A 1,147,960-nucleotide genomic window follows, 5' to 3' on the forward strand; every position below is an offset into this window, starting at 1 on the left:
ATGCAGGAACGCATAAGTATGTTTTCTAATTATCGTAATGCACATATAACATATGTAAATCGATTAAAATTGTGTTGATTTTTTTTCTCATAATTAAAAGTTTATGTGTATTAAGCAAACATTTTACTTAAATTAATGATTAAAAATTTAAATGACAATAAAAATACAGCCTAGGTGATTTATTTTTGTCGTGTCTGTAGAAAGTTTATACTTTATTTAGGTTATTAGATGAATGCTACAAATCCACGAATTTTCAGAGATATATCGATCTAGGCTTTGGGAATTCAAACAAAATAGAGAATTTCCAGGGAATGAACCATAGGTTGTATACAAAGAGTAATGTGTATTATTAAGTATTATGAATTAGTGTCGTGTGTTTCAAAGGTTAGCAAAACTTAGGTTCCGTTCTCTTTATTGATGCCTCTTAAGATGGAAATTAATTTCATCCGAAAATAAGAAGTTGATTACTGTTATAAAGCTATTTACGGAGATTTAGTTTTAGAATCCTGGTGTTTGAACTCATTATATGCGATATGACAGTATCGAAGAAGAACTTTAGCACACACAAATACTAAACGTATATTTTTTTATTCACTGAAATATAAGAAAACATTTTTGAATAAATAATTACCACACACGCAACTTACAGGCATACTTAATATTCTTTGAGTAAATATAAAGAAGTTAACGAAATAGAAAATGAAAAGAACTAAATAATAACAAAACGTTAAATTATAATAGGAACTTATATATACTCGTATAAAGCAAAGGAAAAATTAATATTTAAATGATGACATATATTAGGGGGAAAATGATGTTGTTTCTGTTGACATATTTTACAGAAAAACCGATTGATTTTTGCCGCTCCGGTATTGAAAATTTATATACTAGATGGCAAAAGGTTGTTTATAACGAAGGTGAATATTGTTGATTAGAAATAAAAACTTGTTAAAAATGTAGTCGTGTGAATTTAACTTAAGAAAGCGACACTACTTTCCAGTCCCTCTAATAAAATTTTCCAAAGAAAGAAATCAAGTCTGAATAGAGGGCGATTGGTCATATGTGTAAAAACTTTAAAAAGGTGAATGTAAGCTATACAACAACCATTTTAATGTTTTTATATCTCTTATTAGGCAGCCACTATGTCAATAGTTGGATAAAATGTTCATTATTAAATATTTTAAAAGTAGTAAGTAGCTTAAAGTAACATACATATGTATTTATATATATAAACATAGTTATTTTTAGAATCAAGTGGACACTAAATTCTATGAAGCGATACGAACATTCTCTGAACATTAACTGTCACATGTTACAATAGACATCGATTGTGGGCTCAAAATCCATTATTGTTTAAATCTCACCCAACACAATTAAACTTTTGTTATTTGGATGCGACAAAATCTTTTGTTCCTTAATGGCGCCTACATAAAATAATGAGATAGTTTTAAATAATGTTCACTTAGATTTATTTCAAATCATTTAATTTGATTATAGTGTGCGCAGCAAGTGCTAGTCACGAGACGCATCGATATTAGAGAACAATTATGTATTTCGGGAACTAGCTAGTAAATTTGTAATCAGTTTAGTACATGTGCACTAAAAAATGCCGGGTCTGTAGTACACATGTACTAAACTGATTACCATTTGGGAACTTTCTGCCTGTGGTTTAATACAATGCTTTGTGTTGCTCTAACGTAAAGTATTTAATATAGTTAAACGGTTTTAAAAACCCGAAATAAGAATTAATATAGGGTTACATGTGACATGTAAATATTGCATTAATATCTAAATAGCGTAACTTTTTATTTACTTAAGAAAATAAAAAAATTCTTACAGATAAAAACATTTATAATGAGATTTATTGTTCTATATTGATTTATTGTTATATATTGTATTATAATTTCTTGATTACCACATGTACATCTTTCTCATAGTATTAACATAACATAGTGGATATAGTTTGTTTTTTTTTTATTTTCATCCAAAGTTTTTCATGAATATTGCACAGAGTTATTAAATAGTAAAGTCAAAATTTAAAAAAAGAAAGTAAAAAGTTATGTCAATAGTTATATATTCTTATTAAAGGTCTTAGGTGGATCGACGACATAATTAAGGTCGTGGATCTGGACGCGAGCAGCTCAAGACCGCTCAGGGTCGCGATTTTCGGAAATCCATGATATTGTAAAAAAAATAATAGGCTTTTTTGAGAGACATTAAAATTTTTAAATGAAGTTTGTCTTAAAGTTAAAAAAGAAAACAAAACTACAGACACACTTGAGTCAAACTTGCGGCGAAAAATATACACAAATTTTACGGAAGAAAATTTAAGCGATGTCCAAAAAATCAAACAAATATTGGAAAGGTCCGAGGAACATAATTTTAGTACAGTGGTATTTCGATTATTAATTTTAAATTTATTTACCATTAATTATTTGCATTCCAGTTATTTTCTTAGTAGGAAGAATTCCATATATATTTTCTTAGCTCGAATTTAGTATATTATCATATTTCAAAGCAACTGTATAAAAAAAGAAAATAAATCCCCTTTATTCCTGTCCATTTGTAAACAACAATCACCCAGTTATCATCTACACAAAGTCTACTATGGAAGGTGAACATAATCGAAAAACTTTTCTAATAAACGATCGAACAAACGCACTACTTAGTCGGCTTTTAAAATAACTAAAAATGACGACATAAAAATTGTCAAAAATGACGGAGCGGGTTGCGTGCCTAGACAGACTTAGCATAATGAGCTTGTGATTGTCTTTGGCTGTTTTTCCAGCGAGGGCGGGCTCGTTTGAGATTTATTTGAAAAAAAAAAATGACAGCAATCATTCAAGCAAGGAAAAGTTGGGACGAGGTAATGAAAAATGGGTCGGTGGAAACGTTCGTGTCGGAGACAGGGGCTAACGAGGCGTGTCCTCCGTCACCGGCTCGGCTTCTAAATGAGGCGAAAACGCAACGGCCATTGCGCCTAACGATAGATGCAAGCTGTTCAATAGTAGTCAATATATATAATTTCAATTTTACTTTACATTCATTTAAAAATAAAATAATTCCGCCAACTTACTTACTAATATATATTAAATGATTTTGCGTTTAACTTAAAAATATAAAGTCCTTAAAAATGTTTGTTATGATATTCCACGATGATGTCAAAGTTGGAAAATTGGATCTAAAACTATCCATCCAAAACTAGATATTATCGCGTGTATAGGCTTCACATTATAATCATGTATGAATAGCCAATATTTTTAATTTTCATATTGCTACAACTTTGCAGGAAATAGAATATTAATTGTTATCAGCATTGTTCGAATTAGGTGTTCAAGAGAAGAGACAGCTGCAAATGCCGTCACATGACTTCACATAAATATATCCGGTACAAGATATTTTAAGCGTCGATGTACATTCCTACTTCACATTAACACTGCTAGGAACTGTTTATGGACAATTTTTTACCGATAAAATGCAACAAGGCGGGCTTATTAAAAACGTATGGTGTTCTAAAATTTAAAAAAGATATTATTCTCTGAAATCAAAAATATTTAATAGTTATAGCAATCAATATCCAAACATATTTTTTTGCTTTTGAAATCATGGGACTTAAACTGCAATTTAATAAATTTCCTTTACAATATTAATTTAATTTGTTAATATAGATAACATAAATCGCTTAAAGATGGTCCTATTGGAAGTCTCTGGGGAAGGTCTTTATCCAGCAGTGATGTCACTGCTGAAATGATAACCATTACGATGACGATTGTGGTAATGAATATCGAAAACATTAAGGATAACAAGGTAGAGCTATGTTATCAGCTTTGTCTCATAAGACACACATAGCAACTACCATTTTAAAATAGTTGAAACATAATATCATTTTTATTTGTCATTAAAATCAATATTTATTACGCTTCTTTAAATTAAAGTTATCATTATACTAGTTTATTCAGGAAGAACGCCAAAATAATGTATAGTATTTTATGTAATAATATTTTTTTATTATTTCAATTAAAGAATTACAACAATACTTACTGTTTAACAAACACTACATTAGGCACAGCCTGTTTTGTTGCGTGAATACCTATTTAAGCTTTTAAAGACAAATTTTGGCTAGATGTGCAAAGTTAAACAGTACTGAAAGATTTAAAAAAAATTGATATGGTATTTATTTTTAAATTTTCTTGTTCTTACTTGTTAAGCAAAAGAAAATTAAAACCCGAAGAATATTTAAAACTATTCTTTTAAATCGATGAACCAATACAATTAAATAAACTTCGAATATGTATATCGTAACAGGAATCGATTGTGTTTGCGACATTTGTCACAAGCAGTCGTCTAATCAAAGGGGGAGCTAGAGCATTACTGAACCGGGAAATAATGTTAAACTTTACTCTCGAATTATCAACTGGTTTAGTATTTACATAAAACTCAGAACGGAGTAGCTCTATTTAACTAATTGTTCCAGTATATTAAACATACTTTCTCTTTATTATTATTGTTTACTAAAGTTTCGGTTAATTTTTGGACATTTCTGATATCGAATGTAGTTCTTTATATAAACTTAACTTGTAAATTGAAGAGGCATTGACCAGGCCACATAGCACGTAGAACTAATGGCCGCTGAGGCCTTAAGGTTCTGGAGTAGAGACCACGGACGAACAGGCGCAACGAAGGATGTCCACTTAAGTTGGACAGACGACCTTGAAACAGGTAGTCGAAAGACTTACAGAAGACATTTCCAACTGGTCCTATTGGAAACCTCAGAGGGAGGCAATGTCCAACAATGGATATTTTACAGCTGAAATGATGCTGATGATACATATCACCGGTACGGATGATCATGCACGTTCATGGAAGAGTATTGGAGAGTGGTGGTAATTGTTGAAAGTGCTTCTGAAATAGCGAATAATAAATAGCGGTTATATTCTTGTGTATAAAATTTGAGTGTGTGAGATGATAATGTGCAAATTTGCTCAGCTAAAAAAAATTATGTCAAAAAAGCTGCCTCCAAAATTTCTTAGCTAATTACAAACATTGATCCGAGTATCAAGCACATCATATTTCTTTGCTAATTTATCGTATATTAACCATATTAAATAATCGTTATCATTTTATGTGGATAATGGCACGAATGAATAATTAAGTAAATAAAAAATTGTAACAATCTTGAAAGTTAAAAATACCAAAGGATTATAGTATTTACTCGATTAACGACTCAAATGTATACAATGAACTTCAAATAACACAAAAAAGTCACCAAAGCGTCTATTTGTAGGTGCTGTTATTTATCACATTCTCGTTAAAAATGTCACAGATAAAAAACTTTTTTTTTAAATGTCAAAATTGGTAGCTCAGTATAGAAAAATAAAAATAATTTTGAATTAATTTTTTAACTCGAATTGAAACCTCCTGTATAACAAGAATATTTAGAACACTTTAAACAACACCTGCTTAAATACCACGAGTAATAATTACGCTCGGCTATGTGCGATATCTTGTTTGCGCTTGCTGAACGCACTTCGGTATTGTCATTGGAACACCACCTCTATTACACGGCTATCGGTATTAAATTGATTTGGAATTTATGTTACAGTTTATTACCGGAAGCTGTTGACAAGGCGACATCGACCATAATATTTAATTATACCTTACGTACATATTTCATTAAACTGAGGAATTGTTAAACATAAAAAAATTGTAAACACCATTGTCAAAATATCCGTGTAAGCGTGTATATTAAATATTCTATTCATTTATTTCGTGATCGCTTTAATAACAGTTTTTCTCTATTATTCATTAATAATTCAGTAATCATTTTATATTCTACTTTTTTATTAACAATTATTTGTTTTATTTCATAGATAATAAAATCATTATTATGGTTCATATAATTTAATGTAATATTCTATATTTGAATAATCGTATTAAATTCTATTCTTTCTGTTATTCTTTTTAACCTTTTTTTATTAACTGTATAGATTTTATCTATTTTAGATAGATAAAATACACACACATTTCTGTACAAAACAACTATATACACTGATAATACCATGTTGCTCTATGATGTTTATGTTTTTTTTTACGTAGTAAGTTCTGTTAAAGAAATCATATAGACTCATATATTTATTGGACAGAGGAAATTCTAAGAAACGAATATATTCTGTTAATAATAAAAATTAAGGATGTGATTATACGCGGAGGTGAAATGTCAGTCTCCATCTTTCGTTCGCACGGTACAGGTCTTTCTCTTACTATACTACGTGGTATTTTCTTGGGCTGATATTTATTTAAGCTTATATTAAACCTTAAGAAAGTGGTTGTACTAAAAATTAATGCCATGGACAATAACATGGTAACCGTGTATGAAAATTAATTATTATGAGAAATTTATAAATGTAAATAAGATACTAACAAATTTTCGGATTGAAAATTTTAAATATTACGTGAGCAGTTTTTAAAAGATAGCCACGTGTAAACACATCTTTAACCCATTAGCACTGCAGCGCACATGTACAGGAAAATAGAACGTATTATTCCCTTAACGAGTTTGAATTCCTTTACAATTGTTGACGTCCACTAATCTAGAAATTCAATCAGCAGTCTTTTTTAAGTGCTTACAAATATGCAATTGAAAATCGCTACATTGATTTTAAATATATATTTATATATATATATATATATATACATATTTATATATGAATATCTATGTTATATGTATAAACTTAAATAAAAGCGTAAATATATTATAGTTAAAAAAGTAATTCTCGTAAATCATTTACTGTGATTTTTTCCTATAATGTTTCTGTAACGGAAGTGTTATTTCTTATCGATTACTAATTTAACATACAATAGATTGTTTGTGTCTTGTGTTATTATTTTTAAAGAGCCGTTTAATATTATATTGTTTAATTCAGTTATTACCGTTTAGATATAAGCTATATACATAATTTTGGTCAGGACTGTGTACGACTAATAAGCAAACATAATTATTTAATTATATACTTTGTTATATAAACCAATTGTACCTTATATTATGTATAGTCTTTGGCGTTCCTATTTCAAATAAATAAATTAACTACATTGTGAAAAGTTCCTCGATTTATCTTAGACCTTCCGTTACTTAGTTGTTAATTTAAAATTTAAAAGTATCTTACTAAATAAATCTTGGTATAGCATTTAAGAGTTTTTAGTTGACCAAAATATATGGAACTTGGTTTGTTGACTTATTTATAAGATTAGTATATTATGGTACATACAAAAAAATGATAAATTTAATTTAAGAGAGCATCTGTTGAGTTTTTTGCTCTTCTCAATAGATTAGCGTTCTACTACTTATAGCGGGTAAAATAATCGACGATTCAAAAGCATGTTAATGCATACTTGAATAAAGATATTTTGAACTGTTAATTTGAATTTTTATTTTGCATTTGTTTTCAGACAACTTTGGCATATGTTGTATTGTAAAATTAGGAAAATAAAACAAAATAAAAAGATTAGGCAAGATCACACCAGCGGGAATCTAGGGGAAGGGGATTCGTGACATATGGTCGGGTGAACAAACTGAATCGACTGATTACAAGACGGGACAGGGAATGCAGTGGCCACGTACTGCCCTGTGTTAACAGTTTTAAAGAATAGGGTACAACATTCATAATTTAAAATCGTATTACTTGTATTCTGCATTAACTATTTGGGTACTACCATGTTAAATATTGATCGTTAATTTTAAGGAAATTAACAGAAAAATAAAATAATTATATCCCGTATGCAAATCAAGGTTCGTTACCAGCTGCGAACATATTTGTTCCTTTTTGGTGGTGAGGGAAATGAGAGCCAGAGTGTGTTTGAGGTGGTTTATTTTTTACATATTTACAGTTTCATCTCCAACATAGAAGTAGCGACTAACGACGAATTTAAATTCAAAGAATGATTTAACACTAAAACATATACGTCACACGTAAAAGCGACATCATCCTCCCACTAATTGCTAAAACAGCCCCTAAAAAGGAGGGTCGTCGACCTCATCGGGGTCATTAATATACGTCTCACGTGAACGCTCTGCACTCTTTAGTCACTCCTCAGTTTTTTTTGTAACGAAAAGTCACAGGTTATTTTCCTAAGTAGCATTTGTTTCCACAGTTGTTTCGTTTTATCTATCACTCAATATATGTTAAGTAATCCAATTCGAAGTGCCAGAGAGAGCAGAATATCGGCTTGATCATAGCAATATATGGTCGTGCTTACCACGCTCTAAGAATCATAATCAAACGACATTATATCTATGGGGACCCTTATACTCCATCTCTTTTCCTAAATAAAAAAAATCTTATTTAAAACCTTAAAGGAAGACCATGTAATTAAAATTAGAATATTTACTCCGAGATTGTAATCAACTAGATTGTTCGTTATAAAAATTGATGAAATCTGTAAAATTTTCTGTCCTTACTATATACCTTACAAGTCAACGACAGATGTCCAAATCACCAGTGTTTTAAAATGCATATTAAAAAAAAATTGTTACAACGTAGGATGGGTGATGTTTTTTATCTGTTATAGGCAAAACGACGAAACGACTTCTATGTCGTCTGATGTTAAGCGATGACTATCCACTCTTAACTTAAAGACTCCCAAGCTATAACTAGCTGGGAACAATGACAATCTACGGGAAAATATAAGTCTACCAACTGTTCGTATAGTAAATGCCTTAGACCTAATAAGAACAGGCGAAAGAAACTTAGCAGGACTTTGTATTTTTCTAAAAGAATAACAAGAATTAATTAACATTAAAAAAGTATTTTCGAATATATCCCTAAGGAGCTATCTTCTACGACACAAATGTTTCTAGACATTTTAAATAATAATTTAATCATTTTATTTATGGGATTTACCGCACATTTTCTGGAGATTTATTGTGAAAGCGTATACTTTGCCCATAATAATATTTATATCTCTATGAAGTCGAGTCTTACCTATACAAAATATCCTGCTATATTCCTTTTAATTAATCGCTTATCAGTTTTATAGGCGATTTCCTATTAGATTAAGAACCGACTTAACTGATCAACGAGTGTCGGCTGTAATAAAATGTGTTTGGAACAACAAAAACACATTTCGCTTCTCGATATCAATCTTAGCAGCTCATTGACCGTCCGAATTCCACACGAACCCCAACTGATAATGTCTGGCATAAATGTACGTTCGTTACGAAAAGTTTTGCCATCAAATTGAGTAGAAACGCAACTATTGACTGACAAATATATTATTTCTTATATACAAATCTCTAATACAATGCAATAAGGTCGTAAATTCTGGTTGCCACGTGCAAAAAGAATAATAGGTTGATCACATTGGGTGAAGCGACATACACTGATAAAAGCTCGCCTTAGATAGAGGCATCGTAATAAAGCATGTCAATAATTGGAAGGGACGCGTTGTTTTGACGTTAAAGTTAGGTGTAGTCAGTACTTGATTTCTTTAACAATTAACAATGAAACTTTCTTTACCCGAAAATATCTTGATTGATTATTGAGTCTAGACATATAACTATTAGTAAAAAAAATAACGTAATAACATATGAGCAGCAATAGTGGAGTGGTAAAGTTCTGAGACGATCATGGGTCGCTGGTTCGATTTCCGAGATACAATCATATATAATTCACACTTTGTGTATTAATTATGTAGGATTGTCACTCCTCCGATACAAGTTTTCAGAGGATGGGCAGCAACGCCCTCTGCGTACCGTAATACCAGACTCGCCCGCCAAGCATTGTGGTTATGGTACAACCTTTCAAAGATATCTTAGGAGGAAGTATAGGCCCTGCAGTGAGCCTCTATGGGTTGAAACGTCGATTTTGTAAGATCAAATGTGAATTGACCAATAATTCACTGAATTACACAATTATCATAAATTAAAGTTACATTCATACAATACTTAAAATTTATACTAATTAAAATATTTTTACATCCACAAAGTTAGTTTTTATTATAACTAAATAAATGAAAAACAATCATTTCAATAATAATATATGTTTTAATTTCCACAATATCATAATTATAGTAAAATTTACAGCTTAACAAAACATTGTTCAAGGCACAGAGTCTCGTATAGTGTGTTACACACTTTGCATTAATGTGATGTGTTAGACAATGTATTTTTTTTTTTTTTTTTTTTTTTTTTTTTTTATGACCCCCGCTATTGGGGGCCTCTCGTACCCCTATCTGATTTTTGGGACAGGGACCTTTTCAGCAATATTTTTCACATACGTTTTTATTTTCTTACTCGTCTTTCTTTCTTTACATTATCATTTCTTTCAGTCTGTTTTCTATCTTTCATTCAACAATTCATCTTTCTTTCTCATTTGCTCTATTCAACTTTCATTCTTTCCTCTTTTCTTATTACTAATTCCATTTTATGTTTTTATGTTACCTTTTTTATTTTACAATAATAACAATTTATTAATATTTTACAATAAATTTCTTACTCTATAATTATTTTTCATTTATCACAGGTTTATGTTTCATTTTGTCACTTTATTTTCTATTTTCTATTTGTTTATTATGTTTGCGTTTTGTTAATGCTTGTGGCTTTTTTGACTATTTCTTTACAGAGGGTTAAGAATGAACTTTTGAATTCCCCGCCTATCAGGGAGGCAATCGAGTCCTCCCTGATTTGCACGCCAGACCGGCACTCGAAGTCGTACCGGAGTCCCCCGAATGCGGGACACCGGGCCACAAGGTGGATCACGGTCTGGCCCACGCCCGGTTCACAGAAGCACGAGGGGTCCTCCTTGAGCTTAAACCTATAAAGGTACTCAGAGAACCCCCCGTGCCCCGTGAAGAGCTGGGCCGAGACCGCGTCCACCTCGATGCTGCGGAGCACGCGGTAAGCTGAGGCGGCGTCCGGGAAAAACATCCTCGTTACCGAAGCCGTCGTTCCTTCTACATACCTCCTGTTCCATTCGTCGAGCGACTCCTGTCTCAGTTGCCGCTTGACGAATGAAACAGGGCATCTCTCATATTCTGGTCGTCTTTTACTCTTCAGGGCCGCTTCCTTGGCAAGCTGGTCCGCCCTCTCGTTCCCCTCCATCCCCGCGTGCGCTTTCACCCAATACAACCTTACATCCTTCCCTTTTTCTCTCACTTTCCTCACATTCTCCTTCACTCTTAACGCTAAGGGATGGAGGGTGTCCGATCTTGCGACAGTTTCGAGAGCGGACCGCGAGTCGCTCAGTACGGCGCAGACTTGCGCCGACTCGCCGGCCGCGTACCCTGTTGCCTCAGCTAGAGCCAGCAGCTCTGCCTGGTATACGGTGCAGAAGTTGCCCAACTTGAGTTTCTTTGTGTATGACTCTACGGCGCCCCGCTTGACGCAGAATGCCGCACCCACCTTATCCTCTATGCGGCTGCCGTCGGTATAAATTACCAGATCGGCAGCCGCGGTGGCAAGTCGGACTTCCTCCGCACTTTCCCCCAGACAGGAGAACTCCACACCAACTTGACCAGACGGGTGTGGTAGTCTCAGGTAGCTGACCGGTACCTCCAGGTCTCGGTCCTTTACCACTAGACAATGTATTAGAAGTTTGGGTAAAGATAAAGATCCAAGTACAGACGATTTAAACTAATGTAAAATGGCTATTATATAATAGTTCCTTAAGTCTAAAAAAAATTCGGTGGATAGGTTCTCGAGTATAGACCACAGAAGGCCAAGCACATCGTACAGCGTTCATCAAGGTGGCCGCTAAGGAAAAAAGCACGCCGCTTCCTACCAGTGAATTAGCAATCTCTAGGAAAGGAACAATAATGGTGAAGAAGTACCAATTAATCAGTTCTTTTGTCATGGTTTATTTTACATCTTATATTTAAAGCAAAATATAGTTAGATTTCTCCTAGAGTTCTTCGTTTTTTTTTCTCTCTTAACTTTGCATACAAATACATATATTTTTATAAAAATCGAACATCAATTTTAAAGGACACGAAAACATTTATAGTAATTTATTATATCGTAATACGAGCGCATTTACAAAGTAAAAGGGGACAACAAGGGACGCGTCTTCACACTATAATTTATGACGTATACCAATTTGTTGGAATCGTATTAAAAGGCGGACGTAAACTGTTGAATGGCCCGAAAACTGGGGTGACATCCTTGAATAAAGATGCGCTTTTCATCTACATTTAAGTCAGTCCTATTTATTTTAAAAAAAAAAACATTAAATTGTTTTATGGAGAAACACACTTATTACAATATTTATTAACATATTTACTTACTAACAGATTTAATTAGGGTAGATATTAATACATTACGAAATTATTGTATTCGTTAGCAATTAAGGAGGTGATTATTTCCACTTATTCTTAAGGCAAGCCCTAGAAAAGAGTACATAAAAACTTCACTTTTAATTCCCATCTTCAGTCATCAAAAAAAATCTATTTAAGTATGTACATACGTATATCTTTAAAGAAAGGAACATTGTTACACGATCGCTTGGTCGATGATTTGTTGCATATTCTTAATTTGATATCAGTAAAATAAGAATAGAAGGTCACTACCTTACAAGCTATTACTTATAAATAAGTGTTAATGCTTTAACAGGGTGACTATTTTAATGAACATTTACAAGCAATTAATATATGGTATATTCTACCCAAAAATCAATGGTTTCAGAAACAAATATTACGTATTAATAATATAGTAAGAAAAAGAATTTTCAAAATTCGAATTAGTACATATTAAAATTAATTATTGTTTAGAAATTATTGGTCTGTCACAATCCTATAAATATATATATATATTTCAAAGTAATCACCATTATATAGGTTGATTGAGAAAAGGTGTTCCGACAAATAATAGTATATATTCACGACTTCAAAGCTTCTACATCTATAACTAATCATCCTGAATATTAATGTAACACACAATACATCAGAAATACCTTATAACATTTTAACTGTTTCTGTTTGTGTTAATAAAAATTCAAATAATGTCATCCGAGTCAAGATTATACCAGATTAAACTAAATTAACGGGTTCTTAAATTTCTTTAGGGTATTAGGCGACTATAATGATATCAACCGTAACGGGTCAAGCCGTTTTAGCGCTTGATTGAATTTCGGTTGACAAAAATGTTCGGTCATTTTCCAAGAGGAAATCTGATACGTCGAAACCTTTCGATGTGACATAATATTACGCTTTTGTTTCTACCTACACGTACATACCGTTTTACATCGCATCTCTATTGATGATTTGGCATAACTTCAAAGTATTTTGTCATTATAAAAAAAAAGGTTATTTAAGATCTACGATTTTTATCTGTCAAAATAATGCCAACGCCTTTATTTGATGTAAAATGACACTTATATAACAACAACAATATTTGTTTATTAATATTTTTATAATAATCGAATGGTATCAATATTTTGCACCACTCTTTCTAATTGCGTTGCCTAAACAGAGTAGTGTCAGGTTATAAAGTAAATTATCACGCGCCATAACTTCCCTGACAATTCGCTCGTGAAATGGCGCCGCATTTTGGCGGGAGTCGGGTGCAATGGCGGCAAAAGCGTTAATGGTGAGTGAACAATAAAACACATTTGTACATTCTATCATATTTTATATTGGTACACAAATTACTTGCCTTAGATCACTATGTTAATTGCATATCATTTGAAAATCGAAAACTTTTCGGATTTAAAAAAAGAAATTTACTTGGATCTGAGCATAGGTACTTATACTTTAAGTGAAATACTTACCAGTACTTGATTTATGTTTTTAAATAATTTAAGTTTCTAGTTTTCGTCTGGGTGGGGTTAAAAAATAATAGTATAAATGCTATCTTGGATAATACTTATGTTTCAGCGATAGGAATGTTAAAACATTACATAACATGTTTAAACTTTTATTAAACAAATAGGCAACCCTATTTGTTTAATAAAAGACAAGACGAAATGTCAAAACGAAAGTAGACTGTCTCTTGTACCATTTACATTAAACGATCATGTAATTGTAAATGTTACACCCCTTTGATATTGGTGCAATCCCGCTTTAGATTTTGAAATGTAATATCAGTGGTAACATTTCATGTCTTTTCCCTTTGAGAGAAGACTTGGAGGAACCTTATGACTAATAACTTGCTTCGGCACTACATTATGAGTGCTTGTCTGATTAGAGTTATCAGAGTTGGGGTCAGACGCAGACATAAAGATGTTGAGAAAAACTGATCCAGACCATCCATGCTGGTAATAAGTTAATACCTACCTCTTAACAGAGTTCTCTTGCAAAGAGATCAACCATTAACCGTGCATGTATAACTTTATTCTCAGACCTATAACTCCTTTGGATTAAATTTACAAGACTGGTATATATACGGTGCCTGTTGTTAAGCGTTTGAAAAAAATTATTACATATACAGATACAATATCGCTTCATATAATGTAATACTGGCAGTCATAGAAACTACGTTGCTCTACGAAACTTACTGTCAAAGTCTAAATTGATTTCTATAGCATTAATAACTTTTTGTCAAGTATTGTAATGTTTTAGCATATTTATGCGAAGATTTGCAACTGTTAACATAGTCGCTAAATTTTAAGTGTCAGTAGAATGTGCTGGTTAGCGTGGGCAGTAGCCCTTACAATGTTTTCTTATTATTTTGCGAAACCTTAAATGAAATCGAAGAAATTCCAACCTCATCGTCGAGTTTAGTACAACAGATCTCGCAATAACTCGAGTAAGTGCATTTATTATTTTGTATGTAACATAAAATATGGTCTATACAGAGGAATTGGATATATTTGTCAAAGCTGTAAAAATGTGAACGTATAGTTGTAAGGTATACCATATCCAAAAGTAATTTTTTTTTTCAGAAATATTAAACAAACATAATGATAATAATGTAAAAAAGGCGTTCATTAAATTCAAATTACTACTTATTTAAATTAATTATAGATGCATACTGCAAGGCATAGACCTCGCATAAAGATTGCCACGTTGACCAGTCTCGCGTTACCAGCATCCAACGGCTGTAACTTAACTATGCTATTGGTCAACCAAGAGGGTAGGCCGGCCTACTCACGCCGTGTCCCGCGGTTACACGAGCGATGTGCACAGCCACTGCCACTCCAGGCGAGCAACTCTTCGAGCTACGTTGGTAACCTTGGTTATTCTGCGGATCTCTTCATTTAGATAGCCTTCGTCAATGCTCCCTTGGTGACCTTGAGCCTTCTGATAAGGCCCATCGTAAGCGATCACATCTCGAATTCGTATTTCATCACTGGCAACACACATTGGCCAAAGACTTTCACGTTCAGACATTGCAGTATTTTGAAATTATGTTTCACTATCTATCGTTGCAGACATTGTACTGCTATAAGTATTGCGTATATTAGCCTGTCGCATACTTATAAAAAAAATCAATGTTACATATTTTAGAGTCATCACTATATAAAGAGCTATTGGTAATAAATGTAGAAGCTTTAAAACTTTTTGCTGATAGGTGAGCCGTTTAAAACCCCTTTAAAATTTTAACACCTATGAGCCTGTATTTAAAAGTAGGATAAATCGCTCACTAGGTATTCCGTTGTGTGTAGAATCAAACTTTTCTCTACGAATATTTTTTGTTGTTGATATCGAGAGTACTCAAATAATTATATGATCAATAAAAATTTTCTACAGGACGCATATGAAACCCATCACTTATTATCATATTTTCAATTGCAGATTTCTGACACTACATTTCGAATACGGAACCTTAATAAGGAAAAAGTGCGAATCAGACAATCGTAGACTAAAAAAAAATAAGTTATTAAGCATTACCACTATAGAGCATGAAGAAGCAACGCTATCAGTCATAACATTAATGAGATCTTTTTTATAGTTTCTTTTATAAATATACTATAATTTTTAAAAAAGGGTTTGGACTCAAAACTTCATAATGCTACATTATTCAATTCAGATAATTCGAATATTGCGAAAAAATAATATTGCGTAGCTTCTTCACGCTCTACAACAATAATGCTCAAAAACTAAGTCTAAAAAAACCTATGTAAAATTTTAGGTTTTTTTATGTTTTAATCTATACATACAAGTAATATAGAAACAAAGTACAATTTTATAAAAATATAATAATAAATATTGCAATCCACAATGATCACGATAAGATCTATTTAAAATGAATACTATAATTTTTAGAAGGAGACACGACAACCATGACGTCGACAACGGCACTGAGATATTACATTGATTTACAAGGTCAATTAAAATATAGAAGAATGACGTCGACGCTAAAATACTACTCGTGCGGGTCAAATAACAAGAATCGTTTAAACGTTATGATTTAAAATATAGGTGGTTAATTAAATCAAAAGTTTAAAGTATTGTGTGTGTTAAATTAATATCATTTACATGACTATTTTTTTATTTTTATAATAAAATCTGTCTATATTTCAGTATTCAAAGAGGAATTGTTAATATTAGACCATAGGTTTTTTACCTAAACATTTCTACTTTAACAATTTTATATGCCGAGTAAATAAAGTTATTAACAAGTAGGTTTCTTTTAAATTATACTTCCTTCGCATAAAAACCTCTCAAGTATTAGTGTAGTTTTTGTTGATTGAAATTTTACATTTTTATAAAAACACACGAGCTAATTTTGCGAAAAAATATTTTGTACCTTCAAACCATTTGTAAGTAATATATAAAACAAATAATATTCACAACGAAAAGTGGACAACATATGCTAATTTGTAAAGTACGATTTTAACCACTAGCCTGCATCACTACACTACATTTTAGTTTACTATCACACTACCAGTTGAAGCCTTTTTACTATATGACAAACACGTATGCTTTTCTTGAATACAGTTGCAATTATTAAAATAAATGATTTTTATTATATTGTAACAGCTTCCAAATTGCTTATTTAGTAATGAATGGCGAAATATCAACCATTTGACTTAGATGTTATCTTTTTTATATTTATAGCCATTTAATGTACTTTTTACTCTTTCGCAACCTTTTGAGGCAAGCGCTTATTGATTCAAGACTTTATAACCAATTTTTTTCTTATTTTCATACGTATGAATATCATAAAAGAATTTATAACGTAACGAATATATTTAGGTTTTGTTGTAATACCATTATTTTTTTTTACTCATTTTATTCACTGCCTAAATCTTAAGATATTATAAAGTTGAAAGATAAATCTTCTCTGAAAGCTGAATCGTCTTATTCTACTATAAATATTAATGTAACTTTTCTTATATTTTTCATGCATTTAGTTTTTATCCATACATATATTCTTTTTGAATTCATGTCTACAATAAACTTTGGTTACTTATTACTTTCGTTGTTTCTGAACTTAACATGTCAGTGTCATGTACATACAAACATTAAAGTTCTGTCAAACATGTCAAAACAATGTTTGACAGGACTTTAATGTTTATGTGAATAATTTCAGAAAAGTTTATGTAGTTTTATAACAGTAGCATAGTTTATGTTTAAAAATAATAGAAATCGTGTGGCGTGTTAAGTGTATATATACAAAAAATGAACTGATACTAATAATTATTGAGTTATAATTTAACAAACGTTATTTCCATTTTTTAACAAGTTGTATCGAAAATAGTAGTAACTTATTTAGAATGTCTTACATAGAGATATCTGACGACGACGATAGCTTTGTCCTCGATGGAGTAAACGATAATTCCAAACCTGTTGATTCATTTTCTATCAGCAGCGATGATTCTGAGGAAGTTATTGAAATGGGTGCCAAAATTAAAACTATACTAATTTCTGATGAAGAAGAGGACATAAAAGTAGAGATACGTAAGAAGAAGCAAACGTTAATTAAGGATCTATTTCGAACTGCTAAACATAGTACTAAAACTAATTCTAACATAAGAAAACCAGTTATATCACAAATATTAAAACCTAAAGGATTTGAAAAGATGATAGGAGGGGTAAAGGTTCAAATACCAGTTGAGCCTTATGGTAGTCAGACAGCTTTAATGTTTAAGGTGAATATGTTTATGAAGTAAAAAAATATCTCCATATAAATTACACGTAAAAACACTACCCTATCTTAATATGTAATTTTTCTTTGATCTGGTTGGAATTTTTTTTGGCTATTTTGGTACTTAAACATATGTTATATAAATTTATTTACATATATTTAATATATCTAGAAGTAATTCTCTATTTTTCTTTGTCCAAAAAGCTTAATTAGTTTATTTAAAAGGCAAAAAGAAAAAGAACCATATATGTATAAATACCTTTTTATACTAAATCAAATTAAAAATGTAATGAAAAATAATACCTTTTTATAACAAGTTTTCAGAGTCTAAGTCAGTGTTTTCTAACATTTTTTGTATCATGCGCTAGCTTAAAATTTTGTTATTTTCATAATATAGTAAAAAGGTTAAACTCATATTGCCTTCATTTTCGAATTGCTCCTCTTAATACTAAAATTGCCCCCCTAAGAGGCATGGGCCCCACATTGTGAAACAGGCCAGTGTGAGTAGTTAATGTATAAATTAATGCCATATTAAAAAAAAAACTAATTTTAGGTTATAACAGCTATTAATAAAAGTCAAAACTGCCTGCTGGAGAGTCCGACAGGTTCTGGAAAAACCCTTGCTTTACTTTGCAGTGCATTAGCTTGGGTTCGACAAGAGAAAAGTGAGTATCATTATTTTTATTTATTTTTGGTATTGTAATAACCAGAAATTAAACATTATAATACAATTTTCGACTTAAAATTTTATATAAAAAAAATCATTGAAGGTGTTGATTCGAAGCTGTGTTTTTCAAGATTTTGTAATGAAAGACTTTAATTTGCAACAATTTAAGATAATTTTTTAACATATTTCAGTTATCAATACATATATTTTTTGCTACATACAATACAAAAGTAGCTGGTTGTGGGTAGTACTAGACTGACTTTAATTTGTAAACCAGTTATATTTGGAAAATATCACAGAATATATTAAGCAAGCAGTATGGATTGCTATACTTGCTTCTATATAGGAAGATACTTCAAAAATGATGATAATTTACATATGGCTTTATAGGCTAATTAGTTGACTAAACTTCCATATTTTTTAGCTGATAAATAACTAGGTAAATATATTGATATCTTAAAAGAAATTTTAAATAAAGAACTTAAGTAAAGATTTAAAAATATTTTATATTTTACCTTACATAAAATATTTTATTTACTGCATAGCTTTTCTTAGGCCACAATTAAGACCACAACAGAAATCTTTGATTGAACATTATTTTGGTTGAAATGTTTTATACATGACATTGTATAATCACTTATATAAACTCACCAATCGATATCACAGTTTAGTTATTAAGAAAAACTGGAATTGAAAAACATCTGTATGGTACGTTTTGGTAAATTTCTTATACTTTTCTTGATTTATAAATATGTATATGTAAGAGATTTCCAACTATGTGCATCATCACAACATCTCTGGAACCATAAGATTTAGATACAACTAATTTGGTAGGTATTTTAATTTCATTGAGTAGAAGCCAGCTATTTATGAAATGCTACACGCAAGAGGGTAGAGGTGACCCTCATTATTAAAATGCATATTTTCAAATTATATTGTATTACCTACATGGGTAGGCACAAAACTTGGCCACACTATTTTTCTGGTATGTTAAAAATTACCAAAAATAGATTTTATGAAATCACCCCTCAAAAGGCTTCTTTATCTCGGTCATTTATTTTCACTGGTCTCGCCTTTCCTAGAAAATCTTGGTCAAGGATTCGACCAGTTTTCTCCACAGAACAGCTAGCACTGCATAAATAATATTAACCGTAACAGATGTAACAAACGGCATCTTATAGGTTCATTTTTAATTCACGAAGATGCAAATTATTTAATTTACTTTATAACGTTACTAATATGCAGACCAGTTTGTTAATATGATGATAATTAGTGGAATATCTGGCCACAGACACTGTTATGATTAAAAATAAGCAAAACAATACTTTTGAATTAGTAATATATATTTTTTATGTGATTATTCACTGTGTTTTAATTTCTTATTTAATTTTCGCGCTGATATACTGTAAAATATTTTGTGACTCGATTGATTAAAATGAAGTCAGGTGACAAAGAGAACCGCATCTCTGTGATTGCATGACTTAAAGTAGACATGGTACCAAATTTTAGAATCCTCCATATGCTTGGTATATGTCAAATGTTTGTATACCGGGCTATAGGTACAATGAAGCCTCCTCTGTTTGTGACAGAAGAAGATCTGTATGTCCACGTAGTGTTCTTATGAAAAAAAGCGATCAAAGCAGTAAGGCAAATAATTCGAAGAAAACTTGTCCGAAAGCAAAAGATTTTATCTCGGGAGATAAAAATAGTACCAAACCATGTCGCGTATTTTAAAAGTTGACTTAGGATTTTCAACCTATAAAAGAAGCACTGGTCATATCTTAGCTGATAATTTAAAAAGCAGTACGTGGTAAAATATAATAACAATTACTTAAGGCAAAAGCGGGTCACGGGAATGTTTTGCTTACGGTTGGGAACATTTTTAAAATTGAACAAAATTTTAACAACCAAAATGACCGTATTTATGCTGAAGCTCTAAAAAAGATTTCCAATCAGTTAACAGAGTACAACATGACAATTAACCTACTTCAAAAATGGTTTAGTGGGGTGTTAGCTATGAAGGAGTGACTGAGCCACATTTTTGTGAAAAAGGTTTTAGAACACCAGCACTAATGGTACTTCCAGCAACGCTAGCCATCGTGTCATAAAGTTCGATCTACCCAATCTTGGTTAGAAACAAACGTTCCGGATTTGATCAGAGCTGAAAACTAGCCGTTATCTAGTCCGGACCTTAATACAGTGAATTATAATTTATGGTCAATTTTAAAGAGAAAAGCTTGCTGTTATGTCCATGATAATTTGGAGTCCCTAAAACAATCCAAAGAATTGGCAGTAAAAAATTAAAAAAAAAGAAAGAGTGCGTGCTTCTATTGATAACTGGCCTTAACGTTTATAAGACTATTGCAGCCAATGGGGCCATTTGAAACATACGTTTTTAATATTTTTGTACAAATGTATTAAACTAACACACTAATAGTAATAAATATTACGTACAATAAAAAATGTTGTTTTTCTTTGTACAATATTTATGACAAGACTAAGAATGTATAACAACCGACGCTCGTTAGGGCAAAAGTGTCTTCGAGTGACGACCACGTCGGTAGACACAGAGAGGGGTGTGTGGTGGGATGTCGCTGAATAATGACAACGCATGACCAGTCATCGTTGGGAGGAGGCCTATGCCTTGCAGTATGTGTCTATAGGCTGACATGATGGTGTTATTTGATATGGATAATATAGTCTCGAGAATTTATTAATTTATTCTAGATAGAAGGATATTGAAACAACTAAGTTCAAAAATGATATCTGTCAAAAGCCAAGTTTGATCACTAAGTTTAACCCCCTTTGAACTACAGAACAATAACGTTGAATCACTACGGCTTGGTTGAAAATAGATCTAAAGTATTCTGCAAGGTAGAGCCGGGATACAAATAGTTGTGATTTAACATAAAAGTGTCCTTGCGTTCTACCCTTATTACCATAAAGGTGAACCTGACAAAAGATAAAGCGTCGCCGGCGCTACGTCGCGAGCGACAATTGATCACAAGTGTTCGCGTGACCCGCAGGCCAACAAACCAACAACCAACTTATAAATCATACAAAAACTGTCGCACGACAATCGGCAACAGCCTAACACGAAAATTGCGCCCAACCGATGCTGAATGCATTTACCGCATGCAATGTCGTCCGCGTCGGATAACGGCGCTGCTGAAATTTTCATGTTTTTTATTGTTATCCGTCTGCCTCCGCGTTGTCGATACCAATTTGGTCGGTTGCGATTTTTATGATAATTGCGTAAATCGAATTTCGTATAGTCTCGTACTTTTTATTCATGAGTCTTTAATAAATTATGCCGGTTCAGTGTAGTTTAACCGCATTCGTACACAGGCAATATCAGGACATTTTTGTCTACAAAACATAGCTTATTCGATATTAAAAGATATTTCGCAAGGAAATATGCTAAGACCTAAGCTTATATTTAATGAAGTAATTATCTTTTTCTAACGCTATGTTGGTAAGGACATTTACGGCATTAGGTTTGTCACATCAGCGAAAGCTTTCATAGTAACTATTACTCTATTAAATAATATGGAAAATATATAAATAATGAAGTAGAGTATTTTAAAAGCTTTACGATGAACATAAGTTTTGTTATTGTTTTCATCTTATTATATTGTCGACATATTTAAACTAGTCCACGGCAGTTGGGGCCCAAAGGTTCTCGAGTGGCAACCACGAGTCGAAAAAGGCTTCGTGCGCAAGTCTCACACTAGGTAGACCGATGACATAGAGATCGCTGGTAGTCGCTGAAAGTCACTGGAAGTCGCTGGAAGTCGCTGGATACGGCAGCGTAAGACCAGTCATCGTGGCAATCTTAGGGGTAGTATAAACCTTGCAGTGGACGTCTACCTGCTAAAAAGAAGAAGAAAAAAAAAATCTTTCTAATACTTTACCGTAGATGCGATATACTCACTGGTCCATATGATACTGTAACTCTTGCTGCCAGTACATTGAGCCGCAACACGTGGTTAAATTCTGAACACAAGTCAGAGAAGATTGCAGCGGTACTGAGGAAGCTAATATGAACTTTAAAAAAAGCCTTCTGTGAAGTCGGGTAATTTTCTAATCGCAAACTTAGTTAACGTCCCTTACACTAGTGGCTCCAAGATTTATAGGTGGACGCTTCATGAAGTGACTACGCTAAAGGGTCCCTACCAGGGGACCTCCGCTTGGGCTGTCACGGCGGATATAAACATTTGATGGCTCTATGCAAGTCTACCTTCACCATCGTGTCACCCACATATCTAATATAAATGGCTCTTGTGTGCACAATAAACCTAAACGACCAAAATAGAAACATATTGCTTAAGACAAACAAACGAAAAACTTTAGTAAATTATGAGTCTTCCACGTTTCAATATTTCGACAGAAAATTTCGCGACGGGTGCAAAGTTCGCTAACTCGCTGAATTAAGTTTCGTCATTTAACCTCGGAAGTCGAAAAGCCGAAGCTTGAGACACCGAAAAATTGATCTTAGGAGTCTTTTACATTGGTTGCTACATTTTTTTAATGAACATAATGTAAATAATTATTTATATTTATATCGACCATTGTAATCGATTGATAGCTTTAATTATGTACAATTTACCAATAAATCTTTAGATCATAACTACATAACTGTATATATACAAATAAGCATTATAAAGAAAATGTCTTATTTTAAAATAGATTATTATTTTAGTATTTATCAGTTTTATATGTATAATTAGATTTATTAAGCTAACCGTCGAATTTCGAGTTCAAGTTCAAGTTTTCAAGTTCGAATTAGATTCTTGGTCTGTGTAAAATCTCCGTTACACTTAATTAAGAAGCCATTAAATATACTGCGCAACTTAAAAACCATGGAGCGTATTTGGATTTGTTACAAGAACCTTTCGTGTAATGTTTTAAAGTTTACCAAATCAAACAAAATGTATTAAAAACATCTACCGATAAGCAATAACGAAGCAATTTCGTAATGTATTCTCTTGCGTATGTGGAAAGATTTTATTTTTAATATTAAATCTCGGCGTAAAAACTTAAAGCAGACCGTTTCATATATTTATTTAAAATAGTTTAACAAATAACAATCTAGGTACTTAGTGTAATGGACACATTTCACTAGTAAACAAATAATCATTTACTTGCTCGGCCGCTTCACGGCTACGTCATGACTCCGCTGTACTGTCTACCCGCTGGTTACCTAATTCGGGACGACAGACGAAAATACGTTTATTTATACACTACATTTGACATAAACAAACAAAAAACAGTACAATAGATGATACCAAAGATTACGCTATTATTTTATTACTCCTTCTTTACATTATGTTACAACTTGACTATACTCCTACCGAAACAGCTTTACAATGCCTTGGGTATGCGCGCACGGGTGGTATATCGATTGCTCCTGTCTATCAGTCCGCAGTCAACTGTATATTGTTTTCCTCGACCACCCACCTCGCCCCGCTTTCCCTTGGCGCGGTACAGGAGTTTCGGTAGCCAGCTTACTACTGATCAATCTTACTTATTATTTTACTATAACAATACAATACAATCTGTATACATTATATAAACGAGAAGAATACTAGAAGAGTCCATTTTGATACAAATTAAAATCGAATTGAACTCCCAGTGTAATAGCATTCTTAAACTTGTAACGCGTGGTTTCCTCGATACTTTTCATATCCTTATTCTTCCTTATTATCTTTCCTGAGGTGTGTTGTAGCAGGTAGATTCGGTAGTTCGCTTACTACTGATCATATTATTTTACTTTAACAATACAATTCGTGAAAAAAAAATGTTATATATTAAGTAGGAGAATGCTAGAGTCTAATTTGTTATAAAATGGATTCGAATTGATCTCCCTTGTAATGCCTTCCTAAAACTAAAACACGTGGTTACTACCATCCTTGTGAAAAATATATTATTATCCTCTTGTAATAACAATGTAACTTTGTCCATTTTTTTCCTGCCTTTATGGCATGAGTCTTCAGAATAACCATCTGCTTTTACTATTTTTGTAAAATGATAAATTTTATCTCATGTTAATTTTCTTACTATCTTATTACATTGCGAATCATTAACCTGAGTATTATATAACTTAAGATAAAAACTATTTCATAGTTTTAATACTAAAAATATCATTACAATCAAATCGTGCTAAATTATTTAAGTGAAAATATAAGTTTGTAAAGAAAATTGCTAAGATTCAAAGATACGTAACGTCGTAGAAGTTAACAAAGTCAAAACTGCCATAAATAATATTGAATTTTACGAAACTTTTCTGTATTGTCTTAAATTATACGCAGCTAAAAAGAAACTTATATCCAATTTACAATTCATAAACAAACTTTTTTTGTAAAGGGGTAGGAAGAGAAAAAAGACGTAATTATAGTCTGTGCCGATTCGGGTGACATTTTTAAAAGTTTTGACGTCTGGTGAGAAACGGCGGCCGCGAGGCATTTGTTTTTGTCATGTGGCAACCCCGACACGACAATTTTTCTTCAAACCTAATTTTGGCGCCTAATTTTCTTTTATGTCTGCAATGTTGACGGCTCAATCGCGGGAAACGGTAAATTAGTTTTGACAAAAAAGAAATGTAACAGTTCCATTTCGCATGCGATTTGAAGGATCAAGTTAAATATTCGTTTTGAAAATAGCGAGTCATTGCATTTTTTATACACGACCAAACATAAACATTCCCTTTCTTTAAAAAGGTTTTTGTGGGGAACATTAGTCAATAACAACTTTGCGACTTTTACTTATAAAACGATTTCAGGGTTCTCAGATTCGTAATCCTCGGGTTAAAAGACTAAACTGTAGTGGATTGATTTACTCTTGCAATGAACTTATTTTGGACGTAATTATGCGACTGGTATTCAACCCACACTTACAAAGATTTGAGAGAAAAAGGAGACTTGCAAAATTAATATATTAGCAAACTTATTTAAATAATAGGCGACTATTTTTAAAAGACATCTATTTTAAATGCAATATTGCAATATTGTGGTTTCTACTAAATGATCTAAATAATCAGCCAAACGGTAGAACCAAGTGACATGGTTATTTCAATTTTTTTAACGTATCGTCGAGTAATCATTTTCTGGGTCAATAGATAATATTTCGGCCGTGAGGCATCCAGTGCTCAACATATACCGTCCTTCTAGATATCCAATAGAACCAGTTGGAAGCGGCCTGCATCTAGAATATTCTTACTACCTTAACAAGGTCCCACCTTGTGGGTGGATATCCTCCGTTGCACTTGTCAGACCGTGGTTTCATATAGAACCTTAAGGCTCCAGCGGCCATCTGTTCTGTGACCTGATCACTGCCAATCCGTTTGATCATATCGCTTTTGAGCACGTTTTACGTCCTTTGTGTGCATAATTCATTTTGTTAAATGTTGTGGGTTGAATCTTGTGTGCATAACCATGTCTATTTTACTTCCAATAATCTGAATCACGGATTATTGAGTGACGACTGAAGACCCGTGAGTGACATAGAACAAATCCTCTACGTATCGATCACAACAAAAAACTCATTCCCTCCGACAAGTAAAAATCTGTTCTGACCCGGAACGCATCAATTACATCGCGCACCGAAAACCGCACGCAAGTTGACACATCGCCGCCCCCAGACATGTCGGTGAACTCCCTCGCCCTTCCCCAGCCTCGCTTTTTTCCCATTCCGCGTAACTGGCAACCCTTTGGCTAAATTGAATTAGGATTTGGATTTCGCGTTGGTGACTCTTAGACGTCTTAGAAATGGGTGTAATGAATTCATTGTAAAATTAAATCTCTTAATTGTAGTATACATAAAAGTTATATTTCGTCAAGAAACTAATTTATATCTACAGGATTATTGATTATAGATGATATATTTATAACTTTACAAGAGTGATTGTATCGCTCATTTGCCTTCTATTAACATATTTATCAATCTAATTTATCAATCCAAACCTTATCTAAATATACTTATCTTTATTTCAGAAATAATGCATGACGCTTGTAAACTTTTTTTTTAGATATAAATTACTACTTATTAAAATAAATCATTGTTTTCTGTCTGTATTATACTTGTAGATTAAGCAAGCCTGTCACATTCCAATTGTAATAATTAATTAAAGTAACTCAGACTAATCACTTTATACATGGTAATTAGAAAAAGTTCTAGAAGTTTTAAAGCTTTTTGCTAGATAACGAGCATATATATAGATATAGACCATATATACATTCACTCCTTTAAAGTTCTTAACTCGTTATAAATTTTAGTTATTTCGAAATTATAGTAATAGTTTGTGATTGAAGTATGATCATGTTTGTTCCCTTTAGCTTAAAAATGCAGCATACGTATGTTCGGTTTGGAATATGATTTGCTGACAGTACTGGCATGATAAAAACGATGTCTGTTTTATTAGACAAAGTTTCTAAATGTGCTGGTGAGCAGCACGAACATCAGCGTCGTGTCGCAATCAATCCCTGGTATCTCTGGTAATTTGCAACAACCCTTCTCCTCCTTGCGTTTTAAACCCCAATGCTCGTTACCTCAATCACGTAGATAACTTGTTTTTTAGTATATTACTCCATCTGTATCGGTTCTCCCTGACATGTCTAGTAAATATTATATGTTTATAGTCATGCGGATTTGGCCAGACTCGCGCGTAGGACTACGCCCCCTTGGCCTCTAGCTGTCGACTTTGTTTGTGATAATAAGTTTTAGAGACCTTCGGCAGGTTTACAGAACACTTGTTTCTTAAGTTCACGGACTCTTCCGCTTCGTGAACTCAGGACCGATGAAGCTGTAAAAGCCCCCGGGCTTAAAGCATCATCTTTAACCGAAACCAAGCAAGAACAGTTGTTTTCACTATTCTTCAGGCTATTTTAATGTTTTTTTGTTTTTTTACTATTAAAACCAGTTGCACGACGGGCTAATTAATATACCAGTAATATTCGCTGTTCCTAATATATATTAGCATCCCCTTACTAGTCTTCGAGCGTTTCGGGCGTGTCACCCGAATCTCCCCGGCCTAGACGCGGAAGCCGTACGCTCACCGCTACCGCCACCTATAAATTTGTATGCAAATGAGTCGGCGAGGAGCTAAGTCGCAGCAATAATCGGGCGGTTGGGTTATAAATAAAGTTTACGACGCGACGACATCGGCAACCCTTGCCTGTGGCGACGCGGGAGGTACCGATGTCCGTGATAAACCCGCAGGTACCCACTGCGCCGCTTCTAGATGCAAATTTATTATCTCACCGAGATGTAAATAGAGGGCGTATCAGGACAAGCCGGCAACCGTACGATATCTTTTCATTATTGGTCCCTATCGAACCGGTATTCCCAGTCCTAACATATTAAACATGATACAGTTATGCCAGTGCAATAATAATGTAAAGTACAACGGTGCTATTTCGTACGCTTATAGAAAGAACGGACTGACAACCCAAATTGATAGCTAAGTAAATCACAGTTGATTCAAAAAATAAATTATTACGATTTTTTAGATAGAAGAGTAATGGGTTTGTAATTAGAAGATTATTCGATCAACAAAAAAAATTAACAGTGATCCTAATCTTCCCATATTTCATACTGGTTACCCCGGCAGACTGCGCACACTTAAAAGGTGTTGGCCCATCGCATTTCAATAAAAAAAAATCGAAGCGTATTTTTGAATGTTTACGTTATTCACTGATTTAATGTCTTAATAATCAATAATGACAACTTCAAATAAATCTTCTATTTGCTACACTTTACTAGTAAACAGTGTAAAGCGCTTAAATCATCTTATCATGGCATTTTCACTTTGGATTGACGTCAAATTTTTGTCAGCTGAGACAGGTTATTAAATTTACACAGTGATTTATTTGGAAAAGAAAAGTCTTTTTCAAACAAAAAAAATAGTACGCAAGATGTATTCACATTGTCGAACTATTTATTTTATTGTAAGTACATCAGTATTGTAAATCAAAGAAAAACATGAAAAAAAAATTGGTTTGATTGATCCAGACATTCTAAAGTTTTAAATTTATTTAATAAACATTTATGTGAGTATATATACTAGGTTTTAAATGAAATGGATCCGTATTGATAAATGCTATTAGTCTCTTGCGAGTAGTTGTCTTTGCTACCTCGTAATGTTTATTTCTGCTTATAATAAAGATGTATATGCTATTAATACTCTATACCATACTGTAGTGTCGTGCTACTATCTACAAATAATCTTTTGAAAAAATTGTGTTCTATTTTCAAAATCAATTGATTTTCTGCTCATTGCTTTTCCAGTAAGATCCTTTAATATAAGTCTGACTAACTAGATCAATGTCTCCTAAACTTCTTTGTGCCAACCCCCCCCCCCCTAAGCATTTTTAAAATTCTTGCGTCCCTCTATGCAATAAACATAATTTTTATATTATAATGAAAGAATTGAACTCTTGTCAAGTCCATTTTGGAATTTCTCCGCTTAACAATCAAATTTCCCGCCTATGAGAAGTTGGGAAACACTGAATTAGATCATAATAGATAATAAGTAAATTATGAATGGAAGTAACTAACTTAGCCCGCCGGATTAAGAAGGAGCAGACCACATAGTGCACAGAATTGATGTCACTGGGACCTTTAATTTCGAGAGTGCAGGGCACGGATCGGCAAGCGCAACGGTGGACGTCCACCGTTGCGCTTGCCGATCCGTGGACACCCATAAGGTAGACAGATAAGTCAGTTATATAAATATGTATTCGGAAAGCGCTAGATGAAGGCCGCTTCCAACCGTCTTGTTGGAAATCTATGACCAGCAGTGGAAATTCTACAACTGAAATGATGGTAGTGATGAATGATATACTATGATGATAATGATATGATGATACTTTCCGAAAGGGAACTTTATTTGGTCGTATTCAATACGGCTCTTTAATTCACTGTATACGTCGCTATAAAATTCGTACACAGCAGAACTTATTACACACAAACGAACTTTCTCTGATTTAGACACTGTTTTTTTTAAAAAAAAAAAACAAAATAGTAATACGGAAGTTGCATCTCAACTTCTGAACATATGTAAATGAAATACCGTATCATATATATATATATATATATATATATATATATATATATATATATTGGCTACTATATTAAACGCTTCTTTTTAGGAAGGTTGGAACTATTTTATAATCTTTAATTTTTGGGTTGGATTTTTTTCATGTTTGCTCCATTGTGACCATCATAAATATTCGAAAATACAAGCATTTAAAAATCATTAAGGAGGCAAGACGACAATCTGCAAAATCCTTTAGCCGCTTCCCACTTAGATTATAATAAAGACATTGCGCTTAAATATAATTCTCTCTTACTTCGATTCTTGGTACATTCCATCAAAACATCACAAAATTTTGAACTAATAACGCTTTAGATTTTTATTCTGAAAACTGAATAAACTTCGCTATGTACAAAAATTTATCTACGAAACATAAAAAACTTTGACAAGAAAATTTAGCGATCGTTTTATTTTTAATATTTTAGACATCTATCTGTACTTACTAAGTCGCGATATGGTTCTAGGTTCTATCTTCATCTCCCGAGGTAAAACATTTTACTTACAGACAGGATTTCTTCGAATTCCTTTCTTCTCTCTAATACTACGAGGACGACTGGATCTTTTTCTGTCACAAACAGAGCAGGTTTCATTGTAGCTATCAATAGCTTGGTACACAAACATTTTACTAATATTAACAATATGGAGGCATTTAAAAATTGTATTTGATGCTATATCCACTTAACAGTGCAAGGACAGCGTTTCGGTTCTCTTTGTCTTCCTAATCCATTTGAATATAACATAATATTTTACAATTTATTGGCGCGAAAAGAATAAGAAATCACATTGAACTATCATATAAATCTAAATGTCAGATTCGTAATTCAAGAGTAATATTTTATTTTAATTATAACGGTATTTATGGTCAAAAGAATTCCGCCCATGTATTGACTCATAATGTCTCTGAAACCATAACATAAATATTCGAAATTCGAGTGGAGTAATTGAGGAGGCGTTTATTATAAAAATACATATTTTTAAATTAAAGCTGGCACAGGTGTAAAATTTGGCCAGATTTTTTTTGGCAAATTATAAAGAATGTTTTTTTTTTTAAATTAAACCTACGAATTATATCATATATTGACGTCAAAAAATTCTTAAGTTTTTTTTTAAAATGTGACGTCAGCTTTGCAGAAATCGCTAAAATATTTTGAATATAACTATCTTCCGATACTATAGTTTTGGAGGATCTTGTTAGATTCGATGAATAACGTAACAACCTCTTGAGATGCGAACTCTCCGGTGATACAAGCGACAACTCTGTTTGTGCGAAGCTTACACATATTTGTCTACTCTTTCACATGTTTATTGAAAATTTCTGTATAAAAGGTAAATTTTTGTTTTCCTATTATGTACTTTCTATTACAATGGCTACAAATCGATAATTTAATAGTTTTTTCACGTTCATGTTGCCTAGAATACTGTAAACAACAACTAAAGCATACTGCAATTTGTCTGATTTGAAAAAAATATATCAATTTTTATCATAGCAAATGTTTTCAAAATTATTGGTACTCCAATTTTGTGACGTTGGCCATTGATTTACAGGACACCTGTATAAAAAATTATTGAAAATACACTTATATCGATAATGATTACAAAACAAAACAAATGGAATAATAAATATCGATGTAAAAATAATGTGGTCTTGTTTTACGATCATTGCATGTACAACGGACGAGCAGGGCTTTGCGAACATCCCATTTGCTTGAGTACAGTGTCGGACCACATGCTAATAGCGACAGTTCTCCGTTTCCCTATTGGAAATGTTTAGTACATTGTATAATGGTATGACCTATTTGAATATTGTTTATACAATGACTTAGTGTTTGCAATTTAAACATATGGCTAGCTACAGTAGCATAGCTAGCTCTAGGCTAGGTAGACCATGGTGCACCTGGTGGCCAAATGTCCCGCATTTGGAGGACTTCAATGCGAATCCGAACTCCTTACAGGAAAGAAGATAACTGATAAACATAAACGAAGACAGGCATGCGTTCCTCAAATATTGCAAAACGGTTATTGAGGACATAATTAATAGGAATAAGAGTGACAAAAGTACAGGTCGAGTAAGAAACAGAAGGAAAAATAAAACACTAATGTCAATTAAATACAACAGAAAGTTTAAAATATGAATCTGTATATGTATATTAATTTAGGATATTAAATATAATAAACAGTATTGTAATGCCATCCCATAAATACGATAGGGGAGAGCGTAAGGCCCCATATAGCGGTGGCCATAAAAGAGAAAAAAACATATGCTAGAACGTAGTTAAAGACTAATGTATAATATTGTTTTCTTGCTTTATAACCAGGAACTGTATAAATAGTGCATGTTACAGATGATAATTTATTATCATGTCCTTGTGCGTAAGGACACAATTTATTCCGGAAGCCACCGCATAAGATAACTGTTGATACCGAGCAATAATATTGGTTTTTATTACACCGCCATCGTAATAAATGACTGTTTAAATATTCAAAATTTTGATACCCCTTTATTGTCACGACACGGAACAGCGATAAAATTCGGTGCATAGAATATTTAAAACGTCGGAGTAGTTGTCAAAGAGCATTAGTGATAACAGAGTAAACACTTTATTGGTTTCTTTTCTGCTGAAAACTGTCTAGGTATTTCATAAGAACGACTACATTGTCTAAGCATGACTATGTTGTTTTAGTATGTCTGTTATGTACGAGTATAAATATAACTATGTCGTGTAATCAAACCTGTTTAATCTAAACATGAGTGTTTTGCTTAAAGTTTTAAAGGCAACTGTTGTTTCCTAAGCTGTATTTTTGTTGTTTCCTTAACTGTATTTTCTTAAACATGATTGTGTTGTCTAAGCACAACTGTTTTGCTTAAATATAACTGTGCTGTATGAGCGCCATTTGTTTTACCTAAGCACGGCTGTGTTGCCTAAGTATGACTGTTTTTTAAACACGTCTATCGTCTAAGCACGACTGTTTTACCAAGTATGATAGTGTTGCTTCTATATAACTGTTTTTTTTTTTAAATTTGACTATATCGTCTAAACACGACTACTTTACCTAAGTATGATTGTTTTGCCTAAGCACAATTATTTTACTTAAATTTAGCTATGTCGTCTAAGCACTACTGTTTTACCTAAGTATGACTGTTTTGCTTGACCGAAATTTCTTAATCATGAATATAACGTCTAAACACGATCTCGACGATATCCATGAGTAATTCAGTGAAATCGCCTTTATAGTTTCGAAAATAACTTTAGACAAATATATGTCCTATCTTTGTTAAAACGAATGTAAAGCAACGTAATGTTAAACAAGATTTGTAGAAGTCTTACATCTCACCATTGTTATGGTTACAGCATATGGCTGTCAGAGGAACGCTCTGTTTATATCATAAATAATTAAAGTTATAGATATAATTAGAAATAAGGGCATTTGTAAAAAATAATCTTGATTCAGTTTTGAACGAAGGTTGGTGCTATTAGTATAGATTCCTTAGTAAGTTAAGGGGAAATTCCGCGCGAAATTGGAAAATACGATATTTATTTTAATGTTTACTAGCCAAAATCGCATTCAGTTAACAGTAAACAGTATTTTAACTGTTTTGTTGGGCAGTTTACATGTGTATATATTTGGAGCTCTAAAATTTACTATCAAAAATATATGCATATATAAATGTGCTTAAATTCACGAGGGAAATCTAAGTAAGAAAGATAGGAATTTAAAATTGCTAGTTTATAGTTTTGACAATGTTTTATTATCACTTTTTGTCATATATATTAATACGCATTTAAATTCGAACGGAAACTAATAAAAAATTCAACACTAAGTGACTTTAAATTTTCATTTATCCCCGCCATTATAAATTTAAATATGAAATAAATTCCGAGTGACACAATCTGACAAGGCGGTGGTCGCGTGCCACGGTTACCTGTAAAATAGATCCAAATGCTGATTCGATAAAGTGAAACTGAGCAGTTAGATTTGTTTTAACTGCTCCGCTCCGGCGTCGTAAATAAACCGAGGCGATGTCTCGCGTGCGGCAGCCCAAACTTTTCATCAGCTATGGAATTGAAGCTCTATGTCTTTTTTGTTCCTTTGCCAGACAACATTAACTCAATACAAAGAATATAGTAACAATTGATTTGTGCTCTTGTTTTATATCAACAACATTCATTAGTTTAGACGAAGCATATCTTCTCCTGATAATAAGCCCACCCCCATAGATTTCCAAAAGAACCGGTAGTGGTTCGCATCCATGGTCTTCCGACGACCATAACGAATTCGTCATCGCACAGTGCTTGCTTTTGTGCGGTCTCCCTCCAGAACCTTAGAGTCCCAGCGACCAAGTGTACTGTCAATCTGCTGGGATATTCAATCAATTTCTCCCTTCATTCCTAATTCGATCTCACAGATCTCCATAACTATTAGCGATCGTCAGCTTAAGAATAGCGAATACAAATTAGCAAAATTAATTGAATCGAGCTATTTTCATGGCTCGTTTAGCGACGGTGATCTATCCGAAGAGTCTGAATTTAGTGATCTAGGTCCAATGCCGAAACTCATCACTGGTAACACTCATTGGTCGTATTATATAATACAATAGTTTTATAAACACATTAATTTTACATTATTTATCAAATACATTCTGAGGCAAAAGAAGTAGTTCTGGAAATTAGTTAGTGAAGCGAAGACCAAGTTAAGCGACGCTACCGCTCTCCCCCCTCAAACTGGTGATCCCAATCCAGAAATATGTTGCGGTTGGATTCGAGAATCCCAAGGGAGCCCACAAACTTTGCTAAATGTTTAAGAGATAAACGGTATGTGCCAATTGCGCCCTGCCCCCTCGGACCCACGGAAAACGTGATCTACCATATGAGCAGCAGTGTTTGACAAATAAATAAAAAACTGAAACTATAAATACAGATTAACAAAAATCATTTATTAACGACAAAAAATAAATCCATTGTTATTTCCGCATTAAGCTACTTTTGATCCAGTCTTTTTATCGCATTTTTCGATATTAATAGATTATCACGTAATTAGATAAGATACGTTCTGTTAATAATCAATGGTTGCTAGGTGATTTGAAATATGTAATATTGAGCTAGGTGTCCCAAAAATATGATGCGACTAAATCTGGAGACCATAAACGACGTCCAATCACAAGGACAGACATTGTTGAGGCCATCGAAGGAATAGATGCATTCAGCAACCAATTGATGCTTTTAGGAATCTACCTCTGAAACCCACGTCCAACTGTAGGCGTGTTTTGGCTAAAACGATGTAGATGATAAAATCGGTAGTTTATTAACTACAGCGTGTTTTCAACCGAAACCATCTATGCACCGTTAAAAAGATAACTGTCATAAATACCAGTATGTCTATCAATAGTAAAAATAGTGATATTTTAAGAACCACAATACAAGTCATTTATAACTTATGCTTTATTATCTTGCCCTTCAAGTTTGTTACCCAATGTTGCAGTGTACAAAGTTTCTTAATTACTACACTATTTCTCTGTCTAATTGTTCATGTAGTAATGACCCAACTATGTGAGACCGATTCGAGCTGCCATTTGGTTCGCTTGAATGATACTAAGGATGTACCTCTTATAGTGTCGGTAATATCGACACAGCAGTTTTTATGCCTTGATTTTTAAAATTATTACACACAATAAATAGTGGAAAAAATCAATAATCACCAAATAACTTAAAATTTTTATTTACATCTGCTGTTATAAATTTAATTATGAAATAAATGCTTAATGACACAATCTGATCAAATTATAAAGCGGGTTCTTAATTGAAATACAAATTACTCAATATAACTTTGAATTGATTTATAAAGCTTTATTTAAATAGTCTTTAACAGAAAACAACTCGTAGAAAATAAGACATATTTTAATCTATATATTACATTGAAGTTTTGATTTTTGACAGTTGTAAGTCTTTATTAATATTCTAAATTATTTTAAAATTAGACGCATTATAAATTATTACATTTAATTTGCTAAATATTGTATACAGGGTGATTAGTTGTAGGTGTAAAAACTTTAACGAGGTGAATGTATCGCTTATTTGATGTCAAATAATGCACAGTATACCGTATCCAAAAATCAAAGATTCCAGATGTAATAAATAACCTAATATTAACTTACTAAGAAAAATCGTTTTGAAAATTCGGATTGCTATCAATTAAAATTTAATATTGTTTACTATCCGTTTCTGCAAACTATACTGCCAGAATTATTATATATATATATATATATATTATAAAATTTATATAAAAAATCTATGTAACTTTTTTACAGTTATCACTTTATAAAAAGTGATTAGAAAAAGTTTTAAAGGCTTTTGCTGACAAATGAGCTATGCTTTACTTTACACCCATAACCAAAAGGATGTATATGATATGACGTACCATATTTTACCGTACATATTTCTAAATAGATACATCCTGCTGAACATCATAACTTCACTAGCTTTATAGACTTTCGCACTTAAACTACACGTTACTTGTATTTCACGGTTATTAGTTATATCGGCTATGGCTTCATCAGTATTATTTTAAATATATGTACCACTTGGAAAATGGAAGATTACTACAATTAAAGCAAAATAATTGACATTACAAAATCTTTTACTAACGGCAGGTACTGTGGCACTATCTCTCACTTTACACCAATTAGAATAACACAACTTTTTTTAATAAAAGTAATTCTTATGAGAGTTTTGATTTATGTTATTATCCTGCAATAGTTAGGCGTTTTGACCTACCGGAAGGGCTGCAACGCGCGTTAAGAAAACGTACATGCCTTATCCGCGGTAGAGCGGTTCCGGGACTATAAAATAATCAAAAATCATTCACAACGAAACATCAAAAATAACATTCATAATTAAAAAAAAATAGTAATTGTAGAAACTACAGCTCTCAGAATACAATGACGCTTATGTGCTCAAGTTTGGTTTAAGAAATTCACGCCAAACAGCCAGTTCATCATTATATAAGATGATAGACACCCACTGCAAGACATAAGCGTCCATCAAAGATTGTCGCGATTACTTGCACTGTCCGCATACAGCAACCTATCGTGACCACGTTCCAATGCCGAGAGTCATCACTATCATTACGTTGGTCGTATAAAATAACATTATACATTTTTTTAACATATTCATTTTAGATTACTAATCAAATCAATTTAGTGCGATGTTATAAATTTTCGGGCTTCTGAGTTATTTACGGGAGTTTTGCAATTTAGTTAATAAAAGGCGATCTAAGCTAAGCGAGGCTACCGCTCGACCTCTTCAAACTGGTGATCCCAATCCAGTAATATGCTACTTGTAAAAGAGGTAAAGGCTAAATGCCATCTGCGCTCTGGCCCCTCGAACCTGTAGAAACTGTATCTGTCATATGAGCAGCATTGTTAGTCAGATAAATAAAAAAATGAAGCTGTAAATATTTATAAGTAAACAGCATTTATAAATGACAATTCATTTTTTATTCCCCATTAATCTTCAATGTATCTTATCTTTTTATCGTGTTTCCATATCTTGCAATTAAATATGATGCTTTCGCTGAATAATCAATGCTGCGTTACAAGGTGCTATGTCGGTACACCTAGCGAATGGTCTACTCACACACACTTCATTGCACGACTACTGCTACATAGCGGAAGTAGCTCTTTATTAGTTCTTTTCTTACTTAGAAATTGTTTGCACTATAGTTATGGTTAGGTTTGCGAAAGCTAAAATAGCTTATTGCTTAGAAGGTGGCTCGTGAAGGTTCTTCACTTGGGCATAAACGGTCAAGTAAAGACAATATTAATAAATTTAACTTCAACCGATTGTTTTATGGTTTAATGTAAATTATAGAATACAAATAGTGTACATAAATCACGAGGAGAGGTAGCGCAGCAGTTGAGAATAGAGATTTGCGATCGTAAGTCACGGGTTCGATTCGATAAATGATTCACAGTTTTTGCATTAATTATATATGATTGCTACTGCTCACATATAAGTCCACGACGTCCTCTGCGATAATACCACACTGCGATCGGCAATCCGCCTGCAAAGCGAGTCGATTATTGTATGTACAATAGATCTTTGTTGGAAGCGTATGCCTATGCCTTACGTGGGCCTCTATAGGTTGAAACGACGCGATGTTCAACTATTTAAACTTTTGATTCAAAAATATTTGTTTTAATTTTTTTTAGTTAATGCTTTCAAAACCATGGCCTTTCTAATTCCCTCAAATATAAACTGATGTAAATAATTAGTTAGCTTTTGAAAAGATATTAGACAGGCTATAGTCTGAATAAGCTTTTATGAAGGGTTTTCCGCCTAACCCGCCTTCGATAGGGTTACTGGCGTGAGAGCTTACGTGTATTGCCTGTGGCGTCGTTACTCATTATTCAGCGTGCCCTGGTACACATTGTTTTTTCCACAATAGCCGTTTACAAGTCATTAAAATTATGCTCGTAGCTGTGCGGTTCGTGCAGACGCTTGCCTCTAATCGTCCATTACAACGAAGCCATTTTTCTTCTTTTTTTCCCCCCCGCCGAAGCCTTTTTTCTGTATTCGTATTCCAAATGGTAATTTTACAGTTTTGAGCACGTCAATCTATTAATGGTGGGCGTTCAACGTCGTCAGTTTCGTGACTCGATTAGGATGGTTTTGTTTATGAATTAGTGTCGTATATTTATTTCTTTTATTTCGGCCTTATTATTCTACGGAACGTGCGCGCGGGATGGCTGATGTAAAAACGGCGTGTAATACATCGATTGACGATTTATGGTTTCGGTTTATCTAAGTTTATGCGTTTCGGGGTATGTTCGCACGCTACCGGCAAATTCCAGGGTCGGACTTGCTTATTTTTATTGCAGTATTAAATGTTTTGTTTTTAAATACCGGATAAAATGACTTAACTTGTTCATATGCTTATAATTACCCACGTGTTGTACGATATGTGTATGCGTAGAATATTTTTTTTTTATTTCGAATTAAATTACTGTGGCCAGTAATTAGTTCGCTGATGTCCGAATTTAAAGGCAAATGTTTAAATTTGTTTATACGAAAATTGAATTATAGGTATAAAGCATTAAATCACAAAAATAAATAAGTGACGCCATCTATAAATCATCATTGAAAACATTATTGACATAAAATATATTTTTTTAAATTAATTACTTGCATGAAGAGTGATTTTTTGTAATTTACTAAAAACAAAAGTTTTTCTTTCAATTGTTATAAATTGATTATATAATATTTGTCTTAAAATTGTTAAAAATTGATATAAATCTTGTGAATCTACCACTTTTTTTAATAACATTATTTTGTGTCTAAGCAATTCATTTACTGTTAATATATTTACTGCCATCTATATCGTTATAATAGAACTAACATGACACTAGTCTTCATCTGCTATTGTTTTGATAAAAGCGCCATCTATCTTTCGCCTGAGGTTAATTTACTCTAAGGGTAAATTGTTTTTTCATTTTATGCTTATTTGTGACAATAATTATCATAAACCTCAAATGTACAATAGTAGCAGTTTTTGTAATGAACAAATTATTCATAGTATCAAATACATTTTTCACTAATTGCAGTCTAGTATTGCTTTTGAAAACATTCAATTATTTGAATTATATGATAGTCGCATAAATTATTGGTAATATTACCTATATTATATTAGTCGTCATTATTCTTCCAGTCGATAGACGCCCACTGCACGGCATAGGCCTCCCCAAAAAGATATCTATGGGGATATAAAACTATAATCACCACGGCGCAGGCGGGTTAGCGTTCGCAATACGGTGATATGATACGCAGAAGACGCTGTTGCCCATCATCTGGAATCTTGTTTTTATGCAATGGCAATACTATATAATTATTGCTCAAAATATAAATTATATCGATTGTATCCCGGGAATCGAACCCGCGGATTACGATCGCAAATCTCAGTCCTTTACCGCAGAGCTATCATTGCTTGATATTTGTGTTACTTTGTTATTATTATCAAACATAGTGTCACTTTTATACGCATTATGCGCGGCAGCTGCTCACTTACTAATAAAACATTTAACGCATATCGAAACATCTTTAGAACCACAATCAAGAATATATTGACATCCGCATTACGCTTACCCACAAGCTATCCCAATATTGGATATAGGCATCTTCAAAATAACATAATTATTATTCATATTTAGGCACTTCTTCGGAATTACTGCAGCTGGAATAATCGCTATTTCCGAACATGGAAGCCTCTTATGAAGGAAATCCTTTACCATTTTGGTGATAAAACGATTGTACCATTAATCTGTATCTTGGGCAGACTCAATGTTTGCCGTCAATATTCTGTATAAGCGTAAATGTTGTAATGAATAGCTCATTTACTGTCAATTCATGTGTGGTAACCTTCATCTTATCCAAATTTTAAGGAGGAAATAATAAATAACGTAATGATAATATAATTACAGAAAACTTCTTTAAAATTTGGATTAATTTTAATATGTAGTAACATATTAAAATTAATTATTTTTACAGACTTTGTACTGCTCAAAGTTGTTGGTCGGTCGCGTTAAAAAATTAATGTGATATTTTTAAGTGATAACTTTATACGGGGTTATTAGAACTAGGTGTAAACGTTTTAGTTTTTCTAATAAATGAACTACACAACGGGGTGAACCCATTAAAGCTTTTACACCCATAATCAATCAGCATGTATCTAGAGTGCAGGAAATATTATTGTTTAAATTTATATAACCATTTTTCTAGACATTTTTGAATAATGCCTTTGAATTTTACTTTTCTTTTATATCTCAAAAAGTGTTATCGGAAACACGCAATTACAGAAACGAAAATTAATAGAAAATTTTATCGCTTACAATGGAGTTAGTAGACCCCAAAAAAGAGGCTTTGTCCCACAGCCGACAATTTGGCATATCAATGACGCTATCCCGTGTATTAATTACAAAGTACGCCGGCAGCCCTGCGCTTAAAACCGCTCTTAACGATGCACACCCCTAATAAATCGACACTGCCACCGATCAAACATCAGTCCTATTCTCTACGTGAAAAGCTCCAAATTTAAATGACAGCTGTTTCAGAATTAACATTTGAAACCAGCTTTGCTTGAAAACAGTTTAAACGATACTAATCTTTAAGCCGTAAAGTTAAACTTTAAATTTGAATAGCAAGATATAAACGCTAAGGGTGTGAATTAAGATATAACAAAAGGAACACAAGAGGGGAATGTGACACGAGCACCGCTTAGTGTCAACCTCATATGCCTTTGAAGTCGTATGTAAAATGTTTACGAGTGGTTATTTATTTAGAGAAGAGACTGCTGCTTTTTATTATTAATTTGGTAGGAAGGGCATGTGGCGCGTCACGTTTGACATCGAGCTGCATAAATAAGCCTTTTGTGTTGGATAAGGGTGTTTGTGTACTGGGTATGTACACCTCGGGCGATGGGACAAAATCTTTACATAGACGTACATGCCACGTTTCAACATTCGGTAGACCGTTACAAGATTTTTGTTGAGTGTTTGCCAGTTTTTCAAATTTCATTACGGCGTTCATTTATAAAATACGAACTTGAATATTAACAATTTAATTTGTTATAGACTGTTTTTTTTTTCTTATATTTACAAATTTACGACTTATTATTATTTTTTTTATAATAACATTTAGCTTCTGAAAGGTTTAATAATCATAAAACCTTTTAGAAGTTATAACCAGCATATAAGCATTAATTAAAAATAATTACAACTTAAAGAGACGGAGTCTTCGTTCACAGTGTGTTCAAGAAATATTAGCTAAACATTTCAGTATTATTTTATAGAATCGAATATCTTTTGTCTCCATCAACAGTAGAGCTATCTAATATTAAATAAGTACAATACGAGTACATTGAGAGTACTCAACCCAGGACCAATATAAAATCTCAGTAAAGGAATAAATTAAAAATAAAATCTAATATATTTTTGTTAAAAATCTTAAATTTTTAATGTGTTTTTATGATGAAGATATCTCTAAAATGTACATTATTACTATCAAGATTTTAATAAGTTTCATCCGTTAGTCGATGATCAATTGCGACTTATAATCAAAAGGTGTTCCGTCGTTTCAGCACCGAAATTTACTCAACATTTTTGTCTAGAACACTGCTGGTTCTGGATCTCTCCCTAGATTTCCAATGCGACAGGTTGGGAGCGGTATGGAATCAGTGTCTTACGACCACCTAAACAAGGTCGTCTGTCCGCCTCGTATGTGGAAGTCCTGCGCTGCACTTTCCAGTCTGTGGACTCCAATTCAGAAGGTTTATACCCCAGTAACCAAATATAAACTAATAGTAAATTAACAATCATTGGCCTTTTGGAAACTCGCTAAGTATATACGCGTACATCAACCTTACAACACGTTGATTAAAAACGCTTCAGATACTCGATTTCCAGTTGATCGTCCGTTAATTGCAAATCATGCGTTCAGGCCTTTCAGCAGCCCAAATCATGTTAAGAAATGATTAAAAAAGATCAATAGTAAATTAAAAATGGCTGTTCTTTCGGAAATTTGGCCAGTATATATGGTGTGTGTACACTTGTCGACCTTAATACATTTGTGGTTAAAAAATGAAAAAAAAAAACGGAAAAAGAATGTAAAGTACCCAGGAAAATGTCATTATTTTGTAGTGCCTATTCTCGACGTACAAAGAGTACATCGTTCAATTTAATTAACGTATATTGTCGCATTCTCCCTGCTTGTCTGTCTGTAGAGTGTATGTTTGTAGTGTAGGTGCTTATGTCACGTCATATTTATGCATGTTTTTTTAAAAAAAAAAAGTACATACGACGAAAATGTAAATAAAATTTTCTTACAGATAAATTATCTACCATGTACAATGACCCCGTTAATCAACGACAAATCGATATAGAATTAATATTAAAATACTACTGTAACCGTTGATATAGTTTCAGAAAAAGTGCATTTTCTTTACCAACTTTTACAGTATGAAAGAAAGATTGAAGTGGTAGTGGTTTATCCATATAACTCGTTGAAGATGGGCCTTCTCTATAGATTTACAATAAGACCAGTAGGCAGCGGCCTTCATCCAGCAACTTAACGGATCATCAGTTTGTGTACCATGTGGGTAAGATTCTGTACTATACTACGCGGCGCTCACCGTTCCGTGGTCCCCACTACAGAAACTCAAGTCCCAGCGGCCATTTTTTGCAATGAAAATTTAACATTATTACTAAATTATTGTAATATACGAGACCAAAACACTTTAGTAATAATTGTTCACTATTAAGATAAATTTATCAATAAATTAATAACTCAAAAATAAGTTGTTTATTTTAGAGTTATTAATTTATTCAATTAAAATCATTCTATTAAAATGCGAAAAGCTAATAACTACAACGCAACGTATATTAGAGCAACTAGTTGAAAATAATAACGGATTATGTAGTTACACGCGTATACATTATATAAGGTACAATTGCCCTTCGTCCCTTATCTCAGTTGAAGTGGCCTGCTCCCTTTTAGTGCAAGTGACGGGCTCCCGAGGGCTGAGGAATCAATTTCCGTCCGTTGGCGTCCTTGTCGAGCGTCAGTTAACCCGCCTTTGAATATAGTATACTCAATACGCTACGGTGCTCACCTTGTTACTTAAAGAAGAAAGGCTTTTTTATCAAGTACAAAAGTATATGTTTAAATTAGACAGCATAAATTATTTCATTGCCACTATCACATTAAAAATTTAATACATAGCGGAAACCTTTCCTAATCAGAGAGATACCTGATTCCCAAATTATATTATTATTTAAAAAAATAATTGTGATTTAACTTAAACCTATATTAAGTTAGTATTAACTAATAATGTTGTTTTTAACGCAAACTTTGTTCACCTATAAGTTGATCTGTCACTCTTAGATGAAGAATGTATTCAAAATTCGGTATGATATAATACAATGAAAACTCACTGTAGTAAATAAAATAAAAACTCTTTAATTTTTTTATAGTCATATATACACACAAGCAAATTTTTATTTTTTCGGCAATCGTGGCCGTTAAGCCTAAATTTAAAATAAAGCATAAAAATTATATATCCAATAAAAATACATATTTACAGGAAATCCAATGTTTATGTAGAACTAAGAAATTTATTAATAGTTGGAATATTAAAAATCGCAGGTATGTAGGTCTAATATCTGTCCATGTAATACGTAGTAAATTCAATTTAATGAAATTTAGTAGCTCTACTTCAATACTCTCTATATAACAAAACGGTTATAAATTTGGATGTAAAAAAGGTATGTTACAGATTATCCAGTGCCATCAAAAAAGGCTTTCTAAAGATTTTCAAGAGAAATCAAAAAAAATTACTTCAATTTATCGTTTTTATTATATTTTGTTAAGCAAAACTATCTCAAGTTGTATAATAAATTAAAATCACATGAGAGTTGATGAATGGTTGTTGTCTAACATATTTCAAAAAACATAATAAAAATAAAACAATAACGTTACTTTGAAAACAAAGTATTTATTTTAATGTTTACATCTTACATGTAAAGGACAGTAACCACACTTCACGCACAAAAAAAAATCGTAAATTTCGCGTTGAAAGTGTAAATATCGAGTTTCTAGCCAGGCTGTTCTCGGCGGAATCAACTTTTCGAATCTGACAGTAGTGTGTGTATAAAGACATATTTCGATATACAGTAATACCCCGCTTTACGCGACCCCGCTATACGCGGTTTCCCTATAACGCGAATTGCAAATTTCGCGCTCAAATGCCTCGAATTACGCGAGAGTGTATAAATATAATGAGTCATCAACTTCTCTATGGTGTCTTGATCATCTGTCAAACAATTAAAAACAGTGTTGGGTGTTATGAACGTATTTTACAAGAACGTAAACAAAACGTTACCTGAAAGACAATAAATGTATCTTTCCGTAAAAAACAAAGAGTGCATAAAGTGTTCCTAGATTTAAAGTGATTGATTAAAATGATTTGTATTTTTTTGTAATAATTTTTGACTATGTTTAATCATAAACCTCGTTATACGCGAATTTTAGTTAACGCGATTTTTTTTGGAACGTATCCCTCGCGTAGAGCGGGGTATTACTGTACGTTATATCAATATTTTGGTTTTTTGAAGGCCTATTCTCATGAATAAATATTTGTTTCATTGTTACATATTTATTAATATGATGAAATTGTTAATTTACTTTAGTTCGCATCTACTAATCCATTGTAAAATATATTTACAAAGTGATACGTTGTATAACTGGATATTATATAAATAATATGAATTCTTTAAACTGAAAGCCCGCTCAAGGGTTGACTATTACCACTTTATGATTCAACGATCTCTGAATAGAAACGAACCGTAATAGGGAACAAACAATTTTTTTGATGACACTAAACGTAATACGAAAATCCTTTTAAGCAATTGTGCGTCGCTTCTCGATTACACGTGGGTAGAGATCGTTTCTTGCCAGTTACGAAGCTTTGTCAAACAACATAAAGAGGCTAGAAATTAAGTTTTATTTATAATAGATGGCTGGACCGATAGGCGTTGTCTGTCTTAGGTATGAATAATCAATTCTTTCGTTGATAAATTAAAATGAGTTATTTCAAAGACGTAATGTTTATTGTAATGCTTTTTGTGCACAACATTGTTAGTTTATTTTTTAATACGTTAATAATATTTATGATTTTCCAATCCATGTAATAAAGATCGATTTTCAAGATTGATGCCACAAGCACTCAACATTTCAAGTGCTTGCGGCACTAGAAATTGTATTTGCTCTCCATGAGAATCTTCTCCAAAGTATTAGTCGTTCTTAAGGCGTGACAATGGAAAATGGAGGATTTCTTTACGTGAATTGATATTTGCAGACCGTATTCTGCGAGAACTGGTTCATCAAATTAATAGACTTTACTTCGATTTGTATATACAAAAATAATAACGGGAGATAGCTAATATTTTACCTACCTACAACCTATACACTATCCATTCAAATAAATGTTAACCCTTAAAAACATAATGATGAAAATCTGCAACATACCACTTAAACGGTATAAGCAGCAGTAAATGCAGTGTTGTATATCTGCAAAATAACGTTTTTAAAAAAAATAACTATAGGAATATTATACATATATAAATATGTTTTGCTCTGCATTGTAGTGTATCTATCTGCAAAAAATATATTTTTTAAAGTATAAATAAAAGTCATGTATTTAAGGGTTAACAGCCAGATATGTATGCAAGCGCTAGAATCAGGAAGGGGTCCATTAATTCGGCATTTACTTTATTTTTCAAAATTTCTTTATGGCATAAAAAAATTGCAAGAAAAATAAGTAGTACAGGACGTCAGTTTTCTCAAACCTGTCACTAGTAACACGAAGCTGTCAATCATTTGTCTTTAATCGAATATAAAAAAGGATGTAGGATGTAATCTGACCAAAAACATCGTGTATCATTGTGTTACCATGAAAATTAACAATCTCATTATTACAAATGTTAGTATATGAAATAGAATACAATTAATAATAAAATAATAAATATTTTATAAGCAATCGTTGTTTATTATCAAGACATTAAATCACACTGAAATAATAGTGATTTATTTATTTTGACTGCGGCTAACTAACTTTAAACAGTACGAAGTCTGCCAGGACAGTTAGTAATATGTAAAGAGAAGATTTATTGAACACTAATTTTATAAAATACTTGCTATACATGTCTTTTTAATAGTAGTGAAATATCTTATGTTCAGATGAGTGACTAATATCAGCCTAAATTAAAATAATTTTTTTTTAAAGTGTATGCATTTCCCCTGCCTTATTCAGAATAAACCGAAATTAATGTTACAAGAAACACGTAAATACGTACTCGTCATTTTTTCGTTTGAAAAATGCAGACTACGCAAGTATCATCCAGTCTCCCGATTGTTCTGCTATAAGGACGCGATACAACTTGTATCATGTTTTAAAAAAACGTAAATAGCATTGGTACAAGTTCTAGTGTTACTTTGGATAAGTCCCATTGTGTCATTGATAGTTGCTTTACGGATACAGCTGCGCGTTCGCATGTCATTGCGTACTTAAACACGTGGAGCTAAAGTTTATTATCGAGTAGCAAGTGCCGTTTGTACTTTGTTTAATAGTTTAGATCGTCATCACAGATTGTATTTTGACATTTTCATCCCATTTTGCTGAATTGGCCCGGGGCTAATCGTTCGGAACCCGACAATCGTCTATTCATGCGACGGCTTTTCGCTTCATTGTGCGTGAGTAGGCGAATGCCGCAAATAACGATTGCAATTGATTTTATCTTTTGATGCCCTGTTAAACGACAACAGGGATTCCTGCATTGTGAGTCGAATGTTGATTTAGGCGCGTCATCTTGTCGGATTACACGTTTTTTATAATGTATAAGGAAGCTGTAACACGAAAAGAAATCGCAATCCTTTTCAATCACATTTCTTTAATCTAATATACGCACACATTATTGTTGATGTAACTAGTGATCCTGACGGAATTCATACAGTGAAAAGCTATCGGCATGTTATAAAATTAAAACATTATTTGTCTGATTAATCTTTTTTTCATTAAGACATTTTATTAAACAAAAATTACTTCCTGAACAAGATTTGCTATCTCGAACACTTCAGTAATGTCATTACATTTTTTATTATATTGCTTTATGGTACATGATTATTTATATCCCATCACACATTTTTTAACGCTTACTTGTCTGTGTTTGATCCCCAACCCGCCTGATGGAAAACGACGATGTGGTCATAGATGAAGGACTCGGAGTTAGTACGCACCTACTCACACTGAAGAGGCGTGGGTAATAATTATTGGGAAATATGGAAGCCAGCAGATCGTTCTATACCCGCGTTGTGCGGTTCAGAAACGTATAATTTGGTACGCCTCCAAGGAAACTCCTCAGTGCAAGGTTGATAGTGAGCCGACTTCCATCTCTTTCTTTAAGAAAATAGAGATGGAAAGATTAGGTCATGAAGTTCCGCAGTATATCCCCCAAAATGAATGCTTTAAAAAATTGAGAGACTCGTTACTCGCCAGCGATGTTCAAGGCTGAGTTATTGGAAACCTACGGTTGAGATCTATGTAAAGTAGTTGTCGACGTCCTTTAGGCTTGATGATGTTTGTTACAGCCATAGAACAGTGTTTTAATTAACTCGGTATTACGAGAAAACAACAATTATTTTTTTTTGCTATTTTTTAATTTTTTATCCATATAAGAACTATTTCTTTGAAGATTTCTATCTCTTTTTAGAAATTGCTGTTGTGTGGTTGATCTAGTGTTTCGCTTATCTACACATTTTGATCATTCACGTTTGTTTACCTTGATGAAACTTATTATATACTAAAATGTATAACTTTTGTAACCAATGTCGTAAAGCCTTCTACTCAAGTATCGGTCAATCGCATTGTGATACATAGAAGTATGTTAATACATCCACACATTACTTACTGTATCGTTAAATGTACACAATAATGGATCGAAGTCGAGTCGTAATCTATTTCTCGAGAAATCTAGTCACTCCTAAAGCCTATTCCAGTACTTGTCTATAGTTATAGACAAGTACTGGAAATAGTTATTTGTGTTAGGAAACTTTGCATGCATTGGCTAACGCTGCCGTTCACAATCAACTGTATCTAGTTTATCTAATGGACTCTGTATTACGAAATCCTTGTGTATAGTAACCATGTATTGCGTTAATAAATAAAAAAAACGCAATTTGTTAACTTTTTACAAAACTAAAAGTAACCATGGATTCTATATTTGTATGTTAATTAGACAAAAGGAGACTTAGGTTGTGCTAACCTGGACGACAATTCCGACTTACGCTGTTTTTCACTCCTCTAGTTCCCAAGGTGTGATTCGGCTTTGCTTAGTGTTGCAAATCTATTAATACATATTTCAATCTGTATTAAGAACTTTTTTAAGAATAGTTTGAGGACTGCACTGGAGATCTAGTCGACCAGAGGTAGTAATTACTTAGACATGCGATTAAATTTTTTATAATTCACACTGTGTGAGCAGCAGTGTCCTCTGCTTACCATTATATGTCATTGCTATCGCCAACTCGACTGCCAAGCGTGACGATAATGGTATATTCTCCCATAGGTGTATTTGGAGAAGGCCTTTTACTTGCAGTGGGCGTCTATGGGTTGAAACGAGTGGAGATGTAGCTCTATAAAATATATAGGTGCATCCCAAGTTAAATGCCAAAAATAACCCTAACAATTTACACAAAGGGAATAATAGAACTCCAAATATCCGTCTCCTTAAAGTAAGATTTAATAACGTTTTGTTAAAGCGAATGCTCTTTTTACAACACTCAACGTCGGTCATTCTTAAAATCACCAGCATTTTTCGAACCGCGTTGCGAGAATCAGTTCAAAGTTTTGTAGAGTGAAGACGAATTGGCGAAGGATCAATTAAAATTGGTTGATAGAACACTCGAGTGCTCCTTCCGTTTAATAAGTTGTGTTTTGTTATGAAAATCTTTGAACACAATTGTGCTCGAGACGGGTGCTGCGTAACCATATTGTGAATTATTATTACTTAAGAAAGGCAAACGTGAATTTTAAGGAGCAAAATAACTCAGCAATTCACAAAGCGTAAAAGGATGAGCCGGTTGCCTAAATGGGTGTTCAAGCGAAACGCAGGAGCGGAGTGGCTTATCTTTCCATGTTTTATAAGTATTACGAAAAGTGTGTTAGTGTGTGTGAATTTTTCAAATGTCATTCTTACTTCCCCTATCTAACTTTGGGTATTTGACCGCTTCTCGAGGATCTATTCTAATTTTTATCCTTTCGTAGAAAGCGAATTAGTTTTACATTAAAAGATCGTAAAATAAATAACCGGATGTGCTGGTTTGCGAGTGTTTTTGGCCATTTGTAATGATATGAGTCAAGGTAAACTAACAGTTAAAAGGGTAAGCGTAATATATCTTATGATTTTAGCCCTTGTCTATATGTCATTGGATTCCGTATTGAAAAACAACGTTAGAGTATCGGTTAGATTGTCCTGCAGTATTAAGCTGGGTTTCTTTCTCGTTGGTACTTTTTCTTTATATCGTATTTCTATCATGTTTTTTTTTTAATTTTATTCGTACAGGTTGTTTGTTTCTAAATATAAACGCTTTAAATGTAATATTTTAGGGGGACCGGAAAGTAATGTCGCTTTCGTAAGTTAAATTCACGCGACTACATTTTTTAACAAATTTTTATTTGTAAACAACAATATATTCACCTTTGTTATCAACAACATTTTGCCGTCTAGTTTACAAATTTTCAATGCCGGAACGGTATAAATCAATCGATTTTTCTCTAAAATATGTCGACAGAAACGACGTTACTTTCTGGTCCTCCTAATATACGCTTGCTGGTAAATATTAAACATACAAAACATAATTCAATATTTAACTCACTCAGCGTTTGACAGTATTACGCTATGAGCATATATAACATGTTATAACAATGTTCATAGTTTTCCGTATTCCCTGTAGCCGAAAATATCAGATTACTCTGTATCTAACATAAAGTTTCAATAACTGCTATTAATAAAGATCCCTCCCACTAGGAGGGTTGCGGTCATGTCGGGCAAAATCGCCCACGGCGCCAATATTGTCCCCGAAACCAAACTACATCGTATTGGATCGATTTATGTATATATACACGAGCATCTGTGTTCTGGTGTTGTAAGTTACTATCTAGGATTCACTAGAACCCTTCCTACATCATTTACTGTGGAATGTCCAGCTTTTGCATTTTAATAATATTTATTTGTGGTATTGATCTAAATAAAATATTATTACAAATAATATTTCATACTATTTTATTTCAAACATAAGTGATACCGTGTCTCCATAGCTACACCTTCATCCTTACAGAAACACAACTGTATTACGACGTAATTATTGTTTACTATAGTTTAATAGCAAAAATAGCCGTAATTATATTTATCTAAGTCTGTTACAGAAGACAATCTGATACTAGCAGTTACATTATATATTTATCGTATCTTATAGCGGCTAAAACGTTTATATAAATATAAATTACCCTAAAGACTGTTGTCATTGAGGAGAGAATAAAAAGTTTCTTACTTTACGAGTGCTATTTAACAACAAAAGTTGCGACAAAACTTAACATCAGGTCAATGGAGAAGAAGGCTATTTTAATAACACATTTTTATTAATATAAGATTACCATTTTTTTGAAATCTTTTGTACATTTACCATCGAAATATGTTAAAAAATAACGATATACAGACGTAGCGAAGTAAAAAAAAATTAAAAGATTGTGTTCTAACTTTTGCTGCACTTACCGATTAAAAAAAAATACCGACGAAAAGCCATACTTTTTGTATTTTTATTTGCCATGTATATGCAATAAGCTACTAGTTTTCGAAGGCAGTCAAAAACATTTTATTTTATTATACTTTACGTTACGGTACGGCAAGTCTTACAAAATAAGTGAAATAATAATTTTATATGCCGATGCAAAGCTTTCACTTGTAATATTTACTTACTTTACGTACATAATACTACACTTTACTTAATAAATCGACGAATCTGTCCTGCAAAAAAATACTATGGAAGAAAGAGAAACATAAGTGTGATATATGTTTAGATTTTGTAGTCTTAAAATAGAATAACTTAATCGCCGAAGATAATATAATCTTGTAACGTTTTAGTTCATTTTTCGTTTAATATACATCGCCTGTTTAAAATAAAAGTGAAAGCAGTTCAAAGGCAACGGAATAACTTTCGAAAACATGAACCTATTGCGAAAAACAAAAGCTTTTAACGCATATTTCAAAAGCATCCTACTTAGTAAATTACGTCGCGTCGCTTTCCGTAAAAACCGAAATAAAATACACGGAGCTCGCAGCGTACAGCGTCCAAATTAGGCGCGAAATCGCTCACGAGAGCCGCTCGCGAAACCTCGTTAGCCGACGCCATGTTTGTTCGGCGACAGCGAGGGGCGCGCCCTCTATGTACACAATGACCGGGCCGGCTGCATGCAAAAATACACATTTTATTCCGTCGTACGTCGTAACCCGACGGAATAAGATATGTTATTATGCGACGCGGGCTTTCGTGGTTATTTAGTTATGTTTGCCAAAGGGTATGTAGCTGACACAGGGGTGTGGGTAACACACCCTCCGGTGTCGCGATTGTGTGACGCAATAGCTCCTATGTGAAATGGATATGCAACGCGATACGGAGGCAAGTGGTATGAATAAGTGAATATCGGGCTCGTGCATTATTATTACGCTGCTCGAAGAAAACATATCAGAAAAATCCTATAATTTCCACGGATTTAATTAAATAAAGTTTTAAAAATATATTTTCTATTATACTAGTCGTATGGTAATTCTTATAACTTATTTTAGTGTCGAAGAAAGCTTCGTTTTCATGAGGTATTAGTCACTAAACTATCAAAATTCAAATTTCAAATACTTTTATCTAGGTAGGGATTCAGACGCACGTTTTAATCGTCAATTATTTTAACATTATATGTAGTATACTACTAATGGCTCGGAATGCTGATCTGCTTAGAAGAGCTGCCTAAAAATTCAACATTTGCTCTATAAACTATTATTCCTCTCCTTATTTTGTGGTAAGTGTTCAGAGAGAAGAAGACAGAAGAAATTAAAAAATATCGTCGAATTCTCATACATACGATACAGAATTAAAATTTTTAAAATGATATAATATATAACTAACAAATAATTTTAAAAAAAATATGGAATTTAATCTTGATCTATATAAAGCAACATAGGTATTATGAGCAAAGCAATAAAATAACAAAGACTGCGTTAATGCAAGCGCTAAATACTTTTTTAATTAAGTCCAGGTCTTGTGGCGAGTAATCTCTTAGGAGTGGTCTGAATGGAAAAAAAAGCAATAAGCTTGAAATGCTTTACAGTTGAAGACATTAAATCTATTCCATTGGGGAGTGGATATTAGTCACTATTAATAAGTGGGCTCAAGTCGTTGTCGCAATTTTTTTTAATTATTCATCAATTGCCATTACACATCAAAATTTCTTCTCTATGGAATTTAGAATTCAATCTCAATGTCAAATTAATTATATTTTTAATTTTTTTTTTTTGAAAAATTGCTCTATTAAACTATTACTACAGTGAAAAATATATTTTTTAAAATACTTTAATGTATATATTAAATATCCGCTGGGATATACGAATCATTGCTATAAAGTATAATTGATTTATGCTATTATGTAATAATGTATTATTGATTTAAAAATTACGAGTTTATTGTAGTGCAGTGGTTTTATGTATATATTAAATTTTTTGTTCCACGTGTTGAGACAATTCTTCAAAAGCAAATGTCAATTTAAAACGAAAAAACTACATTCGGACGTACGTCCGCGACTCTCAGGGGCAGACGGCAAACAATGTTCCAGTTTCATAAAGACAATGGAAAGGAATCGCTTTATTTGTCTTCTTCTGTCTAATTGGAGTGCGTGTTGCACTGTCTCTCTTTGTCCTCTGAGTCTCTGGAATTACAGAGTCTTTGTTTCTGATCTTGTACTACATCCGAAGTGTTTGTGTAGGTTAAATGTCTTGATTTTTGCAACTGTGTCTTCTCTAAAATACTTTTAAAAATCGGAATGAAATTAATTATTCCCGGACAACAACGAGTTGTATAGACAGCTTGAGTATCGCCGGAAGACACTGGATGCAGCCCACTTATTACCAATCCTATTAGAAATATATAGACAAGGCCTATTTTCCTCTTTTAAAGCCCCTTGGCCTTATCTCGCACTTTTTTTCTCTTTTTTGACTTAGTTCAGTAGTGGACGGGCTTCTGCTAAATCAAGGATTGTCGAAACATTCGCAGAAGAGCCAAAAAGATAATATAATTCAATCGAAATCCCACGGACTGTCTATTAAAATAATGAGATATATTATTCGAGAATTAAACTTTCTAAGAATTATACCCTTCAAAACTAGAACATATTTTTGAGGCAATAATCTAATAAGGATCAAAAGAGCATTGTCAGATATTATTTTAATACGTCTGCGACCATTGTTGAAGTCTGTTATTGAGAATATAATTTGCTGCGTTCACAAAACATAGTCCTTAACGATAAAACTACTGGCTGCTTTACCTCCACTGTTTATAATTAATGCAAATAAATATATAATACTATTTTTATGAATATTTGCTTTTCTGTAATTGATATACCTTATGTATAATTTACTATCTCACCCGGCAGGCGTGTTATGTGTTAGGATATTATTGTTATGCTTTTAGAAACGCAATATTGTTAGTTCATTTCTGGTACGTAAATAAATAATGTTGATAATGTTTCATTCAAACGACGTTCAATTGGCCATGTAGAAAACGTAGATTTTCGACATCGATGACACAAACACTCAACAACTGCCCTTGCGGTTTAATTGTCAGACTTTCAAAATACAAGCCATTATGTAAATTGTAATTTATTCCGTAAGAACTTCTTATGAAATGTTAGGAAAAATTAAAAAAATCTGTTTGTAATCGGAAAAGCGTTTTCAAGTTATGGTGTGGCCAAAAGGAATAGTTATTTATTTTTATATACAGGATGATTTGTTATTACAAATATTTCAAATTATCCTAGATAAAATGATGTCTGTAATATGTTACATTATTTTTTTTTGTATTTGAATGCGACATGCCAATAACTCTTTATTACTACATTATCATTATTAATTACTTTCATAGTAGTTTTTGGATTGGGTGCGCCATATACTGACGGCAAATGAACTAGTCTTTATATTTTATAACTTTATATCATCGTAGAGCAGTAGTATTTCAGCAGTAGACGACTGATACTGGCAGTCGTAGGTCTCGGGTTCGTTTCCCAGGGTAAAATCTTATACACAATTCACACTTTCTGCATTAATTATATATGGTTGCCACTGCTCACAAACAAGTTCGCAGCAGAGTTCTCTGCGTACCAAAATACTATACCGCCATCGGCAACACAACTGCCAAGAATGCCGATTATGGTATATCTCCAATAGATATCATTGGTAAAGTCGTATGACCGAAACAGCAATAACATCATTTACTTTTAAATTCCTTTGATCTTTTCTACCTTTCATTTAAATATTCTCTTACATTTAGAGCATACAATAAAAATTTATAGCTTCTGAGTTATGTTTTTGTTTCAGGAAAGCGTTTAATTATGTATATGTCCAGATACAGAATTAATCAAATGTATTAAAATTACATATTTTGTATTAAAATTTAATTAAACGAATATGTTTTAATTTGTAGGACATTGTGAGATTGTAATCCATAAATATTACTAAAATTATCTCCAAAACTGGATATTGACATGCAGTCCAAAATAAATGACGTTTTCGAATTTCATATGAAAATGTAATTTCGCTTCGCTATAAACGGAAATATGAAACACGGCGAGAATAAATTGATAACACTTAATATTTTAATCCGTGTTTTTACAAGGGTTTACATTGAAAGTGTTTCAATTTGGCTGCGCTTGTACGCATTCATTTAATTTCTATTATGAAGTTATTTTTTCAACTTTATTCCTATATTAATAAGGTGTTTTTTTTTCCGTCGATACGTTACCTAGATGTTTTTTGTACCTCCAAAAATATTATCTATCTCTAATCATAAAAAGGTATAGATTTGTATAACAAATTCTTACGTCTATGGATGCATCAGAAAGATGCAAGCACCAATGTCATATCTGTTTAAAGTTTTATTTTTTCGGAGTATATCACCAGTCGGGATTCCCTGGCCTGGGATTCCCATACTAGTTCGAAGTCCGGTAAGGAATACAGATATCCGTAGACAAGTAACTGACATAACCCAGCGGATTGGCAAGAAGCGGCAGTAGACAGGCCACATAACAGAACAGATTAGGGCCTTTAGTTTCTGAAGTGCAAACCACGAACCGGCAAGACAGACAGACAAAGAAGTTAATGTTCTCGGAAGACGCTGGTTGCAGGGCGCTTCTTATCTGTTTTTTTGGATATTTAAGGGAAAGGCTCATGTCCAACAGTAGATGTTATGTGGCTAAAATGTTGATGATCATGTGTCAGTCTGTCATTTGAATTTCGAACTGATTATAGCCCTAAAACCTTATTTCTATATTTCGTTACAAATGTATTCGTTTTGTCTCTTTTTTAACCTGGAGGGTTAGTACGAAAACGTATTTTTTAAGTAACTGGAAATAAACGTTTTTTTTTTACTAAAAATAAGAATTTTAATAATGTTAATGATATTATTTATAGAAATAAGTTTTCAATTTCGTTGCCAAATTTTAAACGTGTATTATATTTTCATTGTAATGCTTATTAGTATGCTATTATAGTTTGATAATATCGTAACGCGTCTTTTATGAAATTTATTTCTAATATTTTGGTCCAATCTTTAACAGCTTAGACAGCTGGATAGGTGCTTTTATTTACTTCGTGGATAGTATGAGAAAATGATAGTTTTATCGCGGTTTTCCTATATTTATAGAAAAAGTTTTACATACCTTAACAAAAATTATAAAAAAGAACGTAGAAAATTAGACGATCTGTTCTCGAGTTTTGCGCTCACTAACACAGTAAGTAGATAAAAAAAGCCCAGCGATAGAAGACTAAGACTTAAATATTTACAATTAATGATTACCTCATCAAGGTTTGTGCACCCTGTGACTGGATTTCCTACGTAGTCCGATAGTGTGCTACGCAGTAACTACAAGTGCGCTCGCCCATATATATTGGGCTACGTATATTTAATTCAAATTTATTAACGTGGTTTTTAACGTAAATTCTAGGTAAAATTTCAATATCGAGAATAGGCAGCGGCGTCCTCTGCATACCATAATACCACACTGCCATAGCCAACCTGTACATTGGACGTTTATGGGCTGAAAGGATAAATGAATATAAACGTAGATTAACTTTAGTTTACGAAAAGTTATTAGAGTAATTCTGATTTCGTCTGTAACAAATTGTCCTGCCTACCTTTATTACATAGACATTTAATCTCATCCCTTTGCACGGTCGCCTTTAAGCGTCGAGGGGATAAATTAATTCCTGCAATTAATGGAGGGTTCGGAAGCCGAGGCTACACCCCGAGGAATTCAATTATTGATGCCACCCGCTGATGCTCTCTCGCCAATCTGTCTATCAGTCGCGAGCGTAAGGCAATTGGACGATCCTGATACACATAATGCGTTTTCATATCGCGAAATACTTTATGTACAATTCAGAATAATTCTATGTTTTAGATGTAAAATAAAGCGTATTAAATTAATGCTTTAAAAGTATATAACGTTGTGTCACACTAAACTAATTCTAAACATTTATGCATACTTTTTAAAAGTACTTTTAAAAAGGGTGAAATAATATAAGCATTTTTTGTACTGGCCATCTACATCGTTATTAAATTTCCATAAAGAACTATTGGCGCAAAACCAATTGCCTAAAAAAGCTTATTTTATATATAATCATTATTTATTAACCTATCTTATTTTGTTAGTGCTTTCTTTTTTATTCTCTTCTTATAAATACCCTTTTAATAAGTTTTTCTAATATACAAACTAATACAAGTAAAGTTCTTAAAAATTACAAAAAGAAAAACAATTTTTGATATATAAATCACTAGGGTAGTTTAATAAATTGCTTATTTTTTGTGGTATATATATTGAAAATCCACATTTTTAACATGGCCAGTATCCTATTCCGGTGTTGAAAAAACATCAACGTTATTTATATATAGATTAAAAAGAAAATTATTCAATTTTGTGTATCAAAAAGTGTTACAGTTGTACTGTTTCGAATTTATTATTCATAGATAAAATAGGTCTACGTCTGTCGGGTCAGAGAATATTGTGAGAGAAAAATATTTCAAATCATTTATTACAACTGTTATTTGGTACTCAAAAGTGGAGGCTTTCTGACCTTGTTTAAGCCTAAATACAAAGTTTTATAGGTGAAAACATAAATCACAATTGCTCGGTTTCAAGCGAAAGGTTAACACTTTTTGCTTTCTTTTTTAATTACCTAATACTCTGATCCATCCTCTCTCTACCTGATAATCATTTTCAATTTTAAAAGTCAAATCTTCTCAATTTTTCGTAGTATATAAAACGTATACATTGGCTGTAAATATTTTAATACTGACTTCCATACAGTCAATATTGAAAAATCCATTGTCGCATAACGAAAAATTGCTACAACTGCGTTCACTCCAGCTTTTTAAATTTATTGAGTTAATTTATTTTTATCCATGTTTCAGCATATACGTTTTCTACTGGCATACAATGCATAATCACTTTCTTCATAATCTAAAAGTCCAGCAACATCTTCGAAATATATCACCATAGAGAAGCTTTGCAAATGCGTATTCATATTGATGTTATAACTCATATAAAACAAAGTGAACTATATAGTAACTTCACCCTCAGGAAAACTCTTCTGTGAACAACTCAAGTAGTTTTCTGCAAAAAAAACTTCTAATTCTTAGTGCAATTATTACGCTTTTTAAAATATAACCTTATCACTTAAGGCAACGAATAAAACTATAAAGACGCGCGAAATTTAGAATTTCAAGCACTATAAGAGCATTAATAAAAAATATGCTTTCAGGGAAACATGTATCACACGTTGTTTAAAAGTATAAAGCACACAATATAACATTTGAAAAGATGTTAAAAACAATAATGGTATTTATAACGCCGTGATATAACTTATTATATTATATAAATATATCATATACCGCAGTTTACGTTGAAAGCTTCAAGACACTCGAGCCCGAAAAAGCATTCGATCGGTTCGCATGTAGGATTAACCATTGTTAGCATTGTACGGAATGATCCTTGAACGGTATGTCTAGTGTCAGGTCGACTGAATAGCAAGGGAGCTAAGGTAGCGCAGACGGGCGCGGCCGGGCGGTGACAGACGCAAGTGGCCGCTAATTGCCACTCGAGCGCCAATTACGACGGTACGACTCGCTGTGCGAAGCGTGTAAGGGCGCTGACTTAGTGCGTCGTGTCGCGGACTTAATAATCTTTTTTAAAGGGCGACTAATTTCGTCAGCAAAATGCTTTAAAACTTTTACACTTATCTCCATACACATCATTAACATTAAGTGATCACTCTGAATCTTATTGAGTATACGATAGACCTATAACTTCCAGTAGGACAATATCTTTGGGGTAAGACAGGAAAAAAATATTAATATTAATAAGAAGTATACAAAATTTTAAAAACAATTTTCGTTACATTATTTATTATTGCTGAAGTCATTGCTTTTGGTAATGGTGTACCATAATTAAATTAACGACAAAGGCAAAATGACCTAATGGTTAATATCTACTGTGATTTGCGATTAGTTCGCGGGTTAATTTAAGACGGTTTGTTTAAAACATAACTTCACGATTTCGCACTAACTGGGAACGTCAACTGTATATTCTAAACCGAACGTACACCAGAGAATGATTGTAATCTGTTGGAATACTAATTTATTTTTCTAGGTATACCAACAGTTCACATAAGTCAAGAATAAAATAAAAGAGACACAACATTTGAAATTTACTATTTATAAAATTATACAAAAATACGTAAAAAGGAACATCTGGTTTACGACTTTACATAGTCGAAAAGCTTTTAATGTAAAAAAATTTCTTCCGGCGCGAAATCTACTCCAAGAATAATGTTTAATAATGGCCTATAAAAATCTGTTATGGATACAGTGAATTATAGAGATTTTCTGAAAACTTTATAAGAGTCGCGAAAGCTATCGATGATATGCAATGCATATCTTAGTTAACATCAATTTAACCTACCTACGGAGTTTTAACGAAGAATAATGTTGGAATCAGTATCTGAATAATTCCTCTCTAAATTATATTAGTTGCCGGATTTTGCACGTTATTATTTTATTTTATTATGGAACCAAATGCATTAACATTTGATAGCTTATAAAACATTCTTTTATTTAGGCTAATAAATGGTTTTTATGTACATATCTCGTAAATATGCGCAGGCGAAAGAATAAAAAATAATTTATAAGGAAACAAATGATACTACAATAAATTTAGTAAACCAGTAAGTAAAAATCAAAGAGTACTCCATATACTAACAAGGTAATAAAATAACGTATTTACTCGTATTTCAGCTCATTTACAGAGAAAATAAATTAACTTATTTAAATCGTAAGACGAAAACAAAAATAGTCCAAATTTAAGGATACATTAAAGTGATGACTATATTCACATCCTTCAACTATAAATTAAAAGGTCCCACAAGAAACTCACACGAGTTTTTTTTAACAGTTATTGTTAGATTAACTTTGATCAAGTTATAAACATGATTGGTTAAATGACATGGTTAAGTTAATGACAACGATGTGTCAATAACTTTATTAACTCCAATTCACTATATGAACTATAACCTTGCTTACTGAACGAAAATATTCGATATTTTTTTTAGTATTCGATATTGAAATGACTGGGGAATTAGGGTAAATCGCATGAAAGCCGCCTCCGCTCGCCACAGAGCTCGGCCGCTAAGTTTGAAGTGTGACGCGGGTTCTCCGGCGACGAACGTCGAGCGAGCGAATGTGAAACACTCGAAACACTTGAGCCGAGCGAGGATTACGAATCGCTCCCGTACCCGCCCCGCGCACACAGACGCAAACAACAAAAGACGTGTACGCACACAAAAGAAGCCCACATGTGCACGCCTCTTGGAGAATTTTTCAGTGCCTAGGCTAACTAACGCTGCGCCTACTTTTTGCGAAACTTCTACTTGTTTATTTCACGTATTTTGCGTATTTTCGCTTGTTGAACCATTACTTTGATTGTACGAGTTGTTTTAATATAATTTTACGTGGATTATATGACAAAGGAAACCAGGTGAAACTGCCTATTTAATGTTCTATTTTTGAATTCTTCGGAACTTGCTTTAAACTTGCACGCGTTGTAAGAAAGTTTTACTTTTGTGTTTATTTATTAATTTAATGGCTAACCTACATTACTTTACACATTTGAGATTATATGAAGACAATAGGCGATATACATTAATATAAGCGCAACAATATCCTGGTTTCTAAATCACATTTACGATGCAATATACTAATGGCATGTTAATAGTATACAATTTACCAGGGATGTTCCTGTTAATAAACGCAACATGACATTAGTCTTTTTTCGAACTCCGTTAATTCTGTGAGGTGTTTAACTCTTACTGTTTTTGGTCGTCATCGTATTTTCAGCCCATACGCCTTCTGAAAGGCCTCAGAAGTCTCTCCCTTAGATATCAATGGGTCGATATGTGTAGTACCATAATCGCCACGCTTGGCGATCGCAGTGTGGTTTTATGGTACGCAGGGTACGCTACTGTACATCCTCTGGAAACTAGTTTGTAAACAGTTGCAATTCTATATAATTTATACATAAAGTGTGAAAAATATTAAAGTTGTATCCTTTTTGTTGTCCTATAAGGAAACGGAGATAGTGGTCTCGTGGGGTCCTGCAGAGCATGTCAAAATGAATGCTGTAGAAAATAGACAGACTCGCTACATTCCGGCGATGTTCAAGTTTATTCTAGATTGATATTGGTACTGTGAGCCCGGGGGTTTTTACGGCTTCATTAGAACTGAGTTCACGGAGCAGAAGGATTCGTGAGTTTATAAGATGTTCAAGGCTGAAATTATGTTTTCAAACTAACTGTTTATCACCTATAAATCGAACAGCACGTCATTTTATCGAGTTACAATGGTAATTATCCGAAAATCATTTTACTGAATAATGAGTTATACCCTCTAAAACTTTAACCGATAAAGTTAGTTTATCGTCTCTAATCTATCGCTCTGTACATGTAAATATAAATATTGTTTGCTGATTCTATAGTCAAAAGAAAGAAAGAAAACATATATGCGTTTTCTGATACGTGCTTAGAGCAGGAAACAAAATTGTGAAGAATTCAAACATCAACGTATAAACAATTACTTGTAATGGTCCCTTCCATGAAAGAGTTTTTATGCGTGCCAAAAAAACATGTGCTACCATCGACTTTATATAAAATCTAAAAGTTACACGTTACGTGGCTGACAAAACCCTATTATTTATTAAAGAAAAGTTTGGTATTACTATGTCAAAATTTTGCTTATAGAGTTGGTATAAACTATTGAATATTTAGCGTATGAATGAAATGACAAAATCAAATATAGATTGAAAGTATTCAACTGTGCGTATTTCCGTGCCGTACGTGCTTCCGTTTCAGATACATCCTAAAGAATGGGTAATGCGCTTTCACTTTTGGATTCACATTCATAACCCCTCATTTATGTTCGCTTTTGTTTTGATTTAATGCGTAACCAATACAAGACTTACTACGTCTTAACCCGACATTTAAAGGTTATGTCAGAGCGTTCTTATGCCTGGTATACCATATGGTATCTCTGTTTATCTACAGTATAAAATACAGGAATTATTATTTTTTTCTTTAGATATCTTGTTTTTTTTTAAGTCAATATAATAATTAGGTATAATCATCATGTCGGCCGATAGACGTACACTGCAAGACACGCCTACCAAAGATCACTAATAATAAATATTACAACTGAAGTAAGTAACAAGTTTGCTGATAACATGCTTTTTTATCGTCCATAGGCAAAGCATTTGCCTTCTGTCTCGCCTGATCTTCAGTGATGACGAGGTCTGTATTGCTACATGCTTACGTAGAAAAAACCTATTGACTCTTAACTTAACGACTTCCAAGTTATAGTTAGCTGGAAACAACGACGTCGGTAGGTTGTTCCATATTTTGGCTGTTCGCATTATTTAAGATTTCTGTAAACAGTTATGCGTCATAAACAGTTTAAAAATCGAATGCACCTGCTTTTTTAAGATGTGTTTACAATATTCATTACATTATTAAATTATCATCGATATTATTTCAGCAATAGGGCGTCTACTGCCGAATATGTCAGATCTCCATACATTTTCAATAAGACCGGTTGGAAGCAGCCTGTCTTTTGAGATTCTTAACAAGGTCGTCTGTCCTCCACCTTGTGGTGGACATCCTGTGTTGCGCTTGCCGGTTTTTAATTTCCACTTAAAGAAGTTAAGGCCCCAGCAGCCATTTGTTCTATGCGTTATGTGGACTTTCTACTGCCACTTCAACTTGCCAATCCCCTGGGCTATATAAGTTACTTTCATTTATCTACGGATCTAATTATTCCTTATTTAATCTCGTAAAGAAATCCCCGCTTTTTGTTAGTGAAAATAGATATTTTTGTTAATAATTTAAGCTTCATAATTACAACAAATATTTAAACGTTTGTCACAATATAGTGACGTAATTGTCAACACAAAAATCTCCCTAAGGATTGCTTGAAGTAGCAGCGTTCAATTGACGCGCATTATACAAATTTTGCTGAATAGATCCGTCCATGAATTATAGATGTGGCGAAACTATGCCCGCCACCGCGTCCGAGGGCGTTTGTAGGTATCATCACTAGCCCCTTGTACGTAATTAATCGCGAGGGCTGTCCGTACTGACGAGGCCCGGCTTTATTAAATTTTAGCGCTTTCCAACCCGACCGCTCCACTCCCGCACCGCCCCCGCCCCCCGGAATGAATAGAGCCGTCACTTTTACTATTCACGGCGCCCCGGTGGATTAGCGAGATGAATTTCCTGATCCGCCGGGGGTTCAAATTGTGCGCACTACGCAGGGGCGCTATCGGTGCGGATTTTGCGCGATTGTGCCGCGATTATACGACTGTATTGAAAATTTTATTAACCTTTTGGTCTATTTCTCTTAGAGACGAGTTTTTTTTTTTGTTATATTTACCTTCGCGTCAGGGACTCAAAAAGTTTCCATAATACCAATAATTAACACTAACAGTCAGAAACTTTATTTGAACAGATGCCCTGACAAGGTTATTGAAGATCATCATAAACAAAATAATATTTGTTAACTATGAAATCTTGAATTTTTTTGCCGAGTACAAAATGCTAATTTATTTATTTATTTAATTAATAACTTTTTTGGAGATAAACAATTACAAAAGGCAGTAAGAAAGTACAAACTTAGTAACTTAGAAATATAAAATTAGTTACAATTGTTACGTTATAACTATCTCACTAAAAACATTTAATGTCAAACAATGACAAACAAATAAAAAGATTACTAGACAGGGATCAAAGATCCAGCGCATTCTGCATATCACACCGCAATAATTACGAGTCACAGCAAGCCGTCACGTTCCAATGAGGTTTAAACTTTATTGTATATACTCAATAGTTCTGATCAATTTTATCTTTTAACGTAACATCGAAGGTGAATTTCATATCTAATATAATGGAATCTGTTTTTCTTTATCTCGCCAGGTTGAAAAATTTACATTTGGGGAATTTGCAAATGATTAAAGGTAATTAATTATTGCAATTATTCGTTACTCAGTTTCGGCTTCAATATTTTTATATCATATAAATATTTTTGTTCAAGACTTTTTATTTTTACGTTCTTTCATGTTCAAGCCTATCTTTGTAGATGGCATCGATTACAATACGATTTACCAGTTTAAAAGTACTATGAAATAACTACGACATATGGACGTCCAAGATCTGAGTTCTATGTACCAATAAATGCTAAAACAAAGTTTTATTGCATCCAAAAGTCACATTTGTTAACATTTTTTCACAAATATGTTCTGTTTTTGTATTAATTGAAATTGCTACAAACTTTCCAAATAAGATCACAATCTGTACTAGTGAGCGAAACGATGCAGGGAATACAAAGATTAATTATATTCTTTACTTTATGAATTAAAAAAATATTTCAAATTAATAAAGGCAATGGAGATTGTCCCCCTCGGCTCTTTACCTACGCATATATTAAAGGAAATGCATGCAAATCCCATGCAAAAGCGGTGCATGCAATTCAAATCGCGATCGGTCCTCGCAGCGCATCCCGCTTGCGAATTAGGCGGTCGGCTCTCACGTACACGCCCGGGGGTGTAATATTTTTCACCCTAGCGAAAACACCGAGAGAGGCTTTCATTCCCTTTTGTCCCGACACAATGTACGTTCGTTATGTTTTTTTTTTAATAAACCGGGCCCGGTAGAGCGTGGAATCGATGGCCGCCGGCGACCGGCTCCCGAATCACACGGTTAATTATTGACACATCCGTTTTTTATCCGGACCCTACGGATAAAAACGCCATTGTGGCTGCCTAATATTATTCCTTTTATGTTCACACTGAAATGGCGATTTCCTTGCCTTTGTGCCGGTTTCATTGGGATATGGCTTTTGTACGAAAGAAACGTGCCAGACCTTATTGTTTTAAAATTATCGGTTATCAATTTCATAGGCAATTGTAGAAATCTGGTCCAATTTTTATCAGCATAACAATATAATTTCAGACCATAAATCCACGTAACACGTAGAAACCTTTAGAAGGTGAATGATTAGTTATAGTTGTAAAAGCTTTAAAGGAGTAAATGAATTTAGGTATTTCTTTTGCCGTCAATTATCTTATAATACACCTCTGATTAAACAATTTAAATTTTAAAATTTTTTATCATAACTCTGAATTTTTTAGTAATGACTTGTGGCAGATAAATTTACTTACGAAGAGGAAATGGCAAAGAAAGTAGTTAAACATTTCTTTACCATTCAAACAACAAGAGAATTAAAAACACCTATCTCATCGAACACCTCGAAGCGTTACATTTAAAAATTAATTACATTATAATTAAACTTTTACAGGCGAAACAGAATTATTAAACAATTTTTTAAAGTAATAATTATTTATCGTGTGTTAAACCATTAAAGTGATCACTTTGAAATAAATTTTATATGTTTCATATTGGACTGCGTCGCGCCAATGACTCTGGCAGTACAGAACATATTAGTGGAGATAGTTACAAACAAAAATGCAAATAAATATAAACAATTAAAGATGGTAGATACTTTAATTGTTCTTCTTTACTTGTTTAATATTCATTTGCGTGTAACCTATTGTATATTGTAACTCCGAAATATCTTGCCCAATAATTTCCAGTTCCTTAAAGGGAAGGCCTAAAATCAATGTATGTTACCAGTGATGACTTGCGGAACAGAAACGTGGTCTCCCACTCCGGGCCTCATTGCTACAAGCTGACAGTAGCTCAACAAGCCGTGGAGCTCGTGGATGCTCGGGATTTCTCCATGAGATCGCGTTACTAATAAGCTGATAGACGATCAAAGATAACCAAACGACAGTTAAGCATTGGCAAGTTAAAGTAACAGCTTGCAGGCCAGGTAGCACGTAGAACAGATGGCCGCCAGAGCTTTAAAGTTCTGGAGAGAAAACCAAACCCACAATATGAACAGCTGATCGTATTAAGTTATTCAGAAAACGCTAAATGCAAGCCGCTTGTAACCGATCTTATTGGAAATCTCAGGAGAAAGCCAATGTCCACCATCCTAAGGCTGGATAATTAATATGAATTATGTACTAAGTTAAAACTATCCTATGAAAGGCGTCGTCCAAGTATTGCTATATTTTAAATTTGTAGTCATGACCAAGGTATTGTTCTCGTTTTAGCACCGTGGCGCCACTGGTTGGCGTGTGGTAGGTTGGTAGGTTTCCGCGACGCTGCTAACACAATCTACGACCACAAAGTGAATGCGTTCGACCGCAGTCTACCTTTGTCGCCGTAATTGAATAATTCCCCACGCTAATGAAATGCGAAGTGCGGCACAAGCACCGCGACGTCACAAACTGCCCCGATCTAGATAAAGGGTTGTTCGGTATCGCGCTCGACGCGGTACGTACCGATCGTTTGCCGATAACGATTATCGGGCACGAAAATTTAAGAATCTTTGGAAAAACATCGCTACCATGCAACGTACTGAATACTAAGATATGCAAATGTGAGGAGAAGTTCATTTATTATCGAACTTTTAAATATCTCGATAGGTCGTTCGCGTTAAAAATACAGTCTATTATCAAATTAAATGAATTAAAGATTATTATTATCATATCTTTTCTACGAGTTTTTAGAATACTAAGTGATAATGACCAGTTGAAGACATATTTTCATTTAGATACTTTTGAATAGTTTTCATTCTTAACGCGAAGGAGCTATAAAATTCACTGATAAACTATAGCGTATTCGCGTTAAAAAAATAGAAACATTTCGTTTCCCAAAATTAGCCTCGCCCCTTTGATTTATACTCGTAGGTAAGATATTAAATATAATTGACTAACGACACTTCTGTATTTTCTGAAAGGTCTTTATCTAGTCCACCTGAACTCGGCTTCCTACATTATTATGATCTAAATGGTCGATCAGCAGATGAAAAACAATAGTAAGCCGTTATAAACTTCAAGCGAATTCTCTATTATTAAAGATTATCTAAGCTCCGTTGCGGTGTATATAATTCACACACACCGCGGATATGTATATATATATACACATACATGTATATATATTTCTCTCGGTTTTCATAGAACAGAGCTACCTATGCAAAGTGATGGAGGTCAGAGGCCACCCTCGTTTTCACTGAGAGTGAATCATCCGGAATACTTGCAAATGAGGCGCTCGAACATACCCGATATATGTTATCTGTGATCACTCAGAAATATGGACCATTAATTTCATTTGTTCTTTAAAATACCACTGACTAATAACTTCCCTCAGTACAAAGTCTCAGTCAAAGAAAACAAGCAAGAAATCAGTCAGTGAAAAATAGAAAAAAAAATAATCAACTACTAGTGGCACACGGTGACCGAAATCGCAGGCAAATTGTCTATAAAGCTCTTTCATACCAAAATTTCCTTTCCTTTGTACCAAATTACCCATTCGAATGTCCGAACCGATCATCCGAGACGTGTTTTTTATCCTTGATTGGTCGCGATGCGCGGTTTAAGACAAGGCTTTGCTGCGTACCGAATTCTATGGGCATCGCATTACACCAGCGCTTTGATTCGCACTCCCTTTTATACGCGCGATACCGCATACGCTTTGAGACGCCGCAACCGATGCGGGTACTCCGTACCGAAATTTATAAAAGATGCCTACGTAATGAAAATAATAAAACTGTAGTACAAGAATGTAATGAATAAAAAACTAGGTATTATTTTTAGTCTTTAATTGCGTAAGATGCAAGTGAGTCACTCGCTCATTCGCAAAATGATTTTCATAAATGCTTTCCATACTAAACCTACTAACTTTTAACAAAAATATGCATACAAATAATAAAGTCTTAATCCCGTGGTTCACAAGGTCGTCTGCCCACAAGGTGGACTTTCATCGCTGGATGCAAGTCGCTTTCAACCAGTCCTATTGGAATTCTATAGGGGAGGTCCATATCTAGCAGTAATCATCCTGCAACAGGTATGATGATGGTGAATGCTCTGGTTGATGTTGAAGACATAATTTCGTGGGCAGCTTTATAACAAAAATTTATACAAAAGCTCTTCTATAATGACATTCAACTTAAAGATACGGTTCCAAAGGCGCCCTAATCTGAAAAGAGCCTACAATAAACTTAAACGGGTTTTTTTCGTGAGCTTTATTGAAATATCCTTACTCTGGCAATCAGTATTCAAACCGATAAAAAAGCCATAAGCGTTTACGGTGCATTGAAGGACCGGAGCTGAGATACTGCCTAGAAACTGCTCCCCGTCTCACCTTTCGCATACCTAAGACGCGGTACAGTGATTACGGTAGATACAAGAGATTTGATGTTTTTTTTAAATGACCTTCTGTAATAGGCCAATTCTAAAGCTTTAAGTAAATTTACATCATCATACGTGTATATCATTCGTTGAAGTCGTATTAAGACGCTAGAAGCAAGCCGTTTTAATTAGATATAAAAATTTAAAAAAAAAACTTATACCATCATGCTAAATTTCATCTAATCAGGATAATAGATGGCACGCATGTATAATTATAACATTAAAATTGAGACCCACAAAACAATTAAATTACCTCGAGTTAAGTAATTTTATATAGTAAATAGGAAATTAAAAAACAAAAAATAAGGTAGTACAAGGTCTGCAGTTTTAGTGTGGAGGTACTTATGTTGAATATAAATAAAAAATAGGCCGCTTTCAACCAGTCTTATTGAAAATCTCTGGGGGAAGCCAAGTTTAACTGGAGACGGTTGAAATGACGATGATAATAATGAAAATAAACGTCAGAGTATCTCTCTGTATCAAAATCGAAGCGATACATATTTGGCTTAAAATTAATTTTATAGGACCACAGTAATATGTTCATTTAGAGATTCTTCAGTCGTTATTATTATATTATTCGTTAATTTTTAATAAAACAAACAATAAAACGTAACTGTAACGTAATAGTGTCTGTTTTTAAAATACAACAAAACGTGGAAATTGAATATGACCAGTCGATGTATTGGTTTGAACCGATTATTACTTACGAAATTGTTTATTCAATGGCTGTTTAGTCGGAACGAAGTTCGCAAAGTCAGATATTTTATTATAGAAATACTAATATTAACATTTTATCGTGTTATTGCTAGTATTTCTTACTAGGTCTCGCTAGTTCCATCCAATACTATTGGGTTTATATTTATTATATGTTTAAAAGTAAACTTATTCCCGTTATTTGTATATTATATAAATATGTATGTAACAAGTCCGGTTAAGATATATAATGTTGATTTTAAATAATACTTACTCTTAAATAATTATAAGGATTGAAGTATGCGGATCGTGCGACAGTAATTAAAATATATCTACAATAAATTATAAATTTAAATCTTAAACTTTTAGGTATTTTACTAATAATATTTGTGTTGTATGATTTCGATTTAAAATTTGAGAAATTAGGGGTATTTAAAATGTGTCCGTGCCTTTTAGCAATGTCTCCAAATATTTTTCTTTTTGTTGTATTAATTTTATGTCTTTTGTGCAAAATTTACGAAAGCTATGACAAAAATTTTGCTTAATTAACTAAATAGTGACAGAAAGTTAGCAACACAAAATAAAATCTTTATGATATAAAAAAATACGATATGAAATTTATGGAAGTATGACCAGTAGTGATATTACGAGTATGACAGTAGGCCGAAAGCTGATTCCATATTAAAATAGCTTACGTACAAACTTTACTTATGAAAAGCAGTACCTAGATAAATTAGTAAGGTCATATAAACAAAGGAGTTACTGCGATGCAGTATATTAGCGGCAAGCAACGCCGAGACGAGCGTCCCGCGGCCGCAATTAAGTAAATAAAGTGCGCGCGACGCGGCGGTAACACCGATATGGCACTCTTCCAAATTGGAAAGGCACAACTAAGAGTCGGCATTCGACAACTTTTCATAGCCCGCCGAGCCCTGTTCTAATGAAAATGACAAGACTAATGTAACAACTGAAAACATTCCACCGGACGGATGTAACAAAGCATTCATTTTCTGATGGCGGTAATCTCGCCGAAGGGCGGCATTGTTCGTCATTTTCTCTACGCTTTTTTTTCCACGTTTTCTTCTCGAAAAGAATAAAAATACTGAACAGTATTGTCGACGCCGACGCTCGCGCCGTGATCGCGCAGAAAGGAACCCCGGATGACAACGAAATGACGGGAGCGGCCGCGGGCGGCCTCCCTCTCGCCCACTTGTGAAAATGTCACCCGGCGAGGGGCGGCGTGCCTGCGACAAGACGGCATTTTTACACGACCGGCGAACAGAAAAATCCTATACACCGAACCGATACCGACCCGATTTGCACTCTGATACCACGGATTAAAATTGACAATAGAACGCGGCCGCGCGACTAGGCGGTTTAAAAGTGCGGCTCTGTGTTTGCGATAGATCGATAAGTATATATGTAGAAGCCGAGAGCCGAGGGTACAAATTGCACGGATTTTACAGTTCTTTGTGTTAACAAGGCTGGGGAAGGGCGCTTAGCGATTTCCGTCGGCTGTTTTAGGAAATATAAAATTTTGGTTTTCATTCAAAGCTCGATGTTTCAGCTCGAAGCAATTAAACGACAAGTTTCAGGGAACTCGAGGGGAATTCATTTGATTTTTTTTTTATAACTTCTCTTATTGGGCAATCCAAGCTGATAGTTTTATTGCGATGACACTTCAAAATGTTCGCCTTGAACATGGATTTTAAAAACCAAAAAATGCATAAGTACATATTGAGTTTTGATTATTTTTTCAGTAACGCTGCCAATTTACTTGAATTTTATAATTTATTTATTTAATATTCTTTATTGTACATGATAAGATACATAATATACAGAAAAGTACAATGTGCGGTCTTATCACTCAAGGCAATCTCTTACAGACAACCATAGTAAGGAAAAGATAATAGTACTTATAAAGGGTAGTTTACGTGTACAAAAAAAAATACATATTCACAAACAAATGAACATAAATATACATAAACATACATAGACATACATATTTAAACATACATACATACGTATGTAACATATATACTTATAATAAAAAAGGTTTAATACATATTATAAATATAATACAATAATAAATAAAAAACATGAAACTTATTTGGATCGCACTTGCCTCGGATAAAATAAAGAATCAGAGGAAGAAAAAGTAATGAATGAAGGTATAAATAATCATAGATCTAGTAAATAATTTTTAACCATTTTCTTAAAAATAGGTAGTGACTTGGCACGTGTTATTGTCAGCGGTAAATCATTCCACAATCGAACGGCCTGCGTGGTGAAAGATTTGGCCATAAACGAGGAAGAATGCGCCGGTATTTTTAATTCCAGATTATCTGATGATCTCAAAGACCTCTCATGTGTATCATGAAGAAATTGAAACCTTTATTTGAAATAAGAGGGAGTGAGTGGATTGAAAAGAATATTATAGAGTAGATAAAGTATGTGAGCATTCCGGCGAAGCCTTATGGGTAACCAATTGAGCTTAGCGCGAAATTCCGAAACATGATCATATTTTCGGAGGCCAAATATGAAGCGAATTAAAAAATTATTATACAAACATATATATAGAATACAAAAGTAATTTATGCCTCATAATTATGTTTTCATACATGAAAAATTAAATTCAAGGCCTAGACAGTAACTAGTTGTGATGTATCCCATACCGCAACTTCGAACAACTGCAAGACTAAAACCTACTGCACAACTCGCACAGTATGTCTCTAATAACTTGCTACAAATATTCTTTGCAAAAGCTTATCAACATGTTATTTTTTACTTTTCGCGAGTTTGAACTTTTATATGCAACAGCGCCTTTCCATATTATTCTGACTTTAAATACTTTCAATGTTGATAACAATGGATAACAATAAATATACAAATACCACGATTTTGATTGAATCTAAATGTGTCAAAAAAATTATTAAGTCAAATAAATAAAATCGTAAAAAAAATTTCTAAGTACACCTTTCGAAGATTTAGGTAATTTCAGAAGTGTACCCGTTTGCTGCGCTTATTTAATCTAATTATTCCTTAGTATTATTTACTAGTCGGTATTTAGAATCAGTAAATCTTTTTCATACTAAAAATAATATTACAAATATCGACAGAATATTTACTATTAGACTTACTGTGATATTTTTAGTAACCTCACAGAAAAATCTTCAAAAGACTCAAACCAGATATCAATTAATATTACCTTGCTTGGCAAAGAAGTTTTTAGTTTAAAGCTGTTTCAAAAAAATATAAACTCCATATTAAGACCTCCTTTTTAGCTTTCCATCAAAAAGGATAACGGCTTAGCCCTTGATATTGCTTAATTAGTGTAAAGATGTTTAAACTAAGCGCTTTCAGCGCTTTCACAGCTCAAACAGCTCGTGTTTGTTGATTATTAAAAAACAGTATTTTTAAAATAAAGTATAAGCAGTAAATACCAAAGCGATTGCTGTTCGCTCTCATATAAATATATATCATCATCATCACTTCACTCGTAAAACACCCATGGCTGGACATAAGACACAGATTTACAATAAAACCGGTTGGAAACGACCTGAATTCAGTGTCTATAAGTAGGCTGAACCGGGTTGTCTATCCGTGTAGATGAATTTCCTACACTACCATTGCCGGTTCGAGGTCTTCACTGTAAAACCTTAAGTCTCTAGCGGCCATCTGTTCTGTGCACTGTGTCATGGTTATTACCACTTCAAATTGACAATAAGCTAAGCTGTATTGGTTAGTTTTGTTCGTCGGAAATACTTATTACCAGATTTATCTCGCAAAGAAAACCCAAGATCCTCTCCACGACTAGTTGAATACTGTGATCTGTCTTTATATGTACATCATTATAGTATAATAATAAACAAAAATTAAATTATTATTTATTTTTCATTACAAATTAAAATATTATTTATTTATACATCATGAGAATAAAGAACCCAATTCGATACTACGTTATAATGACATCCCTGAACTTAAAGATACGAGAGTCCCAAACGCGTTTTCATCTATAAAGACTCCCTGGTTTTAATAATAACTCTTGTTACAGATCGTATCAGCCAGTTAGCAGCTAAAGATTTCCTAAACCAACACCCCGTGCTGAAAGATCTAAATGAGACAGTCGAGTACGTGTCCTCGCAAACACGCCACATCAACTTGTCGCCGGAGAAATTCTTCAACAAACCCGTGTTCGGTAAGTTAATTTACTTTAGATTAAATAGTACCTGTAGCATTCATAGCTTCACAAAGTTTGAGGTGAGCGCTACATAGCCTGCTCTTCTAGTTCTATGCTAGTAGTCTTTCTCAGGGACTTTGACTTTACCTGATAGTTTTCATACCATTGACTATTACAGTTTTTCCAGCAAGAGCTACTACAAGATGATCGGTTACAGGTACAAAGGTTTTAAAGAGGTAGAGGTTAATGTCTTGCTTATTTGCTGTCAATTAAAATACGATGCACCCTCCAAAATATCAATGATTATAATTTTATGAAATTAATAAATACTTTATTGAATTACCACATATAAATATTAATTATTGTTTACTATGTGTCCCTGCAGACTTTGTACAGCCAGGAGTTATTGACCTGTCGCATTCCAATAGAAAAAATAATTCAACATAACATATTACAGTGATCATTTCATACAGGGTGATTGGAAATACGTATTTAAAATTTTAAATGGTAGAAATTATTACAACATAGAAATGTTAATTATTGTTTACTATCAGTCGCTGCACACTTTGTACAGCCAGGAGCTATTGACCTGTCGCATTCCAGTAAAAAAAATAAATCAACGTAACATATTTTAGAGTGATCATTTTATACAGGATAATTGGAAATACGTGTTTAAAATCTTAAAGCTTTTTGCTAACATGTATTACTTTTAATCTGTTACACCTATCATCATATCTATTACAATATGAAAATTTTGTATTTGTTGAAAATAATTTACAACTCAATTATAGTAAAAGTAATATGGGTTTTAAAAGAACTGCTTACAGTAACGCTTTATCACTAAACAATCTAAATATTTGTACAATTATTTAGGATTTTAATGTTATGTGGGTAAATATAATGCCAGGCCTCTCTGTTTAAGTTGGAAGCCAAAATTATTATTAAAAAATTGCTAATAAGAAATGTACACCAATGTACAGACCATCTTGTTTATTTTAACCTATGTGTATAAAATAAAGACAATGAACAACCTCCTTTAAATTAATAAAGTTAAAAAATATTCAAATAAATTAATTAAAGGGGCCGTAAAATCAGTTTAATAATTATGTAAACGATCCGATATATTACTCAGTACCAAATGAATATTACGGTCAAAAAAATATTTATTTTTATTACAAAATTCTCGAGAGAGTGTAGTATGTGTAAATCACGTTTGATGCCAAATATAAAATCGAAATGCATTCAAAAGTAAATGAATAGGAATCATATCGCAGGAGCATAGATCTTCATCCGCCCGAATGCCTTTCCACATTCAAATTATCAGACACGTCCATCACGGCGCCTACAGTTCCCGCCACCTTTTTTGAAATTACATGTACCGGCAGCGAGTACAAGCGTACGCTTTTGTTCGCTGCGTTTGCGCATCTGCCGCCTTGATTGTATGGAATCGGAATTAGATTTCAAAAATAGATGTTCATTTTTTTTTGTAATGATGCAACAAGCATTCTAACGGTTCACTACTTTGTTGGGATTCATTTTGATTGTATGATTTTTAATTCGAGAAATTATAATTGTATGCTATTGGTAACTTACACATTTTGAAAATATATCCGCCAAATACATTTAAGTGCAACCGATGGCTGAGTCCTAAAGGTTCTCTAGTGGAGACCACAAGTCGGTAGACGCGGCGTGAGTAGCCCACTAGGGGAACTGACAAAATAGTTAACATCATGGGAAGTCGCTGGACTCGGGCGGCGCAAGATCGGTAATCGTGGCGATCATTGAGGCAGACCTATGGCCCCTGCAGTGGGCGTCCATCGCTTTAGAAGAAGAACATATAGAATAGTTATATATAAAAGTATCTATACATAGACACAGTTCGAAATATTAATGCAATCGAAAAGAACCCGATCTCGTAAGTTACTCTTTAAACGCCAATTTTACAATTTTCCAAGTTATAAATCGCTTATTTCAATCTTGACTTAATGTAAGCTTTGAATATTTTCGCGGATTAATATAAATTTATGAAGTATTAGGTGTACCCGTTCACGCGTTACTTTGTTTATACATCTAATTAAAATCTGAAAAATAAGACTGTTTTGATACCTCAAACATGAAGTGATAAAAATCAATTCCCGGGGGTATAGCTAATAATTTTTTTACAGCAAAAATTATTATATTTGAATCTATCGAGTACAGACAAACACACACTTATTTTTTTTGTTTATATATATTTACTACCAATATTCCATAGTGTTTACCTACACTTTATTGTAAATAAATAAATGAATAATACATTTAAAAAAGGTCTATATGTAATACTCTCTTTTGATTATATACACAAAAATGTTATTACTCTTTATTGTATAACCACAAATGAAAAGTTTTTAAATTACTTAGGCGTGATAAATTGGTAGTGTTTTCCAATTTCAAACCGATTTTCCTCACAAAAAAATTAAATGGTAAGCTTTAGATAATAAAACAAAAAATAAAACTTTTCTTTTAGAAAATTAATATGTTAACTGCAGCAAGCTTAAAACACATTTTAATATTAAATTTTCCCTTTGATTTTTTGCTATGATTTAATTCATAGTTAAATCCAAATCGGTACACAGTTAATAAAGTTGTTTTTTTAACAATGCACAAAGTAAATAACGATCATGGCCATTCGGTACAATTGTCCGCTCACAAAATTATAATAATAGAGTTCAATTACCTCTACAATATTTTTATTTACAATAACAGTCACTCATAGTACTAAGTAAATAATAGTTAACATAAATAATTACTGTGTTTGTTGAAAAAAAACTTTAATTTTTACGTAAGATAATTTTTTAAAACCGTTATCACTGATTATTGTATTAAAATAATTGAATCTAAATGCACATGCAAATTGCTTATATTCATAAGCGGTTTATTTTTAAAATTATCTCCTGTTTTAATTGAATTACATCCATGCGTTCTAACATAATAATAGTTGCTGCTTTCTTGATGTATCACAGAGTAATCGCAATTTTTATTTCTATTAATTTACCAGAAATATCTACAGCAAAATAACTTTAAAAATTCTTTCTCCAGTTTATCTTTCCTATTTACAATATTATCTTACATGATTATGTTCACAATCGAGTTCTTTAAAAGTAATTTTCAACAATGAGATTTCTTTCTAATATATGAATGATTCTTGTTCAAGTTGGTATCTTTTGTAAGTTTCAAACAAGCACTTAATTAGTAGGCAAAGATCGTTTATGTAGACCCCAGGGAAACCGACTCCCGATATCGACTACTTTACCCTGTAATGGAAGTTACATAATTAAGTACTCGCGATTCTGTAATTACAATCATCAGTATTTATGAATAAAGAGACAAATTTGTAACAAATTACTATTACGTTTAGCAAACAATATTATTACATATATCAGTCAAAATTTGATTGATGCATAAAATTTAACAAAAAAAAATTAAGCCTAAATTGGAGTATAAAAATCCGTTTTCTTGGTTGTATTCCTCACTACTTACACGATCGTAACCCTTTTTGAAAAGAAAAGTGTCAAAAAAATAACATTACGTACAATATTTATAGTGATTGTATGAAAAACTTCGCGGTTAAAAATCATAAACATCAAAACAAAGTTAATAGTCAAAAACGGAGTTACAGATAACATTAAAACTTCAAAGCTGTAGTACTTTTAGTCTCTATCGTTTTGTTTTTATATAATCTGTTTTATAACGTTGCCTATAAGGGCATTCGTATTTCGAGATAAACCAGTCGGAGCACTTAAAAAAGTTGCAAGTATCGCACCAAGTGCTTCAGTCGAGTACAGTCATTTGCATTAATCGAGGACCGTCTCCAGACGCCTCGGAGACCGCGCCGGTTTAGCCGAGCGACGCTCCTGCCGTCCAATCATCACCTCTCGTGTGAAACGCGGGCGGGGCCTCACACCGTCGCGCGTCAACGATCGATTCGCGCCGCTGCGACGGACATGTTGCTTTTTATTTTTATTTTTCTATTTACATAGCCGATTGTCAACGGATTACTACTCGTCTGCGGTATTTTTCGACTGACTGTACTTTAATGTGTACACGATTTTAATATTGACTGTACGCAGGCAAATGTTCGTAACTCTTTAAAATTACTTTTATTTTAAAAGTCTATTATGACAATACAGTATATTTACATTAAAAATATTAAATTTAAATAGAGTATATATGAAATGTATAAATGAAAATGGAAGCAAAATAACAAAGAAATCCATTTTTGAAGAACACGGTTCGTAACTATTATATGTTATATATAATTATTTTTATGCTATTATTTATATCTTTTCCTCGTTCCTAATGAAGTACTAACGATGTCATTTAATTTATCTCGCGGCTTGTCTGGGGAGCAATTGTCTTTTGTTATAAATAAATACTTTTTAATATTTGCATTTACACTTCAAACAAAAGCTTTAATCACATTTAAAATATTAATTTAAGCGTTTTCTGTACAGCCAGCTATTGTATCAAGACAATAATGTATTTGATATCGAAAGTCTTAAATTATAAGAAAATTAAATTTCATATATAACTAGCTGATCCCGCAAACGTTGTTTTGCAAAAAAAAATAAAGTTTTTAATTAACAAATAAAAAATAAGGGTTTGATCGTAGAGGGGTGAAAATTTAGAGTTGTATGTATATTTGTATGCTGTATCATAAAAAAATAACAACAAAAATTTTGTATAAAAAATAGGATGAAAAATTTAGGGGTGGACCACCCTTATCACTTAGGGGTATGAAAAATAGATAGTAGCCGATTCTCAGACCTACTGAATACGCATATAAAATTTGGTAAAAATCGGTCAAGCCGTTTCGGAGGAGTTCAAGTTCGAACACCGTGACACGAGAATTTTATATATTAGATATAATGAAAAAAATTTATGTAGGTACCAAATGAAAATTTTATACAATATGTATCTAAATTACATGTAGTTTGCATCGAAGACTTAAAATTTCGTTTCGTAACCAATAAGAACTTAAATTTAAATATTTTATTAATATACATTCACTCATTTTTACAAACTTCCTGCAATAATTATGTAAAATTGACGCTACTCACAAAGAAGTTTCCAGAGGATTACCAGCAGCGTGCTCTGCGTACTATAATACCACACTGCGATTGTCAATGCACCTGACAGGCGTGGCGATTAATGCATTAAAGTGTGCGCCTATGGGCTGAAGCAAAGACAACGAACATTATTTACCATTGCCTTATGTGGCGATAGTAAAAAATTATGTCTCTACTTCACGATAAACAGCGTTGTAGCACAACGACGAAATTCACGCCGCGTTAAAATAACAGACTAAAAATTTAACAAATATGCAATAACAACAATTCCACTTTCTTGAGGCGTGTATCATTCCATCGCTTGTTATCAACTGATTATCTATATAAATGCATCGTAAATATCAAAGCAAAATGACATTTGTCGCCATTTGTAAAAATTAAGACACGTTCAACTTATGATATTACTTTTACGCCCCCTATTATAAATAAACTAGAAAGTTAGATATACCATTAGTTTATTTATTACTCTAGTAATGATTATTTTAACACAAATATTATTTACACTTTAAATGTTATGAGGCGTTGAAATATCACTTCATCCTAAAAATCAATATATTTTGGAACATCGTCATAAAAAAGAACTTATTTAAAAGAGTACTTACTATAGTTAAGGGATAGGTATACGCTAATGATATAACTAAGTCATTACATATTAATATTAAATATACTCGCCGAGAGATTTCGACATCGCAATATTTATTTCTGGTTCCAGTCCAGTTAAAATTTCCTTTTGTGTCGTGAACCTACTTACATTTGACTATATTAACACGATGTAACATTTTATCTCTTGTTCACAATAATAAATATATTTAAATTAACTACCTCTTTCAGGGAAATTCGCAACCGCGAAATATATACTATAATTCTATGCATCGCAAAAGTAACTTATGTATAGTGCCACTTATAATAAAATAAAGAGATAATAACTCATTTTCAAATTCTTATTAAACTAAAGTTTTCTTTTTGTAATTATATTTTATCTGATTCACACTTGGTTATAAATGGAAGCCGTAGCATTCTGAAACGTCTGTTAGGTGCCTATTAATTTAGGTTACATTATTTTTTCTCTCGAAGATTCAACAAAAGTGGTAGGTGCCATATTAAAATCGGATAGAACGGCAACCTCATGTTGAATGCCCTAAGCAGTACACATAACAAAAGAAAAAACGCTTTGTTAGAATTTTTTACAGCTATTTTAAGTGTAAATCGTCTATACTGATAATTGGAAATTTAAAATATACTACAGTACATAAATCAAACAAAGGTCGTACCAGCCCGGGCAGGCTCTATGCGCAATTACAGGCTTGACGTGAAACAAATCATAAACAACAATAAATCTATGTAAATAAAAATTAATTGCCAAACGTGTTGCTACAGCGAAACTCGTATACTGCTTTTCTAATACGACATATCTTTCTCACATTTTCGTAGAAACAGACTAGACACTTCGTCATCATCATTTCAGTCACAGCACGCCCACTGCTGGACATAGGCCTCGTCTAAAGATTTCCAATACAACCGGTTAAAACAGGGCTGCGCCCAGTGTCTTTCGAAAAAATTTTATGGTAAAAAAATGCAATAAAACACCTTTCCTTTCCCTATGCAAATCTCAGTGTGAATAATACTTCCCCCCCTAGCTTTTGACGTGTCCTTTAAATATTATAATTAATTAACTTTCGTATAACATTTAGACACCTGACTGATTTTTATTTGTCCACCACATTGAGTTGACTGGTAGAGAATGCCTATGAGACATTGAGTCCGCCATCAAACGAATTGTAAAATGGTCAAGTAAATAAATCACAAAAATGTGATTAAACAAAAAAAATATAAAGCGTTGCAATGAAAATAAGTATGATATCATTGTTATTAAAGTCTTGGTTTGCGAAATAGAAAATTTATATTTGGATGCAACCGTTATTTATTATTAACAATAGATAAAGTAATCACTCTGCAAAAAGCTAATAATTTATAATGATATATAATTCTTACATCAATGATATTTATTTCGAAAATCTTTTTTTATAACATACAGATTTCAAGTCATAATAAGTAGGTTGTTTACCATCGCTGAAAATTAAAATTAGTTTTGAATTATTGTTTCCGCTGTTATTATTCTCTTTACTATGTCTCTGAAGTCCACCATGAGGATATTTGTTGATTTCAATTTTCCAAATTTTCGGTCCTAGATAAGGCCGGTCTACACTATGTCATCTTTCACCGTTAGTTAAAAGTAAAGTATATTAACGTAAGTATGTTATGTAACTCTCATTTGAGTATGTCCTACTAGGATTCGGACACGTCACCTACGATCGCTACGGACTTCACTAGGCTATGATTCATCATCACCTCCATCACCTTGGCCAATAGATGCCAATTACAAGGTATAGGTCTCGACAACGATCGTCATGAAGGCGACCTGCGATTTTGATTATATCGTCGGTCCATCTATTGGGTCTAACCACGTCGTCTACCGGCCCATGTGTACTATTCTCGGACGGCTACCATTATTCATCTATAATTCAGAGCAAAACGTTTCGTACGTGATTTTTAGTTTGTCTTTTAATATGCTGGCTCCTGATACCTTGTCTCTTATATGTGTCTGTGTCTATCAAGGATAAATGTCTTGATCATCTATGAAATAAATAAATAGTCATATCATTTACCGTGATCAGTGATGGCTTAAATATTAATGATATTGAATATCATTCTAATCGTAATTATCATTTTAACCGAAGAACATACACTTGTGGACATGGGTCTCCTCCGTAGACTTCCAATAAAACTAGTTGGAAGCGGCCTGCATCCAGTTTTCCGACGAGCTTAGTAAAGTCGTCTATCCATCTTACTAGTGGACGTTTCAGTAGCTATTTACTCTGCGCACTAGCCTACGTTCAAAAAATAATAATAAAAAGTAATAATAACAAGCTTTTTATTATTTATATCTAGATATGTTAGTATAAATGTGTCATTTATTTATATTTCATTTATTTTCGTGTGTTTATTTATTTCTAAACTTACTGCATTTTGTTGTCTGTTGCTAAAACTGCAACTATTTTAATATTTTATAGCTTTGAATATGTCTGTCTAATTTCTAATTCTTAATTTATTAGCAATCATTAACAAGTAAAATAATAGTGAAATAAAATTTATTGATTTAGTCGTATAACAATAACAACGGTCACAATGTACATATTAATTTTTAACCGATACAGTATTAGAAAATTTCTCGAAAAGAAAATATACACGACTATCTCACTAAGAATACTCGTATAAAGAAAAATAGTAATTTATATAATATTAGAGATAAAGGCTTCATAAAATTAATAACTATCGTATGGACAACTTTATACATTATTACAATATATCGTATAATATATCTATACTATCTTTTAATAAATTTTAGAAGTTCAATAAACAAAAATTTGTAAAATAAATCTTATTAAAATGTAAACTATTTTTGTGTATAATTGTTTATATGATATTAAAGCTTGAAAATGAATTGCTCTGTTACTGTGTTAAGGGTGTCGTAAAAGTGACCACAAATATCTCCATCTGAGCTTGTTGTGAGCGCTTCTCAAAACAGAACGTGGAACCCACAATGCTTTAAGATAAATAATGATTATAAAGGCGGTTGAATCTGATTCTAGTTTCTGTCAAACTGGACTCTTCCGGCATTTTTTCCGTAATGTACACAATTGGTCATTAAAAGTTATCAAATGTTGATAATATATTACAACGAATTTATTTAAAAAATAAAAATATTTCTTCCGTTTCATTAACAGATATGTTTAATTTAAAGTCCTCGTAAAAATTTGAATGTAGGAATTTAAATGTACTCTATTCGGTATAAACACACTATTGTTACGAAACAATTCGTCTGAACAGTACAGATAAGTACGTAACCATACGCAGTATTATGGCGCGTAGAGTGCTTTCGATCGTGCGGTACGCTGGCTCTCTTTAAAAGTGAAATCATGACATTTCCCTCTACATTTAGGCACCTAAACCGTTTGCAAACAACATTGAGAGCCGGTGCGCGAGTAAATGAACGGGGGGAAGGAGGGGTCCTAAACAAAAGGTGCGAGCCCTCCCCACACCATTGCCACATCGACCCGGCCCGGAGGGTAACGTGTACAGTGACTACGCTGATATTTTTCAAGGATTATTCCCGACAATTTGTAATACTATACATTATTTTAATGTTTACTATAGTGTTTAATAAATTTTCTTTTAATAAAGTCAATTTTGGGGAAACAGATATTTTAAAAAAATTCTGAAAATTCCCAACAGAATTGTTTTAGAGTTACCGCCTATCTGTCAAACCTCTTTCTTTCGAAATGACTCAAGAAAATCTTAGCCACATCTATCACCCCTCCAGCAATTCACAGTTTTATCATAATCAAGAACAAAACGTGTTAAAATTGATCAGACAATTTAATTAAATGCTATTGATTTAAAATTTAGGATGCTCGCTTGGTGCTTTTTCGCCCTTGGCTTAAAAGAAAAAAGTAAAAAGATTTATTCGCTGTCAGGAATATATTGAAGATACATTAGACACATACATTAAACAGCGTTCCCGATGCTATAATTGAATGAAATTGGTGCTGTCATTAATATTTTTAGGTGTGCTTAAAATACGTTTTCAGTTTGTATTTCAGAAATCAATAAGCCTTTCTGGTATATCAAATTAGAATAGCAATCGGTGAAGTCCAGTTTATGATCTGAATATGATTGCTAAACTGACTCTAGAAGGCTGTTCACCTTGTAACTCCAAAAAGCGTTCACTCGGGCGATACCCAAAGCGTACTAGCCTAGGCTCTCCAAGGATTTAGCGATTTTAATTGTTGAAAACTTGATTTTGAATAATCGATCGCAGCGTTCTGCTATCTTTAATACGCGTAAATTATAAAGTCAATAGGACAAACAGTCACCTGCATCAAAAATATTCTTACAGCGCTAGTAGCGTGGTCACCGCACATGGGGGGTGGTTGTGCTTTTTCGCAGCGCGTGTCACTTGCGCGGCGGGGCGCGGGCGCGGCGGTCGACACGGCGGGCGTCGGGATCTGGCGTCCGGGCGCCGCGTTGCCATAGCAACGACACCGCGACACCACCACCCCACCCCGACCGCCTCGCCGTAAGCAATCCAAAACCACCCTTATAAACAAGTGCGCACAGTCCACGATTGCTCACTTATATACTCGGCCGACACATAAGGGACCCCTGCCTACATAAGACGGTACGGTCAGGCGATGTAAATAACGCGAGATAACTTCGAGAGGGTCTAATGGAATAGGGAATCGTGTTTTGGAAAGTGCCCCGGAGAGAATGTTCTGGGTTGTTAGCCCACGATAAGGGGCCCCCTGCCATGTTAAGTGAAAGTCGATACAGGGATTAGGTTCGAGAAATTTGATTATTCAGACGTAAGTTTGGTACAGTGTAATGGAGTAAGGTGACCGCATTCAGCTACCCTCCGCAACGCTGCGACCCACGCCCGACTCGTTACCCGCTTAGCTAACCCTGATCATGTATTTCGTGAATATTCCAAGTTTAAATTGTTGCCTTGCGTTATTCAATTTATGAACTAACTTCATTTGCAATAAAATGTTTAGATGCTTATACGTTTGCACTCTATTTACAGGAAGTATGGATTTCGTTTACTTTTAATAACCTATCGCAGAAATCAGGTCATTAGATAAGTTTTGTATTAAAAATACTTAAAAATAAAAACGTTGTAACATAGCTGAAATGAACCGCAGGCTGTTACTAAAATTTTATTTTTATAGCGAATAAAAATACTCAATAACTTTGACTAGACACGAAGTGAAAATATCTGTCCGATTATTGTTCCTAGATAGCTATTAGTAAGACGTGATGTTAAACAATTCAAAAAAACTTGCATTCAAGGGGAATCTAATTTGCGGGCTTCGATTCTAAATCGAACTTCATGTGGCCACCAGGCCAGCCCACAGCTTATAAAAATATTAAAAAAATGAACTTCAAAATATTTTTATTTAAGTAGGCATTTACACGAACTTTTTAAAATCCAATTATTTTTAAGATTATGAAAAGGTGTATTCAGTCTATAAGTAAGCTATAACGTGCCGGCAAGAAACTTGGCGGTTACTCTTTTTAAATGAAATTTTACAAAGTTTGGTTTAAACATGAATCCTGAAGTCAACTAACCAAGTTGTACTATATAAATATTTACTACTATAACCACTATATAATTATTTATACTATACTATTATATATAAATATATAAAATTTTGAATTTAAAACTAAGAAAAGAAAAGTGTAAATTATCTTGTAAAACATTATTATATATCCGTACACCGGGTTCGTTAAAATCATACAGTGCGTTACAATTTTAATAACTTGTTATTGAGAAGAGTAATTGTCTAAGCGTTTGTTTGGTTAATTTACAACGTTTTGAGAGTATTTTGTATAGTATTACTAATTTAAACTAAGAACTATGATTTTTCCATTTTTCTTCGTCATCGAACTGCTTCGAAATAGCGTTTGACAACTTTGTTTAGCCCTTCCGCGGTTGTCGTCTGCAAAAAGATATTTTTAATTTTTTAATTGTTCTTCACTAAAATTATTTGGAAAATTATCTAATTTTATTTACTTTAAATTGGCACGCCAACAAAAAACACAAGTTTACATTAGTATTGTATAATATAGTACAAAATTGAATGTTTGCCTGGCCATAGACAGCACGGGCTATAAAAAATGATAACGAGTGAATAAAAAAATAACAATTTTTTTTGTTTTGTGTTAGATGTTGATAGCTTGCTGACTTTTATAACTTCATATAGCACTATGAAACATAAATTCGAAAACACTTTCCCACAAGATGGACTATTGACTAGTAGTGTCTACCACGGACGACTTGCGATAGTAGGTCGCGCGCCTCAGTCCTGTGACCTGGACTAGGGTCGCGAGTTCGATTACCAGGATGTAATCTTGTATAATTCCACTTGCCACTGTCCACAAACAGGTTTGAGAGGATGGGTACCATAAAATACCTCTGCATACCATAAAACCACACTACGATCGACAACCAGCCTGCAAAGCCTGCCGATTATAGTATATGACCCCACAGATTTCTTTGGTAGGGGCCTATACCTTGCAGTGGGCATCTATGGGCTGAAACGACGACGAAAATGGATTATATCTTATTAAAATCAATATGAGTCTACTACTAGTTCAGATGGTAAATTCCTCATGCCTGAGAAGAAAATATGAAAGAAATTCAGCGGGACGAAATTTTTTTTTTAAAGGACGATAGGTTATTTATTTAATAAACATTAAAATAGCCTGAAAGTGAACGGTTCATTCCTAGGATGTGCTACTTTCTATGAAAATATTTACAGATAAACAAACCAACTTACAAACTAAAATTATATTTAATTCACTTACCGCCACCATTTTGTCTTCGAAGAATTCGCGAATATGTTTCGAGGTTCTTCCGTTTTCTTCCCTCTGTATATGTATCATTTTGTTGCCCACTATTGTTATAAGACTCTTGACCTAGAATAATATTATGGAAAAATAATTTTCAAACTATGAAAGGGACTATTATAAAGCTTGGCTAGGCTATATCCTCGGGAGGATGCCTCGTGGAGTGGTGAAACACGCGTAGAGTGAATTAACAGTAATAGTTGTTTTTCGCATTGTTTGCCGCACGCGCATTTATCAGCGGGCTGGCGGGCGGTGCACTTCAATGCACGACTACTGCTGCATAGCAGAAGTAGCTATATATTAGTCCCTTTCTTAGTTAGGATGGACTTCCGCAAGGTAACGCCTGAATTTATTAGAATAATTTTCAAACAATAAAAATTTAAAAGTGTGTTTGGTTTCTGGAAAACATGAACTGATAAACTTGCAATACTTTGTTCAAGCGGCTATTACAATGGAGACTTTGGAACTCAAAGCCCAAAAAAGTAGGAGTAGATATAAAGTATAAAATAAGCCTTACTTAACTCTTCATTAAAGAGAAGGGGAAGTTTCTGGTTGCCGTGGAACAATGTGGTTGCTAAGAGAATTGTATCCTTCTAATGAAACGTGCCTTAAAACCGTATTGTCTTACAATGTTATGAATTGGAATCCCACATAACTCTGTCCTTCTTGATCTTTTACACGTGTTACTCTAACCCAAATAAAATAAGTTAATTTAAGTCTCAAAAAGATTGCGCAAGATTTTCCAAATTATTCCAAATATTTAAAAATTCAAAATCCTAGATTATTTTTAATGGTGTATTTTTGATTGTGATATCAGGTGAACGCATTGTTAAAGTTAACACTGTATTGTATCATGTTACTGGAAATCAATACCCATCGGAAGAATTTATAAAAATTGTTTCTATAAAATTTTAAAAGCATTTAATAATTTTAAATTCTGTTACCTTGATGCCGTCAGGTTTAATCTCATCAAACTCTAATCCTGATACAAATGTCACCGACGAACTGACCAGCTTCGAATGGAAACTGAAGGTATAGGTTCCGTTCTCGTTGAGAGTCAGACAATGGGTGGGACGTAGAGCCAGTGCAGCTTTCCTAGCTATGTACCCCACACCTGGAATTGTAAAGTTTTAATTAAAAATGCGCGTTAAAAATTTTGTTATAAATAATATGCATTTTCTACACCCACACTAATCGATTTAGTGTGTTATATGATATAAAGTGTGTGACAGCTAATCAGTTTTAAAATTATTTACTAACAAAACAACTAAATCTAACGGAAAGACAAGTATTGAGATCTTAAAGAAAAAAAAAGTTGATCATATTTAAAACTCACTTCTAACTTTCAATTGAAAATGAAATGTCCTTATTTCATGTATGGCAGTTTATTATCCATAAATACAAAAATAAATATATTTTTTCAAAATTACTTTATCACCATCATGTAATTATTCAATATTAACAATTATTATAAATTTTACATAAATTCCACTGAAACGTTATAATATTGCAATCTATAACGCCCTTAGACCGCCACTGCAAGTTTTAAGCCTAACCCAAAGATATCTATGGGGGAATATGCTATAGTGGCAGACAGGTTGGCGATGATGATACCCATCCTTCGGAAACTTGTTTGTCGGCAGTGGTAATCCTATATATTTAATTCACAAATCGTGAATTATAATGTATCCCAGTAATCGACCGGCGAATTATGATCGAATGAAGTCTTTGTCCTTACTGACGGGCTACCAGTGCCCACATTCTATAACTTACGAGTACATAAGTACATGATCACAAAAATTTAAACTACCGTTATATTTTTATTAGCGATGCCTAAAACATTGAAATTGTCAATTTATTTTTTATATTACTACGTTGGTGTAAAGCAAACAGTGTCCAGGTTTAGTTTGAAATTTATAGAAAAAAACATGCTTTTATATTTCGTAATATTATAATCATCATCAGTTCAATCGTAAGATATCCACTGCTGGTCATAGGCATCTTTCATAGATTTCCGAGAAAAACTTAGAAGCAGCTAATTATAACATTGAATATTAAATTTAACAAAAATAAACTTACCAATAAATATTAAATAATCCTCAAAATTTTCATAGCCGACCATCACATATTTCACTCCTAGGAACTCGTCCATTTCACATGACGATTGAGCTGAAGATCATTGCCTAATGACCATACTTTGGTTACTATCTCGTCTACGTTGCGAGATAAATGATAAATTCGCTATCGTCTGATAACGAACGCCTCCTTAATCTGTTTACTCTTGTTATCGCTCCTGACTTCTTATCAAGAAGTGCCAGATAATTAATGCCAAATCTAAGTTATTAATCCACATACTATTTTTGCACCATAAACAACAAAAAGCATCAAAGACTTGTCTAAAACGGTTTAAATAATTTTGTTAAAGCTTCATCGCTATCGAGAGGTCCGATCTTTAGCATACTTTACCAAATAATTTAATATTTGGTCAAAATAATTGAAGAGAACATTATGAGAAATTGAAAATAAAAAATACTTTATTCAATATAGAATGTATTACATATTTTATAGTCGAGATTAGTCTACCGTCTGTTCATTAAGAAATGGCGGATAGTTAAAAATGTTATTGTTTAATTGATACTAGATGTTGGTAGTTTGCTGACTTTGACAGCTATGAATATAAAATTTCATCATATTCAATAATCATTAAAATAGACTAGAGGCGAAAACATCATTTTTTAGGTGTGCTATCTTTTATGAAGTCACACGTACTGACATAGTTACTATGTTGTAACCCTTAACACACAAAGGTACTTTGACTTTTTTTTTAAACTTTGCAATAAAAGCTGTCGTAACATTACCTGGGATTTGATAATAAAAGTATGGCACAAATTTATTAACGTAAATATTAGTGTAACACAAAATAATTAGAGTTAATGAATGTAGCACAAAATAATTAACGTAAATATAAGTGTAACACAAAATAATTAACATAGATATTAGTGTAGCACAAAATAATTGACGTAAATATGAACATAACACAAAATAATTAACGTAAATATGAGTGTAGCACAAAAATTGACGTAAATATGAATGTAACACAAAATAATTAACGTAAATATGAATGTAGCACAAAATAATTAACGTAAATATGATTGTAGCACAAAATAATTGACATAAATATGAGTGTAAAGTAAAATAATTCGATTACATGGTTAATTTAAATCGTACTATGTAATATTTTTAACTTCTCTTTTGTACCATTTAAAAATTAAATAACATATAATAGTATAAGTTTTCCTAAGGTTCTTTTGTTAAATATAGAAAGTAGATCGATGTTCAATAGACACACACTTTTTAATTATTAAGCATTGATCACAAATTTTAAATAAAAACATTATTTGCAAATTATCGTACCGTACCAGAAATTGCAGAGACTTGCAGTATGTACGTAATGTTAAACTTTATTTATATATATTAAGGTAAAACATAAGTCCTAGGTAGTATTTGTCCTTATCAAGGAAGTTTTTTTTTCAGGTCAAAAAAGCATCTACGACGAACCACCATCAGACGCAGTTACGGGCAACAGCAAACGCCAGGAATGTCTTGACGATTTAGAAAGTGAGTTTATGTTTGTTTTTCAATATCTTCGTATAACTCACCTATTTAAGAACGCGCATAAACTAACAAAAGTAAAACAAAATGAACACTAAGATCTTTGTGAAATCAATTTTTTTTTTTTTTAACCATCGGAAAGTTTCGTCCCAAAACAGTATTGCACTATAGCAATGATGTGCTTCTAATATTTCTATTTGAATAATTATATGTTAAGTTTTTATTTTTCGAGTTACTGGGTGAAATGAACATTACTATTCATCATCATTATGTTAGTCGATAGACGCCTAATGCTGGGCTCTCGCCCAAAGATAGTCACAATGACCATTATCAATAATTTATATAAATTAAAAAAATTCTTTATCAGCTCTGTTTCAAAGGATTGCTTTTACTTAAGCGTTTTGTTATAAAACTGTGTCTCCTGCAATGGTAAGTAGGACGTGCAATGACTTTCCAGTTTATCTTCAACTTGCGTCTGGTCTCTCCGATGCTTTACTTCTGCCAATATGAAGCGTAGCCAGGTTCGCTAGTGATAGAAATGTTTACTTATGTCTTGGGATATTAAATTCAAGGCTTCCAATTCAAAGACGTCAATACTAACAATTTCATAAAGTCTGAAGAACACTCAAATAATTCAGAGACACCGTTTAGCGAAGGACTTAAGTAAGCTTGATCGATGCTTGCGTAATATAAAATAAATTACTCGCGGTTTTTTTTGTACATCATACTTATTTGTTAGGTTTGTTAGGTCGCTCTAGCTCAATACCACATACGTTGCTATCACCTCACCCTTGAATCTGCGACCAACAAGTAGTGAAGAAGCATACTGTTCATGCATATTTATTCTCTACTTATCTCAAACTCGCGTCTTAAAATTACTATTTATGAGTAAAACTTTGTATAACATCGTTTCATTATAAGCTGACTTTATATCACTTACAATCGAATGAAAAGCCTGTTGTCAAATTAATATATTGTTTATTAAAAAAGCAGAGCTGATAATTAAAAAAATAATATTTAATACACTGGACAGACAATAAGAATAAGATTCGCTGACAATAACATTCCCGCGAGAAAATCTGTTCGATGATATTTACCAATTTCTATGTAAAGTAAAACGAAAAAAGAATAAATATTAATTGTAATATTTTTGAGAAGAAATATAAACGCGAAGAATTGTGAGAATAATTTCCAAGCAACCTTCGTTTGTAAGCTCTGAATTTCTAAATATAAAATGTCTCGTATGACCTATATCTATAAAGATACGTTACAAAAAAGTGAAAAGGTATATAAGAGAGTGGAAATTACGAGATTCCCCGCATTGAGCGCGAGGTTCGTTCCCAGGTGCTGTAAGGGAGTCGCACTCAATACTTTCATTAGGGTGAGCGATGGGACGGGACGTCAACGTAATCCCGGTAATGGCCCTATTGTTGCGTCACCGCCGCCATTTTGAATCGGCGCTTAAGGCGCCCGGGTTGCGTAAAGAAATCGAGAATACGCACGCAGCAGCCGCCACTACTCGCAGCTCGCTTTATGCTCTGAAAGCCCTCGCTTCAAACCTAAATTATGCGTTCATCATTGAAAACATTCTATCCTTATTATATTATTGATAAAGTTTGAACCCTTCCTTGCAATAATGTCTTCTTCTATCTATGTCGTTTACTATCGGAGCGTGAGTTGCAAGTGATGATTTACGGCTCAGAAACGTAATCTCTCACTTAGGACCTCATTGGCAAGCTCACAGTGCTGCAACCAGATATAGACAAGAAATTTCTTTGAAATTTAATCTGGAATACGAAGATCCGAAGACGAACGAAAAGCCTAGGACGCCCAGTCACAAGGTGGACAGATGATCTACCCAAGATCGTTGGAAGACGATTGAAAACTTATGGGGGATGCCTACGCGCAGCAGTGGACATAATTCGGATAAAATTATTTCAATAATAACCATCGTAGCATCACCTTTCTGATGTCGACTTCTGCTATCGATGTATTTAGATACTACGCCACATATCAGTCAGGTTTTCTCGTATTAACGATGAAAGTTTTAATAAGTGAAAACCTGGCTACGTAGCAGAACACATCGGGCGATGATTCTCCCTTCCCAAGAACCGTTTAATAGAAAGGTGGAAGTCTGCCCTCTTGTCCCTGTGTCCAGGACAGCTGTCAGAAGTACATTTAAACTAAACTTCTGTAGTATGATCTCCTTTCGAGGTCCATACTTCCAATTGCTCAATGAAGTCTAAACGATCGATTGACTTAGGGCTTCCCTATTCGATTTGCGGTTCAGGTTAAGCTTTTTCAGCGCTGTTCTACCTGCTAAAATTGTAAATGCAAACGAGCAAACAACATATGTCACATCCAAAAGATCCATAACTTTTGTTTCATTACTTTAAAATGTTCAATTTAATCCTAACTTTTTGCTCGCCCAGATATTTTCTGAGAACGATTACATCTCATGTTATGTTACATTTCTCACCCCTAATATCGTTAAAATTATATTATTATCATATGAAATTTAAATATTATTACTAAGTATCGAAACAAGAAATGACACTTAAAAAAATTGTTAGTTCGTCATCACTATGTCTATAAACTTATCCAGATCCTTCACCACATGCTAGTCGATGAAATATTTAAAAAATAATTCATAGTGTATGCGGTGGACATAGAAGGGAGAAGTATCACAACGTAACGAGAGGTTTGATTAGTCTTCTGAAAGATTTAGGCCTGTGAAGAACGAAAATTATTTTATTATTTCTGTAACCGGCTTATAAAACAGTTAGTTATATAGTTTTAGGATTATTTGAAATTTGGTTAGGTAGGCAGAAATGTCTGAGCGTGAACGCGAATGTATTGCGTCCTTAAATCAATTACTATATACCCGGTAAGCACTATGATCCATGGATTGCCAAGACCTCACTTCTCTAAAGTATATTATGTAAACTAAAGAAGGTGATATCATGATGATGACGAAGAGTTGTAAGCAGTTTTGCAGGAAAGCAGTCTGTCTTCCACCAGCTCTTATCATTGACGCTGCTCTAAAAGTGGTATGAATTAAGAAAAAATAGATGTCTATCATTATTGCATTATTAACAATAAATCTATATGTTAATGCTATCTGTTTTGTTAATGATATGATAAAATCTCACCAGCCAACGATTTTTTTTGAGAAAATATAGTATATATAACTGATATTTTTTATTTTAAACCCTCTCTTGGTTTCTCGTGGAAATAATCTTTTGTCGATCAACGGAATATCGATCGTCTTACCGAATCAAGTGTATTTAAAACCAAAAACTTTGTTTAATTAATCACTTACGTTGACCTATGACAATTTCTTATTCTAGATTCAGGCGATTGTAACGACGGCCTCGTCAAAATCCACAAGAAGCGTCGCCTTAACGACAGCGAGCTGGGCGAAAGCTCCAGCAGTAACTGCAGTCAAGAACTATCGGCCACGCCGGAGAAGAAATCGAAACCATCTGAACCACTGACTCCACCAAATATACGGTAAATTTGTATAATGTGTGCGTTTTGATTAATAATTAACGTACAAAATCTAACCAAACTAAAAAACTTCAACGATTTCACTATCATCATTCAAGCAGCAGACTGGTCGGATGTGTCCATATCCAATGATTTCCGACCAGACCTTCGGGATGGATGTCTTTCGCTCAGTGGCGTACCTAGGGGGGGGGGGGGGTGCGGTCCGCACCGGGCTTTGAAGAAGCTTCTCAAAATTGAATATGATTAAAAATTACAATGTCGTTCTACAATGAGTCAATTAAGACTACAAAATCTTGTCAATAGAACAAGAAATTACAAATAATATAAATTTTGAGAGCATTATACACGATTTTTCTAGTATTAAAGCTAGATGAGTAGGTATTATATAAATATGTTTACGAGTGCATACAAATATGTCTAAAAAAATTTACTCTGTGTATTAATTAATATTGATTAAATAACTTAATAATTTATTTATGTAATGTGTATTAATTTATAAAAACCACTATTTGATTGACTTATAATAGAAAGGAAGGCAAACTGGAGATCGCCCCGGGCGGCAAAAGTTCTTGGTACGCCACTGCTTTCGCTACGCTTGCCTGACCTGTTCTGTCTGTGTGGGTGATCTGTTCTGCGCGCTATGTGGCTTTAAGTCCAATCACTCTTTATATAAAAATAATTTATTTAGGCACAGATTTTCAGGTAAGGTTTTGTTATAAAAAGTTCTTTTTATAATAAAAATGTTAATTTTCCTTTGAAGTTAGAACACATTGAAGCATTTTTCAAATGTCAAAAATTGCCTCCGTTAAAAACATAGCATTGTCAAGCAGGTAACCATTTCTATTGTCTTTTGTATAACCTTTATTGAATACCGGCTTGATAATTTGTATGTAGCTATATACGCTTTTATTAGAGAAACAGAGTAGTGTGATGTTTGGTACTAATATAATCACTTAGGTTTAAAATTCCTTGCTGTTCATACAGACTGCTTGATACTTTATTTAATGTATGGTACTTTATCGCCCGTATTTTAGTTCAGTAGCCCTTATTTGAAAATGCATGTGTAAATCATATTTTGATCTTAATTTATTCATAATACTAACACAGGTTTATTTTTGTCATGTCATATGACGTAATTAGTTGGTGAATTGATTTAAAGTATATATGCATGAAATTGTTTTGTATGTAGAAATTTATATTTTTTAAAATAACTTCAAGCATTACGATACTAGATTCCCACGCATCTTCTCAAAAATTTATCTTCTATCTACATAAGAATTGGCCAATTCGGCTATTTTTTCATATTTAGGTTAAGGCACGAAACGTTTTTATTCATAGAAAAATGGGAGGAAAATGGTAGAATCAATATCGTTTTTCTCGTAGAAAGAAAAAGAAAATTAAAATACCTTTGCTTGATTGCTGAACAAGCATTTGACGTCAATTAAAAACAATTTAAAATAGCGTAAAACAATATTATAATATTGAGAATCATAAAGCAATTGAATGAAAATTTAAATAATTTATTATTAGTGTTAAAAATAGAAAACTAATTTGGATTGTTAATTAAAATTAAATCCAAAGAGAGTGAGTAATTACTCTGACATATGTTTTGATATCTAATCATGAATATAAGTATTTTTTTTAAATCTGTTGATATCGACAAAAAATTTATATACCTTCCCGTAGTTTTCTATAGTACAATCCGGTAATAATTCATGAGATGCAACGGTCCTAGCCAAGCATCCCAAGGGAACCCCTTATCTAAGTTACGTAAATGAGATTTAGATGTAGCACCTTATTGTAAAAGCCAATAAAACAAGTGTGCAAAATAATACTAATTTTTTTTAATTATTTTGAAGTATCGTAATGCTTGAAATTTTCATAAGCAATTCATAAGCATGCATGGGACCTTCTGTGACGGATGAAACTATAATTTTCAGAAACCTGTACAGTTTAGTGAACAACCTCCGCCTCAGGACCTCGATGCTTGTTAATTCCAGTGTACCCAAGATATATTACGGCGCGAGGACCCACAAGCAACTGCAGCAGGTGGTGAGGGAGTTCGCAAGGACCGACTACTGCGGGGACCTGCTCATGACCGTTCTATCAAGCAGAGACTACAGTTGCATAAGAGAGTTCGACCGACAGACGTGGAGTAGTAAGAACGACATGTGTAGAGCTTGCATAAAGGTTATTTTGAAATAAATTATTATACTTAACATAATCAACAAACCGAAAATAATAACTTATTTAACATATATTATATAGCACAAATCATAGTTATGTATTGTCGCCGTTTTAATCCATAACCACCCACTACTAGACGTAAGCCTCCCCCAAAAATGTCTATGGGGGATATAGCATAATCGCCACGCTTGACAGACGAGTTTACGATTCCAGGTATTAGGGTACGCAAAGAATGCTGACGTCTATACACTGGAAACTTGTTCTAGCAGTGGCAATCCTGTATAAAAAATGCACAGTGTAAATTATATTAGGTCGTAAACCTGCGATCTACGATCGCAAGTCTCACTCCTGTACCGTTGAGTCACACCTCACGATGTTTACGGAAATAACGCAGTTAATATTTATATATAATACGACCTCATTATATATATGTTTATACATACAAGACATTTCCACGAATTTTGATCGAATCATTATAATATGTCTGAACCCGTAAGTCTAAGATTAGATTAGAGAGTTGAAACTGAAGCTAAGAACGGATCGTAAGAAATCCACGTGAAAGAGAGATTTTCATGAAATTCGTTAACTAATGCATATTTTCAAACTACAGCTCTTACTAGTATTTACATCTTTGTTAGAATATTGCCTTTTGGCATGGTATTAATTGTAAAAAAAATATTTATAGTGTATTTCTAACTATAATTGCCCGTATCAATATACACAATATATTTTATGTTCAATTTTGTTTTTAAACTTTTATGTATAAGACTAGCTCGTGATTTTTCCAGCCATCTAATACGGAATGTAGAGAGGATTCAAACTGCAAGTTCTTTGACAATAGAATGGCACTTAACCACAAGTGCCTTCCGCCTGCTTTTGAATTGGAAGACTTGGTGGCAGTCGGAGAGGAGAAGAAGGCGTGTCCGTACTTCGCGGCGCGGGCCATGGCCACCTACTCACACATCGTCTTTTGCCCTTACAACTATCTTATCGAACCTAGCATCAGAAGTAGCGTAAGCGAATCCTTATTTCATATTAAGCAAATTAACCCATATATTGATTATTTCCTCTGCTGCCACATAAAGTTTTTAGAAAACCAAAAGTTTAATTAAGTGTCAGCTTATAAATTATTTCATCGTCATCATATTAACCCACTGCAAGGCACAGGCCTATCCCAAACATGGCCGCGATGCCAAACACGTCGCATCCAGCGATTTCCTGCGGCCTTGACTATTTTATAAGTCCACCTTTGTTTTTGTTCAAAATAGCCAAAAAATAAATCAAATAATGTCTCCTTGTCAATCTATAAAAGGTTGCATCGTGTAAAACTATGTTTGTGAAAAGCAGTGAATCGCTTCGTTCGGTGTCTTTTGTACGAAGTTTCCGAACGCAGCCATTGTCTCTTCAGCCTCTTTAAAACGGTATTCCTCGAGTTTTTTTTTTTGGTCATAAAGATCTCATGGGGCAAGGGACTGTAACCCAAACCCAATAAGTAAGGATATCCCAACAATTCCACACCTACCTTAGTTAAATACTCGAAAGCTGGTTTGATCGAGTACGCTGATACGTTCTTGTAACGGAGGACTTAGTCGCCTAGGCGTTGTTCTCGAAATTTCTCTAAAACAACAAGCAAAATTCTTGTGTACCACTTCGCTGTCACTCTTTTTGTGAAAATACCAATTTTTAGGTGCCGTTAATTTATGCGAAACTAAGAAGACTTCTGTTTTCAGATTATTAAATATTTTTTTTAATTACACAATATTTTTAAACAAGCCAGTACAAAAATTATAAAGAATAATGGTAAGTAGTTTTTATGCATTCTTAATGCAAAAGGGCAGTGATATTTAAGTTCATGTACCCTTCCGCTCTGTGAACTCAGCTCAGATGAAGCTGTAAAAGCCTTCGGGCTAACAGCACTTACATAAACAGAGAATAAGTAAGCAGTGATCATAGACATATTATAGATTGTCTTTTTAAAGATTAACCCAGATTTTGATTTAATTAATTTAAAATTATCGAGCCTTTAAACAACAGTGTTTTGGTTTTAAACGCGAGGTAGCCGTTTTGCTTTTGTGTCCCATAGCTTCGCACTATGACCTACTAGATCAGTAATTTAGTAAGCTGTGTTCACACTGACCATTATGTTAATATTGAACAAAAGAGCGATGATGAGCGTGAATGTTTATCGCAGCATACTTTATTTAAGATTTTTTGTAGCATCAAGCTTGTTACTGGGAATGAAAAAACTTAACTACATCTCCCATCACGTGGTTCCAGATGCAAATTGATCTGGAGGGCAACATTGTGATCATAGACGAGGCACATAACATCGAGGACATCTGCCGAGATGCAGCCACCTTCACTTTCAGCAGGGACAGCTTCCAGGCAGCCATTAAAGTACTTATTTCATTAATATTTTAATGTAAAACTCAACAACTAAACACTTGGACGTATCGCTTTTCAGCCACAAAAACCATATTTTAAAACTGAAAAAATCTCGGAAATTACTTCATCATGTACTTCATACGTAATTGAAAAATGATATTTACTATGTGACCTTTTGTCTATTATAAAACTATGTATTTTACATTCAAAGTGCAAAATCTCTTGGCTATAACACGCAGATTATACTTAAAAGACACAAACATGATACAGGCCCGATGGATGGAATGACATTATTGTTTGATAAAAGGCAATATAATAGACAATCATATGTTTTATATGATACTTTAAACAAGCATATAAAAATTAGAATATCTTTGGTTACTTAGTTAAATAATTTCAGAAATATCTTTTAACTTCCTTTAAGACACAAACTTGCACATTATTATCACATATATTTTTTCATGTATCTTTTTGAGGAAGGACAGTGTCTTAATACAAGTCATTCAATATTTAATGTAAGACTAAATACGGATTCAATACGTGTTATTAGATGAAGAAAACATTTTTATAATTTTAGTTATTTTTAATCAGTCTCTCATGTACGGGGATCCTGGTACTCGTTGTCCAATGGCTGCGTTTTTTATGAGATATCATTAATTGTCATGGTCCTCTACTGTTCTATTGGCCTTGGAAAATGACATTTTTAACATGATTTAAAAAATTGTTATTTTACCTATTCGTTGTTTTGAACAAAAAATAATTTAGTAATAAATAAGTAGAAATTTTTGTAGTTTAATTTTGATATAAATTATTTAATTTTTGATGAATAACGTTTCCAATAAAAAGAACAAACGAGTAAAATAACTCGAGGTTCTTTTAAAAAGGATAAAAAAATTAATAGCAACAAATTGTAATATAACAATATTTGAAAAGGTCTATTAATATGTTCTCTTAAAATGTACTGAGTGTTGACTCATTAGTAATTTTATATTAACACATCTTACTCGTAATGACAAGATGAATATTTCATCTCTCACGTTATTTTCTAGAATAAAATAATAAAGAAATGTTTGTTCCAGGAATTAGAGGTTGTCACCAGCCACCGGTTCGCGAACCAAGACGCAATGAATTATGTGGAGTACCTGTTGCAAGCTCTTAAGAATTGGGACGAATGGTACGCAGTTTCACATTACTATATTTAAATGTTTGGTTTTATTTATTCATTTATTAACACTTTTTTTGTACACCATATACAAATACTAGAAAAAAAGAGACAATTCATATATAAGTACAAGAGGCGGTCTTAAGGCTCGAGGCGATCTCTAACAGACAACTTTCGGGTGGAGATGAGATACATTTTAAGGCCCCTGCTTAGTCGCAGTCTAGGGTGTACATACATACAAATACATACATTACTATACACACATATATACTTATATCATACATATACAATTATACATTTATTTATGTACATATATTTATATACATATGTCAATGTATATATACACATAAACATGCATGTATTACTATACATACATACATATATACCAAAACACTTATTAGGTTTTGTGTTACTTTAGACATTTTTGTTGCTATTTTTGAAACACCGGCTTAACTTTAGAGGATACCTCACAGTATATAATAAAACTTGTTGTGAGCAATGGCAATCCTATACGATAAATGCACAAAGTGTGAATTATATGTGCTTGTATTCCGGGAACCAAACCTGCGACCTGTAATCGCTTGTCTCCGTCCTCAACTCCTTTAACATAGGTACCTATATTAGAAAACTCAACTCTTAACTAATAACTAAGACATGAAAACAATAAAAAACGTTAAAAATGTATATGACCTATAGATAGTTAATATAAAAGTTTCTGAGTTTTTAAATTAATTAATTAATTGTTGTATCAATCTCTTTTCAAATTATTAAACCAAAAATTTGAATTTTTGATCGTCATCATCTTAGCCAGAGAAAGTCCACTGTTGCACGTAATCCTCTAGCATAGATTTTTAATATGACCAGCTAGAAGCAGCTTGCATCAAACGTCTGATGACTAGGTTGTTAGCTTGCTAAACTAGCCTAATTAAGGTCACTTTGTGAGGAGACTTCCTCCGTTGCAGATAACTGTCCGTGATCCTCACTTCAGAAACTTAAGACCCCAGCATCCATCTGTTCTGTGCGCCGGTTGGACTGCCCGCTTACTTTGGTTTATTATGGATTTCCTAAGTTCGAATTTTTTTGATGAAGAGGCGTTGCCAAACTTAGTAACTATGTTCTTAACACGATACAATGTCTCTTAAGAATGCTGATACAAAGTAATAAAGTTGGTTGTGCTACGGTGCACAGGTTTCAGAACCAGACGCCGCTGATCAACAAACAGGCGATGAACGGGCAAGCGGCTAGCGAGCAGATAGAAGGCGGGCAGGCGGTGTTCAAGTGGCAGGTTGAACACTTCGTGGAAACACTTGACAATCACAACATTGGCCGTCAGCATTGCAACGGTATGTACTTTCTCCATAAACTGTCTGAAGATAATCTTTGATCAGAGTGTGCTTCCAGAGATGACTTATGAATCCAGGACGTGGTCGCTTTCAATAGGCCTTATAAAATGGCTCAAGGGCACCCGGAAAACAATAGAGGACTGTGCTTATTTTTCTAAGATGAAGAACTCCAGAGATCCCAAAGAGTGCAAGGTAAACCATGTAAGACCAGATCGATACTCTAATGATATACGGCATTGCGGTTACAGCACTTGCCTCCGTGTCATATCACAATAAACCAAGAATAGGTATTTATTGGGTGATCACTTGAGTTCCTTTATTTTTATTGCAATTATCAAAATATGTAGAATATATAAAGTTATATTATAAGCTAAATTAAGGCCTTCACTAAAAATCGCCACAATGACCGGTCTTACGCTGCCAGCGTCCAGCGGTTTCATGCGACCTTAACTAAATCATCAGTTCACCTTTTGGGGACCACCTGGAATTCTTCCAAATAAATGATTGTTTGATAGTTGTTCAAAATAACCTTTTAAAAATAAATAAAATCATGGTTGCATCGTGTAAAACTGAAAGTATATGAGAAGCAGTGAATTGCTTCTTTCGGTGTTATTTTTACGAAGTTCATCGACTGTACGAACAATGTGCTCTACCCACTACCACTTTGTACTAGCAATTGTTCGAGTTAAGTCGATGAGTTTGCTTCTTCTGCAATGCTCTTTACTTCTGGTTCGATTTCGCAGCGAAACTCCGTGCATAGCCCTCTCCATTGCTCTCTAGGTGACCTCGATTCACAACTTCGACAACGGAGCCTAACTACACAGCCATTATTATTTATATTACCATACAATCATATAACCATTACAATCGTTCCTATTTACGGTTCCCTACATTCTTAACATGAATGAATTAAAAAAATACTAACGTTCTTTAAAGTGTGTAATCAATACCTGACCATTTCTAGAGTTCCGGCAAAACGCGGAAAATTTCTGCAAACGTCTGCGTGAAGACCCGCGCACTCTATATGGAGTGACACAAGCGACCGGCACTTTGATTGAATCCATCGATACAGTGCTAGGTAAAATACTATTTTACATCTATTACCTGAAAACCACAAGCCAGACAGTGTCCAAGATAGTGGGGAAGTTTCAGTTACACGATTTATTTAGATTTTCAGCTGCAGGACGTTCGCTTCTGAACATATGACTCGCTTATTTCTAACAAAACTGGTTGGAAGCAGCCTGCATTCAGTGTCTTTTATAACAAGTGCGAGTTAAAGGATAAACTAGTTAATTTCATTGAAATTTAATATACCAGTAAGGCTTATTCCATTATCTCTGAAATGAAAATTGATCCACAATTTACATTGCTCAAAAGTCTAAAGATACAACATAATTAAATAAAAATCAAGTATGCTCTTCATGTATAATGAATTTCGAGCAGCAAACGTATATGCATTTCAAAGTTTTTTGTTAGAAAGAGAATATTAAAAAGGGAACAATAACTTTTAGTAGTTTCAATAGGAATGGTTGGAAGCGGTCTGATTCCAGGATCTTCCGGCGGCCTTAATAAGGTCGTATGTCAACAGTGTGGATAGACATCCTTGTAAACATTTTATTTAAGTTTATTTTTTTAAATTATTGTATTGTAAGATTCTTTCAGTACATTAGGTAAGTTATTGTTCATCTCTGTTGATTCAAACAAAATGATTTTCTTTGTTCTAATTAGTTCTAAAGTTGTTTGTGTAATTGTGTTTGTTAATATCTTAAATTATAGTCAATTTAGATTGTTCTAAAGTGTATTCACTCTGCACACTACGGCGGGTGCCTAAAGCCGCCCAAAAGACGAGGCATGGGCATCCTCGTTTCTCCAGACCTCTTCGAGCCCGCTTCGAAACCTCTTACTCCTCCCCCACTTCTGGTACATCAGCTTGGTCGAAGCCTGAGAGGAAAAACGAAATTTTGGCCCTTAAACTTAATTCTATCGAGACCCAAGCCTGGTCTCCATCCGCCGCCGAAGATCTTAAAACGCTCGCCCAACACTAGTCTAAAATATACCTCGCCGAGAAATCTATTTTGGGCGCCAAACTCCGCTCAGCCCCCGGTCCAACGATCTGGTGATCGTAGCATTCGGCTCTTCTCGTCGCACTTAAGCTTTTAAAAGAATTTAAATAGAATTTCCCCTGCACATCCCTGCTGCGATACACAACCAACATCTGCACCCCTCCCCCCTCTCCCCTCCGGGCGTGTTGCACCATCAAATTCAAAACTCACATACAAGTGAGGGCAGTCAGGTTCGCTTCGCATACTACATTACAGACATCATTACAGTCCGCCTTCTTTCGAACAACATAAAGAGAGAGAGAAGAGATACAATAAAGTGTATTGAATTCAATTCAATAGATCTTAATTTTTTAATTTTTTTTTGACAAATTGTCCAAATTAAATAAGGATTATACATACAGGTTATCTTTTCGGGTGCTCGGGCAAGTACATGGACGACTTCAAGCCGGCGCTTATCCGCAACGGCTATGGCAACGAGACATTCTCAGGAGCAAAGTCATGGCGGCAATCACAGTTTAACAGGGTAACTGCTTTTATCAGACCATAGCCCATTACAATATGGAGCTACCATCATATGGGTGAACGTTCTACAGTGTGGCCGAACACGTGCGTCGTTACACTAATAGTCAAGTGGACCCATACAGGCAACAAAATGATCAGCAGGAAGGAGGTCTTCACCGAAAGAAAACTTATTAATATTTCAATTGTAAAATAAGTATATGGATATTGGAATTGTTATTATATATATTAATATTACATATCTACGTCTTTCTTTAAAGTTGAATATTTTTTAATTGTATTTCATTTTATAAACGGGAAAAATAAATTGTCATATCTCTACCTAACAATGTACCCGTGTTAGATATTCGTATAAAGATATATCGTATACATACGCCCTTCTTTATGGTACCTTCGCATCTCTCTCTCCCAGAGACAAAAAGTACATGTTATTTAATTATTTATTATTTTACAATTTTAATATGAATTCTTATTGTGTATTATATAAGTAAACAAACTCAACAGCTCTGTTTCCGTAATTTAACTCCAGGCAATAGAGAAGGAGACGCTGTCGTTACGCCTGATGTGCATGAACCCGGCCGTGATCTTTGAGGGGCTGAAGCAGGCGCGCTGCATAATCCTCGCGTCCGGGACTCTCACGCCGCTCATCAGCCTGCACTCCGAGCTGGGCACTACCTTCCCACTGCAAGTCAGCCCCAACCACGTCATCCCACCCGACCGGGTGAGATATCTTGTTTTTATTAATTTATTCGTCCTTTTTACAATCTTTGTTATGACGGACGCAATCACTTTATTTATTCTCTCCCAGCTAACCTGAGGTGCTCCAGAGATAATTTAGAGGATTTTGGATTGAAGAAATATGTCAAAATAGATAAATCTTCAAATGAAACTCCTGATGGAACTGGCTTAATTAATGTAATGAGTATATTATTATATTATGTTTCTTCTGCTTCACATACCTCAGGAGCTTCACTTGCTGGTAGATAATCCACAAAAAATATCTTGTCTAAATAAATCTAGCTGTGTTCATGAATCAAACGTTTCTAGGTTTGGGTCGGAACTCTGTCGACTTGCCCTGACGGCTCGAAGCTGGACTGCAGCAGCCGTAGCACCGACCTGGTGAGCACGCAAGATGCCCTCGGGAAGACTATCCTGTACGTCAGCAGAGTGACCCCCAACGGAGTCCTCTGTTTTCTGCCCTCCTACCATGTTATGAACAAACTGGTGGAACGGTACGTACAGTTATTGCGACATGCTCTTATCTTTTTATATATTATTTAATAGTTGCCTTAAAGACATCGTGATGTCAAACTGGACAAAAATAACCTAGCATATTCCAATATAAAAAAAGTCTAAGAAATTTACATAATTTACAAAAAAATATATTTTCTAATTCACTTTAGTAATATCGTAATATTTACAATGCAATTTTGTGTGCTTTTGTGCTATTGATATTTTTTTTATTTTATTACTTTCTAATGTTTTTTTGGCTTCGGCACTATATTTTAGCCAAGGACAATTAAAAATAAAACCGCTTTTAATTTGATTTTTAATAAGAATTTGAGTTTCAATTATTTGTTGTTAAAGCAATATGCCAAAGCTAAGTGCTTACATGGTATACATAGACGTTCATTACGACCGGTCTTATACTGCCCGGCAACGACTTTCTGCAACCTTTTATATATACATAAATGTTTTGGGTAATGAAATTTATATGTATATGTATACTTAAACACCAGTATATATGTAATTCCGTTCCAGATGGAGAAACACCGGCATCTGGGCAGAAGTTAACGAGCTTAAGCATGTATTCATGGAGAGTAGGACAGTCCGCGATCACAACGATATTATGGAAGTAAGTGATTTTATTTTTTAACTTAGAGGAAGATGCTAACTGGCATCGTTGATAGATCTTCTTTTTTATAGATCCCTAGGTTTTCTTCATTATTCAAGCATGTGTCCGGAATCGATGGAGAGCTTTTCCGTGCCATCCTTTCATCAGATTCTTAAATTCCTCAGAAGAGTGGGTAGGTGAACGTCCTCGTGGTCTTTTACCGTCTACTTTCTCTTCAATCAATACTTGGTCGAAGTTATTTGGTTATCTGTGAGCAATGTCGCTAAAGTGGCTTAAGTCTCGTTGGTAACATATTGTGGAGAGCCTGGTCTTAATCTTTAGCTGGTTGAGGGTAGACTTGTCGGTGCGTCTTTCTGCCTAAAAAGCCTAACTTTTTTATCGGTCTGTAGGGTGAATTCACCTTGATTCAAAGCTGTATAGTACTATCAAAAATAGCGGTCTCACAAGTCTCACTAATTGCGATGGAAATATTACCTATTTTACTTTTTTAATTTTCGTACACTTGCGAATTACCTTTTTGCTGCTTCCTTAAAAGCGTGGTCTCTCACTCTGGGCCTTGTTGTCAAGCTCACAATTGCTCAACGAACCATGGAGAGTTATGCTCCTGATTTCTCTTTCGGAACAGACGACCTTAACATAGTCGTCAGTTAGGGTACAGTGCGGGTGGAATGTATAAAATAAAATCTTAACTTACCTCTACTCGGCGAAAGAAATATTACCTACTACCATGCTTCTAGAGATATCGCGATGATTTGGTACATTGGTGGAAATTAGAATTTAGAAAGAGTATTTTGTACACATGTAATAGTGAATATGATCCTCTATTATGCTATTCCAAACTTTAATTTTAATGCTCACAATTTGTATCAGCTTTAAGTGTATGTGGTTTATTTTTATCACTTTGTGCGAGTTTTAGTTTAATTATATAAGCAAATTATCATTAACCTATTTTCCAGGACTTTTACAAATACGTGTCGACGGACAAAGGCGCTCTGCTGTTGGCGGTGTACCGCGGGAAGGTGTCGGAAGGGATGGATTTCAAAGACCACCAGGCCAGGGCGGTGATAACCGTATGTCTATATCTTTGCTAGCCTTATAAAAACTCTAGAACCTTAAAGCCCCAGCGACCATATATTATACGCGCTATCAATTACAAACGTGAAATCTAAACATCTCTGGACCCACCAGAGTGGAAATGACCACGATTTAGTCGGTGTTCACTGGTAACACTTTAGGTACAGAAGGATATTGGATAAAATGTATAGTAATCAACGATTAAAAAGATATTATTCGTAAATTACAATTTACTGTAAGCTTTTCGGAAATTTATATGTTAAGTAACATTGATAAGTCGTGTCCAGAATAGTTGCTTATTCTGATATAACAGGTTGTCAAATATCTCTCCCTTCCGCTTTTTTGCTCTTTATTCAATGCTTTATAAAAAGTGTTACAGTGATCGGATTTAGTTCAAATATGCGCCGTTTTGTTCGATAATCTGTTTCCATCTAGACGGCAACTTCATAATACCTCCCTCGTAGAAGCCCCCCTCCTTATTTGCGAAGAACTCGGACAGCCACTTTTCACAAACCTCTTTTGAGTTCAACTTTACACCACCAAGGGCGTTCGCCATGGACAGGAACAGGTGGTAATCACTTGGCGCTATGTCCGGGCTAAATGGTAGATGTGATAAAATCCGAGCTCCCGTAGCTTCTGACGAGTCATCAACGAAGTGTGTGGTCTGGCGTTGTCCTGGTGGAACACTACACCCTTCCTGTTGGCCAATTCTGGACGCTTCTGGTCGATCGCCTGCTTCAAGCGGTCCAGTTGTTCGCAGTAGATGGTAGAATTAAGTGTCTGGCCATATGGGAGCAGCTCATAGTGGATGATTCCCTTCCAATTCCACCAAACACACAGCAAAACCTTCCTGGCCGTCAATCCCGGATTGGCCACTGTTTGGGACGATTTACCAGCCTTCGACCACGACCGTTTTCGCTTGATATTGTCGTATGTGATCCATTTTTCGTCGCCAGTCACCATCCGCTTCAAGAATGGGTTGAGTACGTTCCGTTTCAGCAGCATATCGCAGGCGTTGATTCGGTCCAGAAGGTTTTTTTGCGTCAAATCATGCGGCACCCAAACATCAAGCTTTTTTTTGTATCCAGCCTTCTGCAGATGGTTTAAAATGGTTTGGTGACTAACTCCCATCTCCTGGGCGATGTCACGAGATGCCACATGCCGGTCTAACTCGATGTAGTCCATGATTTGATCGGCATTTGTCGTCACAGGTCTTTCGCCGGCTGGCTTATCCATGGTGTCGTTTTCGCCGGCTCTGAATCGTCGAAACCATTCCTCCGCAGTTCGAAGTGATAGAGTACCATCCCCCAAAACACCATTAATCTCACGGAACGTTTCTCTAGCGGATTTGCCTTTAACGAAGGAAAACTTTAAAATAGCGCGAATTTCGGCGTTAGTGAACTCCATGTTTACACGTCTATAACTGTTGAACGCAATATCCAAACTAATCATGCATAGCGTCGTTTTGTAGGTTATGTCAAGACCTTTCAAATTATGTATAGTATTGCCAGATACGAGCTCTGTAGCGCTTTGTACATAGCCGCGAAATTCAAAAGACAAAAAGGCGGAAGGGAGATATTTGACAACCTTATATAAACTTCTCAGGTGGGCGTGCCTTACCCGAACACCTACGACATGAACGTGAAAGAGAAGATGAAATACAACGACCGATACGCGACCGAACGCGGGTTGCTACCAGGAAAAGACTGGCTCCTCGTACAGGCCTACAGGTAATAATCACATAACAACGCAAAACAAAGTTTTCATTATTAACAAATATCCGTTAGGTGCTACCGAAGATGTTGTACCGCGCCGACGAGGGTGCCACAAGCTCTTAAGTGAAATAAAAATTAGATCATAACTACTAAAATTAATAAAGGGTCGGGTAAGACCAAGGGGATGTAAAAATATTTAAGAATATATAAAAAAGTACTAAAGATGAATATTAAAAAATTTGTTGTAGAATATAATAAAATGTAAGATACAAAAGTCAAAACACAAAACTAGTAAACAATATACTGTGATATTTTCGGAATGGAGAAGAAAGGTAAAAGAAATAAAAAGCATGAAAGATACTGTGAAGGAAGAAAGAAGACAAATGTTAATAAAAAATATATCTGAAAATTCTAATACACGTAATTGTAACGTTCTCTGTCTCGCACCAAACAGGGGGAACTTTAAAAAAGGGCGCCACTGCTGCAGGTATTGACGACGAACTGTTAAAACAGAGCCGCCGATACTCCTATAAAATACTCTTCCTTTGTAACAAAAATTTATTTTCTTTTACGCTTTATTATTAACACTAGATAAAATACATGCAAATATAGTAGATAATAAGTTAGAGTTTGGGTTCGTTTGGACAGGGCTTTAAACCAAGCGGTGGGGCGCTGCGTGCGGCACCGCGGCGACTGGGGCGGCGTGCTGCTGGTGGACTCGCGCTTCTCCAACCCACACTACACCAAGCACCTCTCCAAGTGGGTCCGCAACTACGTGAGTATTCTTTAATATACAGGTCGGGTCTCTACACACGAACGCCTACTTGTATCAGATATTTGAAATTGCTGGTGTCTTTGCGCGAAGCGGTTTGCGACATAATCCAACGACCTAAACATGGTAATCTGTCCAGCTTTCGAATTTCGGTTGGGCGTAAAAATAAATGAGGGAAACATCGCCTCTATGTTAGAAGATGCCAAAAGTAGGGAATCGTTTCTCAGTTTTTGTAAAGTTAAACATTTTACAAAAATAAACAAGTAAAACAGTGTAATAGAATAATCATAAGACTGTTAATTAAAATGTGAAAAAATGTAAACAAACTTGCAAAATATAAAAATAAGAAGGCGGTGTATAAATGAGAATTAAAACGAAAGAGAAAGATAGAATAAATTGTAGAAAGGAAGAATGGAACGACAGATTATGTAAAGAATGATAGTAGAGAATGAAAGTGAAAAGGACAGTGGAAAAAAATTAACAAGACAAAAAACGACTCTGCCCTTCCCAAAGATAAGAGGACGAGAGGCCCCCAATAGTGGGGGCCATTAAAAATAATCTGTCCAGTTTGTGGGTCGACACTGTACGCGACCTTCCGACTATCACTTCAACTGGCCAATCCGCTGAACTATATTTATTACTTTCGGTAGTAATTTTACTTCGGTAGTAATATCTCTTCATTCTCTTTGCTTGAGAATGAAGAGATATGTCGGCTTTTTCAATACTTCATTGAGCCAACGTGAACTTACCAATAAAGTGCAAGACTCCGTTTCTACGCAGTAATATTTAATGAAAGGTACTATGAAATTCTGATAATGCCTATCATATGTATTTATAGAAGAGCGATGTTTTATTATGTACTAAAAACCACCCAGCACACTTGTATGACGTTATTCGACCATAACACTTATTAGCTTCGGATTAAAGCGATCTTCAATTCATCTTCAGCCATAGAATGTTCACTGCTGGATATAGAAATATGGGATTGAAAATTTTCAATAGGAGCCGTAGGATGTGGCTTGCGCCAAGCGTGTACGTGTGTATACGTGCTACCCTGGGCTTGCTGGTCCGTGGTATTACCTCCAGATCTACCATTACTTGTTATTAAGTATTTTCTAGACTATCAACAGATTTGTTCATTTAACCCGCTTAAGACGCTTCTATGCAAGGAATGCCTCGACATTCACCATCTGTCACCAAGTTATGTATTTGTAAATCATATAGTTTCAGGTATTTAGTATTATTGATAGTTTTTAATGCGGTAGCTTAGTTCGTTTGAATAAATTTCCAGTCTATATTAATTTATTTCCAACCACTTTTAAAATCTCTTTAAAACTTCTTATGTTCAGCACTTCGTGTTGGTAATAAACCATGGCGAATTTGAAATGGTCCTCAGGATATCATATCAGCCTTTGAATAATGTTAATGTTGTAGTCGCTAGCACTTCCCCACAGTTGTGCGCCGTACATACATATTGGTTCCAGAATTGATCTATCTATCAGCAGTTTGTTGTCGATTGACAGTTTGAAGTTGTGTGCCATCATCAACTACGCAAAAAGCGAGATCGCTTTGATTTGATATGATTCTTCCTTATCAACCTTTTGTCCATGGGTATACCAAGGTATCGAACAGTCCGTCTGTGGCAGAATATTGTCACCCATTTTTACAGGAGTACAACATCCTCTCCTCAAAGTAAATGTGAAAAGTACGCATTTAGTTGCTTTGAATTTACTTTTTAATTGTGTAAAAAGTTAAATCCGTCGCTTATGTAAATTTTAATGTTCCAGTTAGGAAACAACCATCACACGTTCCAGAGTCTAGTCCACAGTCCGAACGGCTTGGAGTCCTTCATGCAGAACATGACCATCCAGGATCGTGAGGACAGCTAAATAATGTTTCTGGTATTCTTTGTCTATTATTTGATATTGTGATAATTGTTTGTACTTTGAGATTTTCAAGTTAATATGATTGATGTAATAAAGGAATTTTAATTTTTATCCCATTTTTTAATATATCATTTCGTTTTCTTTGTTACACATCGCACAAAAGTAATTGTTAGAAATTATTCTAAAAAAATTTCACCTTCAACCTCGTGAATCTAAATGCAAAATTATATGATACCTAAAAACATATATTTTAGGTTGCCCACTCATTCATGATTTCATGAGAAAAATAATAAAACAATGAAATCTAAAAACTAATTCTAGAAACACAAATATACATTCTGATTTACGTTTTAATTTTTAATAGAAGATTATTCTTATGTTTGTTATAAAAACAAGTTTTTTATAATATTGTTGTAAACGGTTAACGCCCTACATACAGTGAGATAATTAAATAGAATCCTAGATGAACGCTGAGATGGCGATGGAGAGTCTTAATAAAACATCAAAAGCTGTTATAACATGTTATTATTGTAGGAGAATAAAAAATACAGAGTAATATCACATACAATATACTAGCGTTAGGAAAGCTATGGAATAAAAGTAATAGAAGTGTTCACTGCTTTTTAGCCCTGAAACAAAAAATATATATGAACTTAAATATATAACTTAACTATATTACATAACTCAGGGGTCAAAAAGACGAAATATTGCAAATCGGTGTTAAGAAATTTATTGAACAAACCTCCTACTCTATGAACAATTTTTTTAAGTGAAAAGCTTATGTAGTTCTTCTCAGATCTCAAGTTGGATGCTACCATAATAGTGAATCTCAATCTGATTCTAGTTTGTATTAAGTTGAACTCTCTCTATTCTTATATGTATATGTAAGAAACCGTATACGGTCGGTAAATGATCCTAAGGGTATAATTATATGAATAAAATATATATTGTATGTGATCCTTTGGGCCTATAGTAACAGAAATTTGTAGCACCGCGCTAACAAAGCGCTAGAGGCCGCTAAGACGCAATGCGTTCAGCTGCATTATCTACGGGAGAAAAGAGGGAGATCACCCTCTTGCTCTCTTTGCCTAAACAGGGCTGCGTGCGGGTAGGCTCTGATGTCGGAGACTAATTACTTTTTATTGCTGTGGGTCACAATGTCACTCAGAGAGCAATCGAAGCAAAATCGAATAAGAAGATCCGCAGTAGAACCAAAGTCACCGACGTAAGTCGAAGAATTGCTTGTCGACAGCCGCGGGGGCCGAAATGTTTTCCCATGGCAAGCCCCCCCCCCCCCCCCACACACACACACTATATAGGCAGACGATAGTATCAAGGTCGCTGGAAGTGACTGGATGCGGGCAGCTCAAGCTATTCATTACAACTGCTGATATGAATGATTTGCTCAAAATTTCAAATTTACAAAATCGATGTAAATGTTTTACATCGTACCCTTACCTCAAAGATCTTAAATTAAATAAACAAAGTAATTTTCAATATAAAGCAAAAAAAAAATTCCAACACGTTACCAGTTGGCACAGTCGACGGTCCGTGAGTGACGTTTAAGGTGCGACACGTGGGGGAACGAAGACTCACATATCTCGCATACGTACGGACGCTCGCCGGTGTGGTACCTGCCATTTTATATACAATATGATTGGTTATAGGTATAAAAGCTTTAAAGAGTTGTGTATACCTCCTTTTCTGTCAATAAATGTATGGTAAACCCTATTTAAAATCAATGGTTTCAGAAAAGATAAGGTAAAAATGTAGTAAGAAAAAGCAATTTTAAAATTCTGATTATTACATATCAATATTTGTCAAAGTTAACTATCCATCCCAGCAGACTGCACTTCGCACTTATTATGACATAACATAAAATAAATAAATGTAACATATCAGAGCGATCACTTGATATAGGAATGAAATAGATGAAAACCTTTTTACTAACAAATAAGACAATCACTTGCTACGTACGGCTATAAGCCTGATGGAGAGACTGTAAACGAACTAAAGTAGCCGATGACTCGGCAGATTGGCATGATGGAACGGTAGTAAGAATGGCACATGGCAGAAGAAATGATGTATGCCCCATACTTGCTTAAGGTTCTAGAGTGGAGTCCTTGGACTGGTAAACATAGCGAAAGACATTCACTCATAGTGAGCAGACTACCTCATCTGGAGACACTAGATGCAGGCCAGATCCATTAGAAATCTATGAGGGGAGGCCTTTATCAGTGGACATCCCACAGTTGAAATGAAAATCTTAGGCATGGTCTACTATAGACACGCCCGCCTTAATTAAACATTATTACTAGCACGAGCGCCTAGATCCGAATTTGGTCTTAAACACCTTATCGCACGTGTAGCTGTAAGGTTGGCGCACGGAGTTGTGTAAGTCATGAGTACGACAAAGTCGGTGAGTATTTGAGTATCGATTTCAAAATACTAAAAGTGTAATTATTATACAATTGTGGAGTCGTCTAATTTGTGGAGACGAGCTTCAAAGCTCTATGGTTTTATTAAATTCTACTATTTCATCGTTTTTATATTTTTTATTCATTATTTTACATCTGGACTGGTATTATACTGGTATTACACAGATCGACTAATGTTTATACTTTATACTAGTGTACATTCTGATACAGTGTTTTGCCTTTTCTTCCGTAAGTGTAGGCGGGGGAGGCAGCGCTAGGTTCATTATTCATGCGAGTTTTTTAAGCACGATGTCGCACTGGACAAAAAGACGCGTGTTTACAATCAAAGCATATTTAAAAGCCAATAATTCGGATGCGTTGACAGTTTTAATCTAAATTCAATATTTGACGGTTACGTAATGCTCCAATTCGAAAGACACAGTCAATGATAATGACTAAAGAGAAGTGTTTATCAAAATAATGAAAGTGATGGTAGAAAAGTTTCTGTATTCAAAATCTAAGTGTCTGCTCTTTTATGACAATTCAATATTCCATTTAATATTTAAAATCAACGATTACTGTTATCGATACTCCCATCCCGTAATTAGTTAAATCGTTTCTAGATCATTCAACTTCACTTTTATATATAAAATGTTCTAGCTAAGCCGACGGACAATAAGGGTTCATTGTATTCTATTCTAGACTGTACCTTAAATAGAAAAATCATTGAAATTTATATTAACTGTCTCCCTAGTCAGGCATAGAGTGGTGACCGATATTTTGATAGAAAAAATCCTTTTACCAACAGAATTTCTTAGTAATTTCTATGGCCTTCTTCGAAACGTTACATGATTTGGAATCAGTTATACCGAAGGTAGAGGTGTGGAAATAGATTCATCTTGACGACATAAATAAAAATGTTATATTTCACACATAGTTTTAACAAAAGCATTGAAAAATAGAAATGCGAATTTGATTTTTTAAAAAGTATATCATACAAATGTCTTCTGTTGTATAAATAGGCAACTGCTGGAGCAGAACCCATTCCAACAAAAATATAAATATTAGTCGATCTGTGTTACGATATCCAGATATAAAATACTACAAAACCTTAGTTTAGCTTGACGATTTGTTGTTACTGTAATTATCATATGGATATAATTTATATCGTATTTCTTCACAAACCTTTTATGTACGACGAGATCTGTCTTTTTGTAGAATTTTCGGCCGCAATGTTTTTTGTCGCATACGTATGGAGTCAGACGTTCATGATCACGCTCGATGTGATTTTTCAGCTGTAAAAATAAATAAATAAACATATGGGATGACTGATTATAAAAATGTTTAAATGGGCGAGTATAAAGCTACTTCTTTTTATCTATTCTATTTGTCTTTTTATATCTATTCTATTTATCTTTTTGCCATGTGAACATCAGCGTGATACTTATCCTAGGCACGTTTACCACCTACATATTCTTAAATACAATTTTGGCTTTATTAATCAATCTTCCCTTAACATAAGCTTTAAATTTTTCGTGAACAAATTTATAATTGCATCAGAAATCTTATTATAGAAGCGTATATTATGTAAGCGAAAACCTAGTGTTACAAATTTATTTTTTTATTAGAAGAATAGAGGTCGTTTTTGTTGAAGAAGTAATAGAGACACAGTTCATACAATGAGAGGTGGTATACCATCCATACTGCGCTGTATGTATGTCCACAGATTGTGCAGGGGTGAGCAGGCAGCACGAGGGGCCGGTGGGACCGAGCCACGTGCTTGTTGAGCGTGGAGCGATACCCGAAACGTGCCCCGCAAACTCCGCAGGCATGCCGCCGCAACGACGGCTCGTGGGTGGCTAAAATATAACAAAATTGTCTTTAAACTAACCATATCTCTAATTATTGTGTAACTTTCGATTGTAATTTATATACAGGTAAATTGGTAATAGCATATTCATAAAAATCCTTGAACTGGTTTTTCAAGCTGTTTTCTTCTTCCTAACTGTTCCTAACATGCTGTGGGTATCAGTAAAAACTTTAAATACTTTTGAATTCCGGTTTACTTTATTGAAAAAGGAACAATGTCACATTGAACACTCTTAGATGATGGTATGTAATATATGTAATATATACAAATGAATGGTTCTAGCTCATTTACTATCAATTAATCATCAACATTTCAGCAGTAAAACATTCACAGCTGGAATGGGCCTCCACCATAGTTTTCTAAAAAGACTCGTGATAGGTATCCATCCAGTATCTTTTGAAATAGGCTGTTTGTCCACTTCATGGGTGGATGTACTATGCTGGGCTTGCTAATGTGTGGCTAAGATTCAGCAGCCATCAGTACAGCACACTATGTAGCCAAACCACTGCTACTTCGACTTATGAGTTCAGTGGGCCATTTTAGTTAATATTGTTTGTCTATTGATCTCCTCAATCCTGATTCCATTGCATAGATCAATCTCGAGAGTATCCTCTCCAAATTTTGCCAAAAAAGCCTAAATGCCACTATTATTTAGTAGCACTTATTGCGGCCACTTTTACAAGAGAACTACCATCAGAGCTAAAAAATAACAACAATCAAAAGATCTAAAATTAAGTTATCTTCTCACCGATATGTGACTTGTAATTATCTTTCTTCTTGAAGACTTTATGACATGTCTTGCAAATGAATATCAATCTCTTCTTGCTTTTCTTAACCTTCTGTTCTATTTCCTTATCATTAATAACATTTTCATTCTTTTCACTCAATTTTGCAGTTGGTTTTAAATCACTTATTTCAACAATTACATCAACAACATTTACTACCTTATTAGCATTATCAACAACTGGATTTGCAATACTAGGTACTTCCACTGATTTACTTTTATCTTCAGTTAACTCCACTTCAATGTTCAACATATCTGTCAACTGTTCTGCATCTATTTCGCTATTTAAACTTATAATAAATGTGTCATCATCCTCTGTTGATATGTACTGCACTGTGTTTTCTCCAATCAACTGATTTAAATTTGCAGCTAAATTTGTACTTGCTTCTAAATCAACATCACTTTCAAATATAGTAGCACAGTCGTTGACTAAAGCGGGTGTAGTTAGTTCATTTGGTTTTTCATTAAAAGCTATTTCAGGAACATTCAAAAACTCATCAGGCAAATTATCTGTTTTAACCTGATAGAATGCATTCATAATATCCTGGTCCATGCTCCTTCCACCATCGGTAAAATCAAAAAGTATTTCTCCATTTTTATCATTTGCATTGTAGTCATAGTTTGCATTAGAGTTGAACACTTGACTGTTTTGAAAATTGTCCAAATCTATATCATTGTAAAGTAATTCATCATCCAATGTATGCAGCTGATTCATTTCTTTTAGAAACTCCACTTGCATTTGCATCAAATAATCATCATTGGCATTTGGATCTAAGTTGTATTGGTTATTGAATGTATGCATGTTCTGTTGATTTGGTACGGTTATATAGTCATCCTCTGCTGAGAGAATATCATCCACAATATTATCAACAGTTCTATTTGTGTCTACAGCAACAGGATTAGCTTTCTCTTCTTTACTAGTTTCTTTACTTGAGTTTGTATGCTGCCTGAAATTAAAAATCAAAATATTTAACCACATTTAGATGACATGACATTAAAACATAACCTTATCATGATTAATATATATTCCCACCTGACACAATGCTCCAATAGAGCACTCTTAAACTGAAATGTCATACCACAAACTCTACAATGGTTTTGTCTAACTGATTTATCCACAACCTCATTTTGATTTTTATTGCTCATTGTACAGTTTTGTTTATGCCTCTTCATAGACGCCAACTAAAATAGAAAAATGTGTTTAATTTATCACACTAAGGACTCAAATTTCTTGTTCAAACAGTATTAAAAACAACTGAAACAACAATGCATATAACAAAAATTTTTCACCTGCTTAAATCTATTGCCACAACCAGAGCAACAGAAAGGTTTTTCATTGGAATGTGTTAATAAATGACGCTTAAGGTTTGATTTATCCTTGAACTGCATATCACAGGTGGGACAGGGAAACTTATTTACACCTAAAAATACACTAAATAATTACTTAGTATTACAAATGATATAACTTTCTCATAAATCGTTTTGAATATCAAGTAATTTAAATTAAATATTGGTTCATAAAACTTGTATTTGTTGTGTAGCAATACATCTAGGATAACTATAAAAAAGTATTGCTTTGTAGTTTGTCTAAAGAGACAAACTACAAAGCAACACTTTTGCATACATTGACCAAAAATCGCTTGACAAATCTTTTCTCTCTGATATAGTCAAACCAACCTTTAAAACAAATCCACTAGTGTTGTATCTGATTAATGAAGAAGTCACTAAGCAGTGATAATAATTTTATAATTAAATGTAATAATTCGTTCACAAAACAGGCTTAACTAGCAAAAACAATTATTACATAAATTTGGTTCTTACCACTGTGCAAATATTTATGTTTCTTAAGATCTGATGGTTTGAAAAATGCTTTATCACATTGATCACATTTATGGGGTCTGAAAATAACAAGATAAAGAGTTACTTAATTCACATTAGCCATTATTTACATTAAATTGAAAATGCTCTTTGGTATTAAAACTTACCTATAGTCCAAATGTTTTGCAAATAAATGTTGTTGCAAACGCCACAAGGCTTCAAAGGCCATGGTACACTGCGGACATTTCCAAACCCAAGCCAATGGCTTATGTGTTAATGAATGTTTCATAAGTTGCTGTTTAGTTGAAAACTTTTGATTGGGACATTTATCTAGAAGTATATTATTATTAATTATGTATGATTTATTATAATTATTTGATAATTATGTAACTTGCTAAATGTGTAGTGTTGTATATACCTTATGAATAGAAACCTGGAAGGGAAACTATTTATTTAGTTATTAATAAGCAAGGCCAGCCAGTAGCAGAGGTGGTAGCAATGTATGAAAAGATTTTTTATAATTAGGCACTGATATGTGAGACATGTAAAGTGTACCATAGGCGTATTTAAATATTTAGTATTCTCACCACAAATCCAAAGATTTTCTTTGGAATGAACTCTTAAATGTCCGTAGTATTTTTTTGCATTGTCAAACTTTTTATTGCAAATCTCGCAATGTAATGTTGCTGGACCGTTTAAATCGGGTTCTTCCAAAGGCCCATCAGCCGATAGAAATTGAGCCAGCACGTCATCCGTTCCCAGGAGCCCCCCGTGAGATGGTAACGTTTGAAGAACATCGTAACAGTCTTGGGGTTTACTTTTATTGAACTCTAAATCAGTAGTTTCAACATCTACAAACTGAAATATTCACAAATAAAGACGAGTTTATTTCATTTCATATTCTTAAACAATATAAATAACATTCTAAAAATGTCTCACTGGAAACTTGAAGAATGAAAGATTGGCATCCATCTTCTTAAAGTGATTCTACTAACCACTAAATTATACAGTAAGAGAGTAATTGCAAAAATTCAAATTTCAAACAGATTCATTTTTACAAAAACAATTACTCTTCATGGACATTTTAAAGATCAATTAACAACGACATGATACCATTAATAGTTGACATTGACACATAGTCAACCAACAAACACAACAATAAAGGTTATACAGAATAAACATAACTAATGATATGGAATAGAAAAATTAATATTTCCTGTGTTCGCAACAATTACTCAAATAAGTATAGTTAATAAGATAAATCTGAGTTGTAATAAACAAAGTTCTTGATGTATGAGTATAAGTTGAACTCATAAATTACATTTTATTACTTATACTTTTTTAAGTTCTTATCCAATATTTTTAAAAATTGTAATTAATAATTAAATGAATTATCATACATTTTAAAGACAATGGGAATAAGTAACGAACTAAATATCTTATATTAAAGAACATTTGAATTTTGAACAAACATTACATTGCAACATCTAACCAGAATAAAATATTTTTCTTTAATCAAACGGTCATTAATTTATTACGGCTTCAAAAACGTATATTTATAAGAAAAACTGTCGTTGCATTAGTGATATTATTGTCTAACTCTTACCTAATTAAAATTATTATTGTTCCTGACCTTCGTCACACAAAAATACCCATTGTACAAAATACTATGTTACATATATATTATAGAGAAACAGAATTGAACGTATTTAATTCTGTAACGATATCTAATTTTGAATTTTAGAAAACGCAAAAAAAATTCCCAATGAGAATAATTAATTAGCCTTGTGAAAAGTACTAAATTATTAAAAGAAATACAAGAATTTACTATGCGGGCTGAAACAAGTAATTTTATCTTTAGTATAAAAAAGTAGGTTTATTACACAGTCTTTTCATTAATTCGCAACATAATATTTTTTATAATGGTAAAAGTTATGTAAAAATCTTAATTGTTTGCAGCTATGTACACATCTCTTTAAAATAATCGATTAAGGATATTAAAAATTAGATTAAGTTTATGAAATATTAAAAATTCAATTGTTATAAATGATTGAATATTTAATATCAACCGATATTTATTTAAAGTAATCTATGATCATCATTATTTCAACTTCCCTATAAATTTCCGATTTTCCCAAATAGTACCGATTGGAGGTCTGCATCTAGCACATTTCAATGTTAAATTGTAATTATTAAAAAAAATGTATCTCAGTCTGTATATTAGGACTAAGACAAGTACTAAGCCATACATACAGGTACAGTTTATAGTAATAAGAAAAAGAACGCATTTTAATCGTTGATAAAAGCTATTTACCCGTTGACATGTACATTATAATTGTCAATCATTTTAAAACGGTGTAGGTACTGCTTGCAATACCCAAGCTCACTTAGCAGTTGCGTAAAATGAAAAGATGTTATGAGAAGTTTGTGCAGTTTGTTTATGTCGACGAGTTTCGCATGTACAGCAGTGGCTGCTTTACCAAGGCTCCTAAGATATTTCTAGCTTAGGACTTTTAACAGTAAATAAACTTCTGTGCTTCAAGAGGCAGCTTGGCTCAGAAAATTGCATCAAACATGCCATCCCAACACCCCAATCGATTAATAGCCAGGGTAGTATAGACGCACTCCCCCTGAAGTGATTGGACGAAAGGTTGCCAGGAATTCACCTTTGTATATCTTAGCAGACAATACATCTTTTGCATTAGGATTCGAGAATGTTCGAAAAGATCAAACTTCGTCTATAATTTTATTATCAAAATTATAATAAAATCCCCGGTATAATAGAGTTTATCATGTAATAACTATTTCAAAAGTTAAAAGAGATTATCTGTCTTCACTGAAATGAAAAATGTATACACCTGTGGGAGTAATACCATTAAATGGTACCCAAAGTAGCGCAGCGTACGCGTGGTTCGATGAGGCAACGGCTGTCAACGTGGTATCCTGTTGCACTTTGGGCTTTACTTTACTTCCATCGTCTATAAAGAGACGATTGTTCTCTCTTCGCTTAACGTGTGTCGTCGTTTGAAAGTCGCGGTTGAACATTGTATGAGCTACAAGTGTCGCTGCTACAAACTCTTGTTAGAATTATTCTAAGTATATACTTTAGAAATTAAATGTAAAGGTAAGCCTTCGTTACATTTATAACAAAACCGCTCGCTGTGTGTTATCAGCAGGCATATTGCACTTTGTAACTATTGGTGGCCCGCTGTTATACATAAATTAACCGTTAGAACTTTTTAAGTAAAAATAAAATTACCATGAACTAAAAAACAAAACAACGCAATGATAATATTGTAAGAAAAGGCGTTTTTAAAATTCGAATTATTATATTTTAATATTAATTATTGCTATAACTTTATACTGCCAGAAGTTACTGGCCATCGTTGTATACAGGTTGATTGAACTACTTTAAAAGTGTAAAAGCTTTTAAACTTTTTCCAGATAAATGACCCCTTCAATTCTATTTTGTAATTAAAATATAATAATTACATTCGTAGGTCCACTAAATGGACCGACTACATACGAGGGTGAATCAAAAAGTTCTTAGAAGTGCATATATATGAAACCTTTTTGGATCAAGTTCGATATTCAAATTAAAGAGTGTCTATCACACTATATTTATGCAGACTGTCACTTGTTTTTGTCAGTTCGTTCGCATGTAATAAATTTTAATGTGCAACGAGTTGCTAAAAAGTCAAAATTATGGATAAAAGTGAGTTACGTGCGGTGATAAAATATCTCAGTTTGAAAAAAATGTCTACGAAGGAAATTTTTTTGGACATTCAGCAGACATTAGGGGGTGATGCTGTACCCTATTCTACGGTTGCGTACTGGGTGGCTGAACTTAAAAGAGGTAGATCAAGCTGTAAAGATGACCCGCGTTCTGGGCGGTCTTCAACCTCCGTTACAGAAGAAAATGTCAAAAAGGTTGAGAATCTGGTTTTGGAAGACAGAAGAATGACTATAAAACATATAGCTGAGACCCTAAAGATATCTTTTGGTAGCGTTCAATCCATTTTAATTGATTCACTGGGGTTCAAAAAAGTGTCTGCAAGATGGGTGCCACGAATGTTAACCGACGAAAACAAAAAGCGACGTTTGGAAATTTCCAAACGTAATCTCGAAATGTTCCAGCGTGATTCGGATAATTTTTGCCGTCGTCTTGTCACCATGGATGAAACGTGGGTCCACCATTTTGATCCTGAAACTAAAAGACAAAGCATGTCTTGGAAACGACCATCCTCTCCATCCATTAAGAAATTTCGAGTTGCTCCTACCGCTGACAAAGTTATGGCCTCTGTGTTCTGGGATAGTGAAGGAATCCTTTTTATTGATTACATGCCAAAAGGCCAGACGATTACTGGACCCTATTATGCAAATTTAATCCCGAAAGTGCGTGAAGCGATTAAAGAAAAACGTCGTGGAAAACTGTCGTTGGGCGTGTTGTTCCTTCAAGATAACGCTCCTGCTCATCGATCGGAAGTTGCGCTCAACGCAATTCGCTGTGCTGGCTTCAATCTCCTTGACCACCCACCATATTCTCCGGACTTAGCCCCAAGTGATTTTCACTTATTTCCAAAATTAAAAGAGGAAATTCGTGGAACAAAATTTCACGATAATGACGCGGTTATAGCTGCCGTAGAGGACTTTTTCGAGAGTCAAGAAAATAATTTTTTTTCACAAGGAATAAGGAAGTTAGAAACGCGTTATTCTAAATGTATTGCATTGGAGGGAGATTATGTAGAAAAATAAAATATTATTATTTAAATCTTTGCATTTTTTAATATTGATTCCAAGAATTTTTTGATTCACCCTCGTATTTAAGATCACAGGAAGTTGCTGGATGCGGGTAGACTTGCAAAGGACGTCTATCGATTGTAATAAGAAGAAATTACCTTCAAAGTTGTGGCTTAATACGTCTATAAACATATACTTTGATAAACACGTAATTAAATATAACAGTAAAAATTAAAGCTTTGCAACCGTTAATGTTATCAATAACTGCTGAGGTCAAATATGGCATAAAAAGTTAATAAAAAAATCACGGCCGAGACAAATGGCAGATTCCGCTTAGTTTTCTTTTTATGTACTTGAATAATTTGTAAAGGTTAATGCCATACGATAAATAAATGTATCTGTCTACAAGTATTTAAATATGCATAGGATTAACGTATGGTAAAATTTAGTCGAGAATTCCAAAAAGATGTGCAAATGCGACGGCGATGAAGTATAATTGATAAACGCACTAACTATTATGCATACTATTACCTCGCAGAGCCAAGTTACAGAACCTAGTTCAGCTGTTATGTCTATTGCTTGCAAAACTTTCTAAAGTATTTATAGCATATATGTTAAGATCTAGTCTTTTATACGCTTGTTTACATTTGTCTTAGTAATTTAATCAATAACAATTCTGTTTCTAAATCTTTTCTTTCTCTAATATTCATGATAAGATGTTATTTATACTTCTACTGTTTCTATACTCTGGTTGTCTGTAATGTGATTGTACTTTTTTGTTTATTATTATAAAACTATTTATATGTTTGTGTCTAACGATTACAATAAAGAATATTAAATTAAATTATTTATTTAGACCCACAACAGTTGTAAACTTTATAATATTCCCAGTCTTAAACCTTTTCTCTGAAGGTACAGGTTGTAATTAGTTTCATAATGTTACGATGGTGTATAATATTTCTCAAAGAGTTTTTCTTCACTGTTTATGAACGGCAAGTTGTGGCAGAGGATATATAATTAACCCAATTAGCCTGTCTCCCAAATCTACAACCATAAGTATTAATCCAAAGTCCCTAACCACTATAAATTAGACAAGCAACGCCATTGGTGTCATAATCTTCATTTTCAATAATACCGGTAGGAAGTGAGATGCATCCAGCGCTTTTCGACGACCTTGATGAGGTCATCTGTCCACCTTGTAGGTGGAGGTTCTACGTTGCGCTTGCCGATAAGTATACAAATTTGTAATTAAATCACTTTTTTCTACTTGTTTTTATTTGCTTTTTGTATTGGTATCAACAAAAAAACAAAAAGGCCATATGGCGTCTACCAAGCAAAAAATACGAAAAGTATAAAAAGGACTTTTTTTTACCTTTATTATGGCTACATTGTTTATAATTTACATAGTCAAAACATGCAAAGTTTTTCTTCACACAGCGACTACCGCGGTGCACTTCATCTCTTATCATATTCAGGTGTGCCCATTCTAACGGCGATAAATAAATATTAAATAATAATTTTGGCGTTTTGTGCAGCAGGTCAATAAATAAATAACAAAAAGATAAAATCCGAATATATAAATAATAAAAAAATAAAAAATATTTGCATGGCCATTTAACTTAAAATGTATGTGATTTTAATATTAAAAATAAATTAACCTAGAAACACAAATGCTTATATATTTCTTTATAAGTGAAATAACTCGTTAAATACATCAGTCATTATTATCATATCACCAACGATCGCCACAATGACCGGTTTTACACTACCTACATCCACGGACTTCCCTCGACCTTGAGTATTTACAGTCCACCTAGGGGGGGGGTACCTCCACGGGCCTATTGACGCAGTGTTGACCTACCAATATCGCATCTACCAGCTCATGGACAGGCAATGTCAGAATAATCTCGGTGAAGATACATAAATATCTGTGTATATGTATTAGTAAAATCAGATTTAAAACTTATTAAAAAGTTTTGCTATAAATGTCAAATAAAATAACGAATTTATTTTTGGAATTTTTTTACAGGAAAGTTTTGTGCCCAACTGATTTATATAGGTAAATTGGTGTAAATTAAGGCCACCTTAAAATTAATTATAAGGTGTAAATTATTTACATTTTAATGATATAAATTTTCAAATATGATATTTTCCCTACGCAAAATGAGCGCAGTGCCGCTTGGTTGCGGAAACCAGCCCGCAGAGAAAAGACAAGACAAGATAGCTATATTTAAAAATGTAAAAGTGCTAATTCCCTTAACGGTTTCTATTAAAGCTGCACAAATGGTTAATCTGATTTAAAATTTATACAACACGACTAAGGAATTAAAACGAAAGGCATTAAAACATAGGCTTAACACGTTTTGCCCATTCAAATAAACTTTCTTCAAATCGAACGTTTTCATGCATTATGTATTATTAGAAAAGTGTGGTCTCTTGGAATAGTGGGAAAGGTTAATTTAAAACTGACAATGGTAACCTAATGATGCTTATATTACGAAATTCATGAGATTTATCTAAACACTCAACCGCGTTTTTTTTTTTTTGACTTGTTAGGTTTTTGCACATTTAGATTCAATTATTAAATTCAAACTATGTTAATGGATCAACGTACAAGTTGATATTAGAATCCGATAACTATTTTATTATTTAACCTAATAGCAAATGTAATTAAGGTTAATGTTTGTAATTGTTTTATTATTTTATATAAAATATCTATTCCGCTCCGCCGACACATACACCATACCTCAAACCAAGGATTAAACGTATTATATAAAATGAAACTTCCATCATTAGGTTTCATTTAGACGAAACCTTTGTCGGTGTTTGTTAGAAGATGGGCATCCGTTTATTTATATCTCTCATAATTAGCATTCTTATTTATCCGTATTGTCACATGTTTAGTGATAAAGAACTTTCGGAATTGTTACGCAAAATACCTAACGTTAAGGATATTGAAAAGGAAATAGATCCAGCTGATATGACTAAATTAAGATTCACCTTAACATTTCCAGGTCAGTACAAAGTAAAAGTATTTTTATAGTATAAAGTAACATGACATCATGTTATAATATCGTAATAGATACGCGTTCGAAACATTAAATTATGTGTGGCAGCGCTTTGCTATAAGCAACGTTAAATTGTTGCGCCTGTGTAAAATTGCTTGGTCGAAAAATTGTTGTTGCGAATACCTTACTAGGCAGAAATTTCGACTTTTTAGGGTTTTGTATTGACATTCATGCCTGCACAAGGTACCCTACCCTTCTAAGGGAGGATAGGCCGATATGTCGTTCCAAGAACCGTCCTTGGTGATTATCCTTTATGTTCTGGACACTCCATTCGAAATGGACTAACAGAAGGTGATGTTTAAAATAGATCTCCATGCTATAGATGGTTCATGTTCACGTTGATACATCGTCTACCTACGGTTATGGCTTTTCATGCTGGTGACCAGCCTAGCATTGCTAACACAGCTCTAGGAAAAAAAAAGGAACGAGATCGAATCCGTCGCTATGGCAGTCAAGCCAGGCATCATCATCAGATGCAGGACTTACTCTACTGCTGAACATAGGTTAAGCAGTGGAAGGCCTAGGCTATGCCAATCGATTAGCATTATGACCAGTTGAACGCACCCTACGACCAGCGTCTTCCGTCGGGCCTTATGTGTATTCTATCAACTGCCACTTCAATTTGCTAATCCGCTGCACTTTATTGGATACTTTAATTTGTCTACGGATCTCCTAATTCCTAATTCGATCTATATCAGGACGTCTTTATGTTAATTTATTTATATAAAAAAAAAACTTTTTTTTTCCACCAAACATCAAACAATATGCTTTCAAGATATATTTATATATTTTTTATATTATGAAGTATCTAGAATACTAAACAGCGCAACTATGTATATGTAATGCAGGAACTAAAAATTTCCGCAAAATTTGTTAAACGCAGTACTTTGTACGCTATCTCTTTGCTTTCCCTCGCATTGCTCTATTGTATTCGCTGTTAGTTGGAGAAGCCTGGGAACATTTTCTCTTGTCTGTATAAACTTATATCATAATTCGAATCTAGAAACATTTTATATTCTTAATTCTTATTATAGTAAATAATGAAATATATTTTTCAATTTTACAAGAATTAAGTTTTAATAAAAGATCGGTGATTTGAATATTTACTGTTTATGCTATACTATAAATAATAACATATATACATCTTCGTTTTTTTAACTTTGTCATGGAAAAATATACATATGTTTAGCATATTAATAATTAGACTTTCTGGATTTCGACTTGCTGGATTTTGCCTTCTTAAATCCACCAAAATATTCCTATAGTTAAGACGATTATTTAAGTTTATATAAGAAACTAATTTGTTTATCTTGGCCCGTCCAAGAAAGATTTTTGATTATTCCGTCTTGTTACTAATTATTGTTAATAACTGGAAAACTGCTAAGGTTCGTGTCTAAAAATTTAAAAAACATCACGTGTCAAACAACATTAAGGGTCAGGGGTACTAAAGTCGTTATCAAGGGACAATGCAGCCTATACGAATATACATTGATTTTAATGCCCCAAATAGAAAGTCACATAATCTCAATGTTTTTCAGTTCATATGTTCACATAGTCGTAGCAAAAATATAGACCGTCTGTATTTTCTATTTCATAATCATTCTATTCATTGTTTTTAAATGTTGCCTGCTAAATTTTTTTACTTACATAATTTTTTTAGCATTTTATAAATGTTCAAGTGTATTGTGCATTCTATAACTGGCGTGTATGATATATATTTATTTTTTAATTTTATATAGTTGTTTTTCCATTTCTTTAAGTGGTATATTACGTTATGCGCAGACTTGATAAACGGTGTTGAAATTTCAAATATCAAATAAAGATAATTAAACCTATTATTATCTAAATAGATAATTAATTGAATAATGCTAATGAATAATTAAATAGGTTTTTTATCTACCATACAATATAACCAATTTTAATTTGTTCCTAAAACTAAAAAAACTCTTAACAGGTTTATAAGACACCAATAGGCAAGTGGTAAATAAAATGCCAACCCGCAAGATAATAATATAAGGCGCTCTGTCCCAATCTGGTAAAATAAAAGTATGTAGCGGCTCGAACCGAGGCTCCCTCGGGCTTCGCTACTTTAAAAGAGATCTTAGGCTAGATGCCCTCTTGGTGCCGACTATGTTACTTAACTGTGATAAATATACTTAAAAGAGAATTCATAAACAAAAATCTGTGATAAGCTGGAATAAAAAAGATCAAACTGCAGTGATGAGGATGGACGAATGGAATAGTATAGAAGAGAAACATAGGTAGAATTGTAGAGTGAAAGAACAGAAAGATAGATAATGTGATGCATGGAAGAAGAATATGGTAAAAAAAAATGAAATGTAAAAAAAAATAATAAAAAATAGAGTCCCAGTTCCCACACAAATAGAGGTGGAAAGAGAAGTTCCCGATAGCGGGACCACAGAAGAAAACAAAAGATGCCCTCTTGCCTCTGTCACTTCAAACTCGCAAAATCACCAAATGCCAATTGGGCAGCAGTAAAAGTCCATTCCAAAAAATAGTAAATATCCTACAAAAGGAATTACAATGGGTCTTGCATACTTTTTATGGGTGGCAGAAATGTTTTCTGACACACTCGTATACAGAGTAAATTTACTGTATCAAGTTCACTAAATTTAAAAAAAACGATAACAATGCGTTCTCTCATTAAAATTATTGCTAAATATCATTTCCAAAAGGATCGGCTGCGGCTTCCGACATCCTTAACAAGGTCGTCAGTAGTCGCCACTTCAGAAGTTCATGGCCAAAGTGGCTATCTCTTCTACTTGCTACGTAGACTGCCTACTACCACTTCAACTTGCCAATCCTCTAGGCTTTTGTTCATCTACAGTACTTGATTCGTTCCTAAAGGGAAATCCCCAGCACAACTCTCAACAAGTTTCAGTGACGTATGTGGTCGTTGAATGTACACCTCCGTAGACCTCCATCCTTGTGAAATAGCCGAGTTGAATTTGTCGATTTATCTCTTTCCTTCTCTTTTCTTCTTCCCGTTTTCTGTCAATCGACAAAACAATCACGCAAAAAACCACTAACTATTTTTTTCTGATTAGAATTAAGAAAACTATATTTACTACTATTATGTCAAGGTACAAAGTGGTGTGGCCCGGGAAACGTAGCGGATGACTATGACGATCTTGGATCGAAAAATGGGACTGACTTTTGCTGCAGACAACATGACTCCTGCCCAGACGTCATCTTAGCTGGAGAGTCAAGATATAACTTGACAAACGAGTCATTCTTCACTCGGTAAGATCTAAGTTTGAGTTATTTGAAAAATACACAGTTTTGGACATCTTCTCGGATGAGGCCGTATGTACGACCTCTATAGCCTCATTTACCCGATGCCATTATTATCATCATCATCATGATAACCGATAGATGCCCACTGGCAAAGTCTTCCCGCAAAGATTGCTACGATTACCGGTCTTACGCATCCTTGGCGACCTTGGCTATATCGACGGTCCGACAATGAAGAGGTCAATTTATTTCTAGTTTCTATCAAAATAAGCTCTTCTAGCATTCTTCTCATGACGTACCAAGGTAATCACTAAGATACAAATTATCCAAAGCGCGTTATAAAACAAATTGATAAATATACTAAGTTCATTATATTCCCCTTTTTTGGTAGCTTAGTGATCATAGGTCGCGGGTTCAATTCACGATCATTTCAGTAAATTGCCGAAGATTTATTTTGTGGCCACGTTCACAATATCAACTTTAGTATTATTTAAAAACACATATTGTGATAGAACATATACAGGTTTTGGTCTAATAAACTTCTTACAATTATTACATAACAATTAAGATACATTACACAGGAGTGTATTGTAATACTGTACATAAATCTTACTAATTTACTAACCTTACGTATTTCGCTATTTTAATCTATATGTATTTCTATTACGACTATGTACTATTGCTATGTGAAAATAATAGTTAATTTTCAGGTTACACTGTTCATGCGATGAGACATTTCGCGAATGCCTACGTGAAGTTAATACCGGAACGTCACTTAAAATCGGTATCACTTATTTTAACGCTTTGGTTACAAAATGTTACAAGAAAGAGTACCCTATCACAGGATGTAAACAACGGGGAGGGTAAGTTATCAGATAACAAAAAAAGGTTTTACAACGTGGACTTTGTTTTTAAATTGAAATCGACGAAACAACTCTTACTAATTTTAAATATTACAAGTGATATATTTAAAGAAAATTAACCTGTTACTTGAGTAGTGGTAGCCCAGTGTTAGAGGACTGGCTAGCGATCGATGGTTACGGGTTTAATTCCCTAGATATAGTCTTACATATATTTGACATTTTGTACTTTCATTATACAGAACTATGACTTCACATATAGCAAGTTTCCGGAGGATCGGCAACTGCGTCCTCCACATACCATAATACTACACTGCTATCACCAACCCGCCTGCAAAGCGTGGCAAATATAGTATATCTCCCATAGATATCTTTGGGGGACGCCTAAGCCTTGCACAGGGCGTCTGTAGACCGAAAGGAGGACTCGGCGCAACCTTCTTATATTCTTAATATGACTTGTATATTTAATCTTTTCTCTAGTCTGGTTAAGGAACGCGGAAGCCGTTGAATAGCGTCCAATTCTGCATCAAAGCAATCATGTCATACAATTATTACTACATTATTTGAATACAACAAAATACTAAATAACTGACCCGTTTAAATGATATATATAGATATATAGATTGTAATAAGCATATTAAACCTAAGGAGACATGTCGTCAGTCTCAAGGTAAACTTATAAAACCAAGCTGTACCCCGCACTCTTCGTCATTTCAGCAGCCCATTTTTCTAACTTCCATTCATCATTCATACATCCCATCATACAGACGTCCATAGCGAGGCATGGGGAGACTTATGACAAATACATCTATGGGAGGAAACACCATAATCGCTACGCTTGGTAGGCGGGTTGGCGATCGCAGTGTAGTATTATGTAACGCAGAGTACGCTACTCGCTGCTCATTCTCTCTAAACTTGTTTGTGGGCAGTGGCAATCATAGATAAGATTGTATCCCGGGGTTCAAACCCGCGACCTACAATCGCAAGTCTCAGTCCTCTGCCGCTCGACTGTTGCCCGCTTTATATTGCGTAATATATAGATGGAATAATAGTTATATCTATATTATCTTGCTACCTAATAATTTGTCACGAATATATACTGGCCAAGTTATAGAGATGTTTTTTGGAAATATATATATTTTTATGAACGCCTTCTTAATTCCATTGCAAATGGTATTTAAAATTCGTACGTAAAAATTTTTAGTTTATCTCTTTTCGGCAAACGAGTATTCTTACCAAATTTTTAATCTCAAAACAATAAGTCATTACATGGGTGAAATTTTCTTATACATATACAGATAACTTTTACATAAAAAGGTAACGAAATAATGTATTGTTTTTTTTTAACAGGTGGCTGGGAAGTAAATGCGTCGAGTACACTTACGACACAAACGGCGACATGCGATACCAATGGTTCGACGTACCTAATTACTAAACTAGGAAATTTAAATTCATATTAAATTATTTTAAGTATTATTAATGTTAAAATCTACGTATAGTACGAAATCCGTGTGTAAATAATGTCACCGGAAATGAAAATAGCAGTATTTCGATTAGAAGGAAAAGGCTAGTGTAAAAACGTAGACATTTACATATAATTTATAACGAATCATTTTAAATAAGATAACATATTAATTATTACTCCTCTATACTCTAGTTTAACCTCAATACTAAATTAAAGCTTAAAAAACAAAGTAAAAGACTGAATATATTACCATGCAGTATTGATTATACTTTTTTTGTTTACTTCCAAACACGCGTTATATTTAAAATATGTCATATAAAATAGACACCGAATAAATTTTAATATTTAATTGGATGTAGTTCTACTTACAAATAGATAAGTGATTATATTACATATATCTTTTTTTGTTCCATTTATGTGGCGAAACCCAGGAAAGTATGCCAAATTACCTATGCGCGTGTCAACTGTCAATGTGACATTGACAGGAAAAATTATATCTCCGGCTTCTCATTGCTAACGTTACGTCTTGTTTACTATAAAAGAAATCATTTATCTTAACTTAACACTTGAAGTTAAATCTACCGCCTAGCTTATTAGTAATTTAAAAAAAAAAACCTGCAAAAGGTAATTCGTTGAGATACGATTAATTCGTACATTTCCTTAATTTTTATCTAGTACGTTTATTTATAAAACATATAGTTTTAAGTTACTACGATAAATTAATTTTGATTTTTGAATCTTATATTTATTATAATGAAGCATAAGAGAATAATGTGGTACTTTACTTTAATATATATAAATAATTATAAGAATGAATCTATAAAAATAGAAATATAAGTTATTATTTATGAACAATGTCGAATTGGAGGTCATAACGACCGATTCTTTTTTATATATATATTCTTTCTTCATACAAATTTACGTGATGTATGTTACATACACTGCCCAATAGAATAGGAGGCTTTCCAAATATACGAGTATAAATACTTCATTTTGTGCAGTTCTATATTAATACACTAGAAAAGATGATTTACATCATTGGTCCAAAACTATAGCCTTTTGTAATAAATTCTTCCGAAAAATAGCACAAAACAAATAAACATAGTTTTACATGTGGCGACAACAATATGTATCAACATTGTCTGCACTTAGGTTAAAAGGGACGCATTATTCTAAACGAGGCCTATCGATTAAGAGACTTGAATCATAACATCATCTGGTACAGTATCATAGAATACGTCTTCTCTCGAAATTTAAACGAAGATATATTTTACAATAAATCGCCGGCCAGGACAGGGCGCTGAGTGCGTTTAACCTAAACCTCTTTTAAGGAAGCTAGAGGGCATTCTGCGAAGGCTCGACCTGGGCCGCTAAGTGCTACAATTTTATAGGATTGGAAAAAGATTTTTTAACTGTGCGGTAAACACAATAGATTCAGCGAGTGACGAAAAACTACGCAATCATGATGAACGAGCTGCCAGTAAAATCTTTCAAATAAAAAAAAATTACAAAACAGGACAAAAAATGCAAGAAATAAAGAAGCGGCATTTGTATCATTTATTTACCCCAGCATACTCCATTGGTACATTTTCAAAGGTTTTATTAATTAAAGATAGTGTTCGTATTCATTAAGTAGAAGTAATATACATCTTCTCACATTATGCACACATAAATGCTGGATTAATATACAGTATTATTATATTAATATTATTTCGTATAAATAACCATACACGGTACATGTGATAAAAGATATGGATACAGTTTTATAACAATGTATAAACAAGTAAACAACTTTAAACGGTGTTTAAGATAACACTAGAATTATATAATTTATTAATGTTAGAAAAAACTTGGATCGATGTTGATACGCGGATATGTGGCGAAGAGCGTCGCTTCTGAAACAGCCGGCTCACACAATATACACGGCCCATGCTTCGATATACGCGCTTACATGTATAATGGGCTAAACTGCAGGCTAAATATATTAACTTTATGAGCGTACTCATATAACTAGTAATCGCAAGCTAACTTTGAAATTTATATGTGAAAAATTTGAAATTTCCAACGTCGATGTCCCGTTGAATTGAAGCGATATAGGACTTATATTATCCCTTGTAGGAAGTGAGCATCTTAATATAGCTTACAGTCCAAGCGACCTTACAGACCAATATTTACAAAAACAATCGGACTCGGAAACTTATTATTAACAACCAATTTTTTACACAAAAAAAAATAAAAGAAAATTTGTCTAGATACATATCCAGATCTTAAAACTTTAACATTATACTTTTCCGATTCAGTATTTGTTACAATTTAAAAAAGGATATTACTAATCAATTACGATAAATGCGTCTGAAATTTTAGGAATTTCCTGATTTTGCAGTTGCAAATGTTTGTAAAGAAGCTATTTAATTTCATTTTACGCCCATAAAGTTCATCAAAAAAAATTATTAATTAAAACTTTATTTTTCTTTATCGGAATCACTTATTTCATGTCTCATTAATTTGACTTTTTATTAACGTCTTCAGAAGTTTCGCAAATCAATATGTTATATTTTCAAACACGACATTTTATTCAAAGGCTGAATTAACAAAAGTATTTATTAACAACAATCTCAATTGCTATTATGTATAATACAATTATTATCAGTGACAAGAATAAAGTGATTCATTCCCTTAGTTTGTAATAATATCGATAAACATTCGATTTTTATCACATTTTTGATATAGAGAGAATATAAATACAAAGAGTGAAAGACAAGTTTTTTGAAGAAGCTGGCCAACAACGTAGAACAGAATTCTAAATTTAAAAGAGAAAAAAGAAAAATATTTAAAATTCGTAATATTTAAGAAACTTATTACATTCTAAAATATTTATAAAAAACCACCCGTTGAATTTACTTAGTGGATAAGTTGTTATATAGACATAACTTAAGGGCAAGTAAATTTCATGCAAGCAGTCTTTTTGAGGCTCACTTCGGCCCTTAGCGTAAATGCTTTCACTTTGTTAATATTACAGTGTATGTATACATATTTTTTAAATACATTATGTCTGAATAATTAATAGTTATTTTGAAAAATGTAAAAGAAACAAGTGACTTTGAATATAATAATAAATTTTTCATCGCGATTGATAATGGTAATGAAGTGTATGCTTTGTCTAGAGCAAAATGTACACGAGTATGCATTTCCCGGTCGAGCGTCGACTGCCTTCCCGCAGTGATGCTTTATTTTCCTGAGCGTAGTACAATTGTGCGGTATTGAGGTCGGGGAGCTCTCGGCCATAAAATTCACGCTTTCAAACCGTTCGCCCGCATTTAGCTCAACAACAACAGTACCATTATGACTAAGGTTTATGAAAACTATTCAATTAACTCTATTATAACCGTTTAAATACTCAAAAACTTCAGATTTCAAACCGCTTACTATACTTCTGCTTTTCAATTCGCATTTTCTTAATGTCGAAAAGCTTTACCTTTTAATATTGAATGTAATATTCTAACCTATATTGTGTATATGAACTTAACGCGCTGTTGTACACTCAGCTTAATTAAAAGTTATTATTTATTTGTAATTAAGAGATAAACTTTCTTTATTTTATTATAAAATATTAAGAGCTTTAATGCATTCGTCAATTTTAAAAGTGCAGCTGTTGTAATTGTATATATCCCCCATACCTTTTAGTTTGACAATTATTATTTTAATGCAAAAAAGCCCTTAAATATGAAATGAATTCAACAAAAACATTTTACTAATGACGTTAATAAGAGATCAGATTCCACTACTTGGCCTCCCTATGAAGAATATTGCTATTGAACAAATTATAAATAGTTCGGAACTCGAACGTCTATTTGATGCAATGACTCTGCTATATTTATACGAATGACAAAGATGTTATCACGTCTACTATCACAGAATATTATTATTTCGAGTTATCTTTGGGAGCATACAATTTTAGTGTGCTTATAGTTTAAAGCAAATGATAATTTCAATGGATTGGTCACAATTACGAGACTACGAGTCTTTAAATTGAGCCTTTAATGTGCTTATTTTTATTGCAGTTTAATAAACAGTGATTGGATGTTTATTAAAAATCGGATACCGCGGCAGTACATCCTAAACATATACAGTACATCTTTAGTTAATACTAAAGTTTTTCTTGTCTCATATTAACCTCAACAGAGGAAAAAATGAGAGATCGATTAATATATAGAACATTACAAACTTTCAATAATACATCATATACGCTTTTAACATTTGAAAATGTTTGCACTTACTCGGTTCTTAAGAAGGAACATCTAGCAACCAACAACACATAAACTATTTCATATAACAACATGGTGACCTTAACGCAAACCACTCTCCTACACGTAAATAAACAGTACAAGATTATGCAAACATTTTACATGTCAATCATTATTATCTAATCTAACAGATGAGAACAGGCCCAAGACAGAAAATTTAAATTAAATCTATACTCGGGTGTTGACACTCCAACGGTGCGGACTACCGGGACTGCACGTACATTTGAATATTCACTAAACTGTGCGTGTATTGATTTTTTTATTTACATCTCTTATACATACGCTCGTAACGGTATAACTTGTAGAAAACCCGAATCGCCTCAGCAGCAACAGAACCATTCGGAAACGAAAGGGAAATGTCGGAGGAGTCGCACTTAGTTCGCGAGGTCATCGCGATTGGGGCCCCCGGAGGCGCCGACATTATTTGCCTCCGAGGCCGAACTTCATGAAGATAAGTTCCTTGCCTTTACTGAGGATGTCGCCGCCGGGTGCGGTCATCTCGGTGAACTTCTGCATGAGGTTCGGCTGCGAGGTGGGGGGCTGTGTTGTGGGGGGTTGCGGTGGTGGAACGACGGCGGGGCCGGGTCGGCGCGCGGGGGAGGGCTGTGGCGCTGCGACGGGCGCGGCGGGCGTGCCCGGGGACTGCGCCGTGGGAGTGCTCGCGTTACCAGCGCTCGTGCGCGCGATCGAGCTCGCCTGCGCGCTCGCCGCGCCTCTCGCCCTCGCCTGCTGCTGCAAACCTTCCTGCGCCCCCAATTCTGTTACACTTACTCCATCCATTCAAACTCGATCTCTATACGTGCACTTACACATCAAAATAATCGACGTGACTTAAAGATGTCTCACATATTTAGTTACACTTTTATAACGTATAGAAATCGAAATATTGTAATTGATGGAGTTCATAAAATGCAGGAGATCACTAAAATCACTCGTTGCTACATCTAACGATATGAAGGTCAATAGATAGTTTAATGATTTAATCTAGAAAATTCAACGCAAAATCACACCTTGTCCCAACATGGTCATTAATTTTTTTTTGGTCAAAATATTTAAAAATTAAATTTACCCGGGTAGTTAAAAGTGCTAAATTGTAATTAAAACATATCATTTGAAGTAATATTAAAAATCTAATCTTATTCTAGTTATAAGTATTATAAAAGTTTTATTAAATTGTGCATAAATTTGTTCACACAATACTGTGCATAGCATTTGAATCACAATTGCATGCATGCGTACGAGAATCATGCACTCCCATGCGTCGCCAAACAAAGCAAGACAGAGAAGGTAGTATATGGATAGCATATAAATAGTAACGTTTTAAACACAATTCGAGTTACAAAAGATAATCACACTCACATACCTTCTAACAAAGTAACGTAAAAAGTGACGATAAGAAGAAAACGTAAGCACAAGTTCTGACTGTACCCGCTTGTACTTGACCATATTTAAAGGTCGGCAGCGGCATGTAATGGTGAATGGACTATGGTATTAAATGTTAGTGAAGCATACGCCAGTGTCGATATGTACCCGTATGTATCTCTTAGTTTCCTATAGGCATAACAGCTAATGATATGTGTAACAAAAATGATTCAAATAATTAGTCTGTCCCATTATTTATTTTGACTGCACCGACGCCGTAGTGACATTGCAACGGGCATAGTTACAACAAAAACAAAATAAGAAAAAAATGAAGAAAATCCAAGAGTGAAAAATAATAAAAGAATCTATATGAAGTGAATGACAGTCGAACGAAATAGATACTAATATCGTTGCATAGAATATTTGAAACAGTATTGTCGTGGGTCAATTATAAAAGGTAATCATTTTTTACCTGAGAATTCGCCTGTTCTGGATTACTGGCGCATGTGTTGTGGTCTAACTGAGAAGGGGGAAGAGGGCAGGCATCTAGCAAACAGACAATACACACAACATATATAGTGACCAAAAACTGCTTGAATCTTGGATCACACGTCACGAGCACCGTGCTACGTGCTTTCCTATGTTGCGTGTATTTCATCAGATCAGCCTACCCCGTACTAACGTGAGAATTACCAGCGTGATAAAGAAGATAATATAGAACACTAACAGAAACCAAAAACAAAAATAAACAGGAAAGATAATTAACACAGACAAATAAAACAAAATCGGCTCTGAAATTTTACAGCATTATCGTATTTCTTGACGTCTTATTGCTTGACCTCAGTGGAATCCTTTGTAACATGTCTGCGAGATTCATTTTAAACTTGGGGCGATGTCGGTGACAGTGTAATCCAAGATAGTGTTATCAGCAAAGTGTACACCAAGAGTCTTTGTGCTCCGTAGATTGCAACCGGACTCGCTTTCATTTCAAACAATAAGCTTTTAACTTCAAATTTAAAGCAATTCACCAAATTATTGTAACCCGTAATTTATATTCTGATTTTAATTACTGAAATAGAAATAATGTGAACATGTAATTACATAGAAGATTAGACAAAAGGAGTAAAATATTAATAGATAAAAAAAGTTTTTGTTTTTTATTCGATTGAATTGAAGTTAAAAGTTACTTGAACCAAAGAGCGCCAATCCAATGTGATTTTTTGTATAATGTCCAGTAGATAAATGTTCTTCGCATCTCGCGCGAGTCCCGTCACAACCACAACACCGTGTACAAGAAAGATGACAGAGTATACCAGAGCGAAAATGCGAGCGTTTCTCAGTAGTCACATAGCAAGTCCAAGGTGCAAACATGAAACACTCAAAGCTCTCAGTGATCCGTGCCGAATCTGACTCGGCCGGACGATAGACGCGTTTCCAATTATCGTATCTTCGACAACTAACAATTATTTTTACTATGACAGCGAATATCGAAAAGCCTCTACAAGGATGTTAGACGGAACTAAATATTTGTTCTTAAATGTACATTTAAAAGACACTTCAACAAGAATAATTATTTTACAATAATAGATATTATTATCCAACTAATTTACCAACATATTATTTTTAACTTTTTTAAAGTTTTAGTTATATAACTACAAAGATAATAATGTAAATAATTTATTGTAAGTATTTTTTAAAAACCTTCTTACATTAATAAATTTAACCAATATAAAATTGTATAAGCTTCTTGCAACCTGTGATCTCATCTAGCATCCCTGTAGCATTATCGGCGCTACACATTACAGTACATCGAGAGCAAATAGGCGAACCTGTCTTGCGGTGGTGATTGCGAGGCGCGGGGGCGACGTTGTCGCGAGGCGGGGGCGGAGGGCCTCGTGCCCCCGGCCCGGGTCCACCCCCACGCCCTCGCCCTCCGCCCGGCACCTGCGGAGCAGGACCAGGCCCGACTCCTCTCCCACTGGCCATACCAGCCACACCTGGAGCTACACCTAAACAAACACGATTATTTTATATTATTTTCTTACTTTCAGGAAGAAAGGTTATACAAAAGCCCCCGTACATTTCAATAAATATACGAAAGTAATATATTATTAATATAGTGTCGCTAAGAAGGGAAGCAAACCTTGACTGGTGTGTCCCGGTGGCCCGTATTGCTCGTTGGCTTCAGTGAGAAAGTTGCTCGGCACTAGCCCCCGCATACCGTCGATCTCTGCCATATAGAACCCATCGTCGTCCATCTCGCCGTACACATGGATGATTTGACCCGTTTGGAAGCTAAGCTCCGCCTGAAAATAATCGTATAACCTCAATATGACAATAAAATTTTTATTGCGTGATATAAATTACATATGATATTCCTACTTCTTTCTGTATACCCACAAAATTTTTGACAATATAATAAATATTATAAATATTATAATAATATAAATATAAATAATATAATAAATATATCTTTAAAAACCAAAAACTCTTCAAATTATTTGAGAAAATAAACGTATTTGCTTTGTTCTGTAACTACAGTCAGTTCACGATAAATATGATGTTTCGTAAATAATTAAATCGTTTTTAACTAGTCTTTGCATTCGAAAGCATGCCATGTCATCTGATCACTGTGAAATTTGCTTTTTTAACGCGATTCAACTATAGTTGATACACTTGAACCTTATCACGTTATCGTCCAATTGCTACGACAACATAATTCAAGGGAAAAGAAAGTAATCTTCTTGTTGACAGACGACAGACTTCGAGTAATTTTGAGTAAAGTGCAACTAAGCGCAGGTTGACAAACCACGCCGTGTATAAATAAATATGTAACTTTTACCAAAATAAACATTCCGTAGAAGCACTCTGTATGAAAGTTCTATGCGGCTTCTTTTGCATATTAGTCTTTCATATCAAACAGGATAGAGAACCTTTCTCTACTCCTAAGGACAAGGAGTAGAGACTATGAATATTTCAATAACTACATTACTTTAGTGTCTAAAATTTACTTAGTCTTGCCATAAATTTTGTTGCAAACAAAAAAAAAACAATTTATCTATTGTACGTAATTACTATTAATAATGTATAAAACTTATTCCAAGTGTTGTCCTTTGGCTGCAATACCGTCTTTTTAACGTTGAGGGCAGTTATCAACAGTAGCACGCACTTTCTTTTTATGGGAAAATTATTTACTGCCAATCGTATGGATTGTTTTACACTCTCTAATTTATTATGGCATTTAGAGCAAACCTTACTCTCCAAAACTGTCCATAAATCATATAAATAACCCGGCACCGCGTGTTGCTAAAAGGCCCATTCTAGTCTATTGAACATGATGTTGATAAGAGGCTTAACTATCTTCTCAAGAATGGTATATTGATACACTTGTGCCGATTGTTTGATACCCCTTTTAGAAAAATATGGCTCAGTCCCTCCTTCATACCTAACAACCCGCCAAACCATCACTGAAGTCGGATTGTACCCATGTTGTACTCTATTGACTAATTGATGAACTTCTTCAGAGCTCTCGGCATAGATATTGTCATATTGTTTGTTACAATATTGTTCTATAGTAAAAATTTTCTCGTTCGAAAACAGATTTTTCTGTGACCCCTTTTGCATACCGCTTAAGTAGTTGTTTTGAATGTACCACCATATTCTCTTTTAAATTAGCAACTAAAAAAACCTGCGCGTTTCTTATAGACTGCGAGCCCTAAGTCATCCATTTAAAATCGTGGCACTGTTCTAGGTGTTGTCTGTATCTCCCGAGATAAAATCTTTTTCTTTCGGACAGGATTTCTCAGATTTGTTCCTTTGCTGATTTGATCACCTTTTTCGCACAAACACTAAGTGAATGGAATGGAATGAATCTTTTTCTTTCACTAAAAAAGGTTTCATTGTACCCATTAATAACCCAGTACACAAACATTTGACATATACCAAGTATAGGAGGATTCTAAAAATTGTATTTGGTACCATAAACAATGTATTACAGTCACAGCGATTCAATTCTCCTTTATTATTTCATTTAATTATTACAAAAGTTTTTACAATGGATTGGCGCGAAAATAAGAAAACACGATATAGACTGATATAAAAATGACAGATTCCAATTAAAAAGTAATATTTGGTATATTTTTAATTATGACAAAACTTATGGCAACGGTAAGTATTACAATTATGTAATATTATGATCTAAGTTTAGTTAAGTTTTTAAAAAAATAGTAATTAAAAATTTTATGAAGGTGAGGGACTTACATCAGCATCGACGTTCGGACTGAGTTCCTGGGGATCATAGTCGTACAAAGCTACCATGCGGCGCACGGGCTGGTTTGCGTAGGCGTCGGTCCAACGGTCGCGAGGTTTCGCTATCTGGCCTGTGGCCTCCTGCTCCGAAACCTCAACGACCATATTGTGAGGGACATATCCACGCCTTCCTCTGCACTCGCCCCAGTAAAAACCATCCGCGTCCTTATCGCCCCAAACCTATGAAATAAATTATATCACGTTGACCAATTTCATAACATTTTAAGGCACTACGCACTACATTTGCTTCAACAATACATCGATGTTGATTATGATTAGAAATGAGATAGCACTATTCATTGTCATAATAAATTCTTTTTAATAATAAAATTTGTACACACTATTATCATATGGTTTAGAAATAGTGACTACAAAATTATTAACATCAAGTAATAGACGTACTAGATGTAATACTTAGTATCATCGGTTGATAGTTGTGCGTATATCAAAAGACATTTTTTCATCGTCATCATCATCATTTCTGCCATAGGACCGGTAGGGGGCGGTCTGCATTCAGTCTCTTCCAATGACCTTAATAAACAAAACTATGTCAAGCGCCAATGTCATGCCCGCCCCAATATTAGTTACGAGCTCTATTTTTGAAGTTGTTTACTCGTACCTTGTACGAAGAATTAAATTAAATAAGACCAACATCGAAAGAGCTCAATCGCCCAATCCAACTCGTTTTGGCAACGAGCAAGAAGCTACAAAATATCTTCTAGTTCAGTGCACAGTCGTCCAACGAGCCATAGAGAGGGCTATGCTCAGGATTTCTCACCAAAATCGAATTAAGAATATGGAGATCCGCAAAAGAACTAAAGTAACTGACATTTCCCAGCTGATGGCCGCTACTTGTGTACGGAGCGTGTACCGGTATGGAGTAGACCAAACTAGCCGTTATTTTTTTATGATATTAATATAATTTGTACCAAAAAATTATAGGAAAATTCTAACCTTAATAGTGTCTCCTTCGCTGAATGGTAATTCCTCATCACAGCTTTCAGGATTAGGGCTCATAGTGGCCGGATCATAATCAAATAAAGCGATGAAGTAGCGACTCCTCTTGGATTGAGGATGGCCTTGTGCGGCCTGTCGGGGGCCCGGCGGAGGCCCCCGTGGGCCTGGAGGCGGCCCTCCACGTGGTCCGTACGGAACACCGCCCTGCTGACCCACCTATTGTAAACAATCATTTTAACCGGATACCGCCCCAAAACTTTCATAATTGAACGGAGTTATGCAATAAAGACTCAACCCACATCCCTGCCGCGTAATGACAGGGGTTTATAGATTAACTAAAAGAACCCCTATTACTTATTAATAACTAATATGAAAAGAACCTAGTTTTGGATAAGCAAGCTTCTTAAAAATACGAGTGACTATTTTATACGGTCTAACTGCAATGTTGCTAATTATTGTTTACGCTGATTCTTATGAAATGGAGTTTAATTTTCTAAACGCCTATCATGGAATGGTATATCAATAATTGTAGTTAAATTTAGAGCGCGAGTCAATTTTATCAAATTTTACAAGAAATTTTACATTGAAATTATACAAGATTCTGCTATGGGCTCTTTCTTTGTTCATGATACATTTTAACAAACTTTGTTGGTATGTTCTTGTTTGCATAACTACGCCTAATCATAAAATAAAATAGATGCAAAATTTATATGTTACAGAAAAATGTGTTGCAAGGTCTTTACAAAGCATAAAATTATCTAAAGTAGATATGATATAGATTTAACATAAATTTAAAACAAGGTATGTAATGTATTCAGTTATGTAAAACTGGAGTCAAACGTACAAATCACGCACTTATTAAGGGCAATATGAACCTGATGGGGGTTAGGAGGGCGGCCCCTTTCGTGGTGGTTTCTCGGGGGTGGGTTCTGGTACTGCTGCGGTTGGCCGGGGTATTGGGTCGGCTGGTTACTTGGGAATTGGCCGGCCTGTTGATAGGGGGGTTGCTGCGTGCCATGGTAGGCTGGTGTACTCGGGTACGGCGGTCCCGAAGGCTGCTGCGACGCTTGGGTTGGTTGGGACGGTTGCTGCTGACGTCCGTACGAACCAACACATTAATAAGGTTAGATTTTTCTATTACAAAGCCAACAGCAATTTAACCAAGCTTGTAGCCAATATTGTCGTCATAGTTATTATGCAATCGTAAGCAATAAACATTACCTTCTTCTCGAACATTCAATTTAGACATTCTTGTTACTCTATTTTGAACCCCATGCACAACGAAAGCTAGCGTGCAGCATTTAGACTTGAAACCACATTTGTTTATGAATGTATAACAGCCATTGTCCGAGACGGGCCCATAGTTTTTTCAAATGTAGATATAAACGATAAAACAATTTAAAACAAATTTATTACCAGACGTAGCTCCATTTTAAAGATCCTTATAAAAGAGAGAGGACGAGTGTGTGAGAGTTGTCATTTTGAGTAAAGGAGTTGAAGCCAAGACAACATGCAGGAACACGGACACACTCTGCGCATGCTCAGGTGAAATGAGTCTGTGTCGAGTAAACTGTGAGAATGTTCCGAGTCATTCTATAACCTATATATCGACGCAAATGGCAACTGCATCGTACCTAAGTTATAGGACCTGCCTGGTGTGGGGGGCGTGTATTGGTGTGGTGTAGATCAAACATCAGAAAGGCGAGTGAAGATGAGAACACAAACAACGGAATAGTGGTAAACTCGTGTTTTGAAAACTCCGTACAAATCGAAAGAGACAGAGCGTAGTGAAAAGTGCCAGCACATGGAGAGCACATCGATGACAGTTAGGAGAGAACCCAGACCTGCGGGCGGCGTCGCGTCGCCTCTTCCTGCTCGCAACCCAACTGCTCCGTGGCGCCCTCTTTAGTGATTTCGATGGCCGGTATCCCCGATTGCTGATAGTACCACATAGTCATTCAAAATTTTAACACAAAACATCATACTAACTAGACACAACAAAATGAAATTGAAGATGGGAATGTTGAAGAGATGGTCTGTGACGAAACAAATGGTGATTGAAGTGAATTATTATTCAGACATTACACGGTTGAAGCGTGAACAGGTACATACGAAGCGTTGAAGTTTATATTGAAGTGTCTATGAGGCACATACATTGCAGAAGTCGCAACAGTTGTACATAAAGAAGAGGCTAAGAAGAGAGACGGAAGCCGTTGTGTACAGGAAAGGTAAAGAAAATACAGATTTTAAATGCAGAATTACTTTTGTATATACGGAATCCGGTTATCGATTGATGTAATAATATAATGGTGTGTTGACAATATCATGTTTGTTCAATGATTCATGATGTAAAAGTAACAGTGACAAACCATTGTCTTCTCTATGAAGTTGTATTACCTTAAAGATTGTAAATGAAATAAATCCACACAAAAGGTTCTCCTAAACACTAGCGCTACTTTCTTCGTAATATTTGAGCTAAGTAATATATTTTCAATAAATTTTAAAACTAAGAGTCGTTACCTTATATGACGACTTTTAAAAAAGTATTAAAATATCAACTAACACCTACTTTGTCTCTAAGCTTATCATTTTTCTCTACATTTATATAAACAAAAAGCTTAACCAAAATTAAATGTTTTTATTATGGTATATATTTTCACTACAATAATTTCAATGAGTGTATCATTACTATAAGAAAACGGGCACTCTGTGTAAATAGATTGTAAAACAAGATATGGAAGGAAACAACTAATGACAAACTAAAACACTCTCAAAAAATAAAAAAAACAATAGTGTGTTCACAAAATTTTAAAAAAAATTCAAAACAAAAAAAAATATTAAAAACGTGTTAAAATTCCTTACCGAAGGGGTTATTTTGTCGAATATACTCTTTAGAAGACCTGTGCCGAATCCACTCGTTTGCTATGGAAAGGTGTATAACAGTTATGTGAGAGAACGAGGTAAGGTTAGAATTTGGAATGAATATAAGATGATCTGGAGGAGGATTTTGTCTGTGTCACAAAGTACAAGCTCTTTATATGTTCTAGTATACGAAGGTAAAGTAAGGTGTAGATTGTTCAGATAACGGCCAATAGCACTAGAGACTACGGGTCTACTCGCAAGCGGAATGCATTTAATTTGAATCGCCAGACCTCAGTGCAGCTAGTCAGTGGCGAGTGATCGTCGCGTGAACCGGTTCGCAAATATCTACTGGACAGTACGAGACGCCAGCGACGGAACGACAGGAGAAAGTATAAAGAGTGCAGTTTGCAACACCGAATGAAGCGTCGCACGCGATTCGTCTCCACTATCGGCCAAGTTTAATGACAAATATTAATCCAATTGAAATTGTTAATTTTATTAAGCAATATATACACAACAAATCGCATACGACACCAGAGAGCATATGACACAATTGTAATGATAGCAAAAACAGACGAATCAACATAGTATTAATCAAAAATTAAATAAGCTCATACTTGATCGTATGTAAAATCCAATGATACAAGAAAATGAAGAAGTTCACACAAATTTTACAACATTGATTTGCAAACTAAAAGTACACAAAGTGCTGTGCCAAAACGACGTTACAGAATGGGTTAAAATAAAAATTTATTTTTACGACACGGGAAAACGGTGGGAAAAAATCTCAAGTAAGCGAAATTTAAAAATTGCCGTTTTATATAAAATTATGATAACAGATAGAGGTCTTAACAATTTATTAGATTGAATTTTCTTTTTTTACTATATTTTGACTTCTACAAATTAGGACAGCATAAAATCTGCCCTGGGTGTAAGTAAGGATACGCTAGAATTGGAACGTCAAAAATATTTAAGAAATGAATGATCACCTGAGCTGCATGTTGATCATGCCGATTTGCAGTTGGGAATATTTCCTTATCGGAAAGGTTTTCGTCGTGCTCTATAACCTGCTGTTGCTGTTGGTACGCTTGTGGCCTCTGCTGCCCACGGTACCCGGGTGTGGGTTGATTGAGCATCGGTGCTCCACGGGGCATCCTCGAAGCCACTCCCCTGAGAACAGCTGGTGGAATCGGTGTAGGTGCACTGTCACTGGATTGGCTGTCACGAGATTTTGTACGCACCTGAAAGTAAAATAAAAATAAATTGCATATTCTCATAAGATGGTACAGATTTGAGAATCTAGATCTTGTGCAAATACAGCGATGCATTAGTTCCTCAGACACGTTACTAAGCGCAATATATTGAAAGGTAGCGCTCGAAAAGCCTACTGAAGCTCCGTACGATACTCACAGTGACACACTTTGGATTGAGGCCAATGAGTTTGCCAATGTCGATGAGAGCGTGGTCACCGGTCGGTGAATCAACGTCGGTGACTTTCTTCCCGTCGGCGTACACTGCGTATCCGGTGACGGGTCCGGACGCAGGAGGTCGGAGTACGGGCTGCCATGTCACAAGGAGTGTCCCGTCCTGGGGCCCCGCTTCCACCTGCGACACCGCACCAATCACCACCAACAATCCAGCCAAATTACTAAGGCCAATTGGTTTAAACTGTGACCACTTTCAAGCATATTAATAGATCACAATAGGGATGAATTACATCACAAAGGTGGGAAAGGCTAACTTAATAAGGTGAGTATCACTATGAGTCATTATCAATTTGTCCTGCGCTGGATTTATGGTTGCGATTGACGCGACTAGATCGAGATTGTCGTCCGTGCCGCGTGCTCGGGGTTGTGATATTACTTCGAAGGGGACGGGGTTGCATGTCCAGTGATAAAATAAATATGTATGTATAATCATAATCATCACACACTTCGTGAGCGTTAGAAAGCTATTTTAAGTGCGTGTGCAATGAATTTAACTATCGATTAGACTCGGGAAGCGGATTTTAACCATAAAAATTAAAATTATATACATAAGGAAGTTAACAATGTCAGTTATCGAATGTAATGGATAGGTACATATAATTTTTAAGTTTCATATTTCAGCGAGCCGGGGGTGTGATTGTAAAGTGTAAAGATATAGTTCAAAAGCATGCTTTATCACCTCATGCGAGTTAAGTTAAAGTTAGAATCAAGTACCATAATCTCGTTAGGCGGGTCCGGTAGACCTTTCGGCAGAGTTCGAAAATCGGTGTATGCCCCAGGGGCTTCTTCAATCGGTATCCCTGGTGGACCAGCTCTTAAATGCTTGGCTCTCACTGTCACCCGATATTGCGTACTTGGTGAGAGGCCTGTGATGGTATGACGGTATATACCTGGTTTCACCGTTCTAACCTACAAATTTTAAATATTGTGATAAAGTTTACAAATAACAAAATAAATCGAAAAATATTAGTTTCTTACTTCAACGTTATTAACACAGACAACGTGTTGGTGGTTAGAGTTCGCCGGCAACCAGGAGATCACGGCTTGAGAGCAGGTGACACCGCTGGCCCTGACGCAGGTCGGGCCCATATTGCCGGTGTCGCGGCCGATCACCATCGTGCAAGCTGCGTCGCGCGACGTGCGACGAGTTGCGGTCACCGAGCGCACGCTTATTCGATGTGGCTTAAAATGATTTCGACCGCTTTTTATGACCTCCAGGTGTGCAAATATACATAATTACCAAAATTATACTTCATCTAAAAGTCAAAACTAAGTAAAATAAGAGCTAAGAGGAAAACAATACCAAACTAATAACTTTGGTAATCTAAATAACACTTACTCGATTGGCATCTACTCCTTCAACCAAAGCGCGGGTTCGTTCTGAGGCTTTCACGGTTGTTTTCAGGACCCCGTCGACGTACACGTGATAGCTTTCGATGTTGGCCTGTTGTACCCCCTCCGGCGCCGTCCACCCGATCAGCACCGACTTGTTGAGCTGCCTCTCGAGTGTGAGCTGCCTCGGAGCAGGTACTAGCGACGAGAAAAACAGCTCGGCTGTTGAGGTTCGAGGGCAGATCGCGAAAGGGAGTGCAGCCAGGCAGGCGAAGTGCGTGTGATTACGAAGAAGCGTGCGGCGAAGTCCATTTGTTACGGGAAAGGACGGATGGGACGGGATAAAGGTTCAGCTATAGATCTATATTTCTACGTAAAATTGGCGCGTCACTGGTTTAAACTTGTTAGCGAATGTGTTATTTAAATTATAAGAGCGCAATTAGGATATAAACATGCAAATTTAAATGAATATTTCACTAAAATAAATTGACAAATATAATTTAGATATATCTAAGACGAAAAGGTAAAAGTAGCTGTGTATCATGAACTAATTATTAATTGATTAAGTGGATTTCTAGGTATATGTTAATTAAATTATATAAACGAAATTATATTTACCGTTATCGTCATCTTCCGGTCCTTCGCTAATGTCAGCCATTTCACTGAGACGAGCGACGTCCCTGCTTAAAGACAAGTCACTAATAGCGGTGGTGGCAGTCTCGTCCGTGTCGCGCAACGTCGCGAGCACTGCCTGAAAAGGCGCCTAATTATTGAAATAGAGCAATCTGATTTCAAAGTCGATATGATTAAAAATATTATGTTAATTGTAGATATAAATAAAATCCGTATAAGGCATGAGACTTTATAGGATTCCCAAAATACCTTAGTGCATAGATTAAATATACCTGATGAAATTCTAATAAATCATCTCCGACCAGCCTTTGGACAAAATTAGCCGGTACAAAGCCACGACGTCCATCAAGCATTTCAGCTTCAAGCACGGAAGCATTGGGATCTGGCGGACCCCACACCAGCAAGTAATCACCAGCGTTAAGCGACAATTCACCGTCTGCACTTTCAATACTAGAACAATAACTGTTCAATTAACATTTTCAGTTTTAAAGACAGCTGAGGGATATTCAGTTAGATATAAGGTATCTTTTTACTTACTCCGGAGGGTCATACGAAAAACGCGCAATGTACACACAGCAGCGACCTTTCCCTGGAATATCTAACATATCTACTTGAGTCTCAGTTTGTCCTCCACCATTCATAAAATGAGTGTTGCGAACTGCAATACGAAAAAGTGTATAAACATATGTTAGCAACAGAATCATAAAAGTAATTTATTTTGAACAACATATTAACCATCAATATCCAATCCAGAATTAGGCATCATTCTCTGTAATCCTCTTTGATTTCGATCGTGACTAAATCCTGGTTCTAGTCCACCAAGTCTATCAGTTCCAAATTGGCTATCTAGTCCTAAATTCCACGTTGGTTGATGTGGAGTTACTGGAGTTGCTACTCTAACTATATTTGTAGGGTTAGTTCCATATCTACCTAAGCCAAGATCGATCTCGTCCAATGGTTTCAATTTGATATTCATTGAGTTTCCCGGTAGCCCACCGGTGAGCAAAGGATTTGTATAAGTACCGGCCCCTGTGCCATACGGACCAGTTGCCGTTAGGCTTGTATTAAGTGCGCCAAGCTGGGCGCCGGTGGCTAAATTTGTAATATTTCCAATTCCTCCGGTGAGAGAAGATTGCATTCCCATAGTATGAGAAATCGCTCCAGGCAAAGTCGTCGGCACGGTATTTAAACAGCTCGTTAGACCCGATCCAGCCATTGTTCCTGTCAAAGTTGGCCCAGTAAGTGTGCCGCCCAAAGTCATAGCCGAAACATTACCAGTAATATTCTGAAGGTTGCTTTGCAAACCAGCCAGAGTACTAGAGATCTGGCTTATACTATTGACGAGAGGGGCGGTGACCGGGTTAGTGAACGTGACTTGATGAGTGTTGGACAAACCGTACGTATTAGTGGAGTAGGAGGGTAGAGGGTTAGAGTAAGAAGCAGGATTATGTGCACTCATGGAGTATGCGACAGAATTAGAGCTCGGTGCGGTAAACTGTCCAGTAGCATGTAGCGACGACAACGTGGGCATTGTGTTGCTCTGGCATATCGCTACGTGGCCAGTCGTACTCGTGTACGAATGTGGCAAGGGCGAAGGTGTCGGCGAATGAAACTCTCCCAGTGCTTGGTTGGATCCGCTCGATTGCATACCTGTCAATATACATTTTACGATTACAATGATACAGAAGGTTACTTGAAACATTTTAATAAATGTAAAAAAAGATAAATTAATTAACCGTACACTTTTTTTAAAATGGCTCACGCTGCTCCCCAAGTGGCATTTGCAGATTCTGCGGATTCCACATGGCAGTGCACAATGGAGCTTAAAACCTATTTAAAGCTAGCGAAGCGCGATGGCTCACTGTGGAACCTCGGCTCAGGCCGCTACGTGTTACAATTTCACCGGATTAGAATTTAATCTATCTAAATAAAATGTTTGGTCAAATACTGCTTAGCACAAAACTGGAGAACCATTCGACCAATTCAGTATTATTTTTTAATTTTTATTAAAGTTTATGATGGGTCCATAAGATGAGAAAGAAAGGAAGAAAATTGTAAATACAACGCTTTTCTTAACAGTAGCTCCTAGCTGTTGAACATTGGACAAATTGTCGTTAACGCTTTTTTAGCATTTAATTACAAAAACCAAAAAAAGACGTTAAGACGTAATTAAAAAAAAACACTGTACCATAAACGCACAAAATACAATGAATACAATATATATAAAATATAGTAGCATTATTACTAGTCTGGTAAATTATAGTTGTTTGCTTAGTTTGACATAAAGTAATAAGTAGAGCGATTATTAAATATTTTTTGTTAATAGGAAATATGTCAGCAAAGCAATTCTTGCATATATAAATGTTAAAAAAGTATCATTTCTCTTCCAATCTCGTAATTTACCATGCGTTGTGGATCTGGTATGCTCCAGTTCTGCCAGGATTCTGTTATCTTGCTCGATTTTAGCCATGATGCGCTCTATCTCGGAGGCAGGCTGTCCCGCTTGCGTGGACCACGTGGCCGATGTAGACGCGCCTCGTGCACGCAGTGCAGAGGACAATTCCAGTTGCAATTCCTCACAACGCACTGTCTCTAACGCGGCCTATGAACATCAATATCACAATCAGTTTTCTTATAATTACATAATATTAATCAATGCTATTTATAGTATCATTTGAAATTCAAATTTAATAGATTAACGTATTCCAAAGTCATACTTGTTTTTTATGCACACACAAAAAAAAAATTACAATAGAGCAAACGAAATCAAAGTATGAGTCCTGCCGTTTTACAAGTATAATTCATTTCAATTTGAATAGTTTTATATTACAATTTCCTTTTGATAATTTTATCATCATCAATTAGAGAGAATTGTTATCATATTGGTATTCCTGTTTTTTAACCTACACCACAAGTGGAATAGATGTGAAGCAGTGTTTTTTTAGTTCCATGCGCAAATAATAAACACAAAATATATTAGGCAGTGGTAGCCCGATGATACACACCGTCACATATAACTTACACTTTATCTATTAATTATTGCTATTTATATGCCATTAATACTTGGAAGCAGACAAATTAGTTTCCAGGGGATGGGCAGGAGCGTCCTTTGCTTTCAATAACACTACACTGCGAGCGCCAAACCGCCGGCCAAATGTGGCGATTATGGTTTATCCCCCATAAATATATTTAGAAGAGGTATATGCCTTACAATAGGCTTACAATGCATCTAAGGTCCAAAACAATGAAAACAACGACGCAAATATTAATACTTTTTATAATAGATTAAGCGTACCCTTGCATAAATATGATTAAAGGTAAAGTCAGAAGCCAACTACCAAATGAAAATTGAGTACCGTATTAGAAATTTATAAAAAGACATAAGCCATATTTATTCAAACTTGTTGTGCCATAGTGTTTATTTTATGCCATAATGTTTATTTTGAAAAGTGTTGTGAAAAAACACCTCTTATGTGTGAATAAATATATTATTTAATGTTGACGCAAAAAATCGTCGAAATTTTGTAAAATGGAAATTTTGAATTTTCCGAATCAAAAGGTTGCCGCACCTACACCAAAGATGTTTGAACATTACCTTGCAAGTATGTTCCTACAAAATGCATAAATGGATAAATGAAAGTACTTTTTTCTCGAGCTCCCGAACGCGGGACTGCAGTTGCTCGACGTTGTGCGCGTCAAGCGGCGAGTGTTGGGCTGCTCGTAGCTGCGACAGCGCGTCGGCGTGTGCTCGTTCTGCGTCGGCACGAGCTCTCTCCGCATCTCGCAGCCTCCTCGACAGCGCGTCCGAGTCCCCCACGCCGCCCGGCAGGCTGCCGTAACCGCTCATCGTCTGTCCAACAAAGTAAACACTTAATTCACAGTGGTCACTTTCTACAACTTCATTAAAAATAGATGTCAAATTCAAATCCAAAAATTATTCACTCAACATACGATCGACTATACATCTCCTGTTGACATCAAGTTGAGTATACCATTTGTTCCGAAAAAATGCTTCAAACCAAAGAAAAACAGGCAAAAGTAACTCAGGACTTTTGCCTGTTTTTCATTCTGTGTTTGGCATTCTTTAAAATATTTTTAATATTATTTAATTTAATAAATGTTGAAATAGCCTGAAAGCGAACACTTCCCCAGGTATGTTATCGTCTATGGAGTCATTTACGGTATGCTTACCCTTGAAAAACAAACGTTTTTTAACATTTTTTTTAGTACCGATAGAAGCTGTCTGTACAATTTCTAGGATCATATTGTATAAGCGTATATAGATTGTCCAAAGAAAGATATGATAACTTGATGAAATCATGTCTATGCAACAAAAAAAAGGATTTGCTTCTGATGTAAAAGCCTTAAAGTTTTTTTTCCCACAAATGCTGGCAAAAACTAATATAGTAGTAATACTGACTTATTTGATAACCTAGACATTGCACATGACTGCATGACATCTTTTTTCATCGTGTTACCTTAATAAGCTATAATCCTGGCCCTGTATTCATCATCATATCAGCCGATAGACGCCCACTGCAAAGCATAGGCCACCCCCAAAGATCGGCATGATGACTGGTCTAGCGCAGCCCGTATCCAGCGACTACCCGCGACCATGTCTATATCATCTACCTTCTCGTGATCGCCACTCGAGAATCTTTCGGTCCCAACGACCGAAGTTATATTACATTACTAATACCTACTAATATTAAGTAGTATTTATTAATAGTCATAGTTAAGCATAAAGATAAAATAATTCTAAATAACAAGTATTTTGTATAACCTTTAAAATAATATTTTAATTGTGAATACACAAGCACTTGGCTGTAGTGAAGTAAGAAAATATAATTATGTACAAGTTAAGTATTTCGCGTGACAACAAAATTGAAAAAAAAAATTATGAACAAAACCCATTAAAATTCGTTTGAAAATAATTGCCGCAATCGTAGCACTATTATAATCATGAGGGTCTGTTCAAAAAGTATCGACAATTTTACGGTTTCGGGCATTTCCATGACTCGCTGAGCAACTGTGAGCTTGGCAAAGGGGCCTGGAGACAGTGTTTCACTGCAGTAAGTCATCTAACCCATCGACTTAAAAAAGTAATTTTTTTTTAATTTGGATTGTAAAATTAAGTTAGTACGGCGATCGAGAACTTACAGTTAGTAAAAATTTTACAGTTTATGATACACCCATAGTTAACGACTGGCTATTGTATTTTGTAAATAAACATGTTAAAATATAAAATAATTAATAGTAACATACATCGGTGGCGTGCACCATCGTCTTGAGTCACGAAGGGTTATTGGACAAGAAGGTGTTTCGAAATTTCACGAACGCTGTCCAGCCGAATCAAAATATAGTAAAAAATAGTAGATAAATAAATTAATAGTTAAATGCATCATAAATATATAAAATAGTGCACGCTGATAAATCAAGCTTCAATGTTGAAATAAAATAAGCTTCAAGTTATTGGATGTAACTAATCCGTAACCGTCCTAAGTAGGAAAAGCTTACCAAAGTGGAAATTTCGAGAACTTGACGTCTTCATAAGATACATTAAAAGTTATATGATGGGATATAAAAGTACATTAAATATAATGCCACTTGTACATATAAATAGAATGAGAAATGCGCCATTAACACTTTTGAAACGTTCTTAGTGAATTTTGAAACTTTTGTAGATGAATTATGATTGTAGATAAATTCTTATAAACCTAATTTTTTAAATGTTATTAACATATCAACGTAAAAACAATGAAACATCTTTTATGAATAATAACATGTTTACATTTACTTACCACCTATTATCATAGTATTGTATTCATATAATAAATACGAAAGTGTAATCTACGCATGAATAATTTATCGATTTTACGTCGAAACGGAGTCGATCACAGCACGTCCTTCATGATATCGATTGATGTTCATAGATAAAAGGTCACAGATACGCCGTTCGTTTTTGGTATTCAACGGTTTACTATAAAACACTACTAAAAACATGCAAGTTGATTGGTTATAGGTGTAAAATATTTAAATGTGTACTATACGTTATTATACAAGTTTTTCGCTGAAAAGCGACCTATTTCCAAGACCCTGTATCAAATGATCGCTCTGAAATGTGTTAACATTAACTAATTTTTAAAATAAGACCGGTGATCTTTGATCTTTGATAATGATAATTTTTTTTTACCTATTGGAATGCGACTAGCTAATAACTTTTGGCAGTACAAAATCTTCAGAGACAGATAGTAAAAATATTATTTTAATTTTGAAAACAAAAGCGTTTTACTATATTTCATCTTATTTTATACATGTATGTCCCCTTTAATTGACAGCAAATTTTCCTTCTTTACAACTATAACCGCTTCCGTTCAGATTCGTTCATTTTAGAGAATCACAAATGACATCTGAGAGATATCGCTGATGCAGTAGTAATACTGACACATTCGCTGATTCTGTATATCCTTTCCTTACAATGCTCTAATAAATCTTATTAACTGATTTCTTTCCCCAGATTCTTAATGACCGTGACATCCTTTTGTCACACATTTATTGTCTATATTTAACCTAATTTTTAATTTCAATTTCCACTGTTTTCTGTTTGTATTTATTTATAATTGCTTGTATAATTTGTATTAAAAGATTGTGTAAGCTTTATACTATTTAAATTATAGTAAATTGCAAGAACTGAGGTCGTTGTTTCAGCCCATAGATGTCTACTATAAGGCATAATCCTCCCTCAATGTTATGCAGTGCGGACATACCGTAATCACTACGTTTGGCAGGTGGATTAGCGATAAGAGTGTGGTATAATTGTACGCATAGAACGTGGCTGCGATTGCTATTTTTTCACTCGTATGCATTATAATTTATTAAGGATAATTTTGACAGAAACGCATCTACATACAATACTTCACCACAACACCCGTTCTTAGGGGGCTGCCTCACGCTCCCTAATCGCGAACAGCGTGGGCGAACTGACATTGGATCCGGATTTATCCTTGGCTCGCCTGTAGTCGACGCTGCCGTCCCAAGCCGCATACACAACATCAAGACTACACAGCTCTATTCTGGTAGAGCGGTTTACTACGTGCGAACGTTATCGTACAACTGAAATACGTCTGTCCAGCTTCTGTATTATTTTTAAGCTCACGGAACCTTCCATGAACTCAGTTCCGATGAAGCTGTAAAAGCCCCCGGGCTAACAGCTTCAACTTCAACCGAAACCAAGTCTAATACAATACTTAAAGGTTCCTCAACTTTACATATTTAAAATTAATACAAAATGTCCTCCATAAAGATTTCGTTTACTATTGTAGAATGTCTATAAATAAACAGAAACGTGTACGGCATTCATAGGACTAAACTGAACACAAAACTAGAACATGCAATATTGCCGGGTGTAGTGAACATAAAAATACATTGTGCTATCCCTTGTTTCAAAACTGTACCGACGTCCCAAGTTTTTTTTTTAATTACAGCGCATATACTAAGTTAACATTTATATTTACTAGTCGGTAGCCTCTTCTGTAAAAGACCGTCTCAGTGGGCGCCTATTTTAAATGCAAATGTTTTATAAATTTTATTCGTAGGATAGGATTACAATAGCATTCTTTTAAACAGTCTTTTGTAAGCAAATGAAAGAGGCAAATGCTGATTGGGCGTAAAATTTTAAATAAATTTAAAGATTTACATATACTCCTTTTTTTTAAATTGTTAATTGTGCAAATATTTATTTAATTTAATATTCTTATCATCTTTTCGGTTGATGAAAAAAAAACCGATTCAATATCTTTGCGCATACTGCCATTAACATCTATGATTTCGTAAAGTGTATTTATTTATATTAGGTCACAGATAAAAGAAAAGTTCGATAAATCACAAGTTAAAAATAAAACGGCCTCTAAACGGTAGAGTAAATGGTAGAGTACTTGTAAATAACTGAAACAATATCCCAAGCAGCATTCAAAATTTGACTAGGTTCGCAGAGGAATCTGGCCGGTAAAGGTACACGACTATACATTGTAAGAAAGCTTCTCTGGCACATGGCACGCGTGTCATCAGCCCCGTGCACAATAACTTGCCCCTCTCCCTAAAACGCGCAAGACTCGGCACTAGCACGGCGAATTTATTGAATCCTGAGAAGTGACGTCTTGTGACAATAATCATAAAAGCAAAAGAATACCCCCACACTGTTAAATCATCTTATACATGTAAATATGTCCTTAGCTCTTTGCCACTAACCAACAAGATCAGTTAGTAAGAGAGACTCAGTCCCACTAGTATATTGGTACACTAAGTTTTGTTTAATGATAGAGGAGAAAAATTTACAAAAATGTCTCAAAAAGAATTTACTTGAGTAAGTTACAAACCAACTTATAACGAATAGCTATGTATAGGTTTAGAGAAATTTATTTTCAAAGTGAAGAAGCGATCACAGGACCGGTGTCAGATAAACCACTCGGTGGCGCGGCCGTCTTGTTTAATTCATAAGTATTTCTTCTGAAGTGGTTATCTTAGAGCCGATCACCGCTGAACAAGAAAGGTTCTCGAGTGGCAAACTCATTCAGGAAAATGCAAGCTGCTCGAGATCAAGCGACGACTTTACGCTGTCGATAACAAGCGTTTATTAATTTATATTTTACAAACATTACTACATTGTATTATTAATTATTCTTTTAGTCTTTTTATATTTATTCATATCTAAATTTCAATTAAGAAACAGTAATAAGCGTCTTCTTTTTAATTTACAAGACACACTCATTATAAGGAAACCAAATCCTTCTCTCAAACTAGGAATAGAACATGTTCGATTTAATAGTAGTAGAGTCAATAAAAAAAATTGGTAATGTTTATTTAAAAAAACTATTATAACCGTTCAAAATCGAATCTTAAGCTTTCAATTACAAAATCAGGAAAAAATCAGTATAGAATATAGATCACTTTCTTAAACTTTCATTTTATATTAATAACTAACACAACACAGTATAAAAACAACGTATCGATTGAATTACAAATTAAAGTCGATTCTTATATAGATTGAAGTTATAGTAGTACACAAGTTTATTAAAATATTTTACAAAAATAACTTAGCGGAACATTAGTAAAAAATTTATCATTTAAGTGGGACGTCCAACGCTTTACATAGGGCTCTCTCAAAGATTTCCAATGGGTCAGCTGAATACAGCCTGCATTCTGCGTGCACTCTTACTCTCTACTCGCACTCTACTAAAAACTTCCACTCTTGACATAGGCCTCACTCATAGTTTTCTAATAAGACCTATTAGAAGCGCCCTGAACTCTGCATATGCCCATAACCTTAATAAGGCCTGCTATCCACCATGTTAGTGGTATGTCCTGCATTGTGTCTGTCGGTCCGTGGTCTCCTCGCCAGATCCGTAAGGCCCCGGCATCAATAAGAATATTACAGTAATCCCGTTTTAATTTAATTAGTTTTTATTTCTCTGGACGGTTTAAAACGTTCTAAAACGTTAACTAATATAATAAATATGTCTCGACATTAAGTTCGCCTGTTTACTTAATGTAAGAGATATAAATAATTAAAATTTTATCTATATTAAGATATCTAAAAGAAGCAACGGATAACTTGCGCTTACATATAATATGTATGTGATTACTACGTGTGCTTCAGTCGTCTAGCCGAGTCTTTAAAACACGCCTTCGTCGCCTCACAGTCTGGTGTATATTAACAGGCCATTGAGTCTACATTTGAATATCGTAAACTAAAATATTAACATATTGTTTATTAGTATCATATAAAAGAGTTTATAGAAGACTGGTACAGTGGTAAAAATATATAAGAAATAGATGTACAAAGATTTTTAATGTACACAAACACATTTTATGAATGGCATACGTGCTTACTGCAGTGTGCATTATTTTTTATTACATTCTGATTTGTACGGATACCATATATAACTACGTATAGAATAACCAGAAATAATACTAAGTGCCTGATAATGCTTTATTTATATTAAGATATCTATCTACCTTAAAAGAATATCTTGTTAGTTTCATTTATCTATTAAACAAGAAAAATATGTTATGATCTTCAATCAATATCTTAACAGTATTTTCTAAAATAATAATAATCTTATTATATTTTTTATTTACGATATGAGATCGAATTCTCCTTAGCCTCCGAAGGAGTTATACCGTGCCTGAAAAAACTCATCCTGAGGCGACGAAGAAAAGAGAGCACAAACACTACCGATACCCCTGCTGAACTTGCCGCGCGCATACTTTAAGCGCGGTACAGCAGTTTTGGTATCATTAAGCCACCGATAAAAATTAAAGATAAAATTCGTATATTAAACATTGAAACTTTTAACAGAACTCAAATATATCGTCAACTTATTATCTGTTTATTTTTTAATCTACTGTAGTTTCTACTTTGCTTCGCAAGGTGTTATAGTTGTGGAAGAGAAGCAGAAAGAAACTCCACAACAACAAATTTTGAAATAAAGTTTAACATAAGTATATACACTTTAACTTATGAAATTAGAGATGTTAATTTGTAATGGGAAGAACTTTTGTATTGAAAAAATTGTAGGATGCGGAAAAACGCGAGAGGCAACAAACTACATTACTTGTACGCGCGTAGAAACTCCTAAATCTTACACATTCTTTGTTTTGGTTCAGAAACACTCACAAAGAAATGCACAAGAAATGAAAAAAATTAAGTCTAATTTTTTTCATTTCTTTGCTATGTGTTTTATAACATGTTACTCACTAAGTAAAAACACAAACTAAATCTTAAAAGTGTATTAAATAGGCTAATAAATATTCTCTTCCCTTTGCTTATTGTTATTGTTAAATCCACTTATTAATCGTATAAATATTATGGTACATTTTTTCCTCTTGCCGGTAAATAAAACTGAGAATAATTAATTTTTCCCGATTGTAAATATGCTGCAACTGAAATGAAACCGGCTAAATTTACCTATTTAAAGCCTGGACAACATTGTTGATGTTGGGGATAATACATCCTTGTGGTGTAAAGAATAAACAAATAACAAGACATTCAGCCTAATTGGCATTATTAATAATTTAAAAAATTAAAATTAATTGGATAAGACTTCGTGTCCAGACTTCAGATAAGTTTGACACAGCGCACTTTTTCTCTGACCCAATCTTAGAAAAAAATATACGACCCGCTCTGTTCTTGGTTAGCCACGTCCAACCCTCATCAAAATGTGCATATATTATAATAACAAAAAGTATGTTGTCAAATGTGCCAACGGACAGAGACGTGTTTAAACGGGGACAAAAAAAAACTCTATCCATAGTTTTGCTCTCGTAGCACTTTCTGAAAACAAAAAGGGTGAAAAAAACTCGAGCATTTCCCGCTGTTGTGTATGAATGTCACGCTCTTTTACTTTTAACTGTGCTGCTGCAAATGGCCCGCACAACGCCATCGCTTTTCGCGTCCACCATTCTCAAGGCTTTATGCTCCGAACGCCGACGCTTCGTCTCGCGCCGCCATAAGACGGAAAAGTGCGCTGACCTGATTCAGGGGACCACTCCTCCCCTCCCTCCGTTCCTTTACGAAATCTGCTAGACACCGTGGCGTCGGCGGACGGTCTGAGAGTTTTGGCAAGCCAGCCAGACAACATACGCAATACGGCGTTTTCTTAACAAAGACTAGAATGTCTAACATGTAAACTGCTTATTGATTTTCCACATCGAATAATCCACTAGTACGCAATATTTACATATGACAAAGTAAATTGACTTACTTTTTATAAAAAAAAAATTTACTGCAAAATACTTCATATTATAGTTTATTTAATATTATAGTTCATACATTATTATCAAAAAAAGCTTAAATTGTTTTTACATTTATTATGAAATTTTTCATCAGATTACTTTGTAATATCGTAGATAATTTTATTGCTTTAAAATAAAAGTTGAATTAAAAATACGATATCACACGTTCATAAAAGTACTAAAGAGGAATTCTAAAGTTTTTCTAATATTAAAGTTTATATGCCAATGCGTCACTTGGCACCGATATTAGCCCGAAACTTTGCACGTACTGCATTTTTAAACACCAATACTATAACTTTTAATATTTTCTTATTATATTTGTTTATATCTTCATATTATTGTATGTTTATAACCGCCTATGTGTTTTAGTTATTTTCTTACATATATTAGACGTAAATACGGAAGTTATAAGTAAGAATAGTTATAACAACATATACTATGTGCATAATTCATAAATACGAAATTATTGCATTTTATATATTGTACATAACAGATTACTAGTATGTACTAACTCACCGCGATATCTACGGAACCATAAAGCGAAGAAGACTTAAAATTTATTAGGAATATTTTTTTGCCGAGTTAAGCTCAGCTAAGGACCTGTTTTACAAAATTCCTCCCGCAAGTGTGTTGAGAAGGCGTTCATTATAAATATGCATAATTTCTGGCTATAATTTACAGCTACAAAACTGGGTCGGAATATTTTTTGTCATGTTAAATATACAAAAAATATATTCTATGAAATCTCAAATACAAATGACAAGCGGCCAAGGGTAAGCTAGTATTATATTCTAAGTAAAATTAAAAAAATATACGTAATATATTTAAAAAAAAACTTGTCTCCTCGGAAATAAATTAGAAGACTTTATGGGTAAGTTTGGACAAAGTACACGTGTTAACAAAGGATAAAATCTTGATCGATCTTCCCTCTCCAAGGAAGCCTTTGGCACGTTACCGCCAATTTCCACTTGAAGTTTGACTTGGCGCCGTATAGCTTGTGCATGAATTAATCTTTCACACAGTACATTAACCTACAAAACTAATTTTCATTCGCGAAACAAATGCCTCCTAGCACTAAATATTCAGACGAAATTTTAACAAAAATGTGTTGTAGTAACTTGGAAACAATATTACACATTGACGAGGCTTGTCCGAAATAATAACGTTTTTGTTAAAAGATTGTACTTAAACTGAAACATCAGGAAAATATACATATATGAAATAAAAATAAGAAATAGACGTCCATCGGCAATTTTAAACAAATATTTTCATCAAAAGAAGCTTTTTTTAAACTGCCAATCAGGTAACCACCATTGCTAGGTTTATCCCGTAAATTTTCAATAACACCACTAGAAAGCGGCATGCACCTAGCGTAGTCCAATGACCTTAACAAGGTCGCCTGTCCACCTTATGGGTTGACATCATACGCTATCAGGTCACTCTGATATTACTTGTAAGCCACATTTTAAAATAACAATCGAAAATTGTATGGTTATTATTAAATCTAAATAATAACAGCGATACCTTAGTCTCTAACAGATAGGGAATGTATTTATGAATATATTGCTAGAAAGAGCGAACAGTAAAATCGCGTAATTCAATAAGCAACTGTCGGGTAGTTACCTCGCCTCCGTTCCACTTAACGGCAACTACCTCGGCGTCCGGTCATCGAAATGATACGATTTTTACAATGAAATTTATTTTTGCTTAACCGTTGATTATTTGCTATATTGTTTACATAGATTTAACTTTTTGAGCTGCGTTCACAACGCAGACCTAAGTTTTTTTTACAAGCTCCTCGATAACCTTATCAACAGCCTTGATATGCTCAACAAGATTAATATCAAAATCCTCTGACTGACGTAAGAAAACATTTTTTTCTTATTTCACTTTTTAACAGAACAATCTTAAGAAATACCATGTCTATATTTACCATTCTATGGCTGCGTCAATTTGTATACGGTAACCTAACTGGATATAAATTTATACAACGATGTGCTGTAGTCGTGACACTGCAAAATGTGTGTGTAAAACAACATTTATTAGTGTATTCTACGCTATATTTAAAAAAAAATAAAGATTATTTTTATTCTGTTAAATACAAAGTAAAAAAAGGATTTATTCATCATCATCATTTCAGCCCTAAGACGCCCACAGCTGGACATTGGATTCACAATAAATTTACAAAAGTATCAGTTGGAAGCGGCCTGCATCTACTCTAAAACCTGAAGGCCCCTGCTACCTTCTGTTCTACACGATATAGTAGACCACCGCCACTTCAACTTACCAACTTCCTGGGCTATTTCAGCTACATTTGTTCAGCTACGAATCTCTTCTTCGATTCATCTCATTGGCCAGTTCAGCAAATCTGAGCTTGCCAATGAGACCTGAAGTGAGAGACCACGACGATCAAGAATCTCTTTAATACATTCGATGTTTTTCAAAAAATAATAATGTACTGAGTAGTCTTAAATATAAGGCTAAACATAAAGCACAAACAAGAACTTTATCGGTTACATCACGATAAATACAAGCGGTACAACAAAATTAAACAAAAGATGTAAAAAAGACATTCTGGATATTTTATGGTTGGCTTAAGTACCTAGCTCGATAAAGTATGAGCACATCGACTTGATAAACATGAAACGGATTCACGTGCCAAGAAACGATGGAGCGCGATATGTTAGCTCTGCGGGACAAGATTAAATATAAAGAGGAATATCAATTTAATTATATCAATCTAAAAAATTTCGATATTATCTAACCGTAATGAAATCGCGAAAATCAAAGTAATCATAGAATAGCAATCCCTTTTCAGGACGGAAAGTCACTGTCTACCTAAATGGCACGCCGTGATTACTGGCGAATAAATTAGTCACTCACCTTTTCATTTCGTTATTGTCATAGCTGTAGCACCATCTAACGAACACATTTGAACCAAAAAACTGCACTCGCTAATCCACATTCCACCCCTTCATGAGTAAAATCTAAGAGGGAGGCCTAGGGCATCGGTACATTTTCTGAGTGGAAGTACTTCGGTGCGTTAGCAGTCCAGGAACAAAATGTATTCTAGAGAAATTGTGAACAACAGAAGGTATTTACAGCGGTCTTCTTCAAACTAACGATCAAAGACGTCACATGATCTATTGATTGCTAACCTACTTTTTTATAGAACTCCTTGTATAATACAATGCTTTTTTGAAGTAACGATATATTTTAACCATTTGATTACTTTGAGACTTTTGCTTTCTGGCACATAATGCTTAAATATTATACTTTGTCCGTATTTTTGTTATTATTAAGTAAAAAAAAGTTAATACTAGAATAGATTACAAAATTACTAAATCCAAAAATAGCTCAGTCTGTGCTTCGCCCGTGTTCATAGATGCAAGAGTAGTATTATTAAAAAGTATAACCTCGAGAAAAATAAAATGTCACCGCCTACGATACTGAAATTTGCGTAACAACTGCGCCACGGGTAAAAGGAAAATACTCTTGGTTGAAACTAGGCTAAAGAGTGCTTACTTCATACACCGAAAAGAGACATGGAAGTCTGACCTTTAAACTATTTCACTGTCATTAGGTTGTACCGTTTCAAACGAGACATGCCACATGTCATACGCCTTGACATCATTTAGCCTTTGTGGACGCCGTTCCTGAACCCCAGCAATAACTATCAAAGATTATACGTGTTTATAAAAAAGGAAATGTGATTTTTTTTCGCTAAGCCGCTGTCACATTATACCATATATATATATATATATGTATACAATACAGTACAAGCGTCTCTTTGTGTTTTCGTTTCATCGGACTCCTAATGGACTTCAAGCGACTTTGTTTAGCTACTTGGTTTCCTACATAAATGAATGACCCGGTGGAATACTAAGGTAAGATAATCCGTGTACTACAGTAAACATACTGTGAAATAATCCATAATGGTTAAGAATTGCATGTGAAGTGTCTTAATAAACTGGACACTTATCCGCCTTTAGTTGCAGACGACTTCCGCTTTAAAACCCTTCAAAGCTGGAAGCCGATAATAGTAGATGTGGTTTGTAGGGCTTTACCCTCTTTTTATATACATGCTTAAAGGTAAAATGTAAGTATTAAAACATAGAAGGTTAACAATTTGTGATACCATTCTTGAAATTTTCAGATTAATGGCATCGTCTTTAATTTCGACCGACTGTTAAGAGTATTTTCGCAGAAATATTTTGCGTAAATTTACTTTCAATTCTTTAGAGCGTCTAGACGGGATGTCTTTATATCAATGATGGAGGTTTGAATTCGACAGAAACGATAAGAGCAGACCCGAAGATTGCTTCTCTATATTTACATTCTTATGAAATCAATCAATCATTAGTTGACATCAAAAGGTATGATGAAAGCGTTCATCAACAAAATACCTTCAGATTTTACTAATGTATTTCAATTTAATAAGAAATATATCATTTTTAGTTATAACATCAGATATTGTTGTCATTATAGCAGCATTTTCTTCGACTTTTTGTTATGACTACATCTCATGTCACGACCACATGACTTTAGATTAGAAAAATATTGTAGATGGATATTTGAAGAGAATAACGAAATGACCGCAGAATAATCTGACAATAAATGTCGTAACAGAATGTTGTGTAATAATTTTTCAATATATTTTCAACATGAGAAATTGGAGGCCTAATTAAATACTTGCAATATTCGTTTTCACTAATGTATTTTCCTTCCAAGTCACGAAGATTAATATTAAAACGCAATTAATGTTCATAAGTTAATGTTCATAACTTACAAAATCTAGCAATAGTTTTTTTTAGAAAATGTATATATTTTTTAAAACGGAATAGCTTTCCCTGGCTTGAAGTAAGTAATCAGAAATTGTAAAAGTAAAGTTTCTAATCTAAAGTGACCACAAAAACACCGGTTTGAGTTTTTGTTCTCGTTGTTTGTTCTGGATGTTGAAAGAAAAACGAACACTGTAAATGGTTCTTTGTGAATAATCACAATGATCATAATAATATGAAAAAATGAATAAAAGTTATTATATATTATTAATAATATTGTGGCTTTATTTTTAAAATTCTTATTCGCTCGTGGTAACCAGCATTAAATAATATGTGTATCAAATAAATTTGTCAATTATTTTAATCTTTTAATATGAAAGTTATAACCATAGTAATTGTAACTTGCATATTAAGATTATATAATATTCGATTCATGACTTCGTATTTCATTAAAAAGTTGTTACATTTAACAACTTTTCAATCAATCTAATTTAAAGCGTGCTAATATTTTTTTATAATAAAATATATACAATTACAATATATACAGTAACATTATTTATTCACAATACATTATCATGTAATGGGTCGGCGAAAACATATTACAAGCGTAAAGTAACATCAGATATCAATAAATTTTTTGGTCCTAATTTCTTCGTTAACCATTGTTATATAAATAATTATCTAACCTGGAACACATGTGATAATTGTATTCATAAATTTATAACAAACCAAATGTTTAACTACTATTTATAAATAACAAAATTGTGTATTGTAACCCGGTGTAGTAATTGCAGGTGATTTAACTTTTTAAATAAGTTACGAACAAAATGACATCTATATGTAAATAAAAATGTATCGCCTTATGTGTTAAGTATATATCTATGTAAGCACAAAACTTAAAAGAGACTCGATCATTTAGGATATTTTTTTAATATTTTTGTTAAAATACGTAGGAGGTACTTATAGGATATGATAGTAAAAAAAGGAAAAAAAAGTTCCCATACAACACATATAGTGAATTAAAACCAGGACCAAAAAAAGCGTGTTGGGATTATTTTTGATTATGATACTAAAGCTATGACGACTAATTATCAAGGCTAAGTGTTGCAATGTACAAAATAGATAACTTAATATTATTATTGAGAATTTAAAGACGTTAAAATTGTTATAGCAACACTTGAACATTAATGACATTAAAATTCAATATGTGCTAGCTATGCGATAAGATGATGAAACATCTCTAAGATAAATGACGTTAAAATTCAATATGACACTCACAGAGCAGCTCAAACGACTGAGAGAATAGAAAATCTCTTAGATTAATAATTTCTTGTGTCGAATATAGAAAATATAATATTTAATATATCATACAATAATAAGTTTTCAAACTTCAATAATAAATATCAAAATTTCTAATAAAAGATGAAATATTTTCATTAATTATGATTGTTTCATATATGAGTCGTAACATTTCAACATTCGATTGATTCAGGATGCTCAGAGGGATCAGATATGGTTTTTGGGGACTGTATGACCGGTATAGCAGGTTTAAGGAGACCTCCTTGCAATGGATGAATGGACGGCGTCCACCTTTACTAACCAAACTCCGCGCCTTACATAACAAAATTTGAAATGATTCTATTAATACTGTTTTTGAAGCCCCATCCATTAATGACCTGATGTTTGCTCTTGACAGGCCTAAAGCCTTCATCAGGTTATACAGAGATTTCACTGTTATACGAGTACATCTCGCTCCTACCTCTACCACATTAATAGAAAATTTAAAATGAATTTATTCGTAGTTGTTTCATTTATAACTTTACTTAAAAAAGTAGGTGAACCTTGGCTGTATAGGCTCGAGTTTTATTTATTTCTCAGGGAACAGTAACTTTTGTTAATGCTACAAATTTTAATGTTCTATAAAATAACAAAAAGTGTACCGTCTGGAAGACGTTGCCGCAATATCAAGCATATACGACTTGAATAGTTAAAAAATATAATATTGTAACTTTTTATATCTCTCTATTACTTAGGTCTCACAAGATGGCTTGAATAATGAAATAATGAAATTTGACTTAGCAAGACTTATCATCTTCATCAAGATTTCATTTGCTCGGACGTTGCTGTACATAGGCCGCCACCTTAACAATACTGTTGCAAATTTCGTACAGATATAACTTAGAAAAAAATACTTCGTAGTAAAAATATTGTTTAATATTCCTATTTAAATTTTATACACAATATAGAATTGGTAAAACACTAAAGTTAACGCAGTTTATGACCGGAACAAGATTTTATTTAAAAAGCTCGGTGGCACGCGGGAATTTTGGCAACGGATCGCGTGTTCGCCCGGGTACCTACTGAATATTACAATAACTTGATATCCAAGCCAAGTACAATGACCGAATTTATTTGGAAAAGCTCTTTATGTTGTAATTTGACCCGCCATTGTTCAATAAATAAATTTTCTGCGGATTTATTTAATTCAAAAACATTTTAGAACATTATCAATATTATTATAACTCTGCATAGTGTGTACACTTCATTAAATTCAGCAAACGCCTACGCTGAATTTAATGACGTCTGAAAAATACCATCTGAAAAATTTTAGCCTATGATACACATATTTTTATTTAGTCTTTCTTACTAAAACATAGATAAAGCTGATTTCGGAAAGTAATTAGTAATATTAAGTTAACAAATTCTAATTATAATGTCATATATCATTTTTATCCATACAACCATTCATTTAACCATTATTCATTATTAAAAATTTTAATTTTTACTGGAAAAATGTTTTTTTTTAAATAACATTAATGTGATCAATTATCTTACACAATGGAGTAATTTTAAATAAACGGAACTCAGCAATGTTAAATATAGATCTCAATCTACCACCAGAGTAATGCCTGCCAGGTTCTAATAGCCATTTGTTAGAAAGGTTGTAGCAACGCTCACAGTTTTCTACATTGATTGCTGAATTTTTGTTACAATCTAGATAGCAATAACCATACAGTATCTTTATTAACTATTTGCATATTTCTCATTGGGTTTGAATAAAGTCAAACAACCATTATAAAATCAATATCCACTTGATGATATAAAATGATAAAATTATGCGTGTGATATCACTAAATGCTCGCATTTATTCGAAATATATTTAATAGGTGACAAGAGATAAAGTTAATTCATGAAATAAAACTATCTGCCTGAGACTTTCTAGGAATGTTATACAGTGACAGGCGCGAAAAGGGGCATGTGTCGCCATGTTTTCATTAAAGAGCACCATTATTCTATAGTTCACCCGCAAACCGAGCCACAGAAACCCTTTAATAAATTCGAGTCACGTCGATCGATAACTGGCAGCGTGAGCCGTCAACGCGGTCCGATACTGATGCATTGTTTTGTCTAGGGCATTAATTAGTTTTACGCAGCGTCAGCGAGTGTGTACTCACGCTAGTGGCGGTCCGTCGGGCGCGTCACATCGGCTTCACGGCTGGCTGCACCGGCCCGGGCCTGCAGGGTTTGGAGAAGCACCTTCCTGCCACTCCGTCTTCGACTTGCGTAACATTTATATAACGCACATGCTGTACGAGCGGTCGGTTCGGTCATGGGCGCCGAGGGCGCTTCGTCCTGCCATTTTAGAATTGCCGGGGCGGCGTCACGGGCGACGCGCGTGTTCACAGCGCCAGTTTCCGTTTAAACGAGCGTTAGCCTCGGCTGCGGGATGACGGTGGTCGACTCGCTCGAAAGGAAAATAAAAAAGTGTATATGGCGAAGTGGTCGGGCGGCTGCTACAGGCACATGCCGCTCGATAGTCGGGCGCATGCGCGAGGCGACACGCGCGTGACGTCACGCCCTGCGCCGGCTCCCTGCGAGTACGACCTCTCAATGGACCGTCGACACTTGACGCACACATCATCATACCACTGACAGCGCTACTTGGAATCTTTCTAATTAATGACCCTTTCGAGCAGGTCTTGATAAACGAGAGCAGCATATATCAGTGGCTGTTATTGCTTTCACAAAAAATGTTCGCTAAAAATTTTTAAGCCATAAAAATAGTATTATTGTTTCGATTATAGGTTTTGTTAATGAATGTCGCGAACTACACAAAATGGCCAATATTTAACTTAGACATGATCAGTCAGTAAATTTCGCTTGTTGTCACCGCAACACGTGAATTACAGAGCAACAACGCTCATGTAATAACATATTAATTTTACAATAAATTCTTCACAAGTTCTTACATTATCAAAAATAACGGTATTTACAAACTTTTAAATATAACCCTAGTTACTTGCAAAGGTGTCCTAATTTTTCATACAATGTTCGCAAGTCTGCTGATTGAAATCTAATCCTATATTACAATACTAGTTATTTACAAAAAAATAGCTTCTATTTTATTTGTTCTTGCGGCTACTAGGGCCTTTCTTGGGTTAGAAAAACTTTGATTGATGGTTCCTAAGCCTGAAAATACATATAGCCGATATATATCTATGCGTATTACGTAAAAAAAGGTTTAAAGTTCCCAATATGTTTTGTCCCCATTTTAAGGAAATCATTTTTAGTATAAGTTCACCGTTTTCCAGCACATTTACAATTTCCATCTGTATTACTCTACATTATTATTACTACTACATTAGATATTTCTTTGGATTGAGAACCCAGCGAGCTTGATTTCTTGATTTCTTGGGCATCGTCCGCCTATATATGTGGGAACAGGCACAAAGTTCCCCAGAGTGGACGTCGAAGGTCGTTCGGATAACTAGTTCCGAACTTCTATTTAATCATTTACTATATCCTAGCTCCTTACTTCTTAAAATGATTCAGGTGGACCACCGAGAGTCCACGGAGACGTGTCCCGACGGGTGTCTACGCTGGCGTGATAAAAAAATGCAAGTTCAAAATGCGTAAAGGGGAATTCACGAAATTTAGATAAAATCACTGTTTTGGCCAACTTTACCTTTTTGACATCCACTAACAGCGCAATGAATTGATTAATAAAGATATTAAGGAACTCAGCCACTACGCAAATTTCTGATTAAATCTACATATTTTCTGGCGTATCGAGGGAATATTGAAAAAACCTAGCCGCAGCGGGTCTACCGGAACCAATTCAATATTGAAAGTGGTCTATGAGAAAAAATGTCAGACAAACTAGACCAAAGGTTTCAAATCTCCGGTCTAATTGCCTGAACCTCTCCTTACATTACTTTTAAAAGATTACTTAAATGTATTTAAAAATAGTACTCTACGATGTCTTTGTCCATATGTACAAACGTGTCTAAAGATGTCTGGCCAAAATTAGGAATCTTATACAGTTTAGGTTGACTGCCAAAATCTTGTACGTTCTTAAGTAGAATACGACGTTGGCATACAAAAGAGATTGTACGAGATATTTACTTTTTATTTATTTCTTATGATATTTAAAATCAATCTGTAAATTTACTGTTTTAAGTTATGCTTTTCATTAAATCGAATGAGATAAATATTCAGTAACCAAGAAATTGGCGTTCAGGGAAATTGTTATTTTATTATTCTTGACAATTAAAACTTATCCTTTCTATCAAGGTCACCATAGTCAACATTTCTGCCACGAGACACGTGCACTGCGTACGCCGCGTATACCTCTCCCATACATTTCCAATAAGACCGGTAGGAAGCTGCCTACATTCAGCTCCACAGTGTCGGCGAAGAACTTTGACCAGACATAGGTTTCACTCGCCGATTTGTGGTCTCCTCTCCTTAAGGCCTCTATGGCCATCTGTTTTACGCGCTATGTGACCTGTCTACTGTCACTTCAAATTGCCAGTCTGTTGGGTTACGTCGGTTACTTTCTTTCCTCTACAGATCTTGTCACTTCTGATTCAATGTCGCAGAGAAATCCCGAGAACATTCTTCTTCATGGCCCGTTGAGTGAGTATGAGAATATATATCAAGGTGGATTGTGTTAACGGTTGATCGTCTTTAACCGTATCAAACCAACCACAAATAACTTGTAAGTCGATTTTAAAAAAATAACAATACATTTTTATAAAGCTATTTTTAAATTATATCACTTACCAGATGTACATTAGAAACTAATTCTTTGTCTTTCTTCATTTCATTATCATCTGCCAGTTTCTTAAAAACGTTGGCAAGTCTTATTTCATCTAAATCTAATCCATCTGTTTGAACATAGACAGATATGTTTTTTACATGACTGTTTATAACTGTCTCCGCTTTCCAATTGCAAGGCACAGTCTTTTTTTCTGAAATATCTTTAAATATTTTTTCTGAAACGAACGTTGGAACTGTGACTTTGATACACTTTATACAATTTTCGAAAGGAATACAATTAAACCATTTCATTTTTAGTGATTTTTAACAATACTTTCGTATTGGCAAGACGTCCACGCAATACTATTTTATAATCAATGCAAATTCTATGATTGATTCGTTATCTAATCCATACAAAAGCCGTCTATCTAATTAATTTACTTTTAGTCATGGTGTTATTCTCTCTTATTGAGCAATTTTTCATAAAGTTATACAATAATACCTTTACACAAAGCATGAACATTTTTTTTATAAATTAGATGCTTAAATAATTATAAAAAAAATAATACAATCATTAGTTGCATTCGTTTACCTTCCGTTATTTGTTCAATTATTTCTAGGTTTATTTCATTAAGCATATTTTTATATTTAACTGGCAACTGTAAACTCTTCCTTGTAAGATACTATTCAAGATCTAAACGACACATTAAATTACCTGAGTCTGTGGGTGGAACATCACTTTGAAATGCCCGTGTCCAATAATTTTGTTAATTAAATGATAAACGTCAATATCAAGTAGATGGTTGAAACAGAAAGCGTCAACTGTAATCCTTTAATATACGAAAATATTCATTGAGGTCTAAAGGAATGTTTATCGAAGAATAGTATAACTGGCTCTCATATATCATAATTTAATCGGATTAACGAAACTTTAAATTTAGACTTTTAACTATAGAAACAAAAACAACCACATCAGAGATACGTTGGAAGATGTTAAAAGGCATAAATGCAAAGAAAACGCCTAAGTTTTTACAGTCATTCACTGCCGAAATAGAACGCTTATATCATTAGGAAGGAACTGTAAATTGGTCAATCAAAAACATGTCCGAAACCCCCGCTGATTACATAGATAGACCTCATTTAGAAAATATGAAGAGTAGGGAACGTCACCTTCAAAATGGTGCAACTAGGCCAAAAGTGTTTTCGCAAATGGTAAGTATAGTATTCGTGAGAATATACCTAACACTTAGAATTCGTTTACCTAGTGAGTACATAGTAAGTATACTCACTAAGAATACGAACCCTAAAAAATATTATGGTACGGTAGAAGAACAATATCGGAATTAATTCACGTAGCGTTCATAGACAGAAGTATTAAAATGATATACAAAACCTATAGGTATTGTCATTTCAATTGTGCAGTAGCCCAAAACAGTAAATTATAAATACATAAAATTCTATTCTTCGTAATATCGGTAAAGATGAAGATTCTTATGAGAGAAAGACAAACAGTAAAAATCACTTGCTTTTCCCTTGTACACAAGTCACAGAATAATTTAAAACAAAATATATCGAGAGCCATAATGGATTGCCATCAAAACAATCTTTTTTGTTCGTTGCAGTGTACGTTGAAAGTATTTTTTCTAATCATTATAAGACAACGACATGCCAAAATTGTTTAACAGTACAAATTATTCCAGAGCAGTTTAATGTTGTATAAATATCTATTTCATACTATTGTGTTTATTATATAAGAAATCGAAAGTGGCTACAAAAGTTTGTGCAGTTTCACAAAATCTAATACACCAAGTTTAATTTTCTAAAAACGTTTTATTTTTTTTATTTTATCTCCGACACGATATTTGCAAGGCGTTTTGTTGAGGTAAGAACAGAAATGATACATTGGAAGCCATAAAATTTATTTACAAAAATACATTGAAACATAACAAAGTAACTTAGTAAAATGAGTCATTTTTGAGTATATAAAAACATAATTTATATAAAGAGTACATTTTTAAATTCAATTTTTGTTTAAAGTTTGCTCTTCTGTTATAACATTCTTTTATTTGAATAAAATTAACCAGCACCAAAAGTTAATAAACGACTATATTTTACAATTGGAACTAAACAAGTCAATTTCACATAAATTTAAAGAAATTAGCTTTCAGTTCATTTTTACGTAGCGAATGTTCAATCACGTTAACATATTGTATCTACCCAGCCTATTATACGTAGTGGTATCTTTATATAAAGGTTCTATTTATAAAACATTTCCTATTTTATAATCAGTCGATTACATTAAAAAAAGTTATGTATAGAATATGTACAACGATTCGGTACGAGTTACGCTGTTCATTATTCTGCAATTCTCTTTAAAATTATACAATGCCGCAATCCCAGTCCATTTTTACTATTCTGCGATGTAATTATCAAGTTTAATTTGACCATTTTTAGTTAAAATAGTTAAAGACTATCTCGTCAAATGTGGGGAATCTGTGATGTAAATCTATTTATCTTCTGTAGTCATATAGTGTGAGAGAGATATTCCCAAATGTAAAAAAAATACAAAAGTCAGAAAAACTAAACAGAAAAATGATAAAATCTTTTTCTTTTATTCAATTACTAAACGAAAGTAGTATGTATTGGTGTCAAATATAATCCATTATTATGTACTATATTTTATTAATATACAAAGCTAAAATTTTAAGAGAAAATTTCCAATGTTTCATATGGTAACTTAAAATAACAGTAATAAACAGTTATATCGTAGTTCATCATTTGCATCCCACTGCAAGGCATATAGGCCTTCTCCAAAGATATCTATGGGGGACAAACCATATCGCCACACTTGGCAGGCGGGTTGACAATCGCAGTGTGTTATAACAGTATGCAGAGGACGCTGCTGCCCAGCTTCTGGAAACTTGTTTGTGAGCAGTGGCAATGTACTATAATGAAAGCACAAACTTTGAATGATATGGGTATAACATTGTTTTCCAGGAATCGACCTCGATATGTTTTCTTAAAGACAAGGAAATATTTATTATGTATAAGACGTTATAAATATTTTCAAGAAACTATAAAATATATATATATATATAGGTGAAATCGAAAGTTATTCAATATAATACATGATTTACAAATATTACACGTGTATAAAATACACTATCTACACAATAGTAAAATTTAATTTACCAATAAATATTTTCAATAATTAATGTACATTTTTAAATTGAAAACTATTTTTTTCTATCATTACGGTGTAGTTATAAGGAAGATTTACCTATGCTTTGTCTATCAATATCACTATTTAATTATGAAACATTTTATTTTATTGATCAAAATTCAAGCACGAGTAACTAAATTATTTTTTATATTTAAATGAAAACATTTTTTATCTAAAATTTATGAAGCAGTAAATAGAACCAAATTAATTTTATAATTGAACGACATAAGTAGTGATATACACTAGCCTCGTTACGACACTATTGCAACTAAAATATTATAACGCCCTTTTATTACATTAAGTTGAGAAAAACATTTCTTTTCACTCAGTGTTTCAGATTTGGTTTTAGCATCGAGTTAAAATATCTTACCTAATATTTTTATTAATGTAGTATAAAATGATAGACTGTAACGTAATTGAATCAAGCATTCCAAATCAGAATAGATCACAAATCTTTTCCGCTTAATTTTATACAGTAGAATTGACTCGACAACGAAAATTAAAAAGCCTCTATTTTATTACAATAAAAATATAACCTGACTTAAAAATGTAATGTTTAATAAACAGAAATTTGAATATGTGCATCGAATTCTAAAAAAAGTTACAAAAGTATATGTTAATATGAACATGCCTCAAGGATTTAAAAACAAAATTCCGGTAAGTCAAAGTCAATGTTTCCATAGCCCTCACATGAAGGAAATAAATTATCTCTACATGTCTCTTAAGTTATTAATGATATGTTTTAGTAAACATCGGAATAAAAAGCGTTTATAAGACTTTTTAAGTCATTGCCAAAAATCGCTCTAACTATTCCGATCACTGTTTTATAATTATATAACAAGATAATTTACAAAAGTCTATAAAACAATGTAGAATAGTATCTATATTCGTATAACGACATATCCCTTATAAAATTAAATAACTATAAGTCGATGGACCATTTTATTGCACAAGAGACATTAGACATTTTACATTTATTTTTTTAATATTTAGAGGCAACCTCGCCTTTACTAACTATAATATAATACATGCACTATGTACAAAGATATAGAATAAATATACTTGTGCGTCGAGCAGAAAGCTGAAATGTTCAGATTTGCACTTAGAAAATTCAATACACATTGTGCATTTTAAAACCACGAACTATTTATCAGTCAATGTCGAGACTTTTAAAACTGCTAGTAAAGCTCGCAAACATTCCCTTGCTGGGTTTTTTAATTCTCTTTTTCTCGTCTACTTTAAATATCTCCGACTCTATCAACCATTCCCTGTAGTTTTCCTCCATGTTTTTTCTTTGTTCTTCATGTAATTGTTTTATGGGTGGGGCTGGGCCGCCATAGTCTTCTGGCAAAAGATCTTTATCCACCACCGAGTCTGGTCCCTCGGAAGAGAAGTTGAGAAGATTTAATAGATTGGAATGGATTAGGGGCTTAACAAGACACATAACTTGGTTGATAAAGGACACCGTATGCACTACGTGGATCTTCTTCAAACGGCAAGGATGTGCGTTCTGAAATTGGAAATTTTCAAAAAATTATATATTATTTTTGAAAAAGAATATTATTAAATTATATTACACAGATGAATGGATTACTAATTAAACATACTTGAATGTAATGCATAAAAGCCCTCAATGCGGGCAATGTGACTCTTGTAAGGTGTCCGAGGTTGCAGCCCTTCATATCAAAGATCACGACGTAACCTTCCGACAGTCGATCTTCAGAGAGCTTAATGTCGTTGAACATGCAGAAGACACGAACCGCATCCGCAAAGTTCAGCTTACTGTAGTCTAAATCAGATAGCCGGTACAGAAGGACGTGGTAACCTTCTTCGGTCTGCTTTGGAAAAGCCACCATGTGCCTGAAGCGAAAAAAGGTATTTATTATTTTCTGAACTTCTACTACGATAAACAACAATTGGATTGATCTATCCCTGTAAACTTTTTAAAGTTTTACTTTGCTGATAGAGTAAGTAAAGTATTATGAAAATTCCCGTTATTTGTAATATATCAGTTATTTCGTCTCCAGCCGCCAGTTGAAGTGGAGATATGTAAGTCGCAGAACCTATGCCGTTAGAGCCTTAAGGTCCTGTAGGGGAGACCACAGATTGGCAGTAGCGCAAAACAAACTTCCATTAGGTAAACAGACGACCTTGGTCGTGAAAAGACGTTGGATGCAGGCCTCTAGCAACCAGTCCTATCGGAAATCTAAGGGAAGGCCTTGAGTAATGTATGTTCAGCAATGCAAGTCCAACTGCTGAAATAATGATGAAACCTACATAATATTATTATGAATAGACAATTTAAGTCTCTATTTTAGCTTTTTTGCTATTCCTTTAGCTCAAATTTAAACATTCGTCATAATTTTCAAAGTTGTTCAAAATTGTAAGAAACGGTAATCACTAAAACCGTATAGCGTTTAGCCTTTACGATGTATTATTAGAAGCCATAGTAACTCGTGTATAAAACAAAAACAATATTAAAGAGAAGGTTGCGGGTGATTAAGATGGATGCCTTAATTGATAAATTAAGCAAACTATAGTAAAGAATTCTATTATGTAGTTGTCGTGGTTTATTTCACCTCTAACTGCTTCTACCACCTCCGCTTGACCCATACTGCCTTTTGTGGATGTATATTCATAAAATCTATTCATCCTATCCTACAAGAACTTTAATTTAAAAAAAATGTTTTTTTTTTACTAAAACCACTTTTTAAACTTCCTACTTCGATTGCCTCTACTCACCGCAAGGAATATTCCTACAAAATTTAAATTATCTAAGCTTTATTTTTCCATAAATATCGTGATAGATCCGTACAGAAGCGTAAATATGTATATAATAGTTTATGTAATTGATTCATATGTCAATACGTAACAATATAAAATATTTACTTCCATTGACCGGATTTGCAGAAGCTTTGGCAAAGTTCCAAAAGGCGGATATACGACTCACATTACATTAAAAATAGTATACCGATAGGTCATTCATGGTTGCATTATTCCGGATAGTAAATTAAATCTATATAAATCTTTAAACACTAGTTCACATTGTTTTTAAGGGCTGTGAACAAAATAATATAATAATTTACGTAGATATTATGACTGCAAAATATTACTAAACAATTCTTATAGTATGTGCGACTGGACGCACTCTGAACAAATAATGGAAACTGTCAAAAAATTATTATCAAACGCAGACGAATCTGTGATCGTACTGATCATTTAAATACAATGGGATTGGTTATGGGTGTAAAAGTTTTAAAGCGGTGATAGCATAGGTCTTTTATCAACAAAAGTTCTTAAGATTTTACGCCGATTTTCAATCCCCCTGTATAAAGGGATGTCTTTGTAATATGGTACTTTAATTTATTTTTGGCCAATAGCTTCTGCAGGAACAGTTAGTAAACAATAACTCATTTTAATATGTAGTATTCCGAATTTTGAAAAGTCTTTTCTTAATATGTTATCATTAGGCTACTTATCATTTCTGAAACCATTTTTTTTATAGATCTTCTGCATTAATTAACAGCAAATGAATGGAATTAACAGCACTACGCATAATAAAATTACGCAGAATTGCGTTGAAAAGATACTACAACTTTAGAATACAAAAAAAAAACTTACGTGATATCCAAAACAGTCTTGTTCCGAGGCAACAGTGGATCACGATTAGTAAAGAGGTCTGGTGAATTGTTGCGAAGCGTGAAGTAGCACTCAATTGTATCTTTCGTCTCTTTCACTTTGTAATAATTTGAATGAAGAAACAATATCACGTAATCATCGGAGATGTACGGCAAATGGGGTTGGCTCTTCATCCTGCGGAAACGAATATACTTATTAAATAAAAAGATTAATAACAACTTGTGTTTTGTTTCACCGTCACCATTTCAGCCATAAGAAGTACACCGACCTCTCCCAAAGGTTTTCAATAGGGCTAGTTGTTTTCGTCCGTTTATCCACCTTGTGGGTGGACCTTCCATGCTTGCCAGCCCGTGGTCTAAACTTGAAGCTGGTATCCAAAATGACTTCTTTAATTTTTAATCACGACATTTTACTTCAAAAACACCATTCGACCACAGCACAACGTTTAAATCTGTATCAGCAAATTCTTTAAAAGTTCTAATGAAATATAGCATAAGCTTTCTTTTCCGAATATTGCTTTTTCGCAGCCAAAGAGTTTAAGTCGAATCTAGATGAAATCCATTGTTATCCTACTTAATTAAATATATTTAATGGATGATAACCCAATATCCCATGAAATACGCGGTGCCGTTATAATTATATTTCATAAAGTATAAACGATTTCATTATACTTAAGTGCTTATACGATTGGAGGCCACCGGTATAGTTGAACAATAGAATTAATATCGATGCCTAGGTCAAGTCGTAATTTTGCCTAAATTTATTAGCATTTTATTAACATAATTATCACGAATTTCTTATCGTGCGAGTTATAAATTGTGTAAACCTTATAACAGCAATAGCATTAGAGAACGGAGACTTGCGACTATAAGTCGCGGGTTCAATTCCCAAGATATAACCTTATATAATTCATATTTCGTGCATTAGTTATATGGGATTGCACACAAACAAGTTTCCAATGCGCAGAAGCACCTTTTGCGTAAAATAATGCCACACTGCAATTGCTAACCTGCCTGCCAAACGTGGCCATCTACAGTATAAATTTTAGTCTTCATACAATTCTTAGATGGAGCTGTAAAATCTATATGTAATAATTATTCTAACAAGTTTTAATTATAGATCTTAAATGCGTAAGTTCCTTGGACTTAATTCTAAGTTATTATCCAATATATTAGTACATGTCACATGTATTAACATAGCTTACTAGATCTATTGTTCGACATATGTCCACGTCACATTATAGGGACATACAACTATATATAACTAAGATTTATCGTTTTTTATATTTATCTATTGTCAGTGTTTAATATATTATTTATTTAATTGTTATTGTACATAAATACATATACAAAAACTGCAAAAATATCGTTTATCAATTATGATTGATTGATATGATTTAATTTTTTATTAGTTTATGTTTTGTGCAGGCTTTAAACTTTAGTTTTTTTTTTTTTGTTATTGTTTTATATTTTGTTTTTAAACACACAAGTAGAAACTCGTGTATAATTGTGTGTGAAATAAATGTTTATTTTGTCACATAAATAGCAATTATTAAAAAAAACATAACGGCAATAAATAACAGACAGCCCTGTTCCTAAAATCGTCATTTTGCTGACGGTGTATTATTACGTAATATCCAAGACCGCAACCCGAACGTGCTCAATAATGGAGAAAGTGAACCAGCGACGAAATGCCGATGGAAAAACTATACGCATGGTTCTGTCTCCATGCAACATTCTTTTGTTCATGGCATAGTTAACAATCTATTACCAAAATTACAAATAATTTATGTATTTAGATACCATAATATACCATCAGATGCCATATTGAAAGAAGAATATTTTTGTCTCATTAATCAATAACGCAGGTTTTATCACTTAAAACGAAAAAACTTTTTTTTCATTCCGGTTTTTATCTGATAATTACTTGTCGTATTAATATTTCGTTGTTTTTCTTAATAGCGCTCAACACTAGCGCATCAAAATTTATCAACAATTTTCAATTATATAGTACTTTTTTAAATTATAAACCAAATTATGATATAGTCTACATTTTTTTATATTTACAGAAGCGCATCACATGTGCGACCAATCCATGTTATGAGATCTCAAGGCCAGCACATATTTTTATTCAATAACTTTTTTTACTTTGCAAAGAAATATGCAGTCATATTAATAATCCTATTTCGATTCATCGATGTAATATAATAATGTCTCTGAGCGATAAAAATAGGTCAAAACATTTTCGCGAATATGTTTTTCAGAATAAATATGTAATTTAGCAAGTATAGTTATTAGATGTAAAATAAAATATTAATTATTATCTTCGGAATAAGCATGTTTTGTGACGAAGATATCTTTGGATTTTGCAGCGTATTCAAATACGCGATGTTAACTTGAATTAGAATAAGATTGTTGACTATAAAACCGTGTAATTGTGACGTAAATTATATAATTATGTACGCAGGTACATAATTTAATTGTTGTTACGTGTTTGTGAACACGGTGATAAATTATTCATAAATTTAAATGTAATGACCTATGTAACATGTTAACATGTTTTAGTTAAAATTTTTAATTATTTAAATAAAACAATGAAGAAACCTGTATTAAAATATATTGCTACCGCATTATAAACTAAATTGTGCTTATAAGAAACTTACGACATGATATATATATATACGACTTCGATTCGATACGAGTCCTATATATATATATATATATATAACTTAGTATATATATATCAATATATATATATATATACTAAGTTATATAGTTATATATATTATATAGGCACTAGTGGCATAATACAGCACCTTGTGCCTTCAGGTTTTGAAGTGATGACCAAGATCGACAAGCGCAGCGTGGGAATTGCAGCTAAAAAGTAGACGGATGACTTTGTTTGTTGTCGGAAAACGCTGTCATATCCAGTTTTCCCCGCTCTTATGCGGTTTTATTGGAAACCTATGGGGGAGGAAAGTAGTGTACGTCCCACGGCGTAAATAATGGTGATAATTTGTCCGTTGCACCTAATTTTAGAGCGCAAGAAACAAAAGTTTTAAACCTTTTTACCGTCTGTTTACCGTCATCAAAAGCCTCGACTCTCGCTGTTATATAAATGATTTCTCTGTGTTAGGAGGCCATTGAGTCCTTAATTCGCTTAGGTTTACGGTACATGGAGTCAGAGGGCAAAAGGACACTCAAGAAAGGACTATGCTTGGACTTGAACTCGAAGAGTGTTACTACCAGATAATCGGCAGAACTTCTACAGCGAATCTCTCTACTACTTCGAAAAACGTTACAACTGGGAGAAGTTAAAACCTCAGAAAGGATTTTATAAATGTGTATTATTATCGCAGCGCATTATTCATACTTACCACTCTCTAACTTGTTGTATTTCTTCTTCATACCCATCCAATGCAGGTTTTAGGCCGTTAAGGAAAGGATGCGAGTATTTTGTCGCCGCCATTTTCGCGCCCCAGCGCTTCAAAATATCTGTAACAATATAAAGTTAATATTAAATTTATAATACAGACAATTTTTCATTTATAACACAAAATTAGGATACACACAATACCTAAGATTTTGAATTATAAATTTTTCCCTGCTTACGCTCAACCCTATAAGACATAGGCTATGTATATATCATCACGCATATCTCAGCATTTGGGAAACTAACAAAACTTTACCCTTTCAATATCTTTCTGTAACTAAAGACGAAGGTCTACAATCAAACTCATAGCTCAGAAACATGGTATCTTACATCGGGTCTCATTGGCAAACTTAGTCATTCAACAGACCATGGAGACGGATTTACAAGATTGCATCAGGAAAGATAAGATCCGTAGATGAATTAATATCCGCTTCCTACTGGTTCTATCAGAAATCTATAACGGGGGCTTATGTCCACCAGTGGACGACGGAAAAATATCACTTTAACACATTGAGACTTCTTTAGATTACAACTATTTTAATATCAAAACACAATAACACAGCCGCCTTTATTGCACCCATGACAAAACCCCACAAAAGAAACATTTTATATAAATCAGGGAAAAAAGATACAATTAACCCTTTATTCAATATTATATAGTATCAAACAATCAACTTTACGAATAATTAACGATTTTAGCATACGCAACTTACAATAATCATGAAGTCTAATGTATTCATGTAGCGACCTTTAAGTTTATGCATAACTATTAATAAAAAGAGAAATGCCGACAAAAATTTGTCAAATGATTGTTTTATTTCATTTTTTAAAGAACTTTTGTAAATATAATTAAAAAAATCGTCTGTTAATTATTATGTTCGTTTCAGCTCATAGAAGCCCACAGCAAAACATACGCTTTCCTCAAAGATATCTATGGATAAATATATTTACCTCTACTGCCAATCCTCGGTAAAATTGTTTATGGACATTGACAATCCTATATAGCTAATGCACAATGTGTATAAGTGTATATATAGTATAAGATTATAAGATAAGATTGTATAATCAGACTCATAACGCTGCGCTACCACTGCAAATAAATTGTTAATAAAATGAAATTAACATAATAAAACTTATATAAACAACTGATCAATTTTATGATAATCAATTATATACTTCAGAAATTGGTACGTGTAAATATTTTTTAATAAAGTACATAGCGATCTTTTATACAAAATGTCGAAACTGAAATTTATTAATACAATTTTGTACCACTCATACTGACACTACGTTATGTAGATAATGTAAAAAGTTTTTCACGAGATCTGAGACTTGCGATCGTAAGTAGCACGTTCAATTCTCGGAATAAAATCTTAAATAATTCACACTTCGCACATTAATTATTAGGACTGTCACAGCTCACAGACTGCTTTCCAGGGGTTGGGCAGCTGTGTAATCTGCGTACCACACTGGTATCGCTAACCCGCCTGGCATGCGAGGCGATTATCTAATGTCCCCCATAGATGTCCTTGGGGGGAAGCCTATGCTTTGTAGAGGGCGTCTATGGGCTGAGACGACGATTATTCAAAATGTTTTAATGTGTGAAAAGAAATATAGATAATAATTCTTCATTTTTTAAGCAATAAATTCTAACACTTCATTTAGAGATAATTTAAAGGCAGCGACTTGTTAATATTTTTTTAATTTTCTTTTTAGTTAGAAATATTTTTATACGAGAGCATCTCCTCATACCGATCATTTAAAGTTTCCGAAACCAAATTCTAAGATCGAAAATTAATTATCTGTGGTAATAAACGAGCTGGTTTACAGTTCGTGCTACAGAAATAAATAATAAATAATAGCGTGCCAGCAAAAAACTCATATTGCACGTAAGTCCAACTACAGGCACAATGTAACTCGATACCCAGCGGAGCGCGACGCATGTTTGCTTTGTTAACGTAACTCACGGAACACTTTCCTTCGATAATCACTTGCTAATTAACCAAAATAACGATACGCTGCTACAGCCTATTAATATTTATAGCAACGGGTCGTGCAAATCATCAGCTTCAACTGATGATTATGTAAAACCATGTCCAACAACGACATGTTTAAATATATCGTTCAAACACAGTCTAGTCTTTTGTATCAAAGACACTTGTAATAACCATTGAATATTCTATTGCTTATTTATTTAACGTCTCCATTCAATCTATACGCTTATTTATTTATTCATATCATTATCCATACAGTGCTTTTGAACGGCGCCGATGCAATATTTTTTTACATAATTATTTTTAACCTTTCTATATTTTTTTTAATTTCCAGTAAACTTATATATTCTTGTGTTAAAAGTCTCCTAATATCTTGTCGGGGGCTCTCTAAGCCCTCTAAAAACATCTAGAACCAGCTCTGAACGACCACTTCTGTACAGCATCAAAAAATGCCAGTACAACTCAATTTGGTAGAAACTAAAATCAGATTGCGATCCCCTTTGGTTTCCTTCAACTTCGAGCTACGAGGGTTTCACACGTGCCTTGATCTGAGAAGAGATGACAACGAACTCAGAACCACACACAGAGCCATGATTTTTTTTTCAAACGACAAAACACTTCAAGCTTTTTCGTATAATATTTGCTTTCGCCGCCTTCGCACTTAGACGTTGACGTGTCAGTAACTCCATGATTTTGACGGATAGGACACTATATTTCGAACACAGTTTATTGGCAAAAATAACACCGCAGTGGCTCATTAAATCGCCTTAAAGTAAAAGTAATTTAGTAACATTTTTGAATAGTTGTGTATAGCAGGATGTAAGAACATTCCTGAATCTAATTTATCTGGATAGTAAAGAATAGATTATTGAAATTCACATTCGAAAATTATATTTACAAAAAAGATAGATAACATCACTTTTTGACGTCAAGAGGAGTCTACCATCTATTTGTATAATAAATGCCTCAGTTCTAAGAATAATAGGCGAAAGAAACTTAGCGGAACTATATACTTTTTTAAAAGTAGATAACATTACGTTTGTAATTAACATTAAAATAGCTTGAAGGCGAACACATTGCTATAGAGCTATTTACAGTGTAGTAACCTATGGCTACAGATATGATTTGACTTTTATTCAAATCTAAATTAAATATTATAAAACTTAATAAATCCAATGAAATCGTGTCTTAGGAATAATAAAATTTCATTTTGCTTCAAATTGTGAATGTCAAATTTCTTGGGAAAATAGGTAACGTTAACATATAAACATACAATACATACTTATTCACCTATCGACAAAAGACAGTAAATTTAATTCTTTTAAATTTTCTCTTAAAGATACGATGACTCTAGTTATAAATACAACGAATATATTTTTTTCCCGACGAAAATTATGCTCTTTGCAGTGAACCCAGAAGAACCCCGAGCAGTGTGTAATATATGTAGCATATGTATATGTAGTGTTCTTATCACACCCCGTGATAGCACGGGGTTAATAATAGCCCTAATACTTTTTAGAATTAAGTTATATTTGCGCGTTCGAATTTTAACTCGACTGACTGATGGACGGTACCTGCTAGATAGTAACTGTCTTTGTGTTTGGTTCAAAATCGTAAGTAATACACGATTGTAAACAGTCTCTATATGTGTAATATACACGTCTATCACATCAGGCTTGCATTTTCCTAGCTATGAAGAAAGAACGAACACGTGCACGGGTGATCTCTAACCCTCACCTGTGTAACACATAACACAACACATTTAATTGTAACACAATACCTTTGCCCTATTGTTTTGAGTCAAAATTTACTTTGCCTACGTTAATACATAATCTCAATCGCAACACAAGCGCTCTTAAAGTAAGAGAGGTCAAGAAACTTGTAAAATAACGGTGGAACGGACAAAAAATTTCGGTACTTGATTTTAATTAAATTACTTCACAGAATTACTGCAGCCAAAAAATCACTGGCAGTTTTTCAGTTAGGTTCAATCATACTAGTCCTTTGCAGCTCATGATCTTTTTTTCTAAATAATTGTAATAAATTTTGAAATTACGTTCTGCGCGCTATATAGCAATGTTAAGGTCACATTACTTAAAAATCTAGTGTAGACTGGCGACTATTTTGGTTTAGTTTAAGGTGGTCAAAAGCTACTGGATGTTGGCCGCTTCCGACTGATTATATGGGAATCAATGTAGAAAAAAAAATCTATGTAGAAGGCAGCAATGGCGACTTATGCCTGAAACGGTGATGATGATGAAACAGTGTTCTACGTTGTAAAATAAATGCCTAAGATTACTTATCACAATAAAAATCTTAATTGCATATTGCATGTATTTCGCAAAGCAAAACATTAAAAAGTAAATCATGTCAAATTTCCCCTTTATAACCGAGGCCGACAGTACGGCCAACGCTTTCTATAGACGAGAAAGTAAGACTTCGTCGACTGGAAGAGCACAGCTATCCGGATGTATCCTCTAAGATAATAGCAAAATAATTCATCGTGTAAATGCAGAATACTATTTGAATAACTATTTGCTGGCCTGCAATATACTATAACTAACCTCTAGAAATATATTCATTCGCATTAATTACATGTTTGTTTATTTCATTGCAAATAAACCGATAAAAAATACCAACTTATTACCATTAGCGTTTCCCAATACTCAACCTGTATGTACTATTAAAATATTTAAAAATTATGCATAAAATTTATTCGATTGCAGTTTTTCTTTCGTCAATTACCCTAATATTTTACTTTCATGAAAGTACGATGATTATAAATTAGAAAATTGATTTTAATTAATTAAACATTAATATTACATCATATAAATTACAAGTATCTAAAATGTAAAAATATCAATATTGTTTTACGAGAAAATGAAAATGTAACAAGATTATTTATAATGTAACGATCAGGTTATATTTTGGATCAAATCGTTTCCTCCTTTACGTCATTCTGGAGCATATTTTAATATTGCTGGATTCTCTATAGCAGCCACAGCGCAGAAACCTTACTGTATGTTCTTTTAAGGATGCCGTAAGTAACAATATTCTTAAATTAATCCAAAAAAATATTTGTGACAACATTAGTTTTTAAGTTTCTAATGATAATAACAGTAATCGTTCAGTTTTCATTTTATTGTCATTACATTTTTTTACGATGTCTTTGTATGTTTTAATCATAGTCCGAAAACATAAAAAGTTATAGAGTAAAATGACATGAGATAGAGCGCGTAACATCTTTGTCGTGATAATAAGTAGGGCTGCCTTTCTAACGGTCTGCTGTCTTTCTCTCTCTTAGGCACTTCGCACGCAATCAGTGATGATTGCCTCACCTCATCCATTAATTGCATAGCTGGTCGACCACTGGATTGTGAGCCAATCACTGTACCTTGGACAACAAATCTCTTAAACAACAACTGTCATCTTTCTTCCGCATAACATGGCGCAGTTTCGCACAGTATTCTAAAACTTGAGAGTGAACGATTGCCGAGAAACTTTGGTAAGCTTTAAGAGAATGGAAACTTTAGAACGACGCCAAATAAAGAATAAAATAAATTTAGACCCCTTTTATTATTCTTTCATTTACATATTAACTTTTAATTAATGCCATAATTATGACTATGTCTACATAAGCCTAAATTAGGAACACATTTATATTTGTCTATTGTTATGTAAAACATGTAAAAATGTTATCTTTGGTTGTTGGTAACTCTTCTGTATTCCATCGCCACATGACCAAGGCATTAAAGCGCGTTCTTACTTTGCTGTCCACCTTTCTTCGCTGTAGAGTAACACTGGAAATATGAACCCGAATCATTTTCCCTCGAACTATAATATTGTTGTGTTCTCTCCGCATTATAGATAATTTTTCTAGTTAGTTATGCAATTAGCAATAACTTAATTTGTGTACTTTTTCTACAACTTTATCCAGGAAACGTAGTGTAGAGAAATACCTAGATTTATAAAAAGCACCACCTTAAATAATAAAATGATCAGTGCAAAAGTGGTGTTTTGTAACGAACGATGAACGCTTTATCCTGCTCGTCTTATATTTTTTTCGATTATTTAAAAACATGAAATGAAACAATCCTACTAATTACTAGACGAAGCTGGGGAACAATGCAACCTTACAGGTCAGTGATTGATAAAACAGTACAATCACGGCCGGGAAATATCCACGGACTATTAAAAAACCACAATCTCATTACTAAATATCGTAATGAACATGATATTGTTAATTCTTAAAAGTTTATGATGAAATAAAACATTAGCTGATTCGATTTCATTATTTTATTTTTTCATGAAATGAACAGAAACATAAAATTTAAAAAATATGCACGGTACTTGACAATATTTTTGCCTATCGTTCTACAATAACCAATTATAATAGTCACCCCAACGATAAACGAGCTTATTGCGTGCACGAATTGCTTTGAAAAATATGGAAAAGTTTTATTTCCGTCGAAAATGTATATTTTAAACCCGGATGTAACAAAAACACCTAAACACTTTCTTAAAGAAAGAAAAATATTTAAATGCGTCGATTTCCACCCCTATTTATCATGATATATTCTAAATTCTTTAGTGGTAGAACTTCTTTGTTCTAAATAAAATACTGTTATGTGAAGTAAATTACGTGGCAGTTCCATACAGAATGCTTGTATTGATGTCTTGGTGTAAGTGCTGTTAGTTGTTTAGTATTTGCACAGCTTCATCGAAACGACGCCGCGACATAGCGGTCGCTTCTTTAATTGAGAAAATTGCATAGCTATTAATACACCAACAGGTATAATATCGTAGTTCCAATAGTCGAGCGGCGTATGAATAGCACTTTGTGGCGACGTTTATCTACGCGATGTCTTGTTGCGGCGACGTTACTCAAGACAAGGTCTGTTGTGGCTGCGTTCTTGAAGACGAGTCGCATGTCAAATAAGACAGTTGTTCTGTCTTCCTTTAAAGCGGACCACCTGAGTTGACTGTTGTAAAATTGTACGCAGTTTACACTATATCTCCGAGTGTATACGACTATTACAAAAAAAATAAACTTGGCACAGTTTATTTAATACAGTATGTGTCAAAACATAAGACGGAAGAAACTAAAGATATAGTTCAAATTACGTTGACACCATTGTGCCTTATGTTGTACAATTAAATGTAGTTCAATAAGAACAGAAGACACTAACATAACAATCCAACAAACATCATAAGATTATCGCTTTTTTTAAACATAAACGCTTTGGTGTACAAATAGATTGTTTCGCGCTACTTCGGTGTATTACTTGACCAAGACGAGAAAACCTTTCGGTATAGCCAATGTCGCTTTATTAAATAATGTATCTTAAGTAATGTCATCTTTGTTTTGTCTGGCGCCATTAATGTCTGTGTCAAACATGATACCACACGATACATTGTTACAGTGTAGTTCGTTAAGAAGAGAGGACAACAAATTTACTGCCCTTTTCAATTGAACAAGCCTCATAAGATGAACGCTTTGTTTCAGATTACAGCTGTCGTCTATCTATATGCATTAAGAATCTATGTAACATATAGGATAAATTAATTCGTTATAATAGTACAGTATATAAGAAATTGTGTATAATGCAGCTAAGCGGCGTGTTTTTATATAAAAAGCTTAACCTACATTGGACTGCTAAAGATCGATGTGATAGAAACCAATATTCTATTCTTTTCTTTGTCATTAATATCAGTAACTGTTTAAAAGTCTGTCATATCAATAAAACACTTTTTTTTTATTGATAATACATTTTTAAAATTTTTGATAACCTTAAAAGTTTGAGGTTAAAAGCAATGATCGATATTGATCATTACCACGTCTATGAAGTAAAGATTGTTTACTTTAAAAAGATGTATCCTTTTTTGATAAGATATCATAATTTAGTAACTTCGAAGCCAAATTTTTCGCCACTAATATTTGTCTATTTAACCTCAGAAAAAGCAAATGTACGTTAACAAATTTATTAGATACATACACATAGATATAGCCCTTTAAAAGAAAAACATGGAAATCTATAGCAAAACGAAACTTAGCAGTAAACATTCCTATAAAATTATGTAATTATAAGAGTTGTTCATACGTAAGCAGTATCTAATGTCAATTACTAACATGAAGTCAGTGGGTTAAGGTTAATTGGTGTTAATATTGAACAAATGCACTGGATAAATAAGCTACCTACACTTTGTAATGATGACCTGATATTTGAAGTTTAATGCAGAACTTGCTCGAAGAGATTATAAAAGAAGGCCTGCGTAAATATCCTGGAATATTAGTTTTTAACAACTGCTTTATATAATATTAGGCATAGTTGCGTGACATTAAAAGATCATTTCATTGTTGTTTAATTAATATTTATTAAATCCATTCTAAGTTATTTTTAAAAATCTAAAAAATAATCTGAAAATGTTTTATATTAATAGTTCATTTATTTATAGTAGATTTTACATTAATATTTTATTGACTCTGTCGTCGTCGTTACAGCCAATAGACGCCCAATGAGACCAAAGATATCTATGGGGGGATATACCATAATCGCCATGCTTGACAGGTGGATTGACGATCGTAATATTATGGTTGTGTCGTGTTATAGTACGCAGAGGACGCTGCTGCCCATCCTCTGGAAACTTGTTTGTTAGCAGTGACAATGCTATATAATTAATGTACAAAGTGTGATTAGAGATATACGAGTAAAACTCTATAAACACATGTAGATTTGATTTTTTTGTATTTTACATAAATATATATATATTTTTAACTTTAATTAAGTCACTTTTATATATATATTTTTTAAAAGTAGAAATCTCTCAAATGAAAGTGACTTAATTAAAGTTAAAAATCACGTATTCATATAATCGTTTGTCAACTTTCTTCTCAAAGGTATACATAACAGTCTAAGAATGATTCGCCATCAGTCGGCTTCTACAGTTCTGAAGGAGTATACATAATTAATTATTTCGGTCATTGGCGATTGCAATGTTGCACACTTGTCAATGTATACGGATGATCTCAATCCCGTTTCACACGTCAGCGGTATTGCATAAAACATCGAGTGACTCATACTCGTACAAACTAACACATAACGTAAGGCATCACGAGAAAAATCTCATTTAATATACACATACTTTTTTATTCTATGAAGTCGGTTAAATTTTAATTTTTTTTTAATTTATAAGTGTTAAAACAAAAAGTATTGGTGAATGTAATAATATATTAATAATATAATATAATTAATATCTACATACACAGTACATATACTCAGAGTAAAAGCTTCATAGAGGTGAATGTATAGCTCATTTGTCAGTAAGAGGATTTACAGCTTTCACACCTGTTTCCAAACGAATCGGAGATAGTAAAATTAACACCGTGAAATTAATTAATTTTTTTCAATTGTAATGCGACAGACTAATGACTTAAGGCAGTATGATGTCTGCAGGGACACGTACTGAGTCGTAATTTATTTTAATATGTAGTTATTCGAATTTTGAAAACTCTTTTATTTTTCTATATATATATATATATATATATATATTTATATATAGTCTCTATACATATATTTACATATATATAGTCTCTCGCTCTCTCTCTCTCTGTATATATACCAATATATATATATATATATTGGTCAAGATTATTAGTGTGTGTTTATATTTATCAAATGCGCGAATAATTTTATGAACAGATATTGTATCAAGTCATTTGTAAAAAGTTCTCTCATAGCTTGCAATAGAAAAGAAAGTTATTTACTTAACGTGGTTTTGGGGAAAAAAAATTATATACGAATCGCTTGCTACTTATTTATTTAAGTAATTCATTGTTTCATGATATTCCACACTGCTTTTGCACAAAGAAGATTATTTTTAACTGGATACGCCATACCGGTAAAACTTTTAAAAGAGTCGATATTACCTTGTTAAATAATGTCAATTATTTTAGGTCTAAAGTCATCAATGTACACAAATTGCGTCAATTTTGAAATAAAATACTGGAAACGATTAATTTTATTGCAATAGAGTAAGCGTGGTAAATACTTTAGTGTACAATTAAAAACTTTGAGAATCCTGCTCGATAATAATCCTTGAATATAACGGATAAGAAAAGCGATAATGTGGCAACCCTGCCGGAATCACCAGGTATAATAAATTATAGCCTGGATTTCACATTTTATTCCTCATGTTTTCTAAAATCATAAACTATATCAAAGGGACATCATTTTCATCGCACGAAGATGAGCTAATGGTCCAGGGTGGGTCGTGATGGATTATTTCCTAAACCAATAGGTGGCTCATTATAAATGTACCCAAGTTCCATTTTTTTAATATTATTGATCCATAAATATTACAAAATATCTTTTAAACTATTGTAATTTTTAAATTCAATTTACATGTTTTGTACTTTTATTTATGTTTTCATTAAATATAATTTCTGGAACACTTTTACATACTTTTAAATTAGGTATTTTGCGGCTGGAAAAACAATGAAAATTTTGATCGATAGCTCGCTCTATCGAGGTATTTAACTACCCCTGACATAATCCGTGAAGGCTATTGGGAAAATATCTCTTTCCAACTGTAAAATGTGAGAAGGCTATTTTATATTCACGATGGTGGACAGTTCTTTGCAAAAACTATGAGCTGCAAAAAATTTTTTATTTTATTGTCGAAACTTTTAATTCTTACTTTAAATTTAGTGAGTGATTTTTGATTGTTTAAGGTAATTAAATAGGTATTTAAACTTTCTTATAAATTGTTGGTTTATAAGAGACACTGTTCGCGGCTCAAGCGGCGTGACCGCGGCTCGTCACGTAAGACGACACGTAACGGCCGCTAACCACACCGTTATGGCTGTGCTCGCTCGGGCAATTTCTTCTTGGGTATTTCATTATATAACATTGACATTGGCAATTTCGAAATAAAAAGTCATACACGATTTCGGTACTACTGCTTTAGAAAATTTTAAATTTTAAATTTAAAATGTTTATTTACTTGTTCATTGCGGAGGGTATTAAATCTTTATTGTTTTCTTTTTATTTAAGGAAAAATATATAACAAATAAACAGTTTAATGAGATTCTCTTAAAGGTCTTTGTTCCAGCCCATAGACACACGCCCAGCGGAAGGCATAGGTATATCCCCCCAAAGATATCTATGAAGAGTATACCATAAACCCCCCGCTTGGCAAGCGGGCTGACGATTGCACTGCGATATTACTATATACGCAGAGGACGCTGCTAACCATTCTCTGGAAACTGAATGTTGGTATCCCGGGAATCGAACCAGCGACTTATGATCGCAAGTCTCAGTCCTCTACCACCGGGTTACCACTGCTCGACGGAAAGGAATCTAACAATACATTTAAAATCTATAACTTCTTCACCATTATAACCATACAACGTATATACATAGGATGTATTTGAATTATATCAGAACAGGTAAAACAAATTTAATATACATAGGTAAATATGAGTGTTTGTTCAAAATATGTTCGGTAAGAAATCATCGAATACGAAAATAATAGTACATAATGTAAAATACAATATGTTATACATAAACATCGTGAAAAAAATTAACATACAAAAGTCAGACTTCAATTGTTTTCAGGTCGAATCAGTCAGGCCTTGACTTATTTTATTTACAATTAAAATTTGTACGAATTTTTTTTTGGGTACTTTCGAGAACAATTATAATTTGTTATGTTTCATTACTTTATATAACGCGTTAAATATAATAACTTTCATATAGAAATTGAATAAGGAAATAGATTGCCTAATCGTAATATTCTCTGAACAAGGAAATGTTTGATGCAAAAAAATATAATTCGTCATTTATACTCCACACGCATCGAGCTTTGGTTAAGTAAACAATTAGTTCAAACACAAGCGCATCGGCTAATATTATTATGTAACAAATAGAAACAAGTTTATTCCGGTTTTTGTTTAAAAACTCATGCGATAATCAAATATGCGAAATACATAAAATTGATTGTTGTACGGCGACATGCGAAAGACAAGCTTTCCTTTATTCCTATTTGGAGTCTTATGTTCACTACTGGACAAAAGACTCTTCCTATACATGTCTACGCTTACTATATGTCGTACATACTCTCCTATCCCAAATATACTATATATCTAGGGGTGTAATAATGTAAATGATAATGCTTTCTTCATAGTATCGGCGAAGGTACAACAGAGCCATTTGTAGAGCAGTGGTTAAAAATGTCGATGATTGTAAACTACACTAACGTCAAAAAATTCAAAAGATTATTTATATATTTATACATTTCTTAACTTCAGGGGTCCTATTACTTTTCATTAGAAATAAAACTTGTGTCTCAATTACACATACATACATCTATTTGTAATGTTCTCATTGTAACAATCAGAACAAATGCTTATTGTCTAGTTGACATATATTCGAATTTTATGCTTATGTCGTAATTTAACCAAATAATTATTTCGGCATTTCAATTCGATTTTCAGGAATAAAAACTTTGTTTTATACATCGTTTTTAACTATTGTTTAACTATTGTTATCAATATCGAAAAGCGAGAACCACAGATCTATGTTTTAGGGCCAGTATTAACAGTTTTAAATCTTTATTAAAAGAAAGAAATTTTTGAAAAAAATCATTTAAATAAAATTAAAATGTTTACTTTTTCGAAAGATATTTTTATATTTGTGTTAACATTATTATTTTTGTTTTATTTAGGCTCAACTTAATAAGGTTTCAAAGTTAACTGTTGTACGATATATTCAATAGTTAACTTTGAAAACTCAATTCAAACTTAACTGTTGCTGATCTGATTTATTGTTGAAATTATGAACCGAAACTATTTTCGTAACAACCTGTAGAATAGAAATAATAGATCTTAAGATAGCTTATATCAATATCAAATATATAGTTATACTATTTAATTTGGAAGATTTTTTGTTATTAGAGATATGTTAGTTTCCATTTATTTATAATATATAGACTATGAAGTTATTTAGATAAATAATAGGATTGATTTTGCATAAGCCTAACGTGATTTATGTCTTTCGCACATGACATAACCTAACGGTGATTTTCTTATATTTTTCCGGTAAAGTAATAAATGCATTGAAAATTTTAATTATGCGTTTATTAATTATAACATTTGTATGCGGTATTAAATATGGACTCACGTGAACGAAAATCCCCTTAACCCCTTTCGCGGACTAAATAGCACACAATAGTAACGTGAAAAGTGGCCTTCCACGCGCGATGAGCGAGCTTAGCACGTCCACACTCACTGACACACAGAGCCCGACTGAATGAATCGCAACCTTGTACAACTTTAAGCCGGAATTAAAAAAACTACACTTTCTAAATACGAATTCATCGGATCCAAGAAGTGGACCGGACTGTTGGTCACAACTGCGGAACCAATACTAATCAAGCATCTACCTGTTAAGCGCATAGAAAAGTGAAGTGATGTAAGTGTGATAAAATTAATTGCAGTCTTCGATATTAATGCCTCTTTCATTCGCCCATAATCTTTTATCTTATTAGCCATTAGCCTTGACTCATCGCGTACTAAAATAAATACTTAAGTATCCCCTTAACTTAATACTTAATACAAATGACATCGATTTGTGTATCTGTTAACTAATTTATTTTTTTCCGAGTGAATTCGAAAATGACAATTTATAACGCCCATCACCATTGCTTGGTTAGTTCAGTTCGTCACACAAGGCTTTTTCAACTAAAGGTAATGTAACGTGTAACAGAAAAGTTTTCACTTAGTATAGCTAACCCTGTCACTTTCTAAATATTGAGTGTAGTCTATGATAATGCAAAGGCGCTCATCTTCGATCTCTTTGCAGCGATAAGTCTAGAGGAATCCTTCGGGAGCCTTGGCTCGGGCCAAAGTATTATAAATTAATAGATAATAGTACAACGTATTCAGTAGAAATATAATCTTATCGTTATTTCAACTACATATTTTTCTAATTTAATTATTTTTTCTAATTCATAATCATCGTCATTTCAGCATTCGTCTATAGATCTCCTCAGTACTGATACGATAAATTCAGAATTAAAAAAAAAAAACAAATCCCTAGCATAGATCTCTCCATGGCTCGTTGAGTGGCTGTGAGCTTCATAATGACCTCTAAAGTCAAACACCACGTTTCATTGCCGTAAGTCAGCACTAGTATCACACATTGGTCGTAGACCGTCGTTTTTAGGCACTGAGAGATATTAAATGAGGAAAACGTAACGTAGTTATCCAAACACATCCCAGCCGAGTAGAATTCCACGATTGGTATCTTTAATTAAGCAAAGATTACATTACTTCCTTACACAATTGCAAAGAATCATATTTTTCTCCTCTCTTTTTAAAATCCAGAAATACAACTGCTGACAAAATGAAAAATATACACACCTTTTATGTCTATAAATTATTTAGATCATCATTATTTGTAACATGGATATTATTGTCACAAATATATATATTTTTAATTATACAGTTTAACATTAAAAAAAACGTTTGCTATAGAGGTTACTGTGTCATCCTTACAGAGTGTATCATAAACATAAATGATCAATAATTTAAATTTAATTACCATTGTTATCGTAATTTATTAAAATATATATAATGGGCGAAGTAAAAGGTCGGGCATCCTGTGATAAGTGACATGCTTTAGCCATAACAATGTAATAAATAATAAATTTTAAGGATTTTGAAACGAACTGGAAATTCTTGTTTAATGTTCCTTCCTCTATTTACAGAACAAAAAAAAACAAATAAAAATTAATACTTGTGTATCAGACTAGTAAAAAAGTTAAAAATAATTCAAATTTAAATTCATATATTCTTTTTTCAACATACGATGGATTATAATAATTAAATGTTCTAAGAAGTACAGGTTAAAGAAACTAAGTGTGAAAATAATATATAATTACATGTCTCTTTACATTAAAATGAATTGGAGGCGAAAACATCATTCCCAGTGTGCTATTTTCTATCAAGTCATTTACAATGTAGTAACCCTTAGCACTCCAATGTTCTTAGACTCTTTTTAATTAAGCAGTGGAAACTTTCTGAATATTATCTGGGATCCCATTGTAAGCTGTAAAGGGGACGTTAGTAAATTATTTTCTAGTTTTAAAAATGACAAAAGGCTTGCTACTAACACAGCGTTCGATATACAAATAACACACTTTAACTGCAACTCCTTAAATCAAACAATTTTTAAAGTAACCAAAAAAAAAAAACATTTTAAACAATAAAGTACAGATACCACATAGTTACACAGTTATAAGGTAACAAAAAATATAAATACAATAGCTTCATATCCTGGAAGCAGCTCCTTTTTGAATACTTGTGATGAACACGTAAGAGAAACAGTATAAAAAACCCTAAGGATAACGGCGGCGACGATTTCTAGAGACCTTTTTTTAAAAACCACGAATCTCGAAGTACTAATAGAACTATTCAGTACGTAACAAATATGCCAAAGGCCACGATACAGCAGTTTCGATAGCAATATCACAAAAAAACATTCAGCACAATTAAATAATTCAAACATTGAAACGTCAGTACTTGCAAGCTTTCAAATTTTTAGAGAAGACGTCAAGTTTTGTACAAAAATAACAGTATAATAGTAATCTTTCTATATGGTCACTTGCGGTTTTAAAAGAAAACACAATGTAACCCGAGATTTATGCTCGAAGTTTCGCTGCGACATTGAAACAGAAACGAAGAGATCCGCAGAAGAATCAAAGGTCAAAGATCACCGACGTAACTTGATGAATTAAAATGACATTTCATAGTGAAATAAAAATTAATAAAAACTGCAGTACCCTAAATGGGTTCATAAATCAGAAATGAGAAAATCCGTAGAAAGTTAAATTCGCGGACGTACCTCGAAGAATTGCTAGTCTAAGGTGGCACTCTAAAGGGCACGTCGCTCGTGCAACAGTGAGCTGTTGAGGCCGAAAAGTTCTCCAGTGGTTACCGTAAACATGGACCGACGACATATTTAAAGTCACGGGAAGTCGCTAGATGCGGACAGCGCAAAACCGATCTTCGTGGCAGTCTTTTGGAAAGGCTTTTGCCTTGCAAAGGGCATCTAAACCAAGAAAAAAAAATTTATCAACACTTATACATACTATAAAAGAAATGTCCACTTATGACTTATCACCGATATCTCTTTAACCATAAGTCTATGAGACTTGAATTTTTTACATATATTCCTTTCGTTAAAAAAAGGGCAGCTAAGCTAAGAAAAGATTTACAAAATTCTAACCACAAGGAGGTTAAGGAAGGATCCCGAAAAAAAAAGCATCTTTTCAAACAATAGCTCTAATAGATATTAAATCACACCCGTAGAAGACACACATGCCACGCGAAACAAGCGGGGAGAGCTAGTATTAAAGTATACGGTATTTATTCTTAACCGTAGTCTAACTATGGAAACCAAAAATAATGTCACTATTACAACACAAGATTTCCAACTCAAAGCAATAAAAAATCGAATGGTGATTAAATCGGAATAGTTTACGATTATAGTTATTGGTTACGGTTAGCTTAGATTGTTATAAAACGAAATTATTCTGTGGCAATGCACTTTTTTTGGTTAATTTCTTTTTTATTATTTGAATATATTTTTGAAGTGAAATGTGCAATACAGAATTTGAGCGTTCATAGACGTAAGTTAATAATTTAACTAACAAAACTTTTTCATCACCTTTGTCATCATTTCAGCCGTAGGACGCGGACGCTAGGCCTCGCCTTTAGATTTCCAATTGGACCGATTGAAAGCGCGTCCACTTTGTGGTTGGTCATTCTGCGCTGCGCCTGCCGGTTCGTGGCCTCCATTTCATCACCTTACGGCCCCAAAGGCCATCTGTTCTGCGCTCTATATGCCCTGTCCACTGCCTCTTCGTGTATTTATATACTACGAATTACAAATAATTAAAACAAATATAAACTAGTCGTTATAGAAAGTATTGGAGCGTAAATGTTTCAGAACAATGTTTGTTTGTTTTGTGTTCAATGTTCTTTTCTAATTCGTCTTGTTTCTAAGGATTATTAATAATTATTGTCTTTAATCATTTTGCTTGTTGTAACATAGTTTCTCTCATTTAGTCGGCTAACTATATATTTATTTACATAATGCTTGCTGTCTTCTTAGATTTAAGATACAAATTAGTTTATACAAAACATTTTATTTTAACCTGCAAATATTTCTTTTGCAATGTTTTTTGGAAAAGTTGTTATAAAATAAATACAGGGTGGCCCATAAGTCCTTTGATATGAAAAAAAATTATTAAAATAAAACTAATTACATTATGAATTAAATTTTTATTTACAAAAAAAGCTTAAAAAACGGGAATTAGTTTTTGAAAATAACGTCTTCTAAATGTAATCCGTTGCGATCACGGCACTCTTGCAAACGACGTCTAAAATTGTCGATGACTGCGCGGCACGTCACTGCTGAAATGCTTGTCATTTCTCTGCGGATGTTTTCTTTTAGGGCCTCAATTGACCGCGGGTTTGTGTCGTATACTTTAGCCTTAAGGTAGCCCCACAAAAAAAATCCATCGGGGTCAGATCTGGACTACGTGGAGGCCAGGAAATGTCTCCTCTCTTAGAGATCACTTTGCCAGGAAAAAGTTGACGGATAACGGGCATAGCAGTGTTAGAGGTGTGAGAAGTGGCCCCATCCTGTTGAAACCACGTCCTGGCATTAAAGCCTGAAAAGTTTTGCAATTCTGGTATGAAAAACTCTTCGATCATAGCCACATATCGCTCCGACGTAACAGTAACTGCGCGCCCTCTGCCATCCTCAAAGAAGTAAGGCCCTAGGATACCATTGGCTGACATAGCGGCCCAAACAGTCACTTTCGGACTATGTAAGGGCTTCTGATGCTTAAGTTTTGGATTGATGGGGCTCCAATAGCGGCAATTTTGTTTACTAACATGCCCGTTAAGATGGAAATGAGCCTCGTCAGAGAACATTATGTTATTGAAGGAAGTAAACCGATTCAACATTTCATTCGCATAATTTTGTCTTTGAATACCGTCAGTTTCCTTTAATTCTTGAACCAACTGAATTTTGTAAGGGTGCATATGTAAATCTTTCTTCAAAATCCGTTGTAACGATGTCCTGGATACGTTTAATGATCTGGCGCGCTTACGAGTTGACTGTGTCGGATTTTCGCGAATAGACTGTGTCACTGTGTCTATGTTTTGTTCCGTACGTGACGTCCTTGGGCGACCCAACCGCGGCTTATCTAACGTCGAACCGGTCTCCTCGAACTTAGCAACCCAGTTCTTAATCGTTTGAAGAGTTGGAGTGTCGTCAAAGTTGTGTAAACCTTTGTGTTCTCGAAATTTACGCCGCGCAACGGTTGCCGAATTGTCGTTTTTATAAAACTCGCGCACACAAAACGCACGGTTCGCTCCGGTAAAACGCTTCAGAAATTCAGTTTCCCAGAAACCGAAGTTACTCCCCCCCTTCCCCTGCACCGCTCACGCGCGCCCTGTTCGTTTTATTCAAATTTTACTTTTCAAAGGACTTATGGGCCACCCTGTAGTAGTTTCCTTTAACATTTTATTCTTTACCATGTATTATAAATCTGCGAACTTAAAAAAAGTCATTGTCATCGTCAAGTCAAGTGATAGACCTCTACTGCAAGGTGTAGGCCTCCACAAAGATTGCGGCTATGACCGATCTTGCGTTACCCACATCCAGTGACTTCCCGTGACCTTGGCCATTTCATGGGTCCACTTAGTGGAGCGCCGACCCATGCCGCGTCTATCAGGTCGTGGTCACCCCTCAAGAACTTTTTGGGCCCCAGCGCCATAGGTTGCATAAGTGATGTAGTAATAAAAAATGTATTTAACATATTTGATTTTGTTAGACACATAAAAGCTCCAATCCTAAAAAGGTTATAATACATTATATTCCACCGAAAATTTACTCTTGTCTAAACTTACTTATGATTCCTGGCTGATAATATTATCGCCACTAAGTTAAATACCCTCTAGATAAATAAACCAGCTGTCAATAAAAAAACAACGAAATATTTTGTGCTCTTAAATTGTACATACGTATATTTTCTACTACTTTTAATTATATTGCTGACGCAGAAAATGACGTATTTAATTTTTTGCTTGCACTCCTGTTAAATATAAAATGGATTAATGTTTTCTTAAAAACAAAAATCAATCACTAAAATATAGTACGCGTGTTTAAAAGGAACCGCAAAATATTTTTTAAAAAATGTTTGCGCATGTAAATATCGACGTTTAACCATGTCTTGAGTCTGCAGTCGATGACCGATAAAAATTTAGTTTTATAAGAAAAATATCTCTTGAATCATCTTAAATCGTAATGCGAAAAAATGAGATATTTATCACATCTGAAATAAGTAGCTTTCGCCGAGAATCATTTGCTTAATGTTCTTAGCATATAAATCATAGATCCCCTACTGGATATAGACTTCCCTTTATAGATTTCCAATAGGACCGATTGCAAATATACATCAGCGTTCTCCGTCGACTTTAATATTAAACACATACACAACATTAATGCTATGAATTATTTTACACACGTTGACTGACTAATATTAAAACATCAAATGTTTTAGCCGATAAGAAGCTAATACAAAAAAAACGTCAAGACACTATAAACATATGCAAAATTTTTAACGAGGAAACAGCGCGAAATGAAAAAAATAATATTGAACAATCGTATGTCAATTTAAACTATGACAAACCGATCGTAAAGGATCGTGTGCGAACTAAAAGGGAAGTAGAAGGTTATAACTCTAACCTAAAAGTCGATGAAATGCATCGAGTTGAGAGTATCGTTGACAAACTATACGACGATATGCTAGACAAAGGACAAAAAATTACATACAGACAACGACGATATGAAGGCACAACTGCCAAGGTAAAACGCTAAAATATATCTATAATTAATTGTTATTATTTGATAACAAATTTAAGGAGCAAAATTTATCTAACGCACAATTAATGGTTCCATGGAAAAATATTAAAATAATTACTCGCACTATTTTATAAAATTCATCCTCATTAAAAACAAAGCCAAATTGATGGCTATTACAAATAAGTTTTTGCGACGTTTATAACGTTATAAACTTTCGTTTCATGATTAATTATTAATATATTAATGGTGAAATTACGCATTTAAAGCCCTATAGGTATTCTTTCTATCTTCTGCACAGGTTAACAAATAAACAGAAGTGTAAATGTGAAAGAAATCCAAAAAAAAAAAACAAATAAAACATTAAATATAAATACATTGTATAATGATAACAATAGATAAAAAATTACACAAAAATTATACACGATTAAATATAATAGTGAAGTGACATATGTTATTCTTAATTAGGCCGAAGCAGTATCATTTCATCCGTAAAAACGTCCACTGTTTGTTATGGGTCTCTTTCAGAAATTTCCAAAAGGAAAAGGTTTAAGCGGCCTACATCCAACGTCTTCCTTCACAAGGTCGTCTATCTACCTTGTGGGTGGACGTGCAACCCTGCGCTTGCCTATCCGTGGTCCCACTTCAAACTTAAAGATTCCCGTCCTTTGCTCACCTGCCACTTCAACTTGTCAAAATTTAAAGCATTTTAATACAGTGAAATCCAAATTAATATTTATTCGTAGTCTGTGATCGATGCAACGGCCAGAAGATTTTACTTCGCGCCCGCCGAGCTTTCCGGGCCATCCTCGACAGACTTAAAACACATACCTGAGGAAACACATAAGATGTTATGGCACAAAAATTGGAAGCACGGCATTGTGCCATACTTTATCGACCCTAATACCTACGGTATGTTTTTTTTGCATTTTTATAATAGCGAAATATTCCATATTCGAAGATCGTTATGAAAATTTTATTTATTTTTCCAACTATTTATCATTATAAGTAATAATTATAATTTTGGGAAGATAGCATAATAAAAAACCCTGTTGGTTTTATTTCTGCTAACAAAGTTGACATTCTTTAAAAAATATAATAATTTAAAGTAAAGCACAACTATACCAATGAGTGACACTAGATGCATGAGTATAAACATTTAGTACAATGTAATACTTAAGTTTGAGTCAAATGTTATTTTAGTTCGTTAACAAATCGTGGTAACAGATAAGTATAGGCCCGCTACCGTGCTTTTAAACGCCCATACACCACGCACGGGGTGTGCAATTTATTTTTTAAGCTGGTTATTAAAGAGCAAAGTATATTCGTCAAAAATATGTTTTACCTAATATACAAATAATTTATAGTAACCTAGATAAAAATAAGATGAACCTCCCTTTATTACAGATTCATTACTATCAGATTCGATTATCAAAGCTTTCGATTACTTCGAAAAAGCGACTTGCATTAGACTTCAGCGGTTAAGGGAAAAACCGACGGACAAAATGTCATTACAAAACGTTGAATGGTTATATATAAGCAACCCTTACGGGATAAAACAGTGTGTGCATAGTAACGAACGTAAAGCTAACAGCGGTGTACAGGTAAGATTATTAAAATTATAATAATTGTTATGAATATTAATTTATTATCATTATCATTTTCATATATTTCATGACACGAGCCAGTAGTCGCGGCATGGTTGGGTCCCCTACTTAGTGGACCGACAACACAGTTAAGGTTGCCGAAAGTCAGTGGATGTGGTCAGCACAAGGGCGATCTTATCTTGTCTTGTCTTGTCTCAGTGGGCTGGTTTCGGCAACCAGGCAGCAATGCGCTCATTTTGCTTCGAAGTTGATCTTAATCAAGCCAACCCAACTCCTCGAGAAATCCCAGCAGGCACTTGATGTTGCCGACAATCTATGAGAGGCATCTCGGCGATCCATGATGGATAGCCTTGTAGGGTGCTACACCTGTACACCGAAGTAGTGCGTGTGCAGTAATCTCGGGCTCCTTCAAGCATGCTCTCCACAAAAGACTGTCCGTAACGCCTAATGTAAATAGATGTTTGTTAAAAAGACCATGAACGTTTATGGTCCCTACCACTAAATGCAGTAAGTGTCGCGACAGCCGGAGCAGGGCATTAGAGAGCTGGCAACAAGCGCACACAAGCAAAAGAAGCAAAAGAGGCACTCTTTTGCCTCTTTTGCTTGTGTGCACTCTTCATGGCTTGTCCATTGCTCACTGTGTTGACTCCTAGTACGAGCTCTGGCCTTACCCGTTGGTAGTGGGATGAGGGGCTTCGAGCTGTAAACGAGCCCCTCCGGGCCAGCTCATCTGCAGCATCGTTGCCTCTGGAGCCGCTATGACCTTTTATCCGCTGTATTGGATATATATTCATTAAATACAAATTAATCAAATAGTGCAAGAGTAAAGAATAACAATTCATACATAACAAAGTTTGATGTAGTGTATACCAGTTATAAATTAGTATAAATATGACAATCAATCTTTTTTTAATTATTATGAGTTATTAATTCACTGGTTTAACATTTCCTTAAGAATATTATAAAAAAATGCTTTTTTAAAAAGTAATTATTATGATTTATATTAAGCTTCTTAATCAAAACAGGGTATATGATTGTTTATAATAGTTATGACAAAAAATACGCTATTATATAACAGAATAGTGAGGATAATATTTTTTCTTAAAGGAAAATCCTCATAGTGTAAATATATCGCAAAGGTCAGTTTTCTTTCTACTTATGGTATCGCCGTTTCTCTTTCCTCGTACAAAATAACTGTTGTTAAGAAATGCAACTAATATTTGAATTATTTTTAGATGGTAGTGTTCGGTTACGATTGTATGTCGCTCGGGGAAATTGTACATGAAGTGATGCATATTTTAGGTTACTCTCATGAACACACAAGACCAGATAGAGATCAGTACATAACAGTTATGTGGGATAACATTAAGCCTGGTATGTCTAAAATTATTAAAAAGGAGGCTGGTCCAACTTTTTTAAAATATTGTAAAACTTCTTTTTGTTACAGGTTACAAGAAGTACTTTACAATACGACAAAATGACCCGTTATTAAGTCTTTCATACGACTACGCAAGTGTTCTTCATTATCCTGCGCGAGCTTTTTCAAAAAATGGTCAAGCAACTATAGTTATTAATGTAAAAAATTTAGTTATAAATACACTTAACAGTATTAACTTACTTTAGGTCCTTCATAAAAACAACTCAATCATTATTATTAAAGCTAGAAGCTATTACATAACGTTGGTACATGTTTTATGCTCCAGACGAACATGAAAGTTGGGCAACGTGAAGGACTCAGTGAAACTGATATCGAAAAAATTGGTATGGTCTATGGTCATGAGTGCGTTGAACGAAACCGACAATACCTTTTAAAAACATGTCCTAGCGTAGTTAAAGTCGAAAGTGAATCAAAACCAGCATCAAAAGAAGAAATAAACGAATACTTCAAGGATAGACTCTGGCCTTATGGAATAATAAATTATAAAATGAGAGACAGACTTGAATTTTGTAAGTATAAATGCTTTATGGAACTAAAAGATAAAATGTTATCAATAATTTAATTGTAATAACAAATTTTCAGCTGCTGAAGAAAGAGAAAACATCAAAGCTGTTATTCGTCACATAGAAACAGAAACTTGCCTTAAATTCCGAGAGCTTACATCTGATCACCATGAGCCGATTCAGGCTAACGCTAATGAAAATAATGATATCGGGGATTCAGATAACTTGAAGGATGATAATAATACTGCAGTTAAGAATTTAACACCCACTCCGGCGATAAGTGAAAATGAAATTAAAGACAATGATATTCCCAACGACAATGATTCTAAGACGAAATTCGAAACAAATCAGAAAAATTCCATGGAAAAGCAAAGTTTGTATCTGGCTAGATTTAATTTATGATTTAACTTTATAAAATAATTAATGAAAACAAATATTGTGTTGCAGTACCTGTTGATAGCGGTGTATTAAACAAAACATCGCCATCGTCTTTGCGGCGTCATGCAGCAAATATATTAATATTGTCTCGATCAGCCAAACCTGGCTGTCAATGCCCTCCTTCAGGAAGACCCAATGGAAACAAAGTATAAACATTTCTAACAGAACTTATAAATCACCTGCCTGTCAGATATCCCGCCTGCGATAATTCTTATTTCACAACTTTAATCTAAAGATGTTACAAATATGTGTGTGACTAGTGTGACAAACAACTTTACATTCACTTCTTTGAAGCTTGCTACCTATTTTCAATCATACACATGTAAGGTTAACTCTGAAAACGGTTACATATTTTTTCCAATAGAATCCTACAGGCCAATATCTTCTGACAATAAAAAATCTGCAGGGATAGGTAGTAAACATTTATTAATTTTTATATAAAGTAATCCGATTATTTTAAATTGCTTTTTCTTACTGTATTATCATAACTTTTTTATTATTCCTAATTGATTTTTGGATAGAATATCCTCGTCGTATTCGACTTTTGAACTAATAGCCCACTACAAAGCTCAAGCCTCTTGCAGTGATATATATGGGGGATACACTATAATCGCCACGCTTCGCAGACAGAATGGTGATCACGATGTAGTATTATGGTACTCAGATACTCCACGCTAATGCCCATACTCTAAAAACTTGTTTTGTGGACAGTGGCAGTCCTATATAATTAATGCAGAATTGTGAATTACATAACATTGTATCCTGGGAATCGAATTCGAAACCTGCTATCGTAAGTCATAGTCTTCTACTGGTGGGCTACCACGGCCCGTGTACCCCACATTAATGCATTGTACACCCTGTCCAATAATCAACGGTTTCAAAAATAATTAATAACGGAATAATAATAATAACTTTTACACCTATTTCTAATCACTCATATATTTTATTACGTAAAACTGTTTACATTTTCATGAATTCTCTAAGACACTTCTTGTTACATTTAAAATGCTAATTATTTTTATATTTTACTTAAAATATAACGAAGTTATTAAATAAGTAAATTAATTCAGTTCAGGAAATATTAATGATGTAGAGAACGTTTTAATTATTATCGAGAACTATTTCAGGTATTAGAAATCAATACGGATTGTTTCAATTCAGTCAACGAGCTCTTACATCTTTTCGTTCATGTACTCGGTCTGGACCATCAGCACAATATGCACGACCGTGATTCTTTTCTTCACATCATTTGGAGTAATTTAACTAAAGGTTAGATATTTTCTGTTAAAATAACCTTCTTTATACTTTATTTGAAAATAACAAACAGTAAAGGCACACAACAAAGCCGGTATATGTGTTTCAATCATCGTCTTATTGTTGGTACAGTTTCACTGCACCAACATGTCTCCTTTTATAATAAGAGGCTAGATTCGTATTCAACTATATAATTATGCTGGCATTTACCTGATATACTGGGAGCTTAGCCGCGAGGCCGAAGCAGAAATCCACAAAGGAACTAAGGTCACTGACCAAGCTCGAATAATTACTCGTCTTAAGTGGCAGGAGGCCGGGCACGTCGCTCGTTGGTCGTTAGGGTCGATAGGTTCTCTAGAGGCAACTACGTGCCGGTAAATGCGATATAGGTTGGTCCACCACTAAAGGGACCGACGTTAAAGTCAAGAACTCATATGATAATGATGTCTTCTGTCAACAAATTCAAAGCGTAATAGCTGACTGTAATTTCTTTATTATAAGATGGCTTATTGACTTCTACAAAATTACTTTAGCTGCCAAGTTTTAATAGCAATACCAATTTTTCGGTTCAAATCTGAAAATCGGTCAAAATCTGTTTTCACTTTTGCTTATATAAATTAAAAATGCTTTCGTTACTGTAATGTAATTTAAATGTTTGATGTTTTTAGAAATAGAAGAAGAAATGAGACAGAAGCTCCCGACGGCCGCCGCGGCTGGTTTTCCATACGACTACTTAAGCGTTATGCATTATCCTTGGTTGCAAATTAAAAATGGCGTAACTAGTATTATGTATCCGATTTGGGTAAGTACGTTTGCTATTTGATTCGTGCAATTCATAGTTGTGTAATACAGTATTGGGTTGGAACTCAACGTCAGATATCTTACACAGGGTGGTTGGTTATAGATGTAAAATTGGACGCTTAGAAGAGCTGAATGTATAGCTAATTTGTCAATAAAAAACTTTAACATCTCTACCCTTATTTCCAAACACTCTGTTTAAAGTGATTACTGTCAAATATGTTATATTAGTTTATGGTTTCTATTGACGACACGTCATTAACTTCTGTCAGTACAGTCTGTAAAACCAATAATTCATTTTTAATGTAATAATTAAATTATTTTTTTTATTAATTAATTTTTTTAAAAAATATACACTAATGAACTCCTCAACCTTCACACATACAACGCTGAATAGAGAAGAATTAATAAAAAATGTGAACGAATATGGATCATTCATTTATTCATTCATTCATGTCAACCGATCGACGACTACGGCAAGGCATTGGCCTCCCTCAAAGATCGCGACGGTGACTAGGTCCTAAGCTGTCGGCATTCAGTGACTTCCCGCGACATTGATTATATCGTCGGTCCACTTAGTGCGAGACTAAGTCAGTGACTTTGGTTCTTCTGCGGATCTCCTTGTATATATGGACTATCCGTTGCTGTAAAAAGTCAATCATATACACAGACATTAACGTTATTATCATTGCAGTACAACAATTTATTGGTGAGAAGTTTAGGAAATAAGTATAGATAAATGTAATTAAAAATCTGCGACTTACAAATTACGATAATGTTGACTTTCAGAACGATGGCTGGGCAATGGGCCATTGGCAAGGACTGAGTTCTACAGATGTTCAAAAGCTCAACCTTATTTATTCCGCAGAATGCGCTCAAAGAAAGGAGCTCGAAAATAATAATGAAAACGAATAGTAAATAAATGTATCAACATTATTATCATATTTATTTTATTGTATTTGGACACAAATCGGCGTTGTAAATGTTTAATTGCTGCAAGCTGTTGTAAGCTGCTACATTGAACCTTCTAGATATATAGCCGATTTGCTAACCCATAAGTCCCGATCGATGCTAGAATAGTGATTTTGATAGAATACGGACTTCAAGAAATAGATAAAGTGCAACTGTAACTCATACGCCGCGCAACTGCATGATGTTATTCCCGCAGTTATCAACACATACCTTGACAGTACAACATTAAGTAGCTGATTATAGTCCGAGTGGAATAGTTATACTGTTTACTACACAGAAGTCTTTTATTTCATATTGGACAAAGAAACCTAATGTTAAGGTTTTTTAACCTAAAAAAATGTTTAAATTTTATTACAGTTTCTATCAATCATTCATATATAATATAACTGTGTGCAAAAATAAAACTTTCACACTTCATGAAACATTTAGGCGAACATGTATGAATAAATTCACAATATTAACAAACAGTGCAAATGTTACGAAAGCAAGTTGCAAAAGTCTAATCATTAGTAGCGATGTTCGCTTCCATTAAGCAACAATACAAAACTCGTTGTTTATATGCATGCATATATAATACAATAGCCATGCAATGATAACAATGGTTTGTACAATTATTTACTAATGAAACCATTGACACTTCAAGTGAATTACGAATAATTTCTAATGTTTGATTATGTAATATAGCGATCATAAAGACTTAAGATTTTTTAACTGCCTTATTGTCAAAGTAAAATAAAATCACCAACATCGTCGTGTCAACCGACAGACCGCCACTACAAAGCACAGTCCTCCTGCAAAGATCGTAACGTATCATGCTGCCGCACTTAACTGTGTCGTCGGTCCATCTAATGGGCGTCCTATCCACGCAGCTCTAGAACCTTTCGGCCTCAACATCCGTTTCACGAGCGATATGTCCGGTCTACTGCCACTTAAAACGAGCAATTTTTTGAGCTACTTCGGAGATCTTGGTTCTTCTCTAGGTCTCATCATTAATGATTCGATTTCGCAGCGAGGCGAATAAAAGAAAATAAAATAAAAGATTAAAAATAAATTTAAAGAATTTTATTCGTCGGATTCTGAGGGCGCTTGGATACCACGAATCTTCTCTTTTTTATTTTCATCATCTTCATCTGTATTTGCACCAACGTCATCTTCGTACACTTCATCATTATTTTCTACAACCAACTTTTTATTTTTTGTATCATCATCTTCATTATTTTGAATATCGTTGTTAGTTCCATTGACTGCATTTGTGTCATTGCTATTTATATCGTCGTGTTTCGTTACCTTTTTACTTTTCGAACTTTCAAGTGAATCTTGCGCCTTTTTTTTGTCGACATCCCGATGTATGGCCATCTTGCATGTATCCATTAAATTGTCTACGTCACGTTTATTACACTCGTGTCCAAAAAGTAATCTTAGTTTCATCTTATCCAATTGAGATAAACTATCCGACGGCTTTATTATAAGCCCAGTTATCTGTGAATGTGTGCAATGGTAAATGTAAATAATAAAAGTGGCTTCGACAGATATCACCTGTCTCTGCAATGGTAAAATTACAAGACATGTCCCTGACTGATAACAGTACATTTATAATTTGAAAATAAATATGTAAAACAATCAACACAGAAGAAAAAAAATAACAAAAACAAAGTCGATCAAGATAAATATAAAAGAATTCGAATAAAATCCAATTTGTAAATTCTTGTTAATCGGGAGAATATCTAAAAGAAGCCAACATGTTTTAGCTTTTAAAATAAAACATTACATTTTGTGTTAATCGTAAGTAATGTGAAATAAAATTGATATTTTAAATTCCCACCAAAGGCGTGATGGTTGCGTGGCCATTTATACTAAAAGCTCTGTCGTGAAAGTGCATTACGCTCATTGGATCGTATTCGACTGCGGTCTTTGTCATATCTGCTGGTTGTATGCGAAACAGATGATGGTGGGCTGAAACATCAAATTATTACGAACTCATGTATGCAAGTACTGAATAATTACAAAAAAAAACTATAAACAGCGTTTTTTTTTTCATATCACCCACATAACATGATTTATATTTGATCATTTTGTACGTAATGAGAAGAATGCCTGTAGAACCTAATTTAATTGAAACCAGAAACAAATTGAACTCTCCTATAATTACAACTTGCAATACATGGCTAGGAGATTCCAATCTACGCTCTGATCTGCAACGAACGCATAATAAACTCGGTAGGTTAACTTTTATGTTCAATGTGATCACTTTTACAAACTAGTGTTAGCTGTAGTATATTTAAAAATAAGCTGTATTAAGAATTTTTTACTAATTTGTTTGATAAGCTTTGTAAATTTTATGGTCATCTTCGTCATTTCAGCCAAAAGACGTCTACTATTCTCTCCGTAATATGGTTCCAGTCGTGCAGTTTTCGGACGACCTGAACACAGGCATCTGTTCACCTTGGGGGTGGACGTCCTAAATTTATTGCATGATTATACAAAAGCTACATAAGATAGTTCATTTTAAAAGTTTAAACGTTCGTTAGTCTTGAATTTACCAGGCTGTATGTTGTTCCATAAAATCCTTATGTATTGGTCGCGCTGAGGATGTGTCACTTCATCTCTGAACCCTATACCGTGCATTAGCGTGTGTAGAATTTGTTGTTCCGAAAGACAATCGAAACCTAGAACTAAGGTCTGCGAAAAATATATCAAATTGATGATATCATTTAATAAACGTTTTAAAAAAGAAGATTAATACTATTCTGAATTTAAAAAAAGTCGATTATTTCGACCAAAATACATACTCTAAGCCTCGACAAAAGAGTAAAATTTTAATAAAAAAATATTCTTAAAAACCTGAATTTAATTGCAATAAACGAAAAGTTGTTACCATCTCTCCAGTGCCATTATAAAGCGGCTCATGCGTGCAATCACGTTGCATTAACGGGTTAGTTATGTGTAGCCATGTTGCATTCGTATTCGGAGAACCGATAATCGGTTTAAATTTTATGCACGAAACGCTCTCCAAAACGTTCATTGCTATGCGAAGTCTATTAGCTATGACGTGATCTATTAATAACAGATTTAAAAGTTATTCATTGTTTCTGGTACTAAATATACATATATACAGCATGATAGGTTATAAATGTAAAAGCTGCAAAAAGGTGATTGTAAAGCTTATTAGTTCGCAATTATTGTATGATCCCAATCAAGAAGTCAATGGTGTCCGAAATAATAAATAACGTCACAATAATATAATAATAAAAATTGTTTTCGACTTTCGTATTGCTACATATTAAAATCATATATTGTTTATTATCTGTACCTACAGACTTCATACTGACAGTAATTATTGGCCTGTCACATTCGAATAGTATAATAGTTTTTGTAACATATTTAATGTTAAAGCTTTTTGCTTTCAAATAAGATACACCTTAAACCACCTCATCATCATCACACCTATAAATAATCATCCTGTACTATACCGTCTAGATATATAGAGCCGTATACCGTATAATATAAAGAGAATACAAGGAGAAAAAACTGCTTTATACAACAACAATATAAAAACTTTAAGAGACGTGCTATCTTTTAAGATTAAAGTGGCGTGTGGCCGGATATATCTAAAGATACATATATGGTCGTCGGACAACAAGTTATAAAGCCTTTTTAACTAAAAAATAGGTTAAGTTTTTTTTTAAGTATCGTAATTACTAACTACTATAATCGTTTAATAATGAAAATAAAAAAAAAGTTAAATTGACGTATATAATTGAACGCAGTATCATCTAACGAATTTTTTGCTTATCTCGTCAATAACAGTTAAAAAAATTGGAAACAATAAATACAAACTATAATTAAGCGAAATGATAAAAATTTTTCATTTTTATTATTTTACGCAATAGTATGTTTTTATTACGTAAACTATTATTTATAAATAAAGATGGCATAAAAAGATTTTAAATGAAAAAATGCTGGTAATTAAACGCTTAAAAAGATTTCATCCAGGTTTAAGGATATTTATTGAATTTAGTCAAACTACATATCTTAAATATAAGAAGCAAGCGCTATATCCTAGTTTGATTTAAAAAATAAATAAATAAAAACATGGATTGATGAGTAAGCCTAATATGTAATAAAATAATCCTTACCGTAGCTTTTAGTATTAAAAATGTAAGGTATAATTCCATTGTGCCATTTGACTCCCACTTGTTTCTGAGCATAATATGTTATTAATTTGTTTTGAGCTATAAAATCGCCGTTAAAAAACAATCGTTATAAAATTCAATAATCAATTACTATAATCCAATATTCGCAAACAATAGTAATTCTCGTAGGAAAAAATAAGTAACATCCTAGAGGTACACTTTCAAAATCAATAAAATAACTGAGAATAAACGTTATAGCTTTTTTTAATGCTTGACCTTTCCCATTAGGTAACCTGATATCTAAATTATTCTCATTGTATTATTACCTTTCCAGTCTTTTAACTTGTTTGCGCGTACACAGTTCGAAAACAAACTAAAACTGTTTATGGAAAAATAGAGAATTATTCTCCAAGCATTCATTTTTAAACAAAAGAATATAATCTTTTATAAACATATATGGCGATCGTGTAAGGGATTTGGAATAAAACAATGTTACATTCAGGTTTTATTTAAATTTTATTGCCGCAATAACGGTTGTAAAAACAATGCAGTTTTAGATACGCGTCGAATTTCTTACGTAAAAACAGCGGAATCCGTTGAAATTACTATGGTAACACTAGATCTTGAAAAACTCCAGTCTTCATCTTCAGCGCCCTGCTACCTCAAACCACAAAGGCGCGAATAAATTAATTCAAACAGCGCAAAAAATTTCTGCTTCACTTTTTAGATATGGAGGACCTCTGTGGTAGAGAGAGATTCCCTATCTAAAATGAAATGAAAAACGGTTTATTAAGTTATCTTCACGACTTTTCAGTACGGAATGTTGTGAAAGTTGCATGGCTATGTAAACACCTGCAGGAATAATAACTATAGAAGATTCCCACAGTCGCGCGATGCATAATTTATGGTCCCGTTGCAATTAAGCCGTCGTTTGAAATCCACCACCTTTCAACGAGACGATTTTGGCGCCGCTCGGGATCCGCGAGTTAACAAGCGGCCGATAACTTTATATGTTGAAGTGGCAGCTACTCCCTCAAGCGAACAGGTAGATTAATGCGTCTGCGGGAAGGTGAATTGAAGTTATTGCGGTTGAGACATTGTAGCGTGAAAATAGTTGTAGGTTACTGCTTTGTCAGTTAGTCATCACGTTCGTTACTACTTGCAGATTAGAATAGGTTAATACTTCATCACAACCTGATGGCTTCAAATGGCGATAACATCGGGTGATGATCATGTCGGGAACACGTCGGGGTTACCACTATCTATAGAGAACCTTAGGCGTAGATAGATGTTCCCTATTCTAATTAAAATAAAAGACTACTGCATGAAAAAGAACGCATGACTTGCTTACGGAACGCAATTATAGAATAACCGTTGCTCGAAGCTCGTCGTCTGTCAACGAGACGATTATTTTAGCGACGGCCGAACTCGCGGGTTAACAAGCGGCCGATATTTCTATGTAATAATTTTAACAAATATTTCTTATAGTCTTTTTACATTTCGTGCTTCATTTTATTTCAACAAAGAAACCTCCTTTTTTCGAATAAATCCCCTATGTGGTAAGAGCATTTTTTATAAAATTGAGAGGTGCACAGTTACGGTAAGTTTTTTCACTAAGTGATAAAACAACGCCAGTAGTATTCCTTTAAGAATAGGTAATTCATCCTTACGTCATGTAATGATAGACATTGAACATATAATAAGATTTATTTTGTTTTTTCTCTTTCGTAACGCTATTATTGCGAGGACATATAACTTTGTCAATATGTTATGCCTTAACAGCCTCATTATTATATGACACAAATGGACCATATTGTTTTTCTAATCACATTGTACTAAAATCTTCATAGTCCAGGACCGCTATACATTTAAAAATAATGTGTTATATTTTTAAATCAGAAATAGAAGTGCTTAATAACAAAATGCGTTATTTCATATCAATAAAATTATTTTGAACAAAATAAACTAAAAGAATTATTTTCATTTTTTTGTAACCGAAAACAAAATATTACATATTTAATCATTTCTACCAATCAATTTACACCACGGTGATGTTCAACAGCCAATAATATTGCCCGGATGTGTACGATTTGTTTTACGCATTAGCTTTTTTAATGTAATAATTATAAATCTGTTATATTTATTTAAATAGTAATTTTAATTATTATTTATACAACACCATAACTAGAAATACAAAATTTAATACTTTATTTTAAGGAGTTGTACAATAAAAATAGTTCTTATAGGATAATGTACACAGTTCTTGCAAAGAAACGAAATGGTTATTTCAATTTATAGTTTTTCCCACTGAAAACATGAAACCGGCCCCCCCGTACCCCGGGTGTCAATAAAACAGCGTCTAGTAAAAGTTATCTGGTAATTTTAAATCTTGTTTCGCTAAGTTTACACGCTTGTGGTTATATTATTTCTTGTTACATTCTAGAACATTTTCTTACTAAAAATGAAAGAGATTTTATTTTTATGGGCAATTTATTCAGTATTTCTATTTACCGAAGCTACTGCCGCCAGCGGTTCTGTCGAACTAGACGAATATTCTTTTGATAAAGTTATTAGTAAGTTTAAAGCTGTTTTAGTTAAATTCGATGTTGCATTTCCGTATGGAGACAAACACGATGCCTTCGTAGCACTGGCAAAGGATTCTAAAGATGTGGAAGATTTATTAGTAGCAGAAGTCGGAGTAAAAGATTACGGTGAAAAGGACAACGAAGCCCTTGCTAAGAAATATGGGGCCACAAAAGATAATTTCCCAATAGTAAAGTTATTCATAAAAGGTAAAAGCGAGCCTTTACCTTTTGATGAGTCGAAAGGTTTTACTGTTGACGAACTGCGAAGATTCGTCCGTGAAAAAACTGGTCTCTATCTAAGTCTGCCGGGCTGCATAAAAGAGCTCGATAAACTTGCTGCTAAATTTATAAAAGCTGATACAGAGCAAAGGAAAGAAATCTTGAAAGAAACCATAAACAGCATAGCTAAAGTAGCTGAAAAGGTCAGTTTATTAATACATTTCCTATACAGGTAATGGTACTTATAGAGAATAATTTTTTAAAAATTTTTATTTTTTCAGGATTCTGTTTCTAGTAAAATCTATAAGTTAATAATGGAGAAAACTCTAGAAAAAGGTGATGATTTTACAAAATTAGAGAACGAAAGAGTTAAGAAACTTCTTACGGGTAAAATTTCAGATGAAAAGAAGAAGGAATTGGGTATTCGACTTAATATTTTACAATCATTCCAACCTCTTGATGGACCAAATAAAGTTGGTAGAGAAGATCTGTAAATTAAGGAACACAAATAAGGATTGTGTGCTATTGTTTAAAATATATCCAGCATAATTTCAGCCAGAAAACATTAGCATTTAAATAATTTTACTTGTAATAATCTGTGAGTTACACCTGTTATACATAGGGGCCAAAATTAACATTTAAAATAGTCAGACATTTATTGTCACAAGATTTCATTCAGTGTAGTGTTACTAAGAAATTTTTTATCAAAATTTGAATTAATCAATAGCACACTAATCCCAAATGAGGAATATTCAATAACCTGAGTGTATTTGATGTACTTTGTTTGTGCAAACTGTATTCCATCCACTTTAAGGTTTTACACTAATTATAGTTTTAAATACCAAAGGAAGCAAAGGATTTATTTTGAATATTAGATTATTTACAATTATTTAATGTTGATAAATCTTCACCATAAAGATAGAAACTTGTGGAGCAATGACTAGATTTTAGTAAACTTTTCTATAGTAAATAAAATGTTAAACAAATATTGTTTTCATTTATTTTATTAAAAAATGACAAAGGGCACTATAAACATTTTATTAAACCAAATTAAATTTGGGTGCAATGGTGATTTTATTGAATATCAAATTAATATTTCTTCCATGTAAAAGTAATAAAAGAACATTAAAACTCCTAACATAGGAGTAAGACATGCATCTAGGATTTATTACTAAAAAGAAAAGTATAACATTTTTATGTAGATGTCTATTCTACAGTAAAAAATATAGATTATGATAGACAGATTCATAATAATAATTTACCCATATATATGAAATGTTGTTCTGGACCTGTTGAAAGATTGCATTGTCCAACTGATTTGTCAATAAGGAATGATAAACTTGAATGCAGTAAACACAGTGGCGTAGCTAGGGGGTGGCGAGCGGGGCGGCCCCGCACCAGGCACCACAAGCAGGGGGGGGGCACCAAATTTTTTTTAATTTTTTTTGCATGATATATAATGAAATGTTTAAAGAAAAATGAGAACCGTAATTTAAAGTAAATAACATAAAAAGAATATCGAATTTTACTATTTTTGTGCTAAAAAAGTTGTTAAATAATATGAACATTAAAAAAAAGTAACAGTTACAAAAATATAATATACACAGTGATTAAGCCTTTCATTTGCAAAACACAAAGTGTTTTTTAAAAGGGCCCTAAATGACAAAATAATAAATTATTACATAGATTATTACATTTATTTATTATTACGTTATTATCATTATTACATAGATTAATATTTAATGATAAATAGACTAAATAATCTTGCAATAATGTCAATAGAACATGAACTAGTCGACACTATTGATTTTGAAAATGTGATTAATGATTTTGCAGGCCAAAAAGCGAGGAATGTTCGTTTTTAAATTTTCCCAATATATTTTATTAAGATTTAATGTTATTTTATATATGTTTATTATTATTTTGAACCAAAAAAATATATGTTAACTACATGATGTTCTGAATTTTTAAATTATTTAGACTTTGGGGGGGGGGGGGGGCACCAAGCCCCAATCTGCCCCAGGCCCCAAATACCATAGCTACGCCACTGAGTAAACATTATTATTAAATACTAATTACTATTAGTATTATCTGAAAATGGCCTAGTTAAAAATAACTTAAAATAAACTTCAATTACACATCACATTGTCAAAAATAACTTGGACAGAAGTTGTTTATTATTTTAGTTGGCACTTAATGATTTGCTACAAATATTCTAATCAGATTTCCATTGAATTAAATTCTAAACACTTTCAGAGACTTCCATATTCAGTATGATTTTGTTTTTTCCTTGTTAATGAAATAATAAGTGCTGTTTAATTATCTAAAAACTTCATAAATTTGAAAAGAAGTTCCATAAATCATAATAAATGCATAAAACCCTCAATATTTCTTAATTCTATTTTATCAAATCCCAATTATCAGTAATATTACTACCCATTATTAAAAATTCAAACATACATTGTAAAATGGCAGCTAATAAAAAATATATTTCAACATGTAAAAAGTTTTATAACAAATACACTCATTCTTAATTTGCAATTTTAAGTAAGCCAATATTTATTATATCAACATTACAAAATAAGATTGAAATATGTATCCGAATTTTAAGTTATTCTGTTTTATCACCATCCACTTTAAGTTCTTTTAATTTGAGGACAACACCATCTTCTTTTGAATCTGTAGTTTCCTTTTTACTATCATCTTCCGACGGCCTATCCACACTCTTGGGCTCTGGAGTTTCTGTATCTTCACTTCTGGTGATACTGCTTTCATCATCCGATGATTGGTCTTGGGTATACAGGCTGCATTTTGTTCTGACTATTTCTTGAGCCTCAGCAAATTTAGCCTTCCAAAGTTCAGCATCTAAAATAGGTGTACAAAATTTTATTAAACCATTAGGTAAAAGGTTGGTATAACCAATGATTTGCATCTATTTGGATAAACCAACAGGTCTTTAACTACTTTTTAAGGTAAGAGACATATCATTGATGGCCAACTGTAAGCACAAATGCATTTATAGTTGATCTGTACTGCGCCTGCTGCGAGATTTCCAAAATACTATTTTTTTATTACCATATTTATTTATACAATATTAAAGTAACTATAAACAATATAGTCATATTATTTTAAGTGATAATTTTTATTTTAATTATCTTTCTACCCAAAAAAAACAAGTCTGTTTTTTTTTCTTTGTGCACTTTCTTTGAAAAAGATTGACGACCTAAGATGTACATTATACCACTAGTGGTAATGTGTGCACATTATGTAAGATGTAGAACATAATGCTGCCCAATAAACTTATATTGTATGTACACAATATTACTTGCATATTTTTCACAAAACAATTAAGTCACGAAAACTAGTGGAAAACAATTGTAATCCATGTGCTTATCTTACATGTAATAATTTTTTATAACTTATTACTTACTTTGTGGATTTCCAAATTTGATTGCCAACAATTCCTGTTTACATGTTTCATCCGCATAGTCAGCAAACACAGACCAGTTGAAAGCCTTGTCTGACCCACAATGGACATTCATCCTAATGTCAGGTGTTATAAAGTGGTTCGCACACACTTTGAGAGTTTTGTCTCTCCTCATTACAACTCTTACTGTGTTATTAGTTCTGTGTCGCAATAATTTGATATCTCCAGTGCCTCGTTCCTGCAACCATTTTTAATAAAACATTTATTACTTTAATTAATTACTACTATGCAAGTGAAAAGTTGATAAATACAGTTCTTTTAAAAAGTTTTCAGTTGAACCAAATATAATAACAGATTTTTAGACATAAAAAAACCAAATGTATTTCTGTCTTCACTGGATCTGAACTAAGTTTCTCCTATGTGTTAAAGCATTCTTTGCTTATTATTAAAAAAATAAGTTGTCATGTAATAGTATTAACTCTGCCCGACGAATATAGTTCAAAATTATAGTTTATGTTATAATTTTTAGTAATTGAAAACGTTTTCATTTGACTTGTTATTAAAAAAATTTAGATACTTTTGAACACATTACGGCAATATGGAAATTTTATTACGTTATACGAGATAACAAACAAATCTCTGTTTACTATTATAAATAACGTAATTGAATTGTGTTCACAAAGTTAAATAAAATCACCTTCCATTCATGATCACCGGTGTTATATCTGTACAGTCGAGCACGTATCTTGACCAGTTCTTCTTCATCTTCTTCATTGGTGTGAATATCTACAAGCGGCAAAGATACAATAGGATCGAAGTGCGGATCGTGCTCCGGCGTCTCTACTTCCCCGCACTCACTTTCGCCGTTGCAACGCACGCTTTCTTCGGTCTGTACAAAACATTGAAAAAACACGAAACGTTAAATTTTAAATTTAATTACATAAAGTAAATTTAATTATGTACTTCGCTCAAACAAAGAAATTACCGGTGAAGACATCATCGAACCACAAAGGAAGTGTTTACTTTCTTTTTCTATTGCTATTCAAAAATATAAATGTACAAAAGAAACAAACTTGGGTTAAGTTAACGGAGCACAGACTACTAAAACACAAGAATTTTAATTGGTTCTTAAAACAGAACGAAGTATCATGCCTTTAAGGGAAAATTTAAGATTTTCAGTAGGTAAATCATAATAAAGAATTACAATTCAAGGCATCTAAAACAGACTCATTTAAATTAAATTATTTCGGAAAAACTTTAAACCAATGATATTACGATTATTTTAAGCACGTAATTAAATGAAAAAATGTGTATTATAATTCATTGTGTTATAAAATAGTTACAATATAATTAATAATATAAAATTAGGCTAAAATAATATTGTTTTAAAATCAATTAAATTCCTAAGATAATAAATCAAAGAGGTGCATTATTTCAAAATGTTAAAATCCATTACTATTACTTTAGAAAATTTAAATGATGTTTAAATCCCTTGGGTTCTAAGATGTATTGGATTATAGTTAACAGCATCTATTTACCTATTAAATAATTAAAAACCGAACTTTTTAAAAGTCAGTGCGACACTATAAGAAAATTTTTCGTTTGACATTTGTCATTGCCAGTTAACTTCGGCTTGTTATTATAATTAAACGAATTTTCTGTTTTCATAGATTTAAATGTAGGTGTAATGAGAAAAAAGAATTACATTTAACAAACACATCATTTAAATTAACATTACTACTCACCCTGGAAGTATAAAGTAAGAGATTAGGTTATAGTTTTAATGTTTATATCTAAAATCAAAGCTGTATTTATCCTAACATTTTCCGGTAAAAGTCAACGACCAATAGAATAAATACATCGCGACCTATTTATGTGCTGTTTTTAAAATTGCATTCTATTTTCATGATGCTTTGGATATTTACCGTGTTTTTTGCTCATCTTTTTTAACCAATGTTTTTTTAACATACATATGACAAGTTTTATTACATAGAATTCAAACTTTTTTGTAAGTACCATTTAGATTCTTGCAAAGTTTTTTAAGGGATTTGGACATAGAAACATTTCTTTTAAAAAGAATAACATTTTATTTAAAAATGCAGTAATACCTATGCCAAACAGGTAATTTTATTAACAAATATTTCATTTAATTTTCAAAAGAAAATCATAATGCAGAATATAGCGAAAATGATAACTGAACAGCTGCGTAATCCTAATGAACTGGACATTAGCCTTAGAATGGAATTTGGGCCATTCGAAACTGTACATAAATGGAAGCGCATGTCAGAATGCTATGAATTTGTTGGTGCCAGGTAATTATGTTTTATGTGCATATGTTTTAACTCAATTAAATTGGTTTGTAATTTATTGTCATTTGTGCATAAAGAATATCTGCTTATTTTATCTTAAATACATACAGAAACAAGAAGTACCTAAAAACTTTTTTTAAATAATTTTGTAATATGTTAATTTTATATAAAACATTTTAATAAAAATGCTCTGTATTTTCACTACATATTGTTATTTACTATAGTGAATATGTTAGCATGTTGGACACCTTTTTCATTTATCTTTTCTTATGGTACATTTTCACTCTTAATCAATACAATAAATGACACCTTTGTTTTCAGACGAAGCAAGCACACTGCTGTTGCATATAAAGATGCAATTTATGTCTTTGGTGGTGACAATGGGAAATCTATGCTCAATGATTTGATCAGATTTGATATCAGGGAAAAGTCTTGGACCAAAACAGGGTGCATGGGTACACCTCCTGCACCAAGATATCATCATTCTGCCGTTGTAAGTAAATCAATGCACTTATCATTTATTATCAGATTCAATATATATTTTCCTAAACTTATAGTATGCTATGAAATAATGTAGATGCTATGAAATAATGGAGATTTTGTTAATAGAGAAATGAAAAAAAGTTAATATTTTCCGAGTAATTTGTACCCAAGCAGGTTCAGTTAACCATCTTACTCATGCAGGTAGATTTAGTAATAGATAAGTATACTTTTCACTTATTGGATTTTTCTCTGTACAAAAGTGCTTTCTATAATAAGCAAACATTTCAATTTCAGGTAAATATGTCTCTGAAATTGATCTCTATTTTTGCACATTAATGTCATTTATTGACTATTGATCTATTTAATAAACTCTTCTAAACTTTACATGAAACTAATAAGCTGTGTTTTTATTTTTCAAGGTATTCATTATTTTGTTCCTCAACTAAATTCTATTAGATCTTATTGTAGTAACCATCTAAGTGTAATGGTTTACAAAAATAGAATTGTCACATGGTTATAGAATGTAAATTAATATTATTTCTGTTACAGGTGCATAGGTCCTCCATGTTTGTGTTTGGTGGCTACACGGGCGATATTCTTGCAAACTCTAATCTTACTAATAAAAATGACCTCTTTGAATACAAGTTTCAAAGTGCTCAATGGGTCCAATGGAAATTTACTGGACAGTGAGTATATTTTAAACCTTCGACATATTATTAATATAACAATTTTCTCGTATTTTTTTAATATTTATAGTTTTAAAGTGATTTTATATTACATTTGAGTTGTTTATTATTAAGACTTACTTGTGACTTACAATCTTTGAATTATTAATGTACAAACTATAATTAATTGATAATGTTACAATAATATATAAACATATAGATTATAGATAATAGATTAATTAATTGCAATCACTGGATAAAACATAATTGGCATCCAAAAAAAAAACTGGAGACTTCCAAAAATAAAAGTTTAATCACTTTCTGTCTAAGACCTATTAACCTAAATGTAAATACATTTTGGCTGCCATTCAAAACCCAAACTGTATTCTCTAAAAACTATTATAACAAACAAGTATGCTCTAAACAGATTGTAAATTAGTAATAAAAGTGGTTAATTCCATGTGTGAAGTGTTTTATGGTGATATCCATTTTAGAGAGCCAGTGCCAAGATCAGCACATGGTGCAGCTGTTTACGACGATAAGCTCTGGATATTCGCTGGTTATGACGGTAATGCGCGCTTGAATGACATGTGGACGGTTAATTTAGTTGTGAGTAACATAAATATGATTTTTATTTTTATTTACTTTTATAGTTATATAAGCTTTATAATTGGAATAATGGTGTTTTTGAAGAATAAGTATTCTTTTGCTGGTACTACGAGAACACCTAATGACATCAAAGCTTTTGGCCACTAGTGTAAAACTCTATGCCTACGCATGCGATTTTTTGCCTACACTAGCTAAAGTAGGCAAAAAAAGCTTATTATACTTTATATTATAATATACTAGAAACTCTTTATCATGTAACTGAATTTAATCATTATCATATAAAATTTGAATTAATATTGAGATGGATTACTTTTTTTAGCTAATTTAAATATTATCACTGATTATTTCACATGACATATTTTTCTACAACCTATCTTAAAAACTTACTAGAATTCATGTAAAATAATGTTTGAAAATTTTATGTCACTTTTAATACTACAACCCATTTAAAAATGTAATTATGTGAAGGAATAGTAAAATTTTTACATTTTAATTATGCATACAAAAGATTTTTTTTTCAGCAATTTACCTGATTATTTATGACTCTCATCAATAAATATTAGTAATGGGTCAAATTTATTGACTTTTAAATCCTTCATGATTTTATTTTACATTTGTATATTTCAAAAGAATCTTAATTTGTTTAATTATATTTATTTCGTGTCTAGGGTGATAATCGGCAATGGGAGAGAGTTGAACAAAAAGGAGAGTGTCCGCCAACTTGTTGCAACTTCCCAGTGGCAGTAGCAAGGGGGAAAATGTTTGTGTTCAGTGGCCAGAGTGGTGCAAAGATTACCAATGCCTTGTTCCAGTTTGACTTTGAGTCTCACACGTGAGATAACTTTTTATTTAATTAACTTTATTTATTTGCTTTTAATTTCAGTGAACTCTATTATTATATATTTCCCTTTCCTTAGTTCCCATCTTATTCTTATTTGTGTGCTATTTAGTGAGAGCAATTATGATCATATGGGTCATCTCAGACTTTACAACCTTTCTCTCTCTTTCACTGAGACACTAAGTAATCATGGAAAAAGAGGTGATTCCGTGGTGGCCCTAATTTGATCCATCACAGAACTTTTAGTGCTGTAATCAAATTGCCTTTTGAAGTTACTGATTGTTTATTGTTTTGTAAATAACCTGCCTATCAAAGCTGAGCTATGAAGGGTTGTGTTTTCTTTACTCTGCGGGTTGGTCAACCAAACGGCCCTGGGCTCATATAGCGAAGGGGCTATAGAGGGTTAAGAAATACAAAATCCCACACACTTTATTAGTTCCAGATAAGACTAAAGAAATATCATTAACCTTTGTCTTTTTCTATATCTTACCTGATGATACATATAATGACATAACATTACCCATTGCACACTTCAAAGTAATAGTAATAATTTTTATTTCCATAACATTAGAGATACTCTACTCTCGGTACTGACCGAGTTGTAATTCAAATAACACTTTGTACTGCTATGCAGTGTTAGATAGTACTGAAAGAAGACAATTGATGTTTTTTGTAATTTTCAGTGTGAAAGTAGAATTTGTGAGTTCTGTTGTGATGATATTTTATGATATACTAGCACAACATTGCTAGGCTTTAGAATTAGTCAATGCATTGGTACTAAGGTACTGCATATAATGAGGTTTACATGGTGGTATGTTATAATTGTGAAAGCTTTAAATGGATGAATGTGTAGCTCATTTGTATGTAAAGCTAATTATTTATTTTACGTTAATCAACACCGACACACACAAAAACACTGCAGCATACAGATGTATTAATCGTAAAGAATAATAATAAACATGTATTATTCATTGCTGCAAAAAGACAATTATATATTAGGGGGACTGGAAAGTAATGTCGTTTCTGTCGACATATTTTACAAAAAATAAAACAAATTAATTACTGCTCTGGAATTAAAAAATTGTATACTAGATCCCAAAATGTTTTTTTAACGAAGGTGTATATATTATTGATTAGAAATAAAAACTTGTTAAAAATGTAGTTGTGTAAAATTTAACTTAAGAAATCGACATTACTTTCCGGTCTCTCTAATACAAAGTCAACGGTAGCTTATACCGTCTTTCAACATGGCACTAACTTTGGTAAATGACCACAGATGGAGCAGAGTTTGCACAGAACACTTGCTCCGATGTGCCGGGCCTGCGCCGGCGCGACGGTACGGGCACACGATGCTGGCGCACGCAAGACATCTCTACGTGTTCGGTGGTGCGGCGGATAGCACGCTGCCCTCCGACCTGCACTGCTTCGACCTGGACACGCAGATGTGGCATGTACCCGTAACGTCATTCAGACAAACAACGAAACAAATATACTTTCGAATAGGCATTTCTAAGCATTATCAAAAAGTTCATAACATTGATATAATATAAATTTATAAATGTATTTTTATATACATTACTGCCAGCTTCAGAGTATTGATTCCATGGAGAAGAATCTGGCTAAACAATACAGTAACTCTTTTAACACCAGTTTTATAATTTTTTCCTGTTATTAATTGTCTATCTGATAAATTATAGCTTCCCGTAATGATTACCTCCTAACTATCTTGCCTTAATATAAGCTTTGAATTTTTCGTTGAAAAACTTAAAATTAGTTCTATTTATTCCCCTAACCCCCCCCCCCTTGATACAACCGTCTAAACTTAGAGGCCAAGGGGGCCAAGGAAGTGAATACACTCATGTTGAAGCCCTTCGCAACCCCTTGGAATAAAGAGGGCCTTAAACTTGATCAAAAAAGTTCCTCACAAGTACAAGCCTATCTCAGTCAGTGGCCTCTGGCCTTTGGCTCTACCGCAAACCTTCATTAAATTAATCCATTAAGGATGATTATACTCCAAAGATAAACCCTGGCCATATATGCTGTATAAACCCACTTAGTCGTGCAAGGTAGCGATAGGAAAGTAACATCTCAACCAGCGTTCGGATGAATAACTGGTGGTTTGTCCACCTTATCTGAAGCCACAGAAAAAACGTTAGGTTTGTAGTCTCAGTTGATGTGATTACAATTGAATTATCTTTAATTTTATTTTGAGGCTCTTTGTTCTTATGACATACACAAATGATCCAGTGGAAAAAGAATTACGATCGTCAGATGGACATAGTCCTCCGTAGATATCCAACAAGACCGTTTAGAAGCAGCCTGCATCCAGCTACTTTCGCGGTTTTTGTTAATTAGATATTAATATCCTAAAGTAATCATTTCTTAACTTACTTTAGTTACTTGTTATTTAATGTTTAAGGTCCGTGGTGCAACCTTCTGTAGACTCGCAGATTCCTTCCGGACGTCTGTTCCACGCGGGCGCGCTTGTAGGAGATGCAATGTACATATTCGGTGGAACTGTCGACAATAATGTTCGCAGTGGTGACTTGTATCGGTTTCAGGTATGGTACATACTTTTTAACATTCAACTAATGATTTTTAATGTTAGTTTCTTTATTAATACATATAGATGTATTCCATTAAGAATTTACCTCGAATTATTTTTTCTCGGTAATTTTATTTGTTAAAATCATGTTCATATAATGATTATAAATTTAGCTAACAGCTTAAACGGGTTTTTCCCATATAACCGGTCGGAAGAGGCCCACATCCAGCATCATTCGTTAACCTTATCGCCTCCATGGCCTTTTGTTCTGTGAACTGTGTGGCCTGCCACCTGTCACTTTGGCAAAAGACGCGGAAGACTTTGTGTGAAAGCCGATTCCAACAGTTCTTGTTGGAAATCAGTAGAGGAGACCTTTGTTCAGTTGAAAATGGAATGATGTTGGTGTTCAAAGAATTTTCTTATGTTAGATCAATTACAGTGATCTTTTGTGTTAATTATGAGAAGAATTTAAGACAACATAATCAACAAATACATGTTTATGGTATTTTCTACCGCGCTTTGAACTGAGGAGAGCTTATAACAAACTTAAGTGTTTATTTTTTGTACCTTTGTATCGGCAATACATATGATTTTATTTAGGTTTTTTGACAAATAACACGGGAAGTCTAATTCATGCAATGAACGTCTTACGGTTGAAATGATGATGATTATATTCTCAATCTCTTGATCCTACCGTCATATCAATAGGACTGTGTAATAACAATAGCATTGATTTTTATATTAAATTTCCAGCTGTCAAACTACCCTCGCTGCACGCTGCACGAAGATCTTGGACGCGTGCTCCGATCGGAGCAGTTCTGCGACGTGACGCTGCTGGTGGGCAGCGAGCCGACCGCTGTGCTAGCACACCAGGCCATGCTCGCCGCGCGTTCCGCTTGCCTGCGCGCCAAGATCAAGTGGGTCTATGTAAGGCATATGCCTCCACCGAAGTTCGTTACGATGACTGGTCTAACGATGCTCGAATACCGCGTTACTTAATTTTCTTCGACCTTGACTATTTCATAAATTTACTTAATGGGGGGCCTACCCATGCTTACCCACTCCGCCCGGTACCCCCCTCTCCCTTACTGTGTTGCCGGCCATACCTAAGGCTTGATACAACCGCTTCAATGTAGTTTCGGTACCTTTTGACTTTTTTTTCCTGAAATTTAGACTTGCTATAATTTTGGCTATAATTTAATTACGAAAAATTATAGCCAAAATTGAGCATATTGTTGAAGTATATCAATTAGAAAGATTCAGAATTTATTACACTATTAAAGGTACTACTGCTTCATAAATGATTAATAATCTTGAAACTATAGACTATTATTATTGTGTTTGACTTCAATAATAATTATTTTCGTCATTTTTTTTGTCCCCACATTAAAGCTATTTCGATGATAAATAAAATTTTAATAAAAATGCAACCATGTAGAAGATAATACTCATTACGTCTCGCTTTCTGTTATTATTAGAGAAGCACGTGAAGAATTAGCGGAGAGAATAGCGGCGGGCGAAGTGAAGCCAACAGAAGCGTATAATTACAAAGCGCAGCCGGAACTGGTCATCAAGCTACCCGAAGCGACCCCCGAAGCCTTTCGTATGGTCCTCACCTACATATATACGGATAGAATTGATCCCACTGAAAAAGGTATGAAAATAGTCTTTTACGGTTAAATAAATAATACACAAGCTTAGTTACAGTTAATAGGTCTAAGCTCTGGCTGGCAATTTACTTAACACATTGTTGATCGGACAGAAGTTAACTCGTGATGTTTTTTTTTACATCACCGTTGTTATCTCTGCTGGCGACCATGCAGTGCAATTGTTCGTTAGTATAATACAAGCTGTTTCCCCCACTTGTAGGAGCCTGATCATCAAAATATACAATATGCTAATATAAATATACAACAATGTGTTTAAATATAGTCATGTTGCGAATCCCATCAAGTTGTAGATCCTCGTAACGTTTTTTCCTTAAATAACAAATTATGAATACACATATATGGATTCATAATTAACACAATATTTAAGTAATGAAATGGCAGGGGGCAGGTTGTATAGCATGCAGAATAGATGATTGCTTGGGCCTTGAGGTTTTGGAGGGGATACCTTGGATCAGCAAGGGCAACATAAGACATCCACCTACTTGCTAGATAGACGACCATCGAAAAAATACGCTGGATGGTCAGTTACCAACGAGATGTTTTGGGGTAGGTTCATCCAGCAGGATAATTCCTATGGCTGAAATTATTTTAACTTACCTAACAAATAAACAAAATTATTGTGTTCAACCCTGTGTGAATCACTTGGGAATATTTTTATCGTCTAGTCATATTCAGAAATGGTGATTCCACTAAATTGCATACAAGATATTTGCTTTTCTGCTTCTATAAGGCAGGCTACGTCCATCAGTGGATGTCCTAAGACTAAAATGATGATGATCAGTAATTTTTACCACTGCTTGACTTTCACCCCTTATGTTATATGTTTTACCTATAACTCTTCACCTTGTATATATAGATAAATGTTATAATTTTCTATGGATAATTCGATTTTAGATGAAAACCCGGCATCTCCTGCGACTATACAGTTGGTGATGGAGGTACTTCGGCTGGCGTTGCGCCTGAACATACCGCGACTCCGGGGCCTTTGTGCCAGGTTCCTCCGGGCCAATCTCTGCGCTAGCAATGTCCTGAAAGCCTTACACGCCGCACATCATTCCAATTTAAACTGCATCAAGGAATATTGCTTACGGTCAGTAACGTCACTTTGTAAACCATCCAAAGTTGATAGAGGTGATGTAGGTGGGTCTCCCACTAGCTGGACCGACTACATAGTTAAGATGCGGGCAGTGCAAGTCCGATCATCGTGGCGGTCTTTGAGGGTTCTCAATAAACGCCCACTGCAAGGCATAGTCCTCCTTAAAGCCAGCCCCCTTTACAGCCAATGCTGAAAAAAAAAAGAAGAAAGAATGCAGCATTTCAACTCATGCATACTTAGCATTTTCTAGACTCCCGTGAATGAAACCACTTCGTTCAGACAGTCTCCTTCCTTTATCTACACCGAATCATATCAACCCCATCTAATCAAATCAAACCCGTTCTCAGAGACTCCTTTTAACTACTAAAACTTTTTTTAAAAGAATTCTCAACCGAAACTCAACAGTTCGCGCTCTAAAATTTATTATTAAATATGCAACAATTGAGGTGTTACTCACAAATACATCAAAAAAATGTATGGACCAAATAAACAATAAGTAATGCAATGCATACATTTGAAACAATTATATTTATTAACGATATACAAAAAAAATACAATGTATCATTTGAAAAGTGAGCATTATATTTATGTAGGTACATAATTATAATGCATAAAGGCGCATAAGAATCATCGGTTGCTAAATTTGGATCATTTCAATAACTGCATATTAATTTTAGAATGGAGTTAGCACATAAAATATAGAACTACTTCATTGTCACGGATGTTAATTTATTTTTCCATAACAAAGAGCAGTGTTTTCACTAAATTGATCAAACAAGTACTAAATATGAAAGTAATACAAACACTAAAAATGTCAGGCCATCTTCTACATGTATTTTTCTTGAAATAACTCATGAAATGAATCTTTTAATAATAAACACACTTTGCTAGCCCCATTTATTACATGAAAAAAAAACTTAATTGTGTATATAAAAATTGTATCGACTTTTTAACATTATTTGTCAGAAACGATTAATATACATGTATATTATAGTTTTGTAGTTAAGGACTACAACTTCACGCCGATCGTGATGTCGAAAGAATTCGAAGAGATGGAACAGAATCTTATGGTGGAGATCATCCGTCGGCGCCAGCAGCCACCACCCAAACAACCAGCTACTGCCAGCGAGTACGACGAGGAGATACAAGGTAATTCCATACTAGTATAATAGTTATAAAATATTGTAATGACTATAGTGCTACCAAAACTGCTGTACCTCGTTTTCAACCGCAGCGAGACAGGGAGAGTCAACCGCTCCATGATATCAGTCAGGGGGTTAGACTCGATTATAGTAGCTTAAGCCAAGTTCACAAGGTGAAGGACATATACCCTTGTTACAAGTCCTTAGTTCACGCTATGTCATATTAAAACCTGTGAAAAGTGTGTGTGTTGTAAATGTCAAAGGTGAAACAGTTTTTAACCCTTAAAAGCATAATTATAAAGTAAAAACTTATTTCTTACGTACGCCTTAACATGGGTTAAAACCATAGACAAAATAGACTCCTTTAGAACAATTCAGAATTTAGAAGTGAATTGTAGTTTATTTCAAATATAAGAGAAGAGAAGAATTAATTTGAAAGAGATATTTTTAGAAGATAGGACGGAATGTAGATCTTTGGCAACACCATGTATTTAAGTGTTAACATTGAGGACAGGTTCTAGTTTGTAATATTGTGTGATGATCCGGCTTGTGTCTTCAGTGTATTGTATAGCGTTATACGAGGGTGGATTGAAAAGTACTCAGCCTAACACAGATCCATTCAATTCTAAAAATCAAATCTACCCACATTTTTTAGGTCAGTTCAGACTAGTTCATTGTGTGAAGTTCGAAACGTGTGCGATAATAAGTTGTGATTTTATAAATTAATGAACAAAGTAATCGGACATAATTTCCGCGAATGGAGCAAATCGAGCAGCGTGCCGTCATTAAGTACCTCCATAAGAAGGGGCTATCATCAAAAGCCATCCATGATGACATGGTCAGTACATTAGGCGATTGTGCTCTGTCATATTCATCCGTCAAAAAATGGATAGCAGAATTTAAGCGTGGTAGAGAGAGTGTGAAAGATGAACCCCGCTCTGGAAGGCCTTCGACGTCAACTACTGACGAAAATATTAAAAAAGTACTTGATTTAATAATGGGAGACCGCAGATTAAAAATTAGAGAGATAGCCGAGATTATAGGCATCTCTTATGAACGAACTCAAAACATCATTGTCAACGAGTTGGGTTTCCACAAGGTGTCTGCGAGGTGGGTTCCGCGACTGCTTTCGCGATTGATTATTTCACGCGACTGTTTGGAGTTATTTGAAACCGATGCAGATGATTTTTTGAATCGTTTTGTTACTATGGACGAAACATGAGTTCATTACTGTACACCGGAAACAAAACAACAATCAAAACAGTAGAGAAGACCTGGTTCACCACCCCCTAAAAAGGCTAAGTCGATTTTGTCGGCAAATAAGGTGATGGCTTCAGTATTCTGGGACTCGAAATGTGTGATTATGATTGATTATCTTGAAAGGGGTCAGACTATAAACTCTGATTACTACTGCACCTTACTACGTCGTTTACGAGAGGAAATAAAAGAAAAAGTTGATTGAAATGTGTGGAGCTTGGTCTCTTGACTCATTTACATGGTTAATATTTTAGTCTATCATTTAAAATTGTTAGATTTCATTAAAAATGAGTATTTTCGAATTTCTGATCGGTTTTTCTCAGATAAGCATTCCAAGCCGCTGGTAGCTTACTACTTGTAATATTAAAATAATTGACATTCCAAAGGTGCGTGTAAATGCCTATTTTGATTTTAAATTATTTTGCAGGCACGACGCTGGAGCAAGACATGTGCGTATTCTTGGGTGGGGGGGCGGAGTTGAGCGACGTGGTATTACGCGTGGGCGGCGTGGCCCGCCCCGCTCACCGCTCCGTGCTGGCCGCGCGCGCTGCTTACTTCGAAGCCATGTTTCGCTCCTTTTCCCCGCGCGATAACGTTGTAAATGTAAGTATTGCTATGTCATCATCATGTCATCCGGTAGACGCCACTGCAAGGCATAGGTTTCCCCCACGACGACCAGTCTTAGGTTGACTACATCCCGCAACTTCCCGCGACCTTCTACGGCGTCGGTCCACTTATGTGAGGCCTACCCACGCCACGTGCTTATTATCAATTAATTCAAATAATTCAGAGAATGCAATTATTTGACTTCTTAGATGATTCATTTTTATGTCTTACTTGTGACTCTTTAAATACGCCTTTTTGGCTCCTTAGTGTTTATTAACTTCTAATAGAATCAGGCGTTACCTCGCGGAAGTCCATCTTAACTAAAAAACGATCTAATATATAGCTACTTCCGATATGCAGCAGTAGTCGTGCAATGACAAACACCAAGTGAGCTCACTCGGTGTTTGGCACTAGTAGGTCTAACATCTCTTGAGGACGCCCCTTGAAGTGGTGAAACATGTGTAGTAGGTAGTTGTGTTTCGCATTGTTTACTGCACGCGCATTTATCAGCGGGCTAGCGAGCGGTGCACTTCATTGCACGACTACTGCTACATGGCGGATAATATTAGTTCCTTTCTTAGTTTATTAACTTGTTAGATATGGCTTTTGACTCATTAAATATGACTCTGACACTTTAAATATGAATGTTGACTGCTTAAACGAAAGCTGTTTAGCTCCTTTGATGTGATTCTTAACCTATTAGTCTATTAATTATATACGCTTTAAATGGGTGACGGGGAACGACTACCCGTTTGTTTTGTTTTGTTCCATGTATAATCGAAAGGTTTGTATATCATATATACAGAGATTATTTTCAATCATGTACTAATTACAATTTTGGCCTAAACACAATGTTAGCGACTATCTCAATTAGACTATTCAAATTTGCGTTCGCATTTGAATTTCAGCCCTCAAGAATAATTTTTACTCTAAAAAGTATCATGGCCTTAGTTCCTATTACTTAGTTACTATGAGTAATAGGAAGAGTTCTTATATGACCGCTGCCTATGTTTGTTTGCTTTTAAAAATGTAGAACTGAGTACAAAATATTATTATAATTTTAAATAGAAGAGAAGATTAGAATGAATTTGAAGAATTAGTTTATATAAATATAACGTTTGAGGTACATAGGTTTTTCTCACACTTTAAAAATAGTTTTTGAACTTCATAATTTCGTCTTTTAGATTCGTTAGATACGGCCACCCTTTGGCTTTCGTTATAATATTAGGGGGACTGGACAGTAATGTCGTTTCTGTGTATATTTTTTGTTTGTACATATTTTACAGAAAAACCGATGAAGAAATGTAGTGGTGTGAATTTAACTTAAATAAAAAGCGACATTACTTTTTGGTCCCCCTAATATAATAAACTGCACCTGCTTGTGTACATGTTAATACTCCAAAAATGCTTTCCTTTTATTAAATTATATATAAGTAAGTTTTTTAAGTGCACGCTATGGGCCGATCACAAAGCGCGTAAAACAGATGGCTGCTGGAGCCTTAAGGTTCTGGAGTGGAGACTAAGGACCAGCCAGCGCTGAGTAGAGGGTCCACCCACAAGGTGGACGGCATACCTAATTAAGGTCTTCAGAAGGTACTGCATGCAGGCTTCTTTTAACCAACACTAATGGAAATCTACGGGGGACGCCAATGTCTAGCAGTGAACGGCGTACGGTTAAAATAATGATGATGATTTTCTTCAAGCCGCTTTGAACAATTTCTAACATCCAATCAGTGGTTACAACGAGTTAACGTTTGGAACTGCTTTGTGTTACTGACAATTGTACAACTACATCCTAATATGTTATTCTTTTTTGTCATAGATTCAAATATGCGACACAGTGCCGTCGGAAGAGGCATTCGATTCTTTGCTACGGTATATCTATTATGGTGAGACCAACATGCCGACGGAGGATTCCTTGTATTTATTCCAAGCACCCATTTATTACGGTAAGGTTAATGTACTATATTAAATTATTAACTTTAAATTTTTTTGAACGGAGGCTTATGTTCCCTGATAACTTTACTACTGTGTGCTAAGGTATAGATTTAAAATTTAGTGAAAGATATGGTGTATTACAATTTACACCCTTATCGTAAAGGCACATTGTGTCCCTTAGATCGTTAAGAGATCTCAAGTAATTACCATCATCATTTTGGAGGACATCCACAGCTCTGCCGAATATTGGGCACATCTATAAATTCCCAATAAGACTAGTAAGAAGAGGCCTACATTGGGCATTGTCCTACAACCTTTACCCTTTATAAGTTAGAGGCGATATTTTCACCACCATGATTTTTATTATTTTATCACTGAAATTTCGTCCACCAGCCGTATTTTTTCATTCAGACAACTTTTAGGATTGTCAATAGACAGTTTGACACAACAGAAAGTTTGAACATTTGTACATATGTTTTTAATTTTATTATATACCCCTAACCATTATCAATTTTATTTTTCCACTGTCCACTCCTTATGACCGTTAAAGGTTTAACTATGTTATTTATCGACCTTGTCTAGACTTCCTACGCTATGCTTGCCGGTTTTTGGTCTCCTCCACAGAACCTTCGGCCCCAGCGGGCATCTGTTTTTTGTCCTATCTGGCCTTCCTACTATCACTTCAACTTGCTGATTCCCTTGTCTGTCGATTACTTTGATTCATTTGCGAGTCTCATAATTTCTGATCTTGTAAAGAAATCTCGAGCATAGTCCACTGTTGAGTGAATTTAAACACTTTGATTATATTCATGCTACAGAAATTAATAAAGCAAAATCTTTTGAATATCTGTTTCTGTGGTGACAGGTTTCACAAATAATCGACTGCAAGTGTTTTGCAACCACAATTTACAAAGCAATGTGTCACCGGAGAACGTATTGGCGATCCTTCAGGCGGCCGACAGAATGCACGCTACTGACATCAAAGAATATGCACTCAAGATGATTGCGCACCATTTTGGATTGGTATGGACTCTGTCTTCACTAGTTTACAGGTTTTTCACATTCAAAAGGCAAACTTCAATTAGTCACTGTGAACTTGAATTTTTAATAAGGAACGATTTGATTGATTAACCTCCTCAGTCCCGAGTATATTTTTGTTCGTATTTTTTGTAAAAAGTGGTAACCATGGACAATATATATATTTCTAGGTTTGTTAAGACCCAAGGAAAATAAAAATTATGCGGAAAATGCTCTTCCAATATGTCGCCATACGGCGACATCAGGTCTCAATGCTTTAAAAAGTTGAAAAAACTCCATATATTTTCCGAAATCTTTTATTCAAAAAGTAATTACTGTAAGCAACTGAAATAAAAAACAATGTTATTGGTTGGGACAAAGAATCGTTACTTTCATTCGTGGTAGTTTTTATAGCAGTTTCTCCCCGAAATCTCCCATAAAAATGGAACAACCTGGAGGTAATCGGGCGGACAGGCGCATTATTACTTTACCACCAATATCTAAAGATTGGAATCTATCATCTTCAATTACGCTGTCCCCTTTACCTTCGTAAAGAAAAAAATCAAGTGGCAATCCTTTAGGACAGGCTAAGACAAAATTTTTCAACCCCACTGGATTGAGTTTTCCTTTTATCATCTGCCTTGCCTGATGTTTCCCATAAAAAGGTATCATCTGCTCGTCAATGCAAACATCTGCCGACGGGGAATTCAGAAGACACCCATTGCGAACACAAGAAATCAAGGGCTGGACCTTCCAGAACTTGGTGCTACTTTTTATTTCCTCCGGAATTTCGGAATCATTTAGAAGTTTCAATGAGGCCCTCAGTTTGAAGTACCGATCTCTAGTTATTCTGTCTGCAATTGCTGGAATTCTGGACTTCTGATCCCAATACATCCTGATCCTAGGAAATCGAAGGTATGACATCATGATAGTTACACCAAAGAATGTTCTGATTTCTTTATCAGATGTGTTCAAATTAGTGCCCGTCTTACTAAGGTACGTTTGGTTACTATGAAATGCAATTTGTTCGTAAATGTCGCTCGTTAAATACTTTGCCACATAGTCGTGAGGAGGCAAATTGATTGCCACAGTGTTCGGTAATTCGAATCGTGGGGCTGGTGGCAATGGATCGAAATTATCTGATGACTTCCAAAATACACGTCTTTCGGAAGTACTTGCTGTGGAAGGGACATGACTCGATGTCGACTGATGAGAGCGAACCATTGTAGAAAGGCTGTTATCCTCTTCCTCATTTTCTTCTTCATCTTCCTCGTCATCTTCTTCAGTAATTTCGGGAACATAGGCCGGATCATCCGCGATATCCTCATCACCAAAATCATAGTCTAAATCAGAGTCCTCCCCAGTGATTACGTCGTATAGGGCATCCTCCAGTTCCTTATCTGGAAAAAGTATATTATCTAAGATCCAAATAAATAAAAATTTCGTGGAAATATAACCAAAATATCTAAATTAGGGGGAAAAAAGGAGGTACGAAATTATATGGCAAAAATGTACTTTTTTACAGGTTAAAACCCAGAGTCTCCAAAAGGCGACATACACGTTTCTATGTGTGCGTGTAACAGGAATGAACAAGTTCGTTTGTTTTTTTTCGCGCAATAGTTAGTCTAACTATTGAGAAATATGATAACTACTTTGATTTCAATATGAAACATAAAATAATGTACACAGTTTGCACTTACCTTGGCCGGAATCGCCAATTATGAATTTTTTTCGCGCACTCATTTTCAATCACTTGCATAAAATTAGCGGTGCAATTTTATGACAAAACTTATAAATGAGCGGTAGCGGCATATATCGGAGAGCAAGAAACTACTACAACGTACTGCCGCTGCTTCAAAATACAAGGCTTTTACCTACCTTTCCTCGATGGCGTTGTATGTCGCCTTATGGCGACGTTTGGACTGAGGAGGTTAAGTGGCGTTAGAGTGGGCCTGGGAAAAATTCGAATATTTTTTTTTAATATTAGGTGGATTACATCTCTTATGGAAGTCGAGTTGATTCTATCACCTGTTCGGATTGTTAATTGCCTCAGACCTGAGATGAACAGACGAAAGGAACTCGGCCACACTAGATATTTTCCCAAAAAGTATTACAAAATTACATATTTAATAAACACATAGCTAGCGCTAGAGGCAAACACATCATTCCCAAGGTGTGCTGTCTTCTATAAAGTCATTAACAGTGTAATAACAGTTATTACAATACTTCCTAATCAATTTTTTTTATATTAATATAATAAAAATTAACAAGTTTTTAGGATATTATCTGTGGTTCTATTGTAAAGTTTATATATTGTGTCCATAATAATAATAAATAAAGATTTATTAACTCCATGACGTTTAGTTGTACACATGTATAAAAATAGTGACAAATATTTTATTTCTTTATCATAGGGTTTTAATTTTTTTATCATAGGTATCTATGACAAAAAAATTTAAATTAAAAAATTACTTACTACGACTTAAATTATAAGTAGCTTGAAAAGCTCTTTTCTTCACGACAAAAACCGTGTTTAGCATTATAACAGTACACAGTAGTTTTTCACAGCTTCGCTTATGTAACCAATCAATAAATCACTTGGTTACGATTTTATGTAGTTAGTTTATTTTCAAATAACTTATAACTTTGTAAGATATAACATTGCAGGTGGCACGGCAAGACGCAATCAAGAATCTAGCTCAGCCTCTCCTGGTTGACATTGTGCTTGCCTTGGCTGAAGAATCTCAATATGACACACCGCTGCCTTTGCAGCCCAGGTCGCTCGCTTCGTCTTCCTCGGCCGACACAATAACAGACGACCCGGAGTACACTCGCCATAGAGTTTGCAAATAATGGCTAAGCTAGGCAGAAAGCAAGGCAGAAAAGGGTAGGATATAAATTTAGAGGCGAACGACACTTGAATATATCACTTCTAACTCACAAGTGTATTGAACTTGTAAAACTACACTATATTCGTAAAAGGTCGAGACATGTTTCATTTTTTCTGTGTAATATTCTATATTACTCGTAACTCGAATGAAGTCAGCCAATCCATAAATTGGATCAATAGTGTAAAGAGGGTCTCTAAAAATATTAACTCATTAAATTGTATTTATTTAAGAAATACCCTGTGAAAGCTAATTTAATAGTGGTACTGACACATGATGAAAAGAAAGAAACTGTAATGTAAACACTTGTAGATAGATGAATTAAAGTTTCATTAAGTATCTGTGTACATGAAGCATTTATAAATATTAGTTTATGGCTTAAAGCCACATTCTCCACAAATGGACTTCAATGATTGTTACAAATTATTAATATATAATATTGTCTTCAATTTAAGTTTAAATAAATATTGTATTAGCTTTTAAATTACTAGAATATTTCGTTACAAATTTCAAGACAATGTAACCTGTATAAGGCGACAGCTATCCTTTACTACTCTACCCATATGGTGGTAACTATTACAAAAACATTGTATATATTTTTATTAGATGATACTGTAACACCAAAAATGTTTGGTTACAAGTTAACCCTACTTAGTAAGAAGTTGTGACTTCTCAAATATAAACATTCTTTAAAACATATTATTACAAGTCAGATTGTATAGGGAGAGTTTTTATAAATATATTGAATTATATTACATCAGTTTCAAAAATGCACTATGCTGTGGAGTCCACATGTAGCCCATCAACACAACTTGATTTTGTACATGTTTGTGCTCTTTACAAATAATTTTTTATAGTTTGTTCATTACATTGATCAATTAATAGAAATCTAGCCTCTTATTGATATAACTGTTATTATATCAAAAATTGTAATAAATTTTGTTAAATTATTATTTATTGCAATATAATTAAATATAAACTAAAGGATGAGTGAGACTATTCCTTATAAACTGTTAATTTATCAATTACATTGCCAAAAAATAACTAGGCAGATATGTGCCCTATTATCTGATGTATGCTAGCAGATGCATGTATATATAAGAATATTTATGGGCACATGTTTATATTGTAATGGTATGTTGAATTGTTACAGTACCAAGAGATAAAAAATTGTTAAAGTCAAAATTTTTAAAGCCTGTTAAGTTATTGAATTCATGTTAATAAATTACTTGTGACATTTGTTTCAACTAGGTTACATTATATTATACTGAGAGGTCATCAGACTTGTCATTCAATATTCGAAATTAAAGTATTAAGCAGTTTTTCTCATCTGGACTTTTTGCACAAATCATCACTCCATTGGATCCTTTCTATATATGTAAAATAGGGTGATCAATCCTCAAATACTACATAACTAACAAAATAATTGTGAATAATTGATGGCTTATTATTTTAACAAAATCAAATTTTAATTTATTGCATCTTTAGATCTAGTCAATTTCTAACTTTATTTAACTATTATTAATAATTGTATGTATTAAAAGATACTTATAGGAAATAAACAATTTATTTAACTTTACAACATGTATTCTAATAAATTAATTATTACAATTGGTATTTTAATTCACTCATGCCTCGTACTTGTGTTTGATGTCCTTCCACAGTTTCTGAAAACAACAAAAAATTGTCATTTGCGTTATAATTAAATAATCACGAAAAATATATGTGTCAAAGGGTTAATTAATTTTAGCCTAACAATAGCAACTGATAAAATGATCAGTTGGTAGTGACATTCAGCTACCATTCGCAAGTAGGAATGCTGAATGTGTATGGACAATTGAAGCTAATGTTTCCCCTTTGTGGGCCTAATGCCTGGTTAGTTTGGTGGCATCCCAGTCTGGAAAAATCTGCAATTGTCTATATGAAGGTTCCCTACAAAACTTTCCAAGAGACCTTAGTTACTAAATAAGAGGTTTTAAGTAATCTGCAAAGTCCACTCTGAAATAACAGTAATGCCACAAAGGCAAACTTACTTTGTTTAATGGCTAAAGAAGGGATAATCTTTTTTATTACAGTATTTATGACAAATAAATTAATATCACCAAATCAATCAATGTTACTCAAGGATATTCAAAATTATTGCAACATCTGTAATAAACAGGTTAAAAGAGATTTAGTGGAGACCACCTATATATATTAGGTGTATTCAAACATGATCAGTTGAATGACTGGTACATATATACTTTATATGCAATACAAAGATGATCTCCATTCTAACACATCCGGCTTATAATGGATACATGTAAACTCATCATGACCTTGTTATAGCAAACCAATGAGATGTATTGAAAATTGTCTTATTATCTCTGTAGGGTGAACAATGTAGTTAGCCGATTCCAATAAAATAAAATTCTTGTGGGATACAAATTTAATACCATTAATAAATGCATGAAAGTGCGTAATATATCCCTAGTATATTTCGAATAGTCCGCTCCCAAACAGGAGTAATCCCAAAAACTTTTACTACAGTTCATTTCACGCGAAGACTATAAACTCAACCTAAAATTTTAGTCCTAGTGCAAATTGACGGGTAGTAACCTAACTACATAAATTATATCAATTATCAATTTAAATATAATTTAGAATGTAAACCAGTGAAATTACACATGATTTTCTTTTAAGAATTTTGCATGACTATTTGAGTGCAGATTTTTTAAAATACAATTACATAACAAAATACTCACTCCTTTGTTAATGTTTTCAAAGATAGCTACCGAGACCACTTCAAAGGTTCTTTCGAAAAAGAAAGTACCTCCGGCCACGGCCAAGGCGAACGTCGAAGTTCGCCGGAAAACATTGCGATTTATCGCTGACCACACGGACATTTTACAACAACTTCGTCTGTACTTCACGAATGGCGTTCGAATCAATGTCAGTATAAAATGTCAAAAATTTTCTAAGCAAATTTAATATGGGGTTGCAAGTTTATTTTATGCAAGATTTTGATTTCTTGGAAATAATTCTTAATTTATTACTATCTAATTCTAAATATCAGAATTCGTATAGTTTTAATTTTAGTTTATACTATTTTAAAGATTGTTACAATGCTAAGAATAAAATTAAGATTCGTGTTCGGGACTGCCGCCTTTATTGCTTGACAATCTCATATATATATGTATATATATAAAAATATAAAGTATGTATATGTATATACATCGATATATATATCCATATATATATAGGGGGTCTATCATAAAAAGTGGATAATCCGTTAACTGAGATTAGCCCTGAAAAGCTCTACAAAAAATATGGGTTTATGTTTATGGTTGGCAGCACTGTTAAAATTATAATTATTTTTGTTTTTTAGAAAATTTTCTACCGCGACTTGTAATTTGCTCATAACTTTTTCAAATTAAGGTATTTTTGTGTACTTTTTTTAAATTACTCACAAATGCTTGCACTATCTAAGAAGATTACTATTTTAGGTATAACTTTTGGAAAACTATTAAAATTTTCATTAGTAGTTATTTACATTTTTGTTTGTAACTTTTTGTCAATTTTAAACCATTCATAGCAAAAAAATGTACTGCTCCATGATTTCCTATTGTTTTAGAGACTTGCTCAGTAGGTCTAATTTCTAAAAAGGTATAACAATTAATGCTTGGTAAACAAAATTACTTATTACATATTTATTATTAGATCATATACGAATTACGAATCAACTCATTTTTCTAAAACCCGTTAAAATTCGTAAGAAATTTGGTCATTTCGACTGTATCGCTTATCTTCTTTATAATTTTGTATTACATATAATAGGCATCGACCGATATGTTCCAGAACGGTTAGATATTAGACATTTATAAATAAAAAATATGTATTTTATTTACTACTTAGTAACTGCTAGACCGCTTTTCAATGTTTGCCGCGTATAGAGATTAAATTCATGAAAAAAATTGTTTTATGGACTTTCTACCTTATTATGTCTCAGAAATAATTTTCGTGATATTAAATATTGTTTCTAAACAAGGTCACTAAAACTCGTTTGGTAAACAATTGCATGCTTCGGCAAACTCAATCAAATGTTTAAAATAAATATTATTTTTAATGTATAATTTGTGAAACAGATGTCACAAAAACCCTTTAAAATTCACATTTATGTTATACCTCTATATGAAAATAATATAAAAGTAACAAAATAGGCAAATAAAAATACTTATTTTATTATGGGCAAAATATATCATCTATTTACATTTTAAAATGCTGGTATGAACAATATTTCTTAAAAATAATGAGTACTGAAATGAAATAATTGAAACAAAAACACCGTGCACAACTAGGCTTGATTGTTTTACCAATACACTCAACTAAAACAGATCTTATGGCCCCATGTTTACAAATATTGTAATCAAAATTCCCAATTTTTAATGCTCTGAATTTAAATGCTCTCTTCAAATGTGAAAACTGGTTATTTGGTAATCATGTTAATATATGGACAGGCCAAACAAATACTGTTGTTGTACAGATTGTACAAAATAATTTTTAGGTAAAAAATGTTATGTAAATAAATAATATCAATCTATTTATTTTTATTTCAAATATGGGTATATAGGCTTTACCTAAAGTAATCTAAAATTACTATTGTCTTATTAAATGGTATATGTCATGTGTTGAACAATGTCATATTAATAGTGAATTCCATTCTTTTTAATTTATATATTTTTGATGTACTTAATACATAATTCAAACACAATTAAAATGAACATGACAACAATTGTTAACAATAAACCATAAATGCAACTTGCATCTGCTTTTATTCAAACACTATCACTTCTTTTATAGTTGAAATAAATAGTTTTTTTTTTAATTTCGCTTATCAACATTATAAACATTCACATTTATATACTTCTTTTAAAAATAAGTTTAAAAATATATAAAATAATGACCTTCATAAATAACACTGGCTTTAAAGAATGTTAAAAGCTATTCATTAATGATGTTTTGTGTTCAATTATTTGTTTTGACATGTAAAGCATTTTTAATAAATAATACTTTTTTATTTAAATTATAAATGGCCATAAAACTCAAGTGAATATGAGACCAATTCACAATAAGAATCTTAAACAATTTATTTTGGAATAATATCAAGAACAGAAATAAAAAATTAAAATATATGGTATACAGTTATATCTATATGCAACATTACCCATATCATACACAATTCATCACATAAATTTTGATAATGAGAATACAAACATACACATTAACTATACTCTTGTAATTTCCTAATGTAATATTTGGAATTTGTTTTGTAATTTTTTAGTTTTGAATTTGAGATTGTTCAACTCAGTACATAACTAGTGTTCATGTTTCAACCAATAATTGCATAGTGATGTTCACAGCAACTATAGAAAAACTTGTACAGGGCTACACAATAAAACTAACACCGCCACAGTTATATTTCATAGAGATCAACATGTATACTGTTCACAATGGAAACTGCACTAGAATTTCATAAGTTCTTTTATATTTGCTGATATCAAAATACAATATTCATGTTTGTACCTTGCAGCAACAATGTATAAGGTTACATTTATTATGGTAAACTTTCTCGGCCAAGGTAATTTAGTGTCCTGCTAGGGTTGTGCAATATATATCTCAATATTTGAGTATTGTATAAGCAACATCCCTTGCATATTGCAATTGCATACAATAATCACTGGCAACATTTTTTCACATTCTTGGTTTTGGTACCTTTTATGTTCACTATGTCATTTGCTGTCACATTTTGCCTCTCTTTCATTTCCAATTTTGATCTGAGTACCTGTAATATTTAAAATGTTTTTTAATATTTATGACTAGAGATCAGATATTTGATAATAATATTTACAATGTGTTAGCTAAATATTGAAATTACTCTCTCAGTATCTAGTGAGTGTGAGTATGCAGTTACTTTTTCTACAAAATTCATTTTGAGTAAACTTAAAAACTAGTTACACAATAATAGGTGACTTACACAACAAGTTTTTGCTAAAATTACTTAGCCTCAAAATAACTATGCAAATATGCTTCCCATTATCTAATCCCTGACACTTTAAAATTATAAAATTTCTGATGTCATAGACTATGATGCTATTTCTCTTCTTCAATGATGTCATAGTAAAATTGTACAAATAATGTAAACAAACTTTATTTCAAGTATTTATTTAAACATATTTACAAAATTTATGTGAAAAAAGAACAATGGAAGAAAATACTTAAGAGTTAAGATCATTGCATAATTGGGAACATCCCTTTAACATTAGGAAATCATCAAACATCAGCATTAGGAAATGTAAATAACAAAATTTATAGTTACGTAAATAAGTAAGTTTATTATCATAGATTATTTTACCATTACTTATAATAAACAATGAAAATGTGGTATTTAGCACTATTGGCTTAAGAATATTTCTTTTAGCAACCATTGTCCTTTTTATTTGTTTATAATTGTAAACAATCATCCAAATAAATGAGATTACTTATCTTGAAACCACAAGTTCCTTTAAGTACTTACCATTTTTGTGATTGTAAGAAACATTTCCTCTACATTGATGTTCTCTTTAGCACTAGTTTCAAACAAAGGAATATTCATTTGATTTGCAAATCTCTGGGCATCCTCTGTAACCACCACTTTTCTTGAAGGACAGTCATTTTTATTACCAACTGGAAATAATAATTTGATTTTACAGTAACACATAGAGCATCCTAGAGTTATGGGACACAAAGAGAAATTGCGTTAAATGTTCATCATTGTTTCAACTGTAGGATGTCCTCTGCTGGACATAGGATTCCTCCAATAAATATTGTAGAAAGAACATTTTGCAGAATAGAAACTTTTTTTTTTTTAATTTATACTGCATAGAAAACTTGTTATAAAAATAGATAATTGTACAAACTATTTGCATATTTAAATAATAAATACATTCTAGTGCAAAAGATTAAGCACACTTATTTTTAAGTTGTAGACAAAGACCAAGATTAGAGGAGAGCTGATTCTAAATTTTTACTATTATAAAATTAAACATGTAAGTTATTACTTATTTCAGTTTCATAAAATTGTTGCATATATTGTGGTAGTTACAGAATTAGCTCTTAACTATAACTAAGGCCACTGCATATACCACAATAAATGTATCAATTCTAGAAAACTTATTGGATTTAAAGCAGTAATCATTATAAACTTATCATCACAATAAATATATTATTCGAATTTATAATAAATTTATATTACATTTAATAACAATAATTAGCAGAACAAACGGTAAAAGCAAATGCAATGAAAGTCACTCACCTAGAACTTTGTTTACGACATCACAATTTTGTTCGATCTCGTGTAGCCACCTTTTGACATTGGCAAATGACTCCCCGTTTGTGACATCGTACACGACAATGACGCCGTGGGTTCCCCTATAGTACGTGCTAGTAATTGTCCTGAACCTCTCCTGGCCCGCCGTGTCCCATATTTGTAGCTTCACTCTTTCACCGTTTATCTCTAAAGTCCGAATTTTGAAATCAACACCTATCGTTGTAATGTAACTACCGGAAAACGTGTTGTCAGCAAATCGCAGAAGAAGACAGCTTTTTCCCACACCTGTAAACGGTAACGAATATATGCAGCGCCGGAACGACGTTAGGAAGTAATAACACTATTCGCTACCACAGGCCTCGCCCACTCACCACTGTCACCGATAATCAGCAGTTTAAAGAGATGATCAAATTCACGTGCCATTGCTTGTGATTTATATTGACACTTCTCTAATTGGTCATGTGTTTATTACTGATTTCTTTAATAGGTTTTCGACTTTAACTATAGAAATATTGAACAAACGCATGCCGTAAAACGTTACGCTTGCGTCACTTTACAAAACGTCCGCCATTATTGTCTTTCTTTTTTACGTTCCTTTCGTGATAAATTATGGCAAAGACTAAAAAACGTAAAAACGCTCATTAAGAAACGAGAAAATTATCAATAAAATTTTTAGTTTTAATATCTATAGCAATTTTTTTCCAACAATTAATGAAAATTTAATCTCTTCAAATTAATAAGATTATAATAAATAGTTTTCTGTCACTAAACATTAAGAAATGCGTACGCATCTTGATCCAGCCATATTCTAATACACTATTTTATTTATTAATAAAAGCTTACTGCTTAAAATTTGTATTAAATAATTATTATTTTAAATTTTCAAGTTTTGATATGTTCTAGGTGGATCTCGGTTACACATAAAATTATTAACAGTTGTGTCATTTTCCTTATGCTTCACTGTCAAGTGAGAGAGTAGGTGTGGTATACAAGAAACTGTTAGCAATATTTTGGCACAATGTCGGCTACTCTGAAGCCTTATTTAACTGCTGTTCGGCATACATTAACATCAGCCATGTGCCTAGAACATTTTTCATCGCAAGTGGTTGAACGTTACAACAAGCCAGAAGTGGAAGTACGAACAAGCGAAGAACTCTTATTGAATCCGGTGATAATTTCTCGAAACGCAAATGAGAAAGTTTTAATAGAATCATCAATCAACTCTATACGTGTAAGCATTATGATCAAACAAGCTGATGAAATAGAGAAAATCCTGTGTAAAAAGTTTATGCGGTTCATGATGATGCGAGCGGAAAACTTTATCGTTCTCCGCCGGAAACCGGTGGATGGGTATCATATCAGTTTCCTGATTACAAATTTCCACACGGAGCAAATGTATAAACATAAATTGGTCGACTTTGTGATATATTTCATGGAGGAGATTGATAAAGAGATCAGTGAAATGAAGCTAGCTGTAAATGCACGAGCTAGAATTTGTTCTGAAGAATTTTTAAAAAGATTTTAAATGCTTAGAATGCTGCTGATCTCTACAGAATTCGACTTTTCTGTATGATTCTAATAACCAAAATGAACTTGCTAGGAGTGAATATACAATGTTAATTTTTTTTAACTTTGAACATTAATACTTAACAGTATTTTCGAAATGAAAATAAGGAGTTAACTTTGATTACTAGCTAGTTTGTATGTCAAATTATGTACACTAAGAAAAATATTAACTTTAAATGTGTTTTAAGTAATAAAATCCTGTATAATGATTCATATATTAAAGAACTACACATTTTTAAACAAACTTCTTTATTCATCATATTAAGTTCTGCTCAGGAAATAGTTAACTTACTTAGTATAAGAGTAATAAAACTAATAAATTTGAAATCACTGTAATGCTGAAAAATTGTACTTTCAATATACATTTCCAAGTAGACTTAGGTTTATATGAAGAAAATTGTATAGGAAATATTGTAAGTAAACAAACTGTATTATAGCTATAATAATAAATTTTAATATTTCTTTACTTTGCGTTTAACTGAAAAAATGCTGTTTACACTGACTCATGGATTGTCCCAGATACCTAAGATTTAGATTATATTTAAAATATTAACTGTCAATCATATAATACTAGGCAATGTTGCATTTCATTGCAACCCCTATAGAATGACTTGAAGGTGACATGTTCAGATGGTGGAAGCTATGTGCCGACCTTTGCCATTAGATGATTTCTGTGCTATCAATATCTACAGCTTCATCATTCAAACTTTTTACTCCCATGACATTAAATTACCAGAATAACTTTTAAATGTGCATAAAGAAAGACAAATACCTCTACTTCTAAAAATAACTTTTTCTTGAAATTGACATCAATTAGTTACCAATTTTTTTAATGTATGAAAGAAAAAGGTTTTCATAAAACCTCACACAGTATTTTTAAATAAAAAAAGTTAATAATATATTATGAATAATAAAAGTTAATGACTATTGTTTAACAACATTTTTATTTTCTAATATGAAAGGAAAAACAAAGTCATGAATTAAGATAAATGAAGATGATAAATTTTTTATTTCAGACATCCAATTTAGTAATCAAATGTATCAGGTGGAGGGAGGGACCTCCTCAGGCTAGCTCGACCTAAATGATCTGAAGAATTATTCTTGATATAGCTTGAATTAATTCATTATTGCATTGTAAAAAGGCAGTAAATATTTTTTTTCTACATTAAAACTTAAGAAATCCAATCAGTTTTAACTTTACCAGCATCTGAAAAAATTACTAAGAAGTGCTGTTGCCAAACATTAAACAAATTATTGAGACAAGTAAAATAAATGTTTTTAATTTAAATTCAAAAGACATATTTTGTACTTTTCATTACATGCGTTCAATAAGTATTATTACTGTAAACAAAAAAGTAATACCTTCTAAATACATATTCAATTGCAGCTCATAAACCTCAAATTTTGTAAATTGGTTTAGAGTGTCAAGGCCCTGATTTACAGAAAAAAAAAGATTATGTAATTGTATTTATAAATAGCCATTTAATTTTGATAAATTTATAGAAGTAGCAAACATTAAAAATTGTTGTTAATGACAATTTTATTGAAAAACTATTGGTGAAGGATATAAGGTTGAGGCTACTTTAATAGAATATTTTACAAATCATTAATTCTTGGACTTGGCAGTACGCAGTGTGAAACCTTCTCCTTTAAAAGCTTGAAATGGTTCTGTAGGAGCTTCTTCTTTTGCACTTGGAGGCCTTGAGTTTCTTATAAATCTTAAAGTTCCAATAACAAAATCATAGTCAGGGATACCTCGAACATATGACTAGAAAGAAAATAAATCTTATTTAGTCCCCATTCCATTCTCCGCCACATGAAAAGCAGTTTCAAAATTAAAAATTATCAGTTTGTGAATAATATAAGTGAAATATGCATTTGTTATGGACAGGCTTTACATTGAACTTATACGTTTGAAATGCTTCAAGGGCAGAAGCGAATCCAAAGGCTATTTGGAGGTATTATCAAATATTCCATGAAAAAACATTTAACATTATAATGATAAATAAAGAGGGCTTTGTAATTTTTCTTCCCATGAAAGGTGCCCATGTAAATTGGGAACTTTATGACTTAAGTGGTTCTCTGTGGTAATCTGTTTTAGCAAAAGTTCAGTATAGCACCTGAACCATTATTTTTTTACCTCTGTTTCATTAAATAGAAAGACTTTATCACTTTTTCAACAGAAAGGTCTTTATCATGTCAAAACTCACTTGTCTAGCTTGTGTATTCTGTGACTCAGATTCACTCTCACTAGTTAATTTCTTTTTCTTTCCATCTAGTCTATTGCCTTCCCCACTGAAAGCAACAAAACCACTTGGTTCAGGCAATATCACAGAAGGGTCTTCATCCATACTTGCTCCTGAAGTGCCATCCATTGTTCTGGAAATATGTTCCTCTTCTTTATAACCAACAGGAGGCGCAAACTCGACCTATTGAATTGAAAAATAATGACTAGAAAATGTAATTTTGTTACCCATATAACATTTTATAATTAAGCACATAGATGAAAATATAAAAACAGCATAATATATATTTAATCAAACACAGTTTAGTTTACTCAACATATATAGATTGTATGAACAGACAAATCTTTTTTTTTTTACATTTTGATTTATTATTCATCATCATCAATTCCTCCATAGTATGTCCAATATTGAACAATGGTTTGATTGATTTCCAATAAGACCTAGTAGGAAATGTTTTAAGCAATGTTCATCATCATAAATTTAGACATAACTTAATAATTTGGCCTAACCTAAGTATCATTAGCCATTATTAAGTATAAAATATTATATATTAAAATTATAAAATAACCCTTTGCGGTCTAAAGACGCCTCTCCGGCGCCTCGACTATTCGGGCCGCAGGTCGGATGGCGCGCGATCGGCGACGACGCTGTTTATGTTACATTACGTTAGCTCCAAGCAACAGGAATGCTTTACTGGTCCTTGAGAAAGTTCCTATACTGTCGATGTCCATTCGAAATTTTATTGTATCTATAACGTGCCCGGCACACCCGCGAAAAGAGCGTTGATTTCCCAGGCCAAAAATTTCGTCAACCGCAAAGGGTAAATATTTGCATTAACAATTTTTTTACTTTTGACATTAATCTTAAGAAGTATGAAAAAAAATTCTCTATTCATCAAAAAAGTATATCTAAGACCTTAAACAGAAACAAAAAATACTAATACTCACATTCATATCGCATTCAATTATTATCACAGCATTGCCTGGTTTAGTTTCTAAAACGCACAATTCATAGACTTTGGAATTGTACTTGATTGCAATGACATCACCAGTGGTTAAACAGGAAAAGTTTCTAAGACAGTTTTCTAAAACTAAAACAGACAGTAATGGATATAAAATTCTTAATGTGTACACTACACTATTTACATTATCAATTTTTTATAATGGTCATTATTATAACACTAAACATTAACTACATTGCCACATTATTCACAGTACTCAATTCTTCATCATAGGGGATAAAATTATAATTAATTAGGATATAATGAGGAAATTATCATTTATATTACTAGTTAAAATTTATTTCCACTGGAACCAAACTATGAATAATGATATCAAATTGATATAAATTTTATTAAAATGATTGATATTGACTACTCTTCTTTAAATGTAGCTGCTATTGTCCATTAACATAACATCCTATAACTATAAAGATGATTGCAAAATATAAAAAATGTTTGCCAGTGTTTTTATGTTTAATATAATTCACTCAAAAATCTATAATCTTCATTGATCTAAGTATATGACCTTCATTGATATTTTACAGAAACTATTAGTGGGACCAGAAAAAAAATGTTGTATCTGCACATGTCTATTTTTGATAGTCATTTGGAACTTCATAAAGTACCTGGAAGACATTGTATACTAGATGGTAAAAGGTTGTTGATAACAAAGGTGAATATGTTGTTGATTAGAAATAAAAACTTGTTAAAAATGTAGAAACATCAATTTAACTTAAGAAAGGAACATTACTTTCCAGTCCCCCTAATACAAAGTGCCAAACATAGTTGCTTTCACAAAATCCAAAATTAAAACTATACCTGCTTTAGGATTTGTAATATCCAGGAAATCTTCAGACAGTGGCTGAAATTTAGAAAATGTGGCGACAGGCAGTGAGACACTTTCAATTTGTAATAATGCTCCTTCTTCAAGTACAAGGTTTGCCATCATCTGTAAATAATTAAGAACATTTCAGTTTTATGTAGAAATTTATGAATTTTTATTTTACATACCTAAATGCACACAAAAAATGTTGCAAATCACTTTAAAAATTTTTTTTTTTGTTATTACAAATCCACTCAAATTAATTAGTTAACTAAATAACATAGTGTACACCAAAACTGCTCACTTTTGTGTGACTTCACAAACCACATTTAAAAATTCTTGCATTTAGTACAGAATAATGAATTTTCATTAAAACTGTGGTTAAAATTTACTAAAAATTTGTGACTAAAACCATTGGATTATTGCAAAACAAAATTTTAAGACATTTTAGACTGATGTACATTGTAAAAGTGGCCCAAAATACTAAAGAAAATCCTTAAATTCGATTGAACATGAAGGAGTGCTAAGTAAATATAATTATTAAATCACTATACCTGATACTGACATCTTTTGCAAGGACACAACTTGATTCAATTAAGTGCAAGTATCTACCATGAAGTTTATCACTAATTTTTACACCAGACCTTATTAAACTCTCTTACATGCAAGTACATACAAGTGCATGTAGAGTGAATACTCTTTCACATTTATGAATATAAATGTGAAAACACTACATCTCCATTCGCAAATAATGTGTCAGATTGCTGAGAGCACCCACCTAAATCTCTTTCTCAAATTTACGAAAGTGGTGCCTGGAGATTGGTAAGCGGCAGAGCTTGCTAGTTATGTAGGTAGGCTAGATGGAGAGATTAGGCACAGACTTCCAAGAGGACACTTTAGTTAAGGGTGTCACATTCCTAAGTGAAAAGTATGCAGGATTGGTTGTAGCTATGCAGGTTTGATAGATCATCTTGAGAATTTCTTGAACGTTATAATATAAATATAAATATAAATCGTTCAAATAATATCGCAAAGCACATTTTAAGTATATGGATAAATCATATCAATACTAACCCAATGCGGTAGGTAAACTTTTCCCTCATCTGCTACAAATTCCAAGACTCCACAGTGTGTGATACGTTTTGTTTTCTTGTTTGTAAGTTTAAAAATCATTGGATATTCAATACTCAGTCTAGTTAGCTGCTCCAAAGCTGATGGAGGCATTATAACTGTAAGAATATACATAATTGAATCATAAATCAATATACTTTATTAAATATTAGAGGATTTTTATTTCATTGCGATTATCATGTCTGCTACACCATGTTAGGCACAGGATCCCTCTAAAGATCACCACAGTGACTGGACTTGCACTGCCCATATTAAGAAATTTCTTATAACCTTTACTTTATCACCAGTCTCCCTAATGGGGGGCCTCCATATGCCAGATCACATTCCATTTTATTCAAAATTATATATTTCACATATCCATTTTTCATAATAATAGTAAAAACCCTTTGCCCATTTTTATTTACGGAATCTTATACAGCACCAATTTCGCACTCCCTTTTTATGACGAAATAAAGTATATTGCATAAATGAAGGCAATCGGTAAAAAAGTCCATATTAAAATCGAAATAGTAACAGGCTCTTATACAAGAAACATCTGTCACAGGCAAAAGTTGCTTAGACAATATTTATGGATAGTTTCAATGTAGACCTTATAATTAGTCATGGTTACAAGTGATAACTTTTCTTACAGTAAAATATTGTGTGTATATATCGGAATGTTTCAAGATGGTAAACATTATAACTTTTAAAAAAAATGTTATCGTGAATTGGTAATCTTACTTTTGCCTCCTCTTTCCACGTCTTGTCTTTCATTTCCAGGTAACATAGACACAGAAAAACAGCGATAAGTCGTATTAAACGGTCTTGTAATTTCATGAAACATGTTGAATCCAAACTGAAACTAAAAATGTGTATATTAAGCAAATAATAAAACCTATACATTGATCAAAACAATATCATTTACTTTTAAAACATACCATTTTGAATGGATAATTTAAATATTGTTTCAAAATAAAATAAATTGCAAATCATTCACCAACTGTATGTCTTTATTTTGATATTAAAGTCACAAAAATGTCATTCATTTTAAAATAGTGTTGCTAGTTTAGCGTTTTGATTTACATAAACATTAACATATAAACAAGCTTTAACTTGTCTCGTTAGAATATTATAGTAGAAAAGAAAAATCGTCTATAAATTACGATGAATAAGAAATTTAATTAAAAAACAAAATAAAGTGTGCTAATACAACCTTTCGTAATTTTGACCATAAAATCTTTTATAAGGAAAAGGCTATGGCAAATTTAGTGCATTTCTTTTAGTGTACCACGATGCGTCTAAAAACAAAACAAATGAAACTTTGATAATACAAAAATTTAATTCGAAACTAATGAAAATACATTTATGACATAGTCACTCTTTGCGATTTAATATTTTTTTCACTTTTAGATATTGTGGCCAGAATGTTTATCTTTTTTACATTTTCATTTTTGCTAAAAGATTTAGTTCACTCTTAAGATATTTAGAATTAATTTAATGATTTTGATGAACAAAAGGTGCTCCTAATAAAGTTTTATCAATTATTTGTAGATTCTAACATATTTAATTTGTAATATAACTTAGTCATGCTTTCAATTGCTAAAGCATATCCGAAAACGGAAAAATTGGCGACGATCACTATCTCCATCTCTTTTATTCTAGCAACCGTCGATCGTTCATTTCTTTTCATTCATTTGTGTATGTGGCAGCCGTGGGTGCATTATTCTCCCTTTCTTGTTACAAATAATATAACAAATAATTTCTTATTTTGTCTTCATGTAGAATTAAAAATAATTAGTGAGTACTGTTAGCTTCTAAGATTCAAATTTCAAATAGGTTTATTTTATCACTATCCGGTCATTGTCAATTTCTTTCAAACATGAATGAACGCCATGTTGATTGTCAAAGGTGTTTTCGGAACGGATGAGACATAGGTGGATTGAGTTTTGTGTTAATGTTACAGGATTCGCGATATCCAAACATCGCTGTAAAGCGGATTTGATTTGCTTAAAGTAAATAGTTTTGCAGCCATGGCTCAAGTTTTGCCTATACGTTTCCAAGAGCATTTACAGGTGAGTACGCCCATCGGCTTTTATTACTTTTGTCTATACCGCTTGTTGTTTTATGAGAAAGTCATCAGCTGTAATAAGTCTTAGCAGAAAAGTAATAGGACTGTGTGATAAACATTTTCTTATATGAATCTAATAGCAGAAATGACATTGCGCAATTGTGGGAGTGACAGTCCACCCCCTACTCTGCCTACGAAAGTGTACCGGTATTGATCTTTTTCGTTTCCTAAATCATATGATTTGCGGAATACTAGACTTGCTGCAACATATTTAGGTCACATCCTATATGTTCTTTTAGAAGAGATTTTATCTTTTACCTTTAGATTTGTATAATTTTTGTTTCATACTAATTCAATTACTACTTCTAGGTAAAGTAAATTAATATATTATCTTAATTTCTTTAAAATGATAATATTCCCTTAAGATTCTAATTGGACTAAAACATGCTTTTCTTTAAAATGTTTTTTTTCTTTCTATAATAACTTATACCATCTTAAGTTTGTTTTTAAGGATCTATTTAATATTGTCCTTAAGTAGTGCAACCTTTTATTTGTTACTTATATCACTATTATTCTTATAATCCTTTAATAAATACAGCCTATCTAGAAACACTTTCTCTTAATTTTTCTATAAGAGAATTATTTATGTAAAAAAAATATTTTTATAAAAATATATGTATGTTATAAGGTTTATCAATTTGGTATGGTTTAGTGTTACAATTTTTTAATGTTTTCTAGCTCACAAATGTTGGAATTAATCCAGCTTCCATTACATTTAACACCCTCACCATGGAATCTGATAAGTTCATCTGTGTCAGAGAAAAAGTTGGTGAGACCTCTGAGGTTGTTATAATTGATATGGCGGATCCTACAAACCCCATCAGGAGGCCTATCAGTGCTGATTCAGCAATCATGAATCCCGCTAGCAAAGTAATTGCTCTTAAAGGAAAGGCTGGTGTGGAAGGTTAGTGCAGCTTTTACATTGATTACATAACTTACCAGTACTGCAGATATTGAACATATTTATTTATGAATAATTCCTTAGTTGTTTAATTTAACAGTTGATAAATATTGTAAATTAACATCTGACTCAATTGGTTACATTTTATTGCAATATTGCAATTTTTCTACTTTTAGTACTTATTTGTTTATGTGTACTTAGTTGTTTTATATTTGGATGTATTTTAGTAAATCTACCTACAAAAAATAATATGACTAGATTATTTTTATCATGTATTAGGGGATACAACGAAACAAATTAATGATCTTCAAAATCAGTATTGAGATGATTATTTAAATATTATCATGTATTGCTACAAGAATATATGATTATATATACTATTCTTATAAATGAAACAATGCAGAATAATAATCTGAAAAAAAAAATGGCTAGTGAATCATGGAAATGGTTGAAAAAGAAATCCTATACAAACACAATCATTTAAAAAAATATTCTTTTAAAAAAATTTACACAGTTAAAAAGTGAATAGTAAAGCAATGTTTATTGTGTTAATGTGTTGAATATCTAATATAATTAAATATCTATATTGGAAATAATTGAATATCTTCTTTAAGTAGCTTCAATAATGTATATATTTAAAAGCCTTGTTTATTAATTTACATCTTATTTTTATATTTTATTAGAAATAATTATTTATACAAAATGATTTATGGATTTTTATTGATTTTTGGTTTTCCTATGCTTAAATTACAATGATAATAAATAATTTGTATTGCTTATTTAAAAATTAAGATTTAATATTTATTATGGTTACACCTATTTAATGAGGCTTATTGTGAATTTTTTCTATATTTTTATCATCACCACATCATATATTTCCATAAACTTTTTTTGCAAATTATACAAGTATTATAAAATAAATATAGAGCTGAAGTACTTAGATTATTAGTTTATAAAGGTGACATTAAGAATGTAAAATTAATAGTAGGTGGTCTATATATTGGATAATATTTTGTCTTATACGACTTCGCCGCAAAAGACTGTCTCGTAACTTTAGTATGTTTGCGACTATGAGTCATCAAAGCGTACATCTTACCAAAACGACCCAAAACAAAAGGCCGTACGAAAATGACGCTAATGAAAATCAAACCAGCTTATAATATTTAAAAGCAATATTTTTGTTAAAATAACGCTTTTAAAGGCTATCATTGCACACGTTATTTATAGCACACGAATTTTTTTAATGGGGTTCTACCCTACGACAAATGACGTCATGTGGAAATATGAAACTGGTCATGGGAATTTCTTTTTTGGCAATTAGTAATAATATAACATTAACGTACTATATACGTATAAATAGGTTTTATACATTAGTATTATTCTCGAAATTAAAAATGTAATATTTACGGTGATTTTATTTATTCGTACTATACTATATATGCGTACATAATATTCGAAGGAAAGTCAATTATTCATTCATTATTTAGTAACAAAGTGAAGGTTAACACGAGTTAGTACTTCTTTTCCCGCTAACTGCATTTTTCCGGCAAGTTCAATTATTAAAAGGCTATTTCTATACGTAAGAAGATTAGTGAAAATATTTGTAAGCAGAGATTCATATAAGAACAGAGATTGATAGCATGAAAAATGCATTAGTATAACAAAAGAACATGAAATTATGGACAATGAGTAGGATAAACCCAAGTTTTTAATAAATCAAATTAGAAACTGCTAAATGAAGCAGTCAACATCATACCCTTAATAATTTTACTTTTAAGTTATTTGGGGGTTTGAGGATTTTCCTTGTAATATAATAAACATTAATCGTTTTTGAGTTTAACACTAAAAATTGTTAATAACCTAGTTACGTGGGGAAAACATTGTGAACGACGATCTATGAAAAATAATTATACACGTAACCCTAATTTATACATATAGTTAATAATATAATTTCTTTATTAGTAATAAATAAGAAACAATATTTTGTAATAAAAATTATAAGAAAATTCGTGATATTATTTATAAATACTATTATTTTTAAGAAAGAAAGGGAGGGCATACAATATAAAGTAGGTTGGAGATATCTGAAAGGCATAATTTTTACGCAACCTTGGCATTTCAATTATTGTCTGGCATAGATTCTTGGCATTATTTTCGCATAATATGAGGAATTGAAAGAATGACCTATGCCCTAATAGGTCAACTGGTCGAAATTTTTCATTAATAAAATTGTAGGTAATTGATTATAATAGTAAATAATTTAATATTTATTTTTATTTATTATATTATTTTTACACTTTGTGCAATCGTGGTCTTATGCCTAGTGGCAGATGTCGCGTTAAAGAGAAACCAAACTGTCGCGATGATGGTCTGATATATTTTTACCATTCGTTTTTCAATAATGGAACAGAAATATTTCTTAATTTACATTTCGATACAAGAACAGTGTTCACCTTATTTGATTTTTGCTTGCACGTACAAAATATTTTTCATGAACTGACAGTATCACATGTACTTGTATAAAAATTGTCTTTGATAAATACTTGAGCGTGTAAGGTGATAAAGCTTCTGATTAGCCTAGATCTCCATACCAACTTAGTTCGATATCTCTCTCAGGACTCTCGGTTGGAGCAGTTATATTATTTTAACAGATTGAAAGGATAAGTCAAGTTGACCTTTGGATGTTTAGTCAGGCGTTCTATGAAGAAATAGTGCGCAAGTTTATTGAGAAGGTATTTCGGCTTGAGTTGCCACCTAAAACGCGTCTAGGATCCCGTTTCGAAGGTGGGTAAAAGAGCCTAGCCTTTGCCGATGGGTTGCTGTTCACCGGGAAATTTAGAACGGTATCTCTCATCAGCACTGTAACTTCCCTAGCTATGTCGTCATAAAATGTTACATTAGACGAATTGAGAACATGTCGGTCGTGTACTTTAATAAAAACAAGACAAGATTCAGGGCTTGGTTATGGCTAATGGGCATTTGGCGTTTGATTGACAGCTTCCAGTCACGGAACTTTGTTGTTCCTGTTCTATAGGTTTACTATTATTTACGATACACATGTAAGATTAAATTTAAATATAATTTCAATAATTTTTGTTCTATTGTTATAAGGACAATTGAAAATGTTGCTAAAATTTAAATTTGTGATAGGTTATACATAGGTGTAAAAGCTTCAAACAGATGAACGTATAACTCATTTACTGTCAATTAATGCGTGGTACACCCTATCCAAAATAAATATTTTAATAAATAGTGCAATGGTTAAAGTTATCTATCTATATATATAGATAGATAGAAGTAAGAGCGTAGTTTTTGGAAAGTTAACAATAATCGTTCATTCTCGTTTATCGAGAGTTTACACAGTTACATGATAAGTCTTATAATATATATAAAACGATCGCGATACGAAATTCAGTATTCCAAAATTCTTACTCCGTTTTCATTGTAATTGGTTCTTAGATTAGTGCATAGTTTTACTAACACAAAATTAAAGAATATATAATATATTAATTTTTGAAATTTCCAAAAATTGTTTCATTTTTTTTTCATTGAGATTTCAATGAAAACTAAAATAAAAAACAACTAAAATGAAAAGTAATAATTGAAACAGTTACATACAGTACCCAGCAATAAATATTGCACATCGACCTTTGGAAAGAGACAATCGACTAATTTCGGCTTTGTGGAGCATTATCTCTGTCCCACACTACCTATGTAACGTTTTGTCAGTCGTGCGACTATATTATTTGTTTTTAAAGGCAATGTTCAGCTTGGATACATACATAATTAATGTGTATTAATCTTATGTAATTGCAACGGGTTTTGAATTTTATCATTGCCATTATTTGGGCCGATAGACGCTTAATGCAAGAGCATAGGTCTCCACCATCGTAACGATGAACACACTGGCACTGATCTAGTGATATCTTGCAAACTTAACTGTATTATCGGTCCATATAACGAGCGCCTAAACACGCCGCGTCTAACCCACTCGCTGTAGTTTTATACTTACATAAAAATGCCATTGGGGGATTCGTTGTTATTAAGCGAAGTGAAAGGTTTTTATTTCTTATAACGCTACCAATTAGATTCTATTTAAACATATCCTATTAGAAATATTTATTCATGTACATAGGAATAACAGACGCTTCGTTTAACTTTCATTTTTATTATAATCAGTATGGAATTCTTTTATAATCGTTAGCGTTTATTGAACGTGCTATAAACAAGAAACTTTGTAATAACGTAGAACGTTTATATGATAAATCGATAGATATTGCTTCCACGTCACACAACGTAGACGCACGCGTACAGGTGTTCAACTATGTTTACTCAATAATTGGTTTAGAAAATGTGTAATCTCTTGTTGATTAGTATAAAGCCCTCAAACCCAATGTAAACATAAATGTCAAACAGCATCTGACAATAAACAACTGTTTCAAATCGTTTTCAGCATTTTTATATACGTTTATTGGTTATTGATTTAAAGTGGTGAATGTATAACTTAATAAATAAAGTGATAATAATAAAGTTCAATTAAAAATCAATCAGTTTGGATTACTACATACTAAAATTAATTATTGTTCACAATCTGTCCTTAAAGAAAAGTTATTTCCCTGCCGTATTCCACCTAAAATGGTAAACTAGGGTACCATATTTCAGAGTAATCACTTTGTATAGGGCGATTGGAAATATGTTTAAAAGTTTTTTTGCTGCCAAATGAGCTATATATTTCCTCTTTAAAGTTTTTACACTTACAACTAATCACCCTGTATATTTCAAATAAAAATCTACATAAAAAATGTTTATTGATATAACAGATTGGCGTAATTTCGTAAGTGAAATGTGTACAACGTTATAAATATTCTTTATAAGAGAAAGATTTAGCCGTCACACTAAATTATAATTAGACAGTATACTTAAGTTGGCTTTTTAAAATAAATGATGTTATCTAATAATAGGCGCGGCGTGGGTAAGGCCCCCCGCTAGGTGGACCGACAAGAGGGTCACGGGAAGTCGCGGGATGCGGACAGTGCAAGGACTGGTCATGGTTTCGATTCTGGCTTGCAGTGGGCGTTCATGGGTTGATATAATGATGATGATTTTGTGGTTGATATAATGAACAAAAAGTCATGAACCGTAGTCTTCACACTTTGGGGCCTCATTGGCTCAACCAGACATCGATTTCTCTACGAGGTCTAATCAGTAATTAGGCGATACATGGCCCAACGAAAGTACCTACATAGCTCAGCAGATCTGCAAGTCAAAATGGCAGTAGGTTAACCACATATCGTGCAGAATAGATGGCCATAAAGTTCTGAGGTTGAGACCACGGGACTTGCAAATGCAGCCAAAGGACGTCTGCTTATAAGCTGAATGCAGGCAGCTTCCGACCGTGGCCCTATTAAAATCTATGACGGGGCCTATGGACGTGCATCGGCTGAAATGATGAATAAAACTCATGTCACTCATTCAAACAAAATATATAACATAACTTAGAAAATCTAACAGAATATATTAAAATGCTTAGAAATAGACCCAGCCAGTGTGCATATAGTACTACATAGCGATCTCTCGTGTACATCAATTACATTGATTCGGGCGAACACGTTGGTTTATTATTACATAACGTGATCTCATAGCTGTATACATATGGAAGTGCGCTCTATTAGGTAACCAAACGTGTGAAATTAATGTTTTATTAAACAGGAAATTTTTAGATATACCTACCTATGACATTTTCTAAGTATTTTTTTGTTTCCTTTTGACTATGTCAATTAGGCCACATTGCTGCCGAAACTGCTGCTCCTCGCTTAGGGCATGTTCGCGGGGAAACGGTAATGAGAAGGGGGAGTATCGGTTGCTTTGTTCGCCTCGCTTTTCCAAGTCACGGTACAAGGGTTTTTGTAGAGTTAGTTACTATATTTATCAACAGGACGATGCAGTCAATTCGTCTGTCTTAATGCTAATAATTAGGCAATGACTTTATGCACTTGTAAAGAATCGGACTTAAGCGTCAACTGTTTTTTTTTTTTAATTATGCCCTTTTAACTATTGACTTATAAGAGACAGAGAAGTCCAATGTGTTTGTTAACTTCGTTAAATTAACTTTTTGTATTTTTCGAATAAATATGGTAAAAAAAATAATTCTCTTAAGAGGAATAAGAAATTTTATTTACTAATACAGCAGATTGTTTACATTGCAAATTTTGTTAAGCGCTATTTATATTAGCTTTTTCTTCTTTATCAAAGTTTGTTATTATTCGTGTCATTAACATTCAAAGCAGAATAACGTTCTGTTTCTGTTTGTAATAATACCTATTTATCGGGTATAAGATACGACATTTATTAGCCATAGATAAAATGGGCGTACCCGTTGATATCAGAAATAAACAGGTTTAAATGAACCGATGTTTATATGAACATTTCTCTTATACAATTATATAATGAGGAGATGGCCACTAAGTTTGTAAATAAACCTTTTTGACCAGATCGGATAAGGCGTGTGGGCGTAAACGACTAATGTTTACGATAAATATATTTTTTACTTGATTAAAAAAATTACTTGAATAAAAAAATTCAAAACATTTATTTAAGTAGGCATTGACAGGTATTTTTGCATTTCAATTATTTTTAAAGCCTAATAGGTCAGTGTAGACAGTCCGTATCTAAGCTACCAACCACCAGCTCGGAATGTTGATTCGTTAAGCAAAGCCGCCCAAAACTCTACAGTTGCTCGTTTTAAATGATTCTAACAACTATCTAAATTATATCTAATGTTAACTCTCCAAGTGAGTTTATTTTTATTTCTTGTATTGCATCTGACACTATTAAATTTAATTAATTTAACATCAGTAAGGCGAAAACACGATATGTATTGAAAGCAACCAATAGAATACCACCTTCACAAATTTTCAACTACACACATCTTAGTTTGCGAAAGTTTAGGAAGTATTTGATTTTAATTTGTAATGATGGTAAAGAAACAATATAATTTTGTTAATAACAATTATTTCCTCGTTTACAACTCTCCAACAAGTTTGAGGTGGCAGAGTGATGAAAGCGCTTAACCCAAACCTTAAAGTAACGATGGAAAATTCGTTTCAGCCCAAAAAACACTCCAAATATTCAACATCGAGATGAAATCTAAAATGAAAGCTCATACGATGACCGAAGATATCGTATTTTGGAAGTGGATATCCCTGAACACTCTGGCGCTGGTCACCAGGGTTTCTGTGTATCACTGGTCCATGGAGGGCGATTCCACGCCGGTGAAAATATTCGATAGACACTCGTCGCTCGCCGATGGCCAGATTATTAACTACAGAACGGACCCAAAACAACAGTGGTTGCTGCTTGTTGGTGAGTTGGTCAAAGTTTTTATATGACATAGTTTTCAGCAACATATTTTAATTATAATTTTAATAACTTGTAAATCAACATAACGAGTTTTTATTCTCCTATTGTCATATAAACGTGCATTTATATTGTGTGTTGGCAGGCATCTCAGCCCAACAAAACCGTGTAGTTGGTGCAATGCAGCTCTATTCCGTAGAGCGCAAATGCTCGCAACCGATCGAAGGCCACGCTGCATCTTTCGCCACATTCAAAGCTGAGGGCAATGCAGAACCCTCGACCCTTTTCTGCTTCGCTGTTAAGACAGCTCAAGGTGGAAAACTGCATATTATTGGTATGTTAACATTTGTGTGCGCCGTTAGCATTGTAGAACATTTTCTAACCTTGTTTTTTCATTTTATTGTATTATGTATATGTATTATGTTAAAACATTTTTAAACATTTTAACAGAGGTTGGCCAAACTCCCGCTGGCAACCAACCGTTCCCAAAGAAAGCGGTCGACGTGTTCTTCCCACCGGAAGCGCAGAATGACTTCCCAGTCGCTATGCAAGTATCGCCTAAATATGACGTCATCTACCTTATCACAAAATACGGTTACATACATATGTATGACATTGAGACTGGGACTTGTATCTACATGAACCGGATTTCATCTGATACTATTTTCGTTACCGCGCCTCATGAATCAACTGGCGGGATTATTGGTAAGTTTCAATCAGGAAATACTTAAACAATATTGTTTTATTATTAATTACCTACAATAAATCTTTTTTGGGTCAGGTGTAAACCGTAAGGGACAGGTGCTATCAGTGACAGTGGAAGAGGATTCAATAGTACCATACATAAACACTGTTCTCCAGAACCCGGAGCTGGCCCTCCGACTGGCTGTTAGGAACAATCTTGCAGGTGCAGAGGAACTTTTCGTGCGCAAGTTTAATATGCTTTTCACCAATGGACAATATGGAGAAGCAGCTAAGGTAAATAATCAAATTAACTTCAATTATTTACCTTAGAATTTTGTCTTTGTTTATATATATTCACCTCTATTGGTTATTAAAATAGTAATCTTGAACTATCTTTGTATTTAAAGAATGTAATTAAAATTTATACCATAAATTTGCATGTTCATTTTTGATGGCTCTGTTTTGTGTAGTTGTCCTTAATACATAAAAAAATATTTAAAGGCATTATCAGTGTCTATAAAAAACTCTCCGTGTGTTTTTCGTTTTTATACCTGTGTAATAATATTAAATACAATAGGTAAAATTGTCTTAGTATTTAACATAATTATTAATTTGATTTCACCAGGTGGCCGCCATGGCACCTCGAGGCATTCTCCGCACGCCTCAAACAATTCAACGTTTCCAACAAGTGCCTACTCAACCTGGTCAAACATCTCCGCTCTTACAATATTTTGGCATTTTGCTTGACCAAGCCCAGTTAAACAAGTTTGAATCTTTAGAACTTTGCCGCCCAGTGCTGTTACAAGGTACTTAATTTAACAATACACTATTATATAATTGATGGAATACTCTTTTTTAGTCATAATAATGTTAATTTTATACAGGTCGTAAACAATTGCTTGAGAAATGGTTGAAAGAAGAGAAGCTGGAGTGTTCTGAGGAACTTGGTGATCTTGTTAAGCAAGTTGATCCCACTCTCGCACTTTCGGTATATCTACGTGCCAATGTAGCAAGCAAGGTTATTCAATGCTTTGCTGAGACAGGACAGTTCCAGAAAATTGTCCTCTATGCCAAGAAGGTAACCACAGTTTAAATAAAATTTCTTTATTTTTAAAACAAAATGCTTATTTTATGTCTTACATCATGTTGCAAAGAGTAAACAGGATCAATATTTGTGGAAAGTCAATTTTGATAGGTTTCTAAAAAGCTTTAAGCCTTTAAGTTAAAGCTGGACATAAACAAACATTTATATTTAAAACATTACATTAGAAAGTGAAAACACTTGTTGGGCATTTGTCTTATGGTAAAAGATGCAACCTGCTTCTAAATGGTATGCCACATCATCATTATAAGTTCAGCCATGGGATATCCATTGCTGGACACATGAGTCTTACCAATAGTTTTCGAATAGGACCAATTGAATGCAGCCTGCATCCTTTGGGCTATGTAACAGGAGTTATTTAATGTAATAATAAGTGCTAAATTAAATTTATGCTCATCATCTAAGACGTGAGTTACAGCATCCTGAAACTTTCTTGAAAAATTATTGTTTGTCGATTGACATAGGCGCCACAGAGATACTTACCTACAAGACTTCTATGACAAGAAATATGTCCTACTATTATAATAGTTTAATTTATATTATTTTATTTAAAAGGCCTTAAAAATATATTATTGTAATTGGCACAGGTTGGCTACACGCCCGACTACATCTATCTACTTAGATCTGTAATGCGTACAAATCCTGAACAAGGCGCTGGGTTTGCCGGTATGCTGGTTGCCGAGGACCCACCACTGGCCGACATCAACCAGATAGTGGATGTGTTCATGGAACAGAACATGGTTCAACAGTGTACCGCCTTCCTACTCGACGCGCTTAAAAATAACCGACCAGAAGAGGGACCCTTGCAAACAAGGTTAATATTTTTATCATTTATATTGGACAATGCATTACAACATGATACTTCAAAGTTTATGCTCATTAGTACAAGAACGAACAAATCAAAGAAAGCAGAGCATTTGCTAAGTTTTACTAATCATCATCAACATCTAGCTAAATATCCAAATCAGCTGATGGCTTAACTTCTTACATGGGCAAGTTACACTGAACACTTGAAGAGGTGTGAATCACGTCCAGAGAGTAGACTGATTGTGGATTATATTCTTATATATATATAGATATATAGATGCCCATTGCTAGCCAATAGGTCTCTTCGCCACAGATTGCCTCGGTGACCTGTTTGTGCTGCCTGATTCGGCGACTTCTCCGTGACATTGGCTAGAAATGTCGACAGTCTGTTCACTTAGTGTGGGGCCTACACAGACCGCGTCTACCGACCGTAGGTTGCACGAGCGATGTGTTTCGCCCATTGCCACTTCAAACGAGCAATTCTTCAAGCTACGACAGCGATCTCGGTTTTTCTGCAGATCTTATTATTTCTGATTCTTTCTCGCAAAAATGAATGTTTGTTAATTTATTGCATAACAACAGGTTATTGGAAATGAACCTAATGTCTGCACCGCAAGTAGCGGATGCGATCCTCGGTAACGGCATGTTTACGCACTACGACCGCGCGCACGTGGCACAGCTCTGCGAAAAGGCGGGCCTGCTGCAGCGCGCCCTCGAGCACTACACCGACCTGTACGACATCAAGCGGGCTGTGGTACATTTCTTTTTTACAATTCCAAAACATCTTTATTTAAATAGGTGTTATTAAATTCACTTCTGACTCATTGATTATTATTATAAATTGATTATACATTATAAGGACTAAGCTATGACCCATACGGAATGCTAGTTTGCAGAGAGTATCTGGTCAGAAACTCAAGATTTGGTCTTCAAAAATATAACATAACAATGTTTGGTGTGTACATTATAAAATCAAACAAGTAAATCAGTCAACAAACCAAGTTTCATACATTTCAATCATCCAAAAACTTGAACTTGATACTATACTTTTAATTTAAATGTTAAAACCAATAAACTTAGGTCTAAGATGTGTCCACAAAAGATTTAATAACAGAAATTAAATAAACAACCAGTTTTCCACTGTGGTTGCAGCACTATTATAAATATGCATCTTAGACTGCATCTCTTTACATGTATGATCACAATATCTCCACTTGCATAGGATTACTATTTAACATAAATATATTATTATTAAACATAGACTGAAATAAAAACTAAATTCAAGAATTATGAAATGTGGCTCTTTAAAGGCATATCAATCTGTTTCAATGTTTTTACCACCTTAATTGTATGAAAATGATTGGAATATTATTTTCTCGCTAAAGCAATAGAAAGACTACATTTTATTCGGGTCTGATCAAGATAACATCAAAAAATACTTTTCTTAATGTATACTTGTATTAAAAAACCATAAATTTAAGTTTTTCTACCACATAGGTCCACACTCATTTGCTATCAGCGGACTGGCTCGTCACTTACTTTGGCACACTCTCCGTGGAGGACTCTCTTGAATGTCTCAAAGCTATGCTGCAAGCCAACATCCGTCAAAACCTACAAATTTGTGTTCAAATTGCAACTAAATACCATGAACAACTAACCACTAAAGCTCTTATTGAATTGTTTGAGAGTTTTAAAACCTATGAAGGTCTCTTCTACTTCCTGGGTTCCATAGTCAATTTCAGTCAAGATTCGGAAGTGCACTTCAAGTATATACAAGTAAGTTATTTAAAATTTTTAATATGTTGAATTTTTGTATTGAATAAAATATTAAATATTCTTTACAGCATTTATTCAAAATCTTATGTTTTGGTATTCAACTAATTTCTTGTAAAGTTTCTGTTATTAGAATTTAAAATTTATGACAATTATTTATCTACAAAACTGAAAGTGAAAATATATGATATTTATTTATAGGCAGCCTGCAAGACTGGACAGATCAAAGAAGTCGAGCGCATCTGCAGGGAGTCAAATTGTTACAATGCAGAGCGTGTCAAAAATTTCCTTAAGGAAGCTAAACTGCCTGACCAGCTTCCACTTATCATTGTCTGTGACCGATTCGACTTTGTGCATGATTTAGTGCTCTATTTGTACAGAAACAGTCTGCAAAAATACATTGAAATATATGTGCAAAAGGTATGTTTCTTGTAGTCAGTAAAGATTAGAGTTCTGCAACTACTTCATAAAGTTGTTTCAAAACTAATACACAGAATATGTATATGTTGTAATTAATAAAAGTACAAAAAAATTAAATTACCGGTTCATAATCCACAAAATTATTGCTTTGTTTGACATAAACTTAGACATTTTTTAAATAATCATAATTTTAGAATATAAAAATGTCATTATTTTAAAAAATCTAAAATTTTTAAACCAATTCCATTTAATGATTTATTTTAATATAATTTTAATTACATCATACCTCTGCTAAATACATAATTAAATACAATTCATCAATTTATGATGTCAGCGTAAAAATATAGTGTTTAAATCAATTCCTAATTTCCTTTAAAATTAAAACATTAAAATTTCCAGGTTAACCCATCTCGGTTACCGGTGGTAGTGGGAGGTCTTTTGGATGTGGATTGCGCCGAAGACATAATCAAGAACTTGATTTTAGTTGTTCGGGGTCAATTCTCTACAGATGAATTGGTGGCTGAGGTTGAGAAAAGAAATAGGTGTGTGGTGTTATGCCCATTTTAGTAGTAAAGCATATTTTTTTAAGATTCTTATAAATGTTGGGTTCAACCAAATAAATATAAGCTTACTAATCGGTAATTTCTTTTTGATTTTAGATTGAAACTTCTCCTCCCATGGTTAGAAACTCGCGTTCACGAGGGTTGCAACGAGCCAGCTACTCACAATGCTCTTGCTAAGATCTACATTGACTCTAACAATAACCCTGAGAGATTCTTAAAAGAAAACCAATGGTAAGTGTTATTTGGTTTAATTGAAAAATTACATAAACATATTAATATTGTATAAGTACTAACAGAACAGTACCAGAGTGGTAAAATTACATAAATTTTTGAACATTTCCTGCATAACTTATTGTCCTCCAGAAGTTTTAAGCTGCCATTTCTTTGTATTTAGCTCCTAAGAGACCTTATGTACTCTAAGCTCCCTATCTTGTTACTGTAAAGAAGTTAGGACTGTGGTGATCGCTCTACAACCTTATTATCGTTATCATTCTCATCTTCATGACAACCAAAAGATCCTTATTAGATCGCCACGATGATGCCCGACCTTGACTGTGTCGTCGGTGAACCAAGTGGCGGGCGTACCCACGCCGCCTTATACACCCGTTGAATCTGTTAATGTCAACAGGCAATCAGTTATAATTAATGTAAAAAAATTTAACGACATATGAAAGTTAAAAAATAATTCATATGAATTGTAAAATTATTAAGATATCTAAAACAGAGGATGTAGTGTATCTATAATTAGATAATTGATGCAGGTCTGTTTGGTGGTAAAGATGGTTTTGTCGGTTCAGGTACGACTCGCGCGTTGTTGGTCGCTACTGCGAGAAGCGCGACCCTCACCTGGCGTGCGTGGCGTACGAGCGCGGGCAGTGCGACCGCGAGCTGATCGCTGTGTGCAACGACAACTCGCTGTTCAAGACACAGGCGCGCTACCTTGTACGTCGCCGCGACCAAGATCTCTGGCTCGAAGTGCTCGCAGAGTCCAACCCCTACAAGCGTCAGCTCATCGACCAAGTATGTTTCTTTAATTTAAAATGTAATTTTATAATATTTCTTGTTATGATTTTTAATATTTATCCATTTTGTGTTTCTATATACAGCCTTAGCGAAAAGCATTGCAAACCCTCAGAAAATAAATTTATCCAAAAATTTACAATATACATTACTTATCTTTGACAATACAATTAATGACAATAAAAGACAATAATGTAATTTTAACAATTTCATTGTATTTTCAGGTGGTACAAACTGCTTTATCGGAGACTCAAGACCCTGAAGATATCTCAGTTACTGTGAAAGCATTTATGACAGCGGATTTGCCAAATGAATTGATCGAGTTGCTGGAGAAGATTGTACTCGATAATTCTGTATTCTCTGATCACAGAAATCTTCAAAACTTGCTTATCCTCACAGGTAGGCATAATTGTGATGCGAACAATAATCTCTATTAATATAGAAAGTAGATTACGAGATTAAATGCATATACAAATTCTAACCATCTTTATCAAAAGAAAGAACCGCTAAATATCCACTTATAAAAGCCACTTACTGGAAATTATAAATATTTTATTCTCATTTTAAACAGTAATCAAATGTACATTCAACGTAAATTAGAAATTATTTTTAAGAAATCTTTCATTCTTTGAACAGCAATTAAGGCCGACCGCAGCCGCGTGATGGAGTATATCAACCGTTTAGACAACTACGACGCTCCTGATATCGCAAACATTGCTATTAATAATGAACTTTATGAAGAAGCCTTTGCCATCTTTAAGAAATTCGATGTCAACACTTCTGCTATACAAGTAAGATGTTTTACTATTATATTAAAACGCAAGCTACTTCTAAATTATCGACGACTTGAAATCTGAGAATAAGCTTATATTTGCTAATGCTTTATGTTTTATAGGTGCTGATTGAACAAGTGAAAGACTTAAAACGTGCCTATGAATTTGCTGAGCGTTGCAATGAGCCAGGCGTATGGTCGCAATTGGCAAAGGCACAGCTCCAACAAGGCCTCGTCAAGGAAGCCATAGACTCTTACATCAAGGCTGATGACCCTTCTGCCTATATGGATGTTGTGGATACTGCCACTAAACAGCAGTCTTGGGAAGATCTTGTCCGATACTTGCAGGTAAGACAATTTTGTAACATTTTTGTTTACCACTTTATTTACAAAGAAATTTCAATAAGCACCAACAATGAGCTTAATTATATATATGAATAAATAATAAAATTGGCCAATTCTCAAAATTGCAGATGGCTCGTAAGAAGGCGCGCGAGTCGTACATCGAATCCGAACTGATCTACGCGTACGCACGCACTGGACGTCTGGCCGATTTAGAGGAATTTATCTCTGGCCCAAACCATGCTGATATACAGAAGATAGGAGACAGATGCTTTGATGATAAAATGTATAATGCAGCAAAACTTCTGTACAACAATGTCAGCAATTTTGCACGTTTGGCAATTACATTAGTTCATTTAAAGGAATTCCAAGGTAGGAATACTTTTATATAATCACAAATAGGCTGTTACAAGCACTTACGAATCGTAAATAAAGTTAATATGTCAGTATTGTCAGTTCTACATAAAACTACATTTCAGCGATTGACTATATCGCTTAAAACCTTTTTATATTTTTATGCTCACAACATATTAATTTTTCAAAAAGTTAGCGCATGTGTGGACTGTATAAATGGATTAAACAAATTCAAATAATGGTGAAAATTTAAATATAATTTTACAAAACTAGATAAGAGTAAATTGAAGCTCACTAATGGGACTGTCAGAAACAAAGTACATGTGCTTTAGGACGCCTAGCGACACAAACTGTCCAATATAAATAGTATAAAAAAATATAAAGCAGCCCAGTCAGTTGTTACCAAACACTAACAGTGGCTCAGAAGCAGTAATGCTGAGAAGAACCTTTGAAGAACAGAATAGTTGCTCTTTTTAAATATATTTTTACAATAAGTTCATGACAATAATTAGTTTTCTGGTTGTATGCATCAACAACTTGAATTAAATTCCACACATCAAAATTAGTTTAGTATTTTTTTTAAGAAAAATTTTAGTTAAATTCTAGTATTTAATTGAATGCTATGATCAAATTGAGAAGTTAAAGACATTACAGATAAATACCATTCATAATTCACAGGTGCTGTTGATAGTGCCCGTAAGGCTAATTCGACGCGCACCTGGAAGGAGGTTTGCTTCGCGTGCGTGGACGCTGGTGAATTCCGCCTGGCGCAAATGTGCGGCCTGCACATCGTTGTCCATGCTGACGAGTTGGAAGACCTCATTAATTATTACCAGGTATACAGTTTGTTAATACTTTGAACACTGGAAAATATCTGCTTGAAATAATAAATTAAAGCATAGTTTATTTCCCTTATTTGATTATTGGTGTGACAATGATATATAGTTTGTACTATTATGCTAGGTCCTAGCATAATAATATAATAATAAATTAGCAGGTAGGAGATAAAGGAATACTTAAAGTTTTTAAAACATCTTTTATGATTTTAATGTTAATATCTATGAACAAATTTTTCTATAATCTTCAAACAGACAACCTTATTAAAGCGATCGAAAGATATTAAATGGAAGCTACTTCCTTCTGATTCTATTGGATATCTATACATAGAATGTCCAGTTGTGGTTGTCTATGATGATGATAACTTACATAAATATTATGTCTTATATTAATATGCCTAATTTATTTTCTAGGACCGTGGACACTTTGATGAGTTGATTAGTTTACTGGAAGCGGCGTTGGGCCTGGAACGCGCCCACATGGGGATGTTCACTGAGCTGGCAATCCTTTACTCTAAGTATAAGCCTGCAAAGATGCGTGAGCATTTAGAACTCTTCTGGTCCAGAGTCAACATTCCTAAGGTTAGAAGTTTTACAACAATTATGTATTTTATATGAAAAGCATAAGAATGTAAAAAGAATGATACTAGTACAAGTCAATTTACGTTTGTTAGATTAGCACCGCTATTAAACAAAATGGCTTAATTATAAATACATTTTACTTTATAAGTACTTTAATATAAACATAACTATGTAACTTATTAATATATTTTTTGAATATGAGAACATCTGACCTTGCATTTTTAATGTAATATTCACTTGCTTTCAATTCTGAATTATAAATATGAAACTGGATATAGTAACTATAATTAAAATGTGTATGATTATGTAATATTAAATACATAAACTTTTGTAGGTGTTACGTGCAGCGGAGCAAGCACATCTGTGGTCAGAGCTAGTATTCTTATATGATAAATACGAGGAGTATGACAACGCGGCACTGACCATGATGCAGCACCCCACCGAGGCCTGGCGTGAAGGACACTTCAAGGACATTATAACCAAGGCGAGCTCAATAACAACTATTAGAATCCCAATATTTTAAATACTAGCAGCTGAGGATCACGCGGTGGTTTGGCCTTTTGGGCATTCACCCTTATTCTTTTATTAGTTTCTGCCTTATTACAAAGATCATGGCCCAAAATACGTCTTTTTTATTATTTTTATACAGTCTGTCTAGTTGACTGTCCTCTCTCTACTTTGCCAGCAATCATTAGTTTTTTCAAATTTTTAGAGTTCCTCTGTCAAATATGGTTGAAGTAATTGAGGATTTTCTGCAAGCTAAGTGGATAGTTACCTTATACTGACCTCTTTGAGAATAGACCAAATAGTGCGGCGCGCTATCCATGGGATTTTTTACATTCGGCGCCAACACCTGATAATCAATGTTAAAAACATTTTTTACAGAAATTTACCTTGGTTAATTATGAAATTTTGAAATAATAAACTACAAACTTTACAGGAGATTTCAGTGTTACTGTTTTTAAAAGAATTAACTTAATGAATTTTTTAAGTTCAATCTGTTTTTAAATATCTGTGGTGTTAAAAAACATTAATGAAACTATTTTAAGTTTGTTAGGAATAAAACATACCATAAAATGAATTAAACATCTCTTTGCAGGTTGCAAACATGGAACTATATTATAAAGCTATCCAGTTCTACCTAGACTACAAGCCGCTGCTACTTAATGACCTACTGTTGGTGCTGGCGCCGCGTATGGACCACACTAGGGCAGTAAACTTCTTCACTAAGGCTGGACATTTGCAACTTGTAAAGGCTTACCTCCGCTCTGTGCAGAGTTTAAACAATAAAGCTGTTAATGAAGCACTTAATTCTTTGCTCATTGATGAAGAAGATTACCAGGTAGTTTTATAAAAATTTAACATTCTTTAAATATTTTCTCTTAGAACTGAAAAAAAATATCACACATAAATTAGATCTTTAATTCTTTATGTACTCTTAACATTGTTTTGTCTATTTCATTATCATCATCCTTAGTTTAAATATTTACATGCTGTTAGTCCTGTTTAATGTAAAGTGAACATATGGCAATATTGAAACATCCTCTTAACTATTAGTCTTGTTATATAAATAATATTTATTTTAGGGTCTGAGAACATCGATCGATGCTTTTGACAATTTCGACACAATCGCCCTTGCACAGCAATTAGAGAAACATGAACTGACTGAATTCAGAAGGATTGCTGCATATCTTTATAAGGGTAATTAAAAATATAAGACAAAAGATGGCATTGCTAACACATTTAAAACGACCAAAAAACCATTGATATTTTCGTTTTGTAATACAGGTAATAACAGATGGAAGCAGAGTGTAGAGCTGTGCAAGAAAGATGCATTGTATGCTGATGCCATGGAGTATGCAGCGGAGTCTCGTCAGTCCGAAGTCGCGGAGGAACTGCTTAACTGGTTCCTTGAACGTGATAACTTTGAATGCTTCTCTGCCTGCTTGTACCAGGTATTTATTGAATATGACCAAATTATCACTAGGTGAATATTTATACAAGTAATAATTTGTAAAAAAAAAGTAACAATACATGCATTTAAAGTTAATATCGGCCATCCACAATAATTATAAATGTAGTACATAGGACTTAAGTTAACTTTTAAATTGTTCACTACACAAAGTATTATAGTTTATGTTTCAATAATAATATTTGTAATTTACAGTGTTACGATCTCTTAAAACCGGATGTCGTCATTGAACTAGCGTGGAGGCATAACATAATGGACTTTGCAATGCCTTTCCTCATTCAAGTAAGTACATACATAATTATTAATTTTAATTACCTTTAAATTCGTGGCTTGTATGTTCCTTGTTTGCTATATAGGCGAATATTTTTTAATTGATTTGGATGGTGTTTTTGTATGTACAATGAATACATTGTGTTAAACCATATTCATTATTTTGGGCATTCTGTAAGTACTGTTTTTTCACCAATTACACAATGGGTTAATTTATAAGCCATTTTTTTCGTAGACCGTACGCGAATTGACTACGAAAGTTGAGAAGCTGGAGGAGGCGGATGCGAAACGTAGCACCGAAAGCGCCGAACACGAAGCTAAGCCCGCTATGATGATGGAACCACAACTCATGCTCACGGCTGGTACGTGTGATGGTTGAAATTTGTTGACTAACATAAACAATGAGAGAAGAAGTAATATATTATTTTATTTTTATATTTTTGATATTTTGTTTTTTTTTTTCAGGACCTTCCATGGCTTACCCAGGTGTAGCTGCCCAGGCGTCTCCTTACGCATATGCCGCTCAAGCGCCTTCACCCGCCCCATACCACGGTTACGGCATGTAGGGAACTGCCTCCCCACACGCGTGGGGGACCTACGCTCACTTCTGAGCCCCGGCAAAACACCGGGCATAATATGTACATAAACACTTCTGCCCGTATACTGCATATTGAATTATGATGACATTAACTATATTTGTGGAATATTAAAATCTTGATGCACTTTCCAGAACCTCTATATCTACAGCACCTGCTCGAAGAATAACTAAATTAAATTTATCCATGTTTACTTTAATTATGGCCTAATTTTTCAGGGAAAGTGCATTAAGGTTTATATTGATGTTAACAGCTATTGAAATGTTATTGCGAAATAGCTCTCATCGCTGCTATTTAAATAGTGTAGAAATCGATGTTACGGTCATGTATTCAACATTGCATTCACATTAGTATTTGATACATATTAGAATAAAAGATTCGTGAATCAGAATTGTCGTTTGAAATTAAAGGTATTATTTATTAGACAATGTTCATGGCAACATATTGCTAAGGAAGATTGTTGTTTTAAATTTAGAATTTGAAAATTATATACAGATTATTATGTAATATTAAGTTTCAAATTGATGTCCATGATTGACCGGTATTAACGGTTATAGACAAATTATAGTGGTGTTTCTACACTATACGAAGGTTATAACGAAATCGCGTTTGTTGTTCGGAGTAGTGCGATTGTATATATACAGTGTTACACGACGCTGCGTGTTTTATTAACAACGTAAAACAAGCTGTGACCAAATTATAGATTTGCCGTCGAATTTTACGTCTGCCACTGCGTGCATAGATAAAAAATACACTTTTATGTATATAGTGGTTAACATTGTGGTTTCAAAATAGAAATAGCATAAAATTAATAAAACTATAATATATTAACTTGATAGCTTTTCTGGATTATGAAAATTACTAACTAAAACTAGTATAAACGGCATTTTAAATTAATTAGTGAGGGGTTGCCTTGTTATGATTCGTTTTACGTTACAATAAGTGAAGTTATATCCTTAATTTACATTTCGGTTTTAAAAAATTATCATATGCAATAACATGTACAAAAAAATTACCGCCGGTTATCTTCAAAGTTATATGTATATAATGTTTCAAGTAAACTGTGTTTTAAGAGAAACTAAATTTATTACGCATGGATTATTCAGTTGCATTAAATCTGATTATTATTAACTAAATACTTGATACAATTAGGTTTAGTTTAGTCAAAATTAGTATAAACTATGTTATAATTTTAATAGTCGTTTGCGAACATTTTTACGAGTTTGTCATGAGTATAGCTTCGTTTTTCGTAAATACACCTTCATATGCCTTCATTAGATAATATAAAGATATTGAATACAAGTATTCTGAGGTGGATTTAATATTTAGCTAAAAATACACATACGATTTTTCAACAATCACTCTGAAATGATGTAATGGTATTCAAACTCCATATATTGTTATGCAAGTAATACTATTTTGCGAGTTTCGAAATATAGAAAATTGATGTTGATAATGAATAATAATGAAAAATCATGTAATCATTCCTGTCATTAACAATTTAATAATAATTAAATGCAGTGTTGCTTATTTTGCGTTCTTATCCTCTGTCATAAGAAGCAAGTTCGATAAATTGTTTATTTTACTAGTATTGTATTTATTCATGTATAATACTGTTTCTCTGAATTTTATTGTAATAAGATAATATTATATGAATAAATAGAAGATGTTCTTTTATTTTTTCTTAATGGACAAAAATTGTATCCGGTAAGTGTTGCAGAAACTAGTACATACATAATTTTTAAGCTATGGTTAAATGTGGATGCTGCGCTTGCTTACGATCATTTTTTTCGTAAAATAGACGTATTATTAAAACTTAAATTCACTTCCATAAACTAAAATACACTACACAAGGCTATTAATACTAATAGCTCGTCATATGGGAAAATAAATATTTATTAATTATATATGTATGTTTGATTTTTATAAATGAGTAGTATCTATAAATCCGCTTTTTCTGAAAATACTTGTATTGAAAATAATGTTCATTTGTATTTCTATTAATTTTATTGACATGAGCACTTATTTCAAATATTCGTGCACTTAAAACTTATTTAATTGTTCTGCTAGTAAAACTACTTGGTAGTCTGAAAGTAGGCTCAAAAACTACATTAAAATTACATCAGTACATTTGTTTTTGGTGTTAATGCAGAATTCATTACAAACAATAGGTACAGCCATTGAGGTCGGAACTGTTGTACAGATAACAATCCGTAAAAGCTTTTTATTCAACAACGAAGGTATTTATCAAAAAAACTTTGAAACGTATACACTGCAACATATACTAAAATTTAAAACTTCAATTTCCGTAAAAAAAAAACATGAATAATTGTTCATTGCAAATTTTCAAAATATGTTGATTTTGAACAAAATATTTAGTTGATACATTTGATTAAAAAAATTTCAAACTACTTTAAAATGATTAATAACTTCCTTCTATCGACATACTGTTGAGAATATCTACAAATTGTTGTTTTTACTTTATATCCAACGAAATATTATCAAAAGTAAATCGTTTTCGTTACCGTTATGACAGACTTTTGCGTTTATAAAGATTGAAGACTAGTCGAGATTACTAAACTTTATATCTGCTATATACGGGAAAATAAGCACATGCTATTTTGTGATATGGAATATAGGGGACCTCTTGATATTTACAAAAAAAGATAGCACATTACTTCCATAAAATTTAAAACTTATTTCAATAGTAAAATAAAATTTTTCTTCACATGTTTAACTTTAGTAAAATTAATAGTTTTGCATGTTAATTTTGGACCTAGTTTGCGATTCGCTGTAAAATTCATACCGATTATATCGTTCACGAATTTGCGGAATGATTTTAAAAAAAATCGTACATATGATAGACGGGTGAATTAAATTGCCAAGCTACAAGTACGCGTACTTACTCGAACGTCTGTCACCGGGTTGAAACGTCGTTGCCGGCTTGAATTGCCAGCTGTCATCTACCACGAAGAGAAATACTCTGTGATTGTCATTGTCTCCTGTAAGTTAATTTTATTATGACATATAAACGAAAGAAATATCATCACGGTGACACGCACCTGAAAAAGAGATGGAGAGTGAGAAATAGGAAAAAAGATCTAGACGAAATTGATAATGATCTTAAGGAAGGTGAGTGTTTATTGTATTTTTTATACCCATGCTATAATCACATGGCTTGTTTTCATTTAAGGTTAACTTAATTAAATTAATTTATAAACTTTTCCAGAAAATGCGGATAAGTTGCTAAATCAAAAAGTAGATTTAGATTTGCCTGGCGCTGCACAACATTATTGTCTTCACTGTGCTCGCTATTTTATTGATGAAAAAGCATTATCTGAACACTTTAAAACTAAAGTACACAAAAGAAGATTAAAAGCACTGGAATTGGAGCCTTACAGTATTGAAGAATCTGAACGCGCTGCTGGACATGGCAATTTCAAACTTCCTAATAAAAGAAAAATTGTGACTCAAAACTGTAGCACTGGTGTAACAGATGAAGATGGTGATGTTGTACTAGACGAGATTACACCAACTAAAAGAAAGAAAATTGATGAAAATGATATGTAAAGCTGTTATGAGTAATTTATTAAGATTAAGGAATTTTTACATATTGCCTAATAGGTATTCTGCCCTTTTTATAAATGGTCCAAAAGCTACTGACACATTTGTTTATGTCACTCCTCATATTGATTTTCCAGAATCTATTAAAAATGAACAAGATATTGAGCTTAATCTATTAAATCGAAAATCCAATGTAAATTTAGTGAAAATTAAAAATCTGTGGCTAATGTACGAAGAACTAAAGAACAAAAAATTAGATCTTGAAAAAAGAAGGGCAAAGTTGAACAAGGAATTAGAAAATTTAATAAAAAACGCCCCAGCTGATAAAGAAATCGAGAAACTAAAAATACAAAGTAGTTTATTAAAAGAAAATATTAAGAAGTTAAAAGTTCCATTTTGGTCAGCTGAAGAAGCCGCCATTGTTGAGTCCTTAAAGTTACCCAATTTATTACATTCATGGACACCTCTTCAAAATTATAAAATTATATATACTTACAAAACACAACCAAATAATAATAAGAAAAATCATCTAGAGATTGGAAGAAATAAAAATTTGCTTCAATTTACAAATAAGGAAAATTATTATTTCAAAGGTGATGCAGCTTTATTTGAACTTGGAGCAAAGTTTTATTTTAGCAAGGTATTGAAAGACAATGATTATATTCAATTTTCTAATCCTGATTTTGTAAAAAGCCTGGTTATTGAAGGATGTGGTCAAGATCATACTAATCCTAGTCACAGCTTTATCTTACACCATAATGAAGATTCTAAAGTTAATTTAGACAACCGTTTACATTTAACTGGTGGAGGATCTTTATTTTCTTTTTTTGCTTATTACACTAAAAATGTGCTTTACAGTCGTGTATTTCCTTTGAAATATTTTTCAATGGGTAGGCAATACAGTCCAGCTAAGAAGGAAGAAATTGGTTTATTTAATGTCAGTCAATCATCAGTAGTGTCTATGTTTATTGCCACAAGAGAAGCTGAAGAATGTAATGCCGTGCTTGCAGAAATATTAGAAATTGTAAAAAAATTGTATAGTAAGTTGGGTTATCCTTTTCAATTGACTGTTGTGCCTGCTGATAGATTACAAATGTGGGAATCCTTAAAAATTATTATACAAATGTACTCTACGTCCATGAAATCATATGTTGAAATAGCAAATATTTCAGTTAGTGGTGATTTTATAAGCAAAAGACTTATGTTTACTTATACTGAAGACAAACAAAGTAAATTTCCTCATGTTATATCTGGTACAATATTGAATGTACCCAAGTTATTAGGTTGTGTACTAGAGCAAGATAGTGAGTTTCATTTACCTTCAGAATTTATGGTAAATAATTGGGGAGTTTAAATATAAAATCAACTTAAAGTCATTTATACCTTAAATGTTTTCTTTGCAATGACATGTCTATAAATAAAAAATAAATATTATTTTAATTGTTTTATTTCCATTAAGGTTATATCTTAAGTTTAAACTCTGTCCTTTCCCAAGAAGGTGCCACAGGATCAACCTGTGTTTGCATACTTAACTCAATGATATCCATTTCCCCAGTCTTTGTAAGTAATATTATTGTATGTATTCTGAAAACATATTGAATTGAATGATGGTTACATTAAAAAAAAAATCACTTTCACACAGTAAATGAAAGCTGACTGGCTTTCTACTTGAATAAATATAATAATAATATTGTACTTGTACAAACTGTAGAGCATATACTGAGAGATATATAAGCAGCTTAAATTTAACTTACACATTGTTATGTAAGAGATTCATATCAGACTTGAATACATAGATAATGTAATAAATGAAATTAGAAAATAAATTCTTCAGAAAATGTTAAAAATATCAAATTAACACTATTACCTTGTGCCATATCTTTTGCTTGGTATTTTAACAAACACTGAACTTAACTCTTTAAAATGTTGAGGCTGTCGTTGTTCTAATTGAGCATCAGGTAGGTTGCTAAAAAGTATAGAATATTTTTGTTGTATATGCAATGGATTTTCTACAGTTTGATACCTTACCATGGATCAACAAAAGCACACTTTGTGCATTTGCAAGGGGTAAAGAAAATAACTTTTATGGCTAAAAACCTTGAAATTCTGAAAACTAGTTATAATAGACTTTAATATATAAACCAAATATTTGAATTTTAAATATTGTACAACTACAGCTAAAAGAAATAAACATAAATATTTATAAGGTGCAAATTATTTTACCTTTCCTCGGATTTTAAGATAGTAATTAATTCTTCTATTAATTTTTCCTTGTCAGATACTTTATTAAATTTCCTGCTGACATCTTCTAATTTATTCTTACCAAATATTACCTTTTTTAAGGGCTTATTAGGAAGACTGTTGCTAAAATCTAGATACTGGTTATACCAACTTTTTAACTCATTATTCCTATTGTTGTAGGTGTTAATAATTGGTATTAAATCACTGAAAAAATTTCAATTATTTGTTACTGAAATGGTATTATTTTTAATAAATTTGTATACAAATTATATACCTTAATTCAATAGAAACAAATACAAATTCATTGCATCCTTGAAAATATTCTTTCATGGAGTCTATATACTCAGTAGTTTTTAAGTCACTTTTGATGTAGTTTTCTACAATTTTGCCCCTACCTAAAATAGTGAAAGAAAATTTAAGGATTTATGAGAAATTTTTTTTGTGTTGTATTTGATAATTATTTTGTGAACAGGAATATATTTATATTCATTCACTACTTGTAGAAGGCAGACAGGGCTGTCGTGTGTCCCATCTGAAGGTCTCTTATACAAGAGACATATAATTAGTAAACATTTACTATGGTTCTGAAATTATTGACAACTCTTACTTTTAACATCCGGTTTTGATGTACCAGGCAAATTTAGAAGTAATCCTATTTTTCGGTGAGAAGCAGATACTGCTAGCCAGGTTCCTCCTTCACATCCAGGTTGTAAATCACGGCCTAAAAGTATTTATGACATGTACAGCAAAATATCTGCATATATAGGTATTTATATTATATATGATGGAGAGATATCACGTTATTCAGAAGCGATTTTTTAGGATCATTTGTTATTACATCTTTTATTATTTATGTATGACTAAGCTGAAAAAACATAACATTTACAACTTTGTCTAATTTTTTTATCAAAATCTATTGTACCCCCATAAACATTATCGTCTTCAATCCAAGGTCCAAGTTTTTGAGCAGGCCTATCATATGACTCGTCACGATTTGATATTAATATTAATTTATAATCACTATGAACGTCATTACTGTTTACGTATATAAAAACTATACACATTTTAAGCCTATTAGGAAAACACTTGAGAAACCAATTAATGTAAAATTTAACTACTTCTGTCTATTTATTTAATCTCATCAAACAATATTATATAATAAAGTAAGTTGTGATTGAATATGTTATTTGCTATTGATTCATGTATTAAATTTGATATTTGACAATATTACAATTATACTATCGCGCTTTTTTTTAGAGAACTGAGCAATTGTGTAGAACTAGAATTTAACAAACAAATTAATCAAAGATTATTACAGATAAGCGATACATTATCTTAAAAAAATGGAGCATAGAGCAAAATCGCAAACAAAACTCAAAATCTATAGTTTTATGCGTTTAAACCGATTTTCAATTATCATTTTCCAGTCAGCAACGGGTGCTTTCTCGGGGAACTATGCAAACGCAATAAGTGTATGTTCCTGCTGTTTTTTATTTTAGAAACAAAGAGGATAAGATAGGTAAGAGAATTTTGTAGAATTTGCCGAGGCATACGTCTAGTAATCTCGAAACAATGTCAGTGTGTGATAGTGTTCCCGTCATTCTGACAGAATGCGTCAAGGACAGATCATGGATTTTTAGCCAGCAAAAGTCCGACATAACTCTTGCGTTTTGCCGAAAGAGCTGGGGTAAGTTTTAAAAGTTATCTTAATGAGAATAAAATTATTGCACGCTTAATAAACGTGACTTAAATCTACATATTTACATTCAAGTAATCAGAAAGTATTGGTTCCATAGACAAAGCTAAATGCACAATTCAATTGTCGCTGTTCAAACAACCAAGGATTTTGCTACACTCGTTTCATTATTAGAACTGCAAAACAAGATGCAGCTGGCAGATGCAGCTCAAATGATAAATTTCAAGATAAGATATCTACCTAAGTATGAAATTTGTCATAGAATGTAAGTGGGGAAAGTTATTTATCTACTTTTGCGGTACTGATAAATACCGAAAAGATAACTGAAAGCATAGAACTGCTATATGTATATTTATTGTTTTCGGTATGAAAAGTTTGCATAATACAATTCACAAAAGCACATTTAGTCATTAATGCAACTCTATTAATCAAATCCTGATTATTTAAAATTTAGTAAGTGAGTTTATGAAAAGTTTCTTTAATCATTTAATATCAAAAACTTACCACATTATATAGATTAATTAAAAATCTGTATTTTTAACATGAAAATTGAATTCAAAGCAACTTGTCAATCAAGTTCCGTCTCACAATGTCGATGGAGAATCGAAGACTATAAAAACGGCTGTTAAATTTCATCTACAAAAATTATCGAAAAAGGGATATGAGCGAACACTAAATAAGGCACACAACGATTGCGATAATAATAAGTCTGTGATAATAACAAAAAAAGTCTATGGGAGAATTAGATAAATACAAAATAATATAATGATGCTAAAAAATTATTTTAGAAATAAAAATTCAGAAGAATGGAAGTTGAGAGCAATATAGATGTTACTAAACCACTTTATAAAAGATAAACATTGCTTTGTCTTGTCTCAGCGGACTGGTTTTCGCAATCAAGCAGCACTGCAAACTTTTTGCGCCGAAAAATAAACATTATTATAAAATAATAAGTAATTAGAGCACACGTTTATATTACTATTTCTACTATATAATTGTACAAGTTTATTTATAATATTCATAGTAAACTGACAGTGGACGTAGTGTATAGGTCACATGGAAAGAACCATGAAAGATTTATTCAATTGAACTTTGCAACACGGTAGACGATAGAGGCATAGCTAAAAGTACATTGCATTTTATTAATAAGATTGAGTGAAAAAAGATCTAGAAAAATAGATAAGTTTTCCGATTGTTACGGACAGTTTACATTTACAACGACTGGTGAAAGATTGTGCAGGCTAAAATCAATATTTCGTGTAGTGTCGACCGAAAGAGCAGAAAAAATAAAGATTTTACATTGAAATCTTAATTTTTTAATATAAGTTAAGCAATCCTTTATAAACAATTTATTACTTCATAGTAAAAAGCTGAGCACATTTTCACAAAAGTAGCCAATTTGTTTATGGAATATTATAGTGACAAATGACACTTACTGTTTGTTTATGTATGTATGGACCTAAACAAATTTAATTTTAAAAGCAATTAATTTATGTCATTAAAACGCTTAAATTTCCTGAAAGCTTTTTGACTAAAAAGTATTTAACTAAAATAAATAAAAGTATGGAAAATCTTAGAAATATTTGGAAGCCCGAATGTATGTTTCTTACTATTTACGAAAGTAAAAGTTGGGAGTAAACGTTTTAAAACAGTAATCATATATTGTTTACAGTATATCGCATACAGTTAGAAGCCCCAGTACCTAAGCCGTTGATATGCGAAAATTGTCCAGTTAGACCAGAGTTTTATGGTAAAGAATACCACGGTATTATGGGACACAAAGAGGCCTCTCTCTTACTCGATAACGAGCCCAACGGAGCGTTTTTAATTAGAAAAGGAAACGAAAATAACGATTTTTATACACTGACTTGGAGGTTTGCTGTTTACAAATTATACATATAACTATATATTTGTGTTTTCAGAGTAAATCATATTCTTTCGTAAATAATATATGGTACACTCTGACCAAAAACCATTGGTTTAAGAAATGAAAACATAAATAATGGAGAGGTAGAAAGAGAAAGCATTTTAAAATTTGGATTACTACATATTAAAATTAATAATTGTTTACTATTTATCCCGGTAGACTTTGTAATTCCATAAGTTATTAGCATGTTCCATTCCAATAGAAAAAATAATGTCACATATTTTAGAGTGATCATTTGATACAGCATAGTTTTAAAGCTTTTTGCTGACAAATGTGTTAAATTGTCTTGCACTCCTTTAAAGTGTTTAAACCTATAGCCAATCATCCTGTATCCTGTATATATATAAATTGTTTTAGCTAAATTTTCTATAATTTATGTGCAAGAATGAGCTTTGTATGAACATATTAAGTTTAAAAATATATATGTATCACAATTAGCTAGCTTAGAAATAAATCAAGCCTGAACTGAATGAGTCTAATTTAAAAATTATTATCAGGAATTACAAAATATCTGTTAGTGTATGTCTAAAAGTCAAATGATTCTTATGGTACAGTTCTATAGAGAATTAGATTTTAACTAAAATTAATTACATTTTTAGATTCTTGGATAAACTTTTAGTCTTAATGAATATTTGAATCAAATTGAAGCTAAAGTGAAACTTATTACAGTAATATGTTTTGGTCTCAAAGGTCAAACTCACAAGAGGTGGTAATAGAATGTTGCTTGAATCATAATAAGGTAACAATGCAACTTAGGGGCCACATATTTTTTTTACAGATTTAATGATAAAGTACATCATTATAAGCTGTACTATGATGGGACACATTACATTAAAGATAAGAGATATGAAACCATACATGATTTGGTAGCTGATGGTCTCATCACTTGCCACATGGAAATTAAGGCTCATCATATTCTTGAAATGATAAACTCAAGGACAAGCTACACAGACAGTCCTTATGTAACATTAAATCGGCGGAAAATGAACACACTGTCTCAGATACATCAGTAAGTACTTCTTTTTGCATCACTGTTTCATTATCATCATTCAAGCCAAAGAATATCCACTACTCGATTTAGGCCACTTTCAAAGATTTCCAATAGGTCTGGTTGAAAGTGGTCAGCATCCAATGTCTTCCATGGCTTTTGTGATGACCTTAACTGTTCACTTAACTTACTGCAATCAATTTTGTTAATTATACAATTTATTCTAATTTATGGATTAAAAACACTTGGAACATTCTTATTTAATAAGACTAAATAAAACATTGGTCTAAAGAGTGAGTTGCGCTCACTTCAATAATATATAACAAGGGTGGCCAATAACCTTGATAGTTTGAGCCATTTTTTATAATTTGATATTTTGCAGGTAAAAAGCTGTTACATAAACATAAATAAAAGCACTAAACATGTATAGAATGTAAATATTATATTGACCACAATTATTTTATTTTATTTTCTCTTGACAATTATTTGAAATTTGTTGAATAATTAGCAACAATACTACTCAATATATTTTTAAGATGTTTCCAAAGTCGGTTAATCAATACTGATTGGTGTAAGAATTTGACTAATTTCACAGTGGAATAACCTGATTCATTTTAGTATGTTGATCTAAATATTGAAATAATTTGGCAAATAAATGTGTCGCAACTTGATCCCTCCAATATACAATGTAATAAGTACATTTTTATAACTTATATTACAGTAATTATAAGCTAAGATAGGTTATTTGCTTGCATGTCTAATTTGCTATATTGGCTAAGTATTATACAGGTGACAAATAAATTATTTTCAATGACTTTCTTCTCGCTAGCAGGTTTAGTTTATCTCACACAATTAGGTATCTCATCTATTCTGGGATTATTACTATACAAATGTGCTTTTCATTATAACCAACTCCAACCAACTGTAAAAATATAAGTAATTATATATATATACTGGTGATAAATTATATTAAAATAATGATAGATTTGGCCTCTGTGGCTTTAAGGCTGGAGTGGAAATCATAGATGTGCAGAGCACATGCAGTTCAGGATGTTCATCTACAAGGTGGTCAAAAACATTGTTAATGTCGTCAGTAGGAGCTGGATACATGCCACTTGTTACCAGTTTTATTGAAAATCTATGAGGATATGTCCAGCATTAGATCCATTTATAATCTCTTAATTAACAGGGCCTCAAATAGATCCAGTCCAATAACTAACAGATTAGAAAATGCCAATAAGCCAAATGTAACAGTTAAAAGAATCAATTTCGATTTAACTCCTACAATTGAAGATATTCCATTATTGTACAAGTATTCAAAGTCACATAGTTTCAAAGTACACACATTTAAAGGCCTCAATTGGTGTGAGTTGTGTGCTAATTTTCTTTGGGGATTTACAGCACAAGGAGTTAAGTGTGAAGGTATATATATTTTAATATTTATCTAGAGGTTTATTAATATTTTTGGTTGTTTATTATTATTGTTTGGTCTATTATTATTTTCTTTTGCGTTTTCCAAATTATTTAAAAAATATTAATATTAATGGCAAAATTTGTAATAAATTAATTTCTGTTGTGTAAATGTTAATAAATTAAATGTAATTTCAGACTGTGGATTCATAGCCCACACTAAATGTTCTGAGCGGGTCCCAAACCATTGCTTACCAGATTTGAAAAAACTCAGGGGAGTATTTGGTATTGACTTGACAACATTGCTAAATGCCCACTCAAGTACACTTCCGTTTGTTGTAAAGAAGTGTGTAAACGAAATTGAAACTAGAGGTATGGACTCTGAAGGCATCTACCGTGTTTCTGGATTTGCTGATGAAATTGAAGCACTAAAAATGGCCTTTGATAAAGGTTAGAAGCAATTTATGGTTTTTATTTACAATCCAATAACAATACCATATGTTTGAGATAACTACTCAGCATTCCTTGAATTCACCTTGTTTATGCCAGGTTCATTGTTTTTTTTGTGGGACAGGGGCCAAGTATAGTGTTTTTAGATTTATGGAGGCCTTATTGCAATGCATTGACATTCACCTTCACAGACCAGACTTCTCTTCTGTTCTAACTAAAGGTCAAATTATCCTACTAATGCAGTTTCTTCCAGAGGTAACCTGATATATGTTCTTAACAGGCCTACATTCTTTAGAGAATTATAAGGAGATTTCACTGTTATATTTTTTGCTCCTACCTCCACTGCATACAAGTTCGCTATGAATTTACTTCTTGTTATATTGTGGAGTCAGTTTATCCTAGTTTTTTGTTTTTGAAGGAAAAGTAATTTCTATTTGTACTCCTTAATTAAGAATAACTTTCACATCATATTTTATGTGACTTTGGTTATAACGTATAATAACAAGAAATGAGTTGATTTTGCCGTCTCTGGTGTCTACGAATCGGAATTGTAAACGCGTTTTTAATAATTTGGGATCCCTTCTCTGAGATTCATGCAGCCAACGGGAGAACAAAAGAGAAACTAACGGTTATATATTGTAACTTTGGCATGTGCAAATGTTTAACATATTACAGGGTGCAACAAATTTAAGAAGATTCATTCATTCATTCATGTCAGCCGATAGATGTCTATTGAAAGGCAAATCAGTGGATATATGTTATTAAAATAACATTGTTTCTTGTTTTAGATGGTGAAGCCACAGATTTAAGTGTGTACAGTAATATAAATGTAATAGCAGGAACCTTGAAACTGTACTTGCGTTTACTTCCAGTGCCGTTAATTACATATGAGGTTCATCCGAAACTCGTAAATGCTATACGTAAGTACTTCCAGCCAAAAAATTGCCAGTCTTGAAGATTGCCAATTTTCATTATTTCAAATCTATTGTAGCTGCTTTTACAGACTTTGTTACAGTCCAATAAAAATTACTTAATTTTTTTATAGTGATCCCTTTATTTATTGATTTTTTTAGCCATTTTAAATCCCCTTCTATCGTTTAGAGAGTACCTTCAAAAACTAGTGATATAGTTTGAATTTTGTATTACCATGTTAACTAAACCTAATTTATATTCAAACCTAGAATTATAATGATAAAAAACCTTTAATGTGGTGCCGTATTTTCCCTTGCTCATAGTCATAGATATTGGTATATGTATAGGCTTTTTTATAATTTTTTTCCCTTTTTATTTCTTATATTTTTAATTTTATAATATTATTTACCACCCTCTTACAATATCATATATGTCATCTTATTATAAATAATATAATCTATTACTTCTACATGTAAATGATATTTATCATATTATATAAATCTACTAGCTGATCCCGCAAACGTTCATTTGCAAAAAAAAATTGATATTTTAATTTACAAATAAAAAATAAGGGTTGATCGTAGAGGGGTGAAAATTTATGGTTGTATGTATTTTTGTATGCTGTATCATAAAAAAATAAAAACAAAAAATTTCGTTAAAAAAATAATTTTTTTTTAAGTGTGAACAACCTTTATCACTTAGGGGTATAGAAAATAGATAGTAGCCGATTCTCAGACCTACTGAATACGCATATTAAATTTGGTAAAAATCAGTCAAGCCGTTTCAGAGGAGTTCAAGTTCGAACACCGTGACACGAGAATTTTATATATTAGATTTACACAGCACGTTGGCCGTGCACTGCTGTCTTTGTGCTGGCCCATGGAAGGACTTGCTGCCGTTCCTGGACAGTGCCAGTCGTACGACTTCTTCAATAAAAAAAAACATTATTTGCTTGCTTTAAGCACAATATTATCTCTGGCAAACTTTCTCCATCGATCTCAATTCAAGCTTGCACTTAATACATATTCCGACTTTAAGCAAACTGAGAATTTCGAATTCGAACCGCTATTACAAGTTCAGAAAGCTGAACGCTGAGAGGAAGTTTCAGCAACAGTTCTATATAATATGATCAGTCTATATCCTGTAAAATACTAGAAGGCATAGTTTCCTACGAGGGCTATTGGTTTTCGAATAACTGCGAATTGTTTTTAAGTGGCTCGTCTCTTAATGTCGTCGCATCGCCTCGTCGACTCAAACACACGTGTCAGCGTCAGCATGGAGCGATGAAATCATGTTAGTATAGGATTAGTGGCAGAGTCGAATCACGGACTGACTCTCGTTTAGGACCTGGCAATCTTTGGCTGTTCCTAGTTTCTACACAGGTGTTCATTATGCAGCATGGTGCATCTGTCGGACGTTATGTGCACTGTATATGTTAGTAATTATTCAGAGAGAGAGAGAGAGAGTTGTATAGGTTTATTTTTACTTTATTAATTTGAATTTGATTAAAACTCTTTTAATCAAATATTATAACTGATAATATATAAAGCTGTCGTCCAATTATCCGCCTTGAACAATATACGAGATTTTGGTTAGACACTCTTCAATCTGAAACTGAATGCGAATAAGATAAACAATGACATTATTCATAAATATAACTAACTGTGCATTGTAATCTGTTTAAAGAAATGAAGACAACTGCCGCTCAAGTTACATCTCTACGCGAATGTCTGGACTTACTACCGCCGGCTCATTTTAATTGTCTTCAATACATGGTACAACATCTTCATCGGTATGTAATATTTGTTTTCCACGTATGATTTTGTATGCAATCTAAAAATTTTTGCTGGTATTATTGAATTCCGCAATATTTTGTTATCCTAAGAACGGTATTTACAATAATATGTTAATACGCGCATAGTAACAGTTAAAAAGGATTTCATTTCATTAAAATTATTTCGCCTTAAATTTGATAGCACGTGAAAGGGACAGACGATTTAGTTTCGAGATTAAGTATGCATAGAGATATATAAAGATGCGTTTACAGTAACAATGTACGTATTGTGATTCCAGGCATTGCCTTTGGTTTCACGACTTCCACGTGTATGATACAATTTTGTCCACTCGCAGTCTGGGGTCTGAAAGTTTGCTATGTCAACGCATCCACAACTTATCATTTATGAGATAAATTATGCATATTTTGGAACGCTGTCTGGTAAATGCAATATAGAAGGTCCCGAAATTAACTTTTACATGATTATAACACATTTAATTTTGCGGCGAGCGACACCGTTGACAAATAAGGTAGCGACATGTCGCTGGATGCAGCAAGATACTACTCATCGATCTTTGAGGAAGGCCTATGCTTTTTAATGGATGTCTATCGGTTGATATGTTGATGACCGCAACGACAGACTTTCTAATACAATATCATTTATATCACACGGATTGGTACATATCTTTATGGCAGTAATTTTATTATCCAGCGATTTCTCAAACTTGAATGTAAACATGCTTACATACATTTAGTTTGAGGTAAAATAATCTTATGCGATCTTTCGTGCAACCTACGGCTGTTGTGGCCGGAAGGTTCTAGAGTGGCGACCACGATAAAATTTATGTCGCGAAAAGTTACTGGATGCCGGCAGCTTTGCCAATGATTCGATGTTACAGCGCATTTTTTTCTTTCAACTTATATATTTTTTGTTACTATTAGCTAAGTTTATAGGTTTACAAAATAATATATGACTATAGTAAGTTTGCTTTAAAATAAAAATCATAAGTAATTGTCGTTGCGTTCAAAAGTACTTCAATAGACTACTGAGATTGACTTTCAAATTAGGAAAGTTTAATCGGTTGCGGGGGACGCTATGGTAGTGGATAGAGTGATTTGAATAAAATGTTATTGTTTTTTCTTTCAGAGTGTCTCAATTGGCAGACTTGAACAAAATGAGTGCTCATAACCTTAGTACAGTATTTGCTCCCACGTTGGTAGCGACCCCGCCTGCTATCACTGATCTGGCTTTTGAAATTCGGGCCCTACAAGCCCTTATTGAATTTTGTCCACAGATATATTATGGAAATAAATAAAAAGCTTGCCACCGAACTTTATGAAGAATTGGAAATAATTTAATAAAATGAAGACTTTCATTTTAGGTCATTAAAATTCGTATGCTTTTTTTCTCAAAGAATCAATGACGAGTATGGGTGCCTACATTTTTTATCGCCTGTTAAAAGATAAGTTGAACAATCACTTTCGAATAACTGAAATCTTTTGCAAAAAACATCTCAATTCATTTGCGCAATATTGGAAAATTTTATCTTTGATATTGTCAACAATTGTAAAAGGTCACTTTCGAAGTCGGTTTCTCTTTACAAGCCTGACGTGCGGTGTGGCAGAGTTCTTTATACAGACAGGCAACCTGTATAACCACTCAATAGTGTGAAAGCTATTAATAAAAAATAAGGCACATTTGACAGGCCAGATCATGCCCGGTAATGACTTACGGAGCAAACGTGATCTTTCACTTAGTCTCATTGAGAAGCTCACAGCCGCACAACAAGATACGGGGTGCTATATTCGATATTTCTTTATAAAATTGAAACAGTAAATTGAACGTAAGTGAAATGGACTATGCCATTAGCAATTTAAATGCTCTTAGCAGTGACCTGGTTCTGGAGTGGAGACCACGGACCGATATGGCCGTCAAAACCACTTTAAAAATTGTTTGAATCTCGTTCACAGGAGTTCCTTTACTACTTCCCATGCAGTGGCAATAAAGTTAACAATAGTGCATATGTATACGTAGATTAAATTTATAAATATTTTTTATTAGTTGGATATAAAACAGCAATTATATATGTAATGGTCCTAAAATGTGTTGCTGTCTTATATTACTACGGTAGATTAAGATATCATATCCAGTAATTTCTGTAATAGCTACACCATACATATTTACATTTAAATGTATCAATATTTACAGTGGCCTTGTTATGGTTATCATTTCGGTAAGGAAGCTTTTCAATTGTTATTTTGTATTTTATAGACACGTAGTGCGGCTGTCAAATCTTAAACGACAAAAAATTTTCATGCAGCAGCACAAGTCTTAGCAAATTCACATTTTAGTATTGTAATAATAAATTTCTGTTAAATAGTATTTTGATTTGACATAAAGGTTGTGTATTTTTTATGTAAATAGTTTTTATTCCGAAGCTGTTCTGTATACTTTTTGTATTTTAAAAATTCTCTAAGCTTTTCTGTATACTTATGTATTTTAACGATTCTCTTAATGCAAATATCTAAATAAAATTGGTTATTTTGTTTTTCTTTTTTTCGGTTTACTACTTTCTACGGCATCAGATTTGTTCGTTTGTTGAAACATTTTCAGATCTGCACAGAACAGTACCTGAAATAGAAATGCAATTAATAATTTATAGAGTAAATGAATTGCTCATCGACAAATTATCAAAACCTATTAGGGAGGCATAGTCCAGCCAGTCCATCATGATGAAGTTAACAAAAACAATTGTTTTCAGAGTCTCTTGTTCACAAGCAGCTGAAATTTGTTGTCACAATGTCCATATGCAACCTTGAAGGTTTTGATACAAAAGTTGCCAAAAGTCAAATTTCATTTTATGTACATGTACATTTTAATAATAAGCAATTGTTCCAAATTATTCAAGAAAATTTGTTAATTACCATTAATATTGTAATAATTTAATTGATGGTCGCACTCATATGTTAAGTAGGAAAAAATTGTCGAGATATTTCCATGTGAGAGTGTAAAATTTTTTGCTATACATATATGACCACAAGACAAGCTATATTGGAGCTGAAAATAAAATTGTTTTTTAAAAAATAAATATGACTTACGGTATGGGCCCAACCAGCCATATCGCCATATAGATTACGGAAATGATCACCAATTTCTTTGTACATTTTTTCTGTGACGTTTTTCTTACCACGTAGATGCGGTAAATAATTTTGCGCAGCTATTTGATACACGTGAGTATCTACGGGTAGAGCTTCTAGATGATTCAATGACATCAAGCATATGCAATCTGCTACCTTAAATTATTTTTAATAAAAAAAGATTTTAATTATACATATAGCATATTATTTTAATTATTAAAATCCATTGATGGGCCTCACTTAATCACAACAATAAACTGTCTAAACTGCCCACTGCAACTTCAGATGAGTAACTCTTCGGGCTATGTTGGTGAAGTGGATTATTCTGCAGATCTCATTTCTGATTCTATTTCACAGTAAAACACCAAGTATTGCTCTCTGGGTGACCTTGAGCTTTCTTTTAAGGCCTATCCTGACTTCATCTTGGATTCATATATTATCACCAGCAATACACACTGACCAAAGACCATCTTTAGGCATTGCAATATTTTGGACGAGATTTTTGAAGCTTTCTGAATGCTGCCCATTCAAGTTTGATTCTACGAGTGATCTCTTTATCAAAGTTGGACTTACTGAATTGAATGGTTTTTTCTAGGTATACTTAATAGATTTGATTGCCAATTAATAATTAATTTAGTGGCTCTAAATTCCTCTTGACATAAAGTTAATTGTACATTGTAATATAAGATTATAATATTAACCTTAGGTCCTATCCCACATAGCTTCATTAATTCCTGCTTAGCATCTACATAATTCATATTGCGTAAACTTTGAAACCATTTTCCTCCACCGCACTCAACAATCTGTGCAGCTGATTTTTGAATAAATTTTGCTCTGTAACCAAAACCAAGTTCGCGCAATTTTGATTCCACCTAAAAATAGTATTTGGTTATTAATTCATCGCAATAAGTTGTAATAAATAAACACGTACATGTTTTTTTTCGCTTTTTTTTGTCGTCGTTTCAGAGGCACAGGCCTCCCGACAAAGATATTTATAGGGGTAAACCATAATCGCCACATTGCAGGCGGGTTGGCGATTGCAGTGTGGTATTATGGTATGGAAAGGATGCTGCTGCCCATCCTCTGGGAACTTGTTTGGAGAGGTGGCAATCCTATATAATTAACATACAAAAAGTGAATTATATAAGATTGTTTTTTAGGAATCAATCTACAATAGTATCAGTACTTTCCACTTGGCTACCACTACTTTCATCTTTTATGAAATCAAAATCAATTAATTTGCATCTACATAACTTAAAAATAGTGATAACATTTTATAAAAATGCCATGTTTACATAAAAACAGTATATTTTTAATAAATAATTTAAAAACCATTTTTGCACAACTTAAAAATTATACTATAGCATTAAAACACTATGTCTTGAGATTATATTTCAGAATGTAACTTTTGTTATACCTGCAATTCTGCCAATTTATCTACATCAGGAAATGTATAATATTTTACACCATTACATTCACAAATTTCTTCACCGTAATATGTACATAATTTTTCAACCATATTTGAAATCCTGAAATTAATTGTCTTTCATTTTTCTATCATAAAATCCATATGAATAAAAAATAGGTAGGTAGTAAAAATAAATAGGTAGGGAAATAAAATTTTAAATGAATTGTCTATGTGTAGCAATATATGTTTTTAACTAATTGTACTTATTTTATTAATTTTTATGTAACATGTTAGGGAGCAATAAACAAAGAAAAAATAGTTGGTATACTTGTGAAACAAAAATAAACTATAATTTGAAACATAAATTGTTAAAAGTCACACCAGTTGCATAGAACCTCAAGTCATGTGTGCAATAAAGCTGTAAAAGCCTTTAAAGGTTGAACAGTGGAGACATCTCAAAAATGTGAAGAATCTAATTTCTAGTAACAGTTTTAATACAATTGTTGCATCAAAAGATCTATCTATATCTGTCAACTATTAATCAATAATTTGTATCCTTTCAAACCTGTTGTTAATAGAGTGAAAGTTTTAGAAGGTACAAATGTCTACTAGATTTTCTTCTTAATTTATTGGAAAGATATTAATTTTGCAAGTAGTTCAAAAATAATTTGTGGCATTATCTCAGTGATTAAAATATTTGAAAATATTGAATACCTTGATATATGATTATTTTGACTACAGATGAATGAAAAGAGATTTTCCACTGGCTCTTGAGCAAGCATTCTTATGCCATAAAACTGTTTACAAGCTGTTTTGAATAATTCATCTTTATCTGACCACTCTTTGTAATATTTGGCCAGGTTTAACTCTAGGCGAAAATATTGTTTTAATAACTGTTCGAATTTTCCCTCATTATTTTCACTTTTATTCAAATCATGTTCTGTTTGTTGGTTCCACAAAGAACCGACAACTTGATATTGCAAACAGTCATCGAGTTGTTTTAATTTCCAAACAGTTTTATTAAAAACACCAGTCCATTCATCCGCATCTTTATCGTGGGTCCATCTACAATATAAATATATCAATATAATGTGTCTTTTTTTCTTGGACAATATTTCAAGATAATTTACCTGAAACTTTGGCCCCCATTCAAAGTGCCAAAAAGTTGAAGTTCCCTATGATTGCAAAGAATTTTATTCCATATCATTATTGTTGATTACTTTTTTGTACTTTCCAAGGTGTAATAAGTTTCAAGGTCAACTTATTACAATAATAAATTCATTTTAGAATATCAACACTTAAGTTTAACTATCTTAATTTGAATAAGATAGGGATGGCACTTTGTATTAGTGATAATGACTTTGACAGATATTTGACAGTAGACATTGGCATTTTTGATTCGATCTCGCAGCGAAACTCCGAGCATAGCTCTCCATTTCTTACAATATTATCTCACTGAAGAGAGATTATTGTTTGCATCATTGTTAATTAGTCACTTAAGATAATATGTAATTTTATTAAACGAAATCGTTTTTAAAATTAAAATATTTATCAGGCTATTATTCTAACGCAGAAATATTTTTTACAAATAGATTCAAACTAATAGCTGGCCACATGGCTAGCTATATGTTTGAATCTTCTTGAATCTTAATGTTAAGAAAAACTTTTCGCGTACGATTTGTCTATTTTATAATATTATTAATATTAATATTTTTTGGAGTTAATTAGATACTTAATATCTACTAAAGCGATAATAGCTAAAAAAGTGAGTTTTAGCTGATTATATTAAAAATTAAATAAAAAAGAAGGCCAATAATTACGGCCGTGTTTAAGAAACTGTATAAAGCAACATGTCCATGTGTTTGATATTGAAATTTAGTTGGTTCTTGAGGGTTTCAGGATTGATTTTTATACTAATTCGGTATAAAAATGAAACTACGTTCATGCCATAATGTTCTGACACCAATTTATCTTTTTGTTGTTTTTTATATTTTTTACAAGCATTTACTTTTAACAAAGAAGTTTTTAACATTCTCCACACCCAAAATATGAATAATTATAAACACAAACATTAAAAATAACGTAATACAGCCATGTATTTAATTCACTTAAAGTATTTCATAATAACACAGAATAAGAACTAAAAACAAATACCTAATATCTGCTTAAATTCCGTTATAACAAAATTAAAGGTAACTCAAAAGTTTTACTATTGGGTTGTTCAGAAAGTAATTTTGTATTTTTTGTGGTGAAAATGAAAGACCATCTTGGTATAATGAATAAATATTTAATTGAAGTATATATTGGCTATTCTGTTCCATCACTTTTTGCAATCTTTCTGGTAGTAGCATGATTCCACGCTCGTAAAATTTTTGGTCTTTGGTGGCAAAATACTGATCCACATGACTTTTGACGGGTTTATTAGAGAGAATGAAAATAGATCATTTTGGTGACGTTTGAGGAGTGAAGCACAGACGTCAACGCGACGTCACAAATTCATACAATTTTCTCCGTGCGGACATGGGAAACCCTTATATCGAGCATCGAGGTTAAACCTAGGCCTTTCAGGTTGTCATAAACAGTTGAATTCGATAAATTTAACCTCTCACCGATCTCACGTGTTGTTATTTGCCGGTTTGCATCAACTAATGCCTTTATTGCGTATATATCGGCTTCAACCGGTCTTCCAGAACATGGTGCATCTTCGACATCAAAATTACTGGATCAAAATTTTGCAAACCAGTTCTGGCACTAACGTATTGTCAACACATCTTCTCCATACACATGGGTAAATTTCTTTTTGACTTGAACAGCATATTTACCTTTTCTTGAAAATGCTGCTTATTGCTCTCCATAATTAAAAGGGCACCGTCCAAAAACTACTGCGTAAAATCAATTGAACTTATTCACACAAGCCTCTTACTATATCAGTTGTGAAAACATATAATAATAATGCGCCTTAAGTGTTAAGTCACTTGTGTAAAAATACAATTAAATCCTCTGTCGGGAAAAAATGAAATTACTTTCCGAATAACCCAGTATAACGCCACTCATTAGCCGTGATCATGTCTATAATGTTTTTCGATCTCTTCAAGACATCTTGACATCGAGTTCATTGGTTGTTCCAGAAAATAGTTGCCGAATTACAGTTCTCTCCTTGCGTGCAACCTCAGACATGTTCACGGTCGCCAGATATTGAAATTTTGTCGGTTCGTGAGGGTTTCAGGATTTTTTTACAGTAATTTGGTGTAAAAATTATGACACTAATTTATTTCTATTTTTATTTTTATATTTTTCACAAGCTTTTGCTTTTTACAAAGAAGATTTTAACATGTTTCATAAAGCACATTCCAATCTATGGAACTTAAATTAGACCGAAACATTTGCTATTGGCTATTTTTCAGTTATTTGTCCGTAGTACTAAAAGTAATTAAAATGTCTTCATAATTAAATGTTTTATATAATGTGTATTTACAGTATTCGTCTTAAGCAAGTGGTCGTGAACTATCAACGATCCAAATACAATGAGGACGATAGTATTATTGGAGGCGTCCGAATTTAAATCTTATTTCGAAATAGAATTCGAAAGCGCAAGAATGATTTAAAACAAAGTATTGTGGCCGTAGAGGCCAGTAATACGAAGTGTTCTTATACGAATGCTATGCCAGTGATGACTTACGGTACAGAAATGTAGCCTCTGTGATCCTTGTTGACATGCTATTAATCCGCCTAATAAACCACGGAGAGTACTATGCTCGGGATTTCTCTACAGAAATGAGAAGATTCGTAGATGTATGACAGTATAGCAGCTATAGCTTAGTTGATTGGCAAGCTGAAGACGCAATAGGCAAGCCAAAAGGCGCGCAGAATATATGACCGCTGGGGGCAAGATTCTAGAACGGAAACGAGGGACCGGCAAGGGCAGCATACTGTCTGTCCACCTTGTTAAGGACGTTGGATGATGCTGGATGCAAGTCACTTCCACTACCGATATTGGTGAAAATCTTATAGTGGAAGCGTGGTGACTATAGTCCAATGTTTCAGGGTTGCAATTTTAAAAATAATACGGAAATTTCATAGAACAAGTACATAGATATCACTGAATGAAATATTTTAAAACACACAGTGTGAGAAATCAGAAAATAAAATAATAAATATTACAAGGATATGTTTGTTACATTAAGCATTAATACTAATTATTAACTTTCTACTAGTCTTTATATATTTTCTGTTAAATAATATTACGGTTGGTAAATAATACAAACAAAAATAAAAAATATGTTGTCAAAAATAAAGTTTATTTTCGAATAATCCTTAAATATTAAATAATCGATTTTCGAATAATCCTTAAATATAAAAGCTTAAATATAAAAGAAGATTTCGACAGAAATGAATTTTTTTGACGAAAGTAATTAATAAACTAATTTAGATGTAAATACACAGTACACCAATGGGGCACTTTGACACTATAATATTAAAAGTAGGTTAAAAAATAATTGCATTATTTATTATACTATTATATTTAACAATTAGTTAAAAAGTCATGTATCTCGTTATCCAACTTCTGTATTTGGCGACATCTGTAAAAACAACAAATTCGTTTAGGTCGCATCTCTTATCGACTGATGCCGCGGATAAGGCGATAGAAACAATTCCTCGAATCTTCCAACGACCATCGTCCAAGACAAAGAGTCCGCCCCCAGAATCTCCAGAGCAAGGGCCCGAACCATCGCGGTTACCTAAAACATTTAAAAAACTATAAAATGAAATTGCAACAGAGGTGTACGCTGAAATGAGGTTATGATGGCATGCCGTTAATTTTTAAACGTTATTTGTCTGGGGTAAGTTAGAACTTACAGCGCCGGTTGTAGAGAAGGTTTTATTTATAATTGATCAACATGACTATAATTTTTTTTAAATCTATCTCGCTAAATACTGGGTGACGGTGGGGATGGGTAGAAAAGCTTAAGAATGGATTCAAGACCCCTGGTCTTCTTCTCCCGAGACCTAAAAATATATATCGATGAGGTAGCAATTTTGACCGCAAAACACCGAATAGCCTTCGGTCCATCAGAGCGCTGTCCGGTGATCGCGGTGCATCCGGCGTTTTCGCCCCTCTAAAGCGGCATTTAAATAAATTCCTCTCCACGTTCTACGCCACGATATACATCCTACTCCGGACCCGGGCGGCATGATGCACCACACACATTATTATTTTTGTACTCACGACGCCGCTTTGCACACGTTTAAGTAAGGGTGGTCAGAACAGGCTCGTGTCTCTTCCGACCACCGAGTATTCGTCGCTACGCAAACTTTCACAATACTCCATTCACTACATTATACACCTACACGGGTATAGGCCCCCGCCTATATACGATCACACCCATACTATCGTACAGAGTAATTTTTTAGCTAACCGATCTCTGTTTTCGTGAGCTCAATTTAGATGAAGCTTCATAAAGCCTAATTCGGCTAACAGCATAACGTCCATAACATGCTTTAATGCAAAATGCATGGATAGCTAAATTGCTATAAATTCAGGTATGGTATCCAAAAATCAATGGTTTCAGAAACAAAATATCAGAGTTCTCATCTTCAAAATTAGGATTATTACATATTAAAATTAATTATTGTTTACTATCTGTCCATGCAAACTTTATACTCTCACAAACACCTAGCCTGTCGCATTCTATTAAAAAATACTGTAACATATTCCAGAGCTCACTTTATACAGAGTAATTCGAACTGCAAATTATCTTATTTGAATCTTATTGTTTTGAATTTTAGTTGCCGAGTAATGGTTGTCGTTAAATCTATACGTAAAGTCATAAAGTCAATCCAGCACATACCTGCACATAAAGTCTTGTCTGTTGTGAGCTTATGGAAGTCTGATTTACTAGCCCTACAGTCTTGTGTACTGACTATCGGCATGCGAATCATTCGTGGATCGCCGTGTCCACCTTTACCTGCCTCGTTATCCCCCCAACCCGTAACCTGTAAAATCATTATTGAAACGTATTTTTCATTAAAAATTACTTTAGTAATTAGAATTAATTATAATATATATTAAATTGCAATAGTATTTTAATCGCGAATGTATTTATCGCCAATAATTTACGGTATCATATAATATGCAATAGTATGATATTGACACATTCTGATTTCATTCTGGGTGGGTAAAAATAAATTATTGAATATGTAAAAGTGTTATTAATTTAGGTATATGCTTTTAATGTACAATTTTGGACTATCATTATCTTTACAGCTGTAAAACGTCCACAGCTGGACACAGACTACCTTTTTTAGATTTCTAATAAGACTGAAATGAAAAAAATAAGACTTTCTAATATAGGCCTCCATCCAGCATCTTTTGTCCCCTTCCACAAGGTCATCTGGCCACGTTGTGGGCGGATGTTCTATGCTTTGCTTGTCTGTTCGTGATATTCACTCCAGAATCTTCAGGCCCCAGCAGCCATTCGTTACGCGCGGCAAGTGGCCTGGCCACTGCTACATCGACTTTCTAATCCGCTGGGCTACGACCGTTACTTTAATTTTTTTTATATAAATATAATATGAATAATTTATTTACATATATCCATAAAATTTAATACCAAAATCTTCATTGGTTTAGGCTTTTAGCTAGAAATAAGCGTTAATAACCGTTTAATTGGATTAGCCAAAACAAAGTGTGAATGTTGAGATACGTACCACACCTGTATGACCCACAATCCTGTTGATGTCAGAATTTCTGCCCCAGAGACAGGCCGGTTTAATGTTGCTATTAAATTCCACAGATTTTTCTAATGTAAATAACGAAATGTCATCTGAAAAAATTATTTTCACTGAATTATGTGAATACGACATTCTAGTCGACTTGTTAAAATCTTCAGGGTATGTTTGTTTCGTTATGATTTTGCCAGCCAATAGACGCTAAGCATTGCACTCAAAAGAGCGCTTCGATGACCGGTTACGCGATGCCCGCATCGAGCTTGACTGTGTCGTACACCGAAAGAGAACCTACCTACGCCGCGTCTATTGGCTCGTGGTCGCCACTCGAAAACTTTTCGGCTCCAGTGGCCGTCGCTTTTTACTTACTAAAATATAATTATGTGGAAGAACCAGCTCCAATTATAAGATTATATTGAGTCCTTTTAATCAGTGTCACTTTCAAATTAAGTTAATTATAGCACTATAGTTAATTAAAGTTGTTTTAAAAGGTACTAATTAAATTACATTAAGTACGTATTGTAGCTATAATGTAGTGAAATTTGGATTTATTTTATTCCTGAATGTAAGTGTGATATTTTTTAGTCTACGATTGTATTCGAAATCATGATATTACATGTCATGGCGCAGAAATGAGGAGGTATCTTACGTTAAAGGTATTTTAAAAAAGTAAATTTAAGCAATTAACGAAGTTTTCTTACTCGCATAATTCGATTTGGTAAAATTTTCATGCACAACCGCTGTTTCTAGACGCCTAGTTATAATGTCACCGCCCCACTCGTCCAGATTGTAGACACCCAATTTTACTATTATATCCGCAGCCTTCTTATTTCGCATACAATGAGCAGCTAAACATAAGAAAAATTATTATGTATAAAACGCTAACTGTTAATTATTGCATTTATGCATGCAGTTCAGCGAAGAATCTTATTTAAAAGCCCTGAGCATGCACAACATAATACTCAAAGTAAATATCATTAGATTCCATCGAATTTGTATGTCTGATCATTTAAATTTAAAATAAAAAGCTGTCCCGGCGAGCATCGAAAATGAGTTATAATTTATACATATTATTAAATTACCTTTCTTAGGATTGTAAACATATATAAGACATAAAAATATTGAAATTCTTTTAATTGATGAATCATATTTTAATATTTATTATTCTATTTCGAACGGAGACAAAATCAGAAACATTTAAAACTCACCTGTGAGCACATGTCGGTCTGATACCAAGGTCCCCGAGCAAAGAAACGTCAGAGAGTGGGCGACGTTTTGATAAATAGCAACCAACCATGGCCACTCGCCGGGTGAATAACTCTGTCCGTACCACAGAAGCTCTATTTCTTTCTTCGCCACGCCACATTGTGTGTTTGAATTATAATCTGTATCATCTGCCAGACGTGAAGGCGTTTCATAATAATCACTGAAAAAATAAGCTTTTAAGCACCGTTCTCTTAAACTTTATGCAAATTAAGGAAGTAAATTCTTAACTGCCGCTCGGTTGCTGGTTACCTGAGTACACCGGAAAAAGAAAAATATGTTTTTTGACAATCATCGCGGCCATCATTTCAGCCGCGACTCTTCAATTGCTTGACATATACCTCTCCCTAAGATTTCTAATAATACAATGGGAAGCGTGATGCATTGAGCGTCTTCCGACGACCTTAACCAGGACAACTGTCAGCCTTGTCGGCGGACGTCTCATACTGCGCTCCAGAACTTAAAGGCAGTCGTCTGTAATGCGATCTATGTGTCCTGACCGCTGCCACTTCAACCTGCTAATTCGCTGGGTTATGATGGTTCCTTTCGCTCATTTAGGAATCGCCTTATTGTATATATTTGACAATAATTTGACAGATTGGAGCTGCTTACCATTTTAATTCATAATTGGTCAAACATGTTATACAACCGTTTATATGTATATCCTATAATATCACATCCTAAAATCAATATCGATTTCTAGACTTTCCTGCCTAACCTCCTATCGCAGCCCGTCTGGAAAGTTTGAGAAAAAATAAAGCAAAAATGAGAAAAAATACGCTTATATTAAATGAATGAGCATATTGCTTTAATTATTTTACTTATGCAGGGTTTGAACTTGTACCTAATGAGAATAACGAATAAAGTTAGCTATTTCAAAATATCTTCATTCAAACGTTTTAAGAAATAAGCTCCAGTTCGGAACGCTGATCTGCTGAGAAACTCATCACTTGTGTTTTTAAAATAAAATTTAAAGTTTTTTTTTTCACTTTTTACGTACTTCAAAAAAATATTATTTCAACCCTGTGAATGAATGAATAAACCAAGTTCCACACTTTTAGATCCACTAAAAATTCTTGAATACTTTTTTTTTAATAATATAAATTTACTTTTAGATTTAAAATAAAATAACCTGTGGAACTTTATTACATAAACGTTCATTTTGACTTATGAAGGATTTGTTATTGCTTTGAAGTCGAAATGTAGGCGTTACGAGTTTATTTAGGAATTTTAGTAATAGGAAATTTTTATCGTTGCTTATGTTTCCTCACCGTGGCGTAGTAGTAGGCGGCGGCAGCCGTGGCCGCAGCGTCGTTGTAGTGGTCGTCGTTGACGTTCTGGTCTCTTCCCGTCTTCTGTCCGGATCTCGTGTAATCCACTGTGTTGGCCACCGGAATTCTGGTAAAACTTCTATCCAAGGCTCAGAAAATGAATCATCAACAGGAATTTTAATTGACTGGGTTCCGTTCTTTATCGGCCTGTCTATATCAGTGAAATAGTATTCTAAAACATTTTAAAAAAGAAACAAATTCTCAGATCCAATCCATGAATTTGAAAATTTGTTCTAGCTTTATTTTACTCATTTTTTTCTAATTTAAGAGTCTACGATCTATAGATGCACGTATTCTTCAAACATTGTTCTCTAGAAAAGTTAGTTGTCCAAAAAAGTTATATTCACGTAAAATACAATTATTATTTGGCAATTTGAGTGTAATGCTTTTGGTCTAGTTATATAAAGATTTTATCTATCTAAGCTTAGAGGCTTGGCTACAGGTTTGAAGAGTTGAAATTTAGAAAACTTGAATATTCGCCGAGTTCTGGTCGGCTCATGTGAATGACACTTACGCGTTTTGAATGTAGTGTCATCAGTGAACGACGAAGGTATCGTATAGACCACACGATTTCCAGTATTACTGACATATTTTATAATTTGTGTCTGTGTTTTGGCTGGTGGTTTTGTGTATTGAATGGTCTGAACTACCGCAGGCCCCGTTTGCATGTACAGCGTGTGCTGAAGCGTAATTGACGTTACGTAATTACTCGTTTCCAGTGTATCTGTAATGAGATAAAAAATTGCTATGAAATAATTTGTATCTGGAATAAAATCTGTAACAAATTTATTATTATTTATACCAAAAGAAGTTGGTCAGTAATACAACGGGAAACATTTTCTTATAAAATCGTAAACCGATTCTTAATATCGGAGACCTTGGACATCAAAAAAAAGGTTTAAATGACATTGTTTGGGATGCTGACGGAATCATCACAATAACTGGATTTCGTTATTTACTATATATCATATATCAATTTTATGTACAATTGTTATGATATTTTCTTATTTTACCTTCCTTCATCAATGTATCTCTGCAATGTCCAAATAGTCAATTGGTAGAAAATACCTTCGGCATAGTTGCATATTATATTTTGTATATGAAGTGTCAAAATAAATAAATAAATAACGTGTCACTTTACCTGGGCTATCGGAGCATATAAGAATATCGTTCACATAAATTGCAGTTATCTTGGGGAGAGGAGAGCTCACTGGCAAGTTAACTCTGTACTTTATTGTTTTTCCTCGATTGTATTCGAGGATAGCGTTCGTGCCTCCATACGGTTGAATATTGCCCACATAGTCCTGGTAACAAAACGTTATAAAGTGTTAGTATATAATTTATAAGAAGGCTCAGCCAGAGAGTAATGGAGATGATTATGCTCAGAGCTTCTGCGTGAGACCGAATCAGGAATGAGGAGGTTCAGGGATAAAATTGGAACCGAAATATTCTTGAGCCGAGATCAGGAGTCGATTGACGAGATGTAAGTATGCCCTCCACGAGATGGACCAATGACATAGTCAAGTTTGCGGAAAGTCGCATGAAGCGAGCAGTGCCAAAAAGATCACCGTGGGCACCTTTGGGAGGGGCCTAGGTCTTGCAATAGATTTCTATTGGCTGATGTGATGATGATGAAATCATTTAGCGTTTGGAACTGTGTTCGCCTGATTAAACTCCTATAATTACTTGATTGACAACTTTCGATATGTTTATTTTATGCTATCCTGGACCAACAACATAGGCGACGTCCCTGGAAGGCACTGGACCGGTCACTGAGGCGATCTTTGGAGAAAGCCTTGCAGAGGCCGTGTATCGGCTTACTTCATGTTGATGATTATGCCATTTCTTTGCTCACGTGTTTGTGAAACGATATTAAAATTACGTTTATAAAGAAAACTTTGAGCTTCTGTAATCTTAAATAAGAGATTTTTAACGTATTGTTTAGCTTAGACTAATAAATTGTACCGGTTAAACTATTTTTAATAGTTTCAGTATGTCTTTAGACTAGTACACGACTTAAATTAGTTTAAAAAATAGTTTTTTGAAAGGGTTCCAAAACATGAAATTGCTATATTAAAAAGGGTTCATTAAACATTAAATTAACAGCGGCAGGTTCTATCAGAATCTTATTCCGAGACACGATTGGATCAAGCTTTGGCAAGTCAAAGAAAAGCGTAACACGCATAGCATTCTTACGTTATTATAGTCATTCGTGATATTTATTAACATAAAAATTTAAAATAAAAATCTTATGATAGGCGATTGAAATACTTTATTGTAATAAATATTATATTTCAAAAGCATTGCGTTAATTTTCTTAAAAAAGGCTAAGGACATGCCTGTCAGATCCTTTAACATTTCCAGAGCGCTTAACTTACTACCATGATTAAGTGAGCCCAACGCAAACATTGTAAGATCGTTTAAAATACACATATAACTAGCTGTTCTCCGCTCGCTTCGCGAACCCCGTACTTTTATAATTTCACAAATTCAAAATATTTTTTATTCAAGTAGATATTTACACGCATTTTTGAATTTTCGATTATTTTGGCATTAATATTATAATGAAGTAGTAACTCTTCCAAATTCAACTATACATTATAATTTTAACTATGTAATTGAGCCGATAAACCAAGTTCTACGCATTTCGATCAAACAAAAAAAACTCTTGAATGCCATAAGTATATATAAATACTAAAATAACGTCTTCATGTGTATTACATATACCTATTCTTGTTAATTTTAACATACGAAGATATTTTTTTGGTATTTGCATATGTCTAGCATAGTTAATATAACAAATTTTACTTTAAGAGCTTAAGTGTGAAGTTGCAAATGCCAAAGGGCAAGCAGCATATATCTGTTTTAAAATATATAGATTTTAATTAAACAGTAAACAGTGTAGGAAAAATATTTTAAAGGTCACCTAAACAAAAAATATCGAAATAAGAAATATTGAAATGAATAGATTGCGTTGCTTAATTATTTGTACTTTATAATTAGCGAACTATTAAAAAAATCGCTTCTATTACGTAAAGTAGGAGGATATTTAAATCTATATATGTACTAATATCGCCATTCAGTTACGCAAGATAGTTTGGATAGGTCTTGCTATTACATGAACTATTGAATCTTTCATATTATACATCTCTTAATTTAAAGTAGATGTTTGTATTTATTTTTAGACAATATTAATAAATTAAAGTTCCCATGTATTTTTAATTCCGAAGATGCAAATCCTTTGATGCAAAACCAGACGCCCCGTGCACCTCCTTCACAATTTTAATTAATTTTAATAATCTTTATATAAATAAAATGTTATATTATATATGCTTTATATTAATATAATTAATCAGTTAGTCAAGTGTATCAATTTGTTATTATTTCAGCAAACAGATGTTTTAATTTTATTACCTTCATGTATATTATAAGATTTTATGTATATAGCTTTCAGTATCGAGTATTACAAAGAAAATATGAGTTTTATTCGAACATACTTTTATTTTTGTCTGTAACTACTTAATTAATATTTTTCTCCGAGACACTGGACATTTTATTATTTGTATATGGTATTCACTGTTATTATTTTTTCAGTTAAAAAAGTGTTATAGTCTTATAATAAATTGCGATAACATGTTTTTGTCAAATGGCGACCCCATTTCAAATTTGTGCGAATGTCTTAAACCCTACATAACAGAAACCAAAAACAATATTTCGCCAATGTTTTTTTATTAAAACCTCTTTTAAGAAACTCGCATAAACTAAAATTAGAAGCAAAACAAAGGAGTTTGTTCTTACATTTAATTAGAATGAAAGTAACATATGCAATACTATATTTAATTTATTTAATTATACGGGTTTATCGGTATTCATATTTTATAGTCTAGTATAGCCAAAATACATTTCAGACAGATTTAAATAGTAAGATTACATTTACGAAACCTGTTCTTTGAAATTTCTATTATAATTATCTGCGTCAGAGAACACGTTAGCGCGACTTCATATTGAATATTTTTAACGAACGAGGTCGTTATGTTTACATATGTTGGGAAATACACGGACGCGGACGAATAAATAGGTTGTAAATAAGCATCTTAGAAATAAAATCAGATAAAACTTAATTAAATCGAAATAAAAAGAACAGATTGTCAACGTTTGTGACAGTTAAATAGCAAAAAATGGTAAAAAAAATTAATTTAATATTGTGAACATACACAGTAGGACCCAGCTTAATGCTGTTTCGTTGTACGCTCTTTTATTTCAACCTGTAATTCCCCGAATTTGAGCTAAGCGTTAGGTTTCTAAACATTTACATAATATATCATAAATTTTTTTTTGTATTGAGATAACGGAAAGATCTTTGAAAAGAGTACGGACGAATATTTGGTCAGAGGAAAGACTGGACATGGACTGTCGAAATGGATGAAATAATGGAAGAAATAATTAAATTTAACTTGGGAATTATAAATAAAGTTTTCTTTAAATGCGGTCCGCGAAACAAAATTTAAATATAAATTGGCCAGATGTTTAAAAAGGTTGCTCACTCTTTGGTTTGTACAAAAAATGTGTAGTGTTAACGTGAGAAGGCACCGTGTTACTGGCCACTACTGCCACAATACTTTTTACACTTAAATTATTATTAATATTCGAACTTTAATTCGAACGTTAATTGGAATTCAGATACCAACAGCAAAACAGCCATTGCGTTTTTCAGTCATCATTTTAAAATATTCTCAGTAAATATGTATTTTCTTCGCTATATATGAACAAGGAACGAATTTGTGCATGGATAGTATCTCATCAACCGTCCGTATAACGCGTATGAATGACTAAATGAATGATCTTAGATAACTAGTAACAATATTTATAAAATCTGTCTGTATAATTTTTAAAATCTGTCTGCGCTAATGACTTCCCTATATTCACATGTGTCCATATGTAAATCAGGACTTCATATGGAAATATAGACGATGACGTTTTCGTGTTTAAATCAAATGTAACTGCGACATCTATTTATATTGAATTATATGTATTAATGTTAACATTGTACAAATAATTATTTTATTTGGTAATCGGTATGGTCTATGACCTTTTAAACAGCATTTTATCGTTGCATAAGGAACGCAGAAATGTTTTAAGAATTTATAACATTGTTTTATCTATGAAATAATAGTTTTCATTTCATTAAAAAAATCTTTCTAACAGATATTATACAAAATTGTTAACGTTGCGATTTTATTTTAAGAGGATCTTAAAATAATAATATATACAGAATACATTATTAGATTATTTATAACACCAAGCAACAGAAACTAAGATTATAAATTCCGTATCCAAATATTCACTAATCCTTATATTTGCTAAATACAAATATATATATGAATATTTGTTCTATGCAGTGGATTTTATGTCATCAATGTAGATTTAAGTTAGTATATTTAATGTAGAGTTTTTTTAAGCAAACTTATTCAGATTTTTTATAATTCCATTATGTATCAAGTATAATATAGCTATTTATATAAGCACGGCAACTTATGTTAGCTTGTGTAATGTATCTTTGCGGATCATTATATGCGTGTACATTATATTTTGATGCATGTAAAGTTTAGTTTACGTTATTGTAAAGTCTTCACTAAATGACATTAAAAAAAGCACCTAAATATATAATAGTATTATCAGTTTTTGCAGCTCATATTATCGGACATAGTTATGAACGCATTTTAATAGTTTTTTTTTCCTATGTAGGATTTTCTCCCGCTGTCTAGAAATTGTAAATAGAAATATAGGTTCTGACTATGTTAGAGGAAATTTTGTAGAACTAATTATTAAAAATAGTTTTTCTTTCAAAAAAGTTTGATATGGTTTATTTTGTAAAATCGTTATAGAAAGTTACAGTTACGGCTTAAACTAATTTTGAGCTCTATGGCTGGGGTGTATGAAGATGACGTTAAAATCTGTATTGTTATTACTAAAATTTATTTTTAAGCTCGTTAATAAAATTATACTACTGTCGGAATGGAACATGTTATCCTTTTCGAGGTAATTGAAAAAAAAAAACGTTAACGTGTTTGTAAAAAATATGTATGAATAAAAAATTTGTAATGTAAGAAGTATTTTTGAGTGTAACAATGATTTTATTTAGATAAAGCTGTAAGAAAATTTGTTTGCAGTCTTCATCATAATCATCACTATACAATCATTATAATCATCACTATGTCAGCCGTCACTACGTCCACTACTTTGAGATAAGCCTGCCCCATTTTGTACAAGATGATTTATTATAGGTGTAAAAGCTTTAAAGGGTTGAACATAGATAGGTCACATATTGTTAAATATATGGTACGCCCTATCCATAAATTGAAAGGTTTAAAAATAATAAATAAAGTAACGCGTAAAAAGTGTTTTTAAAATTCGAATTACTAAATATTAAAATTAATAGTTTTTTACATGTCCCTGCAGACTATATACTGCCAGAACTAATAGGCCTGTCACATTCCAATATAAACAATAAATTGATGTAACATATTTTAGAGTTCTGGTCAATGTACTCACCGTTTAAAACTTTAACACCTATAACTAAAGACCCCATATAGACTTTAAAGCAAATATTATTGATTGAATTTGGGATTTGTATTCTCTATGCGTATTGCCAACACATTAAAGTTATACCTAATTTTTAAGCATAAAACAATTAAGTTTTTGCGAATAGCAGTGTACATAATGTGTTTTTTTTTGGTCATTGACTCAGACAGCCATGATTTGTGTTTGAGACGAAGGCCTTTGCATTTTTATAACGATACCAGAAGATAATATTTAAACAGCATTTGAATATGGAGTTCAGATTTTATTTTAAAGATAAATATTATTGTATGACATTATGGTAAATAGCATTTAAGGTTCTTCATAAAGTTTATTAAATGGAGTAAAACATGTTTATAGTAATAATAAAACTTTTATAAAATACATATTAAAAATCATATTGAAAACAATTATACGATATATTATAAATCAATTTAAAATCAAAAACGCCTGTCTAAAATTATTTTTGTAACATCATAGGAACCGGTGATACAGGCGAGTTTTCCTTAAAAACCGTAGGAATTAATTGATTTTGGAACAATAAATCATATTATTCCATAATTGTCAGATTTTATCTAGTTGTTTTTATGGCTTCCTAGTTCTTACAAGCGTATAAAAACCTTTAAATTTTTGGTTTAATAAATAGCTTCGTAAAAAATAAATAAAGGTTTAATTGCTTATATACAAGTCCGACTAGATTGCCGCATCGCTCTTAAAATTATAAAAAGCTGATTTAGCATTTGTGGTTGTACATTCCCTCTACAACTAGATTTATACATCGTTAAATGCTGAACCTATTTTATTGTGTAGTAATAAGAAGCTAGGAATGCGTTTATATGGGAACAAAATGTTTGTTTATATCAAGTAATTCAAGTAATTTGATAAGCAGGATTTGCGAGAATTGTTGTTCCAAAACATGTAAATCAACAATCGTGTGGTGAAGCTTTAATTCAAAAAAGATGCTACAGAACTTTTTGAATCAATACGGATGATCTTAATAGTATATGGTTGTTTAATGCCTTAATAAAGAATTAAAAAAAAATGAAAACAATCAATGTAAGAAACCCCAACATTGAAACCGAATCGCTAATTTTTGGACAATATTTAAAAAGCAAAAGCAGCTTGCGCACCTTTTAAAAGTGTAGACCTTAATCTATCTCTAAAATATCAGTTGTGGATGAAGACGACGAAAATATACTTATTTATGTCTAACAACAAATAGCCCCACCAGTAAAAAATCATTTTAATATACTTGTAATTACTACCAAAGTTTACCATCTTATTTAGATAGTTTACTCATGTAACTAGGTAATTTAAATATATGATATATACTTCGTAAAACACAAATTTTTGGTTTCATAACTCTCTGGCAACGAAGATTGATACATTTAATCAATAAATTTTAGATTTGAATTTAACCTTAAATATATACTAGCGTGTAAAATAAAGAATATAATATATAAATAAAGAAAAAAAAACTTCTGGCAGTATTAAGTCTGAAGCAACAGGTAGTAAATAATAATTAATTTTAATATGTAATAACCCAAACGGTTTTAAAACGTTTTTTTTGTTATGTTATCATAAGTTTATTTAATATTTCTGAAATCATTGATTTTTGGATCGGGTGAACCATATCTTAATTGACAGCAAATGAGTTATACAATCTACAAAACACAATCATCCTGTAGAAATCAAAAAAGTATAAGTATAATAAGTATACAAAGAATATAAGTCTATTACAGAATAGGGAAAATGTCAAACTTTATTTTTTGTGCTCCAGCTAAAATTAATTCAACAACATTAGGAATCAAAGATATCTTTTTTGTTATGGTTTTGTATGTCCGTGTAAGTGATGCTTCTTTTTCTTATGATCTGTAGTAAACAAGATAATTAAAATGTAACACGCCATTCTTTGATACAAGTCCTGCATACCACACTATTATTATATCAGAAGATACACATATGCGTCACCAGAACAGAATAAAAAAAATTATAGATAATCTAAGTTTGAAATATTATAATTTACAAATTTTCCGCCCATGGGTCCAATATATTTCACCGCCCCCATAAAGAATCATTCAGCATTTGATATTTATTACACAATTTAAAACCACTTAACCTATAAACATACCAAATAAATTAATATATGATGTTTTTGTTCTTAGTAAATAACAGTGAAGTATTATTTTAAATATCTAATGTATTACTTTTAAAACGTTCTTGATTTATAGGGAAACTAACTGGTGTTCAAAATTTGCCACTCTGGATTTAGGCCCATGTGCCCAATGTCTAAATTCGGTCATGATTGTAAATTATTAGGTACCCGACTTTTTCTTGAAAGTAATAAAAAAAACTGGCTAATCTTACACAGTCCACTCGACAACATGATGATCATACAATTTCTTTATGATTTAGATACATATTTTAATCTATTGTATGTAATATTGTTTCTTTATAATTATAGTACTTTATATGTACAATACTTACCTACATAGGTATAAACTGCATAGGTAACTAACACAAGACCAAGTATTGTCGATAATGATGTGTAGAAACACTGTTCTCATATTTTAGTAGGCGAGTTTTAAACCGTTTAAAAAGATTTATTTGGGGTTTTAAACCGCCACTTTTGGTTTTAAACGTTTTAAATCGACTTTTTTACATATATAATTGTAATGGTAATGAAAGTGTAAGTTAGAGTAAGTTTATCGTACAAGTTACACCAGTATAAACTCGTTGTTATTCTTTGCATACTTAAGATTACATAATTCTAAAGTTTTGTTCAAAAATACTAAGTTAAGCTTATAATCGAGAACCATTTTCTCAAGTTTATTTAATTTGTGGAATGAAATATGTATAAAGTAAATAACTCCATCAGATGACGTCAAATACTCATAAATATATCCTGTTTCAGTGTCGACAATTCAAAAATTAGAAATAACAAAACTATAATAGAATTATTATATTAGTCTTTGATTCATATCCAGTTTGTGCAAAATTTCATGTCCGTACTGCAATCTGCAAGCCGAGTTTGTTACGTAATGTTGATATAACGAGCAAATTTTATAATAAATAAATTTCTTCTATAATAATGTAATTTTTGCTTCCATCTTAAAGAAAGTATAGACGTAATATACGTAATTTATTATTATGCATTTATTCTCTGATAAAAGGGATTTCCCCGCTCTGACCAGTTTGTAAGTCTCGTGTGTCGAGACGTAACGGTTGACTTTCAAGCGGTCAACACAAAGTCACGCGACGCAGAATACTACTGCTCATAAAGGTTTTTTTTCGTAAACGTAACCATAGTTTGCTTAAATATTTTTATAAGCTCTTCTTTTTTTATTATCTTCAGATTAAATATGGTACGCTCCACGCCGTTTTCACAGATTATTTTATTCTTGGTACAGTTGAATCTTCGATGAGAAAGAAAGAAAAATGTCATGTTGTTTTAGCTCTGGTAGGTCAAAATCATTTGTCAGTTGAAGTGCATCGCTATTTTAAATAGGTTAACAACGATTTAATTAAAAACGCATCTTCACAAAATACTGGTATACCTAAAAAATACTATGTGCATTGTTTACACCTTAGGTAAAATAAGTTATAAAAGTTATAACCAATTTACAAGTTGATTATGGAAGATAATTGTAATGAATTTTGTAAAAAAATATTTGTTGAATTACAATTAAACCCACTTCAGAAAGTTAAGCGAATAGTTTTATCAATGCAGGTTTTATTTAGGTATTCGTAACTATGCAATAATATCGCCCACGTTTGTATCAACGTGAAGAAGATGTTTTTACTTGTATAGAACGTGTGACCTTTCAAAGGATATCATTGGCGACCTTTATATTACGTTATTTAAGTGATCATTTGCTAAACTATTTTAAAACAAGCATTCAGACGCTGTCACGTAATGAAATATCATTACAAATAGTTTTGATACTTTAAAACCGGTTTGGGTATCTGTTTTTCCTTATGATATACGTTCTAAATTAAATTAAAAAAAAAAACACAAACGACGTACGCATCTACTTCCCGTTGATATGCGATGTTTTGAAAAAATCTCATTTAGAAATAAAAACACAAAATGAAATGCGTAGATATAGACGGTTTTATACAAAAGCTTAATAAACAGAATAATATTTATTTGATTATACCCGGTGATATGTGTAAAATCTTTAAAGGGGTAAATACATAACTCATTTGCAATCATTGCTATTAATTATTGAATAGCAAAGTAAAAAAAATGTTTTGAAAATACGGATAAGTATATTTAGTGATCAATCATAGTTTACTATCTGTGCATGTAGACTGCTACCTGAAGTTATTTGCCTAACGCATACAGATAGAAAAAAAACACTTTAATTAATTGTATACAATTTTGTATACAGAGTGATCGGAAATTGGAGGTAGGTAATAAAGTTTTTAATGGATTCAGGCGTTACATTGCGGAAGTCCATTATAAATAAGAAAGGACCAATATCTAGCCACCTCCGCACATGCAGTGGTTGTCGTGCATGAAAGTGCACCGCCCGCCAGCCCGCTCGTAAATGCGCATGCGACAGACAATGCCAACTACACAACCGCCACCGTAAATTCACTCGACACGTGTTTCACCCCTCCACGGGGCATCTTCAGGAGTTGTTACACAGATTAGTGCTAAACACCGAGTGAGCTCAGTCCGCTGTCGCTTAATAAAGTTTTTTGCTGACAAATAAGCTGTACAAGCACATGGTCAATGTACCAATGACTAACTACCTATAACCTATCATCCTATATAAAGTGGTTATATAAAATTTATAATATTTTTATCATTGTTCTTTTATTTTTTACGAGTTATTAAAACAAATAAATAGTTTTGCCATGTTAACAAATAAATTAATATAAATAAACTAAATCAACATCAGTAATATGTAATAAAATCATTTTGAAAACCAGATGGTTGGCAAGACCAAATTCAACATTTAATTTGGCGGTATCAACAGAACCGGCGTTGGTGATAAAAAATTATGACAATTACTGAGATTAGTCCATTGTTAGGTGAATTTAAATTTCGGTTCATCCTTATGTAGTTTTTTTTGCAAAACGAGTACATGTCTCTCATGGTACGTTCATGAGGAAAACACGCGATGAGTAGTGGCAAGAAATAAAACACGTTACGTTTGTTATGAGTTTAAAATTGGAAATAATGTGAAGGATATTCAAATGTACTTTAATACCAGATTATTAAAGTTAGACTACATTATCTTGTGATAGTCGTAAGGCTAGTAAAACAATTATATTTGCCGGATACAATTTACCAGAAAATGTTACAAAAAGCTAAGGACGTGATTCTTCTTCATATTTTTCAGCTGATAGACGCCCATAGCAAGGCAAAGACCTCTTGCAAAGATCGCCATGATAGGCGGTCCTGTACTTCTCGCATTCAGTGACTTGCCGCGACCTCACTAGTTGCGCGAACACTGCCACTTCAAACGAGCTATTCTTCTCTCTCTCATCATTTTTAATCTGGTCTCGCAAAGAGACTCCAAGCATTGCTCTCCCCATTGTTCCAAGATCACTCAAAGAATCTTAAGCCTTTTTATGAGGCACGTCGTAAGTTATCACGTCTCGGATCCACACGTCATCACCGGCCACACAAATTGGTCAAATGCGTTTCGTCTTCAAAGATTACAGTATAATGGATGAGAAGAGTTGGATTCTGTGTGTAATCTCTTTCTCGAATTTGGACTTATTAAGCTGGACAGTTTAACCCGGATATAAATAATAGCCTGAAAATTCGAGCGTAGCACCTTCGACAATTATTTGAGTAGGCAGGACCTGGACTTTAGCCTTATCCATATTTAAGTCCTACTTGTCCGAAGGCTCTTCTGAGATCATCTAACATTGTTGGACCTCCATGGTCTCAGCCATTACGACCATAACGTCGGCATATCGAAGGTGAATGATGTACATGCCGTTTATGTCGGTGTCCAGCACGCTCCTGTCCATGACCCTGAAGACATCTTCCAGTGCAGCAGTAAACAGTTTCGGAGAGATAACGTCGTGATTACATGGGAGCAAAATTAGTACATTTTTGTCTTTTATTTATCGAACGTGTTAACTATCTATGTTTGTTTCTGTATACCAAACTATTTGGGTTGGATTTTTGGAACAGATAATGATTGCTATGGAATATACAAAGAATTATTGACAGAAAATTTTATTATTGTTAAAAGAAACGTGAAAGTTGACAGTAATTCATATAAAAATAGGTTTTTGAATTATGGTGGAAAACGAAATGTTACTTGTACACCTTTAAAATATCTTTTAAGGGTAAATACATTTTTAAATTTATTTACAATTGTTGACGGTCACTATAATCACTCATCCCTTTGCTTTGCTTGTACATAAAAGTTCAGATACAGAGACTTTCATTATAACTCTTTAATATTATTTCATATCCACATGTGATGTACAGTCACCAATAAGTTTACGTCATGACAATGATAGAATGAAAACAAGAAGAGTTGGATAAAAACTAGAATCAGATTAATGTTCCCTCAACTTAAAGCTACCTAGAGTGTTTTATTGTATTTGCATTTGATGTGTTTCAAGTTATGCTGCTAGTGGCTTTATACTTTGTGCAGCTTGATCGAAACGCAGTCATCGGAAATAGGAAGTTCGCGGTCTAAAAATTACCCTGGATTATCGTATCCCAGTTACATCAAAGAGAGTATATTCCATACTCGTGTACTCCTAATCGCTATTGCTTAAACGACTAGGTGGGCGCGGTCGCGGTGTCAGGAGTATAAGTGTGTTGAAAGTTTCGTGCATCGTACCCGACAGGGGCTCTATATGAGGCGAGTGTTTCAAATGCTCTCTGATCTGAAAGGAACCTATAACAAACGCACTATTTTTTAAGTTACTTTGACAGTACACTAGAGTGGCAATTCGTTCCCAAGCTTTATTATCACTAACAAATCTAATACAATGTAAATGATTTTTTTTTGTTTAATAAACTTCATTAATTTAATATATATGATAATTCAGAGACATCACACGAGAGTGTATTGTAATACTGAAAACAGTCATCCACAAAAGTGATACTAATTTTACGAAGATTAGAGAAAAATAATACAACCAGCTTACTTTTCTTTTTATAGTCTGTTCGTTTAGTACAAAACGGTACCACCTAAGTGTGCAAATACCATCGTATTAAGACTTATGAAACCATGCTTCTTTTTAGTAACGTCACAAGTATGAGTGAAGAATTTAAAACATGTACGGGTAATACATCGTTAAAGTCAACCAACACTACCAAGTGTAGTTCCCCTTTAGCGGGACATTTTTATAGCATTATCCTTTTACCGACTCTCTTTCCGTGTAACAAAAAAATATCTCGAAAGCAACGTCGAAATCATTAGATTATGGTGTTAAAAATATCCTTTTTTTTAATAAGTTTCTTGTTTTTGCACATACAATTAAAAACGTTAACGACAACCTCAATTTTTTTATTTCGTTTAATATTGTAATACACATAAGAAATCGTTCATTAAAGTTTTTTTTGTTGACTGCTATAGAATGCATAAATTAAACAATGTGTTTAATAAGTAAATAATTAAATAAACTGTAATCAAAATCAATGGTTCCTAAAGTTATAATAACATAATGATGACGTAGTAAAAAAGAGTATATAAATTCGGATTACTACATATCTATGACGTATTTCTTGTGTCTTTTGTTTTATTTTTAATTTATATCTTTTTTAATATCTGTCCCTGCAGAGTGCTGTTAGAAAATGTTAGCCTGTCACATACCAAAATAATAATCTTTTAACATACTTTAGAGTGATTGCTTTTATGCAAGAATATGATTGAAAATCGGTGTAATAGTTTTAAAGCTCTTTGCTGACAACTGACCTACCTAAATATGGGTGATGGTGTATAGTAGCCTATACACTCTCCTCTTTCACACGTATAACAAATAACCCTGTGTAAAAATATTGTTTTTATCGTTAATGGCTCCTAAAGGTTGTATTTTTTAAAAAAAATCGCCGCTAATTAATCAGTCATTGGCCTATTGAAATCATTTTATTAAATACAACATTGTCATAGTTTTTATATAACACTGAAATAAATTTATTATCATAAACGTCATTCGGTTTTACCTAAGTCTACAAATATGTTGCGGTGACGAAAAAACCACATTTATATGTAAATTATATTCATCAATACTGTTAATAATTAAGCAATAAATAATTGCAAAAATGATCAAAGACATTTTAATATAACAAAAATTGGAGAAATAACGATGAAGTTTGTCTTATGCATTTGAAGTAAAAAATAACGAACACAGAATGAAAAACAAAAATAACTCGAATTTATCACATAATTTAAAAATTATGCTGAATTTTCTGATACAATAACAATCATCTCCAAAATAAGTTGCTTATATAAAAGACATCAACGATACTCGAATTGCTAAAGCTTGATTTAAGTATGATACAAGGGTTTTATTCCTGCTTTAAAACGGTGAATGTAAAGCTCATATATCAACAAAAACTTTAAGGCTTTTATATCTATTTCCAATTTGCGAAATCCAAACAATTTTGTGTAAAGGTTTGTGTAAACTCTGAAGTAAGTTATAATAATTTGTTTTTTTAAATTGCAAAGCCAATAAATTCTTGTTATACAAAGTCTACACGGACAGAGATTTAATATGTAGTCGGATTTCGAAAACTCTTTCACATTCGCAATTTTAAAGCAATTACACCTGTAACCAATTACCCTATACAGACTAATTTCGATTTGTGCTTTTCGTGGTTAAGAAAATGTTGTCTCGTATATTATTATTAAAAAAAGGACTATTCATAAAAACATTTCGAAATCTTTGGTTGTGTTTTTTGTCTAGCTTACTAATTAATGTAATATCTAGTGAGAATCACAACCCTTTTCTTGTTTTCATTAAATTATCACATGTCAGAGATGGCAACCGAAAAAAAATCTTTAATTAGTTATTTTGAGGTTTTCCTTATTTTTTTTTAACTAGCTGGCTATATTCTAATGTTGATGCGTGCTGTTAGCCGTTTTGGCTTTTACAGCTTCATCGGACTCAGGGCTCGCGGATCCGAAATCCGCGAGCTAATAAACTAAAAAAAAAAAATCTACGTCAGATTTTTAATGGACGATCATTGCTCCTCAAATGGCATTCGCAGATTCCGCGGGTTTGATGTAAAATAGCGTACCTCGAGGGTCCCTGGAGGAGCCTCGCTTCGGGCCGGTATTAAGAGTCCATCGAGCTTTTAGATTGTTTTAGTGGACGCTCCATCGTGTGACAAGGCTCATGGACCTCCGCAAAGTGACCTTGGCTTCGGTTGTCACTCATCTATAATACGGGATTAGAATTCCGATATAACGGCGCTGCACCACCGGCTTGGTCTGTTGCTATTGCTTGGCTAATAACACTACTATTTCTTCTAAACCGTTAGCCCTGGAAGAAGTGGCAGCAGACACTTGAGCAACGTTCTTATCTAGTATATTTTTATCTTGTATTTCATTATTATTATTATTTGTTTTATTAATAAAATAATTTACACTAAGAGCAATGGGGATGTCTATGTGTTACGTAAATCTCTTATATATAGAAACAATTTATTGTAATAAGGATTTAGTTTCTCTGGATATTATTTGTAAATTTAAATATTAACGATGGATCATAAAGTAATTCACGTGTGCAACCGGTGCGACGATCATATAATTATTCTATTAAAATAATAACTTAATTATAAACAAGTTTTCTACATGTAATGTGCTGTAAGAAAAAAAATCCACATTTTCCGGCTATGACTTTTATTTCTTGATGATTATATATAAGTTATAATTTAATGAAGCTTTTAACGAGTGGTAAAGTCGCAGGCAAGCTCAACGGTCACCAATTTGGTTTCAAGGAGCAAACCAACACAACCATGGCGATCTCCTCGGCTCTCGATGTCGTTCGCTCGGCCAAACGAGCTAGAGAGGCCGTCATCGCCGTCTCCCTTGACATCAAGGCAGCATTTAACAACGCCTGGTGGCCAGCTCTATTCGAGGGCCTCAGGCGGATCGGTTGCCCTCGAAACATTTTTTCAATTTTTGAAAACTATGTTCAAGACAGAGAAGTGGTTTTAGATTACGCCGGAGAACGAGTCACTAAGAAGCTAACTAAGGGCTGCGTTCAGGGTTCGGCATGTGGCCCAATTATGTGGAACATTATCCTAGACGAGCTTCTCGAAATAGACCTGCCTGATGGGTGCCATTTACAAGCGTTTGCCGACGACGTCTTGCTCATTACACACCACATTCGCGCTGAAGATCTCCAAGATTTAACCAACTCCGCGCTTGGTAAAATTATTGAGTGGGGTGAAAGTGTTAAACTGACCTTCGGCCCCGAAAAAACACAAGTTATTGCATTCACACCCACAGCCAAAAAATGCTCAATAAGAATGGGCCAATACTGCCTTCCGTTTATACACGAGTTCAAACTTCTGGGAGTCATCATTGACGAGAAATTACTCTTTAATAAACATGTTCAGCACACTATCAAAAAAGCCTCGCGCATATTTAATAGACTTAGTCTTTTCTGTAGACCAACATGGGGGGCACATCCCGAGAACATCCGGACAATCTACATCAGTATCATTGAGCCAATTATGACATATGCTGCTGGTATATGGGGGCAAGCGGCTCTAAAAAAAGGGATAATAAGGCGGTTGTTAAGTATGCAACGAGGCTTTGCCATCAGGATCACACGGGCGTTCAAGACCATATCCACCACAGCCGCTCTAGCACTTGCAGAACTCACCCCACTCGACCTCAAAGTTCGGGAGGTACAGGCACTGGAACTCACAAAACTCACCGGCGCCTCTCATCTTTTACCTTCTGATACAGCTCTAGAACGCCCTACACCACCACACAAATTATTGCACCCCGCTACCAGAGTATCCATTTCTGTCCTTTCCCCCTCTAGAGGTCGTAATTACACAGCACCCTATCCCCATGCTTTGAATATTTACACTGATGGGAGCAAGCTGGAGGACTCCTCCGTAGGAGCGGCATTCGTTGCTTTCATGGAAGGCCGCCAGACTGCTTCCAAAAAATACAAACTTCACTCGTTTTGCTCGGTCTTTCAAGCTGAGCTTCTCGCCATTTCGAAAGCCTGCTCGTGGGCCTGTTCAACATACCCGAACACATACACAATTATTCACACGGACTCACAATCTTCCATCGCCGCGCTGCAGAATAGAAGCAACACCCACCCCATCGTCACACAAATTCACAATCAGATACACGCACGCGCGCCTCGCTACATTACACTTTACATGGGTCAAAAGCCACACAGGCGTCGTCGGTAACGAGGAAGCCGACTTGGCAGCAAAGAGTGCTGCCGCAATGCACTCTCCACCGGCTTATGTCTACTTCCCAATGAGTTTCGTGAAGAGCGCAATCCGCGCGGAACACAACCGCATTTGGCAGGCTAGATACGAGAGCTCGGCACAGGGTCGACATACCATAGGACTCCTTTCGAAACTCACCGACATAAACAAACTGCGAAAACTCATCAAGACATCCTTCCATCTGACACAACTACTAAGCGGGCACGGGTACTGCAAGCAGTACCTGCACCGTTTTAAAATAATCGATAATGAGACTTGCCCATGTGACGACTCCACAGTACAGACTTTTGATCACTTACTCAGACACTGCTCCCGATTCGCATCCAAAAGACATATCCACGTGACCTTATGTGAAAACCTTAATATATCTCCGTTCAGCTTACCGGACCTTCTCAAGAAAAAATCTACAGCAGAATCTTTTGATGAGTTGGCCCGGCACATTGTCCTAAATCTCAAGGCATTTAACGGTCTGTAGCGCTTGGGCAGCGACTTAAATAAAATAATGTAGCAACTAATATATAATTGTGTATTCCAAATTGTATTGTTAATATGTATAAATTTTAGCTGTATTTACCCATAAGTGAAAATTGTGTAAAAAAAAAAAATTGTAATAATAATATAAAACGCTGTCGTGCCTCGCAGCTGGGAGAAGAAAGATCCGTATCAAATAGCGGCAACCCTCTCCCAACTGTCTGCGTTTAGTTAAAGCGAAAGATAAATACTGTAAAAAAAACACCAGCGATACAAATTAGAATTAATAAAAAAAAAATATATAAAAGATCTTATAACACATCTATAGATTATTTCTAGCAGACTACCTAATAACAGAGTTGATATTCCATTTTTGAGGTCCACTATTAAAAACTCTCAATATGAAAAATGCAAATACACCTTTTGCTAAAAACTAATGGTTTTAGCGTTTCAAAAATTTTACTTATTAAAAATCAATTATGGTTAACTATGTCCATGCAGACTGTACGGCTAGAAATTATTAGCCGGTATGATTTCGATAGAAAAATAAATTAAGGTAAAATATTTCAGAGTGATCATTTTATACGGGGTGATTAGAAATAACTGTAAATACTTTGAAGCTTATAACTAACAAACATACAATGCATTCACCCCTTCAAAGCTTTTACATCTATTACCAATCAACCTGTATATTTCACCCTAAGTGGAACCCCCAGGAGACCGAAATTGTGTCATGATATTCGTCATAATTATTATAATCATTTTATTAACTAGAAGTTTTTAATATTTTATCTGATTTTTGAAAATAAAAAGACAATTAAGAATGATGTTGTCATGAATGATGTCAAATGAAAAATGTCAAAATGATGTCGTGAATTTAGTTTTAAAAGCAATAAATAGTATCAATTTCGTTAGTATTTACAGGTTATATTTAAGTGAAAGGTAATGATGAAAGTTTTGCAAAAGTTTTTTGGGTTTTCCCATTAAAAATTACCTCAGTATATTCAAAATTGGAAAAACCCAGTGGCCTCTTTTTACCGCGGGGGCAATGGACGAGTAAACCTGAATGTTACCCGTTATTATTCCAGCCTCGCTGAAGTCATAACTTTTAGCATTAACAGTTTCGCACATCGAAAACAAATTTTGATAAAAAAAAATTTTGTTACACTTTTTGTTTAATTTTTTTCTTATTTCCGATTGCACTAAATTTACTTTTACTTAAACTATTACAAAAACTGAACATTATAATTATAGTGAAAGTCATAACTTCTTCAATATACGTGCATTATTTCTTTACTATATTCTCTGTATAACTATGTTTTTATTAACCGCTTAACTTTATTGTACTGGATTGCTTTCTTTACTCTTAATGGTATAATGTACTTTTTATTACGCGTATCTTTCTTTATTAAATTTTTCACTTCCTTTTTATTTTTTTCATACTCTTTTTCCATTCTTCACAATCTCTATCATTCTGTTCTTCATTCCATAATTCAGTCAATTTTTCTCTTTCGCTCTAATATCCTTTCGTCCATCCTCAATTACTGCAGTTTATTTATAAAATTTATATATATATCACAGCTTGTTTAGTTAATTTTACATCTTATACCTATATATAACAGTTCTCTTATTTCTCTTGTTTTCAATATTAGTATTAATGTATAACGTGTTATAATAGTGTGGATCAAATAGGTCCCGGTTTATATAAAAGTTCATTGGTTATTGATGTAAAATTTTATAGAGGTGAAGGCGTCAGCTATCAATTAATGTATGGTATATTCTATCCAAAGATCTATGGATTTAGAAACAATGAATAACGCAATGATAATAGTAAGGAAAAGCGTTTTTAAATTCGTACGACTACGTAATTAAATAATGGTTTGTGTTCTTTTAGACTTTGTACTGCCAGAGGTTATTGACCTGTCATATTCCAATAGAAAATATAAATTAATGATATTTATTTCAGAATCTAGACATTGGCGTGAAGGATTTAAAGTCTTATGACAAATAAGCTATACATTTAAATCTTTAAAGCCTTTATGTTTATAACTAATCATACTGTATATTGTTATCTTGTATAAAGCATCTTGTATATGGCAATAAAATATTATAAAGTTTGTAAAATTATCGAACGATATTATTTATTGCGAAGATTCTATTCAAAATGGCGAACATAATATAAAAAGCTTTTGATTTTCACTGCATTACAAATTATATAGAAACATTTATATTAAAATGATGATAGTTGCTGATTTGCTAATTCCTGCTTGAGAATCATATCTCCTCGTAAAAATGTGTTAAACACATTGAATATTATGCATAGAAGAAAAATTAGGAAGACATTGGTAACAAAAGTAAAATAACTTTAAAAGATTGTGTATATTCTATAATAAAAGAAGGTCACATCTCAAAAATACCTACTAATTTATAATTAACACGTACGAAATTCTATAACGTAAAATGCTGATTGATTAAAGATTAAAAAAAATATTAATATAATTTCTTAGAGTACAACTCTTAACTAAACTCTTTTTATTAATATCTAGAATATTCAGTTTTTATTGTTACACTTTAAGAAATTCTCTAAAAAGGCGTCTATCATAAATTTTCTTAAGTTTATTAAAATAAGTTTAACAGGTTCTAATTTAATTTAAAAAGAATATTACGTCCAAAGAAATACTTACAGAATTCAATTTCACAGTAATTGTAAAATTAGTTCTGATTGTTATAGTTGATTTATGCCCATCTGGTTTTAAAGTTATGACTCCGTAGACACCATTATCATCATTTTTATATTCAAAAATTTCTGGACATGGGGACTGAGCTTTTGTAACAAAAATCTGTGACAGTCCGATGACAATAACAACACTGGCCGAAACACTTAACATCATGAACTTTTTGGAAAGTAAAGGACAGAGATACCCTAAGCTATCATTTTTTAATTAATATATTTATCGGATTGATTTTACGGTCTGCTCTGTGTTTTCGAGCCACCGGACAATAAGATACTGAACGCGTATAAATAAATATAAATTTCTTAAAGAATACTCTGCAAATGATGTTGCTAAAAATTACAAATGAATATGGATCTTTTGGTAAGGTATATAAAGAAGTTTTGCCGTTGCAAGCTCGATGCTCCGCCCCTTTAGTGCCGGTTTATTGTGGAATGACTAAGAATGTGGAAATTTGATTAGATTTCCCTATCACGGTATCAGTTTTTTTTCTAATAATAACTAATGTGTATTATTACTTATATTATTGTTTAAGGTACAAATCATTGAATATTCATAACGTTTTTGGGTAAACTCCCGCAATGGGATCCACTTTACTCAAATTAATTTTACAATTTTCAAAAGCAAGACTCATCACGGTGATGATTATCGTTTGATAGCTGGGCGGTTATCACGAACCTTTAAATAAATTCATCGTCATTATTATCATCATGCCAGACGATAGACGCCCACTGCGAGGCGAAATCCTCAAGCAGAGATCGCCGCAATGTCCGGTCTTGCTCTGCAAGTATTCAGCTACTCTCCGCGTCTTTGACTATCGTCGGTTCATCTACGATATAAATTCATTCAACCTTAAAAATCATTCAATCGAAAAATCTTGTGAACGACTGTTTTCGTGTGTTGATCTATCACATAATGAGGTTGGAGAACAATTATGAACATTATTGTAACACTATTAACCGGCCATACTACCGATTTCGAAAATATTCATAATTCCGTCTATATTTTATCTGAAACGGTTTACATACCTCTTAGGTGCCCTAAATAATTCCCTTTGACTATTTGATACGAATATCGAAGAGATGTGTCTACATCATTTTTAATTTAAAAAAGCATTTATGCAAATACATGAAAAAAGAAAACATTAGGTATCCACAATCAATCACAGCAGAGTAACTTGTAAGAATTGAGTAATTAATAAAAAACTAAATTTGTAAGTCTTGTTAAATATTTATTTACATTTTTATCCACTTTAATTTTTATTATAATTTACTTATCTAATTTATGTTAAGAATGCTAGAAGTGTAGTTTGATGAAGCTCTGATTTTCTCTGCTCATGGAAAACAATTTAAGAAGAGGTCGCAACAAATTTAGTCGCGCTTTAAACGTGGTTACAAAAATTACTCTTTCTAAAGTATTCGTAATCATTAAGATAATATCTAAGCTTTATTTTTATATTTTTTTACTATTACAACAAATATTTAACTTTTTAAAACGCATTATTAACGAGTTTTTGCAAACTTTTTCAATTTTTATATGATTATTAAGAATTATTACACCGGTATTTTTTAACCATTTATGTGCCATTCCTCACCTTCGCCTTTCTAGTATTCGTACCCTCCTCTCTGCAGTATATATATTAAAATTAAATCGAAAGGGTTAAACTCGTGTCGAGTCCACTTTCGAATTGCGCCCACTATGGTTTATGGCCCAAGTTGGGACACACTGCATTATACGGTAATGTATTGTAAAACCGACAGTTGCCCATAAGAGTACTATTTTTGTAGGTACTAGAGACATACAACAAACTTTCTTTTAAATTTAATGCCAATCTTAAGTCGATTGCTCTCTTTAATATGTTCATTATCATGCACATAGTCAAAGTTATCAAAATTAATATATATTTTCAAATATACTTAAAACAAAAACTTGTAACATCTGAACTTAGTTTTCAAAAAGTTAACAAATCCTTCAAAAGCATGGGTGTACGCATATATAGTTAAGTTTCACAGGGAATCTATATATCTAGGACCTTCCGTTTCTTAGTTTTAAGTCTAAAATTAAAAGTGTATTATTAAATAAATCTTATTATAGCCTTCGAGAATTTTTAGTTGATAGAAATTTGCGGAAGTTTATTTGTTTGCTCATTTACATGAATTAAATTAAGGTTTATAATGTATACATAAAAAAAGAAATTACTAAATTTCATGTATAAGAACAACTGTTTCGTTTCTGGCTTGCTCTTCTCAACAAATCAGCGTTCCAAGTAGAAAGAATTTATAAATCGTCGCAATACAATAAATCTAACATTGAATTTGAACTCTCGTTAACTCGAAACAAGTTATTTTAAACTTCCTCGTTCAGTTTTGATTATATACAGGATGATTGGTTACAGGTGTAACAGCGTTAAAGGGGTAAATATATAGTTTATTTGCTTTTGATCAATTGTACACCTTATCCAAAAATAAATGACTTCAGAAATAATAAGTAACGTAATTATAACCTCGTAAGAAAAAAAAATTTTTGAACTTCGGATTACTACATATCCGAATTACTGTTTACTATCTGTTACTGCGGACTCTATTCTGCCAGAAGATTTAGGCCGGTCGCAACCGATTCGAAAAAATAAATAAACGTAACATATTTCAGAGTAATCATTTTATACATGTTAATTAGAAATAGATGTAAAGGCTTTAAAGCTTTTACTTGGGAAATGAGCAAAACGTTTACTCTTTCATGCTGTCCACCTTGTATAAGTGTACGATTCAAAACTTAAAACTAATATTTAAGTATTAATGAAATGCAGTTCTAAAACATAAAAAAACGATGTTGTTTTATTAGAACGAGTTCTTTTTAAATTATAATAGGTAGGTTCCATTAGAATCTTATTCTGACGCGCTACTCGAATCAAGTTTTGGCAATTTAAGGAAAAACCTGACATGCATAGCATTCTGATGTCATTGTCGACATCCGTGATACAAAATAAAAAAAATATTTGCTTACATTTATTTTGTTATTTATTATGTTATCAAACAAATTAAAGGTTTTTGCTATTATTTACGATTCTAGCTAGTACCCTCTGTATATATACTTGTTATTGCGAACTGTTTCACCCTTCACAGATATTGTTCACAGTATACCAACATTACAAGATTAATACCTTTAATTAAAGTCATTTAATCAAATGTTTAATATGTTTGGTATAAACACCTAAGAGTATTATTACAAACTTGTTTTTGGTATAAACAATATCGGATAATAGCAGTGAGATAACAGTGAGCATAAGATGTTATGATTGAAAAAAGAAGAATAATTAAAACAACATCGCCTTTCTTACTCTCCTTTAAATATAAAAAACATGTTTTTACGACACCCATTCACTAGAGCTATGTACACAATGTAGCAATCAACACACAAAAATTTGATAATAAATTTTCTCATACTTTCGTATTATCCTATTGCTAGGCGTTGAGCTCATTGATTTTACTCTTAGGCGGTCAGCCCATTGCTGGACGTCCAGATTAACCGTACAAGATGGATGAATCTGACGGTAGATCCGGGACGGATCCCAACCGCCGACAGATATATTGGTCATAGTTAGAGGTACGGAAATTTCGCAAAAAAAAATCACCAATTTCGCATTTACTTTTTTCAAAATTTCAAAATTTCGCATAAATTTCGCATTTATATTTTTGAAATTATAAAATTTGGGTAAATTAGGTATTTATTAAACAAAAAAACTTGTTTAGTAATTTTATTACTAAATATGAAAGTAAAGTTTAACAAAATACAAAATTTCAAAGTACAAGTCTTAACATTAAACAATTTTAATTAATTAAAAGATAACATTGTAGAAATTTCAACATTTGACTCCTTAAGCGTCGTTCTTCGGTCCGTTACAACGACATTGTATATGCCGAAGAAGCGTTCAGCGTCCACGCTGTTGCTTGGACTCCAAATACTCTGTAATGCTGCTTCAGCAAAGGACGGAAAGTTGCTTTTGACAGCCAACGATATGTCCCTTACATTGGGGTTTTCATTTATATTAATAGACCGAAGAATTAACCTATGAAGGTGCACATACCCATCAATTAGCTCATTTTGAGGAGATCCTTGGAAAAAAGGAATTTTCGAAAAGCTTTCTAGCAATACGTTTATATTTAATGTGGTTGAACTTGCAGCCACAGATGGGGTAAACAATTGGCCAATGTGAAAGAAAGCCTCGTTCGTCTTATTTAATTTCATGTGAAGAGAAAGCTTACTGAAACTTTTGTCGCTTGCTGATTTCAACATAGTTTTCATTGTCTCATCAATTCCTTCATAGTCCTTAAGACATAGAGACGTTTTCATCAAAATAACCTTGACGTTGCCGTTCAAGCGATGATTTTAAATCCTCTAATTTGTTCCATAACAGGTTTGCAATTGGATAACTTGTCCCTTCTAAGTCATCAATCAATTTCATTTTTTTGAGGCAGAACTCAGAGATAAAAGTTATTTGAATTTTTAGTTTTCGCTTAAAAGTTATATCAACGTAACATTCTTTTAAAAATAGAATGAACTGGAGAATCCAAATCCTAGTAGATTTGGATTCTCCAGTTCATTAAAAAAGTCAAGTATGTAATCCAAATAATCATTAAGATATAAAACTGCTCTGAACCAAGAGTACCATCTGGTGACAATAGGTGTTGGATAAAATTTTGCTGGAAGATGAAGCACGTGTTCATTCAAGTATTTTAAGAAAGAACTTTTAATTTTCCTTGACAGAAGGAAAGCTGACTTAACTTTTTCTGCTCGAGTGCTCGCATGTAACGTCCCCGACTCTAGCGATAGGCAACGAACAAGTGGGAATCAAAAGCTTTCGTTCTGTCGAGTCAGTTTGTGTCCAAAAAGTGCGTCGACCGTTTCGTCCGAAAAGAACTTCCCTAAAGTTCAATTGACGCCAGTCGCGACTCGGGCGATACGATAATAATTTAATAATCCATAATACGAACACTACCATACATTTCGCATTTATTCGCATTTATATGTCATTTTCGCATTTATTCGCATCTATTTCGTAAATACGAAATTTTTCGTACCCCTAGTCATAGTTAATGTCATTGCCCAACATTGAAACATTTGTAGGGATAGTGATGATTTCGCGTTATGCTGTAGTAGATGATAGTTTTAAAAGTTAGCTTTCTCCTGCAAAAAGTTTCTCGTCACAGTTATCAAGTATTTTAGGGAGCTATAATTTTGTTCATGTTTAAGCGGATATAAATAATAGACGAATGCAGTTAATAGAATAAATCTTGTGCTGCTCAAGGGCTTTTACAGCGTCATCGGAACAGAGTTCACGGAGCGGAAGGGTCCATGAACTTAAAAATAAACAAAACTGATCGGGCCCGAATCATTTGCATGAAGAAGTTCACACGTTGTAAAGCGCTCTATCAGAGTAGAGCTGTGTATTTTTTGTGGTGTGTGTATACGGCTTGGAAAGACAGCGTGGACCACAGGCGCACCAAGGAGGGATCCGAATCCAATCTCTGTACGTCCACGCAGTTCGCGGCTAGGGGGAACTGGCGGCCGCTTCCTAAACACGGGTGTTGTGGTGTGGTGAGTAGCGATTGGTTTTGTTGTGTCGCAGGTGCAGTGGTGTAAGGTTAGCGCTTGCAGAGTTGCGAGTGTCTACAGCGGGTGCGGCGTGGTGCGTATTCTGTGGGAACACTGTGATGATTGTGAGGAGTACGTCTTTGAGTCGTCTCTAGACTTTTATTGAGGTACGGGGGGAGAAGCGAGAAGCACTCGCTGAGAAGGATTGATTGGGAAGAGGCCGACTCAAAGTAAGTCTTTGAGCAGGCCTTAAAGAATTCTTGGACCGTTGGGAGTTTGAGGTCGCTGTGGAGATGACGCGAAGAGAGACGCGTGAAACCACTCCGCCTAGGTGGCTATCCGGGTGAAACGGTTTTGGAGCGTTTGAAAAGAATTAAGTGCAGTAGAAGCGGCGTGGGTGCCGTGATAACCCATGCATTAAAAGCACCTATGATGTGCGTAACAGTTACAGGCAGAATACCCGTAGAGTTGGCAGCAGTAGCACTGCCTGAGCAAACCTTTCTTATGAAGGACTCCGAGTGAAATGCGCGAGAGGGCGCAGATTTTCTTAACTTCGAAAATTTGCTTTCCATTTCAGATAAGCTCAATCACGGGAAGCACAAGCGGAATTTGCTTCCGAGTGCATGCGCTTGTCGCTCGATGCCTTGGGCTTCTAGGTTAATTAAGATCTCGTCAGTTAAGATCTCTATAGAAAACCTGCGAGCGACAACTCAGCAGTAGGCTTTTCGAAAACACTCCTGTCGGCTGATCACCAAGATTGGCGCCTCGCTGACGGCTTATCTTTGGCGTAACGCCTCAAAAGCGAGGGACGGGGCGCAGGTCGTGTTAACGTTCTGATTATACTGACGGCTTCAGCCCCTGTGTTCTGGGCTGTTGTCGCCGACGCTGATAGCAGAGGTGTAGTCACCAAGGGCTGCGCCGCTGCAAAGCCATGCGAAAGCTTCTTCTTGGAGCGCAAGATCGCAGCAGCTGCGTTTTCGGCGATGCGAGCAGCTCGGACGGCAAGGTCGACAGAGTCGGACGTGATCCGGTCGTTCTGGCAGCCAACGAAGGCCTAATAGCCCGCCCCACCGCAGTGGAAGCAGTTCGCCGTCGCTTCGCGTCCTTCAATCTAACTGTTTCGAATAGTCGATCCGGCTCGCCAACGCAGCCCGGCGGTGGGCGCGAAGCCCCGGAGACTGCCCAGGAAGAGGCCGAGGTAATTCATCAGCCGCCCCGCTGCAGTGGAAGCAGTTGGCCGTAGCTTCGCGTCCTACCGTCTGACTGGTACAAGCGCTCGACCCGGCTCGCCATCGCTGCCCCGGCGGTGGGCGCGGAGCATCCGCGACTGTCCAGGGAGAGACCGAGGTAATTCATTCATGTACTGCCACACCTCGACTTGTGACAACAAAAGCGAAGTAACCGTAGCTTGAAATAAAAAAGCCAACCTTCCCACGTCGAAGCAAATGTATTACGCAAATATCACCGCGGCTCTCTCTAAGGTAATGCTCACACCCAACAGCTACCAGCATCAAGGTGGATCTACCTAAGGTATTTTTTTTACTTATATTGTACTTTTCATCTTGATCACCAGATCGCGAAGAACCTCACTCATCATCACTGCGAGGTCGTCGGCTTTTCGGGCGCACTCCTGTCTGCTGATCTCCAAGATGGGCGCTTCACTGTCGGCTCGTCTTTGGCGAAGCGCCTCGATGGCGAGGGACGGGGCGCAGGCCGTGCCAACGTCCTGGTTTTAATGGTGACATCAGCCCCCGTGTTCTGGGCTAAGGTCGCGACGCTCATAGCGGCGGTGCTGTCACCAGAGGCTGCTGAACCACTGCTAGGCTACACAACCACCGCTAGGCTACACAACCACTGCTATGTATACTACTACTACTGTATAGCCATACAACCACTGCTTGACGACACGTCCACTGTTGACGACACATCCACTGTTGACCACACGTCCACCGTTGACCACACGTCCACTGCTGGGCTACACGTCCACTGCTAGACTACACAACCACTCCTAGAACATACGTCCACAGCTGTGCCCCACGTCCACTGCTAAACCACAAGTCCACTGCCAAACCAGACCTTCAGTGCTAGACCATACGCCCACTGCTTGACCACACGTCCACTGCTATAACATACCTCCACTGCTAGGCCAGACCACCACTGCTAGGCCAGACCACCACTGCTAGGCTAGACAACCATTTAGACCACACAGCTACCGCTATAACATACAACCACTGCTAAAATATTATATTTTTTATCATATTGCTAGACCTTACGTCCAATGCTAGACCATATGTTAACTGTTAGGTCACACTTCCCCTGCTCGACGGCACCGCCGCCATCAGCGTCGGTGACCACAGCCCAGAACACATGGATTGATGTCACCAAAAAAGCAAGGACGGCACCACGGCCCGCGCCTTGTCCGTGTGTTAGATGCCCAGGAGACGCTGGACGAAGACGCTGCCTGAAAACTCCTTTTGTTTTTACGCAGAGGTGATTAGGGCAGCGAAGGCCACGGCTAGCAGATCTCGGTATCGGGGCTCCTCGCCGAAGAGGTGCCGTCACCTAAGCGCTCATCTTGATCAGTAGACAGAAGTGCAGCAGTGCCGAAAACTGACGACCTCGCAGCAAAGATGCGCGAGTTTGCAATCTGGTCGTTAAGATCAAATGTCAAAAAAAGTTAAAAAAAAATACCTTAGCGAGCGCTGCGGCGGTGCCGGTTGCTATATGGTGCGAAAAATACCTGTCAGAGCCGCGGTGCTGTTTGTGCGTGTATGCTACAATATACGAGTAAATGCTCAGAGCATTCCGGCTCATTTACACGCTATCCTTGCCTTCGAATCTTGGTTGAAACCTTGTCTTTCCGTCCTCTTGTAACATAGCATGTTAGCGTTCCATGTCTAAATTTCAACAAAAAAAAGGTAAATGCAAGAAATGTCACATAATTTGTAATACAGTAAAAATATTTGAACATTTGGAGGGGCACTGTACATTTCAAATATCGTGGGATTGTGGAAGAGTGCTATAGGCTCAGCGGACCTTTGTTTTTATAACGGACATTCCAATGCGCCCGCGTGCCAGCCACAGAAGTGTGGATCCATTGCCTGGGAGAAGGACTCTGGCCACCTTCACTAGCTATGTGACATCTCACGCACCGACGCACGCTCTTTATGTCGGTTGCGTTCACATGCTTTATGACGTCTCACGCGCCGGGGCTTATTCGAATTTACATTATAAATTATCATCTCGGTTCTTCAAATTCATTCTCAGAACATCTTTAAATTCACGCTACAATCTTTAAATCACCTCGCACCCCAACGGGTAAGTGTTGAACAAATATTATAAAAAAAATAATATTAAGTAGCGTTTAGCTATAAATTACTGCTAAACATTTTGTCTGTGTTCATAATTTCATAATTCATAGTATTCTTTATTATTTTTTCAACTTGTTTATCTCTTCTCTTTTTGTTTTACAGTGGTTTAAATTTTGTAAATCTATTCTGACAGTAAACAATCACAACTGCTTTCGGCTTCTTGCTTTCCTTCATCGTAAGCCATCTCAGAGTTTAATGTCAGCGGAGCAAATGGTGCATATATTTATAAATGTATATTATAACTGTGATCTATCATCTATTCACAGGTACGAGTTTTATTATTAAAATAATCTTCGGTCATTGAGGTTGAATCTAAGGTACAGACGGCGCAGCGGCACGAACATATCCTGTCTACTACCGGCGCTCTCCGTTTCGACCTGCTGCCGCCTGACCAGTCCTGGGAGATTGTGCGGCTGCTTACCACCACCATCAGGGGAGTTCCGACCTGTGGCGTAAAATCAGACTAGGCCTTCTGCCGACTACTCTTTTAATTGAAATATATTTTTCTTTTGTTGCCGAATTCGCTGTTTCTTTTTACCTTCCAACTTTGGTAGGCTATAAATAAGGCGATGGGTACACTCTTATTCTCTCCTTGGATTCCATTTCATCAGAAATGATCGCGTAGCAGGTGGCGGTGGTGGTGTTACCAATTACATCCGTTCTCACGTACCATACACCGTAAACAGTGCGTAATCGCGGCCACCACCTACAAATATTGGTGAGCATCTCTTATCAGAGGTGGAACTTTTGCACACCAATGTTCTTTCTGGTGTACTCTTTTCCGAGATATATAGTCTTAAACTGTCTTAATAATCATTTCTCTTCTGCATACTGGGTGACGCATCCCAAGAGAAGACTCTTAAGCATTTGTCTAATCGTAGCACTCATGGCTGTTCGTTATTTACTTTCAGGCCGTTTGCTGCATGTGATGTTGAGGGAAGCATCGTCAATTTAACCAAACACTTTTGGAAGTTACTGTGTTGGTCGCAACATTATCTCTTCCATCCTTGACACAATTTTACCAATTATTTTCTATATCCTTAATTTCGACTAGCGGGACCTTACGAACAATTTGGAAAAATGTTTAAATAACTTCCATTTCTAAAAAGTCTAACTCTTCTACGTAGTCGTACTTCCGAGCATGAAAAATATTGCGCCTTAAGCACTGCATCCGCTAAATTCCCGGTGCTTAATGGCTTGAAAAAATCATCAATGCTATTGTAATGCTGCAATGAGATCCCGATAGTCCAGCACCATAAGCTCTACCTGCATACGTGACTGTAAAACATGGTAATACTAAGCAGTCCTGGCGTCGAACGAAAAAATGGGCAAAACCTAGACAGAGTTAAAACGCAAGGCTCAAGCTCGACTGGGGTGGCAACGCATTGCGGATACCCTCTGCACAATCTGAGAGACATAAGAACTTAAGAGAAGAAATCCAATTCTACAATTTTCTTAATATCTTTTCTTTCTATTGTGTTAATATGATTTACTTTTGTAATATGCTTGATTCACAGAATACGGAATGTTCATACGCGAAATTAATATGGCACTTCATTTATCGAGACAAGTAATACCACGTCGTAGAAGCATGTGATCTAGGAAAATAAATCTTATACTAACAATAAATAAAGATATCATATAACTTTTAGTTGTTAACTTTATATCGTTTATATTTTACATGTTTATATTTTTCAATGTTTTGTATATCCATTTATTCAAAACTAAGCGACGTTAAAGTGCGAAAACGTAATAGTAATATTTATTTACATTAGAGAGAAAATTTTATTGTCATTGAAATATATGCTTTAGGATATTAATAATTAATTCTTTTGTATTGCAATTTATGATTGCTAATTAATATTATATATATATATTATTTAAAAAAGTACTCTCATTAAAAATTATTACAGATTTAGTTTGCTAATCTGTGGCCCAGATAAAAAATAAAACAAAAATGGCAACATTAAACATGGACGTCGTCGTATAAAGTTTCAGTTTTCGGCGCTATTAGGATTTTACAATAAAAATGTTTATTTAAAGCTTAATTTTGTATTGTCTGTTAAAACAGAAAATGGTAACGATTGTTGACGATCTAGATTCTTTGAGTTTGCAAGAGCTTATATTTAAGGATGTTAAATATTACCTCTCTGGCGATGTCTCTGAAAGGGTTTGTTTTTAATCTTTTTTTATTTTTATTGTTATTTGTACATTGACATTGGATGTTTCTAGTCGCGACGTTGTATTTACAGATTATGCTCTTGCTGCAATCAGGCGGCGCAGAAAATACTAAATATTTTTCGGACTATGTCACGCATTTAATTTGTGGACAAAATGCCGCTGATACGGACCTCGACGACGCGCAGGATATCTACCAGATCCCCGCTGTAACCGAGAGCTGGGTTCTCGCGTGTGCCCGTTTGAAAAAGTTGGCTAATCCAAAGCCGTATAGTCCAACAAAGAATAAAATATTTTCTAATGTTGTTGCCTGTATATCCAAGGTGAGTCCATCCGATTGTAAAGCATTGTTTGCGCTTCTAACATATCATGGGGGGAAGGTCAAATTAAATTTTGACTCTCAGTGCACTCATCTTATTTGTGGTGCTGCAACAGGCAAGAAGTATAGTATAGCCCTAACATTGCCCCCTAGTCGGGTTAAAATTGTAACCCCAGATTGGGTTTTAGAGAGTCTAAGAGCGAGGATACAGGCAGTTGCAGAAGTATTCCATCCTAAACTACTAATCATACCTCAGCCTCCACCCAAATCAATGGATCGGATCAGTGCCATAACTGGTTTTGACTTTGAAGAAGGTATAGCAAAGAATGAAGTGCCTACCCAGAATATGACAGAAAATAAAGATGATAGTACTCAAGCTCTTTTGGATAAACTCAAGCAGAGAATGCCATGGAACCATTCTCCTTCATCAGCGAGCACATCAGCCGTAACCAGTGCTGTAGTCAGCTCAATGGGTTATACGACAGCCATGTCTACTTCTGGTATTATAAGTAAATCTATACCCCAAGGCTTAGTGACTCAAAATCTTCAAATTCAAAGTAGTCAAGGTAATGTACAGTTAATGCAAAAATTTGGCCAGAACACTATAGTATCACAGGCAGGAATTAACATGCAAAACCAACATATGAGTGTGCAGCAACAGGCATATCAAAACCAGCAACATCAACAACAACAACAGCAGCAGCAGAAACAACTCCAGCATCAACAACAACAGCAGCAGCAGCAACAACAACAACAACAACAACATCAGCAACAACAACAGACACCACATGGCTTATCGGCTATACAGATACAACAACAAAAATTGTTGCAACAACATCAACTAAGAATGCAAATGCTTCAGCAAAAGCAACAGGGATTCCAACAATCTAATGTTTCTGTGTCGCAGATGAATCAAAACATTTCAAATCAAATACAGCATATTCAAACTAATCAGCATCATATTCAGCAAAATCAAAACATTAACCAGCCTTCAAATACATCAATGAGTTCGGCCCAGCAGCAAATTGAGAACATAAGCCAGATGCTGAGTCAAAGTGCTAATAATTTGCAACAGGCACAGTTAAACCAGCAAAATCTGGCCATGAAGCAAAGTTTGAGTTTAAGTCAACAAAGTGCAGTTCAAAACATTGCTCAACAACTTGCACAGTCCACACAAAATCTACAGCAGAGTTTGCAGAATGCTAAACTTAACCAAAACCTTGGGCAAACTCAAGTTATTAATCAGCAGCAGCTTATTAACTCGGGACAACAGCTCTCTGCGCAAAATCAAAATTTAATTCAACAACAGACAGTACAGTCATTGACTAATCAGCAGCAAAATATCAATATGGGTATAGTGAATCAACAAGGCTTAGTTACTTCATCTCAAGGCCAAAGTGGCCAGAGTGTCCAACTGAATCAACTTGTCAACAACCCTGGTCAACAAAATGTTATCAGCCAACAAATTCAGTCTGTTCAACAAGGCTTAACAAATCAGCAAGGAGGTAGTGTTCCTGTTCAGGGAACATGGCGACAACAAAACATACAAATGGTGCAAAATGTTCAAGGCCAACATCAAATAATAAGAAGTCCTTTAGTGCCAAATCGTAACCCTCAAAACCAGGTTATACTTCAGCAGCAAATAATGCAAACTCAGCAACAATCCCTAATAAATAACCAGCAAGCACAATTAAGCCCACAGCACACAATCCAACAAGCATCCCAGCAATTACTGCAACAATCTATTGGATCTCAAGGTCAAACAATAAGTCAAACTCACCATCAAATATTAGTGCAAAAACAGCAGTTGCTTAATGGTGCTGGTCAGCAACAATTAGTACAAGCTCCACAACAAGTTTTGATAAATCAGCACACAGGACAGCAGCAGATACTGGTGCATGGTAATCAACAGGTGACTTTACAAGGGAGCCAACAGATTGTATCACAAAGTCAGATTGTACACCAAGGAGGTCAGTTAGTTAACCAAGGTGGCCAGCAAATAATTAGCCAAGGAGGTCAGCAAGTATTGTCTCAAGGTGGGCAACATGTCATCACACAACAAGGGCAACAGCATCAAGTTGTAATTGCTCAAACATCACAACAAATTGTGACACAGTCTGGGCAGCAAATTATTGGGCAAACCGTGGGACAAGGTCAACAAGTCTTATCACAGGTTCCTCAGTCACCTCAGCCAGGATCTCAGTTAACTGCCGGTGGTAGCATACAACAGATCATCACTCATAGTGGCGGTCAACAGATTGTTTCGCCGGGAGGTCAACAAATAGTTCAAGGTGGTCAAAATGTATCATGGCAGCAGCAACAGTACTTACAAAGGCAACAAATAGGACAACCAGGAGCTGTAGGTCCAAGGGTAAGTAGTCAATTTGGATTTATTTGATACAACAAATTCTACTTCTACTTGCATAATATGTTGAGCTTTTCTAATGGTCATTTAAAAATGCTTACAAATATGACATAAATGTTTATATAAGAATTTTAAAGGGAAATGTAATAAAACTAACAGAAATAAAATTCAAGTTCTTTTATGTGACTTTGCATTTTATTGTAAAGTAAGGGTATGCTCCAAAACATGGTTTACAAGCCTTGTTAGATGCTGTTTTTTGCAAGCATTTCTCATGACTTGAGACAATATTGTTACCTATATCTTTAAACTGGACCACCATAATAACTCTTTGACAAAAAAAGAACAGTAATCAATATATCAACTTCTTTTCAATAAATTTGTTTCTAGTGACATTTAAACGAAACTTTCATATTTAAACACATAACCCCACAGTGAAAAAAAAGTTTAGGTCTCCTATTACATTGAATTGAAGAAAAGCTTTGAATTATATCCCTATTTTAATTTTCACTTATAGTTATTTACGGGGCGAAAATGGCGACGATATGTGTAGTAAGCAAATATCATTTATGAATAAATACTTAGTTAGGTAATTAAAATATCAGTAAAGTAAATTTAATTTGTCTTATTACTTATATTCTAAATACAATAAGATTTTTGTATGGTAGTATTAAGTAAATGTTTAGTGTTACTATTTAGAATATAAAATGATTAATACAATATATTTTTCCTATCAATACTAAACCTTAATATTAATTGGCTCAATTCTGTTATATTTATTTTTTTCTTATAATAAAATAGTTAAATAAATTAGCAAGTAAAACTAGCTCTTCAAAATTATTTATCCATGACTAATTTTGTCAAAATTTATTTATTAACTATGAAATTCAATACATTTTTCAAAAAATAAAATATATTATTGGCCAGGTGTCATGGACGGCTGGTGGAGGTGGAAGGCAGCTCATCCACTTGGATGCTCAGACTCATGCCCAACTCCAGCAAATGGATCCCAAACAGCGAGCAATGTTTGTGGCACAACTGCAGAAGAGACGCCAACTGTCCATCCAGAGGGCTGCAGCACTAGCACAACAGCAGGTGCCTAACTTCTACCGACTTTGGTTGATTGAAGTTGATATTTACTAATCGCCAAAACGCCTGCCAAGCGTGGCAATCATGTTATCTCCCACCATAGATATCTGTAAAGGAGGTCTATGCCATGCCCACTGCATGCCTCTAGCCTGAAATGTCAACGATTATTAATATCTATCTGGATACTTTAACATTCTTGAGGCAGGGGTAATTTTGTTGTCAGTGTACATCCATGATATAAATTATTATAATCTATACTGATGGCCTGTTATAATTGTTCATCCTCAGCAATTTATGGTTAATCTTGAGATGTAGTTGATTTTACACATATGACAATTTACAAATTGTGAAATCTGTTAAATTTTTGATTATCATCAAATTATAATTTGCTATAAGAACACCTTTTTTAGTATGTATATCTTGTATATCTTTAATTTAACAAGCATTGATGATTCCTCCCAAAAAAAAAATCAGTAATAAAGAAAAATAAACTAAGCAGTATAGACAGCTCTATAATATTTTAGAGCACACTAGCTATGAACGTCAGTATTATTTTTCAAAACTTGTTAGTTCAATAGATAAAACAATGGGTATACAATATATTCTACAAATACTAAGTGGTTCACCAACAGATATAGTGCTTGGCTTAGTATTAGGCATGTCGGATATTCTTTATTCACGCCACAGCTTTTTGAAAGGCGACCGTCAAACTTTTCTCCAATCTCGAAAGCATTTCAAAAAGAAATTATTGCCCTGTTGTGTTTCACCAGATTATTTTGCATAAATTAGTTCTATAATCTTATTAGTATATATATATATATATATATAAACCTAATTACCTAATTAGTATATACGTATTATATTTGATGTGTTAATTCAAATGCAGTGTACAGCCAGTATAAACTAATATAATTCGTTTGAGTGTAATTTAGTATAAATCAAACAACGACATTCTGATTTACGTCACATTAATATACTTACACTTTTCTAGATGATTTCAGTAAACGATTTTCTTTTTTGACCTAATTTGTTTATAATAAATTGGTTTGTACATGGAAATAATTTTATTACAAACAAGCTGTGTATGTATTATGCCAAATAAAATTAGTATTTTTTTAAATAATTTTGGAGTAATCGTGCAGTAATTTACAGGTGCCTTCGTATTGTATTCATTGAAACTGACACTTTCTGTTTTTTTTTTTCTTCAGAAATTAAAGAAACTAACGAGCAGTAACGAGTCAAGTAATAATTTGGCTGAGTCAAGTACTAATTGTTCCAAGTCAAGTAATAACTGTCCCCAATCGAATAATAACTGAATTGATCATCACTTACATTTTTTAATTATTATTATTACATTTTAATAAAATAATTTTTAAATAAGTTATGATTCTTTAATTTATTATTGTTGTTTAACTAACAACTCTCCAAGGGATGTACTTGTTCATAGTTGAAAAATTATGTTGTAATAAAATAGTTCCAAAATGTTTTTAAACCTCTACTAAATGCTATGATTATTAATAGACAAATTACAAAGCAAATTGACATTTATTAATATTATTGTGGCGAATAGTTATAACGATATATTTATTTCATTTTTTTTTGTATTCATGGAACAGTCACTTAACATAGACATCAATATAAAAACATTTCACCAGCAGGCTTTGCTTTTTCATTCTTTATTAAATGGAATATTTTTTTTTCTTGCGCATCTAATAAGTCTACTGCCTCTTGCTTTCATTGTTATAAAGGTCCTATAAATCGGTAGGTAGTATAAAATCTTTTTGTTGCGTATCCCAGGCATACTAACGAAAATTGACGTCGGGGGTAAATAAAATTATTAGGCAGGTAGCTTCAGAAAATTAATTACAAAGTGTACATAACATTTTTGATATTTTCATTAATCAAGTTTCTGTTTTTATTTTATTTTTTTCACTTTTTATTAACGTTAATGACACTTAAAAAATCCCTATATCATGTTATGGCTTGATAGTGGATCAAAATAGTGCTTCTTGTAAAACCTTAAAAAATTATTACTAATTCGAATTTTAACAGATCGTGTAAATTACTGTAAAATAATTTACTGCAGGTAGTCACTATCTGCCCTATCATACTTTTTTTTCAAAACATTGCGCAGTTTACGCACTTTTAACTTCCGGTTTTCGGAGCTCGAAGATGAAGCTGTGTGGAACGGTGTGGCCTATACTCCCACCCGTCCAGTCGCTCGCATATCTTACACGCGGTTGTGGCAGAGCTACAATAAACAGAGCGTGTTAACTACTAACAGATAAATTAACTAAAGGTGCCTACACAAAAGTAGGCGTAATTGGCCTTTTCACTCGCACAAGTAAATATATATATTTGTCTCCCTCCAATTTACGTATTTCTGATTTTTTTTGTAAAACAAAAATGCTTTTTATAACAGTTATAACAGTCACACAACGTACATGGCACCCGTATTTCTGATAAAATCAGACATGGAAACGAAATGAATAAAGAAATAAAGATTCACATTTAAACTTTAGGTGTATAAATGACTGTTAAAGTCGTCGGATACAGGCTTCCAACCAGTCTTATTAAAAATCTTTACTCGAGGTTTATCCAGGTAACTTTATAGATCTTTAATTTGACGTCTTTGTGTGTTTAAAATCGTTTATGTGAGAATAAATTATATTTTGAAAAATACTATTTAAATTCAGATGAACCGGCGTACGTAACAACTTTATAACAATTCACATAAAGTTTGTTAAGATCAATCACTCCTTTATAACCGTGAAATTAACTAACCTTAATAACTTTATAATGTTAGTAGTATTTATGATTTGAACATAACTCAGTTTCCTTGTCGACAGCAGCCTGGTGCCGTAGCCGGTGCGGGAACCCCGCCGTCCCCTGCCCCACAGAGCGTTACCTTTATACGCAGTCAGCTGCCGCCTGGCTTAACCCAACAACAGCAAGTAAGTATTTAACTGAAAAAAGACACTTGATTAATCTAATGAAAACATTTCAAAACTGTCTACGAAAGAAACGTACAATAAAATATGATAATTTCTGACTACCCTCATAAATTGTTATTAAAATTATTCCAGGTGCAATGGCTGCAACAGCAAGGAGCTCGTACAGCTACTATTCCAGCTCCGGCACCAACACAACCTCCGCAATCGCCTGGTGAGAGTTCCTATTGTAATAGAATATTGTAATAGAATAGAAAGGACAACGGACGTCTTTGTTAAGGTGGTCCGAAGATGCTACATGCAAGCTTCTTTTAACCGGTACTATTGGAAATTTTGGAAGCCTATGCCAAGCAGTGTACAACTTAGGGCTCTACAACTTTTTATGAGTCGTGACCTCCTCCACAATCCACTTCTAAATGTACACCAATGGACATCTAACGGCCGAAATTATAATTTTGACTATAGTGCAGCAAAATAAAAAAGTAAATATACGATCGTTTTTTGTTCAGTTTTAACATTTTTATCAGGTAAAATGCGTAATAAAAGGGAACCTACTAACGCAGATAAAACTACGTCTCTTGGATAAAAAACGACGTATTAAAATCATTTGAAAATGTATAAAACGTAAGCGTTCCCAATGAATGTTCGACTTATGGGTTTTGGTATTGATATTATGCTTCATACATAGTTATGTGGTGACGACTGTTCGGATATTAGAAATTCAAAGCTGCCTCGTTCTAAGTCAGCGTCGAAACGGTTTAGTATATCTTCTAATACAGATTGCAACAAGTGCCTTTCCGAGAGTTCTGGAGTAGGTGTATCACTTTACGAATGTCACGTATAATAAAGTGTTATTCACAGTTTTGAACAGTCAGTAAAAGTGATGGATTTGGAGGAATCAGATTGTAAGTTCGTTTACGTAATTTTAATCATTATGCGTCTAAATATAATTTAAACATTTGTAGCAATGGCGACTAAATGGTGGATTCACAAATAAAATATTGTTAAGTACACACTTAAAATACCAAAGGCAGCCATTTCAAAATCTGTAAGCTGAAGTAATATACGATGCTTTATATATGTACACAAATAAACTCTATTTTGGTAGCGGCGTAATGGTTCAAAAGTGAAATCATAATATCCGGAGACGATAAACAAAACATTGTTTATACAAGTAATTTTTGTAATACCTAAATATATTGTTTCTGAAGTTAATAATTAGATTTGAATAACTAACTCTATGGAGTCCATGTTCGGCTACATGGAATTTTACTGATAGATAGAGTTTAAAAACCACACATAAATCGAAGGAGAGGATCATACTCGAGATAAGAAGAGCCCAGAAGATCAGATGAGTTTTTAGGCCTTAAGTGACGATGGGCTGAGCACGTCGCGCGCTGTAAAGATATAAGGTGGACTCTGTGCCAACAAAATACAAAGGTTCAATTGGCAAATTAAAATTGGTTTGTCATATTAAACACGGAGAGATGATATTACGGAAATCGCTGATAGGGACTGGGTGAACAAGGAAAAAGACAGGGATTCAAGAAATACAATGGAGGAGGCCTACGCCCAAGGATGATGCAAATAAAAAAAAATTACCAAAAATACTAATTAACATTAAGGAAACACTAAACACTATTAACATTGCTGTAGATGTATTTTTATAATTCGGTAATAAATGGCTTCATTTATTCGTTCAAAATTTACTAAAATATAGGTTTTGTGGCTCATCGTCATATCATGCGTTAAGTCTGAAACACCGACATTTTAAATCCTAATATTTTAGCTTTATGAGCGATCACGTGATACTAGCTGAGGAACTTTTTAATAAAATGAAATTTCTTGGATACTGGTTATTGAATTTTCAGTTCATTAGTTGACATTATTGTTAACCTTGACGACTTTTCTTTGCTCTATTAAGTGTTAAACAATATTGCACATCATCATTTCTACTGCTAGATATGTTTCTCCTCCAGATTTACAACAGGATCGGTTTTTTTTTTAGCAGCCTCCGTTTTTGGGCGCCTCTTCTGATACTCTAGTAATTTCTTCACAGAATTTTATTATTTACATCCTCATTTTTATTCCATCTGTATATCAATTATTCTTCTTGTATTCCTCACGTACTCTTTCATATCTCTTTATTTTTTGTTCCGTTCAAATCTCACCTCATTTTGGTCGCCTTCACTCACTGAATTTTACAGATATTACATTTCTTATATCAGTTTACATAATTTCTGTTTTAACTTACCAATCCAAAAATACTTTTAATATCTCAAATGTTTTAAGAAACACGACTACCATTGTTCATAAATGTGCCAAATAAATTATATTGTACTTAATATGTTTGCAGTGGGGGGTGCGCCTGTGGCGAGTCCGGTGGGCGCGGGCACGGGCGGCGCTGCGGTAGAAACCCAGCTCCAGCAACTACAGCGGCAGCAGCAGTATCAGCGCCTGCAACAGTTGCAAGCCCAACGAGAGCACGTGGCTCATCACCACGCTGCTGTCAAGCAGGTGCTTGCTAGGAAAACTTTTGCATGGCACAACAAAAAAATGCCCTAAATGTTTCATGAATATCAATGACCACTTTCTAAAAGTTTTCAAACATATTAATGATATTTAAAAAAAAAAACTTTTTAACCTATCTTAGAACCCTCCGAAGGATTGTTTTTAATTTATTTATAGTGCTTTGCTCTATTCTTAAGTAAAATCTGTCATAGTGTTTAAAGCTAACTTGGGAAAAATATTTTTTAATGCCAAAGAAAGCCAAAAACTTTATCTTCTCTTTACTTTAACTTTATCTTAACTAAAAGAAAGATAAAATATTTTGTGATTTTGTTTGAAAACATCGACAATTAATGTTATTCATTATTGTTCCTAAAATAGTGTTTAATAACATTCATCGTTTTAGCTTGTGAATTTTAGATTTTCATGCTCTCAGTTCGTCGAAGGTATAAAAGCAATAGTTTGACAGCCTGAATGAATGAATATTATTCTATAGCATGCAACGTTTGCATATAGTTTAATGAATAAAATGTTTAATGAATTGGTAAATGCAGGTAGGACCTGTGACACAGCACGTGGTGGGCGCAGGCACGTTGGCGGAACAGCCTGTGGACGCAGCGCTACTGACTCCGGCGCCTGGTGACCACCAGCAAAGTAAGAGAATGAACCCTCTTTATTTGATTTATTCATTATCATCCAGAAGCTAAAGGCCCCGGCGACCGTCTGTTCTGCGCGCTATGTGGTCTGCCCACTGCTATTTTAATTTGCGAATACTCTAAGCTATGTCGATTATTTACTAGATACATTCATTTTTAATAAAAGGTCAAGCGGTGTGTGGTTGGACTTTGATATTTTTCATCCGTGGATGATTTCAAAAATCAAAAAATCTACAGTTGTGGGGGAGGCCTATAGTCCAGCTGTGGACTTCTTACGACAGAAATGATGAAGATGTATGTAGGAACATTAACAATAGCTTATTTTTTATTGTTTTGTCGGTTCAAGTACATCTTTGTTGATCAAGAAGTAATCTTAGTGTTGTAGTAATTTGAAATTGCCGCGTTCTCAACTTCTCACTACGTCATGACGTTTGACTGTTTTGTTAAACGTCCTTGCCGCCCTCTCTGCTATAAAAGGTTTTGCTAATGTGTATTATTCTGTTAAATAAATAAGTAATTAAGTATAAAGCCTATTAATTACATCAGGTTATGGGCCCAGAACGTAATCTGTTTGTAATAAGTATCAGTGAGAAGTAATATCAGTGAAATAACGATATACAAAGTCGCCGGTCATTAAAACTGACACGACATAACCTAAAGCCGCGTGGTTTGTGTAGAAAAATATTTTTTATACAAAATGTCTTCAAATACAATGACTCTTATCGAAAAGTTAAGTGGTCGAGATAATTACAATACATGGAGATTTGCCGTGATGACGTATTTACAACATGAAGACCTCTGGTGCTGTATCGAAAATAATGGCGAACCTGTTGATTTAAAGCTCGACCTGAAAGCAAAGGCAAAAATTATATTGTTGGTTGACTCAGTGAATTACATACATATACAAGAGGCAAAAACGGCAAAAGAAGTGTGGACCAATTTACAAAAAGCTTTTGACGACAAAGGGTTGACAAGACGCGTGGGCTTATTGAGAGATATGATTACAACGACGTTAGAAAATTGTCAAAATGTTGAAGATTACGTTAACAGAATAATGAGTGCAGCACATAAACTTCGAAACATATCATTTGACATCAATGGCTGGGTACATTACTCCTTGCTGGATTACCCGAAGTCTACAAGCCAATGATTATGGCCCTCGAAAGTTCTGGTGTGCCGATTACAGCAGACTCTGTAAAGACTAAGCTCTTACAAGAAATAAAGAGCTCCGAGTCAGTAGCATTGTATGCAAGTAAGTCAAGTAAATATAAACAAAAGGACTCTGATAGTTCTCCGAAGTTTAATAAAGGTCCCCGTTGTTTCAAATGCAACCGTTATGGTCACATAAGTAAAAATTGCAAAACAAAGAAAAAGGACCAAGGCAAAGAAACTGGATATGTCGCTGTGTTCTCGGCATCCAGTGCAGCAAATGACAGTAAGAGCTGGTTTGTTGATTCAGGAGCGTCCATGCATATGACAATGAGGCAGGACTGGCTATACGATGAATCATCACCTCCAATTACAAGCATCCGTATTGCTGATGATAAAATGCTTAAAGTGAAGAGCTGTGGAAAAATAGATCTGCCTATATGTAATAGTGTAGGACAAACACAAACCATACAATTAACCAATGTGTTGTATGTGCCTGAGTTAGCAAGCAATCTTCTCTCCGTGAGTCAGCTGATAAAGAAAGAATGTTCTGTACAGTTTAGTAACAATGGCTGTAAAATATTCAACAAATCTCAAAAAGAAGTAGTAGCTTGTGAATTAGTGAATAACATGTATCGTCTGAACTTAAGTAGTGCACAAGCATATGCATGTGATACAAAGGAAAGTGACAGCTACTTATGGCATCAAAGGATGGCTCATCTCAATATGACTGATCTGAACAAACTCTCCAAATGTGCAGAAGGTGTCAAGCTTACTGACAATAAGCTGGATATGATATGTGAATTTTGTCAAGAAGGAAAACAGTCCCGGCTGCCGTTTCCTAAGGAAGGTTCTCGTGCTAAGAAGGCTCTAGAACTTATACATTCCGATATCTGTGGGCCACTGGAGGTGAAATCAGTTGGAGGAGCGCAATATTTCCTCACATTTGTGGATGACTATACCAGGAAAGTATTTATTTATTTACTTAAAAACAAGTCTGAAGTATTTAATAAATTTAAAGACTTTAAAGCATTTGTGGAAAATCAACTTGAATGCAAAATAAAGAAATTAAGAACTGATAATGGAAGAGAGTATCTAAGTAACGAGTTTATTGAATACATGCAAAATTGTGGCATTATACATGAAACTTCTAATCCATATACCCCACAACAAAATGGGTTAGCGGAACGTATGAACCGTACATTGATGGAGAGAGCTCGCTGTATGTTGCTTAATGCTAATTTACAGAAACACTACTGGGCTGAAGCAGTGGCGACAGCTGCGTACATAACGAACCGCTGTCCAACAAGATCCATTTCATAAGCTACACCTGAGGAGTTATGGTCCGGGAAGAAGCCAAATTTGAAGCACCTTAGAATCTTTGGATGTGAAGTCATGGTTCATGTTCCTGATGCTAAACGTCAAAAACTGGATCCTAAGGCAAGAAAAATGATATTTATTGGCTACTCAGAAGTCACTAAAGGTTACAGACTATTAGATACTAAAACAAGAAAAATTCTTATCAGTAGAGATGTTGTATTTCTGGAAAATTCTGTACAAAGAAAATATTGTATGGTTCCGCTAACAGAAAATAATAATAATGTTAAAATATGTGCTGATGAAACAAAGAACATTGATGAATCTGTTGAGCTAACAAATCAAAGCACAAGAGAGTTAAATAACTCATCTGTAACATTATCCGATAATGATGAAGAAGAAACATTCTTCTCCGATGATGATCCTGCATATGTACCTGAAAAAGAAATAAATATTAGTGGACCTAGTAATATAACACTTAGAAATAGAAATAGTAAATATGAAACTAATACTTACCTCTGTCAAGGTGGAGAACACGAAGAAAATGATACTCCAATAACTTACCGAGAGGCTCTGTCATCAGTGGATAAAGATAAGTGGAAAAAGTCTATAGAAGAAGAGGTGCAAGCACACAGTAAGAATGAAACATGGGAGTTGGTGAAAAAGCCAGATAGAGTGAGAACTATTGGCTGTAAGTAGGTTTTCAAAGTGAAAGATACACCATCGGGACTACTGTATAAATCAAGGTTATGTGCCATGGGCTGCTCACAGAAACACCAGGTTGATTACACAGAAACATTCTCACCAACTGTCAGGTATGACTCTGTAAGAGTTTTGCTTTCTAAAGGGTGTCAGGATAACTTGCAAATGATACAGTTTGATATTAAAACTGCTTTTCTCTATGGATCCATAACTGAAGATATCTATATGAATCCACCAGATGGTTTAGATGTACCTGAAGGGCATGTTTGTAAACTTAAAAGGTCATTATATGGGTTAAAACAAGCACCCAGGTGCTGGAATCAAACATTTGATTCTGTTTTAAAGAAATTTGGTTTCACCAATAGTCACTCAGACAAGTGTATCTATATTGGTCAGTTAAATGGTAGTAAGGTGTACCTAATACTGTATGTGGATGATGGACTAATAATTTCCAAAGATAAAAGTGTGTTAAACAAAGTTATTGATGATTTAAAAGTAAATTTTGAAATAAAAGTATGTGAACCTAAAAACTTTGTTGGCCTAGAAATTGAGAAAGGAGAAAACTACATATTTCTACATCAGACCACATATATACAAAAATTGCTGAATAAATTTAGTATGACTAATGTCAATGGGAACAGTACACCAGTAGAGACAGGTATCAAATTAGAAAAGAATACATCGGAGCTAGATAGAAACATTCCATATAGAGAAGCTGTGGGCTCCTTGATGCATCTAGCTATAGTCAGCAGGCCTGACATAATGTTTGCGGTTAGCTTAGTCAGCCGATATCTGGATGGTTATGATAGTACTCACTGGAATGCCGTAAAACGAATAATGAAGTACCTCAAAGAAACTAGTGATTATGGTCTGTACTATACACCTTCACAAAATAATACACTAGAAGGTTATTGTGATTCTGACTACGCTAATGATGCTGAAACAAGAAGATCAATGACAGGATATGTATTCATTAAGAATGGTGCTGCTGTTACTTGGGCCAGTCAACATCAGCAAACGATAGCACTATCTACAACTGAAGCAGAGTTTATGGCTGCCTGTAGTGCTACAAAGGAAGTTATTTGGTTAAAGAGACTTTTGTTAGATATAGATGAATATAATCAGGATTCTGTAACACTTAACATATATAATCAAAGTGCAATATCTGTCATAAAAAATGAAAATTATCATAAACGATGTAAACACATAGATATTAAATACAAGTTTGTTAAAGAGAAATATGAAAGTACAGATATTGATCTAAAGTATATAAGTAGTAATGAACAAAGGGCTGATATATTTACTAAACCCTTATGTAAAAGTAAATTTAAATATCTAAGAAGTAAATTAGGTATTAGGAAAATGTAACTGTACTTATAAAACTTGATTCTGTAATACTTTGTTTAGTAATACTATGTATGTATAAAGTAACTTAACCTATTGTTTTTGTTAGTTACTATTATTTGTTTCACTTTACAATGAGGAACGCTGTAATTTGGAGAGAGTGTTGTAGTAATTTGAAATTGCCGCGTTCTCAACTTCTCACTACGTCATGACGTTTGACTGTTTTGTTAAACGTCCTTGCCGCCCTCTCTGCTATAAAAGGTTTTGCTAATGTGTATTATTCTGTTAAATAAATAAGTAATTAAGTATAAAGCCTATTAATTACATCACTTAGAATAATTAAACAGAAGGAAGAAAGTAATAATTATGTGGTTGTAAAAGGTGCAGCCGCTAATACGCTGCTGGTGAACCCTAAGACGAAGACAGCGTTGGCCAACATGCTCAGCATACGCCTGCAGGCAGGCGTCCCTCCCCCCGACCATGAGCCCTCGGCAGCGGGAACACTCAGGTATTTATTTTATAATACATATACGAGTTTGCTGATAATAAGCATTTTCAAAATTCGGATTGTTACATATTGAATTTATTCATCTTCTATTGTCTTGTTTTTGCGTTCCACTAAAAAAAATAGATTGATTTAATATATTTCACTGATAACTTTGTAGACATGATAAGAAATGGGCGTAAGCGCTTTAAAGCTTTCTCCTGTCAAAAATAGTTATGTATTCACCTTTTTGATGCTAGCTCTAACTTGTAAGTAATCATGAATCTACATACTTACAAGAGTCAAGGATATTTAGTTGTGGGCTATTGTTAATAACCAGATAAGCTCTTTGTAGAGTCATTATCAAGCCTTATCTTAGTAATTTCAGTGCCCACAAAACTAGACATTAATATGCCATGCTTGCAACTAGTTAAGTACGATAGTACTTTTACAATAAGGAAAAACATTAGAAGATAAAAAGATTTTTTATTAATTTTTGTTTACTCTTTGTCAGGCTCATGACGGCGGCGCATGCAGCAGCTGGCAGTGTGCGCGCACCAGCTCGACTGTTGCTGGGCGCTGCTCATCATCCGCATCAAGTCCCCACACCGGTGGGTCCCGTCTCTATAACTTATATATGTATGGCGGACCAACTATTATATACACAATCAAGAAATTTCAGTACAATGAAAGACAACAAGACCTATGAAAATAATAATGTAAATATAAAAAAAAATATATTACTTGTGGGCTGTGATGACATAGATGCGAGACGTGATCGCTTACGGTGGGCTTTATAAGAAGGCTCAGGATCACCTGAAGAGTAGAAGAGCACCTGAAAAGCTTTGCTCGGAGTTTCGATGCACCGACGTAGCTTTAAGAATTGCTCATCAGTAGTGGCAGTAGACTGGGCACATCGTTGGTTGTTGGGGCCGAAAGGTTCTCGAGTGGCGACCACGAGCCGGTAAACGTCTTCACAATTTGAATCACAGTTAATGTCGCAGCAGAAGTAAGAAATGTTAATGTTTCGGTAGGCTGCTGGTCCAGGTGTAGTGGGTAGCAAAGTGTACGCAAGCGGTGTGAGCGTGGGCGTGGCTGGCAGCGTGGGTGTGGGCGGTGCCGGTGGCGTGCGGGCTGTACCTCCTCGCGCTCAATTCTACGGGCACAATCCGAATCTCAAGCTGCCGCCCGATCTCTTCCTGTTGGGCTGTGTCTTCCACATTGTAAGTAAACGTTCAAAAAATCAAACACATATGTATAATATACTCGATGGTGTTTTTAGATTAATTTAGTAATTCGATATCCTATATTATTTTTCTAACCATTTCCAACATTGAGATTTTTAGAAAATAACATTCTGCTCTGAACTCTACTCTGAACATTCTGCAACTGAATCGTCGGTTGGAACATATGTGGTGTTGCTATTGACGTCAAATTTTTGCAAGTAACATGAGATACATTGATTGGTACGTCTATGACAGCCATTGCCATAGGAAATATAATTTAAATGTAATCTTTAAAAAATTGTAATAAAAATAACTAAATGTATTATAATTATAACGGTATGTTTGACGGAATACAAACTTTCAGTAATCTTCCCTGGGGATCGATTTTTTTTAAGGTCAAGACAAGTTATTGTATTCCAACTATGACATTAACATCAACTAAAGTTCGTCGGGGAAGAAGTATGCGCTTTTACCAACAAGCGAATAGATATCAATTAGTTAGTAAAAAACTACAGGCGTCTTCCTATGTTTTTATATGTTAGCTCGCGGGTTTCGGATCCGCATGCCCTGAGTCCGACGCAGCTGTAAAAGCCATTCGAATAAAACTCACTGTAGCTTTTATTCCCGATGGAAGGTGGAGTATCAGCAGTCTATGGGGGCGGAGCGCGTGGCCAAGTGGTCGGAGGCGATCCAGCGGCGCGGCGGCGAGGTAGAGCCCAACTATTGCGCACGCGTCACGCACGTCCTCTGTGAGACACAACGACATGGCGTCGTTATGCAGGTACGCTGATCTTTATAAGAACACAAAAAGCGATAGAGATAACTATGCACGAAGTTTTGCTGCGAATTGAGGTTATCCATAGAAAGAACTAAGATTACCGACTAAGGTAAGTAATTACTTACTTGACTTGTCTGAAGTGGTAGCGGGCGGGGCACATCGCTTGTGCAACCGAAGGCCGTGGGCGCCGAAAGGTTCTCGAGACGGCAAAGGAATATTTGGACTCAAGAGGTAGAGGCCTGTGCGTTGCAGTGTGCCTCTATCTAGGAATGTGGTTGTGAACTGGTTAACCTCCTAATGAATAACTTTGTGCAGAAACTCCTCCAGGAATCTTGGAGCTTTTAGTTATTTCACCAAATTAAGATGCTGTAAGAGGATGCTTCGTGGAGTAATTAGGCTGGTAGGGCTTGGTTGCTATTCTATATGTTATCGGTTGGTAACGTTTTGTAGGCGCTGCGCGACGCGAAGCGGTGCGTGACTGCGTACTGGCTGTCAGACGCGATGGAGCGACGCGGCGTGGCGCCACCGTGGCAGGCGCTGCACCTGCCCGCCATGCACGCGCCGCGCGACCGCCCCGCGCGGCACCACCGCGCTGCGCTCACCGGCTGGCGCCGCGACGAGCGTCGCCGGCTCGCTTGCTGCATCGACCTGCTCGGCGCCAAGGTCGCCCCGCCACTCCACACACCAATTATTTTTGATTTCTACTCATTAATACTTCATACTGTAGGATTGATCACTTGTACAATTTCGTTCATATTAAAATACATTGAGAGCATATTCCGAGGCCCCACATAACTAATGAAGTGATTTCTAATTAGCCATTGCGTTCCGCAGTATGCCTACAACTGATTACTCATTTGATTTTCTAACAAAAAATGTCTCGATTGGCCGGTAATTATGATTTTCTTCCTAGTCAATGTAAATGGACTCTAGTGTTCAATTCCTTGTCCCTGATGAGGAAGCTTCCCCGAGAACCTCGGATTAAAATAGTTTACGCAATCCCCTCAGAAATATGTCAGCGTGTATAAAGTGCGATTGTATGTGCTTGTTGCAGCTGACGCCGTATATGTCGCGCGACAACACTGTGCTGGTGTGCAAGCGGGCGGAGGGCAGCAAGTATCGACGCGCTCGCGACTGGGGCGTGCCCGTCGTCAGCGCCGCCTGGCTGACCGATCTGCTGCTCGGCAACATGAGCGCGCTCTCGCAGGTTATTCCCATGCATCGTCATCATCTAGTTTCCAAAACAGCTTTGCAAGACATTAACCTCCCCCACAGATCTCCAAAAGGATGGGTTGGATAGGGCGGTTCAGTATCTTCCAACGACATTAACAATGTAATATGCACAAACTGATTGAGTTTAATGAATATACGTATATATATATATATATATATATATATATATATATATATATATATATATATATATATATAATATATATGTATAGATGTATATATATATATATATATATACATATATATATATATATATATTGTCCAATTGTGACCATTTATAACAATCACTTGTATATATCATGAAAAGGATACTAGAAGATGAATGATGAAAAAATAGAGAAGTGCCATTTAATTAACTGGATATTTATACCAATAAACTTAATCAATTTGGGAAGTTATCGTCCACCTAATTTATTTTTAAAAGAAACTTAATGTATATTACTTTCACAGATTGAAAATGCCAAGTACCAGCAGTTTAACTTGGCGAGCCCGTTCCGTATCGACTACAGCCTCGTGTCGCATTTGATGAGTAAGTATCTATAGTAATAGGTCTATCTTAAAACTATCTTATTCATATCTCCATACAACTTTGAAACATACCTAGATTTCTGTAATCACTTTAAATATGTTGGCTTTAACTTATAAACAGTTTATAATTACATTATAAATCAGATATCCTTCGTCGGCCTCGTGTCGCCCATTCTTTGGTATTTTTAAAATCCAAAAATATTGTGACCAAATGTTGCACATATGTTTCAAAAAACACATTTTTTTTCATCAATGCTCTGTCAACCTTCTTACGGTTAAAATATCATAAAATCCTTGGCTAACCTCTGCTCGGCTAAAGGCATGTTCTTATTAAATTTCAAGTCAGTAAGCCATATTTTTTTATTTCAGAGATATTGTGATAAGACAGTTCCTAGATGGAAATACATTCGGCGTTTAACTACATTCATGATGCAAACGAATCATAAATTATCACATAAACACACGTACATTCGTAATTTACAGAAATTTCAAGACTTTAGTTTTAAAGAAATTTTGCTGTCTGCAAAGGTCTCCATATCACGAGATATGAAGATAATTATGATTTAAGGATTTATAGGAAGGTTCAAAAGTAGTCTCGAGTGCAATGGAAATGGCCATGCTCGGATGCTTGCTGCGAGATCAAGTAATAAATGAGCAGTTCCATAGAAACCGAGGTGACCGGCGTAGACTACAGAATTGTTCATCTGTAGTGGTAACGGGCAGGTCACGTCGTACACGAGTGACGTGGGTGAGGCCTCCCTCTAAGTGGACCGACTATATAGAGTCAAGGTCGCCGCTAGTTCCTGGATGCGGGCAGTGCAGAACTGGACATAGCAGTTATCTTTTGAAGAGCCCTTTATTTTGCAGTGGGCGTTTACCGGCTGGTATGATGGTGGTGATTGAGTTAAATACGTTTCGTACATATTATACAAATACGTATTATGTTTAGATGCGTGGAAGATGCCGATAAACATAACGCAAGAGTCCCACGAGCGTGCGAAGCGCGGGGCCGCCGCGGCCGGAGGCGCGCGCAAGGCGAAGCGCGCGCGGCTGGAGCCGCCGGAGCCGAGCACCCCGCTTGCGCCGCCGCCCGCACCGCCGCCGCTGCATCTGGCACCGCGCGTGCTCTTCTCCGCCGTGCCCGCGCACGACCTGCCGCGCCTCGCCGCCGTCGTGCGGTGAGTTTTGCACCTACATGCCGTACACTCTGGCGCCTTTGTGTGCTATGTCCCATGCATGCACTAGACCAGAGGCCCCCAGACCTTGGAATTCAAGCTTTGGTTTCGGTGCACCCGCAGTGGCGTCTGACTAAAAAACGTCGTGTCAAAAAAGTAGTTTTGACAGATCTGTGTAGATAAGAATTTATGTAAATTATAACAAAACGCGTATGTGACGCATGAATGTATCAAAATCGGTAGATGTCAAGATTAATCTTGAAGTTGAAATACAGGTTATAACTATAACAGCGGAAAGTCAATTTCTTTACTTTAGAAGTATATAATGTTGTACCCGCTAGAAGCGCTTCTACTTCCTATAATTTTGCTATGCAATTATTAAGGATTTAATTAATTTGCAGTCAACTCGGAGGCCTCGTCGTAACGTCGGCTGCGGAAGCGACGCACCTCATAATGGAGAAACTGGTGCGCACATGCAAGTTGGTCAGCTGTCTGATCACTGTGAAACATCTTCTCACGCCCGAGTGGATACTCGAGAGTCAGCGTCTCAACAAGTTCACGGACGAGGCAAAGTACGGACTCCGGGACGAGGCCTTCAACAAGATGTTCAAATGCGACGTGGCCGAAGTGCTGCTGTGTGGGGAGCAGAGGAAGAAACTCTTCGAGGGAATCACGTTCTTCATGACCCCGTGCGTGAAACCGAACAGAGCCTCCTTGACTGAAATGATCGAGCTGTGCGGCGGCAAGGTTGAAAAGAATCGACGCTCCTTCGTCTCCATACAGGAGATGCACACCCAGAAACCATACAGTTATTTAGTGCTCACTGTACCTAACGATCTGCACCTTGTGTACTACCTCCTGCAGTCCGAGAAGACGCTGAACGTGGTCTGTAGTACGGAGGTGGTGCTATCGGCGGTTATGCGCCAGAAGTTGCAAGTTGAAGAATTCCTCGTGAAAATTGATTGAATTCTTGAAGGACAGTCTTCTAATGGGATTGAATAATACAGGGCAATGAAAATTGTCTTAAATTGGAATTTTAATATTTTAAATGTTGATATATTCATTGACATTCTCTCAACTTTTGTATGTCATGTTTGTATTGGGAAGTTTCGTGGCTCAATGCTCGCGGTTCCGGGATGGTTGAGTTAAAACACACACACGTAAAGAACGATGAGAATACCTTGTCAAACGTGTGATATGTCCTAGAAGTAATCACTTCCCAAAAATTACTTATTTGATGTATCTTTACCCAGAATTATTAATTTTAATGCAATTTATTCATGTTAATTTGTTCCTAATTGATATATCTTCTAATATTATTTTCATTTAATGTAAAAAGAATTATGTTTATATCTTTTAATATTCTAAAATTTTCCTTAAAGATTTTATTTGAACCATTCTGTATTTAATATTGCATTTATATTAAGATTCTATAACTATTGACCCATGTCGGTGTTCTTGCAATATGTATTTTTCTAAGCATACAGATTGTGCACAAAATGCACTTAATGTTTATACTAATTTTGGATATATTTTATTTGACTTTGAGATAAGAGCTAACAATTACTATGTGGTCCAAACCATGATTTTGTAAATATCTAATAAGAAAATATAAATATATAAATGTTCATAGATGACATCTTGTTTTTTTTTTAAGGAAATGAATATTTGTTCGCTTAATGTGGATTCCTTCTAATAATAGCTGCTGGGATTCTGTTCCGGTGTATTTGAAAGGAAACTTGTAATATTTTGAGACTGTTCCTAGTTATAAAAAACGGTTTAATGATTGATAAATTACAATTTATAGTTTAAATAAATAATTATGTTGCTTCATGTAATATTTTTTTCAATTATGAGTTTTCCGAGTTACTTTTCAATTTTCAACGAAAAGCTCAACCTCTTTTCTGCAACGTGCTTGCATACCAAATATAACTTTAGCTTTCGTCGGAATTTCGTTAAATATTCAAATTGAATTACATTTTAGAAATTCAATTAAATATACAAACATACTTATATATTTCCATTATAAGTATGTTTGTATATTTAATTATACTCTGAAATGTGTAAATTTTAATGTTTTTATTACGTACATCGTAAACTGCCCTCTTCTTTGTCTTGTATCTCTATCCAAAGGTTGCTTAGAAGAGATCGCCTCAAGCGATAATAATGTGTGTTTTGTGACATTTCCTTTTTGATTTTTTATATAGAGTTTTGGTGTACAATAATGTATAGATCAAAATAAAATAGGACACGAAATGATACAGACACAAGAATGTCAGAAAAATTACGCGAGTTCCGAATAACATAATTTTTACTTCATAAACAGCGTGATCTAAATAGTCCAAGTAATTGGAATACAATCATGGACTACATACAAGATATAAATATTTTTCTAATAAACATTAATACTTTAATGGAATTTACAGTCAAAGTCTTTAACATTACTTACTTAATATTTTAACTTGATAAACTTATTGCAACATATACATATAAAAGTGCCTGAGAGATTACGATTTGATTATAGCTTCATAAGCCTGGAATATGCACGTGGCCACTTCCACTGTACGCGACTTGAGGCTGAGCGTCGCCTCCGGGTTCCCGGGCTGCAGTTTGAGCTCGAGGAGTACCCAGATGTTGTTAATGAGCTTGAGGGACTGGTACAGCATGTCCTGTCCCTCGACGTTCCTCTTGGCGATGGTGAAAACATTGTTGAGGGTCATTTTCTGCGCGATGGAGTCCGCCGTGCCGACGACGTTGGACAACGTGTGCTGCACTTCATTGGCGGCCGGAATCTCCTTCCAGGTGGTGAGAAACACGCGCTTGTCCAGCTGCCCGTCCTCCGTGAACAGCACGTGCGCGGGAATCAAGCACGCGAAGTAGAACACGTCCACGTTGTTTTTAATCGCAACCTGGGTGTATAAAGTTGAGTTAAATTACAAAAAAAAAGGTTAAAGCTTATACATAAACAAGCTTTGAAATTATAGGCTGAATAATTTTTACTAGGCAAATACATGGACAAACTAGAAACATACTTTTTGTCTGCGTGTGTGGGTTATTTATGCCCGACTGTTTTGTGCGTGTGTTTTATGCCTGCGTGAATGTTCTGTGTCTACTTGTTGCGTGTACCTGCAGGTTGTTGAGCGGCTCCATGCGCTGCACAGGCCCGGCGGCGGCGAGCGGCAGCGCAGCCTCACTGCGCGCGCCCGCCGCTACCACGCCCACCGCCAGGGCGCCGCCCGGGTACACTCCGAAACTGTTGCAACACACTCTACTTTAACGACATTCTACCACAAGCACATACATAAATGTTATTGCTGCTATAGTATACACAATAATTCTTTCAATCCATGTTTACCTTAAAGATGCGGAATTTTTTTTGGTTAATCGAAATAGAACAGTAAGAATGTATTATCCCAGATATTTGTCTTTTTTTAATATAAGTTGCTGCAATGAATCGTGATTTATACAAAGAGTGTAGTGTCGCTTTTAGATGAATTGTTATCAAGGATGGGAAATTATAATAAATAAATATAATTGTATATAAAATACTTACTTTTAAATGAAGTGTGAGAATTTTGAATGGACATAACCTACAATGAATTATCTATTAAATTATGTGGTCATTTTACATATTGGTAGTATTTTTTGCGTATTTTATTCGAATATTAAACAAATATGATATACATATATATCTTGTTTTTAAGATGTATACAAACTTGAAGTGAACTATTGGCTTATTACGCAATTTGGTATTGATTGATATTGAATATGCAAATAGACAAGACAGACGGCAAACTGCTCCTAGTGTGCAGGTAGACCCTATAGAAAGAGAAAATGTTCTGTACGTTAATTTTAATATATGTAACTCTTTGGCGCCGCTTCTTTAAATTCTTACACAAAAAAAAAATAACGTTATACATCAAATCTCTGATTGTTACTATATTATGTGTTAGTATTTAAGTTTATTTATTTTATAATATGAAAGTAATTACAGTTATAATTTAATTCTAAATGTAAATGAGATTTTGTTCTTGTAACAATTAAGTAAATAGAGTGAGTAATTAAATAAATAGTAAAATCGGGAGATATCAATGAAAAATAAGTAATGTAAATAAATTCAAAATTATATCTGTGATAAAATGTGATAACCTGATTATAAAAGTGAAAAAATGTGACAATTACCTAAATTTGTGATATTCTGAGGAAGAGAGACGATGCAAAAAACGAAATTAATATGTAGAGGAATGCCGGAGAATTATAGAATCAAAGAAGAGGAAAGAAATAAAAAGAAGGTGAAAAGAGTTATTTGAAAAAAATAAAGTGTAAACACACAGACCCAAAATCAGATAGAGGGGTATGAGAGGTCCCCAGTAACGGGCGCCATTTAAAAAAAATTATATTTAAGATATAAACTAAAGAGATACATGTTTAACAATTATAATAAACCGTACTTGTAACGAAACATTTCCATTAAACATAATATTAATTCAAAAGAAAATCTGGACTTTAATTATCTTAGGATGTCTTGGTGTGTGTGGACTATATATAAAATGGAAGGTAGGTCCCGGCAGTGTTCACCTGTTCTTGTTGAGTTGTATCGCGAAGCCGCTCATGGCCTGCATGGCTTTGTTGGTGAACGTCATCTCCATGCGCGGTTGTCCGTTCTGCCGACTGAACGTACCCCATATCTCCAGGCCTGGGCGGACATAATACAAGTATTGAATACATTTTATAAAATATTATACAATTAAACATAATAATTATAGCACAAAGCGTTTATAAAAAATCTGCATTGGGTCTGAGTGGACATTATTGCTAATGGCGATCTTGCAAAGATGATACTTAAAAGAAAAAAATATATAAATTAAAAAAATATAATGTCTGCTATATATATACATATATATATATATATACACACATGTAAAAATAAATTATCATGCTACCGCAATATAAGTAAGCTAAAAACGTGAAAATATAAAATTGTAAACTCGTGTACTTTTAGCGATTACTTATGCTTTAATCTTATGGGATTCAGGTCTTTTTTTATTTAATTGTAATTTTTGTCCTGATTTATATTGTATACAACAGGGCAATTAAAATTAGACTTGTATTATTAAAACTGTAGTTTATCACTTTTTGTACGCCATTGTAATAAATATTTTACAACATTCAAAATTCGATTATAGTGCTATGAAAAAAACACTTATTTATAAGGAAAATAATTTATAAATATATCTCATGTGAATTTATAACTTGTTTTTCAAGACAATTTTTGGTTTTATGGAATGTTGGTGAAATAAAAATACGGTTGTATTTAATTACCTTTGCCCTTGTCGGCTGGTAGCCAGCACTGCTTGGGCGGCACGAAGCACGCAGGCGCCGCTGCCACGCCGAAGATGTCGCCCAGAAGACCCGTCGTGGTTGCCGCCGCGCTCGGCTCAGGTCCCCCGAGCTATGTGCCACAAATTAACATTATCAACATCTGCATTTTATAATCTATTTAAATAAAAAAATTGATAAATGTGCTCCTAAGCTAACTCTACAACTGTTCAATTAATGTGGCTGTTTCTTTTCATACTATTAACCATTTTAGTGCCGAACGACGATATATCGCCGTTTATGCGTTGAAGTTGTGTTATAAGCATCAGAAGAGGTATATATCATTAAAAAAATTATTATATAAAACGTTAAAATGATTAAAATTCGATAGACTACAATTGAATAAAGGTTTATTAAAATTATGATAAAAATAAAGCACAATAATAGTTCTTTTGGAAAGAAAAAAATAAGGTTAATCAAATATTAAAAACAATTAATTTTTTCTTATACAAAGCACAAAACAAGTTTAAATACCTAGTTTATAAGAACCAAGAATTGTATTTACTAAAAATAAGTAATAGAAACAGATTATTGTCTATTTATAGTGATTATATGCACACACATGGTAAGTAGTTGTGAAAAATGACGGAAGTGTCCGACTCTATGAAAAATAGATTCAAATTGACTCCCCAATGCCATACTTAAAACATATTGTTATCTAAGACGAGCTAACTACAAACCCAGACAGATATTTCTTTAATTATCACTTGTATACATGTAGAATTTTATGTTTTATTATATTTTGAGTAATATCTAATGCACTATAATAAATTATCATAACAGTTTAACAGAACAATCTAATTTGGACAAATTAATTATCCGTTATGGCCTTATGTACTTTGTTTTAAGACAATACAGATAATATAGAAGTAAATTAGTAATAGTATAGTATTAATAACGGAAATTTTATTTAAAAGCAACTAATATACTATAGGTATCTTATTTGTATTACTTTACAAAATCTATATGCTAAAAATTCTTGCACTTGGACCATTTTGGAATGATCATACACACCATACATACTACATACATACTTACTATACCATACATTTGTGTTAATTTTAAATTTGTTATTAAAGAACACCGTCATCTAAAAGTTGTTACACTTTTTACCCATCTGAAGGGCACAGCAATGAATTTACAGGTTTAGAAAGACATGCCATTTTTTGACTGTTTTTGATGTAATTATCTTTGATTAGTCCTTACAATTGTTACTAATTCTCTAATGCATTTTTTACCTAATATTTTTTTTGCACGAGGCACATAAAAACAACAATAAAGTAACAAAAGTTTTACTCCTTGCCAAAAGAAAGATAAAAAAAATGTCAAACTTACCAGGACATCAAGTCCGCCGGCCAGTAGGTCGAGGTTGGAGGCGGGTGCAGATGGAGCTGGAGGGCCCGAGATGTCCATGGAAAGCAGGTCGCCGATCAAGGACTCCTGAGATTCGGATTTTATTACACATATCTTTAAAATACAGTATAAATATGACAAAATAGTCTAACCTTAATGCTCAAACATATAAGAACTTTTACTAACACAATCAAATATAGAACTGCACACACACAAGTTCCTCCACCTAGTTTGAGTCTCATTATAATTACTTTTATTAAACCACTTTACTGCAAATAGAATTTGATTTTTGTAATTTGTAACCTTGTAACACTGGCATACTTATTTATTTGTGTGGAAAGAATAATTTGTTGTTGTTAAGGAAGAAGTTTGTTTGTTTTTGTCATCTAATTTTCAGAAGAGCAATCCGGCTATACTTTCCAGATACTTTTAACAGATTCATATTGCGCTTGGACTAAGAAAAGAGAGATCAATCTCTAAAAAACTGGCATCAAGTTTATACTTTGTACTAAAGGTTTTTGACGCTGTTGTTCATTTATTTTAAAAATATACAATGCGAAATAGTTTTTCAATAATGATAGGATAACTCGGATGTTATTTTTATTAATCAAATAATTATACATACACATAGTTTTTCATGTTAATATAGACAGAAAGTGTTCTATTATTGTGAGAAACTTAATGCCTTTAACAAAGATACGAAAGTTTCGAGTGTTAATAAATTTGACATTGATTAGATATCTTTGATATAACCTGGAATTTTAGGTTGTATTAATATTTTGTACTAGTATGTTATTTCACCTGGTTGGGTATGACGGTGGGTTGCTGCGGCATGGATTCTTCGGAGGCAGCGCCGCGGGACGGGAGAGACTTGCGAACGCCAGCGCCACGACCTGCCACGAAATAGGAATTATTAAAACCAGTAGACGTCTTGAACTTGCATGTTTCATTACAACTGACATGTTGCAATCGATTTTATTTTTATGCATAACATCTCATTTGTAATTGAATTAAATATTAGTTAGTGATGTTAGCCGAGAAGCTCTTGCAGTTTCATCGGATAATAGCTACATATACACCGCAAGAGTATACATCGAAACTAATGACCTGTATGGTATCTGGTCCATTTCGAGCCCAAGCTGTGGTCGACCTTAGGGGGTCATTAAGCCCAGTCACTCCATGGAGCGTTCACCCAAGCGACCATTTAATCTGGTATCATGAGATTAAAATTGAGCAAACTGAAAACTTAAGAAAGAAATATAGAAACCGGCTAATTTGTATGTATCTTTATCAATTAAAGTGTAAGTTGGTACCTTCGACAAATGCAGTTGGTGGCTTGTGGTAGACGGAGGCGAGAGAGGCGATGTGGCAAATGAGCTCGTCCAGGAGCGTCGGCTCCAGTAGGTCTGTCTCCTCGGAGATGAGCGGCTTATCGGCCAGCACCACCTCCTTTGCGGCCGCCGGGTCCGTGGACAGCAACCGCCAGTAGATAAACCCGCGGTCTCTATATAGTACTCGAGTTAAAACTTCAACTGGTATTTGAATTCCATATTTAATAGTATTCTAATTATAATAGAACTATGCTTTATATGGAGGTATGCAAGGTCTTATAAGGGCTATATAAATATATTAGTAATGGAGGAATACTGTCTGAGTAAAAACAGCTAAGTATAATGCTACCAAAATAGTAACTAATATGTTATAGCAACTCTAGACAAGATTTTATTACCTACTTTTGTACAATTTTTTTGTAGTCAGATTGAAATCTTCCATTACATGGTAGAGACCTTTACTTTCAATTATTTATTATGATTGTTATTGGTTATTTTAAACTTAGTAACTTTTTGCTATAATTATTCTACGAACCTGGATAACACCAGGTTTATTGAGGGAAGTCGAAACTGTAACAGTCCTCAATACTACTGTTACAGTTTTTCTTTTAAACTTAATTAGGTTGTAATATAATACGGCTAACAAAGCATACATAGAACAGTTAAAACATCTCTTACCAGGGCGAGGCAATGTATGTTAATTGAGGTCTAGATCAGCTAACCTGAGGTCTGGGTTGTCGGAGTCCTGAGTTGCGAGGCTGAGTACGTGCTGCACAAGTTCCTGAGTGTCCGCCGGTCGCTTCAGGAATAATTTCACTACTGCCGTGAGAAGTTGGAGTTGCACCTGTTGGCATATAATGCTCACCGATCAGAAAAGTGCCTAAACATTCGCCCATATTTTATAAATAATAGAGGCCGTTTTAAACAGTTAACCATAGATATATTATTGAATCTGTACTATTTTAGGAATCCACCTGCGGACAGAGTTTTGTAGTTTTACTGACACAAGCTTACTTTCTTTAGTTATATATTTGCGTTTTTTTATTCTCGCAAACTCTGATAGTACAAATATAAACTCAGACGGTTTCCTCATGTTATCTACTATAGTAGAGAAAGAGAAGCGATTTTTCTATAGAAATATATATTCCTTGTCTATCTGTCAATAAATGGATAAAATATATAGTATTTGTGATAAGAATGAAAAATATGAATATTAAATTTCTGTTTAATAAATTACGTTATCGAAATAAATTGACATAACTTAAACTCCTGTTAAGGAATAAATTTAGCTAAGAAATATGCATAGATTTATTGTAGAAGAAAATACTTTAGGGAATGAGTTTAGCATGGACATGCCTGTGCGTTCTCGTCGTGGAAGCCCTCGAGGAATGAGTCCAGTAGCTCGTCGGCGTTGTCGATGCGTTCTGCGTACTCGCCCACTATCCACACCTGCGAGTGTTAACAATACTAAATATAAATTCGTAATTTTAATAAATACTTTCCTAAACATATCTCACTCTCAGTTCATTTCTTAGATCTCTAAAATTTATTCAAACAAGGACAGCATTTATTTATCAGAAAAAACTACCGGTAGTGGTTACAATGATTAACATACCCGACAGTCTCTAAAGAGACTTTGTTTAACTCTTCGTTTGCCGGAACATGGCCCCTGTCAGTGTTGGGAATGAATTTTTTTGAATGATAAATGAAATATTATTGACTATGATCCTGTGGTTTGTAGTACATTCAGTGCAAGCGATTTTAAACTTTATTTTTAAGATAATTTAATATAATGTAGCTTATTTTATTTCGGGCAGATATGACCTATATGCACCTGGGGAGTTCAGACAGATATGTCCATAGACACTTGACAGGTTAAGGCAGTCAAAAAATCTGCTATAGAAATAGTCAATATCTTTTAAAATTTAATTTGCGAACAAATTTTTTATTGATTCTAAATTAATTCTTGCAGTGTGATTTTTCGACTGTCTCTTACAGTAGGTTGATACAGTAACATGAAAGTGAAAGTAAAGGTTTGTATTCATGCTAATAGAGACAATGAAGCAGGTCCTATAGAATTCGTTTTATCGGCAATCAATTCAAAAATAAGTGAAACTTTTTTTTATTATTCGATTTCGACTTGACGTTTATTTACATAACACTGTTTTGTGATTATTTACTAGGTTTACAGTTTAAATGATACTTACCATGGAAGCCCTCGCTTCGGGCTCGTCCAGCGTGTCGAGGTTCTCACACAGCGTGCTGATGATGCTCTCATACTTATTAGGGTACTTTCGGAAGATGTCCTTGATCACGACAATGGCCTCTTGCACCACGTAATTCACCTTCGTCTGAATTAGCTCCAGCAGGGTGGACACGCAGCGTTCTGCTGAAGGCTCCACCTGGGACAAACATACGACAAATATATTTCCGAATTTTAAGCATATTTTTACATTAAATGAAAATGATAACGTCACTATTCAAAAACCTAGTAATTTTTACTTTTGATGCTATATTGCGCCTTAGGTAAGTGCGGCAAAGAAGCAGAAAAAAAAGGCATGCGCCGTCGCTGATTGCCGACTCACGGCGAATTAATCTGTATTGATAGAACTGTACCTGTTTAGATATTTATATAAAGATATTGTAAGACATATTAAGACTGTATTTTTCTTCATCATAGCTGTGAAGACATTTTAACATGTCTCTAAATACACATCACCTGTTCATACCCAAGTCTTTAAAGTTATTTTCTACTTCATACTTTTGCTACAGAAAATGAGTGCAAACCTTGATAGCGCATCTGCCTATGGCCCTGACAGCCTTCCTGACGAAGTCCACGTCCACCTCAGTGGCGTACTCCTTCAGCTCGCCGAGCACCTGCGCGATGTTCGCTTGTGACGCCAGACGGATCATGATATCCAGCTTCTCAAGTTTCACGTAGATTGGGTCGTTGTATTTTACGAAGAATACCTTGATAAATTCAATGTATTGAGTCACCCCGTGCATATTCAATATACATAACGTTCTAAAGGTTAAAGATGTAGCTCATTTGCCGTCGTGGTTATATGGTATGGAATACCCTATACAAAAATCAATGGCTTTAGAAATATTAAACAACCTAATGTTAATATAGTATGAAATAGCATTGTTTAAAATTAGTATTATTATATATTTAAATTATTGTGTACTACACAGTTATACTGTTCCACTAAACTTTGTACTCTCAGAAGTTATTGGCCAGTCAAATTCCAAGGGAAGAAATAAATTAATTTTTGATGAAAAAATCACTTTATACAGGTAATAATAACAGATGTTTGTATGAACTTTTATCGTTCAATATGTATATATATATTATCGACATAGATATATATGGGGGATATACCATAATTGCCACCCTTGGCAGGCAGGTTGGTAATGGCAGTGTGGCATTATGGAATGCAGAGGACACTACACATTCCATAGAATTTTGTTTGTTAACAGTAGCAATCCTATATAATTAAAACACAAAGTTTGAATAATATAAGATTGTATCCCTAGAATAAAACCCGCAACTTACAATCCCACGTTTAGTCTTTGCACAAAAGTTATAGGAAATTTCAATAATACTTTTAGTGTGTGTTCATTTTACGCTCAGTTAAAAAAGAAAGTAAAAATTTTGAATGGTTTGACAAAAAGTTATTTTTCTTTCAAATTTAGGCCTATTGCGGTATAAATATGTGTCATTTACAGAAGTTTTACTTACGGTAAAATAAAAATTAGAAATATTGTGATATATAGCCCATATTAATATAAATAATATCACAGGGTGCATAAATTTAAATTACTTTCTGAGTGGAAGAAAATTAACATACGTGACATAGTTTTAATTGTAATACACTTTTCTAGGGTTAGCCACGACCTGCCTTATCACCAGATAGCGACTTGATGCTATGTTGTATGGTTTCTCAGTGTTGGACACTATTTCTCAATGCGACTGAAGAAGTTTTCTCTTTCTATCAATATGGTATAGGTTACTATCTTTAACATTAATGTAGGTTTATCAAGGAGTGTTTACCTTCATTTCATGTTTAAGTATGTCGGGGCGTTTCTGTACAACGAGGTTGATGTTCCTTAGCGCGACGTACTGCACTTCGGGCTCCGCGCTCAGCAGCGTGACCAGCGGCGGCGCCAGCTTGCGCGACAGCGTGCTCACTAACTCCGTGTCATCCGACACCATCTCCATTAGCTTCATCAATACCTGTATTCGTTAAACTTTTAATAAATAAATCTATTAATCAATGTTTTAAGAGACTAGTTTTTACATTTAGGGACTCTTTTAAACCAAAATCATATGTAATAATTTTATATATAATTATATATTTGTATGTACATGCACCCTAAACTGTCCTCTTCTTCATGTGTCTTCTGTCCATCCAAAGGTTGTCGGGTAGAAATCACCATTGATCATTGTACCTCTATAAAAATATCTCTTTTTTTAGTTTATGATGTACAAAAAGGTGTAAATAAAATAAATATAAATAAACAATGATACTGCCTTACTTAGTAGTATTACATACAACATACTCTTGTAAAAGAGATATGTTGCAGTTTATTTGTGTAAGGTTAACAAATATATTAGTTTCATTCATTTGTATAAGTATGACTTCTGTGATTTAAAACTAATATCAAATTTAGCATCTCTATAATCTTCCTATTGATATTAATGTGCACTTAGCAATGCAATGTTGATTATACAAATACGCGACAGCTTTCGAATTTCTCAGGACCTTACCCTCTTATCATAACTGAGGTACTACACACACACAAATTTAAGATCAATTCATCCGATTCGTCTTTCACAAAGCTGGGCGAATCTTGGGCCAATCACTCTACCCTGGATAAAGTCTTTTCATACCTTGATCCGTAGCATTATTAGTTAGGTAATGTCTAGATCTTGAACAATACACTTTAAGTTGTACTAATATTAGTTGACAAAGCTATAGAGAGAATATTCTCTCAGCATTTTGGCCTTACAAAGAAAAAACATTGAGTATGAAAACTGTTCAAACATTGTTTAATCTTAAGCTCCTGAAGAAAGGAGACATTAATGTGGCTTTGAGTCATCAACATCAACCGTAAGATCCTCCCCCATAGACCTCTAGTGTGATTGGATGGTAGTGGCTAGCATCCAGTGTCTATGTTGGGCTAGCCGATCCGTAGTCTCCACTCCGGAATATTTAGGCCCCAGCAGCCAACTGTTCATAACGCTGGTTTATAGCGCGACTTCCGTTCGCTTATAGATCTCTTTGAGTGAGAGAGAACTTTGAGTAATACACGGTAATGACATCCCTCAACTAGTGTCCCATAAGCGAACTGATCTAAGAAGAGCCTATAAGTAATTCAGTGGGTTAAATTTTTTTGTGTGTTGATAGTATAAGTAAGTTCATGCTATAAGTACCTTAACAGCGGAGAGTACGACGGCCGCATTGGCGTGCGCGAGGCGGGGCGTGATACGCTCGCAGATTGAGTGCGCCTCCCGAGCGTCCTTTGGAGAGTAGTTTGATAAGGCATCCAATATGAACACCTGCCCCCACTCCGTACATTCATTAAGCGCGGTTAACAGCTTGTTGATTGTCGGCGCGTTCATCTCTATTACGGAAAAACAAGGTCTATATATTCTATATCTTCTTATTTCTTATCAAGATGTTATAATAGAAAAAAAATTGATCACCTAATAATAAATAAAACAAATTATCACATAATGTGAAAATATTATATCTTTAATCATAAATATGTAAGATAGATACTACTTCTAGATGGTAAACAAAAACATTAAGAGTAAATATTAAAAAAACCCACATTATTATCCATAAAGAGGTATGGACAAATGTCATTAGTTATAAGCTTTTAGACCACTACATAACCAAACCCATATACTATTATATTTAACAAGGATGCTAATGACATGTGAGCAGGGCAATTGTATTTAAAAAAGATAAAATGCAAAAGATGTAATGTCTAGATAGACATCCATATAGATGTCTATACTAAGTTATGGCACATACCTCCCATTCCATAAGATTTGTGTCAAACAGAGATAACATCTCAAGAAGAATATAAGGTTTAAATTCGACAGTAATTCCTAAACTTTATAATTTATGTGTCAAAGATCATACTATTAGATTATCAGATTTTTCTATGAGAGATTGGTAGGATGAGATGAAGATGGCTTTTTCCAGAGTAGTTAGTTTGTCGTATCAATCTCACATGCAGTATGGTAACCCATTTCACTCGCCCATTTATCAACGTAAACTAATATAATAATAACTTATACTCTAAAAATATAAGAATTTCAATATTTGATTATCATTTGATGATTGTTGATTATATTGGGTTCCATTTAGTCTTGTTGCAAATCACTTAGTGTAGCCTAACACCAGCAATGGACTTTTGTAATGTTCAAAAGATGATGATTCTGTTGATACTTGAATATCATTCAATGTTTTGCAATAAAAATTGTATTAAAGAGATTAAAAGAGCATTTAAAACTAACACTCACCCACAAGTGGTTGACCCGAGACGCTAGCTTCATTTATTTCTGAAAGAGCAGCAACAGCATTAGCAACTACCATAGGGTTAGAGTCGCTCAATAAATCCTTTAACTGGTCCAGAAATCCCTGCAATTATTTATTGTACTTTATTATTGTGTAAATAGATCTATTTAAACAACATTCACTCTCAAACGTTACCGATTTTCTTTTTAATTTACACTGTATACCATAGCTTACATATATTTAATTAATAAGAGAACTCTTATAAAAAGATAAATTTCTGATTGTTGTACACTAATACTCTAAAGAGAAATTTGTTTTGATAATTTGATAAACATTTTCTTAAGGCTACCTGATCTTCCACCATGCTTGCTGATATGTCATACAACTTTGCAACACAAACGGCTGCTGTCTTCCTTACATATGGATCCTCATCTTTCAGACACTTCCGCAGAGGCTCACACAAATACTCCGTGATTTTGTCCACTCTGATGCAACCCATGGTCCTCACAGCCAATGCTCGTATCAATGGGTTTGAATCTTCACAATCCTGGAGGTGACAAATTTTGTTAATATTCAGGTTAATAAATTGGAAAACAAAGCTATATTATGATAATACAGAAGCCATTTCACTAGAAGCATATGGCAGTATAAATTCGCTATTCTTTATAATTAAAAAGAAATACATAATTCCCTTAAATACCTTAATGTAAATTTATTTATAAAATATAGTTTCCTTAAATCCTTCATAAAACTTGAATAATAATTATCCCATTTTTGAGTCTCATTACATTATCAAAAGAGGGCGAAATTATCAAAACACATGTAAAAATTTAACAAAACCATTACATCAAATATCAATAACATTAATATAAAATTAGCACCATTTTTACTTAGTAATATAGCAACCTTGTGTATGCTTTTATTAGTTCATGTTGCAGCAATGCGATTAATGAGAAAATGCTACATAATATTGCAAGAATGGGTTTTTATAGTAAATTAATGATTGATTAGAATTTTTGCTGTCTGAAACTAAATAAGAATAGCGAATTTGTACCTAATGAAATAAGTAGCCTATGTGCCTGTCTAAACAAATATAATGAGGCATGGAATTCATATTTGTATCAATTCTGTATTTCAGCTTTAAATAAATATACGAAAATTCAAATTCAAATGTAGATTTACACATCTGTGTGCTGGTGATGAGTTTGTATTGCCTTACTAACGCAAATGACACTATAAGTACCACGCAACATTTCGATTTAGCCATGCAGAGTGGATAATACCTCTTTTACTATTGCAGTACAGAAATGTGCTGAAAACAATAGTGAATTTGATTATGTTAGAATCATTTGTAAATGTGTAAATCTACAGACGGATGACTGATTGTTTTTTGGATCATTTCAATTACCTTAACAAGCTGGTATGTTGGTAGATCCTTCCACCCATCATAATATGGTACAGTAGACATTAAAACGATAAAAAAGACAAGTCACACACACACAGATATCTACACTACTCTTAGGTAGAAAGTATTTATAGTTAAATATATGATATGATACTTTTGAAAGTTCCATGCTCAAAATTCAGAAAATCTTTGCACTGAAAAGATAATCTCAAGTACTTTAAAAACTTTGACCGTTGTGATATAACCTATGCACATACAAAATATTGTTTCATACAAAATTATTATTTAGATCATAAGTAACGGGGTATCAAGAATCTTAAGATTTGATTAATTGTTGCAAGTATGCAAATTAAAAATAAAAGCAAGTTATTAATATTATTCTTTTCAAACAGAAGTAAGTTCTAATGTTATAACTAAAAATAATTGTTTTGATTGCCATAGCAGTAGTGATTTTGACACATACCTTGACAAAGGTGTTGACAGCCATTATAGCCATATCTGGTTGGGACTTTGCATAGTTCATGAGATATAAGTACACCAATTTCTTAAGCTCCAAGTTGTCTGTTTGCATGCAATTGACAACATCAGGGAAAAGGGCTGACACATCTTTTCCTACAGTCATTGAAGCAATAACCTGTGCAATATTAAAAATTAAGTACATTGCTGTTAAATTATTTCACATATACCATTAAAAAAATTAGGATTTCTTACCAATTATACCTCAGAAAATACTAAATAGTTAAATATGATTAAAAACATTTAAATTTATGAATCTGCTTAAAATATTATTTAATTACCATTATTGATTACCAATTTTTTTTTGTATACAATAACAACATAATAGGATGTACAGTCCATATTGTGTATCCATTTAAAATATTGAAAATATGTTAACATATATAAGGTTCATTAGTACATTTCAAAACTATAAGAAATTTTATGTAACCTTTCACTACTCTATACTAATACTTGTTACATATCTCTGTCAAACACACCTTTAGTAAAAAGTGAGAGGCTGATTATTGACTATTATAATCAGCAATGATTGTGAAGAAATATACAGAAAATATTTTTTTTAATTAAAATATTTCCTTTGTGTTGGCTAAATCTGTGTTTACATAGAAATCAGTCCAAAAACATAGTAGATCTGAAGCGAAGCCAGAAAAATCAAATCAAAAGAATACATCTGCAATAGTTGGCACCCTGATAAGTGGTGCTTTTTATAATATTAACTTCTTTTTCCCAACACTCTATAACTCCAACTCACCAAAACCAGGAAATGCAGAAAGAATAATGTTTGGCATATGCTGAGGTAACTTATAAGAATAATTACCTATTTTCAATAAGTTAATAAGTTCAAAACAGAGGGTACTATATAACTTTACTGAATTGAATATTTTATCCTTGAATTAATTTATATGATTAGTCCACATACTACATAGTACGGCATAAGGCAGCAGAACCACTATATGTGGAATTGATGAAAACTAGGTAATCCACGAAAATCAGAGTAGTAACAGAAATACCACACACTTGTTCAATATTTAACATTATTTTAACAAGTACAAAAATTCCGTAATAAAAAAATTAACTTTTCTTGTTTAAAGTGCTTTATAAAGTTATATAAAAGAAATTTGGTTACCTTTTTAACCGCTTCCTTCTTTTTCTCTTTTTTATCACTATTCAGTTCAGATTTTAATTCGAAAATCTCGCCTTTCTTGGTCGTAGTGAAATACTTTGAATCAGTCATTTTTGCTGCTTTACACTTGGCTAGATAACTTACAATTCCTAGAAATAATTTTGTTGGTAATTTACAGAGGAATTATAAAAATCAATAAGTTGAGTTTAGAAATGTCAAAATTTTTAAACTTATTTCGATATACTTCTTGATAGGTGATGAATTTAAGCAGTATATAAATATATTAACGCCGTATTTAATGTGAAATTAATAATAAATAACGAAAAATTTAAGTCACAAAACACACTTCTGACAGATTCGGAAGGGGCGTAATCATTTTTGTTCTGCAAACCTTTTACACATAGAGCTGCGCTGTGCGCAACATTTGTTAACGTGTAATTTATCGATGCATTCGTATTATGCGAGAAGTAACTGAAATTCGTGAAACGAAACGTGAGATAGGTCCCATTCAGTAATTTTGATTTAAGCTCTATGTGATAAAAATATAAAATTTTAAAAAAATGTTGGATGTACATTTATTAAAAAAAGTAATAAAACTTAAATCTTGAAATTAGCGACTTTAATTTCTCTTATTTAATTATCATCATATAAATTTCGCGCGAAAATTTGAATATTCCTTACACGAATATTATCTAGTGTTATATCTAAAATGCTGAAATGAAAAGAAAATTTGATTAGAGCTGGTAAGTAAACTGACTTTAAACTTATACTTTTACAATTTAATTAATTTGCTATATGAAAGTTAGCCAATGAAATTACAGGAAATATCTTGAGTGAATTAAGTTACGATTAAATAGTGACTAAACAAGGACAAAAACTGTACGATAATTCCTTGTTTTGTTTTTCAATCCGCATTGAGGAATGATACTGAAATAATTAATATGATTTCCAAATTAGTGATACACGAGAATTATCGAAAACATTTTATTCTCCAACTTTAGTACAAAACGAAAAAATACGTAGCATGTTACAAATAGTGTCAGAGTAGATTATTATGTGAAAATATCTACGTTGTGTAAGTAGTGTGTAGTTCATGTATAAATTTAGTTTATACTGTTGTTGTTGTGTAAACAGTATAACACTGTTTAATGGTTTATAAATTAATGTTTAACGGTTTTTAAATAACTTTTACAAAATTTTAAGCAATGAAAAATTTTCTTCTGACAATAACAATTTCTACAATAAATGAATAACCATCAACAGATAGATAGATTTGAAATCAAATTAATCATCAATCCCTTATATCAACTCTTTAATGATTTAGGCATTCTTGAATATACAAATTTATTGTAAATTTAAGTAACAGTAAAAAAGACAAAAAATTAAAACAACTTTATTTTTACACAATGAACTGTGTAAAAATTTGTTTATTTAAAAATAACACAATAGTTATTTGTTAAGTAATGTAACATAAGGTACAGCATAACGAATGCGTTTGAAAAGTCATTAATGCTAGTCCTATTGCATAAATGTGACACAAGATTTTTTGTAATACTATTGTCAAAAATTAAGAAAAAAATTATAAATTTACTTTTTATATCGCTGACAGACGCCAGGCTTGCCCGTTTCTCTATCCAGCTTTAAACGCAGAATAACATATCGTGCTCCATATTAATTTTAAGGAAAGCCTTATTAATAGAGATTTTTGAAATAGCACTAATTACTTTCTGCGATTTTTAGCGCTTTTTATTGCATGAAATTACCAACCTGCTGATAATAGCCATCTATATGATGGATATCGTCATTATGTAATGAAACAGTTATTTCACTTGCTCTTCTGTGAAATACCTGATACCTAATATGATTTGGTTAATAAACCCTTAGCCACATGAATAAGTTACAGTAAAAACAGTCTAGATGAATGGTGAAATCCCAAAACTGTAGTAAAAATAGTGATAAGAAGTTTGTTTCTAACTGGACTTTATATCTAAATTACTACTCCTGCGTTTTTATTAAATGTGCAAGCTATTCTGAATTTTGCATAAAAATATTATAAATAACTTTTTCAGATATTTGTAGTGATATACATATTTCTTTAAATATAATGAATAAAACACTGGGTATATATCAGTTACTTTATTAAATAATTTCATTTTACAACCAATATTGAATGAAGTAACATTTCATCACATTATCGTACGATACACATAAATTATAGACATGTATAGTATACTTGCGGTTACAGACACATAGTTAAATACAAATATAATGAGGTTTTAGAAAAATGGAGTAATAGTAAGAGCAATTTAATCAATAAATATTTGCTAATACTGTAAAAATAAAAGAAGCAGACGCAATAGGAAATTTTACAACTTTTTGCTATCAGATATGTTTTGATGTCTAAGAAAAAAAAGCAACAACTCTCGTGTAACAAATAAATCATAGAATAACAGTCTGATCACACGAATTATTACAAATTAAATAATAAAATGTTTGTCCTCTAGTTATTTACAATAGTTAGCTAACTAAATAACAATCAACCTAACATTATGTCGAGTTTATACCCACTTCTATACCTTCTAAATACTGACTGTGAATGCACGCAGCGCAACAATGAATTATACAATCATTGATTTATTTCATAAAAACTAAGCTAAATAAATAAGTCAAGGCCTTGTAACTATGGCGCGGGATGCTGGAGATATCAAATTCATTATATTAAAAGCCAAGAAGTAATCTGGGATATTTTTTGGAATGCATACATTAGTTTACATACAATATCCTTATATCGTTTATTTCAGTATGACAATACTAAGAAGGAAACGAAATATTAACGATAACATCCACACTATACGATTTAAAGTTTTGCCACTTTATTTAGTCATTTTGATTACCTAAAAAGTAGTTTCTGTAAGCCCTTATAATTTTAAAATATTTGAGCTGCTTAGTACTCCAGCAGTGGTATCAAACAATTTATCTATAATCAATAAGCATCATATTCGTGATTATGTACGATTGTAAACGTCCAAGTGTTTTATTATACCTTTTGTATTAATAATTGTAATAGTGTCTTTTCGAAGATTCTAACATGTTTAATTGTTTGTTTTTATGCGGCAAAATTGTCATACAAATGGTACAACAAAAACACCATCCTGCAATTCAATTTAATCTTAACAATATAAATGGATAACGCACCTACAGATATTTTATCTTATCTTATCATGGCAGATCATACAAGATCCAGAATAGACACATCACTAAGTCCATACGTCACTCACGAATGACACTTGTCAAAATGACAGAGTTTCCCGCAAAAAAGATTTGTTATTAAGTTATTTAGGTCAATCGAACTCGCCATGTTCTTTCATATTTCGTTACATAAATGGATATTACGCAAATATGTCTATCATGAACAAAAGAATATAATCCGAATTCGAGGGACGTGCAGTTTATTCCGATGTGTTTGACAGTATTTTAGCGGGACAATCAGTCATATGGTTCGCGAGTGAGTTTAGTCGAGTGCGAGTTGCTCTCGCTGCCGCGAGCAGAACACGGCGCACAGTATGGGGAGCGCGCTCGTGAGCAGGCCAGCGGCTGCGGGCGCGGGTTATGCGAATGACTCCTTGCTGGGACTTGCCGGCTTCGATGTAGAACCGCTGCTGCGGCTCTGTCGGCCTTCGGGAGTGTGCGATCTGTGCATAAAAGGAAACTATTAGAACAATTTTGATAATATTAAATGTGCCTTAATATCGTAAAGAAAAATGGTACTTTTTTGTACCTGGGAACAAATGAAATATCTCTTAATTAATCTAATCAAATTTGGTTACCCAAATTATTTATCACAAAATTGAGGCTTTATAATGTGGTCTGGAAAATAGTTATGCATACTATGGACAGAAAGATGTCTTTAGTATGTACTAAGTCCACCCTTGACCAGCTTAAGATCAAGAGCAGGCTCTCTGCAATATGTTACCAATGCATCCTAAATTATTTTGGCAACATCACTTGCAGACAACCTCTAATAACTGGACTTTGTATTATTACTGCCCAGGATAGTCTAGGATAAGATGGTACAGAAAGAGCTTGTCATTGATTCTAGCAAAGTTTTCTGCACAATCTTCAGAAATGAAGATACAGCGGAAAATATGAATTACTCAAAATACATTCTAAGTTCCTAATAATTATAAATTATCATTAGTAATTATAAATAATAAATATGTATAATATATTTCCTTACTTCTGTGAATCAAGATGGACACTGTTTCTGGATGGTGCAGATGGACTGAGCTTGTGATTTGCAAGGAATGTGCCTATGGATTCATCAGAACTGTAGCTGTCGTTTTCACTGCAACAAAAATGTTTCTCCTAATACAAAAATATTCATATATAGCAGAAAATTAAATAGAAATAGAAGATGTTATGCAGGTATAACCCTATATGCAATTGACAAAAAAATTATAAACCATTCTATAGACAGTTAACAAAACTGACATGTAGGTTGTCAGTTTTCTACAATAGTGTTACAATACAATCAGAAATTTAAGTTGATGATATAAATTTATTGTTAATTATTATTCTAATAAATATGTGACTACTTGTTTAATAATTATTATTCTAATAAATATGTGACTACTTGTTTAAGAAGTAGTGGCTATGAAACAGTTTAATTTTATAAGTATTAGATTAATTTCAGGTATTCATTAATAAGATTCAGATAATAATTCCATTCATAAATATTCTGAATCACTTGCCATTTACTTTTCCAATTATTCTTAAACATCATCAATTGTATGGCCCAAATGAAACATTTCACCTTCTTTTTAAATATATCTACTGTAGACTTTTCATTGCTACAAGGTGACTTAACAAAACCTTGGTCAATTTTTTTTCTGGCATACCACTACTTGAGTGCAGACCATCTCAATCAGGCTTAACTTGTAGTGGTAAGGGTGCAAGGTTTAATCTCTTTTAGTGTTATTCAAAATTAATCTCTGTGTTAAGTACTTAGCCTCTTTTTCATTACATATACTGCTACATCGTTAACTATGAAACTGTCTGCTTCCAGTATGTACACTAGATGACTTAGTCAAGAAAAGAAATTGTTTGTCTTTATGCAATGAGTTTTTTTTTTGCTTTAGCTGGTTGAGGTTGGGAGCACAAACATTAAGAAGTAAGATAAGAAAAATAACATGAGAGTGCATGGGTTTTGTATACAAATGTCTGTTACCTGTCGGAGTCACGGTCGTTGTTGCTGGAGAGGTCCCCAGCGATAGCCTCTTGTAGTGCGTGAGCTCGTCGCGCAGCTAGTCTCGCTTCGTCACGAGCGGCGGCTGCCTCGCTGGCCGCTGCGCTCGCCGCCGCCTCGGCAGCCGTGCGCGCTCGCGTCGCTTCGCTCAGCTTCGAAGTCAACGATGTGTTTTCTTCTTTGAGCTCTCTGCAAAAGTACCAAATATGTTATATTATGAAAAACATTATAATATTTATCTCGGGCCGATAAATACTGGATGTAAGGGGGCGGGACGCAGAGGTCAGTTAACCTTAAACCGCTTTTAAGGTAGCGAAGCTTGAAATCTCCCCGGGGGGCATGAGCAACTACATACTCTTTCACTAGATTGGGATGCGCAGGTCCTAGTGGACGCTTCATGCAGACGAAAGGCGTACCGTATAGAACGCTGCAGTTTCCGTAGCTCGTCGGCCGCGTGCATGTCGCGTGCGCGCGCCGCCGCCAGCTCCGCAGCGAGCGCGTCGTGTGCGTCACGCAGTCGAGCCAGCTGCCCTTCAACGCGCGCGCGGGACGTCGCCTCCAGCTCCAGGCTCGACTCTAACTCCTGTAGTCAAATGTAGACAAACATAAATATAAATGATTAATAAAACTACACTTTTGCAACATTAATAACACATTTATCCAGAAAATATAATGACAATATTCCATTTGCAGGGATATCGGTAACTATTGGTGATAACTATATATTTTTTCCTGAGAGCACTGGGTTTAAATTTGCGCTAACCAAGTTGACAGTGATTAAAAAATAAAATAGTTATAAATTAAGTTAAACTATGACCATATGTGAAGGAGGACAAGTCTCTACATGCGTGCACGTGCATTATTCTAGAAGCACAGTTTATGCAACGACAGTGTCGACATACAATAATATCGCATGATAGTAATTTTTTTGTTATTCCTTCCAAACTCAAGGCGCTTTCAAAAAGTGATAATAATATTCGATAAAAATTCTGAGTAACCGAAAATCAGATAAAATCGCAGAAAAACCCTATTTTTATGATAAAAATAATACTTAGACGTATTAAGTAGTTTCACTAGGGTAAATTTATTCTATCACAGCTCTCTTGAAAATAAGATTTCACCTAAGTGACACCAATTAGATTTCCAATAGGACCAGTTGGAAGTGGTTTGCATGCACCGTCTTCCGACCACCTTGTACGCGTATATGATTTATTGCCAGGTATTGAAAGGTTTAAAAAAGCTTTTGGAACATAACAGTCAACTTACGCCCCTACAGTTTAAGTTTTGAAATTTTAACAGTTATAAAACAGCTTACTAAGAACAACAACATACATACCTTGTTCCTCATTTCGAGACGTCGCTCCGCCTCGCTGTGTCCGTGGGTGTGTCCTGCCTCCGCGTGTGCCAAACGTTGAGCTAATTCGGCTAAACGTTCCTTCGCTTGTCGCGCCTCCTCCGAGGCGGCGTCAGCGCGAGTTATCGCCTCTCTGGCCTCGGCCTGAGCCGCGCAGAGGGCGCTAGTGCTGCTGCGGTATTTCTTTAACAACTGTCGCAAAAAGAGTGTGACATTAAACTTGTGATTAAAATATATAAAACTGAAAAAATAAAATAACATCTTTTGTTTTCTTTTTTAATTACGCAATGTCTGCAACAAATCACGTTATGTAATAAAACCAATAAGTATTTCTTAAAAAACAAAAAATGTTTTCGCATTTGTTTCACTTTAAAAATTAATCATATTAAATTTTAAAATAATATAAATTTAAGAAATTATATAAAACATATGTAATCACTGGGCACTATTAGCCCATAAAAAGACAGAGAAGTCATTATGTCCCTATATATAATGTGCTCCGATAGAGATCAAGAGAAACTAAGTCAAATTATTTAGGTTGTATAGGATACTTAACAACAGGTCAAACCATTTATTCCTCAAAAATATGAACTAACTAGTTCTTACATATCATTATTTCATATTTAAAGTCTTGCTTCAGAAAAACATTTTTTTTGTGACTGATTGGAATTGTCCGCATTAGAGACATTTACAAGGGCTGTTTTCGGGTTTGATACACAAATTATTCAACGATGGCAGTTATGCTCAGAAAGAAGGTGACCAGTCTGGGATGGGCTATCACTTAACACGCATTCAGCGTTCTAAAGGGTACTCGAAATACTTGATCGGTAACCGATATAAATGAAGCGTTAATGATATTCGGTTGCTGATTGGCTGGGTGTATTGTACCTCTGCGGCCTCTTCTTCTGCGTCGTCGAGAGCGGCGCGCGCGGTCGCGGCGTCACGCGAGGCGGTCAGCGCGCGCTCCGCGGCCTCGGCCCGCGCCCGCGACGCCTCCTCCAGCGCCGCCGCCGCCTCCGACGCCTCGGCCTCCGCCGTCGAACGTGCTTTTGTTGCCGCACGCAGCGCCAACTCCAAATCTTCCACCTACGGTTATTATTCATGATTGTAGCAAGGCTAGAATCATTAGTGTGTTCTTGGTGGTGTACGGGAAGTGAGCCTTACAACTCCATTGGCTGCTTGGAGAGTCAGGTGGTGCTTTTGCGCAAGGAATATAGCCTATCATAATTAGGTCCCTGACCTCAGGCAAGTCTGCCGGCTGGAAACTTTCGAGCACGTATAATCAAAATCTTGCTACATATTTTGATTATTGGTTAGAATTTCATATATACGATTGAAAGTAATTTTATATTTATATGAATAAATTTAATGTAATATTTTTTTTGCGTGCGGTTACGTACTTGGTTTTTCAGCTGACGTATCTGGGCTTTGGCGCCACCTTCTTTCTCTTTCTGCTCAAGCATCGTCTGCGCGTCCCGAAGCAACGCCCGGTACCTCTTCAAGTCTCTGTAATAACAGAAATCATAGCATTTTTGATCATCCAATTAAGTATTTATTTACTCATTACACTCATTACAAATTATTCAAACAGGTAATTAATAAAGTTATATTTTTTGTTAAATAAATTAATTAAGCAGTGGTTGCCCAGCGGCAGAGGAATGAGACTTGCAAGTATAAGTTGCTATCTACAATCCTATATAATTCATATTTTGTGCATTATATAAGATTGCCAATGCTCACAAACTAGTTTCGCGATGCCTGTCCTTGCAGTGGGCGTCAGTGGTCGTCTATGCAATGACGTTGACGACGAAATAAAATAAGAAAAAAAATGACAATCATAATTACTTTTAACTTAACGGAGGCAAATAATGTTTACATGGGTACTATTGTGGTGTTCTCTCCATGTAGTAGGCAAGCACTGACGGTTTAGTGAACTTCTATCATGATGAGAAAAACGTTCTTCAGGCTCATGTGTGACATAATCTCTAAATTCTAAATTTCTCAGAGAAAAGGATGATGTTCTAAAAGAGGAGTATTAAGAAGTGTAATTAGAACTCGACGAATTTAAGTGGTGGAATTTATTAAAACGTTATTGGACTGTATTGGATTGTAATTAGGGCATATTTCTAAGTATGAGTCATCCATAGCACACCTCTTGAGACGCTGGACGAGCTGCGCCTGTTCCTGGGTTTCCGCACGAGCAGTCTCTTCTAGCGCGGCGAGTCGTCTTTCTAATTCGTGCCTCTCCCGAAGAAGTAGGCTTCTCTCCGAGTGTTCACTTTCCAGCTGACTTTCCAACACTGGACAAGCGATTTGAAAAAATTAAACAACAACTTAATACAAAATGATGATATAAATAATGGATACATTACATAGCTTTTACTTGTTTGTAAGATTTGGATATCAGTTTATGCAATATCTCTTTATATAACGCTTTTATTTTTATACCTATGCTTGCTTGCTGTATTTACTGTTCAAGAAATCAAGCTAGGTTTTGTTGTGAACAGAATAAATAAACAATACGTCTACTCTCAAATTTGTTAAATTCTACTATTCAATTAGGCTTAATTTTATTTTCAGAAACTCACTTTTCAATTTCTTAGCGGCGTTGGCTCTCGTCTCCTCCATTTCATCATCCCTCGCCGCAGCTTCTAGTCTGGCTTCCTTACGTTGTTGTTCTAGAAGCATTTCCAGCCTCAGCTTTGAGCTCTCTAGAAGCTGTAAAAACAAAATAATTATGTTATTAAAATTTAATGGTTTTTGTTTAGCTTCAATAAAAATATATGTACTATTTTTTTTGCTTGCATTATTCTGATAAACTATTTCGTAATTTTTATGTTCTATTATTTTCATAACAGCGTTTTTAAATACAACATTTACACAATTAGTAAAACAGTTTATATCATTTGTTATATGTTGTCTATCCACGTTGTGGTTGGCGGTCCTGCTCTGCGATTGTGTCCTCCACTCTAGAACCTGAAAACCCAAGTGGGCGACCACGTGCTATGTGATCTTTTGCCACTTCAACTTGCCAATCCGCTGGGCTATAACGGTTACTTTCCTTCGTGAACAGACACTCCAAACATGGTTCGATCTCATATCCATGGCTCGGTGAGCGACTGTGAGTTTGCTAATGAGGTCCGATATGATAGATCACATTTCAGTGTCGTAAGTCACCACTGGCAAAATACATTGGTCAACGTACTTCGTCTTCACTAGAGCCTTTACAGAAAAATATATCATCACTATCATGTCAGCTGGTAGACTTAGTCATCGGTTCACCAAGAGAGGCTCAGGCCGCGTCTACTAGCCTGGTTGCCACGCGAGAAACTTTTGACCTTTCATTTGTAAGAGCGATGTATCCCGTCCTCTGTAGCGTCAATTGAGCAATTCTTTGAGCTAAGTACCGACGTAGATCACACAATCTTAGTGTATCATCCTGGTAGCCGTGGAAGCATATTGCAAGACAGGCCTCCACTAAAGATCTCCTAGATAACTGATGTTGCGCTGCCATCCAGCGACTTCCTGCGACATTCGATATGGTTGGCTCGCTTTGGTGAATATTGTGTTATATGTTTAGTTGTTACCTGTATCTGCGCGGCGAGATCGTCGAGCTCCTCCTCCTGGTCGCGCGCGCGTCTTTCTAGATCGGTGCGCGCTCGTCGCAGCGCCGCCAGTTCATCGCCGCCGCCGCCGCGCTCTTCCAACTCACGAGCTGCTGCCGCCAGCCGCTCCTCCTTCAACTCGACCTCCAGCCGAGCTTCCTATTGTCCATTACATATTAATGTATCTTATGTATTTAACGTCCGCAAGAAAACAATTTGAATCTGTAACCTGATGATCTATGTCAGAGGTTTCCAGACATGTTTTTCATAAACCACTTTCAAAATTTAGGTAGTTCATAATTCCCCTACAGTAAAGTTTTTACCATATTCTCAATAATTGAAAAAAACGCAGAGATTAGATCGAACAATGAAAATCCAACCAAATTATTTACAAATTAACTGTTTTCAAACGCGAGAGTAGGGCAGGTAATTAATGAAACGTACGTTATCTGTAAGTTGATGTCAAAAAGTATAGTTTGCCATTGAAAATTATTCCAATTATAATAAAAGCCTTTTTTTACTACTTTATCATTACGTTATTTATTATCTCTTATATATATTATGGATAGGGTGTACTATATATTAAAAAACAGCAAACAAGCTATACATTCAACGGTTTAAAGCTTTTTAACCTATAACTAAATCACCTCGCATATATTAAAGATGAAGTAAGATTTTCAACAAAATGTATTTAGATCCGTAAGTAAATGGGATCTAATTAGAAACACGATCTTGAGTGGTAAAGAAACAATTGCCAACACATTACACCAATACCTCGTTTTGCATCGTCTCGTTTTGAGTTGTTATGCGCGTAATTTTTTTGAAATTTTCTTTCTTTTTCTAAAATATGGCAAGATTTTTGTTTCTAAATGCGCCATGCCGTCAAAACTAGGAGATTCCCTTTCTAAATGAAAATTAACGCAATTTTAATACAGTTTCTTTGCACGTTGTTTTGCTAATTTAAGAGTTCAAATTCTATTATGTAGTATGTTATACTTTTTAAAAGGGGGATAATAAATTTATATAAAAAAGTTTACTTGTTGTTTCTGGTTATAAAAAAGTAAATATTTACTAACAAGGCAGTATTTTCGTAATCCTGGAAACAATCATTTATCTTTACTTTTGTGGTTTTTTGGAACGCAACCATGACGCAAAGTGAGGTATTGGTGTATTCCGTTACTGCTGAAATCAGTGCGTGAACTCACAGAGAGGCTCTGCTCGAGCGCGTACTTGTCGGCGAGGGCCTGGTCGCGCTCACGCGCATGCCGTTCCCGGCTGGCACGCTCTCGCTTCAGCTCTTCGTGCGCCGCCTGTAGCTCGGCGTCGAATTTACGCTGACGTTTCTCCAGTAGGTTGTTTCGGCATGTCTGTAAAAAATGGCATTACTTTAACTTGCACTCTAGTACTTTTTTTTAGTTTCGAAAGGTGAAATCTTCGGATTTTCTCACGACACTGTTAAGGGAGGAAGACAAAGAGATTGTTCCTATGTAATCACGGTCGACCTCACTTTCGAGTGGCCCTATAATACAAGGTAGAAATGAATTACGAAATAATTTACTAACTTCCACAATTATCCTTAATATCTATGTATTATATATATTTGTATAAGTGATGACGAAAAAAATGTAATGTAATAACTAAGATTGTTGTAATATAGCTCTTTTAATTAGTTTGACGTACAGAAGTGATTGCCATAAAGGAACTGGTGGATAAAATTGATTCATGAATTAAAATAAAACGCACCAGTACCTGTATACTATTCCAAGACAATTTTAGGAAGCTGGTTTGAAGCCTCTTGGGCTTTTGCAAGGTTAACCTATGGAAATCGCAAATGTACGGTTTTCATCACCGAACATCGATATTCTCTATTCATTCTGTACAAAGTATTAGTTCTAGTCAGTTGTTGTTAGTGTTATCTTAAATTTAAATCTGAATCAAGATTCATTATCAACGATCAGAGCAAATTGATGAACTAATTTTTCACCCCCCCATGCATAACAGAATTGTACTGTATTACCGATTTCGGTACAAATAGTCGGAATTGTTAAAAACCGTTATTCTATTTTAAAATAAACAAACTATATCGCGGTTACTTTCTATCTTCTAGATGTTTCGAATTATTTATAATGTCCCAAGCCAAGGTATAAGTGCCGATGTAAAATTAATATTTAACAGACTGTTAAAGTAAGTAATGTTCGTGTAAATCTAAAAGGTCAGTATATGTGACCTACACATAAGTAATTTTAATATTGCAAATTAGTTTTTTGTCAAGTTTGATTACCTGTTCGTCAAGCAAGGATCTTAAGTCGGCCATATCGTTTGTGAGCTTCTGCAGCTTACGTTTCCAGCTGGCGGCCACCGCACGCTGCTCTTCCACTTCCTCATATGCATCTTGGACCTGAAATAAAAATTAACATAGAACACATCCTAACTAAAACGAGACGTCATTTCTTAGCATTCCATGGATTTACTGCGCGAGTACCGGGTCCAAACCTTTGTTTATTTTAAATTTGCATACCAACAGCAATGCACATTGAAAGTTTCATTTAACAAAGTACAAAATTTAATATGCGTACACAGCCCTGGTAGTAATTAATTTAGCTTACTTTTGTATCTAAATGTTAATAACTGAAGAGAAAGGGAGCCGGATACGGTCCTCGCGTCTGACGACAGACGTAGCAAGTTTAAGAAGGTCTGAATAGTGTTCACCTCCGCTGACCAGAAAGACTACTCTCTCTACCTATACAAATTTTAAATATCCGTTTCAGATAGTTACTATTCGTTTTTCAGGTAAAATCCTTCATCAGGTTATACAGAGATTTCGCTGTTTCCGTCGAAATATGTACCATTTAATATATTACATATTTGTTTATTACTAAACATTTTAGTTAAAAAATTATTTCGTGTAGCACATATAAAATATTTTCTGTTTAATATAAACATTTCTCACGTCATTAAAAAAATATGTAAACCATTACAACACTAATCTGTTGTAATGGTTTACATATTTTTTTCTGCTGTCACAGAACGCGTTTGTCTAAATTTATTATTCTTAAAAAAAACTCGGGTCATTTAACGATTCATTGGATGACCGCCAAATAAATTGTCAAATCAAATTGAAAAAGTAATAGCCACGAATACGAACTGTTGACCTTATAAATCAAAAGTTCACTGACCTGATCATTGTCTTCATCTGTCATTCTATCTCGTGTACACTAACATAGAACTTTATACGACTGAATACGTTCATATGTTAAAACAGGATTTACTCAAGATAGCACCCATAAGGTTAATTTAATATAATGTCCATTTCGTACACAGATGAAAAATGGGCGGCAAATAACGCGTTAAACACTAACCCAAATTTAATTTAACAGATCACACTCGAAATCATTAATGTATATTACTTTAAAATAAAATTCAATGCTTTTATTTGTTGTAAATAAAATCTTATTATTTTAATCACAGTTGGCGCTTACGAAATCACGCGCTTCTCACTAATTACATTTAGGATAAGGGCAGATAACGTAATGATAATAAAAACACACGTCCATTAAGTAAAACGGATGAGTTGCACTGGTCGGTATCAGAGATGCTATCAAGTACAGCTGTAACATTATCAGCATCAATGTTCGATAAAGGATGAACTGTTGTGATATGTGAAATTTTTGGGAGCAGATGTAACGTTACAGAGAGAAGTATTATCAGCGAATATTTCAGTTATATCTATAGAGTAATGTTACAGTACTTTATTCAATAGCAAATAACTACTAAATAATATTTCTCGTATTTGTCGCAATAAAAAAATACAGAATATTTAGAAACCGTCGCTTATTAATTCAGACATGAGTATTTCTATTTATTTTATTAAAAAATGGGAATGCTAATCTTTCTTAGTTTAAAAAGTGAAAATAAATATCTAATTTAACGAGAAATAAATGTCAACTAATATTTGACATGTTAGTAAAATAAGTATTTTTTTACTTTTTTTTCGTACTTGTTGATATTACAAAAAAACCATTTAAAAGAGGCTGGGGATTATATATTTATAATAATTTTTGTATATTTTCGTTCTATATTCCTAAAAGGACAAGCGCTTCGCTGCAGTCGTGCACGATATTATCTTTGACGCGTAACAAATAGATGAAACAGAGATCTCCATTAGGACCAGTTGGAAGTAGTCTATATCCAACGTCTCCCGAAGACCCTAAAGAGGTCGTTAGTCCCCCAGAGAGGAACCTCCTACGTTGCTCTTGTTCTCCGCTTAAGAACTTAATTCACTATTTACAAACCTTCTTTTCCAGCTGCTTTTTAACTGTGACCAGTTGTTCAAGGTCATCTTCGTGCTGCCGTCTCAGTTGAGCGCGAAGCAGTTGCAGCTCTCTGTGTGCCTGTTCGTACCGGCGTTTATATTTGTCGCTACCGACGCCGCTCTCCGCTTCCGAACCTTCGGAATCGGATGGTTCTACTCCGTTCTCTGCTGAGCGCCAGTGCAGAAGTTCGAGCTCTAAACGCTCTGAGGCCTGGAACAGGAACACTGGATTTTAGTACTCTCTCAAAACAGTCTTAATATGTTCACCTCAATAATTTGCTGCCCGAAAGAGATTCATTCTTTCGCATGCGTAATACTTTCTTTCAATTATAAACAAAAAAGTCGGAAAAACCTCTGTGACCCAAAAATTTTTATTTTATTCGTTAAGATCGTACAAATAATTATGTATTTTCGATAAAGATACATAGAAAAGATTCAGAATTTTATCACTTTATAACTTTTTTGTTAATATTAGTCTTTAATATATTATTATAAACTTCGTAATTAAAATTTTAAATATTTCATTACTCTTCATATTTAACAAATAAAACATTTAGGTTTATTCAGATATTGATATATAGGTATTTTTATTTAAAAATCAAATTTTATAAACGGTTTTATAGGTGCCGTTACAAAAATTCTTTAATAATTAATATGTACCTGCTGAAGGCGTTGGTTGTTTGCGACCAAATCTCTGTTGTCCCTCTCAACCCTCAATCTCTCTGCCGCTTCGGCGTCGGCCCTCTCTGTCGCCAACGCAGCCGCTGCGCGCTCCTCCGCTAACTCACCGCCCACCTCTGACAGCTGTCGACAGAAGATGTTTCATATGGTATTTAAATTGCATTTTTTTTCACAGAGCACTTTAGAAAAATATTTTTGAGACGCCAAACACATTTTCACTCTCGTCACTAATTCATGACTAATTCCCAATATTAGTTACCAAAGCTTTAAACGCAAATAAAATTCCTTGATCAACTTTTATATAGAAAGAAGAAGAAAATATTTTTTATTTGGCATGCACAATAATAGCATAAATAATTGCAAAAAAGTGGAATTATTTATGGAGTCAAAAAGAGCATTTATTTGAATGCAGAGAAAATAAACAAGTTTTTTTTTACACTACAGTACAACAGAAAAATGTTAATATAATAAATTATTTATTTTATGATTTTCACCTTACTACGTCTAGCGCGAACCATTACGGTTAAAATGTCAAACTAAATGTCTTTTTTAAATTCGAGTTCCGATGAACGGTTAATCGATTATCGTATTAAACAATTAAAAAATATACAAACTTATATCAGTAGACGTTGAGCGATTTGTATCATTTGTTACGTGGTGATACGAGATATTTTCCAGCCAATTAAATGTTTTACCCACATTATTAATAGCTTTTATAATTTGTCTGCATCTAACAACGCCAATTACATTGCTTCGTAAAAAGGTTTTAATTAACACGTTATCATATATCATTTATAACTGCTCCAAATGGCCTCATAACAAGCTGGTAATAATTTAAACAGTGTTTTACGGTTTAAAATTGGAACGTACTGACGTCGCGAGTGGGAGGTTCGCCCATAACAAACATTGCGATGTGTACCGCTTGCAGGTTTACTGCTGCCAAATGCACGCGGCGCTTCCTCCCGGTTCAAGACAGCGTTTGCGTTAAATTATGTAACGAGTTTCGATCCTCTTGTAAAACTTACGTTTCCGCTTTTATTTTGAATGACAATGGTGATGGCTTTCTATGACAAATAGCCAAGAATTTTACAAGTCTGTTGAGTATCGTACAAAACGAACACATGAAATAATATTTTTTGGCACCAGCCCCGTACGCGACAATAGCTAGCCAACGGACGCAAGTGTTAGCGCCACCGTCAACGTTTATAACCGTTTGAAAGGTCGAGTACGATTTATTGCATGATACAGGCGGTGTCCGCACAACACTCGCGTTATTGTTTAGATTAGCTAGTGGCCCTATTACCTCATCCATTTCAGAAGCAGTTGTTCTGTCCTCTGATATTCCCCGTGATCTGGCGACGCTACTCGCTCTACTTCCATTACGGCTGAACAACGTGAAGCCCTTGATCATGATGTTAGTAGCTGACTTGGATCTACCGATACTTCTATCATGACCATTATAATACATATCCAGATCTTCCTTGTGGCCGAGCCTCCGCCATTCGTCCATAACATGATCTGTTCTCCTGAGGAAGTTGTTTATTTTTGAGCTTAAATAATTTGAAGATGTTCCTTCCTCCAGGTGGGCTGCGATCGGTTTGAACTTCTGTCGTACTGGTTGCTTATTACATCCAAGTACGAAAGATAAATTAGCATCAAATACCACTGGTGATTGCTCTTTGGATCTCAATTCCTTTAAATCAACGCGTTGCGTGCTGTCTGTAGTTTGGGGGTACATTCTGCGTGGCGTCGGTGTTCTGTTATATAAAGTGGAGTTCATACTGGACGATCGGGATAGAGGCACGAAGGTATCGTTGCTGCTACATGTTGAATACTGACTCGTTGAGCTTTTAATGCTGCTGTACGATGAGGGACTCGGTGAACGGGAGGTTAAGATGCTACCGTTGGACACGTGCCTTTTTGCGAGTTCCGCGATGGACCCCGTCTCTACGGATAACGAGATGTTTCTTTTGTTTGAAGGACTCGGCGATCGCATCACCAGTAATTTGTCATTTTCAGGAGCCTTCTGTGGAATCGTCTGTACTTCTTTTAATGGCTTCGTTATTAACAGCTTTTTACCACTAAGGATGCCAGTTGCAACTTTTGGTGGCACTTTCTCCTCAAAGTTAATCGGAAGGGTTTTTGATTTCTTCATTGGCAGAATGGGACGGCTAGGAGGTGCTTTTGGCGGTTTCTTTGGAGTCGCATCCAAAATGGGCGGCGAGAGAGGCCCATTGGAATTTGGCGATAGAGTTCCATTTGTCGATATTACTGTACTGTTTGAATTGGATATGTGGAGGGTTAGCGGGTTGTCGGTGCCGTTCATTCCACCGGTTACTGCGCGGGTGCGATGCTGGGCGTGCGGCATTGTGATCTACGCTCCGATGCGCTCGCGTTTCCAACAAAGGCGGAAGTTTTTCCCGCGATGAAAGTCCAGTGCCATTTCACAGTCTCGCGCGGTATTATCGTCGTTAGCGGTTCGGGATGCGTCGGGACATCGGTTGGAAATAGAACCGGCCAGAGTGGGCTTCGCGGGCGCACTGCGCCGGCTAACTCGGCTGCCGCGCGGTCGCCGGTCGCGCGTTCCCGGACTATTTTAGTTTGCTAACATGTCGAAGTGCAACCAATTGACAGACCTTCAAACTTTGTGAAGTAGTACAAAATTGAGAATAAATTAAATAATTACGGATTTTTTGTTACTTTAGTTTCCTTTAAATTAGCAATATTTTATGCCTATCCTACTTCGAATTGCACTTTCTTTTATTGAAATAAAAGTAAAAAAAAAATCTTTTAATCATTGAAAATATTCAAAAGCAATAATTCGCTACAGTATATTTAATTAACCTTTTATTTTTCAGAAACGCCTACAAAAACAAAAAATAAACACAACAGCGAAAGTAGTCTCTCCGATTAGCACTAGTGCATAGCTATTACTTTTTTTGGAATCTGCGTTGAACTAGTACATTTACCAAATATTTAATTCAAATACTAAAAGTTTGTTGAATGATGAATTGACTTCGATAATGATGTTTTCACAATTTAAACTAGTATTTTTACACGTATATAAATAGCAAATATTATTATGTAAACGCAAAAAAACTTAGAAAATGTTTGATGTTTATTTAGCGCATTTCATTTCGTCACAAAAGCAAAAGTAATGAAAATTTTGTACTGACATAAATATTTCCTTTCAATAAATATTTTTTTATTAATTTCGGTCATGTGATAATAGAGGAGCTTAATTTGATACTGGCTCTTGCCAAATTGGGCTCTTCTTGAATTATTCTCTTGACAAATGATTATCATAATTGAATCATTGAACTCAACATTTTTAAATTCAATGTTTCGTGATCAGTGAAAATAAAAACATTACAACTTTGGGTGCATATTTCGAATAGCACACGACAATGTTTATTTTGGCCAACAGAGTGAGTGCAATAAAAAAGTGCTTTGACGGATCGCAGCAAATACGTAAAATTTGCTTCGTTTGGCAAAAACAACCAGCGTCATGCCAAGAATCACTGACGCTTTAGTTAATGGTGTCTAAAATAGCGTGGTTTTATGCCCAGTTATTAGTTTAGTTCCGGAGCTAATGAATATAAACCCTGAAGATTTTGACAAATATGCTTAATTTATTGCTGGGTTTTCATTTATGTGCTTATCAATACGGTAAACTAACGTGGTTCATCATCATAATTGATTTATTCGAAGGTCGTCCACAGCTGGACATAGACCTCCCCCCATAGATTTCCAATAAGACAGGTAGAAGCAGTATTGAATAAGCATTATCATCATTCTGTTTAAAACTATCGACTTTTTCATCTAAAGAAAATCTAAAATCTATACCAGATTATGTGTGTTATTCACGGTGAAACGCATCTTTATTACTCAGTACTTACTATAAAGCGACGGCTTTACTAAATTTATCACTTCATGATATACAAAAAACAAAAATGATGTTAATAATATTAACGTTTTACCATAACAATAAAAATATGTTTTTCTATATTTCTTATATATCTATTTATATAATGAATTCCATCGCCCTTGTTCATTCCATAGGATATCTTACCACATCATAGATAAGACAGAACAACGTCTGTTGGGTCAGCTAGTCCTACATAACTTCGTAAAGTTAGTATATTAAGAATTAAAAAAAGTAAAGAATAATTTTTTCATCTTAAAATCTTCTAAGCCTATAAAGAATTTGCAACAAAACGCTGTAGTAGCTGTAAAACAGAAAAAAATTCTGTTGCTAGATACCGTATGGATATGTTTGAAGGAGGCCGGCCGCGGTGACAGTAAATAGCAAAGATGCATTCCTCAAAATACACCTTTTCATGCAAAGGTCGTCAAATAAGAAAAATATTGCAAGAAACATTGTCTTTTGTTTTCAGTACAAAGACATGTAAGCATAGTTTTATTATCTTTATGCCCGGAAATCCTTTCCTAGTCCGAGACTGCTATGAAAAACTTTAATTTTCCTATGACAGATTTGAAAACGTAAGATAAGCGGTCGAGTTCTGGTTGAATACAAGCGGCAGGGTATCGTTACTATGAGCTAACTGTGCCACTGGGACGCCCCCACCCGGCAGTTCGGGTCCGATGAGAAATAAATAGCCCGTCGCGGAGTCTGCCAATGCGATTGATGCAACAGACGCCCGATCCCGACACATCGTCAAACAGCACGTGTGGAAACGGGCAAACACTGCATTTTATTTAAAAACTATGGAACATAGAGACAGTCGGATCCAAAAAAATACGCGCAATAGGCAAAACAAGAAGTACAATAATCGGTAGTCTCATCGTAAATGATGTGTAATAAATTGTATGATTTCATATTATTACATTAATTAAACTCAAAATAATACACTATGGTAAAGGCTCCTTTCTATCGGTCTTATTAGAAATTAATAAGAAAGAACAATGGATATAGGCTAGCTACTGCTGAAAGGATATTTATAAATAATGATGATAAAACATAAAAAAACCTCTTGTGAAACGCAAGGAGACGTTGAGGTTAGGGAATCATAAGGCTGTTTTTTTAAACGTTTCCTAAAAACAGAGTAAACACTTAAATTCTATACATAAAGTAATTGTTACTATGCACAAAAATATATTAAATTCAATATTTTTCCCGGTATTATCTTATTCGGAATCTTAATTAAAATTATAGAACTATTGTTCACTGAATTTTTAACCATTCCTAGATAACTTTTTTAAGTTGATGTTCCATACCCTGGTTTCCACTTGGACGTAAACTTCAAATGGGCAAGCCACATAAAAGCTAAGCAGCTATCGCACTGTGTCTAAACAACCAGATATTTGTCTATAACACTATATAATTAAGCCTCTCAGAAGAACTTATGGCTTGAACTATAGACTTTAAGAGCAAGCAAAATTAGGTTATTGTGAAAATTTAAAAACACACTCAAAAATAACCAATATTTTACCAAAAGCAAACAGCATTATATGATATATGATGGCAAATACTTAAACTAGATCAGAAGACCTAAAAGCCTAATACAAGAGTCGGTTAGTGCTTGAAGGAGTGCAACAAATAGCTCTAATGTGATAATGGCTAGAGGTCCGCTTGCAAAAAAAAAAAAACACTTTGTAACATAATGCATGACAATAAAGAGAAACTATAACAGCTAAACGATACAAGTATAACAATAAACAATGGATAAATTCTCACGTTGTAAACAAAAATAGGAAATGTCGACAAAGACAACATATTACTGAGTTTTTATTGATAACTAATATTCGAAGAATTACATCGTTAGTAGCGAACACAACTTGATATACGCTGCTTCTGTTCACTGTTGGGAATAAACAAAGATTTATATAGACGAGATGTTATACTTTATCATTATCATTTCAGCTGAAGGACTCCACGTCCAGACGACTTATTCAAACATCATTAATAAGTAAAATAATAATTAACTATGCAAATTGGTTACTTCAACTAAAGCCAAACTAAACAGTTACATTAAAACATCAAATCAAACCATTTAAAAACTTAATGGAACACTTGTATAATAGAAATTCATATTTCAAAATCATTACGTTATAAAACCGCAGTATTGTCATTGATAACCAACGCGTAAACAAAGAATGCAGTAAAATTTTACCGCCCATCGCTTCTAAAATTTTTATACAGTAAATATTTTGATCATACGATCCATTTTGTATAAATTATTGAATTATAGAAGTTATTTTAAATTTTTTACTTTTACTCAAGGGAAATGGTTTCAAAAGCATTTTTCTATCTTTTTAAGTTTTCATGTATAAAATAGATCTTGTCAGCCAATAGATGCCTACTGCAAGACAGGTCTTACTTAAATATTGCGACGTAACCGGATTTACTTAGCCCGTATCCAGTGACTTTTCGCGACCTTGACCATGTTGTATGTCCACCTAATGAGCCTTCCAAATGATATATAGATTAAATATTTTCACGACTTATTGCCATTGTTCGATTTTATGTATAACCCGTGGCGAAAGTATAAAAGCTAGGCAAAATGTTATTTTATAATTTCTTATTGATCCAAGATAAGTTAGCTAAACATCTATAGTTATTTTATTTATTGATCTTTAAGAGCTTGGGTTTTTCAATACAATTCTTAACGCGATTACTTGACTTTTACAAATATATATAATACAATAAATAATTTAGGCAAATTACAATGATTGTTATCGAAGATTTTTTTCTTGTATCTTACATACATTAATAATAATAATATTATTTTTATACGACGGTTATGTTCCAAGACAATTCGTTGTAACGAAAGACTACGCGTGATTTAATAATAGCCTTTTGCACTTTATTAATAATACTCGTACAAAATAAAACAGCGCTTGGTCTAATCCGTTGTGGGATTTTACAATTTAAATCAAAGTTTTGGCAGATGTTGAATTTAATTTTATTCGAGTTTTAATACAAACTATAAAACATTGCCATTTGTACTTATTAAACAACACAGAAGTCTTGTTTTAAGAAATATGATATTTAATTGTAAACATATTACTTCTTACTATCATTTGTATCTTTGCCTTTTACATTAAGTACTTTGTGGTAGGTTATAATCTTGCACAAATAACACAAATAAGTTTCCAGAGGATGAGCAGCAGCGTCTTTTGCGTACCATAATACCGTACTGCGATCGCTAACTCGCCTGCATAGCGTGACGATTATGATATATTAACTCATAGATATCTCTACCAAGTTTAACGAAACAGTATTCGAAGAAACATTCGTTTTAAATATTTAATAAAATCGTGCGTTATTTTGCGGAAGTCCATCCTAAGTAAAAAAAGGACCAATATTTAGCCACTTCCGTACATGCATGTGCGGAAGTTGCTAACTATTGGTCCTTTTCATACTACATTCAGATAAATAAAAATGTCGATTTTTCTTAAAAACTAGTCTACAAACTGCTTCTTCTACATTACGTCAAAGAGCAAATAACTATTAAATAAAATACAATGACGTCGAATAAAATAGAGTAGAGCTATTTATAATCTTGAGTTATTGTTTCTGGTAACAATCCAGTGCGGATTTGGTACTAATAGGCTTTATTTATTTAAAAGCACGTGTAATTTTCTGACGCTGAGAGTTGACTCTTCAGCTCTTAGCTTAGTTCATGAGTGTGTCAATAGACCCACAACACAGAAAAAAATAAAAAAAATAACTTGTAATTTCCAATTGAAGATACCATTATCTTTTATAGAAGGTAATGGACCAAAAGTATTGCAAGTATGAAATTATTATTGCACTAATAATCTTTTTGCTGTAAATTAACGAAAAAACACTTATAAGGATGAGTATTTTTTTTAATTGAAGGCGATTAAAGGCATTCGACATTTACAGCTTCAATGCTGAGATCATTTAGCCGAAATCTTTTACTTACAAAGGCGAGTGCTCCGATTTTGTTAAAGTCACTTACCTTTTTAATAAAGTCTTTTCGTAAATTGTGTTTAAATGTACAAGGAAAAGCGTATCACTAAATTTTATTAATAAGATAGAGATATTTAAGGCAGTTACAGAGTAAATAAACAGCGAGCAGTTTGGATATTAAACAATGTCGGCCACCAATATAGACACGACAATTTTCCAGCTCAAGGAATATTTCTGGACAACTAAATCTGTGAAATTGGGGCAAGCGTGGCTCTGTGAGCGACATGCGGTTTACACAGTGTTACTGAGCGAGTTACTTTTATATTATCGAACGTAACATTTTATTTTAATAAAAGTAATACACAAGATTATTTAAAAGAATAACTTTTTGGACAATGATCCTCGGCTAGTGACAGTCTAAGTCGATGTTGCCTTGAGCCTTATCACAAAATTTAGCGTCGCCTTAAACTATCTAAGAGCTTGGCGGTCACCTAACTTGGTGAAACTATAGTATCTAGCGACCCGGGTCTAGACTTCTTAGGGAGCCCTCGACTTTCGCTACCTTAATAGAGGCTTTAGGCAAATAACCCTCTGATCCTTGTTTCTTAAAACCCGTGGAATCTGCAAATGTCTATTAGGTAGCAGGGACAAAAAAATTGAGTCGCAAAATAAACCACAACTCCGACACAACAAAAATGACACAAAAAAATACTCACTACTCATTATATAAACTTTTTATTAAATCCTATCCTATGTTCTTATGTAAAACAATCAAGAAAAAATCGCGCTTGACCCACATTCGATAATTTTAACAGCAACGTGCAATACGACTTCATAAACTTACGTCTAATTTTGTTAACATTTCAAAGGAGTTAATTTTGACATGCTACATGGACGATTTAACAAATGTGATCGTGCAAGTGTTTTGAAGTCTAAATTATGTCAACATTAAAAATATAAGTACGTGAACTCATAAAGTACTGTTATTACACTTTAGGTAATTATTTCGTTTAGATGTTGACATCAAATTATTGTGAATTGAAACATAACGGCGGCTAGTATGTGACTATATAATTTTAAATAAATAAGTAATTAACTTATGCATTATAAAAGTTAAACGTCGTCAGAAAACGCAAAATGCAGGTCGCTTCCAACCCCGTCTTATTGGAAATTTATGTGGTAGGCTATGTCAAGCAGTGAACGTCCCGAAGCTCATATGATGGAGATAATAATTTTCGCGATAATAAGTGATTTAATTATATACCACGGCTTAATATTGGTTTTGAATGATTTATGTTTATCGGGTCAAATAAATAGATTCTTGTGGTATATTGCATTTTCTTATTATGGTTACCAATTAGTAGTAACTGATTTGATTAAAAATATTAATTTTTTTTGTCAAGATCGAGATAAGAAAATATTCATCAAAAGTTTATTTTTAATAAAAAAACTGTAAACTATAAACATGACACAATGACCTAGTCCAGTACAGTTTACATAATAATTTCTTTATTTAAAGAAAGTTCTCGTCTTAGGAGTGTGACTAATGCTTTGGGAATTGTACTGAAATAATACTTTTATTCGGCGGAATTTTTGTAAGCGTTAGCGGCGAGCCGCACTGGCGTTATATAATATAGTAATTTAATGTCGCTCATTCGAAACATTTCGATGAGCTGTCAAAATATGTAATAATTATATTAAAAAATATTATGTATCAACCTCATTTTTTTTTAATTTTCTCAACACATTATCTTAATATACTAAAATGCACTCCTTATACGGTATAAATACTAAGGTGAATAACATTTTACAAACTATCATCATCATCCATCCGAAGAACGTCCAAAAGGATCGTTCGGAAGAGGCCCGCCTTCAGCGTCTTCTGCAAAACCTTAATAGGCTCATCTGTTCACTTTGTGAGTGGTCATCCAACGCACTTGCCGATCCATGGTCTTCTTTCTAGGACTTCAAAGCCGCAGCGACCATTAGTCTTGCGCACAGATAGGCATGCCCGCTGCCACTACTACTTACTGTCCGCTCTATTATATAGGTTACTTTCGTTCGTCTACAGATATCTTCATTAGATTTGATCTCGTAGAAAAATCCCAAGCATAGTCCAATATGGATCTTTCTTAATGTCGCAAAACAATGGGCTTTTTCATATTACATATGTGAGTCCTACACTCGTCTTTACAGAGGTAATAAAAACGCTATTTTAAATCTATACTCCACCTGTCCGGTCAACGTACCGAAGGTATTCAGCGAGGTATTTACGTTCTCTCGGTCAAGGGATTACACTTCAATGTCGAGTGTATTTCAGTACGATACAAATGACAGCGTGTTTTTTGTAATGTCGACATACTTTTGACATAAGTCGTGGTGTTATTAGGCCACACGTCAATTTGCGTCGAGTCGTTTATCTAGTAAACCGGTGACCGACTTATCTTGTGGTTTCCGACGTAGTGATGTGTATTTTATCGTATGTAAATTAAACGTTAAATTATTAATATGCTCGGCTCGAATTCCTTTGGTATCTATGTCGCATGGACGACCTTGCTGAAGATGTACATGAGTGTCAAAGTTTATGATTTGTACAGATTTACATATTCATCAAAAGTTTCTCTGCTAATAAGGATCCAAGATTATAGTGATTCTTTCATTACAAGGCATTTTCGTCAGTACTGTAAGGGTTGCTTTGCGTAAAATAATCACAGCGCATGATCCAGTTTTCCTTGCAAGAAGATTAATATCTGCCTTAAAATGAAGGTGTATGACCAATGTCAAAATAAAATCCTCTATATATATATATATATATATATATATATATGGGATTTTATTATATATATATATATATATATATATATATATATATATATATATATATATATATATGTGTATATATACGTACTTAGCTACTTATTACACCTTATTAAATATTGAAATAGACTACCAGAAAAATGTAACCGAAATTTTATTTTTTCTTCATTTTACTAAGATATTTCTTGGAAGTCCTATCAATTTAAATATAACGATCTCAAAGACATAGTACAGATTTCAATTTGACGCATATTTTAGTACATATACAAAAACACATTCTGAAAAGCAAGTAAAGGTTTTACATGAGATGGACGTAAACATTTAAGATAAATGTTTTATACCTGAGAAGGACAGACGAAAGAAACTGCACGACTATTTACTTTTAAAAAAAAAGACTAAAATTACATATTGAATAAACATTAAAATAGTCTTTAAAAGTTTATTAATCCGATAACATAAACGTTCCTAGACATGTTTTTAAATCAAGTTCAGGAGTATAACGTTCAACGTTATCTGGGGTCTTATTGTGTAAAAAACACTGGCCACAGAAAGATTTACTAACTCGATGAAATCGATTCTTACGAAGTTATATACCGTATTTATAACACATATTTGGAAATAATAATAACATTTTTAAAAATGTATATTAATTAGTACTCACATGCATTTATATATCTTTTATTCACTTTAAAACTTTTTACACATCGCACTCATCTAATAGATAGGATCTAATTAGTTCAGGTGCTCAGAAAAAATAATTACACGTCAAGGAAACCGAGGTATCCTAGGCGGCGACACTAAGCACTTGACAGACCGTTCCTCGCCAGTGAACACAAGATTATTGCGGTCTATTGTTTCGATTGTAACAATCGATTTGCTAACGATTTGGAGTTATGTTCATGTGAATCGATTACGCGACAGTCAACCGATAACTGAGAAACAATGTCCTTGTGGCTTGTTTTAATTCCATAAATTCATTTATTCAAACCATACGCATTAAGGAAAAGATAAAGTATAGGAACAGATAAAGCAGAATTTGCTAAAGAAAAAAGTAAAATATGAAAAAAATCACTATGAATACTATTTAATCTTTGTCGTTTCAGCTTTAGTACGTCCATAGCTGGATAAAGGCCACGCCCTCAGATTTCCAATAGGACCAGATGGAAGTGACCTGTATATAACGTCTTCCGATGAATTTAATAAGATCTTGAGAAGTCTTTATAAGTTGTTTATATTTATATTTCTAGAATTTACTTATTTCTTACGTTTCATTACAAAAACACGTGGATATAATATCAAATTGAACCGTGGGCATTTCAGGGACAATATTTGTGATTTTAATTTATTGGTTTCATTAGTTCAATCATTTCAAAAAATATTTAATGCATAAACTTGTTATGAAGTAAATCATGACTCTTTGTTGAAGTTTATTATTGTTATGCTTGAAAAAATTTAAAAGTAATATTTAACCATAATTGCGTAATTAATAAAAAAATTAAGTTAAATTTAATTGTAAAGTTATATACATAAATAATATACATAATATTTATACCTATATAGGTAAAATGTTGTTTTATAAAATTAATAGATTAGATCTTGCGTAATGCACTTGCTAATTTCAATTATATAGTCAATCAGAATTTAGCATTCAGAAGTAAAAGATAATCAGAAGCGCCATCGTTATGCGAAACTCGATATTTTTAATCACACATCGATTTAGGATAAACAGAAAAAAAATATTACAGTCAATTTTTCGAGGGATAAAGGTTTTGCAACAGTAATGTCAAAAATTTTCATTTTTAACTACACCCAGTAAACCTCCAGCCTTAACATTTAATTAAGAAATCGTGGATGCAACTTTGCTATGAAATTTTTTCAAGGCGTTTTCAAATTTTAATTTTTGTTAATTTACTATTTCTGTAACGTTTAAAGTTTTGTATTATTGGCTGGTAACACGCGTACATTATTTAAGAGGCCATAATCCACTATGCCTGCTAATTGCATATTTGTTGAAGATGATTTCCTTCACCGATTGTGAGCAACTTGATCACAGTTACCATTGGGTATATAGCTCGCACAATATGTGTGAATGCTGTTAGTCATATATTATATGTTGTCGGTCTTTAACCACTAGGATACCACTTAGTATAATTTGCTATATAAGTAGGATTTTCAAAAATTAATAAGTATTTTCATAAAATACTATACTTTAATAAATCAATGGGTGTTTGTTTTTGTCTAGTTGTTGGTTGACATTGATTTATAACATTACAAAAGTAAACCGTCAGCAAAAGCGCGCGAATATTCATTTTTTTTCAGTAAGAACGCAACATTGGAAGTTTCTTGTATACGACTGGTCTTCCCACCGGCGCAAAACCAGAATCCGTTGCTCATTAGGAGCACAATTTACTCGTCATTTTAAACATCGAACTCGTTTTTCCATCGAAAAAACGTGTGTCCACCAATAACGGCTAACAATCCCATATTAGTTATATTCTAGCCAGTTTTATAATTACGTTGGAGCAAAAACATTGCTTTGGTCTGGGAACAGCGCGTACTATTGCGACGTGTATTCTTGTTTAACTATTTTAGTCCAATAACCGACAATTACAGTGGCCTATTTAAAGAATACTTAAAAGGAGAAATAGAATGAAGTCCGCGCACACGCAGTTTTTACTTGCGAAGATTTCTATCAGACAGTAAGCAGGTTTTACTTTGTAATTAAAAATGGACTTTATGTTCTCAGTAACAGGATTGTTTACAACATTTCTAGCTTTACAAGATAATAGACGTATTTGTAATACAGTGTGTAATCGATTGCAGGGAATGAGATACGTGCAATAACAATGTACTTACCTTAGTTTCGAGTTTTTCTGTTTCGTTCTTATAGTGAGTGCGCTCGCCTTCGACCTTCTCCAACTTTGTACGTAAAGTTTCCAGCTCGTCCTGTAACAAAAAAATACAATTAGACATATAATAACACAAAAATACAACTATTGATATCGATATGAACTCATCTGTAGGCTAAAGCAAGTAATAGCAGGCGTTTTTCATTATGTACTGTAGTGTATATTGACGTGACCGTTATCGATACTCCTCACCGTCTCGCCGCGCATATAATTAAGGCGCGGTACAGCGGTTTAGGTAACACTATAATTGTATATATGTTAGGGGGACGTTATTATACAATAGTAGGATAGGGCGTGAGGTTGCATACATACCTCGAAGTGATATAACATGTTAATGCTTTAGCATAAGCACTCTCTAAAGTTTCCTAAATAAAACTTGTATAACAATCCCTAACATACACAAGCAATGTCTCTTTTCATCAAGCATTCAAACATATTGGTAACTTCTTAAAAAGTTCAGGTGACCGTCAAAGACTTTTTAATAGTTTTTCTTCATTCTAAATTGATTGTTTTAATTATTTATTTCATACTATAGTCAGTTTCGTTTAATTTTTATGCTAATTTTGTGTCTTTAGGGCATGCAGTAAATATATTACTTATTTATTTACTCCTTACAACTTGTGTAACGGGGAACTTAGGTTGTGCTAGACGGAGTGGCCTATGTTTAGTTGTGGGAGTCTATCAGCTATGATGATGATATAAATGTTGGGCAAGAGAAAGTGGCAGAGGACAGGCCTCACAGAACTATGATAAACGAGATATACATACGAGATTTCTAGAAAACGAATCAGGAATGAGGTGATTTTTATTTTATTTGTATTTCATTTCTCCTTGATACGTTTGTTACAATGTCTTCGGTCATAGTAAATACAGTATTCAAGCCTGCAAACTATCGGTGGCTTTCATATGCGCAAAAGCAATATGATTTCCAAAGAAAGCGCGTGAGCCGTCTGTGATCGACTTGCCCCTTCGAGCGTGACAGTCGCGTGAATGGCTCGCATTAAAATGCGTATACATTCTTTCTTTTTGTACCCACAATTACATAAAGTATGCAGTAGATAGAAAAATAAGTAAAGTATGGATTATGTGAATTATGACATGATACTGGGATATAGGATAATAGTTCCTACGGTATACTTTGAGTTATGTACGTATAAATGGTTTTATAGCAAGACTCTGGTATTTACGGACCTCATAAAATAATCAAAACAATGAATATATAGTAAACCAACCTTCTTATAATATAACAATTATGATCTGTTAATAACTGTTTACTAGCAATAATCATGCGATTGAATGTTACTTCTTTTATTATTTTAGTAGGGCTATAATAATGTCTTATGTGGAATTCCTGTAATCCTGTTTATAGGAAATAGACCAGCCATTTTGCCAAAATTTAATTGAAAATTACGACGAAACAATCGACGTCGTTATAAATGTATTTATTTATTTAGGTACATCAGCAATCTATTTAATCTAATGTTTGCCGTTCTTTTATGTATTCTGTTAGATAAAAAAACATCTAAAATTGACTATACACAAAGTTATAAAAAAAACATTAAATACAAAGAAACAAATGATTTCACGTAAGTAAATATCGTCGTGATTGATGTCTATACAATAGACTTTTAATTATTGCCAAAACAAGCTTTTTTTAAATACAATTAGATGGTTTTCAAACAAATTATTTGTTTTATATTGATTTGAAATACAAAGTTCTTGTAGCAAAATCTCTGATGTTCTCAAGTAATTGTTGAGTATGTACACCTATAATTTCAACAACTAAGATATCGTTCTATTATGGTTGACGCTCGCTAATGATGATATCTTTGGCAACCTCCTGTTATAAAATTACAGTTGAACAAAACAACATAACACAAACAATTAAGTTCGCAACGATAATCAGCGGTTTCGCAACCATTGCTGCGCAACGCAGACGTGTGCAATCGTAAGAGCATGCAATAATCTACATGAAAATTAAATATTTCGAAGAAGTCATCAGGATGTAACGCATCAAAAACTGTATTACTCGCGCACCAGCGGGCCGACTCCCCACTGGATTGCTTCATAATAATAATCATTAAAATACATTATATATCGTTTAAAGTGCTTTTTGTAAACACGTAAATGCATTGAGCATAATATACCGACTAATGTGCGCCTGATCACTCGAAACTGCGAATTTATATAGTTTTAAACATTTTTTTCTACAAAGCTTTTAAATGTATTATATAGGATGATTTATTAAAGGTGCAAAAGTTTTTAAGGAGTGAATGTGTAGATCGTTTGTCAGTAATGACACCTATTTTCAATCACCTGTATAAAGTCACTCTAAAACTCTTTTGGAAAGCGACAGGTTAATTAATATTGCCAATACAAAGACGAAAACTTTTATAAAATAGTTTTGGATAAAGTGTGTTATACATTAATAGACATCAAAGAAGTTATACATTCATTCCTTTTAAGCATTTTACTCCGGGAACCAATCATCTTGCATATAAAATTGATAACTGTATCTTCTGTTTTACTTTGAAATCACATACGCTGAAGTATTTTGCACATGTAAGTTTGTAAGAAATTTTTAATTGATATGGTTTACTATTACCAAAAAGTTGCTTTACATAACGATATAATCATTTTAGCTACGGAATTCGAAATGATCTGATAACTTTTTACGGCTATCATTGAATTCTAGGCTTTAAAAGTTATTGTCCATTATACGCAATACTCAGGTGAATTGTCTAAATCAGTACAACAGAAAATATACGATTAACACAAATAGGAAGAAAAAGAACAATAAGGTAGTCGAATATACGATATCACTATCGAGAATTATTTTTTTGAAAATACATGTAATAAAAAGAGAAGAAAATACTTATAATAAAATTGATAAATGCCTTTGTTAGAAACATGCAGACAAAACCATCGCTTTTTAATAATATTTATTACCAAGCACGATATGAGAATAACCATTAAGTGATGTTGCAGATGCTATGCGTCAAGTTATCTCCTCAGTAACAAAGCTGAAGCCGCTAACGAGGATGTATAGTAACTTTTTTACAGATATCTATACTTAATTTGTCACAGCATCAGAGTTGAGTATCACGGAAGCAATATCAACGTAATGAAGGGCTTAGTTTTTACACGTTATGTATTATTGTAAATTGAATCACGTATAATGGGATTTAGATGGCCAGAGGCGATTTCTTCTAAACATTAGCGGCCACTTTTTATTTGTTTCATATAAATTTGTTTTTATACCTTGATTGTATACATATTTAATGTCTAATTCTATCTCTTTATATTTTTATTACAGCCCAAAATAGACGATAGTAACAACTTGTTGTACATTTTAAAGTGACTCCACTTTAAAATGTACAACACGTGTCTTAAAATAACTTTGCTAAAGAAAGTTGTAAAATCCAAAAAAATTGAACGGTTTACTACAATCGCAACGTAATATATACAGAGTTACATGTAGTCGTAATAATAAAGATATGACAGATCGACGCTTATGATTCTATATGATCACTTAAAATAATATTTTAATTACAACAAAACAACTTTGATTTTCAATTATCATCTTAAGTGACAGTAATAAAATAATGATCACACAAAAATATCCACTCACAGTAAGCACATTGCTAAAACACCGTCATAGAACAAAAACCACTTTCTAGAAGATATAAACACATCGTGATTAATAAATAAATTTGCTAGAACAGCATATCCACCTGCGTCCATAATCTTTCGACGATTTTAACATGGCTCCAAGTAGAAAATTACTTGTAAAATTTGTCCTATCTTTTTTTTATAGGAGGGAATTAAACAAAAATCAAGCAAAAGTTTCTTCATATGATCTATGGGTTAAGTAATTATTTGTTAATAAGGTCAATGGTTGAATAATAATTCAAGAAATAATATTTTATTTTAATTGAATAATAATAATTCCAGCGTCATACTATCTGACGACGGGCTCTAGTGAAAAACCGCTGTCACATATATTTCACGGTTGGTAGTGAATTAGAGCAGTGCATCCATACATATGCATTGCGCTTTACTATACTGAACAACCATAATCCGTTAGAAATAGGGAGTAATGGATGTCATACTATTTTCCAACCGATTTGACGCGACCAGCTTCTTAGAGTGACGTTTTTAGGACAAGTTGTCATATGAGCAAGCGATAAAGACCATTAAATTGCAATTTTCCTGAAGGCATTATCTCCAAAAGTTCACTATTCACTAAGAGAATAATTCTCTACTGTATAGTGATCAAAGTCATCAGAGTTATTTTCGAAAAATCCACAACATATCTCATTGGATAGTTAAAATGAAGTAAAGATGCTTTTACATTAGCTGAGAAATGTTTCTAACGAGTAAAATTATACATCTGATGTTATTTCATTGCTTAAAAAGGAAAATCACATGTGACTGTATTCAGATCAATCAATCCATCAATTATCCTTCAAATAAATATTATATTAGGTCTAGGAAAAAGAAATCCATTATTTTTGCGTGAAGTTCAGTTATAAAACATCTATAACCAATCTCCCTGAATAGTTGTTACGAAGGTTCCTGTATTAATCTAAAAAGGGTTGAGCACAATTTTTAGATTTGTTGACATCGTATTTAAGTTTTAATTTATCAAGAAACTATGTTTACATTACTTAACATTGTAAAGAAATTTATTTACTATTATATTGATGTAATAAAAGTCTTTGTATCTTGCTTATTTAATTAGTCCCATCGATCAGCCTAGTACAACAGGGTAGGTCCGTTACTCTCCGTATGTATGGGAGTGCATTAACAACAACCGCCATGTTTTTGCTTGCCTCTACAGTTACTGATGGTATAATTAGTTTACTAATGCACAGGCTCCGTACACCAGTCTCATCGACTCGAACGTTTACTTGATTGAATACGGAATTTTTTACATTATCAGTTAATACATGTTTGCAAATGACTTTTGCTTATTTGGAGTATAAACGTGCAATCTGAGTATTATTAGCATGTAAAGAATGGTGTCGATGGTGGCTCTTTTGCTAAAAGTTCGACATTATAGTGACATTATGGTAAAAAACAGCTTATAGATCTGTATTTACGATATTCACGTCGACTGGGCTTTCGACATTAACCGACATAGTCTAGTGGATTTGCTACTTGAGGAGGCAGTGACCAGGACACAAACAGAAGAGAATAGACAAGTATAACCTGAATAGACTATCTTGTTCAGGTCATTGGAAGACGCTGGATGCAGGTAACTTCCAACCAGTCCTATTAAAATTATTGCGAGGGAGGCCTGTTGCCCTGATTTCTTATGACTGAATTATTGATAATGAATGATGAGGCTTTACAAAAACAAAAAATAAATACAATTGACAGTCAGTCAACTGCTATATCGTGTGATTATATATTTTTTTTAAATAAAAATTATCCGAATACGAATACATTTTAAAAGAAGCCACAACCCGGAACAGAAAACTTAAAATTAAGCAAATGATTTATATTATTCAATTGTAATAAATAAATGTAAAAGATTTCCTACGTCATTGAGAAGGTCGTCGATTTAGATTTAATTTGAATGAAAACCTCAAAGAGATTATCGCAAGAAAACTCATTGTACAAGTTTGGCTAACAATAAAACAAAAAATCCAATGTAAATAGTCTAAGTGGATTTTCCTCTTAGTTACATCGATCTTTTATTTTATAACATTATGTCAAGTTCCTATGAATTCATTAAAGTGAACTAAATTGTTTGCCTTGTATATATTAAAGAGTAAGGCCGTAATAAAATGTAGTGTTGGCGAAGGATGATACCTATATCGTGGACTGCCAGGAGAATCATCAGATCTGGTCTCAATCAATTTGTATAAAAGCGGGGCGCCGCCATCCGTTGCAAGTGAATTCTGGGCTACTTTGGTCACAGCTCGGAGGCAACCATGGAGTCTCGATAAGTTAGTGGTCGTAGGAAAAATAGAGGTAAAAAGACCAAAAGAACGAACACCAACCCCATGGGCGGTTTCTGAGCGGGTGGTGATGGGTCTCGCAATAACGAAAGCACTCAAAAAATAGATCATAGAGACCTGTTAAGGCAACTCTTTCAAGATTCGATTCTTCGACAAAGAATTTCCAAGAAGGGCGCGACCTTTAGTAATAAAAATAAACGATCAAGAAGAAAGAACGCCGTAATGATTAAGTGAATTGTAAATTGCCTCTATTATGGATTTTTCCATGACGAATTTGTAGAAAATGAAAACTAGTAAAAAATCAATCCCTGACGCAACGTTATATAAGATTACGAAGCGTAGCGTTAATGTGAGATTATCATCTTTAATCTCAGAAGTTTGTTAAATTTGAACGACCGATACGCCTTGAAAATAACTGGTTTTCTTTAAAAGAAACATTAATGTTTAGACGGAGGAAAAATCATTATTAAATTGTAGGATAAAATAGTAAATGGCGGTCAAGTTGTACAGACGCATCATTGGTTTACGGTTTGAATCTGTGAACGGATATGTATAACACGTCATGCGTTTAAACACTTCTTATACAAAGTATAATGGCGAACTGAATGCTTAAGACATTTTCTACCAGTTACCGCTAGGGCGATGAAGTTAATAAACGTAGGTAAAATAAGTAAAAACCGTGAAAACAAAAAACTAAAAAACACCATGATGTAAATATACTATCGACTGCTATAAACTACAATAATATAGAAGTAAAATGTAATGTATACAAAAATCTTTTCTTCTATGTGTAAAAATAAAATCTAGATGAGTGTATAAATAAATAAATTAATTCCAGATAAATTTATGAACAAGAAAATCCTTACATTGAAATCTCTCATGGTTCGCAGTCTCTTGCATTTAAGGTAATTTTCTTGAAGTATGTCCAACAATAATTGTGATATGGCTTAGGGACTTGCTCACTAAACGAGTCGTTCATTCGTGTTGACACCTGACAGTTCTAAACACTGCATCATAAATTTATTGACCATCACTTACATTTGCACAAAAGTCAGTGTTAACAAAGGCGTACCAGATTAAAGACTGAATGCCTTATTCATTGAGATAATAATTTTCTAAATATAAATAAAGAAAAAACGATGTCTATTCTTTCTGTACGCGTGTACTATAAATATAAACAATTCTTTCATAATTTCCTACCTCTCATTTAAAGTTGTTTATTGTTTATTTACAATTTATAGGTTTATTTATGCAATTGTTTGATAGACAAAGCGAGAAATAGCAAAACATCGCGTTTACAATCCTTCTAGAAACGAGCGTGTGATATAAAGATATCTACTTAGAACAGATTTATAATCTTTATTATATAATTGTGTTTCACTTACATAATATTATTATTGATAGGAACATAATCAATAAGAAATATTTGTACGTCTGTTTATCGCATGAGTAACAGGCCAACCGTATATTTTTATTTACTTTTACTCACACCTCTTATGATGCATTAATAACAATATCAATTATAAGCCTCTCTCCCTCAGGCCGCTCTTTACCGATCCCATTGGAAATATTTTGGGGGAGCTAAAGCCAAGCAGTGGACGTCTTACAGCTGAAAACTCTTCTTTGAATTTTTTTTTCGATCAGATTATTTTAGATAGCGGGACAGAAGATACACTGAAGCTATGGCAAAACGCGTGGCCGCACATTAGCTAACATACTAACTTCTAGTTAGAGCGTGTCGACGGGCAAGAGTTGCAAAGATCTGAAAAGTTTTCGCTACCTGAATACAAAAATACTTATAAAACACTAAAATACATCGAAGTTATACAACTCATATTTTTTAATTGCAGATATTTAACTATAATATTTTATCGATCTCCAAGATGCAAACAGTGCCGACGAGTTAGTAAATAATTTAATATGAATACCTGACCTTATACAGTGGTGTCATGTTGCCACAAAAAAAAAACAATACGCGTATTTCTGGGTCGATCTAAAGTTTTTAAAACCGATACCTCGCGCTAATCCTATGCTGGCTTTATAGTTCGAATATTTTGTTTAGCCATGAAAACTGTTACGGTTATTTATCACAGAGTAAAATTTAGTACAGTTGTAACAACAGCATTTACAGTTCATGCAACATAGTTTAAACAAACATCTCTTATCTATGATTGCATCTAAGCACTACCTTTTCTATACCATTACGATGTCCGTATCGGGTGCAATTTCTACGGGGTCTTTGACCTACTTCACTCCACGTGTGTTTAATATTGACATTCATAACTGAAGGGCTTTGGGAACGTTGTCAGATATAGAGAACCTCACAAGTGTAGGTTAAAATTGTTACAGTGTTTTTGATATTATGAATTATCTCGTCAAAATATAACGGAGATATTTCTGTTTATTAATTTAGTTGGTTGATAGGAAGATAATACAGAACGCCGCTGTAGTACACTATGAACTAAAAGGACTTAATTTAAAACGGCGCATCAATAGGGCGGGGGTTTCTTAATATAATTAAGTTCTTTTCACAAACCTAATTATAATTATTAGTGTTGTCGTTGTAAAAGACTTTATTATAATGTAAACAGAAAATTGACAAATTAATTTCACGTAACATCATTATTATCATTTCACCTGTACGAAGTCTACTGCTTGACATAGGCTTCTACCTCCATAGATTTACAAAAGGACCAGTTGAAAGCGGTCTGTCAGCTTACTGTACAGATTTTCAAAATTGACATTGTAAATAATGCATGTTAAAAAAGAGTCGTGTGAGAAAACTACGGTTACCCAGTTACGCTGTGAATCGATAAACAGACGTACAAATATTTCGTATTGATTATGTAAGTACTTCCGACGACATTAGCGAAATTGTTTATTTGCCTTGTACTTGAACGTCTTACGTTGCGGTTGCCAGCCTGTGGGTTCCACTTCGGAACTTAAAAGCTCCCGCGGCCATATGTTCTGCGCGTTTGTGACCTGCTTTCAACTAATACTGATATTGTTACTTCAACTTATCAATCCGCTGGTCTTGTTTACTTTCGTCCGTCTACGGATCTCCTCATTTTTGAATCTGAGTGAAAAAGAGAAATGAAATTCCGAGTATAGACTTCTTACCGATGAGGTTCGAAGCGAAACACTGCTGTAAGTCATCTCAGGTACACCTTCCTCTTAAAGCATATTGGATGAGAAGATGCAACTCCTATGTATATATATGCATACAGCGTCTTTTTTTGAGTTATGTTTTTTAGTGTCGATGAGGTAAGAAATTCACAAACTTTCTAAAATGATTATTTTTAAAACGATAACACCTAATAAATCCAGCAAATATGTCGCCTTATGCAAGCGCAACACTCTGATAGCTTCGCGCTAAAACTTTCATTTGTATGTGGGCTACGATTGCGTAATTGTATTCACTAACTTCAACATACGGGTAAAGCATGATTTGATCATTAATTTCCTAATAGAAAGTAGCACAACAATTTTAAATTTTAGAAGAACATTTAACATGATACGATTGCATGTTTTACAAAACTGTTGCCGCATAGATGATATCAATTTTTATCAGGATAACGCAGTTTTGGATTTGGCACTTCTTACGGTAAAAATAATAAGACGAATTTGTAATTTAAAAAAACGTAGACTTTCTTTTAATTAATGTCTTTTGTATTTTATTTTATCATGATCTGCATAAATTTTCACATTTTTACTGCAGTTATATATCGTAATGTGATAATGATAGATAGCCCAAGTCAAATTATTAATTTCCAAACCTTTTTTCGCGTTAAAACGTATTTAATGTTATTTAAGCTTATATAGTGAAACGTGTTATATTTATTTAAATTATTCCTATATTGCGTTATTCTTTGTAACGTTATTGAAATACTATCGTTATGCTGGAAATGAACCCAATCTGTTGATACATGTATTGTTCCTTTTTTGGAAGAAATATTTTTATGTGGCCTGTATCTTTAAAAAATTCCTGCCAAAGTACCAAGAAGCATTTTTAAAGAATTATCCATTTTATTTGTATTGTGTTTTATAATAATATCCTTTTAAGAAACGTATAATACAATAATCCTATCACTTTAAAGACGACACTATGTCAAACGCTTTGCTGATCGAAGTCTCATGTGGATATCAGCAGATTTTAATTTTTTACTTATATACTTCGAATCGATCGACGGTTATAAACAATCTTACCTAAGGATGTCATGCTTTCGATCATCAATTCGATGGAATATCTACAACAATAATATAAAACCTGGTTTCAGAGGAAAAAGTCGAGTTTGTTTACTTTTAATTACTGTAAACGGGGTTAAGGCTGAGCAACCTTCGATCGTTTTACCTCCACACACCTAGTGGCTGGATTGTATAGTAAATTCATTTGTAGTCGTTCTTATGCTATGCTCCTTGTTGAGACTCATATCAAAGTTTGGACGAGGTTACCTGTGCTTGCTTGAGCCTGTGCTCGGTCCTGTGCACGGCCAGCAGCGGGGTGACGCGCACGAGCAGCCGCCACCACGGCCAGTCGCGCACTGCCAGGAACGCACGCACATTGCGCTGCACACATCTGTCGGGATACATATAAACGTACTGTTACACATATACACCAACCGAATTTCTTTGACAGACTTTCATTGATGTTCGAGTAGCTCCAGGAAAAAGGTAGGAAATGTGAAGTATCCTATGATAAATTGAAATTGAATAAAGAGTTTTTGAATTTGAATTTAAAAGAGAGCTTTAATTATTTTTAAAGAATTGACCCGATAAAATTCTCTGTTGGAGACAATAACATAAACATTGTTTATCTGACTCATTCTATGTCGGGTAGACGTAGATTGACAATTTACGTGCCGTATCTACACGCACAGCATACATTCGTGAGGTTCGAAACGGCAAGCACGTACCTGCTTTGACATCTGCAGTTTCAAGTTAGATCAGAAACCTATTGGCAGATTTAAAAAAAAATGTCAGACAACATTTGTGTGCTAAGGGGCTACTATACTCTAGAAAACATGGCACACCTTGGGAATGACGTGTTCGCGTTCAAACTATTTCAATGTTTACTGAAAATATCACTCTATATTATTAAAAAAAAACATGTATCTCATGTCTGTAGCGAAGTCGCCAAAAAAATCGGTACGAGTAAGTAACGATACTGTATGGAGTAAGTGCCGATACGACCTACCGAGAATACCAGTATTGTCTGAAAGTAAATTATAAATGATGATTAGTGGGGAATATTTACCGTGCGGCAGTGTGGTGAGTGCGCAGGCGCTGCGCGCGTCGGCGGGCCAGCAGGCCACGGGCGCGCGCCTGCAGCCGCACCAGCACGCGTGCCAACGCGGCGTCGCGCCGCGCGTCCAACCCGCCCACCACGCCCCCGCGGAACATGATCTGCAGCAAACAAACATCACGTTATATACACATTTCAAGTATCAAATCGTCGCTGACAAACCTTAATCTGCTATGTGTAAAGATTAAATCTATCTGTCTATGTATATAAATGTCAGCCGATTTCTGCCCACTGTATTGCATAAGGCCTCCTCCACGATCGCCACGATGTATGGTCTTGCTCCCGAACCCAACGATTTCCTTGACTACGTCATCGTTCCGCGGTGGACCCACACCCGCCGCGTGTACCGGTGTAGACACTTAAAGACTTTGTTTTGGTACGAATATTTTTATCACTAAGTAAACGTCGTTTAAGGACGTATTCATTAAAAATGCTTATTTTAAAAGTGTACCCTATTATAGGTATTAAACTTAGCGAATTTTTTTTTTGGGTTGTTCAAAATTATAGCTAGGAAAACCAGTGCGGGGTACGCAAAGCGGACGACGGACTGCTAGTTCATTTATGTTTTAACTAACTACTTTATCACACTTTTTATTTTAGAAAATTATTGGTCTGTTATTATTATTGATGTGTCTAGTTATTGCACTGCATAATGATCACCATCATTTCAGTTGTCGAACGTCCATTGCTAGGCGTAGACCTTGCCTGTTGATTTCTAATAGGACTGGTTGGAAGCGGTCTGCATCTAGCGTCTTTCAACGACCTTAAAAAGTCTTCCTTCTTACGCTGCATTTGCCGATTGCGCAATTAGATAAATAAAAATAAAAAACAGGTAACGATTATATTATGTGAAAATTGCAAGATCAGATAATTTTCTTGTAAAATACATCATATACAAATGTATTAGCTCTGTAATGTTATAGTAACAAAGTAAATATTTTAACGAAAACAAACGCACATCGCAACACCGGCGCTGCCCCAGTTCGCTTCCGGCGAGCGCGCTTGCCCATTGTTAAGCCGGCTCACTTATAGATCTACCCTACTTAGCGGTGAGCACAATGCCACCTGCCTCTGTTATCACGAGACTATTCATCTGCCAGTTAAATGCTTTACATTTTAAACTGCCCGATGACTGAAGTACAATTTTGAAAGCAAATATTCTTAAATTGGTATAATGTTATCTAAATAAATATACATGATCGTTGATTGTTTGTAAAGAAAATCGATTTGGAATAATTAAAAAAAATAAAGGCTTTCTTTTGAATTAGAAAAGACTTTAATGGATTACATATAATAATGATTTAAAAAATGATAAATAATAAGCAATCATAATTGTATAATCTCTGATATACGGACCTGGAAGCCTAATGCAAAATTTATTTTCATAAAGAAAGACTTGGAAGTCGACAACTATATCATGATAACGTACATAATGTTATAATGATATTTTGTGTATGTATGTATACAATATTGTTAAATAAATATTAGCTACATTGAAGCCAGTCCGGGTTAGCCTTAATTACAATATAATGTGATACAAATTAATGCATCACATGTTTTAAGTAATGATCACATAATTTAATGCCGGAAATTTATCTGACACTTGCAAAAACAAATTTCAAATTCACTTTATACTTTTATAATAGTGTTACGTTGACTTGCATTAAACTAGATTATTATACCCCGTGCCGTTATTCCTAGTAAACCAATGTTTTTGTTCATATTATTATGTACACAACTGACTACTTACACAGATACTAGAATTGAATTGGACTACACTATAATGGTAACCTTTAAAGCTACGAGGGTTATCATCGGGGGAATACCAAAGTAAATAGATAACTCTGGAGCCTTAAGAGTAGAGTGATCAGGTTTCTTTTGGATGGGCGTGTACCACCTTCGTTTTCACCTACACTTTCCATCAGATGGTTGGCACTTACATCATGAGATGGAAGACAATCGCCTAATCCATTACAACTATATAAGATAAATAACAATAGCACTCAAATTTCAAAATAATTGTCTTCTTTCAGTCAATTAAAAATTAATAATAATGATAACTACTCATAGACATAAGGATAAATTCAAACTTAATAATAGATGCTGAAATGATTCAAAGTGTAGTCCAAAAGATTCATTAATAATTAATACCTATTCTTCGTATTAGGGTCGCCAACAACGCAAACTGTCGATCGTAATAAACTACCGATAAGATAATTGAACTTGTACGACCTCGAACATGGCGAACCAGTAGGGTTGGCGGAAATGTATTTTAGTAAATTATAAAAAATATTTATTCCCTAATCATAATTAATACAAATTATGCATAATCATAAATATAATTTAAATAATACTATTATTATAAGTAGTTTTATAAGACAAGTGCATGTACATCAATAATAATTAGAAAAAGTTCAAAACCTAACAAAATTTAAATGAATTAGTCAGTCAATGTTTATTTACATACTTCTGCTTAATTTGATATTATTCTATTTTTCGTGATATTTCTTAAAAATATTTAAACAGAAAAATTAAAAATTCTATCAGAATAAAAAACATCTTTAGTCCGGTTGCAATGAAGTTTTTATTTCTGCTAAAGAAAAGAGTGCATAAGTGTGCGAGTAATAATTTACTGTGTTCTTATTAGAATGGCGTGTTAAAATTATTGGTGTGGAAACGTGGAGAGTGTAACGATGTTACCGATTGTATTTTTTATTTAAAACCAATATATTGAGTTTAATATTTACATATAGGTCGGTCACTAGTCAAGTAAAAAAATAATAATTTTACCTATAAAATAACATAAGAAACAATTTTTTTTTATATTTATATTTCATCTCATAAGTTTTTGTCAACCCTAAATAATTGTGCATCTGTATAACAGCAAACTGCATCTGCAGTTATATGCGGCGGCTGCAAGTGGAGCGAGCCGCTCGTTGCAGAGGCTCTTCGTTTGCCGAGCACGTCCGCCGATTGTACTGCACAGACTTCTTACAAAACCCAATGCAGGCTAGAGAAATAATAATTCATAGCAAACTCTTATTAGTTTCATGCCTTTAGTGTAACATTATTTTTGACAGCAAATTTTAAATTACATACACGTTCGACGCGACAGAAACTTAATTATTATAACCGAATCCTATCGGAACCTTTTTGGTCTCATCGGATGCAATTTTACAACATTAAGGAAAGACAGAATTTCCAGCATCGATAACGCCTTTGGCGGCTCAGATTATTAAATTCAGTTAGAAATAGCTTCATAAAAATACTTTTTTTTAAACAATAAATAGATAATTTTAATTTACATTTTGCAATTTTACAATAACAAAATAAAAATACAATTTCAAATTAACGGCGATGATGACTTTGACGGAGTTTTATTAGTTTTTTTTTCAATAATAAAATCAGAGAGCGCACTTAATTCAAAATTTATTGCTTGTTTTATATATAGGGATGACAATAAGTAACCTCTCTTTTATAATAAACATTGATGCGGTTTAGTTGCCATTAAACTTTGATCTTATTCAGAATATAATAACAAAGCTATTCTCGACGTTGTTGTACAAATAATTAGATGCAATTAATCAATATTTATTATCACGCATTCAGTATCGTTTCATTGTTGGTCCGGTTTATTACAACGTGATATATAATCTCTTGGTTATATATAGACGAATAAAGTCAAAAGTTAACACTAATGTATCCCGTAATCATAATGAGACTTAAACATGTTTGATTTAAATAATGACTATGACAAATATCATCATTATCACCATGGATACGCCCAAAGATTGTCGTAATGCACATATAGCGACTACTAGCGACCTTCACTGTGTCGTCAGTGCACTTAGTGGCGTGCCTATCCGGTACATGATTTGGCGCATGGGGAACATATCACAAAGATCAATAGTCTGTTTTAGTAGAGCACTGTTTTTTCGTAAAGTTTCCGACAGCTTGAAATAGCCATAGAAAAAAAAAATAACCCTTTACAAAACTGAACATCTTGCTCTTATTACCGACGTATCAATTGATGAGTATTATGTAAACAAACACAAAGAATATGTAATTCATTAATATCTAAACAGACAGGGGAAATCAAGAAAAATATGAGAAACAGTCCGTATGAAACTTTTGTGATGAAAGAACTTGAAAATATTTGACAACAGTATTTAGTAGGAAAGATTTTGTAAGAAATGTGAGTAAACAACTAAACCGTCGAATTCCGAAAAAAGCTTTTACACCTATAACTAATCATCCTTTATACAATGTTTTTGAAAGTATTCTTATTAAACATATATATTCAAACAAAAATAAAAATAAAAAATGCCTCCGAGGCGAATGCTTCCATCACGTAAAAGATAAAGATTAAAAACATCCTCCATCGAGTTTTTAGCGGAAACGTGATGTCAAGTTAATCCGTGAAAGTCGACATAAGCTGAGATTGGGAAACATTTAAGGGTCGTTGAACTTGATAATATTTAAATTTATACAAAATTAGTTTTAAAAGATTACGGGTTTTATTTGCAGAAAAAGCCTCATAGAATATATTCATATTTTAGTCAAGTTTAAAAATCCACGGTAAAACGTACGTTCATAATTCCTGCGCTAGTAATATTATTTACCTTAATAATAATGATATTAGTACACAGTGCAAATTTTTTTTTCATCGACTATAGTACAAAACCCTGATTAGGTTTTTCAATTGCTTATAATATTAAACGACGTACAATATTTATATATACACGAACAAAAGGACCAACAAAAAATTACGAGAACGAGGGAAGTCAACTTCCAAATGAAGAAATTACACCCATAATAAAAACTTATGACCAATGTAGCAGACTTCAAGAGAAATTATCTGCTTGGGAGAAAATATTTTATATAAGTCGTATATAGGATATCCCATAAATCAAAGTCAAACTGTAATCCAATGATGGGGCATATAGTGGCTAACCTAAGAAAAATTATTAAAAAAATTATGAGAATATAAAAAAAATATTTTTTCTTACTTTTAGTAAACCACAGACATAAATTCATAATGATATGGCCTTATGTAAATATATATTATAAATAGCTTTTTCAAAAATACATGAGTACCCATCTTAATGGGACGCCATGTATAAGTTACTTCCAGCTTACATTACAACTCGCATGCTTACAATTAAGTTGAAGCAGTCTCGATGCAAATGTTGTGATATGATACGTGATGTGATATGATATTATGACGTGACGCGAGTGATAGCATCAACACGCTATCCGGTACGTCCGGACAATGCTGCTCGCTCATTAAGCCGACACCCGCAGGTATAACTTCTCATGCACTTTGTACAATAACATTTGCATAGCATTGGACAGCGTAATGAAAAGCATCCGCAGCTTGTTTCATGCAAATCAGTAGTTTGTATACATCTTAAGTTAGAGATATATTCTAAGGTTAAGGAGAAACTGTGCAACTCTGATATATTTTATATAGATAGGCTATATATTTGTTCTGACTCGTGACAAGAATCAAAAGGTTTAAGAGATATGAAGTTTGTAGGGAATATTCCTTTAGTCAAGTAAAATGGAATTAGTACGAAAATAAATGAAATTTTACTCACAGGAAAGGAGGAGGGCGTCCTCTCTTCATATTTATTTGAAACTTGTCTAGATTTTTTTTGTATGTTTAATATGATCAACAATGGATTTTAAGGAACACCTAAAGAGGTGTGGTAGTGCAGGCCACGAGAAGCGTGAGTCTATTTACGTATCTTTCAACACATTTGAAATGGGAGCTGAGAGGGCATTCATTAGGTATGAGATGCAAGCGAGGCACATTTGTTGTTTTATATATGCCTAATTCATATTTCAAAAGAAATAAACTGTTTTTATATTTGGTTAAAGTTAAATGCTGTCAATATTTTCAGTGTTTACTGCATCATTTGATTTAAAGATGATATATCTTTATGCGGAACAGATATTCGTGAGAATAAACAGTATTTTTTTTGTAATCACCTCCATATATTATTATCAAATATGACGTTATTTTGTTTGGTTAGGTTATGTTTCGCCAGTTACAATGTTCTACGAAATTTTAAATTGTGTTATAAGTCAAAACTAAAACGACTTTAAATTTCAATCCAAATAAATTTACCAGCAATGTTAATTTTTTCCCGTGTTCAAATTTGCATGTTCTGGTCTCTTATAATTGAAGAACACGTCACAATTCAAATTATTAAAATGCTTCATCATTGTATTCATTACTTGCCTTTGTTGAAGGTCTTTAAATAAATTTTGTTAAAATTTTAAGGTTTGTTTTTTTGTTTAATTAACTATAATAAAAGTCTATTCCGGCCACACCCTTAAAAACAATCACAATATCGTTATGGATTAACATATAATTTATTAAAATAATTTTGCTTTGCTTGTTACATTGTCAAATGTTTACATTTAAGCATTATATATACAGAATAAGTACAAAATACATAATAAGCATATATACAGAAGAACGTTTAATTTTATTTTTACTACTTTAACGTCTGTAAAATGAAAGAAGATAGTGCAGAAGGATTATGCCAACAACTTTCGTTAACGTGACAAAACAGACAATTTATTTATTAATTGTTATTTTTTAGTTCTAAAATAGTTTATTTGAAGAGAAAGTTCAATTTCAGCGAACTTATTTTACGTACTGATAAATAAGATATAAAAGAAGCATTACATTTTCGTTTATCCGGGGACAAAAAGCGATAAGATCGTTCGAAACGATCTAAGGGTCGGCGGCAGTGTCAGCGGAACGGATACAATTGCAATACAATCTGACTCCGATGCGACCTTAGATAGGCCCGTGCTACTTACTCAACTGCTATCACCACTAAACCCCGTGGTCAACCACAACTATTAATAAGCAAGTACGCGAGTGCAGGCCATTCTATATGAAATCGCGCCGACACCGCAAATGGGCACTTTCATAGGCGAAAGTAACGTAATACTTCGATACACCTTACACTATAGTATTCAATAGTGGGTCAGTGCGAGAGTCATTACCTGGCGGGCACCTGCGGCCCAGCAATTACCTGCCGGGGCCACTGTCATGCGCCGAAACCAGTTCCCGCCTACCCGAGTACAGATGATTACCTTAACTTTTTATTGCTCGTTTACATGATGCAAAATGAACAATTAGTTATGCTCCGTTTCATCTGCCAAGTCGTCGAATTTTAGCATAAATAATTTTACTTATAAAATTAAAACGCTCCGTTAGGGTTGGCAAAATGTTGCAGAAAATTTTATTGCACATTTCTTTAAATAAAACTGATGCTTATATTTTATCCTCTTTTTTACAATTATCTTACTAATATATGTGAGTATTATAGATTAAATACTTTTTGAAAGATGAAATAATTAAAAGTGTGGGACGATGAGATAAGTCAAATATAACCAAATGTACCTATATTTAAGTTAAGTATATCCTGTTTTAAATATTTTGATGCTACTTAGGATTTATAAACATTCTGAACACAATATGCGTCCCCTAAAATAAATGATAATTTTATATAAAGTAAAGTCAACATAGCGCGTATAACGATCTTAAAGAACGTAACCAGACGTCGTTGGGCCCTATGTGGTGCCCACTGCCATCTTAACTTGCCAATCTGCTGGCATATGTCGATTACTTTCATTTGTTTACGGGTCTTGTTATTCATGATCCCTTGAATAACGTAAATACAAAATAATTTTCGTAAATTTTTTGCATTACTATCAAAATAATTTGTTCGAAAAGTTACGTACTTTAACGGATTTATTAACTTTGCTAAATATTTAGACAGTGGTAGCCCTAGAATGCGGTTCATCTGTACGAGCGGACGCGCTTACTCGCAAATTGCTCTCAACAATTTAGCAAGAAGCTCGTCCATGTCCATAAATTGCAGTCTTTTATGGTGTCCGTAACATTTTCAATATTTCTTCTGTTCCAGAGGTCTGATAATGTTGGGAAGCAAAAACTTTAAGTTGGTCGCTTTACCACTCGCAGCTATTTCAGATCATAAAAATAACTCAAGATGTTGCGGAATTTTAGATTATAAAGCTTATGCCTTTGAAATTTGTCACGGCTTGATAACTAAATAACCATTGCGTTAATAAAAATTGTGATGGTTTTGTGAAAATGAATGTGCATTTTTTATTTAAATGATAGTCAAATCTAAGAATCCAGTTACAGAAATATAAATGGATATAACATCAACATATATTTGCCATACTTTAATTACATGACATCATCGCAAGCTGTAAATAATGGAGGAAAACTTTGTAAAAATAAAACGGTTTTCTGAAGATTACAGACGCAACAAACTTGTCATTGAGCGATATCTAGATAAACCCGGGAAGTGTGACTTGTACCATCGCTGTTATAAAACAAAAATATCGAAAATAAATGTAATTCATCGTGTATATCATGGAATTTATTATATTATATGTGTAATTCATAAATTTCCAAAAAAAAAAAAAAATATTAAAAACTTTTCGAACATTATGAAGGCATTAAAATCTTTAAACGTAATGGATTACAAGTGGCTTGATAGAGTTTTAAGTATTTACCTGGTCAAGCTAGCGGGATAGATCCTCGTTAATTAAAAAAAAAAATAGTTATTTACTTTAAAAGTTTTAGTCTCTGTGTATATTTTTCATTCACAAACAAAAGACAATTCGTAAAAATAACTATCTATAAAAATTGCGCTATTTGTCATGTTAAAGTGAAAATTGACATATTTTTTCTTGTGTCTCAGATTTCACACGCTAGAATCACGCACACACAGGCATGTAATACTAAATGGAAGTCAACCCGCAACATGCAATTACAGACAGTCAATCACATCTTAGATGTTCGTATTGTATCAATAGCGGACTTTCGCTGGCAGCTCGCAGACAATGACAACACTTAACCACTTTATGCCACTGCGGCCAACAACTATGATGCGGAAATCCACGGAAACCAACACGCGGACAAATTTAATCTAAATTATATTAGAGATTTAATTTATCTAGAGGGATTGCGACGGAGACCTTTCCATCACTAACCAACCAATTTTTCAATACTAACTTCTTTATTCATAACTTCTTGCAGGTAAACATGGTCAACGCTCTCTCATGATTTTTGTTTCGAAGGAAACAATGACATTCTCCTAAAATGGCAGGAGTTAAAAACAGTGCATATTACGATTAAATTAATACAAGACCTTGACACTCTTTTCGTTTCATAATTTCGGTGAAAATTGTCAAGCCTGCAGTTTCAAGAATTTTTATAAGAAAACATAAATTCTATTCCTTCATTTTATAAGTCGATATTTGCGTACAAAAAGTTCATAAAGTAATTATAGCCGGAGGTAGTGACTATAGGGAAATGTACGACAGAGCAATCAAAGCACACAATGAGCGGTGGATGGAGTGATGGATATTCTTTTCAATAATAGCTTTGCTGTGGAAAAAAGTGAAATGAGTGGTGGTATCATATTTCTCGCCGAAACAACATTCACTTTCGTATTGCGTAATAAATATACAAAAAACGTATATTTATAATATTTGAAATTTTTATTAACACTAATTTTAAAATAAGAAATAATTTGCATTTAAACTTTTTTGGTTTCCTTTTTTGTTATAACAAAAATTTTAATAACATATTTATTATATTTAGTATATACGCCACGTGATATTATTTAAAATGTCATTATCACATAAAGTATTAACAATGACGTTATTGCCGGCTGCTAATATTATTCATAATAAGAAATTTTGTTCCGTGTATTTTTAAATTCCAAATCGAAATTTGCAAACTTTCATATTAGGATATTCCTGGAGAAATCGACTTCGCATTTAAAACACCAAAGAAAAATGATCACGGAGACAGGAGTATACCCATTTCGTAATCAAAACAAATCATTAGCACCCGTTATATTCCGAAGAAAGGACAGCTTTCAACGGCGCACGCGTCGGGGAAAGCTAATACGTGATGGGCATTGGCGAGGCTCGGAAACCCATCGGAATTGTAGGCGGTGCTCGCTCACGAAATTGACTACGTGACTGAACAAATTGAAATCACTATGACACACGAATTACGGGGATCGAATTAAACCAGACAACGCTATTACTGACCTCAGAGAAAGGCGTCGTTCATTCAAGACAAGAGTTGAATTATTGCACGTTCAGTGATTGAAAACGTAAACAGTTGCGAAATATTTAAAAATAAGGTGTTTTATACGACTTTTGACTAAAAAGATGCTGATTATGTCAAACATAAAGCTAGTATACACAGTAGTATACACATATGTATGCATAGCGTGAAGGACAGAAGTAGAATGAACTAATAAAAGAATTAAAAACATGATGTAATGAAAAACTGAACGTAATAAACATAACTTGTGTTATATTTCTTAATCACAGGTTCACATCAACTAGTAAGAGAAGTAGAAAGTTGAGCAAAATGCTGTAACAGTGATGAATTGTTACTTTCATGTCAATAAAAATGGCACTTAAACTTGAACGTATTATGTACGGTTTGAACATATGGGTTTGCGACGCGATAAGCAAAAGTTAATGCATTTTTTAAATAAACACAGTTAACTTATGAATAATCATGTTTCTAAATGTATTCATTTAATGTGTTCTTTATACGTAATTGCAAAGTAGGAAAAAGTTAGCTGCTGCAGCAGTAAAATTTTGAATGCAAGCGTCAAGTTAGAAATTTCGAAAATTGTATTTGGCTTTCAAAGATTACGTAATGAACTGAACTATGTATTTGGATGGCCTAAGTAAAGTGTTAACAGTCACTAAACCGCATTAGTTAACGAGATAACAGTTTACATCACAGTACGTTAAATGCAGAGTTATTGGATGTGGATGAATTCGGTGAAAGTGGCGATGGTTAGGTTCCAAGAGTGACCCCTGGTTTGCACTTGTCGCGGAAAATTAGCGCTCTCGATTTGTAGCACGGCCGGTTTCGTTATGAAATAAAATTTCAAAAATATTTACTTATCTTGCTGTATCACTGCCGGTACAAGAATTCTTGATCGAAATTATACAATCAGTTGTGTAATCATCAGACGCTGTATAAGATAATCGTAAAATACAAAGAGGACTTAAAAGCACATTCTTTAGGAAGTTATGTAAATGACGAGCGCGTGTAAATCAAACATCTTCAGAAAAAATGTTGATTGATGATTATATAATTTTCATTTCTTTCGTGGTAACAATTAAACGCGGTTACTTTAATATTTATTGAGAATAATAAAAAATGCAATTACCGATAAGTTATTCGCGTGTATACGTACTTAAAATATGATATGGTTCCGTTAAAATTATTTAACTTGCATCTAAAATATTTATCAATTCATACAGTGTAACGTAAGGACCATTTAGCTAGTTAAAATTCAAGATGATCAATTCATATTGAGGAATGGTATTGTTTACTCATGCAGGCGCATGCTAATGTGAACTTGCATGTCTATTTTCTGTAAGAACTCACTTGCATAATTTGAGGACTTTGAATTGTCAATGGAACATTATGGGGTGAATGACCTGCTGTAACTTAGTCAGATATGTATAATAAAGGAATATTAGAAATCTAATTTGAGATGTTCAAAGTATTATGATGTATTATATGTGTTCAGGTGTAACGTGAGAGTTGAACAGGTGCAGTCAGATTGCATTTGTAACATCGATATGTTAACAATGTCGCGTACCTGCTCGTCCAGTTTCGGAGCGTCGGGTCGGGTACCGCTAGCGACCTCGTTGCAGCGCCCGCCGCGCCTGGCCGGCCGCACGGGACACACGCTTTTGGCATGCTCGGGCAGGTCTATCCCGAACTGTTTGGGTCCGTCGAATATTTTGCAGTCCACTTCGTCCACGCTGCTGCTTGTACTGCTGCTGTTCAAGTCGTGCACGTTGTCGAATAACACGGCGTCGTTGTCATTGGCAGCGTCGTTGGAGACGTGACCCGAGTCGTCGCTGCAGTCCGAGTGGGTATCCGATATCTTTTCCATGGCGTGCTTATGCAAATCGATCTTTTCAATCTGCGAGCACGTTTTGGTGTCGTCTCTCGACTCTATACATTTAACTTGACGACCGACGAGTGTGCTCAGGTGATTATGAAATGTGGTGTTGGCTACACAAACCTCTTTGTGTATCGCAGGAATAACTTTACAGCTTGAAAATTGAGCGGTGTCGGCTTTCGATTCCAAGGCAGTCTTGTATTCCAGTTTTTTTACAATGTACTTTACAGGTGACAGTGTGTCGGTAGATTCCGGCTCGTTTTCATTGCGTTTGCTCTCCGTCAATGGTACGACGAGGTCTCTTTTGTTGTTTATTTTTTTCTGTTGGAGCTTTGCTCGCACAGCGTTGATTTCATCCGAGTAATCCCTTATCGATAACTTTGGAGATGAGGTCGGTTTTTTGTCAATTGTTTCTTTCTTGTTTTTGTCACACTGTCGTTTTGAATCAACCTTCAAATTAAGCTGCGATTTTTGTTTCATTTGCTTTGGTTCGAATTTCTCTAAGTTTTTTCTTGCCGTAGCCGCTTTTTTTTTCTGAGCACACTCTCTGGCCTGGTCTACATTATTTAGATCGACCGGAGTGGGAGAAAATAGCGCTCTAGTGCTACTGAATTTGTTTTGTGACATTTGACTTCTGATCACCGGGATCTTACTCGGAGAGCCCGCGATAGAAGTCGTAGATTTAGTTCTTTCCAAATTTGTAGAAATGAAAGCTTCGTTCCCTATCTCCCATACACTTTTAGCCTTTTGCATTTGTGATTTTGGCATTTCCTTGCAATCTAAACTAGTTCTTGTTTTCTCAGATAATATTTTAGACCGTGTTTTCTTAGGGTCGTTCGATTTTTTTGGCACCGGTTTAGTTTTGCTAATGACTGGTACCGGCACAGGTGTTGAAGGCGGGTTCGATAAGGTTTTTTTCAGGATTCTAGTCTTAACGTCTAGTTTTCTCAAATCCTCTGTTTTTATACAATTAGGTCGTGTATTATTTTTAGATGAAATCTTATAAGTTGCATATTTGTCAGAATTGATTTTATCATTTTGTACAGAAGATAAAGGCATTATGGGAGAGGATAATTCCTTACCCTTCATGTCGTCAAGATTCCACAAGCTTGTAGTTTTATCAATAGATTTATTTCTGGTCACTTTTTTTCTTAATTTATTGTCTGTTTCAGGGTCTGAATTGGACTTTTTTAATATACAACGAGATTCAATAATACTACAGGTTTTGGACTTTTGCAACTTAGGAATTATAAAAGAATTTTTACCGTCTATGTCAGCACTAAGAGAAGTACTCGAGGAAAACTCAGATAAAATTTTATCAAACGATTCCAAAGCTTTGTTTAATTTTGCGTTTGGATCACCTAATTTTTTTGTTTGTTTTGTCTTGTCCACAATTGTAATGTTTTCGTATATACACGAAATTCCAGTTGTCTCGTCCGGTAATTTTTCAACACTCGAGTTAGTTCCTACATTCAGTACGTTTATGTTTTCGTACACGCGCTGTCGTTTACAGGCGTCTAATTTCCCGGTCACATTGTTCTCTTTAACATCGATCGCATTCGAATTGTTTTGCACGTTATCACTGTTACTTCTCACTGTGGGTTCACTGACTATTCGTTTTTCGATGCAGGCGGCAATCGCAGTAACTTTGCCGCCTTTGATATCGCTCGCGTTTTCGGGACCGACTGAGAAGGTCCTGTAGAGTTTTTGCATCGCCTTGTTGTGCGCGGAAGTGGCGGCAGGGTGCTTCTCGGTCGGCTTCTGCCCGCCGAATATGTTGAATACTTTCACTGCGGGCATTGCCGGCGGCCCGGCGCGGGCTTTCGCGTCGACGGAGCGTGGATGCGCGCGCGCGTCGTGGCGGGCGGCGGCCGTGTGTCGGCGCTATCGGGCGTGCGGCAACAAGAAAGTCAATGTCAGCGCGCCCGCGAGACCCGCCTGCACATTGCTTCGATACATACAATCGTTGACATGATCCATTGTCCAGATGCAAGGGATTCTTATACAAGTAAAAGTATTTTTAATTTTACCATACCGCTAAGATACACGCTTCTCAACCTATCACAGTGTTGTTTTGGTCTGACATAAGCTGTATTTACGACATTGATATGCCTGAATTAAAACATGTTATGTATGACTCGGTAACCGACATTCAGGCGTTTAACGAAACATAAACCTAAAACCCAAAAATTAAATCGATCGAATCGTAAATTCTAAAAACACCATATACACAGTACAAGTGAAAAAAGGTTAACGATGTCGTAATTACAGAAATACGGTTATCTCGACTCTAAATCGCGTAATATCACGATATAAAACACATGTCTTTAATAGCGATTTGTGATGATAGTAAATAGTAATATAAAACTCCTTTCAAATTATTTCTTAAGAAATTTCAGATAAAATAATCATAAGAGTGTTATTTAATAATGATAAATATTTTAATAATAATAAATTGTGGTGGTGGGCATGTCATATAGAGCGTATTACAGACGGCGGTTGGGACCTTAAGGTTCTGTGGTTCTTTGGCACCTCAAACTTGGTGAAGATATTGGACGCTGGCCGCTTCTAAACGACTTTATCTTAACGAGAAACATACTTATAATTTTTAGCAGTCGATATCCTCAGGCAGAAATGATAATGGTGACTTTTATGTGTATTCCTCAATTTATACAGATGAATTTAAACAAGGAATCAAAATTATAAGTTAATTCTAAAATGAAATTAAGAATTACACTTACTCGCAAAACTTCTATATTATTAGTAAAAGTAACTGTTGTTGGTTGTGGTCCAAATTAAAATAACGTTGTTTTTACGATGCGCAGAAGGGCCGATTGGAACGGTATCATGACAACTAAAGTGTTAAACCATGAGTAGACAATTAACAATGTCAAGTGTGGGATGTTAATTAGCGCGGTGAGCTCGAAGTCAACTCGTTTATTGGCTGTGAAATTGTTAGACCTGACACTTTAAGCCCTTATGGAATAATCGCGAATGGAAATTTATTATGTCATTAAGTTTTCTCTAAACAAAATATAAAAAAAAACATGACGAACTTGCGTGCGTTCTTTACACATATGTGTTACTTAAAAAAAAAAGAAACGTGAAACTAAACATCGGTTTGTTTCGTTTTTACAGATCAATAGTTTGATAAAAAACATAATTCAACCAAACATAGGTAAAAAGTTGCTAGATTAATTGTTTTAGCCTGTGGCCCATGCGCTATTTCCGCATTTAATACATTACGCTAAAGCAAAAACAAACTGATATATTTGTTAAATAAAAATCCGTGAATCACACATTTGTTTTTCATATTTATATAACACCATTCATTGGTAGATGAGACGTCATAAGAAATTGAATTGCCGAGTAAACAATGTACAGCATGAGGTATAAAAAGTTTTTACGATGTAATAATTATAACACATCTATATTGTATGTTTTACTTTGTTTAGTTGATGTTATTGAAATATGTTGAAAGTCATAGTGTATACAAGATAATTTTATTTTACCCGAAGCTTACGTTTATAGGTTACGTAGATTTACATATGTTACGTTTATAGGTTACGTAGACAAGACAGGAAGGGCGAAAGGCACGATGTAAAATTTAAGACACCTAAACTCATTACTAAACTTCGTTTTTTGTAATAAAACCAGGCTTATTTTTGTTACTTTCTTTTCGGTGGCAGTCTAATTATCGAAAGTTGTAAGTACATAATTTTTTGTATCCCTTCACCATCCTCTGCCATTGTTTTGATAAAAAGATGTCAAGTATATTTTTAATGTTAAAAAGGAGTTTTTGAATAAAGATTAATTAAATAATTTTCACCCATTAAAAAAATCAAATATTTATAATTTATTTCAGTATCTACGATATTTTTTTGATATTTTTGAAATTACTTTAGAGGTACTTCAGAGGTACTTTGTGTGCTTCCACAAGAAAAACCTTGTATCAAACTATGACTATTAATTTAGTATACTTAGACAACTACTTAAAACCTAAATAACAGTAGTGGAAGAAACTCCAGCAACGCTTCTATCTATGGTTGAAGAAATACTGCCTATATAAATATGCCTCGAAAAATTTCGCGGCTATCATCACCAGTGAGCACGGTGAATTATTGTCATAGCATTGTCCAGAAATCTAGAACGTGTCTCGGTTTCAGAACGGCACGATATTTAGGCGTCCGTATCTACAATTAACGGATTTAGATTCAGACAGTTTCCAGCCAATCCTATAATAAATTTATGGTAGAGTCCTATAACCCTGTGGACTTTCTCCGGCTGAAATGATCATGATGATAATGTTGAACAAAAGAGTAATTATACGAGTAGCTAACCTTATGAGATCGTAGGGTATTCAACTATGTATATTAATGAGAAAGTGGATTCAACGAATACAAAGAAATAAAAAAAAAACGATGAATAGGTTTTGTAATTGTGTCATACATATCATTTTGGTGAATAGAAATTATTTAAAAAATAAATGTCGTACCTGTGTACCAGGAAGTATAATTAGCTACACCTACAGGTGATTGAAATGTCAAAATTAAATCAAATATTAAATTGATAATGAATGAATAACTAATTAACTTAATTAAAATTGAGCATAATCTATCAATTTTATAACCAATAATAACTAACCAATAATAGTTTTTTCTCTATAAATCGAAATTGCATAATTTACATCAAAATTGATTACCTTTCTTCTCGTTTTTACATCTATCCGTTACGTATACAAACAAAGCCAAAACTAGGGCTTGGTCGAAGTCGTTATGTAAGTTATAGCCGTTATAATGGTCGTGTACGCACACGATTTCACAGAAGACACGAATTTCAATTAATAAATGCATAGCTTATCTGCCTCGACACAAGTAATCGTTTCAAATTAATCAATTTCAATTTCAAATAAACTAATGACATTATACGCAATATCTCAGAATCATTAAGAATTTTAAAATTTTATTATGCATATAAAGCGATTCTCTTCTTTATTAGATCTTATTTTCTAATGGAATTATACAGAATGTTTGGTTATTGGTGTAAAAGGTTTAAACACGTGAATGTTTAGCTCAATCGTTAGTAAAAAGTTTTTACTTTACAATCAACCTGTATAAAGTAATCACTTTGAAGTATGTTTTATTAATTTATATTCTCTATTGGAATATGACCAGCTAATAACTTCTGCCTATAAAAAGCCTACAGGGACCGATAGTAAACAAAAATTAATTTTAATACTTTAGTAATTCGGATTTTGTAAAAACTTTTTTGTTACTATATTGTCATAACGTTCTTTTATTGTTTCTGAAACCATTGAGCTTCCAAACCTATTACTTATCAACAGGTATATAGGTACTGTTAACACTATGAAGTATTTAAATTTTATAAAAATCATATAATAAATAAATTTTAGATCACGAGATCGTTTTTGTGTTTTAATCTGCAGGAAAAAAGTCTCTCTGGTTCAAACTGCATATTCCGTACGTTTTTTAGCCTCCAATGAGGGCTAGGATTTATAAAGGTTATTGAGTGGTCGGTTGGTCTGGTTGACATTGAAACAAACAATCAGTGTGGATGAATGAGTTTCACAATGTAGCCTTTTGAAAGATTTAAACTGTAATAATGGTTACGTACAGTTTATTCAATTGAAGATTAGCCCAGTCGACAAAACCGAAGGTACAATTTAATGGCAGGCCCACGTTTATTGCAAGCCAAGTGGCCGTCCGTCGACTTAATTGGCCGACATCGAATCAACGGGACACGTGCGTTGCGAATTCGTGCGAGCAAATTGAATAAGTCAAGGAATTGGCTGCGATGACGCAAATGGTATTGCATTCGCATACGCCACAAGTGCACGGTGAATTTGAATACGCTGTAAAAACCATGGAAATATTAACATAAATTGATAAAAATAAATGAAAGTTGCAAAAACATTGTAGATTAGAACTGAAATATTCCTCATTCGCATGCGACTAAGGGCCGGTAGACGCGACGAGTGTAAGCCCCACATTTGTTGGACTGACGAAATAATCAAGGTCCGGACCTGTTATTGTGACGATCTTTGAGGGAGGCCTATGGTTTTCAGCTGGATCTATCGGCTGACATGAGCGATTGAACGAATGAATGCTTTACGTCAATTTTTTTATTATTTATATTAAATTAAAAATTATTTATATTATCTTTATTTTATTATTATATACCGTACTGTCTTTCATCGTGCCCACATCTGCTGTTGTACAGTTTAGCATAACTTTCTTTTGGTTTAACGTCTTAATCAGTAAAATTACTTATAACTACGCAAATTATGTGAAAAGATACAGTATAGTATTGTTTGTATTAAAAATATCCGTGTAGATCATCGAACTGTACGAGTTATTTACGTTCTCATTGTTAATTTATTAATTTCTCTTCCTGTCACGCACTTATTTCCCGCGCTCACTACTGGTTAAATTATTTTATAATAGATAATTTCTTTTCGCTAATGTTTGCGCATACAAACATACTATCTTAGTCTACATAAAAAGGTTTTATTAGCATTAATGCATGTTCAAATATTAAGGGAGTAAGCTGTCAAGTGTTCTTAAAATAAAATGAAAATAAGCCAAAGACCTCGTGTGACAAAACGCATATATTCGTATGAAAAGTTTTATCAATCTGTAGAGCTACTAGAAAAACGTCAATGAAGTTTCGGAAAGATCAATTATCTTTATCGACATGCATTACTTTATAATAACATTTAATGGTTTAATAGGAGATACTGCTTCTATCCCACGTCTTAACACTTTCATTTACAAATAACTTCCGCACGTTCGAATGTTCTTTATTAGCTTTTAAATCACGAAAGTGCTCTAGGAGGTAATAAAATTAATCAATTCTGATTAAGATCGTGAGGTTTCAGCGAATAAAATTTGCTACAAATAGAATTATTGCTTTCCTTATTACATGACACTGTTATTTTTTCAATTGTTTAAAATATACTCAAAACATAACGTTTTTCTTTGCATATATACAATGTGTTCGATGAGATATCTACGTGAGAGGAGGAGATGCAAATAACTTACTTTATTTATTTTATATTAATGCTAAAACATTTTAACACGGTAAAGTTGTGTTATCGCGGTCCGTAAATCTCAGATGTTAAATGACAGGCCGTGTAAAGTAATTTCTGCAGACAACATGCCGGTTAATTTCGTAGAATATTCTGTTATTAGCAAATGAAATATCAGTTATGATATACGACGTCGTTTTATAAGGCTGTAGAGAAAATATAATGATCCCTATATCCTGGATGTTAGTTTACCAATGCATCAAGTGTAGCACGCGTGTAACAAATCAATCGATAGCACGACAGTTACATATATGGACGTACGCATATCGAGAGAGTTCTAGCGGATTGTATTGCGACGGTTGTGTAAGCTGTCACAGACCGCCATAAGAAAAGCCACGCCATTTAAGGCATCTGAAACCTGTCAGCCGAGCGGTTGCGTCGTTTATTACGCGGATTGATGTTTCTTTTAACCGGTGTGTGTTGTTTTATAACAGTACGTTCTAATTAGATTATCGTTTCTAGTTAACACCTATATTTACTTTTTATAATATTGCATTAATTATCAGATAATAAAAGAATTTTTTTTTACTAATCGAGTTTCATATTGTCTCCTAAAAGGCTTATTAATTATATAAAATACGAAACCAAAGTCTGTTAATAGAATAGTTAGTACCTAGGATTAATTAAAAGAAATCTTGACATGTATTTTTTAATTATTGCTTATAATATATATTATTAATTATTTTAATATGCTGTTCTCATAATTATAAATAAAATCTAACTTTAAAAATAAAAAAAGAGAAATCGCTTGTGTATACTAAAGGAAAATGTTCTGTTGATTTTATCTGTATTAAGTATAAAAAATGATTTCCCTAAAAACTTAAACTTCATTAGACTTAGAAATGCAGTCGAGATAGCTTATAGTTTAATGAAGCGTTTCTGAAAGAGCGTAAAACAAATTCACGATTACACGAACGTAACGATCTGAACAAATTGATTGCTCGAAATGTTACCATCGCCGTTCTAGAAATCTTTAAATGTAGCGGAATCGATTTGATAAGTTATGGTTCGATTTAATTTCACTATTCCTTTACTCTCTCTCTCTTTTGCTATATTTTAATTCTCTTATTGTTGTATCAATGTTACTTTTGTCTATTTTCATTAAAATATATAAATAAGAAGCAAATGTTTCAATAGTAATTTAGTAGTTGCAACATGACAGTAATTATTTTATTTTAGAAAAAAAAATGTTTGCGTGTTTATGGTAGTAGGCAGGTCACGTAATACGCAAAATGGCAGGCCACTGGAACTTCAAGGTATGAGAGGCGAGCAAAGATCGGAAGAGCGACAAAATAGTTAAGACCAAAAAGTCTAGGTCGTCTCACAAGTTAGACAGTCGATCATCTTAAGGTCGGCGTAAGACGCTGAATCCAAGCTACTTCCTGAAATGATGATAGTATAACTAGAATGTAATAAGGAGTATTCGTTGAATTTGAACATATTACAGTATAAAAACTGAGTTCGCACTTTTTTATTTTCTCATAGAGACAGAGAAGTTCTAGAAAACGTCGTAAATGATTAAGATTTTGAAAATGGGTTCATTCATTCATAGATAGAGTAATGGAATACATTATAATTGAAAAGAAGTAAATAAATTTAAACTCATGGGACATGAAACTTGTGCAGTGGGTAGCTGTTCAAACAAGATATATCGGATCGTTTGAGAAAAGTGTTCGAGACGAGTTGAACGGCCGGGGAAATCGGATTGCATGATGTGTGGCTAAAAACACAGGAAGCCAACGGTCGCGTGTGTGAAGGCCTGTAGGGATATGGCGAAAGTCTCGTCGGACGGGAGACGACGTGTACACACACACTTCAATATAAGCATGTTATGTAACGCAGCCCAATATGCCGCACTCGGGCATAGGTTTTTACATCAGTGATTAACACAAAAAACTTTATTACGAGTGTTGAAAACGGCCGCGGGGCATTATATGAATTCAACTAACTCCATACAACGCTTTACGACTTGTAATACTGGCTTATTTTTATTTATAACGTCTTTACTTTTTCTCTTGGACGATGTTTTTGGATACATTATTTATTTTACTTGTTTCCACATTACATATTATATTAAACCAGGTAACTAAGATGAACAACAGTCTTGTTGAATAGTCGCTTTTGATGTTTATGTCGTTCAATGCTTTCTAGTGTTTTTTTTTTTTTTAAAATGAGAACTGAGTTTCAGTATATACATCTATGATGCGAATATTAGTGACGTGAATAGATTACATCATATGATGCTTGGCAGATCGCTATATCTAAAAAATCATAAGCTCCATTTCGTTGTTATAAATGTTTTAAAGTTTTATTCGTATAATTACAAGTATAACGATGGGCTGTGGAGTCATATTAATTACTTGAAATGAAGCTTGCAGTTCGGAAGCTACCAACCTTCTGTTCAATCGGAACTCATTAATTTTTCAAATAAAATTCAACATGTGCTTACTTTACTTCCCGTATTGACAATACGAGTATATTTTAAAACGCCTGAACAATATATTTATTGAAAGCAAATATTAATGTTCTTGAGAGAAGATAATCGTTCCTGTCATCAAAACACCGTGTAACACAATATGATTGTATAGAGATTGTCTGCCGCATAAACAAACACGTCTCGTACAATGGATGGAAGTGATGCAAATTGCACGATGTACCGCTCAGCGCCTAGTTTATTGATTGATTTTCATATGATATAGACATATGAATAAATAATATTTTATTTGATGTTAAGTCTACTACTACTACTGTTTACTAGAAGCGAGAATATAACACACAATACAACCAAGAATTGCAACCCACATAAAAAATGAGTCGCTTAACGTGTTCCGCACAGAGCGTTTCGGCGAATTCGGGCAATTAGTCTAACATATATTCACGAGCATAGTTTTTAAGGAGAAAAAAATGGAATAAAAATATAAAGAAAAATTAAAAATTTTTGGAATCAATTCATTAACAATCATAACGTTACAATAAAAAAACATTTTTAATTAACTCTTGAAATATATAAAATTTAAACCAAGTAGTATTAGTTTATTATTAAAATAATATAATAATGAATAAAATTATCATCCTGAAACCCGTTTTATTTATTTTATATAAGAAAAGAAACGTGGCTACGTAAACTAAAACGAAGCGAAGTTATATTAAATCGCTCCAAAGGAAACAAGAAAAAACAAAAGCAGAAATAAAACCAAGCCTAAATTACCTTTATTATTAATAGCATGACAAATAAATTTCAAGTTATATGCTAATGAATTTCTAAACTACGCATATAAAAGTTCTAACACCTGAACAAATACTGATTACGAAATAATAAACGATTTGTGTGCTCCCTTGTGTCACACCAGCTTATTATTGTATCACGTACAAAGTAGCTGGCACGATTTTCATCCAACGAAAGTGATCGTCGGTCAAGAAGAAAAACTACTTCGTTGTTAATATTTTCATCTGTGTCGAATCGCCCGAAGTAGGCCCCCGACCTTTAGATAGCTAATTTCGAAATACCCGATTCGTTAAGATTGATTACTGCCAATTATCAATTTCTATTTCGTTCCTTGTAATCAATGAAAAATGACTACGGAATTAGTATTGGCAAATAATAAAATAACACAATTTCATAGGCGTCATTGTGATGTATCAATTTCGCACACGCGTATTAGAACTTAATTGCTTTTATCTCGGTCTATGACAGGTTTGTCGTTTAAATAATTATATCTCAGAGAAAAATGTAGGTAAATGTTAAAAAGATATACATCACAGTGACTAATACTAATTTATTAAATATAATAATTTTTATTGTATCATATACAGGTCAAATGGACGGTGGGTATCAAACAACCCGATAGGGGTCCATAACATGGCTCGATATTAAACTCTGCAAAAGCCTGACATTAAGACTCCGTCGATCAAGATAAAATTTATGCATCCGCTGCGAAGATGGCTTAGGAAGAAATACAAGGCTTTAACAATACAGTGCAATACTAAAAAAGTATATGACAAAGGATAAATACGTAAATAACGTCATTATCAATTTCTGAGATTCGTTGAGCTGCAATAATTCTACTATGTATATATTGACTTGATTCAACATACATTCTACATGTTTAAATATCGCGACGATGTCGGAGCAAAAGCAAAATTTAGCAGAAGGCATACTGCAATATCCTTAAGCTTCCTTTGGCCACAAAACGATTAAAAGTTTATTGTTAATATTATTGCGATATGATCGTTCGACCGATCGTTGATTTTTCAGACTTTATAGTAAATTTCCAGTACTTAAGTTTTATCACATTGACTTCATTCAAATTCCTTTTATATCTTTAAGATGCTCGACCAAATTAATGACCGGGGTTTGCTTGCTAAAATATTTTAATGAAGCATTGCAAGAAATAAATCTACCTTTAAAGTTCACGACCCAACTCATGATTGAAGTTTAAAAGTTAAAATATTTTTGAAGCATTGCAAGAAATAAACCTACTGAATAACCTAATTAAGCTATGAAGAGTGAAAAATAAAATCCTGAATATTTACTAAAAATATAATAAACAATGTACTTCTTTGAAAGCGCTATCGTTATTGTTTACAAAGCTACGACACCGTGGGATTGTGACAACGTTAAGAGAACCATTGCCTTCCTCCTTGAACAAAAAAGCTTCTCGTCAATTTCTCAGCGGTAATTCAAGTGTTACGATAGTTTTAATTTATTTTCACCTAATTACAAATATATACCGCCCATCCATAAGAGTAATTAAAAAGGTTTTGTAGAACCATATCAATGTCGTCACATTGTGCGTTGTTAAAAATAAATGTGCTGTAAAAAATATTTAGTAGTTTCAAATGTTTATTTATTTGGTATAATTCTTATGTTTTATAATACTTCACTACATATGATATACAATAATTTTAACGACAATAATACGCAAAAACTAAAATTACGAACTTCTCAATACATTTGCTTCAAGTTTCGTTAGATCTACTGGGTGTTTTACAAAGAATACAACGTAAAGCTGCGATAAACAGCTAGTTTAACAATGCTGACATAGGTTTAAAATAATTAAAACCGCTATCGTGGTACTTCGGTACACGTTCGAATAACAGACCAAGGGGCGTTAGGGGAAATGATTTGCACACGTTACTTAGGGCTCTTTTTAAAACCGAAACATACTATGGATTGGAACCTCCACAGAAAAATCAATCGTGAATCGTCCCGAGCAAATCTATCGTTGAACCATATTAGTAGAAGGATGACATAGGCAAGACAGAACCAGATGAAACTCTTAAGCCTCAGACATGGAACCAGAAATGGTAAACGCTCGAATCTAACCGTTTTTATTGTAAATGAATAAATAACACAAAGTCTAGCAGCGGACGTCTTGCCGTTGAAATGACGATGATAACTCTGCTCCACTACAGGAATCGGAAGTTTAAAATATATGTTTAACTATACTCAATACAGGTTGATTTGTTACAGGTGTAAAAGTTTTAAATGGGTTAATGTTTAGCTTATTTTCTGTAAATTATTGTATGGTACATCCCAGCCAAAAATGGTTATAGAAATAATAAACAACGTAATGATAACAAAATAATAAAATGTATTATAAAGATTTAATTTACTGCATATTATAATTAACTATTGATTACTATCTGGCCTTATTTGTTGATGCCTGTCGCGTTCCAATCGAAAAAAAATAATATTTAGAAGTGATAATTTTATAGAGGGTGATTGATTAATTAATTCGATCGAAAGTATATATTTTTTTGCATTTACATAACTAAGATTACTTAATACAAAAACAACTTATTCAACTGTAAGTGCATATTATAATTGGCTGCTCGGTGCACTACAATGTTTTTGGACGATCGGACCTGCTTCTCAATCGACTTTCGCCGGGAGCTGTTTGTTTTTTTCCCCCGTCTGTACATGTATAGTGCGTCGCAGCCATACCTGTACCACGTTGAGCGACAGTTACACGTCCGCGAGAGGAGCAAGCGGTAGAAAGTCGTTCGCGTGATGTCTTGTTCCGCTTGCCACTCGCGTTAACGGGAGCCAGCCATGGATCGATATACGACAGTTTTACGATGTACGGGGAAGCTTCAAAACGACTCATAATGGGCATTTTAAATTTATATTTACCACGTTAAGCTTTCAAAACTGTTAAATTTAATAACTAGATATATATTACATGATAATTTTGATTATGATTATCGATCCAAATAAGACAAAATTATTTAACAATTGAATTTTAATATTACTGGCAATGTGGATAGAAAAAGCCGTATTTATGCAGCAAAAGCACACAAAACAACAATTAAAAATTCTGCTTATTAAAGGCGTGTACCACACAAGATTCACAATATTATCACGTTGTAAGTGGAAAAAAACAATTTGGGATCAGACAGATAAATAAAATTAAGAAGGACAAAAGCTTTATGAAGGAAATGTGTCAACTCTTCTTTTTAAAACCTGTATGATGACGGATCAAAAAAAAAATACGAAAAGACACATAAGGAGAGGAAATCCTGAGTAATATGAGACAGAACCCTCAACGCGAGTATAAATAAAACGCGAGAAGAACAATTGACAAACATATTAAAAACGTGCGAAATTAATTAAAACATATTAATACAAAAAAAAAAAACAGAATCCTTAAGGTCTACAAATAAGTTTTCGCGAAGTTTTTATTTATATATCTACTCAAGCACACGTTTAATCATAAGTAACAAATTAATTAATTAAGATAAATAGAAAAGAAAACTCTTGTAAAAGTAGCGATAGTAATATTTGTATCTCAAACGTCTAAGACGATTGACAACATATATTGATTAATAAGTACGGTTAATGATATTTCTAAATTAAATCGTGGATATAGAAATATACACACACATGTTATACACGCATTGCACGATGTTGTAAGCATTAAGAGTTGTAAATGCTTAGGAAACATATAAAGGTCAAAGACTCCCAGCGAGCTTAGAACATCTCATCGTCATTTGCATGTAAAGGAAGCGAATAAGCGCGCACATTCGACGCGCTTTGCGACTGCAGGTCAAAACGTAATGTATCTTAGAGTGTGGCATTGAATTTGCTAATAATACACACTAGTGTACACATTTACAAAATTATTAACTAAATATTTTAATATTTTTATTTGTTAATTTTGATTTCAAAGTGTTTCTTACAGTGTAGACAACATTTTATTACTACTAACGTTGAACAATAGTTCTCCACTTGTGCTACAGTATGATTCGAGCTGATCAAAATTAAAATAACAATGAAATGTTACGCATGTTAACAATGATAATTAACATTTTTGATATTATTACAATTGTGTACATGTGAAAAATAAAAGTTATGCTAATGCCTTCACCTCGCATTTATGTAACACGTGCAGGTTCTTGAACCCGAACGAGGTTCGAGAAATTTACTTTTGATTGTTTTAATATTGTTTCGGATTTAATGTTAGAGCACTGTTTTAGTCATTCATAACATTACAGTAAATAAAAAATACATCAATTCGAAAGTGTTTAGTAAAAAGTTAAATTATTACAATTCTTCTAGAGCTAATACACGGATTTGCATCTAAAAATATCTTTCCTTAGATATTTAGGTATTATTAAACAATGTGTGTGTGACACTTGTTCTCTGTCAGCTAAAACTTTTGCCAGTTAAAATTATGAAGATTTTCATACTTTGAGGTCATAAAATTATCATGGATAGTTTGTGTATTCGAATTTATGATTCAACCTTCAACAGACTATAACTTAAGCAATCGATTCCACAATAACATCATCGGTAATTTACTATAGGTGTAAAACATGGTCAAATTAAACTAAAATTATGATGAAATTTATTTTAATAAAGGTTTTTCATAAAAATTTTTTAGGATAATATTAGCTTCAAGTAGAAGCCTCTTCGAATGCTTGAAAGGTCATTGACACGCGAGCCTAGAGTCCGTGTTTATTAGAAACCTTAAAAGTTCTTTTTGAATTTCATCCGACAGACAAAGATTTTCTATTCAGTGAACGCCTCAAGTATAAAAAAGTATTTCGATCAATTTTGTAATCACTTTAAAGGGTTTCGTTAATTCCGAATGAAAAGCATTACAGTATGATCACCGCGTTATTAGAAAATACCTGCGGCTCTCATCAATCTTGCATTGTCGTTGAGGTTGAAAAATTTACTGGCTCCTTTAATAAGCGAAACGCAGCCGAAAGTAAAACTTTAACAAAAAAGTGTGAAAGGAATTACAAATCTATTTAAATTCTTTACCGTTCTTGACGCAGAAACAAGTAAAAGATGAGATATTTAACGAAAAAATATGAATCAAACCAAATATTACATAAACTACATAAATAAACACTATCACCATGCCCGTCACATTCTAAAATTTTCTTCTACAAGCTTTCTTTATGCTAATACTAATTTTAATGCCAAATATATGGAGATAAAAGCAAGAGCGTTGCACCTTGAATATTTATTAAAAAGTAGTGTATATTTCAACCATCATCATCGGACTTTGATAGACAGCTCTCCTTTTTTACATCATAAACACGAAATATTTATAAAATTGTAATCTAAGATTTAATGATATGAATAATTAAAATAATAAAATAGCAAGAAAATTTTTGAGTCATTTTCAAATTTCAAAACCATAAATTACAAAATCATATAAAATGTTGTGATTGTAATGCAAACGGAAAAAATAATTGATTGAATAAATTATAGTTCTGAGAAGAGCATAAGTGCCATCGCCGCGAGGGGCAGATATTCTCCTGTCTCACCGCGCATACCTAGGACGCGGTATAGCGGTTTCGGTAGCAAAATTTAAAGCTTACTTCGGTCAAATTTAATCTATGTACATTAAATTTATAAATTATACATTTATCAAATTGCTTTAACGTTCTAATGAAGTTATTTCGTTGGCCTTCTACAATTATATTCGATATCTATTTGCCTGTGTTAGTGTACAAAGATTTAAACGATATTTATTACATAGTTACAGATATATCACATCCACAGACAAAAAATTCAAGTCCATTTAAAATTATCAGCGGGATATTAAAAAAATGTAATGAAACTTTTTGTCTGTAAACGTTTTTTTAAAAAGGACAGCCCACATTTAGTTGCGGATGTAATTTGATTGGATAAGGACCTGTTTGAAATGTATTTCTTGGGAACCAAAGGTAGAAATTTCGAATACGTATCATTTCTTTACTTTAAACGTTAATAAAATACTATTAACACGCTAAAATATGCGATGATTGGTTATATCTTAGTTTTAAACGGACGAATTTATAGCTCACTTGTCAGTTAAACGCTCTAAAGCATATACAGCTATTTCTCATCATTTTATAAATTGTGAAATATGTTTCACTAAATCATTGTTTTAGTTGGTAAGTAAGTGACATGCTGATAACTATAATTTTAATATATAGAGATTCGAATTTTGAAAACACTTTTTCTGACTATAATATCATTACGTTATTGGTTATTTCTGAAACCCTTGCCTTTTAAATAAAATGTATTATACAATAATAGACAGCCGAGTGAGTAATACATTCATCACTTAAAGCTTTTACACTTATAACCAATCGGCCTGTAAATAAAACGTGAAATAATTTAACAGTAAGCTTTTCAAGTATTCGTAGCCTGTGGTGCTGTGTCAATGTCGTTTGTCGTAGTGCTAACGGCATCATGTCTCCTAATCATCAACCAAAAGCGAAGAGAAACTCTTCGCAGCACCTAGACCTTTCCATTTACAAAGTTCACGTTTTAGGAATACATAAAGGGTATAGACCGGCCGTTAAGATGCGTAGAGCGTTACTAGTTTGCAACGCTAGAGAAATTCGCATATATTTCGATATTATATAAGGATAATGTAAATTCGAGACGAACGCAGCGCGAAAGCAAATTGCGGTACCGTTCGGCATTGCATTATGCGGGCTTCGATTCCCGGTGAGAGCATGCAACGTAAATTGCATAAAATCGCCATTACGCTTTTCCCGTGTGAGTTATATAGGATTACAAAGTTTAAAAACTGTTTGATAATTCTTTAATTAAAGATTAGTTTCTAAATTCTAAAATCATACATATGTACACGCTTGTATTAAATAAATATAAGTAAAAATTTTACGTAAACTACTACAAGAAAGGGAGATAGTTATACAAGGATGACTTCAGAGCAATGTTTCTCAACTTTTTTGGTACCATGCGCCAACCTAGACTCTTTAAAATTCTTATGCCCCTCTTATGTGACATAATTTTTATGTTAAAGCGAAAGGGTTAAACTCGTGTTGAATCCATTTTCAAATTCCCCTCCTTAACAATGAAATTGCCCCTCTGTGGGGTGTGACCGAGAAAGAAAGCTATAATTTATATAACAAAAAGAAAACACTTCATTTTATGTTATAAATAAAGTTGCTCCAGAATCGAAGAAAAACAACACCAAGTTTTACTTTTAGAAGTGTTGAATTACCGTAATTTAAAACAATCTTTTATTTTTAAAGTAATCGGCCTCATTAGCTATAATGTCTTTATATTCAATTATAAATAATAACACGTTACAGAGGTTATAATGAGTACACGCCATAACACTGCCAGTCAGTGAAGTTAATGGGCTTAGTACATATCGTTATACAAGCATTCGTGCGGTCCGCTCGATGGCTCCCCGTAAAAACCTTTTCATAATGAACTTACATAATAATAATCCTACTTTTTAAAAAAAAAATCATGAAGCCAGATTCCTTTAATTAAAAACTGTACTACTTGTCGTTATAGGACATTATAATAACTATTTACACTATATAGTAGATAAATATATATACTATAAATTAGAGGAAGTTTGCATAATTAGGTGAAAAAGTAATAAAAATGTGGTTATATACATGACTTTAGAATTTGGCACCCTGTGAAGCTCACTCGTTCTACTACTAACGCCATCTCTTGGCTTAGCATAGTGAACACAATGATGTTTGTACTGTTTACCAACAGGCCATATTCGTAGATATATGAGAAAGGTACTAATCATTGTGTATTAAATTTTTAAAGTCTTATAGGGTATCTGTATAAATTGTATAAACGGGGATCGATTGAAATATGAATGAAATATAATAACTTTTTAAATAAATATATTGTACATTACTTCTCAATACATTACGAAAATACGTTATTTGTATGTGTCTTCAACTACCGATTTACCCAGAAAATATGATATAAATAGAAAAAATACTAGAAAGAAAATTTTAATTTTGTATACCAAGATAAGTCAAGTCATTGGTATACAATTCTTAATTTTAAATCTGTAATTTAATGTATAGTATTAAATTAATCTTATCATAGCGTTCAAGAGTTTTAGTTGGTTATAATGTACGGAATTTGATTTGTTCGCCCATTTACATGGTTGATAATATAAAGTACACGTGAAAAAAATGTAATAAATTTCATTTAAAAAGAGCACGGGTTGAGTTTCTGGCCGGCTTTTCTTAGCAGATCAGCATTCGGTGCCTGTGGTAGCCCATTACTTATATGTCCCAGATAATGTCCAGGAAGCTCAGACTGCTACATTAAAATACATGTTTAGGGTTACTACACGTAAATGAGTCCGTAGACGATTATACGCCTTTGAAATTATGTGTTCGTCTCCAGGCTATTTCAATGTTTGTTCAATATGTAACTTTATATTATTGTGAAAAAATATGTGGTCCCACTGCCTGAATTTCTTCGCTCTGAGGCATTTGCCATCCCAATAGTACACTTTGATGTCAATAAGAGATATAAATCCAACCTAAGCAGAATAAAGAAATTTTAAATTGTTATTATCCTAAATTTCCTCGTATTAAGTCTCAATTAATTTAAATTGTCGTGTAATAAATATTAGTCATAACAAAGAAACATTAAATAGGAAGTTGGAAGGATGCCGTGGGCGACAAAATCAGAGCAAGAAACAAATTGAAGTAACAACATCGCTCGCATGACTAAGACGATTTGCAGTCTTTGTTATGTATTATGTTATAAAATGTAATTGTCTCCAGTTAATTGAAAATTTTAAAGTATTGTATATATATATGATATTGTAATACATTCTTTGAGAGTTGTGAGCCATAACAGTGGTGGTGGGTTGTCAGACTATAGTCCATATAAAGACACGCACAACTTCAAACACAACGTCTTTGAACATTAATCACGAGTTGGAGAAAAGTGCGAGCTATCACGAGACCGTCAATTCACAGTATTTGTAAAATTGTCGCTTGATACCGCGACTGCGCTTTCCATGAGAGATTATGTGGTTTAGATGCACCACAAGATGTGGGAGTGCCCTGTCCACGTACGACAGGAAATACCATCCCTATTATTCATGCACTTTCACGATAACCAGCTGTTTTACGTTTGCGTCGCGGCTGGTTCTGTAAAGCTGTGTTCACATTGTGTGTGAATTTATTGCATCATCACACTTTATAAACTGCGAAGGAAAATCTAAAATACAAACAAACAATCTAAATAATTGTTAATCTCAAAATTAAGTATGGTAATTTAATCATAGCAAGGTTTATTTAAAAAATCCATAATTTTTGGACTTTCTTCAATAGCACCATATATTATTACCATTTCAGCTAAAAGACTTTAAATGCAGGACATGGGATTTCCCCCAGAGATTTTCAAAAGCACTGGTTGAAAGCAGTCTGCACTCAGAGAGCCAACATTTTTTAAATAAGTATGATAACTAATTCAAAATTTATATACAGGGGTGAGTGAGCAGTGGTAGTTTAGTGGTAGAGGACTGAGACTTGTGGTCGTAGGTCGCGGGTTCATTTCCCGGTATGCAACCTTATGTAATTTACAATTTGCGCATTAATCATTAAGAATTGCCACTGCTCAAAAATAAGTTTATGAGCAACAGAGTTCTCTGCATACCATAATATCAAACTGCGGTCGCCAACCCGCCTGTGAAGCGTGGCGATTATGGTATATCCCCCCCTCCATAGGTATCTTTGGAAGGGGCATATGCCTCACAGTGAGCGCCAGTCTATGGGCTGAAGTAACGACGGCTTGAAAAGGTTTTTATATACAAACTTGCGATGATTCTTATTAAGCCTAATCCTTATTTTCGTGTTTTACCGTTGTATAGGTGTAACGGAGTGTGAACAAATCCTTAGCAATAAATAACACATAGTGCGTCGTTAACTTTCTAGGCGTAAAATGATAATGTTCTAAGCGTAAGCCGTGTTTACGCTAGTTTTTTATTACTTAGTGGAAATGCGTAATTGAATTAAATACAACATAGTCAATTATGAGTTATTTAACACTGATTCGTAGAAAGCCAGAAAATCTAATTCTCATGACCTATAGCAAAGCTATAAAATAAAAGGAACAGAATCAGACTAGAATATCTTTACGTGCTTTTTTTAACTAGGACGACCTTGTTACCAACAATAACAAATAAATGATGCATTTACGACTACACACGAATGGCGAATTTATAGGCCAATTTTTAACCGACACAGATTCTCATTACTGATTCATTGCGAATTTTATAAAATACATTTATTTTGTCTCTTCCGTTGAATCTTGAAAACAGTCAAACTAGGTAAGTCCAACTTTAAGAAAGAAGTCAATCATCGAATCCAACTCGGCTAGCGAGCGTTCGGAAAACTACGAAATATCTCGTCTAATATCTCTCAGTGCTTCTATAAACAATGTGTGTATGTGTTAGCGATGATGACTTACGGCACAGAAACGTGACCTCTCACTCTTTCCTTGGCTGCTGAACTAAGGTCGCTCAACGAACCACGCATGCGAAGTTCGAGCAGAGCCGAGAGAACTATGACCTTCTCTACAAGATCGAATCAAAAATGAAGTTATCCGTAGACTAAATAAACTCACCGACATAGCATAGCGGATTTGAAATGTTGAAGTGACGGTAAGTAGGCCATCCAGCAGGCAGAAAAGGTGGCCACTGGGGGCTTAAGATTCTGGAATTGAGATGACTACGGAATGACAATGGCAACGGAGGAGGTTCGTCCACAAGTTGAATAGACGATCTTGTTACGGTCGTAGGAATTTAATGGGAGAGGTCTATGTCCAGCAGCGGACGTCCTGCAGTTTAAATTACGATGATTAATTTATTATCAATTCCAATTACTCTACTTGTGGCTATCAACATAAACAGAAAATATAAAAATGTCATGATTTCGTCATGACGTTGATTGATGGGACAATAATGTCCCATAAAAGTCAAGGTGAAACGTACATAATTAAATAACTTTCATTTTAAGTTATTGTTCAATATTAAAATATTGTTGATATCCGGCGTCGTTAAGAAAAACCGAAGCACATCAGTAGTAGTCGGAAGTTCATTGTTAGTTATACAAACATGAAGAGAGCAATAAACTGCTGCTTGCATTCATTGTTCATCGTGCGAATATCCTGTCTCTGTGGTGGTTCAAAAACCTTTTGTACTTAAAATACACATAAATACAAAATTTTTAAAAAAAGTGCAACAAATGTAAGTAATATCTATTTTTAATTTACATTGTAGTATAATTATAGTAATTTTAAAATATATTTAAATTCACGTTCTGGCCGTTTATTAGTAAACAATATTTTTTTTAATCAGACAACGTGTTCCATCGGTTGTCGGTTGACGACTGAAGTGTGCTATGACGTAAAGGCATTCACTCGCGGTGATCGGTAACTGAATCAAACGATATACAGGCGGATTTTTATTTTAATATTATAAGTTTATCCGACTAAATTAAAAAGTATTATTGACCTTTCGATATTAAAAATATTAATTATATATAGGGTTATTTGTTATAGAGGTAAAAGTTTTAAAGGGGTGAATGTATATAATCATTTTGCTGACAAGCGAGCTATAGCTCATATGTTAGTAAAAGATTTGTACACCTATTTATAATTACCTGCACAAAGTGTTATCACTCTGAAAAGTATTACATTGATGTATTTTTTTTACAGTAAACAATATTTAATTTTAATAAGTAGAGATCGGAATTTTAAAAATGCTTTTTATTACTATATTATCGTTACGTTATTCATTATTTCTGAAATCATTGATTTTTGAATAGAATGTACGATATATTAATTGACAGTAAATGAGATACATATTCGTTTACTTTAAAGTTTTTTGCACCTATAAACAATCACTTTGTATGTTTAAACACAAGTCTTCAACTTTAAAATGTGACACCAATCACATAAAATATTCAATGTATTAATGTTTTCGAAAAAAATTGATTAAAAAAGTTAAGTATAAATTTTACAGCAATAAACTATTAAAGAAGTGAAAATTTGAGAATTAAGTTATTTTTAATATGAACTAAAACAACGACTACGTACAGAAATCTCATGAAGAGGAGTGTCCGTAACTGCTTCGTCTTCGGCCAAACACCAACCATAACAGGAATAGAGCTGCGGCGAGATAGTGAGCCCATTCTGGCAGAGTGAGGTCCACAGCGGCGGTTGTACATCTGGGCATTAGGGAGTTAGTTGCGACGCGTTCTATGAACAGGCGCCGTTACATGTGGTACGTGGTTTCTTTGAATATTTTATAGCACGACGTATTATCAAGACAAAGCACGTCTACAATGTTGTGTTTTTATTCTTCACCTACTTTATTCTACCTACTCTACTAAGTACTCTTACACCGTACTTTTTTTAAATATAATTTAAACCGTATTTTTTTTTAAATATAAAAAGACGTATGATCCTTAGTATAGAATATAATGAAATTTCAAACCACGTTCTGTATCAAAATTAGATATAAAGTCGGTTAAGATATAGTTATGCAATATTTGTAACGAATATTAAGCCTACGTGAAATAAATCATCCAAATATTACCTCTGATACCTCGTTCTAAAGAAAATATCATCAAAATAAAAAAATTACGTACAAAATTGTACATAACACGTAATGAATCACTGAATATTAATTATGATGTTATCGCATTACGTATTTCATACTAGCTGTTCCCAGCCTGCTTCGCAACGCCCCTACCAGATGAAATTTTGTAAAATCCGATTCTTAGCTGACCTTTACTCAGCGAAGTTACAAAGTAAAGTGCTTCAAAGTCTTATTGTTACAGAAACAACATGATGAGTCAGTACATAAGAAATATATATCAAATCATTTTTTTAAATTAATTGCTAGTCAATTTATTGTATTAAAAGAAGCCATTATTAATAAAAAATAAAAAACAATGTTTAATTTAATAGTTAAATAGTTTTAACAAACTTACAAAACACTACTAACATTATGTATATTAATAAAAAAAATGAGTAAATTTAAATAACTAGTCGAACAGCTTTTTAATTTGGTCGTATAATACGATTACATTAAAATCGGTAACAGCCTGTATAAGACCGGAGTGCGGTGGGGGTGGACAGCTGTTACGTCATAACGCCGGCGCGACGAGAGATCGTGACGGTGCAGTGCTCCGGCACTGAGGCTCTCAGTGGCCAGTGTGTCAGCGGCCGTGGTGTTTCTCGTACAATTAAAGATTATTTCTACAGATTAAGTATGCAATGGCCGGCATATGTCCAGTAATGAAATTGTAAGTTTACGGTAAATTTAGATGCTCTTGATATAAGAAACATTACGAGGTGAATTAAAAAGGTTAAGCGGTTAGCGGGGTAATGGTTTGCTTATTTTTAAATTTTATTAGACTTCATAAAATTTGAAAATTTAATTATTATGTTTTTAAATGATGATTTTGATTTTTTTAGCCCGGGGTAAAATATATAGAGAATTCATATATGCCAAAAACACATTTTGGCCATATTTTATACACAAGAGACGTAAGATTTTGAAAATATATTTTTTGTAACGACTGGCCTTTGGGAACTTCATAAACTTTTCGACTGACATTTACTCGGCAAAATGAATATTCCTAAAAACTCCAAGTCTAGGCCTTATGGTTACAAATATACCGTAATGACCTATGTGCATAACAGGAGGAAATATGATATATGTATTTATATACAGAGGTATTAGAATGTCTATTATTGTAATAAGACAATGATAACATAACAATTAATTTGGTTATTAATTTAAATACTACAATATATAAATTCCATCTTTTGTGTGCCATTTTTGTAAAAACCGTGTTATGGCCCTCTATCTTTTATTCTAACTTAATAATAATTTATTAACCAACGAGATTTTTTCAAGTGGAGCATTTGCGGCAGTTTAATACCATTATCTACGTAAATATTGACAAAGCAAATTTGGGCGAGAGTAACTTAAATACCAGTGCGCGGGCATAGCTCTCTACAAATATCAAATATTAACGCTTTCATGATAACAGCCAACAGTGGAATATACGATGGCATGTGTAACGTCCTACAACCGTCGCAGCGCGAGTCGCGCGTGGGAGTTTCGCGAACCCTCGCGAACGCAAATATTGAAATTTCTTTTTTATACATTAATCGCATAGCTCGCGGATTGGCATATTTTCACTTCAATATGCTTCGTGTTCTGGAATTGTGGTCACAGCCATTCTAGCACAACATGCAAAGTCAATGCACAAGGTGAACGAACAGACAACCTATTTTCGGTCGTCAAAAGGTGTTGAATGCGAGCTGTTAACTACTGATTTTATTGGACATCTATGGGGAAAACATATATCCAACTGTGGACATCCTACGGATGAAATGAAGATGATGATGTCATATCCTTCAAAACGTACTGAACACGGGTTGTGGATTACAATTTGTTTCCCTTTATCTGAAAGTAAACCTTGTATTCCAACAGGGGAAATATTAATTACGATACTAACACATACAGGCGTGCGAACGGCATGTCTCTTATCCCGATAAATCAAAAACTTGGGAATTACAGATAAATATAATTAAAATTCCTAACACTACTACATATAGTTATTGTATCTTTCACGTTTGCTTTGGTATTTTAAATCCGCCTTCAACATTTCAGTCCTAGTATATCCACTGCAATCTATTTTAGTAACAAATAAACAGCAGTTTTTTTTTTTCTAGACGGACTGACTAGATAGTTAAACTCGCGGGAAGTCGCTAGAAGCAGGCAGCGCGAAACCTGTTATCGTTGCGATCTTTTGCGCCTATTCCTTGCGGTGGGAGTCAATCGGCTGATATGATGATGGTTATCATTTTTTCCTGTGCATCTTCCGCAATAAGTGATCAACGTCAAATCTAATAGCATAAACATAAACCCAAGTGGTTTTCTCGATGTTATCTAACAAATACTATTTGTAACGTTGATAGCATGATAAAAAAATAATAATTCAAAATATTAACAGCAGTACAACAACAAGTAGTAAGTACACAGTAAGTTATTCTATTAATTATACAAAATAATGAGAAGGGATCAATTAAAAAGTTACAAAAGAATTACACAAATTTGTGACATGTTTAAATATTTAATTAGTAAGTAAGTTTTTAACAAAGTATTTTAACTCGACGCCACTGTCGCGTAGATTGACAGTATCAGTGAAACAGCTAAAGTCGACAACGACATGAAGCGTTTATCTTATGGACAGCGCTGGTAGTCGAAAGTACCTTTCGCTGAACGTAGGTTTGTTCAGCGAGAGGCACTACAGGGCGTTCCATGTGATAAAATATTAGATGTTTATATTTCTACTAAAACATTCAGCTGTTGAGGGTCAGCTGCTGTTAAGGCCACTTTCCTAGTCTAAAAAGCAAATTATTAGACTATATAACGTTATATGCACATTTACCCGTAGTTTTTTTTACTACAGATTTACTTTGATATTTGTGTTATCGCCTAATTCATTGCGATCGAGAATTTTTTGTCGGTAAGTTCATTTCATTGTCAACCGATGTGTCGTAACCGGTCGCGGGTAGAAGTGCTTTCTCTAGCTGAACTAGTTGTGCAAACGATGCCCGTTGACAATAGAATCCTGCTCGTAAAGGCTACAGATAAAACATGAATAGTACGCACGTCTACTACCGACCGTCACGAATGGAGATCAAAAAGACCTTGATTCTTGTATTAAAAAGAATGCCATTTTGTGTATAGCACAAAGAAAATGGTGTATTACTAAATGTTATTAAATAGAAAATCATTATTTGTCAGTCGCGAAACTTACACAATTTATATTACGTATATGTAAATACTGTTTTGTTAAATACATATTTGTTTTATTTGATATACTAGAAATGTTTAAATACAACACCGGACCCCCCTGAACAATGAGGATCTAAAAATAATATTCTCTTTTAGCGATAGCGATGGCAATATTGATAAGAAAGACGTGCAGCATTGCTACTTAAAGTCAGATGGTATAGTTGTCAATGGATAGATAAAAAGTGGCAATTAATACTTGCAAGTTGAAAACAAAAAAGTGCAGATGATAAAAACAAAAGAATTGCTATTGCGTAGCGATTAACGAAACAAACGATGCAATTAAAAAGAGAAACAAAAATCGATTTTACAATCATCCCTCGAGGATCGTTTGCGTCTATCGATAAAGTTGATTGACGCAGTGCAATAGATTAAAAACACGATAAATTGATTGATCGATAAGTTGAAACCCGGGCCAAGATGAGGATCAGACACTCCCGTTAAATAAAACGCGATAGTCGCTTCAATATCCGAATCAACTAAATAATCATTTAGTTCGACGTTTGCCATTACTTTGTCGGTTCTCCGCTGCAATCAAGCAACAATAGGTGGTGTAATAAGCATTTCATATTAATTACTAGTAGTTTCTAGCAGATCAGTTTCTAGTTAATTAAAAATAGCTTGATACCTATGTGTATATCATGACGTTTAAATTGAAGTCATTATTCGCTACGTGTAAGCAGTGTTGCTGATTATCACACACGTTTATAATAGTTTTGTATTCAGTTTCTTTGCCCAGCGGGAGAGGACCGAAACTTGCGATCGTAGGTCGCAGGTTCAGTTCCTGGGAGACAATCTTATAATTCACACTTTTTGTTGTATAAATTATATAGGATTGCCACTTCTCACAAACAAGTTTCCTGAGGATGGGCAGCAGCGTTTCTGCATATCATAATACAACACTGCTATCGGCACACCGCCTGCCATCTTTGAGGGAGGCCAGTGCTACGACGACGACGATTCAATCGTGAAATACATCTACTTGGATATTGAGTTCTCAGGGAGAGGTTGAAAGTACAATTTGTTGCTAAAGTGGATGGGGCAAATGTACAGAGGCACAGTTAGGATAAGTGTTTGTGATGTATCTCTCAAATTTTTGTTTCTAGAATACGCCGTTTTCCACAGAAAAGTTGCGATTGACAATTTGTGAGCACCGGCGAGGTATATTTCGCATAAAGTATACTTGTTTAAAATTAAAAACCTTATCTATTATCTTAAGACTAAAAACACTTTTTTAATCATTAATCACAAATTTTATGTTTTAAGCCTCATTGAAACAGACGACGAAGTTCTATGAACACTTGTTATAACTATTGTTGACTCTGAACTTGAACCTTAATAATTACAAGTCCTTTTTAATGGATCTTCTATTTTTAATATGTTAGGAGTTTATCTATAGAAAATCCTTCAAATATCTTCACCAGCTATTTCATGTGCTCCTATATAAAAGTGTTTCTGAAATCGGAATCAATATAACCACTGCAGTTCAAGGTTAAGAAGAACGCTTCGTCTGTGAGCGGTGCTTAGGCATAAATTGTTTAATGTTTCTCAGGTACAACATATGCATACTTCTAATCATACGCTTACACAATTCCTTTTTTTTCTATTTTATTTGTTTCATTTACTTTAAAAACTTTTTAACTAATCATCATCATTTTGGTGCTATAACAGAAAAATTGACACAACACGGTTTGACGGACGATAACGATTTGTGCTAAATGTCTTTACTATTTATTTTTATAGATAACTGGTTGGCTTATACCATAGAGAGCGGATAGACGAGTTACGGGAGAGTGCCTTTTTACATTGGTTCATTGACAACGGATTAGTAAAGTGACAGGTACTCCGGTTAAGGCTGGAATTCGTGCAATACAGCAGTTCCGCACTAGAACAAAAGTCATATAAATATTCATATATCATATCAGTTTTATGTTAAGCGCAAATGTAGTATAAATATAAAATCTAATATATAAAATTATCGTGTCACGGTGTTCAAACTTGAACTCCTCCGAAACGGCTTGACCGATTTTTACCAAATTTTACATGCGTATTCAGTATGTCTGAGAATCGGCTACTATCTATTTTCCATACCCCTAAGTGATAAGGGTGGTCCACCCCTAAATTTTATTTTTCATTTTTTAGACAATTTTTTTGGTTTTTATTTTATTATGATACAGCATACAAAAATACATACAAACCTAAATTTTCACGCCTCTACGATCAACCCTTATCTTACATTTGTTAATTAAAAACTTTAATTTTTTTTGCAAAACAACGTTTGCGGGATCAGCTAGTTATAAATAAATATAACATTATACTACAAGAAAATGAACACTTTATTTTGTTTAAAAATACATGGGTGTCAGTAAAATAAGATATATGATTCAAAATAATCGTCTTTATCCGTGAGGTAGAGGCGATTAATCTTTATATAACCTCAGAACACAACGAACCGCTCGTTCATAACTCTCCCTGAATTGTCTGCCACGAAAACTCTGATTTCGTACGCGTCCGAGCAGATACGTGGAGTGCCTGATGCATATATAAATGTATAATTTTTAACAATAACATGTTTTAATGTATCACGTTGAAATTTAATGATGTGTTTATTAATTTAAAATTCATAATGACCTTAAAATGTTTTTAAATAAATAAGAATGTTTATCGTTCCTTATTCCGTATTAGTTTAATTAGTTTGTGTAAAAATAAGCAAAATATTGTTATTGTTTATTGTTATAAAGTATATTTAATAGAGATTCTTTGTTAAGAATCCCTATTAAATATAGGGATGTTATTAAAATGATTAATTTATTTATCAATGTTGTTGTCCACATATATTTACTTAAAGTGACCATTTGTATTCAATACAATAAGAATTCTGGCAGATAATAATAGAAACATGATAGAAACTACAATCAAATTGAACTCTCTTATGATATTGCAATCTTCAGCTTAAAGCTACGAGGGTCCCAAATCCGCCCAAATCTAAGAAAACCCCACGGCAAGCTCAAATTTAATACAACAGTTAGAATAACTTATACTTAAAGCTCTGAGAAATATTCCCAGTATTAAAAGTTTTCACAAAAATTATCTTTCATATAACAATGTATCGAAGTATGATACTTAAAAATGTTAATCTCAGTAATGAATTATGTTATACCGTTGTTATAACAATTCCATGCACATGATGTAGCTTTCTCTTTAAATAGACTCTTAAGGTTGATGTCTCTGCGATGGCTCTACAGTGAAAAGCGAAAATTATAGGAGAATTATGGTAAAGTTTAAATTAAATAGCATAAAGTAATTTTATCATCAAAATGTCAACCATTGTTAGATAAACATAAGTCCGGTGTTTACACATCCTATTCATCTTAACGCGAAGTTATTTCTAAGTTGATACACGCACAATGATCAATTACATGTGCAATTTGCAATTAGCTTGTCATTGTGTCAGAATGAAAACATCGAATTTACTTCGGTTTGATGAGCAACAATAATGCGTATGGTTTGAAACAAACGCCAATTAGGTGTGGAGGCTTCTTAACGAATCTGTTTAATGACTATTTTAGTTAGACTTCCTACTTTCCTAGTAAAGGCTTGTTTCAAATGAGGTGTTTGTCTTCTTATCTTAATATCTGTATTTAAAAATAAGCTTGTGTTTAATGTAATAAAAATTAAACCACACAACGGTGGTACATTGGTATATTTTTTATCATAATTTCAGAAATAGGAGGTCCACTGTTGAACAGTGGTCTCCCCCGTAGATTTTTAACAGGACCTGTTGGAACCGCTTTGTATGTCTTGAAACGTCTTATACAAGTATGTGTTTTACATAATTAAATCAAAAGTAAATTAAGTTACTAAAATACATCACTTATAAATTTTTGTACTTCCAGAACGAGGTAGAAATAAAATAAATAGATGTTCACTAAAAGTAGCATTCATAAGTACAATACAAATAAGAATACATCAATAAGTAAATATTATGACGATACATATGGGCTCATGATTGTTTTCAGAATACACATAAACTGCAATATTGCTTTTGCAAAAACATCAACGAAATCTGTTAATGAGTTTTATACTTTGAACAAATATAGTTAATATTATTTATGTAGTATGGATATATTATGCTAATTCGATTAAATCTCTTATGTCCGTTCACATTAACCAATCGATGCAGAAAAAACTCGGTGACTCATTAAGGCAAAATGGACAACGCTCACTTTTTATGTATTCAAAATCAGGGCAAAATGAAAGTGACACCTCATAACTGGTTATATTTATTGATTTCTCTGAAACTTTATGATATATGAAACGAGGTCCTAATGAATTAGAAACGGACTAACTTCTAAAGAGAAAATTAGTTCGTATACATCTTGTCGTACCAATTCGTTATTCGGTAGTTTGACAAAACGTACAGAATTTTTTAAGCTGTATATAATGATTATATATAAGCATGAAGTTTAATGTTGTGCTATCTCTATCGAGTCATGGATCATTTAAGTAAATTCAACAAATACCTAATAGTTGTAAAACTTGAAGAAATGTTTAAGATAATTTTTTAGAATTTTCTCCTATTCCCTTTCTATATATCGACCTTTTACTTTTTCAATGCAACTTTTATAATTTTAATAATTTATATAAATCAGAAATATTTTTGTGACTAAATATGCAATATAGTTAATTAGTCAAAATATTCCAGATTAATATCAATTTTGTACAAAATTTAAAATTAAATATAGAGCAAGAAGCACGTTAGTTATTCTTAATTTTCATAAAGTTAAAAATGAAAGACAAACATACTTTATATTCACCACCCACACTAAACAAATGGTGATACATTCTGTTCAACTTGCAACTTTATTATATAATTAATGACAATTATTAAATATATAAATTAACGTCATATATTTATGACCTATTCAAATAAAACAAGCAAATTATAAATTATCTTAAGTAATAAAAAATTTTTGATTTTTCTGCTGAGATATTATTGGTTTCTCAACTGTTATTGGCACACGATAAAAAAAACTGTTTTTAACACCATTAAGCAATTGAAGTGTTAACAGTTATTTTTTCTAAAAAAAAATCAGATTAAATATTCAATAAGCCGTATAGTGTGTTGAAAAGTTTATTGAAACCGATACCTGTGATTAAAAGCCCAATTTTATTAGCCCATCTAAGTTATTTATTATATATAAAATCCAGGTCAATGTAGCATTAAAAGTAACGACGGCCAAAGACTATCAAATAAAAAGTTATTAATTTGTAGGTGAAAACACTAGCTCCGTGCAAAGGAGGTTATTTATCTGCAAAAATAGCGGTCAAGGCGTGATTACTACATTCGGATACGGTAACTAAATATCACAGGACGAATAAAAATGAATATTGTTTTTAGACAAGTCTTTTAATATTAAGCCTGTATTCTTAAGCATCTAGTAAAGTCAGAAACTTTTAAGTCGATCGAGTTGTGGATGAAATAATAGAGATGTAAATAAGTAAAACCTTTCATTATGTCTGGGGCTGATTTTACACTGTAGGTATGTAAGGATTCGTAACTATATCAATCACTTACGTGCATCTAGTAGAAATAATTTAGTGAATCGAGATTTTTGTATGTACTCGTTGAAAACAAGAAGAATGTGAGTTAAGGACGGGCGCGACCAAAAAAATAAGACAATAGTCAAAATAGTCAAAAATAGTCGTCCCAATTTGCTGTTTGTTAGAGGTAATGTGTAGTGATAAGTTATGCTTCAATTATAAAAATCTATTATATTTATTAATTTGTTAGGAAGAAATGGAGGCAGTATTTATACTTTACCATTTTACTTTTATTAATTTATAAAAAAGAGCGATCTTTTGACGCATTCTGGCACCGCCCGCAGTTATTTTGTACACTCCAGAGGTGTTAAAGTGTTGACCGCAGAAGTTAAATTAACCGAGAGAGATAATTCTTATAACACACTAAAATGTGTTATTAAAAATCTTTGTTTACAATTTTTTTTCACGTCTTGTTACCATAATTCGATATTAGCCGAATTGAGCAGTGGTTCGATCCTCTCGGGCACCATCGACTTGTACTGTTACACCCGTAATCTAAGCCGAAATCCCCTGCGTGGGCGCATGGAAGCTTTTAAGCTTAGTAACTGTAAAAAGAACGTCCTATCACCTTAAATAAAAAAAAAACTTTAAAATGACAAGGGCAAAATCATCTATCAATTATCGAAATATCTTGTTTTTTAATATAGAAAGATGAACCATCGGTAATAAAGATAATATAATAATTTAAACACTTCGTCACAAAGTAGTTATCTGTAAATATTAATAATAATTTTGAATTCCACAGAATCAAAGTGAAACTGTGTAGATATTTATACTCAACTATTCGTTGAATTTTCATAATATTAGTTGTCAGTTACTGTGATGATTATATGAGTTTAGATAAAGAGCATAACCGGGGTGCTGTACAAAATTTTTATTTACAATGCTCTTTTTTAAGAGGTCAGACTCGAACTGTCAAGTTAAAAAAAATACATTCGTCATTCTTTGAATTAAAAAAAGCATGTTTTTCTATTTCATAAAAGAAAGTCACGAACTGCGTGATATGACACGCGATGTAGGGCTCGAGACTGTAACAAACATAATGGCTTCTCACATTCGGCATTCGTGTTACTGGTATCATGATGTCAAAGTTAGTTAAATGCTAATATGGCGTGTGGGGCCACTAAATGAAGAAGAAATCATAATCTTTTTAAAATTTTTTATTAGATTAACAAAAAGATTTTTAATATTTTTCCACCTAGTTGTTATTTTATAAATTTTTCCATCGTTCGATTCAGAGGTCAATACGATTTATGTAGATAATAAGACACCATTAGACTTATGTCTAGCCTAGATTTAGGAAACATAGCGCCTGTAGTAATAAGTGCTCACTCGTGATTTTATTTATTATAAAGATGAGCAGTGGGTGTCGCCCGTTGTTACGGAACTTTCGCTATGTTATTTTACCGTTATATAAGAGGATTGTGAAACAGATGCCTACACGCACATTGTTATGTGCCATTAAAATAATAAAAACAAATGTTAGCATAATTAAAACGTACGAGAGAAATTTTCTTAAAAGTAAAAACATTTTCAGATCTAAATTCAAATTGTGGGAAAAATAGCTTTGTACATGTTAAAAGATACCATCTATTTTGTTATTGCAAACACGTGGAGAATAAATAGATATTTAAAAAAAAGTATAACATTAAATAGCATGTTCATTCATATTTTCAGCTTTTAATATTAAATATTTATGAATTTATAAATATGTTTTGTATAATGCAAATTATAATGCAAATTTTATTTCACTTATCAACTGTATCCGGCGTAGGCTTGACCAATTATTGGGACCTTCCCACGAACACAGCGGTTTATGTGCACGATATGGAATTCTATCTCACGCCAAACACTAAAACCGACTTTAAAACCAGTTTAATATGACCAAAACGCCAGACTTATCTTGAGATTAATGTGTACGTTTACGAATTCTGAGAATTTAAGACGAACGCTGGTGGACAAGAAAGTAGAATATCCCGCATTTGTTATGTTATATATCTTCTCGTTTATTTAAGATGTTACTAAGATACTCATAGTATATACATAAAAAATGATTTCCGTCAATCTATTCAGTGTCTGGTATTATAGTCTCTGGCTTTATAGGCAAGCACTTACTCAATGTGTCGTGGAGACGGCTATTCTTCGATTTTCTCTACGAGATTGAATAAAAAATGAAGAGGTGCGTAGATTATCGAAAGTAGGTACGACATAGCCCCGCAGATTAGCAAGTTGATTTCAAGGTGGGCAGGCCACAGAACAAATGGTTGATGCCTCGCTGATGCCTTAAGGTTGTGGAGTGGAGACCACGGAATGTCAAACGCAACGTAAGAAGGCCCTCAAGGCAGTCAAGTTATGACAAAGTGATTATAAATTATTATGTATAAATTATTAAATATTTAATTCACCGGGGATGTCTAAACTTCGTATCTAACATTTATTGCTATAATTAATATAATAATTTATTGCTATAATAAATTAGATTGTTATGCTACTCATGTTTCCCACTAAAAAACACCGCGGTAATACACCGAAACTCCCTTTAGCAGTAATTTTTAGAAAGCCTATTACTAATGTTTATACGATTATAACATTAAATATTTAAGAGTTCTTCAAAAAACAATTAAAAAAAATTGCTTTGTTATCGTGACCTGATTACATGCCTCTATTGATTGATGAAAGTCAGTCACATCCCTAGAGAGCTAATCTTCACTTAAGCCTTTTGTTAGAAAATGAAACTTGCATTAAAACGACAGTGGCCTCGAACTGATGCCGAGCATATGTAATTAGAATATGCCTAAACAAAGAGCAACCGAACAGGCATACAGCCGCATACTCAAAGAAATATTAGGTAATGAACTTTTTAATTTCTCAGCGCCGCATTGAAGTCGACAGAAGCATCAATTACTGTCGTCCGTCACTAACGTCATATCATCATGTCTTCATTGTTTCACACGTCATTAATCATTAAAATATATAACCACACATCTTTTGAAAACATTTTAGTCGCTATTATTGGTGATACAAAAGCATAATATATTTAAACCACTACAATAACAAACCATCAACGAGTGCGTGAATAAATCTACTAAATTTTTCTGTGACGAATTCATTACTGCATTGTCACGCATAGAATATAGAAAGGTCTATCGCTGAGACTTAATGGAAAATTGTTTTATTACGGAAAAATACGTGTTTCGTGCGAATAGTGTTCTGCTATCACAATAAGGTGTTGCGTTTTACTGATACAACTTTTTATGTAATGAAAGTTACTTATTCCGCAAAACTAACGCTCAAAAAAACAAGTTCGGTTTCACGTGAATAACCTTGGTCAACGATGCGTGAAATATAAAAAGTGCATGCATCTACTTTACCTGAAAATAATATCCGTCAGTTGATATTTTGTATTGCAGCCAGTTTGTTCTCAAAATAGCTTTTCACATTCTCTTACTTTGCTTGTGTATAAATGTTTCTTTATGTTTGTGAAATTCGTTTTATTTAGAAAATTGCAAAGGAATAGTTCCTGTTATACACCGACACGAAAAAAAACAACTAGTGTATACCAGAATATGATGTAATTGTACAAATTACTCTAGATAAAAATAAGAAAATTGACAATTTGCATCATGTTAACATCGATATTATAACTAAAATAATCTTTATGTACTTATTTATTAACACTTTTGTGTACACCACAGACAATAATTACAGGAAAAAAAAATAATTCATATGGTACAAGAGGCGGTCTTATTGCTCGAGGCGATCTTTACCAGACAACCTGTATACAATTTTTCAATTTTTGTTATAAATTTTTTTTATGAAAAAGTCATCAATGTTAATACTACACTAATTATTTATTTCTGCCTAAAAGTGAAAACCAAATATAAGTATTATTACTATCTATCGAGTTTGATGACGCTGTATTTAGTAAAAACATTGAACTAGTGTTACACTAGACCGTACTTTGTATTTCAAAACTAAGTATCAAGAAGAAATGACAAGGAAAGTAAATTTTAATTTACCATTAGGTAAAGCCCTCTTCGTATTCCATTGCGTATTAATAATATGCACATAGGCATGGGACAATTTTCTCTTAGGTGTACTGTACTGAACACTAGATACACGTAATCATCTAGCATAACAGTAATCGTAAACTTTATTGGCTCTATAAAATAACTTGTAAGATAAAGTCGTAAAACACGTTGTGTACGTAATTACTGAAAATTTAACGATGTTCTACAACTTTAAAAGACAGTTTTAACGTGAGAAAATTACCCGATAGTGGAAAGAAAAATTTCCAGAAAAGCTTCGGCATCTCTATCAGAATATAAGAAGTTAGTGAAAAATGGTTAGCATTAGGTATGCTTTTATAAATACTACAGATGAAAAAGGGAGTGTAATAGCTCAATTTTTTTTCTTGTGGCATATTTTTTTATTTCTTAGTGGCGTCTAAAGTAGTGCATAAACATTACTGTTTTCTAATCCAACAGCGCTGTATTTAATATATCTACTGGCGTACAGAGATGTACAACCCTAAGTAATGAGAGAAAAAGTGATTAAGCATTTACAATCGAGTGATACTCTTTTCAGACTTGCCATTCTAAAATTAAAAAAATTGCAACATTTTTAACTGCAATTATTGATTTAAGAAAATGAAGGAACGATTCAATTCGAAATCTTTTGAAAAGAGCCATAATTTTGTTGTTATTGTAACTGTTCCGTATCAATGCATATTTAAAACAACTATTAAAATTATTAATTTTCTGTCCGCCCTCTTCGCGAACCTAATGTTCCGCCATTGACTTTGTAAACGGGGCGGAGCCAAAATATTCTGAACAATTTTAAACCCTTAAGGGCTACAATTTAAAAATGTTTTTTTTTATAAACGTTCGGGTGGAACGCCCATTGCAGGTGGAATTTAGTAAATCCGTGACTTCTAATCAGCAAAAGTCAAATTCCTTCCAAATTTCAAGTTTATTAGGCTTCTTTGATTTCAGAGATATCGTGTTGAGTCAGTGCAAGAGTGGAATCTCTTATATACTATATACTACAATATACAGGATTAATAAACTATTTCAAAATAATTTTTTTTTATCTTTAAATGGATAAAATTAAGCAAGTGATTTTCTTAATGAAAAAAATACTAAGAATAAAACAAAATTATTGAAATGCACAATGCAGAACAATGCGAAGCCGCCAATTTAAAATACTTGCAAATTCTGAACGTAACTAGTTTTTTATTCCGCTTTCACAGCTAATTATTTCCAGAGAACCGTTACAAAAAATTTATTTCAGCGCTAAAATGGAATTTAGAATAATGCAAGGCGAGAGAGAAGTCGCACATTACAGGAGGCTCGTTGGCTATTAACTGGTAAATGAGTCTAGAAATGCACTGAACGTGCTCCATACAGACATTGTCAAAAAATTCAATACTTGAGTGACAGCTGTGAAAGAGTTGTATAGACACCTGCTATAAAAAGCTATTTACAAAACCATAATGGACGATAGTCGATATATTATTACAACTATTTCCTGATATTTTTTTGTGTAAACACTTAATTTTATTACAAACTTGAAGGTTTCGTATTTTAAAATAACAAGTACGTAATTTCGTTTAAAAAATTCGAATGGAGTAAATGAAAAAGCATGTATTCAGAATTGTTAGTCACGAATTGCAGGAAAAAAAGTTACTCTGTTAACAATCGCTAATTACACTGCACGCAAACTGCAAGTGGTGCAATAAAATATATTATAAGTCGGATCATGCGAATACTTTGATAGGTGAGTCTGCGCAAAATTTAACAGTCTTCCAAGTTGGACTTTCTTTGGGATCAGCAAGGTGAATTAAGCTTTCAGTTCTATACGTTTGATATACCATAAAAGCCATCCTTCTTATATTGAACAATATTTACGAAGTTAATTTTCATTATTATTTTTTATTTTATTATTATTATTCGTTTTTAAAGACTTGTTTGGCGGTATTGTCACCTTGAATTTATTTTTAAACAATCCTTTATTAGTTTATACATTATTTTATCTATTTATGTCAATAACATATGTAAAAATGTCAAAAGAAGAGTGCCTAATGTCAACTAAAATCAAATTGATCTACGTTATAAAGGCATCCTTCAACCCCAAAATACCTGGCTTTGAAATTTCCAAACGTACCCTGAAATAACAAGAACCCATAACAACAGTTAGGTTATTATGTTACAATTATCTTTAATGCCGAAGTTACAGAGATTAATTCCCAAGCTGTGTTATCACATAATTTTTTTACACTATAAACGAATTTTTTATTAGTTCATGTTCCATAAATTTTTTAAACTTGTCCTATACAATTACGTGCAAGGGGGTATTTTTGTCCCGTAGGGAATTCCCACATTGCCCAAGTAGAATTTCCGATTCTGATCCAGCTGTCAAACTGCAGAAACCAGATAGGGACTTTTGGCCTTTTGTCAACAATAAGGGAACGCTTTCGAATATCTTAGACACAACGGAGGGGGTCTCCGGATAGATCTGGAACACTACTATTTATACAATGTTTATTACTATTCTTATTTATATAGGCAATGGAGGCAAGATCGAAACGAGACCATATTGCCTTTGTTTATGATTTTTTATTTATTTATTCTTCCAAATCAACTTCATTCCCTTAAAAGTAATCCCCGTCTGATAAAACGCACTTATGCCAACGTATTTTCCAGTTCTCGAAAGAGTCGGTATGGTATGTTTCCGGTATAGAATTCAAAACCTTCTTCAGTTCAGTTTATATCTTCTCAATAGTGTCAAAACGACGTATTGGCCTTTTGAGTTTGCTGAATATACCAAAGTCGCATGGAATTAAATCAGGCGGATATGGTGGTAGCTGAACGCCTTAGATCGAGTTTTAGACAACTTTTTTTTTCCAAAAAAATTGAGCGATTTTGGCACCAATCGAAACGCATCAAGAGTTTGAGACACTAAACATCTAGTCCAGTTTTAAATGACAATTTCATCTTTTATTTTGATCACAGTAGCCTTAAGTAATTTTATAAGTGTGTGAGTTTTTTTAAGAAATTACAACGATTTCATTGGTTCAAAAATTCTGAGGTCATTATGATTTGTCCCTTCCTCAAGCATCTGAAGAAAATATTAATAAAAAACTATACGATATATAAAACATTGATTTGAGTACGAATCAAAAGACATTGGTATATTTAAGAAACATTTTTATGACTGGAAATACCTTGACAAGTTTAAAAACATACCAAAGGTCAGATTGCACGGCCAACACCATATTTTACATTACAGCGTTTTAATCGTTTTTAATCTATATTATAAAAAAGCTATTCACGAAAAAAACTTACTTATTAAACCTATACCCCAAAGAAGCACGAAAAGGATGCTTTTTTAACAATTTTTTACAACACGAAAATGTTGCACAATATACTTTAGGATGCACTATTCTAATGCATACAAATTTCCTCATCGGAGTATTTCGTCCGGCGCGAAGTACTAGCAAATAATTGTTTAAAGGTTAACAAGATATACTGTAAAATAGCAGCGTACTAAGTTATGGTACAGTCGTTGACACCAATTCACCTTTTTACTGTTTAATACATAGTTTTATGCAAGCTGGAAAAGGCGAAAAGATTTACCACGACATGGTTATTTTTTATTATAGCAAATAAAACAGAAGACTTAATGATATCTCATACTCTCTTCTAATAATAAGTAGGAGCGTTTATGATGCAAAATACTGCGTAGCAACACATACATGCCAAGATTCGTCTTGGGGCGATACCACAAGCATAGATCGAAACGTTGCCGGAGATTCTTCCGTTAATTCTTCGTCCAACGATGCTTTCAGAATTAATAATAATAATAGCCGGACTAAGTGGAGGTTCTACTCTCTCGTGAAATGAGTGACAAAAATATCCTGGTCCACTATCGGGCGGGGGCCCTTGGGCCTGTCACTCTATGGAGCGTTCATCTAATGAACTTAAGGCCTCGGTGCTTTCCAATTTGGTGAAACGTCTGCGTAACGGTTCGAATCTATCCGCCTGAACCTTCAAGAGAGCCTTAATTGCTTATACGAGGTTCCGATAAGATCACAAAATACAGCGCTTTAGTACCTTCAATCCGCGGAGATCCGTCACGAAAAAGAATTAGCATTAGTCTAAAAATTTTAATGGCCATGGCACTCTTTAAACTAAATAATTATATTTCCGTATAAGATGTGAATAAATTAAAAAATCGATAATGCACACTTTTCATGGAAATTTTAAGGTTAAATTTTTTATGTTAATTCTGGTCATTTAAATTATTAAAACATACTAGTATTCATTTATTTATTCAAAGACCCTTGGCAGATTTGTAGACAGCAAAATATAATCATTAATAAAGTGTATTATGATTATAAGAAAAAAATTGTAATAATGTACATGTCGACTGATCAACCTATTCACGCTTTGTACGGATTGATAATACTATTTGTTGACAGAATTTTGCGTTGTAACCAATTTTTGATACGTCTTCGTACCTGAGGCCTGCCGTTATTGAATGTTATCAATAACATTGTAATAATGTACGTGTGATTAGATGTACTGACTGATTAAGCAAAAAATTGCAACTGAAAACAGACTTTAGCGGTACATCATTAATATATATGAAAGTACATATATAATAGAAATAAACAAAAATTTTCTAAATATATTTATAAATTACTTGGTTATGTTACAGTGGAAATTTTCCAAAGAATTTTAGTAATCATGAAATATGTAATATTAACAGTCAATAATTCGTAAATCTGTTAGAATAAAAACTACCGAACATTATGCTTTAACCCAAATATCGTAGTTAACCTTGAAATACGACCTTTGATTATGATTTGTTAAAAGGCAATACGACAAGGTTTTTAAAACTGGTTTTCAAGTATTATTTGTTGGTTGAATGAATATGAGATTCAATTTCATGTACGTCATAAAACCAAACCACAATTTAAGCCGTGTAGTATTATATGTACAAATATATATGTATAAATTTTAAGAATTTATTTTGTTGCAGGTTCTTTCGCAATTTTCTATAACACATATTAATTCACCGCTTGGAAAGGAAGTTATGTTATGATTTACACAGAGAAACTCGCCGAAGATCGAAATGCATTCTACGGTTTTTACCACAAAATGCCACCACGTTCGATAATTGTATAAGAAAGTAAAATTAGATAATCCCTTACTATGCTTCCCGTAGTAAGAAATAAATTGGTTAATGGTGGAATTTGATAGCCGTGATTGCGACAGGTGTCCATTATATACGCATTATAATGTCATTAGGTACATCGTATTTTACTTAGCGTAACAAATAGCTTTTAACTTGCACTAAAATACTCACATGTATTTACTTCATTATTTCGATAACGTAAACTAAATTGTAGATTATAATAACAAATACATCATCCAGCCACGCGTAGTTGACTTTGTTTACACATTGACAATACATTGATTTAATAAAATACGAAACTATTAAATGTAGTAAATTTAATAACATTTTTTCATCATTACAACCGTAGGACACGCGAATTGATTAAAATTTTACAAATATTTCATTTTATTCATTCATTCATTCAGGTCAGCCTATTCACGCCCACTGCAAAGCATAGGCCTCCCCCCAAAGGACGCCACAATGACCAGTCTTGCGTTGCCTGTATCCTGCGACTACTTACAACTTTAACAGTGTCTTTTATTATTTAATTTTATAAATGTAATTTATGATATTGCAAAAACAAATTGAAACATTTTATTTATAAACAAAATAAAGAAGATTGATTACAATCGATTTAAGAGTATCTTAAATCAAAATCTTTTACATATGTTACTTTACAATAGAAACCCCCGCGTTATAGATGGAAAACACTTTGTTACACGTTTTGTATAGCACGGTACTTTAATGACATCACGCCTTACAAAAACACCGTGCTAGTGGATTACTGTAATCCAAAACTCTTTCATTGGTAAATACATCAAATACTTGGTAGCTATACATTGCTGCTTCATCCTTACGTTCAGTTACAAACTAATTCTGTATCATTCTTGAATATTATTAATAAAAATTCAACCCTCGACAACGACGACAACGACTTAAAAAATAGATATTACAGGTTTTTTTGTCGAGTGGCGAGCATTGATCAATTGGAAGCGGCTTGCATAGTTGCAACAAGGGCGTTTGTGGGTCCTACGCTAGTCTTGGCGATACGTGGACTGCACTCCAGAACCTTGAGGTCCCATCTCTTCAGCGTGCTATGTGGCTTGTCCACTGCTACTTCAATTTCCCATCCGCTGGGCTATATCGGTCACTTACTTTCGTCTACGAGTCAAGGGTTGACTAAGGTTCAATAAACAAGCTCTAATCATACTGTTTACTAAATTCCACCATGTTGAGTTTTACGTGTTGTCTTTGGCCTATAAGCCTGTGATGCTATTAGCTTTCTATTGTCCCTTATAATGGGACATTAATGTTTCCATAACGAAATAGTACGTGTCGAAAATTACAACGCTATCTTATTAGTGATTTGAGAAGATTTCAATTTTACCAGTCTACTTCAAAGATGTAATTATCATCATTTCAGCCATAAGACGTCCACCGCTAGACATAGCGCTCCACCAAAAGATTTTTAGCAGGATCGGATGGAAGTAGCCTGAATGCCACGTCTTCCGATGACCTCAACACTTCCGGGCAGTCGTCATTCGCTGCGCATGCCTACCCGTGGTCTACTCCAGAACCTTAAAGCGGCCATCTGTTCTGCGTACTATCTGGCCTACCCACTGTTATTAATAATAAAGACGCAATAACTTACACAAGTATGTATCTCCAGGAAATTATGAACCTACGACCTACAGAATAAATTTACGAACTTTAACCACTAAGCTACTGCTCTATACAAAATATTGTTTAGTGCTATTAAGTAAAAGCGGCAAAGTGCAAAACAACGGTCAGTACTTATGCAACTTCAATTGTGTAACCATCGCAAAGTGAATCATAACATTACGGTCACGCTTCATTTATTTTTTCACTTTATCAAAAAAAAGTGATTCAATTTATTTTTAGAGATGCTTAGTTGTAAATAAAAAATCTTTTTCACATAATAAAATAAACTCCGAAAAAAATTAAATAAAAATAATTAATTTAACATCAACATCATTACTTTTAATTTTGAACCAAAATACCGTAACAATTCATTTAATACAAAAATAGACCAAACATGTCTAAGCTGTTTTTTTTTAACAGTTTAACGTTAACATTTATTTAAATCTAATTCAAAAAAGGTAGTCTAGGTAGTCATAATTGCTGCAAATGTAAACATTATATTATACATTGTGTTTGAATTCAAAGGGCGTTACTATGCAAACAGACGTCGTTCCGCAACAAGTAATAAAAAAACTGACATTGTTTTACTTTTTTTTCTTTTATTGAAATACAGTTATCGTTATGTCACGATGTGTTAACAGTTTTGAATTTTAACATACTTTAATTATTTCCTATTTAATTAATGCTCATTTATGTCAAAATCTAATTAAGTATACGTTATTTAAAACGCACCCCGTAAAAAATTATTGTATAAATTAAGGGTTAAAGACTGTCTGCAAATCACGGAGGCGTTAACAATACGCGCGAAGGATAAACTCGAAAACTTATGTTTTTATGGTTTGTTTATTGTAATTTATACCAGAATGTTACGGCAAGAAATTGAATCGTAAAAAAATACAGTATATGGTTACGATTTTATTGTAAAAATTACCTTGGGTATGCGATATTTTATACCATATTATATTTCGCAAAATCAAAACCATATTATTTTATAGTACTATATAAAACAACTGTTTTCCGACAACGTTCATTTGAATTTTGCAGTAAATTTAGTTTAGAAGAAGAGTTTTCAGGTAGGTTTAAGATGTAGTCATAATTTGAGATGCATGAAAGAATCTTTAAAACAAACAAACGTACCACATGTAACGAAACGTAACAGAAAATAAAACAAAAAATATATTTACTTTCTAGTGTAGCATTCATCCGCCAGGGAGCGGCCGCTTTGCCTTGACACATGGAGAGCAAAACGAACCCCGATGAAGGCCAGGATCACCAACATAGTCCTTGATTTACACACCGCGACACAGCACAGTCAATATAGAACCACTTCACCTTCCAAGGCCACAACTTGTTTTGCCGATTGTACGACTATACTCATCTATGATTTACTATAAAATATTTCTAATGCTTATCAACACTTTTTTCGCTCTTATTTAAAATAAACAGTTTATGCTCTTATTAATAATGGTCTGATGACTAAATCCTACAAGCGACTAATAAATGTTTTAGACAGTTTATGAAGTTCGAGGGATTAAAGCGTTCGAAGCCGTAGTCATCTAACCCCTGAGTCGGAAGTGAGGAAGCGACGGAAGTACGGAGCGTGATAGCGAAAGTGCGCGCGGTGTGTACGGGTTGCGTTTTGAGACTGCGAGCGACGGCCACACGGTCGCCGCTGAGGTGCCGATATTCCGGCCGCTCACGTAACTTGAACCGAGTTGTACAATTTTTGTTTTGGAGGATTTGCATAAATTCAATGAAAGCCCTCCGCATTCGAAACGCTAAAATAAAAAGAATAACGAACACTGTAAAGTTCCACTAAAATCTTTATTCGACGAGACTGCATCCGAAGCATAGTTTTCCGTCACTTTACGGCGCCTAAGGTATAAGACAGCTTCGTCGATCTCCGTGCTAAATGTTCACAATACTCTATACTCTGTTATTGTTTACCTCATATTATAACTAAATTTCTAACAATAGTGTGTACTTTTTAATTAGGGTATTGTTCATATTAATGTTTATATTCTCTTATGTGAGAATTGTGAGCTGCGATGGACCTCAGTATACATAAATACTTTAAAGTGGCTTAGTTAACGATTTTAATTTGACTCTATCGCTCCCTCAATCATGGGAGAAAGGTTGTAATAAAGTGAGTGAAGGTACTTTTGTCTTTACAGAATATCCTCTCAAACACATGAATAGACATATTCAGATAAATAATTATGATACAAAATTAACGCATTATTTTATAGTAGCATTCAACACTAAGAGACTAAGGGCCTCTTGCGATAAAAATCTAATATTTTTTTAAATTTAACATTACTAATACGAGATATAATGTTTGGACAATAGATCACACTAGAAACCATCCCGGGTTTATATTTGTGATATCGAAGTTACCTATAGAAAAAAAAATTAAAATGAATATAAAGAACGTTAGTGATTCCAATGGGAATGAGTGAAAGAGGATAAGCCATAATCATATATGTAGAAACCACTTCAGCACGTATGTGTTATGTCTTAGTTTATATCGTTATTGTTCGAAAAGTGCTATAATTTGCGCAATTACTAGGCCGGGATATACCAATTATGAAACGAAACGTGATCGTAATCAAGGCAACTAAAGGTGAAAAAAAAGCTAAAGCAAATTTGTACTTCGTTGCCTTTAAAAAAAAGAGCATTAAAATAAAAAAAAAACGCTCTCGTGTTTAATATTCAACACAACAAGCAAATGAAATAATAAGAGCAACGTGATACTAAAGCCGCTGACTGGCCGGAACGTTTTGGTGCGTCATCGTGACATCTCTTTTACTTGTAAATCATATCTCAATTTTCACGAGTTTTTTTTTAAGTCTTGTTTCGTCGTAGTACTCGTACATACATCGATCAACCTTTCAAAAGAATGTTAAGATACCCATCGAAGAGTTGCAACCAGAAATTACGAATTTAAATATTCGTGAGTTTTTTTTTATCTTGGTCAGTACCAGGTTGATAAATATAAAAATAGTAATTGAGGCTCGTAGCGAGTCTTACCTTGTATGATTCTGCAATATACAGACCTAACTACAAAGGTGATATTATACATATTATATATATATATATATATAAATATATTTATATATAATTCAATATCCCTCTGTGCCATAAGACTGCACTAAAACATGGCCGCCTCTCACTTCAGACTTTATTGCCAAACTCATCATTACCCAACGAACGGAGAAGACTATAATGGGGATTTTTCTACAAAATTGAATTTGGAATGTGGAGGTCAGTAGACGATCGAAAAATAATTATAAAGCCATAGGCTATATAAGATAAATATAGCGCAACGGGATTGATAAATTGTAGTGGTAATGAGCAAGTCACATTGCGCGCAAACCACACACGCTGAAGATTTTAGGTTCAGAATGGAGATCACAATCCGCCAAGCTCAGCGTAGGACGTACACTCACAAAGTAGACAAGAGATCATGTTCAGGTTGTTGAATCTCTCATACTTTAGTGTACCAGAGCCGTAATCAAGCGGAATTATAAGAAATTTATCAGGGCGACCTATGCCCAGCAGTAGCCGTCAGCTGAATTAATAAAATAAGTGTCTCTGAAAGATTTTCAATAGTTGCTTGGGAGATGAATGCATCTAGTGTTGGAAACTTTGTAGGAACGAATTACACTCCTTAATATTACTGTAGTACTAATAATTATTATTTAAGAGGCAACAGTATTAATCTAGGGTAATAATCGAGAACTAAACAACATAGGACCTTTATTGTATTAGTAACTAAAGAAGGAATGGTATATAAATAGTATACGAGTTAAAAGTCCGCAAGGAAATGAAATTTTAGTCAATTTTAATGTTACTATTCAGAAGTATCAACTGAAAGCGAAAAGAAGTGTTCATGTTTGCGGCTATCATTATCTAACCATGTTTGGTATTCTGGCTCATCTCGGTAAAACTACAGGTGGCCGTGGTCGATATCCCCTAAAACGCATCGATAGTCGCGTGTCAACAGAACTAACGAGGTTAAGCTAAGTTTAGTCTGTTGGATTATTGGACAAGACGCTATTCGAATAAGAATGACAAACAAATTAAAATTTTTATGTCGAACGGACCCGGCTCCTTCGTATTTGACTATGATATTTTAATATTTATTAGTAAAATTCTACTTTACATTGAACATAAAAAGCAAAGTTGGTGAAATTATCAACTATCTGCCAAATTTCTTAGAAGTAGGTGATGGGGTGAAAACGTAACGAAATTTAAAGTCTACGTCATTCTATGCAAGCTTTCACGTAATTTCGAATTAAAGTGAAGAAATAGTGCACAACCTGGTGTTTCGGTTAGCAGCGATACGATACGATCGTAGAAGTTTATATTAATGTTATTTTGCAATGATATTGCACTAACTCATAGTTTATTGTCTAATCTAAGCCCTTGCAAAGCTAATCCAGTAGCATGTGCAAAAATAATTGTTTCTTTTATATTTAAGGAAAGCTTAAAGATTTAAAAAAATGTCTTGTTGTGACAAAACTAGAATGAAATCTATTCCATAATAACAAGTTTTTACCGACACATTTGTAAACATAAACAGCAAAATTTTATAAAACCTAACAAATATAACTTATCACCTTTAATACATCATAATTTGCAAATGAACTCATAGCTATGATGAAATGTCTGCTGGACAGCTGTAAATATTAAACACACATGTTTAATTTTTCTTTAATAAGTTTTCTAAAATATAACAATCTAAATGTTCATTAATTCATAAAAAAAACATCTTTATGTTTTCATTCCCGGCATTACAAAAACGTTATATTTGCTGAACACCTATGGTCATGTAAATAACTGAGGTCTCTGATATCCACATATCATAGTGATTCAGAGATAAACAATGTAACAATACGTTAAAAATTATTTTAATTTACTTTTGTAATATTTGCGTACATCTAACAAGTTATTTTGCAATAATTGTTAATCAGACTTACCAAATTTGCATACTTAAGACAAAGTAAATTCAATACTATTAGCCAACTTTATTATGTTAATAGCCTTTTATAACAATTATAGCATAAAATATAGAAATAAATAAAAAATATTGTATCGTTTATCTATTTATGCATCAGCATATTTTTATATTAAAAAGAGATATAGGCATGAATAAATTACAACATCGGCAAACATCTTTATGGATATAAAACAGTCTGTATACAAGTACAGATAAAGACCGTGTATTTATGCAATGTATATATCAATGATACGTCCGGAGGGTTCCAACGTTTGCAAGAGTAATTCTCGAGCAGCCGCTGAAAGTCAAATTACGAAAGCGCCTTGCAAAACTCTTCACGGTGCACTGAGTTTTCAATTGAAGGTTAAAGACGATGTACTGTATTACGAAATGCATATTTTGATGTTATATATAGAATACTAATAGTGCGTGGTTTTGATTAACTTCTGTCCAAACCTACCTAAATCTATTTATTAGATTCCTCGCCTTCCTTGGGGCTCTAGGCTGAGCATTTCTCTAGGAAATTCAAGAAGGATATTCGCAGGCGATCAGCAATATCTTACCAAATATATAGATCAGCAAATAGGCAAGTTAAAGTAACAGAGGTTAGGCCCCATAGCGGGCAGTACTGATAGAACAGACAGCTAGAGCCTTAAGGTTCTGAAGTGGAGACCACGGACAAGGTAGACTGACTACCTTAAGATCATCGCCGGCCGATTCCAACCGGCGCTATTACAAATCTATGGTAGAGCCCTATGTACAGCCGTGGGCGTCTTACAGCTGAAATGATGTTGATGATGTTGGACCTAGTGGTCCGAGGATTCTTGCCGATGTCGACAGATGCCTGGTATTTACCGAATATCTAATAGTATCATATTACGCCAATTAATGCTCAAAATTTTAAAACATTTCAACATATATTCCGTGAAAAAGATAAAACGATGAGAGTGTGGAAGGTGAAATCTAAACACGTGGGAACTGAAATCGTGTCTCTTGTATGAAATCGCCTACTTTGATGCTAACACTATGAGTAATAGTAGTAATGTTCATCAAACAATGAAACTGTGGCATTATAAGAACGTCGTACGAGAATTTCCCACAATTTATGAGGATATTTCATTACCTTTAATCATACAGAGTGAAGTTAAAGTAAAACAATGTTGTAGCGTCAGTCTTATGTTACGTTTATACACACTATAATAAAAACTATTGTTAGTTTGTTTTAAATATAAAATAAACACATAAACACAAAATTAGAATTGTTACAAAAATAATTTAAGCAATTTTTTTTTTGGGTTCACGGACATTCTCAAGTCCAGTCTATGATATATTATATTTGAAGAAATAATATAATTATAACTAATTTTGAAAATATCTTAAGTGCGACCATAATATGATTCAAATTCTCTACCGATATGAATGATATCCTTCCGTTTCCATAGAAAGTGTATGGACGAAGTTTCAAAACTGTTCATATTTCAACGTTATAGAATGTTTCTGCTAATTTTCAAGCCCGCTAAAATCATTTTGTGCCGAAAAAAAGAGCCTCACGAGGCTCACGATCCACTATTTGCGGAGTTAAGGGCAGAGGTGGCCAACCTTTTTTCTATTAAGGTGGAAAAATAACCATATATCACAGATTCAATAATATAATTAAATGATTGTAGTCACTATAATATCCTCCTTGTGCCGAATTTATCACTATGTTACGTTATCTGCACTGATCTTCGTCGGTATGTATTGCTTCAGCTATTATGGTATAGAGCGCAGATTGGAACTAATCGAACCAGCGCATGGGGCTGCGGTCGTCCATTCACAAATCCGGTGATTACGTTTACACCTGTCTTCCTAGCTTTGTGACCAATAGTCAATCTGCTTTATGCATATTGTGGACAGACGAGTAGACTTATGCAGTGCATGGCAAACGGTAATAACGATGAAAATAATAATACAAATATGGCACAAAAACAAATAAATAAATTAGTATCGTGGAAATCTTGCAGCGGCGTATTACAGATCAACCACAGTTGCAGAGTTGAACTAACTTCAGAGTAAACACATTTTAAATCTTATTTATTGTACATGTTTCAGGGCACCGAAAACATGGGATTATCTTAATCGATCTGAGGCGAAAGCATAATAACTTTAAGACCATAAGAGAAATTATGAAGAACTGTTTTAAAAGATCTGCTATTGCAGCTTGTAATGCCATCTCATTATCTAAGTCATAATTAATCCGCTGTGAAAGTAAAAATCTTATCGAAAACCAAATCAAGATGGCTCGTGGATACTTACTATCATTTGTATTAGTCATTATAATAAATACATTTCATTAATTATTGATATGCAAGACAACAAGAAATACAAGGTCCGTAATAGCGTGGATTTTAAAAGTAGTTTGACTACATCGATTACTTTATTACTAAATAGAATTTTAGTCCAAAATAAATAAAAACTTCGATTTATTACATTTATTGCAGCCATACAATCAACAGTATAAATAACATGTTTGCAATCACAGGTTAACTATTCATTTCTTATATTGCTGAAAAGTTTCGATGTTCAGGGAAACGTGTTTAACTCCTGAGTAAACTTGAAATTGTCACTATTGTATACTAGTAATTAAAGTAACATCGTAACGGAATAATTAATATTGTAAAATCGCTTTTCAAATACAAATTATGTTTTGTTACAAATATGAGAAAGGCGTATATTAACGTATATTAAGGCGTATATTAACCAGTGGCAGACTAGTCACAGAGGACTGAGACTTGCGATTACAGGCCGCAAAAATCGATCAATCTCATTCATAATTTACTTTTTCATCTTTTAATGTGTTTTAATAATTTTTAAGTTTTTATTTATTTTTAAGCACCGTCCTATCTCAGTATCCCATATTATTATGCGATAATAAAAATCATCGAACCAAACTTGATTGAAAATTTAATGTTTAGTATTAATAATTTACACTTATTATTACTATTATAATACGCTTAATAGAATCTGCATTCAGGAAAAATCATAAATCTGAAGATAACTGCGCAAATATAGATACAGCTATAAAACACACGAATGCGTAAAGCTAAAACGATAAGATAGCCTAAAAAGCCTTGAAATGATAGTACAAGCAATGTTAGAAATTGAAGCTAACAAGAGAGAGTAGAACAGTAGAACACGATCTGAAATTTTGCGAGAAACGGCAACAAAGTACGTATTGACAGTGTTTATTAGAACATTGTTATAGAAGACAGTCTAGTAAAAATGTCAACTACAACTTGTAAGTAAAAATTTAGGTAAGAACTCATAACTAACTTAAAAAGAGATTTATGTGAAGTGAGAAAGTGCTTATAAGTTAAATTAATATTTTTTATAACAATACCTTAATCACAAATACAAATTTAAAGATTATCTGACACAAAATAATATTTTTTAAAATATTTATTATTTTGTAATCAACAACTCTTTTACTTCGAAAAGCAATGAATTTGATAAGGTAGTAAAAGTCAACGGGAATGAAGTACAAGACATTAATAAAAAATTCATTTAGGTACAAGAGTTTCGAACGTTCAAACAATTGTAAATCGACTGATGGTGCTTTTATTATTTCGTACTTTATTTTACATACTTTAAAGTAAAAATATGACGTATATTTTACTATAATTCCCAAATTATGTTGTATATTTATTTATTTAAAATACTTTTTATACATTTTATGCATAACAGCGAACTTAATACCGAAGACATTCTTTACCAGTTAACCGCTAGGCGGTGCGAAGATAATATTAATAAAAATAGGTGAAACAAATAATATTAAAAAATAAAATAAAACAGAAAAATAAAATTAAGAGGGAAAATAATCACATGAAAACACCTTTTATAAATATAGTTATTGGTACTTCTTCCTATAATTATAAATAAAATACCACAATATATATTTAAATATCTACATATACCATTTATATAAATAATAATTAATGAAATCGAATTATCGTGATGATTCCTTCAACTTGTCAAGCAATAGCTTTCGGATCTTCGATTTAAACGCGCAACGATTCCTGATCATCCTAATATCCAGAGGGAGCAGGTTCCAGAGAAGAATATATTGTTGCGAAGGAGTGAGTAATGTTGGTACTATGGGGGACATCTAAGTAGACGATTGCTCGAGTAAGTGTTTTTTTGTGTGTACTGGCTACGAACTGGAATTATGATAAAGTATCAAGTAAAACAAAACCGCGTTGTAAATAAAGATTTCTATTCTGATGTACAAATAAAGTTAGCTTTTAGTTCCTTATATTTAAATACCAAAAGTAACTTTATTTTGATGAAAATCCTTTCATTTACTGAAACAAAAAAGAAAATACACGGAAAAAAGATCTTGCATATAAAAATCGAGAAGCGTTAGCATGTAATAATCATTATTATACGTAACCATATTAAAAACCATTTATTAGCAATTTGCTCCTGATTTTTTCATTCGATCGTGTTCTTAAAAACTATATCGAGTGGTAACTGTAACGCGCAAGTGAAGGGCGTATTATTCCTTTGATTGCAAATCGACAGCGATGGCCATAATTGGTCGACTTGACTTCGACCACATGACACTTGTGTGTTTCAAGTTTAATTGCACAAGAAAGGAGGTTGCACTTCAATTTATTTCCCGCGGTGAAGTAACAAACTTAAATAACGAGTGTTAAAAAAGAAAATTGGACAGATAAAAATAACCTAAGTAACAACTGAAAATTGCTGAAGAAAATTAAAGATAACAATTAGAAAATACACGAAATTCTTACCTAATATAATATCTCTAACATAATTAAAATAATAAATAATTATAAATTATGAAATTAATAATTATCATATCGGTTAATAAGTACAATTTTATTTGATTAATAAAAATTATGGATGATTGTGATAAAAAACCATCATCCATGATTTTCTTGTAGCAGATCCTTTTTGTTACAGCTAAGTACAACTGCGATGGCTATATTTGCCGCCAAACATAGTGTGCAGGCCGCTTTCAACCAGTGTTCAACAGTTGTCGTACTACGGCTGAAATGATGTGATGATTAGTGCACTCGTTTAAATCTTAATCGGGCTGAACAAGAAAAAACCTTTAACGGTTTAAATTCTTTTTAAAGTGATTTTGACAATGAAATGTAACTTTTGATATCTATTAAAAGTTTAATTTCCTACCTCTAAATTTTTCTCTGAAGAACATACTGAAGTGACTAATAGAGTGAGAGATTGCCATCATAAGCTAGATTTATGAGATGGGAAAAAATTAAATCATAATAGAAGCTGTCTAAATATGCACACACCACCAGCGTATGTTCTCTGCCGCCAAAAAGTAACATGTTAGTATTATTGTGTTGTGGATTTGTCATAATTTTTGGAATGTATAATGTTAAGCGAAAGCCCAGTTCATCACAGAAGTGTTTCATACAATTCATAGCAAAAAGCGCGAACGTCTGTCAAAAACTGTCAAAACTTTAGTACACTTTAAGAGAGATGTCCACAGTTGTTTGTATATCACGTCATTTACATCATTCATCAATTGTTCTATATAACTACTATATACTAATTCTATAAAATATACTTATGTAAAAAATGGTGTATTACAAATTGCCTTTCGAAGTAGAGATGCTAGTTAAAAATAATTTTAAACCAAAAAAACAACCCATAACCAAATAAACGACGCGCCAAGTTCAGTATAAAGAAAGTAGTTAAGTTATTAAAAAATCGTAACAACTTTTACTCCCTGTTTTACATTTCCGAAAATGAGTTTGAAACAATCATATATATTCAAAACGGTATACGTAATTCAAAAGCTATGGTTAAATGTAACAACATGTAATTATTTTAAATAACAACATGGATACGAAAGTAAAAAAAAAACATAACTTATGGAAAAGTACCACAACACCTTTAACTCAATTAAAAAAATGAAGGTGAGAGCAATTAGGTAAATGGTGTAGATTATCCTCTAGAAAGATCGAAACACAAGGTTATCTGCGTAGTTTTTGATAAAGATAGGACAAATGTTTATTATTGAGATGCGAATTTTATGAACACTGTATAAAATTAAACAACATTACACTTGTATATTTTTATGGGATTATTATAAATATATTACAACTACAAAACTTGTTTATTAACCTAACCATTTGTGGTTGCACAGTTTTGTAAGAAAAAAAGCAGGTGAAAAGGTGAAAATTTTCACTTTTTGTTCAATTTTTCCCTGTCGACCTTTACATTCAATGCAAATAGAGGTGAGCAGACGAATACTCTGTATCTTTGTCTCTAAAATTGGTAAAGGTTTAAAAAAATAAATATAACCGGAAATTTTGAACAAAATTGAAATCATCATTGAATGGATTTAAAACTGGTCTTACAAGAATGTTTCTATATAGCTCTGCCAAACTTTCTATCTAATTGAAATGTGCGGCAAAATCTGGGGAAAATAAATCATGTTTTATAGCTTTGTTTGAACTCTTGATTGTAACTAATAATAGTTATTTAAAAACTAAATGACCATCATTGGCATACACATAGTGGTTCCCCAAGTATTGTTTCTGTGTATTCAATTTTGTGTTCCAATAAATTAAATCGTTTGTCTCGGCAAGTTATTAATGACTTTAAGCTACAAATACGTTATTACATTACGATATTTATACAAAGCGTAGCATGGATAACAATTAATGATAATTTAAATTTGAATAAGGTAATTTTCAATCATCAGGATAAAAATATCCTCGTTCAATATTTATATAGAGTTTCAAAATGCACAAAACAGGATGATTTTGCTAAATAAACTTACAAAATTGTATTACAATATCATTATTAATAATAATAATGGTAAACCACTTTTGTGCGTCAGAAGTAAAGAAAAAATCTAATGTTAAAATATTCCCAATAAGTTAAGGCGTAGAGATACGACTTTAAATAACAGTTTGACAGCATTGGACAGAGGTCAAATGTGTGGATGAAGCACTCGAAAGACGAATTGTATGCTTAATGTAGAAGCTTTGTTTAACTTTAACCGCATAAAATAGTTATCTTACTTTTAATATGCCTCCTATACATCGCGACGTTTGAACACCATTGATAAAATAAATGAAATTATAGATCTTTTATAACTTTTTGCGTATGCCTGATGGCTCTATTATTATTCGATTTATAAAAAAATCTACATGACTATAAATAATACTCTGCTGAAATCCAATTACTACAAGGTATATTTTATAAGGAAGTCGACGACAGAAATATAATTAACAGATCTTTTTGTGTAGCTGAGATTGAAGTAAATATAAAAAAAATTCTCTGTACATAGATTATAGACATCTCATACAAAACTGTTTTTTCTTAAACATTATTAACGCAACAATAACCCCGAGTTCATATTTGAGAATGAACGTAAAGAAATTTTGCATAAAAGTCTTAAAGTTAATTATTTATGCCTACTTTGTTCAAAACAAGTGTTCATTACATATTAATCAAGTATAATTAAAAAAAATATTTTAGAAATTTTCGTTTCTTTTGGCCGGAGGTGAAATTTCTTAGTACGTCTTTTATTACAGTTAATTTCGGTCAATGTCTATGTGCTTTACATTTAATTAACACTGCCGTACATTAATTAAAATACTTTTGACCGCAGGAATAAAATATTTACTTTTTAAAGGTTGCATTAACCTTCGATCCGGTTACAATTAAAAGCGAAATCCGAGCACTCTCGAAACCGATCGCCCCCATAAACAAATATACGCAATTATATCTCTTCGAGTAATTATAACCAATTTATTGGAGTTTCTCAAACCCAAACAGTCAGAGTTTCCTTAATGAAACCGATAAGAGGCAACGCCAGCTTAAAGTGAACCAGTTCGCTAAATAATGAGCAATAAACAGTTCACAGCGCACGTATAAAAATAATTGTATTGAAAAAAAAATAAAAAATCGTATTACATATCTCACGAGAGAAAAGAGAAATTCATTATTTTTTTAAACTAATTATTTTTTATTGTCAATTCAATTTGTGCATCAGCAAATTTGAAAAGCAACTTAAACCTTAAAAACATTTAAAATTCATTTTAACTATATACATACATGTATGTATATATATATATATATACACACATATATATATATATATATATGTCCAACTTTGAATGAGGTCAATCGGCGAATGCAACTCGGCTGGGCCGCTGTCAGAACAACATCTCGTCCAATATCCCTCGGTGTCTTAAGACGAAGGTCTAAGATCAATGTATTTTACCAACGACGACTTATGGCAGTTAATATTGTTTTCACTTCGGGCCTAGTCGATCAACGTCCATAAAGAGGGCTATGCTTGGGATTTTTCTATGAGGTCGAATCTGTAATGATAAGATCTGTTGACGAACGAAAGTAATTGTTATAGCCCTACAGATTGGCATGTTAGTGGCAATGATAAGGCCACTTAGCTCGCAGAACAGATGTCCTCTGGGACCATAAGGTTCTGGAGAGCTCAGCACCAACGGAAAAGCAGCGCAGTTGGAAAGGCGATGGACTTCCTACGGCTGAAATCATGATGATGATGAAGAAGAAAATCGTATTTATATGTTCACTTCTATAGCACGTCGCATATCTTCATAAGGTTTTTACTTTATTTATATATTTAATGTTACATAAAACTTTGTGTGATTTTTATTAATACAAATAACGGATCGTGGAGTTTTCACTTGGGTCTTTCACAAGTGTGTTTTTCGAAATAATTTTGCACAGTGGAAACAAAAAGTGAGTCATCCGATACGGCCACGCTTTTTTCAAAACCGGACTCAATCGATCTTTATCCTTTGTTTTACTCTACTGTCCGACGTGCCAAACAAATTGTCGGGCAATATACACTAGTCGATTTTATTCACACGAAGACCCTTCACAACAGATAAGTACCCCGAAATCTGAACATAGTCACTTACATATCACTGTTTAGTTACTGATATATGGTTCGCATCTTCATAGTAAACACAGCATCGTGAAAGACGTAGGCGTATATATAAAACACGCGTCGAAAAATATTTATAAATAATAACATATCAAGTTACAAATATATTAATACCTCTAACAAAACGAAATTGATAATACTTTCAAAACAATGTTTCATTATCTACTATTATATATTTACCAGTTACAAAAAAGAGAATGTCTATTGTTAAATTATATTTGATAGAGATAATAGCAAGTTATAGCCTATGTTTACGAGAGCCATGTTTTTTTCAAATTTCCCAAGTCAACGATCTCTACAGTGTAACTTAATATTATAAGCACAAGTGAAAGGATAACTTGTTGCCGGCGAACCTTCTCCGGCTGTTTTCTTTTAGTACTTCCCGCTTCTCTAATTAATTTGCAAAAATAATAACAATTAAAAAAAAGTCTTTTACCATTTCATGGCTTGATCAAAAACGAATATAAATTCGATTTAAAATTGATGTACAACTTTCTAAATTCAGTTTTATCGCAGTCTCAGTTATTTTTGCAATTTAACTATATCAATAAGTAATTCGTTGCTTTATAACAACGTCTTTGTTACTTACAAAGGTAACCACATCTGAAGTTATTAAATTTATTTTTGAATATATTTATCTTGTACCAGTTCCGAGCTGTATTTGCATTTATGGAAATAAGTAACGGTGTTTGAACATCGTCAATTTTCAAAACTAATGTTTTGAGGATTTGTTATTCGATATCGGTATTTTTGACGTTCAAATCTATGACTTAATCTTGGAGATAAGACTGGGTGTTCAAAGTTGTACATTATGACAACTTTATTAACATGCTAAAACAGGGCTAAGTTTTATTCTGAATAACGAAAAAATATAATAAAATGTACACTTCTACTGCCTAGGACGGCATCGCGGGTTCCGCTATTTGAAAACATGCTTCGTTGTCATACCGAGGGGCACAAATTACTATTTTTTGCCATGTCCGCGCAATACTAAAAACAACCAACGTAAATTGTAAAAAAAAATTGTTCTTACGCATCTTGTAACGTTCAATTATTTCAAAACCAAAAATAAAAAAATTAAAGTGCAAAAAGGGAAATATTTTCTACTTTTGAAAACTATAATTTGTCTTGCTTTTTGGTAACTTTTAACAATGTTATGTATACCTACCAACGAATTGATGCGCAATGAAGGTTTATACATACAGTAAATAGTTTTTTTTTTACAATGATAGATATTTCTTTATAATTTCTGCATTAAAATGTACGTAGGGCCTGGTCCTTAAGTGAACAACTATTTCTAACTTATTTATGATTTATTTTAAGTCTGCAAAACATAAGGCACTATTGTGACTTTTGATAAATAATAAAATTGGTTAAATAAGCTAAACTTTAGCGAAAACTTAACAAACATTAAATTCCATTTAAACATAAAAAGAGTTACTCTTTATGCAATAACCCAAAATGATACAACGTTGACACTTGAACCTTTAAGACGTAGCACCCCATTACGGTAATCGGGGACGAGTGACACTTACCTCGTCCGATTCGGACAAAGCCGACGGATAAATAAGGCCAATGGGGCCCGTTCGGAAGTACCGCGTATATTACGTGATCGGTTACGTACATTTGTGTAATGTTGGTTTATGAACGTTTTTGACGCGCCCGATGTCTTTAAATACAACGCCTGCTCAATGTTGATACTTGTAAATAAATCACATATTAAAAAAAGTTAAGATTTTATATTATCATTTTTTAACAAAACAAATACTATATTTTATGGTTTCTTATGTGGGTAGTTCCGCGGCCATACCACAGATTTCTGCAAGCTTTTACAATTATTGAGCACATTAGAAATACTGTCTTTTCTCCTATGAAAACAGACTAAAGACGAAAATTTTAAATAACTACTTATTTAAATTTTTGAGTATGACCGCATTATACCGATTAGTATTTGCATCTAAAATAACTATATCAAATATAACCATTTCTCTTCTCTTTACGTATTAGTACAGTCTGGTAAAACCTTTTCATTAATATTTATTATTTACAAATATGTTATTCACAGATATCCGTTTAACAATTAGCCAACAACTATGAAATATTTGTTTATCGATGAATAACGTAAAAAAAAAGTTTTTTTCGTTTAAATAAGTCTAAGTACTTTTGTCATAGCAAAACTAAAATTTGTTAAAGATGGGGTATTTTATACGGTGCATAACTAATTCCTTTCCAAAGTATCAAGAAGTGGCAGCCACAGATCTCTGTAGATAATAATTATTCTTATGCAAGCTACACTTTCACTACGCGGCTCGCTTTGTTTACAACATTGTATCGGAATAGAACTAGTTTCTTTACTTATTGACCGATATTTTCATATATTAAGGATTTTATAGTTTAACGACTACCACTTTTAGCCTTTCAGTTGTGGGACAGGATATAAGCCTCCCAATTGATTTGCAATAGGATCAATAGGATGACCTGCTTACAGCGTTTTCTGATGACTTGAAATAGGTCGTACAGGTCTACCTTATTAGTAGACATCCCACGCCACGCTTACCGCTCTGTGGTCTCCAATCCAGAACCTTAAGACCTATATTATATGAAAGACGAGTAATTAATATGTATGCGAAAGAAAGCGGTCACTAGCTTTTTGCAGTTTTTATTTTATTTTAATTTCAGTTAAGTAAATTCAAAAAAATTATTTTGTGTGGTAAATTTTTATTGCAAGGAAAGTCGTGTCAACGTTCACGAGCATAATATAAAGGGCCGTAAATGATGCAAACGATAATAAAATTTATATATTTGCTAAATGCAAAAGCAATAAGTAACAACATGTAGTAATTCACACCAACCATAGCATAAATATAAAATTTAATATTAACATGTTAAACAACAAAGGCTGTAAGTTTTTTTTAAAGCAAATGACGTGAGCGGGGCTTTCTTTACATTGTATATGAAACGCCCTGACACTTCTGGCAGTATAAAGTCTGCGGGCACAATAAATAATTTATTTTAATACGTAGTAATCCTTTTAAACTTTTATTCGTCGTTATTTATTATATTAGGGAGGACCGGAAAGTAATGTCGCTTTCTTAAGTTAAATTCACTTGACTACATTATTAAGTTTTTATTTCTAATCAATTTTGCTATCTAGTATACAATGTCTTTCAAGTAATGAGCTATCAAATGAGAATTAAATATCGACATGCGCACAAACGATATTACTTTCCGGTCCTCATAATACATCGTTATTTCTGCAAACAATTTTGGAAAGGACGTACCATACATTATTTGTCGTGTTTTTAGTAGAAAGCACTGGCATCAAACATTTTTTTTAAAAATGATAATCATAAATGTGTTCTTTACGAGCTATTTGCCAAATTCAACTCAATATACACCAAAGGTTTTTATCTTTTATAAAAATATAAAAATTAAAAGCTATAAAACATAAAAAATACTTGAATAAGGTGAAAGAGTAACTAAAAAGCGTTTAATCACTATAAAGCCTCATAAATCAATTACTTATTTGCTAAAGAAAAATACATTTATCGTTTTTACACATCATTTTTTAAAATATTATTGCAATACAACTTTCTTTTGTTCATAAAAACCGTTAAATGGTTTTAATAATTTAATAAGCGTATACAAATTTGACCGCTAGGCCGACGTGACTAGCTTCGTATTTTTAGGTCACGCGACATGGCATACAGGCGATACACCGTCTAATATTAAAACAAAGCAGTTAATCACTGAATTATAGATAATAAATTATCTTAAATTTATGAAACCTGTCAAATAAAACGATAGAGTATACGTTATGTTTTAGAAAGGAAGTATGAAGACATGGTCATTTAATATTATGATATGTGTACGTCAAACCATAAAAAGAAAAGTTTCTTCGATGTATGAGAGTATTTTATCATGTATGTAATCTTACTAGTTGATAATATCCTAACAATATTCTCATACCGGTTTTCTGCAATTTTTCATTCATAACCTCACTCAATTTTGAGACATCTTATAGGCACATACCATATATACCTGAACTGACATTTTGACATTTTAAATGTTTTGTCACTTATAAGGGAACTCAACAGAGCCGTTAATTTCGTAAAATTAAAAAAAAAATACATTAAAACTTGCTACGGCAAGTTTTAATGTATTTTTAACTAATGTGTACAGCTGGTGTAACTAAATAAATAAGCGAAACTAAACAAAATAACTAAATAATCAGTCAAAAATTAAACTTGTAATCGTTTCATAAAATTCGTGGTGAATCAATAAATAACTAGAAATCTCTTATATACAAATAGATTTCAATAAATAATTTAAAAAGAACTTATTTGTAAAAGACAAGGAAAAAATATATATTAAGATTAATCGGATTATTGGAACGTTGACCAAATGAAAGGCAAGCTAAGCCTTTTTCACTCTACTTTCTGTTGCGTAACGCATTTTGTGAACATTTTCCTAGACTAGAAATTGAAACAGAATAAAAGGCAGTTGCGGTTTCGTTATATAATGTAATACTTGATCATTTTGATCGATCTCTGTAAATACAACAATACGACAATAGTCTGAACGTTAATTTTTTATTTAATAATGTAAAAAGATACTAACGTTAAACAGTGGTACGAATAAAATTAGCAAAATAATTACATTGGATTCCGCATGTCATCAAGGCTCATTATCGTGACATAATAATTACACTATGTATCCCAATTAATAGATTTAAATACTTAACTAAATGTAACAAAGGTTCAATTTCAAGTTCAAACTAAAAAAAAAACATTTGTGATCAATTATAAAATTAAAAAAGAGACGTTACAAGTAAAAAATAACAATAGTTTTTTTTTAATTCTCATTTGAATCGCCAGGATGTTTTGTTCACTATATGTTTTTTTCATGTTTACTGAGCGCAGACAGTTGAGAGAGAGACTGCCGCCCTTTAATACGGATCTTTCTTCTCCCAGCAAGTAAATACAGTTAAAATTTATTTATAAAAATATATTTTATGATTATTACTAAATTGTACATTCATTTCTATATTAAATATCTTATACTTCATTTGAAGCCGCTGCCCAAGCGCTAAAGACTGCCTAGAGGTTTAAAACAATTTGCCGAAACAGCTTTATATTTTCAAGGTTCTAATAACAACATATAATATAATGATGAAAATTGTTCTTGTGATCTAAATTGTATATTTCTTCAGAATAATTCGAATCTTCAGATTAAAGTTATTTTTCACAACGTGTTGAAAAAATATAATTTAAAATGCACGTAATTTGTTCAAGTCAACTCAAGGTTACATTTTTTAAAAGGATGTTCTTAATGTATCCGTATTTTATCGTTAATGTATTTCTTGGTTGTAAAGCTCTCGTAGCCCAGCGGTAAAGGACTGAGAATTGGGATCGTAGATCGCGGATTCGATTCCGATTACAGTAGACTATATGTCTTTAATTATATAAGATTGCCACTGCTCACGCAGAAGTTTACAGAGGATGGGCAGCAGTGTCCCCTGCGTACCATAAAACCACACCGCGATTGCCAATCCGCCCGCGAAGCGTTGGAATTATGGTATATCCTCCATCGATTTCCTTAGGGGAGGCCTTGCAGTGGACGTCTATTTTAAAATTTTTATCGCTTTTACAACTACCTATAGGGTTAACATAGTATTTTGCTTTATGTTATTATTTTTTCATATTCACCAGTGATCATACACTTATTGTAGATCGTGTAAAGAATCAAACATAAAATTTTATTTTAAACTAAAACCTATGAGTATAACGAGTATATTGAAATGTTACTATTTAAGCAGTGTATTTACTGATCATGTTTGTTAATCGGTAAAATAAATCGCGACATTAAAAATGTTGAGAATCATTCTTAGGCAGAACACTGTCTCGAAAAAACTCAATGACAAGCATTCGTATCACCAGTAACCAACTATAAGATATGTTATTACATTCATCGGAAAAATATTCACAATTTTTTTACTGCGACCACACCGGTAGCGCTTTTCCTTCAAACATATTATTACGGTTACACTACAATCTTTTCATACGCACGCGGTTACGTAAACCGATAGTTAAATTCACATTAACGACGTAATACCACGATTTAAAAATAGGGTCACTTTTATTATAATAAGGTAATACGTATTTGATTATAGAAATGGTAGAAAATAAAGAAAATTGTTGCAGAAATCGGTTAAATTACAAAACGTTGATTGTAGGCGCTTTGCAAAGTTTCATTGAAAATCATTACATACAAATTTCTTCTTTGTACGTTACTTCGGAATATTTTCTAAAAATGTACTACATAAGCCATATACACACATTTTCATCTTTTCGTGTTAGATATTAAATCAATATATATATTCCTTCGCCATTATATATATCACCTCTATAGCTTAGGGCAACGCCGATAGATGGCGCTTGTAATTTCCGCGTATTGTAAGTAAAACAGGGAATTAACAACGAAACTACATATAAATAAATAATTTATAGGTATTATCTCTGTAATAATTACCAATCGATTTATCTTGACGTTTTTCCAGTTGTCACTGTAAAAATTTCTCACGCTGCCGCCATTGTTGCAAGCTGTCAAATGTCAAATCGACTTACCTGTGTGAGCCCAAGCCGATAGCTGGTGACGTCAAGGTCCAAAGCGAGCAGCATGTCGTCCACAATCTGACGGTCGGATAGTGCAGCGGTCTGTTGGGCATTTTCTTGTGTTTCGCTTTCAGAAGTGGCCAAAAGCCGGTACCTGGTGTAAAATAATCGAATAATTTCTATCTTATCTTGATACGTGTATTTATCAACTAAAACTTACAAGAAAAACAAGCGTCGATTATAAAAACTATTCCAAATCTTTTGTGAACATCATTATAATTTCTGTCGTATGATAATAGCTGGGTATGGGCTCCCACCATAGATTCCTATAAAACGAATTCGTTATTCCTCATCGTCCGATGACTTTAAGAAGAACGACTGTATGCCAAGTGTTCGAATGTTCATATGTGCAATTTATGCCATAGTGTGTGTTATGGACATCACTAAATATCAATGCCATGGACTCTAACATTCTTTACGTAGGGAAACTGGTGGTGAATTAGATAGAGGAATTTTTGGATTCTATTAAAATATTTAATTCCTACTTGGGCACACACTGAAAAAGTACCTTGATGTACAGGCATCTTTATATTCCTTCGCAATTGTTAACGCGTTCTAACCTCAACTACTTCTTTTACTTGGTACTTCAGAGAGTATTTTTAATAGAAAAAAATTGTGAGGCCTTGGCTTTTTAATTAACTTTTTTCCGAAAACACAGTTTGCTAGGATTGTCTGAAACACGTAACGTTAAAGTTTATATGCCGTAGAAATATTCCACAAACAGTAGCGTCAGCGCCTTTGTTTTTACAATTATGTTTAATATTTCCGTTTTGTTTTTGTTTCTGCATGTCACAGTCTTTACTGAGCTAAGTTACTCGAGTCTCTTAAACTATATCCTAAATAAATCCTAAACAAATTTTAACTAAATTAAAGTGAACTAATTACAATTTTTCTAGTATTTTATAAATATTAGTATCTTGTTTGTTTTTACAACACCCTAACAAATAGACAGTATTTAGCATTACGGTTCGTGCAACCACTTCCTAATCCCTACACCATATCGCCATCCTTAGGGTGTATGCCAGTATCTGCGCCTGATGTGAATCAGGTACAAGATGATTCTCTGTTTCAGGATAATCTTCCCAAAGTAAGAACTTAGGAAGTACTTAGCACTGTTACCTTAAAATTAAAAAAAAAAATACTAATATCAGCTTGGATATTATCAAAAAAATGTATATTTTTTTAAATTAAAATCAAGACTTTAACTTTAAAGAATATATCAAACAATGCAATTTTCGTATAAATATATCTAGATTATTTTAAAGAATGTATAAAACAGATAATTGTTCTTTGGTTAACTTACCGCCTTGCAAATTCAGATAGCGGCATATGTTCAGGGAAGCCTTGTTTGTACAATCTGGCTGCATCCAGCAATTGGAATCCACGGAACTAAAAAAAAAAATACAATGAATGATTTGTCTGGTAATATCTTTGTGTTATATATTGTATTAATATCGATTAAAGTCAGTTTCAATGTTAAATGGTTACTAAACATACCGTTTCGTAAAACCAAAGACCAGATACCATAATATAATCTTTTAAGAGTTTTACAATGGCATGGCAAAAGTCATTTAGTATTAAGTGGAGATATTTACACCTTGTATGTCACTAGACGTGACACCAAAAACACGGAGGTTAAATGAACGAAACGATTACAGTTAATATTCTTCATCACCGATTATAGATCACCATCATCATTTCAGCTACAGAACGTTTACTGCTTTACAATAGGTCCCGTTGGAAGCGCTTGAATCCGGCGCCCGGTCTGTCCTTGGACATCTAAATAATGTATAAATTAGTAAATAAATTAAATGTTGTTATTATTAAAAAATCTATTTATTCATGATCCATTATTCTTAAGAGAGGTTAAGCTTTTATGAAGTAATAATTCTTGGGGGTTGGATAAAATGTAATATGATATAACTAGGAGAGAAAGAAATATTTCAGGTAACGTATTTATGGAACGTCGTTTTTTTCTTTAAAAATCTATATACCTGAGAGCGTAGCAAAGGTACGTTGATGTCGTCGGTGGCATCTGAAGGTTGGTTCGTCAGCAAGCAGCACACGAACTGCACGCCGCCCGCGCCGCACCGACGCAGCGTGTCCACCACGCCGTCCGCCACGAACTTCGCTTGCAGCGCCGTGGAGCGTCTTTTCATGCCCGCCGTGCCTGTTCAAATGTTCCCTTACTAACTGTACTTATGCTTAACTAGTAAAAACAAAATTTCCCTACAATTTTAAAATTTCTGTTTACCCTATTCTTGGAGGAATTAATATTAATAAACTCATTTTAGTGCTTCTGAAACTGCTGTACTAAGGTTGCTTAACGCTTCGTTCCGTTTGTCTGCCGTCAACGGTCAGTGACGGTGCTCATGTTTTTTATACCTCGGCCCACCTCGCCGAGTTATATAGTAATTAAGGTAAATAACAGCTACGACGTAGTCGACGAAATAATAAAGAATTAAATTTATAATGAATACGTATGCGAACAGCGAAACCTTTCTATTACACGCTAAAGGATTAAGGTCTGTAAAAAGCGAATATCAAGTCATTTCTGAAGTGAGTTTCCGATGCAGTATTATTGGTAGGATCATTAAAAAATTGGTTAGGTAGGGGGAGGAGACTGGTCGGAAGTGAAAACCAAAGTAAAACCTCTTGTAAGACCTCCTTAAAGCTGTAAGCGGGTCAACTGTATCCAGCCTCTCTCACAACAAAGCGAAACGGCACGCACGGTCAATCTTTGGAATTGTAAGGTCTTTGCAAACAAATTGACACCATACAGCTTATGGAATAAAGTTTAAATTCTCTTACCAGATGTCAGAGTCCGTCGTATAGAGGAGGCGCGACGGAGCGTGGACGCATCGCCCACCGCAGCTGACCACGCGCCCACACCGCATGCACCGCGCGACCACGACGACAGTCGCCCGATGTCTTCGCTGCATATTACAAGTCTTCTTAATATACCATAAACGAGATTATAATTCCATAAAGTTTAAGGTGGCTTCCAAATATTTAAATGGTATTACCATTTAAATTAATAGATTCTTTTTAAAATTCAATCAACTAAAATCCGTAGATTATATATATGTTTTAACGTGATAGTAGAATTGAACCACAGATAAAATATTACAATTATTATATAATATATGAATTAAACAATTCTCACTTCTGACTTTCCTGCAAGAGAGTATGCGCTTTCTTCGTGACCGGATTCTCCCTGCTCGCTTTAACCCAGCCCGTGACGTCGTATAGAACTGGATTAGTGCCCTGTAGAAAAAAAAGATTCGACTTATTATTTCTTCAAAATACGAATTACTCAACAGTACCTATGAATAGTTATTGGTGTTTTAGTAGGAGTTGCTTTTTAAACTTTATTAGAGCGTAAAGTTTAAGGTTACATTAAAATACGAAAGGGACCTAATAAAGTTGGCTTTATAGGTATTTTACAGCCTTTTTCTGATGCTATTAAATTATTTACTAAGAAGCATACTTTCCCTAATTATTCTAATTATATATCTTATTATTTTTCTCCTGTTATTAGATTTATTATTTCTTTAATATTATGAATGTTAATTCCTCATTATTTAAATATGCTTAGATTTAATTTAGGAGTTTTATTTTTTTTATGTTGTACTAGTTTAGGAGTTTATACTATTATAGTTGCTGGTTGATCTTTTAACTCTAATTACGCGTTGCTCAAACTATTTCTTATAGAGTTAGATTAGCCTTAATTATATTATCAAGAATTATTTTAATTATAGATTTAAATTAATATCTTTTTTTATCAAGAAATAATTTTATGTTTAATTTTAATAATTTCTTTGAGATTATGTTGAATATCAGCTAGAAACTCCTTTTCACTTTGCAAAGGGAGAGAGAGAATTAGTTTCTGGGTTTAATATTGAATACAGAAGAGAGGGGTTTGCTTTCATTTTAACAATAATAAACAAATATTAACAAATTTATCATCATCATAATTATTTCAAACGTATTATCTGGACATACTAGAAGGGGCCTCTACCCAGCGTCTCCTGACGATCTTAACAAGGTCATATGTCTATCTTATGATCTGATATAGAAGTATGAAAATGATTATCACCTGCAAATGCTGCAAAACGAACTGCCTGGCGTGCGGTGACTTTTTGATTAGGTAGTGCGTGTGATGCGGTGCGCCGTAGTGCGAGAGCGCACGCTCCAGGAACGAGTCGTCAGACGAGCCGGGATACATGGACTCCTCATCCAGCAACCTGTACGATACATGAATTACTATAATACTATCGTAAAGATTACCATATATATGTAGGAAGGTCTGATTGAAAACAGAGGAGAATAATCATTCGTTTATTAATCAAAAAGTATTTTACAAACAAAATGCCTCAATATATTATACTACATCTTTAACAACCTTTGTATCTGCCTGTGTAAAGGAACACCTAAGCATTAAAAAAGGAAGAAGGTAACAGAATATTCAGTCTCTTCCCACATATTATTACTTTGGAAATTGTAGATATATAGATTTGTAAATATATAGAGTCTGGAATGAGAGTGGACATATCGATATCCAAATAACATGATAATAAAAGAATTAAAATTTCATTTTTAATATTCCAGTTTAATTCATTTAAATACGCCGTTTATATTAACATATTCCTACGATCATTTTCCGTAAATTATTTTCTGTTCGCCGATTTCCGTAAAAACTCACAATCGTTAATAACAAGTATTTCCATATTGAAATGTCTATTTTGTATTTGTTTATTTAATCTTTGTCGTACATTCACATGATTTAAAATGGTATTACAAGTAATAAGCAAAAACAATAATTGCATGGACTTGATTAATAAGTAGTAATATTGATCTTTACCAAAGTAGCCCCCGTCGATCGCCGTCTCTCAGGTCAGCTTGAGAACTGCGCACGATAGAGTTCTGCGGGGACTTGTCGAGCAGCTCCACCATCGGTCCGGGGTTAACCGTCTCCGAGAGCCAGTCTGATATAAAAAGCACAAAATTAAACATCTTTTTATAACATTTTCATACCATTATTGATGAATGATGTCTTCACCGATCGCGTTTATTATTACTTCAAAAGATAATGTCCACCGATAGCTGCGATAACACTTACCCTCTTCAGTTCCGTCGTCTAGAGTGATGCCTTCTTGTGCATATCTCTCACGCGGGGCGACCAGCATGGCGTCGTGGAAGACTGCTTGTAAGCGCTCCTAATTAATAAACATTAGTATCTTAATATTACTAAAATATAAATATTAATATAATAACAATAACACGCTAATAACAAAGTGGCAGTGGATCTCCGCAGGAGCCTTAAAGTTCTAGAGACGAGAACGCAAACTGGCAAGCACGCTGTAGGACGTCCATCCTCAAAGTGAACCGTATCTTTCGTTTATCGTCTTACGACGCTGGATGCAGACCTCTTTTAATCGGTTCTATAGGAAATCAGAAAAGACCATTGCTGGACCTCTCATATCCAGCAGTGGTATGAGAGGTGGCATGATGGTGGCGACAAACAGATAATAAGGTATTATAAAATGTATATGGCGTGTATACATACATACATAAATTATTGTAAAATTCTACAAACTTTAAGCAGACTAAATAAATAAAAAAAAATATTGTGTTTTAATTACTATCGATACCATTTCGTCTATAAAGTAAGCCTGTGAAAAGGACAAACAATGTATAGAAAGTGTTGAAAATCAACTATAAATAATTTACGTTGTGTATCGGATGGTATCTAAAGAAAGTTGTGGATTAAGTAATAGATAAAATAAATCAATAAGTGTGCGTGGAATTTCGTACCTGTAAATAATTAGACAAGAGTTTGGACAGCGAAGCGCCGCTCTGCTGTCCAGCGCACATCGGGTTGTCTGCACCGGGGCTGTCGAGTAGCAGGATCGACGCTGAGGTCCTTGCCGACGTCGACAGGCTCCTGGAAATCGATATTCATTTCATTGCTCATTTTAAAACTATTTTAACTTATTAGTTCTTGATCTTTTATATTCATTGCTTAAGAACACGCTCTTCCAGGAAAACCTTGGTTCGACAAGTTGCTTCCACGGGCCTTTGTGACTTCCATTTATAAGTGCTTCCGTTATTGTATGCCCGTCACTACCAGCACAGAGTACGCTTATCGGGTCGGTGATCGCCCTCGTGGTATCTTTGTCTCTACCTATCCTACAATCAGATTATCGAGACTCTCTAGATGCGTCTCAGCTATGAAGCCGAAGCAGCCCAGAATCCGCTTATAGCTGATGGTGGAGTGATTTTTAACTAAAACACTTGTATTTTAAGGAGAACGTAATTAATCATATTCATTTTGTATCATTGTTATGTTTGGTTAAGTAGTTATTATTTCAGTTTGCTGACCTGTTGACTAATGCGGCGACGATGTTAAAGGTTTCGTTGTACAGGCCGGTCACAAAGGCATCCAAAGCTTCCGAACCTGGTACTTCTCGTTCGCTCGAAGGGGATGGCGTTCTGAAATTAAAAATAATGTACTTAGAACTTTCTTATTAAATTCCTGTTTTTGGCACTCCATATGTAATTACCATATTGCAAGTTTATTTAATGTATAAAACGTCAAAATTTTATTTGTTTCCTACAAAATTAAACATGTATTTACAGGGATTGTTTGCGTAGTGTTCTTTTATTGCATTTTAATGTTTATTTACATCTGATTTCCAATCCTTTCTATCCTTTCGTGAACGCGCACATTATTTTTTTCTAGATTCAAAGTCCATTTAATTGAGATCACTATTTGTGCTTCTTCATTTGTCTATTTATGATTTATTTTCTTTTCTCGTGTTATTTACGATAAAGCATTAAATAAATATAAATTATGGTTACAGATGTAAAGCGTAGAAGTATAGTTAAAGGCGTAGAGCAAGAGGTCATTTCTACGGATATCAAATGGTTTATATTCATTACATAGATTTTTCTTTTTATACGCAAGAGCCATATAAAACAAACTCTTCTTTTGTGTTAAATGGCCCTTGTATTTAAAACCATTTATGTCGCTAAATATTTAGTAAATCAAGATGTAACTACCTTTTTGTGTGTATTAGGCATTACCATTTTTGTACATATCCATTTGACTCTGCATATATCTGTATATACTGATTCTTTTTCATTCTGTCATAGTCGATTACATATTACGACACAGATAAATAGGTGCCGCTATATTTTAAGATCAATCAACAGACATTGTAAAGGGAGGAGTAATATTCGGGGTTAAGTACGTAAGGTTTTATTAGTTATTTTGAATCACGTCAGGTTTTCACTTCGAACTTTTGGCATCTAAGAACAAATTTTTCTTTTCCTGATTACGCATTTAACAAAAAGAAGAATCAACGAATATCTGACTACTTTTTAAAATCAACTTTTTTTTTGTGTGTCCTCCACGGCCTATCGTAATTTGGATGTATTTAAATTAAATTTATATAACAATGTTAACCTACAACCTCCGAAAATTTAGACCTGACGGAGTAACGTCGAGTGTCTTTCCGCTTATTTTCGGAAGTATCCAATTTCTACCATTATATTATACATTTATGATTATTCCGATTACGTGAAAGAGAGATTAATACGTTAAGTAGTTTGAACAAATAAAACACACCTTAAAGCTGTGTTAGTTTGCGGCGAGGTGGGCGCCGGGGGAGCAAACACCGCGCGGGAAAGCTCGTCCACACCCACGCCCAGCAGGCGGGCGGCGCGGCTTGCACAGCCACTGCTGCCGAACTGGTACTTCAAACCAGAGCCAGCGTTCGCTGCGAACAAGAACAGTACGTAGTAACAGGATTCTTTCTAATGAATTATTCATTTGTTCCGTAGTTTTTCATTGAAATCTAAGCGATTAAGGATATTTTGTTGATGAAATTGACAGTTTAAATAATAGGTTTCATTGAACGTTTTCTACTGTTAATATCTTTGTAATGGTGCGTTTTTATAGCCAGAAACCAGCTAGGTGGGAACCAGTTGACATATATTTTCTACCAAGCACTGTCCCAACATAGGTGCGTGGGATACGAGATGAACAGAGTATACGTTAATTTAAAATTTTCGTTGTATCATTTGCCATTTTGTAAATGTACTATTTTTTTCCTTACTGTTTAGTGTAAAAATTCTCTTTGTCTTAAATCAACTTATATTACTAAAAGGTTTACAATATTACCCCAATTTTACCTTTGGTAACGCCAGACCATCCTAAATGACATATCGCAGCGAGAATCTTCCACACGACTGCTTGCTCAGGCTCTGTGACAGAAAGCGCTTGAAGCGCTTCCTTCAGCGCCGAGAACTCTGCAGGCGCTTCAGCCTTGTCACTGCTACTGATAAATGGATTAGGGGCATTCACAGGCGCCTGATCTAGCAGTAATTCTCGTCGAAGACGACCATCGCAGCCGTGGAATAAGCTGTAAATAAAACAAATAGCATTATTAATAACATCTATATTCGTAAACATATTCGCTCTGTAATCAAGGAGTCTGGCTGCCGAGCAATACGATCTAATCTTACTCTTCGAGTGTCGCAAAAGCTGTTTTCCTTTAGATGACAATAATTTTCAGAAATTAGTTCGCAAATTATATAATTCGATCGTAAACAAATATATTTTTCGATAAAAGAGTTAATTTTTTTAAATTATGGTCAAAATAAGATTTTAATAAGTAATAAGAGAGATAGAGATTAGAAGATAAGATTAATAAGTAATAATTTTAATAAGATTTTCAGTAAAAATAATGTTTTTTTCTTTCGTACAGTCTGCCAAACTAGATAATTGTTTAACGGCAGAGTATAGGTACTTCCAATTACTAGAGATTCAGCAATTAGCAAGTACTAAATTATAAACAAATTACGTGTTTGGAATATGTTTAGGAGTGGTATTTTTGTCAATATATCATCAAGTTTGTTCAAAAAGAAATATTTTCAAATTCGATAAAGCTCAAATGTTACATTCTTTTATATATATATATGTATATATATATATATATATATATATATATATATATATATATATATATATATGTATATATATATACATACACATATATATAAATATATATATATATATATATATATATCTTAATTAAAGTTACATTTACTTACGTATGCAAAGCCCTGAGAGGGGACTGTCCAGGTCTGAAGTCTGGCAGCAAGGTCTGCACGGAGGCGGACACCAATGCGCCGCCGCCGTCGAAGTCTAGTGACGTAAGCGACACGAAGCGTGACGCGTGTGGGTTTGAGCTCGTACTGCAATACAATCAAAAATCTCTTTTAATCTTAAATAAATAATTCGGTAAAAAGTTTCTTTGATCTAATCTTCTTTTATTCATAAAATATTTCTAAAAATCTCACCACGTTGTTACCATACATAAATTGAGAGCTATATATTCAGCTATATAATCACTTAGATATATATATATATCTTCTTATATTAAGTCGATATCTTTGGAACCATAAGGCGTAGAAACATGAAATTTGGCAAGAATATTGATTTTGCCGAACCCTCTGGTAATAATAACGAATTTTATGAAATTGCAATGCACCTGCAAGAGGAGTAGAGGTATAGTTTTTTTTATAAGCCTGTTGTCAAAATACATCTCTTTTATAAAACTTGTAATGTATTTATGGTACGTTAAATATGAGCTATAATTGATTTTATAAAAATAGACCAGTCAAATGACACCGCTGGCCCCGCGAAGCGATCGAGCGAGAGCTATTACTAAATAATTAGCAATTAGTATCTTTTCTCGTGATAATTAATTATTTATTAATATATTTTATTAATATATTTCTCGTGATAAATCTATTAAACCTAAAATACCAATAATAAGACAATAAGAGTTTTAATGGTAGTGATAACCTTAAATATTTAAAACTGCGCCAATGGATGACAGCATCATACTTTTGTTAACCAAGTAATTTCACTGACTACGTAGGCTTTGACCTACGTTGCCATGCTGCGTCGTCAAATATTAAATTTATCTTAATACCGCAAGCACTTAGCGCATTATATTTTGGAAAACTACATTTTGAACTAATTACATTTTTTCAATTGTTAACTTATAAAGCTTACCGACTGGATCCGAAGGCATGAAGCACGTCGAAGGCCGCATTCAAACGGTCCGGAGTGAGTTTCGAACCCTGGGTTGGATATGCACTCGCAAGGTACCACACGCAGTGACGCATAGCCGATGTTTTCCCTGAGCCAGATCTAAAAGTAAAAAAAAATAAGTGTTACGGTACTTTGCACAAAAAATTGCATTATTCTATAAAATTTACCTTAATTTTATAGAATATAATTATGAACTATAAATATACAATTCTTGCCCCAGAAGAGGACTTACAATATGGCATAGTTATGTAACAGGAAAAAATACACAGGAATCCATAGCAAAATTAAAACTGTGTTTCTAATACACTTCTAGACTTTTTTGTTGAACGATATAAAACGGAAAAACGGGAACAAGACACGATTTTTATTGATATAATCCCTTAAACATTTTTGATATTTTTTAAAGGAAGCTTGGAAATTGAAGATTTGCGCTCATAATCAATGCACAATACTTGATCACGTTCCCCGAGGAGGCGCAGTCTTTTGCCAGTACCTATAGTGTATGCCGCCATTCATTAGTTTTACTTGGTCAACGACATCCTTTACTATCTCTAATCCGAAGCCTCTTTTTTATTTTTAAATTTACCAAGTTGCTTGTTTCGATTCAGATGACATCACAGGACACTCAATACTTTACTAGGAGTTACTACTTGTTGAGATTCCTTTTGTTTTCAGTATGTTGTTTTGATTATACTCGTAAGTTTCCTACGTCACTTACATGGTCACAATTTCCTTAACTTCATTATAAAATATTACATTTGTACCACTAGTTTTTATTACTTGTTTGTATTTCAGAAAACACAAATAATATAGAAATTTTATATTAACTGGAGAGGTTAACATGTAACTTCTGTAATTTTCGTTGCCTAATGAGTAGTAAGTATCGAAATTGTAGTATTTATTAAAATTACGTAAGATCAAAGATACAACATAACTGTATCACCAAAAAATCTTTTTACCCATTATAGGTAAAATAAATCAACTACAATCTTGCCGTGGATGTTTTCATCATTATAAATCATACGGTAGACGCCACTGCAAGGCTTACTCCTCCCCGCGACCTTGACTATGTCGTCAGTCCGCCTGGAGGGGGGCCTAATAACGCGACGTCACTGGCCGCGCGATGATCGCCATTCGAGAACCTTTTGACCCCAACGACCATCGGGTCCCAAGAGCGAGGTACCCCACCCACGGCCACTTCAGCCAATTAATTCTTCGAACTACGTCAGTGGTCATGTTTTTCGGTAGATCTCAATGTTTTACACATTAAATAATAACCACTCTTATGTACATTGATTTAATAATCAATAGTTTTGTAAGCTTTAAAATATTCGGAAATCCTTTGTCGTATAAGTAAGAAATTAGAGGCGCGATAACAACTCTTGCTGTCTCCTGATCGTGACGTGGCCTGATGAAGAACCTTCACTGTCACCTTAATACGAGTAACATGACAGTCAATGTGAAGTTAACGATAAGTATTTACATTACTCTACCACTTTAATTGAGTATTATAATTATTTACTTATTATGGTATTGTATGACATCTCATATACTCACCTTAGGCAATTCATATCTTAATTTGAACACGAAACTCGAAAGAAAATTCTTCTCTCTACCGTCGACATTTAATTTTAAATTACATTTTTGTATCAATAGATAGATGTATTTTATATTCATTGCTAATGTTAACGTTTCTCGGACTCCTTTTAAGTTACTTTCTTAAATAACGTCTCTTCACTAAACTGGTTTTACATAATGCGCGTTAAATAATAACACACAATACAACAGGTTGCGGACACCTTGAACTTTGAATGAAACAGCGGTGTTGACAAGAAATAATGTTAATGAAAATTATAAATTATGATACAATAGGAAACTGTAATGATAATTGCATTGTATTAAGGTAAATACGAGTTCTTTATAAGCTCGAATGTTCGGAGCGTTGACACAAGGAGTGTATTACATTTGTTGTTCTTAGTACTGAGGGTCGTGATCGCCTAGACACGGAATAATCTTCATTATACTGCGTTACTTGTTTCTATCTTTGGCATCGTGAAGCGTAACATAAAGATTCGTGTCAAGAGACAAGTGCATTTGGTCGGACTAACTGATGGCAATACTTCTCGAACGTTTGCCTTTGACTTTTCCGGTCGTCATCAGTTGTTCGAGGTTTTGGTCTTTTTTCCTGGATGTAAGGCCGAAAAACGGCAATAATTGATGTCGGTAGACGGACAAATACGTGATTTTGATATTGAGATCGCACCGAAGAGACTCCTTGGTGCGAAATGTAGTTCACAGAATTTAAAGCATTTTCCTTTAGTATCACATATCGATACCGATCGTTCCTTTACAAGGTTTACGTTTCGAGCTCCAAAGTGAATATAGAGATCATAGATATATTAAGAAGTTTATTTCGGTATTTCTCATGATGTAGCAGTTTTTCTTATATATTTCAATACTTTGTGACGCAGCAACATTTTGCAATATCTATACACCGTCGTAGTTTTTTTTTTAATGTATCCTTTATTGCCGATGATAGAGCCATGGTAAGTGAAATTTTCAACCTTATAATAAATTCCTAAATATTTCGTGAACAGAGGTAATATTAAGTATAACTGTCGTAATTCTTTCCTACCACTAATTGCGATAAAACGACTGGCCTAATGAAAGATTTGTCTCCAAAACAGAAGTCGAAAGTTGCCCTATTCACCGCCATCATATTCAAAACTCAAAAATTCTTTACTCAAACTAATAACATTACTTCTCTTATTGACGTCAAGATAAATCGACAATTTATTCGGATGATAAACGCGTCAGACCTGAGAAACATAGCAAGACGATATTTATAATAGCCTGGATGCGGACATATCATTCCCAAGGCGTGCAATCTTCTATGAAGTCATTTACAATGTAGAGACCATTAGCACACAGACAATCTTTGATTTTTTTTTATCTAGCTATTAGATCTGAACATTATCTGATACTATTGTAAAAGATTAACCATAGAAATATATCTAAGAAGTTGAGTCTTATTTATACAAAATTTATTTCATAAAAGACACATTTACCTCAAAGCGACGATCGCACTTAATTAGAAATAGGCATATCACTAATCATTAAATAAAAACGCTTCATATTTTTTCATTATAGTACAAGTCTAGAAATCTTGATTAATGTTCTAGACATTCCAGTTAAATCTGCGTGCAGAGCCCGGTTAAAAGTTAGAAATATAATACTCTAACGTCTCAATGAAATGAGAGACATCTCTTCCTGTCTGCTACGCTACTCAGCAGATCATTAAACTGTAGTTACGTGTTATTGAACAGACTGAAGACACTAGATATTTAGTATTAAATGCATTGCGTTCGCTTTGAGTGGTGGTTTTTATATGAAGATACATTTTTGAGACGTTAAAACATAAACTCATTTAATATTATAAAAATGATACATTATTACATATTTTTATTACATGATTTTAATAACATTTCGATTTATTTGACAATTTTTAAAATCGACGTTATAAAACTAATTAGCAAGTGAACCAGTTGAAATTTCACTTTTTGACAGTTATGATGAGCTTCGAGATTCTTACAAGAAAACATTTTTATTAACTTTCTCAAAGTGATATTCCTCTACGTATCAGATTTTAAGATATGAGTTTGACAATGGTAACAATAAGAAAAATAGACAGTTACATTAGGGTAAGCAATAGAAGTAAAGATAGTTTGTTATTCCTTTCTCTAGGCTTATTTAAATTAGTAGTATTCCCGTGTAATGTCTCCTCGTTATTGTGTAATAAATATAAAAATGTATTAAACAAATACATGTTAAAAAATTCTATTTTAGGGTAAATGATAATATCGTTACGGATACAGTGAACAGGACTACAAAAAAATAAAAACTCGTCCGAGTTATCGGTTCTTCTCAGATATGCATTTGGAACCCTCATAGCTTTAAGTTGAAGGAAGCTATTACACCTCTGTAATCTGGTTTAAGACCAGTCTGATTTTGGTTTCTATCAAACTTGGGTTTTTCAGATATTCTTTAAGGCATTAATACAATATTATATTTAAATATTAAATTAATATTAAACATAATATAAGACGACAAACCTGCCAAGGAAGACGATTGCGCGATCTCGTCTAGAGGCCAGCATACAGCGGTGCGCGGACTGGGCCGCAGCGAACACATGCGGAGGCATATCGTCGGCGCGGCAGCCGCGGAACATGGCTGCCACCTAACACACAGTCATTTTCTTAATAATTATTTTAATTTGTGGCTAGTGGTTGCAAATAATAATCCCATCCATCCCCACGGTGTACAAAAGTCCTTGTTGCGGTTGTCGAAAAACGCATACAGACCGCAAGTGTTTTTTTTAGAAATCTATTGGAGTGATCCATGTCCAGTAGTTGCGGTTTGACAGCTGAAATTTTGATAAGCCTGGTCTAGTCAAATCGGCACACGGAGCACGAATACAGATATAAACCTTCATAGTTTTATTTTATGTTAAAAGGTGTAAGAACCTTTTAGAAAGTAGAAAAATTATTTGGTTCTGTGTATTCATGATTTAGGGACTTCATGACGCTCTACACATTGTAAAAGATACACCTGACTAGTGTAACATTATTAAGAAAACCCTAACGGGTCACGATACTACTACTTAATTTGGTAATAAACATTTTACTTTTTCGGTGTAAATTGGTGCCGTCCGTCTCGGTGGCCCGAGTACCAGGAGCGCATGACCGGCGCGGGCGTGAGGCAGCCCCGCCGCAAATCTCGACCGCAGCACGTTCAGAGCCCCGCATTCGTTGAGGCAGCGCAATGACGCTATATCCTCGCAGCGCTCCAGTTGGGGTGGATTTGCCTGTAGATATTGAAATATATTTACTTAATAACAGTAGCCTATTACATCTGTAGTATGAAGAGTAAGTTCACTTGTCAAAAGGTTACGCTATGTCAAACATATCGACCAAGCAAATAAATGATGAAGGAAAACATGGTCGGGTAAGAAACAAATTTTTGAACCAAAATCTGAAGATTATGTGATCCACGTAGCGGATTAGATCATATATCTTTTATCGAAAATGTATCTAGAGAAGACTTTCAGAGAAGTAAATACATATATATCATTATAAAATTTACTACTGATTTCAATATAACTTCAACGAATTTAAAATATATTTTTCGGCATTAAATGTTTCTTTTTATTGGCCCACATGAAAACCTTTAACAATTATTCGAAAACTTGAATCTCCATATTCATTTATTAACTTGTTTAAAAGATACTTCACCTATATGAAACAACGTTTGGGTGAATAAATAACCCTTAGGAAATTTCTCAATAAAAATTCATCGAATGATTATAATTTGATATGTGAACCAAAAGATCAGAAAACTAAACGTAATGGTTGAACATAAATGACACGATTGCGAGAACATATTCAAGCAAAGATTAACGGGTTAGATATTAAAATTCGTCTGACGACCCACTAATATATTACATAGGGAATTAAATGAGGCAACACGGCCAACAGAAAGTCATTTGTAAGTAAATTTACTCGGTAACCGGTCGAGATGGTAGAAATTACAAAAACTCATTATGTAAAGATAGACGATCGATCTTGGCTTTTTCGCAATCGTAGCATTGATATATTGATGCTTATTTTATCAGTAGTTCACGATGATCTTAAAAAATTTATAGATAAAAGGCATTTATTTTACAAGAAATTCCTCTAAGCGGAATTCTTTACCAATATCTTCAATGAACATCGTAACCTCTTTCAAAAACTAAACCACATTTTAATTTTTTTATTTTAACTAGTTTCATGAGGAAAAATTAAGAAAAGCAGCTTTTCTGTCCAGCATTTTAAACCAGCTTATCATTTAAATTTTGCGTACAATTATATTGAGATTTAAATCTCTTACCTTCTCGAGATCATCTTCGTCAACCAGCAGCGATTCCCCAGTTTGCAAGACGCGTACTCTGGCCCTTCCTGCGTCGCCGTCGCCTTCCCTCACGACCGCCGTGAAACCGCCTCGGTGGGCCAACCACATGTGACCTGCTTGCAACCATTCCTGCTCGCAAGCCAACTGTTCTTCGGATTTTGCCTGCCGAACATTCATACATATTAAAATGATAATCCAATTACAAACATATAGAGTTTAAAAATTTAATGAACATTTATGTACTTGAAAGTTTAATTTTAAAATAAAACAACATAAAATAATTATTTAAAACCATACACACCGATAAACCTACTTCGATACTCTACTGACACGCAGATATAAAGTGTAATAGTTAAGACACCTCGCATCATCGAATCAAATTTAATGGATGCACCGAACACTACATTAAGAAAAAAATTAAATAAAGTTAATGACCTGGTAATGAATTTGTTACAAACTTAAACACAGAACTTACTAACAACAAATAAAATAATTGCAGCGTGAATTTGCTGGAAACGTTGGCGTTAGTTTTTTGTATTAAATGCAAGTTATATACAGAATTATAAATTGAAAAAAGTAATCTGAATTATATTTATTACACTAATGGCTCATTTATAGAAAATTTTGTATAATAAGAAAAGAGAGCTAATCTGTAGCCCGTTAACAGTAAAGTGACACTATAGTTCGGAAATTGTAATAATATATATGCGCATGAAAATCTCAAGACTAGGCGTCACGGTACAAGTATAGCGAGGTCGTCTTTCCGAAGCGTTCGTAACTTTTTTAATAGAAATAACTTCCAGATTACAGCAGTAGCATGCACCTAATTGAAAATTTTGAATTCAAGTCAAAACTCAAAATACCTGTTAATTCTGAATTGCCTTGAGTAGAAGGTGATGTTGAAATCGTATTGGTTTTAGCCACTCAGTCATTCTCAAGATCTAACGAGATTTTAAAGAAATTTCTATCCAGATGAAATCGCCATAAAGATACACAACAACTGGCGCAACTTTTCAGTATTTGCAAAAAAATTTGCAATTCGTTGGCATCCACTTTTGTAAGATCCTACCAATACTGCTTTGAAGTCCGTTCTAGAAATGAGCTAATGTCTTTTATTTTTCACAGACCTAAATCCTATGATAGATTATAGAGAGATTTAGCATTTAAACCTCTCGTTCATACCTCTACATCACACCAAATTCATTGTTAATTTATTACTAGTTATTTTGTTGACGAGTCCGTATTAGGTACGTGCGCAACTAAGGTTTTTATTTTAGAAACAGAATTCCCAGGAAACAGTATCTGCTATTAAAAACACATGTTTCAATAACCACATAAATACGACTGTCCGGTCTAAAAGACGTTGTATTTACGTAATAAATGTAGCATTGTGTCCTTATTACATAATGTACACATTAAACAATTTACAGTAGTCAGCGACAAGTCATGATCAATCATTTATAAAGCTGCAAAATTTATGTTTGCAGAAAATTGCTTTAAAGGCCACTGCGCTGTAATTAGGGACGCTGATGTTTAGAACAAAAAAGATGTAATGATATTATTATAATAAAACATTAATTTTAAAATTATACGCCAATACCAACATTTAACAAATAATGTACTGTTATTATATTCTAGTAATGAATAATAATTTATTGCAGATCTTTAGTTCTATATACACACGAGATAAGAAAAGAAAGGGAAAGTGTGAGATTGACAGTTATATAAGGCCAGTGTATTTTATCAAAGATGACCACTAAAAAATTGGTTAATTCGAACCGTAGCTTCATAAAAATATTGAAGTAAAATTTATTAGACCATTAGACAATTTACCTAATGGAAGAAAATAAGAATTATTTCATTTATAAACTATTTAACAAAATAAAAATATAACAATATCTTTTAAAATGAACTGCTTTGTTATGAAAAAATAAGTTATTTGATCAATTGTTAATACAGAGTCAAAATAAAAGTTTTGTTTAAAATATCATTAATACAAAATATCGATTAAAGAACTCGACCTAGTATATAGAAAAACACGACATATATGCATTGTTGTGATTATATCTCTAAAGTTACAAATAAAACGCCGAGTAATAACAATATAATAAATTATTCCAATACCACGTGACGAAAAGTAGATTCGCAAAGCATTTAAGATTGTATACACCGCTAACAATTGCGTACGGTAAAATAAACCTCTTCAGTGAATCTCTATGAAGTTAAGCAAATGACGCTTAACGATGCAACTTTCTATGCCTCCGAGAACATCACTGGTATTAATAGAACATATTAGCGGACATACGCGATTTCGTAGACATGACTTTCAACACATTACTGTCTGGATGTCGACCTACGTACGTCTTAACCATTGCCAATGCTACATTTATGTAATACTCTATCATTTCATGAAGTAATTATATCCCTATGTTTAATAACTGTGTCTTCTTGGTTAAAAACACGAAATATATATGGCATGTAATCATCTTCCATACTAGATCCACATAGTAAAGTTCGCAACTTCTTGCCAAGTAGTCTCGTGTCCTAATTATAGTAATAATAATTGGACTAATTAAAAAATGTTTTCTTAAAATTGGGTACAGGCCGCCAAGCTTTCCTATTCTTCGCCTTCCTCCTCTTTCACTCTTTTCCGGTTATTATCAAGTTCATTTTTTATCCTTGTATCCTAGCTAGATGTCCTGCTCAACGCCACTTTTGTGTCAGTACGAATTTAATAGTAACCATATCTTTTTTTTTTCGTTAGTTATATTTCTTTACATAACTTTATGGTAAGTCACTGATTTCATTCTTATTTTAGTGCCCAATAGCGAGAACATTATAATGTTAATACAATACGAGTGGTTGATATTAATTCCAAACTAATTTATTTTTTAAAATATTATATCAAGATCATTTCTACAATATGTGCGGGAAGAAACAAAAACTACGTTATTTTTATCAATCTTAAATTTAATTATAAGTGCCATATATAAATAAATCTATACAGAATAAAAATTAAAACGTTTACAAATAAAAACAAGATAAAATTGTCTTTTAATTATTTCAACGATAAGTTCATTTTGTAATACAATGGTTCTCAGGAATGCTATCTAAATGAATACAAATGAATACAGTACATAAAGTCATTGCGTTCAAAGCGTCGGAAAAACGACAATGTTAGTTTAATGATATACCGCTGGTATAGCAAGAGATCGTTAGTAATTACTGATGGCCACGATCACAAGCCGCGCGAATGACTCACAGACGGTTCTACCAATTAATTATCCGCGCACAACAAACCGTGTGACTGCGTTGACGGAATTAAATCGTATTACATAAACTGGCGAAATCGAAGTCGCGTTACAAACGTATCGAACAGGTACTTGACCTGTAAAAATTTTCTTTTTTAGGTCATATAACTGACTGAAGTTTAAAGTCTATGTTGGCGTTATCATTTCAGCCCATAGACGCCCACCGCAAGGCTTAGGCCTCCCACAAAGTAATCGCCACGCTTGGTAGGCGAGTTGGCAATCGCAGTGTGGTGGTATAATGGTACAGAAGCTGCTGTCGCCTACTCTGGAAACTTGTTTGGGAACAGGCAACCATGTAGTTAATGCACAAAATGTGAGCTATATGTAAGAGTGTGTCCTGAAAATCGAAACCCTACCGATTAAGTACCTACCACTGCTCACGTCGGTGTAATAATGGCGTTTATTTTTACAGTTATTAGGCCAACACAAATAGTCTGATTTTGGATATAAGTCTAGAGTTGATAAGAAAGGTAATGAATTTATTTGAAGTATCTCTAAAATACGCCAGCGTAGTCTCATTATCATAAAACAACAATTGCGTGTGCGAGTTTGTTTATATAATTCATAATATTCTTATTTTAAGTCCCACGGTCTACCCACATTAAGTCGATGTTACACTGAACTATTTACAAAATTAACTTGTACGATATTTTTTTTTTTTTTTTGTAATTAATGGCATACGTTTGGATAGCCAAGGAAAAGTGATTCAATTTTCCTTGTGTTTTGGAAGTTTCAATTTTAATTTCCTTCAAAAGAACTATCCTCTTAAGAAAATAAAAAACACCGAATCGGTAGAACAAAATTTTGGATAATATTATATTATATTTACACATTAGACGATCACATGATTTTCAATCTGTGCATTGAAACTAATTTATACCACATAATATAATACTCTGTAGAAGTAAATCATACACAAGATAATATATTCTTAATAATATTCTTGATAATATTTTCTTTTATATAGATAAAAGAACACATTCGTAAATCGCATGATAATCCCGTGGAATAAATAACATGCCTGACGCTGAAGATTTACTTCGACCGAAAATAACAAACGATTCCAACTTACCCGGGTCGTCCCACATTCGACTCGAAAAGGGATAGGAAATAATGATTTTTTCTTATTTAAGCTTCCTACGTTCCATGTGAGCAATACAATAATTACGTTACTTGATCTTTATACACGAAACCTTCAAATGCAAATTTAATCGATAAACTTTTTAAATAATAATATGTACGCAGCATGTAGGTGGATATGCAAAGGTCGATGTTAAATTCTGTTAAACTACGATGACAGTATGATATGGTCAGTGTTTCAATAATCAGGATTACATGTATTAATCTTTAACAAACATTGGTATAAAGGTAATTTGCAATTATTAATAAGAGTAAAATTAAACAACCTTTATAAGCTGTACATCATTCTTCTAAGTCAAGACAAATGAACATTAAATTGCATAGTGTGCAAATAGCGTTTTTAAAAGTAATATTAAATTTTGTAAATTGTGTGAATATCTATCTTTCAAAAATCTACGTCATTGGCAAAGTAATGTGGATTATATTTTAGCTATTTATTTTCGAACGCAGGCTTGACTTCATCCTACTAAGTTTGCAAACTCTACACTAATTACGAGAGAGGACTAAAAGGTATTTACATTTTAAATGTACAAGTTGGACAGGCGACCTTGTTAAGGCGGTCGAATACCCTGAATACCGCCTACTAGTCTTATTAAAAATCCATGGGCGAGGCCTTCCCCATGAATTTTTTTCATGTTCAGCGTTGATTGTCCTACGATTGAAATGATAATAAGGTACATATTGTTATACAGCATAATATACTTGTAAACTGCAACGAGATTCTTATTACAGCCCGTTGTTGTACATATAGAAAGAACCTAATGTAACAATAACTAAACTGTACAACAATTTATTGATTTTACACCAAAAACCTCGTGATGGGCAAGTGTTTCATCTAGTGTAAGTTATGTGGCGCACTGTTTATTATGTGTTTATAAATTTTGTAATACAGTTTGGTATGTTTCAACCTTAAAAACCTTAAAGTTAGATAGTTACAAAGAATATATTTTGCAATATCGTTCCCAGGCTCTACTTCAATATTCAATATTATGGGATGTATTAAATTTGGCCATAATTCACATAATTTAGTCTCAAAGCTTAACATCGAAGTTGTCAAACGTAAACTTGACTGCAGCGAGTGTTATTAATTGCTGCATTGCGGGCACGTTGCAGGGGGAGCGGTGTAGATAGCACAGTCGTAAAGCGTCTTATCAGACGGCGAGCCGAATGTCCTACAGCGCTTGTTTATACTGAAGCAAGGTGACTTGCTTAAAATTATACAGTATCGTGACACAGGCATACTAAATAATGAGTAGTTGATCGAGAAATCGTTTGTTATTTTTTTTATAATGTCTGATTTAAAATAGAATATAATAGTTTAAATTGGTAAATTCTTTTTGCTCATTGGCATTTAAAACTGTGCTGAGCTGGTAGAACGTAAAAAATGACACTTTTCACAAACCTCTTCAAAGTAAACTTATTCGAGTTATTCCTTTACTCATAAAGGCCCCCGAGACCGAGTTTGAGTTACCACTCGATATAACATACTTTTAGCTTTGATTCGAAAATAGCCGTCCTGGATTGGTCGCTACAATTGGATTGTTAAAAATTCTGAAGTAATCAAATGCTACCACTTCTGAAAGCATTGGCACAGGACGAAGAATTGATGAAAAAAAAATACAATAACCCTTGTAACCTTTACAGTGATATCCTGCGAGGAACGTAGAGGGGTCACGAAGCATTACAGACCGTCCTTACCGGTGGGTTATATGGAGAATATTACTGGCCTAATGTGAAGTATTTAAAACTGTAGAACCTATGCACAACATATATAGACAACAACCGCCAAAGTTCATCTGAATTAGCTCTTATTGAGTATTTTGACAAGGAGGCGGAGACGCTGTCAGCAATCCGACACGTGTGAAAAATTTTTTTTTTTTGATACAAAGCTATGACATAGTAAAATTAATATTAAAGATCGTGGTGATTACGGTTAGTGGTGATGGAGGTTAAAAGATTATTTTGATGAAATTATTATATATTGAAAATTTTTGCCTAGAGAATTGGCGAATTGATGTGGCAGTGGACAAGCCACTAGGTCAGGTCGCTGGAACCTTAAAGTTCTAAATACAGAGCAGGACGTCCACCTATAAGGTAGACAGTCGACCTTCTTAGGGTCATTGGAAGACGTTCGATGTAGGCCGCTTCCAATCGATATAAAAGATCTACCTATCCGGGAGGACCATGTCCTGCTATATGTTCCATAGCAAACATGATGATGATAATGATCCTCAAATAGGCCTAGAGTCTCTAATGCTGTTTCAGGCATCCATTAATTATCGCTTTCTTATAACGCAATTACATGCTACATAATATCAAGTTCAAAAAATCAGTTCAATTGGTACTTTCATTAGAATTATTTATAATAATAAATACATTTTTTGTGTCTAGATCTTGACTATTATTTTTAAGGCTATTTTAGTTAATTTTTTTATAAAACTGTTATCATCATCATCTTGAAAGCCGAAGGACAAGCACGGCCGGATATTTCTACTTTGATTTTTCATAAGAGCCGGTTGAAAGCGGCAAGCATTCAGCATCATCCCTAGATTTAAAACTGTACAAATATAAATACAAAAAATGTTATTTCTAGTGTGAGTTAATAATTGTCAATCAATTTTATGATTTTTATTTAGTAAGATTTATTTTACGTTACAGAGTTATTCATAATTCACGTTCTTTAAAGAAAATAACGTCTGATTTGTAAATAACCGAATCGTATCTATATTTAGCTACCGGAAACTTTCAAAGGCAGTCTGCTTGGCGAGCGTTGATCGATTGGGGCTCGAATACATTTGTGCGTAACGAGAGTGCGCGTCGGATTGAGCATCGGGAACAACACTTGAGATGCGCCAGTTGCGTAAGAACGCCACTTCTCTTAGCAAGTACAATGAACTCCAAAATTGCAAAGTAATCTAACAAACATTGTCTTATTTACCAGAACATGTTGACAGCCTGTTTCGGGATAGCATCGTTAATAAATTAAGTATTTCTTTTTTCAAACAACATGACCTTTATAAAAACTTGTATGTTCAGTACATACACTTTTTAACAGCAATTCTAAAAACATCGATCCCAGGCATCTTTATTTCGGAGAACAATTTATACATCAATACAGCTTGCGCAAATTTCTAGAAATAAAATATTTCAGTTATCTGCTTCAAAACTGAATCTACCTAGTCTAGCCATAAATTCTGTTACTGGCTGTTTACATACATTTAAAAAAAAAACATTAATTTGAATTTCGAACATAGGCTTTAAAAAAACTTAGTTTCTTTCCCGCGATTATTGTGTAGTTTTTGTTTAGAAATTATTTGTTTAGAAAATGGAGTGGGGCATTAAATAGAATAAGATTGAAAATGTTCCAGACTTCATAAAAACTGATGTTTGACCTACGGCTAATACGAACTTAAACAATTTGGACTATAAATTGTGGTCTGTGCCAGAGTACATGGTCTGCTCTAAGCATCACCCGAACATTGAGTCGCTGAAGAAATCTTTGGAGGCAGCGGTGACCAAGTGTTTTTCGAACGGTTTCCAATGGAAACCGTTCGAAAATCCATCGACGAATGGCCCGACCGTTTAAAAGCGTGCGTTAAAGCTAGGGGTGGACATTTTGAATAATTAGTTTAGTACGTTAACATTTTTTTTTTTCACTCTACATAATCACATATAAAACTTTCAAATAATTTTATTATTTAAGAAGTTATTGCATATTTCTTTGTAACAGAACTCATGGCTAGACTAGTTAAATACTTGGTTTAAGCTGAAATATCACTTCAACTTTGAGTTTAAGTTGAAATCAGCAGCAAACGAATACTGTTTTATTTTAACGTAACGAAACTATGTCATACATAGTATAGAATTAGAGAATAGTTGATATAAACCCCAATTCTTTGTTATATTGCAGCTAGCAACAATTTAATTCGTTTTGTAAATACTAAGTTATCCTTCAATATCCACAATGCCAAAACCTTCTTTACTTTACTTACGATCGTATAATCTACGAGTATCAAAAACAGCAGACACGATGATGCTTTTCCTACATTTTTCCTTATTTATACGCGAAGGCAAATAAATGGACGTACTTATACAAACAACATCCAACAAGCACCAACAAAAGTAAATTTTTGATTCAATTATCAAAAGTTTAGGTAAAAAAATGATTGTTGTTTTTGCGTAACATGCGTTCACAATAATAACTAACTTGAATCAAGTAAAATGGATCTAATTTTCTAAAGACTTATATCGAGTTAGTAACCTTCATAAGATTCTGATTAGTTTGTTTTGCTTTCTTCCGTATAACACATTTCAATATATCTGTGGGTGATTTCTTATTTACATATCTTTGTAAAATCAAATTTAGTCAGATGGAAACCTAAAACTTCGCCGTTGGTAAAACTGCTACAGTTATAGAGGCATTTACGGCTTCATTTTATTACTCCGCAGGTGTCTCCGAGACACGAGCGCGGAGAGCTGACCTACTGGGCACATTTGTTATGGTTTCACGATGCATAAAACTACGCCATGAACGGCACGCGCAAACACCGGACGACGTTACCAAGGTTATTTTACACTGATGACTGGTTTTACTATTAACTAAACAATTACTAAGCAATTGAAATTTTTTTATTTTGAAATTAAATACATAAATTTATAAAGTAACATCTCATAACACAAACACAAATAGACATCCTAAAACTGCTAAGAATTTTGAATATGTGTACCAGAAACTAAATTTATAAAACACTAGTTCCTAAAGACTTACTGCGAGTAGGTATAATTCCGTCGGGTTCTAAAGAGATAAATTAAAAATTATTAAACATAAAAAATTAAATAATTTATGTTACAAATTTCAGTGAAACTGTATTTATTGACTTAATTGTGAGTTAAATAAATTTTGTATTTCATAAATATTGACCAACGCATCTGCTACACAGCTATATGTATTTGCAGCGCACGAATTGTCAAACGCGCGTAAAATTTTTTTTGGAAATATATATTTTTTTTTGTGTTAATAAAAAATATGAATGAATCCGTTAAAGTGGTTCCAAGTTATCGCGTGACCAATAGAAATATAAACACATGGAGACGAAACTTGTAGAAGAAAGTAGCAACTCTGTACTAAAACATCTATTATATTAGTAAATCTGTTTCTCATGAAAACTCGAAAAGCTTAAGCAATCGATACAAGAAATTTAATCAGAATTTTTTTATATCAGACACAATGAGTCCTTATCATTAATCTTCTTCTGCTCTTAAAATATTCAAGGCCATGAAAATTTTAAAAATCGATAAGTTCTTTATACTGAACCACTGGGACTTGAGAGTCAAGTAATCGTCCGCAGTTAGGAATTCTAAGAAGAGTACGTGATTTATGAAATGAAATATGCCTCATTAATATAAGTAAATTAGCTGAGTCTGAATTTGAAAAATGTTAACAACACTATAATTGCTAGAGCTTGAATTATCTTTTGTAAAAAAATGCGTTATAACGCAGCAATAATCTACCTACTACATTAATCATCAACGCTTACAAAAAAATAATTAAACCTCAATAAAGTTGCTTATATCATGCTCCATGAATTATCTTAATAATTAATGGATAATATATAAGGTATATTAATGTAAAATTACGGGCTTCTTACAGGGTCTGTTCTAAGCAAAACAAAAATAGGTTGAAATTGGGCACATTTTGTACAATAGAAAAATTCTGCTTCTATAGTTTATGCGAGGCGCCTGGAACACATGGTGGCGACATGTTTCATGTATTTGTTAAACTGACATTCTACACAAATTAATTAATTGATTTTGATCAATGATTCTCGAGTGGCGACCAAGAGCCGGTAGACGTAGGTGGGACAACATAGTAATAGTCGCGGGAAATCACTGGCAGCGTGAGACCGACACGTCATCGTGGCGATTTTTGGGGGAAGGGACCCATGTCTTGCAGTGAGCGTTTATTGAATGAAAGAAGAAGGATAAGAAGAGAAACATATTCATTATATATAATAATATAAACTTCACTTATCAAAAATAAATTGACTGTTAACAATGGCAACTAAAAATTCATATACATAATTTTCAACTGTTTATTTAAGAAAACATCTTCATAAGTTACGACAGATTTGTTAATTAAGTAAGCTGTAAAACTTTAATTATTTATAGGTCGTGTTCTGGAGTAAGTTTCATAACAATAATATAACATGAGTTTAGTTTAAATAATCGGAAAACTGGTGAAATACCGACTCGAGGTGCAAACCAAATGAGGCGTATGCAAGCGTAATGAAGAGCGATGGATGTGTCGATAGGAAATTGTTAACAAGGTCTCGTAGTAACACGTAGTTTTCGTATTTGTGTTAAGAATTAATTTTCGCCAGGGGAGTCAAACTTGCGGCTCGAGATGGAGATTTTTGTGACCCAATAAATATATTGGTTGCGATATTTGGCCCAAGTTAGCTTAAATTTGACACCTCTGATTTACACATATCTGATACACCGTAATACCAGCTCGTTAAGATTTTGAAGAAAAAGTGACCTCACATTTCACGTTATATTAAATATATGACAAATTATCGATAAATTGTGTAGAGCATGCAGAGTCGGGTAAAATTCTATCATAATAACTTTAGCATGATTAATCACATTTAGTGGCTAATTAATTTCCGTAAGATTTCTGCCAAAATAAAACTGAAGAATACGTTGCTTTTAGTGATATGCAAAATATTCTAAATTTAGTTTCTATAGTTTCTAGTTCACTTAGGAGACTTGTAAAGGCGGTATAAAGTATCTCTACTTCTAAATTTTAAAACAACATGATATAATTAACAAAATTTTGTGGCGGATGTGAATAAATGGAACAAGTTTAAAAAGAAAACGATATTTACAGACAACGCTTTATACAGTTGTGTTCTAATTTTATTGCAATTTATATTTATTATTGACATTTTATAAGGTATTAAATCGATCGATACATCAATTCATTGTTAGACCCTTTTTAGTAGTGTGAGTAGTTTAGCTCATTTGCTGTCAATTAATATAGTACATTCTACCCCAAAATCTATTGTTTCGGAAATAATAAATATCGTTATGATAATTCAGTAAAAAAACTGTTTTCAAAATTGTTATATATATATATATTCGTAGTGGTCTCCATTTGCTGCCATACATTCCTTTAAACGTTGAAGCCAGTTAACAAAAGCAGCACGCACTCTCACCTGACCATAAATTATATCCCAGTGGATTAAGATCAGGAATAGATAGGGGCCAGTCTTCAGCTCTGGTAAAGTCCGGAACGTTCGTTTCTAATCAAGATTGGGTTGATCGAACTTTAGGACCCGGCGTCGAGTCTCGCTGAATGGCCATTCTTGGTAATTGAACATATTATTAGGTATTGTTTAGGTGCATTACTACCTTTTTAAGAATGGTGTCTTGATACACTTGTGCCGATGATTTGGTACCTTTTTCACAATAATATAGCTCAGTCACTCTTTCGTACTCAACCCGCCAATCGATCACTAAGGTCCTCTAATGCCTATGTTATAATCTATGTACTAATTGGGAAGCATTTTAAGAGCTATCAACATAAATACGGTCTTTTTAATTATTTAAATATTACTAAATTGTAAAAATTTTCTCATCCGTAAACAAAATTTTACTCATTTTCGTACATTTTCAAATTATGGTTAAAAATGACCAGTGCATCTCTTAGAGGCTGCAAGTTCTAAGTCATATTTAAAAATATAAGACATGGCTCTAGTTGCTATCGACACTTCCTTTTTTGCACGAACACTACATGAATGACCAGATTCTTTTCTGTCACAAACAGACGAGATTTTATTTTACCTATCAATAGCCGATACAGAAACATTGGACTAACAGTAAACGCATGGAGGATTTTAATAATTGTACTCGGCACCTTATCAACTTTATGTAATGAGATCATAACTATTTGGTTCTCTTTATTACCCCAATCTATTTTAATATCACAAAATAATTTACAATATATTGGCTCTAAAATAAGAAAATCGCATAAAGAAGACAGATTTCAAATTCAAAAGTCATCGTTAGTTTATTTTTAATTATAACAGTTTTTATGGTCAGACTAATTATGAAGGATGACGGCTAATCGGTATAAAAGCTTCAAAGCTTTTTGTACAAATGAACTTAACTTGGTCTTTTAAAGATTTTACATATTATAAACAATCACTGTTTATAATATTTACTCGTTTAAAGACTTTTTTAACCAGCTAAAATAGTTTTAACGATTATATTATACTTATGGAAATAAGTGTTCCAATAATGTTTTCTAAAGTACCGCTCATTTCTCAGCGTTGTTTATAGGTGTAGTTTAGCAATGAGTTGCTACAGTCAGCCGATGGAGACACCGGTATCCAGAGCCCGGTATCTGATACCGCGCCGGCAGGTCCGGTTGTCTTACATGAATTACGACAGTGTTACCAGTTCTGAACAATTGTAAACGACGCTGAAATAGGTCGCGACAATAGATTCGATTGCCTTCGCCTCCAAAGCTTATTGGTTCCATTTATTTCCGATATAACCGGCTATCGTTCTTTTGTTAGAATGACAATCAATAAATATTATTAGAACTGTGCTATTATATACTGACCGTTTGTTGTAAGTATAAAAGTGTAAAATTATCAAAGCTCTTTTGCTGTTGAATGTTATATGGTTATATGCAAAAATTAATGACCTTAAAAAATAATAAATTACGTAAGAAAAAAATACCGTCCAATTATTTTACCGCATTAAAATTAATAATCGTTTACCGTGTGTTCCTGCAGACTTTATACTACTAGAAGTTATTGACCACTCGCATTCAAATAGATAAAGGGTAACATACTCCACAGTGATCACTGTATAAAGAGTGCTTGGAAATAAATCTAAAAGCGTTAAAGCATTTTTCTAAAAGAGCTTTTCATTGTAACTTTCAAAGCTTTTACCAATACCCAGCTATAACCAATCACCAATATATTTTATTTTATAATAGTATAGATATCAGTAGGATTCGCTATCGTTGTCGTTTCAGCCCATAGCCGCCCATTGCATGCCTCACCCAAAGATATCTATGGGGGAAATACTATAATAGATACGCTCGGAATAGCGGTCGGAGTTTGATATTATGGTACACAGAGGACACAGTTGCCAATCAATCAATACTAATGCAATGAAAACTTACGGTTTACCAATAGTAAAAAAAACTTTTTTAGAAATCATCGTTGTAAAATAGGCATCAACCCCCCAGAAGCGTAAGTTCGTTTGGAAAAAACATCTTTCTTCAACTCCTTCGCAATTGTTAAATTTTCTTTATTAAAAAAACACTCCTTGAGCTCATAAAAATAGCTGCAACTAATGAGTATGCACGAAATACTCATTATGCAAAGTATGTCAGAATAATATAAAACTATGTTTATCGATCCTTTTATTCAACATCAAGAGAGCATCCTGGAAACGAGACGCTGGATACGGACTACTTTCAACTAGTCCTAATAAAAATATGTCGGATTTTTATATCCATCAGTGGACATTCTACATCTAAAATGATGTATATGACCAACCGTATATCCTTTTTATATGATTTGTGAAACTAACAAAATAAACCTATCAATAATTATCACGCAGCTCTTCTGCGAACTGACTGATCTAACACGCCATCGAAATACTTTTTATTTGTTTAAAACAACCTCAGCGTTGCAATAATTCAAAAACAATATTCATTTCTCGGAACAGAGATTGGGTGGGTTTGTGCATATCGACAAATATAAATATTTTAAGAAATATACATTGCCATACTGATTATAACGAATGTAACACTGAAATAATTAGAATAGCATGCCTTGACGGCTATATTATTAATAAGACGAGTTAAGGTCTAAGGGTTAAGGAACGCGAGTTTAGGTCTTGCAATTATCGTATGCATATAAATTTGACACACAGTAAAGAACAGTAGTATTTGAAACATAGTAACTTGTAATTTATTATGGTTGATTAATTAAAAGCCTTTAAATTTTTCTTATGTATGACTCGATCAACAGTAATGCTACATATATATAAGTAACATTACTAATTTTACTGACTGGTTTAATTCTGTGACCGACGGATATGTGTATTGATTTTAATTTGATTTATCATCATTTCAGCCATAGGACTATATTGATGAACAAATATCTCCTTTACAGATTTTCAATAGGATCGATTGAAAGCGGCCTGCATTTATATCTTATGGCGGCCTTAACAAAGTCCCCTGTCTATCTAATGTGTGGACTTTAATTTAATTTTAAAAAATACGACTACATTTAATTAAGTTTTTATCTAGTGGATATCTATGTGTAACTTTTCTTAGCACTATGATAAGACCTCTATCTAATACGTCATACACTCGTAGTTTAAACAATAGCTAATCATATATAAAACATAACCGATAAAAGCAAATAGAAATGGCCTTTACTCATCTCAAATAGAAGATGTCATTGATTACTTTGCGGTTTATTTATGAAGATATGAGACGAATAAGTAATGAAGTCGTTAATTACTTAGACGTAATGATGCAATGGTTTTTATGTACAGGCATTTACAATGCGTCAATAAAGATTTTTTTACCTTCTTTAGTATGCGGAACTTTTAACTACTCGCTTTTGTACCAGCCCTACATATATTTTAAAGTATATATTTAGTATTCATAAATGTATAAGAGATATATGTAACGATAGTGTATAAATACTAAATCACTATTACTTTCAAAATTGCGGGCACATAGACAACATCAATTATAGAAGTTCTGTATTAAAACATTTTTTACAACATTTAATTTTAATTTACATTTTGCCATTAGTACTGTATCAATTAAAATATTTAATATAATGATTAATAACATTTGCGTGCTTTGCACGCCTTGCAGCTTATTCATTTATGTATGCTAAATGATCTTACTTTGTTTTTAAGAGTTAAAATATTGTATCTCCTATGAATAAATTAAAAAAAATATATGTAAACTTGTTTATGAAATTCTCGATCTCATTATCAAGATATATTCGACTTTACAGTTACAAAAATGTATCTGTTAGATACAATAGTTTTACATCATTTCCTTATTTATTTTAGGACTCGGAGGATTGTTCATTAAATTTCATAAAATTTTAAGAGCAACCAAAGAACGCTACTTAAACTATTGCAATGGTACACATGCAAGATTCCTTAAAAACTTAAAATATCTTTTGAACAGCTTTATTCTATGTTGATAGTTATTTCATTTGATTATCAATTATACGCATACTAAGGAAGCAAGGTGGCCTTGTTGGAGGTCTAAAATGTATGGAAAGACCAATGTGCAGCAGTAAATATGCTACCGTTGAAATTGTGATAGTAACTCAGCGTTCAAAAGAATTTCTGTTTCATTTATAATAAATTTTTAATGAAATTATCCGCTAGATGCATATAATGAAAATAAGCATAGTGCGTATTCGAGACACGTGTAAAATACAGGCGTACGGTTAATGAGAGGGAACGCGCCCTCGTGACGAGACAAAAGGCGCCTCCACTAATGATAGAGTCATGGTTTTGTAATTATGAGGCAGCCTCTCTCGTATAATAGCCACGGCGTATGGTTGACACGGGAAAACAAAAAAAATTAGAACATTTCTCAAAATTTTCGTGGCACAAGGCACACGCACGCGTCTTTCGTGACACATTTGTATACAAGTGACATATAAATTATTTGAACTCGTGACTGCGTACGTTCTGTTTGGAAGGAAACAAAGCTGTCGTGTAACACATAAACTTATTTAATCCTAAAGCCTTACAAAACAGTCGTTAAAACAATTTGCCAGCTGCGGTAATCGCTGCGAAGCGTTCCAAATTGTGCCCCCGTTCCCGCCTAAGTGGAAAAGTGGCATATTATGCAATTACAGTTCGTAAATTCTAACCAGGGAGATAAGTGCAATGTTGCTATATATACATAAGAATTTGCGTCACATCTTATTCGACACTATAAGAAATTAAATGCAAATATTTCACAGAAACGAGTTTTAATTTTCGTTTTAATCTTAAATACAACATTCTAACGAAAGACGTCGGTCGTTGTTTTAGTAGGGACTTCTTCCCTGCAGTGTGATGAATGGGCTAATGCATTCGCTAGTCGCTCAATAAAGTCTCGCAGCAAACGATGCACACGGTACCAGTATTAGAATGCCCCGCCTTCGCCTCACTAGTGCGGCTAACTAGAATTGAAAACTAAAAGCGGTCCTCTCCCTAAATAGATCCCAATACAAGTAAAGATTGCTAGAGAAAAAGTTCATGCCTCCCAACCTAGTGAATATTACCTAGTCTATATAAAACAAGACAGCAGACGCTGAGACTTTTGATAAAGGATCCAAAATATCGGAGTTCAACAAAGTTACAAAAGCAAAAAAAAAAAATGTTTATTATAACAAATTTGGAGATAACAGAACATTAACTTTTTATTTAACACACATTAAATAATATAAATTTAATAAAGCAAGACAAGTTCATCGTCTTCATTTCAACTGTAAGTCCTAGATTTGCAAAAGGACCAGTTGAAGCCTGTGTGCCTTCCGACGACCTTAACAAAGTCTTCTATCCACTTTATAAGTCTCCACTCTATGAGGTTCCAATGGTCATCAGTTCTGCATGCTATGTGGCCTACCCCACTGCCACTTCAACCAGCTAATCCACTGGGTTACATCAGTTTCTTTTCTACGTATATAGATCTTCTCATTGCTAATTTATTCTCATAGAGAAATCCCAAACAAATCGACTGTGAGCTTTCCAATACGGCCCAGAGTGAGAGAAAACGTTTCAGTGTCGTAGCATGAGTAAATTATTTCAATTTAATTTTTATTTAATTTTTAAAAATACATAAATATATTTTTAATATACTCAATGCGGCATACTATAAAATGTATATTAAATCACTGAATAAGGCATTCCTGTTTCATATGCTTGTTACGGTAACATAATTACGACCTTTTATGTCGCAGCGAGGAAGTTAGCATGTCTTACATTCACAGAATACAAAGACGATTAAATGTACCGCATGTTAAACACTCCTAAAAGGGACATCTCCTATAGTTCAGTACGTTGCAATGTACAAATTACAGTTAATAAACAACTTTTATTTAAGAATGCGTAGATAAATTATGATACGACAATAACATATTATTATGATACTATGAAAAAATGTCTACTCCGTATGTTAAATATTAGATAAGCAATTCCACACAAATAATCTTCAAGTAATTGGCGCACATAAAAACAAATCAACATAGTATTAAAAAAATGTGTTAAAGGATTCCGATTGAAGTGTAAAATATTTTTAAAGTTACAAAGATTGGAATGAACTGCTCTAATTATTGTATATAAGATATTTGTGAAAATTATTGCTAAAATCCGACTAAACCTAACCGGGTTCTCTCAAATCTGAGCGTGTTTCGTACTTTGTCGCTACGTATTATAAATAGAAAGTTCCTATCACAGGGGAACTTAACTTGATTTTAGTTTTAGCAAATTACAAATTTACATAAGTTATTTATTATATTTCAAAGTGGATGATATGAATTAAGTATAAAACATGAACTGGTTAATTATCGTAAATAAAATAAGGTTAAGATATTTTTCCTTTCACAGACGAATAGATGATACTCTAACCTGTAAGTATTCATTTTGAATACGCATTAGGACAACAGGAAGAATTGCTATTAGTTTATAAGAATGCAAAGCAGAAATCAAAGTAGTTTCTCAATGTAAATTACTTGCTTATCACGTTAGTTTTCTGTTGTAAGGTTGGACATTTATTCATAACTTATATAATTAGAAACTATTCTTGAAAGCGAAAAATTATATAGTGATGATACATAAGTCACGTTAAACCAATCTTTCGTCCACCAGATATATATGAGCAAGCTCAGTGATGGATATTTTTAACAATGGATAGAATCACTCCATTTACAGCTGCTGACCGTGGTTGAATAAATGAAATGCTTCCTCACACATCTTCAGTTGAAACGCAGCTTTGGGGTTCGTTTTATATTACCTACCAGCTGCTTCGACAAACTTCGTAGTGTAAAAATTTATTGACATTTCATAGTCCGGCATAAAACAAAAATTAAAAAGTGTTTCAAAATATTCACTATATTTATTGATTTGACTTAATGGCAAAAAACGATTAATAACAAGAACAAATTTCCTTTTACGTACGTATGAATTTTAGTAAAATTGTAATGACAATTTTAGTGTATTGCTTACGAGAACGATATTTTTTATGGTATTTGGATATATTATATTAAGATACCCCAACACACCTTTGTAGATTTCGTTTGATAACGAAAACTTGAAAGCTCTGTAGTTTGTGAAAAACAAAATAGTGCAGTTTGTACTATTTTCTTCGCAGTTTTAATATTATTTCATCACAAAAACTTTCATCCAACTAAGTAACGAAAGAAAATAAGGCCTTACGATTGCTCTTTAAAATCTGGGCACATAACCAAGCCCTTTTATATACGATCGGTTAACGGTCGGAAGTCCCTGCGGACTCCGGAAATCGGTGGAACGTGACGAGTCCTTAATGGTAATGATGGTCCGCACGTGTATAAAGAAATAAATTAAATAACAAATGTGTTTTCATCCTAAAATATTTTTACGTCTTATGTTAATATAAATTCTCTTTGACAAGATTTATTTCTTTACATTACTATTGTTTTATAAGAAAAGCGTGGAAACGAGTAAGCAGTTCACGTATTATTTAATCTCAAAAGCAGGCCCATCAGACTGATACACGATTGATATTTTGACCACAATTGCAGTAACGTGCATACCTCATACGCAGTACAATGGTTCCGGTCGAACTATAAGGCAATCTGCAACTTGGAGTATCCATTTGCAGATGTTGCAGCATTAATTAAAAACTATACTCTTTGTAATATCAAAATGGTTATTTATTTTTATAGAAAATCCAAGCCTTACAAGTATGACCACAAATAAGGAAATAGAAATTATGTAAAGATAATCTCACAGATAAAGAATAAATATTTAAAAAGTGCTACTGTGTATATTTATTGGAATATCTTTTATTGAAATCATTGACATAAATCGAACTACGGAATTAGCGAGAAATCTTAAGATATCAGCGGCTTTACCACGCGGTAGCCCTTAGTACACGGGCGCTCGGTGCATTGTATGTTAACACACACGCTTGTTGGCAATCGCAATGAAATGGGAATATAAATGAATCCGGACGGTATCGAACGCTGGCATCTCCGTCGCAAATCTTTCCGAGTATTCTGCATAGTTCAACGCACGAGATACAAGCGGGGATACGTCGCCTCATCTGCGCTTATCGCATCATAAAACAACCGTATCTTACGAGCTATAAAGGAACAGTTTCTAAATTGAGTACATAAAAAAAATTAAAATAATACATTTTCTAGACATAAATAATAAACCAAGAATCTTACAGAGTATATGTTATTATCAGACACATCATGAAATTTACGAACAAAAATACGAATTATTAAAATGCCCCGTTTCTTTAAGACATGCAATTTTAGCTTAACAAAATATTTAGGATTTTAAAGTTACTAACATCATTATATTTACAATGTTATTACTAAAACTAGAGATAAGTTTCAGAGACGACGAAACAACTTGAAAAAAAAAGACAATTGAAAAGGAATGTGAAACACCGTCTACATATTAACATCCGACTCCTATTCCTCTATCCCGGCTTTGACTGACACAGGCGTTTACTTAAGTTCATAATCACTAACATTTACGAAGAATCAATCTATCTATATTACTTTACAAAGGGATTGCTCATCGGTGTGAAATCTTTACAGATTGTTTTTTGCGAACGAATTGTACATTCATCCCTTTAAAGATTTTGCACTTATAACTAATTACCCAGTATAAGTAAAATTTATATCTAGGTACTAACTCACCACTATGTCTCTGGATTCACAGGACATACGAGACTTGGAAAAATATGTCCTTCGACGAGAATAGGTCAGCTTAGAACTGATTTTACGAAATTCCACCCACAAAGAGGGTTTAGGGAGGCTAGTTATGAATATAATATGGCCAAATAATACTTACGCCGCACTTTTAGTAGGCTTCAATAGAATATAGCTAAAATTACGCCCTTTTCAAGAACCCGGTATTTCGGCAGATGTTTTCGACAACTTTATTATTATTCTTTAAATATTTGTCAAGTTAGGCTTTATGAAATTTCGGCTCTGTTTTTTTCAAGTATACTTTATAACCTCCGATTTATATGTGTTCCTTGTGTCTCGGGTTAAATCAGTCCAGTCAAGCTGATTTAACTTGGTTGCCAGTAAAAATAATGTGCGAATCTAATCCTTGGCAACATTTTAATTAATTGAAGCATCATTGAGTTGATGTTAAAAAGGTTAGCGAAAATGAGGTCATGCAATTACTGCAAGTAATATTGGAACCAGAAGTCTGCGACAAATTGAATAGTGCCAGTGTAATCATAGCAACAGTATTATTTACCACATTTAAATCAATGTATAATCCGTATATAACTTAGTAACAAATCTCTTCTTAGAAATACAAAACGTCGTCGTTTTCCTCTCATTACAAAGCACGCTAAAAGGTAGTCCTTCACAAAGCCTCACTACGGCCAGACGGGTTTTCGAGCATTGTATTCAATGAGCCTGAAGATTTCCGTACATTTTCCTTTACCGTTAAGCACGTACAGGCAGTAAACGAGAAATGTAGATTTACGTTAGTGAGAAACTTAAATGTCCTGGCTTTCGTAAATTTAAACCGAAATATAAAAAAATGTATGAACACCGAAAAACCTTGTACTGTGCGTTACGTCTTTGAAAGCAAAATAACCATATAATCTGTACTTAGATCGTTCTAAAGGTTGAAATTAATTTTTCTAATTCTAATAGCAATAAAAAGTTCAAAAATTTGCTTTAATTATATTATTATAGTAACCGGCTTTTGATTGAGCACGTAAGACAGACAGACGAGTAAGACTAACGGCAAAAATCTATTTTGATTGACAGTTTGCTATGTATGTACATTAGTTAAAACTGATTGCGTTTATAAAACATTAATATAATCAACTTGCCGAATTAAATAATTAATTATATCTTCGGATGAAAATAGTTGTATAACAACTCGTTAAAATTCACAAATAAAATTTTCAAACATCCCGAGGTAAGTGCTGTATTACAGATTATTTTAACTTGATTTCTAATACAAGTATACAAGACGTATTCGTCTGATTTAAGCACTTAAAAATTTTATGACAGTATACAAAAACACTACGCAATAATATTAAAGGAAACACAAACGAGCACTGAATAATACGTGTTACTAACATACTTACATATTACAGTGTACTTATCAAATGACAGATGACTGGACTTTGTCATTACCTGGAACAAAATAAAAAAAATAATGAGTAACAAGGAAAATATGAACCTGCATTCGTGTGCGTCTCGGGCATTTATCTGTGTATTTTTTTTTAATGTGGAAGCACATGACATTTAACAAACAACCATTTTACGTGTAGGCAAAGATCAAAAGGCGAGCACTTTAATCTTACTTTATTGCCGTAATACGTTCCTATAGCTTCAACTAAGTTAATATACATTTACTTCGCTACTAAACATGACAAGATGTAAAATGTTAAAGAAAAGCCACTTCCTTACTACACAAGCTGGATTTTATGTAAATCTCATATTTGTTTTTACTTCATCACGAAAATCCCTCAATATCTAAAAGAACAAAACAGTAGTCAAGCAGTGGAGATACCAAATTCTTGATCTTCTTAATATGTCTTTTTGCGAAACCAACAAAAGAGCCACCAGAAGGACTGTCACTAATTAAGACCAATCGTGAAGGAAAAGATGCAGCCAATAGAAATATACATATATGAGGGACCGGTAATTTTCTGTACATATAGTATAGTAGTTGAATAATAGATATTGGTTCCAAAGACAGTTCACGTAATTTGTAAATATTCACAAAATGGGTCCGCCGTACATAAATTGCGTGCACTTGTATCATCAAACCTCTACGCGTAATATTTCACAATCGGTATTTTCTGTGTAGGTGATAAATAATTGCCTCGGGTTTAGCCGTCCTTGTGCTGCGTTACTTTATGTCGCCGCCCTTCTAATTGCCGTAGGTGCATCTCTCAATAAACGTTAACGCCTTGGCAATAATTCATTAAAACATTAAATTTGATTAATATTTTACGCTAACTAAAACTTTAATGTATATGCTAAAAGGTATATTCTAAATGGTGAATTATATAATATTTTTGAGAATTACACAAGCCTGACACTTCTTGAAGACTTTCTTTTCTTTATATTATACTTTTTATCCATTTTAGTCACAGCTCGATTCAAATAACCGTATTAAATTTGTCTAGATACCTATATGGTTTTTGTAGTGCAAATCGTCGTTTAATAATAATTATCATACTTGTTACTCCTGAACATATTCATAATTAATTATAAACAATAAAGAATCAGAGATATCACCCGCGTGTGGGTGTCGGCAAATTATGCCGAATAGAGCACAAGTTGCAACACCCCATTGTTCTCAAATAGACAGTAGAGCTACTTAGTTAATGCAAATATTCCAAAAGCACTTTCTTTATACTAGTGAATTTAGAACAAGACATGATTATCTTATTGAGGAATATAAATAAGCAATGATTGTTAATAATAATAATAATAGATTTATTCGAACTCCGCTAATAAATATGGACTATTAAAAAATAAAGAGCTATAAATACTTTTTTGGCTAGTTAATAAAGACAATGGCTTGGGATATTAAGAGCATCTGAATTTAGATGAACTAGAACACAGAAAAAAATCATGAAATACACATGAACATTATTTAATAAGGATAGGTAAATGGAATCTATTTACTTCAACTATCACTTACAATACTATAAAAATACCACCAATTCTGATCTCAAAAACAAAATAAAACACGATTAGTTTACCAAAGAACAATGTTAAACGATTTGGATAAGCTGTTATAGTACGAGTACATTATGTCAGTTTTTATCTAATAAAAGGAAAACGTCTCAATGAATAGAGGGAAGGATGCTCGTTTTAAAACTTACCTATCAACCGTAATGAATCTCGTAGTTGCGAGATATTTTTTTAACAGGATATATAAGACAAATGTAATTAAATTTTCTCTCAACAAATATAAAATTAAAGTGACAGCAGAAAGAGTTTTTAGTATTGAAAGAACTAGCAAGTTCTCAATGTTGCAGAAATATTTTTCAAAGGCCTTTGTCAAAGAAGCAATTTGTATTCGCGATATACAAACAGTCCTTGTCACAACGCCTCAAAGGTGATCGCGTCGACGCCTCAAATGCTAATGGCAAAAAAATTTTTGGACGTATTAAAATCACGTCCACGGTCGAATCCGGGAAAAGGTCGTTTATACTCGCCGTGATGACTACACAAATTTTTAAAATTGGAAAATAATACTTGTTCACATTTAATGATGAATTTTAATTTAAAAACATTTATTGCGATCGATTATTTTTTTCCTTTATTCATACGTAATATAATTAATAAATAAAATATTTGTAATTAAAAACTACAAATATTTTTTTACAAAAAATTACATCATTGCGAACTTCTGATTAATAAGGTTTTTTTTTTAAAATAGTTCTTCATACGTAACAAAAATATGAATCTTTATTACATTCTCAATTTACCTGTATGAATTTAAAAAGGAAAATCCTGAATACGGTTAAAAGAATAGGTTTACCTTTTAAATTAGCGAACACTAAAGGAATACTTGTCAAATATCCATAGCAAATAGATGTGAACAAAGATAAACCATAGCAATTCCAGATAAGATAACCAGAACTTATGACTGTAAAAGAACTTTTGTCTGCTTTTGAACTGTTTACTACATATACGATAAAATTGGTAAAGTCACGTATCGGTAAAGGTACGTGGTGCACAATCGAGTGTATTTTAGCGTGACCGCCTGCGAGGTACGGGTAAAACAATATTCAGAATCGTGCTCTGTACGCCGACACTAAGGCGTGGCAGCAATCAGTATCTGACAAATAAGGTTTAAATCAAGGAATATACTACCCGCGGCTACAGTTTGGTGTTAGACTTACCGTAATAGGCGGAGGGAATTCTTGTGAAGACATCTCGCTCCATGGACGAAGCAATGCACGCTCCGTTTCCGCCCCGACGGAAGAAAAGCTTACGCCACACTTTCTCCATATCGAAAATTCGTATAATCTTCGCCATGGTACGCCGTCGGTTTTCTTTTTCTTTATACTGCCTCGCAGCGATGGCGAACGCACAAATGGTTCCGGAGTTTTCCCATTCTTACTCACTCCTCCTCTCCACGGTGGTTTAGTGCCGTTGCTTTGTTTATTTCCATTAGCGGAAGCATTCCCGAAAGATCCTTTTCTTTGTAATGAAGCTTTATTAAGTGCAAGAACTTTTTTCTTATCATCATCAATTACTTCGTCATCATTCAACTCATCTGATTTTACTTCTTCTATAGTTATAACACCAGATTTTCTTTCTCTGTAGCTGGATCTAGATGAAGTTCTACTAAAGGTCTGCTTCCATTTCTCGCCATCGACTTCATCATGTAATGATGCAATCGCACTATCGTCAGCGTATCTCATTCGAGCCGTTTTCATTAAAGAAGCTTTAGTATTTTGTGAAAATAACCTTTCACCGGGAGCAGCACTTTTACTGTCTGGACGAGTTTTAAACGTACTCTCCGAATCAGTGTCGCTGTGTCCTTCATAGGAGCTAGTACTGTTACTGAAGGTTTTAGTGAAAGTTCCATTTCCTTTAGCGAATCCATTATCCGATTTTGCTTCTTTTATTTCTATAAAGCATTCGCCTCGAAATGATTTTCTGGATTGTATACTCGTATTAGAGTCGGATTTAGTGAGAGGAGTATGTTTGTTGTCGAGACATCCATGGGCATGCGATTTTCCCGTGCAATGCTTGTGTATTTTGGCTAAGGTGGCCAATGTTTTGTTTCCACTGGGCGAAACATCGTCGCCACAGCGAAGGGATTGTTCAAATGTGCCTTGAATATGAAACATTCTTCATCCACTGCAGGTAATAATATCAACCGGACATTTATTTGTAAAATATAACATTTTCTGTGGTCATATTTTAGGTGTTATCTACTTGGATCACGAATGCACAATATTCCTAGTTATTGGTGCTGTGGTAGCGATGCACATAAAAGACAAAGATATCATCAATTGCAAAATTTTATCCGTAAATAGCGAATAAATCATAAGATTTGTCTGAATTAAGAAAATCTAGTCTGACAAGAAATTAGGTCCTGACATTTGCGTTAGGTTGTAAGAAAGTCATAAATCTGACAAGATTACCTACTTCTCTAATTTCACTGTAATCAACACCAACTAGTTTTCTATTACCATTACATATTTAACGGTCAAAAGTTAACAATAAATTGGAATATAAGTCGATTTGGTTAAATGAAGATACAGATACGCAAAAAAATGTTTTTGCTCTTATTTGTGAACTTTTTAGTAATAAGATTAAAACCAAAAAGTAAATGGACGTGGGTAAAAACGTCGACGCAGGTATGGATTTATAAGAAGTCTCGGAGCCATGCAAAAAGAACTAATGCCTACTTTATAGGAAACGGCCGGTAGTATTTCATTGGTGTCTCAGAACATAAATCATCGCTATCGAATATAGTAATACTTAATGCACTGTTTTGGTAAAATTATGGTCACAAATTATGTCACTTGCTATTTCGCACTTTTACAACTGCTATTTTCCTATTATAAGTCAAATATTTTATGGCTCCTACAATGAGTGGAATTTAGTAAGTAAGCTGTTTAATAATATTTAAGCCGGTTTAACCAATTCTTAAATAAATATTTCTCATTTCTGGTCTCTTAGAAATAAAACAGTATAAAATGTTTTGGCTAAAATTAACAAAATCTGGATATTTGTAATTTTTGGGGAATTGTAAACATTGTTTACATTTTTGTGATCACAGTAATAAGAACAAATAAATATTTAGTAGAGTAATAAATAGGAATCCTATAAGGGAAAATATTTCTTGAAGATGCCCAAGGTTTTTTCACATTAGTATGTTGCTTATTACATTGCGTATGGTTAAATTCTTTTTATTTATTTAATAATAATAATATTACTCTCCATTTTTAGGCAAAACTATCGATATATATAACAATATCTGATACATGATATAGGATGATAGATAGATGTAGGATATATATTCTAAAACACATTACTAATATTAGAATATAAGGAATTATTAAGGCTATATATAATTGATAAATATGAGGTAAATGAGAAGGTTAACCTTGACAGACTGATTTTATCGTTAGGTAAATTCCATCATCGTCGCTTTCTAATATAAAAATATCCCTCATCGGTAACTGCTACACTGGTCACATAAAAATAAAGTGGTAATTTCTATATTACGGTCTTTGATGAAAAACTTATTCCAATACGAATAGAACTGAAGCTATAAGATGTTTGTAGATAAATATAGTCACACACTACCGATGTCTCTAGATTGTCACTTATGGAACTGAGAGAGTCAGCGCGTTTCTAATATGAAAATTAAGACTGAATTTCTCTTTACTATAACGAGATAACGACTGTACTTAGCGTAAACTATAATATATATAGGGTGATCGAAAATAGACGCAAGAGCTTTAATTTTTTTGTTGACAAATGAGCTAAACATTCACCGTAATAAATATTTTATCAACGATAAACCAATCAAATCTGAACGTTTTAAATTAATACCAATATTAAAAAAGTAAACCAACTGTTATGACATTGCTGGAGTTGCAGATATACCTAATCTATTTAACACGGAAAGCCTCTCCCTTGTTATCTGTAAACTGAGTTATCTGCGAGTCAATATTTGTACGATAGTTATCTTCGCGCGCACCAGATCGTGAGAAAGACCCGTGCAAGCGTTTTTGGAAATAATCTAAATCTATTTTTAATTTATATAGGTAATAGGTTTTACTACTGCTAATTTAATATTAACTAGCTGTCTCCTGCTCGCTTTGCAAACTTTACGATCGCCTTCTCAACTTTCCCACAATATTTCAATTCTCTAGGCCTAATTGTTCTAGAGATATCACGCCGAGTCAAATCATAGGAGACAATCTCTTGATGTTTTAAATTATCTGTGAAACCAAAGCAGTTATATGAAATGAAACAGAAAAAATAAAAAAGTTTAAAATTTCAAAAGGCTTCAAAAAAGAAGATATGATGTTCGTAATATTTGAAGAAATAAGTTTTGCCTAAGTACTTATTGCAATATTTACGGAAGCTTACACCGCAATATAATCCAAGCAGTGCAGACATATTGCGTAGGCCATTCCGAAATAATATACATCTCTTGGTTCAGTAATTTTAACAGCTATCGCATCTTCAAAACCGATACACAAAAGTAAAAATTAACAAATGCTAAGTAAACTTTAGTTTACCTTAAGGTTACGTTTAATGCAACGTACTGAAACGGAAACATCGAGTACTTCATCAATTTTGTACAAGCCTAAAGTGTTCTCTAGTTCACTATGCTAATAATCAATCATTTATAAATGTTCATTCGCAGGTTTAAAAATACTTTATCGGTCTTATGAAACAAATGTTTATTAATATATTATGAGTACTATAATCCAGAACGAAATCAGTATGAGAAAATGTAGTTAAACAGAGACTAAAAAATATTTTATAGTCACGATGGTAATGTTTGTTAGGTAATATGGTTTGAAACTAATTCCTAATCCCTTGATGGACTTACAGATGAATATCAGGGGAAAAAGCGGATAACTAGTTATAAAATACAAAAATACCATAAGCATAAAACCGATAAAAATATTAGGTGAACAAACTTGTCTATTAGTTGACAATAACTAATTCTACTATTGACTTCGCGACTCTACTACAGCCGAACGCACTTAGCAGGCGCGGTGGGTATCGGCCGTGTAAACACAGCCTAAATACAGATGCTCGTGTCGCCAAATGACCACACCGTATTAAATTTTTAGGACTCTTTTTAAAATACATTGATTTTCTATAGGACCGTTTAAAAACTATTATTATATTGTGCGCTCTATGTGGTCTGACCACTGTTATTACAATGTGCCAATTCGCTGGGAAATTTCGGTTACTTTTTTCTCTCATTTTTTAGTTTCTATAAATATTTTCAATCCCTTTGTTAATATTATGTATCTAACAACGTGACAAGTAGTATCGCACGCAAAGGAATATCCGTATAATGTCAATCCTTTTGGTCACTGCAACATTGACCAATGCCTCATGCAAATTTGTCTAGCGACACAGATCCCACCTATTTGATAATATCGAAATTGTTATTGCATAAGAACACCGGCACCGCTTTACTTGGACGGCTCAGTACAAAGGTAAAATTAACAGTTAGACGTTGAGAAAGGTTAACCTTTTTTATGAGACCATTAACACTAAACTAGTTTCGGAGCGTAAATAACATATGTCTGTAAGATGATTACATTATATATTTGTGACTTTAAGAGTTAAAATAGATTATGAACACAGGAATTACTATTCTATCAAATTAGATTTTCAATAAATGACTTTCAAAGTTAATTTTCTGTAGGTTGTTGAAGACTTCATTACAACTCTTTAAAATGTAGACAATTTCTTAGAAATAAACGCAATTAAACTAAAAAATAAACACAATCTAAATTACAAACTTAAATATTTCTCATGTTAACTCAAAATTTTCAGCAAAGATCATAACTTTTAATAGGATATTGCAGTCCCGCAATAAGTTATGAAACCGTTGGACTAAGTATGCGTGACTCGCAACTGGATCCCAAGAGACAACAACGTCATGAATCTAGAACCGTTGTATCAACATAATCTGACAGGCGTATAATCAATGAACAAATTTAACGATAACGCAGCATTATTATAACTACGGAGTTACAACTTGGTACGTGGGTATTGTCTTTATCGAATATTATTGGGCATATAATACACGTCGTTCATAAAATTTATTCATTAAAAAATAAAACAAGAGCTAGTCGCTTTATCGCCATATCATATACGTAATAATCTTTAGGCATCCTTTTTCTGTACTTTAGCCACCCCAATCGAATTCCAACAGCAAATACCTCTTACGTCTTGCTTCGTTATTACCATGGCTGTTGTCCCCGCTAAGAACAGCAAATCTATCAGAGAGAGAGAGAGTTTAATCTTTTTGTCCTATAATAAGGGGGTTAAGAAATGATTCTTTGTTTAGCATGCGGCTTTTACGGTGAGCGCGGAAGGAGAGAATGGAGACTTTTCTATGCGCCTGAACTAGGTACCATAAGCTATCAAAATATTCAGTGGACTGTTCAAAATGAAACTAGAAAAATTATAATTAATATGACATAAATATCTTATTTTCAATTTAACATTTATGATAATAATTTGGAATAAATTATTATCAAATTAGGGCCCTAATAAAATACTAAGTTAATCTAAATTAATTCAAAACATAAATTGGTCTGTATCAAATCATAATAAAAGAGAAAACTTAAACTTAATATTCACATTAACGTGTGAAACTATTTTCAAAACGACAAATAAATTAAGCAAACATCACTTCATAAAAAATACGCGCAAGTTACAACGTTCACGTCCCACACGTGTCACTTTTACTTTCACCGATTATTTTTCGAGAAAAGCGTGGACAATGCGAAGATTACAACCGCTATTAGACAGACTACTCAACTGTTTCCTAGTCTCTGCTTCACGTAATACATTAAAAATTATTCGTAGAGCAACCGTGGATATTTTCTTTCTTTTTATGACTCATCGAATGCTGCAAAGATTTCTTTAAAGTAAATGCGTGTAGTTGGTCCATGTAAAAACCTCTACACACACACACACAACTCCACTGCAATAATAACTGTCTTTTTATGTGGTACTAACATCACATACATCAAATGTTATAATTAATACCGAGAACCTTTTTAATTTTTTTAACCTTTCAAATTAAGTACCGGGTGGGAGCGCCGGTCTAATGAAAGCAATAGCCAGCCTCACATTACAGTAAAATATCACCATTCGTTAGCGATCGTCAATTTGAAACATCATGAAAAAGAAATATTTTTTCTTGATAATTAGCCGTTTGGCTGCTACGCGGCCCAAGAACGCTGCGAGCTTCGGTGTGCTTTGTTGCTCGCGCTAGATGTGCGACTCTCCCGATGCCATGCTTATAAAATATATTTATTGCTTGAAACCATCGTAAGGAAAAATTTTAGTATAAGAATTATTGAAATCGTTTGATATTTGTCTAAATGAGAGCATTTTATTTGACATCAAGTCAAAACATGTCCCACAGTTTTCGTTTGTTCTTTCAAGAATTTCTTAGCAATCAAATTGTTAAACTATACAAGATTCCCTTGAAATTCTGCACTGCTTGCACGTCTATTAGTCGATGCAATGATATTCACAGCGATGTCCTGGTCGCTTAATGGTCTTCTCTCCATATAATATAAAAACAATAAAACAAGGCAAATCTAGAAACATAAACAATTTTTTTCTAGATTTGCTTTAAGTTTAAAATTATAATTCGAATTAAGTTTATTAAAGTACACAAGAGCACAGACGAGCTCATGGCGATATTTCTGCACAATTACCCAACAATGTTATCACAATTATCTCAGACGCGTTTGATTAATAGTGCAGTTGTATGGCACAGGAGTTTGCTGCTCGATTATGATTACATCATCGTCGCCGTGAATTTAAATAGAGATAAAATTAAAATTCTCTATTGTCTCATAAATATAATTTTTCTAAATGATTTTAGATACAAAACAAAGTGACAAATAGACGACCGTTATCAGAATGGAGTGTTGTTCTAAACCGGTAGAATGAATTACTATGCAGATTGAATCATTTAGTTGAAGTAGACATTTATTCCTAACACTATATTAATATATACCATAAAGTTTAGAGAAGTAGATTAGTCACCTGAAAGTTACTTTTCGCTAGATTTGAAATAATCCCCCCACTATTGGGACACAAACTAACTTACAAAGGAAATACACTTGTCCTCAACCTTCACACCGGCCAAACCCCGATCGTGGGCCACTTTCATAGATTTCCAAAAGCACTGATTTCACTTGGTTCAGCCACTTCCTACAACCTTAACGAGGACGTCTGTCCACCTTGTAGGTAGATGTTCTATACTACGCTTGCCGGTCTGGATATAGTCACAAAATGTATAATAGTTTAAAATTAACCTTGTAACTAATAAATAACTCCAATACTGGACCATGAGCATTGAGTTGGAGAATTCGGAAGTGTAAATTTCTTTTAAGGCGTACGGAAACAGAAAAGTTTGAGAAACACTGCATTAGGCTGTCCATTGTGTCTATATGTGGCACCCAAAATAAGGACGTTCTCCAGGATTTTAAATATATCCTGCCGTTCCCTCTCTTCAACTCATATGTTAAATTCTTACGTCTTGTCTTTAAACTGATACACAAAAAATCTTGTTTACTTGTTTTTAAATATGGATAATGGAACCTTTTCTTTATCGACCAAGTCGGGATACACATCAGAAAATATGTTGCAATTAATCAAAACACATGTTCTCAGACGCAAATAAGCTGAAACAAAGTATAGCAACAAATAATTGATTACAGCTGAGGCTTGATGCTTGACACGAGCCTTGAATAGAGGCGTCGTAAAAAATGTGGTGTTTAATTAATATATTCAACCGTCAGTCTTGTGTCGGCGCCTGATGTTCGATCGCGCTCTAGGAATGTATGATTTAGTACGTGCCCACGGACAGACATGTCGTTAGCAACTTCGGTGTATATAATCTGCCGGTTAAGGCGATATACACGTCACGTTTTATAGATCCGTTTTTTACAAATGTAATATTTTTTCTTAACATATACATATATTTTAAAAATTAAATATTATTGTCCTCACATTTGTAAAATTATTTACTTACAAGCATTTACAATAAGCCAATAAAAATATTTTTTAAATATAAGTAGTACTTATAACAAATATTATATTCCTGATGTTTGCTACTTATTTATCAATTAATACAACTAATTAAAAATTTAGGTCGTGGCCACAATGCTCTTTATTCATTTTAATTTCCCCTTTATATGCAAGGCTTTTTACTTATTTTTTCAAATATACTATCCTTCTGTTATTATCCACACATTTTTTTGGACTTTGTTTTTTTTATTACTATTATTCGTTACGATAAGGACATTCCCATATAATAGACATTCTAAATTTAATTAACTTAAATTATTTTTCTAAATTATAATACCAGCAACTTATGAAGAAATAAAAACTGCGTATTCGCGCAATATTCTGTAATAGAGTAAGAATATTCGCGGTCACATAAATCATTTAAACGAGAAAGAATACAAGAAAAATGTTTTTAGAAAATAGGTTCAAAAAACTTGTTTAATACCCGGATACTTAAAAATTAATTTACCGAAAATAATTACCAAAAACGTGTAACGCGTAACATGTTACATTACAACGTTAAAAAAAACTGATTGTTATCACCACAAAAAGATATGTAAATGAGGTGAGTGGCAGATGCCAAGTCTTCGACGTTCGTCGTCCTTTCAGCCAATAGACATCCACCGCCAGGCATGGGTCTTCTCCAGAGATATCTATGGGGGATATTACATATTCGCCACGCTTGGCAGACGGGTCGCAGTGTGATATTATGGTACGCAGATGATGCTGCTGCCCATCCTCTGGAAATTTATTTGTGAGCATTGGCAATCCTACATAATTGATGCACAAAGTGTGAATTATATAAAATTTTATCCCGAGAATCGAATCCGCGATTAACGATCGCAAGTCTTAGTCCTCTGCCGCTGGGATACCACTGCTCGTATTGAGATGCCATGTTATCGGTGGGAATACATACTCTGACGTCACTAAATTTTACAAAATTTCCGAAAGACCAATTACTTAAATAAAGTTATAAAAGTAAGATAAAAGCACCGCGATATTCAAAATCGATATTATAACAACGTAACTTCGAAGCATACTATGGATTCTGTACGGTTGGCGGGTCCATCGCGTTATAAAGAAAGGTGCCGGGTACGGAGTTTTCGCTGTTAAGGTGTAATGCATAACAGAGACTCGCTCCAACTAGTTCCTACTTCCACTGCATATAAATCTATAAGAATTTATTCTTAGCTTGTTGACTAAGTCGTAGTTCTTGTTCACCTTAGTTGTAAGGCTTTGGGTATATTTGTTTTCCAAGGAACAGTTAAGTTCTGTTAGTACTACACGTTTCAATGTTGTGAAGTGCAATAATTCCGGTTTATACGTCTTTGCGATATCTTCAGGGATTTTGTATTGTTGCTCCTGCTGCTAGGATATTATTTAACACATCAAACTTTTTCATTTTGTATTTCACTAAGTGTTTATGAATTGATAGAGAATAGTGCAAGTTTGAACTTAACCGAATTATTATTACACTAATTTTTTCGTTGGACAATTTGGTATAATCCCATTATTGTATGTGTTTTGTTTAAATATATTTATTTAAAAGGGTAAAATAAAAAATTACCTTCCATAAGCCCTTCACTTTGTATTCCAACACAAAATAACAAACGTTCAAATATGACAAGATATCAATCGACGTCGTCGCGCCGTGCCGGGGCCGTCTCGCTCGCCCGTCGTACCGTGACATTATAAATAAACACGGCAGCTCAATTAACGAGTTAAGTCGCATCACAAATAAAAGTGCGGACGCGAGAATTTATACGGGACGCCGTGCTACAGATATACTTGGAACCAGACTGCCGTGGTACGATGACCGCCTTTTTCCTGTCTCGCTGCGATGTGGAATTTAAGACAATTGGGCATTAGATTATTCTTTAAAAGGGTTTAAATTTATCGATTTTTATGCCATACATTTTACAAATGAGGAATCACAACCAATGTTTTATCAAATTTTTAAATTAGTTACAGGAATTGGTTCTAAAGAGACCGCTACATATATACTTCATCGGATAAAAGGCAAGTTCATAAATTTTTAAATAAATCTAGATAATTTTCTTAAGTGCAAAATTAAAAAACGATACGATATGAAAAGATTAATTAGTGTCCTATCGATTTTATTTACAACAATATTAAAGTACTTTTTAGAACTACCGATTAAAACAAATATTTTATAACGTACATATAGAACTGGAAGTTGTTACAGTGGAGCGTTTTGTCCAAAAATAAACGTTTATAATAGTCGAAATGATTTACTAGCGGCAACAATGCTACAAACGACTTAATAGTGGCTCACGGAGCAGGCGTGCAGTTGGGACACGCAACGCCAGCGGACACGATTCGCACATCGGACAGCCGCGGTGAGAACCGCGCCTAATGACGAGAAATATTCACGAGTAATTACACGAGCAATAAACTATTTAAACTCGCTATCCTTCGAAATCCTTCCAAATAAACATTTGCATATTTTTTTTAAGACCTAAACATTAACGGAATTGGAGATGTTAAAACTCGAGCTTCGTAGGCTATGACTTTAAGTTGTAATTAATGGGAATGTATCCAAAAACCGCAAAATGAAAGAACTAATTTAACCGGATAATTTATCGTAAAAATGCTAAAAGTCTCTCAACCGTATCAGAAAAATAGGCAGAGCCATTAGTTTAACATAAATATTTAAAAAACTAAGTAACAGAAACAATACAGTTTAGGTTTGCATACTTTATGCATAATTAAAAACAAGTTATGTTACCATTTCGATCACCATGTTTCGAGTACAAAGTGATTCGTTTAGTAATAAGCCAAATAGTTAGTGCCTCTAGGAACACAGCGGTTACAAGCCGAACACGGCCTGCCATATCAATGCACCTACTTTGTATTCCGAACGGCGACATGGTCGTGATGTTATGACAATAACTTCACGCTTTAGCGGAAGGACTAAGGATTGCCACTCACGTGACTTGCATAAACCTAGACTTTGATAAATACAAGTTCAGATTGTTTTATCCTGTTCTATCCTTTGTTCCATCCTTTTCATTGATCTTAATTTTTTTTAGACCTTTTTTAACATTAGAATTGTTCGATAAAAATAGATTTCCCTACAACAAGCATAGTCGTTTTCAAGTATTCTGTATGCTATAGGAAACATAAAGTTTTAAGTATAAAAACTACTGCGATGGACAGAGACGATTGATAGGGGTAAAAGCTTAAGGGAGAATGTAAAGCTCATTTGCTGCCAAATAATATATGGTACACCCTTAAATCGATAGTTTCAGAGATATAACGTATGTACACAGACATGATTCGGATTATTAAACATTAAATGCTGCAAAGTAAAAGTTATTGGCCTATTGCTTTGCAATAGAAAAAATCAATCATTGTAACATTTTTCACAGTGATAACTATATAAAAGGTGTTTGGAAATAGTTGTAGAAGCTTTAAAGCATCGTAGCCATTTACACCTATTACCAATTACTCTGCAGACACTTTCCACTGACTCAACATTAATGTACAAATCTAGACATAGCGCAGTCACGTGTATGGCAGCCGTGAGGGTGGGTACACACAGGTCGCTTTGTAAAGCTGTGGCGATTTACATTAAAACGGCTCGAGTTCGTGCACATGTTTTGCAAGTTGTGTGACTAATCTACCACAAAGGCGTCCGCGCGTAGGCCAGTTGTTGACAGGTCCGGCGATATGTTAAAGGTTGCCTTGTATGTAGAACAGACAAACATGACTGCCACTTATATATTTTGTAAGATATTGGGGAACTAAGCGTAGAGCGAAATCAAAGCGTTCAACCGACAGTTGCATGTTGTTTCATGCAGCGCATGTTGTTTACACCCTATACATTCCAATGCGATACTACCCATGATTTTAAAATGAAATCCTGCACAGAATTGCGTTTGTACTCTCCATCTTGACGTGAATTTCGAATTAATCAAATAAATGAAAAATTAGTTAAATTGCTTCAATTTGTAGTGCTTACGTACTCGTATTCACAGACTGAAATAGTCGTTGAGGCAGCCACTGGCAAAATGACCTGTCACCGTTAGCTTTATGCAAAATAATTTACGTTTGAGATTAAAACCGTTTGGGAGTTATACATATCTCAAATATCTACATATTTCGGATGCAAACATATTTATGTTATTAAATATGTAACTTTATAAAAATCCTTTAACTACCGAGTTATATTTCCTTTGCCTAATTTTGTCTAAATCTAGTTTTTGTACTAAATCCTTTATAAATGTCGACCTTAGTGTTATATTAGATGTTATTTTTATGTTAAGGAGTGCTCGAAGAAGGGTACGCTCGGGAATCTCTGCGAGATCGGATCAGAAATGTGAAATAGCCCAGCGGATTGGCTAGCAAGGCAAGCAGTGGCAGTCGTCAGGCAATATAGCAAAAAATCAGGTTCCTGTTGGAGCCTTAAGGTTCTGAAGCAGAGACGGACCTACAAGCGCAGCGAAGGATGTCCAATCACAAAGTGGACAGACGACTTTGTCAAAGTCATACACTTCACACCAAGTAGGCCACTTCCATTCGGTCCTATTATAAATCAATAGGGCAGGCCTGCGTCAGCAGTCGACTGAAATTATGATGATGGTGAAATAGTGCTTAAAGTAATTGCAAATTTAAGTAACAACAAATTTTCCAAAAAAATTCTTGTTTTTCGATCATATTTTAGGTTAAATATGTAAACATGTCTTTAATTTTCACACTATATTCACTATGACATGAACAAGTAATTGTAGGAACTTAACGACTAAAATTATATCCACGTTATAATAAAAGCGATGTATTGGAAAATGCACTTAATCAAAATACGCATTCCAGACAAATATATCATATTAACGTTCGGAAAATGTACAAAAGTGAAAACTAAACCGCCTCCGCGAATCACCCACACTTTCGCCGACTGCGTCAACCAAGTATCCAATACTCTGCGGTTGTTACGAACAAACACTTACTATATTTTCACTAGAGAAAAAATAGAGAATACAAACCGTTGAAGATTAGCTAGCTGAGAACTATACGTAGTGCGTACATGTTGACCCCGAAAATTACAACATGAAAACTTCGATCAGACGGACGAACAGACTTGTTTACGTTTCGTAATAAGCTAGGTGCCATAGTTAATCTGACATCTAACGTATGGGGAAATGTGTGTAGTTGATGAAGAAATGTCTTCTGGTTTTGGGTGTTTACTGCCGACAATCTATGTCAATCCTCACTCCAGAAACATTTATACATAATAACCCTATCCCTTGCGACCATCAATAACTTACCACTCGAAATACAGTTGACATTATTATACAACACATATTTTTTCTTGAAAATTATGTGTTATTATGTGTTATTTCATGCAGCAATAGAAAGAGCTATGTTAGAAGCTTCGCTGTGAGATTGAATCAGAGATAAGGAGATCCGCGGAAGAACCAAGGTCACCGACGTATCTCGAAGAATTGCTTGTCTAAAGTGGCAGCGGACAGGGCACATTGCTATTGCAACCGATGGCTGTTGACCACGAGCCGGCCCGCACCAAGTGGACCGACGAAATAGTAAGGATTGCAGGAACTCCCTGAATGCGGACAGCGCAAGACAGGACATCGTAGCGATATGATAATGATGATGACATAGTGTCAGAGACTTCTCTGAATATGCCAATCTTGTTGTATTTTTGGTTTATGTCCATTGCTGGACGTCGCGCACTTCCTTCCTTGAAGCTTCGGCCGACAAGTTATCTCCACAGGTCTGTTTGTCCTGCCTTTTCGAATGCTTCCGTTATTTTAAGGATCGTCACCACCTGCACAGACCCAGCCAATCATATTGGTAATCACTCTTTTGGTCTTCTTTCCTTCTACTCTTCCTGACAATTATCAGCTAATTAATGATTTAATATATTCGAAGACATAAGTAATCTTTATTTATTTTAAGAGTCAGTCATTTAATTCATCACCCAAATGAACGCGCATGAGGTTACGGCACTTTTAAACATAAAAACATAAGAAGCCCTTCGTTTTAATGGACGATGTGTATTAAGAAAATTACTATGCGCTCTTACACAACAAATTAATGGATTCTGTTGAAAAAATGTGAATGAAATTTATTTTCGCCCTATGTTAACTTGTATGCTTACCAATATGTTTAAATATGGATGTATCTTATGGCTCACAGCTATCTGAGCAAGATTTTAGACAAACTTAGTGGTTTCCTTTAATGTAAAACGTATTGTAGTATTTTAATAATTTATCATAATCGGTATAGCCTTCCTAAATCACAGGTACAAAACCTATAAAATCAATGTAGTCTATTCTTAGAACATCTGCACATCTAATCAAAAGGTGATGGATATGACAAGAAGTATATAATGGCAAGTGAAAGGCAAGTACTCAATTATCGTAGGTTGCAGGTCCGATAACAAAAGCAACACAATGTGCAGGAATTTTAGTCACAGCCCATAAACGTACAATGAAATCAATAATCGTTAAATAAATTTATTTCTCTTTCTTTCCCTATTTCTTTATTTTCTCTGAGGCAAAGGCGATCCAAGTCAGTTTGGTGTTTTTATTTATTATTGTATTTTATATATATATAATAGGTCCCTTATTGATTATAAGTATATATGCTATATACATATGTATGTATGTTTGTATATTTGTACGTTTTGTACACTTTAACTACCCATTATTTACACTTCTACTGTTTCCATACTATGGTTATTTGTAAAAGTATTGCCTCGTGTGGTAAGACCGCCCACTGTACTTTTTCGTTTATTATTATGGCATTTAAATGTATCCTTTGCATATACAATAAAGTACTTTAAATAAAAAATAAAATAATAAAATAAATATGAAAAATATTTGACATGCATCTACGCAGAAAAAGACTGAGATATTGCGGCCCGCATAACTTCATTGCCGATTACATGCCAACAATGCATATTCCAGAGCTAATTCTAGAATAAGTATAAACAGCTGATTTTAAATAAAATTAAACTTAAGAAAATTTTCGATTTATTGAAATGCGATAAAAATATTTTTAAACATAATACAGGCCTTATGTTTCTTTTAAAGTACAATTTCGCTTTCATTCGTAATCAATAGCCGGATCCATGACTAATAGATATGTAGGAAAAAATGTGATTAAATTTCAGACGTTTACCTAACATACAATCAACTTGTTATACTTATGGCTTAACGTTGATTTATGTATTATACATTATACATTGCATTGTTAATACAGCGTTGCCATAAGGCATACTAGAGCCTGTTTTAAATGAGTAATGCACGCTATGCCGGTCGCAGCCGCGTGGGCGAGACGCTGGTGCAGTGAAATTTTTGAACAAACACCTAACGCCTATCAAGAGCTACAAAATAACTAAATAGTTTAACAAGAGAACTTTTACGGTTTACATATCAGTTCTCACGTGCGAAACCGGTAGAATGTTTTGCATCGCACGACACTTGCTCCTATGTCGAATATAATGTTTAGTTTCTTAGATGATTCGATAAAGTAGAAAAATAGTTAATTTTTATCAGTGGTAATGTACCAACTTAAGTGAGCATCCCATCACCACAAAAACATAATTTTTTTATATGTAGGGCAATGAGACGAACATGCGTTTGGATTAAAAAGACGTAAATTGATGGTAAGAGATATGCTCTTTCTACAACATACTTGTGCAGAAATTTTAAATAAATATATGTATCCTCCACAGCACCGCACTTACGCTTGTTTGGCAAAATACCGATTTCACAGAAGTTTCACTATCTGGCGCACCCATCAAACACAGAGGTACTTTTAAACTACTGTTTGACAGCAAAAATAGATGCCACGGTAGTACTTACCTAAAAGGCCTCTTTCGAAAGAACTTAAGAAGATCAAAGAATCTATTTTTGATTTAAAGCATAACATCTTATTGTTGGATGTACTGTAACAGCAGATCTAAGATTCTTTTGATTGGATGTGAGTAAAAACATTTAAAAAGACGCTTCAAATAATATCAATACTACACTACCGCGTCAATAATATTTCATTTGTATTAGGTGTCCCCTGCTTTATCTTTCGGGGTGTGATTTCCTAACACACATTTTTGGTAATATCTTTTTTTTTCTTCTTATTTCGGCATTAACATGCCAAGTAATAATCTAGGAAAGTTTTATACTTATATAAGCAATAGTAAGAAAATAACCGTTTTTTAATTACGGGTGGAATTTAGTAAAATCTGTTTTAGCCGACCTCTATTAGGAAAGGAATATTGATCTATAAAGGTTTATGGTGCCAGAGCTATCTAAGATGATAAAACCTCTTGATTAACAGACTAGTTATCCAGAAAAATAGCTATTTCTTCACTATGACTTCTACAGCCCGTTAACAGGGCAAAGCAATTTTTAAAACTATGTTGAGAAAAATATGCTAGCGTACAAAAAAAACTACACAATAGCCTGTTAAAGGCAACAAAGTCTAATATAAACACATATTCTCGACTCTTTCTTGCCTGATGTACCGTCGTGCTAAATGCCGTGGTGATGGAAAATCATAGCTCGTCACAAAGAGTTTATTTTGACGTATTGCTTGGATTATACACATCCATGATATATGGGAGGTAACCGGCAGACCAGCGGGTTGGAAAGTTGAAGTGGCAGTGGTCAGGCCATAGCGCGCGGGCAACTTTTGATCACTTAGACTTGAAGTGGACTCACAAAGTGGACAGATGTCTTAGTAAAGTCCTCAGAAGTCACTGGATGGATGCAGGCATTCTAACCGGTGCGATTTGAAATCGATTTGAAATAAGAGAGTCTTAAGTCTAGCAGTGAACGTCCTACAAATGTTGATGATGATGACAATAAGAATTTAAAAGCTTTTTGCGACAAAGCAAGCTTAATTATAATACTTATTTAACTTAATACTACCCATCAACGTGCCGAGGACAATTTCGAAAAACAGTACCATGGCTCAAACACAAAAAGGAACAAGTATAACAACATTATCCATCAAGTAATTAAAGTGTAGAATCAGAGACAAACAATGTTAAGAGATATAGAAATTAGTTATACAATATTTTCCGAAACAGAACATCTGCGATCGTCACCTTGAAACTTGATATATCTCGTTACATCATTAATTCCACGCACGGTGACTCTTGCACTACTTTTTTAATCGACTACAAGCAAAACATTTGACCTCTGTCTGGTCTCATGTCAAGTAATGACAAAGTCTACGATACTACATGTTGCCTAGAAGACTTTCAAGTTATAGCTGGAAACAACGACTCCGGTAGGTTGACCCATACCTTGACTGTTCGCATTATAATAGTAGAATCATAACGCTTTGTTAAATGGCACCAATAAAAAGACCCAACACTAAGTTATATGCGCAAACGTCATTTTTTTATAAATACGTCTCGTTTTAATTTGGAATCACATACAGGGTGATTGTGTAGATCTGTGCAAACTATAAAGCGGTGAATGTACAGCACCTTTGCAGTCAATTAATGTATGTTACACCCTATCCAGATATTATTGGTATCTCTATATGATAAATAACGTGATAATAATGTAGTAACAAAAAGCCTTTTCAAAATTCTGATCAATGCAAATAAAAAAAAATATTGTTTTCTATTTATTTCTGCAGACTTTGTACAGCGAAAAGTTATTGACCTGTCGCGTTACAAAAGAATAAAAATAATAATATGGCATATTACAGAGTGTTCACTTTACTGATTGGAAATAGGTATAAAAACTTTTTGCTGACCAAACATCCCTTTAAAGCTTTTAAACCTATAACCGATCAACCTGTGCAGTGTATTAGTACAGAGGGTACTGAATAAGTGTTTAAAGTCAACAAACTATAAAAGAATGTTACAATTTATAAATCCCATTCAGCATTAGTGGTAACGCATTAAATATATCCCGGTGCGCCGCCCGTCCGTCTGTTACAGAAATAACCCCGGCACGGACTCCAATTCCTTTTATAGACGAACAGTTACGTACTGGAAATTCCAGGGTTCGAATCGTTCCTTTTCTAATGAATTAATTGCCTTTTAGCGTTGCTGTCGTCATATTAATACTCTATGTGAAATTTAATTAATTATCATAAGTCATTCTACACATATGGTTCTATTTTACTATAAAATTAAAAATTATATACGGTGCATGGCTATAGGTGTAACAGTTTTAAAATGGTGAATGTATAGCCAATTAATCAAAAACATTTAAAGTTTCACACCTTTACGCTATTACCCTGTACAAAGTGGTCTCTGAAATTCTATTGGAATGCGACAGGGTAATAACTAACTGCAGAATGCAGGGACGAAAAGTTAACCATAATTAAGTTAAATATGCAGTAATCTGAATTACGAACACTCTTTTCTTATATTTACTTTATCATCATTACGTTATCTATTTATTCTGAAATCATTCATTTTAATAATGATGTACAATGTATGAAAAAACAGCAAATGACCTATATAGTATATTTTGTTTTAAAGCTTTTACACCTATTTTCGATCACCATGTATAAATCAATGCCCTGCAGTGATCCGTTTATCAAAAAATCAGTGAGTTCAAAAATAATAAATAATGTAAGATGAAAAATCTATAAATTTTGAATCACATATAAAAAAATAATTATAAAAGTTATTCACCTATCGCATTTCAATAGAAAAATATAATAATGTATAATTTTTCAGAGTGATCACTTTATACCGGGTGAAACATGCTTTACAACTTTATGCTGACAATTGAGCTATACATCCATCCTGTAACCAATCACAAGTTGAATGTTTATTTTTAAATATATTCTTGAACATTTCGAAATTGGTATAATTTGAATGATTAGAGTTTTAGTTAGAATTCAAAATATTCTATTATTAATAAACTTAAACCAATTCTCTTATCTGAATGTGTTACAAATGTAAATTAAGTCAAATGTGCGAAGCGTGCGCGCATATTAGATTTACCTAAACGATTATATTTTACGACTTGTGAAAAATACTATTTACGATCCAACACATCGTTAATAAGCAAAAATTTAATTGTTGCCCTGTATTAGAAAGACACGGATTTAAGTTCGAAAGAAAATCTTTGAGAAACTTTTAATTTCATTTTCACAAACTTAGACATATATGAAATTACAATTCTAAACTTTCGTTATATACATAAAAAATCGAAGTTTTTTTTCCCTCATTCATATCAATCGACTGGTAAGATGGGCCAGTTATTTCTGAACCACAATAACTAATCGAAAAATATGTAACGAAATAATAATTCCTAAAGTATCATATAATACCATATGCATATAAGACGATGTTACCTTGAAAATCAAAACAAAAAGTTTAGTATCGACAAGATAGTCATCGAAATTGTAATAATACAACATATTTCAGAGAGATTACTTTTAACAGGGTGATTGGGAATACATACAAAAGTTGTTTGATGACAAATACACCCATAACAAATCATCCTGTATATAATTTCTGCAGCGCGGACGAAAGTCTTTATCGCAATGTCAACTGTTGATCTAACAATGTTATGCAACGTATAGAGCAGACGTTACCAAATGAATCTCAGTGTCACACGCGTAACGAGGTAACCTGATGTAATTTTGAGTAGATAATTTAGTGTTGACAGTTCGAGTGGAATTGAAAGTGGATAAACACCCTAAACAAAGCAATCACTGTGTGGAAAGCCCTTAAATTATATAATTTTCTCAACAATATTTCTAAAATATAAATATTAATTAGTAATATTATTGTTTTTGATAGGTAGTCGCTAATCCTTACGTTGTAGTATAAAAAGTAATTAAAAAAGTAAAAAACAAGTAATCAAAAACGTAATTAAATATCAAGCCATTTCTAAATTTATGTATCTATTGAAAGGCTATGAAGTGGCTTGGAATAATATTAACTATATGAATAGTAATAGCACATAAAAACTCATTAATTTAAATACATCGCTTAAGTATTTTTACCGGACTATATAAGATAAAATAGTAAACAAACATGTATTGTTATGTTAGTAAAAGAAATAACACATAGAGAAATAAATAAGAACGTAAGTAGCTTATTCAAAGTAACTCATATATCTTGTCAGAACTAGAAATGTACAAATAATTACTGCAAACAATTCTTTGACATCTAAATAAGCTGTCAATTCTGCTACCTATTAAGTAGATAACTAATGTTTTATTGCACCGCTAACACACAACTCACATCTATATCTAGCCAGTTCACTTCACTGACACTATTGAAACCAAAATAAAAAAAAAAGGAATCGGACTTAAACAATGTCAATATGTAAACGGAAAATGATTTTAAAACGTTATTTCGAATTCGCCGCGCAAAGCGACACACGCGTGCGCAGTTCCCTCCGCTCGGATTTCAACTGTATAGTATTAAAACAACGATTGGCGTTTGCCCTGTCCACAGGAGAATCTCATAAACATGCGTCTTAGATAAATTATATGACAGAATCGCAATACGCTACGAGACGTTACCAAATAAAGTTCCGAGAACTTTTATTATGAAATAAAACTTTAAGTACATCATTTAAAATCTCTTAACGTATAATGATTTTCATACAAAAACACCAAACTTATTTTTTTTTTCAAAAACCATAACAATTACTACTATTTAATCACTTAAGCTAAAAAAAAACGCAATTTATTTCTACATTTATAAAGTCGTTAAAATACTATAGTAATAAATTGATCCTTTTGTAATAAAAATAATGTTATTTATTAGCCTTCGCACTTTAACATAATATAAAGATTTTTCCCGGAACCTACTGGGGAATTTATATTAATACTGTGATATAAACAGAGAGATCTGGTTTTAATGCGTAGTAATTAATTTTTAAAAAACCAAAAAGAGTAACCAGGTTGAGATTTGATTAAAAGGTGTAATGATAAATATCTTTATTGCGTCATGTTAACTGTTAATAGTGTTGTGATATTTTTCTAACGCTTCGTAGGCGGGACCGGTGGTTGCTGCACCTAAGCGGCTGCTTTGAGAATATAAATATTTAGTTTTATTTCGTTTAAGTATACCGCACGACGTAGGAACAACACACGCAAGCTCAGGCAAAGTATTACCTGGTTTTGACCAATACATCACACGTTTAGTTACATTTTCTCTGAAACCATATGTATAATATACTAAATATCAAAATAAAAAAATAATCTACTAAAATCAGTATATTGCGTGAAATATGCCACACCGTGACTGGTGTTTAACGTAGTCCCTACTTTGGACTTTATTTCACTGTCAAGCTTAAAGTCGGCTTAATGTGCAATGCTTTCCATTGCAATAGCAATCCAAAAAAATTCCCTACGAGATCGAATTAGGAATGAGGAGTAACAAAAGTAACAGACAGACCAGAGGATAGTCAAGTTTAAAAATATGATAATGTAAAAATAGAGTCATATACACAATATTAGAAACAGAAATAAAAAGCAACTTGAAGTTCCTTTTTCTAGACTCCATAAAATTAGTTACTCTTTTGTAAGTAGCGAGGTACGGTTTTACAATACACTCCTGTACAATAACTATGTATTTTCGTGCAAATAATTTAAAAACTTTATGAGTCAAAAAGTCCTATAATAGTATAGTAGTGTATAGTGTAGTATTTAAATGATAATAGAGTTTAGGAATAAATTGCTCTAATTATTGTAAGGACTATCGCGAATGATCACAAAAAGCCGTCTGAGTTTGTAGGGGGCTCCTTCTTGGTTAAGACCCTCTAATCGAGTAATCAAATAAGACAGTGAGCATCACAAGGACCTGTCTAACATAAGCTTCCATCACAGTATGTGAACAGTGTCTTCACACATGTCAGTTACTCTTTTACATGTATCACCTTTAACAAGTAAAAAACACGTTATTGCCAAGTGACTTTCATTTTAATACGGTACCTCAAAACCTTAACATTAGTCTCCTACACTCTGTTTGAACTTGAAAGCAAGGGAATTCTTTATCTTATCTCTTTATAAACACACCGTTAATTCTTCCACCTTCATTATCGTACGTTGTCATAAAATGTTTTAACAAAGTCAAAAAAAAGTTAAGTCAAGTATTTAACATTTCTTTTTTTTAAATTTGGGAATTAAAATGTTTATAAACACTTTATTTTCAGTTACGTAAATTGCAAAACAATTGATTCCTCAGTTATCAAATATATTTGTTCTTGGTTCTCGGGAATAATAAATTCCAAAAATAACATTGATCTCGATTTCATGAGAGTTTTGAAATTTGACGATACAGCCTAGCAAGTTGAAATGGCAGGTCTCTGGGGCGGTAAGGCTAGCTAGAGCAACATAGGATGGACCACAAGACGCCGGTTTCGGTTATAGACGCGTTAAAAGGGTCGTATTGAAAACCTATGGGGAAGGCTTTAATATAGATGTGGACATCCTACGTCTGAAATGATGATTGAAATTCGGATTCAGATTGATTAAAAAGATCCCGAATAAAGTAACAGAGTCACAGCAGTCGCTAATATATTCTAAGCCCGATAAAATATCTACAAAAAATTACCGGGCTAGTTTAAAAAAGTCTAAATGTATTTAAGCCTCGGTCAAATTGCTAGCAGGCATAACGATAAGCCAATTATGTAAATACAAGTAAAGAGCACTAATACGTCAACAGGTTCAGCGCGAACGGATTGTGACAGAACGAGTGAAGTAATTAAACGGTACCACATAAATGTCGCAAAGTTTTAAAACTAGCTTCAATTACCATAGCAATCACAATTTCGATAATGGTACAACTAAATTATACACCGACATGAGTTTCGTATTTAAATTATATAACGACTTCCTAATCCTTTCAGTCGCAGAAAAAAATATTACCATTATACTCTATAGAGAACAGGTGGCCGCTGGATCCTTAAGGTTCTGGATGGGAGACTATTAACGGTAAAGCGCAGCATATGACGTCAACCGAACTATTAGATATCTACTGGAAGCCTATCAGTGGACGTGCTGCGGCTAAAATTATGACAATGAACCACGGCATATAATTAAGAATATCAATGTTGGTGTTCCCTATAATTACCCCTGTATAACTAAAGTTTTTATTATTGAAATATTGAAGGGAATTATCAAATTCTTACAAGAAAAATTAAAAATCCACGACAAATTCTAACAGAAAAAATTATCTTATAAGCAGTGAATCATTATTATTCAATCACGTAAACACCCAAAATTATTTACTTCACAATGTAATAATCCTCCCTATTACCTTACGATGGACTTATCCCAACTCGATTTTTTTTCTATGTTAAAGCTAGGTATACATTTTTCAATAATATTAATTACCTTATTGAATAATATTTTTAACAATTTTGATAGTTTACCACTATACAGTCATAATAGATGATTGGAAATAGGTATAAAAGCTTTAGATGGATGATTTTATAGCTCATATATGGCATACACCTTATCAAAAAATCAATGGTTTCAGAAATAATAAATAACGTTATGATAATATAGTAAAAAATCGTTTTCAATTCGAACAGCTACATATTGAAATTAATTACTGTTTACTTTCAGCCTGTGTAGATTTTTAATTCCAAAAATCGATGGCTTGTAGCATTCCGAAAGAAAAAAAAATGATACATAAAGTTAAATATTATTATATATTAATGTGATGTAATCATTACTTCATATATTTATTTAGAATATATGTACAGACTTTCAAGGTTTTTTGTAGACTATTGAGGTATGCATTTATATCTTTTTAAGCTTTTACACTTATTTTTAATCACGCTGTAGATAACAAAAAGACTAATATATAGCTACTTCCGCTATGTAGCAGTAGTCGTGCAATAAAGTGCACCGCCCGCCAGCCCGCTGATAAATACGCATGCGGCAAACAACGCGAATTACACAACTACCATCCTTAAATTACTCTTCGGTTAAATCATCACACGCTGTAGATTTTAAAGAATGTAACACCTTATATATGTGAGGTAAATTTAAAAAAGTGTTTGCAATTATAGTCGATGTCATTTTGTTTTAGCAGGAAACTCCAAATATAATATTACGGAAGCACAGTTGAATGGACACCACCCTTCGTTTCGGCCCATCGCAGACGTGTTAACAAAGCTTCGAATCGATTGGACCGATGCGAATGATTCATGTTCCCTTATAGTATTATCATAATACACAAAGGTACATCTAGATCAGTACAAAACGCATCATTGTAAATGGCACTATTGAAAAAATCCAAAGTAACGTCGTATTTAAACTAAACTATTTAGTAAAAATCATCACATAGATGGCATACGACCAGATGGTGTAAGGTTCTGAGGCCGGTAAGCGTGACGTAGGATGTCCTACCAAAATGTATACAGACAAACTTGTGGATTTTTGGAAATCTGTGGAGGAGGCCTGTGTCTAGCAAAAAACGTTCTACGGCTGAAATGATGTTGATGGTGATAAATAATCATCACCTTTACTACTTACGAAGAGTCAATAACATTTTTTGACAAAGCAATAATTGTATACATCTAAAACACTCGTAAGGAGTACCTATTTTTATGCATATGTTCATACCTGTTTCGGACACTTCCAGTTAATCATTACATCTATGACGGGCTGTTGCTATTTCAAAACGCGCTTTGAATTATCTTCAAAGCCAAGATCCGAACACTGATGTCATGTCGTGTACTAATTAGTACTGCATACATTATACGACAGAACATTAAATGCATAGAGAGGTCAGTAACTATTTTTTTTAAATTAAAGAGTATTTATTTCATTATGCAATAAATTTATACCTTTGTCTGTTCATACATTTAAAAGGACAAGGAACTTTTATTTTTCCATTATAATTTTTGATTCGGGCATTAGACAGATTGGTCAAAGGTGTAAAATCTAGTTATTTAATGTATGATACACCCTATCCAAAAATCAATAGGTTCAGAAATAATAAACTACGTGATGATAATATAAACGTTTATTAAAATTCGGATTACTACATAGTAACATTAATTATTGTTTAATATCTGCACCTGCAGACAGTAGTGCCGAAGTTATTGGCGTGTAACATTCCAATAGCGTTTCAGAGTGTTCAGTTTATACAGACTGAAAATGCTTTAAAGCTTTTGCTGACAAATAACTTATATATTTACCCATTCATTTGAATACACTTTTTTCTTCAAATAGAATGTTAATTAGTGTTAAATCTAATAACGTAACACGAGATTATTTCACAGATTAAAATTACGGTGTTTACGTTGTCATAACTGCTACATGATTTTCTAGATACTGTACGTGTGCTACAAGTAGGAAAAATTTATTACAATTACTTATTTATTACACATGACCTTTTTAAATTCTTCTAGACGTAACTGTTCTTTGATGTAAAGATGTTAGTTCTAAATAGTAATTAAATCAATTAGATAAGATGTTTCCTAGGACGATTAAGTATTTCATTTCTTAAGACGTATTAAATCAAATTAACGAAAAAAAGGAAATTAATTTAAATTGATTTAAAATAAAAATATTGTATATCTCGTTTAGCATTTAAAGAGAACAATATTAACGAATTCCTGAGGCGCATAAACACCGCCCACATGTGAAAACAACCTTGCAATGCTATTCGAGTTCTTTCAATGCTTAATACGTTTTCAAAACGCAGTCGATTATAACATATTATAAATAGATTAGCATAATATATAATTATTTTACAATAGAGACATCATATTACAGAGATTTATACGAAATGAGTGAAAAATATATCTTACTTTTTTACTAGAAAATACCTGTAAACTTTACGCTTTATATTCTAACATTGCATAAAGAAAACGAGATTTTATAACATTAAATTATTTAGCTATGATTATTAGTGACGTTTTGAAGAAATGACTTACGGGACAATATATTAAGATATAATCTCTAAAAATCACGATTATTTGCTGAGATGAAATGCTATAAAGTAAATTATGTGAAGAATTCATGTATAAATCCTGCTCTGTACAAAAGCAAAACCGGCTTTTTAATAATAGCAGATAACAATAACAATTTCGTCTTAAGATCTGAAAAAATCCAAAAAAAATCAAAATTCTCCTCCATCATATATAAAAACGAATACAAAATATTAAGTTACATTAAAAACGTACATCTGTCCAGATTCAATGATGCAAATCCAACATTGTTTACGCTTCGACCAATCAGTTGAAAGCTGACATTGTAGCTGTTAATTTAAAATAGCCTGTATTGAATTTAAACATAAAAATGCTTTTATTATGACCAGATAATTAACTAAAAAATATGAAGAAATTAATAGCATCATAAACATGTTTTCATCAAAAAAATTGTTTATTAAGGTTTGATTAAAATTTTTGACTGCGAAAAAATCAAAAAACGAGAGAGCTGCGGACTAGCACAAAAATTGTAACTATGCTCTGTTTTATTAATGTAATTAATCCTGATTAAGAAATTTTAGTTTCAATACGGTTCCTTGAATTAAACTTTGTTTTAAGTTAGAAAAATAATCACACAAAAAAAGATAATACTATGACATTATTTTTTAAACTAAATTGAAGTACGTTATAAACTCAAGCACTGATTATAAATTCTCGACCACACATGAGCGACTGTTAAGTTTGCCTTAAGATAAGTGGTTGAAACTTCTAATGATTTACAACTCCAGCTTATAGCTGTTAAATGAACAAAACGCTCGAAGTTAAAATTTAAGTTTTAGTTTAATAAAGTTCAACTACATATGCATCTAAATGATTCTATATCCAAAAGATATACAGTTATTTTTTTTGGCTCGGACTATGAAAAAAAGTATATATTTTCTGAAAGCGTAGCCTTTAAGCTTCAAAAGAACGTTAGTACAATTTAAACTCGACTCGTTGTTATTGAAATATCGTTTTATACATGTGAGCATCGAATATTCGCACAGTGCCGAAGTCACTGTTTGCGCGTTGCACCCGGAAACAATACATCCGAGAAACAATGCACCCTTATCAGTCGCTATTTAAACGTTGACCTAATTACATCGCCACAGGTTATGATCTCCGAACATGAAGCAAAATGGATACTATACCCGAAGAAGCCTCTCAAGTCAAACCTGCAATAGGGGCTCATTCAGCAGGATTAAAGTTGAGCCAATCTATATATAAAATACTAAATTCTATTTGGCGCCGGCGGACTTTAGAAAGAGATGACCGAATAATCTATGAAATCGCCAACTAACCGGCATTGTCGACCAGAAGCAACCGAGAGAGGTGAGACGACTAAGAGAAGCCAACTTGCGCAGCGCTGTTTTACCGAAGAAGTTGCGTATGGCGATGGTTCCTGCATAATGCGGACGGGCATTTCTTTAAAAGGAAACACGGAACTTGTTATCAAGCCTGGTGGAAGTCACGAGAGCGGTCAAACAGCCGTCCGATATATCGAAGACATTCTCCTGTTTCATATCTTGCCCTACGGAGGCTTCATTAGCGATAACTTCCTTTTAATGGGCGTCCGTTGCGGCATAAACTCAAACGGAGGATTGAAGCAAAAAATTCGGCCCCTGCGAACATCGTGAAGCTAAAGATGGCGTTGAAAGAGGAGTAGGAAGGACTTCCTCAGCACCTGGTGCAAAAATTCAATGATGCTGAAAGTTTATGAATGTAGAAAATATATATTTTTATGTACGTAAGTCCGAGCCAACTAATAAATATAAATATTTTACACCTTTTGTAAGCTTAAGCCCATTTAGTTGCACGCGAGTATGTATGACTACTACTATTAATTTTTCAAAACAAACTAGTTTCATAATACAATGTTTAAATAAACTATTAGGGAAGCTATATTTAGAAATACATGAAAATTTATAGTTACATAATTAACCGCAACATTTAAAACACAACGCCATCTATTGGAACATTTTTGATTTGTCGTGTTGATTTAGCCGTAGGTAATACAATAATCTAAAGCAAATAAAGTTTACAAGTGTAAAATATAGATGGCGTTATACTACTTAACAATTTTAATGTTTCTTTAATAACTCTTATCGCTTGGCATTTAGTCTTGTGCAATAAGAACGATAATTCTATTTCAAAATTCCGCTAAAACTGACGTATCAGAAAGGCTTTAATTTTAAATAATTTGAATACAAATACAAATTTGATAGAGATAACGTTAAAAATTTTTTCCTTCATGTATTTATTCATATTTACTTTGAAATAATTTATACAGCCATACACAAACAAGCAACACTGGCCTATAGATGACGGCACTCGCGTGACGCCGTGCTGCGCAGCGCAGCTATTCTCGTTCGTGATAGGCGACGGACATTTTGTTTTGACGCTGTGACGCAAGCGACAAGGGAAACAAGAAAATGCCATTATATGCCGTGGGATGGAGCACAGAGGAGGAGGAGCGACTGGTTGAATTAGTGCAGCCGCAGTCGTGTTTGTATAATTATTTTGACCCTTCGAGGAAAAATATTTTGACTCGTGAATCCACCTGGCAAGAAATAGCTCGAGCTTTGTCGAAACCAGGTAAGATTGTGACGTGGATTGGTCCGTTTTGTGCTGCGTGACACAACTGCAGAGATTGCTAGCGGTTGCGGCAAACTACATCCTCGTTTAAAATTAGATGAAAATTAAGCTACATGGTGTTTGAAATCAGTGCGGATTTGTTACAAACTTATAAATAATATAAGTGCAATTTTTAATCTAATGTGAAGTGAGTACAGTAAATGGTCACTGTTATTGATAATCATGTTGATGTAGTGTTATCAAATTAACGAAAATTTTGTGTGTACATTAACCTGTTAACTTTTTTACCTTTAATTAGTTAACATAATTGATAAATTAAAATTTAGACCGTAAGTAAAAAGTGATGTGTACCTTTTTGGTCAATAAAGACATTACACGGTATAGAAAATTAAAGAGACGAATAAATCTACTCATTTAAACTAGTTTGCTATGTAAATACTAAATTATTTCGATTTGTAAAAGGATACTAAAATTTTTCTATTTACCATTCTTAATTGATTTAAAGGCGCAAATATATTTTTAAGCAATACATACTATGATAAAATAAATCTAATTGTGAGTATTCCTAGCTATCAACTAACAAGAATAAAACTTTTTCTCTTTTCAAATTCTTGCACATTAAAGAATGGTAAATATCTCTCCTCAAAATATTGTTATTTAAACCACAATAACTAAGTAGCTCATTAGTGACCATTAAATATTTTGTTAAAAGCCCTGTAAATTTATTATAATAACTTATTTATTTTGTTACAATCAAATATTTAATAGTTATTTAGAAAGATTCAAATTTAAATTTTCAGTAGAGGAATGCAAGAAGCGCTGGCGTGGTCTCCGTGATGGCTTCATGAGGAGTATACGCTTAGGCACCATTCACAAAACTAAAGCCAATATATTTGAGAAGCTACAATTTTTAGCTGAAACGTCATTGGACAATACTGAGGTAGTTAAGGACACATGTATGAAGATGGATGATGATACTGTACAAGAAGAGACTGTTCTAGGAACTGAACAAGTTATTATTGACAGTCAAGAGTACTGTGAGGTAACTTTCAAATATATTAACAATTTTTTATATAATAAACATGAAACATAAGTTAATGAATTTGTTAGAATCTTTCACTTTAAAATATGAAAATGTTCAAAATTTATTCTATTAAAATTTGAACAGCTTATAGCATTTTATAAACCAAAATTTTGACTGATGATGTTATGATATACGGTGTCCATCACTGTATACAGTTTTTTTTTCATATCTGACTACAGTCAGTAGAAAATCTGTTTATATTAAAACATTTAAAAAAATCAGTTCCGTTAAACACTTGAATTATCCTTTGTTTTCAGATAACTGTTGTTGATGGCCCTCAAGAGCCCCAAGTGAAGCAGAATGCTTACATAAAAATCCTACCAAAGCTAGATCAAAGTTTAGATGAACCACCGAAAAAGGTGAGCAGAAGGGGTGCAGGCAGAAAGAAAACTATTCCTGCCCCAAGAAATGTACCACCTGTTAAAATTCTACCAAAACCGTTAATTATGAACGGTCCAAAAACATATGTTAGATATGTAGAAGACCCTAAAACACCAGAGCAAAGATCCCAAGTCATAGATAAGTTAATAGAGAAAGTTCTTAAAGAAAATACTAATGAAATTGATGTATTCTTTAGAAGTATGGCAGCTAGTGTTAAAAAATTACAACCTAATTTAATTCCTAAAGTTAAAATGGAAGTTTGCAATGTTATAGCCAAATATGAAATGCAAAGTTTTGATAAGAATTTACAAAATATGTAGTAAATAACATATATTACATTAAGTCATTTCAGGGGACATGTTTTTATTGTGATAGAAGTATTAATTACTTTATTTTATTTAAGCATTCAAATGCTAATTCATACTTGTGCCTTTTTGTGGCAAATATTATTGTCACCTACACTCAATGGCAATTGTTATAGGCTGACTTTTACCATTTAGAGATATTAAATTTAGGTTACACTATTAAATGTATATAGATTGTATATAATACTGTTTCTTAATTCCTAATATTACTTTATGCTATACTGCAAGATTTATGTGCGGTCATAAATAAAAATGTTAATATTTTTGAAAATTTATGTTGGTGTTGTTATTACACAATTGCGAATATTAGTATATGGGCACATAACCTCTGAAGAGATGTAGTGATAATCCTTCCAATATATATGTAATAACAATTTTGTACATTGTAAATAAATGTAAGTTACGATATAGAAAGCTAAATTAAGATTAGTAGTATTAGTGCAGCAACATTGAACATGAAGAGTAATGTCTAAGTAGAATTTATCATTATTAATTTTAATTATGACTTATGGTAAAATTCATTTGTAATCAATACATAATAAAATTATGAATTTATAATTTAGATATTTTTTACGGGTCATGGTAATGTTCATGCATGGTATGTTTATGTTAGTTCCGTTTAACAAAAGGGCTATTCAAAATTATATTGCAGATATTTATGTAAAAGTATGAGCAATAAACGGTTGTAAATTAAAATAAACCTAATACTATTTTTGCATTACTAAGTGTTGATTATTTTATCAAATAAATATAATTTAATTTTGATAAAGTATGATGATATTTACATTGATTTTATATGAATTTTTATGATTTGCACAATTACTTCAGGTTTGACAATTGATCTTAATATTGTTTCAATTATCCCTCATTTTGAGTATGTGGACTTTTTTATTTGTTAGAATTATTGCATGAATTATTTTTACCCTGTCTAATACAAAAGAATAATAAGTTACATTGCAAAAAATACTTTGTTAATTTAATGTCTTTGTTTACATAGTTTATGTAAAGAACAATTACTTACAAAAGTAAGTTTTCTTTTTCGCACACTGCTAAACTTTAGTAATAATGCGATTATATTTTCATTGTAATGCTTTATGGTACACGACTTTTTTTTAATTACATTTGAAATGAAAAGTGATGCTTTTACTATTCTCCTGACCAATTTTCACACTTTTTTCAAAGTTGCCTAATTGGTTCAGCTGCTTCAGAATTTCGCGCTTAGCAACATACTTGCCGATCCATTCAATCTTATTTTTATAACAATTAAATTTAATTTGATTTCATACAAAGTAACAAATTATTTATTGGTTTCCATTAATAATCTCCTAAAATGAAACCGACGTTTTGGTTTTAACTCGAATTAATTATTACTAGATTTCAGATAAATTGAACCGACGCCACCATTCATCTCGTTCGCTACAATGCGTCTGACCAAAGTGGTTAAATCAAATTGTTGTTTACTCCCCCATACATATTGAATGGCGTGTGCGAAGGGAATGACCGTCATTGTGTGCACTTTATGCTGTCATATGTATATAAAATCGAAACAATTAGACTTTTACCATCATATATTTTATATTTTTTAAGTATTCGTTTTCAAAATAACGCGAAAGGTAGTTTTCAGTGCAATGCAAGTAAATGTTTCCTCTGCAAACACATACAAAACATTTCGTAACATATAGAACGTTAAGGCAACTTATAGGAGTGTCTTTAAAATTATAAAAAGGCATAGGGGTAAACTAAAGATAAAATCATTTTATACGGTTCAGATGTTTAAAACTTAAGACCTTTTTCGATCACTTAAAATTTACTTATTAATGGAATGTGAGTATTTTTCAAGATTAAGGATACTACATAACTTTTGAGCATTATGTTGAAAATTTCAGTCATAGGACTACTGTGCCTAGGCCTCATAGACCTCTTGGTAATCTGTCTACCTTGTGGGGAGGCTCTACGGTATGGTTGTTGGTCCGTAGTCTCCGCTTCTGAACCTTAAGGTCCCAGCTGCCTATATATATATATATATATAGTGAGATCATAGCAACTATTAAAGCCTTGATTTTAATTCCTTAAATCGGAACGCTGAAAGCGTATTGAAGTGACAGGTCTAGCTGGAATTGCCTCATAGGGGACAAAAATCGACTGTAATTACAAGTGTAGACTAAGAAACTTTAGCAATCCCACTTCCAGACCGTGGAAACGAAAGGCAGAAGGCAATTAAATCATTTAAGTTTAAACTTCTGCACACCATATAGATTGCCGTCGCGTGAAAGCCTTGAACCAACATATACGGATATGAGTTTTATCTAAGAAGTCATTACGTGTGATAGAAAGTTATTAGAAATAACAATGAACACTGAGACGTTCGTCACCTTTCAACCAGTTTAATATCATGAAAGAAAAACTAATAAAAGTTGTTTAATACAACGTTCACGCCGTTCTTTAAGATTGGCAAGGTAATGAATCACGAAAGTCAGAGGCCCGATCTGTTTGAATAAATCGTATGAAACTATCAATGTCAATCGAGTTGCGGGCGTTAATGGTTATTACACTTGACCTCAACTCGGGTTCTTAACGAATTTAATATAGTTTGTAGGGTAAAGCATCTAACTCAAGTTTCATTGCTTCCGTGTCTTACATTTTACTCTTTTTTGTTTAATTCGAGTACAACCGTGTTTATTTGTGACTACAATGTTCCACTACCTTATTGAAAATACTTTATAAAATATATACCAACATTTACAGCGATATGGTTTTTATTTTTTTAAATCAAAACTTCATTAAAAATATACAAAGTACGCGTGACGATAAGCAATATACTGTGGCATTAAAATCTGTTTTTGAAATACAAACTTAAAAAAGATTTATGACTATTGAATGAAAAGTATTTAATTTTAAAGATGACGAATTATTGAACGTTATCAATTGAACCATTGACAAGTAAATTATTTTATCGACCAGATCTCAGCGCCTCAACATCATAAGAAAGAATATCTTATGTATTATTTATGGGTCTCGTAATTTCGGCTTCCTTTGAGAAGGGCGATTGAATTCCACCACGGTAAAATATTACATAAACTCTCTGTGTAAATGGAGTATTTTGTTTGAAACCGCCGTAGATATAGATATTAAAACGTATCATCAGATTATGGTGAGCTTAAACCGAAATCATTATAAATCATAGCAATGATAACCTCAATAATATTGAGTAGAATAAAATCATTCATTACGAATTTTATACGCTGCCTTTACATTCGCATTCCGTTATGTTTAGCTTTGTCAAACTTTACTGCATTTAAAGCTTTATCGAATACGGAATCCCCGAGTAAATATTCAAATTACTTCCTTGCGTACTCTTCAAGCACAAACTTAGTATAAGTTATACAACATTGCTTGCTTCTGCACCGAAAAATTAAAAAGGAGACACTAAAAAACTTATTACAATACTTCAAAGCATGTACACGTAAACCATGCCACCTGCAGATTTTTACGGGCGCCATATTGTTTAGTTATCTGAACGTAAATGTGTTTTCTCCAGAATAAGTAAGTACAGTAAATACTTTTTATAAGAAAATTTTATAAATATTTTGATATAGTTTAACGACCTATCCGAAGGTTATGAGGGGTAAGTTTATTTACAGGAGGGTGCATCGTCTAGACAGGGTATCACGGCTCGCCGCCCTACCTGTAGCCTTACCCTCTACCTTCGACGGGGTGCGAGCGATCTTCGTATTTTCTTACACAGCATATTTGAGTTCGCTTGAAATTTCAAAGTAAAATTGAAAACCACGTTACAGTCCGAAACGTTTGTATAAAAATAAAATACATAAAGTATTATATCATTGAGAAATATAAACAAGCTGCCTATTTACGACATACAATTTCTCCAACATTTTTGCTCTTATTTAAATTGACGCGTCCTATCTATCACAGAGTGTGTTATATTATGTAGTTATACCATTAATCCTTGACTTCCTTCCAAATGTAGGGGTTCAAAGCTATCCACAAAATTACTTTTATTTTTTCAATCCCTCTAAAACAAAAGGAAATGCAACCTAGTTTCTAAAATATAAAATCTTTAGTAAGACGGTATATACATTGTTAATGTGACAAAATATCTGTCATTAGTTAAGAAATTTTACTAACCTAAAATTCCCTTTCTTATTGCGATATCGCAATTTTCAGTCACAAACTTGGCGTCATCGTTTACTGCGACCATCTAAGCTATCTCCTGTAAAAGAAATGTAACACAAAACTCATATCTAAACATAGTACGGAGTCTTTTCCGTATTGTTACATGAAACAAGGCATTTGAGCTAAGGCAGTATGCTCTATACCACATCAAAGGCCCAGTAAAAGGGTGCCTGTAATATGCCTACCATCAACCAGTAAAACAAAAATTTTGCCAAACTATTATCGCCCTTAAAGAAATCATAGCTTCGGTCTAAGTCGCCTTGTGGAATTATCGAGTGGTTACTACACGGATACACGCTCGGCTCACAATAACGTTGTGTACTTAAAAGCTCAACCCTATCAAGAGGCAGGTTTGTACGGAGCCTAGTTTGCTGTAGTGTAAGTCAAAGCTAACGAGGTCCTTGCGACGGAATAATAGCTAAGAGGCTTTTTTGTTAAGAACCTATGCTAAGATTCTTAGGAAAACTATTGTACGGAGTTTCCTTTATTAATAGCTTGTTATGAGTTCAGAGTACTGTTCCGGTTTTATTACGTTTTCGCGAGCAAATGAAGCTTAGCTATATTTAAAAATGTACTATGACATTCTTGAGCGACCTACTATTAAAAAAATACATTAACCAGTATCAAATTACAGTACCACCTATTAGTTATTTAAATGAAATAAAAAAAGTTGCTGTAAACCTCACCAATAGCAATAAATCAATTAAACTCTTTAAATGCAAACCAATATAATTGTTTGGACAAATAAGAGTCCCTTCATATTGGTCATACCAAAAAGTTAGAATCAAGTAGGAATATATAAATGATATGATAACTCGAGAATGAAGTAAATAAAATATTTAATAATAGTATAACTGTCCTCATTATGTGTGCCCTTAAACATTATAGTAGCGACTTAAATCAAAGGTCCTAAAGGAACAACAATATCATCATTTCCCAAAGATTTCCAACAGGTCCGATTGGTAGCGGCCTTATTGCTGTTTTTTTCCGACGACCTCAACTATATCACCTGTCCACGTTCCTAGTTCGTGGTCTCAGCTCCAGAACATTAAGACCTCGTATGTGATCTGCCTATTTCAACTTGCACATCCGTTAGATTATATCGATTCTTCCTTTCCTTTGCAGCCGATGGACGCCCTTTACGCAGAGGCCTCCTCTAAAGATCATCACGAAGACCAGTCTTGCGTTGCCCACAACCTTAACTATGTCGTTAGTCCACCTAGTGGGGGCCTGCCCACGTCGCGTCTACCGGCTTGTGGTCGCCACTCGAGAACCTTTCGGCCTTAACGACCATCGGTTTCACAAGCAATGTTCCCTGCCCACTGTCACTTCAGACTAAGGTTATATCGGTATATATACTTTCGTTCATTTATGGATCTCCTCATTCACGATTAGATCTCGTAAAGAAATCTCGAGCATAGCCTCCTCTTAGAAGGAATGTGAGCTTTCCGATACGTCTCAAAGTGAAAGACAACGTTTCACTGCCGTAAGTCAGCATTGACAACATACATTTATCATAGACCTTCGCCTTAAATTACTGAAAAATATTGAACGAGAAGATATTTCCCGAACGTAGCCACTGAAGGAACTCCTCGCCTTAACAATTGCAATGAAATCTATGTTAAGTTACTTCAGCGCTTGGACCTGTCCGGTGAACCTGTAAATATAAACAGGCAAACAATATTGTCCAACTACAAACTTATCCGGCACCTTAAGACGTAAGTCGTCTCGGTAGTCAAATAGCTGTACCAGTTACGAAGCCCTTCAAACCGGAACGCTGTACTACTTACGCGCCATTGTTTGGCATCTGAAACGAGCTGCTAGACAGTCTCCAGGTTAAGCTATTTTATCGCAAACAACATTAGAGTTACCACTATCTATTTATGCCATCAGTAAACTAACGCGATGTTAAATATCAAACAAAACATTGTTTAAACTCTATCTATAACACTAAAATAATTTGATAGTGGAAATTAGCAAATTAAACCGCATATATGTTCGAGAACAACGTAAACAAACAGAAAAAATATTGAACTGTTTGTCAACGGGTATGCGTTCAAAATGTTATATTTAGGATAAATAATAAAAATTGTTATCTTTTAACCTAAATCTATTGATTTTTTTGATTAAACCAACGCGAAGTTATTTTGAATCCATTGAAGGTTTCCCCATCATTCGAACGATAATACTGAAGAAGGTAGACTATTTTAGTATAGCTATGGTAAAAGCTTAGTGTAAATACGTGGGAGATAAGAGGAAAAACGTAAAATCTAAAATGTCTCTTTTAGATTGATAAGTATAAAGACATGTTCATTCAATTATGATTAACTCACACTTCATCAATCGAGATCAGTCAATTAATCTTCCCCACAAGCATGACTCACACTGCCCGGGGCGCACCGCATCGGGGATCGTAATTGTTCCGCGTTGCAAGGATCAATATATCACAATTTGTTTTAGATTGATTTTCCCAGTTGTAAAATAAAATCATCTCCGCAATAAGCGACAAAACGAAATAGACAATTTGGAAATGGAACGTTCCAATTCCATTTAAGTCACGAAACGCGCGAAAAAAATGCCTATACAAGTCACATGATAATATAATCGATTTAACTCGATTAAGTAATGATACAATATCGCAATAGGCGGTAACAATCGGACCGTTTAAAAGTTGCACGATACCGTGTTACAACACCGATATCGATATTCATAGTCGATATTATGTCCATTTTCATAATCTGATCTAACAGACACTTGATTGTAATTTGTCAGAGTGGTCACTTATAGCATGTAGATATAAAAGATTGTCATATAAATGGATTCGGCAAATTATTAGGAAACATGTACCTTATATACATGATTTCTAATTTTCCGTCGAATATATACAAAACGCTGAATGCAAGACACTTCCAACCGATCCCATTAAAAACCCATAAATAATGCCTACGTTCAGCAGTACAGGTACTGCAGCTGAAATAATTTTACAACCAAATATTAAATAAACATAGCAATCTCACACACTACGAAGGCGCCTCTAAAATAATTAAAATATAACAATACTTTTGAAGATATTAAAATATGTTTAATGTAACGTAATATTATTTCATGAAATTTCATTTCAACTTATTACAAATAATTGTGAAATAAGCAAAATAAAGACAACGATCTTTAAAAAAGCTTTTAATTCAAGTAATTAGACCGTCACTTCAATCCTTTACCCAATGTTTGGTGAGTAGGAAAATATTTCACAGTTCAATTAATTTATTATATATAACCGTCGTTTTGGATTGGTGGGCAGTCACCATGTACCTGTAGCGTCGCTACGAACGTTTCGAATCAAGATAAATACTAATCAGGTGCTTGTTTTCTTAATTATTTTGACTAATGAATCGTGAGAAGCCGTGCTATCCTAGTGTTGTTTACTTTTAAGGCATTTAGTAATATATTGCCCGTTTTGACGCTAAAAAGAACGAGCCACGCCCACCTCGTCACGTGGCGTCCCTCGCTGCCGCCACCGAGCCTGATGTTCCACCTTTCCAGGGTGACTGTGGTCGAAAGGTTGTTGGAATTTTTTCTCTTATTAATCTGGGGGCGGAATTTCATACTAGCTGTTTCTCGTACAGACACTTAAAACATTTAATTCCATTTGGTGAAACGTTAAAACCGATTATTTGTAAATTTTCTGCCAGTTTTAATGACTGCCGTTAACGGTAATATTAACAATGGTATAATTCTCTTGTACCAGATTTCGAATTTCCAGTTTTAACAGATTATAAACAGTTTTAGCGCTGTAATGAAAACCAGTATACCGTCTCTTTGATTTCTTACGTCGTTAAGAGATAAGACATCACCTGAATATACAGGGTGATTAGTTATAAGTGTGAAAGCCTTAGAGATGTGAAGATACAGTACATTCGTCAGGAAAATACTTTAAACCTTTTACCTACGATCAGTAAGAAATGTCACATCAATTTGTTTTCTTTTGGAATACGACAGGGCAATTACTTTTGGCAGTAAAAAGTCAGCAAGGACTGATGTGAATAATAATTCATTTTATTATGTAGCAATCTGAATTTTGAACGGCTTGTCTTTTTAACGTTATTTCTTATTTCTGAAATTCTTAATTTAATAAGGTATACCATACATACAATACAAAGCTTTACATTGAGTTCTTTATATATAATATAACCTCCACATTTTTTGTACAAAAAGTAGTTACCTAAAATTATTTCCTAAATAAATCGTTGTCATAATTTTAACTTCATTTTTACAACTTCAAAATTAAGAACAACGTAAGATTTTTACAAGAATAGCAAACGTGATTTCTGGCAACAGATATAATAAGAAAAGTAGAAATTTTATGATGTTATTAAAAATTGGCAGAGTACATAAAAATCCGAAGGTTGCCTGCCAAAAATCTTTCACTTCAGGTTACTTATTCGGAAAATTTTATATTTTGGACGCCATCCAATTTTCAAATAAATTAGAACCATATTCTACATTTCCCTATACGTCTACTAAAGAAATAAGTAAATCGTGTTCTGTACAGTTTTGCGCAAAAATTACGTAATAGTTATAGTAGAAATTATTTGTCAAATATTTTTTTGTATCTAATATTTATTTGATCACTTTCCGACATCGATAATCTCACGACCCAATAAGGATCAAGAGAAAGTAGCCAAATTATATTAAAAGACAAGCATTATTTACCATTAAAGTCTTCGCGATGTTTTAAAATGTATAACAGCGCACCATATCTTCAAAATATTGGCTTTAAAATTGGTAAAGTATATCAACAAGTAAAACACATTAAAGCGCCCGCCATAACACGATTGGCAAAAATAAACACTTTTACTAAATAATAACAATCCGTAAGTATTCCAAGACTGTTATTATATCTTCTATCAAAATATTTTCATTACAGAAATAATATTTATATGAAAAGTCACATATATAATTAAAGTTATGTTATTAATTGAACACTTAGTCATATAGCAACAAATCGATTATGACAACGTGTACAAGCAAGCTACGAAAAAGATAGCTATCAGCTATAAAATAACTATTGCATACGTACGTTATTTCTAATTGCATCCTAACTCGGTGAATTTATATGATGATGATGTAAGCCAAAGCTATTGAACTATATCTATACTATATAGCTATTGTTAAAACCTCTAGCATTTTTCTTAACCCGATTATCGCAGCTCTTCGCCGTCTCGGGTATCGGCATCGGTATCGGTTTGCTAAACGTATATCTAATGGCAGCCCAAACAAGGGTCTGATCTTGGGGGTCCTTGGTTTAGGTCATCTGTGTATAGTCGACCTAAGTGACCACAAGCTTGAAAGCCGAACTTCACTTTGTCCAAATCCAGTGGAACATTTATTTTACTGGCCATGCTGAAAATCTAAATATATCCCTTTAACCTGTACTAATGTTAAGGCAAACCGATTTTTGCGCTCAAACTCGTTGCTATAATATAAACGCTATAAACGCTAAATGGGTAATAGCATTTGTTAAAGACTTAAATAGCATTTTTGAGATGTTAACATACCTGTGTTGTATTAAACCTGCGACTGCCCGAGCGACTGAGAGTACCCCCCCTCACGTTACTGTCCGACAGCTCCACGACGACGCCGTCAGCCGCGCGGCGCCGAGACAGCTCGCTGAGTTCCGCGATCGGTTGCACCTGGTTTTTAGAATCGTTAGTCATAGTTAATCACTGAACACGATTAGAGATACTGTTAAAATTTACCCCTCTAAGTACAATGCTTGCTCACACAATTTTTTAGAAACGCAGAATAAATAGTAAAGTAAAACGTAAACTCTACAAAATAGACAACCAATTATTGTTTTTGGGCGAATTAATTCTGTTCGCGCTGGTGTCGCTGGTGCTTAAATGTCTTCGTCGTAACTACACTCGAAGGAGCCCTTTGGAAACTTAGCTCTTTATATCATTAATTGCAACGTGCAATTACACCACCACGAAGCGTTAAAGTCGCTTAGACGGAAGTTCCAAAGAGTGACTGGACATAGATCCACTGTTAGTGTTATTGTATGAATAACGTAAAAAATTAACAGACTCGAACTAAAAGGCAGTTAATTAAAGCTAAATAGCCTTAATACATTATTTTTCACTACGCGATAAGATAGGTTGAAAGTAGGTCGTTCACTTGATGGTAAGTGGTACGTCTCGCCCATAACAATGCGGTGCTATTCTGTTTTAAAAAACATAACATTCTAAAAAGAACTATATCGTATGCAGGGGAATAAATAAAGATACACAACGCTCTGGCTCTGACCACCTAGTCAAAGGCAACAGAAACCTACGTGAGTAATCCTGGGCGCAGAGCTTGCTTGAAAAAACCTACAAAGGTCCACTACTTCATAATTTTTCTATGCTTCCTTTTGCAACAAAGATGAAGTCGCAGAGAGGGAGAGTAATTTAGATATTACGATAAATTGTTATCCTTACCCCTAGCGATCTAATTCACATATGTAGTGGCCGTGAAGCATCCTTCTGCCATTATGGTTGTAACATCAACTCGCCCTTTAAAAGCCCCAAGCTTATAAGTATAAAGGTTTCGTAGCTAGCCTCTTTAACCTCGTTAGGTTTAAAGACTTGACTCAAAAATGTTACACGTGGCTTTGTTGTTTAACAACGAAGAAAGTATTACATCGTATTATTTTTAGTAGATGTAATTCCTCATTTCTCATCCTCCTCGAGGGCAAGTATGCAAAGACAGTTGCCTGACAAAAAATGAAAAAAAAGCCATGATCGCATTTCGATCGCATTTTCAGTCCAGTGTGCACGGGCATCTATAAATATAGCAACTCATCTAGTTTGCAGCGCTAAACCACGCATTAAATTAAGTGGATGCATTTGTTGCTTTTGATGTGTCGTCATTAACGTATGACAGTCCTGGAGGACACGTTTTTCAATGTTCAAGGGAACGAATAGATTCTTTGAAGCTCACACATAAAAGTATCAGATTTAATGCATGATTAACAAAGAAATATTACAATTATAACATAAAGAACAAATAGATACTACGACACGAAAACTTTCATAGTATTTACATCTTTATTTCTTCTCTAATCCTACATCTAGATCGGCCAGTAAAAATTAATCGTTAACGAAAAACAAATAAATTAGTAATAATAATAATGTGTAATTAATTTTATATGCTGCAGCTAGAATTCTGAACAAAATAAAATTCTAAATTACATCTTATTTATCTATTGATTATAAGCAGATTTAATGATATTCTTCCCATATGCCCAGAAAGGAATTTCAAAATTAAATGTTTTATGATAAATTTCAGAAAATAAATAAAAAAAGGCATAAACAGTTACAGTAAAATAATTACAAAAAACTACTCGTGCATAATAAATATATTCCTTTAATATAGTTATTACATTATAATTAAAGCAAGTTCAAATTTGATAACTCACCTTAATTGTCACCGAATCTTGGCTCCCTTTTATTAAATCAATTACTTCTTCCCTACTTTTCCCTTCCACATTAACTCCATTAACTTCAATAAGCCTGTCGCCCGGAAGTAGACCGGTCTCACTCGCTCCAGGGTAAGAACCCGGCTCGGCCAGGATCACAGCTTTATGCGTCAATTTGGATATCATGATAATATTACCGTTACATTTACTATCACCGTTGGCTAACCCGTTTTCCTCGTGACCGGTCAATTCTTTAAGGTCACCAATAAAAACTCTCTCTTGCACCATTGCGCGGCGAAGGCTAAAACCGAAATCGTTCCGAGGTGCCTTTTGCCTTTGGATCGTCAGTGTTCTTGGCTTGGGCAGTTGTAAGGGTTTTAGCGCGGGGAGTGGCAAGTAGACATCGTCAAACGTACTCGTCCGAGACCACCTGTGGAAGCCCTGCGATTCGCCTACAGGCGATGTTGAAAATGGCGGGGTAGCAAATGATGAATTCGTAGTCGTATCGGTTAAAGAATCGGCGCTCGGCGACGTCGATGTCACCCCGAGGTAGTTATTACCGTTCGTCTTTGGTACCTCGTCAACATCTTGAGTAGTTATAGAAGGGTTTGCGTTATTTTTGTAGTTTTTAAATTGAGTTTCAACTGGGCTATGTATTACTTTTTTGGTGAAATTTTGTAATTGTTGCATATCATCGCTGGACGAGGTGCTCTTGGACGGCGGGATCCCATAGGAAATAACTTCATTTTGTTGAGTGTTTCGGGCCACAACATTGGAATCTTGACCATTAATGTAGTCGACAGTGTCGGTGTTATGGACGCTGTTTTCTTGGGAATTGGAACTAGTGTTACTAAGGCGAGGTCCTTTAAGTATTCCTCTCTTCGGTGGGCGCGGTGGTATTGGAGGTAGATTTTGCGCTTGTCGCGGGCTGTTGTTAGCATTATTCGGATTATTTAAAGAATTCAAGGACGTCTCTGAACTATCCGATTGTAGAACACCTTCTTTTTTGTTCCAATTATTAGGCGGGGTAGGGTATCCGGGAGAGAGATGGTTATTTTCATCGCTCAGATTGGAATTAGATCCCGACGTAGATATAATCGGGAAACTGGAGTAATTTGAATCTTGCTCGAGGTGGGCGAAAAGCGAGGCCGTGTAATCAGCCGTGATGCCGGAGGGCAATTTTTCCTTCTCCTTGCGCCTGCCTCGTAATTTCAGTGATCGTCGAACCTGTAAACAAAAACGTAATGTTGAAACGAATTTGTACTTATAGTATAATTTTGAGGTCACGGTTGAGTGAGCATCCAGTCTATTTTATCTAAACTGCTCGGTAATTGTACGATAGTGGCCAATAGCAACTGCGGTGCCGATCACGATTTGTAAGCAATTATTTATCTAGTTATAAATGATCGCTTCAGTAAACACATGATAAATATCTGATATAAGGTAACTTGACAGACCTCTGAAGTTCTCTGAGAAGTCATTTCAGATTCTAAAAGTTGATTTTGATTGTAACGGCTTTATTTCAACTTTCATTTTCATATTGAAAACAAAACGACATAACCGTAATGAAAACGTGCGATGAGACTCATGTTCCTGCAATTGCAAAAACCGCATTCCACGCAAGCGTGCCACAGCGAAGAATCCGCTGACGCCAACGAAAGTGTAGGCACAAATTATTTAAAACAGGTTTCAGATTCGATCCCGCCCGTTGAGTAACACCAAGGTTTTTGTGCCGTTAACGTGCTTATTCTCATTCCGTTTCTTTAACAGCTTTGCTCATAGCAGAAAGAATTCCCTTTTGTAGTTACGACTGCAAATATCATTATTAAGACATTTCCGCTCACAACTGTAGTGAAGTTTAATGAAAATCATAAATAAAGTAATGTATACACTTTAACTACTGAACCTCATTTAATACTCGTGTTATTTTTAAGATTATTTTTTTATTTCACGTGTTAAGGCTTAGATTTGTGTCTGAGTGATTACAATTCAGCTATTTATATTTTTATCAACATTATAAAAACGTTATTATTTTGAGGTTATATTATCAAAAATAAATTTAGCTGAAGAAGTACAAAAAGGAACTAAAACAATCGGGCATTTGTCAAACTTCACAAGATCGAATTTATAGAAAGTTGCATTAATTTGCCTGCGACTGTTGATCGTACAATTTCTAAGAAAAGTGTCGAGAATTAATCGGAACGATGTATAATACGCTGAATGAAAGATAATTCTTCATTCACCGCAATGTTTACGCTCTGGTAATTAAGTAACAAAAGTTGGCAGTGAAAGGGGAACGACTAGGTACAGTTGGTTCCCATACTTCGTAGCCGTAGCCAGATGCTAAATAAACGATTTCAAATAAGATACAATTTGAGATCTAGCTCCGCGGGCACACTGAGGTTTTTTATGAAAACGTAAATAGATTTTAAATGAGACTTTTACCATCGTCTCATTTATTCGAAATCTATTTATTTTGTTTGAGAATTGCATTTTTATGGTTCAATTTCTATTTCAAACTATGAAAGTCACTTAAAATTCGTTCTGTTCAAATCATAGAAACTACAATCGTAGTTTTCTATTATAATTATACCTAACTTCTAGATTTTTATTATACATCAAGAAGTTAAAATTACATACACGCATGCCTTAATTTCTAAGTAAATTCACTGACAGAATAAATAATAGTAATAATGACCAATTATAATTATTATTATCCATATTTTTTAAATGTTATTTCTGTTATTACGATAAAACTATATAAAATTTTAAAACCAAAAAAATTATATATTGCAGTAAAATTTGCGACTTTGGTAAATGAGCTCTATTAGGTATGAATATATCTACAAACCATAAACTATATTATTCACATTATAGCACTTTCGTGGAAGCGTAATTATAAACTATAAGATAAAATTTCGATTTTCGATAAAAAATGTCAATACAACACAGCACCGCGCTAATTCATTCAAAAATGACCCTCGTCAACTGTACATGTATAACAATACTAATTACCAAATAAAATTTATTACACCGGACACTGCGGCTAATCAAACAAATACTAACAGTAAAGAGATAATAAAAAATCCAAAAAAAAAATACCAAAGCGTTGAAAGCTATTCCGATCGCTCGCACGGCCCTAGTAGAGTCTTTTTTCCAAGTATCCATCCCACGAGCACTAATAACACAGCTGAAGCGGCGTGGCCCAGTTCCGGGCCGCTCAGCTAGCTAACGCTAATTGGTCTCGCCTTCACAATTATCTCCAACTCATTGTACACCTATTTACAAACACTAATGGACAATAATATAAACAACAATCGATTAGATGCGTGACCGTACGGCCTGAATGACGCTTTCGGATGCAATATATAATTAGAAGCGATAGTACTGTATAATGCTATCTTAATATGACGATCAGGAACAATCTTTTTGACGTAATTTTAATAACAATAAAGCTCAATGTCGCCCAACGTGCCGCGATATCTCTACGAGATCGAATCAGGAATAAGAGGATTTATTGAATGTCGTAGCAGATGAGCGAGTTAAAGTAACAATAGACAGACCTTTGTGACCTAACAACTGCGCGCAGAACAGATTGCCACCGATGCCTTAAAGTTCAAAAGTGGAGACCGTGGATCGGCAAGCGCACCGTAGGTCCTCTGACCCCAAGGTATAAACACAACTTTTTTTAAAGACATCGGCAGGCGTTGGATTCAGGCCGCTTTCTATAGGTCCTATAGTAAAATTTGGAGGAGGCCTTAGTTCAGTTGTGGACAATCTACAGATAGAATGATACGCTAGAATTGAAGTAAGCATTGCTTCATAACCGCTGTTATATATCATAAAAATACATTTATAATATATATTTGTATATACGTTTATAATTAAAAAGCCTCTATAGCTATGAATAGCTCTTTCTTTAAATGTTGAGTCACCGGCTCACTGACATAACTTGAACCCATGCTGACTAACGAAACAAATATGTGGTGAAGAAGATCCTATATAAATTAATTTTAAGAACGAATCGCTTGGAGTCATCCGTGATTTGTTCATCAGGGTTAACATGACTTACATCTCCTACGTCATGCGCGGGTTACCCTAATGAGTTAATAATAAGAATAGATGTAAAGACGTCCCTACTTTCTCAGAAAAAAATAACTTGAAAATTATTTTAATATATTTTTCCCCGAAAATAATTATTGGGGGGTGAGTAATGTTTTACAATGGACAACAAGGTGGACAGACGTCCTTGTTAAGATCGTTGGAAGACACTGAATGTAAACTGCTTCCTGCCAGTCCTATTGGAAATTTCGGAGTGGCCTATGTCACGGAATGGATGTCTTTCGGCTGAATGATAACATGACGAAGATAAATGACCGAAATTGTAAGCCTTGGGGCTTAGAAACTTTATGGATCAATGATGGCACAAAATCGATATATAAATATAAAACTCAAGAACGTTTAGATATTTTTATGTAAATTTGAAAATCCTAAATCTACTACTCATTTATTGATCGTTAGGCAGAATGAAGTTCGTCGGGTCAACTCGTATATGTATAAAACCGTCTTGAAAAGGTAAACAATAAAATAAACAATGTTTACCTATATCGTTATCTTCCATTGGATGTGGGTGAAGTCGTAAAGGCGGAAAACCAAATGTCAGCTTAATAAACTGTGTCAGAACAACAAACAGGATATCGTATGTATAATGTATTATGTAGGCAATGATCAATTATTAATTGGTCAATAATAATAAGCGAAACATCTATAATTGTAATTATAATAATAAAGTTACGTCAACTTAATAACTACGACATAAAAATCTAATTTTGCGATAGAAAAATTAACTTTTTTAATGGGATAACAATTTACTGCAATACGTAAACAGTGGTGAAATAACTTTGAAATTATTTATTTTGAGTCTTAAGTTGACGACTTGATGCAATGCTCCAGTCAAAGTTAGCTCGATTTTAATTCAATATTTAAAAACTAACAAGCTAAGAAAACAGATATTAGTAATTTTAAAGACTTAAACAAATGTTATGTTTAAGTCTTAGGTTAGGTTATACAATATGGGTAACAATATGGTCAACAGTAGCTCGGCGGCAGAGGACTAACACATAGGATCGTAGATCGCGGGGTATAATTTTATGTAATTCACAATTTGTGTATGTACTATAAATAATTCCCACTGCTCACAAACAAGTTTCCAATAGATGGGCAACAGCATCTCTAGCGTACCATAATACCACACTGCGGTCCCCATCTCGCTTGCAAAGCATGGCGATTAAAATATCTCCAGTAACGACATAACAATATGGAGAAGGCTTTAATAAATTTCTAATTAATTAACTAACAAAAGCCTATTACGATCTTATACTAGTACTTGGTTGTGCAAATAAGTTCATCTTACTTGTCCATTTTTGTACCGTAATTGATTCGATACAAAAGTGTTTTACTTATTAATCAAAAACTAGAAATGTTTTCGGTTCTTATACTTCCGTAAGTTTTACATGAATATTTAAACAATATTTCGGACAGGTAAACGATACTTAAATTGTCAACCAAATTAATTTTAAACCTGTTCTTTAAAAAAATAAGACACTGTACACTGTTAGGTATTGCAGTGTAACGGTTCATAAGACTTAACGAAAGTCTCGGACGCCCAATCGTTAGTGGCACTTGGACATTTCATATTGGTAAACAAGTCAACAGCGCACTTGCGGTATTTTAATTACACAAAAATACTTTCAGACTTTGTCTTACTATTATTTATTTAAATCCTTTCCTGCATATTTATCTACTTTAAAATAAATCAGATGGTAAATTCAGAGTTCAACGATTAATTGAACACGAAAACGTATTGAATATATATTTTAATATTCAAGACATGTTTACTATTTTTTATATTTAGTTCATTTATTTATTTTATCATTTATTTTCAATTAACGTACCATACGTACACCCTATTCAAATATTAATGGTTTCAAAAATAACAATGTACATTTTTTTGTCACGTCTTCAAAATTCGGATTAAAACATTTAAATTATTTATTGTATACTATCTGTCCTTGCAGACATTGTACTGCCAGAAGTTGTTAGTCTGTCGCGTTCCAATAGAAAGAATAAACAAAAGTGCTTAGAAATAGGTGTTCAAGCTTTAAAGATTTTTGCTTTGTATCTACATTAGGATTTTTTGTCATAACAAAATAAAATAATGATGATCAGTAAATAGTCACTGTATTTGAATGTTTGAGTACATTACATGATATTAAAGATATACATATACTAAACTATCTCATACATTGTACTCGTTGACTACCCGCTACTTGTCCTTCTTATTTCTACACCATGGTTGTCTGTGAGAAATTGCCTAAAATGATAAGATCGATGATTGTACTTTCTCATGTTATTATAACTTTGTTTTACTTTCTGTTACTAAACTAAAAGCTAATTTACACTAACAATTTATTAACAAAAAAATTGTAATAAAATTCGAACTTAACGTATGTACCATATGTTTTTTGCGTCTTTCGATATCATTAGTTTGATGTGCACAGGAGGGGAAGTTAACGCTAACAACCAATAAAACAATGCGATAAAATCACGCGAGGATCATCAAGGGTTTAATCAATTACAAAGTCGATCACGTGCGCCACGCAACAGCCAGTTTGCCGTACTTTATCTGCCGTCATAAAAAGGAAGGCGGTTCACTTATTTTTTTCTTCAAAGTATGTGTGAACGGAAATCAATTAAAGTCAGATGAACTGCATGCAATAAAGATTATTGTACAACACGACGAGCAAAATCTAACGTGTGGTTCCAAGCAGAGTTTTGTACCATTAAACCATATATGAGCCGATCAGAAGCCAATAAATACAGTAAGTCCAAAACAGAAAAATTGAGAAAATTTATGTTTTTTGATACATCAATTTTTAAAATTCTTGGTTTATTTGTATAGTAAGAAAATTGTATTCTTTTTTCGAAGTGTATACTCTGCAAATAATGGATATATGTAAAGGTGTGTAAATAAAAGCGTAAGTATTTATTGAAATAATGAAAGAATCTTAAAAATTTTAGGACTGATACCTTTGGCAGCTGAAGAAGATAAAAAAATGTGTAAAAAATATTGATAAAAGGTGGACTTATTCACAATGGCTTATCGCCTACCTTCACTGATACACATTAGCATCGCCTTAATGATTAACTCTCAAAAATACCTCCGGTATTAGGTAATAAATTGATATAACAAGGGGGGTTGCCACGTTGTAGGATATGGAGCATATCACTCAACATCGAATTAATAACGGGCTCGCCATTTTATCCTTAAAAAAGTAACTACTACTTATTTATTTCATTAGGCAAATATTATACAATAATTTTCATTCGAAAGATTTCAACTAGACTAGTTTATGCGTTATGCGAATTTACACATTTTCCCAGTATGCCTTTATACACGTGAGACCATGATCTAGAGTTTCCCGGCAGGTCAAATAAGAAATACAACACCGTTCGGATCCAGCCACTGACCGTGACGTCCTACAAAATGGACCAACTCTTCCGACATTTCTTTAATATAATGCAATGCAAGGACTTTCGTGCGTATGTGTGAGTAAAAAATTATATTTTCCATTGATACTTTAAGTCCAGCCCTAGCAAGACATGAAGAGTAATTTAATTATTCTAATTAATATTTCTCGTAGACTGTTAGTGAAGGTTATGTTGTGCGATGAAAATAATCTTTTGCTTGAGATTGTTGATAAGTCGCGCAGTTGCTCTCTGAGCCGCTCCATAGGCAACAAATGGTCGCTTGAGCCTTAAGGTTTTAAAGTGAAGAAAACAGACTAAGCAGCTCAGCGTAGGAATCCTATCGGCACGGTGAACAGGCGACGTTGTTAAGATCATCGAAAGATGCTCGGTGCAGGCCGCTTCCAACTGGTCCTTTAGAGAATCTATAGGGGAGGTCTGAGTTCAGTAGAGGACATCCTATGGATGAAACAATTATGACGGTTATCAATTGATTTAGTTTTGGATTGTCAATACAAGTCTATGCAACATCGTAATCAAGGATGTGATTCTTCTCTGTGAATCACATAGTTCGATCACGATAAAAAAAGATGGCATTGGGTATTTTTCTTTGCAAGTAGTTAAAAAATGTTTAGGAACTTATAGCTCGTGATACAGCGAGGCGATATCAATATAACAAACATTAACTTTACTGATATAATTCCTGTTAATCTCAGCTGTTACGTTCCCGGCAGCTTGAGTCAAATGAAGTCTTCCCATTGAGCCAATAATAAGTAAAACAACTTTAAACTAGAACAAGGTAAAATTTACGCACTTTATGTCGCAGAAATTAACGTCGCTTAACGGTTCACGAACCCTTAGGAACTACCACTGGTAAATAATTAAAAATTATACATAAAATAGGTGTAAACTAAACATAACTTTTTAAATATGAATTTAGTTTATATACGTCTACAAGTGTTTTCCTAGTTATATTGTAATAAAGCAAAACAACAAAGATTATATATTCACCATCGTTTCAGCTACTGCTGGCTACTCTCCTCTTACCGTAGTTGTAAACTACTGGACAATGACCTCTCCATTTATCCACTCGGATTACCAATAAAACCAGTAGTATGCTCTGCATCTGCATGTCTGTCTACCTTATAAAGTGACGTCCACCTTAGAACCTTAAACCTCTAGCAGCCAATCAAATATGGCCAGGAAAGCGTATAATCTTGTGAAAATATCTCAAAGTATCGTCTTGGTTTAAATAACATCAAATCTGATCAGACAGTTTTGTTATTATCGGTCATGGTTACCCTAATTATCTCTTAAAGGGTTCGCGTCCTAAATGTCGGCCGACAAATGCGCTGCGTCCGGTGAAACCGGAGTGTGTTGTAACTAAACGTTTGAAACAATTAGGCGATCGGAAGTGGCGATACAACAATATGGCCCGTGCATCGAACTTATTTAAAAGGTCATATGAAATAGAGAGTGTGTGTATATATATTATATTTATAAAATACTAACTACCTCGATAAACTTCATATGTTACAACATATTCGCCTGTCACAGTCCAATACAAAAAATGAAAATGCATAACGTATTTCATGGGTCACTTTATTAAATGATTTAATGTCTTATTTAGATTAGATTATTCTGAACCGGAAACCGTATTCTTAATGGGAAAAAATAAGGTTAATTTTCATAATTTTTTCAAATTTTCCCCCTCGTAAACACTTTCTAATGCTTCAAGGTAAAAAAATAAACGTATTGGTCTAGTCGTTCTTGAGTTCTACGCTTGACAACATAATCAGTGAACCGTTTTTTTTATTTATATAGAATATTGATACACACGTTGCCCAGCTCAAACAAATAGTTTCAAAAGGAAGAAATTAAAATATTTTATACTTAGTATAAAATTAAATACCTTCGATGAAGTACACCTCTATTTTACGTATTTTCTTATTTAACAAATAATAAATTACTAATAGCGGATTATTAAATGCTGTAAATGTATTTGTTAAACAAAGAATTTCCTTCACATAACAGTATTTAGGTCAAACGTTTTAAGCTATTTCCCATGACTCGATGTTTTGGTCTGTTATAATAATTTGTTTATTTATAATAGTCGAACGAATGGATTATCATTTAATATGTGTTATTTAACTGAACGTTTTTGGATTACGCACAAATACATGTAGGATATCCTTAAACAAACGAAATTATCGGAACGAACCAAAGACAAAACATGCAATGGCCTCATTACATCATACAGGTCAATGCACGGACTTGATACAAATTAGCTCTTTTGTTATACTGCATACCAAAAGTAATGCAAGTGCTTTCGACCAATTGCTGTCAAAGCCAGTAAGGACATTACTAATTATATTTCGACCATATCTCAATATTATTAACTTTAATACTTTTCAACGTGTTTATCTGCTTATTTGAGGTAAGTCATCAATATATATATTTTTTTTAAATGAAATGATAAATTCAGAGTTCAACGGTTTATTGAATATGAAAACATATTGAACATATTATCTATTTTTATGCAGCATGAATGTTTCTAAATGTAAAATATTCAGATTGATAAAAGTATAGCTTATTTGCTTTCAATTAATGTAAGGTATACCCTATCCTTAATCCTAAAAATTAATGGTATCCGTAATAACAATGCATTTTCTTGTATTTCGCGTTTAAAAAATCGGATTATTACATTTAATTTAATTATTATATACTATCTATCACCGAAGAATGTACTGTCTGATGTTTTTGGCCTGTCGAATTCCATTAGAAAAATAAATATTAATAATAATATTTCAGATAGATTATCATATCTACAACCAATCACCTAGAACCTAAAAGGTTTCTTCCTATGTACCGACTCATCACGATATCTCTGGAACAACAACGTTTCGAAATTAAAAATTTGGTAAGAATATTTATTTTACCGAGTAGAGGTTAGCTAAGAAACCCATTTTACGAAATCCTACCCGCATTGGGAGGTTGAGGGGATTACTAATTTGGCAACTAGATAACAATATTTAATATTTGTCTCCATATTTTACACCACGGGAAGCGGAGGCGGGGTAGCTTATTTTATATTATATTCAAAACAGCAATCTCAAATAACATATTTAAGATTACAATAGAGCAAACGCTGTTTAATTTAAAAAAATATACATAACTCATGGTTTACAGTAAATCAATCATTTATACAAGTGTGTGCGAGGTAGTAGATATGTAAATAAGCGTATATTGGTATATGTATCTTACTATGTATTTATTTTCAGTGTTTTATTGTGAATACTTGTAAAAATCGTAATCGTCTTTCGCTATCGAAATAATAACAGTTTAAAAGAATACATTATTTATAAAAAAATATTATTATTTGTCCTTTATTTTTTGAACTGGTTAAGATCATCAGAAGTTCCTGGATGCAGGCTGTTTCGGACCGGTCCTGTGAGAAATCTGTGGACATCCTGTGGCGAAAGATATGATGTTGATAAATAAAAATTATTGCAAGTTAAGACTGTTTTTCTTTACGGCTATCCGTGTTTTACAGCAACACAAGACACAAAACACATAACAAAAAAACAACTTTTCATTGTTGAGATTTCTGAGAATCTAGAGACGATATATCTAGTAATGTTATCAGCGGAACCTTTTAGTCCACTTTGACAGAAACGTATCAGAACCGTCATCAACATTCACAAGAGAGATCTCTCTAAATAAAGTTAAGGTAAACAATAAAGTATGCGTACAGTAAAAAAGACATGGCCCAGACGTTATACCACACGTTAAAGTTAACTTGTTTAATTCCTAGACAACAACAAATCATTATGAACAGCTTTGAGCATAAAATCATCTAATGATTTAGTTTAGTAAACTGTTTTACACGTACGAATCTGTTTACACTACGAGTAAACAATCGTAGAAAATAGAGTGTTATTGAAAGATATACGTAAATACAGATGGAGGTAGAAACTAAAAGTGAAATGCTCAGTAATGTTTGTCCATTTTTTTAATTCAGTTTTCAACAGCCAAGTTATTACACTTATGATCGGATGTAAATAGATATTTGAAAACTAGTGTAAATATGTATTATCTGAATTGTAGAACATTGAAGTATTTTTCTATTATAAAGCACAAAAATTTAAGTTTTGTTATTTTAATTAAGGGTCTAATTTTAGGTGTTTGTTTAATTGAATAAAAAAAATTGTAATTTATTTATCACTTGACTTATTGATAAAAAAAAATCATTTCATACACTGTTAGAAAATGTCATGCAAGATAATGCTATAATATTTTCATTACAATGCTTTATTGTACACGAAGAGACAGATTTTAATTAGTTCTGATTTGTAGGATTTAAATGTTAATTTTATTAGTTTCGCTCTAATTTATTAATTTTTTTTACAAATATAGTCTTTCCGTGTGTCTTAACAAAAATATAAACAACATACAAACAATGACAAGGCAATGACGATTTGCTTTTATTTGTGATGACCAATGGTGACCTTAACGAGGTTGATTGTTCACTTTGCGGGTGGATGTTCTACATTGCGCTGGCTGGTCTACGGTCTTAACTCCAAAAGTTTAAGATCCTAGCGGCATTCTGTTCTGCTACGTAGCTTGCTACTTCAACTTGCCAACTAGTTGGACTATGGATATTACTTTTGGATACTACGGACCTTCTGGTTCTTTTTTCCAGCCCACTGCAAGCTACAGGCTTCTTCCAAAGATCGCCATAACGATCGTCTGGCTCTACCCGCATCCAGGAACTTCCCACAACCTTGATTATGGAAATTGAAGTCCCTATTGTAAGTGTGATAAGGGAATGAAATTTGAAAAAGAACAACCTTGATTAAGTCATCGGTCCCAGTGGGGGGTCTAAACATACTGTATCTACCTTATAATACATCACATTAGAATTCGAGATTATCGATATGCGATACCAGTATTTTCACTACACGTGGGTACATACATACATGACTCTACTTGACGTTTATTAAAAATTTATTCAACCTTTTTAACGCGTCTAAAAATATGATGGAGTGGCGGATTGATTTCACTTTTAAAGAGTTGAGTTCTTGTTATAACAGCAATGTGAAACGCTTTAAGATAATGTATCACTGACAGTAATATCGATTTAATCTATTTACTATCTCGGTGATGTGATAACATTAAATAGAAACTGATGTTTATCGATGAGAAATAAGATATATTGTAATTTTTTGTGTGGGTGGCGCGAAGGCGTAAACAACTAGAAACTTTATACTGCAATAGCATTTCTAGACATCTGCAATAATTTTTATACCATAAAGTGACCAGACAAACAATATTATAGGTTAGACAATAAACCACCACCCTTTAGTGAATTGTAATGTAATTTTTGGATACCAACTGTATATATGGATCATATTGAAATATTAAACGGTATGTAAAACCACTATAGAGTATTGATACAGATTAAAATAGCGCTATATTAACTCTGTCCGGCGAACATGGTGTTATCACGATGTCCTTCAAACGGGAAAACAGTGATGCTTACTTATAAGTATTCCTGTTTCGCATCAGGTTTACGTGCCTACCTGCACTTATGCTAGTATAGTAAGATGAACATACAATCAACAATACAACAAAAATTAACGATATTTTCCTGAGAAAACCTAATTATTAATTTTTCAAAAGTTATGAGCCGAAAAAATAAAGATAAATTACAGTAATTATATATATTAATCCGATTTAGAACTATTCATTACGCTGTATAAAATATATTTCAATTAAATGACTTATAATATTCCTGTCGCATCCTTTCGAATGCCGCAAACGATAATTGTTAAAAGGACACTGCTCGTAAAACGGAGATGACATCACCCACATAAACACAGAAATCATTTCTAAATGTCAGCATTTAATTTATCCGTTATGTATTACTTCCATGAAGGAATAATAATTGTGAGCTGTATATCTGATACTAAATAAACATAAATAAAGTCGGTGTTTATTCGGGCTTTATATCATTTTACAATAACCATTTACCTTGAACTTATGTAACTGCATTTCGGGTTCTATTTCTTATTAAATTCACATTTTAAATAAGCATTGCTTTGAGCTTTATATTAATTTATTAGAAAAAGGTTACTAACCTATATAACTTTCATGCTCAGTATGGTCAATGTCTTATACATTCTTAGTCGATAATGATACCTTGCCATGCCTACGCTGTTCATAATTGTGATATTATAATTTAAAGGATGCACCGTCTTACTGACCAACACATTCGCAACACCTCCGATAACACATTTCTTAAACCATTGATGCTTACCATTTTCTATGTATAATTGGATAATATTTTATGGTACAAAAACTGAAGCATTAAACGAGAAAAAACATGTTAAAATCAATAATTGATGGCATTCTGTTACCATACATTAGAATCATTGAACTTCAAAATGAAAGGAGTTAATATTTGGTCCAGAGTGACATTAGCCATTGCATTACATACCTATGAATTTTAAGAAAGAGCTCACGTTGTTGGAATAAATGCTTTAAAAAACCTATCGTAGAGTAATTCTGTCTAGTTTTTTTTTAGATGTTGACGACGTTATCTCTGCCTGTTCCCGTACACCACTTGGATGTTATGTGACACATCTATGTGACTCGGGTACATTCGGCAGCAGCCCTTATTTCGTCGCTGCTGTCGTCGTTATGGATGCTTCTGTAGCTCTCGGGGTTGAAGTTTACTTCTTTCTTAGTTTTTTCTTTCAGGCGACCCTCTGGTATGCGCGCGTAGCATACCCTATCATATTAGAACATTATGTAGACGTCTTTTAAAATGATAATGATAATTGAAAAAATATTTCATAATAAGACTCGGTCTACAATCGCTTCATACTGTTATAAGTAAACAAAAAAGGAAATAAACATCATAACGTATTTGTAGGTTTTATGACATATACTGTTATGTATACTTGATAATTATCTTAAGGTTTCAAACATCATTTACAACGATATCGGTAACGGTATTTATACGCAAATAATGGTATTTATTCGTTTGTATTTTCGTACAGTTAAAAATATACATAATAACGAGACACACTGTCTATCTTAGGATTAGCCGAGATTTGTAATTCCCATTAAAATTATAGCAACTATGAGGTGAATAATATGTGTTTTGTTTTAAAAAATAGAGTTTGGCGACAATAAACGCTCATGTATTAAAAGTATAAATACAGTTTTAATATCCATACATAAAGTTACAATTACTTATTGTTTAAAGCACAATAAATATTTCTTAATAAATTAAAAACAGTGCTAGTTTGCTTCCTGGTTTGAATGAGAAGTTCAAAACAACAGAGTATTACGGGTTCAGTAGTTCAGACGGGGCCGACCTATTGCGCCGGCCTGAACGAGGGCAAGCGAAGCCTTTTGTTCCATTTTATATTTTAAATCGCAATATATTAAAACTTCAATAATAGCTGACCCAGTCTTTAGAATAAAAACGGGAATACAATTTTTTAATACCAATAAAAGAGAAGTTAATACTCGTTGTGTTCACCATAAACTGTTGAAAAACACGGCTCCCGCCCATAATAAGGCGATGCTACACAAAAACTTTTAATACTAAAACCACATGTAACATTTCAGTTGTTTTCAAAATTATATTAAAATACAATGTGTATATATATACATTGTACATGCATATAATTGCCTATAAAATATAATGACGATGATATCAATATACCGTTACGGTGAATTTTTTTATATGTTTGAATTAAACATCTTCATGATAATAAACCTCTGAAACTGAAACCGGAATCACAAATTTTAGCTATTATTCAAAATACTATGTTATATGCTTGTTATCTTAATAACGTAATGAAAGAAAAGTGATTTCCTTGTATTTGTAATTGAAAAGTACACAGGAGTATATTTACTGATTACTTGAAATATACTTTGCTCGGGCATTGATTAGTTATTGATTGTAAACCTCGCTTACACAATGAACGATAACGATAGTATAAAGATACTTCAACTTAAGTGACAATACAAATGCTCGGTGCAAAGTCTGTGTGACGGAGGAATAAAACACAACCATTTTATGTATACATAACCGAAGTAGAGCTAAGTTTTTTTTTCAATCCCCATAATATCAGAGTACCTCGTAGTGGAGCATTTTCAGAACATTCCCATGCGACTCGTTCTGGTAATGGAATCGAGAACTCCTGTTATACCTTTTCCATAAAATATCCTGTAAAGTGACAAGACTGTCTAGTCTTCGGTAATGTCCCATAATCCTCAAAAAAGACGAAAAGAATATAGAAATTTTGAGTCAGTGTGCTGCGGCATAAACCTCTCTAAAATGAACAAGTATACATTTTAAAACCACAAATATACAAACATAGTGATGTACTTTGAAACAAATTATATAATCTAATATATAAAATTCTCGTGTCACGGTGTTCGAACTTGAACTCCTCCGAAACGGCTTGACCAATTTTTACCAAATTTTACATGCGTATTTAGTATGTCTGAGAATCGGCTATTATCTATTTTCCATACCCCTAAGTGATAAGGGTGGTCTACCCCTAAATTTTATTTTTAATTTTTTAGACAATTTTTTTGGTTTTTATTTTATTATAATACAGCATACAAAAATACATACAAACCTAAATTTTCACCCCTCTACGATCAACCCTTATCTTACATTTGTTAATTAAAAACTTTAATTTTTTTTGCAAAACAACGTTTGCGGGATCAGCTAGTAATATTTAAAATTAAATTTTCGTTAATTTTTTTAACCCGATCTACAGAATGATGATCTACAGAACCAATTATTTCGTATGATTGGTTCTGTAGATCAACAATAATAACCGGCATAGACTAGAGGATTAGCAAGTGCAAGTGGCAGGGGCCAAGTCACATAACACACAGAATAGATGGCCGCTGGGGCTTTAAGGTGCGAATCTAATGTGGACGGACTAGCGGGCGTCAACGGTAGCGCAGGTCGTCAGAAAACGCTGGATGGAAACCGCCTGTGTACAGGTCTTATTTGAAATCTATGATGGAAGTCTGTTCTCAGCAATGGACGCCCTATAGCCGAATTGATGGTGAACTATGGTTCATTCTCGTTAAGAATGCCATAGATCATCAATCACATATCCATAGACACAGCCGTTACAATTAAACGTATACGCTAGAAGTTACTACTGTGTCACCATGCCATTCTAACAGGAAATGACCAATTAAGATTCACAGCATTCTTAACACGTATGAACTAAAAAGATAAACGTTATTTCTGTAATAAAACTATTGTTAAAAAGATAATTTCATCAACAACGGGAATACTCATACAGAGGTCAAAAACGAACTTGTTTCACATGTACATAATTATATACTTTCTTCATAAAAGGTCACACGTTTAATGGAAATTAATATTTGAACTTCTTACCAAAATGTCAATATAATCTGCATGCGATGCTTTCAGTTAAACACTGGTGATAAAAGTAAAATCTACCTGCTATAAAAATAAAAAAACGTATGCATAGTACATATTCATATAAAACTTTAATTTATGAAGTGATAAAAAATTTCTATAAAATTTTTAAAGTAAAGATTACTAAATATATATACGTATCGCCTGTCTACGTATACGTAAGGATGTATTAAAGCGATAAATCTTTTACATGTATTTTTAAAGAATAAACAGTGGCGCACGTAAATAGAATAGCAGAACAACGCTGACTGTTTCTACGTGCGAGTTCTCCCGTAGCCATAAACAAATGCGCTCGTCGAGTTCGTGTAAACCAGACTAGACAACTCGCGTCACTAATTATTCACTTGTCCTTCATAAGGGTACTGTTACAATGGAGCGGTGGTTTTAAACTATAAATTTTTTTAACATAAGCACAGTGGCGTAGCTATGGTTTTTGGGGCCTGGGGCAGATTGGGGCTTGGTGAAAGAGTCTAAATTCTTTATTTATATATTTTTCACATTTTGGTACAATTTTTTATTTTTTGCCCATAAAATAGTAAAAAATCCGAAGCTCAATTTTGTTTTTTTCTTTAAAATATTAAATAAATCAAAATATTTTTATTTCTTAAAGGGACATGATCCTCACCCTTTTTGTATACTCAAAATGTGTTTCCAGAATTTTTTGAACCCTTTATGAACCCATCTTTGTGGTTTATACATTAAGGGAGAGGATCATGTCCTTAAATGTTGAACACATATATATGTTCTTGTACATTTCCTGAACGAAGATATGTGTTTTGTGATTTAGGGCCCTTTTAAAAAACACTTTATGTGTTTTGCGAATGAAAGGCTTAAACACTGTGTATATTATAATTAGTAACCGTTTACTTTTTTTAATGTTCATATTATTTCAGTTTCAAAAATAGTAAAAATCGATATTCTTTTTATGTTATTTACTTTAAATTATGGTTTTCATTTTTCTTTTAACATTTCATTATTCATCATTCAAAAAAAAAAATTCGAAAAAATTATTTTCAACTTTGGTGCCCCCCCCTGCTTGTGGTGCCTGGTGCTGCCGCCCCTCTCGCCACCCCCTAGCTACGCCACTGCATAAGCATAAGCAGTTAAACACGAGTTTGTAATTTTTATACGTAAATTGCGTATTACGTAGGAATGGATAATTGGCTATTGAGGTGGTTTTGGCTATTGTGGCACTTTTAGTCTTAATGCAATAAAATCAAAAACGGATTAAAAAAATGAGACAAAAAGAACTCAAAGTTACTAAAGCATGGCCTTTTTTTACTATACCAAGGACTACATTATTAACCATCATTTTTTATCATAATTTCAGCCGTAAAAAATCCTCTGCTGTACATATACCTACTCCACGGACTTCTATCGGGACGGGTTAAAAGCGGTCTGTGACCAGCGTTTTCCAATCTTAACCGTTATAAAGCAATACTTACTTCCTCCAAATTTTGCTATAGAACCTGTAGGAGGTGGACTGAATCCAACGCCTTCAGATGTCTTTTACAAAGTTGTCTGTACACCATGGTGGTGGACGGCCTATGCTGCGCTTGCTGGTCCGTGGTCTCCATTTCAGAGCCTGAGGGCCCATAGCAGCCATCTTGTTCTACGTGCTGTGGTCTACCCAATGCCACTTCAACTTGCCAATCCGTAGGACTTTGACGATTACTTTTTTTTAAAATACTCGTTCCTTCTGCTTCATTTGGGGCAGGCACGTTAAAATGTGTAAATATTTTTTCATTTTTATTTAACGATCACATTCGCTCGTCTGCGAATCTCCTATTTCACAAGCATACCTAACTCCACGGTACGTTATGCTCACAGTGGCTCATCGGGTCAAGGAGGTCCAAACATTATTCTTGTCTGAACTTGTTACTTGATGCTTTAAACTCCGATGGCGTCAGGACAAAGAGATCGAGTACTCGACAACACAAGGCCTTGTCACAACTATTGAATTTTTATATCTATAATATAATAAATAATTATATCTTTAATAAGGAGAACAGCATCTAATTTAACAGCACCCTAAGGCTATAAAGTTCATAGAGACATCGCTGATTATTAACATAGAAACCTTGAAGCCGCGACATATTGGCATTTAAATTCAAATAGCACATTAGATACTGCACATTAGACGGCGCGTTCGCAAAAAAATAGCGGTGAAACCACTTAGGGTTGCCGTCCAACGTTAGTTAGTAACCGGTTTAGTCGTAACCATGGCCAACTACACCTTTAAATAACTGTGTATTGAGTATAAACAAACTAGAATTTATAAAACACACGACTGGACATTTGAAGGGTACATAAACTACTCAAACGTTAATGTTAATATATGCAAAAGTATTTTGTGTGAAGCTATTCTAAAATTATAAACTCTATTCAAATAATCATAATTTTTTAAAAACTGACACGAAATGCTCATATTAAGAGGTAATGGTTTAGAAAAGAGGACTTTTTATCCAATTAAAAATCACTAAAAATGTACGACTAGCATAAATACTAAGTACCAATTTGTTAGTATACACAATAATTCAAATTAAAACTATAATAAATTACATTAAGATATGTTTAATAGTTTGATAATTAATTGCTGAATTATACATAGTGTTTACGCAAAAGTACATCAACTCAAAAAAAAATTATTAATTTTTTTGAATTGCTTAACGCTTGATAAATAATAGTAAAATACCAAGTATAACAAAAATGTATTTAAATGTCAACAGTAGTTAGGATGACTTATTACGGTTAACTAACGAACGTACACGAACAAATACTTAATTTGGCATGTGAACAGCTTCCGAATGCGCAGGTGCCAAGACCAATAAATTGACTTTTACTACACCTGCAACTTAAGGCATCCGTCTTATATATTTTTTGCCATTTATTGACTTGCCATTGTTAACCATCTTTTATATATAAAACCACGGTTGCTAACCTATATTAACATCACATACATATAAAAATAAAAGAAAATTTTGAACGTCGTTTTGGAAACAAGATCACCAACCGGCAAGTGCACCGGTCTTATTGTAAATATATGGAGAGGCATATGTCCAGTAGTCTACATCCTGCGGCTAAAATGTTGATGATAATGATGAGACATCTTGGATGAATGTACTTGACACGAAATTATTAAAGTGTTAAAGCGAATGCGAAAAGCGAAAACCCTTTTTGGAATATTTCAATTACAAGGGGATAACGCATAACTCTAGGAAGAACTCTATTATTCCCAAGTTGCAATATGTACTTATACAACCATAATAACAATTAAAGAATCAATATAATATGGAAACCTTATAATTGAAATGGACTCAATACGCGGGTGCGTAAGATGCAGTTTTAATGATTTGTTATGCAATAATGTGCAGTCGCTACTAAGTCCTCTTTAAATTCCACTATTTAGTTTTGTATTCGTTCACTAGTATGTGAACTTTGATTCATTATCATATCAGCCGATAGATATCTACTGCAAGGCATAGGGTTCCCCCATAGATCACCAAAATAATAGGTCTTGCGCCGCCCGCATTCCAACTTCCTGATAACTTGACTATCATCGGTCCACCAAGTGGGTAACCTACCCACGCCGCGTCTACCAGCTCGTGGCCGCCATTCGGGATCCTTCCGGTTCCCAACTGCAATCGGTTGCACGAGTGATGTACCCCAGCCTCCGGTCACTTTAGTCGAGCAAGCCTTCGAACTACGTCGGTGACTTTAGTTCATCAAAATTATGTTTTAACCGTAAAAATAAAAAGCCTTCAAATAATGTAAACCTTCACAACAGTAGGTATATAACAAAGATATTCGAAATTGAGTGTTTAAAACCTCTCTAACAACTGTAACGAACTTATAAACCCTATCCTAATACAAATGATAAGGGTCAAAGAGTTTAGTTACTTTTAATTAGAAAATATACTATAGCACTTGCCTCTTCCAGTCGCAGCGGCTCTTCTAAACCAGCCGCTATCCGCTCCCTCTTTTCCCTCTCTTTTCGTTCTTTTTTCTCCTTCTTTCTCCTATCTTTGTCGCCATCGCGCTCCTCGCAACCGCCTGAGTCATGTGCCAGGACCGTCGATTTCTTCATAAAATTGAACATGGCGGCGACGAGCTGTCAAAATGAAAAGAAATTTGTTTATATTTTCATTCATTATATACATAAATTTTAATTATTTTAGATCTACAAACTAACTGTAGTTTACACAAAAAAAGATAAAGGATTGTGTTTGATGCGTGCAAACATTGTGACCAACCTTTTTTAATGTACAAGACTTAAATTAATACTCAACAAATATGTAGTTCTTTGAATTATTAATAACAAAAATAATATAAAATGAAATGAATGGAATTATAATGTTAAATTTAATAATGATAACAGTTTGATAATAAAAGTAGTACAAAGTAAGGGCAATTCAAATGTTATTCTGTAAGTATGTAACTGCAACTGTATTAAAAAGTTGATACGCTTGAACAATTTGTGACAGTAAACAAAACAACTAATGATTTTGTATAAAGAATGTTGGAATAATAAATTTGGCATTGTTTTCACTGTTCTGAAATATCTATAAATAACAATCAGTCATTATTCCAAAGCAATATAAGAACTAAGCCAAAAGGGGTTATGTATAAAAACCTTCAGGCTAAAACTTGTACAAGAAGTAATAAAATAATTAATGTCTTGATCTGACACTAAGCGGTTATTATTATTTAATTTGCCAAAATTAATGATGTAAATGATTTAAGTTTCTTACTAAAAGGACGAGAAATTCTTTTACGGTAGAATTAATAAATTGTACCAAAGATAAAAAAAAATAAACAAACAAAATGATATATATTTATGCAAATCAAAAAACTATGTCTTACTCGTATTAGTAACAATTTCGTTTTTAATCCTCAATCTAACATCGACTCTGTGTTGTATTTTAAACGTACATTTTATGTCGTAAAAATAAACGTAATTATTTATCAAAAATTATGTATAAAAAAGATAAAAAAAATTCACCGGGTACAATATATATATATATATATATATATATTGCGATACTTATACACACACACATATGTATGTATGTATGTGTGTATAAGTATCGCGATATCGATAATTGACACTTGAAATGAGCACAATAATGCACCTGCTCAAGGCTTTGCTGCCGCCACACCCAGTGTTTTGGATGTCGTAAGTCAGGTAGTTTAGAGGCCAATGTTTCTAAAATAGCATACGAACATTTATGTCTAGTTTTAGAAGTGATATTGCCATATTAATTAATTATGTCATATTGTATAAAACAGGTATACATGTACAGGGCCAAACAGAACAGTGGAAATACACGAGAAATTAAAAATAAATAGCTGAAAATATGCTATAGGTTAACGAACGAAAGTTAACCGACATAGCCAAGCTGATTGGCAAATTGCAGCGGTAGTGTACAGGCCACATAGCGGGTTGAACAAATGGCTGTTGAGGCCTTAAGGTTCTAGAGTGGTGGCCAAGAACCGTAGAGCTTAACATTGGACGTCCAGCCATTAGGTGGACAGACAACCTTGTTGAGGTCGTCGAAAGAGGTTAAATCGTTTCGAACCGGTCCTAGTGAAAATCTCTGCGGAAGGCCTATGTCCCTGTTGGACAAAGCAATAGATGTCCTGCCTTATGCCTAATAGCTATTACTTTTAGACATTTCTTTCATGAGCGTAAATTATAACGGTGCTAGTGTATTAAGCAACAAAGTTATTATTATACAGATTTTATGTTTTTAAATTCATGTCACCTTTACCGAATCGAGACACTGTGAAGTTTTTCACAGTAGAAATTGACGAAACTAGCAGAATTTCTACATTTTAAGTACAATCGTTTTGTGACGCAAAGTCTATTGCATCGCCGCATTTTCACAGATTTTGAACTGGAAAATAAATCTTATTAGTTTAGAGATTTTACTACCTTTTGCTTCCCAAAACCGGAACACTAGTTTTTACGCATGTCTATTGGGTGTTTAAATACATTTTAATCGACGGGTGCCACTATGCTCTACGTCCAGTAATTACTAGTTTTGTAAAATTTTATTAATATTTAAGTCGAAGATTGTCCAAATCTGAATGCAGGCCGTTATCAATCTATGAGGATACAGATATCTAATAGTAGACCCCGATTTTGTACTGTTTTTTTATTGTCTGTGTGTAACGATGATATTAAAATACAATGTCTCACCGTCAATCTGGAATCAAAGCTAAGATCTGCAATTATCCGATTATATCTGGTATTAAAATATAAAATACAAATTTGTGAGTTATCTATGTAGAAAAAAAATTCAAAGTAAACAATGAGTCGCACCAAATTGAACCGTGTCCTCGTGACCTATTAACCACCTTAAACTTGTTTAATAAAACGCCCACGTACTACCAACCGATGATCAACCCAAAAACGTGAAAAAATTCACAAATTTAAGAGCACGCTAACTAAAGCCGGAATCTTTCTCAATGCTATCCTAACATAAGTAATGTGTGTGAATAATATTTAAATAATCATTACACATATACATATATCGATTTACAAAGTTTTAATTGAAATATAACTTTTAATAAGTAGTACTAGTAATAATTAATGTATTAATATATACGAATTTCAACGTCATTATCTGTCATATATTTATGTCATACATTTATGGCTACGGACAGTGCAAGTATATATTAATTTTTCAAAAAATGTAATAAGCTATACTGAATAATTAAGTAAGCAGAAAATACTTTGGCTTTTTATACTTTGCCATACGTGATACATAACCATCTAAATTAATATAACTAATTTATTTCACATTGTTTTAAACATGAATATTAAATTTCTGGAACAAGTAATTTCAAGAAATTCCTCCCCATCATGAGAATTAACACTGTGAGATTATTTATTGTGGACCTACATTAAAGATAGTCTGTCTATACGGAGCCGGATACGGGATGTCATCATTCTATGTCCCCGAGATGGGCAGAGGGCGTCCATGGTACGTCGCCATCCCGAGCGGTCTTGCGCCTCGCGCTTTACTTACGCTCCACGTCATTCCAACTGCCTTCACTTCTGCAGTGACCGGTCGCCGCCAGGTTTGCTTTGGGCGGTCACGTCCTCGCTTTCCTTGTAAATTCCACTCTAGGGCTTGCCTCGGTATGTGATCCGGGTCCCTTCGGAGCGTGTGGCCTATCCAGTTCCACTTGCGGCGTTTGATCTGCTGGTCGATCGGCATTTCACCGCAGCGTTTCCAGAGTTCTACGTTGGAGACTTTCTCAGGCCAGTATATGCGGAGAATACGTCGAAGACAGTTGTTAACGAAAACTTGGAGCCGACGCGTGATGTCTTTGGTGGTCCACGTCACGCATCCATAAAGCAAAACGGTTTTCACATTGGACCGAAATATTTGAGCTTAACTCTCCTAGTCAGCTTCCGTGATTACCATTCAAAACGGAGCCGTGCGAAGGCTGCCTTTCCCTTGGAGATTCTCGAAACGGTGTCCTCTTCGGTCCTTCCTGATTCCGATATACAAATATAATGTGAAACAAATTATTATATTACAAATGTGAAAGAAACCTATTTTCATACTTTTAAACTGACCGCTATTACTTTAGTGCAAAATTTCTCTAATACATACATTGAGTGTCCCAATGCTGCCCAGGGCTTTATTACTATGGAATACAATATATATGTATAAAAGTGTATATACATATATAGACAAATATATATGTATATATTCACATAATAAGAATACAATATATATGTATATATACATATACATATATATTGTATTCTTATTGTATTTATAAAGTTGAGACCCTTTTTCTTTTGTATTAAATCTTGATTCACAATAGATTAGGTTCAGCAGAGCTTGTTTTAGTAATCTTAGATAGTTTAGATAGAAGTTACCGAATGAATTATAAAAAAATTCTAACAGATGCTGTATAATAAAATAATATAAATTCCATTCAACGTCGTTGCAACTTTTTTTCGACTAAGAGCGTCGTTTGAAACAACAATGCCATGCTTTCAAAGTTTAATACTAGAAGTTGGTATGAACGTACAAAAAATATAGCGTAGATAATCGAGTTTCTGCAACATCCACTAATTAGCGATTACATATTGCACCAGGCCGACTAGTGTGCACAAATTACATAAATATTTCAAACGCTATAGCGGACCTTAATTTTTCAACTTTTTTTAATGCGCTTCGTCTAATACAAAAAAGTCAACGTTTAGTCTACGTACAAGCAAATTGAATAAGAAAAACAATTTGAACCAACATTTTTTTAATAGAGTAACTATTGTAATAATAGTATTGTAAGAATATTTAAATTAAATACAAAGTAAAAGATTTAAAGGAATGGTTTTGTAACTCATTTATCAGCCACTATTTCCAAGTTTCCAATCAACCTGTATAGTTATCATTTTGAAACATGTTAAATTAATTTATTTTCTATAGGAATGCTATAGGCTAAAAATTTTAAGCAGCACAAAACCTGCAGAGACAGATATTAAACGAATTCAAAACAAAATTTATTTTAACATGTAGCAATCTGAATTTTGAAAATCCTTTTTTTTTGTTATCATTACGTTATCTATTATTTCAGATTGACCGTTGATTTTTAGGTAGAGTAGTGATTTAAATATGTGCCATACATTAATTGACAGCAAATGAGCTATACATTATCGCACTATCTTTCATCGTCTTTAAAGATTATATTATAATGTGATCGTGAAAGAAATAAACTGCAATAGATATATCAATTATATCATTGTATAAATCCAGAAGTCAGACATGCTATCTATAAATGTCTAATCAAAATTAGACTCAGATGATTAATATTTAAAAAAAAATCTTAACACCTGCAAAATAATCAACGCATTTGAAATGGATTTGCGAAAGTAAGTTCCGAATCTGTAAAGTTATCAATCACGTTTTATTCACATACTACAAAGGAATAATAATAAAAATATACACATGATATGGCTGGAAAAACGCGTATACGCGCAGCCATCTTGAAGACAATCAGACCGTCTCGGAGCGCGCTTTGCGAGGAACAGAAGCCGACACATAAAACTGATTGATGCTGTGCGCAAAGTGTTATTTTGAGCATGAGGTAATAAACTTTAGTAGAACGGAATGCAAGGTAAGTGGAAATTTATAGAAAAACGCTAAGATAAGAACTCATTAAACCTTTAATGCGGCACAACTACGACGAGATATGATAGCTTTTAACGGAATACTAAGAAATAATTATAAATCCTTTGTGACATTTTTCGTAATTACTTTCAAATATGACATATAATACGGTATCGTTATAGACCATAATTTTATTACTCACTAAAAGTTCTATAAATTTTACATTTCTTGCAGAATAAACTCCAATTTGGACATGAGCAAAACCATGTCCCGTATTGATTTCCAGTAAACAGATTCGGTGCCTTCTTAACTACGTCCTTTTTCCATTCGCCTCTAAAACAATTAAACCCAAATCATGTCCTTTGCCAATCCTGCTTCGTGAAGGTATATCAAAATTTAAATACTTTAAAATTCTAAATAACTTAATAGGCACGCTATACGTAACCACGCGCTCACTTTTTCCATAGCGAATCTATATATAATATATATATATATATATATATATAGTATATATACAATTCAAAAGTTTTTCATCTGGTGAGGCAAACAAGTACACAAAATTTTACATTTCAAAAACAATTACATATAATTAGAATGTAATATAATGAGAAAGCGTATCATTTACCCACAAACAATTGCCTTTTTGGTCTCGTCTATTTATGGTATAAAAACGTTTTAGATAACCATTTAAGGAGATTTAGTTCGAAAGTAAAATCCAATAACAAAGTTCAAGAGGGATAAAGCTCTCAATCGAAACGTGAGCTGTCCAATCTACCAATTACGAAATTCACTGTTCCATTGTTCTGAATATGAACAGTGAACGAAATTTTGCAATGTATAGAGTGCAGTCGGTACACGAGCTATTAAGTAAAGTTTATGGTACAGTTCCTGGCAAAAGACAAAATCTACAAGTACACCAGAATTAAAACCTCTATATTAAAAACAGTAATTTTTCGTTTTCTCCTAGCGACGAGAATAATAAGTCACCCGTGTTACATAGAAGATAGAATTGCATCTTTTGCATAAGTTTGTTTTGATTGTCGTGTATTAGTTAAAAGCCAAGTAAAAACTGGTACGCCCATACCACTTTTTTCTAAAGTAAGTGCTAGAGATATAAGCCACTTCAAACCTATCGGAAATCTACGGGGAAGCCCTATCCAGCAGCAGACGAAATTGATGATGATGAAATAAATTTTTAAATAGGTTTTTTTATGAACTAATAACATTTTGGTTCCTACTTTAGTAAAAGTAAACGGTGAGTATAAGAGTAAAAAAATATATTCAATCGACCACAAAAAAACTAAAAAAACTGCAAACCAATCATAAAGTTTCCGTTAAACCACGGAAAGTCTATCGAGCCCGACTCCATACCGACAAAACAAAAGTATTAGACACGGCAAACTGTCACTACAATGAAACCGTTATAAGCTGCAAGCGATAGGCCGGCCTTAGCTAACTGTCGTCACATTCTATAACAGAGTGTGTCGTGAATTAATCGAGCGTGAGTGTGAATGCAAATGCACACTATAGTGCGTTAATGTAGTCCGCACATAACGTGCGTACTTTCTGCGTAACTAAGACGCGTGCTTTTCGGCTTTTTTTACTATCCTAAACTACCGCCGCTTCCAAACGGTCCTATTGGTATGTATAGACGAGCCCCATGTCCAATATTGGACGTCCAACGGCTGAAATGATTATGATAATCGTAAACTTTTAATTTATACTATAGTTAACTGTTTTTAGCAGAATCAGAACCGGATAGTATGTTGAATAGATAGAAGGCAGTGCTATAAAAACTACTTGCCTGCTCCACCGCCCAACCTTACTCTCATAAGCATGACCCTCAGTAAAAAGATGACAATAATTTTTTTTCAAGAGATTCAACGCTGATTATCATTGCAAATGTTCACCACTGAACATACCTCCATATACTTCCAATAAGACCAGTTGGAAGCCGCACCCATTCAGTATCTTTCAGACCTTAACAAGGTCGTCTGTCCAACTTGTGGACATATGAATATTAAAAGACAAAAAATAAGCCTTGCACAAGCGTAAACGGAAACAACATAAAACAAGGAAATGCGACCGCACAGCGTAACAGACAGACGAATTTTTGCATTTATTTCTCACCGGATTAGAAGTGATAAAACACTCGCAGCGCTTAACTTATGTAAACCTGTATGTGCCTAAACCCATGTATAGTGCCTAAGAACGAAACGACCCTTGAAGGTAGAGATTTTACTTAAGGTACGCTACCGTATTAAGAACCCCAAGCTATTAGGTTTTTATCTATTACCTTGCTTAGGCGGACGCGCAATAGAGTTACTTTCTCAAGGACCATTGAGAAAGAATTTTAGGTATCAGTCGATTAAAAAATGTGAACTGCATGTGCATAACGGTAAGTCTTCTTCAGGTCATTCCTAAAATATTGATAAATATGATTATTTAATTCTAAGGCCAAACGTTTACATAGTTGCTACTACAAGGAAGGCAGGTAAAGTGCTACCGCTGAACTATGCCTTAGGTTCGCTGCGAGGGAGGAATATCAGCTGCTCGCTTTCGTCAGTCTGGCGTCAACACAAACAGCGGCGGCACACATGTTTTGCTTTCAAAAGCCTCACCTCGCCACGGTTTGCTAAGAAGGCAATTTCGGTAGCAATACAGTACGATACATCTTCATAACACTTTTCTTTAGGGATCCAGCTGTTAATTATGGATAGTTCCAAGAATTTAAACAAAAATGGATTTTTATTGAGCGATTAATAACTATTAAAATTATAGATCTCAAGAAAACGTTAAAAATGAGTCTTAAAGATTAAATTAATAAATGGACAGGAATAATGTAACTGAATTCCAGCATTACTTAATTTAATCTAGAATTGGAGGCTTATTAAATAGATTACTGAGTTTACTTCAGCCTAGACCATTAGATCCTTGGCAGCTAATTAGCAAGCTGCATTGCGGAAACATAATTCAGGTCAAGTTGGATGAGTAATTGTTTTTACTCTCTACACAAATACTATTTATGAGAAATTTTTTGGTTAAACGGGACATAAATGTGTTATAAACACAAAAGCCTTTAAAAGTATGTAATCAAGTAATTGTGATAATTGCAAACAATAAAAAATATTGAGGAATAAAAATATTATTGGAGTTTTTTCATTAGACACAATTGTTATATATAGCAATATTTTTATAGATACATTAAAATTTTTGTTTTTTTTTCATCGATATTAACTGCGTAATGTAACAAATAATCCATCACTCTTGATACGAAAATATAAAATTAGGTAAATTTTCAAATGTTGGTTTAAAAATAAACATAATTTTTTTTTAAGAACAGCTAACCCTAAAAGTTCCATCCAAAATTTACACGTGAAAATCGACAAAAGATACGAGTCCTTTTATAAAGCCTGGCAGGCGGTAAAGACAGTCTATTGGCGAACGTTCAAAATACTCCCCCGAAAACGCTTCCAGCGATACTGGATCGTGGTACCTATTCCGTACGCATTGTCTGCTGCTGATTACACGCTGTATACACATCACACTAACTATATAAGACCAAAGAGACTGTCACACATAGTATTGCAAGTGACATTTTTATCAAAATCTTTTAATGACTAGAAAAAAAATTAAATCTTTCAAACTACATCGAATAAATAATAGTCGGTTCACTAGAATCTTAACAGGCCATTCGGGATATCTATGTAACAATAATGCAAATGTCACTAGGATCACCACTGTTCTCTCTACACATGCTTCGTCTTTCTATGATTTCAAATCCTTTTTTATTTAATTATTTAAACAAACATCATCATAAACACATCATTGATATCGTCATCAACAATTATGTCCGTCACCTGGAAATATGTTACAAAAGCTGAAGTCTTGCGCTGAGAATAATAGATGATTGTTTAATAACGATATTTAAATAAAGTAATAACTTTCTGAAATAAAAGACGAATAAATAATTTATTAATAGTCCAGATGTCCAGGGCTTTCAAAAATATTTAGAGATATCTATTTTAAATTCAAGTATCGTAACGGTGTTCTTAGTTCCCCTTCCCGTCCGATGTCACCTCAAGTCAGACTAAGCGAACAAGTACAAGTTTAGTAATAATAATAAAAAAGTATATATATTCTTTTCGGTGCAGGCCAGGAGTTGGTAAATTACGTGCGTAGCGTAATAAACAATCGATAAAAATTGCGGTCAGTGGGCACCGTCCTGAATAGCGCTCGCTCCAGACATCGTGACGCCGCACGCGTTTGAAGTACCACGGGACCTTACCGCACTCCCTTCTAACGTACCGGAATACATAATACTTTATATGCGTTGCTGCTTAGCAATGCTGTATGTAAAGCGGCTAAACTTATATTAATATTTTTTATTTTAATGATAATAACAGGAAGCATGACGCTTATCTCTTCAGGGTGATTATAGATGTTAAAGCATTAAAGGAGTGAATGTATGGTTTATTCGTTAGCAAAAGTGCTGACAAATGAGCGAAATATATATTGAGAACCATAAGGTCCCAGCGGCCATCTAATCTTCGTGACATGTCTGTCCACTACCATTTCAAGTTGCCAATCCGCAAGGAACTAATTTATATAAAATAAATTAATAAATAAGTTATAACTATGAAATATAAAATTGTATATTTTATCATCTCATCCGCGACACAATAATATTGACGCACATATCAAATATAGGTGATTCTAACAAAAGTTTCTTTCTATCCGTAAGTATGCAGGTATTATTAAAATTATAATTTTATTGAACAGTTACGGTTTAAAAAATGTACATAAATATTACACGAAACAAACGAAGATAAATATATTTTCAGGGAAATAAATTTACCACTGCTAACATTTCGGTTTGTTTAGTATTTTATTTTCGTTTGGCATTAAATACTCGTATAGTTATTTTTGTCTACATCGTATTTGTGTAAATTTATTTTTAAAGCATGCGTGGGCAGCGTGAACATTAATGAGTTTGCGAATATTGGCTAAAATATATTTTGGATCTGACTGGCTACATGCGGCAAGTAATTTTTTATCGTTCAATTTCAATTTAAAATCACAGTTAAAACGGTTTAAATGGTGTTATCCTCTATCGAATTTTACAGATTCAATTACTGCAACAAACATTTTTTATCCATCATACTGTATCGATGTCACTAAATATACGCCAGAGAAATATTTCAAAAGAATTCACGCTGCTTCAAATAGATTTTTAGATCATTTATATTACGAAGTTTAACAATCGTTTCCATTTCTTAACATCTCGATGTATTTTCACTATTTTTGTACGTCAGACCTTTCCCGTGTAGCAGTAAACCTACATATGATCCCATATTTACGACGCTTTGATGTTCAATCTAAGTTCAACGTGCTTGTATCTACATCAACCTGTTGAGATTCAGGAACTTATTTTTGGACATAGAAATTGTTACATCATAGACTTCCTGCGAAAAAAATAATGCAAAATAGATATGAAATGAGTTCTCTTCTAAGAATATGGCCACTTCACTTAATTTAAAGTACCAATTTGTAAATTCGTACTTTACAAATTGTAAATTGTGGGGGTAGAAATGATTATTTTAATAATTGTTTATTAAATGTGGCTACAAATGCGACGGAGGGTTCAAATCGTGAAGATGGCGGACACTAACATGACCCTCTACCCCATGGTTGCACAGACTTATTAAGACTGGGCCACTCGGGCAAATCATGAACTGATTCCGGGCGGGCCGCCAGAAATATGGGTAATTAAAGACAATAAAAAATTGACAATAATTAGAATTCAATATTTTTCGAATGTAAGAGAGTATTATTTTTATTGTCGGCGGGCCACCAGTATTCGACCGGCGGGCCACGGTCTGTGCATCCATGCTCTACCCAAACCATGACGTAACGAAGAAAACTGAAGGCCTACACCAAATTTATAGCTAAAGTTTGATAATGAAAGAAAAGGCTTAAGTCAACTCCGTAGATCTATAAAACTATACTTTCCGTCTGGGATCAGTCCTATAAATCGAGGTCGAGTTGAAACCGTGTGATAAGGCAGATAGACGCTAACCACAGAAAATAATTAAAAAATAAGATAATTAAAATTCGGATTTCACTTATAAATTGCAATACATAGTTTGACAAAATGTGGTATTTTCTGTCAAAATCATGACATTGCTGACTGATTTTTACATGTCGATTACAAAATTAAACTCGAACAAAACTCACGGTAATATGACAGTAAAAAATAATAAAAGTTTGTGTTTATAATATACTTCTTGAATGGTTATAATTAAAAAAAATAAGTGATAGATGTTTTCATGTTGACATTTACTTATGTCAAAATAAACGTACAAGTAAATTCAATAAGTATGGTAGTATTCGATAGTCAATATTGCGGATGGCCTGCCGCCACACGACCTAAAGTGTAACAAAACGTTACACGTAATTGGATCTCTGCTCTCGTCCGCCCGTGCGCCACTGCAGCAATTTTGTTTAGTGCTATACAGTTTGTAATGACTGTGAGTCACGCATCGTAGACTTCATAACAAGTTATATGACATTATTTTATTCCAGTATTTAGTTTCTCATTAACAGTTAAGTTAGTTTGTTTGTTGTAAAATTATCATCATCATCAATTCAGCTGCAGGACGTTCACAGCTGGACATAGGTCTCCTCTGTGGACTTCCGATGAAAGGGGCCCATATTCACCGTCTTAATGTATATGATGTATATTAAATTTTTCCACGACTTGTTACATGAATTTTTATGAAATGTGTATGTTGATAAATGGGTGATTAAAAATACTAACACCTCTAAAATTAACAATCGTATAAATGTTAACAGGGAGTAATAGGTAGTGACGAGGCTGCCAATTCATCATCGACGCCAACTCAGCTGCAGGAAATCCACTCTTTAGATATGTCTTGGCCTCTCTCATAGATTACCAACAGAACTGGTCGCAACCTATATACGTCTACCGATATATTTAGTCTTGCTATAAATATTATTACTAAGAAAAACAACATGTTTTATCGTGCGTAATATTTATTACTATTATTGTAATAGTTTAATAATATATTAATATAAAACCATTGACAACATATAAAGCTGATACAAAGAGGTCTCTATTGGTTACAATATAGTCCTTTAAACGTTTAGGCCAGTTATCAATTGCAGCATTCATTCTTTGAAAGAAAAAATTCTTCATTACCATATGGATTGCTTTAGGGACTTCCTATTATCATCGCATTTAGAGTAAGGATTACTCTCTGAAAATGATCATAAATCATAATTCAGTGGATCAGGACTAGATGACAGCCAGTCATCAGCTCTTATGAACTACGGAACGTTCGTTTCTATCCAAGATTATGTGGATAGAGCTTTATGACCCAATGCCGAGTCTTAACTAAAAAGACCATTCTAGGTTATTGAACATGAGAACGTGGATAACTTGTGAGTAATTTGTTATTTATGTCCTACCTCTTAGGTACCATTCAATTAAATTTAGGTTATTTCCTCGTACTCCATATGCTCCGAATCTTTTTTAATAATAAGTTATTGATCTTTAGATCTTTCAGCATAAATACGGTCATTTGTTTTTTTTTTTTTAAATATTGCTCAATTGTAAAAACTTTCACATTCGTGAACAAATTATTTCTTTGACCTCTCTTTGCGTACAGTTTAGACAGTTGTTTTGGTTTAACCATCTTGTTATTTATTAAAATTATCAGTTAAGAAATAACTAGTGTATCTGTTATAAACAAGTCCTAAGTCATCTTTCAAAATATGCGACATGGTTCTAGGTGCAATGTTTATCCTTCGAGATAAATTATTTTGCTTTTGGACAGGACTTTTCGAATTATTTCCCTTACTGCTATGATGGTCTATTTACTGTTTCATTGTATCCATCATTAACGTTGTACACAAACATTTGACTAATACCAATGGTAAGAAGGATTACAAAAACTGTGTTTGGCACCATTTATGTAATGCAATTACAACATTTCGCTTCGCTTTTATCGCTCCATTCCATTTCTATATCATAAATTATTTTACATCATAATGGCGAGAAAATAAGAGAACACTATAAATATTCATACAAATAATGACAGATTTTAAATTGAATAGTTATATTTTGTTTATTTTCAATTAAAACAGTATTCGGGCATACTTAGTATTATGATAATGAATAATTTTTCGTATTCTCAAATTAACACGGCGTTGTTGAAATTCCAACACAAAATCGATGTACCGCTTTTTGATACATGTAAAATGTAACACATAATACATGACGAAATAAAAATTGTACTGCATATACTTACTTAAACTATGTAAATTCTTTAAACGCAGTAACATTGAAAATACACACATCTGTATTATATATATATCGAGACCATTTTCATTTTTTTTTATTGGATTGAAACATTTTAATAACTTCTACGTAGTTTACTATTACGAATTTTAATATACATATATATATATATATATATATATGTGTGTATATATATATATATATATAATACTATCATTACGTCATTTATTATTACAATAACCATTGTTATAAAGAATTGAGAGTACAATATATAATATAAATTGACTGAAAATAACCTACAAACTCATTTAAGCTAATGCTATTTACAAACATTGTATTTATTTATAACACATACGTATAAAATGTATTAAATATTGTCTCATACGGCGTCGCTGACGGTCAGTCACGCAACAGAGATATGGTGATCAAATTAGACGCCAAGAAATGCGTCAACACGCACTTAATGACTCCCCTAATGATATTAACTGAATAGTGCGGAAGGCGTGAGTGGGGTCCTTCGCGAATGTAATATACTAATGAGCTTTACATTCACTCGCACAAAGCCTTTACAATTATTTTCAATTCTAATTATAAATACAGATATTGATATAAGACTGGTCTTGCAATTTTAATTGGTATTTACTCAAGTTACTTCTTACTATCGATTTTATTTAAGGCGCTACCATCCGGTCCTATGAAAGAGGCCTATGTCATTCCGTGGACATCACATGGCTGAAACCTTAATGATGAGAAATCTTAATATACTTTTCTAGTACCAAATTATCTATTATGTTTCTTGAAAGCGACATAAATGTAATAGTTCAAATCTATTAGATAAAAATTTAAATTTACATGAGACAACATTTTAAAAGTGTTTATGTATTTCAATCTCATGTTTTTATATAGCAATTATATATATATATATATATCAATTATCGCTATGAAGCCTTACCGTTTATAAAAACTAAGTCTAGCATAAACGGATAAGCCGCAACAGCACAAAAGAACGCGGCTTCATACAACGTAAAGATAAAACCGCTATTCACCGGTGTGGCGATTCGTAAACGGGAGTAGAAGTGATAGAACTGTAAATTAATAAAGATAGGTATTACACAATCCTCTGAAACGCGTGGATTACGCGTTTGAAGGCTTCTTAATCCATGATCGATGTATTGTAAAGCATATGTACGATTCATAGACTTATGCGTAAGGTCAATAGCAAGGTAATCAATGGTCCGAGATTTTCGCATTCGTGTTAAAATAAATATGGATAAAGCAAAAACTATGTCAATCGCACATGTCGTACCCACACCAATAGAGTTAGTCTCGTTTCGTGTACTTGTTGATTTGTACATGTAAGAAGAAGAAGTCAAAGGTCGATTTCGAACATATTCCTTAGTATATTTAAACGAAAGTCTACAACAAATTTGTGTTACCAGTTATGAATTACGGCATAGATATTTGGCCTCTCGCTTGCAGTCTTATTGGCAAAGTTATAGTCGTTCAGCGGGTTATGGACGACATTTCTCTACGCGAACGAACCAGGAACGAATAGATCCACAAACGAAAGAAAGTAGTCGACAGAGGCAAGGTTAGGACATTCACCCATAATGTGGACTGATGACCTAGTTCAGGTCATCGAAAATCGCGAGATGCAAGTCCCTTGCAAACTGTACTATTGATATCGATAGATCTATGTCTAGTAACGTTAACGTCCTACGGTTGAAAGAATGAGAATAATGTATTACGACCCAATTACAACAATGCAGAGATGATTTTAACTAGAATCCAGTGCTTTTATACTTCTGCGCTATTTCACCTTAAAAAACCGAATTCGTGCATTGTGTTAATTTAACGATTTAGGTATGAAACTTCAAATCGAAATTTACACACTGTTTAAACGGAGAATGTAACGCCGGATTTGGAACTTGCCTAAAAGGACTCTTGCCAATAGACATTATTATGTATCTCCTGTCACTAGTCACTAGTCACTAGCTGGATATTAACGCCTTATTTTTGGACTTCGAAAAATTTGCACAGATACGACACCGGATAGAGCTTCATTCAAAATTGGTAATACGGACATCGCCACTACTTAACAGTACCGATGACGTGGAATAAAAATCCGATACATACTTATATGGAATGTTAAATCATAGGATATTCGAATACGGTTTCAAGCATTGGACTTAAGAAAGATTTCAAATGAAAGTAACAAAAAATATGTTATGGCGGCCTCATGGTCGTTTTTAAGTAATTTAAGTTATGATAAAAATTGAAATGAATTTTATAACTCTTTAAGATTGTACTGTTGAACTTGCACCAGGTTTCCTTTTGTAGGTAGTCTACATTACCAAACATTTTATTGTCACTAATACACAAGCAGATTGATTGAAGAATTGTGTACTCGTGTGCCTTTAAAATGTTTTAATTAATTATATTCAAAGAGTCAAGAAACAAACTAACTTGTCCTAGGATGATAATCACAAAAGTACAGCATTGCAACTAGGAGTCAAGTTTTTTTAACACTTGGCTTACTCTGCTGCCCAAGTTACATTTGCGGATAGCACTTGTTCGTAGGGGTAGGGCGCAGAGTGCGCTTAACCTTAATCTGTTAAAGTAGCGCAGCTCGAAGGTTCCCTGGTTCCCTGGTGAGCCTCGGCTCAGGCCGCGATATATTACACATTCACCAGATTGGGAAATAAAGTAAGTCAATTGCCATTAAATGAAAGAGGACCTTCATCTTGACTCAGAGCATCACATTATTAATTTTAATAAAGGTAATAAATTATACAACTGAACTGAAATCATACACGCACGTACAGACAGTCATTTGCCCGCGACGTCATTGAGTACGTAAAGGGGCATTCGTTACCGATCAGATCGCAATGAGTCATCGAGACGTAAAAAAGCTACATTGTACGCGACTCGGCGTGCGATAATGAACGGCCTGCGAACCGAACAAAAACAACTGTGCTGTAATTGTACACAATGGTAAACAATTGCGCTACAGGACGACATCGGCTACACATCGGTTACGTTTCAAAATCGGTAACATGAAAAAATGGATTGAACTTCTGAGTGAAAAACAAAGTATAAACGAATATGAAAATTATCATATTCATTGTACTTCGCCATTTCTAAACAGAGAGATAATATTTGATGACACTAAAATGATGAAATATTTATTTTGATAGAGAAAGGAAAGTAGCAATAGATTGGGTAGCAACACTTCGGGTAGAACTGATAGCCAGTGGGGCCTTAAGATTTTAGGTTGGAGACCACGGAGTGGCAAGCGCAGTATAGAATGTCAACCCACAAGATGGACAGACCTGATAAGTTTTTTGAGAGACGCTGGTTGCAGGCCGCTTCAAACCAGTTCTATTGAACTGATAATGATGGTATTTCTCTTGTCTTGGACGATTTACTGTCCGACACACGCCTAACGAATGTATTAATAAGTCTTAATAAGAACATTAGCGTTTACTTTATAAATATCGGTTCAACGACCATTTCAAAGCGTATTAAAAATATTACGCTCATTTAACCCGTAATTAATTACTTTATGATAATTTATAACGAAAACGGGTCATTTATTACGTCCACGTTCCACATTCATAACTCTCATACGTCGCTTCACCGGGAAGATATTACACCGTTAAGTGTGCGCGATTACATCTCAGCCGCAAGCCGTAACAATTCTTATCTTCCTATTACAACGTAAATGTATATTATATGCCTTACAAACACTACATCGGTGGTCAGAGAAAACGAGCATTGTACAAAGGTAATTTAAACAAAAATATGTGCATCATTTATAAGTATATAAATCATTTATACACATAGGCTGTTTAGAACCTATTTGTGTATGTGACCTATTTAGGTATTCAACGAATTTGAACTCGACGAACTTCTTTGACTGTCGAGCTCTATCACAAAATAAAAATCAACCTAGAATACATTATTAGGTTTAATTATGAAGAAGTAGAATGACCTGCTTGAATAATTAATAACAAAATTATTTTTAACATACACTCGCATTGGTACCGTTTTAAATTATCTTTAATTTAAGCAAATGTTAAAATATCAACTTTTTCACAAAATGAAAGTTAAAGAAAATAGCCACGTGTGCTAAAATAATTATCTTTAATACGCTAAAACCATTTAGTTGATTATCTAAGGGCTATATTTTAATTCGCCTATTCGTACGCACGTTCGCATGTGCTCGTAGTATGTAATATATTATACTTATAACAGTGCAATACCGTATTCTCTTAATGAGGAAGGACATGGTACATCTCATTTGCCAAATGGTTTCAAAGTGTCGCCTTAAAGGCGAGTAATTGTTTGCAAATTCCATTTAATTCATTTTCTATTCGTATATACAATTTAGCTTCCATAGCCAATAATGAGCATGCAGCTATAAGTCTTCTCTGTGTGCGACTAATTGATTATCACCTTTTTTTATAATACCATACAATATTTGAAGGGGGATCTGCTTATAAAATTATTGGACCAAAGAGACAAGCAAAGGTATAAAATGTTACTATGGCATGCTCAAGATGATTTGCATTACAAACAATATTAAGTATGCACAATCACCAGCTAATGTAAAGCTTTCACACGTGGCGTCGAAAGACTGACAAGAAAATCAATAACACCCGAACCTATTAAAAAATTTCAAGTATGCATAGGTTATCGGCGTTTGCCAAGAGTATTAGCAATATACATAAATAACTTCAAAAATACCGTAACAGAATAATTTGGCGAATATCGACGCCACAAAAACCTGTTATTATAACGGATACAACAGGTTACCCCTCAAATAAATATAAATATTCTATATATATTAAGAAAAGCTGGTAATTCTGCTGAAAGAATATAAACCAAAGAAATGAGATCATACACAACTATTATCTGATGTAAACCAAATTAAACCTCTGGTTAATGTTAACAATCATAAATAAATGTAAAAGCCAATATATTCCAGGAAATTTTAAAACTATGTACGCTTTGCTTCAATCCTGCATGCATTGCTATATACGACTAATCCTTTAGATACAGTGGGCCCGAGAAGGGTGAACAGTATTGTACACATTAGCTCAACCGTAGCGAGCATACTGCTGACCTTAGTATTGCAATTCTGTACTCGTCGTGTTGTAATTGAATAAAGGTTAATACTATCGTTACTGCTTATTAAATATAGCCACAGGTTTCTATTTTTGTTCAGTCTGTGCGTTAATGTATATGAAAAGTTAAACTAGGGAATCTAGATGAAATAACATGCCAAATATAATATAGTCATTCTAATTATTAGTGGATAATTCATACGTGAATTTTTTTTACATTTTAGAACGTGCCTTGTATTATTCATCGCCATTTATAAGTTGTGGTAATATGATATACTTCACAAATAGAGTGCTTCTATCGAGAATCTAAACCGCGACCTGCTGTTACTTGCAGGCCTTAAGCACTAGGCTATCATAGATTAAAGCTTGTATTGAACGTTCTATATCACTGACTACTACAGTGATCACTACGGTCTAGTGTTGATTTATTATTGCTCGTTCGAATTCAAATGCGAACGCCGATTTGAATTCGGAGGCAAAGTGAGTTAGTGAGATAGTCGCTGCCATTGCGTTTGTCTATGGTACAATACCAAATAGATTAATAGATTCAACTGACACCCGTGAAATGCCTACAAGATTTTTAAGAGTACGTAGTGGATATTACATAATTAGTTTTTTATCTTGTATTGACATGCGAATGTACAATAAGAAGCAGATGTACCAGAAAATAATCTGTATATAATAGTGTCACTAAATAATACACGAAAATTTAAGGGAATACAAAAGAAAAACAAAACGATTCAAAGCAAGAAATGGAAATGAAAAGGAAAGTTAAAAATTAAGGTGGTAAGAAAAGCCGCCAAGAACGAGAACTCGTAAGAAGGATCGTGAACAAAAGACACCTCGTAAATATTTTATCGAGTGCGCTTGTAAGAAAAAGAGCTTTCAGCTTTCTAACAAAATGCCTGCAGTGAGCTTGTTTAGAGATAAGACTATATAGCGAGATGTAGACGAGGAATTTACAACAAAAAATACATAGTGCATGAATTATCACAAATGTTATGCAAACACGCAAAAAAATTAACAAAGAATAATCAATGCACTTGTGAGAATGCATTTACACAAATAATATACGATATAAATATATTTTATAGCACACGCGTTTGAATATTTACGGTCATTTATACAATGAATATATAATAATTCAAATGGATTAAATTTTAAAATGTGTACTGAAATCAAATGTGGTATAAATAATTTTGTATAGCAAAACTTATTTTTACAATATTTGTAACAAACAAAATAATAAAATGCAAGGCCTTCGCCAAAGATTGCCTCGGTGGCCAGTGTTACGGTGCCCGCATCCAGATGTACTGCCATGATTATTATTTATATGAACATGCATCTTATATAGACTCTGTGTACTATTAAAATAAGTAAGAGTAAATAAAATAAATACATAAAAATACGTATGTCTTTATAACTATTATTTTCCCAAAGCTTGATGTAAGTAATCAATAGCACTCTGTCTATTTATCCGATCTGTTTTCATACTTGTATTTCACTTTATATGGCTCTATAAACAATAATATTTTCCATAATTAATCTGACTCCTTATGGACTAATATAACAAACGCCTGCACCTTTCTCATTCACTTTATTGATTTGCATCGTGCAACACAAGAATAAACAGAGTCAGATTTGTCAGCAAATAAGCTTCTCATATATTTAACCCTTTGAAGGTTTTACTACCTATTTCCAATTACCTTATATTATGGTAACTCTGAAATATGTTACATTTATTTATTTTTTTCTATTATAACCTGCAAGGAAAGATAGTATAACACTAATCAATTTTAATATGTAGTAATCCAAACATTTTTTTAAGTTTTTTTTAGTAATCCAAACGCTTTTTCTAATTTACCATTACGTTATTTATTATGTCCAAATTGATATTTGGATAGTGCATATTAGTGTGTATTATCATTAATTGACAACAAGATAGAATCAAGTGGCATTTAGGGATAACTTGAATCGCAAAATGAATATTTGACTGAAACCAACTTGGAGGAAATGTTAAATTTACAGCACATTGATGAAGAGGCTTCAACAAGCACTGGAAACGTGACATTTAGTATGAAAAATATTAGTTAAGGTTGATTGAAATGAGTTTTGCGATTTCTATATCAACATTGATCCGTCTCAGGAACAAAGTCTTATTTTTAGAGGCGAATTGCTAATGCAACTGCTGCGTATCTGAATTGAAGGAGGTGATAAAAACTGCCAAGCAGCAGAAAATTACTAAATTCTTGATTTATTTATTTATATGTTATTTTTATTTTGTCACCTACGAAAATATCGTATTCGCGGAATATTTATAGAACATGTACCCCGCGAATAAAAACATTTTACAATACTTTGACATTTTAATTATAAGAATATATTTAAATATAAAAAATTACACCAAATTTCAATTACCCCGTACATATTTATATCGTTTATTCGTTCTTTATCCATACGTTTCAAACCCACTTAATAATAAATAACAGGTATGCGGTTAATCTATATAAAATAGGGGCACTATTGTCGCAAAAATAAGACGAACAGGCAATCAAGCAGACATGACTGAACGATGTTCCGTAAGCACATAACGCTGAGGCATACGTATATGTAACCACAACGAATGAAGCCGCACGCACGCCAAGAATACGCAACGATCAATCGCCTGGTTACGACAATATTGGAGCATTTTCAACTCTTGCGTCGCTTATAATGTACGTTTTATTGCATACTGTGGTCGCGTAAATGATGCCATTAGACTAACGTTATTGGCCCTATTATATTTTTTATCCAAAAAATGTAACAAGGCAAACATGGCGGATCTAATACTACTAGGTGATTGATTATAGGTGAGAAAGCTTTAAAGCAAGTAATCGGGTGAACGTATATATAGTAGTGTGTATATATAGTTCGTTTATATGCCAATAACTATTAAAGCATTTACACCTATTTCTTATCAGCCTATATAGTAAAATGTGATCACTCCGAAACATGTTACTTTAATTTATTTCTATTGGAATCCGATAACTTCTGGCGGCACAGTCTGCAGAGAAAGATAGTAAAACAATAATTAATTTTACAACTTTGTTTTCCAAATTTTGAAAACGCTTTTTATTTTTGTATTAACATTGCGTTTTTTATTATTTCTGAAACCATTAATTTGCTCCACGTCATTCCAACTGCGTTCACTTCTGCAGTGATCGTTTGCTTTGGGTGGCCACGTCTTCGCTTTTCTTAAGGATTCCATTCCAGGGCTTGCTTCGGTATGTGATCAGGGTCGCTTCGGAGCGTGTGGCCCATCCAGTTCACTTGCGGCGTTTGATCTGCTACTCGTTCGGCATCTGCGCAGCGTATCTAAAGATCTACGCTGGAGACTTTCTCAGGCCAGTATATACCGAGAATACGTTGAAGACAGTTGTTAACGAAGACTTGGGGCCGACACGAGATATCTTTGGTTGGATAGGGTATAATACCATACCATACATTAATTGAAAGCAGTTGAGCTGTACGTTCAGCTCTTTAAAATTCTTAAACATATAACCAAGTATAAAAAAATTAAACAGTCCACCCAGACAGTACATTTGTTTTGTTATTGACAAAGTTATTTGGTCAATGGCATTAAATGCTCCACAAGGTTTGTCAAAGTGCTGATGGGGTTTAGTCTAAGCTTCTTAACATTTATTTTACTGAATTGGGAGTCAGCCAAACTCTGACAACACTTCTCAGCGCAATGGAATGATTGCTGTCACTCGAAATGCGTTTAGTATTACGATTTGGGAATGGCTACAAGAGCCGAAACTAGATCGGTTGTAATTATTGATATCGGAACATTTTTTGCTACTAACTTCATACGGTATTTCAGGAAAAGTAAGCGCTGTGAAAAATAGTTTTTAAGTAAGCAGTAAAACATCATAAAAGCAGAATTGCGCTACACAAGCACATTTTTATATATAATATTCTGGAACACCATATCCATACACTTTTGTATAAAAAAGTCGTATTTCTTTGTCGTAGCGAAAATAAATCTTTCAAAACTTGAAACGGTTTTGCAGCTCCTTTAGTTTAGTTTAGATTAAAAAGTAAAAGAACATCATTTCATGATTCAGATCTGATGTTGAAACCTCGGACCGGAAAGCATAAGGTAGTATGTCTACCCATATGGTGAACAGACGACCTTGTTAACGTCATCGGAAGACGCTGGATGTGAGCCGCTTCCAACCGGTCTCATTCGGAGCTGTTGATGTAATGAATATTAAATAAAACTGTTAATACGGAAATATTAGATCGTATATTGAGAACTGACTTTACAACAGTTTACAAGTCAAAGATAATTTAGCCAACCTAAAACTACAAGTTGTGCCAACTTAACGTAATAAAATTTACGTCCCCAGATACCATCAGAAGTCTATAGAGGAGGTCTAAGTCTAGAATCTTGATATAAACTGGATTGAGGACTCTGCAAATTCAAAATAGAAACCCATTAACACAAAGTTACCCATATGACAGAGGACTATTGTTGGTATCGTTACAAAAGCTATTGGCGAACATGGCGAAAGCAGAGTAAAAATGCCGAGAGGACTTAAGTTATATCGTTTTTTTAAAGTTCAAAATGTCCGCCATTTTATTCCTACAGAAGCTCTACATTTTAAATTAAAATCCATTTCCTTCCAATTTAGGAATATTACAATTTATAATTCTAATCTATTCAAGCAAAACTAAAACTGAGTTTTTATTATTGTAGTATTAAACAACTCGCATAAATTTGTAGTTGAAACTATACTTATTTGCCTGACCGGTAACTGATAATCTTACTAAATCGACAAATTAGTGCAAGCATGAAACTATGTTACTTATAAACTAACAAAGAAACATGTAATCTACAGACATGATATCAAACGTTTATAATATTGTTTTAGCAGCGCGACACCATACACAAACACGGCGCAGTGAAGGTGTGACACATGATTGCACAGACAACCTACGTACAGTATTTGCTAGCGGCTTACTTTGACTTTGCATGCTCCTTCGAAACTGATGACTCATAATTTTTAAAGAGCAGTTACACTTGTTGAGTTAAATATAATTAACAGACTCAAACTTACAAGACCTCGCTATTATCATTAATAAATAAAAGTGAATTATAGAAACAGTGTTTTTATGTCAATAATGATTGTATACGTGTTAACTATCGCGCCTGAAGCCAATTACGACATTGATAAAACAAATTCACCTAGTAATACTAGAAAATCAATATATATTAGATTTATTTTTGATTTTGATTACAACCTTTGTATTCACTCATCACGACATCTCTGGAACCATAAGGCTGAGATACATAAAAGTTGGTATTACAGTTCGAGTAGAGATGAGCTTAGAACGGATTTTATAGATTTCCACCTGATAGAAACCAAGCTACATATTTTTACACTATAGCCTTTATAATCGTAGATATAAAACTTTTTCAGAATATTTTTATTGGTATGTAAAAAATTAACACGAATGGATTTTTTTAAATTAGCTTGCCAAAGGCGGTGCGGACCAGTCGAAGCTAGCGGGTGACAACTAGTATCTTTATATTCGAGTAGGCTTCTGTCATCTACGTTTTATTATTTTTTAACACGTTTGCTTTAATTGGTACAAATATCATTAAAAATATGTATATATGTGAAGGGTGCCATTGTTGTCATGTTGAAAAGCGAAACCTTGCATAAAAATTCCGTGTTACTCGTTTGAATTACAAAATCCTGATTTCAATTTATGTCTTACTGTGACTAGCGTAGAAGCATCGCTGTGCAAAAAATAATATAAAATAAATCTTTATAATGTACGGCAAACGATTTAAATATGCGTGCATCGTAAACCTTTACAAGACAGTCAGACAGTTTGGTCTTACTCATTTTCCGTTTCCCATCAATTTATAGATATACAATCACCAATAAATTTTTGGAGAATAAATCACAAAGTGGAGTGCGCGATAAGAAATTGAATCATACATTAATAAAGCTAAGGCCGCCCGCACAGTCGAGCCAGTCGACGCCGCGGATACCCCAGCACCGTTTAATATCTAAACGCATCCGTTCACTCAGTTACGTTGGGTCATTGTACTCTGCTGCATTGCGGAACGTAGGAAATCCGTGTGTGGGCGGACTGTTTCGGCTATCCGATCGTATTTTAATTCTACGTGCACGTAATCTACGCCTATTGTATAGATAATATACATAATGTTGTTTTAATTCCATTCAATTCCGACAACGGAGCATAACGTAAAAACAATTACGTAAAACTTAAAAAAAAAACATGCTCTATTAATAATAAATAATTATTTCACAAACACGCAAAACCAATTCCGATATCTTTAACATGCAAACAATATACACCTCCACCACCTTCTTTTGTAATGCAATTAAAATTTGATTAACTCTACACCCATACTATACAATTAAGAGTAATTACACTTTTATGTTATAAAGCAGGGATTAGTTATAACTAATCCCTGCTTTATACACATTCCCTGTTTTATATACATTCACTTCTTTAATGCGTTTACACCTATAGGTGTTTTTTTTGCAGTCAATAAATGTATGGTACAACTGATCCAAAAATTAATGGTTTCAGAAATAATAAATGACGCTATGAACTAAGAAATATCACTTTTTTTCATAGATCGGAAATAGGCGTAAAAGACAAGTAACCTTTTTTGTGCCATGTGCCACCTTAACCTTTCTAAAATTCTTACGCCCCCTTATGTAACATACATAATTTATGTTAAAGAGTCAATAAGTTAAACTCGTGTAGAGCTCACTTTCGAATTGCCTCTCTTAATGATGAAATTGCCCACCCTTTGCAGCGTGGACTCCACGTTGCGAAACACTAGTTTAAAGTTTTTTACACCTGTAAAAAAGTATTATTAGACCTTGATCTGTAACAAAAAACATAGAGACCCTAGGAAAAAAGTTAACTAAATTTTCTAAACTTGGCTCTTTGTACTTTAAAAAACAACTCTACAGTTTTCACTTTTCCGTCAGATCAAGAACACTGAATCAAGAGAGCGTAGATCGTAAACGTCATTGAAGCCGCGGACGCTTATGGTGAGACAAGTATGAAAGTATAACGCGCGTTGCACAATCCGATACGCAAGAGATAGTGGCCGATTCTATTTCCAGTATGGAAGGTCAATGTCTGCAGTGTACGGTCGCCTTGTGGACCGCGTACGAGGATCGTAAGAATACGCCCCCGTTCACAAAACGAGGCAATGACTCATTTGAGCGAACGCGTATATACGTTTTTACGATCAGCTATAAACTGCCAAGTTGTGCTATTCTGAATAGACACTGACGGGTTGAAACAATCAACGATACTTTGTCTTTAAATTCAAACCATGTCAAAATAACTTTTTTACTTTTATGGAGAGGAAAGTTCTTTGATTTTTAGCTCTGAAAACCCTTCCCATGACTAGAAATTGACCTTTTATACTTGTTTATTTTATAGAAACTATAATTTTTGCATACAAGCCGGTTCCAACCTATTGGAAACTTATGGGAAGGCCTTAAGCCTCCAAGACATAAGTTCAGCAGTTGAGATTCTATGGCGTCAGTCAAACAGAAATGCAAACAAATACATGATCCGATTTTAAGGGTTTCGTAATTAGTAAAATCACTTTGTAGCGCGACGTGTCAACTTGTCTAAAGGTAAGGAACGTAGGTGAAGTAATATGAATGATTTTGTAATTCAAAATCCGAAATACAGACGAACAATTACTTGGCAGAAGTATGAAGTTAGAGCTCTGTTCATCTCATATAAAACATCAAACGTTTTGGTTTATGTCGAAAAAAGTTAACTTTACTATTGGCAACAATAATATCATATTGGTATCAACGTAGCATAGCTTGAGCATAATATTAATACGCCAAGGACGCTAAACACTTTTCACATTTCCGAAGTAGTTGTTCAACGCAACCGGAGTCAAATCTTTTTGTGTTTAATAAATGGAAAATGTCATGAAACATGCAACGCTACTTCGTTATAACGAAATATCCGAGCGCTGGTTTTCTGTCTGGACAAAGTTAGCGAGCTTTTTAACCACTGACATTAATAAAAGAGATCCTTAATGACATTTTTTCCGCGAGGAAATATCTAGCATAGAATCTTTTGAAAGAAGCTAAGTAGATCATATTACGCATAATTTATTTCTGTCGCGAGACATAAACAAACGTTATATACACATTTCATTACAAGACGGAGGTGGTAGGAAACATACGTCAGATGGTGAATAGCACGTTCGGTCATCGTTGTCCATCGACAAGACACCCTCGGTTTGTATAGCGGCGTCGACGTAGACGAGAGTCAAGATCCTGATCGCGAGATTCATCATGTGGCGAATGCGGCAACCGCACAAATACTGGCGTGCAACCAGAGGATGGCAATATGGAGAAGGGCCGAGGAAGTGGATACACGAAACGTAGTCTTAAAACTGTTAAAGCGTCGTTAAGCCAGATTAAGCGACTTACTTTTTTACTTAAAAACCATAACATGCAAAAAAGTAAGCAATAAAATCGAAAATAATAATCATAAACGTAAAACATAGGCACTGACGCTAATGTCTATGGAACATCGATCCTAATAAAAAAGCACTTCCGCACACACTATAGTCACCTCCTGAGATATGAACGGAAGGACGAAGGAGGTAGAAAAACGTCAAGTTGTCAGAGCCAATCGGTTACACGATTTAGTTGTTCGCGCTAATTTGTAAACATACATGAGAAAAATTTTCTAAGATGGGTCCGCCAATTCCAATATGCGCAAACAGTTAAAAGGTGTTAGTCCGTTTTTTTTTAAGAAAGCCTATCATTTAGATATAGTGCAAATCGTAGTACACGTACAAATATTGCAATAACGTACCGTTATAATGTAGGCATAACTCGCGCAAACTGTTTTATAAAATTAAATCGGCTTACGCCAGTGCGGAACTCCGACTACGATATCCTAGTTCGTTAGCGCAATTCCGTCAGTTCGTTAGGAACTTTAACGTGATAAAGCGACGCTTCAACTTCAGTGGATATACCAACAAAAGAGCCGGAACAAACATAAATCTATCAACGATTTCATAAGATGGCATGAGTTCAACTAATATTAGTAGAAACTTATTAATAAATCAGCCAAGTCAAATCAAAATTTTACAAGGCTTTAAATATTTATTTCGCTTAGTCCTTGCATTTCTGCGTGACGTTTAATAACATAAAGTTGCTTACGTTGTTAGAATTAAGGAGTAGGGTATAATTAATATAAACATGATGAACTAATATGATGATAATGAATGAAAAAAGGTTTGGTAGTCAATTATTTCTATTCCTTGACAAGGCGACGTTTTCATGATAAAAGTTATCGTTGTTATTTACTTTTTATGTACCACATATCTCTCTCGTAATGTCGAGGGGCTATAACCATAACCATAGAACATCGTGCGCTTAACATTGAAAACAAAATGACTTAATTCCGAACCAGTTCCGAAGCTCATTGTCGACTCATTTTTTATTCATGGCTCTACTTAGCGACGTAAGTAGGCGATTTATACGGCACATTGCCTATGCGTAACGAGTAATACAAACATCGATAACATGTACAAAACTGTTCAATTATTTATCAAATTTCTTTTAATATTTTTTTATTACTAATTCATAATTATAAAACATCTTTAATATTATAAATTCGGTATCATCCAATTTTATACGATTTCAAATTTAAACATCTGTTACAAAGGTTCAGCCGCAGTCGCGAGCGTCATCAAGTCGAAACGCGTTCAGAATTACAGCTGAAGCCAAGGTTACCTCTCGGGGTCCATTGCGCCAGATTACTCCGTGGAACGTTAGCTCCTGCGATCTAAGAGCTCTGCGGTCTCATAATCCATAATAATATCCTCCTGAAGGAACCGTTAACCTTTGCCACAAAAAATGATGTTAAAGCTCCGCACCACCTGTGCCTGGCTATTTTAAAGCCGCAGAATCTAAAATTGATAATTAGTAAACAGTAAACTTCCGTCAAAAAAATTTACATATTGGCAAATACTTAGTAACCATTTATTTAAGTTGATAATGTTATCTACAACTGTGAGCATTTTTACAGATCTCTGATTGCCTTGCCGGCACATAGTTTCAAAGGATGGATAGGGGATGGCAGGGCGCTGGTCGTCTAAACCTCCTTTCAATCACAGCCCAAAGGCTCCTTCGGGAGAATCGATTACGACCGTTACATTGTTTTTTTTAATATCAGGAAGGATCCGAGCTCATAAGCCTGAGTGAGGAGTCCATGATCTCCTTCAGGGCATCTGGAAAGAGAATATGCAAGTTTTTCTATAATACAACTCATCGAGCGCCATAGTTATAAAAATGATTGGACCATTGGCACAAGCCTTCTGACTTACTTTTCTTTTTCTTAAGAAAGTACACGCACACTTATCAGACTGATCATGTTACATAAATTCAAAGTAATTTTAGGCTCAAACGTTTATTGTATATAATAACATAAAGATTGAGCAAGAATTCAAATATAATTAGTTTACTTTTTTTGCATCATGAATAACTATGCTCATCAAACATGATCCAAAATTTTGTTAAAATGTTCATAATACACCTATTAAAGAAATGTTATTTTACATAAAATTGTTATTTTATACAAAATCAATCACAGCCTATCTAAAATTTCGCAAAACAAGAGGAAGTAAAATACGTTATTATCGTGTTATACCTTTTCTATTATAGTAATACGCAACCACTGTAAATTCAAATGTTCAAATTCAAAGGTAATATATTCACTTATATTTAATAATTTAATGATTTTAATAATAAGAGGATACACAAAATCATTCCGAAAATTCAAGGTCTACTAAACGCTAGTTTACGAATAAACATAGTTTAGTAGAATTCAATAAACGGCAGTGTAAAACTCAGGTGAAAGTGTTCTCAAGGAAGCCGATAGATAATATTGAAGGAATCGAAAGTGCAAGCAGTAGACTAACAATATTTGTAGTCTAATTTTAAACTAAAAATGTGTAGGTACTTCAAGAAAATATATATAGACACTCTTTGATATTCATCAAGATATCAACCAATGACATGCGTTATTTATTATCATCTATAGATATCTCCGGAGGAGCCTATGCTTTGTAGTGGGCTTCTATGAGGTGAAACGACTATTAATGGTAGAGCACAATTGTTCCTCGCGCGTTAACCCATGCATTATTTTTGCGCACGTGAAAAGAAAGAACTAAGAACGGAACATTGGGCTGCCTATAGGCTATAGGCATTTGTAAGTAAAAAAATTGTGGATATATACTTATGAAAATGTATACCCAAGCTTTATTAAAAACTACCTGCACACCCCACTTGCTAATATTGCTTCGTAGTTACAACAAATAAATCGAACAATCAACCATAATGCATTTGATGCTAACTATTTTTATACGATCAATCGTGATATACGTTTGCTGTTTGACATACTTTCAAGAATGATATTAACCCGGGCAATTAAGGGAAACCTCTTCAATTACCTCAATAAGGTTAAGGACGAACGCTGACTTATACGGGTTATCCTGTGTGCGTCAATATTCAACACAGATACGAGAGATATAAAATAAAACCGGTCATGCGAACACTGTGATCATTTTATTTGAACACAGTTTCACTTCGCGTAAAGAACTTTAATTAAATTTTAAAGGTCTTTCTTTTTATTATACTAAATGATCTGCCGAACAAAAGTTTTGTTATAATCAGCGAATCTCAGTATGATAAATGTAATCTGTTTTGATGTTCAAAATCCAATCCAACACTTCATTGTAGACTATAAAAATAAAATATAATCTGTCAATGACACAACATGTTTTAAAAGCGTTAAAATAATGAAAGCAATTGTATTGGTACATGCTTAGAGGACACCAAGGTGATTTCAGCGTGTCTATATAAATCTATATAACCTTATCCTCCTGCCAGTGGACAAGGTATATTGGCCAGTCCGAATATTACCAATCTAGAAGACCCATGTTAACGCACGACCTCGCCCATGTGACATTTAACTTCATCTTTAGAAAATCCTAAATAATTTCTATTAATTCATACTACCTAAAATATAATATAAACAATCGTATCTTAAATATTGTCTCTGGCATCAATAAATATAATTTTGTAGATAAATTGACATTTCTTTTTATACATACGTTTTCAATCATTTTTAACATTATGGCGCTAAAATTATATTTTTTTAATTAACTACCATCGAGCAAACGCTTAAAGAGAACAGAGTAGCGGTAATTGCTTTACACCGTTGTGATCACTCGATTTACGGTTTTCGACATGCTCAAAAATTTAAACATCGCCCAAAGATCTGTTTATAGTACTATTAAATCTAGCCGGCCTTGATCCGTTGGAACACCTGCAGTTGTCAAATAGTTTAAGGTGTGAATTGCAATCAATCCTGCCGGTAAACAGTTGTTGGCTTCAACAAATGTGGATCTAGAAATGCGGAATTACAGAGAAAAACCGTTCATTTCTTCACGCAGCTATTAAAGACAATAAAAAAATTCGAACACATACTTATGTTTTAGTCTAATAGGTTATAAAACTTGACGTAGTGTTTAAAAAGTGAATATGTACAATCGATAAATAATGTCAGGAAATAAACAGAGATGAGAAGTATTTTTTAACCCGTCTCAAATTATTTAAAAATTTCTAAGCTATATTTTTTACTATCTGCTAAACTATTAGATTTAATTTAATTTTCAAAACATGTGATAAATTTACACTTATATTACTTACTGTGATAAAGAACATATTTCAAAGTTTTTACTTTATTTATTTATTTAATTTCGTAGTAAAAAACAGCGATTACTTACAAAAATAATATATACTTTTTATGCTGCAAGATTTCAATCTTGCATACATTATATACATTTATATATATATATATATATATATATATATATATATATATATATATATATATATATATATATATTCATCGTAATCCCTTATGTTTACACACACACAAACCTTAATATGATTTTTGTTTCGTTCTATAGTAGCACCTCTTTGTATGTTTTGATTGTCGTCATATATTTGTCAGCTAGTGAGTGAAAGGAGTTTTTCGGCAAATTATTAACGTTTTTCACTCAAAAATAACATTCCTGTTTTAAACACGCTGTGGAACACCACATTTGGCGATTCGATTGTATATATAGACAATAATATATAATCCTTTATATATACAATAAAAGACCTGTTGTGGTTTTTAAACTTAAATTAATAATAATTGTAATTTTAACTAAATCGTTCAACGATAGCATTCAGGAATTATAATTATGACCTAAATTTAAATATTACAATACACATATGTCAGATACGGATGTGTATGACATATTATATGTTCAATTGCCCGTAGTATAACAATGTTTGTGATGTTAGGGTTGCGGCATATGGCCGGCAGATTGCATTCCAATTGCTTTGACGTCACCGCGTGCGCAATGCAGCTTTTTAAACCAGATTCGTTATATGCGTCGCTATATAAATCGCGTCCTATCGATACCTGTTCTGACGCTCGGCGAAAGGACGACTGACACAAAAACCGATCGCATTACATCGAACATGTAACAATCAGTTTTTGCAACTTCTATTATGTGTATTAAGCCTTATATCATATTTAACTTCTGATCTATAAGGCCTTAAGTACATGATTCGTTTCAATTTAAGAAATGAAAAATAGCTTATTATAGCATAAGCGTTTAAAATTGTTAACATAAATTAATAACATATTTTTTTTTTTAAATGACCTTAACAAAAAATAAAGAGACGGAATAAACTTAATACTTTCAGTCTAAGGAAGTTATAAATTGGCGATACAATAAAAAATAGTATTACGTCGTTGGTGTACCTGCGTTCGCCTGAGCTTATATTTATTATAAAAAAATAAAATTAAAGGTTCATTATAAAGAAATAATAATTAGTTAGGCTATACGAATAAATAAAATTGAAATGTCTATTTGTGATATTAAAATAACCGCTTTTTGATACATATATACGGTACATGTAAAATTACATTTTTTTTTTAAATTTTTGTGTCTGTTCCGGCTAAGCTCTGAAATACCAGGACCGATTTTGACGGAACTTATACTGGCACGTAACTAATATAATAAAGAGTAACTCAGGCCATTTTTATTTTACAAAAAATCTTAAACGAAAGAGAAACTAAATAAAATAAATATTGTTTTTTTTTTTACTCCACGCGGACGAAATCGCAGGCACAGCTAGTCTTATAAATAAAAAAGGTTCATTATAAAGGAATAATAATTAGTTACATTATATTTATAAAATGTTGTTGGTAACAGACACATTCAGATTTTTATAATAAAATGAGGCAGAATTGGTACTTGACTTTTATTAACAAAATGCTTATGTATATAAAGAGACATTGATTGGATTACATTTTATTATAAAGTAAGTGTTAGCCAGCATCATCATTTCAGCCACAGCATGTTCATAGCTGGCCACAAGCCTCTAACCAAACATTTCCAATATCGTCATATTTTAGAAAATAAATAAGAAAAGTTCGAAAAGCGGAAAAATTTTAATATCTTTAATTGATGTTTTTCAATTACGAAATATTTAACGGTTACGGATACAAGGGTGTTATGTAAAATTATGCTTTTTTGTCGTGCATAACATACGTATAGATTAGCTCGAAGAATTGCTCGTCTGAAGTGACAGTGGACGAGGCACATCGCTCGTATAAGCGATGACCATTTGGGCTGAACGGTTCGAGTGGCGACCACCAGCTGGTAGACGCAGTGTAGGCAGCCTCCCCCACTTGTGAGCCGTGAACCGACGACTTAGTTAAGGTCGCAGGAAGTCGCTGGATACGAGCAGCGCAAGACTGCTCATCGTGACGATCTTTGGGGTAGAACCAAGGTCTGCAGTAGGCGTCTATGAGCTAAATAAGAAAGATAGACAAGATATTATTGTTGCAAACAGCAAAATAATATTTTACCAGTTACAAACAACGGGGAAGGACATCGTTAATGAAACTGAAAAATTCCTGTCTACCCTGTATTGGTAAATTGGTATCAAAAGTAACGGCTTTTAAAACCACATCTACAAAGCGCAGTCGCCAAATAGCTAATTAAACGTTTCACGTTTCAGAATCACGCTTGTGTTTTTATGCATTTTTTGCGGCTAACGATCAGTCTGAGGGTGTTTTAGTTAAAAACAGTTTTAACTGTAGACTTTGAAGTCGCTTTTTCCGAAATCCTTTACAGCGACAAGTGTTTAGCTGTTCTCGTAGACGAGAATGTTGCCTGATTAAAAAAAGTTGACAATTTATCATGCGAAGTCAAATTTGTTGGTTTACTAATTTAAAATCATGGGATTTTTACTAGCATAGTTCTTTAAAATAACCGTGTCTATTTTCATCATAATCTTTCGGCTATATCTAAATTGTTTAAATAGTGTGAATCTACTTTTTGAAGTCATTATTGAATTACCGTAATCTTGGAAAAGGTAGTAGATTTCCCAAATACTACTACTATCGCATGAAAAAGGCGTCATTATTACGTACACAGTTTAACGAATGTGGAGAGGTACCCAGTACTATAGTGTTATAATTTATTGAGAATACACTTTTTTGTACTACTGATTTTAATGCTAAAACGTCACCATTGAGTAATTAAAAAAAACTCATTGGACTAGTTTCAAAATTTGAAATAATATGTAAAAACATTTTTTTTCATTTAACGGCATATACATTGTTATATGACGGGTTTTATTTTTGTAAAAGTAATTAAAATTAATAGAAACGTGAAACTATCATATTTAAAATATACTGGTGGAACATCGCTTCTTGTAATATAAAAAAATATATATTTTTAATATAAAAGCAAAAAAACTTGCTAAACAAGAAATATAAAATGCAAACATAATATTTCGAATAAACTTATGTGGACACTTAACGTATTTTCGAAAAAAATACAAAAAAGATCTTAATAGTTACATTCATATCTTAGTTCCGTAACGGCTGTAAAATATCAAAATTTTCGTTGGAAAAAACTTTATGGTTTGTTATTTATATTTATGTGTCAAATGACATTTAATGTATAAGCATGCATAAATGTACAGAATTGATTTCAACGTAGGGCCACTTTGTTACACTAATATCGTCAAAATATGACATCAAAATATTAAAAATAAATGTATCAAAATTGAAGATATTCAGTAATCGGTGAACCTAATAAAAATAAATAGTCGAATGCATTGCTTAACGTAAAACTAAAAGTCTTCAATTCGTAAATTCGGCTAAATTAATTATATCATATTTTCATCGAGATAGAAGGAAAGTTTTAAAATATAATATTGAACAGCTTGCGGTGAAAATAATAAATCGGTATTTTTATTTCATCATACTAAGTAAATTAGTTAACCTAGCTATCAAAAACATAACGTGAATCGAACCAAAAAGTTCGTATGAGAATTATTTTCCAATAATTGTATTTTATTACGCCATGTAGTGTGCCAATAATAAAAAAAATTTCGCTATGTTATAAGTTTTTTTTATAATTAACTGTCGACTGTCCAACGTGCTTTGATAGTACGAAATCTGTTTTGACTGCCATTTATTAACAAAATAGCAAAAGCAATAGAGCGTAATAGAGGCGAGTGAAACTGCGCGATGGTATCTGTATTCGTGTAGCTCTCAGCTGATAGGGCTGGACTGGCGTAATATCGATTGAGCTTCGCCGCGTCCCCTCATCCCGGCACGCGGCGCCGCTCAGGACCAAAAAGCAATGGGAGCAAACTTATATTACAGAGGGTAGACAATATATAGTCTCTATTATATTTTTGGAATTTCAAATTTACTGTATTGAAATTTTATATATGAGTATCTAGTTTCATACTAGTCAATCCACAAAGATTTTTTAAATGTATGTATTTGCTTAATAATCTGGGATCACTTATGAATTAAGTTTCAAAAATGTCTATAAAAATTTCTATTAAACTTTAAAAGAAATTATTATTTCACACATAAAAGAAAATTATACAAAATTAATATATAGATCACAAGTTTAATATAATAATGTTCGTAAATAAACAAAAAGTATTACCAATGAAATCAAATGTACATAGATAAATAGGTTTTTATTCAATCTGCATCCGTCTTCTACCCAGTTATTGTAAGGTTCACAATAAATTCTTATTTACAAAATATTGTTACTACATAAGTGATAAACACAGTAAGTGGTACCGAATAATTTACAATTTGACTGCCTCAGAAATAAATATCTGTAATTAAAGCATTTTAATAATAAAAATTTGTTATTAATTTTTGGTAATAATATTAATAAAGTAATAAGGATACTAATACTAATACAAATTTTTATAAATTATAACCAAATGTTTTACTAATTTACTTAAAAGGAATGTTAAACAGATTAAATGAAATTATAATACTAATATTATAATTTAAATTAAAAAATAATAATTTGAAAAGTGAATGACTATGAAAGGATGTTGCATAACATGAAGTTTGCAATGATGCCTGTTTTAAACATTACTTCCTTTAAAATATATTGGTAGAGCTCAATATGGAAAAATAATATTAACTAAAACATTATCATTTCAAGGTTAAAATGTTTTTTTTAAAATACAAGTATTCAAATGTTGTATATACACATATATGTTATCAATTAATTACTAATACATTATAGTTGTTTTTATTATTAACAAATTTATCTTTAAAGTAATAAAAAATAGTTTTACTATAGACACATACTAATTTAATTTTCCTGTTGGAAATCACAAGAGTAATAAACACGGCAAAGTCCTTTGAAGTTTCATATTACGTTATACGTTTTAGTATAAATATTTACTTACTTATGCGTATTTATAATCCACAAAAGCAAGGGTGTTCCTTGCCAGGCACCTTTAGTAAACTACACACCAAATGCAACAACAACACAACAAATTCCTATCATTATAGACATTAAGCTTTAATATTTAAGCTGAAACAATTGTATATCACGCACCAGCATTGTAATAACACTCATATTACACCAAAATGTACGGTATTCAAGCAAAATACACTAAAACCTGGATTCCGAAGATCTGTTTTCAGCTTGACAGATGTCGTAAATCGCGTTCTGTAGGCAGATCCAAACGTACTCAATATCGACACGCTTCGAATAAACTAAGCGCGATGAAGACAACGACCGGCCGCCCCAAACAGAACTGAACTAAAACCGGTTTGTTTCGAACGTATAAAAATTTCAAGGCAAGCGGTATAACTTAAAGTGCTATTGAATTTCGGAGCGTTATACGTCGCCTGCTATACTCTGTTGCATATAGAGACACAAAATGTCTTTCTTATAAAATACGTTTAGATTTGAAAAATCTAAAGGAATTGTATTTATGTCATTTTTACTAAGGCAAATATGAATTATTATAAATTATTCTGGTGCCGATTTATAATATTTTATTTTTTTTCTTATAGTGACATCTAGTAAAATAATTTTAGGAGAGAATCATTGACACCCTGCGCATCAACCAAGACTTTGTGATTACACGAGATGGCGTTGTGTATACGATTCAGTTTATCAATAATAATAAATGGTGTCATAGAGAAACTATACTAGCGTATGGTGTACAGAGTAACTAATTTTATAGAAAAAGATTTTTACTTTGACACATTGCTTATAAACCCGTACAAGATTTTAAACGAAGTTGTAAATTAAATTCTCTTAACAATTTTTCTTTAAAATATACTGAGAAACTTGATTAGTGAAGTAAAGATTGCATTTTTTTACAGCAGATAAAAATAACTTTCGCCTTTGATATAGCATCTTTTTTATTTTCGTTTAACATAGGGCTCTCCATCGCTTTATTACCTTTTTTTATAAAGATGTCCATTTAAAAGATTATTAAGAGACTATTTATGAATAATAAGGCACAAGGTGTCATATATCATCGTCTTGTCGGTCTTTTTGTGTTGGATTTTTCGATGTACTAGCCATCGTTGTCCAAGGAAAACACCGAGTCACAGATTAAATTATGAATCAATGCAATTTCGTAAATAAGAAATACTCATTATATGGTAAATAGGATCGATCAACAAAATAACAAGAGATCGTAGTGCCAGCTACAGATATTATTGCGATAAAAAAATATGGTGAAAATGCCTTTTAAAACCGCCGAAGGCTGCATCCAAAAAAGCACGATTCGGTGCTAGAAAATCGTCGATTAACAATTGAGAGACTTCGTTGTTAGTGTTGGCTTAGCCCAAACCATTTTCAAGGATGTTTTGTGTCTAAAACGCATCAGGTCTCTGTCGGTTAATGTCATACTGCATTGCTTCTTCGCCACTTTTTCGCTACTACTACTAACTACCCATATCTTTCCGCAACCACAGTTTTCGCCTGATTTGGCTCCACGCGATATCTGGCTATTCAGCAAACACAAAAGCCCGGACAAGGATTACTTTGAAGAGAATGAAGTTAATTTGGAAGATTATTATGTTAAAATTTTTTAAACAGATTCACCTTACTTTTCATCACAGTATTTCGTACTTTCTAATCATTGGCGTGTTCTGTTAGCAGCTTTGCCCGAATGCATTTTAATATATAAATTAATAATATTTCTATACGACTAACTACAATTGTTACTTACTTATTTGTATCATTTACAAAATTCGATATAGTTGCTTTAGCATTTGTTCCTCTCGCTACTAATTTCACGTTTCACTCAATATAGTAAATAGGATATTCATTTACAATATGTTGAATACAGCTATCGTTTTACTACATTTTATTAAGCATAACTTGTAAATATAATACAAGCTGCGTCTGTAAACTACGTCAATGTGCATTAAAAACAATCCAGTTGGAGACCACATTGATACATAAAGCGTGTTCGTGGTTCTTGCTGCAGTAAGTTGATGCAAGCTCGGGGCACTGTTTCAGCGCTAACGCTTGCTGAAATAGTAGCAATATTTATATTATACAACAATATAATATATAATATTATACAACAATATATTGGTCAGGCAATAGCAACCGAGCAAGACGAATTTCGGCGGTCTCTAGCGTTTTTGTGTAGGAACGCTAAAGTGGTATTATGGAGGAGTGACACTCCATGGAGCGTCCGCCGACGCTATCTGAGAGTATGCTTCCTAATCCGGCAGTCCAGAGAGTCCAAAAAAAAACCGACACACACCCCGCATTACTCTACGTATTTGGCATTAGCCATTTCCCTGGAAAATCTTGAATTTTAATAACCAGTCATTCCAAACGCTCGTAGCTGAGGCTCTTATTCAATTTGCAATATTGGACAGCGAATGAAATGGCCTAGATTTAACGGGTGATCGAAGCATCCAGTACTAAAACACTTCCGTGTTAAGAGTACTTTAAGTTGTCATTCTAGATTTGGATCATGTCGTCGCATCTGAGGCGGAGGTTCGGACATGTCCTGGTTGAACTGATCACTTCCCTTCTCGATAAGAAATCTCGAGGCACAATGTTGATGACGCATTGATTACTGGTTTATCTTTAAGCTATTTAATTATAAAAGAATTAATTAAAAAAATTAGTTTAAAATTTTCAATTAATCGTGGAAATTTAACAAACAAAAAGGCGTGGTATGTTGTAAATAGCATATATATAATTTCTTTTATATTATCTTTAAAACTTCCTTATCAAGGTCAATTTGAAATCTTAGGAGTTAAATTTATTCCCATTTAAAAAAAGTTAACAAATCTTATACAACTGATGTTCTTTTGTTTTTTTTTTTCACACGTACTAGTACTAATTCTACATACGTGGGTGGAATTTTAAAAAAAATAACAACTTTTGTTTAACGATGTAATCAAAATGACGGGGCCAACTTTTAAATAAAAGGTGACTTACATTTTAAGATTAACTAGAATTTGACTTTGAATTATTGAGACATTGATTTGTAGAATCTTGTGTATTAAATATACACATCTTTATTGTTACACATTTTGCATGTATTTTTATTTACAAGTTGGATGCCTTCGTTATGGAAGAAAAATATTGGTATGCGATAAAATTATTGTTTTCGGTAAAAGGACAACGAAACTTTTTTATTGACATCGAAAATCTTTTTAATGTTTATGCAAATTAAATTATTTTGTCATTTACTTGAAAAACTATTCAACAACCTCTAAGCCATTCTATTATAACACGATTTTCAATTACAAGGAAAAATGCGCGTAACTAAATGTCAATGTGAACCGATAATATCTTTGTTTATTCCCACATCTTTTTAACACATAAACATTATCTCGTTACATTGTTTAAACAAAGTATTGTATTGTTTTAAGTAATAATTCAAGAAAATATGCTTTAAAATTTATACTCGGCGATAATATGTATACATGTGTTTGTATGTCCAGTGCTAATTTATTAACTTCCTCATTACCACCAAATTTATTTATTGTGTTGTTTTATATAAAGAAACAGTAGGGTATAAATGAAACAAGAAGTCATAAAAAACTATTTATTTAAATATGAAATGAAAAACTTATACAACAAGTGTAAGATTTCAAACACCCGGCGCCTTCGTAACCTAACTTTGGCTGTGCAAGCTGAAACCATCTGAGTCAAAGTAGCTCGTCCACCGCGTATACAAACTTAGGGCTATTTACGAAAATAGTTGTGCTAAATAGATAGATATAAAATAGTGTAGGGCAATTAAAAGGGCGACCGCCCAGCAGTCTTAAACAACCTCCAGTTTATAGGACCTTGTACACTCGGGTGCAAGTGACGTCCTTGACGGTCATCGTCTGCAACAAAGAGATACGAATTGGAAATATTTTAAAATAAAAAGAATTTTTTATTACAATTATGATATTCATTATTGATAGCAGATAGACACGAACTGCAAGGCATATAACTTCCTCTTCAAAAATCGGTTTTACTCTGCCCGCATTCAGCGACTTCACGCGAACTTTATTATGTAGTTATTCCACCCAGTTGAAGCCGTAGTTGCCTAACCCCAGCCGCCAATTATGATAATAATTGGGACACAATATATTCTATCTCATAATGCAAGCCGCCTTCAATCAGTCCTTTTGAAAATCTATAGAAGAAACCTATATATCAAGCTGCAGACATCTTTTTGTTTTTATACTATTTATATCGTGTTGTTAATCACACAATATGATTTTCGATCTGTCCTTTCGGGAGTTAATTGACTTATTTATCAACTTTTCCATTCATTTATTTATTCAAATTAAAACGTAATGCAATTTTATGATGAATTGCAAATCAGTTGATTTTTTTTAAGATGAAGGTATTGATTGAAAGAAGCTTTGCGAGCAAACACAATTTGGCTTTATGTATCTATATGGGCTATCCAATCGAGAAAACATATTATGTATATATATATAAACGTTATGCTATTATTGGAGAATTTTTAACTGAATGCAAATGATTTTATGGTTTGATTAAAAAACTGTGTAACACAATAACTAGAACTTAGATACATTTAAAATTCGCTCTACCGATGACATTATTTGATAAAACAATCTTCGATTACTTACGGCTTTCATCTCCTCAGGTCCGAATTCCCTGATGAAGTTGATTTCCAAGCCATCGGGGCATTTCTGCACCTGCTTCAGGGTGTTTCCTTCGAAGGTGTACACAGACTTCACCTGTAAAAAAAACAGACAGAATTGAAGTCGACTTCGAAATGATTATGATAGAAATGAGAGCTATTAAAAACTTAGCCTATATTTATGAGAATCCTTTTTTTCCAGACTTCCATGAATATCGATGCAAAAGTATTGAATATAGTTAAAGAAGTAGCGAATACAGTCTATACATTATACAAAATAAGTATTCCATCGGATACATACATTGACATTTAATACATTTAAGGCCAGACAGCGCTTACATTTCACAGAATATTCGATACGTTGCTCATGACCCGAGGTATACAGTACGGGATGCAGTGATTCTTGCGGTTTTGCACAGTTCAGTGGTTTGAGTGGCAGTTTACAACATAGTTTCCTTCTAATTCCATAGTATGAAGTAATATTATACAACTTTAGCTGGCCCACGCTCGTTTCGCGTTGCTCTCAGAACATTTTTTGTCATGTCATTTTATAAAATTAATTTTTTGTAATTTTTAACATGCCAAAAAATATTCTATTTTTATGAGTTATAGTTTTAAAGCTTTTACACCTATAATCAATCACCATGTATAAAGCGATCTTACTACTTTATTAAGCTATTGGAATGCAAAGCAATAACATGGCAGAGCAAAGTATGTAGGGACACATAGTAAACAATATAACAAAATATTTTTAATGCGTTTATATTAAATTTTCACTAATACAGTCGCATACTCTGAAATTCATAAATGTGAAAATGATTATTAAAACTAATTCTACAAGTTCCAACTCAAAACCATCTAATTGGGTTTTCACAGGAAAACTAACATGACAGTGTAGTTAAAAACATAATAAAACTTTTCGCGGTCGCAATTACTCTTTACAAACATTACATACCTAGACTAGATATTTTCGCTTTTGTGTATGGTAAATATTTGTTTTGTTAGTTGTCTAGGTAAAAACTACAATGATTTAAGAATATAGATTTCAGGCTATGTTGGACACTTTCGAAATCCTTAACCGCATTATAATAGGCATAAGCAACTTTTGCTGCAGTTTAATATCAAACGAATTGCTCATTAAAATTTATATTTAAAAAGAATGAAACTGTTATAAATTCAATATACTTCAAAATTATTCCGTAACCACCCATTTGAAAGATGTCAATTGAAAAGTTTGACATTGACGGTAACCTCAAAAATAATGTTATTGGCTTCAACCCGGGAGAATTATGTAAATTTGGGGATATGTAAACAGGTCGCGACAAACTACACCTTTTTATGAATGTTACAAAAAACGTACATTTACGTCTTCTTAGCGATTTAATTTCGACCTCTATTTTGACTTTCAAAGTTTTTGTCGACTTTGTTTTTTTCGCGACCTCGTTTAAAATGGATGCGATATTTTATCGCCTTCCAAGATGGATGTAATAAGTAAAAAACGAATTGAACTGATACCAAACTTTATTTATTGTGTGTCCGTTTATTACTTTAATTTTTACGACTGCCACAAAGACTACATTTTAAAAAGAAATAACTTATTCATTGCGATGACAATTCTTAGAAAATTACGGGAGGGAAAACCAAAGATAGTTATATAGTAGTGGTCAACCATAACCATTTACAAAGCTAATGATATGTACCATCTAAATTCCCGACGTGTGAGGTGTGTTAATATATTTAGAATTCTATAATAATAATTCATATAGATGGTTACCTGAAGAATAGTGAAATTTCCGCAGATTTCATACATATAGTCCCGCTTTACCCTTCAAATATTACCAGAAGATGTAAGTCTACGACCAATATGTGTTACCGGTGATGATTTATGATACAAAAATATGGTGTCTTCTTCGGACCTCATTGGCAAACTCCAAGTCGCTCAACGAGCCATGGAGAAGGCTACACTCGAGATATATTTAAGAGACCAAATGACGAATGGAAAGATCTAGAGAAGAACGAACATTACCGACAGGACTCAAGGCAACTTAAAGTGGAATTGGGCAGGCAACATAGCTAGCAGAACTGATGGCAGCTTTTATTTCAGATGGATGGTACTTTAAGATTTTAGAAAGGAGATCACAACCACGGACGCAGCGCAACGTAGGACATCCATTCTTAAGGTCGACTGATAACTTTGTTGAGGTTATCGGAAGACAATGGATATAGGCTGATTTCAACAGATTCTACTGGAAGGTCTATATCAAGCAATATACGTCTTACGGCTGCAATGATGATGATGATGCGATCTAATTTGAAATTTTGTCCCAAAATGATTGAGTTCTGAAGAACTCTCAAAAACTAAAAAACGTTCTAAAGTATTTGGTATTGTTTTTGATTGGTACTTACTATTTGCTGCACATTCCACATGTCGGCAGTGTTTACTATAATTAAAAGCTAGTTTTAAATTTCCGCGCTTACCTTGGCTCCATCGGCACGTTCCTCGTCAATTTCTTCGCCGGGCTTGAACTTGACCTCGGTGGTTTTGAAGGTGGATGACGTGACCAACACGTAGGTGTCACCGTCCTGGCGGACTTCTACCGTTGGCGTTACAGCGTTAGCCGCCTTGCGGGTGATAAGACCCACGCCTGTAACAATGAGGGAAGAGTGTTTTAGTATTTTTCTCTGATAAATTTCGTTTCTACCGGCACACACAATTGTTCGACAATTATGTGTATTATTGTTGCAATATAATACACCGCACTGAATATTTCAGAAGTGAAATAAAAGTCATATTTATGCTATTTGATGTAACCGTGGAAATACCAACGACAACAACGACACAACGACGAAATACAAGCCGGATAACTGATTACAAACCAAAAAAATCTTATAGTAAGGTATTCCTAATATATTCTAGAAAACATGGCGCAAGTATATTGCCTACTGCATAATCCAAACTTATGAATAAAACAAGCGACTTGAATAATGCAGGCGGGAAGCGCGCTCGCATCAACAAAAATAAATTACTGTCAATACATTTTCAAAGTCGACCTTAGAATGACTTGTTTATCGGAGATAAGGTAAGCCTGTGAAACCATTGTTGCAACGATTACTTTGTTAAATTTACAATAATGACGACGAGACGAGATGTTACAACATTACCTACGTTGGAACATCTTGTCTCAAGAAGCTGTTTATTATTACTAAACATATATCTTGCTTCGATAGTAAAACTAAATCATCTATGATATCCTTGATAGTCTCTTTACTATTTGTGATAAAAATCTGTATCTGAGAAATAGGGTAGACATGTCAATATTACAAAAACAATCATCATAATTGTGTCAAGCTCCTGGATGTGAACAGGCAGTTATTCGATCATCGTGGCGATGTTTATGATAGGCCTTGCAGTGGGCGCCTATTGCCCGAATTCTACTTTTTACAAATAATTAAATCACGAGTATTTCTTACTTAAACGAAAACACTTTTCTATCTACTTGGTTTTACAACTCCTTAGAGGGAGGTGTTAACTAGAGTTTATTGGTTGACTAGCTGCTAAAGTTACAAGCAGCTAGAACAAAAACCTAAAACCGGTAGTGCTAATTCAACTCGGAGATGAATCAAACGAGTCCTAGTAATGCCACTTTTTATTCTCCATTTATCCCTTTTATATCGTAGCTGTTAATCAAGTATAAATGTTAAAGAAAAACCCTTTGCTATATAGCCATGGAAATGCATCAAGTTTCTGAATCACAGTATATTAAACGTTGGTATTAAATTGACCATATTTATTTATCTTTATAGGATGATTGAATATTACTTTGCTGAAATAAATACTGCTGGAATAATAGAAAACACTCATCACGGAAAATTTTCGGACGTTATATATTATCTTTTATATTTGGTCGGCTGTACATCACCAAAGGGATATTTTGGCGACAGACATAAGGTCGAACAATAATAGCCTTTTTACCAAAAAAAATAGGTGATTAAGCTAAATTATGTTACAGCATTTAACCATTACTTAATGTGGCAATAATATTCATAAGTTGCATCAATGTGAAACAAAAAAAAATTGTTAAAATGTCACTTGGATATAATTGCAGGCTACCATCACACGCAACGCTTCATTGGTATGTGAAGGTATGTGTAAAAGGTTCTACTTGAATCTACACTTTGTTGTTTAAGAAATATTTGATTCCGTTTACTTCACGATAACAGAATAAAACTTTCCTTTATTAGTTATTACAATACCAGCTATCGATAAATCAAGTACTTTCCTTATCTAAGAAAGGTGTGGCTGCAGCAACATGAGCCACATTATCAATTTATTTATTTGAAAATATTGAGCAGATAAAAAGGATTTCTGTTATCTATAGCTTTAGAAGTAGATAATAAATTTCAGTCTGTCTACACAGGTAAAAACCATGATAAGAGTTATAACACTGTTCTGTGCAGGGGTAGCCCAGCCGTACAGGACCGAGACTCACTTGCGGGTCCGATCCTTGGGATACTGTGTTATATAATTCTCACTTTATGCATTAATTATACAAAATATTACCACTGCTCACATACACCTTTCTAGAGGATAAGGAGCAGCGTTCTCTATGTACCATAATATCACACTGCTAGAGGTAGCCTTGTAGTGAGCGTCTACAGGCTGAAACTATGACGATGAGAACCCTTTTTATAAGGTAAATACGTTCTTCAGAAAAAAGTTCTTTTAAAAAAAACTAGTAAAAAATAAATTTATGGTAAATTTGAGAACTTTTTCCACAACTATAAAACGTGCAAGAAGATAAAACTAAACACTGTTCCAAAAATTCGTGCGTGCAGAAGTGTATGTATTTATGATATAGAAACGAGTAATTTTTGTTATAAAAGAATCAAATTTATTGTACAGTAAAAATTCAACACATAAGTACAAAACATATCTTTTGCAACTACCTATTACTACTTGATAACAAGTTTGTACGTTTATTACTGGAACTAGACTAAAACAGGGGGATGGAAAAATAAAGTTGCTGTTAGTAATGTCAAAATTGGAATTAAAATATCATTAAGGATCGTGCTAGAACAAATGACATCGATTAAAAGTATACATATATCTTATAAGGAATGTGTAATCTAAGGATGTGAAATTAACTGACGATGTTAATGTAGGTGGTCCATGACGCACCGGACGATCCCAGAGGAAGTGTCCTGTTAAGGTTCCTTATTAGGTGTCCCACGCGGCAAAGTTGACCACCTAGGTGTATTATATGCGAAGTCCTATGCTACTCCCAAGTGTATTTCTTGTTTAAGTATTCTAATATGCTGTTTAAGTATTCTATTATGTCTTATATAGATATCGATCAGACTTAACTGTGATAGTTCCATATGTAACGCAACATTAAGGCTGGCGCACTACAAGTAACTTTACCACTGATGATCTATAACTCTCTGTTAGTGACACGAAAATGAACTACGAAAGAATTTGTAACAAAGTTACCTATATTGATTTTGTAATCTCGTATTGATTTTATGAGTTTTACACGAATTAAAGAACACATTTTCAGAGATTACATTTCATAATTTATTGGATTTTTTAATAAATAAGAAAGTTATTGAGTAGCTAAGAAATTATGGAGGAGGCTTCAATAAGTTGTTTTTCTGCTTGCACACAAAATAGATGTAGTTTGTCGTCCCTTAAGTGTTTATCTCTACTTACGCTGTATAAATATAGATTAAGGCTAAAATCTCGACAATTTTTACCTTTTAATTTTTTTCCAGAATGTTCAACCAACATCTGGACGTTATTAAATATATAAACGTCATATTTATCAATTTTAAAATTTCGGGATTTTTTCGATAGGAAGTGTATACATATGATACGTAATAAACCCTTTACGGAAATGTGTAACTTAAATGTCGAATCTATGCTTATCATTTGTCTTCTGATTGCCATACTGGTCTCGTCGCTACAGTATCAAAAATATATAAAAACAAATTCATGTCGATCATTTGTTCTGATTGGACTTGATTATAGCTAATGTACAACTGAAGGTTGCGGCCATGCCGTTACAGTAAATTGCCTGTCGTGCTACGGTAATGATGATATAATTTTAACACCATTTTCCTACTATCTTTGATCTTTGTCGCAGGGAAAGTATCCAGCTACTGTCCATGGCTCGAATTTTGTTTAGATGACAACATATTTTTTTTTGCTGATATATTTTTTTGTATTGTTTCAATGACATCTCACGTTTGGAAGTGATCTCAATAAAAAAAGTTCATTGTTCTGAGCTTTTCTTGAGTTACGCGTTTCGAACCCTCATAATAACTTTATTTTTAAAAAATATTTAAATAGATTTTTTTGTATTATAATAATCTCTCTTAATATATATACATGATAACATATAACAGTGTTAACTTCGTATTTGAATAGAAATCTAGCTTTAAGACTAACAAAGTTTAAAGCTTAATATTAACTAATACATATTAATTGATTGCAGTAGAGCTGATTAGTGTATACTCCCGTTGTCTTCATACGAGGACACTAAATCTAATAAATAACTTAACCTTATCAGTATCAATTTTGAGTAAGAAAATGAAGACAAAATCTAATGACACTATAAAACCACACGCGAGACCCGCTGCCGCATTCTAGCGGCGATGTTCAGTCACCAGAGATAGTTGTTCCACTTACATAAATGTCTCCTGACAGTAGACAGCTAGTTCAATATTAACGGATTCTACTACATTATTGCATATTGAATATACGTATGTACAAAAGGTGATTGATTGTAAATGTAAGAATGCTAATAGGTTGTATGTGTGGCTCATTTATGCCTATCAATGTCTGGTCCGGTATGATCTGCATAGCCTATCCAAAAACTATATTTATAGAAATAATAATTAACGTAAGTCTAATACTGTAAGAAAAAGCCTTTTCAAAAATACTATGTGATTTGGAATAAACTAAATTGTACATTCATATTTAATAGACATCCATCCAATCCATCTGCATATAGCACAATTTTCGATTTATTTCATTTTTCCTAATTACAATCAACTTTTACATTTTAAAAATAACACGTTGACTGTCTTAATATTAAAAAACATCTTTAAAACATCAAAAGAATTTAAATTAATATATTTTATAAATATTTACGTACGAAAGCTCATTTTTGCAACCTTTATAAAATTAAATATTAGGGGGACCGGAAAGTAATGACGCTTACAAGGTTAAATTCACGCGACTGCATTTTTGTCAAGTTTTTATTCCTTATCAATAATATATTCGCCCTCGCTGTCAACAACCATTCGCCATCCAGTAAACAAATTGTCGATACCGGAGCGGTAAAAATCAATCGACCTTTCTGTAAATTATTTCGACAGTAAGGACATTACTTTGAGGTCCCCCTAATATATTTGATGTTTCCGAATAAAGTGTATAAGTATTTTAAGGCATCATCGTCATTTCAGCCGTAGGAAAGTGGCTCCCCCCATTGATTTCTAACAAGGCCGGTGGTAAGCAGGCTGCATCCATAACTCTTTCCTTTAAAAAATTAATCGTTTAATAAAAACTTTTTCGTATAAAAAAAGTGTGTACTATTCAATCTTTATTTTGATAATTTTATTTTAGTTGTTGAAATCAATGACGTTATTTTAAAACACTGCTTCGTGGCATTTATCCTGTTGTAATTCGCACCCACGAATTCGCTCATGTGGGTCCATTACGCTTAATTCACTTCGACAGTGCTAGATGTTGAATCGATAAAGGTCCCAGCTCACATAAGTTGGTCGCTGGGCGCGGATTGATGTGATTGGTTCGCTCTCCGCAACGCGCAATGACGTCAAGGGCATCGACCTCTTAAATTGGCGTAATTTTTCAATTTAGAACCCATCGGTATTGAAGTTTTGTTGGGCAATAAATCTATTTGTTAGCAATTTGATTCCATTGTCCCCTTATGTAATGTTTATGAATATTTAACCATTACTTATTGAATATAAGCTCTGTAGGCAGTGCAATGAAAAATTATTTTTTACTTTTTACAACAGATTTTATAAACTATAGAGTGACGAGACAAGCATGATGCTGTTAAAGTACAAAATGATACTGCAGCAATATCTCGTTAATAAACTGTTTACATGTAAAAAAAGAAACAAAGAAATCGTTCTCAAAAAGACGAAAACTTACTCAATTTTCCAGAAATATTTTAACACATGTGTCTTCAGATTTGTAGATTTCAATAAGAATCTAGCAAGACGTTAAATAATGTGATAAAGATTTTAAATGCAATCATAATTTAAATATTACATAATTATTTTCTTTCCTTTGCATTATTAAACTAATTGGAGCTAGAGAAACACCTGAAGTTTGTCTTTAGTAGAATAAATAAAAAATTCTCATTAAATATTTCATTAATATAAATTATCATGAGAAAGGAAAATATATTACATTAACATAACTGCATATATGGAATGAATTTTAACGCTGAGAACTAATACAATAATAAGTCTATAAAAGTGCACGTCCAGAACCGATAAAGACTATAAAATGTTCAGTGAACTTTACCCGCTAATCATCGGTTCAACGTCCAACGTCCGAAGTGCTACGATGTCAACAAGTCACGATTCTGCCAAGACCTATTTAGAATTTTAGATTTATATTTGCACATTGAAACAAACTATATTTACTGTGATATTAATACAACACTACAATGTTTCATTAGAAGAAGTGTAGTGTGAAGAAATAAGTGTAATCTAGACTATTATGTTTATTTATATCAACATGATGTACCGCGAGTGAAAGTAACGACATATTTAACCTTCAAATGAATCAAGGTCAACATTTGTTAGTCACTTATCTACGTAATGTTGATATGATTTATCCTTTTTGATGGTGAAAAGACCGATAGCTTATTATCACTTCTGTCAAACCATATAACATCCTTTTATTATCTATATAGATAAACTTATGTTACAAGCAGATGGAATTTTTTTATGAAATAAACCCAGTTTGCACAGAAGTTTTCACAAAATTAAGACTTATTTACAATAGATAGAAAGGACACCTGTAAATTTTATGAAATTTTCATGTTTAAAAGTTCATAATACGTAATCAATGTATTGACGTAAAAATACATTTCTAAAATCGGTCAAGTTTGAATTTTTGAAACTCAAAACGGTGAGCGCCAAGCACGTGCACGTACGTGCGTTGTAAATAAGCGGTGTAGTTGGACGGCGGCGGCGATAATGGAATTTTTTTATCAATTCGCTACAGCATCCAATCTATCGGTGTCAGAGTACATTCCTCGCACGCAATGAGTCACTGTCGAAGGCTCCCTCCGACCGGACGCAGCAAGCTCCCCGTTCAAAGCCCGCCGGCTCTCCACAGACCGTCTCGACGACTTATTGACTGAATTGAAGCTGATTGTTGACCATTTGCCGTCAATTGGACGACTAGCGGCCGACCAATCGGAGGTAATCGGTCATCTGTCGGGATATTCACATGCCTAATTAATTCAAAGGATCGTACGATAGATGTGTCACCTTTCAACTCGACTTCCCTTGTATACTATCCGCGTCGCCTGTTCCCGAGAGTTCGCTCGTTATCTTTTATCCAGTTGAAGTGCTGTTATTTATCAATAGAGTATGCGATGCACGTAATTGGTAACATTCACCAACTATAGTTAGGATCAAAGAAAATTCCAGCTACGTCAATTATTAAAACTATCGGAAATACCGTTAATTAAATTTTATCAGTACTAAAAATGTTATTTGTTAATCAATACGTGTATAGATAAATGCAACCAAAAAAAGTAAGTGCAAATTTTATATGTACAGTAAAATAATCACAGATAAAATTACTGAAGTCGTTTTAAAAGAAATTTTATTATAGCAGGTAGTAAAACTAAATTTGCGCTGTATGTTATATATATATATATATATATATATATATATATATATATATATATATATTAATAAGTGTGTGTGTATATATTGATTGATTTTTTGGTTAATTAAAGCCTTTCTTTTTTAAAGTATCAGAGAACCAGATGATATAGAATACCTAAACATACGAAACAATTTGATTTGCTAGTGCCTCTTGGCAAAGCTCTATGTCCCTTAAACTTTTCTGTTGGACGGCGTACTAGAGTACTAGAACTCTCAAGGGACCAACCGTGAAAACCTAGGTTAACTTGGTTAAAAAAAAACTAATATAATTCTGTTTTATCTATGGTTTATTGCGACCATCAAGGTAACAAGTACAATAATCATAAAAATGAAATAAACGTTTCATGTCCCTTCAAACCAATATTATATTGGCCATACGAAATCATCAAGGTCAAACAAACCAATAATACCTCAATTTTTATTAGTACCAGTAATATTAAAAAAGTATATAAGGTTTTAAGCTAAACTATACAACAAAGGAGAAAGAGGTTATCAGTTAAATCCTGTATTTATATATTAATTTTTCAAACTCTTCCTTTCTTTCAAACTATCTATAAAAAAATTGAACTATGTGTAAAAAAATTATTAAAAATAATAATAAAAAAACTAAATGGTTATGGATACAACATATGTATAAATATTTGTGAGTATAAAATGTTTTAAAAATTTTTTATTTATTATATATACATATATATATTAATAACAATACAAATTTGTATTATAAGCATATTATATAACATTGTTAGCAACAATGTGCTGTTGCCAGACTCCCGCGCGTAGTTCCAGTTCAAAGACCAAGGTTATCAGTCTCTATCAATATGCACATAAATGCTTTATTTCGTGCAATTTTTCACCTGTTTTTACAACATTAAAACAAGTTATAATAAAATTCAATTTAAAAAAAATAGAAAGGTTCTTAATATTGTCGAAAAAAGAAAAAAAAACGAACATGGGTTTCATTTCCGACAAGCGTTCACTTATAAAAACAGATATTAATGGCTTCAGCAATGATTTACACGGACTTTAAGTCGGAACTTTTTTTGCAAAATGTCATTAAGCATATTCTAAATGATTCACATAATTTTTTTCTACACCTTGTTAGTCATCGTATTTCAAAAAATATCCTATATATTACTCACGACTGTATCAACTTATCAGGATTTTCGAATAAGATAGCGGAAAGACTGCAGTAAATTCGTTTACCTGAATAAAAACTGCATACTAAGATTTGCCCAGAAACTTGTTTTTTTTTTTTAATTAAGTCTCTTTGGTAAGCTCATAGTAACCCAACGTGCCATAAAAAGGACTATGCTTGGGATTCTCTACGACATCGGATCTAAAATAAGACTCGTGGACAAACATAATATACATAACCCAACGGATTGGCAAGTCGAAGTAGCAATTGATAGACCACAGTGCGTGCAGAACTTTAAGACTCTGGGGTTTTAGGGTGCTGGAGTAGAGACCATGTAGAGATCGGCAAACTGACAAACATAAGAAAACTGAAAAACATAAGATGAACAGACAACCCTGTTAAAGAATGGTAGACGCTGGATGCAAGCCGCTTCAGACTGATCTTATTGGGAAATCTACGAGAGGCTTTTTACATCCAGCACTGGACGTCTTATGAAATGATGAATGATGATGATAAAGAATCGTCCACAAACATAACAAGACCACCAACCACTTAACAACCTTTAAGTAGAATAAAATATAATCATCGATTACTATAATCGATCTTGACTAATTGATAATGTCAATTTAACTTGTTAAAAAGGAATTAAAATGGATTATCTGATAACAACATATAGATTCTTCATTTCCACGAATTACACTTATGCACACTATCTAGTATTTTTGCGAAATTTGGTGACTAATTTAATAAGCAAAAACATGTACCGTGAGTCAGTTAAATGAGTACTCCGAAAAGGCTTTTTTAGATAAGGCGATTTTTTATCGTTTCCTTGCTTCGGTTGTTCAATTAGTTACAGTCGACAATTTTTTATCTGCTTCAGTGTATTTCGTACATTTCCTCCGTATATATCTTTAGTAGCCTAATCAACAATATTGCAATAATAAAATACACCTATCACCCGATTTACACGGTAGATACGTTCCTAAGAAAAACGTGTAAATCGAAAATTAAAAATGTTCAAGTCAAACCGTGTAAATCGAAAAACTTGCAGAATATGCATAATTTTGCTTTTAAACAGTTGTAATTTTTTTCAATATTTTTAGGTGTACACAGAAATAAAAATAAAATGCATTGACAAGTTAAAACATTTAATATATTACGGAAATACTGTTTTTACTTAATTGCAATACATTAAACAGAAAAACAAAAAATTAAACCAAAAGTGTTTTATTATCCTTCATTACTGTCAGAAATTACTTTCATTCTTTTTTTCGGAATCGAAGGTTCGAATTCACTTTCATCACTCGAAGTTATTTGTACCGATTCGATGTTTGAAGCAGAAATATTTACATTATGAGAGATGGTTATAAAATCTGTTATCAAAACAAAAAAAAACTTATTTGGAAAACACTGTAAAAGCGAAAACGTGTAAAACAAGTACCGTGTAAATCGGGGGATAGGTGTACTAAAATATTTTTTGTTTAGCTCATTTAAAAGAAAATTATGAACCTTAAGAACTTAATAATAAAAGAACAATACGTTTAATTTCAATCCTTTATATTATGAATTAATATAGCTTATATGGCTTGATATGTATGATAATATTGTTTGTCACTAAATAATTGAATAACTGACTAACTGTACAACTATAGAACATTACGCATTTAAGAAATACTGGTTGTTTAAAAAAAAGAATTTTTTGAATAATAAAAGATTTTCTGAGTCATTCTTGGAACTGGAATCCTCGTATTATGATGGAACGAAGCACCCATTTGGAATACCGGAAAGTATTATTAATTATTTTTAAGTTTTATTTCAAAGGAACGTTTGATTTGTATTTTATTATTTATTTAACCTGCCTTAAGTTGTTGACTAAATAAAATAAAAAAAATAATCATAAAGAATACTGTATCTGTCATTCATTTTTGACAATTAAGATAAAAAATAACAAAGTCGATTGATCCGATGATATCAGGGTTGTGGCAACAAAAGGACCTTTCATACTCCATAGTGGTGACTTTGTTTATGTGAACAGTATTCTTTCATCAGGACAAAGATGAAAGAGATTACTCATAGCATTATCACTTTTTAGACATTTCTTAATAATCAAATATCTCCTACAGGTTATCACATGGACTATAAATTCTTGTTATGACAAATTTTGATACATTTTGACTCAATATATGACGAAGTTTTAATACATTGGTACAAAGTTTCGAATTTTACTCTTGAAGCGAAAAAAAATAATTGATTAGTGTCGTTATTATAATGACAGAAAGTCATTGGAGAAGTAAGACGATTGTCACGTTATATATGTTTTTTTAGGAATTAAATTAGACTAGGTTTCGCTAATGTTAAAGTTTAGCTAAAACCGCCTACGGCAGCTAATTCTGCCGCCAAAAATGAAGAGATAATCGCTATACTTAGTTTGTATGGTGCAATATTTAAAAACATGAGATAGTCGATGCCATTATATTTGGGTTAGCTAAGATTGTAAATAGTTTCTATGATACATCGATCACAACTGGCTTTCATTTTACTCTCCGACGATGGAAGAAATATTTGCACGAATAGTTTATCGCTGCCACTAGCAGCCAGGATTGAAATCTGAATTCGAATTTGAATTCAAACTTTCGCTTTAATTAGAACGAGCAATTGTAATTTAACTTTAAAAAGTATTATGCCCGTAGTGGCCAGTAACATGGAGCGTTCTCATGTGAACGCTTACCAACAGATAAGATGTCTGATTCTCTAGTGAATATGGTGTATCGACCGTATATTTGCCGAAAGTCATGCGAGTGAAATGGATAAGTATTGAAGGTACCGCCGTTTCTCGGTTCAAGTTTGGTCGTGTTACGTCATTTATATTTGTTGTGTCAAACTAATGAAAAAACTCAATATTTTCATTTCTACAATACTCTATGCATGAAATTGTAATAAATATCAATTCAAGTGAGTCACCTTAGAAAAATGTAAACATTACTGTTTTTTTTCATCGTATTGACAACCAGTCAATGCAAGAGAACATGAGATTAGTGCAAAACTCAGCGGAATTTATAACATCAACGCCTAATACAATATTCCATTAACGTACTTAATCTATGTTTTAAATGTCATTTACGTATAGACATTTTAACAAATTATTTCGATAAATAATTCGGAACATCGTCTTTTCTCAATTTTACTTTTTTTCTCGAGTTACCGTAACGTCATGCGGTACAAGATCATAATATTTTTTTTATTTATTAATTAGTAATCGAGTAATATAAATATTTTCAGTGTAATTTTAAAAAATATTACCGCACAAGGACTTGAGTAAATATATTTAAAAAAAAAACTATGTGACTTTCTTGCAAAAATTAAAAAAAAATGTATTTGTCGTGTTCATATCATAAATATATGTAGTATATATGAATTAGATATTGCCTTATCGCCTTAAAGTACATTTTACACTTTATCTCAAGACTAACCATTACTTATGATTTCACACGTTATGGTTATGCTGCGGGTATACCTTTAAACCGACATAAAATTTATGTTTTCTTCACAATTGCATAGTTTAGTTTATTAGACAAAACGTTTTTTCTACTATAGAAAGAAAAAAAATATAATTTATTTTAAAAGACTCATACATATTCTCTTGTTGGATAATGGACGTTTCTATGTATTACACTATTATACCTATTACAAGACATGGCATTCCAGGTCGCAGCCACTGGTATTGCGCTGCTCGTATTCAACTACTTCTCTCAATCTTTACTATCACTTCAGTCCACTTAACAGGAGCCTACCATCGCATATGACAGTGATTTTTTCTAAATTAAATTGTTACAAAAGTCGTCATAGTTTCAACCCATAGAAACCCACTGCAAGGTAAAAAAGATATCTATACGGGGGATGTTCCACAATCGCCACGCTTGGCAGGAGGCAGAGGTGGTACACAGAGGACGCTGTTGCCCATCCTCTGGAAACTTTTTTTTTAATGCACAAAATGTGAAGTATTTTAACATTGTATTCCAGGAATTGAACCCGCGACCTACGATCGCAAGTCTCATTCCTCTACCGCTGGACTATCACTTCTCGCATTATCACCGGATGATGGACAAATTATACACATCAAAGACCCGTATACAATATAAAATATTCAAACATACATACTAATCCTAATGGTTAACTTGTTAGCGGTGAATTACAGTTGTACGATAATTATTATCACCTTTCAACAATGTTCAATCCGTTGGGGATAGAGATAAGATAGATGTTTATGAATCTTCGCACTGTCGATAATTATTTATTAACTTTTTTTTAATTTTACAACTATTAGGGCCCCATATAAAACTACACGACTTCTCTTATATATCACCTTGGTTTCTTTAATTATTTCTTTTAATAATATATTTGCTTTATATTATTTTAGCATTTGTTACTCTTAAGTATTAAAATAAAAAAAATAAAACCTACACAGACAAAAACTTACAAATATATTTTTTTAGTTGGTAGTGAAACATATATCAAATACACCATTAATACAACAGGTGTGGACAAAGTTAGTGCAGTTATTCGATTTCCATTAATAGTTAATTATGAGCTGCAGCATATTCTTTTTAATGTTTAAAGACGACTGAAAATATAATTTTATTAAAAGTATGCAGTACACATGTAATAAATTAGCGATAAATTTGTTATTTAGACACCAAAAAAAGATTAGAAAAAGAAACAACTACGTGTAAATTTATAATTAATAGACTTATTATCTAAAAACAATAAAACAGTGGCTCGTTTGAGACGAACCTTAGTCCAATCCTTATGCAATTCTCAAAACTATGGCGCCAATAATGCTGGTTGCAATTCCTCACTGAATTGTTTTGCTTTAACCTTTGTTCGGAAGGCAGCGTTACTTGCTTTATTTACTAAAGCTAGTTTCAAGCACGTTCAAACACATACAAAAATTGCGATTTTCAACAAAATATATTTACGGGTTATTTAACAATTTTCTTATGAAAATTATAATTTTTTTTCCGTATTTTAAAAATAAATATGCGACCAACGCGTGTGATAAATTAAGAAATACAGTTACGTCTATCAGTCATTTATTGTTATGAGCAACCATAAAAATAAAAACTAGAATTTAGAAAATTAATTAATATCTATATGGAGTTGTAAAATGCACAAGAATTTTAAAAATAAATAATAATCAAATAAGAAAACGTAGCGGGTAGACCGCGGCAAAAAAATTTGAGATGGCGTGGTTGACTAATTAGCCGGTATGCAATCTTTTTGTACAAAAGTATTGATATTGCTGTAAGTACGTTATGAAATCACTTACCAATTGCCTTCATGAACTCGTCGAAGTTCTCCGAAGAGCTCATCTTATATTTCTTGCCAATGAAGTCCATTTTATTTTAAAGTTAAGTTTTGAAAGTTTAAAAGGGAGCAAGCGCACTCGATGGCAGCCGAAACCGGAATGAAATGATCGGTGGCGTGATGGCAGAGCTAGCCGAGTGACCGGTTTTATCGTTCACACGCATGCGCTCACATAATGAGAACGAATGAACGTTATGTTCGAATGAAAACTGATGCTTCAAAATTATCGATTTTCTTTGTCGCGAATACTTTGAAGCTTTATAGATTAATAGAATATTTAGATAAGCTTCTTGTTTTTGGGAGTGTTAATATTAACAAAAATATGAAATAGTTTTACTATAACATTTTGAAAAGTAATCATTGTGGTAGTCTATGCAATTTCTTTATTACGTCTTTTAAATTTACGGGTTCTTACTAAGAATTCTATTATTCAGGTAGCACTGTTGAAGCTTAAACTTCAATCGTGCTTCCGTCAAATTCAATTTTATCTTACAACACTACATAGAAAAACAATTGTTAAACAATTATTAAAAATTGTTTTTGTCACGTACTTTTTAAGTATCGCATATTATATTATTTTTTTAAAATAATTTATGAGCAATATTACAGGGTACGAGCTGTTGTCCGAAGTTTTAAAAGTTTAGGGTGAAAATAGTTGCTCATTATTTTTTATTAATCTTATATTAAGTTTTCTTTATAACTATACTTACTCTTGCAATTTTTTTCATAGAATGATATTTATAGAAAGTTGGTAATATTAATTCTTTTTCTCTTTTCTTATTTCAAATGTAATTGTGAAAAAATATTAAATTTGAAATGTTTTTAGTTTTAATGTATAATATGTCAAAAATAGTTAAGAAATAATGTAAAATGATTGTATCATTGTATTCCGATGACGGAATTGTATGATGTTACATGTATGTACAAGAATTATAACAATTTAGTGCACATAATAATTCAATTAACTACATAATAATAAGTTAAGGGGATACTCGTATGTTTCCGGCAGCCCGCATACAGGCAGTGAGAAGTTCCGGGTCTCAGCAATGCTATTCTTGCAATTTTCAATTGAAAACGTTGTCATTTATATACCGGAAAATATGTTATTTTCAATTATATAATTAATAATAAGTTTTTAGTATGTTGGTTCCAATTTATATTTTCGTTTTTCTATTTTGATGTAAATGATTAAGTTATAATCATTTCTATGTGTATATCTTAGTAAAAATTTTTTTTGTTTCTTTAAACTTGCCGTAATAAGTTAAAGAAAATGAAAACTTGAGAAAACATCATCATCGTTTTAGTTGCCCGCATCCAGCGACTACTCGCAACCTTAAATATGTTATCAGCCCACCTAGTGGGAGTCTTGTCCACGCCACGTCTACCGACTCTTGGTCGCCACTCGAGATCTTTTCGATCCCAAAGGCTGTTAGTTTCACGAGCGATATGCCGCACCAACTTCAGAAAAGCTATTAATTGAACTAAGTCGGTGACAGTGTTCTTCTGTGGATCTCGCAACCGAGCTCCGTGCATATCCTTTTCCATAGCTCTCTGGGTGACCCTGAGCTTTATTATTAAACCCATCGTACAGAATAACATTACAAATAAACAGACCATCACCTTCAAACGTGACTAATATATAAAAGTTAAAATACATAGAATTAAATATTAATCGCCTGTATAAGCTCAGATCGCAAGATTTTACACTAGCGTTTGATCTTCTCCTAATGGATTATCTCCTAGTTTTTCAATACACAACCTTCACTCATCGGTTTGCAATAAATGGATTTGTGTAAAATTGACCTAGGAAAACATATCTTAACTTGATTCAGGGTCATGTTCTCCCGCCTACTACATTTGCTCTCACGCATCACGGAGAACTACCTAGTGAATTCAGAGATCCGTCACGATGGCCATCTTCTCGACGTAGCTATAGCGTTCTACAACGTTTGACATAACGGACTTGTACACAAGACAGGATTCTAAGACACTGAAAGGTTCCGAATGCCTAATATGATACCTTCAATGCAATTGGACATTTTGGTATCACGCTAAGAAAGTTAACGACAAGTCAGCGCAAACGTGCTCCAAGGGTCGGTCTTACTGCCGGTTCTATATACACTCTATACCAACGATATACCACGAGTCATAGGTATGTTGCTTCAAATCGCAGATGACACCTACATCTACATATCTAACGTCGCTTACTACACTATTAACGGCTGCCTCTCAACACCAGGTAATGTGTCATAAATTAAAAATACAGGTATAATGTTTCAAATTTATTGTCAAATATTATGAAATTCTATATTTTATAATCGTTGTGGTGAAAGTGTACCATAAATTGAATTTGTACTACGCATGCGTGAAAATTTTGACATCACTACAGCATCCAATTCCCGTCAGTTCGTTGAAAGCCATTCTTGGGTGCTCTTATCCCTGCCAACCAAAACCCAGCCGAGGTGGTTACTCGAAAAACGCAAACTGTCACTGCTGGATTATACACAGTAAGTCTTAAACAACATTTATTTTTGAAAAATAATGCTGATTTCAATATATCATTGATCAATTTGATATTAAATTAATATCTCTTCAATTCCTTTGTTCTACTGGTTTTACTACCGAATATTTACTGTGAACATAATAAACTGTGCATTTTAAAAAATAAATTTAAAGTTATTCTCATGCAGTGATTTAAAACGTTATTTTTTTAAATTATTAATTCGCGCACTAACATACAAAAGTAAGGGTTTTTTATCTTTATTTCATTACGAAATTATTTAACGATTAAATAAACAACAATCTTTTTTTTATTATTTGCGAGAGCATAAATTTATCAAACAATTCCACAAGATATAATTGTCAATTGAACGATTTTGTTTTAACGTAAATTAAATAAATGAAATGTAAAAATTTGAGTAATAAGTAAAAAACTAAAAAGTTATAGAAAAAGTGCCCAATTATTAAATGATAACTAAATATTGCCTTGAGTTATTAGTAACTTGAATATCATAATTATCAGCAGTAGTAAGCAATCTATCTAATCATCAAAAGCTAAAAATCCCCATATGCTGACTAATTTCGACAGCGCTGATCTGATAATCAGATAAACGACTGGAGTGATATACGTATCAGAGGACGGGTGAAGATGACACGAAAAATTTGACATTTATTTATTTAAATTAAAAGGCAACGTGACCATATTCTTTTTATTCAAAACTCTGAATTTTTTTAGGTATTATCCTACGTGATATGAACTTCATCCCCAACATCATTATTATTTATGCCATAGGACATTCATTGCATCACTTAGGCTGCTTGGAGCGCAGGATGCAGGACGCTGCTTAGGGAGGCCTCCATCTAGCGTCTTCGACTTTAACACTCTAGTTTGTCGACCTTGTGGGAAAACATGCGTTTGCCAGGAAGAAGTCTCAGCGTGAATCAATCTTGCCCACTATGTAGCCTACCCACCGTTACTTCAACTTGTCAATTCATTTGGCTATATTAATATATGCGATAATTATAAAAATTATTCGATTTCACTCGTTTAATGAAGCTATCTATCTGTTATTCAATATTTCAAGTTATAGTCATTCATTATAAATCCAAGTCTATATTAAGGTTTCAATAAATCTGTACTAATCATTTTTAGTAAGAAAATATGCGCAAGGTTTTAACCTGATGGGAAACGATGTTATATAGGTGTTTATACCACAATACCTTATTCAAATCAGAAGAAATATTTGCGATCATTTTTACACACGAGATGTTATATCTTGTACAGTTCAGTACTCTAATAGTTCTAGATAAAAAGACGTCAGGATAGTATTGACATTGATGATCTATACAAAAAAATTGTATACTTGTAAAACATTTTTGCTCTTTAACATAATATCACATGAATTGCTCGGAATATTTTTATTTTGTATTAGGCTGAAAAATTCGTATCCAAAAATTATTTTCCGTTCTTCCAATTTCTTATATATTACTTTTGCTTGTCCCTTAAGGTCGTAAAATATCCAAGCGTGACTTTCGTTTTCACATAAATAGAATGTCACGTAAAAATTGGATACATCGGGAACAACGGCAACTAAACTATATATATTTGCCGAAGGGAATAATATAACGTTCTTTCAACCACATTTTTGTATGTACGTGACGGAGATAGATAATTTTAATTGGGTTTATAAAGAAAATTAAAGATACATGTAAAAATGCTAACTTTTTAAAAAAAAACGTACGCAATTATATTTTTAATATATCCAAAAATCGTAATTATTTTATCTGTCTGCCAATTATTTGAATTTTGAGTTAATAATTTTCAATCATTGGTTCCATGTTAATAGTCCACGGCACGGTCATACAGCAATTATTCCAAAACATTAACATTAGAGGAAGGGAACGCGTCTGAATCGTAAAAATAGCAGACGTAAATTAAAATTTCGTGTCCAAGTAAACGCATCATCGACTGTTTACTACTCACCAAAAAGATAGTTGTATTAATATTAATATATATGGATCGCTTATATATATGTATATAAGCGGTTTACCGATGGAGTCACTCATCACAACATCTTTGAAACTAAGACTTAAAGACTTGAAATTTGATAGCAATATGTATTTGGCCCAATAAAAAGTTAGCTCAGAACAGATTTCACTCTCTCTGCCCGCAAGGGAGGTTGGGCAAGCGTTCATTAAGTTCGCGAAGCCGGCGGGAACATATAATATGCGTAGTATATATAATATCAACAGAAAATGGAACAGAGCTTCAAATATCTCAAACTTTGATATATACGACAAAGTTAAATGCGGCCAGCTATAGAAGACAATTGTTACTCTTCATAGAAACATCTAAAACTTGCAGTTTCTATTTGTTATCGCAATGCATTTTTTATTATTTAAGACTACAGATTAATTCTCAATTTGTTATGTATTGAAAAGCATTTATTTAGAACAACAGGTTTCTCAAGATTCTTCAGTAATAGTATATTTTATTTTAAAAATTTTGGTACAACAATAAATTTTATAACTTAAAGAATTATATACAATTATAGGCAATTTATACCTTAAAACGTGGACTGATTCGAACCATATATAGGATTAAGTCCAACTATATAAATGTATATTAAATAAATTTGAACTTTTCCAACTTAATAAGGTTCATGCGGGTGTTCATAGGTTTTAACAGTCAAAACTTTCCTCTTTAATTTCATTGTTACTTTTCTTTACTGTGGTATTCATGATTTTAAATTAGGAGTACTGATTATGGGTCGTTAAGGGTACTAAATTTAATTTTGCTATTTACAGATTAATGTTTTAATTCTTCGACTACTTTTAAATTGAATGATTTATTATCTTTACACAGATTCAAATTTTAAGACTCTGAAGCCAGTATTAAAATATATTTTCATTGTGATGTAAAATAACTTATCGCATATTAAAATATGGCTACTTTGTCAAAATCCTAAACCCACCAACCGAGTACTTGTTATCTCAATATCCAACTAAAATGATCGAATACGACGCTTTTTTAACATTATTCAAGAGTAACATGATGTATTCTGATATTTTAAAATTAAATTTTATTTAATTAAATTTCCACAATTCGGTTTACAAATTTTACATCTTTCACTTTTTATATATTAACTGCATTTTTATTGTTGTAACCATAACTAATATAGAATTTAGCATACGTGTTTACGTTTATAAAGATTCAACATTTCATAATACTTTATTTGTAAGCTATGCCTTGTAGTGGGCCTCTACAGCTGATATAACATGATTATGATTATGTGCAATAAAATATTATAAATATAGATTTATAGATATGTTATCATAATTTATATAATGACTGTTCTTTAGTTAAAAACTTCGAATCTTTTCAGGCATATATTATATTTTTAATTGTTAAATGTATGATCACTATTTATCTCTGCACAAGACACAAAATTTTTTCACTTTACATTTTTATGAACAAACGACGTAGACGATTATAATCTGCCAGGATAATCCTTCCAAAGCAACGTTGGTAATCCATCCCTACAGAGTACCTTAGAGCGCCACTTTTCGAACATACTTTTCGTACACACATATGTATGTATGTTTATGAATATGTATATTTTGTACACGTTAACAACCCATTATTTATACTTCTACCTTTTCCATACTAAGGTTGTCTCTAAGAGGTTGCCTTATATAATAAGACCGCCCATTGTACTTTTTTGTTTATTATCATGAAACTATTTAAATGTATCCTAGCGTGTATAACAAATAATATTAAAATAAAATAAAAAAAATCTCGATAGTGATGATGGTTGTTAGCGAGGACGTTCATGCTTTCTTCTGACGACTGAGTAGAAATAGCTTAGTCTTGTCTATTTCTTGACCACAGGCACAAAATTGAGGCGCCTGACGAAGGTTTTTTTTTATTTTTATTGCTCGTGGATTCCGTTTCTGCATGCCCGGCTTTCGACTAAGCTATAAAGTAAAAGCTAAACGTAAAAATGGCCTTTTAGTAATATCAGTATCGTGTTACAGGCAGACGGGCGGGCGTGCGAGCGCCTGCTGCACACTGACGACCAAGCGTGCAAACATATTCTCCGCGGTGAACAACTTCTTCGCTGATTCGCCGCTGGTGAATCAGCTCAAAGGGATAATGGTAAGAGTAATTTAAAACGTTGTAAACAATGGCGATGCCTAATTAATCCCTACTTAACAAAAATTAATTCACTACTTATTATTAAAATTTGGTTGAAAACTGGTTGGAAAATTTAATTACTCATAAAATCCTTTATTCAGTACTATTTCTTACATTGACCAGTGTGAGTTGCCGGTGATGGACTTATAGGTCTGAAACTTTGTTGATGGGTCCTATAGACTCAAGCTCACCCAAAGAGCAAGGGAGAGAGGGTTTTACATGGAGCTTAGTTTCGGGATCGAATCAGAAATAAGAAAATCCGCAGTAGAACCAAAGTCAACAATGTAGCTTGAATTGTTAGACTAACGTGAAAGGGGCATAATACATCGCTTATGCAACCAACGAGTGTTGAAGCCGAAGGTTCTGGAGTAGCGACCATGCGACATGGGTAGTCAGTAGTAAGACCGGTTACCATAGTGAGGAAGACCTATATTTCGCATTGAGCGTCTATCGCCTCACGTGATGACGATAATTATGATGATTCCTTACATCTCGCGCTGGTACAGGTGTAAATAAACATTTATTGACTTAGAATACACCGAAAAGCATATATTATTTACATTACAAGTTGTAACCATGAACGTAAGTTTTTAGGAATATCTGGGTTTTTAAGACCACTATACCAGAAATATCATTCTTAATTCTACAGTCAAATGGGACAACGAACCTATTTTAAGATCGAAGATCGTGGGTTTGACTTCTGATACACCGTTATATAATTATAATTCACACTTTACGCGTTAATTATATAGAATAGTCACTGTTCTTACAAAAATTTTTAGAGAATGGACACCACCGTCCTCTGCGTACCATAATACAGTGCAACGATCGTCAACCCGCCTGCCTAGCGTGGCCATTATGGTATATCCACTCATAGATATCTGTGGGGTAGGGTTATGCCTTTCAGTGGACGCGTATGAGTTAAACGACGTCGACAAGGACTTTTTTATTATTAATTAAATCGTTGCTGAAAGATATTTCCGATAAAACTTCAACATACGTATATTACGTCCTTTAATAATTTATAATAATTTAATAATCTTTGTTTTGTTTCTTTTAGAAAAAAATAACAATAAAATTAACTGTTAACAAAAAAAACCGGCAATAACGCTATCATTAATTAAAATGAATTTCATTTGCCTCAAAGTTATTTTTATGTCTATTCTTTTATATTAGCAAAATATTAAAAGAGATTGTGCGTAGATTATTAATTCCAAACAATGGATCATAATAAGTCAGTTACTTGGATAATCATTATCCGTCATATAAAACTTGAGGTGTATATGAAAATAGTGTCTTAGTTATATAAAGTCTTCAATTGACGTGACATAAATAATTACATTACATTTGTTGTTATATTTCGACTCTTAGTTTCGTAGTGAAACACTAATAATATATATTTATATATATATATATATATATATATATATATATATATATATATATATATATATATATATATATATATTAATATAGTAAATATAATATATATATGTGTGTGTGTATATGTATGTATAAATATATATGTATATTTGATTATTTCGGTTCAGGGTCTCTCTAAGTAGTCGATATCAACCAGGGTCTAAAAATCGTCGTCGTTCGTCGTCATTTCAACCTGTAAACGCCCACTTCAAGACAGACCTCTGCCAAAGATTTCTAAGGTGCCATATACCATAATCGCCACGTTTGACAGGCGGTTTAGCGACCGCAGTAACATATGTCACGCAGAGTACACTGCTGCCCATCATCTGCAATCTTGTTTGTGAACAGTGGCTACCTTGTATAAATAACGCACAGTGTGAATTATATAAGATTGTATCCCAGGAATCGAAACCACAACCTACGATCGCTAGTCTTGCTCCCTTCCGCTGAACCGCTACCGCTCGATTTTAAAATCGATACCTAATTAATACAAGTTTTTATTTAAAATTTGTATAACAGTATATGCTGAGTTATGCATACAGAGTTCAATATTTTCCGAGTGAACGGTCATCGTGGTTACCATTTTAAGAGTGGGCCTCTATCGGCAGACATAATGATAATGATTTAGTAGAAATTAACTAATGTTGTACATTCTAAAAACTTACACAATTTATTTTAGTAAATTTAGATGAAAATTTTTTTTAAGTGCACTCAGTTAAACTGACCGCAAACAGGTAAGTATTTGTATTATGTATCGATGGGAAAAAATTGACATAAAAGTATTTTGTCCATGGAGTTCTTAGGTATCTGTTTATTTTTTAAAAGCGATCTCTTGCCCGAATTAGTTCGGAAATTCCTGTTTTAGCTTAACACTATTCAATTTTACGTAGCTGACAGTGTTGTAAACACTAAGTTAGTGTTCCACGTAATGACTGTGTATCGGTGAATTGCACACTGTGCTGCAACTAAATTGTGCATTAACACGCGAGTTGCATTAATTGAACTATTGGATCCTTGGGCATACGGGTGATTACATCTCTTAAAGGCAACTTGAAACTAAGTTTGACTTCATGTTTATATATGCGGTATCTGTTCAATCTTTTAACTACAATGAAGTTGTTAAGTAATCCAAAAGCAAGCAAAATAGTATGTTAAAAAAATAAACCACAAAAACAAATTTACAAAAATGTAACTGATGCAAATAATATGTATTATAAACTAAATACAAGTTTTAAAAAAATGAAAAAAATTTTTCGTAATCTAATAACTTTACTCGGCCCGGCATGACAAAACCAGATGTGTCCAATCCTCAACGTACATTGAAAACAAATGATGCCTACACGGATATACTGCACCTTAATCTCTTGCCTAATAACATCTTCCCTTTTTTACTTTAATTGTACTTTATCTGTCTAGTTTGAAAAAGAAAGGTAAATTAGCATCTACGTGTACCCAGAAATCAATAGTTGGTAACTACAACTGTTTGTTTAACTTTAATTTGTAGTTATACGAATTTTGAAAACACTTTTACTTACTATTTTTTCATTACGAATTTATTATTTCTTACACAAGCTTTTACGTCAATAACGTGTTTATTATTTATTAGTCAATGACAGTAGTAACTGACATAGCCCAGTGGTCACATGATAGCGCGCAGAACTGGTTACCGCTGGGGGAGTGAAGACCAAGAATCGACAAGCGCAGAGTAGGAGTTTCACTCAAAAAGTTGACAGACGAACTTGTAAAGGTCGCTGGAAAACTATGAAGAGGCCTGTGTCCAGAAGTAGACGTCCTAGGATGAGATTATATGATGATCACGGGTAGCTATCAAATAGCGATCCCTTAAAACGGTACGGTGGTAACTTTCAATTACTGCGCCGATAGCGCTGGTATATTTCATAAACCCAAATTTTTTGGTGTACACAATATTATTTACTATTATAAATTATAATATCACGCACTATTATACTATTATCAAAATAGTTATCACAGGAATATAAAGCTGCAAGCACACTATTAAATAAGAATGTCTTCTCAGACTAGACAAGTAAGCAGCACCGGCGAGCCGGGACCTCCTGATGAAGCACCGCGTCCAGAGGCCAGGAGTGCGCCGTCTGTTGCTCTCAGTCCTTCTGAGAGGTACATAACACCACCATATTACTCTTGTTACATAAAACTTTATTAATACTATTTATAATGTTAAGATGTGTATTTTGCAAGAACCAGTCTACCAAGTCGCTTATTATTTTTATCTGATGCAGACCAGTAGGTAAACATATACGTAATACAGTACCTTTAGTTTCTCTTTTACGGATTAAAGACGTTTTCCTGTTTGCAAAGCTTTTCATCTGTACAATAAGGAATGCTGAACGCGAATGACAGCTCAAACCGAGTCCTGGCACAAGGACCTATGAGACCACTCGTAAGTTCTCTCAAGACCCTCAATTCGAGTTATTACATCATTTATATCACCAAATTAAGTTTTGGTTTGTAGTAGCATAATGTAATAATGTAGCAATCTCAGGAATTCAATAGAAACATTTGTATGATACCGGAATAAAGGTATCCTGACCGTTTCCAGCCCTTTAACAAAGGGCACCGCTCTATTTGTACCCTTATGAACGCTCAATGAAATAATATCGGGGCCCATTCTCTCCGGACCTTTTTGAATAGCTTAATTGAAATACAAATACATGGAGGAAATGCTTAATACTGTTCTAGTATTGAAAATAAATGAGATTGTAACTTTTTTTTCTTAAATTAATATTGTATTTTTATTATACCCTATACAATTGTAAGACCAGGGTCACATAGATTAACTTCGGAAATAGTAGGTGTGAAACAGCACAATGGATTTTTTGGAACTCAACAATGTAAGCTTATATATTTTTTTAATATAAACGAGACGCTTGGTGCAGGCCGCTTCTAACTGGGTCTATGGGAAATTATTTTCGACTCCCAAGTACAGCCGTGAACGTCCTTTGACTGAAATGAAGATGATGAAATCATGGCGGTAGTCGTAAATCAGGATAGAGACTTTATTTACTCATCACAATCCGACATGAAAGTGTCATTGTTTGATAAACTCGCGGATTTGCAGAAATGGTGCTGTGATATTATTCTCTCATCGGATCACGGTCACACCACATTAAATTGCAATAATCTGTCCCTCATATTTCTGTCTCACTTAGAATCAAACACGGAAAACTTAGCGAGTCAACTAACAGGTATAAAAATGATAAGTGAATGTTTTATACCAATATTAACTTTACAGCCAGTTGTCGCAGCGATCGATCTCCCCGAGATCGCAGCGTCAGGTCAGCTTTCTGAAGCCTGCGGCTGACACCAACTTGGATAGGAAAGCGTCCATCGTCGACGAAACCACTGGCATTTCTCGAACTCAGATGAAAGGTTAAAGAGTTTAATTACAATCATTTTAATTATTAGATCCTTCATAATGTCGAGCAAGGCATAGTAGTATGTACAGTGCTATTGTAATCGCTGTACAGTGCCGTGGGATTGTTGGCCGCTCCTATCTGCCACTCCGCACTCACAACTCGCGGCGGCGGCGCCTATGATCTTTTTTCTTCTACTTCCACTTCGCCGCGATGTCCTATGGCTCGGTACAAGGTTTTCGGTAGCACTTTAATATCAAACACTATGAGCTAAACTCGGATATATATTCCGAGTTTCTCATGGCCATATAGACTATGGTATCGTAATGATTCACGATACTTACACTTGAAGCAAGTACCAGGTTTGTATGAGTCATTTTTTTCAACTCTGAAATAATATTGGCTTTGTAGAGTAATAATACATTGTTATGCTATTTTTAATGTTTTTTTTTCTTATTAATATATACATGCAAAAAAATTTAAATCGCAGATTTATTTTTAGCCGAATAGCTAGTTCGAAAATAAACTTTGTGCAGTTATTGTCAAAGCTTATTTTCGCTTAAACAAGAAAATTTTCCACTGAATATTGCAATACACTCAGAGTTTGTCTTTTATTAAACTCGTATAAATTTACGTAGCAGAAAATTACAATGAAATTTACGAGCAGCAGTACCCTCTTTAACTTGTGTACAACAGAAACGAATGAAATACTTTGTTAGACGTTTTACGTATTTAGCAGGTTTCTTAATATTTTCTTCTATAAACCGCATATTCTTATTACTATTTAAATCTACTGCTCTACAGCTATGATCCTAATATTATTATTTAAATCTGGATTATTTCCGATTCTGTAGAAGACAAAAATGACTGACCAACTAAAACTACACTTAACATTAAATACATATATTAAGTGAAACCCGAAGGTAGCTTAATAATTCTATATAAAAACAAACCTTTCTTATGATTTTTATATGGGATAAAATACATTTAATTAAAATTTTAATGTGCCTTTTCATTATAACTTCAATGATATTAAGTATCCATGTAACCTCTAGTAATAAATCGCAAAGATAAGATTTCTTCGCTTATAAGACATAAGTTTGCGAGCAAGTAATATTGAGTAATTCATTAATTTCTGTAGAATTTCGTGAGGCATTTCGCTTATTCGACAAGGATGGAGATGGCACTATCACTAAAGAAGAACTGGGACGGGTGATGCGAAGCCTTGGACAATTCGCCAGGGTTGAAGAGCTGCATGATATGCTGCAGGAAGTCGATAGCGATGGTAAGTTAAGGCCTAATTGAAACCATTGACTTCGCTGAAACCTTATTTAAGCTTTTTATTAAAAAATAGGTTTATGAATGTGAATGTTTGTGAATTAAAGCGAGAAATCTGTTTATAAAATATTTTATTTGTTTCGTATTTCGTGCTACGCAACGCTAATGGACAAATTTGTTTTTTTTTTTCAAAAATAAGCAAAAATAGCGTACATACATTGTAATCATTTAAAGGGATAGTTATGTTTGTATGTAGATAGTGATGTTTGAGTTTATATTTTGTTAATTATGTCTAAAAGCATTAGGCATCATCTTGCATCGATGACTGCACTATTGCAATCAGTAAAATACATATTATTTAGGCGAAAACAAAACCTGAAATCTGTTGATAACTTACTTAACTTACTAAAAAATTCTTATATATTTTATACAATTCTCATTCTATATATTTTACACAATCGGGTATTGAAATAAATAATAAAATTGAAAGTCTCTCTAGTTTCTATTAGATGTCGATTAAATATCGACACTGTTAGACTTGTGGGGCTGTTACTTCTTCGTCGGTCACAGGGTTATCCAATCCTTTGAATTTTTCCTACTATTATTTAGTTCCCTTCTAAAGGCTACTCGGATGTTAAGTGATGCGTCTTTATGACTCATGTCCGCCATTACTTAGTTACTTCGGATCCTGTTGGAGCGAGCAATCCTCGTTCCATAGCTGTTGTTGTCGTTTTGCGCTGCTTTTGTAGTTTTTGATGGTGTAGTTTGCTATACCTTACCTCTGCATATCACAGCATAGTGCGCGCAAATGTTAATGTTTTCAGTACGGATAGCGTAGTTAGTAGAATGATAAGCCAATGAAACGTACCATGTTAGGTTTGAAGACTTGGTGCATATTTCAAAAACATGATTAGAGCTTATTTTCTACCCTAAAAATTTTAAATTGAAAGTATCTTCTATCGAGTAGGCATTTAAATTGGCTTCGTCAATTATTTTAACACTAATAATAATAGAAATAGTATCAATAACAATAGTAAGCTACCACCGACTCGAAACGTTGATCTGTTGAGAAAAGCCGACCAGAAAAAACTCAACGATTGCCTTTTTATGTGAAAATCCACAATTTTTTTACATGTTATAATGTAGATATTACCAATCATGTAAATGAGTCAATAATCCAAGTTCCACACATTTCAATCAACAAAATGCTATAAAATATTTATTTAATAAAATACTTTTCATTTTAGTTTTAAAACTGAGAAATAGAAGGTCTTTGATATCTCGTGGAACTTTATTACACATGCAAACACACCCATACATATGAAAGATTTGTTAAATTTATAAGTCCAAATTTGGGCATTATGAGTTTATTTTTATTTTTGTATTCATATATTCACACTTTCTGGCTAAAAAACATCGAAGCATTAAATAATACTGTAGTTATTAAAAGACAATACAGCATGTTTAATTGCGAATGTAAAATTCGAAACGTCTGAGAAATGAAAGGCCGACACTGCTGATGGTAATTTATCTTACGCGGAATAAAATTAACAACATCTCGTTAGTTAACGCGAAATAATCAAATTCTGACGTATTGTTACTTACAGAAAATTGCAGAAATAAATAATAAAAGTTGTTTTTTTACGGATATGTTTTTTTATTTTATTTTGTGTTTAATTGTGGAACAAAAAACATTTTTTAATGTTTTGACTTTAAATCTATTTCAATTTGTGTCTTTTATCGAGTCTAATGCCACGCTGTAAACCCGTCGTAGGGCTTTCACTATTAGAATATGTCGCTCATATGTTGGTCATTATAAAATGGATATGTAATTCATGGCAAGGCTAAAATTATAAATAATTAAAATATAGTTCAACAAAATTAGTACGCCGTTAACTCCTGTTATTTGTACATATACAATTTAAATATTTTATATTTACAAGAATTTATGACTTTTGTTAATATTTTCGGAGTAAGAGAGTAACCTAGAGGTAGAAGGAGGTTTTTTTCATCCTAAATAAAATAAAAAATCTGTTATGTGAAGTAAATCGCATATCGACGCTGACAGTCGGACGCCTTGTGGGGCCGTTACAGCTGCGTCGGTCGTAGAGCTCCCAGATCTGAGATCTAAAGTTATAGAATTTGCACTTTCAAAGGTTAATGGTTATTTATAGACCTACTGGAATAAATTCGTGAAAGTATCTCATAGTCGCGTAGTATATGAGTTAGCGTCCTTTTGAACTAACAGTTCGAAGTACGTCGTCTGTTAAATAAATGATTATCCTCTCTTTGCTTGAAGTGTGACGCAGGACTCAGGAGTTACTAACTGGACAATTAAAATATAAAAGTTCTTTTGTGATAGCTATATACTGAAGAGTAAATATGTTAGAATATCGCTTATTTTTAGGTGACGGCAATGTTAGCTTCGAAGAATTCGTCAATATCTTGTCCAAGTCGATGTCGGCGGGCGGAGGGAGTAGCTGTGCGGAACAGGAGGAGAGGGAGTTGCGCGATGCGTTCCGTGTGTTCGATAAGCACAACCGAGGGTACATTTGCGCGTCTGACCTCAGGGCGGTGTTGCAGTGCCTCGGCGAGGATCTCTCCGAAGAAGAGAGTGAGTTAATTCAAATTTTTATTTATCTATACAACCCGTTTTCTTTAGTAAAAAAGTTACTTACACTCTCTAGCGACCTCCTTCAAATGTTCTAACTCATAGGTTCCTTATTAAGTTTACTTCCTTGCACTGTATCTCTCACTACTGAGGATCACAACCCTTTGTGTAAAACTTATCACAAATTATGAAATTTTTAGCCATCTGTCTAAAATGTTTATTATGGCGTCGATAAATATTAAAACATTCTAGTAAGCATTATATTTACCCTTTTATTGATATTATATTATGATCGCTATGTCGCTGCAGAAATCAATCTATTGTTATATGCAACTAATTAATTTTGCTTGGAACTATCGGTGACAAGTCTATGCAAGTTATTTTAGCAAAGACGTAATTTACGCAATTATGAATGTTTCGGCCCTCTGCCACGGTTACGAGAATAGATATTTCTGAATATAGCTGTTAGAAAATATGAAACGAAAAATATCCCTTTTTAAATATTTCGGTTCGACGATCGCTTTAAAAATCTAAGTATACAAAATGTTATAATTGTAAAAATAACTATGTGGTAATAAGAATACAACAATACATAAAAACTACATAATGTTATGAGTTTGATTTTTTTCTTTTTTAAATAATTAAACTTTTTGTTTACCTATATCGCTCAACATGCTTTTTTTGCATTGGACATTGCGTTTTTCATTAAGTATACTGGGTGATTGGTTACAGGTCTAAAAACATTAAAAGAATGTATATATTACAGCCCATTTGCTGTAAATTAATGTACAATTATGGTACACCCTATTCAAGAATCAATGCTTTTAGAAATAATAAATAACCTACGATGACATAATAAGAAAAACTGTGTTAATATAATACGGAATACTATATTTTAAAAATAATTATCTTTGATATCTATCTCTACACTTTACTGTCAGTAGTTATTCGCCTATCGCATTCTAATAGAGTTTCAAGGTGATCAATATATACAAGATGATAGAAAATAGGTGTAAGGATATACATTCACCCCTTTAAAACTTTTACTCATAACCAATCGACCTTTTATTAAAACAAGATAAAATATTTAATTATATAACTTGCAGTTGAAGATATGATAAAGGAAGTGGACTCTGATGGAGATGGTCGTATTGATTTTTTGGGTAAGTTAATTATAGTTTAAGCTTGGAACTTTGCAGGCACACATAGAACACATTTTGAAATATTTTACCGCTTCACACCTATAAGACAGTACAGTATTAAACAACGAATAACTCTTAGTTTTTCAGAATAACAACATTTTCAAATTCATGATTTCTCTATTACATTTAGAGACAGGGCAATATGAGTCTGATAGTAAGGGGTCCATAACATTACTAAGCTATACTAGTTTATTATTTTACAAAAACCTTCTTCGATACCATATTTGCAGGTGCCACATACCTGATACTTTAGTCCTAATGATAATTTTCAGTTCAACCCTTTCAGGCATCCTCAAATTGCAATGCTAGATGTATACAAAGCGACAGCTGGTAAAAGGTTCCTTCTCCGGGGTCCTTGCCTCTAGTCGTTCCGTGGAGCGTCTGCCCAAGCGATCTAAGTGTTTGGAGGTCCTCCAATACAGTGAAATATTGGGAGGCGATCGTAAATGAGGCCCACGAAAAAAGAAACAGATTTTTTTCAGAATAGAAAATGACAGAGATAGATTTTAAGTAAATGTATGGATCAAAAACCATCCTTAAACAATTAAAAACCAATAAGTTTCCTAATTTATAACTGTAAATTAATAAAAATATTACTTTACGTAATAAATAATTTACAAAGATGCTCTTAAACAATTCTACAATGATTGTTTAGCTTAAAATTAAAATAGGTCTGATCTATCTATAGCAACCGTTCTACTCGAACTACAATGTTGATGTTCAATAATATACCTGTAAAGAAGAAAGTTGCAAATATCAGTAAATATTTTCAGAATTCGTAAGAGCCTTGGGTGAACCGGAAGACGCTTGCGACGATGAAGATGACGAAGAGAATATAGAAGGCACTGACGGTATTCTACAAAGAGCCGTTACTGCTGTTTAAGAAATTCTATCTCTTTAAATATTTCTCTATTCTAAATCTTAAAATTTCGTGATGCATGAACTTCCTAATTATTCCATTTCATAATTATCGAAGTAGAGATTTATAATAAAAAATTATTTAAACAGTCGCAAAAAGGTTATATTTTATTTTAAAAATATTCTTGTTAATAATTTAAGATATGTCTTCGTCATCAAATATAAATACTGATATTACATGTTATATTATAGCGTAAATTTTTTTTGTATAAAATTATCCATTGGATATTTTTTCAGATTATTTTGAAAATGTAACACTGTATCTTACCATAATAAACGTTTAAATACGTCTATGTAAGTTTCTGAGTGAGATATCTACGTAGTTCGTAGTGCTGTTAACTCGGTACCTCAATACTTTCCTAATTACGCTTAAATATAAAGTTTTACTAACTTAAATATGCTGAGTTTCATATACTGTAGTTTATTATAACATTACTTTTACCGAATAACCTTTTAGCTATAGTGAAGAGCTTTGTGCTAAATTTTAATAACTCATATCAAATTTATTAACTTTAAGAATATTCTGGAAGTATGATTATCAACACAATCGTTTACATACAATTAAAAATAATTCTCTCGTGATTTATTACACACCACACATCAGTAATTCAACTTATAAAATGCTCGTAAGGACTTTGAACTTATAGAAATCGGCCTATTTTTTGTGTTGATAAATATACTTCCGAAATAATTTTTCAAATATTTTTGATCTTAATATTGATGTTGTGAATCGAAATTTACTGACCAATATAATAATAAATTAGATTCTATTAAACGTCATAATGTTTTATTTAAACTCTCCAAAATTTATTAATTGAAATTATTATACTTAAATGATATATTGATAACCTAGATTTTGAGTTCAACGAACCAAAAAAAGCTGTGTTAGGTTTCAAATGCATTTAAAATATTATTAGTAGAATTTTAGTATTTGTAAATACTTAAAACAAATTATTAAAAATTTTAAAAAATACGTTTCAAAAGGTTTCTTCTAATAACAAAATGTAGTATGTTATCTATATAATATAGTATTATAAATTATCTAAAAGATGAAATCCGTTATTAACGATAAAGTCTTTAGAATATCTTAAAGAGAATCTGCATAGCCCGTGACGCCGCCATACATCTTACACTTTATAACACACTACACTAAGATTACTATCATATATAGTGTAATCTACAATCAATCTGCTTCGCATTTCAATTTTAGGTTCAAATAGAAAATCAATTTGGCGACAAAGGCACGTTGATGTATACCGAGAAAATGAGACCCAACACATGTAAACACATGTAACTGAACCCGCACTGACACACAAAACGCACCCGGGAGTCACCAAACGTGCACGGCCCCAAAGGACGGGCACGCCTGCTGCCAACTACGCTCCAGCTACTGATGTCTTCCAATTCACATCACTACAAAGTAACACCGATAGCGAAACACGGTCTCAAGCATATCGGCCTCTATCTAGGACACTCAGTTCTACCCAAGAGTCCCAGAAACCCGGGCACGACTCCCGTGTAAATCAGGTAGGCCCGTCGTCCTAGGCTATCATCAAACACAGCCGGATCACTGATCCGGAAGGGTCCTCTACACTCGCCCCTACAGACCAACCACCATCATCTCAACTATCTTTAATCGATATACATCATCTCATAATACAATTCAATCTACCAATGGTTTGTGCAACTTACCCGGGCGATGGGTAAGTACTAACCAACCTTCATCGTTCAAGAATCTAACCACGTGAGGCCTGTGACCGTTTTACCAATCGATCACAGCACAACACGGCTCCACCTATGCACTTCTCACGCGCGCACTCCGTGCGCCAACACATCTTTCATCAACGCATGTGGGTTATTACGTATTTATCCTGAAAAATACTCCCTCCGTCTTCCCGAATAAAATTAGGTTTTTCCAATAACATTTCGTCCTCTCGAATATAAATTCGGTCTTCATTCTTTTTTCCATCTTGATATCTCTTATCCAAAAAGAAGTAAAAGTCGCATGGCGTTTACACATTGTCAGAGTGACAAAAAAGGTTTAATACATTTAATTACACTAACCACGCGTCCGAAAAATCGCGTATTTCGCGACAGCCCGTCTTTGATAAAATATGGCTGCCACGCTTGAAACTATATGTTATTGTCCACTTGTAAGCTCAAGAGTCACGAGCGACGACACACTAAGCAAAGAGAGAATAATCGTGTTGGTGACAGACGACGCGCTTCGAGTAACCCCTGAACCTGTGTGGGACATTGGGTTGACCTCAGTGCCACAACAAGCCACTTATATTGTATGTACCTGGCAACCCTTCATGATATTATTCTTACAAGCGTTTAAATAGCCACATAACTTTAGCTATTTTCCACAAATTCACACAAGTTCTTTACTTAAATTAAGATAGAGCCCATTTCCCTTCACCTAAGTTCCTCAATTCTTAAAAGTATACTGCGACTTAACATTTTAATTATTTTACATTAAAAGTTTCTTCGGTATATAAGCGACATGTGTGTAATAAAACAATTATATTCAGTAATTATTATTTATTTTTTTAAAATACATCCATTTTTGTACATATTTTACACGAACTAAATACATATGATATATACATTCTTAAAGGGGTACGCGGTAACAATGGCAATAAGGCTATTATTATGGCAGTAAATATATTTAATTAAATCAGGGAAAGGAACTATTATAATTACTTTAACTTATTGAGTTATATAGTCAAATGCATTTAGTATTTATTTCATACCACATTTTTGCATTCTCTTGTATAAAATGTAACACATGGTAAAATATATAAATGCTTATATAGACTGTCTGGACTTGTTAATTAGGCTTTCCATACGAATTAGTTAATTGACTTTAAAATTTATTTTAATTACCAATAACACAAAGAGATGATATATATACTCGTGAATATTACACTTAAAATAACCGCCTATCTCTTTTTCTCTAAAAATGGCTGACAGAGAAGTCATAACCGGTAAACTTATAAATAAAAATTTACACCGCATTGCCCATTTCTAGTTTTTATTTTTATTTTCAGTACTAAACTAGGCAGAGTAAAATAAATATTAGTGTAAAAAAAAACTTCTAATACTTCATTTCGGAATTACAAACTCTTCATTCGGAATTCAAGGACAGCGGAAGTAAGCGGGTAAGTCAGTTCGTGGTTCGTAATTCCTGTTGATGTAGATTTAATTAAATATATTACAGAATTTATTAACCATTTCTCTATTATTATTATGAAATCATCAATTTTAATTTTTATATTGTCATCAACAAACAAATTTAAATATAATTAAACTATATGATGTTGAATAATGTGGTTTCATTTAGTTTTATAATAATTTTTTTTTAGTTTTAATTCCAATATTTAAAGTAAATAACATTTCAAGAGTTTTGTAGTTGTTTGAAATGTGGAAACTTGATTTGATGACTCATTTGCATGGTTAATATTATAATGTATACATCAACATTGTTAGATTTAATTTAAAAATAACAACTATCGTGTTTCTAGCCAGCTCTTCACAGTAGATCTGCATTCCGAGCTTGCTAACAGACTGATTACAACTGACCTATTCATAATCTTAAAAATAATTGACGGTTCAAAAGTACGTGTAAATGAATTTTGACAACTTGAATAAAGATAGTTTGATTTAAAAAAAAATAGATGTTCACTGTTAAAATAGTGTGTAAAATGTTAAACAATCCAATGAAAGATAAAACTTACACATAGCAGTCATGTTGATATTCTATAATGCATTTAAATTTAATATCCTCTTTCAAACTGACATATGACAGCATACTTAATATTTCACACCAATAAATGCATAGAAATTTACGTATGACCTTTAATGTTTACGCATTTAATTGTTTACAATATTTTACAATAATGTTATAAATTGACAATGGACATAGCTTATAATGTTTTCCAATTTTTTTTTATTTTATCAAGCGAGATCTATTTCAATAAAAAGTGATCCAGCATCACAATTAATTAAAATATTTGATTTTGTAATATAGGGTATTTTAACAAGAACTTTATATTCTAACAAATATTGAGATTGTATTAGTACACTTTACAAAATAAAATTTTCAATCTTAATTCACGAAATTCATTTAATTTCACGAAACTCGTCTGTTTTATATAAGCCAATAATCATTTCTTTCATTTGTTTCTGAGATTTCATTTGATATCGTTTTTATAAATTAAGTCACTGTTGAAAAACCTGTTATAACATCCCGAAATCATTAACAGTTCTTCAAACATGATATTTATTGATATGAAGACAAACTTTGTCCGCACTATAAATTATTCATTTAGAAATAAAAAAGATAGATTACAAACAACATCTAATCAATTTGCATACATAAATACTTTTTTTGACATAAATAAAATTACTTTCCCCATAGGTAGATCAAGTTCGACTACTTAAGATAGTTCTAACATTTTGTTTACCAATACTTCATTATTGTCTAATAAATATAATTTTTACGAGATAAGTTCGGCTGGGTATTGCGATCTTAGTTTCAAGATTTCCTCCATCAAATCTATCCTATTATAATTAAATGATTATGTTTATAAAGTTATCTTATTTTTCCAAATTTGTTTAAAAACTTGTCACTTGTCTATTACATTATTTCAGTTTAATATTCAATCATACACATATGTTTCGGATAAACTGCCAACTTTTAACTCTAAGACATGAGTCATAGTAAAATGCTTTTCAAATTAATATTAGTCCAAAAACATAATTTCAATGAAATGTTTGCCTTAAACAATTACCTAAATTGATTATTTTAACCAAACAATTGTGGTAGGTATATTTTAAGCATTGCTCTAAATCTCAAGACAGGAACCAAAACTTTACCACACAATTCGGGTAATTTCTTAATGTTGCCACATACAAAACAAACTAAAAAAAAATTTTATATATAATTTGTTATGTTAAGTATATTAACCCTTTTTATTCATTTTGTAATAGAAATTGTCATGCAGTAATACAAATTTCTATTTGTAAATGAGTCTATTTACTCATTTTGCAAATGATTTCATCTAGTTTAGACTTAATTTTTCTATAAAAATGGTGTTTCTTGATGACAGTTTTTATTGAAGAGTAATCTTCGGAATATTAATTTCATTACCTGATAGATATGGACATATGAATAAACTCAGTTCTGTAGTGCGGCTTGCTGCTTAAGACGTTTGGAGGTCTTTTTCGGCCGTCTACAACGTAAGAAATCCTGAATGAGAATGGCCGAGACAATAAAATTGACAAAATATAGAAATATGCATGAAATAGTTCAATAATTATTTAAAATCAAGCTCGGCATTTCTCATACAGTGTCCAGGTCTTAAACATCGCAATAAGTATAGATTTTTTCTAAATTCCTATTATTCAGGATAGTATACATACCCTATATCCTACAATTCTCTCAATTGAGATTCAAAACAAAATTTTTTGACATGGTATTGTAGTTACTACCAATTATAGATCGAACCGGGAAATTCCATCAATAAACTCAATATTTTTTCTAGAATATTCACTATATCTCCATATTTTTAATGATAATGATTTTCAATAAGATCTAATTCAATTCAATAATTAAAAGAAGTTAAATTAAATGACGTATCGTATAGCTTATTCATTTTCAATAATGTGATAAATTGTATTTGAATGTTTCTTTAATGCTCGGTTGATCAGAAATTATTTAAATTTAATAATAAAAATTACGCAATTTCTTTTATTCCACAATAAATGGTATATGACAGTAACCTGTATAGCTTGAACAAGGCAAAGGCTAACATAAAATAGCTTCTTCAATAATTGGCTTTTAATCACCTACTAACAATAATTCATGACTAAACATAACAGATGTTAAAATCTATTTTGCACTAATTAGTATTACAAAAATATTAAATAACACATGATTGATTAGCTACAAACCTGTTATAAAATAAACATATTTATTTATGTTAAACCATAAGTACGTAATTTATGTTTACTTTGTTCTATGTAAAAGAAATTATATAACAATATAATATTAAACAACAGTATACAGATAAATTGATTATTTGTTCCATTGCACTAATATAAAAGCCTGCACCAGTTTAAAATACCCATAGCAACAACATAAAAACTGTTTAAGATTTTAATATTTAACATAAACATTATTAATAATTGTTCAATTTATACATTGTGCCTTAAATTATTTTATTAACAAACAAGGTTTTTACCGGCTTGTTATGTGTCTAGGTTCCATATGTCCTGTGTCGCTCAAGGCTCTAAGAACTACATTGCCATTGGGTAAAATTGAGATCCAGGTTATAGAGCCGTGGTTTAACGATATACGAAGCCATCCTTCAGGAGGAAACTGTAGCGCCCTGAAATTTAACAAACAGAAAAAGATGAGTACAAAGTAATAATAATATAAATAGTTATTACCATCATGACTGCCCAGACGCCCACTGCAAGGTATAGGCCTCCCATCTATGATCATGATGATTGGTCTTGCGGTACCCACATCCATCTACTTCCCACGACCTTGACTATGTCGTTGGTCAACTTTGTGGAGGGCTTACCCACGCGGCGTATACTGGCTAGTAGTTGGCACTCGAGAACCTATCGACTCCCACAATCGTTGGTTGCAAGAGCAAAATGCAATTATTTATAATTTCCATTAGAATGCGTGAGGCCAATAATTTCTAGCAATGTAAAGTCTTCAGAGGCTAATAGTAAACAATAATGTAGTTATCCAAAATTTGAAATTTATTAATTAGCAGCAAATAGGTAAATACGGCGAATGTGAGCTTTTACACCTATAACTCATAATTCTTTTACCAATAATTAATAAATTAAACATCACAAATACAGTTGTTATTACTATTAATAATTTCAGTGAATGTACCTTCGACTTAATATGAGAAAACGTTTTTTGTTTTTACTTTTTTAAATTACTTCCCCAAATAATTCTCTTGCAAAACTAACACTAAGCATAAGTCCTATTAAAAATCTTTTATAGTGGCGTATGCCTAGCAGTGAACCGTCTATGGGGTGAAATTATGGTGATAAGTCACAGGGCCAAAGGGAATCATTTTAAGTCACATTTTAAGTCATCCTAAACTTAAAAGAAGGGTTTTCAAAACCTATTGTTGAATAATTTTGTAATAGTAACATGAACTTATTACTAGGTGATGCGAGGGCAGTTAAGGTTGCAGAAAGTCGCTGGATGCAGGCAGCCTCCCCCAGTGGGCGTCTATTGGCTGATATGATGATGATGAACATGAATATTTTATTTATTTTAATATAAAAATAGAATCAAACTCACTTGCACACAAAGAACCTTATAACATTAGCATGACAGACGAGGATAGTGTAGGAATCCGTGGTCTGCTCGGGCGGTGCTCTGTAGAAGTAGCGGCGGAAGGCAGCCTCAATTCGCGCCCCGTCCTGGAAGAACTGCTACACGTGCCCAACCATACTCTGTTAATTTATTGCCCAGTATTGCTGCAACCCTAGTACCTCAATCTACTATATCATCGTTTTTTTTTTAAATCTGACCAAGATGTTATCTTAGAGTAACAGGACTACATGCGTCGAGTTTATTATATAATAATAAGTACAACATCAATCAATAACTAACACTAATTAGTTAGGTTTCATGCAATTTGAAAGATAATTACAATACATATTATTTACAAGTCTACATAATTTTTTGGTAGACATGTCAACTGTTTCTTTAACTAATCAGTATTTCCTATAAATTAGTAATTCTACATAGATTAAAGTTAACGCAGTTAATTTGAAAGACCTTAATATTTATTTATAATTATTTATTGTTAACTAAATATTTCTTTATAATTACTGTAAACTAATTAAATAAGGCGCACTAATATGTTAGGTACACTAATTTTATTCAGGTAGTTAACGGTATTAGGTATGCAAGACTGGGCTAAAAATAGTTTATTCTATAAAAATTCTATTAGATTATGAGTCGGCAAACTTCCCAAACAAGAATATATAAGATATACAACATTAAAATTGTTTTAGAGATACACTTCTTTAAAATGTAAATTACATGTTGTTATAAAAAATACATAGTACGAAAATGTTTCATAAATCAAGATTAAGCCAAAATCGGTTGATGGAATGGTTGGTGGCTGATATTTAAACAAAAGTGTAATTTTTTAAATTATAGTCAATATACATCATATATATACATATGAGTGTGTGTGTATATGTGACTATCAGTTTTTTATATAATGCTTGAAATCGGGTGATAAGGTAACTAATCACCCTATCACCTACTACAAAATGATAATTTGGTTTTTATTTGTACATTACATTTTTAAGAAAGTTAAATCATTGTTTTTACTGGGGACGCAAAAAAGTTGACAAAGAGCCAAATATGGTTCCAACACTACAGTTTGCCGACCCATGCACTAGATCTATTTAACAAAATTACAATAGTAAATTGAGAGACACTCCGCAATAGTTCACAGCCAGGAATTATGTTTTAATTAAGAAAAAAAAGACTTAATTTTTAATTTCATTATTTTTTATGGAAACAAAGCGTTAGTGTTACAAAGTATCTCTTTGCGTTTACTAAATAATGTGCATAATATATACAAATTTATTATTTAAAAAAATCATATTTAATGATTGTAATACAAGATATACATCAATATTTATATATTACATTATCAAACAATACATGTGTAAAAAGGTGTCAAGTAAATATACTGTTTATAATTAATCACAAGTAATGGATTAATTACATTTTTAGGTGATAACCTTTTACATCACATACATTTTGTCAAGATCATATTACAAATTATTTCACACAGTTAACAATTAGTGTTTGGTTTTGTTTAAAAATATTAAGCTATTCTGTTATAAAAATCGAAGACTGTCATGTAACACTTTCAAATTATTATAATTTACTTGTCAAGTTTGATCCTACACAACATCTTTTACGTCAACTTTTTTTGACCATTGATTACACTGCTGTCCAAAAGGCTTTTGCAGTTTACATGGATTTAAATGAAAAGAGAGCAAAGTGCTTAGCCTAAAACTTTTTTTAAAGTAGCGCAGCCTGTGCACCAGCAGACTCACGCTCTGCCACTATATATAATTAAATCTACACATATTCATATGGTACAACATTAAAATCAAATTGCCACCAGACCAGAATTTGGATATTCAGATGCATATAAAACTAAGCTTGAAGTGTAGACTCATTATGGGCTGCATTTTTGTAAATTAGCAAGTGAGACAGATGACTATACATGCTTGCATGAGTGAGATGGCAAATAACATCTGTTTATGTGCAGATAATATCTAAATCACTTAGCTGAATTAATTAACAAGGTGAAGTGACAGTGGGCAGGCTATATATCCGTCAAAACATCCTGGAATGCAGGCCACATACTGGTTAGTGTAACTTAGGTCATCTGCCCACACGGTAGACGGACTGTGCTAAGGTTGTTAGAATGCTCTGCATGCAGGCCACTTTCAACTGGTCCTATTGGAAATCTATGGGGAACCTATGCCAGTGATGGAAAGCCTATAGCTGTGTATGATGAACTCATAGTAGTTCCCTCCACACTATGTGAGCCAAAAAATAAATTTAGTTAAATATGCATCTTATCATCCAATGTCTATCCTTTCTGTGTAGATTAAATTGCTATTTGTTTTATAAGTATCAAATGTCTATATTAGTAACTTACTTTTGGCTCTGGCGCCCAATGTCCAACTGGTGGTTCTGGAGGTATTGGGGCCCCTTCTTCAATCAATTGACAATCTTTTACTTCTAAATCTTGAGGTAGATGCTTTGCTATTAGACATGCCGTCTCCTGTGCTCTAGTCATAGTAGACCTTACAAGTAAATCCCATTTTATATCTAAGTTTGCCAGTCTTTGCCCAGTCAGATCTGCTTGTATTCTACCTGTTATGAATAGTTGTTAAATATATTAAGATAATTTAATAAATCAATAAGCTACTTGTTAAATTCAATCAATGCACACAGTTTTTTTTTAAACATTGTCTCTATCTTCATATAATAAAGTGCAAATTTAAAAATTAATGACATTTTTGTTATATTTGTTGCAATGCCTAGTTTAAGACAAAGAAAATTATAAGATAAATGAAGAAGTCATCAATGAGTCTAGAGTATATTTTGATTTTCTTAAAAAATGATGTTTCTTTAATTTTTTTTCTTTATAAACAGTCAAGTAGGCTTATAAATTAAAACTTTTTTATACAAGAAAATATGCAACAATTAAAATGGCAGAAATTTAAGATGTAAACATTATAAATGTGCTAAATGGGATACATAGATTATGATGACTGACTAAAAAATATCTTTGCTAACTTGTTCAATATTTTACTTATCACTAGCTGTGGCTGTGTCCTAGTCCACAATGACTTTTACAGAAAAAAAATTGCTTTTAGAATTTTTGGTCCAAAAATTTTTGCTAAATATAAGAAACCTAAGTTACTTCTTTTTATACCAGCTATATATATATATATATATATATATATATATATATATATATATATATATATATATATATATATATATATATATATATATAGCTGGTATATTATTATTATAAAAGACAGATATATATATATATATATATATAGTAGTAGTATTTACCTAATTCTGTCAGCACTCGCTCCTTATCAGTAGCTCCATCTAGGTTGTACTGTCCATGCCTGATAAGAAAAAGATGCCTCACAGCTTTACTTTTGGCTTTCTCAATTTGTTCATTGTATCGATTTTCATCCTCAGGTTTACTTGGAGAAGCTGGCTTCACAATAGACTGTGGTTCTCTTCTAAAACAATTGTATTAATAAACAAATCAATTATATTACAATAATTCAACTTAATATAAAAATGAAATAAAGTATCTCTCACTGTAACAGTAATTTTTAGGTTTCTGTAATTGCTAAGCCAAGTATGTTTTATTACTAAACCCTTTTGTAGCAGAAAAGTTTTATGGTAAAGCCATAACACACCTTCAAAGCAACCAACAATTTGTTACATCAATTGCTAGTATAAAATTTACTGCACATTACACATATTGCTGGCTGATTTGCACAAACAGGCTTTTTTATAGTGGGGTGATGACGGATGATCTTCTTAGTCATAACAAGCAATGAAAACAATATCCAGGGAATATGGTAGAAACAGTTAAATAAAAATAAAAGATATTTAAGTTACAAATAAAAGTATTCTCATTTTAAAAAATATGTTGGTGGCTGCTCAAAATCTCACAGTTTTCTAGTAATAAATTATGGCCTCCAAGTTTCAATAGCCCAAATTACATATTCTTCTTAATAATTTTTTAAAATTTATGTTCTTAAGTTAGGAGATTTCAGATTGAGAATTCAAAAGAGAAGTTGTCCACCTATTGCATTCTAGCTATTAAGCATTTAATTATAATGCAACTTAAATAGCAACATCGGCGCTGCTGGAAAATTAATTATTATACAAATGTTAAAATAACGGGAGGCATTTTCCTTTTGCATATTAAATTTAACATTTTTAAACAATTATAAAATAAAATGCTTCACCGGCAAGAAATGGAAGGGAGTTGTTAGTACCATTACCTATATGCCATTACCAGTCTCCCCTCTATCGAGATATAGATTTGGCACATGTTAAGCTTAAATTCCAAGGCTACTTTAGTAACTAAAAATCATGATAAATTGTTTTTTTTAAGTAATTATAATCACTACCATGTAGATAAATAAGTAATAAGAAGCAATAGAATGCGTTTGTTTACAATTAGGTCATATTCATATCGACCTCGATACAAGCTGTTAAATTTCTCACCTGTCCCAATTTTTCTCCCATTTAACACTCGGCGTATAATTAACGGTCCATGAATTTTGCACATCAAATTTCTTTTCAGATTTACCGATAGTATAATAAGCTAAACTACCGCCTACTGCGCCTAGACTAATAAGAGCAATTTTGTGTAATCTAGAGAAAGTAGCCATAATTCTAAAATAACAAATGGACAATTTTCTTTTTTACAACATTTGCAACGTGGTGTTATTCAAAAGTTGAAAGATTTTTTATTATAATTTCTTTTTAGGTCAAAGATATAAAAATAACCTCAAACTGAAACCGACAATCACTAACATCAATTTTTAAGTCTCTCATACGTCAAGGCTAAAGGTCTAAACTTTACAGCCATTCTATAAAAATATTTTTAGAACAAACACTATCTTCAAAAACTGAAACCAAAACATAGGGATTACATTTTAAAATATCGTCATCTATCAGCATTTTGGCGTAATTCTACCATAAAATTAATACAACGTTAAAAACGTCAATAAAAATTTAAGCGAATAAATATATTTATTCGAATACTTAGAAATGATTAAAATTCCAGAATTATCTATTTAGTAATGTGGTGGGAGTTACACTAAATTTCCTGGTTCTGTGAAGTTGGAAGCTTCTTTTGATGAAGAGTAATAATATTTTCATAGTTTGACAGAATTTGTATACTTAACTATTCTCTACAAAGTGAAAAGTGAATGATGTAAAAAATTTGTGTAATAAAATAAAATGCCGGTTTTTTTGATTTTATTTAAACATTGATATCGATAAAAATATCTTTGCCTTTGTGGTGATCTTTTCAAAAGTATACAAAATATTGTCTTTTGTAACGAAGAACTGCTTTGGCAGTTATAAAAAAATCATATTTTTCAAGTTCTCGTTAATGGCAATTACTAATACAAATTTTTTGTTGTGGTAGCTCTATTGTTATTACGTCAGAAAGATTTAATTTAAATTTCGTAAAACGGCTCTTTAAAAATATTTTTGTATAAGTTTAGTATCAAAATATCATTACTTATAAATTAAGGCAAACTGAAACATTTTAGAACAACGTAAGTGTCCCTCTTATTTTAAATTTTTTATCATTACAATTATAATTGAATAATAAGTATTCAAGTATGCGATTTGAAATCGCGGCCTGTTGTGTTGAATGTTAAAAAGTTTTATTTGATACAGATGCAGGCCGTATATTTATTTAATCGCAGTGATAATGAAATCCTCGAAGAGTTATTGCGAGTATTCAGTACGGGCCGTGGAACCTCTCGCGAGCAATGGAGTCTGCAGGCAGAACTATTAGTCGAGCCTGTTGGTTGGGATGCTCTGTGGAAGTTGTCTAAAAACTTCTGTAAAAAATTTGGTACAGTTTATTATTATTTACCTATAGTAATAATTAACCACCCTCTATTATCCTAATTAACTTTTATTTTCAGATGTGAGGTTTCCATGCATTGCTTACGTATCTATTACGTCTGTAGACTTTGAGGAACTTGCAGCCAATGTAGAAGTATTAAGTGTTCAGCATGAGGCTGTAACATTACCTGAAGCTGTTGTTGATGTACCCCTTGTAGATCTATGGCCTACTATTCAGCAGAAGGAGCAGTGTGTTAATGCAACTATGACAGCTGAATTTATTGACCTCTTACGGTATACTATATTATGATTAATCAATTTTATTGCATTAAAATATTAACAAATTTATTATTTATACATAGATTTTATTGCTAAAATAATATACAAGTTGATTCATTACAGATGTAAAAACTTTAATGAGGTGAATGTATTTATTGTTTGCTGTCAATTAATGTCTTAAATATAAAAAAATATTGTATTGATAACATAGTATAAATTTAAAATCAATTATGGTTTGCTATCAATCCCTGCTGACTTTGTACTAGCAAAAATAATGCTTCTCATAGAAAAAATAAACTGCTGTAATATGTTTTAGATCAATCATTTTATACACGCTGAAATCAGGTGTAAACTTTAAAGCTTTTGGCTGACAAATGATCTATACATTCATTCCTTTAAAGTTGATACATCTATAATGAATCATCCTATATATATTATAGTATCTGAAGTGGCATGCATTCACTAGATTTCATCTCCACATTCAATCTTTGTAATCTTTGTACACCTGTAACCAATGATGCTCTTTTATTTCTGATGATTCTGTAATGTTCATTATGATTTATTAAAAGTTATTGATATTGTAGTAATAAATTATTTGTAGTTCATTTATAAATCTAAAGGTCCATGAAAACCAGAGGGTCATCTTCAGTCCCACACTTAAAAGGTCAGCTTGGACACACTAGAACACAAGACAAATACATACATACATGGGCACCATTCCTTTCAAACCAACTAATGAATGTTTATATGAATTTCTCTTTTAAAAAGTATTGTATTTATTATCAGTGTAGTTTTTTATCGGATCTGCAAGGTTTTTGGTAAGTTAAATTGTATCATGTGCAATAAATATATTATCATTATTATTTAACAGATTTTTCTATCATAATATTTGGATGCCATGGGATGATCAAGATGACAAAGTTTTGCTACCAAATACAATCGAAGACAGAATGCACCTCTGGTCAGAAATCCATAATGGTACAATACCAAACTGTGTTGCCAGATCTATAACCCTGCTAAGGAGTAGTGCCATTGACGCCCATGAGAAGTTGAATGACTTGGACAGTTCACTAAGTGATGGCATTTTAGCAGATGATGATGGTAAATAAATTTTTAAATTTAAAAAAGTTTTAATCCTTACGCAATGATAGTGTGCTCTCCTGGAAGGTGATTGATGTACGTACACACAGCTCGTCGCGCAAATGACGTGTGATGGAGACATTCTAAGTCACAGGTCACATCGCGCCCTATTCAAGAAAATAGCGTCACCTATTTACAGCGAAAGAGTTTAAAAAATGTTAACTCAAATTAGACTACTGTAGGCTGTTATTGTTACAGTAATTGATTAAGTAAAAGAAAAAAACCTGTTAAATAATAGAAAAAAAAATAAATGACACCATGTTATATTACTATTAATTACTATTTTCAGATTCCTTGCTACCCCCTAACTATATATCAATGTGTGCTGAAATGAACGCTAGATTAGATGGTCTAATGTCTAAGTGGACATTGTTTGAGAATCCATTAATAAGGGAACAATATTTAGCCAAATTGAAACATCAATGGCAGAAGAACAAAAGCAAGAGAAATGTAAGTTTGCCAATTTTTATATACACCATTTTCTCACTTTGCGTTGTTTCGAAGTTGAGTCGCTGCTTCATTAGTACTAATGTTCACTGTGCGTCGTTAGATTTTCGAGGTTGCGTTGTTTTCATTTTGTCTTTAATTTTTGTTCAGAAATTTTCTTTTTTTTTCTGAAAGATTACAACACTTTTCTTTCTAATTGCGCCATGCCATCAAAACTCGGGGATTTCCTTTGGAACTTAAAATCATCGCAATTTTAACACAGTTTTATTTTCACTTTTTTTGTGTGTTGTGCTTTTTTTAATGCAGAATAATAAACTTATATAAATTTTTGCGTGTTGTTTGTGGTTACAAATAAGGTAAACATTTTAAATGTTAACTTTGTTCAATTTTCTTATTAAAAGGTAGTACTAATACCATGGAATTTATGTTCGACCCTTACATAGTTTACTGTAGAAAATCTTGATTCAATTTGTGTCTTGCTTTTTCGGAACATAGTCAAGGCTCTAAAGTTAGGTATTGGTGTGTATTAAAATATTAAGTGTCAAATGTTTCTCAAATATTCAATGCTTTTCCTTGATATAATTACAGGTTGTTGCTCTTTGGCAAGGAGGGTCTGTTACAGAATTCAATGACATTTCAAAATTGCTTGTTTCTAATCTCACAAATGAACATAACTTAACAGTTTTGTCATCGGCAGAAGATGGGCTGTCTTTAGAGCCAGAAGAAGTGGTAGTTTGTAGTAAAGAGTATGAGCTGCCAGAGATGCCCCTGTCACAAATTTCTATCTGCAGTTTTAATGGTGTGTAAAATATACTTTTTAAATAATCCTTGTCTCAGTACGGAGGAAAGACAATATATTTAAATGCATGCTTACTTAAAGTTGTTTTTAGCTAAGAAATATTTTTTATGTGTCTACATCCATCTGTATGGATCTGCAGCTATAGTTTATCATCTCACTTACACCAGCAAGTATATTTAATAACTATCTCACTTGCACAAAAAAGTGTATTCATCTATCTCACTTGCACAAGCAAGTCTCTTACATTTTGTAAATATGTACCTTATGTGCGTAAGTGGGCTCATAAAAAATAAAATAAAAACAGGTTCTTTTTAGTTAACTTAATCAAATTTATGTAATGATATAAATATTATCAATTAAAACAAATTCTAAATACAGTGTGTCATTTACAAGATATATTTTTCATGAAATAAGTTTCTTTTATTTACTTGTTATTTATATTTTACTCATTTAAATTTTCAGGTACTATATTAAAAGCAACAGATATGAGATCATGTTTGCTGATGCTGAGTGAAGATTGCAGGCTACAAAATCTCACCTTACACTGCTCACAAGTAAACACCATCATTGTGATGCGGAATGGAACACTTCATATTAAGAATTGTGTATTTGCAGAGGAACAGAAAAACTCTCAGGTGTGTCTATAAGCTATATTGTTGAGTTCTGGAAGTTACTGGGTATTTGCTGAAGTTATCAATGACATTGGCTTATTTCGATAGAACATCTAATTTAAAAGCTAGAGCTTAAACTGTTGCTAATAAAAAAGTGGTCAAAGTCTTCAGCACATTGCCTACTTAAATCCCATGAAATGGTAAATGTCAATTCGCAAATAATATGTAAGAATTACCAAAATTCACATTAATTATATATATTTAAATGCTCAACTCTATGGCCATTAATTTTATTCTTGGATTTGTGTGGTAGCGTAAATACTTCGTATCGCGACGAAAAGAGTGAAATTGGTGTATATTAATAGATATACATTTATCAAGAGTAAATTTATTCTTAATAGATGACAATATTTCATTTATTTTCAGATTGATTTTGCGCAAGGCATTGTAGCGATGGCAGGAGCAAATATCATCCTTGAAGATTGCACATTTGAAAACTTCTATTCTGGTATTGTCATTCATAGGGGAGCAAAGGTGATTATATGTATTAAATATATTTTGTTACAGTATACACAAAGGAACAGTCTCTACCCAAAAGATTCAAAAATAATATGTACAGTATGCAAATAGATTTAAAAATATATTTTTAATATGCTGTTTCCGAAAGTGTACACATTGATAAAAAGCAATTAGAAAATTTACAACAGTTATAAACAATTCATAAATCATTAGTTAACTATTATTAAATACTTTTATTTCCTAACAACTATGAAGAAGGAAGAGATAATGAAATGTAATTCATGTTGCAATTTTAATTTTTAGCTGGAGCTTCGAAAATGTATTTTAAAACAATGTGGTGTGGGAATACAGATGTATTCAGGGTCTCATGTGAAATTAGAAAACACGATAATAATGAACTGTTCAGAACAATCCATCCGTTGTGAGGTTGATGAAGAAGGCTGTGGAGAAATTAATGAGTAAGTGCCACAAAAGTATTATTTAAGTTCTTTACAAATAATTAATGAAAAACCCATTCTAGTATACATTATCTTCAGTTATTTTGGCTTTAAAATTATGGTGTTGTACAAGAAGATTGGTTATAGCTGTAAAAGCTTCAAAGGGGTGAACATGTTGGTCATTTTCAATAAAATATTTCTTGGATAATGTGTACCATACCGAAAAATCAATTACCAACCTATAAATGGGAAAAAAAGTTTCAAAATTCAAATTACTAAATACTAAAATTAATTATAGTTTAACTAAAATACAACAAGAGCTCTTACGTGCTCACAAGCAGGAATAGCTTGTTGTCTCTTTCACACTGGTATGAATAGTGATCTGTCACTATTGTCTTCTTCGTTTTTAGCCGATAAACGCATATTTCAAGTCAAAGACCTTCTCAAAGACCAGCGACATCCAGCGTCTTCCCACGACCTTAACTATGTCCTCGGTCCACCAAGTGGGGGCCAATTTTTGGTTCCAATGGCCATCGGCTGCACAACCTATATGCGCCGTCTACTGCCACTTCAAAGAAACACTAGCTTATTTAGTATACATGTAATAGGCCAACTTCAACTTTCAGTAATTAGATCTCAGAATATTCTGTGAATATGTCAACAATGATAATTAATACAATTACTAAAAAATTACTAAAATCCTATTTATAAACTATAAAATACAGATAAATTTAAATGACTATGTGGTTTCAGGATGGAGAATTTACAAATCATGCCAAATTGTAAGATTGGAACTGGCAATTTGCAAAAAGAAGTTTTGATTGTTCAACAAAATGTTAACTTGGTTTAACCAATTCTTATTATTAATAAAAATTAAAATATTAATTAGTTGTATTGTATGTACTGTTTGTTACTTTTGGTGCAGCAATTGGTCAACTTTTCCTTATGGTTAAATGTTCTTTTTTATTAAATTATTATATATAAAACCAACTTCGTTATTGAAAATAAACAGTTGAATGTAATAAAAAAATGTAATTTAATGAAAGTTATCTGCAATTTTTTTATAATACGTTTTTATTTGACTTGCGTATTGGTTTCTTTTTTAACTTAGGGTTGGAATAAATGTTAATTGTTGTTGTAAATATCAACGAAAAAATTAAATTGCTTAAAAATTGTATTACTTGAATTATAAAAAATACGTACCTTAATAAGTAAGAATATTATCAATAACATTAACTTAACATGCACATGCAATTTAATGTTAACAACACATTGAATCACAAAATATACATTGGTCAATATAATATATACATTGGTACTTTCTGGTGATTGATGTAAACACCAGATTAAGTTTTTGAATAATTTAGATTGATTGAGCAATATTATTTTGATTAAATGTTACTATACATGTGATATATTTTTTAATATCTCTGTAATGTTTTGTAAATGTTATAAAAAATAATGATATTATTCAATAAAATACACTTTGTACCCAGATAGTTCTTGCTTGCTGTGTCACTGTCTGGTTGAATTAAATAAAAAGTTAGTTTTTTTACCTGTTACTATATTATTTTGAAATAATATTGTCATGCATGGATTATCATCATCTCATGTACTTATTTAAAATTATAATACCTGATGTTGGTTTTATGGTACAATATTTCTTTTGAACAATTTAAACTCATTGATTGTTTGAAATCTCACCATAATGAAAAAAACTATCCATTACATAATGCGATTCATGTCTGGCTATATTTAAAATTAGCAATCTTTAGTGCGAGATGATTTACATGAAATGGTTTACGAGTGTTTCTTGTATTATTGTTACCTGAGAATGCTGTTGCTGTTGTAAAATTACTTATTTAGATTGTCTTTTAAAATAAATAAAAACAGTGAGAATAATGTCACAATTGTGTTATTTATTAGTAATAAACTTGCAGCTAAGAAATATGATGGAATAAATGTATTATAACTGTGAGCTTTAAAGTTGTGTATATGTGTCGGAGTAGACAACATTTTTGTTTAATTACAATTGTTTGTATTAGTTATGATTGTAATATGAATATTTAATATTTTTTCATAAATCTTGTTTTAATTTCCCATTCCCTTAACTGTTAGCACTGTTTTGTTATAATGAATATTGGTACAACTTTTTTGGGACCGGACTATTACATCTACCCATTAAGAATTTGCAGATTTCGCGGGTTTAAGCAGGCAGAGCACAGACAGCACCATGCCTAAAACTTCGTCAAGTAGTGAGGCTTCGGTTTTGCCTATTACATACTACCGGATATATACCTATTTGTACAGTTATATTATATACCTATATATATTACCGGATTGGGCGGAGAGTTTGATTGAGCTTTTAGATCTCTTTTGTTGACGCTGCAGAGTGACTAGGCCCAAGTGGAAAATATTATTTAGCTTGGAGTTTCTTTATTGCATAGGTTGGCAATTTTTTGATATATTTTGTATGTTAGTATTTTTACAGGCCACAATACTGGGTAACAAATACTCGGATCTGATCTATGCTGAGGATGGAAATGGCTCATTCACTAATATGTTAAAAAATTTTGATGACTACGACTTTTTATCCAATTTTACGCTCTTGATTCAAATTAAGGAAATGAATCAAAACTAGTTTAATTTATTTTGCTTAGGTCCTTAACTGGACTTAGTGTCCTAAACACATACACACACAGGATACACGTAAATACACACACACACACACACGACTTACAGTTTAGACCAAGGTTTAGATTTATCATCATCTATTGAGACGCCTTATGATTTGTCATATTTAAAAAAGTAATAAATAAAATAAAGTGAATTATTTATTGAAAAAGACATTAGTAAATCAAATTTATAAAAAATAAAAGTTTAGTGTGTAAGTTTAATTAAAAAATTGTAACTCTGAAAGAGTAAAATACCCAAAAAACAAATTCAAAATCTAAAAAAATGGGTAAAATGGGTAATTTTTTGACATTGCAAAAATATAACAAAAAAAAAACAATTTCAAAAATCTTATTAGTGTGTCTGGCAGAAGCATTTTGTGCAAAAACCGGGAGAAGGTATTTCTAAGGTTTTTTTCGTGACACTTCCTACCTTCTTTTGTTTAGTACGGGAATTTTCAATTTAAGTGAGTTCGTGTTTCACTTTCAAAATGTTGCGTCGATTGATTTCATTAGCATCAGGTAGAAGCACTTTTAGAATCTTCAGGCGGAAATCATGCAGATTCATTTTAAAATTCGATGCAAATGTATTGTATCAGTAAAACGCATTACTGAGGCTCATTTACAGCATGTGTCGCGAAATACGCGATTTTTCGGACGCGTGGTTATTAAATGTATTAAACCTCTTTTGTCATCTGTAATATGTGTGCGATTTTTACTTTTTTTTAATATGACAGATTATGTTAAGATGGGAAAAAGGAGGAAGACCGAATTTTTATTCGGGAAAGACAGGATTTATTTTCGGAAAGACGAAATGTTATCGGAGAGACCGAATTGTATCTAGAAAGACGGAGGGAGTATTTTTCAGGATAAATACGTAATAACCAACATGCGTTGGTGAAGAATGTGTTGGCGCACGGAGTGCGCGCGTTTGAAGTGGTGGAGCCGTGTTGAGCTGTGAACGATTGGTATAACGGTCACTGGCCTCACGTGGTAAGATTCTTGCACGATGACGGTTGGTTAGTACTTACCCTTCGCCCGGGAAAGTTGCACAAACCATTGGTAGAGTGAATTGTATTATGAGATGATGTATATCGAGAGATAGATTAAAGACCATGTTGAGACTTATGATAATTATCCATGTATACATGGAGCTTACAATATAGTCTCTCTAGACACACAATGAATCCAATACACATTCTTATAAGTTGACGATATTACCAGAGAAGTCACACAATAAAACAATACTCACTCTCAAACAGGAGTACGATCACCCAGCGTAATTTTTAGCCCGCGGACCGCGTTTCCGCGGACTCAATTTCGATGCAGATGTAAAAGCCAGGATCGGCTAGCAACATAACTTCATACACATCAAATGCATGCATGACGGACACGAGTGAAAGTTACAATTACTATGGCCCTACCCCATTCGGTTCCGAGAGATGAGCATGATTAAGAAATGTGTTAAACATTCTACTGGAATTAGAATAATAATTATGATTAAAGTTAAAATTAAAACTCAAACTACTAAAGGTAACTATAATAATTTAAATAGAAATTGACATTTAAATTATGATTACAATTTCAAAAGTATTTTCTTCGTGTATCAATTGTTCAAACATAAAATATATGGAATGTTTGATAATAGGGGCAAAAGCTATTTAAAGTTTGCTTACGAATGCGCTATACAATTCAAACCTCGGATGCTTTAACATCTAGAAGGAATACGGCACCGGGACTTAGAATGTTATGTAAAAATATAGAAAAGTTAAATTGTAATTATACGGATACTTTCCTTCGGTAACGTCGAATCTTCTTTGTTAGTAGTTAGAATTTAATATTGAGTTCATGACTTACTTTATATTAAAAATTTTTAGCCGTTTTTCTAAGACTACTCGTCCAAAATAAATAAGAATCTACGAAACTTCAAGTATATTTTTGGTTGTTTATTATTATGTATTTATAAAATGAAACGTATTTTACTCTATTATGTAGTATGAAATCTTTTTCCCTCTCAACAAAATTAAGAGCATAAATTATAAAATGAGCGTAATATATCGAGGGATTCGAAACTTATTTTTACAGGCTTCATTTGCAACACTTAATTTACTGATTTAATGATTTTCCAGAATTCACATTAGTTTCGCAAGTGTGATGCATTTGAGGGTTGAATATTTTCACCCTGTTTTCATATGCATATAAATCACATATACACATATAAATATGTATATACGGGGTCATCAATGTACAGCTATGTGTAGGGTTTTACAATATTTTAAAGTCGATTTATGTAATCTGTACGTTCTTGTTCGCTGTATATTTCATATTTACTTAAAGAGTTATCTAAAGAACATTTTAAATAACAACCGGATCTACAGCGCTCAGTTTTGTGCAAATCATTTACATATGGTTACGATCAGTCATTAGCGCTAGTTTGTACTGTGTTCAAAAAAGTTTTAAAAGCAGCTACCACCAGTAAAAGTAATTTCGTATTCTTTTGAAATTTACCAAGGTCTAAATCGATATTTATTCTAATAGGTCACTTTCAAAACTTTGCTGGTTCCGGGAGGCTTACATTTCTACCACATTGTGTAAATTCGACCAAAACATGTGAAGAAATTTTCGATGCAGTTGCCCTATGCAATGTTGACACGTTGTACAGAATATGAAATATACATATTTACAAACAAATAACAGTCGCTGATATTAATATATTGACTGCCAACATTTATAGATGAAATCAACCCAAGATTTTAGGTCTTCACTATCGAAAGCCGATAAATTTACGTAGACACCCGATCCCCGTGGCTTAGGAATGGTTAATTTCTATCTATTTGTCATCCCTACGTAGGCACATGCCGCGTCTCCCTTGCACCCCTTGGGATCCACCTGAACCACTTTGAGAACCACTGCTCTAAATTATCATTAGTTACCAACTGCCCAATACAATATATTTTGGTTATATATTATTATATAATATTGTACAATACATTATATTGTTATACAATATATTTTCATTAATCTTCATTAGTCTGTTGTGCAATAAGTCAGACCAATCATGAACAATACCATTTTGTTAGAAAATTGTTATCTTACTAACCTCGATGTTTTTTTTTTGTAATGTGTAATACTTATAACTACTTGTTTTGATAACAATAATAAATATAACTCCCAGTTTGTAGAAGTATTAAACTTATAATATAAAATAAAGTGGACAAATTACTGAATGTTTTTTTTTGGGCTAATTGTCTTTCGAAGACATTTATAATTATATTATTTTGTTTTTCTACTTCAGGAATTATATTCAATTTAACCACGAAGTAAATCATATTATTAACTTTACCATAAAGTTTTTTTTTTTAAAGTTGTTTCCTTTAAAAAGCAAAGTGTAATAAAATAATGGTCATTTGGAATTTATTTCTGTTGAATGTATTACTGAAACAATGCCCATTTAAAACAACATATATGTTTTTAAACTCGTAAATCAATGTATGATCTAGTATTATTACATATAAAAATAAGAAAAAAAAATTTGGGGTCAATATTTAAACATTAAAAAATCATGTACACAGCGGTGTTGAAATCGAGGCAGTTACGTCGACAGTGTTATGAAATAAGGGCCATGCGTTCTTCGACATGTAGTGAATGTGTGTCAATAGATTAGGTATTTCAAGATCCGTAAGAGATATCGCAACGGGGATAGTAATTTGATATTTATTTAGATGGATGACCTCAGATACTGAGTCTGGGCTGACACGCTTTTCGCGCCTTTTCTTTTATCCGCGTTTGGTCGACGAACAAACCATGGCACCCACTGAGAGGAAACCTGGGCAGTGGTCCGAAGCCGCAAAAGTAAAAGAGCAATAGCGACAGAGACTGGTCGATGTCAAACCGGTATCACCGGGGACGCAAACCCATGATTATAACATATAGAAGCGTTGCTGAAGTTTCTGCCACCATTCTTCTTTCTAGCGTTAACGATTTTTAAAACCGATCAAGTTAAGATCCTTCCAGGCGCCCGTGTTTCGAAATACTGTGCGGGTATTATGGATGAGTGACGGCCCATGCCGTGGTCCTCTCCTGGGGGTTTTAGGGCCTAGTCACTATGAAACGTCCATCGATAAGAGGTCAGCGGCCTGTGAGTCCGATAAAATGGGCCAAAAAAGACTAATTCCATACAGAGTAAAGGCGGTGGATACTAGGCTCGGCACAAAAATTCTCTTCGCTGAATACAGCGGTCATCACCGAAACGTTAAAAAAAAAATTGTTGTACATAAAAACAATCCTGGCTTATCACTGATTTGTTACAGCTTAAATGTAAGACGAGTTTGATAGGTTACAGGGTGTTATGTAAAATCCTGGTACAGTATTTATCATACCGATAATACCAATCTGCCTGCAGGATCACCTGCTTTCAACGCTTGTACGGGAGTATAGTGGAATGCATGTTAAAAATCTCCGTTGACTACAGAGCACACTTTAAATGTTGATAGTCTTAATTGATGTTCATCGTTCAGTTGTTGTTGTTGTTGTTATTAAAAATAAATTCTAATTTAAGCTTTACCAATTCCCGTATTTCATCATTTTAATTTCCTCTCAGACTTTTCGGCCTTTTAACTCTGTAAGTTATCGGTGTACTTTGATGTTTTATGCATCAAAAGAAAAAGAGACAAAAAAAGATAAGACAAGACAAACACCTTTTCTAAATAATTTGAAAAGTTTTTAATAAAACGTTTTTTTGTAGAGAAGCACTGAAGATTATAAAACTTAATAAGATTTTTTTTATGGTTTCTTTTGGTTAGAACACGATTGTTTTTGTCATTAGAAAAGTTAAATCACTTTGATTCTCATTTTAAAAATAGTAAATAAGAATATATTGTAATAATTACGTTTTATTTTTTATTTTTGCTATAACAGAAAAGCAAACACACCAGAAAAGTTTTGGATGTAGGTTTATACAAATTTGAACTTTATAGGTTTAATAATAATAAACAAAAGATGTATAATTCATATAATATACATAAATACAATCACGAATTATTTTTCTAAATATAAAAATGGATACGGATTAAAAAAATCAGTGGAATGTATACGTTTTACAATATATAAATAGCTTTTCAGAAGAAGTAGGTAAATCTTAAATAAAAAAGCATATTATAGAAGAGTTTATTTTAACAAACTGTGATTACTTAATTTATAGAGGATGTAGAAAGACGAGATTTCTACAGACGTCTACGACTAGTAATATAATGTGTAAAGTAAACTTTACGCATTTCGGTGTCGGGTGATTGTGGTTATTTTTTGTATACACCTATCCTTTGTAAACCACATTCAAAATTAATATAACTATTGATATTACAATCAAACGATGTCCTTACGATATAACAGGTGATTGAAAAGATTAGATAATATAGAAAATATTACAATTATAGCAACATATACATTAGATTCTCTGTCGCACTATATATAGCAGTTTGACAAGTGGGAGTGACTTAACCCGCGTTTTGGCATCAGTGCTTGCTAAACTTCCGACATAGTAGTTGGTGTCAAAATGGATTCAGTGGAAACGTTAAAAGAACTGGCTGATTATTCCCACATCGGACATGTTTTCTTCCACTGTATAAAAAAGAAACCAAACGATATTTGTCAGGTCAGTATAAAATAATACTATTTTGGTTCGCGAATATTTTATGTAACACATTTTAGTGTTAAATTCGATTATGCATCTGAAATACAATAATTATAGTTATTAATTTTAGTTATTTATTAAAAGATATTTAAACTTATAACTATACCTCTTTTATTTTTCGTAAAATTTTAGTGGAGATAGAAAAGACATTTTCTATATATACATTACAAGTACTTTGTATTTATTTATTAACTGTGTGATTAAGTTTAATATTGCAAAATAAATTTCAATAATTGAGTGTAAATATACTTAAGCCACCATAATTAGTGTTTATTATAGGGAAAACGGATTGTAGAGATACCCAAATTTATTTCCTCAACCAAAATTTTTCTATTTAGTTTTTACAGTCAATAGCGTCTCGTAATCACTTTTTGGTTTTATCTTAGATATCGATTTGTGGTATAAAAAAGCTTATTTGCCATATGATAATAGGACCATAAAAATATGTACTTTGCACCTGCTGTTTTTCGCAGATCATAAAATAATGACGCGATTTTTTAATAATACTTTCACACAATTATTTAAACGTCAACGAAAGTTGATTACCAAAATTGTTAAAATTCTTTCAAGTTTTTGAATATAAAACATATTTTTTCAAGATTCGTTTTAAAATACGGCAATTATATTTTTAGCGTTTAGCGAAAATAGGCCGTCATTTATTAAACATATATAAATATGCAATAACATTCCAGATGGCATATATTGAATTTTATTTTTTGATTGAATCTGATTATATAATTTTAAATGTTTTTTCGGAAAGGTTTATTGGCATTTTTAAATTTTTTTGAACGCATACTTTTTACAAAACTACAAATATGCTTAAGAGATATTTATATATGTATTGCCTCATCACCATATCTTTGGAACCATACGGCTTAGACTTGAAATTTTCTGAAAAAGTTTCTTGTGACGAGTAGAGATCAGCCAAGATTATACAGATTATACAAAACTCTGTGAAATACAAACATTATAAATGCATTTCTAATTTCGAGTTTTTTTATTTTAAAAATTGCCCAAATTATTTTATTGGCATGTTAAAAAGAATGAAATCACACTTACAGAAGGCAGTGCGAGAATAGCTAGCGTATTTAAAAAAAATGAATATTTACGCATCAGTACGTTCTGTGTACGTGATCGAAAATGTAATACAATCGGGTTGGATTTTTTTGCTCAACTGTTGATTCAGGCTCAACGGTCAAGGTTGAGCGTGAGGCATATACGGTCATATACGGTCGGTATAGTAATAATTATTGTGATATGTGAACATTCATCTCTAGAAGCGATAATCTAATTCCGATTTCGAACACGGAAATTTTGTATTCTAATATAAAACTTTTTATTTAATATGAATCATATTCTCCCAGAAGCTATATATATATATATATATATATATATATATATATATATATTTATATATATATATATATTTATATATATATATATAATTTAGATATATATATATATATATATTTATATATATATATATATAATTTAGATATATATATATATATATATATATATATATAGATTTTTACATTTTTACAAAAGCTACTTTTACTTTACAAAAGCTGGAGCTCTGTCTCACCTAGTCCTAAATTCCGTTGTTTTCATAATTCATAATATTTTTTTTTAATTCGGTGTTAGTTAATTTTAGAAAACGTTATGACCCGTTGCGGTTTTTAGAAGGATGCTAAATTTAAAAGGTTCCTCGATTTTCAAGGTAAATTATCGACAAAAATTGTTCAAAAAGCGCGTAGTCCTGCTTAAATAGAATACAATGCAAACACGGTACGTACTGTTTACAAGTCTATATCATCTAATAATAATTGCATGATATTATACGATGACTTCGTGGTTTAAGACTAAGGTTGATGCTAGCGGTTTAAATATTAATCTCACGATTGCTTACCACATTTTCAAACATACAAATATTTTTATTCTTAGGAGCGTTAATACGTACTTTTCAATCGTCGACTATTTAATTATTGTAATTAGTCAACTACCATCAAGTAGTAAGCTTCCGAATCGGAATGTTGATTTGCTGAAATTTAACAATTTTTTATGTATACTTTATAATAATAATCATGTAAACTTGTAGGCTACAATAAGGTTTATTCAATAATATACTAAAATTTTTAGATTTAAAACTAAGAATAGAAAGGTATACGATATCTTGTGGGACTATATTATAAGAATAATATACAAATAATGTATTAGCATACGATCTTTCCCGTGTACCATCAGCTTATAACATACCCGGGTGAAGAGATTATTCTGCTTCAGTTATAAACACCTCACGGCCAGAGTCCAGTCGATTTTCATGGACTCCCGGCATCATTGAACTGGTAGAAAGCGGTTTACATGAATTTACTTCACTGGGACTTCCAAAAGCGGTTATCCGTGGAATTTCAATAACGATCTGAAGTTCCATCCTGTTAAAATTTATATTATCAACTGAACTGAAAAAAACGTGGCTTATTTTCTCTTATACTGCCACGTTAATAAGCAAAGCTAATTACCTAACTTAACTAGTTATTAGTTTCAATATTGCATTGCCTCAGGGTAACAGTTTAGTGGTCCTCATTGATCAACGAATGGGATAATTGGATTTTTTTTTGATAACGCTCGAGACCAGGCCACGAATCATTAATGAAATAATGAATTAGCTTCGGAAAGCTTTCCATCGAAAACTCGCTTTGGGGAAATCCCGTAACAGCCGATTTAACTCCAATGGATTTTCGTTATAGGGCCTCAAAGAGAGTTATAAACCCCCAACTCTTGTGAATTTAAAAGAAAATATTCTTCAAAAAATCAGCGCAGTTGAACCAAGTTTATTGCCGCGTGTGGTGCAGAACACTAGATTCCTTTTTGAACGGTGTGTACAACTCGACGGACGACATTTGGATGAGACATTCTTTTAAAGAATTAAAGACACATCTATTTTAATGTTCAATGCTGTTTATTAAAACTATAGTCAAACATTACATTTTTTATTTAAGTTTTAAAAAATAAGGCCTTCCGCCAGACATCTTATATAAAGCATATTCTATTTTTATATTTCATTTCATATCTCATGTAGCGATATATTGCAAAAGCTGGAGTTGGAGTCATAATATGAAAAAATTTAAAATTAGAATCTCTATCGATGTTGTCTTTTTATACAACAATCACATTGATTCTCCTCCTTTTCCGTATCAAATTTTACTTATAGTTCCTTTCTTTAATACGGGGTCAAAGGACACATTCCGACGGATAAATTATTTGCAAAGTTTAACATGGTATTCATTTTTCTCACGTGATTGTATGTAAGGTATTCGACAACAAACAAACGGAAAAGTGCTTGAATTACTTTAAAAAAATAATTAAATTAACTAAAGAGAAGTAAACTTTTAGTTCCTAAAGGGTACTACATGGCTTTTACAATGTTTGAGAGTCTTATAATGGCTGTTTGATACCTTGATAAATAAATATTGATACTGGTAGACATTCCTTATCTTCTTAATTTAAAAAAAATAATTGAAAAGAAGTGGCAATGTTTTTGCCATTTATGAATAAAAATGTTGTAGATAGATGCAGCTACTGGACAAGAGGAGACGAACTCCTCTGTCTTGTCTCGGACTATTCGCCTCGCGCAAGCAATGAGGAAATTCGGTCTGAAACCCGGAGATGTCTTAGCGTTCGGCGGGAATAATCATTTGGACCTTCACATCCCTTATTATGCTGGGCTGATGAACGGTTATCCAATCGTTGGAGTTGACCCACTCTACAAACTAGGTAAGCGATTGATGTCGGTAATTCGTAAGAAGTAATAAGAGCGATTCTGAGTAAATACATGGTTCCCTTTCTGTTAAACCAGTTACCTGATGGCATAAAAATTAAAATAGATACAAAAAGAACCAAGCTAACAGTTTTAAAAAATATTTTCGAAATAAGTTAAACCTATTAAATCTTTACAAGCATGTTTAATGTTTTATGCAATATAAATATATAATATAAAAGATTTAACAAGTTGTTTATGATGAATTTATTTTATAATCCTGTCGTCATTTAATGCACGAGTCGACATAGGGCACCTAAGCCATAAATAATTTTAATTTCAAGTTATTTTACTCTTAATTATCAGAATTTTAATGCCTTGTTTTATTAATAACCTTTTATAGTAGTATGAAGACTATAAATTGTATTTCGATAATTCTTTTTTATTTGGATTAATATTTTTTTACGGACATCAAAATAAAAACAAATGACGGTTAACTGCGCCATTTCTTTTTCTGTTTTCTGTAAGAAATCAAAACAAGAATACTAATAATTGTGTAACTTTTTTAAAATACTTTTTAGATTTTTTTGTTGCGAATGTGACTAAACTATATATATATATATATATATATATATATATATATTTTATTATTACAGATGAGTTAAGATCATTGTTCAAAATAACGCAACCTAAAATAGCCTTCTGCCCTAGGAGTAATCAAGATTTATATAGGAAGGCGGCAATGGATTTGGGTCTTGATTTAAAGGTTGTAACTTACGAAGATGGTGAAGAGTCAATGAAACAGTTCTTGGAATTGTACAACGATCATGAACCAGAGAGTCAGTTTAAGTAAGTTGACTTAGTAATAATTCTAACACGTTTCATTTGTTTGTCTTAATCAGAGGTACTTTATTTCTCGTAGACCACTTTTAAAATTTATTTGCTAATATTGAACCCCTTTTACTGTATTTAGCCTTCCGTGGATAATGGTGGAATATGCTAATGTTAGAATATGCATGTGTTTTTAGTAAACTCACTGAGCTTCTTAAAATATTATCCTTATGTAGACGGATAATATTTTGGTAGGTAAAATCAAGGTAAAGTATAAGTTCTTCGCTATCAAAAATACCAAAAACTGGTTCGATGTCCAACCCTGCGCTTGGTCTTACAAAGTTATGGCTTAGTAATAACCTCGTTTTCGAGACTCTAGATTATTTAGTAAAAATACTTTTCGTAGATAACATGGTAGGTCGATTTAACATATTAAGTCTGTGGCTATTGTATTGCTGTATGGTCCCTGTAATTTTCTTTAAAGTACCTTTTTGTTTTGAGCATTTAATATGAGGTCAATTGAGAAAATATTTATTTTCCCTTGTAAATAAATTGTATTTTAATTTGCAACATACAACTTAGTTACTTAACTAACGTAACTTATTACAATTAATTACTGCGATCATTTCACATTACGTCCAGAAAATAAGAAGTGATGCGGGTAGAAACAAGCGGATATAATTGTTTGATGTTTTAATCAGATCAGAATTATCTTACGATAATCCTCTGTTCATAGCACGTACGACTTCGTATCTTATCTGACAAGTAGACTAGAGTAATAGAAAATACGAAGTCATTTTTGATAACAAAGTCCAGAGTCCTTATTATAGTTCAGTCCTATACATTTAATGTCCAATTTAAAGTCTGTATTTGATTTCAAAGTCATAAATATATTCTCCAAAGTCCCTTATTAATTTTGTCTTATAAACGTGCTGTTCAAAGTCTGTATCGTAAATCAAGTTGAGTCAAATCAGACCAAGTAGAGAGATTTGTCGAACGAGCGATAATGTTAAGTCTAGTATTAACATCGTACTTTTGAATGTTGGCATTTTGAACTTCACCGGATTTGAAGTGGCGGTGTTGTAGGCGGTTTGCTTACATCTCTTTATTAGTTCCATTGGAGTTTTAGTGGGTAGGAATCCCATATAACCTTGTCTTCTCTCCAGAAGTATAAATGTAATTATCTTGAACTTTCACATTTCCATCAGAAATCTAAAAATACACCTTTTCATAGTAACTAAGCAAGAGTGCCCGCTTGAGAGTCTCGTCACGAATCGTCATGTAAATTTCCTAGCAGAAAAGTGTTCACGCTCTTAGGTCTTTTGGGCAGACGCTCCAAGACTGCCAACAGATTCTCCAAGAGGGGATCTCTGCTTAGGCTATGAACTATTACGCGTTGAGTATTTTGATTCAGATATTTCGACGAATTGGACGAACATATGAAAGTAGTGTTATTGCTAATTAAGGTAAATTTGAAACTATATTTAGCGATCATATGATCGTCATTATGTGAGGATATATAATTTTATATTTTAATTTCCAACTAAAATTTTATATATTTGCGTAATAAATGTAATAATTACCTATGCTCATTATTATCTGTGTGATAGTATGATGGTTATTGCAGATTGGCTGAGTTCGACACGGAGAAAATTTATATTTTCCTCGTAACCACGAGTGGAACGTCGAACACTGTGAAAGTGGCAGCCTTCAAGCACAAAGATGTTTTAAAAAAATTCATTTCTTTTCTTACAATGATGGTTCATCCTAGAAATAGGTGAGTAACAAAAAGAAAAACCAAAACCCTTTTTTTTATAAAAAACCGTAAATAGTTTGTATAAAAACTTGATTGATATGTGGTAGATAATTATATTCAATAAGTAATATGGAAATTAGAAAATTGAATTGTTTACTTTTCATCATCTTCTCGTACGTTATATAATTCTATTATTTATTTTTATAAAATGGAGGCAAAAATTAAGTTTCAGCGACATTATGGATTTAACACAGGAAAAGTTTCGTAATATGTTCTATTTACGATTTTTATTGCTGTCTTAGTTAGCAATAAAGTCGCAATAGACGTCGATTAGCTTTTAAATTTTTTGATATTTAGTTAAATTTTTGGTATTTTAAAAATTTTCAGAGTTACATACTTCTCCAATTTGAAGACATACCGCCAATGTATAGAAATAACATTTATTCTTTATGGTCAATATTTGGCAACGCTGCCACCACATTTAACTTTATCGCAATGTATAATATAATACAGAAACAATTTTTAATTTATATTTTAGGCCCACTATAGGCCTAAATTTGTCACCAGTTCAATGGATATCGGGTATATTCAACGCTATCTGTATGCCTATGACCGATCAAACAAAACTACAAACTTCTAATCCAGACGACGTGGATCATTTGATTGATGTTATTAATAAATATAAGGTAATGTGTATTTATTTAAAAAGAAACAGGTAGGTAGGTATTTGTGTCATAAAAAAATTAAAACTTACTTGTTATATTGAAGATAAAAAAATGTTGATATTTATGACGAATAATACATTGGTGTTTTATAGAATCCATAAATATTGCGGCTCTTTACATCGTTATATACGAACAGGCATATGTATATTCTGTGAACCCTTTGTGTCTGAAATGCAAGGTTAAAATTCATTGCGATGGAGATTTCATTTGCTATATCAGTGCTTTGTAAAAAGAAACGCTTTCATTATTATTTCATTATTATAATTTAGTTTGTATTCTTATTTAAAATAAGAATTTGAAGAAGTGAAATAACAATTTCGTTACACAAAAATCCGAAGACTTTGGTCAGGATGCAGATAAAAATAATTAGAGGAATATTAAAATTTGGAAGAGGTGTATTTTTAAATGTTGAATTTTAAAATAAATTAATATTTATCTATTTTCTGAGTTACTTGGTACAAAAACTAGTTTCGTAATTTTAACATTTTTCCAGCCTCACACCGCTTTAATCAGTCCGACGCTTATGTTGACGTTGATGAAAAGAAAACATGAAATAGATTTCAGCTGTTTTAAGAGTATCATTGTGTCCGGCGCTAAGGTGAATTATGACGTGCTCTATGAAATGAAGGTAATTGATAACGATTTGTATTTTATTTAATTATTTACAACTTAAAAGGTAGAAGGCAATAACAAGAAAATAACGATAAAATAACTTACATAGCCCTGCGAATTGGCAAGTTCAAGTGGCAATGCGCAGGCCACATAGCGGGTAAAACTGGGCCTGAACTGGGGAAATGGCTTTAAAGACTAATAATGACTGTGGCCTTAAAGGCGGACAAGTGCAGCGGAATACGTTCATCCACTGGGTGAATAGATGAGTTTTTTTTTAAATAGTCGGAAAGCCTCAAGATAGACTGATTCCAACGGGTCTTATTGGAAATTTATTCAGGAGGACCATATCCTGCGAGTGGAATAATGATGACGAATTCATTAGAGTATCGAGAAAATTGGCAAAATATATTTAATACCTTTTAAAAATAAAAATTTTCTTCGAAAGAGTTCTATATACAAAACCGTTAAAGCCTTGCGACAAAAACATATAATAATCTTATATTCCAATTTCAGGAATATCTTAAAAAAACCACAGTTGTCATGGAGACATATGGCATGACTGAGACTCTGGGACCAATATTTGCGCCTAACATTACAGGCCCTAAAGGAAGTTGCGGATCATCTATGCCTTCTTATGATGTTAAGGTATAAAACCATTTTAGAAAGAAGCGCAATAGAACATATTATTTGGTAAAGACATCATTAAATTTATGGACGTAAAGAAAAACATGTGGTATACCTAAAAAAAAAATTTTTGATACTTACTTATTTTTCTTGGTGTCATTACATAAAATTCATTCGTGACTATTTTTAACACGCCAAAAACAATATTCTAATTTTTTAATAATTTTTCCTGTTATATTTTCATAAATTTTTCTCTCTTTCGTTAATTTACACTACAGTGACCAGAATAATACAACTCTTTTTTTATTTTATGAATATCATCTATGGATTATAGATCCGTAAAACTAAGCATGGTATAACTTCCAATGTTTTCTTAAAGAATATCTGTAACTTCTTTTAAATTTCGCAAAATAATATACGAAATGTAAAAAAATCGTTCAATGTACTAATAAGAAAACTGATGTCGCGGAAATGATCCATCATCTTATAAACATAATAACCACTGAATGGTTTATGAAGCAAGACAGCGCGTGTACATGACCAGACATTTATCTTTGTTAGTTTCGTCATACATACACGCTTATCAAACACTTTTACTTCTAGGACAGTGATATATTAGTCATTATCAGTATATAACTATTTTATAATTGGCGTTAAGTTATTGAGATAATAATATTGTGTCAATTCTCAACGTAAATCCAATCTTAAGGAACAGGTCAATCGTCGAATTTAATTCGGCAGAGTTCGCGAAACTACACAAAAACTTCTCGTCCACTATTCCTTACATACTGGTGACTTCTGCTTTAGATGATGGTCTGTGATAAATGTGTTTTACCGAAGATGAAGAGTGTCGTCTCCATTTTTAATTCACAATTTCAATCTGCCCACAATGACAAGCCCACTGTAGCTCAGCGAGGTAGGAGATTTCTCTACAAGATCAAATCAGTAATGAGAAGATCCGTGGACGAGTGATAGTCCAGCGGGAAGGCAAGATTCAAGTGGCAGTGGGCAGATCACATAACGCAGAACAGATGGCCATGATAAGGTTCTGGAGTGGAGACTACGGGCAGGCAAGAGCAGCGTAGGATGTCCAGTCAGACAAACGTCCGTCGTCGGAAGACGCTGAATGTAGACCAACCGGTCCTTTTGGAAATCTCTGAACAAGGCATATACCCAGCAATGGACGTCGTAGGGCTCAAATGAAGATGCTTATTATATCTCAAAATTACGAGCCTATTCGGCTGTATTGATTACTAGTATGTACAAATATCTAAGTACATCATATATAGATATATACATAACTAAAATTAAAATATAAATAGTTTAGGTAGGTCACTAAAAACAAAATAGCATGTTGAATGTTGCTTCATGATCTTTTTATTTATTTTTTAGCTTGTAGATCCTGTCACTGGCGTAGAAATAACGGAGCCGTACGTGCCTGGTGAATTGTTGGCGAAAGGGTATGGTTTTACTGTAAGTGTTAAAAATGTGGTATAGTACGCACTCAAGTTAAAGTAATCTCCTGAGATATGTGGCCGGCAGGATGGAGGAGATAGACAATCGTCAAGTCGTCTGTTCTCAAATGTCTCGTGTGCGTTTTGTCATTCTCGCCTTTCCCATTTTACCGCTCACATACTTCGGGCGATGAAAACAGTTCCATAAACACTATAGTTCTAATGCCTTAACACTAGGGCGACCTATCAGTACCGGCGACCGGTCAGTAAAATTTAAGACTTTCAAGAGTTGATACAACCTACCTCTAAGGATTTTTGGTAAGTAGGCATGTCGGTTTTATCGCGATGTTTTATTTTTAACGCTTGTTAACAGTGAAATTTAAGACAAAGTATGATAACATACAGTAAGCCCCTCTCCGAATAGTCCGACGACATAGTCATTGTCGCGGAAAGTCGCTGGAGGCAGGCAGCTGAAAATTGGTCATGGTGGCGATTTTTGGAAGGCCTATGCCTTGCAGTGGGTGCCTAACGATGCAAACATCGCTGAACACTGGATAAAAGCCGCTTTCAACCAGTCCCTTTGGAAGTCTTCAGAAGAAGCCACTGTCCAGAAACGGACGTTTTACGGCTGAAATGATGATAATGCTAAAATAGAACCATCTATTAATCTACGTTCCAATTCTGAAACAATAGATTATAATATTCAAAATGTTATTTCTTATTAAATATTTCATTATTCCGAGATACTGTTTTCAATCGATTATATTAGTCTGTTTGTGTAATAAAAATGTATGAGATTTAGATAAGCTCGATAGAAATCTAACTTAAATCAAAAGATGTATTTTTATTTCATCATAAACGGCCATTATGAACATAATTTTTATTAGTTTTCTTATTGTATTGATTTAGTATGACATTTTAATTTACACAAATATTTAAAGAAATCATTGGCGACTTTTATTTATTGATATAATTCTTATAAAGTTATACTCATTTATATAATAAAGATTTTAAAAATTAACAGCTATTAAAACCTATTTCCAAATTAGTCGACTGGTTGCGAAAAAGATATTAACTTACAGTAGTCTGTAAGCTAAAGATGACTAAGCAAGTTTTGGAGATTTAGTAAGACATTTTAGCAGACATTAATTATTTGTAGAATATACAAACGAGAAAGCAGTAGGTCGTGCTTAAAAAAGTTATCGGCATAAGCGCTTTCTTTTCGAAGGCATACTTATTGTAAGTGGACCGAGATAGCACTGCTTTCAAATCTTATTATAGCCTGCATTAGGATGCACAATTTTTTGCCCGTAATTGGTAGACACTTTCGATAAACGTAAAGACATATACAAGTTGAATGCTTAAAGATGAAAAACCTTAAAAAATACAGGTTTATATCTCGTTTGATGTTAATTGATGTATAGTACACCCTTAACAAACATCAATATTTATATAATTATAAAAGCGTGTACAAAATTCATATTAATACATACTAAAATAAAGTATTTACTGTCACTCCATAAGCAACATGCTTTTATAGTTTAACCAATCACCTGTATAGCTTGAGATATAGTTCAATACAATACATTTCACAATCTAGAATTTTTAGTATAAAAACAGAAATATGACAACATACTATTATATTTAATTGTATGACCATAAAATACATACAATTATATATTATTTATGTAATTATATATTATTTAAATGAATGCCGCGTTTAGATATAATTAAGTAAACATAATTTTACAAAAATAAAGGTGTATACAACAATTACAATAGATATAATAACAAATAGACGAAGTAGCATTTTATTTCTTACAGTTCACATTTTTAATAATAGTATATTATCACTGTCAGTGATTTCATTTTTTCACTAATAGAAAATCGTTTTTTATTTTCTCGTATCAATTGTTTCATGACACAATTATAGTAAATTATTTTTTTTTTGAAAGGAATATCTGCAGAACCCAGAAGAGACGAAAAACGCGTTAACAGAAGATGGATATATCAAAACTGGCGACCTTCTTTATAGAGATGAAGAATACAATTTCTATTTCGTAGAGCGGATAAAGATGATGATCAAATACCGCAACGCTCAAGTATGTATTAAAAAAAAATTATAGCAGGTTTTAAAAGACGTTCTCTTTTTAAATAACTGTTGTGTCAGATCAATGTCCTTGCAAGGAAGAAGTTACGTTACAAACATGGTGGCATGATCCTAATTCGTTAATATAGACGGTAGAGGCGACCGATATAGTCTAAGAAACATTCAAGTTGGTAGTAGTGCGTATTTGATCAAACTGCCGCATATAACTACACCCTTGATCTCTCTCTGATAATCGATTTTGTACGTAACAATGAGTGTTTGGAGATTTTCATGATCACCAGGTTTTCAGGCAGTGTCTGTAATAAACCGCTTTCTTTGCCTAACGGGATTTACTTTTCGAGTTATCATAAGAAAGTTTACAGTTTGAATAAACAAGTACGGCGAAACTCAAGCATATATGTTCGAAAACGCTTAATGTGGATGGTTTTCTACGCGTACATATAAATTCCAACACTGTAATTAAACGATAATTGTACAATAATTATGTTACAACTCTAAAGGACTATGTACAATTAAAACATGACTTTGTGTTTTATGTCGGTGTTTATTTTTATTGCTAATATGCGTAAGAAAACAAAACCGTAGTCACCAACGAGTAGTAAGAAAATCATTAGTAAAATTATCTATAATAGGGATGTTTATTTAAGCGAATTAATCCATACGTAATAACTTTACTAGTATTTATATGACTTCATTCAAATATTTGTTTTGCTAGTTACACCATTTTGTAGTATAAATATATAACATTCAAGATCACTTGACAGAATCTTTAATCGTCACCAATACTATTTAACGCCAGAAAACTTAGCTGAATTTTATAGTGTTAAAAAGAAATTCGGCTAAACGTGTCAAATCTTAAGTTTTAATTTTAATGTTTTGTAACAGATTTAATGCAAAAAGTAAAAGTTTTAAATTTGAACTTTTTCTTTAAAAACAATTTAATTCAATTTGTTTAGTTAATAAAGTGCTTGCAAAAATGTGTCATCCAATCTATTCAAACAAAGTTAAGGAATTATCGTTTTTGTACGCTACCACCTCCCGTTTGCTACGTTCAGTTTGTTGTTAACTCTCGTGGCTGCAGAGGTCATGCTTTTTGTCCTCGACCCGCGTCGAAGTATGCGCAGCGAGCGTTCTTAAGTCACGGTAAAGCGATTTCCTTAGCGCTATAGTAAAATAAATGAACCGATGAGATCATTATTTCATATTCCAAGGTAATGAAGAGCTAACTGGGACTATGAATATATTATAAAATTCTATCAAAGACAAAGTTTTGATGTTATTTTTTCAAATAACAGATAGTGCCTTTGGAGTTAGAAGACGTAATACAATCGCATCCCGGTGTACTACACGCTTGCGTGGTAGGAATTCCGCATGCAGAGGACTGCGAGCACCCAGCTGCCTGCGTTGTCCGGAAACCTGGCTCAACCGTCACTGCTCAGGATATAAAAGAATTAGTTGCTAGTAAGTCTCTGTTCGTCAGATCAAAAATGAGGAGATCCACAGAAGGTGGCGATCTTTGGAAGAGGCCTAAACCTTGCTGTGGTCTATCGGCTGATATGATAATGATGATGTATCTGTTTAGCGTTAACAGTGATGACTTATGGCGCATAAACGTTGTCTCTCTAAGTCTCATTGTTATGATTAAAGTTGCTCAAGGGTCAATGGGAAGAGCTAGCTCGGGATTTATTTATAATATCAAATAAGAAATGAGGAGATCCTCAGACAAACAAAAATAACCGATACATCTCAGCGGATTAACATGTTAAAGTGGCAGTATGCGTAGACTAAAGATTTCGAAACGGACTGACAAGTACAACATAGGACGTCCACCCAAAACATGGGCATATGACCTTGTTAAAGTCGTCTGAAGACGCTGGATGTATGTCTCTTGAAATCGATGTTTTTGTACCTATTGTGAATGCCTATGCCCAGCAGTGGATGTCTAAATTGGTGAAGTGTCTAAATACGCATTCATAAGCACCTTTTTCATCCCAATGCGGTAATATTGATAGTATATATAACGACTCTAGTCCAGGCTCCGGAGATTACCCCTGATATTAGTTACTATTAAACTAATGGACTTTAGCTCTTTGCTGATTGCAGAGAGAAACCACCCGTGCACGTATTCGTTCCTTATTGATATCGAGGAATATGAAAGCTTGGCGTGAGGACTTAATGTATATTACATATACAGGATGATTAGTTAAATGTGTAAATCCTTAAAAGGGGTGACTGCATAGCTTATTTGTCTTAAAAAATCTCTGTTTGTTGTACACCTATTTCCAATCAACCTGTAAAAAGTGTGCACTATGAAATATATTACATTTTTTTTTTCTATTGGAAAGCGAAATGGCGAATAACTTCTGGCAGTATAAAATCTGTAGGGACAGGTAGTAAACAATAATTAATTTTAATATTTGGAAACAATAATTAATTTTAATTTTAATATTTATATTATGAAAACGTTTTTTATCGCTATCTCTTTTTATTTTAACGTATTATCATAACGTTATTTATTATTTCTGGAATCTGATTTTTAAATATACTATACATTAATTGACCAATAAAGCTATACATCACCTCTTTAAAGCTTTTACACCTATAATCAATTAGTGTACATAAAATGTATTTTTGTCACGGTGTACAATGAACTATAAATAAATAATAATGTATCAGCCTTCGAGGTTAGTTGCACTCTGTTGTCTCGAATCCGGTGAAATTGTCAATGCCAACGGGCAAACAACATTTGTCAATGCCTAAAAATACGAAATGAATAGTTGATTAAATTAACTTTAAAATTTGTTCGATCTCTCGCTTATTCATAATGTAACTAATATCCAGTCATGTTGTTCAAGGTTTCAACAAAAACTATCGCTTTTTAAAAAAGGTAAAACTCTGATACGAAATGCACGATGTATAATGAAAATTACAGTAATTATATATCTAGAAAGTAAACAATATGTTATATTTTATTTAATATGTAAAACTGATGCCTGACCGCAAATAAAATGATTAAAAGTAATACACGATTGTAAGCAACCGGTATAGTTAAAACGGTATCGGACAGACTACTTAGCAGGCAGAACAGAAGGCTGCTGGAGCCTTAAGGTTCTGGAGATATTAACGATGGACGAAGACGAACTTGTTAAGGTCGTCAAAAGATGCTTGACGCAGGCCGTTTCTAGCCGGATTTATTGAAAATCTATACAGGAGTACCATATCTAGCAACGAGCGTACTACGACTGATACAATGATATAGTTTAATATATATAAGCACCTAAGGTAGTTTAAATAAATCTATGTTTTCAATTGTAAATAAGCTAATATTTCATTTTCAGGTAAATTATCAAAGAGTAAGGAATTACGCGGTGGCGTTGTATTCGTCGATAAATTACCAATGACATCTACAGGAAAAATAGCGGTAGGGAAGGTTAAAAAATATTTGCATAATGCAATTAGAGAATAATTTTTTATAGCCACTGACGTATAATATATAATATGTATATTTTAGAATTTTTTGAGAAGTGGCATGGTTATAATACTTGAAGAGAATCATAAATGGACAGATCATTTTCATTTATTATTTGTGGCCGGTTAATTATCTGCCGCACTAAGTAAGGACAGCTCAATTATTGTTGGACAGCCATTACTTAGAAAGGTCATAAGTTCTAAATCTGTGCAGAAATGTTTAACTGTTATGAAATGGAAACTTTACATCATCTCAATGATTTCTATATCATATAGTATACCAGTGGCGTACCTAGGGGGGGGCGGGGCGGTGGTTGCGGTCCGCACCGGGCAGCACTTACCTTGGGGCGGCATTTTTTATATTTACTTGAGACGTGGGGCTATCATTAGAAGAAGTACGAAGAGAAATGTTTTCATCTATGGACAGAATTATAAAGGAAATAAAAGAACGCTTCGATCAGTTGCACGGCCTTGTAAGAAAATATTAGTGTATAATACCGTGTAACCTACTAAATGAAGAATTTTAATGTCAAATAAATGACTTGATTGACATTGATAAAGAACAGTTCCATATTGAAAGAAAAAGGATCCAGGTTTTCATGGCTGTACCTACACTAAAAAAAAAGGCAAAACATTAGAAACACGGGGAGAAGGGCCCTCTTGATCGGCTAAAATTTATTTAGCAGTATAGGTTGGAAAATTCTGTTTCCAACATTGTAATTTTATTAAGAACTTATTTAACAATTTCAATCAGTGTCGCTAGTTGCGAAAGAAGCTTCTCACAATTGAAGTTGATAAAAATTTATCTTCGTTCTTCAATGAGTCAATTAAGACTATAAAATCTTGCAATATTGTCAATAGAACAAGAAATTACAAAAAATATAAAATTTGAGAGCATTATACACGATTTTCTAGTATAAAAGCTAGAAGAGTTGATATTGTATAAATATATTTACGAGTGCATACAAATATGTCTAATAAAATTTACTCTGTGTAATAATTAATATTGATTAAATAACTTAATAATTAATTTATGTGTTAATTATTTATTTACTTATTAATTTATAAAAACCATTATTTGATTGACTTATAATAGAAAGGGCGGCAAACTGGAGATCGCCCCGGGCGGCAAAAGTTCTAGGTACGCCACTGTAGTATACTATATGATATAGAAATTATTATATAGATAAGTAAATTGTATTATTTATGTGGTAAAACCCTATTTCTATAGTGAAATGCAAAAGGTAGACGCAGTTAGAAATTTCACTACACTAGAGTGACTACACATATACAACATTCAAAAATAAAGCTAAGATTTGCAGACAGGATTATTTAAAAAAAAACGGTGAGCATTCCATTTTTAAAAGCCATGGGTAGCTTCAAGCTCTTTCGGTAAGGATTTCGACAGTTTTTAAAACAGTGATTGCAAATCTAGCGAAATCATGCCGAAGAACAAACCGAAAGATGCACTCTTCATCTATTGTTTCTTTATCACTGTATTCAGGTTTTTCGGCGATAAATAAAGCATTATCTTAAATTAAGACTGGGGAGAAAAATTGTCGGAGAAATCTACTCCTAGACAAAACTATCATTCTTCATCATAGTGAAGGTGATTAAGTGCTTGTGTCCTGGAAGCCCGCAGATGTTTCCCGAAAATCAACTGTGAGCACCTTCATAAGTAACGGTCTCATTTTAAAGTGTGAATTGTTTACGTACATGAATAATAAAGCTGTCGTGTACGAACACCTATCTAAATAATGTTCAACTTCTTTCTCTCTAAAATATATTAACTTATTTATGTTTTGTTTAAAAAAGAGCTTGTAGCAGAACATATGACTTAATTACATATCAATAAATATGCAAATAAATGATCATGTATTGTAATAGGAATAAAACAATGTAATTTATTTAATATCGAGCTTTCCTTTATTAACAATAATGAAAAAAAATGTAAAAAGTAACACGATGTAGGCTCTTATAAGAATAGGTAAAATAAAATGTAACGTGTTTTAACTGCAATTTTTGATTACATGTACAATAATTAAAAATATTACGTAGCCATCTCGGAATTTCTGAAACAATAGTATCTATATTAATAGATAAAAATAATAACGAAACTTTTACTTACAAATAAACACTTCCGAATGTTTTTTTTTTTTAATTTATTTCCATTTCTATTTCTAAACCCGCATTAATATCAACAGGTCTAATTTGATTGAATTGCGTATTGTTGGAAGTTACAATATCGAAAGAGTTTAAATTCTAGGCAACCGTGTCGTCTTGGTACTTGATAATGCTAGCCAGATTGATGTTTGCAACTTCTATTTGATTTTTAAGTCTTTTTTCACAATTTATAATGTTTGCTCTTTTGACACGTAAAACTACATCGTTTTTAAAGTGGTGGTCTAGCGACCCCGTGCAGCGATCCTTAGTCCAGACCTATACAGTACTCGGTGGTGTACTCGTACTCGTGTTGATCAATTATTGAAAACAATTTTCGGTTGAACTGTATTTTAAATAAATTTTAAAATCTCTCCATCGATTACGGATGCTTAACTATGCGTTCGATATAAAAGATTTTTATTATGTTGCGTCAAGACTTGCAGCTGTCACCAAAATTTACGGATAGATATTATTGAGAAATTTTAAGGCAGAAACTAGATTAATATATAAAGGAAAACATACTAAACGCTTACCTTTAGCTATTTTCCACCTTGACCACCTCCCTGACCACCAGCTTGTCCACCGCCTTGTGCTCCACCCCCAGCACCGGCGCTCATTCCAATATCGAATCCTCCTAACATATCATTATAATTTTACAAACAGTTTTAGGTTTACATAAAAAACCTTTCCTTGGTTCGTCGTCGTCGTTTCCTTCTCGTCTATACGCTCACGGCAAGGCATAGGTCTCCATCAAGATATCTCTATGGATATACGACAATCGACCAGCGACCGCAGTGTAATTATGATTCGTAGAAGAAGTTGCTGCCTATCCTCTAGAAACTTATTTGTGAACACTGGCAAATCCTATGTAATTAATGCACAAACTGTGAATAATGTAAGATTGGTTCACGGGAATTGAACACGCGACCTGCGATCGAGAGTCTCAGTCCGCTGCGCTACTATTGCATTTGGGCTAATTTTAAAGAGTAAATACGTGCACGGGCACAACTACCTGCTAAACGCGTCTAGATACAACAAAGCCCCTTATTCGCGCTTTCTTCATTTGCGTTTAGACTATTCGCGGATTAAAAAAATGCGAACCAGTGCTCACATTCGAGGCTAAAATTTGCATTATTCTCGGATCTAATAAGTATATATATATAATGTTAAAAGAATTCCAATAGATATCCAACTCAATACAATTTGCAAATGCAGGCAGATGGACTAATAAAAGAATAATGAACGACGGCACTGCACTGTTTTAGAAGAGAATGCCAAACAAAACATTTGTTTCTAAAAGCAAGAAGTCTGCTCCTGGATTTATTTAGCAAAGGATATAATTACACTGCCGTTATGTTTGATTGTATCCGTAGGTTGTATCAGGGCTTTAAAAAATAAAAACAAGACAACCTGCCAGTGTTTAGGCATGCTAATAAGAAAGCGTGGGTTGTAAGTGTTATTTTTTGTGACTCGTTCCGGAATTGTTTTGTTTCTAAAGTTGAAACTTAGTTTTAAAAAACAGAATTCAGACATTATAGTTCTTCTAGTTTTGTACAAGACATCAGGTCAACTTGAAACTATGCATTCAAATATAAAAGTGACATTTTACCTCCCAACACTACTATTGCTTCAACCTATAGACCAACGAATAATTCAGACCTTCAAGCTCTATTACATTAGTCGAACCTTCAAAATCATATTGGATAATATGGGTACATTCTATATTATCCTGAAATGAATGTTATGGAATGCTGGAAGAAATTAGAAATAACGAAATGTACCGTAAACATAAAAGGGTCATTGGAAAGACTGAAGCCACACATTGAAATCATTCTGGAAAAAAAACTGTCACTTGCTTCGACTGTGGAAAAGTTTTCCCTATGTAATAGATTACATTATCTAGCAGAATCCGTATATGTAAACATAAATTATATTGACAAAAAAGCACTATTTTTCCATTTTAAATAGCACGATAATATGTAACAATAATAACCGTTGCGCGGTCTTTCGGAGTTTTAGACGACGACATATTGACTTCGAAATAAAGAATAATCGACAATGTTGTTTTAAATGTAATGGAGAATCAACAATTAAATTAATAACAGAAGTAACAATTTTAGTGACATATATCTTTTTACGTCGGCTAAACTTTACCTATATCCTTTTTTTTAGCATACTACTATGAATTGATGAATATTATTATTTAAATCTACGTACCACCAAAACCTCCACCGCCGCCAATACCTCCACCTGTGAATAAAAGTTTATTATTATTCCAGGTTCACATATTTATTTTGATTTTATTGGTTTTAAGTGTTTGTTAATTTAAATATAAATTTTATAACAATATTATAAATTACCTCCCTGTGCACCACCAGAGCCATCTTGAAATGACTGTAACAAAGCATTCAATATAATTATATGTATTTCGATGAAACAAAAGAGATTCCATTTATATTTTTTAAAAAAAAAGCGGGAAAGAATGGCGTTCCTAACGCATATCGACTGTAGAGTATGTATTATATCTATAGATAACAAAAATATTGAAAAAAAAACACAATTATTGTTTTTTCAATTAAATTATTCACAATTTTTAACTCAACTTATACAAGAAAATTTTGTCTTACCTCTCCAATAAACATAGCAACTATGGCCAAAATTATAACGGACTTGAACATTGCCTTTCAAAATAGGTAGCTACTATAAAATTTTCATGCAATAAAAATATCGAAATATGTTTTCCACTTTAAAATGCAAAACGAAGACACAATAAACTGTGATGAAATTTTGACGTAAATCTAGGTTATATAGTCTTGAATGGCTTTTGCGTGCGATTTTATCTATTAATAATGATAATGTCGTAATAATCACCCGAGACCAATTTTTATGCTGTTATTACGAGTAATAACTGCTTCCTGTTCATCTTTTAAAGTTGCTTGTCATTTATATAGTTATTGTCATTATAATACGTTAGTGTGAAAACGTTAATGGACGTATTATGGTTTCAGAGTAGGTTAGGTTTTGCTTGTTGATAAAATTTATTAGCATGTATGGTTTAAGTGTTGTTTTTTCATTAATTAACCCTATCTGCCCGTCGGGTTTACAGGTTTACTATGTTGGAAGAGACAAAACGCTGAGTGCTTTTAGCCTGATTTTTTCGGCACAAATCAGGCAGGCTGATATTTGTTGTTCCATGAGATCATAAAGCCTTGAAGCTTCTAAAATGACGGTGAACCAATGTAAAAAATGTTCCTAAAGTTTTAAACCTTCGCTAGCTCTGTTTGGCAAACTTTAACTATATTATGTATATTTTTGATTAAGTTTATGTTATTACAAAGAAATTATTTACACAAAAATCACGATGGTATTGTCCCCACGTTGTAAAATTAAAATAAAAGTTTGAAGGAAAGGTAATATAAATATATAAAGTAAATTATTTTTGTAAATAACATTATTTATGTCTTGTTACATATAGTGTAGCATAATTTTATTATATAACTTAAATTGATTCATTAGAATTTTAATAATATATAATAAGTTTTAAATACTGAACTGTCAAAATTGATAATTTCGTGAAACGTAACACATTATTGACAAACTGAGCTGTCAAAAATTATGTAGTAGATTGGACATCGATAGTTGTATTTTGTTCCTGATATTTATATCGAAAAATGTAATATTTAGTACTAATATATAAAAGTACCATGGACGAACACGACTTCTTTCGACAGACGGTTCAACATCTAGCCCGATGTTTATCCTGCTTAAACCCAACACCATGGGAAAAGGTTCGTATTGTTACAACATAACTAGTCGAATATTTGGTAATGTGGTGAATATATTTCATTCATCATTGAAGATAACAAGCGGATAATGAACAGTTTAATGGTTACTACCATTTGTTGGACAAGGTAAAATAGAGACAAGAAATTAGGCATGTAGATTCTTGTTTTGTTTTGATTATGATCTCATCATGACATAATACAACAGCAGTTCAATTTAGATATACTAGTTCAGTAAATTTTAGGCAAATTTATTATTAATTGTTAATTATTATTAATTTTTAGGCAAATTTATTATTAATTAATTTCAAAGTTAACATAGAGTCAGTTCAGTTTATAAGACAGTGACCTTAGTTAGTAGTAGACCTAGTTACACCCATTTTTTTATTTTATACTCATTAAGATATTACTTTAAAATCTAACAATGATAAACATAAGTTAATTCAAAACCACTATTTAATAATTAAGTTATCCTATTTTTTAATTTAAGTAATCATTAATATGTATCTATTATAAAATGTTGAAAAAAATTATTATATATTTTGCATATTCATAATGATTATTTTCTGATAAGAAATTAATAAGAACTGTTTTGGCACATAAAGAAAAATGCTTCTGAAATCTTGCAAAAAGAGATTGGATAATTTCAGATGGATACAAAATTTAGATATTTTCAGTCTCAGTTTTTGATTAAATATGTATCTGAATAAGGTAAGAAATTATCTTATCTTTTGTAATACATTATTTAACATTTTTTAATTTTTGTAATGTTACAATGTCGCCTTGAAAATGCCTTGAAAATGCAAAACAATGGTGATTCATTTCTCTGATAACTTTTTGACAATTTTTTTAGTTACTAATAGAAGCCAGATCGTGTGAAAATATCATTCAACATAATATAATTTTGTAAATTTTATCATGAATGTAAATTAGTCTTCACAAGTTAAAATAATCAAGGTTACCTGTAGCATTAATAAGTTGAGCAAAATATTATCTTTAAACATCCTGTTTAAAAATAATCATTGAATATGAATTGGAACCAAATAAAGTTTTTGTTCAATGTTATTTGAATATATATATTATATATTAGTTTATGAATATATATATATATAGAAAAAATACATAATTATTCTCTGCACCCCTGTCTAATCAAATAAAATTTCAGACTTTGACTTATTAAATGAAAGTAATTAACTACAAATATTAAAGGAGAGTTTTAGTGTGAAATTTTGGACAAAAATCTAAATTTCTTAAATCTAGGATATGTTGGTTTCTACAAATCTATCACCTTTAATTCATTTTATATGTTTATCATTGTTATGGTGATGTTATTGTTCACAATATGCAAGCTATCAAGGATGAAAAATCCTTAATTTAGATTAATGCCCAAAATTAAATATAAGTAAAATATAGAATAAATTTGTTAAGCTAAGCTTAGCTAAAATAAGTTGAATAAAGAAACAAGTAACAATTCAAAGCATGGACAGGTTAAATGATTTTGACATCCATGTGGATGTGTCCAAGTAAAGCTAGATGATATTTCGAAGTTATTGAATTTTGCTTCTTTTCCTGTTTTCTTTGTTTTTTGTTTTAAATCTGTGCATTTGCATGAAGCTATCCATATTAAATAAAAACTAGCCAATAAGGGTACTAGTGGTGGGAAAGCTTTGTTAGGCTCTTTTTCTTTGCATTTGAATGATAATGTCTAATGCTCTGAATGTATGTATAATTTATGAAGTAAATGATTACAATAAAGTCAAAATACAAAGGATAAATAGGACACATGGGATAAACCCAATGAAAAGGACTTTTAATACAGATTCAATAATTTTTCCATTGCAAGTATTAATTTTGACCTTTCATATATTATTCAGGTGAACACATTGTTTATGCTGTGCCCTCAAGCCAGCTCCACTCTGCTAGTCACCTCACGCAGCCAAGAAGCGAGCATTGCATTGGGCTTGTACTTCCTGCAGAGTGGGTTGCAGCATCAGGACAAATTGTTACCATATTTTCTTAAAATACTGAAGTGTCTCACAAATGCACAATTTGAAGAACCCTTATGCAGAATTAAGTGTGCTGACCGTAAGATTAAATTATTTTCAATTTTGTAGTTTTTAGTATGCTATAATTCATATATTTATTTCTAATTGACTATATGTACATTCAAGTGTACATAATTTATATGTGTACACGACTTCTACAAGGGCTGATCTCTGGGGGAACCACCACCAGACCATCACCATCTAATAAAAAAATATTGGAGTAGGTCTTTCAGCCATAGTTTCACAATATTATTGTTGGAGATACTTATAAAGAGTGGTTTTCTCCTATGATAAATGATCTACTCTCAATAGATTTATCGGGAACAAAGTGCATATTTTAGGATGATGTATTCATTTTTAATACAATACTAGGGGAACATGGTGCATTCCAGTGTATTGATACCAATCTTTCTAGAATAACATAGTTAAAAAGGCTGACAAAATTTTATAACAAAAACTCTAGTTTGATTTTCCCACATTGCTCATTTCAAGTAGTTATATTTTTCTGTCTCACTTATGACCCGTATATGATAAAAATAAAACATAAGAAAGGAGTCTATTGGCTGACTTATTATTATGAAACTAATTTTATATGACATGTTTTACATCAAGTAATTAAATATAAATTTATTGCCAATTTTCAGGTATACCAATGTCAGAAAAATTTAGTTTCTGCCTCAACACATTGCTGTCTGATGTTGCTTCAAAGCAACCCTCTCTCCGCGAGGAGATCATAACAGCGCAAATAGAGTTAATGTCCAACCTCACAAAAATTATTATGAACTGTCACGAAAGCAAAGACTACAAAAATACAATATCGAAACTTCAGCTTTGCAAGAGTACTATACCAACACTAATCGGTTTGGCCCGATCCATGGGCCGATACGCTACTGTCGATCCTCCTTTACTGTGTCGACTATTTCCTCATCCGCCAAGTCCAGTCAAAACTAAGGAACCAGAGCCAAACTTTGAGTATTCAACTTTAGATAAAAAAAGAAAGTTCAATCAATTCAGACCGATCATTCCGAGGTCTTTATCAGGGAATCTGAACCCTAATAATGAGAATATTTTGGAAAATGGTACTGATGCAACTGACAGTTCTGGTGGCACATTAAAACGAGGTTCTCTCCATAGTTATAGCTCAGTACCTTATGACCCTACAACATACTTCTTTCATAAATTTGGGTCTAGCTTCAATCAGTTTCCGTACATGCGGTTTTCTGAGTCACCCGAGAAAAGGATTAATGTACAATTTTATGTAACATATTTACAATCAATCTTGTCATTAGCAAAGAAATTGTTGACCAAAGATCTTTTAGCATTTTTAGATGAAGAGGCTGAAGATATTCAAGCATCTGGACAAATACAGGTATTACCCTACATGTAGTAAAAATAGAAGAATATAAGTAAAATAATAAGTACATTTAATTTATATTTTACTTTCTAAGCAATACAATAAGGAGTTTTTTTATTTTTTCAGGTGTTCCCATACAAATCTTTTTCAGAAACTCTTAATTTAGTAATGGTAACATTGCTTCGCGAAATTTTACAGCATCAGAAAGATTTACCAGGCCCATTTACAAAAGATGTTCAGGTAAAGAATATATTTAGTGATGAACATTTTAATTATATCTTCATCAATGGTAGTTCTCTACCCAAGTCCTTATGATATTATTTCAAATTGTAACAAATTTCATGAGTCTATAATTTGCATGTAAATAATTTTCTTGTGTTAGGCACTAACTACACTATCAACCTGTTACTGCTTGACGGTGCTTAGTGAAATAATCTGTATAATAAATATAAAATATTTATTTCCACAGGAATTCGTGAAATGTTTATTTCTCAGTGGTCAGACCGAATTACAGAGTCGTCATCATGACGCCTCTGAAAAGGAAGACCGCGAGAGCAATTTCGCTACAGTGAACAAGTTTAAGGTTAACGTTATGGCCAACTCGGCCTGTGTGGATTTGCTCGTATGGGCTATTGGTGATGAAACTGGTAAGTTCAGTTCAGTTTCTTTTATGTAATAGTAAACATACAAAGGTTACTATGAAACTTTTTAAATGTTACATAGCAATCTTTATATGTAACAACCAAATTACAGTAAAAAATTGCAGTATTTCATTTTAACCTCCTCTCCATAATTGAGTTCATTTTACATTAACTATCTCTGGTAAAATAATTTTAGCTTAACTAAATAGTGTTCAGTGAGGTACAAAAATTTTTTGATGGCATTATTTTATTAGCCTGTATTAGTCTGTGTGGATACACAGTGAGATGGTACAGGTTGTGATTAGTCGACTATGGATAAGAGGACACATTGTGTGATAAGAGGACACATTGTGTGATAGATTTGAATATGCTGATTTCCATATTTATTTTTTTAATATTTACAAACACGATCGTAAACCACAGTTCTTTCTCTTCGTTCTACTCTTTTAATTTTAACATATTTAATCATATATTCTACCTGACATTTATAATTACTACCAAAAAAAAATATTAATGTAATTATTATAATATATCATATTTATAAAATGTATGATTAGTATTTTTTTTCATTGCTCTTCTGTATTTCTCTCTTATTTGAACTTTATCTTCCATTATTCTCTTTAAATTATAATTTCTCAACTCAGCAGTTATTTTTTTTTTGTTTTCCAATATATTGATTGGATGGGGATTTCTTCAGTTTGTGAGTATTTTCACATAAGGCGTCCATCCTTTTGCTACTATTGTATACCTCAATGAAATTAGTTTGTATCGATAGTGTGTTATAACCGGAGATCAGAAATTCATGTCATATTAAAGTAATTTACTACAAATTATATATGTGGTTTCTATAAGTTAATAATAAATAAATTATTAATCAGATGTAATTATCCATCTCACTCGCCCTTTCATTATCAGTATCACGGAATATTTTTGTACACTGCTACCCATATTTATTTATTTATATTATTATTCACTTGGAAATAATGACAGTGATCAGTGGTCATAAGTAGAATGGTGAAAGAGTCTGTGATAGAATTTAAAATCAGATTGAGCTCCCCCATAATGGCTTCCGTTAACTCAAAGTTACAAGGGTTCCAAACGCGACCTGATCCAAGGCCCACAACACATATGGTTTTTTTAGTGGTCAGTTTCACAATATATTTAATAGGGTAGTAGAGAATTTAATTCTCAAGCTTTATTAACACTTAAAAGTCTTTCACACTGTAAGTAATAGGGTTTTTTTTACAAGTTTTCGCTTAACAAACTTCTTTAATTTATCCCATGATATTTTTTTACACTTAATAATCCAAAAAAGAGTAACTAATTTAATGAAGCCTATGGAAAGCAACACGTAATAAGCTAACACTTCAAACTTTAAGTTAATAAACATCTGAATACCTGATCTCTGCGCTTAACTTCAATATTACATTATAATAAATATTTAAATAGTATAAACACCTGGGATACACGGTTAGTTTTGAATATTATTTTCATTAAATATTTTTTATGATAACATATGCATGTATATAAATTTACGATTTCTATAGATTAAAGTTTGTGTTTATAATAGTAAATTTAAACTACATTGACCAACATAAACAATGGTCTTTTCCTTAACTTATATCTCATTATGATGTTACAGTGGATGAAGACTATGATGTACCAGCTCTTATAAATGCATTAACAATATTAATAGGTATCTTTGTTCTATGACAGTTTGAGTTGACCCTTTTGACTAATAAAATCCATACTTCATTTGCCGAATAACAATCAAAAATTTTTTTTGACATTTTTAGTATAAATTTATTAAAATATTCGATGTAAAATATACTTTTAAAAATATATTTTAAACCAAGGCACTAAATTTTTACTATAAAGATTAAATTGAAATTTTTTTGAATGAATGCTAAGAATCAGCAATTATCAAAATGGCCATTAATGGAATGGTATATGTACACGAGTATGGCAAAGGCTTTTATATAATATCTATATTATCTCTGATTAACTATAAGTCTGAAAAATATTTTATGTATTGCATGGATTTTTTCACAATACTCATAAATCCTTATATACACTTCACACAACATTGTTAAAAAATACCAGTGTGATATTTTAGAATAGATTTTATGTATACCATTTTACTAACTATGTATATACACGTGAGGTTTTTGATGTAAAAGGAAATAATATGTTTTTGATTTTTGTTATGTCCATTTTAAAAATAGATATGTGTGCTAAAAAGGTTTTTTTCCAAAGAGATTAGTGTGCAATAGAATGTGAGTCGATTATAATAAGGCATTGTTTTAATTATTAATTTTATTTTAGGCGCAGATTCTCTGTGCGGACGTTTGACTGAGAAGATTAATTCTAACCATAACCACAAATTGATATTAGCCCATATGCCGCTACTCATGGTGTGTTTAGAAGTAAGTTCGTTGCTTTATATATATTTTTTGTAAATGGAATTTAATTTTTGCAATTTGTGATTTTAAAACACTGGCGAATCTGTTTCTTTTGAAAAAAGAATTTATTATATTAAAAAAAACGATTTAGTATGAATTTAAAATGTTAAAACATTATTTTAAATTTTTATTAATAAATCAATTACTTATCTAGTACAATAAAGTATATATTATATGAATATTTTCGACATGTACGAGTATATGACCGTCCAATTTAAAACTAATTAATGAAAGAAATATATAGTAATGAATTACTGGTGGCCAAAAATGATATTTATTACTATTGTAAAGAACACACATGAAAGGTGGCAATGTGAAGGCGTCAGAAGATGCAGAATGAAGACTGCTTTCACCCCGTCCTGTGGAAATTTGTTACGTCTGACTGCTAAAATGATGATGATGACGATGATAATAATAATGTAAATTTCTGTTTTATATGCTGGTGATAAATAACGATAACTTGTGTTTGTATTAATAAAAAAAATTCAGCAACTTGGAATTTATTTTCGCTATAGTACGTCTATGGTTCATATTATTTCTTGATAAAGAATCTAAAAACAATTATTTTAAAATAATTTGATTTATTACACAAAGTTAATAATTTACCGAATTATTAAAAATTAAACTTTTACGTCATTATGGCAGGGTCTTGGAAAACTAGCGACGAAATTTCCATCAATAGCAAACACTTCAATTTACTGTCTCCGTGATTTCCTAGTAACGCCGTCTCCAATACTGTTCAAACTGCACAAGCTGGAGTTAGAGAAAACTGGAAAGGAGCATATGAAAGTAACGTGTATGTAACTATTTTTTAATTTACATCATGTATTATATCTATTTAATTTCATCCAATAAAGTATAATTTTCTTTTCAGTACAAGGCAAAGAATTACAAGGTATGACCTCCAGTGGTGTTCCGGTAAAGTCGACGCCGTTCGAGAAACTTCGAGATGCTGCAATAGAGAATCTTTGCGTTGCTTTGGAGGCGGCGTTAACCGTCGATCCGTTCTGCGTTCCTGCTCTAGTCGGATCTGTCAGCAACCGGCTGTTTACTGCAGAAACAAGTGATAGGTTTGTGGTTTTTGCTGCTATATTTAATTCATCCTAGCAAATCTTTATACATATACACACACATAAGTGTAATAACATATATAAGAACTGTACAGACTCATCATGATATCTTTAAAATCATGAGGCATAAATTTTTTAAGTTTGTATACCCCTTTCACTGTGTAAAGGTGAGTTAAGCAAGGAATTTATGAAATTCTACTCACAAGACTTTGAGAGTGCGTTCATGTAATTAGATATTTTTTAATCTGTAGGTAGTATATATTATAGGTTTTAAATTTATATAAATAATTTTTTTGGGCGCACGACAAGCCACTATTGTATGTAGTAATGGTTCTTTAACGGGCGGACTTTCGACGAACGCACTCTAAATTATGTAGTTCCTACCGAACGGTGTAGAAAATCGGAATATCCTGGAATGAATTAAACCCCTCTTACTTTGCCTAAGACCTATATTATAAGGCCAAAAATTTATATAAATAGTTTGCAAACCAATTGTACGAGCTACCAATTTTATAATAGTATGTTTTTTATCAAGTCTTCGTTAACAATTGTCTTCGACGTATTCTCGGTATATGTGGCCTGAGAAAGTCTCTAACGTAGACCTCTGGAAATGCTGCGGAGATATGTCAATCGACCAGCAGATCAAAACGCAAGTGGAACTGGATAGGCCACACGCTCCGAAGTTACCCTGATCATATACCGAGGCAAGCCCTAGAATGGAATCCTCAAGGAAAGCGAAGACGTGGCCGCCCAAAACAAAACTAGCGGCGGACGATCACTGCAGAAGCGAAGGCAGTTGGAATGACGTGGATCGAAGTAAAACGCGAGGCTCAAGACCGCTCGGGATGGCGACGTACTGTGGACGCTCTCTGCCCCATCTCGGGGACATAGGAATAAATGATGACCTTTTTTTTATCAGGATCTACAAATATATTTTTTTATTTTAATATCACATTTCACTACGAACATGTATATGTTACTAATTAGATTAAATTTTAAATGTGTCCAAATCATTGCCAATAATCTTTTACTGTTTAACTTTACAGTGAGTCTTCTTTGATAAGTACAAATATAGTCATCATGTTGGGTCATGTTGCTGTAGCCCTAAAGGACACACCAAAAACAACTGATACTATTCTACAATTTTTCCAACAGAGGTAAGTATTTCATTAATAAATCCTATAATGCGGGTTTAGGATTCTGTTTTTTAAGTATTGCGAAATTATTTTTACTATTGAATCGTTTGAATTTGAAGCATGTTTCATCAATGAAAATACGCATTCGGGAGCCTAGTATATTTAGTGTGGCAACCGTGTTACTCTACATCATCTAGCGGAGTTGTCGTTAACGAGGTCGGGTGCAAAGCGGCAGAGCCATGTGCGCTGGCGGCAAGAGCATCGATGATGTAGATGCTCGCAAACATCAATCGTCCTAGTGAGAGCTCGAGCACGGTGGCGAACGCGTGTGTTTCTTTTATTTTTTTACCGTCTGACCTATTAAAAATTGTCTGGCATACCTAATAAACTTATATTCACAAAAGTATTGTTTTCAATTCATATCTGACAAGTTATGTCCTATAGTTATCCTACAAGAGTATAACAGTAATTACTGTAAGGAAAAATTGATTACTATGCAGGTTATGCCGGGCGCCGTCATCGTTGGACACTTTGATAGTGGATCAGCTTGGCTGTATGGCACTCGCTAGCCCCGAAGGTCCAGCTCACGACGAAATCATGAGGATGTTCACCGTTATCACCGTGGAAGCGGCGAGCGCTGCTTATCATCACACTGATGACAGGAAGCAGTACAGGTGTGTGAAAAATAATATATTAGATCTTTTACTATACTACTTTCTGTTTGTAAATAGATTAGATGCAGGATGGACTAAAATTTAGGCTATAAAAAGGACTTTGTTGAAAGATGTCTTTTATCGGTCTATCAGTGAGTCACGGACAAGTTCTTCTGACCCGGTGATCAGTAGTGAGGTGACTTCTACCCCTTTTCATCTTATTTACACGAGAACCAATCTCCGGTTTCCCTACTCATTTCATAGTTGGATTTTTATACAAGTTTTTATACTAAACTCTCTTTTTTGGTCATTATATTCTTAAAAGGATAAGTTATATTTGTAATAAGTTTCGGGGTGTACGTGTTTTTTTGGGGTGCCTAATATTTTTGGCCATGGCTGTGTATATTGTAATCATTTATGTACTTTGTAATCATTTATAATAAAATGTTTTGAACCTCTGTTACCTCATTGCCACACAGACACGTGTCGGGTGCGGTGTTGAACGCGCTTGCCAACGTTGCTGCGAACGCACGTGGGACGAGCGTTCGTCTGGAACTGCTGACGCGGCTCCTGGAACTGTTCGTTCAGCTCGGTCTCGGCGGTGAACGCGCTACGGATCGCTCGCCCGCCCCTGTGCTGAAGGCCTCTTCCAGTGCAGGCAACCTTGGCGTTCTAATACCCGTCATAGCGGTCAGTATTTCTCCTTCTACATTATTATACCTTCTTCTTGTTTACAGCTGATAGACGAGCTCTGCAAGGCATAAGTCTCCTCCATAATCTCCACAATGACCGATCTAGCGGTTCCCGCACCCAGTGATTACCCTAGACCTTATGTCGATGGTCCACCCACTAATGGTGGGCCTGTCCACGCTGTATCTACTGGCTAGTCGTTGCCACTCGCGAACCTTTGACTCCAACAACCATCGGTTGGACGAATGATGTGACCACTTCAGATGAACAATTCTTCGAACTACATCAGTATTCTCGCAGCGAAACTCCCAGCATGGCTCTCTTTATTGCTCTTTGAGTGACCTTGTTTTTATAAGGCCCACCGTAAGCGACCACCTCTCGGACCCATAAGTTATTACCGGCAATACACACTGTTCAAAAACCTTCGCTTTAAGCACTTGCGATACTTTGGACGAAAGGATTTTTCGGAGCCATATACCATGTATCCCTTGCTAAATAAAAAAAACCATTCCTGGTAATTTTTAACATGATCAAAAATATTCTAGCCAAGTTTTATACCTATTTTTTTACTGTTTGGTAGAGTGACTTTAAATAATGTACTCAAAGAGTACGTCCGTCGATTTAATAAAATTCTTGGTAATTTTTAACACGAAAAAATATTTTGTTTAAGTTTTATATAAGTATAAAATATATTTTTCTGCGTATTTTTGCAAGTGAAGTAATTATTCCATTCTTAACTTATTCTTCTCTACTCGGCAATATCTGTTTTGTATATATATAGAGAAAAGCAATTACAAGAAGTTAGGTGTTTTAAAGTATAAAAAAATAAATAATATACCCACGGTATATTATTTTTTGGACTTTATAGATTTTTTACATGGAAAGGGCTGTAGAGGTGTAGACCCTGAGAGAACTGAGATTATTGATCATAGGTCGGTGGTCATTTCCTAGGATATAATCTTATATAATTCACACTTTGTGCATTAGTTATATAGGATTGCCACTGCTCTCAAACTAGTATCCAGAAGATGGGCAGTAGCATTCTACGTGCCATAATACCATACTGCGATCGCCAACCCGCCTGCCAAGCTTGGCGGTTATGGTGTATCTCCTCATAACATTTCTTTCCCTTGTAATGGGCTTCTATGGGCAGAAACGATAACGAAGATGACGACATGGAAAGATAGACTCAAAACACGAATTCGTATTATGGTCCCTTTTATTTTTTTTAAAATAATAAGGCAAGAGGACAACTATTCCAGAATCAAAAATCTTCATTAAATTTTTACATTTTAAGTCATAAGCGACCACTGGCCGAGCCATCTTGTCCTGCTTCTGTTATTGTTCTGCTGAGAAAACCCGGTGAGAAGTTCAACAGTTGTTGTTTTCAATGAAATTTAACAATTTTTCATGTGTACATTACAATATCAACTACATAATACTATCAATTTTAGATTTTAAATTAAGAATATGGCGGTCTAAGACATTTTGCGGAAATGTATTATATATGTGTACACTCAGATTCATGAAGGATTTGTTAAGTAAATTATAAGTAGTTCTTTTAATATTACAGGTTCTAGTAAAAAGGTTGCCTCCCATAAAGAACCCCAAGCCAAGATTACACAAACTGTTCAAAGATTTCTGGCTCTACTGTGTCGTTATGGGTTTCACGGCCGCTGAATCAGGTAAAAGCTGTTACTATTATTTTTCCAAATCTTTTAATGTTTAATTAAAATTTTCCCCACAATTCGAATTGTTCTCATTTAACTTCTATGTATATTGTAATGGAATTAATTTACATTTCCACTCTTTTATCACCACTATCTTTTGAATAATTTATTCTATGCTGTTTATATAGATGTACTTAAACATCTTGTCTCTTCTTCTATGGCCACGCCTGTAGCCATGCGAAAGCGTGAGTAAAAGATGCTTCTAGAAACTAGCTGTTTGTGATTTGATTTTTTTTAATTTAAATTGTGGTTTTAGTGAACTGATATGACGCTGTTTATAAAATCGTATCTAATATTGACGTCTTTAATAGTTTAGCTTTTTATGTTTCTTGTTATTTTGACAATATTTTTTGAATAAAATAAGGAGTTTTTTTATTATTATTTTGCATTAGGTTTACTGTTTTAATATTATATTGTTTATAATAAAATGGACATAAAAGTTTTTAGATGAAAGTGAAAAATTAGGATGATTATACAGGTTGATTGAAAATAAGTGTAGAAGCTTTAAAATGGGTCAATTAATGTATGGCACACCCTATCCAAAACACTATGGTTTTAGATAATAAATAACATAGTGATATTATAGTAAAAAAAACATTTTCAAACTTTCTTATGGATTAGTAATATTAAATTTAATTATTGTTTAATATCTGTCCCTGCAGAATTTTTACTGTCAGAAGTTATTGGCATGTCTCATTCTTATGGAGAAAAAATGATGTAATCTTTTGAAATGGCACTTTATAGGTCATTTGCAGACAAATAAGCATTACTGTATCACCTCTTTAAAACTTTCACACATTTACATTTACTGTATAAAATGCTGTGCTAAGCTCGTGCTAATTTATTGATGTAAATATGTTATATTATTGTCAATAAAAGCCAATAATTTGTGTATACATTATTGGAATAATACATATATTTTAATTAAATACTTGAATCAAAATAATATTGCGTCAAATAAGTTCAGAGATTTGTTATTAACTGATTTGTGTTTTGAATTATATTTATTATAATTTTCACACATCACATACGAATTCCATGTACGAATTGTTAACATGTCTTGGAATGATCACACATTTGTCCATTTGGGGTGATTTTTTGTAAAATATGTTTTAAGCATTTTTTGTTCATACAGAGTGTGCTTTTAGGTTGTCTTTAGAAGTGCAGTGTTAGATTATGATTTTTATAGAAATTTACGTTGTTACTACAATTTTGCTTTGGTTTTGAGTGGGTTTGGTTTTAGTTTTTTTTACTATTCGGCTTATGTAATTTACTAAAGAATATATTAGAGAGTATATTTCAAGAACTTTAAACCACTCAATTATAATTTACATTCTAATTGTTAACTGCATATTTACCCATTTTATGAATGTAATAAAATTAAAAATAATTTGATTTTAATTTTCAAATGTTTACAATAATTTTCTTGGAACAGTTTTTTTAAATAAAATAAATATTAAACAATATCATTTGAACCATTCAAATAAAAAAAATATGTCATAATTCCTTGAACATTTGTAGACACAATTTTAATATTTCCCAGGTCTGTGGCCACAGGAGTTATATGCAGGTGTAAAAGAGATAGCTGTCAAATCACCTTTTCTTGTTTCGCAAACATCGTTAAGGTCTGAAATGAGGGAACTTCAGTACACGTCCGCCGTAAGGAACGACTCGGTCTCCCTCACCGAGCTGCAAGAGTTGAAGACACAGATACTGAATCTTTTAGATCACCCGCCCGACGTTACTGTCAATGTAAACAAGTTGACTTTTGCTCCGTGCATGTATTTGCTTAGCGTGTATTGGTTGGAAACCTTAAGGTAAGTCTTTTTTTTAGGAATAATACTAACATCATGTGCACTAGTTCGTTCGCGTTAAGAATACGTTAATCTTTGTCCACCGGCCTAGTCACGACCCGAGACCAACCAAATCGTTCTTACTTCAAGTCAAGTGACACTCACCATTTGAAGGCATACTTACAACGGTTATATCGAATGATTTATGTATTATAATAGGTTATTCCAGTAAGGCTGACAATGTTGATTTAGTGAATTCTTAACGCAAAAGAACTATAGATTGTGATGCCCCTCACGGAATCATACCTATTGTAGTTAGTTTTTTGTTTTTGGTTCTAAATTGTCTTCGTATTTTACAGTCTCCTACTTATCTTATTTCTTATTTACTAACTAATTTTAAGTCTTTGTTATCTGGAATGTCAATATCTTTAAACGTTATATATATTCTAGGGTAACCAACTCACCAGAACCAAGTTTACAGCCAATTATCGAGTATTTAAGCGACACGGCTTTACAGAAGGACAAGAGTGGTATGTGGCAATGCGTTGCAAGGTGCGTTACAAATGAGGATATTTGGAATTTTAATTCATACTTTTGGCCGAGCTCAAATTCCCTTAGGATAAAAGTGTTTGTCTTTTGAGGATATCCACATGACGTTTTGGATAGTTCAAAATCGACTAATACTTAATGTTTTAGTTGCGCATATCATACATCGCTAAAATAAACGGTTTATAGTTAGATACTTTCGCTACCTAATTAAGGGCCATTGTTTTATTTTACAGTACTTTATGAGAAGATACATGGGCTCTAACAGGAAATATTGGAATACCCCTAATGACTTATAAAGACATAAATTTCTTATTATTTGTTAAGATTAATATTTAGGTGTATACATTAATGTGCAGTGGACAACTTCGTTTGCATAAGAAGATTATTTATAACAAACTAATGGATGCACGCCTTGCGTCAACCTAGAGATAAAAGGGCGATTTTTATTATTTTTGCAATATTTATTATTGTAAGCCGTTTTATAGTAAAAATGTGTTAACATGTCAAATTATATGTGCACTCTTTAATTTTTTGATATTTAAATTACGTAATATTGTTATGCCTTATGTTGCTTAGCGTTGGCGATAAGGTGTTCCAGAAGTTTCTAGACGTGATGTCGGACAAGGTGAAAGACGAATCGAGAGAACGCGAGTTGGAAAGTCACGCGCAGTTTCTTCTAGTCAACTTCAACCACATCCATAAACAGATTCGTCGCGTAGCTGATAAATGGTTGGCGGGATTAGTGGACCGGTTCCCGCATTTGTTATGGAATTGTCGTGTTAGTATTTTTATTACTTCTTACAAAATGCCATTAATAGCTATAAGAATTATTTTATGTATTTCTAGGTGTCTTGATAGAGTCTGTAATATCAGAAGTTATTGACCCGTTATGAAAAAAAAATGTTTTTCAGATTGACCACTTTATTTATTAATATTACACAACGAATACTAACAAAAATAAATTTTCCATTTTGTGTTTATGTTTTACCGCGAATTTTCACTCCTTATGAATCTTAATCGTTTTTCACTTATAAGTAGCATGCTTTTAATTACACGATTTCTAAAACATTTATTACTAAAACATTTTGTTATAGTTATGTATTTATTTTTAACCCAAGAATTTTCAGTACAATGATTCTTATTTTTGTTGTCTATGGAGTATATAAAACTGTATGAAGTATACAAAATAAAAAGTTAATTTGTTAATAAAATGTAAATTCTAATCAATGTCATCCCCTTCAAAGTAATCCCCGTCCGGTAAATAGCACTTTTGTCGACGCTTTTTCTAGTCCGCGAAAAAGTCGGAATACTCTTTTACCGGTATTGCCTTTAAGACCTGCCTCGAATCGGTTTTTATCTCATCAATCGTGTCATAACGGCGTTCGCATTGGCTTTTTGAGTTTGCTGAATAGCAAAAAAAATGCGCGATTTTGGCGAGACATCACGCGTTTTAGACACAAAAGGTATTTCAAAATGGTTTTGGCTGAACCAAATATTGTTCCAACTTTTGATAAAGAGACGCTTGGCAAATGTTATAGATAGTTCTACCGACGTTAGAAAATAAAAATTACCTGCCTTCCTAATGCCCGATAGTTAAATGACCATTTCACCATAATTTTGGATGACAGGTGTAAATGAATCTTGTATTTTCAGGTGCTATGGTCCATGTTGGATATACTCCAAGTATTAAGTTTCAGTTTAGAACTCGACGCTAATCAAGAAACACCGTTACTTAAAGTTCCTGGTACCGATTTCACACTTCAACTTCAAGATACATTGGAAGGCAGAGAGGTAACGAAAATACTTTTGCAGACATTAAATATTCATATATGACTCTATAATGTTTACATTGTCAATGTCTAAATTTTTTCACGGTTTTTGATTTTATAACTTGCTAAAAGATTTTTGCACTTATTACTGTAATATAGGTTTTGTCTTAGATTATATTTTATTTTTGATTTATACGCATACCGACCTATTACCAAGATGTACCTGGAAATGATTTCTGTATAAAATTTTAAAAATGATGAAAATTTGCTATTAACCTTATTGCAACTTCAACAGGGAATTGTTAAAGATTTTGCAGACCGATGCCATGGTATTGTTCAAGAGGCGATGAAATGGGCGCCGCAGTCAACCAGATCACATCTCCAAGAATATCTTAATCAGGTAATATTTCCGTTAACCAAAGTAGCTATACCTATTTAGGTTATTTATAGGAAGATCATTTTTATAATCGTCATCTAAATCTTCAGTAATTTAAATAGAATTATTGTTAAATAATCGATTTTAACTGGTTCGAGCGTCCGTATTTGTTGCAAACGTTTTTAGTTTTGTACATGTGATAAAGATACTTGATTGTTGCCAATACATATTTAGTAAAATTTTATTCTATCTATATGTATCCATGAATGATTGTCTACATGTCCTTTATAAAATCGTGAACTTTGCATTTGATCATATGATAATGTTTAGCAAAGTTGTGAATGAGCCCGCGAAGGTTTCTAGGTTGGTATGACCATCGACAGATGGCGCCACTGTCATTCCAATGAATGTCATATATTGCCGAGGCAGTTCATGCTGATTTGAATTGAAACGAAAACAGCAAACGTACGATAATATTTCGGGTTATGGGTGTAATAAGAATTTATATAATACGTGAAATTCATGTACGATTTTCATAATTAAAATAAAAACTACTTGAATAAAAATATTTTGTATTTGATTCGTGAGGTTTGATAACTTCTAAGCCAGGTGTGTTTTAGGTGCCAAATTCTACTTTATGGCATCACTGCGGCTTGGCCTTGGCAACAGGGGCGTTGTTAGGCGCTGGCGGCCTGAATCGTATGTCAGCACCTTTGCCTCGAGCGGCTCTGGACAAACGTCCACCATGCGTGACCCATGACTCTGCTGCTCTACTCGCTGTCGTGTCACAACGGAGCAGATACGCGGGAGAAGTGAGTAGTGCCTTTTTTATAAGCCATGTTAAACTCCTTAATAGGATATTTTAATGTTATTACAAGTACAGTCAGTGTTTATGCAATAAATAAAGTATGTTGTTATAGGTGTAATAGATTCAGGCGTTATCTCGCGGAAGTCCATCCTAAGAAAGGGAACTAAGAAAGTCCTAACTAAGAAAGGGACTAATATATAGCTACTTCCGCTATGCAGCAGTAGTCGTGCAATAAAGTGCACCGCCCGCCAGCACGCTGATAAATGCGCGTGCGGCAAACAATGCGAAACACAAGAACCACCGTTCACCATTCACTCCACACGTGTTTGCACGTCTGTTGCTGCATAGCGGAAGCAGCTATATATTAGTCCCTTTCTTAGTTGTTGTTTTAGGATTTCATAGTGTCTTATTGTAGAGTGAATGCCTTATCGTCACTTAATATTATGAATGAAGAAAATCCTACGTTATATCGTGGATGTCTTAAACTATTAAAAATTGTTAATAAGTCTTTTATAATTACTGTTGATGAATACTGTTATTTTAGCGGAAAAAGATCACTGAATGCTTGACATACATTAACAGTTTCATTAAATTGGAGTTTTCAGATCGCTAAGACACAAATTTTTTTTACGGTAATTAAACTTTACTAACTAACTATTACTTTACTTTTTAGCTAATTAAGCTCAGGATACTTCTTCCATTAAATGTTTAATCGGATTCAGAGGTCGTTGGGCTAATAACTTAATAAGGCATAAGCTTGAACTGTACGCAGTTACCATTCCAAGATTAGCTATTTATGATTTTATCGAGCGTTTTTTTATCTATCGCCCACCAAGCTGCCAGCTGTTCATTCACCCCTGTACAGTTTTTACACTATAACTAATCAATCGGTATAACACAAGGTGGCCGGTGCGGTAACGGCGGAAGGTGGAGGCGAGGCAGCTGTGTGGCGTGTAGGGGCGAAGCTCCACGCAGCGTTGCGGGACGCCTGCACCAGCGGCAGCGAGACCGCGCACAGGGCTGCTCTGTGGCGGGCCACGGCTCTTTTGGTGCACGCGCGACATCAGATGTCTGCGCATTCACAGACATCACCTACTTCGCGGGCCCTTTTACACAGTGTTGGTGAGACTTTCTTCATTATCATTTCAGCCGTGGGACGTCCATTGGTGGACATAGGGCTCTGTTTCCAGTTAAACTGATCGAAAGCTGTTTGCATATAGCGTTATTAGATGTCTTTTATTTATTATTGGTTATAATTACAAAACATTGTATGTGTATTGAACAAAATAAATATATTTTGATTTTTTCCCTGTTTTCAGCATGGTCACAAGTGGAAATATTCACGGAAGATGCCGTGACCACGGCGGTAGAGTGCTGGCAATGGTTGAACACAGCGAGACCGGACCTTGAACTGCGACTTCTGCAGGAGATATTCGCGGCATGGCAAAGTACCGTCGACAGAAAAATGGGTCTGTTCTCTAAACAGCACGAAGAGATTAGCCCGTTAGCCGCATATGAAGGTAAGTTTATGTTTATGCAACGATATATCGTACTCCAAATACTACAGTTATTTACTACTTTTTAACTGTACACCGAACTCTTTTTTACACGTTATAACACGTTCCTAAGAAAAACGTTATAGCTAAATATTTTTTCAATAAAGTGTGTAAAATAAATTAATAAAAAAAGTATGTAAAGAACGTTACGGTAATTCATAGAAATAAAAACGTACGCGCAACATACAACATTCCGTAGTCCGTCAAGGCGTCTGATTAGCCGGCAAAATATAAAATCAGCTGTCGACCTGAGTTTTCCGCTATACTAACGTGCTATTTAATTTTGCAAACATAATAATTTCCGTGTATTTTCTTAGTTTTGTGCTACCTGGAAATTTGGGTTTTTGTATCAAGTTTGACATTGATATAAAAAACGATTTAATCAGATTTGAGTCATAAAAAGATAAGGTAAATGATAGTTTTCCTTTGTATTACGTATTAGACGTATAATGTTCCCAGTGAACGCTTATATTCAATGAGAGAAATAAACGTTAAGTAAGTTAAAGTATAAGTTATTCAGCAAACAATTCTTATAACAAGTAAATTAATTTATGTCTCTGTTTTTTTTATATTGTTTTCGAAAATATATATATAAATATGACGAGGTTATTTAAAAGTTATTTCTATTTTAATTTAAATTATGGCGATTCATTGTATTGACCGATTAAAAGCGTATATCATGAAAACTTAGAGAGCTCTTTGAAAGTTTAGGTTAATTTTTTAATTTTCCGCGGGTTAAATACGTATATAAAAGGTATGTACAAGAGTATTACAAATATTTTTGAAATTATACATTTCGAAATGAAATATGAAAATATATGCACAAAAATTTAAACTAATTCTAATATTATGAAATCAATAGTGATTGAGTGATCGATTGAACTCGAGTACAGTTATCGAGAGTCACAAATAAAGACTCGCATGTGGCTCCCTCTGCTTTACGCTAGAAAGTAGAATAACAAAAGAATTAATATTTCAGAGCGTCATTCTTTGTCCGGTGCAAATTCTTTTAAAATGAGAAGTTCCGAATTTAAGATGTTTACTACGGATCGTCAGAAAGGTTCAGAAAAAGTGTATGGTGAATATTAACTCTCACGTGTGTAGTATACAACACAATCTAAAAAGACCATATGACCTTATTATAGTCATCGGAAATCGTTGGAAGGAGGCCGCTACTAACCGGTCTTATTGAAAATCTATGATAGTTAAAATTATAATGACTTCTAAAAATATTTTATAGATTAAAGAAACTTAACGGAAAAGGATTCGTATCAAAATTCGAAATACAGTTTTAATACTTTTTATGTATATTCTGTACAATAACGTATCGTTAAAACATATGCTGTATTTATTAGTTACCATACAATTTAATGGGTTTATGCAGTTTTATTGAGTAATATTTCGTAGATTTTAATATATCACCGTAAAACTTTAGGTTAACCTGTATTTTAAGTTGAAAGTAGATTTTAAAGTAACTGATAATGAATCTTAACTACATATACTTAAAGGTCATAATGAATTCATATGAAACTCATGTATGACTTTTTGTTTCTTAGGCTTCTGTCGGTAAGCTAAGTATTATTAAACTATGAGGTATATAACCAAATGTATATTCGGTATCCATAGAAAATATTTAATAGTATTTAATAATTATATTTGGGAATTAGTGTAAAATAAATATATATTAAGTACACGCATGGACGTGTTTAGAGGAACAAAAATAAAGGTAGAACCCGAAAATGTACAGGAACCTTTTATGTGCCATGTTCTTCCTAAACCTTTCTAAAATTTTGTGTTCCCCTAAAAAAATTATGTATATTACATATACATAATTTTTATATTAAAGCGTAAGGGTTATATTCGCGTCGAGTTTTTTTTTCTAAATGCCTTTATTTAATAATCGAATTGCGCCCTTGTGGGGCGTGGGCCCTACCTTAGGAAGCACTGAAGTAGATATTACCCTGTTAAAGTCGTCTGAAGGCATTGTATGCCGACCGTTTTCTACCGATCTTATTGGCAATCTATGGGGGAAGCCTATAAAGGATGATGTAATGGACAAAATAAATAATTAATTACGAGTTTATTGTATACAGCACGCTCAGTAAGGGTACATTGTGGCGACATTTTACACAACCTTAATATCTGTAACACGAACGTAACCAATATTCAGCATATAATTAAAAATAATTTGATTTGATTTGTAGTGGCAGAAATATAATTAGTTTGATCTGTGATTTTTCAGACTATTAAAAAATATATAGAGATTATAGAAGACTTAAAGAAAACACTGAAGGCAGAATTTATATTAACAGTGTCCTATGATACAGACCTCCGTATTGTAATTATAAATAGCTAGCTATAATAGCTTTTTTACGTTCCTCTAATAATGTCCATTTGTGTATTTGTGGTAAAAGATGTAATAGTTGTAAAGCATATATAGTTATAGAAGAATTTAATTTTCAGGCTCAAAACTGGAGCCAAGGCCACCATTCGTTGCTCCACATGCAGTGTGGGTTCGGTACTTGTGTGAGGTTGCAGACACCGCTAAGTACAACAGTTTGGAGAAAGTAGAGATGCTCGCTAGCTTACTACATAGGTAAGTTCACTATAGAAATATTTCCACCCCAGAATTCAATTATCATTTTTCTCTGGAACCATAAGTTTCAGAGATTTAAAATTAAAGGGATTTTACAAAACTTATCAATTAAAGTTAGTTTGCAAAAAAAGGTGGGGACAGTTACTTCTTTACAATGTTATTAGCATTTGTAAAATGTAATAACAGTGTTTATTTAAAGTTATAGCCATTAAAATACTTATCTATTTTTACAGTTTAGATCGCGGACATTTTGAATTGCTAATTCTAGGCATCTTTGTGTTTATGTTACTTATTTAATTTGTGTAAAAGAATATAATCAAACAGCGGAAGGTTGTACATTTGTACGTAAATCGATTAAGTAAACGCGGAGCATCATTGATCTAAATACCTTTGGTTGATTATTATTAAAAATTTGTAATTGATATTGTTATCAGCATTTTTGTCGTCTAAAGATCATCAACAGATTGTCGTCCTGTTAAAATGGTTAAAAGTTCTAAAATAATACCCGGCAACTAATTGAATGTATTAATTTTAAAACACTGTATAAGCACACTGTTTTAGCAAAAACATGCTTTTTCATGTTTTATAATATTCTACGGAAATTACTACGTCGTCTGTTTGCAAGAAATCGGATTTTTTGGAAAAAAAAATATTTTAACACGTTGACTGTCACGGCAAATTTTAGAAATCTGGCGTAAAATGGCAATTTCAATAATAACATTATATTATCAAAAACTTTAATTCTAGTGCATAGTTATCATCAAAAAACATAAAAAATATGTTTTTTTATTTTTTATTTTTATTTCTGATTTTGAACTAGTATTCATTATTATATTTTTGTTTGTTTTTTAATAAATTATCTGTTCGTGCAAGCCAGCAGTGATTTTTTGTTTTTTCCCCGGAATCCGTCTATCGTTATTAGCATTGATATATTTCGAGTATATTCGTAGCTGCAAAAAAATAGCAAGTAAACACAGGACGAGATAACTCGTAGTTAACGTCCTAGAGAAGAACGCAATTTACGACTTATCTCGTACTTGGCAGTCAACGTGTTAATGTTACCTTATCGCTATAATGTTAAATAATTGAGAGTATGTTTTAGGTATAAAAACCAATCTTGTTTTATGGGACTAAAAAATAGTTATCTATTTCGGCAAAGAATTACTTTAATAATGCGCCTTCCATGTCAGCAGTATTTACAAATTGCAAATCGAATAATATGATATTGATTTTAACACAGATCATTACCTATCACCGTTGGAGACATAAGGGATCACATCAATAGACATGTCGAGGCAGCCGGTGTTAGATTTAAGTAAGTTACCATAACTTTTAATCATGTATTTGATTTTTTGTGTGCTCAATAAATATATTTATATGTAATGCAACAAGTCAATGTGGATAAATATGCTTAACTGTTTACAGACTGTTATCATGCGGCCTTTCTTTACTACAAGGTGACATATTGCCGCGTTCCTTGGCTCGTAACATACTGAGGGAGCGGGTTTACAGTGTCTGCTTAGATTATTTCTGCAGAGGTCTGCAATGTCCCTCCAAGAGTTCCGGAGCGCTGAGGGAGGACATCATGTCTCTGATCAAGTTCTGGCAACTCATGCATTCTGATAAGAAGTATCTGAAGAGCAGTGATATTGGCGGTATGTTAAAATATATGTGTATTGCTGAATATATGTCTCCCCTGTGGATCTCTAATAGATATAGAAAAATTGGTGTATTTTATGCAAAGAATAAAAACAATTATTAAAAGAAACAAATAATACTTGTTTTAAGAGCCTTATAGATACCGGATGTTTTGTATTTCATGCGACAGAGATAACGATCTAAGAAGCCGAAATTAGCCGATTGTCTCTTTCCAAAATATTTATCGCCAGGTACTGTAATCATAAAATGTATGTTACTTGTGACGTCACTATTACCACAGTAGAGGTTGCTTTTGCCCAGGAATATTATAAAAAAAAATTGTAACTCAGCAGAATTCGACACGATGGGCCCGAGCAGTTCGCAAAGCGTGTACACATCCAACTCCCCGACCGATAACCGATCGTCTATTAATAGCAGCGTTATAGGCAGTCGACAGACAACTGGCTGGATTAATACGGTAATTTTTTTTCTAACTTTTCATTCTGACGCCCATTCTAAATCATAGGACTCCTCCAAAGATCGCCACAATGACTCGGTCTTATGCTGCTCGTAATAAGCGACTGCTTACAACCTTGACTATGTTGTTGTTCTGCCTAGCGGGAGCCTCCTAACGTCGTTTCCAAAAAAAAAAAGTTTTAAAAATAACTATTTATACATCTTCATTTCAGTCACTGATGAATGGCCTTCCCGATTGATTTCCAATAGGACCCGTTAAGATGGGCCTTAATCGAGCGTCTTCCGGTGACTTTGACACGTTCGTTTTCTTTTCTTTTGGGTGGATATCCTGCATTGCTTTACTGATTTGATGTCCTTAAAACGTTTAGATGTTCCTAAGGTTTTAGTTCATTCTCATCCGTACATGTGATAACACAAAAAGATTTATAGAAATTAAACTTTATTTTAAAACACTATTTTATTATATTAATAATGTAAATACATAATATTAAAAAAATTTCAACTGTCGCTTTGACAGGTGCCAATGTCAACAACAACTCTCAGCAGCGGGGCAGGCAGTGTGGCGGGAAAGCGTTCGAACCGAAGCTTCAAACCGCTGAACAAGTCGCAGGACACCTTCGTTAAGGATTACGTCAGGAAAAGAAACTTGATTCTGGAACTGATGGTATGTATGACTAACCACGTAATACAACCTGACCTCATTAGATTTAACATCTTTTGAGAGATAATTTAAATTAATATAAGACACATACACACAGACATAGACACATTATTATTAATGTTTTTTTTTTTTTTTTTTTTTTAAATAAGTACACGTTTTGTATACGGTCTAGCAGAGTGTTCAAATTCAAGGTATCATAACGTGTTATTATTTGAAATGATAAATATTTTTTTTAAGTACTTGTGCATAAATTGTAATAACAATTTACGAGGTATAAGCTATTCGTGGTATACATTAATATGTCAAAAAGAAAATCCTCAAACATCCTCTAGCTTCCATGCATGTGGAATTTCAAAGAATCAGTCCTTGGCTGACCTCTCGTCGGCCAAAGGAATATCCTCACCTTTGGAACGGTAATTCCAAAAAATCCAATTGTGTTAATTTTGGACATGAAAACAAAAATATTTTGACAAAGTTTTAAATGTATAATGGGCTATAGTTTAAAGATATGCATTTTATTTAATGAACGCCCCTTTGCGGGTGGAATTTCGTAAAATACCTCCTTAGCCTATCGCTCTCGAGACATCGTGATGAGTCGGTACATGGGTTGATATATTTTGCATATGTTTCCTCCGTAGGCGGTGGAGATTGAGCTACTTGTGACGTGGCACAATCCGCACGGACGTCCCGAGCAGGCTGTCCCCGGTGAGGACAACATCGCCACGTGGCGTTCCAAGCCGAACACCGATCGCACTTGGAGGGACTATGCTAAGCACGCCTGGGACATCAGCCCTGCCCTTGCCGTCTTCCTGCCGGAAAGGTAAATGCCACAGACAATAAAAAAAATAATCTTTTACATGTTTGAGATGATCAAACCGAATAAAATTCTAATGGTCAGAAGTGATGGCATCTTGAAACAACGTTATTGGTTATATGTATAGGTACGCTTAAGAATATTTACCACGACGAGCGAGGTCGATTGCAATTTAGCTTTCGGATTTGTTTACAGAATTAAGAAGCGTCAGAACCATATTTAGTTTGCTAAAGTCGAGCAACGCTCAGCGGAATGAGACTTGCGACCGTAGTTCGCGGGTTCGGTACCCGGGATAAAATTTTAAATAATTCACACTTTGCGTTAATTATAAATGAGTACCACTGCTTACAAACAAGTGTTCAGAAGGTGGGCAGTAGCGTCCTCTGTGCACCACGAATGAACTTTCTGAAACTTAATTCGTTCGATGTAAAAGTGTTTCGGCCAGCACGGAAGGGGTGACGTATATGAAAAACGATAAGTAGAGGACATTTTGGAAGCGTTTAAGAAAGGAATCAAATACTTGTAAAATAATACAAAATAAATGACAAGTTTGAAAGCGTCTTCTAGTAGCAACCATATACAGTACATTGCGTCATTTTAAACAGCTAATCCGCGTACGTATACCTAAAAAAATCATTTTCATCATATCATGTCAGCTAATGGCTGCCAACTACGAGGAATAAGCCCTTCCAAAGATTGTCACAATGACCGGTCGTACACTGTCTGCATCCAAGGAATAGTATGTCGGAATTTTTTCTATAATTTCACTATAAGAAGCTCTTATTATTAATAAATTTTATGTGGTTTAGGTTGAAGAACGAAGCAATAGTGAAGGAGATTAGAAGAAAGGTCCAGTCACAGCCGACGTCTGTGTGTCACATTCCACAGGCTCTCAAATATCTGGTCACCACTGAAACATTGCTTAGCGACGCTCATGAGGTAACATCAGTTAAATTAGATAAAATAATTAAGACTTTGAGATAATGCATTAAGAAAAATACCGCCTTTCGTTAATAACGCAGGTACAAGAATATTAGGTGAATACGATCGTGAATATGTCTTGTTAAAATTCAGGAACAGTCCCAGTGTTTCGAGAACCAACGTCCAGAATAGCTGTATTATTATGTATCTATCATTATATCTATTATTATATATCTATTACTGTATAATATAGCTTTATTCTATATTCTACTTCCAACAGAAGACACACAAAAATTATACAGCTTAAAAGAAATAATTATTTGTATGTATATATATATATATATATATATATATATATATATATATATATATATATTAATTAGGATATTTTTTATTTTATTGTACCAATATAAGCATTACGTAATAGCATTCCGTATGGAACAGTAATCCGGTTTACTTCACACAACATTCTTTTATTTTATTTAGAATACGTCTATCTTTGCTCAGGTTTTCCGAAAATCAATCTTCACTTAAGCGGATAGCTGATATAATTGATAGCTGATATGATAGCTGATTTATGTCAGTCCCAGGGCTCTTGGAACGGACATTTAGACAATAGACAGTTCCTGCAAGGATGATCTTACCTAAAAGTCCTAAGATTCTCTAATCCTAAAGATCTGTTTATTTGTTTAGCTGGTGCACATGGTGACGTGGGCCCGTGTGAGCCCCGTGGAGGCTTTGTCGTACTTCAGCCGGCAGTACCCTCCGCATCCACTGTCGGCGCAGGCTGCGGTCACTACTCTAACATCCTATCCATCCTCCGCCGTGCTTCTCTACATTCCACAGCTGGTACAAGCTCTGCGCCACGACACTGTGAGTGAAGTTTTGTTAACAAACGGAATAATCAATAATTTTAAAAGGGTAAATGTAAAGCTCGTTTTTCTGTAAAAAGTTTTTATACATATTTCAAAACACTGTAAAATTAACATAGTTAAATAAGTATATTTTATTGTAATGCGATAGGCCAAACGCGATAAATTTATCTCTTAGTAAATTCAAAAAAAAATATTAAGCACAGACTCTGCCAAAAGAGATACTTCACAATTTCATTCAGAGTCTGTTCACGTTGTTAATCTTAAAAAAGTTAAAAATGAATTTTAAGAAAAAAAATAATTGTAAAAAAAAACTGAATAATAAGAATTAACAAACCCTCGGACTTGGTTGTTAGTTCTTGTTAGCTGGTGGAGTTATAAACAAACATAAACATACATTGACGCTTATAAATGATTGTAATGAACTCATAAATAAATGCTATTTTAACTTTGATTTTGGATACATCATAGATCACTAAAATACAGATTACTATTATAGATGGGGTATGTAGCGGAGCTGATAAAATCGCTTGCTAAGAAGTCACAGGTGGTCGCACACCAGCTGATATGGAACATGCACACCAATATGTACACGGACGAGGAGATGCATCATAAGGACAGTGAGTCTATATCCTCTTTAACTGTTAGTATAAACTTCTGGAAAGTTCTTTGTTTTTGCTGGCTTTTTCGAAAACATCATTTTCTTGCTTAATTTAATGAAAGGTATACCAAAGTAATGATATTACGTTACAGATGAATCGTTCGTTGACCATAAGTTCAGAATTATAAGTTAGAATTTCAAAATCCAGTTATGAACCGAATCTTTCATTTATTTTTAATTACCTTTTTTTTCTTTCTAAAAGAAAAATTAGACGACGTAGTATTTTCTTTTCAAAATGTGCAAACACAGCTTTGCCGACAACTCAATGTGCTCCAAAAAATAAGTTATATCACCTTTTTTTGTCTACCCTCAATAATTACTTTCAACAATCAGATGTTATTGTGTGTTGTGTCTCAATCATCATTATTTCAGCCATATAGCTGGGGTGGACGTCCTATGTCTGAAATTACGACGATGGTGATGATGTTAATACAGTTACTATTATAAAAACAATTCTCACATTTTTTTATTTTGTTCACGTTACATCTTCTATATTAAGTATTTTCAATAATATCCTAGGCTTATTATTAATTTGCAGCGGCTCTCTACGACATCCTAGAGTCATTAACGAAGAGCATAGTGGATGGTCTTTCCGGCCCAGCCAAAGCTTTCTACGAGAGAGAGTTCGATTTTTTCAGTCAAATCACGAACATCAGCGGAATTATCCGACCGTACCCGAAGGGAGCCGAGCGAAAACGAGCCTGTTTAGAAGCTCTTAAAAACGTTAAGGTGAGTTCACGTAATTTGTAAGAGCTTGGCGGGGCCACCCAAATCCCTTAATATAGTAAAAGAAAGGTAAATTCAAAAGTAAACTTTATTGCGGACTACTGTAAAGTTCACTTTTGGATATTATGTAAAAAGTACATGTTGTGTTTTGATGATTTAATTTTTTGAAAATCATATATCGTTCAGATCTGATTAAGTGAAGAATTTTTAAAACACGCCTAGAAGCTTAAATTGTTAGCTTTATAAAATAAGGCAGCGACAAATCTGGACTTCGCAATGGCTACTCAAAGTCGCCTCTTTTAATGACTTTTCTTGGGAACATTTCTAGCATAACTTCTATGCTGGTATTAGATGAGTGCTAAGTGACTCCATCCTGGTGGAACCAAGTCATTAAGTTGTACAAATTGAGTTTTTGGAACCTTTAGTTTCAAGAAGTTATAAAATGCATTAAGAAAAAAAACTACAAAATTGCTGCAAGATTTATCAATTGTTTTTTTCAGGTACAACCCGGATGTTATTTGCCATCTAACCCGGATTCTATGGTGATCGATATAGATTATAAAAGCGGTATGTACCATATATTTTGTCTGTTATTTATTGTATCTATACATATACATACATATACTATCTATCTATACATATACACGAGTGATTTTTATCCATTTACTGGGTCGTCGCACTAACTATGGAACCATAAGGATTTAATACTTGAAATTTGAGGGACACTGCTAGTAGTGTATGTAAGATGCTTATGCTATATATAAACTAATCAATAAGTTTTAAGAAGAAGAATTATTTTAATAACGCGTTTTATATTTTTTTTACGGTGACGTTTTAATTTTATGTATTTATTTATTAATAGAAAAGATTTATAAACATTTCTACAATATATAATGGTTTATTATCGGGTGATGTTTTTATAAGGTACGCCTATGCAGAGTGCGGCTAAAGCACCATACCTGGCCAGGTTCAGGGTGCGGAAGTACGGCATCGCGGAGATGGAATCCGTGGCCATGGCTATTGCCTCAGGAGAAGATCCACCCACCGTAAGATTAACGTTTATGATATTATATAAAATATCAAAAAAAAAAATCATACTCTTTAGCAAGTCTTTGACAAACAAAACAAAAGACATTGGATAAATAACTTAAACCTAAATAATAAGAGGCAGGATTTAGGAAGCTTGGCACTGGGTACTATTGGAAATTTATTGCAGAAGCCTATGTCCAGTATGGAATGTCTTGCAGCTGCAGTAATGATGATTTAGATATAGATAATTAGTTCCCAAAATTGCCTAGGTGAACACGTTCACGGGAGTCTCCACTAAGGGTAGTGGAGACAAAAATGGGGGGTTCAGAATGAATGAAAAAGAATAAATGTTTGCTCAATTTCACATATCAGTGCAGGCAGATAATATGTTTAGAAACTAATCGACTGCTATTTGTTTTTTTTTTGCACCGGACTGCACTGCCTATATGCAAATTTCACGAGTTAAGGTAACAGAGCGAGACGGTGCCTAGCCTGAAAACTTAAAGTAGCGAAGCTCGACGGTTCCCGGGGGAATCTCCGTTCGGGCCACTTAACGGATTGGAAGGCCGCCCATCTTTTAGATCGCCTCAGTAAAACTCCATGGAGTGACTAGGGCCAAACGTTAAGGGGACTTCGACTTGGACTGACACTTGTCAAAAGACTACCTGTATTATTTAACGAGTTTTAGAATTATGTTCCAACGTAGCAGCAGGAGGTTCATCGGAATCAGCTAAATTTTGTTAGTTTTCTATAAAAAAAAATTGATACAGTAAAAATATGTTTTTATTAATGATTGATAGGAGGAAGGCAAAGATCGGTACACATCGATAGCCGCTGAAACTTGGCAGGCGGCCATCTTTAAAGTAGGAGATGACGTAAGACAGGACATGTTGGCGCTGCAAGTGATATCTCTGTTCAAGAACATATTCCAACAAGTCGGCCTTGACCTGTACCTGTTCCCGTACAAAGTCGTCGCCACGGCGCCTGGGGTGAGTAAACCTAGATATTTAAATGATGATGAATAAAAAAAATCTTCTACTTTTCAGGTGATAGTAGCTCATTACCTGGATTAGGCATTTAAAGAATTAGTGCACACTTTACAATAATTAATTAACTAACTAACTTACTAAATTTTTATGTTACTGATCTCAATTTTATTTTTAAAAATTCTTTTTTCAAATTGTTGATAGTTTGCGAACTACAATAAATAAAATAGAAAAATGTTACCAATTGACATTGAAAACGGTTTAACTAAAAAAATCTATGATAACCGATCGGGCTACCTCTCGTCATCATCGTCCAGCCAGCAAGTTACATTCATGGAGTTCGTTCAACGTTTCCACGCCGTGACTGCTTTCTCGCACAAGCGCATGCCCCGCCCACCGCCATTTCTGTCGAGAAATTCTTCGAGCTACATCGGTGATCTTTGTTCTTTTGCGGATGTCTTCATATTCGATATCGCAACTAAACTCAGAACATAGCCTTCTCCATTGCTTTCTGGGTGACCTTCGGCCTTTCCTATAAAGTCTGTCGAACGCGACAATATAGTGGATCCCTATGTTATCACTAGCAACAAATATTAGCCAAAGACCTTTCTCTTCAAACATTGCGGTATTTTGTACTGAAAGATGTTTCGGAGCTTCCCGAACGCTGCTCATCAATGAAATCTGCGATATATGACAATGGCATAGTTCACAACTCAATATTTCCAATGGTTTATATAAAATGTTTATTTTTTTAAAGTATGTCATAATCTCCAACAGTGCGGCGTAATCGAATGCGTACCAAACGCAAAATCGCGGGACCAATTGGGTAGACAGACCGACATCGGCATGTATGAATATTTCATAAAGAAGTACGGAGACGAGACCACGAGGGAGTTTCAGGTATTGTATTGATTCCGCTTAGCTAAACGCTTCATACTTTTGTTTAGTATTTTAATTAAAATATTATAAAATAATTTCATATTTTTTAAATTAACAACTTTACAATAACAATTAATATAAAATTCCCGCTATCCGAACCCAAGTTTTATTAAGAAAGAGGATATAGGCCAGGAAATTGGTAAAGGAATAGTTTTTTTTGACATTTTTATAAAAAATTGGAAACATGAAGATTTTGCACACATAATTAACGACGTCATTCACCACTACATAACAAATGTAATGAAGTAAATTCTAAAAGACAGTTCGTTTGGATGCCTTTTTTATTTATAATATATGTTTAGAATTCTATACTGGTTAACCGTGTGAGTGTTGCTAACGTAAATATATTATTAGTTAAAAAACCAAAACATTATTAATTATATATATTATCATACTATATCGGTATACGAAGCGTATCTACTTACTTATTAATATGTAATAGTACTTATATCTGCTATTGTTAACGCAGGCCGCGAGGCGATGCTTTGTGACGTCGATGGCCGCATACAGCGTGATTGGGTTTCTGTTGCAAATCAAAGACAGGCATAATGGCAACATCATGCTGGACACGGACGGCCACATCATACATATTGGTAAATATTTCACTAATAACGACCCATTTTGGAACTACGTCGTAACTAAATTTTTCTTAGTATTGTTAGGCACAATCTTCTTTATAATATTTGCTGTTATCAAATAATTTATGTATACGTGTCCATTTTATAAATTCGCTTGATTGTCGTAACTTAATTGAGGGTAGCAGAAGTTTTGTCAGAGGATGTAAATTACGACGCACAGAAAAAAGAAATGTAGTATGTACATCGGAGCGTTTGAATCTATAAGACGTTACACTGTTAGTCGACTATAAGAAGTTTCCTTAAACTGTGTTTTATTAAAAGAGTATTCACTGAATTAATATTTCGGCAAAGCTGTCAATCAAATTCTTTAAAAACACTACTGAGACTATTTCTTCGACGTAATAACCATAAAAAAATATTGTTTTTTTCTTACATGTACGGTAAACAGTTAAAGTTATTACAATATAGTTGGACAATAGACCGAACCATTTATTACATAAAAGATAAGTTTACCAACCTATTTTTTTATAAGTAGGAATTAACTCAAAAAACTTAAAAAAGTAAGATGTCAAACCATTTAATAAATATAACAAAAATCTCTGAAATATTTTACCTCAAAATTCTCCGAAACTGTATTTGTTTGGAAGTACTTGTTGTAATGGTTTTTTTTTGGAATGCGACAGACCAGTGACCCTCCTATGCTTTTCCAGAATCTTAGTTCGATTTTAAATTTGATATAATATAACTCATCAATCTTCGATACTCAAATCTTTTGTCTAGTTTTATCCTTTTTGTCCAGCCTGAAATTATGTAAAACTTTAAATACCATAATCAAATTAAAATCCATAATCTTCTAGAACTACGGCTTATCGCCGCTTTTATCCTCTTAGTTAAAGGTCTCTGAGAATTTTTGAGTGCCTTGCATAATATTTCACGGTATCCGGTATTCAGCGGAATATTTATATTTGCAGACTTCGGGTTCATGTTCGAATCCTCGCCTGGAGGCAACTTGGGCTTCGAGCCGGACATAAAGCTGACTGACGAGATGGTGATGGTGATGGGCGGCAAGATGGAGGCGCCGCCCTTCCGGTGGTTTTGCGAACTGTGCGTACAGGCGTTCCTTGCTGTCAGGTAAGAAACAGCTTTATTGGGTAATGATAAGGACTAATATGCTTTAATACGGATTCGTTTCAGCTCATAGACGTCCTCTGCAAGGCATAGGCCTCCCCCAAAGATATCTATGGGCGATATACTATAATCGCCACGCTAGGCAAGCGGGTTGGCGAACGCTGTGTAGGTATTATGGTACACAGAGGACCCTGCTGCCCATTCTCTGGAAACTCGTTTGTAAGCTGTGTCAATTCTATATAATTAATCCAAAAAGTGTGAAATACATAAGCTTGTAACTCGGGAATCGAACCCGCGTCCTCAAATCTGTTAATATGCGATATACCGATTAAATTTTAATAAATAATTCGGGACTTATTTGTAGTAAAGATAATGTTGGTTTAATCCTTTTTCCCTTATATATTTATGAAGGTTCTTATGAAAAAAATACGGTATATTCAAAATGTCGATAAATAAAATATAAAGGCAGTATTTGTGAGAAAATAATGCTTCAACATTATTCAGACATAAATTGGAACTAAAAATTTCTTAGTACTACAATAAATTAATTCTTATTAATCATTGGACATTAAATGATTAGAGTTTTAAAATTAAGTATGTATAATTTATTTTATATAGTCAGACAGACAAATGAGAATAAACTAAAAGAGGTTCGTTATATTTAAATATTTTGGCTGGTGGGGCCTCAGGCGTTCACCCAAAAGGTGGAATGACCACCTTGTTCAGGTCGTCGCAAAACGCTGGATGAAAGATTCTAATCAGTCTTGTTATAAATCTATACGAGACGCCTATGTACAGCAGTGGACCGCATAAAGCTTAAATGGTGTTGAAATTTATTAATTTTTCTAGGCCATATCAAGAAGCAATAATCTCCATGGTGTCGCTAATGCTTGACACGGGTTTACCGTGCTTCCGTGGGCAGACCATCCGCCTCCTTCGCTCTCGCTTCGCCCCCAACTCCACCGAGAAGGAGGCGGCGGCCTACATGCTCTCAGTCATACGCAACTCCTTCCTCAACTTTAGGACCAGGACATACGACATGATACAATATTATCAGAACCAGATACCATACTAAACTGAACCTTACTGCTCATAAATAGAACTTGAAATTTAAAAAAAATATATTAACGATTTACGTCAAAACTTAAGCTATGTACTACATATATCAGACCTGATAAATGCACATTCAATTATAATAAAAAATCACTGTGATTAATAATTTATGTGTTAAATATAACTAGAAATTCGATAATTAGATACATATTTACCTAAAGCTATGTTAAGCGTGAGAAATTAAAAGATGGCTTCAATTAGTTACTACATACAGTGCTACCGAAACCGCTGTACCGCGCCTTAATTACTCTCGGGGAGGTGGTGAGAGAGGAAAAAAGAGCACGCGCGTCGCCGCCGCAAGCGTTGGCAATAGTTTGACGGAAAGGAACGGCTGTTACCTCCCCCTGTTTCGCCACGCACATACCTAGGGAGCGGTCGCAGTTATGGTAGCACTATATTAGTTAATTTTCTACGAAATCATGAGTACTTCGCATCCACGGATATTTTCGACATAGAAGTGCTTGCCATATTAAGCCTACGCTACAAATTTAGGTAAATGTGCATTAAAATATCTGTTCTTTGGTATATAAGCAAGCGGGTAATGAAAGGAATTATGGATTGATAGAAATAAAAGGGATGGTTAACTGAATTGTACATGGGGTAGTACTTATTTTGGTGAAGGATTATAAAGACTTAACAAACAGAAGGTATAGTTGCGCGTGTCTAATAAATAATTTGCAAACATTCTTTTTTCATAAAATGACAGTTGTTAAATAAAAATTAAAACTCCAAGTTTATATTACACCTGGCAATTGGAACTTATGCGATAGAAATTGACAATAAAAACAGCGAAGTTAAAGTCGTATCATATCATGGTTATTATATTTCTTGCTGTTAACGAATAAAAGAAAACAAAACATCGACGTACAGGCCTTATTGGTGTCGCTAAAATCATTGCCCAGTATGGCTTTAAAATATAATAAAATCACGGGTATTAATGAAAATATCTATTACCTTCGACTAATAAATGAAACTTTCCTCTGTTATTGTTGTTCGTGGGTGGAATAATCTTTTCGTTTAATATTTTATCTGTATACAAAACTGTTTTAGGTGTATCTGCTTGCCGTATTTTTTATCTACATAAGCAATAATTTGCCTTTTTTATATGTCAAGTAATATTGTTTATATGATAAAATCAATATTGATATTATTGTATTTGTCTTTTATCTTCAAATTTCGATGAGAATTTATTTTTAGGTGTGCAATATTTTAAGAATGTTATTTATTAAATTAAATCGAAGTCTATTGCCAATAAATCCGACAAAATTTAATAATAATCGACACAAGTTTTTAAAGATATGTAACATTTTGTTTAACAGTATTAATGAGTAAATGAGATCTCTTATTTGACGATTGCTCTAAATGTTTAGGGCGGCAATTGTAAAATATATATTTTTTAATTTGTATTTTTTTATGAAAAAAAAATACAGAAGTTTACCATATCCCCAAATCGCACAGTAGGGTGTGTAGAATACAATTTTTTCATTGTATAATTGCCTATAATAATTTGCTAGGGCTTGTGTTGTTTTAACAGATATAAACCGTTTTAAATTTAAATATTGTAATTATTTTGGTTTACGTTTAAATGTTGTTACCTAATATATGTACGAACATGTGTAATTAATGTTTCTTACGTAATACATAGTCATAGGCTGGTAGGGAAATTATTATTTATTATGTTATTTGGTGTTTGTAGATTGTTCAACTTTTAAAAATATGTAGAAATTTTATTAAATTATATATTTCCATTATAACCTAAATATACCATTTCGATGACAGAAATTGTATAAAATCTCATTGAAATATTGTTATATACAATAAATAATTATTGTTTCATCGTTCTTTTCATACGAAATTATCACTAAATAAAATATGGTAGGTGACGTACCTACTGTGAGTAGTAAAAGATGCAGTTACCTAAAATGTATGATAAAAAAATGTATTCCATTTTATAATTAACATAGGAACATAGACCATTTGTAGAATCACAAAACTTATATGAATAGAGTGCTACAATCACATACTATTAGATGAAATTGTTCTGCTTTTGTGTATTTTAAATATATTTATTTCTTAATATTATAATGTTTATAGTAATTCTCAATAGTGTTTTCTTATATATTTAAAACTTATTTAAATTATGGACATTCCTTTTCATTTCTTCTTGTTAAAATAAAAAATGCTGATAAAAATGTGTGTTTATTTTTTATTACTTTAATTCCAACCATATCGTCGCTCTGATGTCAATAAAATGACAATCGCCGTTATATAAAAGAAACCTCTCAATTTCTTTCATAATTTTCGAGCTAAAAATGGCTGAAATAGGCCGTTATCTTTTTTTTTCTAAATAAACAAGGTAAAGTACAAACAAGAATAAAAAGATTGATTATATTTGATACAAGTAAAAACTTTCCTCCTATTTGGTATGGTTAGAATAGATACAATTATGCTCATAAAAATTTTCACTGCCTTAATTTTGGAGATATAACCAATACTTATCTTTCTGTGTACGACTGATAACATGCATTTTTGAAATATTTATTCGGCGGGGGCGGCTATATCTGACTTTAAACAAATTTCAAATTTAGCTAATAGTTTGTGTTAACTAGGCAAGAGGGACAACAGTTCCTTGTGTGTGTAACCCTTAACAAAAGGCCTTTTCTTAATTTTTTCATAAATAATTCATTTGATGCCGCATCCATATTTTCTTATTAAAAGTAAGTATAGGCTAATAGGCATCTAATAGTCCAAACTTTATTGCCATATATATATGTGGCACATCATTTTAAAAGGGTCATTTTACTTACTTTTGTTAAGAATTAATGCTGGATTGAGTCAGAAATGAGATCCATAGTCAAGCAAAAGTAATTAACATAGTCTGACGGTTTGGCAAGTAGAAGTAGCTACGCGTAGGCCACAAAGTGCACAAAACACATGGCTCTTGGGACCTTAAGGTCTAGGAATAAACACCACACCAACAAGCTGCACAGGCTGCCCGCCCAAATGGTGGATAGAACACCTGGTTAATCTCATCGGAAGACACTTCCAACCAGTCGAGAAATCTATGGGGGACGCCTGTCCAGCAATAGACGTCAAAGGATCAAAAAGATGATGATGGTGTAAGCACATGCAAGTTGTTCCTACCTTTATATATAATGGTATAAGAAAGTAAAACAACTATTGTTTAATTTTTTTTATTTAAATAATTCTTAACTGGTAGTATCACAGTTTTCAATAAATGATAAATAGAATTCTAGTTTCTTAATAATTTTCTTAATCTTACTTATATCTAAATTTGGTAAATATTCTCCATTGTTCTGGGGAAATTTTTTGGAGAACATACCTTTGTTATTTGATAACTCTTTCTCATATTTTACAGAATTTTTTGCTTGTGACTTTGCCTGTGAAAAAATACCTATAAGGTCTGAGAGAGCTGCCTTACAATAATATGATTTGTTGTTTTCACTAGGTCCTTTCAATATTAAAAATGTGTCATGTCTCATCACATCAAGGCTAACTTCATCTGTTTCTATAAGTTCACTCTGAAACAAATTATTTATAACCTTTAGATATATGGTAGAATTAAAATATAATCATTATGCTTCAATACATTGGAATAACTATTCAATGATGAGGGAAGTGAAATAAAATCAACTTTATATGACTGCTTGGTAGTGTCATCAAGTGATGAAAGCAATTTTTAACCAGTTTCCCTCAAATTTTGTGTACTATTGGACTATAAAGTAGAAAACTTCTACTAATTAAAATTTCTTAGTTATTTTGTAAGGTTGAGTTATTCATTGCCTGAAAAACATACTTTATAATTTTATTCATGTTACTTGTATATTGTGATTTTATATATTGTGATATATATATTGTGATTTTTTGCATTACAAAAAACAAGTTTGAGTGTATTATCAACTGATGCAATAATATACCTGGAGACATTTTTGTGCAACTGATTCAATGGCTGTAGCCAATTCATCAAAATTTGTATTCATGTTAAGATTTGTACAGATATCCAATATATGACACACAGTTTCTTTAACATCTATTTCTCCATTAAAATATCTCATGGTGAAGGCGTATGAAGCCAAGATATTTGCTATGTTAAAAGTTATGGCAGGTGAAGGCTGAATTTTCTGAAAAGAAAATGATAAGCATATGGTAAGTATTTGATTATAACTTAATAAATAAAAATATATTAAATGCAAACATAAAAGAATGTTATCATATGGTCATAAATTAATTGTAGTTTCGGCTTACTTCATATAAAAAAAGTTAATGCTTTTTCTAAATAATTAGTTTACTTCAGCAACATAATTATAATACTACATTATTTTAGTTATTTCAGGATTGATCAAAGATTAATTATCCACTTACAGTTAAGGTATGAAATTTTGGTACAGTTCTTATATTTGGACATTTCTTACAATCATCTGTCTGATTTAAACTTGCAACTTCCTCTATTATCTTTACTTTCTTATTACGCATCCACCAAGGTTCCCATTGTGGCAAAATTGAACCCACTTCGCCTTGAATCAATGCCTCGAATTCATTACGTTCATCTTCAGTCAGAACATTCCACACTGCATCTGCATCTTCAAGATTAAGCCCTTTAACTCTTTCATGTAAATCTATTTCTCCATCGTCATCCGAATCAAGAACATCTTCCACCTCGTCAATGTCTTCAAGTTCATCATTAATATTTTCATTATGAACTTTCTTAAGAATATCTATCATTTTTTGTTTTGCCTCATCTCCTGCATGATAAGAGGAAAGTTCTTCATTGACACAATCTCTGTAGAAACTCTCAGAACAGTGTAGATGCTTTTCAGATTTGTAACAATCCAAGGAACAATAAAATACATCACAACGCGGACAGCAATATTTACTGCGGTTAGAATCACATCTGAAAATTAATTAGAATTTATACAATTATATATATTTATTATTGGTATATTATGGTTTTTATAACTTACATTCCACATAACCTATCTGTTTTATTATTTGATGATTCTTCCATGATAAAAAAACTCTTAATATTGTTTTTTTTAAACTATTTATTTAAAGCATGTAGTGTAAGTCAGATATTTATTTAATTTAAGAGTTAGCAAAGTTTCAACTTGTTTATGTTTTGTTAAAAATAATCTTGGAAAGAAAAAAAAAACACTTGTTATTGATCAAAGTGCTGCCAGCCCTTTTTAGCTTGTTGATTGTTAGTTTTTGTAAAATACATTTTTTTTTCAAATTATAAATCACGAAATTCACGAATATTTTGCTTGTATTTCTAGTAATAAAAATGTTTTATTTATGTTTTAAAAAGAACAATCGACATCGTATTAAATTATATGATTGGGGAAATAGCGATCAGGTAATAACAAATTAATAGAAAACTTTTAAGATGAACCATATCTTTTACATTATACATGTGAATCAATTTATGTAATAACAAAAATAAAATAGTTTAAAAAGGTAATAATTAGAAATGTTTCTAGGTCTATAAGGCAATACTGCTATTTTAAGTTGATGTTTTTATTTATGTCAAAGTTTTTATTCGTTTTTCCATTTCATCAAATCGTAATAAAATGCTATAGATAAAATGTAAAATACAGCATTTCAATAATTAATGAATTTAAATTTAACACATTTTACAAATGACCTAAATAACATTTTAAAAATGTCCCAACCCGAAATCGTAGAGGATTTTTATGGTGTTTATTTATTGTATTGTTTAAACCCAAAGTATAAAGGTAGAACTTATATTGGATACACCAGAGACCCCAATAGAAGAATAAAACAACATAATCGAGGAACTTGGGCTGGTGGAGCTTATCGTACTAATAATAAGGGTCCCTGGTAAGTTTGGTTCATCAATTTTTCGCGCCTTTTTTCATCTCTATGGTAAAATTTTTCTTTTTTTACATTCTTTGTTAGTTTGTGTATATAGAAATAAATATTTCCTTAGTATTGGGAGTTTAACATCATCTGATGACTAGATTCTTTAAAATTTTAGTGAATTTCTTATTGACTATAAAAAAACGAATCTTATTTAAAACCTGATATCATAGTGGTAATTAACATTATCTGAGACATAAAATAGATCATATTCAAACTGAATTTCCATTGCTAAACTCTTCAGCTATATTTTAAATGCTCAATATATTTAATATAACATGGTATAAATAGTACTCCGGTACCAAACTCTTAATTATTACAAATTTGACTAGCTAAAAGTACAGGCAATACCAAAATTTTATATATACAATATAGCAAAAAATTTTTAGTTTTGAAATAGTGTTTTAGCACAGATTTGTAAGACATTAGTGTAGTGCATTTTTACAATGCATATTTATAATGTGCGTTTAATACAAATGATGTTTACTTATAAGGTGTTTATGGTATTCACCCATAATGTTATTCTTCTTCAATCTTCATCTTATACCTTTTAAAGATAATATTTATATGGTTTATCAGTGGTCAAATAAATGTGTGATTGTGTTCTGGTGCACATATTACATATTATGTATAATAATGTAAGGTAGCTTCTGATAAACCACATACACATGATTCCCATCATCTTTTTAAATTCTGCCAGTGACCGTTACCTCCTTTGACTATAGTGAGAAGGGTTTATCTTGGAAAAATAGTAATATTGGTTGCTTCCTACCACCTTTCAAACCAAGACTTGATAGGGCTTAAAGAGGTTGTGGAATAGTTGCACCACTTTTTCAGTGAAGGTTTAGCCTCACAATGAGTGGACGGGATATGGTTGCACTGCAAATGAATTGGAAAATAACTTCCTTCATGGTGGAATATTTGTTGGTGAAATCAATGACCAGACCTACTAAGAGGATTGATAGTCTTCTCACTCTTTTGGTTAACTTTGGCAGATTAGGGGATTTCTTTGCCCATGCAGGGTTATAAACCTATATGGGAGGTAAGGAGTAGATAGATAGTAGATATCCCCTGAGACTGCTTGGTCAGCAACAGGTAGAGTAGCAGATGTGTGCAAAAATGAAATTGATAAGGAAGTAAAGTTGAAGGGTTTTTATTAGGAGCAACCCAGATATAAACCAGCCGAATTCCAAAAAAGCAATAAAATGCTGAAGACAGAAAGTAATCAACAGCATTTTTTGACATTATAATGGAAAGGGGTTGTTCTGTGGTTCCACTCTATAATTTTTTTCTTTCTTTTTGAAGAAAGTTCAGTGGTTGTCTGAGTGCTATTTAGAGTTTTCGAGGATTGGACGGGTCGCGGCGCTGATGGGGCCAAACTTAAACCAAGTTTTTAGTGACTGCGCTTTACTGACTGTCCATAGATACCATTACAACCATTTGGGCAAGTGGTATCTCTGGGAGAAGAAGTGATGGAAGTAACTCTAGCGACACTTTTATCTATAGTTATAGAAAACCATGCCCAGTACCTTACAGTATCGCCTTTTAAAAGCTGCATTAATCGGAAAGGACGGTGTAAGCTTGGATAACTGTTATTTGCCCTTCAATAGGAATGAAAGAGTCGTCTTCTTAAAGCAGTGCGAAGTTTGAATGTCGCCGTGGGATTTTTTAAAAAAGGCATTTAATTATTTATTTCCTTAATATGTTATTTATAGAGTAATATGGATTTTTTGCATTTTTGCTGTAAATTTGCATGTTTTTGTACGAATGAAAATAAATTGGCCAGGGGCGCTCACGGCCAAACATAATTTATTTCTCGGCTTGTTGGAACTGGACCCGTTTGTGGCGATTAACGGATTTGGATGCGCGGCCCTACGCTTCAATTACTATGTGACCTGATGTCTATGAATGATTCGTTAGCGAGCAAGGTCAAAGACTTGGCTTGCTTTGCTCTATAAATTGATTTATTTATTGATATAGGTCAGTCTATGTAAAATCAATTTATTTAAATTAATATTTAACTTTACTCTGTAATCGTGTCAAAAGTCGTTAACCCTATGCACCTGATATTGGCTGAGAAATTGGACAAAAAGTTCATTCCAAACAACTTTCTAGGTCATGGATCCGCATTTGCGCGGACATTTACCACATTATAATTTAAATAACGTCAGAAACTTGTTACGGTATGCACTTGGCGAAGGCGTGTGGGCTATTATCGGTTTTGCTGTGTTAAATATGAGTTTTATGGTCCTTAAGTATCCTTAAAGAGTTAAAAATGACAATTATAGAAATGAAAATAATATCTAATAGATTATATATGTTTTAGACCAGCACAAACAGCACAATACAGTGCGCGAAAAACTTTCCAAATATGCTAACGATTCTCAGTAGTCATGGATGCGACTTAACAATATTATTTAGGGCAGACTAGTTGACCTCAAGATTCTGATGTGGAGATCTTGGAATGGCAATCGCAGTGAAAGACGTTCACCTACAAGTTGGACAAAAGACCTTGTTAAAGTCGTCGGAAGACGATATGCGGGCCTTTTCAAACCGGTCTTATTGAAAATCTACGCGAGAGGCCTATGTCCAACAGAGGAAGTCCTAATTTAGACTGAAATGATGATGACATATTTTGTGGAATGTCTAATTTTGAAAACATCGTTTAGCTAATTTGTTAGTCTCCATTTATACAAAAAAGGTAACAAATTATTCGCAATGTAGCATCTGTGGAGTCCCCATATCCATAATGTGAACCTCGACACTGATTCTGTCATAGATACAGTATTTGCTTATCGTGTACTCATACTTTGGTTAGAGCAGGTTTTTAATGATCGGGAACCGAATTATCAGCAATGGTTGAACTACTCAAGTTTAACCATTACTATATAATATTCTAGTGTTCAAGGGCAAACATGATTGTTTTTCGGCGTCTAAGGGTTGCACAAATCTTATAAGAATTTATTTTAAAAGTATGTTATATAATTAAATTAAATATTTATGCAATAACAGAAGGTTTGGATTATATATATGTCGTATATTTTATGTAATTACAAAGGGTATATGGTTAGCAATGAGATAATCAAAAAACAAACTCTTCTAAGATTGTGCGCTTTTCTCAGATCAGGGCGTGTTTGGATCTCTCGTAGATTGTAGATATTTTAGTTTGCTGTTCTAAAAGACCTCTAATCTGATTCTTGTTTCTATCAAATAAGGCTTTTCCGGCATTCTTTTCATGACGTACATAAGTGGTAACTGTAAATGATCGTAAGTTGATGATAATATGAATAGACATTATTCGTTGTGATTACTTGCGTCACCCTTTTGATTCGTGTGTTTGTAATTCTTGACTCAGGCCCGTAAGTTTCTAATAATACACTTGGAACTGATCTCTAAAATCGATGAAAATTTTAAATTTATCGAAACGGGCGAAAGACAGTGTCGTCTTTAATAAGTAACATCTGTTGTCCATTTTGTAGGAAAATGGTGATGATTGTACACGGCTTCCCAAACAACATATCGGCGCTAAGAGTAAGTTTTTTTCTTAAGTCTATCATTGTAACTAAGTTATTTAATAATAGTTACGCCTTCATTAAAAATATTTTAAAAGTTCCTTAGTGATCATTGATTATCGCATTATATTAAATAAATCTTTAAAATAAATAGTGTTCGCTTGTATATGCTCGACGTGATGTTCATTTTTATCTCTATTATTATTTTAATATAAATCAGGGATAGTAATATTTGAAAATGTGAGGCAATATTTGAATAATCATGATTATGATACAGTTAAGTATAGAATGGAGAGTTAACAGTTCAGGATTATCAGGAAAATGTTATTGATAATATATATTCTATGCAGTTCGAATGGGCCTGGCAGAACCCCGACAAAACAACAAGGTTGCAGGATTTAAACTTACGAAAAATTCCGAGAAAAGAAACGGAGTTGAAGTTTAAAATTCGTGTACTGTCGGAAATGTTGCGCGTGGGACCGTGGTATAGACTGCCATTGGTCGTACGCTGGCTCGAGAAAGACTTTTATGAAGAGTTCCCAGTACGTGAACATTGATATATTTTTTTTTTAATTTCAAACAAGCTATGACGAAAACATGTTCTATACTAAAGATTTTTGATATTATATATTTGTTTTTCTAATCCAGTGTCAAAACTCGATAGCAAATACATTACGAAATTTGTTTGAAAGATAATTACGACATGTTTTATATTTTCTGTAATATGTTATTTCTTTTTAAATAAAAACAATTATTTTTCAGGATGAAAGAAAACCGCCTTCGCATATGTCTATAGCAAACGGCTCGGTTAAAGCAAAGCTCTTAAAAAAAACCACCGACACAGACATTGTAACACTGGATCCTATTAAATGTAGCCTTTGTTCGGACTATTTGAATTCTAAAGACAAACTGACCTGCTTAAATGTAAACTGCGAACTGGTAACACACATAGCTTGTTTGGCGAATTTATTTCTAACACCCGGTGAATATGTACCTATCGATGGCGACTGTCCGTGTTGTGGTATTAAATTGAAATGGGGCGATTTGATACGAAAGATGAAAGGCTGTACTCAAGTTCCCGAGGATGTCGTACAGGATGAAAAGGATAACGAAGGACTAAGTAGTGACGACGATGTTGTGTGCACACAGGATCGACAATTTGTAAACACAGAATCATGGCGTTTTGATGACGATTTATGACAATATATAAACATTTACACAATATTACGACTTTATATTTAATTTCCTTATAATCAACCATTTAGGCACTCTTGAATTGGGATTTCTAAACGCGTTTCGTGTGAAAGCCCAAGGTCTCTCGGGGGCCCTGCAACTCTCCAGACACTAGAGCGTCCGCTTTAGCGACCTAAATATTACTCGGCCTTTTAATCTGGTGAATCATCTAATGCCTTAGTAGGCTTATCGAGGGTCTGTCAAAATTGGAGTTTACAATTCGTAAATGGGGATCGTTGAAAATTAATCTGCTATGAATAGTGTAGAAGTGAAGAAGTAAATTGTTGGCTTTTTGGCTCGTGGTTGCTACTCAATAACCTTTCGTCTCCAACAGACAACGTGCAATCGCACAAGTGCCGTGCTCTACTCACCGCTACTTCAGACGAACAAATCCTCACCATCGGCGACCTTGATATTTCTTCATATCCCGTTTTGATTCGAACACGCAGAAAAGCTCGAAGCGTAGCCATCTTCATCGCTCTTTGGGTGACTTAGAGCCGTCTTAAAAGCCAGTTCAGCGACTGTAACTTCTGAACACTTTTTATATTCCTTAAGACTTTTTGTTGAGTTTTGGGAATATGGTACTCGTAGAAATGTATCAGCAGTGGGTCTTCCGGAACCAGCTAAATTTTGAAGGCGGCCTTTGAGAAAAATTGGTCTTTGATATAATGTTAGTCTAAAAGTTCCTAAGAAAGACAGAGTTATTGTAAAGGCATCTGTGCCGGGCACCTTCGATTAGTTAAAATCTAAAATATCATTATTACAGTAAAGTAAAGTTTTTTTGTAGTTAGGTATTTTTGCCCGCTGGTATTTTTTTAATTTACCTTATTCATTGCTAAACCAGCAATCAAATTTTCGTGTGTAGTACACGAAAAACATTAAACTACAATAACCATTTAATATAGTTTTCAAGTTAAACATACATGCAGTGCCGAGCACAAGGCATTTATAAGGAACGATTTGTTTTCAAATGATTGATGCTAAAATAATTTGTAATTTTTTAATGTAACAAAGATTATAAGTTATTTATATCATTTAAATAAGTTATATAACAAAACACGTCATTTTATACACATACAGTAAAAGTGTAAAGCAAGGTATTAATTTTACATAAAAGCATTTTCCACCTAATATATGTACAGTTTTTAGTAATTAAATAAATAAATTCTTATGTATCTAACAGGTACATCTGTAATAAAAAACTGAAAATGTCACTGATTTTACATATACTATACTTATGAATAACAAATTCTTAATTACATTTTTACCTTTATAAATTACACAATTATAGATATGAACATAATAAATTAAATTAAAATACTAAATGCAAAGTTTTTTTGGTATAAAAAATAAATTAAGTTAGCACAAAAACATTGCTTTGTCATGATCCATTATTAAATAACATATTCATAGTGTAAACAAATGGTTTAGTAATCATCAAATATCCCACCATCATCATCGTCACCGTAATCATCGTCGTCATCGGCACCAGGTGGAACGAAAGCACCATTAAGTATTTCACCCACAGGTTCTTGGAAACCAAGCATTTTCGCGAAACCGTACACTAATCGCATCACCACAAGTCTTGTGAAGTCCACCGGTGTTGTTTCCTTCCTCTGAAGCACCAGCTGTTTGTCAGTAGGATAATCCATATCCTTCTTTTTCATTTCACACAACGATATTAGTAAACATAACGTAATGAATAGTACGAATTTACGAGCCATTTCTCAAAGTTTCCCGCCAATTTATACGTCAAATGTATAATGCGTTCCTTTTTGCTCGATTGCGTTTGATTTACTGCATATTTTAAAGTTGAAAGTGTTCGTTGGATTCCAGCAGAATTTTGTAGCGAGCGGGTGATGCTTACGAGTGTAGACGTTCGTATGGCAGGACGGCAAAGCGTAGTGTGTCATGCCAATAAGTATGGATAACGGTTAAGACGCGACACGTTACTGGCATAAAATCTTTTTACAATTAGCTGCCGTCGGCGTAAAAATGTTCTGCTGTACTGTAATATGGGACAGATATCTTGATGATTAACTTTCACTTTTAATAATATGGATGCACACTGTTATATGTACACAGTTTATTATTTTAGTGTAATAATGTTATATATATATGTATATGTATATCATTAACAATTACTTTTACCCACGACGTTGAACTAAGAGAGTGTGGGTCCGCTAACACCGAGGAATTTAATATTTTGTTACATGAAATCGCCAGTTCTTTCATTAGCACATATTTTATGGTTACCTTAAAAAAATTTAATATAACGTTAGTGGTCTTGCGATAATCGCTTTCATCTCGCGTAACAGGCAGCTGTGCGAATATGCAGCAGCTGGCGTAAGGGAAAGCGTTAAATTAAAAAAAAAATTATGCCAAAAACACATAGTTAATACAATTCAGTCTGAGGAATTGGGGTGCACTTTGTTCTACTTTTCGATAATTAGATAAGGGCGCTAGGTAATGCCCTTCATTACTTTATATTCTACGTATTGCTTTTTATGACGTAATGCTGCTTATTTCAATACAATTTTTGTGCGACCTTACAGTGCTGTTCATGTAACCTATAACATGATAGTTAAAGACTCAAAAAGAAATAAATTGTGAATGAAAAGTTATAACAATATAAAGTAGATATACATTTAATACATAATTTTTTCTATGCATATAATAATAAGAATGTTAATAAATGTAAGAGAATTGGCCATTAGCTAGCACCATAAATAAATAAAAGCTTGTTATATCTTTCTCTCGGCTTATAAAAAGATATTTTGCAGTGTAAGGGATTTTTAGGTGGTAATTAACCTTTGGAATATACAACTGTGACTATTAAGAAAATTGTGAAAACGTTCATTAAAAAACACGCCTAAATTTGCTTTGGGCTCTTCTAATCGATGTAGATGTTTCAGGAGAGCTCATTTTTTACTTTCTTCCAAATTGGACTCTTCTGGCATTATTCTCAATAAATGAGTATCATGTGTGTATTATTTAGAATTCAATTCAATTTCTAAGACCATGACATATAATAAGTCACGTATTAAATTAAAACGAAACATTTAATTGAAAAGATTCCTTCTGATTATTCAACAATGACAACAAGAAAATAGTTTTTATTTTGCCATCTTATTCAGTTAACAACTATGTCAATGCAACGTTCAAGTAGAACTCTTAACAAACAGTTAAATAGTAGTTCAGCGTTCTAAATTATTAATAAAATTTTATTACAAGACTAGACTGGTCGAGTTGAAAGGTAAGCTACATTTATTTTCATGAAAAAAAATTACATGAAACAGAATTATTAATAAGAATATTTATTTATTTATTCACTCTTATTATCTATTGTGTAATGGTGGATTTATAGGTATTTTCTATGAGTCAACTCAAAATTATAATGCAGTCTTTACTAATGTTTCCCTTGATTTGGCGTTATGTAAAAATATCGTGGCCTGCTTAGATTTACTAACATCCCGAAGATTTAATACTATATTTACGAGATCTATATCAAAAGAGTACATCCCTTTACAAAAATCTTTAATAGAGATCAAATACCTAAAGTTTTCTTTGTAGTTTTATAAGACTATATACCGATGTGGGTGCATTAAAATAACAGCGATAATGTGTCGGTTATTGTATTTGAATCTTTTTTTAAGGCAAAAAAAATGTTGGTAATGACAATGCCAGTCGTAACCTAGGTAGTAAATTATATAAAAATACCGCGTTATACTTTATTGTCATCATTGGCTTGGAGTTTGTAGTTTATGTAGTGTATTAATAATAAACAATGTTTATTAACAAAATCATGATTTATTCAAAAGACTGCACAACTTGTAATTGTAGTTGCATTGTAATGCTACTCGTATATAGTATTCGATACTTTTTCTTTGATAACAACCTTTGAGTTTTACTGAAAAAGCTACTCCAGTTTTTATAGCGATATTTCACATTTTTTCCATCAGAACCTTCCATCAATTTTAAGGAAAGTGCGAAAAAAATAGTCGTTTTCGTTCAGCCGTACTAGAGTTCTAAGTAAAATAAAACATTTGGCGATTCACTTTCAATCATATAGTTTTGCATAAATAATTGCGCGTACTGATCATCCAAGTATTCAAAATGTGACCATCGCATGCATTTAAACGTCTAATTACAGTCGATAAAACACACCTTTAAATGGTTCGTCTTATTTTCGAATCGATGCATTCGATCTACTTCTCGATTCGGAATCGAACGGGTGGCATTCGGTGAAAGTACCGTATGTTCCGGTAGCCTACTTCCGATTCACATTTATGAATTTAAAAAACATATATTTATTTGTAAAGGTTATTTTATTGTTTGATTTTTTTGACATGCTAATAAAATCTTACATCTGACAATTTCAAGCCCCAATTGGTTAGAGCGTGTGGAGTTAACACAAATGTAATACCGAAAACATATATCTACGTTCTATTGATTAATAAATCATTAACTATTTCTATTTTTCGTAATATTAGGGTCTATTTACATGAAATGATTTTGCATAAGTGTGGCGAAAAGAAATTCGGAGTAACCGGTTAACACTATGAACAATTTTGAATCATGTTGTTAAAAAGCAAATCTAATAAGAAAGAAATAATTTTATGCGAAAAACTTGTTTTTGGATGACAGGGTGTAGAGGATGACAGGGTTTAGATGGATAGGTAATTATTTATGACGTCGGTGTGTGTAGTCGCTGCACTCACATAAATGCATAGAAAGTGATGAGTGTTCCAATTTTAAAAATAGAATTCCGTATAAAGAAAAAACGCCGAAAAAAAGTCTTTTTCTCTATTAAAAAATCATCTTTACGTATTCAAAGTATCTGTGTGTCTCTAGTTTCTAATGAGAACTAAAAAACCTCCGGGGTATTTATAACCAAAGAAGATAAAGAACGGCTTAAGGGTAAAATCTAAAGGGAGTCGCAATAAAAATATGTTTGGAAAGCCCTGGTCCTTAGAGTAGATTCCCAACCTTTTATCAACTAAAGAAAAAACTGCGTCCGATTTAAATTTTTATTTACGCCATAATAATCATAAACATTTCATGATAATAGGGTTATTTAACGTCTGACATTTATTCCTGGACTCGCTACCGTTACCATGAAAAGATCTACCAGCCACTATGGTGCAGTACCGTCTAAATACTTAATTTTTAACACTACTGCTATTGTAGACAATATTTCGTGCGTTTCATTACTTTAATAATTTAAGAATCACGGCATTTACAAACTAGTATATAACAAAGTTTAAGCGATATTGTTAAGCGATAAATTAGCACCAGCGGTGTTACTAAGACGCGCAGGCGAGAAAAAGTACACTATTTAATATTATAAATTTCTTGTTTATGTAATTTTTGGTTGAAATACTGCAGTACACCTTCGTTGTACGCCCTATCTCTCTAATTTGTTTATTTTGAAGATGAATGTACCTTATACTATTTCTATTTTATTATATTTATTTTGGTTGTGTTGTCACTATTTTATTCTCACTATTAATTTATGACTCAATGTTTTTTTCACGTAAGGTTAGAAGTACGGTTAACAAAAAAAAAGGACAACAAAGTATGTGATAGGCACAGATCATCGAACCCGCAACCCATTTCGATAGGTTATGGTTTTGAACTACTGAGCAACCATAACTCCAATGCTTTGCGATGTTTAATTGTAAAAATCAAGCCGCGGAAGAGTCTCTAGTGACGACCACGAGCCGGTAGAACAGCGTGGATAAGACAATAAAATATGTCGTCAGTTCAACTAGGGATTTTAGTCCGTGGACTTCTGTTTCCACGGGCTCAATTTCGATGAAGCTGTACAAAGCCTAGACCGGCTAGCGGCACAACATCTAATACATCAAATGTTAAACTAGGGAAGTTATTGATGTGGGCAGCGCAAGATCGATCAACGTGGCGACCTTTTGGAGAAGCATACACCCTGTCTTCATGAAGATGAAGTCGCGTTTTGCAATAGTGACATCTATCGGTTACTAATAGCAACAGCAGCGTATAAACTTCGCAATAAGTTCTAGTTCTTGCCATAATTCTTGAATAGAATAAAATGAACGCAATTATTACTAAACTTAATCCTACTATAAAATCTTTTGCTTTCGCACAAGATCATTTTAATTTTTTTTTAATACTTCGATCGTTTTTTTCGTATGAAGAATACGTGGACGGCCAGATATTTTTCTATCACAGGCAAAGAAGGTTTCGTTGTACCTATCAATAGCCTGGTACACAAACATTTGACAGTAATACCAAGCGTATGGAGAATTTGAAAAATTGTTTTCGGCACCATACCTACTTTATGTAATGCAATCACTGCGATTCTGTTTTCTTTCTAACCCCACTCCAATTTAATACGACAAAATGTTTTACAATATATTGGCGCGAAAATAAGAAAACACTGTATTGATCATATAAAATTACAGATTCCAAATTCAAAAGATTTTTTTTTTCATTTGAATTATAATCGTCTTTATAGGTAGACTAGGTATTGGTGTTTGTTTATACATAATTATTATTATCATAAAACTGTCAATTTGAATATTAACACAATGGAACACTAAACAAAAAAGACAGCCAAGTTTTTAATTTTTAATCGAGAGCAAAATTCGTTCTTTAATACAATAAAGTTGTGGAAAATGTTAAATGGCATTATAGATATGCTTTAAGGAAAAATCTAAGGAATTTTAACGACTAAACTATACCTGCTTAGTCACAATCAAGTTACTCCCACACAGAGTCGTTATCATTTAATTAGTATTTTGACAATAGATGGTATTATTTTTGACCTTAGAAATTTGTCTGTTATGCAAAATGACTGTAGAGGGTACATATATGAATTTATCACGGTCGTCACAAGACCTCGGTTCGTGATCAGTAAGCACAGCTCTTGCGTGAAGTTTGCAGGTAGTTAAAATATATACGGATGTCTTTAGTCGTGAGATGATAATAATATAAAAAGGTTAATGGTTGCTGATATTTAGTTTTACAGATGTAGTTTTTTATTATTATTTTCCGTAACGGGAATAAACAATGAATTACCTAAAAATACTAGAACGTATAAGACTAGTTAAACATATTACTGACAGACGAAACTCACATTTTAGTATTGTATAATTCATAAGTTAGGATATGAGGGTTGTTCAAGTTTAAGACACTGTGTCTTGGTGTACATAATCACTAATTTTAACTTTTTTATTTGTTAGTTAAAGTTCCTTTAAAAATACAATTAAAAAAGTTAATATAATAAAATAAAATTTTATGTTAAATAAAAAAGGATTACTTTTATTGACTAGACTCTTGCTACTGCCCAAGTGGCATTTGTAATGCAGAGTGCAGAAAGCAAGTAGTAACAGTATTAAGATCCATTTTAAGATAGCGAAGCACCAGGGCTTTGGGAGGATCCTCAGCTTCTTTACCGGATTGAGAGGTAGCTGAGCTCTTATATCGCTTCGGTGGACGTTTCATGGAGTGACTAGGCTCTCTTTAGTGGACCTTGGTTTGGACGAGAGGGCAGACCTCGACTTGGTCAGTTTGTATTGTCTGACCAATAACTCTACTAACACTTTGAAAAGCGTTAGCGATGGGTCAAGTGGCGGAAAAAGCTCTAGCGCGCTTCTATCTGTCTATGATTGGTTGGTGCCCTGTGTGATGTACGATTTATCCTCTTTTCAGACAGTCGCTTGACGAACGGCAACCTGCAATCATGGTTTAGTTATAATCTATGGAGCTTTATTGTTTTCTACCATGATCTATTTCGAAAATTATTATAAGTAATAATTTCTAGCAAATTATCTTTACAAAAAACAGATCGCTTTCGTTATGTTTCAATAGCGATACGTTGCAAATGAGTACACGATTCATTACGTTTCTTTCAGCAAGCTCGCGTGGCTTGCAAATAGGTCAAAACTGTTTTATTTGTAAAAGGTTCGTTAGCTACAGCTATCGGTACATAGTACCTATTATTTCGGCGATTTTGTTCTAACAATGATATCGACTATCTGTAACAGGACAATTGGAGCTTCATTTTTTTATTCAGATTTTGTGTTACTCGGTCACTTCTTTAAATAAACATAACAAAGTTCCTATAGTAATAAAACTACAAAATGCATAGAATTTCATCTTTGATTTAAATCATTTGTCGGATAGAAAAAGAACAAACATGGCGGAAAATCGATTCAATTATTCATGCACACCTGTAGTTTGTCTACTGATTAACGGGCCATCAGTTTTGGATGTATGCAATATAATAGTCTACACCGACACTGCAGTGTGATAAGCAAGTTCACTTCTTTGCACTTTTGTGCAAAAAAACTGTCTCGAGGCTTACCAGGTGCGGACTAAACACAATCGAATATTCTTAAGCAACAAATAATAAAAAATTATCTGTTAATATTTTTTAATGTAACGTTAAAAAATAAATGGTTGTAAATGTGGCGGAAGACTATTTTCGTCCGTTTATTTATTTTATTACATATCTGTGGATGCGTGAATACAAGAAAATATTTCTATATTTAATTTTTTACAAATAAATAAATGCAGTGTTTATTTATGACTTTTTTACATTGTCATTCTGCTGCCGTTTTGCCTTATAAATATTTTAGAGTCAATTAAAAATAAAACAAATCCGTTAAGATTGTTAAGGTGATTGTAAATATATTGAACTTAATTAAATTAATGGATTATAAAGACATTCCATTTTATGTGCCAAGGTGATGAGTACAAACTTTTTGCTTTGTAACATTTTATATTTCAATGATTAAGGTTACAGTGTATGACTTAGGCGTGTGTCTTGTAATTTTTTTTTATGATTTAAGTGAGTTAATTTTTCCGAAATTGACAGAAGTAATTTTTAAAATTGGAATAGCTTCATTAAAAAATCATAGCGTCTATAATTGGCAAATATTTAAATAATTTCAAAACCATATCGTTCTTTTCAAATTTTGATCGCTACTAATATATGAAATGTAAATATTTAATATCGTAATCTATAATAAAGTAAACTTACGCAACGCACACGGCTTTTGCATAATGGACAACAGATGTCTTTTTCAAGGCTATTTACAAATAAATTTTACCTTCAATTACATTTCTAAAAATACGTGGATTTCAAAGAAAGGATATAAAGTTTATGTTAGAATCAAAAACAACTCAATTGTTGCCTATTGATAACATAATATTGTATATACACTGTACAGTGACATAAGGTAATTGTTTTTTGTAGATTAACTTTTTGCACCGGTTTAATTATATGGCGTTACCATTAAAATCATAATATCAGTGGTCCACTGCAGTACACTGGTCTCTTCTAGAGATTACCCATCATGGGTTGGAAACGGCTGCGCTCAGCGTCTTCGGCCTTAACAATATCGTCTGCCCACCTTACTGGTGGACGTTCTACCCAGCGCTTATCGGTTAATGATCTCTCTTCCAAAATTTTAAGGCGCCAGTGGCCACCTGTTCTGCATGTTATGTGATCTGGCCGTTGCCATTTAAACATGTCAACACGTTGGGCTATGTCGATTATTTTCGTTTGTTAGGAACTCCTTATTTCCTCTCGTGAATAGCCCTTTCCATGATCCGTTGACAAACTATGTACTTGCCATTGAAACTCAGAGTGTGTGACCACGTGATTACTACATTTGCAACCTTTAAATCCAAATAATGAAAATTTAAAAAGAAACTTGAGTCACAATTACAAATTATTTAGAAAGATACTTTAACTATGTTATGCTAACTTACAATATGATAATAAGATTAGATGGCTAGATAAGTTCTTTTATTGGAAATATAGATTTGTTGCTGTTGTCCAAAACGTATGGTGTAGATACTACAGTATTCATATAGTCACAATAGAATCGAAAAGTTTTTTACACAAAAGATTCATTACACATTAATAGCGGTTCTGCTTATTTATTTATGGAAAATGAGATTTAACAGAAACTAAGATGTAGGTAAACATTGAACAGCGCTTCATCGTCATCATCATTTCAGCTTTATGACGTATACTGTTGGTTATAGACCTCCTCCATAACTTTCAAATAGGTGCGGCTGGAAGTTGTCTGTATCCAGGATCTTCCGGCGACCTTAACAGGGTTGTATGTCCGTCCGTCCATCCTGTGGGCGGAGGTTCTTCGCTGCGCTTGCCTGACCGTGGTTTTCACTCCAGAACTTTAAGGCCTCAGCGGTCTTCTTTTCTGGGCTTAATTACCATGATTGCAAAGCCTAGTCGCTTATAGTCGCGCTAGCAGATAAAAGTTTTTTTTTGCGTTGTGTTTCTGTCCTTGCATGCAGTTAAGCATGCAAATGTATGTACCAATAATCTATTTAGGTCTGTTTATTATATTCATGTTTTTCTTAAGGTTTCTTTAAGGTTTTGATATTAGCTTCTGATAATATTTTTATTCACTAGATATCGGCACCTTTTGTAAAAAAAACTCTTAGGTTTTATATATGGAAAGAAAATTCCAATTTACGTATTAAGTGGTTTACCCTTGTTTCAAAACTCAGCTTTTTCCTATTTCCAAAAATTGTAATAGATTAGATTAATCATCATTTAATTATGTTATTACGAAATTTTGTAAATCGTTCGTGGTTCAAGGAAAATGAATATTGATTTTTATATATTGAATTGATAAATAAGCTAGAGGAAATAACACCTAAATAGTGTAAACTTCGTAACAAATTTTAATCAGATTGAATTAATATTATAAAATTGTAAATATAACTAAGTTCACAAAAGTTCACGCAAGAAGCAAGACAAACTTTAAGAAAGAAACAAATTATGAGTATATGCAGTAGGTTTTGAGTTTAGCATTGAATCGCTACATTTCTGAAGGAGGGTTCCTTAATATTTATTTTTATTTGGTCAACTGATCCAAAACTTAATGTCTTAAAGTAAAAGTATGAGAAAACTGTATACCTTGTTGCATTTGATTTGTATTGTTAATGTGAACAATTAGTAGATTCGTTACATGAGAAATCTTTGAACAAAAAAATTGTTTAAAAGCCACAAGAATTTATTAAAACTTCTTTTGCAAATTTTGATATTTTTTATAATATAATAATAATAATTAAGTGTTTTCCAGTGATAAGTTTTATGTGATTCGGCTTCATACTGGTACATATTTGAATATTTTATATCAGATATAACTGTTATTTATTTCTATCGGTAATTGATTTTTAATATCCATATATAAAGATGTTTAAAAATTAGTATTTTTTTCGTTAATATTAAATGAAGTATGAATAATAATAAAAAAAGAAAACCTATCCATATTTCTTAAAAATGATTTATGTAGTGATGTAGTCAACATGATTTCCAGGTGTCGTATGTCGAAGTTCATCCATTGATGATAGTTTGACAGATTATCTATAAAAAACATATTTATATGAATACCGCCGCATAATTTTGAGGTTATCAGGTCGGATGTCGCAATATAAAACAGAAGGTCTTACATATTGAAATTTTGTATATATCAATATATTTTGTGTAGATCAGTGAGACGCCGAAACATAACTATGTGCTTATATTTATTATTTGCAAATCAATACTTAAATATTTTAAATTTAGTTTTATGGTTAAAGTTAAGCTATTTCGCTTGCAAAATGTAATTTTTTTTGAACTCAGAATAAAAAAAATATCTTTATTAAACAGAATTGGATATTAATAGAGAAATTGAGTCGAGTGATAAAAATCCCATTGGATATAATTTTTTCAAAAATATTTTATTTACAATATTATAATGTTCTTTTAAAACTATTTCTGAAATATGAAACGAATATAACAATATCACATTATCGTTGCTGAATACTTTATAATAACGATAATGACATTTAATGTATCATTTCATTAAAATGTCATACTGTCAATCATTTTATTCACGATTTAGATATATCTGACAGCTAATATTAAACTAACCAAAACATAGGTGAACTTTTATAAAAAATGACGTCTGTATTAACTACATATGAAGCAAATATTAAAACAAATGCACCTGTTGTTAACGTAGTCGAAGACAGGTAACCATTTTGCAAATAATTCTTAGACCGCTAAAAGGTTTCTTGCGGTGTTTTACAAAAACCGTTAGTTTTTTAAAAAAAAAGTAAACAGTTTCTTGGCTTAAAATAAATTTGAGATCCGAGTTAAAAGTATATTTGACAACATAGATGAGGCCATTGAACTTTGTCACAATGGAAATGATTTGAACGATAAAATAGTTTTTATATATTTTCGTTAAACGTGATTAGGAAAATAAAGACTATGGAATAAAAAAAATAATGTCTGTTCGGTAAGTTTTTTTTCTGTATCATTATAATTTCAAATGGCGTTCTTAATCTAACAATTATCTATAGCTAAGCCAGTAAGTACATTGACATTCAAGAAGGTGCGATTTTTTTTCTCATATATACACGCGTTTGAGATGGCAAGATCAGTGTTGTCGTAACATTTGGACGGACAACATGGCTCTTCTAGTATCAACGCTTACTATCCTCTCTCTGTTTTGCGTAAGTCTTTTTTGAATATTTTACATGAATTATTGTTTTCTTTGCAAAATTTTAATATATATACCAGTGAGGTTAAATTACTAAAAGGTGACCATAAGTTTTTAATTTATTTTTTAATCTGTTTACAATTATTTTATACTCTACTATAGGATGTAAATGGTTATACGTTAATATTTTTTGCAGCAACATGTTTTATATTTTTTAAAGAAAATTAAGAACAATTTATCGGATTTAATTGGACGTATCGAAATTAAATGGTCTGTTTTACGGCGGTTTTTTGAAATTTATACGGATATTAAACCTTGAATTTGCGATCCAAAAAAAAGTTTTTATTCAATTAATTATAAAATAAAAACATTGTTTACCAAATATTATTTTAGTTGTAACAAATGTCGACACTCTTTATAAATTCAAGGATGTTAGCAAATAAATCAATTTTAAAAGAGCAAGGTTGTTCAAATTTATATATGATGTTTATCGAATTTTAATATCCATATACATAATAATATGATAGATGCTATTACAAGCATACTTTAGTTACTATAAAACAGAGAATTCATATCAGAAGTGTTTTTTAAATCGTTTAAATGTTACAACTAGGCTTAGTAAATAATATAGTTTTATCAGTACATAGCGTCGATTTCACATAGGCCAGTTTTCATAATATAAAAATTGAGATATTTATTTGAATTTTTAATTAAGGGACTCCCAGAGGTCCACAGTTGCAGGGATGATGGTTGTACGTGACGAATTTTAAATAAAATAAAAAAATTCTCAACAGTTAGTACGTTTAAGTAATGTCGACAAATCTAAGGACAAAGGAAATAGATGTAATGATTAGTTTTCGTAACTGACGATCAGACGGCTTGCTTTTATGTCTTTGAGAATTTTAACGTTTTAGAACTGTCAATGCCTTGAGATCTGACTACCTAAATGTCTAATTTTGTAATAAAATTCGAACCTTTCCCTAAGAGCTTTTATATTAAACACTTGACTGGTTAGGGATGCGATTAGGATTTTGGGAAGCTTGGGCGAAGGCCGAACTTCTTTATTCCCTCTAGTTCCACAAAGATGACCAAAAGAGATCTAATTCGAAGGTGATACAACTGGGCTTGATAGGTTGCTATGATGTGATTTAATATCGTATCTTTTTTCCAATCGGCCGTTTTGCTGCCACTTGTTGTCTTGACATTTCTTAGTTTGTATCAATTATGATTCAAACTTAGTAGGTAAATGTTAAAAACTTAAGGAAAAATATTTTAAATATTACATAACTTTCAAATTTAGATTTGGAAAGATATAACATGCTTGTTTAGTTGCAAAGTTCGTTAAATTGAATGAGTTTAATCTTTGTCACGACGGAAGTAAGTGTTGTACATACACCGGGTATTATAAATGGCGAAATTTTAAATCGTATGTGATTGGTTACACACTTGGATTGAATTAGGTTAATTGATATTGCCACTAACAAGTCGTTTTATTTTTTCTTGTGACCAGTTTACAAACATTAGCTTATATTTAAATAACCATTTGCTATGCAGGGTATAATCCTAGAAACTTAGGTCTCTTTGTTTGTTTGTATTAAAATATTCACAGTCTACAATAATAGCTAAGTGTTTACATATTCAAATGTAAAGTGGAGTTTATGTAGCTAGTTCTCTCGTTATAATATGTAATGATGTGATTGATAGGCTGTAATGGTGATAATGATAAATAACTATTACACTGCGAATTAAATAAAAAGCACACACTTTTCCAGCTCAGCCTGAGTCTAAACGCCTTTTACTGACCTAGATATTTATAGATATTTACCTAAGCACATGCGTCGGCAAACTGTTTAAATGTGCCGAATATAAGAAATAATTAATACTTTTAAAAAGTTAACTGGTTTTATATATAAATTCTTATAGTTTGAGGTATTGTATTAAATTTTTTATTTTTTAATTTTTCCAAAAGGGTTACACAAGAAATAATTACCAGTAACGTTGAAAACACATACAATGTGTATCTTAAGTCATGCATCTTTGCAAAATATGTTTGATCTTTTACAAAATAACATTAAATAAAACTAATATCATAATAATACGTAACACGATGTAAAATAGAGATAACATCTATATTCAACTATTAAAATTTAAATGCTCCTTTAATCCTAACGTTGTCCTAACATTGTATCCTGGAAAGAAGGAGTAATATTAAAACTATTTACTTACACTTTATAGTAAGTTTTAAATGCATTTCTATCATGTTAACATTCTGCGAGAGAAGCGCAAAAAGCAGAAAACGAGCTCCATGTCGTTGGCGAACCGTGGTTTGAACAACCGTGCCTCAGAACACAATACATAACTTAGAAAATACAAAAGTACTTAAAAAAATTCAGCTAATAAATTGCTAAATATTGTCCAAGTATTTTTCTAAATAATATAATAGAAGTTATGACAAATTGACGTCATTTATTTTAATACATTATTATTTATCAGAAAATATCTCGTATGAACTTAATAATGATATAATTTTTATTTATGTACTATTGTGCAACCATTTCTTAATTATTTTTTCTTCGTATCGACATATGCATATATATCTCTGAGAATTCTGTATTATAGAATGATAGTTATGTGCTAAGAGGAAAATGCCAGCTAATGCTAATCACGTAACATTACAGATGTCGAATGCGGCTTCGCGAGCGCCTTGTGTGGAGTTGAATGATGGAAACCTAATGCCTATCGTTGCCCTGGGAACCGGTAGAGGTACTGCCAAGGAGGTAACTGTACAATTACGACACAATCAACAGAGTCGATTTCTTTTTAAATTTAACATACGTAACATTTGTCAACGACTCTACTTTTTTTCAAAAAAAGGTCATGGTTGAATACTATTTCATGAAATGTGTATTTTTTAGAAAAAAAAAATCATTTTTCTTTTGTTTATACAAATTAAATACGTAGACTGCATCTTCGAAGTCAAATAATATAGATACAAAAATAGTTTCAATACAAATTTTAAGCGTGTAAATAAAATGAACGTGTCATATTCAATCTTTACCATTTTTTAATTTAAACAGCTGATTTAGTCTTTGTAAATGGTTTGCCAGTATTATACAGTTTTTATTACATAAAATTTATTATTAAAATTATAAGAGGTAATAAGATAAAAAAATTAATGGCACAAGTGGAAAAATTTGTGCGGCATCTTTTTTACATCAACATGTTTGGATTGTATAAGATAATATATATTAATTTTTTTTGCTCATTTTGTCTATTTGGAAAATAATTTCAATAATACATTGAAACACACATTCATTTTATTAGTGAAATTGTTTATCTAACAAAAATATTTACATCTATTTCCGTAAAAAAATATCATAAAATTTATTAGTCCCATACTAGTTATTTAAGAATTACAAGTACTTGTATCTATAATTTAAAATCGTTACGTACATTGTAATGTACACGTGCCGTTGAATAATTTGAGCTACAGTGATTAATATTTCAAAAACCAGCATGTTATAATAATAAGCCGAGGAGAATGACGTTTTATAACGGGTTTTCGTCTAATACTCAAAAAGATTAATAATGTATGAAGATCATAATAATTATCAGTTGCATAACTTTAAGGTTTACAGAATTATTGTAATATATTGTTACTCGTAGTTTAAATTTATATAAAAGGTTTGAATTTGATACAAATACAGGATGATTGTTAAAAAGCCTTAAAAGGTGTATAATATTGAAATATATTATATTATTTTTTTAATTAAAATATGACTGACAGTATAAAGTTTGCAAGGACAGAATGTAAATAATAATTAATTTTCATATGTAGTAATTCGAATTATGAAAACGTTTTTTCATTTTTGTATTATCATTAGTTTTTTTTTAATTACTGAAAACATCGGTTTATTGAATAAAGTCTGTCATACAGTAATCGACATAACGAGATATAAATTCATCCCTTTAAAGCTTTTACAATTATATATAATCACCTGTACATTATAAAAAACGCACTCGATTGAAATTAAAATAATAAAATAATAATTTCCTTTTATATATACTTAAGGTAATGTTATTTGAACGCAATTTACTGACGCGAGTTCAACACACTACAATGATATTTACGTAAACCCTTAATGAGTGATTTTTTAAATTGACTATTATTACTAAGAATTAAAGTTTAATTTACGATGGGTTCCGCTATGATATTTACGCTTAACCATCGTCATTTATGTCATATAAACTAATATGTATAGTCTATTAAACAGGCTTTGACATGTTTATCGAAGAAAGAATGTACTATTAGGTATGTTGTAAACAGAATACAGGATGTTTCAACATAAAAGTTGTGTGGTTATACGTGTAAAATCTGTGAAGGGCTAAATATATAGCTCATTTATAAGCAACCTTTGCACTTTTATACCTACTTTTCATCATCATGTATAAAGTAATCATCATCTCAGCTGATGGGCACACACTGAAAGAAATAGGTTTCCTCAAAAGATCTATTACGGTTTTGCGATGCCCGTGTCCAACTGTAAAGTAAACACTCTGAAATATAATATAATACATTAATTTATCATTCAATTGGAATGCGACAATCCAATAACTTCTAGCAGTAAAAAGTCTGCAGGGATATATAGTAAACAATAATTAATTTTAACAATTTTAACATCGAATTCAGAAAACGATTGTTCTTACTACATTATACGTTGTCTTCTAAATTCATTTACATCTTTACACTATTCATAGAAAAGCTTTTACATCTATTTCCAATTACCCAGTATATTGTGTATGTAAAAATGTGTATGTTTTGATATTACACAAAAATTTAGTTTAAAAAAATATGACTAACATAAAATAGGTTTTTAACGATCATAGCTAACTGTATAATGCGTAAAGCCATATTGCCTTTTATGAATGTTTCGCCATGTTTTAATCGCCAAAGCGTGTCCTATTACTGGTTTAATAACGAAGATGTAATTAAACGTTTTTATATCGATATGTAAGTTGTGTGGTTTTTTTTAAAGAATGAATCAGTCGATGAGGTGAGGAAGGCGGTATTTTGGGCGTTGCAAGCGGGATACAGACACATCGATACGGCTGCAGTGTACGAAGACGAAGAACAAGTGGGGCAAGGTATAGCTGAGGCTATTGCAAAAAATATTGTCACTAGAGACGACGTTTTTGTTACCACTAAGGTAAAACTTTATTGTAACTAATTATCAATATTTATTTGTTTCGTATAAAATATTTAGATCAAGACTACGGTTGATTGTTGCTAAGTTAAGAAGTTACAATCTGTGTCATAGTTAGCAATGCCTAATTTTGAATAGGGACGTAGTTAGAAAATTTCATATACGAGACGAAAATAATAAAGAGTGAAATAGTAAAATATTGAAGTGTGTGAGAGAGTGTTTATGTGTGAGTGAGTGTTTGTATGCGAAACTAGAAAGCTAGGTACGAATGAAACCAGAACATGCCGTATAAGACCTTCTTTGCATCATTCTGTGAGGGTCATTGGCCACGCAATGAGAGCCTTTTAACAATTTTTATAGGCTTGAAATATATTAAGGATTATATTGTATGTTATTATAAAGCTCATAAATATTGGTTTAATGTTACATTAGAGTCGTGGATTATATAACTGCAATATCAATATGTAGTTTATAATTATTTAATAATAAAATCGTTTGGAAATTTATGTGGATCCGTCCAGCTAAGGTAAGTCCAGCTGTGGGCGGCCTATGACTGAAATCATAATTTATGAATATATAAATTTGATCTTGTTTTTTGTGGTGTATTTCGTTTTATTTCTGACTCTCTGTAATATATCAAAGTTGTAAATATCCAATTAAAAACTCTTTTTAACTAGATTTTCGTGTTTGCGAGATATTGTATATCTAGATGGCCCAAACGGAGTGCTGAACCTAGCTATATGGAAAGAATCATATATTCCTGTATGAACTATTTATCGTCAGTTTATGTTTGACTATTCACTCATCTGACTTTAAATGTTGGGTTGGCAGTACTTTAGTGAAATTTTATATTTAGCGCCGCACCCGCAACAATGAATGTATAACGTACCACATGATACGCTATAGATTTTTTGGAGTGGCTGTGATATGAGAGACGTCAGTGATGTACATATTTGTTGGAAAACAAGGATAAAAAATTAATGTAGTAGGAATTAGTAATTTGATTATTTTTTATTTAATTAGTTTTTTTATTATTTTTTAGCTTTGGAATGATAAGCATCGAAGAGAGCAGGTCGTGCCGGCGTTGAAGGAATCGCTAAAACGTTTAGGCTTAAATTACGTCGATCTGTTTTTGATACATTTTCCCATTTCTATGAAAGTGAGTAATCAAAATTACTTTATATTTTTTAGTATTTATATATTCCCGTAACTTACTATTTAACTTATAATATCCAAAATTGTTATCTTAACATTAACATTCTTTATACAATCGTACTAGCAGGCGTATAAAAATTTGTAACTATATAATTACGAAGCACTGCTACTTGGTTTATTTAATACTAGTCAAATCGATAACATCTGTACGTCAAGCGACAGAAGCGCCTCATTTGGTAGAAACTAGAATCAAATCAACAGAAGACATCCTTGAACTTAAAGCTTCAAGGTTTATTATCGCGTTAATCTGGGAAAAGCCCACAATATATTGTTTAAATTTAAAAGTAATGTTGTAATATATAATTTTAGTATTTCAACATTACAATATAAATAAACATTACACTTGAATCTAAATATTTACTAACGTGATCAAGTTTTATGGTTTTCAATTTGGTTGAAAATTGATTAGTTCACGTACTAACAATTACATAACGTTTATATACCGACGAATCCCTTAATTTCTTAAAATTATAGAGTACTAGATGTCCCCTGCCTGCTTTGCGAACTTAATGTCCGCCTCCTGAACCCCATTTTGGGTAAAATTGCATAAATTCCGTTCTTAGCTGATACCTACTCGTGACACAAAATATTCTCATACATATATAATAAGTAAATGTATAGTAAAATTTATATGTCTTTATTTATGTATGTTTTGTACACGTTAATTACCCATTACTCATGCTTCTACTGATTCCATACTATGGTTGTTTGTACGAGAATGCCTCGTTTGGTAAGACCGCCCATTGTACTTTTTTGTTTATTATTATGAAATTATTTAAATGTATCCTAACGTGTAAAATAAATAATATTAAGTAAGTAAGTTCTCAGTACATTTCTAGTCTCTATGATTGCAGAGATAAAAAAGGATGTGAAGGGCATATGTTTAGCTTACTTGTCAGAAAAAACGCTTTCAAGTTTATACACGAATTTGCAATCAATCTATATCACTCTCAAATAAGTTACATAAATTTTTTTAGTAGTAATCGGAATTACTTTTTACATTTTTTATTTTTACATTTTTATCATTTCTGAAACTTGTCTTTTTATTATATCATAGATACTTTACATTAATTGATAGCAAATCTGATTATTCATCTTTAATAAAAAATGTTATCTTTCAGGAAGACGGATCGCCTGACTATGTTGACTATCTAGACACTTGGCGTGGTATGGAGGACGCGAAGGCGCTCGGCCTCGCCAAGTCCATCGGGGTCTCTAACTTTAATATCGAGCAGTTGCAAAGGTTGCTGGCCAACAGTAGAACCATTCCTGTCGTCAATGAAGTTGAGGTAAAATAGGAATATATATATATATATATATATATATATATATATAATACACTTTCGCTAGGTCGAAAAGAATTTCTATCAGGCCTTTTTAGAGCTGTTATACTTTCCAAATAGTTTTCTACAATCAGTATTGTATTTTAATGGAGCTTTAGGTAGAAAAACCAGGCTAATATCCAAATTTCAAAATGAAAAGCGTAAATACAGTATTGCGAAGGATTTTGTAATTAAAACTTTTTAGGAAGCATTCGGACTTCATCAACATTATTGTCAATTCAGCCATAAAACAGCTGGACATCGGTTTCCTCGGATAGGATAGAATAATACGGTATCAAAAACACTTACACGCCTAAAAGGTAGACGGAGGACCTTGTTAAGCAGTTGAAAGACACCGAATGCATACCGCTTCCAACCGGTCCTATTGGAAATCTATTGAGGCGGCCATACACAGTACTGGATGTTCTACAGTTGAAATTACAATGATTGAGATGATGATAAAAATCGTAAATGATACTTTCAAGTTTTTGTACGTAGCATATGTAACATTGGACACCTAACACTTTTGATTGTTTTCCTTTATTTTTGTTTCTTACCATCCACGTAAAGAATAAATAAATTGGCTTGTCGTTAAGGGCCCATAAAGAAGGAGAAAAAATTATATAAACTAAATTTCGTTGTAAAGCATTTCAAATTACGTTAATTGTTGTGACTGGAACTTCGTGCCAAACACACTAAGCCTTTCAAAGATTTTTATACGTTTTTATGAACGTTCTGAAGAATAACTGTAATTCGATTTAAAATTACCTGAAACATACCGATCATTACATTGTGTTTGTATATTTATAAGCTTCCACCAAACAGTTTATGGTTCTCAAATTCGTATGCACTAATATAAATTTGCATTTAAATTGTATGATTAATATTACCAAACTATTTGATAGCCATTATTTATCTCGTATTGTAGAGGAAAACAAATATGACCTTGGCATTTATGAGAAGCATTCGGAAAGTAATTGCATTGATTTTAACAAGTTATGCAAATTACCATGTTGATTTTCTGAACGCTACTATATTATATTGTCAATTAAAAAATAATAGGAAATATTAATAGGAAAAGATGCCGACAAGGTGTTTTCAGAAAGTAAAAGATTTGAAAGCTTCTTTACTTAAATGCTCGGTTTTTCTAGATCAGGGTTAGCCATGTCGTTAAGCAAGCGACCTATTGTTGACCTAAGTTTTAATAATATAAGATTTACATAATAATCACATTTAAATTTAACAAAATACACAGATATTTAAAATAAAAAATAATTAATTATTTACTGAATTTTATGACTAATATTTCACTTATAATGATTTTATTGTAGCATTACAGTCTTTAATTAGAGAGAGCTTTTGACTCGGCTGTAACGGTTTCCTTACTTATTTATTTATGACTAAGGATAATTTTATACATATTTTTTACAATTCACATAAAGTATTTGAACAGGAAAATATCTTTGGAACCTTATTTTAGAGATTGCCAACAGGACTGGTCGGTTGCGGTCTGTTCTAGCTCGTGAACTCGTGCGTGTCTCATCTCTAGAACCTTAAGGTTCCATAGGTGATATATTCAGCGCTATGTAGCCTGATCTCTAATCCGCTGATCTACGTCCATTACTACTGTTCGTCAACCGATCTACTTATTCCTGGTTCGATTTCGTTAATAAATCCTGAACTTTTTTCACTTTGACTCGTTGAGGGACAGTGAGAGCCAATGTGGCCTGAAGTGGGATACCATGGTTCACTACCATACGTCACCATTAGTAACACAATGTTGGTCGATGACCTTCGTCTTAAGACACTAAGTGATATTTGATGGTGCAGAGTGATAATTGAGGACGAATTAATAAAAGAAAAAAAAATATTACAAGTCTGATAGGAAGTTAAATAAATAAAAAAAAATATAATGTGACATAAAAATCTGAAATAAAATCAAAACTGAAACTTATGTAAATGTGCAAAAATTGTTAAATTGTGAAAGTTAATAATTATTTTAATTAAGGATATAATGTATTATAAATGACATTGTAATGCCCTGTCCCATAAATGCTATAGGGGAGAGCGAGAGGCAACCTAAAAGCCATTAAAAAAAAGAGGGATATTAGATGAGAAGATATATCGTGACAACATTATTATTAACAATATAACTAACAAAGCTCATTTTCCAGGTCAGTCCAACGTTCACGCAAGAGGCAATGGTCGCCTTCTGCAGACAGAATGGTATCGCAGTCATGGGATACAGTCCCTTCGGATTTTTCGTAGGCAGAGACACAAAGCAGAGGTTGGACAGAGATAATCTCCTTAAGATAGCCGAGAAATACGAGAAGTCATTCACTCAAATAATTCTGAGATATCTGGTAAGTAAAAAAGAAGTTTATTTAGTAATCACAACAACAACATTGACATTACTCTTAAAGTTTGCTGAAATTTATAATTGTTTAACTGCAAAGTATATACTTAAATTTATAACAGTTTCAAAAAATATTGACAAATTGGCAATACATTCAGTCTGTAAAGCTTTTCCACATATAATCTATCACTCTGTAAATTGTTTTAAATTTCTTGATACATTTCCTTTGTTATTATTTCTAGTTTTTATTTAAAGCATCCAAAAGTTTGCCTCAAGGTGTCGCTTATATAACAATTTTATTTACTTTTTAGATCGAGCGCGGGGTGGTTCCGATTCCTAAGTCTACCAACCAAAAGAGGATAGAGCAGAATATAGACTTGTTCAACTTTAGTCTAACCGAGAAAGAAGTCGCTACATTAAGCAATTATAACACGAACAAGCGGGTGATCAATCCGGTTGAATGGAAAGATTATCCTTTCTATCCGTTTGAAAAGGAATAGAGACTGTATCAGTTTACTCACACAGAACAGAAGACTATTTTAATCAATTTCAACAGGAATAACTTATAAGGCTTAATATATAATAAAGTTATAGTTTTATATTATTAATTTGAATCGTAATTTACTGACCCCTTTTCAGGTTTTCGATGTGATTTCGAAAATGATTTACACAACTATATCATTTATTAAATGGCACATCTAATGAAAATAATGGAAATTAAAATGTCAATATAGAATAGTTCAGTCATCGTTTAGAGTTTAAAATTTTCACAAATAAGTTACGAAATATATATGTTATTTTAAAATTAAACCTTTAAGGTATATACTCGTAGTTACTGTATGTAAGGTATATATTTATTATATGAACAAGTATTTAAAAACCTAAATTAGGTAATTACTGTTATTATAATTGCATCTGTATAACATAGTCCAGGGATGAGCAACACGTAGCTCGGAGGCTACTTGCGGCTCTTTAAACATGTACATGCGGCCCGCTAAGCATTTATTAAACTGAATAAATTCTATCAATTTACTCCTATCAATGTATTGTTATACCATTAATTACAATAAGATGGTACTAAATACATGTTTGTTACAATTTAAAAAGTTTTCTCTCGAAACAGCGACTTTTTTACAATTTTCCGATTTTGACGAGATGTGCAAAGTTAATTAGTCCTTGTTCGGAAGTATGTATGTTTTCGAAAAATTGAAAATAATTTTTAACAATGAAATTTTAATAAAAAAAAACAACTTTTAATTAGAAGAGAAAAAAAACATTTTTAATTAGAAATGACATTAAAATTTGTTAATGAAATCTATAATTTTCATAAAATTTTATATTTTTTTGTTTCTTATGTTTTCTTATAAATATAGTTTTGTTAATTATTATGCGGCTAGCCAAAAAAAATTATAATTTAAATTGGCCCGTTAATTAAAAAGATTGCTGACCTCTGGTCACTCACCACATATTACTTTCATAGTCATTACTTTATCTAGATCAGAGTTCCCCAAACTTTTTTGTGTCGTAGACCCCGTTCCATGTTTTTCCGTGTAGGGTAGACACCCTACTTACCTGATATTGATTTCCTGTAAATTTCTAACTGTAATGAAGTTTAGTGTTAAAACTTAAATTAAAAACACATGTTAATTTATAAATTTATTAATTGAATTTAAATTAAATCTATTCTTAGACATAGAACTTCCATTAAATTTCCTATAGGACCAGTTGGAAGTGGCTAGTGGCTTTTTGCCGTTTTTCAATGATAATAACAAGGTGAATTTTCTTTTCTTCAACTCAACTTTAGAGCCTTAAGGCCACGGAATAATTTTGTTCCGCGCGCTTTATGGCCCGCCCACTGCTATTTACTTGCCAATAGTCTAACGTGACTATGACGGTTAACTTCGTTCGCCTATAGATCTCTATTTCTGAACGGACAAAATAAAAAAGAATATTTACGAAACATTAAAATATATTATTTACTGGTTACAAAAACTGAATTGATATTCGTTTGTCCGTAAAGATAAAGGCTAAATTTATTTATGGACACACATTGGAATTTTAACAGGACTTTTATTGATCGTCAATTTTTTTTAAACTGCTTTGCAGGGTGTTATGATTGTGAAGAAGAAGCAGGAAAGAACTCCATAAGAACATACCTTTTAAAAAAGTTTAACAATGTGGTTTATACAATAGGATTTATGCACATACACTTTCTGACAGACATAGCCTAAATGAAAACCAAATTATCAAGCGTCATCATTGTCTAGGATTCTTGTCATTTAAATATTCGTTTATTTAGTAATAGGTATGCCTTTTTTACTGTTAAAATGCGTTTTGAATTTTATAAATTGTAGTCCAATAATGTCTCGTGCAATTTAACGAATTAATCTGATTCTGTTAATAACAATCGAATCAGAAATTTTTAACAATCGTAATCTCGGTATAATAAATTGTTCACGATGTCTTTTAATTGCACTATGGACGTCCCGTATTATTTTGAATTTATTGTAATTATTGTAAACGTACAAACTATTGTCATAAATTTTGAGGCCACATTAAGATTATTCATTCGTTTTCTCAAGGAGGTTCGCAGCTGTAAGCTGTTAATTGCTCGGATGGCACTCTTCCGCAAAGCAAATGTATTCCCAGTGTTCATTCTCAAAGTGTTAAAACTTAGGAATGAGAAGATCCGCAGTACAATCAAAGTCGTAGTTACAAAAAGTCTTCAGTTGGAGAAGGCACACCGCTCGTGTGAAAGTCGTTTGGGTCGAAAGGTGCTCAAGTGGTAAACACTAGCAGATAGGCGCGGCGTCGGTAGGCCCCCCAGTAGGAGGACCGACAACATAGTCAAAGTCGCGAGTAATCAATAGCTACAGGTAGCGCAAGACACCAGTATTCACTCCTTCTTCATATCGATGGATTTAAAAGACAAAAGGATAAAAATTAATATCATAAGAAGTATTAGTACGTAAGAGCCCGTGTGTGTATGTACATTTAAGTTTGCTTCTATCTATGTGTGCGTGTTTAAAGCAGTAATGTGGTAAAGGCATTTAGAATAAGTTTTATGAGAGTTATAATAATGGTATTAAATTTTGAACCCTCATAACTAGGAAAGTCTTGTACTATAGGCAGCTCCTTAGAGTGACTAGGCTCATGGCCTCACGAGGGGACCTTAGCTTGAACTGTTGATTCGTCGATAACATCCGCTTAGCATATAGGATCGGGAGACCGGACTATTTGAGGTCTTCGATGACGACAGAGACGGCGACTGCGTTGGGGGGACACCAGAAGTGTAAATGTAGATGTGGTCTGTGAATAGGGCGAACTCTACATTCTTGACACGAGGATGTCATTGGTTTAAAGCGTATATAGAACCGGCCCGAGGACCGATCCTTGAGCTACACCCACTCGAAACGGAAGTAATCGAGAGCAGACACTCTCGACGTGATACTGAAAATTTTATCACTGAGGAAGTCTCGTAGTATGCATACGAGAGGGAGCTGTATAACTATATGAGCTAGGTCCAGGTGTATACGAGTCCATTATGCCAGACTTTTTCCAACACTTTAGCCATGTCGAGAAAGATTGCTCCTGTGTTGGATCCATTCGTACACTTGGCATTTGTTTGAAACCAAACTGTTCAGGGATAGGGAGACCTTTTGCTTTCATAAATTTCCTAACCTGAGTAAGAATAATCTTTCGTAGAATTTCTGAACAGTTTTTAGGAGACTAATAGGCTTATATGTCGTGGTGTTTTGGAACTTACAATATCAAGTAAAACGGGAAAGTCGCTACAAGTTCATTGCGAAAAGTTTTTAATAAATATTTTAATTTACAATCAAAGAAAACTGTCTTAGTTATTTTGGCAAAATCATATTTATTCGATATTATTATTGCTATGTTGCTAGAATTTCTATTGCAACTGGCCATTTATATAATCGTTACAATAATCTATTAATAATTTGGTAAAGAAGTTAGAAGTTTATAAGGTAATTAATTTGTCACAAACTCAATCAATGGTCCAATATTTTGATCCTAAAATATTCAAAAGATTACTTTCTAATTAAAACGCTGATTATGAGATGATCATTTATCATTATTATTTCATTAATGCGTTGTGTACAATTAATGAAGGAAAACTTGTTTACTGTATAATAATAAAAACTACAGATTTTTAAATAAACATTTATATCTTCATTATTATTTATAGTTTCAAATAATAATAAGAGAATAGTCACACTGGCAACATTGTAAAACGATCAATTAATTATAAGATAAATGCAGGACTAGTAACCCGCTTGCCATTACAAAATATTATTTTTTGTAATGTCATTCCCTTTGCAGTACAAGTTCTTATGCTTCGCTGCATTTGCAATCGTCGTCTTGAATTATAACATGGTATGTAATTTTAATCTAGTAATTTTATTTCAAGATGGTGAAATATTTATTTACGTCTAATATTTAATTATTAAACGACTAAAAGTATTAAAATATAAGTAAATAATACGCTAACCAAGATTTCTGTATAATTATCCGTTCTCATATAAGGTTGAGTTTTAATGTGGAAACCAGTAACATTGATAAAAACCTCTTTTATGCCTAATTATTTATAACTGCTATTTATTATATTTAGTTTTATATATCATTATTTGTTTTTAGGAAATACTTAATGTTTTGTTTTTAGGCTGCAGAACAGACCGTTAAAGTACCTGTGAAATCTCTTAATGACGGCAATATGATACCCATCCTTGCGTTAGGAACTTATGGAACGGTTGTACATATTTTTTTTCATTAATTTTTTTTCTCCTATGGCTATATTAACAAAGATCCTATCATCTACTTTCAACTAACATGTTCATTTTTGTCGAATTTCTTTAAAGATAAAATTCAAATCGGTTAATAAAATATAATATTTCTTTACACTCTGAAGGCCGAAACAAAATATAAATATTGAATTTAAAAGCTAATATTTTTTTAGTTTTTAATCCACGTCATTCTGAATTTAAGAATTAATTTTAAATTTTTAATAATTATTACATTTACATGACGCCACACTAAATGAGTTAGAATGAAATCAAATAAAAATGAAAATTCAATAAAATTTTAAAATGTTTCTTGAAAATATAAATGGTTTAAGGATGAAGACATAATCCGTATGCGACAAGCTATTTTTTGGGCTATAGAAGCTGGTTACAGGCATATAGATACGGCGGAGTACTATAGAAATGAAGAGGAGATCGGCAAAGGTATCGCTGATGCCATCAAAGGAGGTTTGGTGACAAGAGAAGAATTGTTCATCACGACAAAGGTTTGGTTTACACTGAAATAAATTCCTATGCGTATGCAACTCAATTGAATTCAATTATACTAAACTCATAGTTAATAAAGTTGTACTTATAGGCAAACGTTTGTCAAGTTTGTGAGTGGACGTCATACGCTTCGTTTTAAAACATTATTGTTTGCTTACTGATATTGACATTTTGATATGGATATGATACATATGCAGTATGGTGTATTCTAGAAACCATTATTTTTTATATTTACAACAAAAAATGACTTTTTAGATTTACGGGAAAAAATTAAGCGTATCCCATCGTGGTTTTTGTTATGTTCCCGACGTTTCCATTAGTTATTATGATAACATCTGAAATCGGCTAGAAGTCAGTTATATTCCCTAAAAAATATTTATCCTTACAATTTGAAACGACGAAGTCTGGAAATAGAGAGGTCCAAAGTGAAATAAAGCGTATTTAATCTGAAAAAAGAAATATGTTTAAAATTAGATGTTAGCTAGAGATTGATGTTTCAACTTTAATCTTCCGACTGCATAATTTTGTTATAATTCAACATATTCACCATATATGTTTCTTGTAGGTATGGACCAACCATAGCGCTCGTGAGAACGTGGTTCCTGCACTTCGAGGCTCATTGAGGAGATTAGGTTTGGACTACGTAGATCTGTATCTAATTCACAGTCCTGTGTCTCGAAAGGTAAACATATATCGATTTATTGGGTTATTACTCTTTATGTTTTAAATAATTTTCGTATATTGATGATCAAAAGCATATTTCAAAAGTAACACATGACATGGACGACAAGACGCCCTAATAGGTCCATCCTCGACGTGTTCTAAATTAGAGTCAGGTCCTCAACAATATGTTACCAAGGAGTCCTGACTTCTTTTGGCTACATCGCTCCCTGACAAATAAATAACTTCGACAAACATATGGTTCGAGGGAAAGTAGACGGTCAAAGACATGGTTGCTGGTCTGAACAAGTCAAATATCTGGACTCTCTATTAAACCTATCCTATCCTATGCCTTCTACAGGGTAGTATGGAAGGAACTTGTTATTGCTTCCGTTGATATGTTTTAAAATGGACACGTCTTTCAGAAATGAAGAGATATTTGAGAAGAAGCGTATTATTACGAAAATTAAATGATTTATTAATTTTTTTAGACTTTGTTAATAAGATAGCCAAGAAAAATAAAATTAATTTGTAATTATCATTATTTCAGGATGACGGTTCTTTTGCGAATATTGATTATTTAGAAACCTGGCTAGGTATGGAGGATGCGAAAAAATTAGGATTGACAAGGTCTATAGGAATATCTAATTTTAATCGTGATCAAATAAGCAGAGTTCTAGAAAACTGTGAAATAAAACCGGCAGTCAATCAAATTGAGGTAAATTTTGTCGTTATATGATACTTTGACTATAATATATTTATGTACAGGCTACGTGTAAATAGGTATAAAAGATATAAAAGTGTGAATGTACAGATAACATGTAACATTAATATATTTTTTGTATTAGAATGCAGACAAGCCAACAAAGTATAAAATCTGCAAGGACTGACAGAAGATACTTAATCCAAATTTAGATTACTTCATATTAAAATAACTTTAATAAATAGTTATCGAAATTTTGTAAAATCCTTTTGTTACTATATTATGATTACGTTATTTATTGTTTCTGAAACCATTAATTTTTGGATAAGGTGTAATATACATTAGTTGACAGCAAATGATTTCTACATCTACCTATTTCAAATTTTACGCCGATTTCAAAACATCCATGTGAATAATATTTTTTTTTAACCGATATTTAACTTTTCAGGTGAATCCAACTTTGACACAAGAAGATCTGATATCATACTGCAAAAGTGTTGACATTCAAGTTACAGCTTATAGTCCTTTTGGCTTCATGGTACATAGAAATAATAATAATCCTATACCGCCGAGTTTGGACGATCCTGTGTTAACGAAAATTGCTAATAAATATGGGAAAAATACTACTCAAGTAGTACTTCGCTATTTGGTATTTTTTTCTTTATTCATTTATTCAGGTCATGATTAAAATATGATGTAATAACCAATAATAGCAGTTGACAGTTAACACATGGTTAACTTAGATCTAATAGTGGTGTAAGCAACTCGATCACCTCTGGTGTAGTTAAATATTATAACAATGTCGAGCAGTATAACTTTGGTATTATAATTATACATGATGATTAGTAATAGATGAAAAGTTTTAAAGAAGTAAATGTTTAGCACATTTTTTGTCAATTATTGTTTGGCAAATCCTGTCCGAAAATGAATAGTTTCAGAAATAAAACATACTGTTGTGATAATATACAAAGGAAAAGCGTTTCCTATATTCGGATTACTGCATATTAAAATTAATTTTTGTACTGTGTGTTCAAACTTTGTATTACCAGAAGTTATTGTACATTCATACAAAGTAATTGGAAATAGGTGTAGAAGTTTTTAAGCTTTTTGCTGACTAATGATATATCGCAACCACTGTTATTACTGCGTGAGATGTGTCCATTAATACTAAAACAGATTAAATGGAGTTTAAAAATATTATTTAACTTTTTACTTTAACTATTAAAAACATTTCAGATTGATCGAGGGACCATTCCTATACCGAAATCGACTACCAAGGAACGTATAAGAAAAAACATCGATATATTTGACTTCAGTTTAACGAAAGAGGAAATAGACACAATTAACAAATTCAATAAAAATGTAAGAGTCTTCGAGCTTCTTGAATCGAAGGGCAGTCCTTATTACCCGTTTTAGGTTTAAACTTGTAAAATTATAACGAATTGAAAACATTATTTTATCCTATTTTTTACATTACGTACCCTATATGGTCATTACGTTTCTTTAATTATTCACAAATTAAAAAAATCAAGAAATAGTTATAGAGTCAGAAACTGGAGTTGACAACATTTTAATGATTTCATTGAAGCTGAGAACTTCAGCGTTAAATAAAGCATCGTACTTTTTAATTATTTAATTTATGTAATGATTTTGTAAAAAAGAGTTGCATGTCAGGCACATAAAAAAAAACAAAGGATCAAAATCGCTCTCCATATCAAAATCTAACTGTCTGGCTTATTGCCAAGAGTAGATCAATAAAAATGATGAGATAGACAGGACACAAGATGAAAGTCGACGCAACGAAAAAGGAGTCAAGTATTTACAAAATGGTATCCAAGAGATAATAAACTATATCACGTAAATATTTTAATAAACGGAAATATAACATTATATTGACAGCATGTTTTGACCGAAGCAGTGTCACACAATGGAAAACGTTACAGAATGTCTATGCCAAAAGACACGTACGATTTTTTGTGAATTTTTAGTTAGAAATATTATTACTGTAGATATTTTTTGAACTAAAGGGTTATCTATATTATTATTACGTTACAACACGTTGAAACAACATATCAATGCAGAGTTTATTGAACTGTAGACGCTGCATACTCAGAAATATAGCAGAACCAGCTGTTCGCCAATGAGAACTTTTAAAACTGGAAGAACAAGGGATTCCTCGTTCTTCCAGTTTTAAACTTGATTAAGTGGAAAGAATGTTAATAAATATTAATCGAAAATACTCGAACTGACCTTTGTTTAATTCTACGAAGTAATAAAAGCAGAAATAAAATCGGTTCTTAGTGTTTTATTCTATTAATATTGATGCAATTAGTAAAATACAGAGTAATAAATATGTAATACCTTAATAAGAAATAATTTAATATTGCTTTATGTGTATCTTGTTCGTCATTGAAGACTAAATTTACAATAGAGATTATATAAATAGTTTTAGCTTGATAAATGTTAAAAGTAAATATAGAACTTTTGTAAAGTTGTTTGACTAGGTGCACTGAACTTTAGTGCTGTATATTTTTAAACTTTTATTGGCTTGGTTAATACTGCTATAAGAGTGGCATTTGCAGACTCCGTGGGTTCAAAGTGAAGAATGTGGAAGGTGCTTAGCTTGATATCTCTTTTATCAAAACGATGTCCAAGGGCTCCGAGCTACGGCACGGGCAGTTTGCTACAGGTTCACTGGATTAACAAAAGTTTAAATACCCGTATAGCTTATCGACTCAAGTGGCATGGTTAGCTATATATATAACCTGGATAACTTCTTTAGTATGCTTTTACACTGAAAAATGAAATGGCGAAAGAAACTTCGGCATCGATTTTATCCAGAATGATCGGTGGTTGGCGACCCCTGTTATTTAAGAGACGACTTGATTAGGAGGAGAACGGTTGGTTTTCAAAAGCTATGAAATGTGTAGTTTAACTAAAGCAATAATTATCTAGAATTTTAAAATATAATAGCTAGCTTTAACCTGACACTACATGACGCCACTTTGATACCTACATATGATTTTAATTAGCATAGTAATTTAAATGTTTTTATTGAAACTCAATTAACGATTTAATGGACATTTTAAAAGCCATGTTTGTTTTACTTTTATTGTTTGCAGAAAACCTGTCTGTGGCAGTAGGACTATTGCAAATATTCAATGTTATGCGAGTTAACATACAGTAATGAAAAAGTACAACTAATTTAATCATAATTTAATAGACAGAGGTTTTAATATAACTGATTAACTTTGTTGTGAATACACTAATAATATGAAAGAACGAATAATAAAAACTTAATGTGCAATAAAGTTAATTGATATCTTAGAACAACAGTAAAAAGATCAGAGGTTACCGTGTACTTTCCATAGAAATGGGATGGTATGTTAATTAAGCGAACTAATTTCTCTAATTGTGTAGTACTATAATCCAAAGAACAGTAATAATCATCTCTTTCACGGCAGAAATAAACGTCTTTCTTCATCTTCTTTTTAGCCGGTGGACGCGTACTGCAAGACAAAGATCTCCTCTCCCAAAGATGGGCGGTCCTGAACTGCCCGCATCGAGTGACTTCCCGCGACCATAACTATGTCGTCGGTCCCACCGCGTCTGCTGGATCGTGGTCGCCATTCGAGAATCTTTCGGTAATCTTTCGGTTGCAAGAACAATGTGCCCAACTGTCGATTCAGACGAGCAAATTTTCGAGTTACGTCGGTGATCTTGGTTTTTCTCTTTATTGCTGATTTGACTGATTTGACACTGCTCTCCGGGTGACCTTGAGCCTTCTTATGAGGCCCGTCGTAAGTAACCACGTCTCGGGTGTATGTCATCACCGGTATCACACATCGATCAAAGACCCTCATCTTCAAACATTGCGGTATTTTGAGCCAGCAGAGGTTTCAGGCTTCTCGGATGCTGCCAATCCGAGTTGGATTCAGCAAGTGATCTCTTTCTCGAAGTTGGACTTACCAAATTGGACGGTTGTCCCCGACGGTTTGAAATAAATATTGGTGGTGTTCTACGACATATGGTCATTCAAAACCGACGACCGGTTTTCGTGTGAGTTCCCTGATCTTTCCTCGTTTTGGATATAATTCCTTAAATTTTTAGAGGCAATAAAAAACCTAATATCATTAATTAATGCTTAAAAATGTTTCAATATAATATAAATAAAAAGTGGTATAATGGTTAAACAGGATAATAAAAACAAGTAGCTATTCATATCTCATCCTACCTCGATTATTACGGTTACTACCCTATCTCGTCAACAAGTAGTCGTGTTGCACATTAAAAGTATAGATAGGTGCATCTCAGCTTTGCTCTATAAATATGAACGGTCAGTCGGACCTCGTCATTGGAAGTTGAAAGATGTTGCAATTCTTCTATTTCACTGTTTTGTTACTGGCAATATTTAATGTAAGTTTTATGTTTTATTCATACGTACAATATAATTTTATTGAAGGCTTTTTGTGTTCTTTGCGATATTCTGATTCTGAGTTTTTTTTTTTCTAAAAATAATAACTCTTTCTTTGTGTTTTGAACTAAAGTCAATAAAAATAATTACGGATGATGTACAAACAAAATCACAAATAAGTTGAGCGCTGTATATGCGTAATAAAAATTAATTTGAGTCCCTTATTTGCTAAGATATCATCAAAATAAATCTCATACTAATGATTAATTTATTTAAAATTCCTGGATAAGTATGTCTTTTATGTTAGTATGGGAAATAACATTATTACTCTTATCTCATGCGCTTGAAAATGTGTAGTTGTGTTAATATAAAAGGCTAAAGTATAGTTATAATGTATATGTTACTAAAACCGCTGTACTGTGTCTAAGAAAAACGCGGCTAGGTTGCGGCATAAGACAAAAGAGCGGTACAGCGGTTTCGGTAGCACTATAAGTAATCCATGATTACATAGATTCAGGATATCGGAAATTTTGGTATGAACGAAATTATCCCAGTTCATTATTTATTCTAAGATGAAAGTATTACTTTTTTTTGCAAGCGCTTTTTTGTAACTACAATAATTAGTAAAACTAATGTTATGAAGGTGTTATTTAAATATGCATCGTTATAGTAGATTTCGTTTAATTTCAGACCGGTGCAAGGGCTGCTCAAGCCCCCGTTAAGCTCCTTAGCGACGGCAACAAAATACCCATAATTGCATTAGGAACGGCTGGATCTGTAAGTTAAACTATATATAGTATATATATTTCTTCAATTATATCACAGACTTTTTTTAAATTGTATCTAATTATATATTTACGGATAATTATGTTGTACACTCTATTAGATATTGCTCTAGTATATATTTTGCTATGTTTCTTAAGCCTTCACTCAGAAGGTATGTAATTAAATATCGGTACATCTTTTGATGTAGTTTGTACTATTTTTTATCAATAAATATAAAAAAAAATCACGAAACGAAATGCTAGCAAACGTGTAATCCGAGATGGACTCCGGGCTAAATTTCAAACCGGTTGGATCGGTGACGTAGTTGTGCGGCGTATTTAAAGGTGATGTACAGGCGATTAGGGTGGCCGATTCACCATTGCGTACTTGTGGCTAGAGTTTGAGTAATTACATAGGTATTTACACGAACATCAGTCAGCTAAGTGAACACGAAAAGAAAAAAAAAGAAAAATAAATAAAAAAACAAGGTAGAGCCCTTTTTATGAAAAACAGAATAGGGTAATACATTACTTCTACAATTCTCTTTATGATAATAAAAGGTTTGTGTGTTTATGTTTGTTTATTTAATGTTTGCGTGTAATTAATATTATTATTACTTCGTCTTAAATTAGTCACTATAATTATTTCACAATATTATTGTGATATTAATATCTGTTTATATTTATTGCCTTTTTAGTAAAAGGTTGACAATCACTGTACTATATGAAGGCTTTTTCAACAATAACTTTGTAATAAAACAAATATAAAATAAAGAATTTATAGTTAAAGTTATTTTTTCTTATATCGTAATAGCAGTTACGAAAATTAGAAATTATATATGACTGGTGTCCAGCATATTCACTCTTTTATCGAAATTCTTAGCCACATTTTGTCAAAATGGCGGGAGTTTTAGAACTCCCATCTATTAACTTGGAAACTTTACAGATGATTAATGCAAGTCCGAAAAATCCAGTAGTGTTTTGGTTTGGTGTGATTGCTTGATCAGGGCTGTCACATACAGTTAAAGGTTGTGAAATTATGCGATTAAGTGTTACCGTTTACAATAATTTAAATGTTTTGGTAGATATATGATACTCGTATACACCATACTGGATAAATCAATGCTAAAATTAGTTTTTGGGTATTTTGGATACAGCCAAGTTTCGGGTTTAAAATCCAATAAATATAAAAGCACAGTAACTGGCAGCTATTAAAATCAGAAGTCGATCTTCTAAGTTAAGATTTTGACATTGCATGGAATGGCATTTTTCTCCATGACTATTTAAAAAAATATTTTATTAAATGTGATAATTTTAGCATTAAAACACGATATTTTAATTAAACATGTTAATTTTGGGTGATTAGTTATAGAATTAGAAGCATTAAAGAAATAAAAATATAGCTTATTTGCCTGCAAATAATCTTGAAGCTTTTGCACCTGTTTCCAATCACCTATTTGAAATTATCATTCCCATTATTCTGGAACGTGATGTCTATCTTCAACTTCGTAATTTCTAGTAGAAAAAGTCTGCAAGCACAGATAATAACCAATAGTTTATTTTAATATGTAGTAATCCGAATTTTTAATACGCTTTTTCTAATTATATTATTATTACGTTATTAATTACTTCGGAAGCTTTTGATTTTGTGACACATTAGGTGATAGCTAATCATCCTGTATATTCCGTCGTGTCACCTTCGTTTACTTATTGTAATTTGTCAAAACTGTAGATGGTGTGTTGAAAATTATTTTAAATATATGTAAGTTATAATTCGTTTTTTTACAAATGAATAAATTAAAAAATACATTATGTATAGAAAGAGGATGTTGCGCGGATGCGGCAAGCAGTGTATTGGGCTATAGAAGCTGGCTACAGGCACATCGATACAGCTGAGCTATACGGCAACGAAGTCGAGGTGGGACAGGGTATTGCCGATGCCATAAAGAATGGCTTGGTAATGAGAGAAGAATTATTCGTCACTACAAAGGTTAGTGCATAAATAATACGAAACTGTTATCAAACGAAGACATTAAGCATAAAATATTTTTAGTGGAAAACACAGATCTGTTAAAGTCTAATGATTTTCTTTTTAGTTGTGGAACAATCATCACAATCGCGATATAGTGATTCCAGCACTTCAAGACTCGTTGAAGAGATTGGGCTTGGATTATGTTGATTTGTATCTCATACATACTCCGATAGCACAGAAGGTAGAAAATATCATTATCTTTATTTAATCCATAGATTTTCAATCGGTTCGTTTTGGAAACGATCTATAATCAGCGTCTTCTAACGAAAGTCGTCAGTTCATCATAGGCGGCCGTCTTACGGTGCACTTGCCAGTCCATGGTTTCCATTCCAGAACCGTCAGGTCCTAGCGGCCATGTGCTCTGTGCGCTGTATTGTCTGCCCATTGCCACTTCCTTTTGACTTTCCTATGGGCTATGTCGGGGACCTATCCATCAGTAGAAAGAATATCATTGATTATTTATGAGAACTCATATTCTTTACATACAAACACTTATTTTTAAATATAGAGTTTTATTTATGAAAGCGTTAATAGATTTAAATTTAAAAGGCTTTTGTTATTTAATGTAACTTCAAGTTATATAATATACGTAATAAAGTTAATTATTTCAGATAAAGACAACCTTAAATTAATAACAGAATTTACGATTGCTTTTATCTTAAATTAATTACAAAGAATAAAAAACTATTGAAGTAACCTCCTTAGTAGTCTTTTATAGGTTTTTTCCCTACAGTAATCAATTTTCATTAATTACGCGATTTAAAAAGGCAAACAAATATATATCTTTAATACCATTTATATTTATTTTTAAATACTTAGTTTTACTCAATATATATTTATATCTTTGTGAAGTTATTTTAACATTTACAGAGTGATGGTCAATACGAAGATATCGATTACTTGGAAACCTGGCGAGGTATGGAGGCGGCACAGAAGCTTGGACTGACGAAGTCCATTGGAGTATCTAATTTCAATAGCGAACAGCTCGGTAGAATCCTTAGCAACTGTGAAATAAAGCCTGTTGTTAACGAAATTGAGGTAAGATTGTCTTTAGCATAAGAGCTTCTCATTCGTAGTTGCAGACGAGGAAGTTCTAAAAAGTTGCAGTAAATCGGAGCAAGCGTGTCTTCTATAGGTAGAGCCCCACTTCTACCTTTAGTTGGAAACCATAGTAATAATAGCTTTTCCGTAGTTTTGATAGCAAGTGTTGAAAGATGTCGAGTTATAGGCAGTGGGAGTCCTGTCGAAAGGGTTATTCCCCTTTCATTGCCCCTCTGCGTAAGATTTCGACTCACTTTCAGATAAAGAACAGACCATGTTTTAAAGATACCAAGGTTGTGTATATCTACCTATCATAACGCCAGAGGTAGAAGATTGCGTGAGTTAATATTTGAAGCGATCTGTGACCTTTACTTTCTGAAAGACCGTGAAGGGCAGAGGTCACTCAAACCTTTTACCTTTAGTTGAATTATTTTAATGATGGTAGGTGTTTTAATTACAATACTGGCTTACGTGGCGGACGCGATCCTTCGTAATGATTAAACTTTACAAACCTAAGTAAACAAGGCAAAAGATATTTCCAAAATTGTATTTATTGTAATACTTCTGTTATACTTTATGATATGTAAATAAATGACGTTAATGTTTTTTCAAAACGGAAACAAGCCATGTAATGTATAAAGATGTGAAAAACATGAATTTTTAAGATAGGAATAATGCCACAAATACTCTGCTGTCTGTCCTTAAGATGTATTTATAGACATTGCAAATGAGAGCCGTAAACTTATAAAAAAATAGGTATATAATCGTTTACAGGCTATGGCGTGACCAAGAGTGACCAAAAGTGTTTATAGTCAATTAGTTTTCATATATTATAGACTATTCTGCGCATTACACTGTTTCGATATCATTTATTTACTATGAGGTAAAAGCTATTAATATTTAAATTGATATCAACCACAGTGTTCTTGCTGGTCATTTAGATAATATTTTACATTGGCATTGTTCTTGGTGTCAACATGTTTATAGTTTTTATTTCATCTTTATTAACATATAATATAATCTGTAGTTTTAAAAATTAATAAATTAAATTGATATATATTTATATTTTTAAGGTGAATCCAACGTTGACACAAGTGCCTCTTGTCTCCTACTGCCGCAGCGTAGGTGTTGAAGTCATGTCCTACAGTCCATTTGGGTTCATGGTCTCTAGAAATAAGCTTGACACCCCTCCGCCAAAGTTCGACGATCCCGATTTGGTAAAAATCGCCCAGAAGTACGGAAAAAGCACGAGTCAAATTGTACTACGGTATTTAGTAAGTATTCAGAATGTTTATAGTCTCCATATGTTATCATTCAATAAACAATTTAGACCAAAGATTATGGAGTATTTTTGTTAGTCTACCTAAAAGGGAAGTCTGTTTTTTTTCCTGATTTAAGTGATCATCGTTTTAAATATATGTTACAAAAGTAATAAACTTCATTTTGGGTGAACACTGTAACCTCATAGTTCATAATTATTTCACAAGAAAAAAATCGCACTGTTATTCTTGTCATATATCAATTCTTAACGTGTTGTTTTGATTACGAAAGTAATGACTGAGTCATTTTTTAGCCATAGGACATCCACTACTGGACATAAAAGTTCTGTCAATAGACTTCCACTAAGATTACCGTGGTGGTCTAGCCGGCTAAGAAAAAAGTATTCACGATCGACAGCAGCAATTCCTGAACATCTTTGAATTAAAAAAAAAATTGTGCTGGATTATCTAAGCGTGTGGTGAAAATTCACATTATTAACACTCTTTTACGTAGAACGATAAAAAAGTAATTGTTGTATAAGTTGGCTTTAGTAGTGTTTTTAAAAGGTGCTATGTCAGCTTTTTCGATATCGCTAATATAATTTTAGTGATTACACACTTTTAATATAACACAATTTCAGAATCTTTTTGTATTCGAATAATAGCACTGATAGCAAGACTTACAAATATTTGTCTACTTTCAACAATAAAATATTAAAGATTAAACTGTTACAATGTATGAGTCCATCCGACAACCACGCGATATCAAAAGCGGTCATGCCGACATATATAAAGAGGCAATTATAATGAAATATACCTATTATAAAATTAATCTACCAACGAAATTTAGCTTAGAAAAATTAAGTAGAGGTTGATTAATTTATTTTTTATTACTTATTTGAATTTATGCAATTGAATTAAATAAAAAAACTCTAACTTGTAAGTTGAAAAGCATTAAACCTTTGTTAAAAGAAAAAAAATATATATCGGCTAACATGTCCGGCTATAAATACTGTTATAATAAAAATTTAGAGGTACATACAGATTTGTACTCTTATATGAATATTTATGAAATTTTTAATTTTCGCGCCAACCAGTGTTAAATATTTTTTTAACTTTTTAAGTTAGTTAATTTTTTTTAACTCCGCTTTTAATAGCCCCGATTTTAACCCGCTAAATTAATATTTATGGTCAGTTTAAGGGATTATTACGCTTTGAACGCAATAATAATTTGAAGTCATAGAAATAATTGTTAGAAAATAATATTTCTCTAGAGGGCGTGATACTATTAATAAGTGGAATCAACGTTTCAACATTTTTTCTCTCTATATTAATGTTTAAACTAACGCAATATACAGTAGTAAAAGTTAAGTTATGGCTCTGATATGTAATACACTTTGTATTTCATGTTGCAGATTGACAGGGGCACCATACCGATACCAAAATCAACCAACAAAGAACGTATAAAGAAAAACATCGATATATTCGATTTTCAACTTAATGAAGATGAAGTCGCTACAATCAATAAGTTCAACAAGAATCAAAGAGTCATAGAATTTGACGACTGGAAAAATCATCCTAACTATCCCTTTCACAAGCCTTAACACAACTGTCTTGATATTTTGAACAGGAAAAGTTTTCATGTTTAAATTTTACACAAATAATACATAATTTAATAAATTTTTAATTAAATTTGTTTTTAATACCAACACCTATATTTTTAGAATAAAATCACCTGTATAAAGTTATCTCTCTGAAATATGATACATTATTTTTTTTTTCTATTCGAATGCTGGACTGACTAATACAACTGATAGTACAGTCTGCATGGTTAGAGAGTAAACAATAATTAATTTAAATATTAGTAATTCGAATTTCGAGAACGTTATTTTAATTTTTTTTAAATCATCTACTTTTAGGTACGATGTACCATACATTGATTGACAGCTGATGAGCAATATATTTTCCCCTTCAGAGCTTTACCACATATAATTAATCATCCTGTATTTTATAAACATTTAACTGAACAAGTCATTAATTTTCATTTGACAGAGAATAAATAGCCGTAGTAGTGTTTTTATAAAATGTGATATCAGCAACTTCCACGATGAATACAATTCAGTCGAATAACAGTGTAACAACGTCTGAGAGTTGCGACAGAATTAATTTAGCATGTGTTCTGGGAGAGTTAAAAAGACTCTTGAAATGTACGCATTAAAAATAGCAAATGCGCCAAATCTGAACTTTGTGGTGGCCATTTAATAACAGAGCCTCTTAGATATGACTTTTCTCGAGAAAATTTCTCGTACGGCCTCCATGTTGGCATTTGATGTGTGAGAAGTGGCTCCGACCTGTTGCAACCAAGTCACGAAGTATCCATTGAGCTGTTAAAGCTTTGTTCGCATGAAGTTATTTCAATAATAAAAGTGAACTTTGTTACGACACAACCTGTAGATTTATGATTAGATCACATTCTGACTTGTGTACACGCAATGTACAATTAAAAGACGTCACTCGCAAATTACGTTCGCAGTTGTTATTCTGTAAGAAAATAATAACCAATTAAATTTTTTCGGTGAATTATTCTAAATTTTATTTTTAAAAATCAGAATTAAAAAAAAATCTTTCTTAATCCGTTCTATTTATAAAAAGTATCGGTGTTTAAACTAATAAAATAATACACTGAATGCTTAGTACATATTGTATGTTATTTTAAAGTAAAAATGTTAAATTTGAAAGTCGTGTATTGTGTTTAAAATTATGAACACGCAAACACGCCCTGTTCACGGATTGCGTAAAGAAATTGAAAATAGTAAAATGTAGAAACGTGCAACAGATGTCTGGTGATTGAGATGAAATGCTATAATATTGGTTGGACTACTATGACTCACATAAAAACGTGACTTTAACAAATAAAATTACACAGATAACAATCTACGGTATATAGTTTATATAGTGATCCGTTTTTGCGCGACTGGTGAGTTTGAACTTAAGTTAATGTTCGCGGTACGCGGAGTAAAGTCGGATTCGCAGTCGTATACAGTAAGGTACAGAACCGCTGTCTCTACGCCCCTAGCGACACCTACATTTGTCCTTAAACAATAGAGTCCCAAATCGGTTTTATTTTAAAACACCTCGCGTTCTACAAGAGTCATATTCCTATGATATTATAGTAATCCGTAAAAGATTCATACTTAGACGTAATTACATATATACAATACATCGGAAATAATCTAAATACCCATCGGACGGCCCAACGGAAAACCGACCCTGGCTTTTTAATTTTTTTTTTAAATTAAACCAAGGTTAAAGGAAATAAACGACTTCTCTATTTCCTTTCAAAGCTATTCCGTAACCAAACTATTATTATTTGCATATACAGTTAAATTATAATTTTACGTGGAAAAGTTTAATCAGTAAATGATTACAATAAAAAATTTAAAACAATGTAAAAAGGAGATAAGAAAAAAATCAATTTTATAGTCTCACGATTTTATGAAATCGTATCGGCAACGTATCGTATTGTTGTCCTTATTAATTTGTATTTATCGTCATTGTCGTATCAGACTTCCACTGCATAGGCCTCGCCAGTGACATCCTGCAACCTTAACTATGTTGTTGGTCCACCTAGTAGGCCCACTCACGCCGCGTCATGCAGCTCATTGTCGCCACTCAAGAATCTTCCGGCCCCACCGGCCAACGTGCAAGACCAATGCAACACAGGTTTAAGCGCAAGCAAAAATTGTAAACAAAATAAATAAATAAATATTTGCTGCGAAATAAAAACCAACATGATTAGGAATGTAGACGACGTTGAAGGATGTGGGGGAGAGAAAGAATTTGTGAAGAAAGAAAAAAGAAAGAGCAATAAAAATAAAAAAATATATATAAATATAGACCCGCATTGTAACGTCCCTGCCCCAAACAAAGTAGGGGGAACAAGAGGTAAAAAACGTGGCCATTTAAAAAAAACCGCAAAAGCATCATGCTCCGCCGACCGCCACTGCAAACGAACAATTACTCATTGTCGGTGACCTCGGTTCTTCTCCGCATATCCTCATTTTGATTAGATCTCTCAGCATAGCTCCGAGCATAGCTCTCTCCATTGCGTAAGCGATCACGTCTCTGATCCGTACGTCAACACTGGCAACACATACAGGTCAAAGATCTTCATATTCAATTGACATTTTTAAAGCGTCTATTGACTAAGAGTAAAAATTAAATCTTAAATCTGAATTAAAGTAGTAACATTTCGCATATATATGAAAAAGGATTTGGTAATAGCGTTGATGTACTCGATAAAAAACGACAATATTAGAACAGGTTTTTGTCGTATCAAATAAATGGCTTATTCTGTTAACTTTGTGGACATTGACCAGCAGAAAACACTAGTCTGAATTATTGATTCGCGCATAAAAGATGTCGTATTCGTTACACTTTGTGCTATTCGTTTTGGTTGTATATAATGTGAGTGATGAAATGTGAAAATTTCTTTTTCTCATATAACAATTAATCAAAAACATCAAATATTTTAATTCATCATATCTTTATTCACGTACGGGTTTACACGTACTTTTGACTCGCCGATTGTTTTAATGTCATAAGTAGTAAGCTACCACCGGCTCGGATAGTTGATTTACTGAGAAGAAACTGCTCGCAGAAATTAAAAATAGCTCTTTTCAAATTTCATTAAAAGTTAACTATACTGTAGAACTATATGACGATGTCAGACTAAATTTTAACCTGTACACAAACATGGAAATAATAATCCAATCAACAAGACTTATCAAAGTTTTTGTTTTTTTTTGTTCCGGTTTAATAAAAGAATGAATTAATGCTTTATTAATAATTCTGTTTTGGAGTATTACTAGAAGTCACTGTAAATTAACATTTCAGAGAGGTGCGACAAAATGAAAACAACGTGTTTATTTTATTTAAGAAATATGTTAGTTTCCTCAGTCTATTAAACTTATATAATAATATAATAGTAAAACAATCCTTGAACAATGATAATTATTATATCTGTACTTTTTAAATACAATTAAAAAGCAAGATTCATAAGTTTATAATAACTATCATAGTTTTTAGTTAAAAGTTTTAAAATAAAAAATTATTAAATAATTACGTATACGATTACGTACAACCTCTTTTCGCTAGTGCTATATAGGATATCAAATTAAAATATATTATATCCTCATTGCCTCGTTTTTACGGAGGCACGTGGTGGCATGCAAATATTGGATATTGGAAATAAAACCCCAAAAATTTTTTTTTTTGGATTACGTTAAAAATTACTTAAGTACATTTTATTTACAAAGGCAGTATTTTGTTGAAACATAGTGGCAATGGGTGGGTAGAGAATATAGCTAATTTTGAACTTATCAGCTTTCGAGAATCAGTGTGCCTCTCAAAAGAAGTGATAAAAAAGACCCGAGTCCATCAACCATTGAAATCTCAATAAATCATAACTTTTCTTTTTTTAATCTTTAGTTACGATATGAAATTAATAATGACATTTTTAGAGCGGAGTTCGGGCTGCGCAAGCTCCTTTAAAACTTCTCAATGATGGCAACAAGATACCCATCATTGCTTTGGGGACTCATGGAACGGTAAGTTACGTAAAATTAAAAAGCTAATATTAAATATGAAAAACTAAAATATTTTTACTACTGTGACATAATGACATGTATATAGTTTCAATTATGTTATTTATTTTTTACTTTTCTGGTGATGCAGATGTTATGTTTCCACATTACTACGATATTCTATTCAGTAAAATATAGACCTACTTTTTTGAGGTAATAATACTGTATGCCTGAGCAAACTCATAACTTTTTCTTCATCAACACACATTATATTTATATATCTCATTGGCATGATCACAGACATCTAGCGAGCCATGAAAAGATTTTTGGAATTTTTGTACTAAATCGAATCAGTAATGAGATTCGTAGATGAACAAAATTAACCGACATAGTCTAAATAACATAATGCTTTTTAAAACTTTAAACATTTCCTAGTTTTCTATGAAATCAAGCGTTTCATAGTCCACTTTGAGATTCAAATTGATTATTCATAGCTAAGATAGGAACAGTTAGTTATCGATAAAATGATAACAGTTTTAGAATTTGGACAATTTATTGTTTTATTTTAGTCATCATTTGGTTATTCTATAACAATTTTGTTTGTTAATTTCAGTCGGATGATTTGGCTCGCGTAAGACAAGTGATTTATTGGGCGATAGAAGTTGGATACAGGCATTTCGACACGGCTGAATCATATGGAAACGAAGGAGCAATAGGAGAGGCTATTGCTAAAACCATAAAAGATGGTTTAGTAAAGAGAGAAGAACTGTTCATCACTACTAAGGCAAGTAAAGAAATATAGAACGAAGTTTTGAAATGCATAATTGTAAAAGATGCAATGAATATAAGTTACATGGTTTTTGTCACAGTTGTGGAACAACCATCATAAACGAAGTAGTGTGATTCCGGCGCTTGAACACTCTTTGAAGAGACTAGGACTAAATTATGTGGATTTGTACCTCATTCACAGTCCCGTGGCTCAAAAGGTAAAATTATCTTTAACATTTAGTAGAAAATTTAGAAAACAAATAAAGTGAAGGATCTGATTCAACAATAAACTAAATTGGAATTTGTTGTCAATGTGTCGGAAGCGCAACCTGGGACCTCCATTCATAAGGACATTCCTTGGATGAAGGCCATTTCTAACTGGAACAGATTTCCTATTGGAGTTCTATAGAGAAAGCCTATGTCCAGCAGTAGAAATCTTACGGATGAAATGATGATGATGACTGATGTAACGGATATAAATATTCCAATTCAATAACAGAGGCCATGTCCACTAGCGACCGTTGAAATATTATTGCACTAAATTTTCAATGTGCTGAATTTAAAATATTCAAAATATCATGCCGAGGTGCAAGGCAATAAGAGCCTTAACATTATTTACACAAATTTTAGTTTTTTTTTAATATTATTTCATTTGGTAAATCAAAATTCGAGAAAGAGATAGCTTGCCGAACCCAATTCAGATGAGCAGCATTTGGGAAGCTCCAGAACATCTCCTCATCCAAAACACCGCAATGTCTGAAGACGAAGGTCTTTCACCTGAATGATGACATACGGATCCGAAATGTGGTCGCTTACATAATAATAATCAAGTTCACTTAGAGAGCAATGGAGAGGGCTATGCTCGGAGTTTCGCTGCGAGATCGAATGAGAAATGAGGAGAACCGCAGAAAAACCAAGGTCATAGACGTAGCTCGAATAATTGCACAATTTAAGTAGCAGTAGGCGGGGTACGTCGCTCTTGACCGACCAATGGCCTGTGTACCACCATGTTGTAATGAGTAAAATGTTCAATTTTCTTCGGCATACTGACTTTTAAATAGTATTAAAAATGAAAAATACAAGTCCAAAATAATTAATCAAACGTGAGCTGAATCGTAGATGTCTTGTATTTAAAAATATAAGAATTTATATTTTAAGAATATTACCAATAAACGAAAAAAATTTGGACTTTTGGCGGAAAAAAGCGCAATTGTCATCATTTTACTTGTAGATTATACAATATATGTGTATATGTGTAGTTTGTGTATTATATCTTCTTACTCATTAAAGTTAGTACTACATTACTCCTTTTACTATCTTGATATTTACACAACTACTTAGTGTTTACCTTTACCCCATTCTGGGTTAGCTGATTGAGAATGCTTATTAGTCCGCACAATATGTGTACATAATGTGAAATTAAAAAGAATAAAAATAATTTTTTGAACTTATTTTCAGGACGATAACACTTTTGATGATATTGATTATTTAGAAACATGGCAAGGTATGGAGGATGCTAAAAAACTCGGACTGACTAAATCTATAGGAGTTTCTAATTTTAAGATGGAACAAATTAACAGACTCCTTAATAATAGTGAAACAAAGCCCGCTATTAACCAGGTCGAGGTAAGAGGTGTAAAGATAGTAAATAGTATTTTTAATTACTCGTAGTATCACGACCTTTCTTTACCAGGTGAATCCAACATTTACGCAAGAACCACTGGTATCTTATTGCCAAAGCGTAGGCATAGAGGTGATGGCGTACACGCCGTTTGGATATATGGTATCCAGGGACGTTGAGAACACCCCTCCGCCCAAGTTTAATGATCCTGATTTGATTAAAATCGCTAAGAAATATGGAAAAACTACAAGTCAAGTTGTACTTCGTTATTTGGTAAGTGTTATTAAAGGCGTACATGTCGAATTATAGATATATCGTTATATGTATTGTCCTCCTCATACCAGAAATAAGTTTTTGATACAATGATTACTTAACCTAGATTGATATACATAGATAGATTTCTTCCAATGTACTGACTCATCACGCTAGCTTTGGAACCATAAAGTATCCCTGAGTAGAAATCAGTTCCGTAGGTAGGTTGAGGAGATTCATAAAGAAGACCAAGGCGGGGTCAAACTAGGTCTATATAATAAAAAATATATCGATAGGATGTAGAAACATAAGATAATCTAATAATATTAAAAATAATTAATGATATAAATATATAAATTGATTCGTCTAAGGTTTTTCCGATTCAAAGTTTTAGTGACAGAAAAGTAAGTAGTGTTTAAAATTTGAAACATAATCCGACATAGCGCAGGATTGGCAAGTTGAAGCAGCTGAAGGCAAAAAATGTAGCGTATGGAATATGACCACCGGAACCTTAAGGTTCTGGAATGTTGACCGCGGAACGGCAAGCGAAGCATAAGACGTTCCCCTACAAGGTGGACAGATGATTTGGTTAGGGTTGATCGAAAAAAGCCTCCTCCAACCGTTCTTTTTGCAAATCTGGGGGAAAAAACTTTGTCCAGTATTGAACTTGCTATGGCAGAAATGATTTTAAAGCTCTTAGCTCCGCCGCTTCAGCCCATAAACGTCTTTGGCATTGTATTGGCCTCTACCAAGGAAATTAAGGCTGCATATACTATAAACGCTAGCAAGCGTGTTTGCGATCGCAGTGAGATATTATGGTACACAGAGGACACTGCTGCCCATCCTCTGGAAACTTGTTTTGTGAGCTGTGAAGATGTGGTGTATGTACAAAGTGTAAATATTATATCGAAATCGAACCTTGGATCGCAAGTCTCAGTTCTACTGTTTCCACTGCTCAAATAAATTAGATACTTAGTTGGGTTATGCGGCTTGATTGAGTGACTTCAGCTCAAGCTTTTAGTAGAAACGTGTTCATATCCTATTCGAGAGTACTTGAAAAGATTGAATTATGTTCAATCGTTTACGTTTATCTTATTAATACTTGTCATCTATTGTACATATTGATAACCAAATTGACCCCAAACTCTGACTATGAGCGTAATTTTTATCTTCCATTTTTAAGAACAATGTGACAATAATAAACAAACAACTTATAAGCCACGTGTAAGTTACAAGGTTTCTCATAAATCAACTTCAAACTGAAATAGGTTGCTATGTTAGGTTAGTGGTCAATACAAAAAAAAAACAAATCAAAATATTTTCTACATATTATTAAAATGATTGCCATTAAAAATGAATTTTATTTTTTTTTAATTACTTGGATTACATATCTTTACTCTTCTACTTTATTTAACAGCCAGATATATAAATATGATAGAATATAAGACTTTTTACCAAACCACAACAAAGATCTCTTTAATGAGCAAACTATCTGGAGCTAGCTACTTCTAATCACATCATCCGATTACGACTTTACTTTGATTTATGGGAAAACCTATATAAGTACTTTAGATAATGAATTTAAATAATATAACGTTTCAGGTTGACCGTGGGACTATCCCGATTCCGAAATCAACAAACAAGGATCGTCTGATTAAAAATATCGATATATTTGATTTTAGTTTGAGTAAAGAAGAAGTCGATTTTATTAACAAATTTAATAAAGATTTTCGTGTCGTTGATATCGTTGAATGGAGGGGAAGTCCTTATTACCCGTATTAAATATATTTTTTAAAACCTTTTTCTTTTTTTCCTCAAATTTTCAAGTTGGCTTGGAAAAAAGGTTTAATACCTTAATAACATATCGTCCACCTTATCTACTCATTCCCAATGTTTATTTAAAGTTTAATTATCAAATAATTAAATAAAACTTTTGCGATTGTAGTATAATGACAAATGATAAATATAGTGGACATAATAGCCCAGCGGATTTATAAGTTAAAATGTCAGTTGTTGAGCCACAAAGCGTGTAGAACAAATGATCGTTGGGGTTATAAGGTTCTGGTGTGGACACCACGGACCAGCAAGCCCAGAGTAGGATATCCACTCTCAAGGATGTCCAATCCGCTATTGTTAACGTCACTGGAAAAGGACTTATTGGAAATCTATGGAAGAGGCTTTTGTAGAGCAGTGGGTGTCTTATCACTGAAATACTGATGATAATGTTGAATAAAAGTTGAAATAATGGTAAAATTGGTCAACTTTTTTATAATCCGAGTATATAAAATACAATGCTCAATCATGGCCATAAAGAAAAAAGAAAAAAAAAATTCATTCACCAGTTTATTTATTCACATTTAAAAAAAATCTATGTTAAAAGTTATGCTATGCTACATTAGACATAATCCTTTTTTTGATTAAAATTGTCTTATAACTACATCACACTATTTTAAATATTTTCACGTATAAAAAAAACATATTCCGTACAAAATTTATGGCTTTAGTTATTCATCGAATATTTTTATCTTCACACGATCGATACATGATTACACGACCTCTGCATTGATCAATTTTTAATTTATAATAACAGATGTGTACAATGAATATGAAAATGATAATTGTAATTAAATATATAATAAAATGATAATAATACAATCCAAATATTTAAATTTAGAATTTCATGTCGGCAACTGTATTCTACTAACATTCATGCCATAAATTCACATATGCGAGATTTAGTTCCCGTAATATACCTGATATAAAGAAGATATCAATGGGCAATAAATTTAAATTATATTAGTATGTATATGAGTAAATTTTAAAATAATCCTTATAGAAGTTTTCGTGATTTTTTTTGTCAAATGAATTAATTAGTACTTAAAGTGTAGGAACAAGTATGGGTTTTTATGTATTCTATTAATATTAATGACTTATTATGTGTTAATCCCTTATCTGATATAAATTCTATTGTTTTTTAATTACACCTTTAACGGATATTTTATTTCCATGATAGTCGTAATGCAAACACTCAAAATACAGGCACTAAGATCACTAGTTTGAGTTCTACAAGCAAACTGTATGTCGTAAATATGCGTAGTCAATTTTCTTTTGTATTTATGATATTATTACAAGTTTGTGATATTATTAACACAGTAGTTTAGTCGATAATTATAATACTATGTATTCTTAGTTATTATTGTTAGATTCATTATATATTTCACTGAAACGGTATGCGAAAAACAAATTAAAACATAGACTTTTTATGATGAAACATTAAAGACCAATTGATTATAAGAATTAATAACAACTTTTAAGACCTTAATGTTTAAATAAAACATAACAAATACTACACTTATACATTATACATGAAATGATATGATTACATTTACACAGATCTGATCCTTCTGTATCCTTAATTAGAGCACAACCTTAAAGCGAACGAACGAGATAATTAAAAGTAATTGTACATATATAACCTAATAATTATATAATACGATTATTTTAGTCGATAGCCAGCTGCCGAAAAGTGCCGTCGATACCAAACAGTTCATCGTAGTTGGTTGGTTTCCCTGGTCTTAGGGCTTCATTTGCTTTAATAGAGTCCTGGGCTTTGAACCAATCGCGATACTCTGTCAGCTTTTGAACCCATTTATCTGAAATAAAATGAAAAACAATGCTTTTTACCTTCAAAATTGTATTATTTGATTGGTGTTATACCTCTGCATACTTCTTGGTATATAAGAGCAACTGTGATTGACTTGCAAGTTAACATTAATGAATTATTTGAATATATTTTTAATAAATATGTTATTTTATGAGGACATAAGCCACTAAGAACCTTAGTCTTAATTTATGATTCTTTTTAGGCATTAGAAAAAGTAATAAAATCCTGTGTGAAATTTAAAATAAACTCTATACTCCGATTCAAACTTTGATAAAGAGAAGAGAAGAGAAGCTGTAAAGTGTGAAGAGTTAAAATTGTATTTTAGACGATAAATGCAGTTTGCCCGATGTAATTTCAAGTATCACCGGCTTTAAGACTTTTTCGGATTTCTAAACTTTGTAGTAACTAAGTTACAATGAATATTTCACAAAACTGGGAGGCCGTCGAGCTCTTGGGTCGCTTACGCGGAACTTCCTTGACGTTAGTGGATACAATGGCCCTCGATCAGAGTAAAATGACAACAAAAAGATTATTAATTTCATTTTAAAGCTTCATACGTATATCTTTAAAATTACCTTGAAGTTCATCCATGGTACCGACTTTACCACCGTATTCTTGTGGCAACATTTCCTGCGGTACGTATTTATACAGCCCTTTCATCTCTCTATGGATGTAGATCTAACAAAAACAGAAATGAAAAGAAATGATTAATATAAAAGCTAATGACGGCTATAGTTACAAAGCTGATAAAATCAAGAAATACAAGTAATGTATTAATTAAAGAAAGACGTTTCATTTTGTTTTCTCTTCTCATAAATTTATTAAACTGAAGTTGTTGTAAATAGTGCTGAACGTTATACTCACCCTCTTCCGTATCTTCTCCTTTAGGAAAGGTTTTACAAAAGTTATAAATCTTTCCACTATTGGTGAAGTGTTTACAATGTGTACCTCTTTCAGCTTGACCGGATAGGCCTCCTGTAATATGATCCAATGTAATTAGCAATAAAGCAATAATTTTAAATGTGATCGTTGCTCTGTTTAGTTTGCGTTATAGACAGATATTACAGCGGTGCCAATGTGTGCCAAACAAAGCTCTTAAGTACTATGGCGATAGGCATACCACATAAGCCTTAAGGTTCTGAGGCAGAGAATGCGGACGGGCAAGTGCAGCGAAAGACGTCCCCCCACAAGGTGAACAAATGATCTTGTTAAGGCCGCTGCCGGTCTTATTGGAAATCTCAAGGAGAAGTCCTTGCCCAGCGGTGGACGTTGTGCAGATGGAATTATGACGAATGTTTCTTTGTGACGGACATATACTGTTTTACAATTGATGTTCACTGCGTCACCGGTTTGAGGTAAAATACAGATGTTGTGTTCTGCCAACGTTTTTCTATGTTCAAACTATTTATTGGTTTATCATTTTCAAGTAAGTTATACCTACTTTAGAGAAAAATTACAGCAGTTTAATGCTTACAGTAAATATTAAAAAGGTTACTAATGACAAGACTTTCTAAAATTTGTATTTATAATTATTTTTGTTATTGGAGTTCCACTGGCTTCAAACGAAAAAAAAAGTTGTTCTGAATTTGAATCCGAATCCGAATTTTTTTAATTTTTTGATTATGGTACATATGTTGAAGTAGATGATATACTTTTGCCAACGTAACAAAAATAAAACAAAACCTGGGGATAAATAAGAAATTAAAATAAGAAATTTTGAAATTACCTGAACACAGATCATAAATTTCTTAATAACTGTAGGGGAAAGTCGAGCCAATAGACTGGGTCCGAGCACCGCCGCGTCCAGCACGTAGATATCACCAGCTACGCCTTCGACTTCCTCCGCCATTCGTACATCTCCGATCATTAGTGCAAGCTTTAGTGTGTCAGTGATTTGCCGACCATCTAAGCTTGGGTGAATGCCTAAAACATACAATTTTTAATTAATACCTGTTTATTAAATATGCGAGCTTTAACGACTATAGTAAATAAACTCATCGTGAAGAAAATATTATATACAGTTATAGCAGATCGCTTTAACTTCGAAAAACGCCGATAGATGCCGCTAATGGTCTTTTTGTCTCGCGCCAAAACGAAATAAAAATAAGGTAGTGATACCTTTCTCGGGCTCTTTAAAATTAGAAACTCCATCGTAGGTAATAGCTTGAAAGTGAATTGCTCTACTATTGTTGTAAGTATTGTGAAGGGGAACACAAAAAACCCGTTTAAGTTAGTTGTGGACTTCTCTCAGATGTGGGCGCGTTAGGATTTCGTAGCTTTGAGTTGAAGGATGCCATTGAAAAGAATTCATCTGAATCTAGTTTCTGTCAAGTCGGTATTTCCTGGCATTTTGCTCATGGCGTTTATAATTTATTACTGTAGAAAATGATAACTAAGTAATACTATGAATAAATGAATGAAAATTGTGAAAAGGCATATACTACGTTAATGTCCGAAGTAATGCGCTGATGGTACTTAAATTTAATGAAATTTGGTTGGCATTGATCAAAATCAAATAGTTTTACAAGGTTATGTCAACTGACCGTGTGTTAAGTAAATTGCTTATTATGTAAGACTAGAGTAAAGGCATGCAAAGTTTAAAGTCATAAACCGGACGCAAGGCAAAGACAAAGTAAATTTTTGTCTCTTTAAATTTACATTTCAAGTGCTTACAAAGGGTACCATTTGAAAAAATACAATATACATGAATAAAGGAAAAAGACATGCGGGATTTATGTAAGTTTTCGTTTTCGGAATTTAATTTCTGTGATGCTCTATGGGGCAGCATATCACCTAGAGATAAGTTGGAGAGCTTTAATAACTTTATATCTAGACAGCTATGAGTACAGACATCTAGCTTACCGCCTCGGTGTAGAAAATATAATCTGAAACAATAATCTAATAAACGAATACCTCACAAGGAAGAAACAACAGAAATTATGCTAGAACTGCTTGTTTATGCAAATTCATTACGTGATCTGCGTAACAGGTGAAAATAAACACGGGGAACAAAGACCCTTTTAAAGCGAAGTTGGTATGTGTTAGCTTACTATTATTCGTACGCTAAACAGGCTGATTGATTATGGGCGTAAAAACTTTAAAACGATGAATGTAACCTTCACTTGTTTTCAAAAACCTTTGAAGATTTTAATAGTCATTATCATCAATAGTTATAACTATTGATGATAATAACTATTTATTATCATTCTGAATAAATTGATAAGTTTAAAAAAAGGGCTAATGATTTTTGACTGTAAAATAACTTCAGGTACATATAGTCAATATAATTAATCTTAATAAGTAGTAATACGATTTCTTTACACTATGACCAATCACCTGTATATGGGATTTAATAAAACATAAATATAATATTATGTTAAAAAATCTTATTGTTAGTCATAATAACTGCTACTATTAAAACTATATGTAATATCAACTTTTCTACAAGTGTTATCCAATGTTGATATATCATTATGCAAATAAATCTCTGTAATAGATAATAATTTTTTGTGTTGAAAAAAATATCCGTAATTCACTTTACCTCTGCAAATTGTAACTCTTCTACCGTTAGGTGTAACGCCGGGGAGAGCAGGTCCTTGTCTGTAAAAGAATTAAAAAAATGGTGTTTCGAAAAGATCGTACTATAAAATGTCTGAAGGTAAAAATCTAATCAAGCAAGATAGGAAGTTGGTAACGAAATTTTAAATACAAATGTTTAAAGAGAAGGTAAGGACTTGCAAACGATTTATAGATAAATAAATCATTTGCATCATTTTATAGGTTTTAAAGTTAGTTGAAATTACTAGTCACTTTGTTCTAAAAGTAATTAAAAGAAGGCATATATGACCATTTAAAACACATATTGAAAACTTCGCAATAAAAAAGTTAAAAGGGTACCGTAATAATTTATATGGGATTAATGGTTACCGATAGACCAAGACGAAGATAGATAAACAAAATAAAGTTGCCTAATCTTACCCCTGAATACATTATATGTAATATATTTTTAATTTCTAGTTACTTGTGTACATATAAATTAATTTTAAGTTTCATTATTTTTTTGAATAAGTATAACTTTAAATAAAAAATAGTTGAAAATAATATGTATTACTAACTAATTTTAGTAGATAACTATCTAGTTAAAGAAGTATGTGTTACTATATCATACTATATCAATGATTATAAAAACTTCGAGAATTTACTAATAGAATGTATCGAAATGTAAAAAAATCTTTTCTAGGAATACTTAGAATCGTATGCAAAAATATTGCGGTCGCCGGCATGTGTAATGTTTGTTTACGCAATCATCTATTGCCATAGATCTGTTACGCAGTCCCCGAGTGGTCACGGCTGAATGACCTTCAGGCGACCAAGGCTAATCTTCTTTCACGTCACAAATGTTAGGAAATACGATTTTTTATGCCAGCAATATTATTGCTAAATTTGACTTTTTGGCGAACTAATGATGAATAAAGCATGTCTTTGCCAAATATTGCTTATCTTAGTGAAATTTATTAAGTAGAACTATTGTCAGTTTAATATTTTTCACATTGGTCAAGCTCGCATTCGTGCAACGAGCTTCGAAGGCCACATGGCCATGCCAAGGATTTTTCCTCGAGCTCAAATTAGAATTAAGTAAATCCGTAGATGAACGTGACTCGACATAACTTAGCCAATTGATAAGTTGAAGTGGCACTTGGCAGGTTCGTAAGTTTGTGGAGTGAAGACCGTAAACCAGCAAGTGCAGCGTAAGCCATCCATCTACTAGATAGACAGATGATCTATTTTAGGTCGTCTGTTCTTGAGATGCAGGCCATTTCTTTTTTATCGGAAATCTATAGAGAAGGTCTGGAAATGATAATGATAATAGTGACTTACAATTTGCCTTTCAGTATCTCTCTCAACTCAGGGCTGGTGACATCTCTGTTCGAGAAGAATTCTGGACAAGCTGCGCGCATCGTGAAATACATATCTAATTTTCTCTTGCATTTCTCCAAAGAAAAGCTACTTCCTCGGAGGAAAGTCATCAACGGCATGTCGTCTGTGATAAGAAAAATATAATACAATACATTTTTAAAATCCAACATTTCAACAGTCACAATTAATACAAAGCAAGTATGTTTGATATTTTTGACCATTCGAATTATTATTCTGTTAGCGTTGTTAAAGTTATTACGAATACAAGATTAGAATTATTAAGGACTTCCGCGGTGGATAAATGATTAAAAATTTAATGTCAAAATTAAGCCTACTGATGTGTGATATACGAATCATTATATTGTACAACAAACATAGGCTTAAGATATCTATTAAAAGAAAGCCCAATTAATTAATTAAATGTATTATTTACCCCACTCATCGGGCAAATGCGGTTGTTTACGAAGCCATTCTTTGATTGCGGCCAAATCACGATAGCGTGTATTTATGTCTTCTTTCAGTTCTTCTCGGATCCTCTTTGAAATCTCACCCGAAGGCTGGATTAAAAGTTCGGTTTTTAACTTCATTTTTTCTGTAAGGAAAAACAGTTTAATTGGTTAGTGCTATAATGCCTAGTTTAAAGCTGAAGCGCAGTTTAGATGCCAAGTATTTATTTCTTAATGTCAAAGTAAGAATCGCAGACCCTCAGAAAACGTCCACCAACAAAGTGGAAAAACGACCACATTAAAGTGATATAGGCCGCTTCCAATCGGTCCTTTTGGATATCTATAAGAAAAGCCTAGGTCGAGTAGAAGATTTTCTATGCCTAAAGTGACGCTGATGGTGACGATAATGATGTTATTGGATGTAATTAATCATTTTTTAAAAACACACTTTTCATGCTTAAATTTAAACCAATTATTTTAAATGGATATGAAGACCACCGTCAAATACATACGTCATACATTACCTCATTTTATTAATAAATTCATGGTTGACAGAGAAAACTTTAACTGATATCCTTGTCCTGTTAAATTGTATTATTTATGGCGAAACTAATGGCGTAGTTATTATTATTTAGGACCTCTGAATATTGACCTTGTCGTCAAACATTTCGTGGTTTACATTGTGTGTCCTTCACACGTACGATTATTAATAGGATAACTTTTGGATTGTTTAATGTACTTTTGATATAACGTTATAACAGTAAAAATAAGTAAGACAACCACATTGGTAAACATGGCAGAAAGTTTTTATGGCAATTGATATAAACCAATAATTTTGTTTATTTATACTTTATTGTATGTCGTACAGGAAAGAAAAAGAAATCAGATGAAATAGGCAAAACATTTAATATACTAAGGACTTTATAATCAAACTTTTTTAATTTATTTTAGTTTCATATATATACATTCATTCATATTTTAAATAGTTGCATATAACACAATTTTTATAGTCTAGTTTTATAATAATTTTTCTGGAAGTTCTTTTAAACATAACTGTCAATAACCGTTCCAACTTCACCTTTTCTCACAGTAGGTTTCCGTAATAAACTCTTTTGTTTACAATACATCTCGTCTACTCTTACGTATGAAGTTACATAAATTTGTCACTCATTGCTGCTCAAGTTATTACCAGTAACTGACTTATAATGTCGCAAGTTGCAATTGCCACAGAGTATATTTAATAGTGTATCATAGCTTTGACGTAATTTATAGCATTTGTTCCTTCTATCAACTCTATCTTTAAAATTTACTGTGTAATTAAATACTATTTAATAGGCTATCAAGTAAGTACGACGGATGACATGTTATTTACAGTTTTATTCTGGTTTTTGTCTTTGTATATAGACACAGTAAGATGCAGTCGCGAAATATTAAGTCACCATTATGCCTAACGGTTGTTACTGATTGGTTTCTTTGCTAATTATTTATAAATATATATTAATAAAAATATATACAAGGTCTTCGAAAGACGCTGGAGGTTTGCCGTTTCCAACTAAACCTATTGGATATTCATAGGGGAGGCCTATGTCTATGTAGGTACCGGTAAACAGGATATGTATTATTGAAAGGTCAAGCGACATAATGCCGTGAAAATAACTAATATGGACATAAATAATAAAAAATATTTGGTCTATATTTCATTAATAAAAAGATATATTTTAAATGAATGCTTTTGATAAATAGATATTATAAACTGTTTATTTAAGTATTAATACTTTACTTAGTTATTTACATATAAAAAAAAAACTTTTTCTAATGACATTAATAATATTTCTTGTTACAACAGTTTGAAAAGTAAATACAACTTGTAAATGTAAGGTTAGTAAGTAGATATTTTTAAAAAGAATGGATATGCTAAATCTCGTAAAAAGTTTTCGTTACATATAACCTCTAAAAGATAAAATAATTTAATTATTTATTGAAAGATTTGTTGAATAATGTTTGGTTTGTTTCATAGTTCGCATCATACGATGCAACTATTGTGGCATACACAAGAATAAAAATAAGATATTGATCTCTAAGATACCTCAAATTAATAGGATTATTAGCATTATGCTAATCATACCCATTACTCATTACAAAGTAGGGCTTATCTAGGTTTTTTTTAAATACCAGTAGTGGACACTATACTATAGTTGTTATGAAACTTGGCTCATTGGTATTCTTATAATGAATTGGAACACAGATCTACAAGTTGTCTGTGATAATGAACCTTCAATGTGAAACACCTTCATGACAAAGTAACTTTAGGTACAAATCATACGACATTGTATCTTACAAATGTCTATACATAACATTACATAAACAAATAAGGTACAAACTTTTAACAGTTTCTGGTTAACATAAATTTCAAGGTCATCTAAATCCTAAGCGTATACAACTGCGAACTTGGCGCGATAAAAAGGTGAATGCACCGATCCGTTAAAGGTCTAGTCCATCTTGCAACTCTATAACGGGACTTGTTGGTTCAGCAATCAGACTACTTCAAATGGTCTAAAGTACACAAACGGGATAGCTAGTATATTTACAAGTTAAAGTAGTATGCATAATATGAAACATGAAGTATATAAAAATTACATAACTATTTGCCCGTTTTATGTATTTTTTTTGTTTGTTCAATGAATTGATTAAATATTGAATCTCAATTAAAAAGTTATTTTTTTAAAATAAAACGCAACCGTTCATTTTAGCACATAAACGTCTACTGCAAGGCAAAGGTGTAAAGAATATACCATAATTGCCGCGCTTGGAAAGCGGTTAAGCGATCGCGTTGTAATATTATGGTATATAAAAGATCTGCTGACCATCCCTTAAAAATTTGTTTGTGAGCAGTGACAATTTTATATAATTAATGCACAAAGTTTGAGCTATGTAACATTATATTGAAATCGAACCTATCTCAGTACTCTATCGTTAAGATACTACTGCCCGTGTTGATAAACAACTGATAATTTTGACAAGGAATTAATTTTCCGTAGTAAAAAGGTTCAAATTGCTTTATTCATCAAAATTATCTTCCAGACAAAAGCTTTTCAGAGGCAGAAATACCTCGATTTCGTTATAAGTCGTACTGTTGACTTTTTTCATTTCTTTTATTTATTTATATATTTACTATATATTTTACATCAAGAGAACATAAAAATCATATGAAATAGATAAAAAATAAATTACGTCTTATCGCAAAACCCGATTTCTTCTAGGTAACTATTATTTTATTACTTTTTGTCATGACTATTGCTTCACTATAAAATTTCTTATTAATATATGTCTCAGATTTTTATATATTATTTTTATATTATCCTTGGTAATTATGAATAGTGAAAATGTTTATATTAGGAGTACCGTAGAGTAATGTCACTTTCTTAAGTCAAATTCACACGACTACATTTTTCACAAGTTTTTATTTCTATTCAACAATATTTTCACCTTCGTTATCAACAACCTTTTGCCATCTAGTATACAACGTCTTTCAACTACATAATAAGCTACCAAATGGCAATCAAATATCGACATGCGCAGAAACGACATTACTTTCTGGTCCCCCTAATATAATAGAAAAAGTTCATACAACTATTTATAACATTCCAACACATTAGTGTTGGAATGTTATAAATCTTAATCATAGCAAAGTCAAATCAAGTGTAGCTTTAATATGTCGACTTAACAGTAATAAAGCTTTCATTTTTTAGAGAAGCGTTGCAAAAAAGTAGGTTATTGACCTAATTTCATACGGTAACTGACTTTAGAAAGATTAATTTTGGTTTGTTCTTTCAATTAGAATATTATATATAATATGTGGAACATACCACCTTCTGATAACAGTTTGTTGAAATAGACGTATATGAATACGTAACGCATAGAAAACTTATGTAAAATGTATGAGTGGAGTATGTTTCCAATAGAATAATTTTAAATATATTCCACAGTTAATTTTTGAAGAATATTAAACATTAAATTACATAACTCTTCAATTTTAAATAATCATTTATTAAATGACACTGACCCGTTGACTTGCTGGCAGGTTATGAAATTTCGAAATAACCTCAGAAAAAAATATGTTACGATAAAAATAAACACCTTTGTGGATAAAGGCGAGTATACATTTTACATTTTAGGCGAGTATCATTATACAAAAGAATCGAATTTGGTATTTGGTGGTAATGAAAGTGGCAACACAAAGATTAAGTGAAAGGTAACAAAAAAACGTTCTAAGCGGTTTGTGAGAGTGATCTATAAATTACTATTAGTGAATATAGAGCGATTTGTTACTACGAAGATATCCAACACTTATAATCTCTTTGATCTATTTTTCATATTTGAATTTGTTAATGCTTAAGGAAACAAAAAACAATTCTGGTGTAGGGTCACTTACTATTATTTTCAAATTAAAGAGCGCAAACATGAGGTTATACAAGAAATTCTAGGAAATTTGTTAATTTTAAGATCGTATGAATCACAAGAATTAAAATTATTTATTATGGGAATATCTTGTCACTCTATGGAATATATTTTTTTTTATTTGTCGATGTTCTTTGGGCGAGGCCTAGGTCTTGCAACAGGCATTTATATGCCGACATCAAAGAATGAATGAATGATATTGTGAAATTGTTTCACATTTCATTTGTTTTCAAATTCTTCTTGATGATTATCATTAGAGCAATGATTTCATAAGTCGTCGGCCATTTGGATTCTAAATCGGTTTCCCAACTGTCTTCATAAACGAAAACTGATTTTGCAGACCTACAAAATCCAAAAATCAACACCACATCGACTCTTTAACACAAAATTTCAACTGTAACTTTTAAGATAGCATATAAATTGTGTTATGAGTACTATTTGCTTATACACATTTAAATCGGTTGAAAAACCATTTTCGTATTTTTACGTTCGTTTTTTTTCGATAAACGTTGCCAATTTTGTGCAAAATTATGTGTTCGTGTGTAAAAGGTTTTCAGGCTCCTTTTGTCTTAATTTGTTTTCAACGCATATGCGCGACTGAACACGAATGAAATCATTATCAAGTTCAAGTCCAAACATGCACCTTATTTACTATACTGTCCTACATCAAGCTTGAATGTTCATTTCCATTTTGAGATACATTAAAGACTGAATTAGGGGTCCATCTACCACAGTATTTATTTTATTTTTAATGTTTGGTGTTAAATTTTTTTGTCATAAACAATTACTCCCTAAGTTGTAATATAAATTGTTAATTACACTTTATATTCACAGTTATTACTTTTTAAAATATTATTAATTAATCGCAAGAAGTTTTAAATCAGTACGTTTTTTTTCAATAGATAAGATTCGTAAAATAATTTTACTCTAGTTTTCTGGAGTATAGCTTCATTTTGAAAAAGGAATCTCTTGCTCAAAATATTTTGGCAGTTCTTATGCATACACTAGAATACATACAACTGTAATTTAAGACTAATAATATACATGAGATATCTTTAGGTCATGGCTACTAGTAATTTTTCCTTACATTGTTTGGCCATACCAGTTGACATACAATAACCGTAATTGTACCGCATATGTATAATAACTATAAATACAAAGTGTTGAAATTTCGGCCATAGTTCAGTTGGTTTGTTTAGGTGTAGTTTCGCTCCTATTTATTAACGAATAATATATGTACTTTCTCTTATTTTTAATTCCGCAAGGTCTACAAATCATGTCATAATGGTATAGTAGTAGTGTTAATAATTCTGTAACAAAATTTAGTGTTTAACATTTTGGGTCAATGAATCAAGATGCATTTAAATATATTGGCGGGTGTTATGAAAACTACCAAATTAGAATGTTAATTATTATTAAAATGATTGCAATATTCGATGATATTGTAGTGTGCTTTCAGCCTTGTAACATCTGGCTGTTAAGATACCAGCCTCTTTTCATACACGAGCTGTTATCTTCTCAGTTTTTTAGGCCCCAGCATTTTTTTAAGAGCTTCACGTTTTGAATATTTCGAGCAATTTTAAAGAAATCAATATAATTAATCACAACACATTTTCTACACCTAAAATTTAACAACTACTCCACCAATTTGGACTATTTCATTTAATATGTTTTCGCGAAGGCACAAAGAAAGTTCTAACGATGAGAAAATATTTAAATATTAGTTGTAAATTAATAAAAAAAATATACTTTTCCTATACAAACCAAAAAGTAAATTAGAACACCTGTTCCGAACTGTCAAACATTAGAACTCAATAAAAACAGAAGGAGTGTTAGGATTAACTTTAGTTAATCGGATTATTAATGTCTTGTATCTACAAAACTTATTTCTGTAAGTAATTGTTGAATTATTAATACATAAAAGCAATACGTCGGAGAAAAATCTCAGTAATGTTTATCTGTAACATAATTTTAACCATTACAATAAAATTCCAATATAACAGTTTCGAAAAATGTACTTATATTTGGGTAGTAACATAGTTTAGAGATCCGAAGGCTCTGGCGGTTTAAGCGACAACTCTCTTTCATTTGTGCCGCGGGTGATGCGTTTGCCCACCAACAAGATTTAAAAGTATTATTTTGTTCTCAATAATTTTTAACAATCAAGTGCTTACAAAGTATGCTAATTTAAAATAATGTTCAAATAAATCATTTTCAACAATAACGTGGTTTAACTCATAAAAAGCTAGTGTCTTGAACATGGTAGATAGTCAGAAGCCAAGTTTCTTTTTTGTTCTTTACTTGTTTAAAAACGATTAAAATGTTATTAATTCAGTATCATTTATATATAGGGTAATTAAAGAAAAAAACGGAGTGAAGACACATTTGCATGTTACTTCGCGCGATGCCGGCGCCGTACTAAGTCATACAAGTTGGTAGCTTGGTATCTCGCGCCGGCGCGAAATCGGCTCTTCATCGTACACACCGCGTCTCGCGCCGAAGTCGTTAACAACGCGGTCACGCAGGCAAATAAATATAAGTAATCAGTGTAAAATACGTCTTATTTATTTGATTACAATTGGTTTGCCAACAACTGTAGATAGTAGTAGTAATGGTATTCAGTGTTCATATAAATTTACAGCTAAGTAATTTTTTATATTATATAGTGAACAATAGTCCGTAAAAAGGCTTTACATGTGCATAGCATTAGACAATTTTATGAGAAGTCGTCTATGTTATGTTTACTTATGTTAATTTTCCATTGGTGTTTTTTTTCATTGCTTTAAAGTGAATTTCTTAAATACTTTTCAGAAAGTACGCGATACGGCACATTTATTCATCAGCTTCATTAACACGGTAAAGTAAAAAAAATCAAAAGGACGTTTACCATTTTGCGCCAGAAATTGATTTACTTTATACTAAAACTTAACAATGACGATATATAACAAGTTCTAAATATAATCATAGTGTTTCAACACGTTATTCTACAATTAATTCTGATGGATACTACACTAATAGAAACTTCAACCTTTATCTCATCATACCAGCCGTAAGACGTTTACTATTTGACATGGGCCTCCTTATATCTTCAATAGAAACGATTGGAAGAAACCTGCATCCTCTCGTATTCTTGTTGATGGGCATTTTACAGTGCGTTTGCAGGTCAATGATCTCCAATCTAGAACTTTAGGGCCGTGTGCCATATATTCTGTGCGCTATGTGACTCGCCCACTGCTACATCCATTTGCCAGTGTATTGATCTATGTTGAATACATTCGCTTCGTATATGGATCTGATTGCTAATTCAATTCAGCATTTATTTTAAATAAAAGTAAGTAAAACGAACTATTCATAAAAATGTACCACAGATGTACGTGGATGCTTGTTTGCCTGTTACTTATTTCCACAACTTGACGATCTGCTCGAAAATCTTTAACTACCTTCAGAAAAAAAAAATATTTTCGGAAAAAAGTTTCAATTCTAAGCACATTGTAGAATTTACAAGGCTTAAATGGTGTAAAGTTAAGATCATAAATACGTACATTAATGCTTAAGAGTTGGTTACAATATATTGACTACAATGCTATTGAAACTGTAATTAATGGTTCTAACACAACACATGAACGAATATATATCATTGTATTATAGTCTACACTTAACAAGCACTATATAGCTTCATAACTTATGTCAAGTAATATTAGAATTGATTTCCCGAGACATTACGATACATGAGGTTTTGTTTATTTTGTGAAATTTAAAGATTTATTAATTTTTGTATAAATTCGTGTTGCATGTATAATTTGAATATGGATATGAATAATCTTTTCAACCGGGATGTAGCGATACTGAAGTATTGACTCAATAAATCGTTTCAAGTTATTTGTATAGTTTGCTTATGTACTTGACGTGAGCGCTATTTAAATACACCATTAAAATATTTGTTTAGATCATGAAGTATATTTTACATGTAATCGTGAAGTCATAATGTCGTGAATACGTATTTTATCGTATGATGTTTATACAATAAATACAAATTTCTTTTAGTTTTTTTTTAGTTTTGTATTTTTCTTTTTTTTAGTTTTTAGTTTGTCTAGTGCAAGATTTAGTTTCATGAAGATGTAAAATCAGTTTTGATTTTATCTCAGAAAGATTAAGTACAACTAAACAAACATGTACATATATGTTTGAATATTTAAAATATTATTAACATTGTTTTGACAGTTACTAAATAAATGGAGCGAAGAATCTAAATTTAAGTTCGGTATATTTCGACATTGTGCATCTGTATTTATAGCAAATTTAAAAAAAAGTTTTTTTTTTAATTATTTCTGTTTGATAACAAAATCTTAATTAAATTTACCCGCAGGAAAACTTTTTTATTAATGACTACATTGTATGAAATATTGCGCATGTAATCCATGTATGAATATATATATATATATCAAATTCATTAATAAAAAAATGAATAATTACTTCATCATGTTATGTGGGTAGTACCATTTTAAATAAACGGGGCTTTTATCTAAATATTTCGCCAATTTCAAAACGATATCCTGATGAAATGGCAGACTTTAAGTTTCACAATGACTTATCTAAATATTACGCTCCCACACAAGTGGGATAGTGTTGTAATTTAAGCTCAAAGCAGGTTCTTAAGCAACACCCAAATTAAGTCGAAAAAAGAGAAAGACTATTCGAAGTTTGTTTTTATAAAACATTGCCATTCTAAATAGATATTAAACATAGGGTTTCTCTCTAGAAAAAGGTTTGTATATTTGTTTTGTCCAAAATTGTTCCATATAATTTTGTTCTCGAAAAACAAATATTATTACATTTAATTACATATAATTTATATTATATATATATATTTTAATTACATATAAAATTATAACAAAATTACTTAACATTTATTTAAAATTATTTACCTTTTGGCGCCTTTACTGCGTGAATCCAAACGTTACAGATTAAATAAAATCCGTTGATATTTGTGATACGTAGGACCGCGTTCGTCGTCCACCAAGACTCGCTTGATACTGACCCCGTCTTGCTACACTCTGCAAGCTGTTGAGAAATGCACTTCGGAATCAACCTGATGCTTCGTTTAAACTCGTTTCGTTTGCAACTTTACTTGATCCAGTGCTAGATGTCACCAGTTATAAATATTAATTTGATTTTCAAATTTATACAAGAAATGTATATTCTTGACCGAGTCACCTTATTAGACAAAAATAAATATGATTTCTTGACTAAGTAAAATTATATTTTTTAACTTGAGCATGAATTTCAAAATATTTATTACTGAAAATATTCACGAAAATTGCGATTCTTAACAAAATATTCGAATAAAAAATTTATAAGTTCGTCGGCTGTGAAGCTCTTAATCATTCATTGGGCAATAGAGAATGTTCGGTATTTCCCTATGTTTCATAGACGTAAGAAAGTAATCTATATACATAGCGCAGCAAACTGGCAAGTTGCAGTGACATTGGATAGGCCACATAGCGCGCAGAAAAGATGGCTGCTGGGTCTTAATTTTCAGGAGTGGACACCACGAACCAGAGAGTGCAGGACGTCCATCCTCAGCGTGGACGGATGACCTTGTAAGTTCGACGTAAGACGCTGGAAGCAGGCCGCATCCATCACGTCTCCCTCTCGGTCTGATGATAAAATTTTTGTACCATAGATTATAAGTTTCAGAATGTTACTATTGATAGGTAAATTTTTTAGTAATATATAAGTGATTAAACGAACGATTATATAAATTTCTTATCATAGTCTCCATAATGTAATTGCGAAGTATATTACGCTTTCTACATTAAATAAATTAATAATAACTTCCACGTGTGTAAACGCTCCTCGAAAATACACACGTCAATAGTTTACCTAATAAGTTTGAGATTTCCATTACTTAGAATAACAAATTATTAAAAAAAAAAACGATGAAATGTGGGAACTTTTAGGCTGCTACTATGCAATAATATTTTACTGTAGACATTGTTAAAAAGACAAATTTAACATAATCAGAAATTTTTACATGTCTATAATTGATAAGTTAATTTTAAATATACAGATTTGACTTTTTTACATTTAGCAAAAACAGTAGGACAGTTAGTAAAAAGAAAATGATAGGCAAAAAGATTAGAATACGGGTATATATATATAAAATTTATAATTACCTTCAGTATGGTTATTTCATTATAATTATAATTTTACTGTCAAAGACATGTCTTTATCATTTTATGTACGCTGGGTATAAATTTGAAATTATGGTATTATAGAGAATCTTCTGCCATTATCGTCATTTCAGCCGTAGGAAGTACAACGCTGGACATAGGTGATGAATAATTAATAGTTATCACTGTGGAGAAAATATTGCCAGATTATTTCAATAAGACTGAAAGTAGTATCAAATTGAGATCTTCTGTAATGACATCATGATCAATAACCTTTCTGAGATATGTTTTGTTTATTAGCAAAATTGTTCAAGTGAGCACTAAATCTAGTAGAGCAATAGCAGTCCCGTGAAAGAGGACTGGGACTTGCCATAGCAGGCCGCGGGTTCGATTTCCTTCATACAATTTTATGAAATGTGAATTATTTACACTTTGTTTATTATATAGGATTGCCACTGCTCACAAAGAAGTTTCGATAAGGGTAGCAGCGTCGAGATGCATATTTTTATTGACAAAGTGATCCACATTAGGAATTTATGGCAATAGTAAATAATATTTTAATTTTTAACGATTAGGTAACAACGTATTATCGTGATTGTAATTTACTATTTACTCTATGTTCATCTTTATTGATGAAATTTATAAAAGAAATCATGTTTCAAAGGTCGTTCATATTTCGTTCTGTTAGTAATGAATATAGGTGACCAAGTGAAAGAGCGAGGACGGTAGTTTCCTAACAGATCGTGAGAATATACGACAAACAAAGCCACGCTGTTCGTAATATAAGTTCTGAACAATGTTACAACACACGCTGATCGCTAGTGAAATCCCCGAGTATTTAACTTTTCTGATTATAAATACGATGTTTACGATAGAATACACTTTTTGTTGGTATGTTGTATGGTATAGTTTATAATCATAATAAAAGAGAGATATTAATTTGAAATAAGAAGTATATAAATGCATAATTAATAAACATGTAAGTTAATGTTTTAGTTTATCTATACTTTGTTGTGCACACTACGGAATAGTACCTCTATAACACAAAGTTATATAAGAAATGACAATATTACAATATAAATTTCCTGAGGGTGTGCAGTACAGTCTTCTGCGTTCCATAATACGACACTACAATCGCCACCCCACATGTCAGGCGTAGCGAATATGGTATATATAAATCTTTAGGAAAGTCATCCAAGGGTATCTTAATGTAAAATTTGTTTAAAAATTTTTTATAATTATTTATAAATAATTGTGTAATGCTGTAGGTTTGCACTATCAATTAAAATTTTAATTGATTTTGAATAAAGAACCTTAGGCTCAATTTTCTGGTATTGGTTCCGAGGTATTGTTTCGATTCTGAACTTGAATTATGTTTAGGTATTTTATTAGGCAATAACAATGGATTATGGAAACTTGTTTCCAATATCTATTTATTAGTCTCACGATGTTACTCAGTACGTGGATTTTGTCCATCCCTCCGTGATTTTGCTGAAAAAAAAAAACTCCGAACCATAATTGAAATATAATTATTATAGTAACTTGGAATTTTATGCAGACAATGTAATTGCAAATAATAGTTTACATATTTGACAAAATAAAAATAGTGTACAAAATAGAAAAAAGTAACCGTGGATAATAATGTCAGGCAAAATCTTTAATAATTTAGTTCTTTGGAACCTGGAAAGATTAGAGCTAGGCTATGTTCGTACATACTCAACCATGTTTTTTTCGCTGCTTTTTAACAACGACCAGCTGTTCCAGACCGTTTTGTTATAGCCGTCTCTTTTTCTGTTTTTTCGTATTGGCGTTTGTATTTCTCGCTACCAATTGTAATATACAATATTTATTAATTACAATAAATTATTTATCAGGAAAAAAGCACTGGTGTCATTAAACAATAATTGATATTACCATCAAGCATTTGTAAAAGAGACAAAGAAATCGTCACGACAATAAGGATTGTTCTTTTTAGCGTTTCCCTGAACTCATGACAAAGGAAATCGTATGTTGTCAGCAAATTTAGAGAAAGATAAGAAATGAAGACATTGAATGGAAAACAATCTGTCAAATTCAAAATAGCTTTTATGTGTATCGCCAAAGGGCTTAAATTACTTTAAGGGTTGATTTAAACCACGGTTTGATTTAAAGATGTTAAATCAGCACGTTCTTTCAAGGCTTAATGGTAAACACTCAGCAACGGATAAATGATGGATCAGATTCAATAAAAGAAAATTGAATATAAAAAATGTGGTATATTTTATTAGAATAAGGCTTATTTTATTGTCACCCTTGTATATAAATGTAATTTTACAAAAACACCACGATGATTATGTCTAAATAATTACTAAATCAATTTAATTGTAGGACAGTATTAAAAATGAATAATTCCCAATTTTTATTTAACTCAAACTCGTCGCTAAATCGATGTATAATTACAGAATTTTGGAAATAATTGTATAAATAGAATTAAACTTTCAATGAGAGTTGAATGATTGTTTTAAATGAAAACGCTTTCATAGTTCAATGTTAGTTCCTTGGAATTTATATCATCATTAGGACCTTGAGTATTGAGGATACCTAGCTTATCTAGCTGGACTCTACTTACTCGAGGATTGCTTAGGAGTCTCGGCTCATTTAAACTAGATGCTTCATCGGATTTCAAGGTCGTCTAGATCAAATATCAACCGAGAAGTTTCCTCGGCTTTGGTTGTCAGATGATCCCATATTTAAAGAATACTACCAAAGACACGGTTTACATTTGATTTTGTGACAACCAAACTGTCTACAAATAAAGGTATGAAGCTGAATATAGCGTTCACATTATACAAAGTTTACATCAGTAGTCTTCAAGATATTTCCTGGAAATCCGTCCTGATTCAAGTGATGAAAGGAAAATAAAATTAATATAAAATATATCTAGACCTGCATGTTTACTATTTCCACCATAGACTTAATATAAATTTGGTAGAAATATTCCCTTCGCCAAGTAGAGGTCAGCAAAGAATTTTACGAAATTCCATCCGCAAGGGGATAGGGGCAGGGGGTTTTAAAGTTCATAATATTTGCGGTCGCTCGTCCAAGTTATTAATATTTGTTTTATATATAACAGTATACTTGTTTAATATTTATTTAAAAAAGTTTTTTACTTTTTCTGGGACAAGTTTTGGGTTTTAAAAAATCGTAGATCTGTGCTTCTAAGCACATCTGTGCTTCTAGAGTTTAAAGGATACCGATAATAATAACATTATTGTTCTTAAATATGTAGCTGGAAGCACCGCAATTGTTCAATAACCTTCAGAATTTAGATTGTATCTTTTATTAACTTAGTTGTTACACCAGTTAATATAGGTAACATATCTTCAGAATTAAAATGTCAGAATTGAAATTAAAATCCCTATTTCTTCAGACCTTCAAACTTAGTCTGTCACTAGTTACATTTAAAAATATAGACAAGAATTTAAAAGAATTTATTTTTAGGGCACCTTATGGTTCTAATAAATTAATCAATGGAGAGTTGTCTAAAAGAGCCATCAATGCCGAACAGTTCGTCGTAATTTGTTGGTTTGCCCGGTCTGTACGCCTCATTTGCTTTTACGGATTCTTGTTGTTTGAACCATTCTGTGTAATCTTCGAGCTTCTTCACCCAGGCGTCTGTAAAATTTTCAAACAGTTATAAACATTTTTTAGCAATGAAAACGATAGATTATTCACATTAATGTTAAAACATGTAACAAAATTTTGCATGACGTTTTCACAACTTTTGGCGAGACATCCATAGGTCGCTAGTTCAGATCTGGCTCGAAGAACCAAAAATGTTTGTAAGCGTGTGGATTATATAAACGGAATAAATAAATTCAAATGATGGTTGTAATTTAAATATAATATAAAAAAACTAGGTCTCAGTAAACTGAAGCGTAACAATAGACTGCCTGAAACTGTAGGACGTCTGGCGACACGAACTTTCTAATATAAAAAGTATAAAAAACATAAAATTTAAAAAGGTTCTAAGCGCCCCAGCCAGTCGCTAACAATACCAAATCCTTCATACGAAAGTACTGATCCGTATGCAGCATACGATGTTGGAGGTAGAAGAGTTGCTTTCGTTGAATCTCTTAAAATTATGTCCACTACAGAGGAGCTTAGAAAATTCGGAGAGGCTTATAATTGTCAGCAATATAGGAGGGATGTAGGAGGCCGAACAGTAAGGCTTCATAAAACTTTCAGGAAACAGAAGAGACTGGAGAAAAATGTTAGCACAGACTGACATATCTGGTTACGATCCTCAGTCATGAAGAAACGACTAAGAAGAACATTGACTCATATTGAAACAATAACACTTACGCGCCATTGCTTTGTAATAGCAGTAGGCGCTACACATATCGAAATTATATAGCGGTACCAAAATCAATATATCGCGCCTTAGCCTTAGCTTGGCATGGTGGAGGCAGAAGAAAAAGTATTAGCTTCGCCATTCATACCAGATTGATTTTGTGGAACAGATCTTATATCTTATAATATTTTAAAAACTTTACCGGAATTAACAAAATATTGTACAAAATAATTTCAGACTTTACACGCCAGTATGTATTAAATAATGATATGAAATTAAGTGAAACAGTGTAACTATCACTTTATATCGTTAACTATTTACATACTATCTAAATATACATATTGGTTATTTGTGAAAAAACTATGTATAGTACACTATCTAAAAACAATTGGTTTCAAAAATAATAATCAATTTAATGAGAATTTCATTAAAACAAAGCGTTTAAAAAAATTCTAAAATTTTCCAATCCTATGTATATAAAGTAAAAAGATACGTGGTCGTAAAAGATCTCAAAATTCATAATATTTTTGTTTGGGACATTTAATAATGGGAGTTATAGATTTAGGCATTCCGGGTAAAATTAGTTATTAAACCGAATAGAAAGGCGCTGAATCTTCTAAGTTAGGATGCTTAAGAAATTGACTGGACGCAAAGGCGTAAGGTTTTGGTTGTCACTCAATGCGCGTTTATCATTACAGTCCAACAATTTTCGCGAAAGCTTAACTGAGGCTAGATTATTTGCTATTCGCAGACTATAAATTTTGTAAAATTGATGTAGTACACTTGCACCTACCATTGATTTCTTTAAGCGATCCGCATGTACCGCCATATTCGACAGGCAATACCTCTTTAGGCACATATTCATAGAGCGTGTTGATGTCTGTATGGGTGAATATCTGAAAAAAATAATAATTCTTGTATTTTTATTTTTGAAATTTTTTGACAATTTAAATTGTAAGTATATTTTTAAAGAACTTAATTTAAGCTATTGCTCATTTACATAAACATATCGTATGAGCAGTGTTGGAATAATTATTTACCGCCGAACCGTGAAGAGCAGATTATAAGTGACTTATTTTGGTATCATGTTACGTATTAACTGTATCATATCTGTTTACAAATTTCTCTGGATACCAAAAAAATGATTTCTCTTTTATTTGTTTTATAAATTTACTTATACCAGTATCCACCTACGATAATTAACATTGACCACTTATGTATTTCATGAGAAGTATGTGAAAGAAGAACCTATATAAACCATCAGACCCATTGGGTTTGTTTTTCTGGTAACTTTCACTATATCCTTATTAATGTAGAAGAACACTTAATACCTAAGTTTCATTATCACTTATCACCTTTAAAGCCTAGAAGGTAAAAGGTGTAGTAATAAGATATATATAGTAATAATATCAATATTGAATTTAATATTATTTAAATATTGCTAATTTCGAAAAAACTTATTTACTTAAAAAAAATTGCGACGTTACTAAACTGTCAATTGACATTGAGCAGTAAAAGACTGGTTTAAAATTGTAGTTTGTAGGTTAGAATTTTGGCAGGCGCTCACTTTGACTAGAATAATATCGCAGCATTAATAATACTAAATAATATTAAATAACGAACGAAATCATCTCAAGGAAATTAGTTTCATCTGAAATTGATCAAGATATGGCTCAAACGTAGAAATATTAACAGAAAATATTACGTATCATTATTATTAAGTATCAGAACAATATCAAAATCTATATAGATACTCACCCTATTTTTCATTTTTTCTTTGAGGAATGGTTTGATGATACTGACAAGTTTATCGACGATTGGTGATGCGTTTACTACGTGCACTTCTTTCAGTTTTACGGGATAAGCTTCCTGAAACATGGATTTATTATACAATTACATTTGAGTGAAGGATTAGAGACCAGGGACCTTTTTGGATACAAAGAGGGGAAAAAGGTGGTCATAGGTGAAAAGGGCCTTACCAAATAGTATTATTGAACCCAAAAGACCAATACGTTTGGTTGTCTTAAAATATGGCAATCATTAACTTTAAAAAATCATTAATTATAGATAAGCCTTTACGATTGTATTCCGCGGTTTGAACTTAACACTGGAATCATTTAGTGAAAGCGTGTGTCATAATACTTGAATATTACATGGCGTCAAACATGATAATTCTACATTTTTTCTTAGTAACAAATAACAAGCATTCAGTGATACACTAATTTTTATTCAGTGAATGTATATTCAATTTCAATGATAACATGCACGTACAAATGCTGTAACTTCGAACAATGCTAGTTTTTGAATGCTTAGCGCCATCTTTTGAGCGAGCAGTCATATAAATAGGCACCGGACGGTTAAGACAGCCATTAATTAAAAATGGAGATTCGATGAATAAAAATCTAAACGTCTAACATTACCTGCACACAAATCAAAAACTTCTTAATCACCGACGGTGATAACTTCGCGAGATGTGAGGGAGATACCACTGACGCGTCAAGTATATAAATATCTCCACCAACACCCTCCACTTCTTCCTTCAATCTGATGTCGCCGATCATCATCGCTATTTTGAAGACGTCATTGAGTTGATTCGTGTCCAAGTTTTTATCGAGACCTTGAAAGAAAAGGAAAATACTTTAGTGACGTGTGAACGTCCGAAAAATGTGTTAAAAATACTTATTGGAAAAATGTATGAAGTAGAATAATAAAAAAATTGAGATTAATTCTTCTCTCGCACTGAGGAATCGTGAAATATTTTTGTCAGTCTCATAGTCTCTTGCATTTCTCTTGGCTTCGCAACACGTTTAGAAGTCCATCAGTCTGCCCACAGATTGTATCTTTTATGATATAATTATTTTTACAAAGCAATGACAATATTAACTTTTGTATCTTTTTTAAGAAAAAGTTATCGTGAGTTTTATTGAATGGCAATATTTTTGTAAAACTGTATTATAGGCCAGTTACGTATGTCAATCAATGAATCATATATTTTTTTAAATTTGAAAGTTCATTGTAGGTAACAGCGTTTCCATTTGTGCTAGAATCATGTGATAATTTCAAATTTAAATTAAGAATATGCGTACAATATAAGTCAATAAACATGGCACATGTTTTGTGTTTACATTTCGGAAAATTAAAAGTATATACAAGTTAGCTCTACAAGCCAAGAAACAAATTTCATAGATACGAGGATATTGGAGTCACGGCGATAAACTAAATTGAAATATTCTCTGTCTATACTACTTCTATTAACGATTTCAAATAAATTTTAAGACTTATGTCAAGTGCATTGTTTTATTAAATACAGTAAGTACCTCTGGCGATAGTGACTCGACGGCCATTAGGTGTTAAACCTGGCAACGGTGGTCCATGTCTGAAAATTTAAAAAGATTACTGTATCCATACTTCAATAATTTGATAATAGAATTTAATATATATTAAATACATAGAGAGTAATATAAAGCAAATAATTTAAAACTCCAACTATTGATTTTGTTTAACCTACAATAAAAAATCTTATAATATAAAATATTTACGAATACGATTTTTAAGGCAACTTTGAAATGAATAGCTAAAACAACTGTTATGAGTGCCGTTAAGAATTTTGTGAAAGTTTAAAAAATATCCCGGCTGACTTTGTGGTGCGATCTTCATCAACACCTTTGAAACCCTCGCAGCTTTATTTTTAGTAAAGTGATGGTATCATCGCTATCTCGAAGACGTCGTTGAACTGAGTCGTGTAAAAGTTCTTATAAAGTCATGAAACCGGGCCGGCATGCGCGGTCGCTTACGACGGGCTTAATAAGAAGACTCAAGGTCATTCAATAAGCAATGGCGAGGGCAATGCTCAGAGTTTCGCTGCGACATCGAATTAAAAATGAATAGATATGCAGAAGAACTAAGACAGCACATGCAGCTCGAAGAATTGCCCGTATGAAGTGGCACTGGGTGAGGCATATTGCTCGTGCAACCGATGGATTTTGGGACCCAAAGGTTCTCGAGCGGTGACCAGTGGGTGGCCCGATATCGTAGTCAGGGTTGCAGGAAGTTGCTGTGTCATCGTGTTAATATTCCGTGTACACCAAGCCTTCCAGTGGGAGTCTATCGGCTTAGAAGAAGGACACCAGGAAGATAGAAGATCTTGTAAAAGTTGTCAGAAGACGCTGGATGTAAGGCGGTTTCTACAGGTCCTATTGGAAATTTTTAAGGGTCTATACCCAGTAGGGGCTCTCTTACGATTGAAACGATGATTATGATGTCATTACAGAAGATCTCAATTTGATGCTAGTTTCTATCAAATTGAGCTGAGCTGCTGTATTATTTTATAAACGTACAGAAGTGTAAACAATCATAACGCAAAGTATAAAACAAGTTAAGGTAAAATGGACACTTATTGCTATGTGATAAATTTAAAGCGAATTTAAGCCTAGCTTGGTTCACGACTGGAAACAAATCAAATTACTACTATAACTTGTTATTGATCTACGTATATACATATTAAATGTTTAAAGACTTTTACCAACAGCCGAAAAGAGAAAGTCGGTAAAATTGCAATAATAACAAAGACATGAATTATCAGAACTCACAATCTGTTCATGAGGTCGGCAAGCTCTGGTCTCTTAATGTCTCTGTTGGTAAAGAACTCGGGGCAGGCTGTACGCATGGTGAAGTACATGTCCAACTTCCGTTTGCACTTCTCCAAAGAGAAACTGGAGCCTCGTAGGAAAGTCATCATTCTGTCTTCGTCTGTAAATATAAAATTGATAATTACAGATAAATAACAAGCCCACAAGTGTTTCTGTAAAGTCTATTTATTAATTGTTGTTACATCTAGCTTAAGTAATAATGACGCAACAAGTATCGGAAGCTTTCACTAATAGAAAAAAAACAAAGTTAAGATGTCATAAAGATATAGTATACGTAATTGATTTGCCAATTATCAGAAAAAAAAATCGATTAAAGAGATAACAAGAAATTTACAGTTGGTAAAACTACATTTATTTTTAAAAATGTAGTTTTGTCGTCGTCGTTTCAGACCATACTCGTAGACGCCCGCCATGTTTACCACAACCGCGAGGTCTGGCAGGAAGGTTGGCGATCGCAGTATGATATTATGATACACAAAGGACGCTGCTGGCTATCTTTTAAAAAATTGTTTGTTAGCTTTAGCAATTCTATGTAATTAATACACAAAGTGTGAATTACATTAGATTGTATTCCGGGAATCGAAACTTCGAGCCAGATTCACAAGTCTCAGTCCTCTACCACTGGGCTATCACTGTTAGGCTAGTTCTCAATGACGATTAATTTGATTAAATACAAAAACTTAACTTAAACTTTTCTAGAATTCGACTGGTGTCTCTTAAGTATGCTATTGGCCCGACCGTTTGGTCCTGCTTAGATTACGATTAAAGTAACTAAGCACGAAGGCTCCCTCGGGACTCTCGAGTCAGGTCTCCGCCTTCATTTCTACTAAAAGGTCGTTGAGCTCTCAGGTACTTCGCCGTGTGATCCATGCTATGACCAGACGCACGGGCCCCAGGAAGGGGACATAGGTGTGGGCTCAAATTTGGCATCAAATACACGCGTTTAGCATTCTGATTCAAGTATTTTCGATGAACCTTGTCTTATTTAATCAGTTACTGTTGTCGGATTAACATCACCCACCACATTGTAATTCTTAGAGATATAACTAGCGCAAGAAACTCCACCAAATTTTCTGAGTATTATTAGAGAAAGCTGCCTCGTATGAGGTCAGCTTGCTGGCTAGAACCGATAGAGTTTTTTTAGTTAAATTTTATTTCAGTTGCACATTTGATTTACGCTGTCCCGGGAGATGGTTATTGCAACATCTGAACGGTCAAATGAGTGTCTTGATCACAAGATTACGAAGCGTGTAATTGATCTAAGACGGTTTGTATCTGATATCAGCGGATCTAGAAACTAGAGATTTAAATTACATTACCCCATTCGTCTGGCAAATGCGGCTGCTTATAAAGCCACTCCTTGATTGCTGCAAGATCTTGGTCTCGTGTGTTAACATCTTCATTAAGTTCCACTCTAATTTTCTTCCACATTTCGCCTGATGGCTGTACTAATGTTGCCGCTGACGCCATGCTGTTAAAGAAATTTGTGCAATGAATAAATATAATTTATCAATGATTAACTTTAAGTTCACAAAGAAATTTTGACTAAACTTTCCGTGTAGGAAAAGGAAATTGTAATTGGCTTAAAATATACCTTATAGAGTAATACTGAATGTCATTTTTGTAACAACGAAGAATCGTATAAAGTTTGCAACGTCAAGGAAAAAATAGAAAAAAAGTGGTCAGTTCTTCATTTTATTAAGATTGTCGCAGGCTTTTTACAATCCTTCTAATTAGAAATCTACGCGGGCGGCGTATGCCCAGCAGTGAACGTTATATAGGCGAAATGATTATGGTGAAGGAAAAAACATAAAAATTATAAATGTTTTAAGTTATTAAATAAAATACGAAATGTCTTTTATATGTAGTCAAATGTATTGCGCAGTGTTTTTATGTCATTAATATTATATATTTATATAATATAAAGGACAAAAGATAAAATTGATATAGATAAAGATTTAAATTTACGATATACTATATACACATATATTTATTATATATATTACATTATATATATATATATATATATATATATATATATATATATATATATATATGTATATATACATTATATATACTCTACTACAAGTCAAGACTATATAAATTCTTTGACAGTTATTATAAATATTACTAGTTAAGTTAAAATCCAATACAAATAGCATTTTAAAATTTTATGGTTAATTCGAACTTGAAAGACTCCAACTTTTTTTGTCGAAGTGTGGATGTGATTACACATAATTTATAAAAAATGAATGATTCAGTCTTTTTGGCAAAATGATGTTACTAACAATATAGTATTTTGTATTTTTTTGTTTTGTAATGTGTAAAAAAGTTGCTTGTTATATAAACTAATGATAAGCTTAACATTAGCTTCAAAGAATTAATAATTATGTATTATGTATAGAGTGGACCAGCACATTTGACTAGTACTCCAATAGACCAACGAATAAGACGCATGCGACCTTGAGTTACAATAACGTGACGTGGGACTTCCATAACTATACCAGACAAAGAGCTCATAAACAGACGTGCAGTAAAAACTAAACAGGAATTTCATCAAATACAATTCCATAGTTGATAACATAGTTAAGTCTGTCGGTAAAGGTATAATTTATTTACAAGATTTTTAATTAAATCTAATTCTTGGATTTTCCCAATACTTGTGGACGTTTGCGGATTTCCACTATCTCTAGTTATTAATGTCAAAACAGCTATATGCCTAGTCACCATTAACTGCCGATATTCACTAATCAAAATATTACAGTGAACGTTGTAGCATAAGTTCTCGTCCAGATCTATATTAAGATCAGGCTCTCCACAATACGCCACAAAAGAGTCCTTAGCTATCTTGGCCATATCGCCTGCAGACAACTAGATAGCTGCTACAAGCTACTAATTGTAGAGAAAATAGGTAAAATATTACGTGAGCGATCATCCATCTGCTGGCATGATCGAGTCAAATCAATAAATGGACTTGGGTTAATTGTAACCTAACAAAATCCACAGATATTAAAAAATTAATTCTCTTAATTATTTAAACCAAAGGTAGTAAGGTTTAATTTGATAAATATACGAGAAAAAAATTTTGTTGTTGTTTCATCACATTAGTCTTTTGGAACTCGTAGCGAGCCTCATTGGCACGATTGTCGTCACTCAACAAACCACGGAGAGGAATAGGCTCAGGATTGTTCTATAAGATTAACAAGTTAAAGCAGCAGGGGGCAGACTACGAAGCCCAAAGAACAACTGTGGCCATAAGTTTCTAAAGTGAAGATCTTGGACCGAAAAGCGTAGCTTAAGTTTCACACGCGATTTCGTCAAGGTCTTATTGAAAATGAATGAGGCCTATATCGACCGTCCTATGCCCGAAATGATGGTAAAACTTCGTATACATATATGAAAGACCCGTTTTTGTAAAGAAAAGCATAGTGAAGTAACCAACACATACAAGGATTTGATATCCGCATTAGGCTGACCAGTTTTACGGTCCACATTATCTTTCTAAACGGATTCTTGTGTACTACATACATAATATTTGAAATAGTCGTTTAGTATTGTACATTGAATACCATAATGAAACACCTTTGAACCATTAAAACGACGTTTTGACGTCAACAATACTATTATAAACCAATTTTAGTGTCATTGTTGTGACAAAACGTAATTGAAAGATTGCAAATTTCCTACAACATTAAATGTAATCATCATTATCAAGTGGATACCGAAATTATTTGTAAATCATATTTTTTTTAAAACAATGTCACGTAAACCATAAAACTCGGTAATTATATTTTAATAGACGTATTTATTCTACTACGGGCTTCATTAGCATGCTCACAGCTGCCCAACGAGCCATCGAAACGGCTTGGCTGAGGATTTCTTTATGAGATCGAATTAGGAATGTGAAGATTCGTAAAAGAACGAAAGGGATCGTTGCCAGCGGATTGACATGATTAAGGTTTTGGAATGGAGACTACGGATCTCTATACGTAGGACGTTCATCCACAAAGTGTCCAGATGCCATTGTTAAGATTGAATTGTTTTCGGAGAACGCTGAATGCAGGCTTCTAATGTATCTTGGTGGAAATTTAGAGGTGAGGCTTACATTCATTAATGGAATTATAATGACTGAAAAAAATGATAATGAATATATACATTAAATAAACTGACATTTACAAAAATTATGAAATGATTAACGTATTTAACACTTGTTATAAGTGAGGGAAGATAGCGTAAAAAATGCAAATTTGTATGGTTAAAATTTAAATTTATTCGTTGTTTTAGGAAACCGGATGTAACATTACGCTCCAATTATTAGTGTCTAAACGTAACATTTAGTAGTTAATTTAGTAGAAAGTTGCAATTAATTTTGGCACCTAGCAGGAAATCGTAAGTATAATTGTGTTCCGTGTTCACTAAACAATATATTTATAGTCTCAGCGAAATATTTTGGGCGATAATTACGGCAATACCTTTAACAAAATCAATTTACTTAAATTAACCTATAACCAATAATCTTGTAGATGCATTGGTTATATAATATATAACCTAAATGTTAATATCATATTACTCTCCTTTTCCATTAACTCCTGACAGTACAAAGTCGGCAGGGACGGATAGTAAACAATAATTATTATTAAAATGTAGTAATTAGTATTTTGAAAACACTTTTTCTTACTATATTATCAATGCGTTATTTATTATTTCTGGAATCATAGATTATTTAATAAAGTATACCACCATTGACTACCAATAAATTTTACACCTTTAACAAATGATACTGTAAGTCTGAGAAATAGATAAAGTAGTTTTCAAAACGTGTAATGCCTGTAACTCGAATATTACTAACGTAATTACTATTACTTCCATGATTTTTATAAACTTTACAACAGCTACAAAGAACCTTGTTATTGTTAGAATATCAACATAATAACTTCATGAGAGATCCGTACGTGGCGGTTCATACGAAAACTCTTTTCTTTTTGCTGGAAAAATTAAAGTCATATCTACATTTAATTTAAACAGACAGTTCCTATGCTATTTTTATTATGTTTATAGAGGCACTTAGTTTTTTTTATTTTATTTTTTTTATTAACGTTATGATATAAGATAGCATAATTATGTCCAAGGTTGTGTCTATAAATGGCTAAAATATTAAAATTTGTACAATGTTGTACGAAACCATTGTTAATATTTATTATATTTTGCTATTAAAATCAATTAAAAATATTAATTCATTTTCAATAATTACGCGATTTTGTAGCCATATATTACTATCTGCACATATTTGTTCACTTGATGATATTAAACAGAAATTAAAACACTAACGCCTAAACGCCGATATCTAGCTGTGGACGTCTTGCAGCTGAGATGATGATGATTATGATGAAGATGATATTATTATCATCATGCTACTCCGACGTTTGAAATTTAAGACCATCACTTATTAGCCTATCATTTCATCTAGCTATGGTATTCTTAAAAAAAGGAACAGTGAGAAATAGTATCATGCTACAATCGAGTGGTCTCTTAGACCCTCTAATCGGACTGCTAAACATATTTCTGGTGGCAGCCATTGCTAAAATATTTTCCAATAAAATATAGTCCAAGGAGCGTCCGCGAAAGGGTTCTATAAGCATGGCTTACTCTCAATCCAGAAAAATAAATAGCTTGGCCGCCAGAGTCAAGTAAATCGTGAAAAATTTTAAGTCTAGTTACTGTAAAAAGTCCTAGATTCTTACTTAAAAATGCCTTTAGCGCTCTGTCAACGAATTAACAGCATTGCTATACATTTATTTATATTCAATTTTTACAAACATTATGCAATAGCGGACTTGATCCCTCACAAGTTTTATCTACTAGGTAACCCTAGGTGGTGCAGAGATTACTACTACTCAGGTGGGTAATGGCACTCTTTTAAAGTTTTAATAGACTGGTAAAGAGATTTAGGTGTATATAAAATATATATACCTATAAACTTACTCATGGCGATATCTCTGAAAAAATAAGACTAAGAGACTTGAAATTTGGAAGAAATATTTCTTTTGCCAAGTAAAGATCAGGTAAGAATGGATTTCATGAAACTCTTCCCGCAACGCACGAAGCTGGTGGGTGACAGTTAATAGTATATAAAGTATGAATGATATACTATATGATAAACAAGTTTGTTATTGTTAAAAGGATTAGTAAAAACACAAGAACCCTAAATATATAGAATTTACCAAAATTGTTCGCGAACGCATAAATATAAATTCTAAAATGTTTTGTAAATGTATCATTTCATTGCATTATACTGCGATAAAATATATGTATCATTTATGAACGGTCTTAGTGCGTGTGCTAGCATGGCGGATTTAAAAAAAATTATTTCCCAAACTATAATCATAATTCAGAGATGGTAATTATTCTGCTCTTATGCATTCTGATATTATAGAAACAATAATGAAGAAGATCATGATTATTTATTAAATGCTAGCCGAAATTCGTCTACTTCGCGAACCTAATGGACGCCTCTTCAAACCCTCTTACAGGTTCAGTTATGTAAAATCAGTTCTTAGCTGAATTTTACTTGGCAAAAATAATTATCTAATAAAATTTTAAGCGTCTAAGCTTTAAGGATCCAGAGATATTGTCATAAAACTATACGAAATAAGATGTAGTTTATTTTGACCGCTTTATTAGAGCAAAATAAGAGAAATGTGTCCTAGTTAAGTACATCCGTATTTAAACTCCATATTATGCAACGTTTTTCACAGTTAGTCATAGTTGCGATAGTGTTTAGGTTCTAAAAATGTAGGACCGTAGGGAAAAACTAGTTATTCGGGAAGTTAGTATTGAGTAACATGTAACTTTTACTTTTAGGCGTTAGAAATTTTGAATTATTAATTTATTAATTGTGAAAATAGCATTTAAATAGTGGAAACTCACCTTAAATATTTGAAGTCACGGTATTTAAAAATTAATAGCGTAACGTGTAGTGGTAAAATTTTAAAGCATGCACTTGCTTCGAGAGCTCAATCCGTACTGGATTGCGCAGACGCAATGCGCTGTCTTAAGCAATGGCTGGAGTTAACTATACATTGCCTTGAATTACTTTGCGACATTGGTACCAGAGATGACAATACGAAACCGAGTTTACCTATGGTACTCGTGGACTGGATTTGGGTTATAAAAGTTGTTTTGTTTACGCTATATCTCTTTTACCGTAAACTGAATGATCCTTATTTTCGATTCATCATTTTTTAATGACTTTACTGATATGATTTTTATTTGTATACAGTATTAATATTAATATATTAGTAACTGATATCCTGGAGACATGTTGAAGATTTTTTTGCAGTATTAGCAAGTGTTATTATCACATGAATCCGAGTTTTTATCTAAATAAGGCATTGTTGCCTTCTAAACGTAATTCGGATATTTCCAGTCTATTAAATCAATAAGGCTACATAACTATTCAATATTATATTACAAATTCAATAAAAGGAATTGTTCTCGCGTGATATCTAATAAAATAACCAAATATGATGTTAGTGCGTGTGATTGTTTGTGTGACAGAGTGAATGACATTGTCTATAAAATACAAGTAGAAAAACTGTTTACTATCAATTTATAAATTGCGTTTTTCCATGCATTATTTAGTTTTTATACAATAAGAGAAACAGGTATGTCTTCTCCTATAAATAACAGGTTACCTTGTTTATTAAAAAGCGTAGCCCTTGTCAAATTGAGACAAAAGTTACCTTTTTTCCGAGTCATTATCCTGAGTACTCTTGATTAATTTGAACTTATGGAGTACACTTTGCTGATAAGTCGGGCATAATGCTTGTAATGCGCAGATAATGAAACAGTTGTACCAGACCCTGTTTGTTAAAACGTCACGATCTTATTTGACGACTTTTGTCAAATCTACGGCAATGTTTTCGCAAACTATTATAGTTTTAACTGTGGCCGAGTACCTTAACATCTTAAGGTAGTGTTGAAGCTCCCCACTCGTTGTTATAAAGATGCGAAGTGAATTAGCTTGCGTGTAGCCTCGATGCCTCATAGACGTGCGGTAGATTACCCCAAATCCGCCGTCCAAGCCTTTTATGAGGTTTGAAGGAGTTTGTCGTACTAGTTCTTATATTTGGGTGCTCGGTGGTGTATCCAGCACTCTCTTCAGCACCTTTCCTTAACAGAATACACCTCCATTGAAAAGATAAAGATAGTTAGGAACTACTCCAATTAATATATATTGTATACACTTCCCAGAGATGGACTTCTGTCTAAATATAAAATAAAATCTGCTTTATGCTGCAATTGCAAGTTATTTGAGTATTATAGTAAGTAAATCATATAAATAAATTATTTTTAAATAAAATAAAATAAAATAGGTGGCGGGATTTTTTCTCTTTGTTAAGTTGGAAAGTTGTTCGCTTTACTAATGGCAGACTTCTGTCATCACACATTGTACAACACAATGGACAACTCTATAACTTAATATCCGGTGACACTCTTTCTGGATACTTCATTTTATGACAATAAATATTCGTCATTGCTATTTTATGAATAATCATATTTGCCAATATGTAAACGAGATTTAAAAAATAAATATTCCAATGCATAAAAAGAAGGAAGTTGGTTATTCCATTTAAGCAATGAAATATCACGCAGGGAAATGCAATAACTGTATTTTTTTTAAACAATAGAAACATAAACGTATTTTGTCTGTCTTATCGTAAGCCGTCTCTGCAGCAAACAAACGTAAGAAAACAAAAATCGGCATTAAAACATGTCGCCAACGCTGAAGAAATTGTTTTACACCACGAATGTTTGGTTGTATTTACTAATTCTTAGGGTTTAAGAGGTAAACTCTATAATTCGAGTAGTCTTAGTCAGTGTAAATGCATTGTAATCTTTAGTAATGATTGAAAATTAATTATTGTAGTGTACACTCATATTTTTTGAACGACTGATTCATCGTAACTGCTTAATGTTCGTTTTAATGGCAACAAAAGTTCTTACTGAATTTAGGCTGCATAGTGCATAGTGTGAGATGGTATAACCTTAATATTACAATAGACCATTGATCATGTAATAACATTCAAAAGTTTATTGATCAGCAATTCGTAAATTAAATTAGCGTAAAGGTTTTTCAGTGATATGAAATGAATTCATTCATTCATGAAATATTTTTATTTGCAACATTGTTAAAAGGTTGTTACAATTTTATAAACAACAGTACCACATGTTAAGCCAGTATCGGCATGCAAAGGTAACTTGATAATAAAGCGAGGGAGTGAATCGAGATGAGGGCACATTTGAAATCGTCGTTTTTTTAAGTTAAAGGATGCCATTATTAAAGTTCAATTTGATTCTAGCTTTATATATCTTTTTGAATTTTCTTATGCCTTAAACAAATGTGTATTGTAAATGATCCTAAGCAGGTAGTAAAAAAATTAAAAATGGTTTATAGGCATTTTTATCCCTCTTTTGCCCATATTGGTTCTTGTTGATTCAAACCAGTTAAATATAGATTGTAGGATGCATGGTTTATATATAATAGATGCGAAGCAATGTAGGTGCTCTGTTCAAAGAGTAAATGAATCGCCAGGGGCGGTAAGAAAGGCAGCAGGTACTTGGCTGCACTAGATTGCCAGTACGAATTGGCCACGCGTAACTTGAACATTACCCTATTTTAACAGCCACACATCACAGTGCAGTTTATGTAATTTGAAAAGTTATCTCATTTTATAAGTTCATTAATAATATTGTCCTGTTATTTTGTGCTAGAATAATTATATAAATTTTACAAAACAGCCATTATTAAAAATGTTGTCTTGTAATAGGTTTTTGTATATATGTATATATTTAGTCGTTTCAGTGCATACATGCCCACTGCAAAGAATAGGCCTCTCCCAAAGATATCTGTGAGGGATATACCATAATCGCCACGCTTGCATAAAATGTAAATTATATAAGATTGAATCCCAAGAATCAACTCGTGAATTACGATCGCAAGTTCAGGTCCTCTATCGCTGAGCTACCATTGCTAAGTATATATTTAAATAGAGTTATCTTCTTCCTAAGTATTGTTATTTAGACGTTGCGTAAATCCATGGTTGATATCTGTATCGCAATTGTTTCCTTTTGCGGTCTGTGCCTTTTCCGCGCTCTGATTATTGCCATTTGTTGGTCATTCGGATACATTGCGTGTCTGTTGCCGGTGTAACGAACTCGCGAAATTGCTCCAAATTTTTTATAACCTATTTATATAATAGGCTTCTGATTCTTCCAATAAGTATAATACTGTATTAGGGCTTAAAAGTTTTGATTTACATTTTAAAAAAAATCTTTTTTAGCCAAAATTAGTGTTAATATGACCTTAAAAAATTGTTAAATTGTCAATAACCGATTTTGTTAACTACTACCTACAATTCAAATTTCGATATATTTATAAAAAAAACAATATGCGGTAATTTTTCATAAGCTTGTTTGAATTAAATACAATTATATCAAATTGAAGCCGGATGCAGGCCGTACTATATCGGAAAGGTCTATCTCCTGCAATGGTGTCCTGTCTCTGAAATGATAATGATGAATTTAAATTGTAATAAATTTTATATTAGGGAGACTGCAAAGTAATGTGGCTTTCTAAAGATAAATTCACATGGTTACATTTTTAACAAATTTTTATTTTTTAAAAACAATATATTCACCTTCGTTATCAAGAACCTTTTGCCATCTAGTATACAACGTTTACCAAGTATGAAATGAGCTACCAAAAGACAATCAAATATCGACATGCGCAAAAACGATATTACTTTCCGGTCCTCCTAATATAATAGTTATATGTTTAATTACACTTTTTTTAAATAAATAACGATATTATTTATACCGTTAAAGAGTAGCAAAAGTTTCTCCCTGTCTTCGCTCGTGAAAGTCCATGACTATACTTTCGTTAATTTGAAAATCTTTATACCTATTGTTGAGCGCTGTGAATATACTGTAGCTTTATTATTTTACAGGTTTATTGTACACAACATTCACGGTTTCGGAATTCACGGGTAATAACCCGTACACTAGTAATATATAATAAATTTAAAAAAAATACGTCAGGCGTCGCAACGTGATGCTTGACATCTTGTGTAGACGAAGTATATCTACAATAAGAATATATACACAGTTGTCGGAAGGAGGTATGAACATTTTCTCTGATGATCTTCATATGTAACAAATGATATACAGGTTAATTCGTTAAAGATATAAAAGATTTAAAAGCGTGAATGTATAGCACAATTGTTATAAATTAATGTACGGTATATCCTGTCACAAAGTTTATGATACACTAAGACGCGTTTTCTAAATTTTTATGATTGCATATTTAAATAAATCATCGTTTACCGCCTAGCGTTCTTAAATATGATTTTAGTGTGATAATTTAATAAAGAATGACTCGAAAAAAGGATAAATCAAAGCGTTTTGCTGAAAAATGATACACATTACCTTTTTTAAGGTTTTATACCAATAACCAAATAATCTGTGTAAGTTCAGAGAGGACAGCGCTTACTTGATTTCAATTTGTAAATAGATTTGATCATACAGTTGGATTCTAGAACAAAATTATTGAAAGAATTCAATGTTTATAAACATTCTTGATCATATTTTATAACAATTGCGATAGGTAAAGTTGGCTGAGTGTGCCTGGGAAGTGATATTGAATATAATATGTTTAATAAATGGAATAAACATGCGTATATATTTACGTACTGATATTTTTTTCTCATGTGTTCTATCTTGGTGCAGTGGTTAGACGACCATAGTCCAAGATTAAACTACTATTGCTTTCATCTGCTAATATCTATGCTTTTAATGCATTGCAACTTTATTAGTCGAAAATCTGGATTTTGGAGAAAGTTAAACAACGCTTTTCTAAAGGCTCAACACTTAAATATAGGATTGACATTATTATTTAGGTATTTTGGGGATGATTGACCGCATTTATTGAGGCATCACTGTGTGGAGTGGGAAGTTCAAGGTCAATCTCGCAACGTTGAGACACAAGGCCAATGTAGTTAAAACTACGATAGTATGCAAAAATGTGTGTTCCCGTAATAAAAAAACGACTGTGGCCTTAAGCTATCCGACGTAACCCTTCAATTGCCTACTTACACTATAGCCAGCGTGGTTGATTCCATAAAAACCCTTTCTGTGAAAGCGGGTTAGCCAGCTATTTATAGTTAATTATATAAGACGTACATATTTATTTCTATTGAACATTCTCTATTTTCATATGATACGGAAATATATTATTTAATATTGTTATATGAATAACATTTACGTAAACTTCTTTCAACTGGCTATACACTTCAGCCGCGGTGTATTTTGAAGGAAATAAGAAAACGAACACTTTCTACAAATAACTTTACTTTGGATTAAATTAGACATTTTTAGATAGCTTAATATACGATTACACTGTGAACTTATTAATCACTAATGTATCTTAATAGTTTATTTACGATTTGTCTTCCTCATCATTTCTTATCTTTTCGGAAAAATCAAAAACGGACTGAAACTTCTGCTGAAGCCTCACATTTGTTAAAAAACATATTATACGCTTTATAAAATTGTATAGAATATTTTTATGACATCAACCTTTTTTTTGTCTTTTAAAGTAATGGTATGTCTATTTAGCCTTTCTTCATTAATTAATTTCTGCAAATAGTTAACCGTTAAAGAATGTCTACTGTAATAAATTTCATTTATAGATAGACCCAGAAGGATCGTCATAGTCTATTAATGAAGGTGCTAAGATATTATTTAAGCCCGATGACTTTCCCAAAAATTCCGATTCAGACACCTATACCACGAGATGAGATTATTATACCTAGATTTTGTGGACACTTTATATAATTAAGAAAAGGACCAATATTTAGCCACCATAATAGCCATATTTAGCCCGCTGATAAATGCGTATGCGGTGAACAATGCGAATTACACAACTGCCACCGTTAAACCACTCAACACAGCGGTGCACTTTGTTGCACGACTACCACTGCATGTGCGTAGGTGGCCAAATATTGGTCCTTTTCTTACTTAGGATGGACTTCCGCAAGGTAACGCCTGATTCTATTAAATGCTTTACATAATAAGAATAGGCATTAGGGCTTTTGAGAACTAGATCAAAAAATGGACTAATACTCAGTATGCATTTAGAATTTTCATTCGAGGTTTTCGAGAGTTCGGCCTGATTAGTTGCTTTTATTGGATTTCAATACGGTCACGTGCTCATTGAACGTCTTAAGTGAAAGTTCAGAACTAAACGTTAATAACCTTTTTGTTTTTATATAATTTATCTGTTATTACGTAACCTGTTGCTTACAATGTTTTTAAGGCAAAGTGAAGATAGAGACGATAACGCGAATTTAAAAATCTAATCTAATTTTAATGAGAAATTCATTGATTTCTTTTATTTTGTTTATAGTGGCAGATTATCATCCGACCTGCCGACAAAAAACTATGGCGTGGTGCAACTATAGACATTCAGATCTTATTATACTGATGATGACTTCTTATTACAAGTATAAGGTCTTTATACTTGTAATGTTAAAAGTAATTGAACCTGCCTCTGTAGTCGTATGTGCCAGTTACTAACGATTAAGCTTAGTTTGAGCTACTTTGATATTACAGTACAGACTGGAGAAAAAATACCAGCACATAAATCAGGGACACAAACTAAATTTAAAAAATTAAAGATATCGCGGTATATATTTATTTTTACGGTATAAAACAATAACATGGGTATGCCATTGTTTGATAGTTACAAAAAAGACCAATATTTAGCCACTTCTGCACATGCAGTGGTAGTCGTGCAACAAAGTGCACCGTCATTTTGTGATTTATTTTAACAAGTTTGCGGGAAAAATTAGGTTTAACTGTAATTATGGATGTTTTATGAGTATTTAATTTTTTTTGTTGTGGTCTTAGTGGGTAATAAAGTCACGATAGACATCGGTTTACTTTTGGTGCTGAAACTCAATTTCACGCTGCTATTTACAACTGATTTAACAAGTTCATCTGTAGGAGCATAAAGAAATAATTATCATCTCGTTCTATGATCTATGGTAAACTAAAAAACAGTAACAACAAAGTGGTAAACTTTTCTTGTTTCCTTTGCTTTGGGAGCCTCTGGTACGTCTTCTGTCTTGGGTACACAGATAATAGAACTTGAATAATGATAAAAATGAAAAAAACTGTAAAAATAGATTTACAAAGTTTTATTTTTCATCACATTATGTGCGTTTTCATCTTTTTACCTTCTCAATGTCATTTATTCATTATTCTTTTATTATTTCCATTATTTCCTAATACTTTCATTCATCAACTAATTTTCGTCATATTATTTGCACTAGTGTTTTGAGACTCAAAAAGATTATGAGTGACGAATTCTTCCTTTGGGTTAGACAGTGTACATATTTTTAGTAAGTACTATGGTTGATATTAAATACAGACACCAGTCACACGGTCTTTCACAGCAATTAATATGTTAAAAAAAATCAAGTTCTTTCTCGGTAAGTATTCAGACTTAAAACATACTTCAGTCTTATCTTAGTCAAGTGTCCAATACCTATCTTTATTCCGGTAGTACTGCGCTTTAGGTAGCTTTAGATAGCTGTATCTAACGCGTGGTGTAACGGTTCCGGTTGGAAATAGTAAATAAATTTGTCTTTCGTTTATGAGTTTTTTTTATTAATTTTATGTCTTTTCTTATCATCATTATGGTCGTCATTATTTCAGCCGCAGTACTGCCACTGGTAGATTAAGGCCTAGCATTTAAATAATTAGAAGTTATCCACACTTATTGTTGTAACATTTTTCGTTAAAGATATTTTTTTTTGACTTGGTGTATGATGTCCAAATAAAACATTTAAAATAAAGTTTACGATTCCGAAAAATAGACTCAATAAAAAACGACAATATAAAAAAATTAATAACTTTATTTAGAAAAACGCTATAAAAATAATAACTTTAGATACGACTTTAATCAACATAACCATCGAGCATATAATTAAGCAACTTTGGTTGACGACCAAAAGCATTTGGTATTAGCTAAAATGATTACCAGACATCGGTAACTATAAGCGACAGAGTTTAGGCGCTGAAACAACCGACCAAATTTCTAACGTCATTGAAGTAAAGAAACTTATTATAATTCTATCGACTTTTAAATTTGGTTAGGTATTAATTTAAGTTTATCTAATTTTTAATCAATGACCAGTTGACGGAATGAGCCGTCGATGCCGAACAGCTCGTCGTAGTTGGTAGGTTTGCCGGGCCGGAGAGCTTCGTTTGCTTTGTAGTTCTCTTGTTCCGCGAACCAATCTTTGTATTCCTCTAGCTTTTTCACCCAAGCATCTAGAATAAAGAAAATAATTGAAATTATTTTATGACAAACAAGTAAGAGTTTGCAAAATAAAAACAATTCGTTAAAAAGTTTATATTTAGTTATAAATACTGCCTCAGAATTGGACGTTCGTATATTTAGACAGTGTGTTTGCATCTTCATTTTTCATAGATGTATTTAAAATTAAGTGGTTTTAAAGATTTATCTCCTATTTAATAATTTGTTCCAAGTCTGTCACTGTCTGATATTCACTATTCACTATTGACTGTTTTATATTCAATTAGCACACAATCGCTCAACGAGCCATGGAAAGGGGTTAAACGATATCGAATATGGTTTGAGAAGATCTGTGCGAATTAGCAAGTTAAAGCGATTGAGTAGGTCACATTATAAAATTGAACAGGTAGCCATTGGGGCCATTAGATTCTGGAGTGACAGCCACAGATCAGCAAGTGCAGCCTAACAGGTTCACCCACAAGATGGACTGACGACCTTGTGAAGGTCTCCGAAATACGCAGCGCGCAGGTCTATTCTAATGGTTCTTATTGAAAATCACTTAGGGAGGTATGTATCCATTAGTAGATGCCCTGCGTCTTAAAAGGATGATGATAAAGTCATTTGAGCAATAGTTTATATAGTTACGTTTAGCAAGGTCAAATTAATAATGGGAAGTTTCGCAGAATCGTAAGGTCTGTGTACATAAGAACTTATATTCAGCTGGTAAGGCCTGTATCTAAAAGCAATCAATATAGTCATGTTTTAGTGACTTTGATACAAAGTCATGAACTCAGAGATATTAAGAGGATCTTTTTATTTTTATGGAATTTTTATTAATGCCTTTTATTTATATATGTATTTTGGTGCTAATTGTGCTATTTTTAGGTTATTTTTTTTATAGTCATTTACTTGACTATCATAGACTGTTTATTAGCGTTATGGCCGATCTTTGCATGTACAATAAAGTTTATACATACATATATAAATACTATGTACTTACTGTGAAGCTCATCCATGGTACCAGCATTGCCTTCATATTCAGCCGGAAGCATTTCTTTAGGAATATGCTTGTAAAGTTCATTAGTGTCTGAATGCAGGAAGATCTAGAATAAAGTAAGGGTTGGTAAGATCAAAATAATATAAAAGTTTTTTTATACTACTAAATGAATATATATGATTGCAAAAAATAAGAGCACTGGGAACACAGCGGTAGAGGACTCATATTTGCGATCGTAGGTCGCGGATTCGATTCCAAGGATTATATTATGTAATCTTATATACAATTATATATATACAATTATATAATCTTATATAATTCACACTTTTTGCATTAATTATATAAGATTATCACTACCCATAAACAAGTTCTCGGAGGGTGGGCAACAGCATCGTCTGCGTACCACAATATACCATAAGGTCTATGGCTTGCAAAAAATTAAATTTGAATAAATTTAATAGTCGAAAAAACTCAGTATAAACGTAGCCTTATTATGACTAAATCATATAAATAGTTGGTTATTAATTACCCTTTCTCTGATCTTCTCCTTAAGGAAAGGCTTGACGAAGTTAATAATTTTATCCACTAGAGGTGAAACATTTATTACGTGAATTTGCTTCAATTTTACGGGATACGCTTCCTGAAATTAGAAAAGAAAAAAATCATTTTTTATGTATAATAATTATAAACAATTTATAAATATTTATCATAAGGACACCTACTCTATAGTTTCTCTACCATTATCGAAGTCAGAACTTTTTAAACATACAATGTTTTTAAGTATATTATGTTCCACGTTGTCATTTATAGCAATCACTAGTATATGTTATGAAAGGAATTCCAGAAGTGTATAATTTGAGAGAAACTAGATATATATTGTGTTCCTCTAAAATAGTTGAATGATACCATCCTTCAACTAAGTTTCAAACACGCCTGATATGAGAAGCCCACTTGTGTTTTGGATTTCTCGCAAACTAATGCGAGATATGTGTATTACTATAATATAATATATATAGTATTTACTGAATGTACTAAGTATGTTATATACGTATTATATCATTTAGCTACCTTTTTTGTCTAGTGGAGAAATACTATCTAGGATACGATTCCGTTGCAGAGACAATGAAAAGGTTATGTAAGGCTCCTTCCTGTTAAAGTGCCTTCTATTTTAACGCCTTTATTAAAAATAACGGGAAGTCTTTTGCGTATTACCGTAATGACGATGGTATAATGCTTTAACGTTTTAGGATAGAACTACAGTCCCCCACACGTTACAATAAAAAAGAGCAAAATTAACTCGCGCGCTATCGCGGGACCATGACCAATCACCCTGAGCTGTCTGAATTGTGCAAATGTTTTAAAAAATAGTAAATAAATAAAAATTTTACAAACCTGTACGCAGACAAGGAACTTCTTGACAAGGGTTGGTGTGAATTTGGCAAAGTGGGTGGGGGTTGCCACGGATGCGTCCAATATGTAGATATCTCCAGCGACACCTTCTTTCTCCTCAGCCAGCCTGACGTCACCCAACATCAAGGCGAGCTTGAAGGCATCAGCTACGTTCGGTGTTTGAATGTCTTTTTCGACGCCTGTTTTGATAAATTAATATTTAGATTTTAACAAAAACGCATCTATTTATGCCACGACAAACAGAATTTAGATGATAAAGGTGAAGTAAAATATGAGTTACATTTAACCTGTTGTAATAAAATGTTCTTTTCTTAAGTATAATCTGTAATTAGTAGTAAATGGAATACATAAATAAAATTTATATGTGTAATAAAATCAAAGTCTCGGATTAATGTAGTTATTATTATGTCATTGCTTATTCTCCATTGTGTTGTTTTTAAGTTTAAAAATAGATTTTAATAAATTATTATTAATATCTTTTTGACGATAGGACAAATATAATATTAAGCAAAATACTTAAGAATAACTTAAATAATGGCAATTATTTTCATATAGGATTGAATATTTTATTCCAGGAATTGTAGTAAAGACGTCCGACGGCAATAACAAGTCGGATGAACAACTTTGTTTTTAGGTTATCGGAAGACGCTGAGTTTTAGTCAGTCTTGATGGAAATCTATTTAGAAAGGCTATTTAAAGCAGAATATATATTATGGCTGATGGCTGGGTTGTGATGATAAAGATATCACATCCCTCATAGCCATACCTTTTATTTTTGTCAACAGAAAATTATGTTTCATGTATCCAACTATGAAAGTTCATACTTGGATATATGAATAATAATTGACTGTTTGCAATGATCAAAACATACATGTATGTACATACCTCTCATTAAAATGACTCGACGTCCATCAGGAGTTAGACCAGGTAGTGGTGGCATTTGTCTGTAAATTGAAAATTATCTTATTACAACTTGGCATAACAAATGTAAAATATATATAATAAAAAATAATTATTTAAATTTGTCCATTACTTTATTAAATTTAAATAACTAAGAAAATATTTATTTTAATTGTTCTTAATAAATGTATAAGGAGTTTTGCTATTCGTATTATCTTGGTCAAGATGTAATTAATAAAACAATAGGACACATAAGATAATGCTTATCCATGTGAATATTGACTATTGAAAAAGTTGTAAATAATAAGCAAAACTAAGAAATAAATTAAAAATAAACTTCAATTGTGTTCAGATGCCATAAATAGAACTAAAGAATAATTCAAATTACTTTAACATATGCTAAATATAAAAATAGAAAAGAAACAATGATAGTATATATATATATATTCCTATGTATTAGATGATCCATTATTTTAAATGTAATGCTCCCATCAACTGTTAAATAAGCATTTCTTTTCAAAAGGTGATAAATAGATATTCGCATAATACTTATTCACGCCAATAACAAGGACCATTAAACTTTATGATAACTGTGAAACGAAAGGCGATTTTCTCCGCTAATATCATCCACGATTTATATCTTATGAATCTTCACTTTTATTTCTATCTTATTCGCTTGAGCAAAGAGATATTTAGTAATACATAACTGAATAATTGCATTAAAAGCTGTATTAAATGCTCTTTTGTTTTATTTGCTGGTTTGGCAATTCCATTAATTAAACTATGTTATAATAATATATTTTAAAAAGAGAAAGTCTTGTGTATTTTTGTTTCTAAAGGTATCTCTACAAAAGAAAAGGACAAGTAAAGCCACAAACACTGTCTTGTTGCAGTGGTAATGTAAGTAAGAGTCAGTGAGTTTCACAAAATTTGAATCTTGATTAAATGCCAGTCCACAGGCTCTACTTTCTGTTTATAATACACCTACATGTCTAAAATACACCTTAAAAAAGTAATTTCTCGACTTGTTATTCATGGTTTCTCAACAAAGCAAAACTTGCAAAAGTTTATTAGATTTAAATACTTTTATTACAACTAACTTTTGCTTATATGTACTATTTTTTAAATAAATTATATTATTTATGAATATATAAAATGTACACAATTCCAAAATTAGTTTAAACCGATATAAAAGTACGTAAATAGTAATATCAAAGCTTGATTGAGGATACAACGGAAAGTTAGACTATTTGTCACCATCATTATCATCATTTAAGTCATAGGACGCCCACAGCTGGACATAACGATATATAAAATTCCAAAATAAGATTAATTATTTGAGAAATTTATATAACCTGGATATATCAATAAAAGAGATATTATCAATGTCTTACACGATGTTCAAGATTTCTTGCAGCTCAGGTCGTGTGACGTCACGGTTGTCGAAGAATTCCGGTACAGCAGATCGCATTGTGAAATACATATCCAATTTACGCTTGGCCTTTTCCAAGGAGAACTTGCAACCACGAAGGAAGGTCATGATGCGTTGGTCATCTAAAGAAAGATGCATTCTTGAGTTTCTTGTATAAGATTGTTTGCAAATTAATTTTTAGCTGTTAATAACACGATGATAAGAAATCTGGGTATAGTAGATTGGTCGTACAATTAAAATCTTTCCGTACGGAACCTTTGAGGTATTGCTACAGGTCAGCTATTAGTCAGAAACGTAGACTTGAGGAAGGAACGTCGAGATCGTTTTAATGCTTACGAGATGTGGTGCTGGAGGGAGATGCTGCAAATTCCGGAGACTGCATTTCGTATTAAGGAATCTATTCTACGCGATCTCAATGTAAAAACCAGACTTTTTTCCTATGCCGTATGTTAGAAGTTTTTGGTTACATTGACACATAAGACGGTGGAAAACTCGAACAACTGATGAAGTCCAAGAGATCATAGTCTCTACATACTGTTCAATGCTAAAGATAGGAACAGGTGATGCAGCATAAGGAACATGTAGATTATTTCGTCACTAGACATTTCTCAGCAATGACGATTCTCAAAGTTAAGAAGCGGAGGAATTACTATAGAAATGATTTTTGTGTGATCCTGTGTTCACTCTCGGGTATTCTATAATAGAATTTTATCAAATAGAATCTCAATTAGAATAGAATTGCTCCAAAGTATTTTAGAATAGAGCAGAGCTTATTCAATTCCCATTCCGGTGAAATATATTCCTGAAGTTGTCCCTGAACTAGACGCTGTAGGGAGGTTAAGGTGAAAGGTTAAGTGTGTTCAGCACTTTAAACTTTCTTTAGATTGTTGTAAATGTCAACTAGCGAACAGCGTTTGTCAAGTATAAAACGTACTGAAATTGCTATACCCCGCGAGGGGTGATATTCTAATATGCGGTACAGCGATTTCGGTAGCACTGGTTAACTTTATAGCTGTCTAGAAACTAGTATTTATTGTATTTTTTTAATGCAAAGTTAGTCTAACTTTGTATTGTATGGTATAGGATGTTATTTACCAAATTCATCAGGTAGATGAGGTTCCTTCTTAAGCCACTCCTTAATATGAGCTAAATCTTGATCCTTGCAGTCGGGCTTCTCGTTTAATTCCTCGCGGATTTTCTGCCACATCTCACCGGACGGTTGCTCCAAAGTCATTTTCGGATCGTTGGTTGGTCCTGAAATTTTATTTTCATAATTAAGAATTTTGATTTTTTTCAGAATTTTAAACTATAAGCCAGAAAAATGTATCGTGAAGAAAACATGATAACGGTGTATGGTCGATACTATATGATAAATTTGCTCAATGCACATAAGAATATTTATAAATAAAGAAAAAGTGATGTTTATCAGATTAGCACTAGAAATAAAGGTAATCGATTCTTTTGTTGGCAACTATGTACGGTATTAAAATGTATCTAAATTATAAAGTAATAAATTTGAGAGGATTAAGGCAGCTAAGTTTTGAATATATGTCATATTAAACACTTTTACACTGTTTAGATTTCGTATTACAATAAACCATTTGTTATGAAATAAAATTAAAAAAACTTGAACAAAAAAAAGGATATTGTAAAAATGACCACAAAAACCTGTCTGAGTTTCTTGCAGGCTTTTGTTCGATCAAAGCTAGTTAGGAATTCTTATAACTTTAAGTTATAACTTTAAGGTACTCTCTATCAACTTGGTCTTTGCGGGCATATTTCTTAGGGCGGACACAAGTGGTCATTGTAAATGATTCGAAGTAGATACAAATAAATGAACAAAAAAATGAAGTGAATAAAAAGTTCAAGGTCCAGGGGAAAGTTTACGTTACGAAAAACGGATTAAGTGAAAGTAATCACGGAATAATCCCTAAGTCAGTGCTTGCAAACCGAGGCGAGAGAAATGGAGAGAGACTTTAAAAAAGGTCGGTCAATGACCTTTATGAGCACATCTGATCTGTCATTACCATTCGGCTAAAAGATTTAAAATCGTAATAATGTTCAAGTCTAAATGATTACTTTCCGATGCACATAGATATTAAAATAATAAGTGCGTATATTATACTTATCATAAAAATATAGACAAACATAATACACGAACTAGACGGTTTAAATACAAAATATACCCGTACATCTAGTGACAACCAGATGTACAAATCTCTCGAGTAGAGGTAACTCCGCTGAGACTCAGAGGACTAAGACTTGCGATCGTAGGTCGCGAGTTCGATTTCCGAGATACAATGTTATATAATTCATAAATTATGCATTAATTATATCGTTTTGCTAATTAAAACTTTGGGTATTAATTATAAAGGGTTATTACTGATCGCAAAGAAGTTTCCAGAGGATAGACAGCAGCGTTCTCAGCGTACCTTACATTTGCAATACGTAAAGATTGTGGTATATCTCCATAGATATCTTTGGGGTAGGTTTATGCCTGGCATAGGGCCTCTACGAACTGATACGACTAAGATAATTCTTTTTTGATTATGTATCAGATTTATAATTCGAATACAAAAATGTGTTATTAGTGTTCTGTGTCGCCGTAAGACGTCCAATGCTGAAAATGGGCTTCCCCGATAGGTTTCTAGTAGGATCGATGTCTAGTCTTCCGATATAGATAGTATAGATACAAGATGATTGCTTATTAGTGTAAAACTTTTTACGGGTAAAAAAAGTTGCTAATTTATAAGCAAAAAAAAAAAAAGAATTTGCACCAATTTTAATAAAATAAATAAAGTGATCATTCAGAAATATGTTACATCAATGATTTTTTCGGAATGCAACAGGCTAACTTTTGCAACAGGTTAAATCTTTTTTGGCAAAATAAAGTCTGCACAATGATTGCTTGCGCACGGATTTTTTGCAATATTACTATTACGTCGTTTATTATGTCTGAAACCCTTTGACTTTGAATAAGGATCAATGGATTTATATTAATTGAGAGCAAATTAGCGATACATTCACCCCTTTAAAACTCTTACATGTGTAATCGATCACCCTGCATATGTAATATATTTAATTTCCAAATACAAATATTATCCTTTATTATTGTTTTATTGTTCGTTATAACAACTTACCATTGCGAATTAATTATGTAATAATAAAGAACTCTCTTTCGTAACGCCTTAACAAGTAGTGTAGCGGTTGCGAAAGGATATTTACGGTTGTTGGCTCTTCGCGCACGCGCAAACTGAAGTGCTCACGCTTATTTGCAATGGTATATAAACATTTGTGTAATGATTTTATAATTGTTTGCGATATATATGGGTGGCTGTTTCCAAATTGCCTGTATTTATTTGAATAAGAGGAATCTGTTTATTTATATTTGTATGTAGGTTCCACAACAAAATTAGTTCAAAATAATTTTTTCGTTTGGCTCTTCGTTAGACTTAAAAACGTCTATTCTTATTGCCTGGATGATTTTGGGGAATACTAATTGTTTTTCTAAAATTTTGTGTACACTCCCCAGACTTTTCCACAAACTACCAAGTAAATAATTGTTTTGAATCCTTACAGTACATTCAATTCCCTTTTTTAATGAAACAATATTATTAAGATAATATTGTTTTATTAAAAAAAAGAGAAAAATTTGTGAAGTTTACATTCGACTTTGGCAACATTTAAGATTTTGGTAATTCCCTCATGGAGCATAATATATTTTTTGTGATACGTGGAGGACGTATCACAAAAAAAGTCCTGCCTATTATTTCGACATCAAAATACACGCGGTGAAATGATTGCAAATTAATATATAATATTAAAATCTTTCGCGTTCTTAGGTCGTCGATATCCTATTTCGTTTGAAATATGATAGGTTTAATTATAATATAACCAATTTTTCCTTATTTAAAACTTTTAGTAATTAGTGGTATTTATATTGCGGACGCCATATCCAGGTCTTATGGCTGATAATAATTAGGAGTTGGGATCGCGTCCGTAAAAAAGATCCTTGAAGATCTATGTCAAAAGATTGACGTTGAAAATTTTCTTCACTCATTTTATCAGTTAACATTGGAATACCACTCATTTTATTATTTAAAAAAAATCAAATTAATTCTTTAATAAATATTAAATAAAAAAAAATTAATGCATATGTTTTCAATTAATAATAGAGATCCAATAAGAAATAAATATTATGGCTCAAAAAGTTGTTTTAAATTAAATCCAACTTTTACAATTATATTACACTAGGTATGGCAAAGATCAACTCTCGTTGAAGATAACAGTCGGCAAATTTGTTGCCCGTGTAGCGGAACGGTTATCGCGTGCCGAAAAGAAAACGTCTTATTGCATTTTCAGCGTCGCTCAAGCTTTCACTGTAACACTATTAAGCAACGGTGCCTTTCTAACGCTCACGCGACTGCGCACCAGTTATTAAACAAGATATTTTTTGTACGAAAATCATCCAAGGGAGAATACATTGAACTAAATATAGTATTATACCATTCACAAACTTGCCTTTCGGTTTTGGCTATTCTGTTCTAACATTTACTTAAATATATACTATATTACTACATCGCAATTTTGTACTATAAACACTTAATACATCTGATAAAAAAGTATAAGGTTTTTCGGTTAAGTGGAGTTAAAACGACAACTAGTTGGATCAATCGAATTATACAAATAATTTTCTTTCAAAGTGAGATTATTAAATGTTATAAGGGAACTTCCCTTATAACATTTAATTGTTATCAAAAATGTATTTGCATAGGAATTTTTTAAAATTTTTTACTTAAAGAATAAATGTGCTGGACATACATGACATGTTCGGCTTGAAGTGGCCCACATCTAACACATTCCGACGAACTAACGGTTGTCTGTACACATTGGGGGGCCGAAGTCTTACTCAAGAACCAAAAGAACCCAGGGGCTATCGGTTCCGTGTATTATGTCCTACCCGCTGTCAATTTAATTTGCCAGTTAGCTTGGCTATGTCGGTAAATGTCATATGTCTACGAATCTCCACATTTTTTATTCGATCTTGAATAGTTATCCCGAGGATAAGCTTCTCCGTGGCTCTTTGAGCAACGCGAGCTTGCCAATTGGGCTCGAAGTGAGACACCATATTTCATTGCCGTAGATTTTTGTCTTGAGGTACTGAGAGATATATAGACCAACAATACACCTGTCTACAAATCCAAGTTATTATTAAAGTTCATTTAAGGCAGAACTTAGATAGATTTACGTATACAAGATATAATTAATTAAGAATATAGTATTCCCGGTGAAGTTAGATATAGAGATCTAGTCGTAAGCAATAACATGATCCCGATCCCGCAGATGTTGCAATTGATTACCTAAGTAATGTACGTGAGATATAAAACTGTGATAATTAAAATTTGTATTTTTTTACTCGCATGATTTTTTTATTAATGATAATATAAATAAATTCACAAATATTGAAGTGACTTTATTATTATTTCGGTACTTGGACTTCGGTACGGACTTTATTTATTATTTCGGTATAATCTATTAAACAAACATGTCAATACGATCACAATAATTCTCTCTTATATGTGTGTATGTATGGAAGCAAATCGTATAAAAGCCTGTCTATACAAATTATTAGAAATGAATTAATTTTTAATATAATTGATATCTTTCTTAATTAATGTACAGAAACCGAAAGGCTTATAATAGTTTATGTATAAACTGGTTCTCCTATTAAAAATAATAATGTCTAGTTCGTTCGTTATAAATTGTACATTTTAAAAAAATTAAACCATTTTAAATGTCATATTGAATTCTCCTTAAATAACCAATGTAAGGAAGGAATGCATGAGAAGTAAAATTCGTGATACAAAATTTATAAATTACATCGAAAACGAATTGGTTTGTGTTATTTTCTCTAAAACATTTCTACCATAGGTGAAATCCTTTCTAAGAAGATGAATAAATTGCTCGACGTGAAAGTAAAAATGACTCAATATTCTAATAAATTTTATTTCAATACTTTATTAACCATTTTATACTCTAAAATATTCGTGGCTAATTGTTGATAATGGAGATGTAAATGTAATTTTAAAATTACTATGTTTACTTTTAGAAACACGTTTTTTGAAACTTTTCTGATTTCCTTTATCTTTATTTACAGCAGGAATTTCAAATAGTTGATATTCAAAATATGTATGAAAAAAGTGTAATAAATTTGCGATTTATTTAATATTTCATTTTATGTTCGAGATACTCTAAAAGCATTATCATAATATTTCTTTACAGAATACGTTGTGTTAAATTTCGACCACAAACCGCAAACCGCGTTAGTGTGCTTGACCGATGAATTTTCTTACCTTAAGTTGCAACAGTTATTTTCAACAAAGTAACTTTCTAACTATGGTATTAGTATAAGTTTAAAGTGACATTTTAAAAAGAAATATAAATGGAGTAATAAATTTTCTATGTAAGTTTATCTTTTTAGTATTAATACCTTTAGTATAATATATTTTTATAGTTTCAGCTTGTTTTAAGTTTCATATCAGGCACTATCTGTAATATATTACCGGACTAACGACGATCTCCCATATATTATGGGTTTTTAGACCTATAGCGATATCTTGAAAATACGCTTTTACTACATAAGTGATATTGAACAATCGAAAAAAAATCGACTTTTTGCCTATATCAAATAAGAAATATCTGTCATATAAACAATATTCTTTGTAAAGTTTTGGATAAAAGCTTCCTAAAGCTTTTTTAAGAAATTTTTGTTCAAAAACTTTTTATTTAAAATTGTTGAATTTTTTACCCTGTTTTCGAAATACAGTCAATGTATCGGCCTTTTGATACTTATTCAGATCTATAATACAGCTACTAATGACATAATATAATACAAATTTCTTTTTAAGCAATTTCTTCGCAATTTAAGTTTGATTTGAAAGACCTTTCTTTTATGTCCCTGTGAATTTTTTATATTAAATGTTCATTTATAGATCCGTACATACTTTAATTTTTGGCAAATATTATGCGAAAATGTAAAATCTGTAGTAAGTAAAATTATTCTATATATAATATTTTAATTGCATTTTAATTATACAATTAAATTTTATTGACAACTTGAAAATAGCAACGACTTAAATATTAAACATTTTTAACTCATAATTTTTCAATTTTAACACCACAACTATACCTGTAAAAGCTTGAAATAATAATCCATCACGTTTTATATCTATCGCCTTTCTAAATAATTGCATCGAAGTTAACGGTAAGGCGTACCGCTATGTTAAGTTAATGCAAATCTGTTGGACCTTATAACAAAGAGTTTAGGGATCATTTTAGAATGTCACGAAGTTATCCGTACGATTGTACCTGCATTAGTCAGGTTCGAGTGCGGAAGTCACGTTTAGACTGGCGGGTCCTTTGTCGTCTTTTTATATATCGGAACACCTAACTGTGATTTTTGTACGTGGAAGACTGCTACAGAAAAAGATTTATATGAGTTACTTTTATATTTAATAACTGAAACGGCCATAAAACGATGCTTTGGATTGAACAAGGTGATAGTGGTACACCTGGCAGATAATACCGTCGTGTCAGCCTATGGACACCAATTACCATAGGCCTCCTTTAAAAATTGCCAAGGTGATTGGTCTTGTGCTATGGACTTCCCGCGACTTTGACTACGTTGCTGTTTCACTTAGGCGGGAGCCTAGCTGTGTCGCGCCTAGCGGCATGTCATTTGAACGTACCATCATTTCGGATTAACGATAAATATAATCAATTTTTTTCTTTTGAAAGCTCTTGCATGCTATCAAGCTACAAACCGTCCTTCTGTTCGACTTGGTACATATCTAATCAAATTAAGTTTCAGATTAATCTATCTTATCAAGTTACTGTGAAGAGTTCTGGACATAGTGATTTCAGACTGATCGTGTTTGTTGGTGACTATAAGAGCCTTGCTTATTTATTTATTAAAACTAAAATGCGTATCTTAGATATATTAAAGCGTTTTATCAAGAATCCATTAAACTATTTTTTTGTGAAAGTGTATTGATATTTTAAAATCAAAAAGATTTCCTTTGTATGAATCTCGTTCCAGAGACCATTAAGAGAGGCACTACCGTGGTCTTGTCAAGGTTTTTTGTTCCGATGTAATGGCGCTGTACTTAGAGAAATAACAGTAATAATTAGGTGAGTCATGTAATTTCGCAAGGTGACAAACACAAATTGATATATTAAAAAGTCGCGCGGGACTTTGAATATAAAGCATTCTCACCTACTAATAATATATTTAAAAATACGCAGACATGAAAAGACATTTATTTGTATTTAGTAGACAATGACATAGAAAGGCAGAGAAATGAGACGTGCTGTACACTTTGTGAGTTAATAATACTGCTGCACATATACAAATTTTCAGAGGATGTAAATCCTCTGCGTTCTACGCGTATCGTAGCGATTATGGTGTATTCTTTAGATATCTTTACAGAAGATTTATGGCTTCCAATGGGCATCTATGGGCTGAAACGAAGATATGTTTTTACTATCAGAATTCCGTAAACTGAAATTTTTAGCCTAGTTAACGATAACGGGTTCATTTGCCTACAGTCGTACACAAATAATGTCATACCACTGCCAAAAGTGAAACAAAAACTATCACTCTGTAGGAAATATTTGAAGGATATGTAACATCTATCAATACGTCACATGATATCAGTCTCTTTCATTTTAAGAAGACGCCTAAGCTCCAACAGCGGAAAAGTTAAAAAGTTAAAATTATGTATATAAAAATAATCTTTTTTTTCGACGCTTAGACTACGACTTGAGAATAACTTTATTTATTTAAATATTAATCCTCTTAACAATTTGTGAAACAACATAGTTGATGTCTTTAGGCATCCTCTACCAGTCAATACATAACTTTTACGTTTTTTGATATACCTTTTCAATACAATGTTTTATTAACTCTGCAGTGTAGGTACTTGTAATTTATTTATCGACATAAATGGTAAGCGGGCTTCGAATTTTTGTGGCGTAAGAAAGGACATCACGAAGCGATAAACGCAACGTATATCGTCTGTCGACTAAATGGACACTTGGAAATCTGTCCGAAGTTTCTGTTCAGCAGTAGATATTCAATGGTTGAAAAAGATGATAAAGTTCATGGTTTCCTCAGGGAAATAGTAATGAAAAACAAATATCAAACATAACTTTATATAAATCGAACAGATTGTTTTTTTTTCACTTAACAAAGTGTCAGTATCACTTTCTATGATAGTAATCAAGGTTCTTAGACCAAAAGTTACTACGTATTTTATTTTCACTATCATGTTTCACAGCATTTACCCTGGCAATAATTTAGATAGATAATCGTTTGTTGAACTTCAAATGTGAAGAGAAAGGACCCCATTCACTTTTACCGTGCTCGAAATTGGAGCATTATTACAAATATTGTTGTGGTGTCTGCTTTCATCTCGAAATTCTTTGTTTGAGTGTATTTTCTTCAAAGTAATATTATAAGTGTCGTCAGCAGATTTTGATAATGCCATTACATTACTCGATACTTAAGAATAGAAAAAGAATTGAAACAAACAAATTAAATAATCATCTACTACCATAGTTTAACTATTTTGGTAATATTACTAGAAGGGCTTTAAAATCAAAAGTATTTATAATAATTACATTTCGTCTGTCATATAATTTTTAAACCCGTGATAGCTATAGATAGTTAGTATATTTAAGACTTGTACATAAATAAATTTCTATGTATATACACACATTGATTATATTTTTATATAAACATACACACATCTTGCGTTACATCTTGCGTTAATATAAAATTAATTAATTATATTGACAAAATAAAGTTTCTCCTTTGAAAATTGAACGATAATTTAATTAAATAAAAAATTAAACAATAATTTTCTACAGTCAATTACAATGTATATAAATTAATATATACAATATTTATTAATGAATAGGTAATGGAATGTGTGTAATGTAACCAAGTTCAAGTAAAGCGAGTAAAAAGCGCGAAAGTAGGTTCCATTATGAACAGTGACTCTACATAATTCATTTACAGGTAAAGAGAAGTATTCATTGATGTAAATTATTCTTTTTATAATATATTAGTTGTCAAGAAAGTATCATTGTATATAAAAGAAAAGTTAAGCAATAAAGTTTATTAAATGTATGACCAAAATGTTTATTGTTGTTTGTCCAATTACGCCAACTTTTTGTACACTTTCGAGTGCAGTTAAAAATTTATTGTATCTTTTTGCAAAAACTTATGTCAATGCATAACAGTGCATCAGATTTTTCTCTGAACCGGTTAACTGTATGCAATTTCTCCGCAAGTCATCGGCCTCGATGACTCATAAAGTGAGATTTTTCAACGTGCCTTCACTGGCTTGCAGTATATTAATTATATCATCTATCAATGATAAATTAATAATGCATCGTATATTAGTAAATATTATTAAAAGGGTAAATGTCAATATTTGACAAAGTTTAGATTCGTGGAGAATTTTAACGTGTACTGAAATATATTTTCCATCAAAATAAAAAAAAACAATTTTTTATTCCGATTTCTGTGATCGTATTAAGGAAGATGTTTAGTGAATATAAATGTAACTTTTGATTAACTGAATCATGTTAACAGAATTATATTTAATTATATCATTATTGAATTATATCATTGAAAATTATATAGACGTACGTATCCATTAATATATTCCGCAGTTTTGTTATTTTGTACCAAAGCACCTAAGACAATACGCGTATGTTTTTCAGGAGAGTTCAATGCGCTTACCCCTATAAAGCCGCACTACACAGACCACAATTTGAAAATTAAAAGAATGTAAAAAATATAATCACCTTCGAAATTGAAAACCAAGTCACACGCCAAACTCTCAACGATGTTCACACTGTCACTTGAACGTAACGTGTTTGTAGTTTAAGAAGATTCGAAGTTTGAAAAAAAGAGATTAATTTTTTTGTTAATGACGCGATCTGGCGCGCGAATTCGAATGCAGCCGGTCCGGACCGCGCGATCTTTTTATGATCTCGTCGCGGCACATGAGCGCGGGTGTGACCGGGCCTGGTGGGAGATTTGGGTTAAACTATCTACCGGTCTGATTTTCTTATTAAAATGGAGTAAAAAACGCAAGCGTGCATCACCGCAAATTTATTTAAAAATTGCGATACCATAACACGATACATTTATATTATTTTTTTCCGATTTTTATGTTATTTGTTTTGTATTTATTTCTAGTGTTAAACGATTCAACAGATTCATAATTAGAAAGTTAGTGCATAGTTTCAAAAATATTTATTTAATATTTTATTGTCCTATAATAAAAAAAAACATTTCTTTCAAGTTGTTTTATTTTCTAATAGTTTAATATTTAGATATAAAAATATTTATTATTATATAAAGTATTAAGTATAATGATGTTTTGATAGTAAATCGAATTAATATGTGCATTATTCAGTTTTACCACTATTATATAACAATGTAAAAACAGGAATTTGATTATTACTCAAAAACAATTTGTCACTGTCTTAGTTATGCCAAATTGTCGATACTCGCTTAAGTTAAAGTTTTTAACGAAGTTCTGACAATGCTTGTGTTGTTTTCTAAGAGTTTACCAAAGTATTAAATATGAGTTCAATTTTTTCTTTAAAAAAATATTTGCGTGAATAGGTTAATCTTAATTTGTCATAAATTACTAATGAAACGAAAATGAAAAACAATATTATGTTTCAAGTTCCTAATTATTTTTAATTCAGGCTAAGTGCCCATACAGTTAGGCCACCATAAATCTAGCAGGACTATTAATGACAGTAGATAAACAGTGACCATCCGTTACTTACAAAACGAATACTCGCAGTTGAGTTCTTTTCATGGTGTTTGTGTCAAGTGCAGTGTCATTAGTAAAGGTTGTGTGTTCAGCGGAACCATTAGAAGAGTCTTAAAGCTAAAATAAGAAGATTAGAAATCACAACAATGCAAAGTTTCATATTTAAAAAGCACTTTATTTGTTATTAAAAATTGCTGTTTGTTCGTTTGAATTTACACTCTCTTCGAGTTTCAGGTGACCATGAAATCGCAAAATCTGGACTCTACTTTAATTAAGCATAAGAGAAATCTTGAAACTCTGAGCTGTCACATAATTTATTATAAGTTATGTACATGTGTATAAATAATTATGTAAGTATATCTGTGTATCTTTATGCATGTATGTTTGTATGTGCGTTTTATGTACACGTCAACTACCCATTATTTATACTTCTACCTTTTCCATATAATGGTAATTGGTATATGGTATTCTGTAAGAGATTACCTTGTGTGATAAGACCGCACGTTGTAATTTTTGTTTATTATTATGAAAATATTTAAATGTATCCTAGCGTGTATAATAAAGGTTATAATATAAATAAATAATTTATTTCACTAAATTAAAATTCCGCTAAGCTTTTGGGTCGATGGGCGCAGATGTTAGAACACCTGATGTCATCTAGGCACCTCTGTTAAACTGCCACTTGAAATACGTGTATCACTCAAATACATAGGTGGTTGAGAGGACCGAACTTCGAATCGAGTTCTATTATTTGAATATTGGAATTTTTTACAGTAGGCAGTGGTACCACTTTGGAAAAGATTGGCGCTAAAGTGGCATATGCTCCAGTAACGAATTTGATTCGCGGAGGTATCTGAAGTCACTACTTATTACACTTTTACCAGCCATCCTAGGACGGCTCATAATATGAGTACGGTTCTTATTTTAATTCTGTGTTACTGTAGTGTAGTCATCTAGGATACCATCGATGTGGACTCATTTTCAAAGGCCTAACTTATTATATGGCCTAACCTAACAACTTATTATTGGTTAGGGGGCAAGCACCTACTATTAGATCCTCGAGTTCTCCCTTTTCATTTCTATATGGTGTCCATTATTCATTTACGCTGTTTTGCTCCGTATGCTTTAGGTCTATGACTAGTACATTTATTTAACATCATTTTACAAATCAAATCATTTATCACCATTTTTCACCATTTATCACCATTTTGCATGACAGTGGATGTATTACATACAAGATAAACGTCTTGTTTGCCCCTTCAATACAAAGTATGTTGATAGAACTAACGAGGATAATTATATCTTACAATTATTTTTATTAATATATACAATCAATGTTACCTGTAATAAAATGTAGAAGGTAATAATAATGACAGCAGTTTCCAATCCGGTAATAAAGTATTATTTATCGGTACAAGCCGAGATTCAGCTCTTTAGTTTTGTTACCAAAACCGAACTTAACATATCTGTTCCCTTTCTTCTTAAAACCAGCGACATCTGTAAATGTCAATATTAGGGCACGGGGGATTCGCAGAGTACCTTCATCGGTTTAAGCTCAAGGAGAGTCCCTCGTGCTTCTGTGGACTGGGGGTGGATATTCAGTAAATATAAAATTGAATGTGAACAGGAAATAGGGAAGGTAATAGACAATGGAAGCATTGCTTCCCTCTTGGGCGACGATTAGTGTCGCCCACCACTAAAGGATGTAATTGAGAGAAATAAAAATTAGATCATAACTAATAAAATTAATAAATGTTTGAGTAAAACGATAAGTAATGTAAAAATATTTGAGAAAAAATGGTAAAATACTAAAAAAGAATAATAATAAATTAGTGGTAGAATGTTATAAAATGTAAGATACAAAAGTCAAAACACAGAACTAGTAAACTAAAACGTGAAAAATAATTTGTGATACTTTTGGAAATGGAAAAAATGGATGATAGGCGATGGCTGAATGACGATATTGACGATGAAAGATACTGTGAATGAAGAAAGAAGACAAATATTAATCTTATTACCCGAAATTGTAATGTCCCTATTCCACACCAAACAGGGGAAACGAATAAATAAAAATGTTAATAAGACTACAATGACCATGCGTTACAAAAACAACCAGTTCATTAAACTATAATAAAACTATATAAAAGGTTACTAGTTGAAAGAATTTACGCATCAAAGTTTTAAATTTTTGCAAATTTAATATTAATAGGCAGTCTTTCGTTGGTACACATTCACTTTTCCTGGTATATCTTGAGTGATGAATTTTTGAGATTAGAAAAGCAATTAGGCAAGGCAAAATTCACGCACACTGCTCCTGAGTAATTGCAAGGTTTCTGTGTAATTATTTCTTATTCATAATTAGCTCAACATTATTTGGGAATTATACTTTCTACGTAACGCTTTTAATTGAAGAAAAAGTTCTAATGCGAACAAGAGGCTGAAATAATTATCTGCCAATTATTTTAGAACATAACAAGTACAAATAATTAAAACTTCCGTTATATACTTATGTCTATTCTATTCTATCAATTTTTCAGCAGTCGGATGCTTACTGCTGGACTTTCTCCCATAGATTTCTAATAAGACTGGTAGAGAACTGGCTACATCCAGCGACTTCCGATGATGCTAAAAATTTCGTTTGTTCACCACGTGGATGGATATTCTACGTTGTGATTGTGGCTACGTAGACTAAAGAATTTCAAGGGCTCAGTGGCCGACTGTTCTGCGTGTTATGTGGCCTATTGTCACTTTGCTATTTGCCATTCCGCTACTTTTGTGTGTTTAAGGACCTCTTTTTTCTTTCCCATGGCTCGTCGAGCGAATGTAAGCTTGTCTACGACGCCCGAAATGAGAAATCACGTTTTTGTCATCTCATCACTATATTTGTAAAAATTGTTTAAAATTATTCCTTACAGTGCGATCTGTCCTATTTGTTTTAGCTTATATTTATACACTTATAGAAACTCTGGATGTGAGGTGTCAGAAAATACCTCTGGTGTACTACAATACCTTCATTCATTTCATACATTTACAACCTTTTTTTATTATTCATTTTTCAATTTGTAAACTTTGGTTTAAAACGGTGTAAACGTTTGCGATTTAAATCACAGAACTTCCGGAATATTAAAGAAAAAATAAGATAATTTGTTAGGGATTGAATTCGTATAGTTGCCACACCCATAATTCTTAACCTAAACTATCACTATTATCACTAACCTAAATTATCACTATTTCGAATACCACAGCGACGTCTTATTAAGTCTTTTTTCTTATGCATTTCCAGGCAGCTTTTCTCCATCGGTCTCTGAAGTCCATATCTATATCGCTCAACGTCTGAAAATTATGTCTCTGTTGCTCCTCCACTTTGTTTTGTATTTTGAATGACAGTGCAAGGTCTTGAACTACATCCATAGCTAAATATATTTGACCACAAAAACATTCAAAATTATTTAAAAAACAGTGATAGATACGGTGTAGTACAGGGAATAAAAATAAGCTGTACGTTTTAGTTTTCCTCTTAAAAAATTAAGTTAATCGTTCATGGCGCAAGGTATACAGAGGTTCAATAAAATTCTACAGTCAATTTCAGCTATGCCACTGGAGAGACTTAAACCAATATTAAAAAAAATTATTGAAACAAGTTTATTATTCTATCCAAGAGTAATATACTTTTTTTCTAGACTGATGCTTATGCGTGGAATTAAATGTTGTTGTCACCCAGGAAGCCAATTATTATGAAGCACCCTTTATAAAAATAAATTTGTAAAAAGCAACTGTTGTTTCTCGTTGGCTCTTAGTAGAACTGCGTTCCGAGTTTGATGTAGCTTCCTATAGGCATAACAATACCGACATTTTATGGTGATTGGCGATTCGAAAGTGCTTGTAATAAAGTATTTGAACAATGAATATTTTGATTTAACTGTACAACATATGGGCGTCGACTTCTTCCTGCCTGTGGTCTACCTGAGGAAAAGTGGTAACAATGGCGCGATGTAAGATCTGATGTTTTTTTTTTTTTTTTAACCCCCGCTATTGGGGGCCTCTCGTACCCCTATCTGATTTTGGGACAGGGACCTTTTGTACAATATATTTTTTCACATTAATTTTTATTTTTATACTCTTCTCTTATTCTTCTTATTATCTTCCATTCTTTTCTATCTATCATGCTACATTTTCTATTCTTTCGTACTCTTATGCTCTATTTTCCTCATTCTTTCGTCCTCTTATATTTTTTACAATTCTTAGTTTCTACGTACATTTATCACATTTTATTTTTCTATACAATTAATTATTTATTTTACATCACTTTTGTTTTTATTTTCTTTTGTTTTATACCTAGCTTTTATTTCTGTTTACTGTTTGTTTTATGACTATCTTACAATAATCGAGGAATTCATCTCTTGTTTGTTTTCCGCCTATCAGGGAGGCTATTGACTCCTCCCTGATTTGTATGCCAGACCGGCACTCGAAATCGTACCGGAGTCCCCCGAATGCGGGACACCGGGCCACAAGGTGGATCACGGTCTGGTCCACGCCCGGTTCACAGAAGCACGAGGGGTCCTCCTTGAGCTTAAACCTATGAAGGTACTCAGAGAACCCCCCGTGCCCCGTGAAGAGCTGGGCCGAGACCGCGTCCACCTCGATGCTGCGGAGCACGCGGTAAGCTGAGGCGGCGTCCGGGAAAAATATCCTCGTTACCGAAGCCGTCATACCTTCCACATACCTCCTGTTCCATTCGTCACTCGAGCGACTCCAGTCTTAGTTGTCGCTTGACGAATGAGACGGGGCATCTCTCATACTCAGGTCGTCTCTTGCTCTTCAGGGCCGCTTCCTTGGCCAGCTGGTCCGCCCTCTCGTTCCCCTCCATCCCCTCGTGCGCTTTCACCCAATACAATCTAACATCCTTCCCTTTTTCTCTCACTTTCATCACATTCTCCTTCACTCTTAACGCTAAGGGATGGAGGGTGTCCGATCTTGCGACAGTTTCGAGGGCGGACCGCGAGTCGCTCAGTATGGCGCAGACTCGCGCTGTCTCGCCGGCCGCGTACCCTGTTGCTTCCGCTAGAGCCAGCAGCTCTGCCTGGTATACGGTGCAGAAGTTGCCCAACTTGAGTTTCTTTGTGTATAACTCTGCGGCGTCCCGCATGACGCAGAACGCCGCACCCACCTTATCCTCTATGCGGCTGCCGTCGGTATAAACCCTGATGTTTTGGTTAGCCTAGAGTAACCTCAAGGGGTAGCTCAGGAGCTTTGGCTCCGGAAGTTATATTATTTATTTTATTAGAATGGGAGTCAGGTAAGGTCATTTAGGCCTAAAGGCTGGGCACAAAAGAGCAACAAGTTGAGGTTCGCTACAAGTGACCGCAACGTCACTGGGACCACGCCCAATGCGTGTTCTGCTAAGAAAAAACTTCCGATTATACTGTCAGACTCTTTTAGACTTTTGAAAGAGAAATCTTTTTATATTTATTATTTCATATAGTGGTTTTGGCTTTGAAATGCTTTTTTGCGTATCTTCATTTCAACCTCGAAATTTTTTGTCAAGTGTTAGTTTACACAAAAAGTGCAATCATGTACAAAAATGTTTTGCAGTCATACAAAATTGGATAATACAATTTTTTCACAACAGATGGTAAGGTAGTTTTTGTTAAGATCGTTGAATAGGTTTTTCCTCTCTATCTGTATATAGTAGAATCCTGTTTCTTATGCTGTGTTCAGTAATGGGCATGGATTATGTGTTTATAATGATTTCAACTATAAATATTGGTGACTTATATGGTTGTTAGTTGTGGAGCCTGATTTTAAGTCGAAGTTTGAGTTTGTTTTTAGCGGATTTGACAGGTCTTTCTAGTTTTAGATCTCATATATACCGGCTACCTCGTGACGATTAACTTCACAGTTTTCAAGTAGTAGCGTTGTTAATATTTTGTTTTTGTTGTCAATATTATACACAAAGTGCGTTTAAATTCCCGATGCGCATCGAATCCAGGACTTAAGAATACAGAGTTATAGGCTAACACTGGAGGATTTCAGTGAGTGGCTTATGATATATAAATAATAGAAAAAGAAACGAAAACCGTATCTAGGTACCATGATGATGATGATAAAATAATAATACATTTTATTTCAGAATCTAGTGAGTCCATAGAATATTAGTAAGTTAGTAACAAAATTTTCTTAAAGGCTATAATAAATAATAAATAAAGTATCAGTTTAATAGATGATGCATAATAAAATCCAATTATTATGATAATTCAGTGGTTTTGTAAAGCAACAGCATTCGAGCCTTCACTTCGAATGGAAAACTGTTCTTGGTCTTCTTAATATCAAAGCAAAGCGCGTTATAAAGAAGAATATATTTTTCCTGTAATAAACTTTTCACATCATTCTGAAGTCGTTTTCTAAAAATGTATTTTGCATAAGTTTTTATAACTTTAAATTTGAAAATTTTAGATTTGGTACAACTACACAAAAAGAGAGTTGTTTGCGAAAATTTTTAGCACAGCGAAATGTGTTAAAAATGTTGGTAATAATTTGACATAAATAAAATTAACTAGATATCTTTTAAAATTTGGTGTAATAAAATAAAACGTACAGGAAAATAATGTTTGGTTCTTAAGATTTATTTTACATTTTTTATTAAAAATACAGAGATTTATAATAGTAAAAGTATAATGGGCGGTTTTAGCACTCGAGGCAATTTCATACAGCAAAACTTATGGAAATAGAAGTAGTCCTTCTATTAGCATAGGGTTGTCGCCGTGTGAATTATACGAGATAGATAGAGTACGATACATTAATAATATACTCAAAAAGACTAACACATAAATAGATTTATTTATACACATACATAAATTTACATCTATTAATAACAAACACATTAAAATATATAATTTTATAACAGAATTATGTAGCAATATTATAGAGGGACCGCTTCTTTATTAAAGTTATCTTCACGCTTGTCTCGGTATAATCTGTTATATCTGGCTAATCAGAGAAATTTATGAAACAAAGCAAATGGTGTTTTATTTACTTTAAGCGTTTTATTATTGATATTTTCTTATAATTTTATAAAAAAAAAATTATAAATTTATATCTGTTTTAGTTACCAGCATTATAAAACTACTATGTTAGAAAAAGATAGGTCTACGTCGGAAACATTTTCTTGCAATGTTATTTTACGATTTTAGTCCAATTCCAAACCTGTGGAATAGTTTAAAAGACTTCTGTTAACTTTTATAGATAAGACGATTACTAAAAAAAGTCTGTTTTGGTATTGAAGATTATGTACGAGATAAATACACCGAATTTTACGTAAGAAATAAACGTTTCATTATATTATAAATGTAAATTTGGCGTTCAAAGAGTAACTAACTATCGAGTTTTTGCTAGATTCTTATCCATAGAGTAAACACTCCGAATCTGGCAGTAATAATATTATATGTATAAAAACATATTTAAATTACGTTATATTTATGTCTTGACTTTTTGAGAATGTTTAGCAAAGCCTATTCGAAAGAATAAATATTTCTTTGTTAAGGAAAGAAGTGTGAAAGTATCTCAAGTGAAAGATTTGATACAATAAAAAAGAGAAAAGAATTTCAGCACAATCTGCAAATTGGATCGTAAAATGTTCATGATATTATATTCTACTCAAGTATCGAAAGTAAGGCGGTATAAGCAAGATCGTTCCACACTGGGTACCACACAACCTAAACAGGCCCGCGTTCTTCGATCAAGACCAGCGAATTCCTACTGATCACGATCGTATAACTTTTGGGTCATTCGATTTACAGCCTTGATATTGCATTGTATGTATTCATCTTGTTACGTGAAGTAAATACCAGCTCTAGTAGATATAGTTTTTACTGTCAGGAAAAATAATAACTACAGAACATTTTTGAAATGTTTTTTCGTTTTAGATTTAGATTTCAGTCGTAAATTAAATACTAACTATAGTAAGTAATTACTTTTGAAAAGAAATGAATTGAAAAAGATGGTTAACCAATCGTAATTAAGAAAATAACTTTTGTTTTATTTTGCTTGTCTCATATCAAAAAGTAAAGCAATAAATGAATACGTAGTTTAAACAAATAAATATTTGTAAATCGTGGACAAATATTAAGACTTTTTGACGGAATTAAAAATAAGGGGTCCAGTGAAAAATTGCTTCGTTCTTTCATTTAATTTACTATGAAAATTTATTGTCAAAATCTTTTTCCATCTAAATAATAACACGCAGTTATTTATCGTCGTTTTGGCCTATAGACGTCCATGTATAGGGTAATCATAGATATCTATGGCGGGTTAGTAATCGCAGTGTAATATGTATGGATGCTGCTGCCTATCCTCTGGAAACGTGTTTTGTGAGCAGTAGTAATCCTATATAATTAATGCACAAACTGTGAATTATGTAAGATTGCATCCCGGAAATCGAACCCGCGACTTGCGATCGCTAGTCTCATTTTTCTACCGATGGGCTAAATTAAATGAAGAAATATTATCTTTAACCTGTTTAGGTATAAATGATAAGCATTTTGAATCATTTAGGTACTTGGTTAACTGTAATATTAGTTTCCAATTAATTATTCCTTATTTCTTATTATCTTAATTATTATCAGTTTTAAAGTTCACTAACCTTCACTAAGAGAAAGTGGATATCGCAAATCTTTTCTTAAAGTGTGTAATGTTTTTGTGATAACCATTAATAAATCATAAAAAAATGCATACTCATGAAAACAACGCCAGAAAAGTCTTTGTCACGATGTTTTTCTGCAGAGTTTACGAAAAGTTTTGTTGGACATAGTTGTGCAAAAAGTGCGTGCTTACTTTTTTTCTCTCGTGGGAAAATCCTATTTTCTCTTTCCTTACTGGACTATTAGCTAATACCCTACAGCATTTTTTAACCTTTTATCAAAACTATAGAAGTGTTTTAGTATATTACTGTAATTTTAAAGGTGTTGGTTAAATATCTCAACAATTTACGGTAGTGCTGGAAATATCTTTTCTTACTATTCAAAATAATCCGAGTTGGCAGCCAGGGTCGTGGTGAAATTGTTGAAGGAGGACGTGGTATAGCCTCCACTGACGTCTACGTCTTCGGATGCGGATGAGGAGCTCTAACATTCTTTCTCCCTTCCCATTTGCAACCTTTTCCTGTAGCAATATGTCAATTGATCCATTAATTCATGTAAGCTGATAGATGCTCACTGTAAAGCAAAATGTGAAAACTATCGTAAATCGAATCTGGAATATAGATTATATAGTAGTTCTAAGTTACAGTCCGTAACAAGAGAGCCCAGTAAAGTTACCTAAGTGTCTCTGCTCTTATCTCTATTCTAGATATCGTACACAGTCAGTGCACTATGTTTTTAATTTCATCATCATCATAATTTCAGCTTTTGGATGTTCACTTCTTACCACGCTTACGGCTGCACGTACGAAAGTTGGTGAGCACATTTTTTTTATTTCAAATATGTCCTATTGTCCCTAAATAATTTTTGTCTTAGGCAACGACGGCAGGCAAGAGTTGGGTCTGTTCATTGCATCTGTAAAACCATGGCAAAGTTTTTAATTTATTTACTTCTATGTATCTAACATATTTTTAATACGATTTATACATAATTAGCCTGTAGTTTATAACAACGGTAGCACACTACTTTTCATTTTACTAATATATTATATAGTAAAACATTCTTAAGAGCATTAAACTACTGTTTTACTTTTGATTGCTTATTATAAAGTCGATGAGCTATATTCCGTCTTTGACTTTTAGATTATCTAACTAAAACTTCTAGTTTGGGCTCATACCTTTACCAAAATATTTATTCGCATTATATACAAGATGATATTGAGATAAAAAAAAAGAGCTTGCTGACAAGGTATGGTGCACCTTATCCAAAAATCAATTGTTTCACAAATAATAAATAACGTAATGATAAAGTGAGGAAAAGCGTTTTAAAAATGCATCTTACTACATATTAAAACTGATTACTGTTTTCTGTCCCTGCAGATTTTGATGGACAGAATTTATCAACCTTTCGAAATATACATATTTCAAAATAATTACTTTATGCAGGTTGATTGGAAGTACGTTGAACTTTAATGTTTTTTGCTCAAATATGTCCATTACTATATTATCCTATACATTTATAATCCACTACCGTGTAGAAAATATTTCATTAAATTTAAAGACAGTCATGTAATCTTGGTATTGTCGGGAAACAAGCATTCTGATCTATAGACTTAAAACGTAATCTGAAACTTTCACGATGCATAAAATTTCTAAGCGAATGTAAAATACGACAATATGACGGTCGATCATAATTTAAGAAACAAGTGCCGGTGTGACAATGAATAGAATTTTCTCTTAAATTACAAATCACTGCTTGCCATCACGATTACGACATTGTGATGACCAACGTTACCATAACGCATAACGCTTGAAACACTTAATGACTAGTGAGTCACTGCTTAGTGCACACCAACTGTAATAAAAGCATGTTTCCATTGTACAACGACACGGTTTAATCAACTATAAGTAACTTACACTTTTTTCTTAGATATCCTAAAGGTATTCGTAAATCGAACAAAATAATTATAAGCAGTAAAACAATTAACAGAAGGTCTTTTATAGAAGCTATTAAAAAAGGTAAGAATCTTGTATAACTTTGTTTAAGCTTATGGGTTCCGGAGTCAGTAAAAAGGTAAACTATATGTAGCATTCTGTTATCTAGTAAAGTTTATCCAATCACACGAAATTTCATCATATAAACATTCATCTAGCGTGCTTCAATAAATTTCAAAGAAATTAAAAAAAGCAAGGAAGATGCAAAATATAAACACGAAAAATCCTCTGGCGAGAAAAACAACTGTCTCTTTATCTTTCTGGTCGCTTCCGCCAATAAGGCGTCTCCGTCGGTTCTATTCCGTTACTAGAACCTTAGGTAAACCAGCTGCGCACTGTTTACTTAAATCCCTATGATGTCTTAGCGCTGTTATTACTTGGGACTTACGGTTTCTTTTCTTCTTCTTTCTTATTTGCTATCAGGCATTCCAAGTTATTTCAACTGCGATGGGGAGTCTATAGCAGTGTTTCTCAACGTGGGGTGCACGCCCCATAGTGGGGCAATTTAATTGTTAACGAGGGGAATTCGAAAATGGACTCGACCCTAGTTTAATCCTATCGCTTTAATATTGCAATGATGTACGTTACTTAAGAGGGCGTAAGATTTTTAGAAAGGCTTAGGTGGGGGCATGGCCCAAAAAAGGTTGGGAAACACTGGTCTATAGTATTTTCCGTGAAAGTACTGCATGGTATAAATATGATCTCACATAACGTTTTAATAACTAATATATATGTACAATTGTGCAACTAACGTACGTCATAAATTGCTAATGCCTTCCTACTGACTGTGGAGACAGTACCACTGGTTTCTCTATGTCGAAATTTCACGTTAAAGTAATGAGTTTCGTTACGCTTATAAGACGGGTGGTAAATAAAAATAAGTTGAAGAAATTTCGCGATGTTTATGGTAAATGTGGTGCTGCGATAGTAGACGATTTATGCAGTTTTGGAGTTTTTACTGGTGATTGATATTTATACATAGCTTATCATTTAAAATTTATATTTATGTCCTCGTGATCTTTTTCATCAACTTGGCATATTGTTCTTGCAATGAAAGTTCGTAATATTTTCGAAATCCACGTTGATTTAGTTATTCTCATAGATATCTAAAATAAATATGATGTAATATACCAGAAGCAATTGGAACTGCAGAATTCTATATTCCAAGCCATCCTCAAGTATTCACTAGTTGACATTGAATAATATATTATTTATATTCAGTGAAAGAGGAGAAAAACACGATGAATTAAGGTATAAATCCATTAAAACAAGAAATATTGTAGAATTTCAAAGGTATCTTTAGTATTCCACTACAATATAAAATCAACCTGATGATAGACGTTCGCTCACAAAGCTAACACAGCCTTGTTAATGTGTTTGGAAAACAACGGATGCAGGTCCATTTCAACTGGTTCCATTGGAAATTCTTTTGGAAAGTCCTGTGGCTGAAAAGATGATTATCGTTATGGTATTATTATATTCAAAATATCATCTTTAGTGTTATCAAAAAAAGAAATTACGCCGGGGTTTAAATATACACGTAGAATCATGGCTCAGTGCATCTGATATTAAAAAGAAGCCTTAGACAGGCAAGTTAAAAAAATTATCTAATTATCGAATGTTATTGTAAATAATGTAATTTAATTGTATAATCGACTAGCTGAAATTAAAATGAAGATTTGTTTTCCAACAGAGGAAACTTTACAATGTTGTCATTAAATCTTTTATATTAGAAAAATAACTGCCTAGTAAGTTGATAAGAGAAGACAAAATAAACTAAGGTACGACTTAAACAAATCCGCAATTTTTAACACTTTTTACGGAGGCACGAGAAAGGTTTTTACGAGAAAAAATTGAATATGTTACATGTTTTTTGTACAGCAAATTACAAAGTTAATGAAAATATATGCTCAAGTGAAAACATTATGTAAAAAAGGCGCGTGAGAAAGAAATCAAATATAAATAATAAAGCAATGTTATGAAAGTATAATCACATTATCTCACTTAAGGCGTGCAGTGTATGAAAAAATCTTCATATATTATTAAGAAATTAAATCAATAAATAAAGTACACACGTTTCATTTTTTTTAAACTGCGACATGCTATTAACTTTTGATATTAGTCATAGGGATAGCTGGTTAAGAAAAAAATGGGGTATCATTTGTAGACTTTCAATTTAAATTGTATATTGTTTGTTATCCTTGGTCATTATGTTATGCTGCTCAAGTACTTTGATATAATTTTCATTACAGTGGCTGAATACATAATCACGTTATTTTCCTTTTACGCAAAGTCTAAGGCAATAAAAGTTGTAATTAGATAAATTTGAGATAAGAAGTAAATTGCTGTTTCTGTTTTTTTTTTTTTAATATCCTTTATCTGCGCGGTATACAATGGTTTGGCACGAAGATAACTACAAGAATATAATACGCCATAACTGACAGGTCCTTTGAGGAAAATCTATGTATTTATAACAATTAAATGTCAGATTACTAATTACAAAATGCAAATCACGTTGCGAAATTTGGGGAATTTTGCAATAATTTCAGAAGTTGTCTAGGGAAATTCATTCGTGAATATGCGTTTATAAATGTTAAGTTTAATGTCTTTGGCTACTATCCAAACCCTATAATTATTACTTAACTATTCTACCACAGTCAGTCAAAGTTTCATAAAAAGAGCTACGAGGTGTGAAAAAAAAAACGGTGAATGAATGAATGAATTTATATACCAGAAACTGCATCTACGCCCATTTCAATGAACACGTTAGATCGTGTAATTCATTGAGATAGTAGAAGCGGCTCGCTTTCGGCTATTTAACGAGGTATTTTTGAAGTTTTGTAATTCAGACAAAGTGCCTGTCTATCAGCAACAGAATCCGCACATTGCGATTAGGTCTTGTTTATGTGTAAGAATAATACATCATAATGTAGGTAATATAATAATAATTGCAATAAATAATAAGTGCAAAGAGATCCTTACAAAAAGCCTACATTGGTAAAACAATTTTAACTGACTAAACAAATAAAGTTAAATGTATTAGTAATATTAGTGAAAGTAATACGAAAAAACTCGTTTCAGTTTACGGTAGGGTTTTATCAAATCAGAATACGCTTGGGACACTCTTAATTTGATTTCAAGTTGATGTCATAGGCGAACTTAATTTATTTAGTGTAGTATTTTGTTTCTATTAAATTGACCTTTTACTTAATTGTCTCTTGTACATCGGTGATCGCAATAAATCAGTAAATAATTTTTAGTTCCTTGGGTCGCGAACGGATTTTTTGACAATATTCCCTTTCATCATTCATGAGTAATTTCGATGTACTCGTAATATAGTTCAGACAAAGCAAGTGTCTATTGGAAATGGAAACTGTAAAATACGATTTTTTTAAGAGTTTTTTCAAGCACCAAAGATTACCATAACAGTGATGACTACAAAGTTATCATTGCTCACTGATGTTAGAGTATCCCTTTTGAGTGCAAATAATATTTCGAAACTTTGACAACATAGCAAAGGTACCATAATCGACAAAATTAAATCAATCATACGTCTACATTTTGTTCATATTAATTCAAAATTTTGGAGGCCTGCGCTAGTGTTTTGTCAATCATAAACTTGGCTTAAAATAGAAATAATAAAATTATGTAATTTTGATACATTCCAAAGAGAATACAGTGAAAAATAACATTAGAACGTAAAAACAGAAAATGATTACTTTTTATTTTCAGTATTCGTTTATGTAAAGCGTATTAGTTCACATGTGCGTTTTTATATGTGTGGTGTATTCGCTTTGTAATTTGAGGTAACTTTCTTGCTCATAATTGGTCAAACATATATAAAACTTTTATACTTGCGTTTTAATTGATGGGTACTTCCTTGCGCAATATTATTGTTTTAGTTTATGATAGTGTTATAGCTCGCTCATAAACTCGAGAAAGATAATGATATATTCTAACATTCCGTTAAATACACACAGATTTTTCTATCTGTATTTGTCGTTCGTAGCTAGTGAACCGGGAAATATTTACGAAATTTTGGTTCGCAAATTCCGGTCCCATTAAAATCTTTATGAGATTGATATCACTGAAAATTACTGAATAAAAGAAAATCTATATCACTAGTTAATTTTTGATTTCGTTAGGACCTGGTATGTTATTTTCGCTTATATAACGGGGACAGGAAAGTAATGTCGTTTCTGACATATTTTATAGAAAAACCGATTGATTTTTATCGTTCTGGCATTGAAAATTGTAAACTAGATGACAAAAGGTTGTTGTCAATGAAAGTGAATACATTGTTGATTAAAAATAAAAAGTTGTTAAAATGTAGTCGTGTGAACTTCACTTAAGAAAGCGACACTACTTTTCAGTCCCAGTAATATATCAAATAAATAATCATCTGTTTAATATTCATGTAATTACTACAACTGGTGCATAACAATGCCAGTTGGATGTTATTTACTGCAACATGGATTTCAAAAAGACAAATAAACTTGAAGCGTAATGACCGTTATGTGATCGTAATTAACGTTAATTTTGTGTAGATTTTTTCATAAAAATGTTATGAAATAAAGAAAACGCGAAATGCATTACAACATAGGTACACGTTATGCTGCGATGGTTTCTCGTTTTTTTAGATGTGCGATAGGTTGAATATTTTTGTTTTTAAAATTCATTAGTGTAAATACGACAAGATCGTAGATGGGATTAGCTTTTTAAATGCTTTAATTAACTTTTCATAGCAGACACTAATTTTTAATAATGTAACACGATACTCATTTATTCACAATTTTATACACATAAGTTAGTCTTTTTGATAGTTGCCTTATAATAACATTCTTCAAGGATTCCGAAGATGATTAGACATGAGAAGAACACTCAATAAACTCATTCGGGTGTTTTTGAGATTACTTTATCAAACATCCTTAATGCCTGATTGAATTGTATTCTAATTTCTTCTCTCACTCTAAAAAATTTAAATTTATTTGAATGTTGAATCTCTTTGTCCACGGATTCACGACTTCCATAGATGGTTGAAATCCTATCAAACAGCATTAAAAGTTTTGATATTACTTCTGTAGTACGAATAGCTAAGGCATTGAACAACCTACCGGCAACGAAGTTTCCAGTTAGCTATAACTTGGAAGTCTCTAAGTCAAGAGGGAATAGGTTTTTTCTTGGCAAGCATGTTTCGAAGACCTGTTCAACATTTAACATCAGGCGACACAGAGACCCAATGCTTGCAAAAAAAGACGAAAAGTTGACAGTATCGAGTTTGTAATTACTGATAATACTCTTTTATTCATTTTTGTATATCTTTGAACAGTCTTTGTGTACTACAAGAATTTATTTCCCCTCAAATTTGAAGTGATATTCTTTTTCTTACTAGAAAGAACTAGTGCACCTATAGAGAACATTAAAGGAAAAGTTTTATTTAATCTTTTTAATTACACTGCATACGCTGGATGTTGGTAAAATCTGCAAATCATCGTTGCAAATATTTCAAACGAATGTACGTGTGTGAGCATTCGAAAGTTATTGGCATTCGGTCATCACACACGTAAAGTTAATCTCTCTATAGCATTATTTCCAACGATCTCGTGACTCGCATTAAAATTATTACTTCGTGTATATCATTCGACTGCTGTGAAACTGATAATAATCAATTAAAAAACTTCAATTAATTTATTTTCTTCTTGTCAATATTGGAATGCGAGCTGCATTCAATGATCTGATAATTGTTATGTTTTTATTGTTTATCTTACAAAATAACGATAAGTTTTTTGTATGGTGATTTCAGAGTTTTTTTTTTGTTTTTGGTATAAAGTAATTATGTTATGGTTTAGTATAGTTTTGTCTTGTATCTGCTTGCTGGTTATTATAACTAAGCGGCACGGCTTTTGCGTCGGGGTTAGCCTATTCCAGCTAACCCAACTCCTCGAGAAATCTCAACATACCCTCGTATAGTACAGTACCGAATTTTGCTATTACCAATAACTATTTGCTAGCATATTAAACAGATAATTTAAGTAATCTTTCGTAATTAGTGTCAAACTATATGCTCCTCATTCCATTGTTTCACTCGATAGTAAACTAGACGTAAATTCTCATATTTCATTATTATCCACTTCGAGTCTTTAATAGTGATCACTTGTTTACATCATTAGAATAATACCAGGATACCTCATCTTAATTCTAGTTTATTAGTATTTTTTAGTTTATTTTAGTATAAAAGTCATTATTGTCATCGTTCAATTAAAAATAAAATTAACTTACCAACCTCAATCAATCTCTATGAGAAGACAGATACAGGCGCGTTTTTCTTATTATCACTATCACCAATATTTAATTCCTAAATTTAGAGTTATTTATTTCCGAGCCTTATAATCACTTATTACTTACACTATATATTTATTCATATATATATATATACATTGTCCCTCATACGCACGCGTTTGTGCTACAATATAAGTTCTTACCTTTACGTCTTCTCTGGTTTTGTGATAAAAAAATCTTTTCGCACAGCCTAAGGCCTTAGGAATGAATAACTTTGTAGGAAATTTTACGAGAAAAAATGTTTACTGTGACACCTCTTGATTTCTTGTTATATAATTAATAAAAATTATATTTGCAACATATTGACATATGAATACTAAATTTTGCCAATACTTATTATTCATACCCGCATTGATATCTACTAAGGATTATTTATAGTTATCGCTTGTGTACGTGTTGAGAAGAATACCAACAGAGCTCTATTTGTAAAAACTAGAATCATATTGAAGTTCCCCGTAAAAGCATTCTTTAATTAAAAGCTACGTGGGTTCCAAACGCGCCCTCATCTGTTAACTCAAGACAAAACTATACGGCTTTCTTTGTGGTTACTTTTACATCACTCATAGTAAAGGAAATCATTTCCAAGCTCTATCATCATCTAAAAAATTCTTTTACATTGTAATACGATTTTGTTACTATTTTTTTTGTTGAACACTCTTCTTAAATTGATTACAACTTTATTTAGAAATTATATATGTTATTTTATCGTAATACTGTTTATAGATGCTTACAAAATAGTGACTACTTTTATGACCTATAAATATTTATTATTTACAAAGTTTAAACTACACTGATCAAACCATTGAGAAAAAATCCTAAAATTATTTAGATATTTTTACTTACTTTGATTTTTAATTTCTTACTTTCTTCACATATGATTGAGGCCAAACAATAATAACAAATAAAAAAACATTGTAATTCAAAGTTACAGATATTCGTTTTATTTACAAAATACGTTATAAAACAGCATTTTTTCATTACAATTAAACACGTCTTTAAAATAATTTTATATACAAAAGATTCATTCATAATTTATTAAAATATACAATTGTCTTATTAGGTTCAAGGTAAAAAAAAATGTTTCCAATAATATAATTTGCATAATTAATTCAATATGCAGATCAATTTGACACAAAAGTATACATAAAAAAATATTTAGTTATCGTCTCTGCTCATGGTAAGAACTAATCTATTATGAGCACTGAATAGGCATTTTGAGGTGACAAAGGGCACGCCAAACAGCGTTTAAAACAAATGGCTGCTGGGGCCTAAGTTTAACTAGTGGACACCACAGACTGGCAAGTGCAGCGTGGGAGGTACCAACAAAAAGAATTGACAACCTTGTTAATTATAGTCATTGAGAGATATTGTATGCAAGAGAAACCGATCTTATTAGAAATATATGGGCACCTCTGTCCAGCTGTGGACGTCCACTGGCTGAAATGATGATGATGGGCACTGGAGGTACGTCAAATATTGCTCTTGGCAAAGATACAATTCATAATACGTAACAAGAGAAAAATGAGTAAGTGAAATGGTTAAATTTTGAATTGAACACTTTCTATAAATATATTTCTATTCCTAAGATTTGTACAAATTTAGGATTCTAAGAGCATAAAAAATTTGAAAGAGTCATTGTAGTGAAAAAAAAAGAAAATTACATGTAACGATTATTAGTTATAATTTTAATAACTCAATTATTGTCGATTTTACAGGTAACATTGCATTAAACCAATTATCATAAAACATAAGAACACGCAGTCAACGAGATCAAGAGTAAAGGCACAGGAACATAATTTATATCTAAATTAAATCCAATGTAGGGGTTACACGAGTACTATAAAATGAGCATTATCAAAGATAGATAACGAGTTATTGAAGAATCAGGCGTTTAGAACTAAATGTAAGAAGCGAAGGAAGGGGTAAAGTTTGGTAATTCCACATCCTTCAATCTACGTTCAATTTTAAGTGTCATATATGGAAAGGAGGCTTGAGTTTAATACTTGTATCTATTTTATTTTTATTTTCGATAGTTTTAGAATTCAAAATATTATTTTGGTTTGTCGATTTAGTAGAATTTACTTTTATTATTTCAAATTATTTGCTAAGATTGCACTGTAACAGTTATTTAGTTATTTAATTATATAAGTGTCTAATAGGATAATTATTACAGATGGTAGCCTTCTTATTCAACTTCCGCTATGACTTGAAATTCAGAAATTCGAATCATAATGCTTCCATCTCTTCCAGGATCATTACTAATGATAAGGCTTAAACTTCATTTACGCATAAAAGCTTTTATCCGACCTCACTTTCAAAGTTCTGTAAGCACCGTGCGTGCCCTCGTCAAGATCTTCGCGCTTGTGGAGCGATTTGCAGGAGTGCGTTCTAGTGATCATATCGTAAGATCCGATTGCGGCACGGAGCGTTCGGGCTGCGCTGCGGTGCCTGGTACGAGTGCGTACTTCCGGAGTCAACTCAGTCTCGTAATACTTGCGTTCTTCTTGCTGCAGCCAGTTCGAATTTGACAGTAGTTTCTTCGTCCATTCATCTGCAATGATTCATTAAAATATATAAATGTATATTCCAGTTTATGTATGTACTATATAAAGTTACTTTTGTCTAGTACCTTCCCACTGTCTTTAATATTGTTTATTTATTACGAAAAACTTACGGCTAGCAGATATTTACATATTAATAATAGTAACAAAAAGCTGCAATTGCAAGTTTTCACCTAAAGAAAGTAATACGCACTTGGATTAAAAATTATAAATTGGATATATGGATAAAATTACGTTTGCGATTTATAATATCAGGAAAGAATTGTAATAATAAGTATATCAACAAAAAAATGTTGTACTACATAAACAATTGTACGCAAGTTTTTAGTTAAAAATAAATGAAAAATGTATAATAGGAAAATAAAACAAGATGTGGTATTGTGAGAAATGCAGTGAAGGAAGAGGGAATGTTAATGAATGTGCTGTGAGTGGCAAATAATGTGAAAAATGAAAGGATAAGAATGGTATAAATTGAGAAGTATGAAAGAGGAATATGCCAATAAAAACTGATCCAGAAAAATAACATTATTCTAGTTCTTGTATATAAAATAGCCTAAATATCGGAACCATAAAAATATAACCCAGGAAAAGCTTCAGGTACCAACAGACAAGCAGCATTAATCTAAAAAAAAATATAATTTGCTATAGAGAACCTATTACCATTCAGATCTTTCATGGCGCCAGCTTTGCCACCATATTCGTGAGGCAGCCCTTCAGGCGGGAAGTAGTCGACACCCATTATGTGATTAATTTGTTCAGCGTTTGAGTGCAGCTGAACGACCTTGCGTCGCCACGGATACAGGCCAACGTGGAGCAGCAACAGAGACATCGTCTTCAGACGTTGAGTGTTGATGATATGTACTTCGGAGAACCGTAGGGGGTAAGCTGTCTGGAAATACAGGAGGTAAAATTTTTAAGTGTGACTTCGTCCGTAAACCATATCAAGGCTTACCATATTTTGCAGTTCAGAGCTTTAACTTGCGATCGCGAGTTCAATTCACAGCAAATTTGTTCTTTTAACTCAATTTTTTAGGCATTTATATAGTTTACAAAACAATGTGCGGTTTTCAAAGAAATATAATATAATTGCAAATATTTGTGTATTATCTTATATAATCAAATATAGTGTACAGGTATATTTTTTTGTAAAATCACTTCCTTTTTTGTTTTCAAGTTTTCACCGGACTTCCGTAACGTACTTATTATAGCATTTACGACACTCAGATGGTTCTGAAAATATCTTGTTGTAAGTTTTTAATATATTACTAATTTAAGGATAAATTAAAGATTATTTTAAAGCATAAACTATGTTAAGTAAGTAAAGGACCAATATTTAGCCACTTCCGCACATGCAGTGGTAGTCGTGCGTCGATGCGGCAAACAATGCGAATTATACAACTGCCACCGTTAAACCACTCAACACGTGTTTCAGCCCTCAACGAGGCATCTTAAGGAATTACGTTACACCGATTAGTGCAAACAACACACACAACACACTCTGTGTTTGGCACTAATCGGTGTAACATAACTAACATAAATTGCGGAAGTGTCTAAATATTGGTCCTTTACTTACTTAGGATGGACTTCCGCAAGGTAACGCCTGATTCCATTAAAAATTATGTTATTTAGTACCTTCATACACCAGACAAAGTCCTTCCAATAGTTGCCCCTGAAGTGGTTCTTAAGATGTGACGGTTGCAAGTCGCTTACATCGATGAACACCACTTCCTCTCCCGGAGTTGGATCTTCGCGTAATCTGGCAATATTTTATCAAATATAAGAATATAAATATAAACTAGGATGTCATTATTTATAATTTATTAATGATATGTTCAATCTGGTAAATTACGTGTCATATAAACATTCAACATAGAAGTTATTGAAAAGTTAATAAGTTATTTAAAATGTAGTGCGAAGCAACCGTTACAATAACAATTTATTTAAAAACATCTCTCAAGGAATCTCTAGCTTTTAAGTTATAAATGGCCCGTCATACGGATCGTACACATCTGTAGTTTTACCTGTAGTATTTGAAATTAATTATAAGTTAATTATAAAACGTATAAATAATTTATTAATATTATTTTTTTTTGATTATACTATCAGATAGTCAGTTGGCATCATCAACACAATTGAATATTATTATGAAGTGAAATTATTCTTAATAATCCTAATATCGCGTTGAATTCTTTAGAATTTACATATGTTAAAACTAAAATTAGATCTGTGTACTATATATGGTACTATAAAATCGATTTATAAAAATACGTGTTATTGTAACCAACTCATTTCTATAATTGACTTCGCTGCGAAATCGAATTCTGTTTAACGAAGAGATTCGTAGAAGAACTAAGATCACAGATGTAGATCGAAGAATTGCTGGTCTAAAGTGAAAGTGGTGGGGATACATCGCTCGTGCATCCGAAGGCCATTGGGGCCGAAAAGTTAACGAGTTGCAGAACTTGCCAGTGGGTTCACCGTTACGTGGACCGAAGATATAGCTATGGTCGCCGAAAGTCGCTGAATGTAGTCAACGGAAGACCAGGCATTGTATCGATCTTTAAGGGAAAGCCTATGTTTTATTGGGTATATATATAAGCCTATCTTTTAGTGGGTGTATATCAGTTGATATAATGATTATGATAGGTTTTCTCTCTCTTTATTATGATATGATTTTCTCTTGAATCTTAATCAACAAATTAGGTAAGAGTTGATTAGATGTATTGATAATTAAATTATGATAAAGGAAAATTAATAAATTTTGAATTTTTTACTTTGTTCATTTTCATAAAAAAATAATAATTAATTTTAATGGAATTTTATATAATAAGAAACATTCACATTTAGTATTTTTTCTATTATTAATGTATCCATTAATATTTCGTATTCCAGTAATGTTTTTACAACAAATCTAAATTCAAATAAAAACAAAACAGTATTAGAGAGATAGATACTAAAACAATGGGCTTTTCTTCCAAAAATTTGAGCGTGATTACTAAGTAAACAGTATTTCAAAGGAAACAACGCTTTTGTTGGCTTTGTTAGCTCAAATAGGCTTTACAAAATGTAATTTACGAAACTAATTTCATTATGCATAGAATGTATTAATTTTGTGCAGCATTTTTTTCCACAGACTATACACAATTCATGGAGGCTGAATATTTAGTCTGATTTAAAATGATTATTGTGAGCAATGGACTTTTCCGTAATTTAAATATAAAGTGATTGTATATATGCAGAAAAAAAAGCTGTTATAGGGGTGAATTTGTAGCATATTTGCTGTTTTATTATTATAGCTTCTTTATTTCCATAACGAATAACATATTAAACAAGTATATACGATAGATAAATTAAAAAGAATCATAGTCAAAATTATTAATCATAAATCATTATAGACCTCTCTACGGGTAAAGGCCTCCTCCGGTTTGCTTCACATCTGTCTATATTTTGCTTTGGTGATCCAGTTTTCACCAGTTATTCTTTTTATTTCATCAATCAATTTTTCCTTTGGTCTACCTCGTAATCTTTTATTTGTAGGTCCTTGGAAGGTTTTTACTCTCAGTGTTCATTCATTCATTTTTCCTTATCATTTGCTGTTTATTAATACAGTATATACTAAATCAATGATTTAAAAAATTACAAATAACTTTAATGACACTAAGAAAGAACGTTTTCAAAATTTGGGTTACTACATATTAAAATTATTTATTTTTAACCTTCTATCCCTCTAGACTTTATATTGCGTAAAGTAATTGGCCTGCCATTGCATTAGAGTTTCAGATCAAAATGATCACTATATACGTGTGTCAATCACTAACATTATGATACGTGATACAGGATGATTGAAAATAGATATACAAGCTTTAAAGCTTTGAATGATAAATGCGTCATTCACCCGTATGAAGCTTTTACATCGAAAACCAATCATCTTGTAGATAGAAGTTTCGAAATGTATAACAATAGTTGCGAAACACAAAGCTATTAATTACTTTGCGACCGTATGATGTTTCGCATTGCTACACGAGACAAAATAAATATCTCGTATATCACTTCAATTAATTAGGTCGACTTGTGGCTTCTGAAATCATTAGTATCAAGTTATAGAAATTGTATTGTTTGAAATAGAAGGTATAAGCATGAAAGTTACGTTTAATTTAGTTAGTTAAGACATTTGCATGGTAGAGGCAATTATTTTAATTGTCATGTCAGCTGACGCCTACCACAAGGGTTAGGCCTTCACAAAAAATCTCCACGACGGTCGGTCTTGCACTATTCGAATCCTACGACTTTCTGAACGTACCGCAAGAGAAAGCTATGCAGCTCTTTGTTTATCAATTGTTTGTTTTATACTAATTAACTCTCTACTGGCTCTTTTCTGCTAGTTTTATGTTTTCTCTTACCTAATGTCTAAGATCATAAGCCATCTTGCAAGAAGTGATCGGGCGGATAGAGGTCTGTCTAAGGCGGTGGGGGCCGGAAGACGCACCAATGTCATGCGGCGTCCACCTACACTGCGCACGCGCAACGGAACTATGTATCTGAAAAAAAAAATGTTTTTTTTTTTAAATTCCTGAATAGTGACTACTAGAATCTTGTAAACTTATATTTAGGAAATACAAATTACTTACATTTTCTAGAATATACGTTATGGAAATATGTGCATTTGTACTCAAAAATCCTAGTTATTTTACTAAACAAATTCAAAATCCCAGATTGAGAGAGAAATATATTACAGCATTAGTGAGGCCATCTGGTAGAACATCCCTTTATAAGAAAAACTGCTGTGATATCCATTATTACATATAACAAAATACCATTGCATATGAGGAAACTACCACAAAGGCTATAATATAATGATGTGAGACTTTCAACCTAAAAATGAAAAGAAAACCCTGTCTACTTTGCGGAATTTATAGACTATCGTAGTTCTGTTATAAAATCATTCTATATCTTATATTACAAATCTTTGGTTCGGTATAAAGATCATGATTTTTGTGAAAACTTTATTTCAATTAAATTTATTAAAAAGACAATTAATTTGATTTATCTTTTAATAATAATTTACCTCTCGTGATTAAGCAATCGTGCTTTTAAATAAATCTCTAATACGGTGATTACGAAGTTTAGATGTATGACGACATTATTAATTTCACGAATAAATTTTTAAGATTTCTTTAATCAAAAAATTGAATTTAAATAAAACGTTATATACTCAAGTACAAGTGTAATTAAACCATTTCAGAGTTATTAAAATTCTTAATTCTTCTCTTAATGTTTCAGTGCTCGGATATTGGATTACATAACAAAATTATTACCGGAGCCTCAATTGGCTTTGCTTACGTTAAATTGCTCTTTACTTACAAAACAGAGATTAATTTTAGAAAGTTAAATGAACTTCTAAGTAGAATAGCTGGTAGCTGTTAAGCAATATTACTTAATTAAATGATTAAGCGCTGTCTACATTTTACATAAATGCCTACCAAATAAGAGGTTTACAATAGTGATTGTTACAATCTGTTGTTTTATCTAATAATAATCTGTTCATATTTTAATTAACTTCAACAATGTAAGTACATACATTTACGATAAACATTCCAGCAAATACTAAAACTATTGCATACATGGATCGATGGATATTGCATACATTTAATACATGGATCTAACATTTGCATATAAGTTTTGTGTTGTTTTATTAATTAATAATAAAATAGTTTTCAGTACTGAATCCAGTGGTTTTCTTACTATGATAGTAATTGTGCCTAAAATGTTTTTATCAAGACCTATGAGTTTATACACAAATATAAGCACAAAGCAGATTTTACAGTTTTGGTTCACATCGCAAGGAAAAGCAGTGTCAAATTATAAAAAAAAGAGATAGGCAGTTATCACGAGGCCGCAGCCCCATGTACTGATCGAGTACTGACGATCAAGTAATATAGCAGCCGAAGCAATAGGCACCGCCGAATATCGGCACAGATCGCAAAACATAATGCGCGATAAATTTCCCAGAAAAGGTCACGATCTTCAGTCGTGAGTGATACGACGAGAAAAGGAGTAAAAGTCTAGAAGATATTAATTTAAGTCATGTGCATTTTTGTAGTTGCACTAAATACTCACGCGTCTTGACAACTCGACAGTATATCGTCGTCGTCGGGGTATCGTCTGTGCCACAACTCCGAAAGACCGCCTGCTCCCCTTGCCTTATAGTATCGACGTGCTCTCTTCGCCGCTTCATCCTCATCCCCTCTGCAGGTGACGGGGAACAGCTCCAAAACGGCGATCTCATCTGGTGTAGGCTCCCTAGTCAGGTTATCGTGGGCCCATCGTTTGGCAAACGACGCTGCCGGTGACATCCTGTTACTGTATTAAAAGTAATCGTTTATTATTACAAATTTAAACAACTTTCGTTTTTTTAATTAGTTTCCCCAATTCTCAATGATATCATCATTATTTCAGCAATAAGATATTTACTACTGGACATAGGCCTCTCCCGTATATATTTAAAAGGAATGATAGGAAACGGCATGCATCCATGCAGCGTCTTCAGATCACTTTAACAAGGTCGTCTGTCAACTTTGTGGGTGGATATTCTACGCTGTTCTGCGGATTTCAGAGCCGTGGCCTCGAGTCCGAAGAAGCTGGAAAAGCCAAAAAGGCCAACAGCGTCCAGCACCAATTGAATATAGTCATAGTCATGCTTGTCTATGGTCTACACAGCAGTCTCGAGGAACTGGCGGCCACCTTTCTACGCGCTGTTTAACTTGCCCAATGATGTTTTAACTTGCCAATCTGCAATTGCAATGATGACTTGACTTATAATTTTTGGCAGTAATGTAACACGTAGCCAGTGTTACTTATGGGTAAACATTCATTTGTTTACATGTTTTTATTAATGATATTTGCTATTCTAACAATACCATTACAGTCTGGGGACATTAACTGAGTATGGGATAAAATATAACTTGAACACAGTCATAAAAATATGAGATAAACATGTAAGGACAACATCTAAGGATTAAATAGGATATGATAAATATATTTTATGTTATAATTAACTGGCATAGTTTTCTCACGATATACCATCACCTTTTCGGAGCTGAGATGATATTATAATCGGAAGATGCTACAGGCCGCTTCTAACCGGCCTTATTGGAAATCTATGGGAAAGGCCTATGTCCGGCAGTGGATGTCCCTAAACTAAATTGAAAATGATGATAAATAAAAAATGACGTCCATGTAAATCTGTGCGTATTAACCTTATTCCTTCTATAAACGCTTAAGCCTATAACTTACGCCGTAACAAATAACAACGAAAAACAAAAAGCAATAAATATAACAGAAAACTTTTTTCATAATTTTTTTGTTCTTTGTTACAATTTACATTCGCGCTCGTCCTTGACTTATTGAGAGTGAATTTTCTTACGGCCGTCTAATTTACGACTGATATAGATTGTAAAAAAACAGGCACGTTTTACATTATTTACGAGCGATATCCTAAAAAAACACGTCTTTTTAGATTCACGAAAAAATAGTTTTCGTTGTTCCTTTCATGTTTTTTTTTTCGTATTACGTATAAAATACATAATTGCTGACTCATGTACAACTGAATCGACGTAATCAAACTTTTAATGTTGGTAATTCTGGACTTGCAATAGGCCCTTATTTTATAATAAAAACATGGACCACACCAGATAAATGTAATATTTGCATTTTAAATATTTTGTGTAATTTTAATCTCATTAACTTTTGATAGAAGATCGGTGATCCTTTACGCGATTTTATAGATTTCACGTGCTTGAGGGCGCTTAGGTCTAGTTTAAGGTAGCCAAGGTCTAGGACTCCTAGATGACCCACGATATTGTCTGCTACATATTATTTTCATTACCAGATTCGGCTGACTTAATGCAGTGCAGTTGTTAAACTTCACCGATGAGACTCCTGATCTACTTAACCAAACTTGAAATTTTAAATCTTTCATATTTTATCGCCCGCTTTCTAAAGAGCAAATCCCGAACGGCGCCAAAGTAATAGTTTTGTTGACAGAGGAGGGACTTCGAGCAACAGACTGCAAAAGGGCTATAACTCACACGTGGTAGTTCTTTACGTTTGATCTTGCGATCGTAGATCGTGGGTTCAATTCCCGAGATACAATCTCATGTAACTCACACTTTGTGCATTAAAACATAGGATTGCCGTAGCTCATAAACAAGTTTCCAGAGGGTAGATCGCGGTGTGGTATTATGGGGAGTCGATCACTGCGATCGCTAATCCTTGTCAGTTGGGTTAGCAATTGTAGTGCAGCGTGACGATTGTATATTGCCCCATAGATATTCCTAGGATACGCCTATGTTTTGCGAGGGCATCTGTGGACTGAAACTTCGACGACGACGGTAGAAATTATTTAAATATCCACGTAATTTTTCAATACGAATATTCCATAATAGAGTTCCATTTCAATTAGAAAAGAGAACCTCTCTCTTTATTTATAGATAACCTTAGTTCTTTTTTCCTAAAATTCTTTCAAAGCTGCTTTGGAAGCTCGTTCCAGAAATGAGCTGATATTCGCTCTTAGCTGGTCTCTTGTTGGTAATAGAGAGATTTCATTGTTAATGAATAATAATTGATAGACCTATCGATTATTATTCATTTACAAATGCATTTGTGAATATAATGAATATCATTTCATGTATTAAAAATGCAAGATTTTAATATTTTGCAATCAGATTTTAAATTTGTAATACCAAATACCGGTTGTGCAGAACAATGGAACCGGACTAAAATACCAGTATATCCTATCACGGTATTCCCTTGACATTACACGTATTTAGGCAACACCGGTCCGTGTCGGCGCTTGTCGCAGCGCTTCGTGCGTAAAAGGTCAAATTTTAGTTAAACCAGTGAATTGCTTTACATGTAATTCACTGAAAGGTAAATGACTTATGATATTAAATTAATATTTTTTATTTACATTTGTCTTACAAAATAAGTTCAAGGAGCCAGGGCTGTGCCAGGGATTCCTTATAAGGGATCTAATGAGGTATGAGATGATCTGTAGACGAATGAAAGTAATAGACATAATCCAGCGGATTAGCAGCTAGAAGTGGTAGTGAGAAGGTCTTGAGGTTCTGGAGTGGAGACCACAGACTAGCAAACGCAACTAAGAAACCAACTTTGTCAAGCAGTAGATGTCTTACGTCTCAAACGATGGTAATTACCAGAAAATGTTTACAATACAAGCTTACAGAGTTTTTTCATACACCATATTGATTATATACGTAAGAAAGATTATATTTTGTGGAATATATAATTTACCTCATATACATTGACAATTTACATCTTCAATCTTCTTATGCAGCCGTTGTCTGGCATCAATGTATCAAAATCGGCAGTAAATATCAAGATTAAAAGTAAAAACACAGGGTGTTGTAAGTGTTTCGTTTAAAGAAATAATGTAGAGTGATTAATAGCTTCGGTTTTTATTTGTTACATTTTTGCAAACGTTCGTTATGAAGGGAGTACATATTGACCCGGCAATTGCACAATTAACCACAACTGAGGTGAAAAAATAACAAGTAAATGTTTATACTTCAAGACGAATTCATAAGAGACATTAGATTATATAAGAATATCATTCAAGTGACAATACGAAAAAATTTAATCACGACATCTATTGTCAAAAAATTTCAACTTCATTCAATCCATATGAAACTGGTTCTTTTGTATCTCATTCATCGGATAAAGTTCTATTGTCAATAATAAGAGAACACCCGGTCGAATCAAGGGCAAGGCAAATTCGTGATTCGTCTAATATTGCGTTACGAAATTACATTGATATCTTTGTCTGTGTATGGTATCTGGATTTTTCTTTTTGCTTATTTTATTGAAAAAAAAAAAAACAGTGTAAACATATTCATGAATAACCTTAAACTTAAACATTTGCTTTAAATTTTCAATGTTTGAGTCAATAGTGATAAGCGATTGCTATTTAATAAAATAGCATCTAACGTGACAGGAATGTGCGCGTTGTTTAAATAAAAGAAAGAATCTAAACGAGCGGGGTGACCTTATTGACTAATGTAGACATATACACGCAATTTTAAGTCCATCGATGCCTTCGTAATGTGCACTCTAGGCAATAACTCAATTGTAAAATCTTTTGGTGACGTTACATAATAGAAACACAACTGTATGCAACTTGTTGTCCAGGGTATAGGGAATACGTCTAGATCGACTGATTGCCCAAACGAAGGAAAGATCAGGTGAGGAAAAAAAAATTTAAGCAACTTAAATCATCAAGTGGTAACTTTTATTATCAATAAATCACATTCACAGTTTTCGTATTTATTAAACGCATCTCCGTAGTTAAATATATTGATAAAAAATATTTTAAAAGACTGCAAGTCTGCGATTCCTGTCCAATTTTTCGCAAATATCCCAGCCACTGTTATAATAAACAACAAAGATTAGAGTTCCTCAACATATTTTAAGTTTGTCATATCTCAACGATATTCTGATAGTTTTATTTCATGAAATATTATTCCTTCCTTAAGATCTTGTTTATATTTATTGTCTATAATAATAATATTTATTATCAGAAAATCAATTATTAAATAACGCTAAACCTTCCTTCAGCTAAACATTTATATAACAAACTTCCTGTATTAAGAAATTTCTAAATGTATTGGATTTAAAGCCCCTTTACAAAGGAATATGCTTCTTTAGACACGGTACATTGATCTTTTAATATTTTTGTGCACTGATTCATAATTTGCGTATCTGTAGTTACAAACTTTAGATCGTTTTTTTTAGATTACTTGATATCTTTGACTTTTTAATCGAATCAAACCTGGGATGAGTATATGTAATGTTAATATAAGGTGTTGTAAATTTATGTGAGGATAAATATTTTGTATACACTTGTTTTATAACAAACAAGTCTTAATTTATTTTTCAATTTATTGTGGTAAACAACTTGAACGCTATAGGAATAAGTAGCTTGTATTTACTGCAGTATAATTCATACACGGAAAGTAAACGACCTTAGATATACGGTTTAGCTTATCAAGGAGATTACCTCAGGCGGTAAATTAAGCGGGACGTGGATTTTGTACGGATTACAACGTCCACCATTGTTGTTGAGAAAATTTACACAAACATCCTATATCGGAGATGTCATACATATGAAACGTCAAACATACGTCAGAGTGTGTTGTTTGAACTTATTTTTTTATTAAAAAGTATAAATTTAAGCTTCATGAAATTGGTGGCTCTTTTGTACGAACTGTATTACAAGACAATCTCATGTTTTTAAATAACAAAAAAATGGTAAGAAAATCGTAATATTGTAAATCGTAATGTTGTAAAACTAACCACACAAAAAGTCTTAAGAAAAAAAAGTCGAGAGATCTGAATCTGTAATGTGTAATCTGTAATCTGTATGAGTTTGACGTGTTTTTGTCATATGAAGGCGAGCTTGGAAACCTCGTAGTATTAAGTTGAAGGATGTCTTTATAGGGGAGATCAATCTGATTTTAGTTTTTATCAAGTTGGGCTTTTAGAGTATTCTTCTCATGGTATACATAAGTGTTCAGTGTCAATAGTCCTATGCTGATAATAATGCGATAACAATAAATGAGTATTAGCAACATTTTATATGCAATATATAGCAAATATGGTTTTAATATGTAATATACTTATACGCAATAAGAAAACAAGAAGTGTAACAATAAACTATTTATTTGTAAAATTATTAAAAACAAAGCATCTACTATAAACCTTACGAATTAATAAGGCTTTGTGAGAACATTTTTTAACGCAAAAACTTTGAGGTAAATATAACGTTGTTCTACAGTGGTAGACGTAACGATAAGATCGTATATTGTAGCAAAAAGCGCGAGCGCGCGGGGTAAAATGTTTATATATATACATATATTATATACGCTACATATATATTAAGAGTATTGGTTATGGGTATAAAACCTTTAAAGAGGTGAATGCATGTCTCATATGCTATTAATGAATGTATGGTACAATCAATCCAAAAATCAACATTTTCAGAGATGAGAAATAACGTAATGATAGTGTAGTAAAACAAGGCATTTTCAAAATTCGTATATATAAACTGATAATAATTTCTTACTATATGTTATTGAAGACTTTGTACTGCCACAAATTATAGACCTGTCGCATTCCGTTAGAAATAATAAATTAATGTAACATATTTTAGAGTAATCACTTTATACGGGATATATAGCTCTTACACATATATATCCAAAAAACGTGTATATCATACATTTATATCTTAAGTTCGTATATTAGCATATGAGATTAATATCACTGCTGATACAATTTCAGCCATAAGGCAGTAATCTAGTGTAGTATTCATACATAATATAGAGAGGAATTATACCGATCCATAATTCCTCGATATACTTATAGTTGGGGAAACATTTTATCAACAACTGTAGAAAATTTGAACGTAAAGTACTAAGTAAGATTATATTTTAATTTAATACAATAGTAGGTTATTTTATTTGAATGAATGAATTTACTATAATACTACCTTATATTATTAAATCATGTTACGAAATAAAAAAGATGCATTAATTTTGTAATAATTTTTCTAAATTATTAATATATTATAACTTTTTTATAAACATTTTATTATTTTTATGTTATATAATTATTGAAATTTCCAATAAAACAATAATAATAACAATTTTAGAGAAAAATATTATTTGTGAAAGTTTTCAGTGAAGTCATTCCCGTGTATTTTCCGTAGTCAAAATCTCACTCCCTTGATGTAGCCGTCAACCGACTGTCTGTCGGAGAAATTTCTGTTCTCCTCTATTATAGATTGAAAGGAGGTAAGTAGTAAAATTTTTAGCTAGTAACACCTTGTGCTTTATGAGGTTAAAAGCCAACGCTTTGCACTAACAGGTTAGGAGTTTGTTTATTTACAAGACGTGTAATATCAGGATATAGTAGGCAGGCCGTTATATTACTTCGACCTTGCTTATTCATTAGTTATTAACGATATCCCACAAAACAATGATATTGGGTTCATCGAGTCGAAGTTATTGGCAACGATATGACAATTAGTGGCAAATTCAATATAATTTCATAAAATGTGCATTCTCTTTTGATATTTATTGTCAATATTCCATTTTTTTACAATGTCTGATAAAGTTTAATATAGTAATAATTTAGAGTATATCAAAATATATTTATTTTTTAAACGGTAGGATATTTTGTAGACGGTAACATAGATTTTTTTAATTAATTTTCTGTAATACATGCGCTGTCGTATGTTTTTACCTTGACTTTGATTAATGGGACAACAGTGCCAAATAAGTCTGAATGTATATTAAGACTTATTTGGTGAAATCACATAAATTAAAAGATATTTATTGTGAATTTTAATGCAAGGATTTCTTTGAGGAAAGTTACAGAGTACAAAACATGTAGTGTTTAATTTATAGCCTCAAGAATATATAATCGTTCATATAATTGTGTTCAATAAAGAATGCAGTGACCAGTACCACTTCTGCGCAGAGACAAGTTGTCTAGAAGGCCGCGGACAAGGCGATTTCCTGTTTTAAAGATAGTGATGCGAACACTTTGTTTATAATTATTTTTAATATCGATATTAATTGATGTGATATGATAATTGACAGCACTTACTTAAATGTTTATGTATATTATGTAATCTGAAGAAAATTTGAAAGCGAATTTGTGGTTACAATTTTTGTTGTATACTATGGTTGTCGGCCTTGTGATAAGATTGCACTTTCTTTTCTGATGTGCTTAAAAAAGAGCAATAAATAAAATATTTTAAAAATTAACTTTATTTTTAGTTTATAACTTAGAAAAAATCATATTTATGTTGTCAGATTTGATATTGTATAAGGAGTTAATAAAATTATGACATAGAAAATTAATCACTTACTGCAGAACATGTAAAAACAAGATAGCGTTATAATTAGCTGATGCCACATGCCAATGTCATAATATCATTTTAAATATATGTTATGACATTTATTTCTGCAGTAAACAATTTTTCACGGCTTCTTTACATTAGTAAACCCACATAAGAGCACATCATCGTCAAATAAGCCGACAGAGGCTTAGGCGTAGGCCTTCCCAAAGTCCAGCATAGCATATATACTTTACAACTCTATGTGTTCCAGTTTTAATTATCCTTAGTATCTTAGTGATTAAATTTTATCAATAAGCATACATTATTATACTTGTAAAATTATACTTATAAAATATTAGTGATTAAGTATGTGGTATTAAAATACTATAAGATTATATTTTAAATAAATAATTTTACAAATCGATAATCATTGTCGAAATATCGATAACGTATAAAACAACGAACGTCACTTGTACAAACTTCGCATGGTAAGTCTCGAAGGAACTTCGGTATTTCCCAATATATTATTTCCTCACATCGGATATGGATGGCATGATAAATGAGTACGATGTCGATACGAAATATTTATTCACAATTTTCGCTAAATAATACCGATGCCATTTATATGGATGACATGCTTTATGCGTTGTATGAAATGAAAGAGGTTTATTTATTAATCCGCCTATAGTAAGCTCATACTAGTGCATTTAACTAAATATAATTACAGGAATTTTATGTATATTATGATGCCCTTTTTAACAATATACTCGAACATACTGTGGTGCAGTTAAAATTTGGTAATGTTCGCAGTACACAGGGCCTAGTGGGACACCGACATTTGTTTCTTAAACAATATAGCTGCTACATTATCCTACATCTGTTACATTAAAAATACCACGCGTTCTACACTATGTGTAAAGATAATGTTAATAATTCGCTGTTGAGAGAAGATTTATATACATAAATGGCTTATTGCAAAAGGTACTTATTAAGAGATGCATATTATTGTTTTAATATTTTTCTTCTTACTTTTAAAGTTTAATGCTGTAATTACAGTTTAATGCGGTAGAACAGGGTCAAAGACAGATAGCTTCTGTGATATACATAGTAATTACTACTTACGTTAGAGGTGAGCATAAAAATTCGCTCGTAAGAAAGACCTATTACAACTTTAAAAAATATTTTAACTCCTAAATGCAATTTATAGGAGTATTCGCGTATTGATTTATAAATGAAAACATTGTGTCAATATACATATATTTTATGTAACACATGCTTTTAATATAATGAGTTTACCAGAATATAAGGGTGTTAGTTGAGGTAGTAATTTTACGTATTTTTCATAGAATAAGAGAGACATGCAGCTTTTTCAAGTTAAATGATCGAGCCTGTCAATAGATATTTGATATGAAGGTTAAAGTCAACATCAAAATAGTTTTATTATATGAGATTATAACAATCATTTTTAATTATAAGCTTAAAATTATGTTTACATTATTCGTTACACGCCACCAACTGAAAAGAACAAGACACTTAGTAGAGTTTGTATTTTTTTTCTCATTTTTATGTTTGTTTTGTTTTAACAAAAAAATATATTACCGAATTTAGAGTATATTTATCAGTACATTTTTTTTACAAAAAGTGGCATACGGTACAATTGTAAGTTGATAACTACAGTAGTTAAAAGTGCCCACAACTAGCAACGCTCGTTTCATGATGTAAAAAGATTAGATCGAATAAGAAGTAAGAGAAAAAAACCAGTATCTATAATTAAAATCGTCAAATGTGCTAATAGATACCTTCTCAAAAGCAGAAGGAAGGTTCTTATTTATCTAATTGCTAATAAAGTGTTAAAACAACACTTATTCTAGTCTCTAACAAACTCTAGAACAAAAAAAAAACATTTGACACTAGCTGTCAAATATTTGATGCCAATCAAAGTTAAAAAAAACATATGTGTAAGTGTGTAAGAATACAAATATTACAATGGAAGTATTACAAATTATTATCTTTACTATAAAACAAAAAACTTGACTATTAAATTTTTTTTAATTTTTTGTCATCCCACAATGTAGAGTAATACTGTTCTATAGCAATCCAGATGTAGAGCAATTCTTGTAAGTACGAAGTCTATCAAGGCAGCTTCATTATTTCGACATATTTTTATCCATATTTTATAAGTAAAATACTTTTTACCTTTATCTGTTTTTTTTCTTTTTAAATAATAAACAATACAGTACAGCTTATGAAAACAATATTTCTCTGCGATTCTTAAGAATAATATTCGTCACGTTTATTATTTGTCAACTTTGATTGCTTGAGGATTTTGCGAGGAGATTGCCTATTCTCCGCTTGTATTTGTCCGTAAATAAAAAGAAAAATGGATTCGGACCCAAATAGAACGCGATGTTAGCTGTAATGGCGATGCTTTGTTATACCCGTGGTGTAATACGAATTGCCTCGTTACGCAAAATTATTACAAACATTACAGTAATTTATGAAACCGTTTGTAACAAAGGTCAACAAACTTTTCTAAAACGGTTACAACCGTAAATCTAGTTGTCTGCAACAGTTAGTTAATTACACTGTATGAGTTTCTCACAGATCCTTTGTTTAGTTGACAAATTTTAAGTTCGTTAAAATAATCTTGCGAATTGCTTTGATGAATGTTTAAGATAATTCATAATTTATCGTGGATTTGAAAATTTATAGAGAACGTATAAATGGTTGATTTTTGTAATAGTTTTATTATTAGCACTTTATTTAAAATCTGTTGGAAGTATCTTGTTTTTAATTGCATTAATTTAATCTGCAATGAATTTTAAAAACCGTAAATAAAATAGAAAAAAACTGGAAATTAATAATTATTAATAATACTAATGTCCGATACGAATGTCTTTATTATCATATCATCTGTAGGATGTTCACTGCTATACATATGCCCCTTAGATTTTCAATATGATCAGCTGGAAGCGGCCTGCATCCAGCGTGTTACGATGACCTTAATAAGGTCAACAAAGCTTCGCTTGCCGATCTGTGGTCTTCACTTCAGAATCTTAAGGTCCCAGCCGCCGTTCTATGCGCTATGTGGTTTATCCACCGCCTCTTCAACTTGAAAGTTTGCTAGGCTATGCTAGGCTATATTTCTAGGTTAGGCTCTATTCCAGAACATTAGTAATAAGGCCTACCCACTGGCGCTTCAATTATTCGATCTGCTTCGTTATTACAGTTACATTAGTTCAATTATAAATCTCCTATTTCCTGATTCGATCTCATAGAGGAATCCCGAACATAGCAGTCTCTAGGCTTGTTGAGTTACTGTAAGCTTGTCCGTGTGGTAGAGTGCGAGGGACTATTAGGTCATCTTTGTTTTCCTCATGAAAATGTAAACCACCGTTCAATTTTTTTTAACTTCACTCATAAAATGACAAGTAAATAAGTACACAAACTTTTCACTTTATTTGTATGACAAAGTCGGACGTTTACCGTGACTCATTGCTTTGTCAACGGTGTCTCTAAATTTAAGTGAGATTTTTAACACTTGCTAAACCGACAGTTTTATTCATACTTTCGTTGTTCTTTTGTTTTAGCGCTTAGTTACTTAAAATGTATGTTTAATGGCTGAACGTTAACAAAGAAAATTGAAAGGAATATGTCTAAACTAATTTAGTATTGAAATAAGAGACGCGTAACATAATTGCACTAATGTTTAATGTGAAACATGTATTAAGGAAATAAATTCTCGGCGTTAGTGGACCGAAAGTATCTTTGATAGAAAAGTCAAACATTAAGTTATGATGACAAACTAGATTGCGGTCGGCGCAAGACCGTTCATTGGCGCGATCTTTATGGGAGGCCTACGGCTTTCAGTGTGCGTTTATCGGCTGACATTATAATGATGATAACACAGATAAATTACCTAAAAGAGAGTTAGCGGGTGGTCATTTACCTGTGGTTTTGTATATGAAATATTAAAGAAGAAAGAAATAATGAAAGCGAATTATTAAGAAAGTCGTTTTCAGTAATTCGTAAAATTATATAAATTACACGTGATTAATATAAGATTTCAAAACATTTTTTCACCATTTATCTATTTATTCTTTATTTTACGCCACAAAACAAAAAAATTGAACTGTAAGGGGCTATAAAAATACAATGTGCAGTCTCACCGTCAAACGCAATTTCTTTCCTGACAACTATTGTATGGACTTGGTAAATAGGAAAAAATAATACTGGCTATCGACATGCGATAGAAAGTGATGAAAAAGGATATATATCTACATTATTTATGTTACGAAATATTAATATAGTACATACATAAAAAATATAACTACGTAGATGAATAAATGTAATACCAAAAATAAGAAAAATCCTTTGAAATGGGATCATCTTTAGATCAGTACAAAGTTTTAAAATATCTTTCATTGTAAGATATATATTTTAAAAGTAATAGGTATAGCTGTGACGGGAACAGATTAGTTGGACAAGCCGTATGGCAGCTGCGGGTCACCTCTACTCTTTCACTTTCTCGTTTATAGAAATACAAACGTAGTAAGACATATTGCAAAAGCTTAATGATATTTAATAAGTAAGAATAGCTATTATTTGAATATTTCTACTATAAATAGATGACCTCTTTTTTTCCTCACACTGCTTTGAATTCCGCAGGTACAAGGGGTCCTGGCGGTAAGTGTGTTTAGCCTAAAACTTTTTTTAAGGTAGCGCAGCTCGAACACTCCCTTCGGAGCCTTGGCACGGACCGCTAATACAAATTAACTGGACTGGGAGGCCATCGAGTTCTTAGATTGCTCAGGCAGATGTTTTAAACAGCGAGTTGGCGCAAGAGCCCCCACGGGTGGACCTTGGTTTATGCTGTCACACTCCGTTACACTTGAGTTCAAGGTTTAATAAAATAAAAAAATAGTTACGAGACACTAAACAGAAATGGTCCGGATTATGATCCAACACGAGGCCCCAGAGCGTAACATGCCTATGACGTAATTCAGATTTTCCGATGAATGATATACCGGTTTACTCGTGTTTATCTTTACTATTTTTGAACAATTTTAATTTAGATCGAATCGGCGACTAACTTCTAAATTAAATATTTGTAGCTATAAGGCCACAGTTTAATATTCAAACAACTATAGAGAATTATTAGAGAAATTAACTTTCTGTTTAAAATAACAAGAAATCACTATAGTGTTAGGTTTACAATATTATGTAATGGATTCGTTCGAAAACAAAGAAAACCGTTACCATCAAAGAAAGAACTATATAGTAAACATCGTTTATACTATAGCTTTACTTTGAACGACAGTTAGTTTTTGCGAAGATATTTTAGCTAGTAAAAACCTTATGCAATAGTTTTTCTCACTGGAAAATTTTTTTAGGCACCAAAAAGCATTTCTTAAAATTTGTGCATAAGAAATAATAGAAAACTTTCTAAATAACATTCTTTTGTATAAGTTTTATCTGGTTTGTACCAGAAACAGCATTAAAATGTGTCGTGTCGTAAACTATACCATGTTCCCTTTTTTTTCGAATTGCGCCTAATTAGGTCAGGAAAAACATGTTTTACATAAACTCTACTAAAAAAATATATTAAAACTGTACGTACTCTTATATTTTCTTTAAAGCTATGTGCCTTTGGCCAAAGTTTCGAGTTTTTATTTCTATCAATTTACTCAATTTGTTAAAATGATTTACCATGTTTTTATTTTAACATTAAAAATAACCTGGCTGATTGTCATAATAAATTAAAGTGAAGTAAATATCGACTTATTAAAGTCATCGTGTGATGCGTGTGGTATATATGAATATTTTTGTAAATATAAAAAATCTATTAATAAAGATTAATAAAATCGTGGGAGTATGCGGATTTGAGAACAAAGGATTTGAAACGGGAAATAATGAAACATATCACGAACTCGCAGTCGTGACTTTTATAACTATTTAACCTGTTATGTAAAATTTAAATCGTGAGTTTTTTAAACTTTTCGATTAAAAGCGATTATCGATTTTATTCCATCGATTAATTACACATATTTGACTCGGCTTTAAGGTGCTAGTCATCATTGTCACGTCAGCCGATAAGTACCCACTGCAAAGCATAGGCCACACACCAAAGATTGTTCTGGTGACCGGCCTCAGGCTGCCCGTATGCAACAACTTGTCACAAAGTCGATTATGTCTTCGGTTCACTAAGTCAGGCTTGCCACTTGAGATCTGTTCTACTCCAACAGTCGCCGATTGCACTAGCGATGTGCCTAACCCATTACCACTTAAGACGAGCAGTTCTACGAACTGCGTTTCTTCTTTATTTATACCACAATCTTTTCATTGCGCAAACATTTTGATTCCAAAATCGTTTACAGCAAAACCAGCTTACCTTTCAATAAGTCGTTAAGATATTATTTTAACAATAAAATGTGCATTTTACAAAGTCTCATCTTCTTCTATATACCAACAAATTTAAATTATCGAATTTACGACATAGAATACGTGATTTTATAATGTAAATTGCCTCAACGATACAATGGTCTAAAGTAAAGTAAGTTCTTTATTAAATATCCTAAAACGTATATTTGAAACCACGGCCTAATTTTAACAGGTTAGGTAGGTAGGATGTATTTTAAGATTTTACAATCACACAGCACGTCCAATAAATCAACGTCGAATGTCAAACACACACGTAATTCAATTGTTTTTTCGATTTATAATTAGATCATTGCTGTATGATTTTTCTTTCTGTCGTTTACAGAACTGTTAGTCAATGAAACATACTTTAAAGTGAAAACAAAACATAAAAAGAAAGCAGTCTTTGTTATAGAAAGAACGTCACTGAATACATAAACATTATTTTTTAAAAATTGCAAAAATTATAATAATAAGTGAAACTGGTTTCTTAATCAAGAGTCTGGGGCTAGCATTTACTTGCACTAATTGGTAAAATCGGCTCGTCGTTAAGGAAAACGTGTGTCACGCTAATTGCTATCTATACATTTTCGTATTATATAGCGAATTATAACAAATTTAATTTATTTTATTATTACATAATTATCGAAAGCTTTTTATGTAGCTTTTTTCTTTTCAGGATTAACGTACTTGTCTCTTTTACTCATAAGGAAGTTTAAATAAAACAGTTTTTAGTACTGACAGTATTAATTAAGTATTAATTCCAGTAAAACATTATGGACGTCAAATTAAACCGAGCACTACTCTCCCTGCATGTTAAATTTGCTTTATAACTCAAAGTGGTTGTTAGTAAAATCAACAAGCCCGGTGTTTACGAACGTAAGCGAAATTAGATCGCGATTGGTTCATTAGGCTTCAATTAAAATGTTTCGCGGAAAGTATATTTTCCGTAATGGTATCTACGCGGGCATTTGATTTAAAAAACTGTCGGAAAGTTAATTAGAGGAACGAATGCATGTTTATTTTTACATTGAAAATTTATCTATAATTATTGCAAATAAATCTTAATAAAAATCATCGACTAAGTTCATAGCCAGTCCTTGAGCTAGGAAAAACTTAGCTTTTTAGCCTCATATTTTAATAGGAATTTAAATACAAGAACCAACAATTCTCTTAAAAAAAGTTCAAAATAATACGTAGTTAATATACGTATATATAGCTCAATTGCTGCCAAATAATGTATAGTAGACCCTATCCATAAATCAAAGGTTTAAGAAATAATAAATAACATAATGATAATACTGTAAGGAAAGACGTTTTCGAAATTCAAATTACTACATATTTAAAATTATTATTATTTACTATTTGTTACTGCAGACTTCGTATTGCTAGAAGTTATTGGCCAGTCGCATAACTATAGAAACAAAATACTTTTCACAGTGACCACTTTACACGGGTGATCGAAAAATGGTGTAAAATCTTTAAACGATTTTGTTGACAAATGTGTATTTATTATATATTATAAGATAATAGACAATGTGTGATAAACAGTTAACAATAGAAATAAAGAGTGACAAGCATGTTCTATATTTTTCCAAAAAGTGAGTAACTTTTTTAAGCAACTATGTTTGGCGATCCATTACGCTATCATATATTATACGTATATTACGAGATTGTTATTATGTTTACGAGTATAGTTATGTTATCTGTATATAATTTTGTACTTATTGTTATTATTTATCAACATACGTTTGCCCAGACGTAGTTTTATTATGTTTACCTGCCGTATGAGATATAGTTTTACGTTTTTCTGAGGTTAATTGAGAAAAAAAGCACAACAATACACGTTTTTAACGCAAATTTTAATTTTAATTAAGAAATAAATAACACCTCTAAGTTTTCATGTAATAAAATCAAGTAAAGGATATGTAAGTCATAACAAAGATTAGGAATGAATAGGACTGGATTATGGATTAACTTGTGAAGTGATGACTAAAAATACACATCTGAGTTTATAAAGTGATTTTGAAAGATCGGGGCAGCTTCCTTCTTTTCAGCCTATAGACGCCCACAAGGCATAGCTTACTTACTTATACTTTAACATAGGCAAAGGCCAAGTAGAGCGCATTAGAAATTATTGTATTATAAGTTTAAAAATGTTAATATTGATAGAGCTCGGATACGTCATAACATCCATCAAAATAGTCTTCTCTTGTATTCTAACCGTGACGCTTAATGATCGAATATAGATAATATAAATGAATTCTATAAAAACAAATAGGATCTGTGTTTAGCACTTTTAAGATTTTGCTAGACCTCTAAGCTTCTTGACGACGATGTACTGTATAAAGTTAAGGAAAGCAGTCGGTTTAACGCAAAGCTATCTTTCGCAAAACTTGTGCGATGGAAAAACATTTTCCCTGACTGTAAAATGCGTTTATATTCCTCTTGTTCACCTCACAATTTTTTAGTATTATTACTAAAATATTTACTGCAATAGAATAAAAAGAGTATTAATCTTGGACGAGCGAAAGTAAATGAATATAGCTTAGTGATTTGTAGTGGTAGGAGCAGGACACATAATGTATAGAGTACAGACGCTTTAAGGGCCTTGAGTGGAGACTCGCATCAATAAGTAAAGCTTATACTACCTCAAAGTGAATAGAGACCTTGTTAAGGTTTCGAATGAAGGTGGATGCAAACCGCTTTCCCCTTTGAAATTGGAGCACCTACCGTAAATAGGTCCCTGCCCTCCAGCAGGTGTATTGTACCTTTGGTATGACTTAATGGTTGGGAACTTTAATGAGAATACAATAAAAAGATTCGGAATTGGTTAGAGATGGAATAGTCTTATTAAAAATCTACGGAAGAGGCCTAGCGGGAGACGTCCAACGACTGAAATTTCTGCTCAAATGTCATTTGCAGATTCCGCGAGTATGAGGTGGGAGGGCGCAGAGTGCGCTCAGCCTAAGACCTCTTTTACAGTAAGAATAGGATCAACATATAGCCGGAGGACCAATATATAGTATAATAACGCCTGAGTCCATTAGATACTCTTTTACAGTAGCGAGGCCCGAAGGCTCCCGGTGGAGCCTCGGCCCGGGCCGCTACATATTACTATTTTATCAGATCGCCAGGCCGCTGAACTCTCAGAATCGGCGAACGTTTCATGGAGTGACTAAGCTCTAGGCCCCTGAGTACCTCGGTTTGAGTTGTCACTCGTCGGAAATACCCGCTTAGCATTCCGATAGATGGGCGCCCGAGAGGGCCGAACCCCGGCTTGGCCGGTTGCCATTGCCTGGCCAAGGGAAATTTTTATACTAATTAGTTTATACTAAATATTTATGCTTTAATTCTATCTACATATTTAGAAAATTTTTACATCTATCTTTAAAGATGTGTGATATATCGTAATGTGCTATCTATGGTCTGTATGTAGCAGTCAGGTCCGAGTTAATCGTATCGAGTTAATCAGATTGACTTAAACAATCATTCGACTAACGGACATACCGTAATACAAATAAATGATACATAAAGATTTATTAGTGGTGGATTAAGAATCATCAATAAGGAACGTAATAATGTTTTCAATCAATTTCAATTTATTACTGGTATTAATGATGGTATTAGAGATGTATGCGTAGTAGTAAATATTAATACAAGTGATATTGACATTCTATCGTAAGTTTATTTTTTTAATTGTCCGTGACGGATACATAACTCCTAAAAGCATTATATCCACGTGTCTTAAAATATGTATCTTTATAAAATTATTAAATAAATTATAAAATCGATTTGTATGTTAATTTTATTATCTTATCTCATTCGCAAAACCAATTAAAATATATGAATTACATCGTTAGATGTAGTATTCATGTTAATAGTGTTTTTGTCAAATGAATATAAATTTAAGCAAATAAAAAATACGCGAAGAAAAAGACACGAGTAAATTAGTTGATATTTATGTCGATATGAATTAATATTTTGTTTTTCAATAAATAACACCAACGGGAAAACTAGACATTTAAAATTATTTAATACGTATAAAACGAAAATATCAACATTTGAGAAAAATTGATTCTGTTTTGATTTGCCATGATGTAGTAATAAATTTAGAAAGATTTCTTAAAAAACGGCTATTTTCCAGAGCCATCTCATAAAGGATATATAAAATTGTTTATTTTTACTTTAAACAAATAATAAACGATTTAAAAACATTAGTCACTGTCAACAAATATTGCGATTAAAAAAAAAACGTTTTTACATACCAATTGTACGTTACGTCTTGTCCCTGCGCCTGCGCCGGTGGACTGAGTCATGGCGCGTCGGTGGTTTGTCTTCCGCACGCTACCTTGACCTTACTAATAAGACGATTGTATACCTGGTTTATTTGGACCAACAACCAATCACAACATGTCAAAAGTTTTGTTTAAATCGACGCCTTTAATAAATTACCTAGGTAAAAATTTGAACGTAAATTTTTGACTTAAAATTGAGGGAGGTCATTGCTCTTTTTACAGTTTAATGACTATACATTACTGTTTATAATAACTACAGTTTAATAACAGCCAAGGACCTATTCAAGCAAATGTATGCATATATATAATCACATTATTATTATTCATTTATTTTTATTTAGTGCAATAGTCCTGAAGTAGCAGTGGGCTTGCCCCATAGCACGAAGAACAGATGGCCTTTGAGGTTCTGAAGTAGTGGCCATGAAAGGATAAGCAAAGCTTAGGATGTCTGCCCATAATGCAGACAGATGCCCTTGTTAAGGTCGTCGAAAAACACAGGATAGAGGACGCTTTAAACGTATTGGAAATTTCTGGGTATTTACCTAGTTTGACTGTTCTTCATATAATATGTATATGCCAAATAAAAAGTTTTTTAAACTAAAACTTTTAAAAAATATTATTGCAATGTAAAGGATATTTAAATGATAATAAAACAAATTAATTGTACTATTTTAAGGAAAATTGTGAAAGTGATCTCGAAAAACCGAGACAGAATTTTATGTGCTTTCGTCAGACCAGGGCACGTTTGAAACCCTCGTATTTATTATTTTAGTTTAAAAAATTAACAATTATATCATGGTAATGAGGCGTGAAATAATTCAAAAGAATATTAATAATTATACCATCATCACTTATACCTACTAAATAATAATAAAAAGCATTATAATTTAAAAAAAGAAACAGATTTTTGTTAAACGATTGTAGCTCAATTTGATTCGTGTTTTTATAAAATTGGATTCGTCTGGCATTTTCGATGTAAATAAGTGTCTATAAGTGATTTAAAGTGCATAATAATAATATATATAACATTATACTGTATTTGTCCTCCTGTCTCCGTACTATGGTAGAGAAAGAAATTATCTCGTGAGATAAGTCATAATTCCATGGTGTTTGTTTTTTTTAAGTAGTAGTATATATAGGTTATAGAGAGTATTAAATAAAAGATATAAATCACAGCTAGCGAATAATAAAACCAATATCATTTCAGCTAAGTTGTAAACTGCTGGTCATAGGCCATAAGACCCGTGGAAGTGGACACATTCAGCATACATCCAGTGGCTGTCCACCTTTATAATAACAATAATTTATTTGTATTTTATAATCGCGATTTAAAAAAAATGTATTTTTTAATTCTTTGACCTCTGTGCTATATGCAGACCTATGTTACAGAAATAGAAGCTAGATAAATTTAATGAAGTGTCGGCAACTACGTCGGGAATCCTAAAAGGTTGGCATGTGCGTCGACGGAGGATCGTGACGAGAGAACAAATAAGGTCTCTCCATTATAAGCCATGTAATGAAATCAACAGGACTGTTGTTCAGTTCTATGTTTGTTTATGTTAACGTCAATGATTCAATTATAAAATAACACTGAATTAGGTTTTAGATTTAGGCTTATCAGCTTATTATCAACTAAGTGATATACAATATATTTCTTATAAGATATCTTCGTCGACATCAGTAATATAACTTTGATTATTGCAACAATCTTCCTATATGCAGTCTAGGAGAATCTTTTTGTATTCGACTTACAGCGTAACAACATATATCATTCAGTGGTGTCGTGACTCGGCGAAGCAAAGTATCTCAGCGTAGAATTCATGATGATGAAGCCGACAAAATGGGAGTAGGGGATTGATAATCAGATTTGATCGATACGGTTTATATTATTTGTATATGGAACTATTACCGATTGAAAACCCAAACACAATGGCGGCGATTAAAATGGCGTCCGAATTCAAATCGGGGTTCGAATTTTGATTCGAATCTCAAATATTGTGGCCGTAGTGGCCAGTAATACGGATTATTCTCACGTGAATGCTACTAACGTCGAGATAAAGAGATCAATCAGGTAACAGGTCTTCTTTGTTCCGGCAGAGTGTAGTCATTTATTTACCAACAAGTAAATTACTTATAATCGTCTATTAATATTTACTTTCTTATAATTAAGCGATTTTGTAATTCAGTTACGCTGTCATTATGATACAGCTAGCTGTCCGCTGTCTGCTGTCCGCTTCACGTGGCCCACTCTGATTTTGTAGATTTAATTTCATAAAATCTATTCTTTATAATTTATAACATGTCAGAATACATTTTTGGCCAAATTAAATAACAATAAGAGTTGGAGTTAAAAACATAAATTTTTAACGAACGTCACTTTGGTCTTCTTGCAGCTGTGATTTTGTAAAATCTGTTCTTGGCAAATGTATACTTGGCAAAAAGAATATTTTTACTAGCTTCAAAGGCTATAAGTATTATAGTTTCAGAGATATCTTGATGAGCACTTGCTAATGCACTGACTTTGGTGAAATCTCTTGTACACTGAGTTGATTGGTTATAGGTGTAAACACTTTATTTTTTTAAGGGGTGAATGTTTTTAAAAAGAACTAACTCAATCGTCAACAAAAAGCTTTATAGCTTTCACACCTATCTTCAATCTCTAGCTTAAACACATCTTACTGAAAAAAGTTATATTTTTTTTGGAATTTAAGTCTGCTGTGACAGATAATAAATAATTTTATTATGTTGTACTTAACTGGTTTCCGGCTCTATTATCATTATGTTATTTATTATAATTAATTCATTAAATAAAAAAATACCTTAAAGCTTTTACATCTATACTTTTGACTGTGTAAATATGTACGTATTATGTATTAATCTTAATAGTAACTTGTCATTTTTAACAAGGAAATCATTTAAAAAATAAATACGACTTTTTAGTAGTATACCACTAAAAATAGTCGTATTTATATTTTTACTTAATGTAATCAATATATGCAAAACAAAGGAGTATGTTCAAGTAAGTTATTGTAAATTGATCGTGCTAACATAGTTTGTCAATAAAACGCTTTGATGTTTGTAATTATAGATTATAAGCTTCAATCGATATGGCTGGAACTGATGTATTTTAATGCGCTATTAAAGGTTACGCTTATTAACCACACGAGGCCGCTTCTTGCAGATCAATAAAAGTGCCAAAAGTCCGTAAACATCTGGGAAAGAGAGAGGAACGACGCATGCGCGACTTTAGGGTTGTCATTTTATAAACACAACTTCTCTCGTAAATTAGGGTAAATTATAAATAGAGATACTATAAATGCAATATAGTAAACATATTTATATAAAATTAAATAATCTTTTTAAATAATTTATACATAAAAATAAGCAAAAATATAATATTTCTTATAATCAATATATATCCCTGTCAACGTATTCTATATTATTAACACGTAATATAATTTACTTATAAAATGGTACATAAATTTTGTCTCGTTTAAAATATCTTATGTGAAATGCAAACCAAATTATAGAAATTGTTTTGTTTTTTTTTCAAACATAACTTTTAATTAAGTTTTGGGGCATTACTGTTAAAAACTAAAAGGTAAAAAAAATACTGATTAACAATTATGAAGAAAGTGTTTTATAATAGAGTAATGCTACAGCGTTTGAATAGCTCCGAAAGATTTTCTCGTCGAAAATACTGCAATGTCCGAAAACGAAGTTGTTCGACAACGATTGTGAGTTATTGGCGATGACTTAAGGCTCTGTCGTGTGGTCGTTTACGATGGGCCTCATAAGAAGGGTCAAGGTTACCAAGAGAGAAATTCATATGGCTATGCTCGGAGTTTAGCTGCGAGATAGAATCAGAAATGAGTAGATTTACAGAAGAACTAAAGTCGCAGATGTAGCAAGAAGGATTGCTCGTTTAAAAAGGCACTGCAACCAATGGTCGTAGGGACCGAAAGGATCTCGAATGGCGACTACGAGCTAGTAGACACGGCATTGAAAGGCTCCATTTTGAGTGGACCGATTAACTAGTTAAGTCGCTGGTTGCAGATTGGTCGTTGTGGCCAACTATTGAGTGGCCTAAGTATTTAAACGGATGTCTATCGGCTGATATGATGGCGATGATGATTTTTAAAGCCAGTAATGTTTAGACAGAATGTTTTTTTGTAACTTCATGATCGTAAGAATGGTTTTTGGCCAAGATTATTTGCCTAATAATAAACCATACTAGTGATATATGTACTTATTAAAAACAATAAGGCAAATGTTTCATGTTAGAGTATTATTACATCTCTCACCATGAATATGTACAGTGATTATTGAAAAAGTATGTATTACGATATAATTATAGTTGTATGGTTTTATGGTTTTCGACCAGAATTAATTATGTGCAAATAATAAATAAAAAACCACATGAGTGAAAAATATCAAAGAAGTTTACGCAGATATAAAACTAAGGAACATGTTACCACTGCCTGGCAACATTACAATAAAATGTCAAAACTACGAACTGGAGCGAAATTTATTCGATATTATATTTTTTATTAATTATGAATGAAAATGTACAAATAAATAAACAAATTTAATGTACATTATAAAATTAAATTATAGGAAAGGTTTTGTACATATTTACATGTAAGATATTTGTAAAAAAAAACAGCTGACAATAGTTCGTTATGTATTAAATAGTTGCGCGGAAAGCGTTGTGTTGTTTTAATAATTGTTTTAGAAGATAGTGTTGTTGTTTATGTAGTCTTCCGTAAAGCCACATATCTAATGATTGTTGTGTATTATTAAAGATTACGAAAGTGTTGTGTAACAGGTTGTGCTATATAAGATTGAAGAAATAACATTCACGTTGAAAGGTAAGGTTTATATGTTATTTTTTAATAAATGCAGTTTGTTTATTTGAATAAAATTAGTTCGTGAATATGGCTCGTATCTAATTGAAGTGTATCAAAATGTATAATATATTTGATTAGAATTTTCTTATTTTTCCTTTCCAGAAAGTTAAATATTACACAAAGCAAGAAACGAACTATCCGATGTTGGTTTATCTGTCTTAGCCTTAGGTCTAATAATTATTATTTAGGAATAATAATTATTATTTATTTTATGAGCCTAAAACGATGTCCTTTCTCGGAGCTCGTATTGCCCAGCGATTCCTTATTGTGTCCGCCTAAGATCGTAAGAGCCCGACGTTATTTCAATCTGTTAAAATATGTATTGAATTTTAAGTATTGACTTCACTAACTGCAACAATTATACAGAATAAAGTGTATAGTGAGAAAAATAACCAGGAGAACCACAATATACATCGATTACAGGCTTCAGGTTTTTGTTTCGTATTGCCCTCTACTGTTACAGTAGATGGACATTCAAGATAGAAAGTGTGACATGGACATTCGAGACAGACGGCGAGATGTGGACAGTCAAGGCAGAAAGTGAGATGTCAACAGACAGAGATAAAACATCGATGTCTTTGAAATTTGATAATGGTGCATAGGAGACTACGTATACTGAAAAAATTGAAAATCGGAATTACTCACTGCACTGTTTAGGCCTCATTTCTCATAGACCATTACATAAAAACACCTGTTCGTGATTCTGATAGTGAAAAGAAGGAGACCTTATTGGTCCTCCTTCTGCTGCAGTTTCAAACGATGGTCAAACTGAATAACATATATGATGGATTTTACAATTAGTGCTGCAATGTATTAAGCAATAAAACGCAACCGACTAAGCTTAAAAGAATCTTCTACTCAACAATGTATAAAAATATTATAGAACGCTTGGTGCTGTAGACAACTAAAGAGAAAGTAATGTCTTCTTAGTCTAGTTCAGTGGTAATTATTGTTGTAGAGTATTTAAGTATAGTGCTACCAAAACCGCTGTACTGTGCTTTAGGAAAGGGCGGCGAGGTGAGGGCTAAGAAAAAAAAACATGGTCGGCACCGTCGCGAACCTTGACATCGGAATGATGATACAGGCGAAATACCTTCGTTTGGCCACGAACATACCTAAGGAGCTGTACAGCAGTTTCGATAGCTTTATAATAGGGATATGCGCTTCTTCGTAGGTCCTAATTAATAATTCTTTGTATCCGGTATGAAAGTTGTTAAGCATAAAAAAGAAAATAGAAAAAGTATAATTTCTTCGAAAGCGTGAGTTGATAAAACAAAAGAATTAAATGCACCGTAACACATTGTACAGGCATTTTGTGTTCTTTGAAATGTAATTGTTATAACGCACGTCGAATGAGTTTCGCTAAACGTAGTTATGCTTACGAAACACTTGTGGCCGGTACGCTAAATGGATCTAGAAGAAGTTGCGTGAACTGCAATTGTTAGGGGAAGCTTCCATAGTATATATAAACTTGCGATCCATAGTAGTTATAAACCGTACCCTGGTATTAATCCGGCGATTAGTTCACCTGATTTTTTTTTCAATCGAAATAACTTTCGACATTTGTTCCGCCGCACAAATTGTAACTACGGTAATATCTGTTAACCATGTGTACTTTCATATGATGACTGGACCGGTCCCTGGACATTGTTGTACATCTAATAAGATCGTACTGAATAGGTCTGCTATAGTGTGCGCGCAAGTGCTAGTCATATCCGGAGGTATTTGTGGAGTACCCTTGGTATAAACTGGAAATTAACAGACGTCATGCCGTTTGTTCAATAAAATCTCGTGTGCGTCTTGTCAATCAAAGTCCTGCCCGTCTCATCGATTACATACTTCAAGCGGTGACTAGAATTTCAACGCACCCAAGAATAAAAATTGTATCTACAAAAAATATTTGATGCGCTTATACCAAATTTAAATACGAAAAAATTACGGGACATGGGCAGGAAGATAAATATCAAGCCGACTGTTCCCAAGAGTCTCGTGTGCGTCTTGTCAATTGCGTCCTACCTCGTCTCACAGTTCAGATGTTTCGGGCGGTGACTGATGATGACGATGTCACTGATGCCCCTATATCTATTTAGTACTCCAGCAGTGAGCGGTAGGTAGTTATATTATTAGGATAATATCATATCATGACTAAATTAGATAAGCGCCGGTGTAGCGTTGGATGCTGTGTTACCTACAACTTGTGGTTACTTTGGTTACTAACTCAAGCAAACTTGGCGTATACATAATAAAACAAAAATAGTATACTCATGCAAATCAAACTTGTTGATATGTGTAGAGTTTATTTATTTATTATTCAATACTGTACATGCTAGAAAATTTATACATAGTAGCATAGCAATAAAGAAACACGTACAGTGGCTAGTGTTATGTGTGTGTAAGCTTGTATATAAAAAAAACATATATTTTTTTAGAATCATCGATCCCCATAGACTACAAGGTCTAAGTTGTGGCCTGCAATATAGTACAATTAAAAAAAAAAAAATTCAGTGTGATCACTTTGTTTATTGATTTAGTGTCTTATTAACGTAACGATTATTTACAAAATAAACAATTTGGTATTCTGTAAGATTTTAATAACAAAGTGATTATTTTTCAAATGCTCTATGTTACATAATTTTTTATCATTATATTTTAACACATACTTTTAATTCTGACTGACAGAAAATTTTATAGTTAGATAATTGGGTTTTTTGTGATTAAAGTGTTATTTTACCATTCACATTTCGCAATTTTTCCTTATATTTCCCGTACAATTTTTTTCCTTCCTTAATGACAACCTAAAAAAATACCGTATTTTTGGTGCCGTTATCGTGTTTCGCATTTAGCTACACATTTAGCGCGTCGTATAAATATATAGATAGATGTAATAAGAAAATAAGAGAGAGAGAGAGAGAGAGTAGCGCAATTATATTTCGTAAATGCGTGTTTATGAGATTCAGAAGCGATGGTAACGTTATATTACTGACGTATTGACCCGAAGGTTTAACCACAATTTCAAACAGTGATTGCGTAAATTAACCTCTCACTAAATGAGCGACTTTCATTACAATATTCACAATTAATTGCAATTAATGTGCACAAAAACTATATTATATTATCTGTGGACAAATAGACAAGTATTTAGAATTGTAAGTGGCCAGTTTAGACCGTCATGCGCACGTATATTATGTATATGCAGTAGCGTTAATTCTTTGTGCGTTTTTTAAAAGCATTTTAGCATTTATTTTTATAAATACTCTTCTTCCATTAACTCACATTTTCGACGATTTTATTTAAATTCGACCTAAGCGTTGTTATTTATACTCCTATCTAAACCAACAAAAATCTGTTTTCTCCTTACTATTAATTATTTAAGTTTAATAAATTACTAATTATCTTTTCTATATCAGGAAAAATGGCTGCAAACAACGCTTAATAGATCGAATAATCTGTCCACCTTTTCAATAATTTAAATTTTAAATATGATCACAACAGATCACACATTGTTTTAAATTTTTGTCTTTCAAAATGGAGAAAGAAAAAGATACAGTAATGATAATTGCGCTGTAACAACAAATCAATGCGCCGAAATAATTTTTTTTAAAAAGGTTAAGCTGGCTGGCATTAGAACATAAAAATGAACTAGGAAAAACTTTTTGGTACCAAATTTATCTCATACGTCAGAGTAGGTATAAGTATTGTCCGCCATAAAGCCACTAAAAATTCTTTGGTTCTTATATATATATTTTGATGAGGTAGTAAAAATTCTTGAAACTTATTTCTTTTACATATTTTATAGGTTTTAGAAATTATAAAGCGAATAATAAATGCCTTAAAACTTTTGAATCTACTCCCCTCTCCATGGGAGAGATCACAAAAGTCGGCGTAATGGAGAGAACTTTTGAAGGTCGTTAAAAAAGCGTAGACAGGCCTCGTACGATGATTACACCAGCGGATGTCATCACAGAACAAAATATACAGCAATCGTATTACTAACCCGAAAACGTTAAGCAGAATTGCGGATAAAAAAATAAGGAGCCTTACTTGATTACTTACTTGGTTTTCACCGTAAGACAAAAAATAATATCAAAGAGCGTTTGAAAAAATTAATACCTGGGGGCTTTGTTAAGGCGTGCGCGAGAAAAATATATTTAGTTTAGACAAACCCTTTTTACGAACAGAAAATTAATGTTCATGAAAGTTATAGCAGAGAGAATCATAAAAGATAGTCCCAGAACAGTGAAGAAGCGAACAGACACGTCCTTCATTATTGATGATTTAGGTTAAACTTCTTTTCAACTCTAGCTGAAAAAAGATACGGTATAATTTGAACAAAAAACCCCAAAATAATTCTCATTACTTTTGAATAAGACATTATCAGACAAGAGTGAACATTTTCGAGCTACACAAACTGGATGGACTAAAAAATATAGCAACATTTATAAAAGAAACCAACTCCTAAATTTAAGCAAAACTTCTTATTTCTGTATAATCTCTTTAATTTACCGACGATTATCAGTAAGAACTAGTAGTCTCTCATACGGCGATAGCTGGCAGCTAAGTTTTACAACCTACACTAAAGATGCGGAAGCGCTTTAATATAATTTAAAAAAATTGTAGCCACTTTCTATATACTAAAATTTTATACAAACCAAAAAAAAGTAGAAAATATTTTAAAAGTATTTAAATCTTCTGGTATACGCAGATGTTGGGGATCGGATTATTTATCTTTAATTTTATAATAACAATGAAAACAGATTTTTTTTAACCAAACTCACACCCACGTTAAAATATAAATATATCATCAACATCTATTACAGCCGTTGGAAGTCCACAGCCGTTGGAAGTCCACAGCTGATATTACCTTCCCGTAAATTTCCAGTACAGCATAGGATAGTCTGTCTACCTTTTGGATGAGTGACTTACTCTACGCTTGCCTGTTTAAATAAAAAATTAATAATTGTCAATTGTAGTGGTAACACAATTATTTTTTTTATTAATATATTACGTAGCTATTTGTACATCTGCATTTTAATATATCATTTCGTTATATTTTGATACTTAAGAGGACATTGAAGGCTGTAACACGGTTCAAACTATTAACGACAAACGATTTACTAGAAATAAATAAATAAATGACATGTAATTGTAAATGAAATAAATAAGTTTATTTTAGGGAATTTAATAAAAAAGTAAAGAAGTATAAAACATTATAGTATGATTTCTTTTTACGTTTAATTACAAATTACAATTCACGATAGTTCATTAAATATTCATTTCATTATCGTCTTCATCAATAGGGAGACACCAGAGGTTGACCCGCATCCAACCCGTTGGACAAAGTCTTGGATGAGCTTTATTTGTCCTGTTCACCCTTCCATCATTAGTGAACTGGGATCGAGATCTGGATCTGTTCGTTAATCCACTCTCAGGTCTGTCTTCGACGTCTTTTACTTTAGATAACTTCACACAGTTCACGGTAATTAACACTAAAGTGAGAATAAACAAAACTTTACGGTATATTTTCATATTTAAAAAAGCGAGTGTTTTGTCTAAAGTTAGGAGAAGAATGCATGATAACGTAGTTATATACAGAGCTGTTAATTCATCAGATACAGGATGTGTTTCTTTAGCAACAAACTGGTTTTGTATGCATGGGTCAACTTAATAGAAGACAAAAACCTTTTTAGAATTTTACATTACCTAATATCATACTATGTAAAAAAGTGACTTTACTGCGACTGTTCTTGAGGTTTAAGAAATTATTTATTTAGATTCTTATAACATTTATTTATTTACATTTACTTCAATAAATCAGGAATGTAATATCTACGGCAACTTTTACTACGTTTATTTTTTAATCGCAATCTTACAATCGCTCAACGAGCTATAGAGACGATTATGCACAGATTTTTTTACGAGATCGAATAAAGAATGAGGAAAATCAAGGACAAGCGAAGTTAACTGATATATCCCAGCGGATTAGCAAATTGAAGAGGCGATGAGCAGGCCACATAGCAAGAAGAACAGATCGCCGGACACAGAACAGGGACTTAAAATTCTATAATAGAGATCACAGATCAGACAATTGACTTTATTAAGGTCATCGGAAAATGACGGATGCTTGCTGCTTCATACCGGTCTAATTGAAACTCTATGGAGGTTTATTTTCAGCTATTGATATTAACGACTGAAATGACGATAAAAATATGACTATTTTTTTATCCATATGTTTATAACAACATGTATAACTAGTACTTAATATGTATTATTTAGATAATAGGTTATTTTAATTTTAAAGGGTTATCTGAGTTTGCTCATTATAACGATAATAGTTTCGCTTTAATAATATAATAAATACAGTTTGAAGAGTTATGACAATATTGCAAAATTTTGATAAAAATACACTGCTCTCTTATTTCAGAAAGAAAACATCATGAAAATCAATTTTAGTTCCGATCGCTTGTTTATTAAATTCTGTATTAGCCGTCCCGACACTTTATACTACCAGAAGTTATTGACTTGTCGTACTCCAATATAAAAAATAAATTAATGTAATAACAACATATTTTTAATTGATCATTTTATTTCTTGATTTAATGTTAAATAAATAAGTAAATTTTGTAATAGATAAATACTAAAATGTATCCGTTAAACTATAACTATGATTTTAACATTCAGTATCTTGTTGGTTGATGAACCGACTTCTATTTGTTATGGGCCTTATTATTTGAACTCAGAAAAAACTATCATTTCAAAAATCATTGAAGGAAATTGAGAAATATTAAAAAAAAAACAAGAACTTTAAATATCGAATGCACGACCAAGTATAACACCTGTTCATGTTTGGTAATAACTGTAGAAAGCTTAGTTTCGATGCAGATATAAATTCGTTAATAAATTTGGTATAGGACTGGTTTGAAGTGGTCTGCATCAAGTGTCTTACGACGACTTTTACAAGATCTTCTGTGGAAATTTTACACTGCGCTTCATTCATTTGTGGTCTCAACTCCAGAAATTTAAGGCATCATTTCAGGCTAGACGCCATCTTGAAGCTTGAAGAGAATTATATATAGATATCAAATTATTGAGCGTATAGTTGAAATTCGATATCGATAGAACCACATATAGCTTCGTAAAGGCAATCCAGCGCACCGTCGAATTAGTTCTCAAACTTTAGTTTCGAATTTCTCTAACTAGATTGCAAAACTTTGTCTGATTGATGAATACGATGGAATACATCGAAGTTGTTATTATAAAAGTTATGATATAGTGTTCAATTTAGAGTTATGAATAAGTTACTAAATTATGGGGCGATCCCGGCAATTTTAAAAAGTTTACATTGAAAATATAATACATTTAATCTTATATTTCGCGTGATCAAAAATACTATGCTTTGCCATCTCCGTACAATATTAAATTGGTAATATTATAAGAAAAAGATAAAACATATCATAAACGTACACAAATAAATACAAATTGATTAAATTTGCAAAATTTATTATCATACCGTTTCAGTCGAAGCACCTCCGTAGATGGATTTATTAGCGTATTATATTATTTACTTTAAATAGTATAAAATTAAATAAATACACTACGGTAATTAATGAAGTTAAACGTTTTAAATATTTACATGTAATGGATAGAACGTTTCGTATGAACTAAAGAGCTATGTCATATTTCGACATAAGTACCTATTTAAGCCTGTAATAATCATATGACGCCGATATGATGTCCCTGATATGCTAGGCTATGATATGCTAATATAGCAATGATGATATCAATACAAATTTTGTGCTACGGAGAGCTGTACATAAATCCTATAATATTAGAGCTAAAGACTCATATATCGATATATTTCGTGAATAAAAAAAACATTATAGTACATAGCCAATATAAATATGATAATCTGAAGTTTATTATTAAATAAATTTCACCATTCAAGAGTTTTTGATTGACCAAAATGAGTGGAATTTGGTTTGTCGACTCACTTACATGGTTAATATTATTTTTTTATTCATTATAATATTAACCATGTAATTATTAGTATTTATTTTAATATAAACCAATAATTGTTAAAGCTTTTATCAGCATTCTGAGCCGATGGTAGCTTACTGTTTATGATGTTGAAATAGTCGACAATGATAATTTGAATTTAAATTTCATATAATAAGAATAATAAACGTAGTTACGTACGCAAGGCTGGCACTAGAAACAAACAAAAACATGTAATATCTTTTTCTAGGTTTCATTTATTTTTTTAGTTTTTATTTGAGTATGTGTGTAGTTTAACAATACACTCTCGCATAATATCTGACTTCGATAACGTCGATGCTTTCCATCAGGCGAGTTGGTAGTCAAAGGCAGACAAGGAAGCGTTTAAAAAAACAATAAATGTTAAACATTACCAAAGAGTAAAACATTAATGAGCTATACTCTTTGATTGGATTGTTAATGAGTACGTTTCGTATGTTTGCACAGGGGTACAGTCACAGAGGTTTCACATTAGCAATTCCGGAGGATAAAATAATGTTGCCGTTTAATTTCTCGCAGGTGCTCCAAATGTTTTCGGTCAGTTCGTCCAAAGGAGTAATTTAAATTAACGCACGTTTAGGCGACTCAATTATCATAAGAACATAAATTATAAATTATTTTTCTTTCATTATTATTAATATTTTATGATAACTTCTGAATATGAAACTGTATAATTACTAAAAATGTAAATATTTCATTAAAATTTTAATAAAAATTCTAAATTTGTACAATAATGAGAAAATTCAGACTATGAGTACATATGATGTTAATAAGTTAAAAATGTTGGTAACCTTATGCAATTTAAAAACACTTGATATATAAACAACCTATTACATAATCAAATAAATACACCCCTTGCTCACAATAGCACAAAAGAGCAGAGTTATACTGACCAGCATTCAGATTTAGGATTTGAATGGGCTTAGTCCGGATTTTGTAGATCATCGAGGCACACGTAAGTTGCTGTTATAGACAAATATGGATGGACTGAAAAAGAATTTAATAGATGAGTCTCGACTAATACGCATAATAAACAAGAAATAATAAATAAAAATAATATTAACAATCACACCGTTAACAAGATGATTGCTTATCGATATAAAAGATTTAAAGGGATGAATACATTAGCTCATTTCTTAGCAAAAAGTGAAAAATTCGTTACATTAATTGTGTTTTTCTGTAGGAATGCCACTGGCCAATATCATCGGGCGGTATAGAGTTTGCAGGGACAGAAGACAAAAAATAAATAATTTGAGAATGTAGTAATTCGAGTTTTAAAAATGTTTTTGTTACTGCATTGAGTCATCGTTTCAACCTACATACGTCCACTGCATGATATTTATGGGGGATATATAATCGCCATGCTTGGCAGGTGGTTTGGCGATCATAATGCGGTATTATGATACGCAAACGACGCTGCTGCCAGTTCTCTGGAAACCTGTTTGTTAGCAGTGGCAGACCTATATAATTTATTTACAAAGTGAGAATCATATTATATATAAGACTGTGTACCGGGAATCATACCCGCGACCTATGATCACAAGTTTCGGTCGTCTACTTAAGGGCTAGTGCCCGATTATCGTTATCCGATTTAGTAGTTCTGAAATCAATGATTTTTAGAAAAGGTGGGGCGAATTTGAGGGTAATTAATATTCATTAATTAACCGCAAATTAGTTGTACATTTACCCTTTAAAAGCTTTTAAATCTACAACCAATCACCCTGTATAGTTGTTTACTGTCATGAAAATATTAACTCGATAGATAACAGCGCGTCGCTGGTCTTTGAAACTTCAAATAACATCACCAACTAATTCGTGTTACTCGAATAAATGGATCTTCGGCAAAGTTCGTTAACGAGCAAAAGTTGTATAATGTAGAGTAGAGACATCTGAAACTCCGGAGCCGTGTCGCTACGCAGCACTGTATTGCAAAGTTTCCCAGAACGACGTGACAGACGGAAACTTTGTCTTTGATCGAACACGCAATTAGCGGCACAACGTTCTCACGTGATAGGGAGCGAAATGTAAATAAGAAAAACAATGAGAGGAGCAATGTTAAAACATACAAAGTTCATTTTGAAGGAGGTCGTTGTTAATAATAATTTCATTTTTTTTATTTCGTACCTAATGAAATTTTATCATTAATCGTATTTTTAATAGCATTTCGCAACGTTCTAATCGCAAAAAATGAGCTGCAAAACATTTCAGATATTTAACATCTAGATTAGGAGCTTTGCATTGTAATGGATATTGTGGTTCACAATTGGGTGGAACATTTTACTAGTTTTCATAGTTACGGTATTAAATAAAATTAAAAACTAACAAAGAATGTGTATAAAAATTTTATTTTTTGTACAAAGTAGTATCAATCTAAAAATAAATAATTGTTATCAATGTTCAAAAATATAGTAAATATCCACTTTAATAATACCTAACAAAATAAACTTTGAAACCAAGTAACGATGCTTTTAAAGGCAGATTGTTAATGTGCCCAAAAATCTCGTGTGCGTCTTGTCGAATGTGTCCACGCTTGTTTCATCGCAAACATACCTATGCGGTGAAGCTATTATAAAGAAAACTTTCTGTTGAAGAAAAGAAAAAAGTTCGTGGAAACAGAGTGGTTCGCGAATTATAAGAAACTTTAGTTATCTTTAAAACATGAAGGGCATCTGTTTGTAACAAAGTACACTTATGTACAAAATGTAAATATAAATTATTTATTAGGAGTCTAAAACGTAAGGGTAAATAACGTGATTTAATTATTGTTTTGTCCACTGACATATCTCTGGAAACCCGTAATCTAGAAGTATGCTGTGCATAGCACTTAAATTAATCTTTCAACTTTGTTCAGGGAGTTCGATCACTTTTTTTTCATATTTTTGAAACCTTCTAGAGGTTCAACAACGGCGTCAGTGTCCTGAATCGTCTAGAAGGGATTACTCTTTATTTAACGTATATAAATTATAACCCATGTTTTTGTTTCAGATTTAATAATGAGGTATAAGAGGCGTACATCGCAGACCACCAGAGCCTCTCGTCACTCCGATAAGAAGTACACAATCCGTAAGACAATACATACCTTATTTATATGTATATGTTGCTCTAGTCAACGTAATAACTAGAAATATATTCATAGAGAATTTTTATGTGTTGGAGGTAGGAGCGAGAGGTAGGATTTAGAGTCAAGAGCGATCATCATCTCATTCTGCGTTTTGCGAAAACGGCATTGGTAGGATCGTCTTGAATTTGTTTATAAAGGGAAATGAGTCTGGTCGGCGAAGGCGAATGCCAATACATTGTAAGGAGGTCTCTTTAGCCGTGCTACGCAGATCGTCAGCTACGGGTACCGTATGCAGCATGTTGAATCATTCTTTTCCAATGAAGTGATGAAATGAAGGCTTTCAATTAATGGTGAAGGTTATTATTTCCAACATAACAACTATTCTATAATCTTCTAATAATAATGGCCGGCAGAACTGCTTTTTCTGTATTTTTCTATTACGTTCTGGAATATTTTTTTTTCAAATGCTTTTACATTAGGGAATCAACACTGTTACCTATGAAGTAAGAGAGTGAGCTTGAATATTTTCACAACACTTATAAGCTAATGTAGATATTATGAATAATCGCTTTACGTTCGATATTTATTATATTAATTGTATTACGATATTATTATAGAAATTAAGAGAACCAGCAAGCGCATCGTCAGATGTCCATTTACAAGGCGGGCAGACGAATTCGATAAGATCATCGGAAGGCGCTGAATGCAGGCCGCTCCCAATCTTTCCTATATCAAATCTAGTCTATGTCCAACAGTGGACTTCTTTCGGATAAAACCAATCATAAATTATTAATTAAATTGAAATTATTAATTATTATTATTATTATTATTATTTGAGGACCTCTTTAATTATTCATATTCATATTGACTTTTAATATTCTTTATTGTACACACTAGGATATACGTATTTAAATAGCTTCATGATTATAAACAAAAAAGTACAATGGGCAGTCTTATCAGACGAGGCAATCTCTTATAGGCAACCATAGTGTGGACACAGTAGAAGTATAAATATTGGGTAGTTAACGTGTAAAAAACATATATATATATACAAATAAATATACTCTTTAGATTAAGAGCACATATTGTATTACGTTTCATCTGCACATTACAACGAAGTATAGCAATAAGTTCAATAAAGAGTTTTATAGGAAAGAAAAAAAAATATGAAGGCATTAGTGGGTATATTTCGATTGGGTACTTTTATGTTTATACCCAAATTCACTTATCCATTGTTTCTAACGAGAAACCATTTACGAAACGTTTTCACGGTGCGCAATTTTCTCGAGTGCGAAATTTCATCTTTATTCAAGAATTATAAAAGTGTTATTCGCTTAAATAAAAATGAAATTATTATTACAAGTATTTAAATAAATGTAAAAAATAGAATACTAAGAAAAAATTAATAATGTTCCATAACTTTCAGCGTTTATTAGTAAATGATACCGATTTTCCTGGATAGTAGCGTTGCTCACTTTTTTTGGACTTTTCTTGACCTAGCGCTAATGCTTTCCGTGGTAGTAATGTTAGTCAGATAATACACCAGACTAAGTCGAATTTCCACCCCTCAAGTCTAAATGCTAAGGTCACTCCGCGAAACAACCGCATAAGCTATCTAGGAGCACAGTGGCCTCTCGATCTGGAAATATGGCATATGACGTAATCAGCCCGAGGTTCCCGAAGGAGCCCTGAAATTTCGGTATTTCCCTCTATATATATCTTTAAGAAAGGCCTATGCCATACCGTGAGCGTGCATGGACTGAAATATAGAGGACGATGACGGTATTTTTTTAAATAAAAATGAATAATGCCATAAATTATAAACAATGACAATAAAGAAGAGAGTACAAAATATTAAGAGGCCCCTATATAATATTCTTAATGAAACAATTTGCTTATTAAAAACTTGCAAGATTATCGTTTTTCAATTCAGTAGTAGAAATTTGTTTCATTATATTAGGGTAATATAAGACTATATATTACAATATTAAATAAGAGTTTATAATTTTACACTCAAAGAAAGATTACTTTTTTTTTTGTTTTTTTTTTTCACCCAAAATCATTTAAATATTTTACGTGATTATTGCCTAATTATTATCTTCACAAAAAACTTAAAAAAAACTTAGTGGTAATGTTAGCAAAATCAAAAAAAGACAAAGTTTTCTTTATTATTTATTTCAAAGCGCGGACATTGAACAAATTCTGTTAGTATAGCTACAAATTTTAAATATATATGACAAAACGTTATACAATCTTTAACAATTTAATATCAAAGGTATAGTACTTGAATACTTTTTTCGGAGGCAAATATATTTCTTCTGATTTTTTCCGGACAAACGATTCAAGCAAGATGACTGGGTACAAATGACGTTAAACGTAACCCAATTGTATGGCGAATTCTGTCCATTACGATTGAATTGCTACGGAAATGTTGACGTAGCGGAGCAATTGCCGATCGAGGCACCCGCTGGCGACGCTTTGATCAAAGGAAACGGGCACAATAATCGAAATGGGACCGTCACATGTTGTTAACATCTTGACTCGGCTAACGAAAGCTTGTGTCCGTCTAGAGGCAGCTTTGTGTGAAGCAGGGCTCAATTTAGATTTCAGTTCATTTTGTATCAGAGCACTTATTAGCTTGAGGTTTACTATCTGGAGTTACGTATTAAATTTTTATCAGTCGTATACATTATGTGAGTAATGTAACAACCACTGCTCGCTAAAGTCAAAGTAAAATAAAGCTAGGCACCCAAAAGTTAACTAGTATGTCTTAGAACAAAAAGTTTTTAAGATACAAGGCATCCATATAGTCGGAATGGACTCGCGTAGTGGATAGTGGCTTTCAAACTTTCCTCGATGACAAGTCTACGTCTAGATATGGTTTATTTGTTAATAGAATTTTTAATTTGTTATTATTAGGGTCATTGGAAGATGCTCGATGCAGGCTGTTTACAGCATTAAAGGAAATCTATGTAGGAGGCAGTGAACGTCTTACGGCTAAAATGATGATGAAAGTTTTAATATAAACATTCTCCAATATAATTATGCAAACTTATTATATTTTTACAAGTATCTATTAATAATATAAGTATATAAATGAATGTTTGTGTTAGTTTTTTTGATTATATTTCGTATTTAACACTTTCTTAACTGTCTCGGACCGGATGTTCATAAATCGGCAAACACACCATAGGATGACTCACAGAGCTGAGAAACAATTTTGTTATTGAGGCTTATGTGGTTGTCGTAGCAATTAGACCTCTTACAGCTGAAATAATGAAACTATCTAGTGTATGTGATGTGTAATTAAGAAATGAAATTAAGAATGTATTGTGTATTTAAGAAATCGCCGAGTGGTACGATCGCCCAATAAATTTTTTGTCTCATTATATCTCTTCGTTATAATGAGACAAAAAAATTTCCTATGATGTTACATAGTTGTTAAACAATAATAAAGAAATTTTCTAACGCTACAAGGCGTCTGTAATATTATACATTTTTTTAGTATGACGTAAAAAGTGGAGTCTTTTTTAACTTTCTTTTTAATTTTTATTGTACCTTCTTGTAGATTTAGTTATGAATTTTAAAACTGTAATTGCAAGTAAATCGATGAAAACCGTTATAGTAAAATTTTTAATCTCTCGCCTATTGTCCAACAACTATAGCCATTAAGCGCATTTCAGAGCAGATTAAGTCTAGAAAAAAACCGCTGACGTGGTAACTATGTTCGATAAGAACATAATCCACTGTGAAAAACCTATATTGTTTTTTATACGGATATTGCCGGATACTCAAAGTATTATTAACAAACATATCAATAGTTATTAGGTAATTTAAGATAAATTACCATTCTTTTAAGATATGGAATGGTTTAGTTAAATAAATAGCAAAAATAAATAAAGAAAATTAAATCTGTATTTTCGGTATTTTAAAAAAAATATATAATGAAGATGCCATAACCTTTATTCAAAATAATAAATCAAGTATCTATTTATTTTCACATACACTATTCGAGCAATCGATTTTACTCTTAAGAACGTACGATTCCCCTTATTGTAACGTTATGAGATTTATTTCGTAAATTTTTGTGTTACTTGATTATTATAATTACATAATTTTATTTGTACTTTGCATACATGTTTCCCTATTATATTTAATCCTATTATATTCAAGGATAATGTTGTATATTCAAGTATTATTAAACTGTTTTTGGTTGCAAGAACTAGCCTTGATGTTAATATTCAGTTTTATAATATTAATATTGGTTATGATATTATTAGTAAGTGATCGCATAATTTATATGATAAAGACGTTAGATGATATTAAAATTTGCAGCGCGCGAACTGTCAATCGCGCGATCAAAGTAAACTGCCAAATGCGTAGTTTCAATTATCAGTATTTTTTCTGAAAATATTAATTTTTTTTTTAATTTTCTTTATTTTTAGGTAAGGACTTTATGGAAGTATTAAAAAATATAAAGTAACGAAGGAACTTATAAAGAAGACGAATGAAAGTGGTAGTCTTCGTCAAACTATGACGCGACCAAGGGAAATTGGAAATTATTTTATATAAAAAGAAATAATGAATATTTTAGTTCAACATGAAGGGTAATTTTTTTCATGAGGTTTTTTTTAAAACATTGACTTAGGTACCTCATTAAACTAATGTTTCGTGTAAAATAAAATACTCGCGTCGTTCGATGTATAGTCCCTAACTAAAAATACGTGTTCGTTATTTGACATTATGGTTATATATACATAATTGGTTATATAAAAAAAAATTATTGAAGATAGTAAGAGTGGAATATTCGAGTCGAGTACACCTGCAACAAAAAAGACATTTTACTTTTAAGTGTAAGTTTATTATGTGGGTTTTTTAGCGCTTTTCAGAATAATCTGCATTATGTAATAAATAGAAACATATAAAGATACATAAACTCTTATTATTAATAAGTGATATGTTCTGCAATATAATATTTTATATATTTATATTTTTTTTAAATACTCCAAATTATAGAAAACAGTGATTAAAGCAGTTCAAATAGCACCACACCTTCTGATAAAAGTTCATATAAACACTCTTTAGCGCGATATTTGTACGTCTCGTAACATAACACGTTACATCTTATTAATTAGTTTTTGTCATCGTTTCAGCCCATACACGCCCATTGTAAGGCACAGGCTTCCCCAAAGATATCTATAAGAGGATATACCGTAATCGCCTCGCTTGGCAGGCGAGTTGGCGATCGCATTTTATTATGGTACGCAAACGACGCTGCTGCCCATCCTCTGGAAGTCCTCTGAAGTAATTTAATTAAATCACTTCATTGATAATCTAAGAAAGACATTGTATGACATGTAACTTGCCTTACACATTACATAATAATCGTGAGCATTTTCTCACGCCCATGTTAACGCGGTACGGTGATACTGATCTACGATATATCGGTGTCGCATTAAATATTAATAGAATTTTTTTTCTATTAGGTATGACTGGCTATGTGTAACGGGGACCGCTCATACGTATGGTCACAAGGACCTTATCTATCAATAAACAAATTACCTTGACTGTAAAACATATAATTATACTACATTTTTCTTTTGGGTTTGATAAATGGCTGAATAATCTTGGCTAACTCTTATTCATAAATTAATTCCCGCAAAAAGTTATCAATCATCTAGCACATATGAATGAACTCACTGAGGGTAGTTCGTTAAAAACTTTATTTTTTTGCAGCCCTTCATTTTACAACTTTTAATGTCACAAGTACATTGAAAGCTTCTTTGTAACCTTTGTAACCTTCTTTGCTTTGTAACCTTTTTTGCTAATTATTCAATCATAATGTCCGAAGTCGTACGGACTTCAAAAGCCGGAATTAAGATACAAGAAATAAAATTATTGCAACAACCGTATATTTATTTTTCGTTAAAAGCTTGTAAATATGACGAGTCTTTTATGTTGTTTACAAAACATATAGAATTTAAAAATTTTCTTATTTCTCAACTTCTTTGACTTCAGATGGTCAGAGATTGCTGTATGGGACGTTCTTAGCATATTAATTTCTACAATTCATTTAGTTTTGCTATGTTAAATAACCGCTGATACGGCATTACAGTAGAAGGAATTTAAGCAATACTTATAAATCGAAGTAATAGCTTCAGTACTGTTCATTTTTTTTTTAAAAAAGTGTGATTGTGTCTTTGCCCAAATTGTTAATAAAATCTTGGTCAGTCACAACATACTTCCAATATATCAAATCTACAACGCAACCTACTTTTAACACACAGCCAATAAATTGCCAATATAAGACATTGCCAATACAACACTTTCCAACACACTGCAACTCTATTTGCCAAGTCGGTGTCTCATTGGTTATGACCACCAATTCAATATATTTAAATTATACATATAAGCCGTTAATTTGAAAGTGGCATAAGTCACTTTTTTAAAAAAATCGAGTTAATAATTACACTTAATACAATTAAAAGGTGTATTTAAAAAAAAAATATTTTGACTTAAAAACAAAGTGACTTATTCTAATTTCAAAATAAACGGCTTCTATGTGTCTTCTCTACCATAATTATTTTTCACCAATCACACAATTATATAATGCAATCGCACTGACACGTATATCATAGATTTAACTTTTAAATAATCCTACATTTTAGTAATTCTGATAGTAAAAGAGACCTTACTGTCATGATTTGAAATAGTCTTGTTAAATAAATAACAAAAATAAACGAACAAATAATGGACCTATTCTGTCGTCGCTCCTTAAAAACTATTACAATGTCACCTTGACTTTTATCTCTCAATGTAATAAATTAAACATCTATTTGTTTTCATATATACTATTCGAAAAATACGCTTTGCCCTGCCTTTTAAGAACCTAAATTTTTCCTCATTGTACCGTTATTACATTTTATTCGTATTTTTTTTTTGTTTTTATTGTTGACCATTTTGCTTCTACTATTTTATATAAGTAATCATTTTTTAATGACTTTAATTTTTGTAATATTGGTACACCGCTTTGGGATTTCCACCTTAAAACCGCGTATTATGATCACACATACTAGGAAGTATCATTTGATGAACGATTAAACAAAGGCGGAATCGTTTCACTGGCAATAAACGGATTTTATGACTGCGTTAGCGAGCTCTGTTACATTTTGGCAGGCAGCCAAATGCGAGAACTGGATTTAGATTAAGTTCAAACCTTCGATTCCTGTAATAAAATTTTCATTAATTTTCCTCTGCAGATTAATTACTTAAAAGGAATATCATAGAGAGAATTGTACTACGAAATATTTTATAATCATTACAGCTAAAGGACTTCCAAAATCAAAATTTCAAAGATGACAGGTTGAAGGGGGCCTGAATGCCGTGTCTCTGATAACTTGACTAGATCCTCCGTCCTACGATGCGTTTGGCGTTTGAGGTCTTCACCCAAGAACTTAAAAGCCCAGAAGCCATAGGTTCTACTATTAGTGCCACTTCAAATTTGCGGATGCGCTGGGCTATATCTATTACTTTCGTTCTTCAAATTTGAAATCACGAACATATCTCTTTTTGTTATTAAATATATAGGAATATATACGTAATTGAAAATATAGTACAGCATTCAAGGGCACGTTTTGTAAGGACACGAACACCATTTAAATGCTAGTTCAAGTCAAGTCGAGGGTCCCCCACAAGAGCCCTTGGACCCCGTCATTTTATATTAAGTGACATATTAGAGAGCTTGGAAGCCCTTAAAACTCTAATTAAGCCGTAACAAATAAATGCGCAATTAAAAATAACAAATAGATCTTTTCATTTTATTTAATATTGCTGAAAAATAACTTGCCATTTCTTTCAAATGCATTCGTAAATTTGTCATGTTTCACAAGCACATTCATTCGCTTTGACTATAGCTATGGTAAGAATGTATTGAAATACAAGTCATTCATGAATATCTATTGAACAACGTGCGCCTAAACCAATTCCACCTACACAAAGCAGACGTGACCCACCTTTGTTGAGAAATTTTTGCGTCGTTTTGTATAGAAGAGCCGCTCTTTGACAGTGTTGAATGATTTATATTCTCGCAGCTTCTGTGATCTGTAATTTAAAATTCTTTTGGTAAGTTTTCATTACATGATCGGATTTTTTCTCACCGTAGCGCAGAATCTTTTAATTCACTATCCTGATTAATTTTCTTATATCTTTCTATTAGGTGAAAATCCTAGTTACTTTAAATTAAATAATATAAAAGATAACAGCCATATGCAATTAAACTAGTACAACTAAAAAGCATTGATATAGATTTCCTTATATAATTTGTAAAGAAAATGCGAAAAGATGTGTAATTTAAACAAAATTTGCAATTTTACTGGATTTCAAACGGCAAACCTTTGGGTGCGGTTAGACCGTCAACAGTAACTACGCTCAGGGATTTCCTTATAAACCAGATCTCTCGGCATAAAGGCGCTTGGGACAGTAAAACTTTCGTCTTGATTATTTCCTTTTTTTGGATTATAGTGCTATCAAAACCGCTGATCTGCGCCTTAGCAAAGAGCAGCTAGTTGTGGACTAAGGTTAAAAAAGCACAAGCGCCTCCGTCGCGAGCTTTGACGGCGGACTGTCGGTACGGAGCGTCTGACATTCACCCGCCGTCTAGCCGCGCGAATATCTTAGGTGCAGCAGTTCCAGTAGCAATATAACCACGTGTTTTTTGTTTATAACATGAACTCAACACCACCCATAAACAGTGTTAAAAATTAAGTTTATCTGAACTAAAATGTCTTTAAAAATATTATCAAAAGATATATGACTACTAATAAGCGTCGTGCTTGCGTGTTGAATAATGGCCTATATATTTCGGAGAAATGGCACGTGTCCAAACATTAAAATATTAACATAAAATTCGTTTGCTTCACTTGTCGCAACGGCCTTGGTGAAACTATTCCTTGACGGTGCAGCTTTGATTTCAAATGTAAACAAATAAACGCACTATTCAACATCTTTGGCACAGTCCACATTATTTGACGGCACAAAAGTGGAACAGCAAGAATCTATTTTGCCGGAAATTGATATCGTGCCAACTTTTGGGACATTAAACTCCTCTGCCAAATTTGGCAAACTTATTGTACAGGTATTTCCAGGGATGGTTGGAAAATTTTCAATTCAATTAGTGAAATATATATGGAGCAGTATTAGCTCAGCGATAGAGGACTGAGACTTGGAATCATAAGTCGCTGATTGGATTCCTAGGACACGATGTTATATGATTCACACGTGTTTTAATTATATAACTGCGAATGCTCACAAAAAAGCTTTCAGAAGATGGACAGCAACGTCTTCCGCAAACTACAATAACACAGTGCGATCGCCAACAAGCCTACCAAGCGTGGCAATTATGGTGTATCCCCCCACAGAAATTTTTGGCATTTACAAAAGGCTTTCCGTCCTTTGGGCGTGTATGGGCTAAAACGACGACATAGATTTTTATAATTTTTTGTCGCACTAACATTGTAAATAAAAACAACATGTAACATTGTAAATAAAGTAAATTTTTGTATAAATTCACAATCCATTAAAATATTTGTATATAACAAGTATCTCTGAATAAACCTAATTACTTAACAAATTACTGACTTGCACAGACTAGTATAGAAGTTGATAACTTAGTTAAAAGTTTGTAAATAGTTATCAGTTTTAACCAACAAAGTTATCTTGCAGTGCATAGTAGTAATATTGGCTGTTAAAATTTACCTGTTTGTTTATTTACGATTTATTATATAACGAGTTCATTTGCTGCCTTGTTCGGTGCACCGTATCCAAAAACAATAATTTCGAATATAATGAACAGCGCTATGGTAATCTAATAAGAAAAAGCTACAAAATTTTAACTTATACATAAAAAATAATTATTATTCAATATCTCTCCCTAGGAATCTTGTTCTGCCAGAAGTCACTGGCCAGTCATATTCAAATAATATAGAATAGGAATAGAATATAGGTAAAAAAGGGTGATAGGAAAAATATTAAAACTTTAAATATATTTGCTGGCAAATGAGCTACATAAACATACCTCTGAAGCCTTTATATCTATAATAAATCTACCTGTATCTTATGATTAATGTCAATAAACTAATCAAGGTAAAGGCAGAAAAAGTTCTTAATTCAAAAAAAGTATTTGCTATCGTTAAATAGCAATCTCTTTAGTCATTAATTTCATAATAAAATCACACTTTTTGAATTTAATCATGACTCCTATTTATAATCTTTATTACGTCAAACTGAAAATAGCGAATAATAATTATTGTTATATCAGTTTATTGTTCCGCGTTAATATAGTACTGAGCAATTAGCTGTAGTTATAAAAAAAAATTCTGTCAATAAATATATGGTTCACTCTATCCTATATAGTTTGTATTAATACATATTTAAAATCAATTATTGCTTACTATCTTTCCCTTCAGACTTTATACTAAAAGTTAGTCTCCTATCGCATTCTAATAGAAGAAATAAATCAATATAGTATTAACAGAGTGATGACCATAAATAGGGTGATTTGAAACCGATGTAAAAAATTTAAAGCTGCCATCTTTTACTAGTCTTCTGAATTCTTTGCTGTCAAATGAGCTGCATATTGGCCCCTCCGAAGCCTTTACACTTATAAATCATCAACTTGTACATCAAATATTTTACATAACTACAAATTCAAACAACCTGTTTCAAAGAAAAGATACAAATTTAAATAGATAAAATCTATAGACTCAAAGTAATATATTTATTTTTATACATTTATACATTCACACATACTTAAATAAAAAACACTCCTCCATTTTCATTAAAAGTATATTTAGTTTTTACAATTGCCTGCAGTTTACAGTTCAAAGCCCGCATCTTATAATTTCAACAAAAGCTTATAACAAACAGCATTGCTACACTGTTATTGAACAAGGCTTAGTTTTAATTGCGAACTAATATTTTACTCGTTAAAAATTCGTTAACTTTCGTTTTAAAACGAAATGAACTCTGGATAATAAATGAAATTGCACGTGCGCAAGATAGTGTATTTATTTCATGCTGTGTTAGAATATGTATGTCATTTTAATTAAAACAGAATGAGTGCGGTAAAATATCACGTTTTATATCACTCCATATTATACCAGCTACATTTAAACGGGTAATATATATTTTTTTAATTTCTGCTTATTTTTAAATGAATATGTGTTCATATTCACGTAGACGCCCACTGCGAGGCAAATATATCTATCTGTATATCTATCTTCCCCAAAGATATCTATGGGGGGCTATATCATAATCGCCATGCTTTGCAGGAGGCTTGCAGATTGCGGAGTGGTATAATCGTACGCATAGGACGCTGCTGCCCATCCTTAGGAAATTAGTTTGTGAGCAGTGGCAATCCTGTACAATTAATGCACGAAGTGTGAATTATATAACATTTTATATTCTGAATCGAATTCGCGACTTACTATTGCAACTTCCAGTCCTCTACCGTTACATTTACACTGTAAATGTTTATTACAAGGCACTATATTGTAATACAGTACACAGTTATCTACAAACTTTATGAATTTCTTTAAAAAGAAAATTATTTTACAAAAATTTGTAATAAAAATGCTATTACGTGAAGAATTTTGTTAGTCGCTCTCTTTGTTAGACGCGCTCCTCGCTTTAAGTTGAAGGTTACCATTATAGGCCCCAGTGTAATACCAGTTTCTATGAAATTTAAAATTATAAGATAGTACTCCGGGAATTGAACCCGCGATCGACCATCGCAAGTCTCATTCCTCCACCGCGGTGTTACTACTGTTCGATCTTAAATTACTGAATAATTAATTTGAATGTGATAATATAAATACTTCGGTCGTTGTATACGAAGATTTTAAGGATGTAAATAAATTTTCCTGTAGGTATATACTCAAACTGCGACGTAAAGATCGCGAACCACCTTGTAGAACTTTGTAATAAGAAGCACTTAGCCCTCGTAGTGTTTTATTCCTCTCGAAAGGAGACTAGTATCTCAAAAAATTAAATATTAAATATGCTACCAAATAAATAAACATTTCTGTCCTATTTTAAATTGAAAATAGCTTCTATAACCATAAGTTTAAAATTAAAGTGAATAACAAAGTGTCTTAACTTACTCTAATTTTAAGAAAGGTTTTTTACTATTTTCTTGGAAATTATTTGAAATCTTTGATCCATAACAACCTTTTTCTAAACGCGAAGGAGCACAGTATTTTGTACTTTGAAACCCAATTTTTTAAAATAATTATATACTATCGATACTGGCCATTTCCAAAGAATCGTACTAGAAGTCTATAACTTAGGTACAGCTGTGAACGTCCCTCGGTTGCAATGATGATGACAATGAATTAACTATATATATTTATATATATACACACATGTATATATATACATATACATATATATATATGTATATATATATATATATATATATATATATATATATATATATATATGTGTATATGCACTATGCTTAAAACTGTATATTATAACATAACTGTGTATAAATCAATATAAACAAGTAAAAAATCTTTAGTCATTTTTTAAAAATCTTTAACCGGCTATATATTTTTTAAGGAATTTACAAATTTAAACATATTTTAATCGAATTCTAGTGAAAAACAGTGGAAAGATAATGTTCATTTTCCTTAATTTCACAACGTATTTAAAGTTAAAAAATTACATAGTATTTGCTCCAACACGAGAAATTTACGTTTAAAACTAAATACATATTTTGTTATTTAGTTTAATGGAGTTTGCATGCTGGAGGCAAGGCAGTCTGAGAGCGTGTATTAGCGCAAAGAGAATGCAGTAGTCGCATATAATGTTGGTGAATGCATCCAGTTGTGTTACAGGTGTGCAATATAAAACTTTACACCTTTGAAACAGTCATTTGTTGCGTTCTTTTCAAGTCCGTAACGAACGCTTTGAGGTGTACTGCAGCTAAATTTACTTACAATGTTTTATTTATCTTTTATAATAAAAATCTATACATTATCATTATACGTGATGACGTTTTCTTAAGCACTATAAGAAAGGTTTGAGTTTTGAACTATGCCTTTTATTATATTTGTTTCTTTCCATACATTTATATATTACTCTTAATATTTTTTCATTTAACAATCTCTAAACTGCTATACGAGTCAACAACGTTTCATAGAGCTTTTACTTGTGTTTAAATTTTTGAACGTCTTTAACCTTTTTCTTAATATTTATGTTACATACAAACATCATCGATATATTAACAATGTTCATAAAATATAAATATATACTGTTGGCAGGGTGTTTGGAAATGTGTCTTTAGGTATATTAAAATCTTAAAAGGGGTGAACGTATGGCTCATTTGTCAGCATTTAGTACAAAGTATATAGAATACAGTAAAAAAGATGTAGTATCTATTGTATATAAGTTGAAGGTGATACATAAACAAACTTTAGAACGGCGTTGTTTTTCAATTTTTTTGTAAAAAAACATTTATATGTTTTTGATACTGAAAGGTTCTAGTGCAGTGTTTCCAAACATGAGGCTCACGACTCGAAGGGGAGCAATTTGATTTTTAAGAGGGCAATTCAAAAGTGGACTCGATACAAGTTTAACCCTTTTGCCATAATACAAAAGTTATGTATGATACATCTCTATGTTCTTAACACCCCTGGGTGTAAGAATTTCAGAAAGGCTATGGATATGGCATAAAAAAGGTTGGAAAACACTGGTCCAGTGGGTCTAAATTTTAGGCAAAATCATGTATATACATTTAAACTTGTAATGATACGTTAATAATTAGGTTTCGATTTTTTATATGTGATATCTCAAAAAATTTTAGATTATGTGCATCTTTAATAAATCTAACTAATTTTTTATTGTAACTTTAATGTTAATAATAATCTATATATTATGCCAGACTACAAATGTCGTATTTTTGGAACACATATTGTATTTGTTTATTTCAAATAACACTGTAGAATTGAGCGTAACAATGTATGAGATTATGAAATAACAAACTTTAATTCTGTTCAATTATTAATTATTTGTGTATATAAATTTTAATCACGTTGTAAATCTATTTAATTAATCCCTATCTATAAACGTGCGAAAGTAAGGTTTTTATTATCGATATAAGTAAGAGATAAGCACAGGTGTGGATCAGCTTCCAGCGCGGGAATTGTACGACCGAGATGTAGGGGATGAAGTGATATGGTTACCTCAGTTAATCCCGATGGCTCACGGAGAGCGGTCGTGTAGCTTCAAAAACAATTTTCTCCGATCGCTGCAAAACATTTTAACGGACTGTGTATAAGTTGTAAAATATCATGTAACTTGTTCCAAGGATAAATATTTTATAGTGTTGGCATAAATTTGTGTTACAGTATTCGAGGAGTTATTTGCAAATGTTTTTAAGATATATTTAATATAGATAAACTGTTTAGTGAGTAATTAGCGAACACGGTTTTAATTTTTAAGAACTTATGAAGAAATGTGTGTATATCATGGTGGAATAGTTTATATTGGGTATTCGAAATGAATAGATTCGACAATACATCAAAACACGAAAAAGATGGCGAAAAAAACGCGAAGCTTAACTGTACGAGGCAAACAAAGGTTTTGGGTAAGCAATTTGCAAAATTCTACGAAAATACAATTCTTTTGATGAAAAATATTGTCTTTGTGGAAAGTTTCGTTGGTTATTTATTACGAGTACACGCTCGTGTTAGAAAGTTACTAATTTTTTTTTTATTTCCTATAATAGCGAATTTAAAATTGATTTTGGCACAGTGGTTAGTAAAGAAATTCACATTGTCAATGGGTCAAGTGTCTCAGGTTCTATTTTATTTTGGCTTCATTACTGACTAAAATTATTGGATTATTCTCTCTTGGATTTATGATAAAATTGGTTATTGATGTTTAAGCTTTGAATTAGGAAATCGTAAGCTCATTTTTCAGTAAAAGTTTAAAACGTTTTGCATAAAGTGATCACTCTGGAATATATTACGTAAATTTATTTCTTATGTGAAGACTGGCCAATACTTCTGGTAGTATAGTCTGCAGAATACGGTAAACAGTAGTATTAAAAATTTAATATATGATCGTTACGTTATCTGTTTTTTTTTAAAGCGTTAATTTTTAGAGTTGTATAAGGTGGGCCAAAAATTTTTGCAAATAGTTTTGCAACGAGTTTTACAAAGTTTACGTAGTCGATTACAGGAGTGCCAACGGCGAGACGGAGCACATCTCGACGATGTAATTTATAAAAAATAATTTTAATAAATGATAATTACGGTAAATAAATCATTAACAAAATAGCATTTGTACTTTTATTTCGACACATGTTTCAAAAGTGCAAAAATTTATGGCCCACCCTATACATTCTGTCACCTCTTATAATTTTGTCACCTATAACTAATCAGCGGGTATTGTTGAGAATATAAAGATTTAAATAAACCTATGCTGCACCAAAAAAAATATAAAGAATCATTCACTTTTAACACTTTAGACGCCCGCTCGGTTTATTGAAGACGTCAATATAATTTTCTTGGTGCATGTCTCTTGTTTATGCTTTTAATATGCTTGGAAGTTTAATTTGAATATTTGGTTTACATCCAAAAAAAAAAGGTTCTATTCACTGATCGTTGAAAATGTTTCAGAAAGATGCAGGGGTTAATTCGTGCTATGAATGTCATTTATTGTTATTAATAGACAGATCTAAGTTTAAATTTAATTATCAAATTTCTCCATCAAAACACTGGAATAAACTTATCAAGGAAATAACCGTATTTTTTGTGTACCTTTTTAATCAGAGTTAGATAATGAATATGTTAATAAATGTAAACTTTTGAAAATATTAATCCATCAAAAATGATATCTTCTTAAAATTCTATCTCAAATTTTTTGCCCAACAAACTTTGTATCGTTAAAAGTTTTTGACTTATCTTTATTTACCAACTCAAAGTCTTATTACATTGTTTCTCGTATAATGCAAGACTTTAGTAATAATGTAATTAAATTTTCGTTTTTCACCGTAATATGACCTTTTTGGTTCTATTTTACGTCTAATTATTGACAACTAATTTTATTTACTCTATGGTGACTGGTAACGATTAAATTGTTTATATTATTCAAATGAAGAAGATATAAAACAAAAGGTTTTATTAAGTCGATTTAACTCGGTTTAATTCTCGAGATTTCAGCTACACAAAAGTGTGAAATATTTTTGGCGCATGTCTTCTATTTATATTGACAACTATGATAAATAGCAGTAAGTTAATTTTTTTATTACAAATATTGTCATAAAATCTTCACTGTAAGACATGAGATTATTAGCCTTTTTATCTTAATAATTACTGCTGGGGATTTCTCAAAGTAGAACACGGTATAGTTTTCTCATAATAATGAAGCCATTAAATACAGCCATTGAAGTACTATTCACCTAAAAGGCCTCTATCAAAAGTGCTTACGGGTGCTTTTACAACCAAAAGCGGAGTACATTTCAATTTGTTGATATGAGACAATTAGACGATATTGACCGTTATCTTTTATTTACAAACTAGCAAATTGCTAGCTAGGTAGCGTTTGGATGGCGGCCAAATAGTTTCGCGGCACCAAAGAGTCTGCAAACTTCGTGACGACGAATTGGGACAAGAAAACTAAAAATTATTTTTAATACCATTGAGTGACCGAACTTGCAATATACGATACACCTTTCGTGTACACGTAATTCTCAATATAAATTAAAGTAATGCAGGATTAAAGACAAAAGTTCCGGAGAGGACATGGTTTGCGTTCGTAATTACATAGGCTAATTGGTTATAGCAAAGTTTTAAAGAGTAAAATGTACAACTCAGTCAGCCAAAAGCTGTAACACCTATTTATAATAAGAAGAGATTAGAGTATTTGCTAAGCCTTGCCAAAGGCACTAACCTTGCTAACCATCCAATCCAGCAAATTTTGCCAAACGCCTGAAGAGGAAAGACATCCTATAGATCCTATAGATCATGGTTGCACAGACTTATTAAGACTAGGTGCCACTCGGGCAAATCATGAACTGATGGCGGGCCGGCCGCCAGAACTATAGGTAATCAAATTTTTTTGGTATTTTGAATTGAATAGAATTCAATATTTTTCGAATGTACGAAAGTATTATTTTCGCCGTCGTCGGGCCACCAGTATTCGACCGGCGGGCTGCGGTCTGTGCATCCATGCTATAGATGCATGAACGAATGTAGTTAAAGGTGTCTGCCTTCGCTGAAAACCACTCCACTCCTCATATACTCCGCAAAAAATATCCGCTGCATAATACAGATCGTGGATAACAACATAGAAAAAATTATAATTACCCTGTATAAAGTGATAACTCTTAAATATGTTACATTAAATTATTTTCTTAAACGGAGGTAGCCTAGCGGTGGAGGACTGAGACATGCGATCAAAGGGCACGGGTTCGCTTCCCGGGATACTAGTATAAAACTCACAATTTGTGCATTAATTATATATGATTGCTACTACTTAGAAACAAGTTTCCAAAAGATGTATAATACCACACTACAATCGCCAACTCGCTTGCCAAATGTAGCGATTATGGTATACGCCTCTTAGATATCTTTAGGGGAAGAATATGTCTAGAAGTGGGCGTCTATGGGTTGAAACGACGAATTTATTTAATATAATGGAATTCGACAAGCCAATAATTTCTGGTAGTGCAAAGTTTGCAGGGACAGATAGTGAATATCAGTAAATTTTATTACGAGTTTGTTGCAATACGAATTCTAAAAACACTCTTTCCTATTATATTAAGAGTTGTATGTTATTAAGTTGTTGTTTGTTGTAAGTTTTATGTTATTTATTATTTCTGAAACCATTGACTTTCGGAAAGTGCTTACCGTACATTGATAGCAAATGAGCCATAACCCTTTGAATTCACATATTATACCAGCAGCTTCAGAAGTTCAATATTGATATTTTTTTACATTTCAATGCCTATGCAGTTTAAATTGAAATTATTTTGCAATGAATAAAAAGTTTTCTTTTACACGTCAAATATATCCGTAGTATCTTTTGTCTACGGGAACTTCTAATGCTTCTATTTTTTGGCTTCTATCCAACGTACGTGGAACTTTTCAGTTTCACTCAAAAGGCATGAATTACGTTCTTGAATGATATGAATAGTTAAGAACAGAGTATTGCTACTAGAGTGGACTCTATGTTTGTCACTAATCGGTGTAATATAACTCCTGAAGATGCCCCGTGGAGGGGTGAAACACGGGTTAAGTGATTTAACGGTGGCAGTTGTGTAATTCGCATTGTTTACCGCATGCGCATTTATAAGCGGGCTGGCGGGCGGTGCACTTTGTTGCACGACTACCACTGCATGTACGGAAGTGGCTAAATATTGGTCCTTTTCTTACTTAAGAACAAAGTGTTAGTTTTAATGATGGCTCTTGCATATATAAAAGCATGTCAGCCTTTAAAAAGTTTTTAATCACAAACAAAGTACTATCTGTAATATTATATACAGTATATTTATTAACAATTGTCTTTTCGTGTTTTTAACAGTATTTATTCTGCGTTTTATAATTAATTCTTTGATTTATGTTTACGTTTATGATATTGAACGGATTATGTGTAAATAGAATATCAACATTATCTCTTACTACGGGCAACATGCCAAGATTTATCATTATCGTAGTAATCAAGGAAATTCACATCATTAATTTTATTATTACAGTACGATCTACATTCTAATGTTTTTGTTACATAGTACGAATTCTTTAGCTTTTTATTTCATACCAAAAAGTATCAAAAAAAAAAAGATTACAAAGTCACTTAAAGTACTTATAATGTAAAAGTTAATAATACGAATACAGTTCGTTTGAATAAAACAGCACTTTATTAGTTTTAAAGGTTTAATCGAACCTTTTTTATTTAATTATTATCACACACAAAGTTCATTGAAAGTTTGACAAGAAGCGGAGTCCAAAAAACAATTAAAATAGTGCTGATAAATTTAGCAAAATTATTACTTTATGAGTATCAAACACTACATCTTAAGGTTTTGAAGTGAAGAATATGGAGTGGCTTGCGCAGTATAGGACGAACATCTACAAAGTGAACAGACGATCTAGTTAAGGTCATTAAAGGTGATGTAATAAGGCCGCGTCTAACTGGTCTCATTGAAAAAATGGGAGACCCATCCCCAGCAGTGGATTTTGTAATGCACTATCATCTACGTAACTGTCAATGCAATTTAAATTTATATTCAGTGCCATAAAACTTGAATAGAGTTCACACACTCTAGGATGATATAGGTGACATAGTGGTAGCTATTAAACTCGACTCACACAACGACTCACTTGTATAGACATTTATTGGTTAAGAGAATAACCGTAGAAGAGAATAAGCAGTAAAATCGGAACAGCTACCATGCTTACGTTATGCACTACGACTATTTCAAATGTAGTTTAAAACTTTAACATTATCACTTCATATTAATTTACAGTAAAATAATGAACATTAATAATATAAAATGAATGTCGTGAATGTCACCAATGTAAATAGGAGGAAAGAAAACGAAAATCGAATTGCTTCAAAATTTGTATTCGTTTTCTTGGAATTCATTTAACTTGAAATGTTTTATAAAAAGTGTTTGGAGACAAACATAACGAGGACAAAGAATATTTTATTCGGCGCGTATTATACTCAAAGAAGTAATGCCTATATATATTTGAAAGAATAGAAAAACATTCGATTTATATCCAAATACACAGTTCCCTAAAATAAATAATTTGTAAAGAAAAAATAAGACAATAATTAGTCCATATATACGTGAAATTTTTCTATGTTCGTAAGAATTATAATTATATATATTATCAATAGAAATTAAAATAAGCTTATTTTAATTTTCTCTAGTCATCATAAAATTAGTAACTCTAGCACTCGTACTTTAAAATTTAACAGATGTGGGACTCTATTGTTTAACAATAGATATGGGTGTTGCTGGAATTGTAGAGAGAGTGACTCTGTACCTGGCTACACTTGATTGCTAGCCCGACTTAGCCTCGCGTACCGCGAATATTACCAGCGTGCTAACTGTATCACAGTTTTGTATATATTGTATAGTGAATCATTAATAATACAATGCTTTGTATATTTATTCGTTGAATTCATCGTCTGGGAGCATTACATAACTTTTATATGGGCATCATGTACTGTTTTACAATATATCATCATCGCGGGACATCAACTCCTGTATATAGGCCTCCCCATAAATTTTGAATAAGAGCGATTGGAAACAAACTGGACCCAGCATCTTCCGACGATCTTAAGACGGTCCTCTGTACCCTTGTCAGTTCTTTGATGTATCTGAATTATAATGTAATTAATTTAAAAGTATTAAAGAAATATTTGTCACAAAATCTTATTACAGTATGAAGGTTTTTGAAGCTATAATAATGCTTGGAAATAAATTGTTCAACTTTAGTAAGTATATTGCAAAAGTGGAAACAAACAATTTCCTCTTAGTTTTGTGGGCTCATCTCAGATTTGAGTAACTTTCGTGGCTTTAAATTGATGGATACCATTAATATGAAGGTCAATCGGATGGTAGTTCGTGTCAAATTGGGCTCTTCTGTAAATTTTTTTATTGAAGTACACGATTAATCACTCTGAAAAATTCTTTAAGAATAAATGGATGTTCTAAAGTGTTTTTCAGAATGTATAATGTATACATCGCACATTCAATACCTTTGTACTAAACATGGCCGCGGATCGAATGAATCGATATCACAAGAATGGAACGGTGAGCAAACACCGATAATCGAGGTAGAGAAGTAATTTTCTCGGAAATGTCTTGTTTGTTTTTACCTTTATTTACTAAAAAGATTTTCTTTCGAATGTAATTATTAAAAAGTTTATTGTCGCATAAAAGGAACGGTTCTTTACATTTATTTCATTTTAAATCTATGTGCATAAAGAAATACTGGTATATACATTTATTAGGGGATAATCAACAAACTTGCCATAATGTCTTAATCGATTGAGACTGTTTTTTTTTGAATTATTAATGTGTTGCGTTTTTCGGATATGCAGTAACTCAGTTTTTATTATATTTATGTACAAAATAACGTTATTTCTAGAAGAAAATTTCAACAATTTTACAATGGAAAGACGATGCCATATTATTTTTAAATCACTTCTTGAATATACTTACAAAAAATATATATAAATTTAAAAAAAAATTTTTTGAACATTGGTTTAGTCAAATGTATTTTTAATCATATACTTATATTATAACATATTAATAGTTGGAAATAACATAAATATTCCATTTTTTGTTAGTCGAAAGCTAGAAAAATAGGTAACTTTAATATTTATTCGATTTTCAAATATTTAATGAATTTAAAAAAAACATTGCACAAAAACGAAAAAAAATATAATGAATATAGACACTTTGTTCATACAGAAAATTCTTCCGCAGAAAATTAATTTTGTTGTATAGCAAAATATATGAAAACTAGAAATTATTCAAATTATGCAGAGGTGGTACAACAAGCGGTCTTATCGCTCAAGGCGATCTCTACGAGACAAATTTTGATTGGAAATGAGAGACACAAAGGGCGGGTGTATGTAATAAAAAATAAAAACGTACTACGTATTTCAGAATATAATATACACTTAGTATATATATATACTTACGCATATACATAAGTATAATATAATGTAATACTTAAATACAGTATTTATGGATTAAAAATTAATGTATCACATTCAATCAATAAATAAGGTGATTATTTTGAAATAAGTTACGTTAATTTATTTTTTATATTGGAACGCGACTATTCAATAACTTTTGTCGGTATTACGTGTGTCGAGCGGTGGTTAGAAACAACAAAAAACTTTCCATTTTGTTGTCTATAATTAGATATTATTGTTTCATAATTGTAGTGGAACAAAATTGCATACAAAACCATAATTCAGTTTTTGACCAGTAAGCAGTTTTAAGAAAATCGGTCGAGAGCAATAGATCGTAGTTCTGTTTTAAAAACTACTAAATTGCTGCGTAGCTATTGGATCGTTGCCAATACGCTTCAGGCACCAAAGACTTAAAAGACAAAGTAACGATAAAAAATAACTCGACTCAATCCAAATGCCTGTAGTAACTTATCTATAATAACATGAATCAAATAATAAAACGCGTAGTGTTGTGTGATCCTGTGTGAGAGTTGATAACGTTTTTATAATAGTGAAAGATAAATAGCATTCACGTTATAATGAGCTATATCGGCTTATAGCAGTGCTATATTACGCGTCTTGTAAAACAAAATCTGCGAAATAGTATCATGTCTGCTATCGATATCGAAACAGATAATTAGTATAGTTATTTGATGTAATATGACCCCTATAATGTTCTGTAAAAAAAAGAATGACAACATACATAATGATAAGCATTTGCATGCATTTATTATCACCTACTTAAATACAAAAACACTTCCCTGTTTTAGGATAAAAAAGTAAAATTAATTAAAAAATAAAATGGATTTTATTCATGTAAAGTATCATAACTATTGAGTTAAATGAACTAAAGAAATAATAGTGTACTGTAAGTGATAATAATATTTACAAAGCACATTAATTGTCACCGATGTAGCTCGAAGAATTGGTCGTCTGAAATGGCAGTGGGTGCGGAACATCGCTCGTGCAACTGTGGGCAACTGGGACCCAAGAGTTCTGACTACGAGTCGGTAGACGCATCGTGGGTTGCCCTACCACTATATAGTTAAGGTTGCAAAAAAATTTTAAGAAGAATATCTTTGGGTAGGCCTATGTCTTTCCATCTGCGTCTATAGACTGAAAAGAATACGAGGGTGAATCAAAAAATTCTTGGAATCAATATTAAAAAATGCAAAGATTTAAATAATAATATTTTATTTTTCTACATAATTTCCCTCCAATGCAATGCATTTAGAATAACGCGTTTCTAACTTCCTTATTCCTTGTGAAAAAAAATTATTTTCTTGACTCTCGAAAAAGTCCTCTACGGCAGCTATAACCGCGTCATTATCTGAGAAATTTTGTTCCACGAATTTCCTCTTTTAATTTTGGAAATAAGTGAAAATCACTTGGGGCTAAGTCCGGAGAATATGGTGGGTGGTCAAGGAGATTGAAGCCAGCACAGCGGATTGCGTTGAGCGCAACTTCCGATCGATGAGCAGGAGCGTTATCTTGAAGGAACAACACGCCCAACGACAGTTTTCCACGACGTTTTTCTTTAATCGCTTCACGCACTTTCGGGATTAAATTTGCATAATAGGGTCCAGTAATCGTCTGGCCTTTTGGCATGTAATCAATAAAAAGGATTCCTTCACTATCCCAGAACACAGAGGCCATAACTTTGCCAGCGGTAGGAGCAACTCGAAATTTCTTAATGGATGGAGAGGATGGTCGTTTCCAAGACATGCTTTGTCTTTTAGTTTCAGGATCAAAATGGTGGACCCACGTTTCATCCATGGTGACAAGACGACGGCAAAAATTATCCGAATCATGCTGGAACATTTCGAGATTACGCTTGGAAATTTCCAAACGTCGCTTTTTGTTTTCATCGGTTAACATTCGTGGCACCCATCTTGCAGACACTTTTTTGAACCCCAGTGAATCAATTAAAATGGATTGAACGCTACCAAAAGATATCTTTAGGATCTCAGCTATATGTTTTATAGTCATTCTTCTGTCTTCCAAAACCAGATTCTCAACCTTTTTGACATTTTCTTCTGTAACGGAGGTTGAAGGCCGCCCAGAACGCGGGTCATCTTTACAGCTTGATCTACCTCTTTTAAATTCAGCCACCCAGTACGCAACCGTAGAATAAGGTACAGCATCACCCCCTAATGTCTGCTGAATGTCCAAAAAAATTTCCTTCGTAGACATTTTTTTCAAACTGAGATATTTTATCACCGCACGTAACTCACTTTTATCCATAATTTTGACTTTTTAGCAACTCGTTGCACAAAAAAATTTATTACATGCGAACGAACTGACAAAAACAAGTGACAGTCTGCATAAATATAGTGTGATAGACACTCTTTACTTTGAACATCGAACTTGATCCAAAAAGATTTCATATAATATATGCACTTCTAAGAACTTTTTGATTCACCCTGGTAGAAGAAGACGTTTATTCTAGCCGAAGTATTTTTTTAAATTCATGTCCTTTTTTTAGGATATATGGACAAATAATTTTTACTGACTCTATTTGGTTTCTTAAGATTTACGACGTAATTAAAACAATGCACGGCTTACTCGATTTTATCTTTTGTTGTTCTGCCTTGAATTGTATAATTATTTCTTTATAAAATCCTTATAGGTTGTAATTTTACTAAGGTCTTTATAAAAGTAACTCAGGTATCACTTAGGTAAGGTATATACAATGTAATGTAACAAGGAAGCAAATATTCACCAACAATCATAACAGATGTTCGGCCACCCAGGGGCTAAAAGGCAAAGCACATTTCCACTAAACATATTTGCAGAACTGCAGGTGCCAGCGGCTACTACAACTCTGTATTTTGTAATGAATATTCAAAGCGAACTCATACGTGCATTTCAGTACTTGATATAATGTTATGTTGTAACTCCTTTATGTTTCATGTGAACCATTTATGGATAGACAATGTGTGAATATATTAACCTGTAATGACTCAACACGAAATCTGTTTAAGAAAATTAAAATTTGACAGTTGAGAGATCCGCAAACAACATATTTCATAAAATTCTATCTATACAGGGTTTTGGGGTTCTAAAACTTAGACAAACTTCGGTACGTGACGTAAAATTATAAGTTTAATTTTTAGCCACAATAAGATTTATTATAATAATAACTGTAGAAGCTCGTAACAGTCGCGCAAACATATCGACCGTTCATATTCAATTTCAATGTTTTGCGTTATTTTTAAAAACAAACCATTGACCACATTGTGTTACTTGTTAATTGCGTGTTGTATATACCGTTTATATTAATATTTTTAATATTTTTTTTTGGACCTAGGGAAATTTAAAAACACTAAAATCATAAAAAATTGTCTAGCTGTTCTTGAGTTATAAATGGTGTATCTAACACTATTTTTTATTTATATATATATATATATATATTTATTTATTTATTTTTATAAAATTTCACTCATAAATGGTAGCGCGGGCCATGCGAAGTTGTTTAGGGTCAACTAATATGTTTATATATCGTTAAACAATGACATGAAAGACGTAATAATGTTTGTAAATGATACGACCTGATAATTATAATAAAAAAGAAGATCTTAAATGTGTTCCGAAGTGTTAATTGCCTCCTGAATTATTTGAACGGTGAGACGGGCAAGTGTGCAACAAGATGCACACGAGATATTTGAGACCAGACGGCTTCACATTTGACCTCCCCCGTGATGCCCCTCATATATAGAGAAGACTAATAGCACTTAAGCGCACACTGTATTACAATACCCTACGCAAAATTACATTTCTTCCTGCGATATTGGAGAAGTGGTGACACTAATTTGACAAACTACATCATCTTAAAACTTGGAAGATCGGTGCCGTGGGTGTACCTACCATAAACATCTTTTTTGTTGTACTTGTAGATATTGATTTCGTATACTTGATTTTTTTCGTCTTAAGAATTATTTCACCGACTAAAATCACTTCAATATTGACGATTTTGAATTACAGAACCATTGACACGTAATGAGCGGGAGAGCCCTCATCAGAGATTCCATCGCTTTGCCTATTTATGTCAAAAAAAAGTGGTACAAAAATATTATTTTATCTAAGGATATCTTAGTGAACGCTGTATCTTGCAAAATTGTGGGTATAACAAGCGATTAAGGTTGTAAAAACTACTTTTTATCTATTTGTAATAATTGTAAAGTCCTAAACAATCGATTTAGCTACTGATAAACCCAATGTATAGTGATGTTTTGGAATGTCAAAGGGAAATTTCTTATACATGTTTTATAAAGCGACTACTTTGATCCTTTGCGGTATATAGAAAGATTCGAATTTCTTAGTATTAATGTTAAGAATCTACTACAATGGGATTGACCCTTGCCCTATAGCTATCGATTACGAAGCTGACGAAAGAAAAGTTTTTTTTTTTATGTTCAAAAATTTTCAGTATTACAAACAAATACAAAAAGGATATGAAAATTTTGTATTAATAATAATTTTAATAAATACAACCGCAACATGTGGCTCATTTAAAAAAAATATCGTTTCATATAAACACCAAAAACGAATTCAAAAATCTATATAAATTCAGTTAATTTTTATTTAAAAAATGTGTCAGTTAATTAGTGACAACTAAATAAGTAAGTATTATGCATGATCAATAATTTTAAACAAGGTATGTTGGAATTATGATACCGAAACGCAAATGTCTAGACTATGTAAAAATTGCAAATTTAAGGCAACCTATAAAGTACTCATAGATCGGTGCCTGATGTTTTCGTTATAGGATATATGTCATTAGTCTGGTAAGATTCCCACTGTTGTAAAAGAAAAACTGTCAAGAGAGTTAGAAGTCAGTTTGAGTATAATTCACATAGGCCTATTGCAGACAGTTGAATGGAGAAACTCTGATAAAATATCCAGGAAATGTCTCTGAAAAGGTTATTAGTCACTTGTATCCACCAGTCATTGTAACACAGTAAGTCTATCTTCGTTAAATCCTTAACGAGAAATAAGTCATTAATTAATGTCGGCAGATAAATGAACAAACGAATTAAGCGCTTTTTAATTAAAAATAATTGCTGTTTCTTTTATAAAGACGTTACTTTCGTTTCATAGGAATTCATTATTAAACGATGCTGTGCATATTAAAATATATATTAAAAACAAGTCGTTTGGCGTGATTTTGTTTAAGTTAAGGTAATTTTAAATAGGGGAGAGTAGGGTAATGAGAGTCAGTGGGTAATGAGAATCACCCGCACATCCACAAAACAGTACACGAGAGCGACTCGTAAATGAGGTCCTCTACCCTGCCCTGGCCCCCAGGCGCTGCCTTGAAAGTCTCGCACCAGTTGGCGCCCGCACTTCTGAGATATGGCAGTATTTTGTTTTTTCGCTCCACTGATCTAATTTTTTGTCAATGTAAATTAAAAGGTAAGTGTCGAATAATTTGCAGTATACGATTAAGACATTCACACGTGCTTAGTTAGACATTCAAAATTGTGATGTGCAGTTCTTAGCGTGTTAATATGTTACAGTTTTATTTTCATTCATTTTTTTTCTAATTTGTATAGAAGTGGGTAATGAGAGTCGGGTGACTCCCATTTCCCACGAATGATCATGTATCAAAAGAATCATAATCACCAGTTCCGAGCACATCAAAAGAATTTCATCCCATAGTACCGAGCACACCAAAACAGTCAGTGTCTGCGATTAACCCATCAGATCCTAGCACTTCAAGTCAAATTACATTGCATGATTTAATCAAGTTACCAGAGAAGACACGTATTATTAATACAAGACAATGCCGAAAAAAACAACATGCAACACTTTTAACTTCAACGCCATTGAAAGAAAACCTTGTAGAAAAAGAAAATAAGAAAGAAAAGAAAAAAGGAGAAACACAGAAAGAAAATAAGAAATGGAAAGGTAAAGGTCAGGGAAAAAAAGTAAAGTGGTGAAGAAGACTCATGAAAAGGTAAAGCGTCAAATACTTCAAGAATCGAATGAAACCTCTGTATCTGATGTTGGTACTAACGATTTGTGCCAGCATGATGAGGATGATGAGCTAAAAGATGTGGGAAACAAGTGCCCAGTATGCAACGATTTCGGCAGAAACAATGAGATATGGTTCAGATGTACCTCATGTGGTCTATGGGCTCACTCGGAATGCACCGGGTGGGACTCAGCTCAAGGTTATGTCTGTGATATGTGCTAGATTTTCATTGACTCTGATTGCCCCCAGGGTGACCACCATTACCCGCATATCGGTGCAATGGGAGTCAAATCTGTTTTTTTTTTAAACTTGAATAATTTTCAAAGTTGATTGCCAAAGTGATTGAAACTGATCTCAATTAATAGTATATTAGTTATATTATATTTAAAGGCGGTTGCAATAAATATTTTGTTTTATAATTAATTTTTATTTGATTTCTCGCTTAAGTGACCCCCATTACCCTGTTTTACCCTACATCACATTAACTATAGTTTTTATCAAGAACTATTGGCTTGTTGTGTTTTTTTAACCCTTAAATGCATGACTTTTATTTATACTTTAAAAAATATATGTCTTACAGATACGTACACTACAATACAGGGAAAAATAGAAAAAATATATATATTTAAACAATATCTTTTATACTTATTTTTTTTAAATAATATACAACGTTATGCATTTGTTTTTTTAATATAGTACTCATTTAAGGTTTAAGTGGTATGTTGCAGTTTTCATCATTATGCATTTAAGGGTTAAATGATTATAACGCAGCGTGGGTAAGACTACCCACTAAGTGGACGGACGACATACTTAAGGAAGTTGGTAGATGCGGGCAGCGCAATTCCCGATATCGTCGCGATCTCTGGGCGATCTTTGCAGCGGGCGTCTATAACTTTATATGATGATGATGTGATTATAAATAGTTTAAATTATAAACCTAGTTATAAACGTAACGTACCAGTTTCCATTGTTAGCGCATGGTGTAAGCATTATCAGAATTATATCAACATTGGACGTTATATATTTCAATAAATAGGTGAAATTAAGAACATCGGATGATGTTATTAATTCCAACTTCCACTCTTGGAGAATCCTTTCTCAACAAGAGAGTTCTGATCTAGATTTTTAGAGAATCGCTCCCTTACCAGGAGAGTTGTGAATTAGACTTTTGGGGAATGGTGCTCTTAAAAGGAGAGTTCTGGTCTGTACTCTTAGGGAATCGCTCCGCAACAAGAGAGTTTTAAATTATGCCCACGGGTAGAGCAAATATCGGCCCTCGAAGTATCGCATTTCAACATGGTTTAGTTCTTTATTTTATATGAATGATAAATTTTTAAAATACAAAATATTGTGATCTCGACTATTGACTACCTAATATAAACTATTTCTTATTAGTTCTATCAATATCGATTGTGTTTTGTAAAGAATATTAATCTATGAATTTTAAAAACAAAATTAACTATAATATGAGAACAGAACAAAGTTTCTTAGAAGAAAAATTACGAGTACGTAGTATATATTATACATATATATATACATATATACGAGTATGTATATACTACGTACATACACACATATTTATATATACCTGAGTGTGTGTGTGTGTGTATGTATGTATGCTTAAAACAAGTTTACTTGGTAAATTTTAATTACAGACAACACAGAATAACACAATAAAATACACTTTTATACCTCTTAATTATCATTTATTAAATTTAAAACTTTATTAATCAAAATTCTTAAGAATATTTATGAGAGTGATCACAAAAAAACTTTTTTGTAATACTCGTAGCCGCGTATTTTACGTTGGTTTCCATTACAGGGGTGCTCAATTTGATTAAATTAGGCTCTTCTGGCATTCTTTTCATGACGTGCTCAAGTGATCACTGTAAATTAACCAAACTGAATAATAAAAGGAATAAATCATTATAAATAAGAGAGGTTAATAAAATAAGGGTAAGGAATTTATTTAAACAAATATTTGCACTGGATTATATAACATTATATTATAGTTGTTGCTTTATAATCAAATATAAGTAAACTAGCGAATCCCGCAAACGTTGTTATGCAAAAAAATTAAAGTTTTTAATTAACAAAAGTAAGATAAGGGTTAATCGTAGAGGGGTGAAAATTTAGGTTTGTATGTATTTTTGTATGCTGTATCATAATAAAATAAAAACCAAAAAAATTGTCTAAAAAATTAAAAATAAAATTTAGGGGTGGACCACCCTTATCACTTGGGGGTATGGAAAATAGATAGTAGCCGATTCTCAGACATACTGAATACGCATGTAAAATTTGGTAAAAATCGGTCAAGCCGTTTCGGAGGAGTTCAAGTTCGAACACTGTGACACGAGAATTTTATATATTAGATTTGCAAATAGTTTGCGTAGTATAGGATACATGCAAACAAACTTTACCTGAAACAGAAATTGCTTTTGGCATTTCTAGGTTGACTAAATTTTATTTCAAATAAGCCCTGATTCACGTTCATGTGTTTCTATAATGTAATTACGTAAACTTCTTGCTAATTTTTCTCTTTGTTAAATTCTTGACATTTTTTGTTATTGCAAACCAATAAAAAACTTATTGCACAGTATTTAGTTAGAAAATTTCTAAATTCAGTAATTTTAATGCTACTAATCAGCGCAAGCATTGTCTTGTTTTCAAACAGAACATAATTTGTAGTTAGTCGGAGTGTTTTGAGTGTTGATCTAAATTTGCTGCCGTACTGAGAGATTTATTCATTAGTTATATAAATAAAAAGATTTATACGGCATGACCATTAAGTTGACGTTTAATAAATAAGTTTAAGTAATCCCAAAGTCAAATAAAAATAATATAATCACCATGATTAGAAAGTTGAAGAGACAATAGGCATGTCACAGTTCGCAGAACAGAAGCGCCCAGCCTTAAGGTTCGGGAGTGTAAACCAACAATCAAAAGAAGGACAGATGAACCTGGTCATTGGAAGGCGATAGATGTCGCTTCCAACCTTTTGGAAATTTATGGTGGAGACAAATGTCCAGCAGTGGACTTCTTAAAGCTGAAATGATGGTGATGAATAAATTTTAAGTAACTATTGACTATTTAATATGCATTGGTAGTCACTGGACTACATAAGGAATGGAACATAGGATCGTAGATCGTGGGTTCGCTTTTTGGCATACAATCTTATAATTAACACTTTCTGCATTAATTATAAAGAATTTCCACTGCTCACAAACAAGTTTCTAGGGGATGAGCAATAGTGTCCTCTGCATAATATAATACCACACTGCGATCGCCAGCTCGCCTGCCAAGCGTGGCGATTATAGTATATATCTTTGGACGAGGCCTAAGCCTTGCAGTGGGTGTCTATGGGTTAAAACAATAACGTCGACTATGATTTAATATGCTTGTGTAGTCAATAATAATAAAAAAATGCTTATTCGATTTAAATTAAGTATAAGTATTCATTATCTGATAAAAAACATGAATCCACATAGTAAGCTAAATACTCGTAGCATTAACGATATATAATAGTAGCATTCACGGATATTATGGGCAATGAATAACTACCAAAACAAAAATAAGGCTTTAAAACGTCACATTCACGTTTATCGGAAAATGTCACACGTAATACGCGAGATAAGCATGGGTTCTGTATTTATCCGTTTAAAACTGCATTCATTTTTATTCATATTTCATTCTTATGAAATGAGTGAAATGCGTCAAAGGACTAAAATGAGTCAAATTAATGAAATAACTAAACATATGTTTCACCACTTTTCGTAATATCCATTTACATTACTGTTGTATAGGTGTTGTCAAGTTAATGAGTGTCATGGCAAAAAGTCATACGATTGCCTTTGTGAAATTAATTTAACATAATGAACGTATTTGTGGTATGGGTAAAAGGGCTACATACTCGTATTAGGAATTTAATCAAGTACAAATAAGATCGTACTATGCGTGCCTGATTCTTGTATAAGAATTATTAACCTTTGGCATTCGTTCAATTATTATTATTTTGTTACTGGAGCAAAAGGAAAATATTATTCTTCTGTATTACTCACTGAAGTCCAGTTAATTCCATGTTAAGGGGCATATTTTTGTTTAACTGCTATTAAGTAATTGAGCAATGACAATCATATTACTTTTAATTCATGCCATTACCATCAATAGTTAATATTCTTTTATTGTGTGATGACAGGTTTCGTTTTTCTACAACTTCCTCCAATTGCTTAATCTCGTCTTTCTCTGAGAATTTTTTTTTATCATATCTTTACGTAATTACCTTACGCTAACTCTATCGCTGCATGTTAAGTTTAGTACTTCCAACATACTCGGATTTGCCTTTTGATATATCCGGTACTATCACAGCCGGTTTTCCCAGAGCTTGTCGGAACATACATCACGAACTTCCGCGTTACAACGCGCATAGATGTCTTCGACTAAAATATAAAAAATGAAAGGTTTTTAGTCACTAATCAAAAGCCTACATTAATGTCGCGTTTAGTGTTTATTTTTTAGTTTTATTTTTTAAATATGCTTAAGCAATTTCGAAAAGTTAAAACATAGATACAACATAGTTTTAAATACATGTTTCGACATAGATTACCACTAATTTCTGAACGTTTATTTCATCAAGAAAAACCTACAAGAAACTCGATAGTTACTCCAATTTTTCATTTTTTTTTTGTTATAAATCTTCAACTTGTCACGTAGATACACATGATATTAATCCCAGTCATATTTATATCCTGTATAATATTGCTTCTTTTGTTTTGAATCGCCATTATTAGAACTGACTGTTCAAATAAAGGCGATAGGTTTTCAGCTTTTATAAGACAAAATCAAGTAAAAAAATCTGAAGTTATTCCGTTGCTTACGTTATTTTTAGTTGAGGTCATAGACTAATTATAGAAATATTGTACTAAAGTTGCCCGTCGAGGCTAGTGTTATCTCTATCTAGTGTTTTGTCTAGTTTATTACAATATCAAATTACATATATTTATTAAATTCCACTGGCCACGGTAACAAAATATTTAAATCAAAAACATAATATGACATAAACACAAAATCACGGAATATGAGCACCAGGTAGGTTTTAGCTGCAGTCTGGTCCTGGGGTCCGTAGGTAGCGGATAGTGGAACGCCTAGGAAACATCTTAGCTAGCTTTTGTAGCCCCCGACTAAGTAATGGCAAGAGAACGAGATGCAGTGGTAACATTTGAGGAAAGTGCTACTTAGAAAATACTACACGTGTCCGATGATGACCATGCGATAAATAATTAGAAGACTAATTGGTTGGAGCTGTTCTGAAAAACGCAGCTGTTGGCGGAAATTGTGTGCATCAGTACGGCGATAGCATAACATGGAAGGCAACAACCACATACTACCCAAAGAGATCATTATAGCTGAGAAAAATAACAAAATATACCTCAATCCGCAGCTGACTTTCAATGGCCAGAGGATGTGAAGAACCTCCGGTCTATCGTGACGATTGCTACATGGAAAGTGAAAAGTATATACCGCTTGTATAAATAGGTGAAATTCGAATGGGAAATACTAGATTTTAGATTGATATTCTCCAAGTGAGTCTGAAATTACAGGAAAATAGATTGCGATGGTATGGCCACATTCAACGAAAACCAGATGACCACGTGGTAAAAACTGCCTTAAGCCTCCCAGAATTCCTAAGAGGGAGAGGGCGTCCAAAAGCTACGTGGTGGTCTAATATCGGAAAGGAACTGGAAACCCTTCAACTTGATGCAGAGACAACCCAGGATAGAGTGGCCTGGCACAAATTGATAAGGAGACCCGACCCCAAATAAAGGGAAAAGGAAAGGAAGAAGAAGAAGAAGATTCTCCAAGTGAGTCTAGACACGAAGAAACTGGTGTATTGTTACGAGAGAATACAGTAGTCTATTAAATAAGGACGTTACAGTTTTTAGGTCATTCGATAAAAAGCTCATAAAACGAGCTTCTACCACATATCGTTCAGGATAAGATTCACGGAAAGCAAAGTGTCGTGTCTAAAATTATGGTTGGATTAATGGCTACAGATCGTCGTAAAAAGATGGCTCTTTAAGAACACGAACAATAAACACCATCAAAATCAGTGGATATAGCTATAAAAATTTTGTATTCGCACTATAATAAAAAAACAAAAAAAAAAATCAACATGTATGTAAATTAAAATCTCAAGTCATAATGTTCAATGCTAATACAAAATAACAATAACTATTTTATTTACGTAACTAAGAATATGAGATAATTGTTATAAAAATTAAATCGATTGAAAATTATTAGGCCTATTATTTCAACATTTTTGGAGCAGTAGATAAACGGAACTCAAACATCACAGGTGTCATGCCGCTCCCGGATTGGTCAGAGTAACATGACGCAAACCTTATTGACTAATTGCGACTATACTACAACAACAAACTAATCGACTGTTACATATATTTTAAAGTGCGAATTTCTATTTCATCGCTTAATACACGTTACACAAAGTACTTGTAAAACCAAGATTAATCTTTCATTTATTAGGAAAATACTTCGAATTAATATTTCTATTATAATGTATAAAATATATACATGCATATATAAAATACATTAAATAACATTAATAATATTATGAATATAATGTAAAATCTACCTTTAACTCATGATGTCAAAACCTTTAGATATTCAGGCCTAAAATTGGCAACGGGCCACCGGAAATTGGCAATTATGCAGGATGATTGGTTATATAAACGCTTATCTACATATATAGTATAAAATATTTAAAGGAGTGAATGTATTTATCACGAAAACGCTCTAAAAATTTCACACCTGTTTTCAATCTTCCTGTATATACTGATAACTGTGATAAATATTATAAATAAAATATATTTTCAATGGGAATGCTACTGGCTAATAAATTCTGGTAGAACGAAGTCTGCACTGACAGATAGTAAACAATAATTAATTTTAATATGTAGTTATTCGAATTTCAAAAATATTAACAAAATGTCCACTATCCATTCCATGATATTATTTATTATTTCTGTAAACATTGGCTTTTAGATAGTGGGTGTCACACATTAATTGACAGAATATGAGCTGTAGCACATGTTCTGTATGTATATACATATTCATATATAGTATATACATATATATGCATCTCATTTGTATGTGTACAACATTGTAATAATATAAGTAGTAGTAAATAGACGTATTTTAATATAATAATATTAAAAATACATTTATTTATTGTATGATAAATATTCAACGGCGGAAGCAGTTTGTTTGTTCAGCATCACAATTAATTTACATTTTTCTATGTTGTTTTAGAATTGGACTTAGATTATTTGGAGCGAGGGGGCGGAACCCTGACGGTTGCCGGCGCACCCAGCGTGGAGCCTAGTCCAGACAGCCTCGACCTTGTCAAAGTTGTTTTGCTTGGTGCGCCCGCTGTAGGAAAAACCAGTATTATTCAGGTAATGTATTTGTTAAAATAAATTTTACCAATTAACATAATACTAAGTATACTCCCATTTCAAGGTTAGGGAACTTAATTCAAATTTAAATTAAGAAATTCTTTTTTCAAAAATTACTAATTTAGTTTCTGCTCGGCTGATAAATGCCCCAGACTTGTGAAAAACAGGCGATAGTAACATAGCGGTACTATGTATGTGTGTTGACATAGCTCGAAGGCGTACACACAACTCCATTCTATCTTTTAGAAAGACATTATTTACAGAATAGTTGACTTTTAGTATAGTAAACCAAACCAAACTAATTTAAATCTAGCAATTTATGCTCTTTGTACGTTATCTGGGTTCTATTGTAAAATCGTATACATCGCACATAGAAAGATTTGTTTGAATTTTATTAATAGGTAGTTTTATTTTTTCCGTGAAGTTATCTTTAGGTAGTCATGAAAAGTTAAATTAAATTTCTTTTCTTCCAAAGATGTACTTTAAACTTCACTTCTGTCTTTTATATTTTTTTTGATAAGAAAAAGTTTCGTAATTAACTTCAATTCAAATTTAGAATTTGAGATTTCTATACACTCTGGTGGCAGATGCGATGCGGCTCGCATCCAGATCTGAAATTGATTTTATTTTGCACAGAAAAATCTTGTTACAATTCGGGAGAGGCACTCAAGTAGTTTGAACTTTAGACTGAAATGTTAATAGAAGTTCCAACCTTTGCCTGTGGAGGGAAAGATGAAAAGCTTTAAGAATTTTAAGCAGATTGGCAAAACCACGCGACGTGAAATCGATGAATTTATTCCTCTGAAATACATTATGATTTTCAACCGTGAATAACTAGCTACACTACGTATAAGATTGTTTTTTAATGTTTAATTGTTGTTAAAATGTTTATAAGATAAAATATTATTATTAAAAATATAGTACTATTTTTAATAAATAATATATTAATAATTAATAAAATTATAATTCATTAAAATTATTTTTTAAAAAATATAATATTATAGCTATAAAAATATATTGCTCACCTTAATTGTATGTCTAATAATTTTGTTTTCTTCGCAGCAATTTGTCTGGAGTGACTTCTCCGAAGAATATGTGCCCACGGATCGCAAGCATACCTTCTACCCCTCCGTGATCATTAACGAACATTTGTACGAAGTGAAGATAACCGACGTGCCCGTCATACCGTACTTTCCGATAAATTCCTACTACGAGTGGGCACATTATCGGTTCTACGGGCTCCGCAACGCAACCGCATACATTCTGGTTTTCGATCTATCGAACGTGGAAACATTCCAATACATCAGAACGCTGCGAGATCAGATGGTTGAGAGTAGAGACATGAGAAATGTCCCAGTTTTAGTTGTAGGGAATAAACAAGACTTGCTTTGCAGTAACACACCTTCTGCTGTCACGGGTCTTCAACAGCTAGCGATGGCTGAGAGCGCTTGCGGGGATTCGAGAGAGAAGCGACGAAATATTGTGAACCTTGTTAGAAAGCATTGGAAATGTGGATATGTTGAGTGTTCAGCTAAATACAACTGGCGTGTCATAGCCGTGTTCAAAGAACTTATGGAGACGATAGATGCTTTAGAATGGAGTGGTGGAGGCCGCAGTGCCGAACCTCCTCCCGACTCTTCGGCAGGAGGCGGTACCGGGACACACGAGAACAGATGCGTGGTTGCTTAGCATTTAGCAATAGACGATGTTTGTTTTGGACACGTCAGCAATACGTGGTGGAAAAGTTTTAAATTTAAAAATATCTGGTCGAAGAGATCTTTACGGTTTTAGTGGTTTAAAAACAGTTTCATCGTCCTCTTTTTAATTCTGGTCTTAACGTATTTTAAGAATTTCAATGTAGTTTAATTTTCTACCAATCCATAGCAATATTGTGTTGTGATATCTTTTAATTAGGCATTTATGTAAAACTATCTTTTTTCAGTATATTTCTGAGCAATATTTAGGTACATAAAAATTTTTAAGAGATTTTCAGATTTTTTTATGTTATTAAAGTTGTTAATTAGGTGTTGAAAGAACTTATTAAGTCTATCTCGTTAGATGTCGAGAATCATGTTTTGCTTAAAATTTTTATTTGTTATATCTTCGATGTCAAATACTTGTCTTTATTTTAGGTGTTTTCTGATCTCACTAAAACTACGTGAAGTCACAATAGTAAAAAAATATTTTATTACTATGCATTAGTGCCATATGTAAAGTTTAATTATCAATGTTTATGCGTTGCCTTATTTTTCGGACACGGACACGCACCTGAAATTATAAATAAACTGATATTTGCAAAATTCACAATTTAAAATTAAATTTTTTCAGATTTCGTTTTTAGGAAATTAATAGTAAATTAATATGCGGCGGAGATAGGATAGCATTTCGATCCGTTCAGTTTGAAAATCGGGTCATTTCTGCAACGAACTAGTAAAACCCCAATAGTAGAATCATCTAAAATTTGGTAAGGCATGGAAAAGAATAAAAACGGTAAACGACAATGGATTGCAACAAGGCTTCTTTCACCCTACTGCGACAACCTGGAGCATCATAACCGGTCTCTCCCTCGCTCGACCCTGCATGATAACTCTACTGAATGGTGAACAATGCTGGAAATATCCGCTTCTTCTTCATAGTCGGCACAAACTTTTATTTTGTTAATTTGCCATGTTTTGGCACTTTAAGACGTCTTAAATTAGATTACTAAAAATAATAATAAAATTTGATCACCACGCATCTGAAATTTTACTCTAATTTTCATTGTAATAAAAGTTATCCTAATAATACGATGTTTGTCTAATGATTAAAGGCTTTTTTGTACATAAACTTCTTTTAGAACGTGAAAGAGCTTTAATAATTTATAGATTTATATTTATTACCAATGTTGTTTCTTTTTATAGGAATAGGATCTTACTTTTATGGTCAAACTTGTAGTGTATTTATCTTGCAGCTTTTTACTTCAAATCTTTGACTCTACTATCTGAAGTTAATTACATATATTATTTTATTATGGCTTGTCAATAAACATGCAAAGGTTATAAGAAAGAAACAGTGCGTTGGCACAGGGTAATTTTACACTTTACTATCGTAGTATAACTATTATAAACTCGGCTAACCTCAATTGCAAACTACGAGAGAATAACTTTTAGAAATCACTTTTTAAATCTAATAATAAGTACCCTTTCTTAACATTGAATACGTACGTATTACTATTACTCTACTGCTAATGTAATAATACGTCATGGCATTGAGCAGAGATATTCCAGCGAGTTAGATCTGAGACTTGCGATTGTAGTTCGCGGGTTCGATTCCCGGGATCCATTCTTATTTAATACTGTGTACATTATTTATATGGGATAGGACAAGTTTCTAGAGGATGGATAGTAGTGTCCTCTGCGTACCACAATACCTGACTGCAATTGTCAGCCCTGCCTAACGGAGCGATTATGGTGTACCTCCCATAGGTTTCTTTGGAGGAGATTTATGCCGTGCAGTGGGTGTCTATGGGCTGAAAGGGATGTGCGATTGAAACGTGTTTTTTCACTTTGAGCTTTGTTGGCAAGTTCACAAGTTCAATGAGTCATGGAAACGGTAATGCTCGGGATATCTCTACGAGATTGAATGATGAATGAGATTCGTAGACGAACGAAAGAAATCGCCATGGCTCATTGGATTAATCGATATGAAATGAACGATTGAAGGGATCCAGGCCTCAAGATTCTGAAGTGGAAACCACGAATCGGCAAACAAAGTGTAGGACATTAGTGTATGTGGTGAAGACTTTGTTAAAGTCATATCATCGGAAATCGCTGGATAAAAGGCCGCTTGTTTTGTTGCTCATTTTATTAGAAATCTATGAGAAGGCCTTACTTCAGTTCCAGACATCCTTCGGCTGAAATGTTGAGATAGTAATAAATAACAAAAATATTAAATATCACACAAAATAATTATCAGAGAGCTGATATTCGTATGCATATTTAACTAGTGCCATTTATAATGCTAAGAATATATGGAGGCGGTTTAAATGAGATACTAATTATAAAACGGCAAAAAAGCTATGGGGTTTGTGGTTAAGGCTATGTGTTTACTTAAGCGAACTTATTTTACGACAACTTAGCTTAAAAATGCTATAAGTATCGATGTTGTTACTTATTTATTTAGTATCTCTCTTTGATATAATCGATGACCAGCTTATTTCTTGTCTGGACTGGTCTAGATCATGATAATAAAACCCCAAGCCCTCTTCCTTCGTAAAAGCAGATACAATTCGTCGTCTCACTCAAGCAAAATCAAGTATATTTATCTGTCTCGCTCACACGTACGCAAGTGCTTTCCATAGTTAGACAGCACTTCAAATTTTAGTTCAATGTGCACCTGAATCGCTCCATTGATGTTTTAAGAATCTAACAGTATATTATTCAATAATATTTTGTTTGAAAAGTTTTAAATAATTTCATTTATATAAATAAACTCGCTTATGTTCTCAAGCATTGTTTCTCGTTTTATGTGAAAATATTGTAAGAAGATGGAACCATTTGGCTATCTGAATTTGTATAGTGTACAATTATTGTACAATAATTATAAATCTGTTTAGAATTAGTGTAATTTGACTCAGTGTTGTGCAGACTACCTATGTGCTTCCTCTAATGTAGGTCATACGAATGTAGACGTTATTGTTTGATCACCATATCCAATATTTTGTAGATTATTTATAACTCACTGTATTAATGACATTTTGTTGAATTGTTAATAAGTGGATAGAGGTGTTTGTTATGTTAATGACTATTGTATATATATGCTAAATTTCATAATAAACTTGGTATAATTGTTGTGAGAATATAAGTTTATTATTTCCATCGATAAGGAATACTTGTATAAATTTGAGAATTAAAACATTTAATAATGATTTTATTGGTTTACTATTATGATATTAATTTTATATTTGACAAATTATTATTTTTCGATTAAGTAGAATTTGAAAATAGATTTTCGTGTTAATTAAGTTTAAGATATTTACTTTTATGAAAGAATAAATACTTTTACTCTAATTGTGAAGAGTAAATGTATACCTCAAAAGCTTTATGCACATTTTAGTTACATTTGATGATTTTTAAAACAAAACGTTTTATCATAATAGGTAACTGATTAATCCATTTTAAAACTCTTGAACTTGGAGACTAAATCCGTATTGAATGTCAGTCCAAGCGAAGGCCCTTGCTCTGCGAAACGTCTTAGCAACCTAAGAGTTTTTAACGACCTTCAAATCTGGTATAACATATAATGTAACGGCCCAAGACGAGTACCTTGGTGTACTCTCTGTAGTGACTACAAAAAGGTCTATACCAGAGGTCGGCAACCTTTTATGTTGGAAAAGCTAAAATTATAATTTACAAAACTTCAAAGTTTTAAAAGAGCCACAATTTTTTTTTTGCCAATAATAATTAGTACTTGCATTAATACGTGGTATAATTTGATAATCACTTATTATAAAATAAATAATATTTGCGTATGGAACTAAAGAGCTGCAGTTTCCTATTCAAAGAATCGCACGTGGCTCGCGAGCCGCAGGTTGCCGACCCCTGGTCTACGCTAAGAACTTTAAGCGCACCGACACCTCTTACCCAATGAAGCTGTTAAGGCTGTTAAGTTTAAAAAGTTTTAACACTGTTTCGCAACGGCCATAGTAGTTTTTATATTTATCATTTGACGCCATCGTATGAAAATAAGAATGCTTCTATTGTAAATAATTCATTAATGTCTGCAAATGTTATTGTTTAAATTAACTTAACAATAGTTTCTGAGGCTCTACAGTGTTAAATTAAATCACTTTATACAAATGTTACACGGTGCAATAAATTGTGAACACTTTTATTTATTTGTTTTATTTCATCTCCAATAATAAGTTGATTCTTTGTGTTCTTGGGGGAAGATAGTAGTCATATAGACGCATCTCTTTTTATATTCTTATCTGGAATAGTACATAGAGTTGCGTGACGGGCACCATCAAACTTTCATACATCTCGCAAGGCATCCAAAATTTGGCAGTCAATGTTCTAAACGGATGACGTGTAAATGTTAAAAATTAATCAGTAAGCCATTTAGCGGCTAGAGCTGAAGATATGGCAAGAGCCTTCGGCCTTCGCGGCTTTCAAACGAGTTGCCAAAACCAAGGCTAGGCGCCCTCTGCACTCTGTCCCTTCGAACTCACGGAATCTGCAAATACCATTAGGGCAGCAATATGAGTTCTATAAATTATCATAATATTTGGCTGATATGGGTTTTTTTCTGTTAAAAGTGTTTTTTTAAATTCTGAGACTAAAATGGATACCGAAACGACAAGCAAAATTTAAATTGAACAAAGACTGTCGAAAAGCTTTCGAACATTGGGAGAGGCATTTGCATTGCAGTGTGTCATCAGCTGAAAAGTAGAAGAAATGAGAAAGTGTGGTAATGATATTGAATGAAATCAATGTTCTTAATAATTAACAAAGGTATAAATATATGCACATAGATGTCACTAGATATTTTTTGAGTTGATCCAAAAGTCATTTCTGGTTTTAGTTCTACCCTATTTATGTATCATTTTTCATGATAACCATAGCCAAATTGCTTAAATGTTTAGATTTACGTAAAAATAAGAGTATATAATAAAAAACATTACATCTGCCACATCTTTAATATATAATAAATTATCAGAGAAAAGCTAGAACAGAGAAGCTAGCTAAAAAACGTTTAAAAAATCACTTTAAAACAGAATGGATAAAACAAATCCTGTATACATATTAAATACAGGAAACCTTTTGTTCCCGAAGATGATAACGAAGAAGGTCAGCCTTATTACTATGCGAACATAGTGTTATTTTACATACACCTCTTTTTAAACTTCCCAAACATTAAGGTATACTTTATCGAATGTATAAAATAGGTACTTTTAAAATTATTTAAAATGTTTTATACAAAATAATGTAAATAACAAAGAATTTAATGACAGATGCGCAAGAAAATGTTAAGTGATAAAGTATGAAATAAATGTTTTTGGAGGCTTGCGTCAAAACTAAAAAGACAGTAAATTTCAAAAGTAATATTTCACGTTTTATCTCTAACTTCGAATTGGTATTAAATGTCTTTTTATTTATTTTGAGACGTTTTCTTGTTAAGGTATACTAGAACAAAATTGTTTTTTAAGAAACAGATCTTTTTTTACTGTAATATTTTTTTATTGCCATTTACATATAAAATTAGTTTATTTGACCCTAATCCTAAATTTAAGCTAGTCTTATAAAAATAATTATAAATTCCAAATGAGGTAAATAAATTTAATCATTATTTTCTTTTGAAAACTTTGAAATAATGTTTGTAATTTGAGTGAAAAAAATATTCTTTTCAATTTAAAATTTCAAAGCCTGCGAATGTATTCGAGACTTCGGAAAGTGCACACTTTTCACATTAATCTTGTAAAGCCTCGAACAATAGAAAAGAACTCTAACGTGAAATACTTGTATGTAGAGAATTCTAAAGTTTGTACTGAATCTTACGAGAGACTTAAGATTTAGTGCAAGTTTTATTGGGTTACAGTTTCGATAATGCTTGTGTATTCGATTTTCTGGTTTATTTTAGATTCGTCGTTTTACCTTATATACACCTACTGATATAAAAATATCTATGGCGGGACATACCATAATGGCCATGCTTGGCAAGTGGATTGGTGATCACATTATGATATTATGGACGCTGCTGCCAATCGTCTGGAAACTTGTTTGTGAGATTAATTAATGCACAAAGTGTAAGTAATATACAAGAATATATCCCAGGAATCGAACCCGTGACCTACAATCGTAAGTTGCGGTCCTCTACCGCTGAGCTACCACAGATATTTCTATTGTAGTTCATATAATCCTTTTAAATAAAAATATTTCACTAAAATCGAAAACGGCTCTACCAAACCGGCTATTTTTTTATCCATATTTTCGCTTACGTAAGTTGAATTTCTATCGAAGAGAAATAAATGTCAAAACTTAAAAAGGCATGTTGAGATGCAGATAAATAAAACATACCAAATAATTACATTACAATGAAAATGTAATCGCCAAAGTAAAAAAAAAAAAATTTCATAAAATTAAAAAATAATGTCACTCTGTAAAACGTTTTATTTCTTTAATTTTTCTATTAAAGTGCATCAAGCCAATTAAGTTATGACAGCTCGAAGTTTGACACTACAAACGAGTTTTGAGTTAGTTTAATAATTTTTAATTCTGTTTATAAATAAGCCGTTTTAAACCGTTAATATAATTAAATAAGTATCACCGTAACGTAAGTATAATTGTAACAAGAAATCAAGAAATATTATTGGCACTTGTTTACTACTGATTGTGTAATCATTCCGCTCACAACGGTTTCAACTACGAACCGGAAATAAACCGGAAATAACTTAGCTGTAGTTGTATATTCATTATATAGTTGTGTACTCGTCCCAGAACTTATATTCAATCGTGCTTTGCCGAAATTTTGCTTTTTTCGTACTCTTTAAAAGGATTTTGTTTACCAAATAGTAACTGTGTGAAGAAGAAGTGAACTCAACCTACTCCCTGGTCTGACGCAGTCACAAAAGCGTATAACACCACGTTGCACGGCTTCACGAAGCTTTAGTAAAATAGAAAAAGTTGGAGACACGATTGCGGAGATTGACATGATTCACAACGATCCACAGTCATAAAAAAAAGACAAAAGAAGAAGCGTGTATTAGAAGAGAGTCCTTTTTTTAAGTTTTTAGATTGATTTTATGATTGATTGATTGATTTTATATTTAACCTTAATATATGTAAATAAAGAAAGCAAAAAAAATATTAATTTAAAGCAAGTTAACAGTTCTTTTATTTTAAATCTTATGATGTAATTCTTGTATACTTTTTGTTATAATAACGGCACGTGCGTGTGTTGCTTAAGAGTGCGTTAATCATTTTAATTGTGCTTTCCTCTCTTTCTAGGTATGCGAGATTATTCAATAAATAATACACTCTTTACAATTATAATTGTAGTTGTTTTCACTGTAAATACTTAGAGTATAATGAAAATACTAGTCTAGATAGAAGGTAGTAAAGCGCTGAAGGTTGACATAAACCTCTTCCAAGTAACTATGCTCTTTATATTATATATTCCTCGTCGTCGTTGTCATCGTTTTAGCCCTTATACGCTCATTTACTGCAAGGCAAAGGACTCTTACAAAGATATTAATGGATGATATATCATAATCGGCACGCTTTGCAGGCGGTTTACCGATCACAGAGTTGTATTGTTATAAGCAAAGGACGCTGCTGCCCATGCTCTGGAAACTTGTTAGTCAGCAATGGCATTCCTTTTTAAATTTAAGTCCAAATTCGATGTTTTTATTCAATTAGGAAATTTCTTGCGATTTTGAACCATCGATTAATTCAAAATTAGGAGCATTACGCTACCACCGGCTCGGAATATTATTCTGTTTAGAAGAGCCGACCAGAAACTCAACAGTTGCTCTTTTAAATGAAATTTTGCAATTTTATGTTATCTGTTCAGACACAAATAATATCAATCATGTAAATGAGTCAAAAAACCAAGTGCCACACTTTTCGATCAACCAAAAACTTAAATACTGTTATAACATTTATTTAATAATATACTTTTAATATTTATTTGAAACTGAGAAACGGAAGGTATATCTAGCAGAATTTTATTTTATATGCGTACACCTAGGCTCATGAAGCATTTGTTTATTTTTATTTATCATGTGCATGTCATTATTTTTCAAATAACGTTTTAAATTATAGCGCATAAAGACTATTTCATTAAAAATGTATTACAAAGCACACATAAGATATCAATTTCCTTAAAAACATTTATCAGAGAGTCTGTAAAGTTATTAATAATTAATCTACAAAGTGTGAATAACATGTTATATCCCCGGAATCAAACTCGCGACCTACGATGGCAAGTTTCATTCCTCTACCGCTAAGCTACCACTGTTCATAGTAAGATATTACATATTAAAAATGTATAATTAAATATTCTCAGTCTTCTGAATATATGTCCCATGCTAATATTAAAATAGTCTTAATAAAAAAGAAATATAATCTAATTATAAAGATAAACAATAAGCGTCACTTCAATACCCTTATTTTAACAACGGATTGTCTATTCCAACATAGATTCGTTACTGTTCGAGCCACGAAAGTTACATAGGATCTCTACGTAAATGTAGTTTGTTATTGTGTTTGTGAACTTTAAATTTGTTTCGTAACAAGTTGAGCTTGATAATTAAACGGTAACTAGTGAAGGCACTTTAGTCGACTATATTGTTTAAATCTATTAAAAGAAAAAGGTTAGTTTTTATGAGTTTTAATTTGGTCAAAATAAAATAAATAGAATAGCATGATTTGAATGACTATTTTGTCAATTAATTATCTGTTACCGTATGTTTGTGGTGTTTTGACGCGTGCATGGAAGTACTCGTCACGGCCTGAGGTATGCGGGAGAGAGGGGGAGATTGAAAAGACGCACAAGAGATATTGCGGACCAGACGTATCAAAGTCTGCCTTTTATTACTGTGATGACATACCTCAGAAGATAACTAGAACTTGCGTGAAATTACAGCGAGTTTTCGCCACGTGTTGATTAGAATAGTGTTTAGTAGAGTAATTTAGCTAGCTAATAAGGCATTTAAAACATTTATTACATGTTTCGCTATTTTTTTGCAATAATTAAAGAACACTGGTCTGTCGGGTTTTTCTTCTATTAATTAGGCGATGGTGTCCTCACTTATTATTTTACTCAATCTGCTTTGGAAATCGTATCGAAGTTCTCCGAACGCTGGACAGTGGACCACGGTCTTGTCCACCTTTATATGCTACAAATCAAAAGTTTCCTACAAATGATTCAAGTACCATGAATCTGTTGTGGAAATCCAAGTCTTTAATATGTTTACATTACGGAATATTTCCCTCAAAAGTACTGTATGCAATAATTTAAAATTATTATATCGTCGTAAAACTCGTTGCGTGCTAATAAATGTTTATATCTCTAGTTGTTTGAACACTTGGGAGCATCGTGATACACTGAAAACGATTATTGGAGCTGTAACGGAACGTGCTCTGAATTTTAATAGCTCGAGCTGCGCGGAGGATACTCATTCATAGACACGGATAAAGATATTAATATTTATGACGATCCCACAAACATCGGTAATATTTTCATTAATTATTGTTTATACGCATATATACAAGCTGATCAGAAATAGGTATCAAAAGCGTTAAAAAAGACAATGTATAGCTAATTTGTTGTCAAAATAATGTATAGTACACCCTATCCTAAAAAATGGTTTCAGAAATAGTATACCATCAATATAACATAGTAACATATACATAGGTTTTTTTTAGGTTAGGGTTTAATTTAATTATTGGATTCAATCTGCGAAATTAGTAGTTTCACGTGTTTTTGGAAAAATTAAATTAGTGAAGCAAATTTCAGTTTGTACAGTGTGATCGGTGTAAATGCTTCAACGCTTGCTGACAGTAGAGCTATACACAAAATTTTATATTTTATATATATGTACAAGTACGCTCAAGATCTGTTTACGTGATCGAATCAACGGAGAGTTCCGTAGATAAACGAAAATAAACAAATTATACCAGGGGTTGATAAATTGAAGTGATAGTGGAAAGCACCCGGAACAGTAGGCTGCACGGACCTTAAAGTTTTGGAAATAAGTCCACGGCCAGCGGAAGCACAAAGTGGATTTAGACCTAGATTAAGGACCTCATTGAGGTGCAGGTAGTACGTGGGATGCTGGTCGCTAACCGCTAACGGAAGTCTTCAGGGAAGGCCTGTAACTAGTAATAATGATAATTTATACATTAATAAGCAATAAACTTTTAAGAACACCCCTGCAAAAATAATATTATGAATCAATAAATATACCGTCGTGGTGGCGTTGTAAAAATGCTTAAATTTTAAAAATTAATTGTCGATGGTGAATGGCACAGACAGAGAGAGTTTCACCGAATTAATATCGGTAAAATTATGAATATAATACCTATACATATATTCCTTTAAAATTACACCTTTAGTGTAATTTTAAAGTTACACTAAAGGTGAAAAATTACACTAAAAGGTGTAATTTTAAAGTTACTGCCAATTTGTGAAAATAAATGGTAGAGTAATGTAAAGTAGTGAATGGATATATAATGTACAATGAATACAAAAAATAGATTAAACCAACTAGTTTTGAACAAGTGTCCAATCAACGTATTAATGGCTTGTATTTTATTACTTTGCTATCCTTTTAAGTAATAATTTTTACTTTACAAGACGAATAGAATGCGAGGCGCTTCAGACCGGTCTTATTGGAAATTTTTGTAGCATATATGCTCCGATCCGTATTGCTAACTACTAAGACCGCTATACTTTTATTTTAAATAATTCTTTAAGGTTTTTAAATTTGCTCGCCGATTTAAATTCGAACGCTATCAGTGATTTGTTCGCTGCCGTGGTACTAGGTCGTTTAAATTTAAAAAAACTCTTTGTACAAGTGAGAATACACCTTCTTCGTTCACTCTTGGCTGTTATTTTCCTCACCGTGAAACAAGAACGAATACGTGCTAATCGCGTATATTTCTATGGGAAACATCTATGACTCCTTCATAGATAGGTCAAGTCCAGTCGTCCCACGGCTTAATTGATGGTGACAATTTTTGTTATAGAATTAGTCATATTAAGACGGTTATTCCACTAGAAGAAATATTAATTTTAGTATTCAATTACACACAGTCATTGTCTGAATTTCTAAAAACTGATTTTATTAAATAAAAAAAATAATTGAAATTGTAAAATTAATCTACTTAATGTATAACAAATAAATAATTAAATGATTACAGAATTACATTATAAAAGGATTTGCCCTAAAAGCAATTTATTATTAATTAGTTTACATACATTGGTTTTGCCTTTTAATCTGCCATTTTCAATACATCAAAGCATTCCCGGCTAATTAGTTTATTCCGCACGCGGAAAATCTATTAATTTGGAATGCTTCGAGCGATAAGGCTCATTTCGACTATCATCACATACTATAGACATAACACTTAGTATAATTAACATGTAGTAGGGATTGCTTTAACAACTGTTGTCAATATTACGGGATTTTCGACAACAAGCTTGAAAAGAATATTACGAAGCCAGCAACAGTCCGGTATAATACTTTAGTTATATTGCAGCGGAAGGGTATTCCATGAAGAAATTCTCTAATAATTTAATTTTTAGTAAATAAACGATTATCCAAAAAATAAAACCGACTACGGGTCGGAAATCTCTGGATACAAACAGGTCATTACGACCATGTTTGAAAAGACTAATTTCTAGAAATTTCGTTCGGATCACTGAAAACGTTACTTAACAATTTTTTTGAATCAGTTTCTCCATAACTGTGTGGCTTTGAAAGTGTGTTGTAAATATCTAAATTGTTTTTTTTTTTTGATATCTAAAAAGCTGACATCGCATTCTTTATAAAAACACTACTGAAGCTATTACTCTGACATGTAGATAACATTAAATAAATGTCCGAAGCTTTTATCAAATCACTAAGTTTGTAACCGTGAAAGCCTCCTTGACCCTTACCAATGAAAATTAATTCCATTTAGTGCCCGTAACTCTGTAATGAGATTCTCCGGTAATGGACTACCCGTGCGCAAGTGCAATTTAATTACGAAGTATCGAATAATTTATTGTACATAATATTGAACAAATTAAAAATATTATTATGAAAACAAATTAAATATTACGTTATTGTTTCGATTGGGAATATTCGATATCAAAAATACACAACACATGAGCATGCTTGACGGACTACTCTTTCAACTCCCTAAATCACGCAGATTATCTCGATTAAGAAGTAACAAGCAATAATATTGTTATAAAATAAATATTCTTTTATCGATTCCAAAACCGCGCCCAATTGGATATATATTGCTATAAATACTGCTATACTTAAAAATTTAAAAAAAAATAAACATTTTCTTTTTGGATTTGGAATCTGTCATTTTTACATAATTGTTAATTGTGTTATATTATTTTGGCGTAAACATATAAAAATATTTTGAGATATAAAACGGTATGCATATTTAACTACATGCATGTTTTTTGGTTTTGATTGACGTCAAATTTGGCACTCTGTATTTTGTATGACAAACAAAGTGTTGTTTTACTTTTCTCCTTTCAATTTTTCTATTTTTGTCTACTTAAAAATTCTCTCGTGCTTCAACGAAGATATGAAAAAATGTTGCCGAATTAATCCACCCTTTCCCGTGATATTAACTTGGCAACACATTTGACGAATCGTTTCTACATAGAAATATTTTATGATTTAAATATGGATTGAATACGAACTTTATCAGAGTTACTGCATAATATTTATATCAATTAATTATCGGGACGAAGACACTGAAACGGAGCATTGAGAGCGAAATACTTTTGTAACAAATAATATTTACCGACAGTTTATCATGACAAAATGTAAATGTAATAATTAATCTAAAGCATATCTTAATGTTAAATGTGTATTCCAACAGTCCTAGGTGCGGTATCTACATAGCTTTTATATATAAAATACTAATTATTTTTATAAATTTACAATTAAAATTTAAAATATGTGTATCACGATATCTTTATTTTGAATTGACTTTATTTTAGAATGGACACTATCAACACATTAAGAAAGGGTATAAGAAAGATACAAAGGAACAACAAAATCATATGATGTAAACTTCAAAGACATAAAATAAAGTGCATTCAGTACTTTTGCTTCTTTGTACTACTAGAACAAACATCGCGTTCACCTTAAAGTCTCATAATTAAAATACTGCGTTTTTTCGTTGTTTTTGTTCGTTGCTAATAAAAGATGATATTTGTCTAAGAAAGAGTCAACCAAATTACTTGAATTATTTCTTTTATTATTAAATATGTAATATCTGACATATGTTTCGTATCAGAAATTTCATTTGTCATATATATATATATATATTCTCAATTAGTACTAACTACTCTATAACATATTAACTGTGCACGCAATTACGAGCTATAGCGTGTTTGCAAGGGAAAGATGGTAGTCCAAAGTAAAGTTGGAAGTAAGGATAGGAAGTGTCACCATAATAGAAAATCATACCGCCATAATTTTTTAAAAAATAATTTTGTAAAATAATAAACAAATTACTCCATAAAAATAAAACTAAATAAAAATAAGCAAAATTTAATACAAGGTTGAGTAATAAAATAATCGTAAAATAAGAAACAATAATAATAGAAATAAAGACAAAAATTAAAAATTGAGAATTAAATTCTGATAATAACAAAAATGTAACTAAAAAGAAGAGGCGATGTGTATCACGATTGATAATGAAAGAAAAGAGAATTATAATATTTATTTAATTAAAAAAGTATTCAATGGAGGTGAAAATAATATATTACTGTATATTATGTAATTAAATCGAGATGAATGGACAAGAATTAAAAAATAATTACAAATCTTCAGGCCCCGGCGAGATTCGAACTCGCGATCTCCTGTTTACTAGACAGGCGCTTTAACCAACTAAGCCACGGCGCCAGTTATATGAATATCGTAAATACGGGTACACGTGTTTAGCAGGTGAAGATAGATTATCACCTATATACGTATTTTTTCTTCTCGATGGCATGGAAAGTCAGAGCCAGGTCGTGGTCGAGATGGTACATCTATATATTTATTAAAGGTATTTTCAATTTTGACCCTAACGCATTGGCACTTGTGCATCGCTGATGGTGTCCGAATTCAAATCGGCAAATTTGAAATGAAACGCGAAAGAATCATCTAACATAAGCATTGTAGCCGTACTGGTCAGCAATCCAGATTGTGAACGCTACGCAGGTTTATAAACTATTTACTTACTTACTTACTACTTTACTATCTACTTAGTGCTCATTTTCTCTAAAAATGTGTATTTGAGTGTATTGCGATAAAATTAAACAATTCAAACGTTATTTTGTGTTTACTTAATGTGTAAAACCCTAATTCAACATCGTCTAATTGTAAAAAATTAATAATCATGTATGCAGGGGCAATTAAGGGGCAAAATGATGGTGGGCCCTATTTTGTTTTGAGTAGTAAAGATATAAGAACGTAAAACAATACAGCATTGTCACACGCAATTCGAATTAACACAAGTTTCGGACGACATTTGTTACTAGTCCGCGTAAATTAATTTAAAAATATTAATATTATTACATTTCTTAATTATATTTTGTACTCATATCAGCCATAATAAATGTTTAGGTAGTGGCGATTTCTTCCTTGTTTTTGAACTGAATTTAATTTATAATATTAAATATAATGTTTTTGTTATTGTGTTTCTAAGGACAAGATAGACGACCTTGATAAATTCGGACAGCATAAAATGCAGGCTGGTTTCGACCGAACCTGTTGTAAAAATGTTGGGGCGGTCGATATATATCACCGAACCTCTTACGGATGGTAATGAATTGCGTACCTCTTAAAATAAGAATGTACTAAGCGATAGCTTGTATCTGCCGCCAAAAATTATTGATTTTATTTATTACTTGACTTATAACGGAACAACAAACATTAAATCTATAATCTATACTCAAAACACGTTAACATACACATGTACGTGGTATTCTGCAGGAAATTATATTAAAGCGGTTTTGTATGCACATGGTATTGGACAAATATATGTTAATTATATTTTTGTATTATCTGTCTTTAAATAAAGTAAAGTATTATTATTTTTCTACTTATCCTATCTTCTTCTTCTTAATGGTATATTCTTCATTAACTAGATTTTAGTAGTAAATTAAATAAAGACATACTCATTATTATCATTATCATGTCATCTAATAAACACTTACTGCAAGGCACAGCTCTACCCCAGGATCCCACGAACTTAACTATGTTGCCAGTCCACCTAATGGAGGGCCTGTCCACTTCTCGTCTCACAGATCGTGGTCGTAACTTAAAAACCTTTCGGCCTCAACGTTTGTCGGTTACAGAAGCGATGTGACACGACTACTGTCACTTAATACAAACAGTTCGTCGAACTACATCGCTGAACTTGATTCTTTTGCGTACTTAATTATTATATATAGACACGAATAATTTTAAAAATTAAAAATGATAAGTAATGTGATCCCTCTTTGGGAGGGTTCGTTTTTTACTAAAATCAAGTCCGTATTGAAAATTAAACTTGTTATCTTTAAAGTCTAAAAACTGTAGTCCTTCGTGAACGTTATACTACACGGGAACGCTTAGCATTAAAATTTTAAACATTTGTAATGCATTTTTTATGGAATTATTCATAGTTTATTAATTTTAAGCTATTTTTTTATTATGTTCGTTATATTTGACAAATATCCGCTTCATGTGAAGCGTGAAGTTTACATAATGATAATAGATAGTGACGAATTAAATGAATTTTATATTTTTGATCACAAAAGAAAACATTCTTATTTTTATTATTTTTAGCCAATATATGCCCATTATTAGTGCATGGATTTAGACTAAAGATTGCCATGATTACCAGTCTTTCCAGTGACTAAAAAAACTAAAAATATAGAGACAATTGATTATTTGTTTTTCACTTTCTATCAAAATGAATTATTCTTATAATGTCTAAAAGGAGTTGTTGGAAATATTCATTATTAAATAATTTTTAAAAAATACCTTTCTTTTACCACATTTTAGTAACAAAACTAGTTTATTTTTCTAATAAAAACCAATTTCATGTAATCGTGTTTTACAAAGGCAAGGGACTTATCAAAAAGTCAATGACAGTCCGATTGCGGGCATTTTTCTCATCAATTTTCCATTTTGCAAGCCGCTTCGTCAAACGACCTTTTTTATCCACTCCATGCTCCTGATGTTTATTTAATTTCTTTCGCAATAAAATTAGCTATTGTCTTTTGAGTACAGCAGTCACAGGTCGGAATTTTTCAATTACAGACATGAGATACGTGCGATATGGTTCATATATCTATCTATTTTTCGCAAAATATTTTCCATATAAACGGACAAATAAATATACCCAAAGGTACAAGCATCAACAATATTTACATTTTAAGGTGTATACTTAAAAATGTTTATTGTAAATATTTCAGAATTTTTATTTGTTCTGTTATTTTTTAAATACTGAAATAGAATAATTGAACTTGGATATTTGTTTGATTATAACAAAGGAAATTTTCTCATAATGAAAAAGGTTCATTCAATTATTATTTTTCCTTCATTCTGAAAATTGAGTTCCTCTTTCGATCAAGCGGTAGATGAACCGTATTATATTAATAGTTTATATCATTGAGACTTTTATTGTAGAGCATAAGATCACAGCACACAATCTCCTGTACAATAACAATGTATCATCAAACAGTATTCAAATGAAGATTAAATGGTCTCCTTTATTTTACAGGAAGCTCAGTAGATGAAACGTGCTGAAATATGTAATATTACATTATTAAAATCAAAAAAGAGAAATTCTGTAACATAATATTTCTAGAAATTTATCAAAAACTCGGTATCTTAACGTAAAAAGCTTTAAAAAACATAAAATTTGAATAAATTACAGTTTAAATGTTGGCTGCAGTGACAATACAATTCTTAAACTAAGGTCGATTTAAAAAATTATTATAAGAACATGCATATTTTCAAAATCATTGTGATGAGGAGACGTATGTGACATCCCTTCACTCCAATTATTGTTTCTGTTTTTGTTTGTTGTTCTTCCTTTTCTTTGTTCTTCTTTTCAGAGGAGAGATGGCTACAAAGCCCCGAACGATCGCCGCCATGATCGGTCTTGCGCTGCTCACATCCTGCGACTCCCCGCGACTTTCGTTATCGGTAAACCTTGTTGCCGGCCTGCCTGCATCGCGTGTACCAGCTCGTGGTCGCCTCTGAAGAATCTTCTGGCTCCAACGGCCATCAGTTGCATGAACGATGTGCCTCGCCCTTCGGCTACGTCGGCAACGTTGGTTTTCTGCAGATCTCATCATTTCTGCATTGATTGCTTTTTGGGCGACCTTGAGTCTTCTTATAAAGCCCACCATAAGCAACCACGTCTTGGATCCATAAATAATCATAACAAACTCAAAAAAAACGGACACAAACTCAAAGACCTTTGTGTTCATTGCGGTATTTTGGTCGAGACGATGTTTCGAAACTTACCGAGCCCTGCTTTTGTACATTATTTTATTATTATTGTCCTTATTAAAAAAGTAACTTAATGAAATATAATTGAAAGCATTTTAATTAAAATAAGTAGTTCTTAATGAGAACTAAAGATACGTAAACTTAGGCCTTTACGATTTTCAAGTTTTTAATGAAGCAATATAACACCGATAGAAAATTTGACAATGGGAAAGCCTATAAAATAAATTCAGACTGATGAAAATATAAACCGGTGCAATTTACTCGCTCCAATTGAAGCCATACTATTTAAATCCCTCTTTGACGTATATTCGTTATATAATTCAGAACTCTAGTAAAGAACGAATAGTTTTTTTTAAATCAAAATTTGTTTCTGACCGTAAAAAAAATTTTAAATTGGAAAAAAATTATTAAGTAATTTTAAAACAAATAGTATAAACAGGCTGATAGGAGTAAGAGTTATAAAGGGGTAAATGTATGTCAAATAATCTTTAGTACGCCTAAAAATATAATTTTGTAAATTATATAATGATAAAATATAAAGAAAAAAAATCATAATTTGGATTACTACATATAACCATAATTAATTTTTTTAATTTCTATTTCTGCAGATATTGTACTGCCGGTCCCGTTCCAAAAAAATATATACAATTTAATGTCAAATATTTCAGAATGATCGCTTCTTTATACAGAGTGATTGAAAAAAGGTTTAAAACTTTTATTTTAAAGCTTTTTGTTGTTGAATCGGCTATAGATTCACCTAAGCTTGGACATCTTTAACCAATCACCTATATGTCTCATTTGTTTAGAAATTACTTTACCATCTTTATTGGTATGTTAATCAAGTAGTATTTAAAAATCTAGATTGTATATGTCACTAAAAATGTCTATGTATTTTTTATTTTTATATTTAATAAATTTCTCGTTACTTTAATAAAGGAGTGTATGTTAATACATACACTTCTTCAAGAGCGGCACGTTCATTACACTGCCCTAACAATTTCAGTACAATTTATGTAAAACGATTTATCTTTGCCCGCAAAATAAGCCTCAGTTTCGGCAATCACACCTTTATTTGAATCATTTTTTTTCCTCAAAGATTTTTTTCATATCTGCAAGTACTAAATGGAAACTACGGTGGGTAACGAAACATTACAAAGTGTAATCGACACATGAATTATACGCTTACTAAAACTAAACTAAAATGTATTTTATCTGCAATAATTCAACACAAAAACTTTCAAATTAATTTCATATACAGTTTCTAACTATTCAATAATTAAAAACTTATAAAACTATAACGACTCTACATTAATCACGAAACTCATTTGACAATACGAACCAATACTAAAAATAGAATATTAGGTAGTGTACAAATAAAATATATAAAAATCTTCTAATATCTATAACAATAAAATATATGGAAATCTTTTCTAAACATTTATTACACGCTACAATAATATATACATATATATATATATATATATATATGTGTGTGTGTGTGTGTGTATGTATGTATGTATATATACAGAGAGCGGGTAAGATTTTATGATTGTGTAAAATCAATGTTTTTTTTACACAATTATAACACACTCGATTATACATTAAAAACGGTAAAAAAAACTTAGTAAAAACAAAATATCTACATCCAAAATAAATAAAAAAATATCTTAAATGAAGAAGTGTCGAGTTCACCTTAGGAAATACAACCGAACCGGCTGTTTCTCGGGCGTCGTAAAAAATGATTAATAGAACAATATCCCTCACAGTGCCAGCCCAATGCCCGAAAGCAAATTGATTCTGTTTAGTCAGGAAGACGATAAACCCGACAGTGAAGTAATCCGACAACTTCGTCATTATTTAAAGCACGAAGCGGCTACAGGGGGCCAGAGGAGCTAGATAGCCCTAAAAATCTGAAATTGGAAGAACTTGTGAACCTTCTCCTTAACAATTTTCCGAGTAAAACATTTGGAAGCACAGTCGTCCGTAGATGAGGTCATAACATTAAAAATGAGGATAACGAAGCGAGAAGGATATTAAGGTAGCTTTTAATAGTAAAGTTATTTTTTTAATTTTACTTTAAATAGCTATAGCTTTGCTAAAATTTTCTTACATGAACCTTGCGATCCGTAGAGACCCTTCACAATTAAATCACTTGTCACCCCTACTTTCCTGTTCTCCACGCCCTCTTGAGCGAGCACCGGCGCTCCCTTGAATACACTCATAATAAATATCGTTGGTAACATTAATTAAGCCGCTCGTAAACCTAAATAACCTCCTGTAATTGCATGCCGTGTAACCTAATAAATAACGGTAACATCCAACGAAATAAACGTTATATTAGTTTTAACGCTTATATGTGACGCAGCTGTTAAGATAAGTAAAGCTTTTAGTATAATATATACATATATAAGGTTGTTGGTTACAGATGTGAACTAAAGATACACGCTTTCCTTTTAAGAACTCATCTCTCTATGTTAAAATTATACTCTCTATATATTAAAATTAATATTTTTTAACTATCTGTATTAACAGACTTTTTATTGCTAGAAGTTTTTGGCCATTCTCATTCCAATACAAAAAAAAAATAATTTTTCAGAGTTTCACTTTGTAAAAGGTTATTGGAAATAGGTGTAAAGGCGTTAAAACTTTTTGCTGTGAAATGAGTTTTATATTCCCCATTTACACCTGTTAACAATCACAACGTAGTGATACAAAAATATAAAGCACATTACACAATTGTAACATGATTTTAGTATATTAAGAATATTATTTTTATAAGTGTTTTATAATTGCATAACAATTATTTCACGTGTTCATATTACTCATTCATGGAGTTAAATGTTTCAAAACTTAGGTTGGAAGAAACTTGTTTTCTTTCTTATCAAATATAAAGTTGTATCAATTAACTACATAATTCATTTAAAATAAACATTAAGTCCTCAAGGTGAATAATGCCGATAAAGTCATCGGAAGAGCTTGATGCAAGCCAATTCTTACCGATCATGTTTGAAATCTACTGGGGGTGCCCATGTCTTGTTGTGAATGTGTTACTGTTAAAATGATGATTACTATATATTTTTTTTTAATTTCTTATATGAATGCTATTTACACCAATACGGATAGAAACATACAATGAATTTGCATAATGACAGAAATAAATTGTATAACAAAATTAATAAATGGTATATATTGAAAAATTTCTTCAAACAAAGATCACATTTAGAACATACGATGCCAAAGTAACATTATATCACCATTTTATCTGTAGTTTTCCAAAAAACACGAGTTATCGTTAAAAATATGGTACATAATAACGTATATCTTACAAGAAAAGACAGCATGCAAATGATATTAATATAATTAATAATTACGAAATATTAAAGAATAATTATATTAAAACAAATATCAATATCAAACTTTTTCCAAATTAGATAATAAATAAATAATTGTCAAAAAATGTTCTGCAACATTTAAAATTGAATATATAATTACGTTTAAATTTTGATATTGAATTACATAAAATAATATAATTCTCGTATACCATCTTTTATTATAATGTTTTAATTTTGTCAAAAAGAAATGCGTGCATGTGTTTCTATGCATTTCTTTGCACCGCTAGTGTTATAAAACTTTAATACAATCAATAACTCTCTTAACTTGTATAACAAATCTGCGTTCTATTAATGCACTGTAGTGTTGAAGTAATTAGTGTATTTTAGCCACATACCAGAGCGTTACTTAAACAGGTCAGTGCACAATTTCAATAATCAGGGCGTCACTACAACCCACAAGTGAACCTTTGAGCTTCCACAACGTCACTAACGCGGCCAATATATTGCTTTAGTGCACTAGTACGTCATTACAACCAACTACTTTGTAGCGTTGAGTTACCAGTGCGTCACTTTAACGCTACTATTATCAATAACTTTGTAATTACATATTATTTATACAGGCAAACGATAAATACAAGAAATAAAAGTAAATATAAGTCTAAATAAAGTCTGGATTTCCTTTTAAAAATTAACATATCCTTCATGGAACTGAATGTACATATGTAATTTTTTATTAATATTTATAAGAATTGTTAGGGATTTTGTTTGATTGTTAGTTTGGTTACAATGTATTTTTTACCTATACTGTACGCAGGCAATCAGGAGAAGGATTGCCTCTTTTTAATACGGATCTTTCTTCTCCCAGCTGCGAATCACGCGATCGCCTTTTTTGTGTACAATCTTTCTTATAGGAATTTTTACATATAGTTCAGGCAATAAGTTCCTACGCAATTTATATAATATTTCGAGATACATATTTGCAAAGTATACTTCTTTTTAAATTTAACTAAAGTACACTATTTTGATACATAATTTATTGCCATTTTGTAGGTAACAGAGAAAAGCGACGAGTAGTTTTGGCAGTCTTCCCTTGAAGTTAAATTGACATCCGCCTACAAAATTCTGAAGAAACAGAAACAGGTGGAAATCTGAAGGTGCGAAGTTAAGGTTATGACAGATGCTTTATCTTCTCCCTACCGAACTATCTAGCCTGCATACTTATGTAAATATATTTTGAATTAAAATATGGTCACATCAGTATATAACTGCGTCATGCTAGTGCGTTAAAATAAAACATTATAAATCTCTTTGATACACCATTGTTTCACATCAATGCCACCTTTGAACTGCCAGTTTGCAGTAGTATGACGTTACCAATGAGATGAAATGTCTTGGTTTGCTTCTAGATTTTCAAATATATACATTTTTGCTTTTATCAAAATATATTTATGGGTATATTAACGTGTTTTAATATACTTAATATTAATACTTATAAGTAGCTTATATGCATTATACAATAAATAAATTATTAGACGAAAGCATAGCCCAGTGGATTGGTAATTTGAAGTGGCTGTGCATAGCGTGCAGAACGGATAGTTGCTGGGGCCTTAAAGTTTTCGAAGTTGGGGCCACGAATCAGCAGCCTTGTCGGGGTTGTCGGATAATCCTAGATGCAGACTACTTCCAACTGATTCTATTGGAAATCTATGGGGAAGGCCTATGTTTAGCAGTGAACGTCTTCCAAATGAAATGGTCGTGATGATGACATAACTATTTTACCAAAGAGTATTTTATGCAGAAATAAAAATGTAAACTTTTTTGTTATTTCATTTAAATATAAATAATAACTACTTGCGAAGTACGGCTGGTATTCACGCATGTGGTAGCAACAATTGAAAATACCGGCGTAACTTAAACATATTCATTTCGTTGCGTAAGTCTATTTGTGTCGGCATACAACTTGATTATTCAAGCAGAGAGTTAATTAAGTTAGCAGATCAAACAGCGCCGAAGCTCGATAGTGGTCGCTTGTTTGCACTTGCACGCAACTACCCTCCGCTATAAGTTCACTGCGGACAAGATTATTAACTGTTTCCATTTCGTGTTAAGGAACATTCGTAAATTCATTCATTAAAACATCGTTAATTCGTGCTTAATGTTCTTAAATTTTGTACACAATCCTTATATCAGAGTAAATACGAGTTTTATTTTTTAATTATTCGGTCATGACGAAATTCTGTTTACATGTCAAATTTAACTTCGTCGAGAATAATATCTTATATAACAGGCTACCAATCTTTAACTATAACTTGTAATAATCATTAGTAATTAATACTGTATGTAAATCACAATTGTCATCTGTTATGACGCAAATTTATACGAAAATGCTATTGTTTATATACTAGGTCCTCTTTGGACGATTAGCCCAACGATCTTGTGAAAAATTAGTACTCTTTTATAAGGAATATATGTCCGAGAAACGATTTCTGTTGTCATCGTGAAGGAAGGAAGAGTCACCCTGTACTCAGTCTATCTTTAGTCCAGCTCAACCTGCTTTCTGCGAATGTCACCTATAGAAATGAAAACCTATCACAGTTTTCCTATCTCACTTGTGATATGTTAAAATTTTACCCATAATGTACACAGAGTTTCATATACTGTCGTCTTGTTGTTGTATTTTTTTATTCAACCATGAGTGACCACACTTTCTATTAAATATTTTTGAATGTGTTCGTGTGAGGGAAATTTTTTTATAGCGGTCATTTAAAAAAACATTGGCGGTTTTTTTTATTAAAATTTATTATACATCACCACGACAAACATTAAAACCAATTATCAAGAAATTAAATACACTTTATAACTTTAAATTTTCGAAATTTTTTTTTTAAATTCCAATTGGATTTCCCTTCAGTCAAATATATGTGTTGGTCATAGCATTGCTTCGGAAAAAGATTATAAGTGCTCTATACTTTTTACGTTTTTGGACTTAAATTATGTAACGTCTAAAAATTAAAACATCGCTGCAGACCATATATGGTAGCATGATCTATACACAATGATCGCGTATAGTGCCCTCATAATACGTTTTTACTGCCAATACATTGTTGTTAACAAGATATTTCGACATTTTACGATCAACGTCTGCTCTCAATACGTTTATGTTGTTGCTTATATGAAAAAAAAAAACTTTTAATATATCATATGTTGTCTAAGCCTTTAGGACGTTTGCGTGTGTAAATAAATATACATTTTATTTTTATTAAAACGAGCATAACAGTCGTAAGACACATTGGAAGCTTTAATGTCATTTACTACGCATAAATATTTCGTTTTAAATAATTGAAGATTACTGAAGGACATTATTTGTAAATAATTGTAGTAAACAGTAATTATTTAAGGTGGACAAATTAGTTACTTTTTGGTAATGTTAAATAAGGTCGCACTGAATATGGTACAGAAGGATAGTTGTTTCGTTATCACGGTTTTTAAAATGCTACTGCAGCTAATTTTACCACATACAGGGTGATTGTTTACAGGTGTAAAATATTTAAAGCAGTGAATGTATAGCCTATTTGTCAGCAAAAATCATTAAAGGCTGAAACACCTGTTTTCAATATTATTATATAAAGTGATCACTCTAAAATACGTTACATTAATTTATTTCTTTTACAGTGATGTAATACGCAGTAACACGAATTTTGAAAAAGTTTTTAATTGTCACTACTTCTGAAACCATTTATCTTTGGAAAGGTTGTATGTAGCATACGTTAATTGGCAGCAAATGAGTTATAAATTCACTTCTTTAAAGCTTTTACATATACAATCAAAAAAGCACGTATATCATGATAATATTACTTTGTAGTACAAGATATGAAATGACGACAATAATATTTCATACAAAGTAGTTTAATTTAGTTTTGCATGCGATGTTCCTGCTCTATATAAATGTCTGAATAACAACAAAGGTTTTACAAGGCACTCACAAGACGCATTACCAGACAAGAAATAAATTGTAAAACATTAAACTTTCTTTTAAAAAACCTCTATCGTGTATAAATTAATAAATAACTTTTTAATAAATGTAAATAATGTAGTTTTACTTTTTGATAATTGTCAAATAATAAGAATAATTTTTTGATATCCTTACAAACGATTCTTCTGTTTTTTTCTTTTTAAGCGAAAGACGCCCTCTGCAAGGCATAGGGGAGGTCTTCGGCCATGCTTCACGATACACTTTGTTGTAGAATTATTAAGTCTTTATACACTTTTATTGACATTATCGTCTTAGTATTCTGCTTCTTTTTCTATTTACTCGATAGACGCCCACTGCAAGAAATAGGCCTCTCTCAAAGATCGCCAAGATAACTGATCTTGCGCTGCTCATATCCAGTCACTTCTCGCTATCTTAACTATGTCGTGGGTTCATCTATTAGGTAGCCTACCCACGTCGCATCTACTGGCGTAGCCCAAGTGGTCGGCTACATACAAGAACACAACCCGACGCACACGCGGTACCGGACGAAGACGCGCCGATCCCGAAAGGGATCAAAAGATGCCCCCAAAAAAACCAAGGGGGGGCCCAAAAAATTCACGCACAAAGTGACTAGACATGCCCAAGCAAGTGGCCTTACCGTAAAGAAGCTACCAGGAGGAAGAAGAGCGACGACCGAAACAACGGAGAGCAGCAACGGAGACAACGGCAACGCACCGAGTTCTACACAGGGCACCGACGCGCCAGCAGACGCAAATAGTTTTTAGTTTTAGTAGTAGTGAAAATTTTGTTAGCTCGAATCCCTGGAATCGACGAAGTTGTAACAGCCTTGCACGGCTAACAACAAAATCAACATTCGGAATACCGGCGTGTGATTGCCGCTCGTGAAACTTTCGGCCCCAACGGCTATCGGTTGGATGAGCGTTGAACCCTGTTCATTGCTATTTCAGATGAGCAATTCTTTGAGCTACGTTTGTAGCCCTCGTATTTCCGCTGATCTCCTCATTTTTGATTCAAACTCGTAGCGATACTTTGGGCATAGCTCTCTCCATTGCTCTCTGGGTGACCCTGAGCCTTTTTATTTATTATTTATTAAACATAAATTTCTTTAATAATTGGATTTGACTGTGACAAATGAATATTAATAAATACAAAAATACTCAAGATTAGCAAAAAAAATGAAAATCAGCTTGTTTTACCTTTCTTTGAGCTTCATAAAATCAAAAACTCTTATGTGAGCAACTGTGTACGGTATTATAATTTACTCATATATAACGTCTCTGAATTAAGACGTGATTTTTCTTCGTGTTTTTCTGTAACAAGTGAAGCATTTTTAAGTCGCAAGAGGTACCTAATCAATTTGTAACCAAGTTTTTGTATAAGTACTTTGCAGTCGTTACGTGTAGATGATAGTTGCTCATGCAGTACCTAAGTTACTCGTAATAGTTTGTGAAAATTAAACTGTAATTTATTAATATCTCTACTATTGCATATGTTAATAATATCGTAAAAGTGACTGCAAAAAAAACGTCTGTGTTTGTTGTGGGTTCTTCTCAAATCAGGCAACGAGGAACCCTTGTAGCTCAAAGGGTAGCATTATATGGAGCTCATTTTGATTCTGGTTTCTATCATACAACACTCTTCTGACTTTCTTCTCATGATGTACAAAATTGATCGTTGTAAATGTTTCTACCTGGATAATTTTATGAATAAATAAATGGTTTATTATTAGAGTACATTTCACCTCTAAATTACGGAGTAGTAAAATATTCAGCGGTACATTAAATTAATATATGAAGTTTCATGTTAAACTAAATCCCACGAGGCCCGCAAAATTTGTCGACTCAATGAACTGCGTAATAGGGTATCGGTAATGTTTGTTAGTACATTCTAAATTATACCAACGTTATATGGGTTCAATATTGCTTTGCGGAAAACATGAATATTATGCTCTGTTTTATATTTTTATATTACAACAGATAAACGTTTAGCTTTTATTCCAATTTAAGTTAAGTGGTCTATTCCTCGATGAGTATATTGAAAGTATATCATCGATAAACAACGATAAATAAAAATCTTTTGTTTCCAAGTCTCTTGCTAAAAAAATTGAGACGTCTTGTGTCGTGAGCGAGCAAATGTTTAGGCTTTGGTTTGTCGAAGACTAAAAAAAAGTTATCTGTCTAATATCCTCATAATTCAAAATTAATAAGCAGTATTAGTTATTGGCTTAAGTTGCATTGTTGTTTGTAATTTATAATAAATAGTAAGTTGAGAGGTTTAAAATGAATTTAAAAAATTTCTCAGGCCCCGGCGAGATTCGAACTCGCGATCTCCTGTTTACTAGACAGGCGCTTTAACCAACTAAGCCACGGCGCCGGTTGTTTTCACGACGCAAATACACCTAACATATGTCAGTTTATAGTGTCAATCCCTTGATTTTGACCTATAGAACAGCTAAATATTGCCTATTTGACTTTTGTGTGGTAGTGCCATGTGAATTAATATATGTATGTACAATCAACGTTCAACTGATGCTCTTTATACGAATCCAGATGAATAAACAATGGAATAAGCCTTTATAACAGTAAACAAAGTGTTTTAGAATACTTTAACGACACGCTTGTATAGTTATAAGTGAAGTTCCCGTTGTTCCTGAATCCTAAATATCTACCATATCCGAACCCTAAAGATTGCAATGGTACTTTTAATTAGAACAGTCATCGATTCGAGTTTTACCAAAAAAAGACACGTTACTTCTTAGCATTTACCGTGTAGGTGTCGGATCCGTCGCGTTACAAGAGCGGCCGGATCTGGTACTCGGGGCTGACGACCCGCATAAGTTAAGTGAGGTCCCTTGCGTTTAACTTTACCAACTGGACTTCTCTTCAACCAATATTGCTAAGGAAGCCCGTTCCAGAATGAGCTAATTTTCACTTTTGACAGGACCACCTCTTATAGCATGTTACAGAGATTTTTATGTTATGCCTCTCGCTGCAATCTCCATTATATATTACAGTAGTACAGTATTTATTTATTCCTAGTTACATCGCATATAGTCAGTTATTATCGACAAAATTTTCTATTCACTATGAATGGCCGTTTTTGCTCGACTTACTTATTTCAACGGGATACCCTATGCGGTCCATTACACTTACATTAGGACTCGGAAAGGAAATGAAAAATCTGAAATGAAGCGATTTTATTAGCAGATCACTAATGTGATTTCAAATCCAAGTAGTTTGTAATAAATATGTAGAAATATACCAATTGGACCTTAGGGTTCTAGATAGAAGGCCTCGGGTCAGCAAACATAGCGTAGGATGTTGGCTCACAAGGTGGACATCCTATGTCTTGCAGACCCTGGATTCAGGCCGCTTCTGACCAGTCCTGTTGGAAATCTATGAAGGTGGCCGTTCTCCAGCTATGGACGTACTACGGCTGGAATAATGAAGATCAACTATATTATATCTTCTTAAGTGTTGTTTGTACTTCTAGTATACATTTATTAGTTAATAGATAATGGTACGAGCAGTGGTAGTCCAACTGCAACTGAAACTTGCGGTCATAGGTCGTGAGTAAAGATTCCGTAGTACAATCTTATATAATTCACACTTTGTATGAAAAAAAAATTGAAAACAAATTTACGAATCGTGTAGACTTAGTATGTAAAATTGTAATACGTGACATTTTTGATGACCAAATACGACCATAAATAATTTACATGCAATGGTGGTCCAGTGGTAGAGGATTGAGACTTGCGATCGTAGTTCACGGCTTCGATTCCCAGGATACAATTTTAAATAATTCATTGATTGTGCATTAATTGTATAGGTTTACCAATACTCAAAAACAAGTTTCCAGAGGATAGACTACAGCATCTTCTGCGTACCATAAACCATACAGTGAATGATGGGAAAGGCCTATGTATCAAAATAGACGTGTATAGGCTAAAATGACTAGTTATTAATAATAGGAGTTATATGATAAGGTTAATACCATATTTACACATCTACCTACTTGTTTTCTCTTCTGTCTGCTTTTACACAAAGTCGGAAGATAAAGCATGCAAGCCGCTTTCAAGCGGTCTTTTTGGAAAACTATGAAGGAGGTCTATATTCAGCGGTGGATGTCCTATAGTGGAATTTATATTGTCGATGACTTAAATCACAATTTGATGTAGGTTTCTTTAAACCAGTTGTCTATGGGGGAGGCATATGACTAGGTGTGGACGTCCTGAATACCTGAAATGTTGATGATAATTGCGTATAATGCTAGTCTTGGAGTTTGACAAATGATTTTTAATACTGAACCTTTTTTTTTCCAACAAAGGCTTATACTGAAAGAAATAAGCAATAAATTTTGAGTCGGGAACGTAATATAACATCGTTTAAGACCCTCTCGGAGCGTAATAAAAACTCGATGATTGCGACCCGTTCCATCACTCAAACCGATTAAAATTCCATTTTCTTGAAACAAACGATCCAGTTAATATTCATGAGATGATTTTTGATTTTCACACTTAAAAGTCATTCCTATGATATATCGTACTCTAAATATTTTATAAATCTCGATTTGACTTGTACTACATGTTTATTAAGTCTTTAATATATGTATATATGTCTGTATATATATATGTGTACATGTGTGTGTGTGTGTATATATATATTAAAGGTTACCTTTACATGAAGCTATGGAAAGCTACAGAAGCTATCACCTCTTAAACATTTTTTGTCGGTGAACAATACGGTTATAAAAGGCCTTCATCATCATCATCATCCGACCTTGACCTATCCTCGCCGCGTCACCCGGTTGAAAGGCCGGATATAAAAGGTGTTATAATTTAAAACTTAATATCCGATTCGTTTCCGGGGGTGGCCACTCGCCCGTGTATTCGCCCACAGTGACAATGATTTGACGTAGGATCCCTATCCTACTTTAGATCGCGAGTCTTCGATAGTCTTCGCTGCCATCCCAAGCCGCACTCTCTCATAATCATTATAGTCTATACTCACACGAGTACAGTCTGCTCTACCTGAATGAGATGGTAATCATGCATCTGCAATACGGCCGAGCTAGTAAATTTTTGTAAAGTTAAAAAAGTTTCAGCAGTTCCTTCAGTTCCATGAACTCACAAATCAACAGTAGGTTATTATAATGAAAGTAAATAAAATATAATTGTACGCTGACGATTTTGTAATATATAATCAGATTAAATATTTAATGCCTATTTTCGTAATTAAACTAGCTGACCCGACAAACATTGTCCTATCGCAGCAATGAATAATCAAAACGAACCTTAAAAATTAGAAAAAAACTAGGAATGTAGTGTTAATCATTACGATTATATATAATTGACGCATTTTAAATAAATCATTGTTAGCTCTATTTTAAGGTGAGTAAATAAATTACGCCAATGTTTTTCCACAACAATAGGCCATGCGAAATACTTAAATATTTAAAATTGACGCCACAAACACTGCCGCTGCCATCATTGTCATTGCAAAAGTAATCTGCAACGAAAATTACATTCTTTACTTGACTTTAATAAATATGAATAAAATCGGTAGTCATTTTTATAGCGTGGCCAAAGGAAATAAGGATTATTTTTCATATACAGATTGGTAATTTTGATCCAGTACTTTTACATAATAATATAATAATAATTTGCAAACTTATAATTACATTTGAAATTGTTATTCTACTTATAAAAAGTTTCTGTTAATGTTGAATAACTTTTACTGTTAATAGTACTTGTACTATAGGTAGTATTACATGACATAGTATTAAAAAGTGATTGCAAATAAGCATAAAATGTTTAAAGGTTTTTTGATGAAAATGAGCTATTCATTCCTTCTTAATCTTTTACACCTCTAACCAACCACCCTGTACTTGTAATTGTCGTCTTTTCAACCCATAGACGCCCACTGCAAGGCATAGACTTCCCCAAAAGATATCTACGGGAGGATATACCTTAATCGCTACGTTTGGCAGACAGTTTAGCGATCGCAGTGTGGTATTATGGTAACTTGAGGACGTTGCTGCCTATCCTCTAGAAACTTATTTGTGATCAATGGTAATCCTATATAATTAATGCACAAAGTGTGAATCATATTAGAACAGAAAATAATAGAAACCCGCGACCTACGATCGCAAGTTTCAGTTCTATATCGTAGACCTACCAATCCTCGTATTTAAATGTACGTCTTATTATTCCGTATCTACATGTATAATGTACAAATAGATGTACATAAAAAATTATAAATATGTGTATATACACACGCACATATATATATATATATATATATATATATATATATATATATATATATATATATATATATATATATATATAAATATTTATATATATATATGTTTATATAATGTACATATATTTTATAAGTATAGCATTTCATTAAACTAACTCACTAAACTATTTTGGTTTTTAGAAAAGTTTCTCTTTTTTCTATTACACCGTGCCTGGTCAACGATTATGACTTCTTATTTTTAAACCTATTTTATTATTGTAGTGTGTAATCAATGATTAAACTGTTCGAGATTAAGTACCTCATTTTCAAGATAACTTTATTGATTTACGTATTATTTTGATAGAATTTAAATATTGTTAGTAAAAATTTAAATTACATTTTTGTGGCTTTATAAAGATATAAAGAGATAAAAAAAATTATGGCTTATAAAGCTGTAGAAAGATTCAATGTCTTCCTTTTACTAAAACAACTCCTAATTATTTAATATTAACATAAATTTGTCTTCCAAACTTTACTAACGCAATTAACTATCAAGTTTACCACATTTCATTATAATTACTTCGCATACTCTTGCCTCTCAAGTAAACAAGTAATTTAATTTGTCTCCAAATTAGCGCAACTTTGCCCTAATAACTTTGAAGTTAAACAAAGTTGTTTACGTTTATCTTAAAGAGGTTTGATAAAAGTCAAATAATATCCATATATACATTAATTGCCTTTCATGATATATAATATATAGTGTATATATACATGTAAATATGTATATATATATACATACATTTATGTGTATGTGTGTATACATATATACGTTATTTTAATGGCCAAGCATCACAGTACACTTTGTTGTAAAATTATTATTTCATTTATATAAAATCGTATTCCAGGAATAAAACCCGCGAGTTATGATCGCGAGGCTCAGTCCTCTACCATTGGTGTACCATTTTTGTGATTTAAGTTAAAATATAATTAATTCAGATGTATCACACGGGAATAAAATTTAAAAACGTACACCGTTGCCAGCAAAAGAGCTATTAATTTTTCAGGAGAAAGAAATATAACTATAATAAAAAGCATAAAATTGCAAGTAAATATGAAGTCCAAAGTAAAATGTTAAAACATAAACCATTAATTAAAGTCAATACTATACATTTTTCGTTTGTTAATTAATTATAAGTGTTCGAAAGTTTTAAAAATGGAAAAAATTCGAATATATCTTTAAAGGGAAATCAGATTTTAAGATACACAGTGACCCTATATTATTTCTGGTATACTTTAAGCGTCGAGTCTTACTTCCACGTCTCTTAACTAAGCGGGCATACGCTACACCGTGTTTCTCTCTTGCATATTTCGATGTAAAAAACCCAACAAATTATTATTGATCTTTCTTGTTTCCAAATTAAGACTAAATTATAGTATCAATAACGAAAGTTATTACAAGTAACATTTATCTACTAACAATACATATTGTTAACTAAATACTCATATAGTATTTTGATGTAAATGAATAAAAATATATGAAAGGCCCCGGCGAGATTCGAACTCGCGATCTCCTGTTTACTAGACAGGCGCTTTAACCAACTAAGCCACGGCGCCAGTTGTCTTTACGACGACAAATACATCACACATTTATTTTTTGACTTCGTCCTAACACCCGCATATAAATATCAGATGGTGGGTTTAAATCGTGTTAATACAAAGCACACTCTTTTAATTCAGTAGAACACCTTAAGATATAACAATCCATGTTTGTGTACTATATAAATTAATACTAAATATTATCAAGGTTTATGGTTAAGGCTATGGTTTTTGGACAGTACGGATCCAAATGAAAACACAACGAAATGTTTGGAACTTGTCTGCGATACTCCAGTCTGTCATATGAGGGAGCAATTGGTAGAGCTTCCGTTATTACTCATCCAAAATAGCAACCACCAAACAGTCAAACAGAAGATCAGTACTGGCTTCACTGCCAACATATATCCAAGCATATTTTAGTATTTTATATTATCTTACTTGTGTTAATTATTTTCCAATATTATTCCTTTCTTCTTTTAAGCGCAATTATCATCATTATCGTTAACGTGTTACCGAGGGATATCACTGCTGGGTATAGGCCCCCCATGGATCTCTAATATTAGAAGTGGTTTGCATTCAGCGTTTTTCAGCGGCCTCAACAAGGTCTCCTGTCCACCTTGTGATTGGACTACCTACATTTCTCATGCTGGTCAGCAGTTTCTCCACTTCAGAACATAAACACTCCTGCGGCCTAGTATAAAGCATTACAATGGAAATATAAGCATATTATTATTAAGGTGTTGCAGTGTGTCAAACAGTTTTTTCGTATTCGTTACTTACAAAAATTCATTAACGAATAAAGTATTACTCACAACTTAAGTTTTTTTTTCTATTGGTTGTTTAAATTATCCGGTGACTAAGTAATAACTCATCAGATTGGCAAGTTAAAATGGCAGTGAACAGATAAGTAAGGAATTACCGCCGTTACGAGATGTGGTCACTTACGACAAGCCTCATAAGAAGGACATCCAAAAATCAATGGGGAGGGCTATGCTTGGAGTTTCACTGCGAGATCAAGAATTAGGGTCCGAAGAAGAACCAAGATTACCGGGGAAATTCGAAGAATTGCTTGTCTGAAGTGGTATTGGTTGAGGCACATCGCCCGAGCAAACAAGGCTGTTGCTGCTGTTGGGGCCAAAAGGTTCTTATGTGGCAGTTACGTGCTGGTAGCTCTGGCATGGGTCCCCCGCTAGGGGGACCTACGACAAAGTTAAGATCGCGGGAAGTCGCTGGATGTTGCCAGTGAAGGACTGGTCATCATGAAGATCTTTAGAGGAACACTATTCCTTGCAGCGGGTATCCGTCGACTAAAAAAAGAACTCTCGTTTAGGGCACTGATGGTACTTTAACTAAAAACTTTCAGCATAAATAACAGTTTACAATATGTAACAACAATGTAAACGTAAAATGTACGTGAGTTCTGTAAATGTGTTTTCTGAATGAAAAATTGAAAAAATTTAGAAAACTGATGATTAATCCGATCCTATTGGAAATCAAAAGACCTAGATGAGTCACAGCTAAATATATTGCAAAATCAAAATCGTTATGGGTAACTTCCTTCTATATTTAAACACGACAACATTCTATGCGGTGTATAAAAATACGGCTTATTTAAACTCTCAAGCGACCTATCAAAAGACGATAAGGTTTTAACTGTCTCATTTTCCGGCCCTTCCAAACGTTATTGCTTTATCAGCAGTTACATTGTATACTTCAAAATTATATCTTTTTTATACCTTCGCCAAAATTGTCTTTGCCTCTTACTGCAAATAAAAAATATCGCATTTTGAAATTTAAACTATTTAACATTGAAATGTGAAGACAGTTTTACTAATTAAAAATGAAATAAAAAAATATTGTTGACTGATACTTTTTCGCAAATAAAATGAAACTTACTCAAATGCGTTAATTTTAGTTTAGATACTTCAGGGAAACTCAACGACGCGGTATAATTAATTAGGTTTGTTAACTAGGTCGAGCTGAACAGATCAACATTCAAAAATACCAATTGAAATTATGGCATTATGGATAATAAAAGTATTAAAATATATTAAGAAATACATTAATAGGCCCCGGCGAGATTCGAACTCGCGATCTCCTGTTTACTAGACAGGCGCTTTAACCAACTAAGCCACGGCGCCGGCTGTTCTTACATGCAAATTGACACTACTACATATCACTTATACAATTCATTAAATACCGACCCTTCTAGGGAAAACTATGAGAGATTCCTCCCTACTGAAACCTTTATAACGGAATACACGAGGAACGTAACGACGAAAAACTTATAAATCTCAAAGTATCCGTACATATAAATTAGATAAGGCTTCGCCGGAATGCTCACATACTTCATCTACTCTATAATAATCTTTCCAATCCACTCACACCTTTGAAGAGAAATTGAATCTCAAATCAAGGTTTTAATTTCTTCAGGATACACATGATCACATGATGATTTGAGATCATCAGAGAATCTGGAATAAAAAAAACCAGTGCATTTTTTCTCGTTTACGGCCAAATCTTTCACCACGCAGGCCGATGAATATAAGACGTGCTAACTCGCTACCTATTTTCAAGAAAATGGTTAAGAACTATTTACTAGACCTATGATTATCTATCTGTAAATCATTTCTTTTTCTTCCTCTGTTTGTTTGTCTTTTTTGAGGCAAGTGCAATCGAAATTAGTTAGATGATGATATATTTATTATTGTATTATATTTACCATATGAATTATATCTTATTTATTATCAATGTATAAGTTATATACATGTATGTGTACGTCTATGTATGTTTATGTTCGTTTGTTTGTAAATATGTATTTTTTGTACACGTAAACTACCCATTATTAGTACTTTTACCTTTTCCATGCTATGGTTGTCTGTAAGAAATTGCCTTGTGTAATAAGGCCGCCCATTGTACTTTTTTGTATATCATTGAGAAATTTATTAAATTTATCCTAGCGTGAACAATAAATAATATTAAATAAAAATAAGATTTGTCTCAACATAACCTACATAATTAACACCTTAAAAACAAGTGTAGCCCACAGCGAAATACTTAAATATATATAAAAATAAAGAGGTTCATTATTCCACAGCACCACTACTCACTTTATGCGTAAGACGTCTACTGCCTCCTGTAAGCCTTTACAATAGATTTATCACAAGGCTAGACGAGCGCAATTTGAAAAAAATGAGAACCACGATGGATTACACCTCCCGAATGTGCAAACTTTAAATGATTTAATTAAAAAAAATGAGTTTAACTTTTTTTTTTGACTCGGGAAAATATTTACAAATATAGCTTGAAACACTTTACACGCTATACACTGTATAAATATATTATGAATTCTACATCCTTTCTTCTTTTTATTTTCAGGCACTGTCGTCTCCCAAAGTTCTTCCTTGCATCTCCTTCCTACCTTCATCTACATTCCTAGATCACAGTTTATCACATATTATTTTTAATCACAATTTTTATTTAATTAATTTACATTTCTTTTGTTATTTTACTTTTAGCACTGTGTTACTATTTTTTTATAAAAATCTTACTCGTAATACCTTTTCTATATGCCTAAAATAAAGTTTATAATATTTTATCTTCTTGACTTTTGGAAGTCTTACCCTTTTTTCTATTTTTGAATCTTGTTTCCTTTTATTGCAGTCTATACTTTAGTGCAGAATTTTGAGATTAATCAGCGCAGGTTGTCGTCGCCATTGAAGGATGTGATAATTCCTTTCTCTACCTTTTTCTCAAACTTAACGTCGAGATGAAGGCGGGGTCTTCCAAACACAGGACAGTCTGCCAGAAGTTATTGGGCTATCGCGATACAATGTGAAATAAATTACAGTGATATATTTCAGAGTGTATGTATATATACTTCATTTTATTTTACAAGGTGATTAGAAACCGGTGCTCATTTACCACTGTAAAACTTTTGCACCTGTAACCATTTAAACTGTAGTGAGATTTCGCTGTTATACTTCTTACATAAATTACCAGTACTTAGTTTTCCAGTCATTTTTATCGGATTTTGTTAACAGAAATAAATTGATTACAAAAACAATTACAAGGTCAACGGATTAAACGTAAATAAATCTACGTCCCGATTTCTCGAGCCACGGATTCAGTGAAGTAACGAGCTTAAAGGATGGGATACGATTTAAATCTAAAGTTGTCAAACAGAAGTCTCGAACTGTGTATTTCAAAAGCTGGGATAATACTTTTTCTACTCTGTGATCTCGTGTATTATCATGTGTATGGTTTTCGTCGTAAAAAATACTATATAATAAAATTTATAACATAAATACTAATCATTAGAAATAGTGCCAACTTTTTTTTCATTTTTGTGCAGGCTGCGATCGGTCCTGTTGAAAATTTTTGGGGAGACCTATATATCCAGAAATGAATATCTTACGGCTAAAGTGTTGAGTAAATAAGGAGGTATCTTAGATATAACACGAATTTAATTAATGTTGGAGTAGTTGTATGTAATGTATATGCTTTCGTTGTATTTCGAAAGATTTATAACCAAATGTTTCTTATTTACTTTATTTGGTGACGTAAATGAAAGTCAATATTACACTAATTATTACGATAAAGTCTTGTCAAGTGTAGTAATAAAATTTGTTATAAAAAATTGAATTAGAATTTTTTTGAATTAAGTTTGGATCTTATTGTTTATTAAGAGATTTTATACGGTAGGGGGCGTCAAAATTTAGATGATTTTTTTTATCGTCAACAGTCTATTTAAGTTATACAACAAGGTTATTAATAAAACATAATTACTAGTAAGTTTATAATTAAAAGTACCTAAATATATTTTTATATAGATCTAAAATTGAAATCTTTTTAATGTATACTTTTTCTTTACTGATATTATCAGAATTGTTGTGATGTATTAAATATGAAATAATGAAAAGTAAATCTAGAAACTTAAGATAAACTTAATCCTAGAATGAGATTGTTGCCTCTTAAGTAATCTCTAAGAGCACTCGCTTGCCCGACTTCAACAATTTTTTTCATCATTTTTTTTCTTACAAAACGATTGCATCGTATCAGCAGTACCATTAAAGATGTCAACGTATAAAACCTTTTTATTTTCGTTTGCAATACTAAGAGCACCTGTAAGATATACCGCATCATTAGTCAACCTTGTTAATTACGACGCCCAACTAACATTTGTTATAATACAAAGTAATGCTTGTTTGCGTGTATCTGCCAGGTGTTACATATAACACCAGAACTTTTTCAAATTAAAAACATCTTTATTCAAATAAGCTTTTAGAAATATTTTTGAATCATCAATTTAAATATTATAAGAAGTAAACTGCCATCGGCTCGAATGCTGTTCTGGTGAGAAGAGCCAGCCAGAAACTTAACCGTTGTTCTTAAATGAAATTGAACCAAGTTTGTTAAATAAGTTATGATATCAATTAGCAGAGGTTGCCCAGCGATAATAGAGTGAAACTTATGATCGAGGGTCGCGGATTTCATTCCAGGGTTGCAATCTTATATAATTTACAATTTGTGCATTTGTTATAATAGATTGTCACTGCTTAAAAACAAGTTTCCAGAGAATGGGCAGCAGTATTCTATGCGTACCAACCCATCTATAAAGCCTGGCGTTTATGGTATAGCCTTCTAAAGATATCTTTTTGGGGAGGCCTATGTCCTGCAGTGGAAGTATATGGGCTGAAACCATAATTAACTATGTAAATGAATTAAAAAAACAAAGCTCCACACATTTAGATCAACTAAAAACACTTGAAAGCTATAACAATATTTATTTAATAATTTACTTTTCATTTTAGATTTAAAACATGATATAGTTTTATAATATAAACTCGTCAATATCAAGGTTTTCATTTATTAAATTCAAGAGTGGATAGGAGTCTAAAAAAAATATCTTCAACGCTATAAGACCTCAAATTAGGTGGAGTAAGTGCCAAAATACTAACTTATTTTATCAATACTTTTAAACGATACTTTTCTTCCGATTATTAGTACTGTTTAAATAGAAATTAGTCTTACAGTTTTTAAGCAAGCATACAAATCTTAACTAACATATTTAGAGGTTTTACTTATATTTATTGTATTATTGAGGATTCTAAGACACACAGTGATTCTGAACTTTTTCTGAAAAACAGATGTATAAGTGTAACATAAAACGCATAAAACAATGAGCAAATAGGTAATCTAAGGAAAAAATCTTAACGTAGTCTAGCTAAACTATTATTGTTAGTAATAAATATACCGAATCGTTATATAAATTATTACAAGTTGAAAATTTTAAAGAAATTGAAAATTACTCATTAAGCTTAACTGACATATTTGAAGATACACCCCTTTTAAAGATACCTCTCAGCGATCCTGAATTTTTCAGATTGTGACTTCTTGTTTTTCCTTACTTTGATTTTCCTAGAGAAAGCTAATGAGGAACTGCTATTTAAAAGATATTAAAAATTCGCAGCGTTCGTGTAAAAATTTATTTGAAATTATTCTTGCGCGTTCGAATTCAAATTCGAACAAGGATTGGAATTCGAATGCCGCAAGTAATTTTACCGTCCGGCTTTGCATTTAGGCAGATCTGAGGAGCAAATACGTGCACGGGTGGTGGTTCACAAAGATTATAGATTCTGGCCATAGTGCCAGCGGTTTGCAATATTAAGTGCTCTTACGTGAAAGCTACAAATGTAAGTAAATAGGTAACCTAAGTAAAAAATAGAAGTATAATATAGTATAATATATAATACGAGTATATAGTATAATATAGTAAAATATAGTAGAATAAGAATAAAATAGAATTAGTTATAAGAGCTGTTTTGTAAATTATCGGAAAATAAAAACAAAGCTTAATCGGCACGTTTAAATTAATATTGATATTACGATACACAGCGATGCTATTTTTGTGGTTTTGAATTTGTGTGTGTTATTTTACAATTCCTTATTTTCAGGCTTAAGAGCCATCAAGAGAGCATACTCTACCCCGTGTTTCCCTCTGGCATATTTCCATCTCACAAATTTAATTTGTGTAAGCTATGTTTCGAATATTTCGTAATTAAAACCTTATATCGATATCACATTGTTATAAATTGCGATAGTTCTTGAAAGTAAAATTGAGTTATTAAAAGCACAAATTTTACACATTATTAAAGAAAAACAATTGCTTATTTTTTCTTCGAAATAATTAAATAAAAATTAGTTAAAGGCCCCGGCGAGATTCGAACTCACGATCTCCTGTTTACTAGACAGGCGCTTTAACCAACTAAGCCACGGCGCCTGTTGTTCAGTAACATAAAGTAGGCAATTGTTATAATTTTATTTCACACGAAGTTAAAAGACAAACAAATTATGTTCATCTAATACTACTATGATATGTAACAGAAATGTAAATATAAACAGAGTGCGTAAATTTATAATAGGCGAAACATTGTCAGAAAAGGAAATCATATGAGAAGAAACAATAAATTGGAGTTTTGAAAAATAAAACAAATAAAGAGTTGTAGTAGAATAGAAAATAGTGGTTAATAAAAGATGAAAAAGTAGTAAGGAAGTTAAGGATACAAAAGAAAATGCCTAAATTGAATAACTAAAAAAGAAAAGAAATTAATAAACACTATGTCTCCACGGCAGTAAGTGTAAATTAAAAAAAAATATTATGACGACGTAGTCACTGGTCACAGGAAAGCGCCACGAAACCGGTGAATAATTACTACCATGTTCTGAATACCTTGACTCCTTACAGTTAATAATATGAGTAGAGAGAGTATGATGATGACCAGAATATTTTTAGGATAATCGCAGTCGTGAAACCATATGTATGTGACATGTAACTCTTGAATCAAAGCCATATAAAAGAAATTCTTTCGCTATGTAGTCGCAAGGCTTAAACTGAAAATCTCTGATGATTGATCGCTGTAAAAGGTAATATTTTTCCTTTATACTTGGAACACCAAATAATGATGCAATTAACAAACGATAAAAAAAATCAATTCAACACAGGAATGACAAAAAAATTAATGAAATTTACTTCAGTTTTTGTAATTAGTGTAAACAATTGAGTATATTTTATAATAAATAATGTTAAAGACTCGTATTTTTACAATAAAACGTAGTTTTAACCTATAAAAAAGCAAGACTTTTGCCTCAGTTTTTGCAGAAGACCTTCTAGACACCGCTTTATAAACGGAGGGAGTGAAATGCTGAAATTGGTTTCAAAAATCAAATTCTTAAGTCGTACTAGTTGTGGGGTAGACAAAATTAGCCTGAACGTGGAAAATAAGTAATCTATGTTCTTCTTATAAAAATATCGGTTTAATCTTTGGAGTCTGTAATAAAGTCACTGCCTATTTTTAAGAAAATGGGTAATAAATATTTACTAGACCAATTATTATTTATCTTTTAATTCATATTTTATTTGGTCCTGTTTCTTAATTCTATCTGAGGCAAGTGCGATCTAAGTCAGTTTGATGTTAATATATGTGCTATATCCATATGTATGTACGTATGTTCGTATACATGTATATTTTGTACACATTAACTGTCCGTTTATACTTCTACTGTTTCCACACTATGGTTGTCTGGAAGAAATTGCCTGGTGTCATAAGACTGCTTATTGTACTTTTTTTGCGTGTGCAGTAAAAATTATTAAATTACTTAAAGTACTATAAATATACTGCCATAAAAATGTGAATAACAAGATATTATAAATTCAAGAAATAAATATTTCAAATACATGAGACTTCGACCAATTCGCACTGTGCCCTCGTGGCGAATTACAGCACCGCTCCCTTACATACGAGACTAATTAAAACGAGTAGATGTACATGATTAGATGAGAAGCAAAAACTATGAAGATATTACCGTTTTTTTTTTGTAAAAAATTCATCACGCATCATAACAGAAATAAAAAATAATACAACGAAAACGTTTATTTTGTCACTAAAAAGAATTGTACGTAATTATAAAGATAGATTAGCATTAACCATTTAAAATTATTAGATTTCTTTTGTTAAGTACACAAAAGTAATAACTTTAGTATATTTTTTTCTTATTTATGGTAAGTACAATAAACATATTTAAAACTGGTTTACATTAAAATATAATTCTTGTCTAATTTTCAGAAACATCATTTTATTTAAAACAACATTTTACAAACGTCATAATTCACGTGATACACATTCTAAAACCTTATTTTGTGTTCTAGACCATTTAAAAAAAAATGTAAGACAAAAATAAAATAAAATATATTTTAATAACTTAATATATTAGAATAATAGGTAGTATGCAAGAACTTAGGTGTTAAGAATATAAGAAATAAATTGCCTTTAAGGTTCTTTGACATAAGACAGTTACTTCAGTTGTACCAACACCATGAAGTAAGTCACGACAGCTCCCAGCACCTGAAAGAAATATTTAAGATTGATTACTCGAGGCCAATAGGCCACTTTAGAATAATTTAGCAAATTATGAATAAATAGTTTAATCGTGATACATTTATTTTGAATTCATTACCATGGCTGGTACAAGAACGAAACAGATGATCCATTTATTAATAGCAAGATACCGTACCATATTACATCCTTCCACAACGGCTCTTATACAGTATCCTTGAGGAATAAGGAGATCTGTATATGAATAAAAGCTACCAACGTAACCAAGTCGATTGGCACGTTGAAGTGTCAGCGAAGAACAGATCACTGTTAAGACCATGAGGTTCTGAAACCATCGACCCTTTATCGCAGCCGAGAACGTCTATCAACAAGGGTGACAGACGACCGTGATAAAGCCGCTTCCAACCGGTCCCAAGGAAATGCTATAAAGGAGGCGTATCTTCAATATTGAACGTCCTAAAGCTAAAATATTAAACCTTGTAAATTTTTGAAGTCCAATGTAATATAGTATCTAGATTTTTTTTAAATTACCGAAGCGAATAAATCCAATGACACCGTGAAGAATTTTGCTCCGGAAATGCTCATCGCCTTTTGGCACTGCTGGCAGACTATTTGGACGAAGGTCTTTGCTTCTTCAGAACCATCATACCACTGACAGGAATATGCTGCTTCCATTACCGATGAACTCTGTTAAAGATAAACAACATTTGTTATATAATATATTTTGAAGGGAATGTATATTTTCTGTGTAATTTAAAGTCGAATATAAATTTTACAAACAAAATAGATAATTATAAGGCCATTAACAGATAGCTATTAAATGGGTTTGACTACAGATTCAATATTAAACAAAGTAAATGTAAAAAGTTTTGACAATATCTTAATAATCGCGGATTTAACGCAAACAATGCATAAAACAGTAGACCCCTTATTTATTTATTTATTCACAATTGACCATTTACAATTACCGTTTGTAAACATCATGAAACAAATGAAGATAGATTCTATTTTCAATATATAATATTTATATATATATATATATATATATATATATATATATATGTATGTATATACACGTATATATAACGTTTTTTTTTTATTGGCACGTAACAATAAGCTATATTTTTGGTTTTTTATAAAAGGAGACGACTTTTGTAATTCAACAACAAGAATCCAGTCGCTGTTGACACTAGGGTCTTTATTTGAACGTCTGATAAAAATTTGTAAAGCGTTAAATTTGCTCCTAAATCCAAAAGTCTGAAAATTAAGAAATTCAACCAAATAAAAAGGAAGTGTTTATTTTAAAAAGCAAATTAAATTTTGCCTTTGAATAAAAGATTAGTTCGGATCCCTTCAAGTCGGGAAGGATAATTTTATTCTTACCTCTTCAATTAGTCTGTTTCCAAAAATACAGAAATGGAAAACTTGCCCGAGGGTGTAACTCAAGTAACCGATCGTACTGAACGCGTAGACGTTTAATCCGTCGATCTAAAAATATACGAAACTCTTTATTATTTATTGACTTATTTAGTTTATTTATACTAAGATCTGAAGTTATAAAAATATACTTCAATTAATGACAAAATAAATGTAAATTAATACATTTACTTCAAAAAACTACCAAATGAACACACTAAGAATATCAGAAATTATTATAGATGAAGAGAAAGTGGATATTTGTAGGCAGACAGTATTTCAACCGTAGAACGTTCAGCTGTGGACAAATGATGATGATGTTAATAAATCTAATGTTGATCATTGATTAATATTAAGAAATTAGTTTATCTATATTATATTTTCTATGAAAAATTTAACAAAACAGCTCTATAATTTAGAAATCAGGTAATTTTAACGTATTTTTTTTTAAATTGAGTACGATTTATGACGTATGTACCTTTGTTGCCTGGTAAGCGAGCAATGTTAGTGTAATCGTAGACACGAGCATGTGGAACAGTAAAGCCGTACCATACGTATCGCCTATGGATGCCACCAATCTAGAATAAAGGTTTTTTAATTTAGAATGATTTAGTCTCGTTTTAAATTTATTGCATATAGGAACCTCCCAAAAATAGGTAGGGCACCATAATACTGACGCCATACACCCATGCAAGAGGGTGGACCAAAAAATAATCAAAAACAAGAAGACAACAATGAAGAAGGATAAGAATCCTTCTAGAAGAATATACAACGAGCGACGGCGACAACGACGAGGACACACCAAGAGCTACTCAGTTTTAAGTAGTAGGGCACAATATTGCACTACTATTACTTCCAACTTCATTCAGACTAAAGAAAAAGTGCGCGATAAGCGAATGCAGGTCAAGGAGGCTTTCTTAAACCTACAGAGCGCGTCGTCTCTCCTTAGCGCAATAGACTCGGCACCAATGCAGTGAAACCATGGAATGCTGCAAGATAAGTCTTTAAAAAAATAACTCATTCAATCGAAGAAAAAGAGAGATTCATTTAATCGAAATGAAAATTATTTTTTTCTTCAAAAAATTATTCCTCTTTTACTCGTTCATGTTCAATATTGTGACAATGAAGGTAAATCGAGCGATAACACCAAGAGTGACGAAGCACTAAGCATTTCTAGATCAGTTATGTTAAAAATTATAATCCAAAATTGACTTAAAAAATATCATTTTAGTCTCGCAATTCGATTCTTATTATGTTAAATATTACCTCACAACATGTTTGTGTCGTTCCACCCAATATTTGATAGCCGATCGGGCTAATAGCTCTTGCTTTTGAGTCAACCCATTAGGGTTATTAGGATTCGGTTGACCGAAGGTTTGAAGTCTGCCGCCGGCACCGCGCGCAGTCATACCAAAGTCTTGCTGCGTAGAATAAATTCCTCTAATATCTACATCCACTGTATCTGGTATCTTCTCCGATTTTTCTGAAAAATGTTATATTTTGATTCGTAGTGTCTTATACATGGAAAATATATAGTTTGATAATAAGACAACATTATCTTAATTTAACCATATAATGTCCACTTCTGGACCTATGTCCAGAGGCCTATGCTATAAACCTATGCTTCTACAACTGATTTCTTAAAAGACCAGTAAGCAGCGGCTCCCATCTAGCGTCAACGGGATTTCCACAATCGTCTCCACCATGTGGATGAACGTTTTACATTGCCCGTTTATATTCTCATTTTCAAACACCTAACAGATATATTCTCCGCGCGGGTATGTCACAAGCGATATCAAATTGCCACGCTTTGTTGGCCACTTTCGTCTACGGATCTTTTAATTCCTGAAACGATTTCATAGAAAAATTCCGAACATTATACTTTCCACGGGTCGTTGAGAGACTGTAAGCTTGCCAGTGAGGCCCAGAGTAACAAACTGGCCTACAACTTCGCCTCGAGGCATTTGACGAGAAGATGTTCCGTAATTTTTTTAGATACCACCTATTCCTTCTTAAAATTGGACTAATCCAGTTTAACGATCTACCCCAAGTATGTGCATAGTAAAGAATCTAAATAGAACGGCGTAAACCAATACGTAAATCTTAGTAATGTACACTTATAGTAGCTAATGAAAAAATATTAAATTATTTACCAGTTGACGAAATACGAAACAGCTCGGCTGTGTTTGGACGGTACGTGTCGAGTGATGCGCTTAATTCCATGAGCGGTTTCATGATGGCCTTGAGATGCTGCAACTGCTCGCATGCGAATATAAGCCAACTACAGAACATTACGTCCATTAAATTGGCAATTGACATCGAGAAGAGCAGCCAGTAAACCTGAAAACATTTTATACTTTCTTATTAAAAATGATGCAGTTTATACTTATTAGTAATACCTGCAGGTTACCATTATTTTTGAATTTAGATTGTACTAACGGACCCGAATAACGATATTCTGTCTTGTTGAAACTTAATAAATTAAAAAGTAAAGCTTTTGGATACAACATTGTTAATTTTTTTTCTCATATATGATTGAATAACGTCATGTTATAATACTTTTACATGTGAACGAACTACATACAACTGGTCATGTGAAACAATTGATGCTGACCTTTTTTTAATTTATCGATATTGCAAATGCGCGCAGCATTGAAAACAGTATTTTTTCTATATTGTAGAACGTTCTATATTGTATTACGAAACTTACAATATAAAAAATCAATGAAATTTGTGAAGGATTTCCCAAGTTTTGGCGTGGCCAAGGGATATAAGAATTCTTTTTTATGTAAGTAACATATAAGTAGATTGATTTGTTTAATATTAAATAAACTATCGATTACTGTTAAGTTATTGAACATAGAAATCTATTCTATAATTACATATTTTGTACGAATCTTAGACAGTTGTTAATTTTTAAATTAGTACCATCGAAGTACTTATTTCTCCAACAAAAAATATTGTGTCTCTTATGAAATTACAGATCACACGAGATATATGTTATTCATGATAAGATAAACTTAAAGAGCGAAAAACTATTTATAGGTTTTTGTAATAATGACATCGTCAATAGCATCACAATAATAAAAAATAGACGAAAAAAATATTAACGAAAAGGTCAAAGGGAATGCAGACTTGTGTTTTCGTTGCTGTAAACTAAAATATATTATTAGCTAAGAAGTTATAGAAACGGCTTAAACTGTTTTCGGAGCTTTAACCTGCTCACAAGCAGGAATGATTATTTGTCTTAATCGCTTGTTTCTCGGATTTTTACACAAGTTATGTGTGTGTGTGTGTATATAACACTTTCCATAACACTTTAACTTCAGGTAAATAAGCATCTAAATATTCAATATCTGGTTCCTAACCTTGTTATAAGGATACAAGCATTTTTTCAAAGCAAGGCTTCGGTTCATGACAGTAAGCGGGCCATATAGCCTTTAGAACAGATTGCCGCTGAGGCCTTAAAGTTATGTAGAGAAGAACATGGCCTCGAAAGCACAACCCGCTAAGTGAACAAACAACCGTGTTGAATTCGCCGAAGGACACTGGATGCAGACGACTTACAACCGTTCCTTTTGGAAATATGTTAGAGAGGCTTATGTCCAGTAGTGAACGTCTTGCGCCTTAAATAGTGATGATGATGGCTACTGCATATGCTCATTGGTGTCACATAAAACTAACGAATATTTAAATCTTTAATATGCCGATTTCCGAATATTTTTACGAGTGAAGCTATGAACCGTTTAATAGTAGTAGCCGTGTATTTATCATTTACAAAACGCATTGCATTCCATTCATATATGGAATGTGATTTCTATCGTAAGTTCTTACAAAACAAAAGCTTATTATACTTTTCTTACCTGAAATACAAAAGCAACTACGTACATAGTACCACTCATTGCGTTGAATGGATACCAAGCTTTAACAGGCAATGGCGGTGCCGGTTCCGTGAGAGTCTCATTCGTTTCCTTGTTCCTAATTAAACGTACTGACTCTCCGCAAAACGTTATTGTCACCCAACCTGTACAAATATTATTTAGTTATTATTTACATAAGGAATATAAATTACAACGGGTGTTTCTTAAAAGTATAAAAGCTGTAAAGGGGCGAATGTATAGCTTATTTCCTGTCAATTAAAATATTGTACACCCTATCCAAAAGTCAATGATTTCACATATGTATGATATATAGTATATTATGTATGATAATATAGTAAAAAAAGCGTTTTTAAAATTAATTATTGATTACTATCTGTTCCTACAGACTTTCTATTTTCAAAGTTATCGGCCTGCCTTATTCCTAGATAAAAAAATAATGTTACATATTTCAGAATCACTTTGTACGTAGTAATAGGACATAAGTGTAAAAGCTATAAAGATATATTTTTTTAAAAAAAGCTGTACATTGACCAGTGTTAAGCTTTTAATATCTATAATCTATCGCTTTGTATAAAACATTAAAAATGCTTACAAATAACGGAGAGTACAGTCATTCCAGTGATAAAGTAGAGCAACCTTCTCATTTTAGTCAGAGCCAGTTGGTGATATCTGGCATCGGATTCGGTAAAAATTGGGTGACTATTCGACTGATTCCACATTGCCAATGTCCTAAATATAACATTAATTCCAATAAGTATGATTATCCTACCTTTTATAATTTAAATTAGAAAATGATTTACCTATAAAAACTTTTAGAATTGAGAGCAAAGAATATCAATTTAATGATAGAATGTGCAAAGAACAGCACTGTTATAGTGTTTGCCGTGAGCTCGTTGACTTCGTCGGAGTATTGTGCCATATTTGCAACCATACTTAAGTACTGAATGACTATGAAAAATGCGTGTACGCTGGAGTAGATTTTCCTCAATAGCACTGACATTCCACCATTTTCTGAAAATTTAAATCACGGATATCAACGCATGTTTTATAGCTGCTTAATTACGCAATCACTATAAGTTTCCTTTTGCCTGAAGATTTCTGTTTTTTTATTCCTAAAGCATCGCCTCCTATGATTTTTTTTCAAAATACACGAGGCACCTTTTTACTTAGAAAACATGACACAAATTTTAATTATATCTGTTTCGAACGTAGCATTACACATTTTTTTATTAAACAATAGTCTGTAATAATAATAGACGCCATTGTTCAAAAAATTGTTAGTCTGAAGTATCTTTGGGTAGGACATATCACTCAAGCAACCGCTGGTCGATATATCAGAAAGGTTCTCGAGTGGCGACCACAAGCCGATAGATGTGATGTGAGTGGGCCTTCCTCTAGGTGGATCGATGACATAGTTATGGGCACAGGAAATTGTTGGATGTGAGCAGCACTAGACCATCGTAGCAGAGGCCTAGGGGAGGAAAAAAAAGTAGAAAAATTAGAAACTAGTCTCTAAACATAAGGTAATAGCGGTGAAAAGCTTCCGTGTTAAATTAATAACAACTCCTAAAGTTATTTACAAAAGGATAAATATATAAAAAAATTGTGTAACAGATCAGAGTCGGAGTGAGAGTCAATAGGGTCGGGCTATTACCAGCAGTGAACAAATTACAGCTGAAATGATGATTAGGCTTGATCATTATTTCATAAAATGGTAGAGATCGACTCTGTAAGTTCAAAAGAATGGACGTGCGAATAATTATTTCAGAGGCTGACGAGGTGTTTTTTCAAGCTCTTACGATTTTGTCTAAGTTAGTGAAAATCTATTGCTATTTTTTTATAATTTTTGTATAATCTGTATTAATTTTGTTATTAAATACACTTTCTAAACTAATCGCAAAGTTATTTTAAAATATTTTTTAAGTATTTGGCGTGTAAGTTAATTTTTATAAAAAGAGTGAAGAGAATTACAACAATAGATGGTCCTGAAGATAATAGAATTTTTAAAAGGAGTGCCGACAATTCTGATAAAAGGTATTGTAATACGAAATGTGATATTAAGAGGTCGAATTACATTACCAAGATTGAAGATTGGTAATCAGATCGAGTTAGATAACAATCAATGAAAATTAAAATCTGTAATTACATTAATATATATTTTATTTAAAATCATATTGTGTGTGTCTTGTAGAACTTGTCTCTAACGATAAGACCGCTTCTTAGAGGCTCAATTCATAGAGGTACAAGAGTTTTTTTTAATTGTTTCTTCTTTTTTAGTGTACAAAAAAGTGTTAGTAAATAAATCAATTTTAAATTCGAAGTGTGATTTACCGTCAGTTTCTTATAGACTAAATTATTATTTAACTTACGATATTCCGTAATTAATATATTTTATACATCTAATGTAATCGTTGCATATAAAACAATTTTACCTGGATAGTAATTGAACAAAAAATGTCCAGCCATTTGCATCAACTTGATATTTGGCATCAAGTCGGACACAAGGCCCTGCGTTTTTACTTTGCTCATCATCTGTAATATCATCATTATTATTTAAATCAAATATTTCAAATGCTTTCGAATTCCAATTTTCAAATGTTATCTTATTACCTTGGTATTATTTATTTGCAATTCCAAATGAAAACCTGAGACGAGATTTAAATAATCCGATTTTTTATATTATAAAATACGTGTGTCTTTATCGTCCACCTATGCTCTAGTGATCGATCTATATTCAAACCTTATTTCACGTGTTTCGCACTGACGTGTTTCAATTTCAAAGTCACACACTCCAATAGGGCGGAGAAAGTGTACGTGGGACCACACAGATGTCCTCTATTACTTGAACACCCGGTCATGTTCCTTCCTTTTAATTATTTACACAACTTTAATTTGAACCACGTATGTACGAGGCGGTATGGTACGTGGAAACCTTCGCATGTGGTTCATGGTTTATTTGCAATAAAACGATAAGCGTTCTCTATAGATCGTATTTCTTTACATTCGATTGTTGTCAGTTTACCCAACGTATTTAACTTTCGTTTAAATTGTTGTTTGATTTCAATAGTTCTACGAGTACTTTTAATAGTTGCAGTGAATTATAAAGAGATTAAACTTCAATTTGTTCATATAAGTAACTTATGCATATATCCATAGTCAGCATGTTCGGTATTTTTATTTACTACATTAAAAAGTTTCATATGTCCCTACGTCATCCGAATTCTCGCTAGTAGACATTAGTTTAATAAATTGCATAGCTGCTGCAGGTCAAATGTCAAATGATTGCAACTGTAGACACTGAAATTAGTATTATAAAAAATCAAATAAATTAGCAGTTTCAGAAATCTACCAAACTTCCATACAAACTTTACATATTCTGCTTACGGGTTTTATCACTTTCCATAGATTCATGAATAAATTCCTAAATAATAACTTGAGATGAAAACAACGTGAGAAAGCGGCTAATTGATAAACGCATCCTTACATTATAACTAGCTAATCAGATAAGATGTGTATTCTCTGGTAATAGTTATGTTCGAAAAATATTGCATAATCAAAATTCCTCAGCTTAAAATGTGATTTCCGAGAATATTTTAGATAGAAATACCCTCGCCTGTTGTAAACAACATAAAAAACTTATGAAACATTTCATAAATCTATACATTGTGTAGTACTCAAAAACATATAACTTTATTCCGAAGATTAATAGCTTGTAACGATGTCTACGTGTTTTATTTATTTAAAATAATCGCTAACATAACATTACAAAAACTATTACAAGTAATAAAGATTTTTCTCGACGTTTTTAATTATTTCTGTACTAATGAGACCCAAAATATAGGTATGAATGAACACCTGGTCTAGATTATAAATAAAGGTTAGTAAATAAAGAGCACAGGGATTCGGAGACGCTGCATCATGACTAGATCCTCAGTTGAAAACTTACAAAGATCTGGAAAGACTGCAGAATAACCAGAAACACAATGATTCGACCCATGTAAAACCTGGTCTTTCTATTTTTTATATACGGAGCTGAGACCTAGACTGCGAAGATTCTGGATCATCCGACAATTGACGCCTTGAAAATGTGGTACTGGTGACAGATTCTCAAAATCACTTGGACGGAGCACCAAACCAAAGTTTTGATCCTCAAAGTACTCAACATAAAAGAAAGGATATCGTTGATTGTGCAAATAAGAATACTTTAAGTTATTTGGACATGTAAGACATTAAATAGAACGATTGGGGGTGAAACGTAAAGTGGAAGGTAAGCGGTCTCGTGGAAGGGTTAAACAAGGTTTCCAACAAGATGAACTGCCAATAAAAACTTAGTAAATGAATGCTCTGACTCCGCTAGACAACGAGCTACTCATAGCGATAGCTGCGGGGACACCTGAACAAACCGGGGCATTACTAAGACCACTTTGTCTTTCCAATGTTACGTGACTAAGAACAAAAAGAATAAATATAGCTAAATTGTAACATTGCTTAATATAAATTCACGCTTCGATTGATATTTGTACTACATGAAAGTTATTATTATTATTTGGGATTGGGAGTTACCAAGAGGATCGAAGCATGACTCAATCAGTTATTAAGGGTTAATAATGGGCTACCAACGCTGATAGAAAATTACGTAGAATTTATCATTTTAATCGATCGGAAAACAGCAAATTAGTGTAAAGGCGTTTCACCAACCTATTTATGATAAAAATACCTTTTTACAATTGTAACCTTATCACTGTTTATTGGTAAATTCATTTAAAATTCTTATATTATATATAAAAAGGTGTTAAATTCCACTTATAGCGTAACAGAGAAGGCAACGTCTTGTACGTAATAATTTTTAATGTCGTCATAGTAACCTAATCCCACAACAAAGGGCAATTAAATCCAATATTATTTAATTAAAAATAATTTTTGGGTATAGCAAACGGTTGGGAATTAATATACATTTAACATTTTCATTGTTGATATGAACACCAAAAACAAATGATGAACTTAAATTGTATTAGATTAATGTACTATCGTAATTTTAAAAACATAACTCCATATATATTCTTTTCATCTATAGGACGCTTACAAGCATAGGACATTCCATTAAGATTGCTAGGAAGCATCCTGCATCCAGTGTCTTCCGTAGACCATAATCGAGCCATCAATTCACCTAGAACGTTTTGCATTGCGCTTGGCGGTACGTAGTTCCCACTCTAAAACCTTAATTCCCCAGTGGTCATCCGTTTTGCGCGTTATATGACCTGCCCCAAACTGGTTACTATCGTTAGTCTAATTGACTAATTAGTTTTATAAAGCTAGACAACGTGAATATTAAATACATTTAGATGTTCCAAAAAATGTTTCAATAATTCATTTTTTTTTAGTTTTATTACTAAGCTAAATCTATCGTCGAACGAAATTTAAATATTTAATTCATGGGTAAAAAAGAGTATTTATTCTTGTTTTAGAAAACATTTGTCTCTATTGATACCTTACTATCGACGATAAAGCAATCCAGTTGAAAATCGTGTCTCCAAATAAAAACCATCGTTTCCATTGTCAACGGAAATCGAGTACAGAAAGCTAGCCCCTTTCAAATTGAGCACGTTTGTTGTCGTAGGTGCTCTGAACATAAAAAGCGGGCATTATGTAACTTGATACATCGCGCTCTTTCAGCTGTGTACGGCGCAGAATATAAAAAGTCGAATGGAAAAACGTGCTTCTCGCACTCCTAGAGAAAAGAATTGAAAAGTAAATCACGAAATTATTATTATTCCGGTTCACGTTGAGTGTTCGTAAAATTAAATAAGTGTATACATATATTACATTTTATTCTATAAATTTCGAACAAATTCTCTGCAAAATTTACTTATAGTGATTAAAAATATATAACAGAGAAGATTATACATTTTATTCAAAGGAAACATAGTGTAATAGATAAATATGTAAATGTACTTTTATTCTTATCAAAAATTAAACGTCTTAAAAATGAAATCTGTTGTCTTGTAAATATTTTTTTCTATTTTCATTTTAAATTATTTTTAACATAATTTATTTGTTTCTTTATTTACAGAATTGATATATAACTAATTTATTAAAGAGTACTTTAATAACATAAAGACATCATTAGAAACACCACTGTCCCTGATGTAGATATTTCCATTACATTATTCATTATTCTATCGCTATTGGACAGTCTACTATATATAGAGATATATTTTGCTTGTAGATATATTTTGAACTACTATATATAATTTGTTCTCATATATTTATGACGGAGTATAACGTAGATGTATCGGCGAGATGATAATTATTCACACCTTTTTTTCTAATGGTGTTTTATATCTACTGTTAGTCCTTTAGACAGAAGGCATTTCAAACTCTAATATGCGAAAAAGTTCCCGTAACTTTTACAATACGTTTCTCGAAGAGTTTTAGCCAGTACATATCCGACATAATGCTTTCATTGATTCTACGATAGGGTAACACGAGTAGGATTTTCCCGAGAGAAAATAAACAAAATAAGATATTTAATGTAATTGTTATTAAATGCGCTTTGACAATATATGCAACATAAATATTTTTTTGAATTTTTATATAGAAATTATTGAGAAAGAATTAAGTTAAAAATATGTAATACTGGTGTACAATTGCAACTAGCTTATTGTTTTAGTTATGACTATATGTAAAGTAGCTCTAAAAACGATGAAACCAATGCGCCTGCCAGAAACGCTACGCTCTAAGTCGAGAATTGAATTACAAGTTAGATACATGAATAACAGGTGCATATTAGTGCTACTATATTGTTCATATAATTTTACATTTCTATTTTACATATTTACATTACGAAAAACACGGTCCAGATATTTTGTAATGAATTCGATTACTGAATGCGACTCTGGGTGCAGAGATTATTGCTTCGGCATGAATACCCGACGGCTAGAGGCAAGTCAATCTTCAAAAACATTTTTTATCATAGCCACACATAATATTCACTTAATGTGCCACACAAAAGATATGCCAAAAATTGTATCAGGGCGACCAAATAACAGTTTAAATTCGTGTAAATGCAAGTAAGAAAGGGGCTAAAATATAGCTACTTCCGCTATGCAGCAGTAGTCGTGCACCAATGCAATGAAGTGCACCGCCCGCCAGCCCGCTGATAAATGCGCATGCGGCAAACAATGCGAATTACACAACTGCCACCGTTAATTCACTTAACACGTGTTTCACCGCTCCACGGGGCATCATCAGGAGTAATGTTACACCGACTAGTGCCAAACACCGAGTGCCCTCAGGATATTAGTCCCTTTCTTACTTAGGATGGACTTTCGCAAAGTAACACCTGAATCTGTTAGATATGGTCGTATAAATAAAATCCGGAAATTTATTTCAATTAAATTCATTACTTTCATAAAAGTGTAACTTGCAGGGTTTTATTAAAAAGTTATCCTAGTGATATCCGTATTTTTTAAAAGAAAGTTTTGTAGAAAAGACTTTTTTTTGTTTATACATTATGTGTATTACCTATATTCCATTTGACTCTTTTATTCATTCAATCGTGTCAGGCGTTAGACGTTCACTACATGGCATAGGCCTCTTCTATAGATCAACGGCCGGTCTCGCGCTGCCCGCGACTTTAATTACATCATTGATCAACCTAGTGGGTGGGGGGGGGGGCTACCATCGCCGTGCCGATCGACTCGTGGCTGCCACTCGAGAACCTTTCGGCCCCATCGACCATCGGCCTCCTGTGCGATGTGCTCCGCTCATATTTCTGATTTTACTTAAACTATTATTTAAGATTCACCCGCATCATAGATATATATAATTTCATTCATTATCCTAATCACATATGAAGCTTCTAAATATGTTATTAATACATAAAATTTATGTCATTATCATTTCAAGACGTCTACTGCTGTCACAAAGATCTACTTTATAGATTTCCTATAGGACGGGTAGCTTCCTGTTTTTATTAATAAATACATTTTGAAGAGGAACGTTTAATTTTTATAATAACTAATTAAAACTAATATTTATGCTTAAGTATCGAGTTAAATAAAATGCTAATCTCATTGTAATTGTCTTAATTTTTTTTATTCTTATGCATGTTGTGGTTATGTGATATTCTAAAACATGAAGTCTTGTACTATCTTATATTCGGATATTTCGTTATTTAAAATGTAATTATAATCTCTATATGCATTAAGTTAAAATAGATCATGAAAATAAAATTACGCTCCCCTCATATTTGCTGTTTAAAAAATCCATAAGAATTTTCGTCGTAAAAAATTCGTTTTGCCTAAAAATAATGATATTAGATTCGCGTGTAGAGGAAATTAGGTCAACATTTGACACGTCTTACTGGGAGCGTGTAGACAGATTTTTTCCTATACGTCTATACATACGCTTTATTCTCCTTCGTTTATATTATTTATAAAATAAAAAATATTATACTTTCCACGCATCATTAATGTAATAATTATGAAATTTACTACCAAAGTGGCTATATTACAGCTTTCAAAAAAATATGACTTCTACATTACAGCAAACATAAGGTTTATTACTTTTCCATAGAAATATTAATACTCATATATACATTAGAAAAATACTAATATAAAATTATAATGATAAAAATAAATATTTATATCAGTTTATAAGAAGGCGGTAGAATACTGAAACTTACGATAGCAGGTCGCGGGTTCGATGCCCGGAACACAATCTTAGATAATTTACTCTTTGTGCATTAATTTTAAAAATTTCCCAAAGAGCGTTCACCTATGTATAGATATTTGTGTAGAGCCGACGTGTTCCTGTGTCCTGGAGGCGGGTCAAAATATAATCGCCATAAAACAAAGTAGGACACTTTGCACGCCTACAGTAGAAAGAAAAGTTATAAATATATTTACATATGAATTAAAATAAGACACAAACTAATTAACAGTAAAGAGAGTTTAGATTGAGTTACAAGATGACAGCTGTCACCCGCCCGCTTCGAGTAACCCGCATTTCATTTTTCGGGTGTAATTTAATTAAATTTATTCTTGTTAATGTTTAATATGCTTAAACAAATATACTGATCAAGTTTAGCTATACCTATAAAGGCTGCGGTTTAAAATATTGAACCTTGACATTTTATTGAATGATTAGTTACGTATAGAATTGTACTAATTCCGTTCTTAGCTGATTTTAACTTGAAATAATATTTATATTTTTATATAATTATATTTTTAAGAAATATCAAGTCTCCAATCAAAATCGTACGGTTTTAGAGAAATCGTAATGAATATATACATTGGTGGATATCTCTTATTCCATATAGACAGAAAGTATATATATATATATATATATTCAGGAAGAAGGTCATTAAGAAAGTTTAAATTTTCAACACATAAGTATTATAGCTAAGTTAAGTTCCATAACTTAGTCCTGCAAGGGAATATAGTTAAACATTAGCATATATATGCAGCAATATCCCTGATTACCTACTAAATAAGTATAAAATTTTCGTTGAAAACGTTAAAAATAACTTTTTAGTTTTTTCGTTTAAATTTTGAATAACAACTAAAAATTTTACTGATTCAATTAGAACAAGTATACCAAGCGAGGATGATGATTCAAAGTGAACGATAAGTTGATTATAAAAGAATGATGTCACTATTTTTAGTCACAAGGTATATTATACCAATGAACTAAAAGTCCGGTACTTTTAGAAATAATTGAAAATTAGGGATATAACCTAGCTATGAATAATATTTTAATGAAGAAGTACAGTCGCAGTACAGTCATAAAAAAATGCGCCTGGGACTTTTTGTGACACAGATAAGCTATAAATGATATTATAATTTATTTAAGAATCATTATTTGAATTTAAAATAAGGGATAATAGATCGATTCATTAGTTAAGTGGTTATACCAGCAACAATAATTTCTGCAAGTTTTTCGTGTTATTCATTTCCTAACAGGTGAGGATAGTGACTCTATTCGCCATGATTTGTTTCTCTTTGTGACTTTTACTCTGTAGGTTGCCCTGGATTAAGAAATAGCTACAAGACTATATAAATACTATATTTTAATCGCTTTGTTATTAATAAATAAAATATAATTGGTCTATCCACCATTTGCATTTACGACATCTTTTATCTTTTTTCTCGAACCTGAAGGTATACCGGCAATATTTTCAAAACAAGACTCATGGCTTGGAAATTTTCTATGTAAAGTATTCAATATTTTTCTCTTGAAATTATCATTAAACACACTTTTTATATGTAATAACACAGTTCTCGTCTGTATATATTTTCGCATGATATATCTTATTTGTCAGTAACTTTGCTACGAGTAACTATTTATGTCAATATATGCAATTAAAATCTATTTTAATCAAAGCTGTTCTAGATCAATTTCTTAGTACTGCATTACCTACTTTTAAAGGATTAATTTTTAATTTACTAAATATCGAATGCGCTATAATCGCAGTATGTTCATTTTTTGCTTAAGTAATTACTAGCGTACATAGCATATTGCGGTAGAGGTAGAAACGTGTGATATAACAAGGAAATCTGTTTTTAATGATTTAGGCCCACTAAGAGCGAACATTTCTAGAAAAAAATTGATTAACTGAATCTTTTAAACTTGGTTATTTGGTAAAGATGAACGCGTTGCTCCTTACTCTCCCTTTCTCTCTACAACGCGATGAACCCGCTCTAGCAAGAGAATTCAGAGAAATTACTTACGTATATATCTTAGAAAAATAGTATATTGTAATTTAAAATGAACAATATTTTACGAAGCGTTTTTTTATATCTTGAAATGAATCAATCCTTGAAGTTTTGTGGAAGTATTTCTAGTTCTGAAAGGTCAATTAAAATCTAGACGGACCACTTAAAATCAGTGCTGAAATAAAAACTTAAAAATAGACATAATGTAAACGCATTAAGATGTAAGCAATGATTGATGGTAGAAAACCAGAATTTTTTTTTACGGCTATTGTTAGTCGTTCATAAAGAAACCCCATCTCCTTTAAGCTTCAGGTGTATATGCCGTCAATAGATTCGCCTTGTTATGCATATTTAATTTACTAACTGAAATGGATTTCTTTATAATAATGTCATTCAAAAGACGTAAATTGATGTAAAAAAAATTACAATTATATCTGTATTATGTCTACTTTATTACAGAGTTATTTGACATACAAAAAGAAGGATTATAAAATTTATTACTCGCGTAATTGTTAAAGCTAACAAATCGCTTAAATTAAATTCAAAATGGCGGACAATTAAGCCGTAAGATTTAGGGCGCCAATTAACGACGCCGGGATAAAAGGCCGCTAATCCTGTCCCTAAGGCCGTGGAAGAATAGGGTGGAATAAGCGGCGGTGAACGAACGATGTAAGCGAAATTCTTAATTAAAATGAAGGTTGAGTAAAAAAAAATTCAGTCATTTAAACTTTTTAATCTGTTAGTTTTTTTGTTGTAAGGTACCCAAAGAAATGTTACTGTTTTATATTCATATTATTTTAATTATATGATCACTACGAACGCCAACAGCGTTGTTTCGCCAGCCACGGACTGCTAAAGAGAGAGAAGCTGGGAGGGCTAAACATAGCAGTAGGCGTAAATCACCTGATCCCGTAATATGACAACGGCAAAACAAGAAAATACTTGGAAACGACGTAATTACACACAGATAATTAAATACGAATTTCATGATTTGGCTATTAAAGTTCTTAGAAAAAAAAAACAGGGTACGAATAGGGCTCTCTCTCCAATACAAAGCTATTAACAAAAATTTTTAATGAAACATCCGATGTCTAGTTGTATTTAAATTGCACTTGCGCACTAGTGTCCATTACCAGAGAATCTCATTACAAAACTACGGGCACTTAATAGATTTAATTTTCATTGGTAGAGTCAAGGATGCTCTCACACGAATTCGGAGATTTGATAAAATCTTTGGTCGTTCAATTAATCTGATATATATGGCGATAGAATAGCCGCATAAGTATTTTTAAAGAGCGTAATGTCTACAATAATGACGCCATTAACATTACTTCGATGATTGGTGCTAATAACACACGGTTTTGGGACACAACCATCAACTTACATTCGTTCACATTTAATTATTACTTCGTAACAATCAGATGATGATAAAATATCTGTCTACAAGAATTACTATCTTTTAGTTAACAAATATTAAAATGTGTCTCGTAAATTTATCGCCGATGATTTGTTAGTAAAAGAAAATGTGTATAAAAATATCAATAAATTATGTATATATATATATATATAAGTATACATATAGATATGTGTTATTATATAATATCTGTAGGAAATTTATTTATGCATTACTTGCTTCGACTGACGTACTAGTAACAGATATTAGCTTGACATAGTGCAGTAGAAAATAGTACATAGTTTTATATGTATATAGTCATAATGTCAGCCGATAGACACCCACTAAAAGACATAGGCCTCCTTCAAAGAATGCAACGATGAAAATGAAGTTATTGTAAATATACATTTGAGTAATCCACGTAAATATATATATATATATATATATATATAACAAAGTAATGTTATTTGAATAGTTGTCCAGAATGGCTTGACCAATTTTTAGGATTTTCTTGTATGTTAATTTGTTTTCGTTCGTAATAACATATTAAGTGTTAAAATATATGAATTAAGAAAATTAATATTATATACGTAATTGAATTTAATAATTTTGTGTCAATTTTAAAAACCGAAACCTGTTCATTCCTCGTCAACTACTTGGTGATAAAGATGCGTAAAAATGAATGTTGGCCAGTGAGGCATTTTATGACGCGTCATTACATGTTTATCGATTCATTCGCTATAATGCATTACAGCTATTTATCAATAATTTAACAAGAATTTTTGTAACGAAGTTTTTAACATAAAAAAGATAAACTACCACGAAAGCTTAGTGTGTCACGATAATGGCATTGCGACAAGCATTGTAGGTACTTTGTAATGCTTAGTGATGATATAGACTTAAAAATCATTGCTAAATCGAAGTCATACTTAATACGGCAAGTAAATAAAATTCAATGAGTGGATTTTCTTCTTATGAGCCCAATTTCTATTTTGGATATACCAACACATCAAATACTACATAGTTAAGTTCTTCAATCGCATGTCTGTAATGTTCTACTATGAGTATCTGTCACACATCTCAACGTCCTATGATGCAGTAAGTTCAAGGGAACCAGACTATAATTTCTTTAACCTTACCAACAACTTTGATTGATTTTGGCAACACTAAGTCCACACCAAAGAGAAACTTGACTTAACAAGCTTAAGTCTCTACCAAAACTTTAATTTTAGCCACTCTACTTTGATAGTCAAGATATACAAGCTAAGTTATCATTAAACAAAATTTTGGTCAACGAATAAACTTTTATTTTTTCTTCCTTTGTTTCTATGTTAAAGAGGTGCCAGTAAAAATTGCAATCAATTTGTATTGGTCAATATCAGCTAAGATCTCTTATTTTCTTTTTCTTCTTTTGTTTTTTTATCTAAAATGACCCATCTACCTCTTCAAGACCAGATTGTACTTCCCACAAGTAAATATATTTTCCTAATATATATTCTGTGAAGTCCCGTCATATATGGCCTCACTGTCCGGATTTGTCTCTTATAATAAATAAATCTACTTAGTAAGTGTGAGTGGAATATTAAATATTACTCTGAACTGTATAGGAAACTGCGGTTTACCCGGCACGCGTGATGTGTCATAAGCAATTGGCACGCGTCTTGAATTTCCCCTTCGTAATTTTACTAACAATACGTTATTATGATTAAGTCAGTCATTGACTGCAAATACTTAGAACTATATCTTCAATTAATAACATAATATATCTACTTAATGGTAAGAGATATTGAGATGGAGATTTTGAAAGACAAGATATCACACTGCATTGCCTTTAAATCCCCTACCTTTTGTCGAGAGATTTTACCAATAGCCTAGAAGTGTTACTGCCTAATGCCTTTCAAATTAGAATATAATAATTCTGGTAAATTCATACCATTCCTATGCCTCGTTCCAGCAACCATCGGAATAACAGACTTGTCACCATTCGCCAATGTAACACATGTATAGACTTTATAATAACGTGATTAAAGATATAGATATTATTATAGTTAAAATACCTGAAATTACGAGCAAGAAATATTTAAGTCAACATAAAGTGTTTAATTGTTAATCGAGGCGTAACTTAATCTCAATTTTGTTCTTTACACACTCCCTGAAAATCTTACACCCATAAAGTTTAAAACGACTAGGGCTTACAATTGATTATAATAACTTCATATTGATATAGTATGATCGAGTTCAACTATCTTTAAATAAACTATTAGATTTTTATTTATCACTCCATTACTTATGTACTTTTTATTGTATATTATCTGTTGGTGTTGGTGTTGATGCTGCTGGCCTTAATAAAGACTAGGCTCTTGCAACTTCATCGGAATAAAATTTGCAGAACAAAAGAGTCCACGACAAAATTAATGTATTTTCCGTGAATATTTTTTTATCTGATCTCTAGATATAACATGAGAATGACTTCTGAAATCTACTCGCATCGCCCAAATCTGGAAGAAGAGGGCCCTTTGCGCTATCAATTCTTTCAAGATTTTGGTCTTCCATTTACCTGCGACGAGACATGAGAGAAGCCGAAAGCATAGTAATTTTTTGTTACATCGCAATTCTTGCTACATTATTTTCCTTCGTGTATATGAGTGCGTAAGAAATGAGAAAACAAGCTCGTGTCCGAAATCTTCGTGCAAGCGGTTTGTTATTTAGCCTTAGGGAATATCATTACTTGGTAATAAAAAAGTTATATCAACGCGATCATATCATTACAGTAAAGTGCTTTTTTCCCTTGGAATTTTAAATTGCTTTCATTTATTTATTTATAGTCATTTACAGAATATTATTTTTCATTTTGATCATATATATTGATCACCGTCAACTTTTGCTACCATCAGTAGTAGTGACCAGTAATAGGAAAGTAGACGGTAAAAACTAAGTGAGCGATCACCTTTTCGCTGGTCTATCACTTACAATCGCTTACAATCTAATCAACAACAATAAACAACTAGTCTCTTCATGCTATCTCTGAAGATAGCAGAGGATGTTATGGAAAGAATTTGTCATCAATTCCATCAAGGTGTTTCATGAATTGCCACTGCTCACAAACAAGTTATCAAAAGCTGGGCATTAGCGTCCTCGGTGTACCATAATACCACAATGCGATCGCCAACCCATCAGCCAAGCGTGGTGATTATGTTATATCCACCCATAGATATCTTAGGGTGGCGTGAAAAGACGACGACAAGACCATTGAGAGGGTAGTATTCGTATGTGTAGAGAAGTATAATAAAAGAGCGTTATTTGAATTAAATTTGAAACTAATTGAGATACCCATCAATGGCATCTTTCAACTTAAACCGAGTTACCAAACACCACCCAATGCTAATAAAGCCTAAACGAAACTTTGCCACACTGCTTTTTGTAATCATTTTCTCAAATTCTCTTATTAGTATTTAGAGCAATTTGTAAGCTGTATTATCATTCAAAAATAGTAGTTACTCTAATTTATTTACATGGCAATTTTGTTTGAAACAGTTTTAACAAATTATATGGAGCCCAAAGGATATCATCTCTTGACAAAATATATTAGAGGTCTCTAAAATTATTTATTTATTATAGTTTTTCAAATTAGTAGATATAAAATAGACGAACACGTTACAACCTTTCTGATTTAGGCTTTAATTACTCATTTATATAGGAAAAATCAACATCTTATAATTAACATAGTCAAATATCAATATTAAAAACTTTTTAAACTTTTTGTAAAATGTTGTTACTGCATCACAAAACTTCAAGAAAGTTAATAAAAGGAAAGGTTAATCGTCCGAGGAAATGCCAAACATCAACCGATAATTTAGAATCACATTATGTTTAAAAGGTGAATAAAGCCTTCTCGAGCATTGGTTGCCCAGCAATAGAGAACTGAGACTTGCAATTGTAGGTCGCGGGTTGGATTCCCGGGATACTTTCTTACATGATTCACGCAGTAAGTTTACCAGTGATAACAAACAAGTTTTTCAGGGGATGAACAGCAGCGTTCTCTGCTTACCATAATGTCATGCTATGATCGCCAACCCACTTACCAAGTGTGGCGATTATGGTATATCCCCATAGATATCTTGAAAAAGGCCTTGAAGTGGGCCGTCTACGAGATAAAATATTATGTATTCTAGAAGAAGGATCATATTTCAAAGATGGGGTTTCATGATAGATCTGAAAGATAACTTAAAAATATGATATAAAACAACTCATAATCTTTCAGACATTTTAACTATGTTCTCAATACATGCGTCTACAATTCTATTACTTTTATAATTAAATTTAAAGTATTCGTAAATGAGATTACTTTTTGTAGAAATCAAAATAGAATACTAAAAATCTTTTTCAATTTCTTTCACGTAAAGAAGTTTAAGTGAACAATCTATATAAAAGATATCTTGTTATCATTCGACAGACGCGGCGCTACAAACTGTGTTAAGTGTATTAGGAAACCCTTTTATAGCTCTCGGCTCCCGTTGTCAGTGAATAGAGAGAAGATTGAGTCGCATTAGATCTTGTAGGTGAAATGATTGGGTTCAGTATATGAAAAAAAATATAGTTTTATCCCTACAATATATCAATACAAAGAAAGGTTTTTTTTAAACTTTAATAAAATTGTGTAACAGATGTGTTAAAATATTATTGCATATCGATGTGAAATTACTGGATTAATAAGAAAAAATTTCTGTGTGTGAAGTGTTTATTTGGGGTCCAAGTCGGTCTGACATTCTAGTGTAGCCAGGTACAAGACTGCTTTCTTTACGCTCCTAACGACACCCACATCTGTTACTTAAACAATAGAGTCCCATATTTGTTTGTTTTATAAAATTCTACGTGTCCTACAAAAGTTTATATGGCTCAAAAGTTCGGATCAATCGGTACTATTTCCAAAAGTTTTTTTTTAAATCATTTTATTAGCACGCATTATTTAAACAGAAACTTAATGCCTGACCCACTTAGACGACTGTGTACACAAGAAACAATGCAATATGCACTTAAAGGTCTATAGGGAATAATTAATCCTTGTTTAATTTTATAAAACTCTTCCAAAAAGAATGAATTCCGAGAGAATGGTAAACGGGAAGCTTCCCGCGGGAGAGATTCCGGTCGTAACAAAACTTCATAACCTATTTAGTGGTCAGATGTTTCGAGCAAGAGTTGGGAAAATTCGCTTTTTATAGCTAAGTAATGAGTATCCCTTGGGCCTTACACAGTATCAAAAGAGAAAAGAGGTTTTAGGGCACACATTTTCTTTTACATTTTTTTTAATATGGCATATCTTTTGTGATTAATTATATGTGTAAAATATTTAAAAGGGTCAAAATTAACTAATTGTAAAAAAATCGATGGTATCAGATGTAATAAATAACCTAATGATAACACAGTAAAAAAAGCATTTCCTTTCTCCTTCATTTATTCGGATTACAGCATATCAAAATTAATTATTGTTTACTATCTTTCCCTGCAAACCTTGCACTGCCTGATATTATTGGCCTATCGCATTTTTACACAGTTACGGAGTCTGTTTAGAGTAGTTCAGTTTTTAGTGTTTTCAGAGCTGTAATTTTTTTATGTTTTCGGATTATTTCCAATACAGATCGATTTATACAAAGTGATTAGAAGTTGGTTTTTACAATTTCTTTAAAAGAAAAAAACCTTTAAGTACATCAGCTTTTTAGTAGAATCGCTTAATTATTGAAATTCAATAATAATAATCATTACTGTAAGGTACCGACATTTTTTTTTAACGTGGTATCTCAGTTCGGGTTTTCTGTAGCCATCTGAATACGCTTCGGATTTCGTACATAGCCCAGCGTTTTGGCAAGTTGAAGAGCCATTAGGCAGGCCATAATAGTTACAGATAAGATGGCTGCTGGGTCTTTGAGGTTCTGGGATAGAGATCACGGTCTGGCAAGCGCCTTGTTAAAATCTTTGGATGACTGGATGCAACCCACTTTGAGCGAGCCCTATTGAAAATCTGTGGAAGAGGCCTATATCCAGCAGTTAAAATTCTACTGCTGAAGTGATGATGACGATGATTTCTAAAAACATCATAATTACTACACACTGACCGCATAGAGGAAGTAAGTTTACTCGTAGATTTTTAAAGACATTGTTACACTGTTAGTCAAAAATAACAAAATTCTCCAAAACTGTGATGTATCAGAAGTGTGTTGTCGAATTAATGGCAATGATCTCAGAGTTGATGAAATCACGCGTTTTAAAGTTACGAATGCAGCTGCTTAGTGACTAACAGAGAAACAATGCTTGTAAACATTAGAGGCGCAACTCTTGAATATGTGGAAGATTTTATATATTTAGGATGTAATATATCATTTGAATTTTGTAAAGACAAAATGAAAAGGATAAAGTTTGCATAGAACAGGTGTTGATCAATGGAGGAAATGTTTAACTTGCTTAACAAATACATGTCAAACGAACGTCCATCATAAAAACAAATTTAAATAAATTCATTCCTTGTTAAAGAGACACACTAGACAAGGTTTACAGTACTTAGATACGTAAAAGAACGAAAGCCAAAGATGTCAAACATGTACTAAAGGTAAAGGGAAAGTGGACAGGTAACATACGATATGTGGGCACAAATGACACACAAACTCAATTTCTTTCTACAAAAAAAGATAAAGAGGTATACCTACCAAAAGATGGAGTGATGATATCACGAAATTCAAGGACATTCAACGTCAGTCAAAGATAGAGAATTCTTGAACACTAAATTATTGTGTGTGTGTGTATTTGTGTATATATAAATATATATCTTATATCTTAATAAATATGTGCACGTAGAACCACTAGCTTATACATATATGTATTTAAATGCCGTGGAACGACCGAGTATTAAAGTAAATATTTATTTATTAAATGCGCAAAAGCACAAAGAACCAACTTAACGTATGATAACTGCTGAACAAATTATTCAGAAACATTTATCGTGGAAGCTTGAGAAATAAAATGGAATTGTGGTTAGAAAACAATTAACCTTATTAATTGTATTAAATTTATATGAATAATTTGGAAAATTAAATGAACATAGCTTGCTAAATATTTCCGAAGGCGCTAGATGCGGGCCGCTTTTAACCAGTCTAATTATAAATATAAAGTGAGATTTCTATGTCCAGCAGTAAACGACCAACTGCTAAAATGTAGAATGATAATGATAAAACATATTACGTCGTTTCTGGCCATAGACGCCCACTGCAAGGGATAGGCCTTCCTCGAAGATATCTTTGGGGGGGATATGTCATAATCGCCATGCTTGGAAGACGGGATAGCAATAGCAGTGTGGAATGTCATGTAATCAATACATAAAGCGTTAATCATTTGTAAGACTGTATCACACAATCGAATCCGCGACAACAATTGCAAGTCTCAGTGTTCTACCACTGCACTAAATATATCTCCCGGAGACAACAACAATGACTTTGTAATTCGAAAATCTTAAGGCTATTAAAATTGTCAGATCATATCACCTACCAGATGAATCTCTTCCTCGTTTTAACCTAAAACAAAAAAAAATGAGAAAATAAACGAAAGTTGTCTTATCTAAAATTAAATCAAACAAAAGAAGAAATTCGAGTCAAAAGATATTATTCGCACGAAATAAGAAGCTTTTTAATTCATTTAAAGCTCTGAAAGATCTTAGAAGAAAGCTTTGTCCAACGAGTATACAATTTAATTACGCCTTAGTAAATCTCTCCGTAGTTTGATACGCTCCGAGAATTCGCTGCGCTAATATGAATTCAGTGACTGAAATAATTCATTTCAACTTAATTTAAGCTTCTCGTTTTATTAAATTATATTATTTGTTTTATACGGAACAGACTTAAGTTTTGTGCTCTTACGCAACAACGCCAAACAGGCTACAGTATATCTTATTTAGATTTTAGAATTGAAAATTCAAAATCCAGTGCATCTATTTTTATCGTTCGGTTGTACTCTTGTCAGAAAAATACTTCAGAATTTTTCTTCTTCTTTTCAGGTTACAGACGGCCATTGCAAGGCGTAGGCGTCTCCTAAAAGCCACGATGAAAAGTCTTGCGCTGCCCGGAACCAGCAACTTCGCGATCTTAACTATGTCATCGGTGCACCTATTGGGGGCTTCATTACTCGAGAACCTATCGGCTCCAATGGCTGTTAAAAATAAAAATATTTGTTTCATAACCATCATTTGAGCAGTAGGTCGTCCACAACTAAATATAGATCTGCCCCATATTTTGGACTGAATCAGTTAGATGCAGCTACTTCCGACGACCTTAACAAGTTTATCTATTCACCTTGTGGGTGGATGTCTTGCTTGTCCGTGGTCTCCACTTCAAAAATTTTATAGCCCCAGCGATAGTCAGCGCTCTATGTGACCTGCCTACTCTCACTTCTAACTTAAGTAGTACACATGAAAGTATTTGCAATTATTAACACCCAAATTGTGTAGTAGATTAGTTCGTAGACGTCCACTACAGTTGCAAAGATCGACTTCAAATATATTTATGGAGGATATACAAAAATCACCGAGCATTGCTGCTGCCCAACCTAAGGAAACAATGTATCTGGCGGTGCTGGAGCCGACGATTTTGTATGCAGCGAGTGCATGGGCGCCGGCGGCTAGGAAGCTGCTGGTCCGCAGGCAGTTGGACGCGGTCCAGCGGGGCTTCGCGCAGAAGATCGCGAGGACCCACAGGACCGCGTCCCTGCACTCGGCCCTTATACTTGCCGGGTTGCTTCCCCTGGACCTTCGGGTCCAAGAAGCAGCCCGCTTATTTGAAATAAGAAAGGGTCATTCCCGGCAGGTGGTAAAGGACCGAGACCTGGAGGTACCGGTCAGCTACCTGAGACTACCACACCCGTCTGGTCAAGTTGGTGTGGAGTTCTCCTGTCTGGGGGAAAGTGCGGAGGAAGTCCGACTTGCCACCGCGGCTGCCGATCTGGTAATTTATACCGACGGCAGCCGCATAGAGGATAAGGTGGGTGCGGCGTTCTGCGTCAAGCGGGGCGCCGTAGAGTCATACACAAAGAAACTCAAGTTGGGCAACTTCTGCACCGTATACCAGGCAGAGCTGCTGGCTCTAGCTGAGGCAACAGGGTACGCGGCCGGCGAGTCGGCGCAAGTCTGCGTCGTACTGAGCGACTCGCGGTCCGCTCTCGAAACTGTCGCAAGATCGGACACCCTCCATCCCTTAGCGTTAAGAGTGAAGGAGAATGTAATGAAAGCGAGAGAAAAAGGGAAGGATGTAAGGTTGTTCTGGGTGAAAGCGCACGCGGGGATGGAGGGGAACGAGAGGGCGGACCAGCTGGCCAAGGAAGCGGCCCTGAAGAGTAAAAGACGACCAGAGTACGAGAGATGCCCTGTTTCATTCGTCAAGCGGCAACTGAGACTGGAGTCGCTCGACGAATGGAACAGGAGGTATGTGGAAGGAACGACGGCTTCGGTAACGAGGATGTTTTTCCCGGACGCCGTCTCAGCCTACCGCGTGCTCCGCAGCATCGAGGTGGACGCGGTCTCGGCCCAGCTCTTCACGGGGCACGGGGGGTTCTCTGAGTACCTTCATAGGTTTAAGCTCAAGGAGGACCCCTCGTGCTTCTGTGAACCGGGCGTGGGCCAGACCGTGATCCACCTTGTGGCCCGGTGTCCCGCATTCGGGGGACTCCGGTTCGGCTTCGAGTGCCGGTCTGGTGTGCAAATCAGGGAGGAATCAATAGCCTCCCTGATAGGCGAAATTGAAACTAGAAATGACTTCCTCGAGTACTGTAAAATAATCATAATACAAGCAATTAATAAAAATAAAAGTAGGTAAAAACAAAACAAAATAAAAACAAGACTGAAGTAAAATAAATAATTAATTGTATAAGAAAACAACTGTGATAAATGTACCTAGTAAATAAGAACTGTAAAAAAATAAGAGGACGAAAGAAAGAGGAATAGAGTATAAGGGCATAAAAGAACAGAAATGTGACATGAAAGACAGAAAAGAACGGATGATAAGATGAACAAGAGAAGATCATGAAAATAAAAAAAAAAAAAAAATTTATGTGAAAAAATAATTGTAAAAAAGGTCCCTGTCCCAAAAATCAGATAGGGGTACGAGAGGCCCCCAATAGCGGGGGTCATTTAAAAAAAAAAAAAAAAAAAAAAAAAACCTAAGGAAACTTGTTTGTGAGAATTGAACTCGCGACCTACGATCGCAAGTTTTAGTCCTCTACCGCAGAGCTATCACTGCTTGAAATATATGCTTTTGAATAATTTTATTACTTTCTTAAAAAATCATGACTAATAAATGAATGTTCGAGTATACCACGTCATGATACTATAAAATGGTGAAATCGTGAATAAATGGACAACTATTTAGGTTTATAGATTGACGCATTAACGTAGGATGCTCGGGCGACCTTAACCTGGTAAAAGTTTTTCGGTCAAATTGCAAGGTTTTATTTAGTACATTCTAAGGAAATAATTTCTTGTTTTGTACTTTATTAAGTAAAAAAAAAAACATTTTATTAATTTTAAACATAAAACAAATTTAAACATAGAATATATTTTTATAACTCAGCACAGCGGTTGGTCGAGAATTCGTTTTTTTAGAAACCATCAAGGTTATTATCTCTAGGACTAGGTGTACCTTTCTTAAACATTGTTAAATAATCCTCTCAATCAATCCTGATTCTGAAACTATACTAGTGGAATTAAATGTAAAGATTTTTACAACTTATAGGGAGAAAGGAGTTTCTACTAACTACAGAAATAACAGTAATGCGTTACTTTCTTAAGTAATCGATCAGTCAATTATAATCTGTGGTATTTGTTTACATTCATCTAATAGATATAAAACTTGTTAAGTATAAAAAAATTTGAAAGATTTATAACAAGAACTTCATTTATAAAAAGTAAACCTGTCAATGAATTTGCTTAAAATATTTCAACTTTGCATTGTTTTGAATAGAATAAATGGCAATTAATAAAAATTAACGGTCTTTCTTCACGACGATTCGCATACAGATATCGATTTGTTTAATTGAATTTCAAATTGTATTTCACCAAAACGGCGTACATATTTCGTTTATTACCTCAGAGTCCGTGAACTTTGAGTTTTGAGGCTTCAATCAATTTCATCGCCTCTGTATGAAATTTATTCTAAACTTTAATTTACGAAAAACATTTCAGAGTTATTATGTCACAATTTAAGTCAATTAATGGAACCTACAAGCGTAGCGAAGTACATCTACTTACAACGTAAAAAAACATTCTTGTTGAGATCATCAAAAGACGTGCATGCCTTCTTTAACAGGTCATATTCGGTCCCAGTTGGACGTCCTAATGCTGAAATGATGGTGATGATGATAACCAATTAACAACTTCTTCCGTCCGTCCACAAAGTAGACAGACGATCTTGTTATCGTATTCGGAAGACGCTGGATGCAGGCCGTCTGATGATGCTGAAATGATGACAATGAACAGCTTTGTTACAGTATGCGATCGAGGTGTTATGCTTCTCATTACATTCGTCCTAGGGTGAACATACGCCCATGATATCCTGCACTAACATTGATAACCTTTACATTCATCATAAAATGATGTTTACGTAATTTTAAATCACTATGCGCTTAAAGACCATGAACAGTGAACCATACATTAACAACGGGTCTGTTGTTTCTTATACATGACGTCATAGCTGTCGCCACACTGTCTGTTATAATCGGACGCGTACGTTTTCAATTGCCAACCGGAAAAACAGACGAACGTCTTAACGCCTATTGATACATATAGCGGGATAAAACCGCTGTAATTTCCTTGTTTTGTTATTAAGCTATGTAGTACTGAGGCGCCTTCGATGATTATTTTCCTCATACATGGAGTAATCTTTGTCTGCATTACTTCGCCTCCTTTTCCCATCATTGGCATCATGGAATACAGCATGAAGTTTACGAGTCGGCTGCCCCGCAGATTAGGCCAGACCAACAACGGACTATGATCTCTCGGACGTTTGACCTCGACTTTCCAGTCGCCATAAGTTGATTGAAATTATGTCCTTCCTTCTAGCCTATTGAAGACATAGGGAAAACTTTATTACTCGGTGCAGACAGATGGTAAAAAGCCAAGTTTCAATTTTAAGATTATATAGGATGAACTGGTTTCACAGAACTTTTAACATCTTTCTCCAGTATGATATTACAAAAGCATCTATAGTAAAGCATAATCTTAAAAATATACAGATCTTAAAAATAATCGATATGTAACAATAGTCAAAACTTTTATTTAGCCTATAGACACTCACTGCAAGGCTTTGGCGACTGACTGGGTCATTAAAAACCAATTTATATTTTTTATTTTGATTTCTATACTTTTTATATTATCGTGTGCGTCGCGATGTATTTTTGCTTGTTCATTTGTTCGGCCAGTGTATTGTTACGTAATATTTAACTATTACCTAATTTTGTAATTAATAAAATTATAATTTAATTATCACCATCATTTAAATTTAATTAATCCGTTTATACAGTCCACACGATCGCTAACATTTTTTGAAAGATTTCTTTGGGTGGATATAATGGCCACGCTTGGCAGACGGGCGATCGCAGTGTGGTATTATGGTACGCAGAGCATACTGCTGCCCATACGCTAGAAATTTACTTACGACCGATTTAAATCCGTAATAATTAAAGCACATAGTGTAAATTATAAAATGTTATGTCCTGGGAATTGAACCCGTGACCTCGATCGCAAGTCTCAATTCTCTACCGCAAGATTATTATTAAATATTTTTCTATTTTCCCATTGAAAACTATTCTGTTCTTAATAACTCAGCTCTGATACTATAGAGGCTTTTAATGTTATAAAAATAGGTATTTTAGGAAATCTTAAATGTGTTAAAATGTTATATTCAGAACATTTTATTACTTCCTTAACACCACTTTAAATTTCTATCACAAGGACTTTGAAAGAATAATTAACTTGCTGATTGTGCTAATTGCGTCTCTGAAATTCAAAGCGCTATTCGCTTGGAATCACGTTTAAATATTTAATGTTTTGTTTAAGAGCGATTGTAAAATATGTTCAAGAATTTTCTACAAAATCTAATTAAAAATGATGATATATTAAGACAGTAACCAGCATAGAATAAGAGAAAGTAACCAGCATAGAAGCGGGATAACACCATACCACTATATATTGCGAAGAACAGATGATCGCTAGAGTCTTAAAGCTCTCGAGTAGAGACTACGGAGCGGGAAGTGTAGCGTAGAACCTCCACCCTCTAGTAGTACAGACGTTCTTGAGTTCATCTGAAGACACTGGATGATCTTCCGAAAAGTCCTGTTGAAAATCTATGGAGGAAGCCTTTATCTAATAGTCGATATACTTCAGTTAAAATGATAGCGGAGAAGGTGATTATAGCATATAGTTTATATATATATACTTGTTAAAAAGGTATTTTTAATTTAAAAAATAGGGTAAGTTAAGACAACGTTTAAATTGATATTACTACGAATTCAAAACGGCGAACCGCGTCTTAAGCTCGCGTAATAATTGAATATTCATTAACGTAGAGTGGACTTATAATTTTAACACATCTGGTTGTTAAAAAGTAGTTATTCAGCTTGGACAAATAAGTCCACAGAATACACTTGTAAGACAAACACATTTATATGAATAACGGTACAGAGTTGACACAAAAATAAAGAGTTGTTGCTAAAATCTCTTGAGCGTTCGAAACTCTCAAGTCGTTGTTACTCTGTTAGTCGAATATAAAAAGATAATCCGAAACTATGATCCTTTGTAAGTACAGTCAGTAATCATCGAAATAATATAAAGGTTATTAGAGGTTTCTATGACATAACATACAGAGTAAATGTTTATTGGAGTAAAAACTTTAGAGAACTGAACTTTAATTTATTTTCTATTAAAAACGACAGGTCAATAACCTCTATTTAGGGGAAAATAGTGAACAGTAATAAATTTAATATGTATGTTGTGCCGTTATAATGAATTAATTTCCATATAATTAAAAAGGTTGGTGGCAACAAAAGGCAAAAAAGGAATAATATATATGTATTTATTTAATAAAAAATGGGTAGTGGCTGTTGGCCTGGTCTAATTTTGCACCGCAGTTCGGTACTCCCCTGATGGTGGTGGTAGGCAGCTGCACGATCTCCCAGGACTGGTCAGGCGGCAGCAAGTCGAGAGCAGGGAGCGCCGGTAGGTTGCAGTATGTGTCGGTTCCGGTGCACGGTGATATAAAATTTCAACAGTGTAAAACTCGAAGTGTAAAACTTGCAGTGTAAAACTTGCAGTCCAAAACTTGCAATGTAAAACTCGTAGCGTAAAACTTGCAGTATAAAACTTGTAGTATAAACTTTGCAGTGTAAACCTTGCAGTGTAAAGGTAGCAGTATCAAAGTCGCAGCGTAAAACTCGCACCTGTGAATAAATGTCACAGTTATGATATACATATATAAGTATATGTACAATTTGCTCCGCTGACAGTAAATTCCGAGATGGCTTGCGACGAAGGAAGGGCAGAAACCGAAAGCAGTTGGTGTGATTGTTTACTGTCAGAACGGAGTTACAAAATGTAAAGCATGTAAAACAATAATAGGAGAGATAAACAATTAAACAAATTAAAAAGTAATAATGAATACATAATGATGGAACTATGGACACAGACAAAATGTTGAGCTCTAACTTATAGATAAATGCTACTTAATAATGATGTCTTCATAATATTTGTTCAACACTTACCCCTTGGGGTGCGAGACGATGTAAAGGTTGTGGCGTGAACTAAATGATGCCCGGAGAATGAATAGGATCAAGGCGTGAATTTATAACGTAAATTCTTATTGGCCCCGGCGCGTATGAAGACACATAGCTGGTGAACGCAACCGACACAAAGATTGTGCGTCGGTGCGTGAGACGACACCCAGCTAGTGAACGCGACCGAGGCCTCGATCCTTCTCCTGGCAAATGTGAACTGCTGTCGCTGGTGCGCGGGCGCATAGGAATTTTTGTTATAAAAACAAAGATCCGTTAAACCAATAGCACGCTCCCACGACCCCACGCCACTTGAGATACAAGGTTACCCGCTAAGGGTTGAACAATTTTTTGCTGTATTGCGATTTATGAGACGTTTCTCGTGATTATATTTTTTTTGGTTAAAATTTTAACTAAGATTTATGGGACGTTAACTTGCAACGTTACAATGTATGTAAATTCCATTTATTATTTCTGAAACCATTTATTTTTATTAAGAAGTACTATACATTTTTTTTCTCGTTAATCCATCCATTAACTGCCAGCAAATAAGCCATATCTTTAACCCTATTTTTACTCTTTAACCATATTTTTAACCCTTTTACACCAAAAACTATAATCCTGTGTAATAGTGTATACTTTTGAAATCTAGCCACATCTAATATTAACCAATAAATCTGGTTTAAAAATTGCATAATTTCACGGTGTCACAAATTTTAATTAATATGTTAATATCAAAAACAAAACTTCCCCTTTTTAATAAAACATGACTTAAATTATTCGTATCTTTGACCGCGCCTTCAAAAACATTACCCACCACAAACTCTTCGAACTTGGAATTTTCTATTCAAAAACAATTTTTTCATTAATATTAATGGTTGAAATATATGCCAACGTGACGTCATAATAAGATCGCTAAATTACTAGAAAAATAATTAACGCAGTAAAAACATTTGTAGTTACCTTATTGTTAAACATTAATTATTTTGGATTGACAAATTTTATGTCTTATTAGAGGATCGACACATCTTATTTAAATTCAATGTAGATCAATATAAACAATATAACTGGTCGAGTAGTATCCCCGATATGATCAACCAGTCCGAATTCAAATCGGGATTCAAATTTGAATTCGAACACACAATTTTTTTTTAAAACTTAATGTCTATTTGCCGTACTGGCCAGCAATACGAAACGTTCTTATGTGAATTCTACAGAATCTTAAAATGTGAAAAAAAGAACGTTGTAATGCATACTTTCAATTGTCTAGACATATAACGGATACGATTACATTTATGAATAGTAATACATAATAAAATTGATACAAAATATTGTACACCGTATTCTTTATTTATACTCATAAATAGTTACTCAATTCAAATAAAGAATAGAAAGTATATTCTTTAATATCTGTGACAGTCATAAGACTATGTTACAGTAAGGTATTAATGTGTTCAAGTTCCCGAAATAACTTTAGAATTAATAAAGACAGAAATATATTTAAATAATTATTTTCAGCAAATAAATAAAATCACTTAATATGAGCAGTTTCAGCCCAGCGGTAGAGGACTGAGATTTGCGATCGTAGATCGTTACAATCTTATATAAATAATTCGTTCATTAATTATATAGTATTGCGTTAACTCATAAACAAGTTACCAGAGGATGGGCAGCAGTGTCCTCTGCGTATTATAATACCACACAGCGATCGCCAACCCGCCTGTGAAATGTGGCGATTATGGTATATGTTCCCTAAGATTTCTATCGAGGACGCCTATATCTTGCAGTTAATGGCTATGGGCTGAAACGACGATATAAGTAAACTTAAGCAAGTATCTTTTCCTACTTTATAACAAGGTCTGTCTGACAATACCTGTGCGATTAGCGGGTGGAGATGATTTACAATCTGAGCACGTAAATGTTCCTTAAAGGCGAGAACTACGATAGAGGAATGATAGAGATAGTTAATTACCATTTATAGAAATAATATTTACAATTCCGACCCAACCGAATTCAATTCAATGTTCGAGTTTGAATTCAAACTCGCAAGAATGATTTAACACAAAACTTTTGAGGCGGCTGTGGCCAGTAGTTACACGGAGCGTGCTACACATAAATACATAAGTACATAAATATTACGTATAAATACATGAACAAAAGAATACATACACATACATATATAATGCCGTACTGACGATATGAACCAGAGAGATTTGTCGTTTGCACCACCGAAGCGAACAGATCTCAAAACACACTGTCACATTAGACAGCCTTCCAGTCGGATCTATTGAAAACCTATGTTAGCCTGTGTCCAACAGTGAACGTCATGTGACTGAAATGATGATGAAAATTTAAAAAAAAGAAATATTAAATTAAGAAAAGGACCAATATTTAGCCACTTCTGCACATGCAGTGGTAGTCGTGTAAGTGCACCGCCCGCCAGCCCGCTGATAAATGCGTATGCAGCAAACAACGCGAATCACACAACCGCCACCGCCAAATTACTCAACACGTGTTTCACCCCTCCACGGGGCATCTTCAGGAGTTATGTTACACCGATTAGTGCCAAACATAGAGACTCTGTAAATATTGGTCCTTTTCTTACTTAGGATGGACTTCCGCGAGGTAACGCCTGATTCCATTAAATAAATATTAAATTGCCTGGTGGGTATAAATAACAACCCACTGACGGCACAAAGGAAGAGAGTTTTCTCGTAGTTCTCTAAAGACGTTATTACATAGAACAGGGATCAGCAACACGCGACCCGCAAGCGGCTTGTGGCCTATCAAACAAGTATATGCGGCGCACCACGCATTTCTAAAATTGAATTATCTTTATCAACTTTCTCTCATGAATACATTGTTTTAAAAGGTAATTTTAACAAAATTTTTCGGTTTAGCATATGTGGTACAACAATTAATTAATAATAACTACAGTTTATAACAGCGATGCACGATTTTAGACCTGCGTATTGTATATACGACTGTGTCGTAAAAACGTTATCAAATTTCTCATTAAAATTTTCAAGTATATTCGGTTTTCTGTGCTTATCACATTTATATTTATTTTGCATTAAAATTCGTATATTTTTTATTTTAATATTAATTAGAAATAAATTTTTTCAAATAATTAAAATAAGTGATACATGTGCGGCCCACCAAAAAATTTATAAAAAAGTAATTGTCTCGTTGATTAAAAAGGTTACGTACCCCTGACATAGAATATAAGATTCTCAGATACTGTGTTTTATCGAAAAGGTGTTACAAGGACCGAAATAATGTTAGTGATGTCAGAGTTGCTTACATCAAGCTTATTAAAATTATTTCAGCGTCTGTTTTTCCGATATACATGATTATTTGATTTGTTATAGCATTCTTCTACTAATTCATCTTCCTTTTAGCCGTTAGACGCCAAATGCAAGGCATAGGCCTCTTCCAAAAATTGCTACCAGAGGAAGCCCTACTACCTAGCTCGTCGGCACTCGCGAACCTTTCAACCGTTTCCAAAAAAGTTATAGCATTATTTTCAGAAAAATCTTATCGAAGCGATCTGTTACACGTTGTATTGCACTAGTGTTTTAAAGTTTTGAGACCTCATTAGTGAAATTGGAACAGCTCTTATTACCGGCCTCTTCATTAGAGCCTCAGTGTAAATAATGAAATCTCACTGTTATTTGATCAAAGCTTTTTTTATACGCATTCTCCTTCACCCTTAATACTGTAAAACATGTTTTGTACAAAATCTAAGCAAATACGATATAACTCATGTATTTTGCTGCCAAATTATAATAATGATACGTAAGTATTATTACGGTTTCAGGGCACATTTTATATGCTACCCGGCATTTGATTTGGCACATGCATAACAGTTAATTAATAAACCGTTGTCTTTATCACAGAATGCTCTGACAGTTTGATATGAATATATAATGTATTTATTTTAAGTTCACGGAAATATTATTCCGATTCCAAATCAGATGCCGAATACTATAACCAATGTTTATCTAGGAGATACATTTGATAATATTCTCTCTAATTAAACACTGCTATAAGCTCTTGCTGTCGTAAAATAATGCACAGATAATAGAGCTGATTGATTTGGTAATATTTTTATTTCTCTGCCTGCCATACAATTTATGGATTTTACGACAAAGAGAATGTTTGGGTTTAGTAACGGGTAAGATTTGCAAATCACGATCAACATGGAATTTATTGAACATACATACACAGCATGGATGGTTATAGGTGTAAAAGTTTTTAATGCGTAAATGTATAGTTTATTTCTCAGCGAACCCTTAAGATTTTACACATATTTCCAATCACCTTGTGTAGAATAAGTTCTCTGAAATATGTAACATTAAATTGTTTTTTTTTTACTGAAACGCATCAAGCCAATAACTTCTAGCATTCCAGTGTCTACAAAGACAGGTGAAACGCTTTTTACACATTACATCAATTATTATTTCTGAAACCGTTAATATTTATATTGCATATATCATACTTTATTTAACAGCTAATTAGCTATATATTTACAATTTTAAAGATTCTACACCTACAACTAATACCTGTATTTATATAGGTAATACAAAATTTTAAAATAAGTAATAAAATTAATTTCTTTGTAACTAGATTTGCAAATAAATTTACGCACTAAACAGTTCGCATCGACATAACTGTGGATAAATAAAGTAATGAGTAATCCCATGGGGTAATAATAGTTAAAGTCGTCGAGAGATTCTAGACGCAGGACACTGGCTTCCGGTCCTGAAAGTCTATGGAGAGGTTTGTGTCCAGCAATTTACGTCTTACGGCTGAAACGGAGATGATGATAGTGATCATTATATTATATTAGAAATAATAAATAAAGACAATAAGTAAGAAAAGATGGAGCAAGGTATATCTTGATCATTTCAATTAAATTCTAATAAGACAAGTTGCAAGCAGCGTAAACCTAGAGTGGCTCTACCAAGGTGGGTCTACGTGGTTACACACGTCCTTCGCTACGCTAGACAGTTCGTGGCCACTATAGCCTTTTAAGGGGTGTTTTAATTGCGTAAATATTTTTAGTTCTCTAGGTTAACTACTTGCGCTCTCACCTGGTTTAGGATTGACATTTATTTAAGAGAATTCCTGTATAACGTAACCTCTGCTTTCAAATTGTGAAGAAAAACATTAAATGAAAACCGGCATATATGTGCCAATAATGAGACCAACACAAGGCAGTTGCTATCAACAAGTGTCTTGATATTATGAGCATGAGTCTCGTCTGATGATGGAGTCCATTTTCCTGCTGTTTTTTCCACTTCAATTTATCCCTAAGGTTTTTATTTGAAGTATTTTATTTTTCCATCCTCTTTCACTCACCTATCTCAGTTACCATTACGGCGTTTAGGTTGGCGTGTCACAGTTAAATGTAGTATCCACTCTTTCGATATGTCAGTACTATCGACTGCCGTTTTTCTTCAACAACTTTATCGCAGCTACCTGAATGGTACTCACATGATTCTTTGTTAGGTTCCATCTGCCGTTTCCACATCTTTAATGATTTTTCGATAATATTTAAGTACAAAATGTACGCAAATCTATTATACTGAAATTACATCACACGTCCATTTCTCAGTATATCAATCCTTGTATAAAAATAGGACGTCCAATGAATCAAGTGACGTCACTTAAAAGCATCCAAGTCATGAGTGCATGTTCTCGGAAATAAACTTGCTAATAAAATGCAAAACGTTGAGAGTGTAGATAAAAATGGCATAATAAATTAGTCATTTTAATAAGTAACAAAATTTTATGTTTTAAGGTGAATAGCTACGTTAACATTGTATTTAAAATCCTTTGGAATACATCATCATGTTCTTAATGTTATTTTATCTTTAGATTTACACAACTGATCCTGAAAGTTGGATATTCTTCTTTTACCTGCTAGACGTCTACTGCAAGGCATAGGCCTGCCAAAGATCGCGCATCTTCATCTGCCCGCATCCAGCGATCTTTCTTAGCCGGATAATACTTGATCTTTATGTTATTTTAATAAAAATAAGCAAATGTTTCGATAAACGAGGTTATGTGTAGACCCTTTCACAATTGCAGACGAAAAAACCTATGTTTAGCAATGTACGTACGAAAAAAGTCATCAAATATTTCTAGTAATGTATTTACCATTTCTTTATTCACGTGGAATAACCCATGTCTTTTAAAAGTGATTTCATATCCTTTTAATAACTTATTTTTCATCGTATTATGACGTCGTAGTACCTTTGGTTTTGTCATCGTTGTACAAACACTAAAAGGAAACCTGAATACGTAAATAGGGATTTTAACCTTAAGTCATAATGAATAACGAGGTTTGTATTATGCAATTAAATCGTTTAGAGTAATTGAACTAAAATAAATTATATAGTAACCAATTATTATTAAATATAAAGCCAAATTATCATTTATATAGAATGACGGCGATGTCATGATTTTAAATTACTAGAAATCAACTTAAACGTCATTAGTATTTTATTCAAAGTAATTATTATTTTTACGTATTTTACTCATAGTTTCACAGATTGAAAAAAAAATCGTTCCAGAGACTTAGAGAAAAAAAGTATTTATAACATTACATTAAAAGGCGCGAAATTTATAATTAATTTATTTAAGTTTAAAATTAACAGCGCTATAGGTAGGGAAATTACTAGAATAAACCTTGCATTTTGAAATATAAAATAAATATGTTTATATTTGTACTTTGCAGTGCCATGTCTCATAATATAGATATATTTATTTTATTAATAAATTCAATAATTTATTTGTAGCACAATGTTTTTATAGTAACATTTACTAACTTCATCATCACAGCTTATAGTCAGTCATCTGATAGATGCCCACTGCGGGGCATAGACCTCCATCAAAGATCACCAACTTATTTACCATCAACTTATGATTAGATTCACTCGATGATAGCATCGAGTGACCAGCTTAGATCAGTTTGGCTGAACTGTCTTAGACCCTCAAACTCATTATAAGATGGTATTATAAGTCTTGTGACTTAAAATAATACTCACTAACATTAAAATTATAAATTAATTACTATACAGACTTTTTATAGTAGTTAGTACAAAAGAACATTATATATAATCTTTGTACATAAAACGTACACACTTTAAAGAAAACTTTAAATGAAAAGGTCGTTAAAGTAAAAATAAAGTAAGTAAAATTACAACCATTACGTTTGAGCTGAATTGTTTTAATTAAATGTATAGCAAACTTTAAAAGTTCAAGTTTGTATAGAAGACTATTTATTTTATTTGTTTTATATAAAATGAATAGAAGTAATAAAAAGCTTTAAATAAAATTATCTCTAATATTAAAATTAATAAAAGCAACATTCTTTTACGCCCTTTTAATTAAATCTAATATCTATAAATGTAGAAGTGGCTTATATCCAAACATCACATGCAACGTTTAAAAGACAGTATTTTTTATTATTTTCATGTAAGACAATTAGTTTATAACAAATTTTCAATTAAAAAAGTCGATAATATTAATTAAAAAAATCAATGGATATGCAACTTTTTTTTACGTTTGAGAAATACTTATTTCATTTATTTATCTTATAATGAAAAAGTATTTTAAAGAAAAAAATTATGTCAACGAGTATATTTTTGGTAAAAAATTATACTAACTTTTTTAAGTTTTTGCCCGAAACTACTTATTTCTTACGTTTTTATATTAAATGGGTTATACTACACTTAGTATAAAAGGTTCGCTAATAATAGGAAGAAACTTCAGTAAAAATACATTTCTAAGTGTAAACTAAGACACGAAAAAAAAGTATTATTTTTTTTTAAATATTCCGCAAAGACGATATCGCGGGCACAGCAAGCACAGAGAATTTTTTTTATTAAGAGTCTAATAATGACTGTGTGATCAGTACTTTTAGATGTTCATTATAATTATTGGAACACCGCTTATTGTTCCAAATGGTAAAGGAAAAATCGGAATGCCCGGCGAATCTGAACCTTAGTAACATAATAAATTTATACTCTATATTTCTAAGGAGATCAGTATCTCAACGAGAAGAAAATTAACGACCCATAAAAATGGCGATTTGAAAAAAAAAAACATAAAATAACCAATGTCAATTCCCACGACACCTAACGTAATTTGTAAAATTTTACCTCCGGAAATCCCCGCGATGCTGCAATTAACATACCGTTCAATTGCATCGTAGCGTAATGACTCAGTACCCATATTTTATTGACATGACACATAGTAATTCCTGATGTGTTTATTTATGTTTCTTTATGCAATAACCTACAACATTCTTATTTCATACACGATTATAAATACGTTATTTTATCTCGAGTCTAGACAAAAGTTTATACATTGGTAATTAGAGATTCCTCGTTTACATAACTTATTAGCTCGAGGGCTTCCCTTCGGTAATCACGGCACGGGCCATTAAATCATATTATATATAATATCACCTTATTGGTTATTATATTTTTATATATATAAATGTATTGACGAACTTTTGTGCGTCACAGTAAGCGATACTTAAGTTGGCGGTAGAATGGAAATTAATCAAGTAAACCAAAAAAACGACTCGTAATGTTGTAATTATTGAAATAAGCAGTAAATTGTCCACTAAGAGCCTATTATCACCGACTTTAGTGTATATTTTATTATTCTATTCCATTACTACTTAAATGATAACAAAAGTTTAGTTACTATTTTAATGGCATTAACCTAATAATAAGTTTAATCTGTATCAGTATTATTTTTTTATTACAGGAGCAGAGTAATTAAGGGAAAATTAATGATATGACTTGTAAACTATCGTTGATCAAAAACATTGGACATACTGTTGTATGACGTCGCACAGGGTTGATTTGGCTATATTTCTGAGAATACCGAATTTTAAAATACTTTTCACATCGAAGATATATCAAGTATGACAAAATAAAAATATTTATTTCTGGGAACATTTATTTGCGAACCAATTAAAGTTAAATATTTTATATTTGGCAGTTAGCTACAGAGTTTGACACCCCTGCTTTATAACTAAGATAAACCGACATCCAAAGTTCGTCTTATATTAAATACTGGCCCGCCTGCTTTGCGTAGCCTGCAACGTGTGACTATATTGAAAAGGCTGAAAAGAAAAACAATTTTCATTACAGATTTTTAAATAAAATTTTTATAACGCCCTCTTGAAGGAAAGCGACGATGTGATCGAAGATGAAGTACGCAAACTTAGTAGGTTCACTCTTACCCTGTAACCTGGGTTATAATTCTCGGAAAACAAGAAAGTGGGCAGAAGAAGAGCAGAAGAGAGAAGCAGAGTCGAAACCCTTAGTACGTAAACTCCACAGCGAAAGGGGCCATTAATTTTTAAAGTTTAAGCTATGTATCATGTAAATTTATAAAACAAAGGCTATTATTGTCAAAAAATATGCTTTTTAGTGTCTGATAACTTACATTATTTACTTATCTATAATAAGCCAACAAAACGTTGGCTTATTATAGATAAGTTATCAATCAATGCTTTTTGGTTATACTAGTCGTCTGGCCGCCCGCTTGGTAGATTCTGCATTGCCTTTTCTCATTTTATTTTCATAATATCCTTTCTTAATTATTCTTATCACGCTAAAAAAATATTCAGCCTGAATTTTGTATGAGAGCCATAGTTCGGCAATATTCACTTTTTTAATAAACGCTCAACCCTCTTGCGGGTGGAATTTCATAAAATCTGTACTTCGCTGACCTTTATTCAGCGAATGAGTTATCTGAACTAAATTTCAAGTACCGGCCTTTTGATTCCAGTACGAGATAATACATGGTTTATATGGTACTATAATTATATATTTTATTTTTATGTATATTCCATACATTTATACGAATACACATGATATTATACGAAAAATATACGTCGTTTGTCGTATCCATTACATGATTAAATGAATTCATAGCAATATATGAAAGATTTTCCGGTGTTAATGACCCGACCCATTTCTCATGTCAAATAATGTTTTATAGGAACTATTAAAGTCTTATTCAAATTTATATCTACTGCTATGAAGCAAAAGGTTCAATTTTCTTAAACTTATATTCTATAAGAAAATCCATCGATGTGAAGCATTTATTCACTGCAATCGTTTCTCTTTACTCTCTTCGTGATACTGAAATTACATTTTTTCATATCATGTTTCTGTTAACATTTTATCACTTTTCTGAAAGAAGTGAAATATGTCGAATATTTTTCTCTGTGTTTCGTACATATTGCTATTTTTCTTTTAGTTTTTTTTGGTAGTGTGCATATGGGGTGATTGGTTGTAAGTTTTTAGGCTTAAAAGCGATGAATTTATAACTAGTTTTTCAGAAGAATGCTTCAAGTCTTTACACCTATTTCCAGTCAATCTAAAAAGATCAATCACTGTGGAATACATAAAATTAATTATTTTTTTCTATTAGACTGTGACGCGCTAGTAATTTATTTCAATACGTCTGTAGGAACACTATGTAAACAAATATTAATTTTTATATGTCTTAATGCGAATTTCGAAAATACTCTGTACTATGTTATAAGTCGGACCGCTGGGCAACTGCAGCTTTAGTAAAAGCTGCAGTTGCCCAGCGGTCCGAGGACTGGTTTTTGATATGGTAAGTCACGAGTTCGATTCCCGGGATTTCTGAATCATAGATATAAGCTAAATTATCTAGTTGTAACCAACAAGTAACTTTCGGTTAAACTTATTATTACTACATTTATAGGTTGTAGATTTTAAAGTTCACTATTTTTTTTATTTAAATGATTTGTTCATTACTGTCACAAATATTAAGTATTATCAACATAGTGTGTACGTCATTGCTACATTTTTGTCGTCAATCTTATCACTAAGATGCGCCAACAATAGTAATATGCGTAAGTACCGGTAGAGGAAGGAAGATGCATTCAATAACAATATTTGACGCATTTGTTCTAAATTCAAAAGCAAATCAAAACAAACATAACAAAAGGAATTACGTAAAGGAGAGAACATAAACTGATATGTTTTGAATGAACATCATCTCCGTCGGCTTGTGATGCCTGCTGCGGTCCAAAAGATAAAATATATAACTAAACGAATTTTAATAATAACAAATAAATTTAAATAAAGAAAAATGCTTGACATCGCTTAGTTATAAAAGTATGTTTTCTATATCGTATACTCCAAGACCTTTGTTATTAAAGTAGTAGTAGAATTAAAGTTTTAACTATAAATATGCCAACCATTATCATAACACGTCTTTATTATTTATGACTATGAATTTGTATTTTAATTTACTCAGTTTGTGTATAAAAGGGTACAAAAGTTGTTTTTACCATTTCCTCTTTGGGTTTTTCATTTTTCTCTCCACGAAACCTTTATGGTATGGATTTTACTTTTTTTTCTTAACTATTAAATACCTTGTTCCCGGAGTGAACCAGAGTGTGATGCGCATGGTCACTGGCTGTCCCGTATTTGGCTCGGAACAAACTGATTGTCAGTTACGTCAGGAAAAAATAGAGGAAAGTAATATCGTCTTGCTTATTAGTCAAGAGGGAAATTGCCATATTTTTTTTTGGCAATGTAGGAATAAAAAACAATCGTGAATAGAAGAGAGATAAATATTGTAAACAAACTGTAAAAAACACAAATTAAAAATTGTGATAAAGAAATTTATAAAAATAAACCTTATGTAAATATAAAACTGTAAAGTAATTATAAAAAAAAAAAAAATTACAATTGTTACAGTATTCTGAAGGGAAAGCCAAGAAATAGACGCTATGAATGAAAGGTGACAAGATCAGGAAAAGAATGGAAGAGAATGAGGTGAAGCACATCGAGCAAAGGTTCGGCATTTTCAGGCATCATCGAATCAAAATGTAAAATGTCTTTACAATCCAATCACTAGCGTCCATCTAAATAACCTGAAACAAAACGGGCATAAGTAAGAAACAATTATGACGTCCTTACACACTAACACATCGCAACTAACAACACACGTCATTACAAACTAAAAACAGTCGAACTCGGAAAGTTATTAAAATAATATAAAAAGAGAAAGAGGGATGGACAAGCATTAAAAACAAACTCCATAATAATCTCGCTGAGCTCAGTTCAATGGCATGTTACTGTAAAAACAAAATATATATATTCAAATAAATGTAACGACCCGAGGCAAGGCTATTTATGTAGATGTTATATATATATCTTTAGCGAAGAGACGATAACGTCATCGAATAAACGAAATTTATCTGTGTCAAATGTTAATTTAAAACCCAATTAAAATATTATAAAGAAAATGTCCCTTAGCCTGCATAAATAACTAATAACAATACTATATTAATTTTATTTACATTCATTTATCTTTTGTGTAATAAGCTTAATTCTTTATAGGCATTATTTACCAGTCAATCTGGAGTAACAAAAAGAGAAAACAATAATTGCAAAGATAACAAGTAAGCAATTGCATTTCAAAGTTACGTACAAATTTTTCACAATGTATCTTAACTATTTCAAAGAAATTTAGCAATCCAAGGCAAAATAGATACGTGTATGATGAAATAACATTCAATAACTTTAAAACTTTTAATATGATTCATACGAAGAGTGTTTTAAAATATTACATGGTCAAAAAGATGATGTAGCCTTGTACATAAACAAAATTTACATTCCTTTCTAAACGAAAACTCGAATCTACTTTCTAGGTTAAAAAATTACAAACGTAGATAATTCTTACTCAAATAAACTACAGGTTTAAAATATACATGTATACTTACGAATGAATAAAAAGATAATATTTAATAAAACATAAGCATATACTAATATATGATAAAAAAGTTTTAAGGACTTTCGTTTTTCGTGATGTAAATTTTAATACAAAATTTAACATTATCACACCAATTCATTAAAATGTATTTTATATTAATGAAACAATACATAAAATAATTAGTAGCTTTGGATGATGTTCTAGACTTTAACCATCGTTATGCTAGTTAATGACAAGTTGTAGCCGAGCGGTAGAAGACTGGGATTTGTGATCATAGGTCGCGGCTTCAATTCTCGGGATACAATGTTACTATCCATACTTTATATATTAATTATGTAGGTACTGTATCACCAATAAGTTTCAAGAGGTTATACAGCTGCGTTCTTTGCGTATTATAACACCACACTGCAATCACCCCCTATCTTATCTTCGGGGATTTTTATGGCTTGCAGTGGCCTTCTATTGGCTAAAACGTCGATGTTTTACTAACTTAACCACATTGTAAATAACTACATTATTTACAAACATTATTTTGTTTCTAAATTTATTACGTTTTTATTGATTTTAGGATTCATGCTTATATTGAAACCAAAGATACGACTACTCGTATTTGAGTATACGTTGAAAAATATATAGCACAGACTGAATTTTCAAGACTCCTCAGGAAGATAAAACTTTATCAAAGATTATAATATCACTGAGATAATTTAAAATGTATATTAATTTGGTTATTAAACAATAATAAATAACGCTTCTTTGTCTTGTTTACCCGTTTTGTCTAACTTATATTAAGTCGTGTGATAAAACTGGAAAGCTATTCACGGCGGGTTTTCAAATTTTCGTCTCGGAATTCCCCTTGAAACCGAGCGTCTCTTACGTTGCTATTGATACTTCCACCTATTGAATGGTTATTATTATTTGCCATTTAATATTTCTACATTGTTAACTTTAACGTTACGATACTTACACAGAAATGTAATTACAATGATGCAATATGATTAAACATCAGATTATTTTGCAATCAAACCAATTTAGAACTTTTCACGTCAGAATTAAAGTCGTGTGCAGATAGACTGGATTGATTTGTGTAACTCTTAAATAATTTATTTCTTCTGTGGAAAATTCAGTTCATTTTTCCAAAGAATTTTCATTCATGTTTTATTATTCCTGAGTTTTAATGAGATACATCTGCGCACACAATTCTTTCGTTAGCACAATCTTTTTTAGCATTCCGTATATTCCATGTATACATAATAGTGGGATACTTTTGGCATTACATTCATTCATATTACTATATGTTTAGGATCATTTGCAGAGATCACTTGTATGCATAAAGAAACGCCACAAGAGAAAAAATTGATAAAAAGTAAAATCAGATTGTACTAGAATGGTAACCTTCAACTCAAAGCTAGGAAAGCTCGAAACGCGCCCTAATCTGAGAAGATATCACAACAAACTCCTCCGGTTTTTTACGTCACTTTAATAATATCCTAATTCATGTATAAGATTAGTTATGATATATTTATCATTGTCGATACCGAATTTTACACTTTAATTAAATAAACAAATTCACGTAAATCTTTAAAATACAAAATGCGAAAATTATATGAAATTTAATTTACGATGGAAGCAGTCAGCAAAGCTTGACGACATTTCTAAGCTGTCTAACAAAATGTCTAACAAAATGAAATTTTGATAATTAAAAAATATAAATTCGATGGACCGACAATATAGTATGTCAATATATGTAGTTGCTGGATGCGAACAGCGCAGGACCGAAGAACAGAGGAGAGACCTATGCCTTGTAGTGGGTCTCCATCGACTGAAAATAAGTAGAAGAGGAACATAAGTTAGTTCCTTTAAAATATAACCAGCCAAAATAAACCTTCACCTTCAATACGCCATACAAGTTTAAAAACACAGTCATTATTCAATTCCAGGGCCGCCAAGAAGAAAAAGTTGAAGCAAATCGTCTAAAACAAGTATCAACTTCTAAGAATAAACCAATTTGAGATAATTATTTTCGTCGCTACCACATTTCCCTGACTTTGTTTGTTTGAAGTAAAAATTAAATATATGTTTAATAGCATCGATAACATTCCTGTTGTCCATAGACAGAACGATAACTTCGAGACCCTGTGATTTTCGAAGGCGAAGAAAGATGTCGCTGGCAGTTGATTGCAACGCGCTTTTGTTTGATACAAAGCCGTTCACGTTCAATGTAAGCCCCAAATGATATGAAAAACGAAAACTCATCATATAAAATTTAGAATCTAACCCTCAACTTAGATCATAAGTCACAATTAATTACCAGGTTTTCACTCTCTTTATTATACATAAAAATACACTATGTTAAGAAATATGCATGATTATCAGAGTCCATAAAAAGTCTCAAATTGTTTATCTTTATATAGTCATTTGTCATTTTTTATCGTGGTAATAATGGATATATAGACAAGTCAGTTTCATTATATTTATATCTAACCCGAAAAAACTATATTTATTTCTTTCGTTGTTATACGAAATAATTTTATGAGACGTTTGAATGTGGTATTGCAAATTATAATAAAACTAAAACCATTCCCCTAATTACTTAACGATCACCTTTGGGGAAAAACGTTTTTTGTATTGGATATGTGTATAATAATAATTTGTAATACATCCTCGTCCGTGCATAGTAATACGTTTGCATGTCACGTTCTTATTTTGTAATATTAATCAGTTATCTGTAACATATTTCCTCAAATATTGCTCTTAGGTAAAATATCTGACAACTACAAAAAAAATATTTAAAAACCATTTAATACTTTAAAATTAATACATATGTTATGAAATATAACATGATTTTCTTTTCTCCTTTGTTCTAGATATATGAAATTTAATTCGCCTTTTTTTGCTCTTTAGTTTTTTCTTAAATATTTATAGCTTTTTATTATTTCCCTAGTAAAAGAATGTCAATGGAATTGATCTTTAATATTTATTTCTCACTTACCTTACAGACGTCAATAAATAATTTTGCTCTCTGTTCGTTAAAATTTTTAAATAATTTTATGTCAGAATTTCTGACTATTTTAGTTTTAATGTACGTTCCTAATTTTCTGAAAAATATATAGTCTGAGCATAATCTATTTCCAATGATGATATAATACTACATATATACATAAACAGTAAATATACTGTTGTTTATTTTTAGTAACTTTGAAACATACTGTGTTTATTATTATTATCTGATATCGGCTCGCCGAGATTTCGCTTTTGAGTGGCAGCTAATGATCTGCAATACCGGTTTTCATGGTCACGAGTCTGACCCGTGCATTTGTTTATTTACTTTGCCAAGACTGCTCTGAGGAAAAATATAACTGTTCATTAAAATCTAAACATTAGACATGGCGCTTCGCACATAAGTATTATATTGTGGTGGACCTCGTAAGTCATGGATTTCAGCGTCTATTAAGTAAATATAAATAATAAAAATACTAATTGTATAATGAAACAAAATTGCTGCTCACAAATCGAAAAAAACATGTATCGAATAAAGTGGCATATGGAAAGATGTACAACGTTCACCAACCGTATTGGTGGCCACTACAGTCAAAATACTTTTGTCTTAAATCATTCTAATTAAAAAAAAATCAAAATGGATTGAAATTTTAAATAGTCTGTGTATACATATATACAAAGGTTCGATCACTTCTGGTTCTCATCTTCCTGGCAAAGGAACCGCTAAGCTCGTATAGATCTCTAATTCCTAACATGGATAACATAATAAAAACGCACTAAGCCGAAACGTATTCCTCTTTCTTTACTATCTCAAAGAGTTTGTGTCCGAATCCTATCAAGTTAAAAATAAAACATTGAATCGAATAAAAAAACAAAATCGTTTCGTAATGCTAAACAAGATATTGGGTATACCCGCGACAGGTATCCGCAACAAATTCCGGGAAATCCCCAACAATTATGTAAACGACACCCACACGACAGCGTTGGTTTCTCCACAAAATATTTCACATATATTAATTTAGTGCAACAAAGACTTTCTTTACATTTTTTTTTTTTTCAGCCACAACTAATTACTGGATATTTTTTTACAATTAATTATTTTTCTCAATTAACCAGCGTAATTATGATATTAGGCATGTCATTAATATCATACAATTTTTATTGTTAATGGTATGATAATATTAAGCAAGAGATGTGTCAAAACATTCTGAATCAGAGACCGTGTTTCGCCCCTCGGAGCGGCTTACGTCATAGGGAAACTGGTAATTGTGTTAGAGCTTTTGCCTCAAACTACAGGTTGAATATAAAACGAGCTACTGAAGTTGGTTCGCACTCAGATCCTTCTCTACACCGGGACGGTTGACACGCGCTTATTTCAAAACTTCAAGTGTCAGTTTGTACAATAAATAAAAATGGCATCGAGTGTAAAAGCCTATTTCAAGTTCGTGGTTTGTTTAGTGCTGCTTGTAACTTTGGAATGTCGTGTTATAAAAATTGTAGAAGAGGTCGAAGACTCCAACGATATTGTTGTTAAAATTGTAATTAAGCACGCTAAAAATAACAATCATCCAAAAATAAAAAGTGACAGCGATGGAGAAAGGAAAGGGGTAATCGATGCAGCTGATAAACACGAAGACGAACATGAGGATGATGTGAAATTCGAGCTGCCTGATAATTTATTTGAAGATCCTGAAGAAACTGCACTCAATGAGCAGAAATCCGGCGAGGATCCTCAGATGAAACCGGTTACAGAAGCCGTTCCGACCTTCCAATCACGAAGCGGGATTAAGTTTGGATTTTGTCCCACAGGACATGTACGAAGAGGAAGCATATGTTGGCCAGCGGACACGTAAATTACAGCTTTAAATTAGGATAGAAATCTAAGACTTATTTATTTAATGTTATTTTTGTAATATACTGATTGTTAACTAACTTTCATCTTTTATTTTTTACAACAAATTCAAATTCATAATAACTTGCAATATAGGTTAATTTACCACAATTTCCAGAAACTTTTAAGACAAATTCAAATTTCTTCAGCGGTATTACAAGTGACATTCATTCAGTTCATTTTAACATTATTGAATCTAGAAAATTATAACATTAATAAGATATACTATTAACCTACACTCCGCATTTCGTAGTCTAAATTACAAGTATTATTGTAACGAAACAACTGTACCGCGTCTAACGAATGAGCGCGCGAAACCAAAAAAATATCGGTCACTCCGATCCGTCAGTTCTTTGTCAAGAACGCTTGCAGCGATCATCGCTGCCCGTGCTATTAATTTTCCGTCCACCTCGTCGCTTCTAAGGCGCGGTACGCCGGATTCGGTAGCATTGTAATAAATTATGTTACATAACATAAAATGGTTAGCGTATCGCTAATCAAAGGTACAGTTGTGATCCCAAAGTGTTCACATTTACTTTCATATTCTCGTGAATGCTTCCATACATTATTATAACACAATAAACAGTTGTAGATAACCATGAAGGACAGTTACAACAATACAAAAATCTTATTTTAAAGAATATTTAATTAAGTGTCATAATTTGAACAGAATATATTTGAGTTCGATTAGTAAAGCGTGAATTTTTTAACTATTAAAGGCAATATTATTACGATAGTCGTGGTAAAAACTGCAATATTATTGTATTTTTGTGTATAAATATTTATGTCACAATACAAAAACTGCCATGTCAAGTCGCATATGAGAAACCCATGATAACAATATAAACACGGACCTTAACACATTCAGACTATCAACAAAATTACGTTAAGTCTTGTGATGTTTAGTACATAACTCCCTTGTTTTGTTGCCAAACAGGTTTGTAACAGAAGCTAGTAATTACTAAGCTATTTGTGGGCAATCCAACATATTTCATATACTTATCTAAATATACATAATACTGATTTAATATTTAGCTGAATAAGTAATATCTATATCCTACTTTATATACATAAATATCTCATACACTACGCACATGTACTACTATACAATAACATAACTAATATAACAAACATACAAATAATGATAATAATAATATAGGCAAATAATTATTACACATAAAAACATGTGTACATATTTATTTTGACTAATTGCTTTTGAGTGTAGAATAAGCTCTGTGTGTGTATAAACTGTTTTTTTTTTCGAAATAAACCTAATACCACACATTTATAAAGATTAAAGAAACATACATTGGTAAAGGCTATATATAAATAGCTATACCTGTACTCGCTCCTATGATATTAGGACTTTTACTTTAAAAACAATATATTATAAAAAGATATGATAATATTTTTATATATTTGAACAGTGGTAGTACAGCGGTAGAGATTAAGACTTGCGATAGTAGGTCCTGGGATACAACCTTATATAATTCACTCGTTGTGCGTTAATTATATAGGATTGCCACTACTCACATAAAAGTTTCTAGAAGTTTGGTAGCAGCGTCCTCTGCGTACAATAATACCACACTGCAATCGCCAATCCCCCGGCGAAACGAGGCGATTATGATGTTTTCCTCAATAGATATCTTTGGGGGTGGCCAGTGGCTGGCAATGGACGTCTATGGGCTGAAACGACTCCGAAACAACGATTAAAATATTTTTGTAAAATGTAAAAAGTAAACTCAAAATAAAATTGAGTATTTTATATCACAATCTAATAGCTGGAGCTAAAATACCATACTAATAGTAATAACGAACTTGAATGCATATGCTCTTAACTGCCAGTGCCACTCCAACTAAAGGCTTGTTCTGTTTCACTTATTTCTAAGGTCATTATTATTATATATTATTCAAGTTTTTTTTTAAATTTAAAATGTCAAGTCTAATAGCATAAACAGAAATATAAAACCGTATGGTTTTCTCGTATTAACTACTATCTAAAATTTGCATCTCCCTTTCTTATATAAATGGAGTCAAAAAGCAGCATATTTCTAATAAACTTTGTTTATTAATATATTAACGATTTAAAATAATTATAAGAGTTAAGATGAAATTAAAACAAAGGGAATGAAATATAAGAAATTTCTTAATTACAATGATAATATCTTACTGGTATAAACCATACGTCATTCGAGATTTGAAAAGTTTTTAAGTTAAAATTTCGTTTTAATTATATATATTTAAATAATGCTGCACTAAAGAGATTACAATATTTTCTTCCAAAGGTTCGCTATCTACCTTTTTGTTTGAGGTAAAAATTCGTCTTGATATAAAAAAAAAACAAATTCTAGAGATGATATAACGTTCATTCCGGGTCTACGGCCGGAAAACGAAAGTAATTTTATTCCTGCCACGGTCGATCCGATCGTAAACTAAATTATTAACTTTCCCTGCGTCCCTGCGTCGTTATCTATCCCTTAAGGATGTAACCTTAAATAAAGGAAGGGAAAGATTTTACATGAATATATGTAGAGTACGTAGAGTACTAGATAACATCGTAGATACCTTTTGATAAAACTTTTGTTTCAAAGAGAATTTAGACTATATTTAATTTAGTTAAATAAATAGTTAATTAAATTACATTTTTACACTATTTGGTACATAGCCTACGAAATGTGAATGTAATGCTAATATAGCACCAACCAGGTAAAAAAGCAAAAGGAATTTCTCTACCAGTTTATATTGTTATGAGCACTCTGATGGTTAAAGCCATTATTTGCCAAATACGATTTAAAATTTAATCTATTAGTATAATTTGGCATACTAATGATAATAACCTGTTCATATATTATAGATATAATTATGTATTACCATAATTATATGTAAAAATTATGAATATTCAATTATTAACTATACTTGTTTTTGAATAATTTTTAGTCAACCTGGTATTTACGTAGACGGTACTTACATATGTATAAAACTAAAATATTGCTTTCTTTTTAAGTTTTAACTAGAATACAAATCAACGTAATATTAATTTAAGTAAAAATTTATTAAAAATTTCAAAATTTTTGTCACATTTTTTTAATTACACGGCCACTCATAGTTCGATGTCCATAAGGTATTCATATCTATATCGGTATATCGGTCACTGATTTTCTCAGGGATAACTATAGGCTGTCGAGAAGGTGATCATTAGCCTCCAAAATCTACATTATTTTGTAATCCAGAGGATTAAGGACTGGACTGCAGGAGAGCCAAACGTTATGCCTAGTGGCGTCAATATTTTGTTCAAACCTACGCTGGATGGTTTTAGCGTTGTATATCAGTACAGGGTCGTACTGGAATACCAAAGAATTTCAGAATCGGATTCGGCGAACAATCTCTTTCTTGTTGTCAAACTTACCGAGCTGGACGGTTTTTCCGATGTATATATAATCGTGTACAACTTCGAGCGTAGTGACTCCGACAAGTACTAGAGTAGTTATTTTTTTATTAATTCTAATTTGTGTCACTAGTGTTTTTTTTTACAATATTTTTTTTCGCTTTTACTAAATGCAGGCAGTAGGAAGAGGATTGCCGCTATTTGATACTGATCTTTCTTCTCCCAGCTGCGAGGCACGACAGCGTTTTTTATTTATTTACAATTTTCTCTTATGGGTAAATACAGCTAAAATTTATACATATTGGCAATACAATTTGGAAGTTTTACTCAATTATATATCAGTTAGTAAATTATTTTATTTCAAGTCGCTGCCCAAGCGCTACTGACCGTTAAATGCCTTGAGGTTTAGAACAATGTGCCGGCCCAACTCATTAGAAGATTCTGCTGTAGATTTTTTCTTGAGAAGGTCCGATAAGTTGAATGTAGGTATATTAAGATTTTCACATAAGGTCACGTGGTTAGGTCTTTTGGATACGAATCGGGAGCAGTGTCTGAGTAAGCGATGAAAGGTCTGTATTGTGGAGTCAACGATGGGCAAGTCTCGTTATTGCCACGCCTTGGCAGACGGGTTGGCGATTGCAGTGTATTGCGGTACGCAGAGGATGCTGCTGCCCATCCTTTTGAAACTTGTTTGTGAGCAGTGGCGATTCTGTATTATTATTGCACAGTGTGAATTATATAAGACTGTATTCCGGGAACTGAACCTGTGACCAAAGATTGCAAGTCTCAGTACTCTACTGTTGGGCTACCGCTGCTCTTGTACTTGTGGAAGTACGTTTATTTTAATGCCTCCTTATACGGAGTAATTTGAAGTAAACTAGTAAATAAATATTTATAAGTGATATTAAAGGTTGTTAAGAAAGTGAGCTTAATTTGATTTAAATTTCTATCAAATTGGACTCTTCTAATCTTAGGTTAGGTTAGGTTTGGAACGCTGCGGCCTCTTTCTGTGAGACCATCATGATCCAGATGGAGGCGGCAGAACGGGAGCGACAGAGGACACATACCGCTCGGAGACGACGCCGACAATGGTGTTCCTCTACATAAACGGGGCCTTCGGATTTTCGGATGTTTAGGATGGGGGCCCTTAACTCCCATCTGCTTCAGCGACTCTGAGACGGACAATGACTCGATGTGGTCTCGAACCATCGTGATAACACAACGAAGGTTTTGGAAGTAGCGTGAACAATACAGTTATGCCCTGGGACGGGATATCCATAATGGCGATCCGTGAGCGGCAGATACCGGGGGAGTTGGAATCCACATATCCCTGTCTTTAGGCAGGGAAGAACATCTTGAACACCCGGAAGATTTCCCTCCAAAAAAAAAAGTTAGGTTAGGTTGAAGAATGTTCTTTTCACGGTGTATCAATGTGATCACTGTAAATAATCGTAAGTGAATAATAAAATAATTAAATTAGTAAATACATGAATAATTCGGGTTAAACGATTCACTCCGACCTCTGTGACGTGTACAATAAAGTAATGGAATAATTTTTCGATCTAAATTTTTCCGTCCGAATATGACGAAGACATCCCTAAGTTGGTAAATAGGTTACTAATCGGCATAAGCGATTAATCACCAAACCTCGCCACATATTTTTTTTAAAATACAAACTTTAATAATAAAGAATTTATTTTTACTATTTATTTATGTTTATATAAATATTCGGTAATAACTTTTAATAAGACACTGGTATAATTTTTTTAGATACATCGTTCAAAAGATAAGAGCTCACGTTCGTTTTACAAATTTAATTTAAAAAAAATTCTATACATTCACAGAGGCAATGATAATCACTAGTTATCTCTTCATTTACAGTCATTATGCTACGATAAGAATTAAAAAGAAACAATCTTTTTAAATACACTAAATATGTTATAGGCACATTTTTATGGAACATATAAGAATAGCTGTGGAAATTAAAACGTCACGGTGTGAGTTTATTTCGTCTAAGGCTTTATTAATTTGTTGCCAGTTAATTCAAGAAAAGTAAAGCGGGAGTGGACCGGGCACATTGCTCGTGCAACTGATAGCCGTTGGTGCCGAAAGGTTCTCGAGCGGCCAACAGAGAGCTGGTAGACCCGAGTCTACCACACCGATGTGGGTAGGCCCCCCACTAGGTAGACCGACGACATAGTTAAGCTCGCGGGAAGTCGTTGGATGCAGCGCAGGACCAGTCATCGTGGCAATCTTTGGGAATGGCCTATGCCTATGTAGTGGCCGTCCATCGGCTGAAAAGAAGACGAATAATCAAAGAAAGGTTATCAGAAATTTCTTTCATTTATGTATTGTAATATCTGCTCTGATAGACTTCGTACTGTGAAAATTTAATAAAAACAATGTTCTTATACTGTTTATTATTTGTTTTTCGTTTGATTACGTGCTAATACGTAAGGTTTTGATAGGCGTCAAATATTAGATCGTACCATCTCTAGGATGGGTAGTTTTGTTTAGAGTATAATGTGTATAGAAAGGATAGGGCGTTAACGCGTTTCTATTACTATTTCCTCTCAATTTTTCCCACTTTTCTCTCCGTAAGAATTCTCGTTGCACCTTCACGAAAACGTAAAAAATTTAAGATTAAGAATGAACATATTCAGCTGTTGCTAACATATTTGATGGTTTACTTTTATTAATACATGGTGATCGGTAAATATGTAAAAACTTATGATACACCTTAACCAAAAATCAATGAATTCAGAAAAAAATAAATAACCTAATCATAACATAGTAAGAAAAACCATTTTCAAAATTTTGATTACTACATATTAATGTTAATAATTATTTATTATCTGTCCATCCAAATATTGTATTGCCAGAAGCAATTAGGTTGCATTCCAATAGAAGAAATTAATGAATGTAACATATTTCAGAAAGATTACTTTATACAGAATGATATGAAATAGGTGTAAAGCCTTTACAGCTTTTGAACTGAGGGCTATTTATTGACCCCTTTTCAAGCCTTTATACCTAGAAATAGTAACCTGTATGGATGATCACATAAAATACAACGTGTGATGAAAAAGTTATATGTAAAATATCTATATAAATTCAAAAATGAATTAAGACATCTGTTCTAAATAGTAAAACGAAGTATGTCATAAAATATCTTTACATATCCTATCTCACTTTGAAAGTTGCAGCAAATTGATCTCCATAGTCATATTACATAAAACATTGGAATAAAATTGATATAAAAATTCCCTTTATAAATTTAACATGAGTGATAAATAAGCCATCCGTACCAAATATACATACGCATGTCATGAAATGTATTAACTTATTCCATCTTACTTTACATGCTACAACAAATTGAAGCAGTTCATGAATAATTCTGCCTCACGTTTACGGTTACATATTTGCAGGATTACAAGGCGTATCGAGAAAAATATTTAACAGCGAATGTATATCGGATTTTTTGTCTGTTATTTAATATAGACTTGTATAATTCATCCGAAGATATGTGCAAGTTTAAATGCTTTGCAGTGAAGAGTTTTCTTGTGCACTAATTTAAACTTTAACTATTTTGTTTGTAATTTTATATAGAAAACAGGAGACCCCTCCTAAGTTCATTGCTCATACAGCAACGAATCAACTCAACTGATAGCATATTAACAAATAATATCAATAAAAAACATCTTCGAAGTCACTTATAAAAAGGCGCAACAAACGCATTATAGCAGTAATTTTCAATAATTTATTAGTAGTACTATTTTATAATTTACACGGATGGTGTCTTTACTGGGTATCGTGCTTACAATGTTTGTAATTCTCGTCAGTCGATGGACGCTCTCTGCGAGGCATAGCTCTTCTTCGAAGAGCGCCTGGTGACCAATCTTGAGCTGCCAGCATCGAGCAACCTCTCGCGAACTTATCCACCTAACGCCCTCCATTACTTAACTATCCAATACTTAAGTACGTAAGAAGCAATCTTTAATCACTAGTCTTGATTTATTATTTCACTACACTTATATACAACGGTAAAATGTACAAAAAGTTAGTATTTTTATTGTTCTGAAAGTATAAGAGATGTATATTGCTTATACATATATATGTCGGCATGATCATGTTACAAAACCATTTAGAGTACACAAACTCCTAAGTCTTGTTGGTAGCAAAACAGAACGACTTACAAGCGACACTTAGTTCAATATAAGAAATTCTCTGATCTATTCCGTACATATGCATACATAAATGTTACATAATATATGCATATTTTGATTATGGTTTAAAAAAACAAGGACCGAAGATGACACGAAGAGGAAATGCGTTTCGAATCCTCGGAGCTTTCAGATTGATCTGTATTTCGGATTTCACTAATAAAATACCAAACAATATTATCGAGGTCAGAATTTGTGTCATCACGTTTTTGATAAAGCTCTAAAAGCCTGTGATCAGAAATATATTTACAGCTTGTTTTTTTTTTGTTGATTTTTGGCGTTAAATGTTTGACTGAATCGCTTTAATAAAATCTTATACTTTAATAGTACACATCTGTTTTTCGCATGAACTATCACTGTTACCCAAAAGGCATTTGCTGATCCCCAGGTTTAGGGCAGCAGGCTTACATTTAAAAATAGATATGTACATTTAAATTGTGAAATTTTTAGTTAAAATTTCTAAATAACTGAAAACGAATGTTTTCGTATATTTGTACTGTTTTAATTGTTTCTGTTCAAGAGAAAAATTCAAATGAAACATGAAAAATGTCACAATTGTGTAAGTGTGATATTTATGATACAAAAAGCAGTAAAAATGTTGCTTTAATAAATAAAAAACAGGATTTTTTTAAGAACTTAATTGATGTGCTTCTAAACGCCTTCTACCAAGAAGTATCAATACGTAAAGCAAATTTAGCTACTCCTTTCCTTCAGGAGTATTCAACCATATGAAGTTAGTAGTACTTATTTACCATAGACAGACACACTTTAACCGTAGAAATAATCTCTTTACGTATTTTTAACATTTATTTGACAAAATAAGAGATGATTAACTGAACCTTATTAATAAATTAAGATTATCTTTGCTGGAATGCAGATGGTTGATAAATCGAAATGTTAAAAAAGGATTTAAAATTTCCCCAAAAATCACAGGACCGTTTTTGATTCTCCAAGTAACATATGTTAAATTCAACTATAAGGGTGACCAAGTTTCTTGATATTTTGAGACATTTTAAAATTTTATTCTTCGCCATCCTCAATTAAATTTAAGGGTTCACCATCGTTTCAGCACACAGATGCCTGCTACTACTGTGGGGTTAAAAGAAGACAAAACTAAAAAAGCAAATTGTTATCAACTTATCTTACTACTATTGTTTATATTACTTTTAATTTTTATTAATTATTGTTATCTTTATAAAATCATTGCTAAACCATTGTTAACTGCGGCCTTATCTTTTATGATAGTAATACAAATAAGCGCCCGAGATATATAGATTTGGGTTCTGCAAACAAACTTTTACTTTGAATACTGAGAGATACTACAAATTAAAATGAACTCGAAGTCTAGTAACTAGAAATCCAGATGCACAAGAGAATAAATATTATTAACAGTGTTAGTACTATGCGGTTTCTGAGACAAAATATTGTAACGGACAAATGGTACAAAAATTGTTTCGAAATCCACCATATAACTCGATCGAGAAAATTAGTAAGGGATATACAGGTGACTTGAATTTAACAGAATAATAGTTTTACACATAAATGTGCTATGCAATTTTATTGGAAAAGAATATAATAAGAATTCAAAAATTTTATGAAATATGACAAAGGAACAAAATCAATCTTGAAATTTCATTTTTAAAACCTACAGACGCACGCACTCATGTGTACACACAAATACATATTTACCACATATAGATATGCACACACACCTATTCACGCAAATGCGCATGACATGACCATCATTTGTTATATCCCATTTTTTATGAAAACGTTAAATAATACCACAACTCCATGAGCAATAGACGTCATAACCAGAAAATATTAAAAGTATAAATCTGATAAAGTCGCTTACTTATTCTTCATACACAAACCATTCCGTCAGGCGCGAGAACACAAAGCTCATATAGTCGCAGACATAACTTTTTATCTTTCATACATAGTACGTGATCTCAATGTATCAAAATTCTGCGACAGCTAGACCGTATCTGTACTCATATATGAATACATAAATAGCCGCAAGAGGGCTGAATCTATATCAAATTTTTAAAACAAGCTACAGTGGTAGCTTAGTGAAAAAAAATTATGTAGCTAACGATCACTTATATTGTTAATTTATCAGTGTACTATTATAAAGACTTCGTTGTTATATATATATACTTATATGTTCATATATATACATATATATATAGTTACATAAAGGTCAGGTAACAAAAATTGTAAATAAAAATTGTTTACCTAAGAAAGTAGTAAAAGTAAAAACTCAAAATATTTACCAATATCATAGAAAAAAGGTTAAACTAAAAAATACTAATCAAAGTGTAATAAACTGATAACTTAAGAAATATGCTGAAAAAGGACGCGACGTATGTAATGAATGTTTAAAAAGCAAAAAAGTGACAAAAGTCGTTATGATGAAAGAAGGAAGAGCAGAATAATTTGTGAAGAATGGAAGAAGTAACAAAAAACCTGTAAAATTGAATCGGAAAATTAAGTCCATGTCAAACCTAAGATACGAGAGCAAGTGTCCGGAAAATCGGGGTCATAAATAATTATAAGAGTTTTCCACCTACAAACTAGTCAATCATGAGCCCATTACGATACCTCTTTAACTATAAGGCTAAGACTTGATTTTGGAGAAATATTCCGTTTCATAAGTACAAGCTATTAAATGTTCAAGAATCGAGCCAGAGCTTTAGCTTACCTATAGTAGGTTAATATTTTGAATGTTAAAATATGTAATATAAGATTAGATGAATAAGCAAAAATATAACATACAATTAATATAAGTCACTTTATTAATTATAATAGCCTTATCATAGAAATACCATAAATATTTCATTAATGAATTGGTCCCGAAAATTGTTTTGCTTCTCAGCATAGGCGACTCCCTAAGAGTTCACCACAAAACGTGTTTCTTGCTCTCCCATCTACGACGCTGTTTTCTTTCCTTTCTCTTTTGTCCAAACACCTCATTGTTATGTCACAAAGCCATTTATCTCTTTTGTTTCTAATAACATTGCATGCCTAAGTTCTTTTTATTTATTTATTTTGAATACAGTAGGTAATGTTGACTTCGATTCTGTCTGTTTTAGTTGTTAAATTTATTTCAAATTTTGATATCCTTCCATACGGCAGATTTATAATTAGTATAATATACTTATTATTTTGTGGTTAGTTAGGCTCCATATTTGGCATCCATACGAGTCATCCATTACAAGTTTGACATACTGAATTTAATATTTTATAATTAGTTCTATGGCACTAGAAGATGTTTCATTACCTTTTTTAACACATAAATATCTTTTCCGTGTCAAATTGATTATTTATTTTAAAGGTCTGTTATTATACAGTCTGTTTCAGATATGTTTACTCTTCTACATAATTAATAAAGATTTTGTCAATGGTTATCAAAATCTTTTCTAAGTATGTCACTGCTTTAGCAGTATTCTTGTTGCGGTATTCATTATCATCACTTTACCGCTTTTATAGAAAAGCTGTTTTAACCTTTTTTTGTATCGATCGTCAGTTTTATTTACCTTTTTGTGATTATTATTGAAAGAGGTAATTTTGATTTTATCTGTCAACAACTTCACTTGTTGGACTTTGTCGTCAATCTTCGCTTGTATAATGTCCGTTGCCGCGGGTTGATTCGTCATGAATATTGCATTATATTGAGATGACAGATATGTATAGCAATCGTCTTGTATTAATCTTCGTCTTTTCTTGATTTACTTTAGTGTCCTGTTGCAATGGATGTTAAAGTTTATAATAAATCTTCAGCCGGGATGCAGAATGGTCCCAATCGAACCATTCCCACAGGACAATTTCCATTAATGATAGCATTACGGTTTGTCAAATCTGGTATAAATTCCGTAACAAGTCCACGAGTCGTCGTTTCTGTATTAGATTCGTCATCTTGTGTATCAGTTGTCTTGTTTGGTAATTTATGCCAACTAGGACTGTTCAATTGTTCGAGTAATGTTACAATATTTCCAAAGTCCATTTTGTCCACAAACGTATGTACTTCAGGCGTTTTAGGTGTTTGAGGTTGTGATCGGTTCAAATTTGTCTGCGTATCTTTTATTTTTATCACATGACACTCTGAATCAATAACAAGCACTAAACAAAATAATAATTTCAAATATATTAACGTTAATGAAGCCATATTGTTAGTTAGAGACCAGACAGTAAAATAATAAATGTTCAATAGTCCGACTCCAAGGAGTAATTAATAACGAAACATCCAATAGCCGAGGTTTTATATTCACAGTTTTGCTGTTTGCATTTTCCTCTTTCCCAGTATCGGGGAATACTACATTAAATGCGTAATATCAAAGCTGACCATTGTAATGATTCATTTAAATTTAATTCATGCAATGGTAGCCCAGCGGTAGAGAACCTAGACTTGAGGTCGTAGGTCGAGGGTTCTATTCCCGAGATACAATTTAACATAATTCACATTTTGCGCATTACTTGTATAAGATTACCATTGCTTACAAACAAGTTTCTAGAGGATAGGCAGCAGCGTTTTTTGCGTACCATAATACCACACTCTGATCGCCAACACACCTGCCTCTTCTGTATCTTTAGGGGAAGATTATGAGTTACAGTGGGCGTCTATGGATTAAAACAAAGAAGCTTTACGGTTCCAGAAATATCATGGTAAGTCACTATATAGGTGGAAGTCTCTCAGTCTATATACAGATTAATTAATTTTTAAAAGTTAGAGTATGGGCAGCAGCGTACTCTACCTACCATAATATCACACTGCGGTCGCAAACCCGCCTGCACAGCGTGTTGACTACGGTATAACCCCTCATTGCAGCGAAATTCTTCGGCCTGAAACGACGACTTAAATTTAATTTGCAAGATGAAAATCTAATTTATTTTAAAGCTTAATAAAAACTTTAATAGATACTTCAATCAGATAGAGTTCCTTTGTAATGGCATCCTTTATCTTAAATCCTTTATATTTAAGATAAAGGATGCCATTACAAAGAAACTCAATCTGATTGAAGTATATATTAAATTAGACTTTTCTGGTATCCTTCTCATGATGTACCTAAAAATAGTCATAATAAATTAAGGTGATAATTAATAACTATTAAATTTCATATATCATAAAATTTTGTTACGAGACAGTGAAATATCACTGGGTATTTCCAAGTAAAATTAAAAACAAACGAATGTTTAAAAACATAACAATAATGCCAGTCATTAGGTTTTTCCCAGGCCGAGAATATAATTGCCATATTCGGTGCATTAATCGATCACCGCATAGTCATGATGTGCTTAATTTGAATATGTTAATTAATGTTCAATATATAGTCTTATATATGTCTTCTCTTTCTTTTCAGCCTGCGCGACACTATGGGGAAGGCCTCATAGTTGTTGTATTTCGTGTATGATTGCAACATATTTATTACGGTCGCTGGAAGATTTAAATAAATTGTTTTATTTAAATCTTCCAGCGACCGTAATTTATTATAAGATTTTAATAAATTGTTTGTCCACAACTGCTGCTTCGTAATAAGCTATGGCATGAGTAGTTATTTGAATTTTTAAAATTGGAAACAGATTTATCACATCATGCATGGACATGTTTTAATGATGGGTTAGGTTAGGTTATTTCATAGAACGGCGATTTTTTTATTATATTTTCTAAACTAATCGATTACCCATAATACAAACTATAAATAAAGTGTATATAAAAAGTAAAAATATGACTTTCTGGAAATTAACACCATATGCATAAAGACTAAGTTAAATTGAGACTAAATTACACCGTGATTAACATTAAATCATTATCAATAAAAGTAATATCTCGGTTCCTAACTTGAGCCATTTCAACCTTTAAAATATGTGTTTTTTTTACCATGTTATTCACAAAATTTACATGAACGCCACTTGGCGAGTAGTGATCATAATTAGTTCGTGGAACGACACAGCTAAGTTTTATTAGCAAATCAGGGCTGTCAAAGTGACCGTTTACTAATTTATGTAGAAAAATTGCATCTGCCACCTCATGTTAACTCTGGACAGAAATTCAATTAAAATGAACAAGTCTATCCTCGTAACTATGTAAGCATTTACAGAGGCCATTCGCGTGTGACAATTAAAAAATGAACCTTTTCTGGATTTTTTTCCATATACTTTTTTCTATATAAGTATAATTTCGGAATATGTTTTTTCCAATAAGTAATATGATAAGCTCCATATAGTAGAGTAATATTCAAGAAAAGATCGTTCATAATAACTGAAAAGCATAGCGATCTCAATTTCTCTGAAAAAAATGTCGTAATATGTTGTCGTAAAAAAAACAGTTATAAACGCTGCTTGCTTCGATACGTTATAAATGTGTTCGCGAAAATTTAACATTGTGTGATCTATAATAATTAAGTCATTTGAAGTAGATACTTATTTTATGAGCATTTCAAAATTAAATTTTTAAAAGCAATTTGACGCACAAGAGGAAATCATCGATAATTGGTGCGATTTATAAATTACGTATTCAAAAACAGGAAAGACTAATGATAAATATAAATACAGAAATTCATTACCCAAAATAAATTAATTAATTATTGACAGAGTAAGTTTAACAATTCGCTCCAAAGTATTTCTATAATGTCTTTAATCTTAAAAAATTGTTTCGATCTGGCATTATTTTTCGTCGTGATAATTAGCTTAGAGTGTTATATTTAGGTTCAAGCGGACAACGTCGAAAATTTGTCTGAAAGCAAGATGAATATTCTAAATCAAATAAAACCTTATATGACATCCAAAAAGAATATTCATATTATTAAGTCGAGAATGAATGAATAACAAACAGACTTTAAAAAACACTATGGGAAAACGAAAAACGAGACACCTAACTATGCAAATTATAATGTAAAGGAAATAACCTTGAAAAATATTGTTAAAAGATTGAGAAAAAACAAAGAGAATTTCGGTCTAAACACGAGAGAAGAACTTAATGACCTTTCAACGCATTCTGATGGTAAATCTGATAATTGAATTGTAAATCCTAAACACAAAAAGTTTGAAATATATAAAAGAAAAAAGAGATCGCTTGTGATATTCCCCAGGAGATACCCGGAGCAATTTATGAGATTTGAGTTTTTTTGCCGTGAATGGAATAGTGAACCAATGGTAATGATAAAAACGAGGAATTAAAATTAACGAATTTTTAAAATTAAGTTTACAAAAACTCGAGAGATTTTATCATATTTAAATAATACATATTTTGAATGATCTATCCGTGCTATCAAGTCTACTTGTTGAAAAATAAGACATTCACCTCTTTGAAGCTTTTACACTAATTTCCAACCATACTCTATAAAGTTATTTTTGTTAATTTGAATAGGAATGCGACTGGAAATAAATTCTGGTAGTACAAAGTTTACAGGGACAGATAGTGAACAATAATTAAATTAAATTTTTGGTAATTCGCGTTTTAACAACGGACTTTCTATGTTATCATTAAGTTATTTATAATTTATCAAACAATTAACTTTTTATAAGGTGTACGATAATTTAACATACAGCAAATGAGTTATATATTCACCTCTTTCAATCTTTTACATTACACCTGTTTACAATCACTGTATGTTTAAAGTTTCCATATTTTCAATTAAATAAATATCTTGTAGTATAGTCTTTGTCATTTTAGTTTTCCCCTATAGTAGTATTATTGTTCAAAGGAAATTTGAAGGTGTAAATCATGTTATATTAATACAGAAGCTGGATCATGCTGGAAATTGTGGTCGATCAAGTCGATTACAACTCATTAAAATTAAAGTTTTAATCCGATATCACGATTGTTCCTCCTGGCATTTCCCAGAGTATGGATCTCTGGCCTTTACTCTTCTTGGTGATTGTTAATGACTTCTGCCTAGTTCCTCTACGCCGAGCTACCACTGTTCAAAATTTTTCAACACCTCTAAATTTTTTTACCTAAAACTGGAAAGAAAAACTATACGCTTGCTGCTCGTTACACTATAGATAATACACCCATAAAAATGTCTGTAGCATAAATGAGATAAATGGGCGTTATAATCAACACAAAGTTAAATTTTCGCGAACACATTTATAACATAACATGGAAAGCAACACGTGTAGGGAAGCTGAGATCGCTGTTGTGCTTTATAGTTATTTTGCCCGAAATGTTCTTGAATACATGGTGCCTATCATATTATAAAAATAATTTTAAAGAAAGTACAACCATAGAAACTAGGATCGCAGTAATGAAATACCCATCATCAATTATATATTGAGGTAAACGATATATAAAATTTGCAATGTTTGACAGAAATTTTCACAATTTTCTACAATTCAGATCATAAAACAAAAACAAAGTTTTCTGTAGCATACAATTCTATGTAACATCGCATTTCACCTTATAACTGCAGATAAGTCTTCAGTCTTATCTTAAATGCCTCGGGTCAATGTAGATAAACGCTAGTTTTAAAACACCATTTACATTTACATTCTCATTGTAAGTATATTAATTTTCATTCGGTTGTCAATTTTGTTCTGTTGATTTTAAATGTTCCTAATTTAAATTTGTCTCTTCTTTAAATTATGTACCTTACCACTATAACATTTGTTATTTAGCACATTATTTTTTACCCTATTTTCTTAGAACACCCACTTAATAACTACAGGTGCATACAAACTTTTTAATGATGTTATACCTCAATAAAAAAAATAAGTGCTTGTTTTAGGTTTTTATTATAATACTTTTTGATACACAACATTGTTAGTTCTCTATTTTATGGAGAGTAAATAAAAAATGTTAAACCTTTTTCGATACGGGTGAAATACAATTATCCATGTGAAAGACATGAATTTTTTAAATTGATGCTACAAATACTCGGTTGCCCTTGCGATTTCGATCGATATTGGAAGCCGTACTAAATATCGTACTTTTATGTTATTATCCTATTTTCATTGGCAGACGCGGCGTGTCGTCCCCTCACTTGGTAGACCGACTGCATAATCCAGGTCGAAGGTATTCGCCTGATGCCGGCTGCGCTCTGTCCATGGTGACCATCGTTGGGAGAGATCTATGCCTTGCAGTTAGCGTCTTTTGGCTGACACGAATGTATGTAAACTTAATCTAACGCTAAAATTAATTTCATTATCTTACGTTTAAACTATTTTGGACACTCGATCACTGCACACATATCACTACTCCGTGGAAAACAGGACATTCCTATACGTATATAATCCAACGGGCATGATCCTCCCAAGATGACGCTTTTTGAAGTTCTTTCAGTTTCAATCAATTTCACATTTCGTTTTGTGCGTTCATGGACTCCACGTAAGTTATAAGACTTATCTTCAGATTTCGTCGATGTGTTATTATGTGTTGATCTCTTTTCTCCTTTACTATTTAATTGCACCTTTCGTTTAATAAGTCCACGCATTTGTATTACATTATTAGATTTATTTTCAGATTGAGTTGATAACGTATTTATGATTTTACTCTTCAGCATCTTGAATATTTTTGTATTTATTTCATTCATGTCATGATTTGTAATGTTCGTTGCGTCGTCTTTTGCTTCTCCATCATGTTCTTTATACTGTGATTGTATTTCATTTATTCTCAGTTTAAAAATATAAATATTTTCATTAGATTTTATAAATTGTTTTACTTGATTTGGACTATTTGCCTTTCTTTCCGATAAATTTGAAGTCTTGTCTGTTTGAACAACATAACACTCTAAACTAATTATAACGACGAAAAATAATGCAAATTGCAAATAAACTTTCATTATTAAAGATATTATAGCAATATGATTAACAGAGTTGTTAACTTTACAAAGTTTATGTTTGATCTAATTAATGTGACTGTAATTTTATAATAATTGTGTGTTTTCCCGTTCCGATAACGTAAAACACATTTAAACAAATATCGATAATTCCATTTTGTTTATTATATTATGTTATAATTAAATAGCTTAGTATTTATATTATTGAAAGCAAAAAAAATATACAATCAGGTAATAAAGTAATATATGGCGCGCCCGAGACTTTTGAGGTAAACCTGTCAGGCTGGTCTACCAAAAGGAAGTAGAGCTATGCTCAATCTGCACCCTGCTCTTTCAAACTCGCGGTAACAGTGACCAATCTTCTTCAAGAAATAAGAAAGATTTTACGATATTATTTTTATTTAAGCTTTCACGGCACGTCTAAACTGGTGTTTAAATGCGCCGAGGAAGTAGACGATCAAATGGATCGCTTACTTTCTCGGCATTACATGGTAATCTCTAGTTCTAAGTATATTTATTTTGTCATTTGTTTATATTAATAGTGACCACTTGTATACTTTATGAGAAGAATGTCACTTAGTTGTCAGCCAATAGTAAGCTATGGCTATATTCGATTGGTGCTGGACGCCGTTAGCCTTTTTTGCTTTTACAGCTTCGTCGGACTCAGGGTCTGCCGACCCGGTATCCTCGAGCTAATCAATTAAAAAAATAACCTACGACTGATATGACGCCTGGCGTATTGTATTTACCAAATGGTATTTACCGCAAACTGTAATGATGTACGAAGTATTTAAGAAGAATGTTTTCATTAATACCCGTCTAAAACATGCTATATTCAATATGGCAAAATAAAAAGGTTTTTTGACTAAAATAAATCAATACATCATAGAATACAGAAATATACGCCTTACTCTCGACATATTTGTCGTAATGCCAAACAATATCAACCCCTATGTCAACAACTTCTACTTCCAAGCCCTAGAACATAAATATTGTAAACATCACTTTGTATTATCAAAGGTGATTTTTACTTATTTTGTTGAAAATACATTTTCAAAATTCTCCGATCAAATAAGTGAGGTGAATGTAAACAAAATATTATTTCATCAAATTTCAATCATATTCTTATTTATCGTCATAATTATCATTGTAGCCTTAGTACTTCGATTATTGGAATATAAGCCTTATAGATTCAAAATAGGATTAGTTGAAAGCGGCCTACATCTATCGTCTTTTGTCGATCGATTTGCTTTTCTCATCTATATCCATCGGCAAAGTGCGGTTTAATTTCCGTTTCAGACGTTCCGTCGTAAGGAAATTAAAATGGCGGCGGTAAAAAGCACTTTGGATAAAAAATACGACAAGAAAAATTATTTTATAAAATTTTTATAACTGATTTAATGCATTAATCTTGCCCAAACGCTGTTTGCGAAACTGCATGTATATAATTATGAAACTGTGATGCGTTAAACTTTGGTAAAGTTTGCGGTACACGAAGGCAAGACGGACTGCAATCAAGTGAAGCCTGGCTGCCTTCCTTAAAGCTTCTGGTAATACCGGCATCTATTCCTAATTCAATTAAGTTCCACATTTGTAAGGTTTAAAAATACCTACAGTTTGAATTGAAATTATTCCTGCAGTAAAAAAGGATGACAAATTATTAACCCTCCCGAATTTCACTATATTCTTATCATACACTTGATGATATAAAACCAGTCTTACCGTCTTCTTCTGTGCTACTAGGAAAAATAATTTGATGAAATATGTGAAAAAGAATATAAGAACCTTGAACCATATTTTTAATTAGGCCAGAAGAAATAACCAATGAAACAAATATAAGAAAACGAATTTAAATAAAATCAACTAACATTTTTCTGGATATACAGAATACTACGGCGCTTAACTAAATCGTATGTATATCGCCGCTCTTCTGAACAAACACATGTCTGAAAATTCAACTTTTCGCAAGATGAAATAATCGTAAAATTGTAACCTTTGTTCAGTTTGGAAGCTAATTTTATACCAATAAATTTTTGAATATTTACATTAAAAGAACGCTTCGTATAATCTTTTTATTCTTGTTTGTATTTTACCTTATTCATTTAGAAAAAAAAAACGATTATTTTGCGTAAATCCGCTATACATACATATTGACATGAAATATTGGAAGTCGTAGATTGCAAATATTTAAAAATCTAAAAAAAATGATAACAGCGATTGTCATTTTATTCGATAGGGGCGGCGATATGCATTCTCAGGTGTTCGATTCGGTAATAAGATCTAACGGCCTGCCTCTGGGTTCCTGGGAGAGCTCTCAAAGTTAAGTAAATGTTGCCTTTTAATAAGGGCCTTTAGTACATAAGTAGCATTTGAAGACGAAAATTCAAAAGAGAGATGCTCCTGTAATGATCCTGTAATGATGCTCCTCAAATAAAAATATTTGAAATTATAGAATTATTACTACAATCTTAAATACGTCTGAAACCTACGTAAGTTCCACACATACACATACTAGTTAAAAGGAAAATAGTAATTTGATTATAAGGGTGATTCACGCATTTATTGTCGATCCTTGTATTACGTAGGAAAATACGCCAAAACACTGTATATAAAAGCGAAGCGTAAATAAAACCGTCGAACAGTCACAGGAAACTATTTACTGGGTCGTGCAATTGTTTCTCTAAAATGGATTTCACTAAAGAGTATTTGCTGTTAGCATGTTCCTTGATGTTACTGGCCAGCTCCAAGTGCAGCGTGATTAAAATTGAAGACAACTCCGACGATGTTGTAGTACAGGTTACTATAACCCATAAAACTGAGAATTTACCTCACGAATACAATAATGACTTAAATGTTCGTAAAGATACAGTGGATACAGTTAATGAAACGGTGCCGACTTTAGATGACTTATTAAAGAAAAGAGCAAATGATATAATCAACATGATATTCGCCGATACCGATAAACAAAAGACGAAACAGGACGTAACACCCGATTTGAATTCTCGCTCTGGACTCGTGCATGGCGGTTGCGCTTCTGGTTACGTTCGTATTGGCAATTATTGCTTTTTAAATAACTAAATTAAATAAAAAATTGTGTAATATATATATAATTATATTTATATTCAAGCAACATTGGTGTGTTTTATTTAAATTCAATATATAAACGTAATAGTTCATGCGTGTAAAAATAACAATTGATTATTAACAATTACCAATTCATAAACTATCTATCTCTGAGCGGTATAAAACTGAGACTTGCGATCACGGGTTTGTTGCCCAGGATACAATCATATATATTTCACAATTTGTGCCTTAATTATATAAGATTACCCCTGCTCACTGACAAGTTTCCAGAGATGGCAGCATCGTCCTTTGCATACCAAAATACCACACTGCGATCGCCAACCCGCCTGCCAAGCGTGGCGATTATGCCTTGCAATGGGCGTCTATACGTTGAAATGAAAACGACGATGACTTTATTATTTTTACTTTATTTACTATTTCTGAAATATCTTTGAATTAATGAAATTTAATGCGAATATTCCTAGTGGTATACTTCCAAATAGTTTTAATAACCATCATGTCGGCTTCGTTATTGTAAAATATTCCAAGTTACAACACCCTTCGCAATTTATTTCAATTGCGATCATACATAAACATTTAACTCAATTACATACATTACATGAGTTCCAGGTTACATTATTAAAAATGCACGCGTCAAAAACTAATAAAGAAGAATACGGACTTAAATGAAATTAGAAGGGGCCCTTTTAACTAGATAGCTTAGCGCAAGATAAAGTGTTAGGTAAATTACACTGAAAATATAATATACAGTATGTGATTAGTTGAGTAAGTTGAACAATCAACAATAAAAGTTGATTGCACAATCAAAAACTTTCTTAAACATACTGCTTAAAACGTCATTGATTCTTTACGCATTCAATCACATTTATTTAAAGAAAAAATACATAGTTTGTCAGTGTAGAAAAGGGAATATAATACACGCAGCACGATAAAACTAATTTATCTCTTTTCTATATCTAAATGGTTGGCCGTTAGACTCCGTGATGAATATTCTGTTTTTTTTTTTTAACTAAATGCTTATTGTGATCACGTATCGTAATTTAACAATACCAATTAAAAAAAATATATGAGATTAAAGGTCTGAACAGAAATTTTGTGCGAACACATAGTTTAATCACGGACAACGAGCGAAAGCTTTTACGAGGAAACTGCATTTGGCACCTTATAATTAAATGTCAGCTATGCAAAATTGAAATTAAACAGAAATATGTATTATTTTGTGTGTTCGCAAATACAGCATTTCCGTTTCATTTAATATTAAAATTAATACCTGTATATTTTACCTATACTAAAAATTGAATCTAACCATCCTTCTGATACAAGATAATAGCGAAATATGATTATTATTTAACACAACTAATTAAAGCTGTTTGTTCACAAAATATTAGAATGAATAAAATATAAATGACGCAAACACATTAACACGGTTTTAGCATTTCATATATAATAAATAGGAAAATAGATAACAAAATTCTTGAACGTTTAATATATTAACGTATAACGTTCTTTTACTATATACATCAAAATATTGTTACGAACGTAACGTGGGTTCTGACTCGAAATGAAACACCACTGGTTCAGAAGGTGTCCTTTATTTACAAATCAGATGGTCACCTTACTTTAACACAAAGTATACTTTCGCTTAGTCCAAACTTAGCTTCCAAATCGCTCAAAAGATCACTGTCCAAATAACTTGCCAAATAGTCATTTTATATCACTGATCGTAGATCTTAATCTTATAACTCGGAAAACAACACTGAACTGTCGTACTTATTCTCTGTCGAAGTGTGTGTTGTTAGTCCGAAGGCTTTTACAGCTTCATCTGAGTTGAGTTCACGGAGCGGAAAGGTCCGTGAACTTAAAAGAACTGTCGTCATGGGGAATACACTTATATATACTACGGTTGAGGTTCTAGTAACTTCGCGATAGTACTCGGTTAGAATTTCCTAGAACTGTAAACTAAAAATTATAAATAACTTCAAGGTCACTCGTGTTCTTGATCCTAGGGTTCGGTGTTTGTTGTTTAGAGGTTTCTGTAACTCGTGTTTTGTAACAATATGTATGTAATAAAACAACTAAAAAATACATTTTATTATCCCATATATTCGCGTATGTATTTATTATGTACATATTTCTTTCGGTCACTCCATAACTTGAGAACAACTTTATCAATTTCATCTTTATTTTCAATAACTCTATTTTGTTGTAGGATGTTTTAATTGAAAAATAATTCATCGTTGTCGTATTCGTTTCAACCTATAGACTCCTATTGCAAGCCATATGGGTCTTCTAAATATATCTACCGGGATGTACCATAATCGCCACGCTTGGCAGTGGGGCATTATACGCAGCGAACATTGCTGCCCATCCTCTGGGAACACGTTTGTGAGTGGTGGCAATCTCATTAAATTAACGCACAGTGTGAATTATATAACATTGTATCCCAGGAATTGAACCAGCGACTAACAATCTCAAATCTCAGTCCTCTACCGCTGGGCTGCCACAACTAAAAGAAAACCTATGAATATGTCTATTACCATTTTATTTGCAACGATAGACAAATGGGAAGGGCAGTTATAGAGTGTTTGTGGTATCAATCTTAAAAATCTATGTTTACACGTGGCCAATTTCAAGACACCTATATCCCTATAAGAAAAAAACATCAAGATAATTTATTTATGTACGAAAAAACTTGTATAACAATGTCGTGTATCAAAAATAAAAAGTAAATACTATGTTAATGAAATAACTTTTTTAATTTATAATTTCTCAATGATTATTCGTAGCTGAGACTTGACATCTTTCAATACAAAATTCGTTTATACCCATTATTATAGAGACCACTTATGTAAGTCATAAAAATAATGCTAGAACAGTCTAATTTTATAGAAACTAGAATCAGATTGAACTCCTCTATAACAGCTTCATTCAACTTACCATAGTGCCCTGATCCAAAAACAAGCCCACAAAAAACGAAGACCGTTTTTTTATTAATCACTTTCGCATAATTAATACACTAGCAATGCACGTCTGTGGGATCAACTAGTAAACCATAGTTTTTTTTTTACAATCTTAGCGTCATCAACAGTTACGGTGCAATAATCGCTAGTCACTTAATATGTCGTCGGCCCCCCGAATACGTGAACCGGCTATATATTATGTCAAACAAAATGTCAATTTTTCAAAATCAAATTCAAAATACCTTTATAATTTTTCAAGAAGGCGTTTACTTGCGCCGATTATTTGATCATTACAAGTAATAAACCATCTCCGGCTCGGAACACTGAACGGTTGCGTAGAGCTGGCCAGAATCTCAACAGTTGCTCTTTTAAATTAAATTTAACAATTTTTCATGTGTAAAATTTTGAGTAAATCATCTTGATGTGCAATCATAATTTTTGATAACGAAATGGTATTTTTAATAATCAAAAACTCATAATTGTTCATTGCAGTTAATTACTGCCATAAAATGACTTACATTATTTGTTGTTCATTTCATTCTAAGTATTCATATTAAGTTCCTGAAACAATTATGCATTAATTCAGAACTTGGATTCAGATAATGCTGTAGTTATTTTTGAGGAAATGAGCCTATTATTTTGAAGCTATTTTTAGGGGAGTACTCACTATAATAACATGATGCGGTTCGATTTTCCTTAAAGTCGTGAATACATTTTCAATGTTTTTTACATGTAATAAAGGAACATTGAAAATAAATTAGTTATATTTCTTGCTCTAAATCGTTGTTAACAGGCCTCCTTAATCATATAAGTTGATATCAGATTATTATTAACAATATTATGTGACAGAATATATCATTATCGCCCCGCTTAACAGGCAGGTTGTATATCGCAGTGTGCTATTATAGTGCGCAGAGGACGCTACTGGCCATCATCTGGAAACTTGTTTTTGAGCAGTGGCAATTGTAATTAACACAAAGAACTTCTAATTAACAGAATCGAACACGTGACCTACGTATTACAGCTCGAATAATAGTAAAAATAAATAAATAAATAATATGGAGAAATAATGGAGACACCTGTTTATTGACGGGAAACCGTATCATCAGTAATAATAACTATAATTTGAATAATAAATAGTGTGTATATATCGCATTCTAAATTTCTATAATCTATTTATATGTAATACTTTAAATATTTGAAAACATTTTCGTGAACTAAAAACGATTTTATGTTAGCAAATTAATTTAAAAATAGAAAACTACGAGACTCTAAAAAAAAATTAATGACCTGATTTCATCTCAATCATCGTCATCATTATCATCATTTCAGCCATTAGATGTGTACTACTGGACGCTGCCACTTACCATACACTCGTTCCAAAAATCAATAGTTTCAGAAATGATCTAAAACTTAATGATAAATTAGTCGGAATCAATGTTACTAAAATTCGGATTACTGTTTTGTATAAAATTCATTACTATTTACTATTTGTCACTACAAACTTTGTACTACTAGAAGTTAAAGGCCTGTCGTAATCCAAAAGAAAAAATAAAATTATTGTAATATATTTCAAAGGGAGTAAATACATAAAACTATTATGTAACATTTCTCTAACAACTACTAGATGACGCTAGTCAATAAGCCACATTAGACGTGGTACTAAATTACCGACATTCTTTATAAAAGACTCTGTATGCTTATAATACGTGCTCCACAATATATATATATATATATATATATATGTATGTATATATATATATATATGAGTGTATTTATGTATATATATATATATATAAATGTATATAAATGTGTTTCTGTCTTTCTGGACCTTTCACTTCCTTTAAAGCCGTAGGCTATCGCTTTTTCCTGTAATTTGGTCCACTGGTCACTAATACGCTCCCTTATTTACTAATGCACGGCACGTGCCCTCGTGGGCTCGAATGCTTAGAAAGTCGCACGTGAGCCGCGTTACCTCTCGACTGTACTCAAAGCTCATAATCAAATTATTACTTTTTCCTTTACATGTACGGAACGATAGAATTGTTTGTACGTAACATACTGCTAAATAACGCAACCTCTTTGTTTAGTAACTCATAAAACAGGCTTTACACCAAAAATTTATCAAACGTTTCGTAATTTTGTTGCTTATAATCTAAAAACTGTAAATACGACATTTACAAACCAACAAAATAGTAATATACTTAAAAAACTAATAGATAAGACCAAAAAATATTTAGTGCGGAGTGATTATGAATGAAACAAGTCTTAAATTAAATTAGTCATTTTGCACCCTAGGACGTGTTCGGTGGACATATGACCTTATTAAAGTCGTCAGAAGACAAAGACCGTTTTTAACCGATAAACCTGTAACAAATCTTTGGGGGAGACCTTTGTTCAGCAGCGAACGTCTAACTGTTGAAATTGTGATGACTAGTGGATAGCACTAAGTAAATTGAAAATACTGTTTATATATAAAATATTTATTTGTTTGTACATTTAAGGATTTTTACAAAAAGTTTTTGAAATAGAATCATTCTTCGATTGAAGTTGCAGAGAATAATAACTTCGCCGCTGTTGAAAAAATGTTAAACATAAAAGTAAAGTGACAGAAAATAGTTTTTTTTTCCATTAAGTAACTTAAATGATATAATTTTTAATTTACATTCTTCAAAAATATTTATGGTAATCTTGATCAACTTCTGCTAGAAATATAGCATTTTTCTTTTACGGGTTTCTTCAGTTTTGGAAACAGAAAATTAACAGGCGGCCAGGTGTGGAGAAAACGGTGTGATAAAAGAGGCGTTCTCATGGTGCAAATACCTATTTTAATTCTACCACAAATCTAAGCGTTATGGTGGATTGCTTCTCGCAAACTCCAGAGAATTTGCAAGTAACATTTATTCCAGATGTGGAGGTCTTACGGCTGAAATAATGTTGAATATTCATTATTGAACATTCGACTCTATATCAATGACATATGATGCATACATAATGCATACATAACCCTCAGAAATACATAATTCTCAAAAAAATTAAACAGATGTGCTTGTTCACATGCATCACGTATAAAGTGATTAATTAAAAATATAAAAGTTTAAATTAGTGAAAGTATAGTACATTTAATGTATACATTCTATAGAATATCCTATCGAAAAATCAATGGTTTCATAAAATTTAAGAAAAAGCATTTCCGAAATTCGTATTACTACATATTGAAATAAATATAGTTTACTATCTTTCCCTACAGACTTGTACTGCCGGAAGTTACCAGCCTATCCGTTAAAAAAAATTAATTAACATTTTCATATACATTGCCGTTTCAGCCTACAGACGCCCACTACAAGATCTAGACCTCCCCCAAAAATATCTGTGGAGGAATTTACCACGCAAAAGAAACACGCATTGTAAGCAAAAAACTGTAGCGATACAAATTGGAACTAACAAATAAAGCTCATCTGTGTCTTACCCACCGTAATTATCCTAGGCATGTAGCATATAGACAAGTATAATACATATATTACATCTTACTTTAGATTACTTATTTCTTCGTTTTAATGACTTTATTAGTAATTTGTGAATTATGTATGTATATTCTATTTATTACTGATCATTATATAGATATTTATCTGATTTACTTTGTTGTAATTTATTTTGTTTTAAGATCATTACTTATTCTATTATACTTCTGGTTATCTCCGGGATACAGGCGCACGACAGCTGTATGCGTATATTTATGCTTATATAATTATCTTATAGCTAATATTATATAATTAGCTTATATTATATAATTATTATATGTATATATTTATGCTTATATAAATATCCAAAACTAAAATTCTCTAATATCCCCACGTGTTTCGTGAGCACTTGGCGGCGATCGCATCCAGAAACAATATTTTAGTGGTCGTTGTTGTCTGATCTCCGCTGAAAGGCAGTTCCACATGTGAAACAACTCCAAACTAATTTGTCGCTAAACGAAAGAAACCGGACGTATATCTTTAGCTATCTTATCTGTTTACCTCAATCCCAGCGTGGGCTTTTTTTCCAAAAGAGCCTGATTTCATAGCCTTTTTTGTTTATTTATATTATGTTGTTTTTTGTCTCTCCTACCAGGGGGAGGCTATTGGTCTGAGTTATTGTTTGGAGGGCGGGTCAAGAATCTCAATATACATTATAGTTCAGTGCTGAATTCAACAGGTGATACTTTTTAGCTTTCATAAGAGACAATAGTTCCGCTTAGTAGACGGTGCAAAAGTGGCCCAAATTTAATTTTCTAGTTTTGACTACGCTTTACGGAATTTTTACACACACAGAATGCCATGGGAGTACTAGTAGTACTAGTAGTACTATAGTAGTACAAATTGAAGGTAAAGTGGTGGACTTTTATTTCAATTTTGCTCTCGTCTGTGTATATTTTTACCTCCGATCCATCTTTTTTGTTCACTTTTTTATCGTCAACCGTGTAACATAAATATTTCCGTATTTATTCCGCTAAGTGTGGCACCTTTGTAAATGGGGCGCTTGTCTCAACTTGTGTCAACAACTACTGCTCCGTAACTTTTCCATATAAGCAACAAGGACGTTTCCCAAATCATTGTATCAAGCTGAAGGAGCCCAGCCAGCAATAGTGCCAAGATACCGTCAAATGGAATGCGTCTCAATCCAATAATTTAGGTAAATATAGTGGCCCGAAGCCGGAGCTCCTGTTCACAAATTCAATATCATCTTATCTTTATTTAAACGTCAATTACTTTAACATTATAAGTAGTAAGCTACCGCTTGCTCAAAATGCTCAATTACTGAGAATAGCCGGCAAGATACTCCACAGTTGTTCTTTCTAATCATTGAATTCATCCCATACCTAGTAGAAAAATAAAGTGCGTCTAACCAACAGAATTTTCAAAGAACTAGGACTGCGATGAAATTGGAACTCCACCTGGTGACCTGACAAATATGACAGGGAAAAACATTTGACGGGTCACCTGATATAATTAATGTCAACCCTGCGAATGAGTCAACTAACCATTTTTCACACATTTCGATCAACTAAAATCACTTGGATGCTATAATGATATATATGATGATTTATTTAACAAAAAACTGTTAATTTTAAATTTAAAACTATAAAAGAGTAAGTTTTTGATATAGATTGTGGAAGTTTATTGTGATATATATATACGAACAAGAAAAAACGAGGTTTACGGTTTTTATACTAAAAAGGTTTAGAGCAATGTGCAACCTTTTTTCTGCCATGCCTCTTTGAAGAGTTTCTGAAATTCTTACGCCTCCCAATGTAACATACATGATTTTTATATTAAATAAAAAGGGTTAAAATCGTTTTGAGTTCATTTACGAATTTCCCCCCTCAACAATCAAATTGTCCCTTGTGAGGCGTGGGCCCCACGTTGGGAATCACTGCTTCAAAGGGTTGAATGTACAGCTAATTTATGTATAGCTCTGTTAATTTATGCCCGGTAAACTGAAAAATGAATGGTTTTAAAAATAATAATAAGTAAAAGCGTTTTCAAATTCAGATTGCTATATATTAAAATAAATGCATCATTTTGAAAGCACTCTACATAAGTTAATTTGAAATAAGCGTAAAACATTTAAAGATAGACAATTGAGTTATACAATCACCCATTTGAAGCTTTTGCATCTGTAACTAATCACCCTGTATTTAATTTATAACTTAAAAGTCAACAGTAAAATCTTTAATTTCGCAAAACTCTCCCTTACTAAAGATAATTCATTGAGTTTGTTTCCGCTTTATCAGAGTTAATTTAAACTTTATTCGCACTAAGTGATTTACGTTTCACCAAAACATTTTCAAACTCTAATACGATATATTTTATAAATTTCAACAAAATAAATATATTGTTACAAAGCACGAATTACAGAACCCTCTAAACAACAAACACTGAACCCTAGGATCAAGAACACGCGTGACCTTGAAGTTATTTATAATTTTCTGTATACGGTTCTCAAAAATTCTAACAGAGTACTATCTCGAACTTACTAGAACTTTATCTGTAGTATAAATAATTGTACTCCCCATGTCGACAGTTCAGTGTTGTTTTTCGAATTATATGATTAAGATCTACGATCAGTGATAGAAAGTGACTATTTGGCAAGTTATTTGGACAGTGATCTCTTGAGTGATTTGGTAGCATAGTTTGGACTAAGCGAAAGTATTCTTTGTGTTAAAGTAGGGTGACCATCTGGTTTGTGAATAAAGGACTCCTTGTGAACCAGTGGTGTTTCATTTCGAACCGGAACCCACAGAATGTAACAATATTCTATAATATACCAATATGAAATAATCTATCTATCTATATATAAATATACATACAAACATTTAAAAGATATTCACCCAAGTTCTGACTACTCCATGACGCGAATTCGCACACGTAGAGGTGGTAACCTAAACCTCCTGCCTTTCGCATATCCCTGTTCTTAACTTGTTTTTCATCATCATTACCTTTTGACAATATTAAAAATTAGTACACGTTGCGAGCTGCATTTCACTAAAAGCCTTCTCCTTTATTCATAATGCACTTCAATGCAGTACTTTATAAATTTTAAACGAGTCATACTGCCCCAGATTCACGATAAGTAATGAAATATTTCAGGTTCTAATATCGTCAGGAATTTAATTTTGAACGGATAATGTATGTGTGTAATGTATGTGTATGTGTAATTTGACTTTTAAACACTTGAGGAGAAAAAATCGAAGTTATACATTGCATCAATACATATATCTCAAATTATTATGTTACAAATACCTATATATGTGCATGCATTCTTATATCTTCATAGCCATAATATTTATTACATAAAAAATATTGGAGTATTACATCGAACTATTAACCCAAAGCTTAAAAAGTGAGATATTTTCTTTCAAACCTTTTCTGTAATCTATCGAAGCCTATATTTATACAAGAAACTTCACTTCCGAAAACCCTTTGTGGAATAATTTACGCATTAATGTCGTATATCACCCCACACGACGTTTTCTGTAATAAGATGAAAATAAAATCCTTATTTTGTGACCTAAATAAATTGCGCAGTGGATTTCTCTTGCGATAACGAGGGTTAAAATTAATTCCTAACGGGAAGATGAACAGGCCAGCTTACGAGGTATATCCTGCAAAGTAATTAGTTTTGATAGGATTTCTCGTTAAAGTGCTTTTACAGTGTCACATAAAATGTCATTAAAAATTTATAAAACTCGATACTTTAACATATTCATTTTATTATTTCATTGTATATCCCGGTTTCTATAATATAAAAATAATATTTATAAAAATAAACATTCTCATAATATTCTACTAATACAAACGTCGATTTATATATTACCTATCTACATAAAATGCAGAAACATAAATCGTAGGTTGACATGCAATAAAAACTTTTTTATTCATAACTATTTTTGAGAAGCCTAAATATTTTTACCATGCATAAAATTATAGTAACCATCGATGAGGTTCCAGTGGACACAAATTAAATAACTGCATTTATGTAACAAAAAATTTTTATTGTTACTGTGACATCTATCGGTTTTATTGTGGTAATATTCAGAAATTTACTGATATAAGACAATATAACGATAGATGTCGCTAGTATCATCTACTCTACAAAAACTGTAGCCGACCATAGACATAACGTTCAATTATTAACAGAAGGACGAGTAAATTAAGGCATCAATTGAACACATTACGTTTAATTTACAGATATAATCATAAGTTCATTGTTCTTTTTGCAAAGCGCTAAAATTAATATGATTTAAATTTTACTGTACATTTTAAACGTTGAACTAACACAAATCAATAGATGATACCATAAGTGACACCACGTACAACTGTATCTCCTTAATTGAATTGCCTTACATACAAATCTATATAATTTATTCAGAATTCGTGAATGTTCGATTATCTTTTTATTTGTTTAATTAATTAACAAATTTCTTACTGGTTATGGTTTGTTAGAAAATTTATGTTTTTGTTATTATATTATGTATATTTTCTGTCAACTATGTTTGCATTTTTAAAATACCATATTATTCTGAACTAGATGATAAATAAATAAATAAGGATTTTTTATTATTAAGTTTCTCCATTATACATTACATACAATGTATCACACCTAATACGATTTCATTAATGTAAGTACAGATGGCGCTAATATTAATTCTGTGCGAATTAATATCGGTAAAACAGTCGTTCGTTTTATTAGAGCTTCAGACCTTCAAATGACCTTTCTTCGTGTCCTACGCTTAGTTAAAGATTTTGACAGTTGTGTAGAAGAAAAGATCGGGAGTAATTGTAATATTACCTGCTGAAGAAATTTTATTATAAAGTGAGTTTTCAAAGTTTTTTTGATTGTATATTAATCATATTTAATGATAATTAATGTTCAAAAATTACATACGTTATCTAGGTTAGCTTGCACAAACATTTATACAATTTAATTGCAGTCTTTCTAATTTCTCATTATGTTATATTTTGCTTCCATTGAGTTATTATCTATTAAAGTTGTACATATTTAAAAACTAATATTTTTCATTTGATATGCTTGTAATATTAGTATATTTTTTATTTTGTTTATTCTAAATTTCGTCATAATTTCTTATAAGAATCATTTCTCCATTAACCTATTTATTCTATTCAGTTTTTTAAATAAATTGTATGTAAATTAACAATACTTTTGCGTAATAGTTTTTAGTAACTATGTAATATTTGAGTTTTTACGTCATCAAAAAAATCTGGTAATGATTGACTTGAACTATTGGTAAAGATCCGATAGTATATAATACGTAATAACGTAGTAGTAGATCTTTATTTATAAGAGTGAAATTGTTACATGACTGCTCACTTTCGGTGACCTTTCAAGGTCACCTTAACCTTCTCAAAATAAAGCAAATAAATTATTCCCAAGAAATTAACAGGCTGTTCTACTTAAAACCCTGTTTAAAAAATTCATTATATTCAAAATCTACAAGAAAAATTAATGATTCACTAACAGCGTAGTTACGTGACATCGATAACGTACCAAGGGTACAAATTTAACCAAACGTATTTTGTTACTTTTAAACAGATCAGAAGATAATGTTAAAAAATACGTGAATTATTATTTTGCAATCTTTATTAGATTTTTTATATCTCTTTTCTTATCCAAAATATATCACCAAATTTTTTTGAACAAACATGTTTTTATTGAACAAAGCTAGAAATGTAATTTATTTTTAAAAATTATATGGTCAAACTGCCTCCGAATCTTCGATACCATTCGTCCATTTAAGCTATTGGAATCGCCGCCATTTTTTTCGGAATGTGTTGTTTTAATTTTGCTAGTGTTTTTGAAAAGAAATATCTCTAGAGTCAATAGGCTCTTGAGACGTCTTTTTAAAAAAATCATAAGGTGACAAATCTAGATTGTGTTGGCTCCTCAATGTTATCTCTCTCCAATATGACTTTTCTTGGATACATTTCTCGTACAATATGCTGGTATTAGAGATGTATGACAAGTGGTCCTATCCTGCTAAATCAATTAATGTACTCATTGAGTTCTTGAAATTTTGATTGCAAGAAGTTAATTACTTCTTAAGATATTAATATGTGACCATTTTCGTAAAATTATTATGGTAATTAGATTAATTCCGACACAATTTTTTTTTCATATGGTATCATGCGCATAGATTATGTGTTACTTTTGTTTTCTAAATTTGAATTTTTCAAAACAATTCGCGTTTGACGGGTGCGTCATTTGAATGGTAAGCTTTTTGTATTTAAGTATAAAATGTCGTGTATTAAATTTTATTTTAATTAAATTTATAAGTGAAACCAAAAAAATTGCAATATGCCGCCAAAGGGTAAGGGTAAAGGGAAAAAGAAGGGCCCACCGGAGTCCGGTTGGATGCCTGGATTTGGTACTAAAGGTAACTTGACTTTTGATACATTGGTTTTATAATTCTACAGATTATAAAGTAATCTGTTGTTTGTAGTGTTCTAATCAGAATTGATTATTGAAGTTGTAGTTACGCGTAATACAACATTGTTACATTTAAAAAGAACAACTGTTCTGTTTATAGCAAATTTTTTCGAACCGGTGATAGTTTGACTTACTCGTATAATATTAAAGTAATTGACGTTACAATATTGCGTATACGCCTTATTTTAATATTTTGTTAAGATATTTTGGATTTGTTCAATTAAATCCTTATTAATTTTTGTGATGTTTTTAATTTACTTAATGATAATTAATTTGTAAATTAAAACTTGGCTGCCGCATTAACAACTATTTAGTTATATTTAACGACTGAAACTTGGTGATAGGTGATGAAGGATGAGCTATCTCCTGCTGAGGAGCGTCTTAAACGTGACTAAAGAAAGACATGGAAGAAAAAAAACTTGTAAACTTTACCATTTAATGGAAAATAAAGTGGTTATCAATACAAGTTTAATAGTCAGTTTTAAAGTGTTTCTCGTATCAATGTATTTTGGTCTCTGCTTTTAAATGCCGTCAATCTAATCTTATTTCCATGGAATTCTATCTTTTGCCTTACCGATTAAAATGCCATGCAAAGTATAAAACTATTATGACGATGATTAATCTCGTGAGATTTAATTTGGTAATTACACGTGGACCGTTCAGGTTTTTTTAACGTCACTTAAAAACCGTGCCAACAATTTGCCAATAATAAAACGTATTATTTTATAAGAACAACAGTTCCACTTGCCAAAGTTGGCCAGTATAGTAAGAGAGTGAACTTAAGTTTGTTATTTACTTAATATCTAGTAATCATAACATTAGAGAGGAATTTAATTTAAAATAAAACAGGTACGTTGGATATTTTTTTTCCTTGAAAGGAAGAAATTTTCTAAAGATTACTTTTATTCTTATTCTGTGCTACTTGATTCTAGTTGCAGCCAGCCTTTCATATAAAAGAGTGAACGTTCTATATACATTTTTTTGGAATCGTAATAATTTTCAATAAGTCTTGATAAAAAGGCACGTGACATTTTTATTTATTTACTAGCTGATCCCGCAAACGTTGCTTTGCAAAAAAAATTAAGTTTTTATTAACAAATAAAAAATAAGGGTTTGATCGTAGAAGGGTGAAAATTTAGGGTTGTATGTATTTTGGTATGCTGTATCATAAAAAAATAAAAACAAAAATTTTGTATAAAAAATAGAATAAATAATTTAGGGGTGGATCAGCCTTATCACTTAGGGGTATGAAAAATAGATAGTAGCCGATTCTCAGACCTACTGAATACGCATATAAAATTTGGTAAAAAAATCGGTCAAGCCGTTTCGGAGGAGTTCAAGTTCGAACACCGTGACACGAAAATTTTATATATTAGAAGATATTCATTTTCATTAGCAAGTATACTGCAATGCATAGACCTCTCCTAGAGATATCTATAGGAGGATATACCATAATCGCCACACTTTGCAGGCGGGTTGGCGATCGCAGAGTTATATAAGATTATATAATCCGGGAGTCGAAGTCGCGACCTACGATCGCAAGTCTCAGTTCTTTGCCGCTGGGCTACCACTATAAGAAGAGTCCTTTTTTCGATATGACTTCGTGAGCATTAGGAGGCTACTCTGTTGTCTCAGCTAGTGAAAATATAATTTAAAATTGTAATAAAAAAATTTAAAATTTTACGTACTAAATCTCTCACATATCAACGCTTAGTTTATCTACTTAAATATAAGTGTATGTGTGTATTGTCAATTACAGATACATTCGATGTCAGTAAAAATATTTATAATTAATACATCAAGTTTTAAAAATGGACGATATTGCAAAATAAACTTTACAGCCCAATTGGCAGAGGTAAAGATTTCCAGACGAAAATAAAGTCATCCTTTCTTCCATAGTTAGCTTATAACATATTTGTTACAAATATGATAGATTTAAAAGGAAATTTTTATTATTAATACAATAGATATCACTGTTCAGATAAAATGTTTACACATAAAAATATAATTAATAATATAAATAATGTAACGTTACATATTTGATCTTTGTACATATTTTGACGTGACAAATAAGCAAATATACAAATCAGCTTGGACTTTAAATGTGTTTTGGCCTCGGCTTCACAGTAAACTGTTTTGTTTACTCATTCCGTTCATATATCCGATAAATTTTGAACAATTGAATAGACATGTCGGATTTTTATTTTTATATTTTTACTTCGAATTAATTTTGAAACTTTTCTGCCTATACTGACTTTTCTAGAACGTTTCAATTTCTTGTTTAATTTCATGGTAATTAATTATGCATTATTAATAATTTATTTACTTATTTACATCGCCAGGGACATTACTTTATATTTTTTATATTCATGCATAAACTTTTATTTAATATCATCAGTCTTGAGTTGCCGGTATATCGTCTGTCCACCTAGTAGTGCATTGCATCTGCTGACTCGAGACCACTCCAGAACCTTTCGGCTCCAATGGCACTCCAGATGAACAATTCTAAGAGCTGATCATCAATGACCATGGTTCACCTGCATTTAGCATTGAGAGAGAGTCTCTCTTTCTCTCCCTCTCTCTCTCTCTCTCTCTCTCTCTCTCTCTCTCTCTCTCTCTCTCTTCCTCTCTCTTTCTCTTCGTTAATTTGGGTGACTGTATGTCGTTGGTTCACCTAGTGAGATCAGCATACATAATGCCGTTTCGTGTGGTACTAATATTTGTAGGTGTAATTTCAAAAAACACTTATTGTTTAATTTGAAAGTTTTTAATAAACGCCTCTTTAGCCGCTTTGCGAATGGAATTTCGTAAAATGCTTTCTTAGCTGACCTTTAATTAACATATGATATATTTCTATCAAATAATAAGTCTCTAAGCCTTACGGGTCCAGAGATGTGGTGATGAGTCTGTACATAGATTGAAATCTCTTTGAGAAATATCGTATATACAAATAGGTAGATATATTTTAAAGCTTACATTAAAAAAATATTATCACTCTTAAAGATATTTGTCCGTTTTTCAATAAGGAGGATAGGCTTTTGTAAAACTTGTTTATTTTTCCAACAAGTTAAACTTGTCATTTGACTTTTGTAATCTTGAACCGGTTTGTCAACCGTTCTTTATAATAACGACACACCTCCAAATAAATTTGACACACCCGCAATGATGTAAAAACGATTAATTAACGTGACAAGTATTATTAAAAGATAAGAAAGAAAAATAACAAAAATATGATAAAAAAATATCGATATATGATGAAACAAAAAGGTTATCGTTGTGTCAACATGATTTTTAAATATTACTCGTGTGGCCAGTATCGAAGAAACGGTCACCCAATAAACACCTATCCAGACCACCGGTTAGATACAATTAACACATTTTTTAATTCATCTATTTTATCTTTTTAGCATTTATTGAAAAAGTAATTATTTTTATTTATTACTTCAACGCTTTTGTTTTATACGATTGACAGAAAGATATTTAATATATACACCAACCAGTGAATAAAAATTTATTAGTGATTTCTAATTTCGTAAAATTCTTTGTTACAGCAACAATGTCTACCTACTTCCAGTACCCAACTCCCGAGGTCCAGGAGGAGCTGAGAAAGATTGCTCAAGCAATCGTCGCTCCTGGCAAGGGTATTCTAGCTGCAGATGAATCCACCGGTGAGTTTTATTTATCATCTGATAGATGGCCACTTGCAAGACATGGACCTCGACCAAAGATACCGGGCCTCCGCTGCCCGCACCCAGCGACTTTCCGACCTTACCTATATCGTCGATACACCGGGGGGGCATCTACGACTCGTGGTCGCCACTCGAGAAACTTTCGGCCCCAACGGCAATCCGTTGCAAGAGCTACTTGTCCCGGCTACTGTCACTTGAGACAAGCAGTTCTTAGAGCTATATCGGTGACCTTAGGTCTTCTGCAGATAGGCTATCTGATTCGATCTCTCACCGAAGTTCCGGTGCAGCTTTCTCCATTGCTTTGGGTGACCTTTAGTCTGATAACGCTCACCGTAAACGACCATGAGTTTTATTTATAACACTATATCAGCTAGTTAGAATTACTACGCATTTTATCTTTGATATTGAAATCAGTAATATATAGTTTATTGACCGCAATAAACGACGTTACAAGTTTATCCTTGTGTTAAATAAATTCTGTCTGCACATACGAACATCATCGTCACCTTCATAATATAGTATATATTAAATGACTTTAAAGATATCGTACAACGTCGATAAACTGTCTTTACTACGTAGTTCTATACATTATCATCAGACACCTAGGTTGTCCAATAATATGAGCTAAGTCCTACTCCTCACCGTTCATCATTTCAGCGTCGACGTCCACTACTGGACATGTCTTCTCCATAGATTTCCAATAGGACAGGTTGGAAGCCTGGTCTGACCAGCTCGTAGGTACATGTAAAATAGACTGTTTAGGATGTCCATTTTACATCTCACTTCACGGTTGTATGTCTAAAAAAAAACAATCTTTTTATCTATATTTTTAATACGATTAAAAGTTTTAATTTAATTGTATTCAAAAAAAAACTTAATCCCACTTATATAGAAATGCAGACATTTATGTCTGATAAAATTTCATTTTTGCTGTTTAAATAGGTACCATGGGCAAGCGCCTCCAAGACATTGGCGTCGAGAATACCGAGGAGAACCGTCGCAAGTACCGTCAAATGTTATTCAGCACTGACCCCGTAAGTGTTCTACAAGTTAAAAGAAAACAAAAACAGTATTAATACAAAATGTTGTATTATGTCACTTAACATTAACATCTTCAATGGCTTGAGATAGCAGAGCACAAAAGACATCAAGCATGAACCTGTTTTCAATAACTTGAAAGGTTGCTAAGAAATCTTGTCTGAGGCCGTTACAAACACTCCACCCAAAGGGACGCTGTTATGTTCTTACATAGGTTGATGAAGGTACTAAGTAGGTTCTCATGGGATATTTGTTTAGCATTATGATTAAAGTGATCTGTAATAGCCAAATGATATTAAAAAAAAAGTCAAAGTATATGCATACATACATACTTTGTTGAATATATAATAAATCACCTTTTTGGATAATAATGCTTCACATCTGAATAAAACATTTGAGAGAAATTCAGGGGTATTCATATTCCTAATGTTAAATTATATTTTAAATTAACTTTGAAAGAATTCAGAAGTTAATCACAATTGGTTGTATTGAATTATATATATATTTGAATAGGGCTAGTGAATATACAAGTTTGTTTATATGAGTGCCATCAACTTGCACATAATTGGTTCCTGAAGGTTCGAACATAGAAGAATGTATAAAGGTATGAAACAGAAACTGTGCTTTAAAGTGTTTAGTTTAAAAGAGCCACTTTAATGAGAACAAAAATCGCTTAAAGAAATGTGTGAAATAACGATTTTTTGAAAGTCTATCTGACTGCATAAATAAAATGTAATAAAAACTATTTTACAGTTGTTAATTTAGTTTATTACTCTCTGATCTTAGGCCGTTTCGGAAAATATCTCCGGTGTGATCCTTTTCCACGAGACCCTGTACCAGAAAGCTGATGATGGCACTCCCCTGGTGTCCTTGCTTGAGAAGCGTGGCATCATCCCCGGTATCAAGGTCGACAAGGGTGTCGTCCCACTCTTCGGATCCGAAGACGAATGCACCACCCAAGGTAAATGGTGTTATAGTACTAAACACGGACTTTTAATTATAATTGTCCACTGCCAAGCATAGGCCTACCTCAATAGATTCCCAATAAAACTGTTTTGAAAGCTTGCTTATAGCATTTTCTGATGACTTTAACCAGCTAACTTGCCAATTTATTGTTGGAAAAATATTATATATTAATTTATTATTGATTCAATAAAACAGTAATACTGTCATAATTTTTATTATTATTTATTACATATAATATAGACCTTGATATGATATCGTATCTGTTTTACTTAATAATATCATAATACCTCCATGTTTATAATTGGACCGAAATTTAGGATCTCTTCACATACAGTTTTTTATATATATAAAGTATTTTGTTGTAATTTATTACAATTTGTTTCATTCTTGGTAATAAATGAGACAAAAAGATAGAATGGAAAGGTAGTCGTCGCCGTATCAGCTCATAAACGCCCACTGCAAGGCATAGACCTCCCCTCAAAGATAGATACTTTAGGAGGGATATACCATAGTCGTCACGTAAGGACAGGCGGTTTGGCGATGGCAGTGTGATATTATGATACACAGAGAACGCTGCTATGGGTAACAGCTCTGGAAACCTATTTGTGATCATCGACAATCCTATGTAATTAATGCACAAAGTATGTCTAATATAGGATTATATCCTGGGATTCAAACATGGTACCTTTGATTGCAAGTATCAGTCCTCTGCCATTGAGCTACCACTGTGAAAATTATATTATGTATACCTATATTTCTTTGGTGTAATTTACAAATGTAAATTCTTTCATTATGTAAATTATATCCAGACAACCAGTGGTTATTTTTATTGATAACAAAGTCGTAAGTCCATCTCATAATAAATAATGTTATAGCACTTTGACCTCCACGTATCATTATCATACGCTCTTCTGTATATTAGTGATATAAGTTTTAAATATATCGACTTAATTATAATCTGGAATCGCCTCGTTTTGAATCTATATTTTTTCAACATATTATTTTTATATATAAAATATTTTATTACTGTGTCATTGAAAATGTTATAGTTTACTCGATATTATTTAGTGTACTATATTTAATACTTTACATTGCACACTTCTATGTACTATACAGTGCACACTAGTTTTTTTATATTTAAGACAGGAATAATAATAATATGTTTATAGAACACAATTCGTAAGACACAAAATTAGGATAAAATACAAGTAAACGTAAGAGAGCCGACTAAATTACTAATTAAATGTGTCTGTCTGCAACTATATTCTACATATTTTAAATTTCTTACGTTATTTATGGCATCCTCTGTAAATACTGTTTGATATATATATATATATATATATATATATATATACATAATATTTCACTACACAAGAAAAAAATTAGACATCATATATTTAACAGATTTTAAATGTACAAACATAGACTGAAAATTTCAAGTTTTTATTGATCCTAAATTGAATGGTTTAAGGTCTGGATGATTTGGCTCAGCGTTGCGCTCAGTACAAGAAGGACGGCTGCCACTTCGCGAAGTGGCGTTGCGTGCTGAAGATTGCCCGCAACACGCCTTCCTACCAAGCAATCATGGAGAACGCGAACGTACTTGCTCGCTACGCTTCTATCTGCCAAAGCCAGCGTATCGTGCCCATTGTGGAGCCCGAGGTGTTGCCTGATGGTAGGTATTCATAAAAATAACAAATAAATTTATGCCCTGTAGGGACAAAATTGACATTACATTGGAAGAAAAATAAACAGTGACCCCTGTGCCCATGGTAAGAAGTAACTTATGTATGGGCACATTAGCTACCTATCAGCTACATTAACTAACTATCAGCTGGGATAACCTCATTAACAATATGTAACAAAATTAGCGTACAAAGTGAACCAAGTATGTGAGTTTGTGTATATATAAGCATCATTGTGTATGTTATAGTAGTGTAGTATAGTAGTGTAGGATATAATTGTAGTTACAGTTCTAGAAGATTCTGATCAGTGTTTTTATGTTTCCGTAACCAAGATCAATGATGATGGTGATTTTTTCTTCTTCTATAATTGGTGACGAAATAAATCAATGATTAACTGTTAATTTTCTTATTAATGTACCTAATTAATTATATTTTTCATAGATATGTAATTAATGAAGATTTTCGAATGTGCAGGTGAACATGACTTGGACCGCGCGCAGAAGGTGACCGAGGTTGTCCTCGCTGCAGTGTACAAGGCTCTGAGCGATCACCACGTCTACCTCGAGGGTACCTTGCTCAAGCCCAACATGGTGAGTTTGTTTATGTTACAATACTAGCTGTTTCAACAGACTTTTGTACCAGTAGTTATTGGGGCTGATGATTTCCAGTAGATCAAATAAATAAAAGTAATATATTTTAGAATGTTCACATTATTCAGTTTCTGATGCGATTGTTAATTAATTTATCTGCTAAATGTTAATGAAAATTAAATTTTTTATTAAAAAAGCGTGAAATTCATAACGAAAACGAAAATGCGTATTTAAACTCGAATCTTTAAATATGTTTTCTTCAAATCTCTTTTCTACAAGGACCATCAAAATGTTAAATGATAAATATAAGAATAAAAAATTGGGTACATATTAAATGATAAAATCTTTAATTGGAGGCGAGTGCAATTATGCAATAACTATATTATCATGCCAAGAAAAAAATGTCTTATACATTATGTTGTTACAATTGAAAGTGGCTCAAAATTAACAAAAACAAATAACATAGAACTAGCCTATGAGACATACCCAAATTTTATATTAATGTAAAATCGAATAATGTTCCAAGTTTTATGTATTTGAAGTACATGTTAATAAGACTATATTAGGCATTAGTTTATATTGTCAATCATCAATACATAACCTAAAAACTATAAATATTATGTAACAATACAAACTATATGATCACATCTTACACAATACAATTTAAATTTGAAGTGAATTGACGATTGTTCGAGTCTACAGGTTGTTGATGTTCACACATCTATTGCTGTTATGCAGTATTATCATGATTTTTGCATTGCAGGTGACCGCTGGACAGTCCTGCAAGAAGACATACACTCCAATGGACATCGGACGCGCTACCGTTACCGCTCTGCTCAGAACCGTGCCTGCTGCTGTACCTGGTAATCTTTTTGGTTCTATCGAAAACCCAACACAGTATGTCTTTTAAGTACAAAAGAACCTCATACAAAAGAAAGTCTTAAAAAGACAACAAATAAATTTTATTTAAAATAATTACAACTGTTTACTGGTTATATTTCCGGAACAGCATTCATGGGGTCTTAATATTTTCATAATTTACTTGCATTATCAAGAAATAGAAATCTAAAATGCTTACCAAGTATTTTTCTACATGAAATATCTTTGCACACACATGGTCTAATCTCATCAGTTCATTTGAAATGACACCATTTTATAATTTACTATCTTATTTGACTTAAGTGATATAATGCGCTAATGAAATGTTTTTTTTTTCCAATATCCTTCATTAATTTTCCTACTTATCAATCATGAAATAGATCATAAATTCCTAATCATTTAGAAAGTGTTATGTAATACCCCTTTTTTATCTGGCTGCCATAATATTAATTTAAATAAAAAGTTTTTTTGTAATGGAAGCAGTAGTCTGAAGGTTTTGAACCTATGCAATAATATGTATGTAAATTAAGTTAGCTCCATATAGTTTATGAATGTTAAAAGAAGGTATAATTTTTTTACCAAAGAGTTAACAAATTACAGGAATCACATTCCTGTCTGGTGGTCAGTCTGAAGAGGAGGCTTCTGTGAACCTGAACGCCATCAATACAGTGGACCTCAAGAGGCCGTGGGCTCTGACCTTCAGCTACGGGCGTGCTTTGCAGGCGTCCGTACTCCGCGGATGGGGAGGAAAGCCTGAGAACGTGCCTGTTGGACAGCAGGAGTTACTCAAGAGAGCTAAGGTGAGTTAGATTGAATCAATGTGAACAGGTAATGGTGGAAGGTTTGTGGTATAAACAATTACCTTGTATTCTTTTGACTCCATGGGCTCACAATTCGTAAGTGAGGAGGTTCATGAAAATATAACGGCTATTGATAGCGAAGAACTGAAGTGTTGACCTCATTTATCGATATAGTCAGATTTTTTTAAAAAAAAACTTAATGTTACTTTTATGAACAATCTAATCTTTACTTTTTTTGTCGAGTTTTGCGAATAGGCGGAAACGTCAAGTGGTCTACTTAAACCAGCTAAAATTTGAAAGTGGTCCATGAGAATAAAGTTGGGAACCTCCGATTTATACTATGTAGGAAGATACCTGTATGCCAGCAGTGGGACTGCAAAGCTATTACTAAGTATACATGAAATAATTTTACAGCATATATTTCAATTTAATTGTGACTAACACACTGTTAATAATATTCAAAATCATCTTGTACTAATTGCATAGTATATTTACCCTTAGAAATTTTAGTTTGCATGTTATCTTTATGTATTGTAGTATTTTGTAGTAATTGTGCTTTTGTACTTCGTTGTAATGCTTTGAATTATGATTATTATACACTATAAGTGTTATTTATCAAAGGTGTGATATTTTAAGTATATGAGTAGATTTGATATTTTGGGGTTTTTTTTCATAGATTATAAAGATCTTCATTAAATTAAAACTGAATGAATTAAACAATTATATTTTTTTGTTTTGTTTAAATAAATTGCCTGAGTAAACGGTTTATTTTAATTATCTGGGTATTCAGACTTATTAAGAAAACTACTCAGTTCATAAGATTTATTATTATTATTAATATTTCCATTAGCTAGAGCCATAAGTAGCTAAAAGCTACCGAATATGGGTTGGTTAACACAAATTTCGTTTGGTTAGCTTTAATTATTTATAGAGAGTACTTAGTTTTAACAGTAATGTCACTGTACAGATGTTAAAATAACGTCCACTTTTCGTATTGAGAAATTTTTTGTTTAGGCCCCCTATGGTATGCGGACGACATAATCAAGGTCCCCTTTTTGCCTTCTAACTAACGGAAAAGTATATAAAGCAATTGATCTGTAATGCTTATTAAACAAATTGGAAGAATTTAAAATATCATACCTGTGATATAACACAATGCTTCAACGTAATAATGATTCTATTTCGAACAAAGAATTTATCTCTATTGCCAATACATGGTTTTTGGAACGGACCACAGGCGAACGGGCTTGCGGCCAGCGGAAAGTACGTCGCGGGATCCGTCCCATCGCTCGCCGCTTCGAAATCTAATTTTGTCAAATCGCACGCATATTAGACGCTACAACATGGCCGACTTGTTTTCAGCTGTATTTTTAATCTGTTAACATCATTTCATCATCTGTTGCAATTGTTAATTTTTTGTGCTATTTTATTTCTGTTTCACCTGTTTTTAACTATTTCAAGTTTATTTCTTGAATTTTGATGAACTTTTGACTTCTGTCTTATATTTCGTATACACATCTTAATTTTTAATTCAATGCTTATTTTTTCTAAGCGTTGATATTGCAACTTATATCAGAAACTAAAGAAAGGGAACATTGATATCAAATGTTCAGAGCTACGTCTTCTAATAACATTTATTTATGTACTGTTTTAAATCTATTGCATACAGAGATCGAGGATATTTGGATACATATTTGCTGGATTATTTTTTATATTATTATGGAAGGGTCTTCAATAGCTTCTAAAAATAATCAAAAGTATTTTAGATCTACTTGCGCTCAAGCGCAAGTTTGTCTTCTCATCCGCTCAAACTCATCTGTTTTTTAAATGTAAAATTGTTTTCCATAATTAGCCAGTTCAGTTGTCCTTGGGTAAATATGAATCTGTATATCGGATCTCTGTATTATAAATCAAGGTAAGTACGTAGTTCATGTGCTGAGTAGATTCACTTTAGTATCTAACCAAAAAAAGTACAATCATTGACAATCACATTGATATAAAACAGCGAAAATTTCGAAACCGCCCCAAAGCAATGTGATCCTTAATATTAACGAATGAAGACACAAAATATAATTTTTAAGACTGAAAAATTGCCAATGATTGTTCTTGCCCATCTATATGTTGTTTTCACTAATATTTTTTATTCCATACTAATTATGTGTTTTGTAATAAAAATTGTTGAAAATTTGTATTTTCATTTCCATCTATCTGTTTAGTTAGTTAACACAGTATTAGTAGCATTGTAGACTAACAGTAGATTTAGAATAACGCTTAAGTATTAAAATCTGCGTCCACGTAATTCATCTTGGTCAAGTTTTGTACCTATAAAACTATAGTTTAAAAATATGCATTGTTTGTAATAAACATCCCTTCAATTCTCTTGCGGGTGGAATTTCTGAAAATCTGTTCTTAGCTGAAGTCTACTCAAAAATTGAATATTCCAACCCATTTTAAATATGTAACCCTTATGGCTCCAGAGATATCGTGATGAGTGACGTAGGTGTTGTCTTAAATATATAAATATTTACTGAAAATTTTATGTGCTGGTGAATTATTGACTGTCGAATTAGCAATAATTTATTACTAAACACGGTTTGACTGTCTCCTATGAATAAACAGTTAGATATGTACCTGTCAGACTGATTGTCGTGGTACAGTTTGAGGATATTATGGGTAATAACATCACTACTTGTTATGTACATTATATTTGATACAAAATGATGGTGAGTATAATTGCAGTTCAGCTCAGGATTTTGTATTTTAAAACTATGACTACATTAATTTATTGGTTACAGAATGGATTGTAACAATAATTTTAGGTGGTAACCAAAATTGTATTACACAGTAATTCACATAATAAAATTAAGGTCATCGTCGACATTCCAGGCGTAGGAAGAAAAAAGAAACTCATGCCCAGGACATCCTTACATATGTTATAAATACGTTTAGTGTATGTGTGCTATGTGTATGTTATAATGCACTACAATATTTGAACTGACATATATTGAAGCATTTGTTATTTATTCAATTTATGTAAGAATCCTTTAAAATAATATATGGATTAGATCAAAATTATAATGGCTCACAAATATAGGTAAGGTTTCGGGGAGTTGCGGAACGCTGGCAGAGTAAAACTGGTTGTCGTGGCGATCTTTGGCGATGGATTATGCTTTGGTTTGGGCGTTTATTGGCTGAAATGATGATGATGATAGAAGTACAAAATAAAAGAATTAATGAAATCATTTTTAAAGCATAACTTCTGAGGAACATTTAGGATCAAATTCAAAGTATTTACTTTTAGTATTAAAAGCAGGTGAATTAAATAAAAAAATAATGTTTTAAAACTTTATTTTTACTCTGTAGGGCATAGTTGTTGACCATGATCAGTTATGTAATCTTAGATAATAAGCATGCCAGCCTGCGTTAGTTGCCTTTACTCTTGTCTATGGAATATCCGCATTAAATTTGTAGGTTGTACGAATACGGGCTAATTCAGTCTAGTCAGAATTAATACCGTCACATTCACTTCTGTAGACCAAGACACTTGGTATAAAGTAAACATTCCAAGACGTGCGAACCCACCACAAGTTTTAATCCTAAATGTTTCCCTTAAATATATGTTTAGCGACATAATGAGAAATTGTCGAATAGTGTCATTTTAACTGATTTTGAGATGAATTTTTACATTAGACTTTTAACAAGAATCACGTAATTTAAAAGTTTTATGAATTATGTTGATTTAATATTACAAAAGTAATTTTTAAAAAATATGTGTTCAACTAATACTAAAACTAAGTCGGATAAATACCTTAAATTAAAATCGTTCGTTGAACATTAATATGCCTTAGATCATGGTTGCACAGACTTATTAAGACTAGGGGCCACTCGGGCAAATCATGAACTGATGGCGGGCCGGCCGCCAGAAGTATAGGTAATTAAATTTTTTTGGTTTTTTTCTTGAATAGAATTCAATATTTTTCGAATGTATGAGAGTATTATTTTTGCTGTCGGCGGGCCACCAGTATTCGACCGGCGGGCCGCGGTCTATGCATCTATGCCTTAGATGATTTATTAATTCATTACATATCATCATTTTAGCCTTGGTATGTCTGCTATTGTACGTAGGCCTCCTACTAAGCTTTTCAATAAGGTTGGTTGAAAGCGGCCCACTCCTTATGGTTGGACGTAACTGCACTTGCTTGTCTATGGTCCCCTCTCTAGAACCTTAAGGCCACAACGGCTGTCTCTTATGCGCGTTAGGTCTACCCACTGCCACTTCAACTTGCCAATCCGCTTGCACAGATCGGCGGTTACTTTGTTCGCCTACGAGAAACACCATTGACCGAAGTGGGAGACTACGTTTCTGTGCCGAACTTAAAATCGATATTAAGTAAAACGTCTGCTTATTATTAATTACATAAATACAATATATATATATATATATATATACATATATATGTATATATATAAACATATTTTACGTTAATGTATTTTATAAACAACATTAGAAGGACTATCGATTTGTATGGTTTTTTTTTTATTTTTTTTCGATTTGTATGGTTAACGTTCGTGGACGTCATAATTAATCTGTAGAAATTTTTCCTTTATAAATATTTTAAAATATTTTTTTTCAGGCCAACGGTCAAGCTTCGCTCGGAAAATACGTGGCCGGATCTGTAACAGGTGTGGGCGCCGACGCCGGTCTGTTTGTTGCAAACCACGCGTACTAAACACCATCACCATACACGATCGCTTCCTACTTTGGCATAATATCACAAATACATTGTCAACATCAAATTAAAAAAGTACAAATTACTGGCCAGAGACATTCGTGACTGACCCACTTTTACTTTTTTTATAATTCTCGATTCAAATCTTACGTCACAGTCCATATGGCCATTCGATTTTTTTTTACAATCTTAACGCTTTGAATACAAAAGACACGTACAATGTTTAATATTAAAATTTTATGAAACATTTTAAAATAATTACGACAAATTATATTACGAAAGTAGAAAGATGTCAAATAATATTGGAGTCGTAGATGAAATATCATAAATATTGTATCGTAGTTGCTTCATGTATTATTATAGAAAATTGGTGTAAGTGTTACTAGCTCGAAAGTATTTAATATGAATAGTTTTTACATAATATGTACCGAAAATTTTTATTTTATTATCGCCAAATGAAATTTACAGAAATTAGTCACGGAGTTTAGTATTTTAAATATTTTATTATTAATTGTTTTATTTTTTAAGTAATCGTATTTTGATATATTAAGAATAAATAAAACATTATGTGGGTAATTGTTTTATTGTATACCTTACTTTCCTACATTATTAGTGTTCAGAATTAATAATGCAATGTCGAGTATTGCTCTCTGTATGAACTGTTAGATGATAAGTATTTGTTGTATATTATTTTATTTATTTTTATTTGACTTTATTGTTCATTTTTTTAGATTATTTAATTACTTTTTTTAGTTCTCAATTATAATTTAAAATAAACAGATATCACATAAACAGTAAGAATGAAGATTTGAGTTTATTGTCAAAAGAATACAATTGCCAGGCATGAGATACTCGCAAGTGCTTTATTGCACTTTATGAATTCCTATAACTCTGCAGATACTGTTATTATCAACGAAATTTCGAAAACTATAAATATAGGGTCTATTTAAATGATTTTTCGTGCAGTTGAGTTATTATTAACGTAAGCAGTAAACGAGAATTTTTATTTTTGATTCCAGCGCCATCTATTGCTAAGCGTACAAAACATCACGTTCTAATAGTTTTTTTAAATTGTATTACAATCCTTATAGTTTATTTTTTGATTCGTTGCTATTAAAGATGAAAACTTAAATAGCACATGCTAAAAATCGTTATGCCGATACATGTGTTCATAAATATTATATTGTTAAGATTTAACGTTGACCTTAGTAACAATTATTTCTCTACAAAAACATTGCAAATGGCAAATTTAATGCCTACGGATATTCTCCACCAATCAACTCTTGGAGAGATAAAATATAGCAAGAAAATATTCACCTTCGATATCAACAACCTTTTGCCATCTAGTATACAAATTTTCCTATATATCCTATGCCGGAGCGAAAAAAATCAATCGGTTTTACTTTTAAATATGTCGACAGAAACGACATTGCTTTTCGGTACCCCTAATACTTTGTAGGCGACCTGTGCTATTTTAGAACTATTATGCATTACGTTTAAGAATAAATAAAAAATAGAAACTTTAACAATAACTAGAGAAAAAAACATAGTATAAAAGATTTTTATGATATAAAACAGTTTGATAATGAATTGTTACCTAACTACTCTGCTTTATGTGAAAGTGGTTACAAAAAATCTTCTGTCTGTTGAAGGCTTCTCAAATCCGGGTACGTTTGAGACTTCCCATAGTTTTATTTTGGAGGATGCTATTGGTCGCAAGAGCTATTACATTCGAGTTTCTTTAATTCAGACTCTTCTGGCTTTGTTCTATGACAGTGTACAAGTGATCACTATAAATTATTCAAAATGGTTTTTAACATGAACTAATACAACTTCATTGGGACCTCTTTAAATTAACCTTCTCGAACTTTTTTATTTATTTTTTTTATTCTTGGCCGTCTTTGAGACTTCTCGTTCAACCTTCGTCATTGGTAGACAGTGTCGTTAATATGCATTATAATTTTATTTATTTGAAGTCCCATTTTTCTTCCTTCTTAATGTTTCATCCTTTCCTCTAATTTCCTTTACAATATCTTTCAATCCTTTCCATACTTTCCTGTCATACATCGCCTCACTTCCTTCGCCTACCGTACAGAGTTCCACAATTTTTATTGTTTGTTATTACTATCATCATTCGTTTTAAAAATTATTTAGTCTTATTTCCTGTTTATTTTCATACTATCTATATCGCACTTAATTTATAATATTATAACTATTTTATTACTTTTGTGTTATTGTCATTATTGTTGTTCGTTTTGTTTATTTATTTAATGACCTTTAGCAGAATTCCAAAAAGGGCAGGTCACACCAGTGAGGTGATATTCTCTTCCTCTATTCTGGGAGAGCTTCGGCTTGGGCTGTTACATTATTTATTTCTTTTTCAAGTCTGGTCGTTTATGCGGGTTCACCATAGAAGAACTATTGCCTCCTCAGGGATAACTTGGCTAGATTCTATCGATGTGGTTTTTTAACATTGTATAACTAATATGGGATTATAAAATAGTAACATACAAGCATTACCGTACACTGGTTAAAGTACTCCATAACTAGAGTAACTGCAGAGATAATAAGACGTACTTCAGTCGCAGTGACCAATTAAGCTAAGGACTTAGGGTTGTATTATTTAGAAAACTGTATCGTCACAAGTTTGTTAGCTTTATAAGGTGGACGTCCATCGCCGCGCGTCTAGTTTCTTTGTGAAATGAAAATTTTAAAATTAGGAGTCATTACTGATAGTTACTTTACATTTATTCCCAGTTAAAGTATAGCTCCTATCACCCTGTATAAAGTGAATATTCTTTATAGCTTTTACATGAATAATCAATCAGATTCTTTAATAGTACCTATAGGTGAAATATACTCGTATATTTTAGAATGTAAACGTATGAAATATTTTTAGGTATTTAAATAAATTAAGAATTTTTGCGGTACGACTAATCCTAATGACGAGCATTAATATAAAACAAAATTAATTCGATTTGGCTTGCATCTCTCAATTAAATACAGCCGTAAAGTAAGAAACTTAATTTTTTTACATTCTTTTAAAACCACGATCATTGTTATTATTAATATAGCTAACAATGCGCAAATAAATTTATTTGTAAAAACAGTCAAAGAAATTTTGTTTCTGTATGCAGTAAGCACTGATACGAAATTATTTTGTTAAAACCCAGTTCTTCATTGTACTTATAAAAAGGACCGTCGATATAACAAGATTAATTAGTTATAAGAAGTTCTTTGGGTCAAGTGGATTACTTATAATCAAGCTGTCCGTATTGTTCGGCAAAATCGAAAAAAATGATAAGGAAATGAAATCCTACTCAGAAAAAGTGTACAAAAATTTTCGAAATTGGACTAAAGAAAATGGAAATTTTTAATCCGGGTTGAAATATAATTTTATACATATGATTTTTGTGCAACAGAAAAGAGCTATTCGGAAATCTATAATATGAGAGCCTACAACTCTCCTAGAAAAACATCAAAAAAATATGGCAATACGTAGTCGTTTTTTGACTATGATAATATTTTTTTTCCACAAGAAGTAGTAAGTTGAAGTTTAAAGTTCATGTTGTACTTGTTCAAGTAGTTTTCGGAAGTGCTACACTCGAAGTTATAGACCATTATATATACCTGGGACAAACAATTCAGCTTAGTAAGTCCCACTTCGAGAAAGAGATCATATGGGCAGCGTTCAAGAAGCTGCGAAACATCTCGTTCAAAATACCGCTATGCCTGAAGACGAAAGTCATTGACGAATGTATTGCCAGTGATGACATACGAATCCGAGACTAACTTGGGAGTCTCAAGTCAAGAGTGAATAGGTTTTTCTAGACAAATACGTAACATTGTAGACTTGAGGCGAAACGCAGGTTAAATGCTTTGTCTAGATTTGACTAATATGATGGTCTCTAACGACGGGCATCATAAGAAAACTCAAGGTCATCTAGAGAGGAATGGAGAGCGCTATGATCGGAGTTTCGCTGTGAGACCGAATCACAAATAAGAAGATACGCAGAAGAACCAAGTTAACCGATGTAGGTCCAAGAATAGCACACATGGACGGGGCATATTTCTCGTACAATATTCTTGGCTTGTGGTCAAAAGGCTCTCGAGTGGCGACCACGAGCTAGTAGACGCAGCGTGGTTAAGTCCCCCATTAGATGGACCGACGCTCATGACGTTAAGATCGTGGAAGGAAGTCGGTGGATGCTGGCAGCCCAAGAGCAGTCATTGTGGCAAACTTTGGTGGAGTTAGTGAGCATCTATAGGTAGAAAAGAAGAAATTAAAAAAAATCTACACCAGAAACATTAAAAAGAAATCTATAAGAGTGTGAAGAATTTTTTAAGTGAGAATAAAGCTTGGAGATGAATTTTTCCACTACATTAACGTGTTTGTAGTGTTAACTCTTGTGTTTGTTGTGGATTCTTATTAGATCAGATCGCGATTAGAACATCGTTACTGGACTCTTTTGGCATTGTTTTTACAATGTGCACGAGTGTTCACTGTAAAATGAGTAATAAAACTAACAATTCTATTCGTAATGGCATCGTACCAGCTCGAAATATATTCTTCCTTTTACGTTGAGTAAAGTAGCCATCAATTGTAATACAGGCGAATTGTCAATCAACACTCGTGATTTATTAGGTGCTCGGTCTAAGTCTTTCAAGTGATATCTGGGTCAACCCACGGGCCGTCGACCGGGGGACTTCGCCCCCTTGCGTTCACTTAACCGCGTGATCTGTTCACATCCTTTCGAAGTGTTCAAGCCAGCGAATTCGAAGAATTTTATCTATGACTTCGATGAGTTTCGGAGGTCAATTGTTTAATCTTCTTTCTTTTTATCAACGAACGTTTATACGCTGCAAAGTTTTAAACCGGAAGTGTTTAACCAATCATAATGTATCAATTAATACTATGGTTATTTTTATAACACAATATGTTGAGACAAAAAGTTTTTGAGCCTTTTTTTGTTCTCCGATTTGTTCTTAGGTATATTTACTTCGTGACTTTGTAAAATTATTTTTAAATTGTCTATATTTTGCTTAATAGAAGTAATATGATATAGTAAACAGGCCAATGTCATGTTCTTCATTGGTTCGAAATTAATAGTTTAGTATTAAATACTAAAAAGAACCAAGACCATTCAGTAAACACCTCCTAACGTAAAAAGTCAAAATTATGGCTTACTTATTAACAATCAAATGTTGAGCTGACTGACTTAATGGTTCTCTTGGGCATTACTTTCGATAAAAAGCTACAGTGGAACCCTCATCTCTCAACACTCGCAGGCAAACGCAGCTCAGCCGTCTTTGCAATTGAAAAAGTAAAACAATATTGTTAATATGGCTCGACTTGTATGTTTAAGTTATTTTCATAGCGTTTCCTCTTTAGGTATATCATTATGGGGCAGTGCCGCTGATACTAATTCTATATTTATTTTACAGAGAAAAGCTGTACGGGCTATTTATAACCTAAAATCTAGAGATTCCTGAAAGATAATTTTAAAGAAATTAATATTCTTACGGTTGAGTGACAATACATTTTCAATAACGTATTAGTTATGCGTCACAATTTAAAGTGTTATCTAAAAAATAGAGACAGACATAATGAGTAATAATAAACTCGTAACACCTAAATTTCGTCATTCAAAACAGATCCTTTATGGATCTAAGTATAAGCAGAAATGATAAAGTTCTACGAGATATTTTAGACCTGCCTTTTCTGTAGAAAATTATAAATATATTATTAAATGAATGTTATCATTTAATAATATCTAGCATACAAAAGTTTTTTTGTTTATCGAATGTGTGGAGCTTTATTTAATGTCTAATTAAATAGTTGAGATATATATATATATATATATATATACATAAGGAATTATTGAATTTATTTTAAAAGAGCAACTGTCGTTTCTGACTGGCTCTTCACAAACAGTCAGCGTTCCGAACCGGAAAATATAGTTGCGTATAATGTTAAAATAATCGAAAATGAATAGCGCAAGCGCAAGTAAGCACTTGAACAAAGATATTTTGGATTTGAATTTGTTTGAAACGGATTTTACAAAATTGTAACCGAAAGAGAGGTTGAGAGGCTTTCATTAAATAAAATGAATTCAAACCATATGCAGCTTCTTATAGGTGCAAAACCTGGCTAGAATATTTTTTGACATTTTATAAATAACGACGAATTTTTTTTAAATTATATTTACAAAAGTCCGCGCGGGTCATGCGAAGAGAGTAAGAAAAGCCAGTTCTAATAACATGAGAAACAAAAATTTATACACTCTTTGTTTAACCAGCATCGTTATTGGTTTCCGTTCTGTCGTCTAAAGGCGCATAAAGTATCATTGAACTTGTGGAACTACGGGTTCTGGAATTGCTTGACCCCGTTTTCGAGCTTCACGCCTTAAAGCCTCGGTAAAGAGATTAATCTCTATTTGCATTTTCCGGATCCATTTTATTTAATACCACTTAACTATCGTATTTGCAAACTCTATTTTGTATAAATAAATGGGTCACACGTGAGGTTTTTTGTCGTTACCCCTGTATGGTGTGGGACGTTACAATTTCGAGAAAGAAGTTTTTCAGATAATTTTTTTTTACTAAAATTTGTCTTCTTTCTTTTTCAATATATCATTCATATTTTTTCTTTCTTTCATCCATCAAAAAATTTTTCACTCCATAAGCATTATTTATTGTCATTCAACCATGGCCTTTCATCCTTCTCCTACATTCTCAAAGCATCACAGGTTATTTATCAAATTATTGTTTCATAGTTTTGTTTTTTTTACTTTTCTATACACATTCTACATACATTTTATTATATTGTACAACTTATTTATTAGTCACACGTGACTTTTTAAGTTTTTCAATGATCTTCCCAAGTATACCACCATGTATAAACAATCTAAGGCATACAGACAATTAGTCTAGAAGTTTTTTTACAGAATAATTTTGTATCTATTGCGTTTGTTTTACTACTGGCCATCTCTTCGGGCTTTATTGGTAAGGTCGAAGTTGCTCAATGACCCACGGAATCAGTTATTCTCTGGATTATTTTACGAGAATGAGTCACGAATGACGTGATCTGTAGATGAATGACAGTAACTGTCTTAACCCTGCGGATTGGCATGTTGAAGTGGTAGTGAACAAGCCATATAGTGTCCAGATGGCCGCAGAGTCTTTAGGGTGCTTTAGTAGAGACTACGGCTCAGCGCTTGCCTTATGTACCTTATTAAATTCGCTGAATGCAAGTCGCTTATATTTGGTATTATTGGAAACCTTTGGGAGAGGCCAGTGTCTAGCAGTGAATGCCGACAAAGACAGGACGTCTATTGGGCCAGTCAGTATTATATACCGTTGATATCGACACCTACCAGGTTTTACGTAAGAAATAGGCATAGGTTATTATTGTGGGATTACGTAATAAGATTTTTGAAATTTTGAAAAATTCTATGGTAAATTCCACAATAGCAATCGATCCATAAAGCAAAGGCACCCTGACGTACACCCCCGAGAGTCCAACGAAACGATCGAAAAACTCGGTTGTCTCTTAATCTGATGGAATTTGTATTGTAATGACCCGAACGAGGTATCCGAGAGAGCACTTTGAACTTAAGTTCTGAAAAGAAATCTCAGCAAAGTCTTTAGTACGTACTGGGCATACAGCAAACTCGGTAACGGTATTTATAAATGACGAATATCACTAATTCGTGCACAAGAAGGGCTGTTTAATTTCTGCTTATAGCTTCTCTGTCTCTTTTGTTTTTAATATAATGAATGTAAAATTCATAATATTCCACACGTTCACCTTAATCAAAATTTCAGCCGTAGAATGTACACTCCTTCAGCCATATGTCCAATTAGATTCTTTGGAAGTAGCCCACGTCTTTCTTATTTATATATTATATGTAAACAGATATTATTTACAATTGCCTACCTTTTTTGGTGTAATTTTGATCCAAAAGAAATGGCAGCGAGTGTAGCTAATGGCGTCCGAATTCAAATTGGCGTTCGAATTTGAATTCGTACTCGAGAATAACATAACCCTAAAAAGTATTGTAGCCGTAGTGACCAGCATAATCGATATGTATATATATTTAAAACAGATCGTGTTTAGACTATTGTATATTTTGTCGTGCCAAATCAAAAGCCGGGTATTATATAAAGGTGTCCGTATTTTCCATCCATTTTCATTGTCGAATAAGGGTCGGAAAAATACAGAAAATACAAAAATTTCGCCTCTAGAATATACTACTATTCAAACTTATATCCAACGATGATTAGGAGGGCATTATAATAATATATATCAGGGGTGGCTAAACTGCGGCTCAAGAATCACATGCGATCTTTAAACGATTGTTATTGGCTCCGATTGACTGTCGAATTATTTCAATATTTAAATTTATATAAACTACGTCAGTTTGTGGGAAGTCGAAACAAATTACTGGTGTGAATAAATACACATATTTTGTACTTTTGTCATATAATCTCAATAAATATAGTTTTTGTTAAAAAAAAATCGTATCGTTTAAATGCGTATTAAATTGAGGCTCAAGAAAATTTTCAAATTTCGAACAATGGCTTGTACTATCAAGGAGCTTGCCACCTCTGATATATACAGTTATTCATCTCAACAAAGACCCTGCCTGCACAGAGCGTGTGAACATTCAATAAACCTTTCTGAAATACATCTTTCAGTTGTACGACATATTTCGGGTAAGAGGGCAAGGAACTCGTTGGACGCTGTGAAAATATCTTTTATGTATTTTTCTTTAGCTTATATTCTTAGGGTACCTTCGTACTTTATACTAAGCTTTGTAAATGGAGGGCGTAAGGGTCCTGTCACACGAAAACATGTTCAATATGTACCTTGTCATAATAGAAAACCTTTTAAGAGTTGAATTTTACCTGAATACGTGGTAAATCATATCTAAAAATCTATGGTTTCAAAAATATCAAGTAACGCAATGGCAATATAATAAAACAAGTCGTTTTCGAAATACGGAGATTTTTTCTGCCAGAAGTTACTGGGCCGTCGCATTCGAACATAAAAAATAAATTAATGTGACATACTTCACGTGATTAATTTATACAAAATGATTGGAAATCGATTTTTCAAGCTTTTTGCTAATAAATATGCTGCACATTCACCCCTTTAAAACTGTTATACCCATAATCAATCACTCTATATAGACAATACACGACTAAATATTCTTTAAATACTGACGGAAGTTGTTAATTACATATTGTTCATCTTCTCTATGAATCATAAAAAGACCAAATTGGGCCTAACAAGCTAATAATAAAAGTGCCCGTTTCTACAGCCGTAGTTCGAAACGTTTCTCCCTTGTACTTAGAAAAGTTCTTTATAATTAAACGCAATTAATGTAATTGATCGAATCCACCGAAACGTCCTCGATTGGAGTCGTTCAACCAAGGAAAATACTTACGGCGCGGTTAGCTACAAAACCTTAAGCGTAATTGAAAATCGAAATCCGTTTTGTACAAAGGCATACGAGAATGTATAGGCGTTTAAATATTTCTTTCTTGTAATTCCACAGACAGTTAAGGTATCATTAAGTATATCATAGTTATGGGATATAGTGACGGTATCACAAAAATTTAGCGATAACTTAAATATTCGTTATAATCAAATAAAATATAATGCCTTTAAAATTTCGTATTACAAATTTATAAAAGTTCATAAAACAAAAACTTGGAAAAAAATCCTTTTTCAATGTGAAGGATATTTTTAATGATGAAAGAGCTTGGAAATGAATTGTTCTAAGTGATGTATTAAAAATATCGAAAAAGTGAACACTAAACAAAAACCATCGAGTTTGTTGTTGGCACTTCTCATAGCAGGGTGCGATTGGTACTCTTTTTTTAAGTATACTTTATAAGAAAAGGACCAATATTTAGCCACTTCCGCACATGCAATGGTAGTCGTGCAACAAAGTGCACCGCCCGCCAGCCTGCTGATAAATGCGCATGCGGCAAACAATGCGAATTACACAACTACCATTGTTAAATCACTCAACACGTGTTTCTCTGACTCTGTATACTTTATAGTAGAGTTAAATCTGGTTCGTTTCTATGAAATCAGATTCTTCTGGAATTCTTCTCACGTGTAGTGATCGTTTTTAATCATCTTATTTGGATTATAATATATTTAAATATATGAATGTAAAATGTTAAAAAAATAGCGTAATATTGAATTGTTACCACAACTGTTATAGCCCAGCGTTTTCTAGTGTCGCTTAGAGATAATACCGTAATATAACATGTGGGACCACTACTTAGGTTAGTCAAAAAGTGATATTTTACACCTAGGACATGCTGTTGTCAAAGAGATTGGTTCACACTAACGAGCCGACTTCCGAGAATCAAACCCGCGAACAATTATCGCTAATAGCAGCCCTACACGATATACTAAAGAAATATCTTTACTTATAGAAACATGAATAATCTTTATTTATTTTATTCTGTTAATTTTTCCATTATAGAAGATATTAAATATACATCTCGCGAGTTTAATTATGTGACACTTGCAGCCTATCCACTCTCGTTTCAATTACACTTTTTCTTGCAACTGACAGGCTATAAAACTCAATATTTCATAAATAATAGAACGTTTTTAATATGAATCATTGAATGTTTTGAAATTTCGTTTACTCCTAGACAGAAAGGTATCATAAGGATGAAGACAGAAAATTAAGTTTTTCGTTCAAAACCGTGCATTGTGTTCAGATTCTTGTTTGGCCAGTTAACCTCTTTGTTTTTTTTTTGGTTTTGAAATTTTATGTCCTCCTAGCATCGTTTTCTTCAATTCTAAGAATCGTATCCTTATACTGGCTTGTCACGGTATCAATTCCTACTGTTGGCAACCTCCATAACGTCGTATACATTTTTGTCAACTGCGTAGCGCATTTGACAGAACAACCGTATTTAGGCCACATCTTTGTGCTCTTTGCCATTTATTTTGATATGAATCATCAGTTCCTTCTGGTTGTCTCTCGCTAAATACTCAAGAATTCTTTTGTGGTATCTACCATCTGGTAGTGAGCTTTGCAGTGATTTTGAGTAGACCTTAGTTTTACTTCAAGGCTCAACAAATCACGTCACCTAAAATAAACGACCTCGTAATGTGAATCCGCGACCATAATAATTGTTTTTTAATTATTTGTCTCAACGCAAAGATACTTTCTTTACAGTGTAATAGTTGCAAGCTAGGGAGGTTTAAATCTAATTTAAGTTACAAAATCATGTTTCGACTTTTATCACATCTATAAATCATTATAATTATATCAGTCGATTGACAAGGCAAGGCGTAGACCCGTCACGATGATCTGGTGCTGCTCGAATTCAGCAACTTTCCGAGTCCTCGAATACGTCGTGGGTCCTACTTCTCATTGCATCTGCTGACGAGAGCATTTCAACCCCAATGACCGTTGGTTGCATGAGCGAATTACCTTGCCCAGTAGAAACGAATAACTTTCGAACTACGTTGATCGCTCTCCACATTTTTGCTCCAAGTCAGTAAGTCATCACCGGCAAGACAAATTGGTCAAAGACTTTCGTCTTCGTACATTGCGGTATGGATACATTTGCATCAAATTGTATATTCCATAAGACTTACCTTATAGGCATTCTCAACCAGTCAAAGAAAGGTGGATAATTAATGGGCAGATGTCTTTATGTTATACAAAAGTTTATTAGTTATATGAACATATGCTATATATATATAAAAAAAGTACTAAACTTACTACATCATTACTTATAAACACATATTTATAAAGGAAGGTATGGTATGTTCATGAATTACACATAATAAATAAAATAAATATATATACATATAAACAAAAATTCTTTTTTTAACATATAAAGGTTCGTAGACTCTAATTCAGAGGGAAAGTTCTAAAGTAGAATTTGAATAGGAAAAGAAGAATGAACGTAGTTCGATTTGTGAGATGGATGGATTTCTCTAATGGTTTGAATCGAGGATTTGCAAGTATGGGGTTAAGAAAAATGAATTGTAAGACGAGATAGATAGTAGTGAATATCAAGTGTAATATACAGTAAGAATCATTTATGTAAAGTGGATCAATTAAAAACGTGACACTAGCTGTTTAGGCAACTTTATTCAATTTCGGCACGGGCTTTGATTAGAGAACGTTCTCAAATAGCCAGGATTTAACTTTAATGGACGGTTAGCGAACTTTGCCGGGGGCTTTGCACTGCTGTCCTACTAGGGAGGATCGATGACAATCCTTTATTAAATTTCAAAGTGAAATATAGCGTTTAATGCTTTTTATAGCATTATATAATCTTTTAATAACAGATTAAATGTTTGATTATCATAAAAATAGTATAGCTCATTCGTTAGCAAAAAGTTTTTACTTTTTTTTTGGTCAATAATGTGTAGCTGAAGGTTTTTTATTTTTTTTTATGGCCCCCGCTATTGGAGGCCTCTCGTACCCCTAACTTATTGGGATCAGGGACTTTATTATTCAATAATTTTTTCAGTATTTTCTTTACTTATCCCTCTCTTTCACGCGTCACAATATCTTTCATTCTTTACTTTCGTCCTTCACAATATCTTTCGTTTTGCTTTTTTATACCTTCTTTCTTTCCTCGCCTTTCTTCCATCATTTTCTTACTCTTAGGTGGCTAGGTACATTTTTTTTATTTATTTATTTTGTTCTTACATTTTATTTTTATCATTATTAATACATAACAATTCTATACATAATTTATCATACATTTCTATTTATTTTGTTAAAATCGTTTACATGCTTTTTATTTCATTTTTAGTTTCTGTTCCTACTCGGTTTTATTCTTATCAATTGCATTGCCTGCCACCCTGCGAGTAAAGGACAGGAAGGATGGGCGAAGATTGTCGTCCCCCATCATTAAGGCGATGTTTTCTACATTCACGTTTAGCTTTACCTTCATTTCAAGAATGCTTTGTTTTAAATATGATCGCTATGAACCATGTATTTCCTCTAATGGAATGGGACAGGCCAGTAACTTCAGGTTGTACGAAGTTTGAGGAGACACATAGTAAACAATAAATAAATTCAATATGCATTGTAGTAATTCGAATTTTTAAATTATTGAAATTGAGATTTGAATCGTGTATATCATAAGTAAATTGACATCAAATGCGTTATACAGATGCCTTTAAAGAGTAAAGATTTAAAACCAAACAACCTTTGTAGTGTATATTAAAAATATACATTTTTTAACACTTCGTGGAACATAAGTATGTTGATCTTATAACAACGCACCGATGGCACAAAAAAAGATTCATTATTGTTCTCTGAAGACGTTACGGTGTTACTCAAACGTAAAAGTCTTCAAAACTGTATTTTATTGGAAATAAATGCAAATTGAACATCGCAAACTATTTTTAACAAAATCTGACGCTATTTCATCGACTTTAATCAAAAATTTTAATCAATTTTAAAGACAGACTTTATAATTTAAACATGTTATTTATTCTAGAACAACCTTTCAAACAAAAGAATATTTTTAATTTATCTTTCGCACGCCGTATTACGTATTACATAACTCACATCAGGCATATGATGTAATTTTAATAATTTGCAAGTCATTAACAGATATATATTTAGGTATTTTAATAATACAAAATGTATATACATAACACCCTTTTTAAAAAAAATAATAAATGTTCAGTTTTAACAGCTTTATTTAATAGCAATTGTTAAATGCTATATGCTATAAAGCGGGTACATCACTACGAACCCTAAGCCATATTACGTACCATATTCGTTGTATGCATCACATTGTTTTCAATGTGACCCAGCCTTAATGGGATGACAGATAAAATCCTCTAAGACAGACGTAACCAATTTTCATGAAAAAATGTTGCATAATGTTTGAAATCGGTAGGCTGCATTTTCATTTTAATATTATATTTACTGGATCTACTAGTGATTGATTATACGTGTAAAGCTTATAGGGATGTATATATAGATCTTTTGCCGTGAATTAATGTTTAGTTTAATAACATAATGACAATATATAAAGAAAAATGATTTTTAAAATTCGGATATAACATATATTAAAACTAATTATTGTTAATTAACTATCTCTGCATAATTTGTAATGCTAGAAGTTAATGTCATATCGCATTTAAATAGAAAAATTAAATCAATATAGAATATTTTAAAGTGATTTTCATAACACAGGAAGAAAGGTTACGTAAAATCTATTACTAGCCATCCTGTATAATACCTATTCATCTCTTTACGTAACGTATAATTATATTTTTGTACCACATCCAGAGAAAAAACAAACAGCTGTGAGCATGTAATATATTTAAATATATGTTGTTATAAACTTGGAAGCTAAGAAATGATAACTGATTAATTCAAACAAAACATAGAACACAACTCGATTTCAGTAACCCATCTTAAATTTGAAATGTTTATAATAACATATAGCGATTAAATTATTCATATTTGGAACTTAAACTAAATTCGCTTCGAAATTTAAATAAATATACATTGAAAAGTAATTATTCTTAGCACGCCTTTACTCCAATGTACTGGAATTGAATTATCAACATGATGTAAATATTTACTATTACTGTAGCACTATTTAAATGTAATCTTACAAGATATGTAAAATAATTAGGGTTTACAAAAATCTGCATCGGCCGGGAATCGAACCCGGGCCGCCCGCGTGGCAGGCGAGCATTCTACCACTGAACCACCGATGCTCATATAAAAAAAAGGAAACACATACAAATTAACGGACTTTTTAAATTCTTTATAACAGATTTTGACTAATTAATTTCGCTATGTGACATAGGTTTCTAAAATCGCGTTCACAATTCGTAATCGGGCGTTTATGAACTTAGGAAATATAAATTTCGTGTATAACAATTTAAAAATCAACGAAATTACTGAAATTATTTTAATTTAAAAAAAAATGACAAGATAGACAAGGCGTATATTTTTATAACACTGCCTACTTCCCATACAGTGCTACGCAGTATTTTGTTTTACAAAATTATATACAATACCACAACAATGATCGTTCAACCCTGAAACATATAGCGCATCTTCTTAACCTACTCAAAGGCCTAATCCTAATTACATGATCAGATGAACAACCTGTGCAGATCATCACTTACAGATGATGAAAGTGATTGTTTATTAAGAGTTTTTCGGACGCTGCATGGAGTCACTTGGCACAATGGGAGACTGAATCTCGGCTAGTGATATCTCCCGATAAGCAGTGAGTTTCAGGCGTTTCAGGCGGCTGGCTACAATTCAATCCCACTGCCAATCGTCTTCGAAAATCCAGTATACAGAATGATTGGTTATAGATGTAAAAACCTTAACGGGTGATGATTTTGGTTCTAATAATTTGTGTAAATTGTACACTATGAAACTGTTTTAGAAGGCGACAGGCCAATAAGTTTTGGCACAACGATTGTAGAGGCAGATAGTAAACAATAATTACTTTTAATATTCAATAATAATTAATTTTGACAATGATTTTTTACTATATTGTTATTGTTATTTATTATTTCTGAAACCATCGATTATGTGTGGGGTATACCATTTATTGATAGAATATAAGCCTATACTTCCACCGCTTTAAAGATTAGACGTTTATTTCCAATCAACCTGTATATCAGACTATAGTTTCTAAAAAGTTGATAGAAATTTTAATATAATGGTAGATGTTATAGTTACTCTATGTGATATATGATCCGAAGTCGATAAATAGCTTCGAGAAGTTATGTAAATTTATATAAATTCTACAGAGATGTCTTTAACAAGGGTTTGTACGTGGTTAAACGAATATTAATAAAACGTTTCGAATTGTTTGAGTACAAAGAACTCAATCTTTGTTAACCTTGTACGGTTTTATTTTTATTATTTATATAATTTTTGTAGATTTGTGCGAAATTGTAAAATAATTTTATTTTAGAATCTAAAGTACGGATTCTCTTTAAAGTTTTGAAGCTGAATTACTTTCGTAGCAGCGTTAAATTACATCGCCATTTTATTAAAATCACTGCACTGCATCGATGCATAGTGTTATTAATTTATTAAAAAATCTTTAAAAAATCCTCTTATATTATATGAGAATAAATATATTATAAATATATTTTTCTCGTATAATAATTAATTATTGATAGGTTTAACACTGTTAACCTCTCTCTCTCACAAGCCAAAAATAAGATGAGCATGATATTTAATAGCATTACATAAAATAACTTAATTCAATCAAAAATGTACCAGGAAATCATAGATAATAAGGAGTTCAGACAAGTTTGGTCAATACACGTTTGACAGGGATATTCATTTAAATTCTTAATAGGGAAATATACTTAGTATAGCGCTACCGAAATCGCTGTACCGTGCGGCGCTAATTATTTTTATTCGTCAATCCCCTTCATCAGTTTCGGTAGGAATATATATTCACGCTCTTAACTAAATTCATAAGCCGTAAATCGTTATCTCATGCTCAAGCACATTTTATAAATATCTATTAAATACGCGTTGGTCAACTGGATAATTTTCTTAAATTGGCAATTTTTGTCACTACTACTTTACCATAATACACTTACACATTACTTTCGTATATAAAATTCACAACACTAACATTCCTAGAACAGAATTTGCTTTTTTTCTTTTATTTTACTTGATTTTTTTTACAGGTTAAAATCAATGGCTGCCGCTGGTGGAATATTTTTGGCGATTTTTTTGTGCTCGTTTTGTACCGATGCTTTAGAATACTGGTTGGAAATTATATACTCGACAAACAATTTTTTTTGTTTTATTTACTCTTAGATAAACAGTTTATCTTTAATTATTTTTAAATAGCGATAACAGATGAAGTAAAACTAAGACGGTGATTGTAAATATAACTATACACTTTTGTTGCTACCTGTCGGTGTTATTTTTAGGACACTGCCGCGGTTGGTAGTCACCAAGACGTCAACATGGCGTGGTCTACCACGTATGTAGTGGACATATAACGATTCCATATTGACATTTGCCAGTGTAGAGAATTTAAATGGTATATAAAAGGTTTAAGACAGCAAAAGTCATTTCATATTTAATTGCGTATATGTAAACCTTCAGTGTAAACTATACTTGATAGTAAAGCAGTGGTAGCCCTGAGATACTTGCGAATTGCGTTCATAAGTCGCAGGTTTGATTCACGGAATACTACCTTATGTATAATAGTGTATTTTGTATATTCCACTTTGTGTGTTAATTATGTAAGATTGCTACTGCGATCACCAACCCGTCAGCCGAGTATAATGATTATGGTACATCGTCCCATAGATATCTTCAGGGGAGGTCTATACACTGCAATGGGCGTGTATGGCCTGAAACGACGTCAGTTCAATTGAGTTTGCTATAGCACTTGAAAAGCGATGTACGATTTACTCACGTGATAGATGTCAGTTTTGCTGCCTCACATGTTATCTCCCAATTGCAAACCCGAGTCGAAACAGATGCGAGACAGAAGGGCTAAAGTGCGACACTTCTCTATCGCAAGCTCCTAGCACCTTACTGGGATGATATTATTACCGCAATTGTATAAGTGTCACTGTAACTTTGTCTATACGATTATCTGCGAGTGACAAGCCCAAGCTGTGATCAACTTATGGAAGCTTAGTCATCTTACAGCATCTGTCGAATTGGTTGCTGGATTCCTAATCTGTCGGAATAGTAGTGTGTAGCTATCTGAGCTGAGGTACCCCCGGATGCCCACGCGCTTCGCTAACTTAAAAGAGCTTAGACACTCTCTGCGCCCTGTCGTCACGAAATTGTAGTAAAATTCTTCGTATTAGCGTTCCGTATGGAACAGCCACACGGTTTGATTTACACAACAGTTTTTTATTTCAATTCAGACAGACAGAATCGAGTACTCTACTAATAAGGTTGTCTACTCTTAAACCGTATTAAGAATTAACTCATCTTTTCATGGAATAAGATAAATTAAGAAAACGTTTACATTGTATGCTTTTGAACTGTACAACGTCGACACGTTCCTTGATTTAAAACATCGTAAACTGTTCTTATAACAACACCCTAGATAATTTTGGAACAAAACCAGGAAAATCTTTTTTATCCTACGTACATGTCCTATTTAAAATGAGATAGTCCTTGTACTCTGACATTCTCATTTATTTTTTTACAAAAATCATTATTGGAGATCGGATATTGAAATATATATTATTGAAAATTCATGTGTTAATTTATCAACAAGAGCATATATTGAAAATGTAATTCTTCCTTCTTCAAACAATTCTTAATAATATTAAAATTTTGATAACAATAAATAAAATATAACTTATTTAGTTATTATTATACATAAAAAGAAAGCAGTCGGAGCAGCGGTAGAAGACTGAGATTTGCGATCGTACGTCACGGATTCGATTTCCGGGAGGCAATTTTATATGCCATACTTTGTGCATTAATTATATGTTGCCGCTACTCGCAAACAAGTTTCTAGAGGATGGGCAGCAGCGTACCATAATACCACACTGCAATCGCGAACCTGCCTGTTAACCGTGGTGATTATGGTATATCCCTTCATAGATATCTTTGGGGCTTCTCCCATTATGAAAAAGATAAGGCCTCGGGTAAACATGTCGTGTCCTCTGGAGCCATAAGGTTCAGGAGGATCGTAGGACGTTTACCCACAAGGTGAATAGAGAAGTTCTTCTCTCCTCTATTTAAGTTTATCGAAAAACTGGAAGCGACTTCTCCGGTCCTGCTGGAAATATAAGCAGAAAACCTTTGTTCATTAGTATCGACCTACAGCTAAAAAGATGACGATGAAACATGCGATTTTCGATCATAATTTATTAAGAAACGTTCGTAATTCAAATTCAAAATTTAACCATAATATTTTATGACTATTAATCTACGATTGTGTTTGCGATACAGAATTGTTATAGTGTTTCTCAAAATACAAAACTTTCACTGTCTCCGTATAAAAATTAAATTTGAAATTTTGAGATTTTGTTTTCGAGCCATAAACAAAAGAGAAAACATAATTGAGACGATTTGTTCGTACGTTGACTTGTCATTTAGTGAGAGTAATTGAAAGTGAATTTTTGTTTTTATTTAAAATTTGGAAAGACTAGTGTTTGAGTGGGATTCCACTTGATATTAAGTTTGACTCAGACTTCGTTCGTAGAACCCTCTGGCTTATTATCCGTTAGTGACAATAGTGAATCGGTTACAGGACACACCCTTGACCAAATAAGAAACTTGAAGTGGTTGTGGAAAGGCCACGTGACGCGCAAAACAGATGCCGACTGGGGCCATAGGATTTAGTTTGGGAGCCCGCAGAGTTCTCAGATCGTTTCGGCGGACGCTCCATGAATTGACTGAGGCTCCCAAAGATCCTCACGAGGGGACCTCGGTATAGGCTGTTACTCGTCACATTCCAACACAAGGTCAGCCAAGAGGGTTGGCCCTCGACTTGGTGGATTGCCTAGCTAATAACACTACTATCACTTCGGACAGTATTAGCGTTGGGAGAAGAAGAGGCAGATAAAACTCCAGCATTGCTTCTATCTAGTATGACCGAGTGTTGGAGTCCTGTGATATACGACCTTTTCCGGTTTGGTTATCGAATGACGATGATAAGGATATGCGGTGTACGTGACTTGTCTTATTATTGTCGCGTCGTCCGGAAACTGGAGTACGTGTCCGATCTGAAGACGGTGCAGTGTTTGAATGAATAGTGTGTGTAAGAAAAGGACCTATATTTAGCCACTTCGTGTCGTCGACGTGCAACAAAGTGCACCGCCCGCCAGCCCGCTGATAAATGAGCATGCGGCAAACAATGGGAATTACACAACTACCACCGTTAAATCACTCAACACGTCTTACACTCCTTCACGGGGCATCTTTAGGAGTTATGTTACACCGATTAGTGCCAAACACAGAAAGACACACGCGAATAGTGTGTGATTTTGTTGTTGGTTGCGGCAACTACAAACAGTTACTTTGTCCTCCAAATCGCAGCGAAGGAATTTGACTCATAAGTCGGATAGACGACTTTGTTAAGGTGTTCGGAAGACGTTGAAAACAGGCCGATTTTCACGAATTTTACAGGAAATCTGTGGGAAGGCCTATGTCCAGTAGTGGAAGTTGAAATTTTACTGATAGTTCTGCTCAATTGACACTATCACACGTTCAGTCTTCCGGATCCGGTACTATTTATAGTTAAAGAATCGGTTAATATATGCTTTTTCAACATTAATTTAACTTAATGATGCTTTAATTAATCGATTTATAACTTATGTCTTACTCATTGTATTACCACTAGGATTATGAATTAAGTTACATTCTTAAGAACATACTTCTAAGTTTAAATAAAAACAAAAAAAGTCTTTTATCAATAGGTTTAGCTACTGTTGTGGAATTTTTAGGATCAAAGAACCCTTATAGCTTGAATTTAAATTGAGAAATCTCACTATATAGATTTTTAATATTACACGTGACTAGAAATACGTTGATAATGAATTTAGAAAGATGTGTTCACGTTGATTAGTTTAACTAAGCCCATCGGACATTACGGACATATTTTATGTTTCATTGTGACAAGAGACTGACTGTACTGTGCATTATCCAGGCTTCATGAACGCATTTCTACTCAATTCCTTATAACTCATTCTCAATTTTACTCTTTTTGGTGAACTATGGTATTATAACACACACCTGTGTAATGTTTCTCAATTTTCATGCAATAATTGTAAGACTTGTCTATTAACCCTTAAATGAATAATGATTAAAAACTGCAACATACCACTTAAACGTAAAATAAGTACTACGATTTAAAGTAAATGCGTAGTGTTGTATACTTGTAAAATAACTTTTTCCATATATATATGTATATATATATATATATATATATATATATATATATAATTCTATTTTTCCCTGCATTATAGTGTACTCATCTGCAAGATATATATTTTTAAAGTATAAATAAAAACCATGCATTTAAGGGTTAAAAAAAAGTTTGTTAAAAATCTTATAACAGTAAGAAGGTTTTTAAGTGATATTATAGTCATGAAATATTTTCTGCTGTTTTAAATTATTGTGAGAGAGACCGCAAAGAAATCCGTCTATGTTTGTTGTGGGCTCTTCTTAGTTCAGAGCGCGTTCGAAAGCTTTAAGTTGAAGGATGTTTTAATAAAGGAGTTTATTCTGATTTTAGTTTCTATCAAATATGCCTTTTCTATCATTCCTCTTGTGTCGTAAATAAATGATCATTGTAAATAATTCTAGGTGAATAATGATACTAATAGTTACCGTTATTTATTTATATTTTGAAAGCATTTTTATCGTATTTCACTTAAACATTGACCCAAGAAAATTCTCTTCTCTTCATTGTTTTTGCTGTACATATTTGTACATAATAAAGGGTTAAAAGTTGTGTTAAAACTTGATAGTAATTATCTGGTTTTTAATAGTTTCATATAAGTAAGTTTTAAAATAAATTAACAATGATATCCATTTCTTAACTATTTAACAGTTATTAACTTTGTGTTAAGACTACACAAAAGGTTCAATGAAATTGGAAAGCATTGTTTAGATATCTTAATTGCGAAAATACAACTTGATTAGACTACATTGTATTTGGGGAAAACCTTTACACCTCTGATTTCGTTAAAGTTGGTTCGTTGACCGTTTTTGTTTGAACGACGATTTAGTTAGGTACATTACTTGGCTTATTTAAGTTACGTGCCAACCACGTCTCAAAGCATCTTAAAATGCCGAATTACTTAATCGACAATATCTTTTTTAGCATAAGTTCAACTTTGGTAATTTACCATGATTATTACAATTTCAGACTCTGAAAGTTCACTGCTTAACATTGGTCTCTCAGGGTTTCTTGAGGTTTCATCTTTAGGCCTTACTGTCCTCCTCAGGTTCAGCTCATTTTTTTCGCTTGGACTTATTGCATGTATCCAGCATCTGTCGATGATATTAATAAAGTTGTCTGTCTACTGTAGTTCATGATCTCCACTCCCGAACATTAAGACCACAGCAGTTATCTCTTCTATATATACATATATATAGTGTCATACTATATTTTTACAGGTCCTTACTCGTAACAAGTAATACAAATAAATATAATGACTTAATTAATGACAATAAAGAATCGTTGTCATAAATCCAGTTGTCATATAAAATGCGGGGAATACCGGCATAGGGGTGCCTTAATAACTAATGAAGTTAATTGTTTTTGTATTCATTACTTTTATTGATGTAAAGCAAGCGTGGCGCGGGGGGACACTGCGCGTGATTATACTGTATACCCGGAATTTTGATCTTTGTATGTTATCTCTATGGCGTGACTAAAAAAATTTTTCAGTAGTCCCAAAGAGAGCTCTGAAAAATAATGAAATAAATAGCCTTAACGTTATTTCAGACTTAGTGATATTTATTATTAGGTAGTCTAACTAATTTTTAGAAGGCTTGAAAGATCTTTACTACAAAATATAATTACTTGAATATTGAATAGTTCAATGAGTTGGAACGGTCAGCGCCGCCTACAGCGCACAGAGGTAAATTAACGTTCCATTTCATGGCGTCTCAAGCTCACTAGACTGTGAGTAAAGTGTCACTTAAAAAAGAAAAAAAATGTAGTGAATCGGAAGCAAAACCGTAATTCACAAGTATAAGTTAAGTTTCTTTCGTAAGTGGCAGTAGGTTATTTAATTAAAACCGCTGGACGTTGACAGCTGGAGATAAGCCTCATCAGACAGTTCCATTACGGCTGGTTGAAAGTTGCTTGCATTCAGTGTTTTCAGACGACATTTATGAGATCCATCTTGCGGGTTAACATCCTACAAAACAATGATTTATTATATTAAAACAGATTTACGTAACTTATTGAACCAAGATTCGGTACTGTGCAGGATTTTCTCATTACCCAGGCTTCTATATGTCCATACCTTACTGTCACTGATATAAGGCTATTAAAAAGCACTATATGCTAATCCTTAATGGTTTGGACAGTAAAGAAATGTTGTGCTCAAAGGATAAAAAGTTAAGTGTATAAGCAAATTAAGAATGTTTCTAAATAAATCTTGTTAGAGGTTCTAGGCATCACACCAGTACTATTGGAAACTTATAAGAGAAACCTACGTCCAGCAGTGAACATCCTGCGGCTGAGAAGATGATGATGATGATGATGATATGAATTGAATAATGGTTTGTTCATTCTAAATTCTGTCACACAGAATCGGCCAAGTTTTTAATTTATAATTTAAAACATTGACTTTCAAATTTTAACATTATAATGTTATAAATTCATTTTGAGCTTCTAAAATTTAAACGAAATAAAAAAATGATTATATCTGGCTTAACGACTAAAAAATTAGAAATGATGAAACGGTTATTCGGAGTCTCTGAAAAGGACAATGCGTAACATAACATATAAGAAATAAAAATTCAATTGTCGTTTTGTAATACTAATTTCCGGTATAAGAAACATACACCCGAATTGGCTTCGTTATTACTTAAGAAAGTTCATTGATACCAATTTTCTTCTATTTACCTCGGCTACGCTATTGTTGTATGGTGGAATAAAACGACGGTCAATGTTTCCTTTCGGCGAGTTAATGCCACGTGTAAAGAAACAATTTCGACGTAATTGAACTCAGATATTGCTATGTTTTCCTAGTACATTTCAATCGTAACAATCATGGGAAAATATGTTTTCCTGGTAAATTGTAAATGATTGATGATTGATTGATTTTGAGATTGATGCGAGCGACCATTTTAAGTTTTTTCTAATCTGACATTGTTATGCATCTTAATTACGTGTTCCCTTTTCAATAATATTATTTAGAGACATATACGGAAAATAATTATTTTATTAACTCTTGTTCTATGAAAATTTTTTGTTAAACAGTCATGCACAATGCGATGCTTAAAAATTGTGAATAAATAAACATTTTAGTTAACAAAAATATTTACGTCATACAAATCCGGATTTCTTAGCCAAAAATAATCGACACGGTCGCTGACCTATAAAAACAAGTAACTATATTAACAGAACCTAATAAAAAAGAATAACAATAAAAATGTTTATCCAATTTAAAAATCCAATAAAAGTAACTGCTTAAATTGCTAGTATCCTATATCTAGATGAAAATAACCGAGTCACATGAATTGGTTACACCCGTCACCTAATTGTTATGTTTTCCTGGTAGTTTTGGACAACAGTTACATCAGCTGGGACAGATGAAATGAATGAAGTAAAAGGAGGAAGAATAAATAAATAAATAATAATAATAAATCTTCATTGTGCAAATGAATAAAAAATCATTAATTACCGGTAATCATAGTTCGTTACCGGTAATATACCGATAATAGTTTACAATGTCTAAAGAAATAAAATCGGTAGATGGTGGTAATCCATTGATTTTTATTACTGATATTCATGACTAAAAAATACCAGTCTGGTAATCTTATTCAGAGATCTATATTAGTAGACCTCCTGATATTATGATTATGATGATACAGAATGATTTAAAAATAGGTGTAATAAAAGCTTTAAAAGGCACCATGTTTGGCACATTTGCTTTAAATCAATATAAGTAAACCGTATACAAAAATCAATGATTTCAGAAATAATAAATAACGTTATGATGATATTATAGCAAGAAAAGTTTTTTAAAAATTCGAATCATCTCATATTAAAATTAATTATTTTTTAGTAATCTGTCCCTGTAGACTTTACTAACAGAAGTTACTGGCTTTTCGCATTAAATTATGTCGCTTCAGAACAATATAGCAGAGTCATCACGATATTTGTTGATTGGAAATAAATGTAAAAAAAAACCTTCAAATTGGATAATCAATGAGCATTACTTTCATCTCTTTAAAATCTTTTTTAAAAGAAAATAATATAATAAAATAGTAAAATTATAATTATTTTTACTAACGTAACAAAGTGTAAATTATATATGTGACTGTATCCCAGGAATTGAACCCACAACCTGCACAATTGTACTATGTATATTAATTTTGTTTCTTTAAACCGATAAATTTATGCAAACCTTTTTGTGTTCATGTAACAATAAGTTAAGAAATAAGTTCCTTCGCAATTTATTTACATTTTAATAATGAATTGTAGTATACATAGTTATTATTTTGTTCAATAACTTTTTGTCATTTTGTATATATTAGCTTTGTGTTACTCTTTCTGACTCTGTATTACGTACGTAAACGATACAAGTTTTAATTCGCGGCTGGTGGTGATTTTTTTTTAAAATAAAATTTTAAATGTGTTTTTCTTCATAAAAGTCACTTATTTTAAGAGGAACAAAAAGAAATGAAAAACAGATCGAAATAAAATTGTGGTTAATTATTTCATTTTTTTAAATCTAGCCTTTTCAATGTCATCAAAAGCAAATTGTGCAACAAAACAAAAGTATACATAATTAATATTAATATTCGCGGAAATAGATCTGAAGTACACACTTCGTAATTAATAACCTAGCACTCCAAAGCAATTATTCAATCTTACTCAACGCTTCCGTGTCTGACCCCATAGGGTTGTTCTCAAAACATAGTTCACTATGCAATAAAAACAATTATGTCGATCGTCCACTAAATCAGTCCTGACCTATTGTAAGTGGGTGAGTCTATTAACAGAGTTTGTGATCGAAATCGGATGGTGTGGTGGCCTGTCTATATTTCAACACATTTGACAGCAAAAACTTTTAAGATTTTTCATATATTTCAAATCAACTTGTATGAAGTGATTACTCTGAAATATGTTACGTTAATATTTTTTTCCCATTTGTAAGCCAATATATTATTGTTGTACAAAGTCTGCAAAGACTGATAGTTAACAATAATTTATATGTATAATCCGAATTTTAATAATTCTTTTTATTACTATATAATCATCACGATATTTATTATTTCTGAAACCAATGTTTTTCGGATAAGGTCTTATCTGTACATTCGATTTGTACATTCACTAACTGAAATCTTTTATATACATTTTTTAAACTTATAATTAATCACCCTGTAGTTAGTTAAAAAAATTTCCTGTCATATTATCGTCAAAAATGATTATAGCGAAACTTTTACTTTACTCTTCGGGAAGCGCCTATACATCTTCACGTCCAAAATACTGAAAAGACTCAAGAAGTCTTTGACCAGGTGGTTGACCATTTGATCCGGGATGTGGTCGCCTCCGGTGGGCCTTATAATCCACTTATAATCCCCAGAAAGCAATAAAGAGGGTTTCGCTTGAAGTTTCGAGGTCGAATTAAAAATGAGGAAATCTGCAGAATAGCCACAGTCGGCGACTGTGGCCTAAGAATAACTCAAGTGGCTGTGGGCGGGGCACATCGCTTGTGCAGTCCATGGCCGTTGGGATCAAAGGTGCATGAGTCCCGCCCACTAGGTGGACCGATGAAATAGGCTAGACCAGTCAACATGGCAATTTTTGATGGAGACTTATGCCTTGCAGTGAGCATCTATCTGCTGAGTTGAAAGAAAAAATAAAAGTAGTGGTTATTACCAAATTAACGATTAGTGCCAAACACAGATGCCCCGTTTTTTGCCCCATTTATCAGCGGGCTGGCGGGCGGTGCACTTTGTTGCACGACTACCACCGCATGTGCGGAAGTGGCTAAATATTGGTCCTTTTCTTACTTAAGTAGTGGTTAATATCTGTTTTGTAGATACCACTTAGGTTCCATCCTATTTCTACCACCGAACATTATTTTTTAATTCTGTGTTCTTTGAGTTCAATGAAACTGTACCCATTGGAATTACCGGGCTGTTATATACAATCTGATTTCTAGTTAGACCCTAAAGGAACTTCGCCCGGTGCTTTTATGGTATTATAAACAATATAGAGGAAACCACTTTTATGTAAAATATATATCACTTGAAATGAGGTGAACAAACGTACAGTTCTACTGGGATAGAACTGAATTTATTTATAAAATCTTCTGGCTGGACAGAGATAAAATAACTTTTTCAACGGCACTGAGAAAAACGGCACGGAATCGAAACCGACAGATCTTTGCAGGAGGCGTCATCAAATGCTAAAAAAATATGTATTTATATGTGACTACTTTTTTAAATTTTTGAAGAAAATATCGTATAATAAAATTGAACATAAAACATGAATCAAAGTAAACACAGGGCCATTCACAGGTTATATATATAAAAGCTAAAATGGACGGCGTAAAGTAAACGGGAATAATAAATATAAGCACAAGAGAACATATCACATAATTGATTCATGTAAACGCATACCTAGAGTGATATCGTTAATCCACGAGATTTTGTGCATTTTCCGCTTTTAATTATTTCTGTGCGATAAAGAGAGTAGATATGGTAACGTCTTATAGAGTCTATTCTGTTTAATATATCTCTAAAACTACAAGGCTTAGAGATTTGAAATATGATTTTTTTTTAATAATCAAAACGGGTAAAAATAGATTTTTTGAAATTCCTTTGTTAAGGGATTAAAAATAATATATATTTTTAAACTGTAGCTTTTAAAGGTATAAAACCTGTCGTAAACATTTTTTAGCGTGTTGAAAATCACCAAGAATTGATTTTATGATAATACACCCTCAAAAAGCAGCGGGGGCACGTGTAGCGGCCGAGAGACAGCAAGTTTTATTTATAAGTGTACTATTTAACAGAAGCAATTATTTTCAAAAGTAGGTTTCATTTACTGAAATGCGTCTTAGATAAAGATTTTATAGTGTTATAAAAGTATTATTACATCGCTTGCTGTGACACCATCATTAGTGGAATTATTTAATAATAAGAATTTTTCAAATGACAAACTATGGAACTTCTGAAATGTAAGGAATTGGTGTGATCGAAGAGCATTGCTTACCATCGCATATTTAGAAGATTCTAGATTGATTCTAGACGTCTATTTATATTAAAATATTTTAGATTACACAGAAAATAACAAATATAAAAAACTTTGGCATAAAATGTACTGAAATGTCCGCTAATAAATAATAAAGGTAAGAATTATTAATAATAACATATCTTCTCATATCTTTTAATATAATTATATGATATCATAAAATCATTTGTTAATAATACTAAAGTATACAGATTAAGAAGAAAAGTGATTTAAAACTTTAAGTCAGTGATCATACAGATCAATTTCAACCTAAACACTTTATAACAAGTAAATCTTTTAAAACTATTCATAGACATTAAAAAATAAATAAATGACGGACTACTGCATATTATTATTGTCCTAGTTCTTAAAAATCTATAAGACTAAGTATTGTCATATTTATAGATGTTTATGTACTATTTTTAATGAATGCTTTATCATCAAAATCTTTGTAACGATAAGACGCCCACAGCTGGATACAGGTCTCTTCTATAGATTTTCAATTGAATTGGATGAAAGAGGTCTACATCCAGCGCTTCATCATAACAAGACCGTGTTCACCTTGTGGTTAGACGTACTACGCTGTTTTTGTATATAGTCTTACCTTGATATTAAAGTACTTATCTTGTTAGAAATAAATACATAAATATATAATAATAATAATAATATAAATTATAGTACTTATTAAATGTATTAACATTAAGGTGTGCGTTTCGCAGCAAAGACAGTTTTTTTATTCCTTTTTTATTGAAGTTGGTAAAAGCCGTTACAACTCAAATTTAGAATTCGGAATATATTTATATCCGATAGCTTAAAAGAGTGGCAGATTGTTAAAATAGTTTTGTCTATTTTAAAAAATAAAGGTAATTCAGCACAAGTCCAAAAATCTCAAAATTTTTTACGATACATTTTTAAACAATTTCAAACTGAAGACTGTGTCGTTAATTATGTCTTCATAAAACGTATTAAAGAACATATGCTAATTAATATATGCAAGTAATTTACTGTTCAAAAACATTTATATTATAAAAGCTACTTAAATATGTATACTTAATAATTGAATCTTTGAGTTTTTCTCTTTTTTTACTTACCTAGATTTCTTGCACTGTTCGAATAAATTAAATCGTATATTCCTTATAAATTTCCCGATAAATACAAAGGGAGTAAAAGTTAAAATTTACGAATACAAAGTAAGATAAATATTTTAGCGAAATAAGTTTTAATATTATATTAAAAAATAACTTATAATAATAATTTGTCAATATATGATTTGAAAATTTCGGAATTCGAGAAGCAACAATAAATTTGAAAAGAAACACAGACGCAGTACGCATCCTAGTGTGCGTACTTCACCTGCTCCGTATATGCGTATTGAATGATAGGCGTGGAGTATCGGTATATTGATCGCTTCGGAAGTACTCTTCCTGCCTCATGCGGTCCTAGTACTTTCCGAACGGTTATCCATTATTGGAAATTGCCGATACCGATTCCAATAACTGAAGCGAGCTCCGATCGTCTGACGGTTCTTTTTACTCTCTCTACCTATACGAGAAAAAAAGTAGTCTCTCATACATATTATTAATTAATAATAATTAAACCTTGACATCATCATTGAACTTGAAGAATTACTACATAAATATAAACTTTTATTTATTTTTAAAAGTATAATTAATTATTTAAATTATTATTGTAATTTACCCAAATTAGTTACAGTCATTTATTCAGAAAAATAAATTCACATATCTTATGGAAGTAAATAATGATTAAAGCAAATTCATAATTCAAAAAATGTTTAATAAACCGTTAAAGATCGAATATATAATTTTTATTTGTAGCTAACAAAAGGAAGTTCGGCCCATTTAATCCAAATCGAGCATGTGAGCCGTTGAATGATTACCGTGGGAATTTCGCCTCTATCGATATCATGCGTTCCTGGTATGGTCGAAGAAGTTTCTTCCCGAATTTCTCACGGTCCTATCTCGTTTTCGACGTATCATAAATGATTGATAAATAAATTTCAACCTTGTGCTAAAGGTGTATTGTTGAAATTGGGTCCAGAATAAAATTTCCTTGTAAAGTTAATGTACATTTTCAAATCAGCTATCCGTTCCTTACAAGATTTACCTGCGTCCCGTTTTTGGGATTTGCTCCAATTTATGCTTCTACCTGTTAAGAATAAGGTGGTTTTTTGAAAAAGTGCTGTTTTGAGCGAGTGGGACAAAGATATATCCATAAGCGTTCCCGTTTCTATCTTTGTCTATTTACAGGTTTATTGACCGGCTGCCGCATCGGTTGTAAAGGATAGGGGCAGGCGATGGAATGTGGATACTTGCTACGCTTTTCTGTTAGCCTGGTATTTCTGGAGGCTTGGAGCTCTGACGCAACACAGTTTTCAGTTTTTTTTTGCTGCCCGGTTTGGTTTCTCTGGAGCCATTTTATTAAATTTTATAAATTTTGTTCATGTGATAAAAAATGACATACTTGTGGAATAAATTCTTAAATTTTTATCAAAGTAAAATTTAGAGTAATTGTTTCAAGTTCCAGGCTAGTTTTCATTTACTATCAAAGTTAGGGTAATAAACCACCATATCTAGGCGAAATTACCTACATTTTAATTGCACCTCCATGTCACCATCATCATTATTTCAATCGCAGGACGCCCACAGCCTGAAGTCAGGCTCCTCTTACACTTTTCTCAGGAATTTTCAATAAGACCTGCTGGAAGATATATGACCCGTCTGTCGTCACTTTTACTTGCAAGTCCGCTGGGCTAGCTGTATAGATTACTTATGTTCATCTAAAGAGATCTCCTCATTCCTGATCTGGTCTTGTTGAAAAATTGGACGTCTGTGTATACTGGTGCTGCCCAACGACTGGTAATGAGTGGGCCTATCCACGCAGCATCTGAGAGCCTTCTGCCCTAACGGCCATTGAGGTATTTAAATGTGTAAAATTTAATAACCTCTTGCTATTGTACTCAGCTAATGCTAAATTACATAAGTACGTAATAATAATTTATTAACATCAAAGTTGCATAGGTAATTAAATTAAAATTAATTACCAAACATGTTAATTAATACAACTTAAGGTTATTTAATTCTTGGACTCAATTGGAATAGTTAATTACATTAGTTTCTCACACGGCACTGTTGCGTAACGATCAATTATGATTTTCATTTCTCAAACTAATTGGGAACGGAGACTTCTAGAACATTCATACAAGTTATGCGAAAATTCCGAAACACGTAATAAAGTTTGTTTTAGTTTATTTTTTGAACAGTTCAGTACATTTATTGCATTGTTGTCGTAACTTATTGGTGATCGTTCAACACAGACAGACAGATGTTTTATGGGGACCGGAAAGTAATGTCGTTTTCTTAAGTTAAATTCACACGACTACATTTTTAACAAGTATTTATTTCTAATCAACAATATATTTATTTCCCTTCGTTATCAACAAACCTTTTGCCATCTAGTTTACAAATTTTCAATCGATTGTTCCGTAAATATGTCGACAGAAACGACATCACTTTCCGCCCCTTCTTATAATTATCCATGTAATTAAAAATAACATTTTTTTAAACGCATTTTTATAATCAATACAAAATATTTTATTTATTTTTTATTATAAATACAAATATATTATAGCTTTACTGAACCACTTCAACAAATATTAAATAAATGATAGTATGTTATTATTTTAGTAATATAACTAGAAGTAGTAATTTATCTCCTTACACTATTTATCGTTGTAACTAGGTCTATGTCGACTGTAATAGTGTATATATATAGGGGGTAGTTACAGGCATAAAAGCTTTAAATTTATATATAGCTCATTTGTCAGGAAAAAACCTTTGTAGCTTTTACGCCAATTTTCAGTTACCCTGTATGACGTGATCACTCCAAAATATGTTATTTACATTTTTTTATGCCACCGTCAAAAAACAATTAATTTTAATATGTAGTCATCTGATTTTTCTTACCCTTTTATTATTACGTTATTTATTATTTGATAAAGCCGTTGATTTTTGGATAGAATTTAACCCATTTGAAGGTTTTACCTTTAACCAACCAACATGTATAATTAGTTTTAGTTCTAAGTATTTTTCTCGTGTTATCGAGGTACCGTCGAAGCATGTTAAATAAATGGAAAAAAAATTAATTATCTATATTATGTGTAAAACTATAAAGTTTTATAATTTGTTGAAAAAAAGATATTTTAAAATTGTCTTTGGTACAAGTTTCACCTTTCACGCGAGTATTAAAGAGATTAATTAGAATAAGTAATTAAAAGAGCCATTTTGAATCGGTGTTTACTGATTGTGCTCTGCTGATCTCTGCAACATCTGTTAGAAATTAAATTACTAAAAAATAATTTACGCTTTTGCGGCTGTTAAATGTAAAAAATTCGACAATATTTTTATTTCACTTATTAAAATTAACGAATATAAATTAATAATAGCAATGAGTTGTAAAATTTAACCATTTTTAAATAAGCATCCTTCGAGGGAAGACGGCGGGCGAACGAGGCGGGAGGGAAGGAGGAAATTGAAAATATCGGGTCGGTTTATTGGAAAAGTATCGGTAATATAAAGTCGATCGGAAAGTACTAGGCTGCCATGAACCGTAAAGAGCTCTTCCGAATCGATCAATACATCCAATAGCTCTCCCTATCCCGCACACAAGCGTTCGGCAGGTGCAACGGCTACGTCTACCACAAACACATTGAAATTCTTAGGGCTACCAAGCCTTTTTTTCTATAAACTGGATAAGGTTTTTTTTTTCTTTTGACCTTAATAATAATGTAACATCTTGCTGTACACAACTTATTACTTTCTTAATAAACAAACGCGATGTATACATATTAAAGTGATACATATAGATTTCGTGGAATGTCCTAAAAAAACATTAAATCATGGTGACAGTAAATAACGTTTCTATAAATTTTCTAGAGCGGTCTTTAACGATGTCTTCGTCAATAATACTAATTAAATTTTAAATTATAACTATGGCGAATTTGTGAATCGGAATTTCTCTAGTTTTATTATATTTAATTGCTTTTAATGTATCTTATTCTTTATGACTATTTAATGTTTATTATTTTTGCTAATAATGATAGCACAACTAGAAAGTACTCATTTTACAAATAGTATTTCAGTGATTGTAAACGCCATCTTTGTTGCAATAATAAAAATACAAAATACAAAAAAAAATATTCCTTAAATCTCAATAATTTAAAATATAATCAATCTTTATATTTATCATAACGAAATGAGAACTTTTACTACACATTTTTTTATTACTTTGTTAAATATTCTCATATACTTCTTTGAAATATTTTACAGCTATGCCAATTCAAGTACATTAGTAATTTATTCAAAACTTTTAAATACAAAATTGACTTTAAACATATTGCCTTAATTAATATATTAAAAATTACTGCCTATTTCAGTTGCTTTCACCATAACATGTCAAGGAAATTACTATACCTATTCACATTTTTCTTTAAGTTTTTTAGTACATTCTACAAAGATACAGTTCGCGAAGAATTTCGCGCGTTTGACGATTCTTTTTCTTTTGCCGATAGACGATAGGCGTCCACTGCAAGATATAGGCCTCCCCGAAAGATCGCTTCGATGACCGATCTCGCACTGTCCTCATTCAGCGACTTCCCGCGACTTTTGCCTATGCCGTTGGTCCATCTAGTGAGCAGGGTACCCACACCGCGTCTACATGCTCGTGGTCGCCACTCGAGAACCTTTCGGCTCCAACGGACATCGGTTACACAGTAACAGTAATGTACCCTGACCATTGCCACTTCAGACAAGTTATTCTTCTAGCTTCGTCTTACGAAACGAGACAAACTCCGAGCGTAGCCCTCACCATTCTCTCTGCTCTCTGGATGACCTCAGACTTCTTATGAGGCCAGTCGTAAGCGACCACGTCATTCGCCAGTCCCAATGCTGCAAATGAATATTATTGTCACACAGACATATTTATCGATTACAATTTTTTTTTATTATTTCATAATTAACATGAAGTAACTACTCTGAGAAATGTTTTAATAAACTTTATTCATTTACATTTTTCTATTGGAATGCACAGGTCAATAACTTCTCCCAGTACAGTCTGTCGGGACAACTAGTTAAAAATAAACGTCACATCAAGATGAAATTAATATTAAAAAATACTTCATTTAATTCGTCAAAAGTGAAAAAAAAGGAATGCAATGTTAAATATGAAGCTAGTGGAATGCATATTCAAAAAAAGTTTCATATGAACATTCAACCACATTGTAATGTGGGATAATATGCTAAACATAAATACATTTAAAATTATTGTATATTTTTAAGCTATTTTCAGTAAATGATTTTACAAAGTATGATATAAGAAATATAAAAAGAAGCATGTCTGAAATAGTCAACCAGCTTATGTATTCTTCTTATGTATAAATAATAAGGAGTTGTATCCCTCTGTAGTTATCGAGTGAACCTTGTTCCTGACTGGCTCCGAATTATTTTATATTTTGGCTATTTTATATTTTATTATCACGTTATACATTATAACAAAATATTTGCTGCCTTCGTTTTTGAAAATCCACTCAACCTAAATATTTGCTAGGTTTGAATCTAAAATAAATTTTCATTGCACGAAAGCGCTCGTATAAAGCTCTCAATAAACGCATCAAACAATATTGTATAGCTAATAACAGAACAATTTACGGCACGTTTTCAAGATGATACTGCGGGATTTGCTCGATTTGTTTATACGGCTTGAAAGGATTGTTACACGTGCCTTCACGGACTCACGTTTTAATTGTTTTACAATTTAAAATAAGAAATAGCTGTTGTTTATGCCTCCCTAGTACGAAGAGCTCAACCTAAAAAACGCCTGGTCAAGACAAAAAAGATGCTGATAGATAAATTTGGAGTAACTAGGATCACATGAAAAATCTTATCTTAAATAATAACTTACCTTTCTTCCTGGGCGCAAAACAAAAAATGACAAAGACGCATATCCACGCGGTAGACAGCCCAAGTTCTTGCTGTTCTCTCCTTCTCAATCATCTCATCGTTTCTGAAGGTCGAGTCCGTTTTAAAACGTCTTGATGGAATCAACGATGTAAGAAAAGGACTAATATTTAGCCACTTCTGCAGATGCAGTGGTAGTCATGCAACAAAGTGCACCGCCCGCCAGCCCAAAAAGGCAGACGCCTGAATGCTTAGTAGGAAATAAAGGGACAAGTCATTTAATAATAGACTGTGTTTTTCAAGGAAAATGAAGAGTTTTGTTTGCTGTTATCATTCTCTAGATTTTGCATTATCGTTTTCATAGGATTCTTCGTGATTTAATGAAGTAGTAAAAAAATTGGCTACATTAGTCGCGTTATTCTCGAGTTTGGTGCATAGCAACAAATTTGGCGATATGTTTTTTATTGATATTGGATATTACTTACCAGCAGTATAAGGAATACTTATAATGTATTTTTGTAATTAATACAACAAGAGTAATTAGAACTAACATTGAGTAACAGACATGTCATTAAAATGAAAAAAATTAGTAATACCTGTTATGGATAAACAAAGTTTTATAAACAATTAATATATTTTTTCTTTACTAATCAAGTGATTTGCCACAATACATAAAGTTACAAATGGTAAAAGGTACACTAGTTCAAAAAGAATTTAGTTAAAAATAATATCACCTTGCTGCATATCACCACCAAGGTGAATAGGCCTCAATAATCCATACTAATTCGCAACCGCATCTTTAAAGCACAATATAGGGTAAGGAGGGTTTAATGCCTATTAGTAATTAAATTTTAAATACTTGAAACAAAAACTAAAAAGTTTTGACATCCAATCAAATTTTCATTAATTTAACCCCGGAGGAATGACCTACTTTATTTTATAAATGAATCATCCCCCCTGTGCAAAATCCTAAATGAATCAAATTATTTTATCAAGTAAGTACTAGATTAAAAAGATTTTGAACTCTCAGTAACTGGGCCAATAAATGACCGTTAAATGGAAAGGTTAGCTAAACAACCAAACAGGGTTCACAGTCGAAAGGGATCCGGGAGTTTTTTACCAGAAAAATATCCCCGCGATACGACCTCGATTACTAGGAGTTCATAGCCTAAAGAGAGGGTTAATATAAATGGGTAATATTCACACGAGCCGGCTTCGGTACCGCTCTTTTTATGTTATTTGTATAGAGAATGTTATTAGGATCGTAAAATAAGTTTGTCAATACTTAGTAATATCAGTTCCATCATTATTATATATATTACATGTTATATATTAATAAATAAATCTTTTATTGTCTGTGGATGGTTTTACTTTCAGGTAATTTTATTAATAATATTTTCTTGAAGTAGTAAATTATGATTTGCTTAATTCAAAGAAACAAAAAATTATCTTTAAATGTGCATGCTAAACTTCCATGTAGTGTGAATAAGGTGGTAGTAAGGCATCACGGGGTTGGGGGTTGAAACTGCGCTTGTTCGCTCAATTGACCGAAAGCATTCGGGAAACGTAGTGGGGATATTACGTCATCGTTCTAGCGAAGATACCAGGAGATCATAACTACAAGAGACATTGCGTATGAAAGTGTGTTTCTCATTACATTTATAGTTCTGTTATCTTTGTATTTTGTATACTCATATAAGACGCCATGACAAGTTTGACAAGATCTGATGATTTTTTTTAATAATGCAATAAATAAATGTTTGTTGTCTCAATGTTGGATTTTTGATTACAAAAAGTCTGAATTAGACGACATAACTCGTTGTAAGAGGATGTAAATTTTTTGATTAATGAAACTAAATATTGTAAGTATATTTATTATGTATAGTATATTTATTAACAATATATTTTTTGGTAACTGTCTATTGTCTGTGAAATATCATAACACCAGTCTTTGCTCAAAAAGTTGAAAGGGAAAAATAAATGTGGAATATATTTACATAGTTTGAAAATTCTTTCGTATTTTTTTTAAAAATAAGGCTTTTTGTTTTGAAATATCAGCTCGTAAGGCATGACATGACAATTTTAAAGGCATACCCGTTAAATTGACCATGCACTTTCCGAAGGGTTCGCTGTAGTAGGGTGATTTTTATGACTATTAGTCACGCATCCTTGCAACTTGCCATCGGCACATTTTGTTGTGATGTTTTTTACTGTTGTCATAGAAACTTCTGGGCATTCAAAGGTGTTTATTCAAAGTGAATTAATTAATATATGTATGTAACAAAAAGCTTTTAGATTTACATCTTGACTTGCAAATAATAACATTTTCTATAAAATTCAAAAATTTACCACAAAATTAAGTTTTAGATTAATAAGCAATTTCTTTACAAATTTGGGTTTGAAAAAGCACGTATTTTATTTTTGCAAATACAAACCTCTACGAAGGCTTAGTCCGCTATGATAAATTTTATGTTTAACTTTTTTTGCACACATTCAATGAAAAATTATTATTAATTAGGAAGACCGCGTTATATTTGCACTGGTTGTGCTTTTCTGTCGCCCTAGTAATTCGTGAAGCGTATTTTCACTTACCGGGCCTTAATGTCAAATTTTAAATATAAAGAATATGATAGATATATATATAAATATATATATATATATTATAATTTATTTATAACGTACATAGTTTTGGTTAAAACCACATCGACTTGCTAACTGAATAATCTATCATCTTGTATGACAATTTTGGGTAGTAATTTACAAGGAAAGTCGAGATATCGGTAGTTTATAAAAACAAATAGGGGACAAAAAAACTTGGGTGGCGTGTTCAGGCATTCCTTGCAACTTAACTTGTTCTTTGGTACTTCGTTGGGCTTACTTTATGTGTTTGTGTTTGTTTGCACATGCGTACACTGTATTAAACAGGCGTCGAAGTACCAGGGTGTCAGAAATACGACTACATATGTTACGTTCTATTCGTAATGTCACCATGTGTCTGGATTAATCGAGTATTGGTATATTAACATAAATATAGTGTTAATGTATTTTATTAAAAGTGGCTGACTTAATAAGGAATAATAAAATCTATTTACACGTATTAACATTCTATATTATGATATATTTCATCGCAATAATTTTTTTGTAGTTAATTAAGGTAATGCTTTTTAATGTAGCCTGAGTAGTACTTTATGTATAGTTTTTTTTTACTTTGAATATGCTTTTCCGTTTCAATACAAAGTTAATTATATTAAAAAATCTTTTACACTGATTTTTTTTTATTTTATATTAGCTACCCTTATAGACTGCGATCTGTCAAGTCGTCGACCTGTCGTAGTCCAATAACTTTTTAAATTACGGAGGAGATATGAAAAAAATTACAATAACATATTTTAGAGTAATTATTTTATTCTTTGATTTAGTGCCTTAATAATATATATATATATATATATATATTTACGTTTATAAAATGAAGTGAGTAGAAAATTTGTGACTCCTTGAAGTTTTATTTCTAGCTCTCGATGGATCCCTAGCACGTTTTTTTTATTTTTGTCGTATAATATTACAAAAAAAAATTCTCCTGAGAGTTAAACACCAGCCAGTATGTACTACTAACTAACAGGGTTTGAAAAAAATACTGAAAAGTACTGTCACCAATTATTCTCCAAATCATATCGAAAAATCATAAAAATTAAATAAAGATATTTTTTTAAATCAATACACTCATTCTCTACCACTTGTTGTATGTTTTCAATAAATAGAATTTTGTGTAATTTTTTTCCTATTTTTTTACATACCTAAAGAATATGATACGTATTTAATTGCGGAGAGCGAAGATTTTTTTTTTCAAAATAGCCCGTACCTTCAACGAGCTTCGCCTCCTTTGCTACGTGAAGCGAGATATTTTTTTACATCTTAACAAGTCTTCTTTTGATCTCGATCAGATTCAAATATTTAACATCTAGGGAAAGGTGTTTCTAATTTACACACTTCTTACGAACAAAATTGTTGCTTTTTATTTTTGTCATATTTTCATTTTTCCCCTCTATTAGAACCTTCTTTAACATTTATAAGAAATAAATCAAAGTATTGATAAAGTCATTCGAATTTAACGCTGAACAAAATAATTGGTAATTATTTTTAGCTTATATAGAATATTACAAAAATGGTAATGTTATAATAAATAATTCTTGAAATGTCTTAATATAGACAACTGTTTATTTTTTGTTTGCATATACTAAGTCGTGACGGCGGTGCATTTAATGAATTTTAATGAACCGGTGAGGTTAAAGTAACTGTGAACCGTCTTCGTTTGGAGTTATATACTTTGTGACAGAAATAAACATTACTTCTTCAAAACTCTTGTAGTGTTTCCATTCTTTCGTTATCGATCCTTTAGTATACATTCGTTCACAGTTATTACATTTAAAAAAAACCATAATAGCAATCTGACTAGCAATGTAGACGAACAATATTTACCGACAGAACTTAGCGAATTGTCAAGTTGAAGTAACAGTGTCACTTAGCACGTAGAACATATATTAACAGGGGCTTTAAGGCTCTGGAGTGAAAACCATAGACCGATAAGAGCAGAGTTGACGTTCACCCACGTGGTAAATAGAAGACTTAATATGGAACTACTGGAAATCAATTGGGGAAGCCTGTCTCCAGCTATGGACGTACTTAAGATGAAATGATGATGATGTTAATAAATGAATGAATTAAAAAGTCTGATCATTTTTTTAAACGTAAGAACCTATAGAAAATAGCTTTGAACTTATTTACCAGTTTGAAATATACTAGCAAGCAGATAAAAATAATTACGATAAATTTCGTTTCACGCAGTAATGGAAATTTCATTAATCAATTCAACGAGAACGTGAGACAATGGACACACGCAAGCATAGCCTTTTTCTGGTTAGTAACAACAGAGCCCTGAGAAATGGATATAACAAGGTATTGGCATTTCGTGGTATCACCCACAAATACCAGGACTTCGTTGATTAAGACATTAGTGCTATTAACGAATTGACTTGAAAACAATTCGTTTAACCTTGTACTGTGGATTATGTTGCGTGTCAACCAATATATATGTATCATGTCTGTGTCATGTACACTTTATTAATGTACTTGAATGTAATGAAGTTTTAATAATCATTTGAATGACACCACAGTCGATATGAACAGCTACATTTTGTTCAAACTTTTTTTTTTAATTTTGTATTTGTAAATTTTATTTAATATGCTTCTTCTTCATGAAAAAAGTTTTAACATTATGCTTTTATTATTTTAAAATTACGTTATTCTGTGTACTAAGTAAATATTCCTTTTATTCGATTTTCGATTTATTTTAACATTTCTAAAAATCTTGAAAAATTATCTGCATTTAATTTTACCCGGAGAATAAACTACATTTTCATTATTTATTTTTAAAATAACTAAGTTGAGACGAAAATCGTTTAAGAATAAATGGTAACGCTGCATTATCTGTGACTTTTAAAAATCTTGTATTTCCTCTTTTTCTTATCTGTATTATTACTATTAATGTATGTGTAATATTACACAATACATGCTAGAACTGTCATCACTAAGTTTTGAATCTTAAATTAAAAGTACATTATTAACTAAATGTTAACATTCTATTATTATTCATGTTTTATAGTTGCTAATTATATAGTATATTAAAATAATTGACAATTCAAAAATACCGATAAATGTCTTATTGAATATTTATGAATTTGAACATATTTTTGTATTATCCATGTAGTTTTTAAACAAATGTATTATATAATACATGTTTGTTTAATTTTATATAATTGAGGATGCATTTGACATTTATACTTTTTATAATTCTTATTTGTTCTTATTAGTCGACAAACTCAAATAAAACTGAATAATTTTCAATCCGCAATGGCTTTTTTGTAAAAATACAATTAACCATTGCATTATTATTTTCATTTATAATATTTTTTTTCTAATGTCCTTATTTATACTATAAAATGAAAAAGAAATGAAAGAAAACAAGCAGGGAATTACCTCCTTTACTATTAATATAACCTATGTCATTACAGTTCTGTGTAATTTTTTTATGTTAAGACTTTTTTGTCCGAAGTGGCAGAGGATGCGGCACGTGCTCGTGCAACTGATGGCTGTTGGACCGAAAGGTTTTCAAGTGACGACCACCAGCACTTGTGGTAAGCCTTCCACTAGGTGGACCGACTTCATTTTATACAGTTCATTATACTTCATATACATACTTCATTATTATAATACATACTTCATTATACAGTTAAAGTCGCTGTCGCTGGGTGCGGGCAGGATAAGACCGATCACCATGTTGATCTTTGAGTGGATGACACGATAACGATAATTACTTTTAATACTAAAAGCTTTTGCTTTCTACATCGAAATATGTTAAATCTAAGATTTATCTTTCAAGGAATACCACCCCTTCCGTAACAGATTCGTGTTAAAGACCACACGAAATACATTTGCCTTTTACTTTGAGGTATGATTCATTCAATTCTCAAAGTAATCCCTTAACCTGAAAACCATATAATAAGACTTGAAGTTACTATTCAAAATCTACCTAGAGATGAATTAGTTCTTTTTCTGTTTTGTCAAACCAAAGATTCGACACTATTGGAAACATTTGAATCATTGGTACGATTGTCATCACTATATATACATGTGTATGTGGTAGAGCATAGCGCTGAGGTCGCATAGCCTTAAAAGCCGCAAAGCCTTAGGTAGTTAAACTCCTGGGAGAACTCGAAGGCTACCTGGGAAGCCACAACTCAAACCGCTACACACTACAAATTCACTGGATTGAAAGGGTCGCTTTACAATAACTACTGACTCAATATAATACCTAAAGATACTGCTCTTCTATAAATAGCTTTTAATTATATGTAAAATATATATATGCGTTTAAAAAATGAATTAATTTCATACAAATAGATTTTTATACAGTTTAACTATTCAAATGTTATTCAGTATTTATGCTATTTTTGTTATAGTTAGTCAAGTATATGGGCGTCTGTGTATATGTGTGTCATTTATCTTCTTACATAAAATTTGTATTAGGAATAGTAAAGTATTAAACTTACTATATGTTTTAATGTTTTTACACCTGTGTACATCGCTCTTAGCTAACTAGTAGATAATAAGAAAAAGGCATTAAGTCCGCCATTAAAATTTATGTTATAAAGAATAACAATGCGTAAAAAAAATAATTAAACTAATCGGCAAGACATATGAACCCCAAAAAACAAATAAGCTCATTTGTCAATTTCATTTCAGTCGCGTTACATTACTGCATTAAGTAAAATATTATCGCAGTTGACACAAAATAAAACGCAATGAACATCTACTTTACTTTATATTCTTCTGGCGGCGTTATGTTCTCCTGGTTGGATCAAGTCACACTTGTTACGTCATGTGTTTGGGAGCACCTTCATTCATGCTTACGTAGGATTTGGGGGCACAAACAGAATAATGAATTAATTGATTTTAATTTAGCTTATACTATTTATTGTGCATATAACAGAAATGAAAAAATAAAAATAAAAGGTGGTTTTATCACTTGGATTTTTTCTTACAGACAACCAGACATAACTTACAGAGAACATACTTACAGAGAAGCTTTTATATACACAAAATATCAAAGTAAACAAATTATAAATACAGAAAGATAAATAGAACAATAAACAAATCCAAGTTGATTTAGGCACGTTACTTAGGCACGTACTACTAAAAAAAAACTATAAATAATAACCAAGTTAAGAGTGTTGGACCAATTTAACCATTTTTTTAAAATTGATGTCGCATGTCGTATGTAATATATTTTTCTATATAACTTAGAAACAGACTACACTAACCATTTTTTTTTAAATTACTAAATAAAAATTATCTAATGAACTAAGTAAAACACTCGTTAAATTTAGATAAAGTTTCTTACAGAATTTGTAGTAACAAAATAAATAACCAAAATAACCAAATAAATAATACAGTGAAAAAATTATCACATGGTTACAAAATAAAAATATTTATTTCTATATCTAATAAATACACTTAAAAAGCCTTTTTCAGTCTTCTTTTAAGTACAATTATCCACTTGTTTTTTTTTTTCTTCTTAGCCCACTTATCAGAGTGGTGGTGGTCATGGCCCGGTCGCTTCTGTGTGCTACCGCTGCTCTCAGAGAGGACAGAGAGACAGACAGAGAGAGAGCATCTATTGAGATTTTAGTGACAGTTTTACAAGTTCACGAGGCGGCTTGCCTTCTGTTACCAAACGTCCTATTAATCCTTGATGGCATGTGACATGTCTAAAGACTTGAGGATTCGTATTAACACGTTAATTCGTTGCGTCTACTTATATTAAGGCACTCTTATATTCTTTAAAAAGACAACTACTTTTCGTACTTTTAATAAGTAACAAAAAATTTTGTACAAAGTAGAAAATGTATATTTTTAAGTTATCGTATATATTTAAGACATTAAATAAAGTAATCATCGGCAATACAATTTTTTCTTCTCAATCAGGTTTTTTATTTGGGCCGGACTTTCACCGCAGCCCTAATGGCATTTGCGTATTCCACCGGAGCGATCCGGCAGCTGGATGCCTTTTTTTAAGATAGTGAAGCTCAAGTCCTTCCGGAGCATCCTGGGCTCGAGCCACTACAGATCTTTTCACCGGATTGGGTAGCCGCAGGGGACCTCAGCTTGGTCTGTACAACATTCGGACCTGTGGGCGCTCGAATCTGATTACGTCAGTTCATTTTTACAGTTGAAAGTCTGATAGGTGAGTATGTAAAACAAATAAAAAAATCAAAGCAAACAAAGGTCCAACGTTAACGTTCTTTATTCGAATGTAATAAACACCGTGAAAGCATTGTTATGAATGAATGCAGGCAATGCAATTATTACTCATTGAATGAACTACAAACATTCCATTCATTAGTTCACGTGCAAGCAGGTTACGAGTTAAACCGTAGCGCGGACAGCTTTGTAGTCTTAATTGGCTTCCAAACAATATGTAGTATCACGTGGCTTCTCCAACCGTCATGCGGATCACACGTGTACTGAAACATGTCCAGGACGTCTGGTTTTGGTTAGTTATCTAACACAAACTTAATAATGCAAATAAAACAATTCAAATAGTTATGTAAATAAAGAACACGTAACGTAAAATCCGTTCAAAATGTTACTAAAACATGTTTAATTTTTAACACAAAATAAACATGCAAATTTAGAATTTTGAGAATTAATTGATTACATCACTTCAAATTTTAACACTGACAAATAAGTTACAATTTCATGTGTCATTTTATCTGATATCAATCTATCTTTTTTAATTTATGTTCAGGTAAATAAAATATTTTTTTCCCCATTTTCATCTGTTTAAAGCTTTAAAGCACCTTACAGCTATTCAAAATCACTCTTTATGAAATGATCACTCTGAAATTATGTCGTCGTCATTTCAGCCCATAGATATTCAATACAAGGACCTCCCTGAATCAATAGGCGGATATATACTAATCACCAAGCTTGGCAAGCAGGCTGGTGATACGACGCAGCTGCCCATCCTCTCAAAACTTGTTTTGTGAGCAATGGCAAACCTATGTAATGTAATGTGTAAATAAAACAATGTGTCTTGAATCTAACCCGCTACATACGATCGTCCTCTACCGCCGGGCTACAGCTGCATTAAAGTGTATTATATTAATTTTATATTTCTACTAAAAGCGATAGTAAACAATAATTAAATTTCATTTATAATGTTAAAATGTAAAATCTTGAAAACGCATTTTTTCTATATTATTATTACGTTATTCATTTTAACTGAAATTTGTATCAGGTGTTGATTTATGCTGCGATCGTGTCAATATAATATTTTGTTGACACGAATCTATTATTCAATTCCTTCCAATCACATTTTAAGGCAATACGGATTAGTTGTTGAATAATAATAATAATAATAATAATAATAATAATAATAACCTATCCCAACTAAAAGTCATCTTATTAAAATCCTGATTAAGAAATGACAAAACTTACGCAAGCTTGTATATTTTGGTCTACCAGAAAAGTCGTACAAAATTTAACTAAAACATAACATAATTTAAGTTACCGACGTAAATTTCTGTTTCTTGTTATTACAAACATCGAAGTTTTGTAAACCTTGCGAATTATTCGTAAGAATATCGCAATCAAAATTTTTACGGTTTCATTTCGATTTCAATTTGTTGGCTTAAAATAGCAACTGAAGTTTGTAGGATTATTATTTGGTTGACGTAAGTTGGTTCAAACTCATTCGTCTGCTATTTTCTTGTTCATGTTTAAAATTACGTAATAATTTTTTTCTGCACCTAAATAAAAGATACATGCATTTTAATATAAATAATTTAAACATAATATATACGTAAAATCATCTGTCTTATATATATACATAAATAAATGTTTGTCTGTATGTACCTAATTGAATCGTAAAGTATACATTTAATCATGTGATGATCCTTAGCAAAGTTATGTGCATGTGCCCCCAAAGGTTTCTATGTTAGTATGACAAATTTAAAACAAATGGCGCTACTGTTATTCCAATGAGTTTCAAATATTGTCGTGGCAGTTCATGTTGATTTGAATTGAAACGATTTATCTTTCTTACAAATCTATTTTAGTTGCTGGCGTAGCAACGCGTAATGTACAGCTAGTACGGTATTAATCAAACAATGTGGTTGGTTATGGATTTCAAAACTTCTTAATAATATAGTAAGATAAAGATTTGTTCAAATTCGGATTATTACAT

General features: G+C 32.8%; 45 protein-coding genes, 1 long non-coding RNA gene, 6 other non-coding genes and 1 pseudogene across 66 annotated transcripts; 23 read left to right on the forward strand and 30 right to left on the reverse strand.

Annotated features, from left to right (window-relative positions):
- The first annotated feature begins 17,503 nt into the window (after positions 1-17,503).
- On the forward strand, positions 17,504-110,152 carry LOC137924042 (Fanconi anemia group J protein homolog). Its single transcript, XM_068767350.1, has 19 exons — positions 17,504-18,023; positions 18,573-18,684; positions 73,292-73,435; positions 89,527-89,610; positions 92,955-93,117; positions 95,055-95,304; positions 96,090-96,314; positions 97,579-97,698; positions 98,766-98,860; positions 100,037-100,191; positions 101,156-101,269; positions 102,656-102,777; positions 103,303-103,494; positions 103,821-104,005; positions 104,535-104,628; positions 105,585-105,698; positions 107,308-107,432; positions 108,066-108,192; positions 109,977-110,152. The coding sequence occupies exons 1-19, from the start codon at positions 17,649-17,651 to the stop codon at positions 110,076-110,078; spliced, it is 2,898 nt and encodes a 965-aa protein (XP_068623451.1). The 5' UTR covers positions 17,504-17,648; the 3' UTR covers positions 110,079-110,152.
- Positions 84,927-88,164, reverse strand: LOC137924041 (fatty acid-binding protein, heart-like). Its single transcript, XM_068767349.1, has 4 exons — positions 88,072-88,164; positions 86,937-87,106; positions 85,951-86,061; positions 84,927-85,082 (listed from the first exon to the last, which is right to left on the reverse strand). The coding sequence occupies exons 1-4, from the start codon at positions 88,142-88,144 to the stop codon at positions 85,023-85,025; spliced, it is 414 nt and encodes a 137-aa protein (XP_068623450.1). The 5' UTR covers positions 88,145-88,164; the 3' UTR covers positions 84,927-85,022.
- A 431-nt stretch (positions 110,153-110,583) lies between the features above and the next one.
- On the reverse strand, positions 110,584-118,064 carry LOC137924128 (zinc finger protein 845-like). Its single transcript, XM_068767464.1, has 11 exons — positions 117,904-118,064; positions 117,552-117,822; positions 117,132-117,294; positions 116,968-117,044; positions 116,437-116,567; positions 116,180-116,328; positions 115,111-116,093; positions 114,188-114,351; positions 113,678-113,787; positions 111,605-111,709; positions 110,584-110,704 (listed from the first exon to the last, which is right to left on the reverse strand). The coding sequence occupies exons 1-11, from the start codon at positions 117,934-117,936 to the stop codon at positions 110,689-110,691; spliced, it is 2,202 nt and encodes a 733-aa protein (XP_068623565.1). The 5' UTR covers positions 117,937-118,064; the 3' UTR covers positions 110,584-110,688.
- Positions 118,065-124,600: 6,536 nt separating this feature from the next.
- On the forward strand, positions 124,601-130,322 carry LOC137924387 (phospholipase A2-like). The gene is made up of 4 exons (XM_068767781.1): positions 124,601-124,718; positions 127,877-128,036; positions 128,738-128,890; positions 130,238-130,322. The coding sequence occupies exons 1-4, from the start codon at positions 124,601-124,603 to the stop codon at positions 130,320-130,322; spliced, it is 516 nt and encodes a 171-aa protein (XP_068623882.1).
- A 4,700-nt stretch (positions 130,323-135,022) lies between these two features.
- Positions 135,023-151,444, reverse strand: Rbp (RIM-binding protein). Its single transcript, XM_068767580.1, has 20 exons — positions 151,241-151,444; positions 150,001-150,199; positions 148,333-149,247; positions 148,135-148,255; positions 147,870-148,047; positions 147,583-147,715; positions 146,972-147,186; positions 146,611-146,814; positions 146,347-146,541; positions 145,556-145,750; positions 145,135-145,386; positions 144,146-144,205; positions 143,128-143,220; positions 142,159-142,374; positions 141,281-141,499; positions 140,279-140,506; positions 138,162-138,324; positions 137,848-138,027; positions 136,491-136,564; positions 135,023-135,382 (listed from the first exon to the last, which is right to left on the reverse strand). The coding sequence occupies exons 1-20, from the start codon at positions 151,442-151,444 to the stop codon at positions 135,077-135,079; spliced, it is 4,350 nt and encodes a 1,449-aa protein (XP_068623681.1). The 3' UTR covers positions 135,023-135,076.
- A 22,039-nt stretch (positions 151,445-173,483) lies between these two features.
- LOC137924118 (retinaldehyde-binding protein 1-like) lies at positions 173,484-193,901 on the reverse strand. The gene is made up of 5 exons (XM_068767450.1): positions 193,682-193,901; positions 180,452-180,569; positions 177,058-177,249; positions 175,044-175,296; positions 173,484-174,946 (listed from the first exon to the last, which is right to left on the reverse strand). Exons 2-5 carry the CDS (start codon positions 180,541-180,543, stop codon positions 174,587-174,589), a joined length of 897 nt encoding a protein of 298 aa, XP_068623551.1. The 5' UTR covers positions 180,544-180,569; positions 193,682-193,901; the 3' UTR covers positions 173,484-174,586.
- Positions 193,902-200,253: 6,352 nt separating this feature from the next.
- Positions 200,254-207,422, forward strand: LOC137924120 (uncharacterized). Its single transcript, XM_068767452.1, has 11 exons — positions 200,254-200,443; positions 201,184-201,349; positions 201,845-202,041; positions 203,280-203,418; positions 203,492-203,619; positions 203,748-203,991; positions 204,065-204,358; positions 204,433-204,569; positions 205,551-205,692; positions 206,346-206,479; positions 207,265-207,422. The coding sequence occupies exons 1-11, from the start codon at positions 200,339-200,341 to the stop codon at positions 207,388-207,390; spliced, it is 1,812 nt and encodes a 603-aa protein (XP_068623553.1). The 5' UTR covers positions 200,254-200,338; the 3' UTR covers positions 207,391-207,422.
- A 1,072-nt stretch (positions 207,423-208,494) lies between these two features.
- LOC137924226 (low choriolytic enzyme-like) lies at positions 208,495-212,038 on the reverse strand. The gene is made up of 6 exons (XM_068767596.1): positions 211,907-212,038; positions 211,584-211,679; positions 210,323-210,501; positions 209,988-210,126; positions 209,270-209,400; positions 208,495-208,926 (listed from the first exon to the last, which is right to left on the reverse strand). Exons 1-6 carry the CDS (start codon positions 211,998-212,000, stop codon positions 208,510-208,512), a joined length of 1,056 nt encoding a protein of 351 aa, XP_068623697.1. The 5' UTR covers positions 212,001-212,038; the 3' UTR covers positions 208,495-208,509.
- Positions 212,039-213,896: 1,858 nt separating this feature from the next.
- wbl (endoplasmic reticulum protein 29-like protein wbl) lies at positions 213,897-215,357 on the forward strand. The gene is made up of 2 exons (XM_068767536.1): positions 213,897-214,587; positions 214,666-215,357. The coding sequence occupies exons 1-2, from the start codon at positions 214,042-214,044 to the stop codon at positions 214,876-214,878; spliced, it is 759 nt and encodes a 252-aa protein (XP_068623637.1). The 5' UTR covers positions 213,897-214,041; the 3' UTR covers positions 214,879-215,357.
- Positions 215,358-216,369: 1,012 nt separating this feature from the next.
- On the reverse strand, positions 216,370-218,898 carry LOC137924176 (ran-specific GTPase-activating protein-like). The gene is made up of 4 exons (XM_068767537.1): positions 218,797-218,898; positions 218,509-218,700; positions 217,815-218,049; positions 216,370-217,249 (listed from the first exon to the last, which is right to left on the reverse strand). The coding sequence occupies exons 1-4, from the start codon at positions 218,809-218,811 to the stop codon at positions 216,996-216,998; spliced, it is 696 nt and encodes a 231-aa protein (XP_068623638.1). The 5' UTR covers positions 218,812-218,898; the 3' UTR covers positions 216,370-216,995.
- Positions 218,899-219,438: 540 nt separating this feature from the next.
- Lztr1 (Leucine zipper like transcription regulator 1) lies at positions 219,439-238,348 on the forward strand. Of its 2 annotated transcripts, none has more exons than XM_068767196.1 (16): positions 219,439-219,570; positions 219,972-220,123; positions 220,442-220,613; positions 221,153-221,289; positions 221,763-221,877; positions 222,546-222,709; positions 223,992-224,162; positions 225,135-225,276; positions 226,014-226,177; positions 226,739-226,914; positions 227,825-228,020; positions 229,021-229,175; positions 230,853-231,028; positions 232,854-232,980; positions 233,835-233,992; positions 236,654-238,348. In XM_068767196.1, exons 2-16 carry the CDS (start codon positions 219,981-219,983, stop codon positions 236,837-236,839), a joined length of 2,382 nt encoding a protein of 793 aa, XP_068623297.1. In that variant the 5' UTR covers positions 219,439-219,570; positions 219,972-219,980; the 3' UTR covers positions 236,840-238,348. The 2 variants fall into 2 exon arrangements, with proteins under 2 accessions (XP_068623297.1, XP_068623298.1); XM_068767197.1 differs by having other exon boundaries at positions 219,471-219,489.
- Positions 238,349-238,422: 74 nt separating this feature from the next.
- On the reverse strand, positions 238,423-239,799 carry ox (ubiquinol-cytochrome C reductase complex subunit oxen). The gene is made up of 2 exons (XM_068767198.1): positions 239,619-239,799; positions 238,423-238,541 (listed from the first exon to the last, which is right to left on the reverse strand). The coding sequence occupies exons 1-2, from the start codon at positions 239,757-239,759 to the stop codon at positions 238,503-238,505; spliced, it is 180 nt and encodes a 59-aa protein (XP_068623299.1). The 5' UTR covers positions 239,760-239,799; the 3' UTR covers positions 238,423-238,502.
- A 1,279-nt stretch (positions 239,800-241,078) lies between these two features.
- Positions 241,079-244,780, reverse strand: Rab35 (RAS oncogene family member Rab35). The gene is made up of 4 exons (XM_068767278.1): positions 244,591-244,780; positions 244,205-244,504; positions 243,428-243,576; positions 241,079-242,695 (listed from the first exon to the last, which is right to left on the reverse strand). Exons 1-4 carry the CDS (start codon positions 244,640-244,642, stop codon positions 242,588-242,590), a joined length of 609 nt encoding a protein of 202 aa, XP_068623379.1. The 5' UTR covers positions 244,643-244,780; the 3' UTR covers positions 241,079-242,587.
- Positions 244,781-245,150: 370 nt separating this feature from the next.
- On the forward strand, positions 245,151-246,079 carry Arpc4 (Actin-related protein 2/3 complex, subunit 4). Its single transcript, XM_068767236.1, has one exon. The coding sequence runs from the start codon at positions 245,238-245,240 to the stop codon at positions 245,742-245,744; it is 507 nt and encodes a 168-aa protein (XP_068623337.1). The 5' UTR covers positions 245,151-245,237; the 3' UTR covers positions 245,745-246,079.
- Positions 246,080-246,147: 68 nt separating this feature from the next.
- Ufd1 (ubiquitin fusion-degradation 1-like) lies at positions 246,148-251,985 on the reverse strand. 2 transcript variants are annotated; one of them, XM_068767234.1, is made up of 7 exons: positions 251,903-251,985; positions 251,706-251,826; positions 250,929-251,083; positions 249,851-249,980; positions 248,979-249,121; positions 247,996-248,214; positions 246,148-247,553 (listed from the first exon to the last, which is right to left on the reverse strand). In XM_068767234.1, exons 1-7 carry the CDS (start codon positions 251,903-251,905, stop codon positions 247,392-247,394), a joined length of 933 nt encoding a protein of 310 aa, XP_068623335.1. In that variant the 5' UTR covers positions 251,906-251,985; the 3' UTR covers positions 246,148-247,391. The 2 variants fall into 2 exon arrangements, with proteins under 2 accessions (XP_068623335.1, XP_068623336.1); XM_068767235.1 differs by having other exon boundaries at positions 251,706-251,820; positions 251,903-251,983.
- A 668-nt stretch (positions 251,986-252,653) lies between these two features.
- Chc (clathrin heavy chain) lies at positions 252,654-275,310 on the forward strand. Its single transcript, XM_068767583.1, has 29 exons — positions 252,654-252,761; positions 252,928-253,036; positions 253,771-253,996; positions 261,101-261,355; positions 261,495-261,683; positions 261,800-262,054; positions 262,131-262,327; positions 262,659-262,839; positions 262,918-263,111; positions 263,723-263,949; positions 264,525-264,696; positions 265,440-265,718; positions 265,917-266,135; positions 266,535-266,677; positions 266,795-266,929; positions 267,496-267,718; positions 267,943-268,117; positions 268,355-268,509; positions 268,614-268,838; positions 268,964-269,204; positions 269,865-270,022; positions 270,437-270,604; positions 270,939-271,088; positions 271,704-271,946; positions 272,191-272,305; positions 272,393-272,559; positions 272,772-272,858; positions 273,082-273,208; positions 273,312-275,310. The coding sequence occupies exons 2-29, from the start codon at positions 252,995-252,997 to the stop codon at positions 273,410-273,412; spliced, it is 5,049 nt and encodes a 1,682-aa protein (XP_068623684.1). The 5' UTR covers positions 252,654-252,761; positions 252,928-252,994; the 3' UTR covers positions 273,413-275,310.
- Positions 275,311-276,309: 999 nt separating this feature from the next.
- On the forward strand, positions 276,310-277,097 carry LOC137923984 (zinc finger protein 593 homolog). The gene is made up of 2 exons (XM_068767269.1): positions 276,310-276,574; positions 276,672-277,097. The coding sequence occupies exons 1-2, from the start codon at positions 276,463-276,465 to the stop codon at positions 277,010-277,012; spliced, it is 453 nt and encodes a 150-aa protein (XP_068623370.1). The 5' UTR covers positions 276,310-276,462; the 3' UTR covers positions 277,013-277,097.
- Slimp (Seryl-tRNA synthetase-like insect mitochondrial protein) lies at positions 277,002-278,437 on the forward strand. The gene has a single exon (XM_068767266.1). The coding sequence runs from the start codon at positions 277,002-277,004 to the stop codon at positions 278,358-278,360; it is 1,359 nt and encodes a 452-aa protein (XP_068623367.1). The 3' UTR covers positions 278,361-278,437.
- Positions 278,438-278,454: 17 nt separating this feature from the next.
- On the reverse strand, positions 278,455-280,455 carry Tango2 (transport and golgi organization 2). The gene is made up of 6 exons (XM_068767268.1): positions 280,170-280,455; positions 279,855-279,968; positions 279,522-279,642; positions 279,230-279,451; positions 278,874-278,972; positions 278,455-278,590 (listed from the first exon to the last, which is right to left on the reverse strand). The coding sequence occupies exons 1-6, from the start codon at positions 280,309-280,311 to the stop codon at positions 278,467-278,469; spliced, it is 822 nt and encodes a 273-aa protein (XP_068623369.1). The 5' UTR covers positions 280,312-280,455; the 3' UTR covers positions 278,455-278,466.
- Positions 280,456-282,386: 1,931 nt separating this feature from the next.
- On the forward strand, positions 282,387-291,477 carry RhoGAP5A (Rho GTPase activating protein at 5A). Its single transcript, XM_068767504.1, has 8 exons — positions 282,387-282,540; positions 282,616-282,817; positions 283,649-283,879; positions 285,048-285,280; positions 285,467-285,718; positions 286,507-286,638; positions 288,317-288,422; positions 289,552-291,477. Exons 1-8 carry the CDS (start codon positions 282,507-282,509, stop codon positions 289,718-289,720), a joined length of 1,359 nt encoding a protein of 452 aa, XP_068623605.1. The 5' UTR covers positions 282,387-282,506; the 3' UTR covers positions 289,721-291,477.
- Ogg1 (8-oxoguanine DNA glycosylase) lies at positions 290,536-294,301 on the reverse strand. Of its 2 annotated transcripts, XM_068767506.1 has the most exons (6): positions 294,081-294,301; positions 293,665-294,015; positions 292,960-293,071; positions 292,244-292,414; positions 291,504-291,698; positions 290,536-291,036 (listed from the first exon to the last, which is right to left on the reverse strand). In XM_068767506.1, the coding sequence occupies exons 1-6, from the start codon at positions 294,155-294,157 to the stop codon at positions 290,944-290,946; spliced, it is 999 nt and encodes a 332-aa protein (XP_068623607.1). In that variant the 5' UTR covers positions 294,158-294,301; the 3' UTR covers positions 290,536-290,943. The 2 variants fall into 2 exon arrangements, 1 of the variants encoding a protein (XP_068623607.1); XR_011107587.1 differs by lacking the exon at positions 290,536-291,036 and having other exon boundaries at positions 291,609-291,698; positions 291,783-292,414.
- A 3,032-nt stretch (positions 294,302-297,333) lies between these two features.
- LOC137924200 (serine protease gd-like) lies at positions 297,334-323,733 on the reverse strand. 3 transcript variants are annotated; one of them, XM_068767567.1, is made up of 9 exons: positions 323,421-323,733; positions 303,412-303,574; positions 302,785-302,994; positions 302,211-302,337; positions 300,885-301,102; positions 300,378-300,524; positions 299,659-299,774; positions 298,800-298,944; positions 297,334-297,689 (listed from the first exon to the last, which is right to left on the reverse strand). In XM_068767567.1, exons 1-9 carry the CDS (start codon positions 323,625-323,627, stop codon positions 297,484-297,486), a joined length of 1,539 nt encoding a protein of 512 aa, XP_068623668.1. In that variant the 5' UTR covers positions 323,628-323,733; the 3' UTR covers positions 297,334-297,483. The 3 variants fall into 3 exon arrangements, with proteins under 3 accessions (XP_068623668.1, XP_068623667.1, XP_068623666.1); XM_068767566.1 differs by having other exon boundaries at positions 302,211-302,346; XM_068767565.1 differs by having other exon boundaries at positions 302,211-302,349.
- Positions 323,734-334,415: 10,682 nt separating this feature from the next.
- Ptip (PAX transcription activation domain interacting protein) lies at positions 334,416-356,067 on the forward strand. Of its 2 annotated transcripts, none has more exons than XM_068767597.1 (16): positions 334,416-334,601; positions 334,684-337,299; positions 338,218-338,385; positions 341,229-341,333; positions 341,466-341,544; positions 343,687-343,847; positions 344,393-344,492; positions 349,388-349,514; positions 350,005-350,101; positions 350,525-350,713; positions 351,351-351,497; positions 351,945-352,157; positions 352,549-352,701; positions 353,178-353,256; positions 354,205-354,433; positions 354,832-356,067. In XM_068767597.1, exons 1-16 carry the CDS (start codon positions 334,506-334,508, stop codon positions 355,394-355,396), a joined length of 5,124 nt encoding a protein of 1,707 aa, XP_068623698.1. In that variant the 5' UTR covers positions 334,416-334,505; the 3' UTR covers positions 355,397-356,067. The 2 variants fall into 2 exon arrangements, with proteins under 2 accessions (XP_068623698.1, XP_068623699.1); XM_068767598.1 differs by having other exon boundaries at positions 341,232-341,333.
- Positions 356,068-356,723: 656 nt separating this feature from the next.
- AP-1-2beta (adaptor protein complex 1/2, beta subunit) lies at positions 356,724-372,443 on the reverse strand. 2 transcript variants are annotated; one of them, XM_068767599.1, is made up of 18 exons: positions 372,315-372,443; positions 372,074-372,219; positions 370,895-371,065; positions 369,376-369,573; positions 369,032-369,149; positions 367,931-368,121; positions 366,548-366,730; positions 365,281-365,463; positions 364,701-364,895; positions 363,850-363,942; positions 363,216-363,337; positions 362,476-362,666; positions 361,964-362,055; positions 361,145-361,249; positions 359,753-359,882; positions 359,009-359,126; positions 357,557-357,683; positions 356,724-357,339 (listed from the first exon to the last, which is right to left on the reverse strand). In XM_068767599.1, the coding sequence occupies exons 2-18, from the start codon at positions 372,179-372,181 to the stop codon at positions 356,938-356,940; spliced, it is 2,727 nt and encodes a 908-aa protein (XP_068623700.1). In that variant the 5' UTR covers positions 372,182-372,219; positions 372,315-372,443; the 3' UTR covers positions 356,724-356,937. The 2 variants fall into 2 exon arrangements, with proteins under 2 accessions (XP_068623700.1, XP_068623702.1); XM_068767601.1 differs by having other exon boundaries at positions 372,417-372,432.
- Positions 372,444-374,236: 1,793 nt separating this feature from the next.
- Mhcl (Myosin heavy chain-like) lies at positions 374,237-627,941 on the reverse strand. 2 transcript variants are annotated; one of them, XM_068767408.1, is made up of 38 exons: positions 627,632-627,941; positions 591,074-591,253; positions 570,126-571,352; positions 568,225-568,359; positions 503,582-503,764; positions 502,341-502,520; positions 501,769-501,893; positions 497,618-497,755; positions 496,648-496,791; positions 495,727-495,956; positions 495,161-495,311; positions 493,912-494,022; positions 493,345-493,474; positions 492,650-492,746; positions 492,392-492,515; positions 491,627-491,774; positions 490,694-490,794; positions 490,339-490,463; positions 489,522-489,697; positions 488,831-488,916; positions 487,480-487,621; positions 412,117-412,265; positions 411,315-411,438; positions 400,841-400,930; positions 387,247-387,390; positions 386,567-386,797; positions 384,556-384,672; positions 383,480-383,641; positions 382,257-382,433; positions 381,258-381,387; positions 380,822-380,969; positions 380,070-380,175; positions 379,558-379,755; positions 378,652-378,861; positions 377,732-377,898; positions 377,298-377,504; positions 376,308-376,415; positions 374,237-375,762 (listed from the first exon to the last, which is right to left on the reverse strand). In XM_068767408.1, the coding sequence occupies exons 2-38, from the start codon at positions 591,239-591,241 to the stop codon at positions 375,678-375,680; spliced, it is 6,474 nt and encodes a 2,157-aa protein (XP_068623509.1). In that variant the 5' UTR covers positions 591,242-591,253; positions 627,632-627,941; the 3' UTR covers positions 374,237-375,677. The 2 variants fall into 2 exon arrangements, with proteins under 2 accessions (XP_068623509.1, XP_068623510.1); XM_068767409.1 differs by lacking the exons at positions 568,225-568,359; positions 570,126-571,352; positions 591,074-591,253; positions 627,632-627,941 and adding exons at positions 528,227-529,308; positions 548,306-548,507.
- Positions 490,857-491,484, forward strand: LOC137924330 (NADH-ubiquinone oxidoreductase chain 1-like; annotated as a pseudogene).
- Positions 556,415-558,741, forward strand: LOC137924089 (transcription factor Adf-1-like). The gene is made up of 3 exons (XM_068767410.1): positions 556,415-556,645; positions 557,446-557,687; positions 557,987-558,741. The coding sequence occupies exons 1-3, from the start codon at positions 556,483-556,485 to the stop codon at positions 558,428-558,430; spliced, it is 849 nt and encodes a 282-aa protein (XP_068623511.1). The 5' UTR covers positions 556,415-556,482; the 3' UTR covers positions 558,431-558,741.
- Positions 627,942-631,253: 3,312 nt separating the features above from the next.
- On the reverse strand, positions 631,254-648,884 carry LOC137923969 (fatty acid-binding protein-like). The gene is made up of 4 exons (XM_068767245.1): positions 648,730-648,884; positions 634,805-634,971; positions 632,313-632,423; positions 631,254-631,553 (listed from the first exon to the last, which is right to left on the reverse strand). The coding sequence occupies exons 1-4, from the start codon at positions 648,797-648,799 to the stop codon at positions 631,503-631,505; spliced, it is 399 nt and encodes a 132-aa protein (XP_068623346.1). The 5' UTR covers positions 648,800-648,884; the 3' UTR covers positions 631,254-631,502.
- Positions 648,885-650,921: 2,037 nt separating this feature from the next.
- LOC137924388 (uncharacterized) lies at positions 650,922-666,255 on the forward strand. Its single transcript, XM_068767783.1, has 9 exons — positions 650,922-651,006; positions 651,157-651,274; positions 655,305-655,425; positions 658,925-659,025; positions 660,161-660,297; positions 661,423-661,566; positions 663,967-664,173; positions 665,277-665,333; positions 666,146-666,255. The coding sequence occupies exons 1-9, from the start codon at positions 650,922-650,924 to the stop codon at positions 666,253-666,255; spliced, it is 1,080 nt and encodes a 359-aa protein (XP_068623884.1).
- Positions 666,256-670,438: 4,183 nt separating this feature from the next.
- Positions 670,439-678,430, reverse strand: Pgam5 (Phosphoglycerate mutase 5). Of its 3 annotated transcripts, none has more exons than XM_068767406.1 (6): positions 678,145-678,430; positions 676,963-677,138; positions 676,031-676,248; positions 673,630-673,763; positions 672,539-672,685; positions 670,439-671,527 (listed from the first exon to the last, which is right to left on the reverse strand). In XM_068767406.1, exons 1-6 carry the CDS (start codon positions 678,309-678,311, stop codon positions 671,473-671,475), a joined length of 897 nt encoding a protein of 298 aa, XP_068623507.1. In that variant the 5' UTR covers positions 678,312-678,430; the 3' UTR covers positions 670,439-671,472. The 3 variants fall into 3 exon arrangements, with proteins under 3 accessions (XP_068623507.1, XP_068623506.1, XP_068623504.1); XM_068767405.1 differs by having other exon boundaries at positions 673,630-673,760; positions 676,963-677,141; XM_068767403.1 differs by having other exon boundaries at positions 676,963-677,141.
- Positions 678,431-679,120: 690 nt separating this feature from the next.
- On the forward strand, positions 679,121-684,688 carry nesd (nessun dorma). Its single transcript, XM_068767588.1, has 10 exons — positions 679,121-679,208; positions 679,333-679,513; positions 679,587-679,800; positions 680,657-680,886; positions 681,215-681,375; positions 681,961-682,171; positions 682,634-682,806; positions 683,209-683,316; positions 683,605-683,759; positions 684,492-684,688. The coding sequence occupies exons 2-10, from the start codon at positions 679,333-679,335 to the stop codon at positions 684,586-684,588; spliced, it is 1,530 nt and encodes a 509-aa protein (XP_068623689.1). The 5' UTR covers positions 679,121-679,208; the 3' UTR covers positions 684,589-684,688.
- A 7,273-nt stretch (positions 684,689-691,961) lies between these two features.
- On the forward strand, positions 691,962-709,320 carry LOC137924100 (luciferin 4-monooxygenase-like). Its single transcript, XM_068767423.1, has 11 exons — positions 691,962-692,060; positions 695,666-695,873; positions 696,513-696,705; positions 698,315-698,464; positions 698,982-699,129; positions 699,662-699,796; positions 700,294-700,425; positions 701,797-701,877; positions 703,814-703,960; positions 705,264-705,429; positions 707,307-709,320. Exons 1-11 carry the CDS (start codon positions 691,962-691,964, stop codon positions 707,432-707,434), a joined length of 1,587 nt encoding a protein of 528 aa, XP_068623524.1. The 3' UTR covers positions 707,435-709,320.
- A 92-nt stretch (positions 709,321-709,412) lies between these two features.
- Positions 709,413-711,851, reverse strand: LOC137924102 (uncharacterized). Its single transcript, XR_011107586.1, has 3 exons — positions 711,817-711,851; positions 710,133-710,233; positions 709,413-709,508 (listed from the first exon to the last, which is right to left on the reverse strand). It is a non-coding gene; the product is annotated as an uncharacterized lncRNA (long non-coding RNA).
- A 1,380-nt stretch (positions 711,852-713,231) lies between these two features.
- On the forward strand, positions 713,232-749,286 carry Pi4KIIIalpha (phosphatidylinositol 4-kinase III alpha). The gene is made up of 37 exons (XM_068767192.1): positions 713,232-713,387; positions 715,256-715,466; positions 716,071-716,795; positions 716,907-717,020; positions 717,250-717,427; positions 719,747-719,847; positions 720,529-720,679; positions 720,758-720,953; positions 722,000-722,110; positions 722,590-722,763; positions 723,222-723,432; positions 725,006-725,117; positions 726,706-726,979; positions 727,406-727,507; positions 728,081-728,282; positions 729,158-729,295; positions 729,569-729,673; positions 730,270-730,461; positions 731,360-731,579; positions 731,777-731,977; positions 734,477-734,609; positions 735,850-735,924; positions 736,035-736,264; positions 736,601-736,725; positions 737,242-737,388; positions 738,024-738,205; positions 739,009-739,138; positions 739,814-739,993; positions 740,492-740,612; positions 741,192-741,382; positions 741,880-741,946; positions 742,304-742,425; positions 743,209-743,397; positions 744,172-744,294; positions 744,803-744,926; positions 745,883-746,042; positions 746,889-749,286. Exons 1-37 carry the CDS (start codon positions 713,304-713,306, stop codon positions 747,112-747,114), a joined length of 6,327 nt encoding a protein of 2,108 aa, XP_068623293.1. The 5' UTR covers positions 713,232-713,303; the 3' UTR covers positions 747,115-749,286.
- Positions 749,287-750,361: 1,075 nt separating this feature from the next.
- On the reverse strand, positions 750,362-752,261 carry LOC137924389 (zinc finger HIT domain-containing protein 2). The gene is made up of 4 exons (XM_068767784.1): positions 752,135-752,261; positions 751,536-752,064; positions 751,091-751,294; positions 750,362-750,694 (listed from the first exon to the last, which is right to left on the reverse strand). Exons 1-4 carry the CDS (start codon positions 752,176-752,178, stop codon positions 750,362-750,364), a joined length of 1,110 nt encoding a protein of 369 aa, XP_068623885.1. The 5' UTR covers positions 752,179-752,261.
- Positions 752,262-752,762: 501 nt separating this feature from the next.
- slx1 (Nuclease slx1) lies at positions 752,763-757,773 on the forward strand. The gene is made up of 4 exons (XM_068767633.1): positions 752,763-753,011; positions 756,530-756,581; positions 756,913-757,104; positions 757,325-757,773. Exons 1-4 carry the CDS (start codon positions 752,782-752,784, stop codon positions 757,760-757,762), a joined length of 912 nt encoding a protein of 303 aa, XP_068623734.1. The 5' UTR covers positions 752,763-752,781; the 3' UTR covers positions 757,763-757,773.
- Positions 757,774-770,242: 12,469 nt separating this feature from the next.
- LOC137924428 (uncharacterized) lies at positions 770,243-788,492 on the forward strand. The gene is made up of 13 exons (XM_068767830.1): positions 770,243-770,320; positions 772,986-773,084; positions 775,344-775,514; positions 776,554-776,670; positions 777,848-778,015; positions 780,223-780,411; positions 780,716-780,859; positions 785,101-785,175; positions 785,542-785,712; positions 786,279-786,395; positions 786,924-787,091; positions 787,525-787,725; positions 788,313-788,492. Exons 1-13 carry the CDS (start codon positions 770,276-770,278, stop codon positions 788,490-788,492), a joined length of 1,845 nt encoding a protein of 614 aa, XP_068623931.1. The 5' UTR covers positions 770,243-770,275.
- A 2,075-nt stretch (positions 788,493-790,567) lies between these two features.
- Positions 790,568-790,939, reverse strand: LOC137924390 (uncharacterized). Its single transcript, XM_068767785.1, has one exon. The coding sequence runs from the start codon at positions 790,937-790,939 to the stop codon at positions 790,568-790,570; it is 372 nt and encodes a 123-aa protein (XP_068623886.1).
- A 473-nt stretch (positions 790,940-791,412) lies between these two features.
- Positions 791,413-798,221, forward strand: LOC137924432 (aldo-keto reductase AKR2E4-like). Of its 2 annotated transcripts, XM_068767836.1 has the most exons (7): positions 791,413-791,492; positions 792,181-792,267; positions 794,074-794,244; positions 794,351-794,467; positions 795,157-795,324; positions 796,401-796,601; positions 798,002-798,221. In XM_068767836.1, the coding sequence occupies exons 1-7, from the start codon at positions 791,445-791,447 to the stop codon at positions 798,188-798,190; spliced, it is 981 nt and encodes a 326-aa protein (XP_068623937.1). In that variant the 5' UTR covers positions 791,413-791,444; the 3' UTR covers positions 798,191-798,221. The 2 variants fall into 2 exon arrangements, with proteins under 2 accessions (XP_068623937.1, XP_068623938.1); XM_068767837.1 differs by lacking the exons at positions 791,413-791,492; positions 792,181-792,267 and adding an exon at positions 792,781-792,815.
- Positions 798,222-800,967: 2,746 nt separating this feature from the next.
- On the forward strand, positions 800,968-806,594 carry LOC137924391 (aldo-keto reductase AKR2E4-like). Its single transcript, XM_068767786.1, has 7 exons — positions 800,968-801,053; positions 802,109-802,195; positions 802,785-802,955; positions 803,041-803,157; positions 804,398-804,565; positions 804,633-804,833; positions 806,415-806,594. Exons 1-7 carry the CDS (start codon positions 801,006-801,008, stop codon positions 806,592-806,594), a joined length of 972 nt encoding a protein of 323 aa, XP_068623887.1. The 5' UTR covers positions 800,968-801,005.
- A 1,108-nt stretch (positions 806,595-807,702) lies between these two features.
- On the reverse strand, positions 807,703-823,391 carry LOC137924020 (alpha-tocopherol transfer protein-like). Its single transcript, XM_068767313.1, has 8 exons — positions 823,223-823,391; positions 813,827-813,985; positions 813,355-813,517; positions 812,018-812,076; positions 810,203-810,399; positions 809,341-809,451; positions 809,052-809,154; positions 807,703-808,465 (listed from the first exon to the last, which is right to left on the reverse strand). Exons 2-8 carry the CDS (start codon positions 813,978-813,980, stop codon positions 808,314-808,316), a joined length of 939 nt encoding a protein of 312 aa, XP_068623414.1. The 5' UTR covers positions 813,981-813,985; positions 823,223-823,391; the 3' UTR covers positions 807,703-808,313.
- A 3,792-nt stretch (positions 823,392-827,183) lies between these two features.
- On the reverse strand, positions 827,184-840,464 carry LOC137924424 (alpha-tocopherol transfer protein-like). The gene is made up of 8 exons (XM_068767824.1): positions 840,380-840,464; positions 834,772-834,923; positions 833,393-833,552; positions 832,121-832,179; positions 831,224-831,420; positions 830,562-830,672; positions 829,597-829,699; positions 827,184-828,124 (listed from the first exon to the last, which is right to left on the reverse strand). Exons 2-8 carry the CDS (start codon positions 834,920-834,922, stop codon positions 827,973-827,975), a joined length of 933 nt encoding a protein of 310 aa, XP_068623925.1. The 5' UTR covers position 834,923; positions 840,380-840,464; the 3' UTR covers positions 827,184-827,972.
- An 8,010-nt stretch (positions 840,465-848,474) lies between these two features.
- On the reverse strand, positions 848,475-864,578 carry LOC137924423 (alpha-tocopherol transfer protein-like). The gene is made up of 8 exons (XM_068767823.1): positions 864,449-864,578; positions 854,669-854,827; positions 853,536-853,695; positions 852,127-852,185; positions 851,224-851,420; positions 850,361-850,471; positions 849,835-849,937; positions 848,475-848,848 (listed from the first exon to the last, which is right to left on the reverse strand). The coding sequence occupies exons 2-8, from the start codon at positions 854,805-854,807 to the stop codon at positions 848,697-848,699; spliced, it is 921 nt and encodes a 306-aa protein (XP_068623924.1). The 5' UTR covers positions 854,808-854,827; positions 864,449-864,578; the 3' UTR covers positions 848,475-848,696.
- An 18,821-nt stretch (positions 864,579-883,399) lies between these two features.
- LOC137924230 (alpha-tocopherol transfer protein-like) lies at positions 883,400-909,586 on the reverse strand. The gene is made up of 6 exons (XM_068767603.1): positions 909,565-909,586; positions 891,079-891,321; positions 889,362-889,499; positions 886,594-886,717; positions 885,622-885,850; positions 883,400-884,951 (listed from the first exon to the last, which is right to left on the reverse strand). The coding sequence occupies exons 2-6, from the start codon at positions 891,312-891,314 to the stop codon at positions 884,683-884,685; spliced, it is 996 nt and encodes a 331-aa protein (XP_068623704.1). The 5' UTR covers positions 891,315-891,321; positions 909,565-909,586; the 3' UTR covers positions 883,400-884,682.
- Positions 909,587-940,155: 30,569 nt separating this feature from the next.
- On the forward strand, positions 940,156-962,535 carry LOC137924318 (ras-like protein family member 10B). The gene is made up of 3 exons (XM_068767709.1): positions 940,156-940,243; positions 960,659-960,804; positions 961,867-962,535. Exons 1-3 carry the CDS (start codon positions 940,156-940,158, stop codon positions 962,491-962,493), a joined length of 861 nt encoding a protein of 286 aa, XP_068623810.1. The 3' UTR covers positions 962,494-962,535.
- Positions 962,536-976,352: 13,817 nt separating this feature from the next.
- TRNAT-AGU (transfer RNA threonine (anticodon AGU)) lies at positions 976,353-976,426 on the reverse strand. Its single transcript has one exon. It is a non-coding gene; the product is annotated as a tRNA-Thr (tRNA).
- Positions 976,427-989,639: 13,213 nt separating this feature from the next.
- On the reverse strand, positions 989,640-989,713 carry TRNAT-AGU (transfer RNA threonine (anticodon AGU)). Its single transcript has one exon. It is a non-coding gene; the product is annotated as a tRNA-Thr (tRNA).
- A 5,409-nt stretch (positions 989,714-995,122) lies between these two features.
- On the reverse strand, positions 995,123-995,196 carry TRNAT-AGU (transfer RNA threonine (anticodon AGU)). Its single transcript has one exon. It is a non-coding gene; the product is annotated as a tRNA-Thr (tRNA).
- A 2,049-nt stretch (positions 995,197-997,245) lies between these two features.
- TRNAT-AGU (transfer RNA threonine (anticodon AGU)) lies at positions 997,246-997,319 on the reverse strand. Its single transcript has one exon. It is a non-coding gene; the product is annotated as a tRNA-Thr (tRNA).
- A 5,067-nt stretch (positions 997,320-1,002,386) lies between these two features.
- On the reverse strand, positions 1,002,387-1,002,460 carry TRNAT-AGU (transfer RNA threonine (anticodon AGU)). Its single transcript has one exon. It is a non-coding gene; the product is annotated as a tRNA-Thr (tRNA).
- A 2,071-nt stretch (positions 1,002,461-1,004,531) lies between these two features.
- Orco (odorant receptor co-receptor) lies at positions 1,004,532-1,012,402 on the reverse strand. Its single transcript, XM_068767190.1, has 10 exons — positions 1,012,303-1,012,402; positions 1,010,671-1,010,881; positions 1,010,463-1,010,599; positions 1,009,853-1,010,013; positions 1,008,143-1,008,329; positions 1,007,256-1,007,472; positions 1,006,468-1,006,567; positions 1,005,957-1,006,061; positions 1,005,105-1,005,260; positions 1,004,532-1,004,582 (listed from the first exon to the last, which is right to left on the reverse strand). Exons 1-10 carry the CDS (start codon positions 1,012,400-1,012,402, stop codon positions 1,004,532-1,004,534), a joined length of 1,425 nt encoding a protein of 474 aa, XP_068623291.1.
- A 73,742-nt stretch (positions 1,012,403-1,086,144) lies between these two features.
- On the forward strand, positions 1,086,145-1,102,756 carry Ald1 (fructose-bisphosphate aldolase). 4 transcript variants are annotated; one of them, XM_068767264.1, is made up of 10 exons: positions 1,086,145-1,086,243; positions 1,091,427-1,091,543; positions 1,092,507-1,092,598; positions 1,093,389-1,093,563; positions 1,095,040-1,095,243; positions 1,095,728-1,095,843; positions 1,096,607-1,096,706; positions 1,097,323-1,097,522; positions 1,098,760-1,098,834; positions 1,102,157-1,102,756. In XM_068767264.1, the coding sequence occupies exons 2-10, from the start codon at positions 1,091,432-1,091,434 to the stop codon at positions 1,102,250-1,102,252; spliced, it is 1,170 nt and encodes a 389-aa protein (XP_068623365.1). In that variant the 5' UTR covers positions 1,086,145-1,086,243; positions 1,091,427-1,091,431; the 3' UTR covers positions 1,102,253-1,102,756. The 4 variants fall into 4 exon arrangements, with proteins under 4 accessions (XP_068623365.1, XP_068623362.1, XP_068623363.1 ...); XM_068767261.1 differs by lacking the exon at positions 1,098,760-1,098,834 and having other exon boundaries at positions 1,102,157-1,102,755; XM_068767262.1 differs by lacking the exon at positions 1,102,157-1,102,756 and having other exon boundaries at positions 1,098,760-1,099,345.
- A 14,174-nt stretch (positions 1,102,757-1,116,930) lies between these two features.
- On the reverse strand, positions 1,116,931-1,117,001 carry TRNAG-GCC (transfer RNA glycine (anticodon GCC)). Its single transcript has one exon. It is a non-coding gene; the product is annotated as a tRNA-Gly (tRNA).
- Positions 1,117,002-1,147,960: the final 30,959 nt, after the last annotated feature.

This window comes from Battus philenor, unplaced genomic scaffold (genome assembly GCF_028537555.1).
Source record: "Battus philenor isolate CCGP_79_NKW_IND1 unplaced genomic scaffold, ilBatPhil1.0.hap1 SCAF_23, whole genome shotgun sequence".
In the NCBI taxonomy this organism is placed as follows: domain Eukaryota; kingdom Metazoa; phylum Arthropoda; class Insecta; order Lepidoptera; family Papilionidae; genus Battus; species Battus philenor.

Excerpts from the sequence above, each read along its gene's own strand:
- LOC137924176 (XM_068767537.1), bottom strand. Across the intron at positions 218,050-218,508 it reads CCGGTGATCATGAATGGAAG|GAACGAGGCACTGGAGATAT; the intron begins GTGATTTTATTT and ends AAATGGTTGCAG. Across the intron at positions 217,250-217,814 it reads CAAATTTGGAAATCCACAAA|ATGCTGAACTTTGGAAGGCT; the intron begins GTAAGTAATAAG and ends CACCTATTTTAG.
- LOC137923984 (XM_068767269.1), top strand. The coding sequence starts at position 276,463 with ATGACATATAAACGAAAGAAATATCATCACGGTGACACGCACCTGAAA. Across the intron at positions 276,575-276,671 it reads TGATAATGATCTTAAGGAAG|AAAATGCGGATAAGTTGCTA; the intron begins GTGAGTGTTTAT and ends AAACTTTTCCAG.
- Slimp (XM_068767266.1), top strand. The coding sequence starts at position 277,002 with ATGATATGTAAAGCTGTTATGAGTAATTTATTAAGATTAAGGAATTTT.
- Chc (XM_068767583.1), top strand. The coding sequence starts at position 252,995 with ATGGCTCAAGTTTTGCCTATACGTTTCCAAGAGCATTTACAG. Across the intron at positions 261,684-261,799 it reads TGGAAAACTGCATATTATTG|AGGTTGGCCAAACTCCCGCT; the intron begins GTATGTTAACAT and ends ACATTTTAACAG. Across the intron at positions 268,118-268,354 it reads AAACTTGCTTATCCTCACAG|CAATTAAGGCCGACCGCAGC; the intron begins GTAGGCATAATT and ends TTCTTTGAACAG.
- Tango2 (XM_068767268.1), bottom strand. The coding sequence starts at position 280,311 with ATGTGTATAGTTTTTATATACGTAAACAGTAATGACGTTCATAGTGAT. Across the intron at positions 279,969-280,169 it reads AGACGATAATGTTTATGGGG|GCCGTGATTTACAACCTGGA; the intron begins GTACAATAGATT and ends AAATACTTTTAG. Across the intron at positions 278,973-279,229 it reads ATCTTAAAATCCGAGGAAAG|CAACCTACCTGATGCTCAAT; the intron begins GTAAAATAATTT and ends TATACTTTTTAG.
- LOC137924226 (XM_068767596.1), bottom strand. The coding sequence starts at position 212,000 with ATGAATGCTTGGAGAATAATTCTCTATTTTTCCATAAACAGTTTTAGT. Across the intron at positions 210,127-210,322 it reads ATAATGGCACTGGAGAGATG|ACCTTAGTTCTAGGTTTCGA; the intron begins GTAACAACTTTT and ends TATTTTTCGCAG. Across the intron at positions 208,927-209,269 it reads ACGCAACCATCACGCCTTTG|ATAACTGGGCTTATAATAAA; the intron begins GTGGGAATTTAA and ends ACACATTCACAG.
- LOC137924200 (XM_068767565.1), bottom strand. The coding sequence starts at position 323,627 with ATGATGTTAAGTGTTTCGGCCAGTGTTGTTATTGTCATCGGACTGTCA. Across the intron at positions 302,350-302,784 it reads TGACACTACATTCAAAACGC|AAGTTTTACCAGAATTCCGG; the intron begins GTAAGTGTCATT and ends AGCCTTGGATAG. Across the intron at positions 297,690-298,799 it reads AGACAAGACTTTATGTGCAG|GTAACCGCGATGGTTCGGGC; the intron begins GTATGTGCTGGA and ends TAAATGTTTTAG.
- AP-1-2beta (XM_068767599.1), bottom strand. The coding sequence starts at position 372,181 with ATGACTGATTCAAAGTATTTCACTACGACCAAGAAAGGCGAGATTTTC. Across the intron at positions 369,150-369,375 it reads CAAGCATGGTGGAAGATCAG|GGATTTCTGGACCAGTTAAA; the intron begins GTAGCCTTAAGA and ends AAATAATTGCAG. Across the intron at positions 364,896-365,280 it reads TAGGCAGATGCGCTATCAAG|GTGGAGCCTTCAGCAGAACG; the intron begins GTTTGCACTCAT and ends TGTTTGTCCCAG.
- Rab35 (XM_068767278.1), bottom strand. The coding sequence starts at position 244,642 with ATGGCACGTGAATTTGATCATCTCTTTAAACTGCTGATTATCGGTGAC. Across the intron at positions 243,577-244,204 it reads TGTCGTAAACAAAGTTCTAG|TTGGTAATAAAAATGACTGT; the intron begins GTGAGTGACTTT and ends TATTATTTCCAG. Across the intron at positions 242,696-243,427 it reads TTCTTACAATCACAAAAATG|GTACTCAGATCAAAATTGGA; the intron begins GTAAGTACTTAA and ends TAAATATTACAG.
- Arpc4 (XM_068767236.1), top strand. The coding sequence starts at position 245,238 with ATGTCGGCTACTCTGAAGCCTTATTTAACTGCTGTTCGGCATACATTA.
- LOC137924118 (XM_068767450.1), bottom strand. The coding sequence starts at position 180,543 with ATGGCGGCGACAAAATACTCGCATCCTTTCCTTAACGGCCTAAAACCT. Across the intron at positions 177,250-180,451 it reads ATACAACAAGTTAGAGAGTG|GATGAAGAGCCAACCCCATT; the intron begins GTAAGTATGAAT and ends TCGTTTCCGCAG. Across the intron at positions 175,297-177,057 it reads AAGACTGTTTTGGATATCAC|GCACATGGTGGCTTTTCCAA; the intron begins GTAAGTTTTTTT and ends TTTTCGCTTCAG.
- Lztr1 (XM_068767196.1), top strand. The coding sequence starts at position 219,981 with ATGCAGAATATAGCGAAAATGATAACTGAACAGCTGCGTAATCCTAAT. Across the intron at positions 220,124-220,441 it reads TATGAATTTGTTGGTGCCAG|ACGAAGCAAGCACACTGCTG; the intron begins GTAATTATGTTT and ends CTTTGTTTTCAG. Across the intron at positions 226,915-227,824 it reads AATTGATCCCACTGAAAAAG|ATGAAAACCCGGCATCTCCT; the intron begins GTATGAAAATAG and ends ATTCGATTTTAG.
- LOC137924318 (XM_068767709.1), top strand. The coding sequence starts at position 940,156 with ATGAATAGATTCGACAATACATCAAAACACGAAAAAGATGGCGAAAAA. Across the intron at positions 940,244-960,658 it reads GAGGCAAACAAAGGTTTTGG|AATTGGACTTAGATTATTTG; the intron begins GTAAGCAATTTG and ends ATGTTGTTTTAG. Across the intron at positions 960,805-961,866 it reads GAAAAACCAGTATTATTCAG|CAATTTGTCTGGAGTGACTT; the intron begins GTAATGTATTTG and ends TTTTCTTCGCAG.
- LOC137924424 (XM_068767824.1), bottom strand. The coding sequence starts at position 834,922 with ATGGCGTCAGCGGCAACATTAGTACAGCCATCAGGCGAAATGTGGAAG. Across the intron at positions 833,553-834,771 it reads GCATTTGCCAGACGAATGGG|ACGAAGACAGAATGATGACT; the intron begins GTAATGTAATTT and ends TTATATTTACAG. Across the intron at positions 830,673-831,223 it reads AGTTTTTGATTTGTGTGCAG|GAAGCTTATCCCGTAAAACT; the intron begins GTAATGTTAGAC and ends TCCATGTTTCAG.
- Pgam5 (XM_068767403.1), bottom strand. The coding sequence starts at position 678,311 with ATGGCTACTTTCTCTAGATTACACAAAATTGCTCTTATTAGTCTAGGC. Across the intron at positions 676,249-676,962 it reads GCGAGTGCTGACAGAATTAG|GTAGAATACAAGCAGATCTG; the intron begins GTAAATACTACT and ends TATTCATAACAG. Across the intron at positions 672,686-673,629 it reads ATAAGGTTCTTTGTGTGCAA|GGCGCTACAGTTTCCTCCTG; the intron begins GTGAGTTTGATT and ends GTTAAATTTCAG.
- LOC137924432 (XM_068767836.1), top strand. The coding sequence starts at position 791,445 with ATGTTGCAATTCTTCTATTTCACTGTTTTGTTACTGGCAATATTTAAT. Across the intron at positions 794,468-795,156 it reads ATACTCCGATAGCACAGAAG|AGTGATGGTCAATACGAAGA; the intron begins GTAGAAAATATC and ends TAACATTTACAG. Across the intron at positions 795,325-796,400 it reads CTGTTGTTAACGAAATTGAG|GTGAATCCAACGTTGACACA; the intron begins GTAAGATTGTCT and ends TATATTTTTAAG.
- LOC137924391 (XM_068767786.1), top strand. The coding sequence starts at position 801,006 with ATGTCGTATTCGTTACACTTTGTGCTATTCGTTTTGGTTGTATATAAT. Across the intron at positions 802,196-802,784 it reads CTTTGGGGACTCATGGAACG|TCGGATGATTTGGCTCGCGT; the intron begins GTAAGTTACGTA and ends TGTTAATTTCAG. Across the intron at positions 804,834-806,414 it reads AAGTTGTACTTCGTTATTTG|GTTGACCGTGGGACTATCCC; the intron begins GTAAGTGTTATT and ends ATAACGTTTCAG.
- LOC137924390 (XM_068767785.1), bottom strand. The coding sequence starts at position 790,939 with ATGAGGGTCTTTGATCGATGTGTGATACCGGTGATGACATACACCCGA.
- LOC137924020 (XM_068767313.1), bottom strand. The coding sequence starts at position 813,980 with ATGAAGTTAAAAACCGAACTTTTAATCCAGCCTTCGGGTGAGATTTCA. Across the intron at positions 812,077-813,354 it reads GAGATACTGAAAGGCAAATT|ACAAGGACCTGCTCTCCCCG; the intron begins GTAAGTCACTAT and ends ATTCTTTTACAG. Across the intron at positions 810,400-812,017 it reads AAGAGTTACAATTTGCAGAG|GCATTCACCCAAGCTTAGAT; the intron begins GTAAAGTGAATT and ends TGTATGTTTTAG.
- LOC137924423 (XM_068767823.1), bottom strand. The coding sequence starts at position 854,807 with ATGACTTTGGAGCAACCGTCCGGTGAGATGTGGCAGAAAATCCGCGAG. Across the intron at positions 852,186-853,535 it reads CAAGAAATCTTGAACATCGT|ACAAATGCCACCACTACCTG; the intron begins GTAAGACATTGA and ends TTCAATTTACAG. Across the intron at positions 849,938-850,360 it reads AGGAGAAGATCAGAGAAAGG|ATCTTCCTGCATTCAGACAC; the intron begins GTAATTAATAAC and ends ACTTTATTCTAG.
- Ogg1 (XM_068767506.1), bottom strand. The coding sequence starts at position 294,157 with ATGATATGGAATAAAATTCTTTGCAATCATAGGGAACTTCAACTTTTT. Across the intron at positions 292,415-292,959 it reads ATAAATTGGCAGAATTGCAG|GTGGAATCAAAATTGCGCGA; the intron begins GTATAACAAAAG and ends TACTATTTTTAG. Across the intron at positions 291,037-291,503 it reads TGGCTGGTTGGGCCCATACC|GTACTGTTCTGTGCAGATCT; the intron begins GTAAGTCATATT and ends TTTCTATTTCAG.
- ox (XM_068767198.1), bottom strand. The coding sequence starts at position 239,759 with ATGTCCGTGTGGTCAGCGATAAATCGCAATGTTTTCCGGCGAACTTCG. Across the intron at positions 238,542-239,618 it reads TTGAAAACATTAACAAAGGA|AAACTGTGGAAGGACATCAA; the intron begins GTGAGTATTTTG and ends TGTTGTTTTCAG.
- LOC137924128 (XM_068767464.1), bottom strand. The coding sequence starts at position 117,936 with ATGGATGCCAATCTTTCATTCTTCAAGTTTCCA. Across the intron at positions 117,045-117,131 it reads GCAAAACATTTGGACTATAG|ACCCCATAAATGTGATCAAT; the intron begins GTAAGTTTTAAT and ends TGTTATTTTCAG. Across the intron at positions 116,329-116,436 it reads GTGGCAATAGATTTAAGCAG|TTGGCGTCTATGAAGAGGCA; the intron begins GTGAAAAATTTT and ends TTTCTATTTTAG.
- LOC137924428 (XM_068767830.1), top strand. The coding sequence starts at position 770,276 with ATGGCTCTTCTAGTATCAACGCTTACTATCCTCTCTCTGTTTTGC. Across the intron at positions 778,016-780,222 it reads CTGTCGTCAATGAAGTTGAG|GTCAGTCCAACGTTCACGCA; the intron begins GTAAAATAGGAA and ends CTCATTTTCCAG. Across the intron at positions 787,726-788,312 it reads AAGTAGTACTTCGCTATTTG|ATTGATCGAGGGACCATTCC; the intron begins GTATTTTTTTCT and ends AAAACATTTCAG.
- LOC137924120 (XM_068767452.1), top strand. The coding sequence starts at position 200,339 with ATGCATCGAGTTGAGAGTATCGTTGACAAACTATACGACGATATGCTA. Across the intron at positions 203,419-203,491 it reads GTGGGATAACATTAAGCCTG|GTTACAAGAAGTACTTTACA; the intron begins GTATGTCTAAAA and ends TTTTTGTTACAG. Across the intron at positions 206,480-207,264 it reads GTATTATGTATCCGATTTGG|AACGATGGCTGGGCAATGGG; the intron begins GTAAGTACGTTT and ends GTTGACTTTCAG.
- Orco (XM_068767190.1), bottom strand. The coding sequence starts at position 1,012,402 with ATGATGAGCAAAGTAAAAACGCAGGGCCTTGTGTCCGACTTGATGCCA. Across the intron at positions 1,008,330-1,009,852 it reads TAGTTGCTTTTGTATTTCAG|GTTTACTGGCTGCTCTTCTC; the intron begins GTAAGAAAAGTA and ends AAATGTTTTCAG. Across the intron at positions 1,006,062-1,006,467 it reads TCGCTTACCAGGCAACAAAG|ATCGACGGATTAAACGTCTA; the intron begins GTACATACGTCA and ends GTATATTTTTAG.
- LOC137924041 (XM_068767349.1), bottom strand. The coding sequence starts at position 88,144 with ATGGACGAGTTCCTAGGAGTGAAATATGTGATGGTCGGCTATGAAAAT. Across the intron at positions 87,107-88,071 it reads GGATTATTTAATATTTATTG|GTGTGGGGTACATAGCTAGG; the intron begins GTAAGTTTATTT and ends TTACAATTCCAG. Across the intron at positions 86,062-86,936 it reads TTAAACCTGACGGCATCAAG|GTCAAGAGTCTTATAACAAT; the intron begins GTAACAGAATTT and ends ATATTATTCTAG.
- Ald1 (XM_068767264.1), top strand. The coding sequence starts at position 1,091,432 with ATGTCTACCTACTTCCAGTACCCAACTCCCGAGGTCCAGGAGGAGCTG. Across the intron at positions 1,091,544-1,092,506 it reads AGCTGCAGATGAATCCACCG|GTACCATGGGCAAGCGCCTC; the intron begins GTGAGTTTTATT and ends CTGTTTAAATAG. Across the intron at positions 1,092,599-1,093,388 it reads TGTTATTCAGCACTGACCCC|GCCGTTTCGGAAAATATCTC; the intron begins GTAAGTGTTCTA and ends CTCTGATCTTAG.
- nesd (XM_068767588.1), top strand. The coding sequence starts at position 679,333 with ATGCAGGCCGTATATTTATTTAATCGCAGTGATAATGAAATCCTCGAA. Across the intron at positions 680,887-681,214 it reads CATTTTAGCAGATGATGATG|ATTCCTTGCTACCCCCTAAC; the intron begins GTAAATAAATTT and ends TACTATTTTCAG. Across the intron at positions 682,807-683,208 it reads AGGAACAGAAAAACTCTCAG|ATTGATTTTGCGCAAGGCAT; the intron begins GTGTGTCTATAA and ends ATTTATTTTCAG.
- LOC137924230 (XM_068767603.1), bottom strand. The coding sequence starts at position 891,314 with ATGTCACCGGCAGCGTCGTTTGCCAAACGATGGGCCCACGATAACCTG. Across the intron at positions 886,718-889,361 it reads CTTATGATCTTAGACATTAG|ATTACGCGAAGATCCAACTC; the intron begins GTAAGAGAAAAC and ends AAATATTGCCAG. Across the intron at positions 884,952-885,621 it reads CGCCATGAAAGATCTGAATG|ATGAATGGACGAAGAAACTA; the intron begins GTAATAGGTTCT and ends GAATCATTGCAG.
- LOC137924389 (XM_068767784.1), bottom strand. The coding sequence starts at position 752,178 with ATGGAAGAATCATCAAATAATAAAACAGATAGGTTATGTGGAAT. Across the intron at positions 752,065-752,134 it reads ACAGATAGGTTATGTGGAAT|ATGTGATTCTAACCGCAGTA; the intron begins GTAAGTTATAAA and ends ATTAATTTTCAG. Across the intron at positions 751,295-751,535 it reads CAAAATTTCATACCTTAACT|AAAATTCAGCCTTCACCTGC; the intron begins GTAAGTGGATAA and ends TTTTCTTTTCAG.
- Ufd1 (XM_068767234.1), bottom strand. Across the intron at positions 249,981-250,928 it reads AAGTTTACCTACCGCATTGG|ATGATGGCAAACCTTGTACT; the intron begins GTTAGTATTGAT and ends AATTATTTACAG. Across the intron at positions 249,122-249,850 it reads TATTACAAATCCTAAAGCAG|TTTTAGAAAACTGTCTTAGA; the intron begins GTATAGTTTTAA and ends TGTCTGTTTTAG.
- Pi4KIIIalpha (XM_068767192.1), top strand. The coding sequence starts at position 713,304 with ATGGACGAACACGACTTCTTTCGACAGACGGTTCAACATCTAGCCCGA. Across the intron at positions 731,580-731,776 it reads GGCCCTTTTACACAGTGTTG|CATGGTCACAAGTGGAAATA; the intron begins GTGAGACTTTCT and ends CCCTGTTTTCAG. Across the intron at positions 741,383-741,879 it reads AAGCTCTTAAAAACGTTAAG|GTACAACCCGGATGTTATTT; the intron begins GTGAGTTCACGT and ends TGTTTTTTTCAG.
- Mhcl (XM_068767408.1), bottom strand. The coding sequence starts at position 591,241 with ATGTTCAATTTTATGAAGAAATCGACGGTCCTGGCACATGACTCAGGC. Across the intron at positions 491,775-492,391 it reads GATCGACGGGGGCTACTTTG|GTTGCTGGATGAGGAGTCCA; the intron begins GTAAAGATCAAT and ends TGTATCGTACAG. Across the intron at positions 386,798-387,246 it reads ACAACCAACGCCTTCAGCAG|GCCTCAGAGCGTTTAGAGCT; the intron begins GTACATATTAAT and ends TTCCTGTTCCAG.
- LOC137924387 (XM_068767781.1), top strand. The coding sequence starts at position 124,601 with ATGTTTAGTGATAAAGAACTTTCGGAATTGTTACGCAAAATACCTAAC. Across the intron at positions 124,719-127,876 it reads ATTCACCTTAACATTTCCAG|GTACAAAGTGGTGTGGCCCG; the intron begins GTCAGTACAAAG and ends TATTATGTCAAG. Across the intron at positions 128,037-128,737 it reads AACGAGTCATTCTTCACTCG|GTTACACTGTTCATGCGATG; the intron begins GTAAGATCTAAG and ends GTTAATTTTCAG.
- LOC137924100 (XM_068767423.1), top strand. The coding sequence starts at position 691,962 with ATGGATTCAGTGGAAACGTTAAAAGAACTGGCTGATTATTCCCACATC. Across the intron at positions 699,130-699,661 it reads ATGTTATTAATAAATATAAG|CCTCACACCGCTTTAATCAG; the intron begins GTAATGTGTATT and ends ACATTTTTCCAG. Across the intron at positions 703,961-705,263 it reads TCAAATACCGCAACGCTCAA|ATAGTGCCTTTGGAGTTAGA; the intron begins GTATGTATTAAA and ends TTCAAATAACAG.
- wbl (XM_068767536.1), top strand. The coding sequence starts at position 214,042 with ATGAAAGAGATTTTATTTTTATGGGCAATTTATTCAGTATTTCTATTT. Across the intron at positions 214,588-214,665 it reads TAGCTAAAGTAGCTGAAAAG|GATTCTGTTTCTAGTAAAAT; the intron begins GTCAGTTTATTA and ends TTATTTTTTCAG.
- Ptip (XM_068767597.1), top strand. The coding sequence starts at position 334,506 with ATGGTAACGATTGTTGACGATCTAGATTCTTTGAGTTTGCAAGAGCTT. Across the intron at positions 334,602-334,683 it reads CTGGCGATGTCTCTGAAAGG|ATTATGCTCTTGCTGCAATC; the intron begins GTTTGTTTTTAA and ends TTGTATTTACAG. Across the intron at positions 349,515-350,004 it reads TCGGCAGCGGGAACACTCAG|GCTCATGACGGCGGCGCATG; the intron begins GTATTTATTTTA and ends ACTCTTTGTCAG.
- LOC137923969 (XM_068767245.1), bottom strand. The coding sequence starts at position 648,799 with ATGGACTTCATTGGCAAGAAATATAAGATGAGCTCTTCGGAGAACTTC. Across the intron at positions 634,972-648,729 it reads CGAGTTCATGAAGGCAATTG|GCGTGGGTCTTATCACCCGC; the intron begins GTAAGTGATTTC and ends TCATTGTTACAG. Across the intron at positions 632,424-634,804 it reads AACGTGCCGATGGAGCCAAG|GTGAAGTCTGTGTACACCTT; the intron begins GTAAGCGCGGAA and ends TTTTTTTTACAG.
- slx1 (XM_068767633.1), top strand. The coding sequence starts at position 752,782 with ATGAATTTAAATTTAACACATTTTACAAATGACCTAAATAACATTTTA. Across the intron at positions 753,012-756,529 it reads ACTAATAATAAGGGTCCCTG|GAAAATGGTGATGATTGTAC; the intron begins GTAAGTTTGGTT and ends TCCATTTTGTAG. Across the intron at positions 757,105-757,324 it reads ACTTTTATGAAGAGTTCCCA|GATGAAAGAAAACCGCCTTC; the intron begins GTACGTGAACAT and ends ATTATTTTTCAG.
- RhoGAP5A (XM_068767504.1), top strand. The coding sequence starts at position 282,507 with ATGGAAAATCTTAGAAATATTTGGAAGCCCGAAT. Across the intron at positions 285,719-286,506 it reads AAAAATGGCCTTTGATAAAG|ATGGTGAAGCCACAGATTTA; the intron begins GTTAGAAGCAAT and ends TTCTTGTTTTAG. Across the intron at positions 288,423-289,551 it reads ATGGTACAACATCTTCATCG|AGTGTCTCAATTGGCAGACT; the intron begins GTATGTAATATT and ends TTTTTCTTTCAG.
- LOC137924089 (XM_068767410.1), top strand. The coding sequence starts at position 556,483 with ATGCCATTATATGCCGTGGGATGGAGCACAGAGGAGGAGGAGCGACTG. Across the intron at positions 556,646-557,445 it reads TCGAGCTTTGTCGAAACCAG|TAGAGGAATGCAAGAAGCGC; the intron begins GTAAGATTGTGA and ends TTAAATTTTCAG. Across the intron at positions 557,688-557,986 it reads ACAGTCAAGAGTACTGTGAG|ATAACTGTTGTTGATGGCCC; the intron begins GTAACTTTCAAA and ends CTTTGTTTTCAG.
- Rbp (XM_068767580.1), bottom strand. The coding sequence starts at position 151,444 with ATGAGCGGTTACGGCAGCCTGCCGGGCGGCGTGGGGGACTCGGACGCG. Across the intron at positions 141,500-142,158 it reads GCCCTCCTAACCCCCATCAG|GTGGGTCAGCAGGGCGGTGT; the intron begins GTTCATATTGCC and ends TGTTTACAATAG. Across the intron at positions 135,383-136,490 it reads CAGAACAGGCGAATTCTCAG|GCGAGGGCGAGAGGCGCGGC; the intron begins GTAAAAAATGAT and ends TTGCAGCAGCAG.
- LOC137924042 (XM_068767350.1), top strand. The coding sequence starts at position 17,649 with ATGTCTTACATAGAGATATCTGACGACGACGATAGCTTTGTCCTCGAT. Across the intron at positions 96,315-97,578 it reads AACCTAGCATCAGAAGTAGC|ATGCAAATTGATCTGGAGGG; the intron begins GTAAGCGAATCC and ends ACGTGGTTCCAG. Across the intron at positions 97,699-98,765 it reads GCTTCCAGGCAGCCATTAAA|GAATTAGAGGTTGTCACCAG; the intron begins GTACTTATTTCA and ends TGTTTGTTCCAG.
- LOC137924388 (XM_068767783.1), top strand. The coding sequence starts at position 650,922 with ATGTTGCTTCAAATCGCAGATGACACCTACATCTACATATCTAACGTC. Across the intron at positions 651,275-655,304 it reads TCACTGCTGGATTATACACA|GCAGACGGGCGGGCGTGCGA; the intron begins GTAAGTCTTAAA and ends ATCGTGTTACAG. Across the intron at positions 659,026-660,160 it reads GCTCTCAGTCCTTCTGAGAG|CCAGTTGTCGCAGCGATCGA; the intron begins GTACATAACACC and ends TTAACTTTACAG.